This window comes from Staurois parvus, unplaced genomic scaffold (assembly GCF_062004578.1).
Source record: "Staurois parvus isolate SC_StPar_1 unplaced genomic scaffold, SC_StPar_1.0 ptg000382l, whole genome shotgun sequence".
NCBI classification, from domain to species: domain Eukaryota; kingdom Metazoa; phylum Chordata; class Amphibia; order Anura; family Ranidae; genus Staurois; species Staurois parvus.
The window spans coordinates 370,720-1,294,399 of NW_028318178.1; the positions used below are offsets into that span (position 1 = coordinate 370,720).

Consider the following 923,680-nt stretch of genomic DNA (forward strand, 5'->3'; position numbering starts at 1 on the left):
AAGGGGACTGAATACAAATGCACGGTACACTTTTCAGATATTTTCAAGGCACTGTAACTATTCTGAAGCTCCGGTCTGGTCCCAAATTGAGCAGTCAGCGGTGGCTTCAGTGAGTAGAAGAGGCAGCCAACAACTGAAGCCCCATAGTAAGTTTATGGGTGACTTCACTTCCCAGGCATTTCCCAGCCGTTGTCAGTTTTCTCTTGCATACAACAGTCGACGGAGAGGGTACTGGTGCGGCTTCAGAATAGGTAAGTATAGCGATCTTTTCTTTACAGGGCTAGATAGATTAGGCTTAGAATGGGAGTGGGAGTAGGTTTAGAGTTAGTTAGGTTTTGCCTTTACTTCCACAGTAAGGTCCTCCATGTGTTTTCCCCTCTGTTATTGTTATCTTTACATATATGAAGACTGTATACATAGGATTACTGATAGACAACTTCAGCATACAGTCTGACAGATAGGACTATATGCATAAGAAATGAACTTTACATTCAAAAACATATATGACATTGGTTATATGATGTATCCTACAAAATGTAAGTAGCTATGGAAAACTCATTTCTAAACATGATTTTAATTGCTTGTTCTAAGAATGTGAAAACACCAGTTTAGGGATTATGTGCACAGCTCTCTAAGTAATGTATCTTTGTTTTTAAATGAAGTTCCGTAACATATTACATGCATTGATGAGTAGGTATCTCATGGCTTCGGTAAAACTAGTAAGACTAAAACTAGTAAGGCTGTCAACAGTGCAGAGCAGACTGGAAATTTCAGTAATACCTTCATAGTAAAAGTAAAAGGTGAACATTTTGTATGAACAAAGTGCAGCAGCAAAGTGGTCAGTCAGGAAACCCTTCATAGTCTCAACAATAAGTTCTTACAATATGTCCAGGAAACCAAACTACAGAAGATTCCTTTGCCCAGTTGAAGGCACCAAGGAGTCTATGAAGTCACATAAAAACATTGCCAGCACTTACGCTGCTGATATGCGTTTGTCTGGCCTGTCCAATGCTGCCGTTAGGAAACTTAGAGAAGTTTTCTTTCTTGCAGAGAAGGTTTTTAGAAATAATCTTACGAAAGGTGTAACGAAAGTCTCTTATTTTGTAAGCATATATGATGGGGTTGACCACAGAGTTGGCATGAGACAAGATGATGGCTACGTACATGACCCATCCTGGCTTTCTCTTGTGGAACTCAGGGTCAAAGAGGGTGATGCAGTTCAAGATGTGAATGGGCAACCAGCAAAATGCAAAGAGACCCACAATGATGGCCAATGACTTGGCCGCATTCACCTCCTTCTGAAGAGTGGTCCTTGAGTTGTCAGCACCGATACATTTCAGTTCAATTTGTCTCAGCTGTTTTCGGGCCACCATGAAAATCTTGATGTATATTCCCAGCATGATTAACAATGGAAGTAAAACACACCCAAAAAAATTGAAGTATACCATGTAAGTCATTGTAACCACTTTTTCAAACAAACAAGAAATCGTTCTGTTGCGGCTAGATATAGTTTCATTTGAACCACAGTCTCCTTCCATGCAGTTCCAGCCCATCAGGGGGGTTAAGCCAATGCCAAAGGATAGAATCCAGAAGACAGCAATAATGGTTCTTGCTCTTTTTCCAGTGACCAGACTCTTGTACCTGTAAGGGAAAAAAGTTGTTTATGTTAAAAAAGTAAAATGTCTCAAAGTAAAGAAGTCATTTTCATCAAACACCTTCTACTGAGCTGTGTGTCAACCAGTGAAGCCTTCTTAGAACTGAATGTATCTACATCTGTTATTCTATCACAAATCCCCAAAATAAAGGAGTAGACTGAGGAAAGAGCAAAGCAAATCAGTCCTTTATATGCCCCTTGGTCAATGGTACATCCAGAATACAGCCCAATATGATATAACTATATAATATCCCATTATCCCAGGATGAGAAGAAAACTTATTTTTGGTATTTGTAATTAAATGACATTAGTAGGCATTTTGTAACATTTTGTTCCAAGAAACCTTTGTTGTGCATCACAATAGTTAACCTAAAGATAGATCTGTCTGGTTTTAAATAGGGATAGATTTGAGGTTACATGTCTATACATTGTACTGTATATTTTTGTAAATACATTTTGCATGGCAAACCCTCTCATGCTGTTATCTGTATGGCAAAGCTGCAGTTGGCTTATTGAAATAGTAGTGCTGACACTAGGAAACACAGCAGCAATTTTTTTTTTGCAGTCTCAATACAAGATGTTTACATTGACCTTGAGTGTTAGGCTACGTTCACACTAGTGTTGTGTGCAGGCGGCAGAGAGGCGTTTGGGAAGCGTTTTTACCGCTTCCCAAACGCCTCTGCCAATTCTGCACATTACAGCACATGGTGCTGTTCTAACAGCAGCGTTTGCGTCGCGTCACGGGAAAACGGACGCCTCTGGTCAAGTCACGAGGCTTTGAAGCCTCCTATTCTCGTCTATGGTGCCGCTCAGCAAACGCCCGGCCAGCATTTGCGGTGTGGTTGCGACGCGGTTTGCGGGGCGTTTGCAGAGCGGTAACACCACTCAAACTGCATTATAGGCGTTTGTGGGGCATTATTAATGCTCGGAAAACGCCTAGCAACTTCCGCTAAACCGCGCATGCGGCGTTTGCCGAGCGTTAAAAAATGCTCCGCAAACGCCGGACCAACGCTTGCCAAACGCTATAGGGGCGTTTGGCAAGCGTTGGTAAAACAGCCAAGTGTGAACGAGCCCTTAAGCAGGGTATATGTGCAGTTTTTTTTTGGTTTTTTTTGTACAACCAGCGTATTTAACAAAAAACCTTCACAGATCCCCCCTCTCCCCATCAGAACAGAACAATTTCACTGCAATGGGTGTACCTTTACCCCCTCCCTCCTAGATTGTAAGCTCGTAAGAGTAGGGCCCTCTTACCCCTCGTACGTTGTTTGTTGTTGTTGTACTGTGCCATGTATTGTCCCCCCTATTGTACAGCGCTGAGCAAACCCTTTGGCGCTATATAAACTCGTAGTAATAATAATAATAATAATAATTGAATGCTGGTTTTCCAGTAGGACCTTTTGACAACAGCCAGCCTAATGACCAGCTTCTATTAAACACACGGGTTACATATGTATTGAAATTCGACCAGTTCCTGCTGAATTTCGATGCATGTATACCCAGCTTAAAGTGATACTAAAGTCTTGTTTTTTTAATTAAAAAAAAAAACAAACTGCCCCGCTGTCTATGTTGCACGCCTCTTCCGACGTCCCCCTCTGGGTCCTGTTGGAACTACCTAATTGTGCCCCTATCGCACTGTCGACGCTTCTATGGCTTCCCCCTGCCCTGCGCCCTGTGGCACTGAGTCCGATGTTACTTCATGGCCTACAAGTTTGGGACTCGGTACGTTATTCTGGTGGTCTGATGTCACCTTTTCTGCCTTTGCTACCTATTATTAACAACCCTCTTTTCCCGCCGGGTTTGGATCACCCAGGGGCGTTTTCTTGGTGGGTGACTAATGGTTTTTCGCAGGTGCGACACTTTTTGATTTTTCGGTCCTTTCCCACCTGGGACTCTCTTCGGGAATCCCGGAATATCCCCCCAGCGGAATTTTTTCGATATCTTCAATTGCGACACTGGCTGCTCTCGCTGCGGGGTACTTCTGCGTTCCCGTACCAGAAATCTGCCTTTGAACAGCTTTGCCAACAGCGTCCGGGCGCTCCGGGCCTTATATCCCTTCTTTATGCAGCTCTGAACAGACGCTCATCGCATACTTCTCTTTCATATGTTGTTCAGTGGGAGCGCGACCTGGGAGTGGCTGTGGATCCGGAGGACTGGAATAAGGCCTGGTCACTCATAGCTAAATGCTCATTTAATACGACCACACTGGAGGCAGCCTATAAGGTTTTGTTTCGTTGGTACTGGGTTCCAGCTCGGTTGGCCCGGGCTAACACTGCCTGTAGTGATCGATGTTTTCGGGGTTGTGGTCATCGTGGTGATGTATTGCATATCTGGTGGTCATGCCCGAGACTGTTTCGTTTTTGGTCTCGTGTATTTGGCCTCCTTTTCACTTTGTTCCATCTCTCCATACGCCGGGATGTTCGGTATGCTTTGCTTCATTGCCCCATACCGGGCCTCTTGGCTCACCAGCAGAAGTTGGCTTCCTATCTGTTTTTATCCGCCACTAGAACAATTGCTCAGGCCTGGAGGAGTCCGTTTGTCCCTCTTCAGGGGGTGCGGGATCGTATGACCACTATGATGCTCAACGAACAGATGTCGAGTATCCGCAATGACTCCCAACGTAAATTTTTGAAAATATGGGAGCCGTGGTTGCAATATGCCCTTCCCTCACTCTCCCCAGCTAGTCTGGGGATGTAATGGCGTTCGGTATTGGCGCTCTTGAATCCCTGCTCTTTGCCCCCCCCCCCTTTTTTTTTTTTTTTTTTTTTTTTTTTTTTCTTTCTTTTCCTTTTTCTCTCTCTGTCTGTTTTTGGTGTGACTAGGACAGCTGCATTTAGTTGTTATAATCAGTTACATTAATGTTTTGTAACTTATGTGCCTTTGATAGCCCCTGCGTGGGCGTACCTTTTGCCCTGTTGGCATTAGAGCATTGTTTTTCCCCTTTTTTTTTATTTGGCATTTTGTTTATCTGTGCAATTGATAGCCCCTGCGTGGGCGTGTTTTACTGCCTCTGTTTATACTGTTTAAAAAATTTAATAAAAACCATTGAAATAGAAAAAAAAAAAAAAAAAAAAAAAAAAAAAAAACAAACATGTCATACTTACCTGCTCTGTGCAGTGGTTTTACAGACAGCAGCCTAGCTCCTGGCCCCTCCCTCCTGTCAGGTGCTCCCACAGCAAGCAGCTTGCTACAGGTGCCCGAGCAGGTGTCCCAAGCCACAGCTGTCCATTCAAACACAGATATGCCCCTTGCTCTCCTGATTGGCTCATTGGCAGTAACTAACAGCAGCAGGAGCCAATGGCTCCCGCAGTTGCCTCAGCCAACCAGGAGTTAAAGCCCCTGGAGCAGTTCTCGTACACACTGCTGGATTGGGATGGTGCTCAGGTAAGTGTCTGGGGGGCTGCTACACACAGAAGGTTTTTTACCTTCATGCATAGAATGAACTTCTGGCCCCTCCCTCCTGCCAAGTGCCCCCAGAGCAAGGAACCACTGCTTTGCATGTCCATTCATACATGTAGCCGGGGCTCGGCCCCGCCTCCTCTCCCTCCTCATTAGCTTAGACAATCACAGCCAGTGAGCCAATGAGAAGGGAGAGGAGGCGGGGCCGAGCCCCGGCTACATGTATGAATGGACATGCAAAGCAGTGGTTCCTTGCTCTGGGGGCACTTGGCAGGAGGGAGGGGCCTGAAGTACTGGCACCAGACTGGAGAATAAGAGGATCAGGACTGCTCTGTGCAAAACCACTGCACAGAGCAGGTAAGAATGAAGTGGTTGTTATTTTTTAAATTGTTTTTCATATCACTTTAGTGTGTATTTCCACTGTGAACTAGCAGTGCACGCCTGTGCACACTTTCAGTTCAATGTCCAGGCTGTCAGCTGCAGGTCTTAGGCCAGCAATCTGCAATGTTCCTGATCATGTGATCAAACAGCAGCAAATCACAGTTATCAAATGTGGGCTGGAGGTTTGCTTACAAATGTCTCCAGCCTACAAATGGCGCTGTTCCTCTCTTTCTCTCTGTGCACAAAGAGATACAATGTTAGAAATCATAAGCAGCTAATCGATTAAAACAGAGTATCAAGTAAAGCCTTATATTTCCTTAAAAAATAAAAACATTTTTAGGTAGGAAAATGAGTCATTGTCTAGTTTACTGATGCACACTAAAGCTGCTTATCTTGATCTATGCATCAAGGCTTTAATAACCTCTGGTCCTCAAGGGGCTAATATTCAGATTTACATTATATATGCAATAGAAAATTAGCATTCCATTTCGTTCATAGCCACGTCCTCGTAACCAGGACAACACGGTTTTGTATACTGTGTGCAGAGCACCCACTGAATTGCCATTTGCTGTGATTGCCTTGCTGCTCTTCCCTGCGCTTTTTTTTACAGTAATGGGAACTCAAGTGATTAAAGCAGGTAGACCCTCCACATAGTTCTTAGGAAGAAGGAAATTATTAGAAAGGTCTTTTTTTTTTTTTTTATAAAACATAAAAATCTATTAAAATAATATATCTGACATTGACAGGACCGTTGTCTTCTCAACTAAACTGGCAGAATAAAATGCACAGAGGTTGATTGGTTGATTTGCCAAACCTGGAGAGTGCAAAATGTGGTGCAGCTGTGTATGGTAGCACATTGGAAGCTCATTGATTTCTATGCAGATTTTGCACTCTCCAGTTTTAAATGAACCCCATAATGTTCACATTTGCCTGGTGTGTGCATTTTACACACAGACTAAGGCTGGCCATACATTATACAATTATCTGCAGATTTTTGGTTTAGATTTACCAAAAACCATATAATAGGAGGACAAACCTAAACAACACTTTGTTGTATCCAATTAGGCAGGCCCTTACACTACATAGTTGAAGGTAAATCTAAAGGAAATTGGGCAGAAAATCTGCAGATAATTGTATATTGTATGGCCAGCCTTACTTTTGAAAAGTTCCCATCAGTGTAAAGTCTATGTTAACTGCAGCTGCGTCACACTTTTTACTTGTCGATATGCAGCCAAGGTATGGATTGGCAATAGCTGACATATAACATGTCTGGGTTTTTACAATCTCATCTGGGCTGTGATAAGTAACAGTCATATTTTAACAAACTGACAGCTTTCACAATGCATTATCAGCCTGGTTACCTCGGTCCAGAAGTGAGGACAGATATCAAAGTACTGTAAGTATTAGTGTGGATCATCAAAAAAAAAAAAAACCTCTAGCAGAAAATAGAAGGATTGAGGAGACACTGTGAAAAATTATTTTGTCAGTATTTTATTATTAGCCAGTTATTTTCTTGAGTGATTAACATTCAAATGCGTCATGTAAGCTGTTTTCCTTTTGTTCTCTTGTCAGCAAATCAGGTAAAAGATTTATAGAGCATGTGATCATTATAAAGGACATTAATCAGGTGACATTTTTGTAATACCACTCAATAATTACTCATTCAAACTGAAGACTGCTCTCAATAATGGTCAATTAATGCAATGATTTCTTCTTGGAGAGATGCTTTGGCGACTTTTGCTACTTTAGCCTTTGACCGCAAACCATCATCGTTTTGAACAGGTAAATTAACATGCACACTTGGATTGTCTGAATGAGAATATTGATGCTAATGGCTATGGAAAGAGGTGACAAGACATACTCAATGTCAGCCTGGTCTCAGGTTCAATATTAACAATTGCCAAAATAATCCAACCCAAAATGTTCCAAAAAACACCAAAAGAGCAGTCTTGCAATCTATGTTGCAGCATTAAAGATATCTGCCCTTATTATGCTACTTAGGGGAGAATACGAACAATATTTTAGCTACCGTATTTTCCGGCGTATAAGACGACTGGGCGTATAAGACGACCCCCCTACTTTTCCTGTTTAAAATGTAGTGTTTGGGCTATACTCACCGTTTAAGACTACCCCTCTTCCAGTGCACACCAGTGGGAAGAATCGTGCCCCATCATTAGTATCAGTGGCAGGAATAGTGTCCCATCATTGGTGTCAGTGGGAGGAATAGCACCCCATCATTGGTGTCAGTGGGAGGAATAGTGCCCCATCATTGGTGTCAGTGGAAGGAATAGTGTCCCATCATTGTTATCAGTGGGAGGAATAGTGTCCCATCATTGGTATCAGTGGGAGGAATAGTGTCCCATCATTGGTGTCAGTGGGAGGAATAGTGCCCGATCATTGGTGTCAGTGGGAGGAATAGTGCCCGATCATTGGTATCAGTGGCAGGAATAGTGCCCCATCATTAGTATCATTGGGGGGAATAGCACCCCATCATTGGTGTCAGTGGAATAGTGCCCCATCTTTGGTGTCAGTGGAATAGTGCCCCATCTTTGGTGTCAGTGGGAGGAATAGTATCCCATCATTGGTGTCAGTGGGGGGGGGAGGAATAGTGCCCCATCGTTGGTGTCAGTGGGGGGGGAGGAATAGTATCCCATCATTGGTGTCAGTGGGGGGTGGAATAGTACCCCATCATTGGTGTCAGTGGGGGGGGGGGAGGAATAGTGCCCCATCGTTGGTGTCAGTGGGGGGGAGGAAAAGTGCCCCATTGTTGGTGTCAGTGGGAGGAATAATGCCCCATCATTGGTATCAGTGACACCAACTATGGGGCACTATTCCTCCCACTGACACTTGCTGACCCTGTTCCAGTATGGTACTGCTGCAGCCAGCATATGTGGTTGCAGCAGCACCTAAGCACGGCACACTCCACTCGATTTTTGCGGGGCCGCTCAGCTCCGCCTCCTCGCCGGTGATTGGCCGCCTGTGTGCCTTTCCTGAGCTACAGTTCTGGCGGCCAATCACCGGAGAGGAGGCGGAGCCGAGCGGCCGCGCGAACATCCAGTGGACGAACCGAAGGAAGGAGCAGCCGCGCTTCCTGGAGCGGATCGTCGTGGGACCGGAGCCAGGTAAGAGACAGCAGCCCCTGCCCACCCCTGTACTTAGTTTCCCTTCTGTTGCCGCCGCCGCCCCCCTAAAAAGTGTCAGCATGCCGTTACCGGCGTATAAGACGACCCCCGACTTTTGAGAAGATTTTCAAGGGGTAAAAAGTCGTCTTATACGCCGGAAAATACGGTAATAGTATCACTGCCAAGAGCACAAGTACATGATAGACAAACTTTACAGTGCAATTGAACTTAGCTAATTAAATTTTAGGTGCTTTACAGCAAAAGATGTATAATGATGAGTGGTTGAACCCAATGACCTACTCTTCTTTCTTGATGGCTAACCATCAGACATTAGACCCCATTCAATAGATATAATTATTGTTAATTTGCCTCCAGCTTCCTCACGTAACCACATTGTATCATTATGCTTTTTGACCAAGACAATTTCATATTGTGTCAGCCATGGTCACTACAGTACAAACAAATGGCAACCACCCCAATATGTAACTGGCCTATGCAGCAATGAGCACATGGAAGGGCGATGTATGTCAAAAAACAGCAAAGAAAAATTCCCAGCTCACTTAGCAGCCTGCTTCAACAAACCAAATTACCCTGTCTAAACGTTAAAACAAGGGGTTTCATATGCACACATTTGCAAATATATGCGTAAGCTGCAGAGGCCACTTCATGGCACTCCAGTATATCTGCAGTCCTAACTCTATAAATTTTGAGGGCCTCCAATGTTGGAGCACATATATAAAAATAGACAGGTTAAGGGCAGGTATGCCTGGAGGGATCCAATCCCACCTCAAAGGTATAAGAACAACCAACTATAGCACAATGGCAGCGAAGGTATGCAGTGTATCTCCTCACCACACTCGTGAAAAATGTTGTTCCTTGATATCTCTTATATGTAAACTGATGAAAAACAATAAATGAAGAATGCATAAAAAACAAAAGGTGTGTTACAACCTGAGTAGGAAAACCTGTTCCCTGACAGAATACTGTAGAAAAGCACTTTTGCATTCTGTGGTCTCTCTACAAAGGTCCAACACATCCATACTGAGTCAGACCTACAGCTTGCCAATCTGCAGTGATTGTGAGCACAGAAGGCAAGGATCCTTTATTGCATGCTGGTGGGGTTTTATTGCTTGGGATGTGGCTGCTTTCCAAAGAAAATGTACTATAAAACATGGCACACCAATCTTTTGATGCACCCTAAATGTGTTTAGCTGGTTTTAACTTAGAGTTTGGCCTTTAAATATTAAAATAAGATGAAAAATGGACCTAGCACAGAAAAGACAAATCTTTGCAGTTTATAGTCCAGCAGCTTAAATATACCTCAGGATCAGTGGTCTGGAAGGAAAGGTTATAGAGGAAAGGATAAATTCAGGCAAATGAACAGAGACACAGATAGAAATCAATATTAGATCACTTTGTAGGTAGAGTTGATTTCCCTTTGTGAAACATATTGATTTTTTTTCAACCTCAATAGCATGCAGCGATCTATTCGTTCATACATATAGAAGTTCTTTAGCCTCCCACTGTGAATAATCTCATTTCTCATGGGTCACAATCTATGGCATAAACAACTGTCAAGTGACTTCCCCAGATGATTCTCCTTCACACAGCAGAATCAATAATCAAATGCAGCAACAACACATTTAGGCACGTATTTCCGTGTATATTACATATATATATATATATATATTAATTATACACAGTATATACAACACAACACAATTGTGAGTGTGTGTAAAGGGGGGTACACGCAGCTTGATTACTATCATAGATTGTTCCTTCCACTTCCCACTCTCAGTATCCATTGGTTATTCTCATCAGTACAATTAAAGGATCTTTTCTAGCGCTATTTAATAAAGTATAAACAAGTAAGAGAGTGCACCGTTCCCAGTGCAATTAAACCCCTTTATTAGGACCATTAAAAAAATACATATGCCACAGATGCGCCACGGCCTTTTGAGCCAGAAGTGCGGCCCCCCCTCCTTTCTCCTCAGCCTTCTGGTACACTTCAGAGGTCCCGGAAGACTGCGGGACCATTCACGAAGTGCAGCACGCTTTGCGCATGCTCAGTAGGAGACCGGCAGTAAAGCTGCAAGGCTTCACTTCTGGTTTCCCTTATTGAAGATGCCGGCACCTACACCTGAAGTCAATTGAAGAATCAGTTCGGGTGCGGACAACGCTGGACCCCTGGACAGGTAAGTGTCCGTATATTAAAGGTCAGCAGCTACAGTATTTGTAGCTGTTGACTTTTAATTTCTTGGGCGGAGCCTGGAGCTCCGCTTTAATTACATAACATTTGCAGACTCTGAAACACTATCTGCATCCTCAGAAGTAACTAAAATTATATGGTACAGCCTGGGTCAGGTTTAAGAGGGGGTTAATTGTAGAGGGTACTTTCCCTTCAGGCCGATTGATTGACCAGCTGATCAAAGAGGCTGGTAGATGTGAGTTTTGCTTTCTGCAGTGAGGAGACCTGGAAGTCTCCATAGCTTGATTTTGACCTGCTGAGTGAGCCTACCTCATACATGGACTTTAAAACACTCTGTTGTGCTGTGGCTGGAATGCTGAATGTTATTCATACAAGACTGTGTTACACTGATGGGAAGATTTACTTGTCTTGCTTGAGCTGAATCTGAAGATAAAGCTTGTCTCTTTTCTGTTTGCTGATGAATAAAGCGGAGTTTAAGTTTACTGAGCTGTCTGCCAAGGGTCTGTTTACCCCTCTCATCCTGACAATGCACACTTGTTATTGCAGTAAAGCTCAGCTCCACACCGCCCATAGCTTCCTGACTTTGCTATGCAGAGTCACTATTTGTAGTGGTGCACCAAAATTAAAATTCTGGTGCCGAAAACGAAAATTCAAAATACACTTGGAAAAAAATCAAAATACACAGTTTTTAAACATGAAAATATATTTTTTTTGGAAAAAAATACACTTTGATTAAAAAAAAAAAACAAAAAGAAAAAAAACAATATGTACCACAATTTTTTTGTAAAATATGAAAGCGGATGTTACGGCGAGTAAATAGATACCCAACATGTCATGCTTTAAAATTGCGCATGCTTGTGGAATGGTGTGAATCTGCGGTACTTCAAAATCTCCATGGGTGATACTTTAAAAATTTCTACAGGTTAGCAGTGTAAAGTTACAGAGGAGGTCTAGTGCGAGAATTATTGCTCTTGCTCTGATGTTTGTGGCGATATAACGCGATATCTCGTGTTTTTAACACCGTTTACATATGTGGGCATGGCCTACGTATGCGTTCACCACTACATGCGAGCACAGGGGGACGGGGGCACTTTAAACTTTTTTTTTTTGTACTGACCCTTTAAAACATTTTTTAATCACCTTTATTATTATCATGCATGCATGCATGCCTTGTGATAGAAATAATTAGTGACAGGTCCTCTTCATGGAGAGATGTGGAGTCAATAAGACCCCACATCTCTCCTCTGCAATGTAAAGCATCAGATCAAAAGAAAGCATTGATCCAGTGCTTTAAAAAAAAAATGGCTGGAACGGGAAGTGACCTTGCTCTGGTCCTCCAAGGGCATAGAAATGAGTGGCAGCCATCTTTCCTTCATTCATCTCTATGCCCAGCGCCAGGATCGATGGTTTCTCAGGTAAAGCTGAGAACTACAGAGCAGTGGCTGGCAGCAGGTGGCTGGCGGCAGGGCGGTATTTTTTTGGCACCTGTATCGCTGTTTTTTTTTCATTTTGGCCAATGGCCAAAAGGGGTGTTTGGCGGTCGAAACGTTTCGGCCACCAAAATTTCAGTGTATCCCTAATTATTTGCATAAAAATAGGCTTGCCTACAGCATGACAGTGCCCCAGCCTGCTAATAGGTAGTTCAGGATTTCAGATATTGCACAGAGGGGTAAATATGGAGGACATAACAGATCTCCATTATTTGTAAGTGAATCCGCTGCAGGCTGGGTGCAGCATATGTACAGCCACAGGTTTCTGCTGATAACATGCCGACAGCTACCTGCTACTGCTATTCATTTTTTATGTAGCCTTTTTGTAAGGTTGCTTTCAAAGCAGCTGATGGAGAAAGTGTTTGTCTTTGTATAATGAAGAAAACATTTCTTAATAATGACCTTATAAGTGGTTCTGTATGATAACGTAACATACCTGCCAGAATATACTCATATGAGCCTATGTGTCACTGTCCTCTGTAGAGTGTTCTAATCCAGTTCAGTGTTAATGCCTCAACCCTGTACACTGACAATGATAGAAGGGGTCAGTCAGTTTTTACAAATGATAAATTATATAAGTGGAGCCTGCGCAGTGCTCTATAGCATAATGTGAAAATGCTAGCACTACCACAAATGGGTATCAAACAAATGTGTGAAAACAAACATATCCAAAGAACAGAGGTATACCGCTCAGGCAAACAATCCAGATCAATCCACGACAGGTGCAGGCTTTGGCTAGCCACCACACACGATGCAATAGGAAGAAGGGTCAGCTGCACACCGGAGGATAGATGAATATAGTGTGTATTTATTGATCCATAGGACACACAAAACACCAGGACATGAATACAGGACCTGTTAACGCGTTTCACATGATCGCATGCTCAATGATAAGCAAAGTTTATGATTAAGCGCGAGATCGTGTGAAACGCGTTAACAGGTCCTGTATTCATGTCCTGGTGTTTTGTGTGTTTTATGGATCAATAAATACAAACTATATTCATCAATCCTCCGGTGTGCAGCTGACCCTTCTTCCTATTGAAAACAAACATAAATATAAATAAATGCTGCACTGCCACTAGTGAGTGAATGTGCCACACTATATTCGGGATAGTGGGCCACAATTGAACGTGTACCTCTATAGCATATAAACCTAAAAAGGTGCCCCTCCTCCCCAGGGTCTTATTACATTCTTATATTAGGGAAAATTCAATATTCTTATACCCTGCGTGCTTAGTGCTAAATAAGTGAAAATATTGTGCAGATGGTGTGCCAATCATGGACATCAATTTTCCCAGCGTAACTCAATTACAATGAGAACATCAAACATAAATATATATAAACACAGTGCACTTGTATGTGGATATTAAAGTCCCAATCCACCACTACAGCATTCAAATATTTTAAGTCCCAATGTGAAACACTTTCCCATCCACATCCAATGTGAAGCTAGGTGATGCGGTGATCAATCTTCTTATCTGCAAATATCTTTGTGTTAAATGCTCCACTGAGTGCTCCCCCTCCAGAGCCCCACTCACCACAAGGTGTTGACCACCTGCATAGGTAGGTCAAACTGCACGTTTGGTGCTTCAGCACACTCCTGCAGTGATTGGCTTAATCTTAATGCCTCTATCCGCTGGTTCTGGACTCCATATGTGAAAAAAACTCCAGACCATCCACAGTATTCCTCCACCACCATAAAAGACATCAAAGGAAAGCCTCCATAGCGTAATACTGTTTTTATTAAATATCCTAGGACACTGCAATCCTCTGTAATCCCTCTCAAGAGACAAAAGTGGCGCTATCAAGCCCCAGCCTATGCGTTTCGTCACATGGCATCATCAGGAGCGTAGCTTACATCCCTAATTAAGGATGTAAACAAACCCTGGGGAGGAGGGGCACCTTTTTAGGTTTATATGCTATAGCGGTGCACGTACATTTATGGACCACTATCACGAACATAGTGTGGCACATTCACTCACTAGTGGCAGCACAGCATTTATTTATATTTATGTAGAGAAGAGAGACAGCAGCGCCACTCTAAGTGTAGATGGTTAAAATCAGGCAGATTTAATGGTAAAATTGCACTCACATAGATAGGTAACAGCTGGGCATGCCAAGTTATGGAGGTCCAGTGGGAGCATCAGGTCCTTTGGCCACGCTCTGGGTGCATTCCCACTGCTCCGGTGGTGTCCAGGGCTCGGGGAGTAGCAGAGGGGCGCAGGAAGGCTCGCAGGGATGATGTCACCGTATGGACCGGGTTTCCAAGGTGGCGCACGTTCAGAGCATGCTCACTCCTTCATCAGGCCTACAAATACACCAGAGAGCGGCCAAAGGATCTGATGCTCCCACTGGATCTCCATCACTTGACATGCCTAGCTGTTGCCTAGCTGTTACCTATCGATGTGACTGCAATTTTACCATTACATCTGCCTGATTTTAACCATCTGCACTTAGAGTGGCACTGCTGTCTCTCTTCTCTACCTGCATTAGGAGTATCTACAAGCTCTTACAGCCGGATGCCTCCTCGGACAAGTCCATACTACTACAAGCCCCCCACTGCAGATGGACTTGGACACCACCTCCACATGGACCTTCTACTAAGCCCCACTGCTGATGGTCCATCCCCAAACGTACACAGGTTAGATGAGTCTTCGCGTTCCCTCCCACCACTCACCTCTTTATATATATTTATGTTCATATGATAAATTCGCCATGCGTTCAACAGCTGAGCCAGCAAGAAGAGGGTCTGCAACAGCAAACTGCTATTTCCATATTTACACATCAGACATTAGCTCGAATCCAGATAGCTTTCCCTCCTATATAATGACTGTTATCTTTAGAACAGGGATTCCTGGGTGCTCCCCTCTCTACCCACAACCCAGGAACACAATTAGGATAACAGGTTTTAACCCAAACCAAACATGTAGCGTGCTCCTATGACTGTTCTACGGACATTAGCTTGTCAGCTCCATGGAAACCAGTGGAGGGTTTGGTGTACTCAGTAAACACTGCCTATTATGTTGGCTTTACATACAGCATATGATTATATAGCTCTTTCCACAGCCTCACGCTCTGATGCCGACAACATACTTGCTCATTTTGTCGCCGGTTTTTCAGCATTTCATTAGTGCTCCCCCACAGTTCTGCTGAGCTACCAGGCGAGGAGATGCTGCCCTGACAAAGGCCTATAAACTCCACACATTTTACAGTGCTTGATGATTTGCCCGGCCTTGTCACACTTTCCTCCATACTAAGAAGTAACATTGGCCCGGCACTCTCACATGCTCTTCCATACCCACGGGTATTTTCTTCGCTCCTGGTGGTTGAACAGTGGGAGATCGAAGGCAAGGCAAGTATGTTTTCTTAGGAAGGAACTAGATCAAATCTGTTGCTTTTCCTTACATCAGCAAAACACGCATTTTCTTTAACCCCTTCCTGCCCAGTGTCATTAGTATAGTGTCAGTGCTTTTTATTAGCACTGATCACTGTATTAGTGTCACTGGGATGTCAGTGGCAGTTAGTTCCCACCCAGTGCCAAAATGCCCACCGCAGTCCCGCTTTAAGTCGCTGATCTCTGCCATTACTAGTATAAAAAAAATTAAGAATTCCAGTATATATACCGCCATTTCTAGACGCTATAACTTTCACGTAGACCAATCAATTTACATGTATTGGGATTTTTTGTTAACAAAGACATGCAGCAGAATACATTTTGGCTTAAATTTATGAAGAAATTAGATTTTTTACATGTTTTTACTGGATGTTTTATAGCAAAAAGTCAAAAATACAGTTTTTTTGTTTTCAAAGTTGTCGGCCTTTTTTTGTTTATAGCACAACAAATGAAAACCTCAGAGGTGATCAAACACCCCCAAAAGAAAGCTCTATTTGTGGGAAAAAGAAGGACATCAATTTCATTTATGTACATCATTGCACGACCACACAATTGTCAGTTAAAATAATGCAGCTCCACATAGCAAAAAATGGCCTGGTCAGGAAGAGGGGTAAGTCCTCTGGAGGGCAAGTGGTTAAAATCTTCAATAAAGTTTCCAAAGTGTGCTGAAAGTTTGTAAATGCTTGCTCATTATTCTTCTAGAAACTGAAGCCAATGTGCACAAGGCACTAGATTTAAAAAAAAAAACATTCAAGTGAAATTCCATCCAGAACAAAGTTTTGAATAGAGTAGAGAAGGGTTAGAACTTCTTCCAGGCTCTGCCATTCTTCTGCTCCTGTCCTGCTGAAACCCATAATATTCATATACATCAAGGACGTTTTTTTCTGTTGTCTGCAGCCTTGGGTACTATATCCATGATGGGTCCTGACCAACTCTATGGACTATTACCTAACGTTTGTGCTAGTTAAATGATTTAATACCTTTTGACAAGCAGAAAAAGACAGATCCCTAAACATCCCATATCTATGCCACCCTAAATTCCAGCTGCCTAGGCACTGCTATAAAAATAAAACATATAAAAGGAGAAGAATTGGGGTGAGTGACAACATGCAAACCTAAAATCTGCAAGACCTGGCATCCTTTTTCTTTAACCACTTGTGGACTGCTTGCCTGCAATGTACTCCAGAGGGCTGGCCTCCTCCAGATACAGAGCACGTGCTCCCCCGCCATGTTTGTCAACAGGTCCCAGCCAATAATCCATGGCCATCCCCTGCTGATCGGCTGTGTCCAATCACAGCCCAGAGCCCTGTGTTCACAATTAATACAGGGCTCTGTATAGAGGGAACAATCCCTCTGTTTCTTCTCCCTGAAAAGCAGGGAGGAGAAACAGAGATTTTTAGTAGAAAGCAGCACACATTACACAAATTAACACTTGTTAGGCACACACTTAACCCCCTGATCACCCAAGATGTTAACCCCTTCCCAACAAGTGTCATTCGTACAGTGACAGTGTATAGTATTATCACTGATCACTGTATTAGTGTCACTGGAGATGTCAGTGGCAGTTAGTGTCAGATTGCTTTCCGCACTATCATAGGCTCACTATAAGTCGCTGATCACTGCCCTTAATAGTATAAAAAAAAAATTAAAAAATTCTAGTATATATACCATATTTTGTGAATGCTATATCTTTCACACAAACCAATCAATAAACACAATATACACTGGGATATAATAGATATTGCCTTCATGCAGATTCCTTTGCATGTGATGTACTACATCATCCCTGCTTTGCTTTGTGTAAAGGACCTTTCAGGTGGCCAGCAACCCATAAATTATATGTTAGTATTGGACTCAAGTTGCACCACGAACAGTCTCGCCAGCTATTTGAGACTTTCTTTTTAGATAGCTAGACTGTTGTGATGTGCATAAATGCTATTGCTTAAGGAAAGCCAGCACGCTACAAACCGCTGTCTGGTCCAGTGGCCTGAATAGCCCCATTTAATCAGCAGGATCATTTCTGGCATATAGGACAACTAATCATTCTGTAGGCACCTGCTGCCTGACACCATGGAACACTGTCTCTATTATAGAAGTCAGCCAGGGGAGGGATTAACTGGCATTACCATGACATCTGCTGGATCCAGGAGCTTCTATTTCTATACATTCTAATATACTCCCGCTAGAACAAATCTTTAAAACAGAGAGATGTCCCCCCCTTGGTTGTGTTTATGCTTCTGGCTGCAAATTGCCAAGAATGCAAAGGAGATCCCTATCCAAAGAATGGGCTTACTATGAGATTGATCTGGAATTGAGAGGTTTACTGTAAATTATCACACGCAGCTGACACAGGATAACCGTAACAAGTTTTACGGGAATTTTTATGGGTTTTACAGGCAATGTTTATTAATGTTAGAAAATATGACTTTCCTGAAAGTGTAGCAAATACTAGCAAGAAGTGTCTTGGAAACGTGTTTGGAGCCTGGGAGTGTAAAGATGGACATAGTTAGTGGTGCACCAAAAATTCAGGATGCACGTGGCCGAAAACCGAAACTGAAATGGACAGTTTTTTTTTAAATTTGTTATATATAATTGTATTATATGTGATTTTTTAATTAATATCATGAATTTAAATGAATTTGAATTTTAAAAATACAATCCAGTAATGTAAAATAACTTTTATTGAACACGTAAAGTAACACATAAAAATTGGAAAGGAAAGAAAATAAAATGAAATATATAAACATAAATAGAGGCGTCGTTGCATTGAAGTCAATTGGGTTTTTTTTGCATTGAAATTAATAGGGACGTTTTTACATTGAAGTCAATGGGATGCAATTTTGCATTTAAGTCAGTGAGACGTGATTTTGCAGTGAAGTCCATGGGACGCAATTATGCGTTGAAGTCAATAGGGGGCGTTTTTGCACTGAAGTCAATTATCGTTATCGGCACCTTTTTTTTTCTATTGGCAAAATGCTGACAACCCTATTTTTGGGCAATAATTTTCGGCAGCCAATATATTAGTGCATCACTAGTTGCAGTACAAAAGTATCAAATAGGGAAAACCACTCCAGACCGGATGTGATTCCCTACTTAGATTTCACTGGTATTCAGAAATCTAACAGGAGTGTCGAAGGGTTGCTAGTTAGTCTTCCCAATGTATTAATTTTTTTTTATTTACATTCATTTTTATAGTGCTTTTTAAATACATTATTTTATATTATCACCTGCTGAGGTTTTTGGTTCCTTTTGTATTGCTATAATACAGAGTGGCAAAACTGCGCTAAGCAAACAGGCTTTTTGGAGCTCACAGGTTCACTTGATAAAGGTGGTCAATGCATGCCTCACCAAGAAGTTCCAGTGCTGGAAAACATTAATTTGAGTGTGTATAGAAAACCCTCAGCGCTATGGACCTCCTAAAAAACGTGTGTGGCTAGCATATAATGTGTTCCCACATGTACAACATAAATAAACAAATAGAAAAATGTAGTGCAACAATATATATACAAAATATAGTGCTAAACAATAAATAAGTGCAAAAACAAACGACTCTGCTTGTGAAAATCAATGTGTGCTAAACCAGACGTCTAATCAACACATACATATAGGACTTCATAAACTGCACATAACCAGTGCTCTACATGAATTGTGCACACAAATAACGAATAACTGTCCTTACTAGTGAACTGTCTCTTTAAATCTTGAATATCAGCACATGGACTTGTACGGTATATATCCCATAAATCGTGATCCACATACACCAACTATAAGTGTCATTAGAATATAGTCTCAAAAATTGGTGAACCGTTCCTTTAAATCCGCTGTACTTCGAATAGACAAGTGTACCACACTACTGTATACACGTGTACCGTGCTCCTGTGTCACCCCTTAGTGTTCATCCACTTCCAACACTCAATTGCGGTCACCTCCAGGTTTGACCCGTAATGACAGGTCAAACTACGCTTTCCCCTTTAACCCGGGAGGGTATACTGGTACATAGATCTTCACCACCGTTAGCCAGCACTTTTAAACATCTCCAGATCGTTATCGCGTGTGTTCGTTCAACAAAGTGCTGACAGATGATGTACGGCTTTCTTCTGTTATCCCACAAAGTCAGGGGTCATGCAGCCTCATAGGACAGTCAGAGGAGAATGAAAACTCCTTCTACAGGCTTTAACCAGCTCTCAGCTGGATATAGACAGAAGTCACAAGACTGCTCTATACTGCTGATGAGAAAAGGGATTTGGTAGTTTATATTTACTAAAATAATTGCATTTCCAAGTTCTGTGTACTGTGGAAGACTGGGTATAGTGAATGCAGGGTTATGGGTTTAGTAACAATTTAATATATGCTATCACCGAATTCAGTACTCATGTAGAGTAAGCAGGAAGGATGCACCACACACAAGAGAAACAGCCTGAGTGTATTGAAGAATCAAAACAAAACGACTTATTTCAGGTCATGCCTCCAACGCGTTTCGCCCCACCCACAGGACTTAGTCATGGATTCATTTCAGTACATGCCTTTTTTTTTTTGCTCCACAATTACATATGACCAAGCTGCCCATCAGCACATCTGGTCAAGCGCAGGGGATTTTCTGCTCATGCAAGAAAGGGAAGGTTTCAGCCTCCCCTGGTAGCAGTCATTGTGCATGCGTTGGAAACACTGCACATGTGCAGATGGCTGGGGAAACTGAGGCTCTCGCTGGACCCAAGCCCTGATGCACATCTGCACAAGAGAAGCAGGCAGGGGGAAAGTCTCACCTAGACGAGAAACACAGAAGCTTTGCAGCACAAATATAGTACTCAATAAAGTTAAAATAAATACTGTCCATTTGTAAGAGAGAAAGAGGGGAGAAGGTAGTGCAGCAGAACATGACATTCAGGGTGAAGGTCTGCTTTAACTCAAAGTCCCTTCTATTGCTTTTAGCCTTCTCCAAATTTCCAAATTGCTTTTTGTATCTGCTGTGATCCAACTTCCTGTTAAAGGGTGGCTACACTCATTCTCCATGGTCCCACTCTAGAGCCATCCTCTCTTGCTTGCTCCTGAGATGGACTATGAGTTGTGTAGTATGCAGATGACCATAACGTGCACCGCTCATTCCATCAAACGGAAGTCAGAAGGGAAGAAGAGAAGTTCAGGAGCTCACAAAAGACATTAAAAGGAGGCAGAAAAACCACAATGAATTCATGAAAAATAAACTGCAAAGTCATTAAGTAGTGGATGTGTATAGATTATTTTTGGAGAATAAGTATATTATTTTGTGTCACTTTAAGCCATAATAACATAATATAAATGAAATACGACCATTCTAAGCACCCCTGACAGTAATTGACCCAAACCCTTGTCACTGTTACATTTGCTGGACAGCTAAGGTCTTTATGTAAATTTGGAGGAAATTATACTTAAAGGCACTTGAAATTAAAAGTACAGACGTCATGAAGATCTGGCCTAGATTTGTGCCATAATACTTGAACTTTGAAATAAAAACATCAACAAGCGTCCACCACTTCTCCCTCTTCAGAAGTACTCACATACTCGGCACATAGCTGTTACATTTCTGCTCTGGAAAGAGTCATTTAGAATATTGCTAGAGTTGCATTCCAGGTAATAGTTTAGGAACTTCTGGTTAACTATTAGTTCCATTATTATTTAAAACATATAGAATGACTTCTATGACCTACAAAAAGGAGGTTTTGGAAACATTACTTATTTCTGTTTTACTCTGAATTCTCAGAGACTGGAGTAACTTTGTAACAAGTTATTGACTCAGGACGACTATGACTCTTGACGTGTAAATCAAAAAGTGCAGCGCTAATCAATAAAAATCAGACAATAAATAAACTGAATAAAAAAACTGACAGTCAACATAATTGTGTTAAAAATGTCCAGAAATTGTGTGAATAGTGCATCCAAAAAGATCCAAAAGAAGAAAAAAGAGTGCCCACAAATCCAGTATCATTGAAGGAAATAGGAGAATGCCTCAGGGGTCCGGCAGTAGAAGAAATAAAAGGTGGATGCTTACTAGAATAATTTTGCTTTCAAATAAATAAAAAAGACAGTAGTACCTTGGGGGTTAACCCCAAACTGATCCTTAGTAGGTAATGGAACTTCACCCTGGACTCCACTCCAACTCCACTCTCCCATCCGTGAGCATATCAAATATAAGAACTCACAGTGCAGTATATTCTCATATAAAATGTATTAAAACAATAGTAATACACTCACATTAGGTTCAAAGAAATCAGGCATCGAGTTTCCAAAGCTGCAGCAGACATGTAACCGGCAATGTGTATGTCCTGATTGGCAATTGCTAAGCATGGTGTCAATGACAATGGCTCTTGGACAACATTTCTTAGTTAAAGCAGTACTAAACCCAAAAGCAAACAATTATAATGCAGCTAACCAATTCTTACATGTGATGGCTGCATTTCTTTTCTTTTTTGCTTTCCTTTCTTTCCGCCTGTTTATCCAGCCAATAAGAAAAGAACGGCAAAAGTGGGCACAAACCTTTGGGACCACTTTTGTGGGATTGCGGCCGCCCCCAGCCCCTCCCCTCTCAAATCGGCTTGTTTGTAGTGGTAAATGGTGGGTTTGTCATGTGTGAGGAAATTTGGTGTTGGCCCCTTTAAATTTTGCTAAGCAGAATGCCTGGGATCCAATCGGGAGTCCCAGAAGTTTCCAGAGCATTGGCTGACAGGATATAAGGGGCACCTGGATCGTTTGGATCAGTGGCCAGCCTGCAAGCAGAAGAGCTCCCCCCTCCCCTTTTTTTTTTGTCGCGCGCACTTTGAGTGGTGTTGTCACCCTGGAGTCAGGGGGGACGTTTTCAGAAGTGCAGATGTTTCATGTGATGGCTCGAGTTCCAATAACTGAGCCAGCCAGAAGAAGGTGTTTTATTATATATTACATGTTTGAATTTCATCAATGGTTATTGTAGTTTTGTACATGGTTTATTTTGTGTAATACCAATAAAGTGCCGCGGGTCCCTTCTTCCTCAGATCTTTAGGTTGGTGCACTTTGTTTTTTGTTCTCTACTACAGTCTATATCGAGCTTCCCCAGCTTTGTGTTAGAGCTGCATAACCTTTGATCAGTGTTGGATGAACATTTATCATTTTATTTGATTGGCTTTCTTCTGATCGGAGTCCCTGAGTGCAGGAGGTGGTGGATGTGTGTCGACATACCATTTAACATTGGCAGGGGTGCTTACAATGATCAACTTGTATTTATTTATGTGAAACCTTTATCCCAAAAGGAGAAAACTGCTGTAACTGCTTATAAAGTGTGAGTTGAAGTGTGGCGTCAATGTATTAGTGTATTTAAATCTGCTAGTATCTAACACTCCCCTTCCCCCAGATTGACAATGCTGCTGTCCAAAGGTGTCTCTGGCCAGATCACCAGGTGAAAACAGAGGAAAAAAAGACAAAAAGAACTGAATCAGAGTAGAGTCTTCCCACCCCTCCCATCTCTCTATTCCCCCTTTGATTTCAATGCCAACCCAATTCCCTATCTCCTTCTTTTTTTTGCCCTTTTTGTCCTCCTTTCTTTTTTGACCCTCTTGTAGGACAGCCAGGTAGTGGGTACAACAACACCCGTCAGTTGTGGTACTTTGAAATGATCCGGGTTGTTATTCTTGCTTTTTACTATTGGGCCAGTAAATGTTGCCCTGAAGTCTATTACTTCTCTGTAAAATGTCTGGTCTGACATTATTATTGTATTGTAACAATGTAAATGTATGTCAGGCGTGTTGTTGGCACCTGTCTTGTAATTGCACAATGTACTAGATAAAAAACTTAAAAAAAAACTAACTGAATCAAGAAGAGTTATGTTCTGTAAAGGGTTCTGATAGTTGATAGTGAGGACTGCAATAACACAAGTTTTAGGTTTATTTAATACAGGTATATTTATAGTGCCTGCAATTTATACAACGCTTTACATATTGTACATTCACACCAGTCCCTGCCCTCAAGAAGTTTACAATCCAAAAATATATATACACATACTACGGACAATGTAAGCCAGAACCAGCATGTCTTTGGAGTGTGGGAGGAAACCGGAGTACCTTGGGGAAATCTAAAGGCAGGGAGAACATGCAAAATGAAATGGTAAAAGATTGCAATAGCCCACAAGAAAAATAAAAGACAAGTGCCTGTACCTACATCCAAAAGAAAACACTGTGCAGACTGCCTGGTCTACCCAAGACTGGTACAACATTTACAAGCGTTTTGCCCTTTAGCTTTGTTTTTAATGAATGGAGATGGAGGTAACCTGAGTATAGAAGTATACTTATATGTTTATCAGATGAGTAAGAGTATGTATATCAGAGGACTATTACTGAGGTCAAGGGGCTGACAGGCAGGAAGGCCAGAGGGAGCAGATCACTTTAGAAATCCAAGTGTTGCCTGTTCACATCAGACCTGCATATGGTGCGATCTAATGTAAAGTCTTAGTTTACACTTGCGATTAGGGAGGCGGTAAATATAGGTGGCTGAGTCCCTTTCTACAGTCCCACTTTAAGCTCCTTCTTTACTTTGGAGAGTCATTGGGAGATATTAAACTCCCATGCATGACAAGTGATGCAAATTCTGATTGGCCTGGCCTTATCCTGACAGGTCTATGCCCTGCCCCCCCTGGAAAATCAAGGGTAAGGACACCTTCGGTGCACTAAAGGTGAAGCTATATATAGACAAGTTCTGTCAAAGGGATATGTTGGAAATGTTTCCATTTTTAGTGGCTGCAGCCAATCAGCTGCAGCCACTAATCAGTGTATTCTGACAGTGGTTGGTGCAGATGTTGGAATATAACAGCCCAGCAGTGAGGATTCCTCCATCCACCTCATTTGTGTAGCTAGGGGAATTTTCTCCAGTGGGTTGAAGGAAAAATACTAACATGTATGGTCAGCTTTACTGTCAATTCCTGTTTGGTAAAATGTTGTCGACAAGACAAGAGGAAAGTGTAAATCTCTCAAATAGTGCCCTAAATAGCAGTAAAAAGTCAACAGGGATTCTAATCCACCCCCTGTCTATACAAAACTAAGGCTCCACTTACACTTGCGTCCTTTGTAGCTTAAAGCCTATGGTTTTCAGTTGTGCCTGTCCACACCTGAATGTAGTGCTGCTCGAAGCTCATATCTAGAAAAGGTAGATGGGTTTCTTTTGCGCTACAAGCTTTTTGGCTTATCAATAATTAATAGAGTTTAATGGAGGTGGAAGAAAAATGAGCAAACATGCCTGAAAAACACACATATTTTGTGTGTTTTCCATTGGTTAAAAATAAACACCCAAGCCTCAGGTGCCTGTAAAACGCAAAAAAACGCCTGTATAAACACTCAAAACACACCACACCAAAGACCCAAGATGCTCACCTCAAATATTAATGTTGCCCAAAAAGGGTACTCTGGTTTCCTCCCACACTTAAAAGACATGCTGGTAGGTTAATTGGTCTTCTGTCTAAACTGGCCTTAGTATGTGTATGTATGAATGTGGGATAAAGACTTTAGACTGTAAGCTCCTTGAGATCAGGGAGTGATGTGAATGCACAATAAACAACATATATGTAAAGCATTTCATAAATTGTCAGAGCCTCATAAGTACCTGTAATAAATAAAAAGAAAAAAAAACCAAAACACCTCAACATACACTTTTAACTGCCAGGATGGTGACCATGTATTGTGTGTTTGGTTTACATTTCAGGGGTGCTTGGTGGTGTAATCAGTTCCCGTAAAATAAACACATTCTTGTATTTATCTTTAAAAATTCAGGAAGAAATTGAACCTTTTTCTCTTTATAACTGTTCAACTCAGCACCCTTTTCAGTGGGCACCCATTTGGCTTCTGAGCGTGAATTCTAGGAGCCAGTTCCATCACATCTTGTGTGAACTTACTAATATGATTGGGCTTCTCAAATGTAATTGCTTCTGCAGGAAGCCAAATGTAATGATCAAAGCTCATTTACAACAGGTTTGTTCTAATCCAGAAGGGGTTTTAATAAGACAAGGGTAATGATTTATCAAACAGAGTGAAGTGCAAATCCAAGGCAATATCAAGGGGATAAAAATCTATAGCTAATAAATCAAAGTAAAGAAAATCCAATCTCTTATTTGCAGCATTTGTTGTGTATTGTATGTCATTATCTGAGTGAAACATGGCTCTTATCTGTCCTCTTTCACCTCTGCTGTCACTAATGGTTATATCAGTTCCCTTTAGGTAGCACCAAAACAATAGTTTTTTTGTTCATTAAGACTACTTTGGTCAAGACAAAGGTGCCAAGGAAGCCTACATAGCACTGCGATGTGATGTACATACAGTAAATGTCCATACAGAATTAGATTTCAGCGGTTGTGCAGGTCAGAGTACTGTGCTAATTAGGCCTACCATTGTTAGCATAGAAAAGAACAGGGCACCTAGGATAGAAGAAAGAAGGGACTAAAGCGGGGCTCAGGTGGATCGAAATTGGTCCGCTTTTATTTTTATTTATTTATTACAGGTATTTATATAGAGACAACAATTTACACAGCTCTTTACTAGTACGGTCACACCCATCCCTGCCCTCAAGGAGCTCACAATCTAAGGTTCTTAACTTACATTCATACATACACATACTAGGGCCAAATTAGACAAGAGCCAATTAACCTACCAGCATGTCTTTGGTGCATGGGAAGTGCGGCCAATTCAGCAGAGACTGGCCAAATTTCAATCCATCTATGGCTGTTCCCACTTGAAAGAATGCAATCTAACAATAGATATCTGTTTAACGGGACTGTTGAAAAACGTTTGTCAATAGACAATAGGCTGCAGCTGCTGATCACTGTATTCTGAAAGTGGGGATGGTCCATTATCAAAAAATTCACTAATTTTAGAGGGCACCTATGTCCAGCCTAAATTGGCTAAACATTAGGAAAAGTTTGTTCCAAAATTTTCTACAGATGTTCAAAGGAAAGAATATTTATGAATGTTCATCTGATTTTCCAGCCATTAGTGGGGTAATTTGTTTTCAACTGCAAATTGAAAGGAGCAAAATGGAAAAATTTTTCTCAAACAAATTTCTACCAGTGTATGTGGTTCTTCTTTGGCAAAGTCAATTTGTTGCAAAACTGAATCTTAAAACCCAAGCAAATGTTTTGAAGTACGTTTAAACAACAACCATCTCGCTGCTGAATGTACTAAAACGTTCCATACAAATATTCATACAAGTATCCGTTCAAAAATGTACTACTGTATGGCCACTCTAACAATGTGACCTGTATAGCTCCTCGTTTCTAGGGCATTATTCCCATATGCTTGTACATAATGCTAAGCTGATGTTCTTCTTTCTTGTGGGAAGAAAACAAGAGGGTTTGTACTGGACCCACAGAACAGGGGTCTACAAGCTTTCAGTTTACTGAACTTCAAACTTTAGGGGGACCGGACTGTGGCCATTGGGAGTAGCAAATATCCTGCCATTGGTAGGAGAAAACAATGCCATAGGCTTGGTGGTCATTGGGAGTAAAAGAAATGACATTGGTATCAGTGGGAGGAATAGTACCCCATCATTGGTGTCAGTGGGAGAAACTGTGCCCTATAATTGGTGTCACTGGGAGAATTAGTTTCCCATCTCTGGTGTCAGTGGAAAGAATAGTGTCCCATCATTGGTGTCAGTGGAAGGAATAATGCCCCAAGGGCCAGATAAAGGCAAGCAAAAGGCCACATCCGCCCTTTGGATGCAGTTTGCACACCTCTGCCACAGAACATGGAGGGAAAAGGAACCCATCTGTCTCCCGAAACAGTTACATTCAAAGCATGCTGTAAGTGGTACTTGTTACTTGTGGGCTCAACCAGACAGTCAGGCTATCAAATGGCTGGTGTCATAACTGATTACATGTTCAGCACCATGGTAACTGCAGATCAAACAAAGGCTAAAATGGCAGCTTCCTTGGCTGTAAAGAAGACGAGGGTTTAGTGCTCCTTGACTTTTAGAGCCTTGTCCTCAGGATTCTACTCTGGGATCACAAGGCGGCAATATGCACCCTGTTACCTTTCCAAGTAGAAGCAATGTATGAACTTTAGCTTTAATAGGGTGACCCTTGTGTGACTGGGCACAAATGTGCTGATAATTTCTAACAGAAGTGTGAGGAACAACCTCACTCATGTCAAATCTCATGTCAAAGGTAGGTTTCACTTGCAGTTATAGGCTAAGACTTTAGGAAGTGTTACCATCATTTTGGTACCAAGCAACCAAAACCAAACAATGGTTAAGTGCTCTTTGCTTTGTACAAACTTTTATTCTGAAGTTTTTGGTGACCTAATCAATACGTAATTTTTGCCTTTTATCCAACCAGTCCAGTAATAGCTCTTACTCTTGTATTCTTAGTAGGTGACATATCAATGTCCCAGGTTTGTACATATTTTCTCCATGACGCAAGTGAACAGTGGAAAATGTTAGTTTCCTAATCACAGACCATTGTTCACATGCAAAAAACTCTCAGTACGATTACACTATATGCATGGACTATGTTGCAATTATGTGAAGTATGCCGCTAACATGTGCCTGCTGTATCTTTCCTAAACCCTTCTCTCCCTAGCTAGGAAAAAAATGTTTTTATGTTTGTTTGAGTCTCTGGGGCTTGTACAAGTATCTAGATTGCTTTAGCTGTTAACTCTATTGTTGAAATGTGGATAAAGGACCCATTCACACAATTGGGTTGTGATAACTATTGGGATTGGCACCCAACGTACTTTCAATACACGTGAAATGCAGTACACCACAGCTGGGCTTTTAGCCCTGGAGGTAATGTAATAAACAAAGGAGTGAGATAAAGGGAGAGAGAGATAGAAAGATTAGGAGAAGGAGAGAGAAAGAGAAAGGTAGAGAGAGAGAGAGGAAGGGATATACAGGTATATATATAGAGAGAGGGAAAAGGAGACAGCTCAATCACGGCCAACCGCATTGGTGTAACAAGTCCCCTGTTGAGTCAAAAAGTCACAGCTCTCCTATCAGTAGAAAACATGCATTTTGCTAACTCAGTAGGTACGTACTGGACCTCTGCAGGGAGACCACTGCTTCCACACAGAGGGAAAGGCACTCACTATGCAGCTGCTGGCAGACTTTTCTACCCAGGCTTTAGCACAGGAAATGACAGCATCTGGTGAGACATATAGCAGTCACATTGCTGAAAGGTGGAGATGAGTATTTTCGGGAGTTTAGATTTTAACCACTAGCCTACAGGGCACTTATACCCCCTTCCTGCCAAGGCCAATTTCCAGCTTTCAGCGCTGTTGCACTTTGAATGACAATTGCGCGGTCATGCAACACTGTACCCATATGAAATTTTTATCATTTTTTTGTGACAGATAGAGCTTTATTTTGGTGGTATTTAATCACCTCTGGGTTTTTATTTTTTCTTAAACAAACCAAAAACCACTGAAAATTTTGAAAAAAAACAAAACGTTTTTTCTTAGTTTTTGTTATAAAATTTTGTAAATAAGTGATTTTTCTCCTTCACTGATGTGCACTAATGAGGCTGCAGTGATGAGCACTGATAGGCTGCACTGATGGACACTGATAGGTGGCACTGATGAGAGGCACTGGTAGGTGGCACTGATGGGCATTGACAGGCATCACTGATGGGCACTGAAAGGCAGCACTCATATATGGCACTGATAGGTGGCACTGATAGGCGGCACTCACTGGCACTGATAGGTGGCACTGACTGGCACTGTTAGGTGGCACTGATAGGCAGCACTGATGGGCACTGATAGGTGGCACTGATGCACACTGCTAGGCGGCACTGACTGGCACTGATAGGTGGCACTGACTGGCACTGATTGGCAGCACTGATAGGTGGCACTGACTGGCATTGATGGGTGACACTGAAAGGCAACTCAGATGGGCACTGATATGTGGCATTGGTGTGGCACTGAAATGTGGCACTGATGGGCACTGGCAGGTGGCATGGATGAGCACTGAGAGCTAGCACTGATGGACACTGACAGCTGGCGCTGCTGGGGCTACACAGATCATCAGGGCACACTGATCATCAGTGCCCTGATGATCAGTGTACATGTCCCCTCCGAGGAATGCCGATTACCGGCTCTCCTCTCCTCACAAGCTGTCAACGTGACAGCTCGTGGGGAGAGAAATGCCTGTTTACATGTGATCAGCTGTGATTGAACACAGCTGATCACATGACTGAGCCGACATCTTCGGCTCTTTCCGTGGATCGGTGATCCGCTATGTCCGAGGGACACAGCACACCGCCGATCGCCGCGCTGCGCTCTCCAGGAGCCACGCATGCGTGGTTAGAATGGGAGGACGTCATATGACGTCCTCCCACAACAAGAGAACCAACTTGCGTCCCTCATATTACTATATGGTGGGCGGGAGGTGGTTAAAGGGTAGGTTCACCTTTTGACAAAAAATTTTTTTTTTTTGCTGCAGGAGCCTGGGAACCATTGCACCAGTGATCAGCAGACCGTTGGTGCCATGCAGGTCTCCTGCAGACCTGTCAGTATATCAACTTGCCCGTACGGAATGTACAGGTATACAGATATAATGACATGAAGAATCAATAAAATACCACGGCTAGAACTCTGTGAATGAAGTGACAGCTTGTACACGGAACTTCTCCCCATACTTCTGTCAGAGGGAGGGTGGGAATCAGGCAGCAGCTGCAGCATTGGGAACATGTTACATGTTCCACCCTAAAAACAGGCAGAACATGTAACATGTTCCCAAAGGTGAATTTATCCTTTAAGCGCCAACTTTATATGCGGTATCATTTTGGCAACCAGTCAGAATTCTTGTACTGGTCTTTATTCTAATTATTTTCTTCTCCTAAGAATCAGCACTTGAAGCCAAAGTTTGGGTATGGCAATTTTTACATACATAGGTCCAGCTGCCCTGTGGAAGTTTGAAATCACTGTAGTGGACATCCCTACTCCAGGGATGTCCACTTGCTTCTCAGTTCTGCCCTGCTGCATTGCAAATATAGGAGGTTGCCCACTCAGCACGAGCACCATTTATTGTACACTTTGCAAAGCTGTCTCTGACTGAACGAGGCGGAGATTGCAACATCACTCCTGCAATTCTCCACCTCAACCAACCAGAGATGGCTTTGAATTCTTTGAGACACTGCAAAGTGTTCAGTAAGTGGTTCCAGAGCTGAGTAGGTGACCACCTGGGTTCATCAGGCAGCATGGAGCCTAGAAGCTAGAGGTGATCATAGTAGTAGAGGTGCGTTCTACAAGTGATTTTCATCTTCCATGGGGATCCCACAAGTATAGCAGATCCATACTAAGGATGTGCAAATCCTATTGCCTGACACCCAGGACCATCGGCCAGGTGGGTTTTTTACATTAAGCCCTGCTGTGAGCTATCCCCCGGGTCACTTTCAGAAACAGCGGGAGAAGTCACTCCCCTCTCTCGACACTCACCAGTGTTTCTCGGGCTTACCATTTTCACTGGCGAGCCCGAGAAATGATCCGGAGGTCTGCACGGCTGGTCATAGAAGTGAGGAGAGACCAGATCGTCTCTCCTCACCTCTATTATCTAGGAGGCAAGGAGCGGTGTCATGATGTCACTTCCAGTTTAGGGCAGATGTCATTTTTTTTTTGGTTTGTGGAAAGCAGCAGATCAATGTATTTTTTTTTTTTGATCGGATGCTTTCAAGGGTAGAGGAGAAATCTGGGGTTTTATAGACCCCAGATGTCTCCATAAACAGGACCTGTCATGCTTTATTGTTCTCACAAGGGATGTTTATATTTCTTGTGATAGTAATAAAAGTAATAGAAAAAAAATTGAAGGGACAGTGTAAGAATATAAAAAAAAAAAATCATTTTTTTTTAACGCACCCTATCCCCCTGTGCTTGCACACAGAGGCAAACACATATGTAGGTCGCGAATGCATATGTAGATGGTGTTCATACCACACATGAGGTGTCACCGAAATGTTATAGCATGAGCAATATTTCTAGCACTAGACTTCCTTTGTAACTGGTAACCTGTAAAAATGTTTAAAGTGTTGCCTTTGGGGATTTTTAAGTATCGTAGTTTGTCTCCATTCCACGAGTGCGCTCAATTTTAAAGCATGAGATGTTAGGTATCTATTTACTCAGCGTAACATCATATTTTATACTTTACAAAAAAATGGGTTATATATTGTGTTTTTTTGCATTAAAATGAATTAAAGTGTATTTAAAAAAAATTGCATTTCAAAAACCGCTGCGCAAATACCATGTGACATAAAAAAATTGCAACGACTGCCATTTTATTCTCTAGGATCTCAAATAAATATAATGTTTGGGGGTTCTAAATAATTTTCTATCAAAAAATACACCAGAGCTTGATTTGGCTGCTCAGCATGCGCTTGTACTGAGCACCAGTGCTTCCGTGTGTGAGTGTAACCTGATGAAATAAAGTTGTTTTTTTTTTCATTGGGGCCGGCACGTCTTACACACATTCAGCGGATGTGCTTCTGCTGAGCGTTAGGTGAGCCCAACATTCCCCCTTCCTGACCAGTACCCAATCGGTGCTCATTACACTGCAAGGTCTGTCCCTTCCCTGCTAGTCCCTGGGTGCCGTGCTGGAGACAGGCAGGGAGGGGAGGAGGAGATAAACAGTGCAATGGTAAAAACATTAAAAGTTTAAGTTGCCACAAAGCCCCTTTTGTTTTTAAAACCCCCAGACATTCCTCCAAGCACCTCTGTCTAATAAAAACATCTTCACCTTATTTAAAGTGTTACTAAACTCAGGACCCTGCATTCACTATATCTGGTCTCCCACAGTACACAGAACATGGAAGTGCAATTATTTTAGTAATATAAACTGCTAAATACATTTTCTCATCAGCAGTTAGAGCAGTCTTGTGACTTCTATCAGTGTTCAGCAGAGCACTGGTTAAAGGAGTTTTCTTTCTGCTCTAGGAGGATGCAGAACCCCTGGCCCCTGTCTGGACAGTGCTGATTGGCCATGTACTGATCACATGCACCCTTCCAAGAAAAAAAAACAACCTCTTTAGCAATACACACTAAACTGAGCATGTGCACAGTGACCCCACATGATATGTCTTATCAGGAGATAAGAGGGGGACACTGGAAGAAGGGGAGGATCAGAGAAGACAGGATCAAACAGGATTTTTAAACAATGCAGAGGATTAACCCCTTAGGTTCCACAGTGAGTATAACAAGCAAGCTTTGCTGCATATACAGACTGATTTTACTGTTGTGGGTTTAGTAACACTTTAACCTGTCAGGGATCTCGAGTTTCTCCGCGGCGCATGGGTCTGCGCATGTGCGGAATTCCGATGCGGACAAGCGTGTGGGCGCTAGGACATAGGCGGCCGCGCATGCGCACTCGCGTACACAGACGCACGCCTGGCACCAATGACAGCGCAGGGCGCACTATTTAAACCGGCTCTGGCAATGCTCAAATTGCCGTATGGTCTTGTTCCCTGCTTATCCTGTTCCTGTGAGTGTATCTTGTTGTTGCCGAACCCAGCCTGATCCTGATTTCTGCTGACCGTCTCCTGCCCTGACCCCTGGCTCGTTTTGACCATTCTTCTGCCTGTTCCTGATTGTCTGACCTCCTGCTGCTGAACCTGGCCTGTGACCCGACTATCCTCTGCCTGATGCTCTGTTCCGCTCTGCCTCCACTGTTACCGACCCGGCCTGCCTGACTCCGCTACTGCTTCATGGTGTGTTCCGTCCATCCATCCTGCACGGATCCATCCATTACTGCCGAGGTCTGCTCTGCCTCTTCACATCAGGCTCTTATCCAGCTACGTGCCTCTACTACTGCTGGGTGTACCCAGGGGTCGCGACCTGGTCTAAGCCTGCTCCAAGTCCATCCCCACCATCAGGGGCTCTGGTGAACAAGCAGACTGGGGCTTAGACTCTGTGCCTTGGGGAATCCCGGTCTGTGGATCCATAGAGCTACCGTCAGTAGGTACCTGACATAACCCCTTACCGCTGGCGCCTCCCGGCCCTTTAAGTGTTTCAGATGCCGGGAGGCGGGGCGGGTGGGGCATGGTTTAGGGATCATGTGACCGACGTGACGCGTCGTCCCGGCAGTCACATGATCGGGAAAGGTCCCAATCGAAAGAGTGGACCGGGACCTTTTCGTGAGTACCGCACATGTGTGCTGGGAGCGCACAGGGCGCGCGCTCTCAGCACATGTTTTTTCTTACATGAACGCAAATGTGCGGCCGCTCGGCGTCTAGGCCCAGGCGTGGGAGGCCGCACATATGTGTGCCGCCGGCGTAAAGGGGTTAAATATGGTTTTGGTTAAATTTTTTTTTTTTTTTTAGTAGACTGTCACGAGCGACAAGTAGATTGGGATCCCAATTTAGTCCCTTCGACAAGCTCCACTGCATACTTATGTTGGTTCAAGTTGGACCAATATAACTATTTAACAATATCCACACCTAAACTTTAGCTTTAGGAATTAGGCCTCATTCAAACCATACGTGAAAAACTGATGGACAGATTTCACTTGCAGAGACATCAGTTTTTATGTACACATTGCAGACTCCTGTGCAGGAAAAAAATCTGCATGTGATACTAGTGTTGTGGTGTGAACAGGGCACAGAGAGAACAATTGATTTTGATGTGCTCTTACAGAACGCACTCAGAAAAACTGACCTCTCTGCACCATGGTGTGAATGAGCCCTTAGAGAGACACTGTCAATTTGCTCATACAAAGCACAGCACCCCCCTCTTCCACCCCCAATGCCCACCTTGCCTTTGCTCCTTTGTATTGGCAAGGTGACAGTGTCTCTTTTAAAGTCTTTACTAAATAAAGCTGAAACATTACAGAGCACGTTTCCAGTGTACCCATTACAATATACAATGAAGCAAACTTGTCCATCTTGTTCATGTCACACCAAGTCAAATAGAAACTCTGCAGGTTCACTAATGATTAACAGTTCAATAGTTTGGACGGAGTATTTGAAGCACTCAGCAGCCTCCCTCAAGGTCCTCCTGGTGTAAATGAAAAGTCTATTTCACAAGGAATGTCTCATGCTTTTAATAGTGCTCCAGTTGCAGTGTATAAGTGGTAACTCATCCCTTGGCCCTCCCCATATATTTACACAAACCGCTCAAGGTTAAACATTACTTGGTGTCTGCAAATGCACAGCTAAATACGTTATCCCAATTATCATCTATTTATTCCTTCTCAATTCAGAATCACCAGCCCTTGACTCAGGCTGCCCATAGACGTGTCAAAAACAGAACATTTTTTCGATTGAAAAATGAAAATGGCGCACATGATTGTGCCATCATTTGTTTAGTTTTTATTTTTTAAATCCAGCATGTTGGATCAGGCACTTTTGATTGTGGCACGAAAATTGCGCATCGCAGCTGGCACATTAACCCCTTGACGCAGATGTAATACAAATATGCGGCCTCACAGAACTGGCCTTTTTTCCTTGGGGCAACATACTTGCATACCTGCATGGCGCGCTCCCAGCACAAAGACCGCGGTGTCACTGAGAGCACTGGGTCCCGTTCTAACGATCAGGATCTGGGACTCCCGATTCCGGGTCACATGATTGCTGTGATAGCCTCTTATTGGCTATCACAGTGATCAGTCACTGTACAGCCCGCCCCCCTCATTTTTTTCTCTCTCTTTGAATGGAGGAGAGAGATACATTGTATCTCTCTAACTCCTGGCATAGAGGGGGGAAAAAAAGATAAATAAATAAATACTAAGAAATAAAATAAAAATAAAGAAAAAATACCTAGATCAAGGTTTATCTAGTTCAGTGCCAGGGTGAGTGTTTGGGGCAAGGTCAAAGGTCAGGGTCAAAGGTCAGGATTAAAAAAAAATTGGTATCCGTGTCAGTTAGTGTCAATGTCAGTGTGTTTTAGGTAAAAAAAGACAAAAACAAAAATGTGCACTATTGTTTCTGGGCTGTACCACGGGTACAAACAACAAATAACATACACATATATAGTATCGCTACAATCGTCAAGAGCTGGAGAATTTTTTTTTGGTTGTTCTTTGGTGATAGGTTATGGTAGTAACAAGAAACACACAGCTAAAAAAAAAATTATTTTTTTTTATTATTTTGGGCCAGTTTTCCTTTGATAATAAAAAAAATCAGGAGATATCCATTACAATTTACCACCAAATGAAAGCCCAATTTGTCCTAAAAACCCAAGGTATAATCCACCTGGATGTACAAAGTAGTTGTGATGATATGTACGGTTTTACTAACACATGGCAAAGTTTCAAAATTGTGCTTAGGCATTTAGATTTGTTTTACCCTTAGGCATGAAGGGGTTAATGATGCAATAAACAAACAATCTGACAATCGTCAAAAATTTTGGTTTTCAACTCATTTATGGCTTGCTTTATTCTGTTCTTTAAAAAGTGGTTTTTTTTTTAATTGTAAAAAATGAAAGTTACACCCAAGCACATACCACATCCAAACATAAAAGCACATGCTGGGGCGCCTACGCATGAAACCGTCAATTGTGATACACATGTCACATATCACCGAGCACGCAGAATGAGAGCAATAATTCTAGCACCAGACCTCCTCCATAACACTAAACTGATGGCCTATAAGGGCCTTTAAAAGTGTCAACCCATAGAAAATATAGGGTATTGAAGTTCATCGCCATTTCACGAGCGCGCACATATTTAAGGTTTGACAAGTTGTATATCTATTTACTCGATGCAACCTCATCTTTTATATTTTACAAAAAAATAGGATAATTTATCGCTTTTTTGTTCCCTAAAATTAACTTACTTTTTTACAAAACAAAAATTCTGCGGTAAAATCATGCAACATAAAAAATTGGAACTACCACTATTTTATTCTCTATGGTCTCTGCTTTCAGAAAATATATAATGTTTGGAGGTTTTGTGTAATCTTCAGGCCTAAAATGATTTTTTAAACTTGTGCAAAATACGCACAAACGGCTCTGGCAGTGAAAGGGATAAAGGATAAGCCCTGACCCACCCTTTCCTGAGGAGCAGCCAATCGGTGCTCATTACACTGCAAGGTCTCTCTCCTCACTGCTGGTCCCCAGTTGCGTTGCTGGAGACAGGCTGGGGGGAGATATACAGTGCAATGCTAAAAATAATACATGTTTAAGTCGCCATAAAGCCCCTTTTGTTTTTAAAAGCCCCGACATTCCTAATATCACCTCCGATTTAAATACGGTTCTGGTTACATTTTTTTTTTATCTGGACAAGTAGATTGGGGCACCGATTTAGTCCTTGGACAAGTAGTTTTTTAAAACATTTCCACACCCCTGAGAGGTTTCTAAACAAAGGGCCAGTTTAGTGTCCTTAAGACTTTGAGGGGCCAGTGAAAGTAGAAAATGCCCTGGCTTCAATGGCAGCAAACAATGGCCCATTGTTGGCATTAATGGGAGAAGGAATAATGCCCCATCCTTGGTGTCAATGGGAAGAATAGTACCCTGCCATTGGTGTCATTGGCAGGAATAATGTCCCATTGTTTGGGTCTTTGGTAGGAATAGTGTCCCATTGTTTGGGTCTTTAGTAGGAATAGTGTCCCATTGTTTGGGTCTTTGGTAGGAATAGTGCCTTAATGTTGGTATCAGTGACAGGGATTATGCTCTGTTGTTGATGTCAGTGGTAGGAATAGTGCCCAAAGAGCTGGATAGAAGCAAGCAAAGGGCCACATCCGGCCCCTGGACCGCAGTTTGGAGACCACTGCTATACTGTATGTTTACACAATGTAACAACTGCCTCCCTTTACTATTATTTTATATAGTGTTGGGAACTGAGCATCTCACAAAATTTGTTGTTACTGGAGAATGGAGTATATACAAGGGCCCGACCCAAACAGATTTCATTTGCAATTCTAATACAAATTATACAGTACAATCCCAAATCCCAAAATGTTGGGACGCTGTGAAAAGTATACATAAAAACAGAACGTACATTTCAGATATTATTCACAACAGAAACTAGAAAACATATCAAATCCTTAAACACAGAAAATGTACCATTTTAAGAAAAAAAAAAGGTAATTTTGAAATTGATGGCAACAAAAAAGTTGGGACGGGGCAACAAAAATGGCAAAGTAAGTGCTACTAACAAAGAAGAGCTGGAGGAATTTGGTTAATTGACAACAGGTCAGTAACATGACAAGGTATAAAACGAACATCTTATAGAGTCATAGGGGATGATTTACTAAAAAAAAAAAAAAAAAAAAAAAAAGAAGTGCAAAAATCTGGTGCAACTCTGCATAGTAACCAATCAGCTTCCATGTTTTATGGTCAAAGCTTTTTTGAACAAGCTGAAGTTAGAAGTTGACTGACTCCCATGCACAGTTGCAATAGATTTTGCACTCTTCAGTTTTAGTAAATCAACCTCATAGTGTCTCAAAAGTAAACATGGGCAGAGGTTCACCAATCTGTGAAAAGCTGTGTCTAAGGCCCCATGTACACGGGACACTTCTGAACGATGGAAACTGACTGCTGGAAAACGTAGGTTAAAAAATGTCTGTTTAGCCGCGTTTGCATACCGCGTTTATGCGCGTTTGCATTTAGAAGCGTTTTTTAAAGATAAGCACAGCAGGACCTCCCAAATGCCCAGAATGCACTGAAAAGTGGTAAATTATTAACTATTTCAGACTGTTTCAGAGAAATACAGAGAGTAGAAGCAGAGACAGCAGTAATTGTTGACATTAGCTTAGGTCTGCTTTGCTCATTAACATTTCTTTTGTTTCCAAGGGTGGGAAAGGTGTCTGGTGGAGTGAGTCATTAAGGTCACCTGGCAGGGGGTCATCATGAGGAATTTGCGGTGTGAATGGTCATTAACATATCTTTTGTTTCCAAGGGTGGGAGAGGTCTGAGGTGTGAATTGGTCATTATCATGTGTGACAAGCTTGGTAGGAACATCCTGTGTTCAGTGTTCTGTCTATTTGAGGACCTTGAAAACACTTTGCATGTGTTTTTCATGATGAAGAAAGGCTCTGGACAGCATTGGGAACTGGAAGAGTTAAAAAAAATGTTCAAACGCAAACGCTTATAAATGCGATTTGCCGCGTTTACAAGCGGTTTGCGTTTGAAACGCTGATAAAATTGACTGCTGAATGCAAGTTTTCTGCGATCAAAAAAACAACTGTAAACTCAAATGCCTGTAAACAACTGTAAACAAAGATGTGTACATGGACACATAGTAAAACATTAGGGTGTGTTCAGGGGCTGCTGAAAAAAAACGCTGAACAGCTCCTAAACGTGAGTTTATCAGCTGCAGTGTACATGAGCCCTAAAAATTGTTGAACAATTACAGAATAATGTTCATCAATGTAAAATTGCAAAGACTTTAAATATATCCTCGTGTACAGTAGATATCATCAAAAGATTCCTAGAATCTGGAAAAATCTCTGTGTGCAGGGGACAAGGCCAAAAGGCAATACTGGATGCCCGTGATCTTCGGGACCTAAGACAGCACTGCACTAAAAACAGGCATGATTCTGTGATGGACATCACTGCATGAGCTCAGGAATAAAATACAGAATAAACTCCCACGCTACCTTAATGTGATAATAAACAATAATGTATGGAGCTGCTGCTAGCATCAAAAATTGTGTTCCCACAACAAAAACATAAATAAAAATGAATAAACTCAATGCTGCGCTGCTAATGTAAAATATACATACCAAATCATCAATAAATTAAATATACAAATAGCATGCATGAATCACGACAATATAATGTCCATAAAGACAAGTCCATGTGAAATATGAAAACAACGGTGAATAGCTTTACATCAACTTTCTTCACAACTTCATATGATTCCTCACGTGCTCATATAACCAACACCATCTCTTGAAGCGCTGCAAAGCATGCAGGTTGTGCCACCTTAGTGCTCACAGAACTGTCACCTTAAGGCAACTGAAATGCACTTTATGATAATAAATAGAGGTTCCTCCACTCTCCTGGTCATCCACCGTTTAGAACTATTGGGTGCCCTCTTTCCATTCCCTTAATCACCAAACCAGAGAAAAAATAATGGTCCCTTTAAGGGTAGCTTGGGGTTAACAACTCCTACACTTATGCAGAGGAAACTCCGATAGTGCAGCATGTTCTATAAAGTAGATTTTATTAAAAGTAATGTATATGTAAATAAGAAAAAAAAACGCCATTGAAAATCATTTGGAGTCACCATATACAGACTGCATTTCCGCATACGTCACTTCTTGTTCACATCTGCCTATGGCCACGCCCTACGTCACACCCACGTGAACACAGTTTGCTGTGCCATCTACAAATGCAAGCTAAAGCTTTTATCATGCATAGGAGAAGCCATATCTGAACATGATCCAGGAATGCCGCCATCTTCTCTGGGCCAAAGCTCATTTAAAATGGTCTGTTGCAAAGTGGAAAACTATTCTCTAGTCAGATGAATTGAAATTTGGTATTCTTTTTGGCAATCGTGCTGTCCACATCATCCAGACTAAAGAGGAAATGGAACTTCTCACTTAATATCAGCGCTCCGTTCAAAAACCCGCATCTCTGATAGTATGGGGGTGTATTAGTGGGTATGGAATGGGCAGCTTGCACATCTGGAAAGGCACCATTAATGTGAAATGTAGAAAAAAAAAGACGTCATATTTTTCAGATTGCATTGCACGGGAGAGCAGAAATAGGAACAGGCATTATTTTTATTATGGGGAAGTTATACATATGCGTTTCAGCACATCACAAAACTTGTTACAACACAACAGTGTAAATGGGTCCTAAATGGACCAAGAGCCATACCTTTTTTCACTTTTGGATAGAGTGGGAAAAGGTTAGAACCTTCATGAGGTTTCAAATGCTGAGTGATTTACTTTTCCAGTACTTACAGTAAGTGCCAGGAGTAGCCTTGGTCCTTACGTATAGCAATAAAATCATGAAAGAGGTTCTAATTATTCTTCTATTAAAAAAGTATTGTATTCCTTTATGTTTTTGGCTGGATAATATTTATCAATCGGGGCACAGACAGTGCTAGAAACTTGAGTTCCTATCCCTTCCCACACAGTTCAAAATAGCATTTAACTGGAAATCCACTTTGAGGTTTGATAATTTGCCAGCTTATTTGAAATGTAAGCATTTTTTACATTTTGAATAGAGTAAACCTCATTTCTGTTAGAGAGATTTACTCTCTTTACTTGTCATGGTAACTGCCAAAATGTTGAGTTGTCAGCAGAACAGAAATAGAGAGAAAATCTTCTGATGAGGATAACTGTCTAAGATAAGATTTCCCTTACTTTGGAGTGATCTCTGATTACTTCCTGTTGAGCGGGAAGAGAAGGGAAATCTCCCCAATGGGTCACTTGGTGGCAGAAGATGACCTTTTATCATTCCACACTCTATAAAAAAAGGTAGAGGAATTGGGGGGTTTACTTTCTAAAACAGTGTGTCTTAACATTTTTTCAGTCAAGGCATCCTTTAAAAATTCTGCACAACCTGAAGGCATCCCATTCTAAAATGTAAAAAACTATTCTACACACATCCAGTACACCCAACGTTAGAGGTGATTTATTCTTCCAAAGCAAATACATTTTTGCACACTGGTACTGACTAGTATTCCAGTGTGTTTCTCTCAGTTTCTCTCCCTCACCCAGCTAATGTGACCCTTGTGTTGATGAAGTGGGGCAGGAGAGGGGTAAACAAGGATGATATGCATGCACCCGACATCCTCCTTATCAACTGATGATGTCACTGGTTAGGAAGCTAGCAGCTAGAAGGTCATAAAAGTGCACAATGAAAACCCGTGGCTTTGTGTACTAAAAGGTAGGATTGATCCACCTGCTGAGTTGTATATAATTTTGGGGAATTTTGCCAAGGCACCCCTGAAGAACCCTGAAGGCACCCCTGAAGAACCCTGAAGGCACCCCTTTTTTCAACCAGGGTGCCTGAGCACCCTGGTTGAAAAAAGCTACTTTAAGGTTCCCTATACTGTGTGGGAATATGAATGTAAATAGTTTTGTGTGGTATAAAAGGTATCTGATGTGAAGAAAAAAAAATCTGTGTGAGAAGCCTCAAAATGGAAGCGGCTATCCACAGCAGTCACAGAACTCGCATTAAAGGTAATTTTTTCATAAACATTTCCACTTAAACTAATATACTTGGATATTTGTAAACCACAGGCATCATATTCAGCTTGGAAAAATCATTATTTCATCATGGGTTTATCTTCATTCTAAAACTTCTAGGGATATTTTTCTTCAGACTTTCATAAATTAGCACTAGTCTCCCAGAAGACATACTACACTCCAAAACATTATCTTTGTATGCAGAAAGCAGATGGTTTGATTTAGAATACATGTTTATATTTCAATTTTCGAGATCTGGGTCATTGCATTGTGACAGCTCATAAGAATTTTCCATTTGTATACATAGGCATTAAATGGAAACAAATAAAAGCATGTATAGGAAATGGTCACGATCACATAAATCCACGATCTGACCTTGGAATAAACTGTATTTTAATAGATTAGGTCGCGGTTTCTCAGCTAGGGTTCCATGGAATCCTTGGGTTCCTCCAGTGGTTGCTAGGGGTTCCTTGAGCAGTGAGAAACTTCTACCTCTCAGATATGTTCCCACTAAAACACATTGATCTTTTTAGCTATATGTAAGGGGGTGATTCTTCCCAGTGACTATAATTGTAAGCGGTATTCTTCCCACTGACTGTCATACTAATGTATCATGAGTTGTAGATATAGTCATTTTAAGTAGATGTTTCCTCAGATCATAAAGGCATTTCAAGGGCTTCTCTGTGTTGAAAAGGAAGAGAAAGGCAAGATTAGGCCATGAACATTCAAACTCATAATTGCTCAGGATGCAAATATACAGTATACCAACACCCCATGGCAGCTTTATTCCAACTCTGTATGCAATACAATTAATTGTGATCCAGACTATTTTCAGTGTCTTTGGGTAGTTACAAAACCATCTTTTTTCTGATGCATTGTCTATGGGTGTGGTTTCAGTAAGGCTGATGTCATCAAACACACAGCACTACTTTTACTATACAAGTGTTGCATGTTGCCACACAAGTGAGCTATATCAGCTCCACCCTGAAATAAATAGGAAATACTCCACCCCCCTCAACCTGATCTTAAGGGAAAAGTGTTGAAGAGGATCCCTAATTCTAATCCATTCCAACTCAGCACTGGGAGCAGTTGGGAGCCATTAGATTGCCCATTAGAAAACCAACTTTTACCTGGTTTGGGTTTTCAGGTGTCTCCTTCCACTTCCATGGTTCCATTGGAGATACCTTTGCATGCTCCCCTTCCCATGGCCCTACGTGCACCTCCTTGGTTTTCTGTCTGTATCCATAGGGTGTATCCCCACTCCTCTACTCCTTCCTGCCCCAAGTGAGTGATCAAAAGCATAGTTCAAGCCTGTGCTGTCCCTAGCACAGGTTTGCTGTGATGTAACCAGGGAAAGCTGCCCTATCTGGAGGTTAGAGGAAGTGGTGCTTCGGGACCTGGAGCTGATGGCAGTGAAAAACCAAAAGTGTAAGTATATGTTCACCTAGAGGGATAACATTTACAGAGGATGAGTGTACAGGCACCCTAGGATATATTAGGGTAGAAAGTGGAGCCTTTAGTACTACGTTAAGTTTATTATGCATGCAGAAATTGCATCCCAACAAAAAATATTAAATTATTATCGGTGCTATTATCTGAGAACTTGGTTCTGCCCAACCAGAGTCGCCTCTCTGCCAGTGATAAAGCTATTTAAATATAGCAGCTCAAAAATACCTACATGTATAGGTAGTGTGTTTTTGTATCATAAAATAAAATCCTCTTAAAGAAAGTAAACTTTCTTTAAAAAAAAAAAAGGACTCCGGGTGGTTTAACCTCCCTGGCAATCTAATTATGTCAATATTTTTGAATGTCATAGCGGTACATTGCTTTGCATGGAAATTTGTTGTGTTATATTGTAGGCCTGTAATTCTTAGGAATAACTCACTTAAATCTGTCCAAACAAGAGTCTAGTAAACATCCCGGGTATGATAAAGTTTGAAACACGAAATCAAATTTTTATAAATAATTATTAAAAATAATAATATAATATTAATATTCAATAATGTAATCAAAACAAAAACCCTGAAATTTGAAATAGAGCACCAAGTTTGCACATCACTGAGCTCAGTCGCAGAGTCGTCACTGTCGTCACTTTCAGTGTCTGATGATGAAATGTCCCCACGAATCATTATCGCTCAATTCTGCAAGTGATTCTAATTCACTATCGCTGTTTTCTACCTGGTCTAAAACCGCTTTTGACCTAAAGGGACGCTTTTTGGATGCCATGAACGTTCTCAAGTTTCCAGGCAGAAAGAAAGGTAACAGTGCAGGTATGGCACAGGACAAAGCACTACAGACAAAACTTAAGTGAAATGGTTTGATGCAGTAATGTAATCCTAACAGATTACAATGTATTGTGTGTATGCCATGTTTTTAGTTTTTTTAATCTCCCGCCGGTTCCGCCCCCCCGCATCACGGCGCTCACAGGGAAGGAAACCCGGAAGACAGATGCCGGCATCGGCTGGAGGACATCGGGGGATCGCAGGACAAGGTAAGTTACACTACAGAGTAATCCCGAGTGTGGCTTGGGGTTACCACATTTGGTACTGAAAAGTAACCCCCAAGCCACACTCGGGATTATCGCTAGGAAGGTTAAGCCCTAATGTGCTAGTATGCATGGTATACTAGCACATTTTGGCATACTTACCTTAAAACAAAGCCCTCCAGCAGCGCTGTGTCACCGCTGACAGGGCTTCCATCTTCACCCCGTCTCCCAAGCGTGGGAGTCATGACCACAGCGGAGAGCTCTGAAGGAACATCATGAGTATGTCATCCCTTCAGAGTACATCCATCGGTGATATCACTGGCTGCATCCTGTGTGAATATCTCCTAAATATCGTAAGTTTAGAAGATATTCACTGTACCTATAGGTAAGTGTTATTATAGACTTACCCGTAGGTACACATTCAATAGCGGAGTTTACTATCACTTTAACAGAAACATATCATATTAGATTACTTCTCTGATATCAGCATCTGTGAAGCCTCCATTTTTCAGAATCTGTTAATTAGGATTCAGCACAGGAATAACTGGAAGTTAATGTGATAACCCAGAACCGTTCCAATTGGTTGTTGATGAGAAACCCATTCCACCGCTCTTAGACATTTTAAAGTTCCTGCGATAACCATAAAGGGTATCTGTAAATGTGAACAGTATTACAAGTGGTCTACCTGGTGAAAGGAATCTACAGAACTGGTAAAATGGTTGTTGACATTTCATGTTTAGCAATCAGATCCAAAATATTGCCACCTTAAATGTACAGAAGTACTTCTGAGGCCCATTTGATTGTGTATCGCTTAGGGTCCATGCACACTAGGCAGCATAAAAAATGCTCATTGTGGCTTGTATTGCAGAAGAGTGTAGAGCATTTATGGGCATTTGCTTTTAAAAACATTTTTTTTCCAAAACATTCCCCTCTGCTAATTTTTCACAATAATCAAAGTACAATCTGTAGTAAATGCAAGTAGACTACTCAGTATATTCCATAATACAAGTCCTTACTGGCTTCATGTTAAAAAACACAATGTGTACACAGCTAACATATTTCAGCCACAATGGCCGTCCTCATAGCAAGACTTGTATTATGGAGTATACCCATTAGCAGGATTGCATTTACTACTGACTGAATATACCTGGGACAAAACATCCCAACCATAAGCATCGGTCTTCAGCAACAGATTTTAAAAGAACAATTAAACACATTTGTTTAACCGTGGTTTGATTAGGGGTGATACCTCTAGTGCTAACGAATTAATAACACTCCACCCCCACATACAATTTAAGATTTAAAAAAAAGCAGTTGAGCTTGGGTATAACTGACTACATAATCAACGTACACTTCAAAACACCGAATGCTACTAAATGCTGCATTTCTGAGCGTTCAGGAGTTTTTGAAGCTCAAAAACAATCATGATGTCCGCCGCTCCGGAAAAAAAAGAAAAGGCTCCGCTACCAACGCTGGCCTCCGACCATCTGCTCAACAGTTGGTTTGACAGTTCTTAAATATGTAATGGGCGGGGCCATCACATATGTGACCCCGCCCCCCACACGTGACATCAGTGACCAGCATGCCCCGCCCTTACATATTTAAGAACTGTCAAACCAGCTTCTGAGCAGAGGGTCGGGGGCCAGCGTTGGTAGCGGAGCCTTTTTTTTTTTTCCGGAGCGGCGGGCATCGTGATTGATGTTGGATCTAATTCGGGGGACATTCTTTTATTTTCCTTCTTTTAATAAACGACTTATCAAAGAATGTCTGTCTTTTTTCACACTACAGCTTTTTTTTTGTGAATGGGTAGCGGTATCATGTACCCCATACTCATTCATGTGGGGGGGCGGGATCTAGGGGCCCCCTTGCTAAATTCCAATAAGTCCCCCGCCCGTAGACCCCAACAACCACAGCCTAGGGTTGTGGGGAAGAGGCCCTTGTCCCCATCAACATGGGGACAAGGTCCTTTGGGGGGGGGGAGCTTCCAAAGCACCCCCCCATGTTGGAGGCATGGCCTAGTATGGTTCAGGAGGGGAGGGGGGGGCTCCTTTTCTGACCTGCCGGTCTGCATGCTTGGATAAGGGTCTGGTATGGGTTTTGGGGGGAACCCCACGCCATTTTTTTTTTTAAATCTTGGCATGGGGTTTCCCCTCAAAATCCATACCAGACCCAAAGGGTTTCATATGCATGGGAGGGGGGACCCCACGTCGTTTTTTAATTATTTTTTAATTGCCGACAATTCTTTCTTTTACATTCAGCTGTCAGTGGGAATCCCGCTGACAGCTGAAACATTAATACATGCGTGTCACTACTAAAATACCGCATGACTTGATAAAATAACTCATGCGGTATTTTAGTAGCCTTTTTTAGTGAATGTACTATTTTTCAGTGCATTCTGGGCATTTGGAAGGTCTCCTGAGGTTATCTTTTAAAACGCTTCTAAACGCAAACGTGCATAAACGCGGCAAACCACGGTATGCAAACACGGCTAAACTGACGCTTTTTAACCTACATTTTTCCAGCAGTCAGTTTCCATCGTTCAGAAGAGTTTTCCAAATGCCCCGTGTACATGAACCCTAATTGGCCTCTCTTTGGTTTTGCAAGTTTCCCCTTCAGGATTTCACCAGCTATTCAGCAGCTTTCTTGGATGCTGAGAAATCTTTTTTGTTTTAGCTCAATAGACCAGGACAAATTACTCTAAATATTCACGGAACATACAGAGATTTTCTCCTACCACAACAACAGGATTGTTCTTCAAGGGCATAAAGTGCAATGGATGAAAAGCAGAGCATGCACAGACTAGCTCTGTTCTGTGTCTGGTGCTCCTCTAAAGGACCATAATGCCGAGTCAGTCTAGACAAAGCAGGTGAAAACGTGATCCTCCCATACTGTTGAACAGTTACCAGAAACCACAAATGTTTAATCCTGGAAGAAATATGACAGAATAGTTTTGTTCCACAGAACATTCACCGCCTCATGAAGTGCTCCGCTGTGTAGATGTAATAATGTAAACCACATGTCCAGAGTTGACATTTCCTGACGTTTATATAGGGCTGCATAGTGAGAAGTATAGAAGGAGCTGTGGCAGTCATAATCATGTCTATTGCCACCCTGAAGCTAAGTATGAATCTCGCTCATGCTGTGTCTTGGAGGACTGACATAACATGGTGCTACCTACTACTATGTACTGGAGAATCAGCACAGGAAAGCAGAAACATTCTCATTGTAAAAAAAGACAAATATAACCATCTGTGGTAATGAAGGATGGGATTTTCTTGCTGGGGTTGGGGTGGCACTTTAAAGTGTTACTAAACCCACAACAGTAAAATCAGTCTGTATATGCAGTAAAGCATGCGTGTTATACCTAAGGGGTTAATCCTCTGCATTGTGTAAAAAGGCTGTTTGGTCCTTTCTTCTCTGCCCCTCCTTTTGTTCAAATGTCCAGGCTGATAAGACAGACTGAACCCGTAGCCCTTCTTGGCATGCTCAGTTTGGTGTGTATTGCTAGAGGTCTTTTTTTTCTTGGGAGAGTGCATGTGATCAGCGCAGGGCCAATCAGCACTGTCCAGACAGAGGTTAGAGGTTTTGCATCCTCCTAGAGCAGAAAAACCTTCCTCCTACAAGCTTTAACCAGTGCTCAGCTAAAGTCACAAGACTGCTGTAACTGCTGATAAGAAAAGGTATTTAACAGTTTATATTTACTAAAATAATTGCATTTCCATGTTGTGTGTACTGGGGGAGACCAGATATAGTGAATGCAGGGTCCTGGGTTTAGTAACACCTTAATGGTTGCCCCTGCCTGCACTTCTAATTATAACTGACAAAAGGGAACTCCTGCGAGTCTACATTTAGCATTCATGCTGATCTAGTGGGCACAAGAGAATCATATCATTTTCCTGCTATGGACCCCCTTTTACTCATCTATCATGCCCCTTATTGTTATTTAAAAATTAAGGACTGTGCTCACGTGTTCAAAATACAATTCTACCCATTTAAAGTGGTTGTAGACCCTTACATATACCCAGTGAAGTGACTGGTCTCAGGTGATACACAGAGATGAAACAAATCCCCCTACATAAGTTGTACCTCTCTATTTGCAGTCTTCTATTCTATACAGCCATTCAAAGTGCTGAATTTTAAAGTTTGTGTGAGAGTTCAGAGAAAAGGGGGCAGGGAGCTAAAGTTACAATCTCAAAGCTCAGTGGGAAGAGTTCTGAGAGCTGATTGGAGGAAAGAGACACATCTCCTCCATAGATCACAGGAACAGAGCTGAGGCTGTCAATCTGCTGGAGGCCCCTCCTCTGTCACCATTTTTCTCTTGGTGTCAGAAAAACATGTTAAAAGTGATTCATACTGATAACAGAGGAAGGAGGCAGCAGACAGAAATGACACTTAGTGCTCCTAATTGAGACAAGTGCAGACTGTAGAGGGATATGCTTTGTTCATATTTCATGTCTGAGGTTTACAACCACATTAAATATTCATCAGTCTCCAAACAAAAAGCAGAGGACTGCAGATCCATAGTTGTAGATAGTCTAATAATATCTCTCAACACAACCATTTTGCAAGTTCCAATTTACAGTTCTCCTGTTAACAGCACACGTTGAAAGGAGTGGACACAAGGAAAATAAAAGACAAGGTAACCACAAACTGGCTTCATCTTTACATGCTGCTCTAAAAGCCCATGAGAGTCTTATAATAAACCACCTTGGCCATACTGCACTATCCAACCAACCAGTGCTTCGTTAACTAGTGGTGCACCGAAATGAAAATACTGGTGCCGAAACCAAACATTTAGGATGCACTTGACTGAAAACCAAAACAGATTTTTACTTTTTTTTTTTAAATGTAATTAATATGGCTGGCATTTTACATTAAAGTCACTAGGGGGAGTTTTGCATTAAAGTTAATGGGACGTAGCTTTGCATTGAAGTTAATGGAACACAATTTTGTGTTGAAGTTTATGGGATGCGATTTTGCACTGAAGTCACAAGGTGGCGTTTTTGCATTGAAGTCTATGGGATGCAATTTTGTATTGAAGTCACTAGGGGGTGTTTTTGTATTGAAGTCTATGGGACGTGATTTTGCACTGAGGTCTATGGGACACGATTTTGATTTGAAGTCACTAGGGGGTGCATTGAAGTCTATGGAATGTGATTTTGCATTTAAGTCTATGGAACGCGATTTTGCATTGAAGTCATTAGGGGGCATCTTTGTATTGAAATCTTTGGGCCGCAACTTTGCATTAAAGTCTTTGGGACATGACTTTGCATTAAAGTCTATAGGACGCAGCTTTGCATTAAAGTCTATGGGATGTGACTTTCCATTAAAGTCTATAAGACACGACTCTGCATTAAAGTCTATGGGACACGACCTTGCATTAAAGTCTATGGGACGAGACTTTGCATTAAAGTCTATGGAATGCGACTTTGCTTTAAAGTCTATGGGACATGACTTTTCATTAAAGTCACTAGGGGTGTTTTTGCATTTAAGCCCATTATCAATACCTTTTTTTTTTTCTGGCAAAACACCAATAACCATATTTTTGGATGCTAATTTTTGGCAGCCAATATACAGTGGGGAAAATTATTATTTGATCCCCTGCAGATTTTGTAAGTTTGCCCACTTACAAAGAAATGAAGGGTCTATAATGTTTATCATAGGTGTATTTTAAATGATAGAGACAGAATATCAACCAAAAATCCAGAAAAAACAACACAAAATTTAGGAAGGTGCTCCTAATGACAACTTGGTATATGTATAAACGACACCTGTCTACAGAATCTCTTTCTTCAATTCAAACCTCACCATCATGGGTAAATGACCAAAAAGCTGTCAAAAGACATCAGGGACGAGCTTGCAGACCTACACAAGGCTGGAATGGGCTACAAGACAATCAGCAAGAAGCTTGGTGAGAAGGAGACATCTGTTGGACTGATTGGTCGCAAATGGAAGAAATACAAAATAACCATCAAACGCCGTCGATCTGGAGCTCCATGTAAGATTTTGTCTCCTAGTGTAAGGATGATCATGAAAAAAGTGAGGAGTCAGCCCAGAACTACACGGGAGAAGTTTGTGAATGATCTCAAGGCAGATGGGACCACAGTCACCAAACAAACCATTAATAACACAATATGCTGTCATGGTTGAAATCCTGCAACGTCCGCAAGGTTCCCCTTCTCAAGTAGGCACATGTACAGGCCCAGCTGAAGTTTGCCATTGAACAACTAAATGGTTCAGAGAAAGATTGGGAGAAAGTGCTGTGGTCAGATGAGACCAAAATTGAGCTCTTTGGCATTAAGTTGGTTCGCTGTGTTTGGAGAAAAATGCGGACTATGACCCTAAAAACACCATTCCTATGGTCAAGCACGGAGGTGGAAACATTATGCTTTGGGGCTGTTTCTCTGCTAAAGGTGGAGGCTGTCTTTACCAAATTCAGGGGCCAAAGGATGGGGCCATGTATTGTAAAATTTTAGATGAGAACCTTTTTCCCTCAGCCGGAACACTAAAGATGGGTCATGGATAGGTCTTCCAGCATGACAATGACCCAAAATATACCACCAAGGCAACAAAGGAGTGGCTCAAGAAGAAGCACATTAAGGTCATGGAGTGGCCTAGCCAATCTCCAGACCTTAATCCTATAGAAAATTTATGGAGGGAGCTTAAACTTCGAGTTGCCAAGCAACAGCCAAGAAACCTTAAGGATTTAAGGAAGATCTGTAAAGAAGAGTGGACCAAAATCCCTCCTGAGATGTGCAAACCTGGTAACCAACTACAAGAAACATCTTATCTCTGTGCTTGCCAACCAGGGTTTCTCCACCAAGTACAAAGTCATGTTTTGCTTGGGGATCAAATACTTATTTTACTCACTGAACTGCAACTAAATTTCTAACATTTGTATTGTGTTTTTTTTCTGGATTTTTGGTTGATATTCTGTCTCTATCATTTGAAATACACCTAAGATAAAAATTATAGACTCTTCATTTCTTTGTAAGTGGGCAAACTAACAAAATCTTCAGAGGATCAAATAATTATTCTCCCCACTGTATCGGTGCATCCCTACTAACTGCAAGACAGCCTGGGATAAATTAATTACATGCACTGGGGTTGATTTACTAAACTGGAGAGTGCAAAATCTGTTGGAGGTGTGCACGGTAGCCAATCAGCTTTTAACTTCAGCTTGTTCAATTAAGCTTTGACAAAAAATACTGGAAGCTGATTGGTTTCTGTGCAGAGCAGTGCCAGATTTTGCACTCTACAGTTTTAGTAAATCAACCCCACTGTCTACAGGAAATGGAACCATTGGAAGAGTGTAATCAGATAAGGGTGGAGTACAATGGAAACAGCAGTAGTAGAGTCAGCACAAACATGGCAACAACAAAATGTCCTAACTGATCCAAATTCAGTAGTTTAAAACAAGATTGGTTACTTTGCATTAGAGTGCTTCCTTGCACATAGGTGGCATAAGTCGTAAGTTCTGGGCTGGTGACAAGAGGTGTTTATATGGAGATGCACAGTGAGGCATGAACGTAGGGACTGAGCTACATCACCAAACACATGTGCTTAATGAGCCAGTAAATGATGACCAGCCATTATGAATAAACATACAGGAGACCTGACCTTATAAGCAGTGTTGTATTACTGGGGATTTCTCTCCACTGTCATATTCCTCCATATCATTAGTCTGGGTTTAGCATTCTATGTTAGTATTTTAGTTTTTCACAGCACAAACATATAGAAAACAAAAGATTGTGACAGAATTATTTACAGTAGTATTGAGTAACAGTCATTATATCAGCCGGAATACAACTATTGACTGTGCAACACATTAACTACAGATCAACATGTTCATTCATCTTTTAAACATTTGCTCTTTACCATTGAAGAGAACTGATCATCTGTAAAAAAAAACAGAACATCTATATTATAATTTACTGACATAGTGAAGATAAGAGCTCATATTTATCTTAATGCAGCATGAAAAATCAAGCAGTTTTCCAGGATCTTGTGAGTACTGGGCTGTTCAACTCAATACACTCCCTATTCCTGCTGTGTCAAGCACTGTGCTCCAAGGAGGATTTTCAAGTAAAAGGCCAACACTCCGGTAAAGATCCTTAAATATTAAGTTAGTTGTCAAAAACAGCTAAAATCCATCCTGACAAGAGGCTCTAATGTGTTTTGGCTGTTAAGTCTATAATCAAAGTCGGTCTTTTACTATGAAGATTGTGCTTGTGATGGTTTGCAGGAGTTGAAGCCATGCATCAGTATCCTGACTTACTAAAACTGGATATGGCGGTTGAATGCTGTTTTTATGCCTCTGTGTATAAAGTCTGAAAGCAACATATATGGAGGACCAATGCTGCTAGATGTGGACATCAAATTACATCCAATCCAAAGTGCGGCAAGTTTGTTTATGGAGGACAAGGTACATAGGGAAGCATTCCTCCCCATAACCAGAAGGAAATACCTCGCTGAAACTTATGGTGCCTACAGACAACAGATGATAGCGGGACATGCATGTACAACCTAGACACTGAATGATCTTACATACAAAAGATCTTTCTGGGAACAGGTTTTTTTTTTATCAGGTGACCATGGTTGGTTTATGGAGGAGGAAGAGGAAATCACCTGGGTTCCAGTTTATTTCAGGAGAAAACAATAACAATTAGCTGGGAAAATCCTTCCTGGCCATGTCCCGGAGGGTGGGTATGGAACAACAGAACAGAAAAACAACAGAAAACTTGAACCTAATCCTTCCAGAACTCTTGGGTAAGTATTCTCGTCTGTCAACCTACTTGATATAGAGTGCCTCAAGTGTGGCCCCTGAATGAAGGGAATAATATTTAGGGGTCTATTTATCAATTATCATAGATTCACACAACTTTCACCCAATTTTTGACATTCATCTTAGGGTTAAATTGATGACTCTTGGGTGCAAACCTTGATAAACAGACCTCTTAATGTATGTTATACCAAAGAAAACTGCTAGAGACTTTTGTAGGGCAGAAGCTGGAGGCATACTACATGAGATGGACAGAAACAAAGGGCACGCTACAGGTGATAGCTAAAAGCAGGGGGCATGCAACAACAGTTAATCAGAAACCAATGGCATGTTACAGGAGATGGTCAGAAACCAAGGGAACGCTACACAGAATGGACGGAAACAGAGGGCAAGCTACAGGAGATGATCGAAATTCAAGGGCATACTCCAGCAGGTGGTCAAAGACTGCGGATATGATACAGAAGTGGCTGGAGACAGAGAACATGGTGGAACTGTCATAGACTAGGGACATGTTGCATATGAGACTGCTAGTGATAATCATTACAGTAGCTTTTCAAATTACTGCATGCATGTCTGATAGTACAGTGTATGGCCAGTTTTAGCACAGAAACCTGGAATCTTCCCTGCTAAGCACTCCTGAAAAATGCTAGTTGTTAAACTAATCCAGTGGCCTTAGTACGTTCTGTGGCACTGCCTTGAAACAACAATGCATATCAGGCATTCTGACTTAATTTTGGCTGTTTATTCAACCTGCGAGTTTGGGCTGTGACTATTCTACAGTACTGCACAGAAGCTAGAAACAGACAGGCAATTTGCATTTTCAGAAGAATGTCAGCAATTGCAGATTCCATATTTCTCTTAATATAGGTTCCGTTTAAAAAGCTCTGGACTCTTCTATGCTCCTCCTTTCTATACCCCCACTATAGCCCCATATATTGATATGAATATGACGCTTCTCATAGACTAAAGAGACCATTTCTGTCCTACCCCCATCCCCTAATATATGATTTATACGCTTCTTTAGAACAGCTTATTTATTAAAACTAGCCCAACTTAGATAACCCTTTAAAACAAAGAATGACTTTATACAAAATCTATTAAGAAAAGACACTTGCTCATGCACAGTATATTTTTTGACATACTCTTAACCACTTCAAGTCCAGACACTTTTACCCCCTTCCAGTCCAGACCAATTTTCAGCTTTCAGTGCTATCACACTGAATGACAATTGCGCGGTCATGCAAGACTGTACCCATATGAATTTTTTAGCATTTTTGGAGACAGATAATGCTTTATTTTGGTGGTATTTATTCACCAATTGGATTTTTTTTGTTTGCTATATAAATGAAAATGTTCAAAAATTTTGAAAAAAAGTGTTTTTCTTATAAAAGTTTGCAAATAAATAATATTTCACCATAAATCATGGCCAAAATATATTCAGTTATCTTTTTAGTAAAAAAAAATAACCCAAATTAGTTTATAACCAAAAATTATAATTTTTAAAACATTTTTTTTACATTCTTATTTTATTTTTTATTATGATTTATGTTTTTTTTTCCTACATACTGTCACCCTAGCAGTACAGTGTCACCATGGTGACACTGTACTACTTGAGGGGGGTGATGAAGATTTTTTTTTTTTTTACACTGATTGCTTTTACACCCATAAAGGCTGTAAAAGCAATCATTTCTCTTTCTCTTACAGCCATTGAGAAATACTGTGAGAGCTGTGATTGGTCACAGCTTGTCACATGGTACAAGGTTGTTGTGAATAGCCTTGTACCATGTGACCTCTGTGATCATTCACAGATTTCACACGTAGTAAGCAATGATGTCAGACAAGCCATCTTGCATACTACTCTTCATGTGATCACTGATTGGCTATTTTATATACAGCGGCTGGATGGGAGGTGGTTAAATGTCCTTAAAAAACTCAATAAATAAAAAATAGCTTAATTCCAATTCATTACGAATACACTGTTTTATCTGCAATGGTATAATGGTCAAATAATCTGAAGGTGTCCCAGTAAAGAATCCTTATTCAATAATATGTCAAGACTTATCTATAAACTGCACGTTAATGCACCATCCACATAACCAGAACACTAAAGACGGTTGGAAGATCTGAAAACAGCTACACTGATGGTATGTTACAGGTATGTATGGCAGACTGACTACATTATTTTACCAAATGAAAGTACAACATGAATGTTTTAGGTACAATTTCACCAAAAACTGGAATTTTATCTTTTGGTCAACACTAGCGGGCTGACTCACACAGCATATTTGTTTCGTTTGGGAATATCAGTATCTACTACTCCCTAAAGCAGTTCATGACTTTACTCCTCCTTCCCAATAGGAAGACCAATAGATTAAGAGTCCAATAATTACGTTTTTTTTTCTTACAATGGTGAATTTCTGCAGGAGTGTGATCATTTGGCTTTGCTCTCGATGTTATGGACATTTGGTACTCATGGCCAGTTTTGGCCATCAAACATAAGGAATAGTGTAGGGCAGCTCCATCTGTATAACTTTTCCATTCAGGTCATAGCAAACACCTCCTATAGTTCAGACAGACATTGTTCTCTCCACAATACAGCAATCAGACTGATGATGATGATGATGATAGTGACATTAATGTTTTCATGACAAAAGTAATGGAAACTAAACATATCAAATGTGTTCTTAGTAAAAACTCCCTCTAGTCCTTAAGATACAGTATTATGAGTCAGAGCTGTTGGATCCCTGACTGCTCATTATACCTGTGCTACTCTCATCAGTGCTACAGAAATTGATTAGCCATCTTGCAAATATCCCTAGAGGCTAATCATAATGGGGAATGGAGGATTTGAATTGGCAAGGCTCTGCAGTCTTTTGTTGCTGCTATTAAGTGAAATATTAAAGCAGCCCTCTACTTTTCCAGTGTTTATTTCTGAATGTGAACTATTGGGCTTATAGATATCTCACCAGTGCATAGTCAGTGAAGAAAGAAGAGAGAAAGAAGTTGAAGTTGGACAGCCAGTCACAGTTTGCACAATAAGGACATCTCGGCCCTTCCTACAACAGTCATGTGGCCCTGATCTCTGCATATGATAGCAGCCAAGATGAGTGGTTAGTGATGGAGACAAGGGTTTAAAGTGAATGTAAACCCTAACAGTGAACTTCTCTTTTTTTGCTCTCCCTTGGTTTGTAAAATAGAAGTGTTTTGTCATATCTGTTCAATAAATTAAAAAAAAATGCATCTTGATCTTGCCAGGAATCTAGTGCATTCGTGCGCCCCTTGTAGTCTGCAGTGTTATCAAGCCTACAATCGTCAATTCAGTACACCTCCACCATGCGGCTGATTTACTAAAACTGGAGAGTGCAAAATTTGGAGCAGCTCTGCAAAAAGAACAATTAGATCCAGGTTTTACTGTCAATGTTTACTTGAACAAGCTGAAATTAGAAGCTGATTGGCTACCATGCACAGCCGCATTTGGTACTCATCAGTTTTAGTACATCAACCCCTATATGTTTTGTAGATGAGGAGATAAGGAAGTGTCCTGTCACCCCAGTGTAGAGAAAAACTTTAACAAATGACTTTTTACTAAAAGTCAAAATTTGCGTATCAGTAACAGTTGCATTTCATTGACAAGGGCTACACGGACTCTTGGCACTTAGGTCAACTATACATTTGGCTAGGGGAGATGTCAGGAATTCACAGACATAGCTATTATTACCTAATCCTTCTAAAATCAGCTGGACTAGTCAATGACCATCGTGTGCCTCTGAGTGCCTTTAAAGTAAACAGGAACCCCTGGAGGAAATATATAAGTGACTTACATTATTATGTAATGGTATATAATGTTCTTTTTAAGACAGGTTATGTTAAAGTCATCTACAAAGAAGGTGCGGCCATGGTGTTTGTGTAGAGAAGCTGCTTCCTTGTGACTGTCCACAGATCAGGTATGTAGACTTGGCACATTCTGTGCTATCTGGCTCTTGTCTTAAGTACACAGTAAATGTAATCAGCTCTGAACCTCCTTAGGGAAGTTTACACAGAGGATTAGGTGGCATATAACACCACCGGGTGCTAAAAGTGTAATTCAATATCTTGAGCAATATAAACATAATTCTTCTTTAATTGTTCCTATTTATATGTGATGAATAGAAAATCCCTCTCTTCTCTATCACTGATTGCTCTCTCGTATTTGATGGGTTCATGTTTTTGATTAAAGCCATTGACCAATGTCAATGATTTAGAAATATTGAAGCCAGAGGGTAAGCATGACAGCCAGCCAGTTGATATCTTCAGAAGGTGGTTGACAATGACCGAGTACATATTTCCTTTAAGACAAATTCCAATCGGACCTGGACATTTTGTTATCATTCAGGGGACATTGCCTGCTTCTTGACTGGCTTTATGCAGCTGACTTAATAATTCTGATTCCAGCCATGCGGAAATCAGTAGACTTTCCACATTTACCACACTGTAATGCTTCCTTAGAAGCACATGAAATTCACATGATTTTTCATATTGCCTGGAGTTGTTCTTTAACTTCTCCTACATGTTTTAAAGGTTTGTGATCAAAAAAAGCCCACCTATGTCCTTACTTTTTGTTTTGCTGGAGTAAGGCATGCTTCATTGTATACCTAAGTATCAGTTAAAAAATGCACTGCCCAGGGCCCAAACTCGCCAACTGACAAAATACTTCTTGGTCAATATATTGTATCTGGATACTTTCCTAAAGCCGTCCATAGACAGTTCAAATCTCGGCTGGTTCAGGGCAGGATGAATATACCCAATCGATCAACTTGGGTACAACCAGCCTGTCGGAGTTTACATACGATCATTGCTAGCATCTATTGTAGCCACTAGCAGTAATCACTATATTCTCCGGGCGGGAACGGCTCCCCGAGCCGAGAGAACATAATAGCTCCATGGGAGGGATTCCCCCATCAACACTGACTGTGTTGATGGGAATAGAATGATTATCTTTTCTGCAACCTGTGATTACAGGAAAGAAAATCACCCCCTCTATGGCCCCCCCTCTATGGCCAGCTTAAGTAGCAAATATCTCATCTGTTTAAGATATACATATACGAATATTTAGCTGCAAATATAATATGGTGTTAAATCTCATAACAGATAACTCTTACAAAATGTTTCCTTGAAAAGGCTTCTTATTACCAGCTCCAAACACATTCCCAGAGTACACATTCATTCTGGAATCCCTTGTGGTTATATAGGATTGCTACACAATAATCAAATGCAGACAAGTAAAATATGTCTAATTTCTTCATGGGAGGGAAAAGTAGTGCCTGTTTTGCAGGAAATCACAAGCTTTAGCTTAACATCTAATATCATCTATAGTAAAAAGATCACCTATATTAACCTATATAAGTCACCTATATTAACAGGACAGCAATCCGGACAAAATATTCTTCTATCTGACACTAATACTGAGTCCTCTACTTAGTTTGCAGTAGCTGATTCTTATAGGGCAGTTAGAGGCCAGAGCCCCTAGACAAAGGTTAAATGGAGACAGGACTAAAGTATATTTGCAGCTTCTAAAGGCAACATTTCTTATACTTACCTGCTCTTCTGGGGTCCCCTGCTTTCTCTGTATGCTCCTCTTCTTCTGTGTCTGCCCCCATAGCAAACTGCTTGCTATGAGGGCAGATGTGGGGGCTTGATCCTGAGCCAGACTGTGTGCATCCCTAGATACACACAGCGTGACTACCTCCTCACAGCATTTGATTGACAGTAAAGGAAGCCAATGACTGCCACTGCTGTATCAGACCCTGTGAGTAGAGGGAGACTGGGAAGAAAAGATGCTGCTGTGTACAGCACTGGATCGATTGAGCACTTGGTTAAGTATTTATTGAGGTGGGGGAGCACAGCAAGTTGTAAAATATTTATTTTGGCTTAATGCAGGGAATGCATTAAGGTAAAAAACGTTTTAGCTTAAGAAACACTTTAAAGTAAAAAGCAGTCACACAATTTCACAGTAACCATGAGAAAAAACATTAATAATTTAGTTTATTCAGCATGAAATGGAGCTTACTGTAGTTATGTAGCACGAGGCTGTATATTCTGCAATATTTACATTTTTGGTAAACTCATTAAATGAATCTAAGCTCTGCAAGCTGAGATCACATGCACTGCATTGATGCATTCACACAATTTCACAGTAACCATGAGAAGAACATGAAATAAAAGAATTTGAGTCATTCTCCAGCTATGGGTGATTAACATATTAACCTAAAATCGGTTCTGATATCGCTGTTTTACTAACCTGACAGCTTATTATTGTAAAAAGGAAACCTTCATTTGGTCTGGAAATATTATATATTCTAACTACCAGCAAGAATGAGTCGGATTCCTTACATTTAAAGAGCACCTGTCATTTTAGATCCATCACAGCAGCGTCTGTTAGCGGGCATCCACCCACCTGCTGCCACCACTTCCCTCACTTTGTTGTGTCACTGTCACATCACTAGCCGTCCCATTAAAGTGAATGGGACTATCGGTGAGTCAACAGTGAGTCAGAGGAGGGGCAGCTGCGGGACAGAGATGACAGCTGCTCTTTAAAAATTATGATTTAAATTGAGCCTTTTCACTAGTGATTTAAATCATGATTTAAATTGTGATTTAACTCAACTTGATTGAAATCAAATCCTGCCTGTTGTCAAGTACATAATGGTATTATCAAATGCTCTGATAACAATTTTTCTGAATTTCCGTATGAACGCTCAAACCAGATTCTACTGGTGTATGGCCAGCTTTAGGCCTATTACTAATTTTCACTTGTCTTATTTTATTCTCTTGAGAGCTATCTAACCAGGTTGACATACCAATCCAATGTTATCACTACCTAAAAATGTGCTGAGAGAATAGCTCTGGTACTTTCCCAGCTGCCTGAAGGATACAGTTGCAAGAAAAAGTATGTGAACCCCTTGGGATTACGTGTAGTTTTGCATGAATTGGGCATAAAATGTGCTTTGAACGTTATCTAAGTCACAACAATAGAAGAACACAGTCTGCTGAACATAATACTACACAAACATTAGATGTTGCCATGGTTTAATTGCACATAACATGTAAACATTTACAGTGCAGAGAGGAAAAAGTATGTGAACCTTTGGACTTAATAACTGGTTGACACTCCTTTGGCAGCAATAACCTCAACCAAACGTTTCCTGTAGTTGCAGATCAGACCTGCACAACGATCTGGAGTAATTTTGGACCACTCCTCTTCACAAAACTGTTTCAGTGTAGCAATATTCTTGGGATGTCTTGTGTGAATTGCTCTCTTAAGGTCATGCCACAGCATTTCAATCGGGTTGAGGTCAGGACTCTGACTGGGCCACTCCAGAAGGCGTATTCTGTGCTGTTGCAGCCATTGTTTTGTTGAATTACTTGTATGCTTTGGGTCATTATCCTGTTGCATCACCCATCCTCTGCGGTGCTTCAGTTGGCGGACAGATGGTCGTACGTTTTCCTGCAAAATGTCTTGATAAACTCTGGAATTCATTTTCCCATCAATGACAACAAACCGTCCAGGCCCTGAGGCAGCAAAGCAGCCCCAAACCATGATGCTCCCTCTGCCATGTTTTACAGTGGGGATGAGGTTTTGATGTTGGTGTGCTGTGCCTTTGTTTCTCCACACATAGTGTTGTGTGTTCTTCCCAAACAACTCAATCTTGGTTTCATCTGTCCACAGTATATTTTGCCAGTAGTGCTGTGGAACATCCAGGTGCTCTTTTGCAAACTTCAAACGTGCTGCAATATTCTTTTTGGACAGCAATGGCTTCCTCCGGGGTGTCCTCCCATGTACTCCATTCTTGTTTAATGTTTTCCTTATTGTAGATGTGTCAACAAAAATGTTAGCATGTGCCAGATATTTCTGTAGGTCTTTAGCTGACACTCTGGGATTCTTCTTTACCTGATGCAGCATTCTGCGCTGTGCTCTTGCAGTCATTTTTACAGGACGACCACGCCTAGGGAGAGTAGCAACAGTACTAAACTTTCTCCATTTGTAGACAGTCTGTCTTACCGTGGACACATGAACATCAAGGCTTTTGGAGATACTTTTGTAACCCTTTCCAGCTTCATGCAAGTCAACAATTCTTGATCGTAGGTCTTCTGAGAGCGCTTTTCTGCGAGGCATGGTTCACATCAGACAGTGCTTCTTGAAACCAGTAAACCCAAAACAGGTGTGTGTTTTTTAAGGGCAGGACAGCTGTCAGCAACACATCCAATATCATCACACTGATTGGAGTCAAGGTTGGCTCACTCCTGGCTCCAATTAGCTCTGGGAGAAGTCATTAAACTAGGGCCTCACATACTTTTTCCTCCCTGCACTGTGAATGTTTACATGTTATGTGCAATTAAACCATGGCAACATCTAATGTTTGTGTAGTATTATGTTCAGCAGACTGTGTTCTTCTATTGTTGTGACTTAGATGCCGTTCAGAGCACATTTTATGCCCAGTTCATGCAAAACTCCTTGTAAACCCAAGGGGTTCACATACTTTTTCTTGCAACTGTAGATGTTATTCAGGCTTTCATCAGTGCCAATGCTTTATCATGTCACTGTCATGTCACATCACATCAAGGCTGTGACCACTGAAATCCCCTTTCATAAAAGACTGTATGAAGGATCAACAATACCCTGTAGGGGATTTCCTTCCATCTCTTAGATTTACTTCTATTATTTTCTTCTATCTTATGACCTTTGAGGGTTGAGATGAACTTACAGAGATTTGGGTGTCCACCTTGCTAAAAATTCCAGGAACTCACATATTAAAATAGGGGGTTCTTAAACTTTTTATGATTAGAGACCCCCTAATGGATTTCCCAATATGTCCCCATATCCCCATACCCACTTCTTCAGACTTTCAAAACCATTATCACCATCACAAGTGCCAAAAAACTGTTACTAAACCCAGGACCCTGCATTTACTATATCTAGTCTCCCACAGTACACAGAACATGGAAATTCAATTATTTCCATTATTTCAGTAAATATAAACTGCTAAAAACCTTTTCTCATCAGCAATTAGAGCAGCCTTGTGACTTCTATCAGTGTCCAGCAGAGCAATGGTAAAGCTTGTAGGAGGAGTTTTAATTCTCCCCTGATTATCCTATGAGGCTTCAGGACCCCTGACCCTCTGTCTGGACAGCGCTGATTGGCCCTGTGCTGATCACATGCACTATCCCAAGAAAAAAAAAATCCAGCTATACACACCAAACTGAGCATGTGCAGCTTGCTCCCAAGGCTCTGTTCTATCAGCAATGTATAGGGGACAGTAGAAAAAGGGGAGGATCAGACAAGGCAGGGCCAAACATCCTTTTTACACAATGCAGAGGAATAACCCCTTAGATTCCACAGTGAGTATATCAAGCATGCTTTACTGCATACACAGACTGATTTTACTGTTGTGAGTTTAGTAACACTTTAAGTACCAGTATGACTTCAAAAGATGGCAATAGCTTAGTTGTATTTTACACATAATTAGCTAAGAACAGAACACCTGGAGGAAAATCACATTTATTTATATAAAAAACAGTGAATTAACCTCATTAAGTTGATTTCCTCACTTTGATTTTAGGTCCAATAATGTAGAGCATCCTGTTTCAATTTCTTTCATTATTCAGTAAGCAATTCCACCATCACTTGGTACCCAAACCCCCCAGATAAGAATCTCTAAAATAGATAATTGCCAACCTTGGAATTCTGTGTGCATGCCCTTCAAAACATACTGGATGTGCGATCTGCTGCAGGTGTATTCCTAATGACACCCCAAATGCAGATTACAAATGCAATTAATTTGCCTGCACTGGAATGCATGGTACTACAGTACCATGCGATCCGAATGCAGTGCACTTTAAAGTAGTACATGCACTACTTTCGGTGCAATCCAGTGCTTATTCAGCATATTCATATTCCAGTTTGATTCAGAAGTGATCTGAACCTAAGGCTCCATGTCCACTGGGCATTTCAATAACGCTATAAACGAAGAGTCCAATGCTATATATCATATGATGACTCGATTAGCCCAGTGTGAAATCTGATCCGGTATCCAGGTCAAAAAGTATGGAAAGATTGCCCACTCACCGGAAGCACAATCTTTATGCGCATATAGAGATATTAAGTGGTCAGAGGTCCCGTGCAGGTACTGCCTGGTACTAAGATGATCCTTGGGAGGTCCCTCTGTTTGGTAGTGGGTATGCCGGTCTGGTCTATGACTCACTTCTTAGGCCTGGACAGGTCACCTGGAATCCTGGGCTGGGGTGTGAAAGCTCAGTACAGAGCAATAAAAATATGGATGCTCATAGTGTAGTATTCAAAAGATTTATTGAGCATAAAAATATGAAATGAAGATGGTGTACATACAGAGGTAAAAAAACACACAGGGTGACTGTGAGTAGCAGTGCAGCATAAAGCTGCTGAATACACTGACCAGTATATTAAAAATGGTGGCCGCCAGACCTCCTGATCCAGCGGCGTGACGTCAAGGCGCCTTGGATTCCAGCCCAGGATTCCAGGTAACCTGTCCAGGCCTAAGAAGTGAGTCATAGACCAGACCGGCATACCCACTACCAAACAGAGGGACCTCCTGAGGATCATCCTAATACCAGGCAGTACCTGCACGGGACCTCCGGCCACTTGATATCTCTATATGCACATAAAGATTGCGCTTCCGGTGAGTGGGCAATCTTTCCATACTTTTTCACCTGGATACCGGATCAGATTTCACAATGGGCTAATCGAGTCATCATATGATATATAGCATTGGACTCTTCGTTTATACCCTTACAGAAGTGTTTATATAGGATTTTTATACTACATATTTGTTCCTTATTGGATATCTCTCATTTTAGCACTGCACTTTATTTACATTTGCTTGTCATAGAAAGGTTTTTTGGTTCCTTTTGGTGCATATAGTTGCTTCCATGTGCGCTCGTTAGGTCTCACATATATAATTTTAATAACGCTGGTAACGTTACTGTATAAAGTCATGTTAAAAACTTGAGTTTTTCAGCATTTTTTTAGTGTTAGAGTGTTTTTACAGCTAAAAAAACTCCTCTAGAAACTCACTAGTCCTGTTTTTTTTCCAGCCAAAAAAACGTCCCCGCCAAAAAACGTTGATTACAGTCTGTGTGTACATGGACACATAGGATAACATGCTGGGGAGTTTACTGGCTGTAGAAAAAAACATCAAAAGCCAAAAACAGCCACTGTAAAATCGTCCACTGTGCATGAGGACTAATGCAGTCAATCCCAAGGTTTCAATAAGTGTTGAGAGAAAACATACTGAACAACCGGTAGCATGTTCATAGAAAATAACAGTTTTATTAGCACCATCACCAATCATACTCCCAAGTTATGTTAACTTACTGTTTCTTTTTAATTAATTGTTGGCTGCAGAAATACATAAACTGAAAGTTAGTAATTCCAGCAGGAACGGCAGGGTTCATCTCTGTATCAAACTGTACTGTGTGTATGGCTAGATGGGCACATGACTTCATAGGCTTCAAATCCTACATCGTGCCCGATGTTTAACTGCACTTATTTCCTATCTAAACCTTAAAAAAATAAAAAGTAGGCGCATGCAAGGCAATTATCATTTTAGATATTTAATGCTGAATTGTGTCAGTGTTAGTGTCATCCCTGATCAACCAATTAGCTTTCAGTTTGAATCCCGACCACAGCAGTACCTGCATGGAGTTTGTAGGTTCTGGCTGTATCTGTGTGGGTTTCCTAAGGGTACTCCGGTTTCCTCCCACACTCCCAAGACATGTCGGTAGGTTAATTGGCTCCTGTCTAAATTGCCCCTAGTATGTGTATGTATGAATGTGAGTTAGGGACCTTAAGTTGTACGCTCCTTGAGGGCAGAGACTGATGTGAATATATATGTAAAGCACTTCATACATTGTCAGTGTTATATACAGTTAATACCTGTAATAAATGAATGTGAAGGAAAAGCTGATTGGCTGCATAGGGTAGCAGAGAAAGCTCTATCATACATGAAGCTGTGCTGGAGCATTCCATGACACGTAAGTGCTTCTTGTTGCACAGTGAATCACATTCTTATTTTCCACCAACACAAAAAGATAATGAAAGCAAGGATCTGATAGATTAGCCTTTCTCTTTTCAAAATGGAGGAGCCCTCCAAATAACTTTCAGATCTTAGAAAACCCCTGTTGATTACAGCACTTCTGCTAATGATACATTAACATGAACATTAAGTTGAGAAAATTAAAGCAGATCTATAGGCAAAATGGTTTTTTTGTTAAGTTTGGATAGCGTAAGGAAGGGTTATAACCCGTCAGATATTTTTCGCCATCTGTGTCCCATTGGGGAGATTTCCCTATGCTTCCTTTCCCATAGCCAAAACAGGAAGTGAGAGGAAATATTTGCAAATTAAGGGAATCCCTAAAGAACCCGCAGGTCACCAAAACTAGTGTCCTCATTGTAATATTTCCCCTATATTTTTCTGGGGACAACCCAAAAAAATTGGATTTTATTTTACTTTCACTTTTAATGATATTGAGAGACAGTACAAACAGAGAGAGCAAATTTCCTTAACAGGGGCATAGAGACCAATAAAAACTGACGAGCATTCCAATCCCTTTCCACTCTATCCAAAACTAAAAAAGAAAAAGTTTTGCTTTCAGTTATACTTTATAAAATAAGTTATGTGGCATGTGTATTGGGCAACTAGGGCTGCTTTATACAACTACATTATTTTCAGTAATTATGATGAAATAAAAAAAATTACAGCCAGAAAAGAAGGGAAGGCAGAGAAATTTGTAGTGTTCCCTCACACAATGGTCAGTGGGAAAAGGGCCCACTTACACTAGTAATCAGTGGTAAAGGGCCCCATTACACTGGTGGTGAGTGGAAAGAATGCTCCTTACATTGGTGGCCAGTGGGGAGAATGCTCCTTACATTGGTGGCCACTGGGAAGAATGTGCTTTACGTTGATGCCCAGTAGGTAGAATGCTCCTTACATTGGTGGCCAGTGGGAAGAATGTTCCTTGCAGTGGTGGTCGATGGGAAGAATGCTCCCTGGATGCTAGGGAGGAAACTGTTGTTGCCCCCCTCCGTGTCTTTTCCGTCTGTTGTGTCAGATTCTGTTCCCCCTAGTAATGTCATCCCTGAGTTTGTCCTTCCTGTTCCTAATCCTACTGTACATAGATCCTCCAGACTAGCAGAAGCTGCTGGGAGGGGCGGTCTAGTGGATCTTCCCTCTCGGCCTACTCCACCTCTGGTACCTGTCAAACGTGGTCAGGAGAGTGTAGGGGTGCTGGAGGGGGGTGAAGCCGATGGGGCTGAGGGAGGGGAGTCCATGACCCCCCTGTCTCACCTCCTGCTGAAGGGGATTCAGCTGGTGAGGGATGGGAGAAGGTTAAGGGGAAGAAAAAGAAGAAGAGGATGAGAAGAGCTGTCCTTTTTTCTTCAGAATCAGACCCAGGAAGGGTCCCTCTTGGCAACATCTATTCAGTTTTGTTAGGTGATGAGATGGAGTCTAATTTATCAATTTCTTTATCATCCATGGATGAGGGGGAGTCGCATACTCTGAAGAGAGCTGTTTTGGGTGATGAGAGTGTGGTAGAGGTTAAGAAACGACTACCCCAGTCATCCTGATAGCAGTTCTCGCTCCATTAAAGGTGGCGACCATTAATGTCGCCAGCATTAAATCTGCAAGAGCTCGTGCTATGGCCTCATTTTTGCTCAGTGAGTTTGATGCTGAGATTTTATTTTTACAAGAGACCTGGCTCAATACATTGGCCGATGTCTATCTAGCAAAAAGGAAGTAAAGATGTGGTCCGGCCAGTGGGAAGAATGTTCATTGCATTGGTGGCCAGTGGGAAGAATGTTCCTTACATTGTTGGCCAGTGGGAAGAATGCTCCTGGCATTGTTGGCCAGTGGGAAGAATGTTCCTTACATTGGTGATCAGTGGGAAGAATGCTCCTTGGATTTGTGGCCAGTGGGGAGAATGCTCCTGTTGGTGTTCACTGGAAAGAATTCCCCCATACAGATTACTAAAGAGATAACTGGTATCAGTGGTATATCTGAGAGGTAGAAATTAATCATTGTTCAAGGAACCCCCAAGCAACCTCTGGTGCAACCCTGACTGAGAAAAACTGTGATACAGTGTCATTTCAAAACATTTGAGGAATAAAAGTAATGTAGCCAGGAATTTTATTTATTAGACTGGTATACCGCAACAAAATTCTTCCCATCTGTGTGTGCAGGTGAGACAGGAGATAAAAATGATCTGAAGCTAATCATAACAACAGGATGCCAACTGCAGGACAGGATATTTGAGTCCGGCCAACTCCTGTGTATCTCTGATTAGGAAAATTTGAGAAACAAGAATTTGGGCCAAGATGTAACTAATCCCTTTAGCTAAGCATAGGGTAACTACACAAGATCATTCCCAATATTTTAAAATAGTTTACAAGCAACCCTGAGTCTGTATATTTTAAGTTTTATGGGCTTCCTACTACCTTAGAACATCATTGAACACTATTATTCACAACTTAAAACACTTGGGATAAATTTTAATTTAAATCCCTTTTGCATTTAACATATTGGATGTTTCAAAATATAAAGTTAAAAGACCTGAAGTACACTTATAGAAAAGAAAACCATCCTAAAGGACAGGAAAGTGGCTAAGTGGTTAGCACTTCTGCCAACTAGGGTTGTCGGTTTGAATGCCAAACCCAGAACTATTTGCTTGGAAGTTGCATGTTCTCCATGATACAAGCACAGGGAATAACCATATGTAATTGGATATTTTCACCTAATGTGTAATTATCAAATTCAAATTTGCTTCTTTAAAATGATGGATGGCGCACCCCCACCTGCAACTTTGTTATTAGGCCACTGTTCATGCTAATAACCAATAGCTAGCCACAGGGGTGCAGACCAGCCATTAGCTTCAGGAACTAAAGTTTTGAGCATTCCTGTTTTACATGGCTATGGCTGGTTTACATTGTTCTTTTTATGGTGCAGACCCTGGAAATCAGGGATAGTTTGTAACAATGTACCAGGTGATTATTAAATATTCAAGAATAACAAATTACATTACCATGAGAATGTCCCTTCTCTACTATTATTTTATTTTTTTACCTTTTCTGGTTATTGTAAATAATTGGCAATAAAAGTCTTTATAAATTGGTTAAGCCTATGAAGAAGTTGATTTCTCTGGGTTCCTTTCCTACTTTTGTTTCTCTTCTTTTTTTTACTTTTCTGGTTAGTATAAATTGTTTCCAACAAAAGTCTTTATACATTGGTTATGTCTATTAGGAAGTGGATTTCTCTGGGTTCCTTCCCTATTGCTGTTTCTCTTCTTTTTTACTTTTTTGCTTTGTGTAAATTATTGGCAGTAAAAAGTCTTTATGAATTGGTTATGTCTATTAAGAAGTGGATTTCTCCAGGATGTTTTCACATTAGTGGAATATCACAAAGACAAATAGACAGGTTGCCGAGAGCAGCTTTATAAATGGACAAAACTGCCAGAAACAATGAGCTGAAACATTAGTTTCGATTTTTGTAATTGGCCTCCAGTGGTTCATAGAAAGGCCTCCTTCTTCAAGTTGATCTACTAGCCTGAACTCATCTAACATCCACCTATCAGACATCTATGTAAGAGGGGAAGCCCCAGGTCCACACCAAGCTCAGTGTCCCTCTGTGCTGCTGGAGGCCTCTGTCATTTTGCTCTCATAGCTTAAGAGTTAATTCAAAGAAAAAAGTTTATTGAAAAGCCAAAAATAACAACCAACAAACTCAAGTTTCATGCACGCTTACACATTTATTTTTGAAGCCCGATCACCCATGTCAGCTTGCTGTAATTGCAGAAAACATAAGTAAAAATAGAGTTTACTAAAGGCATGCCATACAGTCATTTATTTAAGTGTTATTATATCTTAAGCTGTAGAATTGTAGCGTCACAGCATACTTGTGGCTGTTTTCTATCCAGTTGTTTAATTATAACAGTACACAGAACACTGATTCCACCAGTGATAATCAAAAGAATTAAAGTCTGTTGATATATAAATATACATGGAAATTATTTTTAGAGCTAAAATTTAAAAGGCATCATTTTATTTATTATTTTCTGTTGAAAGGCTGACCTACATGTGTTTATGAGATCTTTCCAGGAGCAAAGAACGCTCCTAATGCATACACCCTAGTCTTCTAAGATGGGAATATAGGTTACGTAGTTAGTCTGGCTGAAAAAAGACAAAAGTCCATCCAGTTCAACCATTAAAAAAAAAAAAAAAAAGTTATAATCCTATACCCACCGTTGATCCAGAGGAAGGCAAAAAACCCAGCAAAGCATGATCCAATTTGCTCCTGCAGGGAAAAAAATTCCTTCCTGATCCTCCGAGAGGCAATCGGATATTTCCTGGATCAACTTTACCTATAAATGTTAGTATCCAGTTATATTCTGTGTATCTAAGAATCCAGGACTTTTTAAAGCAATTAAAGGACGTACTATTTCCATACCCCACTTACATGGACTATGATCAATTGTTTTTACCAGTATCATTTCCATAGTATTACTGTTTAATAATAACCAATGTATCAGTTGAAAGGGTACAATATAAATAGCTCTGGATATAAAATGCATATATTTATATACATTGCTACACCACAATTTGAAGAGGAATGAGGGACAGAGGGATTGTGTTTCTAAAGCTGCCTATACACTGTCAGATCACTCTAACTGTAAGAATGGCTTGGTTCCCCCCATCCACAATAATTAGCATGGATGGACAAATCTCTCCAGCCGGCCACTCTATTCTGACAGCCAGCCCCTGTGGCTGTCAGAATATCCAAACAGTGGCTGCATTTGACTGGAAGCAGTCACTGTTTGGCCATCATGTTTCCAGCCAGCTCCTTTGATTTTCAGAAAGGATGACAGGTAGGAGGTTGCTAACAAGGCTACCCATGGCTCAAGTCCTGTCTCATTCACCAGGAAGCAGCCAAAGCCTGCTCCATGTATGGTCAGATGAAGAACCTTGTTTGAACATGTTTAAAGGATATGATCACCTCTTTTAATATGTTACACCCATATTCAGGGTGTTACAAATTCACCGGCCCCTGCCCTCCTTGAGTCCCAGTTTTGACAGCTAGATGGGATCTTCTTCCCCCACGTTCAGAAACTAAAAAAAACACGTCCATGTGGGGCTCTGCCCCCCCAACTTGTCAATCATTCACAGTGTTTTGTTGATGGAAAAATGACAAGTCCCGACAGCCTTTGCAGCTTTCAGCTTGTAGCTCTCAATGAACTATCAGAACACTGTTGATCGCCCTAGGTAGTTTATTGAGCTTCTTGCAGAGTATAACTGCCTGCCCATGTTGGAAGTACGGGCAGACAGATATACAATCAGTTTGCAGAACCATGGCATTACACCTATGATCTGCTGACCATGGGTACAATGCAGGTCCCTAACAAAAAAATAATAATAAATGCACATTTTTTTTACCTGCGTTTATTTTTTTTTGGTAAAATTAACTTCTCTTTTAATTCCCAGCATTCACCACATATTCCTGCCGCACTGGAATAAGGATGTGAATAGCAATAGAATGCTTTGTGACTGCAGGGAAGTCCACGCGGGAAGCCAACATTTCTGCAAGTGCTGATCTCCTGCTTGAAAATCAGCAGAAGGAACCAGTGAGAACTGCAGGGAAAGTCACTACTATCTCCTGTAAAGCTGTAGAAGTCACAGCAGGAATCAGTAAGCACATATGGGATACCAAGGAGATTGACACTTCTGGAAGTGTCAGTTTCCCTACACACTTCACATGAAGATTTGCAAGGAACGGAGTGGCATTCCACAGTGCAGGCAGCAGATAAGGTGAGTATGTCTTCTTATTTTACAGGTAAGACTTGCCTGTTGTAACTTTTCTATAGTAACAGGGTCACTTGAAAGCTACATTCACATGGCCGTAACATAGCTGTAAAACTTTTACGGATCTTTAGGCAAGGAACAAATGTTTTTTTGTGAGTGTGTTTTTTTAAAGTGTAAAAATTGTTCTGTTCTTTTTTCAGTGGTGCACATGTACATGCATGCCACAGAAGCAGATTTTCGGATTCTGTGTTAAGGATCTGAATGCAGTGCATGTATACCTGTGTGAATGTCTCCATTGAAAACAATGTATCTGCGTTCAGACCCATAAAGAAAAAATGCTTGTAAAAGTGTTTTACTTCTGTGTGAATGAGGCCTAATGATACCTATTCATATGGATGTATTTAGACATAATTGTGCCCTAGATACAGTGGAATGGTGACACTTTCATACAAGTCCCTATCCTTTGTGTCATGTAACTATTCTGGTATAAATAATGCTAGAATGTGCTCATACAGTTAATAATTGAGGCCGAATAATGGTAGAATGCGCTCATAGACCAAACATTTGAGACAGAGACTTTTAGCAGAAAGGCTAAATGTGCAAATTATTAACAATGTTGTTTTGTCTGCTTTGGGTGAACATTTTTTGAAAAAGAAATTGCATTTGAAGCCAATAGACCAAATTAGGGGGCCACTCGGTTTACTTAGGGAAAAGAAAGGTTCATGTTATGGTTTGTTGCATCACAAAAGGCAGCGCTGGTGAGCTGAACTTTTGACACAGATGTGAAATAATTCAACTTTTTACAATGTATACCTGTTGTAATAAAATGTACACTAGCCAGCCACTTTATGAGGTAAACCGTGCTAGTACCAGGTTGGACCCCATTTTGCCTTCAGAACTGCCTTAGATCTTTATGGCATAGATTCAACAAGGTGTTGGAAACATTCTGGGCCATATTGATATGAGTTACTGTTGCCTTTCTATCATCTTGAACCAATCTGCCCATTCTCCTCTGACCTCTGACATCAACAAGGCATTTTCATCCACACAACAGCCGCTCACTGGATATTTTCTCTTTTTCAGACCATTCTCTGTAAACCCCCACAAAATCCCAGTAGATCAGCAGTTTTTTAAATACTCACCAGCCCATCTGGCACCAACAACCATACCATGTTCAAAGTCACTTAAATCCCCTTTCTACACCATTCTGATACTCGGTTTGAAATTCAGCAAGTCATCTTCACCATGTCTAGATGCCTAAATGCTGCTATGGCTGATTAGCAATCTGTATTACCAAGCAAATGAACAGGTGTATCTAATACGTGACTGGTGAGTGTATTATTATACTGCAGGCAAACTAAGGCTGGCCATACATTATACAATTATCTGCAGATTTTCTGCCCAATTTCCTTTAGATTTACCTTCAACTATGTAGTGCAAGGGCCTGCCTAATTGGATACAACTGAAAGTGTTGTTTAGGTTTGTCCTCCTATTATATGGTTTTTGGTAAATCTAAACCAAAAATCTGCAGATAATTGTATAATGTATGGCCAGCCTAAGAGATATGATGGGCCCTAATTGATACAGCCAATTTGAGGATCATTCCTTTTATTCATATTAGTGATTGTAAACCCTCACCTTGTAAAACAACCCAATCAGATTAACCACTTTTGTGCCAACCTACAGCAGAAATACTGCTACAGGTTGCCAAAATCACGTATATATACGTGATTTGGCAGTTCCAGGTAGGGGACTCGTGCTGTGTGCATGCCCTTCCAGCACCACCATTTGAGGCCTCGGCTGTCAATCACCAGGTCCCCGCCAGTGATTCCCCGTCGGCACCTGGTGATCTCCGAGTATTACCGATGGGGGAGAGATCTGTATGTAAAAAATACAGATCTCTCCCCTCTCAGCTCCTGCACACTGCTTTGTATGGCTCTGCATAGCAGAGCCATACAAAGCAGTGTGCATACAGCGCAAAGCACACACAGCCCACATAGTAAAACAGCACACAGTTAATCCTTTGATCTCCCCACATGTTAACCCCTTGCTGCCCAGTGCCATCAGTACAGTGTCAGGGCTTTTTATTAGCACTGACCACTGTATTGGTGTCACTGGGGATGTCAGTGACACCAAGTCAGTTTCCCCCCAAGGGTCAGAATACCTGCCGCTGTCCTGCTATAAGTCGCTGATTGCTGCCATTACTAGTAAAAAAAAATTATTTTTAAATTCCAGTATATATACCGCAATTTGTAAATGCTACAACTTTAATGTAAACCAATTAATTTACACGTATTGGGATTTTTTTCAGCAAAGACATGTCGCAGAATACATTTTTTTTACTGGACATGTTTAGTAGCAAAAAGTCAAACATAGTTTTTTATCAAAATTGTTGGGTCTTTTTTTTTTCCTTAAAGCGCAAAAAATAAAAAATGCACAGGCAATCAAATACCACCAAAAGAAAAGTTATATTTGTGGGGAAAAAAGGACGTAAATTTCATTTGGGTGCAGCGTTGCATGACTGTGCAATTGTCAGTTAAAATCACGCAGCTCCGTACCACTAAAAATACCCTGGTCAGGAAGGGGGGTAAATCCTCTGGAGGGTAAGTGGTTAACATAGAAATGAAAGGCCAAACATTTGTGTATGAATATAAAAATCATTATAAAATCTTTGTTCCCCTTTTTTATAAACAGCAGCACACTAATCTTTCCAGTCAAAGTTTGTGCGGGGGGGGGGGGGATGGTGTCGGGACAAGTCTCTTCATTGAAGGAGAGCAGGCTAAGTTCCCAGCACAGCTATAAAACTGACCACACTGTGTTTTATTTTGCTTAGTGTGATTAGTTTTTTTTAAAGGAAAGAGGGACTGGCAGGAACACCAGGGATTTCACACAAAGGAAGCAATACAAAGAGAACAGGATACTTTTCCATACAAGTACATGGTACAGCATACACATATCAGGAATATAAAATGTTCGGTTTACATACAGTGGTGTATTTAGGTTTTTGTTAACAAAAAGCACTAATGAGAACTTGTGAGTTAGTCACAGAGATATTCAAGTACGTTCATCCATTCAGTAAAACAGATTGATAATAACTATGTCAAAATTTTAACCAATAAAAATACTTAACAAAAAATGAGAGTTGTTTGAAAAATAAAGTCAATTCATAAACTGCGCTGATTGTTTCCTAAGTTCCTGGCACTTTCTAAAACATTTCTCCCCACCCTCTTGGGCTGCCCAAACGTATCTTTACTCGTGTCAGTACAGAGCAGCAAGGTGGCAATTTCTGACCGTGTGCTGCGGGCTCTTTAAAACGTGTAAATTAAAGTAGACAGGTCACCAGTACATATGAGCTCTCACACCCACACTAGTGGGAGGATTAGCACAGCATGCATTAACATGACCAGTTCCTTGCAAAAGCCATAGCTTGTCTGATTGCAAGCAGCATGTGGTAATCAGACTGTTTTCCAAGAGGAAGTACCCTATACATAATGCATAGAAAACATTCAATACAACTTGAATCAAATGAAGTGCGGTCCAGTGTTAGCTCTGGAATAGACCCATTTAGTGCTATTTGCCAAAACAGCAAAAGCAACAGAAAGTAAATTACACCCTCCAATATGACCCTTCTGTAAGGTTCAAAATACTACACTTATAGAAGGGGTTAGAGCAGGGGTGTCAAACTGATGGCCCTCCAGCTGTTGTGAAACTACAAGTCCCATCATGCCCTTGCCATTGGGAGTCATGCTTGTAACTGTCAATCTTGCAATGCCTCATGGGACTTGCAGTTTGGCAACAGCTGGAGGGGCGCCAGTTTGACATCCGTGGGTTAGACAATAAAATGGAAACACTACATGATTTGGGGTATGAAAGTGACGACAGGTTTCGCATTGAAAGAGGAAGTGATGTAACAAGCTTTTGCTTCCGCTGTGTGATGAGACACCTAGCTAACAGGTGGGAAGCCTCACTTTCGTCATTCACTGCACGCGCTGCTAGTAATGTCATGTCAGAGCTTACTGTGCTTCAAAGAGGGAAAATTGTTGGTGCTGCTTAGTTGAGGCATCTGTGAATGAAGTTGCCAATTTATTTGCCGCATTGCAAGGTCCAGTATCAAAGGTTATGATGGCAGATACAGTTTCTGGGAAAACATTGTCTGATAAGCATAAGCGCGGTCTACATGGTCAACTGATTGAAAAAGATGAAAACAACTGCTGCAAACGTGACTGCTGAGCTCAATCTCAGTTCCATGATTTTGGCACACAATGTTTAACTACATACACGCCACCAGAAATATGTTCCTAATTACATATAGTTACATAGTTAGACTGGCTGAAAAAAGATAAAAGTCCATCCAGTTCAACCATTAAAAAAAAAAAAGTTATACTCCTACACCAGTTGATCCAGAGGAAGGCAAAAAAAAAACAGCCAAGCATGATCCAATTTGCTCCTGCAGGGAAAAAATTCCTTCCTGATCCCCCGAGAGGTTATCGGATATTCCCTGAATCAACTTTACCTATACATAGTAACCAGTTATATTCTGTGTATCTAAGAAAGAATCCAGGCCTTTTTTATATCAATCCACTAAGCTGGCCAGAACCAACTCTTGAGAAAGTCTATTCCACATTTTTACAGCTCTTACTGTGAAGAAACCTTTCCAGGTTTGAAGATTAAATTTATTTTCCTCCAGACGTAAAGAGTGCCCCCTTGTCCTCTGTGATGAACTCAGGGTGAATAGCTCTACACCGAGTTCACTATATGAACCACTGATGTATTTATACATGTTGATCATATCCCCCCAAATTCCTTATTGAATTTCCTCTTTTGTGTTCAATGAGACTTGTTCACATCAAGATGATTTATGGCCTGCTCACACCAGAACGAAGCCTCGTTTTGTGCACGTTTCCTGTACTGCGTTCAAATTGCATTGGGTGTGCGATCTACTGCGCGTGTCAATACATTCCACCTCAAACGCAGATCGCAAGTACAGTGTGATCACCTGCACTGGATCACATGGTACCACAATATCATGCAATCTGATTGCAGTGCTTTTTAAAAGTAGTACATGCACTTCTTTTGATGCGTTCAAGTGCAATTTCATCTCGCACATGATTTGACGGAGCATGTTCCTGTGTTATTTTGGTGTGAATTGGCACTTTTTGCAGTGCGTTGGAAAAAATTGCGCTGCTTTTTGGATGTGTTGACCTGCATTTTCTATTTAACTGAAGTGAAATTCTTTACGTTACACTCCTCAACGCATGAAAACCTAACACAGTAACACAATGCACACTAACCCCTTCATGCCTAAGGGTAAAACAAATCTTAAAGCCTAAGTAAAATTTGACAACGTTGACATGTGTTAGTAAAACCGTACATATCATCACAACTACTTTGTACATCCAGGGACTTATACCGCGTTTTTTTCAGGGCAAATTGGACTTTCATTTGGTGGTAAATGGTAATGGATATCTCCTGATTTTTGTTATATTATCAAAGGAAAACTGGCCCAAAATAGTAAAAAAAAAATGTTTTCAAATTTAGCTGTGTGTTTCTTGTTACTAGCATAACCTACCACCAAAGAACAACCCAAAATACATTTTCCAGCTCCTGACGATTGCAGCGATACCATATATGTGTGTGTTATTTGTTGTTGTACAGCCCAGAAACAATAATGCACATTTTGTTTTCTTTTTTTACCTAAAACACACTGACACTAACTGACACTGATACTAATTTAAAAAAAAAATAAAAATAAAAAATCCTGACCTTGACCCAAACACTAACCCTGGCACTGAACTAGATCAAATCTTGATCTAGGTCTTTTTATTTTATTTTTTAATATTTATCCTTTTTGCATTTGTTATTTTTTGAAGGGCCATTATTTATTTTATTTATTTATTACAGGTACTTATATAGCGCTGTCAGTTTGAACAGCACTTTACATAAATATTATACATTCATCAGTCCCTAACCCTCAAGGAGCTTACAATCTAAGGTCCCTAACACATTCATACATACATATACTAGGGCCAATTTATATATAAATGAAAAGTACCTGCCTGGAGTTTGCATATTCTCCCTATTTCCAATCCATACATTAAAAAAATAAAGAGTAGATTTTTAGATATTTAATGCTGAATTGTGTCAGTGTTAGTGTCATCCCTGATTAACCAATTAGCTTTCAGTTTGAATCCCGACCACAGCAGTAACTGCGTGGAGTTTGTGCGTTCTCCCTGCACTTGCATAGGTTTTCTGCGGGTACTCCAGTTTCCTCCCACACTCCAAAGAAATGCTGATAGGTTAACTGGATTTTGTCTAAATTGGCCCTAGTATGTGTATGTATGAATGTGAGATAGGGACCTTAGATTGTAAGGGACTGATGTAAATGTATATGTAAAGTGCTGCATAAATTCATGGCGCTATATAAGTACCTGTAACAAACAATAAATAAATACAAATAGTGGTGTAATAATGCACTTTAACTAGTCATTTTCTATGTACCAATTCTTCATAGTCTGCATAGCTAGGGAATGTGATAAGGATTCTTTTTGCTGATGTGTCTCAGTTGGAGAGATTTTTGTTCTGGACACATTATTAGCATTGGGATAGGAAATGAGAGAAAGGCTTCAACAAACTGCAATAAACACATCACAGAGCCCATCCCTGCTCTATTCAGACCTGCAACAAAAGTTTATGGTGGAGTTACACTTTAAGTACACTTAGCTATTGAGAATAAACTCTGGGGCATGTACAAAGCCAGCAATGATTAATATCCCACTGCTGTCCAAATGAGTGTTTAATATGCAAGCAATTAATGGCCCATCTCATGTTGCTGGACTTGTAGTATTGATCAGTCTGAACTCTGTATGCTGTTCCACTACACACTGTGGTTATAAAATAGATGCAAAGAATGACTCAGAATGCTGTCCAAAGACAGGGTGTCTGCTAGCCTGCTTAACAAACGAGTTACAGTATTAATAACTGCTTGAACACTGGATAATGAGGAGTTAACCTCTGCATGGCTACTGTAGGCTGGAAGTAGGATAGTAGGTGCCAGATAGATAGAAGCAGTCCCTACACAGATGGACAGGGGACCTTCATTCAAAATCTTTACATGTGTTCCCCGTTGTTACATGTACCACACAGCCAGTACTTGCCAGATATTCCTGCAGCTCCTTTCATGTTGCTGTAGGCCTCTTGGCAGCCTCCCAGACCAGTTTTCTTCTTATCTTTTCATCGATTTTGGAGGGATGTCCAGTTCTTGGTAATGTCACTGTTGCACCATATTTTCTCCACTTGATAATGGCCGTCTTCACTGTGTTCCATGGTATATCTCATGCCTTGGAAAATTCTTTTGTACCCTTCTCCTGACTGATACCTTTGAACAATGAGATCCCTCTGATGTTTTGGAAACTCTCTGCGGACCATGGCTTTTGCTGTAGGATGCGACTAAAAAAATGTCAGGAAAGACCTACTAGAACAGCTGAACTTTATTTGGGGTTAATCAGAGGTACTTTAAATGGTGGCAGGTGTGTACTGACTCCTATTTATCATGATTTTTAATGTGATTGTTTAATTCTGAACACAGCTAAATCCTCAGTTATAAGAGGGTGTGCACACTTATGCAACCACATTATTTTAGTTTTTTATGTTTACTTCTCCTCTCTAAAAGATTTCAGTTTGTTTTTCAATTGAGTTGTACAGTTTATAGGTAACATTAAAGGTGTAAAAAGTTCTAAAATGATTTATCTTTCTCATTTTTTTACATCGCAGAAACCTGACATTTTAACAGGGGTGTGTAGACTCTTTATATCCACGGTAAGTCCTATGCCTTATTCTAAAAGCATTAAAAAAGCCTCCAGGTGCAACCTTTAACACTAGGTCATACTATCCATCAATAATGGGTGATAATTGTACTCACCCTTCACATGGGTTACTATAGGAAAAAAAGTTTGAATACCCTTGGAGAATTGTATACAGTATGTACCATTTTTAAAGAAAACACGAGAGAGCAGCCAAAACACATTCTATTTATTTCTTATGGGATTCACATTCAATTGCAGGTCATAACAGATGGCACAATCAAAAAACAAAACATGGCAACAAGTAAACAAATTAAATAACCCCTGTTCAAAGCCTGCATACCTTTAGTTCTCAGTACAGTGCATTGCTCCCTTTAGCATCAATGACAGTATACAGTATTTTCTGATTGTTGTGTATGAGGCCCCAAATTCTTGCAGGTGGTATATCTGGTCATTGGTCTTGGCAAAATGCCTTCAGGTCAACTTGCATGAACAGCACATTTGAGATCTCCCCCGGGTAGATCAATGATATTAAAGTCAGGAGACTGTGATATCCACTTCAGAATCTTCACCTTTTTCTACTGTAACCATTGGAGGGTCATTGTGGCCTTGTGCTTAGGGTCAGTGTCGTGCTGGAAAGTCCAAGAACGTCCCATGAGCTCACATTCTTTCGTGGAGAAGAATGCAAATTGTCTGCAAGTATTTTCTGATAACATGCTGTACTTATCTTGCCATCCATTTTCACAAGATTCCCCATGCCTTTAGGCTCGCTTCACACCTAAGCTGTTTGTTTTTTGTTGGTTTTGCAGTGCTTTTCGCAGTTCGTTTTGCATTTTTGATGCCTTTTTATTGCGTTTTGTTCAGCCCTTTTTTTTCAAAGTGGAATTGTTTTTTTTACTGGGCAGAATAAAAATGCAAAGCGCAAACCACAGCAAAAACGCACTACCATGCATTTCAGCAGATTCTCCATTGAACTCTATTGTAGCAAATATGCTGCTTTTTGCTTTTAAAAAAGTCCCTGACCCTTTCCAAAAATGCAGCAGCTCAAAAAAGCATAGATGTGAACATGTTTCATAGGAAACCATGTTAAAATGCACTAAAAGACGCATTGGTGTGAACGGAGCAAGTATTTTGACAGCTCTTTTTTGTTCCCCATGGCTCAGTATCTAGCCTGCTCAGTGCATCCACATGAGAGCTAACAAACTCATTGACTATTTATACACAAACACTAATTACAATTTAAAAAGCCACAGATGTGGAAAGTTTCCTTTAATTGTCATTTTATCCCCTGTGTGTTATTTTGTGTGTCTGTCTCAAGGCCAAACATTTCAGGATGTGTAAACTTTTGATCAAGGCCATTTGGGTGATTTTGTTACCATGATGATTTAAAAAGGATCCAACTTTGTGATAAAAAATGGCTTCATATTATCATGATTTTTGCCAGCGTATGTACATTTTTGAGCACAACTGTAAATAAATCTCAATATAGCGCTGCACCTATTATACATATAATAATTATGTAAGCACTGCTCTCTGCATTGAGGACAGCCTGAAAAAGAGAATTTGACAACAACCAGGACAGGGGCTTTTGGAGGGGACTAGGGGTTAGCCTTCAACCCACTGATTATGGCCCATGGAGAGAGCAAATTATTCTCTAATGATGGACAACAACATGAGGAACGCTGAGAGCGAGGCTTAGATTAATTCTCTGCATACAGACAATAAATCTTCACTTTTGGAGTGGATGGAAAGATGTAATAATAATCTTGTGTAGGTTACCAGTCAGAGGAAATATGGTGGCCTTCACGCGGACTGGGTTGGTGAAACTCCTCTATTTGGGACATACCGTATTTTTCGCTCCATAAGACGCACCTAGGTTTTAGAGGAGAAAAACAAGAAAAAAAAATTCTGAACCAATGGACTGCAGACATAGTACAGGAAGTGACCAGACACTGCGGACACAGTACAGGAGATGACCAGAGACTGTGGACACAGTACAGGAGATGACCAGAGACTACGGACATAGTACATGAGATGACCAGAGACTGCGGACACAGTACAGGAGATGACCAGAGACTGCAGACAGTACAGGAGATGACCAGAGACTGCAGACAGTACAGGAGATGACCAGAGACTGCAGACAGTACAGGAGATGACCAGAGACTGCGGACATAGTACAGGAGATGACCAGAGACTGCAGACAGTACAGGAGATGACCAGAGACTGCATACAGTATAGGAGATGACCAGAGACTGTGGACACAGTACAGGAGATGACCAGAGACTGCAGACAGTACAGATGACCAGAGACTGCAGATAGTAAAGATGACCAGAGACTGCAGACAGTACAGGAGATGACCAGAGACTGCAGACAGTACAGGAGATGACCAGAGACTGCAGACAGTACAGGGCATGACCAGACACTGTGGACGTTTAGGGAGGGAGGGGGAGCGGGTACCTGAATTTGACAGGTACCTGCTCCCACTTCCGCGGAGTTCTCCTTCCTATACTGTGGGCACCCGACTTCGACAGTCGGGTGCCCACTGCACAATGCGCGAGAAGCGCTGCGCTTTGTGAATGGTCCAGCGTCTTTTGGGACCTGTCATATGTCCCAGAAGACACCGGACCATTCACAAAGCGCAGCACTTCTCGCGCATGCGTAGTAGGCACCGGGCTGTCACAGATGCCGGGGCGGGAAGAAGCCGGCATGGGAAGACTACAGCGCTGGACCAAGGAACAGGTGAGTTCCTGCTGCAGAGAACAGCTGAGCGGCCGGCCCGGTATTCTGACATGGTGGCGGCGGAAATACCGGACTGGCCGCTTTATATTTGCTCCATAAAACGCACTGACATTTTCCCCCCTTTTTTGGGGGGAAAAAAGTGCGTCTTATGGAGCGAAAAATACGGTAAATATTTATCAACAATCTCCCTTAAGAAATCTAAGAAGATAAATTAATTTCACTGTTCAGACTGTTGGAATATTGTATGAGTTTTGTCTTTTGATGGACAGATTATACAAGTGAAAATAAACACCTGATAGACAGCATGGGTAATTAGCTTACTGTTAATTAGATCACTGCTAGCTGTTGGCTGTACTGTTTACCTTTTGCATTGTTTAGGATGATGTGATCAAGCTCTTACCTAATCAGTGTGGAATGTTTATTCCGATGTGTATTATTTGTGGGGACTGCCCCTATTTCTGGATTATACAAAAACCTGTTTTCTGTTCAATAAAGAGTTCCTGTTTGGCATCTAAGCTAGTCTTGTCTAGTCTTGGGTGCAATACCCGGCTATAATACCTTGGTCTAGTGTCCCAGTGGCGAGAAAGCGGTTCTGTGACGGAAGGCACAAGCTGGGTGCCAGGCGTTCCATCACATTTGGTAGCAAGCAGAGGGATGCTTCTTGCAGTCTGGGACATCTATACCACCACTGGGATCTGAGGCCTGGTTATCAGAAGAGGAGACACCAGCCGCCATGGAAGAGGAATTCATAAGGAGGGTGCAAGAGATGCAAGTGCCGCACAGAGGACCACTGCCAGTGCAGGTCCTGCTAGGATGGTATGACTCTGTCCACCGGCAGCTCTGGAAGGAAGCACTAATCCGAGAGCAGTGCTGCCAAGAAAAAAGTCTCCTCATCATGCAGGAAAGGTACTGGTTTCAGTACGAAGTGTGGGTACTGTTACTGGGGGAACAACCACACAAGGAGTGGACAGCTAAGTTAAGCAGGCTGGTCCGGGCAGAGATGTGGCTGGAGGAGAGCTACTGAGTCCTCCACTGGCATGTAGCCCAAGCGTGCCCTTGGACAGCAGACGACAGCCTGACGGAAGCCTTTGGCTATGAAGGCTTGGGGCTGTTGTACTGGAGGCTGTCAAAGGACCCTGACTCTGGGAGTGATCTGGAATGGCATTTGGAGGAAATTATGGACTACAGAGTCCAGATGCTGAACATCTTGGAAGTGCGCTGGGCACAGGAATTGAAGCTGGAACAAGCATATAAAAGACTGTACGACAAAGCTCAACAGTATGCCCTAGCCCTCATGGATGTTACGAATTATGAGTTACCCACTGAAGTGCTGGCACTGGGCCCAAGTGCTGCCAGCCCGTGCCCTGGATTTTCAGCAATCCCAAAGATTGAGGATTTAATAGATTTTTCAGGTGAAGAGGAACGACCCAGTGAGCCACCAGCAGAAGAGCTGGCATCGAGGTAGTGCATACCTGATCTTTGCCTACAACAATTGATGGCCCTGGAGGATTTGTGCGAGGCCACCAAATTTTCAGTTTGTTTCCCAGTGAAAGAGCTGGCATCAGGGCAGAGCACTGCTGGCCTCTGTCCAGCACCAACAGCACTTCTGGAGCTCCAGGAAGCCTTCTCCATAGCAGCAGGCCAATACAGTGAATCTCCTAACCCCAGCTGAAGCACTAGCAGCGGGGCAGAGTACCGCCTGTCTCTGCCCATATACAGTCCCAGCAGAAGCGCTGTCCAAGACCTCTGCCCCATACTCACAGTAGTTCCAGAGCTCAAGGAAGAGGAGGTGGTCATCCTCTCTCCCCAGTGGCAGTTCCACAGTCCGGGAAAGGAGGTAGTCGTCCTCCCTCTCCAGTGGCAGATCCACAGTGCAGGAGAGGAAGTGGTCGTCCTCCCTCCCCAGAGGCAGTTCAGGGACTCTGAAGTGAAGGAAGTCGAATTCACTCCACATTGGGAGTCCAGGAGATGGAGCAGCCGGCTCATCTCCCCAGCAGCAGTTCCACAGTCAGGGACAGGAGGTGGTGGAGGTTGTCGTCCTCTCTCCCAAACAGTCAGCCAGAGTGGAGGAAACTGTTTCCCTCCCCTGCAAGGATCCTTCACCAGGGAGACAGTACCAGAGAAATGGAGCAGCCAGATGAGGGTACCGGAGATGGAGCAACTGACTCCCTAGTTCCACAGTCCAGGAGAGAAGGTGGTCTTTCTCCCTCCCAGTCAGCCAGAGCGGAGGATGTGGGGTCCCCAGCTGAAGCGCTGGCAGCAGGGCAGATTGCCACTGGCCTCTGTCCAACACCTCATGTGTCTTCACAGCTCCAGGAAGTTGAGGCAGTTGGCCTCTCTCCCCAGCATCAGACCAAGCCCCGGAACGGTAAAGACCTCCCAGCTGAAGGGCTGGCAACAGTTCAGAGCACCAATGGCCTCTGTCCAGCACCTCATGTGTCTTCACAGCTCCAGGGAGTTGGGGCAGTCATCCTCTCTCCCCAGCAGCCACCCGAACCCCGGAATGGCAAAGACCTCCCAGCTGAAGTGTTGGCAGCTGGACAGAGGGTTCACGACCTTTGCTCCTCGCCTACCAAAGACAAATTTTCCCTGCGGCCAAGAATGGGGATTCTGTGCACTGACTATGTGGGTTCTCTCTGCCCAACTAATGCATGTCCAGACCAGGTGGAGGTCTGGGACCTGGCTAGTCGACTTTTGAGTGGGGAGAAAGATGTAATAATTATCTTGTACAGGTTACCGGTCAGAGGAAATATGGTGGCCCTCATGCGGACTGGGTTGGCAAAGCTCTTCTATTTGGGACAGAAATATTTATCAACACTCTCCCTCAAGAAATCTAAGAAGATAAATGAATACCACTGTTCAGACTGTTGGAATATTGTATGAGTTTTGTCTTATGATGGACAGATTATACAAGTGAAAACAAACACCTGATAGACAGCATGGGTAATGGACTTTGTGTATTCAGGGGTTCTGTCTTCGGTGTGCTCCCTGATTAATCAAAGCATTTCCTGGGTGCTTGGCTGCTAATTAGCTTAATGTTAACTAGATCACTGCTAGCTGTTGGCTGTACTGTTTACCTTTTGTATTGTTTAGGATGATGTGATCAAGCTCTTACCTAATCAGTGTGGAATATTTATTCCAATGTGTAATATTTGTGGGGACTGCCCCTATTTCTGGATTGTATAAAAACCTGTGTTTTCTGTTCAATAAAGAGCTCCAGTTTGGCATCTAAGCTAGTCTCATCTAGTCTTGGGTGCAATGCCCGGCTATAATACCTTGGATCTGTGTCCCAGTGGTGAGAAAGCTGGTCTCTGACGGAATCACCCAATCTGAGTGACAGGCGTTTTGTCACAGAGATGAAGAGGAAGAAGACCAGCATCAGATGAGCAGCCATAGGACTTCGGAATAGGTAAGTATAAATAAAATAGTACTCTTGATTGGACAACTGGGGGGGGGGGAGCCTTCAAAGGGTGACTGTGCAATATCAAACATTTAGTTTCAAACTCTTAGGAACTACAAGAACCAATGAAGATTTAAACCAGATTTATTCATTGACATGTATCTAAGAGGCATTTTCAAGTGGAACTAAAGTCCTAATTTAGGTCAGCTTTAATCAAACAAAGAGGCATTTGGAAGAAAGGTAGATGTGTGGTCTCAAACTGCAAAAACATGCGTATCAATTGTAAAAAAAGTTCCTGCTGTGCTTTTCTGCCTGAAGCCGGCATATTACACCATGTGACTTGCAGCAGCTCAGCATTTGTCTTCATTCACTTTGATGTCAGCACCCAACATCTCAAGGTCACATGACCTGGAAACAACAGACAGCAAGACGCGCTTTTTACAGCTGTTCAGGCTAGTGTAGACCGGCTTGTAAGATCAATTAAGGTCAGTTTAAAGCGGAACTTATAATTAATTAATTAAATAAATAAAAGATTCAAAATATGCAAACAGATGCATGTTATTGCATAAGAGACATATTGGGGTTGCTTTACTAAAGGCAAAAAATTGTGCAATTTGCATGTGCATTTGCTCCAGAGCTTAGTAAATAATGGGACACGCCGCTGAATTCCATCATCCAATCATGTGCAAGCAAAAATGCTGTTTTTTTTTCTTGCATGTGATTGGGTGTTCTTTGCAAAGTGAAGCGTTACCTCATTACAAGCTCTTGAGCATCTGCCCTTGCAGAGTGCACAGTCTATATGCCTTTATTAAATCAGCTCCAAAATGTCTTATCTGCAATAGAGGATTCCTACCTGTCTGATCACAATATTGTTTATAATGTACACTGCGGTGTGTATGCATCTGTCAGGATGTATATGTGTGGATGTTGTGTCATGCAGGCACGGTCAATCAATATGGCTAAAGATCTTGAACCCAGAAATAGACCAGGTGAAGATGTCAGCGCCAGCAAAGGAGCATTGCATTGTTGGAGGGGAAGATGAGACTGCTTTAAGATCCCTTTGTGCTTTGCCCTCATTCCTCCTTCCTTGGGTGGCGATAAAAACTTGTGGATTAGCCATGTTTTCATCACTGCCCTACTTCTCCCCCTTAAGCTGCAGAGGCAGAGCATGGAGGTGTAAAAATGCCATGACCAAGATGCTTTGCATCACAGTACACATCAAAAATGGTTCCCCCTTTGCATTCCACTATCACTGAATACAACCTGTTCAACCGAATGGGGCCAAGGGGGCAACATAATGCCTCCTTACCGCCTGTCAGATGCTCTCTGAATGGTGGGCCATCACAGATCATTTCTCATGTGAATGATCCTATAAGTTAGTGTAAATGTATAACAAAGGTATGGAAAACACAAACACTTAGAAAACGCAATGCAAATGGATCAAATACAAATACCATACCTAAGGCAGGTTTCTGTAGAGTTTCCGTCTGTCCAGCCTCCCTAATGACTGGCTGTGTCACTAGAATTTAGGTCTACCATTAGAGAAGTTGTTTTCTCATTTGCGCTGTCACTAAAGTGTAAATGACAAATTTGGGAATGGTTGGTTAATTAGTTAACTCAAAATTAAAACCTTACATACCAACCATGTGGTGTGCTATCCCTTTAAATCTCTCAATACAAAAAAATAAACCCTAAGTGATTAAATATGTCTATTAATAAAAACTAAAAAAAAGTCTATAATAGTGTGTATAGTCCATTAACACAAATTCAGTGCTGTGCAAACAAAAAATGTGCTGTCTCTCCTTTGGGTGGTAAAACTTGCTCACCTTGTGATTAGACCTACAAATGAATATACCGTAGGTCAAGTGCACTGTGTTAATCAGTGGTATTGTCTCAAACCAACTCTTCCATCCGGACTCTCCTTGATGGCTCCAAATGCGCTCAAACAAAAAACATATATTTCATAGTGCAACACTGTACGACTACTATGATGTGAATAAACTCAATAAGTGCACTCACATAAAAGTGTAGTCAAACATGTGCTCATTCAACCAAAATATCCTCTCTTATGGGTGGTGGAGATTCTCAAACAACACGTCCAAAGCATGCTCAATACCCAATCTCCACTAGATGCAATGTATGCTCACCTTCTCATTAGACCCATATAATCATAGGTCACAATTGCTTGCCATTCATCCCACTCGGTATATTAGCTTCCACCTCTTTGCAGCTACTTCACTCCTCCTGTCCCTATAAGCAACCAGTATCTTGCTATATTCACCCAGATGAGTATAGGCTCCCAGAGCTCACAGGAGCTCATATGCAGCCGGATGAATGGTCTCATGGTCTTCTCTTTCAACCTCACTCACACCTGTATGTGCCTCTCCAGTTAAACCCTGTCATCTCTGTGACGCATTGCTTCAAAGAAAAAGCTAGTGTTGTAGCTCTGCTTCAAGTTTTAAAATGTAAAAGAATAGGCAACTCATATTATTCAGCATGTCACATAGCAATGTTTCCCCATAGGACTTTTCACTAAACCTGAGCGTGAGAAGGCAACCAGGCATGTGAATGACCAAAAGCTGACCACCCAACCTGCCTATGGACTGTACAAATTCTTAGCAAATCTAAAATATCTGCATGTTTGACCCTTGAGATGAATCTCCAGGTCATACAGAAGACAAAGGAATGGGTCTCATATCAGGTGCAAGATTTGCTCCAGGCAATAACCAAAAAATGGCAAACGCTCACTGGACAGAAACTTGATTCAATTAGTGTTAAGGAACATTTCTTGGCTTCCAGCAATGACGTCTTGTTTTTCCATAGAGGTGTTAAACTGAAAAATCTCCTCTTAAATACTTCAAAAGATATACGGCAGCCTACAATTCTGTAATAATGGTCACCACTATACCTGCTATTCCTGCATCCATTGGTCTTTTAACATTCCTCCAGTGTAGATCCTCTTCAGTGCGTGGGAGTAGTGGTCTGACCCTAATGCCTAGTACACACGATGAGAAAATCGGATGAAGAATACCACTTTTGGAGCGATTGTCCGCTAATCTGATAGTACAACGGTTCATGTGAAATTATCTGAAGGGATAAGCATGAAACTTTTTCTCGTGCGATAATCGTTTGAACAATTTTTGTTTAATCAGTACATTATTCATCCATAAAAAATCAAGTGACCAAGACCACACACGCTCATAAACGAAAGAATACATAACAATATAATACAATACATAACATCACTTCTGAAGCTGTATTCTGTCGTACGAGAATTTTTTAGTAATCTCATTTTCGCTATAAGACTAGCATGCAAAAAAAAACCCCAAAAAAGGACAAGCATTTGTCTGATATTTGCATTGTGTGTGCGAGGCTTAAAACTAATATTGTGTTGTTTGATAGACCAGGATAGTCCTAGTCTCTCCCACACACAAAAATTAGCATCAATGTTTGTAATGTGAACATGTAATAGAAGTTATGGAGCAAATTAATAGCTATACTGGAGTTCAGCTTTAACGTCCTCATTGATTAATGCATCCTGGCAAGACAAAAGCTGGAGACTTTACTGAAAGTCAGCAACTAGTCGAGTGGTAGAATTAAACTGTAAATGACATGTACCAAGAGATATCATCAAGAGAAAACTAGGACAAACGATGTGGCTCACAGTCATAACTTATAACAGTGTTATGGCCTTCCTGAGGAAGCCTAGACTGGGCACAGACAGACATACAGGGGTAGATTTACTAAAACTGGTTCACTCAAAATCTGGTGCAGCTATGCATGGTAGCCAATCAGCTTCTAACTTCAGCTTGTTCAATTAAGTTTTGGCAATAAAACCTGGAAGCTGATTGGTTTCTATGCAGAGCTGCACCATAGATTTTGCACTCTCCAGTTTTAGTAAATAATCCCCACAGTGTATCCCACGAAGAAGGATTGGTGGAAAGACATCTGTCTGTTCTATTATTACTCCTTCCAGTAACAGAGCCCTCTGAGATACTCCCTAGTGCTGACAGTGGTGCATGTACCCTAATCCTTCATGCTTCCCGTAGAAGAATGAGGAAAGGGGAACCAACTGCTGGGAGGTGTTCCAAAAAGTTGCAAAGTCTTCCTCTGTAATAATGAACCACATCTAACTTTCTGAGCTGCTTGTTATCACTATTAGAGGCAGCACTAATGCCAGCCATAGGTGGTCTGCCCCAGCCTGCCACTATACTGCCCCAGCCTGCCACTATACTGCCCCAGCCTGCCACTGTACTATGCCAGCGTGCCACTATACTGCCCCAGCCTGCCACTTTACTATGCCAGTGTGCCACTATACTGCCCCAGCCTGCCACTATACTGACCCAGCCTGCCACTGTACTGACCCAGCCTGCCACTGTACTGACCCAGCCTGCCACTGTACTGACCCAGTCTGCCACTGTACTGACCCAGCCTGCCACTATACTGCCCCAGCCTGCCACTATACTATGCCAGCATGCCACTATACTGCCCCAACCTGCCACTGTACTATGCCAGCGTGCCACTATACTGCCCCAACCTGCCACTGTACTATGCCAGCATGCCACTATACTGCCCCAACCTGCCACTGTACTATGCCAGCATGCCACTATACTGCCCCAATCTGCCACTGTACTGACCCAGCCTGCCAATATACTGCCCCAGCCTGCCACTGTACTGCCCCAGCCTGCCACTGTACTGCCCCAGCCTGCCACTGCTCTGCCCCATCCTGCCACTGTACTGCCCCAATCTGCCACTGCACTGCCCCAGCCTGCCACTGCACTGCCCCAGCCTGCCACTGTACTGCTACCAGCCTGCAACTACACTACCCCGGCCTGACACTATACTGCCCCAGCCTGCCACTGTATTGCCTAAGCCTGCCACTATACTGCCCCAGCTTGCCACTATACTCCCCTAACCTTCCACTATACTGCCCTAGCCTGCCACTATACTTCTCTGACCTGCCACTATACTGCCCTGGCCTGCTACTATACTGCCCTAACCTGCCACTATACTGCCATTAACTGCCCTAGCCTGCCACTATACTGCCCTAACATGCCACTATACTGCCTTAACCTGCCACTATACTGTCCTAACCTGCCACTATACTGCCTTGGCCTGCCATTATACTGCCCTAATCTGCCATTATACTGTCTTAACCTGCCACTATACTGCCGTTAAACTGCCCTAGCCTGCCACTATACTGCCCTAACCTTCCACTATACTGTCCTAACCTGCCACTATAATGCTCTAGCCTGTAACTATATTGCCCTAACCTGCCACTATACTGCCCTAGCCTGTAACTATATTGCCCTAACCTGCCACTATACTGCCCTAGCCTGTAACTATATTGCCCTAACCTGCTGCTATACTGCCTTAGCTTGCCACTATACTATCCTGGCCTGCCACTATACTGCCCTAGCCTGTAACTATACTGCCCTAACCTGCCTCTATACTGACCTAGCTTGCCACTATACTTCTCTAATCTGCCACTATACTTCCCCAGCCTGCCACTACACTGCTCTAACCTGCCACTTTACTGCCACTATACTGCCCTAGCCTGCCACTATACTGCCTTAGCCTGCCTTTATACTGCACCAATCTGCCACTTTGCTGCCATTATACTGCTCTAGCCTGCCACTATACTGCCATGTTACTGCTCTAGCCTGCCACTATGCTGAACTAGCATAACCACATCTCTCTTATACTGTATATCTGCGATTAAAGTATGGCATTAGATTAATGATATGCTGCTTTCACAACCATCCCTGTTTTAAATAAATGCCTCATCCCTAATCCCTAATTTAAGTACATTCTTCATCTACAGTGGCTTTCTGGGTGCATACCAAAAAAAGGTGACCCTGGAAACGTTTTTAAAATGTTGGTAACTATGCTGAACTCCTTCTTCTATTTCTGCACTGCACACAGCCTGAGAAAAGGCGGCAGAGCTCCTGCTCCCCACACAGCACATAGCTGAGATCAGATTCCCTTACACACAACCACAATCTGCACAGTGTGTAGCTGGCTGCTATGCTGCATTTCTGACCAGTGAAATTCCATGGTCAGAATGGTAGCGCAGCTGCAGAAACCAGCTACAGGCTGTGCAGATCAAGGTTGTGTGTAAGGGAATCCAATCTCGGCTGTGTGTAATATGTGGCGAGGACAAGCTTTTCTGCCTGTGCCCTGCCTGTGTGCAGTGCAGGGATGAGAGAAGGAGTTCTGCCTAACCTCTGCTGAGTTCTCCCCACAGTGACCCGTCCTCTTCCCTGTCAGTAGTGACCCCTGACCTCTGCCCTTTGTATGGCCAGCAGTGACCTCTGTCTTCCTTCCTGCTGACCCTTGTTCTTTGCCCTGTGGACTCCTGTACACTGCTCTACAAGTTAATGGCCTCTGTTCCCTGCCCTACAAAGTGATGACCCTAGCCTCTGTCCTGGTGACCCCCTGTACACTGCTGCTGACCTTCCATCCTATACCCCCCTTACAATTTTTACTGCACCCCCACATTGGACAGGCTAGATCAGGCCCTATTCTCCACTCTCTTTAGGATTCAGTTGCTCTCAAGGTTAGTGTGACATGGCATGTAGAGCATCACTTGGGGCTGAGAAAATTATGCTGAACTTGTGGTCAATAAAATTACAGCCCATGTTAACCTCTTGCCAACCACATAATGCATATATGCGGTGGCAGGAAAAGGTGGTTTTAATGGTCAGACACCGCACATATACATCCACAGGGGCCTGAGGTTTTAAGTTGTGATTGTGCCCACTGTGCACTCCCAGCACACTGGCCAAGCCTTCGACAATAACTCTCATTCACGGCTTCTGATCAGGATCAATGGAACGGGCTACTGATCATGTGACCGATGTAAGAACCAATCACAGCAGTTGCTTGACAAAGAAAGGGTTAAAGTAACTTGTTATCAGAGAAACATTGAGGCTGCCATTGTTGAAGTCACCTTCTAAAAATGCAGATTGCCTGGATGTTGTGCTGGTCCTCTGGCTTCGATAATTTGTATATTGAATAAATAATTAGATAAGGGGCACTGTCGTTCTCTGATATTCCTTATCTGCTTATTTGTTCCAGGTTAGTCAAAGCCCTAAAGCCAGACGGTCAGGATGCCAGCCAGTCAACCAGCAGAAGTAAGCTTTGGCATCTTCTGTATTTCTCTCATGACAGGTTCACTTTATGGTGACTCCAGTTTGTCTAGACAATCACTGTTTATAGCTCTGACTGATCTGACCCATTCCAGAATAATCAGACAATCTGCATTTTGGCATTATGGGATTTTTACAGCCATGCAATAACAAAGCACATAAACTGTGCAGTTACTATGCCACATACACTGCAAATATATTGTTTTACATTTGTGGCTGGCTTTTATCGTTTCTGCCTGACACTGGATGGCCCATCATCTGATAAGGAGGCTGTAATGCTATTACTTGTCATATAATTACACATAAGACAAAAAAATGTGTTTTTAAGTGACTGCTGGTGCTTCACCTAACTGGACGTTACATCAGAGTAATAGGATTTTAAAAGACAAGAGGGATTCAATTGTAAAGGACAAAAGGCTACAAGTAGTCATGGTGACCTACTGATGCTGTATGTGACATGCAAAACATACGTGATCACTGCATACCCAGATTGGTGTCAGGTTCTACCCCACATCTGTGTCTCATGTCATATGAGCATCTTATGGAGCTGTATTTATTTTTTTGATCTTAATCATATATATGAAAATGAGAATCTGAACAATGAAAATACAAATGTATTCAACAGAGCAATAGGAATCCTATCTGGTTTTGGTTTACTGGGGTCAGCTCACTTAAAGTGATTGTAAACCTTAGATATGAAATATGAACAAAGCATATCCCTGTATAGTGTGCACTTGTTTCAATTAAGAGCACAAAGTGTTATTTCTGTCTGCTGCCTTGTTCCTCCGCTATCAGCATGAATCACTTCTGACAAGTTTCCCTGACACCAAGAGTAAAATGGTGACAGGGGAGGAAGCTCAAGCAGATTTACAGCCTCAGCTCTGTTCCTGTGAGCTGTGTGGAGGGGGCTCTGCAGTGTGTAATTTCAGCTCTCCATCCCCCATTTTCTGAACTCTCAGGCAAACTTTATAAATTCAGCACTTTAAACAGGTGTAGAAAAGAGAAGACTGCAGATAAGCAGGTACAACCTATGTGAGAGGATTTGTTTAATCTCTGCATAACACCTGAGACCTACCTGTCACTTTACTGGGTATATGTAAAGGTTCACAACCACTTTAAATCCAATGAAAGGAAAAATTCTCCCTTGCTTAGGGGTTGCTCACCCCCCCCCCCCTCAACTGCAAGTGTTAAATGCTTGTTTAGGTTTAGGGGACCACAAAAAGCAACAGTCATAGGTCCTTTAATGCCATTAAGACCAATGCAGAGCTCATAGCCCTGCACTGGATGTGAAAATGCTGAGGAACAGTTCACTTGCCGGAGCACATATAAGTAGAAGAGAGAGATGGCTGCAGAGAGAGCACAGAACTGGGTAAGTAAACCTACTTTTATGGGCCATCTTGACCCAAATGAGCATATAGCACTTGAAGGGCAGCCCCCCTGCAAGGAAAGACTGTTACTTTCCCAAGAATGAGCTGTAAGAAACTCCTCCTGATTGGCTGATGTGTATTACTTCACCCTGTGACATGTTGCACAAGGCACATAATTTTCTGCTCTTGTGAGGGGGACCTGGCTACCAGCCCTGCTCAGTGCACACTCAGGGACAGTTTACACTAGATGCAGTCCAGTGCGGTTTTTTTCTGCATCAAAAATGCATGCACAGTGTTTTCCATGTATTCCAATGGCCTTGTTAACACTATTGCAGTCAGTTTCCAGTGTGCACAGAACCATACTGGAACATAGCAAACCGGAACTGCGTGTGGTGTGAACTGTAAGCAAAAACGTATCCCGAATGCATCCAGAGTGCATTTTTGTAATGTGAACTGGCCCTCAATCTCGATCGGTTGATATGCTTTTTATTTAATGTCATTTGTGCATGACTGTATCTAAAATGTATATAGAAGAGTTTTTATGGACACTTCAACAAACTAATAATAAATACTGTAGACCTATCATTAAAATTAGGGTTGCACCAATACCAATTTTTGATAGGCGAGTACGAGTATCGATACTTTCAGTTAAGTACTCGCTGATACTGAGTACCAATATTTTGTGGTGTGATTTGTGTCAATACAAAATGTATAGAAGCAAATTGCAATGCAAAGAATAGCATGTGATTTGAACAAGAATGCGATTCCTGTCCAAATCGCATACGGTTTTCCCACTGGTCCTGTGTGAACCTAGGCTTGTCATAGCCCGAATTCACAAAGGAGAAATGCTTGAAGCCTCCCTGCACCGATCCCATACAGAGCGGAGAGTGGGAGAAAAGGGCATGTTGGGGTGTATACCTTGGTGTCAGCCATTGGAGAATGGAGGCAGATGCTCCAGATTCTCAGCTGTAGGACATGAGAGAAAGCCGCGGAAATGCTCCAAATTCTCAGCTGTAGGAGAGGATAGAAAGCCGCAGATTTGAAATCCCCGCAGATTTCTCTCCTCTCCTCGCAGGGAAGACAGTATAGGCTAAATAACTTTTGATTGGTCAGCACCCTCACGGTGACCAATCAGAAGCCGTGTAGCCTGTACTGTCATCCCTGCAAGGAGAGGCGAGAAAGAGATTTCAAATCCATGGCTTTCTCTCCTCTCCTACAGCTGAGAATTCAGAATATCTGCCTCCATCCTCCGCCTGATAGCTGACATCAGTATATACATCCCCACACATCCTTCTCTCCCATTCTCCGCTCACTCGCTCAGCATGGGATTGGTGCAGGGAGGTTTCCCACACCTCTCCTGTGTGAACTCAGGCTATGACATCCTGGAGCAGTGGGGAAACTGTATGCGATTGGACAGGAATAGCCTTCCTGTTTAAATCACATGGCATTCTTTGTGGTGAAATTTGCTTCCATACATTTTGTATTGACGCAAATTGCACTACAAAGTATCAGTCTGGGCATCGGGAGCATTTTCACGAACATGAGTACTTGTGAAAATACTCTGTATTGGCACCAATACCGGTATTGGTGCATCCCTGAAAACATTTGCATTTCACATGCATCATTATAGGACATGTCAACCTAGTCAAATCACATTATTATATGATCAAGAAAACATAGATTTTTTTGTGTGAATAGAAAAGCACTGTTCCTGAGCAGTCTATCCTAAAGCCGGCCATACACAGAACATGAGTTCCTGATGAGCTGGCCAAAATTTGGTCAGCGGGTGACCTCCCAGACAACACCCCTCGACTGAAAAATCAAAGGTAGAAAACTGTCAGGCACACAGTTCCTGCATCCATTCAGATGAAGGCAAAGTTCAGGTATTTGACAAAATATAAAACTCGCTAGGAGATTCATCCATCCGCGCTGTGTAATGTGGATGGAGGAATCTGTTGGATTTTCTTTTAAATGTATATGTATGGTCAGGTCACAATCACATGTCCACCAAGAACACTATGGTTGTCAAACATCGTTAAAGTGATATTAAACCTAGATTCACACTACAGCGGTGCGGTAAATCCCATGTGATTCCCACAGGAACCGCATTCCTGTACAAATCACATGTGATTTGTGTGTGGTGCGATTGAAGCCATACATTTTGTATTGCTCCATTCGCACGGCACCCGCACCAAAAACATGCAGGACCCTTTTTTGGTCCGCAATAGAATCGGATTGTATGGGTATTCACACCTATGCAATCCGATTCTGCACATAGCACCACGTTTTGCGGAACGATGTCAGGGTGTTGTTAACTTAACATACACACCCGCGTCGGTTCGTATGAACGGGGTGCGATTGTGATGCAGTGAAGAATTTGCACTGAAACCGCGGCGAATGCCGCACCGCATCACTGTGAACCAGGGCTAAAGGCTCATTGTTTTTTTTTTTAAATAACATACATGTCAAATTTGCCTGCTCCGTGTAATAGTTTTGCACACAGTCACCCCGATCCTCCTCTTCTTGGGTCTCCTATTGGCACTCCCCCCTGCTGAGTGTCCCCAGAGCAAGATGCTTGCTCTGGGGGCACTCGTTTGTGCTCACTCCGGAGCTGCCTCTGTGTGTCTAGAAGCCCACCGCTGCCTCCTCATTGGGTGTGATTGACAGCTGCAGGAGCCAATGGCTCCTGTGGTTGTGTCTAAGCCAATGAGGAGGGAGAAACGTGGGAGAGCCAATGCTCTTGTGGCCGGACCTGCACACTGAAGGTTTTTTACCTTCATGCACAGAATATATGAAGGTGAAAAACCTTCAGCCTTTACAACTACTGCAGACAGTCTATTGTTTTCTCGTGTGGAAGACTTGCATAGAGGTTAGAAAATCAGAAAAGCTAATTATAGCAAGTTTACATATATGTATCTAAAATTACAAGCTATAAAACAACTTTAAAAAGACTTTAGGACACACTGATGATCGTCTTCACTTCACATAAAAGACTGCAGTTCTTCTTTTAATAGTCATAAGCAGTATGACAAAACACGACAAGAATGTTTCTACGAGGTTGCTAGGAATCTTATGTAAGGCAATAAGACAGCAGAGACACAACGCCAACAGGTATGACAAGTTACTCTTATGTTTCCCGTCTGGAGAGTCTGGATCTTGGGTGGCTGCCCATAACTTGAGAAAGGCATACTTCATGTCCAAACATTACTGGTGCTGGACCATTTAATTAACAGTTTGTCACAGTTTGCCCAGACAGTGTATACTCAATAGTAAAGGCATTGCTAAAAACAATTCTCAAATTACACCATTTAGTAGGACCCCCTTGTTCAGTCACCAGCTGTAATACATGATCATTAAGCTGAATGCATCATTGTAAGTGAAAGTTCTCACTTACTGTATCAACGTCATGGTATTCATCTAGCATAGCGGTCTCCAAACTGCGGCTTGTGGGCCGAATGCGGTCCTTTGCTTACCTTTATCTGGCCCTTGGAGCACTATTCCTTCCACTGACACCAACAAAGGGGCATGATTCCTCCCACTGACACCAATGATGGGACACTATTCCTCCCACTGACACCAGCAATGGGGCATAATTCCTCCCACTGACATCAAAGATGGGATACTATTCCTCCCACTGACAGCAATGATGGAATACTATTCCTCCCACTGACACCAGCAATGGAGAATAATTCCTCCCACTGACATCAAGGATGGGATTCTATTCCTCCCACTGACACCCATGATGGGACACTATTCCTCCCACTAACACCAGAATGGGGCATAATTCCTCCCACTGACACCAATGATGGGATACTATTCCTCCCCCTGACACCAATGATGGAACACTATTCCTTTGACTGACACCAACAATGGGGCATGATTCCTTCCACTGACATCAATGATGGGACACTATTCCTCCCACTGACACCAGCAATGGGGCATAATTCCTCCCACTGACATCAAGGACGAGATTCTATTCCTCCCACTGACACCGATGGTGGGACACTATTCATCCCACTGACACCAGCAATGGGACATAATTATTCCCACTGACACCAATGATGGGATACTATTCCTCCCCCTGACACCAATGATGGAACACTATTCCTTTCACTGACGCCAACAATGAGGCATGATTCCTCCCACTTACACCATTGATGGGACACTATTCCTCCCCCTGACAACAGCAAAGGGGCATAATTCTTCTCACTGACATCAAAGATGGGATACTATTCCTCCCACGGACAGCAACGATAGGACACTATTCCTCCCACTGACCCCAGCAATGGGGCATAATTCCTCCCACTGACATCAAGGATGGGATTCTATTCCTCCCACTGACACCAATGGTGGGACACTATTCTTCCCACTGACACCACCAATGGGGCATAATTCCTCCTACTGACACCACCAATGGGGCATAATTCCTCCTACTGACACCACCAATGGGGCATAATTCCTCCCACTAACACCAATGATGGGACACTATTCCTCCCACTGACAGCAGCTATGGGGCACTATTTCTCCCACAGATATAAACATTAGGCACTGTTTCTTCCACTAATAACAATGATGGTGCACTATTCTCCTACTAGCTACAGGCACTATATATCTTTTTAACTGGTGCTGGGGCACTTTCTAGTTCCAGTAGCCACTCCAGTCCCCCTAAAGTCTGAAGGAAAGTAAACCAGGACAGTAAACCTTTGTTTAGAAAGTTTGAAGATCCCTGATCTAGTAGTAGTTGTTAGTAGTAGTAGTAGTAGTAGTAGTAGTAGTAGTAATTCAAATGGACTTGTTCTGTAATGTTGAAGAAGTTTCGTACCTACCAATCCACTTCTTCAGTTCTTAGAGTATCAGGAAGATACCCCAGTTGAGGTATCTTCTTGACATTCTAGGAACAAAGAAATGATTATGATGTCTTCAACATTACAGAAGAAGTCCTGTTGAATGTGATTAACTACTACTAGAAGTAAATCCATCAATAAAACAGAACTTCACCCAAAAGGGGAGGTCCTGCTGTTTCTCGTTCCCCTCCCCCTCCTCTGACATATTTGGCACCTGATTTTTTTGGGGGTGGAACGGGTACCTGGTTTTGACAGGTACTCGCTCCCATTTCTTCTTGGATCGCCTAAGCAATCTGAGTGGAAGTTCTCGTCCCCCTCCCTGCCCGCAGTCCTCTGGGACACGTCACAGGTCCCAGAAGACTGCAGGACCGTTCACAAGGCTCAGTGTGGCTCACTGTGCCGCACCGCAAGCATTCACAACCAGCTGCCCACAGTTAAGATGCTGGCGCAGGGGTCCGGTGAAGAAACCCAGGTCAGGATACAGCTGGATCCTAGGACAGGAGAGTGACTGTTTATTAAAAGTCAGCAGCTAGTTTTTGTAGCTGCTGACTTTTAATATTTACAAATGTTTAAATGCTGAACAAAACAATTCACGACTCAAGAGCCCGCAGAGTTATGCATACATGGTTCGAATTCCGAACAATTTTTTGTCCAAAAGTCGAAAACGTTGTTAGCTCAGTAATCCGATGGTGCCATCAATGATTTCAGCCAACCAAGTCACAAAGTTCACCACATATAACAGGCGAAACTTCTGTTCCTTCCAGGTCATGGCTCATGCGAATATTCTTTTTGGAAAAATGATCATACGATTTGACCATTATTGAGTTGAAAATCTGAATTTTCCAACATGCCCGATCACCGAAAAGGGGAGGAACCACGAAAATTGGCCGGTGCCACTGACCCACTAACAGAGCGAAAATGGGCCGATTATTCTTAGGTCCGATTTTTAGACAAACAATTGGTCGAATTTCAACCCATGTATGGCCTGCCTTAGGCCTCATTCACACGGGCGTATCAGCGCATACCCCACGCATACCCCACGCGAGGGCCATGTTTAATCACAACAATATACAGAATGAACATATAAAGATAATAAAACTATTTATTTGATTTCATTAATTATTTTAAAAACTTCCTTAGAAATAATGCAAAAAAAAACGTGTCCGCTGACTTTACATATATTATTGATAACCACCTGATGAAGAAACTTTCTAGAGAAACAATGTAACGTTACTGTATTGCAGAATTCCTTGTACATAATTGTCACAATACAGATAAACAGTTTATATTGTACAAGTGCTTGCGTGTGAGCTTTAATACTCTTCTTCCTTTATTTTGGTAAACAGATTTACATGCAAAATGACACATGAAGGGGAGATTTTTGTGCCCATTAAACCATATAAAAAGTAAAGGGTAAATACAAAAAAAAAATTTATATAAACATTTTATATAGATATAAAAAAATAGTTTTTAACGTTTTTTTAATTTCAGTTCTCCTTGGGTTTTGGGGATATTATTAAAATAAGCCCTCATTAACATCCCTAGCTGCTTTTATTCTGCTGTTATTCCATCTCAAAGATTCCGGTAAAGACTCTAGAATTAGTTTCAGTTGGTTTCTAATGCTGGCCATACATGGTTAGAAAATCGTTCGAAAAAGCGTTTGATATGCTCAATTGTATGACTTTTGAAAGTTTAGTGGGTTAATTTCAACTATCGAAATGCAAGGTTTTATGGCAAAAAACAAACTGTCATTTTCGGATTTTTTGAGCCAAAACAATCAATTTTATAAACATTATTACGGGAATCTATCGAAAACAGTTTGAAAAAATCAACAGCGTACGCATGTGTTAAAATGTAACCTGGAAGAGCAAGCAATGAAAAGAAAGATCGTTCTTTTAAATACAGTTGGCAAGTGGGAGTGTTCAAAAAGGTAAAAAAATCTTTACATCTTTTCCACAGATCGATAGAAAATGCACCATTTATGTTGTTATTATGTCGACAATTGTATTTTGATACAATGATGGCGTTATTCACAGATATTTATAAATCCAAACATTTTCTAACCATTTATCTCCAGCATAACAGTTTAGAGACACTTGCTGTGTTTACATTAGAGGGCTGGCAGACAGCCAAGATTCTGTTCCCTTAGAAAAACACCCTGCTTGTGTTGTGAACTTTAAAAATGAATTTCTTCTCAAAGCTTATAGATACTGAGATAAGTAAAGGCTTGTTAAAGGGTTCAATACTGTGTGTGGCTATTGTTGTTGCCCCTCTACAAAGCTATCTGTGGTGGATTGCTTTTCAGAGGGCCTTTGACAAGCGACAAGCCAATAACTTGCCTTCTCACCACCTACTTAACCCATTAAAATGCTGACCCGCTGCACCACAACTGTATGCATTGCACATGGTTGCAGGGCGGTTGTGGTATGGTGGCTCCACTTTCTTGAATGGTTAATGCATGGTGGCAGTACTGTCAACCTAAAAGTTCAGGGATGTTTAATTCCTATCCCCCAACGCCCAGGACATGCAGTTCCAGGCGCCGGGCACGAAGTTTTATTCTACATTTAGCCCTGCTGCGGGCTACTCTGGCACTGGCAGAAGCTGAAGACAGAGAAGCCTGTCTGATAGTCCCGCAGCACAAACCCCTCAGTGCTCTGCACATGACAGCAGAGGAGAGGGCGAGGGAGTGGTGTTTCCTTCAGTGCCGTTGCCGTTCTGAGTGAGTACACTGTACAAGGACTCCTAGCTCCTATGAAACATCCCTTAATGTATCGTGTTCCAGCCTGTCCTCACCCCGCACTCTACTGCAGCTAATAATCTTCTGCAATGAAAAGCCAGAACTGGGAGTTTTGCTCCTCTTTCCACAAGAAGTGCATACATACTTTCCTGACTTCTTCCTATTGGCTGTCAGTCCCGGTGTACCGTATAATAATGACTCTCCTGGAAAATAATTCCCCAGTCATTATTATATATTATAATAACTCTCCAGTCATTTTTATATATGTAATAATAACTCTCTCTATGTAATAATAACTCCCAAACAGAAAAAGGCATGTTATCTAAAATACATAAAATTTTTGAATTGTTTATTATGAAACAAATGAGACTAATAATGTTTTTTTAAAGTTTTTACATTGTAGATTTTTATTAAAGTAAACAAAAATTACACGTAGAATTGAGAAATATCAACATACATGTAATGTAATTTGGCGCTTTAAAGAATTAATTCTTCAAATAATTAATTGATAACTTTCAATAATTAAAACCTGTTAACACTCTTATGTATATAGTAACAGATAAGGCATATCAATTTAAGCTCTTTCTTTCAACTTTTATGTCATTTAGTTTCTTCAAAACTAGGGGAGTTATTATTACATAGAGAGAGTTATTATTACATATATAAAAATGACTGGGGAGTTATTATTTCATATATAAAAATGACTGGGGAGTTATTATTATTTGGGAGTTAATATAATATACTACTCCGGGACACTGAGCCACCTCCAGTCCATGCAGCTACTGCTCAGAGCTCTGCTCCTCTGCTGTTCCAGAAATGGGTGTGCTACTGTACCCCACCTGTAATGGACATCTCCCTCCATTAATCCCCAATGTCCCCCTCTCCCCCCCCCCCCATTTATCCCAAATGTCCCCCTTTCCTCCACTTTTCCCCAATGTTCCTCCTGTCCCTCCACTAATCCCCAGTGTTTACCCTCTTCTCCCACTTATCGCAAATGTTCTCCCTCTGCACCTCACTTATCCCCAATATCCCCCCTCCTCTCCCACTTACCCCCAATGTCCCCCTCCTCTCCCACTTATCCCCAATGTCCCCCCTCTCCCCACCACTTATCCCCAATGCGCCCCTACTCCCCTCAGTTATCCCAAATGTCCCCTACTCCCTCCCTTATCTCCAATTTTCTTTCCCCCCCACTAAACCCCATTCCCACCCCCCACTTACCCCAGTGTCTCCCCTCTTCTACCACTTATTCCAATTGTCCCCCTCTTTCCCAAATGTCCCCCTCTTCTCCCACTTCTCCCCGATGTTCCTCCTCTCCCCCCTAATCCGCAATGTTCCCCCTCTACCCCACATTAGATATTACCACATTGTCCCCTCCCCCCATTTAGCACCAATGCCTCAAACTTGGCACCAAAGGTCATCCCCTATCACCTCTTAGCCCCCTCTCCCCGCTTAACATTGCACTCCTACTGTAAATTGTAGCTGCTCTTCTGCAGCAGCCCCTCTCTCTGATACTCTGTAGGTGGTGGGAAAGAGGACTTGGGGGTGGGAGGAGGGCTCTGTACTATAAGGGGGGGTTGTAAACTGGCCTGTGAGATATACAATCCTGAGCCCTGCACTCTGTACACAACTCACTCATGAACTCTACACATAGTGCATGCGTGAACTCTGCACTCTGTATGCAGCGCTCTCCTGAACCTTGCACTCTGTATGCAGTTCTCTCCTGAACCCTGCACTCTGTACACAGTGCTCCCCTGAACCCTGCACTCTGTATGCAGTGCTCCCCTGAACCCTGCACTCTGTACGCAGTGCTCCCCTGAACCCTGCACTCTGTACGCAGTGCTCTCCTGAACCCTGCACTCTGTACGCAGCGCTCTCCTGAACTCTTCACTCTGTACACAGTGCTCTCCTCAACTCTTCACTCTGTATGCAGTGCACTCCTGAACTCTGTACACAGTGCACTCCTGAACCCTGCACTCTGTACGCAGCGCTCTCCTGAACCATGCACTCTGTACGCAGTGCTCCCCTGAACCCTGCACTCTGTACGCAGTGCTCCCCTGAACCCTGCACTCTGTACGCAGTGCTCCCCTGAACCCTGCACTCTGTACGCAGTGCTCTCCTGAACCCTGCACTCTGTACGCAGTGCTCTCCTGAACCCTGCACTCTGTACGCAGCGCTCTCCTGAACTCTTCACTCTGTACGCAGTTCTCTCCTCAACTCTTCACTCTGTATGCAGTGCACTCCTGAACCCTGTACACAGTGCACTCCTGAACCCTGCACTCTGTACGCAGTGCTCTCAAGAACTCTGCACTCTGTACACAGCGCTCTCCTGAACCCTGCACTCTATACGCAGCGTTCTCCTGAACCCTGCACTCTATACGCAGCGTTCTGAACCCTGCACTCTGTACGCAGAGCTCTCCTGAACTCTTCACTCTGTATGCAGTGCACTCCTGAACCCTGCACTCTGTACGCAGTGTTCTCCTGAACCTTGCACTCTGTACGCAGCGCTCTCCTGAACTCTTCACTCTGTACGCAGTGCACTCCTGAACCCTGTACACAGTGCACTCCTGAACCCTGCACTCTTTATGCAGTGCTCTCATGAACCCTGCACTCTGTAAGCAGTGCTCTCCTGAGCCCTGCACTCCGTACGCAGCGATCTCCTGAACCCTGCACTCTGTACGTAGTGCACTCCTGAACCCTGCACTCTGTACGCAGCACTCTCCTGAACTCTGCACTCTGTACGCAGCACTCTCCTGAACCCTGCACTCTGTACGCAGCGCTCTCCTGAACCCTTCACTCTGTACGCAGTGCACTCCTGAACCCTGTACACAGTGCACTCCTGAACCCTGCACTCTGTACGCAGTGCTCTCATGAACCCTGCACTCTGTAAGCAGAGCTCTCCTGACCCCTGCACTCTGTACGCAGCACTCTCCTGAACCCTGCACTCTGTATGCAGCACTCTCCTGAACCCTGCACTCTGTATGCAGCGATCTCCTGAACCCTGCACTCTGTATGCAGTGCTCTCCTGAACCCTGCAATCTGTATGCAGCGCTCTCCTGAACTCTTCACTCTGTACGCAGTGCACTCCTGAACTCTGCCCTGTGCAGTATGCACTACTGGTATTTAACAATTCTCCATTAGGACCCTCCCAATGTTAGGCAGCGGTGCAGTGAGGGCGTGGTTGAGTTCCTGCACCTATTCTCTGAGGAAAAAAAAGCCCTAGCGAGCTGTCCCATCCCACGTGACACCTGATCAACCAGCCAGATCAGATCCAGAACCAATCTGTCCACCTCTGATATAGAAAAAAAGGAAGCAATGAGCATACATCACCACCAGTTTCCCCGGCCCCATTTTTATAAAAAGGAAAGCATTTTATTACCCAATTTTGGTGTGATCAAATGCTTTTAAGGGCAGAGGAGGGATCCATAAGGAGTACCTGTTACTGCCTACTGCTGTCGCAAGGGATGTTTAAAAAAATATATAATGTTTGGGGATTCTAGGAAATGTTCTGAAAAAACTAAAAAGCATTAAAAGTTTGACACCATAAAGCCCGTTTTCATTTTTAAAAGCCCCAGACATTCCTAAAAGCTCCTCTGCCTAATAAGAAACATCAACCCTTCATATTTTCCATTCTGGGTAAAAAAAAAATATATTTTTTTTATCAGGACAAGTATTGTCATGAGGGACAAGTAGATTGGGACCACAGTTTAGTCCCTTGGACAAGTAGTTTTTTTTTTTTAATTTCCACAGCCCTGTAAAAGCCACTGAATTTTTGCCATGGCCACAAAGCAAAGCATGTATACAGCCCGCACTTCTGTGTTTAGATCGGTGGGGGATTATGGCTCAACCTCCTTCTTTTACGCCCCCCTAGACACCTATGTGAACAAACCCTTAAACTGCTTTTACTGCTTGTTCAGAATATATAAATACTTTAATGCGCATGAACTGAGCACAGGTTCACTTTAACACATAGTAATTTGTTGCACTTTGAGTTTTAGAGCACCTTACCTAAAGTTTGTAATTAACTTTCTGCTATTTTCCTAATTCATTTGTAGATTTATTGACACTGTTCTATTTACTAGGCAAGAAAGAGGGGCATTTGATGAGGAAAGGGGTCATTTGGGAGCAAAGAATTATAAATGCTTATGTCCTGGTGACTTGTGTAAACAAAGGATGGATTCTGGCAACACATTATAAACACATTATAATCACATCCAATATACTGACAGTCAAGGCATTTTTAAAACGGACAATATGCAGGCAGACTTTTAGTTAGTATGATGACACAACCATAAACTGACAGCTCTCAAAACATTTGCAAGGTAATATCCATGACTGCTAGCTCTAAGTTAGAACAATGATCTATTTTTCTGAATAGATTATACACTACTCAGAAAAATTAAAGGAACACTTTTTAACCACTTGCCATCCTGCGGATTTACCCCCCTTAATGACCAGGCATTTTTTGCTATTTGGCGCTGCACTATTTCAGCTGGAAATTGCGCGGTCATGCAACCCAAATTAAATTTATGTCCTTTTTTTCACACAAATAGAGCTTTCTTTCGGCGGTATTTGATCACCTCTGCGCTTTTTGTTTTTTGCGCTATAAACAAAAAAAGACGAAAATTTTTGAAAAACAAAAACAATATTTTTTGCGTTTGGCTATAAAAAATATATAGTAAACTCAAAGTTAGTCATACATTTAGGCCAAAATGTATTCTGCTACATGTCTTTGGTAACAAATCCCAATAAGTGTATATTGATTGCTTTGTGTACAAGTTATAGAGTCTACAAACTATGCTATATATACCGCAATTTACGCCATTTTTTGCTAACTGACAATTGCGTAGTCATGCAATGCTGTACATAAATGAAATGTATGTCCTTCTTTTCACACAAATAGAGCTTTCTTTCGGTGGTATTTGATCACCTGTGCGCTTTTTATTTTTTGATTTTGCGAACACTGCGGTTTTGTTTGCAATGTATCAAGTGACAGTGACCTACTGACACTGCACTTGCTGGGGGAGAAAGGGGGGGGGGGTAAGCGTAGGGGATAAACACAGGTGCTGGCAGGTGCCGGGGCTGATCCCGCTAACGCTGTGTTTTTGGGAACGCTATACTAATGTGAACGCTGGTATAGTGCTGATCTGATCAAAGATATTGATCCCTTCAGACACTATACTATCAATGGAGCTTTTTGGGTATGTGAGCATGTTCCTGGCAATCAAGGGGTAAATGTGATTACTGGTGTACTAATGGGCAATCTGAGGCTATCTGGGGGGGCGCTAACTGATGCTAGTGCTATCTGAAGTCTCCAGCAACACTAATACAGTGATCAGCAAAAAAATCTGTTCAGTGTACTAATGACACTGGTAAAAGGGCAGTGAAAGGTTCAACGGGGGGGGGGCGATCAAGGGGTTAAATGTGTCCTAGAGTGTTCTAACTGTAATTGTGTAGTGCTTTTACTAACAGCTTATGTCGATTCTTCTCTCTCTGGGACGGAATGTGCCCAGATAGCGAAAATGTCATCACTTCCTGTCCTGTGTAACTGTCAACACAGGACAGGATAGGACAGGGATTGATCATCCGACTTGGGCCGGGCATCACTGACCTAAATCAGATGATTGATCCCCCTGGGATCAAATCGGGGCACCTGCGGGTCAGCCCGCAAAAACTCTGAGAGCGCGAAACACGTATATATACATGATTTTGCGCACGGGGCCACCCTACAGCAGTAAATGTACTGTGGGTGGTCCTTAAGCGGTTAATCAGAGTATAGTATCAAGTCAATTAAACTCCTGGGATATTGATCTGGTCAGTTAAGTAGCAGAGGGGGTTGTTAATCAGTTTCAGCTGCTTTGATTTTAATGAAATTAACAACAGGTGCACTAGATGGGGAACAATGAGATGACCCCCAAAACAGGAATACTTTTACAAGTGCAGGACACTGACATTTTTTCCCTATTCACTTTTTCTGATTGTTTTTCACTAGTTTTGCATTTGGCTAGGGTCAGTGTCACTACTGGTAGCATGAGGCGATACTTGGACCCTACAGAGGTTGCACAGGCAGTCCAACTCCTCCAGGATGGCACATCAATACGTGCCATTGCCAGAAGGTTTGCTGTGTCTCCAAACACAGTCTCAAGAGCATGGAGGAGATTCCAGGAGACAGGCAGTTACTCTAGGAGAGCTGGACAGGGCTGTAGAAGGTCCTTAACCCCCCAGTAGGACTGGTATCTGCTCCTTTGTGCAAGGAGGAACAGGATGAGCACTGCGAGAGCCCTACAAAATGACCTCCAGCAGGCTAATGGTGTGAATGTCTCTGACCAAACAATCAGAAACAGACTTCATGAGGGTGGCCTGAGGGCCTGACATCCTCTAATGGGCCCTATGCTCACTCCCTGGCACCATATAGCTCGATTGGCATTTACCATTGAACAGCAGAATTGGTGGGTACGCTACTGGTAAACGCCACAAGGTAAAAGCCAACACTTTTCAGGGTTCATAACTTCTTCAGAGTTAGAAGCAATAAGAGAAGACATTGGACAATGAATGTAAACAGCTGTAGAATTGGGTGCCAGTCTGCCAGCCAGGTGCCCGTATCATTCTAATTAGACACGTGCGCACAAGACATTTTTGTTTTGTTTTGGATGCATTCTTTCATTGAAGAATTTCGTTTCCTCATATTCGTTATGTTGAACAGATTCGTTTTAGGGATTTGTTTTGTATCTTCGGCATTGATTTTGTATATTCCGTAGTCCGGGAGGATTAAACAAATTGAGCAGTTTTTCCGGAAGATTGCTATATATTCAATATATTATCAAATCGGACAAATTCGAATCAGACAGATTTGAAATGTTCGGACACTAGTTCAACCCACTAAGAGGAATGGCATGAGCTGATTGTACAATACCAACTGGCGTCATGTGCATCAGAATTACAAATAAAACTAAATTCAGATCCATTTGTTATTCAAATCGGATTTATCTAAACAAATCTAAAAACTGAAATCATTTCCTCATGGTCCAGAACTACTATCACATCACGTACTCCTATATTGTAAACTCCAAGGAGCAGGGCCCTCCTTTCCCTCTTGTATTGAACTGTATTGTTGCTGTATTGTCTCCCATTATATTTTAAAGCGCTGAGCAAACTGTTGGCGCTGTATAAATCCTGTATAATAATAATAATAATATTCGTTACTTTAGTTATAACTTTTTTTTGGATTCATTGCCTTTATTTACTATGTCCATTTGGAGATTCGTATACATTTGAATCTCCGAAAATGAAATTTTCATGTGAAAGACGAATCAAAATGAAATATGAATGTCTAATTCTAATCTGTGGCTGCCCTGGGGACCCATAGTGATACCTGTATGTTACAGACTTGCCTCTTGAAACTGGTGAACACACCTGATTATATTTAACTTGGGATCCAGCCTTCTACCAACATTCCTTCTAGGTCTTCTCCATAGGCTCATGGTCAACTGCTTCTCTCTCTACTATTGCATTATTATTCATTAAAGGTTATGTGTACTTTACTTCAACCAAGCCATGTGTCTTCTCTTATATATCTCTTTTTGCTCTTCCTCACCCCATTGGTGAGGTCTAATCTGTGTTCTCCTCCACCTGTGGATGGGTTATTATATGTCTTCCATTCTGCTTCTTAGACTAGAACACTTCCCTTGTTTTTCTATACTACCATAGATATCATTTCAATCATACAGCAACACAATGTATGCATTGTCAGCCAATATATAAAGGAACAAATTGATAACAATAAGCCTTAAGAAATGAAAACACACAGTATTTACATATGACAAAACTTCTACACAACGATTACAGAGGGGACGAGCCAGTATATGCTCCATTTTGGCTTTGTCTCTAGGAGTATACAATACAATTTTCATAACTGGATTGTAATACAGGGGAGATTTTAGAATGATTTACTGTTTCTGCCGTGACAGCATGTGATCACACTGTGGTGACAGCAGATACCAGAAGAAAACGACTGCTATATTTATAGAGACTGAAACGGAAAATGAAAGACTTGCTTGTGGTGAATGAAAACACAGATATAACATTTAGGGCTCATGTATGCGGGGCATTTGGAAAACTCTTCTGAACGATGGAAACTGACTGCTGGAAAAAGTAGGTTAAAAAACGTCAGTTTAGACGCATTTGCATACCGTGTTTATGCACATTTGTGTTTAGAAGCGTTTTTAAAAGATAACCTCAGGAGACCCTCCCAAATGTCCAGAATGCACTGAAATATAGTAAATATAGTAAATAATTAAATATTTCAAACATTTTGAGAGATATCTAGAGAGCAGAAGCAGAGAGAGCAGTATGTGTTGAGATTACCTATATTTTCTGGTTGTATTTACTATGGATCCATCATGATCATAATGCAGCGCGTTTCCTTCACATGAAACCTGGAACTGACTGTGCTGGTGTACTAGGCCCATTAAAAAACATGGAAAACACTTTGCATGCCTTTATGATGATGAAAAAAGGCTCTGGACAACATCTGGATATGGAACAGTTACAAAACGCTTCTAAACACAAACGCTTATAAACGCGGTTAACCGCGTTTACAAGCATTTGAAACACCAGTAAAATCTACTCCTGAACGCAAGTTTGGTGCGTTCAAAAGAACAACTGTAAACTCAACTGCCTGTAAAGGACATAGTGTACATGGACACATAGGAAAACATTAGGGAGAGTTCAGGGGCTGCTGAAAAAAACGCTGAACAGCTCCTGAATGTGAGTTTAGCAGCTGCAATGTAAATGAGCCCTTAGAAATAAGATATGAAAGATAAGAGTCAAAGCAGAATTTCACTCTTTTAATCAACATTAACTATTTTTAATCCTTACGAAACTAGTATTAGTAAATAGACAGGAAGATATATCATATATACTTGTTTGAAAGTTGTTGTTTTTTTTTGTTTTCAGTTGTTTCCTGGTTTCTGGTCGAGGCCAAAATGATGTCATACATCCCTGGAGTCTTCATGGGCATTTTTCTCATCTGGAGGAGGGGCTTTACAGTAGTAGCAAAGTCCTGAATCCTAAAAACCACTGACAGGCAGAGATTTTATAGCAGAAGAGACCATAGAGGTCTCTTCTGTCCAGGGGCGGACTGACCATTTGGAAACTCGGGCACTGCCCAAGGGCCCGGGGTCAGTAGAGGGTTCCATGAGATGCCGCTGGTACCTTTTTCATAGGCTTTTTTGAGTTTGGGCAAGGACACAGGGGCCCCATGATCCCCTATTGCCTGGGGGCCCAATGAGTTGTCAGTCCGCCCCTGCTTCTGTCATAAATGTCCCCCCTGCCTGTCAGCGGGAAATGTGATCTGAGCCGCACATGCGCATCTCAGAACACATTCACAACCCGATCCCTGTGCCATGGCGATGTGACTCCAGTACGTATACGCAGAAGTGATGTCACCTCAGCCCAGCCATTCAAGTGGCTGAAGATAGGAAACCCAGAAAGAGGACCGGGAGAAGATGTAAGCTCTGGGGACCTGGGAGAGCTCCGTTTGTAGGTACATATGTCATAATGTACTAGCATGCAGTGCATACTAATACATTATGACCTAAACCTGCATGGTGGGCACATTTTAAAAAATAATTAGCAAGACTTTACTACCACTTTAAAGAGAGAAAATGTTTTTCTCTCACGCAGTGGGGCTGTGCCCGCACTGCATGGGTTAACAGCTCATTTTTGTCTAGGGGATTTCAGAACAGAGATGTGCTTACCTAATACGCCGATCTGCCAAGCACAAGACCCGTCTCCACCACTCTTGCCCCTCTGCATGCTAACGGACTTGTGACTGGACTATTCTTGACATCATCACACCCATAGACCGGCTCTGGACGTGAGGACGGCAGGAACAGTCCACCGCATGACGAGGGGGAGCACGGTTTTTCAGAGCTTTAAAGGATTGGGTAAGTATAGCCTTTCGGTATGCCCCTATACAAAATGAGCAGTTTGCTCATGCAGTGCAGGCACAGCCCCACTGCATGGGAGAAAAAACATTTTCTTGGCGTTATGCTTTAAAGGCAGATGGATTCCAGGAAGTAAATCTGCCATTACTGAAGATGGCCTTGGCCCTAGAAATGCTAGTAGGCTGTTTTTCAAAGTGATTTCTCAAGAAAATAAAGCATGGACACACGGGTGGGTGGATGGATGGATTGGCGAGTTTGTTTTGAATAGTAAAGCTGAACTTGATGGCGTTTTCAGTTTGTGGTGCTCATTTAAGTTCTGTATTAAAGTTCAAGTGAAATCTTACACCCGTTTTTATAATACTATACTGCTGATTTTCACTTAAAAAAGCCTTAAAGCACAAATATACTCACCTTGGATCCAGCGATAAGGCATCCAGGAGTTCCCTGCCCGGCTGCTGACATCCACGGGTGGCCTGGCTTCCAGGTCTTAATCGCTGTCTTCTTTCATTGGCCAGGCGGGATGACATCATCCTGCATCCTGCGCATGCACGGGAGTTCGGTCTGATTTGGCATTGTCAGATTTGTATAGTGAGCTGCCCCTGCAGACAGGTTATACATACAGATTCACTCTGCAAATGGACACGGACAAACAGACAGCTATTTCTTCAGAAGAACAAAACGGAATCTGTAATAAAGTTTGTTGAAATCCTAGCAATGTACATACAGTAGATCACCCAAAGGGGATTATTTTTTTCTGAAGAAAAAAAAAGTGGAGTTACTCTTTAATCATTTTTTTTTTTTTTAATGCACAGTGCAAGTGAAAAATCATTTAGCTGTTGGGTGCGTGCCCTCAGCTTCACAGGATCGAGAAATCTGGCCTATTCAAAACCCATGCATGTGCAGTACAATCTCTACCCCTCTGTTGCACTAGCAGCTGAGCACAGGCTGAGCGCACCTACCAAGTAGTTTCTCACAAAAGGCTTGGGAGAGGTCTTGTGTGGTATAAAGATATGATATTGAAAAGAAGCTTTTTTTCACACCCTCAGCAATGTTTTATAATGTACTGGGACCCTTAAATACATGGACAAGTTTATTACAAAAGTGAACTAACCCTCTAACTGTTTTGCATTCACATAGATTCCTATAGGAAGGGAAGCAAATCTGAAATGATCAAAAGCCTGTCTACACAGTGCCCTGTTACCCCTAATAACCAATCAGCCATTGTTTAGCAAAGCAGAACAATCAATACCAATATATTATTGGCTATATAAACTTGCTGCCTAGCTGTACCCATTATATATCCTCACAAAAAGAAGCGTAAGTAAAAGGCACAGGATTATATATCAATATTGTACCGCGCTCCAATGTATACAACTATGAGTGCTATAATAAATTATAAATGGCTTAAGTGTATCACCAATAATTCAATAATATTCTAAATCCATAATACTTAAATCCATAATTGATATAAATATATAAATAAATTAAAAAAGAATAAATATTTTTAAATAAGTGCAAAAACCTAATAAAAAGTGAAAATATGAAATATGAAAAATAAAATTAAATGAAATGGAAAAAATGAGAAAAAATGAGAAAAAAATTTTTTTAGAATGGGAATGACAGTTCAGTTCATACGAATTGAGATGGTGTTGTGGTTCAATCTAATCTGCGTGGTAGGTCAATGTTCGTGGCATAAACCTCTCTCTCCTTCCTCCTCTCCTTTCTCCTCAATACAGCCTTCTCAATAAGGACTTTCTCCTCTAGCTGCTTGACTTAATCCATGCCTCTTAGCAAATACTTTGGAGTGTCTACTTTCCAAAAAGGTGTAATTTGGAGGGGTTGCTTTTACTATATCTTCAAATTGGCCACGAGGAGACAAGCGGTTTGATAGGTCACTCTCCTTGGCTTTCTTCAGAGCTTGTGCATCTCAATGTGCTGGCATCCATCAAGAAGATGGATGCCAGCACATTGAGATGCACAAGCTCTGAAGAAAGCCAAGGAGAGTGACCTATCAAACCGCTTGTCTCCTCGTGGCCAATTTGAAGATATAGTAAAAGCAACCCCTCCAAATTACACCTTTTTGGAAAGTAGACACTCCAAAGTATTTGCTAAGAGGCATGGATTAAGTCAAGCAGCTAGAGGAGAAAGTCCTTATTGAGAAGGCTGTATTGAGGAGAAAGGAGAGGAGGAAGGAGAGAGAGGTTTATGCCACGAACATTGACCTACCACGCAGATTAGATTGAACCACAACACCATCTCAATTCGTATGAACTGAACTGTCATTCCCATTCTAAAAAATTTTTTTTCTCATTTTTTCTCATTTTTTCCATTTCATTTAATTTTATTTTTCATATTTCATATTTTCACTTTTTATTAGGTTTTTGCACTTATTTAAAAATATTAATTTATTCTTTTTTAATTTATTTATATATTTATATCAATTATGGATTTAAGTATTATGGATTTAGAATATTATTGAATTATTGGTGATACACTTAAGCCATTTATAATTTATTATAGCACTCATAGTTGTATACATTGGAGCGCGGTACAATATTGATATATAAAGCTAACATCCACACACCTGGAGAGGGTGTAATAAGTACCTGGCGATCTAATATTTAGTTAAGCACGTAATTAATTAATTAGTAGTTCACTTATTCATTATTTTTACACACGGAATCAATTGCTTTAAAAGTAAGAAAACTTCTAGTGGCTCACAAGTATTCAATCAATTTGTAAAAGGCACAGGATGTAACATCACATACAGCACATCTGCAACAAAGCTTTACCAAATAAATACGAAGGAAAGTGGTAGGGTCCTATTGGGCATCCTGCTGTCCAAGGCTCTACTGGTTACCTTTGAAGATCCATTCCTTGTTGCATGTGATCATTTTAGTAAAAAATAGTACTAGAATGATCTATTGGAGTCTGCTTTGTATGCAGAACTAGATTTCAAGCCTACAGATAACCACACAAGAGTAATGAAACATAGTTCTAGTTCTATTCTTCCTGAACTATATAGAGCCCTGTAACTCCTCTCACAATCCCTTCCACCCTTTTCCTCTTACTCTTGCTAATGCTGCCCATACGCAGCTCATTTGGACTGAAATGTGAACTGTGAGTAGCCCCTGTCGGCCCCACCCAACTCAACAAACTTCAATCTGAAAATTAAGGAGGTGGGTGGAAAATTCTCAGCCAAACTGTGACTGCAACCAATCAGATGCAGTCATAGTTCCGGTATTTTGACAGTCGCGGGAGCAGTGGCTGTCAGAATATAATAGGCAGAAGGGGAGATTCCTTAATTTAAACTGGATAACATAGATGGGGGTATCTTTTGGTGTTCTTAAAGGAGAAGTACAGCCAAAGCTCTTTTGGCTGTACTTCTATTGTGGATCACAGGAGTGCAGTTCGTTCTGCACTCCTGTGACTCGTTCTCAGTCAACAGTGTCACCCAGCTGGTCCAGGCTGGGGAAGAATCCCGACTTCAAAGTCAGGATCCACCCCAGAGTCTGGAGCAGCACCTGGCTCAGTCTCTAAGTAAGCTGCTGAAAGCCTGAGCCAGCCGCTCCCTCCCCCTCCACAGCCCAGCGCTCCAGTGATCGTAGTGGGGGGACAGAGCAGAGAGTGGTGACTGACGGTCACCGCTCTCTGCTCAGAGCGGCTGTGTGAACTCAGTGATTAGCGATCATGGGATTGATGAATTACAGCTGGGGGGGGACAGATGTAGCATCAGACTGGCTACATCCACCTAGGTATGTATAATTGGGGAAAAAAAATAAGTCCACGCTTCTCTTTTAATGTGTATGGCTGGCCTAATTTTAATTAAAGAATCCAGGGATTGCAAGAAATGGGAAACAAATAAGGAAAATGCTATGTGTTATGAAAAGAGTGAAAAAATAAGGAAATAAATATAATGCTGAGATTTGGAGCTGACCCCCTTTCTCTTTGATCCCTAGGCACTGAATCAAGAGTGCTATATATAAAAAAAGCCAGAATGAATTCTGTATTACAGTGTAACATTCAAGTAGACACTACTAAAGGGGAAAAAGCCTCTTTATATATATTTTTTCTTGCAGACGAGTTAGAATTGATGACCTTTGTTATCTCTGCTTACAGACAATCATGCTATTATATCTAATTATTGAACAACTGCACGTCTAAGCACTCTTTTTTTTTTTTAAATAGATTCCTTGTCCTTGTCACTAAAACACTCAAAGCTAACCTTTTAAGTGTAGTCTAGGCATTGCCAAGCGTTAATGGGTACTAGAGACTTAAGAGAGAGAAATAATTAAAACTCCCTGAAAATCCGAACCTGCCTTGTGCCATTTCATGGTTTTCATTTACTTTACCTTTTTTTATACAATATTTTTTTTTGGAATACAAAATTTCACAGCTGTCACTGTAGGGAAGGTGAGGGCAAATCTTCCAATGGGATCACCTATTCTTGTGATAACTGTATGAGAAAAGATTTCCTTTATAGAACTTGTGCACACCAGTTCACACAGTAAAATGCATATGCGCTGGTGTATGTCACGTAGAGCTGGTGTGATTTTCTTTGTTACTTTATTACCTTTTTTAAAAAAACTTTATTGAAGTATTACAAAATAAAACTTTGTTCACCCTTATGCACCCCAGAATGATTTTTACACAGCATCCACCAACACACATGTATGGTGTGAACAGGACACATAGAAAACAACCATGCATTGAGCCTATGTTGATCAATGCAAATCAATGCAAGTCAGCTGACATAGTGTGAATGAGCCCTCAAAGACTTGATCAGCAACATTTCCCTGTTAACGCTTCCTACAGAGCCATAATGAAGTAGTCATCCCCTTGCAGATGGGTTCCCTAGCTTTCTCTATTTGCCATATATAAGGAGCTAGCCTGTGATTCAGTTGGCCAGCAATAACTAAAAGCTGAATTGTCTACTTTGGGTAGAACTGTTCATTAATAAATGTATTGATTCATTTTGCATCTTTTCACAAATACTTGATTGAATTTTTACATTTTACATTGAAATCCTATTTTTACTATTTTATAAATGCCTTCTACAAGAAATATTCACCCAGATTATAAGCCTCAGCACAGATCAGCTTAAATACACACCCTTGTCAACACATGTGTACGCAGAGATGAACAAACAAGCAAGCATGATTTTGTCAGAAAGAGAAAGCCAATATTTCTCATCCCCATTGACAGTGTGAGCTTGCCAAATCATACCCTATGCATTAGACTCAAATTGTGCACGAACTGGCGTCCCTCCATTCATAGCAATGTACTTAAGCCATAAAGTTAGATTTTCCATCCCATAAAGTTTCTATTGTTCTTTTCACCACTACACAAAATAAATACTCTGTGTTGCAAACTGATGCGGAAATGTTTACGGGAAACAGCCTGAACACAGATGAAAACTATTAGTCCATGTACTGCTCTTATTGCTTAAAATCCCTGAAAGAGAAGCAATCTCTGGAGAGGTACCAGAGGAAGAGATCAGATAACAGGCAGCAACAATAGGACCTACAGCATGGGATGGACTTGTTGGGTAAACAAAGCAAAAACAATAAAGACATATTAGCTGGCCAATACTAAAAATTGAACCATGTTTAATAAGCTGAAAATATTACATGGTTAAAGAGATTGCCAGAGATAATATTGACATGTCAGATGTCACACGTAACTTTTACATTGATCATCTGAACTGCATTGTCTTGAAAAACGGCCATTGGTCCAGATTATATAATAAGAAGAAAGCCTCTTGGACTTGTGCATAAAGTATAATAAGATAAAACAAATGAAACAATGTCTCTACTTATAAAACAAGCTCTCTACTAGAAGGTCTTGGAGGATTGTTTGGTATCCGACAATGACATAGTCTGGGACTATGCACATATAACAAGATCTACCATACTAGAAGATCTTGAAGGATTGTTTGGTAACACATGATGATATGGCCTGGGATTGTGTGCATCTACAAGACACAGTGTTTGGTCCACCACATACCACCAGATAACACAATGTCTGAGCAGGTCTCTACTAGAAAATCTTGGATTGTTTGGTAAAAGATGATGACATAGTCTGGGACTATGTACATATAATAAGATACAAGTGACATGGCGTTTGTGCAGGTCCACCATACTACAATATCTTGCAGAATTGTTTGGTAACAGTTGATGACTTGGCCTGGGACTATGTTCATGTTATAAGATGTTACAAAATATATGCAATGCAGTATTTGAGTAGGTCCACCATACAGAAGATATTGAAGGACGGTTTGGTATTAAATGATCCCCATCTTGTCTGGGTTCCTTCAAGAGTCAGTTCAACCAGAACTCATTGTTTAGTGTTTAGTGGGTGCTAAAAGATTTAAATCTCCTGAGAGTTTCTAATATGTTCTGGGAAATTTGTTGGTGAGATTTCCATGCTTGTATTTTAGGTTGGAACACTTCCACAGCCATTACAAGAGGTTGTCTCTCAGTACAGAAATTTCAACTCATTTTATATTACGGGGGAATGCCCAAGGTGCGTGTGAAAGAAGTATGGTAGGAGAGCTCACCCACCTGAGAGATATGAGAGGCCAGGAGGTGACTCGTTCTACCAGGCTTAAACTATAAACGAAATATTACTTTTGGGTGGACTGCCCCTTCAGCATTGCTTTAATGCATTTATATCTCTACATGATGATTAAAGTGTACTTTGAAGCTTACTGTGCATCATTAGTGTAGATGTTTGTACTTCAAGCATTGCCATTAATTATCTGATTTACACAGGAAAATCATTCCTGAAGGTTCTAGTGCAGCATTGTAAAATAAATGGCACTGGGATTAGTGCACTATACGGTAATGTTTGCACTGCCAGCATTAATGTGCTAAGCTGATGACCCTTTATCACCACACAATTTCCTATTCTGTGTATGATAAATCCTCACATTGGATATTACCACATTCCAGCTGTATATGGCATCCATACAAGGCACAGCGAACATATGCAGAAATTGTTTATGTCTACGTGTGTTTGCTCACGCCTCTGTTTTTCTGTGCTGGCTCTGTATCACTTCCATTGTTGAAGTGTTTGCTGATAGTGATGACAATATGGTCACCACATAGGATACCATGGAACAGATATTTAGGGTTGAAGGACATGACTGGTTGGGAAAGCAGATGGAATTGGGTGCCTGTCTGATGCCGCAGTGTAGGGGACAGCAACATAATGGAACCCAAAGCCCAATCCTGTTCGGATTCAGTCTTTTGCTAATTTTACTGGAGCTGTTGTGAAACTACAAGTTCAAGGATGGTGTATGACATGCTGCAGGTTGGAAAAGACTATTAACATAGAGAGTAGCAAAATAAATGAAATCTCTAAGATTTGTCCAGCAGAAGTTCACTAAGTCCCTGACAGATGTTGCCTCATTTTAGGATGACCTTAGACAATATATAAAGGTTTAGTGTCTGACTGGACTCTTGGGCTGGCCATACACTATACAATTTTCTGTCCAATTTCTGCCCAATTTCCTTTAGATTTACCTTCAACTATGTAGTACAAGAGCCTGCCTAATTGGATACAATTGAAAGTGTTGTTAGGTTTGACCTCCTATTATATGGTTTTTGGTAAATCTAAAACAAAAATCTCAAGAAAATTGTATAATGTATGGCCAGCCTTAGCAGCACAATCATATTTAGCCATACAGGTGTGTGGTCACAGTTGTACAATCCAGTTCTCTGACACCACCAGACTTTGAGACTGCAGGTCAAAATGAAACTCTCTGGATAAGCACATACATGCGGCAATGCACTTATCATTTTGACCAGATTGTGCCGGAACAATATGGAAAGCTGGGGAAGCCAATGTAAACCAAATATTAGGTCTAACAGGACTTTTATCTGCAGATGAACAGCGCATGTATAATCACCTTTATGCTGACCATTTGCAAGTTATTCCAACAAGTTCCATTTGCAAAAAAGTTTGAAAACACCAAGGCACCCTACTGCTAACAGTTTCTATCAAGACCATACCAGCCTTCCTTTCTTTCTTAACCTTTTTACCTCAGAGGAACCCTTAAATTATTTTTCAAACCTAAGGGAACCCCTACTAAAAAAACACCTACAACTAACAACACATTAGTGTTATCAGCAATTATAGAACATTTTCAATAAAAAGGAGTAAAAAATTTGGCGAACCTAGAGAACTTCATATCCAGGGCAACCAATGCCAAACTGTTTTCGGTATTAGTCCTGAAATTAAATAAATAATAACAGAAAAAGCAGTGAAAACTGTGGCGTGCACAAACTTTTGTGCTTAGTATAGAAATGACCCCTTTAGGCTTGGTTCATATACATACGGTGTGATATATTGCATGTGATTCGCACAGGAACTGAACCACATTCCCGTGCAAATCACATGCGATTCGTGTGTGGTGCAATTAGTGCCATACATTTTGTATGGCTCAAATCGCACCGCACCTGCACCAAAAGGTGCAGGACCCTTTTTTGGGTCCGCACTAGAATCGGATCGCATGGGTACTCGATTCTACACATTGCACTGCGTTTTGCAGACCGATTTCGGGGTGTTGTTAACTTAACATACACACCCGCAGTGGTCTGCATGAACGGGGTGCGATTCTAATACGGTACGATTCTGATGTGGTGCGAGTTCTGCACCGCATCAATGCGAACCCAGCCTCAAAATGGTTGCCAGCGGAAAACTGACCCCTTGTATTGGTGGTCAGCATAAGTAAGAAACCAATTTGCTACTGATCACTATCCAAATTACTCCAAGCAACCTCAGGAGGAACCCTAGGGGTCTATATAACCCTGACTGGGTTATATCGATTGGTATATTTTGTTGGTTGCCTGCATCCACTGGGGCAGCACAGTGGCTTAGAGGTTAGTACACCTGCCTTGAAGAATCCCAATCAGTACACTATCTTCATGGAGCTCTTGTATGGGTTTCCTCCCGTACTCCAAAGACATACTGGCAAGTTAATTAACTCCTCTCCAAATTGCTCTATGTATGTGAGATAGGGATCTTTGCTGCCAATGACATTTAAAGCACTATCCAAATTTTTGGTGCTATATATGCTACACTATGTGGCACAAATGGGGGGGGGGGGGGGTGCCAGGTCACTCTATACTCAATTCTATGTTGAGTTGGAAATGCCCTTCTTCAGTAGATGACCTGTGCTTTACACAAATGGATGCTACATCACCCTGTACCTAATTCTACAGTGAGTTGGAAATGCCCTTCTTCAACAGGTGACATGTTTCCCTACACACAAGTTTGCCTAGTCACTCTATACTCTATACCCAATTCTACACTGAGCTGGAAAAGCCCTTCTTCAGTAAATAATATAGACTATACACAGAGGAATGCCAGGTCACCCTATACCCAATTCTACGTTGAGTAGGAAATGCCCTTCTTCGGTAGATGACACGGACCTTACACAGAGGGATGCCAGGTCACCCTGTACCCAAATCTATGTTGAGTTGGAAATACCTTTCTTCAACAGGTAACATGGACCTTATACAGATGGATGACAGGTCACCCTATACCCTATTCTACATTGAGTTGGAGTTGCCCTTCTTCAGTAGATGACATGGACCTCACACACAGGGATGCCAGGTCACCCTGTACCCAATTTTACGTTGAGCTGGAAATGCCCTTCTTCAGTAAGTAAAAATAGAAAAGAAGCGAGCGCCAAAAACAACTAGCAGCTGATACACCAAGGCAACCATCAAATACCTCGTAAGATACAAAACAACATGGGGGTGCAGCATTAAATCAATCTTATTAAAAGATACAGAACATATAATGGCTAAACATAAACAAAGTGCCCATATAAAGTGACAAATATGCGTAGAGTATACAAAAAAGTGCCCTGCATGCATATTCTACGCATATTTGTCACTTTATATGGGCACTTTGTTTACGTTTAGCCATTATATGTTCTGTATCTTTTAATTAGATTTATTTAGCGCTGCACCCCCATGTTGTTTTGTTCCTTCTTCAGTAAGTAACATCGACCTTACACGTAGGAATGCGAGAACACCCTATATTCAATTCTACGTTCAGTTGGAGTTGCCCTTCTTCAGTAAGTGACATGGACCTTACACAGAGGGATGCCAGGTCACCCTGTACCCAATTCTATGTTGAGCTGGAAATGTCTTTCTTCAACAGGTAACATGGACCTTATACAGATGGATGCCTGGTCACCCTATACCCTATTCTACATTGAGTTGGAATTGCCGTTCTTCAGTAGGTGACATGGACCTCACACACAGGGATGCCAGGTCACCCTGTACCCAATTTTACGTTGAGTTGGAAATGCCCTTCTTCAGTAGGTGACATGGACCTTACACATAGGAATGCCAGAACACCCTATATTCAATTCTATGTTGAGTTGGAGTTGCCCTTCTTCAGTAAGTGATATGGACCTTACACAGAGGGATGCCAGGTCACCCTATCCCCAGTCCTACGTTGAGTCGGAGATGTCCTTCTTCAGTAGGTGACATGGACCTTACACAGAGGGAGTCCAAGTCACCCTATACCCAATTCTACATTGAGTTGGAGATGTCCTTCTTCAGTAGATCACATTGGACCTTTAGCTAGAGATAATGAAGAACGCAGTAGCTACCCCATCAGAGCCCCTCCACAATTCACCTACCTGAGAGGAATCTTGATGGCCAGGTACCTGTCTATAGCCACAGCCAACAGGCTGAAGATGGAACTTTGGGTCAGCACCAGCACAAAGCAGGCCAAGAACAGGCAGCTGTGGAAATCAGTCTCGAAGCCGATGCTGATGGTGATGGCGAATGGAATGGCGAGCAGTCCCACCGCTATATCAGCCACGGCCAATGAGACCAGGAAATAGTTGGTGGCATTTTTCAGAGTGCTGTTGATGGCCACAGCCCAGCAGACCAGGACATTCCCCACAATGGACAGGACTGCGATGATCACCTCCAGAGCAATGTAAGGGGCACTTATTGTCATTTCCACTACTGGTGTAGAAGATCACATCAGGAGACAGTTCGAGGCATGTGTGGGTGGGAGGCAGGGACGATGGATCCCCTTCTAGGAGGACTCAGCAATCAATGAGCCGATCAGAGCCCAGCAGCAGGAATGGCCCTTTATGTAGAAGGAGTCCGGCTGTCACAGTCCCCGCAGGAATGCTCCCATCATATGCTGCCAGTCACAGGGGACCCTCCAGGCTCGGGACTGTTAGCACCATGACACCTCTTCTTCACATGTCTCCAGAGCCCCCGATCACATCCCAGCAGGAGGGCACTCTGACCCCGGGCAGGTCAGCCACCTGTGCCACCTACTACAAGAGGACATCACCCAGATCACGGGGGAGGCGACCCAACATCCGGGGACCCGCATCTGGACTCACGGCCAGCCAATGCAGCGTCCTGAAGAGCTCCGTGTGGACCCGGCTGAGCGCCCTCCGCACATGGGACACTTATACACTATACTGCCGACTTTTAGGAAACGCGTCAGTGGATGCTCGCTGATGCTGCCGCCCCGCCCCTCTCTGCTATATGCTGCTCCTATAGGTCACCGCAGCCCTTACAGCTCCACAGGACACGCCCCCACCTCCCACGGACACCCCAATTACACCTTATTGTAGGGAGAGCGGAGAGCGGTCACATAGAGATCTCACCGATCAGAGGTGCGAGACTCATCGCTGACCGACTGCCTGTGTGATCCCTGGAATTCTTCTGACAGCGAGCTGTGTGCCTTCATACGTTACTGTATACATCATGGAAACACATTGCTCCATTGTATGCTTCTACTTCTAGGGAGCACAGTATACATAGTAATAGAAACGGGGAAGACCTACAACCTGCCACTAAAGTTCATAGGATAGTAAATGACGATGATGACCAGTATGATTAATAGCAGACATTTGTGCGTCTCTACATTGACATATACCTTACAACCTATCACCTCTCATCCTGAGAGGAGGCATGTCATCATCATCACAATCATTTATTAATAGTATTACTAATCATCACTATCATCATCAGCATGCCAATTATGTTTATTGATATCAACATCATCAATCAAAAAAAATATTATTATTATTATGAATAACATGTATAAGTCTCCACAATTGACATATTACCCAACAACCTAACTATTGTTAATATATAGGCATATAAAATATATTCACCATTATCATCATCACAATCATTTATTATTATTACTTATAATCATCATCATCAGCATGTTAATTATGCTTAATAATATCAACATAATCATTATTATACAGTTATTATTATTATTATTATTATTATTATTATTATTATTATTATGAATAACATGTATAAGTCTCCACAACTGACATATACCCAACAACCTACCTATTGTTAATATATAGGCATATAAAATATATTCACCATTATCATCATCACAATCATTTATTATTGTTATTATTATTACTTATAGTCATCATCATCATGTTAATTATGCTTAATAATATCAACATAATCATTATTATAAAGTTATTATTATTATTTTTTTGTTGATATTTTTTGTTATTATAAATAAAAATAATAAAAATGTATAATTCTCTATAACTGACATATACCCAACAACCTACCAATAATCAGCTCACCCTGAGAGGAGGCATATCATCATCAAAATATGTTATTACTGATAATAATAATTACCATTCTATTAATTGTTATTATTATCCTCATCATTATTATAAAATAATTAATAGCATTATTAAATTATTGTTATTATTAATAATAGCATAAGTTTATCATTATTATTATTTTCTGTGGCAGTCTTTCCCCTTGGCAAATACCACCACAGAGTGTGCTGGCTAAATAACTCTTACAAGGTGGATACTTATTGAGATTTAAGTGTGGCTACATACAGTATCAAGAATCCCTTTGGTTTATAAACAGCTCAAATACAACTGTGTACAGGGGCGGACTGACCATTTGGAAACTCTGGCACTGCCCGAGGACCCGGGGTCAGTAGGGGGCCCCATGAGATGCCCCTGGTACCTTTTTCATAGGCTTTTTTGAGTTTGGGCCAGGACACAGGGGCCCCATGAGTTGTCAGTCCGCCCCTGATTGTGTATACTGTACAACTGTGTGTATATAGTGTGTATATATATATATATATATATATATATATATATTTGGGGTTTTTTTTTATCAAGTGCATGAGTTAACATCTCAAGGCAGAAGTATCCCTTTAACCCCCACCACCACCTCCCATACACCACCTTCCAGAAATATCCTAAGGGGTACAGGGGACACTTTTGAGAAGCTTGTCTCCATGGGGAATAAGGAATAATAGACCATTTTAACCCTTTGGATGTTTAGAAATTAATATAAACTCATACAGTATCTATACCCACAACACTGATGTTTGTATGGATCTGGAGAACAACAGGCTGTTGGTGTAACATTTCCAGCTTGAGTAAAATAAATGCTGCCTACTACTAAAATAATAAATATTTGCAGTTAGAAGACCGTTCATCAGGGAGAGATCTGAACGTGTATGGCTAGTTGTTGCCACTTCCCATGCAGCACTGGTACACCTATGCCTTCTTGGAGGTCATTGCTTATCCACAGACCTAATTATTGTCTGCTGAACCTTTTAAATTATCAACAAGAATCTACCGCTATCTCAAATATGTATATACACCTTTAAGGGTAAATTAAATAAAAAGCTGACATACTTTCCCAGCATGACAGGTGGGATAAGCACAGGTTTACTTGGTTAACCCACATACTTTGGTGATTAATGTAAACTCATGCAAATCTATTTTTCTGGATTTGAAAAGATTAGAACCACTGTTAGGTTTTCATGGCTGTATGCTCTGTAGATTTCACTAACATGACAGTTTATGACAATGCAGAAATACATTTTAATTTTAATAATGAACTTCAGGCAGATTTAAGGAATGTCATTTAATCTGTTTTACAGTCATTTTAACAAAATTAAATATATATATTATATTAGAATAAGTACCATTTTATATCAAATTCCTGTAACCCCCTGCAGTGCTCACAGTGTGATAAAGAGGATCTGCAATATAAGCCTGTGAGCGCGTCTTCGCTTCACACTTTGCAGTCTAACCCTGTAAAAATGCTCATAGGTGTGGAGTAGAGATCAGTAGATGTGCCTGGGTTCAGTTACGTCAGTGGGGGGCAACCTTGAAAATCAGCTGTGGACATTTTCAAGGGTAATAGTAGGAGATGGTAAAACAAAGGGCGCAGGGAGCTGGGTGCTGTTATGGGAGACATGCACCAATGCAATTTCTTTTCTAAATGCCATTCAGCAGGGAGAGGGTCCCCCATTTAATGTGACTTTAAGGGTGCCATGGAAAAACATCCTTCAATTACATACTTGGGAGATGCCCTTAAAGTGTTACTAAACCCACAACAGTAAAATCAGTCTGTATATGCAGTAAAGCATGCTTGTTATACTCACTGTGCAACCTAAGGGGTTAATCCTCTGCATTGTGTAAAAAGGCTGTTTTCTCTGCCCCTCCTCTTGTTCCAATGTCCACCTGATAAGACAGACTGAACCCGTAGTCACATGCACATGCTCAGTTTGGTGTGTATTGCTATTTTTTTTTTTTCTTGGGAGAGTACATGTGATCAGCACAGGGCCAATCAGCACTGTCCAGACAGAGGGTCAGGGGTTTTGCATCCTCCTAGAGCAGAAAGAAAACTCTTCATACAAGCTTTAACCAGTGCTCTGCTGGACACTGACAGAAGTCACAAGACTGCTCTAACTGCTGATGAGAAAAGGTATTTAGCAATTTATATTTACTAAAATATTTGCATTTCCATGTTGTGTGTACTGTGGGAGACCAGATATAGTGAATGCAGGGTCCTGGGTTTAGTAACACTTTAAGCTGTATGTGATGTTACGGAACAGTAAGACTCTCATAGGCAGCATCAGCAACACCAGTCTGATATCCTATTTGTATTTTGCATATATAATAGTTTATTTTTTTCACTTTTGTAGTACAATCCAAATCTGATTCATTACAACCTGAAAAGGTCTTGATCAGTTATGACTTCATTCAGTGGTATTATTCAGTGGTAATAGGCCTTCTTCACATATTCTGGGAATGCCCAATCCTCAAACCAGTTTTGAACAAAATAATTTAAATTATATTCAAGCCTATAGATGTTGACTTATACAGCAACCTGGCAATTCTCCTCCTCCATCTGACTACCAAAAAAAAAAAAAATAGATACAAACATTCCTTACTCATCCCTTTGATCAACGCAGCCAGGACTTGCAACCACCTGCAATGGAAATTGTCCAGTCCTTTCTCCAAAGCAATGTGGATATCATAAATTCAAGAAATCAAAATGGTTGAAGACCTCACCACTGCCCTAAACCATCAAGGGGATCAGTTCCATTTCACCTGGTTCTAATGGGGAGCACAAGTCTAAGTGGTTAGCACTTCTAGCTGGTAGCACTAGGGTCTTCAGTTTGAATCCCAACTACAGCACTAACTGCATGGAGCTTGCATGTTCTCCCTGTGCTTGTGTGAGTTTCCTTCAGATATTCTGGTTTCTTCCCACACTCCAAAGACATGCTGATAGGTTAATTGGCTCCTGTCTAAATTGGACCTAGTATGTGTATGTATGAATGTGAGTTAGGAACCTTAGATTGTAAGCTTCTTGAGAGTAGGGTTTGATGTGAATGTATAATATATAAAGCACTATGTAAAGTGATGGCGCTATATAAATACCTGAAATAAATATGCTAACTTCTCCAAATTTCACTAAGCCCCCTCTGTCAACAAAGACTCCTTCACACGGGCACTGAGACCTGTACAGCGTGAATAAAGCATTTGGTTATACAGCTGAAGCTGCCTGTAGGCAGCCTATGGAAGTGAATGCAGAGCTGCAGATCTGTGGACACTGTACAGGGGTGGTTGCGCAGCCACAAACGTACACTGTGTATAGTGAGAACCATCCCTCCCTTCTCCCTTTTTCAATTGCCACACATAAAGTATAGTGTCTGAATAATATGTAAGCAGCTTGATTATGCCACAGTGTAGGAGGGAGAGACAAGGCAGTTTTTATCATAGACATTAGCTACACTTATAGTGCAGTGGCTGGGGAGTATGTAAGCAGCTTGATTAGCTGCAATTTAAGAGAGAGAGAAAGAGAGAGGAAGTTTTTAACATATAATAAAAAATTAGAGTGCATCATTCCAGAAGCAATAACCAAAATTATTGTAAATTTGCTGGTGATAATGCAAGCAGCTTGAATGGGCCACAGTGTAAGAGGGAGAAGTGAAGAAGGTTATTATCATGATATCAAAATTAGATGTATTATTTCAGGGACAATAGCGAGAAATTTTGTACAGTCACTGCACAATATGGAAGCAGCTTGATTAGGCCACAATGTAAGAGGGAAAGATGAGACAGCTTTTATCATGAAATAAAAATTAGAATGCATTATTTTAGAAACATTAACCACAAATATTGTACATTCACTGGAAAGTATGTAAGTAGCTTGCTTAGGCTACAATGAAAAAGAGAGCGGTGAGGCAGTTTTATTATGCAATAAAAACTTGCATTAATTATTTCATACCCACAAATACTGTACATTTGCTGGAGAATATGGATTTATGATACAGTAAACATTGCAAATTTTGCAGCTGTGGCCCAGCTGCAGAAATGTTATGTTTGGCACCTTTAGAGTGCCAGAGCATTGGAAAAGGCCACGAAAGGTGGCAGGCAAGCAGAGGTTGCAGGAGCTGGTAATGGTGGCAGTCCAGGAGAGGTAGCTGGAGCTGGTAACTCTAGCAGTAGCAGGCCAGAAAAATCTGCAGGAGCAGGTAAAAGAGACAAGCCAGGAGAGGCTGCAGGAGCTGGTAGTTGTGGCAGGCCAGCATTTGTAGCAGGAGCATAAAGAAGTAGTGGCATAATGATGAAAAGTGTAATTTTTTTAGGACAGATTAAAATGTAAGAGTTCAGGTGGAATTGTCTATCTCTATCAAGAAACTGCACTGTAGGCTTTTTTAGACAGCACTTTGGCATCAGGGCAATCCAGAAGCTGCAGCACATACTGTACAAACTTCGGCAAGTTGTTCAGCCTGGACACCCAATAATCCATGGGGTCCTCACACTGGAGAATGCCCATATCAGTCCTGGAATTCAAGTATTGTGCAATCACGTTTTTGGTGCTGCCTATGACTGCTGTGGTTGACAATTAAACAACATTAAAATGTTTCATTGATCTGTGGATATGAGGAACATTGGACATGGGGGGGATCCTGCCACTACGTGGAAATTCAACCAAGTGTTTTCTCCACAGCATCTTTTCAGTGGTACGCATTTTGCTTTCTTTGGAATGGTATTATAAGGTCTCCCATTTTCACCTTGTATCAAGGATCCAGTAGGGTGGCCATTTAGTCCCTCTCCTTCATGGTCTTACTCCTGTGGTCTTTGCACAGGCATTTCATCATGAGTGAGTCCATTTGCCACAAATTGTCTGCAGCACTGGACCATGACACCCTCAGTGTAGCTAATGTTCATAGGGATTTCAGCCCACCCACATACAACTTTGAGGGTTTTGTAGGAGTGAAATATCCTGCTGCTCTCTTCCTGCCACAGCCTCCCAGCCCTTTATCTGGATCTAAATGAAGGCAGGCATTCCGCTCATGTGACCGCTGTGGTTGGCGGTATGCAAGTATGCATTAGGAACTTTCTGTTACAGGTTAGTTGCTATGCAGGCAGTGCATAGGGTGCGCAGCACGCTCTCACCAAAGTAACTTGTTTACAAATAGATGTGTAGAGCTACCCTCTTAAGGGCTGCTGTGTTTCTGGATCCCTCTTAAGCCTCTCACAGCCAGGCAACACGCATTTTCCACACTTGCATCCATAGTCAGTGAACAGTACATGAGCTTGGTTTTTGTTATTATATAAGGGGAAATAACTTGGATGGGGTAATAGGGATTATGGGATGCCCAACTTGACTGAATTAATGCACATGGACAACTTCTTTCCTATCTACAGAAAAATATCCTGGACTGTTCTTCTTCTTGAATGCAGTCAGTCTTTACGGATCAGTAGAAAAAGTCCTTTATGGAATAGGGACTCTCAGCCCCTCTGAAAGTTAGCACAGATTGTTGCAAACCACAATCAGAAATATCTCCTCTTCTCTGAAGAACAACTCCCAGCTTCACAACCTGCAGACACTACAAGCCCTTCCGGGTGCTCTGAAGATCTAACAGGACAAGGATAAAGGATTACGCACAGCGCTGTCCTATGTAAGCTTGCTACACGAATCAGTCTTTCCCCTTGTAAATCCCTGGGTATGCTAATGTACTCACTCTGTCCTCCTTACTCCCACTGCTCCCAAGCAATGATCCTGTTCATACTGTGATGCTGAATGAATCTTCCTGATCCAGCCCTAGCCCAGCCTGGAAGCCCATCCCACCCTAAACCTAAGAGGACCTCTCTCCCAGGCCATTGAGAGCCTCCTCAGCATTCCATCTTCCTCCTGACTCCTCCATTAGCAACGCTCTCTCATATTTATGGTTTAGCCTTACCACACTACCAGGGCCTCCAATCCTGGGATTGGCCAGACTTCCATAAACAATCAGATTTAGGTCTCCACCCCTCCTGCCCACTGGCTTCTGAAAGCTCCTATGGTCCTCCATAACCAGGTGGAGGCGATAGAGTCCCAACCTGTTGAGTCACCCAGCCTGACCTGCAGTATCCTAATATAATTACAGACTCACACAATTACCACTAGTCATACCATAATAAATTTACCTAACAATAGTAGCACACTAGAGTGTGTGCTACAGATGCACACATGCGGCCACTTGGCGTTAAATCCCACCCACCGAGAGGCCATATATATACGGCACATCGGCATACGGCACATTGGCGGGAAGAGGTTAATTTCTGTGTATCCCCCTCCTGCAACAAGTTATTGATGGTGGGTTGAAATAGTTCAACCAACACCTTCATGCCAGGGCTTATCTAACTTTAAGCAGGCCATAGATGGGTCGAAAATTGGCCGAAAATTCATCCGAAAGAATAATCAGCCGATTTTCGGATCGTTAGTGGGTGAATTGGTTGGCCGTTTTTCATGATTTTGACACTTTTTTTCAATCTGTCATGTTGGAAAAAAAACGGCTGATTTTGTCCATCAGCCGATTTTCACTGCAATGATGGGCAAATCGGCCGACCTTTTTACCGATCAAAAAAATGCGCATGAGCCGTGACCTGCAAGAAAATAAGAAAAAGAAGATGAAGAACATCTATATCTATTTGTATCCATTTCGGATACAGATGTTTCTATTCGTATACAAATAGATACAATGTTGCAACCGCTATACTTTTCCCTGCAGAGAGCTCCGCTATTATATTTTACATTTAAAAGTATAGCAAAGTTGCAACATTGTATCTATTTGTATCCGAATAGAAACATCTGTATCTGAAATGGATACAAATCGATACAATGTTGCAACTTTGCTATACTTTTAAATGTAAAATATAATAGCGGAGCTCTCTGTAGGGACACCGCTATTATATTTGCCGGCCGTAGACGAGACGAAAATCAGCCGTTTTCTTTTAACAATGGTGGTAACGTCAGCTGACCGAACGACCGATTTTTCGTTTTTTTTTTTTTAAAAAAACGTCCGTTTTTCTCCCCGTCTATGGCCTGCCTTCTTATAGGAGGAAAAGGGATGTGGTACTTTCAGTGCAATTAAGAATGTGGTGATTAGATGAACAAAACTATACTACACATGTATGTGATGTGCTGCAAACAAAGTACAGCATGGCCTGTGACAGTCACACATTTACGCTGCTTACTGGAACTGAAACCAGAAAAATGGTCAAAGCAAATTTTTATGAAAATAAAATATACCTCCCGCCAAAAAATAAAGCCTAAAACACTAAACCCAACTACAAAACCAAATACAGCAAGGACACATTTTGTATATAATGTCATCAGTGTGTATGGCAGAAAGGGCAATACAAGTGTGCATTCCAAGGTGTCATATCATGCAAAATCATGTACAGTATACATGTCTCATCAATTCAGCAGTTTCAAGGTTATTGACCTTGTTAGCTTTTTCTTTTATATAGCAGGGGAAGGAAAAGGAAGTAAATGAAGGCTGAGAAAGAAAGAAAAGAGAGGAGTGTGGGGAGAGTGAAAGACAGGGAAGGAGTTAAAGAGAGGAAGGGAAAAGAAAGGAGAAATACTATGCACCCATGGCCGCCATTGCTCCTGTCCTTTGTAAATCTGAAGGACAAAGGAAGGAACTGGAAGCTGCAACACTGATGATCCCCAAAAAGATTGGGTTTAGCCACTGGCAAGGATGGATCTTTATTTCTAGGAGAAGGTATATTATATCCTATAGAAGCATTTGTTCCTAAATGTATTCCCCTGGTGCCTAAGAGAGGCCATCAAATCTTTGATATTTAAGATGTAATTTAATTTGGAAAACTTAATTTGGGAGTATCCTGCTTCCAAAGGATGGGGTGCAAGTGTTAGCATCATTAGGTGGATTTGTCTTTTTTTAAAACCAAGCAAAAAAGTAAAAAATTAAATAGATACAAACGGGATAAAAATCAAAAGAAAATACACAAAAGAAAAGAAAAGCGGGGGACACTCCCATAACGATAGTCATAAAAAGGACTGTTGGATCTATGTACTGTCAACACAAGGGAGTACACCAATATGTAGCCCACCATACTGAAATTCACAGTAGCATTACCCAATACAGCACTGTGTAAAGCACTGTATGGAGAACTGTACAGCACAATTATCTCCACCAGCAAGTACTGTACTGTCAGCGCTCTCTATCTACTTCAACACACATGGACTAAAGGCTATTGGAACCCTACCTTTTATAGTGAGGGGCTGGCACATAAAAAAGCTTGATTGCCCCTAAAAGCCATCTGACCACAGTTCAATGGTCTGGAAGTGCATTATTTATGTTATAGTAGCCAATGGCTTCATTAGTTTTCCTGTACTGCAAATGGGCTGGGTAAGCCATGAGTGCTCATTCCCACCTGAACGCAGTGCAGGAAACCATGTTCAAAATGCACTGCAGTTGCAGGTGTCAATGTTAAGTTAATGAAACTCCAAATGCAGGTGGCAAACACAGTGCATTTGCCTGTGCCGGATCACATGGCACAGAGCTATCATTCGATCTGATTGCAGTGCATTTTTTAAATTAGTGTATGCACTGCTTCTGGTGCAGTCCAGTGCGATTCAGCCCATTCAAAATTAATGGGCTTCAATTGCACGGCATTGCATGTGAATTGCAAAGAAACACATAGCTCATTCCTTGGCGATTTCTGGTGTGAACCAGCCCTGAAACAATGTTTGACCCAAACCCGAGCTGATCCCTAGTGGGAAGAGTACAGGGATGACATCATAGTGTACTGCAACTTGTTCCTTGTCCTGTTGCGCCTTCTAGTGCAGTTAGTTTTTTTTGTTTTATAGTTAGAGGCTTGCTAGAAGCCTGGATGTGAGTAAGCCTGGGTGTGAGTCAACAAGGTTACTTCAGATTAGGGCTGGAGAGCTCTACAGGTCAGTCCCCTGGTACCTCACCCTGCTCTAGAAACTTGCATACGTTTCTAGAACCCAGTGGGCGGAGGTGAGTAGCGGCTGATCTGCATATTTATAGAAGTCTGACCAATCCCAGGCAGTGTGGGAGGTTAGCCCTTAAATATATAACATCCTGGCCAGCAGGAGAATCAGGTGGCGGATGGAGTGAGGAAGTACTGTTGGTGTGGAGCCTGAGAGGGGTCACCAGAGGAGGGGTCTACCTACAGGCTGGGAGCTGAAAAGAAGAACCTCCACTGCTCTATGGTCTACAGGACAGGACAGCCTGTCAGCAGGGGAAGAAGCCAGCCCAGCACAAGGCCTGAAAGCAGCTTCATCTTTTAAAGCTACAGGAACAAGACAGTGTGAGTACACCCCCTGGGTCTAAAGAGGAGAGGCCAGTCAGGTGCCATAACTAACTAGGTCTCCCCAGGGACAGCATTCTTGTCTGTCTCAGAATCCCTTGCCCTCAGATACTCTTAATGACAGCCAGGTGGATGAGGAGATTTTCATCTGGGGTCTGAAGAAGGTTCATATAAGATGACTTAGCGCTCCTAGTAAGGACTGTATGCTGATCCGATAAGAGACAAAAGCCACTCCAGAGGGAGTAGAAAGTCCAGGATTTAAATTTTCTGCTTTTTGTACATAGGAAGCTTGTCCTCCAAGTTGTTTCAGTTCCATTGGACATCCCATATACCCCTGGACCCCATCCAAGTTGTTTAACCTCTAATAAAAGAATAAAACCAAGCTCATGGACTGTTTACTGACTTTGGATGCAAGAGTGGAAAATGTGTGTTGCCTGGCTGTGCAGGAAAAAAGGGAAACCCAAAACCAGCGGCTCTCATGTGCAATAACTGTATTGCTTAAACATAAACCCCAAGCAAATAGTCAAATGTATAGATAAAATACAGATATGTGAGCTGTCTTATCTGCCAAAAGATTTGTATTTCTGTCTATCCAGTCCACAGATTTATACAGCCTTGCCACACAGCCTGCTTACTCACCTTTTCTTTGCATTTGAATACAGAAAACCTGACTGGCTCTGAGTCTGCCCCCTCCTTTTTAGGTATAGTTTACTAGCTGTAGTGAAATACCATTAATTATTTTATAAAGAAGACATAACTGCATTCACTGGTGTTTTTTAATATCTGCCCAGAGTTCATTTTCAGTGGCGGTGTAGCCTGTAGTGGAGGTTCAGTACCTAGCTGTTCTGTCCAGTTGGAGTGCCTGGATCTCAGTACAGAACAAATATGTTTACCTATATGTATGTTTTCTGTGTATTTAGCTTTTTCCTTACTGCAGAATTACATTTACAATGCTGTTGCCAAGAAGTCAGTGATGGGAAATCATTAATTTTTAAACCTTTGACACTTTTGTATTGAACAACCAATCAGCTGCTGGGACATTGTATCTTGACAGCAGGACTCTCAGCTGTCAGAATACATAATTACCAAATGTTTTCCAGCCTCTCTGTCTCTGTTCCACAGAAGTTGATCTAATGAATGACTTCTGTCATACAAAGATGGCCACTCATGGATCGGAATTTGGCCTGTACTTGCTGAACTGACTGAATTTGGATCTGTCTATGGGCAACTTAAAGGTTTTTTACCTTCATGCATAAACCTTCTGTGTGCAGCAGCCCTCCCTAATTCTTACCTGAGCCCCCTCTTGATCCAGCGATGTCCACGAGAGCCTTGGCTCTCCTGAGGCTCTCCCTCCTGATTATCTGAACTAAACTGGTTGTAAAGGCTCAATTTTTTTATTTTAATGCATTTTATACATGAAGTTAAAAACCTTCTGTGTGCAGCAGCCCCCCTAATAATTATCTAAGCCTCATCTTGATGCAGCAATGTGCATGAGAGCCTCAGCTCTCCCAGGTCTCTCTCTCCTTATTGACTGAGACAGCAGTGGTAAGCATTGGCTCCCGCTGCTGTCAATCACAGTTAGTGAGCCAATGAGCACAGGGAGGGGGTGGGACCTAATGGCCATGAATGCACACGCAGAGCCATGGCTCAGGAGCGCGCCTGCTTGGCTGCCCCCAGAGCAAGCAAAAACTCAACAGGAGGGAGGGGCCAGGTGACCCGAGAAGAGTAGGATCGGGGCTGTTTTGTGCAAAACCACTACACAGAGCAGGTAAAATGACATGTTTGTTATTTAAAACAAAAAAGTAAGACTTTATTATCACTTTAAGGCTGGCCTTACCCCTGCAGAATTCCCTATGAACATTCAAGTATAAAAATCAATTGTCCGAACATTCGATGGTGCCTTCATGGACTGATTTCAAATGACTCTTTGATTATCATGTGAATGTCTTCATTTTAATCGTCTGGAAGTGAATTTAATGATTGGAAATGCATATATTTCTATTAGATTCAACAAAAATTTTCCATCCTTTTCCTTCAATTTTTTAACTAGGTCTTATTGAAACTGATTGTGAACTCACCCCCTTTAAACCTTAAGAGATATTAAAGGCTTTTTAAAAAAATAACAAACATGACATATTTACCTGCTCTGCAATGGATTTGTACAGAGCAGTCTCAATCCTCCTCTTCTCGGGTCCCCTGTAACAGCTCCAGGCCCCTCCCTCCTGCCTTGTGCCCCCATAGCAAACAGTTGCTATGGGGGCACCCGAGCAGGCTCGCTCCTGATCCGCTGATCTGTGTTTCCTTTCACACACGTAGGGTGACTAGGCCCCACCCCCACCCTTTCTTCATTGGCTCACTGGCTGTGATTGACAGTAGCGGGAGCCAATGACTACGACTGCTGTCTCAGTCAATGAGGAGGGTGAGACCCGGGAGAGCCGAGGTTCATGTGCACATCGCTGCATCAGGATGGGGCTTAGTTAATTTTGCCGCAATTTTACCCACAATTATATTTGTGATTGTGCAACGATTTTACCCGAGATTTTTGCTGCAATTTTTCTATGATTTTACCACGTTTAAGGTGCGTTTTTCATAGGTCATGTGACTCAAAAAATGCATTTCAGGCCTAGGTCACATCAATGCAGTTTGCGTTTTGTCTGTTTTGCAGTGCATTTTGCATTTTTACATGCTGAAAATGGATAGATGCGATTTTTAACACCGCAAGGGAAGCGCAGCGGACCAGTGTGAAGACATCCATTGAATTTAAAGGGATGCCTTCTTCTTGACATTTTTTTTAGTGCAAAAGCGCTTAAAAAATTGCTGAGTGTGAAAGCAGCCTATTGGCCAAAAAGGTGCTGAAAATACATTCATATTCATTTAAATTCATGATATTCATTAAAGTTGAATATGAAGCAATTATATATTAAAAAAATATCGGTTTCAGTTTTCAGCCAAATGCATCCTGAATTTTTGGTTTTGGTTCCAGTCCAGAATTTTAATTTCGGTGCACCACTAAACTTTTTGTAACCAAGTTACACAGGTGTAAAGCCAGCTTTATTCCATATGTCTGCATCCAGGGTGTATTGTGTATTACATAATAATGTGCTGGCTCAGAGAAAATATGTTACACTGTATAATTAATGAACTGCTACGTGACCAAATGTTCCTGTGACAGATTTCCTTTTTTTTAAGGCTACTTTCACACTGATCCACCACAAAAACGCATATGCATTTTTGCTGTGTTTTGATCGTACTTTTGCCATGCTTTCTGAGCCTTTTTAAAGGACACATGATTTAAAAACTGCACCAAAAATGCTTCTCAGAAGCGTTTTTGAGGCGTTTTTTAGGTGCTTTTCAGGTGTTTTCTATTGATTTCAATGGGTAGAGGCTTTTTTGGGTGCATTATTTTAACTGAAAAAACATGCTCCAAAGATGCTGCAAGCAGGAGTTTTTACACCACAACAGAAGTGCAACACCCCAATGTAAAAACATACATAGACATACATAGACAAACATAGGGAAGCATTTTTCTTGAGCTTTCCAGGTGCTTTTTTTAATTAAAAAATGCTTCTAAAACTCCTCAGTGTGAAAGTAGTCACACTGATCCGCTGCAAAAACACAGCAAAAATGCATGGACATTTTTACTGCGCTTTTGCCATGCTTTCTGAGTGTTTTTGAAAGGACAAGTGACTTAAAAACTGCACCAAAAACACTTCCCAGAGGCATTTTTTAGGCACTTTGCAGGTGTTTTTCAGGTGTTTTCCATTGATTTCAATGGCGAGAGGTGTTTTTGGGACATTTCTTTTTTAACTGAACAAACATACTCCAAAGATGCTGCAAGTAGGAGTTTTGACACTGCAATGGAAGCGTAATGCCCAAGTGTGAAAACATACATCCAGTGGATATAAAAAGTCTACACACCCCTGTTACAATGTCAGGTTTCTGTGATGTAAAAAAGGAGACAAAGATAAATCGTTTCAGAACTTTTTCCATCTTTAATGTAACCTATAAACTGTACAACTCAGTCAAACAACAAACTAAAATCCATTAGGTGGAGGGAAGTAAAAATAAAAAGTTAAACTAATATGGTTGCATAAGTGTGCACACCCTTAAACTAATACTTTGTTGAAGCACTGTTGCTCCATATTTTCTCAACTTGATAATGACTGTCTTCACTGGTTTCCATGGTATATCTAATGCCCTGGAAATTCTTTTGTACCCTTCTCCTGATACCTTATAACAATGAAATCCCTCTGATGCTTTGGAAGCTCTCATGGCTTTTGCTGTAGGATGAGACTAAGAAAATGCGGACCATGGCTTTTGCTGTAGGATGCGACTAAGAAAATGTCAGGAAAGACCTACCAGAACAGCTGAACTCTATTTGGAGTTAATCAGAGGCAGTTTTAATGATAGCAGGTGTGTACTGACTCCTATTTAACATGATTTTGAATGTGATTGCTTAATTCTGAACACAACTCCATCCCCAGTTATAAGAGGGTGTGCACACATATGCAACCACATTATATTAGTTTTTATGTTTACTTCCCCCCTAAAAGATTTTAGGGTTTTTTTCAATTGAGTTGTACAGTTTATAGGTCACATTAAGGCTACGTTCACACTAGCGTTGTGTGCAGGCGGCAGAGAGGCATTTGGGAAGCGTTTTTACCGCTTACCAAATGCCTCAGACAATTCTGCACATTGCAGCACATGGTGCTGTTCTAACGGGAGCGTTAGCGTCGCGTTGCGGCAAAACGGACGCCTCTGGTCGAGTCAGGAGGCGTTGAAGCCTCCTATTCTAGTCTATGGTGCCGCTCCGCAAACGCCCGGCCGGTGTTTGCAGTGCAGTTGCGACGCAGTTGCGGGGTGTTTGCGGAGCGGTAACAGCATTTAAACTTCATTATAGGCGTTTGTGTGGCTTTTTTAATGCTCGGCAAACGCCTAGCAACCGCCGCTAAACCGCGCATGTGGCGTTTGCCGAGCGGTTTTAACGCTCGGCAAACGCCGGGCCAACGCTTGCCAAACGCTATAGGGGCGTTTGGCAAGCGTTGGTAAAACAGTCAAGTGTGAATGAGCCCTAAAGGTGGAAAAAGTTCTGAAATAATGTATCTTTTATTTTTATCATTTTTTTACACCACAGAAACCTGACGTTTTAACAGGGGTGTGTAGACTTTTTATGTCCACTGTAGACCAGGGCTTAACAAATTAGGTTTGAATTTTGGAGCCAGCTAAAAAAGTTAGCAGACAGTTTTTTGAAAGAGCAAATGAAAAGAAAAGAAAGAAAGACACCAGGACTCAGCTTCACTGGTTCGGGGATTTGAAATCTCTGCAGCTTTCTCTCCTCTACTGCCAGCACTTACAGGACAGGCTAGACAGATTCGGATTGGTCAGCGCTGTCCACGTGATGACCAATTAGAATGCCTCTTGTCTGTACACTGAGAGGTACAGATAGGAGATTAAGCCGCAGAGATTTCAAATCCCTGGATCAGTAAAGCGGTGTCCCGCTGCCCGATGGTTGACAAAAGCCCAGGCATCAGGGCACAACACTTCACACATGGCACCGGCCAGAGAGAGAGGGCGGGGCCAGAACACAGCACACAGAGCCGGCCAGGGATTAGATGGAGGGAGCAGGAGTCTGCACCTGCTGCCCTGTGTTATCCCTGAGCTATGATCGGCTGCAGAGGGAGAACAGCTAAGAGATTAAGCCACGGGGATTTCCTTGACAGAGGCGTCCCAGTGCCTGCAGACGGTTGACAAAACCCCAGGCACCAGGACGCAATTTTTAGTCGCCATGGCAACCTGGCGCCTGGGATTTGTCAATCCCTGACATAGACATACTTAGAAAAGCATATTTCTTGAGCTTTTCAGGTGCTTTTTTTTTTACACAAAAACGCTTCAAAAACAGTGTGAAAGTAGTCTATTGCCAAAAAAGTGCTGAAAATAAATTCATATTTATTTAAATTCATGATATTAATGAAAAAGTTGATTATAATGCAATTATATATATTAAAAATACCGGTTTCAGTTTTCGGCCAAATGCATCCTACATTTTGGTTTCGGTTTCAGTCCAGCGTTTTAATGTCGGTGCGCCACTAAACTTTTTTTTAACCAAGTTGTACAGGTGTAAGGCCAGCTTTATCCCATATGTCTGCATCCAGGGTGTATTGTGTATTACATAACAATGTGCTGGCTCAGAGAAAATATGTTACACTGTATAATTAATGAACTGCTACGTGACCAAATGTTCCTGTGACAGATTTCCTTTTTTTTGAATCAACAACAATGTCAATAACAGGAGAAGAGATTCCCAGCAAAATGCACAATGCAAATACTGGAAAATAATACCAGATCCACATACAGAGAGAAAATCCAAGGACTGGCCTGTGTCAGACAGGAGAGGCAGCTGCCTGAGGCAGTAAGGTTTACGAAATGTTTATGCGAGAGATCCTTGTATCTCGGTGCATATGCCTAGTCATGTTAGGAATTGCTTATATAATCACTGAGGTCAAAAGTGTCAGCTGTCCTATCCAATTATAAAAACATATGGGTGATTGTCGGGTCATATGCTTTACATCAGTCCTGAGTACAGCTGGCCATACACATTAAGGCTAGGTTCACATCTCCGCGTTCCTGCGGGCCGCGTTTTGCGTGGGCATGAGAGCCCATTCATTTGAATGGACTCACGTGCCCTGGGACACACAGGAAAGAAGTCCCTGCACTTCTTCGGAAAACACAGCTCGCACGGGAACCTCGGTTCCCAGTACTGTTGCGATTTCCAGTGCTGGCGGCGTGCCATTAGAATTAACCACTTCCCATCTGGCCCATGTATATAAACAGCTGGATGGGAACAGTGCAGGGGCGGGTTGCCGTTCATAAATGACGCCGGCCATTTTAGCCTGTGCACGCTCCCTGGGAGCGCGTAGCACCGTGAACCAGTGCCTGCTGTGTCTGGAGGACACAGCAGAACACCAATCACTGTACAGGACCTCTGTGTGAGGTCCCGATCATGTGATCACTGATTGGCCAATCAGTGATCACATGAACAGTACTAAGCAAGATGTCACTTCCTGACATCATTGCTTACTACTATGAAATCTGTGAATGATCACAGAGGGCACATGGTACAAGGCTATTCACAACAAACTTGTACCATGTGACAAGCTGTGACCAATCACAGCTCCCACAGTATTTCTCAATGCCAGAGAGAAAGAGAAAATATTGCTTTTACAGCCTTTATGGGTGTAAAAGCAATCAGTGTAAAAAAAAAAAAAAATCTTCATCACTATGGTGACACTGTACTGCTAGGGTGACAGTATGTTTAAAAAACAAAAAAAAAACATAAATAATAATATAAAAAAATAAAATAAAAATTGAAAAATGTTTTTTAAAAATTATAATTTTTGGTTATAAACTCCTCCTAGATCCCTCCTAGATTGTAAGCTCAAAAGAGCAGGACCCTTGATCCCCTCGTGTTCTGTTTTGTTACTGTATTGTCTCATGTTCTGTCCCCCACTATAATGTACAGCGCTGAGCAAACCTTTTAGCGCTGTATAAATACTGTATAATAATAATAATAATAACCTAATTTGAGTTATTTTTTTACTAAAAAGATAGCTGAATACATTTTTGGCCAAGATTTATGAAGAAAGATTATTTATTTGCAAAATTTTTATAAGAAAAACACTTTTTTTCAAAATGTTTGGACTTTTTATTTATATAGCAAAAAAAAAAAAAATCCCAGCAGGGAATAAATAACACCAAATCAAAGTTTTATCTGTCTCAAAAAAATGCTAAACAATTCATATGGGTACAGTGTTGCATGACCGTGCAAATATCATTCAAAGTGTGACAGCGCTGAAAGCTGAAAATTGGCCTGGACAGGAAGGGGGTAAAAGTGTCCGGACTGGAAGTGGTTAATGGCACCAGCCTGTGGGTCCGCATTCCTCTGTGAGGGTGGTGCCGCTGAACAAATGTTTGTGTGGATCTGCAGCTGCACCACCCGCACAGATGTGAACCGGGGGTAAGATCTCTCTTGTTCAGTTCTGCTATTCTCCTTAAGTCCTCATGCACACTGGACATTTTTACAGCGGCTGTTTTTGGCTTTTGCCATTTTTTTTCTACATCCAGTAAACTCCCCAACGTGTTATCCTATGTGTTCATACACACATAGACTGTAATCAACGTTTTTTGGCAGGGGCATTTTTTTGTCTGGAAAAACCCCCCCAGAACTAGTGGGTTTCTAGAGGAGCTTTTTAGCTGTAAAAACACTCCAACGCGGTAAAAGGTGGCAAAACGCGGTAAAACTCGGACAACCAGTGTTTTTGGAGGTTTTTTTGAGCAAATGCTGAAAAACGCTAAACGCTAATGCCAAAACCCTAAAAAACACTGAAAAACTCACATTTTTAATATGACTTTACACAACTAACTCTACAAGCGTTATTAAAATGCCCAGTGTGCATGGAGCCTAACAGTGTGGATGGACAAACCTGCAGTGCCGACTATTGTATTCTCACAGTTGGCACCCATTTGGGGCGCCAACAGGGCCATCCATGGAGCTAACGTCATAGTGTATATCGCCAGCTTAGCAGTGTCCAGTCAACAAACTTCTATTTTTGGTGACAGTTATTTTTTTCTTAAAATTTACAGTAATTTTCTTCCCCCACATTGGCATATTTTCACACACAAAGTTAACATACAAAATTGTATTTTTTATATCTGTATGCCAGACATTACAATCATCACTATTGTTGAATGACAGCTGTCAGTTGCAGTTAAAAAATAAGTTCACCTTTTGAAAAAAAATAATAATACTGATATACACATTTTTTTGCAGGTAATAAAATGAAATGTATTTTTTAAGGAGCCTGCAGAGTATTTCACCTGCAATCTGCAGATCCCAGGTGCAATGTCAGGCTCCTTCAGACTCAAAGGATAGCTGTCTGCCTGTACCTCCTGTATGGACAGGCAGTTACTTGAGAGCAGGAAGAGAAATGAACTAGGAGAGCGCTCACCAGCACCCTCGCTGTTCATTGACAACTACAAGCCGTCAGCAGCAATGACTGACAGTATTTGTAGTCTATTCATTCACAGGAAACCATGGAATGGCACAGCTGTGTAGGTGGAGCCTCGCATGGGCACGCTGTTGTGTCAGTGGGTGTAGGGAGAAGATCCCTCGCCCGATGTCACAGGGAGGGAGGACTGGGGAAAGAGTGAGTGCATGCTGAACATGTTACGGGTATGGGTAAATACAGGTGTAACATTTAACTGCTTCCCCACCATCCTATAGCAGAAATACTGCTACAGGGCAGCACAGATGCTCAAAATCACCTATATATACTTGATTTCGAATTTCCGGGTAGGGTTCGTGCGCCCTACCTGCGCCGCCATTCACGGCCACAGCTGTCAATCACCAGCACCCGGTGATTACCGATGATCTCCGACAGGGAGGAGGACTGTTTTGTTTACTAACAGTTCTCCTCCCTGTCAGCTTGGGCACACTGCTTTGGATGGCTGTGCACAGCAAAGCCATCCAAACCAGTGTGCTTATAGTGAAGCACACTGACATGGCCTCCTATGTAAAACACTCCCAGCACACAGTTAACCCTTTGATTGCCCCTCATGTTAGCCCCTTCCTGCCCAGTGCCATTAGTACAGTGTCAGTGCTTTTTTTTAGTATTGATCACTGTACTGATGTCACTGGGGATGTCAGTGACACCAAGTCAGTTCCCCGCAGTGTCAGAATGTCCGCCGCAGTCCCACAGGATCATCAGCATGCAACCGATACAGGGTGACACCAGACCCGCTCCAAGAAAAGGTAAGTTGTAAAGCAAGCCGACGATCCCCGCAGGATGGATCTGAGATCGTCGGCTTGCTTTACAACTTACCTTTTTGTGGGGCGGGTCCAGTGTCACCCCGTGTGGTCGGTGTCACCTGGTGAGGACCGCACCCCCCGCACCTGCCTCGGGACGCCACTGTATGGAATGCCCGAGGAACTGTAGCACTTGAGGACAGCTTCTTAGCAAAAATTAACAAAAATGAGGATCAGAATCAGCAACAGTCTTTAGCAAGAAGCACTTGCCCTTTGGTGTACCTACTCAGACCCCAGATGAAACTCTCCTCATCCACCTGGCTGTCCTGAGGGTATCCCTGGGCAAGGGATTCAAAGAGCTACCATGAAATAGTCCCAGATGAGAACTAGTTGGGTATTGCATCTGACTGCCCTCTCTTTTCTGTGTCCCAGGGGGTGTAGAAGTACTCACGCTGTTCTTTTCCTGTAGCTTATTGGGTTGTGGCTGCTTTCAGGCCTTACTCTGGACTGGCTCCTTCCCTGATGACTGTCGTCCCTAGAAGACTGTGGTACAGTGGGGATCCTTTTGTCTGCTCCAGCCTGTAGGTAGGGCCCCCTTTTTGGTGCCCCTTCCCAGGCTCCACACTTCAGCAGCTTCCTTCAGTCCATCTTATACTCAACTGCAACAACAACTCCTCTGCTATTCAGGCTGTCTCACATATAAGGTCTTTCTCAGTCACAATGCCAGGCCTTCTGCCTGGGGATTGGCTGGGTTCCCATAAACAAGCTATTCCAGGCCTCCTCCCCTCCAACTCTATTCCAGAACCTTCCAGCTGTTTCTAGAAGGGAGGGAGGGCTCCAGAAGCCCTCACCTGTAGAACCTCTCAACCGGTCCTAAAGTAACCTCACTACCTCACTCCCATGCTGACTCATCCCAGGCTTCTAACAAGTCTCTGACTAACCACAAAAATCCTATCTACCTAGAGGGCGTTACAAATATATCACCAGAAACTTTTTTATACATTAGCATATGCTGATCAAATTATTCTTGTGTTACTTGTACAAGAAATGGAGGGTAGGTGGTTGTAACTGGGAAAGAAGGCACAGACACAAAACCATTTTAGATGTGTAAATAATTGGCTGTATAAGCATTTTTGGCTGAATTGAAAAAAACTTTGGGAGCCCTGCCTTGGGTACCAGAGGGTCTTGTCCTGTCATTGTCCAGTTATTGATTATAGAACAAGCATGTAAAATGGAATTGCCATACCAATAATTATTCTAAAGGCATTGTACACTTTAAAATGTTTTAATTGTTTTAACTAGGTATTACTGTAGTTACAGTACAGTATATTCCCTGTGTCATATGTTTATCTTACCTTGTAATAATGGGCTCACGTGTTCTGACTGCAGTTTTCAGTGTCATGGCTAATCAATTCCCCTATGTCCATGTGTTCATTCACCTAGCTTGTCCCTATTTATTAAAGGGATAGGCAACTTCTTGTTTTGGATCACTCAGTGTCCAATGCATGACTCACCATTTCCTCTGTGTTCATTCATAAATATCAAGGTACAAATGATATAAAATCATCTCTGTTACTTAAAATGAAAGTATAAGTTCACCTTCAATAACATGTACCATATTACTGATGCAGCAGCCCCAGCACCTCTGTGATTCCCCTGTTGTGACAGCAGGCCAAAGATCTTCACCTGCTGTCACAATTTTTAAAAAAACTTGGCTATGTGGGGCTCCGCCCACCTGGCCACCTCATTCCTTCACAGAATTCTGTGAATGGGAGAACTACATCTACAATCAGCCATAGTGGGTTACAGCTTGTATTTCTCAATGAACTACCAAGGTACTGATGAGTGCTCTAGATAGTTCATTCTTTCTGTCATTCAGTAACTAACTGCCTGTATTTGGTATGTGCAGACAGGTACACTGATAGTCTGCAGGAGCCCTGCTTTGCACTCGTGATCTGCTAATTAATGACTCCTAATAAAAAAATAATAAATGCACATGTTCTTACCTGCAAAAAGATGTGCATTTATTATTTTTTTTTAAAAAAAAGGTGAACTTATCCTTTAAATATAAAGCTGCTGCACTTATTATAACAACTGTAGCTCTACACACATATCTATATATTTATCTCTGTTATTTGTTCTGCCTGTTTGTGTCTGTATCAAATCTAATGACTGTGTAGCTCTCACCTGTAAAAGACTGAGGCCGAGAGACCTAGGGATTGTGGAATATGTAGTATCTTCACAGGAAGTGTTGTTTGTTTGGGCCATGCTGGTTGTAGGGTGCATACCCAGTAAAATCAATGCCATTTGCTGGCCAGTGATGCCACCACCAGCCTTCTGCCATGGGCCAGGTGTTACCTTGATGGTGAGCAGGCTCGGACTGGCCATAAGAAACACTGGGCACATGCCCGGTGGGCCCTAGCTGTCAGGCTACATGTCCCAACAAGCAGGGCTCCATTGGCACTGCAGAGTGTGGGGTACATGGGAGACAGACAGTGCTATGCAAGGAGCGGGTGGGGCTGAGAGCTCTACTGACGTTCTGACCCCACCCCATACCATGCATCCTGTATACTCAGGACTTGGGAAGCCGCGGGGTAGGAGCTGAGAGCAGAGTGGCAGCCAGCAGCACCGAGAGCCCATGGATGTTGAGCCTAGCTGACCAGGACCAGGTAGGTACTTCTCTCTATATAGACTGACTGTCTATGGCTGTTCCTAAACTCTATCAGCAGCCAGGGTTACCAGTGACAGGTGGCGAGGGTTAAAGGGAGTTATGGGGAATGCACGCACTGTCAGTCTCATCTCTGGGTCTCCACCAGGCATAGAGAATGGCCAGAGGGGTCCTGGTGATTGGGGGGAGGGGCTGAGGCGAGGTTATTGGAATTGGAAGAAGGCTTTGGGTGGTATCTCTATGGAGAGCAGAGTGACAGTTTGGGGTGGAGTTATGAAGAGTAGAGGGAGCTTTTTGGGAGGGGGCTATGGAGAGCTGAGTGGCATTTGAGGGTGGGGCTATGGAGAGGGGCTTTGTGAACAGGGCCATTGAGAGTATAGAAGGGCGTTGTGGGCAGGGCTATAAACAATATGGGGTTGTGGATGGGGTTATGAAAATACAGGGGGTGATGGGCAGGACTATGGAGAGCTGGTTGGAGTTATAGAGCTAGGTGATGGGTGAGCGGCAATAATTTGCAGTAACCTAATGATGTGCAGTAACCTTTATCAACCAGTCAGTGAGCAGTAATGATGTGTAGTAACCTCTAGCAACCAATTTGCAAGCAGAAATTATATGCTGTAACCTCTAGCAACTAATCAATGAGCAATCTTCTCAGCCCAAAGTTATATTATTAACCCCTTCATGCCTAATGCACGCCATACATGGGTCAAAAACCGGCTTTCTTCTTTTTCTTCTTTTTCCTCTTCTTGCAGGTCACGGCTCATGCGCAGATTTTTTATCGGTAAAACGATCGGCCAATTTGCCCATCATTGCTGGGAAAATCGGCCGATCAGCAAAATCAGCCAATTTTTTTCCAGCTCTTGACGATCGCAGCGATACCATACAGTATATGTGTATGTTATTTGTTGTTTGTACCCACACTACAGCCCAGAAACAATAGTGAGCATTTTGTTTGTTTTTTTTTTTACCTAAAACACACTGACACTGATACCAATTTAAAAAAAAAAAAATACTGACCTTTGACCCTGACCTTGGCCCAGACACTAACCCTGGCGCTAAACTAGATCAAACCTTGATCTAGGTATTTTTTCTTAGTTTTTTCTTTTATTTTTTAATATTTATTTATTTATTCTTTTTTTTAACAGTTTTTTTTTCTTCCTCTACACAAGGAGAGAGAGATACAGTGTCCCGTTAGAATGGGACCTGGGGCTCTCACGTAAAAAAGCCCAAGTTCTGTGAGGCCGCATATTTGTGTTATGTTGGCGTGCAGGGGTTAAAGTGCACAGTAAACCGGTACTTGTCATTATTTGTAATTTGGTTAATAAAAACAAATAGGCAGACCCATCTAGAATACCTGGGCCTTTTTTTTTGTCCCGGTCCAGGCCTGATGGTGATGGGCTGGTTAAGATCGCGTGGAGAGTATAAAAGGGATGGGGGTGGACCTCAGGGGTCATCTTCTCCCTGAGATGCACAGAACAGATAGTCCTTATAATCTCATTAAAGGCGTTCAGGTAACTATGGAGGCACCTAAATGATTTTATACTATCCACCTACTGTATATACAATAGGCAATAATATATAACTCTCCACTATGCTCTGGATCCATCAATAATACTCCTCTGTGAAATACATGTGGTGTGTGCCTCTGCTTCTGCTCTTGGGATGGACCCAATTACATGTGAAACCAACATGCGAATCTATGTTTCTTAGTGGAAACTATATATTGTATTTTCTATTGTTATAGTACTTACCTCTATTGTCAGTGCACTCCTGAAGAAGCGGAATCATTTTACGAGAAACACGTCAAGTGGAAGCTGCATACAGCTTAAAAAGATGTTATACTGTATATCCATTTAGCAGATTAAGACAACTAGACTGTATACTGTATACAGGTGTTATACATGTTTTAACAATGATGTACTAATGTTGTTTTTATGCAAAACTACGTTAATTAAAAAAATTACTTTTTTTTAAATATTTGAGTTTAACGGGTGTCTTAAAAGTCCTCATTAGTTCTTTCTTTACACTGATGAGCCATAACTTTATGACCAACCACCTAATATTGAGTAGGTCCTCCTTTTGCCTCGAACTCAGCCTTGACTTGTTGAGGCATGGACGCCTTTAGACCTCTGAAGGTATGCTGTGGTATCTGGCCTTAGGTTTTGTAAGTAGCAGATCCTTTAAGTCCTGTAAGTTGCAAGATGGGGCCTTCATGGATCAGACTTGTTTTTCCAGCACATAAATGCTCGATTGGATTGAAATTGGAACACTTTAAACTCCTTGTTGTGTTCCTCAAACCATTTTTGAACCATTTGTGCAGTGTGGCAAGGTGCATTATCCTTCAACTGCCATTAGGGAACACTGCTTCCATGAAGGGGTGTACTTGGTCAGCAACAACGTTTAGGTAGGTAGTACCTGTCTAGTAACATCTACATGAATGACAGGACCTAAGCATTGGCCAAAGCATCACATTGCCTGTGCTGGCTTACCTTCTTCCCATACTGTATGCTGGTGTCATCTCTTCCCCAGGTAAGCAGCGCACATGCATCAGACCAGACCACCTTCTTCCATTGCTCCATGATCCAGTTCTGATGCTCATGTGCCCATTGTAGGTGCTTTTGGATGGGGACACGGGTCAGCATGGGCACTCTGACCAGTCTGCGCCTACACATATCCATACACAACTAAATGCAATGCCCATTTTTTCTGCTTTCAACACATCAACCTCAGGGACAACATGTTTATTTTCTGCCTAATATATCCCTCTGACTTTCAGATGCCATTGTAACGAGATAATCAATGTTATTCACTTAACCTGTCAGTGATCATAAAGTTATGGCTGATCAATGTACCTGTGCAGGGGCGGACTGACAACTCATGGGGCCCCCGGGCAATAGGGGATCATGGGGCCCCTGTGTCCTTGCCCAAACTCAAAAAAGCCTATGAAAAAGGTACCAGGGGCATCTCATGGGGCCCCCCACTGACCCCGGGCCCCATGAGATGCCCCTGGTACCTTTTTCATAGGCTTTTTTGAGTTTGGGCAAGGACACAGGGGCCCCATGATCCCCTATTGCCTGGGGGCCCCTGCCCGAGTTTCCAAATGGTCAGTCCGCCCCTGTACCTGTGTATACTTTATTATCGCGATTTGGTACCTTTCTTTGGAGCCAGAAGACTTAAGCCATGTACAGTAACTCAAGATAAGTATTCAACTGAAATACACTGAGAGGAATTTATAAAAACAGGAGCAGAGGTGCATGGCAACCAATCAGTTCCTATCTTCAGTTTATTCAGGTAAGATCTGAAAATGAAACATAGAAACAGATTGATTGCCATGCACAGATACTCTAGAATCTAGGGCTTAAAATTTTAAAGTCTAGACCTACTAGCCAGGCACAAACCTTACTCTCCACCAGTTGCCCCACCCAACCTTGCCCAGGTCCACCTCCAACCCCACCCCTGTCCTGTCCCCCAACCCAACCCCGCCCCCAGCCCTGCCCCAACCACACCCCTTAAAGCTTATGAAATTACATTTTTTTTTAGAATAAAGAGCCCAAAATATAAAAAACTGCAATTATAACATAGCTTTATTATGTCAATTTAAACATAACAGCAATAGCTTAATAGGAATAGGGTGCAATAAAAATATCAAGTTTTACACCTTTAAACCTGTAGTGAACATTTTGCATTTTTCATTGATGATGATTTAATGATTACACAGAGAGAGCCGCATTCTCCTAAACTACAGAGCACAGAGCCCACTGATTACACAGGGAGAGCCACATCCTCCTGATGTACAGGATATATCAGCACTGCAACACACGTGATTGGCTTCTTGTGCTGCTTCTCCCTCTCCTAGTCTGGACTCTGCTGTACAGGGGCTGATACCAGGTTAAATATAGGTACATACTGTGCTTGCATGTAAAAAGAAAAATACATTGAATGATGAATTAATCAATACAGAGCTGCATTAATATGTATTTGTTTTTACCTTTCTAATTCAGCTTTTATTCATTTACTGAATGCCCCTTTGAACGGAATGACTCTAATTTGCTTCTTTTTTTTTTTTCAAGAGACATTTGTATCTTTTATATAAGATTAATATTACTATTGCCCCTGTTAATCTCCTGTTCTCATAATGGATCATTATTTGTCTTCTCTCAGCAGATGAGAGCGGACCTCTCCTGCATCTGTCCCCTCAGCGGCGCTGCCAGTGTAATGGCGGTGCCGAAGAAAAAGCCGGAAGTTGGAAACCGGGACTCGGCTTTACAATGAGGCTTGGAGGTGGAGCCACTCCATCTGTGCGCGCTACACAAGGATTTCCCCTTGCATTAGGTGAGCAGGCAAGCGGCTTTTTCAAGCCCTGCTCTAGATTCTGTCTGATTCAGTTTTTGTTTTGTTTTTTTCCTTCACTGTATTTTCCCACTTATGCAGTACAGACTTGCCATGCTGACCCTTCCTTTTTCAGTTTGAATGATGAAATGCAGGGAATTAGAGGAGGCTACTGTACTTACAGATTGAGGTGTTATTTAAAAACACTTTAAATAACTGTATTGCTTATATAGGTGGTTTAACTGGATACTGGCCAGAAGGAGGGCAATGGATCCCCTTCCGGCAGATCAGATTGGAGGTAGGTGGGTGTAAATGGACACATGTCCGTTTAAATCTGCTGCTCCATAGAAGAGAATGGCGGGTCCAATCAAGTCCACATGAAAAAAGTACTGGTGGACCCCATGAGACCACTCGTGTGAAAGGGGCCTAAATCTCAAAATATTCAACTAACAGGTCTAGCCCAAGTTCCAGGCCATTGTGATCAGGAAAAGCTTTGACACATCTTGGTAGTTTCGAAGTTTGTCCATTCATTTGCACCCTCAAAGATTCCAATTGGTTTATCACTATGATGGGATGCCTTTTGGCCAATGGAAATATGCTTCTCTTCTTATTTTCTTCAGTTTTCCGTCTTCGTTATTTTTTTTTAATCTAATGCTTTTCTAATATATTTCTTATACTATCAAATAAGATCCTACTTTCCTTCCATGTTGACTAATCTATGCAATATCAAAAGTGTATTTCCTGTGTTTACATCTCTAAGGCTGGCCATACATTATTAATCATTTTTTGCTGTGGGTTAAACCAGTTGTGTGGATGGGGGAATCACTCCCCTGAGCTATTGTATTCTGCCGCCAGGAAGCCTTCTCCCACGGCAGAATATAGTGATCAGTATTGCCGGCTAAAACTGGAGGCCCTAATTGCTCAGGAAAAACCTGACAGTCACATTGTACACAAGTCAATCGATAGATCAACCTGTGTACAACCAGCTAGCCCATACATGGATCAAAATTTAACCGATCCCTGCTGAACTGGCTGAATTTTGATCCATGTATGGCCAGTTTAACACACCACAGCACAGTAAAACTTTGCATCCTCAGCTTCTCTTTTTAGTGTGTAGCCAGGTGCCTCCGACTATAGTCCCTGCTCACCCCTCCCCCACACTGACAGTGTTGGAGTGGCTCTGTCCCTGAGAACTAGGAGGTGTGGGTATGTGCTCGCTCTGTTTCCCCCTTGCTCCTGCTCCTGCCTCCATTCTAGCGGTTTTTGCTCTGTCTAGGTGGCTACAAGAGGAATATGCAGCAACAACTTTGCAGACTGGCACAGGTCATTTGTGGAGGAATAACTGCACAGGGTTGGCTACAGAAACTGCAGATCCAAATGGACTCTGGGAACAGAGGAGGGGTTAGAATGAATTGTCATCAAACTGCCTGGGACAGATTGGGGCCTTTGGCACCAGGGGGGCTTGGAAAAATGAACCACTGTCCATATGCCCACCCAACTACTGGAAGCCTGGCCAGAGGAGACCTGATCTTATGACTGGGAGTGAAGAAACCTGTTGTAGCATAGCATCGGCTGCACCAAAAGCACCTGCCCAGTTGTCACTGAAAGGCTGGAGCATTCATCTACCACCTGCTCCCTCCATTGTTCATCCCAGGCTTCAGGGAGAGACTGCTGGGACTCCTTTCGCTGTGGATGCCTGCAGCTGTACCCTGGGAATTGGTGAGAGGGCCGTCCACCCAGGCCTGACATTGCTAACTGAGACTGATCTACTGAGAGCAGGACACCAAGTGCACCCAGTTCACACTGCTTCTATATTAGCCTTACACAGCACCTCTATCACACATTTACTGCCCCCCTACCAACTCTATACCACCGCTATACTGAACTGTTACTACAACTGACCCACCTCTGCATGATACATGTTCCAGATCTATTCTGCATCTGTGGCAAGGACTATACCACTCCTATAGTATACGTTAACTGCATGCAGGTTCATCAGGACTGTCCTTAAGTGCACCTATGCTTTTCAAAGGGCTCCAACAATAGCCAGAAGAAAAAACATTTGAAGGACTGCCCCATCACATAACCTGCCCACAAATCCGCTCCATCTTCCTATACCCATTCTTGTCATCTCAAATACTGACAGTGCTTACCAGACGGTTCTAGGCTTAGCATAGCCACCGTTAGTGCACTCATAGCTCCAGTGGTTTGCAGTTCAAGTCTCATTACTGCTCAGTGCTGCACTTTAGGTGGTGTTGTTACTGTTTACGCTGATCTGAACAGCAAATGTCATTCTATGCCTTGTCCTAATTATTAATCATCCATATACTAAACTGTACTATTACCATTGCTATTCATTTTTCTTTGTTTGTCTCGTTATAAACTTTTTTGGATGACAATACAAATTTGCTTTTAATAACTGATTTTGTGTCTCTTTCTGTGAAACTGCTTTATTGCTGGGCACTTAGACTTACTGTCAGTGCTTTCTTGTGATATTGTGTGTAGTGCAATCAACCTGGTGTGTCAGAGAAGTTGAGGTCTTTGAGAAGCTCGGGGCCAAGAACAGAGAGGACCCATCTTAAGCAGCAGTTCCTTCACGGATAGTGCTACTAATGTGCTTCATTTTTAAGGATGAGCTATAAATGATGCAGTCAGTGTTCGGTATAGGATCTATCTATCTATCTATCTATCTATCTATCTATCTATCTATCTATCTATCTATTTATCTATCTACAATATCTGTCTGTCTGTCTGTCTATCTATCTATCTGCCTGTAGAAATGCTTCAAGTTACAAGATCTTGCTTTGCTTTTCCTTTGAACACACCTGCATGCCAATTACAAGCCATGATAGCCCGCTCTCCATAAACTATAAATGACAAAGGATATTTAATTTAAGATGTAACCCCACATATCTGCCTCTCTAAATAAAAGCTTAAATGATATTCTGTCACCTGGTAATAGCAGAGAATGTGATGTCTAAAGCACACAGGTCTGCATGAATGGCAGGTTGACAACTACTCTTTTTGATTGGAATTATGCCTTCCATACTTCCAGGCTCCCCTGTGGCCTCCTGATGTGCAATAGTATACATTACTATGACATCCCAGTGTTCTGTGGTGAAATAAAATGTGTAGGCAGGGTAATAGATTGTAAGCTCTAACAAGCAGGGCCTTCTGTTTCCTCTTGTACCAAATTGTATTTTAACTGTAATGTCTACCTTCATTTTGTAAAGCGCTGCGCAAACTGTTTGTACTATATAAATCCTGTATAATAATAATAATAATAATAATATAATAATAATAAACATTCTGCTTTGGGGGTGTTTTTCTGCTAAGGGGATGCACCGCATCAAACAGACGATAGATGGGGCAATGTACCATCAAATCTTGGGTGAGAACCTTCTTCCGTAAGCCAGGGCATTGAAAATGGGTTGTGGATGGGTGTTCCAGCATGACAATGAACCAAAACACATGGCCAATGCAACAAAGGAGTGGCTCAAGAACAAGCACATTAAGGTCCTGGATTGAAAATCTGCAGAGGGAGCTGAAAGTTTGAGTTGCCAAACGTCAGCCACCAAACCTTAAAGACTTGGAGAGGATTTGCCAAGAGGAGTGGGCCAAAATCCCTCCTGAGATGTGTGCAAACCTGGTGGACAACTACAGGAAACATCTGACCTCTGTGATTGCCAACAAGGGATTTGCCACCAAGTACTAAGTCATGTTTTGTGAAGGTGATCAAATACTTATTTCCCTCATGAACATGCAAATCAGTGCATCATTTGGTAGACATGCATTTCTTTAGAATTTTTTGTTGCTATTCTGTCTCTGTGTTACAATACACCTACCATTCAATTTTTAGACTGATCATTTCTTTGTGAGTGGGCAAACATTCAAAATCAGCAGGGGATCAAATACTTATTTCCTTCACTGTAAATCATTTTGCTTAGTGAACCATACCTGACTTGCTTAAATGATACTTAGGCAAGGAAAAAATCTCTGCATCCTAGTCTGCACTATCTTTTAGTAAGCATGCTAATTAATTCTTGCAGTATGGGGTAGAATGGAGTCTGGACGGTGAAGTGCTGCAGTTTCCAAACATTTTACTTTAGGAAACCCAAATGGTCATTCCTTATGGTTTTTATAAAGGAACTCTATTATAATAATTTTAGAAATTTTCCAAGATTACACTGTATGAACAATATAGATCAAAAACATATAAACAAAATTTATTTTGACACTGTTCGGTATTGGATTGATGTAGAAGTGCAAAATCAAACCATCTGTTGCACAATGGGACAGCTGCTGTTGGACATTTAAGAACAGCTGTGGACATTTACCGTAAAGAAATGGGCTTCAGCTTCAAAACTGCTCACTAAAACCTCTATTATTAATCTCAAATGCTTGCATATACTTAACATTGTAGCAGCTAATCAATGACATCCTAATTTTAGCATACATAAAAGACTCCTTTGTGGTTCTCCGCCAAAGTACCCTGGATTGCCATGCATCACAGGTCAGTGGTCACATAATTCTATCTCCTAATAGTACCAAAACGATATATATAGTATAGTATACAGTATATTTTTACATTTTGTTTTTCTTACTGATCAATCTGAGATGGAGTGTAATTTTGGTAAAATGTAAGTATTTAAGGTAAGCTCTTATCTACAGTACTGGGACCCTGTGCTTAATTCTAACCAGGGGCAATAAAGCTTGTATGTATACCTGCCTGCCCTTATTTCCTTCCATATAACAAGAATTCCTGGAATTGGTAAAGACTGATGCAGACAAATATTGCAAAAGTGTCTTGCATGCATTCTTAAAGTGATGCAGTATGAACCAATTTCATGAGCCTTTCTAGAATTGGGACTTAAATTTGGGGCATGCTGTGCAATTTTTAGAACGCACAGACCACTTTTGCAAAATCTGTCTCTGTACATCAAAAGAACATTGATCTTCATTATCTTCACTTTTGTAGGATATGAGCTGTCGGTATTTTCTTTTGAATATGGTTCAGGTGTTGCATCACAATGTAGAAGTGCAAATCAGAACTACCTGAATTTGGCTCATGAGTGGGTGACAGAACCACAACTGTTGCAGTTGTTTTTTTAAATTTGGAGCAACAAATTAACAAGAGCAAGTAATGCTAGAAAAATGGTGCAGCAGCTTGATTGAATTACCCCAAGTGTGTGCAGACACTATTGTTCTTTTATGGCAGTAACTGATCTTTAAGAATTTTGGTGTTGAACTCTACCACTTCATTACTAGCCTGTAATAGCCCATTATTACAGATTTTTTTAGTCATGTGATTGTTTGACTAACAATTACTGTGCCATGCAACACTTCAACACTGTGCCCAAACTAACACATTTTTTAAACAGAGCTTTCTTTTGGTGGTATCTAATAATTTTTTACTATTAAAAAAGACCATAAATTCTGAAAAAAAAATTGTGTTTCCCTTACTTTCTATTATAAAAATATCCAGGGCAGTATGAAAATTCCCAAAGGACCCATTTTTGAAAGCAGACACCACAAGGTGATCTCCATTTTTGATACACAATATTTTGAAAATGAAGAAACATGCCAAGGGAGTTAAAACATGGAGCTTGGCAATGCTACGCTAAATGTTAAGGTACATCAGGGAACAAGTGGTGAAGTGGTTAACATACAAGTCACATATGGTGGGGTGTATGGAGATGATGGGGTAAAAACAATCGCCAAAAAAATCACAACCCCTCACCAAGAATCTTCTGCTTGTGATCTGGAACTAATGAATGAATGATTCATTATTTAATTAGTTCCTCTTTCTTCTGTTGTAAAAGGAAAGGGTGGGATCTCCAATGTAAACAGTACGCTGTTTACATTTGTGATTGCGGTGATTGGTCATCACAGCAATCACATGGTACAGGGCTGATCAGATTGGCTCTGTATACTGTCTCTCTGAACTGAGCCATCCAATGACAGCTTGATTCAAAGCCATTAAAGGGCACATCTAAGGGTTATTTCTGAAGTACTGTTTATGAACAGCACTGCAGAAATAAAAATTCATCACTTCACCATTCAAAATCATAGGGTAGTTCAAGTGGTGAAAGGACTGTGGAATTTATCAGTGCTATATGAAAGATCAAGATAAAAGATAAAAACTAATATTTCAGTTTTTTGGCAGATTCTAGAAAAATAAACCAAGTGACCATTTTTCATATATCTCTTGAGGATTCTGCTGGTGAGATCTCTGTGCTTGAGTTCCTGTTTTTGCTGTGACTATTATAAGGGGCTCCCATTCACCCCGCTTTTATTTATTTTATATTATTGAAAATGCAACAGGAAAATATGTAATACATAAAAAAAACCCTCAGGAAAACAATAACAAATTAGAACAGGAAGATCTTTCTTTTGGGGTATTCAAGACTTTTAAAAAAGAAAGGGCTGACTCTGCCCACCAAGCTCCATCTAAAATTTAAATATATTCCCTTTGGGTGGAACAAACGTTCAATTGTAAGTCCATCCTGTAGATTTTTGTTTATTGTTTTATTTCTAAACACTATTATAAATGTAGCCAGGTGTCGGCTATATCATTATGCCTTTCAGGGACGTTTTCAGGCCTTGATTAATCCTTTTCCGCCTAGTGCCCAGTACTTGGACTGCTACATCACGCCATGTTAGCAGAGTAGATCCAGTTCTGACAGCAGAGGATTTGGACCTGTAGTTCTATAGCCAGTACATCCTGTATGTCTGAGTGCTGATTGAACTACAACTACCAGAAAACTGTAGAATCAGAAGGTTGCTGGGAGAGCAGCTTATTCTACAGCAAGGGACTGGCTCACTCTCTTGAATGGGATTCAGAGCTGAGGAAAGGGGGACTGCTGTTCTCCTCCAGGCAGATTGTTGGCTTACTGCTGCAGGACTCTGCACATCAGTTCAGCACAACGGTGACAGTGGTGCCTGCAGGGGTACTGCTACATAAATGAAAGCTGTTTCTGGCAAGTAACTGTTATTGAAGATGCTTTATTTAAGGCTTAAAAACATGTAAAAGAAATGTATTAGAAATACACACATTTCCATAGATGACCTTTCTGAAAATGCTATTTGTCTGACTGTCATGCCAGTTCTCTAACAATTCTACTTTCTTGTAACAAGCTGGAGGTTCTGACTTCACTGGCTGCAAATTTGATGAGGGTGAGAAAGCACTGAAGCCAGAGGATTAGCATTACAGTCGAGGCAATTGGCACTTCCATTACAGTCAGGGCAACTAACACCAGGGCAACTAACACAAGGGCAGCTTGTGTGTTTTTTTCCCATCCCAAATCACTTGTGGTTTTGTAATTTTTTTCTTCAATTTAGAAAATTGTATGTCTGCAAAAAATAGCACAGGAATAGCTGGCACATTCAGCAAATACAAAGCAACAACTTTTCAGTTAAAGCAGGATGGAGGGTGGGGGGTTACCAAGAAATAAATTATTAAATCCACTGGTATGCAGACCAGTAGCAGAACTGCCAGGGTTGCAAAGGTCGCACAGCCCTGGAGTTCCATCACTGTAAAAACCGAACACTTTTCTCCTGTCTGTATGTCCATGACAGGAGAATAGTGCCACAGCTGTGCTGTAGTGTAGGCTCTGAACTGCCCGACTGCTACTACTGCAGCAGGTGTCGAGTCTGGTGGCAGTGTGTGGAAGCCCTGATTCCCAGAGACCTAAATGAAGGAGGACGTGGTGTCCAGTCCCATGCATGGGCTGATGTTTAGAGTGTACTCTGGACTCCTTCTCTCCCTCCTCTCTGCACTTTACTGCAAAGACAGAGAGCACCTGCTGCAGGAGGTGACGCTAACAAGGAGCCACAGTAATTCACAGGTAGAGGTACCACAGGAACATATAGGTGGACCAGGTGAAGGTCAGGGCTGTGGTAGGGAATGGGCGAGCAGGACAGGAATAAACTAACACTAACACTGGCATGACGGGAACACGCTGGTCTGCACGGCAGGGATCAATAGCAGCCATCACTCCTCAGGGCTCTTTGCAGGGGGCACTCTGGAGATACTATTATATTACCTCTAGAATGCCCCCTTTATATCCTGCAGAGTGTCCCCTTAGTACCTTCAGAGTGCCTCCAGCATGCCCCTTTACATCTCCCTCAACAGTGTCCCCTTAGTACCTCCAGAGTGCTCCCTTAGTGTCTCCAAAGTGCCTTGTTACATTCACCAGAATGCCCACTACATCCTACCCTAGAGTGCCCCCTTAGTACCTCCAAAGTGTCTCCTTAGTACTTCTAAAGTGCCCCTTTACATCCTCCAGGGTGCCCCCTTAGTACAGTAGTAATAAGAGCACATTCCGGAGGTACTAAGGGGGTACTCTGAAGGAGGATGTAAGGGGGCACTCTGGAAATACTAAGGGGGCACTCTGGCAATGGATGTAAGGGGTATTCTGAGTTAAGGTTGTAAGGGAACATTCCTGGTCTATGTAAGGGGGCACTCTGAAGTATCTAAGGGGGCACTCTGGAGGTACTAAATTATTTCAGCCAGAGTGCCCCCTTTCCACCTCCAAGTGCCTACTAAGTACTACTAAGTAGGATACTGGAGGACCTAAGGGGCACTCTGGAGGATGTAAGGGGGTACTCTGGAATATGTAAGAGGGCACTCTGGAGGCACTGATGTAAGGGTGCACTCTGCAGACATTGATGTAGGGGGGCACTCTGGGGGAACTTATGTTGGAGTGCAGTAAAAATGTTCTCAGTCAGTATGCTTTTTCAAGTCATTTGGACTTGGCAACACATCATGGGAGCAAAGGGCCCTGGGATCAGCGGGAAGGGCCCCAGCTCAGACAGGGGGGTCAATGGGCCCTTTTTTGCACCGGGGCCCTGAAGGTTCTAGTTATGCCTCTGGTCCATACAAAAATTTTTGCATTCCTAGTGTTTTAAAAGAAAATAGATAAAAAGACTGGTTAGGGTAAGCAGAGTTTCTGTGACACGAACTCTATTTAGACCATTTATACTACCAGTAAAGGGTAGATTAAAAGTGCTTTGTATTGCACCTATACTGTGTTTTTTTAGACTGTAATCTGTCCATTTATCATCTAATAGACTTTGTAAAGGGAGAACATTTAAATAAGGTTTGTCACTAAATGTTAAAGATAAAATGTATCTAATTTTCAGAAAAATAAAGAGGCATCTTTTATGTGACTGATTAGATTGGATCCTAGCTCTGTAATTTTTGCCATTTGTTTTACATGATGTGTTTAATTACGCTTCGAAAATCTGCTCCTGACAGCTAAGAAAAATGGCACTGAGTGCCAAACTGCTTTTGTTGTAACAAGTGGACTAGCCCTGAATGATGAGGCTTTCCTAGAAGAAAAGATTTAACACACCTTAGATATTTTCCTGTCCCCAGTATTATTTATGAAGCAAATGCAGCTGAAATGTTGGTACGCTGATAATATATGGGCAAGATGTAATCATGAAAGCAGCTAGTTTATAATTGATGCAGCCATATAAATGGATCCACAAGCCAGTGACTTATCACAATTACCCGGTTTGTTGTAATGACAGCTAGATTCTCACATGTGGAAATGGTTTTGTATCCAGGAGTTGGCTACATAACTAATTATTGCTTATTAGCCAAAGCACTGCTAACATCACAAGCAACCAAGCAACTAATCCAAAGTTTTAGAATACAGCTTACCGTTGAGTTGAGTAGGGCACTAAAATGCTCTTAATATATGTTGAGATTTGATCCCAGAGGGGCAGACCTTCAGGCTATAGACACACCAATAATGAATAACATGACTAAGCACTTTGGGCCTGACATAGTATTCTTGTAATTATAGCTCAATATAGCACACTTATTCATGCAAAAGCTATTAGAAGTTGCTAAGCTGTCCAATCCAGTGTAGATCATATGCTGTTACAGGCTTAACACAACTGTTAGATGGCCAAATATTACCTCATCTGGACATGGCATTGGAGCTTTTAATAAGATTTTACATGACACTGCCTTTCACCAGGTACAGTTGGGCTGTTTGTTGGGACTGCACATGGTCCACACCATGGTCCACACCAGACACTGCATTGCACATCAGGGCCATTACCAACCAGTTTGGTAGCAGAGTAATTCATTTCGAACTGGTTCCATCTAACAGTTGTGTTTGCACTGGAACAATTTACTTGGTTTCCTTCTGTGGCACTACCCCTTAGGAGTTGCTAGAGATTTGGTTCCCCCTTTAGTCCTGCACAGCCAGGCAACACACATTTCCTTTCAGACTGGCACTCTAGAGACAGTAAACAGTCCTTGAACTTGTTTTTTTTTACATTTTATTAGAGGATGATAACTTGGATGGGGATGAGGGATATATGGGATGCCCAAGGGAACTGCAACTGAGGCCAACTTCCTGGAACTATATACAAGTCTTTAATCAGCAAGAGCTCTTCAGACTCTCCTGGTGTACCACCCGGTGTACTACCCCAGACCCCAGATAATCCTCCTCTATCCAGCTGTCTGAAGGAATCCCTGAGCAAGTGGATCCAGTGGTTTCCACTTTAAGATGAACAGTAAGGAACTGATCAGGTTCTCCACCAAAGTTCTCTTTTCCCCTTTAATTGGCCCAGGGGGTGTAGGATAACTCACTCTGTCATTTTCCTATGAGCTGGTGGATTGGCAGCTTCTTTCAGGCCTTCCACTGAGCTAGCTCCTTCTCTGCTGCACAGGTTGTCCTTGCTCTGTGAGCCAATGAGGTTTGAGCTTTCCTCCTTTCCAGCACCACTGTCTGGAGGTAGGCCGCTTCCCAACTGGGCCCCCTCCCAGGCTCCTGAACCTCAGCCTTCTCACTCCATCTTCCACCCGAACTCTCCTACTACTAAGCTGGCTCTAACACATTTAAGGGCTGCCCTGGCAACATGCAAAATATCCTGCTTGGGGATTGGCCAGGGTCCCTTACGTGTCCCTGCCAACCCCTCCTCTCCCCTGCCACTGCTTCTAGAATTTTCTTCAAGATAATAGAGTGGGGGTAGGTATCAGAGAACTGACCTGCAGAGCCTCCCAGTCTTGACCTAAAATAACCCTTCAAACAAGAGCTAGCTCCCCCTAGCTACCTATGAGGGTGCTAATCTTCCCTCCAGTCGCCTTTGGATTTTACTCTAGCAGCAACTCCTCATAGAGGGACGCTTTCTCATTATATAAAAACTTTCCTTGAAGAATTTTTTAATTATATATGGTTTACAGAATTATACATGGTTTATGGTTTGATATGGTTTTTGGCCCAAGTTTGCTATCTTAGTCTTGGCGGCATCACCATTTCATTTTATTCTTTGCACTAGTTAGCCATCTACCTTTTTTGGTCAAATATTTAAAAACTGCACTCCCCAAAATATCAAATATACTTTTATCCTTACTATGTAAGTACAAAGGTCACTATACATATTACATATATTGACTTTGTAGGCACCCATGGAAAAGCAAACTGCCTAAAATTAACATTTTTTTTTCAATAAACAATCATAAAAATTTATAAAAAAACAAACAATACTTTTCGAATAGATAATGGAAGAAGGAACCCTACTGTATAATATACAAGGTCAGTCCTTATGATGATTAACAAAGATGATAACCAGCGGAGCAGTTCCACTGTCCTATTTTTTTGGGTTGTACTCTCTACATGTTTCAAAGTTTCCTGCTTCCTCAGGAGAATGTGAAGGTCATGAGCAAATTTTATCTAGATATAAACATGGGAAATTGTGTGATTTGATATCTATTAAACTCTAAATGAATACTTAATAAAAACAGTCTCAAACACAGGAATGTGTCAGATGTGAAACAGTTCCTGGGCAAGCATGGAGGCATACAAAAGGGGAGGGGGAACATCAATGTATCAAAAAAGAAAAAAGATGCATAACACCATATGTCAAAAAAGGAAACTGCTTGCACCGCCCCACAAGATGTATATATAAACTTTGTGAATCCTAATGCTGGTACAACTTACTTGGGGGATATATACAAAATATTACAGATGTATAGTTGAATATTGTGACTTATACATAGGCACTGATTAGAGTAGATGACAAAAATGAAGAAGATGGCATACATATGGGATTGGTGTAAGACAGGTTGAACAGCAAATACACATGCGTAACCCATACATGGCAGTGACCTAGTAAGCAGAAAGTAAGACTCAAGGTAACTATAGAGAGCCAACCCACTGTTAAATACATAAATTGCATATATCAGTAGTGTACATATACTATGTATATGGTTTACCTACACCTTGGCTCAGACATATGGAGTTTTTATGATGATACTAATCTCTATGTTCAATACTACCACCAGTAAGTATGACACTATAAAAAAGAAGAAAGACTACTTATATGATATACAAGGGCTCAACGAGGGATATTTACTATCCATGTTAAGTACAGGACCAATAATGGGGATCCCAGAAAAGACTTAGGAAGTAATAAAAATGCACCCATTGTAACCAGCTACATAGTGACATAGATCAGGTTTCAAAAGTGTGGAACCATGGCGACAAGTGGTTTCCATATCTCCTAGTCTCCAGAAGCCTCATGTTCGGATGTGGGAGACATCCCATGGGGAATGGGGATTCGTTAAGTTCTACCAATAGAAAAAACAAAGAAATAAATACATTGAATACTGAATATATAGTACTCTATACCTACAGTTGATTTAGAGAAAGGCTAAAAAATGTTAAAGGAGAAGTATAGCCAAAGCTATTTTGGCTGTACTTCTATGGATTGCAGGAGTGAAGTTCGTTTTTCACTCCTGTGACCCATTTTCCGCTGGCAGCTATTCACTTTAAATAGTTTATTTGGGCCAAGCTGCCTTTGCTAACAGATGCGTCCACTGTCAGCACTGTATATAGTGTATGTAGCATCAGCTATATACAGTATGCATTGTCTCGACAGCATCTCAGAAGACTTTCCATCTCTTACTGTGACAAAATAGTGCCAGGCTTAGGTGTCAGGCTTACTGCTGCTCAGCCATTCACAGGAAGTCTTGGATGTTATCAATGAATACAAGGTTTCCTCTAATTGGCTGAAGTGGAGATTGTGACTTCACCTGCCCACCTCTTCACCTCAGCCAATCAGAAAAAACCTGGTAACCATTGATAAAAATGCAAGGCTTCCTGTGACTGGCTGAAAAAATACTCAGCCCATCTTTATTTTGTTTCAGTAGTAGATGGGAAGTCTTCATATTGCTTCCGAAACACAGCACTGCAAACTGTATGTAGCTGAGGCTACATACACTATATACAGCGCTCACAGCAGCATCAATTAGTAAGGGAAACAGGTCAATTAGGCCAGCTAGGACTGAATAAACTATTTAAACTAAAAGTAAACCTGGAGTTTTGCTTTAAAGAGGATCTTCACCCTCCCCCCACAATAATTTTTTGTTAAATGAACAGTTATTCAATGCTTGGTTGCCCTCAATTCAGATTTTTACTCACCCAGTGGATCCAGCATTGTCCTGCTGCGATCTGCTTCTCCGCTGCCACTACTCAGGTCTCACACCGCCATCTTCTTCCCTGACATCAAGAGGGGGCGGTCTCTTCTGGTTTTAGCCCAACTCCTCTCTTTCTTCCCTGTGCATATCCCAGGAGGAGCCAGGAGCGCAGCATGCCACTCTCGCATATACTCACTTGCCACTTTATTAGGTACATGTGTTCAATTGCTTGGTAACACAAATTGCTAATCAGCCAATCACATGGCAGCAAATCAATGCATTTAGGCATCTAGAAGTGGTGAAGAGGAATTGCTGAAGTTCAAACCAAGCATCAGAATGGGGAAGAAAGGGGATTTAAGTGACTTTGAATGTGGCATGGCTGTTGGTGCCAGACGGGCTGGTTTGAGTATTTAAAAAACTGCTGATCTACTGGGATTTTCATGCACAACCATCTCTAGGGTTTACAGAGAATGGTCCAAAAAAGAGAAAATATCCAGTGAGTGGCAGTTGTGTGGACGAAAATGCCTTGTTGATTTCAGAGAAGAATGGGCAGACTGGTTTGAGATTATAGAAAGACAACAGTAACAAATGAGGTTTAATGTTGATAAATGTAAGGTTATGCACTTGGGGGCTAAGAATATGCATGCATCATACATACTAGGGGGGTACAACTGGGGGAATCAACAGCAGAGAAGGATTTGGGAGTTCTGGTAGATCACAAGCTTAATAATGGCATACAATGCCAAACTGCGGTTATCATATTACCCCTGTACAAATCATTAGTGTCATTCTTAGTAAATGAATAAACCCCCACGTATGGTATATGTAGTATCATGCAAGGATCCAGAACTGGATTTTCTGCTACCCAGTGACTGAACATGGATAACAGTATTATTTCCACATTAATGGCTGAAGACACATCAAGTTTTGAAGGAGTAATTTTCAAAGTATATATCATGTACTAAAGGTATTACAGCTGACCACAACGCCTCTACAGATCATGCATTGCAGTGGTATTCAATGGTTTTTTTTAAAAATATATTTGCTCCTATTCTTTCATTGGTATAGTTTTCTTGTCTGTGTTATTGGATGTCCATAGACTAACAGCACTATACTTGTGATTTACAGGGCAAGGTCACTGGTACTTAATTCATTCTACATATGAAGAGTTTAGCCTGCTGCTTGTTGTTTGACAGGATTTTTACAACCTTTATCTAACCTCACTTGCTGATAAGTCAGTTTGTTACTGTAGATAAGTACTGTACTGTAGATTAGCTGAAGCTTTACTCCCTCTGTGTGAGTGTAGTACCCCCCCCCCCCTCGCTTTTGCTGTATCTTATCTGTAGCCTTTTTTTTTTTTCATCCCTTCTAACATTCTGCTTAAACTTTGTGATTTGTATTAGTACTGCTTAGACCTTGAAGAAGGGGACATACCCCGAAAGCTTGTCCTCAAAATTGTATATTAGTGCAAATAAAAAAAGTATCACGGACAGTACTCAATTGTTTCTGTTACTGTAGATAAATATTCCTGTCTTCAGTGGCTTTCTTTGTTCTATGCTTGCTGGAAAAATTACAGTGTGATGACAATACAGTAATGGATCAGTAAATGTCACATTTCATAGGAAGAGGTAATGATAGCAATATCACATAGGAAGTTCAAATAGATTATATATCAATCATGTTCCAAAATCAACTACATTGTAGCTGTTCAAATGTATTCTATTTTTTATTTCTATCCTTTGGTTTATCCTTTAGGCATCAGAATCCAAGGTCTTCTCCCCCACATGCTTCCTCTAACTATGATAGTTATAAGTAGCTGTCTGATGAATTTAGGTTACCAAACACAAGCCCAACTTTGGGAAATGTTTAAATTATGCCTTGCAGTAGAGCTGACATTGCACTGCAACGGTTATCCTTCTGTCTGAGGGAGAGGAGAAGCACTTTTGCTTACCTGATCCTCAGCTCCCCCATGCTCTGGCAATGGACCATTTCTAGGTGTTATTGTGTACAATGAAGGACCCTGCTTTGGCCTTGATGACTTCAAGAAGAAGCATTAAAGGAGGTTGGTCGCACTTCAACAATGTTGCAGATGAAACAAGTAATGACTAAGCACGTTTGTGTGAAACGCGTTTACTGTTCTCTGTCCATCGTGGGAGCTCTGATGTTTGTATTGTACTTGTTTTAAAAATCCAACAAATATTGTTTTATCTGCAACATTGTTGAAGTGTGGCAAAACTACTTTTATGCTTCTTCAAGTGTCACAATCACAGATTGAGCCAGCACCAGTCAATTTGTGGAGGGGCTGTGTGATCATGCACTCGCCTAAAGTGGTCTACCTTCCTTGATGACTTCAGGACCTTAGATGGCTGGAGCATGGAGGAGAAGATGTTGCCATGACCTGTTTAACAGCAGAGGATCAGGTAAGTAAATCTTCTTTATTGTCTCCCCGAATACCTAAAGGAGCAATTAGTCTTTGCCATGCAAGGGCAGCCCCACTGCAAGGGAAATTTTCAGTTTCCAAAAGATGTGCTTTAGGCAGATCAGAACTTTATGTAAATCTTCATACCCATGTATGGGCCACCTTACCTTTTTTGTTTTATTCAGGAAGATGTTTTTTGAAAAAAAAAAAGATCACTTGAACATAAACATTGAAGGACAAGCGTAAATTAGGAAAATGACATCATTCCCAGATACACATCGCTCAAGACATAACTGCATACACCATTATGTACGATATATGGTATACATGAGATAGAAATGAAAGTCAGTATAACCAAAGCAATCATACAAGTCAAAATAAACCATGCAAGTACACCAGATATATCAAAAGTACAGAAGAGTACAGAATAACAAGATTCTGTCCAGAACTAGGTCAAGCAGTGAGAGACCTGGTACTGGCAGCCAGTTCCCCCATACCTTGTAGAACTTCCCTCGGCTTCCTTTGTGTTGGAATATTATATGTTCCAGGCAAAGGGTATTTCCCATATGATTGACCCACTCCTTGTGTGTCTGTACCTGCTCCCCCTGCCAATACTGTAGGGTGAGTCTCCTGGCTTGAAACAAGGCTCTACTAACCGCTGCCTTAGTGAAATCAGACAAATCACAGTTATCCAGAATATTCAAGATGAAGCATCTGGGATCCAACGGAATAGTGGATTGAAAGACCATATTGATAGTGGACATAACCTGTTCAATACCTGTGCAATTTTGGGCATCAGCACAATAGGTGTATAAGATCCCCCTGATTCCTGCTGCACCTTTTCCTTACCTTTAAAGCCATCATTAAAAGGTGTTATCCATAGATTTTAGCTCCAGTGTCTCTTTTGGACTTGTTCTTTAGAAATTAAAATCCTGAAAACTTTGTTGCAACAAAAGCTATGCAAAGCACAATAGATACCCCATGTCACACTTTCATTAAAACTCCAAACAGTAAGAGGAATATTTCTGTTTCAGTATAGTGGGCACTGGGAGAATGCATAAAAATAATTATTTTCTGCCCCTGGGCCAACTGTGCCTCCATAACTGCTGTTGGTTTTCACCAGTGCAGTTTAAGAAAACCATGGCTTCTATGGAGTAAAGTTTGTAGAGCAACAAGTAAACATAAACCAACAGGTTATGTACTGTAGGGCCTTCATAAAACACGTCTCCCTTTAGTTACAAGTTAGATATTTATGTTTCATTTTGAAACGCTGGTGAAATCTTGCATGTAATTCTTGGCCAAACTCTATGTCGAGATATGCTGGATAAACAAGATGAACAAGAAAATGGTGTCAGAAGATCCAATCTTTTTTTTTTATTTCTCTGTGGTGTACTGATTATGTAGAAGAATGTATTTAGTGTATACTTTAAGCAGATCTTCAAGCAAGCCATGTTTTCTGTACTGTGTAGCCTGAAGCAGGGTTTCATACCCTGCTGAGTTTTACAAGCTATTCTTGACCCCTTCAGGGTGTTGAACTATAAAACAACTGATTTAATTAAAAAGCAGGGTATAGTTTTACAAGTTGCCTTTGTAATTTATAAATGAAACCACTTGACAATTTTACCTGCACTAGAACACTTTGCAGTCCGGCACCAATCAGAGTATATTCACACTAGGGGGTTGAAAATGCACATGGGTTTTGTTGTGCAAACTAATGTATGTTTTCAATGCTTGGTGGTAAAATTCAACACAACACAGTTTGCGTTTTTATACACATTTTACGTGCAGTTTCCTCCCTGCAGAAATGTGAAACCATGGGCAGTTGTAGCAGCATTTGGGATCAGACCAAGTAAAGAAGCAGGCAGAAAGTGATAAAGACTGATTTGAAATGTGGCCTTACAGAGTCTTATCTCAGATTAAAAATATGGTAAAATCGTGGAAAGTACAGACCCAACTGGTTGGCAAGGGTATCTACATAAATCACATAATGTGCATAGATGTGCTAGATAGCACCAAAATTAGTTGATCCATACATTGATCATCTTTTGGCTATGGTTACTAGAAAACAATTAGCTAGGTTGATTACCAATTGGGATTATAGGAAGACATGCTGCCATATTTATACAGTGTACATTCCTATAAAATGGAGTTGCTTTGGATACAAATCTTGCCATAGGCTATAAAAAATTGCATATCTCCCTCTTCATAAACTAAAGATTAATGCTCTTTGTTTGCTATGTTTGTGATGGAGTGGTAATAGGTGAGTACTTTCCATTGGCCACCATTAGGCATGCCAAACTCCCAAAACTTTTTTTACTGACAAAATATTGAAAATTTGCTGACAGTTTTTTTTTCACTGAAAAATAGAAATATTAACAATATCCATAACAAGTAATTTTCCTGACTTTACAATCAAAAAATAAAAAAAAATGTGACAAAATGTGAGAATGACTAGGATAATGAAAGACCTGGGTCACCCTGGGATAAAGCAGAAAAACAAGTTCTGCCGCATATTATGTTTCAGTGAACAGTGGGCATGGCCAGATTTCGCCTAACAGTGGAAGTGGCTTTAAAGGGGATGGTTAATGGAATCTGTGCCTAGTCACTGTATACACTGCACACATGTGCAAAAGTCTTTATACCCACAGAATACTCCTATTTACTGTACCACAAGTGACAGTCTCACAGACACACATAAACCTTGGGACAAAGGATCATTAACAAAAAATTTTCCATTACATATGCTTTTCTGCACACAAAGAGATATCAGTTTGACTAACTGAGCTTACCTTCAAGAAGAACTTTATTAAAACCAGCGACTGTTGAGAAAGTGAACACTTTGTTCATGGCTATATGATAGACAACGTAATGTATGCAGTGCAGGGATCAGGAGTAAATAACAAAACAACCTCAGAGTCCCCCTTTACATCAGAGTCATCCCTTACATCATAGTCCCTTCTTGCTAGGTGGTCCCAACATTCACCATTGATAACAATGGCTGGTGATGGCAGGTGGAACTGAAACCTGGACTGGAGACTACAGGGGGGAGCCAGATGGGGTATTTTCACATACTTTTGTGAATAAAAAAAACTACACTTATAAATATGGACAGTTGGCAACCCTGCAAAATTTGATTGTATCGTGGCAATTCCTAAGAAAAGGTAGGATTTGAATATTTTCTCAGGGCAGCATGGGATAAGTGTCTCACCTTGCCTCATGGTCCTTTATACAGTACGTCTTCTACTGCTGTGTATACTAACCCATCAGCATAGGGCATTACATTGTTTATCACTCTGTCTACAATGTCATGAATGTCCAGGTTGTCTTTTTAGGGGTAATGCTAAGTGGCACGAGTTTGGGCAGCTTTTTAGTGCAAAATCAGGTGGAACAGGGAAGAGGAACAGTCCTGTGCTATAATGTCCGATTAAGTAGAAAACATATATTTGCTTTAAGGAGTAATCTCGCAAGCTTCAGACCCTGTTTTCAGTCTAGACTGGGCCTAAGAAATAAAATGCTCAACAATGTCACAAGGATCAGCGGAAAGCTAACACAGGAACATTATGCCTGTACTGTGGTACTGTTGGTACTTTAGGTACATTTTTGGCCAGCACAGGCCCATGTTAACCTCTTGCCCGCCAACCTATAGCAGAAATACTGCTACAGGGTGGCATGGCTGTGCCAAATCACATGTATATATACGTGATTTTGCATTTCCCTAGATCAGTGGTCAGCAAGCCGTGGCTCGCGAGCCACATGCGTCTCTTTACACGCTTTAATGCGGCTCTTGTGTGCCGGGCGCCCACTCCCCTCCCTCCTCTCGGGCGGCAGGGACTCTGCAGCGTGATCCAAAAAAAAAACAGCCAGGGCAGCGCGCTCAAATGCAATGATTGGCCAGTCTTGCTGCCACTCACATCGTGATAGCCAGTGATTGGTTGTCAGGATGTGTGTAGGCGGGGCAGCGTGACGAACATGAGAGGAGCTAGGCTCCTCTCACAGTCCGCCCTGAAGACCGGAACGGCGCAGGAACATGGCGAGAGGAACGCGCGGAGCAAAGGTAAGTGAATTGACACGGGGGGACTTGGCTTACTACTTGCTACTTACTTACTACTACTATATGAGGGATGAATTTATATGGGGGATGAATTAATATGGGGGATGAATTACTATAGGGGGATGAATTACTATAGGGGGGATGAATTACTATAGGGGGGATGAATTACTATGGGGGATGAATTACTATATGGGGGATGAATTACTATAGGGGGGATGAATTACTATGGGGGATGAATTACTATATGGGGGATGAATTACTATGGGGGATGAATTACTATATGGGGGATGAATTACTATGGGGGATGAATTACTATATGGGGGATGAGTTACTATGGGGGATGAATTACTATGGGGGATGAATTACTATATGGGGGATGAATTACTATGGGGGATGAATTACTATATGGGGGATGAATTACTATGGGGGATGAATTACTATGGGGGATGAATTACTATATGGGGGATTAATTACTATATGGGGCATTAATTACTATATGGGGGATGAATTACTATATGGGGGATGAATTACTATGGGGGATGAATTACTATAAAAACTTATTGAAACTAAAAACAGTGTACCATCCTATGTATTTTCAGTTTTAAAAATGTGGCTCTCAAAATAAATTTCAATCGTGGTTTTGGCGAGATTTGGCTCAGTTGAAAAAAAAGGTTGCCCACCACTGCCCTAGATTGTAAGCTGAAAGAGCAGGGCCCTCAATCCCCTCATGTTTTACATTGTATTGGTATTGTTCTGTCACATGTTCTGTCCCCCTTTGTAATGTACAGCGCTGAGCGAACTATCGGCACTTTATAAATACTGTATAATAATAATAATAATTTCCCGGTTGGGGGCCTCCATTGGTGGCTTCAGCTGTCGATCACCGGGTCCCTGCCGGTGATTTCCCGCAGGCACCCGGCGATCGCCAATTATCACTGACGGGGGAGAGGTTTGTATGTAAACAATACAGTTCTCTCCCCTGTCATCTCCAGCACGCTGCTTTGAATTGCTCTGCATAGCAGAGCAATACAAAGCAGCGTGCTTACACTGTAAAACACACACAGCACACATTTAACCCTTTGATCACTCCAGATGTTAACCCCCTCCTGCCCAGTGTCATTAGAACAGTGTCAGAACTTTTTTATTAGCACTGATCACTGTATTAGTGTCACTAGGGATGTCAGTGACAGTTAGTCAGTTCCCCTCCAGTGTCAGAATGCCCGCCGCATTCCTGCAGTTCCGCTGTAAGTCACTGATCGCCGCCATTACTAGTATAAAATATGCTATAACATTCACATAAACCAATTAATTTACACGTATTGGGATTATTTTTTAGCAAAGACATGTAGCAGAATACATTTTGCCCTAAATTTCTGCCGAAATTGTATTTTTTAATTTTTTACTGGACATGTTTAATAGCAAAAAGTCAAAAATATTATTTTTTCCTCAAAATTGTCGGTTTTTATTGTTATAGTACAAAAAATAAAAACCGCAGAGGCAATCAAATTCCACCAAAAGAAAGCTCTATATGTGGGAAAAAAGACCATAAATGTAATTTGGGTGCAGCGTTGCATTACCGTGCAATTGTCAGTTAAAGTAACGCAGCTCCATATCGCAACAAATGGCCTGGTCAGGAAGGGGAGTAAATCCTCTGGAGGGCAAGTGGTTAAAACAGTTGGCTAAAAATATTTATTTCCAAAAGCCAATAAGCTTGCCTGGCATATATCTATGCCTCACTATTTCATATTCCACAGTGGCACATTCTACACATTCTATATCTATCATATATGTAAATATGACCAATTAAAAGCATTGAAGTTGTATTCAAGTTGTATTCAAGCAAGAAAGTGTTAGAAATAACATTTAAATAGCAGCAGAGGAAAGGCGTAATGGGAGATGTTGGAGCAGCGAGCATCATTTAACGCAATTTAATTCACTTGAATGGTTTCCTGTAGAGACGGCCAAAATGTAGAGGTGCTTATAATTAGCAGAGGCTGCTGCCTAATAGATTAACTCCTAATAGAATGTGCATATCCGGATTCTCAACAATTCTAGGCTTGTGCACTGAGGATAGTATTTTCCTGCTACTGGAGTTACACAACGCCTGCCATTCAGGTTCCATATCTCCAGATATCATCTTCATTGACAACAAATAATGCCAAAAATGTAATCCCAGATAATAACTACTGATGACTATTAACATTTTTCAAATGAATGAAAAAACCCCTGCGCTTAGATGACCCTAATAATAAAAAGCTGCTAGCACCTACTAAGTACCAGTGTAACATAAACCAAAAAACTATAAAATTGGTGCAGCGCTACTAATAAAATACATACGGAGCAAATAAACCAACATAAGTGAATGAACCCCCTTTAGTGACATCATGAATCAATCACTGGTGTCAAAATGCAATAGACACGCACTTAACAAGTGACTACGGGGTGATAAAAAGTCCAATATGAGCACACAGGTGAGGAACTCTTCACACGTGGATGTGTCATACGTGCCACAGGAATCCCAAAACAATCTGAGTGCCCCCTCACCTCCTTGAAATGACCTCAAGGGCCAACCAGCTTTCCAAAGATAGTCAGGCAATCTCCTGTTGATCCCTTCAGTATGACCGGAATGATGGTAACTTTAACCAGACCTCTTCCACCGCTCTACCGACACCACTATCTTCCACTCAGAGACATAACCAAACAGGCTCCATAGTGCAATATATCCAATTTATTTAAATAAAAACATAAATACCCACTTACATGTAGGCAAACGATCATGCACAGTAATCGGCAGTCCTCCTGACATGCGGCTTCATGGAGTCCCAATATGGCGCGGACGCCGGAAGTGACGTCACCGCGTCCCGGAATAAACAATGAACGTACCAACGCGTTACGTCACGAATATCACATGACTTCATCAGGGTGAACGCCCATAGTCCCACACACCGCTTATATTGGCTGCCTTGGTGTCAATTAGCTTAAGAGACAACCCCCGGCGGCCATATTCTTGAAGTCTCGTCCCATGCAAACACTCCCATTCAGTTACACTGGGACTGATCGCAACCATTAATGTATATTATAGGAAGACAAATATCGGTGGTTATATTAACAATTAAAACCCACCCAACATCCCCAACCCCTAAATGGAATAAATCGGGGCATAATAGACCAGTAAATATATGATTAAAATAAATTAAAATATGTGTAAATTGGAATAGATTAAAAATACATATATCCATATATACATAAAATATATAAAATATATATATAAAATATATGTATACACCTGTATTTCAACTCCATGTAAACACTCCATGTCTTGAGTATACATTCAAAAACCCACCAAAAATACATATATCGTAATAGCCAGATAGATCAAAATACAATTAAATTTAAAAACAAAATGTTAAAACCTTTTCAAAAATCACTTATAAAACAATTCAGGTCGAATTCAATATTCAGACCTTTGGGAGCTTGGGTATGCATTGTGTATATCCACCGCGACTCGGCCTTACTAAGAGACCGCACCTTGTGACTCCCCCTCCAATGGCTCTTATATTTTTCAATGCCCCAAAAAATTAAAGACGAGGGGTCTTTATTGTGACACAAAGAGAAATGCTTTGAAACGCTGTGTTTTGGATAACCCTTTTTTATATTCTGAATATGCTCTCCAATTCTCTTCCACATGGGTCTTTTAGTTCTGCCTATGTATTGCAACCCACACTGGCATTGCAACCCATAAACCACCCCTTCTGTCCTACATGTTATAAAGTCACGAATTTCATATCTTGTACCATCCACCTTGGACTCAAAAAATTTCCTTTTTTTTTTGTTTTGCCCTTTTGTTTCCTTACACGCACGACATGATCTACAGGGAAAAAACCCATTTTGGTCCAAAAAGGTGACCCGTTTATCTTTAATTGGGGGATCTACAACGTTTTTTTACTAACCTAGTCCTTAAGGTCGGTGCCTTTCTATAAATAAAACGCGGTTTCTCAAAAATTATATTACTCAAACTAGGGTCTACCCTTAGGATAGGCCAATGTTTTCTAAAAATCTTTTCGATCATTTTATAATGTGTATTAAAATCCATAATAATTGGGACCTGATCCACACTGTCCCTACTATTGGCCATCTCAGTTTTCTTCCCCTTGTCTTTTAATAACATTTCTCTCTCCATATTTTCAACTACATTCATTTTATTAATAATATGCTCTCTTGTATAACCTTTTGAGATAAATCTTTCTCCTATCATCCCCACTTGTTCCTTATAGTCCTCTATTTTGGTGCAATTTCTCCTGAGCCGAATAAACTGGCCCTTCGGAATATTAAATAGCCAGGAAGGGTAATGACAGCTGTCACTTGGAATGTATCCATTCCTATCTACATTTTTGAAAAAAGTTTTAGTGACCACAGCACCTTGTTGTATCCCTATATTCAGATCTAAAAAATTTATATTGGAGTTACTATATTCCCATGTCAACTTGATGTTTTTATCGTTATTATTAAGTTTATTGCAAAAGGCCAGTAGGGAATTGACATCCCCCTTCCATATTATAAACACGTCATCAATATACCGTTTAAATACCAGGAGTTCTTTAGGGGTTTGTTGGTAAATGACCTCTTCCTCCCAGAGGGCCATGAACAAATTGGCCACACTGGGGGCAAACCTCGCTCCTATAGCAACCCCTTTTACCTGTTTATAAAACTTATGTTCGTACCAAAAATAATTGTGCGATAGGCAGAAATCTAAACATTCTATCAAAAATTTCCTTTGCTTCCACTTAATGTCACTAAATTCTCGTAGGGCCCATTCTACTGACTTGATAGCTTCTTCATGCCCAATAATCGTGTACAAAGAAGCAACATCCGCACTCGCAAGATATATATCATCATGATCTTTAACTTTAATTTCATGGAGGACCTGAATAAGGTGCTTTGTGTCTCGTAAATACGACCTTGATTTTTTTACAAGGGGTTGGAGAAAGATATCAATGTACTGGCCCAACCTGGCCAAAATTGATTGAATCCCATTCACAATTGGTCTCCCCGGCGGACAGACCGGATCCTTGTGCAATTTCGGAATGGTATAAATTATCGGAATCCTACATGATTCGGGGATCAAAAACTTGGACTCCTTTTTGTCAAGTATTTTTTTATCGGTCCCTTTCTTAATCAATTTCCCCAGCTCTTTCTTATAAATCAAAGTAGGATCTTTAGAAAGCACTTGGTACGTGGTGGAATCTTTAAGCTGCCCTTCTAGCTCTGTACGATAATACTCCTTAGTCATCACCACTATACCTCCCCCCTTATCCGCCGGTCTAATAACTAAATTATCCCTTTTGGAGAGACTTTTAATTCCTATATTAATACCCATGTCATACCCAACTTTGGGGATGGTTAATTGTTCTAGATCAGAAACGACCATTTTCTTAAAAGTTTCTATCTGGCTATTATTGGAAACTTGTGGGTTAAACAACGATTTGTTTTTTAAGTTGGAATGGGCAAACCCGTCATTCGGTTTCACAACACTTGATTGGGTCTTTGGTAGGCCCAAAAAATACTTTTTGATGTTCAACCTCCTAATAAATTTCTGAATGTCTACATATACATCAAATTTTGTTACTGGTTTTGAAGGGGCATATTTGAGACCCTTATCTAGGACCTGTAATTCCTCTTTAGTAAGAGGTACCCCACTCAAATTGAAAACCCCCTCTCCTAATTTTCTCTTTTCCTTTTGCTTCTTCCTCCCGGCTCTACAACCTCTCCTCTTGGGGGGCTCCTCCTTCTTTCCATTTCTAAACTCCTCTCCCTCCACCTTCTCTCTAAAAAATCTTGCTCAGAGTACCCGTAATTCAATGGTTCATATTTATTATATACCGGTATGGGACTCCTTCCTCTGTTAGGCGGGTAAGGGTTCCCTCTTTCCTGATAATACTCCCTAGGTGTTCTGTTCCCTTGTGTCCTATAGTCATCCCTATAGGGGAATTCTGGTCTATTATAATAGTCTTCCCTAGGATAATAATTGGGTCCGTTCCTTTGGTATTGATTAGGCCTATACGGGTAGGGTTTCCATCCCTTCCCTTTACCACCTCCCTTAGATTTCTTTTGGGGTGGTCCTCTGTTTGGTGGTCTCCACCCATTGTTTGGTGTGGGATGTCTAGGTGTATAGTTATTAAAATTCCTATTCATACCCTCATAATTTAACGTAGACTTTTTCGGTGTCTCCATTTTTACTTTAACAGGGGTGGTATTAACCGATGCATTCTCAATGTCATTAACCGAAGATTGCCATTTAAACACTTGATCCTTTTTAAAATCATGATAATCACGCTGGTATTTCTTGCCTTTTCTATATTTTATTTCTTGATACAACTTCTCAAGATCTTTATTTAGCCTTTTTGTAAGTTCTGCCATTTCAGACGAATCTTTAAATGGCTCAATAGCATCTTTTATTTCTTTAATTTGTGATTCCAGATTCCTCATTTTCTTTTGTTTTCTTTTTAATAGGAATTGTACCAACTCCAACCCTTTCATATGGAAAAATTCAAACCATTCACTGACAGAATCCTCATCTACAAGACCATCTGTGATGGGTATATCCCATCTAAGTCTCCTCGGGATTAATTTTTCTTTTAAATACCTTTCATAAGTGACCATATCCCACCATATAGCCACTTTCTTTTCCATGAGATGGCCCAATTTCCTATAATGGGAATCTAGATCACTATTTTTTCCAGTAGCCGTATGTTTGAAAATATCCTCCAAATCTACGGATCTATTTTCAATAAATTGGAAAACATCCATCTTAGCTGCTGGGGAATACCAGGTACCAACTGTATGTATAAAAAATGAATGAAAAAACCCCTGCGCTTAGATGACCCTAATAATAAAAAGCTGCTAGCACCTACTAAGTACCAGTGTAACATAAACCAAAAAACTATAAAACTATAAAATTGGTGCAGCGCTACTAATAAAATACATACGGAGCAAATAAACCAACATAAGTGAATGAACCCCCTTTAGTGACAGCATGAATCAATCACTGGTGTCAAAATGCAATAGACACGCACTTAACAAGTGACTACGGGGTGATAAAAAGTCCAATATGAGCACACAGGTGAGGAACTCTTCACACGTGGATGTGTCATACGTGCCACAGGAATCCCAAAACAATCTGAGTGCCCCCTCACCTCCTTGAAATGACCTCAAGGGCCAACCAGCTTTCCAAAGATAGTCAGGCAATCTCCTGTTGATCCCTTCAGTATGACCGGGATGATGGTAACTTTAACCAGACCTCTTCCACCGCTCTACCGACACCACTATCTTCCACTCAGAGACATAACCAAACAGGCTCCATAGTGCAATATATCCAATTTATTTAAATAAAAACATAAATACCCACTTACATGTAGGCAAACGATCATGCACAGTAATCGGCAGTCCTCCTGACATGCGGCTTCATGGAGTCCCAATATGGCGCGGACGCCGGAAGTGACGTCACCGCGTCCCGGAATAAACAATGAACGTACCAACGCGTTACGTCACGAATATCACGTGACTTCATCAGGGTGAACGCCCATAGTCCCACACACCGCTTATATTGGCTGCCTTGGTGTCAATTAGCTTAAGAGACAACCCCCGGCGGCCATATTCTTGAAGTCTCGTCCCATGCAAACACTCCCATTCAGTTACACTGGGACTGATCGCAACCATTAATGTATATTATAGGAAGACAAATATCGGTGGTTATATTAACAATTAAAACCCACCCAACATCCCCAACCCCTAAATGGAATAAATCGGGGCATAATAGACCAGTAAATATATGATTAAAATAAATTAAAATATGTGTAAATTGGAATAGATTAAAAATACATATATCCATATATACATAAAATATATAAAATATATATATAAAATATATGTATACACCTGTATTTCAACTCCATGTAAACACTCCATGTCTTGAGTATACATTCAAAAACCCACCAAAAATACATATATCGTAATAGCCAGATAGATCAAAATACAATTAAATTTAAAAACAAAATGTTAAAACCTTTTCAAAAATCACTTATAAAACAATTCAGGTCGAATTCAATATTCAGACCTTTGGGAGCTTGGGTATGCATTGTGTATATCCACCGCGACTCGGCCTTACTAAGAGACCGCACCTTGTGACTCCCCCTCCAATGGCTCTTATATTTTTCAATGCCCCAAAAAATTAAAGACGAGGGGTCTTTATTGTGACACAAAGAGAAATGCTTTGAAACGCTGTGTTTTGGATAACCCTTTTTTATATTCTGAATATGCTCTCCAATTCTCTTCCACATGGGTCTTTTAGTTCTGCCTATGTATTGCAACCCACACTGGCATTGCAACCCATAAACCACCCCTTCTGTCCTACATGTTATAAAGTCACGAATTTCATATCTTGTACCATCCACCTTGGACTCAAAAAATTCCCTTTTTTTGTTTTGCCCTTTTGTTTCCTTACACGCACGACATGATCTACAGGGAAAAAACCCATTTTGGTCCAAAAAGGTGACCCGTTTATCTTTAATTGGGGGATCTACAACGTTTTTTACTAACCTAGTCCTTAAGGTCGGTGCCTTTCTATAAATAAAACGCGGTTTCTCAAAAATTATATTACTCAAACTAGGGTCTACCCTTAGGATAGGCCAATGTTTTCTAAAAATCTTTTCGATCATTTTATAATGTGTATTAAAATCCATAATAATTGGGACCTGATCCACACTGTCCCTACTATTGGCCATCTCAGTTTACGATTATTACACGATTATTGGGCATGAAGAAGCTATCAAGTCAGTAGAATGGGCCCTACGAGAATTTAGTGACATTAAGTGGAAGCAAAGGAAATTTTTGATAGAATGTTTAGATTTCTGCCTATCGCACAATTATTTTTGGTACGAACATAAGTTTTATAAACAGGTAAAAGGGGTTGCTATGGGAGCGAGGTTTGCCCCCAGTGTGGCCAATTTGTTCATGGCCCTCTGGGAGGAAGAGGTCATTTACCAACAAACCCCTAAAGAGCTCCTGGTATTTAAACGGTATATTGATGACGTGTTTATAATATGGAAGGGGGATGTCAATTCCCTACTGGCCTTTTGCAATAAACTTAATAATAACGATAAAAACATCAAGTTGACATGGGAATATAGTAACTCCAATATAAATTTTTTAGATCTGAATATAGGGATACAACAAGGTGCTGTGGTCACTAAAACTTTTTTCAAAAATGTAGATAGGAATGGATACATTCCAAGTGACAGCTGTCATTACCCTTCCTGGCTATTTAATATTCCGAAGGGCCAGTTTATTCGGCTCAGGAGAAATTGCACCAAAATAGAGGACTATAAGGAACAAGTGGGGATGATAGGAGAAAGATTTATCTCAAAAGGTTATACAAGAGAGCATATTATTAATAAAATGAATGTAGTTGAAAATATGGAGAGAGAAATGTTATTAAAAGACAAGGGGAAGAAAACTGAGATGGCCAATAGTAGGGACAGTGTGGATCAGGTCCCAATTATTATGGATTTTAATGCACATTATAAAATGATCGAAAAGATTTTTAGAAAACATTGGCCTATCCTAAGGGTAGACCCTAGTTTGAGTAATATAATTTTTGAGAAACCGCGTTTTATTTATAGAAAGGCACCGACCTTAAGGACTAGGTTAGTAAAAAACGTTGTAGATCCCCCAATTAAAGATAAACGGGTCACCTTTTTGGACCAAAATGGGTTTTTTCCCTGTAGATCATGTCGTGCGTGTAAGGAAACAAAAGGGCAAAACAAAAAAAGGGAATTTTTTGAGTCCAAGGTGGATGGTACAAGATATGAAATTCGTGACTTTATAACATGTAGGACAGAAGGGGTGGTTTATGGGTTGCAATGCCAGAGTGGGTTGCAATACATAGGCAGAACTAAAAGACCCATGTGGAAGAGAATTGGAGAGCATATTCAGAATATAAAAAAGGGTTATCCAAAACACAGCGTTTCAAAGCATTTCTCTTTGTGTCACAATAAAGACCCCTCGTCTTTAATTTTTTGGGGCATTGAAAAATATAAGAGCCATTGGAGGGGGAGTCACAAGGTGCGGTCTCTTAGTAAGGCCGAGTCGCGGTGGATATACACAATGCATACCCAAGCTCCCAAAGGTCTGAATATTGAATTCGACCTGAATTGTTTTATAAGTGATTTTTGAAAAGGTTTTAACATTTTGTTTTTAAATTTAATTGTATTTTGATCTATCTGGCTATTACGATATATGTATTTTTGGTGGGTTTTTGAATGTATACTCAAGACATGGAGTGTTTACATGGAGTTGAAATACAGGTGTATACATATATTTTATATATATATTTTATATATTTTATGTATATATGGATATATGTATTTTTAATCTATTCCAATTTACACATATTTTAATTTATTTTAATCATATATTTACTGGTCTATTATGCCCCGATTTATTCCATTTAGGGGTTGGGGATGTTGGGTGGGTTTTAATTGTTAATATAACCACCGATATTTGTCTTCCTATAATATACATTAATGGTTGCGATCAGTCCCAGTGTAACTGAATGGGAGTGTTTGCATGGGACGAGACTTCAAGAATATGGCCGCCGGGGGTTGTCTCTTAAGCTAATTGACACCAAGGCAGCCAATATAAGCGGTGTGTGGGACTATGGGCGTTCACCCTGATGAAGTCACGTGATATTCGTGACGTAACGCGTTGGTACGTTCATTGTTTATTCCGGGACGCGGTGACGTCACTTCCGGCGTCCGCGCCATATTGGGACTCCATGAAGCCGCATGTCAGGAGGACTGCCGATTACTGTGCATGATCGTTTGCCTACATGTAAGTGGGTATTTATGTTTTTATTTAAATAAATTGGATATATTGCACTATGGAGCCTGTTTGGTTATGTCTCTGAGTGGAAGATAGTGGTGTCGGTAGAGCGGTGGAAGAGGTCTGGTTAAAGTTACCATCATTCCGGTCATACTGAAGGGATCAACAGGAGATTGCCTGACTATCTTTGGAAAGCTGGTTGGCCCTTGAGGTCATTTCAAGGAGGTGAGGGGGCACTCAGATTGTTTTGGGATTCCTGTGGCACGTATGACACATCCACGTGTGAAGAGTTCCTCACCTGTGTGCTCATATTGGACTTTTTATCACCCCGTAGTCACTTGTTAAGTGCGTGTCTATTGCATTTTGACACCAGTGATTGATTCATGCTGTCACTAAAGGGGGTTCATTCACTTATGTTGGTTTATTTGCTCCGTATGTATTTTATTAGTAGCGCTGCACCAATTTTATAGTTTTTTGGTTTATTAACATTTTTCACTGTGCTTAAAGCTGATAGATATAAAGGCGCACATTTATACAGTTCTATGCTAATCAATTTGTCATTTAAGGTACTGTGTTTTTTTTCTAAATCCAAGCAGTGTTAGTCCCTGCCTATTGTAGCCTACTGTACAGTTTGTACAGCAGAGCTCAAGGAGGAGGGAGAAGCAGCATAGGGGGCAAATCAGATGGGCTGCAGTGCAAGGAACGTGCTGATAGGAGGATAGAGCAAAGTGACACAGAGATAAGCTCATCAGTGTGCCCCTTTTTCTTACACTGTCCAATTGCAGGGTGGAGGTAAGGAGGAGACCTGCAGATAACAATAAAACTGCAGGAAAAATCAGGTCACCTACCCTTCTAGAAAGGGCTGGCCTGTGGGGCAGAGCTGTTAAAATATAAATCCTTCAGCAGATAAAACATATGTGTATTTTATCTATGTATTTAGCAGTTTGAAATTCAACTTTAAAGCATAAGTGCAGTCAAAATAGAAAACAGAAAAATCAACACAAGGGATAAAACATAGTCAGTAGGATATGTTCTGGAGCGGTGGAGGTTAATGGAAATAAGAGGCTTTCACAGGCTGTCATCACTAGAGCATGACTATGCCAACCCTTTCTGTTCAGCTGTTCCATTCATAGAAGCTGAACCACAGCTTCTATGAATAAAATGTAATGTATGAATGGAGGAGGCAGAGCTATCAATCAGCCTCCCTATCCTTCATTCATAGATCCTCTTTTATTCAGAGAAGTTAAAGTATTGCTTCTATGTATGGAGTAGTTGGGCAGAAAGGACAGGCATAGTCATACCCTCTTAATTTTTTGTAATAATATTATACAGGATTTATATAGCACCAACAGTTTACTCAGCACTTTAAAACTTAAGGGCAGACAGTAACATTACAATACAATTTAATACAGTAGGAACGGAGGGCCCTGCTCATTAGAGTTTACAATCTAAGAGGGAGGGTCAAGGTAATAATTGTGGAGGATGAGCTGATGGGGAAAGTGAAAGTACAGCTTTTTGTTGGCGGCAGGGTAGGCATCTCTGAAGAGAAAGGTTTCAGGGAGATAGTTGGACAGATTTAGGTAGGGAGTTCCAGAGGATGGGAGAGGCTCGGGAGAAGTCCTGGAGGTGAGCATGGGAGAAAGTGACAAGGGAGCTAGATAGCAGGTGGTCTTGGGAGGAATGAAGAGAACAATTAGGTAGGTATTTTAAGACTAGGTTAGTGATGTAGCTGGGGACAGCATTGTGGATGGTTTTGTAAGTTGTTGTTAGTATTTTGAATTTAATTCGTTGGGTGACTGGCAGACAATGGAGGGACTGACAGGGAGGGGTAGCAGAAATTGAAAGGTTGGTAAGGAGTCTGCAGCAGCTTTCATGATGGACTAAAGAGGGGATAGCCTATGTAAAAGTAAGCTAATGAGGAGAAAGTTGCAGTAGTCAAGGCAGGAGATGACCAGGGAGTGTACTAGGAGCTTGGTGGTGTCATTGGTTTGGAAGGGGCGTATTCTAGAGATATTGTGGGGTTGAGGCAGCAGGCTTTGAGCAATGATTGGATGTGGGGCCAAAAGGATAGTTCAGAGTCCAAGATTACCTTGGCATGCAGGGATGGATTGATAGTTGAGCTGTTGAGCTTAGCAGAAAGTCAGGGGAAGAGGAATGTGGGGGATGAAATATAACGAGCTCCGTTTTCAGTAGATTGAGTTTGAGGAAGTGGTGTGACATCCAGTCTGATATGTCCATTAGTAAATTAGTGATGCGTGAGGAGACTGATGGAGTGAGCTGAGGCGTAAAGACATGGATTTGGGAATCGAAAGCGTAAAAATGGTATTAGAAGGCATGGGAGTCAATTAATGTGTCCTGGGAGGAGGTGTACATTGAGAATAGGGGAGATCCAAGAACAGAAACTTGGTGGACCCCGACAAAGAAAGGAAGAGGAGAAGGGGAGGTAGAATTGTAAGTGACACTGAAGGTGCGGTGTGATAGGTAGGATGAGAACCAGCGAAGAGTACAGTCACAGAGACCAAAGGAGTGGAGTTTTTTGAGGAGGTGGGAGTGGTCCACCGTGTCAAAGGCAGCAGAGAGGTCCATAGTAGACAGAATACTGTCTCTTAGTTTTAGCTGTTAGCTGTTAGTAGATGGTTTGTGATTTTTAAGGAGAGCCGTTTTTGTGAAGTTTTGAGGGTGAAATTCAGGCTGAAGGGGGTTAAGAAGGTTGTTCTCAGTAAGATGGTCACTCATTCAGTTGTAGACTAGATGTTCAAGGAGTTTGGAGGAAAAGGGGGCAAAAGGGGCAAAGGGGAGATGGGGCGTAGGTTGTTAAGATTGCTGTGGTCCAAGGAGGGCTTTTAAGTATTGGGCTGACTAATGCATGTTTTAGAGAGTTGGGGAAGATGCTAGAAGAGAGGAGAGATTGAAGATGTGAGTTATAGAGTGTAGGATAGAGCCAGAGGGTGACCATAGCATTTGCAAGGGAACAGGGTCTAGGGGACAGGTGGTTTCATAAAATGTATTTTACAAATTGTTTCAATCTTATTTTTGAAGTGATTAGTGATATCCTGGGCAGTGAATGAGTTAGGGTGTGGGTGGAGGCAATGAAGGACGAAGTAGAGAGTTGAAGGTAGTGGGGATTGGATGAGACGTTATTAATGAAAGAGATAAAATAGGTCTGCTTGGCAGTGAGGAGGCAAGAATTGTATTTTTGGGGGGCAGATTTATAGTGTTTGAGGTCTTTCTGAGACTTAGTCTTATGCCACAAGCGTTTAAGAGCCCGGCTAGGTTTTTGATACTTCTGGTGTTATTTGTTTGCCAAGGTTGTAGGGGTCTAGGCCTGATTCTGTGTGTAGTGAAGGGGGCGAGCTTGTCTAGGGAGGATGACAGTGAACTTTTGTAAACAGAAGTGGCTAGATTGGGGAAGGACAGGGTTGAGATTTTGTCATAGAGGTGGTCGGTAGCAGAGTAGAGAAGAGAAGGGTTGAGGTGACAAAGGTTTCTAGGTTAAGGGTGTTGCCGTCAGAGTGAGTAGAAGCATTGCTTCAGTTCAAAAGAGGAGGTTAGACTGAGAAGTTTAGAAGTAGCAGGAGTGTTAGTATTAACATGGATGTTGAAGTCACCGAGAATGATTGTGGCAATTTCTGAAGAGAGAAAGCAGGGTAGCCAGGCAGAGATGCCATCAAGGAAGGTTTTTACCTGTCCAGGGGGCCGGTGAATCACAGAAATTCTTAGAGAAACGGGAGAACATGATGAATACAATGTACCCAAAAAAGGAGAGAGTTAGAGAGGGTAGTGGGTGAAGTACCTAAAAGATGCTGTGTGGGGCCTGTAACAGTCCCCCTGAAGATTATGGCAGCTGGAGTAAGTGCATTGACGGAGGAAAATTTCTACTAACAGAAGATTCATAAGTACAAGGGACATATCCTACTGACTGTAAGTTGTGTCCCTTGTGCTGATTTAGCTGTTTTTTATTTTGGTTGCACTTTAGACATTAAAGTAAACCTGTCACAAAGTTGATTGATTCACAAGTAAAAGTTACCCTCAGTAAAAACGACATGTCAAAATGTAGATCCCTATGCACCAAGAATACAGCCAATCTGTTCCTGTAATAGCATATATTTTATTAATTACAAAACACTATTGAAGCATAGCAAGGAAAAAGGCAATTTTCTGATCCCTCTCCCTTCACCACAAAAACCACCTCGCCTATAACCTTAACTGGTGTTACAACTGAACCCCGGTTTCCATGATTTTAATATCTTTCAACGTGTTACTACCTCTGCAGTGTAGCCTTAAAATCAATTTATTGATACATTTAATACAATAAAAAAGAAGGAAGATCAAATATGTAAAAATATGGTTCACGTAAAAAAAAAAAAAAAAACGTAAAATAGATACTGTCAGGAGAGCTATGACACCATCAGACAATGGAGCTTACCCAGGGTGAATTCCTGCAACACAGAAGCAGCATAGGAATTTTTATTTTGGGAGTATATCTTGTGCAGGGGTATGGGCAGACATTGTCATTTATGGTCTAAGTGACCATGTATTTTCATGGTAAACGCTGCAATAATAACTCACTGAATGAATACTAATACTATACAACATAGTTTCCCTTTAACGCATTTAGCAAATCCCTGGCAGATGTTGGAATATAATCTGGCCATCGATATTGAAGAGGGACTTGTTTTTCTAGTGAAAAACAAGGATGTCATTATTGCTTTCCAGTTTCCACTACACCAGTTTTATGAGCGTAAAATAATAAAACTTACAAGCAAAATATCATCATGACTTTTACGACCACTTGAAAGTCAATTACAGGCCTGCGGTTACAAAAGGCAAGTAGGTTTGTATTGAAGGATAAGCCATGCTTTAACAAAAGCCAACCTGTGGTCCACGGCTTGAAAGTGTTTTCACACAAGAATACAGCCATAACCACACCAGAGAAATGCCTGATAAACACAGCTCTAATGTAATGGAGATGACAGACAAGTCAATAAACGTTGGATAAGTAACTCAATGTGCCCATATCTACAGAAAGGCGAGGAACTGGTGTCCCTTGGGGCATTTTATCTTCTCAAAATTTCTACTGTAAATTCCTCAGAGAATGTAGTTTACTAAAAGCTTCTTCCCACTGGAACAATTTCAAAGCTTCTCCTCCTTTCACTCAGTTTTGTACTTTTTTTTTATGGTCTTTATTTTCTATTGCAATACTTCATTCCTTTATAACTCACATGAACGAATATATACAGGTATGTACTGTATAGGTTGCTTGATCAACACCTGTGTAGGCAGGTGCAATCTATTTTCCCCACTGCAGGTGGCTCTCAACTGCAGCGGCATTATTGATGTAGAGTAAGTCAAAAGGAGTCTAGTTCCTTTAAGGTTTCCTGGGTCACAGGGGACAGCTATCCAACTGGATGTTGGGCCCTATGTGACTTTGGAGGCCATCTTTGGTAAGGCAGAGTTTACTTAAGAACCTGGGAAAGGTTCCAGAGGGGTAAGGAAAGTGCAGGGGGACACACGATCCTAGCTGGAAGCCTCCCCACTTGGGTATGGACCAGCCAGGTCACATTCTGGTCCTTGAGACAGACACTGTCAGCATACCTGAGACTTTCTGCTATTGGTACATCACTGTTCATCCTGTGAGTGTTCCCGGTTGGTTTGCTTCCTGATTTGTTGTTTATTGCTGAACTTAAATTGTAATTAATTCCTGTTACTCTGCACCTGGTCTCTGAGTGTTTTCTGCCTCCACACCACGCTGCACCTATCCACACCTACCCTCTTCTTGCAAATAAAATATCCCACCCCTGAGTAAGTAACAGCTCATTTTCCATGAACAGGTGATTGACAGGTAACAGGTAAGTAATTCTAGTAAATTAAGATAAAAGCTAATGAAGCATCCACCATGGCAGAGCAAGGCTTCACACAAACAGCCTTTAAAGTAGAACAACATCCAGAATTAGAATGCTACATTAACACAGCAGTTTTCGTTTTTCCAAGTCCACCCTGTAACATAATTTATTATTTATTGAGCTAACTCATAATCTGTGCGGTTAATTTTCCACCTCCTGTGACAGAGTGGACAGAGCAGTCTTAGATGGACATGTACTATAGTTTTAAATGGACTTTGGGTAAGTAACTAGGGATGAGTTAAAGTACCTGGGTCCAGTTCAAGATGGGCTCAGCAAACATTACTAAATTTCCTAACCATATTGAAGAGAATAGGAAACTTTCAAAAGTCCAGTTTGGTGGGGAACAGTGATTTCAATAATGCTTTAAGTGAAACATTAAAAAATGCAAAATTCCTTTAAATAACTTTCTTGGAGGATACCCTGAACCTGCCTTTGAAGTGGCATGTCTGTGTGGTGTGTACAACTTACTAAAGCAAGATGATACAGGAGATGTTGTAAATATATATATATTTGTTATTTTGCCCAGAAACACACTTTAATTGTTGGGTGTTTTTTTTTTGCGATGGGAAGGATGTCTGAAAGCCCTTTAGCTCAGTGGTGCTGTAATATAGCTTTGAGGTTACTGCCTAAAGCCATTCTATCGTGGGTCTGTTATGTAATGCAATCAAATGTGCATATCACTCTGGTCCTTGCGCTACTTATTGAATAAGCCTGTATGTCTTTTATTTGACAAGTACAATCTTCTTTCAGGCCGCATTATTGCTAACGGGCCTTGCTGTCCTTTCCCAGCATCCAGTGTCAAATTAGGTCTATCAGGAAAAAGAAGAAGTGACAGGCAGATTAAAGAAAGGACACATGAATCTAGATAACTAGGGGACAATAGCAACATAGTTAAAGCTGTACATAATTTATTATATCATGCATTTTCTTAATTAATACTCAGTGTCATTTTCCACCGCCATCAATTCTAATTTATTGTAGCCTGAATATTACAAAGACGGAAACAATGCCTACGAGCATGCACAAAATGTTCTTTCATTGAGGAAATCTAAACTCCTGTCTTCATACAGAGCATTTTGTCACTTTGATTGCTTATTATCTTTGTGTTTTCCTTGTATTCACTTCTCCAATGTCTTTCACAGGGAAATCTGCTACCTGGACATTGTTTACAATAGCAAAGTGTTTGTGCAATTCTTCCACAGTTAATTACCAAAACTCAACTGACATTGCAGAGTGGCGATCCAAAATTCATTGTCCTGATCAATTCATGTCCAACTGGCAGATGTTTTTGCCAAAGGTCTGTTTTTCTGTTTCATGTCAAAGAAAACCTAATATATGTGGAATATGAAGGCTGCCGTTGATAACCTCTTAAAAATTTAAATTTACTAGCTATGTTTGCCATTATTGATTTCCAAGTTCCAAACCTGGAACAAGCACGCAGCAAGTGAAGTCAAAGTAAAGTCAGAATTTCCACGCTGCATACTTAAAGTGGTTCTAAAGGCAGAAGTTTTTTTACCTTAGTACATTCTATGCATTAAGGTAAAAAAACCTTCTAGCTGCAGCTCCCCCCTCAGCCCCCTCTTATACTTACCTAAGCCCCTTCTCGCTCCAGCAATTTGGTTTTATCTTTTACATCTAAATTTAATGCAAAACTCTAACACTCTGAAATCTATTCCTAGGGATGATTCTTGAATTTTTAGATAAAATCTAGGAGGGGTTAGGCTAGCTGTTTATATGAGAAAGCATCCATAAGATCCCCGATGGCCTATCTACTAAAAAGATCCCTGAGAAAATTGCAGCACCAAATTGATCCTCCTCTTCTTGGGTCCCCCTTATGAGCTCCTGGCCCCCCCCCCTTCCCGTATTGAGTGCTCCCATAGCAAGCAGCTTATGGAGGCTTGATCCTGTGTGGTTTACCCCATGTTCTCTCCTCACTGGCTGTGGTTGATACCAGCAGGAGCCAATGGCTTCTGCTGCTACCTTCTTGTCCAGTGAGGAGAGAGAGAGCTGGGAGAGCCACTGCTTGCGGGCACAACGCTGTATCGAGATCAGATTCAGTAAAGTATGGGGGTGGCTGCACACAGAAGGTTTTTTACTTTAATGCATAGAATGTAAAAAAAAACCCTGCCTTTAGAACCACTTAATTTTGATGGAATAACCTAATATTCTTACGTGAGTTAAGGAAGAATATATAAGCTCTGGAAAGGCAGACTGGGTCTCCAGTGTACAGTTGTGTTAAAAATAATAGCAGTCAGACATCACTAACCTGATCAATCACTGTTTTTGGTAGAAATGATATTTCTACATGGCAAATAATTTACTAGCAGGTGTAGTAGAGTAATAGAAATCCAACAGACCCAACAGTCATGACATGCATGCTGCTGATTCTGTGTAATTGAATCACTAATTGAAAGGGACATGTTCAAAATAATAGCAGTGTGGAGTTCTATTAGTGAGGTCATTCATTATTTGAAAAACAGGTGGCAATTATTGCCCTTATTTAAGGAAGGAAGGCAGCAAATGTTGTACATGCTGGTTACAGTGCATTTCTCTCTGAAATTCTGAGGAAAATGGGTCGTTCCAGACATAGTTTGGAAGAACAGCGTACCTTGATTAAAAAGTTGATTGGAGAGGGGAAAACATATAAAGAAGTGCAGAAAATGATAGGCTGCTCAGCTAAAAAGATTGCAAATGCTTTAAAATGGCAACCAAAACCTGAAAGATGGAAGAAAGCGAAAAACTACCATTGGAATGGATAGAAGAATAGCCAAAATGGCAAGGACTCAGCCAACAATCAGCTCCAGGAAGATCAAAGAAGGTCTAAAGTTACCTGTGAGTACTGTTACAATTAGAAGACGCCTATGTGAAGCCAAGCTATCTGCAAGAAGCCCCCGCAAAGTCCCACTGTTGAAAAAAAGACATGTGCTGAAGAGGTTACAATTTGCCAAAGAGCACACTGACTGGCCTAAAGAGAAATGGCGCAACATTTTGTGGACTGATGAAAGTAAGATTGTTTTTTTTGGGTCTAGTGGCCGGAGACAGTTTGCCAGATGACCCCCAAACACTGAATTCAAGCCACAGTACACTGTGAAGACAGTGAAGCATGGTTGCGCAAGCATCATGATATGGGGATGTTTCTCATATACGGTGTTGGGCCTATTTATCGCATACCAGGGATCATGCATCAGTTTGAATACATCAGAATACTTGAAGAGGTCATGCTGCCTTATGCTGAAGAGGAAATGCCCTTGAAATGGGTGTTCCAACAAGACAACGACCCCAAACACACCAGTAAATGTGCAACATCTTGGTTCCAGACCAACAAGATTGACGTTATGAAGTGGCCAGCCCAATCCCCGGATCTTAATCCAATAGAAAACTTGTGGGGTGATATAAAAAATGCAGTTTCTGAGGCAAAACCAAGAAATAGAGAAGAACTGTGGAATGTAGTCCAATCATCCTGGGCTGGAATACCTGTTCACAGGAGCCAGAAGTTGGTTGACTCCATGCAACACAGATGTACAGCAGTTCTCAGAAACAGTGCTTATACAACTAAATATTCATTAAGTGATTCAAAGGAAAGCAAAATCTTCAAACATTTTTCAGTTTATATAGTGAATGTTTGAGTTTGTAAAGAAGAATACAAACACTGCTATTTTTTGAACAGTCTAATATTCACTTTTCTTCAATTTTTTTAGAGGAACAACACAAATTTGATATATTTTTCTTCGTTTTGATTTGGAATAGAATATGTAGTGTTCCCAATGCATTTGTGTGTATGGAAATAAAAGCTATTAGAAGGATTTTGAGCTTTATTCACTTTTTTCAACACACTGCTATTATTTTGAACACAACTGTACATACCCAAGATAAAGGTTTGACTTTGACTAGACAGTACCAGTTAAACAAGTACTGAGACTTCCTAATAGACACAGCTGCTCTCACTATTATTTTTCTTCTTGAATATCTATCAGCCATCACTCCCCACCTGTCAGGTTTCATTATTTCAGTACTGTCTCTTTTTCTCTTCAGCGTCTGCTTAAGCTACTAGTTACAGGCAGCTGAAAGGTGTAGAGAGGAGAAAAATAGAGAGTTTCCTTTCCCTCAAATTTCTTTGAAAATTAGGAGGATTTTGCTAATTTTTTCCAATTTGGCAAAACGCTTTGGAATCAACGAGGAAGGCCAAATTAAGGTGGGTTTTAAAGAATGCAATGGACTAAGTTAAATGAACTGAATTAACCTAAATACACTTTCCAAACAAAAAAATGACATCCTCCAAATAAAGAAGAGTAGAACGTTTTTAAAGCAAATTTCACTTAAGCAGATTAATGAGCATAATTTAGACTTTTCACTGTTTTAAAAAAAAAATTGTAATTTTGTGGTAATACCAATATTGCATAAATTACATCTCCTAGGTGTTGATCCCTTGCTAGTTGGAATAGCTTCGTTTCCCTCACTAGTGATTGCAGGTTCTGCTGGATTTTAAGTGGTAAGGTAATGATTTCCATTAGACAAAGTGGCAGATGCACCTCAGTGATTTTGTCACTGATGAGGTGTTAGCAGCAGAATTCCCAGTGTAACATACTGTAGGTGTAAGAGGGTCAATGGAGAAGTGCTTGTGGCCTGTACGAAAGATTGACATAGCAACTGACATGATCCCAAGTTCTTTACAGACTTGTAATATTTATTATGTCAATACAGCATGGAGGAGCATTACTGAACAGAAGGTACATGGACATAACACCCACACAGTGATAATGATTTGGTTTGTTGTGTAGTTTAGATGAACGTGCACTGCATTAAGGAAACCTATTCAAAATTAAAGTGCTGCCAACACATTTCAATGGATCCATTAACAGACACAGTCCTTTTTCATCGTTGAATTCTCCTTAATCTTTTCCCTTAACCATATAGTAATCTTATATAATTTCTAATTGTTATTCTGTATTGTTGTAACATAGACATTGTAATACTGTAAAGGAGAATCCTGTAATCTTTCCTTTATTAGAAAATTTCAATAAACCTATGGAAAAGAAACCAAAATAAGAAAGTGAAAGGAACTAGGTGATTTCATCAACAGATTCAGTGAAACATATAAGACACAAGTGGGTGAGTTTACCCCATGAACGGCTCTGTTCACACCTATACACGTATGATGGTAAGTTCCCATTTTTGCATGTTGTGTTTAGGGCAGCCCATTAATTTCAATGAGCTGTCCTAGGTTCATAAATTGCACAAAAAAGTGTAAGCGCGTATTTTTTTTTTTAAATTCCATCACATCAAATTGCATAGTACTTGGCTACCATAAGTTTTGATGCTTGAATTTGTACGTATGTTTTGGGGTGCCAGTAAAAATTCATTTTGCCATTCCAGGCCTGCAAATAGAATGCACAGTTTATGCGCATTGATGGAACACACAATTTTGCTTGCGTTTCTGCAATGCAAAAATGTGAAGCTAGCCTTAACTGAAATGACCCTTGCCGTGCAAATAATACATTATCTTTTACTTTTAGAATCCTACTAAACTGGGAAAAAATGTGAAAGCAAACTACCCAGTCTGTATCTAACTTGACATCAGAACAGCCATCTACATGTCCCTGAATAATAGAAGGGAAGAGGATGTTCTGATAGACCATTTTTCTAGGACAACTTGTCAGCCAACATGCAGTCACTATTTTGATGTTTTCAGCATCTTTGCAATTATCATTATTCTTTCATGAGATCTACAGGTTCCACCACAAGCTACAAAAGCTGTGCAAATAGCCCTGCATTTAGCAGAATTGCTGATCTTATTCTGCTCTGTCATCAAGCTGAAGTGTGCTGTTTAACTGACCATAAATATACAAATATTGCTAGGAATGTAACAGACCTGAGCACCAACAGCAATGTTTGAATGGAGCATGCTGTGACCAAGTAATCCAAGTGTTAGTGAACCATTCAATCATGCATTGAGTAAATATAAACTCACTATGAGTGCTGATTTTAAAGGATTGTTGTCATTTTAAAATGCTTTTAGTCTTCTCTTTAAATCTACAAAAAAAGTTCTCGTTTTAAATTTCTTATATTTGTAGTTTTGGGTAGATGTTTGTGGTGAGTCATCCGTTGGCTTCTTGTTTACAAATGATTTTATTTTTCAAGAAATAGACTGTAAAGTAGCATTACAGCTTCAAACAGTATATAAAACAGAAACAAGGCACAACTGAAATGTGCATGTCAGAAAGTACAATCATGTAAGGTAAAGAGAAAGAGAAGAGAGAAAGAGAATAAAGAACTTAAGTACATGAGCAATATAAATAGAAAGGTATACAGAATTATTCAGCTACTGACAGAGTAACTCTTTTTTTTTCTTCAATATTTCTCCTTTTACTCCCAACACCTCTACCCTCTAACAAAACCTCCCTTTCCCTCCCTCACGAACCCCACCTCCCCCCCTTCCCTCCACCGTGCGTTTCTCCACATCCCCCACACAAAAAACAAGAAGGATATTCCTATTTATAAAAATCACCACTTCATCATTTCACCTTCAATCTAAACTCTTCCCATTTTTTCCATTTTGCGTAATATGCCCCCAATCTATCTCCCTGCATGTGGAAGAGTTTCTCCATCCTACCAATCTGGTCCACTCTATCTATCCAATCTTCTTCCTTTGGAACCTCTACTTTATGCCAAAACTTGGGTATCAAACCCTTTGTTGCATTTAAGTAGTACCATACACCTGTTTCTTTATATTTCTTTACTGATAGTTCTGTACTATGAAGAAGGCAAATTCCAGGGTCCAGTCTAACGTCTATTCCGTAATCATCTTAATTTGATGTACAGTTTTCTTCCAGAATACTTGTATTTTTGGACACTCCCACCATATGTGATACATCGTGCCTATCTTTCCACACTGAGAGAGTAACTCAATCAATCCAAACACGGGTGTTTCTTAATCATGTAGCAAATGCCTATGAGTTTTCCAAATTTCCTATTTTCTATCAAATAAGTGCATCTTGTCCAGTAAAGTGTAATGAATTCTCTCCATGACCATCACAGCATCAATCCTATGCAGAACAGAAGCCAATGGTACTGTGAGGGACTTCCAGTGTAGGGCAACAGCCCATAGGGTGGATATACAAATGGTGTGGATTAGCCTCATAACCTCAGTCTGAACTCCCGAGATATGGGCTCCCAGTAGGCAGGACTGCACAGTCAGATGCACCGGAACACCCGCCAATGCAGAAACCACCTCCGAGATCCTATGCCACACCAAGGAGAGGCCCGGACAGGTCCAAAATGTATGTACCAGAGTACCTGCAAGGCCGCAGCCATGAAAACATAGGTTAGATGTGTTCGGATACAAGACATGTAGTCTGGATGGGGTATAATACCATCTGGTTAATACTTTGAGGGCTGTCTCACGGACTGAAAGGGATCTGGAGCTCTTACATATGTTATCCACCATGGAATCCCAATCCTCATCCGAAAAGGTGATACCAATGTCAGTGTCCCATTTTTGTCTGTAAAGAGGGGGTGTGGGAGAAGAACTAGCCAAGAGTTGACGATACACATCTGAAATGAGACCCTTGCCCCTAGGAGAGTCACGGCTAATACATTCAAAAAACGAAATCAGAGATGAAGGTATGAGACCAAAATGTGAACTAAAAAAATGTCTGATCTGTCGATAATGATGATATTCACGAAGTGGGATATCAAAGTGTGTGCGTAACATCTCAAAGGTGATATAAGATCCTTCTCTTTGAAAATCAGATAACCTAATGAAGGATCTGTCATACCACCAACGAAACGCCTGTGGAGATGAAAAAGCCGCAATAAAATCCGGGTCACCAAAAAATGCTGTACCTGGAGAGACAGAGGAGACCAGATGTAATCTAAGTTTATACCGAGACCAAAGCATCAATGAATGGGCCACAATGGAGTTATGGGTCCATAATGAACAGGGGGGGATTTTGGACCACAAAATGCCTGGTAAATAGAACGGACGTACAGACTGAGATTCAAATCTGATCCATGGGATCTGGGAATTAATGGTCGCCAATTGTGATAATTGTGCGAAACGAGCCGACAGGTAGTAAAGCCAGAAATTGGGGAGACCGAGACTTCCCACCTGTTGCGACCGGTATAGGACCGATGAAGTAAAATGAGGACGTTTATTACGCCAAATAAAATTGTTAATCAGCCGTTGAAAGTGATCTAGGAAATCCGTTGGCTTCTTTATATTCCTTTGGAAATTCCAGATGTCACTGTCGGAATTTTTGAAAGTACCACCTTCCTTGAACATGGAGAGTTAAGTTGGTCATACTAGATTTTTAATTTCAGCCTGAAAAATATAAACAGATTCCTCCACCCAAACAACAAGATGGATGCAGAAATCTCCCCAGCTGATCATAGTATTTGGAATACACTAATCAGTGGTTTCAACTGATTGGCTGTAGACACTGATTGATAAAAAAATTGCCAACATATTTCTTCAACAGAATTTGAAGTGGGGAAGCCCAAACACTGAATGAAATTTGACCGAGCTCTGCTGGACCAGCCAAAGTTGGATCAGCTCAGAGATCCAGAGATATCAATCCAAGCAGAAGATTAGCAAGCTGCGCATAGAACCACAAGAAAAAAAATTAGATATATTTTGTTTGTAAGTCTCTTGTCCCCATTCTGCATTCATCGGGAGCCGCTCAGGGATCAGATCTGTGGGAGCCACTGGCAGACAAGCTTTAATTTGTAGAAGCTGGACTTCTGTGTTTACAAGTGATAGTGATGAGCAGGAAGCAGAGGACCTGATCCAGAGGTTGTGAAACTGAATTCCACCAAGTTCCAGCTGAACAAAAGCCCTGCTTCTTGCAAATGTTGGAGTACTCATCATTCCCCGGATCTCAGGGTAATGATGTCACATCCTGCAGAATAGAACTTGTGGAAAGGTAAGCATAGTATGTTTGTTGCAGCATTTTAATGGTGCAGTAAGGATGAGGGATCACTAAAAAAAGCAAACTTTGCATGGAGTGCCAGGTCCACTTAAAATATTAATGCCATTATTTATTAATATGTGAGTATACCCTATGAATAATTGATTTACACATAGTGATTTTTTTCAGTCCCATTAAATCATATCATGTCAGGATTTTTCTAATGAACTTTATTTAAACTTCCCTAGTTATGAATATATTCTAAATATGTTGAACATGTAGGGAAGAAAAGTCGTTAATATACTTATCCTACCCCTAGCTGCTACACAGCAGAGCCATGCTCTACACAGGGCAAGAGCATCTTCTCCTGAGATTAGGGATGCTTTGCGTTTCCAGGATCATCATGACGTAATGCTCGCCTAGACACCACTGGCAGAAACTGGAAGTAGATTTTTTTTTTCCCCTTGTGACAATTTCATATGGAGGTGAGAATCCTGATAAAATTTTTTTTGCTTAGTGCAAGATCCACTTTAAGAATTGTATCATATAACTGCCCCTATTTCTTATGTTCAGGGACATAAGATAGCACTATATTTGTTTGTTTGATTCAAAATAGGAGATTTATATGTGTTATAAATGTATTTTTTCAGTGTAGTAGACTATGCATCATTCTAGCTCCATGGCCATAGGTGTGGCTGCACCCCATTCTTGAATGCATAGCTTATTAAGTTTAATTATATTATGCTATTAACATTCTGTACACCTGGCAATTGCAGTCGTAATTTCGAAAGGGTTATAATTACAGAGCCAATTCTCAGACCTTCAGGGTCATTGTGACCACCACACCTGATATATGTTGCCTGTAGCTGCAGATCTGTCTCATCTTTTGGTTTCATGGAGACTTCTGAGATATACAGTTGCAAGAAAAAGTATGTGAACCCCTTGGGATTACGTGGAGTTTTGCATGAATTGGGCATAAAATGTGCTCTGAACGTCATCTAAGTCACAACAATAGAAGAACACAGTCTGCTGAACATAATACTACACAAACATTAGATGTTGCCATGGTTTAATTGTACATAACATGTAAACATTCACAGTGCAGGGAGGAAAAAGTATGTGAGGCCCTAGCTTAATGACTTCTCCCAGAGCTAATTGGAGCCAGGAATGAGCCAACCTTGACTCCAATCAGTGTGATGATATTGGATGTGTTGCTGACAGCTGTCCTGCCCTTAAAAAACACACACCTGTTTTGGGTTTACTGGTTTCAAGAAGCACTGTCTGATGTGAACCATGCCTCGCAGAAAAGAGCTCTCAGAAGACCTACGATCAAGAATTGTTGACTTACATGAAGCTGGAAAGGGTTACAAAAGTATCTCCAAAAGCCTTGATGTTCATGTGTCCACGGTAAGACAGACTGTCTCCAAATGGAGAAAGTTTAGCACTGTTGCTACTCTCCCTAGGCGTGGTCGTCCTGTAAAAATGACAGCAAGAGCACAGCGCAGAATGCTGCATGAGGTAAAGAAGAATCCCAGAGTGTCAGCTAAAGACCTACAGAAATCTCTGGCACATGCTAACATTTTTGTTGACACATCTACAATAAGGAAAACATTCAACAAGAATGGAGTACATGGGAGGACACTACGAAGGAAGCCATTGCTGTCCAAAAAGAATATTGCAGCACGTTTGAAGTTTCCAAAAGAGCACCTGGATGTTCCACAGCACTACTGGCAAAATATACTGTGGACAGATGAAACCAAGATTGAGTTGTTTGGGAAGAACACACAACACTATGTGTGGAGAAAAAAAGGCACAGCACACCAACATCAAAACCTCATCCCCACTGTAAAACATGCCGGAGGGAGCATCATGGTTTGGGGCTGCTTTGCTGCCTCAGGGCCTCGACGGATTGTTGTCATTGATGGGAAAATGAATTCCAGAGTTTATCAAGACATTTTGCAGGAAAACGTATGACCATCTGTCCGCCAACTGAAGCTCCGCAGAGGATGGGTGATGCAACAGGACAATGACCCAAAGCATACAAGTAATTCAACAAAACAATGGCTGCAACAGCACAGAATACGCCTTCTGGAGTGGCCCAGTCAGAGTCCTGAGCTCAACCCGATTGAAATGCTGTGGCATGACCTTAAGAGAGCGATTCACACCGGACATCCCAAGAATATTGCTACACTGAAACAGTTTTGTGAAGAGGAGTGGTCCAAAATGACTCCAGATTGTTGTGCAGGTCTGATCTGCAACTACAGGAAACGTTTGGTTGAGGTTATTGCTGCCAAAGGAGGGTCAACCAGTTATTAAGTCCAAAGGTTCACATACTTTTTCCTCCCTGCACTGTGAATGTTTACATGTTATGTGCAATTAAACCATGGCAACATCTAATGTTTGTGTAGTATTATGTTCAGCAGACTGTGTTCTTCTATTGTTGTGACTTAGATGACGTTCAGAGCACATTTTATGCCCAATTCATGCAAAACTCCACGTAATCCCAAGGGGTTCACATACTTTTTCTTGCAACTGTAACTGTATTCATGGGAGTGTTATTTGAGGGATTTCTGCATTACTTTCACCACGCCCACCAATCACATGCCTAATACATCAAAGGGTCCCTGTTGTCCCTTTGTTAGTGATAAATAGTGATCTGCAAAATATGCAACTCTCTAGTGCAAAATGAAAGCGTATCTAAACTCAGATACAACAATGGTATATATTGCAGCTTTTTCAAGCTTTGTTCCTTTACTTGGAAATCCAGAAAATGACAAACGTCCTGTCCCAGGGTGACTACAGGTATTACACTGTATATATGGAGCCATACTTGTAGCCTTAGGATCCTTTCATACAGATGGTTTGACCACACTGCAACTGCAGTGCTGTGCACCCTCAGGTTAGCTATGCTTTCTCATTGACTTCTATTATGTCCTGTGCTTCTGTTGCTGCTTTGGAAAGAGTATCAAAACTCCTCCATGCAGAGCGTTTGATGCACTTTCTGAGAGCGCACCAAAACTGCAGGACATAATAGAAGTCAATGAGAAAGCACAGCTAATCCGCACCAAACCCTCGGGTACACTGCACTGCAACCATGCTGCAGTCAAGCTGCACTGCATCAGTGTGAAATGGGTCTAAAGCTGATCATAGATGGTTCGAATCTCACCCGGTTCAGCAGGGACCGGCCAAGATTCGAACCATGTATGGGCAGCCTGAATGTAACCAATTATATAAAAGTTTTATAGGTTAGTGTGTGTGGATAAAGCTTGGCTCAGTCCCAATTTACTTTGTATGTAAGAAAAGAAGTGCCCAGGGGACTTTGATGAGGCTTAGCAGGTTAACATGTTACATTTTATTCAAAGAAAAAACACATATAAAATCATTGAAAACTGACATATACTGTAGATCATGATCAACAGAACAATACATCTAAAATACAAGTTCAAATCGTAGGGCATTGGAATATGATCACCATGTTGCCATTAGTCAAGATCTTGCAAATTTCTCGATGTGTTTCATGAAACAATGTTCACTTCTTTTGGCAACATAAGTGGTCATAGGTGCAGTGACTATGGAGAGACCAGGTCATTAGTAAAAAAAAAAAAAAGGGTTGATCTTTTTGTGTAATTCTATAGACACTGCACCCTTGACCACTTATGTCTCATGAAGAAGTGAATGCGTTAGAAGATCTTGACTAAAGGCAATGTGGTGAAAATATTCCAATGCCTTACTGTTTGAACTTGTATTTTACATTTTATGTATTTTTTTATGTATTTGATGTATCTGTTGCTCATTTATAATTCTGTTTTTAATGATTTAATGTGTTTTTTCTTTGAATAAAATGTAAGCATTTTTAACCTGCTAAGCATTACTCATTAAAGTCTCCTGGGCACTGCTTTTCTTACTGAATGTACCCAAGTTGATCGATTAATCAACTCGGGTACAACCAGCCTATCAAATTTTACATGCGATTATTGCTAGTGGCTACTGTGTTCTCCCGGCGGGAACAGCTCCCCTATTTGTTCTGGAAAAGCAGAAAAGTCGAGCAGTTGCTCTGTTTTCTATTTGTTACAGTATGAACCAATAAAATTCTATAACATTTCTGAAAAAATATGCTTTGTAACTTTCTTTTGTCTTGCTTTGTCTAGTTTTGCATACTGTTTTGTTATTTTGTGTCTCTTATTTATTAGAAGTATTTATATAGCACCAACAATTTAGCACTTTACATATACAATACTGTACATTCACATTAGTGCCCAAGGAGCTTACAGTCTATTGTCTCACATGCATACATACACATTCTAGTGGTGTATTTCATTGAGCACACATGAGTACCTCCATAGTAAGCAGCTTATTATAGGGGTTCTTTGAGGGGAGGAGGAGCCGAGAACATGCATACATACACATTTGGATTTATTTAGACAGAAGGTTGGATTTAGACAAAGCCAATTAACCTACCAGCAGGCCTTTGTAGTGTGAGAAGAAAGTGGAGGAAACCCATGTAAGCACAGGAAGAACATGCAAACTCCATACAGGTAGTGTAGTGGTTGGGGTTCAAACTGATGATGATTGTGCTGAAAGACAGAAGTGCTGACCACTCTACAATATTTTAGAAAAAAAGTTACATTAAAGGTTCATTTTTTTTCTTAAAATAACAAACATGTTATACTTACTTGCTCTGTGCAATGATTTTTGCACAAAGCAGCCCCGATCCTCCTCTTCTGTGGACCCTCGCCAGCACTGTAGGCTCCACCGCCCCCGAGTCCCTATTTGATCTGGGGGCACCCATGAACACTCGCTCCTGAGCCCTGCTCTGTGTGTTCATAAGACACAGAGTGTGTCTCAGTCCAGTCCCGTTCCTTGTCACTGGCTCTGATTGACTTTATCTGAGCCAATGAAGAGCGAGGGAGCTGAGAGAGCCTCGGCTCTTGTGCACATCGCCAGATCAAAATTGTGTTCAGGTATTTAGGGGAGCTTCTGGGAAGCTGCATGCAGAAGGTTTTTTGCCTTACTGTATAAATTGCAGTAAGGTAAATAACCTTCTGCCTTTACAACTTCTTTAATAATACTGTAGTTAAGAAAAATAGAAGTGAGTGGAAGACATTAGCCATACTGTCACAAAGATAAAAATTAATAAAACTTTTTGAAAGTTCTCCACGTTTTACCACCTACCAACAAATCTTTTTTTTGTCCAGAATTGTACCAGTGTGATATTTTATTATTAATGAAAAAAAATATTTTATTATTAAAGAAAACAAATATGTTTTGGGTGGAAAAGTATGAGGTTGAGGTACAAGGGATTGAATTAAAAATATCTCTCATTACCTGAAGGATTGAAGCATGAACACTTACATTTGCTAAGAATGTATTCCTTTAGGGCAGTGTTCCTATAGGGGGGTGGTAGTTCAGGTGGTACTAATCCTCACTTTAGGTGGGACTCTGCAGGGGGCAGGCTGACTTCTGAAAGAATACACTTTTCTACCAGCTCTCCATACCCAGAAGAATGGTTAATCAGCTTGTAAATGTTCTTGGAGAAGAGAAAGGGGTTGATTTATTAAAGGCAAATAGGCTGTTCACTTTGCAAAGGTTCTCGCCCCAGAGCTTAGTGAATGTGAAGAAGTTTCACTTTGCTAAGATTACGCAATCATGTGCAAGGAAAATAAAACAGTATTTTTGCACAATTATTGAATGATGGAAGCCAGCAGAGCTTCACCTCATTCGCTATGCTCTGGTGAAATTTCTTTGCAAAAGGCAACTTCCCTTTACAACCATGGAGGAATGTTCCAAGCTCCATCCCAGCTTTATTCATCTTTTTTCCAGCTTTCTGCTGGAGAAAAAAGTGCTAAAACTGTTTAATTTTCCACAGATAATTACTTAGCAGCACCAGACATTAAAGTGCTTGTAAAGGGTGAAGGTTTTTTACCTTCATGCTTTCTAGGCATGAAGGTAAAAAATCTTCAGTGTGCAGCATCCCCCTGTAGCCCTCCTAATACTTACCTGAGCCTGATCGCGATCCAGCGCTGTGCACGAGAGCAGCTACGTTCCTGGGTCTCTCAGTGTCTCACACACAGTAGCTGTTGTCAAACACAGCCAGTAAGGAGAAAGCAGGGGGTGCGTCTGAGCCCTGTTCTCGGTGTCTTATGGACACACAGAGCAGAACTTGGGAGAGAGCATGTATAAGTGCCCCCAGAGGGCACTCAGCAGGAGGGAGGGGCCACTAGCATGGAGAAGAGAAGAAAATCATTGCACAAAGCAGGTAAGCATAACGTGTTGGTTGTTTTTTTTTAAATTTTACTTTGAACCACTTCAGCTCTGGAAGATTTTACCTACTTCATGACCAGGCCATTTTGTTGCTATTCGGCACTGCGTTACTTTAACTGGCAATTGTACAGTCATACAAAGCTGTATATAAATAAAATTTTTATACATACATACATTTTTATAAATAATATTTTTACACAAACAGATATTTCTTTTGGTGGTATTTTATCACCACTGGGGTTTTTATTTTTGAAATGAAAAAACTTACAAATTTTGAAAAAAAATAATTTCTATTTTCTTTCATAAAACATATCCAATAAAAAAAATTTAAAAAATCTAATTTTTTCATAAATTTAGGCCAAAATCCCAATCAGTGTATATGTTTTATTCTGTAGGAAAGTTATAGCATCCACAAACTATGATATACAGTTGCAATAAAAAGTATGTGAACCCCTTGGGATTACGTGGAGTTTTGCATGAATTGGGCATAAAATGTGCTCTGAACGTCATCTAAGTCACAACAATAGAAGAACACAGTCTGCTGAACATAATACTACACAAACATTAGATGTTGCCATGGTTTAATTGCACATAACATGTAAACATTCACAGTGCAGGGAGGAAAAAGTATGTGAGGCCCTAGCTTAATGACTTCTCCCAGAGCTAATTGGAGCCAGGAGTGAGCCAACCTTGACTCCAATCATTGTGATGATATTGGATGTGTTGCTGACAGCTGTCCTGCCCTTAAAAAACACACACCTGTTTTGGGTTTACTGGTTTCAAGAAGCACTGTCTGATGTGAACCATGCCTCGCAGAAAAGAGCTCTCAGAAGACCTACGATCAAGAATTGAGACTTGCATGAAGCTGGAAAGGGTTACAAAAGTATCTCCAAAAGCCTTGATGTGCATGTGTCCACGGTAAGACAGACTGTCTACAAATGGAGAAAGTTTAGCACTGTTGATACTCTCCCTAGGCGTGGTCGTCCTGTAAAAATGACTGCAAGAGCACAGCGCAGAATGCTGCATGAGGTAAAGAAGAATCCCAGAGTGTCAGCTAAAGACCTACAGAAATCTCTGGCACATGCTAACATTTTTGTTGACACATCTACAATAAGGAAAACATTAAACAAGAATGGAGTACATGGGAGGACACCACGGAGAAAGCCATTGCTGTCCAAAAGGAATATTGCAGCACGTTTGAAGTTTGCAAAAGAGCACCTGGATGTTCCACAGCACTACTGGCAAAATATACTGTGGACAGATGAAACCAAGATTGAGTTGTTTGGGAAGAACACACAACACTATGTGTGGAGAAAAAAAGGCACAGCACACCAACATCAAAACCTCATCCCCACTGTAAAACATGGTGGAGGGAGCATCATGGTTTGGGGCTGCTTTGCTGCCTCAGGGCCTGGACGGATTGTTGTCATTGATGGGAAAATGAATTTCAGAGTTTATCAAGACATTTTGCAGGAAAACGTACGACCATCTGTCCGCCAACTGAAGCTCCGCAGAGGATGGGTGATGCAACAGGACAATGACCCAAAGCATACAAGTAATTCAACAAAACAATGGCTACAACAGCACAGAATACGCCTTCTGGAGTGGCCCAGTCAGAGTCCTGACCTCAACCCGATTGAAATGCTGTGGCATGACCTTAAGAGAGCGATTCACACCAGACATCCCAAGAATATTGCTACACTGAAACAGTTTTGTGAAGAGGAGTGGTCCAAAATTACTCCAGATCGTTGTGCAGGTCTGATCTGCAACTACAGAAAACGTTTGGTTGAGGTTATTGCTGCCAAAGGAGGGTCAACCAGTTATTAAGTCCAAAGGTTCACATACTTTTCCTCCCTGCGCTGTGAATTTTTACATGCTATGTGCAATTAAACCATGGCAACATCTAATGTTTGTGTAGTATTATGTTCAGCAGACTGTGTTCTTCTATTGTTGTGACTTAGATGACATTCAGAGCACATTTTATGCCCAATTCATGCAAAACTCCATGTAATCCCAAGGGGTTCACATACTTTTTCTTGCAACTGTATACAGTATATCTATTTGAAAATTGATCAATTCTGATATACGGACAGCTAATGTCATTTCTTGAGGCCCTTAAAATGTTAGGACAGTACAAATACCTCCAAATTACCCCGTTTTGGAAAGAAGACAGTGATGTATTTATTAAGAGGCATGGCAAGTTTTTTGAAGTTGTAATTTTTTGCCACAATTTTTTGGAAAATAAGAAATGAAATAAAATTATTTTTTCCCACATTTTTTTTACATACTGTCACCTACTCAGTACAGCGTCATGGTATCACTGGTGTGGCAGTGATCAGGGACACTGACTGGTGACAGCATGTTAAAAATAAATAAATAAATAATTTTGTATTCAATATTTTAACCCCCTGGCGGTATTCCCGAGTGTAGCTCAGGGTAAAGTTTCAGTACCAAAAGTGGTAACCCCGAGCTACACTCAGGATTACCCTGCAGCGTTGCTCTGGGATCCCTGTTTCACTTACCTTGTCCTGCGCTCCCGCAATGTCCCCCCTGCAGCATCCCCGGCCATGTCCTCTGGCCGATGTCGGCATCCGTCTTCTGGGTTCCGTTCCCTGCGAGCGTCGGGACGTATGGGACCTACGGGGGATGGAACCGGCAGGACATTACAAAATGTAAAAATGTGACATTCACTCAATACACTAAAATCTGATAGTATTATATTACTGTATCAAACCATCTCACATACATTTTGTCCCGAGTGCTTTGTCCTGTGCCCTGCCTGCATTTTTATCGTTCCTTCTGCCTGGAAACTGCGAAACGTCCATGGCGTCCAAAAAGCGTCCCTTTAGGTCAAAAGCGGTTTTAGACCAGCTAGAATACAGCGATAGTAATTCAGAACCACTTGCAGAATTGAGTGATAATGATTTGTGAGGAAATTCGTTATCAGACACTGAAAACGATTTTGCGACTGAACTCAGTGATGTGCGAACTTGCCGCTCTATTTCAAATTTCAGTGTTTTTGGTTTGATTACATTATTGAATTAAATGTATTATTATTATGTTATTATTTTTTATGATTATTTATTATATTATAATTTATGATTTTATGTTTCAAATTATATCATACCCGGGATGTTTACTAGACTCTCTTGTTCTGACAGATTTCAGTGAGTTATTCCTAAGAATTACAGGCCTACAATAAAAAACAACATATTTCCATGCAAAAAAATTTACTGCTTTAAGCACAGAAATACTGACATAATCAGACCGCTAGGAAGGTTAAATATATTTAAATTTTTTTTAATACTTACCGTAGTAACATACATACCATAGTAACATCTGGGGGGGGGGGGTGATCAGGGTTTTTTTTTTATTTACACTTTGATTGCTGGTACAATGAAGGCTATCGCAGTAGCAAAGCTTGAAACCATCACGAATGGGTTAAGTTCATGACAGCTCAGAATACAAGAACCAATCACATGGCACAAGGTGCTGTGATTGGCCCAGTTACCATGGGATAGCTGTGGGCTGATCATAGCTCACTAGTACCAGAAGAAAAACTGTTATAAATTAAATTAATTTATTACAGCTTTGTTGACATTGTGATCATGTGATCGCATAGCGATCACATGCGCCCTGGGTCCCGAGTACCGGGATTCGCATCCCACTGTGTCCAGTGGACACAGTGCCATGCCTCTTAGTGTCAGTACAAGCAAAATGATGTCTGGGTACATCACCTTACCTGTACATGCCACCCGCATGTTAATTTAAGAAAAAAAATGTTAATCTTACCTGCAATGGTAATGCAAATGGCAATTACAATTGCACAGAGCAGCCCTGAACCTCCTCTTCTGGGGTCCCCCACTGGTGTTCTCAGCTCCTCCTCCATTCAAAGTGCTCCCATAGTAAGCTGCTTACTATGGGGGTACTTGTGTGAGCTCAATCCGGAGCTGGGCTGTGTGTGTCTATTGACACAGAAAGTGTGGCTCAGCTCTGCCCACCACTCCCTCTTCACAGGATTTGACTGGTAGCAGCAGGAGCCAATGGCTCCCACTGCTCTCGCTGACTCCTGTGAGGAGAGAGAGAGTAGCACTGGATCGAGTTTGAGCTCAGGTAAGTATTTATGGGGGCTTTGGGGGGAGCTGATCATAGAAGATTTTTTTACCTTAACCACGATCTGTGTATTTCATCAAATAACTTCATCAGTTGGAGAATGATTGAAGTGAACTTCAGAAAACATGCAGTACTGTGGATAATTTACCTGGTTAAAGATGGTGGAGCATTTCCAAAGAAATTCTTTGTTGGTGAATTAAACAATTTCACAGAAAGTCTGTGGACCATTCAGGGGAATTCATAAAGTGTGTCCACTCTTTAGAAATCGGATGCGCCTCTACACGATAAATGTCTGTGCTGGCGACAGATTCATGTACCTGTTATAGACTAGTACATGAATCTTGGGCATGCATTGAGTGTGGAGGTGCACTGAGACTGGAGCATCTATATGGACACTCCATACTCAGTGCAACTGTGGTTCCTCCCCGCTGCTGCAGCTGTCAGACAGCTGCATTTGCAGGAGGGAGTTTTGTACCTGGGGGAGGAGCCTGATGGGGATTCATAGACACTAGTTCCTCATTAGGTCCGCTCCCCTTGTGAGTGACAGAAAGCAGTGGGCATATCGCTAGCCAATAAACAGCCTGCTATTGGCTTTAGAATCCGCTGACTGTCTGCTATCAATTACAAGGTGAGAGCAGACCTGATGGGGAACTAGCATCTCAGTTTCCCCATCAGGCTCCACCCACTGCAGCATCACTGGTTGCTAGGAAGCTGTCAGCTGTGAAGCCAATAACAACCAGCGACAGGGAGAAAGTAGCAGCAGCAAATATGCCTCTCTATTATTATTATACAGGATTTATATAGCGCCAACAGTTTGCGCAGCGCTTTACAATATAATGGAGACAGTACAATTACAATACTTTCAGTACAGAAGGAAGAGGAGGGCCCTGCTCGTGGAGCTTACAATCTACTACACTGTAAACAGGGACAGGAATTCTGCTGTCTCTGTACGCCAAGTTAGAGTTGGTCTTAATTACCTCCAGTTTTGTTATCTATGAAGGTAGTCATTTTTTAAATTTGGTGAATTAATAGTGCCATTTTGTAAAACGACCTGAATCTGCCGTACATGTCTATAAAGTTACCGAAACGGGCAGGAACAATTTTTGAATCTGGCACTATTTTTAGGAGGCATAGCACCAGAAGACAGTTGGTATCGCTTTACTGAATCCACCAAATTGTACTTCTTATATGCAGCACATATATGAGCTTTAGCACTGGTTGGGTAACTGGATATAACGCAGTATATTTATTTAATCACAGCTGCTTTTCACGTTAAATGGGTTTATAAAAATTGTTGGTTTGTTTGATAGAGTCTTTGTAGGGGTATATTATCTGAAAATTTCAACATTGTTTGAGCAGGCCTTGGGAAGTTTTGCTTCACTTTTAACAGACTTTCTTCAGTTACACTAAAATAACATTCAAAGCCTTCAGTCCAACTGAAGTACTCAAGGTGGCCATTTCTTCAGCCTACTTCTTACCATGCAAAACAAAAATACAAAAAATGGCCACTTCCCAGTCTATAACTGGCTTTTACAGCAAGGACAAATGAACAGGCGATGCATGTCAAAAGGAAAAAAGAGAGAAAAGAAAGTTCCTGGTCAACTTGCCAGCCAACTTGCCAACAACTGAATTAACCTGTCTAACAGTATGCGTTAAAAACGGGTTTAGTTAGCACACATTTGCAAATACATATGTAAGCCACAGAGCCATGTCACGGCACCCCGATATTCTGTGGTCCTAACTCTACAAATTTTGAGAGCCCCTATAGTAGAGGCACATGTATTTAATTGATAGATCAAGGGCAGGTGGATCTGAGGGAGCCCACCCCTCTTAAAGGCACAGGAGCACACTGGACACACAGCATGTAGCACAATAGCAGCCAGGGTGTCCTAGTGCACCCACTTCCTACAATTCAACAGTACAAAAAATGGCCACAGCCCCAGTCTATAACTGGCTTTTACAGCAAGGACAAATGAACAGGCGACGCATGTCAAAAGAAAAAAGAGAGAAAAGAAAGTTCCTTGTCATCTTGCCAACAACCGAATTAACCTGTCTAACGGTATGCGTTAAAAACAGGGGTTTAGTTAGCACACATTTGCAAATACATACATAAGCCACAGAGCCACGTCAATGCACCCCAATATTCTGTGGTCCTAACTCTACAAATTTAGTATTTGCAAATGTGTGCTAACTAAACCCCTGTTTTTAACGCATACTATTAGACAGGTTAATTTGGTTATTGGCAAGTTGGCTGGCAAGTTGACCAGGAACTTTCTTTTCTATCTTTTTTCTTTTGACATCCTTCTTACCCTGCACCTGCTTCATTGGCTAAATACAAAAAAAGTAGTAGTACTGCTAGTATAAGATCCACTTTAAAATCAGTTTAAAAATAAGAACATATTTTTATTGAAAATACATATAAAGCCAAAATCTTTTTCTTTCTTAATTTGGAGAGATTGGGGCTTTGTTCTTCACAGCAGTCCAAGCCACTACTTGAGAGATTCACCTCTCTGCAGCAAGTGTCAATGCCCGCCTACACCCGAATGTTGTACCTTTCTAAAAGGGCAAAGCTCCATCCCTTTAGAAGCTGCAGATTGAAAAGGAAAGGTCATTTCTGATAAGAATATTGCATGTAAAGCTCTTGTATATGCTAGATTACTTTTATTTGCTATATTTTTGTGGAGTTATCCTTTGAACAAATTCATAGATAACCATTCAATGAACATTGTGTTATTCCATGCTGTATTTGAAGCTCATTTATTTTCTGTACAATGACCTTTACTCTTGCTATTTAGTGTTTTATCAATATGTTAGTAGCATATTCTTAACAGGTGAGGATATTCCCAGGGTGTGTGTGATAATCCAAATATATCTGTACATATTTTGATTGGAATAATATTATAAAGGGACGGGCAAAATGGAGCAGGCCAGAGGAGGCAGTCAGACTTCATCGATTACTTGCATTACCACAGTAAAGTGAAATCGTTCTTTCACCATGGGGTACTGCACTTTTTACGTCACCTTACCTTAGCCGGTATATCTAGTTCTACTTTAGATTAGATTGTATGGGAACACATTTTTTTCCACACTAGTTCTGTCTTGTTTCCTTCTTTCTTTTTCCCAGACTGATTGATGATATGTTACTGGAATTGCAAATCACCTCTGTAATGATTAATCATTGGTTTAGTGGAATTAGCAAGGAAAAGATTCCATAGCTTTGCAAAGATATTGCATTTCCTGTCTACTGAACAGGGTTATTGTATTTTACAGGGCCATTGCTTTTTTAATTTAACTTAGTATGCAAGTACAGAATATTCCACAATGACCTGGCTGATAGTCCCAGTCTGACTTTTCATTCACAGATCACACAGGATCATGGACTTACTGAGGCACATTGTATAATAATCACGATACAGTATACTAAAGGGACATTTATAGGATATAATAACTCAAGAGACGAAATGTAATACATTTCATCCTAGCAGTCCTCAGATGTGGTGGCTGCATTAGTTTTCATTTTTAAGGCTAAGAACATTTTCGGCAAGTAAACAAAATGCCTTCAAAATAGTGAAGCGCTGATGTTAATAAAGGACATGCATAACACAACACTATTCAGTGATAGATAGGAACATATTGAAACAATATATCAGAGAGGGGAAATGACATATATTGTGCAAGTGCTCATAAGAGAGTTCATGCTGTGTGAAAGCCCATACTAAATCAATTCCAAATACAGTGGTCACTACATAACACACAGCAAACCACGTGGGGTGATCACAGTGCCATATGGTGTGTGGATCAATCCATAAATGGACAAATTGGCTCCTCACCTCCTTATTTAGACCCCATGGGGCCAAAATACTGTGTGGGTAACCCCCGTATATTCCAGATGACTCTCCTCGGGATAAGAACACTTAGGAATCCGACCTCAACACTTCTGAACCTTCTCCAGACTCAAGGATTTTGGGACAAGGGTGACCGTGGCAGGATATTAGTAAAAACAAAAACATACCATAGTGTAAACCTGCCTTTATTAATACAAAATAGCAAAGCCAATAGCCCACTCACATTTATAAAACATATAAAAACGCCTTTTCCCATATCATGGGTATACTCATGGTTAGATGCTGATCAGCAGCTCCACTAGCTCCACGATAGCTCCAAAATGGCGTCCACGCCGGAAACGACGTCACTGCGTCCTGGAAGTGCTGTCAGTGCGTGCCGACGCGTTGTGTCCACGTGACTTCTTCAGGGTGACCCTGTCAGCTCCTACACACTGCTTTGCATGGCTCTGCATAGCAGAGCCATATAAAGCAGTGTGCTTACAGTGGAAAACACGCAGCATACTGTGAAACAGCACACAGTTAACCCTTTGATCGCTCCACGTGTTAACCCCTTCTTACCCAGTGCCTTTAGTACAGTGTACCAAGTCAGTTCCCCCCAGTGTCTCCGAATGTCTGCCTCAGTCCGGCTATAAGTCGCTGACCACCATCATTACTAGTAAAAAAATTTTTTTTAAAAGTTCCAGTATATATACCGCCATTTGTAAATGCTATAACTTTCACGTAAACCAATTAATTTACATGTATTGGGATGTTTTTTTTGAGCAAAGACGTGTAGCAGAATAAATTTTCGCCTAAATTTATGACGAAATTTGATTTTTAAAATTTATATATTGGATATGTTTAATAGTAAAAAGTAAAAAATATTGTTTTTTCCTCAAAATTTTCGGTCTTTTCTTGTTTATGGCACAAAAAATAAAAAACGCACAGGCGATCTTATACAACCAAAGGAAAGCTCTATTTGTGGGAAAAAAGGACGTACATTTCATTTAGGTGCAGCATTGCATGACCACGCAATTGTCAGTTAAATAACTCAGTGCTGTATCACAAAAAATGGCCTGGTCAGGAAGGGGGGTAAATCCTCTGGAGGGCAAGTGGTACTTGCCTACTGGGCACTTATACCCCCTTCCTGCCCAGGCCAATTTTCAGCTTTCAGTGCTGTCACTCTTTGAATGGTTGCGTGGTCATGCAACATTGTACCCATATGAAATTTGTATCATTTTTTTCACACAAATAGAGCTTTCTTTTAGTGGTATTTAAGCACTGCTGGGTGTTTTATTTTTTGCACTATAAACAAAAAAAGAGCAAAAAATTAAAAAAAAAAAGTTTCTCTTTGTTTCTATTATAAAATTTTGCAAACAGGTAATTTTTCTCTCTCCCTGATGTGCATTGATGAGGCTGCACTGATAGGCAGCACTGATGGGCACTGATGAGGTGGCATGGATAGGTAGCACTGATGGGCACTGATAGGTTGAACTGATGAGGCGGCACTGCTGGGCATTGATGAGGAGGCAGTGATGATGCTGCACTGATATGCACCAATGATGGTCACTGATAGGCGGCACTGATAGGCAGCACTGACGGCACTGACTGACAGCACTGACTGATGGCACTGACTGACAGCGCTGACTGATGGCATTGACTGGCAGCACTGATGGGTGGCACTGCTGGGCAGCACTGATGGGTGGCACTGGTTTTTCCTCTCATTTTGGCTCAGAGGAGGTGTCATTAAAGTGCACACGTTGCTGGATGATCGTCAGCCCCGTTTCTCAGTATTTCTGTGTTGCTTACTTTTGGACTGTGTTGCTTACTTTCCCATTACTGACTTGGCTTGCCCCTGGACCTGACCCTGGCTTGGTTTATGGACTTTGCATACTGCCTGCTCCCTGTGTATGACCTCGACTAGTTCTTGACCACGCTTCAAGCTAAACAAGCTTTGACAAGCTAAAACAGTTGACATCACACTCTAGGACAGTGTTTCTCAAACTTTTTTCAGTCAAAACACCCTTTGAAATTCTTGACAGTCCCGTGGCACCCTTTAAAATTATGGACAGTCTTGAGGCATCCCATTCTAAAATGTGAAAAACAATTCTAATAGTTTTATATAACACAGCAACATCAACACATGTAGAACACCCAACATTAGAGGTGATTTATTCTTCTAAAGCAAATACACTTTTGCACACTGGTACTATGTAGTATTCCAATGTTTCTCTTCTCCCTCAGTTTTTCTCCATCAGTTTTTCTCCATCACTGAGCTAATGTGACCCCAGCAGTGATGGAGAGGGGCAGGGGAGGGGCAAACTAAGATACTGTGCAGGCAATCAGGACATGTCAGGACACCGGCGCTTAGAAGGTTGTATAGGTGCACAATGAAAACCTGTGGCTTTGTGTCACTAAAATGCAGGCTTGTTTTACCCGCTGGCTTGTATACAAGTTTTGGGAAATTTTTAGACAGTTTGCCAAGGCACCCCTGAAGAAACCTCAAGGCACCCTGGTAGAGAAAGACTGCTCTAGGATGTGATGAGTCCCATATCAGTCAGTACCAGACCTTCACAGATATCTCTTGCCAACCTCAGAGGAAATACTGATTGGTTATGTTAGATTGTGTAACCAAAATGGCACTATGGATGTCTCTTTTTTTCCCCTTCTCCTTCCTCTTTAGCCATGAAAAAATAACAAGTGTTCATGTTTACAGAAAGACCATCAAGAATTCCTTAGGTAGCACCAATCACCCTCAGATGCCTGTCTCCATCTTCATAGGAACCTCCGACTAAAACCTTTTTCACATTTGAAGAGAATAGGGAAGACTAGAACCCCCATCAGATCTTTTTATCTATCCATGTGATCATCAGGACAGAAGGGTGATGGAGTGGAAAATCTTGATGGGGACGGAGCCATAAAAATCTGAAAAATGTTATAACACTTCCCTCTTTATCCAAAAAAATAAGAATTTTGGCTGGAGTTCCATTTGAGGCAATCACTAATAAGTGTTATAAGGGGAAAACAAACCTATACTTTTATATAATGAATATTATCCAAAAAATGTTCCCACAATTTTTATATTTATTTACCTAGGATCAGATAGTCACATTCAACTAGACTTGTTCTGAGCATACACCAGCATTCATGGACAGGTGGGTAACTCAGTTCCCTTAATGTCCATCTCCAGGCAACAGAACCAGAATATCCTGTGACCACTGATCTAGGTGAGTCAAAAGGCATTTAGGCAGTTTTGTTTTTATTTTTTTATGAGAGTGATTAGTTAGAAGGGTGGGAAGATTGCGAGAACCATCGAGAGTAGCTTTATTCTAATCACCATGGAACTATTGACAACAAATGACAATTGCCATCTTTCCACCAGGCTGTGACAACAAGCATACTTTTGGCATTTCACAAAACAGCGTATTACAAAAAGTACCCAAGTACACAAATTCAAACTGCTTTTAAAAATTGAAATAAAAACAATTTTTTCTTCAATACATTTGCATATAAATGCCCCAATACCATGCCAAAGCACCTCTGTATAGTGTGGTCCACAACTCCAGTCTAAGATGTAACAATTTATGGCATCTCAATGATTGGACTATGTAGGGTCGTAAATATTTTTTTTCCTGAAAAATCAGTTACAAGTTAAGCCATCTAGAAAGAATACTGTTATGGAAGGAACTCAAGTACAAAAGAACAAGCTCAAGACCAAAAATATATGATACATGATAGTCACATAGCAAGGCTTGCCACTATTTCAGTCTCTTCTTGAGCAGTTAGCATAGAAGTCCATGAGCCAGTAAGCATAGCTGACCTTTTAGGACGAAAGGGCCAAAAGGAGCTAGTTCGTGCAAAGAGCTACCAGGATCTTCCACACCTCCATAGGTGGCAAAGGTACATGATTTTTGAGGGCAGAAGGTTCATGTGAAACTATCCTGATGAAAAAAAAATTAATTAAAATGTGTACTAAACTGCTTATTAACCACATAGCTTACGGCTGTAAAATCATTAGCTTGGGAATGGAAATATAAGGTCAATGGAAATGGGGTTGATTCTTATTTATCCTAGTTTTTATCTTAAACAAAAACATGTGTTGCAGACCAGTAACAATTTGTTATCAAAGCAATGGTTGAGATGAAAACTGCTATTAATCTACATATGACCGCTTGTCCAGGCCCCTCTGCAGTCAGGAGACTACAATTCAATTTGTCATCTCCTCTAAAGAGTTATTGGTGCAAAGAAAACACAAACATAAACCTTCAGAACAAAATGAAGACAGCTCTTCTTGTTCATCTATTTGTTTGCATTACATGTTATCCCTGCTAAATGTATAATTGTTTGGACAGTCCCTCTCATCTCATCATTTTTTTCTGCTAGTTTCCACTGGTCTGAGAGTTCCTCTATGGTCCCTTTCACACAAATGATCTGATCAGGTCTGCCTGTCAGTTTTTCAGGCGTATCTAATTGGATGGTCCATGTATCCCTATGGACCGACTGGAGTAAACAGACTTGTATCTGATTACATCCGCCTACCTCCAATCTGGTTCACTAAAAAAAGGGAAGGGGATCCATCCCCCTCCATCTAGGCGGATCAGATTGGAGCACAGTCAGGTGTAAATGGACCATTTTCACCCGGCCACCCATAGAGTAGAGTGGGCTATAAAGTATTTGGTGGTCGGCCTGCTAATACTGAGAACCTCCTATAAATTCTAAATTTGGAGGGGTTCATCCTTGCGATGAAAGTGTAACTAAAGCCAAACTTCTTTTTTTAGTTTTAGATAGAGTGAAGATGGATTAGAACACCCTCATGTCACCTGGTTCTGGTGACATGAGGGGCTCCAAAGGTATTTGCAGAGATTCTTTTCACTTCCTGTTTTGGCTATGGGACAGGAAGTGAAGGTAAAACTCTCCAATGGGACTCAAAAAACTGACAGGGGATATAACCCTCCCATACCAAAATGAAAAAATAAGTTTTGCCTATAATTTTACTTGTGTGGTGCTACCCTTGCAGGGGCCATTTGATAATGGTTGTCCTCAGTGGTTGCCCTGACCTTGCAATCCTCACAACACCTCTGACACTCTGGGTCCAGACATATTTCAACAGTATAGAATCAAAATGCAAGAGACAATTATTTAATAACACCTCTCTATTAGACTATTCAAAAGAGCAGGCTACAGGAATAATAGGTTTAGGATATACAACCCCAGTTAACGTATAAAAGCAGAACACTGGTAAAATAGGAAAAATTAATTAGCAACATTTAACAGGTTATACAGTCATGAGTAGAGATGAGCGAAGTATTCAAAAATTCGATTCGACTGATTCGGCGAATTCGTGGACAATATTCGATTCGAGTCGAATATATTCGCTGTGAATTTAACTTAAAAAAGGGTGTTTCTAGGCTTCAGAGAGACTTAATATTAGTGCAGAACACTGTACCTTTAATTTAAATGCCCTTGGAGTCTGCTGGGGAAGAGAAATAATACTGTCAGTCAGTATGACATGCAGATGAGTGCCGTCGATCTTAGAATCACCGCACACTTCACTCATTTGGCCAGTCACAGGGCCAAAACCAGTGTTTGGAGCCACAGTGTGGCGGTGGAGGCAGCAGCAATGTGAGGCCATACAGCAACCTATGACAAAATGGAAACCAGCAGGAGTGTGAGGAGACCTCAAAGTGGCACATGGCAGAGTGGGAGCAATGGGAGGCGGTACAGGGACCCATGTCACACTGTGGACCCAGCAGCAGCGTGACGAGGCGGTACGGGGGCCCATGGTAGATTTGGGGCCTGGCAGCACCTATGGGAGGCCTGTAATCTGCCAGCAACCTATGACAAAATGGACACCAGCAGGAGTGTGAGGAGACCTGAAAGTGGCACATGGCAGAGTGGGAGCAATGGGAGGCGGTACAGGGACCCATGTCACACTGTGGACCCAGCAGCAGCGTGACCAGGCGGTACGGGGGCCCATGGCAGATTACAGGCCTGGCAGCAGCAATGGGAGGCCCGTAATCTGCCAGCACCCTATGACAAAAAATGGAACACACCAGCAGTGTGTGAGGAGACCTGAAAGTGGCACATGGCAGAGTGTGGCGATGGAGACAGCAGCAATGGGAGGCCGTACAGGGACCCATGAGAGACTCTGGACCTGGCAGCAGCATGAGGAGGCGGTATAGGGGCCCATGGCAGATTAGGGGCCTGGCAGCAGCTATGGGAGGCCCGTAATATGCCAGCACCCTATGTCAAAAAATTGAACACACCAGCAGTGTGAGGAGACCTGAAAGTGGCACATGGCATGAGAGACTGTGGACCTGGCAGCAGCATGAGGAGGCGGTATAAGGGCCCATGGCAGATTAGGGGCCTGGCAGCAGCTATGGGAGGCCCGTAATCTGCCAGCACCCTATGTCAAAAAATTCAACACACCAGCAGTGTGTGAGGAGACCTGAAAGTGGCACATGGCAGAGTGTGGCGATGGAGACAGCAGCAATGGGAGGCCGTACAGGGACCCATGACAGACTCTGGACTTGGCAGCAGCATGAGGAGGCGGTATAGGGGCCCATGGCAGATTAGGGGCCTGGCAGCAGCTATGGGAGGCCCGTAATCTGCCAGCACCCTATGTCAAAAAATTCAACACACCAGCAGTGTGTGAGGAGACCTGAAAGTGGCACATGGCAGAGTGTGGCGATGGAGACAGCAGCAATGGGAGGCCGTACAGGGACCCATGACAGACTCTGGACTTGGCAGCAGCATGAGGAGGCGGTATATAGGGGCCCATGGCAGATTAGGGGCCTGGCAGCAGCTATGGGAGGCCCGTAATCTGCCAGCACCCTATGTCAAAAAATTTAACACACCAGCAGTGTGAGGAGACCTGAAAGTGGCACATGGCATGAGAGACTGTGGACCTGGCAGCAGCATGAGGAGGCGGTATAGGGGCCCATGGCAGATTAGGGGCCTGGCAGCAGCTATGGGAGGCCCGTAATCTGCCAGCACCCTATGTCAAAAAATTCAAACACACCAGCAGTGTGTGAGGAGACCTGAAAGTGGCACATGGCAGAGTGTGGCGATGGAGACAGCAGCAATGGGAGGCCGTACAGGGACCCATGATAGACTCTGGACCTGGAAGCAGCATGAGGATGCGGTACAGGGGCCCATGGCAGATTAAGGCCTGGCAGCAGCAATGGGATGCCCGTAATCTGCCAGCACCCTATGACAAAATGGAACCCTGGGCTGGGGCAGGCAGAACCGCCGTATCTTTATCACGGTTTTCCCAGGCCACCGAATGGCGACGCTGCATATGCTGACGCAACGCTGTAGTCCCAACATGAGCCCCCTGGCCACGCTTGACTTTCTGGCCACATAGTCGACATACGGCTACGTTTACTTCCTCGGGCGGCTTGACGAAAAATTGCCACACCGCCGAGTAGGAAACTTTGCCCCCGCTACTCCTCACTGGCTGACTGCTACTTCCTCCGTGCACACCGGCACCACTACTGGCCGTGGTGGTAGGCTGCAGTGGAGCTGGTGCTCTACTCCGTGGCCGTTTGCCTCCACTGACACTGCTGCGACCCTGATGCCTCCTGGCAGCAGCAACGGGAGGCCGTACAGGGACCCATGACACACTCTGGACCTGGCAGCAGCATGAAGAGGCGGTACAGGGGCCCATGGCAGATTACGGGCCTGGCAGCAGCAATGGGAGGCCCGTAATCTGCCAGCACCCTATGACAAAAAATGGAACACACCAGCAGTGTGAGGAGACCTGAAAGTGGCACATAGCAGAGTGTGGCGATGGAGACAGCAGCAATGGGAGGCCGTACAGGGACCCATGACAGACTCTGGACTTGGCAGCAGCATGAGGAGGCGGTATATAGGGGCCCATGGCAGATTAGGGGCCTGGCAGCAGCTAAGGGAGGCCCGTAATCTGCCAGCACCCTATGTCAAAAAATTGAACACATCAGCAGTGTGAGGAGACCTGAAAGTGGCACATGGCATGAGAGACTGTGGAACTGGCAGCAGCATGAGGAGGCGGTATAGGGGCCCATGGCAGATTAGGGGCCTGGCAGCAGCTATGGGAGGCCCGTAATCTGCCAGCACCCTATGTCAAAAAATTCAACACACCAGCAGTGTGAGGAGACCTGAAAGTGGCACATGGCAGAGTGTGGCGATGGAGACAGCAGCAATGGGAGGCCGTACAGGGACCCATGAGAGACTCTGGACCTGGCAGCAGCATGAGGAGGCGGTATATAGGGGCCCATGGCAGATTAGGGGCCTGGCAGCAGCTATGGGAGGCCCGTAATCTGCCAGCACCCTATGTCAAAAAATTGAACACAACAGCAGTGTGTGAGGAGACCTGCAAGTGGCACATGGCAGAGTGTGGCGATGGAGACAGCAGCAATGGGAGGCCGTACAGGGACCCATGAGAGACTCTGGACCTGGCAGCAGCATGAGGAGGCGGTATATAGGGGCCCATGGCAGATTAGGGGCCTGGCAGCAGCTATGGGAGGCCCGTAATCTGCCAGCACCCTATGTCAAAAAATTGAACACAACAGCAGTGTGTGAGGAGACCTGAAAGTGGCACATGGCAGAGTGTGGCGATGGAGACAGCAGCAATGGGAGGCCGTACAGGGACCCATGACAGACTCTGGACTTGGCAGCAGCATGAGGAGGCGGTATATAGGGGCCCATGGCAGATTAGGGGCCTGGCAGCAGCTATGGGAGGCCCGTAATCTGCCAGCACCCTATGTCAAAAAAGTGAACACAACAGCAGTGTGTGAGGAGACCTGAAAGTGGCACATGGCAGAGTGTGGCGATGGAGACAGCAGCAATGGGAGGCCGTACAGGGACCCATGACAGACTCTGGACTTGGCAGCAGCATGAGGAGGCGGTATATAGGGGCCCATGGCAGATTAGGGGCCTGGCAGCAGCTATGGGAGGCACGTAATCTGCCAGCACCCTATGTCAAAAAAGTGAACACAACAGCAGTGTGTGAGGAGACCTGAAAGTGGCACATGGCAGAGTGTGGCGATGGAGACAGCAGCAATGGGAGGCCGTACAGGGACCCATGACAGACTCTGGACTTGGCAGCAGCATGAGGAGGCGGTATATAGGGGCCCATGGCAGATTAGGGGCCTGGCAGCAGCTATGGGAGGCCCGTAATCTGCCAGCACCCTATGTCAAAAAATTGAACACACCAGCAGTGTGAGGAGACCTGAAAGTGGCACATGGCATGAGAGACTGTGGAACTGGCAGCAGCATGAGGAGGCGGTATAGGGGCCCATGGCAGATTAGGGGCCTGGCAGCAGCTATGGGAGGCCCGTAATCTGCCAGCACCCTATGTCAAAAAATTCAACACACCAGCAGTGTGAGGAGACCTGAAAGTGGCACATGGCAGAGTGTGGCGATGGAGACAGCAGCAATGGGAGGCCGTACAGGGACCCATGAGAGACTCTGGACCTGGCAGCAGCATGAGGAGGCGGTATATAGGGGCCCATGGCAGATTAGGGGCCTGGCAGCAGCTATGGGAGGCCCGTAATCTGCCAGCACCCTATGTCAAAAAATTGAACACAACAGCAGTGTGTGAGAAGACCTGAAAGTGGCACATGGCAGAGTGTGGCGATGGAGACAGCAGCAATGGGAGGCCGTACAGGGACCCATGAGAGACTCTGGACCTGGCAGCAGCATGAGGAGGCGGTATATAGGGGCCCATGGCAGATTAGGGGCCTGGCAGCAGCTATGGGAGGCCCGTAATCTGCCAGCACCCTATGTCAAAAAAGTGAACACAACAGCAGTGTGTGAGGAGACCTGAAAGTGGCACATGGCAGAGTGTGGCGATGGAGACAGCAGCAATGGGAGGCCGTACAGGGACCCATGACAGACTCTGGACTTGGCAGCAGCATGAGGAGGCGGTATATAGGGGCCCATGGCAGATTAGGGGCCTGGCAGCAGCTATGGGAGGCCCGTAATCTACCAGCACCCTATGTCAAAAAAGTGAACACAACAGCAGTGTGTGAGGAGACCTGAAAGTGGCACATGGCAGAGTGTGGCGATGGAGACAGCAGCAATGGGAGGCCGTACAGGGACCCATGACAGACTCTGGACTTGGCAGCAGCATGAGGAGGCAGTATATAGGGGCCCATGGCACATTAGGGGCCTGGCAGCAGCTATGGGAGGCCCGTAATCTGCCAGCACCCTATGTCAAAAAATTGAACACACCAGCAGTGTGAGGAGACCTGAAAGTGGCACATGGCTTGAGAGACTGTGGACCTGGCAGCAGCATGAGGAGGCGGTATAGGGGCCCATGGCAGATTAGGGGCCTGGCAGCAGCTATGGGAGGCCCGTAATCTGCCAGCACCCTATGTCAAAAAATTCAAACACACCAGCAGTGTGTGAGGAGACCTGAAAGTGGCACATGGCAGAGTGTGGCGATGGAGACAGCAGCAATGGGAGGCCGTACAGGGACCCATGACAGACTCTGGACCTGGCAGCAGCATGAGGAGGCGGTACAGGGGCCCATGGCAGATTAAGGCCTGGCAGCAGCAATGGGATGCCCGTAATCTGCCAGCACCCTATGACAAAATGGAACCCTGGGCTGGGGCAGGCAGAACCGCCGTATCTTTATCACGGTTTTCCCAGGCCACCGAATGGCGACACTGCATATGCTGACGTAACGCTGTAGTCCCAACATGGGCCCCCTGGCCACGCTTGACTTTCTGGCCACATAGTCGACATACGGCTACGTTTACTTCCTCGGGCGGCTTGACGAAAAATTGCCACACCGCCGAGTAGGAAACTTTGCCCCCGCTACTCCTCACTGGCTGACTGCTACTTCCTCCGTGCACACCGGCACCACTACTGGCCGTGGTGGTAGGCTGCAGTGGAGCTGGTGCTCTACTCCGTGGCCGTTTGCCTCCACTGACACTGCTGCGACCCTGATGCCTCCTGGCAGCAGCAATGGGAGGCCGTACAGGGACCCATGACACACTCTGGACCTGGCAGCAGCATGAAGAGGCGGTACAGGGGCCCATGGCAGATTACGGGCCTGGCAGCAGCAATGGGAGGCCCGTAATCTGCCAGCACCCTATGACAAAAAATGGAACACACCAGCAGTGTGAGGAGACCTGAAAGTGGCACATAGCAGAGTGTGGCGATGGAGACAGCAGCAATGGGAGGCCGTACAGGGACCCATGACAGACTCTGGACTTGGCAGCAGCATGAGGAGGCGGTATATAGGAGCCCATGGCAGATTAGGGGCCTGGCAGCAGCTATGGGAGGCCCGTAATCTGCCAGCACCCTATGTCAAAAAATTCAACACACCAGCAGTGTGAGGAGACCTGAAAGTGGCACATGGCATGAGAGACTGTGGACCTGGCAGCAGCATGAGGAGGCGGTATAGGGGCCCATGGCAGATTAGGGGCCTGGCAGCAGCTATGGGAGGCCCGTAATCTGCCAGCACCCTATGTCAAAAAATTCAACACACCAGCAGTGTGAGGAGACCTGAAAGTGGCACATGGCAGAGTGTGGCGATGGAGACAGCAGCAATGGGAGGCCGTACAGGGACCCATGAGAGACTCTGGACCTGGCAGCAGCATGAGGAGGCGGTATATAGGGGCCCATGGCAGATTAGGGGCCTGGCAGCAGCTATGGGAGGCCCGTAATCTGCCAGCACCCTATGTCAAAAAATTGAACACAACAGCAGTGTGTGAGGAGACCTGAAAGTGGCACATGGCAGAGTGTGGCGATGGAGACAGCAGCAATGGGAGGCCGTACAGGGACCCATGACAGACTCTGGACTTGGCAGCAGCATGAGGAGGCGGTATATAGGGGCCCATGGCAGATTAGGGGCCTGGCAGCAGCTATGGGAGGCCCGTAATCTGCCAGCACCCTATGTCAAAAAAGTGAACACAACAGCAGTGTGTGAGGAGACCTGAAAGTGGCACATGGCAGAGTGTGGCGATGGAGACAGCAGCAATGGGAGGCCGTACAGGGACCCATGACAGACTCTGGACTTGGCAGCAGCATGAGGAGGTGGTATATAGGGGCCCATGGCAGATTAGGGGCCTGGCAGCAGCTATGGGAGGCCCGTAATCTGCCAGCACCCTATGTCAAAAAATTCAACACACCAGCAGTGTGAGGAGACCTGAAAGTGGCACATGGCATGAGACACTGTGGACCTGGCAGCAGCGTGAGGAGGCGGTACAGGGGCCCATGGCAGATTAGGGGCCTGGCAGCAGCTATGGGAGGCCCGTAATCTGCCAGCACCCTATGTCAAAAAATTCAACACACCAGCAGTGTGAGGAGACCTGAAAGTGGCACATGGCAGAGTGTGGCGATGGAGACAGCAGCAATGGGAGGCCGTACAGGGACCCATGAGAGACTCTGGACCTGGCAGCAGCATGAGGAGGCGGTATATAGGGGCCCATGGCAGATTAGGGGCCTGGCAGCAGCTATGGGAGGCCCGTAATCTGCCAGCACCCTATGTCAAAAAAGTGAACACAACAGCAGTGTGTGAGGAGACCTGAAAGTGGCACATGGCAGAGTGTGGCGATGGAGACAGCAGCAATGGGAGGCCGTACAGGGACCCATGACAGACTCTGGACTTGGCAGCAGCATGAGGAGGCGGTATATAGGAGCCCATGGCAGATTAGGGGCCTGGCAGCAGCTATGGGAGGCCCGTAATCTGCCAGCACCCTATGTCAAAAAATTCAACACACCAGCAGTGTGAGGAGACCTGAAAGTGGCACATGGCATGAGAGACTGTGGACCTGGCAGCAGCATGAGGAGGCGGTATAGGGGCCCATGGCAGATTAGGGGCCTGGCAGCAGCTATGGGAGGCCCGTAATCTGCCAGCACCCTATGTCAAAAAATTCAACACACCAGCAGTGTGAGGAGACCTGAAAGTGGCACATGGCAGAGTGTGGCGATGGAGACAGCAGCAATGGGAGGCCGTACAGGGACCCATGAGAGACTCTGGACCTGGCAGCAGCATGAGGAGGCGGTATATAGGGGCCCATGGCAGATTAGGGGCCTGGCAGCAGCTATGGGAGGCCCGTAATCTGCCAGCACCCTATGTCAAAAAATTGAACACAACAGCAGTGTGTGAGGAGACCTGAAAGTGGCACATGGCAGAGTGTGGCGATGGAGACAGCAGCAATGGGAGGCCGTACAGGGACCCATGACAGACTCTGGACTTGGCAGCAGCATGAGGAGGCGGTATATAGGGGCCCATGGCAGATTAGGGGCCTGGCAGCAGCTATGGGAGGCCCGTAATCTGCCAGCACCCTATGTCAAAAAAGTGAACACAACAGCAGTGTGTGAGGAGACCTGAAAGTGGCACATGGCAGAGTGTGGCGATGGAGACAGCAGCAATGGGAGGCCGTACAGGGACCCATGACAGACTCTGGACTTGGCAGCAGCATGAGGAGGTGGTATATAGGGGCCCATGGCAGATTAGGGGCCTGGCAGCAGCTATGGGAGGCCCGTAATCTGCCAGCACCCTATGTCAAAAAATTCAACACACCAGCAGTGTGAGGAGACCTGAAAGTGGCACATGGCATGAGACACTGTGGACCTGGCAGCAGCGTGAGGAGGCGGTACAGGGGCCCATGGCAGATTAGGGGCCTGGCAGCAGCTATGGGAGGCCCGTAATCTGCCAGCACCCTATGTCAAAAAATTCAACACACCAGCAGTGTGAGGAGACCTGAAAGTGGCACATGGCAGAGTGTGGCGATGGAGACAGCAGCAATGGGAGGCCGTACAGGGACCCATGAGAGACTCTGGACCTGGCAGCAGCATGAGGAGGCGGTATATAGGGGCCCATGGCAGATTAGGGGCCTGGCAGCAGCTATGGGAGGCCCGTAATCTGCCAGCACCCTATGTCAAAAAAGTGAACACAACAGCAGTGTGTGAGGAGACCTGAAAGTGGCACATGGCAGAGTGTGGCGATGGAGACAGCAGCAATGGGAGGCCGTACAGGGACCCATGACAGACTCTGGACTTGGCAGCAGCATGAGGAGGTGGTATATAGGGGCCCATGGCAGATTAGGGGCCTGGCAGCAGCTATGGGAGGCCCGTAATCTGCCAGCACCCTATGTCAAAAAATTCAACACACCAGCAGTGTGAGGAGACCTGAAAGTGGCACATGGCATGAGACACTGTGGACCTGGCAGCAGCGTGAGGAGGCGGTACAGGGGCCCATGGCAGATTAGGGGCCTGGCAGCAGCTATGGGAGGCCCGTAATCTGCCAGCACCCTATGTCAAAAAATTCAACACACCAGCAGTGTGAGGAGACCTGAAAGTGGCACATGGCAGAGTGTGGCGATGGAGACAGCAGCAATGGGAGGCCGTACAGGGACCCATGAGAGACTCTGGACCTGGCAGCAGCATGAGGAGGCGGTATATAGGGGCCCATGGCAGATTAGGGGCCTGGCAGCAGCTATGGGAGGCCCGTAATCTGCCAGCACCCTATGTCAAAAAATTGAACACAACAGCAGTGTGTGAGGAGACCTGCAAGTGGCACATGGCAGAGTGTGGCGATGGAGACAGCAGCAATGGGAGGCCGTACAGGGACCCATGAGAGACTCTGGACCTGGCAGCAGCATGAGGAGGCGGTATATAGGGGCCCATGGCAGATTAGGGGCCTGGCAGCAGCTATGGGAGGCCCGTAATCTGCCAGCACCCTATGTCAAAAAATTCAACACACCAGCAGTGTGAGGAGACCTGAAAGTGGCACATGTTTGGGGCATGATTCATGGCGGATTTAGTCAGTTGTGTCAGGAACTGGTGGTTTGAAATCCAGACTAATCCACGCCTGATTCATTTTCACAAACGTGAGTCTCTCCACACTTTGGGTGGACAGTCGTGTCCTCCGCGGAGTTACAATACCTCCTGCCGCACTAAACACGCGCTCCGATGCCACGCTACTGGCCGGGCATGACAGCCTTTCAAGGGCAAATTCAGCTAGTTGGGGCCAAAGGTCAAGTTTCGTTGCCCAGTAGTCAAGGGGATTGTCTACCTCGGTTGGCAGGGTGCTGTCCAAGTAGGCCCAAGCCTGTTGTTTGAGCTCCTGTTCCAGGTCCACCTGATGCTGCTGCTGCGGCTGGTTAGTAGTTTCCTCACTGCGCTGGTGAAGAAAGCTACTCATCATCGACTGCAGACTGAGGCAGCCGCTGCTGGTGGAGCTGCCACTGCTCCTACCACCCCACCCCTCCCCTGCTGCCATGGCAGCGGAACGCGAGTGCACAGGGCCCACAGTGTCTGAGGATGGACGTTGGCGCACAAAGGCAGAGACCAACTGACTACATAGGTGGTTTTTATAGTACCTTATTTTTGCCTCCCTCTCAGCAGGTGTGAAAAAGGCCACCATTTTTGAACGGTAGCGAGGGTCCAACAAGGTGGACAGCCAAAAGTCATCCCTCTGTCTGATGGTTATTATTCGACTGTCGCTATGCAAGCAACCGAGCATGCTATGGGCCATTTGTGCCAAGGAATGCGAGGGACTCCCTGCCTCCATCTCCACAGCATACTGCCACGGTGCGTCTGGGTCCTCTGTCTCCTCCTCCTCTACCAGATGCTCCTGCTCCTCCACTCCTGTCCGCTGAGTGGAAAAACCACCCATTTCACTCAATAATTCCTGAGCACAAATGTCCTCCTCTACCTCCTCCTCTTCTTCCTGTCCTGTCCTGTGGCGTTGAGATCTGTGCGCCACGTCTACCGCACCCTGACCAGCCATTGTTAACAGCATTTGTTCCAGGACGTGCAACAGAGGAATGACGTCGTTCATCCCATAGTCCTGCAGACTCACGAATAGCGTGGCCTGTGGCGTTGAGATCTGTGCGCCACGTCTACCGCACCCTGACCAGCCATTGTTAACAGCATTTGTTCCAGGACGTGCAACAGAGGAATGACGTCGTTCATCCCATAGTCCTGCCGACTCACGAATAGCGTGGCCTCCTCAAAGGGCCTGAGCAAGCGGCAGGTGTCACGCATGAGCTGCCAATGGCTGACATCGAAGTTACACAGGGGAGTACCTTTATCCGCTTGTAACATCAGGAAATCGGTGATGGCCTTTCGCTGTTCGTAAAGGCGGTCTAACATGTGTAGGGTTGAATTCCACCTTGTTGCAACGTCGCAGATCAGGCGATGCTGTGGAATTCCGTTCTGCCGCTGCAGCTCAAGGAGGGTGTGCTTTGCGGTGTAGGAATGGCTGAAATGCATGCAAAGTTTACGTGACATTTTAAGGATGTCTTGCAGTGGGATGGTGGATTTTAGGAACCGCTTGACAACCAGATTGAACACGTGAGCCATGCATGGCGCATGGCACAACCTTCCTTGACACAGAGCAGACACCATGTTCTTTTCGTTGTCGGTCAACATGGTTCCGATTTTCAGTTTGCGCGGAGACAGCCATCTGTCGATTTCTCTGTTCATTACACTGAGAAGTTCCTCCCCTGTGTGACTACGTTCGCCAAGGCATACCAGGTGCAGAACAGAGTGACACCGTTGCGCCCTGCACATGTAATATGCCGGTCGGGTAATGGGACTTGGCACGGGGGTGGCGGCTGAGGACACGGCGGAAGAAGAGGTGGTAGAGGCGGACATCTTTTGTGGACCAAGGACGTGCAAACATGGAGGCAAAAGCGGCGTGACCTGTCCAAGTTGCTGGTGCGGCTGTGACGGCACCACGTTCACCCAGTGGGCCGTAAATGACATGTACTGTCCCTGACCGTAGTTACAGCTCCACACGTCGGCGCTGCCGTGCACTTTGGCAGAGACCGACATGCTCAAAGACTGACCCACCATGTCTTCTACATGTGAATGCAGGGCTGGCACTGCCTTTTTGGCGAAGAAACGACGGCTTGGCACTCTCCACCGCGGCGCGGCACAAGCCATCATTTCTCGGAAAGGTGCTGAGTCCACCACTTGGAAAGGGAGGGACTGCAGCACCAGCAACTTGGACAGGAGGACGTTCAGCTTTTGCACCGTCGGGTGCGTGCTCGCAAACTGTTGTCTCTTGGAAACGGATTCCAAGAAAGACTGCTGACGGAATCCGTGAAGAGGAGTAGCAGGAGAAGGAGCATCTGAACGAGCGGAAGATGCCAACGAGCGACAACTCCCCTCAGCAGAGGTGTTGGAGCCTTGACTGGCTGATGGAGGGCGATTGACGTCGGGTGACGGAGCAAGTAACGGAGCGGGTGATGGAGCGGGGGCTGGGGCGGGCAGAACCGCCGTATCTTTATCACGGTTTTCCCAGGCCACCAAATGGCGACGCTGCATATGCTGCCGCAACGCTGTAGTCCCAACATGGGCCCCCTGGCCACACTTGACTTTCTGGCCACATAGTCGACATACGGCTACGTTTACTTCCTCGGGCGGCTTGACGAAAAATTGCCACACCGCCGAGTAGGAAACTTTGCCCCCGATACTCCTCACTGGCTGACTGCTGCTTCCTCCGTGCACACCAGCACCACTACTGGCCGTGGTGGTAGGCTGCAGTGGAGCTGGTGCTCTACTCCATGGCTGTTTGGCTCCACTGACACTGCTGCGACCCTGCTGCCTCCTGGGCAACCCACCGACTGTTTCGCTCGCTGCCAAGCTGCCACCCTCTTCTCCTGATGATGCGGAAGAAATTGCCTGATGACGACGAGGCTGCCAAGTGCGATCAACCTCCTCATCATCAAGTAGGGTCTCCGCCTCACTACTAGCCCCCTCGGCTGCGTCTGGGTCAGGAGACAGACCTGTCTCTAGACCGGCTACCGAGCCACTCTCCTCGCCAGTACTTCTTCGCCTGGCTGCTGAAAAGGCGGATGTCTCCCCCCGTTCCTGACCGCCCTCTGTTAGCTCTTCCTCACTGTACAGTGGGGCTGAGCCCACAGCATGCGATACTTCGCTTGGTGAGGGAACACCAAAGGACAGGGGCAGGTAGAGGACACGTGATTTCAGTGGGCTTGGTCCCGAGCCATGCCAACTAACGGTTGTGTCTGACGTACCCACCGACCGTTGGCTGTAGGTGTCAGAGGTGACCTGGGAAGAGGAAGACGACCGAGCCAACCAATCGATGACGGCAGGGTTGTCGGTGGAGACACGACCGCTGGATGACACCGGGAGCACTGGCCTCTGGCTGCGAATAGTGCTGCCTCGACCCCTTCCTCTGCTGCCACGTCTGCTCGCTCCTAAAACATTGCCTCCTCTGCCACTCCTCTGCATGTTGTCTGACATACTCTTTAATTCAAAGATTCTGTGTCCCTGAGTAACAATTCTGTGTCCCTGAGTAACAATTCTGTGTCTGTCCCTGAGTAACAATTCTGTGGCCCTAAGTAACGGTTCTGTGGCCCTCAGTAACAATTCTGTGTCCCTGAGTAACGTTTCTGGGGCCCTAAGTAACGGTTCTGTGGCCCTCAGTAACAATTCTGTGGCCCTGAGTAACAATTCTGTGTCTGTCCCTGAGTAACAATTCTGTGGCCCTAAGTAACGGTTCTGTGGCCCTCAGTAACAATTCTGTGTCCCTGAGTAACGTTTCTGTGGCCCTAAGTAACAATTCTGTGGCCCTCAGTAACAATTCTGTGTCTGTCCCCGAGTAACAATTCTGTGGCCCTAAGTAACGGTTCTGTGGCCCTCAGTAACAATTCTGTGTCCCTGAGTAACGTTTCTGTGGCCCTAAGTAACAATTCTGTGGCCCTGAGTAACAATTCTGTGTCTGTCCCTGAGTAACAATTCTGTGGCCCTAAGTAACGGTTCTGTGGCCCTCAGTAACAATTCTGTGTCCCTCAGTAACAATTCTGTGGCCCTAAGTAACGGTTCTGTGGCCCTCAGTAACAATTCTGTGTCCCTCAGTAACAATTCTGTGGCCCTAAGTAACGGTTCTGTGGCCCTCAGTAACAATTCTGTGTCCCTGAGTAACAATTCTGTGTCTGTCCCTGAGTAACAATTCTGTGGCCCTAAGTAACGGTTCTGTGGCCCTCAGTAACAATTCTGTGTCCCTCAGTAACAATTCTGTGTCTGTCCCTGAGTAACAATTCTGTGGCCCTAAGTAACGGTTCTGTGGCCCTCAGTAACAATTCTGTGGCCCTAAGTAACAGTTCTGTGGCCCTCAGTAACAATTCTGTGTCCCTGAGTAACAATTCTGTGTCTGTCCCTGAGTAACAATTCTGTGGCCCTAAGTAACGGTTCTGTGGCCCTCAGTAACAATTCTGTGTCCCTCAGTAACAATTCTGTGGCCCTAAGTAACGGTTCTGTGGCCCTCAGTAACAATTCTGTGTCCCTCAGTAACAATTCTGTGTCTGTCCCTGAGTAACAATTCTGTGGCCCTAAGTAACGGTTCTGTGGCCCTCAGTAACAATTCTGTGTCCCTGAGTAACGTTTCTGTGGCCCTAAGTAACAATTCTGTGGCCCTCAGTAACAATTCTGTGTCTGTCCCCGAGTAACAATTCTGTGGCCCTAAGTAACGGTTCTGTGGCCCTCAGTAATGTTTCTGTGGCCCTAAGTAACAATTCTGTGGCCCTCAGTAACAATTCTGTGGCCCTCAGTAACAATTCTGTGTCTGTCCCTGAGTAACAATTCTGTGGCCCTAAGTAACGGTTCTGTGGCCCTCAGTAACAATTCTGTGTCCCTGAGTAACGTTTCTGTGGCCCTAAGTAACAATTCTGTGTCCCTGAGTAACAATTCTGTGTCCCTCAGTAACAATTCTGTGGCCCTATGTAATGGTTCTGTGGCCCTCAGTAACAATTCTGTGTCCCTCAGTAACAATTCTGTGGCCCTAAGTAACGGTTCTGTGGCCCTCAGTAACAATTCTGTGTCCCTGAGTAACAATTCTGTGGCCCTAAGTAACGGTTCTGTGGCCTTCAGTAACAATTCTGTGTCCCTCAGTAACAATTCTGTGTCTGTCCCTGAGTAACAATTCTGTGGCCCTAAGTAACGGTTCTGTGGCCCTCAGTAACAATTCTGTGTCCCTGAGTAATGTTTCTGTGGCCATAAGTAACAATTCTGTGGCCCTCAGTAACAATTCTGTGTCTGTCCCCGAGTAACAATTCTGTGGCCCTAAGTAACGGTTCTGTGGCCCTAAGTAACAATTCTGTGTCCCTGAGTAATGTTTCTGTGGCCCTAAGTAACAATTCTGTGTCTGTCCCTGAGTAACAATTCTGTGGCCCTAAGTAACGTTTCTGTGGCCCTCAGTAACAATTCTGTGTCCCTGAGTAACGTTTCTGTGGCCCTAAGTAACAATTCTGTGTCCCTCAGTAACAATTCTGTGTCTGTCCCTGAGTAACAATTCTGTGGCCCTAAGTAACGGTTCTGTGGCCCTCAGTAACAATTCTGTGTCCCTCAGTAACAATTCTGTGGCCCTAAGTAACGGTTCTGTGGCCCTCAGTAACAATTCTGTGTCCCTGAGTAACAATTCTGTGTCCCTAAGTAACAGTTCTGTGGCCCTCAGTAACAATTCTGTGTCCCTCAGTAACAATTCTGTGTCTGTCCCTGAGTAACAATTCTGTGGCCCTAACTAACGTTTCTGTGGCCCTAAGTAACAGTTCTGTGGCCCTCAGTAACAATTCTGTGTCCCTGAGTAACGTTTCTGTGGCCCTAAGTAACAATTCTGTGGCCCTCAGTAACAATTCTGTGTCTGTCCCTGAGTAACAATTCTGTGGCCCTAACTAACGTTTCTGTGGCCCTAAGTAACGGTTCTGTGGCCCTCAGTAACAATTCTGTGGCCCTGAGTAACGTTTCTGTGGCCCTAAGTAACAATTCTGTGGCCCTCAGTAACAATTCTGTCTGTCCCTGAGTAACAATTCTGTGGCCCTAACTAACGTTTCTGTGGCCCTAAGTAACAGTTCTGTGGCCCTCAGTAACAATTCTGTGTCCCTGAGTAACGTTTCTGTGGCCCTAAGTAACAATTCTGTGGCCCTCAGTAACAATTCTGTGTCTGTCCCTGAGTAACAATTCTGTGGCCCTAAGTAACGGTTCTGTGGACCTCAGTAACAATTCTGTGTCCCTGAGTAACAATTCTGTGTCTGTCCCTGAGTAACAATTCTGTGGCCCTAAGTAACGGTTCTGTGGCCCTCAGTAACAATTCTGTGTCCCTGAGTAACAATTCTGTGGCCCTAAGTAACGGTTCTGTGGCCCTCAGTAACAATTCTGTGTCCTTGAGTAACAATTCTGTGTCTGTCCCTGAGTAACAATTTTGTGGCCCTAAGTAACAGTTCTGTGACCCTCAGTAACAATTCTGTGTCCCTCAGTAACAATTCTGTGTCCCTCAGTAACAATTCTGTGTCTGTCCCTGAGTAACAATTCTGTGGCCCTAACTAACGTTTCTGTGGCCCTAAGTAACAGTTCTGTGGCCCTCAGTAACAATTCTGTGTCCCTGAGTAACAATTCTGTGTCTGTCCCTGAGTAACAATTCTGTGGCCCTAAGTAACGGTTCTGTGGCCCTCAGTAACAATTCTGTGTCCCTGAGTAACAATTCTGTGGCCCTAAGTAACGGTTCTGTGGCCCTCAGTAACAATTCTGTGTCCCTGAGTAACAATTCTGTGTCCCTGAGTAACAATTCTGTGTCTGTCCCTGAGTAACAATTCTGTGTCCCTAAGTAACAGTTCTGTGGCCCTCAGTAACAATTCTGTGTCTGTCCCTGAGTAACAATTCTGTGGCCCTAACTAACGTTTCTGTGGCCCTAAGTAACAGTTCTGTGGCCCTCAGTAACAATTCTGTGTCCCTGAGTAACGTTTCTGTGGCCCTAAGTAACAATTCTGTGGCCCTCAGTAACAATTCTGTGTCTGTCCCTGAGTAACAATTCTGTGGCCCTAACTAACGTTTCTGTGGCCCTAAGTAACAATTCTGTGGCCCTCAGTAACAATTCTGTCTGTCCCTGAGTAACAATTCTGTGGCCCTAACTAGCGTTTCTGTGGCCCTAAGTAACGATTCTGTGGCCCTCACTAACAATTCTGTGGCCCTGAGTAACGTTTCTGTGGCCCTAAGTAACAATTCTGTGGCCCTCAGTAACAATTCTGTGTCTGTCCCTGAGTAACAATTCTGTGGCCCTAACGTTTCTGTGGCCCTAAGTAACAGTTCTGTGGCCCTCAGTAACAATTCTGTGGCCCTAAGTAACAATTCTGTGGCCCTAAGTAACAATTCTGTGGCCCTAAGTAACAATTCTGTGGCCCTCAGTAACAATTCTGTCTGTCCCTGAGTAACAATTCTGTGGCCCTAACTAGCGTTTCTGTGGCCCTAAGTAACGATTCTGTGGCCCTCACTAACAATTCTGTGTCCCTGAGTAATGTTTCTCTGTCCCTAAGTAACGTTTCTCTGTCCCTAAGTAACGTTTCTCTGTCCCTAAGTAACGTTTCTCTGTCCCCAAGTAACGTTTCTGTGGCCCTAACTCTGTCCCTAATACAGAGCGGTCTGCCTCTCTTGAATGACTGGAGGCAAATGAAGAATTCTAAAATGTCCGCCATTTATAGCTCGACCATTACACAGTGCTGGCTGGCTGGCTGCTGATTGGCTAATGCGATCACATGTCATTAAGGAATGCATTATGGGTCAGCGCGCCTTGTCTGCGCCTTCCTAGACATCCCCGCTCCGTCGCCGCACATGTCCGCCGCCATTTTAGGAAAAATTTCGATTCGCGCGTCCGAAGTAGGCTATTTTTCGGATTCGGCGCGAATCGAAAATTTTCCAATATTCGAAACGAATTCCACTTCGCCTACTTCGATTCGCTCATCTCTAGTCATGAGCAGTAAGCTTCAACTATTTAATTAAATGACCAGCAGCAATAGGGGGAAGAAATGGCTTGTTGACTTATCAGCTCCCTCCGTGCCACCGGTGCAGCAACCAGGCATGCAGAGAATTATGTAAATGTATACTCTGGCACAAATAGATATAAGTACTCTAAGTTGAATAACAATGGCCTTAGAAGAGAACAGATCCCTTTAACTAGAGATTGCAACTTGAGTCCTGCAATGTTTAAAGTTCCTGATATGGTGGTATCCGCTGTCTTCTGCTAGCAGTGGTAGGGCCCATAAACATTAGTGAATACTGGTAATTCGATTAAATTAAACAGATATGCCGTCACAGCAAAGGTCTCCTGGTAACTGAGGTGTAAATGTGTCTGCATGCAGTGTCTCTGCAGTGATGACAGAAAGTGGTTGGGAATCTGCTCAGTCACCAATCCATTGAACACCATGGCCACCTAGGAACAGGAGTTCTTGCCCAGGCTCTTGACTGTTTTCAGGGATGTACGGAGTTACCACCTGATGGCCTGTCAACACGGCGAGCAGAGATGCCTGTGTGAAGACCAGACAGTGAAAGTCCCAAAGCAGAGAAGCTGATGTGATTCCGGTGTGTGGCACTCCACGTCAATGCTGTGCTGAACTAATGTGCAGAGTCCTGCAGCAGTAGGCCAACAATCTTTCTCTGGAGGAGAACTGCAGTCCCCCCAGTGTTCAGCTCTGAATCCCGCCCCAAGAGAGAGAGAGTCAGTCCCTTGCTGTAGAATATATCTGCTCTCCCAGCATCCTTCTTGTTCACCAGCTTTCTGGTAGTTGGATTTCAATCAGCACTCAGAAATACAGTATGTATTGGCTATAGAACTACAAGTCCCAAGATCTTCTGCTTTCAGAAGAACTGGATCCACTCTGCTAACAGGAAGTGGTGTAGCAGTCCCAGTACTGGGCACTAGGGGGAGAAGGAGTAATCAGTCTCACCTGTAAATGTCCCTGAAAAGCATAATGATATAGCCGGCACCTTGCTACATCTGAATGCATTTGCTTTTATTTTTGCACAAATATATTGCTTCATGCATATGCTTTTTATGCGCATATCTAATTTAATACACAATGTATAGTACATATTTATAAATAAACTGTTAGTTGGAGATCAAATTTAATTTGTTAGTCAAGTCCATCTAACCCTGCTAGTACATCTAACACTACCCTCCTACCCTCTCCCCAAACGGACAATGCTGCTGTCCAAAGGTGTCTATATTGCTCCTCCATCCAAAGTGGAGACACCCTAAGACAGGAAATGTGTTACTTATTGGACCACCAGGTTAAAATAAAGAAAATCGCCCCCCCCCCCAAAAAAAATAAAAAATAAAACAAATGCAGCCACCATATTTAAGGATTGGTAAGCTGCAATATATCAAAGGATAAGCTCATCTTTTTGAGCAGAATTTCACTTTTCATAATAAATAGAAGCTTTTTCCAATGCCATTTCTGGCCCAGCCATCTTTATGTGCTTTTTTCTCATTTACCTCATCCACAGAAGGTTTAATTTTTTTTGTCAGTTTATTTGAATGTTTAAACAGATTTTCTGGTTGCATCATTTCCTAGATGATATCTCAGCATTCACTTCCTGTAGGCCTTCTCCCAGAAGCCTTCACTTTCTTGTTGTCTCACAGAAGAGGGTGTAATAGGGTGTGTTCACCAATCTGAACCACACATTCCTCATTACAATACTACCTTCCTCCTATTAGCTATGTACTACAAGGGCCTGTCTGATTTGATACCAATTGAATAGATTGTTACGGTGTGTCCTCCTATTCCATAGTTCTGGTAAATCTAAGGGAAATTGTACAGAGAATGTACAATCAGATTGCATAGTGTATGGCCTTCTTTATACAAGTACATAAGAGGTAGTGAATGGAGACACTGACAGTTGCCAGGCCCCATTCACATCTCCACATAGTGAATACTCACATTCCCGTATGTGTTTGTTTTGGGTGTTTTGGAGCTTTTTCATTTATCATGCATAGGGCAGCCCATTCACTTGAATGGGTTGCCATCAGGGGTGGACTGACCATTTGGAAACTCGGACACTGCCCAAGCGCCCGGGGTCAGTAGGGGGCCCCATGAGATGCCCCTGGTACCTTTTTCATAGGCTTTTTTGAGTTTGGGCAAGGACACAGGGACCCCATGATCCCCAATTGCCCAGGGGCCCCATGAGTTGTCAGTCCGCCCCTGGTTGCCATACATGCAACAATCGCCCCAGAAAAGCTCCAGAACTATTTTTGGAGCGGAGCATGGTGCGTTACTGCAGTGTTTGGTGTGTTTGCCACACTTGGGATGCCTTTAACATGTAATGACAACACTAACATGATGCATATTTGAAGCACGTTTCTAAAACGCATGGAAAAGCGCATATTTTCTGTGCTATTTGCCATGCGTTTGGAAACACACAGATGTGAATGGGGCCTCATTGTTCTTGTGTAAACGCACCAAGAGTAGAGGGAGCACGTTTTTTGGCTCATTTTTCCAGTGACACACATAAAGCAGCTTGTTGATTTTAATGGGCTGCACTACATGTAGCAAAGTAGCTCATGGGACATTTTGGCATGGTGCGTGTTGCACGTTTTTTACTGCGTGTTTTGCTGCATTTGTCACTCATTTTTTTCATGTGGCAAAATGTGTGCTTGCTTCTTTGTTTGGTGTGCCATTAACAATTTATGACACAGAAAGCGCAACTAGGTACTTTTAGGTGTATAAATGTGGCCATACACTATACAATCTGATTGTACAATCTCCTTTAGATTTACCAAAACTATATAATAGGACACATCACCTATCCAATCACTCTATATCCAATCAAGCAGGTCCATGCACTACAACAGGAGTGTCCCATGGGCTGCATGTGGCCCCAGGGAGTCTGGAATGCAGAATGAAGTCTGAGCCCATCTGCAGAGACGCTGGGGTAGGCAGGTAAATGTGTGTGGGGAGAGATGCCAGGAATGCTGTGAAGAAATAGTTGATAGGTGAAGAGTATGGGTTTAATGAGGTCAGTTCAGGATGTGGGTGTGCTAATGAGATCAGCTAGTAATCAGTTTCCAGGTCTTACTGGCTTCTCTGTCCTCAATCTACATTCCAGGAAGTGAAAACGCTTTCTAAGAAATTTACCAAATCCTAAGGTAAGGCTTTGCTCTCCAATTCAAAGAGAGCTTGTATATTTTTGTAGCTGAGGTACATTAATGGTATTTTGGTGCATAGTGGAGCTAAATTTCAGGGAAAAAAAGGTGAACTCTGCCTAAATATTTGATTTTGGGTTTATTACTGTGGATGCTTCAAGCAGCAGATTCTTCTTCTGCCGCAGCACTTTCCTATGGAGGCCTTCTCTGGACCCACTCACCCAGACCCAGTGGTCGGAAAGGAGGTGGGGTTGGTTTGCTTCTATCCCCACTGAGCACTTTTCAAGTCCTCCCTAACCCTCCCTCTCTATGCTTCTCTTCTATCGAGACTCACTGCATTCGGCTATTTTCTCCCATTTCTCTGAGGATTGCAGTGATCTATCGGCCTCCTGGACCGGTGTCCCGCTTTCTTGATGATTTCTCTACCCTACTTTCTCTCCTCTGAACTGCCCACTATGATTCTTGGAGATTTTAACATCCCCATTAATGTCAACAACCCGGCTACATCCCAACTCTTCAACTTAACCCCTTTGCGCCGGCCGCACACAAATGTGCGGCCTCCCGGCGTCTGGGCCTAGACGCCGAGCGGCCGCACATTTGCGTCCATGTAACTAAATACATATGTGCTGAGAGCGCGCGCCCTGCGCACTCCCAGCACACATGTGTGGTACTCACGGAAAGGTCCCGGTCCGCTCTTTCGAACGGGACCTTTCCCGATCATGTGACCGCCATGACGCGTCATCACGGCGGTCACATGATTCCTAAGCCACGCCCCATCCGCCCCGCCTCCCGGCGTCTGAATCTCTTAAAGGGCCGGGAGGTATCGGCGGGAAGGGGTTAACCTCATCTTTTGCATTAGCACAATGGACACAGTCCTCCACTCACTCTGATGGGAATACATTAGACCTTGTTTTCAACCATCTTTGCACTCCCTACAACCTCACAAACACCTCATATCTTCTCTCTCTGATCACAATCTCATCACCTTCACAGTGTCCTCATCTTCAAACACTTATCCCTCCAAGCAGCAAACAATTACCTGCAGAAACCTTCACAACTTGAACCCTGCTCCTTTCTACTCTGCAACTGACCAACTCGATGACAGAATCTCTCCCATGTCCTGCCCTCACCTGGCCACTGCTGTCTACAACAGTTCGCTTTCATCCACACTAGACTCACTTGCTACTCTAACAACACGAAGCATCAGGCCCCGACCATTACAACCTTAGCAGACTGACGACACCAGAAATCTTAAACGACAACGATTGTGGCATAAAATCAAATCTCACCAAGCATTCACCCTATATAATTCTGCTTTCTTAACATACAATTCCTCCCTCCATGCTGCCAAACAAGCCTACTTTGTCACTCTAATCAATAGCTTATCATCCAGTCCTCGTCGTCTCTTCTCTACTTTTAACTCTCTACTTTCTCCACCTTCACCTCCACCCAGCACCTCACTCACTGCTCACGAGATTGCAAATCATTTCAAAAGCAAGATTGATGCAATTCATAGGGGCATCGCCACTGCACAGACATCCACCCCACTTAGCATACCTTATACTAAACCTCCCTCAACACTTTCCTCTTTTGACCTTGCTACTCCTGAAGAGGTCACTAAGGTTTTCTCAGAAGCCTGTCTCACTACTTGTCCCCTGGATCCTGTCCCCTCACAACTACTATGGTCACCCTCTTCTTCCGTCCTATGCTCCCTCACTCACATCTTCAATCTCCCCCTCTCTAACGGTGCTTTCCCCTCCACTCTAAAGCATGCACACATCACTCCCATACTTAAAAAACCCTCCCTGGACCCCACCAACCTGAACAACCTAAGACCCATCTCCCTGCTCCCGTTTACCTCTGAACTCCTAGAACGCTTAGTCTACAATCGCCTGAGCTCCTACCTCACTGACAACAACCTTCTTGACCCTTTACAGTCTGGCTTTCGCTCACTACACTGCACTGAAACTGCCCTATTAAAACTCACTAATGATCTAATAACTGCTAAAACCAATGGCCACTACTCCGTACTCTTACTACTCGACCTCTCTGTGGCTTTTGATACGGTTGACCATCCCCTCCTCCTCAAAAAACTCCACTTTCTTGGCCTCCAAGACTCTGCTCTCCTGGTTCTCATCCTACCTATCGCAGCGCTCCTTCAGCGTTACTTTTAACTCTGGCTCCTCCTCTTCACTCCCTCTTTCTGTAGGGGTCCCTCAAGGTTCCGTCCTTGGGCCCCTACTCTTCTCCATCTACACCTCCTCCCTTGGTCACTTGATAAACTCCCATGGCTTTAAGTACCATCTCTATGCTGATGACACACAAATCTATCTTTCTACCCCTCACCTCACCCCTTCAGTCTCCTCTCGCATTACTAACCTACTAAGTGACATATCGGCATGGATGTCACTCCACTTCCTCAAACTCAATCTTTCCAAAACTGAACTCTTAGTATTCCCTCCAGCCCGTGCCCCCTCCCCTGACTTCTCCATCAAGATCAATAACACAGTCATCAGTCCCTCCCCTCATGCCAGGGTGCTAGGTGTAACCCTAGACTCGCATCTGTCCTTTCAGCCCCAAATCCAATCGCTGACCAAATCTTGTAGAGTTCACCTCCGCAACATCTCCAAGATACGACCGTTCTTAACCTCGGAAACCACTAAGCAACTCCCTTGTTATATCTCGCCTTGACTATTGTAACTCCCTCCTCATTGGCCTACTTCATCGCAGGCTATCCCCTCTTCAGTCTATCATGAATGCTGCTGCCAGACTCATCCACCTTACTAACCATTCTGTATCAGCCACCCCTCTCTGCCAATCCCTCCACTGGCTTCCCGTTGCCCAACGGATAAAATTCAAAACATTAACAATAACATATAAAGTCATTTATAACTCTGCCCCATATTACATCAGCAATCTTGTCTCCAAATATCACCCAAACCATACTCTCCGCTCCTCACAAGATCTCCTGCTCTCTAGCTCCCTTGTCCCCTCCTCCCATACTCATATCCAGGACTTCTCCAGAGCTTCCCCCATCCTCTGGAACTCTCTACCCCAATTTATCAGACTATCGCCTACTCTGCTCACTTTTAGGCGATCTCTGAAAACCTATCTCTTCAGGGAAGCCTATCCTGCCCTCAGCTAATAATGGAATCTTCCTACCAGTCCATCCCCCATAGTTACTACCTCTTGTACCACTAACCCTTCCCTCCTAGATTGTAAGCTCCAAGGAGCAGGGCCCTTCTTTCCCTCTTGTATTGAACTGTATTGTTGTTGTATTGTCTCCCTTTATATTGTAAATCGCTGAGCAAACTGTTGGCGCTATATAAATCCTGTATAATAATAATAATAATAATAATGCTAATATTTATTTTAAAAAAAGTATGGCCTCAGGAATTTGATTTTAAGTAAATCCTACTTTACACAGGTGCACAGAGTGGAGAGTGGGAGGCAGGACAGTAATGGATGAAGAATAGGGGGCACAGCCACACTGGATGGAGGGTGGGAGCAGGAGAATGACAGCAGCGGAGGCTGCGGGAAAGAACTGTCTCCTGAAGAAACACGAATTGACAGTGATACAGATAATTGATGTGAATAAGAAGGCTATGTATAACCTGACCAAAGAGTACCTTATACCCCTATGCCATATTGGTACTTACAGTAAAGCATTGTAAAAGCTGATCATGTGGATAATCATTTACTGGGAACCAGTGGAGAGACACTAGTAGAGGGAGGAACACTTCCACCTAGCAGCACTAGGCTCCTTGGTTCAAATCTCACCCACATGCTAATAGGTTAATTGGCTCTATGTCTATGTAAGAATGGGAGTTAGGGACCTTAGATTGTAAGCTCCTTGAGGGCAGGGACTGATTTTACAATATACTGTATATATATGTAAAGCACTGCATAAACTGATGGCACTATATACTGTACCTGTAATAAATAAATAACGTGAGTAGCCAATATGACGAAGTTGTCTCCTCTTAAGGTTCATTGAGACCCCAGTCTAGTCAAGTTACGTGAGAAGAAGGTAGGTGTCCTTCTTGACTTGACTTTTGTTGGTGGCGAATCCAGCATGGTCTATTATTGTCAATATCTGGAAAACAATCTTGAGAAATGATGTGCAGAAACTGATGAAAAAAGTAAAGGATGAAGAAAGATATAAACAGTAGTTTAAAAAGACAATTGTTTATGATTTAGCAAACTAAATGTTATTCAGTTAGGGTTTACATCTGATGTAAGTAGAAAAACATAAAGCATTTCTGATGACATAAAATGCATTCTTGTACAGAGAGAACCGTTTGTATCTTTATCAAGAAGCCTATTTCGGTATTTTCAGCAAATTATAGTCATTTCCATGCTTTTATGGGGTAAGATTGTTTCCAGTTATTGCTTTTCAAGAAAGTTTTTGCCAGTCATTTAATTAGTGGAGATTGAAGTGCTTCTGTTAAGAGCTTAATGGCTAGTTCTGAGAAACATAGGGATGCAGGCGAATGACTAAAGACTGGAATGTTAAGAAGAGCCTCCGTTTTACAATGGTACGATTTTACTGGAATCCATGCACTTGACATACTAAACGCAGAAGCCTAAATGAAAATAAATTAGCAAGACATTACAGATTCTGTGCAGGAATGAACCAGGCTTTGCTGGTTGAAAGGATGGAAGAAGGGCTGGTGATATTATCTCAGTTTTAGAGCTAAGAGCCCTGATGGGGTTTCAGTCATGCTTTTCGGTAAATATATCTTTGGTGACTAAGGGAGGAAATATGAAACAACGCAAAGAATTTTGATCAAATAAAGATTTCAATTTGGTGCCCCAGAGGCCACTCTGTTAAAATTAAAATGGATTCAGGCACAGTTAGTTGGCAGTGAAATTACTTACTGCTTAACCTCCCTGGCGGTATTCCTGAGTGTAGCTCGGGGTAAAATTTCAGTACCAAAAGAGGTATCCCTGAGCTACACTCGGGCTTACCATGCAGCGTTGCTCAGGGATTCCCTGCAGCGCTTACCTTGTCCTTTGCTCCCGCGATGTCCCCCCTGCAGCATCCCCGGCCATCTCCTCCGGCTTCCATGTTCCGGTCCCTGTGATGTCGGGACGTATGGGCGCCGGAACCGGCGGCAAATTTGCAAGTTTTAAAAAATGTCATTTTTTTTTTAAAACGATTATTACATAGCAAAACATTGCTATTTCACATACATTTTGTCCCTACTGCTTTGTCCTGTGCCCTGCCTGCATTTTGACTGTTCTTTCTGCCTGGAAACTGGGAAAAGTCCATGGCGTCCAAAAAGCGTCCCTTTAGGTCAGAATCGGTTTTAGACCAGCTAGAGAACAGCGATAGTAAATCAGAACCAGAATTGAGTGATAACGATTTGTGGGGAAATTCATCATCAGACACTGAAAACGATTTTGCGACTTTGCTCAGTGATGTGCGAACTTGGTGCTATATTTCAAATTTCAGTGTTTTTGGTTTAATTATATTATTGAATTACATTTATTATTATTTACTATTATTTTTTATGATTATTTATTAAATTATAATTTATGATTTTGTGTTTCAAGTTTTATCCTACCCGGGATGTTTACTAGACTCTTGTTCGGACAGATTTCAGTGAGTTATTCCTAAAAATGACAGGCCTACAATAAAAAAAACTACATATTTCCATGCAAAATAATGGTACCGCTTTCCGCACCAAAAATCTGAATTAATCATACCGCCAGGGAGGTTAAAGGGTTAGTTTACTTCACTAAAAAAACTATGCAAGTGGCACCTGTAGATGCAATCAAACGGTGCAGCTCTGATTAAAGTTGACTAATACTCTTACTATAGGTATAAGCCATCTACGTACTTCTGAAATCTTGGTTGAAAAACTCCCAGAAATGGGATCATCCTTTCCTGCCTTGTTACTAGGATGTTATTAAGACACCCCCAGCTGTTACTGTTCATACCCTATCATCACAGGAGCAACCCCTACACATGTGTGGTCCACTATCCCCTCCATCGTAGCATTGTTAAGCTCAGAGCTCTGCGCTGCTGCAATGGAGGAGATAGTGGACCACACAGTTGTAAGCCGTGTACCGGGGTGGGCTCCCCAGGATACAGTGAAGTCACGAACAAGGAAAGCAACCCCAACACCAGCTTTTGCCACAACAGAATTTTACTTAGATGTGGCAAATAAACACAACCACAAATGCTGGAAACATACAATAAATTTACATACACCCAGCCCAAAGGCTGAGACCCTTGTGCTGCACAGAACGGCACCTTTGGATGGATGAAGGTAGAAAGTGAAGTAGTTTACCTACTGGCGGGCACAACTAAGCTGCCACACCTTACCTGTTATTACCCTAAAAGAGCAGGAATCAGTGTATGGGTGTATGGTATGGGCTAGCCTGCGGTGCAGCACAACAGCTTACAATCTTACACAAATCTACAGTATTCCCCCTCCCATAACTGGTCCTGTAGCACATGCCTGAGTATTCCTTCTGAGCAAAACGCCAGTCTGGCTTGAGTTTGTAGGATTTTATCAGCTCTCCAATGTGAAATGTCACTTTAAGTTGTGGAGTCCTTCCAATAATCAGTAACAACACTTGTGGCCTGACACAAACAGAGACCCTAACTAACTAACTATAGGCCTGGACTCAGTCTCAAGACGCCAACACTGAAATGAAGTGCATGCACGATCTTACCGACCTGGGTCTGCTTTGCATCCGCTGGTGACTGAACAGAACAAATGTCTCTCCAACAAGCGTACGGTCTTGCCGTATATGTTGCTTAGTTCCTCTGCTCTCATCAGCCTTCCTGGCAGCAATCTCATCAGCATTCCTGGCAGCAATCTCATCAGCATTCCTGGCAGCAATCTCATCAGCTTCCTGGTAACAATCTCATCAGCATTCCTGGCAGCAATCTCTGGTTACTGAGGGACGCTTTCACACCTGGATGTCATCAGATTCTCAGCTCACATGGCCTCTTATTCACCATGCTCCAAAACATGGCTTCTCTCTCTCCTTCCTGTTCTCTCCAACTCTGTGTGCAAAACCCCACCTCTTCATGAATATACAAATATCTATGCAGTCTGAAGTTGTGTTAGAAAAACAGTGACATCTTGTGGCTAAACCGCAGAATGTCAGTCAAAACATTAATTTACTCCACAAAAACAGTGTTCAAACAATGAGAGCTGTTTCCCCATCTCATACATGTGCAGGGGTTTAGGAGCTTGTTCCTGTGACAGGGAAGAGGGATCACATGCAAAAGAGTTTTAATAGGCTTGGAGTGTCTTAGCATTGCCCTAGCAATAAGGCAGGCTGGGATGTGCCATCTCTGGGAGTTTTTTGGCCATGCTTCAGGAGATACGTAAAAGCTAAATTAAAAAAATGTTTTGTATTCAAATGAATGCTTCATTGCTAGGCATTGTTGTGCCTTACTCCCTGTACCTGCTATGCATACCTTGAGGTAGTACGATGCACAACAGGTGCACAAGGTAATACTTTGTCTGTTCACACATGGCATTTGCCCATTGGTGGGTTCTCATGTTTGCTTTACAATTATGCCATTACAACAAACCCTTCAAAGGATCGGTATTCCCAGAGAAAGTAGAAGAGTCACTTGTGGATGACTACTGTAGCCAGCTATTGCCTGTTGAAGTATAGGACATCTTTTTATATTTTTAGTGCTCTCCAGTTTCTCAGCCACAAAAAAGGTCTTTATGATGTCAACTATTCCCTTGGATGGTTTGTGTTCATTACAGAATATTTTTGCAATTCTGTTACAGATTCCTACCTTTTGTTGCACTTCTGAGCAAAACATTTTCATCATGTCCTGCTCCCTTGCAAAGCAAGGTTTGGTTCATTAACCACCTGGTGATCTTGGGGTTGTGGTTGGAAGCTGTATCAGCCTTCATCTAGTAGTAGTTAACCCTTTAGAGTTTGTTACCTAGGATGTTATTTTCTACTGCATTGAATTTTTTTTTTTTTTTAGCTGCTTTGTAAAAGCTTAAGGCAAAACCATGAGAAAGGCTAAGAGCAGTCTCAGAGGTTTCCCGAGCAAAACAGCCCTCTTCAGGCTCTTCAAAAAAGAAGATGTGGATGACTATGTCTGTATTAAACATGCTTTGTCCAAGCAACCAGAGATGAGGGTGATGACTCCTAACAGGGTGTCACATTCAGGACCGGTGCTACTGCTAGGCAAACTAGGCAGCCACCTAGGGTGCACAGCCACGGTCTGTGCCACATTCCTCTCCTGTCACCTCCTCATCCTGGGTGGATGTCACCTCTAGAGCCACCATCCCTCCCTCACACACCCCGGTACACCTGCACACAGCAGAAGTGAGTTGAGATCCCTGCAGCTGAGAAGGTCTTTCACTGGATGATGGTGATTACCATTCGCTGCAGCTGAAGTCAGCCCAAAGTCCAATCACCGCCTGTCATCGCCCGACAGCATGGAGCCCAGGGTGGAGGTGTCATATGGCCGGTATGCAGGAGTGTACCAAAGGAGGAATGGGAATGTCCACTACGGAGGACCGAGCAGGGGCTGCAAGCCAAGATGGGTGAGCTCAGTCGCGAGGTTGAGAGGCAGCTGGAGGCCATGCTGCGCCTGGTGGGGACGCTCTTCCAGTCCATCACTGACCTGCAGTATGAGACCTGGAGGCTATGGGATCAGGTGGACAAACTCAGCTGCCAGGTGGAACCATGGAAGTACTGAGCCAGGCAACAGGACTGAGCAGGGACAAACAGACCAGGTGCTCCAGCCATGAACTGCTCATTATGTTTGGCAAGGCAGCTCAGGTCAGTTCAATCACGGGGCAATACACATCACAGGGGGGTATAGTTTATACAGGGCAGTGTGTGCAGGAAGTAGGGCAGTATGTGCAGAAAGGGGGCAGTGTATGCAGGAAGGGCGGGTGTAGGGTTAAAGATGGACAGTGTGCACAGGAAAGGGGGTGTAGGATTAAAACGTACAGTGCATGCAGGAAGTAGGGCAGTGTGTGTAGGAACGTGGTGTAGGGTTAAAGGGCACAGTGTGTGCAGGAAGGGGGTGTAGGGTTAAAGGGCACAGTGTGTGCAGGAAGGGGGTGTAGGGTTAAAGGGCACAGTGTGTGCAGGAAGGGGGTGTAGGGTTAAATGGCACAGTGTGTGCAGGAAAGGGAGCAGTGTGTGCAGGAAAGGGAGCAGTGTGTGCAGGAAGGGGGTGTAGGGTTAAAGGACACAGTGTGTGCAAGAAGGGCGCAGTGTGTGCAGGAAGGGGGGTGTAGGGTTAAAGGGTGCAGTGTGTGCAGGAAGAGGGGTGTGGGGTTAAAGGGCACAGTGTGTGCAGGAAGAGGGGTATAGGGTTAAAGGACACAGTGTGTGCAAGAAGGGTGCAGTGTGTGCAGGAAGGGGGTGTAAGGTTAAAGGGCACAGTGTGTGCAGGAAAGGGAGGAGTCGGTGTATGCTGGAAGGGGGTGTAGGGTTAAAGGGCACAGTGTGTGCAGGAAAGGGAGGAGTCGGTGTATGCTGGAAGGGGGTGTAGGGTTAAAGGGCACAGTGTGTGCAGGAAAGGGAGCAGTCGGTGTATGCTGGAAGGGGGTGTAGGGTTAAAGGGCACAGTGTGTGCAGGAAGGGGAGCAGTGTGTGCAGGAAGGGGGGGGGGTGTAGAGTTAAAGGGCACAGTGTGTGCAGGAAGGGGGGTGTAGCATTAAAGGGCACAGTGTGTGCAGGAAGGGGGGTGTAGCATTAAAGGGGGCAGTGTGTGCAGGAAGGGGGTGTAGCATTAAAAACAGGGGCAGTGTTTGCAGAGGGAATAGGGGGTAGTGCATGCAGGAAGGAGGGCAGTGTATACAGGAAGAGGGGTGTAGGGTTAAAGGGAGGCCAGTGTGTACAGTTTTTTTTGGGGGGGTGCGAGTAGCTGGTCTTGCCTAGGGTGCAAAATAGTCTAGCACCAGCTCTGGTCACATTCATTTGACAAGTGGTCAATAAAGCAAAGGAGTGTTTCGACTCACCCTATGAAGGGGTTATATGTTCTGGCAGCAAGCAGTCTTATAGACTTCCCAGGTAAAATAGCCTCTTCAGACTCTCCAAAGGGGATGATATGGATGAACGTGACAAGGGGCGGACTGACAACTCATGGGACCCCCAGGCAATAGGGGATCATGGGCCCCTGTGTCCTTGCCCAAACTCAAAAAAGCCTATGAAAAAGGTACCAGGGGCATCTCATGGGGCCCCCTACTGACCCCGGGCAGTGCCCAAGTTTCCAAATGGTCAGTCCGCCCCTGAACGTGACTGTATTAATCTTGCTTAGTTCAAGCAACCAGGGATAGAGATGATGACACCTAACAGATTGTTACATTCAATAAACACATTGTAAATACACTCTTAAAGAAGTGGTTTCAACTCAACCTCGGAAAGGGTTATCTGCTCTGATAATGAGAAGCCACCTAGCCCTCCCAGGTGAAACAGCCCTCTTCAAAGTTCCCAAAGAGGATAATGCGGAAGGACATGACTGCAACAATACTGCTTTGTTCAAGGAACCAAGGATAAAGATTATGACACCTAACAGGTTGTCACATGAGGCTAATACACTCTAAAGGAGTATTTCCACTAACCTTTTCAAAGGGTTATCTATTATCTCAAGAAGAAGTCTCCTAGCCTTCCAGGCAAACAATCCTCTTCAGACTCTTCCAAAAAGAAGTTACAGATGAGCATGACTGTATGAGCCCTGCTGATTCAAGCAGCCAGGGATAAAGATGTGGACACCTAACAGGTTGTCACATTCATTGAACATATGATCAATATATTCTAAAGGAGTAGCTTTCACTCACCCTGTTAAGGGGTCATATATTCTGACAATGAGCAGTCTAAAAACCTTCTCAGGCCAGTCAACCCTTGTCAGATTCTTCGAAGGAAGATGTGAATGAACATGGCAGTATGATTCCTGCTTTGTTCAAGCATACAGTGATTAAGATGATGGCGACCAAGTTGTCACAATTAATTGAGCATGTTTTCAAGACAATCTACAAGATTTGTTGAATTTAAAGTCTGCAAGGGCCATCTATTCTGGCAATGCCCAGTCTTCCTTTCAGGGCCGTTAAAACTTGTCTCACAAACTTCTCGAGCCAATCAATCCTTTTCAGTCTCTTTTGAACAAGAAGATGAGGACAACCTTTGTCCAGCCTTTTGAACCCCCCTTTGTTAAAAAATTTTTTAAATGCCTTTAAAATAGAAGCAAAGTTGTGGATGTATTACAAGTGCCTCCAGAGGACAGCTTGATAATTCCCTTATAATAACTGAATCAAGTGCTCGTTCTACAAGATTGGAGCATGTTTTCACAGCAGGATGTCAAAATTATGCCCTTTTGAACAGGAAGGTTCCAGGGATTGGAATAACCTCTTTTGTTGGTGTGTCCCTTATAGGATTGGCCAGATACATGACCTTACATTAGAAGATGCTGTGGCCTTCAAGGACATACTCAATCACAGCATTGTTCTTGTTTTTAGAAGGTGAAGCCTATATTTATAGTGGCCAGTTTGGCTGCCTGCCTCAAGATGAAAATCTGTTGAGTTAAAGGAGACTGAGGGTCTAGAGTCAGTTTCTATGCTCACTCCAGAGAAGTTAGGTTCTGCATTTCTGGCTGGGAGTCCAGGATAAACTGATAAGCCAGCACATAATCCAAGAGGTCATCCATCCATGTCCAGATGCTTTCTGGTATTGTTTGAATTGTGCCACCCATACATGTCTTGATGGGCACTTGGTGGGTCCTCTTTGGACATAGGTACAACTTTGGTAATGGACACGTGGTCCATCAAGGCAATCATTTCAGGCCATATTTGGGAGATCTTTCATCCTTCACATCTCAGATTGGGCCACAGAAATTGCCTCACTTCAGCAGTTCAGGTAGGCTCAGTTTAACTCCCTCCCCCTTTCAAGTCAGATTTCTGGACCAGAGGCGGTGAAAGGGCCTAGGTCAGAAGATATGGATTACACCCTATATGACAGTGAGCCTAAACTTGTGGTTGGAAAAGCAGAATATTCTGCAATATCCCTTCTGATGACCTAGTGGCTGGGGAGTCCTATTTCAGGAGCAATGGGCTCAGGACCAAGGGCCCTTTTCAAGGGTCCAAGATGGTGTTCAACATCCTGGCATTGAGAGCAGCATTTCAAGCTCTCCTAGCCTTCAGTCTTCTCATCCGGGTTGGACCTATCCTTGTGAAGTTAGATAGCACAACTGTGACCTACATCCGGAAACAAGGTCGCACTCAGTCTCTCCCTCCTGAAGGAGGTTTCTCTGATTCTAGAGTCGGCTCAAGTCAATCTTCTGCAGATATTTGTGGCCTATGTGCCTAGTCGGCAAAATCTTCAGGCGAACTATTTGTCCAGAACAATCCTGGATGACAATGAATGGTCCGGACTGCAAGTCTTTCAAGATCTAACGGAGCTTGGTAATTTCTTCCAGAGGTAGACCTGTTCACATCCCCAGTTAACACCAAGTTGACAAAGTTCTATTCCAGGGTCCAGCATCCACAGGCAATCAGAGTGGAGGTGCTGATTGCAGAGTAGATCTGTGGATCTCCAAGATAGCGTATGCCTTTTTGATGCTCTCTGATTTTCAGCTTATTGCTGGGGCTGTGGATGGAAAAAGTGACAGTTCTGGCGGCAATCCCAGATTGGCCAAAGGGACCTTGGTATCCTCTGTTCCGTCTAACGAGTGTCAAGGATCCACTCCCTCTGCTGTTAAGGTCAAATCTTCAATGTCCCATTTCAGGCTCAAGATGATGGCTTGGGTCTTGAGAGGCAGAGTCTAATAGATATTAAGTGCTCTGTAAAGGTTGGGAATACTCTTATGAAAGCAAGCAAGGAAGGGCAGCACTAACAGTTCCTATATTGGAATATGGCATACATTCACAGGAGTGCTGATGGCCTGTCACATTCTGAAGTTTCTGCAGACAGGGCTTGATTTAGGTCTATGCGTAAGTATGCTGTAGGCCCACATTTCAGCTATTTCTGCCTTCAATGCTTAATTATACTGTTCTTCAAGCTGCAATTTGGTTGAAACATCCCTATGGGATTGTTCTTCCCGAAGTAAGATTTCCCAAGATCTCTTTTGGTGTTGGAGTTTTTTGCATCAGATGCCTTCAATCTAAGTATCCCCCTGTGGTACTTCTTGCTGAAAACTACTTTCCTGGTGGCAGTTACATCAACCAGAAGGGTGTCGGTATTAGCAGCCTTTGGTGTTTAAAGAACCTTTTCTCACATTTGTCCTGGACAGAGTGGTACTCATGCCGATGGTAGAGATTGTGCCTAAGTGGAGAGTCCATATCCCACAGGAGGTAGTCCTTCCTATGTCCCTCTTGGGGAGTACCAAAGTAATTAGCCCATCAGATGTTGGCCAAGCTTTAGAATGTTACATCAAGGCGGCATCTGGCATCAGGAAGTCGGAGCACCTGTTTGTCATTCCAGTTGGAGTGTGTAATGATTTCACAGCTTCCAACAAAATTATTGCTTCTTGGTCGGTGAAGCTCATCTCCTTGACCCAAAAGTTGAAAGGGTTGGGTGTGCCAGGGGGATCACAGCACTCTCCACTAGAAGGGTCTTAACCTTGTGAGAGGCAGCAGGTCGAGTGTTCCCAGAGACAATCTGCAAGGCAGCTACGTGGCCATCAATATATACATTCATGGCTCAATACTATATAGAAGCAGCCTTAATGACAGTTGAGTTTGGCAAAGGCATCTTGGCTTCTGGGGTGAGTCAGCCTAGGAGTGAGGCAGTGAGGTTACTTCAGGTCAGGCTAGGAGACTTTACAGGTCAGGGCTTCTGAAGCTCTCCCACCCTTCTAGAAAGCTTGAGGGAACCTGGCCAATCCCCAGGCAGGAGGCCTGGCATGGTGGCTAGGACAGCCCTTAAATGTGGGAGAGCCTGAGCAGCAGGGTAGTTAGAGTCAAGTGGAAGATGGAGCAAAGGAAGGTGCTGGTGTGTGTATCCTGGGAGGGGGCCCCAGCACAGGGGGGCACCTACCTACAGGCTAAAGCTGGACAGAAGGATCTCCACTTCCCTACAGTCTACTAGGAAAGACAGCCTGTCATCAGGAAAGGAGTCAGCCCATCGTAATTCCTGAAAGCAGCTGCAACCCATTAGGCTACAGGAAAAGGACAGTGTGAGTATTTCTACACCCCCTGAACCAAAGAAGGGAGAGGGCGGCCAGGTGAAATACCCAACTCTCACTGGGACTACTGCACTGTAGATCTTGGAAATCCTTGCTCAGAGACACGCTCAAAACGACCGAGTGGATAAGGAGAGTTTCAGCTGGGGGTCTGAGGAACTTCACCAAAGGGGATTTCGTGCTCCTTACTAACATTGTCTCTGATTTTTGTCCATTTTTGCTGAGTTCTCTTCTAAAGTTGTACAGTTCCTTAGTCATCCTATATACCCCTATACCCCATCCAAGTTGTTAACCCCTAATAAAAACAACAAAAGCAAACTCAAGGCCTATTTTACTGACTTCAGATGAGAGTGCTGGAAAATGTGTGTTGCCTGATTGTGCAGAGCTTATGAGGGACCCAAAAACTCGAGAGGCTACCACTACGACAGCATAAATCCCACCCAGTTTGGTAGGACTAGTTACAGAACACCAAGGGTTGCAGGTGGGCTCAAATTTATGATTTTGGTCCTGGAAGCATGGTGGTGGTGGTGGTGGTGGTGGTGGTGGGGTGCTCATACCATAGTGTTTTCTGTTCTTTGGAGGTGTAGTTCAAAAACTATTGCTGTGTTCCTGGGTAATGACTTAGCAGCTCCGTAGCTAACCTGGCCATCTAGGCCACTAGCAATGATACACTGTGATAGAATAACAGGAGAAAGAAAGAGGAGGCTGCAGAAAGCACTGCAATCCATAAAATGGAATGACTTACAAGGCCAGCAAACAGTCTCTGATCTGAAGCAGATTGGATTGCATAAAGCCTGTTCATTCTGCACTTGGCTCTTTTGGAGATGAGTTCAACATAATGAAACATATTGCAGTGTGGAAAAGAAAGTAATAAAATGATTTTCTATTTCAACCAGAAAACTGTTTTTACACTCATGTGGCTCCATTCACTAAAGCTAAAACACCAGGAAAGGCATACCTATTTTTAAAACAGGTGACAGTTATCTTCTTGTGTTAAACTTTGTGAATTTAGCCTATTGTCTGAGAAAATTCTAAATTAAATATGTGCATTTAGTCGTTTGCAATTGTTACAAACACAACACATAACAAATTTGTAACACAATCATTCTAAACTTTGTACAGCACTTACTTATGTAGCGCCCCTCTGGATAGCCAGGGAGAGCTAGTTACATTTTTCAGCTAGAAAGGCTGAGTAGCAGCCTGGGCATGGGACAGTGGTCCTCCTTCAGGTGAACCTCCTTCAGGTGGGTGACTGACTGCTGAGCTGACTGAGTAATCCTGCACCCCCTGGGCCAGATAAGGGGAGAGGGCATTCTGGTGGGAAATCTGACTAGCTCTACACCCGGGACTGTTCCATTTAAAGTGGCAGCTTTGGATCCCCTTGCCCACGGATTCCGCCAGACAGCTGGGTAAAGAAGAGGATTTATCTAGGGTGGTAACTCAGGAGAGCCTAGAACTTGTTCATAGTTGGCAGGAAATTGTCCTCGGTTTGCTGTTACTTGGGCGTCCCATACATCCTTTACCCCATCCAAGTTCAATACCCCTAATAAAACTTAAAGAAACCAAGCTCAATGACTGTTTACTGTCTCTAGGATGGAAGTCTGTGAAAAATGTGTGTTGCATGGCTGTGCAGGACTATACACGGACCCAAAACTTCAGCAACTCCTAAGGGGGTAGTGCTACATGTGGGGGCTCGTAATTCTCTGATCCGCTATGATAGCCTGCATGGCTGTTGCCCCCAGCTAAGGAAAGTGTTTGCTACAGTGAAAGTGTCACAGAGTCTGGCAGGAAAAGCAAGGTGGGCTGTACTGCTGGAATAGTGACTGTTCCTGTGATTTAAAGTGCTCTCACGAATGTTGCCTGTGGCAATTATGCCGGGTTCATCCGTCTACAAATCTCCCTATGCTGCTCTACAGGTGGCTCCTAAAAGAGACTATGTTAGCTGTGTACCTGCTCATGACAGAGGAAAGATTAGAGGAACTGAATTTATTCTCTTGAGAAGAGGAGATTAAGGGGGGATATGATCAACATGTATAAATACATCAGTGGTTCATATAGTGAACTCTGTGTAGAGCTATTCACCTTGAGGTCATCATAGAGGACAAGGGGGCACTCTTTACGTCTGGAGGAAAAGAGATGTAGTCTCCAAACACAGAAAGGTTTCTTCACAGTAGGAGCTGTGAAAATGTTGACTAGACTCCCTCAAGAGTTGGTTCTGGCCAGTTCAGTGGATTGCTTTAAAAAAAGCTTGGATTCTTTCTTGGATACACAGAATATAACTGGTTTCTATTTATAGGTAAAGTTGATCCAGGGAATATCCAATTGCCTCTCGGGGGATCAGGAAGGATTTTTTTTTCCTTGCAGGAGCAAATTGGATCGTGCTTTGCTGGGGTTTTTTTTACCTTTCTCTGGATAAACTGTGGGTGTAGGATTATAACTTTTTTTTTCTTTTTTTATGGTTGAACTGGATGGACTTTTGTCTTTTTTTCAGCCAGACTAACTATATAACTATGTAAAATGTTTGTTCTTGCTTGCTGTTGTCCAGAGCAACCAGAGCGACTCATCAGTGTGTGAAAGTCTTTTTGCAGCTCTACAGGTGGCTCCCATAAAAGACTCTGTTCACCATGTGCCTGCTTGCTACAGTAAAGTTTATGTTGCTACTACTACTGTACTCACCATTGCCCATAGCAACCACAGAGAGCTACAGCACCCCAGTGGATTACAAATGCCCTGTTGCCCACTGGCGATTAAGCCCTGTACTCTTTTGCTATGACTCAAGCGTGCGGAAGTCAGTGTTTGCCACGTGTCCATGCTTGTTGTTGTTCGGAGCAACTGGAACAGCCTGTCACCCAGTGGATTACAAATGCCCAGCTGCCCTACAGTGGTTGGACTTAGTGACTCTGTTTTCTCAACAGTGTCTAACAGTTGCTACCATTTCTACAAACACCTAGTCATCCAACATTGGCTGGACCCAAGTGTTCTGTCCTTGCCAGCGAACTGCATTTGTGTTTTTCTGCCCGGATTCAGCGCTTCAAAAGCCTGCAAACCAGTCAGCACCTTCCCGCTTAGTGAAGCAGGAGTTAACACCATCGCGGGAAAGTTTCTGCAAGGCAGTGTTGCTGGCACCAAAGTGCCCAAAGAAGAGGCGTGGCCATGCCTTCAAGACTGCCCAGTACACCCAGCATGCTGTGAGAGAGCGTGAGAGGAGAAAGATGGAGGCTGCACTACAGGTGTACCCATGAGTCTCTTGGAGGGAGATTACCCTAGTAGACACCGGGGTTCGCCAGGAGCATAGTGGAGGCTTTGCTCTAGGACTAGTGTGCAGAAGGCTAACCACCTTGAACAGTGCTTGGTTCAAATGTGGGCAATGTGGAGTGCCATTAACTAAGCTGATGCCCAGCGAACTGGAGCCTCGCATACACATGGTGGACTTTCACTCAGGACTTTGTATGGAAAAGCCAGAGAGATGGAAATCCATAAAATACCTGGAGTTGGAGGTACAGAGCAGGGTGGAGTCCCAGGACTATGAATCCCTTGCACCGCCAGAAGAACTGTGGAGCACAGAATGGCATGCTGTTACCTGCTCTTCACCCATAGATGCTGCTGATGAGCCAGTGCCCACAAGGGCTGCCAAGCAGGAGACAGCAAAAGTTCCTCACACTCTGACCTGACCAATCCGCTTGGAAGGAGCCAGTCTGGGTGCACAACCAATCCATAGGTGAGCCAGCAGTAAGTATCAGTGGTGGGGAGGTGGATTGGGAGTCACCCAGGCTACTAGCCAAGTTTGGGCTCCTAGAGGTGGAAGAGCAGGAAGAGTGGTTCTCAGATGATGCTGAGGAAGAATGGGACTGGGGGGACACTACAGAGAACATTGATTTGCTAACAGAGCCATCAGGAAGCTCTTGCACCCCAGATTCTGCTGGACCTCCTCACAGGACAGAGTGTCCATATGCCACCCCAGGTCCAATCTACATTTGCTGCACCTTGGTCTAGGACCTGGACCAGGAACTCTGAGTTTAAAAAGCTGATTCGCCAGGCTCTTGTGTGTACCCAGGACTGAAGGACAAAGATAGGCTCTCCCCAGGTTCTCCAGCTTCCAAAGGGAGGTTCAAAAACGGGTGTCCCTGGAGTGGGGATGGGACTACCCCTATGTCCCTCAGAACATCATGGACACTATTGATAGTTCCAGGCAGCAATGGGAGGATGACCTTGTCTGGAATTATCTCCATGTCCCCAAGCCATTAAAGGGGGGCTTTACCTAACAAAGGCCTGGAATATGTTCCTGGATATCAAGCAGGAATGGATCAGGGGCCAGAGTATTTATAAGGATTGGGTGGTAGTTGTAAAAGCGGGATGGCCAATGTCCAGTTACTCTATAACTACCTAGAGAACTGATGGCTCCACCGTCAAACTGGCCAGCCCACACCAATACTGCTGACTGGTTGCCGCAGGATCTCAACCGAGCAGGCCTTGCGAACTAAGCTGGACCCTTGTTTTGCACTTTTCCCAGTGTGCTGATTTGAAGGGGGAAGCTGGGATGCATCCTAGCACTACTACCCTTGGGAGGGGCACCTCCCCCTAATTTTGTTCTCAAGGAACATTTAAAAAAAAAAAGAAAAATAAATGACACTGCTGAAGTACCTTAACATGCTAAACAGTAGTCAGTGTTAGGACTGTATGTTTTTCTTTGTTGCTGTTTTTTTCTTTCTGTTTGCAGGTACCCCAGACGGCTGTCTACCCTGCTCTTATTTCAGTCATGAAAGGTTTCCCTTCCGGGGGAGGCACTCCATGCATATTGTATACATTTGTACATATGTTGTGCATTTCTACTCTTTGTCTGCTGTTAGCTATAGACAGCTAAAGTCAGGATGTAGATGTGTTTCTGTAAATATGAATATTATTTATATATTTTTTTACAAATATTTATTTATAAATATTTCATCCCCTTCCACGTTTGTTCCCGTGCACACTCCCCTTTTTCAGTATGGGATGCCCTGTCCCTGGGCTCAGTAACAATTTTGTTCTGTCCCCTGGCCAGTGAGATCATGGCTGTTTTCTAGTGGGGGGTGAATATAGCACCCCTCTAAATAGCCAGAGTGAGCTAGTTACATTTTTACAGATAGAAAGGCTGAGTAGCAGCCTCGGCATGATATAGTAGGTCAGTGGGTGAGGGATCTGCAGGTCAGTTCCTTGATATTCCTCCCTGCTCTAGAAACTTGGAGAAGATACTAGAAGCAGTGGGCAGAGGTGAGGAGGGGCTGATCTGCATACTTAAGGGATCCTGACCAATCCCCAGGCAGGAGGCTTGGCATCAGGAGGCTTGGGGTCAGGACAGCCCATAAGTATGACTGAGCCTGCTCAGCAGCCAGAGAGTTCGGGTGGAAGATGTGAGGAAGGCTGAGATGCAGGAGCCTGAGAGTGGGCCCAGTGGGAAAGGGCCTACCTACAGGCTGGACCTGGCAAGGAGAATCACTCAGCCTACTCAGTCCCTAGAGGGAGGAACACCTGTGAAGCCAGGGAAAGAGCCAGCCCAGCAGAAGGCCTGAAGGTAGCCCCCAACCCAACCAGCTCACAGGCAAGGACTGAGTGAGTAATCCTGCACCCCCTGGGCCAGACAAGGGGAGAGGGATGACTAGCTCTATGCCCAGGACTGTTCCATTTAAAGTGGCAGCTTTGGATCCCCTTGTCCAGGAATTCCTCCAGACAGCTGGGTAAAGAAGAGGATTTATCTGGCATCTGGGGTGGTACACCAGGAGAGGTTGGAGAGCTCTCCTAGAAGAGAATAATTTATCTTGGACTTGTACATAGTTGCCAAGAAGTTGTCCTCAGTTTGCTGTTCCTTGGGTATCCCACACACCCCTTACCCCATTCGAGTTCAATACCATAATAAAACCTAAAGAAACCAAGCTCAAGGACTGTGTACTGTCTGCAGAATTCAAGTCTGTGAAAAATTTGAGTTGCCTGGCTGTGCAAGACTATAGGAGGACCCAAAACTTCAGCAACTCCTAAGGGGGGTAGTGCTACACTTACATTGTATAGGTTCCATGTCAATATTAGCTTAGATATTTTTCCTATTAAAAACAGCAGACTCAGAGGATATGTTATTTCTTTGTGTTCTGTATTCAGCAGTTAAGATTCCCTCTGTTGATATCAGCACCTGAGTGTAGAAAACCATTTGGACCACACTGTAAATGATCAATACCTAATCTGAAAAGTGTCTCCTCTGGTTTCATTAGGTGTGTAATAGGCATGAGACTTTATAATGTACATTGTAACCTCTGAATACACTGCTATACACATTTACATAATCCTAGCACACTTTTCCATTAAAAAAACAGTGACATTTGGTTCACATATTGTATATTGCAATACCTTTTCAAGCTGTCCAACTATGTAAAGTAATCCCTCTCCAGCCATTCCTTACTCCACTCTGTGCACTTAACTCGGGCACAGTTAGAGAAGAGCTTCAGACTACAGTACTGTACAAGGATTTTTACCTTAAAATGGTAATAAACCGCAAAAAATACAAAAAATTGGGCCCCTGCAGGATAATGTCCTAATGTGCTAGTATGAATCACATACTACTATAATTATGACAATCTTATCTTAAAATGAAGCCCACCAGCAGCACACTGTCACTGCTGACAGGGCTTCCATCTTTATCCAGTCTTCCTTCTGGTTTTGTGGGCTCCAGCCATTTGAATGGCTAAGCTGTGATGATTACACTCCTGCGCATGCAGCACAACTCTCTAAATGGACGGTATGCACCAGTGAGGTCACCGACTGCTACTAAAATAAATATCAGTTAAATGGTGCACATTTAGGAGATATTCACTATACCTATAGGTAAGCCTTATTATAGGCTTACCCAGGGGCGGACTGACCATTTGGGAACTCGGGCACTGCTCGAGGGCCCGGGGTCAGTAGGGGGCTCCATGAGATGCCCCTGGTACCTTTCATAGGCTTTTTTGGGTGTGGTTTGAGTGTGGGTGAGGACACAGGGGCCCCATGATCCCCTATTGCCCGGGGGCCCCATGAGTTGTCAGTCGCCCCTGGGCTTACCTGTAGGTATAAATATAAAATCTGACTTTACTACCATTTTAATACATTCTATGCATTAAGGTAAAAAACTTGCTACATGAAGCTCACCGAGCCCCTCCTTATACTGTACTTACCTGAGCCCAAACTCGATCCAGTGATGTGCGTAAGAGTAGCAGCTCTCTCGGTTCTCTCCCTTCTCATTAGACAGAGAGCTATCACAGCAAGTGAGGAGAGAGCTGGGGTAGGGTTGAATTGCGCACTGTGTGTGTCAATGGACACACAGAGCCAGTTCAGGAGTGAGCATGCATGAGTGCCCCCATAGCAAGCAGTTGCACTCAGCACGGGGAGGACCCAGAGCTCTGGTGGAGGACCCCAGAAGAGGAGGATTGGGGCTACCCTGTGCAAAACCATTGCATAGAGCAGGTTAGTATAAGATGTTATTATTTTTTTAAAAAGTACATTTAGAATCACTTTAAAATGTTACTAAACCAAGGACCCTGCATTCACAATATCTGTTTCTCCATAGTATAATTAATTTTGCATTTATTGCAATTATTTTAGTAAATATAAACTGTTAAATACTTTTTCTCATCAGCAGTGCGACTTCTATCACTGTCCAGCTGAGCACTGGTTAAAGCTTGTAGGAGGAGTTTTCATTCTCCTCTGACTATCCTATGAGGCTGCATAACCCCTGGCCCTCTATCTGGACAATGCTGATTGTCCCTGTGCTGATCATATGCACCCACCTCACCCCTCCCCCCCAAAAAAAACAACAACTCTTAAGCAATACACACCAAACTGAGCATGTGCAGATGGACTCCTAGGTCTCTGTACTATCAGCAGATGGATTGGGGACTGTGGAAGAAGGGGAGGATTTGTGAAGACAGGAACTGCCTTTTCACACAATATGGAAGATTACCCCTGTAGGTTCCACAGTGAGTATAATATGCTTTACTGCATATACAGACTGATTTTACTGTTGTGGGTTTAATAACACTTTAACAATATATAAATAAATGTTAAGGTGATATTTTGCACAGTACAGTAGGGACTGGCCTGAGAAGGATCAGTTTGATACAGTTGGCCTGCTTGAACATGTTTTGTAATATATGTGAACGAAAATCTCTTTTTTATGCAAACGTTCTCTAGAAATATGTAGGGATGTATAGCAATGTGCACAGTGTAGCTTTTATTTTCTCACACAGGTAAATACTGTAAGTACACGCTTCTTGAAGGTTAAAATTATTGTCTTCCAAGCTAGTATTCCTAAGGCCTCATTCACATGGGCACCGAGACCGTAGACCATGACTGGGCTGTGTGTTGATGTAGCTTGAGCTATCAGGTGCTGTATGTGGCTTGAGCAGCCAGGTACTGCAGGTAGGCAGCCCATTCACGTCTATGGGGATGCAGCAGCTGCACAGACACAGCCTCTTATCCCAATCTGAAAGGTGTGCCGGTGCGGGTGAGCACCCTTGAATACAGACTGGCTGCCTTTGGGGCCGCTAACCCAGACGCCTGTCAACATATGGATCATTCATGGACTACAGACTTCAGCATCTCTAAGCTAAAATCCAAGCAGATATTAGTGATAAAATCCATCTCTGTATTAATTAAAATATCATTAAATGCATTTTGTTAACTACAAACAGTGTAATTCCAGCCAGTTCAGCCAGTCAATTGTGTTGCAGTGCAAGGTGCTGATAGGAGGAGATAGCAGGGTGGCAGAGAGATGATCTCATCAGTCTGCTGTTTCTCCTCAGGCTGGGAGTGGGAAGGAGACCTGTATGTGAAGGTGAAACTGCAGCTTAGAAATTTCAGGTTCTCTGCTTTGCCAGACATGTCCATGTGGTATGGCAGAGTTATGTACATCTCAGAACTAGATGGACAAAAATGCAAATCCTTTGGATGGTAAAACACCTTCCATGCATGTAGTGTACAAGCATATTAAGCAGTTTGTCTGGAGTTCAGGAGTAAGGTGACTCTGTGACAAAAATGTAATTGTCCAAATAGCTGTCCCTGAAAAAGAAGATAGCAAATATTTATTTTTTTCCTCCTGCTTCCACTGCCAAGTGTTCCTCTGATTCACATAGGTCTTGTGTGCATTGGTGAAATCTCATAAAGAGCCGCAGGATTGTGTGATGTAGACAGTTCAGGAGCACTCTGCAAGTTCTCTTGCATGTGCACACACAACACATGCTCTATGCTAAAGAGACCAATGGCCACCTGTGTATGAATAGACACACTGCAGGGTGTTTACCAGGTTCTATAGGCATGAAAAAGACTCGCAACATGTCTGCACATGCACCTTATCACATTAAAGATGGTGGCACTTGAAAAGAGTGGCAAAGGGGGTACTCATGGTTCAAGCAAGACAACTTTGGACTACAGCCTTTCTTAACCAAGGTCACATTAAAGATGGTGGCACTGGAGAAGAGTGGCAAAGGGGGTACTCATGGTTCAAGCAAGACAACTCTGGACTACAGCCTCTCTTAACCAAGGTCACATTAAAGATGGTAGTACTGGAGAAGAGTGGCAAAGGGGGTACTTATGGTTCAAGCAAGACAACTCTGGACTACAGACTTTCTTAACCAAGGTTCAGTGGAGCCCTAAGGTTCCTCCAGAGGCTGCTAGGGGTTCCTTGATCAATGAGGTATTTCTGCTTCTCAGTACGTAACCACTGAAACCAATGATCTTTTGAGGTATCAGCAAGGAAAAATTCTTCCAAATGACCACCAATATAAATAGCATTCTTCCCAGTGACCATCACATTTATGTGAGCTGTAGACATAGTCAGAGGCAGGAGTTCCTTTAGATCAGAAAGTTATTTCAGGGGTTCCTCTATGTTAAGAAGGTTTATAAAGCTTGATCTAGTAAATATGCTTTATTCATTTGAGACAGAAATAAGTTTTCTTTGACGTGATAGGCAGGGGTATGTTCCTCTATAAGTTAATTGCATCATTTTAAGAGAAGGTATACTAAGGAAATATGAGGCCTGCCATTACTAGTCCCTCCTTCTGAAACTACTAGGTCCTTAGATGAGAAGCTCATAGGAAGTCTTAAAGTGGTTGTAAACCTACAATGTGAAATATGAACAAAGCATATCCCTTTATAGTGTGTATTTGTCTCAATCCAGAGCACTGTTGCTGCCTCAATTCAGAACAGTGTCTGCTGCCTCATTCCTCTGCCACAAGCATGAGTCACTTCTCATGAGTGTTTCTGACACCAAGAGGAAAAAAAAGGTGACAGGGGAGGGCACAGTTTGTGATTGACAGCCTCAGCTCTGTTCCCGTATACTGCGTGAAGGGGTGTGTGTCCCATTCCTCCAATCAGCTCTCAGAGGTCCCCTCACTGATATAACATCAGCTCTCCACCCCCTGCCTTTCAGGGCTGAAAGATATTTTGTAAACTTTGCACTATGAATGGATGTAGGGAAAGACAGCTATAGATAAACAGGTACATCATATGTAGGAGGATTTTTTTTTAATCTCTGTGTATCCTTTGAGGCCAGTCACTTCACTGGGTATATGTAAGGGTTTACAACCACTATAAGTATTTACCAGATCACTCTTCATAAGCCATGTGCAGATCAAGAGTCTAAACTTCACTATGACCTTGCTTACTACATGTTTTTGTGGATCAGCAATTTAAACAATTGAAAGCACACACAGACAGGAAACTGTATTAGAAGGAAGTCAGCAAAAGCAGCCTCCATAATTTATCCTAGTTTAGGTTTCCATTAGGGCTTGTTAACACCAGGTAAAAAGCATACATTACCCTAATGCACTGTAGCACATATTTTGAAAAGCACCCTAGCGCATGTCCACAGTGCACCAAAACTGTGGTAATGAGCCTACATTTGGGGAGACCCATCTCTCAATACCATTTTGAACAAATCTAAATAAGACAAGGCATCATTGTACAATGACCTTGCATTGTAGTTCTATTTTAATGTATCCAACTCTAGTATTTATTTTCAAAAGGGAAATCTTTTCACTGGTATTAGTCAAACATGGTGAAGATTGTTCATCCCCGGTGGTATGTAAAGCAGCCAGAGCAACGCAGTGTATGGAAAGACAGGTGAACCATGAAGACATTTGCATGCACTTAAGAACATGAAAAATGAAAATCACTTTCAGGTAGACCCAGCAATAAATTGCTTTTAAAAGCACCAAATCTATAAATACATCTTGTTTTTTTCCTTTTACAAAACATTTTTATATACTCATTAATAATCGTTTGCTCCTGTATGTAGATCCCAGTTACTGTGAATAGCTGAAGATGACTCACCCAAGCTCTGGGCCCTGTTTAAATTGGGGTATTTGATAGGTAGAGGTTTATATGTACATCACCATTATTATGGTCATAGCTTGAGTTGCTTCCTGTCGACGTGACCTCATACAGACGTCAGCTTTATTTTTAACAGTGCTTGAGTACACCATTAGCCTCATCTCACGTCAGTGACATCACCTGTTTTGATGCTTAGGTGCTGTTTGCCAATGGCTACCAGCTCAGACAAGCTACACACAACCGTAATTGATTCACAGTTGCTCAACAGCAATGATTACAAAACACGCAATGTGCTCAGCTTTCCTAGACAGAAAAGAACAGAAGAAATGGATTATGTACAATCCTAGGTCACTGTAAATAGATTCTAACACCATACAAGGTCGTGTATATAAATATATATATATTATGACAGTATGAACGGCAAAGTGATGGATGGACGATATGTGTCACCTCGCATGAGGTCATACTGTGAGGTGTAAGGTGGAGTCCACTCGGGGCCACAATGGAAGAGGTGGTTCCGGACCAGAGTTTGGGCTCCACTAATGACCACCAACAGGTGATACAAAAAGGGCAGGGCTGGAGCAAGGAGTTGCTCGTGGCCTGGGACACAGAGAGCTATTCTGAGAGAGCTGTGTGTGTACTATACCTACAAGAAAAGGTTTGCGTTTGTTTTGTTTTTGGGTGACAGGGAGAAGCCCTTCACCTCTGAGAGAGGAAAGTTTCATGTTTAGTTAGTGCCTGGATGGCAAGGCTTTATTTTACTGTTTTGTTTGTTTTGACATTTTTGCAAACCTGTAAATAAAGCTGACAACCAGTCAGATTTTAAGAAAGCCTGCTGTGCGGTCTACCTTTTTCCCAGGGAAGGTGATCCCCCACCTGAGCTAACCCCACATATGGTGGAGGATGTGGGCAACTTCCTGAGCAAGTGGGAAGATGGAGGATGTGATAAGAGCCTTGCTTCAGGCCACTGCAACCCAGCAGGAAACCAATCGCCAGTTCGCAGAGGCCAATGCAGCACAACAGGAGGCGAATCGCCAGTTTGCAGAGGCTCAACGAACACAACAGGAGGCCCAACAAGCACAACAGGAAGTGAATTGCCGGTTGTCGGAAGCCCAACAAGCAGACCGAGAACTCCTTAAGGAGATGGCCCAACACCTATTGGAATTAAGGAAGGAGTCCGCAGATCCGCTGCCAGTGGAACAGAAAATGGCACGGGCCAGCCATTTTTTGCAAAAGTTGACACCTGCGGATGATGTGGAGGCCTATCTCACAACTTTTGAAAGGGTTGCTGTTCGGGAAGGATGGCAAAAAGTGCAATGGGCAGGACTGCTTGCACCATTTCTGACGGGTGAATCCCAAAAAGCCTATTATGACCTGGAACCAGGGGATGCCCAGGACTAGGAGAAACTGAAGGCTGAGGTCCTTGCACACCTGGGCGTCACCATTGCAGTCCGGGCTCAGCGGGTGCATCAGTGGCATTACAGGGCTGACAAACCACCCAGATCCCAGATGTTTGATTTGATACATCTCACCAAGAAGTGGCTCCAGCCAGAGGTATTGTCAGACCCTCAGATTGTGGAGCGTGTGGTCATGGACCAATATTTACATGCGCTCCCTGCCACTTTGAGGAAGTGGGTTGGCCATGGAGACCCTAAATCTGCAAATGAGCTGGTGGACCTGGTGGAGAGATATGCAGCCGCTGAGGACTTTTTGCACTCACCTGGGCTGTACCCCAATGTCACTAGGGGTGGAAAACTATCCGGAGGATCCGGTAAGACTGTTCCATGGGCCAAAGGCTCAGGGAAAAATGATAAGACTATTGTGTCAGTTAATGAGACTGTAGGCTCAGGACCTAGAGACTGGCCAAATAGGTCAGGAAGGTCCCCAAAGCCGTTTAGAGGTCTAAGTACTGAACATATAATATGTTATCGTTGTCATGCGTTAGGTCATATTGCTGCAAACTGTCCTTTAAATGATGAACCTATGCAATGTGAAAATGCTTATTTAGGAAAACGCATGTCTCTTTTTGCACAGGTGGTATGTACTGCAGCATGTCAGAAACGCATGGAAAAGCAAATGTGTGTGATTGCAATTGATGAAAAGCCAGTAACTGCTCTGCTAGACTCGGGGAGTGTTGTGACCTTAGTTAAAAGTGATTTGGTAAATTCTGCAAGGTTACACCCTAGCACGATTGGAGTTATTTGTATTCATGGTGATACACGTAATTACCAGACTGCTATGGTGGAGATTGATACTCCCTGGGGCCCTGTGACACATTCAGTAGGAGTGGTGCCCTCCCTGCTTCATGAAGCCATATTGGGGAGAGATTTTCCCCATTTCTGGAAGTTATGGGATAAGGAGGGGAGTCAGGAGGACCGAGCTCCCCCTGCTGGGGAAACACTGAAAACTCCTGAACTCACTCCTGACCCCTTTGACGGCAAGGTGGAAGAGGAAACTGTTGGTGTGTCCAAGGAAGGTGTAGACCTTTTTCCTTTTTCTGTAATGACTGGGGAGCAGGAGGAATTGGATCCAACCCCAGACATTGAGGATATAGAACAAGAGATGATCGCTGGCTCTAGTGAGAGTGGACAGAATGTGGTGCCTGACCTAGAGGTCAGAAAAGAGGATTTTTGTACGGAACAACTGAAAGATTCCACACTTAATAGAGGCCGTGAAAACATTAAAATGATTGATGGGGAACCAGTTGAAAATGATGTAGCGGTGTCTCTTCCCTACATGGCTCTTAACAATAACTTGCTGTATCAAGTGGTAAAGCAAGGGGAGGAGGTGGTAGAACAGTTAGTGGTCCCCAAACCCTTTCGCCGGATGGTACTAGATTTAGCCCATGGGCATATAATGGGTGGACACCTGGGTGTAGAGAAAACAAAGGAGAGAATAACCCAGAGATTCTTTTGGCCAGGCTTACATGGAGACGTCAAAGCGCATTGTGAGTCATGCCCAGAATGTCAATATTCTGCGCCCTCACCCCATTTTCGTAGTCCGCTAGTACCTCTACCCATAATTGAAGTACCGTTTGAAAGAGTGGGCATGGACCTAGTGGGTCCAGTAGTAAAGTCTGCCTGGGGCCATCAGCACATACTGGTGATACTTGACTATGCCACCCGGTATCCTGAAGCCATCCCCTTGCATAATACCTCAGCTAAAAATATCGCCAAAGAGCTTGTCCGGGTGTTTAGTCGTGTCGGTATTCCAAAGGAGGTCTTAACGGATCAGGGCACGCCATTTATGTCTAGAGTTATGAAAGAGTTATGCAAACTGTTCAAAATCTCCCATCTCCGTACCTCGGTCTACCACCCCCAAACTGATGGGCTTGTGGAAAGGTTTAACAAGACCCTTAAGAATATGTTAAAAAAGGTGGTGGACAAAGATGGGAGAAATTGGGATTTTTTGCTACCATATCTCATGTTTGCTATACGCGAAGTACCTCAGGCATCTACAGGATATTCACCTTTTGAATTACTGTATGGTAGACATCCCAGGGGATTGCTAGATGTTGCAAAAGAAACCTGGGAGACAGAGTCCACGCCCTATAGAAGTGTCATCGAGCATATCTCACAGATGCAGGATAGAATCGCAGCTGTCATGCCACTTGTTCGGGAACACATGGAGCAAGCCCAGGAGGTCCAGAGAAGGGTTTATAACCGGGGTGCCAGGATCCGTACCTTCAACCCTGGGGATAGAGTGCTGGTGCTAGTCCCCACCGTGGAAAGTAAATTCCTCGCAAAGTGGCAAGGTCCCTTTGAAATTAGGGAGAAAGTGGGGGAAGTAAATTATAAAGTTTACCAGTCAGGGAAACGAAAACCCAAACAAATCTATCATGTTAATCTCTTAAAACCTTGGAAAGACAGCGAAAGTTTGTTGGCAGTGCCAAGCCCCCAAAAGGACGTGGTTCCTGTGGTCCCTCAGGTACCTATAACGGAAACCTTGTCAGTAGCCCAACAAAATGATGTTAAGGAGTTTGTGAGGAAAAATGGAGATTTCTTCTCTCACCTACCTGGACTGACGACGGTCATACAGCATGACATAGTTACCCAGCCCGGGGTCCGCGTAAATGTCAAGCCCTATAGAATACCCGAGGCCAGGCGGGAAGTGGTGGCAAAGGAAATAAAGGACATGTTAGAGTTGGGAGTGATTGAGGAATCTCACAGTGAGTGGTTGAGTCCCATAGTGTTGGTCCCAAAACCAGATGGAACAATTCGTTTCTGTAATGATTTCAGGAAACTGAACAGTGTGTCTAAGTTTGACGCGTACCCGATGCCTCGGGTGGATGAGCTCATTGACAGGTTGGGAACGACTCAGTACATAACCACCTTAGATCTGACCAAAGGCTATTGGCAGATTCCTTTAACGGAAGCTGCAAAAGAAAAGACGGCATTCTCCACCCCCGAGGGTTCCTTTCAGTATAAGCGGATGCCGTTTGGTTTGCATGGGGCTCCTGCATCATTCCAAAGGATGATGGACAAGATGTTGAGACCACATCGCCAATATGCAGCTGCCTATTTGGACGATGTCGTCATCCACAGTCCAGACTGGGAATCTCATTTGTCCCGCTTGCAAGCGGTCATAGATTCGCTGCGTTAAGCAGGTCTTACCGCCAACCGCAGAAAGTGTGCCATAGGCTTAGAGGAGGCCAAATATCTTGGCTACATCATTGGTCGAGGTCTCATTAGGCCTCAGATCGATAAAATTGAGGCAATTCAAAAGTGGCCCCAACCTGTAAATAAAAAGCAAGTCCGGGCATTTCTTGGAATCACGGGATACTATAGGCGGTTTATCCCCAATTTTGCCACCATTGCAGCCCCACTGACAGATCTGACAAAAGGTAGGGGGTCGGTCATGATTAAGTGGAATCCTGAGGCGGAGACCGCATTTCAAAGGCTGAAACAAGCTCTCTGTGCTCAACCTGTGCTTGTGACTCCAGATTTCACAACAGAGTTTGTGGTACAGACTGATGCCTCTGACGTGGGACTAGGTGCGGTACTGTCCCAAATCAGAGATGGGGAGGAGCACCCTGTGGTCTTCCTAAGTAGAAAGCTCAACAAACATGAGAGAAACTATGCCATTGTGAGAAGGAATGTTTGGCCATCAAATGGGCCTTGGAGGCCCTGAAATATTACCTGTTAGGAAGACCGTTCAAGTTGGTTACTGATCATGCCCCCCTCAAATGGATGTGTGATAATAAGGAGAAAAACAGTCGAGTGACAAGGTGGTTTCTCGCGCTACAAGTGTTCAAATTCACAGTGGAACACAGAGCGGGGAAACTGCAAAGTAATGTAGATGCCCTTTCCTGGGTCCATTGCCTGGTGGGGACAGTTGCTCAGCCGCAGGGGCTTGAGCAGAGGGGGAGGATATGTGACAGTATGAACGGCAAAGTGATGGATGGACGATATGTGTCACCTCGCATGAGGTCATACTGTGAGGTGTAAGGTGGAGTCCACTCCGGGTTTTCAGGGCCACAATGGCAGAGGTGGTTCCGGACCAGAGTTTGGGCTCCACTAATGACCACCAACAGGTGATACAAAAAGGGCAGGGCTGGAGCAAGGAGTTGCTCGTGGCCTGGGACACAGAGAGCTATTCTGAGAGAGCTGTGTGTGTATTATACCTACAAGAAAAGGTTTGCGTTTGTTTTGTTTTTGGGTGACAGGGAGAAGCCCTTCACCTCTGAGAGAGGAAAGTTTCATGTTTAGTTAGTGCCTGGATAGCAAGGGTTTATTTTACTGTTTTGTTTGTTTTGACATTTTTGCAAACCTGTAAATAAAGCTGACAACCAGTCAGATTTTAAGAAAGCCTGCTGTGTGGTCTACCTTTTTCCCAGGGAAGGTGATCCTCCACCTGAGCTAACCCCACAATATATATACATACACACAAAATGTTCAAAATAATAGCAGTGTGCTGAAAAAGTGAATAAAGCTCAAAATCCTTCTAATAGCTTTTATTTCCATACACATAAATGCATTGGGAACACTACACATTCTATTCCAAATCAAAACATGAAGAAAAATATATCAAATTTGTGTTGTTCCTCTAAACAAATTGAAGAAAAGTGAATATTAGACTGTTCAAAAAAATAGCAGTGTTTGTATTCTTCTTTACAAACTCAAACATTCACTATATAAACTGAAAAATGTTTGAAGATTTTGCTTTCCTTTGAATCAGTTAATATTTCGTTGTATAAGCACTGTTTCTGAGAACTGCTGTACATCTGTGTTGCATGGAGTCAACCAACTTCTGGCACCTGTGAACAGGTATTCCAGCCCAGGATGATTGGACTACATTTCACAGTTCTTCTTGATTTCTTGGTTTTGCCTCAGAAACTTCATTTTTGATGTCACTCCACATGTTTTCTATTGGATTAAGATCCGGGGATTGGGCTGGCCACTCCATAATGTCAATCTTGTTGGTCTGGAACCAAGATGTTGCACGTTTACTGGTGTGTTTGGGGTCGTTGTCTTGTTGGAACACCCATTTTAAAGGGCATTTCCTCTTCAGCATAAGGCAGCATGACCTCTTCAAGTATTCTGATGTATTCAAACTGATCCATGGTATGCGATAAATAGACCCAATACTGTAGTATGAGAAACATCCCCATTTCATGATGCTTGCGCAACCATGCTTCACTGTCTTCACAGTGTACTGTGGCTTGAATTCAGTGTTTGGGGTCGTCTGACAAACTCTCCGGCCACTAGACCCAAAAAGAACAATCTTACTTTCATCAGTCCACAAAATGTTGCGCCATTTCTCTTTAGGCCAGTCAATGTGCTCTTTGGCAAATTGTAACCTCTTCAGCACGTCTTTTTTTCAACAGTGGGACTTTGAGGGGCTTCTTGCAGATAGCTTGGCTTCACATAGGCGTCTTCTAATTGTAACAGTACTTACAGGTAACTTTAGACCTTCTTTGATCTTCCTGGATTTGATTGTTGGCTGAGTCCTTGCCATTTTGGCTATTCTTCTATCCATTCGAATGGTAGTTTTTCGCTTTCTTCCACGTCTTTCAGGTTTTGGTTGCCATTTTAAAGCATTTGCGATCATTTTAGCTGAGCAGCCTATCATTTTCTGCACTTCTTTATATGTTTTCCCTTCTCCAATCAACTTTTTAATCAAGGTACGCTGTTCTTCTGAACAATGTCTGGAACGACCCATTTTCCTCAGAGAGAAATGCACTGTAACCAGCATGTACAACATTTGCTCCCTTCCTTCCTTAAATAAGGGCAATAATTGCCACCTGTTTTTCAAAGAATGAATGACCTCACTAATAGAACACCACACTGCTATTATTTTGAACATGCCCCATTCAATTACACAGAATCAGCAGCATGCATATCATGACTGATGGGTCTGTTGAATTTCTATTACTCTACTACACCTGCTAGTAAATTATTTGCCATGTAGAAATATCATTTCTACCAAAAACAGTGATTGATCAGGTTAGTGATGTCTGACTGCTATTATTTTGAACACAACTGTATGTATATGTATATATATATATATTGTGACAGTAGGCAGGTGAAATCACCTGGTTGCGTCCTGGATGGACGATATATTTGTCCGAGATTCAGGGTTTATGGGGATTTGTACCACTAGAGGGAAGTGCTGAGTCCTTCAGCACTGAGATAATGAGCCCAGCTGAAGGTAGTGGGCTCATTAACACTTGTATAAAGCTTCCCAGAGTGCTTAGGGAGTTGCTCCACCCTGGAACCAGATCTGTGCCTGAACTGTCTGGGGAGCTGACCTGTTATCTGTGTGCAGAGAGACCAAAGCCTGTGTGGCTAACCTCCCAGTACTAGCAACTAGGTATAGCAGCAGGCTGTACCTAGTGGGTAGCTAGGGAAAAGCTGTTGTTGCAGTAAGTAGCCAAGTTGGCCAGGATTTATTTTGATGTCTCTTTTTGTTTATCATTTTTTCTGTAAATATTGTAAATAAATTGCACCTGTTTGTTTTCACCTCCACTATTGTTGTGCTGTGCCTATCTTTTTGTGTTGTGCACCCATCCAGGGGGTCACACACACCCGCTGCTGAGCTAACCTTGTTACATATGGTGGAGGACGGCGGGCAGTTGTGGTAATTAAAGGCCAGCATGGAGGAGATAATCAGACAGTTGGCTCTGGCAAATGCCAATCAACAACAGGCAAATGCCAATCAACAGCAGGCAAATGCAAGTTTCCAGCAGAGCATTGCAGCCCAGCAGAAGGCCTTGGAACAAGCAGAGGTCCGCCATAGGGATTTGCTGGTGCAACAGGACCAGAAACACCAGAAACAAATTGAGGCTGTTTTGAAGCAGCTCCAGCAGAGGCAGCAGACTGAGGCTGGTGATGATTCTGGTAAAACACCATCATTTTCTGTGGGCCGTTTATTGCCAAAAATGACTGGAGAGGATGATCCGGAGGTGTTTCTAACCACCTTTGAAAGGACTGCTGAAAGGGAAAAGTGGCCTAAAGAACAGTGGGCTGGATTGATGGCCCCATTATTAACTGGAGAATTGCAAAAAGCTTACTATGACCTGGAGCCGGACCAAGCCAAAAACTATGATGTGCTAAAAGTGGAAATTTTGGCCCAGTTGGGTGTTACCCTCGCTGTCCGTGCTCAGTGGGTACATAATTGGACTTTTCGGCTTGGGAAACCTCCCAGGTCACAGATGTATGATCTCATTCACCTGAGCAGGAAGTGGCTGCAGCCAGAGACTTTGACCGCCCCAAAAATTGTGGAACGTGTCGTCATGGATCGGTTCCTAAGGTCTCTGCCTAATACCATTCAAAAGTGGGTCAGCCATGGAGACCCAGAAACTGCAGACAAGCTGGTGGATCTAGTGGAGAGATACTTGGCTACTGAGAACCTGACCTCCTCTTCCAGAGACTCACGGACTTTCCACCCTAAGACCAGACCATCCCCAGCGGCGGGTAAGATGACTACAAGGGGTGAGGGTGGAGAGAGTGAGAGGGTGGGAGTATTACCCAATGTCTGGCAAGAGCGGCCAGGAAGGCCAAGGCCGCAAGAAGCGGTGAAAAAAATTATTTGTTACCGCTGCCGGCAAGAGGGACATATTGCAGCTAATTGCCCAGTGGTGGATGAGCCTATGCAGTGTGACTTTCTGAGCAATAGACGTCAGTCGCTGTTTGCGACAGTGGTATGCACGGCCAGCCCGGGCACTGAGAAACATTTGTGCAAAATGACTGTTAATGGAAATAATATTGTGGGGTTGCTGGATTCAGGTAGCTTGGTAACCTTGATAAGAGAGGAGATGGTCACTACAAAGGTCTCTGGGCATAAAAAGGTGGCAGTGATTTGTGTGCATGGGGACACTAGGGAGTATCCCGTGGCTACTGTGTTTTTTGAGACCCCCAAAGGTAACCTGTCTCATCAGGTAGGATTGGTACCTCATTTACCACATGATGCCATTGTGGGGAGGGATTTTCCAAAATTCTGGGAACTCTGGGATTGTTCTGACCCCCCCACTGTCTCCCCTGCAGACCAGGAAGGTGAATCCCAGAAAGCGTCTGAGTGTGGTGAGGTCTCTCCCAAGTTCCCCTTGTCGGTACTAGCTGGGGAGACCCAAGGGACTGGGGAGGAGCCCACCTCCTCAGATGAAAATCTGCCGGTTTTGGATTTCTCGGACTTAGAGGTGCATAGGGAAAATTTTGCCACCGAACAGCTGAAAGACCCCACGCTGATAAAAGCCCGGGAAAATGTAGTAAAAGTAGATGGCCAACTAGTGAGTCCTGAGAAAACTGCTGCTTATCCATACTTCCTTGTGGAAAGGGACCTACTCTATCGAGTTGCTCAGGGGGCAGAAGAAACCATTGAGCAACTGGTGGTGCCCAGACCTTACAGGAAGTTGGTGTTGGAGTTGGCCCATGGACACATCCTTGGGGGTCATTTGGGGGCGGAGAAAACACGGGAAAGAGTACTGCAGCGGTTCTATTGGCCTGGGGTCATTAAGGAGGTGGAAAATTACTGTTCCTCTTGCCCTGTGTGTCAGAATTTCCGTAGTCCACTGGTACCTCTTCCCATCATTGAGGTCCCCTTTGAAAGGATTGCCATGGATTTGGTAGGTCCGCTGGTGAAATCCGCTAGGGGGCATCAGTACCTGTTGGTCATACTCGACTATGCCACCCGCTATCCAGAAGCAATTCCACTCCGAAATACCTCTGCCAAGACAATAGCTAAGGAGCTATTCCTCGTTTTCAGCCGAGTGGGTATTTCAAAGGAACTGCTGACGGACCAGGGAACCCCCTTTATGTCCCGGGTGATGAAAGAGCTCTGCAAACTGTTCAAGGTAAAACAGTTGCGCACCTCTGTGTATCATCCCCAAACTGACGGGTTGGTGGAAAGGTTCAACAAAACCCTGAAACAAATGCTAAGGAAGGTGGTAGATAAGGATGGAAAGGGTTGGGATTATTTAGTACCCTATTTGATGTTTGCCATCCGGGAGGTACCCCAGTCCTCCACAGGGTTTTCACCATTTGAGTTGCTCTATGGGAGACACCCAAGGGGGCTGTTAGATATCGCCAAGGAAACTTGGGAAAGTGAGAGTTCTCCCCACCGGAGTGTGATTGAGCACGTCGCCCAAATGCAAGATAGAATTGCCCAGGTCATGCCTATCGTAAAGGAACATTTGTCCCAAGCACAGTTAGCGCAGCAGAGGGTGTACAATCGGGGGGCCCGGACCAGGTCGTTTGCTGAAGGAGATAGAGTGCTAGTGCTAATCCCTACGGTTGAAAGCAAATTCCTGGCCAAATGGCATGGCCCATACGAGGTGATTGAGAAAGTGAGTGAGGTGAATTACAGGGTCAGACAACCAGGAAGGCGGAAACCGGAGCAGATCTACCACATCAATCTGCTAAACCCCTGACACCCAAAAAGTTTGGTCCCGCTTAATTTTTTGCAGTGTGTCACAATGCCTCAATGTTGGTGTCAGTGGACACAATTTAAACCCCAATCTCCCCCTGCATTGAAGGTCACAGACTGTGAAATGTACCCCCCCCACCACCACCCCCCTGCATCGGTGGTCAATGGCTGAGAAAGTTAAGCCCCCACCTTCATTGCTGGTTGAGGCTATGAAAGTTGGGCATCCTCTCCAATAGGTGATCACTAATCCATCACGTGCTTCTGTGCCACTCTCTCTTGCTTCTATTCTACATCTCATCTACCACTTCTACCCTACATCTCAAATGATATTCTCATCATGAGTGGAGTCATTTAGAATTAAAACTGCTTAGCAAGAATGCTATCAAGATAAAGTGATGGCTGCAATAAAAATGGCTGAGTAATGGCTCTCAGCACTTTACTTTGTAAATAAGTATTAACTTTGTATTAGTTTAAATAAGGAAATATGTAACATTCTGAATTCTTTCTTCATTAAACAGACCGTACATGGTGCTTCTGACACAGCATCCAACAAACAATCCCAAGACAACCAGTTCTGAAGGTTTCCAGGCTTTGCCATTGTTTAAATACAGCTTGTCTAAACTAATGTGTTTTCTAAACTGATGTGTTGGAGAAAACATAATAAAATACTAAAATACTGTAATAGATAAACCCATCTGATTGTAGTTTGAAATCATACCATTAAATATGTTATTCTTTGTAGGTTGATGTGGGTCACTTTATACGGTTCTTATTTACATAGCATTATTGGACAGACCCTATCACCAGATTCACATTCATTTTCTCAATTTAACAGCATATATGTTCTGTTGCAGATATATGTGTATAATGTATACAAGTTAGATACTGTAAATAAGATCACAGACAAGGCTTTGGTACAAATCTCTGAAATAGTTTCTACTTAAAGAGCATTACTCCCACCAAACCTGAACAGACCCAAACTGTGGTTTAAAATAAAGCCCCTAAAACCAAGGAAAACTTACCACAATCATATGATTCTTAGCAGCACCTCTTCTGGCAGTGACAACCCTTGATCAGAAGTGTGTCCCTGTACTTTCTACTGCTCAGCTGACCAGTCCCATCTCAGGAAGTTGGGAGGTATGCAGTCCTGTGTCTGCTCCCATTCAGGATGTCAATCAAGAAGGCTTCAGGAGAAGCCTGTGATAGACACTTATGGCAGCCAATTAGCAATTACACGATATGATAACTAAGGACAATGACCTCCAGAAAAAATTGTTCCTTCCCCCAGAAGGCAAGAATTGGTCTTATTGTAGCAAACACTAGCAGGGTCCCTCCCAACACCTCAGGCCCATATTCCCATGCGGTAGTGTCTGCCAGGACCAGGAGGAACAACCTATTGCTGTTAAGAAACAAGAGGTGTTTGTTCTTTATAGAGAAAGTATGGAGTCCAGATTTTCTAATATTTCTCTTCCTGTTGTTTTAGTTTCATTGTTAGATTCTCCATTAGCTGGATCTCTGAAATTCGGGTGAGCCACCACACTGTAGCAGGTGGGTTAGGGCTCTTCCACAGCGCAGGAATGCAAGCCTTCACTGCATTGAGGAGATGCTTAAGTAGTGAATTTTTGTATTGCTTATTGGAAAGTGGTGTGTCATGAAGCAGAATAGCCACTGGATTACCTCCAAGAGACACCCCCATGAGCTTCTTGATTGCCTGCTCCACCATATTCCAGAAGTCTTTCAATTTAGGACACACACAGAAGATATGAAGCAGGGTTTCCTCAGTTTCCAGACAACTCCAGCAGGAACTTGAAACCTGGGGAACATACAGTGTAGCACCACTGGCAGCCATGTGCGAGAGAGGTCTTGTAGGCAAAGCGTAAGATTCTTTCTGTTTAGAGAAAAAGTTGTGTTCATTTCCCATTGTTGTAGGAAAGGGAGCTCTTGTGGGCACTAATGGCAATAAAGATAGCATATAAACATGAGAGAGTGTCAGATAGGTTTGCGAGTTAAGCAAGTCTGATTGAAAAGGAGGGTTCATGTACTGAGCGGAACTCAAAAGGTAGAAAGCTCAAGTAAGCACTTAACTGAACTCGAAGGAAAAAGTCCAGGTCTTGCAAGAATGTAAGGTCCATTTCTTGAGTCATCATGGAGCGTCAATTGGTGGAAAAGTGAAGGATGCATGAAGACCCCTATTGCCCGGGGGCCCCATGAGTTGTCAGTCCATCCCTGGTTGTGAGATTTAAAAAATATCAGTCAAGCCAGTATATCTATATTTTTTTTAATTTCAGGTGCTTATATAGCGCCGTCAATTTACGCAGCGATTTACATATATAAATATTGTACATTCACATCAGTCCCTAACCCTCAAGGGGCATACAATCTAAGATATAGGCTCCAGTCTGACTACTAGCAGGCTACATGTTGGTTCTATGTGGGCTCCTGGCAGGGTTCAAGCCAGGCTTCTAGTGAGTTCCTGGCAGGGTTCAGGATGAGCTGCTAGCAGGTTTCTGGTGGGCTCTTAGCCGACTCTGGATGGCGTTCCTGGAAGGTTGCTAGTGGATTCTAGGTGAGGCTCCTTGTGGGGCTCCAGGCTTGCCATGAATCTGCATGGAAATGGCACAGTCCAAAGGGCAGCCGCACATTTATAAGTTTGTTCTGACAGCATGCTTGTGTATTTCAAAGTTTCCCAGTTTTTCACTGTGACTGACTCAGGAAGGTAATAAGCACTTAAACAGTAAAAGAGTTGCAAATTGTGATTAATTTGTGCACTGCAACCAATTAATGAATGCAACCAGATTCACAAATACCAGCCATAGTTTTTTAGAAGGTGCTATAATAGAGCATCTAGCATCTAAGGGGCCATGTATCCATGAACTTCACATCTTGTACAGGGTTCTGGGACACAGGGCCTTATGATGCTCTCTCTCTCCCTTTCCATGACAAAATTGTGGCGCAAGCAGCAAGCCAGCACCACTTTCATGGAGTTATCCATGTCCAGTTGAAGGTGCACAGCTCAAATGCACACTCCCCCACCCAAAAGACACAACTTAGATAGTAGTTGCACACCCTTTGTTTTTTGTTAAGTCCATGCCCACTGTAGGGGTGCATAAGTGTTGTATTTTTAGACACATATAATACTTCTTCTAGTGTCTGGAGGCGATTATGAATGAAAGAGCCATTGAAATAAAAAATGAAGTGTGATTTTATTCTATCACACAATGGTATAAAATAACAAATGTAAAGCGTATTATGAACAGTTCCATGTAGATAAAATTACTGTAGAAATAACGAGCAAATGTGTAAAGATAAAGTCATCATTATTAGGTATTGAAGTACAGCCATGTGCGGTTATCCATGTCCTTGTCCGTCTCAATGACTTTGTGAAGAAGAAACCGGACGTGACGATATCGTAGCCGGAAGTGATCTTGTAACAGTATGCACCTATTGCAGCTTCTCAGACGTGTGTATGCAAGAGTCATGTAGCGTGTAAGTGTGTGTGAGAGAGAGTTCCCCTAGTCCGTTGTCTCATGGTCTTATATGAGGCAAATTTACGTCATAGTTAGTGATCTTAATACCTTCTATGGAAATTATTACTGCTTAGCAAAGCCATTTCATATAAGGAAAGGATGCTATACATATGATGTTTGATGGACAGGAACATATGTATGCTGATGAACCCTCAGCTATATATTTAAAGAATAGTATAGCTTAAGAACATATCAATGTATAATCACTAAACTATATATGTATCAATGTTAGAGATGTATACTAAATACACACAGATACTATTAAAATACATAATGTAATAGTAAGTCACTTCTAATAACCTTGACATAACTACCAGATACTTTATGCCTAAATATAGTATACTCAACCTTCAACTGATTTAGCTAGTTCAGCTTAACTTATTCATATCTTTTTCAGTCTCAGTTTAACTTATTCATATCTTTTTCAGTCTCAGTTTAATTGAAGAATACTAATACTACCATTTGTCAAAAGACCATTTACACATATTAATATTAATTATGACTAATCATAAAAACCAAATATTTTGCAAGCTTGCCATCAATATAAGTGCCGAATCATAATTTAGATTTATTACAATAAGGTTCTCTGTCAGTCCAAAAACCTCATCTGCCACAGTCATAAATGGCATTACTGACCGCATCATACAAGGCACAGACTTTCTTGTTGGTATCCGTAAATGTCCCTCATGGAGCCTAAATCCTAATGAGGACTCCCTGGATAGGCAGAAGTCTACAGAACTTTTGTAGGCCCCAAAATCGAAGGTGACAAAACAAAGATGGGCATCCACTATACCCAGGAGAATAATTGGAATCATTCTTGTAGCTGAAATAATTTGTGTTTGTGGCATCCTCACCCTAACATACATGAAGTCCAGGACTCCAGTGCATTTGGAAACTACATATTTTAACAGAATTCTTTGGCCAACAATTCCCACAGCTTCTGGGTAGGCTCTAGCATCACCACTTGATGTAGCTCCTCCCAAATTACTGACCATTTTATAAAATATAACAAATGAGCTGATTAGTTGCTACTGGGCAATTGTAATAGTTTTGTTATAAATACTCTTAGTTAATGCATCCCTCCATCTCTGTACTATATAGAAACAGTTCAGTACACTATACTGTACACACTAGGTACTATACTGTATAATATATTGCACTATACACTATGAACACATAATGCAAGCATACATATAAGCAACATTTTCATTTACATTATGATTTGAACTTACCTGAATCTGAACAACAGTCACTCCTCAGCAGACACACTCTACCACAGGTTTATTATTTATTTCAGGTACTTATATAGTGCTTTCAACTTACACAATGCTTTACATATATATTGTATATTCACATCAGTCCCTGCCCTCAAGGAGCTTACAATCCAAGGTCCATAGCTCACATTCATACACCTACCAGCATGTCTTTGGAGTGTGGGAGAACACCAGAGTAGCCAGAGGAAACCCACGCAATCACAAGGAGAACATACAAAATCCAGGCAGGTAGTGCTGTGGTTGGGATTCAACCCGACGACCCTAGTTTTGCTAGGACGAAGTATTTGTTGGTATCCAAATTGGTGATTTGTGACTGCAGAATCTCTAGCAGTGAGTCAAAAGTGAAGATAAACATCCTGGGAAGTTAAATAATTCTCATGATATCTATGAAGGTCTCAGTACCAGGGATGTAACTAGAGTCCGTAACCCAGGCATCTCCTGCTGGGTGCCCTGAGTCTGCGACAGACCACATTTTTATAGTGAGAGGGCTGGATTATCCAAAATCCCTTCATTGACCGTCTAAGCCTGACGGCCATAATTCAAAGGCCCGGCAGAGCATTATGATTTAAAAAACATTCTCCCAAGCAAATATGCACATTAATGCAGCAAATTCTGAACACACAGCATTCACCATAGCAGTGAACCCAAACCTTATCCTGGCCTTTATATGGAAAACACATTTGGTTGCAGTATACGAGGTGATATCAAAAAGTTTCTGGGCTAGTTTTGTAACACGTCAACAGATGTCAGCACAAGGCTGCACGCACAGTCACAGGGAGCACCCACCTCCATAAGTCAGTGTGCCAAAAGACATCGTGCTTTGTACTTCAGGAGCTGTGTAACTGGTGCTATTCTGACTGCATGCCTTACTACATCTGCAGTGTCATCAGTTTGATACCACCTCATATCCTTCAGATAATAACAGCAATCAGCTGGCAACATCCACACCAGATTGTTTTCCCTAGGCATCCTACCACCAACATTTCTATTAAAATATCAAATTGTATGTACAGCCAAAACTTTCTTTTTGGATAAAGTAAGAAAGAGTTTTTTTGCTTTTGCACCGCCTGTGTCCCGCCAGGGATATTCTCCCTTTTCTTCCTGTCTTAGAGACGCAACAGGAAATGAAATGAAATCTCAAAAGTAATGGAAGGCAAGAGCTGTCATGGGAACACGTTTCCCCTATTTGGGAATTTTCCATCTTCCCTAAAATTTTAGATTTCCATTCCAGTGGCTGTAGAATCGCTATGTGTAAGGGCAGCACCAAAACAGCAAAGAAAGTTTGTGTGTAGGATATTAAATCTTATCTCCTCTTAGGTTTATATGTCTGCTGACAGAACAGAGTAATTGCTCCTTTGAAGCAAATAATGTGTGTTCAGTTATCTCTGTGTAAACAAACATGGAAAATACTTGAGGCAATGTAGATACAGAAGGAAAAGGTTGTGTGCTTTCGATTTCTGTATAATTAATTGCAAAGCTTGTGGCACTAAAAGTACAAATATTTGTTATACTGGTTTTGTGTAGCCTGAAATATTTAGTTATTGTTTATGAAAAATGATTTGGGCCTAAATTTTCAGAATCCATATTTGCCAGGTCTGGAAACAGTATCAGGATAAAGCAATATTTACAAATTATTTTTTTAATGTATACTACATAAAGTTTATTCCTTATTAATTAATATTTAATACCTACCCAGGTACATAGGCATATATATATATATATATATATATATATATATAATTAATAAGGTTGTAAGATGACAAAAAATAAAATTACTAAAGCTCCACCTTGCTCTAAATTTACAAAAAAAAATGCTCTAACTGAACTGAAATGGTGAGCGCCACTACGGCGACCTGCACTCACAGTGTAATGATGAGAGTGGTTATGTCAGCGCCATATTTTGCATCACTGAAAACAGCCCAGTAACAGATGAGAAGCAAAGATAAAGAGGATCCTTCACGTCATGCGACCAATTTAAAGCCATCTGCAAAAGGTAAATATAAAAAGGCATAACACACATGGGTGTCTCTATGGTGTTGTGTATTAGTTACATTCTGTGCAGGAGCGGACTGACCATTCAAGCACTCGGGCACTGCCCGAGGGCCCGGGGTCAGTAGGGGGCCCCATGAGATGCCCCTGGTACCTTTCATTGGTTTTTTCATAGGCTTTTTTGGGTGTGGGTGAGGACACCAGGGCCCCATGATCCCCTATTGCCCGAGGGCCCCATGAGTTGTCAGTCCGCCCCTGATTCTGTGTATTGTTGTTTTAACCACTTGCCCCCAGAGGATTTTCCCCCCTTCTTGACCAGGCCATTTTTTGTGACACAGTGCTGCATTACTTTAACTGACAATTGCACGGTCATGCAACCTTGCACTCAAATTAAATTTATGTCCTTTTTCTCCCACAAATGGAGTTTTCTTTCGATCATATTTGATCACCTGTGCGTTTTTTATTTTTTGCACTATAACAAAAAAAGATTGACAATTTTGAGAAAAAAAAAATATTTTTGACTTTTTGCTATTAAACATGTCCAGTAAAAAAATTTAAAAAATAAAATTTCATCATAAATTTAGACCAAACTGTATTCTGCTACATGTGTTTGCTAAAACAAAATCCCAATACATGTATATTAATTGGTTTACATGAAAGTTATAGTGTTTACAAATGGTGGTGTATATACTGGAATTTAAAAAAAAAATTTTTATACTAGTAATGGCAGCGATCAGCGACTTATAGTGGGACTGCAGGACTGCGGCGGGCATTCTGACACTGGGGGGAACTGACTAACTGCCAATGACATCCCCAGTGACACTAATACAGTGATCAATGCTAGTAAAAAGCACTGACACTGTTCTAATGGCACTGGGCAAGAAGGGGTTAACATCTGGGGCGATCAAAGGGTTAACTGTGTGCTGTGTGTGTTTTACTATGTGCTGTGTGTGTTTTACATTGTAAGCATGCTGCATTTTATGGCTCTGCAGAGCCATACAAAGCAGTGTGCAGGAGCTGACAGGGGAGAGAACTGTATTGTTTACATACAGACCTCTTCTCCATCAATGATACTCGGTGATCGCCGGGTGCTGGTGGGGAATCACCGGCTGGGACTTGGTGAGCAACAGCTGAAACCGGTGAAAGCTGAAGCCACCAATTTTGATTGAAAAGATACTTTTATTACAGAAGCATCAAAAACAACATGATACGTGTAATCGGGGTACATCTCACCCTGTACTGCGACGCAGCGCACCACATAGCAATACAGTTCAAGCATACAATAAATACATTCAGAAATAAATACATTCGCTCAGCGGTATGATGCCTGACGTGATGTGCAGAGGATGAATCCCCAGACCGCCACGTCATGCATGACGCCGCTTACCCCAAAAACCATAGCATCCTGATACACAGTACTAAGTCATGCAATAAACGAAAGCGAAAAAACCGAAAAACCGAAAATCACAGTTTACAATAGGCATCGGGTGTGTGGGGGGGGGGGGAAGGAGGGGGAAACACAGGCCCGAAGCTTTATTGAAAGACAAAGACACGCAAGGGGGAGTAGGGGGAAGGGGGAAATCTTCAGACGTCCTCTTCCTCCTTAAAGTCCATCAAGGAATAGTCTCTGAGCAGACTGAGGATCAGTCTGCGGCAGTCCTCAATGGACATCCTCTCCCGCTGGTGGATGAGGCGCTTTCTGGCGCACCATAAAGCGTCCTTAAAACAACACAGCACCCGCCAGGCGCCGTCAATGTCCTCCAGAGAAAAGGTTCCACAGAACAGTCCATTCAACACCCCAAAGTGAGTGATGGCTGTCTGTGGTACAAAGTCCTTGAGTTCAGGTTCCAGGGCCCCCAACAGGGCCTGAGCAAATGAGCACTCCCAGAAAACGTGGTAAGACGTTTCCTCTTGGATGATGCAGAAGGGGCAGTGTCTGTATCTGCTCAGGTTCCTGGCATGCATAAATGTCCTGAGAGGCAACCCCCCTTGGATTGCCATCCATGCCAGGTCTTTGTGCCTGTTGGTAAGAATGTTGGAAGAAACATTCCTCCAGACCACCTTGCAGGTGTCTGAAGGCAGGCCTGGAACCGACTCCAAAATGTCGCTGGCTCGGATGAGCTTGTAGATAGTCTTTGGCTTCCACAAGTCAGGCTTGACTCCCTGCAGCCCTTGCTCCCTGATGAACTTTAAGGTATCCAAGTAGTACCAAGGAGTGTCCCAGTTGTAGGGGATGGAACTATCCCAAGTGTCCCACCCCAGGGACCTCCAGAGAGGCAACAGGAAGAAGCGAGACATTGCGTTCCCGCCAGAGTCCATAATCCGTCTGGGCAAAGTTCTGCGGACGCAGTTGCAAGCAAAGAACACCCTCAGCTGGGTGGCGATGTCGGGCACGCCCTTACCGCCCTTGAGGGGTTCCTTGAACATGACTGCCCGCTTCACTCTGTCTATCTTGGAGCCCCAGATGAAGTGAAACACCGCCCTGGTGATGGTCTTGCAGGTGTTGACCCGAGGGGGCCAGGCCTGGGCGAGGTACTGCAACACAGGAAGAATCTCGCTGCGGAGTACCAGTGTCTTCCCTTCGATGGTGAGGTCTCTGAGGCTCCAGAGTCTAAACTTTTGGCGCATCTTGGCCAGTCTCTCCTCCCAAGACTTCAGGGCTGCGCCCTCGGCACCAAACCAAACTCCCAAAATCTTCATGAAGTCTGTCTTGATGCCAAAGGGCATGGATGCAGAAGAAGGCAGGAACCACTTTCCGAAGAGCATGACTTCCGACTTCCCGCAGTTGACCTTTGCCCCCGAAGCTTGGCCGAAGTCCTCGCAGGTCTGGACGAGCAGGTCGATGGAGCGCTGGTTGGCACAGAACACCGTCACGTCGTCCATGTAGAGCGAGCACTTCACTTCCCGTCTGTCTGGTCCCGGTGCGGTGATTCCCCCGATCTCTGGATTCCGTCTGATGCATTCGGCGAAGAGCTCTATACAGCAAACAAAAAGCAGAGGTGAGAGAGGGCAGCCTTGTCTGACCCCGGAGAGGACCGGGAAGGGGTCAGTCTTCCAGCCGTTCACCTGCACGGAACTACAACCACGGAACTGTCATTATACATGATGTCAACATATGAACAAAACATTTCCCCGAGACCAAACCTGCGCAGGGCTCTGCACATAAACCCATGGGAGACACGGTCAAAGGCCTTTTCCTGATCAAGACTGACCAGGGCCGCGTGCACACGGCGGTCCTTGATGTATTGGACCGTGTCCCGGACAAGCGCTAGGCTGTCCGCAATCCTGCGGCCAGGAATGCCACAAGTCTGATCCGGGTTGATGATCTGTCCGATGACAGCCTTCAGCCTGTTCGCCATGACTTTGGCGAGGATCTTGTAGTCCACGTTCAGGAGAGAGATGGGACGCCAATTTTTCAAATCACATCTCTCCCCCTTACGCTTGTACAGGATCGTGATCATCTCCTCCCTCAACGAAGGAGGCATCTTGCCCTCCACCACCATCTCCTCGTACAGCTCGAGCAGGTCCGGGCCCACGAGATCCCACAGCGCTACATATAGCTCCGCTGGGAAACCGTCGCAGCCCGGGGTCCTGCTTTGCCTAAAGGATTTAGCGGCAGAGTGCAGTTCCTCCAACGTCAAGGGGGCGTTGGTGGCCGACAAACCTGCAGGATCAATAGCGTTAGAGATACCTGACAAGAACCTGTCGGCCGCTTCCGAGTTTGTTTCTTTGGGGGAGTAGAGGTCGGAGTAGTAGTCGCTGACCACTTCCATCACGGCCTCCTTCCCCTTCTGGAGTGTTCCAGTCTTGTCGCGCAGCTCTGACAGGGGTGTGTGTCCTGAGTGGAGTTTCCTGAAAAAGAAAGAGTTACACTTCTCACCTTTCTCGAGATGCTCCACCTTGGCACGGAAGACAATGTGCCTGGATTCTTCCTCAAAGTGCTTTTTCAAGCACTTCTTGGTGTCCTCCAGGTCTTGCCTCACGTCCCAGCCACAGTGATGAAGGTCCTGCAGGGACTGCAGCTGACGCTGCAGCCTCCTGAGTTCCTTCCTCCTGGCACACACTTGCTGGCGTCCCCTGGCCTGAAAGAAGCTGCGCAGCTTGACTTTCACGAACTCCCACCAGTCGCTTACCTTAGGAAAGAAAGACTTCTCCTCTCCCCAGGCACCGTAGGTTTCCCTGAGCTCCTCTAGCAGTTCCTCATCGTCCAGCAGGGTGCAATTCAGCTTCCAGGAGCCTGGGCCCGGGGCAAAGCCCTCTCCCAGATCACCTTGAAAGTGAATGGCCCTGTGGTCAGAGAAAAAGCAGGGAACCATGGAGAACCCGCGGTGCCTGACTGCCCTGGAGGTGAGCACAAAGTCAATCCTGGAGCGCACAGATCCATCGGGGCGGCTCCATGAGTAGTTCACGGAACCGCGCCCCACGGATCCCACTGCGTCTCGCAGGGAAGCCTCCGCAATCATCTCCCGGAGCAGCTTCGAGGTGGCGTCGAGTTTTGCGTACATGCTGGAGCTGCGCCCATCCTCCTCTATCGGACAGTTAAAATCACCGCCGATTACTACTGTTCTCGTTGTGGCGAGTTGCGTCCGCAGGGTTTGGAAAAGTTCCAGCCGCGCATTCTTCTCCGGGGGGGGCGTACACGTTGATGAGCCTAACGGGCTCCCCCGCCCATGAACCGTCTATGACCAGAAGGCGGCCACAGACGAGCTCATGGACGGAGTCAACAGTGAAACGTCCTCCCCTGATAAGAACCGCAACCCCTGCGGACTTGCAATCGCCACCCCCAGACCAGTAGGAGGGACCGTGGGTCCACTGGGAGGACAAATGAGTGTACCTCCTCAGAGGGGGAAGTGCGCACTCCTGAAGCATGTACACATCACTCTGCCGTGTGGAAAGAAAGGTCAGCACAGTCTGCCTCCTAGACACATCCTTGATGCTCCTCACATTAATGGAAAAGATAGATATCTCAGCCATCATGGGAAAGAGATGAAGGGGTTAGTCGGCAGGGGCTGTGCTTACCTCCCCTGGAGAGGGGGGGCGACCTCTGTGACCTCTGCAGCCTGACAAGTGTCCTGGCCCAGACCAATCTGATTGAGGACCTCGTTGAGGACCTCATCGAAGTCGGTGGAGAGATCTAGTTCCGACTGGGTCAGAGCCATCTCTTCTTCCACCTCTTCTTCCTCCAGCGTGTCGAGGTCCTCCCCCACGGGGTCGGGACCTGCGGCATTCTGGAGGACGGCAGGCCGCTTGGTGGCAGAGGAGGTGTCCTCCGCCGCCGGGCTGGCCTGCTCCTTCTTCCGCTTCCTGTACCCCGCCGCAGAGTTGCTGACAGGGGTGACAGGGGGAAGGGGCGGGAAGTCCTCCTGTGAGGACAGGTCAGGGGGGGTGGAACCGGGCCCGGGGCAGGGGGACCAGGGGCAGGGGGCCCAGGGGGACCAGGGGCAGGGGGACCAGGGGTAGGCAGACCAGGGGGACCAGGGGCAGGGGGACCAGGGGCAGGGGGGCCGGGGTACCAGGGGCTGGGGGGCCAGGGGGACCAGGGGCAGGGGGGCCAGGGGGACCAGGGGCAGGGGGGCCAGGGGCAGGGGGGCCAGGGGCCTGGGGGGGTTCCTCTTACCCGGGTCCTTTGGAGGTTTCTGTGGCGCTGGTTTGGTGGCAGGGCCCTTGCTCAGGGCCCCAGCGTACGTCCTGCTTCTTTCTGGGCAGTCTCTGTAGACGTGCTCTGACCGTCCACAGAGGTTGCAGGTTCTGGACCTCGGGCAATCCTTGGTCTCGTGACCTGCAGACCTACAGAACCTACAAGAAAGCACATTGCATTCCTTACCCTCGTGCCCCGGCTGGCCGCACCTGCGGCATGACTGGGGTTGGTCCGGGTAGTGTAGGAGTCCTGTTGACGATCCCAGGGAGAAGCACTGTTGCAGGTGTTGGAGATCTCCAGCGGGGCGATCTCTTAGTAGCCTGCAAAACACAGCCCACTTACCTGTCCAGAAGCCGTTGGTGTCTAGTATCCGGACTGGGTCCTTCAACACGACACAAAACCTTTGGAGGTAGGTGGCGATGTCTCTACCAGGGACGTGAGGGTTCCTCATGGACACCGTGATCCGCCTTTCGTCCCTTTGAATGGGAGAGTTCGCAGTGAACTTTCGGAAGAGGGAGTCGGGTCCAGAGGTCTTCACTGCCTCCCAGTACCTTCTGCATACCTGTAGGGAGACAAAAGTGACAAGGAACATACCTCTCACGAAGGACTGCACCGACAGGGTCTCTGCCTTGCTGAATCCTTGTTCAAGGATCATTTTCTTCCCAAAGACTTCCGGGGTCATGTCCGGGATTCTGCCTTCCACTTCTTTCAGCCGCAGCACGACTGTCTGCTTCATCCAGGGCTCCAGGGGAGGGAGACCGTCTGCAGGGCCGGAGCGATCTGAGGTGGAGGTGGAGGCGGAGGGGGCTTCTCCCGGGGTCTTGGCGGGGGCGGCGGTGGCGGCGTTCTGTGGCTTCTTGGTGGTCTGTCTCTTCCCCATCTTGTCGCAGAGGAGTTCTCAGGAGGGCTTCCCAGAGATCTTGATCGGATTCCTTCTCCTTCTTCTTCCTCGGCGGCTTCACTCTTGCTTAGCCTTTGAAAAGGCTATTGAGCGTCTACTGCCCGGAGGTAGTAACGCAGAGTGAACAAGGGGGGGGAAGATCACAAACTCGTTCTGTGTGGGGGCTGAAGCCACCAATTTCCCTACCCGGATTATATGTGATTTTGCACAGCCCTGCCACCCTGTACTTCTGCTATAGGGAAGTGTAGAAGCGGTTAAGATAATGTTATGGCGTTTCTGCTTTAATATCATTAAGAGAAAGCTGGAGCAGTTAGAGCAGGAACGTATGTCTAATCATAGTGTAACTACTTTTGTTGAGAAAAACAAACATTCTCCTCTGGGTTATCTATGTACATTGCAAGGATTTGAACAAACTTTGTTGCAGATTCCTACTTTTTGTTAGGGCCCTTTCACACGGACAAACTGATCGGGTCCACCTTTTATGTTTTTCAGGCAAACCCGATTGAACCACTTATCGTCCTCTATGGGGAGGAGGATGTAAATGGACCTGTGTCTGTTTACACCCGCCTGCATCCGACCAGCGAAAAACATATGGATGGGTCTAGAGGGTCAGATAGGATGACAGTTGGATGTAAACAGACAGGCAATCCATTTACATACAACGGCACTATAGAGAACAGAGGGCCGTGTCCGTGTCCACTCTGCACAAGTGGAGCAGACACAGACCTGTCATCCACCTGCTCAGCTCAATTTTTCTGAGTATCACATTCTGTTCATAATGTAGCCGCTTTCTTTGTGAATTTCTTTTCACAACCTCTCTTTTTTTGTATGCCTTTTTTGGCTACTGAATGGAGACCATTTACTGGGTGATACGGGAATTTATTGTACGACCTCTTAATAACTATCTTTAACAGAAGCGGACAGGTCCCCCGCTGAAGCAGGTGGATCCTCTTGGCAGAGTGCGCCCATGTGAAAGGGCCCTTAATCTGGGGTAATAGCTGTTTGTTTGTGTCCATTTTCAGAGTGAATCTGTATGGGAGGGGTTTTATAATTATAAATCACCTGCTGTACCTGCAGGGCTCTGAGGAAACTGGCAAGGTCTGCATCCCTTTATACATGATTTCCCTTTGGGAGTATCTCACCAAAAGCAACATTTTTGTTGCAGGGGATGTCAAAAATAGGTCTTGTATCTTTGTGCAGACTTCTGGGGAAATCAGTGAGCCAAACACACAAACAGGAAATGACATTTTACAGAACACCTCCAGATAGGCATATTGCATTTTACAGAAAATTACAGTGCTGCAGATTGAAAAGGAAAGGTACCATATTTTTTGCTCCATAAGATGCACTTTTTTCCCCCCAAAAAATGGGGGGAAATGTCTATGCATCTTATGTAGCAAATATGAAGCGTTCCTCAGTCCAGCGGTGTCCTGCTTCCAATGGCCGTCTTCTCTCTCTGGTGCTGGCATCTTCAGTGTGGATACCCGGCTATGACAGCTTGCGGCTTCAGAGCAGGGTGCCCACTGCGCTGCACTTTGTGAATGGCTCTGTAATCTTGTGGGACCTGTCACGTGTCCCACAAGACTATGGGGAGGAAGGGGGAGGGCAAATCTGCGGAGGTGGGAGCCTGTCATATTCAGGTACCCGCCCTCCTTCCCCAAAGGTCTGCAGTCTCTGGTCATCTCCTGTAGTATGTCCACAGTCTCTGGTCATTATCTCCTGTACTATGTCCGCAGTCTCTGGTCATCTCCTGTAGTATGTCTGCAGTCTCGGGTCATCTTCTGTAGTACGTCCGCTGTCTCTGGTCATCTCCTGTACCGTGTCTGCAGTCTCTGGTCATCTCCTGTACCGTGTCTGCAGTCTCTGGTCATCTCCTGTACCGTGTCTGTAGTCTCTGGTCATCTCCTGTACCGTGTCTGCAGTCTCTGGTCATCTCCTGTACCGTGTTTGCTGTCTGTGGTCATCTCCAGTACCGTGTCCGCAGTCTCTGGTCATCTCCTGTACCGTGTCTGCAGTCTCTGGTCATCTCCTGTACCGTGTCTGCAGTCTCTGGTCATCTCCTGTACCGTGTCCGCAGTCTCTGGTCATCTCCTGTACCGTGTCCGCAGTCTCTGGTCATCTCCTGTACCATGTCCGCAGTCTCTGGTCATCTCCAGTACCGTGTCCGCAGTCTCTGGTCATCTCCTGTACCGTGTCCGCAGTCTCTGGTCATCTCCTGTACTGTGTCCGCAGTCTCTGGCCATCTCCTGTACTGTGTCCACAGTCTCTGGTCATCTCCTGTAGTATGTCCGCAGTCTCTGGTCATCTCCTGTACTGTGTCTGCAGTCTCTGGTCATCTCCTGTAGTATGTATGCAGTCTCTGGTCATCTCCTGTACTATATCTGCAGTCTCTGGTGATCTCCAGTAACTATGTCTGTAGTCTCTGGTCATTTCCTGTACTATGTCTGCAGTCTCTGGTCATCCCCTGTACTATGTCTGCAGTCTCTGGTCATCCCCTGTACTATGTCTGCAGTCTCTGGTCATTTCCTGTACTATGTCCGCAGTCTCTGGTCATCTCCTGTACTATGTCTGCAGTCTCTGGTCATCTCCAGTACTATGTCTGCAGTCTCTGGTCATTTCCTGTACTATGTCTGCAGTCCATTGGTTCAGAATTATTTTTTCTTGTTTTCCTCCTCTAAAATCTTGGTGCGTCTTATGGTCAGGTGCATCTTATGGAGCAAAAAATACAGTAATTTTTAATAACATTCAATCACAATATGACTTGGGTTGCAATTGTATACACCAGCCCTCAAAATTTACACTCACCTTCTTGTATTAGGCGAGTGGAAATAAGCTGAGGTCAAGTGTGGAGCTGTATCGTGGCGGTGGGGTGGGCATAGACAGCAGGCGGGGTTGAACGAGAGCCAATTCCCCTCCCAGACATTCTCTTAGCAGGGCCTGGCAAACAGCGGGAGTCGGCGATGAACTAAATGAGGCGGGGGCAGGGAGGGGGGTTGGGCAGGAGTTGCCAAAGTTTACTTTTCCAATTAACTAGCTGGTGATTTGTTGCTCGTACTGCCTAGCAACCAATCATCAGCTTGTTAATAGGAAAAGTTAACTTTGGCAGCTTCCGCTCCCCTGTCCAGTGCTGTGCTTATCCTAAATAAGTGAGTCTTTAATTGGTTTTAATTTTTATAATGCTGTATTTAATATAGCATTAAAATATTTCTTTAACAAGGCAGTAATGATTTGTACAGTGCCTATAGTAGCCAATCATATTTTATCCTTATTTTATTTATCACAGTCAGATCAATGAAATATGATTTCCGGTATAGGTTATTTTTATTTTTCCTTATTCAGTGTAATTATTACACTGAATAAGGAAAAAAATAAAAATAACCTATACCAGCAATCGGCTGTGATAAATACAATAAGGATAAAATATGATTATCTACTATAGGCACTGTACAAATCAGCCCCCTCTCGATCCAGCTATGTGCACTGGAGTCTCGGCTATCCCGGGACTCCCTCTCCTCATTGGCTGAGACAGAAGTGGGAGTCATTGGCTCCCACTGCTGTCAATCACAGCCAGTGAGCCAATGATAAGAAAGAGGGGGCAAGCTGCTTGTTGCGGGGGCACCCATCAGGAGGGAGGGGCCAGGAGCGCAGGCGAGGCAGGCTGCCCTTTGCAAAACCACTGCACGTAGCAGGTAAGTATAGACGTGTTTGTTATTTTTAAAAAAAAGCCTTTAGAATCACTTGAAGGCCTGGCTATATTATTTTTTTTTTTATTCGCTAATTTTTGTTCCCATGAAAGTGTAGTTACCCTCTAATAAAGATGGCTATCTGTTAATAGTCTGTTTGCACTGCTGAGACACAACAATGGCAACGAGGACTCTCGAACCCTGTGTGCAGCCTCCAGAGAAATTTCTGAAGCATCCGGGAGAGCTGGCAATATCCTGGTATCTCTGGTATGAACAATAGTCAATCCACTTACTAACATCTGGCCTAGATGAGGCCTCACCTGAGAGGCAGAGGGCCTTGCTGCTTAACTCTGAAGACTAGAGGATTTTCTCAACTTTGGGAGTAGATTCTTCATTCACACCTACAGTATACGTCCTGGAACAGTATTTTAAATCAGCCACAAATGCTTTAGTGGCCAGAGTTTGTTTCCGCAGGCACTGTCAGGGTGGGAGAAATCTATTTGCCACTATGTTGCTAAGCTGGGACAGTTGGCAGCATCCAGATTTGGTCCCTTGAAATGACATTATTACAGACCACATACCCACCCCCCCTACTTAATCTTTATTTTTTTATATTCTCTCACTGTTTTAACTTACTCTTCTCTTTTCTTTACAGTTTAAACATTGCCACCTCATCGGCACTAATACTACCAAAATGGCACCAGGTGCCTTAAGAGCAGTAATACCATATATTTGCACCCCCTTGTCACTCCTTACCTTTGAAATTTGCCATTTTTCACCTGTACATGATAAAACGAGTAGACTGTTGTAAAATTGGAGCATCTGACACTTTTTTGTACTTTATCATGTCAGAATGTAGGGAAAATCCTTGTTACTGCCATTGATCTTTATATTGAAAAATGTCAATAAAAAGAATTGAACAATTGATTATAGTCCAGCTTATTGAAAAGACTACAAACTCAAAGTGTAGGGAAAGGCTACTTATGAAACCAAATACATTTACTTTGTTGAGAGAGATGGATTTGATGGAAATTACTGTGCAGGGAGCTAGAAGTATCATCCTCCCAACTTTAGAACTTGAGAATGAGGGACACATCAGGGAGGCAGCAAAAAGTATGTGTGGATTTGATTGCTGTGCCACAAGCAAGAGTCTCACACAGACACATGTAAACCCCAGCACAATCATTAAAAAACCCCCATCTATTACATATGGTTATGTATAAAGCACTACCCCTGAAGGAGCAGCTGATAGATTTGGGTCCTCCGCTCTGTACCTGGCCCTAGACAGAGCCTCACTCTTGTTGACAAAACCAAAATACCTTTTTTTTGGCCCCCCAGCAGTCACACAAGAAGAGTACACACCAGCTGTGATAAAATGAACAGATTGTATTGACAGAATTAGAAAGATCAGGCAATGCAGCAGTTTAGAGAATAAAAGTTGCACGCAATGAAACAACACATTGGCAATACAGTGCAGTTAGCGCAGGTACCCTTTTAAACAATGCTTATTATGTCCAGCAGGGCCGAGAGCATAAACGATAGCTGTCTGACTGGGAGATCATACCCTAAGTGAATTTAAAAGGTTAACAAAAGAACAATAGACTAGCTCACTTGAGGTCTCTCAGTCGGAACAGTTTAGGTTTAGACCAGAAAGTTTGTTAAATCTCCTGTACACCAGTGTTTCTATCAGACAAACCCTTACTGGTTTATTTATTAAAGCTGGAGAGTGCAAAATAAGGCTCACTCCTACATAGAAACCAATCAACTTCCAGGTTTTATTGCCAAAGCTTATATGAACAAGCTGAAGTTAGAATCTGATTGGTTTCTTTGCACAAGTGATCCTGAATTTGCACTCTCCACCTTTAGAAAATAAACTCCTAATTTCTAAATAACCCTATGATATAGACTTCTGCTGGCTTAGTTGGAGCACCTTTCCTTGACGTGCAAAAGAGGGTAAGGTTACTTCACTTATGTGGTGAAGTCAATGGAGACAGTTCACTTCAAACGATGAAGTTATTGGGACAGTTCAATTTAAGAGGCAAAGTTTCCAAAAGGAGAAGTTGGATTCAGTTAGCAGGAGTGCCCCTTAAAGTTGCATAGGCCAAAGTAAATGCAGTTGAAGAGAGGGATCTGCTAAGCAGGGAGCAAAATAGTGATACATTTCAGCAATCTGGGGCAGTAGCCACAGAAGTGAAGAAGGCGGCAACTTGTAGAAGAAGATAGCAGTAGAATGTTTGTCTCTGATAAGGGGTAATATTAAGAGGTGTTCATAGCCTAACTGTAACTTGAGGTGTGGGTCAGCGACTCTCCTACCCAGTTCCTCTGCAGTGATCCGGATAATTATAAGTTGTTTTACTATGGGGGCCCCCATGTAAAGAAAGTTGCAGCTGTGGTGGTTGGGCACATGCACTCCAGCAGCTGAAGGGTCTTCTTAGAAAGGTCTTCTCGCTTAATGTTCTACAAAACATTCTCTTCCATGGTTCCCCAGCAATCCTGTACATCTCAGCTTGACGTGGTCTGGTCCGGAACAGCATGGCTCGGCACAGTCACTCTCCAACTTCCCAGGCTATTTCTTTTATAATTGTGTAAATTCAAAACCAAGTTAACCCCAAATGTTATTTCAACCATAAACTCAATGAGCATGCACTATAAATACGTTTACAAAGTGTCCAACTCCTGGTCGCCAAGTTATCTCTTCCTCCCCAGGAAGTCCGAAATGTCATCAAAATGTCATCTCTTCCTCAGCGTCCAATCAATAAAAGTCCTCAATTGACAACCATAAGTGATCTTTCATTTCATCCCGGTTGACCAGGTGCTCAATTTTCAAATCTTCTAAGTAATATCATCCTCTTCCTCTTTTAATCCTCAAAAAAAATTATATAAACCACACATAATGCATTACCTTTATCATATAAAATAAACTATAATAAATTACACTCACAAAAAGTGCTCAAAACCGTGCCAAAAAACTCCACCTAGTGTCAGCATATAATATCTGTAATTCCTACCCTTACCCTCTGGTGTATGCCTCGCTTGCTTTATATATAAATTTCCAATGCATGGACTCTTCCTCTAATAATCCTCCTTGTGGATAATCACACCCTCTGAGAGATTTAAGAAATATAGTGTAATACTGTTAAATAGATTTCATATCGTGCCACTCTGTATACCCTTTGTTCCCAACAAGTGACCACCAGTATGAATAAACCAATAAAGTGATCCACCACCTCACAGTCCATGCACCTTACCAGACTGTATTGAAAAAAAGCCTTGAACAGATGAACTCCTCCCAGACCAACATCGCTCTTGTCACTCCCACCACAATGCCGGTATGTAAATCAAAACAGAATGGGCAAACATCGCATAGCAAATCACAACCATCAAATTTATTAAATGTAAAAGCGCTTACAAGCATGGGAGGATGTACATCAGCGTTTGGTATACAGTTTATATGGAATGGACCTCATCCAAAATGACCGCCGCACAACTTCCAGTTAGCGTCTAATATCACTTTTCGTGTTTAGTCATTACGACTTTGTCAAAGGATATTTCTTTTATAGTGTCCTGAGGCTCCACCCCTTGGCTGTTGCTTATGGTCTTTGTAGTTTGACTTCAGCTTTACTCTATGGAAAGTCCTGCTTCCAGCCTACAACTCCCTCTCTCTCTACAACTTGAGATGCTCTGAATCTTTATATTAGGGTTAGAGAGCTAACACTTTGTCTAAGCCTAGTGTAAAGAAGAATTTTATTAAAATATCCAGGGACTGCTGAAGCCTGGCAGTATGGGAGCAGAGTCTGGTATCCAATTGTCTGGAAGGGCTCGGGGCTCTGCCCCTGGGGCAGAGAGGAGAAGGAGAGAAAGAGAGAAGAGGAACAGGAGAGCTCCAGGAGTTTGCCCAGCTTAGGTCTCAGCTAAGCCTAACTGCAGACCCACAGCCAAGCCAGAAGCAGCCTGTCCAGAAGAGGCCAAGACAGAAGCTATTCTGGATCCTGGGAGTTTCCTAAGGAACTTAATGAGTAACACGCCAGCCATCACCCCTAATGGAGAGAAAGGACAGTGGAGTGCAATACCTCACATGTCTGAGATGGAGTGTAACTCAAGTGCAGTGCAAGACAGCCAGAAGAGTACTAATTCTCCAACCTTGGGACTAGGGCAGCAAGGTGTCATGCAATACGGCCAGGTGCTGTGCATTTAATACAACTTTTTGGAACTGTTATTCCTTTTTATTCTGCATTACTAGTCCCATAGCTGTGCAATACAGCTTCCATCCTGAATTAGAGCAGCCAAAGAATTAGCAGGTCCTCAACTATTTGTACATAGTTCTACAGTATTTCTTCAGCTTAGGGTATCCCATGCACCTCTATTCCCCATCCAAGTTCATCGTTCCTAAAATAAACATCAAAACCCTTAGACTGTTTACTGGGCCATTGGAAAGCATGTGAAATTACCCTTTTGCCTGGCAGCGGCTCCCTTTTGCCAAAATCCAGCAGCTCTTTCGGGGGTAGCACCACACAAATTCCCATTAAATGACTAACAGACTTCAGATCAGCGTGGACACTGCAGACTGATGTCCCTCCTCCCTGGCTCCTCCTCCTGATCTGTGTCTATAATAACATCAGAGCCATGAAGGAGGCAGCTTCAGTCAACTCTTCAGTGAATGCAGCTGGTGAGAAGAGAAGCTGGCTACCAAAGAGAGATGTGATCACAATGTGTGGGACCTACTCCTAATTGGCTTACTTGGGTTGATGTGTCTAACCCTACCACACAGCCACAAACATCTGGAAGCCTGGACAACAACTCACACTCTCATGAACTGGAGAGTGGAACTCGGCGGAGTTCAAAACACACATTAACTTTAGCTAGGCATCTGACTCATTTTTTTAAAATCAGATTTATTAATGTACAAACAAGATGTACAAAAGACGCCATGCAGGGTGGAAAAAAAAAGAACACAGGAGTAAAACCAAGAAGCATACATACTTAAAAATAGGCACATATAAAAATACAGTAGCAGTATACTGACACCCAAAAGACAATTCTCATTCAAAGCCATCAATTAGGAAAAAAGAAAACAAGGCATATGAGTAAGCAAACAAGGAAAAGACTTATAATCTTGTACAGTAATACATTACAGGGCAGGGAACCTACCTCAGTGTAGGGCACATATACTCAAGCCAGTGTGACCAAATTGCATCAAACTTTCTCAGTGAATTTCTAAGGAAGTCGGTGTGTTTTTCATAGGAGATACACTTATTAAGGTCAGATAGGGTTGGAGGATGCTGAGAGGTCCACTTAAGGGCAATTTGTCTACGGGCCTCAAAGACAGCATATGCCACAGTGGTCAGCAGAGTCTGTTCTAAAGAGGGGGAGCCAATGTAGCCCAACAGACATGTGAGTGGATTGATGGATAGGTTCACCTCTAAAAGCCCATTAAGTGAACTCACTACCTCCTCCCAATACTGCTGGATTTTGGGGCACTGCCATAAAAGATGGATGAAAGATCCAGGGTTGCCACACCTAGCATAGGCTGGGTCAGGTCTTAAGCCTATAGCACATGGGAACTCAGGGATTCTATAAATCCTATGAAGGATAAAAATCTGGGTTAACCTGTGTGACAGAGAGAGGGAGACCAGAGGGAGAGACTCCCAGACATCATCAGGAATAGGGCCAATATCTTGCTCCCATTTACCCTGGAAAGCATAGGGAACTTCTGGAAGAATTTATCTAAAAGAGTTGAATATGTATCCAAAATTAGACCCTTAGTAGAGGTTGCTTGTACCATTCTGTCCAAGATAGGCACGGGGGAGATCAAAACTGGAGTAAAGAGAAATTGAGCCCACAGGGCACAATGCAGCTGTAAGAATTGATAGGATACATGGAGAATTCCATCATCAACTGTTCATAAGATTTTATAGTACCATTATCATACAACTGAGCAAGAGTATGAACATTTCCCATCTCTAAAAGCTTTCGAGAGTGGGGAGATAAGGGAGCTGGTCGTTGCCCCATATGGAGGGTATATTTGGTAGGGGAAGAAATCCCAAGTAGCTTCTTGGCAGCATCCCATACACTATACATTAACACAAGCGTAGACATATTGATGAGATAAGTGCACCCCAGAAACCCCTACAAGGCATGCAGAGGTGGTCATCCCTGGAACACATAGGAGGTTTAGGCAGTGCTAAGCGGCACCTTGCACCTGATTACTTACTTTATAATTTTACTAATTTTAACTGGTTTGCAAGTGTAACAAAGGAAGTGTGTGTGTAAGATAATATTATGGCATTGTTGCTTTAAGAGCATTAGGAAATAGTTGGAGGAGTTTCAGCAGGAAGTTTGTGTGATTATTTATCAGTCTGTCTGAGCATGGCGTGGAGTGAATAGGTACTATATATCAGGGCTCTCCAAACCTTTCAAGCAAAGGCCCAGTTTACTGTCCTTCAGACTTTAGTGGGGGCTGGATTGTGTCCAGTGGGGGTATGAAATGTCCTGGGCCCAGCATCGGTGAGAATAAACATGGCCCCAGGGTTGTTGGTCATTAAGATGAGGAGTAGTGCCCCATCATTGGTGTCAGTGGGAGGAATAGTGCCCTATTATAGGTGTCAGTGGGAGGAATATTGCCCCATTATTGGTATCAGTGGGAGGAATAGTGCCCCATTATGGGTATCAGTGGGAGGAATAGTGCCTCATATCATTGGGGGGAAAAGTACCCCAAGGGCCGTATAATGGCCAACAAAGGGCCACATACGGCCCTCAGGCCACAGTTTGGAGACCACTGCTGTATATCATTAATATATTGCTTACCTGCAGCAAGAAAAGTCAGGTCACCAACCTGTTTCTGTTGTCTGGCAGGGTTGTGCAAATCTCAGGACTGAATAGACAGAAATACAATTTTTTTTACAACTTCCAAGTATGTATTTCAGCTGTGTATTTAGCTGGTTTCCTGGAGTTCAACCAGCAGCTTTTTATGCCACTGAGGAACTCCAGTTCCTGCATATGCCCATCAGCTTAGTCTGCTTTCACACAGATTTCTTTTGCTTTGTCGTTAAAAAAGCAGAAGAAAAACATGTGACCATGTAATCCTATGGAACTCTTCACACTGATTCATTATGGGTCCACTGTGTTCTTTAAAATCCTGCTTGCTGCATTTTTGGTGCAGGTTTGGTGTGGAGAAAAAGCACCTCCCATTGAAATGAATAGAAAACGACACAAAAATGCATTACAAATGCATAAAAAACGCACTCGCATTGCATTTTTGGTTTGATTTTTGAGTCGCATATCCTGTAAAAAACGTACCACAAATGCAGTAATATGCATTTTTGCTACAAACAGGTGTGAAAGTAGCATTAAAGCTGAAATCCATGATAAGTAAATATTGTCTAATTACAGAAGGCATGTCTATTCTTACTTGAATCGTGGTGTCATGTGTGTTCCTTCCAGATCTGTGTAGTAATCCAGTGTGAAAATTTCCCTCTGTGCAGAAGCTTCCTGTTATAGAAATTGGTCATTGCTGTTGTCTTCTCTGCCCCCATAATAGGGAGCCTGTAGTGGGCCTGATGTCACATATACAAGGTAATATCTCTGTTTGCAAAGTTATTTTGTGCACACAAAGTGCATTTGTATCATCCAAGGCTGAATATATTTCAATTAAATATTTTTGCTTGGAGTTCAGCTTTATTCTCAGAAAGTACTATTTTACTCAAAGAGTAGTTGATGCTTGGAATAAACTTCCAGCGGAGGTAGTGAGTCAGTCAACAGTAAATAGTTTCAAACATGCTTGGGACAAGTATAGATCTATACTCAAACAAAAAAGTTAACAACAGAAAAAAACAAAAACAAACAAAACCCCCCCCCCCTCAAAAAAAACCCCCAAAAAATCAGGCAGACTCGATGGACCGCCATCACTTTTCTATTTTTCTATGTTTAGGGATCCTTCATTTATGGTATAATTTGGATTGTAAAGACACCATTCAACAACTCTTTTGGGTGAATGTAAAATTACAGCTGAAGTGAAATAGTTAATGTGGGACATGCTCCCCAGTTACAGTTTGTCCGTTTGTGGTCTTTACCATTTTTGTGCTCCATAGTGTCCAAACACAGTTCTTTTAACATGTGTCTGCTTTCTGTGAGCAGGCTGACTAGTCACCTTCTTATCCTTAGTAGTTCCTTACAGTAGTGTCAATGTCTACGTGTCAGCGCTGCATGTAGAAGTAGAGGATGGCAAGCCCAACATCACTCACATTTGTTGCCCACATCATGGCCCATTCAGATGCATGCAAATCTCATGACCCCTACCCAACATGCTTGCATCTTGGGAGCCCTGTGATGATATCATGGAAGCAGTTTAGTGAGAAAATATATTGTCATTTTTCTAAGGGATAAAATAGGGAAGGATGTGAGAAAGTAGAATTTTCAGCTACACAAACATGTGATGAAGAAACAGGATTTATAACAAATGTGTTCATCAAATACAAGCATGTGAAGCATGTCTACCACTTGTCCCTTGAAATGGGAAAGCAGCTAATATGCAGACCGGGAACTCACACTTTCAAATCTTTGTGTCTCTGTCTACCCCCTTTATTGTCTAATGCTCACTGTACAAATAACTTCTATCGGTTCACAAAAAATGGTAATTTTCTTGGTTTTTAACTGCTTAGTTGTGGCATGCTGAGAAATGGCCACTCACAGAGTCAAGAGCTACAATCTCTATATTTATGGACATCATATGGTAAAACAAATTGAGTTTCTTTGCGGATAAACAATAATGATGTTCTGTACATCGCGTCATTGTGTTGAGTAGGGAGCCATCTTTTGGGTGCTCACTGCAATTGCTCCCTTATCAATATAGAGCAGGACGTGTTTCATGTTTATTTAAATTAAAGATTTCCCATCCACCACTGCAGTTCCATTTCAGCTTCTAGAAGAACACACCAGTGAAGGCCTTCTTCTCCATTGATACACATTTGCCTGTGAGTTCATCCATTGTGTTTGTTAAAGTCACATACATAGCTAGATTGCATTTTAATATATTTAATGTGATTTGTAGGTAGCTGTTTGTAAGAAATGTGTTCATTGGTAAAGAGACATGTGCAAGCATATTGTAATTTCAGTTTATGTGACTATTGCAGTTTTACAGAATTAATCCCAGAACTAAATTCATTTTTGGAACTAAACAAAATGCTGCATCTGTTTTGTTAGCTAGCTGTCGACTAACTGTCAGTAGGACATCATAAATGGCTTTCTTTGTAATGGGCCATTTTAGATTAATATAGTGCTTACCAAGTCCTAATTAGATGACTTTTTCATATATACAGTGGGGCAAAAAAGTATTTAGTCAGCCACCAATTGTGCAAGTTCTTCCACTTAAAAAGATGAGAGAGGCCTGTAATTGGCATCATAGGTAGACCTCAACTATGAGACACAAAATGAGAAAAATAATCCAGACAATCACATTGGCTGATTTGGAAAGAATTTATTTGCAAATTATGGTGGAAAATAAGTATTTGTTCACCTACAAACAAGCAAGATTTCTGGCTCTCACAGACCTGTACCTTCTTCTTTGAGAGGCTCCTCTGTCCTGCACTCATTACCTGTATCAATGGCACCTGTTTGAACTTGTTATCAGTATAAAAAGACACCTGTCCACAATCTCAAACAGTCACACTTCAAACTCCACTATGGTGAAGACCAAAGAGCTGTCGAAGGACGCCAGAAACAAAATTGTAGACCTGCACCAGGCTGGGAAGACTGAATCTGCAATAGGCAAACAGCTTGGTGTGAACAAATCAACTGTGAAAGCAATAATTAGAAAATGGAAGACATACAAGACCACTGATAATCTCCCTCGATCTGGGGCTCCATGCAAGATCTCACCCCGTGGGGTCAAAATGATCACAAGAACGGTGAGCAAAAATCCCAGGACCACACGGGGGGACCAAGTGAATGACCTGCAGAGAGCTGGGACCAACGTAACAAAGGCTACCATCAGTAACACACTATGCCGCCAGGGACTCAAATCCTGCAGTGCCAGACGTGTGCCCCTTCTTAAGCCAGTACATGTCTGGGCCCGTCTGAAGTTTGCTAGAGAGCATTTTGATGATCCAAAAGAGGATTGGGAGAATGTCATATGGTCAGATGAAACCAAAATAGAACTGTTTGGTAGAAACACAACTCGTCGTGTTTGGAGGAGAGAGAATTATGAGTTGCATCCAAAGAACACCATACCTACTGTGAAGCATGGGGGTGGCAACATCATGCTTTGGGGCTGTTTCTCCGCAAAGGGACCAGGACTACTGATCCATGTACAGGACAGAATGAATGGGGCCATGTATCGTGAGATTTTGAGTGCAAACCTCCTTCCATCAGCAAGGGCATTGAAGATGAAACGTGGCTGGGTCTTCCAACATGACAATGATCCCAAATATACCGCCCGGGCAACGAAGGAGTGGCTTCATAAGAAGCATTTCAAGGTCCTGGAGTGGCCTAGCCAGTCTCCAGATCTCAACCCCATAGAAAACCTTTGGAGGGAGTTGAAAGTCCATGTTGCTCAGCGACAGCCCCAAAACATCACTGCTCTAGAGGAGATCTGCATGGAGGAATGGGCCAACATACCAGCAACCATGTGTGCCAACCTTGTGAAGACTTACAGGAAACGTTTGACCTCTGTCATTGCCAACAAAGGATATATAACAAAGTATTGAGATGAACTTTTGATATTGACCAAATACTTATTTTCCACCATAATTTGCAAATAAATTATTTCCAAATAAGCCAATGTGATTGTCTGGATTTTTTTTTCTCATTTTGTCTCTCATAGTTGAGGTCTACCTATAATGCCAATTACAGGCCTCTCTCATCTTTTTAAGTGGGAGAACTTGCACAATTGGTGGCTGACTAAATACTTTTTTGCCCCACTGTATAAAATTCTACTGCTATACATCTTAATTTCAGGATAATTGAATTAGGTCAATTGATGCATTCTTCATAAACAAATTCTGTATACAAGAAGGATTATATGAACTATTCCCAAGGCAATGGAAAAAAAACCTTCATCTTGTCTTTTAATTTTCACAGACAAGATATTTTTGGAAATGAATACCACTTTATTTCTAAGAAAAAACCCACATCCTTAATATGATTCCATGAGCACATGCCAAACCCACCAGATATCAGACAGACATGCCTTCTCTTCTTTATAGATTAGATGATCTTTCCAAAATTTGCTCTAGATCATAAACATATAACAGGGTTGGTAATCGGCCGAATGATCAGACAAAGAGTAACTAGAACTTGAAGTTTACTAATAAGATAAAGTCAATCAAAAATTCAAAACAGGTAGTAACCACCCCTAGCAAATGGAGGTAGATGTGACAGTAATGCCCAAGTCATGCTGAAAAGCAGATTTTCAGCTCTATACTTCAATGCATTTCAGGAGGAAAAGTGCAAACCATACGCCCTCCTACCAGCTCCTCAACTCACATACAAAGTCCATAATATACTTTGCTGTCAGGCAACGCCATGTTCCCCCAATCCAATCTCCATTTTTTACTATAGGCCATGCTCATCTCTATTACTCTGCAAGACAAAGAATAAAGTAAAAGGGTGCATATAATAACTTTACTCAACTTCCAACTCATGCCAAGAGCAATTCCAAGATATGGCAATAATACAGTGCAACTGTGTATAGAAAATTCCCAGACTACAGTAGCCTGAAATGTGACATTTTGTGGTATATTTTATTTTGCAATGACAATAAAGCCCTTCTATTCTTTTCTAGCCTACTTTGCATGTGAACAAGAGGCAGGTTGCTGTAGTGCACTAATGTTCTCTTTTCTCAAGAGGGAGAAACTCACACAAATATTAATCACAGTTGCAGATCAAGTTCATATAATGAAATATGCACCCTCATGAGGAAGGTTGAGAAACATATACATGTCCACACTTACATATCTGTAGCACTACCTCCTGATAAATTTGGGTCCCTCTATAGTCCTGCACAGCCAGTCAGTTAGCATTTTTCACAAAGCTTTCATCCTCAAACAGAAATCAGGCCTTGAGTGTTGGTTTTATTGTTTTATTGAGGGGATTAAATATGGATAGGGTAAAGGGGTGTACAGGATGCCCAAATGAAGTCTGCACTGAAGTCTGAGGACAACTTCCTGACCTATTCAAAGCTTCCTCTCTCTGACACACAGTTAGAGTGCTAGCCCGCAGTTCAGTTTTACTACCTCAGACCCTAGATGACCTCCTCTTCACCCAGCAATCTGGAGACTTCCTTCCTCAACAGGGAATCTGGCTCCTGCTCCTTTAAGTGGCTAACAGTCACTAGTAGAGGGCTAATCTGGTTTCTCACCAGATTGCTTCCTCCCCTATCTGCCCAGGGGATGCAGGTGTACTTACTCAGATCCTCTCCTGTACTGTTGCAGAATGGCTGCTGCTACCAGGCCTATCAGCTGGGCTGCTCCTTTCCTGTCATTCAGGTGGTCCTCTCTCAGGGGGCCAGTGAGCCCTGAATTGTCCTCTTTTCCAGCTCCAGGCTTGCAGGCAGGCCCCATCCCACTAGGCCACCTGGCAGCCTACATCCTCCAGCCTCACATCTTCCTGCTTCTCACTCCTCTCCCACCAACACACTCCAACTCCCCCTACGTATTAGATTCTAACACCTCTTAAAGGAGTCCAGCCCCTCGACAAGCCTCCTGTTGGGGATTGGTTGAGGTAACTCAAAGGTGCAGCCAACCACTCCTCAGATCCACTCACTGCCTCCAAGGCCCACCACCGAAAGCCTCAGAGCAGGGGGAAGTTCCAGAGGGTTGACCTGCAGAGTCTCTCAGCCCTAACCCGAATTTGACCCCTCTGGCTATTGCACCTGAACTGTTATTCAGTTCCTGTCTAACCATTAGGGATCTAGCTCCACCTAGTGTAACTAGAAGGCTGCTATATGTTGTTTCCAGAAGACAGACTTCCCATAGCTCTCACTCTCTTTGCCTGTTAAAACAGCCTCAGCATAAGTCCACATCAAGATATGAAAAACTGCTTTATTGACCCTTCCTACAAGGTCCAGGATGGCAAAGACATGCATACACTACAGAGTAATACATAAGAGATTATGAAAGCCACACAGATATCGACTCTGCACAGCAATGTCTATTTGACTCAACTTTGGTACCATTTTTATTTAGAGCATAGTCTCTACATGACTCTGTAGCAACAGAGAGCCTAACAATCACTACTTTCTTAAAACCTGTTTGGGCCAACTTTTGCTTGTTCAGAGATTCAGCAAATAGTGGTATTTGGCCAAGTTGAACCTCCATCAGCAGCGGTAAGTGACACATTTAGAAGCAGTATTATCACTGCTACTAAATGTGACGGCTTCCCCTCTGGATGGTTGTTAGGAAGCCAGCAGCTGCTAGCATCCTAACAACCATGAAATTTGTATTTTTAGTGTGCCCCCCACCAAACTGAATGTTCTAAACATTCCTTTTTCTGTTTACGTTCATGATCCTCAGGGCAGTTCTTTTTTCTGTTTACGTTCATGTTCCTCAGGGCAGTTCACCCCATTACCCCCCCCCCTCTCCATTTCCTTTGTTTGACTATGCTGTGTGTATTAGCCTAAAAATGGCCATTGCTGTTTTTTTTAAAGCACTTCTATTGACTTCATTTGGGCTCAGATTCAGCACCTGACCTTCAGTAATGTTCACTGAACCCATTGCAAACTGAGCGCAGGTACATTTGACACAAATCCCTACTTATAAACAGTATCCTTTTTATTGAAGTCTAGGGTAGCTCTGGCAACACAGGTGAACAGTTTGGGGAATCCAAGGCCCATGAACAAGAGGTCACCCCGCTGAAAATTAGTACTTTGAGAGCAAATGCGCAGAGACTACCCAGAGTACCTGGGTCTCCTGGAATGGTTGAGTGCTGCTTGGCTCTTGCCCAGTTGCCTGCTTGTGGTTCTTAAAGTAGAGGCCTGCTCACCAGGCTACAGATTACTTGTCCAACTACCTCTGCCTCATCAGCTGTGGCCTCTCTGAGCTGCTGAGAGAGGGGAGGTGAAAGATTGACCTTCCCTGGCTGTGTCCATGAACCCAGGGAATAGTGGGAAAAGGAGTTAAGGAGCCTGTTTTTGCATCTGAGCATGGTCAGTAAATGGGCACTCTGATACAAATATACATGTATGCATAAAAAAACAAAACAAATGCATCTCCCTGATCCTTCAGTACTGAGTTTGTTTCATGCCTTTTTTAAACAGTAGCACTGGTAAGGAAACTTTAAGTAATTTTCCTCTTCACTTCAGACTGCTGCAAAGCACTTGACCACTGTTTAGGAGTGTGTAGGCAGGTGCCTTCTTTTAAGGTGCACACTACATCTTGTTATTGTATTGCATTGTGTATGTATTAGTGAGTTTTGTGTAACAGGCTGCCCAGGGGGCTACTTAAGGGTTAATACTGCTAACTTCCAGGGGTGGGCTATAAATACAAGGGGTACAGCTGTGGTTGGTGTTTAGAGCCTTCCCCAAGGAAACAGCAAGATGTAACTCTGACAGGAACATGTGATCTCCCTTTTGGGGTACTCAGAGTGCTGGAACCAGAATATGGGCATTACATAGAGGGAACTCTACTTTGCTAGAGGTATGATATTGGTAACCTAAGTTAAAGTGAACTGGAACAGTGAGAGACTGTGTTCTATTCACTCTGTACATGCAAGAGGCTTCAGTAGAGGTTCTTAAAATTACTAAGTGCCTAGTCTGAAGTTCCTACATAGGGGTGCATGTAAGGCGTATCAAAAGAACAAGTGGATAATAATGCAAGAGAAAGATCTGATTGCCATTGCCATGAGTAACCAGTGAAGTGTTGAATGATAAAGCTAGCAGCTGGCAAGCATACAGGTGACTAGGCAAGGATGACAGAGTGCTTTGGTGGTAAGGTGGCTTCTGAGTGCATCTCCCTCCCTAGAGGCCTGTGCTTTCTATCCAGGACAGGAATTACAGAATGGAGGCCCTATGTATCTAGCTGTATATTACGGGGAAAAATATGTGAGAGGATCCTCAAGAGTACAGAACCTCAGCATGCTTTTGCTTAACTCTAGTAGCATGTCACTGGGAGCTAGGTGACTTCTTTGGTTGAAGAGCGGGATACAGGCTCCACCGTATCACTTCAAAGTGCTGCACCATGGAAGGTAGTGAAGTGTAACGTTGCTGTAAAGTGAATGAGACCAGAAGAATGTTTTGTGTCACTAAGTGTGCTTGTTTCTAAGTTGATGTGCCACCTTAGTGCAGATTCCTCATGACCACAGCCTCTGCCTGCATTGTTGGGCATTAGCAAGCAAAGAATCTAGAGTCCCTCTTTAAGGTCCATTAAGTCCCACCCGCAAGTGTTTTCATTCCCCCAAGCCTCTGGGTGACTTTTTAACATATAGTAGATCCAAACAAAGGCTGGTGGTGCCCGTTTTTGCGTGTGCTGTACTGTGTGAGAGAGGTAAACACGGGCAGTTAGATGGTACTATTAGCTGCAGAGGTGTCCAGGTTCGCAAAAACAAAACATTGGTATGATTGTAGTGTCCATTGGCAGATGCTCCATGTGTAATACAATAATGGAAGTATGGTAAAACTACAGAAGAGTCAGCCAGGAATAAAGTAACTTTTTACAGGCTCTATACAAGGCATTGTTTAAATATTGACTAGATTGTTTTTCAGGTGTTGCCTTCCCACCCTTGTGCCTCAGCTTTGAGAATATAATGTCATTTCTCTAACCTTTTTGTTTGCTATTTTGATAGAACTCACTCATTTATTATCTGATGACCTATTATTTATAAACCTACCCATGTAGTATTAATTAATTCATACAACACCAAGGAAGGAAATCACAGTCATTTTTTACTATGTTGACACTAATTTGATGGGACCAAATTTGGCTATTTTTAATTAAGTTGCTAAGTACTGTTTATATAATTGATTGCATATTTCTGTTTTGTAAATACTGAATAAGAACAGCTTTATAGGGAGAGTATTTATTACCTGCTAATTAGTTTCCGTCTATTTCATGAAAAAATGATGACATTTGGGCTAAAGTTGATTCACGAGTATTTCCAAATAAATTGGAATTCCCCTGTTGGATAGGGTCCTGCTATTTGGTAAGGATTCCCATAGTTCTTTAGAAATACAAGTTTGGTGACTAATCTATTCTTGCTTATTTTATTTTGCTGACGAGATTCAGACCAATGAAACACAGTGCTTTTAGGAAATGTAGCACAGAAATAGACCTACCAAATATGGTTCAAAAGAAATCAGAAATATTACAAAATAGCTGGTACAGTGAACTTATTTGATTTGTAGTTGCAAGAATCTGTGTCCAAGTAGAGCTAATAAGCCTTGATGTTTCAATTCCTATTGTAAATTGGCACTCTTAATTTTGGGATTGATGTGATAAAAGGATGGAACTTGGGTATGTCAATGGGGGGGTCATCAGGTGGGAACCCTTCTTTAACCACTTGCCCTCCAGAGGATTTACCCCCCCCCCCCTTCCTGACCAGGCCATATTTTGTGATACGGCGCTACGTTACTTTAACTGACAATTGTGCGGTCATGCAACATTGCACTCAAATGAAATTTACATCTTTTTTCCCACAAATAGAGCTTTCTTTCGGTGGTATTTGATCACCTCTGCATTTTTTGTGCTATAAACAAAAAGACCGCAAATTGTGAAAATTTTTTTTATATTTTTAACTTTTTGCTATAAAACATATCCAGTAAAAAAAATTTAAAAATCAGATTTCGTCATAAATTTAGGCCAAAATGTATTATGTGACATGTCTTTGTAAAAAAAAATTCCCAATAGATGTAATTTAATTGGTTTATGTGAAAGTTATAGCGTTTACAAATGGCAGTATATATTTTTTCATTTTTTTTTTATACTAGTAATGGCGGCAATCAGCGACTTATAGCAGGACTGCGGAACAGCGGCGGGCATTCTGACACTGGGGGGGAGCTGACTAACTGCCACTGACATCCCCAGTGACATTAATAGTGATCAGTGCTAATAAAAGCACTGACACTGTACTAATGACTCTGGGCAGGAAGGCGTTAACATCTGGGGTGATCAAAGGGTTAACTGTGTGCTGTGTTGGGTTTTACATTATGTGCTGTATGTGTTTTACCAGGGAGACAGGCTGTTTTGTATTGCTCTGCTGTGCAGAGCAATACAAAGCAGCCTGTTTGTGCTAACAGGGTAGAGATCTGTTTTGTTTACGCACAGACCTCTCTCCTTTCAATGTTCCTCAGCGATCGCCAGGTGCCGGAGGGGAATCTCCAGCCGGGACCCGGTGATCGACAGCTGTAGCTGCCAATGGTAGCACGTGTAGAGCGGTGTGCCCCCTACCCGGAAATACAAAATCATATATATATATATATATATTTATGTGATTTTGCTCAGCCCTGCTGCCCTGTAGCAATAGTTCTGCTATAGGGCGGTCGGAAAGCGGTTAATATTTCACTAATGGGCCCAATACATGGGAGGGTTCCAGTGTTCCTATAGGGGGCTGTTGTCCATGGGAGATATCCGGAGAGACAAAAGACTTCAGTCTGGGCGTCAGCAGATGCTGGGTCAAGCACCTGGAGAAGATTGCCAGAGGATTACATTTACTGGAGGTCAGTGCACTGAAGTCCTGAGTCTGGAGAAGGTGCTTGTTATCTCCCTCACTAAGGACTTACCTGTGGATTCTGGATGGTAGACAGCTCCTGGGACACTGTGAGCAAAGACCTTGCTGGGGACTATTAGTTGTGCAAGTGCCAGAGGCTGGTATATGGACTTCTGTTGTAGGGTCCTGGTATACTGACCATTCCCTGCTACCCCCAGAAAGCTGCTTTTGGAAGATTATAAAGAGGTTTGTCCTTCTATTGTTTTTGCTTCTCATTTGAAGTATCCTGTCACCCTAAACACCTCTACTGTAAAAGTTCTTCTACAATAAATACTAAAAAGACATCTCCTAGGCTGAACCTGAATTGTTGGTATGCATGGGCCTGTGTGACTGGCAGGCTCTGTACTACTGTGGGAGAACTTGTCTAATCTCAGTGGCCTCTTTGGGGATGAGTGCTACATATCTATAAATGAGTCTGTCCATGTAAGATACCGTATGCTGCTATACCGTGTCACAAATCACGAAGTGTGGCTGTAAAGGGAAGGTCATAGCAACAGACCTTAAGCAGACAATAACACTGATTTATCTCTATACAGTAATCCATATTAAAGTAAAAAATCACGAAAGCCAATACTGAAAAAGTCTCGAAATGCAACCATTTTCGCTGTTCCACATCAGATGCCTCAGGAGGGTGCTTACTTCTAAATACAGAATTGCTTTAAATATACACATATAACTACTGCTGCTGAAAAGCATGTTTTTCAAAATATATAATTTCAAATGTGCATGGTTTAGTTAAATTAATTGGTTTTTAAAAATAAAAAAAATGTATGTTGTACATAAAAAGAATTTGTTTTATTCTGGTTGGCTTTCATAAAAATAAAATTCCATATTTAAGCAAAGTAAAGTCTGCCACCCCCGCAGTGCTGCTAAATAAGCACAGAGATAAAGCTTACAATAGGTCAGACTTAACCTATCTGTGGGTACTGGTTCTCATCTATGTCAGCTTAAGCAAGACACCCTTGCTAATGATCTTGTGCAGATTACTGATAAAGAGTGAAATGACCTATTATTAGTGTCTGCTTCCCATGACTAATGCAATGTTCAGCACAATATATGTCTATTAGGAGTTGGTGATAACTTGTTCTTGTATGCTAATGTATCAATGGAAACAAAACTCCAGAAATAACTTTGCTTAGCAAAATCCCCCTTCTTTCCAGTAGAATACATGAGACATTTCTTTCATTTTTAAATTCCGCAGTGTTGGGTGTAACTAATCTTTACTTGTACCCTAACTGAAAGCACTGGCAAGAGACACGGTGGCTTGTGTTAAGTGCATTCTGACAAAATCAGATTAATGGGATGCTCATTTCTGTGGTAGAAGTGAAAATGACCTTACTGATAAAGAGGATGACATTGTCTCAGTGCAGTGATTTCCAGCTGTAGTAGGTGTCCTGCATCCTCTCAGTAGGTAAGTAGTACACTGCATTGTCACCTTGTGCCTCTGCCTGAGTTCTCCTCTGCCAAACTCCACCTATCCACCAACCCCCACTCTCCTTCTCCATGTGTATACATTGATTTCTTTCTCTGCTGGCTTCCTGGACTCCCAGGGGCCTGCCCAGACACTGGGTGTAGACTAAGGGCGCTTGGCAGATGTAGTTCTGGGGAAGGGAAGGTCATGCCTACATCAGTAGTAAATTAACTTGCAGAGATGCCTCTGCTAGAATTTTTCAAGCCCAATGATGATATTAAAGGGAGTATTACTTGCTATTTTTCACCACAGGAACGTGCTAAAAGAAAAAAATAGAAGCTGGGATATGCTCTAAAGGGGAAGAAGGTTTGGAGGTAACAATCAGACTAAAAAGGGGGGGGGGGGCTTTCTAAAACTGGAGCATGCAAAATATGGTTCAGCTCTGCATAGAAACCAATCACCTTCAGGTTTTATTGTCAAAGCTTAACTGAACAAATTGGAGCTGAAGCCGATTGGCTACAACACACAGCTGCACCACATTTTGAGTGCTTCAGTTTATGTAAATCGCTCTCAAAATGCTTCTTCCATGTGGTTGAGTGGGTGCTTTGACTTTCTTGATGCTAGAGTTGGAATAATAGCGAAGGAGATACTACTAAAGAATAGGCTGGAAGCTGAGGGACAAATTTAGGTTTGCAGCCAAGTTCCTCCATAGACATCCAGTACAGATAAAGCAGTGTTTTATAAGGAACTACATGATTCAGTGGTGGTGCAAAACTGATCGGAGTTTGGAAAAGAATACTCTTATGGAATCCCACTGGTTGACCTTTCTCCTGGGCCTGCTTCTACCCTAATATGGTGGCTGAGTGGTAAATAAATAAACAAACAAGAAATTAAACAAATAGCCATGAAAATGTAGCATTTAAACAAATACAGGTGTAGCCAGCAGCATTGTTTTCCATCCAGGTCTTGCTTACATACATAATGCAGGGGTGTAGATAAAGAGGGGGGTCCAACCCCTCAGAGAGTCCAACGCATCAGACAGATTTCACATTTGCCAGACTGGCCTGGTTAAAGCCTTAGTGGGTGAAGGACTATCAGGGTTATCAAGGAGCTTTTGTTCACCACTGACTGCTCCTCACCACGTGGGCAAAAAATAATCCTGTTAGCCACTATTAATATTATTATACAGTATTTATAAAGCGCCAATAGTTCACTCAGCGCTGTACATTACAAAGGGGGACAGAACATGTAACAGAACAATACCAATACAATGCAAAACATGAGGGGATCGAGGGCCCTGCTCTTTCGAGCTTACAATCTAGAAGGGACGGCATAGTGGTACAGGAGGAGATAGCTGTGGGGGATGGAGTGGTAGGAAGAGTGGAGGAGGTCGGTCAAGTTAGCAGGGGGTAGGCTTCCCTGAAGAGATGGGTTTTCAGGGTGCGCCTAATGGAGAGGAGAGTAGGTGATAATCTGATGGGTTGGGGCAGGGAGTTCCAGAGGATGGGTGACACCCTGGAGAAGTCCTGGAGGCGGGCATGGGAGGAGACCAGGGAACTAGAGAGAATGAGGTCTTGTGAGGAGCGGAGTGTGCGTGCTGGGTGGTACTTGGATATTAGGTCGGTGATGTAGTTCGGGGCAGTATGGTGGACAGCTTTGTAGCCACTATGGCTTTATCCAGATCTAACTGTGTACAAACGGCTTAACTCAGACTCCAAGGCACATAGAAAATATATGGTTGTAATCCACAATACAGCAAGGTGTTCTGTGTGTTGATCGATCTACTGTAACCTTATTTATGTGTGGACTTTCATGAACATGCTGACTTTCATTTGGCTTTGTTTGTATTTTAATATATTTTTTTATAACATACTAGTTTGCTGTTAGTAGGGAACTGCCTACAGCCCCACTTTGGCTACGCCGAGAGAAGTAGTATTAAGTTAAGTGCTACATTTAAGTCTCAAAGGCAGCCTATCTACCTAGATTGATGAAGGGGAGGTGCTTGAAACATGTCCTGATGTTTATTGGAGGGGTGAAGGTCACAGGTGTTCCAGAATTCCATCCTGTTCTTTACAGCAGACCAATGGTTTGGATATTTTGAGTGCAGCTGTGTACAGAATGACTCCCCCAAGTGGAGCTTGATATTTATTGAGAGAAGACATTTCTTGTGTTGTACTAATGCTGTTTCTGACCCCATACATTTTTGACTGCAATGATTTTAGCCTTTTCTTAATATGCCATTGGTGTCATTAAATGTTAGACTATACTGGATCTTTTTTGGCTTGTTCTTTTTATTTTCTGTACTCCCTCTATTTTTGACTATGTTCTCTTACAAACCTGCAGCATCACAGTGCTTCTGTCACGTACCTGACCAGAGGCTGCAATAGAGAGAGGGCTCCCCTTATGGCTAAGTGCAGCGCGACCCTGGAGGTGGAAACAGGAGGTGCAGTGCCCAAAGAAGCACGGGTTGCCAGTGGTGTTGCTGCTTGGAAATGCCTGATAAGATGGAATCCGTGGGTTCTCCAGTTGCAGGATGCCTTTCTCCAGAGAACACGTGGATCCTGGAGGATGGGTAAAGCAGTCAGTAGCCAAAGCCAGGATCAATATGGAAAAGCAGACAAGAGAAATGTTGGGATCAAGCCGGGGTCATACGCAGAGTAGCAGCAGGCTGGAGCAAGGTCAGGATCAAGCCAGGGTCATACACAGAGCAGCAGACAGGAACAAGGTCATGATCAAGCCAGGGTCATACACAGAGCAGCAGACAGGAGCAAGGTCAGGATCAAGCCAGGGTCATACACAGAGCAGCAGACAGGAATAAGGTCAGGATCAAGCTGGGGTCATACACAGAGCAGCAGACAGGAACAAGGTAAGAATCAAGCCAGGGTCATACACAGAGCAGCAGACAGGAACAAGGTCAGGATCAAGCCAGGGTCATACACAGAGCAGCAGACAGGAGCAAGGTCAGGATCAAGCCAGGGTCATACACAGAGCAGCAGACAGGAACAAGGTCAGGATCAAGCCAGGGTCATACACAGAGCAGCAGACAGGAACAAGGTCAGGATCAAGCCGGGTCGGTAATGGGTAATCAGCAGTAAACTCAAGCACACAGGAACAGGAGGGGCTGACAATAATCCAGCAATCACTGAGCAGAGCTGCAGTCCTTATAAAGGCCACTGAGTGTCAGCAATTAGTGCACCCTGCATGTGCTGGTGTGTTTTCGTACACAGGAATGCTTTATTACGTGTCGCCTGCCTATGCACATGCGCACTTCTTTGCGCATTGGCGCATTTGCCCGGGCTTCCTCGTCTTTTCCTCTGACAGCTTCAAAGACTCTTTCCTGAACATCTGCTTTTAGCCCTCAGTTGATGCCTACTCAAGGGAAACAGGACTGGAACCTATGCGTCACCTACAGCAAAACCCATCTCCACCTTCAGGAGCTCTGGGGAAATAAAGTAGATTCTTAGATTCTGTCTCTTAGATTCTCTCACAATCCCTATACAGGCGGACATGGTGGGCTTGCCCTCTGCTGTCAATGGGTATCCTGCTTTTACTAAGACTTCTTACAGTTTTTTGTGCCTCCTCTGTGGCCAACACCACTGCCTAGCTCCAGTTGCTATTAGTCCTGGTTGCCAGTCTGTCTTCTAGTTGGAACGGACACTAGCTCATGACAGTTACCATGTGCACAATAAGTAGGATCACATTTTAAACCTCTCCTACTATTACCGCAATTGTGTCACACCCACTATTTGCCATTGCACATCCTGTCTAATTTTTTTTTCTTCAGCACCCCCATGGCTGAGCCCTCTTTTCCCCCTGGAAAAAAATATCTACAGCCCTGACACCAGACGATTTCATTTTTAAAGGTCCTATAAGAATAATAGTTTTTCTGATACTTTCTTGTCCCATGCCCACTATTAGATTGGTCAAGGAGTATGAAAAACACCCTTCCCATTGATATTATAAATATATTTGCAGACATATATCTTAATTTTAAGCACATTTTGTTATGCACATTACTGCACCATTCTAAATATGCACATCCTTGGTCAAAAATCTTTTTTTGCCATATACTATGCCATTCCACTCATCAGTAGTGGTGAAAATAATACAAACAACACTAAATGCCAGGGAAGCCTCACAATGTGATTTGGGAATGATAAATGATGTTTTCAGTGCACTAGGATATTAGCAATCAGGTGCGCAGATAATTATTCATCCAAACGATGGGTTAAATCGCAGCAGCTTTCACAGTACCGGATCCGTACTAATGACACAGCCAAATGGAAGCAGGCGCACAGTAAAAATCAGCCAACATATGTTTTCTGGAAATATTAAATGTCTATGTACAATTTAATGTTATTAGACCTTAGAGCAGCATTTATACTCCTTTACATGATTACGATGGCCATGGCCAATACTATCCTCATGCTATTTTGCAGTAACCACACACTTAGATTCTCACATCACACAATAGTTTGTTGTTTTCCTTAGGGGCCTAGAGCTACCAATGATTCTAAAGATTATCAGGGGAATTCAATAATGACACATTAATTGGCAGTTGTGTCTTTTAGAGCTAACTGTGCCTAATGGTAACATTACCAACAAGTGTGCAAATTCAGGTAGTTCTAACTGCTGCCACTTTAAGGACCTTAAAAAGTTGGCATTTAGAGGTAAGCCAGGGGCATGAGTGGGGCATGGCTGGGCTGAGAACCTGTCATGAATGTGACAGCTTACCACACAGGGTTATATCCCTGAACCCATTCAGTTGTCATCTGAGAGATTCTCCAAAGAAAACTAACAGTAAACAAAGGGGCCAGGGATAGCCGTGATATCATTACCAAAATATTGGTAGGTGGAGCCTGATGGGAAAGTTTTGCCTATATATACAATTAAAGTTTCCAAGAACCCTAGTTCTTGAAATCAAAAGTTTAGGGGTGTTTCAAAAAGTTAACTGAATCTTCAAAAAATTTAGGTGGGGTTTGGATAGGCGTGGGTGGATATGGGATGGCCTTTACCTTGTTCTGGCCTTGGCCCTGCACTACTTATAGTCTCATTTTTTTCGGAAGCTCACTTCCTCTAAAATCTATTGCACATATACAGTACAACCTTTACCTATTTGCCTGCAATAAATGTCCTCCAGATCCTTCACTGGTTCTCTGAATAGCAGCCACAATAACAATTGTACACAAGCTAGTGTTATGTTGTCCCTGATCTATTTTCACTGGTATTTTATATAATCTACAGAGAGTCTCCCTAAGACACACATTTTGATGGTGGTGGTTGCTCTTCCATATTTTAACAGTTTTGTTAAATATAGAGATTAGTAGAATAGCCACGAGAAGGAGCAGACACTCAATTTGGAATCCCCCTGCTTCTCTATTTAACAACTTGAGAGATAAGATATCAGCCATGTATGGAATTCATAGTTTTCAAAGAGTTATCGGACTTGAAGACCTGCATTGTGAAGAGGAGAAGCAAAACAAAACTATTGTGTAGCACCACAAATCAGTAAGTAATGAAGAAAATTGGCATTAAAGTGTTATTAAACCCACAACAGTAAAATCAGTCTGTATATGCAGTAAAGCATGTTTATTATACTCATTGTGAAACCTAAGGGGTTAATCCTCTGCATTGTGTAAAAAGGCTGTTTGATTTCTACTGTCCCCAAGCCATCTGCTGATAGAGCAGAGCCTTGGGGGCAAGCTGCACATGCTCAGTTTGGTGTATATTGCTAGAGAGTTTTTTTTTCTCTTGAGAGACTGCATGCGATCAGCACAGGGCCAATCAGCACTTACCAGACAGAGGGTCAGGGGTTATGGAGCTTCATAGGACAATCGGAGAGAATGAAAACTCCTACAAGCTTTAACCAGTGCTCTGCTGGACACTGAAAGAAGTCAAAAGACTTCTCTAACTGCTGATGAGAAAATAAATTTAGCAGTTTATATTTACTAAAATATTTGCATTTCCATGTTGTGTGTACTGTGAGAGACCAGATATAGTAAATACAGGGTCCTGGGTTTAGTAAGAAACACTGAAACATTACTTACATCAAGCTGGCATCTGTTATGTACATATAGTATCTTAAAAAACATGTAAAGGGTCATATATTCCTGTTAATAGTAGAAGGAAAAATGACTATGTGCCAATCAGGAATATGCATGTTTTTTAACCCCTTTGTGCCTAAGGGTAAAACAAATCTTTATGACTAAGCACAATTTTGCAACTTTGACATGTGTTAGCAACTACTTTGCGCATCCAGGTGGATTATACCTTGTTTTTTCCAGGACAAATCAGTCTTTCATTTTGGTGGTAAATGGTAATGGATATCTCCTGATTTTTTTATTACCAAAGGAAAACTGGCCCAAAATAGTAAAACATAAAACATTTTTTTTAAAATTTAGCTGTATATTTCTTGCCACTATCATAATTTACCACCAAAGAACAACCCAAAATAATTTCTCTTGCTCCTGAGGATCGCAGCGATACCACATGTGTGTATATGTGTATGTTAAATCGAAAAAATAAAGGCGCAGCGCTTGTAAAATCAATAATATATATCATGCGGTAAAAAAGCATATAACTTAGTATATGGTGCACAATCAAATGTCCATGTAATGGTCAAGATATGAAATATGGTATTAAGGATTTCTTCCCAACCATTTCTGGTGTTTTCACCAGAAGTGGTTGGGAAGAAATCCTTAATACCATTGATGATTTGATTTTACAAGCGCTGCACCTTTATTTTTTCAATTTGCTTTGGGAAGGTTGTATTGGTACCTTTTTGGTGTCCCAGCTGCTTTGACATATAGCGCTCACTGTCTTCTTTCCATATATGTGTATGTTAGCTTGTACCCGTAGTACAGCCCAGAAACAATAGTGTGCAATTTGCTTCTTTTTTTTTTATCCCGCCACTAACTGACACTGATACTAATTAAAAAAAACAAAAACGACCAAGGAAAAAACTGACCCTGACCTAAACACTAACCCTGGCACAAACCTAGATCAAAACCTTGATCCTCTGTGAGGCAGTCTCCGAGCAGAAAGACAGGTACGCAAATTAGCGGCCCCGCAGAAAAAATCCCTGTTCTATGAGGCCACTAGTTTGCGTGCGGTAGGCTTCAAGGGGTTAAGGTTTCGCTTTTTAGGGGGATTTTCAGAAGACTCGTTTCTGTGTTTAGCTTCCAATTCCTGGATTTGAATCATTATTCCCATGGTGTTAGCCACAGTGTAACTTCCTAAAACCTTTTCATCTTACAAATATTATTATGACAAATTCCTGTAACAGCATACTAAAAAATCTGTAATACATGAAACATGCAAGACACTTAATTTAAGAAAGAGTTATAGAAAAGATTCCCAATAGGGATGCACCAATACCGATAGTTGTACTCGTGAAAATGCTCCCGATACACAAAACCAATACTTTGCAATGCAATTTGTGTCTATACATAATGAAAGGGCGCAAAGAATAGCATGAAATTTGAACAGGAATGCGCTGCGATTCCTGTCCAAATCGTGTGCGGTTTCCCCAACACTTCTGTGTGAACCCAGGCTTGGGTTCACACAGGAGCGGTGTGCGAAACCTCCCCCCATTAATCTCATGCTGTCACAGAACAAAAAGCCACTTCACGGGTCTGGGGATTTGAAACCCACATGGATTTCTCACTTCTCCTTGCAATGGGTAGACTGCTTCTAATTGGTCAGCACTGTGACCTGTGAAGCAGCTTTTAGTTGTTTGACAGCATGGGATTGGTGCAGGGAGTGTGAACTCAAACTATGACAACCCCATTCAATTTGTATGGACGCAAATTGCACCACAAAGTATCATACTTGGTATCGGCAAGTACTTGACCGAAAGAATCGGTACTTGTATTTGCAGATAAAAAAGGGTATTGGTACATCCCTAGTTCCCAAGTATCCTATGAAAATTGATTTTAATGAGCAGAGAGGTCAGGATTTCTATGACTGCTGAGGAAGAGGTTAGTTTTGGTCTAACCACTTTATTGGCCACAATGGTCCTTGATAGCTTAGGATTTAGCATAGATGTTCTGCCCACTAAACTCCATCCCCCAAGGATAGTGTAACCTGCATCACCAGAGGATAGAGGTCCTGGCTCTTTTACCAACCACTCTGGTGCTCTGTGTGCTTCTGCCAACCATTATAATGTATAAAGTAAATTTAGAAACTTAACAGGGAAAGCAAGATTATCTCATGTAGAAAGACGTGTAGGAAACTATTTAGGTGGTTTGGTTTTCCATTATCATGCCAGTTATATGAAATGGGTAGCGCAGTGGCTAAATGGTTAGCACTTCTGCCTGGCAGTACTTGGGTTGTTGGTTCGAATCCCAACCACGACACCACCTGCCTGGAGCTTGCATGGGTACCCCTCTGGGTACTTGTGGGTTTCCTCCGGGTACTCCAGTTTTCTCCCACACTCCAAAGACACGCTGGTAGGTTAATTGGTTCCTGTCTAAATTGGCCCTAGTATGTGTATGTATGAATGTGAGTTAGGGACCTTATATTGTACACTCATTGAGGGTTAGGAACTGATGTGAATGTACAATATACATGTAAAGTGCTGCAAAAATTTACAGCACTATGTAAGTACATGTAATAAATAAAAATATGGGGATAGATATTATATGCAGCACATAAACACCTTTCATTCATGTCCCTAACTTTTCATGCCCTTCATAAACTGATCAGAAATATAATTGGTACTTTTACGAAAGCCAGCCATCCTTCAGTATTACAAACCAGCTGCTTAGTCCCCAGCCAACTTGTGGTGCACTGTTAATGATATCTGAAATTAATTGACTTATATAATAGTATTAACTTTAAGACCTGGGTGAAGCAAGGACAGTCATGCGGGTTTCTGCAGGTTGCTTTCATATGCATGGCTGAGACTGACATTCTATAATAGTTGGTGGAAAATATGGAAAAATATGTGTTTGATAGATGCTCGTGTTGTACACAGAGATAGATTGGAAGCTTTCGTTCTTATCAAACACTGCCATATACTTCAGGTGACCCATACGCCATTTAGCTTCTATTTCTGTTAAGGCAGCCTGTGGTATTTGTTTATTTAAATACCTATGTATTAATTCTATAAATTCTAAGTCAAAGCCTTGCATGATAATGTCCTAGAGACATTGCCGTAGATATATAGTTTATATTCATGGGGGAGGGGGGTTCACGCCTGGTCACTAAGAGAAAAACAATAAGGCAGAGTGCCATAGTGTATTGTTGGTGTGGCAAAATTGCACTAACGTTGGAAGGGGCTTAATGGAGAAGTGGGGTTCACAAAAAACAAACATCTATACTCACCTCTATCCTGCAACATAAGCGTGGTGCTGCAATAGCTAAAGTCCTCCGTACTTGGTGTGGCCTTCAGATTAGCACAACAACAGAGCTTCATGGATATACATGGCTGAGCAGCTGCATCCAAGACTTACATCACCAAGTGCAATGCAAAGCACATGATGCAGTGTTGTAAGGCACGCCGTCACTCTATAGCAGTGGAGACGAATAATGCTTCTCTGTTTGGCAATCCGATGGACGTGTCTGGGTTTGGCAGTTGCCAGGAGAACGATACTTGCCTGACTGGTTTGTGCCAACTGTAAAGTTTGGTGGAGGGGGGATTATGGTGTGGGGTTGTTTTTCAGGGGTTGGGCTTGGCCCCTTAGTCCCAGTGAAGAGAACTCTTAAGGCGTCAGCATACCAAGACATTTTGGACAATTTCATGCTCCCAACTTTGTGGGAACAGTTTAGGGATGATCCCTTCCAGTTCCAACATGACTGCACCAGTGCACAAAGCAAGCTCCTGACCTCAACCCAATAGAACACCTTTGGGATGAATTAGAGTGGAGACTGCAAGCCAGGCCTTCTCATCTGACATCAGTGCCTGACCTCACAAATGCGCTACTGGAAGAATGGTCAAACCTTCCCATAGACACACTCCTAAACCTTGTGGACAGCATTCCCAGAAGAATTGAAGCTGTTATAGCTGCAAAGGGTGGGACAACTCAATACTGAACCCTACGGACTAAGACTGGGATGCCATTAAAGTGTTACTAAACCCAGGACCCTGCATTTACTATATCTGGTCTCCCACAGGACACACAACATGGAAATCCAATTATTTTAGTAAACATAAACTGCTAAATACCTTTTCTCATCAGCTGTTAGAGCAGACTTGTGTCTTCTATCAGTGTCCAGCAGAGCACTGGTTAACGTTCATAGGAGGAGTTTTCTTTCTGCTCTAAGAGGATGCAAAACCCCTGACCTTTGTCAGGACAGTGCTGATTGGCCCTGTGCTGATCACATGCACTCTCCCAAGAAAAAAAAACTTTTCTAGCAATACACACTAAACTGAGCTTGTGCATGTGGCTACGGGTTCAGTATGTCTTATTGAGAGATGAGGCGTGGACATCTGAACAAGAGGAGGGGCAGAGAAAACAGGATCTAATGGCCTTTTTACACAATGCAGAGGATTAACCCCTTAGGTTCCACAGTGAGTTTGACAAGCATGCTTTACTGTATATAGAGACTGATTTTACTGTTGTGGGTTTAGTAACACTTTAAACTTCATGTGCGTGTAACGGCAGGCATCCCAGTACTTTTGGCATTATTGTGTGTGTGTGTATATATATATATATAATTCTTTGCATTCCCTATTGTGATGATGGTGGCCCAGAGGCAGCTGATAAGTCAACAAGCCTTTTCTTCCCTTTCCTGCTGCTGAAATTACATAGTTACAAGGAACCTTATGTGACTGTATAACCTGTTACCCATTGTTTTTTGGTTATTTCCATTTCATCAGTGTTTTGCTCTTATGCTTTAACTGGGGATATACCTCCTAAATCTTTATTCTGTGGTCTACTCTTTTGAACAAGCCTCATATAGAGGTGTTACTAAGGAATTGTGTCTCTTGAATTACTATTTCATACTGTTAAAATATGTCTGAACCCAGAGTGTCAGAGGTGTCGGGAAACTTGCAAAGTCAGGGCTACCACTAGGGACAAGCATTACCAAGAGGCCCCTGTGGGGGTAGCGCTGCATGTAAAAGAAGGTTGTGTCACACAGCCATATGTGTCCAATAATAATAAATTAAAAATACCACGGTTTAATCCATTCAGCATCATTTCCTTGAGAATTGTCCCAAGACCTCATTCATGGCACACATCATCCTGCTATCTTATCTTGAAAGGAACAGCAAGCTTAAAACACATCTCCATGTCCCAGAATTTGCTGTATACTTGTGTGTCATGGACATAATGGAACAGAAATTAAAAATGAGTTTCCCCAGTTTACGACAAAGGGATTGAATTTCTCATTCAGTGACCTTACATTTCCCATTTACTTGACATCATTGACTGAACTCATTGTTGCACAACATTTTCCTGTCTTCCTCTATTAAAAATGTTTTTTATTAAAGTCTGCTAATGACAGACTGCTAACAGCTGTACACAGCATAGTGACTAGACTTGTAAGCTGTGGATGATATGCAAATGAAAGGGTCAGTCTGCACAAAAGCAATTATTCCATTTTGTATCATTATACTAGACCAGTGTTTCTCAACCTTTTTTCGGTCAAGGCACCCTTTAAAATTATGGACAGTCCCGAGGCACCCTTCAAAACTATGGACAGTCTTCAGGCATCCCATTCTAAAATAGGGTGCCTGAAGACTGTCCACAATTTTAAAAGGGCACCCCATTCTAAAATGTGCCCTATTCTAACATTGGAGGTGATTTATTCTTCCAAAGCAAATACACTTTTGCACACTGGTACTGAGTAGTATTCCAGTGTTTCTCTTCTCCCTCAGTTTTTCTCCATCACTGAGCTAAATGTGACCCCAGCACTGATGGAGAGGGGCAGGGGATGGGCAAACTAAGATGTTGTTCACACAGCTGACATCCTCTGTTAGGGATCCGGGTATGACCAGAAATGTGTGGACTGACACAGGGAAACGCAGGCTTCAGATATAGTGTGAATAAGACAATTTATTAAGACTAAACAAAACAGACGCAGTGCAAGACTAAATAACAACACAGTGCAAACAAACCAACCCAAACCTCCAACAGATAACAACAGAAACAATACTAAGCGTAGTCGGGCAGGCCGGGTCGGTAGCAAACGGGCAGGCAGGGCACAAGGAGCAGGCGGAAGAGTAGTCAGGAATAGCCGAGGTCAGGACAGGCGGAGTTCATGCAGAGTCAGGGATCGAAGCAGAATCTGGATCAGGCAGAAAGCAGACAGGCTGCAGGTACAGGGGCCCATGGGAAACATACACCAAGGCCCTGATCACAGGCCTGGCCATTCCTTAAATACACCTGTTGTAATCAGCTTCAGGTGATGGCTCATTGCAGGAGTGAGCCTCTGGTTGCTGAGAGCACCCGCTGGCCAGCCCTGGTACTGCAGCCCACAAGGCAGGTGAGTCCCACCACCACTGGCAAGTCCATTCCTGACATCCTCCTTATCAACTGATGATGTAATTGATTGTCAGGATGCTGGCGGCTAGAAGGTCGTAATGAAAACCTGTGGCTTTGTGTAACTAAAAGGTAGGCTTGTTCCACCATCTGGCTTGTATAAAGGTTTTGGTACATTTTTAGAAATTTTGCCAAGGTACCCCTGAAGAAACCTCAAGGCACCCTGGTTGAGAAAGGCTGTACTAGACTGAGATTCCACTGAAGGTCACATTTTAGCTGTAAAATAATAGAAACATATAAGAGTGGCAGGGAGCCACCCTTTTGCTGCTGGAGACTATTTTGTGTTTAAAAACATGTTTCAAAAAATCATATCAGGCCTGAAGATTAGATAAAACTCCCCAAACACTATACTGTATATTTTCTGAAACCAGAAACCCTGGAGAAAGAAAAATCGGTAGTTCCAAATTTCTGTTACACAATATTAACACAATGGTTTACCAAGGGAAAATTGTCAGTAAAAAATAAATTTAAGTGAATTTCCAGGCAAACAAACACATTGCCAGGGGCGGACTGACCATTCAGAAACTTGGGCACTGCCCGAGGGCCTGGGGTCAGTAACGGGCCCCATGACATTCCCCTGGTACCTTTCATAGGCTTTTTGGGGTGTGGTTTGAGTGTGGGTGAGGACACAGGGGCCCCATGATCCCCTATTGCCTGGGGGCCCATGAGTTGTCAGTCTGCCCCTGCACATTGCATTACCCAATTTTGGTGAAATAGAAAAGATGAGATTGTGCTGAGTAAGTAGATGCCAAACACATCAAGCCTAGTCCTCAAGCACGCTGGACATTTTCACAGCTGCTATGTTTAGCTTTTGGCATTTTTTCTACAGCCAGTAAACTCCCCAGCATGTTATCCTATGTGTTCATGCACACATAGGCTTTAATCAACATTTTTTGGCAGAAGCATTTTTTGGCCGGAAAAAACCCTAAAAACGAGTGGGTTTCTATAGAGTTAGTTTTTATAGTTTTTTAGCTGCAAACACGCTCTAATGCTGGAAAACGTGGAAAAACAAGGCAAACTGGTGTTTGTTTTTGGGGTGTTTTTTTAGTAACAATTTTATTTTTTTGTGAAAAAAAAACACTAAATGACTGTTAAAAACCGCAAATGCAGAAAACATCGCTAAGCGCTAATGCAAAACACTAAAAAATGCGGAAAAACTCATTTTTAACTTGACTTTATACAGCTGACGCTACCAGCGTTTTTAAAACGCCCCGTGTGCATGAGGGCTTAAAATTGTGCACACTTGTGAAACATCAACAAACTTTTGGAACCCAACATTTTCCATAGATAACACTTTAAAAGTCCCTACAAGTCATCTGTTTACCACTAACTTGAATAATAGACCTAAAATGATTGCTCTTGCTCTGGTGTTTGCAGCAATATGTAAACTGTGTATCGCAATCAGTGTTTTCATAGATAAGTGCCCCCAAAGTGTGTGATTATGTTTGTATATTCATGTACATATGGGCAGGACAACTTTTTTACACTTTTTTCACTTAACTTTATTTATCAGATTGTGGACCGAAAGTCTCTGTAATGGGATATCTGGGGTCCGTTTGACTCCGGATGTCTCATATGCCTTCTACTGAAGCTAAGGGACAGATTGGTTTAACCTCCCTGGCGGTATTCCCGAGTGTAGCTCGGGGTAAAGTTTCAGTACCACAAGCGGTAACCCCGAGCTACACTCGGGAATACCATGCGGCGCTGCTCCGGGATCCCTCGATCACTTACCTTGTCCTGCGCTCCCGCGATGTCCCTCCTGCAGTGTCCCCGGCAATGTCCTCCGGTGGATGCCGGCATCTGTCATCTGGGTTCCGTCCCCTGCGAGCGTCGGGACGTATGGGGATGGAACTGGTGGGAAATTTGAAAATGACAAAAGTGACATTCACTAAATTCACTAAAATCGCATAGTAAAACATTACGGTATCAAAGCATTTCACATACATTTTGTCCCGAGTACTTTGTCCTGTGCCCTGCCTGCATTTTTACTGTTCCTTCTGCCTGGAAACTGAGAAACGGCGTCCAAAAAGCGTCCCTTTAGGTCAAAAGCGGTTTTAGAGCAGCTAGAGAACAGTGATAGTAAATTAGAACTACTTGCAGAATTGAGTGATGATTCGTGAGGAAATTCGTCATCAGACACTGAGAACGATTTTGCGACTTTGCTCAGTGATGTGCGAACGTGGCGCTCTATTTCAAATTTCAGTGTTTTTGGTTTGATTATATTATTGAATTAAATTATTATTATATTATTATTTTTTATGATTATTTATTAAGTTATAATTTATGATTTCGTGTTTCAAATTGTAACATACTGGGGATGCTTACTAGACTCTTGTTCGGACAGATTTCAGTGAGTTATTCCTAAAAATGACAGGCCTACAATAAAAAAAAATACATATTTCCATGCAAAAAAATGTACCGCTTTGAGCACAGAAATATGGACATAATCACTAGGGAGGTTAAAAGTGCAGTAACATGCAATATACCAACCAAGCCTTGAGAGCTTTACCCTCTGTTAGGACTGGCAGTGTTTCCTACCTTAATAACAACTTATAATGAAGATCTGCCAGCACAGTACAGACAGGGTTAATTATGGTAAACATTACTCTCCAGACCCCTCTTTAACTGCTTGTCTACTGGACACTTATACCCCCTTCCTGCCCAGGCCAATTTACACCTTTCAGCGCTGTCGCACTTTGAATGGCAATTGCGCGGTCATGCAACACTGTACCCATATGAAATTTTATCATTGTTTTTCACACAAATAGAGCTTTCTTTTGGTGGTATGTACTCGCCACTGCGTGTTTTATTCTTTGCGCTATAAACAAAAAAATTGCAAAAATTTTGAAAAAAAAAGTTTTTCTTTGTTTCTATTCTAAAATTTTGAAAACAGGTAATTTTTCTCCTTCACTGACGTGCATTGATGAGGTTGCACTGATAGGCAGCACTGATGGGCACTGATGAGGTGGCACAGATAGGCAGCACTGATGGGCACTGATAGGAGGCACTGATGAGCAGCACTGCTGGACGGCACTGCTGGGCACAGGTGGGTGGCACTGCTAGGCACTGCTGGGCACAGGTGGGTGGCACTGCAGAGCACAGGTGCATGGCACTGATGGGTACAGGTGGGCAGCACTGATGGGTACAGGTGGGCACCACTGCTGGGCACTGATCATCAGTGCCCTGATGATCAGTGCTGATCACTTCTCTGACAATTGCCAGTTATCGGTAGTACTTAAAGTGCAGCCGATAACCAGCAACTGTATTTACTCTGTGATCTGCTGTGTCCAACAAAGGTTTTTATTGCAAAAATAACAGATCACAAAAAGTGCAATGTTTCAGGGCCGCGCAGGACCCCTTCGTCAGGCATGTGATGTGGTGGCTGACGTCACATGCCTGACGAAGGGTTACTGTGCGGCTCTTTTGTGATGTGATCTTTTTACAATGGACCATATTGGAGATCCATGGCGTACTGGCGAATATGTAAATTTGTTTATTTTGCGCTGAACACTAGAGGAGGAGAAAGGGAAGCTCAGTCTGGGCAGCAGATGTCCCTGAATTACAGAATTACCTGGCTACACATAGAAGGTGATAAATTCACTGGCACCTGATGTACACTGTGGCTGTTGCTTTTCCTTCCTTTGTCCATAGTATAGATTCACTTTAAGGTAAATATTACAAAAATGTGCCCATGGAATAGCCTATATGCATGACATTATCTGGGCCATACATATCCTCACCGTGTAATTTATCTTAGTATCTAATACAACAGAGAGCTACTAATTCATTTCTGGCCATGGCCATCTAGAGTAAGAGCAGATGATTCTGGTAGCATTTACTTCCTGGAATCCATCTATCCTTAGCTTAGGTATGCAGGCAGGAGGGTGTGCTTAGCTGAGAAAGCACCTCTTCCCCTCTTCCAGGTGAAAAAATAAAAAGTGCCCATGAAGACTCCAGGGATGTATGACATCATTTTAGCCTAGGCCACAAACCAGGAAGCAAATGCACAAAAAAATAAGGTTCAAACAAGTAAATAAAATATACTGTACCTTCCTATCTATTTACTAATGCTAGAAGCATAAAGATTAAAAATAGTTCCTGTTGATTGAGATAGTGAAGTTCCACTTTAATGATTAGAAAATGTGGGGAAATTAATGAAACTCTTAGATAGTAAATGTAGCATATAACTTTCATCTGCTTCCTTTTTGTGGTCAGAATTCTGAAGTAATTTATTAGTGGCTAAGTCATATGTCTGCATACTATATATCTGACTTTGCAATCTGCCATAAAAATGCTTTCGCTGGAAACATTTAAACCTGGTTTGTTTATTAGGATGATGTTTTCAATAGTGATGAAACACTACCAGCTTAAAGCGGTAATAAACACAAAAACAAAAATGTAATATATTGCACCTTAAAAAATTCTAAGCTGTGGTGGCTGCATTCATTTTCTTTTTTTTTTTTTGCTCACTGGTTGATCCTTCCAGGAAGTCTGTTATTTTTCAACATCCTTTAGCAGATCAAGCTGTCCAGAAAAAGTAGCAGTTAGAAGATTGGGACAAACCAATTACCAATGACAGGGGTGCTTAGAATGACCAGCTTTTATTTATTTAAGTAAAGCCTTTATTCTGAAAACAGGAAAAAATTGCTGTAACTGCTTGAAATGTGTTCTCTGGAGTTTGGTTTTCATTTGTGAGTTAAATCCATCTGAATTTACTAGTACATCTAACACTACCCTCCTCTAGACTAACAGTGCTGTGTCCAATGGTGTCTCCTATTGCTCCTCCATAGAGTGGAGACACCCTAAAACAGGAAGTGTGTTGCTGGCCAGATCCCCTAGTGAAAATAAAGGAAAACAAAGCCTATAAAAAGAAAACTAATTCAGTTACCACATTTGAGGATTGGTAAGTGGCAATCTATTACATTTTTGTTTTTTGGGTGTAATAGCACTTTAATTCTGACTTTATTATTTCATCTTTAAAATCTAATAACTGATTGGTTGCTAGGAGTTAAAATACATTTTGCCATGCTCTTATATATTCATCTTACACTTGTAGCGTGCTCTAGGTAGATAGCATTTTTTGGTTAGTCAGAAGCTTGCTAAAGCCTGGGATGAATCAGACTGGGAGTGAGGCAGTGAGGTTACCTCAGGGCAGGCTAGGAGGCTGTACAAGTCAGGGCTTCTGAAGCCCTCCCACCCTTCTAGAAACTACAGGAATTTTCTAGAAGAGGAGCGCATGCCTGGATTTGCATGTTTAGGGGAACCTAAGCAATCCTCAGAGAGGAGGCCTGGCATGGTGACTAGGACAGTTCTTACATGTGAGAGAGTGTGCACCGCAGGCAGTTGTTGTGGAGTCAGGTAAAAGATGGACTGAAGGAAGGTGCTGAAGCATGGAGCCTGGGAGGGAGGACTACCTACAGGCTGGAGCAGACAGAAGGATCTCCACTGCCCTACAGTCTCTTAACGAAGACAGCCTGTCAGCAGGGAAGGAGCCAACCCAGTGTAAGGCCTGAAAGCAGCATCAACGCACTGCAAGAAAGGACCATGGGAGTACTTCTACACCCCCTGGCCCACTGAAGGGAGAGGGTGGTCAGGTGCAATACCCAACCAGTTCTCATCTGGGACTGCTTCACAGTAGATTCTGGAGTCCTTTGCCCAGGGATACCCCCATGACAGCCGGATGGATAAGAAGAGTTTCATCTGAGGTTACACCGAAGGGGACACAGTGTTCCTTGCTAAAGACTGTTGCTGATTTTGGGTCCACATTTTGTAAAGTTTGCGAAGAAGTTGTCCTCAAGTTTTACAGTTGCTCAGACATTCCATATACCCCTAGACCCCATCTAAGTTGATAACCCCTAAGAAAAACAACAAAAAACAGCCTCAAGGACTGTTTTATTGGCTCTGAGAGAAACTGTGGAAAATGCACGTTTCCTGACTGTGCAGAGTTTAAGAAGACCCAGCAAAAATCCAGCGGTCCTAATGTTTTTTTACTGTAGTAAGCCTTGAAACAAACAGAAACATCTGCAATACAACAATGGTTTCTATTGCTCTTTTTACCCCTGTTGGGGGGATTCACCCTACCGTCTATTGTCCTGATGACCATTGTTACCAGGGCAGAAAGGGTGAAAGGAAATCTTCCAATAGGCACAGCTGTCCTGTGTAAGAGGAGATTTCTCCTCACTTTAGGAAAAGTTCTTCTCACTTATTGCATATCCAGGCAAGAAGTAAGGGAAATCTCACTAGTAGGACACAAACAGAAAAAAATAACCTGATAGGGGCTTTCACCCTTCCTTTATTCCAAGCAATCTAAAAATGTTTTCTTTTCTGTTTCAATATTTTTATTAGGAAAGTTTTGTTTTTAAGAATATAACAAGCTCAAAATACGCCCTCGCAGGGGCAGAGCAGAACAAGAACATATAAACAGAGACATCCTGCTGACTTGTATTAGTCAAATAATGAAATGTCCAATGACATCAAGAAGGGACAGCAAAAAGCCGAGTCAAATAGCAGCAGTAATCCAACATAATATCGGAAAAAAAGAGAAAACAAAAAATGTTAGAAGAAAAGAAAAAGAAAAGAAAACAAAAGGGAATCAGAAAGAAAACACGAAAGAAGGGAAACTAGAGGGATCACGGATCCGGGGCTATCACAGGCAGCGACTATAGGAGGCCATAACTAGTAGGAGGCAGGGATGGTAAGGAATAACGTATCCAAGGTTCCCAAACCTTAAGGAATCTTGGATGAGAATCGTGAAGAATGCTAGACATCTGTTCGTTGAACAACATAGCATTCATCCGAGTCTTCACCCCCTGGAAGACTACCGAAGGGGTTCTCCAAGCTATAGCACGTTTGGCCATAATGAATAGGTAGGATGCCAATTTCTGTTGAGACCTAGACAGACCCAAAATTGGGCAATGCAGGAGGGCCACCTTTGCATCCCTACGGACCGTAATATGAAATAGCGTTTGTAGCAAACCAAAAACCCTAGACCAGAAGCCTATTAATCGCGGGCACGACCAGCAAATGTGCAAGACGTCCCCGTGTAGACCACAGTTCCAGAAACACCTATCTCTGCCAGTCGAATTAAAGTGAGCAGTCTGAGCCGGGACCCAGTACCACCGCAGTAGAACTTTGTAGGCTGCCTCAAGAGTGAATGTATTGAATGAACATTTTGCCACCATTCCCCAGGCCCTACGGCAATCCTCCGCCGCAATCGAAACACCCAGATCTCGCTCCCATTGAGAGACATAAGACAGGGGTGATGAAGAAGACCTACTGTTAAGGGAGGCATAAATTACAGAAATTAGACCAGAGGACCCTGGGGAATGCTGAGAAGCATGTTCAAAGGGCATTTTGCGGTAAGGATATGTAGAGGTACGACGGAGGGATAGGACACAGTGGCGCAATTGCAAATACTGATAATATTCCCGTGGCGGGACCCCCCTTGATTCTCGAAGAGACTCCCAAGATGGAAGCGTACGAGCGCTCAGAAAATCATGTACAATTACAAAGCCATGGGAGGTCCACCAAGAGAAAGAAGGGGGATGTTCTAGACCTGGCGGAAATAAAGGATTATGCGTGATCGGCAAAAGAGGCAGGAATGACGGAATCAAATTACCCGAATATTTTACAGAATCCCAGGTTCTTAAACTGTGACGCATGATAGGGCTCAAATCCGGAGGGCGCAACTTAGGCGGGAGCCAAAGCAATGTAGTTAAGGAAAGCGGAGCACAGTTGGGTAATTCCAAGAGTACCCAAAAATGTTTTCTTTTAAACTCTGACAATCCTAACAGCGTAGTTTTGACCTCAGATAGACCTTCTCAGCTTCATAAATAGCTAATAAAATAGTGGTTGAAACAATTATAGCTGGGATTTTGGGCTATCTCAGCCTTTTTTACAAAGATCCATTCTGTTCTAGAAAACACACTTCAATTATTTCAACCAAGCTGAAAAGAGAACATTAAACGTATACTCAATCAGGTAAGTATTGCGCTAGATAGTTTAAATTTATAGAAGGTGTTTAATTGTGGCCTAACGGATTTATGAAACCTGTTGATGTTTCACACTGGTGGGACCTTGATCTCTTCTCACCATCCCAGGGTTCCCACCTACCCCTACCTCATGTTCCTGCTTCCCTAGCACCGCTCTTGTTAATCCTGCTTTCCTTCTAACATCAGAAAACAAAGTTTTACAATTCTGTCATTAGTTGGTATAGATGTACAAGGAATGTATGGTAACCTATGCACAGCAGAAATGTTTTTGTCTTTCCACTGCCGACTGTAAACTCTGGAACTTTTTGTTAAAAAATTGTACACAGATGGTTATGACTGTGGCCAGTGTTCCTTTATAAAATAGACAAATAGGAGTGGGGAAAACATTCTAAAAATGTATTCGCTAGAATTTGTCTTAAAAGAAATGTGCCATATTAACTAGAGTTTTAAGTGGGACTGTTTTGTTGGTAATATGTATGCCAGTGGTAATTCAGTTTTAGTTTTTCAAAATTACACATTCATTAGGTGTATCCAGATCAATAAATCCTTAGATGCTGTTCTAAAAAGTAAATGTTGATCCAGCTGGTTATCATGTAAGCATCTCACAGTTATGTTAACCACATGTTTTATAGTGTAATACAACTCTGTGTAATACAGTGTGTATCAAGTGTAGTCAGCCCATTGCTTCAACATGTCTCCCCTTTGATCCTATCCATTCATCTCATCACATAAGGTACATGCAAAGCTGTTACTCAGTAAAATTACTTTTAACCTGGCCACAGCAGGTTCCCCCTAACTCTGCCCCATTCAGACTGCATGTTTAAAAAAAATATATCCTGATGCAAGGTCTTTTTCAGTAATAAAAAAAAAGATAATCATTGTAAAGTTAGAAAACTAGAATTCTTACATCTGGAGCTTCCCTGGCACTGAATACATTTAGTAAGTCAGTGCCAGTTTATTGCCTTTCAGTGCCTCATCATTGGTGTCAGAGGCCTGAACAGTACCCCACCAGTGTCAGAGGGAGGAATAGTGCCTTATCCATAGTATCAGGGGAGGGAAATTGTGTAAATTAGGTACATTTAGTTTTTGGCCTCCCTGTAATCAGGGAGAGCAGTAATTATTTCTGTCTGTTGTAGGTTCTGCTGGTGTGCAAGCTTAGCTACTTTCTCCTACATCCCACTGAACTTTGGGATATAGTGGGTGGGAAAGCTTTGACATTGGCCTTCATATTTATGTCTCTTCAGCCAATCCTTGGTTGAAAGAGTGAGAAACCAGCAGGAGGCTGAGAGGGTAATAAATAGGCTGGGCCTAGAACAGAGGTCTATTGTTCCTGGGGGAGTAAGACCCAGCCTGAAGGCTGAGGCACCCCTGGGTAGCCAGCTACCACATTGAAGACATCATTTTGGGGTCTCAGCTCCAGTTAGAGCTCAAGGGACCTCTGTCCAGATCATCCTGAAGCAATGCAGAAAGCTCCACAGGGCATCCAGGCCGCAGGCACCAAGTACAGAGAGTGGATGGTACTACAGGAGGCAAAACAGGGCACAGTGAGTACTAGCCTATAGGATCCTAGAGACTTTCCCTGCCACCTTTGGGAGATCATTACAGCTTATTCAGGACTATGCTCCTGTTCCATTAACCCTTCATGTCCAAGAGGGTGTTTACACCCCCGAAGGAGCAGATCAGTTTTAGTGTTCTTTGTTACATCCTTGCTAGCTATTTTTGGTGTATCCCAAGGCTCACCCTCACCCCTTATACTCCTGGCCAATAAAAATAAGGTATTTTCTATGCTTCTGAGTAAATTCCAGTCAATAAGCTTCATGTCATCAACATGTTTACTCCAATGCACAATTTATCAATGCTGTAAACAGGGAAATTTTAGATACAGCTAAACCAGTTTGCTATTAGTTTTATATACTATTGTTCCAATTACTGTTGTGTCATGCTGAGACATTCCATGTTGTTAAGCAGCGGTCTCTAAACCAGGACCTGATGTGGTCCTATGCTTGCTTTATCTGGCCCTTTAGCACTATTCCCCCCACTGACACCAACAATGGGGCACTATTTCTACAACTGACACAAAGGATGGGACCTTTTTCCTTCCACTGACACCAACAATGGGGCACTATTCCCCCCAGTGACACCAAAGAATGGACATTGATGCCAGAACATTTTCTGCTCCCACTAACCACAATCTGCCCCCCAAACTCTGAAGAACAGTAAACTTGTCCCTATGTTTGGAAAAATTGGAGACCCCTGTTGTAAATCTTACAAATCCTTTGTTCAATAGATATCACTTCACTTCTGCTATTAGACAGTTGTCATCGAAACAAATGTCCCCACCGGAAGACTTCTCCTCTAATCCAGTCCCGGATGCAACTCAAGAATTTGGATCTTCCTTCACTTTCAGTTTCGGTGAGAAGGGCATTAGGACAAACAGTGAGGGATCATTTCTTCATTGGGGACCCAGACAGCAATAATAATCTGACAGGGGTTCCAACCCTTTCCCAGTCTATCCAAAACCTAAAAATAAAAAGTTTTCCTTTATATATACTTAAACTTTTGAGCAGGAGGGTTGCACAATGATAAGCATCAATGCCTTGCATTCAGAGGTCGCTGGCAATGCTATGAGTCCTATTCCTTTCTCCAAACTGATAGCTAGACAGCTCACAAAATGACACCCTTTCTTCCAAATTATCTTTTAATATCAACTCTATGTTCAATAAAATATAAAGTGTAGAGTCCTAGGGGGGGAAACAAACCCAATCACTGAAATAGTCTTCATGCCGCCCCCCCTGAACTTCATTAGGCAGGTGTACACACATACTGTATATATAAGATGAGTTTTGTGGGCCCTCAGGAATTTTCTGCATTTCTGCATGAATGGCTCCTAAAATGTCATTTGCTTTTTTGTCTTTATAATAAAGTCTTACTGAATAAACATGCATAACATTTTCAATTGTTATATCTTTATTGAGCATATGGCTTAAACGTCCTCACATTCTACTGTAGTATTTCTTGATATAACTTGAAATTAATTGGTCCCTCAGTGACTGCCAGATGTCCACATCCAGAGATAGCTAAACCGCTCCACACCATCGTACTCCAACTTCTGTGCTTCATAGCTCGACTACGCTTTTGGTGTAAGCTGCAAGTTTTTTTTCTGCAGACATAACAATAGTCACAATTTAAGAAATGATAAACTTTTCTCCTCTATCCATAGAACTTTGAAGAGTACTGCGGAATACCCAGGTGATGTTTATAGGAGAGGAGATGCAATTTTTTGTGAGGGGAAACTCGCAATTGTGATGTACTCCCGTTGACCCTAATGGGCATGTTTTCTGCATATCAAATTCTGCAATTCAAGTTAAAATTGCGATGCTTTGCATGTGTACAGTCCTGTCCATCGGCAGTGGTAGATCTTATTGTACTAGCAACAGGAATGCCACACACCAAGAGGAAAAATATTATTCTTCCCTTATTAAAGGATAAGTTCACCTTTTGGGAACATGTTACATGTTCCACCCATAGTTAGGGTGGTACATGTAACATGTTCCCGATACTGCAGCTTCTACCCAATCCCTCCCTCCCTGTGACAGCAGAACAGGGAGAAGTTCCCTGTACTAGCCGTCACTTTTTAAAAATAGTGCGGCTATGCGGGCTCCACCCACACGGTTGCATCATTCATTCAAAGTGTTCTGTGAATAAACGGACTACAAGTCCTGATAGTCTTAGCAGCTGTCGGCTTGTAGTTCTCAATGAACTATGGTGGCGCTGTGAGCCGGGATGTACGAGCAAGTATATACAGTATACTGATAGTCTGCAGGAGACCTGCATGGCATCAGTGATTTGCTGTGATTTGCTGATCGCTGGTGCAATGCTTTTCAGGCTCCTAGTACCTGCAAAAAAATGTGCAATTATTTTTTGTAGAAAGATGAATATATCCTTTAAAATAGCCAGCAGAAACAGGTTCTGTGCTGACATGTTCTGATCTAGGCACAACGCTTTCACATAGAAAAGCAAGAAAGCATTGTGCCTAGTGCAAAATATGTCAAAATAGAGCTTGTTCCTGCTGGCTCTTTACCCCCGGTTCACATATATGCAGCTATGCGGGCTGCGTTTTGAACGAGCCCATTAATTTGAATGGATTCCTGTACCCGTGACACGCAGGGAAGAAGTCCCTGCATTTCTTTGGAAAACGCAGCCCGTACAGGAACCTTGGTTCTCAGTACGGTTGCGTTTTCCAGTGCGGGCGGCGTGCCATTAGAACTAATGGCACCCGCCCGCGGGTCCGCGTTTCTCTGTGCGCGTGGTGCTTGGATTTTCATGCAGATCCGCAGCAGCACCACCCGCACAGATGTGAACCTAGGGTTAAGGAAGAATATTGCTTTGCATTCCAGTGTGTGGCATTCCTGTTGCTGGAACAGTTGATTGCTTTGGTGGAGATGAACCTGGGATGTGGTTGTGGAATGTGGAGCCTGATCTTGCCTGGAGTCACACATGTGGCTCAACCATCTGTGTTTTTACTGCCATCTGGCTGCCTGTGTAAAAGAGCCCTAACATTCACTTTACTGGGTGAATAGCCTATACTCCTTTAGTACATCAACCCCTGAATGTATCCCTGTATGTACTGTATGTATGTGTGTAAAAATCTCATCTCAGATTAATGACAGTATCATTTAATACACTTTCATTATGTCAATTGTGCTTGAAAGTACATTAAAGCAGTATTAAACCAAAAAGAAAATATTTATTATATTGCATCTTTCTAATTCTTAGATGTGATGTCTGCATTAGTTTTCTTTTTTTAGGTTATCTTTCTTTTAGTCTGTTGTTTTTCAACAAAACAAGCTCTCCTGCAAACATATCAGTTACATTGTTGATACAAACCATTTACCACTGACAGGGGTACATACAATGATCAGCTTTTATTTATATAAAACCTTTATCCCAAAAGGAAAAAAAGTTATTGCTGTAACTGCTTGTGGAACTGCAGTGTAAGCTGGAGCTAGTACATCTAACACTCCCCTCCCGCCAGACTTACAATGCTGCTGTCCAAAGGTGCCCCTGTGCTCCTTCATTCAGAGTGCAGGCACTCTACTACAGGAGGTGTGTTAGGCTGCTTTCACACTGATCCATTTTTCTTCCCCTTTTGCGTTAAAAAAGCGGAAGAAAAACGTGTGACCACATAATCCTATGGATCTCTTCACACTGATCCATTGCATTTTTTAAAATCCTGCTTGCTGCATTTCTGGTGCAGGTTTGGTGCAGTAAAACAAATGCACCAAAAACACACCTCCCCATTGAAATGAATGGAAAACGCATAAAAAAAACTCACCCGCATTGTTTTTTTTTTTTGCAGTTTTTGAGTCATATGTCCTGTAAAAAGCGCACCGCAGACGTGGTGAAAACACAGCAAAGACGTGTATACGATTTTTGCCAGGTTTTTGCTATGGATCAGTGTGAAAGTAGCCTTACTGGCCAGATCCTCAGGTGAAGAGTGAAAATACCCTAGGAAATGAAAACTAATGCAGCCAGCACATCTAATGTTTGGTAAGCTGCAATATATTACATTTTTGGTTTTGGATTTAATACCGCTTTAACAGAAATATCACCTATATATGCTTTAGGGCTGATTTACTAAAGAAGTTGAGTACCTTCATTTACAAAACAAATGTGCAAATATCCACTTCAGTTATCCAATCAAACTGCTCATTGGCTCACCCTCTGATGATGTGCGTGGCACGTAATGCGTAAGGAGGAGCCTACTCACGCCGGTGACCATTTCCCTTCAGGGACAAGAGGGAGCCTCCTGTCATCTGTGAGCAGCACCCATCCATCCCTAAAGGGGACCTCTGGAGCATCAATATCTTAATCCCTGGACCCCAACCAGAGGGGTCTTTTCATCCGCTGACCCAGATGACTACCTGATGACACCAGGATATTATATATACTGCACATTAATAGAGCACGTCCGGTGAGTGCGCATTTCTCCTATTCATATAAGGCACAAGCATCGGTCTGAAGCTGTGGGGACTTTTTCTCATTACCCAACCATCCCTACGGATTTTTTGTACATCTACATATATATTTATCCTCTTATATTTGCTACATATGATTATTTGTCACCTTTCATATGAATTTGGCATACTAATTTTTATTTATCTATTTTATTACTTGTTGTGTATTCAGAATATCTCACTTAACTTCCTATTAATATCAGCGCTGCACTATTTATTGTTAAACTCCTGATGACTTTGAAAAGCATCAGGTACAGATGCTTTTCACATGATTGGATAAAAACTCCTCAACTCATTTAGTAAATCAACCTCATAGACACAGATGTTATCAATTGCAAGAGATGTCTTGTCACCTCTATGATTAGTGTATACCAGTGTTTCTCAATTCCAGTCCTCATGGACCCCCAACAGGTCATGTTTTCAGGATTTCCATTATTTTGCACAGGTGATTTGATCAGTTTCACTGCCTTAGTAATTACCACAGCTGTTTCATCTGAGGGAAATCCTGAAAACATGACCTGTTGGGGGTCCATGAGGACTGGAGTTGAGAAACACTGGTGTATACCAAGTCCTAGATGAATTAGCAGCAGTGCTGAATTTCTTCAATTTCAGAAATCATTTGTGACTGTGCCATGATGGAAGCCCAAATCTTTAGAAATCATTTGTGAGCCTTCAGTGTTATCAGTTTTAACAACTGCTCTACTCTTTGACCAGGCTATAATACACCTACACACAACTGCAGAGCAAACAATCAAAAGTATATCTTTTTTTTACATTTTTCTATTCCTATCAATGTCTTATATTTTCATTTCTATCAAACTATCTTTGAACAAAAATTATAGAATTTTCACATATATGTTCACCAAGGGATTGAAAGGCTTGGTAGTGCCCTTCTAGATAGCCAGGGGGAGCTAGTTACATTTTTTTTTAGATAGAAAAGCTGAGTAGCAGCCTGGACATGAGTCAGCAGGGTCACATTTAGGTCACAGCTGAGGGCTCTGCAGATCCGTTTCCTGATACATCCCCCTGATCTACAGACTTGGAGGAGTCTCTAGAACGCTAGTGGGTGGGGGTGGGGAGGGACTGATCTGCATACTTAAGGGATCCTGACCAATCCCCAGGAAGAAGTCTTGGCATGAGGTCAGGACAGCCCTTAAGTATGAATGAGCATGCTCAGCAGCAGGAGAGTTTGGATGGAAGATGAAGTGAGAGGCTGGGATGCAGGAGCCTGGGAGGGAGCCCTGTGGGAAGGGGGGATACCTCCAGGCAGAGTTGCTGGAAAGAAAGATCGCTCAACCTCAGAAGTCCCCTGAGAGAGGACCACCTATGCAGTAGGGAGGGAGCCAGCCCAACAGAAGGCCTGAAGGCAGCCACCAACCCAACAAGCTCACAGGAGAGGATGAGTGAGTACATTTATACCCCCTTGGCCAGATAAGGGGAAAGGACATTTGGGTGGGAAACCTGACTAGCCCCCTATCTGGGATAGTGCATTTAAAGAGACAGATTCTGGCACCCCTTGCCCAGGGATTCACCCAGTACAGCTGGAGGAGGAGAGGATTCATCTCTCCAGCTCTGTATAGAGACTTGTACATAGTTGCTAAGGAGTTGTCCTCAGTTGCAGCACCCTTGGAGCCCATCCACGTTTAATATTCCTAATAAAACTTAAAAACTAAGGACTGTTTGCTGTTTCCAGAATGCAAGTCTGCGAAAAATGCATGTTGCCTGGCTGTGCAGGACTCTAGGGGGACCCAAATTTTCAGTGAGTCCTAAAGGGGTAGTGCTACAGCTATAAAATGCGTATTTTTCCCTAAAAAATATGTGTTAGTCCAAGATTTTGTTTAACTAGGCAAGATCGATTGGAGATTAAGTACCTGGTTTTATTTCAACGATTTGTAAATATATTTTCATTTAAAGCTTAACTTCAGGCAAGCATATAAATGCACATATGAAGTCTCTATCCAAACAGTTTGGGGGCTTAGCCTTACTGGATTTGCAACGATACCACCAGGCCTGACATCTAGGACTCCTCAGACTGATGCTGCCATTTTTACCTGAAGCTCTGGCTACAGATAAAGCAATTCCAGAACCTGATACCACTTACCAGGGCACCTTGGTACTATAGAGATTTACCCACCTTGTTTAAAATTCAACCAACTTTGGTTACCACGCTGAAGATCTGTACCCGGACATGTACCACTGTCCTCCAGCCACTCTCTTCCCTTTAATAGGACACCTCCATTTTCTTCCGGACTTCAGGAGGGACCCCTTTGTACATTGCGGACATCCAATATCTTTCAAGTATCGCACTTTTTGCAGTCTACCATTAGGCCCTCAATTGCTTAATTTACGTTGCAAATGGGCCATTTTGGCCTGGATTTTTCAAGAGCCTTGTGACTTAAATATTTATTTATTTACTTCAGGTACTTATATAGCACTGTCAATTTATGCAGCGCTTTACATATATATATATATATATATATATATATATATTTTATATTCACATCAGTCCCTAACCCTCAAGGGGTATAAAATATAAGGTCCCTAACTCACATTCCTACATATCCATACTACGGCCAATTTAGAGAGGATCCAATTAACCTACCAGCATGTCTTTGGAGTGTGGGAGGAAACCAGAGGAAGCCGGAGTACCCAGAAGTAACCCACGCAGGCACAGAGAGAACATGCAAACTCCAGGCAGGTGGTGCAGTGGTTGGAATCCGAACCAATTACCCTAGTACTGCCAGGTGGAAGTGCTAACCATTTAGCCACTTTGCTCTCTGGAGTCCCTCCTTTTGCTGTGCAGATTTCTGTACAACCTGACCACCTTGAAAAACTCTATTTAGACTCCAGCCCTCTGCAGCTTTCTCTCTCTCAGATATACAGTATGTCCTTCTTTTCGATCCAACACCACCAACACCACAGGATGTTAAACCCACGCATCTGCGGAAATGGGAGAGGGAGTTAAGTAGAGAATTCTCAGCAGACCAACAGTGATATATCATGCCCTGAAATTCTCCATTTGCACGAGGATACATGAAAACAATTTTAAAATCCTCACCAGGTGCTACCATGCAGTCGTGGTGCTTCATACTTCCCGACTGTTACAGATCACTTTTGGCAGTGCCAGGAGGAGTGGGGGACTATACTACTTAAGTTCTGGTCTTGTCCGAAATTAGCAAGTTCCTGGTTGGAAGTTTGCAGGATCTCTGAGAAGTTCCCTGATTATATGCTCCCAAATGACCCGGCCTTCTTTCTCCATGTCTTAGATATGCCAGAAATCCATTCTTAATGCCACCAAATCTTAATATCTTATATCTCCTCAAGGTGGAGAGACCCAGCAACTTCCTTATGTCACCATGTGGTTGATGAAGGTAGAGGAACTAAATCAGATGGCAGACCTGGTCCTCCTTGCCTGTGACCAGCATGAGCTTTATTCCAACATTTGGATTCATTGGAATATGTTCCTCTGTTCTGATGAGGGCACAGCTCTCCTGGAACATGGTGCTTCATACACTCCACTGAATCATCCCGTCCTGCCAGCAAACCCCCTTTTTTTTTCTCTTCTCTCCCTCATCAAGTTTCACCTGGTTGCTTATCTACAATCCCCCTTTACTTCCTAATCTCCACCATTCCTCTATTATTCCATATAGAACTAGGAGGTTTAACCCCCATATGTACTGATGTGAGAGGAGACTGCTGGATCAGTAGATGTGCTGCTGTTAAGGGGACTTGTACATTTATTTGGATTCATTTGATCATTTATTTTTATACTGAGTTCCGGTGAGTACTGGAGTTCCAGGGAGAGGTCACACGGTGTTATGTGATCATGGATGATACTGACACTTTCACGTGTTGGATTTTCTGTTGCAAAGCTGCACAATTTTGGATTCTATATCACTACACAGTAGTGAACTTCGCATTGATTATTAGAGAATTTATTGGGTAAACTGTGGACACTTTACTATTTATTTGGACGCACCCCAATAAAGTTTAATTAATTTTAGAATTGATTATTGTTTTTGCATTTTATTCTATATTTTTTAGTCTTGCACTATATTGATGCACATTATATATTATTATGTAATAAACAGGAGTTATTTATTGCACACTTACCATTGTTTATTGTTTTTGCACTCATCAGCACAGTTCATACTTTTTCGGTAGCAACTTGTTCGTTATAATGTCCCTCTTCCTGGGCTGGACTGGCATGATTAGCATGAAAAAGTGAAGTCCTGCCTTAAAACCTAACTCCAGCTTTCTGTCACTTTAAAATAGTTTGTTTGGGCCAAGCTGGTCCAAATGAATTGTTACCTCAACTAGCAGATGTGCCTACTGGGAGCAGAGTTTCTCAACCAGGGTTCCATGGAACCATAAGGTTCCTCCGTTGGTTGCTAGAGGTTCCTTGAGCAAGTTTCAGCTTCTTAGATAAGTAACTTTTGACACCAGTAATCTTTTTAGTTATCTGTAAGGAAGGCATGCTTCCCAATGACTACAAGTGAAAGGAGCATTGTTCCCAGTGACCATCATGATAACTTTCCATGAGCTGTAGATATAGTAAATATTAGCAAGGGTTCCCTGATACCAGAACTTATTTCAAGGGTTCCTCCACAGTTAAAAGGTTGAGAAAGGATGGTATAAACAGTATGTAGCATGAGCTACATAAAGTATACAGCGCTGTGTTCTGCCAGTAAGATGAAGACTTCCCATCCTGCTCCTGGAACAAAATCGAGTTGGGTGAGCACTGCTCTGCCATTCATGGGAAGCATTGTACCCATTCAGGAAATAGAAAGTTTAGTTCTTGGATCAAAATGGAAATTCCCCAACCCTCTGCCGAAACACATAACTGTATACTGAACGTAGCTGATGCTACACAGTTTATACAGTGCTCACAGCAGAGGCATCTGTTACCGAAGGTAGCCAAATTGGTCCAACCAAACTATTTTAAAGAGACAGAAATCTGGAGTTAGGCTTTAATGAACACAGTGCTGCATTGGCTTGTGTTTGATTTTTATTTCTGTCAGGAGTTCAACAGTGTAAAGTTAATAAAGAATATCCATGAATACAACTGGCCACTTACATTGGTGTACATAAACGTACAGCAATGTAGTAAAAACAAAAAGTGCATTCAGGCTGGTCAATTTTTTAGAAAATATAATATAATACAATACAGGGTATTTTAAGCTCAGCAATACCAGATACATTCTGGGTCGCTGACTATAGCACATTTTATACTTGCATTAGTTAGCTGTGCAAAGTTACTTTAATAATGGGAAATGCCCTTGGAATTCTTATAGGAGCAATTATCAAATATATACAAAGAGATTTCTGATCAAACTTGCCAGCTCCACTAATTATTTGTTCCCGAAATCCTGGAGAAATATGAGAGTACCATCGCATGGACAGCAGTCTTTTCACGTTTCTCTTCTGTTGGTGGTCTGATGTATCCAACAAAAAAAAAACAACAGGATCTCGGAGAAGTGGAACAGAGTTCTGGGCACTCTTTCAACTGTTTGTTTTACTTTAGACTTAAAGTATGAAAAGCTGAAAATACTAAAGACACTGAAAATAAACCTGGTGAACAACAAACAATATGGGGGCGATCAGATTCCAACAACAAAGGCAAGCACTGGGATTAATGTCATTCATTTTCTAACCCTGACAATCCACAGCTGAATACTCAAGAACACCAAAAGCAAAGCAATTTGTTTGTTAGTAATATTTAAAACATGGATACGACCCTTAGCCTCTAGAAGAGTGAATGCTACTGTTTTACTGAAACACTATATTACTTGCACGTCAACTCAACAAGCAAAGCTTAGCTTAGTGCTGTTAGATGTTCACCTATCAAACTTGCATCAAATATTTCCCACTGATTTCTCAAAGTCAGCTTTTGAATATGGTTTTATGGTAAATGTAGATCAAATACAGTATGTTACATCACTAATTTATGGCTTTTCTTCCTTTAGTTGTGAAAGTTTCTGCTCATAAAACTTCTCAAAAAAACTCTTACCATTAGGCTTCGCAGTTCTCAAGGCTCTGGGTGCATTCCAACAGAAGGCTGGGCACAGCAGTCCCCCTTTTGGTGCTCCACAGCAATCATGGCATCTTCCTGAGCTAGCTGACGCTCGAACCCAGCCTCCCCCCTTATTTATATCACAGGGTGGACAGGCTGGGTCCAAAAAACCCCGGGAACAGAAGATCAGAACATTAAAGTAACTGTCAGGAATGGCATACCAGCAGACAAGATGGCTCATCTGGATGGCATTCTGCACATAGGTGCAGGCTAATTCATGTTTCTTTACATGCATGTAGGAAATGTGCGCATGCTCATGCTTGCACATCTGTTGCTCACATTGGCACCAAGCTGGCTATTCTAACTGAGCCTGTGCTATGTTTCAGTGCTGTCTTGCCTAGAGTGCATCCCTGCAACCTGTTACTCTGCATTTGGCTACTGTTACCAACCCGGCTTGTCTTGATTACTCCTGAACTCCACCTGCACTTACCCCGGCCTGCTACTGACCTCACTTCTGCCTGTGCCCCTTGCTGCTGCTCCACTGATCTGTTACTGACTCAGCCTGTATCCTGACTTCACTTCTGCCTATGCATCTGCACCTAATGCGTTTGTCTGTCAATGACTCGCCTGACTCTGCCTCTGTTCCCTTTGCTGCTGGGCCGTCTGCTGTAAGCCTCTGTTTATATTCTTCTGGTGCCTGTTCACTACCTATCTGCTGCCAGCCTGTGCCAGTATACTATCTCCACAGTGCCATCCTGCTCCTGTCTGCTGCTCACCGGTGCCCATCTGGCACTCCTGTGCTGTGGTCTTCTGATGGTCTTCCCCTGCTATATCCAGAGAGCCCGTCCAGCCCTGCTGCTAGCAAGACCAATAGGCAGTCGTGCCATTCTGTATACATGTGCCACCTATCTGCTCTATCAGTCAGAGGTGTAAGCTAGGCCTTCCTCATCATGTCAGGCTCTTCTACCAGGTATGTGACAGTAACATTAAAGTGATTCTAAAGGCTTATTTTTTTTAAGAAAAAATAACAAACATGTCTATACTTACCTGCTGTGTGCAGTGGTTTTGCACAGAGCAGCCCAGATATTTCTCTTCTTGGTTACCCCGCTGGCACTCCTGGCCTCTTCTTCCTATCGAGTGCCCCCACAGGAAGCAGCTTGCTATGAGGGCACCCACTGCTCCATGTGTCCATTCACCCCCCTTCTCATTGGCTCACTGGCTAGGACAGACAGCAGTGGGAGCAAATGGCTCCTGGTTCTGTCTCAGCCAATGAGGAGAGGGAGTACCAGGATAGCCGAGACTCCAGTGCACATCGTTGGATCAAGAGGGGGCTTAGGTAAGTATTAAGGGGGGCTGGGAGGGGGATGCTGTACAGGGAAGGTTATTACCTTCATGCATAGAATGCATGGAGGTTAAAAAAAACCTTGAGCCTGTAGGACTACTTTAAAGATTCAAGTTTTTATTAACCACTTGCCATCGACCTTATAGCAGAAGTACTGCTACAGGGTGGCACGGCTGCACAAAATCACGTATATATATATATATATATATATATATATATATATATACATACACATATATATACAGGATTTGCATTAATGGGTACTGTGCGCACGCCTGCCTTCCGGCACCTCTATTGGCGGGTCCCGAACGGCCATTCCTGGTTGGCAGTAAGTGATCATCGGCAAAGCTGACAGGGTACAGACCTGTATGTAAACAGCATAGGTCTCTCTCCTGTCAGCACAGCAGAGAGATACAAAGCAGCATGTCTCCCAAGCAAAATAGCACACAGCACACAATGTTAAACACACACAGCACACAGTTAACCCTTTGCTCGCCCCAGAAATTAATCCCTTCCTGCCCAGTGTCATTAGTACAGTGTCAATGCTTTTTATAAGCACTGATCACTGTATTAGTGTCATTGGGATGTCTCTCAGTGGCAGTTAGTCAGTTCCCACCTAGTGTCAGAATGCCCGCCGCAATCCCGCTATAAGTCGCTGATTGCCGCCATTACTAGTATAAAAAAAAAATTCCAGTATATATACCGCCATTTGTAAATGCTATAACTTTCATGTAAACCAATTAATATACAATTATTGGTATTTTTTAGCAAAGACATAGCAGAATGCATTTTGGCAGAAATTTGCTTTTTAAAATTTTTGTATTGGATATGTTTTATAGCAAAAAGTAAAAAATATTGTTTTTTTTTCAAAGTTGTCAGTCTTTTTTTTGTTTATAGCACAAAACATAAAAACCGCAGAGGTGATGAAATACCACTGAAAGAAAGCTCTGTTTGTGGGAAAAAAAGACCAATTTTATTTATATACAGCTTTGCATGGCCGTGCAATTGTCAGTTAAATTAATGCAGCGCCATATTACAAAAAATGACCTGGTCAGGAAGGGGGATACATTTTCTGGAGTGCAAGTGGTTAAAATATTAAACATGTTATACTTACCTGCTCTGTGCAATACTTTTGCAGAGTGATGAAACGGACTTAATCTTTTCAGGTTCAATGTACCCATAGACATGGTTGGAGGCTATTTCCCACCCAAGATCTCGCTGGGCCTCTGAATTCTGGGACCCATACTGCACTCAGCAATCCAGGGAAGACGGTGAATTTGTTACCCTTCTTTTGAATGAAACACCCTGGATTCCCTAACTCTGCATGGGTGAGACTGCCTGAATACTCCAAACTGCTTCTTCTTTTCCACCTTAAAGAAACATATTTTATATATATATATATATATATATATATATATATATATACACATGCACACAAGGTGTGGCAATTTCATTCACGTGGCACAGCTCTATGGTGGAGAGTCATACAGTCATTCACACTCAAGCATGTTCTGACTTGCACTCACCTGGGTCGCAGACCAGATGACTCGCCATGTATTGGCGACTTAAGGAGGGATGGGAAGATGTCCATGTTGACGCAAGAAATGGGCACCCAAAAATGCAAAGGACAGAGTGCGCTCAGATTAAATACCAAGCGTTTGAATGATGGCAGAAGAATTGAACATGAACAGGGAAACAGTGAGGCAGATTCTAAAGAAGAATTTGAGAAGGAGAAAGAAAAAGGTGCCTCAAATCTTGACATAAAATCAGAACAATAAATGAAAAATATTTTGCTCCAGATCATCTTTTGATAGCACATATTTTAATAGTAAATACATATCGCTGAGAGTTTTTAGTTTAGCTTTAGTTTGAATAATGCATGCTAACACAAGCTAATATTACTTTGGCTAGTGCAGAAATTAGATAGTCCTGGTAAAATGACAAGGTGCACCACCAATAACAGTTAATAGACAGAGGCCAGGATGGCGAGGTAACACCATCATTGTGTATATATAGGAATCTGAGAAGAAAAGCTGCTTGTGCCAGAGAAGCCAGCGAACAGAGGGCACAAGTAATTTGAACAGCTACTGCACCATGAACATTTTTTCATGCTTTGATCACTCATTTCATTTGTACTTTTGCAAGTTAGGCTTACTTGCTAACTGAAACTTGTTCTGCTATGTTATTTTAAAATTGGTGTTCACAATGCAGTAACTGGAACAATATCACAAGCCACATGCTGATAGGTTCCAACTGAGAACCTGGAGGCGATCTATTCTGGGAGGTCTTGGCAAATTAGTGCCAGTTCGAATGTTGACAAATGTTGGGAAGTTCAATTTTACAGATTTACACATTGGCAGAAATTTGGCACAAGAGCATTAGTTTTAAGAGATCAGCACCATTGTCTAAGCACTCCCTGAAATGAATTGGCTGCCTGTTGCAGTCTTGTGGAATGCATTACCGCAGACTTTGGACTCTTAAGACAGTGTTTTGGCGATCTTTTTGATTTTACTATCCATGGATTTTCAGTTGGGAGTTTGTCTTCATTTTATTTACTAGGAATGCAATGAGGTTTTACACTATTGGTTTTTAACCATCATCCGTAAATTGTGTGACAATCTCCTTCCCCTCCACGTTCACTATGGATAGATATAAGCAGACAACTAAGTGGACTGCAACGTTGAAAACCTTTATTGGCTACACAATTACATCCAACAAAAAAATGCAGTTGCATTAAGTAGGACCACAGTGGCTAAAACATGTTAGCATGTTTTACTGGATGTACTTCTGAGCCAATAAAGTTTTTTTTAACATTTAAGTCCACTAAGTTGCCGGATTATATCTATCAGTGTTAAAAGTATCGAGGACCTGCACATCCCAGCCACGAGCACTGGTTTTCAGCCTTGGGTATTGTATTCATTCCTTCCCCTCCACTCCCTTTTTCTATTGTCTAAATACTTGTATCTGTCAATAATCAAGCACAAAACTGGCAGTTGCTAAAGCTGACCCCATGTCAGTGTCTGTAAAACACTAGGCTTAGTAAGACAGGTCAGCTGGCATTGACCTCCACTATTCTCACACCAAACAATCAATGTCTAATCTATTCATGAACTTAGCTAAAAAAAAGTCTACACCACGTTACTCTGGTTTGCTGCACTTGGCATATGCTCAGTCTTAGCCCTTTCAAGGCATAAGTCATCATGTGAGAAAAGTGTAGGAAAATCTTTTTATTTGACTAGGATATTATAATGAAGTGATTTTGTAGTACAGAAGGGAGGTGGAGTTTTCTACCAATGTGAATAAGTCATTAACAAAGATGGAAAAGGAATCAGTCTCAACCTGTGCAGTGCAAAAGATAAATACCAAGCAAAGCAGAGCAAAAGGGATGATAGTGTAATATGTTGAATAAAACATAATAATAAAATAAACAAAACACACTCACAAAGATAAGATCACAGATGGCATGACAGTCAAAGGTCAGGGTTTCATTAAAGGCACTCTTGCTCTGGCCAGGGGTTGAGTCCACAACTGTTGAGCAGCCTCAGGTAGAGGAGCAAAAGAAGGAAAAAAATGTGATGCGATAAACAGTCTGGAAAAGTCAAACATAATAGACGTAACCATATGTTACCAACAAACAATATCCCATGCTCTTGCCACTAAATGTCAGCAGAGTTGATTGTTGAGTAAAAAATTAAAAGTCCCAAAATGACAGTGCATGCAGTTTTGTGAAGACCTGAATAGCAACACAGCATGGTTTTTGAGCCAGCGTACCAGCTCAATTTTTCCTGGCATCCTGAATCCTCAACCAGTTCCTGCTGTTACTGCATACTTCCCCCTACTGGATTGACCACTCTTAAGTACAAGCCACAGTGGCTCAACTTAGCACCATGGGGCCACCAGTACAGCACATAAGATTACCCATCTATGGATATTGATTATTGTTCAGTGAGGTTTATTTCCACAATTGGATTTTTTCTTTTGTGGACTCAGGGGTCTGGTTGGTATATGCTGCTTGTTCCTTTCCTAATTTAGAGGAGCTTTATCATCACAAGTACAATTTAGGTTTGGTAGCACTGAAACATATTTCCATGGCTACACCTGGTCAGATACACCTTTGGTTTGATGTTTATATTATGCATTTTCCCTAGACTCCATGGGCTGTCATTTTGGGACTTTTTCAGGTATAGAGAAGCAGTGCCAACAATTAAAAGAAATCACCATATGGAATTCAGTCCAGAGCCTGTGCCTTGGTGTACACCCTTGGAAGTGATGTCAGAAGAACCAAGAACACATTTTAGGGAGAACCTCACCTTCATCAGCCTGCCTGATGGGCTATATCCAAGGCTTAAATGTTGATGTACTACACACACTAATTATCTGCTATCCATAACAGAATCATAGGGCCAGTGCAAAAGTCCCATGGCCTGTGTATTAACAATACTACAAATATGCACTATATGGTATGCCCTTAACTTGGGCAAGAAATGGTATGCATAACTGTTCTACATTACTCTACTCAACTTAAAGCAGATCTTTTAATCGTCAGATTTACCCTAAGGTGAAAAAAGATTAATGCAACTTACTATTCTTAACAAATAATCAATAAATCATTAAATGTATTTTTATTTCCAATCAGGGTAAGTACCTGAATTTAGTATCAGTTTCTTGCATTCCTATGTGCAGCTGATCGAACGAAAAAGGACTAATCTATGGGCTGCTTAAGGGCTCGTTCACACTGCTCTGCAAACGCCGCATGCGCGGTTTAGCGCTGGTTGCTAGGCGTTTGCCGAGCGTTAAAAACGCTCGGCAAACGCCTATAATAAAGTTTAAATGGTGTTACCGCTCCACAAATGCCCCGCAACCGCGCCGCAAACGCCGGCCGCGCGTTTGCGGAGCGGTACCATAGCCTAGAATAGGAGGCTTCAACGCCTCCTGACTCGACCAGAGGCGTCCGTTTTGCCGTGACGCTAATGCTCCCGTTAGAACAGCACCATGTGCTGCAATGTGCAGAATTGTCAGAGGCATTTGGGAAGCGGTAAAAACGCTTCCCAAACGCCTTTCTGCCGCCTGCACACAACGCTAGTGTGAATGTAGCCTTAGAGTACTCATATTGAGCAGTTGTCCCTTGAAGATGGGTATTTAATTTACTAAAGCACTGGGGTTTATTTACTAAAACTGTTGAGTGCAAAATCTGGTGCAACTCTGCTTAGAATCCAATCAGTTTCCAGGATGTATTGTTAATGCTTGATTGAACAAGCTGAAATTAGAAGCTGATTGGCTACCATGCACAGCTGCACCATTGTACCATAGACATTTACCGTTCTCTTTTTAGTTTTTTTCATTTACATAATTAAAAAATAAATACATTTTCAACAAGAATCTACATAACCATTGTGCAATGAATAATAAAAGTCTCTCCTGCACAAGTCTAGAAGTAGAGATAACGGTTTGTAAGGTATATATTTGAAAGTGATTGAATAGAAGTCAAACAGTATGTCACTTTGAAAAGTTACTTTTAAATTTTGATCAGTTTAACCCCTGCAGCCTTTGTGTTATGTTGGGCCTTCAGGTCTGTGTACATTCAGAATCTTGTGCATGGGAGTGAATGCAGCGTAGTGAGTATTGTGTAAAGTAAAGATGAGCTGTGTGTGTGTGTGTGTGTAAAAAAAGTGTAGTGAGAAAGGGGGAAAAAAGTGATAGCGGAATAGAGGAGAAGAAGGGGGGGTATAGGGATAACTGAGAAGAATTTCTATCCCTAGATTGGGAGCTTCAACGATGGCAATTAGATAAGCAAAAGTGGTTCATTAAGCTTAGTCTAATATACTCAGAGGAACCAGATGTTCAGAATATTTTTTGTGTGTGTCTCCTGTGCAATTGAATTTAAAGTCATTGTAAATTCTGTTTTTGTTTTACACCCTGTTCCAAATTATTATGCAAATGATATTTTTCTCATTTACCTAAATAATTGATGTAAATAACAGTCAGCATAATTCTCATGTTGTCAACTATTAAGAGTACAATTCAAATTTTATTGAACAAACCTCCTAATGATAACAGTATTTTTGTTAAACATAAAAAACTTCCAATGTACTGTTCCAAATTATTACGCACAGAAAGTTTCAAAAGACTTTATAGGTTGTAAAGAACTGAAAATTGTCATTTGTTGTGTTTGCAGCATATTTACTGAAATCAAAAGCTATTTCAATCAAACTTTTAACAACATTTTACCTTTTTAAACATTTTAACAGGTCACGATACATTGTAACATAGGACCCCTTATTTGCTAGCAGCTTCACAAGTCTTGCATCCATTGAACTTGTGAGTTTTTGGACAGTTTCTGCTTGAATTTGTTTGCAAGATGTCAGAATAGCCTCCCAGAGCTGCTGTTTGGGTGTAAACTGCCTCCCACCCTCATAGATCGATCTTTTGCTTGAGGATGCTCCAAAGGTTCTCAATAGGATTGAGGTCAGGGGAGGATGGAGGCCACACCATGACTTTCTCCCCTTTTATCCCCATAGCAGCCATTGATGCAGAGGTATTCTTTGCAGCATGAGATGGTGCATTGTCCTGCATGAAGATGATTTTATTACGGAAAGCACAGTTCTTACTTCTGTACCAGGGAAGAAAGTGGTCAGTCATAAACTCCACATACTTTGCAGAGGTCATTTTTACACCTTCGGGGACCCTAAAGGGGCCGAGCAGCTCTGTTCCCATGATTCCGGCCCAAAACATGACTCTACCACCGCCTTGCTGACGTCGCAGCCTTGTTGGAACAGGATGGCCGTCCACCAACCATCCACTACTCCATCCATCTGGACCATCCAGGGTTGCACGGCACTCATCAGTGAACAGGACTGTTTGAAAATTACTCTTTATGTATTTTCCTGCCCAATGCAGCCGTTTCTGCTTGTGAGCATTGGTTAGTGGTGGCCGAATAGAAGGCTTATGCACAGTTGCAAGACTCTGGAGAACTCTACACCTTGATGTCAGTGGGACTCCAGAGGCACCAGCAGCTTCAAATATCTGTTTGCTGCTATGTAATGGTATTTTAGCAGCTTCTCTCTTGATCCGATGCATGGATCTGGCAGAAATCTTCCTCAATGTGCCTTTATCTGCAGAAACCCGTCTGTGCTCTGAATCAGCCACAAATCTCTTAATAGTGCGATGATCACGCTTACGTTTTCGTGAAATATCTAATGTTTTCATACCTCGTCCAAGGCATTGAACTATTTCACTCTTTTAAGCAGCAGAGAGATCCTTTTTCTTCCAGATATTGCTTGAAAATGGTGCTCTGCTTAATAATGTGGAACACCCTCATTTAGTAGTTTTTCTTTAAATTGGGCTCACCGGCCAACCTAATTATCACAGGTGTCCGCGATTGTTTTCAGTGATCAAAAGAGCCCTGACACACAATGCCATCCATGAGTTACACTGAAAAACAATATATTTAATCTTTGTGACACTTAAATAAAATTTGCATACTAATTTGGAACAGGGTGTAAATAACAATCAGGTTTATATTTACTCTGCTCTGTGCAATGGAACCTACTTTTCTCAGATCTCCCACCAGTGCTCCTGGCTCCTCCTCTTCTATGTGTACCTCCACAGGAAGCTGCTTCCTATTAAGGCTCCATCCAGAGCCGTGCTGCCTGTGTCCATAGACACTGACAACGTGGCTCAGCCCTGCCCCCTGCTTCCTCATCACAGGCATTGATTGACAGCCTGTGAGAGTGTGGAGAGCCCCATACAGATGGGCACAGCTCTGGATTGAGTGAGGACTCTGGTAAATAAAAGGAAGGGTGGATGTTATTCCAAACCTCACTGAGGTAACTTAGAGCTGCATATTTAAAATTAATTCTGTCTATTTGCAAGCCTAATAGGCAAGAATGTATCAAACAAATGGTATGGGGATCTGGGCACATGCACCAATACAAAAAAAAATAAAAAAAAATACATTCAGTAATTTTCTTTAAATAACATGCTTGAGGGATGCCCTAAGGCCTGTTAGGTGGTGCACCTGTAGGATGTACTACAGCAAATATGACATTTGCAAAAAATAAAAATACTATTTGTCGCTAAATGACATTTCCTTATTGGATTGGATTTTGTATTGAGAACGCAGCATGGGGACCACCCCAAATCAAACAAAAGGCAGGGAGATCTGGGCACTGCCCTGGGGGACATGTACCAATGAAATAAAAATGATTTAAAAAAAAATTAAGTTCAGCAGGGACAAACAAAAAAAACAGGAAAACAAGGGATTTCTTTAAGTTCCATATCATACCTTTCGGTTTTGGTATGGATTGTAAGAGGGAACCCCATGCAAAACAAAGAAACATGAAAATATTAGTATGGGTTCCTCCCATAATCCATATTAGGCCCTTATCTGAGCATGCAATCTGCCCCCCCCCCCATCTCTCACAAAGTACCTTGTCCCATATGGTGATAAGGACAAGGGCCTAATCTCCACAGCCCTTGCCTGGTGGTTTTGGGGAACTTGAGGGGTCTTATCTAAAAGTCCCCTTTAAATTAAAGAGGTCCCATAGCCCCACCCCAACTCCATGAACGAGTAAGGAGAACATAGTACTTTTGGTGACTCATTCACAAAAAAAAAAGAAACACATATATTTGACATATGTAATATATGCTAATTAATCAATCACATCCTCCAGTGTTGTAGATCACCTGTGAGCCTACTGACCAAATATGGTCAGACCCCCACAGCACGTTTCGTGTGTTGGGGGTGGAAGCTGGAACTGTGGAGGTAGTTGCATCTGTCAGTGGGTATTCCAATAATCAAACACACACGTCAACTTCCTAGACACCACAGTATACATCAGGGATGATACGCTTCACACCTCAATATACAGGAAACCGACTGACAGATGCAACTACCTCCACAGTTCCAGCTTCCACCCCCAACACACGAAACGTGCCATCATACACAGTCAGGCCATTAGATACCACCGAATATGTTCTGACCCAAGAGACAGAGATAAACATCTTGGGACACTAGCAGACGCCTTCCATAAGAAAGGTTACAAGGACAAAACTATCAACAACAGCATAAACACAGCCTTGAGAACTCGAAGGGAAAACCTACTTCAGTACAAAGAGAAAAAAAACAAACAACCGTGTACCTCTAGTAACCACATACAACCCAGCACTAGAAGGGATAAGAAAAATAATCAACGATTTACAACCCATCATAACAGAGGATGGAACTCTGAAAGAAATATTCCAGCAACCCCCAATACTGGCCTTCAGACAACCCCCCAACCTCAGAAATAAACTAATCAGTAGGAAACTTCCTTCTGATCAAGATGTCACAAATAATGGAAGCACACCCTGCAATAAGAAACACTGCAAACTGTGCAACCAAATCAATCCGTTAAAAAGTGTCAGACACTCAAAAGGGATCTTCAATATTTCCGGATCATACAGCTGCACCTCCAGTAATGTTGTGTACCTTTCCAGTGCAGAAAATGCAGCAAAGGATCTTATGTTGGCGAAACAGGACAGAAGTTGCAAACAAGGATGAATTTGCACAGACATACCATCAAGGAACATAAAAAAGATGACCTCTGCACACCTGTAGGACACCATTTCGCACAACCAGGCCACACAATGGGAGACCTCAATATTTTAGTTCTTAAAGGAAAGTTTAAATCCATTCAGGAAAGAAAAACTTTTGAACTAAGATGATAATTCTATTTGACACAAGAGATAACGGCCATAATTTGGACATTGGATTCCTCACTCATTATCCAACAGTTTTATGACTATTAGCTAGCTTGACTCAGTCTGTGTGAGTGTAGTATTCCCCCCCTCCCCTCCTCGCTTTTGCTGTATCTTATCTCTAGCCTCTTTTTTTTTTCTATCCCTTCTAACATTCTGCTGAAACTTTGTGATTTGTATAGTACTGCTTGGACTTTGAAGAAGGGGACATACCCAGAAAGCTTGTCCTCAAAATTGTTTGTTAGTGCAAATAAAAAAAGTATCATGGACAGTACTCAATTGTTTCTATTGGAGAGGGACAACATATAAAGAAGTGCAGAAAATGATAGGCTGCTCAGCTAAAATGATCGCAAATGCTTTAAAATGGTAACCAAAACCTGAAAGACGTGGAAGAAAGCGAAAAACTACCATTTGAATGGATAGAAGAATAGCCAAATTGGCAAGGACTCAGCCAACAATCAGCTCCAGGAAGATCAAAGAAGGTCTAAAGTTACCTGTGAGTACTGCTACAATTAGAAGACACCTATGTGAAGCCAAGCTATCTACAAGAAGCCCCCGCAAAGTCCCACTGTTGAAAAAAAGACGTGCTGGAGAGGTTACAATTTGCCAAACAGCACATTGACTGGCCTAAAGAGAAATGGCGCAACATTTTGTGGACTCATGAAAGTAAGATTGTTCTTTTTGGGCCTAGTGGCCGGAGACAGTTTGTCAGACGACCCCAAACACTGAATTCAAGCCACAGTACACTGTGAAGACAGTGAAGCATGGTTGCGCAGGCATCATGATATGGGGATGTTTCTCATACTACCGTGTTGGGCCTATTTATCGCATACCAGGGATCATGGATCAGTTTGAATACATCAGAATACTTGAAGAGGTCATGCTGCCTTATGCTGAAGAGGAAATGCCCTTGAAATGGGTGTTCCAACAAGACAACGACCCCAAACACACCAGTAAACGTGCAACATCTTGGTTCCAGACCAACAAGATTGACGTTATGGAGTGGCCAGCCCAATCCCCGGATCTTAATCCAATAGAAAACTTGTGGGGTGACATCAAAAATGCAGTTTCTGAGGCAAAACCAAGAAATAGAGAAGAACTGTGGATGCAGTCCAATCATCCTGGGCTGGAATACCTGTTCACAGTTGCCAGAAGTTGGTTGACTGCATGCAACATAGATGTACAGCAGTTCTCAGAAACAGTGCTTATACAACTAAATATTAATTAAGTGATTCAAAGGAAAGCAAAATCTTCAAACATTTTTCAGTTTATATAGTGAATGTTTGAGTTTGTAAAGAAGAATACAAACACTGCTATTTTTTTGAACAGTCTAATATTCACTTTTCTTCAATTTGTTTAGAGGAACGACACAAATTTGATATATTTTTCTTCATGTTTTGATTTGGAATAGAATGTGTAATGTTCCCAATGCATTTGTGTGTATGGAAATAAAAGCTATTAGAAGGATTTTGAGTTTTATTCACTTTTTTCAACACACTGCTATTATCTTGAACACAACTGTACTTTAATATATGTTTTCAATAAACTTTATCTGTACCAAAAATTGACTTCTAACTTAACTGCTTTTAATCATTTCTTTGAAAGTTCCCCATGACCATAACATAGGAAATATGTAGAAGTTTGGATTTTTGCTCTGCTAGACGCTCATTTCTTCACAGTATGTCACCAGTTAGTAGATGTCAACCTGACGTGTTTGATGGTATTTCTGTGTTACATGTGAATTATTATAACCTAAAAAATCTCCAAAGCCTCAATCATAATTAGCAAGCCCTCCTGATGACGTTAAGCCAAACACGTACACCAGACAATCAACCAAGGTAGAAAGGTCAAACTGTCCATCAAGAATGGCTTTAACATGAACAGTGAGCCAGAGGTAACAAGTTAAGACACCTGAGGAAAATAAGATTTCAATGAGAGATTATCTCAGTTAGTCACGATATACTTACAAAAGCTCACAATGTTTTCTTCTTCCTTGTTACCTTGTTGGTAGGATCTCCATAATTGCTCTCAGTAATCACCAAGCATTGTTTGAATGGGCATAGAAAAGGATTAGTTTCCTGGCTTCCTAATACTTTTTAGACATAGTATAATGCGCTTTGTGTGAATACTATAGAAAACACTGTATGTAAGGTAGTCATAATTCATTTATTATTCTAGAAAAGTCAGAATGTAGGAAGATTTTCCCTTTTCTTATACATCCAGTGATGAGTGATAATAGTCGGTAACAGATATTCAGAAATTATAGAAATAGAAAGAGATACCCTAGCAACCGCATACCTCGCCTGGCCGGAGTAGTTAGCAGGTAAAAGCAGCCTCAGCTTGATTCATCCATGCCATGGCTGGTTTGGATGAATTGAGATGAGGTTGCTTTTACCTGCTAACCACTCAGGCTGGGCAAGGTGTGCAGCGTCCGGGCTATCTCTTTCTATTTCTACAGCATGATTTGGGTCTGTACGAACCTTTCCCCAACCTGCACCCTCACTATTCAGCAACATCCAATTCAACGGACCTTGTTAGCCTGAGTGGGGGCCACTAACCATTTATCATGAGTCACAGAAATTCACAGATTATCATACATTCTCCGTCACTGTGATTAAGAAGCAAATAATAAATTATTATGGTATGTCATTGAAGCAATGTCTTTTATCAAACTACCAGCTATATACATGGCTGCTTTGTTGTGAAACAGTATTATTCTCTAATTTCTAATTAGTAATTTTGATTTTATGTCATAAATGAGATTTTACACAAACTGCATTGGTGGGAAGTTATGCTACCTGTACACATGAACTGATTGTTGGCCCTTATGGGTTAGATTAGAAACCAACTCCATAGCTATTGGTCCTCAGTCTGAGTCTGATCAAAGAGGAAGAATGGGTCAGTGAGGAGTGATTGGCCAACTGCTTAAGATATAGGCTACATATAACCTATTCACTGCACAACTGTGTCAAATAAAAATATATGATTGAATGAGATTTTACTGTTTTTTAATGAGTTTTTTTTTATACATAAAACTGGTCAAGAATCAGATTTTATTTTCTGGGCAATATGAAAAACTTAGAATATGAAACAATCCATTACAAAGGTTTCCCAGTAAAAAAAATTCTGCATCATTAAAAAAAATGCAATTGTATAATAATTGTATAATACAGTTAAACAATAATTCAAGTTGCAGGATCTTTACAGTATGTGCCTTTATGGTTTCCTGTGGTTTTCCTCCAAAAACAGCAATAAGCAGATTATTATACAGTATATAAACCTTTTAGCGCTATATAAATACTGTATAATAATAAGCAGATCTTTTATACCATACACAAAAATTTCAATCTAGAACTAGATTAGAAAAAAAATTTGGAGAGACCTTTGAGATAGTAAAGCTAAATGTTGCAAAGCCTCGCTTGTTCCTACAAAGTACTTTTTTTGTAATTCTTTTGTAGACAATGTGCATTTACAAAAGAAGTACCATCACTCCACTATACAATAAATGTGAGCAAGAGCTCCACAAGGTATCACCACGAGTATGTAAGAGCACAATCTGTCAAATCTCCAGCATCCTATAACACTAGACTAGGTATGCTTTGTCTACATCAGAGACTGGTTAAATGCGAAGTATACTGGAACTGAGGGGTAATGATCCTATAATACACAATGTCTGAGTCAAAATATTTTACTCTAGACAACCTCACTCCCATAAACCCTGGGAACGGAATGACACTCAGGGAGAGAAAGAAAAGAAAAGAAAAAAAAAAAAGGGGGGGGGGCTGAACAGTTCTCAGATAAGGACTTAAAAAAAAAAAAAAAAAACAATTGGGGTATAGAGAGGGAAGTGAAGGGGGGGGGGGGTATGGAACGGAGTGAGAATGTGAACACAGGGTTGGAACCGAATTCAGGGAGTGGGGGATGGGGAGGAAAGCCCAACACTCCCCTGCTCCATCTACTCACCCCCCCCCCGCAAAGAACCATCCAGCACAAAGGGCCAGGAGTAGGCGGTAACACCAATCGACAAAAGGGTTCAAACGGGCCCAAGGGTAGCAGGCATTAAGTCCAGGTATTGCGCCAAGCATGTATACACCATCCAAGGTCATCACGTCTCCCAAAATGCGTCTTCTTTATAGTTAAGGGAGGCAGTTAGACTTTCCATAGATCTGATTTCATTCAGCCTCACGAACCAATGACTCAGGTTGTTTTGATAACGCTGGTAACGTTAGCTATGTAAAGTCACATTAAAAACATGAGTTTTTCAGCTTTTTTTTAGAGTTTTTGCATTAGCATTTAGCGGTGTTTTGCCATGTTTAGCAGCATTTCCCACATTTTTCTGCATTTGCATTTCTTTTTACCAACAAAAAAAGTCCAAAAACGCTGGTTGGCTGCGTTTTCCAGCCAAAAAACGTTGATTACAGTTTATGTGTGGCACAGTGGCTTAGTGGTTAGCACTTCTGCCTGGCAGTACTAGGGGCATTGGTTCGAATCCCAACCACGGCACCACCTGCCTGGAGTTTGCATGTTCTCCCTGTGCCTGCGTGGGTTTCCTCTTTGTACTCCGGTTAGCACTTCTGCCTGGCAGTACTAGGGTCGTTGGTTCGAATCCCAACCACAGCACCACCTGCCTGGAGTTTGCATGTTCTCCCTGTGCCTGCGTGGGTTTCCTCTGGGTACTCTGGTTTCCTCCCACACACCAAAGACATGCAGGTAGGTTAATTGGATCCTGTCTAAATTGTCCATAGTATGTGTATGTATGAATGTGAGTTAGGGACCTTAGATTGTACACCCCTTGAGGGTTAGGGACTGATGTGAATGTACAATATATATATGTAAAGTGCTGCGTAAATTGACGGCACTATATAAGTACCTGAAATAAATAATAATGTGTGCATGGATAACATGCTGGGGGGTTTTATAGCTGTAGAAAAAAAATGTCAAAAGCCAAAAATAGCAGTTGTAAAAACATCCAGTGTGCATGAGGACTCATATTTGGAGGGGAGGTTTGCTTCCATAAGTCAGAATTGCATGCACGTGCCGCATTCAATAGATGAATTGTCAAGGAACGTTTATAGCAACATAAGCCAACAAAGTTCTTTGACCATCTGATCTTGTATGGAGGAGAGTGTTCTGGATATTGATTAGTTGGGTTGAAATCTATGGGTGCTCTCTTCCATTAAGCAGCAATGTATATCCAATGGCAGGGGTTCTCAATGTTTCATGATTATTAAACCACTTTAAACAGAGTCATAGATGCAATGGGTCGCCTCTATCTCCTAGATTGTAAGCTCCAAGGAGCAGGGCCCTCCTGTATTGAACTGTATTGTCTCCCATTATATTGTAAAGTGCTGAGCAAACTGTTGGCGCTATATAAATCCTGTATAATAATAATAATCTACTGTGACGGGAGTGACTTTTGGGGGTGGGGGGACCTCTGTATCATCTCCCCAAATCATTATGTTTAACCCACCCTGTGCCTGTTTAAGGGGTACAGGGTGTGTATGTGAATGTCTGAGTCTTGTGTATAGTGTGTGTTCCTTTGTCTAGGCCACATGGCTGTCCATTGTCTGTTTGCCATGTGCTACCCCCCATTGTGCTGTGTCTTCCTGTCCAGCCAACTATTATGGGATGTACTGTTTGTGTATTGGTGTGGGGGTTGGTCAATGTCCTTTACCATGTGTTTTCATCCCATTGTTCTGTGTCTGGGTGGGATGGGGCGGGCTGATGATGTATTTCCTGTTCCTGGTTGTGTTTCCCCGCCCTCTGTACAAAACATGTTGTTTGTGTAAAATAAAGAGTTGTTGGCTTCCTGTATTATGAAGAGCTGGGTATTGTCTGTTTCCTGAGGGATTTCAAGGGTGTGGTCCGTGGATGGTGTTCGGACAGGGGAAGTTGTGCTATAACGGAAAAACTCAGTGCGGTCTGGGTTCCGGTTCCGTTACATTGGTGGCAAGCAGTGGGATTGTGCTTCCAACCTGTAAACACATCCAAACCATCACCGGGATCCAAGAGCAGGAGAGGAGAGACAGATACCACTCGCAGCTATGGAAACTGAGGTCTTATGGCGGATGCAGCAAGTGCTGGCTTATTTAGATGATCCGGTTTCTACATGGGAAGAGCGTGGATGGAGAAATACGTCTGTCCAACAGCTGGATGAGGGTGTGGAAGATGGAGCAGTCGGCGCATCCCTCCAATTACAGATCCCAGGATGCATGTATCTAATGGATTTTTCGCTGGAGGATGTTATGGGTGATGAATCACCTGCAGTCTGGGACATCCAAACCACCACCAGGATCCAAGGTTCAGATAGCAGGAGAGGAGAGATACCACCTGCAGCTATGGAAACAGAGGTCTTATGGCAGATGCAGCAAGTGCTGGCGTATTTAGACGATCCTGTTTCTACATGGGATGAGCTTGGATGGAGGGACGCGTCTGTCCAACAACTGGATGAGGGTATGGAAGATGGAGAAGTTGGCTCATCCCTCCAAGTACAGATCCCAGAATGCATGGATCTAATTGATTTTTCAATGGAGGACGTTGTGGGTGATGAGTCACCTGCCAAAGTGCTGGCACTGGACTCAAGGGCCACCAGCCCGTGCCCTGGACATTTAGCCATTCCAGAGACTGGGGATTTTACTGATTTTTTTTCTGAGGAGGAACCAGCCGGGGAGCTGTCAGCTGAAGCGCTGACAACCGGACAGAGGGTCCAGGACCTCTGCCCCACACCTGTGGTAGTTTCAGAGGCCCAGGGTGAGAAGGGAGAGGAGGTTGTTGTCCTCCCTCCCCCACAGTCAGTTAAAGTGGAGGAAACTCTTTTCCCTCCCAAGCTAGGATCTGTGCACCAGGGGGACAGTGACAGAGGAATGTCATCCCAGCAGCAGATCCACAGTCTGGGAGTGGAGGAAGGTAGCCTCCCTCCCCCACGGTTAGCCGGAGTAGATGTGGGGTCCCCAGCAGAAGAGCTGGCAACAGGACAGAGCGCCGCTGGCCTCAGCCTAGCAACTACAGTCACCACTTGGATACCCCAGGGATGCTGGGTAGTCGGCCCAGATCCCCTACAGAAGGATGGAGTCGGCCCAGCCACCCTGTCTTCTCTCCAGCGGCTGAGGATTTCCGGGAGAAGGACCAGTCCGTACTTCTCCCCAGCGGCGGGTATGTTCTATGGGAGAGGCAGAGGTTGGCTGGGTGAGTAACGCTTGGTGTGGGACAATTTGCATGGGGTACTGTGTGGGTGTTGGCATTGAGGGACTGGAGGTACCGACTAACTTCAGAGTACATCCATCTGGGATATACTCCTGTGTTAGTCTCCTGCCGAAAGGGGAGATATGTGACGGGAGTGACTTTTGGGGGTGGGGGGACCTCTGTATCATCTCCCCAAATCATTATGTTTAACCCACCCTGTGCCTGTTTAAGGGGTACAGGGTGTGTATGTGAATGTCTGAGTCTTGAGTATAGTGTGTGTTCCTTTGTCTAGGCCACATGGCTGTCTATTGTCTGTTTGCCATGTGCTATCCCCCATTGTGCTGTGTCTTCCTGTCCAGCCAACTATTATGGGATGTACTGTTTGTGTATTGGTGTGGGGGTTGGTCAATGTCCTTTACCATGTGTTTTCATCCCATTGTTCTGTGTCTGGGTGGGATGGGGCGGGCTGATGATGTATTTCCTGTTCCTGGTTGTGTTTCCCCGCCCTCTGTACAAAACATGTTGTTTGTGTAAAATAAAGAGTTGTTGGCTTCCTGTATTATGAAGAGCTGGGTATTGTCTGTTTCCTGAGGGATTTCAAGGGTGTGGTCCGTGGATGGTGTTCGGACAGGGGAAAAACTCAGTGCGGTCTGGGTTCCGGTTCCGTTACATCTACCTCCAATTTTAGTAATGCTAGATATGCCGATTGGTGCCCTTGCCTTCTTTGTGATACCACAAGCCTCACTGTGTGTCACAATTGACAGATATTATACAACAGCACTGACTGCTTTTTGAAGGGTCCACAAGAAAAGACTGTAGAAGTTGTAGAGTATTGCAGTCTCATGAGGCTTTTTTGTGAGTAGCTTAAATAAACATCTTCTGCAGAAAATTATTTTACCAGGCTGGGAGCTATAGTGTCTTCAGATGGCTAAACATTACTAATACTTATTACAGGGTGCTTGGAAAAGGAAATACCGAGGGTTCTGACCTTCAGTTGACATCTAAGGTTGTCAATTATCCATCAAAGTAAATTATTAGGTCCCTGTCCCAATAATCGTATGTACCCCACTGTTTGCCTTCCCTGAATACCTGCAAGTTGTATCTAAAAGCAACTACAGTTATGTGGACAAACAATCCTCTTGTCAGGGCTCCCGAGTATGACCAGAGGTGTGTGACTGACGCAGGGAAACGCAGACTTCAGATATGTTATAAACAATGTAATTTATTAACACTAACCATACAAACTCAAACGCAGTGCAATACTAAAACATAACACAGTGCAAACAAACCAACCAACCACCCACAGATAACAGTACATACAATGCAAGCGTCGTCAGGCAGGCCGGGTCAATATCAGTCGGACAGGTAGGTACAGGGGGAGCAAACGGAGAATGGTCGGGGTCACAGGCCAGGTTCAGCAGGTAGCGGGCAGCGTGGTACAGAGGGTCAGGCAGAGGAGAATGGTCAGACAAGCCAGGGATCAGAGCAGGGTCAGCAGAGAATCAGACAGGAACAGAGAGCAGGAACAGGATACAGGGCCCAAGAGAAACACAACACCAAGGCAGAGTCTGCAGGTCTGAATGTCCCTTAAATACACCAGTATAATTCGTTCCAGGTGTTTGACTGGCTGCAAGGTTGAGTCTCTGATTGCTGGGAGCACCCGCTGGCCAGCCCTGGTACTGCAGCTCATAAGGCAGCTGAGTCCCACTATTGCTGGCCAGTCCATTCCTAACAGTACCCCCCCCCCTCAAGGAGCAGCCTCAGGACGCTCCAAACAGTCCTAGCTGGGCAAAATGTTCCACCGCCCGGGTCTGGTAACTGGCGGGATATCAAAGACTGGCACACCGGGCAGGACTCCGGGCAGAGGCACATCGGGCTGGACTCCGGGCAGAGGCACATCGGGCTGGACTCCGGGCAGAGGCACATCGGGTTGGACTCCGGGCAGAGGCACATCGGGCTGGACTCCGGGCAGAGGCACATCGGGCTGGACTCCGGGCAGAGGCACATCGGGCTGGACTCCGGGCAGAGGCACATCGGGCTGGACTCCGGGCAGAGGCACATCGGGCTGGACTCCGGGCAGAGGCACATCGGGCAGAGGCACACCGGGCAGAGGCACACCGGGCAGAGGCACATCGGGCTGGACTCCGGGCAGAGGCACATCGGGCTGGACTCCGGGCAGAGGCACATCGGGCTGGACTCCGGGCAGAGGCACATCGGGCTGGACTCCGGGCAGAGGCACATCGGGCTGGACTCCGGGCAGAGGCACATCGGGCTGGACTCCGGGCAGAGGCACATCGGGCTGGACTCCGGGCAGAGGCACATCGGGCTGGACTCCGGGCAGAGGCACATCGGGCTGGACTCCGGGCAGAGGCACATCGGGCTGGACTCCGGGCAGAGGCACATCGGGCTGGACTCCAGGCAGAGGCACATCGGGCTGGACTCCGGGCAGAGGCACATCGGGCTGGACTCCGGGCAGAGGCACATCGGGCTGGACTCCGGGCAGAGGCACATCGGGCTGGACTCCGGGCAGAGGCACATCGGGCTGGACTCCGGGCAGAGGCACATCGGGCTGGACTCCGGGCAGAGGCACATCGGGCTGGACTCCGGGCAGAGGCACATCGGGCTGGACTCCGGGCAGAGGCACATCGGGCAGGACTCCGGGCAGAGGCACATCGGGCAGGACTCCGGGCAGAGGCACATCGGGCAGAGGCACATCGGGCAGAGGCACACCGGGCAGAGGCACACCGGGCAGAGGCACACCGGGCTGGACTCCGGGCAGAGGCACATCGGGCTGGACTCCGGGCAGAGGCACATCGGGCTGGACTCCGGGCAGAGGCACATCGGGCTGGACTCCGGGCAGAGGCACATCGGGCTGGACTCCGGGCAGAGGCAGATCGGGCTGGACTCCGGGCAGAGGCACATCGGGCTGGACTCCGGGCAGAGGCACATCGGGCTGGAATCCGGGCAGAGGCACATCGGGCTGGACTCCGGGCAGAGGCACATCGGGCCGGACTCTGGGCAGAGGCCCATCGGATTACCAGGCGAAGCAGCAGGCACCGGGCCCCCAGGCGGAGCAGCAGGCACCGGGCCCCCGGGCGGAGCAGCAGGCACCGGGCCCCCGGGCGGAGCAGCAGGCAGCAGGCCACCGGGCGGGGCAACAGGCACCGGGCCCCCGGGCGGGGCAACAGGCACCGGGCCCCCGGGCGGGGCAACAGGCACCGGGCCCCCGGGCGGGGCAACAGGCACCGGGCCCCCGGGCGGGGCAACAGGCACCGGGCCTCCGGGCGGGGCGACCGGCATCGGGCCCCCAGGCGGAGCGGCGGGCGCCAAGCCCCCAGGAGGGGCGACAGGCGTCGGGCCCCCAGGCGGGGCGACAGGCGTCGGGCCCCCAGGCGGGGCGACAGGCGTCGGGCCCCCAGGCGGGGCGACAGGCGTCGGGCCCCCAGGCGGGGCGACAGGCAGCGGGCCCCCAGGCGGGGCGGCAGGCAGCGGGCCCCCGGGCGGAGCAGCAGGCACCGGGCCCCCGGGCGGAGCAGCAGGCACCGGGCCTCCGGGCGGGGCGACTGGCATCGGGTCCCCAGGCGGGGCGACCGGCATCGGGCCCCCAGGCGGAGCGGCGGGCGCCAAGCCCCCAGGAGGGGCGACAGGCGTCGGGCCCCCAGGCGGGGCGACAGGCGTCGGGCCCCCAGACGGGGCGACAGGCAGCGGGCCACCGGGCGGGGCGGCAGGCACCGGGCCACCGGGCGGAGCAGCAGGCACCGGGCCCCCGGGCGGAGCAGCAGGCACCGGACCCCCGGGCGGGGCAACAGGCACCGGGCCCCCGGGCGGGGCAACAGGCACCGGGCCCCCGAGCGGGGCAACAGGCACCGGGCCCCCGGGCGGTAAAACAGGCACCGGGCCCCCGGGCGGTAAAACAGGCACCGGGCCCCCGGGCGGTAAAACAGGCACCGGGCCCCCGGGCGGTAAAACAGGCACCGGGCCCCCGGGCGGGGCGACCGGCATCAGGTCCCCAGGCGGGGCGACCGGCATCAGGTCCCCAGGCGGGGCGACCGGCATCAGGTCCCCAGGCGGGGCGACCGGCATCAGGTCCCCAGGCGGGGCGACCGGCATCAGGTCCCCAGGCGGGGCGACCGGCATCAGGTCCCCAGGCGGGGCGACCGGCATCAGGTCCCCAGGCGGGGCGACCGGCATCAGGTCCCCAGGCGGGGCGACCGGCATCAGGTCCCCAGGCGGGGCGACCGGCATCAGGTCCCCAGGCGGGGCGACCGGCATCAGGTCCCCAGGCGGGGCGACCGGCATCAGGTCTCCAGGCGGGGCGACCGGCATCAGGTCTCCAGGCGGGGCGACCGGCATCAGGTCTCCAGGCGGGGCGACCGGCATCGGGCCCCCAGGCGGAGCGGCGGGCGCCGGGCCCCCAGGAGGGGCGACAGGCATCGGGCCCCCAGGCGGAGCGGTGGGCGCCGGACCCCCAGATGGAGTGACGGGTCTCGGGCCCTCAGGCGGAGCGGCGGGCGCCGGACCCCCAGGTGGAGCGACGGGTCTCGGGCCCTCAGGCGGAGCGGCGGGCGCCGGACCCCCAGGTGGAGCGACGGGTCTCGGGCCCTCAGGCGGAGCGGCGGGCGCCGGACCCCCAGGCGGAGCGACAGGTCTCGGGTTCTCAGGTGGAGCGGCGGGCGCCGGACCCCCAGGCGGAGCGACAGGTCTCGGGCCCTCAGGCGGAGCGACAGGTCTCAGGCCCCCAGGCGGGGCGGCGGGCGCCGGACCCCCAGGCGGAGCGGTGGGCGCCGGACCCCCAGGCGGAGCGACAGGTCTCGGGCCCCCAGGCGAAGCGGCGGGCACCGAGTCACCAGGCACGACAGTGGGCTCCGAGTCAACTGGCATGACCACTGGCACTGGGTCAGACATTGGATCGTCGGGCTGGACAGCGGGCATCGGGTCACCAGGCATCAGGTCATTTGGCTCGACAGCGGGCACCGCGTCATCTGGCAAGGCAGTGGGCTCCGAGTCAACTGGTATGACCGCGGGCACTGGGTCAGACATTGGATCGTCTGACTGGACAGCGGGCATCGGGTCACCAGGCATCAAGTCATTTGGCTCGACAGCGAGCACCGCGTCATCTGGCAAGGCAGTGGGCTCTGAGTCAACTGGCATGACCGCGGGCACTGGGGCAGACATTGAATCGTCTGGCTGGACAGCGGGCATCGGGTCACCAGGCATCAGGTCATTTGGCTCAACAGCGGGCACCGCCTCATCTGGCAAGGCAGTGGGCTCCGAGTCAACAGGCACGACAGTGGGCACCGGGTCATCAGGAACCGGATTGTCTGGCTCGACAGCGGGCATCGGGTCACCAGGTATGACAGCGGGCACTGGGTCAACAGGCATCAGGTCATTTGGCTCGACAGCGGGCACCGCGTCATCTGGCAAGGCAGTGGGCTCCGAGTCAACTGGTATGACCGCGGGCACTGGGTCAGACATTGGATCGTCTGACTGGACAGCGGGCATCGGGTCACCAGGCATCAGGTCATTTGGCTCGACAGCGGGCACCGCGTCATCTGGCAAGGCAGTGGGCTCCGAGTCAACAGGCACGACAGTGGGCACCGGGTCATCAGGTACCGGATTGTCTGGCTCGACAGCGGGCATCGGGTCACCAGGTATGACAGCGGGCACTGGGTCACCAGGCATCAGGTCATTTGGCTTGCCAGCGGGCACCGCGTCATCTGGCAAGGCAGTGGGCACCGAGTCACCAGGTAAGACAGCGGGCTCTGAGTCAATTGGCACGACAGCGGGCACCGGATCAGGTACCGGATCATCTGGATCAACAGCGGGCATCGAGTCAACTGGCCTAATAGGATCGTCAGGCTGGATCAGTTCATCATGCTGGGTAGAGGCATCAGGCTGAATGCCGGCGTCCGGCTGAGTAGAGGCTTCAGGCCGAGTAGAGGCTTCAGGCCGAGTAGAGGCATCAGGCCGAGTAGAGGCATCAGGCCGAGTAGAGGCATCAGGCCGAGTAGAGGCTTCAGGCCGAGTAGAGGCTTCAGGCCGAGTAGAGGCATCAGGCCGAGTAGAGGCTTCAGGCCGAGTAGAGGCTTCAGGCCGAGTAGAGGCTTCAGGCCGAGTAGAGGCATCAGGCCGAGTAGAGGCATCAGGCCGAGTAGAGGCATCAGGCCGAGTAGAGGCTTCAGGCCGAGTAGAGGCTTCAGGCTGAAGAGAGGCATCAGGCTGCGTACAGGCATCAGGCCGAGTAGAGGCATCAGGCTGCGTACAGGCATCAGGCTGAGTACAGGCATCAGGCTGAGTACAGGCATCAGGCTGAGTACAGGCATCAGGCTGAGTACAGGCATCAGGCTGAACCACGGAAGGCAGGTTCACCGGTTTGGATACTGGCAGGATGGTATTGGTTGGAAAGAATTTTCGCTTTTTTCTGGTTTTAACTACTGGAGCACTGCAAGTAAACGCAGGTCTGCAAACGAATGGAGCAGCTGGAGACAGAGAAGAACTGGAGGATGGAACAGGAGGGGGAACAGTTGCTACAGAGGGCTTTTTTACAGGGTTAAAGGCAGAATAGGTGCAGCGAGTGGGAACAGGGTACTGACATGCGGTAGATAGCAGGGCAGGAGGACTGGGTTTTTGTAAGCTGACTGAGGCTGGGTGCAACAAATCTGTCCATGTCTGCAGTATGGGTTGAACAAAGCTGAGCTTACACAAAGCCTGTCTGGTCAATGACTGCACTGCGTTTATACAATCTCTTAGTGTCTGTGGTGAACATGTGGAATAACGCTCCAGAAAGTAACCCACATCATCCTCTAATAACCATACCAGGGACTCTACCTGGTCTGCACTAAATGGTGGCAAAAATTCATCCCTGCATTCGGGGGTACCAGATGAAACCAACTCAGCACAAACCTCAATCAAAGGCTGCACCTCAGAGAACTCTGTGCCCTGATCTACTAGAACATGAGCGAGCCGTATACATTCTAGCAGTTCATCCCGGGGATACTCCTTCAGAGTTTGATAAGCATACTCTCTGTCATCAAACACTAGCAGATATAAATACGCAACCTCATCAAGATCCATCCTTCCCATCAACAAGCCAAGATGGCTTCCCTGTGCAGCCACTTCTGATCAGGATTGGCCTTGGTGTAATGTCAGGGCTCCCGGGTATGACCAGAGGTGTGTGACTGACGCAGGGAAACACAGACTTCAGATATGTTATAAACAATGTAATTTATTAACACTAACCATACAAACATAAACGCAGTGCAATACTAAAACATAACACAGTGCAAACAAACCAACCAACCACCCACAGATAACAGTACATACAATGCAAGCGTCGTCAGGCAGGCCGGGTCAATATCAGTCGGACAGGTAGGTACAGGGGGAGCAAGCGGAGAATGGTCGGGGTCACAGGCCAGGTTCAGCAGGTAGCGGGCAGCGTGGTACAGAGGGTCAGGCAGAGGAGAATGGTCAGACAAGCCAGGGATCAGAGCAGGGTCAGCAGAGAATCAGGCAGGAACAGAGAGCAGGAACAGGATACAGAGCCCAAGAGAAACACAACACCAAGGCAGAGTCTGCAGGTCTGAATGTCCCTTAAATACACCAGTATAATTAGTTCCAGGTGTTTGACTGGCTGCAAATTTGAGTCTCTGATTGCTGGGAGCACCCGCTGGCCAGCCCTGGTACTGCAGCTCATAAGGAAGCTGAGTCCCACTATTGCTGGCCAGTCCATTCCTGACACCTCTTCTACAGTAATGGTGATTAGGAATTGTAAATCCACATCGGTTTTCAGATTGGTCTTTACCCACAGTCAGAAGTCATGGACATGCACACAGAGTATATCCCAGCATAAGAGGGATAGTCTATATCTGAAAAAGGCAATTGCATTAGGTAAACAGACTCTCCTATTTCACTTTTTTCTCTGTAAAAATGTATTCAATTTCAGTTATAGAAATGACAACCCTGGATTATTCTTGATAGTTGTATTTATTTCACTACTGACAGGTCCACTCTGCAGGGATTACTCTGTGTAGGTTTGAAAATGATAATGCTTTTACTTAACCTCAATAAAGTTTAGTGGACATCAAAGCTCTTTCAGCAAGTCTATATTCACAACCACTAACCGCATGAGAAATACCAAATACAGTAGTTCAATATTGTGACAATAATTCCACTTGTGTATGTGTGTGTATATAACTGGTGATTGAGGAAGTCTGTGCGGAAGACAGAGAGACCACATGAGAATTACAATGACCCACTGGATCAAAGCTTGCCTGGTGGGGTTGAGTAATGTGTCTGTCTTCTCTACAGGGTCCCTAAGGCAGAGCCTTCCTGGCCTTGCAGCACCTCATGATATTGTTCCCATAAGGCTACATTCACATGGGTGGCCAAGGAGGAATAGTTTGCTGCGTTCAGAGGTGATTGAGGAAGTCTGTGTTGAATACAGGGAGACCAGATGAGATTTACAATGACCCATTGGATCAAAGCTTGCCTGGTGGGGTTGAGCAAGATGCCTGTCTTCTCTACAGGGTCCCCAAGGCAGAGCCTTCCAGTCCTTGCAGCACCTCATGATATTGTTCCTATAAGGCTACATTCACATGGGTGGCCATGGAGAAATAGTTTTGTCAGGGATCGTGGCTACGAATGGCTCCACGCATGCGAAGAGCGCCGATCCATTCTAGCCGGCGGACACCAGGACCTGGACAGTAGCGGCCGCGCATGCACACTCGCAATCGCGGCCGCTCACCTGGCACCAATGGCAGGGCACGGAGCACTATTTAAACCTGCCCTGCACCTGCATACATTGCCGTATGGTCTTATTCCTGTGTTCCTGTATTCTGTTGTTGAAGATTCGTTGCTGACCTGCCTGGACCTGACCTCTGCTGACTTCTCCTGCTCTGACCCCTGGCTAAGTTTTGACCTCTCTTTTGGATATCCCTACCTGATCTGAACTACTGGTACCAACCCCGGCGAGTGACCTGACTATTCTTCTGCCTGCTGCCTTGTACTACGCTGACCTCTCTGTTACCGACCTGGCCCGTCTGACCACGCTCATCCATCCATCCATCCATCCGGTATGGATCCAGCCATCCCTGCTTCCACCTTCTGCCTCTTCACGCCAGGCTCTCTACCTGCACAGACCCCCAGCGGATTCCTCTACCGCAGACGGGTGTACTCAGGGGCCGCGACCTGGTTCCAGTCTGCTCCAAGTCCATCCCCACCATCAGGGGCCCTGGTGAACAAGCAGGCTGGGGCTTAGACTCTGTGCTCTGGGGAATCCTGTCCTGTGGGCTGCCAGAGGTACCGCCGGGCGGTTGCTAACAAGTTTGCTGCGTTCGGAGGTGATTGAAGAAGCCTGTGTTGAATACAGAGAGACCAGATGAGAATTACAATGACCCACTGGGGTGTATTTACTAAATCTGGAGAGTCCAAAATCAGACTCCCTTCTGCATAGAAACCAATCAGCTTCTAACCTCAGCTTGTTCAATGAAGCTTTGGCAAAGAAACCTGGAAGCTGATTGGTTTCTATGCAGAAAGGAGTCTGATTTTGGACTCTCCAGCTTTAGTAAATAAACCCCACTGGGTCAAAGCTTGCCTGATGGGGTTGAGTAAGGTATCTGTCTTCTCAACAGGATCCCCAAGGCAGAGCCTTCCTGGCCTTGCAGCAGCTCATGATATTGTGCCCATAAGGCTACATTCACATGGGTGACCAAGGAGGAATAGTTTGCTGCGTTCAGAGACAACTAAAACACCAGCTCTGAATGCAGCAACACTGTGAACTATGGTCACGTATAAACTGTCCAATTAGCTGTGGCCAGTTTTTGTGTAGCTGAAACTGCAGAAACACCGACCCTGGACACGCACTGGCTCTGTCCAGGGTCAGTCCAAGGATCCATTTGCATAATACCCCTCAGATTAATAGTGACGTGAACCACGGTGGAACTAGCTATTTTTTTGTCTATACCAGCAACAGCTCTATAGAACAAATCTGACAGCTGGTGCTGGTCGGACAGCGTTTAGTACTACTAGAAACACTAAAACTTCAGCAGAACTGCAAATCACTACCTGACATTCCACTTTTATCATCATTATAAAAGTACATGCCTAAATTAAATGCCTAAATCACTAGCAGCTGCATTAACTAGTGCCCGTCGACCTGGCGCATATATGCGGCTTCTCAGCAGGTGGCCTTTAACACTGAGCGGCTGCAGATTTACATTTATTGGTATACTCCTTACTGTTCTGAGAACGCTCTCCTTGCACGCTCCCGGCACAGTAACAAATGGTTACCAGAAAACTCATGCCAATCACAGCAGTCACATGATTGGAATGCCTGCCTCCTCCTCCCGGCATTTTAGATCCATTAACATCAAAAAGGTAATGGATAGACAGTTAATATCACAAAGTGGTACAGAAAATACATACTTCATACAAAACAGCACAGAATTAAAATAAATAAATAAATCAGTCCAGAACAAAACCCTTAAACCATTTCCATGTGTGAAAATGTTATACAGGCCTGTGAAAAAAAAAAATGCTAAATTCAGTGCAATGCAATTTTCAGTCTTTTTCCTTCCAGCATGAAAATCAACAAGTGTCCAAAATAAGATGTTTTGTGATTTTTAAAACCACATTTTTTTTCTCCTTTAAGCAGACCATACATGGGTCGAATTCTGAATGATTTTTCGATCGAAAATCGAAAACATTGTTCGTTCTGTAATCCGATGGTGCCACCAATGATTTAGAAAATCGGTCGTTATTCACAAATTTTCCAGCATGCCCGATAAATGAAATGGGGAGGAACCACGAAAATCAGCTGGTGCCATTGCCCCACTAACAAAGCAAAAATTGGCCGATTATTCTTAGGTCTGATTTTCAAACGAAAAATCATTCAAAAAAAGAACCATGTATGGCCGTCCTTAAATGATGTAAAACATTCCATTACCACCAAGTGCAACCCCAATAGGATAAATCTCACCAGTTAAATCAATGAGATGGCTTAAAAATATTTTGTAAATATATGTATATCTCCAGTCCAATGTTCTTCCACTCTGGAATTCGTACACACAAACCCCCAGAGAACATATGAGACAAAGAAAGGGAAAATTAAGGTGCAGCATCCTTTATTAGAAAGACAATAAACAGTATATTTATTCTCCAAAAATAATCCATCCATATCCACTGCTTAACCATCTGACCTTGATTTTTTGCGATACAGTACTGCGTTACTTTGACAATTGCAACTCTGTACGTAAATGAAATTTTATGTAATTTTTCCCCCCAGCAAATAGAGCTTTTTTTTGTTGGTATTTGATCACTGCATTTTTTAATTTTTGCGCTATAAACTAAAAAAGACTGAACATTTTGAAAAAAAAATATATATTTTTTGCTTTCTGCTATAAAACATATTCAATAAAAAATGTTTAAAAAATCAAATGTCTTCATAAATTTGGCCAATTTGTTATCGGTTACATATTTTGGTAATAAAAATCCCAATAAGCGTATATTGATTGGTTTGCGCAAAAGTTATAGAGTCTACAAAGTATGGGATATATACGGGAATTTTTTTTTTAATACTAATAATAATCAGCGACTTCTAGCAGGACTGCAATATTGTGGCGGACATTTTTACACTAACTGAAACCAATACAGTGATCAGTGCTAAAAATATGCACTGACACTATGCTAATGACACTGGCTGGGAAGGGGATAAACATCTAGGGCAATCAAAGGGTTAACTGTGGGCCTATCTATATGTTTTGTGTACTGTGTTAGGTGCTTTTACTAAGGGAAGTGATGGATCCTATTCCCTGGAAAATATATGCAAAATATTTAATAGTCTCAATATTTTTGTAAACTTATATTGGTGCGAAAAGTCCAAAATAGAAAGTCCTTCCAGCTCTTATGTAAAAACTCAAAATGGATTTAATAATAAAATTGCGTAAAATTACAAGCAAAATAATACAATACAAAAAGTAGATCATTGGTGCTATGCAAGGCTCGCTCTTGCAGACCTGTCAGTGTATCTGTATGCCCGTACCTCGTATGAGCAGTCAGTTACACTCTGACAGGAAGCCTCAATGAACTACCACAGTGCTCAACAGCACCATGGTAGCTCATTGAGAACTAGAAACTGACAGCTGCAAAGGCTGTCGGTAGTTAGTTATAGTTTCCCATTCACAGAATACTGTGAATGAATGATGCAGAGCCCCACACAACTGCATCTTTTTTTAATTGTGACAACACACATGGGGAGAAGATCCCTGGTCTGCTGTCACAACAGGGTTACGGGGGCAGCTGCAGCAGTAACATGTTCTATCACGAATACGGGTGTAACATAGTTATATAGTCTGGCTGAAAAAAAGACAAAAGTCCATTCAGTTCAACCATTAACAAAAAAAAAAAAAGTTATAATCCTATGCCTTCAGTTGATCCAGAGGAAGGCAAAAATGCCAGCAAAGCATGATCCAATTTGCTCCTGCTGGGAAAAAAATTCCTCCCTGATCCCCCAAAAGACAATCAGATATTCCCTGGATCAACTTTACCTATAAATGTTAGTATCCAATTATATTCTGTGTATCCAAGAAAGAATCCAGGACTTTTTTTAAAGCAATCCACTGAGCTGGCCAGAACCAACTCCTGAGGGAGTCCATTCCACATTTTCACAACTCTTACTGTGAAGAAACCTTTCCGTGTTTGGAGATTAAATTTCTTGTCCTCCAGACGTAAAGAGTGCCCCCTTGTCCTCTGTGATGACCTCAGGGTGAATAGCTCTACACCATATGAACCACTGATGTATTTATACATGTTAATCATATCCCCCCTTAATCTCCTCTTCTCAAGAGAGAATAAATTCAGTTCCTCTAATCTTTCCTCATAGCTTAGCTCCTCCATGCCTCTTATCAGTTCGGTTGTCCTTCTCTGTTCTTTCTCCAGCTCCCCAATATTCTTTTTGTGAATTGTTGCCCAAAACTGAACTGTATATTCCAGATGAGGTCCTACTAATGATTTGTACAGGGGTAATATGTAACACGTTAGAAAGGTGAACTTATCCTTTAAAGCGTTACTAAACCAGGACCATGCAATTACTAGGCCTAGTTGCTGTCCTCACTTCCTGTCCCTTCTCACGTAATTTCTTGTGGGTTGGATTTCATCTGTGGGACGCACACCAGCTCATATAAAGTGAGTGGCAGTGTGCAGTGTTTATCGTCTATCCCATGCTGTTGTTATCATGTGAGTGCACTTTTAAATATTTTTCCCGATTTTTAATAACCGTATTACACTATGGGAGATTTAATTTCTTTGATTGAGTATATCTATGGTGGCATCCCATGCATTAATAGAGAGTCACATTAAAGAGGCTGCATTGACATATGATCATTTTCCTATTGTGATGATATCACCTTTAGGATTATACATTATAATCACAATGGTAGGCATCTGGTAAGTTGCCTACTTTACTGCACATGGTGGATGAATATTGGATTGTCTACCTTCACTGGTTTTGGGCACACGGCAGAGGAGAGTTTTTGTTCACTAGATCACCGTATGGACTACTTATTTTGAATGGGCACTTCACTTATATTTGCATGATTATGCTATGATATTTGACTTCTATCCGTGTTCAGCAGAGCACTAGTTAAAGTTTGTAGGAGGAGTTTTCTTTCTGCTCTAGGAGGATGCAGAACCCCTTACCTCTGCCGATTGGCCCTGTGCTGATCACATGCACTCTCCCAAGAAAAGAAAAAAAAACCCACCTATCTAGCAATACACACCAAACTGAGCATGTGCAGAGTGTCTCCACATGTTATGTCTTATCAAGAGATAAGAGTCTATAATGCAGAGGATTAACCCCTTGGGTTCCACAGTGAGTATAACAAGCATGCTTTACTGCTTATAGAGACTGATTTTACTGTTGTGGGTTTAGTAACACATGCAAGGACTAAATCGCTGCAACTATAGGTGGAGCACATCAACTTCTCCAGAGCTTCTTCTTGTCACGTACCTCCACTACCACTGCATGTTATGATGTCACTATATGCAGAATGTGTTTGGTCATCATGGAAATAGCTATTAGTAAGTGCATTGACTTTTTACATACAAAGTAAATTTAACATCTTTCTTTTTATTCCGACTCTCTTGTGTGCTTCTCACTTTACTCACTCTCCAGGAGAGGAGCAGCAAGCAGGAAACAGAAGACACAAAGGGGTTTATTTACTAAAGCTGGAGAGTCCAAAATCAGACTCCCTTCTGCATAGAAACCAATCAGCTTCCAGGTTTCATTGCCAAAGCTTCATTGAACAAGCTGAGGTTAGAAGCTGATTGGTTTCTATGCAGAAGGGAGTCTGATTTTGGACTCTCCATTTTAGTAAATAAAACCCAAATGGTCAACACACACCAGGGAATGTCTACCCCCGACATTATGCCTGGTTGTGCCACAGATGGGGGGTTAAGGTAGGTCAAAGGGGTGGGCTAAGGTGGATTGAAGCACCCATAAGATTCTCTTCATGTTATTTTTATTTATTGCAGGTACTTCTATAGCACCATCAATTTATGCAGTGCTTTACATACATATTGTACATTCACATCAGTCCCTAACCCTCAAGAGGCGTACAATCTAAGGTTCCTATTTCACATTCATACATATACAGTTGTGTTCAAAATAATAGCAGTGTGTTGAAAAAAGCGAGTAAAGCTCAAAATCCCTCTAATAGCTTTTATTTCCATACACACAAATGCTTTGGGAACACTACACATTCTATTCCAAATCAAAACATGAAGAAAAATATATCAAATTTGTGTTGTTCCTCTAAAACAATTGAAGAAAAGTGATTAGACTGTTCAAAAAAATAGCAGTGTTTGTATTCTTCTTTACAAACTCAAACATTCACTATATAAACTGAAAAATGTTTGAAGATTTTGCTTTCCTTTGAATCACTTAATGAATATTTAGTTGTATAAGCACTGTTTCTGAGAACTGCTGTACATCTGTGTTGCATGGAGTCAACCAACTTCTGGCACCTGTGAACAGGTATTCCAGTCCAGGATGATTGGACTACATTCCACAGTTCTTCTCTATTTCTTGGTTTTGCCTCAGAAACTGCATTTTTGATGTCACCCCACAAGTTTTCTATTGGATTAAGATCCGGGGATTGGGCTGGCCACTCCATAACGTCAATCTTGTTGGTCTGGAACCAAGATGTTCCACGTTTACTGGTGTGTTTGGGGTCGTTGTCTTGTTGGAACACCCATTTCAAGGGCATTTTCTCTTCAGCATAAGGCAGCATGACCTCTTCAAGTATTCTGATGTATTCAAACTGATCCATGATCCCTGGTATGCGATAAATAGGTCCAACACCGTAGTATGAGAAACATCCCCATATCATGATGCTTGCGCAACCATGCTTCACTGTCTTCACAGTGTACTGTGGCCTGAATTCAGTGTTTGGGGGTCGTCTGACAAACTGTCCCCGGCCACTAGATCCAAAAAGAACAATCTTACTTTCATCAGTCCACAAAATGTTGCGTCATTTCTCTTTAGGCCAGTCAATGTGCTCTTTGGCAAATTGTAACCTCTTCAGCACGTCTTTTTTTTAACAGTGGGACTTTGCGGGGGCTTCTTGCAGATAGCTTGGCTTCACATAGGCGTCTTCTAATTGTAACAGTACTCGCAGGTAACTTTAGACCTTCTTTGATCTTCCTGGAGCTGATTGTTGGCTGAGTCCTTGCCATTTTGGCTATTCTATCCATTTGAATTGTAGTTTTTCGCTTTCGTCCACGTCTTTCAGGTTTTGGTTGCCATTTTAAAGCATTTGCGATCATTTTAGCTGAGCAGCCTATCATTCTCTGCACTTCTTTATATGTTTTCCCCTCTCCAATCAACTTTTTAATCAAGGTACGCTGTTCTTCTGAACAATGTCTGGAACGACCCATTTTCCTCAGAATTTCAGAGAGAAATGCACTGTAACCAGCATGTACAACATTTGCTGCCTTCCTTCCTTAAATAAGGGCAATAACTGCCACCTGTTTTTCAAAGAATGAATGACCTCACTAATAGAACTCCACACTGCTATTATTTTGAACATGCCCCTTTCAATTAGTGATTCAATTACACAGAATCAGCAGCATACATGTCATGACTGTTGGGTCTGTTGGATTTCTATTACTCTACTACACCTGCTAGTAAATTATTTGCCATGTAGAAATATAATTTCTACCAAAAACAGTGATTGATCAGGTTAGTGATGTCTGACTGCTATTATTTTGAACACAACTTTACATACAAGGGCAAATTTAGACAGAATCCAGTTAACCTACCAGCATGTCTTTGGAGTGTGGGAGGAAACCAGAGTACCTGGAGGAAACCCATGCAGGTACAGGGAGAACATGCAAACTCCAGGCAGGGGGTGCCATGGTTGGGATTCAAACCAATGCCCCTAGTACTGCCAGGCGGAAATGCTAACCATTTAGCCACTGTGCTGCCCATACATCCTCCAGTAGAACATCTTCCCACGGAAGTGTCAAATCTACCCACCCAGACATGGAGTCTAGCGTCCACCCTCCTGCTTAATGAAAAGTCCATTGGTTGGAGCAAGTTGCAGTAGTAATGGCCATGGCAGGTAAATAGAGCTGTGAATTCAGATGACCTCACCCAGAGCTACAAGGAGATAAATACAAATCTACTAGGCGATTCAACACTCTGGCATCTATGCAGAACTGAAATATCTGCTTGTTTTTGGATCTTTTAAGTCATTCAAAATATATGAATTAATTCCGATTTAGCAAACTGTTTGTATGTGGCTATGGAAGCATTTACAGATACAAATTATTAAGCTGTCACCCGTGTTTCTGCATGTCCTTTTCATTTCACTTCTGATTGATTTACTCAGTGGCAAATGCTGAAAACATAAACCATACGTCATGTCAGATCATAAATGTGCCCTATGCATTAAGAGCACAGAAAGGAAGGTTTAATGAAAGCAGTGTTTAGAAAAAGATACAATGAACAAAATACTCAATAAAGAAAAGAAAATATTTGCGGCACAAGCTGAAAAAATATTTACTTAATAAGCGGTACAAAGCAGGCCTTTGATATCAACTGGTAAATATTTTTCCAGCTTTTATTTATCTGGGAAACCTTTATAATTCTTACTGGTCTTCACAATGGGCTCTGCCCTTCAGGCACTCATTTTGAAACACTGCGACAATTTCAATATTTAAAATATTTAATACAAAATTTGCCAGTTGTTTACCTTACAGGAAACTCAAAGTTTACAAGCTGACTTATGAAAAAAGGGTTTTAATAACATATAGAAAAATGCTAAAGTATTTGTAATTACCGTGCTTTTATTTTGCGTATTATGGCTAGCCTCAGAAATCTACTTACCTGTGCTTAACACCCTCCCTCCGGTCACATCAAGCCCAACTTTGAAATTGTGCGACTTACAGTGAAGTCGCATGATTTCAAAGTTGGGTGAGATGCCGATTTCAGGTGCGATTTGGAAGACATCTGACACAGATGTCCATGCAAATCACACCAAAAGTAGTACATTGTCAGGACCGGAGCTGTGGAATGGACAGGCAGGCCTAATGGCAGGGTCACGCACCGACTGACGACAACCACCACCCACAGACCGGAGTCCCTCAGGGCGCGGAGTCTAAGTCCCAGGCTGCCCTTCACCAGGGCCCCTGATGGTGGGGATGGACTTGACGCAGCCAGGGACCAGATCGCGGCCCCCGAGACACCCCAGCTGCGGTAATGGCCGCCGCCAATGGCGTATAGCTCATAGGAACCAGAAGACAATAGCGTAGTCGGGCAGGCCGGGTCGATAACGGGACAGACAGTACAGAACGGTAGACAAGAATAACAGGTCACAAGCCGGGTTCAGCAATGGGAGGTCAGATAAAGGGATAACGCAGAGAATGGTCTAGTCAAAACCTGAGTCAGTTTCCAGGAGAGCCACGAGAGTATAAACAGAGCTTGTTGCAACACGAACATACAAGACACGAATGCAAAGAGCACGTGCGCACAACAGGCTTATATGTGATCAACCACACCCCTCTGGGGGATGGACCACAGAGGCCTGAAGGCATAAAAGACTCCCACCATGCTCTGCAGAAATCCAAGATGGATGCCAGCACATGAAGCAGCATAACCTCTGGGAAAAGGTAGGACCTTGACATACATGTACTACTTTACAAATCGGCAAAGCTCCGACCAAGTCGGAACCGCACCGATTTGACCACTGTATGTGCGGACAATAGAGTGTGACTTGGCATCTGATTTGCAAATCGCATGCCAAGTCGCACCCGATGTGACCGGGGTGTAAATTTGAACTAAAAACAAACACTGCCCGCCCAGCCCTGAGATTTACACAGCACAGCCAGTCTGGTGACCATACTTTTCTCTGCTGCAATTAATCAACACAGCTGGGTCACCTCACTGTCTTTGGATATTGCAGGAGTAGTGGCAGACTGAAACGGTAATTTCTTCACTCTCTCCTCTTCCTCATCCTGTTCTTTGTCTGCAGATGTGTACGCAGGATACCTGATTGGCTCAGAGTGTTCCCCCTTTTCCTCAGTCTAAGTGCTAGTCTACAGGGAATTACAACAGGCTGAAATAAAGTGTATATAAACCCTTAATCTATTTTTTAGTATATTTGACATTCTGCCTCGCTGTTTTCGGTTCCTTTTTTTGTGAATATGTTGCAAAGTTTTCTTCTTGGCCTCCTTCCAGTAACAGCAATGCAGTATATTTCAGGCTGATAATGTCAAGTTTCTGCGTTGCAATTAGTAACAGCGTTGTCAGTCTGCCATGCAAACTCCTTCACCTGGCTGTCGAGCTGTCTGTCTTGACAGCCCAACTGGAAATTTTGGGTTTGCCTACACTTTAACCAAAATTCAGAAATTTGCACACTATGGAATTAAAATACATTGAAGAATTTTTCAACCAACAGATATTTAATTGTACCAGGAGTTACACCTTGAAGAAAACCTATCATGAAAGAAACATGTAGAATACCTTTACTGACCTCCTTCTGAATATGCTAGTTGCCTGGCTGTCTAGGTCACTGGGCCCCAGTGCAATCTTGTGTCAAGTCAGTGATTGAGAAAGTACTGAAGCCTCTGGGTTATCATGTCAGCCACAGAAATAGCATTTTAAGGAGAGGTCAGAAATGAGAGCCTGAAAATTATCCATACAGGTGTATTTAAAGCAGAAGTAAAGCCCACTTTTTAACTTGTGTCTACAGGTAAACCTATAATAAACTGGACACAGCTGGTGACACATCACACCGTAGCATGGCCCCATGGATGCGCGAGGTGTGATCAAGGAGGATGTCATGTGACATCTTCCCGGATCGACAAAAGTCCCGCCTGGCTGTCATTTTGCTACAGGCTGGGCGGGAATTGATTAAATGGCTCTGGTGGTCAAGAACAGCATTACAGTTCATTAGGGCATGCTGCAGGAGACAGACGTTATCTTCAGTATAAGTCACTTGTGCCCAACCTGCAGCCCAAGGGCCACAGACAGCCCTTTGGTATATAGTATGTGGCCCTCAGGCATCAGGAGGCTGTAGTGGGAATATTGATTAGGGTAATAGCACTGATCTCTACCTAGCCTCATGTAACATGTTCCCAGGTTTATATTGTCTTCTGTAGCATATCCCCAGCCACAAATGTGGCATATACACACTCTCTGACCCTCATTTCCTCTATTAGATCTGCAGTTTCTGACAGTCTTCTCAAGCATTACGTATATTGAACATGATGTACGTCCTCTTGGTGATGCCAGGAGCCTCCTTTGGCTCATAGATTGAAAAACCAATGGTATAGGTAACACATCATATTAATATTTATTTTTGTATATCTTAAATATATATTAAAGATATACAAATCTATATTCAGTATTTAATATATATATTTAATAGGTGCAAAGGTGTATAATGTATGGTGAAGAAGCAGTTGGAAAGGGTTTCATCATTTTAGTGTATTACCAGAAGTATTAAAATACCATTTGTTGATAGCGCATGGGTGAATACAAACCATATCCTGCTCTTGGTTTACTATACACTCTAGGTGTTAAATATAAGCGGTTAGTGGAACCTGCATATAAGTTGAAATTAAAATCTCACTATTGAAAATACAAACGTGTTAAACCATCAATTTGTCTTTTACTTTCATTATACATATGTTGGAGCATACATGAAATATCAAGTTGACAAGAAGCTGTTCAAGTTCCAGTAACTGTACAAATGTAGATATTTTGCACTGTATTATACAAAGCCTGTCTGAATGGTATTACCCAACACATTTGCAGCACTAGAAGCTTCCCATTGCCTAACTCCCAGAAGTTCCAGTTCCAGAACAGCAACATCACTTAGCATGCTCCTGCACAAGTCTGCTCTACATCAGAAGTTTTATGGGATTTTTACAATGGCAGCCTCAAAAACAGGTATTTTCAGCTGTAATGTACACTAATACAGTTTACCTTTAAACTTTTGATGTTTTCCTACAATTTTGCCATTTTAGGCCTGAGAAGATGTACCTTTGGCTGTTGCAGCGATGCTGTCCAGCTCTCAAACACAACTTAAAGAATATGTAAACCCAACATTTGATATTCCTGATATGTGCCTGCTGTACCATGCACTTGTATGAAAAGTTATTTTGTATTGCTTCCTTTGTGTGAAATCTCTGGTGTTCCAGCCAGTCCAAAAAAACAAGAAACAGAGGGCGCATCAACCTAGCGCATTACCATTGCAATAGCTTTATGGTGTTAAAAAAATCAGATGTGTACTAACAAACCACATGAGGAATAAGGCACATCAACATCCAGTGTACATGTAACAGCCTGGTCATCCAGACAAGACTGCAGCACATGACTATTTTCCAAAATGGACGTGTTTTGAGTGGAGATCCCTCTTCCTCAGAGCCAATCTTTGGATATTGCATAACTGGTCTTTATATAATGACTACATGAGGTCACATGATGTTCTAACCAAGCTCCTCCCATCCATGGGTGAGTATAAAACAATCCATGGATGTGACTTCAGATTTATATGTCAAATAAAACTCTTGTCACATCTCCCATATCATTCAACCAAAAACACAAAGCCAAGGAAACTCTCAATTGGTTTCAAAGAAAGAAAATAAAGCTACTAGAACAGCCCAGCCAATCACCTGACTTGAAGACTGTGTGGAAGAATGGTCAAAAATTGCACCTGAACAATGCATGCGATTAGTTTCTCCATACAGGAGGCGTTTGAAGCTGTCATTACCAACAAAGGATTTTGTACAAAGTATTACCGTATTTTTCGCCGTATAAGACGCACCTGCCCATAAGACGCACCTAGGTTTTAGAGGCAGAAAACAGGAAAAAAAAATTCTGAACTATTGGACTGCAGACACAGTACAGGAGATGACCAGAGACTGCGGACAGCACAGGGATGACCAGAGACTGCGGACAGCACAGGGATGACCAGAGACTGCGGACAGCACAGGGATGACCAGAGACTGCGGACAGCACAGGGATGACCAGAGACTGCGGACAGCACAGGGATGACCAGAGACTGCGGACAGCACAGGGATGACCAGAGACTGCGGACAGCACAGGGATGACCAGAGACTGCGGACAGTACAGATGACTGCTGACCTTTGGGGAGGTGGGGAGCGGGTACCTGAATTTGACAGGTACCCGATCTTACCTGTTCCTCGATCCATCCGCGCGCTGTCTTCCCGGCTTCTGTAATGGCGCTCGGCATGACAGCCGGGTGCCCAGTGCGCATGAGCGAGAAGCACTTGCGCTTTGTGATTGGTCTGGCGGCTTCTGGGATCTGTCATGTGTCCCAGGTACCGCCTTACCATTCACAAAGCGCACCGCTTCTCGTGCATGCACACTGGGCACCCGGCTGTCATGCCCAGTGCACACACTACAGAAGCCGGGAAGACAGCACGCAGCTGGATAGAGGAACAGGTAAGGTCCCGCTGCAGAGCTGAGCGGCCGGCCCGGTATTCTGACACGGCCGCGGTGGAAATACCGGACCGGCCGCTCCATATTCGCCTTATAAGACGCACTGACACTTCCCCCCCAGTTTTGGGGAAGAAAAAGTGCGTCTTATACGGCGAAAAATACGGTACATAAAGTTCTGTTAGTGTGTTCAGTACTTTTTCCCTGTATCACTCCTATATATATATATATATACACACACACACACACACACACACACACATACATTAGTGTATCCGATAAGCAATACTCCATTTACTTGATGATACAATGCAATAGTCTGATAATAAATGCATAAATATCTGCATAAAATACAAAATGGATAAACAAGTAAAAGTGAAAAAAAGAGAGACCGATTTAGGTTTTAAAAATTATTAGATGTGTAACAAGTAGTGTAAGAAATGTAGTATACAAAATTGCATGCCTGAATGTAAATTAAATACATGTGAAAGTGTGCACACATACGAGGACACTCCTATGGACATGCACAAATGCCTGCACACATCTACATGCATAGTAAAAAGATGGGGGGAAACCTTCCCATACATAATTAAATGACAACATGATCCAAAGGTTATAGAATACCTTTCATTTGATGATGGATTAACCTGTATACATTATATATGTATATACAGGATATTTTAATATTTATAAATACTAAAAAATATATTAATACATATTAAAAAGGACATTCCCAATCTATAAGTCCAAAGTGAATAGGAGCAAATACTAGACCACATTTAAACATTCACTTGAATTGGCTTATGAGATTCACAATCCTATTGGTGGAATATATACCCAATAGTCCCTCAACATCTTAACCAAGAGCTCGGGGCTAAAAGTAATAATGATAATAGTTATTGCAGCCATAAACCCTGTACTAAGGCAAAGAATCACTGGCTGTACAAAAGATGGCTACTGTACAAGTTATGCAATATCCAAAGATTGGCTCTGGCATCCTTATTGAAAAATCTTCTTGTGTTAGAGTCTTGTCTAGGTGACCAGGCTGTTTCTTGTACACTGTGTACTTTGATGTGCTTTATTGCTCATATGGTTTGTTAGTACATATCTGATTTTTTTAACACAATAAAGCTAAAGCAATGGTAATGCACAAGGTTGGGGTGCCCTCTGTTTCCTGTTTTTTCAGTATTCCTTCTGGGTTTCCCTGGCATATAGTGGGGGGCAGCAAAGCCAGAGGCAGTATTGGACTAGCTGAAGGTTATGGGTTGACTGTGCTCTGCAGTGCATTGCTCTTGAGTGTTTTATTCTGTTCCTGCCAGTCCCCCTGCTATCATATTAAAAACGGCCATTCACTGGGAAGACCAATGTACTTCTGTTACTTCTCCCCTAGCTCTTATACAGCTGAGAACAGAGGGTATGTGATCACATATAAAAAAAAAGGAAAAATAAGCTATTTATATAGAATTTTTTTATAGCTATACACAAATGTTTTGCTTTTCATTTCTGTGTTAAAATGAATGGGTTATTTTACACGGTGATGTTTTACATATATTTGAATGTCCCAAAAATTATGCTTTTCTCTCACAAGTGATCACGGTGTCTGAATGAAATCAAAGTAACTTACATTCAACAAGGTCATTAATTTGATGGCCTGCAGAGATAAGAGTTGTTGGGGGGGAAAAGCAGAGGTGAGGGATGAGAAGGTACAGAGGCGAGAGCTGTAGATAAAAGGGGGTGGGGTGTGTAGGCCAGAACGGTGGATGGGGCAATGCAGAGGAGAGAGCTGTATAGTTCTGTATTTACCATTTCACATATCTAAATGTTCAGGGATTTCTGATATAATCTATCTTTAATACTTTACTTAGATATTTACAAAAAAGCAAATAAAATACAATAGACCCAAAACCATTATAGATTCTCTTTAAAAACAGCAATAAAATTTCTGCAATGTCGTATCACAGCTGTGTCAATAACTGGTCAAGAAAAAAAGAATAGATGAGAAGTACGTAGCACTGCTACCTGAATCCTGGGCTAAATTTGCTACCTGGACCCATTCTGTTATTATTATTATTATTATTATACAGGACTTATATAGTGCCAGCAGTCTGCTCAGCGCTTTACATTATAGAGGGAGACAGTACAGTAACAATACAGTTCAATGCAAGAGGGATTAGAGGGCCCGGCTCCTTCTAGAGCTTACAATCTAGGAGGGAGGAGATAGTGGTACAAGAGGTAATTAGCTGTGGGGGATGGAGTGGTAGGAGGAGTAGTGGATTCCAGTATTAGCTGGGGTCGGGGTAGGCTTCCCTAAAGAGATGGGTTTTCAGAGTGCGCCTAAAGGTGAGCAGAGTAGACGATAGCCTGATAGCTTGGGGTAGGGAGTTCCAGAGGATGGGTGAAGCCCTTGAGAAAGCCTGGAGAAGAAGAGCATGGGAGGAGGAGACAAGGGAGCTATAGAGTAGGAGGTCTTGTGAGGAGCAGAGAGTACGGTTTGGGTGGTATTTAGAGACAAGGTCGGTGATGTAATTAGGGGCAGTGTTATAAACGGCTTTATACGTTAGTGTTAGTGTTTTCAATTTTATCCGTTGGGCAATTGGAAGCCAGTGGAGGGATTGGCAGAGAAGGGTGGCAGATATAGAGCGGTTAGTAAGGTGAATGAGATACTGGTTTCACTGAGTGTGGGTTTACTCCACACATTCCATAAACTTACCAGGAGGTTCATTGGTTCTGACTAACTTAAAGAAACCAGAGTTGACATGCATACTTGTTCAAAGAAGTAGCTTGACAAACTGAAATGAAGTATTCCAACACTTAATAATAGTTATATTTTATTTCAAAAGTCTAACCACTCATTTTTGTTACAACACACCCAATCTGGAACAATGTGAGATGCTACAATGCAGAGAACATACAGGTGCTATTGGCTGGCAAGTCCCATTGTATGCGATCACAGTCCCCTGGCTATACAAAGTGACTTTCTTGGCTTTATGGTCATTGCATAAATTATTAACAACAACAAGCTCCATTCCAAACGCTTGGTTGTTCCTGTTGCCACGTGCTGCTGGCAGTGAAGAGGTTAATGTGTGAGTAAACTGTTGATTGGGTGAGTTTTCCGTACAGCCTGGAGAGGTTTGCATGTCTCATGCAGGATACATCTGATGTCCAGAAAATTAAGCTTTCAAAACTTCCAAAAGCCTATGGTCAGCATTCTGAAATCAGGCACCTCCTAAAGTCCACAACCATTGTACATGTTTAGCAAAATGAATAGAACAGTTAAAATGGCAGAACTTACACTTTGTAGAAAGGTGATAAAAACGTTTCTGTGACCAGCAGAAAAAGATTTTTTTTTTCATGGCTTTGTTTGGAAAAAGCTGTGTGCATCAAGGAGATGAAGAATATATATTAAAATAACTTTGCTGACTCCAAGGTCAGTTGCTGCACTTTCTTGGACTTTATGCGGCAGTACTGGATTATATATGGCACATTCTAATATGGGGGGTGTGTGTCAGGGGGTGGGGGTATACACAGTAGCATTACAAAATCCAAGCCATTGGCATGGAGACTGGGACTCTGCTAGACTTATGGAGGCAAATGCCACCAACAGTAAAAACAGTGCACAGAAAAGTTCCATTAGAGGGCCAGGTCTTGTAATAGGAAGATTTGTGTATACTGGCTATGACCTGGTCGATAAAGTGAATATGTGCTTCCTTTGTAGTGATCACTCTTTCACAATCTTTCCTTTAAGTCTCAAAGTATTTGTAGATCTGAGACACATAGTGCATCACACTCTGCCAATCTGGACGGTCAGTGAACATCAACTCATTCAGGTCCTGTAAATATGCAAAAAAAAAAGAGCAGGTTGAAGATTCAAGATAGAAAGAATAAGTAACTAACTCATCCAGTATGTACAGACCTATTTATTTATACATGTCACAGTAATATACATTGAAGTGTAGCTAGTCTATTGAGTTTAACCAATTGATAAGAATAAAAAGCTGCATCCATAGAACCCTAAACATGGCGGATCATTTCTGTGGATCGCTGTGGGTTTAGGGTTTGGTAGGTTCAGACTTAGAAGTTACTTAATGTTGTCTACTGGTTGAAGTCAATAAGGTGTCAATTTTCAATCTGATTACCTATGCAACTAAATCTAAAACTTTTTCTGGTGAGGGATAAGCCTCTCTGGCAGTTTTTTTTTCCTAGGAAGACTCACGATTTCCTCTTTGATCACTGTCACTGGGAATGAAAATGAGGGAAGACCAACATTTTTAGTTGTTACCAAAACAGGAATAAGGGGGAATTTTCCACTGGAATTTTCCAACTATTGGCGACTACTGAGGCGATCTCGCTCACTTTGAAAAGTTTTTGGAAACTTTCTGTTGGATCTACCTGCCAGGAAGTGAAAAGAAATGTCAATGGGAGACAGATGGCAAAAAAATAATCCTGAGAAGGGTTTCATAATTCCCTACTTACAACTGGCTCGAGATATACTTTAAAAAAGAACTGCTATAAAAGACCATGCATTCTGGTATGCTTATATAGAAAGATCCTGCTGATTTTTTGGAAACTATATGAATTGTAGAGTCATAATATAAACAGAATTTTGCCAATCAGCTGATTGGCTGTGTCCTGGTAGTCGCTTGCTGATTTGACTTATTGTTAAAAGTAAACATGTAGTGAGTTACAGATCACATTCCCAGAAAGGGTCAGAGTTGAGCTTTAAAGGAAACTTGTACTGTGGGAAATATGAAGACTACCCTTTCTCTAAGCACATGGGGATTTTAGGTACAATGGCAGAACGAGTTCTAAATTCAGAAATCAATTTCACAAGTTACAAAGCATGGCTTACTTTTCTTATAAGACAGAGCACAAAAATGACAATATGCAAAGTTTTGAAGTCAAAAGAACAAGTCACATTCCATCCTTCTGTACTCATTGATGAAACATACATTTGTGGCTTAGAGTCACATGGCTTTGTTTTATGAACTATTCTATAAACCCCAAAATATGTAATTTGTGTATAAGTAAAAAAAACTGCAATACCCACCAGACTGGCCTTTATTCCTATACTTTCAGCAGCTTGAAATGCCAATTTTAGATTCCTCTTCTGCAAGACAAAGAATAAAATATTGAAGAAAAATAAATGAAATCTCTATTTTTTTTTCATTAAAGAATATAATTGAATATGCTAGAGCAGGGTTTCTCAAATAGGGTTCCGTGGAACCCTAGGATTCCTCCAGAGGTTGCTAGGGGTTCCTTGAGCAATGAACAATTTCTGCCTCTCAGATAAGTTCCCACTGACACCATTGATCTTTTCAGCAATCTATAAAGAGGTAATTCTTCCCAGCAACCATAAGTATAAGAAGAATTCTTCCCACTGATAATCACCTTGATGTATCATGATTTGTAGATATAGTAATTTTAGCAGGGGTTCCCCGAGACTTAAAAGTTATCTTAGGGGTTCATCTGTCTTGAACGGGTTGAGAAAGACTGTTCTAGAGAGTGAGTTTAAAAACACAAATATAAAATGATGGTATATACAAATAATGTAGTACTTTATTTCAGAAGGCATAGTCACCATTTATAAAGTAAAGCGTCAAGAAAAAAAGCCAAAAAAAGGTAACTAATACAGCACACAAAAGAGTATTAAGCTACAAATTTTTAGTTTCTGTGTTTAGATATTCTTCAGGGAATGGAAAAATTATGGAAATCTGTCAATCTGCTAAAAAAAGTGAATGACCATGAAAGAAGAAGTGACAAACCCATGACAAAGAGACCTATGACAACTCTGAAAGCCTTGGTGGATAGGACTGTAGAAACTATGCAAAAACACTACTGTCCAGGAGCTTCACTACTTAAAGGGAGAGTGGCAAAGGAAAGCCACTATTAACTCAAACTGATATGGCACCTATAGTTTACCGGGAGGCACTTGTGAAACTCTGGTCAGCTGGAAAAAAAGGTTCTTTGATCCGATGGGATTAAAACTGAGGTATTAGGTCATTGGTCTGAATTAATGTTTGGTGTAAGCCACATCATCATGTGCGCCATCCCCCACTGTGAAGCATGATGGTGTTTCTCCACAACAGACTCTGGGAGAGTAGAATAAATACAGAAAATATAGGGAAATATTGGAGAAAGTGTGATTTAGTCTGCAAGAAACATAAACCTTTAGAGAAAATTTGTCTCCAGCAAGAAAATAGCCACAAGCACAAAGCCAAAACTCTACATGAATTTATTGAAAACAATAATTCTAATGTTTTGGAATGGACAAGTCAGAGTCCAGATCTTAAGGTATAACTGAAGGAAAAACCCTTTTTTTTAGTTTTGGACAAAGTGGAGGTGGATTAGAACATCTATCAGTTTTATTTATTGCTGTCTGTGCCCTGTTAGGTTGATTCACCCTCTCTATTTGTCTTGTTTACCATTATCATTGAAAGTAAAAGTAAAATAAATTTTACTTTTTGGCTTGTCCCCAGAAAAGTAATAGAGAGGAGATCAACATCGTATCACAGCTGTGTCAATAACTGGTCAAGAAAAAAAAGAATAGATGAGAAGTACGTAGCACTGCTACCTGAATCCTGGGCTAAATTTGCCACCTGGACCAATTCTGTGGGATACTGGTTTCACTGTGTGAGTGTGGGTTTACACCACACATTCCATAAACTTACCAGGAGGTTCATTGGTTCTGACTAACTTAAAGAAACCAGAGTTGACAAGCATACTTGTTCAAAGAAGTAGCTTGACAAATTGAAATTAAGTATTCCAACACTGTATTGGTGTCACTGGGGATGTCAGTGACACCAAGTCAGTTCCCCCCCAGTGTCAGAATGCCCGCCGCAGGCCCGCAGTCCTGCTATAAGTTGCTGATTGCCGCCATTACTAGTAAAAAATAAAAACAGAAAAAAAATTACAGTACATACAGTATATATATGTATATATGTATATATATATATATATATATACACACATACACACACATACATATATATGCATACCGCCATTCGTAAACACTATAACTTTCACATAAACCAATGAATTTACACGTATTGGCATTTTTTTTAGCAAACACATGTAGCAGAATACATTTTGCCTTAAATTTATGACGAAATTTGATTTTTTAAATTTTTTTTTTTTTACTGGACATGTTTAATAGCAAAAAGTTAAAAATATTGTTTTTTTTCCTCAAAGGGGCAGAGCCAATCAAATACAACTGAAAGAAAGCTCTATTTGTGGGACTAAAAGGACGTAAATTTAATTTGGGTGCAACGTTTCATACCCGTGCAATTGTCAGTTAAAGTAACGCAGTGCCGTAACGCAAAAAATGGCCCCGTCAGGAAGGGGGGGGGGGTAAATCCTCTTGAGGGTGATTAATTTTTAATAAATGTGACTGGACTTGAAAAAATGCCATTGACTCATGACCCCCATGTTACTTGGTAGAATTGTTGTGCAAAGAGGTATGAGGAAAATTGTCCAGACGTTCAAACATGATCAAGACCTACAATTGCTACCGAAGGTGCCTCTATTAAATACTGACCTAAAGGGGTGTATACTAATGCAATCAGTTATTTTGTGCATTTTCATAGTAATATAATATATTTGTAGTATATAACAAATTTAAATCTTTTTACAGAGATCTGTTTTACGTTGACGAAATAAAAATTCACTTTGATTCGATGTTCTATAACAATAAAATTTGAAACAAATTTTCAATTTCTTGAATAAAAAGAATACTATATTTTATCATATGCCACCATTATACGATAATAGAAGAGGCAAGTCACTGACTGGTACCTCAAACTTTGCTGTTCTAGGCCAGAGACTATATAGACTTTTGTGGGCTTGCATACGCCTTATGACACTATACTGCATCCCTATATTTTATTATTCACAAAAGGGCTCTGCTCTTGTTATAGTGCTGGTTATGGTCAGCGTGATGGATGAACACAATTATAGGAACATAGAAGACTAGACTAACTGCAGAAACAGACCAATAGCTCTGTCGAGTCCGCCCCCTTCTTTTATATATTCCCATTTAGTCTGTCAAATATACAATTGAAAATGCCTTCGTATATCTGTTTGATAAGTGAAAAAATACCTGTCAATTCTGCCAGAATCTTGGAAGCTGATAACTTCCAGTTACAAGAAAGTGTTACGCCAGCCATACATGACTCAAATTTCCAACTGGCCCCATCAGCATCACTTAGCTAGGCATCTTTTGATGTAAAAATCCAAGGAGCTGTGTGGAAAATTGACGATTGAACCATGTCTACATCCTATCAGATGCAGTCACTGTTTGGGTATTCAGGCAATCATGGATGCCTGAATACTGCAACCAGCAATGATCATTCCTCCATCCACATTGTTTAGTGTAAAAGAGAAATCTGTAGTAGCTGTGCATAGCAACCAATCAGCTTCTACTCTCGGCTTGTTCAGCAGAACTTTGAAAATAAAAACTCGAATTTGACTGGTTGCCATGCACGGCTACTCCAGTTGTAGTAAATTATGCCCATCGTGTTCAGACAGGAAGTTGGGGCACACTATTTCTGGCACCTCAAAAAATATGTAAACCTTCACCTTGTAAATCAATCCATTCAGTTTAAAATAGAAATGAAAGGCAAAACATTTGTGCATACATCTAAAAAAAAACATGAAAATGCCTTTTCTTCCCCTTTTTATAGGCGATCACATACCCTCTGTTCTCAGCTACTTAATGGGCTCAAGGAGGAGAAACAGAAGCACACGAGTCTTCCCAGTGAATGGCTCTGTGGGGTGGTAGGCCAACTCTGATCATTGGAGGAGAGCAGGCTGAGTTCCAGCACAGAGAACTGACCGCGCTGTGATCTGGCGCTTAGTGTTGTCAGTTTTTAACAGGAAAGCAGAGGGACTGGCAGGAACACCAGGGATTTCTCACAAAGGAAGAAATATACAGAGAACAGGATACTTTTTCATACAAGTACATGGTGCAGCAGGCATATGAGATGTTGAGTTTAGATATTCTTTTTTCTGCACTTGCAGTGTTTCAAGGCATAAAACATTGGAAATTGTGCAAGTATTGCAGACATATACAATTTTTTTTTAACTCAACATACTTTCCATTAAATTACTTGCCTTAGTTAGCATGTCTTAGTTTCTGAAAATGGAAAAAATGCCTTATGTAAAAGATTTGTATTACTTTTATGCCTATTTCTGAAATATTTCCATATAAAGACTTCTCTGTGTTTGTTATTATTAAAAGGACAATATCAAGGAGCAGCCTTTCATTTTAGCAGATCCAGAGACGCATCTTATTCCAGTTCACAGGTACATTCAGTACATCTAATGGTGCAATGTGAGCGCAGTGAGATGAGTCACTAGAAAAGGAAATAAAAAATGATGGTGTTGCCTCAGATTATTTTTCTGTTTCTAATGTTACTTTCTTTGACAGTCCAGAGACAACACTTTCACAGCTCTGAAATGTGGGAATCGGTCAATCTGTGAAAAGGAGAATAATTCTTTCCAGGAAACAATCATTATTTGAACGGGAGATTGGTCTCCCCATCATACTGCACTGCATTTATTGAGGGTTGAAGTCATGTTCAAAAAAAGACCTGCTGTAATTGCAGAGAAGGGTCCAAGCCATTCTGACCCCAAGTTCAGATGCGTATTACTGGCTGCCATATTTTTTGTCTTCAGCTTATTAAGTGACATAATGTTTACAAAGCATCCTGGCGCCTGTGTGCTTCGAGGTTAGACATGCAAGACTGTGATATTAATCACTAGCAATAATTTGTGTAACATTGCAGTGTTGGTGTTAGATCGATTATTATATGCTTTATAAGTATAACATTGCTGCCCAGTTTCACTAACTAGAAATCCCAGCTCTGGCGTATATCTTATACACTACTCAAAAAAAATTAAAGGAACAGTTTTTAATCAGAGTATAGCATCAAGTCAATTAAACTCCTGGGATATTGATCTGGTCAGTTAAGTAGCAGAGGGGGTTGTTAATCAGTTTCAGCTGCTTTGGTGGTAAAGAAATTAACAACAGATGCATTAGATGGGCAACAATGAGATGACCCAGGAAACAAACAAAACAGGAATGGTTTTACAGGCGGAGGCCACTGGCGGTTTCCCCTACTCATCTTTTCTGGCTGTTTTTCACTAGTTTTTCATTTGGCTAGGGTCAGTGTCACTACTGGTAGCATGAGGTGATACCTGGACCCTACAGAGGTTGCACAGGAAGTCCAACTCCTCCAGGATGGCACATCAATACGTGCCATTGCCAGAAGGTTTGCTGTGTCTCCCAGCACAGTCTGAAGAGAATGGAGGAGATTCCAAGAGACAGGCAGTTACTCTAGGAAAGCTGGATAGTGCCATTGAAGGTCCTTAACCCATCAGCAGGACTGGTATCTGCTCCTTTGTGCAAGCAGGCACAGAATGAGAACTGCCAGAGCCCAACAAAATGACCTCCAGCAGGCCACTGGTGTGATTATCCCTGACCAAACAATCAGAAACAAACTTCACGAGGGTGGTCTGATGGCATGATGTCCCCTAGTGAGCCCTGTTCTCACTGCCCGGCACCAGAGCACTCGATTGGCATTTGCCATTGAACAAAAGAATTGGCAGGCCTGCCACTGGCACCCTGTGCTTTTCACAGATGAGAGCAGGTTCACCCTGAGCACATGTGACAGACGTGAAAGGGTCTGGAGAAGCCGTGGAAAACATTATGCTGCCTGTAACATCGTTCAGCATGATCGTTTTGGTGGTGGGTCAGTGATGGTCTGGGGAGACATATCCATGGAGGGATGCACAGGCTAGACAATGGCACCCTGACTGCCATTATGTATCGGGATGAAATCCTTGGACCCATTGTCAGACCCTACGCTGGTGGTGCAGTGGGTCCTGGGTTCCTCCTGGTGCAAGACAATGCCCAGCCTCATGTGGCGAGAGTATGCTGGCAGTTCCTGGAGGATGAAGGAATTGATACCATTGAATGCCCCCCCCCCCCCAAGTTGGCCTGCTCTAAATTCAATAGAACACCTCTGAGATATCATGTTTTGGTCCATATGATGCCACCAGGTTGCACTTCAGACTGTCCAGGAGCTCAGTGATGCCCTGGTCCAGATCTGGGAGGATATACCCAAGGATACCATCTTTCATCACATTAGGAGCATGCCCAGATGTTGTCAGGCATGTATACAAGCACGTGTGGGCCACACAAACTACTGAGTACCATTTAGAGTTGCTGCAATGAAATTTCAGCAAAATGGACTAGCCTGCTGCATAATTTTTTCACTTTGATTTTTGGGCTATCTTTGAATGCAGTCCTCTGTAGGTTGATCATTTTCATCAAATGATGGGGCATCTTTACGTTCCTAACACACTACTGAGTCCATATCAGTATAGATATCAAACATGATATTTTACCCCATTGTGATCTGATGTGTTCTCAATGTGTCGCTTTCATTTCTTTGAGCAGTGTATATATATATATATATATATATATATGTGGCAATGGGTAGATGGTAGCTGCGTGTAGGCAGGGCCTACAATGTTGTACTGAGAACGACGGTGTGTCAGCCTGAAGTTGGGTCACTTCCCATTGCAGGTATATGAAGGGAAGATGTTCCCCAGGACTCTTTCCATGGGAGGTAGGAGAAAGGACATGTGATGATGTAGTCACCATTAAACAAAATATAATACCTGAACTTATGGGACCCTAGCATGGGAAATGGAGAGGCTAATAGACACTCCTAAGGAAAGTGTCAAAGCTACAGGTGTACGCACCACTGCCACAGCCGAAGCCATAGCTCATGATCTGTTAAAGTGTGTTTAACCATTACTAAGAAAGAGACGATACTAACAGTTGTTGAATATGTTTCAAATGCTGCATTATTGAACTGTATGGAACCTGTCACCTTTGTGTCAAGAACTAACTTCAGTAAACAAGTTTCATTATTCAACAAAGTCTGGTTTGGTCACTACATGAAGGAAACAAGTGTGCTGTTTTATGGTGTATGCTAATGAGTAGTGAAGTGTAAAACCATGGTGACAATAAGGAAGCAATAGAATGGAACCTCTGCATAAAGAAAGAGGAGCAGCAAGTTCAGGAGAGGGAGCAGTGGTGGCCGGGGAGGGAGGTTCCGTCGAAGGGGTGGATTTTTTCCTGGTTAATATTCCCTTCTCAGAGGTTGGGACCCTATCTTATGGCATGCTGAGAAACAGAGCTACCCAGGTATTGGGTCTGGACCATGTATGTGTGAGGCTTCACAAAGTGTTCGGTGGCTTACCTCCCATGCCTATGGGATAAAACTAGTGCAGTGTACTGTATGTGTATGAACTGGTGGAGAATAATTACTGTTCTACACTGTCAATTTTGAAATGTCTCTGGGGTCAATGTCGGGATAAATGTCCCTGGCATGAAGACCATGTTTCCTCTGGTGTGAGGCTTAGTGCAGTGGTCTGATATGTGGCACGGGGTGGGCCACTAAATAAGCAAGCATAAAACTTTGTTGGTTAGTATGCAATTACCCCGTGCTGCATCCAGCAGACCAAATAGTAAGCACACCACAGGACTTGAAATACTGGCACCCCTGCATTTCTGTCAGATAATGCACCACTTCACCCAGAAAATTGTTTCAATTACAAATGTTTCGGTGTTCTCACGTTTATTTATTTTGTTTGTATTGGTATGACACAAAAAAATGGAGAAACAAAAAGTCATATCTGACATGTTCCACGCAAAACCTCAAAAATGGATTGTAAAAATTATTGGCACCTTCTCAAAACTGTAAGAAATAATTGCATTTCAAGTTTGTGATGCTCATGTAGTGTGTAATCAAACTCAATTTTCTTGTGTCCACTGTACGCAACATTGTCAAGAAGTTTGCAGCACATGGCACTGTAGCTACTCTCCCTGGACGTGGACGAAAGAGAAAAACTTGATCAAAGATTGCAACGAAGGATTGTTCAATTTGTGGATAAAGAACCTCGATCAACTTTCAGACAAATTCAATCTGTCCTTCAGGCGCAGGGTACAACAGTGTCAGCTCGCACTATAAGTCACCATCTGAATGAAAAGGAACGTTTGGTAGGAGACCCAGGAGGACCCCACTGCTGACAGAGTAACATAAAAAAGCCAGCTTGGAGTTTGCCAAAACTTCGCCGGGGAAGCCAAAATTCTTTTGGAAAAATGTGCTGTGGACAGACTAAACAAAATTACAGCTTTTTCATAAAGCCCATCATACTACTGTTTTCAGAAAAAGAAAACAAAAGAATACAGTCAAACAAAGTGGAGGTTCACTGATGTTTTGGGGTTGCTTTGCTGCTTCAGATACTGGATGTCTTGACCATGTACTTTATGAAATCTGAAGACTACCAAAGAATTCTGGGGTGCAATGTAAAGCCCAGTGTCAGAAAGCTGGGTCTCCATTAGAGGTCATGGGTCTTAAAGCAGGACAATGACCCAAAGCAAACGTTAGAAAGCACCCAGAAATGGTTTAAGACAAAGCGCTGGAGAGTACTGAACTGGCCAGCAATGAGTCTAAATCTCAATCCCATACAGCACCTGTGAAGAGATCTCAAAACGGCAGTTGGGAAAAAAAGATTCCTTCCAATCCAAGCGACCTGGAGCAGTTGGTGAAAGAAAAAGTGGTGCAAAATTCCAGTAGAGAGGTGTAAAACATATTGATGGTTACGGGAAGCGATTGATTTCAGTTAATTTTTCCAAGGGGTGTGCTACCAAATATTAAATTGAGGGTGCCAATCATTTTTTCCAGTCCATTTTTGGAGTTGTGTGTGGAATGTGTCAGATTTGGCTTTTTGTTTCTGTTTCTCCACTTTTTCGTGTCATACCAATACAAACAAAAGAAATAAACATGAGAATGCCTAAACATTTGTAAGTCCAACAATTTTATGGGCAAAGTGGTGCATTATCTGACAGAAATGCAGGGGTGCTAATTTCGGTATTTATGCAGCAATTATTCAAATGCAACTTTTTTGAAAAAATACACTTTAATGCAAACAAAAAAAATCCCAAAAAATTATAATTCTTTTTTTTTTAAATATAGAAGATGATGTTATTCAGAGTAAATAGGTACCTAACATTTCATGCTTTAAAATTGTGAACACTCATTTAAAAGGTGTAAAACCACAGTACTTAAAAATATCAACAGGCAATGCTTTAAAATTTTTTACAGGTTACCTGTTTGGAGTTACAGAGAAGGTCTAGCACTAGAATTATTGCTCATTATAACCTTTGTGGCGATACCTCACACGTGTGGTGCAAACACTGTTTACATATGCGAGTGTGACCTACGTATGCATTGACCACTGTACGCAAGCACGAGGCGATAAAGGCACTTTAACATTTTTATTTTTTTTTACCCTTTCCCTTTAATTTTTTTTATCACTTTTATTCCTATCACAAGAAATGTAAACATCCCTATTAATAGAAATAAGGCATGACAGGTCAACTATATGGAGACATCTGGGGTCTATCTTTTATATTTTACAAAAGAAATGGGTAATAAATTGATTTATTTGCCCAAAAATAAACTTCTGTGTATTTCTTTCTGAAATTTTGCATTTCAGAAACCGTTGTGACAATAATGTAACATAAAAAATTTGAACTACCAAAATTTTAACATCTAGGATGTCTGCTTTCAGGAAAATATATGTTTTGAGGGTTTTAAGTAATCTTCAGGTCTAAAATGATAAAAATATCTGTCTCCTGAACCCTAACACTGTGCTCTCTCTCCTACGTGGACGCTTTAGTTTGCCTCAATTGCCAGCTGCCTGTAGACAGTGAGGGGAAGCGGGAAATGCATAATTCCATGCTCATTACACACTGCCATTGTTGAGGGCAGGGGAGTGGCAGGAGGATGGTGTGTGGGGCAAAATGCACCATGTAAGTAGAAAAAATCCTTGCACCTGAGTGATATATATATTGTACGCAACAAGAAGGGAAGTATGTTTGCTGAGCTCTAAGCATTGCATTGATTCCATGTTAAGATCTACAGTATGTGGTTAAAACATAGGGCTGGGCACACAAGGTCATATGGATGAACAGGAATGTCTTATTATGAGACATCTGTCTGTTCTCTAACTTGGCCAATGGATAAATGTGGCACTTTGTGCTGACCGTTCCTTTCCCCATTCTCCATAGCAAAGAGGACAATTGAAACCTAGTTTTGCTCAGAATTTTCAAGTCTTAGAAATTAGAAAATTTGTCTGTGTGCAATCATATGGAACTTTCTTTATATTCCACTAGGAGACCCCTATAATGCCTGATCTCCACCTAGTAGACCCAAGATATGGGAGCATTGCTTGTAATGAACTCAGTATGCACTAATGGGGAAGTACCTATAGTGTACTGGATAAATGGAAACTTGTTTCTTATTTGGATAGAATTGTTTGTTTAAATAAATGAAATTAAGTGTTACAGGACAGAGCAGGGATCTTAAATTTTTTTTGTGTGACTGACTTTCACGTGATGATGACAAATATTTGCACACAATATGTGCTTATGAGAATTGGCACATTCCCTTGCCAGTTAAATCCACACCATGGTAAAGCATGCAATGATGAAAGGAAGCCCAGGGGGTCTGTGACATGCTGCTACTTGTACAAGGTGGACACCCACTTGCTGGTGTGCAGGGTGTGTCTAATCCCCTGCAGTGCTGGTGTGACCTGCCTAGGGTATGTTAACTACTACACTTAAACTGGTTGTTGGATTTTAATGACTTCATTAACACATATAAGGGCTTTTTAACAATAGAGAGCTGATGATTCCATGGATAATATACTATATTTATAAAGCGTGCAATATGCAAAGGGATTTAGGAAGGTGCAAAACTAGATAACATGAAACTCTGAATCCTCTTAATGGAGTAACATTCCATTTGTTTTCAACTTACCCACCTTGTCATCCAGATTAAACGTTATAATCACAGAGACAAGATCATCTGAACATTAATATTAGTGATGCCTGCTAGAATGATTGCAGTTCATTGAGGCAAAATTGATCCACTTATTGCTGTAAACTCTCCCAGGACTGTCGGTAGGAGAAACTTTTGGTACAAGTGACTAGCTTGGGTATTGTGTATTAAAGATTGAACTCTACCCAAAACTGACACAAATGTTGTTTCGTTTAAGTCAATTCCTGTGGAACTGGTCACATTTTGCGCTGTGGGTGGCCCTGTGGGCACCACCCAGCTTGACAAACTTTGATTGGAAAAATCAAAGGAGAAGGGATAGAAAACTGTTAGATAAACAGTAAATGCATCAAATTAAATGAAATCACTATTTGGGTATTCAGATACCCATGAGTGCTGTGATTATCTGAATAAAACAGGCGGAAGGGGATTCCTCCATCTATGCTGTTTAGTGTGGATAAAGAAATCTATGTGTGTATGGCTAGCATTACACCCCATATTATTGTCTTGTTATAAAAAGAAAAGGGATCCCTGTGACATTCATCAGTACTGAATCGGTGCGTGTCTGCTGGCTACTTTTTCGACAGCAGGAACTCATCAAGCAAAACCCCACTGACTTCACCCTTCAGTTAGCCTTAGATAGGCTTTTTTTTTTTTTTTTGAAGCAGCTAGCGGGCTGATAAAGAAAAAAAAAGCAAGGTGGATGGAGGAATCCCCCAAGCTGTGATATTGTATGCTGACAGGGGAACTATGCCGCTGTCAGAATATAGTGATCAGCATTGCAGCTTATTAGGTGTATGCGCTCACCAAATTTACATTTTCCAACACTTAAACGGATCATGAGATAAATTTCCCTTGAGCAGGAAGACCATAAATGGATCAAAAATCAGCTGGTCCTTTTCAATGTTTGATCCAACTATGGCCAGTATCACTGACATCACTTTGCACTATTGCTGTTCCTTCAGTTGACATTACCAATATTTGCAGACCCATGCCTCTGACATTAGAAGGTAAGGATTCCTTACTGAGGTCTGGCACAAACGTCTGCTAATCAGTAAAATCATTGTGCTACTGACTGATTTAGTGTTATTGCTTCCTAACTCATCCACGTATTGTACAGAAATTCACTGTCTCAGGCATGAATTGCTGTGATTCTGCCTGCAATCTCAAAATGCACTGCAATAGTGGTAAATTGCACCACACGTGTTCAGGTGCCATTCATTTTCAATGACACCTAAATGTGGTGCAGTCCTGCCACAATTGTCTTGCGATAAATCATGCTGCAATCCCGGCAAAGCACATGTGAAGATTGTCACCCAGTGAAAGCTCATGTTCCTTTCTGGGCAACAAGCTTTGTGCGATGTGGTTTGCCGCAAATGCAGCACAATTTACTGTGCAATAATTGCGGCAGAACCGCACCGCACTTAGGTGCCATTGAATCTGAATGGCACCTGAAAACGTGTAGTGTATTTTGAGATCGCAATCACAATCGCAGCGATTCTGCCTGAGATCCCAAAACACCATATGTGAACGGGGCCTAAAAGTAAGACGTATTGGTTATTTACGAACTTTGTGGGTTCCCTGTCTGATACTGCAGTGTAGAGAATTTGAATGTAAAAATCAAACGATTGGCTGTACAGATTTACAAATCAGTTGGTGGGTAAAACAGTAAACATACTGTATGTATTTAGTGGTTTGTCTGGAGCTTAATGTTAATATAAAATAGAACCAGTAAAAACATAATATGATTTATTATATCAGTCTACTACCAAAAACATTTTTCTAGCTATTGTAACGCTATTTCTTCAAGGAAGATTTAAAAAAAAAAATCCATACACATCCACTATACATAGATTTGAAGATCTGGATATAGCCGCTAGCAATAATAGGTAATTTTTGAGCTGTGAATACAAACTTTACTTTTGAAAGAAAAATTATTAGAGTCCGTTTAATGACTGAGACTGGACATGGGATAATATACCTCCTGTACACACACAAATATGATATCTACTTGATGGTGTAATAGGATTAGTATATAAAAAGCTTATAAAGACAGACAAATGCTCCATGAAAACATATATAGAGAGAGATTTACTAAAACTGGAGTATGCACTATCTGGTTCAGCTCAGCATAGAAACCAATCAGCTTCCAAGTTTTATTGTCAAATCTTAAATAAACAAGCTGAAGTTAGAAGCGGATTGGCTACCATGCACTGATTTACCAGATTCAGTGTGCTCCAATTTTAGTAAGTCCCCCCATGGTGTAATAAATATGAAAATCCCATAAAATGGAATATGGGTACAAGTATCAGATATTCTTTTTGTTTCTTTTTTTCTGAGCTGTAGTCAGTCTATAAACGTACAGAGGGGCAGACACACTCTAACCACCACTCAGTCAAAGATTGCAGTGTGGACATTCTTTCTATTCTGTGAGAAAGCTCTGCTCCTAGCACAAAACATGTCAAAATAGAACCTGTCCCTGCTGGCCATTTTAATAACGGAAGAATACTGTTTTGCATCTGTGTGTGTGACATTTCTGTTGCTGGTACAGTTGATTGCTTTGGTAAAAAAAAAAAAAGCCAAGCCATTTGTTTCTATGAACTGTCTGGTTTTGTAATGTATGTTATTCTTGGGGGGAAAAAAAAAACGTAATAAACAGAATTTATTAAAACATAAAAGCCAGTGCCCGAGATACGATTGTGGAGCTCTGAGTCTGGTGTTGTTGGATATACTGTGTAGTTATTGTAGGACAGGTTGACTGTCAAAGAAAGCTCTCTTTGTGTCGGTAACAAAGCTGTGCTATTCTTGGGTTGGATTGAAAACCTAGTGATGATACTTAATTGATGTTTTGGCCGTTGTTCTTAAATCTGTTACTATAACTTTGAAACCAAAAAATATGACTGAACCAAGAAATGTGGGGGTGAAAGTTCAACTGGTCCAAAGGGGGCATGACCAAAAAAGTTTAAGAACCACTGGATTAAGGAAAACGCAGTGAGCTTTTTTTTAGCACAGTTACTGTGTTTGCGGGATAGCATTTGCAGCAATATGATTTGCAAAATGGTTTCGCTGAAATGTAAGGAAAAGGGGGGAATTTCCAGGCACCCCTTTTCCTCTTGGGATGGCGGCAGATATGTTTCTAACCCCCCATTGATTAAGCTCAATGGGGATTACGTGATTAGTCAGGAGAGATCAGCTGTTTGGGAAGTTTCTGGAAATTCTGGGGGGGCTCAATCAGGATTGGTCATTTATGGTCCCCTGACCCCTCAGAATCCCAAAAATCCCTATTTAAAGAAGAGACGTTGAAGGCTCCATGCCAGTCACCAGAGGAGTCTGGAGCGCCCCACCCTCCCTCCCTTGTCGCGGCCTGTTTATGTGGTGGGTCTCTTTCAAAAAGTTGAAAGGGGATTGGTAAAAGATTAGTTATAAAACCATTAAAAAGAAATTACAGCTTGAGCCTTAATGAGTGGGCTGATGTGGTTCTGCATTTTAAAATATTTATGTTTTTTTAAATAAAAGTTATATTTATGATTTGTAAAAACTGTGAACACCAAAAAGAAAAAAAGGCCACGGCCATTATCAATCCAATCTGGTGTACATTGGGTATGTGTCTGGAGGTTAATTCCGTCTGCCGTCCCATTGTTCTTTAAAACAGTGTATAGTACATATGATAAAAACTGTCTAAATATGCAAACACCTGCAACTAGAAGACTTGTGGGTTCACATGTGGAAGGGCTGCTGTTTTATTAAAACACAGCTTAGCAGCATGACACCCAACAAATACCCTCAAACATACTAGTCTGATAATTTTAGAACTATCAGACAGGACTAATTAAAGAACATTCTGTCCTCATAAAACATATTAGCGCAGGGCCAATGCTCATCGCCAACGTGATTTAATTGGATAAATTCTACAATAGATGTTCATAATTTTATCATGAATGCACTTTCCGACCTGTTTTGCATTTACAATTAAATATTAAACCTGAAATCACTTGTGCAGCATTCAGTGGCAGGTTAACCAAGAAATTTCAATGTCATCCTAGTCAGCACAATGGAGATGTGATGTCTAATGATGAAATGTGTATCTGTTGTTGCTCAGCATTGTTTATATTCGGGAGGCAAGGAGACATTCTTTCACACACTTTTTGTAAAAAATCTAAAGAAGAATGCAGTGTCGTGCAAATCATTTTGACACATCTAACATTCTAAATAATGTCCACATGTGATGCTGAGCTTCCTTGAATAAAAGACATGACATCTAATGAATGAAAGGAAAAGGTCAGGGACAGTAAAGCTGAGAAGTAAAAGGCTGGATGTTTCTAATCTTCTTCCAGTCAGGAAATAGGGTGGGCTCCATTTGACTTTTTGCAGCTGCTAATGCCGAGTGTGACAGTGTCCAGTGAAATCAGAGTAAGTCATTTCAGTACAAGAAAGACTAAAGCAGTACATAGATTATGATTTCCTTTCCTTCCACCCAAGTTTGATTCTCTCATCAACACAGTCATAACTGTTGATGGTAGACTCCCCCCCCCCCCCCCAAAGAGCTATTGTGTTCTGCCAGTGGGGAGACTTCCCTGCCAGCAGAACACAATGATCATTGCTGATGGCTATAGCCGTCAGCATTAATTGCATAAATCCAAAAGGTTGGTTGTATACTAGTCGATTGATGGATCAACTTTAGTACAACTAAGCTGCCCATAGATGGGTTGAATCTTGGCCGATTTCAGCAGGGATTTGATTCATCTATGGATGGTTTTACTGAAAAGCATGTACTGGTCAAGATACACTGACCAGTATTCATCAAGCTACACTAACAAAGGAACACATCATACTGACATACAGAGCTACAGACTAGGAATTAGTATGATTGCTCCAGAAGCTGATAAAAGCAGCCCATTCATTTTTTATTTTCATTCAACCAATGGGCTGAACTAAAAATAAAGATCCAATTCCCCCATCCACACACTCGGTGTAGATGGAAGAATCCTCCCCACTGTGCGAATGTGTTCTGACTGAGGGGAGATGTCAATAAATTCAGGACACAATGATCAGTGCTGCCAGCTATAGTAATAGCGATCGGGAAAAACCAGACAGGCTAGTTGCACAGAAGCCGCTAGGTAGATCAATTTCTGGACAACTAGGGTGCCCATACATCACAGGTGTCAAACTGGAGGCCCCCCAGCTGTAGCCAAACTACAAGTCCCGCGAGGCATTGCAAGATTGAAGTTACAAAACTCCCAAAGGTAGAGGCATGATGTGAGTTGTAGTTTCGCAACAACTGTAGGTCCGCCAGTTTGACACCCCTGCCATACATGGATCGAAATTCGTCTGAACCCTGCTTAACCGACCAAATTTCAATCCATGTATGGCCGGCTTAAGTCTTGCTGTTTAATGTGGTTAATCAGCATCTAGGGAGATTATAATAATTACCCCTTATAATCTCTCAAATTTTAACACTCCAATAGAGACTTTGTCCATCAGTACCAAGCCCTGATAAAGGGGGGAATTGGTATTGGATTTTTATGATATAAGAGTCTGAATAAATTTAAATTTGGACTTTATAAGTTCTACTTTTGGTACTTTCCTCCTTGTACACCCAGTCCTTAATTAAGCACAGAGCCAAAATTCAGCCAGCACTTCTGGGAAAACTGCCTTAGGATAATCATTCCGTCTGCATTGCTTAAGACCTGAATGAGGACACCAACTGCTTTAAGAGATCTAGTTCATCCTTAAACCTTTTTGTTTACTTTGCAAACGAATGTAAGGACGTGTTTCAGCACTGACCACCAATGTAAGGACACCTTTCTCCACTGACGACCAAATGAAAGATTCCCATTCTACACTTTCTAACAATGTACAGACACCCCTTCTCCACTTAACACCAGGGTGAGGGAGACCATTACACTTGCCATCTATAAAAAAAGAGTCCATCCTCATACTACCACTGTAAATGTAACAAAGAAATAATGTACTTTGAATCACTGTAAATGGGGAATGTCAAATTACTTTTAAAAAAAGATTTTGACAGAAGGGAGTTTCCTATGATCCTCAATGGAAAAATATGTTTAGGTCTTTGCACAGTTATAAAAAAAAAAAAAAAAGTCTTTTCACATGCCTTTTGTGGCATTCTGGCAAGCATCAGTGCATTTCAGCATGAATATTCCTGTTTTTCAAAGCACAATCTTATCAATGCATTCAAATACACAAAAACTCACTAAAATGCAGTTTCTAAAACACTTAAGTACAAATGGAAGTTTTTGTAGAGCGTTGGGGTGTCATTTCTAGCTGAGATGAAAACTGCAAGATTTCTCCTAACTTCCTGTTGAAATTACTAGTGCCAACTGACAGAGATCACAGTATTTTTCTTTTTGAGATGAGACCATGGTGCCATACTTGCAAATCTATCACTGGTGACACCTTTTATTTTCTCGAATGGAAGTCGCTCCCTCAATGACCAAAACGTTACCGAATCATGATTGTCGATGAGGGAGCAGTGGCTGAGTGACACCTCGGTGTCAGCAACATTATAGAAAAAGGGGACTTGATATTTAGCAAGCTGTCACCAGTAACAGAATTGCTACTGTGACATAGGCTTAGGGGCCAGAACCTCTGTCAGCTTTTATGAAGAAATTAAAACCTAGCTATGAACTCAAATGCCAATTTTTCCTATTTCCAGGGACACTCACTCTTGTTTTACTGAAAGTTTATTCTTCTTTTAGAAGTAACCAGCTGTACATTATAATGCAATGTTCAATAATGCGCTACAATTTTATACACGTGTGTGTATATATATTATATATATATTACTTGAACTTCAAGTGCTGCATATGTTATTAGTTATATATATATATATATATATATATATATATATATACACACACACACACACACACACATACATATATATATATATATATATATATATATATATATATATATACATAAATATACATACACACGAATTTGCTAAAGTGTATTTTGTTTCTAATATAGAACTAATAACAAATGCAGCACTTCAAGTTCATGTACTATGTAAAAGAAAATACAAAGCTGTAATGAAATGCTTTCATCTGCTTTTCAGCTGATATTCTATTTTCTCTTGTTAAAGGTAGCACAAACACACAGGCTTTTAAGGTTATGTATACTGTAGATGGACAAATACACAAGCATCTACTTACATTCCTCCAGTTAACTAAACCACCTGTATGTTTTATTTATCTGCTCAAAGGAGTACTATAAATAATTTTAAATCTGACTCTACAACGCGCAGTGTACGCATCCAGAAAATGGAAAATATTGCCTCTAAAGCACACATCCTTGAGGGCAAATATTGTGTTTCATTTCCATTAAGCATTTAATCACCCTGGTACCAGCCGAAGGGCAGAATTTTATTAAAAAATAAAAAGGTGTCTCGACGTTTGGTCAGGGATGGTATAAAAAGCCCTCCTCAATTTAATCTTAAACAGCTGCTTTGTTTCGTTACATTTTAATCAGATCTCTTTTCTATTTTTTGGTTTTCCTTTTGTTCTGTCTGTGCGAGAAGATAGGTACAGTATTACATGAACAAATTTTGCTGTAAATTATAAGAATACACTAGTGGCAACCTAAGGTCATTAACCAATAAAGTTATAAAATAAAGATTTTTTTTTTTAAATAACCATATTTAACTTGTGTGTATCAATATCAGTACTTTAGATATTCATTCATAACCAAAATGTTTAATTCAGTCACTGCAATTATACATAAACTCAATATTCTTTTACTCAATGATCTCAATATGGCCTCTACAAATAACCTCTTTATTTGAGCAAAAAGCAATGGAGTGGGAGCTAAGGACTATGCATTATGAGGGCACCTATACGCTAATGTTAATATAAAGCGAATATTGACACTTTTTCTGGTATGGATAAACAAGGGGTAATACAAGGGCTGAAAAAGTACTCTTGATTGAGAAAATACTGGTCCAGATTTCCTCCAGTGCGGCTTACGTGATCAAAAGGCAGAGGCAAACCTGTTGAAGGTAAGATCAGGCTGGTGGAGCCTGGTGAAATATTATCTCCCATAAATGTAAAGATTTTAGCAACTAATTTGTTAAATGCTGCAAAGCCATGAAGTATGAGGTTTCTGCTATTAAATCTAGGAGGAGTGTCACGCAGGCAGTTCCATCAAATATTAGCTCGATTTAAACAGTGACCAGCCTATTTGGCAGGGGCTACATGACCCATGCCTCAGTACTGGCCAATGATGGACTGCCCAGAAGGTGCCAGAGGCAAACAATTCTTCAGTAAAATAATTTCACAATGTCAACTAGTATTTATCATTATATCACAGCAGGAGTACACTGGATTAGCAAAGGTTCTTTATTGGACCCGGTTACATTTCAAACTGAGTGTATAATGGTTTTTAGTCATTTTAATTTATTTTGAATGTTTAAAAGTTTATCTGCTTATCTCTTATTGTTTTTTTTCTCATTACATGTATACAATCTGTATTTCATAAACTAATATTTAATATGGGGCGCTTCCCTCAATTTATACCTAGCAAGGGATGTGAGCTGTATCTCGTTAACATTAGCGGGTTACTTCCAATTCCTGTGCTATATTTAAATAAGAAGCACTGAGTACGGAGTATAAGAACCGCTTTTTAAAAGGCATTTTATTTATACTTTTTGGGGGTTTTTTTAATTACAAAACACGTTATTGCTACAGTAAAGTCAAACTTTGAAGCAACCAGCTTCAGTTTGGAAATATTAATTACATGCACTCTCACTCATATCCTCCCAAAATCTGCATACATTAAAAAGATTAAAAAATAAATCATAAAAACTTACTACAAGACATTCCACAAAGTAAACCAGGACTTATACCAAGTTTGGAACTGATGTTAATCCTGGCCTATAATATTTTCAAATGTACTTGAACACACCATACTAATGTAAAGTTGTTTGTACTTAGAGTGTGATTGACAAAATGAAAGAGTAATTGATTTTTAGTTAAATGTCCTGATTTTATATGTATTGATTCTCTGATGTGTGTACATGTTTTTTCACTTAAGTCTTGGTTCACACTACTGCAACCTGAAAGTCACGCGACTTTGCCAGGCGACTTGAGAGAAAAACTCTGAAGCAACTTTCAGGAAATGCTTGGGTAATCTTCCTGTAACGTCAGATCCAAATCACATCAATATAGATGAGGATCCGACTTGGAGGCGACTTCCATTAAAGTCTATGGGCACAAGTTGGATAGAAGTCACCTTGAAGTAGTACAGGAACCTTTTGTAAAGACGGAGCGACTTCAGTAGTGCTAATTAAGACAGCTCTCATTGACTAACATGAGATTTCACATGTCGTGCAACTTGGGGTCTCGTCGGATCCCAAGTTGCGTCAGTGTGAATCGAGCCTAAGGCGATGTTTTTTCCAAGGTTTTTTTGTTTTGAGTAGGTGGTACAGAAAAAGAGCAAGTTTTATTAGTATTATATGGATAAATATTCATATACCGTAAATATCCATTGGAGGAGCCGAAGTCTGTGACATCATCAAGCTTTTCATTAACAGGAAGCGGCCCATCTAACTTCCAGGATCAGCCCATTCTGATAAACTTTTGTCTTTTAATATTGTAAGTGGGTAGTGCATTTTAATACATTTTGTATTATGGATTTACATTATGTGGCTTTCTAGGCTCTCTTCCTGTCTTATGGTCAAGTATTTCCTGCTGGCCGAGGAGGTATATGGGAGGAAGTAGGAGAACCTGAAGGTGGCACATTACCCCAAGTGTGAACCAAGCGCATTTGACTTTTTTGATATAAAGAGTCCACTTGCTCCGGTAAGCTTTTTATTGAGCACAAGGAGGTAGATCACATAAGTTGTCGTGGTGTATGAAGAGTCATCCGACTGTGTGGATCAAGATTCCATTTATCAACTGGGACTGCTACGGTCACTTTTTCATGTTAGGACTATTATTATTATGTTATTTGTGCACTTTGTGAGTGCAACTATTTTTTTGGATTCACGTATATTATGAATTGCATTATTTGCTGATCATTATGTGGATTAGCATGGCACTTTTGAGTTATATTCGTTACACAATTTGTATCAATTGGTGTGCCAGCTGCTTTAAAGGCTCTTTGAGTGTAATTTCTTTATTACTTAAAAACAATCTTACTTAAAACCAATTTTATATTTAACACAAAAGGGTGAGTGAAGCAACTGAACCGTGTATTAAAGCTTGTTAAATACTTGCAATGCTGTAACTAATCAGGAAAGACTTGTCTCTTTTCTCAGCAATAGTGGTGTTATACTGTACACTGACTGCAGATCTGCTTCAGAAGCTTTTGATATAGACGGCCATTCTTTGATGGGTCATACACCTAATCTGAGACAGGCTGCTTTCATCAAAGGTATCTGAAACAGGTGTTTTGCTTTGTCAGATGCCCTTTAAGCAAAGCCAAACATGATGGACAAGTCTTTTGAGCCTATGCAACTATAATAATGTAATAAAACTCTCTGACTGTGTGAATAAGTTCATGGTTTATATTTTCATAACTTAAATCAAGGAATGCGCTAAAACCACAAACTATTCCTAATTTAGTGTAGAAACATTAGTGCAAAAGATATATATATCTATTATCAATTAATATCAAAAAATATCAAAATTATGTGCAAAACATAAGTAATTTAAATAATTAAGTTTGTGAATATAAAAAAAACAAAAATGTCCAATTCTGAATTTCTTCAAATGTCCAAATAAATCCTTTCCAAATTCAGGTGCTCTCAAAGAAATTGTGCCAAAATCCACCACCAAAAGTAAAGTTGGGTAACTCACCAGAGCTCCATGCTGATCAATCTCTAGATCAGCAAAAAACGCTTTTTGCTCTGGGAGCAGATGCAATGAATCAACTTCTCAGGTGTGATGATCAATAGCTACACATTCATCCATAAGGTAGGTATCCACCACTCAATATAATGGTTCCAGGAGCATTATATCACTCTCTCTTTTTATATCTCTCCACCGAGGTCATGTTTGGGAATGAAAGAGAAAAATCATGGTGCAGCCAGTTTTTTTATAAAAAGTATCCAACAATTTAATAAAGATTTACACTCACAAAAAGGGTGTCTTCACCGACACCAGTATAACAGCATAAAACAGCAAATGGTATAACAGTCTCCTGTTCCCCGTACACTCACTACAGCGCTCGTGACTTAATTTTCTCCACAAACGTCAGCATCCAGTAAGCCCTACTAGTTTCGTCATGAATGACGTCTTCAAGGGGCGGACCGCCCCTTGAAGACGTCATTCATGAGACCGCCCCTTGAAGACGTCATTCATGACGAAACTAGTAGGGCTTACTGGATGCTGACGTTTGTGGAGAAAATTAAGTCACGAGCGCTGTAGTGAGTGTACGGGGAACAGGAGACTGTTATACCATTTGCTGTTTTATGCTGTTATACTGGTGTCGGTGAAGACACCCTTTTTGTGAGTGTAAATCTTTATTAAATTGTTGGATACTTTTTATAAAAAAACTGGCTGCACCATGATTTTTCTCTTTCATTCCCAAACATGACCTCGGTGGAGAGATATAAAAAGAGAGAGTGATATAATGCTCCTGGAACCATTATATTGAGTGGTGGATACCTACCTTATGGATGAATGTGTAGCTATTGATCATCACACCTGAGAAGTTGATTCATTGCATCTGCTCCCAGAGCAAAAAGCGTTTTTTGCTGATCTAGAGATTGATCAGCATGGAGCTCTGGTGAGTTACCCAACTTTACTTTTGGTGGTGGATTTTGGCACAATTTCTTTGAGAGCACCTGAATTTGGAAAGGATTTATTTGGACATTTGAAGAAATTCAGAATTGGACATTTTTGTTTTTTTTATATTCACAAACTTAATTATTTAAATTACTTATGTTTTGCACATAATTTTGATATTTTTTGATATTAATTGATAATAGATATATATATCTTTTGCACTAATGTTTCTACACTAAATTAGGAATAGTTTGTGGTTTTAGCGCATTCCTTGATTTAAGTTATAGCACTAAGAAATTTATTTGGTTTCTTTGAGGTGGAATTGCTGCTTTAAAGTATTAAGGGTGTGGCGCTTTTATTACACTTGTGATATTTATATTTTCATAGCATGATAAATGACAATGGCTGAATTGTTCTCATGGAAGAGTAAGTACCTTGTCTTGGCTGTTGAGCTCATGGTATGGTATATGAGCTGGCAGATATGTGTGGAGAAGGGCACAGAAGGCCAGGCCATCGCTCCAACTGCTGCTGAAGTTTGTTATATCGATATTCTGTGAAAACACAAAAGCCTGGTAATTAACACCATGTCCACAAAACACAGGAGGCCAAAGAAGCATTTTTTTCTGGGCAGCTTTAATAACTGTTTTGTTGCAATGTCAAAGCTTAAAGTCTAATGAACAATTAATTACTGAAGTTGGCTAGGCCAAGTCGTTCACAGCTTCCTGTATTTGCAGTTATTGGAATAAAGCCGTGTTTTCTTTTTAAACATTATGAGCTTCTGCCAACATACAATTCAACCGAACTGATGACACAACCTCAGTGCAGAATAAATTCAGAAATAAATTAACAGGCCAACTGGAAAACATTTGTGTAAATATCTCACAGGTTAGTGGTTTGGGTTTTATTTATTTGATTTGTCAAAACTAAAAAAAAAAAGTGAAAGAAACATAAGTATAGCAGCTAGATTAGCCACCAATTGCTGTGTTTTTATAACCTGGACCATAAAAATTACAGCTGCAACCTAACTGGTTTCTGCATTCAGTACCTGCAATTTATTTCAGTTTCCTAAATGTGCCTGTTGGGGTTGAGTTCTCTATTAGATGAGTTACAAGGGGTTCTTCCACACAACATATTCCCTCCATCCCAAATTAGGATGTCAGAAGCTATTCTAACTCATCATTTGGTTGAAAATATCATCTACCTCTCCACTTTCTTCATCAGTGAGAAGCTTACTGGTATCCTTCTTGATACACATAAAAAAATCCTAAAAATATGGACCCTGTGAATACAGCAGGCCCATCCCTTCATGTGTAAAGCAAGATATGCTCTGCTGTTGGTCTTGCAACCCTGGGGCTCTAGCTAATCACCCCCTGTCCTTTCTCTAATCTTTCACTCTTCTACTTCCTCAGGCTGTCTTGCTGATGAGGGCTCTGCTACTATACCTATTGGCTTTTCCCCCAGTACAGCGGACCCAACTACTGCCTTATTATTATTATTATACAGGATTTATATAGCTCCAACAGTTTGCTCAGCACTTTACAACGGGAGACAATACAGCAACAATACAGTTCAATACAAGAGGGATAGGAGGGCCCTGCTCCTTGGAGCTTACAATCTAGGAGGGAGGGGCTAGTGGTACAAAAGGTAGTAACTGTGGGGAATGGACTGGTTGGAAGAGTAGAAGATTCCATTATTAGCTGAGGGCAGGATAGGCTTCCCTGAAGAGAGAGGTTTTCAGAGATCGCCTAAAAGTGAGCAGAGTAGGCGATAGTCTGATAAATTGGGGTAGAGAGTTCCAGAGGATGGGGGAGGCTCTGGAGAAGTCCTGGAGATGATCATGGGAGGAGGAGACAAGGGAGCTAGAGAGTAGGAGGCCTTGCGAGAAGCAGAGAGTACGGTTTGGGTGGTATTTGGAGACAAGATCGATGATGTAATTTGGGGCAGAGTTATTAATGGCTATATATGTTATTGTTAATGTTTTGAATTTTATATATCTATGAGTGCCTGTTAGCTTTTTGCTGTTGTCCAGTTCACATTTCCTTGTGCACAACTGACCTTTACTGTTTGTTTGTATGCAAATTGGAATACTTATTTTTCTCAAATGTCTCTCCTCACCTTGACATTTGCTGGATATTATCCTGGAACTTTCTGATAAAATGGTCGTATTTATATACCTGTATTGGCTATGCTTGTATTTTGAAAAACCTAAATAAAAACCTAGAGAAAATATCATCCACCTCTCCATTCAGTATACATCCAGCTGTCAGTCATAAGAAGTAGGAATACAACATACATTGGTTGAGTCAAACCAATCTGATCAATAAAGCAATAAAATATTACCATATCTACCGCCTAGAAAGCATTAAATTAAAATTGGCTAAAAATTATTTTATAAAATCCATGAGTGATGAATTAACTGCTGATATTTTTGTTCAACTTAATCTAAAATGTGATGCTTCTCTGAGTTTTGTTTTTAGATGTACTTTTTGGAAGAAAATCTATTAATTGAAGTCAGATGTGGCCTACACTAACTGGAAAAGTCTGCTTGAAGGTATTCAATAATGACAGTCACCAAATACCAATACAGAAAAATAAGGTTACTGTAATATACCCTTATGGAAAATGCATAATTATAAAATTGTAATTTTTAGATACAGGAAAATTCTCCCTTCATTGAGATATGATTGTTGCAAAAATAAGCAAGCGCCCGCATATACTGTATATAACTAATATCAGCAGACTATGTATCTTTATATTTACATTCAATTGTAAAATAACTATGAATTGATTTAAGTACTCACAGTACAGTGCATTGTGTTATCTCTCAGAAAATTTACAAATTAAGAGTTGATAAAAAGGAAAAAAACAGCCTATGGATATAGTAAATTAAAATCCTTGACTGGTTAATTCAAACCAATCATATGGGCCAAAATACAAAAACAGAGTCTTGGTGAATAACTACATGTCAAGCAGCCAGTAGATCCAGATTGACTATATAGCAGTTCACCTTATATGCAAATCTCACCTTTTATGTAGAAGTTAATCTGGACCCCATCCTCTGCTCCATCTTGAGCATCACTGCAAGTCAATCTAATCACCTACTTAACATTTACAAAAAATGGTTCAGCTCTCTAGATTTCTGGACTTACTACTTGTTTTGATATATGACTTCTACCAAAGGTAATCTGGTGCAACATGTAACATGTTCCCAAAGGTAATCTTATACTTTAACATTGTGTATACATTTTGTAATCAAACCTTCAGTTCGAATTGTCAAAATGTGCATAACATTAGGCAGCTGAAGTCCTCTCATTAGTATGCAAAATTAATTATGTTTCCATAATTTCCCTTTTATATAACAAACCTTGTACTTGATTTTTCATTCTTTAGAATGAACACAGAGAGCAAATATAAATTTAGCAAATTATTGCTAACTGAAAAATGTGTTCTACATCTATGCTCTACAAGTGTCTATAGAGTACAATACATAGTATGCATCTTCTATATAAGAGTCTTATTACTTATAAAGGTAAGTCAAGAACTATGAAGAACTTTAGCAAACAAGAATGACCAGATACCCATAATGATTAGCTTTTGTCAATGTATTCCTAGCATTGGATTTTATCTCATCATTTTCAACTGATCCAGTCTAAATGAAATGAATTCCCAGGATGCCTGTGTCGATGCCAGAGTGATTACTGAAATAGCCCAGGTTCAGAGCAATGCACTCAGCTGCACATTTCTGTCTGAATCTTTTTGCCATCAGTTCAGGACCTGGTTTCAGTTTAGTCGGCAAACAACATACAGCAATATATTAAATGCTCCAATAAGTGACAATGCCGATAGGTGCAAACGAAGCAGGCAGAAACACATAGCCCTGTTTTAGATCTATTGTAACTTTTAAGGGACAATTTAGAGCAATAAGAAATATCTGAGCTTATCAGGAAAATATACATTTTTAATACATTTAGTGCACACAAACTACAACAGTTTTAATAGAGAACAAGAACCATTCATATCAATAACTGCATGCAAAGAAGCATAGAATCAAATGTCTTTCCAGTGACACCAATTTGTGGAGTCAATTCTGAGTACCCAAAAACTCAAAAGAAATCTCTTTGAAGTTCTGGCCTTAATAACTAAGCGCCAAGTGCACAGTGCACTTGTACTTTCACATTTCCTACACCTGTAATCTCCTCAGTGATCTTCTGAAAATGAAAACACAAAAATGAACTAGTGCTACCAAGTCAAAACCACCTTAATGCAGTAAGAACCACTTATTTTGATTGTAATCAGAAAAGAGCAAACAAAAAACTTTGCTAAACAAGCTAACACTTGTTGAATTATTCATCAATACAGCCAACGAATTCTAGTCATAGGGTAAGTGTTAAGTGAGCACTGGCAATGCACCCTTAAATGTCCAATATATAGGGTCATTCCCAATGCAGACAAAAAGCAGATATTAGACATTTTTTTTTTTTTTGCAACAAAGCAACGTTGCAAAAAAAAAAAAAAAAAAAAAAAAAAAAAAAAAAGAAAAATCTTCCACACTGCATTCTGAGTGCATTAAAAATCCATATAGTGCTCAACACAATTTCAAAAGTATGTTTCTTTTTTTTAAATGTACAACTTTAATTAAAATAATATCAGTGATCCTGCCATGTATTGTTCAAGCACTTCCTCTTGTAGGCTGATAACATTCTGTCTCTTTCTCTCAATTGTTTTCCAGCATTGTCACCCTGTCACATAAACCCCTAGTGGAGACTATGTACGAATACTGGAGAGTATTATTTATGGTGCTTTAGCTAACTAAATGACACCCAGTGAGAGTTAAACAAGCAGATTGTGAATTCATGGTTTAAGCAAGGTCATAGTGCTAACTATAATGTCTAAAACCTTTAAAGGAAAAAAGGCTTCATTTTAAGTAGCCCAAAAATGAATCACTTTAATTCTGGTACAGGGTAAAGCCTTTAGACTTAGCTGGAAATGATATTAATCATATTTGAAAGTAGGTTTCTCCAACAACAATACAGGCAGAAAATGTGGTAGAGGAGATTGTGGATGACATCATGGCACATAATCTACACAGCCAAACCGCACCAAGAGCCATTTATAATTCTTAGCCTAGTACCATATCTCTTTACCAAAATAGAAACTAATACTTTGTGTGAAAAGCTTTCTTTTTAATTTCCAAACATTGGTCAATAGACTGAAGTAGTACTTGACACTTCCTGTAAGGTCACATGAAACATTATAGAATCAAAAGAACAGCCTCCAGGTCATGCATGGTCAGGCTGGATTTTCCAGTATAAACTAACTGAAAGTGAGAACTATGGCTAAGAATGTCTGCCAAGAACACTTACAATTGCTTAATTACAATTACGAAAGGAAGAACACTTAGTGAACTATAAATAACACATACTTTGTTAAACCTGGTGGGTGGAGCAATGTTTAAATTTGTGTTTGTGAAGGTTAAATAAAGCCATGGTGTCAACTGTCTTGCCTCATAGTAGGAAATGTATGTATGATGAAGGAAAAACAACCGATAACCCAATTATATTCCACCATGGTGATTAAACCCTTCTAAACTATAAGCTTGTATGGGTAGGGCTCTCTCCTAGGGTTTCTTGCTATGGCTACGGTTGGATAAACAGTCGTATGTACTTGTCATTGGAACATTTTAAGTATAGTATTACTCTTCAGTTTAGCTATTTCTTTTACTACTTTTGAAGGTATTGAATGCTTAAAGCCTAACTCTGGGCACAACAAAAAAAGAACCCTCATTCTAGAGATCTGTATCATAATAGTCTGTATTACTTGTCTGGCTCCCTGCTCCAGCAGGTCACAGGGCTTCTCTCCTCTTCCTGAAGCTCCAGTCTTTGGGCAGAGTCTGTAAGTCATCTCATACAATGTATTGTCTATGGTGGGGGTGAGCATGCAACCATGGTTGAGAGCAGCTTATAGAGGATGCTACAGTGGACCAGCTGCATTACTCTGGAAAGCCTGCTAGATTGGGGTGTCTGGTACCGTACGTAGTACAGCTTCTTCTGCAATCACCTAGATTTTGTAAGCATTTATCCCTTGCACTGTAAGGGATTGGGGGCTACTTTTTGTTGTGTAAGGCAACTTTTTGTTGGGCTTTAACACCTGCTCATTCACTGACCAGACAAAACATGTGCATGTTCAGTGACCGACCTGGAACTAGAGCTGTATGCTTGTTCAAGATCTGTAACTCGCAAGCAAGGATGAAGACAACAATGGCAGCACCCACACATCTATCTTGACAAACTGGCCAAAATTCCAAGAGAAAGATGATTAAATTTAAAAAAAAAAAACACTGTTATAACAAATTGCACAATCAAATTGACATTAAAGACAATAAAAATAAAAGAGGTTATACATACCTGCTCTGTCCAATGATAATGCATAAAAAGGTGGTTTCCCTCCTCTTCTCACAGTCCCTGTTGGCTCTGTAGGTTCCTCCATTCTTTGGGTGCCTCCTGTAGCAAGCCCAGGGCTCTAAGGGGCACCCATGCATGTGCATTCCAATTGAGTCTTGTGCAGGACTGTGTGCATCCACAGATATACACAGAGCTGGTAAGCCAACCCCCCTTTCCCTCCTCAGTTTGACTAACAGAGGCTGGAGCCTATGGTTTTTCTGCCCTCAGTTTCTCTTGTGAAACCAGGAAGTGACACTGGAGCCAAAGACACCCCAGAACAGGTGACATGGAGCCAGGCATGTGTTCAGGAACAGGGGAAGGTAGGACAGGTAGTGGGGCGTTTTTACATTAATGCAGAGAATGCACTAGGGTAAAAATGTTTAGACTTCAGTACTACTTTAATTTGGCTTGTAAATGTAAAACAAATTACATTTCACAATTTCCAATAGTAAGGAGTACTCGGCAAATGTGCACAGTTTGTGATAAATCAAGTATAGACTAATACTAAAATCCTTATTAAGTGACATAAAATCGGCAAATTGGTTAGACGGATATTTGTACTAACAGTCCTAATATTCATAGTCCTACCTCCGCTTTCCCATTAAAGCTTTCCGCTGTTTGTCAAAAGATGACAGTTCAATAGCACCAGAACTCCATTGTTATCTGTAATCTAAAGCCCCTTTCACACGAGGCGGACTCTGATTTACTCAGTAGGGGATCTGTCCACAGGTCCGTGTTCACTTAGAGTGGACACGCACAGAGTCTGCTTTCCTCCATGTGCAGTTGGATGTAAACTGACTCCACTGTCCATTTACACCTTCCGATCTGATCCACCTGGAGGGAGGAGAACATATCATCTTCTGTTTGTTTTTAGCAGACCAAATTAAATCAGAGGTAGGTAGGTGTAAGTCCATTTACACCCACTTGGCCATAGAGATGAATGCATTGTCCAATCAGGACAGGTGGACCTTATCAGAACAGTTGTGTGAAAGGGACCTAACAGAGGCAGACACTTCCCCCTAAACCTCCTCCACAATAGAAGTCTGACTGAAAAGGTTTGTGATGCCTACCTACCTAGAGCACTTGAGTAGACGTACAGGAAATTTTTTACTATCACATGAGAAAATGTATTTTTAGGCATATGATGGTACAGAATTATAAGAAGTGAAACTTCAATTGGTCTTAAAGTACTTCTTCAAGCTTCCTGAACAAATATGTTTTGTTTTATAATGCAAATGAGCAAAGTGCAGTTAAATTGAGAATTTAAATCATAAAAGCAGAACTAAAGTTAAAGTAGAAAAAAATGTTAGCAGGCAAAACTGTATGACAGAAGAGACTTACTCTGTCTGCCTCTACAGCTCTTCTGCCATAAAACTTTTTCCCCTTTCTGCTAACAAATGTTTTTGTAATGGACACGAAATGCTGCACACGTGCAGTGCAGATGCCAATGCCGATAAAAATTCCATAGGCATGTAGACGACTTACACTATCAGTGGCCAACCAATGGCTAAAGACAGAAGACTCTGGACCTAGATGGAGACCAGGAGAAGATTGCAACAATGGAGCAACAAGGAGGCGCAGGGACCTTGCATCTTTGGAAGAGGGCACACTGTACATCTGACAAAATGTGTAAAAATAAGTACACATTATGGAATGAGCTCCAAGGGGAACCAAGCAGATACATTTCATGACTCCAGCTGATTGGTTGCTATGGTTTACACCTCTGACTTTTTAGAAAAGCCCTGCATAAAAATTTAGTGCACTGTTTCAGAAGGCAAAAATCCAGCCTTATTGACTAGAAAAAAAACAGAGTTACTTTACAAGCTTTTTTATCTAATGTTTTAGTAGATAAATTACTATAACTAATCATATTTCTTATTTCTGTGAACTGTTTTTATTTATACCCCTCAAAACAGCTGGCAGTTTCAATCATTGTCAGTTTTTTTCACAGCATATTACCCTCTAGATAAAACTGTACCTAACTCAATAAACACAGCAGAGCAGGACCATGAAGGTACCACCTGATGTCATAAGAACATCAATGAAAAGAATGGGCAGATGAAAACATTTGTAGTTGGCTATGTACCAATCAGTCCAGTCAATTGAGGTTGAAAAATCACTTAACATGATCAAGCATGGAAACAGTATGCTGCTTGCAGCAAAATAAATCTTTTTTCCAGTTTAGACCAGCGCACAAGGGGATTCATAAACAAAAACACTAAACAATTAATCACACACATTTCACTTGCACCATACCAGACAATGTTGGCTTGAATTTATTCGAAACCAAAGATGACTTTTTTATTGCTCCTAAGCCAGAAGTTTGTATCAACATTATTTACTCACAATGTGACATTCTGTGCAAAGCCATTGTGAAGAATGAGAACATTCAATATTCCTTGTAACAGTAAAGGCTGAGAAATGATTCAGTCCAAATGTGTACTGTTTATAGGATACATTCACGTTTCTCAGTATGTTACACCCATATTTAGATTGTAACATGTTGAGCATCCACCACCCCACCACCCGATCCCCTCCTTGTGACAGCAAGCAGGGGATCTTCTCTGTGCACCCGCTCTAACAATTTGAAAACAGTGTGCTCATGCAGGGCTTTGCACACACAGCCATGTTGTTCTGTCAATGAATGCCTACAAGTGCCATCATCCATTGCGGCTTCTGCGCTATACTCCTCAATGAGCTGTGAGGGCACTAGTGAGCCCTTTCATAGTTCATTTATCTTCCTGGACTTCAGTTATCATCTGCCCATATCAGAGGTTTGGGCAGATACTGTACTGACAGTCTGCAAGAGCCTGACATAACACCCGTGTGCTGATGATCGCAGGTGCAACGCTTTACAGGCTCCCAAGAAAAAAATAATAAAAGGCACATTTTTTTACCTGCAAAAAAACTGCATTTATCATTTTTTTTTAAGGCAAACTTACCCTCTAAATAAAGCTCAAGTAATGTCATCCTGTTTTTATTATATCAGCCATTGAACACTGTTTGCATGCAGTTGTATGGTAAACCTGATTATTCCAAGATTAGCGAATGATCTTGCAGTAATTTGCTCTAGATACAAAAGGTATCCATACAGGTCAGTGATTAAGATATTAAAGAGCAATTCCAGTCAAATCAAATAAGTTAGCCTTTTCTGTCAAGAAATCTTTGCTGAAGACAATATTCTTGAATATTTTATAACCAGCCATCAGATCACCAATTATCAGGGGCAGCTCTGGCGTTAAAGTAGAACTAAAGTCTTAACTTATAAAACTGCAAGCAGGCAGGCTGTTTATAGCATGCAATGTCTCTTCTACAATAAAATAAACCTACCTGCCTGCTTGCAGTCGTCTTTAGAATATACACTGAACTACACATGTACAGCTCAGTTTACTTTTCAGCACAGTGCATGTGCACCAGAAGGAATGGACTTCTGTGCATGCACAGGAGTGATGTCATCCCACACTGGCCAAAGAAGATGGCCACATCTGGAAGACGTTGAGTAGAAGATGCTGGCACAGGAGACAATCCTCGAACTGTTGCAGGCAAAGACAATTTTGCGGACTTGATTCCACTTTAAGAAGCAAAGCCCTGTTCCTCTACCAAGAAGGCCACGTCTACACAAAGAAACGGTGCAGAACAAGGCATGGTAAGTCTGTAATGGGAAAAAAGATCAGCTGAAGGAGTCTACAGGCAATACTGGTGACTAGTCTTTTGTCCTCTGCTTGCCTTTTTGGGATACAGCTTCCACAGTTCAGGTCCTCTTTAAAGCCAAACTACAGTCCTTTTTTTTCTTACAGAGTAGGTAAGAGTCAGAACTTCCATCCGATTTTTCTTGTTGCCCTTGGTTTTATTGGGGTATTTTTCCTCATTTCTGTATTGATGTCAAACAGCACAGGAAGATACAGAGCAATAAATACCTTACCTACATTCTAACACTAACCCACTATAACAAATAAATGTGCTTTGTTGTAGTCACTGTCCCCATCTGAGAATTATCCCATTCCAACCTGTTGTTTTGAGACCTTGTCACCTTACAGGGTGTGCTCATAAATCTCCTCTCAGAGACGTTCTCACCTGTCCTAAGTTGTCTGGAGTTCACCTCCGATTTACCTAAAGCAGATCTCCAGTTCTAAAAACATTGTTAGAAGTTCTCACCCCTTACCAGGGGCGGACTGACCATTTGGAAACTCGGGCACTGCCCGAGGGCCCGGGGTCAGTAGGGGGCCCCATGAGATGCCCCTGGTACCTTTTTCATAGGCTTTTTTGAGTTTGGGCAAGGACACATTATTGCCAGGGAGCCCCATGAGTTGTCAGTCCGTCCCTGCCCATCACCTAAAAATTGTTTTTATTTTTCTGTGTTCTCAGTTGTGTGGTTTCCCATTACTTCCTGACCTGACAGGAAATGAAATGAAGGGAAACCTTCCAAATAGGAAAACTGGCAACAAAAATGAAATAAGTATTGGAGTTGTCTTTAAAAGTGCAACTTCACAGTTAAGTTGTCCACCAGTATTTCCCCCACCTTCTGATTTGCAGCCAGCTAGTAAAATTCTTACCTTAATTCTTACCCTAATCCTGATATTTGTAAAATACAAGTAGTAAAATACATACCTTCATCCTTGATCCTGAGATTTTTACTAAGTAGCCCTGCCCAATGCCACATGGCCTTCTGGCCATGTTTAGCTCTTACTGGGCATGCAAGCAGCTGGGCCCATTCTTTCTTATGGCTGGTACATACTCATGACAGCCACCAGCATTGAAAGGCAAACAGCCCCAACCATAGGAAAGAATAGAAGTGGCACACATCCGGAACAGTTTTTACTGCAAAGGTTGTGTGGTTTTGAGCACGGTCATACAGTAGATATCCCAAGAGGGGAATTAACAGCAAGTACTTGACTAGGTGACCACTACTTAGTGGATGAGGAAAAATGTCCTTTAAATAGATTAAAGAATATGGATTTGCAGTTAAGCATTACCCTAATATGTACATTGTGATATGCCTGATATGTCCATGACATCATCATAAAATATCAGCTGTGTAATAACTGGATTACACAGAAAGCAGGGGTTATGAAATGGCCACAGCAGCAATGGGCTTGTTTTGTGCTTCCACGTGATGACTTGATAAAAAGGCACGTTTGCACTTACTGCTCGGAGCCAGCTATCAAGAATAGTTTCTTTCTTCCTGAACAAGCCTCTGATTAATGTTGCAACATAGACCCGTGTGTGCTGCAAAGGTCTGATACCTCCCTGGACTCGTAACAGAGACACATGCTGCAATTTATTTATTTAATTGCAAAACCTGTTTTACCAAAAAGGATGGATTAATGGTGACAAACACAATGCATACACTTACAAGAAGTCACACAATTAGAGCACTAAGTAGCAACACCAAACAAACAGTATCATACAACAGAAAAAAAATTTGGAAAAGTAAGAAGAAAATCCTCTAGACAGTTGTCACTGAAACAAGTGTTCCTATTGAAAGATTTCCCCTCTCTCACGATCCTGATGGCAACCCTAAATTTTAGATTTTGCATCACTTTCAATCCATGTGACCCTAAAGTTTAGATTTTGCATCACTTTCAATCCCTGTGACCCTAAAGTTTAGATTTTAAATCACTTTCAATCCCTGTGACCCTAAATTTTAGATTTTACATCACTTTCAATCCCTGTGACAGTAGTCACCAGGAAAAATAGAAAGGATAAATCATCTCAGTGGGGCATAGCAAAAAAAAACAAAACTAGTACAGGTCCTAACCCTTCCCTTCTGTATCCAAAACTAATTAAAAAGTGTTTGGCTTTGGACAGATGCCTGGGTAATACAATATGTATAATTTAAAAGCTTATGATGAAAAATGGATAAGTAAGATTACACTAATGTTTCAAAATCAGTAGTTCCAAACACAGGCAGCTAAAATTTTATGCAAATCTCAACTACCCCTGTAACAGTAAAGCTCATCTATGCCATTTACTATATCCCAAGTCTCTATTTTGGTTCTCATTCACCAAAAGGGGGGTTCAGAAGGTGGAGTGGTCAAAGCCTACGTTTCTAGAAAAACTTGAGATTTGCACAAAACTCCATCTGGTTAGGTCTCTAGATCTAGTTCTACTTTGGCTAAAGGCACCCTTTGCATATTGTATCATAGGCTCAATTTGAATGCGTGTTACATGCAGAGCTCTGCAACGCACTGAAAAATATTGTGCATACACCATATTTTGGATACGGGGCAACACACATCCATCGAAAGGTGTGTTGGGGAGCCATTCAGAATGATTAGTTCTGCATCACACCAACACTCTTAAAGCGGCACTACACTGCCATATCAATTATCTTCCTATCTTCTGCGCAGTCAACTTTAGAAAGTGCTGCCTTGTTGCACAAGAGGTACTGAAATAATTGTGAAATGGTTTCTCTTATTTGTAAAAGGGAGGGGGGAGGAACAAAAAGAATAAAGGTTGCTGTAATTGGTTAAGTTCTGCTTTAACATTCCCTACCACCAGTGGTGTATTTAGGCTTTGTGCTGCCCTAGGCAACACAAAAATCGGCGCCACCCAGCAAAGAGAGTCTGACATTGACCAACAACACCCCTGACTCCCCCCCGAGAAAGCTTTCCACTACCACTGCTCCCCATACACCAGCCACCATCCCCCATGGCGAGAGAGAGAGAAAGACACTCACCTTCACATCTCCGGACATCCCTGGGAACAAGAATCGGGCTGTGCATGCACCGTCATGAAACCCACAACCTCTCTTGGAACCCACCAGGTCCCCATGCGACATGTGTCCCTTCTTCCGTCCCTTCTTCTAAAGGGAAGTGCTGCCTCCCCCCTGAAAAATGCCGCCCTAGGCAAATGCCTTGTTTGCCTTGTGGTAAATACACCCCTGCCTACCACAACACATAATGTGAATGTAAGGTTGGTTTCAGTCAGTTTCTTACAGCTTAGAACACCTAATGGTTTGCATTAAGGGTTGGCAGGCTGCTAACATTCTACTCTTCATAAAAAAGCAAAGGATTTATTCACATCTAATTTGTTGATCTGTGTTGAACAGTGCTGGCTCAACACAAGGGCACAACAAAAGTTGTTCCTGTCTGCCCTGGTAAAAAAAATGGAGGCATGGTGCATTTTTTTTGTGGCGCGCAAAAATGAGTTACAACGCCTTTGGATATGATGTAAGAGGAAATAGTGTAAAGATCTACAAAAATGCACTGGTAACATCTGAACAAAACAGTTTAACACACAGTAAAATACAGCACAGTAAAAAAAAAAAAAAACACAATGCATATGTTTTCTATGTGTTCATTAGACCTGCTGTGGTGGGAACAAGTCCCGAGATTTCAATAACTGTGTTGTGAACTTTGGAAACTACATTTCTCCACAATGCCTATAGATACAGAGATGAATGAGGGCTTGTTTTACAGTGCTTTTACTGCGTGTTCTGAACAAATAAATACATTTGTATGTATGATCTGGGTATACGTTTATGCTACTGTTGAAAAAGAAAAGCTCAGTCTCTACACCGCCTTTTTCCTGAAGCTATTCTGAAATGCACTGTGTGTCACAGTCAGTAAAATAAGCATGTACATATAATAAAGTAACCAGTGTTATGTACTGTGTATATTATGTTATTTTCAGAATTTGGATAATTTCACTTAAATAAAAAGCACTATTGTTTCAAAATTATTGTGCATTTCTCTATGGCTCTGCAATAAAAATTAAGACAGCCTTAAAGACTTACAGACAGCAGAATGCGTCCCTTGGGCTGATGCCTCTCCTGTTAGGTGAAATCCTCCTCCATCCATAAACCCCATTTGGGGGATAATAGAACTCCGGGAGGCACAGAGTGCACAACTATGCCTGCCCTTCATCTATCTATAAGATCTATGAATAGATCGTGTTTCATTCACAGAATCTGTAGTACAGCTCCTGTTAATGGCGGAGCTTGGCAAAAATGGTGGGCATAGTTTGGCACTCTTAATGAAAGACTGTGACAGCCTTTTAAGTTCTATTATCCCCCGCCGAACTGAAAGATTATGGTGGAAAAGATGGGAGGTGTGGATGGAAGAGGATTTGATCAGTAGAGGCAGTGGCACAAGGGACACCTCATACTAACTGAAAGTTATGTCCCTTGTGCTGATTTTATAGTTTTTTGTTTGCTGCACTAGACCTTAAAAGCAATCCAGCCCACTTTTGTGTAGTACAACTGCCGAAGCTGCCTAAGGCAGGAGCAGTGGCTGCTATTTCAGAGCTTTATAGCTCTCAAGAGAGAATGGCTCTATTTAGTTCAAAACGGTGTAGATGAGGTCTGTGATCAACTGTCTTCTAGAGAACAAAAGCCCGTCTTATAGGCCCCCACCTCCTCCCTCTACAGCGTAGAAGATTATAAAAACTGCCATGACAATAGAAAAGCCAATAAATTGCATTGTAGCTTTCTACTACACAGGTTGTATTTCAATGTTTGCGGCAATACTCATCAGAATTACAATTGGCGTTTAAATGTTGAATTTTCTATTAACTATATTTTAGAAGAATAGGAAACTAAAGAACACATGGCAAATAGGCTATAGGCATACATGTGAAAGGTGCATAGGGCTGTGGACTAATATGTATAGTGATACAGCTAGGTTCTTTTCCCATTTGTGGCCCATGACCTGATCCATTAAAGAAAATTATTTAAAAGCTTCTTGATTTGGATGTGGACTCACAGGTACCTTTAAAATATCTGCAGGTTTCTGTACTTTGTAGTTACCCAAGAGGATGTAAGTCTCTACCATGCCATAGGTGTCATAGCCTTAGGCCCATTAACCTTGTTAGTCTGTGAAGTGCTCTATCATCTCCATTTATACCATCTCAACTTACCTCCTCAGCAATAGCCTATATAATTTACACAATGCAGGAGTAAAATTACTGGGTACAAAGACCTTGCTAACCTGTATCCACGCAGAAGGCTGGAAAATCACATTAGTTATCTTTCTATCTCTCCATGTGGTTTTATGTACAAGTAGGAGATCATCTCCTGTACAGATGTACTATCAGGCAGGAAGGGTGGCCCAAGTACAGTTTCTGCTGGTTTCAAAGACATCCCACAGGTTTATGTAAATACTTGTGTAGAGCACAGAATTCCTATACAGGTGACAAACAATATGTTACTATTCTGTATCCGTCCCAAGTGAAATCCCACTGGGTAGCTTTAGTTTTGAGGGAAGGAAGTGGATTATATTTGGGATAATGCAAGTCTTACTTTAAATTGCATGATCCATTGTGACCTTGATAAAAAGTACATGGCACAAAGTAATCTGAGGTCAACGTGGATGTAAACTAACAAAATGACAGAAAACAAATTCCATGGTTTTCTTACAAAATACAGTTTTGTTTTTTTAATCTATTTCATCATTTGTTACATCTCAGTGTTGCAGGTCTCCTGCAGGATTTCACTATAATAGATTGCATTTCTGCAGTTGTCACTGTAGCAGGACACCCCAATTATATCATGGAAAGCCATTAGGAGAGAAAGTTACAGCATCATTTGAATTCAAGTTGGCAGTGACAGTTTGATGGAACTGAGAATACTGGCACAGATGTCGTGCCACTGAACTTATGAGCTATATATGAACCCACTGCGGGAGATTAACCACTTGCCATCCTGAGGATTTACCCCCTTAATGACCAGGCCTCTTTTTGCTATTCAGCGCTGCTCTATTTCAACTGATAATTGCGCGGTCATGCAATGCTGTACCCAAACAAAATTTACGTCCTTTTTTTCACACAAATAGAGCTTTCTTTTGGTGGTATTTGATTACCTGTGCGCTTTTTCATTTTCGCACTATAAACAAAAAAAATACAGAAAATTTTGAAGAAAAACTATATTTTTTACTTTCGGCTATAAAAAATATATAGTAAACTCAAAGTTAGTCATAAATGTAAGCCAAAATATATTCTGCTACATGTTTTTGGTAACGAACAATCCTACTAAGTGTATATTGATTGCTTTGTGTGAAAGTTATAGCGTCTACAAGCTATGGTATAGATGCTGCAAATTTTTTGCTATACAGCGCTGCACTAGTTTAACTGAGAATTACGCGGTCATGCAATACGGTGCATAAATTAAATTTACGTCCTTTTTTTCACACAAATAGAGCTTTCTTTCGGTGGTATTTCATCAGCTGTGTGCTTTTTATTTTTGGCGCTATAAACAAAAAAATGTTTTGAAAAAAAATTGTCGGGGAAAATAAACAATACTTAAATTTCGTCATACATTTAGGCCAAAATTTTTTTCTGCTACATGTTTTGGTTAAAAAAAATCCCAATAAGAGTATATTGATTGCTTTGTGTAAAAGTTATAGCGTCTACAAACTATGGTATAGATACTGGAATTTACACAATTTTTACTTTCTGACTGCTCATCACATTTCTTGAGGTGCTAAAATACCAGGACAGTACAAACACCCCCAAATGACCTCTTTTCGGAAAGTAGACACCCTAAGCTATCTGCTGAGAGGCATATTGAGCCCATGGAAGATTTACATTTTTGGAAAATGACAAACACATTTTTTTTTTTTTTTACACACACAAAAGTTGTCATTTAAATTATATATTTCTCACACAAGCCATGGGTATATGTGGAATTACACCCCAAAATACATTCTGCTACTTCTACCGAGGATGGGGATACCACATGTGAGACTTTTTGGGAGCCTGTTTACATACCGGCACAGGGACAATGCGTGCGTGGGGGGGGGGGGGGGGACGGTCCCTTTCATGTTTACACGGGCCCTTTCATGTTTTTTTTATCAATTTTAATGATATCACCGGGAATGCAAATAACCCCTATAACTTCAATGGGCATTGTCATATACAGTCATGGCCGAAATTGTTGGCACCCTTGATATTTTTCCTGAAAATCAAGTATTTCACACAAAAAAGGTATTGCATTAACACATGTTTTGCTATACACATGTTTATTCCCTTTGTATGTATTGGAACAAATATAAAACAGAGGCAGAAAAGCAAATATGACATAATGTCACACAAAACCCCAAAAATGGGCTGGACAAAAGTATTGGCACCCTTAACTTAATATTTGGTTGCACACCCTTTGGAAAACATAACTGAAATCAGTCGCTTCCTATAACCATCAATAAGCTTCTGACACCTCTCACCCGGAATTTTGGACCACTCTTCCTTTGCAAACAGCTCCAGGTCTCTCTTATTGGAAGGACACCTTTTCCCAACAGCAATTTTAAGATCTCTCCACAGGTGTTCAATGGGATTTAGATCTGGGCTCATTGCTGGCCACTTCAGAACTCTCCAGCGCTTCTTTGCCATCCATTTCTGAGTGCTTTTTGACGTATGTTTGGGGTCATTGTCCTGCTGGAAGACCCAGGATCTTGGACGCAAACCCAGCTTTCTGACACTGGGCCCTACAGTGCGACCCAAAATCCTTTGGTAATCCTCAGATTTCATGATGCCTTGCACACAGTCAAGGCACCCAGTGCCAGAGGCAGCAAAACAACCCCAAAACATCATTGAACCTCCACCATATTTTACCGTAGGTACTGTGTTTTGTTCTTTGTAGGCCTCATTCCGTTTTCGGTAAACAGTAGAATGATGTGCTTTACCGAAAAGCTCTATCTTGGTCTCATCTGTCCACAAGACGTTTTCCCAGAAGGCTTTTGGCTTACTCAAGTACATTTTGGCAAACTGTAGTCTTGCTTTTTTATGTCTCTGTGTCAGCAGTGGGGTCCTCCTGGGTCTCCTGCCATAGCGTTTCATTTCATTTAAATGTCGACGGATAGTTCGCGCTGACACTGATGCTCCCTGAGCCTGCAGGACAGCTTGAATGTCTTTGGAACATGTTTGGGGCTGCTTATCCACCATCCGGACTATTCTGCGTTGCAATCTTTCATCAATTTTCCTCATCCGTCCACGACCAGGGAGATTAGCTACAGTGCCATGGGTTGCAAACTTCTTGATAATGTTGCGCACTGTGGACAAAGGCAAATCTAGTTCTCTGGAGATGGACTTGTAACCTTGAGATTGTTGATATTTTGCCACAATTTTGGTTCTCAGGTCCTCAGACAGTTCTCGTCTCCTCTTTCTGTTGTCCATGCTTAGTGTGGCACAGACAGACACACAATGCAAAGGTTAAGTGAACGTCTCTCCTTTTTATCTGCTTTCAGGTGTGATTTCTATATTGCCCACACCTGTTACTTGCCCCAGGTGAGTTTACAGGAGCATCACATGCTTGTAACATTCTTATTTATCCGCAGTTGTGAAAGGGTGCCAATACTTTTGTCCAGCCCATTTTTGGAGGTTTGTGTGACATTATGTCGAATTTGCTTTCTTTCCTCCCTTTTTTTGTTTTGTCCCAATACACACAAAGGGAATAAACATGTGTATAGCAAAACATGTGTTAATGCAATACGTTTCGTGAGAAATACATGATTTCCTGGAGAAATATCAAGGGTGCCAACAATTTCGGCCATGACTGTATTCTTTTCTGAGAAATCTGGGGTCTATCAGACTCTAGATATCTCCTCTGCCCTTACATTATCTAATCTCACCAAGATCGGTGTGACCAGATGAATACTTTCCCAATTTGCAAATGGCGCCGTTTATAGCCTGTGAAACTGAAGTGATGAAATGCTCATAGCTTCCGATTTTTTAGACTATAGAGATGATTAGCACCATTCCGGTCTCCAATCAGTTCTATGGCCATCTGGTCATCTGGCATCATCCTGGCATAATCATTAAAAAACCAGTGATGTACCAGTACATCGCTGGTCCTTGTTGGGTATATATGCTGTTTTTTTTTTTGTATGCAGCCTGTGATCTGAATGAAAAAAAGAGAATAAATCTCTGCCAGAAAAAGTGTGTGGTATGCTCACCATTAGAATATACCACCCTGCATCCACCCACTTCTAATGGTGGGCACACATTAGGTCACACGGTGCCACATGCGCCATTTCCAAGATTGTACAAATGTCTAAATAGTGGCACACTTGAATAAAAAGTGTCTACGTATAAGTGGTACCCCATATGCAAAAAGGTTGACACCAAGTCCCACACTATCTTGCCACTGCTCCCCATGTAGTCTGGGCATCCGGGGGCGCTCCACCTGACTCTTTTCTCTAGTAAATGTGAAACTTATATGTATAGGCTGTTTTTGTTAAAGAGACTTACGAGTGGCCAAATTTTGTGGAGCCGGTCAAATTCAGGGTCACCCAGAGGACAACAGAGTGTATTGTCGTTGAAATGCATAAAACACAATATACTCTCATATCTATGCCTGGCCATGGCAGCAGAGAACACGGCATATGATGAATCGGGTCTGTGGACCAATACAACTGCAATTTTCTTTTAGTAATGCCCATGTTGAGGGTTAGGCCCAAAAAAAAATTTAATTTGGAAACCATAATGGGATTCCATGCAAATGGTTTGGCAAGGTTTGAATTTGGGTTGGCGGCAGTAAATTGTTGTGCATATAAATTGCTTTGATCCATAATCAATGCATACAGATCTTCTGTGAAAAACAGCTCCAAAAAATCAAGGGGAGTAGTTAAATTTGCTGTTTTCACCTGAATTCCAGGTTGGGCAGTAAATGGGGGGGAAGTACAGGTGCTGATTCTGTAAACACTGCGGGTTTATGTGCAATGTATCAAGTGACAGTGATCTACTGACACTGTACTTGCTGGGGTAAAAGGGGGGGGGGGTAAGTGTAGGGGTTAAATATAGTTGTTAGCAGGTGCCGGGGCTGATCCCGCTAACTTTGTGTTTTTGGGGACACTATACTAATGTGAACGCTGGTATAGTGCTGGTCTGATTAAAGATATTGATCTGTTCAGACACTATACTAGTAATGGACGTTTGTTGTGTATGAGCGTGTTCCTGGAAATCAAGCGGTTAAATGTGATTACTGGTGTACTGATCGGCAATCTGACGCTATCTGGGAGCGGCGTGAAAACCAAGGGAGTGCGAATCACGTATATATACATGTGATTTTGCGCACCCATGCCGCCCTGTAGCAGTATTTCTGGAAGCAGTTACAGAACCAGTTTGTGTTACGTTGCTGCATTACTTTAACTAACAATTGCGCAGTAATGCAACACTGCACCCAAATTAAATTTACATCCTTTTCTCCCCACAAATTGAGCTTTCTTTTGGTGGTATTTGATTGCCTATGCGTTTTTATTTTTTGTGCTATAAAAAAAAAAAAAGACTGACAATTTTGAGAAAAAACACAATATTTTGGACTTTTTGCTATAAAGCATGTCCAGTAAAAAAAAAATGTAAAAATCAAATTTACTCTTAAATTTAGGCCAAAATGTATTCTGTAATGTCTTTGCTAAAGAAAATCCCAATATGTGTAAATTAATTGGTTTATATGAAAGTTATAGCGTCTACAAATGGCGGTATAGACACTGGAATTTTTTTTTATACTAATAATGGCGGCGATCAGCAACTTATGGTGGGACTGCAGCGGACATTCTGACACTGGGGGGGAACTGACTTGGGGTCACTGACATCTCCAGTGACTCCAATACAGTGATCAGCGCAAAAAAAAAAAAAAAAACCACTGACACTGTACTAATGGCACTGGGGAGGAAGAGGTTAACATTTGGAGGCAATCAAAGGGTTAACTGTATGAGGAGAGTGTTTTACTAGGGGGCAGGGGTGTGTGCACTTCACTGTAAGCACACTGATCAGGGTGGCTGTGCTCAGTGTGCCTAAACAATGCAGCCCTCTTCCCTGTCTGTATTTGCCGACAATCACCGGGCTCTGGCGGGTAATCCCCTACCCGTAAAAGCAAACTCATGTATATATACGTGATTTTGCGGAGCGGTGCCGCCCTGCCACGGTAAAAGTACTGTGGCTGGTCGGCAACCGGTTAAAGGATAACTTCACCTTTTGCACAAAAATAATAAATGCACATTTTTTGCAGGTAAAAAAATGTGTATTTACTATTTTCGGCTACAGGAGTCTGTAAAGCATTGCACCAGCAATCAGCAGATGGCTGGTGCCATGCAGGTCTCCTGCAGTCCTGTCAGTAGATCTGCTTGCCCATATGGGATGTACAGGCAAGCAGATATACTGACAGGAAGAATCAAACTATCACAGCGCTCCACAGTGCCGTGGTAGTTCATTGAGAAGTACAAGCCGACAGCTGCTAAAATTGTCGGGACTTGTAGTTCATTCATTCACAGAACACTCTGTGAATGAATGACACAGCCATGTGGGCAGAGCCCTGCACTGCTGCCCTGTTGTAAATACAGCAAGTATGGGGAACTTCTCCCCATATTTCAGTCACAGGGAGGGGGGAGCGACTGAAACATGTTACGTGTTCCATCATAAAAACGAGTGGAACATGTAACATGTTCCAAAAGTTGAACTTATCCTTTAAAGAGCAACTAAACCCACAGATTTAAAGATGAATTTCAGGTATGGATATTTTACACATAGTTACATTAGATCAGATTGGATCAATGTATTTATGAATATACCATACCTAGCCGATGCTCCTGGAAGCTGGAAATCACTGAAGTAGATACTGCTTCTCAAGTGATCTCCACTTGCTTTTGGAGGAGGATAGTGGAGGTGATGATGTCACTTTCTCCACCTCATCCAATCAAAGAATGCTTGCCACCTGTCAGAGAAAGCAAAGCATTCTTTGAATGGTGCCTGTGCTGAGCAGTCAATCTTCTGTGTTCCGAATGCAGCAAGGCAGTTGCTTGGCACGGGAACCCAGAAGCAAGTGGAGATCACTGGAGTAGCAGTGTCTACTTCAGTAATTTCCAGCCTTCAGGACTATCAGCCAGGTATAGTGTATGCATAGTTATAGTGTCTCAATCTGGACCAATATATAAATTGTATAAAATATCCCTATCTAGTATTCTTCTTTACTGGTTTCCCAAAACAGGTACATTCATGGCATGTCAGGAGTGAGAACAGTCATAGTTGTTTGCACCCTCAACCGAACTGTTAGGGCTCGTTCACACTTGACCGTTTGGCAAGTGTTGGTCCGGCGTTTGCGGAGCGTTTTTTAACGCTCGGCAAGTGCTCCGCAAACGCCGCATGCGCGGGTTAGCGGCGGTTGCTAAGCGTTTGTCAAGCGTTAAAAACGCCCCACAAACGCCCATAATGAAGTTTGAATGGTGTTACCGCTCCGCAAATGCTCCGCAACCACACAGCAAACGCCGGCTGGGCGTTTGCGCAGCAGCACCATAGACTAGAATAGGCTTCAACACCACCTGACTCGACCAGAGGCATCCGTTTTGCCACACCGCGACGCCAACGCTCCCGTTAGAACAGCACCATGTGCTGCAATGTACAGAATTGTCAGAGGCGTTTGGGAAGTGGTAAAAACGCTTCCCAAACGCCTCTCTGCCGCCTGCACACAAAGCTAGTGTGAACGTAGCCTTAAGCCATCAAATGGCTGGTGTCGTAACTGACCATGTGTGTGGCACCATGGGAACAGCAGATCAAACAGAAATTAAGATTGCAAATCATTTTGGTTGTAAAGGATAGGGGACTTAGTTCTGCGTTAATAAAAAGTGGTCGAGACAAATTCTCAACTATGTCACTGACCATAGCAACCAATCCGCTTCTGTGTTTCATTTTGTACACACATTTTACAGAATGAAATTTTAAAAGATAATTGGCTTTGCTTCAGTTGGCACAAAGTTTGGAAAATATAATGAAAAGGAGCAAAAACCTTTAGCGTAAACATATCACGAACAAGGCCGCCACTGATGACCATTTCTTCTGAAAATGCTAGTTACCTGGATCTCATGCTGATGCACTGGCTGCAATGCTTCTTCGGTCACTGACCTATGACAAGCAGAGAGCTTTGGGATCCTGAATCTCATTTATAGGACACATGTTGCAAATGACTTAACAAAAACTACTGATAACAGCATTTTTAGAACGTGGCCAGCAATGGCCGTCCCCATATTTCTCTTACAATACAACTTTAACCAAAAATTATGGAACACTGGTGCTTATACTAGATCAACCTAAATATAGAATTGTTTCTGCTTGTCAATAATGTTGTCACATTTTCCCCATAGCTGTGAATCTGGGGAAACGTTTGTCTTCGTAATTCCGTTGTATTCAACTCTTCCTTCCCATATCCTGCTTTCCAGGCACACAAGGCTTCCTTTTGTCAGTTTGCAGCTAAACAAATGTGTAAAGCTGATTGCAATAACAGATCACGGTTAAAAGGGCAGAGTATTAATATGCTGCAGTTCAGGTGAGCATATGGGAAGACCTGGAAAAAAGCACCAAACACCAAGAACCTTACTTAAAGCAGTGCTTGTCAACATAAAAGATAAGGGGCCTCAAAATGTGGCCCATGACATTAATAAAGGGCTTCATATAATGTTTAGTGTATGTAATGGTACAGAAAACGGACACTGCAGTGGGAGATAGTCAGAGACTAAAAGAAATGGTCAGAAACTATGGACATGTTAAAATAGATGATCAGAAAACTGCACCCATGCTAGATAAGATGATCAGACACTGTAGACATGCTGCAGGAAAAGGTAAGAGACTGCAGACATGCTACAAGAGATGGTTAGAGACCTCATACATGCTTCAAGAGATGGTTAGAGACCTCATACATGGTTCAAGAAATGGTTAGAGACCTCATACATGCTTCAAGAGATGGTCAGAGGTCCCAGACATGTAACAGGAGATTTTCAGACTTCAGACAGGCTATAAAAAGATGGCCAGAGACTGCAGACATGCTGCAAAAGATGGTCACAGACTGAAGGCATGCTACAAGAGACAGTCAGACTCTGCAGGTATCCAACAGAAAATGGTAAGACTGCAGACATACTGCAACAGATGGTCAGAGACTCCAGACATGCTACAAGAGACAGTCAGAGACTGCAGGTATGGAACAAGAAATGGTCAGAGACTGCAGGCATGGAACAAAGAAATGGTCAGAGACTGCAGGCATGGAACAAAGAAATGGTCAGAGACTGCAGGCATGGAACAAAGAAATGGTCAGAGACTGCAGGCATGAAACAAGAAATGGTCAGAGACTGCAGGCATGGAACAAGAAATGGTCAGAGACTGCAGGCATGGAACAAGAAATGGTCAGAGACTGCAGGCATGGAACAAAGAAATGGTCAGAGACTGCAGGTATGGAACAAAGAAATGGTCAGAGACTGCAGGCATGGAACAAGAAATGGTCAGAGACTGCAGGCATGGAACAAAGAAATGGTCAGAGACTTCAGGCATGGGACAAGAAATGGTCAGAGACTGCAGGCATGGGACAAGAAATGGTCAGAGACTGCAGGCATGGGACAAGAAATGGTCAGAGACTGCAGGCATGGAACAAGAGATAGTCAGAGACCTCAGACATGATGCAAAAGATACTAAGGAACTGAAGATACACTACAAAGAAGGCCAGGAACTGCAGATATGCTAAGAGGCTGAGATGTACAGCACAGGTTGAAGACAGGAAACATGCTTTAGAGACCACTAAACATCACTGCTAATAAAGTTCCTTTACAGAGCAATCCCTCTACATTTGTGCTGCCTACAACTCAATCTCCATTAAAACATCTTGTCCCATAATTTATATTTCTCTTAGCAAGATTGATTATTGAAGATAAGAGGGGAAAAAACAAACCGGGATGGACAGCACTGAAAAGAGTGTGAAGTAAATACTCAAAACTATTTACTTATTAGAAGCCAGTCTAAAAATATTTTCTTCTTTGGTTTAAACAAGCACCATGTTAAGGAAAACAGACTACTGTCTGCAGAGGCCCCGAAGGACAAAGGGACTTAAAGGGTAGCAAGCACTAGCATATTAGAAGAAGCCACCCTTTGGACTGCACCAACACTCATCAGAAAATACAGTAGGACCCCAGACTTGTACCTCCATTCAGGATTTTCCATCAATGTGTTTAGTCTTTTTTTTTGGGCCTATTTTCTAAAAAAAAAAATTTTTTTCTCACAATTCTGAGCTCTGTATCCTTGGCTGTATGCGTCCCTCTTCTTATCTTCTACTGGTTCGTCTTTCAGTGTTATTAAGGGTACTAACTGTAGTATATAATGTTCACGATAGCAGAGATAGAGCAAGATAGAATTTCTCACTGGGGCTGTGAAATTATTTTTTTAATGTGTTCCAATGTTTGCATAATGTTTAATTTCAGAAAAATGGAGCATATAAATTTTGAATGAAAGTGGAGCTATTGCCAACTGCAAGACAACACTGGTTGGTTAGTTGCTAGGCATTGTAATATTTTATTTAATCCAGACCCTACTCTAATGGAAATGCTGCAATGTAAGAAATTCAATTGTTCGCTTCAAAAGTCGCTGGCCTTAAATCTACTGTGCATGCGTGACCTGGTACTTTCAGCAGTCTTACAGCAAATATCCCCGTAGATCATGGGCAAGCAGCAGACTTCAGGTGGTTGCTGCTGGGAAGGTGGGGGTTAATAATAATAAAGGATAACTGTATTAAAATCATCAGATATCTAATTTCTAGAAGACAATATAAGCTAAGTTTTGCATTTATTTTGCAAATAATCAAAATGCTAAAATCAGAAAAACAAAATTGAAATTTTATATGACTTTATCACAACAATGAAATGGAAAAGGAAGCAAATTTCATCGCAGGATGTTGTGACTAGCAAGCATCGGATAACACGTGTATAATTTCCGTTCTGGATTTTAAAAGTTTAATTTACATTCCTTTTTCCTTTCTGATATTAAAGAGTGGGAAAGTCATCCTCTGCTGGGCTATTTATCTGAGAGAGGACAGGCGCAGTCCGTACATTCCTTGGCTGCTCACCTCCGCCAATATTAGCTTCCCCACAATCTCTTACAAGAATTCAGCATGTACTCCGGGGCAATTTTTCAATGAAATATCAGGACTGCACAGTTTGCTGCTCAAGGCTGCCGCAGAGACAGAGCTCTTTGTTGAAAAAAGGAACAATGCTTGGCTTTTAAACACCTACCGTGCTGAACTGTACTTATTAATTAGGCGTTGTCATACTACGCACAGCATTTTTATAGTGCCTATAAATAAAAATTCACCCCTTGGAAATGTTCAAGTTTTATTTCATAAAACATTAAATCACAGTAGATTATTTTTTTGTTTTACACTGATCAACCAAAATATACCCTTTAACATCAAAATGAAAACAGTCCTCTGCAAAGGGATTTACATTAATTAAAATGTAAAGAGACAGAATATCTGAATGTATAAGTAATTGCCCCATCATTATGACATATTTACAGTATATCCTCACTGATGCAGTCAATTTGTTTCAGTCAGATTAGTTAAAGCAGTATTAAACCCAAAAGCAAACATTTATTATTGCAGCTTACCAGTTTTTAGACAGGATGGCTGTAAAGTTTCCTTTTTAGGCTTTCTTTCTTCTATTTTCATCTGATCCAGCCAGCAAGTTTGCTGTGTTTCAGAAGCTCCAGCAGAATGTATCAGTTTACATAAATGAGACCATCCATTTACCACTGGTAGGGGTGATTAAAATGAGCAGCTTTTATTTATTCATGTAAAACCTTTATCCAAAAAAGGAAAAAAACTACTGGAACTAAATATAAAGTGTGAGCTGGAGCTTGGTTTAATCTGATATTATATTCAGATCTGCTAATACATTTGACACCCCCCTCCTCCAGACTGACAATGCTGCTGTCTCCTGGGCTCATTCCTCCTCAGTGGTGTCTCACTAATACTGGAGGTGTGTTACTGGCCAGATCAGCAGGTGAAAACAGAGGGAAAACCTGATGCATCCACCACATGTAACGATTAAATTTTTGGTTTTGGGTTGAATACCACTTTAAATAAAGATCTTCTGAAATTTGTGACACTTGTTCATATTGTTGCTATAAATACAGAATTAAAAAAAATAAAGATCATCTAGGTATAGTCAAGAGATTTCATATGACTGTAGTATAAATATACAGTTGTGTTCAAAATAATAGCAGTCAGACATCACTAACCTGATCACTGTTTTTGGTAGAAATGATATTTCTACATGGCAAATAATTTACTAGCAGGTGTAGTAGAGTAATAGAAATCCAATAGACCCAACAGTCATGACATGCATGCTGCTGATTCTGTGTAATTGAATCACTAATTGAAAGGGGCATGTTCAAAATAATAGTGTGGAGTTCTATTAGTGAGGTCATTCATTCTTTGAAAAACAGGTGGCAATTATTGCCCTTATTTAAGGAAGGAAGGCAGCAAATGTCGTACATGCTGGTTACAGTGCATTTCTCTCTGAAATTCTGAGGAAAATGGGTCGTTCCAGACATTGTTCAGAAGAACAGCGTACCTTGATTAAAAAGTTGATTGGAGAGGGGAAAACATATAAAGAAGTGCAGAAAATGATAGGCTGCTCAGCTAAAATGATCGCAAATGCTTTAAAATGGCAACCAAAACCTGAAAGACGTGGAAGAAAGCGAAAAACTACCATTCGAATGGATAGAAGAATAGCCAAAATGGCAAGGACTCAGCCAACAATCAGCTCCAGGAAGATCAAAGAAGGTCTAAAGTTACCTGTGAGTACTGTTACAATTAGAAGACGCCTATGTGAAGCCAAGCTATCTGCAAGAAGCCCCCGCAAAGTCCCACTGTTAAAAAAAAGACATGTGCTGAAGAGGTTACAATTTGCCAAAGAGCACATTGACTGGCCTAAAGAGAAATGGCACAACATTTTGTGGACTGATGAAAGTAAGATTGTTCTTTTTGGGTCTAGTGGCTGGAGACAGTTTGTCAGACGACCCCCAAACACTGAATTCAAGCCACAGTACACTGTGAAGACAGTGAAGCATAGTTGCGCAAGCATCATGATATGGGGATGTTTCTCATACTACGGTGCTGAGCCTATTTATCGCATACCAGGGATCATGGATCAGTTTGAATACATCAGAATACTTGAAGAGGTCATGCTGCCTTATGCTGAAGAGGAAATTCCCTTGAAATGGGTGTTCCAACAAGACAATGACCCCAAACACACCAGTAAACGTGCAACATCTTGGTTCCAGACCAACAAGATGGACGTTATGGAGTGGCCAGCCCAATCCCCGGATCTTAATCCAATAGAGAACTTGTGGGGTGACATAAAAAATGCAGTTTCTGAGGCAAAACCAAGAAACAGAGAAGAACTGTGGAATGTAGTCCAATCATCCTGGACTGGAATACCTGTTCACAGGTGCCAGAAGTTGGTTGACTCCGTGCAACACAGATGTACAGCAGTTCTCAGAAACAGTGCTTATACAACTAAATATTAATTAAGTGATTCAAAGGAAAGAAAAATCTTCAAACATTTTTCAGTTTATATAGTGAATGTTTGAGTTTGTAAAGAAGAATACAAACACTGCTATTTTTTTGAACAGTCTAATATTCACTTTTCTTCAATTTTTTTTTTAGCGGAACAACACAAATTTGATATATTTTTCTTCATGTTTTGATTTGGAATAGAATGTGTAGTGTTCCCAATGCATTTGTGTGTATGGAAATAAAAGCTATTAGACGGATTTTGAGCTTTATTCACTTTTTTCAACACACTGCTATTATTTTGAACACAACTGTATGTGTATCTAGAAGTTCTATCTTCTGGTCAGTCAGTGGTATGGTATGACCTACACCAGGAGTCTACAAACTTTTCAAACAAAGGGCCAGTTTACTGTTCTTCAGACTTTAGGGGGTCAGATTGTGGCTAGTGGGGGTAGCATCAGTGAAAATAAACATTGCTTCAGGGTTGGTAGTCAGTTACATAGTACATGTAGTCAGTAGGAGGAGGAATAGTGGCCCATCATTGGTATTACTAGGAGCAACACTATCCTATCATTGGTACCAGTGGAAGAAATAGTGCCCCATCATTATTGTCAATGAGGGCATAGTGCCCCATCATTGATATTTATGGGAGACATGGTGCCCCATCATTTGTGTCTGTGGCAGGAATTATGCCCCACTCTTGGGTGTTAATCGAAGGAATAGTGCCTCATATCAGTGGGAAAATTTGTGCCCCAAGAGCCAGAAAAAGGCTAGCAAAAGGGCCACATGCAGCCCGTGGGCCACAGTTTGCAGACCTACTGTTCTACACCATGAAGAGAAAGTTCAAGGAAAGTCATGAAAAGAACATGGCTGACAAAGGACTCAAGAAAATTTTTAAGTAACTGAATATTTCTTGGAGTAAACATAGATGCATTTTTGAGAAATAGAAAGCATATGGTACAGCTGTAAAAGAACAGGCCATCTACCATGAGTGAGTGATCGTGCAAGGAAGAACCTCCTCAAGGAGTTTGCAAAAAAAACTAAACTCTTTAGGAAAGAAAAAGGTTGTTATTTTAGGTTATTGTACTAGCACAGTGTTCTATAATGGAATGAACCAGATCATGTTTACCTTATTTATTAGTGCATATCCTACACCCAGGGCTTTTTTTCTCAGAGAATAGGTGCAGGAATTGCCCCCTTCTGAATACCCCCCATGTCTTCACCTCATACTCATCTCTGAGCACTGTTCCTTGGTTCCACCCACTACCCACCTCCCAGTACTGTCTCTTTTAGAGTATACAGAACCATGTATCATTTTGTAGTACTAAGTAAATTGTATAGAACTTTTAATGATAATAAGGCAGTAAAATAGATCCCCTGTAGCTAGCAACAATTAACCCTCCCCAGCAACAATGGACCCCCAAGCAAAAATTGATCCATCCCAGCAGCAATAGATTCCCAAAAGCCAGCATCATTAGACCCTAGAGAAGTCAGTAATAATAGACCCCTCTCTCAACAGTAAATCCCTCCCAGCAAGAATTGACCCACCAGAAACATAAGACCCATCCCAAGCAACAATAGATCCCCTCCAACAACAAAAAATCCCCCAGCAGCCAGTATCAATAGACCCTCCAGCACCCCTTGCTAATGTATACATTCAATGCTAGAGGTGCTGGAACTGCATTCCCCTGCGTTCCCCCTGAAAAAAAGCCCTGCCTACACCTTGATTCATAGCTCGACTGATATAAACATTTCAGAAAGGTACACTATAATCCAGAAAAAAAGATACTTCCCCCAGGGCTGGCATATTGAGGCACAATTTTAAAGAAAACAATAGAACAGGCATCACTAAATGACAGACCAAATGACAATCCTATACAGAGTACGGCTCCGACACTTAGCAGCCTGGATGTCCTCTGCAGCTGATATCCTTCTAAACTCCCCGCACCGCTCAGCTGCCGTTGCCGCCACAGCATTCATCTATATAGAAGGCAGAAGGCATGGCATGTCCCGCTAATGGGCCAGAGCTATCCAACTTTTCAAGTTAACAAGCCGGTGATTGGTTGCTAGGCGTTCCTACCAAGCAATCACCTGCCTGTTAACATGAAAAGCATGTCCCACCCTCTGTCCGTGCCTTCTGCCTTCTACCTGCTGTGTAATGTAGGAACAAAAAAGAAGTTTGTGAATGGCAGGGGGGAAATATAAGGGAGGGGACATTCATATAAAGGGGACTGGGCTGCAAGGAAGGAAGTGGGGGGCTGTGAAAGCGAACAGTATAAAAAAATGGGGGGTTGTAAAAGGGACTGGGGTGCAAGAGGGGACTGAGATGCAAGTGAGAGGGGTCTGTAAAGGGTACTGGGATGCAAGAAAGGGGGACTGTGAAGTGGACTGGAGTACAAGAAAGGGGGGTTGTAAAGGGGACTGGAGTGCAAGGAAGGGAGGCTGTGAAGTGGACTGGAGTACAAAAAAGGGGGGTTGTAAAGGGGACTGGAGTGCAAGGAAGGGAGGAGCTGTGAAGGAGACTGAGATTTAAGGAGGGGCTGTAAAGGGGACTGGGGGTGCAAAAAGGGGGCTGTGAAGAGGACTTCAGTGCAAGGAAGGGGGGCTGTGAAGGGGCCTGGAGTGCAAGGAAGTGGGACTGTGAAGGGGACTGGGGAGCAAGGAAGGGGGGTCGTGAGGACTGGGTTGCAAGGAAGGGGGAGTTGTGAAGGGGGCTGAGATGCAAGGGGGGGCTGTAAAGGGGATGGGAGTGCAAGGAAGTGGGGCTGTGAAGTGGGCTGGGGAGCAAGGAAGGGGGGTTGTGAGGACTGGGGTGCAAAAAGGGGGCTGTGAACAGGACTTCGGTGCAAGGAAGGGGGGCTGTGAAGGGGACTGGGGTGCAAGGAAGGGGGGCTGTGACATGGACTGGGGAGCAAGGAAGGGGGGTCATGAGGACTGGGGTGCAAGGAAGGGGGGGCTGTGAAGTGGGCTGAGATGTAAGGGGGAGCTGTAAAGGGACTAAGGTGCAAGAAAGGAGGGCTGTGAAAGGGACTAGGAGGCAAATAAGGGGGCCTGTGAAGGGGACTGAGGTGCAAGTAAGGCTGTAAAGGGGACTGGGGTGCAAGGAATTGGGTCTGTGACAGGGACTGGGTTTTAGGTAAGGGGGCTGTGATGTAAAGGGGTGATAGAGAACACTGATGTGAAGGGGAGTGGGACTGTGATGTGAGGTGGGGGCTGAGGGCACTGATTTAAAGTTGGGGGGGGGTTGTGAAGTGAAGGTGAGACAAAGGACAATTAATTACGGGGGCACTGTGATATAATATGAGGGGGATTTAAATGCAAAGGGGGGCTGTGATGTAAAGCAGGCGCTGTAATGTAAAGAAGGGGCTGTATTGTAAAGAGGTGGGTTCAGCAGTTTTAAAGGTAGTACTGTGGTATAAAGGGGGGGGGGGCGCTGTGATGTAAAGGGGAAACTAATGTAAGGGGGTGGGGCTGTGATATGAAGAACCCAAGTCATAGCACAAACATGAAACTCGGACCTCTGCTGGATGAAAGTTTTCATGACTGGACCTCCATGAATTTGAATTCAATATCCCTGCTATAGAGGCTCTTTGTCTGTTTTTCATGAGCAGGTACAATTTCAGGCTGCTGCAGCCATTTTGGGGAATTCTGAGTCTCAATGATACAGTGATTCCACAGGACAGAGCAATACGTTATGGACCTGGAACACTACCTACTGTACATGTACCTATTGTGAAATGTATCTCTGCCCGTGCCTATATAGCCACATCAAAGATATAATTGGTTCAGACAGATGCCAACTGCCCATATTATGCAGGGGACAGTAGAAACAGTTACTCAAGATCCTTCATGACTGCATCTTCCATACATCTGAATAACTTCTTAACAGATCATTAGTAGGTTGGAAAGTCTGCAATAGCCCACACAAACCCATTCCCAGCAGAGAAAGTCTAAAACAAGCCTTCTATGCAGACAATTTGCACTTGAGCAGGGGTCACATTTCCCTCTTAAATAACTGGATCTTATGGTTGAGCCCTGTTCATTTTTTCTTCCACGCATACCCAGCATTTTTCTATGAAGCCCTGACATTCTTTCTTTAGGAGAGGATATTCTCTTACATAACTGGAGAAAAGCTGGGAAGTCAGTGCAGCTTTAGATGAGGCAGCCCGCAATACTGCAATTAATGTGCCCAATCAGAACAAAACCTGTCTTCCTTTAATACAGACAACTTTAAAGCAGGATGCCATGAAAAATAGAAGACGCCTAATTATTATACTCATTGCTTTGATACATGACTTATCTGAATTATATGTTTCCACGCCTCCTTTCCCACATTCATCCAGACACCGAGTGACATCACAGAAACGTGATGATTTCAGTGTCAACTACCCATCACTGTATATTTCTTGTAGTGCGCCCTTTAATCTACACCAATCAGCCATAACATTATGACCACCCACCATAAACCATTGAGTTGTGGACTCCATTAGACCTCTGAAAGGTATGCTGTGGTATCTGGCATCATGGTCTCAGTAGCAGATCCTTTAGGTCCTGCAAGTTGCAAGGTGGAGCCTCCATGGATCAGACTTGTTTTAAAGCACATCCCACAAATGCTCGATTGGACTGAGGTCTGGAGAATTTGAAGGCCAAGTAAACCTCTCATACTCATTGTTGTGTTCCTCAAACCACTCTTAAATTCAACAGAGAAGGCCACCTTATTCCAATGCTCTGTTGTCAAGTTCTGATGCTCAGGTGCACATTGTAGGTGCTTTTGGCTGTGGACATAGGTCAGTATGGGCACCCTGACCAGTCTGAGGCTGCGCATCCCCATATGCGACAAACTTCAATGCTCTGTGTGTTATGACACCTTTCTATCAGAACCAGAAAAAAACTTTTTTCAGCAATTTGAGCTACATTATCTTTTCTATTGGACTGGACTATATGGGCCAGTCTTTATTCCCCATGTGTATCTATGAGCCTTGGCAGTCCATGGTCCTGTTTTTCTGCCTTGGATCACTTTTGGTAGGTCAAGACCACTGCAGACTATGAGCTGCAGTTTTGGAGTTGCTCTGGCCCAGTCATCTATCCATTACAATATGACCCTTGGAAAAAATCACTCAAATCCTTATGCTACCTCTGGAAAAAGCTACAGAAGGCATCAGTTGAAATGTCCCCTAAATATTTTCCAAAAATTAGGCTTTCACACTGATCTGCCGCAAAAACACATAAGCATTTTTACCATGCTTTTGCCGCGCATTTTTTAAAAGAAACGAGTTCAAAACTGAACCAAAAACGCTTATCTTTTTAGGCGTTTTTCGGGTGGTTTCCATTGATTTCAATGGGAAAAGGCATTTTTTTTTTTTTTTAACTCCCCAAACATGCCCCAAAGATGCTGCAAGCAGGAGTTTTTTTACACTGCACTGCAACGCTTCAGTGTGAAAACATACATAGATATACATTCACATATACAGGGAAGCAGTTTTGAGTTTTTTGGGTGTTTTTTTTTTTTTCTTTTTTAAAGCAAAAACGCTTTAAAAACTCCTCAGTGTGAAAGCAGCCTTACAGCTAGAATGCCAAAGGTCTGCAAAGCTGTAATTACAGTAAATGAATTATTGAATAAATGTAAAGTTTGATGAATAAAATATTATATGCAATAAAATAATATCACAACCTTGTCATTGTTATTAGAAACACAAAGATTTGTGGGTGATTCCAAATTTTCCAATGTTATATATACGCACAGTAAATGATTTTATTAATCATTATGTTATGTACTTTTGCTGGGAAAGATAGATAAATCTCTTGACATGACCTCCATATAAGCACTGCTGAAATGATTCAGATGACACATGAGAGATGCGAGTCTTCTCATCTAGAAATGTCTGTTTAATTGGCTCTTGCTGGGCTCTTCACTGGAAACTAATTTCCCTTTTTTTCCTGGAAGCTGTTATTGAGGACTGCACGAGGATCAGAGGCACTGCAGTCACGTCCCAGGCTATTCAACACATTGTGTTTCCAAGTCTTTGTGCATGGGCTCAGGTGTGCAATGAACATGCTGTAATCATTGCTTATTTGGTTAGATAACTAAATCCTCTTAATTGTACAAAACTAATTATTCCATATGTTTCTGACAATAATCATTCTTAACGCCTTTTCACTGCAACCACCACTCAAAATTGTCTCCTCTGGCACCTCACAAGTATCTCTCCCTGCACAAAAAATTCACATGGGAATATTAAGTATGGAAAAGTGAAGTAATGCATAGCAACCAACCAGAATCCACCTTACACTGATCTGACTGCGATACATGTACAGTGAGGAACAGAAGTATTTGAACACCCTGCGATTTTGCAAGTTCTCCCACTTAGAAATCATGGAGAGGTCTGAAATTCACATTGTAGGTGCATTCCCACTCTGAGAGACAGAATGTTTTTTAAAATTCAGGAAATCACATTGTATGATTTTTAAAGAATTTATTTGTCTTGCACTGCTGAACATAAGTATTTGAACACCTGAGAAACAGCAAGAATTCTGGCTCTCAAAGACCTGTTACTGTGCCTTTAAAAGTCCACCTCTACTCCACTCATTAATCTAACTTAGTAGCACCTGTCTGAGCTCTTTAAAGAGACCTGTCCACCCCACAGTCAGTCAGACGCCAACTACTGCCAAGCAGCATGGTAAAAATAGATCAACCGTTGGAGCAATTGTTAGAAAATGGTAGAGGCTAAAGACGACTGTCAGTCTCCCTCGGACTGGGGCTCCATGCAAGATCTCACCTTGTGGGGTATCACTGATAAGAAAGGTGAGGAATCAGCCCAGAACTACAAGGGAGGAGCTGGTCAATGACATGAAGAGAGCTGGGACCACAGTTTCAAAGGTCATTGTCGGTCGAACACTACGCCGTCATGGTTTCAAATCATGCATTGCATGGAAGGTTCCCCTGCTCAAGTTATCACATGTCCAGGCCCATCTGAAGTTTGCCAATGACCATCTGGATGATCCAGAGGAGGCATGGGAGAAAGTCATGTGGTCAGATGAGACCAAAGTAGAACTTTTTGGTCTAAACTTCACTCGTCGTGTTTAGAGGAAAAAGAAGGATGAGTTGCATCCCAAGAACACCATCCTACTGTGAAGCATGGGGGTGGTAACATCATGCTTTGGGGGTGCTTTTCTGCGAAGGAGACAGGACGACTGCACTGTATTAAGAAGAGGATGAATGGGGCCATTTATTGTGAGATTTTGAGCAATAACCTCCTTCCCTCAGTCAGAGCATTGAAGATGGGTCGTGCCTGGGTCTTCCAACATGACAACGACCCGAAGCACACAGCCAGGATAACCAAGGAGTGGCTCCGTAAGAGGCATATCAAGGTTCTGGAGTGGCCTAGCCAGTCTCCAGACCTAAATCCAATAGAACATCTTTGGAGGGAGCTGAAACTCCGTGTTGCTCAGCGACAGCCCCGAAACCTGACCGATCTAGAGGAGATCTGTGTGGAGGAGTGGGACAAAATCCCTGTTGCAGTGTGTGCAAACCTGGTCAAGAACTACAGGAAACGTTTGACCTCTGTAATTGCAAACAAAGGCTTCTGTACCAAATATTAACACTGATTTTCTCAGGTGTTCAAATACTTATGTTCAGCAGTGCAAGACAAATTCTTTAAAAATCATACAATGTGATTTCCTGAATTTTTTAAAAACTTCTGTCTCTCAGAGTGGGAATGCACCTACAATGTGAATTTCAGACCCCTCCATGATTTCTAAGTGGGAGAACTTGCAAAATCACAGGGTGTTCAAATGCTTCTGTTCCTCACTGTAAATCTGATTGATGCTGCTTGCACTACAAAGCCTTACAGCTCCCAGCACTATATTTGTGTCTTAAAGCAGCACAAAACCCCCCTTAAATTATAGGCAGATGTTCACCAAAGACCAGGAACACCTGCCTTGCAAAACGGACTAATGATCAGACGTCCACAGAGGCCGGTCTCTTGACTAAATGGCTATCACTGGCCATGTGATCTCACAAGAAGGGTTTGAGGGTATTGACATTCAAGCAGATCCAACCAATCAGTGATCATGGCTGAAGATTAATCACGCCATGTCCATTGAGCTGCGTTTTCCTGCACACCACTGGACAGGTATGGTATTAACGGGGCAAAGAGAAAACAACTGCTTCTATGTGTCCTGTTCACACCATATGTACTGTGGTATGCAGAAAAACGCAGTGCAATGGACATGGTGTAGACCAGCCCTAAAAATGAACAGTGACCAAGAATTTAGTCACCTGATTAAATGCAATGGAAGTGTTTAAATTTTTATTCAACACACTCGAATTGAAGAGAGCATAATAGATGGGGGGCTGCTTTATATGGCTGAATATCACAACCCAGTTATGTTAAGAAAACATTTTGCAAAAGCCAGCCTGACAAAGCCCCCCCCCCCCCCAAGAAAATATAAAATTATATTTTTGCTACAAATGCACTAAAATCATAATTTTTAGCAGGTCACAAACACAACATTTCTGTTAAATCTAAAAAATAAAACTATAATATTTAGTTAATATATAAAGCTCTATTTGTGAAGTCTTAGGGCTCATTCACATGGGTGCTGTGGCCTGTACAATGTAAATTAGAAGTATGCCAGTAAACATGACATTTACCAGCTCCCCCCCTCCCCTTGCTCTGCATCCTGAAACAATTCCCTTGTGCCCTTCCCGCATGTGCAGGAGTGAAGGGGAAGCCTGCAGTGCTGTGGGGGTGTGGGAGCACACAGGGGGGCAGGATAGCAGGGGTGGGGTAAACAGAGTGGCAGGGGATCAGGAGGGGGGGGGGCAGTGCAGACACTGCAGCTGATCCTCTTGTGGCTCCCCTTGTAGTGCAGTCAATGGGAGGAAGAGGAGGAGAGGCCTGCTGTGCTGCAGGGGGGAACGGTTCGTTTCGACAGCACAGCCATCCTACTGGGGGTTGATTTACTAAAATGGGAGAGTACAAAATCTGGTGCAGCTGTGCATGGTAGCTTCGAACTTCAGCTTGTTCAATTAAGCTTTGACAGAAAAAAAAAAACTGGAAGCGGATTGCTTTCTATGCAGAGCTGCACCAGATTTTGAACTCTCCAGTTTTAGTAAATCTAGCAGGCCTAGAGTAGGTCTAGTAGGCCACTCCTCTTCCACATGCCATACATGAGATAAGGTTGAATGATGTAAGCTTCCAAAGCTCTGTTAGTTGTGATGTTGATCAGTATAATATAATGGAAGAGGTACACACAGATGCATCATTTTCAAGGATGTCAGGCAGATAGCTGAAAACTAGTTGCTCGCCATTACAAAAAAAATAAAAGTATTTTTCGTCTAAAATAAAAAAGGGTATCTACCGGTGATACTCCACAAAAAAGAATGCCTTTAATTACCTGTCCCATGGCCCATTCCCTGAATCTTCACTCCAAGGAAAGCCTGAAAAAAAGTCCATATGTGTTGGATGCCTTAGCCCCTGCTGTATGCTGTGGCTCCATTTTCTGGCCCCCTACATTACTGTGGGACTATGTAGTGACATAGGGCCTGACGGATGGAACCCTAGCACACAGTGGGAAACCAGGCATTCCACACACTCAACACTGTGTCGGATCCTGAAGCTATAAGAAATAGATGGTGGTGATAGGCAAGTTAAAACAGCCTTCTTTTGCCAGGAATGTTATTTTATTATTTAAATCAGTGATAGAGCTGCTTTAATGGAAAAGCTGCACTGACAGAATATGAGGATGTTACTCCTCTCATTCCTCCCTGATCTGCAAATAAGGCCGGGGGGGGGGGGTAGGGTAGGGTGGATGGGTAGTCGGTCATGTCCTCTGTGTTTCCCAATGAACTCGTTGGGCACCAAATCTTGGTCACATAGGAGGCCTGCCCTGGGGTGGGTTCTTTTACATAGTTACATACAGTAGTTAGTTTGGCTGAAAAAAAAAAAACAAAAGTACATCCAGTTCAACCATAAAAAAAAAAAAAAGTTATAATCCAACATCCACAATTGATCAAGAGGAAGGCAAAAAAAACAGCAAAGCATCATCCAATTTGCTCCTGCAGGGGACAAAATTCCTTCCTGATCCCCCGAGAGGCAATTGGATATTCCCTGGATAAACTTTACCTATAAATGTTAGTATCCAATTATATTCTGTATATCTAAGAAAGAATCCAGGCCTTTTTTTTTAAAGCAATCCAGAATAACTGGCCAGAATCAACCCTTGAGGGAGTCTATTCCACATTTTCACAGCTCTTACCGTGCAGAAACCTTCAAATATTTGGAAATTAAATTTCTTTTCCTCCAGACGTAAAGAGTGCCCCCTTGTCCTCTGTGATGACGTCAGGGTGAATAACTCTACACCGAGTTCACTATATGAACCACTGATGTATTTATACATGTTGATCATAACCCCCCTTAATCTCCTCTGCTCAAGAGAGAATAAATTCAGTTCCTCTAATCTTTCCTCATAGCTGAGCCCCTCCATTCCTCTTATCAGTTTGGTTGCCATTCTCTGTATGCTCTCCAGTTCCCCAATGTTTGAGCTACGTTTGGCACCTGAGACAAGGTTACTCTCCTACACATGGGGTACCTTTACTTTAGTGCCGTTTCATCAATGCCCTGGGACAAGGCTGGGGCTGCTGTGAGGAAATACTCGACCTTAAGGCAGGCCTTCCCTCTTTGAAATGTACGCACACCATGTACACTTGCACAACTGTCCTCCAGTTACTCTCTGGTCCCCATGTAAATGTACCCCTTTTCCACTGTGGCTTGCAATTAGGCCGGCCATGCCGAAGACTGGCCACAGCCACCTGTCTAGCTTTTCCCACTACTGGTCTCAGCAGCAGCATAGAATCATGCCGAGTACAAAGCGTGGGCTCCAATATGCAGTAGACTTTAACTCTTGGAATTACATACCTATGTACAAGATGGGGACCTCTGCAAAGTTCCGCTCTGGTTGCTATGGGAGATGGAATGTGGCGTAGGGAGTGTTGACAACATTTCCTTCACAGCTAGAGGCTGACCCACCTATAACAGGTACACATTTACAGCAGGCTGTTTGCAGACTATACCTTCATTGCTTGTGGCAACCACAGGTGACTCTTAACATGCTGACTCTTCATACCCCATGTGCTAGTGACCCAAGCTGTAGACAGTGTGCAATAGTGCCGGTTACATGCAGTGCACCTCTTTGAAAAGGACTTCAGACCAAGCAGAGGGCAAAGTTTAACACTTTACTGAATTAAAGTGCAACAGTACAAAGTCCCAAAACAGACTGAACAGTTCAACAAGAACTTCGATGAAGCAGCTATTGTCCCTAAGCCCCTAGTCCCTACTCTTAACCAGGCTATGTGCTGCCCCAGTGTACCGGCACAAGTAGAATCCATGTGCAGAAAGGTCCATTAGTGGCATTCCCCAGTAGCTGGTATCTTCGAGGCGAACCCCATGTTGGATTACTCACACATCTTTCAGGCTTCTAAGTGGCTGTACTTCTCACAGAACACGGCTGATGAACCAGCAGCAAGTTTCTCGGACTTAAGAGGGGGGGGGACTGGGAGAAAAGGCCCTTGGACTCGGCCCCCTGTCCCCTTTTATATTCACAGGTCAGACCCACAGATCCTGCCAAAAATGAAAGAACCGGGAAAGTCATTAACCCTTACCCTCCTGTCTGGGGCAGCACCTAACTAGCTAATTCTAACCTAAGAATATAAGAAGTGCGGCGCTAATAAATATGTGTCTCAAATGAACTAAAACACAAATATAATAAGCAAAAATAAATATATCAGATGAATATATCAAATAAATAATAATGTCCAAATAAAACGCAGGATCTTGCATGAAGTGAAAAGAACCAGGATCCAACAGTAAAATTGCGCACTCACCGGACGCGCTATATAAAAGCGCATGTGTAGTATGACCACTGGAAATCCATCATACGGGGACAATAGATAGCCATCCAGGAACAGATGATCTCAGTGTAATGGACAACTTCCAGATCCAGAAATCCCCTTAAGACTGGGTGAATGATAAGTAAGGGACTCCCTCCGGTGGTGAAGATGAGAAATGGAATTACCTGAAATATGTTAGCTCCAGATAGGAGCCAAAAAACACCTCATAGTGTAGTATGTAAAAAGCAAAAACGTTTATTCCAAAAATTTTTTTGAACTTAAAAAACAGGGCAGAAACACTGTGACAGTGAACAATGAATGGGAGTGTAACTGACCCAAAAGTAAGATGGCCGCCGGGCCTCCTCGTGGCTCCAGGCGGCTGAATGTCACGCTCTGCTGGCTCCTCCTAAGGCCTTTCGTGCTCCTGCACATCATCAGAGGGGAGGCCAACCCTAGAGGGGATTCTAACCTGATTACATGTAATTACTGATGTAAGAGACAGCCATGCAACTGGCATTTGTAGGAGATCGGCGATGCAAGCATGAACATTTGTCTCAAATAAGGTTTAAATGGCATGATTTCAACACTTCCTCATTTTAAAACAGCATATTACTTCTCTGTAAGCAGATTTCTCCAGAAAAAAAATGATTTACAATAAAAGCAGAACTACATCACTATAGTGCAGTTTTGTAATTCCACATATTAAAAGGCCACGGTGTACTGGTAAGTGGGGGATTGAGAAGAGGCAATACTTGATGTGTGACACGTCTAACTGTGTTGCCCTTCCCCTGGGACGGCTTGTCAGGAAAGCCAGGCTTCTATTTTCCACTCTGCACACGCAGCCTGTGATGTCATAGCTCTAATGCACAACATCCCAAGCGTCCTGTTTGTTTTCTAGAAGCTACAAGATGTGAACTGTTTCCATATATCAAGCTCAATATGTCCAGCTCTGCTTCCTGTATCTAAAGGATGTATGGGCCAAGCGTGTGAGAATTCACGCAGCCATTGTGTTACAATTGCAACACAAGTGTCGCTGCATCTTTTATTTTTCATAAAATATGTGTCAAAACTTAAATGGAAAAAGAGAAAATACAATGCGAACACACAAACTGCCTGCCTTGTTACAGGCTTATTTAAAGGAACTCTCATGAGGGGCTGCTGATGATGATGATGATCTCTCCTCTTGACAATGCTAATTCCCTGGCTGTCAATTGGAAGGTTTGGCTTCAATGTTGTTTGAGTGTTTGGCTCAGAAAGTACAGACATAAGAAAATCTGACACCTATGACACTCACTTGCAGCATGCTTGTTCTGGGCAGTGACACAGACAACTAGCATTTTATTCGGAGGGCCAGAAATGGCAGCCCCCTGTACCTCTCTCGTGACAATGTCACTTTAACTGCTTTTCTACCACAGAACGTTTATAAAGAGAGGATTGGTGGACTGTTTGTTTATAAACACAGCTGTAGAAACAGCTGTGCCCATCAATGGCTCTGAACTGGGCTGTCATAGACAAAGTGTGCTGAGCCAATCTAAGCATCTCTGTAGCAAATGATCACTGAGTTAAACACGTGTTCACTGTGATAACCACAATTATTATTTGGAATTTAGAATTTTGTAATGCAGTGTGCAGAGCCAGATAGGGAACTGAGAGACTAGGCCCACTGCAATGCACTGTAAACAACAACAAAAAAAGGTGGCCCCGATGGGAAACTAGTCTCTTACATATCAGGATCCACCTACTCAGTGACTCAAGTCATTTGACAAATTTGGGTATTGCCATATTTGAATAATTTCATATCCTGTATCGCTGACCCCTGTGTTTACATTTAGCCAGGGAATTGGCTGACAATTGAATGGGACCGGGGATAGAGTACCATGCAGGAAGCAGTCACATTCATGACAGCTTTCCATCACAGATATGCCCCACTCCGAGCCCATGCTCAAAACTAGTCTTAATCACTGCCTGGTCCTTAATACGTGTTTGCATGTTCTCCCTGTGACTGCGTGGGTTTCCTCCAGATACTCCGGTTTCCTCCCACTCTCCAAAGACATGCTGGTAGGTTAATTGGATCCTGTCTAAATTGGCTCTAATATGTGTATGTATGAATGTGAGTTAGGGACTTTAGATTGTACGCCCCTTGAGGGTTAGGGACTAATATGAATGTACAATATGTGTATGTAAAGTGCTGTGTAAATTGACGGCGCTATAGAAGTACCTGAAATAAATAATCTACAAACTGGCAGCAATTCTGTAAGAATCTGTAGCCACCCTTGCAACAGGTTCTTAAAGAGGCAGAGGTTAGAACTACCTGATGTTACAGAAAAGTGTTGTTAATGTTTTATTGAATTTCTCAGTATGTTTTCACATAAACGGCTTATTGAATACTTAATGCAGTAGGCAGGGAACGTAGTACAAAGTGCAATAATACACATCAATCAGTTTGATTTATTTTACTAAAGTCTGAGTACCAGAAGGATTCCGATTGACTATTGTAAGCACTGTACATTGTACTTAATGTGTTATCCTATTCTGTTAAATTAGCAGGATATAAATATTCTCTATAAAGCAGAACTCTAAGCAGAATTTTATTGCAGGTCTATTTTGATGCTTCCTTACCTTTAACATGTATGTTCTAACTATCATAGTGGCATAGTGAAAGTGAGAAACCTTTTTTTCTTTCTTTTTAAATTTCAGGCCTTAGTCCCCTTAACATCTGCTTTATGGCTGCTATGCCCTCTCTCCCCCCAGCCAACAGTCTTGTCACTTCTATACGGTAATCCAATTTTCGTGGAACGGTGACGTAATTATGTAGTAGGTGGGCCCAGGAGTCTCAAAGATCCTGTCTGAACTGCCCTTTACAACAATATTTTTTTGATTGACAGGCCAGAAGATTCCTGGTCTGTCCCACCTCCATTAACCTTGGACTATTACTGGCAGGCCCGGAGTCTGTCTGTCATGGTCCTCCATGCCATCTATTGGCAAGCTATGCAAATTAAAGCCCATTTGCTACAATTCCCATGACGTCATCTGAGCTGTAGCTTCTCATAGTGGTGTGGGGAGAGGAGTGGATGTGATGTATCCACCTCTCTTATACATCCTCCAGGTTCCTGCCTAAAGCTGTTTTTTGTGAATTGACAATTTTTTTATGGGAGCTAAATGGTGAGGTTGTTTAGTAATGGATTCACGGCTTTTATATTTACATAGCCAATACCACGGATAGATGATTTTTGCTTGAGTTGTTACCTGGAGTTCAGATTTATTCACAAGAGATTCTACCTGAATTGAAATAAAAAACTATTTTCACAAAACCTGAATCATCAGAGAAAAATTGTCTACTCTCTGAGCACCCCAGCCAAAAAAAAAATGCTCATAAAGTCTATCTCCCTTTGAAGATTCAAGTAAACAGTCCAAGGCTGACCCAATTTCCCTGCATCCCTCAAATATGAGACCTGTTCAACATTTCTTCTGAAGGCATTTCCCCTTTAATAACACTGTTCAACAAATTTTTATTTTTTGCCAGTTTTGGAAACAAAAGGATCCATTTCTTAATGAATTTCACATTCTGAGTTCAAATATAACAATGAAATTTGTCAATTGGCTCTAGTTTTTCTGTAAACTGAAAGTTTTCTACTATAGGCGTAATGACTACATAATGCACAATAATTATATAGATAGATGTCTTTCCACAAATATAAAGCAAGTGATATTGACTACATAACAAAGCCTAAATGGCATAATATATTGCATAGGATTACCAAGAAAAATTATAGCCATAAGCTAAGTTGAATCATTTTAATACTTCGGATTCTCACTAGTTTTGTCTTCAGTTTGTGTCGGTTTTGCTTCTCTTGGCTTTTCTCTTGTATTCGAGGAAAGGGCTATCTCTTACAACTGCACGTGACTACACGCTTCAGGTTCTTCCTCACTTGACTCAACCACGAAGGATTCTGGTGCTTTAGGAATTGGTAGCCCCTCTCCATGAGGAACTGGACGTATTGCCGATGGAATATTTGGATAGTGCACAGATAACTTTTTCTTCTTATTTAGCCCTTTTACAATTGGAGGCACCATACAAAAGTAACAATTACTAACATGATCTGTTGGCTCTCTCCAAATCAATGGCACAGCGAAAGGCATAGATGCCTTTTTTCCATTCAACCATTGCTCCAGTGCCGTCCCACAAGAATTGCAGCATATATGTGGTGCCCAGCTCTTGTCCTGGTCTCCTATCTTGCAGCCAAAATACAAGTTGTAGGCTTTCTTAATCATTCCTGTTATCCTCCTTTTTTGTGAGATAAAAGTTATTTCACCGCAAATATAGCAGAAATTATCTGCTTTATTCACACAAGTTCGAGGCATTACTGAGTAGCCTATATAAGCATAAAACGAAATGTAAAGATGCTGTCGAACTACAATCAGCTACAGATACTGCAGCTTTTATGCAGTGAAGTGATGCAATTAAAGGCTAATATTGCATCATCTCAGTATACATGCAATTTTCTATTGGTCACCAGTATCAATTGCGCAATATGCAGCTGAAGTTGCATCATAATTTTGAATGGCTTACGTCATTAGATGGGTGAATATATCATGGAAACTAGAGCCAATCAACATTTTTTAGGGTCATTTTCGTTTTCTGCACCCCAAAATTATGTAAGATTAGCTAATTTTATGACCAAAACTTTTTACCTGTTGAACAGTGTAACCCAAACCTGGCGCTGACATTCCAATAAGAATATATATTTCTCAAAGACAAAGCACACCAAATAAAAAACCCAGAAAAGTAATCTACCTCCACCCTTGAAGGTTAAAGATAATATAAAAAAAAACTTTTCTAAAATAAAAGTCCAAAATCTCAAAACACACCCCACTTTTATAAACAAATGTTCAATAAGCCAATGTTCAATAAAGTCTCTTTTTTTCTTCTTTTCCACGAAAAAATCCTTTTTCTCAACACCCGTACATTCTGATGCCCATATACCTCAAAAAGAAAAAACTTTACATAGTGTCATACCTTTTTAGAAATCAAAACACACGTGCTCTTAACAGTGCACCATGCACTACTTGTGAAAACACTCAAGCAGAAAAAAATAAATAAATAAATAAATATTTTTTTTTTAACTCTCTATGTGAATATCAGCATATATTATTAATATAGGTATCCGTGTCACCAAATCTATGACCAGTGAGACAAATACAAATCACATCCACTATGTGAATCTGTGACACTTATGACACTACAACTTAGTGACACCGCACTTGCAATAAGTGATCAAACACACATCCCCAACCAAAACCGTGATCTCCAACTCCTTGTGTAAGATGGATAATTACCCTCTATAACCACAAACAGGGCTAGATATAGATCTCCTTGGCTGTAGAAATCCATCCAATATTAGGTCCAATAAAGTAATATATCTTCCATTCTCCTCATAAGAAAATCCAAGTTACATATGGTAGATTCAAATAAATGACAGACTTTATTCAACAACTTACATTGCAGTAAGAGTAAAACAGCTTCTCCTCATCAAGGTGTACAAGCAGACAAGCTAGGGAACACTGGCCACATGTTCCCACTTCCAAGATGGCCACGATCGCACTTCCTGTCAATGTTAATGCGTCTGACGTCACGTGTTCCTGATGCATTTCGTCACTTCCGGTGACTTTTTTAAAGGTTGTTTGAAAAAAATCACCGGAAGTGACGAAACGCGTCAGGAACACGTGACGTCAGACGCATTAACATTGACAGGAAGTGCGATCGCGGCCATCTTGGAAGTGGGAACATGTGGCCAGTGTTCCCTAGCTTGTCTGCTTGTACACCTTGATGAGGAGAAGCTGTTTTACTCTTACTGCAATGTAAGTTGTTGAATAAAGTCTGTCATTTATTTGAATCTACCATATGTAACTTGGATTTTCTTATGAGGAGAATGGAAGATATATTACTTTATTGGACCTAATATTGGATGGATTTCTACAGCCAAGGAGATCTATATCTAGCCCTGTTTGTGGTTATAGAGGGTAATTATCCATCTTACACAAGGAGTTGGAGATCACGGTTTTGGTTGGGGATGTGTGTTTGATCACTTATTGCAAGTGCGGTGTCACTAAGTTGTAGTGTCATAAGTGTCACAGATTCACATAGTGGATGTGATTTGTATTTGTCTCACTGGTCATAGATTTGGTGACACGGATACCTATATTAATAATATATGCTGATATTCACATAGAGAGTTAAAAAAAAAATATTTATTTATTTATTTATTTTTTTCTGCTTGAGTGTTTTCACAAGTAGTGCATGGTGCACTGTTAAGAGCACGTGTGTTTTGATTTCTAAAAAGGTATGACACTATGTAAAGTTTTTTCTTTTTGAGGTATATGGGCATCAGAATGTACGGGTGTTGAGAAAAAGGATTTTTTCGTGGAAAAGAAGAAAAAAAGAGACTTTATTGAACATTGGCTTATTGAACATTTGTTTATAAAAGTGGGGTGTGTTTTGAGATTTTGGACTTTTATTTTAGAAAAGTTTTTTTTGATATTATTCCAATAAGAATGTTAATCAAACAGCAGTAATCAACTTTCCTCATACAGTATACAACATTATGAAGCTGCTAGAGAAGTGTGCTTTATATTTGTATACCACAGAGAACAGAGGCTTGGCTACGTGACAGATGTCTTCTCCCACGAGTGAACAAAGATTTTTAAGCCCAGCACCTCACCAGCCCTGATAATGACATCATTACATAGTATGATAACAGGAGAAAGCATAAAGGATTTTCTATTGTACAAGCAAATGCGAATGAAAGCCACACTACATATTACATGGGTCTATTTTTAAATCTTGGCTGGCCATAACCTGAGAACTTTCAACCTGCATCAGATTTCACTGACACGAATTTAGCATTTTGAGGAACAAGAAGGGAGTTTTAAAAGACTAAACACGGATCTACAACATTACAATGCCAGAAGTGAATACATTAAAGTGGTTGTAAACCCTTACATATACCCAGTGAAGTTACTGGCTTCAGGTGATACACAGAGAGTGGTGATAAACAAATCCTCCTACATATGTTGTACCTGTTTATCTACAACAGTCTGTCCCCCACATCCATTCAAAGTGCAGAATTTACACAGGATCTCTCAGCTCTCAAAAGCAGGGGATGGAAAGCTGAAGTTACATCAGTGGGGAGAGCTATTAGAGCTGATTGGAGGGAAGAAAGACACCCCTCTACACAGCACACAGGAAATAACGAGTCTGCCAATCACTGGCTGTGCCTTCCCCTGTCACCATTTTTCTCTTGGTGTCAGGAAAACTCATCAGAAGTGACTCATGCTTATAGCAGAGGAACGAGGCAGTGGACAGCAATGACACTCTCTGGATTGAAACAACCACACACTATAGAGGATGTGCTTTTTTCATATTTCATGTCTGAGGTTTACAACCACTTTAAGTGTATATAGAACATAAAGAACAGATTATACAGAAGCCCTGAGGAAAACTATTTAAAATTTTTGAACTGGATTTTCTACAAAATATACACTGTTTTTACTTAAAGTAAATGGAGGCTACATTTGTTAGAGGTTTTGTGTATTCTGACTTTGAGCACTTGGGAAATACTGTTTTGGGGGAGTATACGAAGGTCAAAAGGTACTGAGCTACCGGCAGCTACACTTCCATGAATTTTACAGGTCTGGTAATGATGCCACAGAGGGTAATGAAAGCAGATTCTCACTACTAGGGATAAGATCATTCGGTCCAAACCTAGGTTCTGGCTGAACTTTGTCATATATATAGCAGTGTTATTTCTAAGCCTTCTATATGTGACAGCTTCATGCTGTCACTGCTTCTTATGGAAACGTGCACCAATTGGAACCAGTGACGTCTCTGGGAATGCCCGACAAAAAGTGGAAATTAGCTGTATCTGAACGCCACAAACTGCAAACTCTACTCAGTTCATTTTTAACATTCAAAGCAAACTCACCCACCCATCCATGTTCTCCATGCTTTATTTTGTTGAGAAATCACTTTGAAAAACACCCTCGTAGAAATTCTAGCCACAGCCTTTTTGAATACAAGCAGATGATGCATCTAGTATTTGCTTTTGCTGTATTCTGCTTAGCTGAAAAAGCCCCTCCTTCAGATGAAGGAAAAAAAAATGCCCATGAAAGCTCAAGGGATTTATGACATAATTTTGGCCCAGGCCAGAAACCAGGAAGCAACTGAATATATAAAAAAAAAAAAGTTTAAAACAAGTGATTATAATACACCTACCTATCTATTTATTAAGACTAGCAGCATAAGGATATAAATAGTTAATGTTTGAGAGAGTTTAGTTCCACTTTAAGCAAAGGAGCGGGGATAGTAGTGACGTCACTAAACAAATATGGCTCATCCTTAGCACTACAGGAACAGGAAGGTAAAGGAAAGACCGATACATGCTGCGACATGCTCTAAAAGGGAAGAGGGAGGATTGGTGGTAAATTTGGGTGATGTTTGGACATACACTTCATCATTAACCAGTGTAGCTATGGTATAGAAATGGCCTATAAAAGGAAAATTTATAAATAAGTATAGGAATTAATAATCAAAATATGGAATGTAAAAGCAAGTAAAAATGAGAAAGTCTTGGCAAAAACTAATTTCAAGTGACTGTTATAAGAATCTAAAAGGTGTACTTCCAGAATATGTTTCTGTTTTCTTTTAAAAGCAACACAGCATACAAAAACACTAGCTTTTATTATTATTATTATACAGGATTTATATAGCGCCAACAGTTTGCTCAACTAATACTGATACTCAGAGGAACAATAGTTTTTGGCTGGAAAAATCCAACCTGGATGATGGACTCCAGAGATTAATCAGCTAGGGACTGTTTATAGATATCTGCACAGATTCCCCCCCAGACTTATGAATGGTTAGATAACTGGTTAGATATCGAACCAGTTACTGACAGTAACTGGTTAGATAAAGGTGGCCATAGATGGATCAAAATTCAGCTGGTTCAGCCAAACTTGGATCCATCAGAAGTCGATTTACTGATCAACTTCTTTTCATCAGCCCTGTCGGCTAAAAGCTGCTTGATCAGTGGCTGCAACCAATGGCTGCAGTGCTGACTGGTGTATTCTAACAGCGGAGGAGTCTCCCCGATGCTTGAATACAATAGTACAGCATGGAGGATACCCCTATCCACCTCGAATATGGATGGGGGAATAGGTTCTGTTTCTTTGTTCAGCCCGCTGGCTGAATTAAAAAAAATGATCCATTTATGGCCAAATTAAGGTACAATTGTTTACATTTTAAGCTGGATAAGCTAATTGTTCCCACCTCAATTAAGCCATTAGAAGTGGTCTGATGAGCTCATCACTCCCCATTTCTGCTGAATCATTCGAAGTTTGAGCTGTGTCTACAGCATGGATATGAGAATCGGATGATTTTCTCTTGTTCAGCACAGAGGTTAAATGAGAGAAAACCTAACCATGTACAGCTGGCTTTAAGCTGGCCATACACTGATCAAAATATGGCTGGTCCAGAAGGGAGAAGACACATTTCGGTAAGTGTGTGGACTCACCAGCCCAACAGAAGTTGACTGTTGTAACTGACTTCTGTCAAAGGGATAGGTTGAAAAATAATCCAAGGACCAGCTAAATTTCAATCAGTGTATGGGCTCCCCAGCTCGACAGAAGGCGATTGTGTAATCGACTTCTTTCAAAGGAACATGTTGAAAAATGTTCCATCAATTAGCAGCTACAGTGGCTATCAGTGTATTCTGACAGATTCCTCCACCTACCTTGATTTGTTTGGATGGAGGAAGCTCATTCCAGCTGAGCGAAAAAAATAAAAAAAAACTAACAGTTTATGGCCAGCTTTAGTCAGAGCAATGGGTACCCTGACCCCATACCCCTTTCTTCTATATAGCTTTATTCAAGGTTTCAGAGACAGTGTCCATAAGAAGACAACTTCTTCCGCTTTAAAAAAACGCTTTGGTGTTGTAGGTATCCTATGTCGTGTGGATATCCTGTCTTGAGAGTTTAAAAAAGTTACTATAAATATTACATTTAGCTCTCACATTTTGCGAATACCGCTCTGCATTTTTCAATTTGGCTGTGTTTAGGGATGTTATAAATAACTGTTCTCTTTTTTTTTTTTTTTTTTACCAGTTATAGAACACAATACTCTTTTAGCCATGATCATAGAACACATTTGCCCTTTAGAAACTGATTCAACAGTTAAATATTCTGCACTTGAAAACGTGACACTTTCACTCTGGAAAAGTAGTTTAATATAGACAATTGTATTGACTTTGTGAGTATAAACATAGTTTTATTAGTCATCCTCCCCATGTTGTACATCCAATACACTCGCCTACTTATACTATCTCAGAACAAAAACAGAACATTTCCAAAAGTGGAAATAATTAGCAGGAAAATTCAGACAATATATGAAAGAACAATTGTCTTAAAACCATCTATACATTCTTGAAGATCAGCAAGGACAAAATTTAGAAGTATAAACAAGCACTTTGTAAAGTCAAAACAATAATGGGTCGTACCATATAAGTGACATTCATACAGTGTATACATTTTCTCTGTAAAAACAAGGAAACCCTGAAAAATAAATGTGGTATTATAACAAAGCATGGTATGGAAAATATACAGAAGACTGGGTGTTTTCTTTGCACTTTTAGTTAATCATCTACTTTCATTTAATTTTAAATGTTCAGTTAAGAGTTCTTAAAACTTATTTGCACTTTTGCAGCAAAACTGAGATAACGCCTACTTTATATGTTACATGTTCTCATTCTCATAGCACAATTTAAAAATATGAAACCTGCTTACAATTTGCTTGTTCTTTTTTGAAAACTCCAAAAGGTGAAGTTTTTCTCTGCTAAAGGGCTGAGGAGTGGATTACATCCAGTGGCATCCATACAGGGGTACTGAAGATGGATTATTTGCTTTATAAAGTTTATTGTGTTACTAGGACATGCGCTTCCCTGGTCTGTTTTTTGTTTAGATTGTCTACAGTCCTTGTTTCGGCAATTCAAGTGATGGCTGCAAAAACCCTGATATAGTGAAGGCTGCAATACTGGTTCGGAGCTTTTTTGGCTGGTCACACCTGAGCGCGAGAGTGGGACTAATGGTGATCTGGTTAATACAAAATGTGATTATTGTGATCGTGATTAAACAGTGGGTAATCATCCAAGGGGGATTGGTCCCACTGAAAATTATACCGATTGTTTAAAATCTTCTTTATGCTATTCAAAATAGAAATCAACATTTTGAAACACTTCATTTCATTGAGGCCTGCAACTGGTTACCAAACTACTTCAAAATGCTGAGTACCTCTAGTATAAGACACAGACATACACAAACTACTATTGCCAAGATTCACATTCTTGAAGTGCAGCATATTTTTTTTTTCAGTCATTAAAAAAAACTCTGCTGAGCCCTATCTGCATGGCTAGAGTTCTTAAAGTCATGTTAACCGCTTACCGACCGCCCTATAGCAGAACTACTGCTACAGGCTAGCAGGGCCGCGCACAATCACACACATGTATATATACATACATACAGTGGGGATCGAAAGTTTGGGCACCCCAGCTAAAAAATTGTATTAATGTGCATAAAGAAGCCAAGGAAAGATGGAAAAATCTCCAAAAGGCATCAAATTACAGATTAGACATTCTTATAATATGTCAACAAAAGTTAGATTTTATTTCCATCATTTACACTTTCAACATAACAGAAAACAAAAAAATGGCGTCTGCAAAAGTTTGGGCACCCTGCAGAGTTAATATCTTGTACTGCCGCCTTTGACAAGTATCACATCTTGTAAACACTTTTTGTAGCCAGCCAAGAGTCTTTCAATTCTTGTTTGAGGTATCTTTGCCCATTCTTCCTTACAAAAGTCTTCCAGTTCTTTGAGATTTCTGGGCTGTCTGTCACGCACTGCCCTTTTAAGGTCTATCCATAGATTTTCAATTATGTTGAGGTAAGGAGATTGTGAAGGCCATGGCAAAACCTTCAGTTTACGCCTCTTGATGTAATCCCCCGTGGATTTCAAGGTGTGTTTAGGATCATTATCCATTTGTAGAAGCCATCCTCTCTTTAACTTCAGCTTTTTCACAGATGGCATCAAGTTACCATCCAAAATTTGCTGAAATTTTATTGAATCCATTTTTCCTTCTACTCGTGAGATGTTCCCTGTGCCACTGGCTGCAACACAACCCCAAAGCATGATTGATCCAACCCCATGCCTAACAGTTGGACGGAGGTTCTTTTCATTAAATTCTGTGCCCCTTCTTCTCCAAACGTACCTTTGCTCATTCCGGCCAAAAAGTTCAATTTTAACCTCATCGGTCCACAGAACTTGTTTCCAAAATGCATCAGGCTTGTCTATATGTTCATTTGCAAAGTTCAAACGATGATTTTTGTGGTGAGGACGTAGAAGAGGTTTTCTTCTGATGACTCTTCCATGAAGACCATATTTGTACAAGTATCTCTTTATAGTGGAATAGTGTACCACAACTCCAGTGTCTGCCAGATCTTTCTGGAGGGATCGTGCAGTCAAACGTGGGTTTTGAATTGTATTTCTCACAATCCTGCAAGCTGTTCTGTCTGATATTTTTCTTGGTCTTCCAGATGTTGCTTTAACTTCCACTGTTCCTGATGACTGCCATTTCTTAATTACATTCCGAACAGAGGATATTGACATCTGAATACGCTTTGCTATCTTCTTATAGCCTTCTCCAGCTTTGTGAGCGTCAACTATTTTCAGTTTCAGTTTTCTAGACAACTGCTTAGAAGAACCCATGGTGCTGATTGTTGGGGCAAGGTCAGATGAGTCTGGGCATTTAAAACCTTTGAGATTGACATCACCTGGTCTTCCCAGACGATGATTGAGAACAATCCATGACACTGGCAGGTCTCAGCTTGGCAAAGGGGGCAGTGCATGCTATAAATTCTGCAGGGTGCCCAAACTTTTGCAGACGCCATTTTTTTGTTTTCTGTTATTTTGAAAGTGTAAATGATGGAAATAAAATTTAACTTTTGTTGACATATTATAAGAATGTCTAATCTGTAATTTGATGCCTTTTGGAGATTTTTCCATCTTTCCTTGGCTTCTTTATGCACATTAATACAAATTTTAAGCCGGGGTGCCCAAACTTTCGATCCCCACTGTATATATATACAAATATATATATATATATATATATATATATATATATATATATATATATATATATACATACATACATATACACACATAGTATATACACACACACACACAAACATGATTTTGCATTTCCAGGTAGGGGGCGCACATGCATGCTGCCCTACCCGCGCCACCATTTGCAGCCACAGCTGTCGATCACCGGGTCCCGGTCGGAGATTACCCAGAGCAATACAAAGCAGCATGCTTACACAGTAAAACACACACAGCACCGGGAGTAAAACAGCACACAGTTTACCCTTTGATCACCCTAGGTGTTAACCCCTTCCTGCCCAGTGTCAGTGCTTTTTATTAGCACTGATCACTGTATTAGTGTCACTGGGGATGTCAGTGGCAGTTGGTTTCCTCCCAGTGTCAGAATGCCAACCGCTATCCTGCTATAAGTTGCTGATCGCCGCCATTACTAGTATTAAAAAAAACAAAAAAAAACAGTATATATACCGCCATTTGTAGACGTAACTTTCACGTAAACCAAATAATTTACATGTATTTGTCTTTTTTGTTAGCAAAGACATGTAGCAGAATACATTTTGGCCTAAATTTATGATGAAATTTGATTGCTTCAATTTTTTTACTGGATGTGTTTTATAGCAAAAAGTAAAAAAAAAAGTTTTTTTTTCACAATTGTCAGTATTTTTTTTGTTTATAGCACAAAAAAAAAATGCAGGGGCAATCAAATACCACATAAATTTGACATAAACTGCATTTGAGTGCAGCGTTGCATAACTGCGCAATTGTCAGTTAAAGTAACAAAGCGCTGTATCACGAAAAATAGCCTGATCAGGAAGGGGGATCAATCCACTGGAGGGCAAGTGGTTAATATCCTCCTAACTTTCCATATAGCATCCAATCCTAGTTGTTACCAAAGTAAAACAAGTGTCGCAAATATCTCTTTGTGGATCCCTTATCCTGTGGTCACAGGACTTTCTGTGCTTGCTCCCAGCCACACTGAAAGACTTGGAGGGGGAGCAAGCAAGACTCGGATGACACATCTAGTACAAATCATCTGAGGAAGTCTGCAAAGTTTTCCTGTGCCCAAACAGTGCTGGTTGGCTCTGTTGTGGTCACCTGTATTTGTTTTTTTATCATCAATTCATCACAAGTTTTGTCCCAATGATTCAAAGTTTTCAAAAGTAGCACTGTCTGTAGTGTCAACAGCAAACTTATCACCACCAATGGCTGTAATATATACAGTTGTGCTCAAAAGCTTGTATACCCTGGCAGAAAACATGACATTTTGGCATTGACAATATGTCTGATCAAGCCAAAAAGTCTTTTATGTAAGGATAGTAATCATATGAAGCCATTATCACATAGTTGTTTGGCTCCTTTTTTTAAATCATAATGAGAACAGAAATCACCTTAATGGCCCACATCAAAAGTGTACATACCCTGGAATGTGTGGCCTTGGTACAGATGCACAAGGCGACACACACACAGGTTAAAATGGCAATTAAAAAGTTAATCTCCCACATCTGTGGCTTCTTAAATTGCAATGAGTGTGTGTACAAATAGTTAATGAGTTTGTTAGCTTTCATGTGGATGCACTGAGCAGGCTAGATACTGAGCCAAGGGGAGCAGAAAAGAACTGTCAAAAGACTTGCGTGACAAAGTAATGGAATTTTATAAAGATAGAAAAGGGTATAAAAAGATATTCAAAGCCTCAAATATGCCAGTCAGTACAGTTCAATCACTTATTAAGAAGTGGAAAATTCAGGGATCTCTTGATACCAAGCCAAAGGTCAGGTAGACCAAGAAAGATTGCAGCCACAACTGCAAGAAGAATTTTTTTGGGATACAAATTAAACCTCAGGGGAAATACAGGCTGCTCTGGAAAACAACGGTGTGGTTGTTTCAAGGAGCACAATCCGACGATACTTGAACAAAAATGAGCTGCATGGTCAAGTTGCCAGAAAGAAGCCTTTACTGCACCAATGCCACAAAAAAGCCTGGTTACAATATGCCCAACAACACCTTGACACACCTCACAGCTTCTGGCACACTGGAGTGACAAGACCAAAATATAGCTTTATGGTCACAACCATAAGTGCTGTATTGGAGAGGGGTCAACAATGACAAGAATATCATCACCACTGTAAAGCATGGTGGCGGCTCATTGTTGTTTTGGGGGGGTGAGCTCTAAAGGCATGGGGATCTTATGAAAATTGATAGCAAGATGAATGCAGCATGATATTAGAAAATACTGGCAGACAATTTGCATTTTTTTGCATGAAAGCTGCGCATGGGATGCTATTGGGCTTTCCAGCACAAAAATGACCTTAAGAACAAGGCTAAATTGACCCTCCAGTGGTTACAGCAGAAAAAGGTGAACTTTCTGGAGTGGTCATCACAGTCCCATGAGCTTAATATCAACAAGCCAAGACAACCAAAGACTTTGCTTGACTTGGAAGCATGTTGCCAAGATGAATAGGTAGCTATGCCACCTGCAAGAATTCAAAACCTCAGACAACTAATACAAAATACAGCACATTGTCATTGAAACTAAAGGGGGCAATACACAATATTAAGAACGAATGCTACGCAGACTTCTGAACAGGGGTAATTTTATTTGTTCACTTGTTTCCAAGTTTTGTTTTATGATTGTGCCATTCTGTTGTGACCTACAGCTAAATATGAATCCCATAAGAAATAAAAGTAATGTGTTTTGCCTGCTCACTCCTGTTTTCTTTAAAAATGGTACATACTATTACTAATTCTCCAAGGGTATGCAAACGTTGGAGCACAACTGTAAATTATATTGATGGCCTTGGTTACTGTTATATTATATTGTTATATTAGCCAATAAAGATTCCAGCTTTCAGTAAATTAGCCCAACTTTTTTTGTATGTTTTAAAACCCTGTCTAATGTAAGTGATTTTATTGGCCACTAATGGACTTGGACAGGAATGGGTTGGAATGAAAGCGCCACAAACCATAAATTACAGGCTGATTTATGAAAAAGAGACATTCATAATATTAATCAGTGCATATTTACATTTTTCAGAAAATCATGAGGACGGTGATTTTCTGAAAAGAGAGATAAGTGACGTTTTCAAACACAGCTAAACATGTCTAGGAATCCTATAAAAATGTTACTTTTCATGTTTACTTGACATGCGCCTTTAAATTTATGAAGCTCTTTACTGCTTTGCACTTACCCAGTCCTGAACTGTAAGATGAAAGTACATGTTACTGCTGGGTGGTCCAAGGTACAAAACATACAATAAAACACAAAATATGCAGAACCTAACTAAGCGATGTGTGTATAAAGCCTGTCTGGTGTCAAAGCAGTGGGTGTTCTGCTCAATCAGACATAAGTTTTGTGTAAAATTTCCTCAGTTGAATATCACACAATGATATTTAAGCACGCAGCAAGACGCAAATGAACAGGGAAAAAAAATCAAATTCATAAGTAAACCTGTCACCAACACAGACTGAGCATATGGTAAGAACTGCATAAGCAGGGGTTAATTTCTGTGAAACCATGTGTTAGAACTGTAGAAACAAAAGAATACACAACTGATGTTATGTTTCAATTAGAACCAAGGGCAAAACTTTTTTTTTACTTTGGATAGAGCAATGGAGGGTTATGATACTTGTGTTGATTTTTTTGCCATATGTGTTCCATTGAGATTTTTCTTCACATCCTGTTTCATAGCCAAGAAGAAATCCATCCAACATGAAGCTATCCCCCCTGGTTGGATCACCAGAACTAGACCCCATTCTCCCACTGTTACTGTTCTAGGAACAACACAAATTCTGGGATTTTCTTTCACTTTTAAACAATTAGAGAAGATGAATCTCCCCAATGGGGGCACAGGAAGAAATAAAAATATGACAGATGTTCTAATCCCTCTCCACTTTATATGAAACAAAAAAGTTTTGCCTTTACTTATACTTTAGATTTCATTTTTTTTTCTATAAATGCTGACCACGACCCCCCCCCCCCCAGCCTTTTTATTGGCTAACAAGGCAACTCATCACATTTAAAGTCCATTAAGGATGAGGCTCATAAGTCAGGATGAAAGAGTCAAGTTTGACTTCACCTATTGAATAAGAGCACTTACTGACACTCAAGCATATTCTTCAATGATTCTTTATAAAAAAAATATATATATAATTTCTCTAACGCGTTTCTGCCTACATAGCCGTCTTCATAGCTCACTTCACTTATTATTTTAACGTGCAATTTTCAAATAATGTAACCCATGCTTTTCAATTTTGTTGTGTCATATGCAGTCTAAAATGTACAAATTTGTGAAGGCTATACTGGAAATGGTCGCCATCATATTGCTTTGCAGCAATGGGTCATGGGTGTAAATCCACCAGGGATACGTTTGGCATGAAGTTTGTATGTTGTCTCTGTGTTGAAGGCAAACCAGGTTTTCTTTCCCTATTCCAAGCATCATATAAATTCCTATCCTTTGCTGTCCTGCAACTCCATCTAGCTGCTGGAATTGAGTAAAAAAAAAAATCCCTGCATATGTTCAGAGGGCCCTCTCTCTGCCCTCAAGAGATAGTGTTGGTCCCATTACCATGTACCAATGCTGTCACATGACAGAAAGGGAAGTGAACCACAAGATCCTCCTCAATACTTGGAAGTACTGGGTATTCTCATCATTCCTGGCATCTGAATGGATAAAGCTCAGGACTGCTTTAAAGCGGTTCTCCAGCCTCCTAAAGTCAGCAGTTACAAAAACTGTAGCTGCTGACTATTAAAAAAAAACAGTCGTTCACCTGTTCCATGATCCAGCGATGCACTCTCCACAGCCATTCTTTCCAGCGGAGTACTGTCCCAGGCTCTGGCATCATAACTGTGGGCAACCAGTTGTGACAGCTTGTGGCTTCACAGCTGGGTGCCCACTGCACATGCATGAGTAGTGTCGCACATTGTGACAGGTCCCAGAAGACTGCCGGGAGGGAGAGGAGAACTTCAGCTTCTGATTGACTAGGCCAAGAGTCTCCAAACTATGGCCCTCCAGCTGTTGAAGTACTACAAGTTTCATCATGCCTCTGCCTTTGGGAGTCTTGCCTGTGGCTGTCAGAGTCTTGCAAAGCCTCATGAGACTTGCAGTTCCTCAACACCTGAATGGCCATAGTTAGAAGACTCCTGGACTAGGCGGTCAGAGCAGAAGTGGGAGCGGGTACATGTCAAAATCGGGTACCCGCTCCCCCCTTCTCCCCAAAAGCTCCCATTTCTTTACAAGATGTGGGGGAGCAGACCTTAAAGCGGAACTTCCCCTTTTGGATGGAGCTCCGCTTTAATGCGTTCTATTTTGTTTCTACACTCCAGTCTGGCAGCTTTCATTGTTAACTTTCCTGACTCAATAGGATGGCAAGAAGAACCTGTCTGTTGTGTTGTAACAAGAAAATGTGTATGTAGAAGGAAAATAATCTGATTCTTGGAAACTCACCGAATAGCCCTCAGTTTTTTTCTGACACCACTTGAGCAACGCATTTCTCTTGGAGCCTCCATATTCTCTGGCTAAGGCAGCTAAGGGATCTTTCCTTTCCACACTGTGAAAACAGGTAAGGAAACATATTTTGTTTAGCTATCAATGCAATCATTACAAATCTCCACCTATCTTTATATAAAATCTCTCAAACTTGCATTACATGCAGTTAATGATATAGAACATCAAGCACACACTACAGTATGAGCCCAATGGTTCCCATTTCAAAAAACTTTGACACAACACCAATGGAATCATTACCATCACATAATGTTCTGTTTATTAAAAGAAAATTGTTAGAATGTGTCAGCATTCACACAGCCTTTACGAATAATTCCCTATAGTTTGTCTAAAATGTTTATTTCCCCTGATCATCAGCTCCATCTAGTGAACATAATACATAAATATAGAACTAGGGCCACTAGATGGAGCTAACAGCCATAGGAAATAAACATTAGGGGAGAAATGATGGGAAATATTCATGACTGCTGTGTGAAAACATCAACAAATTTATTTCTATATAAATAGACCCCATTGTGATCAGTACTAAAAAAGATTATTGGACTACAATTTTACATAAGGCATTTTTGTGCATTACAGGTGTTTTGACTAAAGTTTAACATGCACCAAATTTAAAATTAAAATTATCCAGGGTCAGAGTGAGAGAATTTGATGAATAATATCTGTATTTTGTATACTTTTTATTTTTTCCTGAAAACTCCTGTCCCAGTGAAACCTGTTCTCCCAATTTCTTGTCCTGTATTACAGGAGGAAAATGAGAGCTAATCTCCCCAGTGATCACAACCCGTCCTCCTCTATTGGAACCAAAAAATATCTGAATGAAGCTGATATTTAAGACAAGAAATAAAGATATATTATTATTATACAGGATTTATATAGCACCAACAGTTTGCTCAGCGCTTTACAATAAACCGAGAGACAATACAGCAACAATACAGTTCAATACAAGAGGGTTAGGAGCTTACAATCTAAGAATTAGAATAGTAAAATCAATAATTACATCCCATATAGTTATTCTGCTAGTTTGAGTTCTGTTGTGCATGGCATTACAAATGGCTGATATAAAGATGCATTCAGGCACATCCAATAGCTGCATTTAATACATTTAATTATTAAAGATAATAAAAACTGAGCTTCAAAATGAGCTAAAAATAGAATATTTAAAGCAGTTATTTATTCATGAAGGAAGCAGCGTGTAAAACAATGTTAGTTTGCAGTGGAGAAAAATGAACACAAAGTTATTGTTACCTTCACAGCTTGCGATATGTGTGAAGATATCCCACTGACTTCTTCCTCTCTCTGCTGTTGTGACCCCCTCCAAAGTGAAAGCAGCAGAATGTAGAGGAGATTGCCTGGATAGTTAGATCTTTGTAGACTCTCACCCCCCAAAAAAAACTTTTGAGTAAAGTTCTTCTATAAACTGTCCCTTAAAATGTTACTAAACCCACAACAGTACACTCAGTCTGTACATGAAGTAAAGCATGCTTGTTATACGCACTGTGGAACCTAAGGTGTTAATCTTCTGCATTGTGTAAAAAGGCCATTTGATCCTGTTTTCTCCGACCCCTCTACTTGTTCAAATATCCACCTGATAGGACAACTGAACCAGTAGCCACATGTACATGCTCAATTTGCTGTGTATTGCTAGAGGTTTTTTTTCTTGGGGGAGTGCATGTGATCAGCACAGAGCCAATCAGCACTGTTCAGATAGAGGGTCAGGGGTTTGCATCCTTCTAGAGCAAAAAGAAAACTCCTCCTACAAGCTTTAACCAGTGCTCAGCTGAAGTCACAAGACTGCTGTAACTGCTGATGAGAAAAGGTATTTAGCAGTTTAGATTTACTAAAATAATTGCATTTCCATGTTCTGTGTACTGTGGGAGACCAAATATAGTGAATTCAGGGTCCAGGGTTTAGGAACACTTGAAATTGATATTTTACATTAAAGCGTCATGCACACTCAGCACTAAAAACGGTGCTTTTAGTGGCATCTGGCATTTTCTTCTATCTCTAAAAGCCCCTCCATGTTGACCTATGGGTCCATGCACATTTAGAGGCTGAAAAAAATCCCACTGCCAGCACATCCAGGAGCAGCAGCATTTTGGCAGAAAAAAATGCTTGAAGCGTGTACACACGTCTAAATGTACATTAACATTAGGCACGTCAAGCACTTGAGCGTTAATTCATTTCAATGGCCAGAATAAATTATTATTCTGACCAATTAAATAAATGAACGCTCAAGGGCTTAACGCACTTGAACGTGTTTAGATGTGTGTCAAGCGTTTTTTGCTGCAGCAAAAATTTAAGGCATTTAGGATTGCTGGGCAAAGGCCCTATGTGCATGAGCCCTAAAGATTGTTTATCATTATGAGAATAGTCTGAACCAAATAGGAATTCAAACGGACGTTCTGGAAAGTGCTAAAATTACATCTATGGATTGACAGTTGTCTCTGAACCCATAACTGCCTGAGGTGTTCATAATATATTGCAAAGTCATCTAACATCCTAATACATATTAATTTTCTCAGCAGGCATAAAAACTAGCATTTTCCTTGGGCAGGCATTAATAAAGATTCGATTAGATATTAGCCTGAATGAGGCACTGACTGATCTAATTATAAGGAGACATAGATAAAATGATCTTTTCAGGAAGCATTATCTTGTCTTCTGCAGATGTTGAAAAAGGGAGTGGAAAAATAAGAGAGATATAGGCAGGAAAATAAAAAAGCAGCCAGAGTTTAAATGGAAGCCACAATCAGGAAAATGTATTTTCTCGAAAATGATATTCCAGCTTAAGGGTACATATTTGAGGGCAGAGTCTCCAACTGGATGGCTATATCCTAAGAAGGTAGTTGTACAGGCAGGATAGTGATAGTGGGAACAGTAGTGTGGCAGGCACAGAGGTGAGAGTGGAGGGGGAAGAATGAGGATTAGGTGTGGTGATAGCAGGGGGTTGGTGTGCAGGGACAGTGGTCAGAGCAGAGGGTGATGGTGATAGCAGGGGTGGGGGGGTTGCTGCCTGTATGCATGATAGTGAGAGTGAGGCTGAGGTGGAGGATGGGGGTTTGGCACAATTGTGATAGTTGAGGCAAGGGTGCAGGCAGGTATGCTGGTGAATTGGGAATTATGGGAGTGGGTGCCTGCAGGTTCCACAGTGAGAGGAGGGGTAGGATGGGGTTCTGATGTGGTGGAAGGGGCCTGAAATTGCAGGGATGAGAGCAGTGTGGGAAGATGAGGATCAAGCATGGTTGTAAGCAAGGATGCAAGGTCATAGGTCATGCAGGTGAGGTGGTGATGCTGGGAGGTAGCCCTCAGGTGTGGTGGTAAAATTTGAGGCTGGGGCATAAGCAGAGGCTGAAGTGCTGAGCGGGTGAGCAATTGATGTCAGCAGTGGATGAGGTGTCTGGGCAGGAATGGAATTTCAGAAGCGGGTAAGACAACTGGGGAGGAATGAATATTTGTGGTGGGTGAGATGAATAGGTGGGATGGATTTCAATGGTGGATAAGATGGCCATGTAGGAATAGATGTCAGCAGTGGATGAGTTTTTCAGGCAGGGATTGAGGTTTGTAGCAGGTGAGGCATCGGGCCATAGAGGGATAGATGGGTAATGGTGTGTAATGTACAGTGCTAAGAGTAGGGGAGGGTGTAGATTGGGCATGGTGGTGATGGGGGATGGCGGTCAGCCACAATGATATCTGGTGGGAAAGGGGTCCAGTATGGTTAGAAGTGCAGTCAGGGAAGATGGGGGTCAGGAGATATAGTAAGAGGGGTAGGAGTGATGTGCAGAGTTGACTCATGTGGATACACAGATGTGGTGGTGAGAGCATGGAGGGTGGAAGGATGTTAAGATGCAGTGGCAGGAAAGGGTAGTTGTGTGTAGATGTGATGGTGAGAGCAGGGGTGTAAGATAAGGTTTGTAAGGCAGCCATAGATGACTGGGGTAGAATGGATGTCAGTGGTGGGTGAAGCTTCCAGCCAAGGAAGAATCCATAGATTTGTAGGAGATATGGCACGAAGATTGATTGTCTGGTACGATGGCAAGAGTGGGATGTGACATGCAGGTGTAGTGGTGAAAGCATGAAAGCATGAAGGCGGTATGTAGAGTATGAAGATGGAGATGATGTGTACTGGAAAAAGTGAGGTGAGGGATGGGAGGGGTCATGCAGGTGCGGTGGTGAGGAATGGGGTTAGTCGTTAGGCATGATGGTGATGATGGGAGAGGGCATGGGGGTGCTTTGCCCTCCAAGTGTGGTGGTGATTGTGGGGGCATGGTCTACAGTCAGTGTGGTGATAGCATGGGGTTGGCTGGGAGGTCAGGAACGGTGTTCAGGCGCAGAGTGGAGGAATATATGCAGGTGTGGTATTACAAGCAAGGGAGATGTGAAATGTGGTGAGGATAAGGAGAGCTTGTGAAAATGCCTCTCTGTTCTCTGCCCAGTCTGCCATGAAGGTATGTGACCAGGGCGGTTGAGTAAAGTGTGGGGACAGGGAAAGGAGTGAAGGCAGTGCTGAAAGGAAAGGGGGGCATGTGTGGGCTGGTATTTGGTGTGTGGAGGTGGCCAAAAGTAGAGGGATTTGTGAAAGCATCTGAGGGTCTCACACAGAGGAAGAAATCCCTACTGGAAGCAATATCTTTCAGTGGCAAAACAGAAGTAGGATTTATTAAGGATGGAAATAGCCACCAGCAAAAGGTACTTTATGTCCACTAAAAATGGACCTATAGTGTAAATGTAGCACACATTAAATTTGCATAATATGATAAAATTATAATGTAAGATCAAATGCCTAATCTTTTCCTTTGATCGGTATAATCTGTATCTTGGTGGTTGGATGAAGCATGAATAAAATGTAACACTGTGCATTGTTACTGTAACACACATCCAAGACTATATATATATATCTATATCTATCTCTATATATCTATCTATCTATCTATCTATCTATCTATATATATATATATATATATATATATATATATATATATATATCTCAGTGTTTTAGTCATTAACACAACACAAAGATGGTACAGGCAGCTAGTTGTGAACAGAGCATTTACTAACCTGTAACCACATCCTGGCACAGTGCAGACAGCAGGTATACAGGGAGATCTATGGCCAGGTTAGCCCAAGATTTAAATGATGCCCTATTGTGTGAATGTCAAAGTGACAAATGTCTAAATTGTTTTAAACACTGAGCACACCAGGGGAGAGAGCTGAACAAATATTGGATAGAACACATTTTATGTCAAACTAAAGTTCCTAAACCTTTTCGCATTATGTTAACATGATTGACTGTAAAGTTGGATATGCCCTAAATACAGTAGAGGAGAAGAAAGTGACAGAACGTAGGCTATTGAGTGGAGTTTCCTTTGCGTCACAAGCCTTGGGAAGCAAGCTCTTATTGGGAAGGAATTAAGTTCAAGTACAATGTGTTAAGTTAAAGGTGCTTCAAGTCCATATATCCCTGGGGAGGAAATCTCTGCTTGACACAAAACAAATTACATTATTTATTTGGCAAGGTCAGAAGTTTGAGCAGAAATAAAAATGAGTCTTCACTTCCATCGTGTACCAACAAACCCCAAGACACAGGCAGAATTGAAGGAAATATATCCCGGCTTTCTGAGATTCCACTGAACCTCTGGTGTACCATCAAATGTTGTCCAGCTGGACAAAGTGATCATATTTCCCTGTGGGCAGGATATAGCTCCATGGAAGATGAACAGCTCTGTCATGTATACAGTTAACTGCCTTTTGGCTCTCCATCGAACAAACTTTAAACTCAAAAACCTACACATCATTCTTTAGGCTTAAATAATTGTGTCACAAGAGGACGATGTTTGACAAAAAAAATAACCAAACTAGTTTAACCACTTCAATACTGGTTACTTTCACCTCCTTCTTGCCCAGGTCAATCTTCAGATTTCAGCACTGTCACATTTTGAATGACAATTACTAATCATGCAACACTGTACCCAAATTAAATTTTTATCTTTTTTTGTTTGCCACATAGAGCTTTCTTTTGGTGGTATTTAATCAACTCTTTTTTTTTTTCTATATAAATGAAAGATGACCAAACATTTAAAAAAGAAAAATAAACACATTTTTCTTAGTTCCCGTTATAAAATTTTGTAGTTTTTCTTTAGGCCAAAATGTATTCTGCTACATTTCTTTGGTAAAATATATATCCCAGACCAGTGTTTATTATTTAGTCTGCCTGAAAGTTATAGTCTATAAGCTATGGTATACAGTTGTGTTCAAAATAATAGCAGTGCGTTGAAAAAAGTGAATAAAGCTCAAAATCCTTCTAATAGCTTTTATTTCCATACACACAAATGCATTGGGAACACTACACATTCTATTCCAAATCAAAAGAAAAATATATCAAATTTGTGTTGTTCCTCTAAAACAATTGAAGAAAAGTGAATATTAGACTGTTTAAAAAAAATAGCAGTGTTTGTATTCTTCTTTACAAACTCAAACAATCACTATATAAACTGAAAAATGTTTGAAGATTTTGCTTTCCTTTGAATCACTTAATGAATATTTAGTTGTATAAGCACTGTTTCTGAGAACTGCTGTACATCTGTGTTGCATGGAGTCAACCAACTTCTGGCATCTGTGAACAGGTATTCCAGCCCAGGATGATTGGACTACATTCCACAGTTCTTCTCTATTTCTTGGTTTTGCCTCAGAAACTGCATTTTTGATGTCACCCCACAAGTTTTCTATTGGATTAAGATCTGGGGATTGGGCTGGCCACTCCATAACATCAATCTTGTTGGTCTGGAACCAAGATGTTGCACGTTTACTGGTGTGTTTGGGGTCATTGTCTTGTTGGAACACCCATTTCAAGGGCATTTCCTCTTCAGCATAAGGCAGCATGACCTCTTCAAGTATTCTGATGTATTCAAACTGATCCATGATCCCTGGTATGCGATAAATAGGCCCAACACCGTAGTATGAGAAACATCCCCATATCATGATGCTTGCGCAACCATGCTTCACTGTCTTCACAGTGTACTGTGGCTTGAATTCAGTGTTTGGGGTCGTCTGACAAACTGTCTCCGGCCACTAGACCCAAAAAGAACAATCTTACTTTCATCAGTGCACAAAATGTTGCGCCATTTCTCTTTAGGCCAGTCAATGTGCTCTTTGGCAAATTGTAACCTCTTCAGCACATCTTTTTTTCAACAGTGGGACTTTGCGGGGGCTTCTTGCAGATAGCTTGGCTTCACATAGGCGTCTTCTAATTGTAACAGTACTCACAGGTAACTTTAGACCTTCTTTGATCTTCCTGGAGCTGATTGTTGGCTGAGTCCTTGCCATTTTGGCTATTCTTCTATCCATTCGGATGGTAGTTTTTCGCTTTCTTCCACGTCTTTCAGGTTTTGGTTGCCATTTTAAAGCATTTGCGATCATTTTAGCTGAGCAGCCTATCATTTTCTGCACTTCTTTATATGTTTTCCCCTCTCCAATCAACTTTTTAATCAAGGTACGCTGTTCTTCTGAACAATGTCTGGAACGACCCATTTGTCTCAGAATTTCAGAGAGAAATGCACTGTAACCAGCATGTACATTTGCTGCCTTCCTTCCTTAAATAAGGGCAATAATTGCCACCTGTTTTTCAAAGAATGAATGACCTCACTAATAGAACTCCACACTGCTATTATTTTGAACATGCCCCTTTCAATTAGTGATTCAATTACACAGAATCAGCAGTATGCATGTCATGACTGTTGGGTCTGTTGGATTTCTATTACTCTACTACACCTGCTAGTAAATTATTTGCCATGTAGAAATATCATTTCTATCAAAAACAGTGATTGATCAGGTTAGTGATGTCTGACTGCTATTATTTTGAACACAACTGTATATATTTGGAAATTGATAATTCATGTACCAACGGCCTCTCTCAATTCTTGAGGCCATAAAATGCCAGGATAGTACATATACCCCCAAAATGACCCCTTTTTGCAAAGTAGAGAGTTCAAGGTATTTAGTAAGAGGCTTGAGGAGTTTTTCGAAGTTGTACTTTTTTGAGTAAAATATATGTTTTCTTTTTTTTTTTTACACTGCACTGCTCTGTGGAGGTGATCAGTATTTTTTCTGTTTTACATTATGATTGTTTAGAACAGTAATAATCACTGTTATAAGCAATAATTTTAATTTTTTAATACAAATAGTGATAGCTGTGATTGGCCGCAGCTATAACATGTTACATATGCACTGCACCTTGTGATCACTGACCAATCACAGACATCACAATAGTACACAATGAATGGCTATGAATTGTGTACATTTATAAAAGTGAAGACTTGTGAACTGCTATACGAGTAATAATATGTCCAAAATGCTAATTGTGAATTGCCTGCACCTAACACATACTCATACTAATGTGTCAAATCATTCCCCCTGATGAAGCCACGTGACCGGTGGCGTAACACGTAGGGGAGGGGCTTTGACGTCATGACGCTCGGTGGTTCCATACTAACACCAGTTGGTAATTTTGGGATTTTCACCTCTGCCAGAACTCAGGAGGATACATTTTTTTGCACAAAGCAGTTTGTATTCAGTTATCATGTGAGTTCATTACCTTTATTAATAAAATGTTTTTAAAGGATAAAACAATATGATTTGATTATTCCTTTATATAAACCACCGTGGAAGGAGAGCCTATCGATCAAGTGAAGGGGGATCCCATTCAGCAGGATACTATTCCATCCACATTTTGGTCCAATTAAAAGGGACACAAGCGTTATATGACCTCGCTTAACGGTTTGGTCATATTTTTGAGGTGAGAGCACGACCGGTGGGGGAACACACAATTTTGAGTTATTTCACACAGGAGATGAATTAAGAAGCACTGGATATTTATTTCATTTAACGTGAACACGTATTTCTGAAGAAGTATATATGGACTTTTTTTGCCATGTATATGGACATTGCTTTTGACTATGGTTATTGATATTGGTTTATATATTTTTATGGCACTTATTAATAGAAGAACATGGATATAGTCATCATTTGATATTAGCACTATTGAGTGAAGTGCAGCACATTTTTGTAATTTACCATTGTGTACATTTGACGTGTGATAGCTGGGATTGGTCACAGCGATCACAGGGTACCGGGGCAAGCCCGGTACAATGATCTGGCATCGCTAAATTATTACACTGTGAATGAGCTACTGCTGGTAGATTTGTTCAATCAGAAGTAGGGATACACATAAATACACATAACTTATGTGTTTTGGTGCTGTATCCCAAAAAAAACTAACTATACTTCAGCTTCAGTGTTTGTACTGTAAACCCTAACAATGAACTTTTATTTATTTGCTCCTTTTGAGCTATTAAACATACCACTGTTAAATATACCATTAAATGCGTTTTAAAAAATGTGTTTGATAAATACAAAAAATGCCTGGTGACCCTGTCAGAAATTCAGAGCTTTCCTGTTCATTTTTATTTTGTTAACTGAAGGAGTCTAATCAGTCTCCCTAGTTTTTATCTTGCACCATAAAACAATTCATCCCTATGCTGCGGCAATGGCGAAAGGGGTAGGGATTCTGTAATTTCAAAAAAGACAACTGAGCAGGGGATTTGTTGCAATTTCAATCCCAAACGAGCACTGGGGGTAATGTATTAAAGCATTTGCAACACTTTTCTGACAACATTAGTCCATTAAAGTCTTACATTTAATTTGCATTTCAACACTTTTGTTAACAGTTCCGGCAGTATGACAGATTCAGATTTAGCTTTCGATTTGCATCACTTTCACATTGGGGGAAATGTATTAAAACTGGTGCACACGGAATCTGGTGCAGCTGTGCATAGTAACCAATCAGCTTCTAACTTCAGCTTGTTCAATTGATCTTTGACAATAAAACCTGGATGCTGATTGCTTGCTATGCACAGCTGCACAGATGCTGTGCACCAGTTTTAGTAAATCTCCCCCTTTGTCTTGCTATGGCTGTGACAAAAAAAAAAAAAAAAGAAAGAGTGTATGTCGCAGTTTATGGACTCCAGGAGCTCTGTTGTCAGCCCACACAAGGAAATTAGGAACTAAAGTCAACCATAGAGGAGTAGAAAACCAAACGCTCTGTCGATCGAAAAACGAAAATAGCTTATGTGATCATTAGTTTCTTTTTTTTTTTTTTTTTAGAAAACCATGAGTATGTTGGGCACACTAAAGATTTGAAATGCAAACAATTCGACAACAGACATGAATTTTCATTCAGTTTTTGACTCATCTATGGCCAGCTTGAGTTCAATTCTGGCAAATCAACAAGTTGGTCTTTTCTTTGTGTTTAAAGAGTCTTTAAAGGAACAGAACTCAATGAAAAATGTGACTGTACTGCATGAGTATGTTGGGCACACTAAAGATTTGAAAAGCGAACAATTCGACAACTGACATGAATTCTCGTTCAGTTTTTGACTCATCTATGGCCAGCTTGAGTTAAATTCTGGCAAATCAACAAGTTGTTTCCTTTTTGTATTTAAAGAGTCTTTAAAGGAACAGAACTTGTTGAAAAATGTAACTGTACTGTATGTATATAAATATATATATACACACACATACACATATACAGTATGCTTTTGCCTACACACACACACACGTACATATATACTTTTGGCCTGACATACACTAACAAAAACATTCAAGAAACCACCCAACATTCTATTAAACTCTAAAAAGGCATTTCTCTTCTCCCCCCCCCCCGAGGAGGAGGTGAGCAGAGGAGGTGAGCAGCTTTTGAGAGGCACTGGGCAAGCGCCAAGTGACCTATGAGAAATCTCTTTCAGACTCCCTTAGTGTACTGCACATCCATCAAATCCAGAAAAGATCTGGGTTCTAACTCTTTGGGAAATACACAGCATCTTTGGGAACCATGGAGATTTGGTTGAGTTTCCAGGAGAATACCCTGAATATCGAATGACTCTGATGTTTCCAGGTGATTTGATATCTCTGTCAATTTTCTTTTGGCTGTAAAATAAATCAAGTTTTTAATGTCCAACAGTTTTTGTTCGGTTATCCAGGCTAGCCTTTTTCCTAGGGGTGCCTTCAGGGTTGCCTTGGCAAAATGTCTAAAAATTTCCCAAAAATTGTATAAAAGCCAACGGGTGGATCAAGCCTGCTTTTGAGTTACACAAAGCCAAAAGGTTTAAAGGTTTTCAATGTGCACCACAACAACCTTCTAACTGCCGGCATCGTAACAACCAAAGACATCATTGGCTGATAAGGAGGATGTTGGGCACCTGGACAACATCTTTGTTTGCCTCTCCCCTACCCCTCTCCAGCACTGGAGTCACATTAGCTGAGTGAAAGAGAGAAACATTGGAATAAAAGTCATTACCAGAATTCAATGGTGTATTTGCTTTGGAAGAATACATCTCTAACGTTGGGTATCTTACGCGTGTGGATGTTGCTGCATTATGTAAGACTGTTGGTTTAGTTTTAAAAATTTTAGAATGGGGTGCCTCGATTTTAGAATGGGGTGCAGAATTTTAAAGGGTGCCTTTGTGCAGAATTTAAAAGGGTTCCTTGACTGAAAAAAGTTTGAGAAACACTGATCCAGGCGACCACCTCCTCATTTTCCTTCTCTAGTATAACATGACTTGTTACCATTCCACACCATTCTTCCTGCTACCTCATATAAAGCTGACCAAACACTGGTATATTCACTGAAGAATCTCATCAGTACATTCAATAATGCCATCAGAGACTTGCCGAATTGCATTAATAAATGCTTCAAATTTTTGTCCGCTTATAACATTCGATTTTGGAATGAATAGAATTTCCTGAACAAAAACTACCATCACAGCTTCATTTTTTCAAGACACTTTTTTCATCCAGCTCCTTTGATTTTTCGTGTCACTATAACTGAAATCAATCAATTTGACCCCAATAACGATTAGAAAATTAAACAAATGTTCTTAAATTTTCAAACAAAATTCTACTGGAGTACAGGATCTGTGCCTTAGAACTGTTTAATGATTGCTATTGCTCCCTCCCTTTGTTATAGTATTCTAGCAGTCCCTAAAAAGAAGTTGTGAAAACGGTGTACATTCAACTTTAATTCCAGCCAATAAAAAAAGGTATGTTATTGTATTCAGGCAGACAACCTGTAAATAATTTTGAAGGTAAAGTGGATGTTTACAAGCTTCATGAGAATGTAGGATGCTCATTGCATACTACTATTATTCAAATATATTAAATGGAACCAGCAAAAAGTGGCAATAAACATTGTGGTACAAAAAAGAAATTACTTCTAACAAGCAGGCGATTATGAAGACATAGGGTTAATTGCCTGTCCTGTCTTTCTCATTTATTCTACCTCTGAAAATGGAAGGCTATGTAAAACATGAAAAGGTAACAAACAAATGGATGAGCGGCAAGCCATTTTAGTGCAATTTAGAAGATATAGTTTAGATTCCCATAAGCCTCTGGTATTATATTAGTGTTATCCCTTGTAATAATTGCTGTACATTTTACCAATCACAGCAAATGAATGTAGCTCTCCAGATTCCTTACTTCTACTTGAAAGGTAAAGAAATTACCAGAGTGAAATCATTGGATTTAGCTGGTATGGCAAAGAGGAAAGTGAAATTTTATTAGACCATATATTAAAATGAATAATAATCATTTACTGTTATGACTGCCCTGAACGTTGGTTGCTGTGGGTACTGCTGGTCACTATTGGTCTTAGCATTACTTTGTTAAAAAGGAATTCTTCTATAATGGAATAAAAAAAAAAATTATAGTTGCAATGAGGTTGATTTACTAAATTTCACTATTTCAAAGCCCCGTGTCCGCGTGACTTGGCTGACATCTGTGCGACTTCATGCACAGATGTCTATGCAAGTCACACCTGAAATTGCAAAAAAATAGTGCAGGAACCTTTTTTTCAAATTGGTGTGGCACTGCAAAGTCGGAGCCACACCGATTTGAATGGTTCCATTGCCGACAATAGGGTGCGACCAGGGGCGGACTGACCATTTGGAAACTCGGGCACTGCCCGAGGGCCTGGGGTCAGTAGGGGGCCCCATGAGATGCCCCTGGTACCTTTTTCATAGGCTTTTTTGAGTTTGGGCAAGGACACAGGGGCCCCATGATCCCCTATTGCCCAGGGGCCCCATGAGTTGTCAGTCCGCCCCTGGGTGTTACTTGTAATGTAATTTGAAACTGTCACGCCGGTATGAACCAGGGCTTATTGTCAACGCTGAAAAAGCTGAAGTCAGAAGCTGATTGGCTGCCATGCACAGCTGCACCAGATTTTGCACTCCCCAGTTTTGGTAAATAAACCCCTATGGTCCACAGCAGTTGTCTATGCTGCCAAGGTTATCAGCCCACTATCATGCAGAAGAAAATGGCTCAGTAATGCAGGCCATAGATGGGACGTTTATCGGCCGAATTGTCGGCTGAACGAAAAATCGATCGATATTCACACAGTTAGTGGGGCCGATTTTCGCAGTTCTTCTCGTTTCTTTTTATCGGTCATGCTGGAAAATCTACGAAAAACTGCTGTTTTTCGTAAGCATTGGTGGCAGCAACGACCGATTTTTTGTTTATCAGCCGACAATTCGACCGATAAATGTTCCGTCTATGGCCAGCATTAGGATTAAATCATTAAAAAGGGTCTGTAGGAATTGTGTCTTGTTACTATGAAAATATTTAAGAAAGGATTAGATAAACTTGTAAATAAAGCAGGTAATCCCTTCATACACTCCTACAAGAGAAGAGTGCTGCTGAACCAGTCTTAGATTACTTAAGTGTGAACCCCACCTTATTTCTCAAAGCATATGCCAGAACACATCAGAAAGATGTGCTATTTACTCTGAATTGGATGGATTATATCTAAGCATCAGCCACACTGCTTTCCCAAATACAGCAGCTATAGAGGTCTGGGGTTAATAAAAAAAAAAAAAAAAAAAAAAAGAAGGATTTCTACTGTGCTCCAATCCTCACAAAATAAGTATATAGTTTGCACTAAAAGAAAAAAAAGAAAACTGTACAATTCAAGATATAAGGAATCAACAACTGGAATATTGTGTTATACACAAAAAAATCCTGTAAATGAGTGATCGTTGTTACAACAATATGCACATAGAAGTATTAAAAAGGAGCCGTGGTGAAAAACAGAAATCTGCTACTTGTATAAATGGTGTTATATTGATCTGCAGAGTACAACTACAGAACTCAGAACAACTGAACACATGCCTGCTGGTGCTAAGGTTTGTAGTGTTCTTCATCACAATAATGAGTGGATAGTACCTGCAAGTGCAACTGTTAAGCTACACACTAAAAATGCCCATAGACGGATTGAAATTCGGCCGATTCCTGGTAAATCAGCCGAATTTTGATCCATCTCTGGGAAGCTTGCTGTTGTTTTTTTTCTACAATTACTGCCACTGGCTATAGCGGGCAGCAGTAATCGTATTCTGACAGCAAGGAAACCTCCCGCTGTCAGAATACAATAGTCAGTGTTGATAGGGGAATCAAGCAATTTTCTTTCCTTTCCCACGTGGTTGAAAAGAAAATTGCCAAATCTATGGACACCCTTACTTCCTGCCCCCCTGCTTCTAATATTTGATTTATTGACAAAATAACAATAACAGCAGAGGTAACAAAAGTCCAGGAAAAAGCAGGGTAACTAAATTAAACTAAATAACATTACTAAGAATAACAAAACCTTGAATAGCAATATTAACACCATAATACATAAACAGGGCAGAGACAAGTATTGTGAGCACAAGCATCTTTCCATGTATCAAACGTGACTAGGGCCCACAAATCAGTAGTATTAAGGCAGGCCATTATATATATAATATATATATACACATATACATACACACACACACACACACACACACACACACACACACACACATATATATACACACACACATACATATATAAACACACACACTATATTTCCAAAAGTATTGGGACATCCCTCTAAATCATTGGATCAAGTTATTCCACTCGCCTCCAAGGCCCCAGGTGTATAAAATCAAGTGCTTAGGCATGCAGACTACTTCTACAAACATTTGTGAAAGCGCGTTACTGTGATAGGTTGCCACCTGTGCAATTAGTTCGTTTGTGAAATTTCCTTGCTACTAAATATTCCACGGTCAACTATTAGTGGTATTATATCAAAGTGGAAGCAACTGGGAACAACAGCAACACAGCCATGAAGTGGTAGGCCATGTTAAATGACAGAAAGGGGTCAGCACATGCTGAAGCACTCAGTATACAGAAGTCGCCAACTGTCTTCATTAGCTAAAGACCTCCAAACTTTGTGTGGCCTTCAGATTAGCACAACAGTGTGCAGATAGCTTCATGGAATGAGTTTGCATGGTTGAGCAGCTGCATCCAAGCCTTACATCACCACGTGCAAAGCATCGGATGGAGTGGTGTAAAACACGCCGCCACTGGACTGTAGAGCATTGGAGACGTGTTCTCTGGAGTGACAAATCACACTTCTCTGTCTGGCAATCCGATGGATGTGTCTGGGTTTGGCGGTTGCCAGAACGGTACTTGACTGAATGCATTGTGTCAAGTGTAAAAATTGGTAGAGGGGGGATTATAGTGTGGGGTTGTTTTTCAGGGGTTGGGCTTGGCCCCTTAGTTCCAGTGAAGGGAATTCTTAAGGTGTCAGCATACCAAGACATTTTGGACAATTTCATGTTCCCAACTTTGTAGAAACAGTTTGGGGATGGCCCCTTCCTGTTCCAACATGACTGCGCACCAGTGCACAAAGCAAAGTCCATAAAGACATGGATGAGCAAGTTTGGGGTGGAGGAACTGGACTGGCCTGCACAGAGTCCTGACCTCAACCCTAAAGAACACCTTTGGGATGAATTAGAGTGGAGACTGGGAGCCAGGCCGACTCGTCCAACATCATCGCCTGACCTCACAAATGCGCTTCTGGAAGAATGGTCAAACATTCCCATAGACACTCCTAAACCTTGTGGACGGCCTTCCTAGAAGAGTTGAAGTTGCTATAGCTGCAAAGGGTGGGCCAACTCCATATCAAACCCTATGGACTAAGACTGCGGTGCCATTAAAGTTCATGGGTGTGTATGTGTATATATATATACATATATAGTCAAAGCAGAAATGAACTCTGTGCTCCAGTGCCTCATAGCCATAATAGTGGGGATCATTTGACCTGCAATGAAGCGTGAGTGTGCATGCTGGGTACAGATATGACCCAATCATTGAGATTCCCCTTCAAGTGGTCAACTTTAGAAGCTACTCCTTGCCCCGTGATATCTTACATTATCTTCACTTACAGATTTAACAGTTGAACCAGCTACTACAATTTTAAAGTCATTGTGCACAGATTCATACCTGAGTTTGCTCTGAGGTGACACGGGTTCCAGTGCAAAGGGTGAAGACGTTCTTGACCCAAAGCCCAGTGCAGTGTGAGTATTGAGAGATTCCAGGGAGGGGCTCTTGCGGGGAAATCGGTCTGGAGTGAGCTCATCTCTCTGTCCCTTCAGTTTATCTGTAGGTAGAAACATTATCTTCAGTATAGAAATATAGCAGTTTATAGAAGAAAAGAAACAAATTAGACGAGATATTGCCAGAATAAGTAACGTGTACACACAACATGATATTGCTTTTAACTGTAAATGTAAAGTTAATTTTTCTGGAAATTAAAATAAGAACTAGCACTGAGGTGCTTAACTTGTAACAGAAGAGAGCAAATTGATTAACTGAATAATTGGGTTACCTAGGCAAATCTGTTTTAACTTTCAGGCTTCATTCATACTTGGCATTTCTGGAACACACAACAAAGTGCACAGAAAATGGGCTGTAAGCTCTTGTGGTGCCATTAATTGTTAATGGCACCCCAAGTGTTGGTAGCATGCGTGAAACAAATGCGCCAAAATGTGCGGTGAAAAACCATGCCACACTACACTCCAAAAAGGTTTTGGAGATTCTTGGGAATGGGCTGCCCTCTGAGCGACAAGTGGAAACACTTCAAAACACACAAAAAACCATGAGCAGGAACTCAAGTTCCCACTCAGGTGTGAAGCCAGGCTGTGATAAATGGCAATGTAACAATTCTCAGACATATGCTTGAGACACATAGGGGATATTTACTAAACCTGGAGCACTCAGAACCTGGTGCAGCTGTGTATGGTAGCCAATCAGCTTCTAACTTCATCTTGTTCAATTAAGATTTGACAATAAAACCTGGAAGCTGATTAGTTTTCATGCAGAGCTGCACCATATTTTGCATGCTCTGCATACAGTACCTGATAGTGTGTCAGTTTGGTTGTAGGCAAGCTTCTAATTTTTATGTCTTTTCAATGCACATTTTAATTGTGCATTTTTTCAACATATGTGCTCAGGATCCGGGGAGGCTGCAGTTTTCCAAGTGTAGCTAGGCTGAGAGCACAAGGCCTGTTACCGGGGCTGAATCTCAGCAACTAAGCATTTGCAGCATATACAAATGTATGTATGTATCTTGCATTTGCATGCCCTTTCATTGACTTCTATGGGCCTCTCATCACACATCAATAGATGAAAAAACTGTTTTCCATGCAACACATATATGTGAACCAGACTTTTTGAAAACAATGACTGAAAAAATGAAAAAATGATTACATCATTGAAATCTGTTCCTGGCAACAAATGATACTCTATTGTTAGAAAGATCAAGAAAGAAGCCACTTGGTAACCATAACAATTGTCTGCTTTTAATACTCACCTCAAAATGATTGTAAAGGCTCCAGGTTTTTTACTTTCATGCATTCTCACACTAACATGTCATACTAACCTGCTCTGTGCAATGGTTTTGCACAGAGCAACCCCAATCCTCCTCTTCTAGGATCCCCCACCAGACCTCCTGGCTTCTCCCCCTTTTCTGGGGGCCCCCATAACAAGCCATTTACTATGGGGGTACTTGTGCAGGCCCCACCCCTACCTTCATCCTCATAGGTTGTGAGTGACAGCAGCAGGAGCCAATGGCTCCTGCTGCTGCCTCTGAGCCAGTGAGGAGAGAGAAAGAAAGAGCAGCAATTCTGCTTTCTGGCACAAAGCTGGATCAACATCGGCTTGTGTAAGTTAAAGGGGAGAGTTAGGGGGTATGCATTAAAGTGACATCAAAGATTCTTTTTATAAAAAAAAAAAAAAAACATTTCTATACTTGCTTTATGCAGTGGTTTTGCACAGAGCAGCCCCAAATCCTCTTTTTTCTGGGTCGGACTGACAACTCATGGGGCCCCCAGGCAATAGGAGATCATGGGGCCCCTATGTCCTAGCCCACACTCAAACCACACCCAAAAAAGCCTATGAAAGGTACCAGTGGCATCTCATGGGGCCCCCTACTGACCCCGGCAGTGCCCGAGTTCCCAAATGGTCAGTCCGCCCCTGGTCCCCGCCTATATTCCAGGCTCCTCCCCCTCTAGCAGTGCCCGCAGGGAAAGCCACTGGCCCTATCCAATGGGCTCCTACTGCTGTTTCAGCCAATGAGGAGGAAGAGTCCCCAGACAACAAAGGCTGTCGAGAACATCGCTGGATCGGAGGGGGCTCAGGTAAGAATGGGGGGGGGGGGGGAGGCTGAGGGGGCTGCTGCACAAAGAAGGTTTTTTTACCTTCATGCATAGAATACATAAAGGTAAAAAAAAGCTTGAGCTTTTAGAACCACTTTAAAGTAAAAAACCTACCTTCACAACCACTGTAACGGACTATATTCTTGCACAGTAGCAAGTCTGGTTTCCTCTAGATTAATAAAAAGGATTGACATCTTAGATCTATGTACCAGTGTCCTAACTAAAAATTGGATTTAATGATCCTCAACACAGTGGAGAGCATAGGTATCAAAGGGCCTTGTATCGTATGTACTCTCCAGCGCCTCAGGATATGCACAGTCAAAGGGCCTTGTACAAGAAGATATTTTTGGATCCCAATCAACTACTGCCCATGTATAAGCACTTATTCATTCTGCACAGATAGAAGCATAAAGGCAAATATTATCCTTTTTGATACTCTGAACTTTTTATTGTCTAATGCCTCATGCAGGGCATTTTTGCAGTCACTTTTAGGAGAGTCAGGTGTTTTTTTGTTTTTTTTTACTGATTCCAAACAGCCCTCCGTGTTATTCTATGTAGACTTTTAAAAGCTTTTAGTAGCAGTAGCGTTTACCAGCAGGGAAAAAAAACAAAAAAAAACAGGGTCGCTTTACCAAACAGCAGCAGCGTTTGGCAGAAAAAAAACACTTCACTCTTCTAGACACTCCTAAATGCACCTAAATGCGTGTTAATGCTAGGCGCGTTGAGGATTTGAGTGTTATTTCATTTCTACGGCCAGAATAAATTATTATTCTTGCCAATGAAATTAACACCCAAGCACTTGACGCCTGTAAATGCACCTAAACGCTTGTAAAAGCAAACACTTTGACAAGCGTCAGGCTTTTTTTCTGCCAAAACGCTGCTGCCAAGAGGAGGAATGTTTTTAAAACGTCCTGTGTGCTTGAGGCCTAATATGCAACTGGAGTCAGATAGTGAACACCACTCAGATCCCTGCACCTACCTTGCCTAATAATGGTATAATGGACCCTTAACTATCAAGGACCTTTGTGTATCTGCACAGTCTGCAACATTAACATGTCCAAGACTGCTTCAACAGCCTGTCAGAATTATTTGTAGATGTTTTGTAAAAAGATGGTTATACAAAAGACCATTTGAATATTGGGAATATACTGGTTTATGGGCTGCTATAATTTTTAGGTTACCATTGTTGTCTTCTTGTTCTAGTTGCCTAGCTAATCCAAAAGCCTTAAAAAAATAAATTACATAATTGAAAGCTGACTACAAATACAGTATTACCATAGAACTGGACAGATCCAAAAACCAGACAGTGGATACTCAAAATGACTATTATCTGCTTTTATTATTTATATTAATTGACCACATGCACAGTAGCAGATGTGGTCTCCTCAGGACTGTGTTGAAATATACACTTGTAACGGCTTTAATTACCTAGTCTGTATTAAAGCGTACCTGTACTCAGATCAAAGGATTGAAACTAGCCATATATAAAGAGATCCCTAAAAGCATATTCCTTTTCTCCATATATTTGTGAGCTTATAAAACACCTGGAAATTCAATATAACTTTTGATTTTGAGTAAAGATAAAGTCAAAATTTTTCTTATCTCCCCTCTAACTGCACCTGATCCCCTGATGATGTTGCAGACATCAAGATTCTTCCTGTCCGCTGCCAAGATTCCACTGGGCCTCAGCTACATTTATGTACAGGTGTGTGATAGCGCTGGACTGACAGCAGTAAAAATTGGTTCTGATGGGTCTACCATAACATAATTCCTCTATAAAACAAGCAAATCTGTGATTGATGCCGGACACCTAAAAGGTCAACATCTTTTGATCAGTGTCCACCCTGAACAGGGGCACTTGGAATAGCACAAGAGGTTGCTGGATTACAGATGATGAAGTTTTATTAGCTCAGTTCATATTTGGAGTAGAGTTGTATTTCAAAGATTGCGCAGGTTCTTCTGATCTATAATTACTAATCACTGTGCTAGAGTTCTTTATAGACCTTTAAACAAGTTGTGTTATTTATACACAATAAAGACTAATGTTCTTTCCAGAAATCAAACTATGACGCTTATCCTATTCCTATCTGCAAAGTAGACGTTACATTACAGATCACAAATAATGGATGTCCATGTACATATCTAAGCGGTTAGCTCCAGGATATCCTTTAGGCTTGTCAGGCACCTATCCCTCCCTAATAAACAATTACACATTCATAAAATATAGAAAAGACAGGAAAAGAACAGTTACTGAAATCAGTTTTGAAGATCGCAATATTAAAATTTCATTTATTTCTTGATAAAAACACACCCAAGGACAAGAGTCGCACAATGACGGTGGTGACAAGATCAATTATATCAGGAGGAAATTACATTCTCATCTCCAGAAAATATGATCATGGTACAGTACAAGGAATATGACTGCATGGCTGCAATCAGTGCAGATATATTTTCCACTAGAACAAGCAAATATCATATTTCCAATAAAATGTGAATGCCCAGTCTGATTTTTTCAGTGTAAAGACCCTATAAACCCCTTCAATTTATTTCTTTTATGCAGATTAGGAATTTGTGGCTGCATATGTTTTTAAAGGTCCTTAAAGAGGCCAGGCCCCAGGACAAACTTAGCTCAGAATTCCAAGCTTTTGTTTTTCCCTAACAACTATATGCACACCTAGCGACTAAGGAGATCTAAAACTCTGGGCCATAGGAGTTTCCTACAGCATGCGGTCTCCTGCTTTGTGTCCAGGATAGGGAGATGACAAAGTTCTTCACCACATCAGTAGACGAGGCATCATGGTTGTAAACTGCTCAAGGCCACTGATACAGCTTTCATCAGATTCTTGCTTCTCCCACTTTATCCTTCAAAATGACTAGATACAGTTGTGTTCAAAATAATAGCAGTCAGACATCACTAACCTGATCAATCACTGTTTTTGGTAGAAATATTTCTACATGGCATATAATTTACTAGCAGGTGTAGTAGAGTAATAGAAATCCCACAGACCCAACAGAAATGACATGCATGCTGCTGATTCTGTGTAATTGAATCACTAATTGAAAGGGGCATGTTCAAAATAATAGCAGTGTGGAGTTCTATTAGTGAGGTCATTCATTCTTTGAAAAACAGGTGGCAATTATTGCCCTTTTTAAGGAAGGAAGGCAGCAAATGTTGTACATGCTGGTTACAGTGCATTTCTCTCTGAAATTCTGAGGAAAATGGGTCGTTCCAGACATTGTTCAGAAGAACAGCATACCTTTATTAAAAAGTTGATTGGAGAGGGGAAAACATATAAAGAAGTGCAGAAAATGATAGGCTCCTCAGCTAAAATGATCGCAAATGCTTTAAAATGGCAACCAAAACCTGAAAGACGTGGAAGAAAGTGAAAAACTACCATTCAAATGGATAGAATAGCCAAAATGGTAAGGACTCAGCCAACAATCAGCTCCAGGAAGATCAAAGAAGGTCTAAAGTTACCTGTGAGTACTGTTACAATTAGAAGACGCCTATGTGAAGCCAAGCTATCTGCAAAAAGCCCCCGCAAAGTTCCACTGTTGAAAAAAAGACATGTGCTGAAGAGGTTACAATTTGCCAAAGAGCACATTGACTGGCCTAAAGAGAAATGGCGCAACATTTTGTGGACTGATGAAAGTAAGATTGTTCTTTTTGGGTCTAGTGGCCGGAGAGAGTTTGTCAGATGACCCCCAAATACTGAATTCAAGCCACAGTACACTGTAAAGACAGTGAAGCATGGTTGCGCAAGCATCATGATATGGGGATGTTTCTCATACTACGGTGTTGGGCCTATTAATCGCATACCAGGGATCATGGATCAGTTTGAATACATCAGAATACTTGAAGAGGTCATGCTGCCTTATGCTGAAGAGGAAATGCCCTTGAAATGGGTGTTCCAACAAGACAACGACCCCAAACACAGCAGTAAACGTGCAACATCTTGGTTTCAGACCAACAAGATTGACGTTATGGAGTGGCCAGCCCAATCCCCAGATCTTAATCCAATAGAAAACTTGTGGGGTGACATCAAAAATGCAGTTTCTGAGGCAAAACCAAGAAATAGAGAAGAACTGTGGAATGTAGTCCAATCATCCTGGGCTGGAATACCTGTTCACAGGTGCCAGAAGTTGGTTGACTCCATGCATCACAGATGTACAGCAGTTCTCAGAAACAGTGCTTATACAACTAAATATTAAGTGATTCAAAGGAAAGCAAAATCTTCAAACATTTTTCAGTTTATATAGAGAATGTTTGAGTTTGTAAAGAATAAAAACACTGCTATTTTTTTGAACAGTCTAGTATTCACTTTTTTTCAATTTTTTTTTAGAGGAACAACACAAATTTGATATATTTTTCTTCATGTTTTGATTTGGAATAGAATGTGTAGTGTTCCCAATGCATGTGTGTGTATGGAAATAAAAGCTATTAGAAGGATTTTGAGCTTTATTTACTTTTTGCAACACACTGCTATTATTTTGAACACAACTGTATGTGTCTCCTCTGGTCCGAGTGACATTCCTTGTGCTATGTCTAAAACCCCTAGTAGTGCCTTCTTTATTCACCTATATGGAGCTCTGCCACCTTTCAGTTACAGCACCCGTCCGAATTCTACTGTTACCACTCGGCCCCGGCTTCCAGAATGCTAACAGTCCTGGTTATGCTGTGTGGGGGTACATTTGGTGGTGCTAGTGCCTCTGTCTTCATTGGCACCTTCTCTACTGGGAAGCAACATTTTTCACTGTGAACTTTCCTGGCGGTTAGATGTTATGTGAGCATGTCTACTTCATCTTAGCTTGTATTCCTGCACTAGGTTGTTTCAAAGACTTGAGCCCTCAGTTTTGAGAGACATATGCCATTGAATTATTGAAGTAGCATCTTTTCAGTTGTTTTGCTTCAAATAACCTGATCCTGTTTGCCTTGTATACCAACTCTCAGGGCTTGTTGCCATTTCATTTTGGGACTCAAATTCACCCCATTTGAATTGAGAATGTCTACCATTGTTTATCATGGAACATCAGGGGCCTCAAAGCCAAACACCTGCACATTCGCATTGATGGCTGTATCTCACTTGAGGAAATGCAGGTAGCCATGGCTTCTCTTCAGTCTGGGAAAACATCAGGTCCTGATAGAATACCGGTAGACTTTTAGAAAACCTATGCAGAGGAACTAGTGCCCCACTTGCATAAAATGTAAAACTGCACTTCAGGAAGGTAGTTTACCCAATTCCATTATTAAGGCCGTTATTATAGATATTCCCAAATGTGGAAAAGGGTGCACTCTCTGTACCTTGTATTGTCCTCAGGGATGTGCAAATCTTATTGTCAGAGACATGTAGTTCTGGGCACCAGGCAGGTTGTTTCTCCTCACCAGGCAGGGTTTGCTTAAGGCGGCGATCGGTAAACACAGTGGCAGAAGGGGATGTGTGAGTGGGAAATTTAAAAATCCATCTGGCTGTATGATTGCAGATGTCTGAGCATGCAGAGATCAGCCTGGGGATGAGCATGCAGAGAGCAGCCTGGGAATAAGTGATCTCTGCTCCACCAAGGAGCTTTCCCCACCTCCTTCCCTTCTCTTGTTATCTACCTCCCCCTCCCTGTTCTTCCAGGAGATTCACACTTAACCATTTCATGTCCAGTTAGCAACTTAACTCTGACAAAAGGGGGCACTCTGCTGACAAAAGACACTCCACTGAGCTCTGACGTAAGGGGGCACTCCGCCAGGGTCTGACGTAAGGGGGGACTTTGCTGGACACTGATGTAAGGGGGGACTTCGCTGGACACTGATGTAAGGGGGGACTTCGCTGGACACTGATGTAAGGGGGGACTTCGCTGGACACTGATGTAAGGGGGGACTCTGATGTATAGGAATAAAGCTGGAGATTTTTTGATGCAAGGGGGGACTCTGATGTGAACATGGTGCTCATTCTGACTGCTGCACTCTATATGTCTTGATTTTTACTTACTCCTGACCCCTGAATTCTATACATTATGCTGTATGTAGACCTGACTAAGATGTTCATTGTTCCAACAGTTGCTGGTTTTAATTACATTCTTCTTTAAGGTAGACTCATTAAGACAGTCCATACATTAGTCATATTTTTCATTCAACCAGTGGGCCCAAGCCTGGCAGACACTGGAGCTTGATTTGGCTGCTCAGCATGTGCTTGTACTGAGCACCCAAGTGCTTCCATGTGTGAGGGTAACCTGAAGGAATAATGTTTTTTTTTTGTTTTTATCATTGGGTTCGGTGCCTCATTTACTCGCTGAGCGTTAAGAGAAACTGATACTCCCCTTTCCTGACGAGCACCCAACTGGTGCTCATTACACTGCAAGGTCTTTCCTCTACCTGCTAGTCCCCAGGTGCATTGCTGGAGACAGGCAGGAAGGTGAGAAGGAGATACACAGCCCAATGTTAAAAATATTGAGTTTAGGTCGCCATAAAACCCTTTTGTTTTTAAAAGCCCCAGACATTCCTAATATCACCTCCCATATCACTGCCTAATAAAAACATCAACCCTTTATATTTTCCATCCTGGCAAAGTCATTTCATGGTTTAAAGGGAGATACATCCATTGAAAATCCATAGTGATAAAACTGTCTCATTCAATAATAGTATAATAATAAAGGCCTTATTTAAATACAGTTTTGATTAAAACTTTTTTTTTCTATCAGGACAAGTAGATTGTCATGAGGGGCAAGTAGATTGTGACCCTGATTTGGTCCCTTGTCCCCGTCCAGAGATAATGCAGCAGTCACCTAATCCAGCTATTACTAATCCTATGAAAACCACCCTACTAATATGGCGATAGGCTACTGCTCATTATAAGTCTGCCACATCCTTCTCTCCATATGCTCCCTTGTTGGGTAACCTTAACTTACCCCATATTTCCACAGTACCTGATTCTCAGCTGTGTGCTAGGGCTGGAATTAAAACACTACAGCACATTATGCTACTGGAATCAATGTTGACCTTTTCTTAAATCTGCCTACAGGTTACCTAATTTCATGTTTTTTAGATTACCACAATTGAGATATGCTGTGGGCATGCAGTTTGCATCCAAGATAGCATTGATCTCTAACCCATTGGAACCCATTTAGCTGCACATAGTGTACATAGTTTTTATTCAGTAAAGTCTATTCATTTCAAAATCTGATGTTAAAAGCAAACTAAATCTTTTGTATGACAAATGAATGTTATGAATTTTTGTATGGTTTCCCTAATACTTTTCCTATGAATTTTAATTTGAGACTCTATCCTTCTCTGGCCAGCATTAGATGTACTATGGGATGTGTATTATGCATAGAGCAGTGTACATGGCCGCAACTAATGTGCTTGTTCCAAACAAATGGAATTGAGCTGGAAAAGTAGAGGGGGCTCGCAGAGGATCTTACAACGAAATATGGGAAGTGATTTAATAAAAAATAAATTACAAGGTCAATAAGTAGTAGATGTGCATGGAGTAAATTTGGAGAACAAAGATATTGTTTACCGTCGCTTTTATTCAATTATAAAGAGTTTTGCAATCCTATGCATGCCTATGGGAATGCAAAACCCACTTGAAGAATTTTTAACACAGTTAAGAAGAATGTCAACTACAGATCAAATGCATATGTCAAATTCTGAATGATCTCAGAAGCTTCTTCAACTGATGCCATATATATGCCAAAAGCCAGTCAAGATAATAGTAATAATAGTAATAAGACTAAAATTACAAAATGGCTAGTTTACCAATTATAGATAAATAAATAGTTTTAATGAATTTAAAGATTTTCATTAAAAATTCCTGAAACTTGATGGTGGGGACCTGAGCTCTTCCAATTGCTGAAGTGAGCTTCATCTTCCACCAGGCTCCTAAAGCAGATGTAATGACAGCAAATCAAACAAAAATTAAGAAGAAAAATAATTGTTTTTCACTGTCTCTGTGCAGAAACTGTCGGTGTCACAGGAATGCTCCATGACGGGATTACAGCAGAGTGGACTTGGTTTGTGTTCCTTACAAGCTGTCGAGACAGCTCGGATTGTACAGCTGTGACCAGGGCCACTTTGAACTAGATTCAGGGTGACTTCCCCTAAGCTCCACAGCAGTTTTCCCATCCCATGGTCCTGTGTGAACACAGCAGCCTCTGTTCGGTGTATTACATCATTGTTGTTTTAAATAGCCAGTATACAAAGCAGTCTTTGTATTCTGAACCAAACATTATTGGGTCTCCAGTGGTTTCCATTATTATATCTTCAACTTGGCAGAAATTGCTGGACACACATTATCAATGACATTTATGAAGAAAATTTACTTCCCAGCAGGTCCTTAAAAGTAACTGAATATACTATGTAATCCTACTCATGTATGAACACAGAAAGATTGAAAGATCATGCTGGTAAGGATACATACCACGCTATATCACTATATATATATAGAATATATAAAACATATATACGAGGTCTGTCTGGAAAGTATCCAGACATGCAATATAAAAAATAAAGACATGCACTAAAGAAGATACAAGAAACTTTGTACATACAGTAGGGCAATGACACTTCATTGGCCTTTAAAGTAGGCACCTTGGGATCTTACAAACTTCTCCCAGCATCTCTTACACTGATTAAAACACTGCAAAATCCTTTGTTGGAATTGCCATCAGCTGCCTCGTATTTTCCTGAAAGTCGTCGATCTGAAAGCTGCAGAGAGCCAAATCTGGGCTGTAGGGGAGTCACGTGGGTGATTTGACGTTTCCGCCAAAAACTCTGCACAAGAAGTGATGCATTTGCGCCACACTTGTATTTACGCTGCACTCATTACATTGTCACCGAAAGCCTTCTGAATCAAATAGTTCCCGCTGAGGAATATTCAAACTTAACACAAAATTACTTGCTCAATCATTTTGAATGCTACGGCCACATAGTGCACATGCTCACTCAGAGATGTCTAGCTCCCCCACTGACTAGTACAGTGAAGTTGTCACTGTACACACTTGCACATTTCAGTACCACTTTCTTTGGCTGTTAAGTTCCACCGAAGTTGCGCAAGCCACTCTCGTTCTTGAGCAATGGCTGGACTTTTTCTGGATAGACCTCAATTTATACATATATATACACATACACACACACACACACACTATATTGCCAAAAGTATTATTACACCCCTTCAAATAATTGGATTCAGGTATTCCATTCACCTCGATGGCCACCGGTGTATAAAAATCAAGCACCTAGGCATGCAGACTGCTTCTACAAAACATTTGTGAAACAATAGGTCGCTCGCAGGAGCTCAGTGAATTCAAGCGTGGTACTGTGATAGGTTGCCACCTGTGCAATAACTCCATCGGTGAAGTCTCATTGCTACTAAATATTCCATGGTCAACGGTTAGTGGTATTTTAACAAAATGGAAGCAACTGCAAACAACAGCAACTCAGCTAAGAAGTGGTAGGCCATGTAAAATGACAGAGCGGGGTCAGCTCATGCTGAAGCACACAGTGTGCAGAAGTTGCCAACTGTGCAGAGTCACTAGCGAAAAGACCTCCAAACTTCATGTGGCCTTCAGATTAGTACAACAGTGCGTAGAGAACTTCATTGAATGGGTTTCCATGGCCGAGCAGCTGCATCCAAGCCTTACATCACCAAGTTCGATGCAAATCGTCGGATGCAGTGGTGTAAAGCACACCGCCACTGGACTCTAGAGCAGTGGAGACTTGTTCTCTGGAGTGACGAATCCTGCTTCTCTGTCTGGCAATCCGATGGACGTGTCTGGGTTTGGCGATTGCCAGGAGAACGGTACTTGCCTAACTGCATTGTGCCAAGTGTAAAGTTTGGTGGAGCGGGGATTATGGTATCGGGTTGCTTTTCAGGGGTTAGGTTTGGCCTCTTAGTTCCAGTGAAGGGAACACTTAAGGCATCAGCAAACCAAGACATTTTGGACAATTTCATGCTCCCAACTTTGTGGGAACAGTTTGGGGATGGCCCCTTTCTGTTCCAACATGACTGGACTCCAGTACATAAAGCAAGGTCCATAAAAACATGGATGAGCAAGTTTGGGATGGAGGAACTTGACTGGCCTGCAGAAAGCCCTGACTCCAACCTGATAGAACACCTTTGGAATGAATTAGAGTGGAGACTGCAAGCCAGGCCTTCTTGACCGACATTAGTGCCTGACCTTACAAATGTGCTTCTGGATGAATGGTCAAACATTCCCATAGACACACTCCTAAACCTTGTGGGCAGCCTTCCCTGAAGAGTGAAAGCTGTTATAGCTGCAAAGGGTGGGCCAACTCAATATTGAACCCTACAGACTAAGACTGGGATGCTATTAAAGTTCATGTGCGTGTAAAGGCAGGCGTCCCAATACTTTTGTCCATATAGTGTAGCACGACCCCCTTAGGAGTCTAAGTTTTTGGGTCCCCCTAAAGTTCTGACCTAAAAAAAAAAACAAACTAAATAGCTCCCCCTAGCTAAACTTGAAGGGTGCTACTTTCACTCCCTGCTAAAAAACAGCCATGTCTTCATTGGCTGGGGAATAAAAGAAAAACAAAAAGGGTTCCCATACAGAAAAATGGAGGGGAAAAGGGAGCAAACTATGAGTGGGATATGTGAAAATAAGTAGAAAAAAATATAATATGCCCATTTTACATATTTACATTTGGCATCATAAATATATGTACAATCTGACTATAGCTAACAGCAGGCAAGGAAACCAGAAACACATTCAATAAATATGAAGCACCTCCCCTCAAGGAAAATCCTTAATAAAAACAGCAGATCTTCTTGTCCTTGAGCAGGAGAAGACAGCCGTCCCTGGAGACCTGCAGAACAGTAAGAAGAAACAAACAAAGAACAACATAGCCCTGACTGGCTAATTAACTACACATTTGCAATACTGCAAGGCACTTCAGCAAAATTAAGAAAAAAATTTTTTTTTTCCCCAGAGTCCTTATTAAGAACTTAAGGAGGAACTTCTAATAAGATGATAAGCCCAGGTGGTCATCTTACAATGTTTCCGCAGCAAGCACACCTGGGAAAAACAAAAAAGGTTGGAGTCAGGCCTAGTCCTCAAAGGTAAGTGAGCATCAGAAGCCTGCTGGGCTGGAATCCTGCGCCAGCCATTCTCAGCAGTATTTCCAGGGGCTAGGCAGTCTTACCATGGTGCCATCAGGCTTCTGGCAGCCACAGAGTAACTGCGGTTAGGCTGGCCAGCCTTGATGACCACTACCAGGTCCTTGTAAATGGCCAGGCCCCTGCTCCACTCCTGTCTGATGTCTTGGAAGCGAGCCCAAGCCTCTTCGACATGAGGCTCTCTCAAAGGCGTGGGGTATGCATGTAGTCCCAGACCAGGTTACCCTCCCACTGGGATATGGAATCCTTGATGTCCACGTTGTCCTGTGGGACATAGGGATAGTGCAGACCCCACCCAAGAGTCACTCTCTTCTGCACCTCCCTCTGAAACTAGGAGAATTGGGGAAGCAACTCCTTATCCCCAAATCCCGACTGTACGCACGAGTGAGGCCCTTCTTGACCCTGGTTCTAGGCCAATGTTAGGAGTCACTAAATTTTTGGGTCCCCCTACAGCTGTGACTTTAAAAAGAAAAAAACAACTAAATAGCTCCCCCTAGCTAAACCTGAGGGTTGCTACATGCTCATTGTAGGTGTTTTTGGCTGTAGACACAGATCAGCATGGGCACCCTGATCAGTCTGAGGCTACACAGCCACCTATACAACAAACTGTGCTGCCCATATTTTTCTGTTTTTAACACATCAACTTCAGGAACAATATGTTTACTTGCTGCCTAATAAATCCCACCAGCTTTCAGATGCCATTGTATTGAGGTAATCAATGTTTCTCACTAAACCTGTCAATGGTCATAAAGTTATGAGTGAGATATATATATATATATATATATATATATATATATATATATATTTATACACACACACACACACACACACACACACACACACACACACATATACACACACCTTTTTTTTTTTCTTTCATCCTATTCAGGGAACATAAAAAGGAAGATCTGATCACATACAAGGATCAGAATAACTGCAGAAAAGATTGACAGAAAAAGGTTAATGAGCTGTATTTCACCCAACCGAATTGTGTTGGGAATATCTGAGCTGAAAAAGAAAGCTCGAATCACTGAGTGTAGAAATTAGTGATTTTGACTGATAAGATTGAAATATGTATTGAGCATTTATTGGAAAAATGTGTATATAGTAATAACAGTGTGTGTGCGCACACACACAATATACCCATAAATCACCTCCTTATTTGCTTATTCTTTTGGACTTCAAATTTACCTTACTGCTGTAAAACAATAAGATGACCAACTGACTCTTTATTGGATTAGATGTCACTGAACAAAAAAACAAAAAAAAAACAAAGAACAACAAATATGTTCCGCATGCTCCTAATGGCCAAGAATTTAAAACTTAGATTTTTACAAATATTAAACATCCTTCAAATATTAAAAGTACACATTGACCCTATAATGGATACATATCATAGTTGATTGAATTTCATGAAAAGTATATCCCACATTTCCTGTTTCTCATACACCTAAAATCACATGTACAGACTTATGTTAGGACTTTTCTCCAGTATAGTCATCCTGAGTTTAGAGGAGGTGCAGAGACCCGGAAAAGATTCTAGAGAAAGTAACACACAGGAGAGGAAGCCTGGTAAAGATATATAGCTGTGGAATTCTCATACAAGACACGTCAGCCTATAGACAATTTCTATTGAGAAGTATGAATACTCTCCTAAAATAGCCACATCCGGACTTAACAAAACCTTTTGCATTCAGTTTTGCTCTTATTGAGCCAGCTTTAAAAATAGATGCTGGACAGTGTCCCAGGCACGCATGGGCTTAACAGCTACAGAAAGGATCAGTTATTCCAACAGCCATTTGGACAGCATTTAACTTAGCGTAAGATGTAGAGTGCTCCCTGCTCTGATTACTAATCACTCTTATTTACTGGTGAAGCATTACCTGTAAAATCTAATTGCTTCTCCGAATCTTTACTTGAGAGCTTCAAAGGGCTGGAAGCAGAGAGTCGCTGTGAGAAAAGAAGAGTTGTATTAGTTAACTGTATTCAATAAAAGTAGTGTGCTGTAGTGGAAAAGTGGAAATGTTGGCAATTGCAACTAAGTAGATTTCATAGTCAAACTAGCTCAAGCAAAATTAACAATTTAAAAGTGGAACTTTAGTCAGAAATTTAATTCCTGCTAGATCGCATCAGGCTGGCCCCTTTTGCAGGTATAGCTATGTACAACATTAAAAATAAGCACCTACCTATACAGTTTAACATTCTGTAATACACTGTCTCACCCTGCTCTGCACATGCTCAGTTGCTCTCTATTTTTTAGCACTGTGCTGAAAATGTAGAGGCCGATCGGCTGACAGCCTAAAGACTTACTGCTGTTCAGGTGCTCTGGGCTTTATCAAAATGGCAGCCTCCTGCAAGAGGAAAGATTAGCAATGCTGGAGGCAATTTACAACCCATATCCATGTGGAATGTATGTTCCTTTATAAAGAACACTATTTTTTATCAAGTTATTATGGATAAAGTTCTGCTTTAAAGTGCACTAAACTCACATACATTTTTAAATTTTAAATATTTTTATAAAATAAATGTAACATGTCTAAATATAACTAGAATGTACCTTCTATTTCCCTCTTTCTTCATTTCATCTCTCAGATGCAAGCTTTTTTCTATTATTCTCAAACCTGTTCAAAAGGGACTAAACATGTGCTTTATGACCCCACGTGTATGTGAATGTATCCACACCTTCCCACTCCCTACATATTTATAAGCAGACTCAGCCCTATGGGAATTGTAGTATGCATAGAGAAGAGCATGTAACCAGAAATAACAGCATTGTAAAAAAACAACAAAACCTCAGCGCTCAGGACTTCCTATTTACCATACAAATCCCCGTGAGATGCTGCTGTGCACAGGTACAAAAGACCAAAAACTTTTAACAATGAAAACCAGCGCAAACCCACATGATCAATTACATTACTCAGTTAAAAAAACATTAATGTGCTAATAAAGATATATATAATAAATTATATATAAAATATATTGATATAAAAACATATATAAAAATTTAAAATTATAAGTCCAGTGACAAAAAAGCAAAGTGACAAAAAATCAAAAAAACCCCCAGAAAATATATATATATATATAAATATAATTACAGTCCCGTGACAAAATTAAATCAAATTAAATTGTAATATATTTTCCATTTGATTCTTCCGTGTTACTGATCCCTTCACCATCCACCAGTGCAGAAATCAACATTAACCGCACTCACCAGATAATGGTGAGTCACACGCCTTTCAGGATTGTTAAGGGCTCCTGGACCCCCTTTACTTTGTCTGGGACCTCCAAGTGCTCTTTCCTCTTATGTCTAGGTACCTCTTCTGCTTACTCCTCTCACCGAATCCCCCAAAGGAAAATCAGGAAGAAGAAAAGACCATAGCGTGATACCGCAGTAACTTCTCCTCAAATTAATCTCTCCAGACCACTCACATACTTTTGCGGGATATAGCCCACTTTTTATTCAAAACAACAGCGATTCTCTTCAGAAATAGTCCACTTTTCATGTACACCGATTATACAAGGACCTCACAGTTTAGTGTGCAGCAGGATGGCAGACCTCAGCTACAGACTCTTCTACTTAGGCTAAGATGGCCCCTTGGAACGCACCGCTCGGCGTGCGCTCCACTCACCGGAAATGACGTCAGACGACGGACCAGGCAACCGGAAGTGCGTCAACGCGTTTCGCCCCACCCACAGGGCGTTATCAAGACGTCTTGATAACGCCCTGTGGGTGGGGCGAAACGCGTTGACGCACTTCCGGTTGCCTGGTCCGTCGTCTGACGTCATTTCCGGTGAGTGGAGCGCACGCCGAGCGGTGCGTTCCAAGGGGCCATCTTAGCCTAAGTAGAAGAGTCTGTAGCTGAGGTCTGCCATCCTGCTGCACACTAAACTGTGAGGTCCTTGTATAATCGGTGTACATGAAAAGTGGACTATTTCTGAAGAGAATCGCTGTTGTTTTGAATAAAAAGTGGGCTATATCCCGCAAAAGTATGTGAGTGGTCTGGAGAGATTAATTTGAGGAGAAGTTACTGCGGTATCACGCTATGGTCTTTTCTTCTTCCTGATTTTCCTTTGGGGGATTCGGTGAGAGGAGTAAGCAGAAGAGGTACCTAGACATAAGAGGAAAGAGCACTTGGAGGTCCCAGACAAAGTAAAGGGGGTCCAGGAGCCCTTAAAAATCCTGAAAGGCGTGTGACTCACCATTATCTGGTGAGTGCGGTTAATGTTGATTTCTGCACTGGTGGATGGTGAAGGGATCAGTAACACGGAAGAATCAAATGGAAAATATATTACAATTTAATTTGATTTAATTTTGTCACGGGACTGTAATTATATTTATATATATATATTTTCTGGGGGTTTTTTTGATTTTTTGTCACTTTGCTTTTTTGTCACTGGACTTATAATTTTAAATTTTTATATATGTTTTTATATCAATATATTTTATATATAATTTAAGAAATAACAGCATTGCTCGCTCTACACTAATAGTGACCAGGTGCATCAGTGGAGCATGCACACAGGACAAAAAAAAAAAAAAAAAAAGAAGCCTGAAAATACTAGTAAGCAACTTAAAAAAAAAAGAAAAAAAAGAGACATGGTTTGCTTGATATTTTAGCAGGATTGATTTAAAAAAAAAAAAAAAAAAAAAAAAAAAAAAGAATAGCTTAGTATCATTTTAATCTTGATGGTGACAATTAAACTGGTAAGAATCAAGTAAAGTTGAATCTGCTTTACTCAGGTTGGCCTTAACAAAAATGTCACTTTAAGTTACCCAAATTAGTTTATAACCAAAAATTATAATTTTTCAACAATTATTTTTTACATTTTTATTTTTTTTTATATTTGTTTTTTTTTTTTAACATACTGTCACCCTAGCAGTACAGTGTTTTTACACTGATTGCTTTTACACCCATAAAGGCAGTAAAAGCAATAATTTCTTCTTCTCTCTGGCTGCATTCTTGCAGCCATTGAGAAATACTGTGTGGGCTGTGATTGGTCACAGCTTGTGACATGGTACAAGGCTGTTGTGAATAGCCTTGTACCATGTGACCTCTGTGATCATTCACAGATTTCACTAGTAGTAAGCAGTGTTAGAAGTCTTGCTTACTACTATTCATGTGATCAATGACAATCAGTGATCATTGACAATCAGTGATCACATGATCGGGACCTCACACAAAAGGTCCCGTACAGCAAAAGATCACAGCGGGCACCAGATCGCGGTGCCGCGCGCTCCCAGGGAGTGCGCATAGTCCAAGATGGCGGGTTCCGTTTATGAACGGCAACTCGCCCCTGCACTGCCCATGTCCGGCCATTTATATACATGGGCCGGACAGGAAGTGGTTAAGTAGGGAGGTTGCTTGTTTTCTTTTAGCTAAACGCAGAAAGATGATGGAATATTGTTGATACAGCATTTTTTTTTACAGTGTGATGCGTCATTACAACACACAGTACAGCTCCTTCACAGCGCACCCCAACAGCCATGCTGTAATGTATGCTGCTGGTGTGAATGGGCCCTGAGTCTTTGCTAACATGCTAACATGCTGCTAATAAGTATTTTTATCTACCACTGTGTATTTCATTGAGTACCTGCCAAAAGTTCCAACGGTCCTCTAAAAAATTAGATACCTTTTAAATATTTAGGCCACCTATCTACAATACAAATGAAGGTTAACATTTAGGCTGGTAAGCAATTTCACACAGCTTTTGGCAATACTTCAAATCACATCCTCTGAGAAGTTCAGAAAACATTTGGTAAAACATTCAATAAAATCCTCAACACTATATTTCTATCACCTGATATCTTTTTTGTATATTTCTTTATACATTGTATGTGTTGCTAGACTTTGACACTAAGAACATGCGCTCTAGGTCTCCTTCCAAGTGCCACAGGTAATGCGAGACCTAACAATGTAGGGCAATCTGATTGAGTGGCTCTTTGTTGCATGCACACAGAGCCAACTGGAGGGATATCCAGCCTAACACTGCCTGCATAGTTCGAACACTACACTGCTCAGTAGACCCGGCATTCGGAACAAAAGTGGACGCCATCTTTTGTAGCATAAATTTACCTCCCACAGGTCAACAATGAAAGAGGAAGATGTTCCATGAACACTAATGTTGTGAGAGGCGCACTGACCAGTAATGTTATAAGAGGGTACATTGAGCACCAAGGATATAAAGGGCTCACTGACCACCAATATCGTAACTTATATAATCCTGACCACTGCACTCTATTTGTTACAAAGTCCTGACTGCTGTACTTTTACATAGCCATGACTACTGCAGTCTATAGGCTACACAGTTCTGACTGCTTTACTCGATATGTTATATTGTATGTTACATAGTCCTGACTGCTGTACTCTATGTTCTACATAAATCTGACTGCTGCAGTCTATATGCCATGTTGTACATTACATACACCTGAACCTTGCAATTTGACTGCTGTGCTGTAGATGCCATATTGTACACCATTTTTTTTTTATAATCCTTTGACCGTTTTTTTAATAATAGCCATCATGCCCTGCTAGCAGTTTGTAGGGCCTCCCGTAGAAGCACACTGTGCCTCACTACACTGAATGAGACTACGCACCTTTTGGCCTTTGATTACACAGATTGGTCAACCCAGCGAATTTGTATGCCCAGCACACATGAAGTTTTCTATTGTTGGGAGAACAGGTGGGTGATGTGAAGTTTTTGGCAATGTTGTAATTCTTATACAAGGAAGTTATAAATATGCTTTTCCCTGACGAAGCCACGTTTGGTGGCGTAACGCGTGGTCTAGTGACGTCATTACCGGCACACTCGTGGACCAGAATTTTCTATGTAAAACCGGTCTGTTTTATTTACCAATATGTGAGTGTTGCTCTGGAACATATTTTATTTTAAAATTAAATGGTATTATGCTATGGGAGTTGTCCCTTTCTTCCTGCATGTGGTGCTTAAGGCTGAGAAGATTTCGGTATAGAGTTGTTATCTGAGGTGGTGCCTGTTATCAGTTCTTTGCTGCCATCTGGAGCCTCTTTGATGGAACTACTATGCTTGATTGACCTATATTCATTTATAGGTCCATTGTGTGAGGTGAGCGGCCATCCTTACCGATAGGTGGAGGTGCACGAAGTCATGGTGGAGCACTGTCGTTTTAAAGTTTTCGTTTTTTGGAGCACATTGCATATAACAAGCACTTTTTCAAGCACTCTTGTTTGATTGCATTGTCACATTAATAAGGACTTTTTATAATAAGGAGTTTTTGATTATCAATTTCATATGTTAGTGTATTTATGAGTTAGTGCAACACTGTTATTTATTTTTATGGTTTGAGTGTGGGATCACTTGAAGTGTTATTGCAGCAGCTCTAATAGTAGGTTTTCACCATTTTTGACAGCGCACATTGTTTTTCCTTTTTAAGTTATAAATATGGTTTATGACTTGTGCTCCTTTTCAAGGTGAATTTGTTGAATTGCACTTTTGATTGTAAAACTGAATAAATATAAATTACAATATAAATTTAAAAACACATTCTCTGCCCTGACATTTATATAAGATTGTCATTTGTGGTACCATAATAGGATGATTTTGTAGGACAATAGGATATACATTTGTGCTCAAACGTTTGCACACCCTAGAAGAAATCATTCAATTTTGATGTTGATATTGAAAATATGATGGATTATGCCAAAAAAACTGTCTTTTATTTAAGGATGATGATCATATGAAGCCAATTATTACCACATAGTTGTTTGGCTCCTTTTTAAATCATTATAACAGAAATCACCCAAATGGCCCTGATCAAAAGTTTACATACCCTGGAATGTTTAAGCAAAGTGACACACACAGGTTAAAATGGCAATTAACCACCTCCCGTCCGGCCGTTGTATATAAAACGGCCGGACGGTGGCACTGCAGGGTCGGGTGGCTGTCTATAAACGGCCTCCCCGCTCCCTGCTTGTGCGCGCTCCCTGGGAGCGCGCAGCACCGCGATCCGGTGCGGCTGTGTCCTCCGGACACAGTGAAACACCGATCGTCGGACGGACCTCTGTACACGGTCCCGATCATGTGATCACTGATTGGCCAATCAGTGATCACATGCATAGTAAGCAAGATGTCACTTCTGACCTCATTGCTTACTATGTGTGAAATCTGTGAATGATTACAGAGGTCACATGGTACAAGGCTATTCACAAAAGCCTTGTACCATGTGACAAGCTGTGACCAATCACAGCTCACTCAGTACTCCTCAATGAGTGCAAGAATGCACACAGAGAGAAAGAGAAATGATTGCTTTTACATCCTATATGGGTGTAAAAGCAATCAGTGTAAAAAAAAAAAAAAAAATCTTCATCACCCCCCACAAGTAGTACAGTGTCACCATGGTGACACTGTACTGCTAGGGTGACAGTATGAAAAAAAAAATAAAAAATAATAATATAAAAAAATAAAATAAAAATGTAAAAAAAAATGTTTAAAAATTATAATTTTTGCTTATAAACTAATTTGGATTTTTTTTTTTTTACTAAAAAGATAACGGAATAAATTTTGGCTAAGATTTATGATGAAATATTATTTATTTGCAAACTTTTATAAAAAAAAACACTTTTTTTCAAAATTTTTGGACATTTCATTTACATAGCAAAAAAAAATACAAATCCCAGTGGTGAATAAATACCACCAAAATAAAGCTTTATCTGTCTCAAAAAAATGGTAAAAAATTCATTTGGGTACAGTGTTGCATGACCGTGCAATTGTCATTCAAAGTGTGATAGCGCTAAAAGCTGAAAATTGCCCTGGTCAGGAAGGGGGTAAAAGTGTGCGGACTGGAAGTGGTTAAAAGGTTAATTTCTCACATCTGACTTTTTAAATTGCAATTAGTGTCTGTGTATAAATAGTTAATGAGCTTGTTAGCTCCCATATGGATGTACTGAGCAGGCTAGATACTGAGTCACGGGGAGAAGAAAAGAACTTTCAAAAGACCTGCGTAACAAGGTAATGGTACTTTATAAAGATGGAAAAGAATACAAAAAGATATACAAAGCCTTGAATATGCCAGCCAGTACTGTCCAATCACTTATTATATAGTATTCATGGATCTCTTGATACCAAGCCAAGGTCAGGTAGACCAAGATTGCAGCATCAACTGCCAAAATAATTGATTGGGATACAAAGAAAAACCCACAGGTAACCTCACGAGAAATACAGGCTGCTCTGGAAAAAACAGTGTGGTTGTTTAAAGGACACAATATGAAGATATTTGAACAAAAATGAGATGCATGGTCAAGCTGCCAAAAAGAAACCTTTACAGCTCCAATGCCACAAAAAAGTCAGGTTACAATATACCTTGACATGCCTCAACAGGCTTTTTTGTGGCATTAGCATAGTAAAGGCTTCTTTCTGGCAACTCTATTATGCAGCTCATTTTTGTTTAAGTATAGTTGTACTGTGCTCCTTGAAACAACTACACTTTTGACAGTTCCTTTCTGCTCCCTATGGCTCAGTATCTAGCCTGCTCAGTGCATCCACGTGGGAGCTAACAAAATTATTGACTATTTATACAAATTGCAATTTAAAAAGCCACAGATGTGGGAAATGAACCTTTAATTGTCATTTTAACCTGTGTTTGTCACCTTGTGTGTGTCTGTACCAAGGCCAAATATTCCAGAGCATGTAAACTTTTTATCATGGCCATTTGAAATATTTTTATTATTATGATTTAAAAAGGAGCAGATCAACTATGTGATAATAAATGGCTTCCTATGATCACTATCCTTTAATAAAAGACCATTTTTTGGCATGATCAGTCATATTTTCAATATCAACACCAAAATGTCATGATTTCTGCCAGGGTATGCAAACTTTTGAGCACAACGGTATGTTAAGTGTATGCAGAAATGTAGGCTTTGGTTCTATGTAACAATTCTACTTTAAGCCACTCCCTCTGTTAGGAATGATTTTGCCATGTTCACCAGTTGTCTTGGCATGCTACATGAGATGCAGAATTCCTTCCATCATAATGCCCCAGGTCTTTCCCAATACTAGTAATGCCCATGAACACGCATATTCTACAACCAAACTTTTGACTATATTTCAAAATGTATTTATACACCCTTTAACTTTCCCCATAGATATGAAAATGATAGGGCATATCAACTGTTTTAAATGCTGTTCATCTCACCTGCATGTGTGTAATGTCCATGAAAACACTGTTGCCAAACACGTGATTTATTTTTCCGAAAACACAGTTCCTCAAGCTGTTATTGTGAAGGAGGAACTAAGCTATCAATCAGCACATGCAATACTAACACCTCCCTCCTCATGGCAAAGTTCCAGCTGTGTAAAGGTGGTAGGACCACAAAAGTGACTTCAGTGGGTGGCAGGAGCAAACTGGAAAGCAGGAGAAGTATCACTATAGACTTACATAGAAAAAGCCAAAGTTGCAGGGATTTTGGGAGTAGAGATTGCAAAGTATCTTGTCATAAAAGTGTGAGCTCCAGGTATATCAGCACATTACATGCAGACATCTCTACGCATTAATCATTTTTGGGAATGTAAAAAAAGGTTATAATAAATGAAGCTAACCAACAAAATCAGTTCTCTGTTTAGTTTGCATTGCCTTTAAATCTGTCTCCGCAAGGCAGGAATTTGTCAGATAGGCATCCAAAACATGACATCACCACTCATAATTCCCAACAGAAGGCTCACTCAATGGCTGGATTTCATCCATAGAGTCTCGCTTTATTATGCCTTTGCTACATAATTAGATCACGAGATTCATTATCTTATAGCTGAATGATTGCCAGCTCAGTTGCTTTTTATATCTAGTGCTGGGGAATCTCCAGAACAGACAACCCTAGCTGCTTCTTGTCCTTGACCTTTTTTGCTGCGGTTTTGAACTGTCAGGGTCTTATAGAAAGGAGTTTTATCATTTACGTGAATGTTTATCCAAAACCAGTGTGAGCTTTGGGAATTAAAAGATTAAAGCTTTGAGTGATACGGAGCACAGCTTCTCTTACTAACATTTCTGTACCTGACCCTCCTGTATACATTACATCTGTCCTGCATATTGCAGTGTAAGTTAAAGAATATGTAAACCAAGTATTTCATATTCCTGATATGTGCCTGCTGTACCATGAACTTATATGAAAAAGTATCCCGTTGTCTCTGTATTGCTTCCTTTGTGTGGAGTCCCTTGTGTTTCTGTCAGTCCTAATGCTTTCCTATTAAAATGAACCACACTAAGCAGGAGGCCACAGTGTGGTCAGTTCTCTAGCTATGTTGGAAATCCCCCACCCCCCATCCTGCACAGCCTTTCACTGGGAAGATCAGTTTACTGCTGTTTCACCTCCCACCAGCTCTTATGCAGCTGAGCACAGAAGATATGTGATCATTTTATAGAAAAGGTGAAAATGTATTTATAACGTTTTTTCTGTCTGATAACTCATTGTCGAGATTTTCCTTTATTTCCTGGCCTTCTAACACCAATCTGAGGAGTGGTTGTCACCATAACAGGAAGGCACAGACAGCAAAATGAAAAACATTGCAGGAGGTTTTATCACCTCCTCTACCAAAAATGGGTCTCTATTGGAGAGATTTCCCCTCACTTTATATACTGACCAGAAGTTAAAGGAAATCTCCCCAAAAGAGGAAGTTAGAGGATATCTCTATCCAAAACAAATAAAACATTTTGTCTGCATTCAATATTTGTTTCCCAGACATGCATGTTGTTATTCCTGTATTGTAGCAGTTTAACAAAAGTGCTTCTCTTATTTTTGTATGTTGACCAAATCAATTTTTTATGCATAATTGTCCAACTCCCAGCTGTATAAACCTGAATGCTTATTGGATTTAAGCATATCAGGTGATGTGTATTTGTGTAATGGGAGGGTGTGGCCTAAGGAGATCATTACCCTATATCAAGGTGTGCATAATTATTAGGCAGCTTCTTTTCCTCAGGCAAAATGGGCCAAAAAAAAAAAGTTATCGGATTCCAAAAAGTCAAAAATTGTAAAAAGGTCTTTCAGAGGGATGCAGTTCTCTTGAAATTGCTACAATATTGGGTTGAGATCACAGAACCATCAAACGTTTTGTTGCAAATAGTCAACAGGGTTGCAAGTAACGTGTTAAGAAAAAAAAGATGTAAATCAACTGCCCAAGATTTTAGAAGAATCAAACATGAAGCTACCATGAACCCATTATCCTCCAGTGCTGTCATATTCCAGAACTGCAACCTACCTGGAGTGCCCATAAGTACAAGGTGTTCAGTGCTCAGAGGCATGGCCAAGGTAAGGAAGGCTGAAACCCGACCACCACTGAACAAGACACAAGTTGAAATGTCAAGACTGAGCCAAGAAATATTTTTCAAAGGTTTTTCAAAGGTTTTCTGGACTGATGAGATGAGAGTGACTCCTGATGGACCAGATGGATGGGCCCACGGCTGGATCAGTAATGGGCACACAGCTCCACTTCAACTCAGACGCCAGCAAGGTGGAGGTGGGATACTGGTATAGGCTGGTATTATTAATTAAAGATGAGCTAGTTGGACCTTTTCAGGTTGAAGATGTACTCAAAATCAACTTCCAATCTACTGTCAGTTTATAGAAGACCCTTTCTTCAAGCAGTGGTACATGAAAAAGTCTGCATTTTTCAAGAAGACCATGATATTTATGCACGACAATGCTCCATTGCATGAATGGAAGTACTCCGCTGCATAGCTAGCCAGTAAATGCCTTAAAAGATGAAAGAATAAGGACATGGCCCACTTCCTCACCTGACCTAAAACCTAATGAGAACTTGTGGGCCTTTCTTATATGGGAGTTTTTACGGTGAAGGGAACCAGTACACTTCTCTGAACGGTGTCTGAGAGGCTGTGGTTGCTGCTGCAGAAAAAGTTGATCGTCAGCAGATCAAGAAATTGACAGACTCAATGAATGGAAGGCTTATGATTATTATTGAAAAGAAGGGTGGCTATATTGGTCACTGATTGTTTGTTTTTTTAAATGTCAGAAATGTTTATTTGTAAATTTTGAGTTGTTTGCTTATTCTCACTTTAACAGATGAAAATAAACAAGTGAGATGAGAAAGTTTTTGTTTTTTATTTAGTTGCATAATAATTCTGCACACTAATAGTTGCCCAATAATTGTGCACACATAGATATTCTCATAAGAAAGCCAAAACCTCACTTTTACTTTCTTAATTATTCAGGTTTGAGGTTTATTAACATTTTGGATTGACCAAGAGCAATGTAGTTGTTCAACAATGAAATAATCCTCAAAAAACACCTTGACTAATAATTGTGCACACAGTGTATTCTCTAGGTAACTTATCCTGTACTTTATTTTACCACAACAGTCACTCCCCAAGGATGTTAATTGTAAACACATAGACAGCCACTAGAAGATCTACAAAAAAAAAAAAAAAAAACTGTACCTAAAACCTGACCAACATATGGCACAGCAAGCAAAATAAATGTGAAATTACATAAAACCCTGCAGTTAAGTACAGTCTATGGTAGTAGCCGATGGTCTTTGTAGGCAACTACAGTGATCAGGGGTGGTCTATGAAAGCATTTGATTTCACAAACTAGTCACCGGGGTATACAATCAAGTAGTCCATGAAGGGACATGTGGTTTTGTGCAAATTATGAAAGGTGTGTTTACCATTTAGCATATAGTTGCATAAACACTTTAAACAACTTTTAAACCATTTGGAAAATTGTTCCAGAGTAGGAAAAAACATGCAGGAACCCACTGGATACAAAAAATAGAGGTTGGTACAAAGAGCTGCAGAATTAATTAGTGATGAATGAATACTTCGGCTTGTACTGTCATGAATACCTGCATTGGCAATACAGCTAGAGCCGGAGTTGTCCTCACTGGTATCCCACTCAGAGGACTGCGAGGGGTGGACTGAGAAGGGACATTAGGACCCCCACCACCTGGAACCTCACCACCTGGAAAGAGAATTCAAATTATGTTTTTTTTTTTCAAAATCTGATTTCCAAAAATGCATCAAACCAGTTCTGTCCATTTACCTCTCATCAGTAATGCATTTCAGTGTGATACATGAAAAACAAAGATTTCGATGCATATGATAGTCTAATAACATTTTTGTGTAACTGCTAATTTTTTCTGAAATGTAAAAAACAGTTTCTTGCATTAGAAGAGAGGAATCATTGGACACCATATGTTCCTCATACATATGGCATAGTAATTCTTGAGGGGGAATTTACTAAGACTGGAGCAGACAGAATCTGGAGCAGTTGTACATGGCAACCAATCAGCTTCTAATTTCAGCTTGTTCATTTAAGCTTTGAAAATGAAAGGCAGAAGCTGGCTGTTTGCTATGCACAGCTGCTCCAGATTCTGATTGCTCCAGTCTTAGTAAATTCCCCTCTTAGAGAAGTTTTAAGTGGAAGTAAAGTCCATTTTAGATCTTAGACCAGCAGGTAAGCCTATGATAAGGCTTACCTGTAGGTACAGTGAACATCTCTTAAACTTGCACTTTTTAGGAGATATACAAATAACATGCAGCCGCTGACATGTGCTCTGAAGGGATGGCATATTGTGCTGGACCTTCAGAGCTCCATGCTGTAAACGAGGGCTCCTGCACGCATGCGTGGGAGTGACATCATCACGGTCCTGGCCTTTCTTACAGCCGGAGCCATGAACCTGGAAGGAAGACCAGGTAAAGATGGCAGCGCTGGGCAGCCGTGACAGCACTGCGCTGGATGGCTCCATGTACAGGTAAGTGTCATAATGTACTATTATGCGGTACATACTAGTACATTATAACCTAAACCTGCTGGGGCCCATTGTTTTTTTTGTCTTGTGGTCTACAACCACTTTACCATGTTTTCAAGGATTTTATGAGTACAGGTCACACAATAGACTTTTAAGTTATGCATTAATCTGCCTTGCCTGATGCTATGTGAACTGTCTTTTGAAACTTAAAAGTGGCAACTGCCAGCTTCAGGAGCAGTACTCCTTGACGAGGTCTGGAGGTCACATCTGTACCTCTTTAAGTGGGTTCATGGGGTTTCATAGAGCATGGAATCAATTTTAGGATCAGTTCGAAAGTGCATCTCTAAACAAAACCTTTTAACTTTGGATTAGGGAAGGGTTAGGCCTTCTGTCCAATTTTTATTGCTTCACCACTCTATTTGTAGTGGTGACCATTGTCACTGAGAAATAAAATGAGGGGAAATCAAAAATTTTGGAGCGCTTTCCAGAACAAGAATTGAGGGGAAACCTCCACTGGGGATGTCTGTTCCAGGGCAAACTGTCTAAGGGGGTACACTTAAACTCACTTTGGGAGATTTCCACTAACTTGTGTCTCTGGAAAGGGAAGATACAGGAAATTTCCCCAATGGTACACAGACAAAAAAAAAAAAAAAAAACAACCTTTTAACCTCTGTTACTCTATCCAAAACAAAAACTTTGGGCTATACATACACTTAACAATTTTTCTTGTATATGCTAAATCATAACCCCTTGGAATTACATTTTTTCTGCAGTAATTTATCATAAAATTTGATCTGACCTTCATCTAAAACCAGCCATTGATGGAGCTTTTTTTTCCCCTGCAACCACGGGTGTTGACGTGGAAATCCCTCATGTGGAGTCATTGTGTTCTCCCAGCAGAGAGGGGGGGGACAGGGAGAGCCATCCCTGCTGGGAGAACACAGTGATTACTGCTAATAGTGGCTAGCAATAATTGCATGTAAGATCTGAAAGCTGGTAGCACTCAAGTTGATCGATTGATGGTTCGAATCTCAGCTGGTCCCTGCTGAACCGGCTGAGATTTGAACAGTCTATGGCTGGCTTAAGTCACAACAATAGACAAACACAATGTGCTTAAGCTGATAACACACAAATAATTCTCATTTCTTGTGTCTTTACTGACAAAGGGTTCACATTTTTTCTTGCCACTGTAAATAGAGTTAGGTCTGTAAAAGAACCAATAATGACAACATACAGTGACTGTGCATCTACCATCCTACTCTATGTAGCAGTATCACATCTAAGCATAGGATAGAAAAAAATCTGTCACTTTAACATCTGTGCAAATCTGCCACAGCTACCTAAACTCAAACAGGAGGAAAGACTCAGACGTTTCTTTCCAAGGCAATTGTTCGCATTGTTTTCTTCTGTGTGCAAATACTGAAACACTTTCTGAGAGAAATTAAGTGATTCATGCATTAGACATCTCTTACCTTGCGGGGCTGTGTCAAATGACTTGATTAAGGATTTCACTGTAGCTGGAAGTTCACTAGAAGAGTTGGATATTTGGTTGCCCCCAAGACCCTGCCATCGGATAGAATTATCCCCATCTACAGGACCATCTTCACGCAATACCTTCCTGTGAAATGACAGACTTGGTCAAAAACAAAATTTTTAAGTCTAACTAAAGGCTATAGTAGTTCTTTTTTGATTTAGATAGAGTGGTAAAGGGAAAGAACCACTCTCAGAATTTGAATTGTTTTTCCCTCCTTTGGGAGATTTACGCCCTCTAATTATCCTGACCGAGACTGTTTCTGGGAATGGAAATGAGTCTAAATCCAAAATTTTGAGTTGCTGCTAGAACAGTAATAGAAGGGAACCTTCCAATAGGGACACTTGTTCCTGTGACAATGGTCTCCATTAACCACTTCCTGGAGCTGCCTCCCAACCCTTTAATTGGATCTAAATGCTAGGAGGCAGAATCAGGCATTTCGATCACATGACAGCTGTGATTAACTTTTCATTGGATGTTAGATGCTGTGCTGGGAATGTGCTCTCAGCACAGTAACCTATTTACAAATAGAAGCATATATGCAGCTGCTCAGCGTTGAAGCCCACCCACTGAAAGGCATCAGCGGGAAATCTCTCTTTTTGTTAGTAAATATACTGATATGTAAGGAATTCATGCAATCAACTGCATTCCTTTGAACAAACGTTCAGACCCACAAAGTGACACAAGTGGAACACGTACATGGTAGATAAACTGATAGACCCTCTTGCTACCCATGGTTTTCTATAAAAAATTAGCAAATTATATCAAACTGAAAGCAAGGCAAAACATTTAGAAAAGGGTCTCTATTGCTATTCCACATATGACTTCTGAAACATACTATATGTTGATACTCCATGAGAGGTTGAGAAACTAATGATGCATAGTAAAAAGCACCCACATGCATACAAATATAGATTAGATTGGGGAAGATCAAACAGAACAGAATATAAACATAAGTATGTATGTATTCTACACGTGAGATGTTCCCTGTGCCACTGGCTGCAACACAACCCCAAAGCATGATTTGATCCAACCCCATGCTTAACAGTTGGACAGAGGTTCTTTTCATTAAATTCTGTGCCCCTTCTTCTCCAAACGTACCTTTGCTCATTCCGGCCAAAAAGTTCAATTTTAACCTCATCGGTCCACAGAACTTGTTTCCAAAATGCATCAGGCTTGTCTATATGTTCATTTGCAAAGTTCAAACGATGATTTTTGTGGTGAAGACATAGAAGAGGTTTTCTTCTGATGACTCTTCCATGAAGACCATATTTGTACAAGTATCTCTTTATAGTGGAATAGTGTACCACAACTCCAGTGTCTGCAAGATCTTTCTGGAGGGATCGTGCAGTCAAATGTGGGTTTTGAATTGTTTTTCTCACAATCCTGCGAGCTGTTCTGTCTGATATTTTTCTTGGTCTTCCAGATCTTGCTTTAACTTCCACTGTTCCTGATGACTGCCATTTCTTAATTACATTCCGAACAGAGGATACTGACATCTGAAAACACTTTGCTATCTTCTTATAGCCTTCTCCAGCTTTGTGAGCGTCAACTATTTTCAGTATTAGTTTTCTAGACAACTGCTTAGAAGAACCCATGGTGCTGATTGTTGGGGCAAGGTCAGATGAGTCTGGGCATTTAAAACCTTTGAGATTGACATAACCTGGTCTTCCCAGACGATGATTGAGAACAATCCATGACACTGGCAGGTCTCAGCTTTGCAAAGGGGGCAGTGCATGCTATAAATTCTGCAGGGTGCCCAAACTTTTGCAGACGCCATTTTTTGTTTTCTATTATTTTGAAAGTGTAAATGATGGAAATAAAATCTAACTTTTGTTGACATATTATAAGAATGTCTAATCTGTAATTTTATGCCTTTTTGGAGATTTTTCCATCTTTCCTTGGCTTCTTTATGCACATTAATACACATTTTTTTCTGGGGTGCCCAAACTTTCGATCCCCACTGTATACACATACACACAGAGTGGGGTTTATTTACTAAAGCCGGTTCACTCTGGTGTACCTGTGCATGGTAGCCAATCAGCTTCTAATTTTACCTTGTTGAATTAAGCTTTAGCAATAAAACCTGTAAGCTGACTGGTATCTGTGCAGAAGTGCACGAGATTCTGCGTGAACCAGCTTTAGTAAATTTGTGTGTGTGTAATTTTTTTTTCTTTTTGTTGCTTTTATGAAGTGGGAGTTCTCTTGTCCCCAAAATGCATTGGATATTTTTATGAGCTCAAATTAAGAACAATTAAAAGGTATTTTGGACTCTTATGTTTTGGTTTGGTGCCTGTTTGTTCTTTAAGCTACATCTGGATACCAAATGAGGGAGGCCTGTATGTTTGAGAGCTGTCTTACCAGAGCCAGTGAGTTTATTTGAAAACTTTTGAACAAGCATTGATATCCCAGCGGATCTTAAATGCTTTTCTAGATAGTAACTTATCAATCTGTTTACATGCATTTATGTTAGCTTACATACACTATATGGCAAAAATGTGAATGCCTGACCATCAAACGTATATAAGCTTGTAGGACTTCCCATTTGAAAACCATTGGCATTAATTTAAGGCTGGTCCTTTTTGTAGCTATAATAGTCTCCCAGGTTTTGGAGTGTATATGTGGTATTTTGTGTGTCTGATCAGCCAGAAGAATATTTGTGAAGTCGGGTACTCATGTTGGACATGGCCTGTCTCACAGTCAGTTTTCATCTTAAAAGGTACTCAGTAGGGTTGGGGACAGAATTCTGTGCAGGCCGCTGGAATTCTCCACATCAAACTCATCAAATACAATCTTTATAAACCGTGCTGTATGCACTGGGGTACAGTTATGTTGGAACACAAAAGGGCCACAAAGTTGGGCACACACAATTGTCTAAAATGTATGCCGTAGCATTAACAGCATTCTTCACTGAAAACACCTAAACCATTGGTGTCCCCATACTGTTGGTCTTTTAGTTGTACAATATTGGTATTATACTTTTATGGCTTCTCCTACCACAACAATAAAAGATGCCAGCTGCCTCATTGCCATAGGTTTTATGTCCCAATTACATAACCTTTGCATCTTACACTTTAGGTTTTACTAAATCTATACCATCTATACATCAGCAGAGAACAAAAATTTGTTCATGTCCAAAGTACTTTGAACTACTAACTAGTAATTTAAACTATTAACTAGTAGTTTTTTTTAGCAGTGTGGGCAGCATAGGTCAGGGAGAGTCACCAACAAAGTAACCAATGGCTAATAGGCAAATATGACTTGATATTTTCTGTAGCTTTCCATTAGTTGGTTTAACCATCATAAAGCAATTGAGTAAGACAGCTATAAAAGGCCTCATAAAATGGAAATGGAAAACAAGACATTTTCTTGTGAAGTTTGATATTTCCGTATACATCCATTTGCAAGCATCTTCCATGAGACGGAAGCATAGTAAATTAGAATCAGAGGAGAAAGTCTTTGGAGAATTAAGCCTATTTCCTGTCCCTCATTTGTCTGCATGGAAAATGATAAGGCGGACTATATGGAGCTTTTAATGACTAATTGGAGCAAAGTGTTACTGAAATACTCCACTACAATAATCAAAACATTTCCACTAGTAAAAGCTGAAAAAAAAACTTGTGTCAATATTACTGTACAGAGCATGACAGATCCAAATCTGATAAAAACAATCCAATGGAAATATGCAGTAATATATATATATATATATATATATATATATATATATATATATAGTGATTATTAAAAGACACTAAAAACATTGTCATACTATGGTGTAACATGCTCCTATACACTGACCTCCCACCACAAGTGCTCCATGCTCTGTGACAACAGACTCGGGATCTTCAACATAATAGCATGGATTTCAAGAAAATTATTGTTTTTATTTTAAACTAAAATTAACTGTGTACGTGCTGCCTAGTCAAAGTGGATAATAATAGCATTAAATATAAACAAATGCAGTGCATGCGTGCAATATTTAATTTTATTATCCACTTTGACTAGGCAGCACTTATACAGTTAATGTTAGTGTTTGAGGATTTAAAACCTTAAAAGAGCAGGAGTCCGTCATATTCAGTATTGCACATTCACAATAGTATTACACTATAATTATTATATTTTGTTTTTGACACCACATTAGGTTCTAGCGCGAGTAAAAAAAATATATATATTTTTTTTTAAATGAATATTAAATTTATTAGATTGTTAAGAAAATCTTTATACACAGTTGCAGGGTACCATTAAGAAAGGTGCACATGTCAATATTTGTGATAATTTAACATAGTGGGGTTACTTGGAAAAATAAAGCGTATACCTATAATAGGCTGAGCAACAATATGTGATTGTGTTTGTTGTACGATTGTGAAAATGGGAATCACTTCTATACTCACGGGGAATACTGAAGACTGGTATAAATTTGATCAACCTGGATGAAAATATTTATTTAAGACTTTTGTGTGCAAAGGTCACCAGATATGATTGTTAATATGTTATACACTAAATTGTCGAACAAAACAGCACAATCACCCGGAACAGATAAACATAAAACCACCTGGCCTATTATAACCACCAGGGCTCACTTTTATTACACAAGGTATGGTTGCCAGGTATGGTAGCGGATATTCCTGATGCAAAACTCATACCACCCATTTTTCCTATTATTCTGTGTACATGGCATCAAGCCTTCAGAAAATATGCAAGAGGTTTACAATGATTTTCGTTTCTTCCACAAACAAAAATATGTTTAGAACAAACATTGTTCAGTTTGGGGGTTTTCTATTTATCCTTAATATGAATGTCACATTCTTCTACCATTACAAGAGCCACTAATGGACACCAGAGATGTGTGGGGATGTGTTTGGTATTTTTATTACTGTTGGAAGGCAACCAGAAGTCATTATCATGGTTATAATTAGAGAGAAACTTACAGGAATAATGGAAGAATGTTGACTGGAAGCGGAAATTGATGGATATGAAGTCGTATGACACAATATACTTTTGTCTCAATAGAATAAGCAGAGAATACTATAATGGTACCCTACAGTGTGCTGGAGCCCCCAGTTCCTTCCAACAGTGAAAAGGAGTCCACATGTACACCTCATCCAATGTCAAATTGCAGAATGTGTTCCCTTATCTCCCCCAAGGGGATTGTGTGCATCCAAAATGTATGTTACATAGTATCAAAACAATTTAAATTGGTTATAAAGACAAATCATTTTTACCTTAATGCATTCCCTGCATTAATGTAAAAAATGTCCCACTACCTGTTCTTTATACACTTACTCGAGTCCTCTCTATCCAGTGCTGTGCCTGTCGGCAGCAGCGCTGGTCTCTCCCCCTGGTTTCCCAGGCCAGATTAAAGTGTTCCTAAACCCAGGACCCTGCATTCACTATATCTGGTCTCCCCCAGTACACACAACATGGAAATGCAATTATTTTAGTAAATATAAACTGCTAAATACCTTCTCTCATCAGCAGTTAGAGCAGTCTTGTGACATCTCTCAATGTCCAGCTGAGCACTGGTTAAAGTTTGTAGGAGTAGTTTTCTCTAGGAGGATGCAAAACCCCTGGCCTTTGCGGCGGTGCTGATTGGCCCTCTGCTGATCTCATACACTCTCCCAAGAAAAAAAAACCTCTCCAGCAATACACACTAAACTGAGCATGTGCAGTGTCTCCACATGATATATCTGATCAGTAGAAGAGGGGAACACTGGAAGAAGGGGAGGATCAGAGAAGACAGAATGAAACATTTTTACAAAATGCAGAGGATTAACCCCTTAGGTTCCACAGTGAGTATAACAAGCATGCTTTACTACATATATAGACTGATTTTACTGTTGTGGGTTTAGCAACACTTTAAAAGCAGCAGGAGCCATTAGCAATCAAATTCTGTGAAGAGGAAGCAGGGGGCGGAGCCAAGCCTCACTGTGTGGCTATGGATGCACACAGCCCGGCTCAGGAGCATGCCAGCATGTGTGCCCCCCTGAGGTAATTGTTAGGGGGGCACACACACAAGAGGAGGAGCACACAGCATCGGTGTGGAACCCCAGAAGAGGAGGTAAGAGGCTGCTCTGTGCAACACCAATTCGCAAAGCAGGTAAGCATAAACCACTTTTTTATTTTAGGAAAAAAAAGCCTTCACAACCATTTTTAGAATACTTGCATTAAAGAAGCCATACATTTTTAATGTTTTAATGCACTGTTTAAAATTAAATAGTTGCAGGGCTGTGGAAGACACGCCAACGTATAAAGTTATAATGTGGTTAAACACTTTATGGCAAGATGCCCTGCACTGATCCATATAAATTGTTGTTTGATAACATTCAGTTAATTACAACTACTGAACCATAGAAAGTTTTTCTTTTAGCCTCTTGATGTCTACGTAATGCACATGTACGCAGCAAAGAGGGTGGATTTTTAATATCCACACATTGCACATATGCATCCATGGGTGGCCCAGGTTGCATGACCGAGCTGTCACGGTCCCTAAAAAAGATCAGGAGTTCACAGAACCGACTCCCAATCATGTGACTACTGTAACCGTCAATCACAATGGTCACGTAATTGCCCAGTCTTTTTTGCTGCTACAAAAAGACCCTGTTAAAAGGGACACTGAAGCTGAGCAAAATGTAATATATTTCAGATCACCAGCACTTAGATGCATGGGCTGCAATAGTTGTCTTTTTTCAGGCTTTTTACCCTTCATTTTCACCTTGTGCTCCTGCCAGTAACACACCTCCTGTCTTAGACTGACAACTCTCACTCATTCTAATGTATCTGTGGCAGAGCAGTGTTGTCACGCTAGGACAGGACTACAGAACACATCTCCACAACATAGGGGTAGGTGTCTTGTAGTCCACAGAGGTAGCTGGGAACAATAACTTATAAGCGTTCCATTTCCATATAAAACAAAAGGGAAGAATGGTGTTAAAGTGATTGTAAAGCAGCTCAAATCATCTTCTCAGGTTCCCAGCTCTCCTAGCTCCTCCCTCCTTCTGAGTGCCCCCATAGCATGCAGCTTGTGCAGGCTCACACCTGAGCTGCGCTCTATGTCTCCAATGATACACACAGAACGGCTCGGCCCCGTGCACCATCCTCTCCTCACAGGTTGTGATTGATAGCAGCAGGAGTCAATGACTCCCGCTGCTGCCTCTCTGCCCATTGAGGAGACAGAGAATGGAGAGAGCTGATGCACTCAGGCACAGATCTCGATCGAGACCAGTCTCAGGTATTATGATTGGGGGGGGTGTCAGAAGGCTTTTTACCACAATGAAAAGGATGCATTAAGGTAAAAAACCTTCTACCTGTTCAACCACTTTAATTGTGCACAAGCCACAACACAAATCTGGCTATGGCAAAGTAGGTCATAACATATCCGGGCAGGTTCAAGAACCGGGAAAAAAAAAAACTGCATTATTCTCAGTTATATAACTGCCTTCTGATGGGTTTTTAAATCAGCAGCCAGATAATTCAGATAGACTCAATTTACAACAAACAGATAAACTTTTTTTTAGCCTAAATCAAGTCCTTTATTGTACACATTTCACATTTTTTCAGCTACTAATATTTATGCGAATTAGCTAGATGTTCAGACCCCTCCTTCAATCCAAATGCTCAATGGAAAATGCTTTCAGAAGTTAAACCTGGTCATTTTCTTCCTACCCATACTGCACTGCCACCAGCTTCCATCAACTCATCTACCTGTCCATGTCTCACCCTACCTATGGCTCAGTTCACACTGCTGCGACTTGGGATCAGATTTGTGAAGCCCCAAGTCGCATCACATGTTAGATCCCATGTTAGTCAATGAGAGCGGTCTCAATTAGCACTACGGAAGTTGCTCCAACTTTAGAAAAGGTTCCTGTACTACTTCAAGGCAACCTCTACTATATCTGACTTGTACCCATACACTTTAATGAAAGTCACCTCCAAGCTGGATGCTCATCTATATTGACATGATTTGGATCCAACTTACAGAAAGATAACCCAGGTAAAGTCATATGACATGAAGGTCGTGCATCAAGTCATATTATAGTCATACTCAAGTCACCAGCAAATCACCTGGCCAGGTTGCAGTAGTGTAAACCAAGCCTAAAAATTACGACATATGCATACCTCCCACCTGCCCATCATTAGGTGGGACTATCCTTTTGGAAACAAATCCCTCTGTCCCTCTTTGCACCTCTGTTCTTTGTTAAACCTCTATTAAAATGAACTATTTACCTACCAAAAGTGTTATATTACACTAAACATTTTATCTATCACATGCAAAACGCAATCTGCTGCAGGAAAAAAAGTCCCTGAACCTTTCAAAAATCCACATCGGCTCAAAACACACAGATGTGAACTAGAGCCATAGGAAATAATGTTAAATGAACTGTACTGCATTTTTGGAATCTGGAAAGTGTGAACCTAAGGTAAATGTGGATGAGCAGAGTGAGTGAAAACTAAAGGTGTGGGAGCTGCATGAACGGAGGCTAAAAGGTGGGAGACCTGTGTGAATGGAGGTTATAGGTGGGAGAACTGAATGAGTGGATGCTAACACTGCACAGACACCCTGCTTTTCGGGTGAGGCCCAAAGCTCTGATATGAAAATCTGAAAATATTTCAGACTTAGAACATGTAAAAAGTACACTTAAAGTGGTTGTAAACCCTTACATATACCAAGTGAAGTGACTGGGCTATGAAAGAGATAAAACAAATCCTCCTACATAAGTTGCACCTGTTCATCTACTGTCATCTTTCCCCTATAGCCTCTTCTTTTTATAAAATAATTTTTGTTGAATTTTATGTATGCATACAACACATACAAAAAAAGTAAAACAGAAAACAACTTCAAAAGAAGTCAGCGGCCTCGCAGGGCCAATTAAGATGGAAACCTATACCTATATATACTCCCCCTCAAACCAGGCTCCCCCAACCAGCCACGCAATAGCTATATTGGATACCGGAACCTTCATGAGCCACAAGTAGAAGAGATGTCAACAATAATGTCCATATACAGTAAGGATATTACAAGAAAAAAATATATACCTCAAGAGGTTAGATACCCAAATATAGTGTTGTCCTTGAAATTAGGGGAAGTATAATGTACCATAGATCATGACCAGTCAAAAGAAAAAAAAACTATTTCCATAGGGGGCCTCCAAATACTTGCCAAATAACAGACTAAAGCATAGGAAGTCGAAGATGGACCCAATTTCAGCAGAGGCTGAAGGGCTATCTAACCAGACTTGCCACACCTTATCTCCTCTACTCTTTTAAAGTGCAGAATTTACACAGGATCTTTAAGCTCTGAAAAACAGGGGATGGGAAGTTAATGTTACATCAGTGAGGAAAGCTCTGAAAGCTGATTGGAGGGAAGGGTCCTCTTGGTGTCAGAAAAACTAGTCAGAAGTGATTCATGCTCGTAGAACAAGGCAGTGGACAGAAATGACACTTAATATCCCCATATGTGTCCTTGTCTCAGTCCAGAGTACTGTACTATTTCACGTCTGAGGTTTACAACTATTTTAAAATTATGAGGAAACACATCCAATTTCGTTCCAATCAGTTATTTTTAGAGAAACCTCTGAACGTGAGTTAAATTTCCCATTTTCACCAGCAATGGATGATGGAATTCTGTAATGGTCACTGGTTTTGTGAATCAATAGTTCTTTAGCCTCGGATACATGTTTTGACTGTCTGTTTTAGGGCTGATGTACATGGCAATTGTTTTCCTGTATTTGAAATGCACATAAAACACGTCATCAAATTTCTGTTAACTTGAATACAGCACAGCGGTCTATGACAGTCCATAGGATGCACTGGACCTGCTGTGTGTTTTGCTGTGTTTCTTTAAACACAGCATGGCCTATGGAGTTGCATTTGAACTGCAGGGAAGGCAGGTCAAACCCATCCTTTTCTTTTCAAATGCTGAACTTCTTTTCCAACACATACCAGGCCATAGAAGTTTTTACAAACTTCACAATTCATTCATTCCATTTAGAAAAATTTAAGAGTTGAGCATAAAATTTTCATTCATTAGTTATTCACGATTCGGCTGGTTTTTAACTTTTTTCACGCGTTTTGAAATTTACCATATTTACAATGTGGAGAAGTCGGAACACTACAAAACAATTCACAGGGCTGGTCCTGCTATAGAACACTGGCATATACAGTACATTTACCTGGACGTCCCTTTCCCTTCCTCTACAAGAGTTTGATGCCCCTTGTTTCTGTTTTTCCCCAAAAAAACTGTAGCAGTTTTCTCAACATTTAAAACTCGCTTCTCCCATTTTCTTGTTTGCTGGCCTGATGTTTGCTGATAAATACAAGTGAAATGGTCTGACTTTTCTTCTGCGAATCAGCAAAGTGAGTTCCAAACCTGATTCAGGTCGCAGCTTTTTCAAAAATACGTTTTTATAGGTTTTTCCAGTTAAGCATTTATTTCCACGTAACCCCTATAAAATTAAACTTCCATCAGCATCATTCATGCAACAGAAATGGCACTAGAACAAACCAGCCACAAAGGAAATGGTATACATCATCATTTTTATTCTGTGTAGGAAAATATTTCATTTAAGAAAATTCAGCTGACATTACCACTAATTCCTTCCACAGGAGAACAGAGAAAATGGCAGCTTATAGTATATTAATTCACATTTGCAAACAGTTCATAAAAATATACGAGCTTCTTAATATACTGCTACAGCCCAGTCCCAGACAATGGCTCCATAAATTTTACATCACAATTATTCACAGTGTGCCAGAAGCCAGTCATATATTCAGCTATATTCAAGAACCTAGGAGCATTCACTCAGCTGTAGAAGCAACCTATTACAATAGAAATATTAGAGCGAATACTGTTGACTCGTTTTCCAAGCTGCAGACTGTGGGACTGACAACCTTACCCCCTCCTATAAAATTTGTTGAGACACTGATCCTCAAGAAGTTTGTCAAGGAGTCCTGAAACTTCACTGGTTACATCCTGGTCCTGGGTCAGTGACTCACGAAGTAGTAAAGCAAGGATCAGGAACATGCTATTTACTTTCAAAAACAAGTCAGCAAAGTTATCTTCCTTATTTCAATTTAGATCAATTCCCTTCTAATGGAGTCTGTTGTCTTAATAAAACTCAGTTCAGTGCCTCGGTTCCCTCTGTCCCACACCATGCACATTTGGGTGCCATAGGTCTACAGTTTTTTACACATCCGAATGATGGCCACCAATGTGATCTTTCGGTAATCTGGTGGTCTGGGCATTTAAAATATATACGTTAAAATTAAACCGTGGTTAGACATGCTTTCAATCACTTACAATTTTTAGATGGAAACAAGAGTGATTGGATAGGCTGGAAAATCTGCAGTCTTTTTGCAATTGGCAAAAGGATGTGCTTACCCTAAGTGGGCCTTCATCCCTTCCACAGCAGTTTTGTAGGAGCATGTACTTAGCGGTCTATGTTTCAATTGGACAGTGCTGTGCAGACTTTCACATTGCAATGAATGGAATTGGTGGTCATACGAGTGGGAGGTATAGGGCCCGAGTGGATTTTGAAAACAAGCTGGGAAATACGAATTGGGCTACACAGCTCAGCAGGGACAGGTAAATCTGTTCTCCAACAGAACTGCTGAGGAAAAGAATGGGCCTGCTAAGGATAAGTGAACTTAAAGCAGTAATACAACCAAAAACAAAAATGTAATATATTGCAGCTTACCAATCCATAACTGCATTCATTTTCTTTTTAAGCCTGGTTTCCTTCATGTCACCTGGTGATTCTGCCATAAGGTGTCTCCACTCCACTGAAGAAGCAACAGAGCCACCCCTGGACAGCAGCATTGTCAGTCTGGGAAGGGGTCTCCAAACTTTCTAAACAAAGGGCCAGTTTACTGTCCTTCAGACTTTAGGGGGGCTGGACTGTGGCCATTGGGAGTAGAAAAGGTCCTGATGTCAGTGGGAATAATACATGCCCCAACCTTGGTATCATTGGGAGGAATTATGCCCCATCATTGGTGTCATTAGGCCCCATTGTTGGTGTCATTGTGAGGAACTGTGCCCCATTGTTGGCATCATTAGGAGGACTTGACCCCCATAATGTGTCATTGAGAAGAATCGTGCCCCTTCATTGGTCTCAGTGGAGGAAATGATGCACCATTGTTGTATCAGTGGATGAAATAGTGCCCCAAGGGTGGGATAAATAAGACAAGTTCCGCATCCAGCCCCCGGGCCACAGTTTGGAGACCACTGGAATAGAAGGTTTAGATGGACTTTACACGCAAAGCCAAACTCCAGCTTACACTTTTTTAACAGTTACAGCAACAGTTTTTTTCTTTTGAGATAAAAGGCTTTACCTAAAGGAATAAAACTGACCATTGTAAGTACCACTGGCAGTGTTAAACAGTTTGTCTCAACACTGTCATTTTTGCTGTTAAAGGAAGTAGAAACATAACTGACTTGCTGGCAGGATTACCAGGCAAAAAGAAAGGGGATACATAAAAAAGGAATCTAAAGCAGCCTCCACATCTAAGCATAGGTAAATTGCAAGATATTATGTTTTTGTTTCTCAATTTAATATCACTTTAATGTATAATAAGATGTCTACCTTAACAAAGACACAGAAGTGAGATATAGTGACACAACAGAATCGGACTTCACCACTGAGATTAGCAGACATCTCCATTCCTGCTCTGTGATCCACCCAGGACAAAGCATTTATGGAGACAAGTGTATAGTGAATCTGGTACTAGACACCTTCTTCTGATTCAGAAATGAGGAAAGAACCAACTCCACTATAACTTTAAGGAACACTGGCAAAAGGACAACACTTTTTGTAAGTGAATTAAAAAAATACTTCAATGATTTTTAATGAAGAAAAAAAATGGTTAATTAGGACAACTTAAATGGAATTCAATGGAAAAGAAAAGCTGTTGAAATCACTCAATATGAAGAGTTAATGATTCTTTCTCTACAGTGGGAGAACAGCTAAAATAAAAGATATGACATTCTAACTGCATTCCTGTGTCTGTCCTTGTATTTGAAAGCATAGAGAAGAAAATGAGAAATGCCTATTGTACTATAGGAGCTGAAGTTTTGTTTTTTTTTTAAGATCGGTCCAACTATAACATGCTAAAGGATGGAGGAACGGCAACACACACGTCCTGTTAGAGGTATGGGCACCCCATATACAGTTTTTTTTTTTACCCTTTAATGAAATGCGATTAGAGCTTAAAGCATATCTAAACCCTGTAAGAAAAAAAAAAATATGGCAGCTCACCAGTCCTTTGATATGGCTGAATTCATTTTCTTTTTCCGTTTTTTTTTCCCCTTTATTTTAAACTGGTGATCCTGCGAGTAACACACTTCCTACCCTAGAGTGACAACACTTAATCGCATTGCCGTCTCCATAATGAAGCAGCGTTGTCACCCTAGGATAGAATTACAGAAAACACCTGTTCTCACTATTAACCATTCACTGCCCAGCAGCTGCTCATAGATGTGCCCTGTGCACATCAATAAAATAAAAAATAATAACTAAAAAGGTGTGGCGCTCACCTTATTTATTATTTTTGACTAGGGCAGGAAGGGTTTTAGAAACTTGATTCATCTTTCTTGCTCCATTAACATAGGGGAGGTGTTCTGTAATTCATAGTAAAATATGGGAACAATCCTAACTGATAACTGTGCAGCACAGGCAAAGAGACATGAGCTTACTGGATTTCTGGCAGGTGCAACAAAATTCATTTTTCTAAACTCACAGAACAAATACAAAGAAAACAGTTTCAGTGGAATATTTAACAAGCTTAAAGGGCAGATAAAGGAGGCCCATTGTTAATTTTTACATAAATGTTGGACACTGATTCTGCAAATGTCAGCCTTCACCCTGCTCAAACGTAAGTACTCTGATATCAACCAACATCCCACTATCCAACGAAGCACCCATGTATTGACTGCTTTTCCTCTGGAAAGTGGGTGATGGGGGGCTTGCTCTAAAGTTAAAGCTAGGTTCAGTGAATTTGAAGATACACATAAGAAGATTCTGGACATAAAATTAAAGTGATATTAAAGTTTCTTTTTTACATAACAAACATGTTATACTTACCAGCCCCAATCGTCCTCTTCTGCGGTCCCCTGCTGGCGCTCCTGGTGCCACTTCTTGGTATGCCACCATAGGAAGTGGCTTCCTATTGTGGCACACCTGCAGGCTTGATCCTGAGCCACGCTTTGAGTCCATAGACAAAGACAGCACAGCTTGGCCCCACCCCAGCCACTACGTCACAAGATTTGACTGACAGCAGTGGGAGCCAATGGAAAGCATGTGAGAGTGGGGAGAACAGCTACAGAAGGGCACAGGGCTGGATCGAGTGAGGGGGTTTGGAGGCAATATTACTATTTAACCATTTTTTACCTTAAAATGTTACTAAACCCAGGACCCTGCACTCATATCTATTCTCCCACAGTACACAGAACATGGAAATGCAATTATTTTAGTAAATATAAACTGATAAATACTTTTTCTCATCAGCAGTTAGAGCAGTCATGTGACTTCTACCTAGTGTTCAGCAGAGCACTGGTTAAAGCTTGTAGGAAGAGTTTTCATTCTCTCCTGATTTTCCTATGAGGCTGCAGGCCCCTGACCCTCTGTCTGGATTGGCTCTGTGATGCTCACATGCACCCTTCCAAGAAAAAACCTTTTTTAGTAATACACACCAAACTGAACACGTTCAGCTTGCCCCCAAGGCCCTGTTCTATCGGGAGTTGAATTGAGGACAGTAGAAGAGGGGGAGGATCAGAGAAGACAGGATCAAACATCCTTTTTACATAATGCAGAGGATTACCCCTTAGGTTCCACAGTGAGTATATCAAGCATGCTTTACTGCATGTACAGACTGATTTTACTGTAGTGGGTTTAGTAACACTTTAAAGCAGGGAATGCATTAAGGTAGAAAAATGTTTCGCTTTTACAACCACTTTAAAAATACATCACAAAGGTGTCCTGACAAAACTTCAGAAAATGTGGGGCATGTAGCAGGCAGAATCTTCGACCTGCTGTTCATTAGATGACACTCCTACTCGATTTTGAACAGTGTGTCATATGGTCTAATGCAGGCCTTGAAATTTCCACTCGCCAGCTCGCACTGGTGAGTGACTATGAGGAAGACTATGAGGTTTATTTCCAAAAAAACTGCAGAGTGAAAAATCTGGTGCGGCTCTGCATAGAAACCAATCAGCTTCTGCTTTTTTGTCAAAGATTAATTGAACAAGCTGATGTTAGAAGCTGGCTACCATGCACAGCTGCACCAGATTTTGCACTCTTCACTTTAGTAAATCACACCCTGTGTGTTCTTTTACCTAATGCATTCCCTACATTAAAGATAAAAAAAAAAAAACTACCCCCGCCCCCCCCCCCCCCCCCCCATCCCTAAACACTTCCCTGAATCTTCACAGGATCGCTCTTCCTGGTCTCATGGGAAACTCTGACAGCAGCAGGGCCAGGCCCCTCTTTTTCCCCTCTGTTTTCTCCTCATGATCTGGCCAGTAACACACCTTCTGTATTAGAGTGCCAACAATCTGGATGAAGGAGAACATGCGGCACCTTGGGACAGCAGCTGGGGAGTGTTACTGTAATTACACAAGTAATTACAGCAACAGTTTGTTCTCATGGGATAAAGGATTTACATGAATAAATAAAAGCTGATCATTGTAAACACCCCTGTCCGTGGTAAATATTTTGTCTCAACCCACTAAACTGCTACATTTGCAGAATAACTTGTTCTTTTGAAAAACAACAGACTAACTGGCTGAATCACCAGATGAAATTAAAATAAGCTGAATCGCTTACCCGCTGCAGTATAGCAGATATACTGCTACACGGCGGCACGAGTGCGCAAAATCAAGTATATATACATGATTTTGCATTTCCAGGTAGGGGGCGTACGCGAGCCCTACCCGTGCTGCTGTGGATGTCAATCACCAGGTCCTGGCCGGTGATTACCAACAATCACAGACAAGGAGGAAGATTGCTTTGTTTACAAACAGTCTTCCTTCCTGTCAGCTCGGCCACACTGCTCAAGCTGGCTGTGCTCAGCACAGCCATCCTGATCAGTGTGTTTTCAGTGAAGCACACACCCCCGCCCCCTAGTAAAACACTCCCTACACACAGTGAACCCTTTGATTGCCCCTCACATTAAGCCCTTCCTGTCCAGTGTCATTAGTACAGTGTCAGTGCTGTTTTTTAGCACTGATCACTGTATTGGTGTCATTGGGGATGTCAGTGACACCAAGTTAGTTCACCCCAGTGTCAGAATGCCCGCCGCAGTCCCGCTAAAAGTTGCTAATTGCCGCCATTACTAGTGGAAGAAAAAAAAATCTCAGTATCTATACCGCCATTTGTAAACGCTATATCATTCACGTAAATCAATTAATTTACACGTATTGGGATTTTTTTTTGCAAAGACATGTCACAGAAAACATTTTGGCCGAAATTACGAAATTTGATTTTTAAAATTTTTTTTACTGGACATATTTAATAGCAAAAAGTCCAAAATATTGTTTTTTTTCTCAAAATGGTCTTTTTTTTTTGCTTATAACACAAAAAATAAAAAACACACAGGTAATCAAATACCACTGAAAGACAGATCAATTAATGGGAAAAAAGGATGTAAATTTCATCTGGGTGTGGCGTTGCATGACCACACAACTGTCAGTTAAAGTAATGCAGCACCTCAACGCAAAAAATGGCCTGGTCAGGAAGGGGGTATATCCTCTGGAGAGCAAGTGGTTAAAAAAGAAAAACAATACAGCCATCACATCTAAGAAATGGTAAGCTACAATATTTTAAATGTTTACTTTTGCATTCAATACCCCTTTAAGGTAAAAAAAAAAAAAAAATGTTGCATTTAGAACCACTTTAAGTCAGATTTTATTCCCACCTAATATATGACTGATATGGAGGGCTTATACTATATATTGATCTGAATTATTATATCTGCCTAACTTACTCCGGCTCCTCCAAGATTTTGGCCGCGTCTCTGGCCTTCAGGTCAATCCGCAAAAGTCGACAGTATTAAACATTTCCCTACTCCTCACGAGTTGGCTCATCTGCAACACGTTCTACCATCTCCTGGTCCCCCTGTTCTATTTCCTATTTGGGCATTAAATAAAGGTCTTATTTAGGCGCTCTATGCGCTTCTTTTATCCCCGAGACCTCCTCTAACCCTACCTATGTCACTAAGTGGGATGAAGACCTTGGACACCAGCTGAGCCCTGCCGAATGGGACCAAATTTGGTTAGCAACCAAATCCTCTTCGCAGAACATAGTAGCTGTTGAGACTAATTATAAAGTCCTGACCCGCTGGTACTTGGTCCTGGCACGGATTGCTAAATATACTCCCAGCTATTCTCCCAATTGTTTTTGGGGCTGTGCGATGGTGGGAACTCACTTCCATATTTGGTGGTCGTGTCCGGTCGCCAAAGCTTTTTGGACTGAAATCTTCAACCTTATATCTTCTCTTTTCGCGATGCCCCTTTCCCCATACCCGGCCATTGCTCTACTCAATCTTAAGCCTCGTTCCTTATCTAAACCACAATTCAAACTCCTTTTACAAGTCACCACAGCGGCCAAACCTATTTTAGTGAAATCTTGGAAGTCTCCGTCCCTTTGTGTTCTAGTGGTTAGAAATAAGATGACACAAGCTATGATTCATGCGAAAGTGGAAGCGACCATCACAGACTCTGTCTCTAAGTTCACATCTATCTGGGCTCTCTGGGGGGAACGATACCTCCCCCCAAACTTCGACAATTTATTGCTCCTCCCTACCCAGGAGGACCTCCTACCCAGTTCCCTGGACGTTCTATATGCCAACCCTTAGCCTGGTTTGCTCTCGGGATCCTCTTCCTCCTTTTTGGTAGTCACACACCCCTCCCTCTTCTTTCTTCTGGGTCGTCTACCCTACCACGTCCTCTCCATACCCTGCTCTCTTTTGGACTTTAATCCCTTTTCTTTCCTCTAATCTACTCCTATTCTCTCTCTCTTTCATCCACTGCCGTTTCCTATCATGGAACCCCATATTGCTCTCGGGAGCTACACTCTCGCGTCTGGTCATTACTATGTTTAGCCTCTTTTTGTAATTTTGTAATGCAATATTTCTCTTTGTTTGGATGTGGTTCCTTGTTGCTTAAATTTGTACGATACCTTCACCATAACTTCTGTTCTGCTGGTTCTCCCTTTCTTGTACGCATTTCGTATGCTCTATATTTGTTATTGACTTGAAAAAATAATACAATGTTTGAACAAGAATGATTATATCTGCCAAAATATTTGTAATTTCAGCCACAGGGTGACATGACAACTCATTATTGATGCTTGCTGTGTCCCCTTATTCCGACTTTTGAAAGCGTATTACCATACTGAAGCCTTTCCTTGGCTCTTTATCTCGGTTTCGTTACCTAAACACTTCACTTGCCTGTTAGAAGAGAAGCATAGTGCATTTCATTTCAGCATGCATTATTTCCAGTTTTCTGCTGATTTCTACCCTTCAGGGGATTGTGGGAAGATAATATAAGAAACATTTCAGGCCATAATAGCACCATTTTAAAATATATTTAATGATTTTAAACGAGTACATTAGTGGACTAAATTATTTTTATATTAGCCTGAGGTTTCAATTTAACCTGAGACATAACAGTGAATAGATATGCAACACTAACAGCTATGGGAGCTGAGAATAAACAGCCATTTGTTCAATGCAACATTGTCCAAATATAAAAAATAACTTAGACCAGCACAGGCTTGGTGAAAGGGTTGCAAAAGACACTGAAAAGCATGCACTGCCATCTAGTGGTTGAATAATAAAGTTCAACATTCGGAAGAAGACCACTACAGTTAACATTTGAACTGTGAACTACCAATACATATATTTATTTATTTCAGGTACTTATAAAGCGCCATCAATTTACGCAGTGCTTTACATATATATTGTACATTCACATCAGTCCCTAACCCTCAAGGGGCGTACAATATAAGATGCCTAACTCACATTTATACATACACATCCTAGGGCCAATTTAGACAGGATCCAATTAACCTACCAGCATGTCTTTGGAGTGTGGGAGGAAACCGGAGTACCCGGAGTAAACCCACGTAGGCACAGGGAGAACATGCAAACTCCAGGCAGGAGGTGCCGTGGCTGGGATTCGAACCAACGACCCTAGTACTGCCAGGTGTGCCCCATATATGATATATGAGCAGATTGATAAAATAATGCCCATATGTGAAGGACTACATACATCTTTATTTGTGCTTGTGGTCAAAATTAAGAATGCAGATGACCAACAGAATGTAGTAACATTGGTAAAGAACTAAAATATTTTCTTGCATGCCCAGCTGTCAATATGTACATCTTAAAATTAATACTTGACAATACTGCTAACCAAGATTTTAAGGAGATGCAACAAACATTTAAAATATAATACAGATGCATTATCTGGAACCACTGGGACCTTGCATTTTACTGTATATACACAGTCCTTTCTGTACACTGGACCAGTATATATATTTCTCTTGCTTGTAGTTAAGATTTTTTTTTAAAAAGAGATACCAAAGAACTTTGCTGGAAAACAGTCTGCAGATGGCTGGGACAGATTACCAGATATAAATTAGACTAGACTCTCAGGTACTTCTTACTGCTTTTGGTATAATTATCTTTATTATAGATATTATCATAAACCCTTCCTAATGCCCAAATTATTCCAAATCCAGTGTTTTAACTGCTTCCCCCTAAATTATTAGAGAAAACCCTATCTTGCCTACATTTAGCATCTACCTAAAGTCCATTCAAACAATGGATGTGGCGCTCTTGGAATGTGGTTATAATTGAATAGCTAAGCCACGGTCTCTGATTCACATCCAGGTGGTGCTGTAGGTCAGATCTGTGAATGCAGCTCCTAGTTCTGTGAAAACCAGCCTTGAGGGGTGCAGTTCTTCCTAAGCAACCTGATCCTGTTGGAAATTCCCTTTCAATTATCTTGCAATATATACATATATATTCTCCATGGATGACAGTAAAAACGAAAGGAGAAAAATAGCTGAAATGTGGCTCTAAAAGAAAAAAGTCCACTTTTGCATTGTCAGATTCTGGATCCAGTTATTCAGCTTCATCCCACTGCTAGCTGGCACAGGCAGCATAACTGAAAAAAACAGGGTAGAAATTATAGCAAACTGTGCGGAGAAAAGTCAATAAATACATGTGACAAACTTATATATATATATATATATATATATATATATATATATGTGTGTGTGTGTGTGTGAACTTAATATCTTGGGTGGTTGAGAGGTAATCTTTCTGTTGACGCTTCCTTATGTGAGAATGCATATACAGTTGCAACATTAAGCACACATATAGCTGGAAAGGTACATAAAAACATAAAAATTAACACTGGACAGAAAAGATAAATGCACACACAAACAAGAAACAATTAAAGTGGGAAAACTTTACTGCCGCTGTTAAAGTCTATATAACATGTCAGTGTAACATTTTATGTGTTTATACTGTATGTAATCGACGATAACCTTTTTGGATACAAGCAAACTGAAGAGGGAAAAATTATAATTCACAGACCATTCCAAACCCAGCAGACCTCTATAGGACCCACTATGATTAGCAAAGGAATGAGAAAAGCAAAATTCAATTATGTGTAATTGCCTTTCTGTAGTTTAATGAATCTGTAGTACAACCCCAATTCCAAAAAGGTTGGGACACTGTGTGGAATTCTACATAAAAACAGAATGCAATGATTTGTAAATCTCAGAAACCCATATTTCATTCACAGTAGAAAACAGAAAATATATCTAATGTTTAAGCAAGAAAATATACCAATTTCATAAAAAATGTTGAAATTGATTGCAGCATCATGTGTCCAAAAAGATGGGACAGGGCAACAAAAAGCTAGTAAAGTAAGTGGTACTAACAAAGAAGAGATGGAAGAACATTTTGCAACTAATTAGGTTAATTGGCAACAGTAAAAGCCAAAGTGCAGAGCCTAAAAGTAAATATCTCAAAAGTGGTACTACATCACATAAATATCAACATGTGACAGCATAAACGGTGAAGAAATTAAGTGAGCAGCAAATGCAAAAAAAAAATAAATGAGAAAAGTTCATTAAGAGTCCAGTGATCCAATCCATGACTTCCACCATCTGAAATATCCACCATCGCTTGGGAATTAAAACAATACCACACTCACTAGATTCCCAGCTGCTGACAAAGCCAACAGCACATTTGTATCAAACAATCTTGACCCATTCTGTATGGTCCTCCAGCTCCATCCACACTCATGGGATCTCCTGGTGGTAGCAACACACACCACTAAAGGATGCTGGACCATCTGCACCACTAGTGTATAGGCAAAAAGCACTCACGGCAGGGAGCCAGACACTAAATTGCTTAAAAATCACTTAAAGTACAATGAAGATGAATCCACATGCCAAAATGGTAAAAACAAATCACTGCACTTACAAAGAGGGCCGCCAGTTCCGAGATCAAAAATGGTGGTGTGATGTTAGCAGATCTTCAGGGGATACATTGACATTGATCACAAGCCTCTATAACTAGCTTGGTTAACTAGTGTATATTTACTAGAGAGCCAATCTCAATAACTGGGTGCCATTTTGTTGGAGTCCGTGGGCACGGCCATATTCCTAGAGATAGCCACAATACATAGTATAGATGAAGTGTTTAGAAGCCATAGAGGGCCAGTGTAGTGGCAAGTCAATAAGCATCAATTAGTGTAGTACTGTCCTACACATTCCAAAAGGTGGCTTATATCAATCTCCGCTAAATAATCAGCTTAAACACAAATGACAAAAAGTGCTGCTACGTAGCACTACGAGTAGACGATGTACAGCCACTACAGAGCAGTGGAAAATAGCAGGCGCCTTTACGTACATTGGCACGGCCAGGTTCCCAGGGCTAGCCACAATATGTGGCATGTATGTATATATATTTATTTTTTTTTATTTTTTTATTACACCACATACCACAGAGGGCCGATAGTAAGGCAAAAATGAGCGCCATATTGCTGAAGCACTCTGCCGAAGTCATATACCCAGAGATATAAATATCCACAGATATAAATATATAATTAAATATAAATATCTGCTCAACATACAGCAACTGTATACACACAGATAGTGACTGTCAGGTCACTAACATGATTGAGTACAAAAGAGCATTTTGGAGAGTCAGTGTCTCAAACGTAAACCTGGGCAGAGATTCACCAATCTGTGAAAAGCTGTGTCTACAAACTGTTAAATTTCAAAATAATGTTCCTCAAATTAAAATTGAAAAGACTTTAAATATATCATCATCTACAGTACATAATTTCAAATGATTCTGAGAATCTGGAGAAATCTCAGTGCTCAAGGGACAAGGTGAAACAATATTGAATGCCTGTGATTCTCAGGCCCCTGGCCATATTTGATCATGATCCAGCAATGCTACCAATTTCCCTGGACCAATGCTCATTTAAAATGGTCTGTTGCAAAGTGGAAAAAAATCTAAATTTTACACCCTTTTTGGCAACCATGGGCACTGTGTCCTTCAGACGAAACAGGAGCTTTCAGCTTATCAGCACTCAGTTCAAAAGTCTGCATCTTTGATGGTATGGGGCTGCATTAGTGTGCGTGGAATGGCACCTTGCCCATCTGGAAAGATACCATCAATCCTGAGCTATATTCAGGTTTTAAAGCAGCATATGCTCCAGTTCCAATTATGTCTCTCAGGGAAGGCCTTGCGTATTTCAGCAGGACAATGCTAAACTGCATACTGCATCTATGAGAACAGCATGGCTTTATAGTAGAAGAGTCTGGGTGCTTCATCAATTGAAAATATTTGATCATCTTGAATTGAAACATACGAACCAGGACTGTTGAGCAGTTATAATCCTACTGAATATCAGGCAAGAATGGGACAACATTCCTCTCCCAAATTTCAGCAATGGGTCTCCTCAATTCCTAGACATTTACAGAGTGTTGTTAAAAGAAAAGAGGATGCTACACCATGGTAAACATGGCCCTGCCCCTTTTTTAAGACACGTTGCTGTCATCAATTTCAAAATTACCTTATTTTTTTCTTAAAATGGTACATTTTCTCAGTTTAAAGATTTGATATGTTTTCTATTGTGAATAAAATATGAGTTCTTGAGATTTGCAAATCATTGCATTCTGTTTTTATGCAGATTTTACATAATGTCCCAAAATTTGGAAAATTACACTTCCTTTTGCTAAGAATATGTGGCTTGAATTTCTGTAGATTTCTGCCAAATACGCTGATGTTCGAGCCTTGGGTCTCTGTTTGCACTACCCGGCTCAAAAACCTTTTTACTGTAAAAATCGAAGGAGCCAGTTGGAGAATTGTCAGCTGAATAGTGACTGCATCCTATAAGATACAGTTACTGTTTGGGTATTCAGACAGCTACGATTGTCAGCAGTTGCCTAAATACAATAACTGTTTAGAGTGGATGTGGAAATCTTTTAGATGAATGAGAGAAATCTATGTGTGTATGGCTAACCTTATTGATAATCACACAGTACCTGCAGCAGTTTAGTTGAACGAAGAACTTAGTCAACTTTCCTCTTAAAGTATATTTCCAAATATGTTATAAGCAACAATACACACATCTAAATTTCAGCTATTTAGAGAGATTAATGGTTTATCAATGAAAATAAGTAACACTCGAAAAACTGCTGGAATGATAAAATCTTCATCTTAAGGAGGTACTGTTGAGTTATTTATAAAAATACTGATGTGTAAGTGATGATTGGACGCTATGTCCCTACCAATCAGACTGCAGTCATTTTTTTTTCTTGTACAGGTAAAGGCTAACTGCTAATTAGTTGCTAAGGAAGATACTTCCATTTTTCACTTCCACATTATGTATAGCATAAATCCTCAAACACATTTGTTTTATGATCATTAGCTGCTGTGCACTCTAGAAGGTATCTTACCTCTTATCTTTGTTGCTTGCATCAGAATTTATTCTGCCAGTTCTTAGAAGATCTTGAGCGGTGAGCATCTTTTTCCCCCTTAACAGCAGAAGGAGCACATCAGACTCATGGCCAGCCAGAGATGTATGTCCTATACAGGAAGGCTATGTGCCGATAGAGGAATTCAGTATTGGGCTCTGATCCACTGGTCCTTTATAAAGTTCTCAAAAACAGGGTGGTGCAGCTAGTGGCTAACAGACTGCATATGTCAGCTTCCAAAATGGATCTTCTTCCATGTCTTATTGGGAAACCCACCCAAACTCTCTGATACACAGATCTCCACTGTGATCACTGAAATTCTCGACTGAAAGCTGGCTGCAGACACTGATCAAGAAACAATTTTCCAACCACAAGCCTGTTCGACAGAATCAACTTCTGTTAAGCGAAAATGGCCAGACATGGATCAATATTTGGTCAGCCCTGCTGAACCAACCTAAATTTTGATCCTTTTATGGCCAGCTTTAAAAGTACCAATCCAGCACACACACACATTAAACATAACTACTTTGAGCAGATAGTGAATTTGGTCGCTCAAGCAAAAAAAAAAAATCTACTAGCAAGGTGCCAGTGACATTTCAAAAGCCAATAGGTAGTTGAACCTTGCTGGAAATTACACAAGACTAACCTATTTTTTAATCAAAATTCCTATTATCTTATGTATATTTTCATTTGCTCTAAAGAAGCTATCATGTAGGCAAGTTCCATCAACCTGATATACATTATGAAGGTATTACACTACTAAAAGCAACCTACGGTATATAAATCTGATGCTGCTTGTTTATTAGCTATATTGTAGAACTCAAAAAAGAAAAAGAAAAATCAGCTTGCCAGGCTAGGTTTACACCTATACATCTTTTTTATGCATATCTTTCCCATACTTATTACTGAAATGCAGTTAGGATGTATATAAAGTATTTAGTTTGTTTGGTTTGTTTAAAAAAAAAAAGTTTTGGAAGCACACTAGAGTGAGACTGCTGCTCAACATTGAGTGCAGCAGCCTGGGTCTCTAGTGGTTTGATGTGCCCCCTTCTCAATGTTCCAATCAACAGAGCTGCTCAGAGAGCATGAGTGCTGGTGATTGGAGCTCTGAGAGGGTGGGCATGTCAGACCAATGGAGACCTGGGCTGCTGAGTTCTGCATTGAGCAGCAGTCCGACTCCAGCATGCTGTAGAAGGTATTATAACATTTATTACCCTATACTCAGCCTGTCTGCAATACAATCATAAATACACTGCTCAAAAAAATTAAAAGAACACTTTTTAATCAGAGTATACCTCAAGTCAGTTAAATGCCTGGAATATTGATCTGGTCAGTTAAGTAGCATGAGGGTTGTTAATCAGTTTTAGCTGCTTTGATGTGAACGAAATTAACAACAGGTGCACTAGATGGGTAACAATGAGACCAACCCCAAAATAGAAATAGTTTTACAGGTGGAGGCCAATTACATTTTTTCCCTCCTCATCTTTTCTGTGTGTTTTTCAATAGTTTTTCATTTAGCTAGGGTCAGTGTCACTACTGGTAGCATGAGGCGATACCTGGACCCTACAGAGGTTGCACAGGCAGTCCAACTCCTCCAGGATGGCACATCAATATGTGCCATTGCCATAAGGTTTTCTGTGTCTCCAAGCACAGTCTCAAGAGCATGGAGGAGTTTCCAGGAGACAGGAATTAACTCTAGGAGAGCGGGACAGGGCTGTAGAAGGTATTTAATCCATCAGCAGGACAGGTATCTGCTCCTTTGTGCAAGGAGGAACAGGATGAGCACTGCCAGAGCCCTACAAAAACGGCCTCCAGCAGGCCACTGATGTGAATGTCTCTGACCAATCAAAAACAAAACTTCATGAGGGTGGCCTGAGGGCCTGACATCCTCTACTGGGCCCTGTGCTCACTGCCTGGCACCATAGAGCTCAATTGGCATTTGCCATTGAACACCAGAATTGGCAGATCCACCACTGATGCCCTGTGCTTTTCACAGATGAGAGCAGGTTCACCCTGACACATGTGACAAACGCGAAAGGGTCTGGTAACATCGTTCAGCATGACCGTTTTGGTGGTGGGTCAGTGGAAGCATATCCATGCAGGGACACACAGAATTCTACAGGCTAGATAATGGCACCCTGACTACCATTAGGTATCGGGATGAAATCCTTGGACCCATTGTCAGACCCTAAGCTGGTGCAGTGGGTCCTGGGTTCCTCTTGGTGCACAACAATGCCTGGCCTCATGTGGCGAGAGTATGCAGGCAGGTTCTGGAGGATGAAGGTGATACCACTGAATGGTCCCCACGCTCACCTGACCTAAATCCAATAGAACACCTCTGGGATATCATGTTTTGGTCCATCCGACTCCACCATGTTGCACCTCAGACTGTCCAGGAGCTCAAAAATGCCCTGGTCCAGATCTGGGAGGAAATATTACAGGACACCATCCATCATCTCATTAGGAGCATGCCCCGACATTGTCAGGCGTGCATACAAGCACATGGGGGCCATACAAACTACTGAGTATCATTATGAGTTGCTGCAATGAAATTTCAGCAAAATGGACTAGCCTGCTGCATCATTTTTACACTTTGATTTTCGGTGTGTCTTTGAATTCAGTCCTCTGTAGGTTGATAATTTTCATTTCCATCAAACAATGGGGCATCCTTATGTTTCTAACACACTACTCAGTCCAGATCAGTATAGATATCCAGCATGATATTTTTCCCCATTGAGAACTGATGTGTTTTCAAAGTGTTCCTTTAATTGTTTTGACCAGTGTACATAGGCGTCACTAGGGCTTTAAGGCATTCTTTCAAGATAATGAATATGCTGAATAGCATCTTTTCCTGCTCAACAACTAAACTGCTGAATATTCTAACTAAAAAAAGTTGTTTGTTTTTTTATAACAAGACACTAGTATAATTTGCGGTTTTATAGCTATTTGCACAACAGATGAAATTGTATTTACACTTAAGACTACGTTTATTTCAATGCTTTCTCTTGCCATTACAGGATTAGAAATGTGCTCTCTTAAATGCTGAAACAATAATAAAAACAAAGTGGAACATTTTAACGATATTTCTGGCTTAGACTCCATGTTATTAATACGGATGAGGAGACAGGGATAAAAGTGCGTATATATAAAGAGAGACATACAGTGTGTAACCCAGACATATCGCCACTCACATATGGCAGAAGCCCCAGTGCCTGCTGAGAGGATTGCACAGTGCCATGTTTATGTATATACAACTTCAATTACAGTACTTAGGACACTTCCCTTGAATCCAATCCCTGGGAAGTCTGCCTGTCTGTCTCCTAGCACTGATGTCTCATTGTGAACGAGGGCAGACCAATGCCCTTGGCATAAAGACTTAACTTGTTGGCTGCCCAGTTTTATAAAGCCGTGTACAAACGCTACAGAATAAAAAATGGAAAGAGTAAAAACGCACCTCCATGTGATCCATTAGCACTGATAACAGATAAGATAGGTAATCAGAGATATCTTTAAAGGATATATAACCCAATGTCTAAAATCACATATTAGATTTAACATTTTAAGGTCATTTTTAATATTTTGAAATCTGCAGCTTTCATTAAGATAATGATCCGGAAGTGAAGGTCCTTGTTAAGACACTTCCTATTTTTGGGTGACAACCCTCTGTCTGTCTCTCCCAAATGTCTTTTTACGCTGTAGTCTTGTGATAGGGTGACATGCAAGTATACCTTACACAGACATATTTCACTGTTGTCACCATCAGTAACTATGCACTGAGAAATTATATGCAGCAGTTGCTGGAGTGTATGCAATTAAAAAGAAGTGTCTGAAGAGACTGCATGGCATCTGCAGTGCTGATACACAACAAAAGACTAGAAACCCCAGTTCACACTGGTGTGGCTTTGAAATCATGCTACTTTCAAAGCATGATTTCAAAGACGCATATCAGTGTGCTTTGCACTGCCAATTTCATTGGGGCTTGCAATTACAGTAGTGCAGAAACCTTTTCCATAATCACTGCGACATGAGACATTGGAGCTGCCAAATCACGACAAGTCGCACCAGTGTGAACCTGGGCTAAAGGTGAAAACAATATGTTATTTAAAAAAAAAACAAAAAAAAACACATGGTGATTGTTTATGACATGCAACCCTTGAGTAAACCAAATGCCATGCATTTTAAAACAAATCTAAAATAGATCCAATTAAGACTAGGCTTATTTACCAATTGAATTATTTAGTTCCAAATCAGTTAAATAAAAAGGCAAATATAAATTTTTCAGATTTATCATACACAAGTGCACAACTGTTATGTTTCCTGCCAAAATACAATCCTCCCATTACCTACATTGCAAGGATATTAGCATACTTCATTGCAGAGCCCAGCACTGAAACTCATCCATTAATTCTGCACACATTCTAATTCCTTCATGTCATTAGACCTCAAACGCTTAGATTATTGTTTAGAGCGCATATCCTGCTCTGCCGTCCTCCTATCTAAATCTAATGGACTTTGTTACTTACCCAGTCCACAGTCACATGACGTTCCAGTCCCCAGTTTTCTCTCCTAGTCTGTAAGCATGAGGTGGGGTCCTTCTCCAAGTGGTCACTCTTTTTCTGAATTCTGAGAGAACCGCACCACTGGACAGCCAATAGGAAGTGTCCATGGCATCCAGGCAGTGAAATGGACCCATCCTATTGGCTTTCCAGGGGTGGGCTCATCTCAGAATTCAGAGCAGACATGATGTCAGCATGAGGGGATTGATGGGGACAGGCTGGCACAGGCAGATCAGAGGAAACATAGCAGGGGAGGGATTGGTTAGGTGATTATATCTTGCTTTACAAAATAAATAGAAACAAAAAAAAAACATGCAGGATGGGATAGCGGGGGTTCATGCTTTGCCTAAAGATGGGGGTTAATCTATGGAACTGGACACTTGGCCAGCTGTATTGCATTAGTTCCTCTACTGAGTATCTTGGGCACATAACAGAGTTTGCAATTAAAGAAAATAGTCAGGTCTTCCAGGTTTCCATTTTTGTTTAGTTTTAGCATGGAGGGTAAATTTTGATGCGTGTATTTTTTTCCCCCATTCAGCCTTCGCTCTAGTGAACCTGTCACTATAAAACCTTTAAAACCAAGGCATACCAGTAAAAATGAACAGGATGTGCTCACATTTCCTGTTGCCCCCACCACCAAATGCTGCTCCAATGCTAAACAATCTTCGGGTCCAAAGAAAAACCAAAACATTAGGAGCATTGATCTTCTGGGCCCCCACAGCTCTCATTGTTTTCTACCAAACTCTGCCCATAACAAAAAACCATAGTGATGAGGAGGTGAGAAGGAAAATACCAGTGAGAGCTGTGGGAGGCCCAGGAGATTGACACTCCTGGAAGTGTTTCTCTTCTGACCTCAGCAGAAGATTCCTCAGTAGTGGAGCAGTGCACATTCATGTAGGCAGAAAAGATCAATGCTTACAGTCTTTTTACAGTGCATCTGAAGGAAGACCTCCACAAATGTTGTGGAAACAAGATAGGGCACAATGGGACAGAGGTTTGCCTCATGGACCTATTTTTGGCATGCATATGAAATGTCAACTGACATTCCAGTCGGGGCAAGTAGGGTAACTACACATTTAACTAAAAACATTTTCTGTACTAATGAATCATTTCAAAGTCAGTTTAGCACCTTAAGGCTAATGTTTGTATAAAGATCAAGCCTTTAAGAGTCAATGTGAGATCTTACATATTGCCAACGTTATAGAAAGGATAAACAAAATGATTCATAAATGTGAAGGGTAGAGCTACAAATGAGCAATTGATTAATCTTGTTAACAGTTAAAGGCTACCTTAGCTAATTCCTTCTATATCAACTGATCTTCTGTCTGTGATTGCCAGTTATAGGCACCCTCTGTAATTTATGCGAAGAGCAATATGTAATAGCAGTGACCCAACTATAGGGCACATATAATTGGTAGCTGACCCTGGAGTCGCACAACTCAAGTACAACTACTACCCATCCTTTCACATCAATGTTGTATTCATAACATAGCCTATACAGGACAAAATAGCCTCTCTCTCTACATTATCCAAAAAAAACATACCTCTACTGAGCAGGAGCTTAAAGCATTTTTGTATGAGATAATAGAGGACCCCTTTAGATAAGTTTACATTTTAAATTTGCCAAAAATCATATCAACTGAGAAATGTTATTTTACCAATCTTAAGCCTGCTTTCTACTTCTGCTTTCATAGATGTATTGATCTTGACCAGTTCAGCATGGACCAGCCCAGATTCAATCCATCTATGGGCAAGCTGGTTTTACTGAAGTCAATCCATCGAAGGAAGGCTCCCCGCTGGCAGAACACAACAGCTCTGCAGGAGGGATTCTGACTGAGTTGATGGGGGAATCGAGTGTTTTTCTTACCTGAAGCCCGCAGTTGCCGGAGAGAAAAATTGCAGCATCTATGGCTTACCTAACTGTTATAACTAAAATCTTACTGTTATTTTCTAAAGCCTTTTGCACATAGTTGCCCCTTTCACTGCCCTAATAAATAGGCTGCAGATATAATCATATCTGCATTCCAGAACAAAGCTACATTGTAGACAGACAATGGTTAATCTAAATGATGCATTAGCCACTTTCAGAGCTGTGTACAAATCCATCAGGGTTGATTTTTATACTTTTTTCAGCTTAAAAGCTTAACTCCAGGCACAAATACTTTTATTTAAGTACTGTATATTACACAATAGCCACACATGATATAATTATATACTGGATTCATAAAATGGCTTTACAAACCCACCATTCAATAGTAGCAGTGATGTTATCACTGTGCTGTATGTAACCTCTGGAGCAGAGCTGTAGGTAGGACCTAGCAGTCCCACCTGCTACAGGCTGCCTGTGGAAAACTACAGGAGGGGCGGAGATAAGACCAGTTACCCAGCACAAGAAGACAGAGCAGCAGTGACTGGTCTTTATTAGAGGAAAAACTGTACAGAGGCAAAGTTTCAATCTGAGTTACTGCACAGATATGGAAAATACACACAAAGCACACCAAGATTCAAGAATATACTTGCCTCTAGTATTTAAACTGTATTTATGTAATTTACAAAGTAATTATCCTGGAGTTCAGCTTTATTTTCATATTTAGGAAAATTGTATTAACGGCTTCTACAAAGTTTTTTTTTTAGGTTTAGCCAGAATTTTCTTACGAATTAATATTAGCCCAGGGCACTGTGGTGGACAATAGACATTTGACAATCACAGTATTTAATTGAAGCAACACAAACTACCCAAAACAAAACAAAGTTATGATACAGAAATTATACTTGGGAAAGAGTTAAAGTTACACTTTGCCAGTAAAGCACAAAAGCACAAACAAAACACATATGGTGAAGCAGAAGCATGTACACAGACCAGATATGCTGTAATTATTTGCAGTTACTGTTATTTGTACGTATGCATAACTTCAGCCAGGAACTGTGCATGTTCTATACAGAAATCAGTGCCTATTTCTACTGATCACAATCAGCCTCACTTTAAAATACTGTGCATTGCTTCTCCTATCAGTACAAACTAACATGCGATATAGATCGTGTGAATATCTCCAAGAGCTCAGATAATTATCTTAAAATTTTGTCAACATTAAATGATTACCACACTTACATCTCATAGGTTGTATTCCCCTCAGTCAAATTAGCAAATAGAATAACTGATTTCATGGGAGGAAACTAAAAGGTTTATGGTCAACTTAGTATTAACATTTTTTGAACACATGAAACATTTGTTTTGTAAATGTTCTTGTTTTACAAGTTTTTTTTACAAAACACTTACATAAGTCCTACTTTTTTTGCTTAGCATAGTAGGCTCTCTTATGAGAAAGCCCTGCACTTGCTACTCAATCACTGTGTCTATCTAAATAAAAATCCATACAGGCCTGCTATGAGGTAGTTGTTCTCCTACTCCGACTCATTCTGTATAGTTTAGTTTCACTTTCATTCTGTGCCGTCTGTGTAATCTGATGTCCTGCTATTAATGTCTAATAACAATATAGCCTATTCAGACTCTTCAAATCATAGCTTGCTAGAAAGCAGCCTCAAGAGCACCGTCTGCCTGCTGCTAATGGCAAATATATAATATTCATGTAATATTTTAGATTCACTTGGCTACAACACAAAGAAAATCTATATTTTTCTTTAAACACAATAAATGCACATTTTTTGCAGGTCAAAAAAATGTGCATTTATTTATTTATTTTTTTAAACAGGCGCCTGCAAAGTATTGCACTCACAATCAGCGGATGGTGGGTACAATTTCAGGCTTTTGTACACGCTCTCTCCAGCTTTCAGCCTGTACCTCCGTGTGGGCTGTCAACTTGTAAGCTGGAGGGAATGTGAATGGACTACAAGCATACTGATCAGCATGCTCATGGCCCATTTAAACTACAAATCTATCTGCCGTGGCGTCAGAAGGAACTTGTAGTTTATTCATTCACGCGGCTGTGCGGGTGGATCAGTTTTCAAAATATGACACTGGCTGTCAGTAAGAAGGGGAGATTGGGGGTGCGGGGGAAGGTTGCTGAACATGTTACACCCCAAATCCAGGTGTAACATGAAGACATGGTGCACTTATCCTTTACAGAACCACAACCAGCAATATAACACTACGTGTTTCTATCATGGTAAGTTTCCTTTGGGACTATACCCCTGTCAGTTTGGGAGGGCATTCTTAGTATTTATAATGTGAACATTTTTACATTCTCTTGTGATAAATGGAGCAGCTGATCTAATGCCTCTTCTGCTTTTCATAGTTGCTCAAATGCCTCTCCTCTGCCATCTCAGAGCTGATCTAATGCCCCCTACCTCCCTTCATCTCAGAGCTGCTCCAATGCCTCTCCTTGCCATCTTAGAGCTGATCTAATGTCCCAACCTGCTCTTCATCTTAGAGTTGATCTAATGCCTCTCTTCCCCACTCAGAGCTGATCTAATGCCTCTCCTCCCCATCTCAGAGCTGATCTAATGCCTCTCCTCCCCATCTCAGAGCTGATCTAATGCCTCTCCTCCCCATCTCAGAGCTGATCTAATGCCTCTCCTCCCCATCTCAGAGCTGATCTAATGCCTCTCCTCCCCATCTCAGAGCTGATCTAATGCCCCTCCTCCCCATCTCAGAGCTGATCTAATGCCCCTCCTCCCCATCTCAGAGCTGATCTAATGCCTCTCCTCCCCATCTCAGAGCTGATCTAATGCCCCCACCCTGCTCTTCATCTCAGAGCTGATCTAATGCCCCCACCCTGCTCTTCATCTCAGAGCTAATCTAATGCCTCTCCTCCCCATTTCAGAGTTACTCTAATGCTTCTCCTCCCCATCTCAGAGTTGCACTAATGCCTCTCCTCACCATCTCAAAGCTGATCTATAGCCTCTCCTCCCCCATCTCAGAACTAATCTAATGCCTCTCCTCTCCATATCAGAGTTCCTCTAATGCATCTCCTCCCCATCTCAGAACTAATCTAATCCCTTTCCTCCCCATCTCAGAGCTGATCTAATGCCTCTCCTCCCCATATCAGAGTTCCTCTAATGCCTCTCCTCCCCATATCAGAGTTCCTCTAATGCCTCTCCTCCCCATATCAGAGTTCCTCTAATGCCTCTCCTCCCCATATCAGAGTTCCTCTAATGCCTCTCCTCTGCATATCAGAGTTGATCTAATGCCTCTCCTCCCCATATCAGAGTTCCTCTAATGCCTCTCCTTCCTATATCAGAGTTGATATAATGCCTCTCCTCCCCATATCAGAGTTCCTCTAATGCCTCTCCTCCCCATATCAAAGTTGATCTAATGCCTCTCCTACCCATCTCAAAGCTGCTTTTTAAAGCCCCTAGTGAGTTTGCCGCTTGTAACTTTGGTTTTTACTCCATTGATGTTTAGCGGAGATTATTATCTTGCTTGATTTAACAATGACTAAGCAACATATTGGATCATTTACTGTAGCCTGTATAGTAATTGCTGTTCTAGTGACACAAATATCAGAACACAGAAAGACCAGAGTAAACATGCCAGTCTGACCTGCTGCCCTTTATGTCTTCTAGTTCTCGATGAAGCCGGGCATTCCGCTCTTCCTCCTCTTGCAGCCTCCTTTTTACAGCACGCAGTTCCTGCTGAGCTTCACATTTAATGTCATTGGCAACCACCACTGCGGTCTGTAAATCTGCTTGAAATCGCTTCCATTCTTCAGCATCCTCCTGTGTGAGCAAAGAGTTAGAGGTGGCCCATATATCACCTAAACATTCGCATCTTAAAAAGCAATTGCCTCACTTTATCATTTGTATGGCCCTTTCCTCATGTACCTGCAGCAGCAAACCCTGCTCCCCAGATCATCCCAAGTTGCAGCAGAACTGTTCTCTTATAATATTGCAACAGATGTTTGAGTTTTGTATACAATCTTTTTTAATTCTTCTCATCAATTTTGCTATGATGGCACCCAGATACTAGAATTGTCATGACCATAGCACTTGAAGTGATAGAACTACAGGGATAGACTCCAAAGAAATGCAAGAACTATCAGTCTAAGGTCTGGGCATTGGGTATATTTATTTATGTATTTCAGGTACTTGTATAGCTCCATCAATTTTACGCAGCGCACACACACACACATATTATATATATACATTTACATAAGTCCCTAACCATCAAGGGGCATACAATCTAAGGTCCCCAATTCACATACTAGGGCCAATTTAGACAGGAGCCAATTCACCTACCAGCATGTCTTTGGAGTGTGGGAGGAAACCCACACAGGCACATAGAACATGCAAACTCCAGGCAGGTGGTGCCGTGGTTTGGATTCGAACCAATGACCCTAGTACTGCCAGGCAGAAGTGCTAACCATTTAGCCACTGTACTGCCAGGGTATACCACTATATGGTTTGCCAACATGCACACGTAAGAGTCACCAAAACAGAATAACTACCTTTCCAATAAACTATTAATGGTGCACAGAAAACTGATTGATGGAATCTGCAAAATGTTCAAGAAAGATTTGAAAAATATGAAGCGACTTCCGCACCAAATATTAAAAACTACCAAAGTGCAACATGTCACATAAAAGTCGCACAATCTACACCAAATAAATAATGGCTCAGAAAAGGAGTTTGTCAATATTTAGCATATTAGAGGTATGCGGTAGTGGGCCAAAGGATGCAGTGTAATGTATTTTGAGTAAAAGCCCAATTCCAGAAAAAGCAAAAACACTCCCTTGCATTGTAAGTATCTAGGTGGCTAGGAAGAGTACTTTTACTTACCCGATCCTCTGCTCCTCAGCAGATAAAACTCCCCCATGCTCCAGCAGGGAACTGTACCTCCGCATCCTCACTTCCACTGCAGGGATAAAGGCCCTGCATTAGTATTGATGATGTCAGAGAATATCTGACCATCAAAGTGCAGAGGAGAGGAGACTGTGGGGACCGGTCTAGCAGCATGGAGGAGTCTGCAGAAGCAAAGGATCAGGTAAGTAAAACTGCTCCTCCATGCCTCGTAGACATAAACGAGCATTTAACCCTTATAGTGCACAGTGCAGCCCCACTGTAAGGAAGGGTATTTACTTTCCCAAGAGCTCAGCTTTAGCTTAGTGATTTTTTTTCATGGATAAAAATGTAAGATGCATAGCATTAGTTTAAAGGACAAGTAGCATTAAAAAGAAAATAGCATATTCATAGAATGTTAGTAAGAATTATTTTTACAGTTTAGACATACTACAATATTGCAACTCTTGCATATCAAATAATCATAATTATCTTTGCTTCAAAACAACGGCATTTTTAAACCTTCTATGTGCGCAATTAGCTATATGAGCTGCAACAGAATAGTTTATTTGAAATCTGTATATCTCCACAGCCGTTGATTATAGTTTCTAGAGCCCAGTATATACACACACACACACTATAGGGCTGAATTAAGTTACTCTTGTATACCCCACCCTTTCAGAGATTAATCTCCGAGATTATGTCCAGCAGTAAAAATTATTATATAGTACAAGGTATTTATTAAAAAGGTGGTGCTCTACAAAGCATTCAGACAACTTACATATCCTCCTCTCCAGGTGCCTACGCTGCACCCTTAGCTCTGTATCCTACTCTGTAAGACAAGCGCTCCTAGAAAGATTGGTTGCTTTACATAGCCATGTTGTCCTATCATGTATGATTTTGCCAAGGAGCTGCACAGCCCTCACTTTTTTAAGAAGGATACAGAGTCAAGGCTACAACAATAATGCAGCCCTGAATACTACATAAAGATTACAGTATCCTACTAAACAATTCCATATTGATTGTTTAAACCTATTTATGACACATACATAAAAATTGCAGTTCTGACTAAAGAAATAATGCAGCTCCATGTGTTTAACACTTTGGTTCATGTAATAATAAAAAAACAACAAATATTTATTAAAACTTACCTTCATCTGCTTGTTAAGGCCCTTTAGCTGTCTCTCAATATCTTGTTTTTGTTCTTCCAGTTTGTCAACTTTGTCTAAACGATAAAAACAATTTTCGATTTGTATGTGCTAGTTACATTGGCCACTGCTAAGTGCAGTTTTAAGCTTTGGCCAGTGGGGGGAGGTATTCCCAAGTTAATTGTTTGCAACACTGGGCAAGAGCATTCACAGGGCAAGGCTTCAGAGCCATCACACAAAGCTTTCTTAATTATTGTATAACGAGAACATGAACATTTAATGCGTATCCATAACACAATGCATCAAAGTCATATCACTATATAGCAATTATTTACTGATCTACATCTATATTGATCAGCACCTCCATGCCAATGCATGGCCATTATTAGGAGTAAAAAACTTCTGTTTTACTTTTTATTAAGGAGCAGGGGGAACAGTGAAGATACCCAGAACGCCATCTTTAACTGAAACATTACTTTTAGGTGTACTGATTGTCAGCAGCAGCTGGTATACAACATCAGCCTACAAAAAGAGTGTGTGTGACAGTGTCAGTATAAGGCTCCATGCACACTAGCGTATTTTTTTAAGCTAAAAAAATGCTGGCAAAAAAAAACACTTGATAAAAAACACTGGCAATAGCGTTTAGTAGCATTTTAGTAGCGTTCAGGAGTGTTTGCATTTTATTAGCATTTTTACAGTACATGTTGAGGAAAATTTAAAAAGCTAGAAAAAAGCTGGAGCGTTTTTGTAGCGTTTAGGAGCGTTCAGCATTTTTTTCTGTTGGAAAAACGCTCCAAAAAACTCTACAAAAACTATTTTTTTTCTGCTCCTAGACGCTGAAGCTCAGAAAGTGCGAATAGTCTAAAAGAGTGCGCATGGACACATAGGATAACACTATTTAGCTTCTAGGAGCAGAAAAAAAATGCTAATAACAGCTTCTAGGAGCTTAAAAGAATGGTAGAGTGCATGGAGCCTTAGAGTACATGTCTGGATAAATATGGCTACAATACAGACTACACAAATATGACTAAGTAGTCCATTCTCACCTCTGTTATCACCAAAAACCTACCTAAGAAAATGCATGCACTGATTAGCATTTGCAATCATTTGTCTGTGCTAAGGCATTATAAAATGATTGTCATCAAAATGCAATACTCTTTATGATGTTGTGAGGCATGCAGTAGTCCGTAGTCCATAAGAGAGCAGATCTGCTGCTCTGTCAAATCAGAAAGGACTGGTCTAGGCATCTCCTATGGGGGTGTCTCATAAGGGTACAATTAGTAGCCTTATAGCCATGTCCAAACAAAAAGAGGCATTGGAGAATGACTAGAAGACAACAGATGGATTACATCTCCTAGATCAGTGGTCTCCAAACTGTGGCCCATAGGCCGTATGTGGTCCTTTGCTGGCTTCTTTTCAGCCGTTGGGGCACTATTTCATCCACTGAAACCAATGAAGGGGCATAATTCCCCCCCACTGACACCAATGAAGGGGCACAATTCCTTCCAACAACACCAATGATGGGGCATGGTTTATTCCAGCTGACGTGAGAACCTTTTCTACTTCCAATGTCCACGGTCTGGTCCCCAGAAAGTATGAAGGACAGTAAACTGGCCTTTTGCTTAAAAAGTTTGGAGACCCCTGTCCTAGATGATATAAAACACCATGGAATATACCTGGAAAAGCTGTTAGCTGTTGATTGACAAAGAAAAGTCTAGACTTGGCCAAGCCTTAGTCCATAGCTTTCCATGGACCACAACTGTGTCAGGCAAATACTATTTAGTTTGTCACTGACTATATTAGGTAGAATGTTATATTTACAATTTATTACTAAGGAAAAGAATTACCACACCATGTCTTGGTAAGGACGAATCAATAGAAAAATAAATAGAATGAATTTTCAATGTGGTTTCAGCTTTGGCTTCTTGGCAAGTGAGGGAGCTGAGGTGGAGTATCCTCAGGTTTTCTCCAGTGAGAATAGGGTCTTATGGTGACACAGGATATAGATACATAAAAGGGACCTTTGTAGTGAGGGAGGGGAGTCATCCGTCCAGTTTTACTGCCTGACTGCCCTGACTACTCCATATGAGGTCTGGGGATCAGAGTGATCATAGCCATGAGGGAACTGAAGCCATTTTAAAACAGCAAGAGCACCCACGAGTGTGCATGGAGAACGTTTAGGCTTTGTACACATAGCATACCTACTTATAGATGGATGTGTGCTCTTCCAATGCTTTATTTGATTTTTTAGGAGTGTTTTTTCTTACTAAACACATGATGACATATATATTTTATGTTAAAGAATGTGGGATAATCAGGTTTCTGTGACTTTACAGACTTTCCAACAATGTGACCAAAAAACAAGCATGACAAAACAAATTGTTTACTGTGTCCTTAGGTAAAAACCGCTCATTGGTTCCCATGACTAGACAAGCCTTTTCCGTTATAGAAGGAAATATACCAGTAATTATTTCTCTACTTTGAAGATCAAAAACATGCTATTGCTAACTACTTCCTGCCTGAAAGCACATCAGTGGAAGGTTTTGGCTGGTAATTGAACTTTTAAGGGATAATTTTGTTTCAGCTATACAGCCTACTAAATTTGCACCGTTCTGGGTAATAATCTAAAATGATTTAAAGTGTTCCTGCTGTCCCGATAAATGTTCCAAACGGGTTATGTTTTGCACAATAGAACAGTTTTGGAGGTCCTGGGGGGCTCTAAAATAAAGCTGAACTGATCTTCATTTACTTAGGAAGGTGGGCAGGACTATGTGGCTTCTCAAAAGTGCATGTGCAGTATCAAATGAAGATACAAACTGAAAATTAGGCCTCATATGATGCCAGAAAATACTTTTGCTGTCAGTATAAACTTTGTAACAGCGCTATCAGAATTTTTCCAGGTTTTGAAAATACTGAATATTTATGTGACACTTTAAATTTGTTGTAATAGCAATTACCAGGAAGACCTGTCATTGAGAACAGCAGGCAGTATCTGCCCATCAACACAATCTTTTTCCTTAAAGTGGTTGTAAACCTCAGACATGAAATATGAACAAAGAATATCCTTCTATAGTGTGTTCTTGTCTCAACCCAGATCACAATGTCATTTCTGCCTGCTGCCTGGTTCCTTTTCTATCTGCATGTGTCACTTCTGAAATGTTTTCCTGACACCGAGAGAAAAAAAAAAAAGGTGACTGGGGAGGGACCTCCAGCAGATTGACAGCCTCAGCTCTGTTCCTGTGTGATGTGTGAAGGGGAGGTGTGTCCCTTCCTTCCAATCGCTACTCAGCTATCCTCACTGAGCTCTGCAGAGTGTATTTCAGGTCTCCGCCCTCTGCTTTCTGGAAGATCAGATAAGCTGTATAAATTATGTATTTTGAACAGCTGTAGAGAAAAGAGAGCTTCAGATAAACAGGTTTAACTTATGTAGGAGGATTTATTTAATCTCTGTGTATACCCTGAGACCAGTCACTTCACTGGGTATAAGTGAGGGTTTACAACCACTTCAACTTCACCACTGAATATATTAGACGAACATGTGCACAATAGTTTGATTCTTTTATCAATGTAGACATCAACTAATCTCTGCATATGCTAAATTGCTAATTTCCATACTGTAATGAACACCACCATGGCCCATTCAACATTAAGTGGTGTTCAAACCTTTTGTATTGCTTGAATTCCTGAAGTGATGTATTTTTACCTTTAATTTGCCCTAACCTCATTACTGTATGAAGCATATCATTAATTTAATACTCTCCAACACTGGTGGAACTTCCAAATACAAACATGCATTTAAAACAAGGCCTGGTAAATTAGATTAGGCTTAGTGGATTTTACATATTTTGAAGCTGCAACCAGTCAAACCACAGGGTTTACCTTTGGCCTAGAGCAGTTGTTCTACCACCTGCAGAAACTTCTGAAAATCCTCACTGTGATCATCACACCATGCTTGAGATGTGAGACACTATGCTGTACTTAATTCTGATAAAGCCGAGGTGCTGACTATCATTTAGATCAAGCCCAAAAATTTTCCTCTCTGAACTGATCAGTAGAAGCAGCCTGACTAAAGACTATTTGCAACTATCATTTGGATGTGTAGTCTAAAGCTTACCCCATGAACATCTATTTCGACAGCAGCTGCTTAAGCTTGTACTTACTTTCCAGATCATTGATGAGCTGGTTGTTATGAAGTTTGACAGCACGATGCTGCTCCACTTGATCCTCCAGCTCAAAAATGGTGTCCTTCATGTCCTTGATTTCTGTCTCTCTCTCAGAACTCTTCTCCTGGAGCTTCAGGTTTGTACATTTCAGTTTTTCTTCTCTCTGGTCTCCCAGCTGCTTCAAGTCATGGCACTCCGTTTCCACCTGTGGAAACAATTTATATGCAATCACTCATACAGCTCCACAAGTGAACAGATATCCTATCACTGGCTGTCATAAATTATTCCAGAGCCCCCATATATTTGCTTCTATAGAAATTTAAATCTCAGGTCATGTCAGAGCCAAAATAACTCTGTCTGGAACTCTGGGTCTGCCTCCTGGAACATGTGACAGGAATTTCCCAGGATGCTTCTGTTAGGCCCCGGTTATTCCCCAGTGACTCACACAACCAGAAAATGGAAAAACAATAATTGTTTCTAAGGTAACATCATGAAGCATGGTGGAATCCTCTGAGAGTGCTATGGAGTAGTGAGGAAGAGTGGAGCAGCTCTTCAGCTCCAGAAAAATTTACCCCCTTCATGACCAGGGCAATTTTGCCATTTGGCACTGTGCTACTTTAACCACTTGAGCTCCTGAGGATTTACCCCCCTTAATGACCAGGCCTTTTTTTGCTGTTTGGCGCTGCACTAATTCAAATGATAATTGCGCGGTCATGCAATGCTGTACCCAAATGGAATTTACGTCCTTTTTTCACACAAATAGAGCTTTCTTTTGATGGTTTTTTTATCATCTGTGCGCTTTTTATTTTTTGCGCTATAAACAAAAAAAAAAAAAAAAAAACACAAAAATGTTGAAAAAAACACCAATATTTTCTACTTTCAGCTATAAAGAATATATCGTAAACTCAAAGTTAGTCATAAATTTAAGCCAAAATGTATTCTGCTACATGTTTTTGGTAAAAAAAAATCCCGTGCATTAGCGGGCAAACTGGTGCTATATGGGAGAGGCGGTAACACTATCGGAAGTCACCAGTGACACTAATACAGTGATCAGTAAAAATCTGTTCACTATAATCAATGACACTGGTGACAGGGCAGTGAAGGGGTTAACTGGGGGGGGGGGTGAGGGGCGATCAAGGGATTAAATGGGATTACTGGTGGGCAAACTGGCGCTATCTTGGAGGGGCGCTAACACTATTGGAAGTCGCCAGCGACACTGATACAGTGATCAGTAAAAATCTGTTCACTGATCAATGACACTGGTGACAGGGCAGTGAAGGGGTTAACTCGGGGGGGGGGGGCGATCAAGGGGTTAGACGGGATTACTGGTGTATTAGCGGGAAATCTGGCGCTATCTGGGAGGGGCGCTAACACTATCGGAAGTCGCCAGCGGCACTGATACAGTGATCAGTAAAAATCTGTTCACTGATCAATGACACTGGTGACAGGGCAGTGAAGGGGTTAACGGGATTACTGGTGTATTAGCGGGAAATCTGGCACTATCTGGGAGGGGCGCTAACACTATCGCAAGTCGCCAGCGACACGGATACAGTGATCAGTAAAAATCGATTCACTGATCAGTGACACTGGTGACAGGGCAGTGAAGGGGTTAACTGGGGGAGGAGTGTTCTAACTGTTAGTGTAGTGCTTTGTACTCACTTTTTGGATGTCTTCTTCTCTGTCTGGAACGGAATGTGTCCAGGCAGAGAAGAATGACATCATATCCTGTCCTGTGTAAATATCAACACAGGACAGGATAGGACAGGGACCGATCATCTGATTTCAGCTAGACATCACTGGCTGAAATCTAATGATTGATCCCTCCGGGATCGAATGGTGTCACCTGCAGGTTGGCGGGAGCGCGCGCCCCCTGCCGGCAAAAACGACGGGAGCGCGGAACCAGTTTTAAAACGTGGTTTTGAGCCCCAGTGCCGCCCTGCACACGTATATATACAGTGGCAGGGCAGCAAGCGGTTAACTGGCAATTGTGTAGTCATGTAACACTGTACAAACAAATTTATATATTTTTTTCACACAAATAGAGCTTTCTTTTGTTGGTATTTGATCACCACAGTGTTTCTTATTTTTTTAATTACTAAACGAATAAAGACTGAAAATTTTTAAAATAAAACAATATTTTTACTTTCTGCTAAAAAATATATCCAATAGAAAAAAATTAAAAATCTAAATTCTTCACAAATTAAAGCAAAACGTATTCTGCTACAAGTTTTTGATAAAAAAAGAAGCCCGATATGTGTATATTGATGCGTTTGTGTGAAACTTATATTGTCTACAAACAATGGTATATATACTGGAATTTTTATACTAGTAATGGGGGTGATCAGAGACTTCTAGTTGAACTGTGATAGTGCGGTGGGCAATCTGACACTAACTGATGTTGGGTAGGAACTAAGTGACACTGACGTCCCCAGTGACACTACTACAGTGATCAGTGCTAATACTGTACACTGTCACTGTACTACTGACACTGGCTGGGAAGAGGTTAACATCTAGGGGCAATCAAAGGGTTAACTGTGTGCCCAACATGTATGGTCTATAATATGTGCTGCTTTTACTAAACAATGTGTTTGTTTTTTCTCCCTGTTAGTAAACACAGGGCTCGTAACTTATTCGCTAAGCCGATCAGCAGGTCCCGCCAATAAATAATTGGCCAGGACCTGCTGATCAGCTTGTACTGCAGCAAATGACAGCACAGGTCAGGCGAAGGGGGGTGCGCATGTTCCCCCCTACCCAGAAATTTCCATGTTCTGTGTACTGTGGGAGACCAGATATAGTGGATGCAGGGTCCTGGGTTTAGTAACACTTTAAATCCCCTTTCTTCCCCATTCTGATGCTCAGTTTGAACTTCAGCAAGTTGTCTTCACCTCATCTAGTTGCCTAAATGCATCGAGTTGCTGCCATGTGATTGGCTGATTAGCAATTTGTGTTACCAAGCAATCGAACAGGTGTACCTAATAAAATGGCTGGTTAATGTAGATTGTACATTCACATCAGTCCCTACCCACATGGAACTTACAATCTAAGGTCCCTAGCTCACATTCATACACATACTAGGGCAAATTTAGACAGGAGACAATTAACCTACCAGCATGTCTTTGGAGTGTGGGAGGAAACCTGAGTACCCAGAGGAAACCCACGCAGGCAGAGGGAGAACATGCTGACTCCAGGCAAGTAGTGCCGTTGGTTGGGATTCAAACCAATGACCCTAGTACTGCCAGGAGGAAGTGCTAGCCACTTAGCCACTATGCTGCCCATATTTGATACAAGTGGTGGAATCAGTGGAATTCAAAACATCTTTTTGGACACAATTATTTATATATTTATAAATTTGGTTTTGGCACTGGACTATAATTGTTTAACAAAATAAATTTTTAATTTTTATAGAATACATTTGGGGTAGCACTAGATATGTATATAAATGGTTAGACAAAACAAATGGAAACTACATGATTTGCAGGTGTGAAAGTGACGACATGCTTCGCGTTAAAAGTGGAAGTGATGCAACATTCTTTTGCTTATGCTGTGTGATGAGACACCTAGCTAACAGGACGGAAGCCTCACTTTTATCATTCACTGCATGTGAATTTGCAAATTTGCTGTGTCATGAGGTACAGTATCAAAGGTTATGACGGCATTTACAGTTTCCAGGAAATGTTGCCTGATGAGCATTAGCACATTCAACGCGGTAAACTGACGAAAGACACAAAAGGACATCGTGCAGCATTGTGACTTGAAATAAGAAAACAACTGCTGCAAACGTGACTGCAGAGCTCAGTCTCAGTCTTCACAGGACTGAGATGCTGCAAACGTGACTGCAGAGCTCAATCTCAGTCTTCATGGGATTGAGCTCTGCAGTCACTTTTACAGCAGTTGTTTTCTTATTATGGGTCACAATTGACTGTAACTGCTTTTGCAGCTCTGCAGTGAGACAGCACATAGCAGAGAAGTTAGACAAGTAAAAGACAACCTAAATGGAGATGCCCAATTATAATCTACAAAGAATTTAGAATAGTATCCTAGAGAGCAGATAGTGGCATTTGTATACTTAAATAGGCTAGAAGTGGACCTTTTACTTGCACTGCAGAAAGTAAATTAAAGAAAAAACTCTGGGATGGAGCTTGACTATATTGTATTTCTATGGACTGAGGCAGAGGAGGGGGCTTTCAATCATTCCACAGATACCTAATTGAATCTGTGGAGGAGCCTCTACTGTAAGCAACCAAAAACGCTGCCAGCTGTCATAGACATCAGTATCATATCACTAGAAGAGGGAGCAACTACAGCTGCCAGAGATAAATTTTTTACTTTTGACTTTATGAAAATTTAAACTGGACTGTGGGCTTGTTTATGAAATGTACTGAGCACAGGTAATCAAACAGCATAAATGCATTATACATTATTCCCCCCCTCCCCCCCTAAATTCTTGAAATGTTTAGGTCCAGTACAGGCATCCATTAAAGCCCAATCATTGTGACTTGCTGCAAAACATAATAAATCAATGTATGGTGCATAAAACATTTAAGTATTAAGTCTTACTTTTTTTCCTATAATTGCATCCCAGCACTCATGTCACGCTCCCTGCAGATTAGAGAACAGTAGTTGGACCTGTTGAGAGAGTGTGTCGGACTGCTGGAGATGTACTATATTGCCAAAAATATTAGAATGCCTGTCTTTACACGCAGATGAACTTCAATGGCATCCCAGTCTTAATCAGTAGGGTTCAATATTGATTTGGCCCACCCTTTGCAGTTATAACAGCTTCAGTTCTTCTGGGAAGGCCGTCCACAAGGTTTAGGAGTGTGTCTATGGGAATGTTTGACCATTCCTCCAGAAGAGCATTTGTGAGGTCAGGCACTGATATCGGCCGAGAAGGACTGGCTCACAGTCTCCGCTCTAATTCATCCCAAAGGTGTTCTATCAGGTTGAGGTCAGGACTCTGTGCAGGCCAGTAAAAGTTCCTCCACTGCAAACTCACTCATCCATGTCTTTATGGACCTTGCTTTGTGCACTGGTGCGCAGTCATAGTGGAACAGGAAGGGACCATCCCCAAACTGTTTCCACAAAGTTGGGAACATGAAATTGTCCAAAACGTCTTGGTATGCCGTCACCTTAAGGAGTTCCCTTCACTGAACTAAGGGGCCAAGCTCAACTCCTGAAAAACAACCCCAAACCATAATCCCCGCTCCACAAAACTTTACACTTGGCATAATGCAGTCAGGCAACTACTGTTCTCCTGGCAACTGCCTAACCCAGACACGTCCATCAGATGACAGAGGAGCCAGACAGAGAAGCGTGATTCATCACTCCAGAGTACATGTCTCCATTGCTCTAGAGTCTAGTGCAGTGGTTCTTAACCTGGGTTCGATCGAACCCCAGGGGTTAGGGGAGTCAGTCTCGCGGGTTCGGCGGAGGTGAAGACCCACACCCGACTCATATGATTCGTGCAGTAAATATTCATTATTATGTTTTTGTTTTTGTGTGAAAATCATGTTTTGTTCTTTGTTCTTAACGGTTTTGTTCATTTTTTGCACCTATGTATAAATATATACCTAAATATATACCTACGTTTTGAATTTTAAAAATCATATTTTATTTTTCCAATTAAGAAGGGTTCGGTGAATGCGCATATGAAACTGGTGGGGTTCAGTACCTCCAACAAGGTTAAGAACCACTGGTCTAGTGGCAGCGTGCTTTACACCACTGCATACGACACTTTGCATTGCACTTGGTGATGTAAGGCTTGAATGCAGCTGTTCGGCCATGGAAACCCATTCCATGAAGCTCTATGCACTGTTGTGTTAATCTGAACCCCACACGAAGTTTGGAGGTATTTAGCCATCCACTCTGCAGAGAGTTGGTGACTTCTGCGACTATGCACGTCAGCATGCACTGACCCCGCTCTGTCATTTTACGTGGCCTACCACTTCTGAGTTGCTGTTCTCAGTTGCTTTCCACTTTTTATAGTACCACTAACAGTTGACCGTGAAATATGTAGTAGCAAGGAAATTTCACAGATGGACTTATTGCACAGGAGGCAACCTATTACGGTACCACGTTTGAATTCACTGAGCTCCTGAGAGTGACCCATTCTTTCACAAATGTTTGTACAAACAGTCTGTATGCCTAGGTACTTGATACACCTTGATACACCTGTGGCCATGGGAAGTGATTGGACCACCTGAATCCAATGATTTGGAGGGGTGTCCCAATACTTTTGCAGACCCCACTCGCACAGTCAGCAGTAGACCATATATTCAACCCTCTGTGAAGATTCTGAGTGGACAAGGAATTAAAAGACACAAAAAGCAAGACATTTAAATAGTAAATGTTTTTATGCATCATCTAATGGTTTATTATGTTTTGCAGAAAGCTTCAATAAACCATTAGGCCCTGTGACTATCAGGCTGGATATGCAGTCCTGGCAGAACCAATTATTGAATCATTTCTACATTCATAGGCAGAAAAGAATGTACCAGTACAGAACAGGATGAGGACTAATTCTGAGAACATTAACAATACCACAGGCTTTGCAGATTCTGCACATTAACATTAAGGTGTGTCCGTCAGGACATGTGGAACTGGCTCAAATATGTAGAGCCCAGGGGTTAGAGCATTACATCATGTATCAGTATATGTTCATCACAATGTGCTCATCAGGATGTAACCAGTGCCAGACATAATCTGCATGTCACATGAAGGAAACATTTAATACTTATGATAAGATAAGCAGCTGCTTTACACTCACCTAATCATAATGATTAACAGTACTGTATATAAATATCTGTCTTAATAAAATGCAGGCAACGACTCCATCCAAAAACTTATTTTAGATTTAAATGGAGCAAGAAAGTAAACCTGTACTTTACCCAAATAGGGTAAAGGCACAGCAGCAAAGCAAAGAAGTCTTGTGTAAGTTCCAACTTACACTTAGTGGGCTTTGATACCCTCGCTCGACACCCCTAAACAAGCAACACTTGCCTTTTCCTGCTCTACTAAGATCTATGCTGTGAAGCCTGATGGGGTGCTGCAAAGACCGGTCCAAGAAGATCTTTACTGCTTGGTCCCACTCCTCATGCCACCTCCATCCATTCCAATGGACATTTGTACTTTGGAGTATGATTTCCATTGGACTCTGGAGAAATACAGATTGTCGTGGATGTGAGGACCTCACAGTGAAGATCTCCAAAGAAAAAGCACTAATCCAACAGCTGAGAGTCGAAGTATATTTATTCTATCATAAAAGATTGCATACGTTAAAATAAATATGTACTTATGTGCTCAACTACTGGTTTAGTGCTTTTCTCCTCTAGCTCATGATTTCTCCCAAAGCACTCCTAAAGACTTCATGTTCGAGATCTTCCCCTGCACTCTATACGTTACTGCACTGTGCAACCCAACAGATTTTAGATTTAGTGCTTCAAACCTACACCTCCCATGTGATCTACAAGAGGCTGTGCAATGCCAAGCAGATAGTGTGAAGATCCCAGTGGAGCATGGCCAGGCAAGCGTGCCACTTGTCAAGGGTGGTGATAGAGGTCATCACAACCCACTAAAATTGGACTTGCACTTCAAGTGTCCTAATGGAAAAACAACAGTCACTTAAGTTTACAGATTGGCTGGTTGTCCAAGTATACCAGAAATATGCACAGTCTACAGCAAGAGGGTAAGAAAACATCTGCTTTAATAGAACACACAAACATTTCTGAAATTCTGCGGGAAAAAGAAAACTATTCTCAGACAGTAGGGAAAATCTGCTGAAAGCACTAATTTCCTGGCTGTCAAGCTGATCAGGTGTCCTTATTAGAGCCACAAATCCACAAGTATTCAGATGAGAAGTTATTACTTTGGTTGTTGTGGCAGCCTCCCCAATATTTCTCTCAGTGCAGGTTTTCTTCCAAAGTTTTCAGTAAATATTAATATTCCAGGATGAGCAGTAACATACATAAGCCACAAATGAGCTTATTCCTTTAACCAGAGTGCAAAAACAACATAAAATCAATCAAAAAGTACATTTACCACATTTCAGTATAATAAAGGTCGCCAGGAATACTGTTCTGACTGGCTGTGATGGGTTACTTTAGCAATGTTTAGAATCATGAAAAAGAAGTACAAAAACTGCAACGTTAGAAAAATGCTGTAAATCAATAGAGACCATTGGACCAGCTGGTGCTCCGTCCCACAATAGACTAAGTGCAAATTGAAAACATCTTGGTTCTCCAAATCTTTCCAGGCAATACAAACAAGGTTGCAAATATCACTTTTCCCCCCTTTTCTATTTCTCCTGTATTCACAGGAAGCTCCATGAGTAGGACTTCACTGGCAAAATTAGTAGATATCTCTGAGACTTTGCAGAGGGACTAAGGGAAAACTGTAAGTGCAGATACAACTAAGTGCTAGAACGTTTTTTTTTTAAATAATAGGACATAGCTTACCGTATAGTTTTATGGAGCAGCTGACTTTGCTGTGTCTGCAATAAATTAATGGTTTTTGTGGTAATTTGTATGGAAAAATCAGTTCCCAAATGATATCACACAGGTTTTTGCTCCCTAAAATATTGCCAAGTGTTTAATGTATATGAGGTCTAGGTGTGGTCTAAGACTGCAACACTTTGGAGTCATGTAGCGCCCTTAAAGAGGTAAAATGCAAACATTTATCATTTTGCAGCTTTTCAATTTTTAGATGTGGTGACTGCATTAGTTTTCTTTTTGTATTAGGCTTATTTTCTTTTGTTTTTATCTGGTGGTCCTACCAGTTAAATCTGTTGTTTTTCAACAGAACAAACTGACCTGCAGATGCAGCAGTTAGAGAATTGAGACAAACCATTTAACACGGAAAGGGATGCTAACAATGGTCAGCTGTTATTTATGTAAAACCTTTATCCCAAAAGGAAAAAACGGATTGCTGTAACTGCTTATAAAGTATTAGCTGGAGTTTGGCTTCAATTTGTTAGTAATAAACTGATGGCAATTTGCACTCTCCCTCTGGGATGCAGCCAGCAAAATGCAGTATCCCAAGTGTTAAAATAAATAAATAGACAGCGCTTCCCAAACTGCGTAGTAACAAATGGAGTAGTAACAATTTAATAAACCTCTTCACAATCCAATCTAGCCTCTGTTGTGTCTTTAATTGTTCATTAAACAGGTGTCCAGCAGACAGTTGATTATAAAAGGGTGTTACTTAAAGAAAACCCCTTCCCATTTCATGCTGTTAGCAATAGCACCACATGTAAGAGAAATGTCACAAGGCCTGAGAAAGAAAATAATTTATACAAGAAAGTTGAAGGCTACAAGATCAGCAAAACTTTACTTATCAGTAAGAATACTGTAATAAAAGTGATTCAAACATTTAATAAAGATGGAACTGCAACCATCTCACAGAGATGTCCAGGCCATCCACGGAAGTAAACACCTCAAGAGGAGCATTCTTTGAGGAGAAGGGTTGAAGAAAATCGCCATGGAAGTTCACTGCAGTTAGCTAAAGAAGTAGAAAGCCAAACTGGGGTGATTGTTTCCCATGACACAATATGGTGTACACTGCAGAGGAAAGGCATGCATGGGTGTCGCCCATGAAGGAAGCCTCTCCTAAAGCACATGCACAAAAAAGCCCTCCTAGAATTTGCAAGGGCCCATGCTGAAAAAGAAGATGATTACTGGTACTCTGTATTCTGGAGTGATGAGACCAACATAAATGTCTCTGGAACTGATGGTTTCAAAAGTGTATGGCGTTGCAAAGATGAGGAGTACAAAAAAAAATACATGGTGCCTACAGTGAAACATGGTGGTGGCAATGTCCTTCTGTAGGGCTGCATGAGTGTTGCTGGTGTCGGGGAGCTGCATTTCATTGATGGTATCATGAATTCACAGATGTACTGCTCTATACTGAAAGAGAAGATGCTACTATCACCCCGTGCCCTTGGTTGTCGTTTACCTTTTCAACATGAAAATGATCCAATACACACATCTAAGGCCACTGTTGCATTTCTGAAGAAGAACAGGATGAAAGTGATTCAGTGGCCAAGTATGTCTCCTGATCTGAACCCGATCGAACACCTATGGGGAATTCTGAAGAGACAAGTTGAACATCACTCTCCATCCAGCATCCAGGCTCTAAAAGAGGTAATACTTGCAGAATGGAAAAAGATAGTTGTTGCAATATGTTTCCAACTTTTTCATTACATGCCTAGAAGACGTTTGCATCAACTAATTTGAGTAAAACTGAAGATATTGTAATTAAGCTATATTATTAACCTTACTTTCATGTAATGAGCTAAACAAATGTTCTATAAAACTCAGTTTTGTCAAAGTTTTGGAAATTGTTCTTGTGTTCATTGAGATATTGATTAAAATCCTACTTTTCAAAAGGGGTGTACTCATTTATGCTGAGCACTGTAGAGCTGATACCCTTGCAGCAGATAACGTTCTGTTCTTCATAGTTGTATACAAGTGTTTGTAGACTTTTTACAGGTCTGGTAACACTTCAACTTTTCATTAATCAATACTATTTTTTATATTATGTGTTATATTGGCTCAGTAGAACAGTTGACTCAAGGTCTGTGTGTAGTCTTCAACAGGGAGAGGAAACTTGGACTGAGGCATAAAAAAGAAAAATTAGAAATTGTACAGCAGGTTCCCATTAAATCTCAAAATTAAATAATTCTACCAATTCCCTCAAGGCTTCAGTACATCAGGCAAACCATTCTACTGTATTCGCCTCACCTCATAAACTTCCACACACATCTGGAGCTCAGTGACCCTGTAACATCAGGGGGTGCCGTGTTTGGCACTGATGTTCTAGTCAACCAAAGCCAGCTGCCCACCACTTCCTGTTTTTTTCCCCTTGCTGACCCACATCACTCACTGACCGGCCCCCGCCACTGGGATCACAACAGACATGGCCCACACATTGATTTCTTGTCTGGTACAAGCAGAGCTGGCTCAGAATGAACACCTGGGTTACAAGATGAAGTAAACCTTAGCCAAACTGAGCATTCAGCATTATTGTGGTTTAAACTCCCCATGTTACATTTTATGACTTCCTTTCACTCTATACTTGAAGTTACATGAATGTGGAGTGAGAACGGACACGTGACCTCAAAAATGATTGGACATATGGCTCTGTTTACTGCTGCAATCCACAACAGCAACATGCCGAAAGTTCTTCTCTTTTTACTTACATGACCTTCATAAAATGAGGCAAAAATCAATGCGGTACAAGAAGTTCCCCTATACATGAATTACTAATAGCAAGCGTTACAACCAAGCTAAAGGAGTGCTTCCCCCCAATTCCCAGGGTTAGTTTTGCATATAAACCCAATCCTCTTACCCAGGGCTTTTTTGTTCTCCTAGAAGAATAGGAGCAGAACGCTCACCTTCTGAGTCACTTCTGGTCTCCGCCCTCCCCTTCCACTTCCAAGCACTGTCCTTTGGTTACACTTTCTATCCATCCCCCAGTTCTGCTCCTTATAGAGAATACAGAGCTAAGTATAAAATTGGTGGTGCTTAATAAATTGTTTGGACGTTGTTAATCTATTTTACTGTTTTTCTTGTTATCTGCAGCTAGCAGCAACAGACCCCCCCCCCCCATCAACAGAGGACCCCTGAAACAAAACAAAAACACCCCAGCTGCAACAACAGATCTCCCAGAAACCAGCATCAATAGACTTTCAAGCAACAATAGACTCATCAAAAGATCCCTTCAAGCAACTGACCCCCCCTCCAGCAACAATAGATCCCACCAGCAGCAATAGACTGCCATGCAAAAATATATCCCCTCCAGTGACAATCGATCCCACAGCAGCCAGCACCCAATAGACCCTCCAGCACCCCTTGCCATTAGATACATCCAGTTCCCCACGTTCAGCTGACACACTCCCTATGAATATGTGCACATGGCACGAAACGCGTCAGGGTAAGAGCAGCATACCCCAGACATTACGCCACCGCATGTAGCGGCGGCCATCTTTGTACACCTTTATGGTCAGTTCTGTTTATGCAGTCCTTATCTTTCTTTTGGATCAATAAATTTTTATTTTAAACGGTATCACACCATCCTGGCTTTTTTTCTTGGGACCCTGCTGAGTCCATTACTTGCAGAGTCTCCTAGGGGACAGCTGAGGGGTGTTTTAGTGTGGCAACACACGATCCATAAGAAGAAGATCTGGACAGACTGCTGCACTCAGATGATGACCTTATCCGTTTATGAGACAACTTCGCTTGGATATCGGGATATCATCTATATGCATATTTGAATTATGCATCTGGTGAGTGCATGATTCAATTATTCTGATCCCCGGAAGACGCACGTTTTTCAGTCACCGTTTACTACTTAAGGACTTTTATTGCCTTTATGCACAGTTTTTGGCACTTTATTGTCACTTTATATATGTATGTTCAATTACTATACTGTATTTTAGCGCTGCGCCCTCTTTTTGCATGTCTTTTATAGAGTCTTTTGGTACCTATTGGCGCATAGCAGCTCTTTTATCTAGCGCTCACTTTCATATTTATCTTTTGACTTTGGTGTATGCACAGTGCAGTGCACAGTTCCAGCCTATTCCTGGCATTTGTAAGATGCCGAGAATGGAGCCAGGACTCAGGGGCGGACTGACCATTTGGAAACTGGGGCACTGCCCGAGGGCCCGGGGTCAGTAGGGGGCCCCATGAGATGCCTCTGGTACCTTTTTCACAGGCTTTTTTGAGTTTGGGCAAGGACATTGCGAATTAAAGAGTAACTACACTTTTGTTAAGAAAAAAAAAAAAACAAACAAAACACCAACATTCCCCTCTGGGTGATCTATGTACATTGCAGATTCCTACCTTTTGTGTTATTCTGGAGAAATAGCCCTTTGTTTGTCTGTGCCCATGTGCAGAGTAATCTGCATGGGAGGGACATTATAATTATCAACCAGCTGCTACACCTGCAAGGATCTAATGAGAAAAGTAGCACAGCCTGCATCACATTGGATGTGATTTCCCTTTGGGAGTATCTCACCAAAAATGACATTTTTGTTGCAGGGGATGCCCAAAATCTGACATGTCTTAGTGCAGAAGGAAAATCAGTAAGGCAATCACACAAGCAGGTAATTACACTTATGGGGGGCATACTGTACACCATAAGTGTATAGAATGTCTCTAGGTAGCCATATTGCATTTTACAGAAAATTACAACAGCTGCAGATTGGAAAGGTAATATAATAACATTCAGTTACAATATGATCTGTGTAGCAGTTGTATACGTATATATATATATATATATATATATATATATATATATATATATATATATATATATATAGTTTTTTTGCCATTTTCTTCCCCGCAAAAGTGGTGTTAGCCTTTGAGTCTTTTCTACAAAAACTTTACTTGCTGGCAAATTTGTTTCTAGCAAGTTTAATCCCACTTTTAGTTAAGCAAGCAGCCCCCGGACAAGAAGTAGTGGAATACTTCCTTTTCCAGCAGGAAGTATATGAAATCTTCACTCACTTCACACTCCTATAAGATCCTTTACAAGGGGCTGCTGTTTTAACTATTTTCCACCTAGCAAAACGCTCCATTAAAAGCATAATAGAAAGAGACACAATATAGTTCAGAATTTTTGGCTTAGATCACTTAAATAATATGTAAGCCCAGCATTTCATATTCCTGACATGTGCCTACTGTACCATGTACTTGTATGAAAAAGTATCCTGTTTTCTTTGTATTGCTTCCTTTGTGTATAATCTCTGGTCTTCCAGCCAGTCCCTCTACGTTCCTATTTAAAACTGACCACACTAGGCATGGAAGTACAGCATGGTCAGTTTTCTATCTGTGCCAAGAACTCAGCCTGTTCTCCAATGATTAGACTTCTGCTCACATGCCCCCACCACACATCCATCCACTGGGAAGATCAGTTTAATGCTGTTTCTCCTCCCCTAGCGCTCTAGGTTCCTTATACAGCTCAGATCAGAGGGTATGTGATCACTTATAAAAAAATGAAAAAAAAAAAGGGGGGACATGTATTGATGTTTTTGTTTTATGTATACACAGATGTTTTGCCTTTAAATTTCTAATGTAGCCACCCTAGTGGTCTGATTATGTCAGTAATTCTGTGCTCAAAGCGGTACATTTTTTTACATGGAAAGATGTAGTTTTTTTATTGTAGGCCTGTAATTTTTAGGAATAACTCACTGAAATCTGTCCGAACAAGAGTCTAGTAAACATCCCAGATATGTTAAAGTTTGAAACACGAAATCATAAATTATAATTTAATAAAAAAATATAAAAAATAATAATATAATAATAAATTTAATTCAATAATATAACCAAACCAAAAACACTGAAATTTGAAATATAGCACCAAGTTCGCACATCACTGAGCAAAGTCGCAAAATCGTTTTCAGGGTTTGATGACAAATTTCCCCACGAATCATTATCACTCATCTCTGTAAGTGGTTCTAATTTACTAGCACTGTTCTCTAGCTGGTCTAAAACCGCTTTTGACCTAAAGGGACGCTTTTTGGACGCCATGGACGTTTCTCAGTTTCTAGGCAGAAAGAACAGTAAAAATGCAGGCAGGGCACAGGACAAAGCACTCGGGACAAAATGTATGTGAAATGGTTTGATACAGTAATGTTTTACTATGTGATTTTAGTGTATTTAGCGAATGTCACTTTTTAACATTTTTGAATTTCCCGCCAGTTCCATCCCCGTATGTCCTGACGTCGCAGGGAACGGAACACGGAAGATCGGAGGACATTGCCGGGGACGCTGCAGGGGGGACATTGCGGGAGCGCAGGACAAGGTAAGTGCAGAAGGGATCCCGTAGCAACGCTGCAAGGTATTCCCAAGTGTAGCTCGGGGTTACCGCTTGTGGTGCTGAAACTTTACCCCGAGCTACGCTCAGGAATACCTCCAGGGAGGTTAAACTAGTCAGGGATGAGAGGCTCTGCAGGTCAGTTTGCTGATACCTCCTCCTGCTCTAGAATCTTGGAGAAAGATTCTAGAAGCAGTGGGCGGGGGTGAGGAGGGGCTGCCCTGCACACTTAGCCTATCCCCAAGCAGGAGGCTTGGTATGGGGCCAGGACAGCCCTTAAATGTGCTAGAGCCTGCTCAGAAGCAGGAGAGTTAGGGTGGAAGATGGAGTGAGAAGACTGAGGAGCAGGAGCATGGAAGTGGGCCCAGTTTGGTAGGGGCCTACCTCTAGATAGTGGTGCTGGAGAGGAGGAAAGCTCAAACCTCATCAGCCCCCACAGCGAGGACCTGTGCAGCAGGGAAGGAGCTGGCCAGCGGAAGGCCTGAATGCAGCTACCAACCCACCAAGAATAGGACTGAGTGAGTAATCCTACACCCCCTGGACAGTTTAAGGGGAAAACACTCTGGTGGAGAACCTCATTAGCTCCTTACCCAAGACTGTTTATCTTAAAGAGGAAGGCACTGGATCCTCTTGCCCAGGGATTCCTTCAGACAGCTGGATAGAGGAGGATTATCTGGGGTGTGGGGTGGCAGACCAGAAGAGGCTGGAGAGCTCTCCAAGAAGAGATTTTGCAGTATCAAGACTTGTACATATTTCCAGGAAGTTGTCCTCAGTTGCAGTTCCCTTGGGCATCCCACACATCCCTCATCCCCATCAAAGTTATCATCCCCTAATAAAATCCAAACAAAAACAAGATCAAAAACGGTTTACTGTCTCCTGAACGCAAGTCTGTGAGGAATGCGTGTTGCCTGGCTGTGCAGCACTATAGGGGGACCCGAATCTCTAGCGACTCCTAAGGGGGTAGGGTTACAGTTACAATGGTCCAGCTTGGACCCAAATAAGAATGCATATGCAATGCCTGTGGGATCACTGTGGAAGCAGAGAATTGCTATAGTAGTCACTGCTACTACAATGGTCACTGCTGTCTTAGGGGTCCAGCGCTAAACAGCTGACATTTTGCACAGTGAACCTAGGTGGTCACTTGCTCGGCGCTAGCACCACTATTAGAACGACTTGGATTTTTCTCAATGAATGCAAAGCATTCTCCGCCTAGACAAGCTAGATTGTGACATCACCTCACCAACTTGTCCAATCAGGGAATTCCTTGTATTTACTGAGAAAAATGCAAGATGCTCTGCGAATGGCCCCCATGCTAAGCAAGCGAGTGTTCATTATACAGAATGGCATCTGATTGAGACAGGACCTGGAAGACAGTGGTGAATTCTACAGTGATTGTCAGTTTCCACAGCTGTCCCACAGGTATAAAATAAGCATACTTAGTCGGAGGTCGACCTAGATAACTATGCAATAAAATCCATACTTGGAAGTCAGCTTTAACAACTCTGTCATTTAAAACTACAGAAACAATTTCATTTAGAGATTATTTTTCATCATTCGGACAATTTAATTAAAAAGTGTAAGATTTTTTGTTTGTGCATTTTTAAATGAGTGTCGAAGGTTTACACCCTTAGACAGATTTTTTTTTTCTATCAGGCTCTCTGCTGACCAAGACTGAGGGAAAATATTTTTGGCGTCACAGGAAGGGAGGGGAAATCTCCAAGTGGGGACAGCTTAGGAAGGATTTTTCTTTTACCATCAGTTTCTGCAGAACAGGAGGTGAGAGGAAATCTCCCTGAGGTTACTCAGACCGCCAGCAAACATAAGAGTTGTCTTAACCATTCCTAAATGCTGTTAAAAACTAAAAAAAAATAATGGTACTCTTAACATAGAATACAACATTAATTAGGCAGAAGTCTTTCCTTCCTCTGCTAAAGTAACTAATCAAAAACAAACATTGGACCATTTGATGTTAGAAAATCTGAGCCCATATATGTAGTGCAAGCAAATTATATTTTAGTACATTTTTTAGACCAAAAAAATATTTAAGACAAATACATAAAAAGATGTCAAACCTTTGCCAGAAGACACTGTAACTGCTTAACTTCACTGTTGGCTCTTAAGAGCTCTTGGCGAAGTTCAGAACATGTCAGCTCTAGATGTTCTTTCTCCTTGTGAGAAGAATTTAGCATTTCTTGAACCTCACAGTTCTCAGGGGTGTTTCCCATGGCTGTCATTTCAGCCGCTTTCTGGCGTTCACCATCCAGCTGAGCCTTCAGACAGCTGCCTTCAATTTTAAGACCTTCGATGGTGACTTTTAGGTCTTCCACTGTCTTGGCGATACCACTTTTCTCTTTCCTCTCAGTTTCCAGGAGACTTTGTAATTTTCCAGTTTCTTCCCGTAGTCTCTTTATCATCACCTGAGCCTCCTGGTGTTCTTTTTCGAGGCTTCTCAAGCTACTTGTTAGTTGTTGCTGAATGTTGAGCAATTTTTCCCTTTCAAACTGAGACTTTTCAACAAGCTCCGAGTATTTCTTTTCTACCTCTGTAAGTTTGCTTTGAACCTGTGTTTGCTCTGTCTTTGCCCTGTCTTGGAGAAGGGCCATCAACTTCTCATTTTCCTGACTCAGCTGATCTGCCTTTTGTCTTTGCTGCTGTAGGGAGGTTTCCAGAAAAGCCTTTTCTTCCCCAAGCTTTTCACTTTCTAATGTTAGCTCCTGTACCATTAGATTTTGATCGGAGAGTTCTTGTAGTGTTGCTTGAAGTTCCTCTGCAGTACTATGCTGATTTTCTTCCATCTTATGTATTTTTTCCGTCAACGAGGCTACAGAGAGTTCACTAATGTTATTTGGGGAGCTACCACTAGTTGAACATTTTGAGCCTTGGCATGGAATACTTCCAGATGACCCAGGTCTGGAAGGCACATCAGCTAAGTGCTCAAAATCAGAATCAGGAGACAGGGAGGCTTTAGTAACATCACTGCTTGATGAACCAGATATAGGAAGGCCATGTCCTCTAGCAAGCAATTGGCTGTTCTCAGGCTCTTCTGTTAAAGGGCTCTTTACCTTGCTCCCAGTGCTTGTTGCTTGGGTTGAAGGTGATATGATACTGCTATCAGTTCCATTGCTGCTTATAGTATCTGAAAAAGGTGACTGCTCTAAGCTGTGCAGTTTCTGCTTTAGGTCTTCATTTTCCTTCCGCAAAAGAGCAAGCTCTTTCTGTAAAAAGAAGTTCTTTTCCTGAAGGATCTTTAACAAAATTTCAGGGTCTGTACCTTCTGTCAACTGAACCTCAGTGGAGGCCTCCAGAAAGAGTAGGACGTCATGGCTTGGACATTCCTTGTCTTTGCACTTCTGCAGTTCACTTCGAAGTTTGCTAATTTCGAAATCTTTTGTTTTTGCTTCAGCCAGAAGCTCCTTAACCTGTGATTCCAACACAGAAGGGTTGTTAGATTCATTGTCATGTTTAGGTTTAGGGGAAGAACGGATAATCTTTGCAGGTGTAGAAGAAATAGGAGATGTAGGACTTGGTAGTGTTTTTTTAGATGAAGTAGTGGTTGGAGGCCGTAGAGTTGTCCTATCTCTTGTTATTGGTGTTGGCAGATCTCGGGGAGTTGGTATACCAGTCCTCCTTGTAGCTGAGGCCCCGCCTGCAGTGAAACAAGATAACAGGTTAAGCAATTATATACACAAATATTACATTTAAAATAAAATTCCAAATTACTACCTATTGTGTTTCTACTTCGACATCAGTACATTATAAATTCTACAACATTAGACTGACCTCTAATGTTGAACTCCATATGAAAAAACAGATATTTTCATGTTTACCAACAGTGAGGGCTGGTCCACACCTGATTCGCACAGAAGAAGAGCAGTCCTGGTCTACGGAACCCGCGTTCCTTTGCAGCTCAGCGAGGTGCCATTTTCAGCCCATCCATTTGAATAGGCTGTAAATCGCACCAAATGTAGTGTATGCACTACTTTTCAAAAATGCACTGCACTGGATCTCATGGTACTGCGGTACCATACAATCTGGTGCAGGCAAAAGCACTACTTTTACAGTCTGCATTTTGTGCGTTATTAGGATTATAGGGACACCCACAGCAGATCTCACACTCGGTTTGAACACAGTGCGGGGAACACACACTAAACGTGGGTTTCCCACGCGGTTTTTCAGTTTAAGCATAGGTTCCCATTAGTGCGGGCTGCAGAAAAAATGCAATGCAGTTTAAGAGATGCAGGGGGTACCACTAATCCTAATGGAGCCCCCATTCACTGGAAAGCGCATCGCAGTTCAAATGAATGAGCTGCTGTGCACAGCAAAACGCAGCGACAGGGAAATTTTGTTGAAGTGAACGAGGACTAAACGCGGATGCAGAAGAGCCCCTCACACTAGATGCAGTGGGATTCTCTTTTGACTGCATGGACAGTTCAAAATCTAGGTTAGACTACAGGCATAATTCACACTATTGCAGTGAAAAAAAAAAAAGTATAGCAGGCTGCAATTTTCTGCAGTGCAAATGCACAGAATGCACAAAAATGCACTGCAATGCAGTACACATAAAAGCACAAAAAAAGAAGATGGAGGTGGCCTCAAAGGTATTGCAAGTGTAGGAAAAAAGCATTGCAAATGCATGCAAATGTAAAAAAAAGAATGTAAAATGCACATCACTGCGCTGGCACAGTAAACATGCAGTTGCTGGTGTGAATGAAACCTTACACTAGCAGTGATTATATCTGTATTGAGCACATCTCCTCTGCTTTTGCTCTTTCTGTCCCCCTCTCAAAAAACACAGCACAAAAGTCATCAAGGGTGTCATTCATAAACACAGTTGCAGCAAGGGGCTGAAAGTATTGCTCCCCGCTGTATACACTGTATATACTAGCATACAACAGAGTTTAGAGTGCTCCTAAAAGTGATAAAATATGAGAGTAAAAAAAAAAATAAATCAATAAACTAAGCTGTGACCGGAGTACATCTTTAAAATGAGATTGAATCAAAATGAAACTTATTACAAAAAAGCTGAGGAAGGAGGGTTTTATGAACATTTGGCCACCATACAAACACACGACAATATCAAAACCTCTCACAGCATTCTTCTTTGTGATGATCAAGAATAAATACTTTTATTATGCTTACTGAAAATTACCTATATTTTCAAAAAAGGCAAAAGAACCAGAACCATATTCTATGCTCTACATAACAAACTTCATATTTAAATTAGGGTGTCAAAAAGACAATGATAAGGGTTCAATAAACGTTTCTATTTTAGTAATCAGACTTGGGTCCAAGAACCTTACACAGTGAGTACTCTGTGCTGGTGTAGAACCCGCTAGGATGTAAAACAAAGAAAGTAGTGTTTTTAGAAAGGAAAGATAGCAAAGGACATTCTGACTAGAGAGCCAACAACCCACTCATGCAGGTCAAAGAGTTAGACGTCCACAGCTGGAGAATTCCAGGAGTAAGGAATACAACAGAGCAGCAATTAAACCATTATAAATCGGCGAATGGAAACTTCCTCACGTCAGACAGAGAAAGGAAAAAGGCAACCTGTAAAGTGCAGCCTTCCATAATGATCAGAAAACTTACCGATTTTTTCATTAATAGTAAAACTGAATCTGATTGGTTGTTATGGGGAACTACACAATTGTTTTTTTGCACTGAGAATTTAGAAACCGCAATAATCCCTGCCATTTGTTGAAGCAAAGTAAGCACCAGACTACTGCATACATGAACCCGAGGTATGATCTTCATTGCATATGTATAGTGCAGGCATGTCCAAAGTCCGGCCCGTGGGCCATTTACGGCCCGAGGGTCGGTTTAATACGGCCCTCCATGTCAGTGTGTCTTATGGAGCGAATATGGAGCGGCCGGTCCGGTATTTCCACCGCGGCCATGTCAGAATACCGGGCCGGCCGCTCAGCTCTGCAGCGGGACCTTACCTGTTCCTCTATCCAGCGGCGCGCTGTCTTCCCGGCTTCTGTAGTGTGGGCGCTGGGCATGACAGCCGGGTGCCAAGTGCGCATGCGCAAAAAGCGGTGCTTTTTGTGAATGGTAAGGCGGTACCTGGGACACGACAGATCCCAGAAGCCGCCGGACCAATCACAAAGCGCAAGTACTTCTCGCTCATGCGCACTGGGCACCCGGCTGTCATGCCGAGCGCCATTACAGAAGCCGGGAAGACAGCGCGCGGCTGGATCGAGGAACAGGTAAGATCAAAGAACAACTGCGGAAGTAAGAGCGGGTACCTGTCAAATTCAGGTACCCGCTCCCCACCTCCCCAAAGGTCAGCAGTCATCTGTGCTGTCCGCAGTCTCTGGTCATCCCTGTGCTGTCCGCAGTCTCTGGTCACCCCTGTGCTGTCCGCAGTCTCTGGTCACCCCTGTGCTGTCCGCAGTCTCTGGTCACCCCTGTGCTGTCCGCAGTCTCTGGTCACCCCTGTGCTGTCCGCAGTCTCTGGTCACCCCTGTGCTGTCCGCAGTCTCTGGTCACCCCTGTGCTGTCCGCAGTCTCTGGTCACCCCTGTGCTGTCCGCAGTCTCTGGTCACCCCTGTGCTGTCCGCAGTCTCTGGTCACCCCTGTGCTGTCCGCAGTCTCTGGTCACCCCTGTGCTGTCCGCAGTCTCTGGTCACCCCTGTGCTGTCCGCAGTCTCTGGTCACCCCTGTGCTGTCCGCAGTCTCTGGTCATCTCCTGTACTGTGTCTGAAGTCCATTAGTTCAGAATTTTTTTCTTTCCTGTTTTCTGCCTCTAAAACTTAGGTGCGTCTTATGGTCAGGTGCGTCTTATACGGCGAAAAATACGGTAACTTGGCATAAAATAATTTATTTGCATTTAATTGTAATGGTTCAAAGAATGTTTGGAAAAATGTTCGGCCCTCCACCATGTTCACTTCATCCAATCTGGCCCTCTTTGAAAAAAGTTTGGACACCCCTGGTATAGTGTATTGGCTCAGCTTGGACCAATGTAAGAAAGCATCTTGCACCTGATAGACTGCTATGAAATCTGACAATCACTGCAGTAGTCAGTGCTACTACAGAGATGGCCACAATCTTCCAGCTTTGTGCTGAGCGGCTTCCCCTCTGTACAGAGGGTCACTAACTTGACACGGCCAACATCCACAGATCCCCTTGTGTTTTTATTAAATGATGCAAGGTGTTCTCAAATTGGGAGAGGTGGAAAGGAGGGCTGGTGACATCACAATCTCCACCTAATCAAATCAGGGAATGCTGAATGAGCGACCCCCTATGGTAAGTATGCAGCGGGGCAGCTACTTTGTACAGGACTCAGGAGAGCGTGGCGATCACTGTTGTAGCACAGACTACTACAATGATTGGAAAAAAGCAAAGACCCTAACAGTGGAAAAACTAATGGAACTTTTCAAGGCACCATACCATATGAAAGTATAGAAATGCACAACATAGAAACACTAGATAAATGGAACATATTTTATTATATTATTATTAAAAAAACACATAAGTGGTTAGAAAGACAACAGTCAAAATAGGCACATAATGAATCAACAAACACAAAATATATATCTATAAATGGCAACAGTGGGGAAAGGCTGTTGGAGGAGGGGTGTAGTTAGTTTTCAGAGAAGAGACCTATATAAATTTTTGTTTTTCTTTTATTTTGAAACTTTTTTTAGTTTTTAATCATTAATTATCTTATGGACCCTTAGAACATTGGTTTGGCTTTCTGCTATATATCTGACCAGAGGTACTCCTGGATTGATGGCTCCTTAATAGGACCAGAGGTACTCTTGGACTAGTGGTTTGCGCCCCGGTGTCCGCTGAATAAAGCTTTCCCCTTATATTTTCTACCATTATTGATCTTCATCTACATCAGGTGTTACTATTGAACAGAGCACCATCATCGGTTGGTAATTTCTGCCTTTACTGTATTTATCTATTCTTGCTTTACATTTTCATTGAGTTTATTATGTTTCATCTGTATTTTCATTGTTAATTGGTTTTGTACTTTGATTCCATTGTAGGCACGGTTTTGTTTTTCCTAAATTCCCTGAAGAAGTGGGTCATATCCCACGAAATGAGTCAGATTTCTTTAATGATTATCCAGTTTTCTAATTCAAGCCAATGAAAAATATTTTATTTCACCTGCTGTTTAATGATGATCTATTTCTCTAGCATTAATCGGTGAGGCTTCTGGACTCTTGCCCGTGATGCTTTTTCATCCTGGGCCATAGCCTTTCCCCACTGTTGCCATTTATAGATATATATTTTGTGTTTGTTGATTCATTATGTGCCTATTTTGACTGTTGTCTTTCTTACCACTTATGTGGTTTTTTTATAATAATATAATAAAATATGTTCCATTAATCTAGTTTTTCTATGTTGTGCATTTCTATACTTTCATAAGGTATGGTGCCTTGAAAAGCTCCATTCATTTTTCCACTGTTAGGGTCTTTGCTTTTTTCTGATAAAATAGGGGTGTAGCACCTATAAAACCACTACACAAGGACAGGTGAAATTGAATGTCTCTCCAGCTCCCATCCAATTTTCCTACTACAATGATTGTCAGCTTCCCTAGTGGCCCCTCAGGTATGACATGTATGCATGGCCCAAGTTGGAGCAATCTATGTATGCAATTAGGATCATAACTGGAGTTCGGCTTTAGGTATACTTTACTTCCCTCTAGATGTGTATGATCTCCTGCATGGATTAAAGAAGAGCAAGCCCATGTAAAGGGATGCCTGCCTCCTCCCACACGAACAGTGCAGTGTTTTTGTAGGACACATCTGGACCTATTTCTGTATAGTTGGCTCATATGGTTGCATTGCTTGTAATAAGTTTGACAAAAGTTTAGTGGTGAATAAAACAGAATGCTGGAAGCCAGATGGAATCCTCTGAGCACATTTACAAGTGTCCTAAAAATGCAAAAGTGGAACTTAATGTTTTTACTGCAGACTGTGTCCCCAGGGAAGTCCACCCTCACTCCCTGCCCCAAAAGCTTGACAGTGGGGAAGAATATGAGGATAATTAAAATATCTGACAGCTGTCATTGGAACAGGAATACAGGGAACTCTTCCGGTAGAAACAGCTGTTTCTGTGTTTACTATCATATATGGGATTTCCCCTCACTTTAAGGAGATGTCCCGACTTCCCGTTAGCTCTCCAAAACAAGACAATGTCGCCTCAATATGGGGAACATGTTCTAACCCTTTCCTACTCTATGGGAGTTCCACGTTCAAATGACAAAACTTATTGGGGGGCAAGATCTTTGATAACACGTTTCTGCAATTCCAGGGTCTGGTAGAGTGCACCTCCAGAACATACATGTGGATATTGCCCATAGTAGAATTCTGGATGCCATACAACCAACTTGGGCTAAAAAAGGAACACAAAGCATTTTCCTGTAGGTGGAGGAATATTAGGTGGAATGAACTCTACAGAACTGAGGTTTGCTGGTGTTGAATCGGCAACATGATCAGAGATTCTCAGCAGTAAGTCCTCATGCACACTAGACGTTTTTACAGCGGCTGTTTTTGGCTTTTGATTTTTTTTTTCTAGAGCCAGTAAACTCCCCAGCATGTTATCCTATGTGTCCATGTACACAGACTCTAATCAACAGTTTTTGGCATGGACGTTTTTTGGCTGAAAAACCCCCCCAGGACTAGTGGGTTTCTAGGAGGAGTTTTTTTTAGCTGTAAAAACTCTCTAATGCTGAAAGAAGCAGCAAACCACAGAAAATTGGCGGTTTTGGAAGGTTTTTTTTTTTACCAAAAAAAAAATTGGGGGAAAAAAAAAAAAAGAGAGCAAAAAACACAAATGTGGAAAAACTCCGCTAAACGCTAAAGCAAAAACACAAAAAAAAAGCTGAAAAACTCATTTTTAAAGTGGCTACACAGCTAACGTTACCAGCGTTATCAAAACACCCCACGTGCATGGAGCCTTACCAACTGCTGTTCTTCATCATGTATGTTGGCTGAGGATCATCACTACAATCACCTCTAGCTTATCAGCAATAGGCAGATGCTCTCCATAGGAAGGACACATATGTACGCAGCTGGACTAAGTCTATTATCTGTGTAATAGCTAGACTCTGTGCAGCATCTCACATGAGATCTATGGACAGCAATCCAGTGCTGGCTTAAATCTGCTACATCACCAGCAAAACCAGCAACAGTTTTGTTCATTCTGTAAATGCATTAAAATACTACTACTGCTTCGATTTATAATAAAGATTTAGGTCGCTTTCATACTGATCCATTTTTCATCCACCTTTGTGTAAAAAGAAAAGCAGAAGAAAAGCATGATTAGTTGTGGGTCCAGAGCATTTTTCAAAGTCTTGCTTGCTGCGTTTTTGGTGCAGGTTTGGTGCGGTAAAGAAAAAAAACACCAAAAAACGCACCTCCCCAAATAAATGGAAAGCGTGGCAAAAACACTCTCGCTTTTCATTGTACGGCTTTCGCTACAGAGAGTTATGCAGTACCCTAAAGCTGGCCTACAGACTGAATAAGAGAATAGCAATGATTTTGCCCATCCACACTGACCGCATGAGTAACATACGAGTAACATACGCTGCCAGCTTCCAAAATATAATGGTGCAACCAAACAGTGACTGCATCTGATTGGATGCTGTCACTGTTGGCCGATAACTGCTTGCAGGGCCACCCACAGCTTGAATTTCAAGCCATCTATGGGGATCCTAAGCTTTCCAATGGTGGTCTTAAAGTGTATTTCAACTTTTGCAGTCAAATCCGACAAAACCCTACTATATGTTTGTTATGTGTTCCCATTTATACAGCATGCCGATTGGTTTTTTTAAATTTTATACCTTTTAGATGTTTCTCAAGGGGTGGTGTCATGGCTGACTGCAAGGTTTTTTTGAACAAAGTTAGTCTGTCCTCATTAACATACAATGCAAGAAGCTCAGCCTTAACACCTTTAACCCTTTATTCACTGTAACTAGAGTGAAACGCTGCCTGCCCTAACAAGGTCTACCTGCACAGTACAGACAGGGTTAAAGTGGTTCTAAAGGCCCAAGGTTTTGTTATCTTCATGGATTCTATGCATGAAGGTAAAAATAAAAAAAAAAAAAAAAAAAAAAAAAAAAGACACCCCCACGATGCCTCTGCTGTCTGGGGGCTCTTCCTCCTCACTGGCTGAGACAGCAGGGGGGAGCCCATCGGCTCCCCCTGCTGTCAATCACAGCCAGAGAGCCAATGATGACAGAGCAGGAGGCAATGCTGATCGCAGCTCTGTGTGTCTTACACAGTGGTGCCCCCAGGGCGAGCAGCTATCCCTGATGGAACTGCTCAAGGGGGAGGAGTCTAGAACGCCGGCGGGGACCCGAAATGGAGGTTCAGGGCTGCTCTGTGCAAAACCACACAGAGCAAGTAAGTATAGACATTTTTTTTATTTTAGAAAAAAAAGCTTTAGTGTCACTTTGCTTAAGAGGAGCTGGGCAGCGGCGTTTCCCATAATTAATTAATTAATTAATTAAATAATTAATTAATTAATTAATTAATTAATTAATTAATTAATTAAAAAAAACATCCAAGGACTTTCTTTACTGGATGGTTCAGAACAAAGCATGTTAAAAAAGGTGAGCTGTAAATTTTTACTTTTTTTTTTTTAAGTTATGCTATATGCGGAAGATTTTAAACCCTTCATGATCAGGGCATTTATGACTATTCGGCACTGTGGTACTTTTTCTGTCAATTGCTCAGTCATACAATGCTGTACCCAAATGAAATATATTTTTTTCCACACAAATAGGGCTTTCTTTTGCTGGTACTTAATCGTCACTGGGTTTTTTTGGGGGTTTTTTGCTATATAAATGAAAAAATACTGAACATTTTGAAAAAAACCCACACTGTACTTCCATGGGGGAGTGGTCAAGGATTTTTTTTTACACTGGTATTGCTTATAACAATGATGATCACTGTTATAAGCAACAGTTTTAAGGGTGATGAATGGCTTTCAGTCATGACAGCTTGCTTACTTATGTGATGCTGTGATTGGCTACAGCTAATCACATGATACAGGGTACCATGTGATAGCTGTGGGCCAATCACAGCATCACAATAGTAAGCAAGTGGTCATGAACAGAAGCCATTCATGACAGTTTTATTTACATGTAACCAAAGAAAGCAATCACATGATACCCCTTGCCGCTCACAGCTGCTGGGTACTAAGCATTATGATCTGCTGTGTCCACCGGACACAACGGTCATGGGATCGTACACTGCACATCCCCGGTGGGCACGCCAGTGCACATGTGCTGAGCGATATACCAGTATGTTGCTTGGCCTGGAGTGGTCGTCTGTCCACAGTAAATATATTCAGAAAAAAATCTCCCCCTTTTTTCTGCAGGGCTTCTTGGGACAGATCAGAGCAGTACTCTGTGCCAGCACTGACTAATCAGAATTGTTCTCATCTATCCCAGAAGTCTTACAGATAGAATAGTGGGGATTACAATTCCCAGAACTGCTGCACCTGCGCATGGTCAATGACTGATCATCCCTTATACAGCATGACCCTGGGGGGGAGATGATGTAGGGGATTATTTCACCATTTCATTTCTTCTAGAAAAGTGAACTTCCACTTTAAGCACTTTATGTAACCCTAACAAATAACTCTTCCCGTAACCCCAAAATTAATCTTCCCTGTGTTCCTCATGCTTATCCCCCCAAACATCACTGTAACCTTCACATTAACTCTTCCTAACCCCCCCCCCCCATTCTGATAATCAATGTAAATTTCATACAAGCCCTCAAAAATTTAACCACTAAAGGTAAAACCCTTTTGCTGCACACAAACCTCTATTATACTGGAATCCTCTGTTGGAGATTGACCTTCTTGTGCCAAAAAATGCCAGCACATCTATGGTTTTCTGAATGCAATGCATTTGAAGAGGTGTTGATGCCAGAAAAGTAGGATTTTTCTACTCTAATAAGACATCTTTACAACTCACAATGCCAACTCCATTTTTATCATTTTGAAAGTTCACTCAGGAATGTAAACGGCAAGCTATAAAAATGAAAGCCAATTACTACAGCAGAGTCACGGGCAGCATTTCTAATGTAATACACTTTTATAGGCAGTAACTCTGACATTAAATTCTTTAGGATAAAGAAAATCATGGCACTCCAGGAATTGGTGTGTGAGATGAATGCCAATGAGGAGCACAAGAGAACTGCACAGAGCTTCTGTTCTCTAAACTCCTTATGGTTTCCCACCACTGAGCGCATATTCATTGTGCTGGTGTCCAGTCTGTGAAAGGCTTAAAGCAGAACTCTATTGGAAAATAGCCTACTAAAAGATAAAATAAGACCAGGTTTTGCTGAAATATTTACTTTCAATCCAGGAGATTCCAACGCAGTACTTCTTTTGCTGCTAGGATGTACTCTGTTGGATTGCATCATAAAAAAAAAACACACATCCTTTGAGTCCATTCATCCTGGATCTGCCTCACATTATGACTGGACAGTGAAAGGAGAAGCAGAACAGAGATGCGCTCATCTCTTCTGCTCTCTCCTATCAGCATGCTTCTTGTCAGCATATTGGCTCCTTGTGTTGTTTAATCTCACATTCTGAAACCCACTGTACAGGGACTGTAAAAGGCTGATACAGCTCATATTTGGATAATTACCCTGCAGACATTTAGTGATCTATTAATGACTACAGAGTTGGATTATTTCATGCTTTTTTTTTTATCAACCTAGAGCTCAACTTTAAAGCAGAACTAAAGCACAGTGGGTGAAAGTGGACTCAACAGTGACAGTGCTGACAGATCCAAGCTTGTAGTTGTCACAACGTAGCTCCATTTCCACCCTCACCCCTGAGGCCATCTTTCTCCACTACATCTTCCGGGCTCACATCTTTTTTGACACTGGGTGGCCACTTGTGATGTAACTCCTGTGAATGCGCAACTAAAGATGTTTTTTTTTTTTTTCATACAAATTTTCTGCCAAAAACCTCTACTACCTACCAATCTTTTTCATTTTAGGTTAGTTACATTCTGCTTTAAATAAATCTAAACCCAAGACCAATGTATATTATATTGTATTTTACCAGTGTGGCTGCATTAGCTTTTAAAAGGACAGTTTTAGGAGTAGTTAGGGTTATCCCAGAATTTTACTTTAAGGCAACCCTTAACGAAAAAAACTGACCGAAAAAACTGAACCAATTCCCCCATTCATACATTTGAAGTGGATGGTGGAATTACTCCCACTGAGTCATTGTACTCTAAGAGGAGGGAGACTTCCCCAACATGAGTATGCACTGGTCAGTGCTGCTGGCTATAGCTGGTGAAAAACCTGACAGGATGGTTGTACAGAAGTCAAATCAGTAGATCACCTTATATTATTGGAAATTGGCCAGTTCCAGCTGAACTGATTGAATTTTGATCCATGATTGGTAAATATTAGAGAAAGAAGACTTGTAAAACATCAATAACCACTGACACCATTTGGTCTGTAATTAGATGCAGTCATATCTTCTCATTACATATTCAGACTTGAAGTAGTGTAGTGATGTGATGTACAAGAGAAGCATGGGTTAAAAAAAAAAAAAAAACCTTCTACTCGCCTATGTAGATGCAGCATCTAAAGCAATGCTTCATCTGTCCCCCCATGGCTCTACACTGGGAACTGAGTGTTCAATGACCACTGATCGCTTTCTTCTTGGTCTTCAGTGAGCAGAGAGTTGGTGACCATCAGTCACTGGTTCTCTGCTCTGCCCCTCCAGCGCTCACTGGAGTGCCAGACTGCGGAGGGGGCAGGATTGGCTGGTTCAGGGTCTCAGCGATGTTCTGAGGGGCTGAGCCAGCTGTTGGTCAGGAATCTGGGTGGTTCCTGACATTGTCGGGATCCCTGCAGAGCTTGGTCTGGCTCGGTGTCATAAGCCGAGAGTGGGCTTTAGAATGCTGGTGGCTAAATCTGTGTCACAGGAATGCAAAACTAAGTGCACTCCTGGGACACACAGGAGAAGTATGGCCAAAAGGGCCTTGACTATACTTTTCCTTTAAAGTGTTACTAAACCCAGGACCCTTCATTCACTCTTTCTGGTCTCCCTCAGTACACGGAAATGCAATTATTTTAGTAAATATAAACTTCTAAATACTTTTTCTCATCAGCAGTTACAGCAGTCTTGTGACTTCTAGCAGTGTTCAACAGAGCATTGGTAAAGCTTTTAGGAGTTTTCTTTCTGCTCTAGGAGGATGCAAAACCCCTGACCTCTGTCTGGACAGTGCTGATTAGCCCTGTGTTGATCACATGCATTCTCCCTAGAAATAAAATACCTAATCATACACACTTAACAGAGTGTCTCCACATGATGTGTCTTATCAGGAGATAAGAGGGGGACACTGGAAGAAGGGGAGGATCAGAGAAGCAAGGATCAAACAGCGTTTTTACACAATGCAGAGGATTAACCCCTTAGGTTCCACAGTGAGTAAAACAAGCATGCTTTACTGCATACACAGACTGATTTTACTGTTGTGGGTTTAGTAACACTTTAATGCTCTGATACAGCTGTATGTAAACAGGACAGGGTCTGTTACTAAAAGAAACTGATGACATTAAACACCTATAATGGCCTTGATTTCCAGATACAAAGTGACGTATATTAGAGGTATGTCCATAGGGTGGTACTATGGATCGAAACTCATACATTGTGCCACATCCTGAAAAGACTATCAAAAATATATTTAGCGCTGAATGGACTTTATAGACACTTAAACACCATTTTTATATACATTTCCATACTCTTTATTGACAAATCAGGTAGTTACAACAATTAATGATTTTGAAAAATATGATACCAATTAAGTACCACAGTTTAACAACAAATAATTGCACCTCAGTGTTGAGATCCTACCGCTCCTAAATGACCATATAACCTTAATGGTACCAAATGTAAATCACCGATGAAGATAATGATCTTATAATGGATAGAACACAAGTGTGTTATAGTACGGACCTAGTACAACCTCAGCTGGATATTGGCTCTACATGTTTCACGACTCTAAGTCGCTTCCTCAGGACCTATGAAAGGGTGCATCTATAATAAAACAGAATTTGATTGTTCCCCTGTATATAATAATACATGTAATCCAACACAACAAAATAATTTTTCCACATATAATAAAAAAACAACTGACCAAGTTGGACTACATTATTGATGACGAAATATTTAGAGTGTCCACACAAAGTGGGGTCCGCGCTGTTGATAACCAGAATTATATCTTTTCTCAAGGTATTTGCATTTATTTAATTTAACTATTTGAATAGCCACTTCCATGAAGGACATGGTCTTTATAGGAGTATAGATTGAAGGTCAATTGATATATATAATTTTTTTTAACTATATGACCTAGTAAATACACATACATCTTCAGTTCCTTTTCCATTTTTTCAGGATGTTTTGATTCAGGTCCCACTTGTTTAAAAATACTGGGAATGCATAGTAAACCAAGACCAAAAGATTATTAGCATAATAGATATTTAGCCAAATGATATTGTATTGGCCTATACCAGTGGTGGGCAACCTTTTTTTTCAACTGAGCCAAATCTCGCCAAAACCACGATTGAAATTTATTTTGAGAGCCACATTTTTAAAACTGAAAATACATCTCCCATATAGTAATTCATCCCCCATAGAGTAATTCATCCCCCATAGAGTAATTCATCCCCCATATAGCAATTCATCCCCCATATAGCAATTCATCCCCCATATAGTAATTCATCCCCCATATAGTAATTCATCCCCCATATAGTAATTCATCCCCCCATAGTAATTCATCCCCCATATAGTAATTCATCCCCCATAGTAATTCATCCCCCATATAGTAATTCATCCCCCCATAGTAATTCATCCCCCATATAGTAATTCATCCCCCATAGTAATTCATCCCCCATATAGTAATTCATCCCCCATATAGTAATTCATCCCCCATATAGTAATTCATCCCCCCATAGTAATTCATCCCCCCATAGTAATTCATCCCCCATATAGTAATTCATCCCCCATAGTAATTCATCCCCCATATAGTAATTCATCCCCCATATAGTAATTCATCCCCCATATAGTAATTCATCCCCCATATAGTAATTCATCCCCCATAGTAATTCATCCCCCATAGTAATTCATCCCCCATATAGTAATTCATCCCCCATATAGTAATTCATCCCCCATATAGTAATTCATCCCCCATATAGTAATTCATCCCCCATATAGTAATTCATCTCCCATATAGTAATTCATCTCCCATATAGTAATTCATCTCCCATATAGTAAGTCCCCCCCCATATAGTAAGTCCCCCATATAGTAAGTCCCCCCCATATAGTAATTCATCCCCCATATAGTAAGTCCCCCCCATATAGTAAGTCCCCCCCATATAGTAAGTCCCCCCCCATATAGTAAGTCCCCCCCCATATAGTAAGTCCCCCATATAGAAATTCATCCCCCATATAGTAAGTCCCCCCTGTGTCAATTCACTTACCTTTGCTCCGCGCGTTCCTCTCGTCGTGCTTCCCGCGCCGTTCTGGTCTTCAGGGCGGACTGTGAGAGGAGAGGAGTTAGTCACGCTGCCCCGCCTACATCCTGGCTGCCCCGCCTACATCCTGACAGCTGCAGAGTCCTGACTTTTGGGGCGGCCGCCCGAGAGGAGGGAGGGGAGCGGGCGGCCGTCCGAGAGGAGGGAGGGGAGGGGAGGGGAGGGGAGGTGAGGGGGCGGCCGCCCGGCACACGCCCGTCCGAGAGGAGGGAGAGGAGGGAGGGGAGCGGGCGCCCGGCACACAGAAGAGCCGCATTTAAGCTTGTAAAGAGCCGCATGTGGCTCGCGAGCCACGGCTTGCCGACCACTGGCCTATACCATTAGTCTATAAACCTGTCCTGTTTCCAACAGACGGTCATGTTTTTTACATAATGTCTTCCCTGTTTCCGTAATGTGCTTCCATGCCTGGGCACCCACCTTGACGCCATCTGTTTCTCTGATAACTAATTACCAAACATATATGGTTTCATGGCAATAATTGTCAGTGAATATTTGTCCAATCTATGTTTTATTATATGTGGAAAAATTATTTTGTTGTGTTGGATTACATGTATTATTATATACAGGCGAACAATCAAATTTTGTTTTATTTTTGATGCACCCTTTCATAGCTTCTGAGTAAGCGACTGAGTGTCACGAAATATCTAGAGTCAATATCCAGCTGAGGTTGTACTAGCTCCGTACTATGACAACACACTTGTGTTCTATCCATTATAAGATCATCATCATCTTCATCGTTGATTTACATTTAGTACCAATAAGGTGATATGGTCATTTAGGAGCAGTAGGCTCTCAACTTTGAGGTGCAATTTGTTGTTCAACTGTTGTACTTAATTGGTATCATACGTGATTTGTCAATAAAGAGTAAGGAAATTTTATACCAAAATGGTAAGTGCCTATAAAGTCCGTTCAGCTCTAAATATATTTTTTACAAAGTGATGTAGGCTGCCTAGGCTTTAGGTCACATGAGACTAGAAATTTTTTTTTTTTTTTTTTTACAAAAAATGGACAGGTCATTTGGTGATGCCAGTGCATGCCTTACAGATTCATGCAATGTTTGAATCTTATTGATAAGTCCACTTTAAGGGGTCTATCAATATAATAACATTTCCTGCAGACACACGCTCTCTTCATATAGCATTTATATCAGAGTAGCTCTAAGATCTCAAAGTGTTAGTACTCCCGTAGGTTAGCTCATAAATGTCTGGCAGGGATTGGCCAGCAAAGTTACATATCAAAAGAGAGGCTAGGGAAGTTAGCTTTTGTAAAGTATTGGTCTCTTTCCCTCCAACCCAGAATATTTCCTTTTTATTCAGTTTTGGATACTAAACTGCAGACACATTATACATGTAAATAAAAATGTAAAAGGTCTTGGCATGGAATAAGCCAACATGCCAACAGAAATAACATTTGATTTTAATCACAAACGGTTATTGCATTTAATTTCATAAGTTATTCTTTAATTACAACACAGTCGTTATTTTTTTAAATGTTAATACAACTGGTTAGTAATGGCACATGGCTGTTTATTTCTGTCAGTGTTCCGATAACCCAGCAGTCCAGTGATTTCCCAAAAGAGTTAAATCTCTGAGGAGTTTGGTTGTATTTACTCTGAATAAATAAAAGTATGCTGAGTCATGACTTTATGTTTGATTGCTGTCTGCCGCAAGATGGTGCAGTGATTAGGCCTGGCCTCCACAATACTACCATCTCTATAGCTACATTCTTGATTGAACAAGAATAACTGCTGACTAGGGAGAAAACCCGGCCTTCCATTCAGTCCCTTGTAGGATCAGGCCAGGCATAAGTCACTGTCAAGTGACCACAACAAAAAGTCTGGGTGGCCCGGGGAGCAGGGTGCTGCAAATAAACGGAGTTTATATTCCAAAGTAGAAAAAGAGCACCCTGTGGAATTCCTCCTGTTACGTGTTCCCGTACACAGAAAGTAAAGACAGCAATTTTATGAGGCTGACCAATGGAAGACACTGTCACCTGCAAGAAGCAAAAGCACAGAAAAAAAAAAGAACTATTTTCCATTACCTTCAACTTGCCTTTAAACATGTTAAAAAATTGAAACTGAATTCCAGGAACAAAAATACTAACATTTTAGCCGCAAAAGATGTAGGCACCAAAAGTCTTTGCAAACACAGATATCACTTTGTAAAAGTAGCTCTGACATTATCACTGTGCTGTACATAGCCTGTGCAGTCGGAGGGCCCAGCAGGTCACACCTACTACAGGCGGTCTGTGGTAAATTACAGGAGGGTGCACAGAGAAGACCAGTCACCCTGCACAAGAAGAGAGAATAACAGTGACTGGTCTGTATTACAGGAAGCTCCTGCACAGAGGTTAAATGTCACACTGGATTACTGCACAGATCTATAAAAAAAATACACAAAGCACACACAAAATGAAAAGTACGACTATACAGGCCTCGATTCCCAAGTTAAGCGCTCTTCCTCACCATAGGCTTTTTCTCTACTTGGAGTGTAATTACTTTCGGTGCTGGCCCAGTTCCTCCATCCCTCCTGTTATTTCCCTACATAACCTTTTTGTGAATAGCAGGGGCGAAGCAAGAGGACGTACCATAGGGTGCTACTTGAGTGAGTCTGCTGGAGCTGCTGATATCATATCCATAATGGTGGTGCCCAGCAGCAGTCTCAGACTTCTTGGATGTCTACAGGAGGTAGTGTTAACTTCCGTGGATGGCCTGGACATTTCTGTGAGATGGTTGCAGTTCCATCTTTGTTAAACTTTTGTATCGCTTTTGCTACAGTATTCTGACTGATAAGCAAATCTTTGCTGATCTTCTTGTAGCCTTCACCTTTCTTATGTAAAGAAATTATTTTCCTTCTCAGACCTTGTGGCATTTCTCTTCCATGTGGTGCCTGTTCTGACAGCATGAAATGGAAAGGAGTTTTCTTTAAGTAAAGGACTTTTATAATCAACTGTCTGCTGGACACCTGTTTAATGAATAATTAGACTCACCTGTAGTAGAATTCTTGTTATATTAGGATTTTGTTGTCTAAAATTTAGCTTTGCTTCTAAAACTTTCATTGGGGTGTATTCATTTTTGCAACATGGTCTTGAATGAATTTGTTAGGAAAACTACTTTATGTGTGCAAATCTGGTTTGCAATCAATGGCCCGCATTTGTGGGAGTATTTTGTAGTACAGTGCAGTGTTTGTAGTATAGTGTCCCACAGAAAATGTTGATTCGGAAAGGAAAATAAAGGTTTTCTAACTAATCTGTTGGGGTGTACTCATTTATGCTGAGCACTATAAATATAATATATATATATATACACACACAGTATCTCATAGAAGTGAGTACACCCCTCACATTTTTGTACATATTTTATTTATCTTTTCATGTGACAACACTGAAGAAATTACACTTTACTACAATGTAAAGTAGTGAGTGTACAGCTTGTATAACTGTGTAAATTTGCTGTCCCCTCAAAATAACTCAACACAGCCATTAATGTCTAAACCGCTGGCACCAAAATTGAGTACACCTCTAAGTGAAAATGTCTAAATTGGGCCCAATTAAGCATTTTCTATCCCCAGTGTCACGTGACTAGTTAGTGTTACAAGGTCTCAGGTGTGTTATATTTGGTGTTATCGCTCTCACACTCTCATACTGGTCACTGGAAGTTCAACATGGCACCTCATGGCAAAGAACTCTCTAAAGATCTGAAAAAAAGAATTGTTGCTCCACATAAAGATGACCTAGGCCAGTGATGGCGAACCCGTGGCACGCGTGCCACAGCCGGCACGCCGAGCCTTATCTGTGGGCACGCCAGGAGAATCCAGCGGCGCGCTGTCTTCCCGGCTGTAGTGTGCGTGACAGCCGGGTCCCAAGTGCGCATGCACAAGAAGCAGTGCTCTTTGTGAATGGTAAGGCGGTACCTGGGACACATGACAGATCCCAGAAGCCGCCGGACCAATCACAAAGCGCAGCGCTTCTCGCGCATGCGCACTGGGCATCCGGCTGTCCGACGAGCGCCCACACTACAGAAGCCGGGAAGACAGCGCGCGGCTGGATAAAGGAACAGGTAAGATAAAAAAAAAAACTCTGCGGAAGTAAGAGCGGGTACCTGTCAAATTCAGGTACCCGCTCCCCCTCCCTCCCCAAAGGTCAGCAGTCATCCCTGTGCTGTCCGCAGTCTCTGGTCATCCCCTGTACTGTCCGCAGTCTCTGGTCATCCCCTGTACTGTCCGCAGTCTCTGGTCATCCCCTGTACTGTCCGCAGTCTCTGGTCATCCCCTGTACTGTCCGCAGTCTCTGGTCATCCCCTGTACTGTCCGCAGTCTCTGGTCATCCCCTGTACTGTCCGCAGTCTCTGGTCATCCCCTGTACTGTCCGCAGTCTCTGGTCATCCCCTGTACTGTGTCCGCAGTCTCTGGTCATCCCCTGTACTGTGTCCGCAGTCTCTGGTCATCCCCTGTACTGTGTCCGCAGTCTCTGGTCATCCCCTGTACTGTGTCCGCAGTCTCTGGTCATCCCCTGTACTGTGTCCGCAGTCTCTGGTCATCTCCTGTACTGTGTCCGCAGTCTCTGGTCATCCCTGTACTGTGTCCGCAGTCTCTGGTCATCCCTGTACTGTGTCCGCAGTCTCTGGTCATCCCTGTACTGTGTCCGCAGTCTCTGGTCATCCCTGTACTGTGTCCGCAGTCTCTGGTCATCCCTGTAATGTGTCCGCAGTCTCTGGTCATCCCTGTAATGTGTCCGCAGTCTCTGGTCATCCCTGTAATGTGTCCGCAGTCTCTGGTCATCTCCTGTACTGTGTCCGCAGTCTCTGGTCATCTCCTGTACTGTGTCCGCAGTCTCTGGTCATCTCCTGTACTGTGTCCGCAGTCTCTGGTCATCTCCTGTACTGTGTCCGCAGTCTCTGGTCATCTCCTGTACTGTGTCCGCAGTCTCTGGTCATCTCCTGTACTGTGTCCGCAGTCTCTGGTCATCTCCTGTACTGTGTCCGCAGTCTCTGGTCATCTCCTGTACTGTGTCCGCAGTCTCTGGTCATCCCTGTACTGTGTCCGCAGTCTCTGGTCATCCCTGTACTGTGTCCGCAGTCTCTGGTCATCCCTGTACTGTGTCCGCAGTCTCTGGTCATCCCTGTACTGTGTCCGCAGTCTCTGGTCATCCCTGTACTGTGTCCGCAGTCTCTGGTCATCCCTGTACTGTGTCCGCAGTCTCTGGTCATCCCTGTACTGTGTCCGCAGTCTCTGGTCATCCCTGTACTGTGTCCGCAGTCTCTGGTCATCCCTGTACTGTGTCCGCAGTCTCTGGTCATCCCTGTACTGTGTCCGCAGTCTCTGGTCATCCCTGTACTGTGTCCGCAGTCTCTGGTCATCCCTGTACTGTGTCCGCAGTCTCTGGTCATCCCTGTACTGTGTCCGCAGTCTCTGGTCATCCCTGTACTGTGTCCGCAGTCTCTGGTCATCCCTGTACTGTGTCCGCAGTCTCTGGTCATCCCTGTACTGTGTCCGCAGTCTCTGGTCATCCCTGTACTGTGTCCGCAGTCTCTGGTCATCCCTGTACTGTGTCCGCAGTCTCTGGTCATCCCTGTACTGTGTCCGCAGTCTCTGGTCATCCCTGTACTGTGTCCGCAGTCTCTGGTCATCCCTGTACTGTGTCCGCAGTCTCTGGTCATCCCTGTACTGTGTCCGCAGTCTCTGGTCATCCCTGTACTGTGTCCGCAGTCTCTGGTCATCCCTGTACTGTGTCCGCAGTCTCTGGTCATCCCTGTACTGTGTCCGCAGTCTCTGGTCATCCCTGTACTGTGTCCGCAGTCTCTGGTCATCCCTGTACTGTGTCCGCAGTCTCTGGTCATCCCTGTACTGTGTCCGCAGTCTCTGGTCATCCCTGTACTGTGTCCGCAGTCTCTGGTCATCCCTGTACTGTGTCCGCAGTCTCTGGTCATCCCTGTACTGTGTCCGCAGTCTCTGGTCATCCCTGTACTGTGTCCGCAGTCTCTGGTCATCCCTGTACTGTGTCCGCAGTCTCTGGTCATCCCTGTACTGTTAATTAGTTTGCACTACTGTACGAGTTGTTTTTTCTAAACCAAAAGCTCGATATTCAGGTTTCATTGCAGTGTTGGCACTTTGAAAGAAATAAGTTAGTTTTGGGTTGCAGTTTGGGCACTCGGGCTCAAAAAGGTTCGCCATCACTGACCTAGGCTATAAGACGACTGCTAAGACCCTAAAACTGAGCTGCAGCATGGTGGCCAAGACCATACAGTGGTTTAACAGGACAGGTTCCACTCAGAACAGGCCTCGCCATGGTCGACCAAAGAAGTTGAGTACATGTGCTCAGCATCATATCCAGAGGTTTTCTTTGGGAAATAGATGTATGAGTGCTGCCAGCATTGCTGAAGAGGTTGAAGGGGTGGGGGGTCAACCTGTCAGTGCTCAGACCAAAAGCCGCACACTGCATCAAATTGGTCTGCATGGCTGTTGTCCCAGAAGGAAGCCTCTTCTAAAGATGATGCACAAGAAAGACCGCAAACAGTTTGCTGAAGGACAAGCAGACTAAGTGAATTACTGGAACCATGTCCTGTGGTTGGATGAGACCAAGATAAACGTATTTGGTTCAGATGGTGTCAAGCGTGTGTGGCGGCAACAAGGCGAGGAGTAGAAAGTTAATTGTGTCTTGCTTGCATTCAAGCATGGTGGTGGGAGTGTCATGGTCTGGGGCTGCATGAGTGCTGTCGGCACTGGGGAGCTACAGTTCATTGAGGGAACCATGAATGCCAACATGTACTGTGACATACTGAAGCAAAGGATGATCCCCTCCCTTTGGAGAATAGGCCGCAGATCAGTATTCCAACAGGATAACAACCCCAAACACACCTCCAAGACAACCACTGCCTTGCTAGAGAAGCTGAGGGTAAAGGTGATGGACTGCCCAAGCATGTCTCCAGACCTAAACCCTATTGAGCATCTGTGGGGCATTCTCAAAACAGAAAGTGGAGGAGCGCAAGGTCACTAACATCCACCAGCTCCGTGATGTTGTCATGGAGGAGTGGAAGAGGACTCCAGTGGCAACCTGTGAAGCTCTGGTGAACTCCATGTCCAAGAGGGTTAAGGCAGTGCTGGAAAATAATGGTGGCTACACAAAATATTGACACTTTGGGCCCAATTTGTACATTTTCAATTAGGGGTGTACTCACACTTGTTGCCAGTGGTTTAGACCAGGGCTTAAAATTTCAAGTCCTGAGCTACTAGCCAGGCCTTACAGTTACTCGCCACCAACACACACACCTGTACACACACGCACAGAGACACATGTACACACACACACACACAGACACATGTACACACACAGGCACGTACAGACACGCATACACACAGATACATGTACATACACAGAAATACACAGGCACAGACACATGTATATACATACACAGACATGTACACACAGGCACATGTATATACATACACAGACACATGTACATCCATACACATGTACATCCATACACACAAACACACACGTACATGCACACAGACACATGTACAGATACACACATGTATATACAGTACACACACAGGCACATGTACAATTGTGCATGCATACGCAGACACACACAAAACACACATGTACACACACACCCCCCATATAAAGTTGCAGTACTTCGTTGTTCACTCACAGATCTGAGTACTGCACTCTAGGCGGAGGCAGAGTACAGCACACACTCCTTGCTTTGCTTTCACTGCGCTCAGCTATTAGGCAGTCTGATGGCTCCCAGTGCCAATGACAGACCTGGCCTGAGCTCCGAGCCTGCTCAGCAAGACGGCCCTGGAGGACACACTCGCCCCCACCATAATTTCCACTCGCCATTGGCGAGCAGGCGACTGGAAATTTCAAGCCCTGGTTTACATATTAACGGCTGTGTTGAGTTATTTTGAGGGGATATCAAGTTTACACTGTTATACAAGCTGTACACTCACTACTTTACATTGTAGCAAAGTGTCATTTCTTCAGTGTTGTCACATGAAAAGATATATATATATATATATATATATATATATATATATATATATATTATATATATATATCTGGCGTCTAATGATGCCACTGTGCCTCCTCGCTACCTCCTGGGAGAACTGGGTACTTGAATTCCAATGTGAATTCCCTCCTGCACTGTGTTGCTTAGAGTTACTATATAACACAGCTTAATTGAAGCTGATAAAAAAATTTTTTTTACATTGTAATAAACTACAGTAGTAACTATTTAAAGTCTCTTTTAATGCTCCTCGCATGGGATTTGTGGTTAGCATATAACTTAATAAAATTAGCTTACAGTATGTAGGTTAACAAAATAAATTCATCCATACACATCAGTAAAAGAAAAAAAAAAAAAAAACACAACATGCCATGGAGTATTTTCACAAGAACAATCTAGCTAAAAGGAAATACCAATATTTCAACACAATCAAGCAGAGACCACAGCCACTACTGTGCAGGGATGTGGTCAGTTAATGGAAATAATAAAAGCTAACCGTCTACCTTCTAGATTTGTGCAATATGATGGCAACAGTTGTAGTACAGGCCAAATTTCAATGATATAGCAGTATTTGGGGGTCTAACACCTTGGAATACATTGATAAAAAAAATCTGCATAGATATTTGCCCAGTGAAAGTGCATGTACATTTGTTCTGTGCAAATGTGGCAAAAACAAATATTAGGCTATTTCCTATGCTGATTGAATGTTTTTCAATAATTTAAACAAAAAAATACAGCATTTGGTCACTAGATGGTGCTAAGTATCATAGAAAACTCCTACTATACGTCATGCCATCTAGTGGTCAAATGCAATATTTTCTGTTTTAAATCAATAGAAAACATTTAACCAGCACAGGAAATAGGCTAGTAACATTCGATTATTGGTTAGATGTTAGTGGGATTATGTAATGTCACACTTTGTTTGGTATCATCACCTGTAAGAAAATGCAGAGAAGTTTTGCTTTGAAATTTTGTTATATGGTTGTACAGCGCCTACCAATTCAAGTTTGTTTATAGATCAAAATTTGGTCGGTTCAGCAGGGACCACTTGAATTTTGATCCATGTATGGACAGGCAGGGTGGTTGTACAGAACAGGATTTCCCAATCAATTTCTGTACAACAGCCCTGTCTGATTTTTGCCACTCGATCAACGCTGCCGGCTATAGCAGTGTACTCTGATGGTGGGGAAGTCTTCCCACTGTCAGAATACAATAGTTCAGTGGGATGACTCCCCCATCCACCTTGAAACTTGCTGGTTGAATGGAAAAAAAAAATGATTCATGTATGGGCAACTTTACTGTAAGAAGGTCATTCGATTTGACCCCACTAATTGGAAAATTGATCAAATGTTCTTAAAATGAAAAATTCAAACAGAATTCTTCTAGTGTATGGCCGGTGTTAAAGCCACAGTTTGAATTTTCAGTGTGCTGCTGACATAAGGCAGCTTGATATAGCTAAAAGCATAAACATAAAAAAGATGTTTATTGAGATTGATTATTTGGAAGGGTTTGTTCACACCAGCCTGCATGCTAAAATGTGTGTGCGCTGATATACGTCGTTTAGGGACAGTGTGATGTGTTGTCACTATGCAAGGCAACGTTTACCACTTTTGATTTTTATTTTTAACTTTATTGAAGTGTCACATAAGTACAGATCTGTGGATAACAACTACTCATTTTATATGATATACAGTACATAAAACCATTTTCTTGTATAGCATTATTCAGGCAGTGTTACTTCGGTATAACATTCCTAATGGCCTCTGCCTGATGGGCAATTTCAGTCCAGCCCTGATGATTCACATGTGTGTGTCACATTAAAGGAGTGGTTCAATGTGCAATGACCTAACAGCAATGCACTAGAGAATTCAATAAACATCATAGCACAAGCTGAATCTCTAATTCAACACAGAAAATGCTGCTGGTGCAAAAATAGTTATGGATTTTGGTGTGAAGAAAATATTAAAGTGACACTATCATCAAATATTATCTTTTATAGATAATCATATGCTTTCTGCTACTTTTCTCTCTAGAAAAACAGCACCATCTTTGTTCAGGCATCACAGAGGGTCAGCATCTACTTCCTAGGCTGAGATGTCTGCTCAGAGAATACACAATTATGTAAGTCTTGTTGGATGTGCAGTTCTTGGCTGTATTTACAAAATGTCTGAGGTTCACAGATCAGACTCTGATCACTGGGAAAAAATGCTTCCCCCTGCCTACCAGAAGAATGGTGACATCACAGCCTAGGCGTTATCACTGGACTAAAGCTTAAAGTATATGTACACTTTTTTTTTTTTTTAATGGCAAACATGTTAAACTTGCCTGCTCTGTGCAATGGTTTTGCACAGAGCAACCCAGATCCACCTTTTCTGGGGTCCCCTGCTGAGTGGCCCCATAGCAAGCCACACCATGGCACAGTCCTGACCCCCCCCCCCCCCTCCCCTCCTCACTGGCTTGGACTGATAACAGCAGGAGCAAATGGTTCCACAACTGCTCCATGTCCAGTGATGGGCACAGTGCTGGATCGAGATTGGGCACAGTGCTGGATCGAGATTGGGCTCAGGTTATTATACAATGCATTAAGGTAAAAGACCTTCTGACTTTACAACCACTTTAAAGTGATATTAAAGGCCATTTTTTCTTAAAGTAAAAAATATTTAATACTTACCTGCCCTGTGCAATGATACATTGTTCACATCGACCATTTTTCAGGTTTTGTAGGTCAAACCTTGATGTAAGCTGCCTAAACGTTGAATTTTCTAGCGCAAACTTTCATTGCTCCATTTGGTGATTAGTGATTTTTAACAGGCTGCCGGCTGAGGCTAGATGGAACCCAAACACCTACTCCTCCCATCCTAGCGCACGTACAGGGCCCTTCTGTGTCAGTGTGAACAAACCCTAATATTCCAGACTTCACTCTGGATTTCAGAGGTGCTGCTTTCAAAACATGGGCAACAGAGGATGGATTAGGTCTACCACACATCCTAAACATGAATGATCACTTTCTATTCTGCTGGGATGGCATCTTGGTATTACTGTGAAACTGCTGGGCATCTATGTGGCATTTTCTCTTCTATTCTAAAAAATTAAAAGTCCTTTTTTGGGGTTACTTAAGAAAATCCTCTATAGTGTCCTGCAGTGGCAAATTTGAGGTTTGTCCACAATTTTAGACCATCTCACCTAAAGTACAGATGATTAGATACTATTAGAATACCCTATTTATCTATTTAAAAGGGTAGCTAAACATTAATTTCAAATGTGAAAGTGCTCTAACAATCAGTCATTTATTTATATGCATGGCATACTTTACAGTACTTTCTGAAATATATTGAACTAATCAACAGTATCTGTTTCTGAAGAATCTTTTTCCTCAATTTCCCGACCACACCCATACTGCTAATTGCTGTTCTCAAGCCTCTATTTGCTAAAATGACAGCTAATATAAAACGATAAGCTTCACAGGAAAGTTACAAATAAATGCAAAAGGTTATATTTTCTATACAGGTTTGGATTCATTTCCTTGCATATTTGTTAAGCTTTATAGTAGCCCTTTTAGATAAAGTAACTTATTTCCACTGGTCCTTTAACCAATTAAAATTTGTAATCCATTTGGGAATCCATAGGATAGAGCTTTCTTGGAGTTCATGTTAAAAGAAGTGGAAATCCCTGGGAAACCACCATGATCTGAAATTCAAGTGTTCGGCCAATTAAACACACCTTAATTTCACAGTAAAAATTCAGGGTGGTCCACCATGACTTGGAAATAATTTGCAACACATTTTTTCTCAAAGCATCTGTAAATAAATCTTTTTGTTTAACTGCTTTCCCACTGCCCTATAGCAGAAACACTGCTACAGGGCGGCAGACGTGCACAAAATCACACTATTATATATATATATATATATATATATATATATATATATATATATATATATACACACACATACATACACACACACATATATATATATATATATATATATATATATATATACATACACACATATATATACATACACACATATATATACATACACACACACGTGATGTTGCATTTCCAGGTAGGGGGGAGCGCGCACTGCCCACGTCGCCTTTCGTGGCCTCGGCTGTCAATCTTTAAGTCCCTGACGGTGATTACTCGCTGACACCCGGTGATCACTGAATATTGCCAAAGGGGGAGAGAACTGTATGCATAGCAGAGCCATACAAAGCAGTGTGCTTACAGTGGAAAGCACACACACAGCCTCATAGTAAAACACATACAGCACACAGTTAACCCTTTGATCCCCCCAGATGTTAACCTCTTCCTGCCCAGTGCCAGTGCTTTTTACTGTATACGGTCACTGTATTGGTGTCACTGGGGATGTCCGTGACACCAAGTCAGTTCCCCCCTAGTGTCCGAATGCCCGCCTCAGTGCCGCAGCCCAGCTATAAATCGCTGATAGCCACCATTACTAGTATAAAAAAAAAAAAAATTCCAGTATCTATACCGCCATTTGTAAATGCTATAACGTTCACATAAACTAATTAAATTTACATGTATTGGGATTTTTTTTTTTTTTTTTAGCAAAGACATGGAGCAGAATACATTTTGCTCTTAATTTATGACTAAATTTTATTTTTTCATTTTTTTTATTGGACATGTTTAATAGCAAAAAGTAAAAAAAAAGAGTTTTTTTTCTCAAAATTGTTGGTATTTTTTTGTTTATAGCGCAAAAAATAAAAAAAACACAGAGACAATCAAATACCACCGAAAGAAAGCTCTATTTGTGGGAAAAAAGATGTAAATTTAATTTGTGTGCAGCGTTGCATGAATGCACAATTGTCAAATTAAAGTAACGCAGCGCTGTAATGCAAAAAAATGGCCTGGTCAGGAAGGGGGGTTAATCCTCTGGAGGGCAAGTGGTTGAACAATCATCATCTTCTCTGCGAGCTCCTGTTCTGGTACAGCAATCAGACATTTTTTGTGCCTCTTCTTTTAAAAGAAAAGCTGTAGCAGCATATTAAAGTCAAACTCCAGCGAACACAAGTTTTTACTAATGTTCCCATTGGGTATATCTCCTGCCACTTCTTGTCCCTGAGATGTTACAAGTAAGGGTGTCCATAATAGAAGATTTCCACACATTTTCTAGTAAAAACCATAACATTTTGGATCTCCCCTCATTTTCTCTCTTGGTGACAATGGTCACTATGAAAACCATAAGGGAGGATCTCGCTGTAGAGGATCCAAACAGGAATAATTACTCACCACAGGTACTGTTACATCTTCTACCTAAAACTAGAATTCAAGGTCTCTACTTAAAATCAGAACACAAGTTTTAACTATTGTTCTGCTTGAACGTGTAAATTTTGCAACACATCCATGCAAGAGTTTAATCTCCTTTCTCTAGTAATAAAGTTTTTTGTGTCAGTGTACAAGCCCATTAGGTTGAACAAAAAAAAAAACTGAGTGTGTACCAAACTTTACAAGATTGGACATGTGAACACATTCAGATCTTTGAAAGTTCACAAGTTGTACTTTGCATGTAGGGCATCTACTGTACACTCATCAGCACAGCAGGTGGCATTGATAGAGTGAACATTTTCTAACAGACTGGTTGTACAGAAGTTGATTGATCAAGAGATTGACTTCTGTACAACCAGCCTACCCAAAGATGGATCAAATTTGGTTGTTCCCTGCTAAACTGGTCAAATTTTGACCCATTTATGTCTGGCTTTAACATACAAGATGTTCACAAATTTGGACCATAGCTAGTGCCACAATCCATGTTTGTGCCACAAATGAAGACCGTATTATGGCTGCCTTGGATTGTATAAAATCAAGACACAAGCCCAAGGACTGTCCATCCTTATCTTGCCTTTGCTCCAAAAGAATTCACTAATATTGCACAAATATGCAGTTACTGAATTTTGAAAAGTCTGTTTGATCAAGAGATTGACTTCTGTACAACCAGCCTACCCAAAGATGGATCAAATTTGGTTGTTCCCTGCTAAGCTGGTCAAATTTTGACCCATTTATGTCTGGCTTTAACATACAAGATGTTCACAAATTTGGACCATAGCTAGTGCCACAATCCATGTTTGTGCCAGAAATGAAGACCATATTATGGCTGCCTTGGATTGTATAAAATCAAGACACAAGCCCAAGGACTGTCCATCCTTATCTTGCCTTTGCTACCAAAAGAATTCACTAATGTTGCACAAATATGCAGTTACTGAATTTTGAAAAGTCTGTTTTCCCATCTTGCATACCTGTTCTATATTAGTGGTTCATATAGCAGTAAAATCAGTATCAGAATGACAGCCTGCACCTTAGAAAATAAAGCTAGCAGTGATAGGTCCCACATTTTGACCCTCAAGGGTACCCTTTAATTGCCAGAAGCAGCGCTAAAAGCTCTATTCTGACATCACTTTGAGCTAAATATTTTTAATGAATAATAAATGTCACTCTTCAGCTTCATTTATATATCTTTTACTCCAGAGGAATACAAAATTGAAAAAACCTACTACTGAATAGTTAACATTAAAATCATGTAAGACAGTGAACTTTGATTCAATTGATTCAAAACTGATGGGAAATTTTGTACTGTAAAAGGAACTCCATCCACAACTTTTCTTTTTAGATAGTCTAAGAATTAGTTGGAACCTCTGTTAGGATTTTTTTTCTGTCTGTGTCTCCAGTGGGAAGATTCCACCTTCACTTTCAGCCCAGGTTACCATGCTATTGGGTTAGACCCACTAATTGGTTATAGTGTTGACTGTGTCCCTGTTAAGGAAAAACTAGGAAATTTACATGCATCAAGTGTCAAACTATGACGGAACCTATTGACTTGACTATGTCTAAATAAATAAATTCTCAGGGTCATTTGCATCTCTGTATCTAACTGACCTACTTCAAATCAAGAAGGAAATGTTATCCCCCTAGTGGGGAAGGTTTACAATCAGTCACAAACGAGATTTTGTTTTGCTGTCTTCATAACCATCTCTGCTACAATGGTTAAACCTGATGGACCTTTGTATGTTTTCCAGCCTTGCTGGTGTATTTATGTGACTATACAAATTGGTAATGAGTTCTAGGCAACGCCTTTTCCAAAAGTTGAGCTATAATATATCATGCGCTATATGACCAAAGCTATATAAACTTGTTGGACATCACATTCCACTTTGTGGATGTAACAACCTACTTTCTTCTGTGATGATTTGACACAAGATTTTGGATTGTGTTTGTGTAAATTTATACCAATTCAGCCAAAAAGAACATTTGTAAGATCATGTACTGATATTGGAAGAGAAGACCTGGCTCATAATTGGCATTCTAGATCATCCCAAATTTGTTCAGTAGGGTTGAGGCCAGGATTCTATGCATGCCACTTGAGTTCCTCCAAATCAGATTCTTCAATCCATGTCTTTACGGTTCTGGCTGTGTACCCAAAATGGTTGTCCCCAGGTTCAAAGCACACACTTGTCTAAAATTGCTTTGTACGCTGTAAAAATAACTGTGTCCTTCACTGGAAACACTCAAGCTAAATAAAAGGTCCAATTTGTGCAAATGTGCAATTTGTTTCATTTTAATTAGTTTTTCGAACAAAATTTTCAGAGATTCGGATCTATTTGAATCTGAATATACACAGAAATGAATAACAGCAAATCTGAAAAACAGTTATAACAAAATTAAAAAATGTATCTGTTACATTAAGATGACTTCACATGATGCCATAGTAGTTCGAGCCCATGGGGAAATGAATTCAGTTTTCAATTTCATTTGATAATTTGGATAACAAATGGATCCAAATTTTTTTCCATTTGATAATTCAGATACACGACACCAACCAATACTGTCTGATCAGCTCATGCCATTTCTCTTGGTGGGCTGGACTAGCGTCTGAAAATACTGAATCTGTCATTTCGTATATTTGTTGGTCTGGGTGGTCTTGAAAAATTTGAAATCCATCCATCAATAATATGGAATATATAGCAATCTTCTGGAAAAACAGCTAAATTTTTGGAGACCATATGGACCAACAAACATACGAAACGAGTACCGAAGATATGAAACGGTTCAACATAACGAAAATAACTAAACAAAATTCTTCAATTACAGATGCATTCAAAACAAAATTTAAATTTCCAGCCTGTATATTTCTACTCCAAATACTTTTACCCAAAGAACATTTCAATTTGTCGTTATCTGGAAAATTCTTTGGAGTTCAAAATCATAATTTTGGACCCCAGTCAGTGCTATGCTGTTCTCTGTATCTAATGATAAAAGAATTTATCAGGTAGAAAGATGTCAAAGCAACCAAGTGAGACAGACATCATGAGCTCTAAGAAATGATGTACAGAACCTTATGCAGGCCATAGACGAGGAGAAAACCAGCCGTTTTTTTTTTTTTTAAAAAAAATCGGTCAATCAGCCGACATTACCACTATTGGAAAAAAAAAAGGTTGGCTGATTTTCGTCCCGTCTACGGCCGGCAATTATATAGAATATATGCAGAAGAAGAAGAAGAAATAGAATATGAAGAAGAAATAGAATATGAAGAAAAAAGTAGAAATAGAATATGAAGAAAGAAGAAATAGAATACAAATAAAAAGAAGAAATAGAATATGCAGAAGAGGAAAAAGTTGCAACATTGTATCTATTTGTATCCATTTCTGATACAGATGTTTCTATTCGGATACCAATAGATACAATGTTGCTATACTTCTAAATGTCAACTATAATATCGGATCTTTTTTTCTTCTTCTTCATATTCTATTTCTTCTTTTTCTTCTTATTCTTCATATTCTATTTCTTCTTTTCATTCATATTCTATTTTTTTCCTTTTCTTCTTTTCCTTCTTCTTTCATGTCACAGGCGTATTTTTAAATATCGGAAAAAGATCAGCAAATTTGTCCATCATTGCCGTGAAAATCAGCAGAATGACATATTTGGCTGATTATTTTCCAGCAGGACCGATAATTAAAAATCACGAAAAACGGCCGACCGATTACCGCACTAACAATCCGAAAATCGGCCGGTTTTTTTTTCGGCCGATTTTCGGTCGTTTTTCATCTCATCTCATCTATGGCCCGCATAAATCTTGTATAAGTTTCTGAATATCTGCTCTGTAGCTCACTGTGTTATTGCAGGACTGATCTATAGAAGTGTCACTGCAGAGCACAAAGTTCAGGACAGTGAAAGCTTCAGTCAAGTGCTAGCCTGTAGAAAGTTCTCCTGTGACACTTCCACAAACCTGTCACAGAATAAAAGAACTGTCTATAGACCTTGGCCAAAGATTTATTCAGTTCCTCATCACAGAACTGAGATTCCCAGTGGAAGATATATATTGTGTCTGCTGACTATTAGTCATTCCACCAACACCCTTTGTAAGAAGTGGACTCTGAGCACAGAACACGGAGACATCTGATTAATGGCCTCACTTAAACTTTATGACACCAGGACACGTTTACTACTCAGTGTAACTATCTTCTGACAGGAATCATCAGTAAATACATATCTCGCTATGGATGCAATTTGTTTACCAAGTGAAAGAGCAGGAAAACAAGCAATCACATTTTTTTAATCAGCCAGTCACATAAAAATCTAATTTCAATATACTAATTTTTTACTTTTGGAAGCTTTTATGGAGGACTTGTAAAAGATATTCTGATGGTGGTCATATGCATCAGTTTGTATCAAATCGGCCCTTCTGACAATATTTTTACTGCTGTCTGTGCCTTCCTGTCCCAGTAATATCTACACCCCCTCATTTCATATATGGGTGTCACAGAGACAGGAAATAAGAGAAAAGCATCCAGATGGGGTCACAGGACAGGAAGAAAAAAAAAAAAAGAATTTTAAACTTTTCCCTGTTCTCTCTGTTCAACACAAGGCAGAAGTCTACACCCAATCATGCATGCACAACTCAACTACCAAAGAGCTTTGTACAAACATACAGGTTTGCATTGGGTAAACGTGTTTGTTTGTACCTATAAAGGAAGTGGAAAAAAGAACGGCTGGCACCGACCTGTCTTTACAGAAATAATAGTAATCAGTGGGGAGAAACCATCCTTGACAATTAATGTTCCCCTAAACTGGCTTGCTTCTTGTCCTAGTATGTAAGAAGCTCATATCTGAGATGATCCTATTTCTATTGTACATAGGAAAAATGTATGGCAGACATCTACACAGGAATGATTAGTCTGCTTACTACAGGAACGAAGGATGCCGCTGGAGTTCAGGCAGCATCACAGGGTATTTTTCTTTACTTGCAGCATTTTAAATAGACCCTGTTACCAGTCCATTCAACAAAAACCTTCCGATATGGTTATTATGTGCATTTAATGTATTTTATGCATTGTTTTATCTCTTAAAGCCATCATTATGAAGACATCCAAAAGCCCCAAAACCGATGTCAGTTTACATCCCCTTACATCAGAGTCTATGTCTGCAAAAAAATGGTTTGCACCCTTTTCAGTTTTTGTAGAGAAACAGAAGTCGTCATCTACCTACGTTTTTTGTCAAGATGCATATTTTTTGGGTATACTTTTGTTTACCTATGACTCTTTTCTTCAACAACAAAAATAAAAACAGATATACAAAAAGGATGTATATTGATGTGAACTGAGCTAAACTGAAAAGGGACACAAACTGGCGTTTCACACTGGACAGAATCCAATTGCTCAGTAGGGGATCTGTCCTCTGATCCTCTGGTGAGCAGAGCAGGTGAACAGGTTCATGTCCGCTCTGCTTATGCAGCCATCCATAACGGCCATCCTCCCTCATTCCTCCCACCACTTCATCCCCCTCAGCCACTTCCTACTGTACCTTTACCCCCTCCCTCCTAGATTGTAAGCTCGTAAGAGTAGGGCCCTCTTACCCCTCGTACGTTGTTTGTTGTTGTTGTACTGTGCCATGTATTGTCCCCCCTATTGTACAGCGCTGAGCAAACCCTTTGGCGCTAAATAAACTCGTAGTAATAATAATAATAATAATAATAATAATAATATGTGGCTTTTTTTCCAACCAACCAGTAGGCTGAACAACAAAAAAAAAAAAAAAAAAAACAGATTTCCCCCAACAATACAAATGAGGATGCAGGAATCCTCCCTGCTGTGTCATTGTATTCTGACAGTAGGACTCCGTCACCATAAGAATACACTGATCAGCACTGCAGCTGATTGGCTGCATGCACTGATTGAGTGAAAATTTACCAAGTCAGTTTATGAGAAGTCTTTTGATAGATCAACTTCTCATGAACAGAAAACATGGATCAAAATTCGTCCAGTTCCTGCTGAACTGGCCAAATTTCAATTAATGGATGACCAGCTTAAGGCCTCATTCACACGGGCACTAAGGTCCATACAGTTTGAATCAGCTGCTAGTTAGTGTGTCTGGAGCTAAAAATAAAAAAAATAACAAAATAACAAATAATAAATTAACATGATTTTGCATGTAAAAATGTGGATTTATTTTTTTTTACCATGAAGCCTGCAAATTAATGTATGCATGATCAGTAGATCACAGGTACAAAGTCAGGCTCCTGCAGACACTCCAGACAGCGGTCTGCCCGTACCTCCAGTGTGTACTCACCTGCAGGAAGTGTCCGTAAGCTATGAAGGTGCTGATGTCTGCCCTAGTAGTTCATTAAGAACTACAAGGCTTCTGCTGCAGTGGCAGGCGGGACTTGTAGTTCGTTCATTCATTCACAGATTTCTGTGAACAAATGATGTGGCTGTGCTGCACTGATTTTAAAATGATAGTGGGTGTGGGTAGAAGATCCCCCACGCACTGTTACATTAGCGATATGTTACATGGTATACCCTGAATATTGGTGTTTGTAATGTGTTACTAAAGGTGAACTTATCCTTTAAAACTGCGTTTGACTGCATCTGGTCTCCTAAAGGACCAAAAACATACAGTATATTGCAGAAATGTACTGCATGTTTTTTTTTCCCAGGCAAACGCTAACAGTAAATACGGCTCTGCTTCTCTGTCTGTATAGATAGATAATTATTAGATCAGTGATAAGTATCAAATCTTCACACACATTCAGAAAGCAAACTTCTAATTTATTTACCTTCTTGTAAAGCCGGATTAGCATGTATTTGTCCCACAGATAATGTCCATTCACTTTAAAGTAGGAGAGTCACCTTGTACAGCTGCCAAGAAACAAGTTATTCCAAAATCCCCTCCTAATAACTTCATCACGAAAAAGGAATTTCAAGGCCTGAGGCCCAAGTGACTGTTTTTAATTAATCATGTCAATAATCACACTTCATTTACATACTACGCATTATCCCATTGTGGATTTCATCTGCATACAAATGTGAGAGAGCAATGACTGACAAGTCCTCTGAGGGCAGGCTGGCGGAGAAGGACGCCTTTGTCCACAGAAGAACAATTTGCCTGGTTTTGTTTGAATATAAAAAGTACAGATTTCCATATAAATGGGCTTAATGTACAACAATACTAAAATTACCAGCATTTTTTATCATAGTGGTGGGTTTTTAATCCAATCATCAATAAACCATAAAAGCAGAGCTTTTCTATTCTGTTCTATTCTTTCTACCCTAACAGACCATCCATTGTCAGTACGGAGAACTTGGTAGTGATATCTCGGTGCAGGGATTGTTATTTTTCAAGTCAATAATGAAGTTGTGTGTAAATTTTAGTCCTTTCAGCCAGCTTCACACCCTTGCATTGCAATAAACCTGCATTTTGGTGTGCTGCATTGCCAAAAATGGATACGTTTCCGTTGCACTGGGGTGCACCGATAGCCTATTCATTTTGCTCCATATTGAGTAGAGGTCTGGCTCTTCAGCATGCTGCTAGGAGAGGGTGTTTTTGCCCTTTGGTACAGTAAATAAAAAGTTTTTTTTTTTTTTTTTTTTTTAAAAAGACACCCATAATTTTTTCTATATCAAATCAGAAGGATTAATTGGCTTCAATGGAAGAGTGAGGATTGTAAGTTTCACAGTCAGGTTAAGCATTGATGCATACCACCATAAGCCTACACAGCATACCTCCCCTCTATTTCTGTGATAGGAGAGGACGACACATTTTATTGCCAAAACTCTAAGGAAAAACTCTTTATATCTCAACAAAATATGCAGATGTTCAGATCCTCTTCTAGGGCACAAAGTCTTATGGGGCACCATACTTTGTCTCATGGAAATACCCACTTTCACTAAGATTGTATATGCATAGGAGTTCTGGGAGGTCCTGGTGGGAAGAAGCACACAATATATGATTTATGCACCGTAGTTTGCTGGGTCTGCCCTCAAAATAAAGTTTACAGGTCTATATGGCTCTCACTCCTTCACTGAATCCACACTACTTTCAGATCTGGAGCTCACCAGAGCACCTGCGCCACTACCTGCAAACCTTGGGAGGTATCTCCTGCTTATATGGAACATGTGGATGGAAGGTATATATTGCTTCATGGAGGCAAGAATTGAAACATATAGACAATGTGATTTGGGTGCTTGTCAAACTTGAAATTTTAACTGCAGGCTCACTTTAATAGCCTCCTATGGAAAGCAGTAGCTTTTAGGACTAAGTTGATTATCAGCCTGTAAGTAATGAATTAATGCATGTATCACGGATTGTGGTGAAAGCACTCTGGGAGACCTCTGCAGGGGATATGGTCTGACAGTAGTAATTTAAAATGCACACGCTTGGCACATGTATAGTCATCTCTCATGGGCGAACATTCTAATGATCAGTGGTTTTTGGCATAAAGACCCTAAATCACTGACACGAATAGCTAGCCCAACAGATGGGTAAACCTGGTAATATTTTTTTATCTGTAATTTTCCCATCTTCATCAGCTGAAACTATTTCCAACAAATACTCTAAACTTTTACAGTACAGACATTGAGGAATAAGATTTTGGTCATATGACCTGGTAATCTATGGCACATGCAGTGATTGACCAGCAAGATGGTATAAAGCGCTTTCCTCTTTAAATAACATGATGTGATTCACACAGGCTACATTTTATAGCAGAGGAGAGCACTTTGCCTGGAATATGGTTCCAGCTCAGCGAGCATCAGCTAAATTAAATATGAGGAAATAAGGGCACGCATGGCCGCACACTGCCGCTCCTAGCCCTATAATCCTGCGAACAAGAACAGGAGCATACGTTATACTTTCTCTACATATGGCTACCATCCTCTCTGAAAAAGAAAAAATGACAATGCTCTGCAATATTAAGGTTGCTTGCCTTTATGATATTGATTACATGCTAGCTTCACAATGGTTACACAGACTTGATTTACACAATCTATACTAGAGTTGATGTAACAAGGGGAGATTTATGTATCCTATTGCAAAGCAAGGCAGTGCACATCAGAGACAATTACCGATTTATTAGAAGGCTTTAGCTTGACTCATAAATACCTCTCTGCTTCCCGAAGTAGCACTGTGACAAAATAACATATGGCCCTTACCACTTATTAAAGAGGAACTGAACTCTGGAGGATGTGCCTAAAATAGCAGAAAGAGGGCACAGGTCTAGTTACCAGTGCTTCCGTGATTTCTCTGCAGCTGACCTTTCCCCCATTACTGACCTACCAAGCCTTGTTCTGTACGGTGTCTCTGTGTGGAGGCTGCCATCTTGCTAAAGGTAGGACTTTGCTTCCTCATGTCTCCAGCAAGACCTGTGACCAACACTGTAGTGACATCACAAAATCTTGCTCCAAATCTCATTTTCTCTTAACACCTTGCAAAAGAGGGAATCTACTAACCTTTTGGTTGGCCAGTTTGTTAAAATTCAGCTGCTTTGCATCTCCCACAACCACAGCAGGTATCCACCCAGTCGAATGAATCAAATGCTGGTTCTCCCACCTCATGCTATGGTTTCACCTGTTGGCTTGTATCCCCTATAGTAACATATGAGTTATCAGTAGGAACCACAGTGTGTGGCAGAGGAGCAGGTATTCTATATACCCAAAAATTAGGAATATCTACTACAGCTAAAGGATAAGCAAATGGTCCACCAGAAAGGTAAGTATATACTAAACTTTCCATCAAATGTTTACATTATTGCATTAGTGATTACTAAAAGCCAATCAATTGGTTAAACCAATCATTTTGATGTATAAACTCTTCTTGGCCCACATAGCTGAAGATATGGCAGAGGTGTGTCCCTCTAATTGAACTCGAAAGTTGGGAAGCATGCATCTCTTAGGTTCCATATTTGTAGCCCAAGGTCAAATGTTGGCCATGTAGACCTGGATACATAAAATGTTGTTTAAGCATCTCCATAACTACAGCTACCCCTGGATATATATGAAGCCACACCTCCCAACCTTTCAAATGTAAAATTAAAATAAAGAACATAGTACACCTGCCAGTCCAGATGGTCCAGGCAGACGTGTGACCACAGTGGCTCCATGCACACAAGCAAAGTCCTGCATATTATGATGACCAAAGACTGCAGCCTCACAATTGTAAATTGATAACCTGTAGGAGCACATGCCAGAACTACAGGTACCGGATGCATTTTTGCAGCCACTTTCCAAAAGCCACAATTTTATGGCTCTGGCACATACGTAAATTTCACTACAATCTCACTAGAGATAACATAGGCCAAAAATGACTGAAAGGCCATAAATATCTTAGTTTCCTGCCAAAACAGCATTCATGTGACCTACATCTGAACTCAAATGATATTGTATAAGTCCTGGATTTACAGAAACAGAAATATTTCAGTATACCACAGATGCTAAACTGGGAGTACATTGGGTTTCTAAATAGACATTTATGTCCATCTAGCACAGCAGTCTGCAGAAATTTCCTGGATTCAGGATCCTAAAATCCAACTCACATGCCGGAGGCTTAATCCTGACTATTCAGGAACAGGGTGTCATTGAGTAATGCTCCATTAGAACTGAAAAACAGTCATCAGTTTTTTATTTTGGTATTCACTACTTTCACAACTCATTTCTGCCCTGCATTTGTTTATTTCTTTCACTAAATAATCAAGACATGAAAACGAGGAGCAAAATTTTGAGACGGAAGTAAGTAATGGGAGTATATTTCCAGACCAGTTTTAGTGCATAGGTTGATTTCCACTGGGAACTTTGCTTAAAGGCCCATTCACACCACTCATGTCCACTGTGACACGTTAATATTTATACGAATACGTTGCCTAAAGCACCAAAACAGACCAAATATCGAGTATAGTATTTTCGGCAGTACAGCACACCGCAAAACATGGTACTACATTACTGTGTGCTGCAACGCAGGTGTGCTGGGGAGGTGCAATGGGGTGGCATTCCAAATTAATAGCACTGCATCACACCAACAGGTTTAACAAGTGATACCGTGGGAGCAAAAGGCACTTATTGCGGATGTCAGTTCTGTTTTAAAGCAATTCTAAAAGGGCAGAAGGTTTTATTTTTTACCTTCAAGTGTTTTTAAAGGCTCCCCCCTCAGCCCTTCCCAATACGTACCTGAGCCTGATCGCAATCCAGAGCTGTGCATGAGACAAGCGGCTCTCCTGTGTCTCTCCTTACTCATTGGCTGGGACACAGAAGCGGCAGCAATTTGCTCTCACTGCTGTCAATCACAGCCACTGAGGAGAGAGCAGGGGTAGGGCCAAGCTATGCTCTGTGCAAAATCATTGCACAGAGCAGGTAAGTATACCATGTTTGTTATTTATTTTTTCAAAGTGAACCTTTAGTATCACTGTAATGAATTCTCTGCATTAAGGTAAAAAACTTGTGGATGCAGCTCGCCCACCCCAGCCCCACTACTTATCCAAGCCTGATCTCAATCCAATGATGTTCAATAGAGCAGCTCTCTTCCTACTGTTTGGCACAGAGACAGCAGCGGAAGCTATTGGCTCCTGCTGCTGTCAATTACAGGCAGTCAGGAGGAATGTAGGGGGGGGCGGGTCTGAGCCATGGGAGCGAGCTCGCAAGAGCAATCAACTTCCTATGGGGGTGCTCGATGAGGAGGAGAAGTCAGGAGTCCCGTTGGAGGACCCGAGAATAGAAGGATCGGGGCTACTCTGTGAAAAACCATTTCACAGACAAGTATAACATGTTTAATTTAAAAAAATGTCAGAATTTACAATCACTTTAATTTCTTGGCTACCAGGGCAATTTTTTTGCTAGAAAATCACTTCGAACGCCCAAACATTGTATATCTGAAAGCTGAGGAGTTAGAGAATAGAATGGTGGCTACTGCAATTTATTGTGTCACACAATGTTTGCGCAGCCATTTACTAAATGCAAATTTTCAGCAAAAAATTCACACAAATCACTTTTAGTGCACACAAACACAATATAACACCCATTTTTTTTGTAAAATATAAAATATGATGCTGCATTGAGTAAACAGATACCAAACACGTCAAGATTTAAAATTGTGCACATCTGTGAAATAGCGACAAACTAAAGTACCCTAAGTTGTCCAAAAGGTGACGCTAAAAGCCTTTACAGATTATCAGTTTAGAGTTATATGTGAGTTATTGGGGCTAGAATTATCGCTTTCATTCTGACATTCTTGGCGATACCTCACATGTGGAGCAGTTGCCATTTACATAAGCATGTCTGATCTACATGTAAGTTTGATTTGCACTATTTTTTTTTTTTTTTTTTTTTTAAACACATTTTTTATCCATATAAACTTTATTGCCATCACAAAGGGTAAACAACCCCCTTGTGATAGCTTTGGGCAGTGACAGGTACTCTTATTAAGACATCAGGGGTCTATTAGACCCCTAATATGTCCCTTGCATACATATCATTGTTGATCAGAAGCTTCCCTGGATGTACTGGCCAGGGAATGACGGCACTGAAACCAGAAGTGAAGAAATCTTCGTTGTTTCTGACTTTTTTTAGTCATTGGGGAGATCAGGAAATGGATGTTCCTCCATCTAGTCTGTGAGCAACCAAACTGACTGCTCACAGTGGTCGTGGACTCCCCGGTGGAATGGGAAAGCCCAGAAACAGGAAGCGGGAGGACTGGGGCCCTTCCGAATGCTGTAAAAGTGATTGGGTGGCTGTAAAGCTACTTAGATCCCTTTTACTAGAAAGCCAATCGCTAGCTCTAACAAAAAAAATGGTACCATCAGCTGCAGCCATGATACTGGTAAAGGGGGAAGTAGCTTCTCCTATGTGAGACAGTTGCTGAATTCTGTGACAAATTTCACTGAATCTCTACTTATGTAAGAAAACAAATTACACATTTTAAAGTATTTGAAGGAATAAGCTGGAATAATTTAGCCAGGAGTATTGTTCTGCATGTGGAATCAGTTGTTTCTCTGCAGAGGTCTGACAACACCCTTTGAGTCAGACTAAAGCTGGCAATAGATATATCAACTCTCGGCCAGTTCAGCAGGGACCGGCCAAGATTTGAACCATGTATAGGCAAGGCTGAATTGTACCCAAGTCAATCAATCAACTTGGGTACAACTAGCCCAGGGGCGGACTGACCATTTGGAAACTCGGGAACTGCCTGAGGGCCCGGGGTCAGTAGGGGGCCCCGTGAGATGCCCCTGGTACCTTTTTCATAGGCTTTTTTGAGTTTGGGCAAGGACACAGGGGCCCCATGATCCCCTATTGCCCAGGGGTCCCATGAGTTGTCAGTCCGCCCCTGAACTAGCCTGTCACATTTTACATATAAAAATGTATTGCTAGAGGCTATTATGGCCACTAGCAGTAATCACTGTGTTCTCCTGACAGGGAAGGCCTCTCCCCGCTGGGAGAACACAATGGCTCCATGGGAGGGATTCCCCCTGATTGTAACGATAGGTATAACTAGCTATTTTTTTCCTGCAACCTGTAGTTGTTTGAAAGAAAAATCGCTTCAACTATAGCTGGCTTTACAGTTCTCCAATCAGCAGAGACTGAGAATTTGCTGATAGCAAAGCTAAAGGCCTAATGAATATTAAATAATATTGGTGTAGTGCTAAAATAAGGTGAATAATATATAAAGTATATTAAATAAATATCATTTATCAAAACATATAATGCATAAATATGTGATGGATCCTTCAGGGATCTGAAAATGTGAAAAACAAGTGGTAAAGTGCATAAAAATCTGGTCTCATAGGGAACCTACAATAAAGTGCCTAAAAAATCCTCAATCACAGCTAGGGATAAATGCATAAAGTGACACAGTGAGTCCCAACAGATGGGATACCTATAAACAATAGTGACTGGAGCTAAAACGCCCAATAAATGACAAATACATAAACACGGTGCTAAAAAACATCATAAATAAAAAAAATAATTAATAAAGTCCACTAAGTGCAAAAAACACACACAAATGAAGGTGCTTAAATCTTCATCAATCAGGTGCTTGTACCACACTCAGGTGGATAAATATCCTTAGATGGCTGCAATGCCTCCTCACCTCCTTCCTGCGACCCCAAAGGGCCACTATGCCTTATGGATCCCCTGGATCCTTACCAACAGATGACTCCGCACCTTATAGCATCACATAAAGCAGGCTGCAGTGGCTCCACATAACCTCAAGGTAGCTTCCTTATAATATTGGCTCTCCCTCCAACAGCAGACCACCGCAGTACAGCTCATAAGGTTCATATATAGCTCATAATAAGGCCATGAAAAAGCAAGCTAGAGAGACTTCCATAGTGTAACTCTGTTTAATCATAACTTAAAAGGAAAAAACGCCAAGTAAACACTCACAATAAAGCTGATAGATTCAGGCAGTTCTCACCACATGTTATGGGTGTGCTGTAGAACACAGGGTGTAGCAAGATGGTGTCTACCTGAAGTACGTCACCGCACTCTATGCTTTACGTCACGATCGTCACGTGACTTCCTCAGGAGTAGAGTTTACAGGCGTTTAAAACATCAAATGCTCGTAACCGCGTGTAAACGCTTGTGAGCGTGTTTATGCGTTTAGACACGTTTTTTGGGCTGGTCCATATCCAGATGTCGTCCAGTGCCTTTTTCTTCATCAAAAATACATGCACAGCGTTTTCCATATATTCAAAAGGACCTAGTACACCAGTGTAGTCAGTTCCAGGTTTCGAGTGCAGGAAAAAAAATGGTAGAATGTGCTGCATTATTTCTGCACAGAACTGTACTGGAACACATCAAAACACAGCAAAAAGTGTTGTGTGCACTCCAGAATGCATCCGGAGGCATTACAGGCATTACCGCACTAGTAGCTCCTCCCACAGTGCCAAGCATGTTTCACAAGCCACTTTTGCTACAGTTGCAACACCCATCAGAAAGTAGTGCGCTCTCTGCTTCTGCTCTATTTCTCACAAAATGTCTGAAATAATTATTTACTATTTTTAAGTGCATTCCAAGCATTTGGGAGGGTCTCCTGAGGTTATCTTTTAAAAACGCTTCAGAACGCAAACGCGCATAAACGCAGTAGGTAAATGCGGCTAAGCTGACGTTTTTAACCCACGTTTTCTAGCAGTCAGTTTCCAGCATTCAGAAAAGTTTTTCAAACGCCCCGTGTACACGAGCCCTTTTTTAGACTTGATGTCATGTTTCTGAAGAGCCTGTTCAAATATACCTCAGAAAAAGAACAAATTAAACAACAAATACAGTTTTGTCTCTTGGCATTGGCCAAGGGGTTGTTAGCCTTGCAGGGACACGCACATCTATTATATGACATGCAGAGTCTTCCTGAAGGAGGCCAAAGTTTACTACGCCTGCCCTATAACAGAAAACAGATTCTACACACCACGCGGGTTTCCACTAGGGAGGAAATGATGATAAGCTGAACTGGGGGTCTTTGAATGTAATTAAAACTTAAAACGCGGATGTTTTACAACACATTGTCAAAGCTGGCAGCTTTCATTACAATTGCTATGTTCCTGAAAGGTGGTTATTTGTTTTGTGTTGGAAACAAGATCCTGACACTTCTGAACAGCCCAAGAAAGAATTTCCCCTGTCTGGCCATGAAGGAAAAATGTGCTGAATAAAGACGGGAAAAGGATAACCCTTATCACCAAACATGAAAGAAAAGTCAACTTTTACTTATCCAAGGCCTGGCATGGAAAGTTGTTTTTTTTTTTGGTTTTTTTTTAAATGATGGCAGATTTCATAGTCCTTCCAGTTGGGATTCAAATTGATGTGGAATGTAGGTGCCTGTTCATCCAGTATTAGAGTCAATAAAATCTTTTAAGGTGCTTGTGGTTTTTATTTTTATGGAAATCGCTAAACAAAACGTTAGGTGCTGGCGGTAATATTTTAGGTGGAATCCTGCCTTTCAGAAAACATTTAGAAGCCTACATGCAGAATATGGCTCATACGTAAGGATGCTTGGAGGAAACTTGTTTTCATAGACAGTGGTAAATGCTTGTGGGCTTTGTGACCTTTTTTCTTTGGACATGGCAATTATTGTTGCAATAGCAGAAGCCTTAGAAAAAGGGATGAATATTTTGCAGGGGAGAAGGGGGTTGAGAGTTCAGGGGGCTTCTGAGGAGCATGGTCTCAAGATTCAGAACGCATGTGCAGGCAATTGACATGCCTGCTTTCCATCTCTGCACTTTGTGTCCTTTGTTGATTGTAATGACAGGTTTGCTTTAAATCCTCCTTCCATCTGGTGAACATCATACCAATATTGCCCATTTTAGGCCTTTGAAACCATAAACCAGAAGAGTTGGAAGGTTTCAAGCAACCAGAGGCAAAGCAGTCAATTATACAGCTAATGCTAATTGTCTGGGATCACTTCTTAAATTAGAACTATAGGCAAAACTCTTTTTTTTCCCCATTTTGAATAGAGCAATGAAGGGTTATAACCCGTCAGATATTTTTTTTTTTTTTGCAGTCTCTGTCCCATTGCAGAGATTTCCCTTCACTTGCTGTCCCATAGCCAAACAAAGTGAAAGGAAATCCCTGCAAATTAAGGGGATTTCTTGGGGACCCCCAGGCCACCAGAACTAGTTTCCTCATTGCGAGATTGCCCCTGTATTACTTTTTCAGGGACAACCCAGAATTTGGGATTTTCTTTTACTTTCACATTCAATGATAATGGTAAACAGGACAAATAGGGAGGGTGAATCTCATTAACAGGGGCACAAACTGCAATACAAAATTACAAACATTCTAACCCCTCTCCACTCTATCCAAAACTAAACAAAAAAAACAAAACAAAAAAAAAAAAAGTTTTGCCTTTAACCCCAACTACTTGTAAAACTATATCCCTCCCCCTCCTAACGCCTATGCTTACTAACCTGTATGAGAAATATGCATGTAAATACCTATTTTCAGGTCAACCAGCACAGCTACAGGGGAGAGGAGGGAACGCTGACAATAGAGGGGCCACTGAAACATATATATATAATCTATATCCTTCTTAACTGGAGTACAAGGAACGATTGTTCGCTTTTCGTATAATGTGTACACAACTTTTAACACCCGATTAGGACCTTCCAAACGAAAACATCAAAATGGGACAAACTTCAAAATTATTAATGTATTTTTTATCTTGAGCCTGGGTTCACATACATGCAGTGCGGTATATCGCATGTGATTCGCACAGGAACTGCACCGCATTCCTGTTCAAATCACATGCAATTTGTGTGGGGTGCGATTGGAGCCATACATTTTGTATGTCTCTAATTACACCACACCAAAAACGTGCATGACCTTTTTTTTGGTCCGCACTAGAATTGGATCGCAAGGGTATTCACACCTATGCGATCCGATTCTGCACATCGCACCACGTTTTGAGGACCGCTTTCGGGGTGTTGTTAACTTAACATACACACCCGCAGCGGTTCAAATGAACAGGGTGCGATTCGGATGCGGTGCGGAATTCGCACAGAAAACGCTGCGAATTCCGTACTGCATCAGTGTGAGCCAGGGCTGAATGTTTACATAACCATTGTTTTGTTTTTTTAATATTTTCTGAGAACCTTCTGACATGTCCACACATCCAGCTTCCCACTGCATTGGAACAGGGCCAGTGAACTACCGATTCCAGTTTTGTGGCTCTTCCCTCTCATTCTGCTGTGCCACTCACAAAGAGCAGCACAAATGTTATCACTGTACTGTTCCTTGTGAATGGCGCAGCAGAGTAAGACATTTTGTATATAAATTGGTAATGGCGACATTACTTTAACCACTTAAGGACCTGTACGTCGCTGGCCTCTTCCAGGTACAGGGAACAACCCCCACCCGTTCCCACTGTGATTAGACACAACGTGATTTTGTCAGCAGGTCCCAGCCAATGATTCATGGCTGCAACCTGTTCATTGGCTGTGTCCAATCGCAGCCCAGAGCTCTGTGTTGACAAACAACACAGGGTTCTGTACAGAGGAAATTATCTCTGTTTCTTCTCCCTACAAAGCAGGGATAAGGAACAGTGAGATTTTTTTGTAAAAAGTAGCACATAAAATACACACATCAACATTTGTTGGGCACACACTTAACCCTTTGATTACCCAAAGATGTTAACCCCTTCCCAGCCAATGTCATTAGTACAGTGACAGTGTATAGTATTATCAATGATCACTGTTTTAGTGTCACTGGTAATGTCAGTGTCAGTTCTCATCCATTGTCAGCTAGTGTCAGATTGCCCACCATACTATCACAGTCCCTGATCACAGGCAATCGTAGTAAAGAAAAAATAAGATGCTATAACGTACATGCACACCAATCAATATACACTTACTGGGATTTGTTTTACCAAAGACATGTAGAAGAATATATTTTGGCCTAAATTTATGAAGAAATTAGATTTTTTTTTTAATTGGATATGGTTTATAGCAGAAAGTTAAAAAAAAGTTGTTTTTTTAATGTATTTCTTAGTTTATATAATAAAAAAATAAACAAAACCCAGTGGTGATCAAATACCACCAAAAGAAAGCTCTATTTGTGTGAAAAAATATCAAAATTTCATTTGGGTACAGAGCATGACCACGCAATTACCAGTTAAAGTAGCACAGTGCTAAATAGCAAAAAAATGGCCTGGTCACGAAGAGGGCAAAACCTTCCTGAGCTCAAGTTGTTATGGGCTTGTTCACACCAGCTTGCAAGCTGAGACGTATGCACACTGGTGTATCTTGCATAGGGGCAGTGCGATATGTTGTTACAAGGCATTGCACGGTTTACTTTTTTCTTTTTAACTTTATTGAAGTGTTGCAAAATAACATATTATTCAAATCTATACATGCTGTGCATTGCATAAAAATGTAGCAGGACAAGCAGCCCTAAAAAGTAAACCAATTTTTAGAACGTTTCAGTATTCTATGTAATGCGGATTTTCCTTCACATGTGCTCTTGGTTTATTAGAAAAAAATCTGTATTGCATGTCTGTAATGACACAACACAGGAGAACCCATATCAGAAAATGAACATAAATTAACAATGATTGATAGGTCACAAATCTGTAAAGATAGTGTGAATTTATGATGAAAGATGTGTCCAAAGAAATGACAGTGCAAGGTAGTTTCTATCTCAGTGATGTCTCTGCCTGCTACATGTTCATGAATATTGCATCTACTTAATGAAGTCACTGTCTTCATTGTGGATAGGAAGCGGACAGACCTCAGAGCCGGAAATGTTATCCTGGAAATAGAAAGATCTGTTCTGCTGTACAGTGGCAGAGCTATTCAAATCTGCACACTGAATGCTGCTCACCAGAGCCAAAGAAGCTGCAAGGACAAATCTGGACATGCTGACACTTGTAGTTAGTATGGGTTGCTGCATAGCTCTTAACTGTCCCTGATTTCGAGGGATTGTCCCTCATTTGGAACAAAGTCCTTCTGTCCCTCCTCATTTGTCCTTTATTTTGGTCTTACCTATATAGCTGTATATAAAATGCACTATTTATCTATCAAAAAGTGTTTTAAAGTGCTAAATCTTTCCTTCAAATTTCGAATTGCTGCATTTGTAAATTTCAAAAGCCAATATATAAAGGATTAGTAGTGGTAAAAAAAAAAAAAAAAAAAGCACTTTTGGGTTTAACCAATAATTTTCAGTATATGTCTCCTTTGGGGGGGGGGGGGGGGCAGAGGGTGTGTTCTATCAGCATACTTGTCTCTCATTCCCATTGCAGAAAGTTGGGAGGTATTTGTTGATGGCATGTGGCTCCCCTGCCCCCCCCCCTTCTGTCCTATCTGCCATCCAGAAAACTCACATGACTACTCCCACAATGCAATGGGTTCTGCAACTGAGCAGCCGAAGATCTTGCCATACAACTGCACCTCCTTCTCCATACACCGAATACTTTGTTGATCATAGGAGAATAGCAATACAAGTTTTGTGAATGGCAGAAGTGATCAGGTGAGCGGTGCAACTTCCCGCACTTCTCCTTTAAAGTGGTAGTAAAGTTAATGAAGAAAAAAAAAAAAAAAAAAAAGGGGTCCCCCCCCTATAGGTTTAATAACTGTAAGACTTCCCTTTAGAATGGGTCCTTCCAGCGGTGCCCTGTCACCACTGATAGGGATTCCATCTTCACCTGGTGGTCTTTAGGGTTCGCAGGCTCCACACGTTTAATTGGACAAGCCATGCATAGGGATCCCTGGGCACAGCATAGAGCTCTGAAAGAACAGCACAAGTATGCCGGTGACATCACCAGTTGCTGCTAGCTGGACTATCTCCTACATGGCTCTTTCACATTGGTGCTTCGTATGCCCATTTTTCATCTGTCCGTTTTAAAGATAAAAAAAACGGACACCCATGTATTTCTATGAACTAGCGGAAGTATTATTATTATATAGGATTTATATAGCACCAACAGTTTGAGCAGCACTTTACAAAATGAAGGTAGACATTACAGTTATAATACAATTTGGTAAACAGAGGGCCCTGCTCATTAGAGCTTACAATCCAGGATGATCATCTGTTAACATCTTTTTTTTTTTTTTTTTTAAACAGAAGAAAACCCTATTTTTCTTCCGTTAAAAAAAACAAAAACGGAACGGATGAAAACAGATGTAGAACTGATGTAAACTAATGAAAAAAACGGATGGAAAAAAAAACGATGAAAGCAGATGAAAAAAAACTATGAAAGCAGATGAAAACAGATGAAAAAAACGGATGTAAACTGATGAAAAAATTATGAAAACAGATGAAAAAAAAAAAAAACACTGATGAAAACTGATCAGTTTTTTCTTTAAAAAAAATGTGACTGAACTGATGAAAAAAAAACAGAACGCCCGTGTGAATGGACCCAAACGGTCAACATTTAGGAGGCCTTAATTTTACCTACAGGTAAGCATTACTATAAGCTTACCTGAAAGTAAAAGTTCCAAAGGGGACTTTACTAGCGCTTTAAAGCTGAATTCCCGCTAACACCTCTTAAGCAGTTATAACAACTGTTTTTTCCCCCTTTTGGGATAAAGGTTTTACATAAATGTATAAAAAGGTGTTAAGGGGCATTTTATGGTACTGAACAAATGAACACCAGGCTCCGTTCCTGTAAAGGATAGGGGTAACTGTACTGCTCTTTGGAGATCTGGCATTTTATTTAATCAGCTATTTAAGGAGGAACATGTGGTCACCCTTTAACTGCATTCTCTAATGCAGCAAAAATACATAGCTTTCAACAGGATCTGATCACACCAGTGAAGAGCATTGCGGTGCTTCGGAGAAAACAAGCACCACATGTTGAATGTTTGCTGTACTCGTCTGCATTTTGTCATTCAAGGCAATGTAAATGGAGTGTTAAAGATCCAGTGCAGTGCATCAATGTGTGTGAACATATGTACTGATGTGATTATAGACTAAAGAAGAGGCTTATCAGTGGCAGCTAGAACACTGACTGGAAAAGGATTACTCTCATATTCATACCTTTTCCTCAAAGAACCTCAGTTCAGTTAAACTAATACTGTATTACATATTGTCCATAAAATATGGAATGAAAACTTGAATCTATATTTGCTGGCCTTTTCGCTGCATAGCCATATCTTACATTGCTGTCTAATTGTCACCAATGGTGTGTCACAGCTGGCTAGCCAGAACTTTAAATGTCAGAGCAGTTTCTTGGCTCGAATGGTTGCTAAGAAGGACACAATGATTTCTAGAAAGTCTCTTCTAGTCCTGCATAAATCTCCCAGCGGACATCAGATTCTGCCTTCAAAAACCTAAATCGTGTCACAAAGGAACCCACTACAATCCTTCCAATGTCAAGGATGATAACCATCAAAGGAGTAAACTCTCCAACATGTGTTTGGGGTTAAACAGTAGTTTGTGACTCCATGGACTGATCTTGTGGACAGAGCAGGCCTGTAGATATTAAAGTAACCAGAGCAAAGTTTATACTCTTCCATATGTGTACTTAGCCTTCCCCCAGGGAATTCTACAAAAAAAAAAAAGGTTTGAAATAATTGAACATGTTAAAAGTGCTAATTCTAGGCATGAAATGCATCAAATGACAGAATGTTTTGAAGATCTGTCACCAGGATATTTTTCACCCGTTAACCACTTGCCATCCTGAGGATTTACACCCCTTAATGACCAGGCCTCTGTTTGCTATTCGACGCTGCACTATTTCAACTAGTAATTGCACGGCCATGCAATGCTGTACCCAAACAAAATGTATGTCCTTTTTTTTACCCACACAAATAGAGCTTTCTTTGGTGGTATTTGATCACCTGTGCGCGTTTTATTTTTCGCACTTTAAATAAAAAAAAGACAGAAAATTACACAAAAAAATAAATAAAAAGATATTTTTTACTTTCCGCTATAAAAAAAAATATATATATATACATACAGTAAACTCAAAGTTAGTCATACATTTAGGACAAAATGTATTCTGCTACATGTTTTTGGTAAAAAAAAAAATCCCAATAAGTGTATATTGATTGCTTTCTGTGAAAGTTATAGCATCTACAAACTATATGCTGTACATAAATTAAATTTATGTCCTTTTTTTCACACAAAAAGCTTTCTTTTGGTGGTATTTGATCACCTGTGTGCTTTATTTTTCGAGCTATAAACAAAAAAAGACAACATTTTGAAAGAAAAAAAAAAAAAAAAAAATCAACATCTTCTCATATATGCATTAAAAAAATGTCAAATTTAGGCCAAAAATGTATTTGGCTACATGTTTTTGGTAGAAAAAAAACCCCAATAAGTGTATATTGATTACTTTGTGTGAAGGTTAAAGCATCTACAAACTATGGTATAGATAATGGAGTTTACACAGCTTTTTACTTTCTGACTGCTCATCACATTTCTTTAGGTGCTAAAATACCAGGACACTACAAACGCCCTCAAATGACCCTTTTTCAGAAAGTAGACATCCTAAGCTATCTGCTGAGAGGCATACCGAGTCATTTTCCAAAAACTTGTGGTAAAAAAATTAAATTCTTGCCTCTCAGCAAATAGTTTGGGGTGTCTACTTTCCAAAAAGGGGTCATTTTGGGGAATGGGGGCATTTTATGCCCAGCATTAGAAGTTTATGCCACACATCACTCACTCTTCTAACCACCTGAAGTCCAAGCCTTTTCTGACACTTTGGGGTTTATTTACTAAAGCTGGAGAGTCCAAAATCAGACTCCCTTCTGCATAGAAACCAATCAGCTTCTAACCTCAGCTTGTTCAATGAAGCTTTGGCAATGAAACCTGGAAGCTGATTGGTTTCTATGCAGAAGGGAGTCTGATTTTGGACTCTCCAGCTTTAGTAAATAAACCCCTTTTTGTTCACAAGAACAAAAAAAAAAAAAAAAAATTCAGTATTTTGTGCTAGGAAATTATATATTTTTTTTTAAAGCAGACAACCTAGTGTAACCTATGTCACATAGCACTCGCACAGCGATTTTTCAAATGCATTGCCGGCTGAAAAAAACTATACCAGGATGATGCCTGCAGCTGCAGGCATCATCCTGGTATAACCGCTCACAGTCCAGTGATGTATCAGTACATCGTTGGTCCTTGTTGGGTGTATGTGTTATCTTTTTTTCATTCAGCCCTCAAAAAAAAAAAAAAAAACATAAGTAATCTCTGCCAGAAAAAGTATGTGGTATGTGCACAGTTACAATATACCTCCCTGCATCCACCCACTTCTAATGTGCAAAACAATATTATAAAATATATATGTCAAAGCATAGGGGCCATCCACCCACTGGCCACTCCAGGCCCTGATGCTTCGGCATATATGCTCTTTTTTTAACTGCAGATGAAAAATCTCATCCAACAGCACTGCATACGCTGAATTATGTATATTCTGAGAGCAAGACCCTGTTGCAGTTAGAATAAACAAGTCGGTGCTCCAGCTGAATAACATCCTCATTTCTCAAGCAGGCTTTTTCCCCCCTAAGTTGGGTATTTACAAGGCATTGAGGGAAGCCCCGACGATTACGTCCCAAGGTGCCACAATCGCCAATTCCAAGATTGTACAAATGTCTAAATAGTGGCACGCTTGAATAAAAAATTATCCACATATAAGTGGTACCCCATATGGAAAAAGGATGACACCAAGTCCCAAACTATCTTGCCACTGCTCTCCATGTAGTCTGGGCTACTGTGACTATCTTTTCCCTCGTAAATCCAAAACTTATAAGTATAGCCCTCTCATAGGCCTTATACATCTTGACCCCACATCTGGCACGCTTGCTGGGGAGAAACTGTTTGAATGCAAGGCGGCCAGAAAAATTAATGAGGGACTTATCAACGCAGATGTTTTGCTGGGGATTATAGACATCTGCAAATTTTTGGTTAAGGGGTTTTACAAAGGGCCAAATTTTGTGGACCTGGTCAAATTCAAGGTCACCCTGAGGACGACAGAGTGTGTTGTCATTAAAATGCATAAAACACATACTCTATATTATATCTATGCCTGGCCATGGCAGGAGAGAACACAGGTATATGATGAATTGGGTCTGTGGACCAATACAACCGCAATTAATTTTTTTTAGTAATGCCCATGTTGAGGATTAGGTCCAAAAAAACCCTTTAAATTCGGAAACTGTAATGGGCTTCCATGCGAATGGTCTGGGAAGGTTTTAATTTGGGTTGGCGGCGATAAACTCTTGTGCATATAAATTGCTTTGATCCACAATTCATGCATACAGATCTTCCATGAAAAACAGCTCCAAAAAAAATCAAGGGGAGTATTTAAATTTGCGGTTTCCACCTGAATTCCAGGTTGGGCAGTGAATGGGGGAAGTACAGGTGCAGCAGCAATTGGTGGGCTACTAATCATGATTGGCAAGCACTTCCGGAAGGATAATAGGGGCTCTACAGGCCTGTGTGCAAATTCTTGGTGGCTGTGGGATACTATTTGTGCTCACCACCGCACCAGCTTGTACTGTGCTTATGGGACTCGAAAACCGCAGGAGTGCAAATCACGTATATATATATATATATATATATATATATATATATATATATATATATATATATATATACACACACACATGATTTTGCGCACCCACCCGTGCTGCCCTGTAGTAGTATGTCTAATGAAAAAAAAGTTTAAAAATCAAAAATTTCGTCATAAATTTAGACCAAAATGTATTCTGCGCCATGTCTTTGCTAAAAAAAAAAAAAAAAATCCCAATACGTGTAAATTTGTTTACGTGAAAGTTATAGCGTTTATGAATGGCGGTAAAGATACTGGAATCTTTTTTTTTTTTTTTTTTACTAATAATGTTGGCAATCAGCAACTTATAGCGGGACTGCGGTGGACATTCTGACACGGGGGGGAACTGACAGTGTCACTGACATCCCCAGTGACACCAATATAGTGATCAGTGCTAAAAAATAAAATAAATAAAGCACTAACACTGCACTAATGGCACTGGGAAGGAAGGGGTTAACAATGAGGGGGTGATCAAAGGGTTAACTGTGTGCTGGGAGTGTTTTACTTGGGGGGAGGGGGGTGTGTGCTTCATGTGCTTCACTGTAAAGCACACTGCTCTGGATCTCTCTGCTCAGCCATCCAGAGCAGTGTGTCCAAGCTGACAGGGAGGAGGACTGCTGGTAAACAAAGTAGCCCTCCTCCCCATCGGTGATCCTCAGCATTCACCGGGCGCCGGCGGGTAATCACCGGCCGGGACCCGGTGATTGACACCCAGGGCCGCGATCGGCTGCACAAGTAGAGTGCGCGCGCCCCCTACCCGAAGATGCAAAATCACGTGTACACACACGATTTTGTATACCCGTACCGCCCTGTAGCAGTATTTCTGCTATAGGACAAATGGTAAGTGGTTAAAGGCAGGCCACATTGTTTACAATATTCTTTTGGACATACTGTACATGCAAGGCAAAGCAATTGGTACATCTAATAGCAACCACACCAGCAGCAGATACACACCTACAGTTGTGCTCAAAATTTGCATTTGAGGTGCTTTGAGGAAGGTTTTGGCTGAAACTTGTATGGATCATATAGCTTTTATGGATCATATTATGTCTGTGATGTACTAATAAAGACTGTTTATGGAGAAGTGATCATGTTGCCGGCTATGTCTTTATATATTCAAAAGTTTGCATACCCTGGCAGAAATCATGACATTTTTGCATTGATATTGAAAATATGACTGATCATGCCATATGTCTTTTATTTAAGGATAGTGATCATATAAAGCCATTTATTATCACATGGTTGTTTGGCTCTTTTTAAAATCACGATAACAGAAATCACCCAAGTAGCCCTGATCAAAAGTTGACATACCCTGGAATGTTTGGCCTTGGTACGGACACACAAGGTGACACACACAGGTTAAAATGGCAATTAAAGGTTAATTTCCCACATCTGTGACTTTTTAAACTGCAATCAGTGTGTCTGTATAAATAGTCAATGAGTTGGTTAGCTCTCAAGTGGATGCAATGAGTAGGGTATTTACTGAGCCATGGGAGCAGAAATAACTGTCAAAAGGCCAGTGTAGCAAGGTAATAAAGCTTTATAAAAATGGAAAAGGATATAAAAAGATGTCCAAAGCCTTGAATAAGCCAGTCAGTACAGTTCAATCACTTATTAGGAAGTGGAAAGTTTGGGGATCTCTTGATACCAAGCCAAGGTCAGGTAAACCAAGAAAGATTGCAGCCACAACTGCCAGGTAACCTCAGGAGAAATACAGGCTGCTCTAGAAAAAGATGGTGTTTTTTTTTTTTTTTTTTTTTTTTAAGGATCACAATATGACAATACTTGAACAAAAATGAGCTGCATGGTTGAAGTACCAGAAATATGTCTTCACTGTGTCAATGCCACAAAAAAGCAGGAATCATACTCTGCTCCACACATGTGAAAGGCTCTAAAGTGTATAACAGGGAGAATTAAAAAAAAGTAAATCTCTGCAATACATGTACATTTTCCCATGTTGTACTCCTTTGCTTTGGGTGTGAACAACTTTTGCTAGAAGGCCAGGTGGTGGTCAGATATGTGCTGGGGGGCTGTGGGAGGGGAGAGGACATGTTCTATAAGGTGGAGTGGAGGGGAGTCAGATATAAACTAGGGGGGCTTTGGGAGGGGATAGGATGTGAGCTAGAAGGTGGGGCAGATGAGGGGATCGGATAAGTGGTGGGGAGGGGGGCTTTGGAAGGGAAGTGGACTTGTGCTGGGAGGGTGGGGGGAGTCAGACACCTATGGGGGGTGCTTTGGAAGGGAAGAGAACTTGTGTGCTAGAAGGGGGGGTGGATATGTGCTTGGGAAGGGAACTTTGGACGGGAAGTAGATTTGTGCTGGGCGGTCAGATAACTACTGGAGATATGTTTTGGGAGAGGACTGGACTTGTGATGGTAGTGGGAGGGGGATCAGATACAAACTGGGGAGGGGAGAAGATTTGTGCTAAAGGTGGGGTGGAGGGGTGCCAATATGTGCGGGGAGTCAGATACGTGTTGGGGGAGCCCTTTGTGAGGGTGTCTAGAAGGTGGAGTGGGGGGGGGGGGATTCAAATCCAATCCCCCCTCCAGCACAAGTTCTCTCCCCTCCCAGAGTGCCCCTCTAGAACATATCCTCTTACACTCTTGTTGCCTGCCCCCTTCCATTCCCCTTCCCAGTTACCATTTCTCCTCAGCCCCCCCCATGAAAGTAATCTACTGCAGACTGATCAAAGCGGCACAAGTAGAATGTTGTTCCTCCAGTGCGATCATATGCGGTGGGTTTCATGGGCAATGGTGGTCTCTGTCCTGCTGCGATACCACACACACCACAATGCAGTCTGTATTGCAGCCATCACCCCACCAGCTGCTTGTCACAGTAACTTAGTGCGACAGGCAGTTGGCTGCAATACAGAGACTGGATCGCAGTGTGTGGTATCACATACACCCCACACAAGCTACGGGGCAGAGACAACCACTACCCATGCTAGCACACCCCTGCCAGACAAGTCACTCCACTCCAGAACTCTCCACTCCAGGACAGTTGGGAGCTGACCAAAGCCCAGGCGCCAGGATGCAATTTCTAGTCGCCATAGTGACCTAGTTCCTGGCATTTGTGGAGCCCTGATTTTATATACATTTTATCTTTGGCCCAATTTATTGTCCATGATATTAATTAAAAAGTGAAATATAATATACTGTCCATTTGGTTTCCATTTTCGGCCAAGGTTTTGCTTCAGAATTTTTATTTCAGTGCACCAAGCTGTTGTGCAAAATATCTTAGCATTAACCCTTTATTAAAAATCCAATTCCAGGCAGAAATGTCAAAGCACTTTTGTAAACAAGATATCCTACCTTGCAAATCAGTCCTTTTTAAATGTTTTCAGTACCCATAGAATAATTAACCCTCATTCTCAATTCAGTTCTCACTCATCTGGATTCCCTCCCCTTAGTAATTCTCTTTTATGAATGGAAGGCCTCTATGTTTTCGTTAACTCTCCTAGAAGCCTCCTCCTGGCAGCAACGTTTTGGCCAAAAAAAAAAAAAAAAAAAAAAAAAAAAAAAACACGCACCAAGGGTTAATTAATTTCATTGGCCAGAATAAATAATTTTTTCGGGCCATTGAAATAAATTAACGCTGAAACGCTAAATGCACCTAGCGTTGTGTGCGTTTACATACATCATGCGGTTTTTTTCCAGCCAAAACTGCTGCTCCTGGACACACAGGCAGTGATTTTTTTTTCCTGTCTCTAAAAGTTTGTGTGCATGGACATACAGGCTAACATGCAGGGGAGTTTAGGCAGGGAAAAAAAATGCCAGAAGCCCCTAAGAGCAGCTGTAATGTAACGATGCCACCCCTTCCTGCAATGTGAAGACCTAGGCTGGTCTGTTCCACCAAGCTATGACTGTGGGGCTGATTGACAAGCTAGAGGCTCCCAGTCTGCCCCACAAGTCCAGACAACTGGCAGGTTATCCAAATACTAATGATATGGTACCGGCACCTGTCTCATCCCTCCAGCCAGCCATTAGGCATCTATGTATTCACACTAGCACTAATGACATCACAGACTTTTAGATATATGCAAGTAATTGAAAGAAAAAAACAAAAAAACTTGTCATTAAGGAAAGGAGCTCTTGGGGGAAATGTAATAGTATCCCAGAGTTCAGATTTTTAAAACAATTAGGCTTTCCGTGTGTGCAAGGTGGCAAGGAGGATGTTCCAGCATCACACAAAAGGTGTGTTCCAGGATCATGGGATTTCCAACAGAAGGACGTAGCAGGTCTGGTGTTATACAGCAATGTCTGGATTAAAAAAAAAAAAGCTAAAGTACTTAGTAGGCAAGCCGTTACCTGTAAGCTTAAAGAGAAGCTTCAGTCTCTCTCTCAAACACTGTAGCTGCTGACTTTTACTAGAAGGATACTTACCTGTCCAGGGATCCAGGGCTGTCCTCACCTGAGCCAGTTCATCAGTGGGCTTCGGGTCCATGTTGCCGACATCTTAACGAAGGGAAACCATCTGTGAAGCCTTGGGACTTTACAGCTGGCTTCCCACTGCGCATGCACAAGTCGCACTGCGCACCTGTGACGTGTCTCAGAAGGCTGTGGGTGAAGGGGGGGGTGAAGGCTATCTAAAATTGTCCACCCAAAAAAAAAAAAAAACACACAAAGTGCCAAATGTAAAGGAGCAGGGAAGGAGGCAGGCAAGCAGAACTCCCCCTTTTGGGTGAAATTTTATTATTTATTTCAGGTACTTATATAGCACCATCAATTTTATGCAGCGCTTTACATGTATATTGTATAATCACATCAGTCCCTACCTCTCAAGGGGTGTACAATCTAAGGTCTCTAACTCACATTCATACATACACATACTAGGGCCAATTTAGACAGGAACCAATTCACCTATCAACATGCCTTTGGAGTGTGGAAGGAAACCGGAGTACCAGGAGGAAACCCATGCAGGCACAGGGAGAACATGCAAACTCCAGGCAGGAGGTGCAGTGGTTGGGATTCGAACCAACAACCCTAGTACTGCCAGGTGGAAGTGCTAACCATTTAGCCACTGTGCTGCCCAAGTTTTGATTTAATTTGCTCTTTTGACTGGAGTATTACCTTAGTGTTCTTGTTTGCAACAGTTCCTCATTATAAAACAAAACTTTAATTTTTAAAATTATATTATCTTTTTTTTCCCTTAAACATACATTTTTTTTGTTGGCATAACACAAAAGCAGCACAGCTTTCCCTGAAGATCATTATGGCATTTGGACTATTCAAAAACAAGAACAACTCCAAAAACCTGTTTCTGGAATCTGGTGACATGGAAATGATCAGGAAAAAAGAAAAAAAAAAAAACATATTTTCCAAAATGCTAACAAAACGGGTCGATGCACTAGACACCCTGCTGTCTTCGCCAAGCCAGGATCTAAGCAAGTAAATAAACTGCATCATGTGTAAATGGAAAGGTACAGGAGACAATAAACAATACCTCCGAGAACTGTACTGCTCTTTAAAGAATAATGTCAGCAAGAGTAATTGTTCCTGAGCCAGTCCGTCCTACAAAGTAAACTGTTTACATAATACAACACCATGGAATATCATCCAATAAAACCAAACAGTCCAACCTGTTACTTAAATATTAATAAACAGCTTAAACTGATCGCTCTGGGCACACATCCACAAAGTATGTGGTGAAAGGGGTAAAGACATTGAAACCGAAATACAGACAACTGAGCTAAAAGCTGCTAATCCACAGTGACCACTTCATTAAAAAAAAAATACAATGAATGTATGTTTAGGGTGTATCTAAGGCTAAATCTTTTTTTCTAGTTTTGGGTGAACGTCTGCCTTTGATCAAGAAATTCACTTTGTTTTTCCTGGTGACTACTTTGACCACAATTGAAAGTGAGAGGAAATTCAAAATTGTATGTTGTCACCAAAGGAACAAAAAGGGAGTTTCCTTATCTAGAGATTTCCTCGTACTCCCCCAATGTGTTTAAGACAGGAAGTGAAGGTAATGGTTGCTAATGGAACACAAATGAAAAATGTGTACAAGAGTTTTAAGTAGAACAAAAAGGCAAATTTTTTTTCCCCCCATTTTGGAGAAATAAAAAAGGGACCTCTGTCAGTGTCTTGCCATCTGTATCCCACTGAGGAAATTTCCCTTCAATTCCTGTCCCATAGCAAAATCAGGAAATGAGAGAAAATCTTTCCAAAGTGAAGGATTCCTGGGGTGTTACCAGAACTAGTGTCCCACTGGAAAATTTCCCTTCTCTTACTAATGACGCTTGATATACACCATAAGACTAACCTATCCCTTTAATGCAGGTCCCAAAAAACAAACCAGGAATAAAAAAGCAAAATAAATCTGCTTAACAATGCTGTAAATGAGAAAATATGCATAAAAGAAAAAAAATATAAAAATTGTACCAGCGATTGCTACCAAACCATGAATACACAAGTTCACAGGTAAACCCAACAAAAAAAAACAGTTAAGCTGGCCATAGACATATAGGGGTTGATTTACTAAAACTGGAGAGCGCAAAACCTAGTGCAGCTGTACATAGAAACCAATCAGCTTCCATTTTTTTGTCAAAGCTTAACAGAACAACACGAAGTTTGAGGCTGATTGGCTACCATGCATGGCTGCACCAGATTTTGCACACTACAGTTTTAGAAAAAAATCAATGGGGTTGATTTACTAACACAAACCAGATTCCTCCACTTACTCTTCACATGGTCTTCCTGTGGTCACCACTACTTTCTGATCTCTGTCTACACTTTGGCAAGCTTTTCAGTGCCTAGATACATAGAGAGAATACTGCACTCCACCTGTAACTGAATATTCCATTATGATCCTGCCACCCTTCTTGCACAATTTTCGGATTGGAGTTCTACACGGAGCCAAGCTTGTCATTTCAACATTCATCAAAAATCACAATATGTGGGCTGTGTAGATCAGGTTTATTCTATTGAAATCACATAAAAGGTATGTTCCAATTCCTAAAACCTCTACAGTGTATAAGATATACTTTTGTACAGGCAAGGCTGGATACACCATGGACCACAGACACCAAAGGGTGGTCAATAATACCACCAGCTCTATATACTGTAAGAGTGGACCAATAGTTGCAATGAAGAGGAGAGATGGTGGAGCCGGGAGCAGGAGTTGGTACCACACTATCAGGGTCTTTAACTTGACTGGTCAACTATTCCCTTTTGTACCATCAGACTATTGTGTTGAGTAAGGAGCCATCTATTAGGTGTTCACTGTAATTGCAGCCTATTTATTTCAATCCTTTCAAACAAGAACAGGAAGTGCCTTGTATTTTGTTAATAAAGGTTACTACAAATCACCGCAGTGCCATTTCAACTTCCAGAAGAACACACCAGTGAAGCTCTCCTCTTTTTCCCTTTGATACACATATGCTTGTAAATCTATGCATTGTTTGTTAGAGTTATGATAAATCTAGATTGCACGGTTATAGATTTGATGTGGATTTGAAGGTGTGCTGTCTCTAAAGAAATGTGTTCAGTGTATGTGTTTGAAAAGACGTGTAAAAGCATATTGTAACCTCGGTTTATGTGATTGTATTGCAGTTTTACACAATTATTCACAGAAATAAATTCAATTTTGGAATGAAACACGACGCTGCTTCTGTCAGTTTTGTTAACTAGCTGTCAACTAACCGTTTGTCGGACAGCATACCCTTCATCCATGTGTGGACCGACTTCCTGCTTTCAATCATTGTCAAGTGCTGGTGACTGTGAACTTAAGGCCAAGAAAATGTAGTGGTGTCAGTAGTTAATATCATACAGGTGATCCTGCCTAGGCCGATGGGGCAAGTATGCCCATTCTACCAGTCAGAGCCTGATTTGATCTGATGGATGAAAACGGTTCATGGAAATAGCATAGTATTATTGACTAAAGAATTCAGATACAATACAAACTGGCCAATCTTTGGTTACATATTACCAGTGCCTCAGGCAGAAGGGATTTGTTGTATTCAATAGGGTCTAGTAGGGAAAAAGTGTACCAGGTGATAAAAATTCAAATTCATGTCACCAGAGGTGACCTAAAGGAGGGCAGCTTCCCCGGGGTATAATAATAGACACCCTGGTTATAATATCAGGCTGGAAAGCATAATGGAAAATGCCTGGGAGATCTAATTGGCTGATAACTGAATCAGACTATTATATATTTCATCCTACCTACCACTGTTGTCAATTTCTGAACCAGAGAGAAAAAAATCCCTGGTTACACCTCTGTCGTTTAGATACTGAGAACTATTTACTAAAGCTTCACACCACTTGCATTACGTTTAGTGAGAGTTAATGTGCGATTTTTTAACAATTGCATTGCTATTTTTCTTTTTATCACAGCGGAGCCAAAAGTACTTAATTTGTATTTGCATTGCAACATGTTGTGAGAATTGAAATGCAGCATATTCTACGTATTATAGAGCACAGAAATAAGGCAGCACATTGGGATAAACTGGGCACATGGAACACAATGTATTTTAATTATTGTTTTTGTGTTTGGTCAATATTAGGCATTGGCCTGGTATTAGCCTCATGCACTCCCCGTACAGTACAGTTTAGAGTGGGAGAGGAAGAAGCGGCACAAAAAGCATGCGGATGGCTGGGGGTGGGTCAATGACGGCCTAGGCACAGAGGAAGTAAATGATTCTGGCTGTTATTCAACCCAGAAGACACCTTTAAGCCTGGGTTCACAAATATGCAGTGTATTGCATGTGATTCGCACATGAACCGCATTCCTGTGTAAATCACATGTGATTTGTGTGCGGTGTGATTGCACCACACCCAAAATGGGCAGTACCCTTTTTTGGGTCCACACTAGAATCAGATTGCATAGGTATTCTCACTTATGCGATCCGATTCTGCACATCGCACCGCGTTTTGCGGACCGCTCTTGGGGTGTTATTAACTTAATATATGCAGCAGTTCGCATAAAACGGGGAAATGCGATTCTGAATTCGCACTGAAAACGCTGTGAATTCCACACCGCATCAGTGTGAACCAAGGATAACAGAAAAAAAAAAAAGACTGCAGGGGACAAGGGTGAAGGTGCGTATGAGTATTGGAGAAAATAAACTTTTTAAACTTTATCTTTTAAGGCCTCATGCACACTTGAGCTCAAAAACGCTGCTCTTACAGGGGTTTGAGCTTTTTTTTCCCTGCCTCTAAAACGCATGTTAACCTATGTGTCCATGCACACACAGGAGTTTAGAGGCAGAAAAAAAAAAAAACATCACTTGTGTGTTCAAGAGGAGCTTTTGAGCATAAAAAAAAAAAAAAAAAGAACTTAAAAGCACCTAAACACACATTAATGCTAGGCACATGATAATGATTTCTAATGATTAGAATTCTAGCCAATAGAATATATTAATGCTCAATGCGGGAACGTGCATGCAAAAAACAAGGTTTTTACCTCGCCTTTGCTGCTGTTAAACTCCTGTAGGAGAAAAAAAACACCAAAAGAATACAACATGCACGAAGCCTAGAAATTAATTATTTGGCTGAGGTGCTCCTTTAAAAAAGTAAAAACGTCAGTTTTCATGTAACCTCTTAAGCCGGCCATAGATGGCTCGATTTACTTTTCTGCAACCACGAGTTGCAGGAAAGAAAATTGCTTGATTTCCCCCATCAACATAGTCAGTGTTGATGGGGGAGTTGATCTCATGGAGCTATTGTGTTCTCCCAGCAGGGCAAGCGGAGAGGGAGCCATCCCTGTTGGGAGAAGACAATAAACGCATGAAAAATCTGACATGCTGGTTGTACCCAAGTTGCTCATTCAATCAACTTGGGTACAGCCTGCCCATACATGGTTTGAATCCCAGCCAGTCTCTGCTGAACCGTCCAAGATTCAAAGCATCTATGGACGGCTTTATCCTAAGTAAGCCTTCCCCAACCTCACAATGCACTTATATTGGTGGTGAACATGTAGTGTGAACTCAGTATATCATGCATTTTAGTTTAAACTTAAAACATATACCTAAAACCAAAACTTTTTAGTTTGGGATAAAGTAGGTAATGGTTAAATCTATTTTTTGTAAGTCCCATTGATGAGATCTGCCTTCACTTCTTGTATTAGGCTCCATGTACACGTGAAGTTTGGAAAACACTTCTGAACGATGGAAACTGACGGCTGGAAAACGTAGGTTAAGAAATGTCTGTTTAGCCTCCTTTGCATACCACGTTTACGTTTAGAAGTGTTTTTTAAAGATAACCTCAGGAGACCTTCCAAAATGCCCAGAATGCACTGAAAAACAGTAAAAAATTAACTATTTCAGACATTTTGAGAGAAATGGAGAGAGCAGTATCTGTTGAGATTAGCTGTCTTTTTTTTTGTGGTGTTTGGATGTGTTCCAGCTCATTTCTGTTCAGATATTATTGCAGCAGTGTCTACCATATTTTCTTTCATGCGAAACCTCCAAGTATGGTTTACCAGGTCCATTTGAGTATCGGGAAAATGCTTTGCATGCATTTTTCATGATGAAAAAAAGGTTCTGGACAGCATCTGGAAATGGAAGAGTTAAAAAAATATTCAAATGCAAACGCTTATAAATGTGATTAGCTGCGTTTACAAGCGCTTGAAACGCTGAGAAAATCTACTCCTGAACGCATGTTTAGTGCGTTCAAAAAAATAACTGTAAACTCAACTGCCTGTAAACGACATAGTGTACATGGACACATAGGAAAACAGGGAGAGTTCAGGGGCTGCTGAAAAAAAAAAAAAAAAAAACTCAGAAAAGCTCCTAAAACGTGAGTTTATCAGCTGTAGTGTAATGGAGCCTTAGAGACACAACAGGAAATCCCAAGTCAGGGGAAATCCCTGTCATTTAGATAAGAGTTCTCACTGGAAGAGTTCCTGCACCTTCTTTTCTAGTGACAACAGTAAAATGTTGGACTTTCCATCACTTTCTGTCTCTAGGATAATGGTCACCATGACAAAGACAGGGTGGCTATCCCCTGTGGACACAAAAACTCTTACAAACACAACTGGGGTTGTAACACTTCTAAAAACTAGAAAGAAAAAAAAAAAAAAAAAAGTTTGGACTTTTCATAAGACACTGGAAGACTTTCATGCCCCATTCACATTATTGCAATGCGCCTGCTCTACGTTTGCACCATTCATTGGGAATGGCACTCCAACGTACTGCACAATAGACAGCAACATACCAGAATATACATGGATCTTTTGTTCCATTGTAGTGAGCTGGTAGCCCAATTATAATTATTAGGCTGCCGTAACGCAAATTGGGATAATGCATTGCTACAGAATTCTAAAGTGTGAATCCTGCCCCAATCACCTTCGCAAATGTGGCTGTTTGCGATTATCCGCTGCAGACTCAACTGGGATGCATGTAAATAGGACTGGGCGAGAAGCTCCACTGAAAGCAATAGGAGCCGGATAGTGCCTACATCTATTTGGGGCCATTCCCATGTATTTGCTCATGAAGCAATTGGTGATGATCAGCCCTAGATGCAGACTGGAATCATCCGCAGGTAATCACTGTATGAGCGATTACATGCAAACAGCCACAGACAGCTGCTATTGATTTAAATGGTGCTTCCCTCCTGCACCTATTGGCATGGATTTCCATTGAGTCTCTTGTGGGAAATCGCAAACATCCCCATTTGCAAGTGTGAATGGGGCCATAGAACATCTGAAAGTGCCAGCTGGAGGAAGTCACAAAGCAGTAGCTGCAAAACTAGTTCAGCTATCAAGGCATCAGATAACAGTAACATATCCTGTTGTAAAGAGAGGAACATGGAGCCTGTCACTGTTGACCATCAATAAGTCTAAACCAGCAATGGGCAAACTACGGCCCGCATACGGCCCGGCGGACCTTTTAATCCGGCCCGCGGAGCTAGGCTCCCGCTAGACTCCTCTCACAGTCCGCCCTGAAGACCGGTGTAGCATGAAAATCTGTCTCCTATGAGGATCTGTCCCCCTCGACGTATCTGCGCATGTGCCGGAGATCGCCGATCGGCTGCTAATGCCTGAAACTGGCACATGCGCAGATACGTCGAGGGGGACAGATCCTCATAGGAGACAGATTTTCATGCTACACCGGAACAGCGCGGGAACACGGCGAGAGGAGAGCAAAGGTAAGTGAATTGACACAGGGGGGACTTGGGGACTTAATATGGGGGATGAATTAATTACTATATGGGGAATGAATTACTATATGGGGATGAATTACTATGGGGGATGAATTACTATATGGGGGATGAATTACTATATGGGGGATGAATTACTATATGGGGGATGAATTACTATGCTTACTATGGGGGAATATTACTATACTTACTATGGATGACACATACACATCATTCATCTACTCTTGGTCCGGCCCCGGGTCCAATATACGAACCCATTGCGGCCCTCAAGTCAAAAATTTTGCCCACCCCTGGTCTAAACCAAAACTTTTTTCCTTTTTGCTTTACATTGCGTAGGGAAGGATTATTATCACTGCCAGGTTTTCACTGTTTCAATATATCCTGATCACCATTAGCCCAAGTACAGAAAGTGACAAAAAAGTAAAAAAAACAAAAAGAAAAAAACTGTGACCAGAACAGCAAAAATCTTCCAATGGGGATATTTGCACCATCGATAAGATGGGGATTTCCATTATTTTTAAAAGATTTCTATGGGACAGGAAATAAATATAACTCTTTCCAATAGGAAACAGATGGTAAACTATTTCCTAATCTATCCTCAAAATGTTTTGCCTATAGTCTTTTGTAAAGCAGAGTAATTCCACTTTTGTTGAGAAAAAATAACAGTCCCCTCTCGGTGATCAACGTATATTGCAAAGATTTTAACAAATTTTATTAGTCCCACCTGTTTCAGCTCTGACGAAAAAGCTGATTGTTGTCTGCATCTGAACGGGAGAGACTTTTTCATTAGTAATCAGCTGATGCACTTGCAGTGTTCTAATGAAAAAAGTTGCAAGGTCTGCATCCCTTTGGAAGCGATTTCCCCTTTGGGAGTATCTCACCAAAAATAACATTCTTGTTGCAGAGGATGCCTAAAATCTGATTTGTATCTTTGTGCAGACTTCTGGGAGAGTGAGTGAGCCAATCACACAAGCAGTAAATGACATATCATACCAACAGGGTACTGAAAGCTGCCATATTTACAGAAAATGACAGGAGCTGCAGATTTGAAAAGGAAAGGTGATTTTTTTTTTAAAGTGGTAGTTTTTTATAAACTGGTAGCTTTATTATAAGCTCACCTGTAGGTAAATGTATATCTCCTAAACATGCACTGTGTAGGAGATATTTGCTCTTTTTGAGAGCCGGCGCATGCGCTCTGAAGGAATGGCATACCCCCCTGCCGTTCTTTCAGAGCACTGTGCCGCGGCCCAGGATGGCATTATGACTCAGCCAGTCAGATAGCCAGAACTCACAAACCTGGAAGGAAGACCTGGTGAGGATGGAAGCATGGTCAATGGTGACAGTATGCCACTGGAGGGCTTTATTAAAAGGTAATCTTTCATAGTGTGCTAGTATGTGACGTACATTGCAATGTACACTGATCACCAAGAAGGGATTGGTTTTTTTTTTCTCAAAAAAAAAAAAATCTCTCCTGCAAGGTAACATCATAATGTGCTAGTATGCATTGCAAATACTAGCACATTATGACATTACCTTGCAAGAGATTTTTTTTTTTCTATGCAGATGCAGTTTACTACCGCTTAAATAACTTTCAATTACAATATGGCTTGTATAACAATTTTACAGGTTTTTTTTTAATATATATTTTTTTGTTATTTGCTATATATTTTAAGATATCCTTTAAATCTATTACAATGCAGTAGTTCTGGCACTACAGTATTGTTTTATGAGCTGAATGCCAAGTAATGTCATAAATATGGCAGGTTCAGCATGCTCCCAGAAATCACAAAACTTTACAACTCAGCAGAACATTTCAGAGACCGATAACAAGACAAGCAGGGACTGTATGTAGATCTGCAGGGTGTTTGATTTTGGTGCATAGGACTGCAGGGTTCTGCACAATAAGGCAGATCTTGTCTTGTGAAACATTTCTGCAGTGCCTGGCACTTTAGCTGGGTAACCTATTGTAGGATGGACAATCTTATTCAATAAACAAGGGATCAATAGCTGGCATCTGTTACATGTCAGGGATTCACATGTTCATTTACATTGCAACAGACACTTGCTGTCAACTCATCCTAAAACAGACAAGACTACTGTACATCATCACATCAATACCACTTGACTCTCACAAACAGACATAAGCAGTATAAAAGGTCTCGCTGATAACAAAAAACAATTAAAAAATAAAATAAAAAGGGGGCGGGGCAAAAAGAAAAATACAATGTTGTTGGCTAGGGCCACCAATTAGAAATCGTAGGGCCCCATAGAATCTGTACTCTACCCAAACCCCTGTGCCCCCTCCACTGCTTCTACCTGTACAACAGCAACTCGGGATATACAGTCAGGTCCAGAAATATTGGGACATCGACACAATTCTAACATTTTTGGCTCTATACACCACCACAATGGATTTGAAATGAAACAAACACGGTGTGCTTTAACTGCAGACGGTCAGCTTTAATTTGAGGGTATTTACATCCAAATCAGGAGAACGGTGTAGGAATTACAACAGTTTGCATATGTGCCTCCCACTTGTTAATGGACCAAAAGTAATGGGACAGAATAAGAATCATAAAACAAACTCACTTTTTAATACTTGGTTGCAAATCCTTTGCAGTCAATTACAGCCTGAAGTCTGGAACGCATAGACATCACCAGGCGCTGGGTTTCATCCCTGGTGATGCTCTGCCAGGCCTTTACTGCAACTGTCTTCAGTTCCTGCTTGTTCTTGGGGCATTTTCCCTTCAGTTTTGTCTTCAGCAAGTGAAATGCATGCTCAATCGGATTCAGGTCAGGTGATTGACTTGGCCATTGCATAACATTCCACTTCTTTCCCTTAAAAAACTCTTTGGTTGCTTTTGCAGTATGCTTTGGGTCATTGTCCATCTGCACTGTGAAGTGGCGTCCAATGAGTTCTGAAGCATTTGGCTGAATATGAGCAGATAATATTGCCCGAAACACTTCAGAATTCATCCTGCTGCTTTTGTCAGCAGTCACATCATCAATAAATACAAGAGAACCAGTTCCATTGGCAGCCATACATGCCCACGCCATGACACTACCACCACCATGCTTCACTGATGAGGTGGTATGCTTAGGATCATGAGCAGTTCCTTTCCTTCTCCATACTCTTCTCTTCCCATCACTCTGGTACAAGTTGATCTCGGTCTCATCTGTCCATAGGATGTTGTGCCAGAACTGTGAAGCCTTTTTTAGATGTCGTTTGGCAAACTCTAATCTGGCCTTCCTGTTGTTGAGGCTCACCAATGGTTTACATCTTGTGGTGAACCCTCTGTATTCACTCTGGTGAAGTCTTCTCTTGATTGGTGACTTTGACACACATACACCTACCTCCTGGAGAGTGTTCTTGATCTGGCCAACTGTTGTGAAGGGTGTTTTCTTCACCAGGGAAAGAATTCTTCGGTCATCCACCACAGTTGTTTTCCGTGGTCTTCCAGGTCTTTTGGTGTTGCTGAGCTCACCGGTGTGTTCCTTCTTTTTAAGAATGTTCCAAACAGTTGTTTTGGCCACGCCTAATGTTTTTGCTATCTCTCTGATGGGTTTGTTTTGTTTTTTCAGCCTAATGATGACTTGCTTCACTGATAGTGACAGCTCTTTGGATCTCATCTTGAGAGTTGACAGCAACAGATTCCAAATGCAAATAGCACACTTGAAATGAACTCTGGACCTTCTATCTGCTCATTGTAATTGGGATAATGAGGGAATAACACACACCTGGCCATGGAACAGCTGTGAAGCCAATTGTCCCATTACTTTTGGTCCCTTAACAAGTGGGAGGCACATATGCAAACTGGTGTAATTCCTACACCATTCACCTGATTTGGATGTAAATACCCTCAAATTAAAGCTGATAGTCTGTAGTTAAAGCACATGTTGTTTGTTTCATTCCAAATCCATTGTGGTGGTGTATAGAGCCAAAAATGTTAAGTACACAGAACATGGAAGTGCAATTATTTTAGTAAATATAAACTGCTAAATACCCTTTCTCATCAGCAGTTAGAGCAGTCTTGTGACCTCTATCAGTGTCTAGCAGAGCACTGGTTAAAGCTTGTAGTAGTTTTCTTTCTGCTCTAGGTGGATGAAAAACTCCTGACCTCTATCTGGACAGTGCTGATTGGACCTGCACTGACCACATGCACCCTCCCAATAACAAAAACAAAAAAAACAAAAAACACCTCTCTAGCAATACACACCAAACTGAGCATGTATGAATGGCTACGGTTCAGTCTGTCTTATCAAGAGATAAGAAGTGGACATTTGAACAAGAGGTGGAGCAGAGAAGACAGGATCAAACAGCCTTTTTTACACAATGCAGAGAATTAACCCCTTAGATTCCACAGCGAGTAACAAGCATACTTTACTGCATATACTGACTGATTTTATGGTTGTAGGTTTAGTAACACTTTAAAGTGGCTTCAAAGTCTAAAAATAGTGTCCAAAAGACACCCCACTATCCTTCCTTGTCAACCCCCCAGTCAATAAACACTTTCTTGGCTCCAGTCACCACTCCAGCACTGCTCCTCTTACTTTCTGCTTTCACAAGAGACACTGAAGACAGTGGAGCCATTGGCTTCTGCTGCTGTCAGTCAAATCCTGTGAGCAGAGAGCAGTTGGTGCTGCTGAGCCAAGCTGTGTGTGTCTATGGATGCACACAGCCCAACTCAGGAGTGTAAACACACAGGTGCCGCCTTAGCACCCAGCTTGCTAAGGAAGCACCGGAGTGGGGAGAAGGAGACAGCGCAGGGGGCAGAACTTGCAGGAGAGCAGAAGTTGATGCTTTTTGTACAGTATTGTTGCACAGAACAGACAAGTATGAGCTCTTTTTACTTTTTTTTTCTATTATTAAAGAGACTTTAGTATCACTTAAAATCAAAGTTCCAGTCTGCCTCAACAGATTGATATAGAAGAAGAAAACTTTAATTATTGGGAGCTGTGGTAAAGAGGATTACTCTGCCTGCTGCTGAAAATGGGTAAATATTCCTCTCTCTGTACCTGGGCCCTACTGCTGAGCTGATGGGGCCCAGGGAACTTTTATTTCATTGTTGACAGCATTGGAAATAGGACTCATTCACACTTGACTTTATTTCTAACTCTTGCCAAACGCCCCTATAGCGTTTGACAGGCGTTAGGGAAGCGTTTCTAATGCTCCCCAAATGTCTAATGCTCCCCAAATGCCCTATGCATGTTTTTGTGGTGTTTGATAGGCGTTTGCCAAGCGTTAAAACCACACCACAAACGCCTCGCAACCATCTTGCAAACGCCACGCAAACGCCTGCCAGGCATTTGAGGAGAGGTACTATAGACTTGAATGGGAGGCTTCAACTCCTCCTGACTCAACATGAGGCGTCAGTTTTGCTGCGATGCAACGCTAACGCTTCAGTGTGAACAGCACTGTGTGCTGCCATGTGCAGAATTTTCATAGGCCTTTGAGAAGCGTTAAAAATGCCTCCCAAACGCCTGTCTGATGCCTGCTGACAAAGCTAGTGTGAACATAGCCTTACTGTTCATGAGTCCAGGTATTTGAGGAATCCCCTCACCGCCCCCTGGGTCTCCTGTTGAACTGATGGGCCGGCTCTACAGGGACATACAAACCTGAAAATATCTTTGTATTTTAACGGTGTAATTTCAGTAGTGAGTATGAGGAGACCTGTGTTTTTCTGCAGCAGATAAGGCCACCACTAACACACACAGAAAATAAATTGTTTTCTGTGTGCCCCGTCACCCCACAATGCTGCTATATTTGTGGAGAAATGCAGCAGGTCTGCTTTTTCCCGCAGCACACCGCATGTAGTGACATTATATGACACTTCACAAAAAGGTATAAAAATAAAAAAAGTAGCACAATGTGTTGGAACACTCCGCTCCCTGCCGGAGCTCACGCTGGCAGATGCCTGCACAATAAAACACTGTAGTTTACTGTGCGGGCTTCTGGGAACCAGGCCTTAGGCTGGCCATACACAGCAAATTGTGGCTAGTTCCTGATGAATCAAGCCACTAGTGGCCCTGTTGACACGCTGACAACTGAAGGAGCTGGGTAGACAACTGCAGGCTGAACAGTAGCAGCATCCAATCAGGTGAAGTCATTGTTTGGGTATTCAGACAGCCATGGGTACTGGCTCTCAGGATACAACAGTCGGTAGGCTGGGTTCCTTTATCTATGCGGTTTGGAATAAAAGAGGAAAGGAAAAGAAAAATTGATAGATTTTGCAAACTTATCTCAGGGGCTGAAAAAGAGAAATCTTACAGTGTATGGCCAGCTTGAGGCTCTTTTCAGACCGGTGCATTAACACAATGCAAGATAGCCACAACTGAATATGGTGCTACGAATTGTGGTTCAGTTTGCATAGCAGAGCCATACAAAGCAATGGGCTTACACTGTAAAGCACACACACACAGCAAAACCGCACACAGTTAACCCTTTGATTGTCCCAAATGTTAACCCCTTCCTGCCCAGTGCCATTAGTACAGTGCCAGTGCTTTTTATTAGCACTGATCACTGTATTAGTGTCACTATGGATGTCATGACAGTTAGTTCCACCCAGTGTCAGAATGCCTGACACAGTCCCACTATAAGTCGCTGATCCCCGCTATTACGAATATATAAAAAAAAAAAAAATTCTAGTATATATACTGCCATAACTTTCATGTAAACCAATTAATTTACATGTATCAGGATTTTTTAGTAAAGACATGTCGCAGAATACATTTTGGCCTAAATTTATGACGAAATTTGATTTTTTTACTGGACATGTTTAACAGCAAAAAGTCAAAAATAATATTTTTTTTTCAAAATTGTCGGACTTTTTTTGTGCATAGTAGAAAAAATAGAAACGCACAGGCGATCAAATACAACCGAAAGAAAGCTCTACTTGTGGGGAAAAAAAAAAAAAAAGACAAAATGTCATTTGGATGCAGTGCTGCATGACTGCGCAATTGTCAGTTAAAGTAACACAGTACCATATCGCAAAAAATAGCCTGGTGAGGGGGGGATAAATCCTCTGGAGGGCAAGTGGTTAAACATGCGTTGTGGCACATTGGCAGCCTATTTAAAATGAATGGGCTGCGTTTTTGCAAAGCATGTTAACTCACAGGATACTAAACAGCAACATACTTTAACACAGCAGAAATGTCTGAACCAAATGAAAAAGGATTATTGGTGATCCTGCCATGAAGGTCCTTGTTCAGGCACCTTCCTCTTAGTTGACAACCATCTCCCACTTGTGCTCCTGCGTTGTCACCCTGTCATAAACAAACCTGATGGAGGCTAAGTGGCTGTGTCAATAGACATTGCGAAGGTATGGTCCTTCTGTCACCACCAAGAAGTCAGTCCAGAGCACTGATATTTGTTGATGCCATGCTGGAGAAGAACACAAGAAGATGTAGGTAGGAAGTGACTAAAAGAGGCTAGGGGAGATGAGCAGCACCAGGATACAGAAATAACAAATAGTGAAAAGAGTACTATATATATATATATATATATATATATTAAAAAAAAACTATAACACCAATACAGGGCGGTTATTTGAAATAAAAGTCATCCAGTAAAGCTACATTCTCACGAGTGACTAGTCCCACTGCGAATGACAGCGGCAGTTATCTGCTGTTTCTGCCACCTGTGAGCGACTAGTTGTGGCTGCCAAGCCCTGTACACTTAGATGGCAGGTCAGTGGTGGCCGCAGCTATCCATGACTGTCCACACAGCCAGAAAATACCTGCTGTAATCACTCCTGGATGTGCACAAATAGCCTAAGGGCCAGTTCACACTACAGAAATAGTCCAGATGCATTACGGATGCGGTTTTAACACTTGTTTGGTGCGTTCTGGTGCATTTTTGACACGTTTCAGTGTGTTTTTTTATGCATTCCAGTTAATTTTATCCCCTCCTTTTCTTCAATTTAAATAGGGACATGTGCGTTCCAGTGCGTTTTTGGTGCGTTTTACCGCATTCCAGTACAGTTCTGTGGAGACAAAATGCAGCCTATTCTACTTTTTTTTCTGCAACTGGAACTGTAAGCACTGATGTGAACTATGACATTGACAACCATATAACCTACTTTCTGTGCGTTTTGCATGCAGAAAAAAAGAAACTGAAATGCATGTAGTGTGAACTGGCCCTAAGGCTACGTTCACACTAGCCTTGTGTGCAGGCGGCAGAGAGGCGTTTGGGAAGCGTTTTTACCGCTTCCCAAACGCCTCTGCCAACTCTGCATATTACAGCACATGGTGCTGTTCTAACAGGAGCGTTTGCGTCGCGTCGCGTCGCGGCAAAACGGACGCCTCTGGTCGAGTCAGGAGGCTTTGAAGCCTCCTATTCTCGTCTATGGTGCCGCTCCGCAAACGCCCGGCCGGCGTTTGCGGCGCGGTTGCGGGGCGTTTGCGGAGCGGTAACACCACTCAAATGCATTATAGGCGTTTGTGGGGCGTTATTAACGCTCGGCAAACGCCTAGCAACCGCCGCTAAACCGCGCATGCGGCGTTTGCCGAGCGTTAAAAACGCTCCGCAAACACCGGACCAACGCTTGTCAAACGCTATAGGGGCGTTTGGCAAGCGTTGGCAAAACAGACTAGTGTGAACGAGCCCTAAGAGTTTGAATATATATAGTAGTCTGGGCAGCACAGTGGCTAGCCTGGCAGCACTAGTAGTCTGGGCAGCACAGTGGCTAGCCTGGCAGCACAAGGGTCGTTGGTTCAAATCCCAGCCACGGCACTTCCTGCCTGGAGTTTGCATGTTCTCCCTGTGCCTGTGTGGGTTTCCTTGGGGTACTCCGGTTTCCTCCCACAGGCCAAAGACATGCTGGTAGGTTAATTGGCTCCTGTCTAAATTGGCCCTAGTATGTGTATGTATGAATGTAAGTTAGGGACCTTAGATTGTACGCCCCTTGAGGGTTAGGGACTGATGTGAATGTACAATATATATGTAAAGCACTGCGTAAATTGACGGCACTATATAAGTACCTGAAATAAATAATAGTTTAGTCATTAGCACTCCTGCTTTGCAGCGCTGGGGTTCTTGGTTCAAATCCCAACCAGGACACTATCTGCATGGAGTTTGCATGCTCTCCCTGTGCTTGTGCGAGTTTCCTCCAAATTCTAAAGACATGCTGGCTAATTGGCCCTAAAAAGCAGATGCATAGATTTTAAGCTCCTTGAGGACAGGGAATGATGTAAATGTACAATATGTACAGTGCTGTGTAAATGGTTGATGGCATATCAATACCTCTAACAAACATTTGAGAATTAGTGTCATAAATGTATATTTGTATCTTTTTTTATTTGTCCAGCTAATTTATAATAGGAAACATTATGACCCATGGTCTTCTACGTCAGCATAACATGGCTGGCTGGGAAACATTGAAGCGGTAATAAACACAAATCATAATATATTGCAGCTTACCAATCATTAGATGTGGTAGTGCTTTAGTTTTCCTTTTTTACCTGTTTTCACCTGATGATATGGCCAGAAACACACCTCCTGTATTACCCTAAGTTCACGCCTAAGTGTTTTCTGCAGCGTTTTGCAGAAACGCACTAGAGTACATTTAACATGATTTATGTCCTATGGGACACGTTCACATCTCCGCGTTTTCACCCGGTTCATTGTTTGGAAAGGGTCAGGGACTTTTATTTGTTAAAAACGCAAAAAGTTGAGTTTTTGGTTCTATAGACTTCAATGGAGACACTGCAGAAAAGCATACAGTGCGCTTTTGATGCATTTTTAATCGCCTAGCAACAAGAAACAAAAAAAAAATTCAAAACGCATCAAAAATGCGCCAAAAACACAAGTGCTAAAACGCAACACAAAATGCACTGCAGAAACGCATCAAACGCAAACTGCATAGGTGTGAACCTAGCCTTAGAGTGCCTCCACTCTGGATGAATGAGCACTTGTCAGTGCAGCAGCATTGTCAGTCTTGGGGGAGGGGAGTATTAGATATACTAGCAGATTTAAATACACTAACAAACTGAAGCCAAACTCTGGCTAGCACTTTAATGTAGTTACAGCAAGCAGTATTTTTTTCCCTTTTGGGATAAAAGGTTTTACATAAATAAAACTGATCATTGTAAGCATCCCTGTCAGTGTTAATTTTTTTGTCTGATTCCTATAAGTCAGGCTGCATTCGCACTTGAGTGTTTTGTAGCTCAAAAAACCCAAAATTTTCAAACCTAAAAAAATCAATTGTTCTCTATGGCGGCTGTTCAAGTGTGAACAAGCACTATAGTAAACAATTGATGATTTTTTTTTTAAGTTTGAGCTTTTTTTTTTTTTTCGAGCTTCAAGCTACAAAATGCTCAAGTGTGTATGCAGCCAGGGGCGGACTGACAACTCATGGGGCCCCCTGGGCAATAGGGGATCATGGGACCCCTGTGTCCTTGCCAAAACTCAAAAAAAGCCTATGAAAAAAAAAAAAAAAAAAAGGTACCAGGGGCATCTCATGGGGCCCCCCACTGACCCCGGACCCTTGGCAGTGCCTGAGTTTCCAAATGGTCAGTCCGCCCCTGTATGCAGCCTAATACATTTATAGGAGAGCTTGTTCTGTTGAAAAACAACCAACTTACTGGCTGGATCACCAGGTTAAAATGAATTAAAAACGAATGCAGCCATCACATCTAAGAACTGGCAAGCTGTAATATAGCAAATATTAGCTTTGGGTTTAATGCCGCATTACATTATATATAAGTCCAGAAATGAATTTTAAATATCAGCAACTGTACTGGCGAGCAACAATTTCCAGCGCTGTACACCTAAAACCTTCCGAGAATATACCATGACATGGACTGACCTAGGATGGGACTGAATATCCTATAACAGGTGCTGTGTGTGGGGTATCATCTGTCTAATTACTCGGCAGACCCAGGAGGACATTTACCTTTCTATTCATTATACAAATGCCTGTAGATCCTTCATTATCCGACAATAAGAGACGCTCCCAGTCCCCGGCTCAGCAGCCGCACATTGGAAGGGCAGGGTTCAAACTTTCCAGCTGCAGAGGGATCATCAGTGACAGGCACCCAACACACATACCGGCTCCTCGTCAATGGATCCCCTTCATTGTGTGCGCACAAATGCTGCTTTTAGGATGGCGATGAATGGAATGCTCCTTGCATACATTTACGAGAGCTGCACAAAGGATTCACAATGGACACAAGTTGGGATACAATTAGAAATCTCTTGGATTGTAAGCTCCAAGGAGCAGGGCCCTCCTTTCCCTCTTGTATTGAACTGTATTGTCTCCCGATAAGTGCTGAGCAAACTGTTGTCGCTATATAAATCCTGTATAATAATAATAATAATAATAAAATGCATGCACAGTATGGATCCATGTGAAGACACTCACCTTGTTCTGGTTCCTCTGGTCTGGCAGGCTGGTTCCCCATGGTACAGAAGAGCGGTCACACCTATGACATTGCCCTGGGTAAGCAGGCTGTCATCAGACACATATTCCAAGTCACTTGTGCAGCTGTACCTTTGTAATGTCAGTGCTGTGCCACATAGGGAACTGCGTCCTTGTAACTGCTAGCACTGAGAGCTGAGCCTGTGTGCCTGTGTCAGGGCAGTGCTGGCCATCCCTCCTACCTAATTACAATACAGTGCACAGAAAGGCTGGCCTATGCACTTAATTAGCCGGCAGGCTGTAGGAATCAGCAAAGAATAGAGGTGACTCAACATGTGATGGAGGCCACATAGAGGCCAATGAGAGGCACTGCAGGCAGCTGGAGGGAGGGGGGACAGCACTGCATGCCGTACAACTCATGCTGGATGATCAAATCCCTTTACTAAGAACAGTCCGCAGCGCCCGCATGTAACCGACCACACATCTCATCGCTCTTTCCCAACCTTCAGTTTTTAGTCTAATTAAGAAATTGGAATCAGAAAACTAGTTAATACATTTAAAAAACAAATATTCAAACACTAGACCAGCAGCGTGCTCTGAAAACATTGGCGCGCTTTAAGGATCTGTTCGCACTTATGCAGTTTGCTTTTTGTCTGTTTTGCAGTGCTTTTCGCAGTTCGTTTTGCGCTTTTTTTTACACGTTTTTTACTGCATTTTGTTCAACTTTTTTTTTTTAACCCCTTCACGCCGGTGCCTCCGGGTCCTTCAACGGGTTTCTGACGCCAAGGGGGCGGGGTTTAGGGACATGTGACTACCGTGATTGACTGTCACAGCAATCACATGATCAGAAAGAGCGTGACCATCATGATTGGCTGTCACGGCAGTCACATGATCAGAAAGAGCATGACCATCATGATTGGCTGCCACAGCCAGGGGTGGACTGACCATTTGGAAACTCGGGCACTGCCCGAGGGCCCAGGGTCAGTAGGGGGCCTCATGAGATGCCCCTGGTACCTTTTTCATAGGCTTTTTTGAGTTTGGGCAAGGACACAGGGGCCCCATGATCCCCTATTGCCCGGGGGCCCCATGAGTTGTCAGTCCATCCCTGGTCACAGCAGTCACATGATCAGAAAGCTCCTGATCGCAAGGAGAGATTGGGACCTTGGGACACCAACACATGTACTGGGAGCAGGGGCGGACTGAGAACTCATGGGGCCCCCGGGCAATAGGGGATCATGGGTCCCCTGTGTCATCGCCTACACTAAAACCACACACAAAAAAGCCTATGAAAGGTACTAGGGGCATCTCATGGGGCCCCCTACTGACCCTGGGCCCTCGGGCAGTGCTCGAGTGGTCAGTCCGCCCGACTGGGAGCGCGCTCTCTGCACGTTTGTTTACAAATGGTACGCAAATATGCGGCCGCTCGGCATCAAAGCCCAGCCGCGGTATATTTGTGTACCGTCAGTGTGAAGAGGTTAAAATGGAATTTTTTTTTTGCTGCTGAGCAGAATAAAAATGCAAAATGCGGCAAAAACGCACTACCATTCATTTCAGCAGATTCTCCATTGAACTCTATTGTCCCAAAAATGCTGCTTTTTGCTTTAAAAAAAAACAGTCACTGACCCTTTCCAAAAATGTAGCGGCTCAAGAAAGCATAGATGTGAACACGTTCCATAGGAAACCATGTTAAATGGACTGTAGTGCGTTTCTGCAAAAAGGCACTAAGAAACGCATAGGTGTGAACAGATCCTTAAAGCCGTGTATATAAGATCTGCGCTCAGATACAAGTGAAAAAAATAGCAGTTGATGCCAAGAGTAATGATACAAACCCCCAAAAATGCAATAGTAAAAGTGTAGAACTTATAAATAACAAAACATTAAATAGTGCAAAATAAACATAGAATAATGAAATATAGTGCAAAGGAAAATCCACATAAAAAGTCCACCATATGAAGTGCAGTTCCAGTGCTGTTCTCAGGGCCGGTTCACACTATGGAAATGCAGTCCAGATGCGTTCCAGATGCGTATCCGCATGCGCGTTTTTGATGCGTTCCAGTGTGTTTTTTATGCATTCCAGATCATTTTTTACTGATCTCATTTTCTTCAATTTAAATAGGGAACTGCGCGTTCCAGTGCGGTTTTGGTGCGTTCCACTGCACTATGGTGCCTTTTACTGCGTTCCAGTACAGTTCTGTGCAGAAAAAATGCAGCATATTCTACTGTTTTTTTCTAAAACCGGAACGCACTGGAACTGCAAGCACTGATGTGAACTATGACATTGACAACCATATAACCTACTTTCTGTGCATTTTGGATACAGAAAATAAGCAACTAAAACGCATGTAGTGTGAACTGGCCCTCAAATAAATAGGAATGATGTCCCCTCACATCCATGTGAACCAAAAACAGTTTTGCACTATTTCATGTTTTTGTTATTTTTAAGTGCTACACTTTTACTATTGCACTTTTAAATCTGCTTGATGTGAACCCTAACTCAGTGGTTGTCAACTTCATAATTATAGAGGGCTTCAAGTGTGGCCCCGACAGTCCCAGCGGCAGCATGACTTCATGTGTTTAGGTGCATTGCGTCAAGTTGGGCAGTCCATTTTAAAGTCAAAGCACAGAAACCATTGGTCCTGCTGCATTTGTTTGCAATATACTGCTATGTACACTGAAGAGAAAGTGGGAGTAAAATAAGCCTCATCATTGGTGACAGTAAGAGCTCTTTTAGACAGATGGTAATGCTTAACACCTTCTGAAAAGTGATCTGCAGTGGTTTGCTTTTCAGAGTGTGTCATAGCAAAAGCTTTCAGGTGTTCAGAAGGCACTGCTGACACCCTCTGCTGTCTGTTTTTTAATTCTTTTTTTTAATTGCTGAACAGCAATTTTTCATTGTGGGACCATGCCGCAACTACAAGCATTTGGCTCACAGTTGGTTGCAATGACATCTGTCAAACTCTGTAACCCGAGTTAAAATTGCCACGGGAGCACTCAGCCACCTATTTTTACTGCCCCCCCCCCCCCAGCCATCCGTGTAAGAGAGCCCTAATGGTATTTCTTAGTACTGACCACGAAAATAACCCGTTATCAATGTCAGTGGTAGTGATGCAACACTTCTTTTCCCTTGAATTGTTGGTCAGTGGCAGTGGTGTTAACCCCTTCCCCTCTCCCTTTGCATTGCCACTCAGTGGCAGTGATGTTAACCCCTTCCCCTCTCTCCATGCAGTGCTGGTCAATGGCAGTGGTGTTAACCCCTTCCCATCTCCCCTTGCATTGCCGCTCAGTGGTGGCGGTGTTAACCCCTTCCCCTCTCCCCATGCATTGCCAGGCAGGGGTGTTAACCCCTTACCCTCTCCCCTTGCATTGCCACTCAGTGGCAGTGCTATTAACCCCTTCCCCTCTCCCCTTGCATTGCTGCTCAGTGGCAGTGGTGTTAACCCCTTCTCTTCTCCCTTTGCATTGCCACTCAGTGGCAGTGATGTTAACCCCTTTCTCCATGCATTGTCGATCAATGACAGTGGTGTTAACCCCTTTCATTGCTGCTCAGTGGCAGTGGAGTTAACCCCTTCCCATCTCCCCTTGCATTGCCGCTCAGTGGTGGCGGTGTTAACCCCTTCCCCTCTCCCCATGCATTGCCAGGCAGTGGTGTTAACCCCTTACCCTCTCCCCTTGCATTGCCACTCAGTGGCAGTGGTGTTAACCCCTTCCCCTCTCCCCATGCATTACCGCTCAGTGGCAGTGCTATTAACCCCTTCCCCTCTCCCCTTGCATTGCTGCTCAGTGGAAGTGGCGTTAACCCCTTCCCCTTGCATTGCTGCTCAGTGGCAGTGGTGTTAACCCCTTCTCTTCTCCTTTTGCATTGCCACTCAGTGGCAGTGATGTTAACCCCTTTCTCCATGCATTGCCGATCAATGGCAGTGGTGTTAACCCCTTGCATTGCTGCTCAGTGGCAGTGGAGTTAACCCCTTCCCCTCTCCCCTTGCATTGCTGCTCAGTGGCAGTGGTGTTAACCCCTTCCCCTATCCCCATGCATTTCCAGTCAGTGGCAGTGGTGTTAACCCCTTCCATTCTCCCTTTGCACTTCTGCTCAGTGACAGTGATGTTAACCCTTTCCCCACTCCTCTTGCATTGCCACTCAGTGGCAGTGGTGTTAACCCCTTCCCCTCTCCCCTTGCATTGCGCTCAGTGGCAGTGGTGTTAACCCCTTCCCCTTGCATTACTGGTCAGTGGCAGTGCTATTAACCCCTTCTCCTCCCGCCTTGTATTGCTGGTCAGCAGCACTGTGGTTAAGCCTTTCTCCTCCCCCTTATACTGCTGGTCACTGGTTTAGTCAGTCATATTCCGGATATGACATTTTTGTGGACTGTGGAAGGGACGTGTCCTTTTGCATATAGTGCATGCTAAAAAGGTGTTCCTCTTTAGCTGGGCGGTATGGTACCCTCTGGTACTTCCACTCATCCTTAGTGCTGTTGCCTGCCATTCTGGTCTCTGTCGCAATAAAGATCACTGGACAATATTGACCAAACTCAATATGTATAGTACTAGCGCACTTACCTGCTCTTTCTACTCTATCCAACCAGAGCTATACTTGCACTGTCAAGTGGCGATCACCTTGATTGACAATACTACATGTGTTCTTTCAGTACCTTGTGTTCCAGCACCCCACTGCTACAGCACCTAGCCAAGGACAGATGGTCATGTTGGGTATCCAGGGCACTTCCTCACTGAAAGGGATCATTTTTTAGTTGCCCTGAGTTGGACTTTATTGAAAGCTGTAGAATAAAATGTTTTAAAAAATCTAAAGCTAAAATTTATATATTTTAGTGCTTGAGTTTCCATCTATTTTGGGGTCATACAGTATCTCACAGAAGTGACACTTTGCTACAATGTAAAGTAGTGAGTGTACAGCTTGTATAACAGTGTAAATTTGTTGTCCCCTCAAAATAACTCAACACACAGCCATTAATGTCTAAACCACTAGCAACAAAAGTGAGTACACCCCAGGGGCGGACTGACAACTCATGGGGCCCCCGGGCAATAGGGGATCATGGGGCCCCTGTGTCCTTGCCCACACTCAAAAAAGCCTATAAAAAAGGTACCAGGGGCATTTCATGGGGCCCCCTACTGACCCCGGGCCCTCGGGCAGTGCCCGAGTGCTCAAATGGTCAGTCTGCCCCTGGTACACCCCTAAGTGAAAATGTCGAAATTGGGCCCAATTAGCCATTTTCCCTCCCAAGTGTCATGTGACTCTTTAGTGCTACAAGGTCTTAGGTGTGAATGGGGATCAGGTGTGTTAAATTTGGTGTTATCACTCTCACACTGGTCACTGGAAGTTCAACATGGCACCTCATGGCAAAGAACTCTCTGAGGATCTGAAATAAAGAATTGCTGCTCTACATAAAGATGGCCTAGGCTATAAGAAGATTGCCAAGACCCTGAAACTGCAGCATGGTGGCCAAGACCATACAGCGGTTTAACATTACAAGTTCCACTCAGAACAGGCCTTGCCACGGTCGACCAAAGAAAATGAGTGCACTTGCTCAGCATCATATCCAGAGGTTGGCTTTGGTAAACAGATGTATGAGTGCTGCTAGCATTGCTGCAGAGGTTGAAAGGGTGGGGGTCAGCCTATCAGTGCTCAGACCATACGTCGCACACTGCATCAAATTGGTTTGCATGGCTGTCATCCCAGAAGGAAGCCTCTTCTAAAGATGATGCACAAGAAAGCTGCCAGCACTGGAGAGCTACAGTTCTTTGAGGGAACCATGAATGCAACATGTACTTTGACATACTGAAGCAGAGCATGATCCCCTCCCTTTGGAGACTGGGCTGCAGGCCAGTATTCCAACATGATAATGACCCCAAACACACCTCCAAGACGACCACTGCCTTGCTAAAGAAGCTGAGGGTAAAGGTGATAGACTGGCCAAGCATGTCTCCAGACCTAAACCCTATTGAGCATCTGTGGGGCATCCTCGAACAGAAGGTGGAGGAGTGCAAGGGCTCTAACATCCACCAGCTCCGTGATGTCGTCATGGAGGATTGGAAGAGGACTCCAGTGGCAACCTGTGAAGCTCTGGTGAACTCCATGCCCAAGAGGGGTAAGGCAGTGCTGGAAAATAATGGTGGCTACGCCAAATATTTACACTTTGGGCCCAATTTGGACATTTTCACTTAGGGGTGTACTCAGTTTTGTTGCCAGCGGTTTAGACATTAATGGCTGTGTGTTGAGTTATTTTGAGGGGACAGCAAATTCACACTTATACAAGCTGTACACTCACTACTTTACATTGTAGCAAAGTGTCATTCCTTCAGTGTTGTCACATGAAAAGATATAATAAAATATTTACAAAAATGTGAGGGAGTACTCACTTCTGGGAGATACTGTAAGTAACCTCAAACTGGAGTGTGGTGAAGGTTACTTCAGATATAAAAAGTGAGCACAAATATGTACACCCTTCAAACAGCATGTAGCTCATCAAATTTGGTGCAGTTCTAGAGTTGGAGTCTAGTCTATGGAGTAACCACAGGGGGTGCAGAGAACATTAGTGACCATCCCACTCCCCACGCCCCCGGCGGTCCGGAGCTCATGACAGCACTTTCCCCCTATTTTTAAGCCATGAAATCAAATTACATGCTTATCATGAGAATCAATAGAACTGCTTACTGATCCCCTACCTCGATCAAGCAATGCGATGTGCTCTGTGACTATTACCCACAGCTACCGATAAACTGAATGCTTGTAAAAAAATCCTGTAAGCCATCTTGAGAAGGAAGTCCTGTTCTCCTTTATTCTACATTACAGAACTGCATATGACGCATGTTTTTTGTTGTGTCAATGATTTATTTTCAGAGGGCTCTCAACAAAAAGCTCAAGAGAAAGCTCTGAACAGGGCTAAAAAAGTGACCTGCCTTTTTTTTCCTAAAGCCATACACTGCATTTATTTTTGCCATGTATCCACGTTCGGGTACCATTGAAAAAAATGGCAATCCACCACAACATGCCATACAGTAACACATGGTACAATGCACATACAAATGTGTGAAGGGTCCCTGGTTCTCTCCACTTCTGTAACCATAAATGAAATATACAGAACCCATCACTGACCCCAAACAAGCCAACAATTTTATGTCTTCACAATAGCCCTAGAGACTCATGCTCCAAGGCCAATACTGGAGGAAGCTGATTAGCCTTCTAGTATGTTTTCATTTCGATCTGTTTCATCGGTAGAGCCTGAAGGTACACAACTTAGAAGACTGTTATGAAGAAGTGATCGTGTTGCTGCAATGTCTTTATATACAGAACCTAGATGTCCCATTCACACTAGCTCAGTCCTTTGCAGTGAGTTGAACATACAGTTGCAAGAAAAAGTATGTGAACCCCTTGGGATTACTTGGAGTTTTGAATGAATTGGCCATAAAATGTGCTCTGAACGTCATCTAAGTCACAACAATAGAAGAACACAGTCTGCTGAACATAATACTACACAAACATTAGATGTTGCCATGGTTTAATTGCACATAACATGTAAACATTCACAGTGCAGGAGGAAAAAGTATGTGAACCTTTGGACTTAATAACTGGTTGACCCTCCTTTGGCAGCAATAACCTCAACCAAACGTTTCCTGTAGTTGCAGATCAGACCTGCACAACGATCTGGAGTAATTTTGGACCACTCCTCTTCACAAAACTGTTTCAGTGTAGCAATATTCTTGGGATGTCTGGTGTGAATCACTCTCTTAAGGTCATGCCACAGCATTTCAATCGGGTTAAGGTCAGGACTCAGGCGTATTCTGTGCTGTTGCAGCCATTGTTTTGTTGCATTACTTGTATGCTTTGGGTCATTGTCCTGTTGCATCACCCATCCTCTGCGGAGCTTCAGTTGGCGGACAGATGGTCGTACGTTTTCCTGCAAAATGTCTTGATAAACTCTGGAATTCATTTTCCATTAATGACAACAATCCGTCCAGGTCCTGAGGCAGCAAAGCAGCCCCAAACCATGATGCTCTCTCCGCCATGTTTTACAGTGCGAATGAGGTTTTGATGTTATTGTGCTGTGCCTTTTTTTCTCCACACATAGTGTTGTGTGTTCTTCCCAAACAACTCAATCTTGGTTTCATCTGTCCACAGTATATTTTGCCAGTAGTGCTGTGGAACATCCAGGTGCTCTTTTGCAAACTTCAAACGTGCTGCAATATTCTTTCTGGACAGCAATGGCTTCCTCCGTGGTGTCATCCCATGTGCTCCATTCTTGTTTAATGTTTTCCTTATTGTAGATGTGTCAACAAAAATGTTAGCATGTGCCAGAGATTTCTGTAGGTCTTTAGCCGACACTCTGGGATTCTTCTTTACCTCATGCAGCATTCTGCACTGTGCTCTTGCAGTCATTTTTACAGGACGACCACGCCTACGGAGAGTAGCAACAGTGCTAAACTTTCTCCATTTGTAGACAGTCTGTCTTACCGTGGACACATGAACATCAAGGCTTTTGGAGATACTTTTGTAACCCTTTCCAACTTCATGCAAGTCAACAATTCTTGATCGTAGGTCTTCTGAGAGCTCTTTTCTGCGAGGCATGGTTCACATCAGACAGTGCTTCTTAAAACCAGTAAACCCAAAACAGGTGTGTGTTTTTTAAGGGCAGGACAGCTGTCAGCAACACATCCAATATCATCACACTGATTGGAGTCAAGGTTGGCTCACTCCTGGCTCCAGTTAGCTCTGGGAGAAGTCATTAAGCTAGGACCTCACATACTTTTTCCTTCCTGCACTGTGAATGTTTACATGTTATGTGCAATTAAACCATGGCAACATCTAATGTTTGTGTAGTATTATGTTCAGCAGACTGTGTTCTTCTATTGTTGTGACTTAGATGACGTTCAGAGCACATTTTATGCCCAATTCATGCAAAACTCCACGTAATCCCAAGGGGTTCACATACTTTTTCTTGCAACTGTATATGCATTATCACATGGTACAATGCCTTGATGTGTGTTGCTTTAAGGCAGCCTATTCAGTAACTAACCCACCACAATGGACCTAAAAGTATACAAGCAGAATTTTCGACAGTGCTGCCCAACACTTTGCTTTGTGAAGGTGGGTTGGGGTACCATCCAGAGATTATGGCACTGCAGCGCATCCACTGTCATTATCACGGTGCATCTTTTGCATTTATCGCAGTATTATCATAGTGCACTGGTGTGAAGAAGTCCTTAGAGCCCCTGCACATTCCATTGTGTTACCACTACAGTACTTTGCGCCACTTAGTGCCATGCGTTACCTTGGGTTTTGGCCACGCATAAGTATGAAGTATTTGTGCCCAAAATAATACTGATCTGCTTGGATCACCTTGTCTACACATACAAGTGACTGTTATGGCCTACATAGGAAAATATTTGGCCTAATAGTATACAGGGAAACACAACCTCTTTGGTGCTGCAACCTACAGGCATAGGCCTACTGAGCCCAAGAGTCCATTTACATTTGTGAGGTGTGTTATGGCACATGTTAACATGCATTGCTTTAAGGCAGCAAAATATTATACATAAAGTATATAGAAATATTGGGCTGCCAACCCACCAAAACGTTCCAATGGATTTGTAAACAAATTTGTAATACAACTTACTATAGTACATTGTGGTAGGCTGCAACACATGTACGCTGGGGTGCTATTCAAAATGAATGGTACTACAGCCAGCAATGCATGTAAAGTTGCCCCACCGCAAGGATCTAAACGAGCTCTTATGGTAAATATGGCCCTGCCATCAAGTGGTAGCTGAACTCAAGGCCATAGTACTGTAAGGTAACTTTGTTACATAGTTAGTCTGGTTAAAAAAAAAGACACTAGTCCATCCAGTTCAACCCATAGAGAAAAAACAACACACACATACACAAATAGAAAATCTCCATATACACAATCCTATACCCATAGTTGATCCAGAGGAAGGCAGAAAAAACAATAAAACATGATTCAATTTGCTCAAGGGTTGGAAAACAATCCCTTTATGATCCCCCAAGAATCCAGGCCTTTTTTAAAACAATCTACTGACCTGAGCCAGTTCTCTTCACATTTTCCCACCTCTTACTGTGAAAAAGCCTTTCTGTATTTGGAGGTTAAATCTCTCTTCCTCCCAATGTAAAGCATGCCTCCTTGTCCTCTTGTTAAAGGGGTTCTTTACCCTATTTGAAAAAAATTAAAAGTCAGCAGCTATAAATACTGTAGTTGCTGACTTTTAACCACTTGCCTTCCAGAGGATTTACCATCCTTCCTGACCAGGCCATTTTTTACGTTACAGCACTGCGTTACTTTAACTGATAATTGCGCGGTCATGCAACACTGCACCCAAATGAAAATTAAGCCCTTTTTTTCCCACGAATAGAGCTTTCTTTCGGTGGTATTTGATCACCTGTGCGGTTTTGATTTTTTGTGTTATAAAAAAAAAGACCAACAATTTTGAGAAATAAAACTACGGTATATTTTTGACTTTTTGCTATTAAACATGTCCAGTAAAAAAAATTTAAAAATCAAATTTCGCTATAAATTTAGACCAAAATATATTCTGCTACATGTATTTGCTAAAAAATCCCAATACGTGTAAATTAATTGGTTTACATGAAAGTTATACCATGGCGGTATATATACTTGGATTTTTTTTTTCTTCTTTACTAGTAACAGCGGGGGTCAGTGACTTAAAGCAGGACTTCAGTGGGCATTCTGACACTGGGGGGAACTGACTTAGTGTCACTAACATCCCCTAATAAAAAGCACTGATACTGTACTAATGGCACTGGGCAGGAAGGGGTTAACATGGGGGGCGATCAAAAGGTGTGCTGTTTTACAGTGGGCTGTGTTAGTGCTTTTAACTGTAAGCACACTGCTTTGTATGGCTCTGCTATGGAGCTGACAGGGGAGAGAACTGTATTGTTTACATACAGTTCTTTCCCTCTGTCAGTAATGCTCGGCAATCGCCAGGTGCCAGCGAGTAATCACCAGCCAGGACCTGGTGACTGATTGCCGAGGCCCCGAACAGCGGTGCCTGTAGGGCGTGCGCACAGTTCACACGCACCCCCTACCTCTGTATATATATGTGATTTTGAGCACTCCTGCCACCCTGTAGAAGTATATCTGCTATAGGATGGCAGGAAAGCAGTTAATAAAAGGACAGGGGTCCAGTGCTGTCCTCACCCGAATAATTTCTTCATCCATCTTTGGGTCCATGTTGCCGGCATGTTTACTGTAGGCAGCCGGCTGTGATTCCTTGTGGCTTCACAGCTGACTGCACACTGTGCATGCGTGAGCTGTGCTGCACTTTGTGAATCATTCCGCAGCCTTCTGGGACCTAAAGGGGAATTTTGGACATAAAGGGGAATTTTGCCTTTAGGGTGAAGTTCCACTTTAACCGCTAATCTATCAAGCTTCACTGTTACCTAATTACTACATGCAGCAGTCTCTCATAATTGCTGTTCTAAACATCTGTGAGCCCCGGAAAGGATCTTTCCCATTGAAAACCATGCTAGGCTGGTGTCACATTAATCAGGTCAGGGATGTGCGTAGGAAAAGCTTGCTGTGATTTTCAGTTTGAAATCTGCAGAACACCATAACACCCATCTGACATCATCCTCAGGAGGAATCATTAGGACAACCAGTTTTGTTTAGAATTTTTCACTCTGGTTTTGGCTGGTTCAGGCATTATCTGTGAACATATTTCCTTTTTCCACTCTGTCACTGTCCGGTCTATAGATAGAGCATTCAACTGTTTTATCTATGGACAGCGGCTGAAATGTCAGAGGAAGTCCATGTTATATATACATAGTGAGCTGTCCTGTCTTTTCTGATATGAAGTCAGTGTTTGCCAACTACAGAAGGGTCCTTGCACACAGTGCTGATGTACGAACGTCAAATCTTAATGCCAGAAAGTTCCTGTGCAGAAAACACAAGTATGGTCCGTATAGTGCGTGCGTAAAAATTCTTCTGTGATATAATCTACTATAGGGGAGGTGGAATTCTCATTCGTACATGCATTAAATAGTGACCAAGAACACTGGTTTTTGTATTTTTTTTAACTGATTTAAATGTGACATTAGTTTCCTGATATTTATGAGCCTGTGTGTACAGGCCCATTAAAAGCAATGGGCTGCATTCAGATCAGTTTAAAAGAAAAACACATTTGTAATCCCCAAGGAGCAGGGCTCTCCTATCCCTCTTGTATTGAACTGTATTGTTGCTGTATTGTCTCCCGTTATATTGTAAAGCGCTGAGCAAACTATTGGCGCTATATAAATCCTGTATAATAATAATAATTTGTGGCATTGTGGAATGTGTCTGTATGCAGGAACAGGTATTGGCACATAATACACGTACTTACATTTTTGAAACATGTTACATGTTCCACCCAAAACATGCTTCAGCTCCTGCCTCCTCTTCCCACTAATTCCCCCCCATCCCCATGACAGCGGGCAGGGGATCTTTTTCCCCCACCCTCTGCCACAATTTAAAAACAGCGTTCTGTGAATGAATGAACTACCGTGTTTCCCTGAAAAAAAGACACTGTCTTTTTTTTGGCTCAAAAACACACACTAGGTCTTATTTTAAAGGTAGGTCTTATTTTCAGGGTAACGTACAGGTGTGGACAGGAGGTGAGCTTCAGGCAGTTGTGGATGAGGGTTAGGCTGGCCATACACTATACAATTCTCTGCCCAATTTCCTTTAGATTTACCTTCAACTATGTAGTGCAAGAGCCTGCCTAATTGGATACAATTGAAAGTATTGTTAGGTTTGACTTTCTATTATATGGTTTTTGGTAAATCTAAACCAAAAATCTCAAGAAAATTGTATAGTGTATGGCCAGCCTTACTATAGAGAGGGCCGGCTGATGACACTTGTGAGCTGCAGTCAGGAGTTGCAGAGGTGAATTGATAGGTGAGTTTCAGATGGTGCAGAGAGGAGTCTACACGAATGTAAATCACAGTTACCCCCTCAATTCTGGGAGCTAAAAGAAGCATTCTGGAATTTTTATGCACATATACATATGAATAAAAGTTATGCATGTGTACACGCAGGTAATATGTGAACTGTACTCATGTTCTTTACTCAGGAACTTTCTGCCAGCAAGATTTGTCGTATAGAAATCATTACCATGTGCGAGGAACAGGGGCGGACTGACCATTTGGAGGGCCCGGGGTCAGTAGGGGGCCCCATGAGATGCCCCTGGTACCTTTTTCATAGGCTTTTTTGAGTTTGGCCAAGGACACAGGGGCCTCATGATCCCCTATTGCCCGGGGGCCCCATGAGTTGTCAGTCCGCCCCTGGCGAGGAGTCTTATCAGACTATTAACATAGGAGGGATAGAATCATTCTGTTCCAAACTAATTGGTTAACAATCCAAATATTATTTGCAAGGAAATGAAGGAAGGGGCTCATTCTTTCATTGGCTTTTAGTTTTTAATTAGAACAAAGTACCGTAACAAATGTGTGGGATTTTTTTGGTTTTTGATTTTTTTTTTTTAGTGCATGCAAATGCTGAATGAACATTCTAATTAAAAAATTGTAATTCAATATAATTTCTTCAGCATGCAAATGCCATTGTACTAAAAATAAACGTAATTCAGACATAACACCTATCATATCAATTTCAAGTTATCACCTACCCTAAGGGAAGCCCTTAATCCCCTCATGTTTTGCATTGTATTAGTATTGTTCTGTCACATGTTCTGTCCCCCTCTGTAATGTACAGCACTGAGCGAACTATTGGCGCTTTATAAATACTGTATAATAATAATAATAATTATATATATATATATATATATATATATATATATATAATTTTTACATTTTCTTTTAATTGTTACAGCCTCACTGATGGAAAGGGTGACAAAGTTTGAAAGGAACAGTATGTAAACTAGAATTCTCTAGTAAAATAAACTGATGAAAAAAATGAACTAAAAATTGGCTTCTCTTTATTTAAAGGGATCCTTGGCGTTTGTGTGACATCACTTACACATCACAAAGAAACATCAGTATATTTATATATCACTAGTGCTGATGTTTTTCTGCTTTATATTCCCGATTGTTTAAAATAGCAGCAACATTATATACAAAGACGGAACCCTTTCAGAAAAAATGGAAATTTTAAGAACATCAAGGTTTTAAAATAAACATTTTACAACTCATGGAGAACTGAAATGACAGTTCAAACAATACATCACTTTTTTCCTTAAAATCAGAATATCTTATGACAAGCTGCCGTCTGCTCTTTCCTTTGTTTGTTATATAGTTGCCTGATATAAAGGCACGGTGACCTTGACTGCTTGTGGCCTCACCAAGCATAAGAAAACAAATACGGAAAATACCTATGAAAGGAAACTTACAGATTTCATCTGAAAGCAAACCTATACTGTTGAAAGACAAGCTAACGTAACGCTGATACTGTACAGCACGTGTCAAACACAAGGCCTACAGTCCAAAACTGGCCCGCCAGGCTATTTCATTTGGTCCTCGCACCTCTCCTGCAGCACCCTCCTCATCTCTGCCCCACCTTGTCTCAGCATCTGGCAACAGAGAAGAGGACAGAACTTCTCCGCCAGATCTTGCGCTTCTCCCCTCGTCTCCGCCTCCCCTGGTCTCAGCATTCAGCAGACTCTGGCAGCTGATCTCAGCCCTCTTCTGGTCCTCCTCCAGAACCTGCACTTCTTGCTTCCCAGCTTCCCCCAGCTTCTTCCCAGTACAAGGTCGGGGGTTGCAGTGTGATATAAGGGAGGGTGAGGGACTCTTGACTTCTGATGGTGGGGGGCTCTTGACATCTGAAGTAAAGGGGGGGTGCTCTGGGCATCTGCTTAAAATTGCTATGAGAATAATACGTATCTATGCCAGTTGAAAAGGGGGGTTGAACACCACTGATATCATCTGCAAGAAACTTTATTGAAGAGTGATCAAACAGAACACCATGGCAGAACCATATTCTATCTGAGCAGTCACCAATGAAGTTTCTTGTGGATGATCCCAGCAGTGTGCGACCCTCCTTTTCAGGCTTGCATCATCTGCTACAGGACAGTGAGGGGGCCCCATGCCGCTCTGCACCTGCTCTTCACAGGTAAGTCTTAAGTTCTCCTAGATTGTAAGCTCTGATGAGCCGGGCCCTCTGCTTCCTCTTGTACCAAATTGTATTGTAACTGTAATGTCTACCTTCATTTGTAAAGTGCTGCGCAAACTGTTGGCGCTATATAAATCCTGTATAATAATAAGTACTAAAACCATTCATAATTGAATGCAGAGGCAGTTATTTAATACGATATAGAGTAGATACAGTTATATAGTCTAATACAGGCCATAGACGGTTCGTCCGAAAGAATAATCGCGGTTCCTCCTCACTTCTTTTATCGGTCATGCTGTAAAATTTGTGAAATACGGCCAATTTTTGCAATCATTGGTAGCAACAGAACGAACGATGTTTTGTTTTTCGGCCGATAAATGAACCGTCTATGGCCTGCATTACAGGGTAACCACAATGCTGATGAGGACCGCGATGAAATTGAGTTTGACACCCCTGCTATGTAGCATCACCCTAGGGTGCCAGGGTGTCTCTGCTTCCCCAGATTAACACTGCTGTCCCCAAATTCCTAAGCAACATCTTTTAATAAAGGTCACAATGATCTGAGTAAGTGTTGATATCAACCACATCTAATATCGGTATGAATTGATAGCAATGCGTGATGATACCAATGATAAATTATGTGATTGTAAACTAAGCATCCTTTGAGACTCCTGAAGAAGTATTTGCGAAACACGCCATGCCTAACCCAGGAAGAATATCAAAGTATTGAAGGGGTGCATGTACAGTGGTGTATTTAGGTTTTGTGCTGCCCTAGGCAACACAAAAATTGTCTGCCCCCACGGACAGCGGCCACCACCAACCCCCCTTCCGCAGAAAGCGCCTGACATCGACCAACAACACCCCTGCCCCTCACCTGTGAGAGCCTTCCACTACCCCCCCCCTCCCCGGCGATAGAGAGACAGCCATCTTCACAGCTCTGGACATCCCCGGAAATGAGAGTCAGGCTCTAAATACACCATCAAGCAGCCTGCAACCTCTCTTGGAACCCACCTGGTTCCCATGGCACACATGTCCCTTCTTCTATCCCTTCTTCTGAGGGGAGGTGCTGCCCCCCTAAAAAATGCCTCCCTAGGCAAGTGCCTTGTTTGCCTTGTGGCAAATATGCCCCTGTGCATGTAGCAAGTTATTGTTTCAAAATTATGCCAGCCCATGATTTTATTTTATGTAAAAAACTCCTTTTAAGATGTTTCAAATAAAATATTGATCATAACTGTAGCAATACATAACAGAAATACCAGCAAATAGCTTTCTGCTTTGGTGGTGTAATATACAGGTATCCTCTGCAAAATAAAACCTCTGGTGAACGGTAATAGAATCAAATGTGAATATTTACTTTCTGAAAATCGGTATTTGTATAGGCCCCACCACCACCACAAGATGCCCCCTTTTGTGGCCAGATGAGTAAAGCATGGCTCTCTCGCTGGTGAGTGACATTCTGCACTGTTTTGATCACCAAGGGAACAATTATTTATTTATCACAGATATTTATATAGTGCCAACAATTTACACAGTGCTTTACATAATGACCATTCACATTAGTCCCTGCCCTCAAGGAGAGTACACTCTAGGGTCCCTAACTCACATTCATACATACACATAATAGGGCCAATTTAGACAGGAGCCAATTAACCTAGCAGGCTACTTTTGAAGATGCCTCCCTCATCCAGTCAGTGAGAGAGTGACCTGTGGAAATGGGTATTTTGGTTGTATTATTTTATTGATATTCTTGCTGGTGACATGCCAGGATACTGTACGTGACATGTATGCTCTGGGCTGTGTATGATCTCTGATATGTATGCTCTGTGTTGTATAAGTTCTCTGATATGTATGCTCTGTGTTGTATAAGTTCTCTGATGTGTATGCTCTGTGTTGTATAAATTCTCTGATGTGTATGCTCTCTGCTGTCTGCTTTGTGATATGCATGCTCCATGTGATGTGTATGCTGTGTGCTATGTATGCTTTGTGATATGTATGCTCCATGTGATGTGTATGCTGTGTGCTATGTATGCTTTGTGATATGTATGCTCCATGTGATGTGTATGCTCTGTGCTGTGTATGCTTTGTGATATGCATGCTCCATGTGATGCGTATGCTTTGTGCTTTGTATGCTTTGTGATATGCATGTTCCATGCAATGCGTATGCTCCGTGCTATCTGCTTTGTGATATGTATGCTCTATGTGATACGTATGCTCTGTGCTGTGTATGCTTTGTGATATGTATGCTCCATGTGATGCGTATGCTCTGTGCTGTGTATGCTTTGTGATATGCATGCTCCATGTGATGCGTATGCTCTGTGCTGTGTATGCTTTATGATATGCATGCTCCATGTGATGCGTATGCTCTGTGCTGTGTATGCTTTGTGATATGCATGCTCCATGTGATGCGTATGCTCTGTGCTTTGTATGCTTTGTGATATGCATGCTCCATGTGATGCGTATGCTCTGTGCTGTGTATGCTTTGTGATATGCATGCTCCATGTGATGCGTATGCTCTGTGCTGTGTATGCTTTGTGATATGCATGCTCCATGTGATGCGTATGCTCTGTGCTGTGTATGCTTTGTGATATGTATGCACTGTACTATGTATGTTTTGTGTTGCGTATGCTGTATGATATGTTTGCTCTGTGATATGCAAGCTCTGCATGTTCTCTAATGTGTACGATCTGTACTGTATTTGCTCTGTGATATGTATTTTTTATGCTGTGTTTGCTCTGTGATGTGTATCCTCTGTGATATGAATGTACATTGATATGTATGCTGTGTGCTGTAAAAATGCTTTAGCCTAGAAGCCTAACATTTCCTTGCGTTTGTGAAGTAGAGGTTGTAGGAAGACATCACTGGTATGCAATTCCTCTTGACAGGACTTCACCGAGATTGCAGGATGATGGTGAAACGGTGAAATATACAATATATATATAACATATGGGAAAGAAGCTAGAAGAACTCCTCTGAGTAGCAACGGATTGCTATTCAGAACCAGAGGCATTTGATGAGTGGTGAGGAGGTGATATGTCACCTTTTAACTGCCCGTTTTATTTATTTATTTATTTCAGGTACTTATATAGCACCATCAATTTACGCAGCACTTTACATATAATATTGTATATTCACATCAGTCCCTAACCCTCAAGGGGTGTACAATCTAAGGTCCCTAACTTACATTCATACATACACATACTAGGGCCAATTTAGACAGGATCCAATTAACCTACTAGCATGTTTTAGGAGTGTGGGAGGAAACCGGAGTACCCGGAGGAAACCCACACAGGCACAGGGAGAACAGGCAAACTCCAGGCAGGTGATGCCATGGCTGGGACCTCGTAAAGCCGTGGCTGCAAAGTATGGCATTACAACCAAGCCATTTGTACAACCCTGTCCAGCTTCCTTTGCAGCTTAAGCGGGACCTGTTGAGGGTGACAACATGGAACTCATTTGCCTTTTTTACCACCCCTTAAACGCAAGTGTAAACAAGCCCTAAAAAAATACAAGAGTTGTAGTAATAATGACAAACAAAATATTTCATACTATAAATTTCTTTAAACGTGGGTTGTTTTCTTCTTTCTTTAGCAGAGCTACAAACAGCTGTTCGAGATGTGTACAATATGATGAAGACTGTGTTGGGCATACAGGGTTAATTTCAGTGTTGGCCAGGATGACAGAAGATCTGTGGGCAATAAATCTACACTACCAAAGCAGGACATACATTTAGTGAACTTAGGTTGGTCACAGATAAACCAGATGAAATTTGAACCATGGGTGACCCTGCTGGCCCCTACCTTCCAACATCCTTTGACTTGATAATTGAAGGAATCTAGAAGAAATCTGTTGGCCGAACAGCAGCTGCATCTGCTCAGATGGGCTGCTGTGGCTATTGTTACACCATTGTATATACTTTGAGTAAAGGTGAACAATGGTGCATACAGTATACACAACTCCAAAACTTTCCTATAGTCACTCTCACAATTCCTTCAGTAATGGGGGAGATTACCACTTTAAGGATTGAAGTAAATATACTGGAAGACTGCTCTGGATTATCACCAAATACAGAATGCTTCTCCAGTAGTTAAATTACCAGCAGTAGAACATAATCACTGTCAAATGTGACCTCTAACTCTCCCATTTACTATGCCAGTAAGTAAATAAGGAAATCTCTTCACTTTGGCTTCCTGTTCGAGAATTCCTTTGGGGGAGATTTCCAAACTCTTTTGCCGGTTCAATGACTTTCCAGTAACTGGACACACAAAATAATTTTATGTAGCATATAAACCAAACAGACTTTAAAAAAAACCTGTATAAATATTTGGCACACCATGGACCCCCAATTGGTGATAAAATCAGATATGCAATTTTCATGTCCCTTTTTGTTCATACAACCCCCCCCCCCCAAAAAAACCTCAAAACAGCAATGATTCTTGCATTTAAAGTGGGACTCCGGCCAATTTGCTTAAATTTTGGATAGTGTAGGGAACCTCTGTTAGGTTTTTATTGCTGTTTGTATCCCTTTTGGGAAGTTTTTCTCTCATTTTATTTTCCGGCAATAAGAACATGTTTTTAGTTCATATGGTATGAGTTTAGAAAGTAAAATATTTCCTTCTTTCTGACATTAGAAAGGTGGGAGGTATGGTCTCACAGCGGGAGGTCTGCTCTCCAGCAGCCTTTGCAAGAGATCATATCCTGTAATTTGGGTTCTGATCTTAAAGTGGAAGTTCAGTCAAAATCTAACTAAGGCTAAACCTACTCCGACTCCCATTCTAAGACCATTCTATCTAACCCTGTAAAGAAAACATCTGTATACTTACCTCTTCTGAAGCCGTTCTGGTCTGGTCCCATGGTCTCTCCAGCAGTGGCTTGTGTGTAGAGGAGAGATCACCGCCAATGGCTATAAATGCCTGGAAGATGACGTCACCTATAGACTTACTATGGGTCATCCGTTGGAGGTGCCCCTCCTCTACATTGAAGGTGCCAGTGACAGCTGATCCTGGGACTGGAACAGAGCACCCTCAGAATAGGAAAGTATACAGATCTTTTCTTTACAGGGTTAGAGAGAATAGGCCTTGAATGGGGAGGGGGGGGCAGGAGTAAGTTTAGCCTTAGTTAGATTTTGACTGGACTTCCACTTTAAAGCGGAGTTCCATCCAAAAGTGCAAGCTCCACTTTACTGCCTTCTGCCTCCCTCCACTGCCACATTTGGCACCTTTTGGGGGGGAGCAGGTACCTGGTTTTGCTGGCACCCCCCTCAGCCCTCTGGGAAACTTACAAGGTCCCAGAGGACTGCAGCCCATTCACAAATAGCAGCGCGCTTTGCCCATGCGCAGTATAGGAAACCAGGGCTCCACCGCCGGTTTCCTATCAAGATGGCAGAACCAGTACCCAACAGCCGATTGAAGAATCGGCTTGCAGTGAGGACACCGCTTCAAGGCTTCTCTGCTGGTTTCCCATAGTCAAGATGGCGGCCCCAGCACCCGACAGCCGATTGAAGAATCGGCTCGGGGTGAGGACACTGCTGGATGCATGGACAGGTAAGTGCCCAACTATTATAAGTCAGCAGCCACAGTATTTATAGCTGCTGATTTTTAACTTTTTTTTGGGGAGGTGGCAGGGGCCGGAACTCCGCTTAGATTGTCTGCTATTTTAGAACAAAGTAAAGATGAAACATATCCAGGTTAGTGTTAGGGGTTAATGCTACGGATTGATAGTGCTGGAGGTTTATGTTAGAAAAAGTGTTAGACGTTAGAGTTAGTGTTGGGGTTAATTTTAGTGGGTACTGCAATGATTAGTTTTATTGTTGGGGGTAATGTTATGGCTAGTTTTAGTGATGGAGTAAATATTAATGTTATGGCTAGAGTAAAGCTGGCCATAGATGGACCAAAATTTGGCCAGTTCAGCATTATCTGGCCAAGATTCGATCCGTTCATGAGCAAAAAGATGATACCCAAGTTGATCCATTGATCGACACTGACTGTGTTGATGGGGGAATCCAGAGACTTCATTTCCTCCACCAGTGGTAGAAGGAAAGAAAATCGAATCATCTATGGGCTGCCTTAGTGTTGGGGGTTAATTTTAGTGTTAATGTTAGAGGTCAATTTTAGAGTTGGTGTTGGGGATTAATGTTAGACGTTAGGGTTACTGTAAGGGGGTTAACTTTAGGGTTATTTTTGGGGGTTATTAATAAAGTGATGCTAGTAGTTAAAGTTAGTGTTTGGGGTTTAAGTGTTCCAAAATCCTACCTTAATGCATTCTGTGCATCCAAATGAAGTAAAGCTTTGATTTTTTCTTTTTTACTAAAATAATAAACATCTTACATTTACCTGCTCTGATCTTCTTCTTCTGGTGTCCCCCACTGGCATTCCTGGCTCCTTCCACTTCAGCAAATGCTCCCATAGCAAGCTGCTTCCTATGGGGGTACACACGCGAGCGAGCTCCCGAGCCGTCCTGTCTGCATCTATAGACACAGGCAGTGTGGCTCAGCCTCACCCCCTGCTCACTCGTCACACAATTGGATTGACAGCAGTGGGAGCCTATGACTCCCGCTGCTATCAATCTGCCCCGTGAAGAGGGAAAAAGCAGAAAGAGATGCTGCTCTTGTGCACGTCGCTGGATCAAGATCGGACTCAGGTAAGTATAAGGGGGTGAGGGGAGAATTATCTGAAAGAGTTTTTTAGAATGCATTCAGTTTCATAGAATGCATTCAGGTAACAAAAAGAAGCCCTTAAGGCTTTAGAACCACTTTAATGCAAAACACAAAACTTTCTTAGTCCAGGATCCCCCCAAGCCCCACCCTATGCTTACCTGAGCCCAATCTTGATCTGTGCATGAGAGCAGCCCCTGTCTCAGCTCTCTCCCTCCTCACAGGGCAGATTGATAGCAGTGGAAGCCATTGGCTACTGCTGCTGTCATATAAATCCTATGACAAGGAAGTGAGGGACAGGGACAATTCTCTGTGGCTATGCAGCAAGCCCAAATGAGTACCCACTTTAGCAAGTGGTTTGCTATGGGGGCACTCCGAAGGCACAAGGAGCCAGCAATACCAGTGGAGAACCCCAGAAGAGGTGAAGAAGAGGTGGCTCAGGGCTGCTCTGTGCAAAACCATTGCACAGTGCAGATAAGTATAACATGTTTGTTATTTTAAAAAAATAAAGGCTTAGAATCACTTTAATTATGGGGTAGATTTTAGAGTTAGTTTTAGGGATTCATGTCACGGTAAATTTAGTGTTTGTATTGGTTAAGATTAGTGGTTAGACTGAGTGTTGTAGGTTATCATTAGGGTTAATGTTAGCGTTAGTATTTGTGGTTATCATTAGGGTTAATGTTAGAATTCGTGTCAGGGTTAACGTTAGAGTTGGGGGTTAATGTTAGGGGTTACCATATGCAGTATACTATAGGGAAGCAATTACTGCAGTCGCAGGGAATAATGTCAGTAAAACATTTTATAACATTATACAGGCATAAATGATATAAGTACATCAATTTGCCATCCCCAGGTACTGCACTCACCTCCTTTTGGTTCATCGGAATCCACTGTATCTTCACCAGGCTGCTCTGTGCCCTCCATTCATGCACTGTAGCCTTCATCGCACTCTATGGAATTTGACTCTTCCATGAGTGTCAGATTTTTGTGTCCCCTTCCATGCTGTGGTTCCATCCTCCCACCACTATATTACTGCTTAGTCTTGTAGTGATGTAAGGATCAAAGTACAGATCCACAGCGCAAATTGTTGAATACCAAAGCGAGTGTTGGAGGCTGCAGCATTGAAATGGTGGAAAGGTAGGAGGCACGGGTCCCAGAGAGGTGAATATACTACCTATTCAAATTATTTTCATCATCTGAATCACTTTAAGTCCAATATTGCTCTTGTAACATTACTGGAGGTAATATCACAAATGAGCAAAGCTAGCTGTTTACCAGCATGTACCAGGTGGAAAGTCTGACATTTCCTCACATTGAAAACTATCCATGAATTAGGTGTGGACAAGGGAAACATTTACTATCAGACAGGCAAACCTTTTATGTGTTAATGCCTGAAACATTTCCTTTTCTGATGTACCAGTTGCTGTTGTCACACGTTGCACCATGTGCTAATTCTGCTTGATTTAACTATAAGGGCTAGCTCTCCTCCTGCACTCCCGACAGCACCCCCAATGACAGCCCAGTATACCCTGCTAGCTACCACATGTCAGTCCCCTGCTTCCACTCGCTGCACCTATTCTGCCTTTAACCCTGTAAAGAAGTCCTCTGTAGCAACTGCTCCCTCCTTTGTTCCATCCCCCAGCTCTTCTCTGCCTACAGCTGCTCTTACAAACCTGCGCTTACTTACATTGCTCCAGTAACTAAAACCAGGAAAAAGGCGAAAATTCTTTCCAACCAGTACCATCCTGCCAGTATCCAAACCGGTCAGCCTGCTGTCTGAGAACCCGCCTTCCGTGGTTCAGCCTGGTGTCCCGGCGCCCGCAATTCAGCCTGATACCCTGATGCCCAATGACCCAGTGTACGCTACCTGGCCTGATGTTCCTACCCAGCCTGATGTTCCTACCCAGCCTGACGATCTAGTGCCCGCTATCCAGCCTGATGACCCGATCCGGCCTGATGATCCTATCCAGCTTGATGATCTAGTGTACGCTACCCAGCCTGATGACCCGATCCGGCCTGACGACCCGATCCAGCTTGATGATCTGGTATACGCTACCCAACCTGATGACCCGATCCGGCCTGATGATCCTATACGGCCTGATGACCCGATCCAGCCTGATGACCCGATCCAGCCTGATGACCCGATCCAACCTGATGACCCAATCCAGCCTGATGGCCTGATCCAGCCTGATGACCTTGTGTTCGTGATCCAGCCCGATGACCTGATCCAGCCTGATGACCCGGTCCGGCCTGATGACCCGATCCAGCCTGATGACCCGATTCAGCCTGATGACCCGGCCCGATGACCCGATCCGGCCTGATGACCCGATCCAACCTGATGACCCGGCCCGATGACCCGATCTAGCCTGATGACCCGATCCAACCTGATGACCCAATCCAGCCTGATGACCTTGTGTTCGTGATCCAGCCCGATGACCTGATCCAGCCTGATGACCCGGTCCGGCCTGATGACCAGATCCAGCCTGATGACCCGATCCAGCCTGATGACCCGATCCAGCCTGATGACCCGGCCCGATGACCCGATCCAGCCTGATGACCTGATCCAACCTGATGACCCGATCCAGCCTGATGACCCGATCCAGCCTGATGACCCGATCCAGCCTGATGGCCTGATCCAGCCTGATGACCTGGTGTTCGTGATCCAGCCCGATGACCCGATCCAGCCTGACGGCCTGGTACCTCGGTGCCCACTGTCAAGCCTGGTGACTCGGTGCCCGCTGTCGAGCCAGATGACTCGGTGCCCGCTGTCGAGCCAGATGACTCGGTGCCCGCTGTCGAGCTTGGTGACCCTGTGCCCGCTGTCATGCCAGGTGACTCGGAGCCCGCTGTCGAGCTTGGTGACTCGGTGCCCGCTGTCGAGCTTTGTGACTCGGTGCCCACTGTTGTGCCAGATGACTCAGAGCCCGCTGCTGAGCTTGGTGACCAGGTACCCGCTGTCGTGCCAGGTGACTCGGTGCTCGCTGTCATGCCAGTTGACTCAGTGCCCGCTGTCATGCCAGATGACTCGGAGCCCGCTGTCGAGCTTGGTGACTCGGTGCCCGCTGTCGTGCCTGGTGACTCGGTGCCCGCTGCCCAGCCTGACGTGCCTCTGTCCGCTGCCCAGCCTGACGTGCCTCCGTCCGCTGCCCAGCCTGACGTGCCTCCGTCCGCTGCCCAGCCTGACGTGCCTCCGTCCGCTGCCCAGCCTGATGTGCCTCCGTCCGCTGCCCAGCCTGATGTGCCTCCGTCCGCTGCCCAGCCTGACGTGCCTCCGTCCGCTGCCCAGCCTGATGTGCCTCCGTCCGCTGCCCAGCCTGATGTGCCAGCCCCTGATATTCAGCCAGTTACCTGACCCGGGTGGTGGAACATTTTGCCCACTAGGACTGTGGCGGTTGGACTCACCTGCCTTGTGGGCTGCAGTACCAGGGCTGGCCAGCGGGTGCTCTCAGCAACCAGAAGCTCACTCCTGCAATCAGCCATCACCTGAGGCTGATTGCAAGAGGTGTATTTAAGGAATGGCCAGACCTGCAGTCCGGGCCTTGGTGTTTGTTTCCCATGTGCCCTGTTTCCTGTATCCTGTCTCCTGCCTGCTCGACTCTCCTGCTTGACTCTGACTCTGATAGAACTCCGCCTGCACTGACCCCGGCTATTCCTGACCATTCTTCTGCCTGCTCCCGTTGTACCTTTCTGCCTGATTGTTCCTGACCCGGCCTGCCTGACCACTCCACCTCTCCAGCCCTGACTGCACCTGTGCCTATTAGTTTAAGGTTTGTTTTGTTTGGCACTGTGTTTGTTTATTTTGTGCAGCTCATAATAAATATTATTATTATTTAATCATTTCTGAAGCCTGCTGTTTCCCTGTGTCAGTCCACACATCTCTGGTCATACCTGGATCCCTGACAGAGTGGCTGTGATTAGCTACAGGAGCTGGCAGTCTCCCAATACCTTTCAATGGCTCCCGCAGCTCATCACCATGAACCGCTCTAAAATGTAATCAGTGTCGGATGCATTCGGAGGTGTGAATGCACCTAAGGCTGGATTCCAGCCAAATTTTTACATTTTACTTTTAGCTTCGGATAGAGTTGAATGGTTGGAAACACTGTCAGGTTTTAAACGCTAAATCCCTATTTACTTTCAATTCCAGGTTCTGCCTGACTCTCATCCCCAGAATAGGAATTGAGAGGAGTATCTGCAACAGATACCATTCCTGTCTCTTCCAGAAATATTGTATTTAATGCTGTATTCCTATTGCGGAACCTTCCCCCTCGCTTTCTCTTCTGACACCTGTCAAATAGTTTTTTAAGGTGAAATCTCTTAGTGGGGACATGAAAAACCTGACAAAGGGTCCAAGCCCTCCATCACTCTGTCCAAAACAAGGTCTGTTTCTTAAGTGTCTCCCCTTAGTCAGCATACTCACTGAAAAAAAAACCTTGTAAAGAAAAAAAAGCTATTATATTTACCTTTCCTTCAGCTTTTGTGGTGCAGGAGTTGACAACATCCTACTAACGATGAGATCCCAGGAAATGGTGAGCACTCCAAAATCTCATGAGAAGATACAGCAGAACATTGGAGTACCCTACCCAGATCTTGCAGACGGAGGATGACATCACCTCATCTACAGTGGGGATCAAAAGTTTGGGCACCCCAGCTAAAAATGTGTATTAATGTGCATAAAGAAGCCAAGGAAAGATGGAAAAATCTCCAAAAGGCATCAAAATACAGATTAACCGCTTGCCGCCCTGCCACTGTGTATATACATGTGCAGGGCGGCAGTGGAGCGCAAACCACGTTTAAAAACGGGTTCCGCGCTCCCGACACTTTCACCGGCAGGGGGCGCGCGCGCGCGCTCCCGCCGACCCGCGGGTGACACTATTTGATCCAGGAGGGATCAATCATTAGATTTCAGCCAGTGATTTCTGGCTGAAATCACATGATCGGTCCCTGTCCTATCCTGTCCTGTGTTGACATACACAGGGCAGGATATGATGTCATTCTTCTCTGCCTGGACACATTCCGTTCCAGACAGAGAAGAAGACATCCAAAAAGTGAGTACACAAGCACTACACTACAGTTAGAACACTCTAGGACACATTTAACCCCCTGATCGCCCCCCCCCTCCAGTTAACCCTTCACTGCCCTGTCACCAGTGTTACTGATCAGTGAAGCGATTTTTACTGATCAGTGTCGCTGGCGACTTCCGATAGAGTTAGCGCCCCTCCCAGATAGCGCCAGATTGCCCGCCAGTACACCAGTAATCCCGTTTAACCCCTTGATCGCCCCCCCCCCCTCCAGTTAACCCCTTCACTGCCCTGTCACCCAGTGTCACTGATCAGTGAACCAATTTTTACTGATCACTGTATCAGTGTCGCTGGCGACTTCCGATAGAGTTAGCGCCCCTCCCAGATAGCGCCAGTTTGCCCGCCAGTACACCAGTAATCCCGTTTAACCCCTTGATCGCCCCCCCCTCCAGTTAACCCCTTCACTGCCCTGTCACCCAGTGTCACTGATCAGTGAACCAATTTTTACAGATCACTGTATCAGTGTCGCTGGCGACTTCCGATAGAGTTAGCGCCCCTCCCAGATAGCGCCAGATTGCCCGCCAGTACACCAGTAATCCCGTTTAACCCCTTGATCGCCCCCCCCCCTCCAGTTAAACCCTTCACTGCCTGTCACCCAGTGTCACTGATCAGTGAACCAATTTTTACTGATCACTGTATCAGTGTCGCTGGCGACTTCCGATAGAGTTAGCGCCCCTCCCAGATAGCGCCAGTTTGCCCGCCAGTACACCAGTAATCCCGTTTAACCCCTTGATCGCCCCCCCCCCCTCCAGTTAACCCCTTCACTGCCCTGTCACCCAGTGTCACTGATCAGTGAACCAATTTTTACAGATCACTGTATCAGTGTCGCTGGCGACTTCCGATAGAGTTAGCGCCCCTCCCAGATAGCGCCAGATTGCCCGCCAGTACACCAGTAATCCCGTTTAACCCCTTGATCGCCCCCCCCCCCTCCAGTTAAACCCTTCACTGCCTGTCACCCAGTGTCACTGATCAGTGAACCAATTTTTACTGATCACTGTATCAGTGTCGCTGGCGACTTCCGATAGAGTTAGCGCCCCTCCCAGATAGCACCAGTTTGCCCGCCAGTACACCAGTAATCCCGTTTAACCCCTTGATCGCCCCCCCCCAGTTAACCCCTGCACTGCCCTGTCACCAGTGTCACTGATCAGTGAACCAATTTTTACAGATCACTGTATCAGTGTCGCTGGCGACTTCCGATAGAGTTAGCGCCCCTCCCAGATAGCGCCAGATTGCCCGCCAGTACACCAGTAATCCCGTTTAACCCCTTGATCACCCCCCCCTCCAGTTAACCCCTTCACTGCCCTGTCACCAGTGTCACTGATCAGTGAACCAATTTTTACTGATCACTGTATCAGTGTCGCTGGCGACTTCCGATAGAGTTAGCGCCCCTCCCAGATAGCGCCAGTTTGCCCGCCAGTACACCAGTAATCCCGTTTAATCCCTTGATCGCCCCCCCCCCCCAGTTAACCCCTTCACTGCCCTGTCACCAGTGTCACTGATCAGTGAACCAATTTTTACTGATCACTGTATCAGTGTCGCTGGCGACTTCCGATAGTGTTAGTGCCCCTCCCAGATAGGGCCAGTTTGCCCGCCAGTACACCAGTAATCCCGTTTAACCCCTTGATCACCCCCCCCCAGTTAACCCCTTCACTGCCCTGTCACCAGTGTCACTGATCAGTGAACCAATTTTTACTGATCACTGTATCAGTGTCGCTGGCGACTTCCGATAGTGTTAGCGCCCCTCCCAGATAGCGCCAGATTGCCCGCTAGTACACCAGTAATCCCATTTAACCCCTTAATCTCCCCCCCCCCCAGTTAACCCATTCACTGCCCTGTCACCAGTGTCACTGATCAGTGAACCGATTTTTACTGATCACTATATCAGTGTCGCTGGCGACTTCCGATAGAGTTAGCGCCCCTCCCAGATAGCGCCAGATTGCCCGCCAGTACACCAGTAATCCCGTTTAACCCCTTGATCACCCCCCCCAGTTAACCCCTTCACTGCCCTGTCACCAGTGTCATTGATTACAGTGAACAGATTTTTACTGATCACTGTATTAGTGTCACTGGTGACTTCCGATAGTGTTAGCGCCCCTCCTAGATAGCGCCAGTTTGCCCACTAATGCACGGGATTTTTTTTACCAAAAACATGTAGCAGAATACATTTTGGCTTAAATTTATGACTAACTTTGAGTTTACGATATATTTTTTATAGCTGAAAGTAGAAAATATTGTTTTTTTTCAAAATTTTTGTGGTTTTTTTGTTTATAGCGCAAAAAATAAAAAGCGCACAGGTGATCAAATACCACCAAAAGAAAGCTCTATTTGTGTGAAAAAAAGGACGTAATTTTCGTTTGGGTGCAGCATTGCATGACCGCGCAATTATCATTTGAGTTAGTGCAGCGCTGTATAGCAAAAAAAGGCATAAATTACAGTATCTATACCATAGTTTGTAGACGCTATAACTTTCACATAAAGCAATCAATATACACTTATTGGGATTTTTTTTACCAAAAACATGTGGAAGAATACATTTTGGCTTAAATTTATGACTAACTTTGAGTTTACGATATATTTTTTATAGCTGAAAGTAGAAAATATTGGTTTTTTTCAAAATTTTTGTGGTTTTTTTGTTTATAGCGCAAAAAATAAAAAGCACACAGGTGATCAAATACCACCAAAAGAAAGCTCTATTTGTGTGAAAAAAAGGACGTAATTTTCGTTTGGGTGCAGCATTGCATGACCGCGCAATTATCATTTGAGTTAGTGCAGCGCTGTATAGCAAAAAAAGGCATAAATTACAGTATCTATACCATAGTTTGTAGACGCTATAACTTTCACACAAAGCAATCAATATACACTTATTGGGATTTTTTTTACCAAAAACATGTAGCAGAATACATTTTGGCTTAAATTTATGACTAACTTTGAGTTTACGATATATTTTTTATAGCTGAAAGTAGAAAATATTGTTTTTTTTCAAAATTTTTGTGGTTTTTTTGTTTATAGCGCAAAAAATAAAAAGCGCACAGGTGAACAAATACCACCAAAAGAAAGCTCTATTTGTGTGAAAAAAAGGACGTAATTTTCGTTTGGGTGCAGCATTGCATGACCGCGCAATTATCATTTGAGTTAGTGCAGCGCTGTATAGCAAAAAAAGGCATAAATTACAGTATCTATACCATAGTTTGTAGACGCTATAACGTTCACACAAAGCAATCAATATACACTTATTGGGATTTTTTTTACCAAAAACATGTAGCAGAATACATTTTGGCTTAAATTTATGACTAACTTTGAGTTTACGATATATTTTTTATAGCTGAAAGTAGAAAATATTGTTTTTTTTCAAAATTTTTGTGGTTTTTTTGTTTATAGCGCAAAAAATAAAAAGCGCACAGGTGATCAAATACCACCAAAAGAAAGCTCTATTTGTGTGAAAAAAAGGACGTAAATTTTGTTTGGGTACAGCATTGCATGACCGTGCAATTATCATTTGAATTAGTGCAGCGCTGTATAGCAAAAAAAGGCATAAATTACAGCATCTATACGATAGTTTGTAGACGCTATAACTTTCACACAAAGCAATCAATATACACTTATTGGGATTTTTTTTACCAAAAACATGTAGCAGAATACATTTTGGCTTAAATTTATGACTAACTTTGAGTTTACGATATATTTTTTATAGCTGAAAGTAGAAAATATTGTTTTTTTTCAAAATTTTTGTAGTTTTTTTGTTTATAGCGCAAAAAATAAAAAGCGCACAGGTGATCAAATACCACCAAAAGAAAGCTCTATTTGTGTGAAAAAAAGGACGTAAATTTTGTTTGGGTATAGCATTGCATGACCGCGCAATTATCATTTGAATTAGTGCAGCGCCAAACAGCAAAAAAAGGCCTGGTCATTAAGGGGGGTAAATCCTCTGGGGCTCAAGTGGTTAAACATTCTTATAATATGTCAACAAAAGTTAGATTTTATTTCCATCATTTACACTTTCAAAATAACAGAAAACAAAAAAATGGCGTCTGCAAAAGTTTGGGCACCCTGCAGAGTTAATATCTTGTACTGCCCCCTTTGGCAAGTATCACAGCTTGTAAACCCTTTTTGTAGCCAGCCAAGAGTCATTAAATTCTTGTTTGAGGTATCTTTGCCCATTCTTCCTTACAAAAGTCTTCCAGTTCTTTGAGATTTCTGGGCTGTCTGTCACGCACTGCTCTTTTAAGGTCTATCCATAGATTTTCAATTATGTTGAGGTCAGGAGATTGTGAAGGCCATGGCAAAACCTTCAGTTTACGCCTCTTGATGTAATCCCCCGTGGATTTCGAGGTGTGTTTAGGGTCATTATCCATTTGTAGAAGACATCCTCTCTTTAACTTCAGCTTTTTTACAGATGGCATCAAGTTACCATCCAAAATTTGCTGAAATTTTATTGAATCCATTTTTCCTTCTACGCGTGAGATGTTCCCTGTGCCACTGACTGCAACACAACCCCAAAGCATGATTGATCCAACCCCATGCTTAACAGTTGGACAGAGGTTCTTTTCATTAAATTCTGTGCCCCTTCTTCTCCAAACGTACCTTTGCTCATTCCGGCCAAAAAGTTAAATTTTAACCTCATTGGTCCACAGAACTTGTTTCCAAAATGCATCAGGCTTGTCTATATGTTCATTTGCAAAGTTCAAACGATGATTTTTGTGGTGAGGACGTAGAAGAGGTTTTCTTCTGATGACTCTTCCATGAAGACCATATTTGTGCAAGTATCTCTTTATAGTGGAATAGTGTACCACAACTCCAGTGTCTGCCAGATCTCTCTGGAGGGATCGTGCAGTCAAACGTGGGTTTTGAATTGTTTTTCTCACAATCCTGAGAGCTGTTCTGTCTGATATTTTACTTGGTCTTCCAGATCTTGCTTTATCTTCCACTGTTCCTGATGATTGCCACTTCTTAATTACATTCCGAACAGAGGATATTGACATCTGAAAACGCGTTGCTATCTTCTTATAGCCTTCTCCAGCTTTGTGAGCGTCAACTATTTTCAGTTTTCTAGACAACTGCTTAGAAGAACCCATGGTGCTGATTGTTAGGGCAAGGTCAGATGAGTCTGGGCATTTAAAACCTTTGAGATTGACATCACCTGGTCTTCCCAGACGATGATTGAGAACAATCCATGACACTGGCAGGTCTCAGCTTGGCAAAGGGGGCAGTGCATGCTATAAATTCTGCAGGGTGCCCAAACTTTTGCAGACGCCATTTTTTTGTTTTCTGTTATTTTGAAAGTGTAAATGATGGAAATAAAATCTAACTTTTGTTGACATATTATAAGAATGTCTAATCTGTAATTTGATGCCTTTTGGAGATTTTTCCATCTTTCCTTGGCTTCTTTATGCACATTAATACAAATTTTTAGCTGGGGTGCCCAAACTTTCGGTCCCACTGTAGGTGCTATGGGTGGATGTAAATGTAAGTATGACATCTAACTTTTCCCCCTCCAGTTTTTTGTTTATGCATCATTTCAGAAAGTGGCAGGGTTTGTTTTTTTTTTTGGGGGGGGGGGGGGGGGTCAGGTAATTAAAAAGCAGACCCTGCATTTTAGATAGAGGGTCCACATTAAAGGCTTCATGAATGCCTCTTAAATCTTATCAAGTACTTTGTAAATGCTATGTGAAGCTGATGCTAAAAAAGTATAACTAAAAAAAACGAAAAACTTTTTTTAAATTTTTAGATAGACAGATGAATGGATCAGAACACCTGTCAGGTTTTTATTGTTGTCTTGACCTCTCTATTTGTCCTGGTTATTGTTATCAATGAGAATGGAAGTGAGAGAAAATCCCAGATTCTGAGTTGTCACCTGAATAGGACTAGAGTGGAAACTTTCCAATAGGGACACAAGTTCTGGTGACCCTGGTGGCAACCAGGAATTCCCTAATTTTGGAGGGATTTCCTCTCACTTTCTGTTTTGGCTATGGGACAGGAAATGAGGGAAAATCTCCCCAATGGCACAAAAACCCCAAAAACTAACAGGGATTATAACCCTTTCTTTCAAAATTAAAAACGTTTTGCATATAGTTTTAAAAGGTGAACTCCACCTACTGAACCATGCTACACCTGGATTTTGGGTGCAACATGGAGCAAATGGGACACCAACCTACACACCCCACCCCCTTCTTGTGAAAGCGTACAGTCAAAAGGTCCTGTGAATTAATGAACTAGGGCAGATGGATTTGTAGTTCTCAAAGGTATACAAGTGCAGTTCTCACCACACATATAGTCCATTGATAAGTCCTCTAAAGCCTGCCATACATGGATCCAAACTCAGCTGTTTCGGCAGGGACCAGGCAAATTTCAATCCATGTATGGGAACTGCAGTTATACAGAAATCGATCTACTGAACAACTTCTGTACAACCACCCTGTCAGATTTTTACTGCTCGATCGATGCTGCAAACTAAAGCCTGCAAAGCTGATAAGTGTGTTTTCACAATGGCAAAGTCTTTCCACTGTCAGGGTACGATAGCTATAGCTCCACAGGGAGGAATCCATCCAAATCCGAGTGTGGCTGGGGGGAGCAAGTCAGGTTTTTTCATTGAATCTGCCAAACACAAAAAATTATCTATGGGCTATCTTACTCTCTATCTAAAAGTCTGTATCTTGGAATGCACGGAGAGTTGCAGGAAGAGTCTGCAAAAGCCTGGCATTGCACCACTGATTTAAGTTGTAATGCTTTGCAGGCTGATTTGCAATAGAAAATAACAATTCACATTTTGAACTGCAAATATACATGTAGTTACTATTTTTTTGGAAATTATGGACTAAAGCTGGCCATACATTATACAATTTTCTTATTTATTTTCATTTTTGATTTACTCCCAACTATGTAGTGCATGGGCCTTCCTGATTGCATACAAATTAAAAGTGTTTAGGTTTGACTTCGTAATGTATGGTTTTGGCAAATCTAAAAGAAAATTGTATAATGTATGGCCAGCACAGTGGCTAAATGGTTAACACTTCTTCCTGGCAGTAGTAGGGTCATTGGTTCGAATCCCAAACATGGCACCACTGGCCCAGAGTTTGCATGTTCTCCCTGTGCCTGCATGGGTTTCCTCTGGGTACTCTGGTTTCCTCCCACACTCCAAATACATGCTGGTAGGTTAATTGGCTCCTGTCTAAATTGGCTCTAGTATGTATGAGAGTAAGTTAAGGTTAGGGACTAATGTGAATGTACAATAAAAGTGGTGTGCTAGATTGTAAGCTCGAAAGAGCAGGGCCCTCGAACCCCTCGTGTATTGTTTTGTTACTGTATTGTCTCATGTTCTGTCCCCCACTATAATGTACAGCGCTGAGCAAACCTTTTGGCACTATATAAAAACTGTATAATAATATATTAATAATAATTGACAGCGCTATATAAGTACCTATAATGAATGGCCAGCCTTTACCTTTAAAAGAGAAGTCCACCTAGGTGGATGGAGATATCTGGACCGGCTGAATGACATCAACAGACAGTGGACTTTAGGCCACTGTTGACTGAAAACGGGTCACAGCAGTGCAGAATGATCTGTGATCCATAGGAGAAATACAGCCAAAGTAGCTTTGGCTATACCTCTCCTTTAAGTATAGCATTCATAATCAAAAATTAAACAATGCCCCTGTGTTTGGAGCCTTACTAAATGTAGCATGCGCAACTGCCTTTGGTTCTATAGCTACCTAATCTGTCCCGATAGTCAGCTGTGCATGGAAAGCACACAACCAGCACATTCTCTATACATGCAGTATCTTTAAATCTGTGTCTGTGTCTGAATTCACCAATGTCTGAGATTTGATAAGCAGCATGGCTACCCAGCAGCATACATTTAAACCATTCATTAACTCTACGGTGCATTAAGATCAACAGAAATGAGAAGTCAACTCCGGCAGTTTGCTTTAGGAATGAAGACCGTTAAAGCACAGCTGTACAAAGCTTGAACTCCCAGCCTTGATAGGATCAAGATATCAAAGCAATAGGCAGACAGACTCTGCTCATGCAGATGGAATTGGCAGACATAATAGTACAAACAAAACAAAATACACCAAATACACTCTTTGTTCACATTGTTACCTTTTTAGGTAATACAGTGTTCAATCCAACACATTGATGATGATGATATATTTCTCAACATTAGTTAATCTGGGATATTTTTGGCAATTTCATGAACCTCGGGAGGAATGCTCAACTACGTGGGAGCGAGGGGCAGAAATAACAAACACTACAGTGGGAACATTTACTGTACATTGTTCCTCGACAAAAGTCCATTAATTCAAGGACCAAAAACTGTGCTGAATTTAGCAAGTCATGGAAGAGTAAATATTTTATCCTTTCTTGTTAGTGGTAGGGTTTTGATGATTCTTCTAGCTCACATTTTAAGCTTTTCTACTTAAAGGGTCACAAAGCATAACATGCAAATGTCATAGTCTATGGAAACATTGAGTGAATGAATTCTAATTCATTTTGAAGCATAGTTCACATTTTTCAGTTCTTAGGTTTCGCTTTGCAACTCTGCTGGAAATTCGCTAATACTCTGTTATTTGGTCTGAGTACTAAAAGAAGAACCAAAACAGGTATATAAATCACCATTAAAGTTACATAATATTGCACCCTCCCCAACCTCTTATATTACTTGCAGACTCTAAGGATGAGATTTCCCTGTAGTAATCTCATTTGTCTCTGATGAGGCCATAATAAAGGAGCCATTCTCACAATTGGAGCTGTTAATTTTATATTACTAAAGAAAATCCCAAAGCAAAACTTTTTTTCAGTTTTGGATAGAGTGAGGAAGGGATGGTTTTTATTGCTGTCTGTCCTCATTAGGGAGATTCACCCCCCACTTGTACAGTCATCCTTAGAACAAAGGGTAAGGAAAAATCAAGAGGACAGTTGTTCCAGGGACAACTGTTTAAAAGGGGAATTCCCTCATTTTGTGAGCTTTCCTTTAACTTCTTGTTGTGACTCTGGTACAAGAAATGAATGGAAATTTCCCCAATGGTACATGAAAAACAAAAAAATAAACTGGCAGAGTGTTAAACCTTACCTACACTATCCAAAGCCAAAGGTTTGGCTATATACATCCACTTTAATATTCTCTGAAAGAAACATGATACCACCATTGTGGCAGTGGCTACTGCGAATAAGAATTCTGGAGCCATACCTTGAAAAAGGATTCGTAAAGCTAGCCATATGTAGACGGTTTGAATCTTGGCCAGTTCAGCAAGGACCAGCTGAGCTTCGAGCCATGTATGGGCAGGCTGAATGTCTGAATGACCAGGGTCGATTGATCAATCAGCTTGGATACAACCAGCCTGTTGGATTTCACATGTGACTATTGCTGGCGGCTATTATAGTCACTAGCAGTAATCACTGTGTTCCCCACCACGAGAACACAATGGCTCCATGGGAGGGATTCCCCCATCAACATTGACTGTGTTGATGGGGGACTCAAGCAATTTTCTTACCTGCAGGATATATATGGCTCCATATATGGCTGGCTTTAAAACAATATAAAATAGCAACATGTGATTCAGTCTCCCAGTAGGAAAAAAAATATATATGAAATTAATGTACACAGGTAACACATCATGATGAAACATTGAACAGTGTGCCTCAATGTGTGCTCATGTGAGGTAGGTATAATTTGTCCCTTATTCAATGAGTACACTGGGATGGTATAAAGAGGACCCCTCTGATCTATGGTTCATTCACAGTATGTCTTTCTCAAGAGTTTGGCAGCCATTCATAGGGTGAGCACACCGTTCTATGTAAGCCTTGACAGTTCCAGCGCCAAGTCAGTTAAGCACTGTATAGTTTTCCAAGGTTTAGTGCTAATTTAATGTGCTTCTAATCCCAAGAACAAAAAATTAACATATTGCAAATAACAATCCTTAAATGTCATGGCTGCATTTGGTTTCTTTTTTTTAGGCTCTTCCTTTATGTTCACCAGGTGTGTCTACTAATAACACACTTCTTGTAATAGGGTGACCATGCACACCTGTAGCAATTGTCAAAAGGAAGCACACTACCATGCAAGTAAGGTGTCTTACTATGCATTTCGGTAATGCAAAGTGAAAAACAATTTAAAAAATTGAAGCCAACCTAAGGGTTAGGTTGGGGTTATTTTTAACCTCATGAGTTAAGCATTTACGGAGTAGCTAGAGACTTGGGTCCCAATATCCTCCTGCACAGCCAGTCAACACGCATCCTCCCAATAACTTGCATCCAGAAGACAGTAACCAGTCGTTGAGCTTTGTTTTGAAGGGGGATTTGAACTGGGATAGGGTTAGGGGTGTACAGGATGCCCAATGGAACTGTGAAACCAAGGACAACTTCCTGGAACTATATACAAGTTTTTTACAGCAAAATCCTCTTCTTGGAGAGCTAGCCAGCATCTCCGGTTCTACCACCCAGACCCTAGATTCTCCTAATCCACCAATATGGGTGAAACCCTGAGCAGGGGATCCAGTGTCTGCCACTTTAAATTAAAACAGTCAAGGGTAGCCGCTAATCTGATTTCCCACCAGAGTGCTCCTTCCCTTATCTGACCCAGGGGGTGGTTTACTGACTTAGTCCTTCTCCTGTGTTTCTGTTGGGTCGGTGGCTGCTACCAGGCCTTCTAACTGGGCCGGTCATTCCTGGCTGCACAGGTTATCCTCTCTCAGGGGGCCGGTGAAGTCCCAAGCTTTCTTCCTTCCAAGATCCTCTTGTCTGAAGGTGAGCCTCTCTCCATCAGGGCCCCCTCCCAGGCTCCTGCTCTACAGCCTCACTTTCTCAACCTGCACCCGAACTCTCCTCTGAACTCTCCTGCTGCTGAGCAGGATCAGTTACTCTTGAAAGCTGTCCTGAACCCTTGCCAAGCCTCCTGTTGGGAATTGGCCAGGATCTTCCTCTAAAAGTAGAGACCAGCCACTTCTCACCTCCACCCACTGCTTCTAGATCTTTCTCCAAAGTTCCAGAGCAGGGGGAAGTCCCAGAGAGCTGGTCTGCAGAGCCTTTCAGCTCTGACCTAAATTTTACCCACCTGGCTACCACACCCAGGCTGCTACGCAGCCCTCCTCACTACTCACTAACAATTAAAGCTAGAGCTCCCCATAGCTGACTAGGAGGGTGCTACATAAAAACAAAACCAGACTAAAACTATTCCAGTGACATAACAGGAAGTAAAAGTAAAAACTCTCCAAACTGCCTATGCAGATAAGGGATGCCTGTAGATACAAACAAAATGTTCAGCTTTGACTAAAGTTGGATATTGCCCTTGCTATAGATGTTGTTTAGGAGTGTATTAGCAACAAGGCAGGACAGCAACAAGGCATGACAGGATTATGCCATCTATGGGAGTTTTTCAGCCAGGCTTCGGGAAGTATGTAAATGGCCTACACCCATAGTCAGTATAGTATTGTGACTATTTGACTTTGGTTGAAGCTGCAGAGTTTGTTTTTATCTAACTAATCCCTTAAACACTTTAACAGGTGCAAAGGTTTGAACACTAGAAGGGTTAGTTACCAAAACTAGAGCGTGCAAAATCTGGTGCTGCTCTGCATAGAAACCAGTTAGCTTCCAGGTTTTATTGCCAAAGCTTAAATGAACAAGCTGAAGTTAGAAGATGATAGGTGAAGCCACCACTGCCATACAGAGGCAAGTATGCACTTGTGTTGGGGTAGTGTTCTAGGTTAGATTACGGTAGTTTAGGGGGCTCGGAAAGAGGTGCAGAGAATTTTCATAAGAAAAGCGCAGTTGTACATTCATTCTCAATTTCCACTGGAGTGTAAAAAATATTTGTAATGCGATTGCATTTATTTTTCCAAGAATGCATAACAGTAATTGAAACAATATTGTGTAGATTTTAATACAATTTATTAACAAAGAAACACATTAGGGGAGATTTACTAAAGCTGTTACACACAGAATCTGGTTAAGCTGTGTATAGTAACCAATCCGCTTTTAATTTAAGCTTGTTCAATTAAGCTTTGACAATAAAACTTAGAAGCTGATTGGCTATCATGCACAGCTGCATCAGATTCTGTACACACAAGTTTTAGTAAATTTCCCTATATGTTTTAACCAAAAAAATGGAAACAGTGAAAATATGTTTTGCTTCATACCATTTGGGGTTCATAAGAAATATAGTATACTAAAGTTTTATAGAAAAGTCCTCTTAATCATCATCATCGTAAATCAATGTGTAGCAATCCATCACTGTATGTAAAGCACAAGATTCCCTTAAGCTGTCCCAAGTAAGACTTTGCTCTAGAACCTCTGATGTGAAATATGTTTCCAGTCATCATTGTTTAATCATATACCACTTCACAGCCAAGCATTATTCATGTTAACAATTTATAGACTTGTCATTCTACATATGCAGTATCCTCCTCCTAAAAGGAGTCTTGTAAATATTTAGGAAGTACAGGAAGCTTTACATGTTATATAAATATACAGAAAACCACCATTCCTGGTCTTGGGGTCTCAATGAGAAATTTGAGCTGCATAACGTTACCCCTGTAGTGGGACATCAAAGAATATTATACAAATTTAATTGAGTGGTGGACCTAAAGATAAATCATGTTTGATGGTCCAGTAAGAATTATATGCCCAGGTGGATACTTGGTATTCAAAGGAGAACGGAGTTGGGGGACTTCAAACAATGTTCATAGACCTGCTTACTCCCCTTATGTTTGGTATCCACAGGAGACAGGAAAGAATAACTGAAGGCTTAGGCAGTACCCCTCTGAGTGATGCTGGGAGGATCTTTGGGTTAGTCGATGATTGTTTTATATACTGATGTATGATGTGTTAAATACCTATGTGTGATAGTACTCGGGTATATAGAAAACTGCTGTACATCTTTGGAAGATTTTATAACAGGTCCAGTACCATTTCTACCTACAACTACTAAACTTTGCAAGCTTAATGTGTACTGTATCCAAGTCCAAAGAATATCTGAAAAAAGTTTGCATGCAGTATAGGATAGAGTAGAAGGGGATGGGATTATTGCTGTTTGTCTCTGCACTAGGGAGATTCATGCTCTTTATTTGTCCTGGTGACCACTATCCCAGATAGACAAAGTAATGGGCAATGCAAAATTTTATACCTGTCACTGGAATAGGAGGAGAGGTGAAATCTTCCAATGGGGACACCTGTTCTGGTGAAACTGTACAAGTGGTGGTCAACATAATTGACATAGGGCACCTCAAATTCAGCTCCTGAATGTTACCAAAGAGCTGGACATGAATTAAGTGAATGCAGTGCTAACGAAACCTGTCTAACACTGAAGGCATGGAACAGTAGAGGATAAGAAACTGCAAACATGCTATGGAAGTTGTTGGAGAATGGGAATATGCTTCAGCATAGAGTTGTAGATTGGAGGCACCTGAGTGTTTCCTACATGAGAAATTTACAGATCACAGCTAATATAGTCCCTTACAAGTCAACACTTCCACATTTTTGCTCATAATAGCCCCCTTAACATTTAAAACTTCTGATATTTCAGCAAAGATCAATAATTAAAGACCAAAGAAAAAGAAAACTTAAAAAGAGAAAGGGGTTGGACGACACAATATAAAGCATGAGGGGTCTTCAGAATGTTTCTGCACTTATATACATTGTATATCGTACAATAGTGTGAAAGAAATAAACCAAACCATTAACTATTAGAATTACTCTTTCAATGGCTCAAGGAAACAGCAAGAACACCAACACGAGAAGGGAAATCTCCCCAATGAGGCAAAGACAATAAAAGCAGTACTCTGAAAAATGTTTTAGTTTTATATAAACTTTAAAGCAGCCACCTTTCCACCTTGAATGTGGAATGTGAGACACCTCACAGTCATTGGGAAAGTTGCAAGGTGTTCTGTGAGTGGCTACTATGCAGCAGGGAACAGGACCTGGAAGACAGCGGCAGTCATTGTGGTAGCTGCAACTACTGTAGTGATTCTCTTCTTCCACAGCGGTCCCACAAGTATCACATATACTAAGTATATGCATATGCATTGGTCCAAGCTTGATCAAGGTAATGCAATAAAACACAAAGCTGGACTTCAGTTTTACGAAACTGGATTATGTCATCCTACAGGTATGCAACCGAAAAAGTTCTGGTTTGACTTGAAAGCCCCTCATATTATTATTATACAGGTTTATATAGCGCCAACAGTTTGTGCAGCGCTTTACAATATAAGGGAGACAGTACAATGACAATACATTTCAGTACAGAAGGAATAGGAGGACCCTGCTCGTGGAGCTTACAATCTAAAGGAAGGGGGAGATAATACAAAAGGTGATAGCTGCGGGGGATGATCTGGCGGAGGTGATTCAAGTACAGTTCTTAGGTGGAGGTGGGGTAGGCTTCCCTGAATAAGTGAGTTTTCAAAGATCGACCTAAAGGCAGACAGGGTGGGGGCTGACCGGATATGCTGTGGTAGGGAGTTCCAGAGGATGGGAGAGGCTCTGGAGAAGTCCTGGAGGCGAGCGTGGGAGGAGGTGATGAGGGAGCTAGAGAGGAGGATATCATGGGAGGAGCGGAGTGGGCGATTTGGGAGGTATCTGTGGATGAGGTTGGTGATGTAGCTAGGGGCAGTGTTGTGGATGGCTTTGTAAGCTGTGGTTAGTATTTTGAATTTTTTACGTTGGGTTAGTGCAGTGTTTCTCAACTCCAGTCCTCATGGACCCCCAACAGGTCATGTTTTCAGGATTTCCATTATTTTGCACAGGTGATTTGATCAGTTTCACTGCCTTAGTAATTACCACAGCTGTTTCATCTGAGGGAAATCCTGAAAACATGACCTGTTGGGGGTCCATGAGGACTGGAGTTGAGAAACACTGGGTTAGTGGAAGCCAGTGAAGGGATTGGCAGAGAGGGGCAGCAGTCACTGATCGGTTGGTAAGGTGAATGAGTCTAGCAGCAGCATTCATAATAGACTAAAGGGGGGATAGCCTGTGCAATGATAGACCAGTGAGGGGGGAGTTGCAGTAATCGAGGCGGGATATAACCAAGGCGTGGATAAGTTGTTTTGTGGTGTCATTGGTCAGGAAGGGGCTGATTTTGGAAATGTTCCGGAGGTTGAGGCGGCAGGATTTAGCCAGTGAGTGGATGTGGGGCCCAAAGGAGAGGTCAGAGTCTAGGATTACGCCTAACACCTTGGCATGAGGGGAAGGACCATTGGTTGTGCTGTTGATCTTAATGGTAAAGTCGGGAGTGGGGGATCGGGGAGGAGGAAATATTACAAGCTCAGTTTTTGAAAGATTGAGTTTAAGGTATAACCTTACAGCTGCTGCATACCGTCTCCTGAAGACATCAGCATTGCAAAACATACGTTGAGGAGGAGCTACAGGAAGTGATGTTGTTCCGCTGCCACCCAGAATTGTTGAGATACCTAGATGCTGGAGTGGTCCATGTTCGCACTATTTGTAGTGGAGACGGATTGTAACATTATAAAGCTATTGAAACCGGGTGCACGGCAGAATGCACTTTTGATTGTGAGCACATATGCTGTTGGTTTTACTGTTGTTGTTAAATTAGTTATTTTAATATAACATTTTTATGCTATTAGAGCCCTTTTCTCCTTTGAATTTTATGATGTTCCTCGGTTTACTGAGAGGAAGAAGTGGAGTAGCCTTGGAGGTTGATCCCATGGAAGGATAAGGCACAATTTGACCTACTCTTAAACAGGAGGTCATGCCTATTTGGTGTGTTTTCTGGAGTGGTGGTGGCACACATTGGTGGAGCGGAGCACAAAAGATTCATTGTGAATAATATTGCTCAGTTGCATGAGGCAGTTTATATTGAAAAGGACATTTTCTGGAAGATAATATATGCACTTTATTGGACTTTTCTATTAATATATGGTTTATGCAGTACGCACATAAGGCCCCATGTACACCGGACACTTCTTAACGATGGAAACTGACTGCTGGAAAACATAGGTTAAAAAACGTTGTTTAGCCACGTTTGCATAACGCGTTTATGTGCGTTTGTGTTTAGAAGCATTTTTTAAAGATAAGCACAGGAGAACCTCTCAAATGCCCAGAATGCACTGAAAAGTGGTAAATTATTAACTATTTCAGACTGTTTCAGAGAAATACACACAGTAGATGCAGAGAGAGCAGGATGTGTTGAGATAATTAGGTGTGAGTTGCTCATTAACATTTCTTTTGTATCCAAGGGCGGGAAAGGTGCCTGGTGGAGGGAGTCATTAAGGTCACCTGGCAGGGGGTCCCCATAAGGAATTTAAGGTGTGAATGGTCATTAACATATCTTTTGTTTCCAAGGGTGGGAGAGGTCTGAGGTGTGAATTGGTCATTGCAATGTACGACAAGCTTGGTAGGAACATCCTGTGTTCAGTGTTTTGTCCATCTGAGTACCTTGAAATTGTTTTGCATGCATTTTTCATGATGAAAAAGGCTCTGGACAACATTGGGAACTGGAAGAGTTAAAAAAAATTTCAAATGGAAATGCTTATAAACGCATTTAGCCACGTTTACAAGCGTTTTGCGTTTGAAACTGATAAAATCGACTGAACACAAGTTTGGTGCTTTCAAAACAACAACTGTAAACTCAAATGCCTGTAAACAAAGATGTGTACATGGACACATAGGAAAACATTAGGGAGAGTTCAGGGGCTACTGAAAAAAACGCTTAACAGCTCCTAAAAAGAGTTTATCAGCTGCAGTGTACATGAGCCCTACGGCTCCATGCACACTGGGAGTTTTAACCCCCCTGGCGGTATTCCCGAGTGTAGCTCGGGGTAAAGTTTCAGTACCACAAGCGGTAACCCCGAGTTACACTTGGGCTTACCATGCGGCGCTTCTCCGGGATCCCTCGATCACTTAGCTTGTCCTGCTCTCCCGCGATGTTCCTCCTGCAGTGTCTCCTGTAATGTAATCCAGCGGATGCCGGCATCTGTCATCTGGGTTCTGTCCCCTGAGAGCGTCGGGACGTACGGGGTTGGAACGGCGGGAAATTTGAAAATGACATATTGTGACATTCACTCAATACACTAAAATAACATAGTAAAACATTACTGTATCAAACCATTTCACATACATTTTGTCCCGAGTGCTTTGCCCTGTGCCCTGCCTGCATTTTTACTGTTCCTTCTGCCTGGAAACTAAGAAATGTCCATGGTGTCCAAAAAGCGTCCCTTAACAAAATCGGTTTTAGACCAGCTAGAGAACAGCGATAGTAAATTAGAACCACTTGCAGAATTGAGTGATAATGATTTGTGGGGAAATTCATCATCAGACACTGAAAACGTTTTTGCGACTTTGCTCAGTGATGTGAAAACTTGGCGCTATATTTCAAATTTCAGTGTTTTTGGTTTGATTATATTATTGAAATAAATGTATTATTATATTATTATTTTTTATGATTATTTATTAAAATATAATTTATGATTTCGTGTTTCAAATTTTAACATACCCGGGATGTTTACTAGACTCTCTTGTTCAGACAGATTTCAGTGAGTTATTCCTAAAAATTACAGGCCTACAATAAAAAAAATACATATTTCCATGCAAAAAAATATACTGCTTTTAGCACAGAAATTCGGACAGAATCAGACCGCTACGAGGTTAATAACGCTTGTAACGTTAGCTGTGTAAAGTTACGTTAAAAACATGAGTTTTTCAGCGTTTTTGTATTAGCGTTTAGCGGGGTGTTTGCGTTTTTTAGAGGTTTTTTTTAGTAAAAAAAACATCCAAAAACATTGGTTTGCCTCGATTTACCGCGTTTTTCAGCATTAGAATGTTTTTACAGCTAAAAAGCTCCTCTAGAAACCCACTAGTCCTGGGGTTTTGTACCAGCCAAAAAACGTCCCTGCCCAAAAACGTTGATTACAGTATATGTGTGCATGGACACATAGGATAACATACTGGGGGGTTTACTGGCTGTAGAAAAAAAACATCAAAAGCCAAAAACAGCCGCTGTAAAAACGTCCAGTGTGCATGAGGACTAATAGCGTTGCATAATAAGGGACAAATGTATTTATTTCGTGATCTGAATGTACATTTGTGGTGTATGTAGTAGTAATATGTGTAATTAAGAAACACACAGTTTGATTAAGTGGTTTATACCCTTGTATTACTAACACTGTATATATAAAGAGTGCTGACAACAAGGCTTCTTTTATTTGCTTCTCTCTTTGCATCCACAAACATCTGATTTGCACAAACATCTGATTTGCACATAGAGTTTAGTTTATTTTCATGAAAGGCCCATGTCTGAGCTAAGTGTGCCCTTTCACAGTCCAACCGTCACCATCCCCCTCTGAACTTCCAAACCCATTCATTGTGTCCATTGTCCTGCTGAACTTTTTCCTGAAATCATTGTTCCTATCCAACAATTTTAGTTCCTGCCTATAAATGAATTACTGACAGACAATCTATCAACTTGTAGTGTGAGCACAGCAAAAGCTATACAGGTATAAAAATTAGGAGAGAGCGAGAAATAGAAACAAAAGCAGATATGTTGCCCATCATGACATCAGAAATTTTGCTTTATTTTCCAAAATAGTAAAAGAGAAAACCTAAGTGGGTTCCATGCCAAGTTTGGTGCCCCATCAATTCTTGTTCAATGGTCACATGATCTTTACAACAATTTTGTCATATGTGAACAGGAAAGACACTATTATTTTTTTAACTTCAGGGAATTCCAGCAATCAGGTATATTATTTTGTCCTTAAAGTGTTACTAAACCCACAACAGTAAAATCAGTGTGTATATGTAGTAAAGCATGCTTGTTATACTCACTGTGGAACCTAAGGGGTTAATCCTCTGCATTGTGTAAAAAGGCTGTTTGATCCTGTCTTCTCTGCCCCTCTTCTTGTTCAAATGTCCACCTGATAAGACAGACTGAACCCCTAGTCAAATGCACATGCTGTTTGGCGTGTATTGCTAGAGAGTTTCTTTTTTTTTTTGGAAGAGTGCATGTGATCAGCACAGGGCCAATCAGCACTGCCCCGACAGAGTTCAGGGGTTCTGCATCCTCATAGAACAAAAAGAAAACTCCTCCTACAAGCTCTAACCAGTGCTCTGCTGGATACTGAGAGAAGTCACAAGACTACTCTAACTGCTGATGAGAAAAGGTATTTAGCAGTTTATATTTACTAAAATAATTGCATTTCTATGTTCTGTGTACTGTGGGAGACGGGATATAGCGAATGCAGGGTCCTGGGTTTGGTAACACTTTAAAGAATGGCAAACCCTGGAAGGTAGACAGCGGGTTGCTGTATACTTTCTTGTTCAATCTATTTAGTGATTTTTCATAAAAGAGCGTTAAATAAAGCAGTTTTCAGTAGAAAAATTACAGTGAAGATATGGGATAAAAAAGCTTATTGCATATTAACATTGCAGCTATGGTAGATATCATTTCAGTTAGCTGGTATTTAATGACAAGAATGACCAAAGCTCTTTTGTCTATACTTCTTCTACAGGTCACAGGCGTGCACTTTGTTCTACACTCCTGTGACCTGTTTTCAGCCGACAGCGGACTACAGTCCGCTGACATCACTCTTTACAGTCGGGATCCACCCAGATGCTTGGACCGGTAGCTGGCTCAGCCTCTCAGCAAGCTTCTCCAGCTCCCTCCACACTCGGCACTCCACACTGAGTGCTGGAGAGGCAGAGAAGAAAGCTGGAGACTGACAGACAGAGAACTGAGCAATATACGGTGTTTGATCGCTCAGTTCTCGATCTTCGAGTCGGTGGATGACAGATGCAGCATGGATCAACGCTGCATCCACCTAAGTGAGTATGATTGTTTGTTTGTTTTTTTTAAACCCAACTTCTCTTTTAAGATACAGTCATAGTAACATACAGTATAGAGAATAAGTTGAAAACTGTAGTTGTAAAAGAACAGACGTGGAAGGCCTAAGGGGAAGTCAGATGGTATACTTGAAGGTAGATTAATCAAGAAATAAAGGGGTAGTAGAATTGGGGGATAAGAGAGTAAGCAGTAAGCAGGGATAGAGATTGGAACTACAAAAGTTTTTGCCAGTGAGCTTACCCACCTTCCAAAAAGCCAAGAGGTCTTGTCAAATACCTGGGGGAGAAATTTGAAGATCAAGGGATGCTAGATGAATAAGTATGTATCCTTTTATCATTGAGTTTAGCATCAATCTTTTTAATGCAGAAAGACTGGTTGCTCTGTTATGTCATTATAATTGTTATGGCACTGAGAATTGTCTGCAGCACTTTATAGAAAACACTAAACTACTCACATCAGACTCAGCCCCTTTAAGGAACTTACAATCCAATCTCCCTAAAGTCATAAACATGGGCACACACACTTACGGCTGTTTTGGCTAGATACAAGCAGAGGCAGACTGACCATTTGGAAACTAGGGCACTGCCTGAGGGCCCGGGGTCAGTAGGGGGCCCCATGAGATGCCCCTGGTACCTTTTTCATAGGCTTTTTTGAGTTTGGGCAAGAACACAGGGGCCCCATGATCCCCTAGTGCCCAGGGGCCCCATGAGTTGTCAGTCCGCCCCTGGATACAAGTATATCTAATGTGAAAGTGTTTTTTTTTTTGGACAGAACAGAGAATAATTTACTTTTTTGCCATCTGGATCCCATTTGGGAAATTTCACTTCCTTTCCTGTAAATTATAGTGAGGGGAAATCTCTTCAAACTATGAGAAATCCCCTCTTAACCTCTAGAGGGGAGATTTAGCAGTTACTGATGAATACTATGGAGTAGATTTACTTAAACTGGAGAATGCAAAATCTGGTGCAGCTGTGCATAGTAGCCAATCAGCTTGTTCAGTTAAGATTTGACAATACAACCTGGAAGCTGATTGGTTTCTATGCAGAACTGCATCAAATTTTGCACCATGCAGTTTTAGTAAATCAACCCCACAGTGTCCAAATGTGTCTGCTTTACTATAATAAAGGAAAAAAAAGCCTTAAAAAAAGCAATATACTGCATACACACATCTAATAATTGATAAACTGCTATTTAATACATTTTTTGTTTTTGGGTTTAATACTGCTTAAAATGTGATGGCTGCATGAGTTACATTTTTTAGGCTTTTTTACCTTTGGTTTCACCTGGTGATCTGGCCAGTAAAACATTTTCTGTTCTATGGTGGCTCCACTTTGGATGGAAAAGCAATGGAGTCACCCTTGGACAGCAGCATTGTCAGTCTGGGGAGAACAAAACTTAACTAAGAAAAAAGTACAAGCAGGCTGTTCTTTATTGAGGAAGAGATATACTCTTCCGCAATAACAAACATTTACCTGTCTGCTCGAAGTCTTCTACTGAATGCACTCTGAGCTGTGCATGTGCAGGTTAGCGTGCATTCTGGACACACTCTGGCTGGCATGGGTTGACATCTTTTCTGGACTAGTCAGTTAAGAGGCCAAAAACCCAACAGGGGTAACCTGAGAGATAATGGTTGGTGGGGGATTTAACCATTGCATCACTGGAATGATTAGTATTTCTGGGACTTTCCTTTTGGGATAAAGGTTTTACATGAATGAAGCTGTAAGTACCTATCAGTGGTAAATAGTTTGTTTCAAACTTCCAATTGCACCTTTTACTGGACAGCTTGGTCCAATAAATGAGACTTACTGTTCAAATCGCTGGGTGAGAATAAAGAAAACGAATGCAGCCACAACGTCTAAGGATTAGTAAGCTGCAATATATTACATTTTTGCTTCTGGGTTTACATATGTGTTAATTGCCAGCATGCTTTTATTGGAGTACCCAAGTAAAATACATGGGTCATTTTTCTAAAGAGAGTTAGAAACCACACTCCTAGGTAATTGCTCAGGGCTACACCTTTGCAGCATAATAAATACTAAACTCAACCACTGGATAGCAAACACCATAGAAGGGATGCCAAATTGAATAGGTTAGGGAAAAAATGTAATGAGTTTGAAGAGAGAAAAATGCAGGTAGCAAAGCCCAATCACGTGGCCATCTGTCCTGTAACCGGCTTCTTTTCTAATCATGGCGTTCTTCCTACTGCACTGAACAGACAAAACACTTTGGGACACCAAAGACTCCACACAGTCACTTACATTTTTTAAATGTTCCGGAAGATACAAATAAAATAAAATACTGGATGCAGTGTGGACCAACCTTGTGGTATTTAGTGTAGAGTGGATGGCTACATCCACTCTCCTATTGCGTCTCCATCACCCATCTTTAGGCTCGAGTATAGTAATGTTGAATGTGCTGGGTGACAAAATTTATGCAGAAACTTCAATGAGCTTCAGCAAAGTGGACAGGACAGTTATTGGAAGGAGAAAGGTACAATCTTTCTAGGCCTTATGGTGCCTAGTATCTGAACTTGGTACTTATTTCTCACTAAGCAGGTCTACTTTAACACAATGCTAACCATTATATTGCCAAAGGAAAATGTACCCAAACAAAAAAGGATAAACATATGGTATTTGAAAAAGTAGTGTATTTAATGTGTCTTCTTGGTGTAAATCATGTTTTTGACTATGTCAATATAATTTCGCTATCTCTTTACAGAAAACATTTGGTCCCACATGGCATGAAATCTTCATGGAAAGATGCACATCACATTTTCCGTAAGGGGAAAAGCGCAATCTGTGCAGTGTGACTTGTTGTATGGATTCCCTGCATGAGTCCAGCAATGAGTTTTTAATATTTTTCACCTTCCTGAACATCAAGCAAACACTCCCCAGGGGCAGCTTAGGGAAAGAATGTGGTCATTAACAGTGTGGATCATGGGACATAACACATTGTTAGAACAACCTCATAATGTCCTTTTCCTATTGATTTCTTCCTCTCTGTCCCAGTAGCTGGCAAACGTTCTAATGGGTCTACAATGTCCCATTAACTAAGTATACTTTAAATAAAGTCAACCACGCACATTCACATACATATACAGTTCATATACAAATACACATTGAAAACACCCTTTAAAAGCAAAGCACCTGAGTGAGAAACTACCATTATCTGACTCAAGGACACAAACTACTTCCAGTGAAAATTCTACTTTACTGCTCTGGAACTACATGAATAGGAGACACATGAATTTGGGAATGGCTGCTTACATCAGAGCCTTCTCACAAAAAATGTTTTGTTTCATTATAGATTCTCTTTAAAGCCCAGCTCCGGGAAAATGTAAAATGATCCCTTGCAATGGGGCTGCACTTGAACTGCAAGGGTTAATACCTTGTTTTGTTTAGGGGAGAGGAGAAACAATTTACCTTACCTGATTCTCTACCTTCCCGGCAAATGGTGCTCCTCCACATTCCGATGGTGGTCTGTGCCCAGGGGCGGACTGACAACTCATGGGGCCCCCAGGCAATAGGGGATCATGGGGCTCCTGTGTCCTTGCCCAAACTCAAAAAAGCTTATGAAAAAGGTACCAGGGGCATCTCATGGGGCCCCCTACTGACCCTGGGCCCTCGGGCAGTGCCTGAGTTTCTAAATGGTCAGTCCGCCCCTGTCTGTGCCCCAGGGTCATCATGTTCATTGCAGTGCTACAGACCTTGCTTTGGTCTTGATGACCTCAGGACCAGAAACAGTTGGAGCATGGGGGGAAAAGAAGCTGCAGGGTCTGATTTAGTAGCACAAAGAAGCTGAGGAACGGGTCCAAAATGTGCAATTATCCCGTGCAATGTAGGCCCATCCCCACTGCAGAGAATCATCTTGTTTTTGACCAGAATCAAACTTTAAGGAAAATATAAAAAGAAACTTGGTCAACAGATGCCCCCCCCCCAAAAAAAAAAAAATTCTTGCTGCAATACTCAGCTTCCTTCTCCTGCCTATAGCTTATAAACTACATCCTCCAGTGCTGGTCCTCTTCCTGGTTGAATGACACCCAGTGCCATTGAGTTGTAGCAGATGCAGTCCATGCTAAGAAGCTGCAGACACAGCACAAATGCATACAGACCCATTTTTTTCTCCTTATAATTTTAATTAACCATATAGGATGAAAAAGTATTGGTGACATTTGGTGAGCACATTCTGAACTGTGCATGTTCTTAGAAATGATTCACTATCTCTGGTATGTTTATTACACACGGAGGAATTTTTATTGTTCTGCATTTGCTGCCATCAATGGCATCATACTTAAAGTGAAACATAGCTGCTCTAGAAGCCCTTTTAACTTGCCACAAGGAGGACGATGGCAGTGAATCAGTGACACGATTGTGTAGTCAGGCCTTGTGTGAACTGTAGCCCACTGCTGAGCCTGCCTTTTCTGCCTGCCTGCCTTGCCTGAGTGATGTTATTTTAACTCTCTTCAGAACTCAACATGGTGAGCAAAGTATCATGGGGCGTAATACAAGGCTGACTGTTAGCAGGCCATTTATCATAAAAATCAATTGGGGACTTAGCTTTCACAATAAAAGATTGCAAAATAATGCAGATCTTCTAGAAACATTCACTGCATTAACTGTATTTTTCACCAAGTTCTACGAGTATAGCTGAAACCAGAAGATTCTTGGAAAAGAATTCAGAAGCGTTTAACTTAAAACTCTATGCTTCCCATAGGTCAAAGAACAGGTACACTTTACTATAGAAAACAATATGATTACATTTAGGTGCATTGCACTCTACCCACAACCTATATATCCCAATACTATTTAAATGTGATTTTAATAAAACTCATTTGCAAATAATCTTAAAATATATAAATGCACAAATTATTACAAAAGATAATGTTTGAGAGAGGCGTTGATCTACTGAAGTGTCAAAAATTGAATAGTCTTTTGTTAACTAACAATAATCTGTGATCCCCCTTAGCTTAGCAACTTCAAAAACAACAATGTTCTTTAAAACCAACACCTCCACTCATGTGATCAGAGGAACTCGCCACACTGGAGTTATTTATTATTTATTTCAGGTACTTATATAGACTGATTTGACCCCTAGTCAACAGAAGGTCAGTTATGTTTTTATACAGTACAATTTCCACTATCAGATGATCTCCTTTACTCAAACAATGCTCTACATTCCTCAGTTGGCACGTCCTTTCATGTTCCCATGGCCCTTTCATACTCTTTCACAAAAACAAAAACTCCCATGACTATCATAAAAGTGGCACACTTCTTTTTTCAGGAGATCTTGAAAATGTCCAGATTTGGATGAAATGTGTCCAGTGGCCAAATAGGTGAGGTCCTTCCACCAATACAGAGAGTCACGTGATAGTTGTGTGGTGAAGCTTCTTCCAAGTGAAGTCACAATCTATAGAATTGCAAGACTGTCTTGAGCGATTCATCTTGTGCTGGTTATAGGACACATGCTTGTGAGCTTCTCTACTGTGGGTTTACATTTTACAATAACAGACTATGGGAGTTTTTGTTTTATATGGGAATATGAGAGGTCAATGTAAGTCTGCACCTGTCAGTTGAGAAATGTGGAACATTGATTAAAGGAGATCTGATAGTGGAGAGTCAACTGCATATAGTGCTACTTACCTTCTACTGATGAAGGGGTCAATTCCGTGCTCTTATCACATGCGTGAAGGTGCTAGTTTGAAGAACGTTGCTGTTACGTGATGTTGCTAAAGAAGATAGCTAATTTTTAGTGCATAACAAAAGACTATTTATGCAATATGTGTACCCTTAATTAGATTTACCCGATTATTGAACATCATCTTTTGTATTAATATTTGCACTTCTATATTTTAGAATAATTTGCATATGCTGACTTAATTAGAATCAAACTAAAATAATATTGGGCAGCACAGTGGCTAAATGGTTAGCACTTCCGCCTGGCAGTACTAGTGTCGTTGGTTCGAATCCCAGCCACGGCACCTCCTGCCTGGAGTTTGCATGTTCTCCCTGTGCCTGCATGGGTTTCCTCCGGGTACTCCGGTTTTCTGCCACATTCCAAAGACACGCTGGTAGGTTAATTGGATCCTGTCTAAATTGTCCCTTGTATATGAATGTGAGTTAGGGACCTTGAGGGTTAGGGACTGAGGTGAATGTACAATATATATGTGTAAAGCGCTGTGTAAAAATTGAATTGAAGTACCATAAATAAATATTGTACTTTATAGGTGGTGAGTAGAGTACTGCGCATGTTCACCTAATTGTAATCTCATTGTTTACTACAGTAATTTTGATCACCTAATTGTAATTTCCTTTATCTACCTTCTACCCCTGATTCTGTCATAGCCTGGAGAAATCCAAGGTACCGCTAGAAGAAACCACTTGCCGAACCCAAAAACTTCTGAGAATGGGAGTAATGTGCAGTGCCTGTCTAGGCCTGCATTTACACCTGAACAGAGTGTATTCTTTGTGATTTTGAAGCATTATTTTTAGTGTCTTACAATTAGTGGATAGTGTCTTACCGTATACTGTAGGCGTCACGGGTGGCAATGGATACAGCGTCTTACTGTGTGCGTCACGAGTGGCAATGAGTACGGCGTCTTACCATATACTGTATGCGTCACGAGTGGCAACGGATACAACGTCTTACCGTATACTGTATGCGTCACGAGTGGCAACGGATACAGCGTCTTACCGTATACTGTATGGCTCACAAGTGGCAACGGATACAGCGTCTTACCGTATACTGTATGCGTCACGAGTGGCAACGGATACAGCGTCTTACCGTATACTGTATGGGTCACGAGTGGCAACGGATACAACGTCTTACCGTATACTGTATGGGTCACGAGTGGCAACGGATACAGCGTCTTACCGTATACCGTATGGGTCACGAGTGGCAACGGATACAGCGTCTTACCGTATACTGTATGGGTCACGAGTGGAAACGGATACAGCGTCTTACCGTATACTGTATGGGTCACGAGTGGCAACGGATACAGCGTCTTACCGTATACTGTATGCGTCACGAGTGGCAACGAGTACAGCGTCTTGCCGTATACTGTAGGGGTCACGAGTGGCAACGGATACAGCGTCTTACCGTATAATGTATGGGTCACGAGTGGCAACAGATACAGCGTCTTACCGTATACTGTATGCGTCACGAGTGGCAACGGATACAACGTCTTACCGTATACTGTATGGGTCACGAGTGGCAACGGATACAGCGTCTTAACGTATACCGTATGCGTCACGAGTGGCAACGGATACAGCGTCTTACCGTATACCGTATGGGTCACGAGTGGCAACGGATACAGCGTCTTACCGTATAATGTATGGGTCACGAGTGGCAACGGATACAGCGTCTTACCGTATAATGTATGGGTCACGAGTGGCAACGGATACAGCGTCTTACCGTATAATGTATGGGTCACGAGTGGCAACGGATACAGCGTCTTAACGTATACTGTATGGGTCACGAGTGGCAACGGATACAACGTCTTACCGTATACTGTATGTGTCACGAGTGGCAACGGATACAGCGTCTTACCGTATAATGTATGGGTCACGAGTGGCAACAGATACAGCGTCTTACCGTATACTGTATGCGTCACGAGTGGCAACGGATACAACGTCTTACCGTATACCGTATGCGTCACGAGTGGCAACGGATACAGCGTCTTACCGTATAATGTATGGGTCACGAGTGGCAACAGATACAGCGTCTTACCGTATACTGTATGGGTCACGAGTGGCAACGGATACAGCGTCTTAACGTATACCGTATGCGTCACGAGTGGCAACGGATACAGCGTCTTACCGTATACCGTATGGGTCACGAGTGGCAACGGATACAGCGTCTTACCGTATAATGTATGGGTCACGAGTGGCAACAGATACAGCGTCTTACCGTATACTGTATGCGTCACGAGTGGCAACGGATACAACGTCTTACCGTATACTGTATGGGTCACGAGTGGCAACGGATACAGCGTCTTAACGTATACCGTATGCGTCACGAGTGGCAACGGATACAGCGTCCTACCGTATAATGTATGGGTCACGAGTGGCAACAGATACAGCGTCTTACCGTATACTGTATGCGTCACGAGTGGCAACGGATACAACGTCTTACCGTATACAGTATGGGTCACGAGTGGCAACGGATACAGCGTCTTACCGTATACTGTATGCATCACGAGTGGCAACGGATACAGCGTCTTACCGTATACTGTATGGCTCACAAGTGGCAACGGATACAGCGTCTTACCGTATACTGTATGCGTCACGAGTGGCAACGGATACAGCGTCTTACCGTATACTGTATGGGTCACGAGTGGCAACGGATACAACGTCTTACCGTATACTGTATGTGTCACGAGTGGCAACGGATACAGCGTCTTACCGTATACCGTATGGGTCACGAGTGGCAACGGATACAGCGTCTTACCGTATACTGTATGTGTCACGAGTGGCAACGGATACAGCGTCTTACCGTATAATGTATGGGTCACGAGTGGCAACAGATACAGCGTCTTACCGTATACTGTATGCGTCACGAGTGGCAACGGATACAACGTCTTACCCTATACCGTATGCGTCACGAGTGGCAACGGATACAGCGTCTTACCGTATAATGTATGGGTCACGAGTGGCAACAGATACAGCGTCTTACCGTATACTGTATGCGTCACGAGTGGCAACGGATACAACGTCTTACCGTATACTGTATGGGTCACGAGTGGCAACGGATACAGCGTCTTAACGTATACCGTATGCGTCACGAGTGGCAACGGATACAGCGTCTTACCGTATACCGTATGGGTCACGAGTGGCAACGGATACAGCGTCTTACCGTATACTGTATGCGTCACGAGTGGCAACGGATACAACGTCTTACCGTATACTGTATGGGTCACGAGTGGCAACGGATACAGCGTCTTAACGTATACCGTATGCGTCACGAGTGGCAACGGATACAGCGTCCTACCGTATAATGTATGGGTCACGAGTGGCAACGGATACAACGTCTTACCGTATACAGTATGGGTCACGAGTGGCAACGGATACAGCATCTTACCGTATACTGTATGGGTCACGAGTGGCAACGGATACAGCGTCTTACCGTATACTGTATGCGTCACGAGTGGCAACGGGTACAGCGTCTTACCGTATACTGTATGGGTCACGAGTGGCAACGGATACAGCGTCTTACCGTATACCGTAAGCGTCACGAGTGGCAACGGATACAGCGTCTTTCCGTATACCGTATGGGTCACGAGTGGCAACGGATACAGCGTCTTACCGTATAATGTATGGGTCACGAGTGGCAACGGATACAGCGTCTTACCGTATACTGTATGGGTCACGAGTGGCAACGGATACAGCGTCTTACCGTATACTGTATGGGTCACGAGTGGCAACGGATACAGCGTCTGACCGTATACTGTATGCGTCACGAGTGGCAACGGATACAGCGTCTGACCGTATACTGTATGCGTCACGAGTGGCAACGGATACAGCGTCTTACCGTATACCGTATGCGTCACGAGTGGCAACGGATACAGCGTCTTACCGTATACCGTATGGGTCACGAGTGGCAACGGATACAGCGTCTTACCGTATAAATGTATGGGTCACGAGTGGCAACGGATACAGCGTCTTACCGTATACTGTATGTGTCACGAGTGGCAACGGATACAGCGTCTTACCGTATACTGTATGGGTCACGAGTGGCAACGGATACAGCGTCTTACCGTATACTGTATGGGTCACGAGTGGCAACGGATACAGCGTCTTACCGTATACCGTATGCGTCACGAGTGGCAACGGATACAGCGTCTTACCGTATACCGTATGGGTCACGAGTGGCAACGGATACAGCGTCTTACCGTATACTGTATGCGTCACGAGTGGCAACGGGTACAGCGTCTTACCGTATACTGTATGGGTCACAAGTGGCAACGGGTACAGCGTCTTACCGTATACTGTATGGGTCACGAGTGGCAACGGATACAGCGTCTTACCCTATACTGTATGGGTCACGAGTGGCAACGGATACAGCGTCTTACCGTATACTGTATGGGTCACGAGTGGCAACGGATACATCGTCTTACCGTATACTGTATGGGTCACGAGTGGCAACGGATACAGCGTTTTACCGTATACTGTATGGGTCACGAGTGGCAACGGATACAGCGTCTTACCGTATACTGTATGGGTCACGAGTGGCAACGGATACAGCATCTTACCGTATACTGTATGGGTCACGAGTGGCAACGGATACAGCGTCTTACCGTATAATGTATGGGTCACGAGTGGCAACGGATACAGCGTCTTACCGTATACTGTATGGGTCACGAGTGGCAACGGATACAGCGTCTTACCGTATACTGTATGGGTCACGAGTGGCAACGGATACAGCGTCTGACCGTATACTGTATGCGTCACGAGTGGCAACGGATACAGCGTCTGACCGTATACTGTATGCGTCACGAGTGGCAACGGATACAGCGTCTTACCGTATACCGTATGCGTCACGAGTGGCAACGGATACAGCGTCTTACTGTATACCGTATGCGTCACGAGTGGCAACGGATACAGCGTCTTACCGTATACCGTATGGGTCACGAGTGGCAACGGATACAGCGTCTTACCGTATAATGTATGGGTCACGAGTGGCAACGGATACAGCGTCTTACCGTATACTGTATGTGTCACGAGTGGCAACGGGTACAGCGTCTTACCGTATACTGTATGCGTCACGAGTGGCAACGGGTACAGCGTCTTACCGTATACTGTATTGGTCACGAGTGGCAACGGGTACAGCGTCTTACCCTATACTGTATGGGTCACGAGTGGCAACGGATACAGCGTCTTACCGTATACTGTATGGGTCACGAGTGGCAACGGATACAGCGTCTTACCGTATACCGTATGCGTCACGAGTGGCAACGGATACAGCGTCTTACCCTATACTGTATGGGTCACGAGTGGCAACGGATACAGCGTCTTACCGTATACTGTATGGGTCACGAGTGGCAACGGATACAGCGTCTTACCGTATACTGTATGGGTCACGAGTGGCAACGGATACAGCGTCTTACCGTATACCGTATGCGTCACGAGTGGCAACGGATACAGCGTCTTACCGTATACCGTATGGGTCACGAGTGGCAACGGATACAGCGTCTTACCGTATAATGTATGGGTCACGAGTGGCAACGGATACAGCGTCTTACCGTATACTGTATGCGTCACGAGTGGCAACGGGTACAGCGTCTTACCGTATACTGTATGGGTCACGAGTGGCAACGGGTACAGCGTCTTACCGTATACTGTATGGGTCACGAGTGGCAACGGATACAGCGTCTTACCCTATACTGTATGGGTCACGAGTGGCAACGGATACAGCGTCTTACCGTATACTGTATGGGTCACGAGTGGCAACGGATACAGCGTCTTACCGTATACTGTATGGGTCACGAGTGGCAACGGATACAGCGTTTTACCGTATACTGTATGGGTCACGAGTGGCAACGGATACAGCGTCTTACCGTATAATGTATGGGTCACGAGTGGCAACGGATACAGCGTCTTACCCTATACTGTATGGGTCACGAGTGGCAACGGATACAGCGTCTTACCGTATACTGTATGGGTCACGAGTGGCAACGGATACAGCGTCTTACCGTATACTGTATGGGTCACGAGTGGCAACGGATACAGCATCTTACCGTATACTGTATGGGTCACGAGTGGCAACGGATACAGCGTTTTACCGTATACTGTATGGGTCACGAGTGGCAACGGATACAGCGTTTTACCGTATACTGTAGGCGTCACGAGTGGCAATGGATACAGCGTCTTACCATATACCGTATGCGTCACGAGTGGCAATGCTGTGTTGCTCAAAGCATTCAAATAACCTCATAATTAAAACTCCTCTAGATGCTTACACCTGTCCAAAGGCATTTTAAGGGTGAGGTCAAATGTATTGTATTTTTCCTTGCATTATCAGTTACATTTTGCAAAAGACTTTATCAGTACAACACAGTATTAATATCCCTAAATAGGACAGGCACAGATCATGGAAATGAAACTGGAGAAATTAAAAAGCACAACATAAGGAAATGAACTTATGCTAGAGATGAAGTCACTGCTACTACACAGCACAGAGACATGACATCATCAACATATCACCACATAATCCTGATTACATATACATATATATATAGCCTGAAGAAAGGAATGATATAATGTTTTCCTTACATATCAAAAGGTTAGGACTTTCTGTTTTCATTTTTAAACTGTGGGTGTAATGTAATGATGTAATTCTAATTATTATGTCCTTGATATGCCAATGGTAATCATGCTATGGCAGACCTATGACTTCAATCAGCAACAGAGTGTTAGCCAAAGATGGAGCTCTAGAAGACATGTTTGGATGGCTGCCTATGGCATTTATGTTCCCATAGGCACCTAGCTGACCTAACACACATTGCTAATAAGGATTAGCACATGTAAATATCAGTTATGAAAGAAAAATACACACCAATCCCCACTGATGAGAACATCACTGGCAAGTTCTCTGACCAAGGTCTTGGTTTGATCTCACATTGTGGATTCTGCTTGCAGAGGGTGTTGGCAAACAGATTCTTCACCTAAGAACTGTAGTGTTTGGGGGAACCTGGTATTTTAGATGCGCAGGTCTCATTTGTATAATATCTGCTAGATATAGGACAATGGTGGATGGTTCAAGCCACATACTTCTACTTAAAACTAAGATTTGGGAGGGCATGCTCTTAAAATGGAGGCTAAGTAGTTACATAGTGTTATGGTTTATCCAAATTCAGCCCGATCTGACACAAATATTCTTCCAAACTTAATAAGGAAAAAAGAGAAGTATGAGAAGCCTGGTTTGTGCCTTCCATACCAAAACAATTACAGAGAAAGGGCACAGTTTATCAGGGACCTAGCTGAAGGTTGCAAACACTATATCATTATTTTGATCTAATGTAACATATTAAAGTGTATCTAAACCCAAGATTAGAAATAGCATACCGAATATTTCCGTTTACCAGTTATAGGATGTTCTGGATCAATTGTGGGGTTTTTTTTTGTTGTTTTTCTTTTATTTTCACCTGGTCATGCCACTAAAACACTTTCTGTCCTTGGATGACAACATTCACTGCACTGCACTATATTTAAGGAGGAGCAACATTGTCACAATAGCAAATGACTACAGAACACCTCCCTCTACTCCCATCTCCGCAACATAAAGTTGGAGGTGTTCTGTAGTTCTCAGTGGTGAACTAGGCAGGGCTGTTGAGTTGTCAATGCAGCACAGGCAGAGTGCACAACAAGTTAGGCACTCATTGAAATTCTGGCAGCATCAACAGGATCTTTTTTTGCAGTTAACAGACATTAAAAAAAAACACTTTCAATGGTATTTTTAATGCCCATTTCACATGATCTGTCCAATTAGGTCCGCCTGTCCATTTTTTAGGCGGACCCAATTGGACCCACCATTCACTTCTGTGGAGCGGTGGATGTAAATAGTTTATGTCCATTTACACTCGCCTACCTCCAATCTGATCTAATCCACTAAAAAAATGGAAGGGGATCCATTCCCCTCCTGTCTAGCAGATTGGATCGGAGGGCAGTCAGTTGAAAACGTACAGCCAGTCGGTTTATGTCTGCTCTGAATAAGTAGAACAGAAACAGACTCGTCATGTACCCACTCTGCTCTGCTCAGCTGGGCATCAGCAGACATGTCCCCCACTAAGCAAACCAGAGTCAAGTGGAGTGTGCCCCACGTGGAAGGGGCCTAAAAGACCAAAAAGATGAAAATGTAATTGTTACGACCTAATTTTCATTTACAGTTAGATCCATATACTGTATATTTGAACACAGGCACAATTTTAGTTTTTTTCAGGTATTTACCAAGACGTATTCAAGCAATAGTTATATAATGGATATGAGCTGAAAGTGCACAATCTCAGGTTTAATTTGAGGGTATGTACAACCAAATTGGAGGAAGGGTTTAGGAATTACAGCTCTTAAGAGTAGCCATCCCCCCTTTTTCAAGGGACCAAAAGTAATTGGACTATTGAATCAAAAGCTGTTTCATGGCCAGGTGTGGGCTACTCTTTCAATATTTCTTGATTAATTAAGCAGGTAAAAGGTCTGGAGTTGATTCTAAGTGTGGTATTTGCATTTGGAATATATTTCTGTGAACCTGCATCATGTGTTCCAAGCAGCTGTCCGTGCAAGTGAAACAGGCCATTGTAAGGCTTCAAAAACTAAACAAATCCATCAGAGAGATAGCAGCAACATTAGGAGTGGCCAGATCAACATTTTGGCACATTCTGAGGAAAGAAGAACGCACTGGTGAGCTCAGCAATATAAAAAGGCATGGACGCCCATGGAAGAAAACAGTGGTGGATGATCACAGGATCCTCTCTATGGTAAAGAAAAACCCATTCACAACATTAAGACAAGTGAAGGACACTTTCCAGGAGGTGGGTGTATCATTGTCTACAATCAAGAGAAGACTTCATGAGAGCAAATACAGAGGGTTCACCACAAGGAGCAAACCATTCATAAGCCTGAAGAATAGAAAAGCTAGATTAGACTTTGCCAAAAAACATCTAAAAAAGCCAGACCAGTTCTGGAAAAGCATTCTTTGGAGGGATGAAACTAAGATTAATCTGTACAGAATGACGGGAAGAAAAAAGTGTGGAGAAGGCTTGGAACAGCTCATGATCCAAAGCACACAACATCATCTGTAAAACATGGTGGAGGCAGTATGATGGCATGGGCATGCATGGCTTCCAGTGGCACTGGGTCATTGGTGTTTATTGATGATGTGACAGAAGACAGAAGCAGCCGGATGAATTCTGCAGTGTTTAGAGATATACTGTCAGGCCAGATTCAGTCAAATGCAGCAAAGTTGATTGGACGGCGCTTCACAGTACAGATGGACAATGATCCAAAACACACTGCAAAAGCAACCCAGGAGTTTTTGAAGGAAAAGAAGTGGAATATTCTGCAATGGCTGAGTCAATCACCTGATCTCAACCCAACTGAGCATGCATTTCATTTGCTGAAGGCAAAACTAAAGGCAGAAAGACCCACAAACAAAGAACAACTGAAGACAACTGCAGTTAGAGCCTGGCAAAGCATCAGAAAGGAGGAAACCCAGTCTTTGGTAATGTCCATGGGTTCCAGACATCAGGCAGTCATTGCTAGTAAATGATTCTCAACAAAATATTAAAAATGAACATTTTATTTATGATTATATTCAATTATCTAATTACTTCTGGTCCCTTGAAAAAGGGGGGATGGCTATTCTTATGGGCTGTAATTCCTAAACCCTTCCTCCAATTTGGATGTACATACCCTCAAATTAAACCTGAGAGTGTGCACTTTCAGCCTATGTCCATTATATAACTATAGCTTGAATATGTTTTGGTAAATATCTGAAAAAAAACAAAAATTGTGCCTGTGTCCAAATATAAATGGACCTAACTGTAAGCAGTACACTTTTTGTACGTGAAGACAATGCAATACAATACATCACTTCCAAATTTTTATTCTGCTGTACAGGAATTTTGGAAACTTTAGTCACCTCCTTATTTTCAATATGGAGACTAACATGTAAAAAAAAAAAGAACGATCATTCGCCCAATATTCTCATCGTATGTATGGGGATTAAGAAGGATGCACAATGATATCATAGCTTCATCGTATCATTTTAGAGCAATGACTAGATTATTCCAAGTTCAAGCACCAGCAGGACAAAAGTCAAGTCCAAGTAGAATTTACTGAAGCCTTTGCATTTAATAACTGCATTCCACAGGCCTGTCATCTCTTTACTGTTTAATTGGTTTGGCATTAGAAGACCCATAATGGCATCCTTGTGATGTTACAGTTCTGTGAAACATAAAGAACACTGCTTTCTGTGGGGAGACACTTGGAGGAAATTGCCTAGTGGCTTTCTCTGCGTCTCACATAATGAAGTGTCTATACAAAGTTTAGGGTGTATTGTTAAAATGTAATTTAAAAAGTTTCAGACAGATGTGTTTAGAAATCCTACTTGAGTTTGCGAATGTAGTCGTATGTAGATGTTAAATCTGAGAATACGAAGCATAGCTTTTTGGAAATATCCACAGAGAAGAAAGCTATGACAACAGTTCACAATATGGGTGAATGATTACACCATGCATGCGGAGAGGATATCTTCATGTTAGGGCCACAGTGTATCTGAAATAAGTGTTTTCTGTGTTGGTCCATATGAACCAAAATACTGTATGTGCTGGAAATGGTTCCGATTTATTGCCACTGGAGAATTTAATAAACAACGATGAACATCATTGCTAAGCCTCCACCTAAAAGAGCAAAAGTATGAAGGCAATATCACATAGATAGAGAAGGTCCTCCATCCCAAAGCACCAGAAAAGATACCAGCTTTCAGAGTTCTTAAACACGTTTTTACTGGCTGCAGAGTATAACTGTTGGTAGTTTATACAAATGAAGACCTGAAGCTTAAAGAATATGTAAATCCAACCGTTCAAAATATACAGTGGGGATCAAAAGTTTGGGCACCCCAGCTAAAAATTTGTATTAATGTGCATAAAGAAGCCAAGGAAAGATGGAAGAATCTCCAAAAGGCATCAAATTACAGATTAGACATTCTTATAATATGTCAACAAAAGTTAGATTTTATTTCCATCATTTACACTTTCAAAATAACAGAAAACAAAAAAATGGCATATGCAAAAGTTTGGGCACCCTGCAGAGTTAATATCTTGTACTGCCCCCTTTGGCAAGTATCACAGCTTGTAAACGCTTTTTGTAGCCAGCCAAGAGTCTTTCAATTCTTGTTTGAGGTATCTTTGCCCATTCTTCCTTACAAAAGTCTTCCAGTTCTTTGAGATTTCTGGGCTGTCTGTCACGCACTGCTCTTTTAATGTCTATCCATAGATTTTCAATTATGCTGAGGTCAGGAGATTGTGAAGGCCATGGCAAAACCTTCAGTTTACGCCACTAGATGTATTCACCCGTGGATTTCGAGGTGTGTTTAGGATCATTATCCATTTGTAGAAGCCATCCTCTCTTCAACTTCAGCTTTTTCACAGATGGCATCAAGTTACCATCCAAAATTTGCTGAAATTTTATTGAATCCATTTTTCCTTCTACTCGTGAGATGTTCCCTGTGCCACTGGCTGCAACACAACCCCAAAGCATGATTGATCCAACCCCATGCTTAACAGTTGGACAGAGGTTCTTTTCATTAAATTCTGTGCCCCTTCTCCAAACGTACCTTTGCTCATTCCGGCCACAAAGTTCAATTTTAACCTCATTGGTCCACAGAACTTGTTTCCAAAATGCATCAGGCTTGTCTATATGTTCATTTGCAAAGTTCAGACGATGATTTTTGTGGTGAGGACGTAGAAGAGGTTTTCTTCTGATGACTCTTCCATGAAGACCATATTTGTACAAGTATTTCTTTATAGTGGAATAGTGTACCACAACTCCAGTGTCTGCCAGATCTTTCTGGAGGGATCGTGCAGTCAAACGTGGGTTTTGAATTGTTTTTCTCACAATCCTGCGAGCTGTTCTGTCTGATATTTTTCTTGGTCTTCCAGATCTTGCTTTAACTTCCACTGTTCCTGATGACTGCCATTTCTTAATTACATTCCAAACAGAGGATATTGACATCTGAAAACGCTTTGCTATCTTCTTATAGCCTTCTCCAGCTTTGTGAGCATCAACTATTTTCAATTTCAGTTTTCTAGACAACTGCTTAGAAGAACCCATGGTGCTGATTGTTGGGGCAAGGTCAGATGAGTCTGGGCATTTTAAACCTTTGAGATTGACATCACCTGGTCTTCCCAGACGATGATTGAGAACAATCCATGACACTGGCAGGTCTCAGCTTTGCAAAGGGGGCAGTGCATGCTATAAATTCTGCAGGGTGCCCAAACTTTTGCAGACGCCATTTTGTTGTTTTCTGTTATTTTGAAAGTGTAAATGATGGAAATAAAATCTAATTTTTGTTGACATATTATAAGAATGTCTAATCTGTAATTTGATGCCTTTTGGAGATTCTTCCATCTTTCCTTGGCTTCTTTATGCACATTAATACAAATTTTTAGCTGGGGTGCCCAAACTTTTGATCCCCACTGTATATAAGCTTTAAACTGGTAATATATTTTTTAATGTAAGTTTGATTATTCTTAAATCTACATTAACCTCCCTAGCGGTATGATTATGTCAATATTTCTGTGCTCAAAGCCGTACATTTTTTTGCATGGAAATATGTATTTTTTTATTGTAGGCCTGTAATTTTTAGGAATAACTCACTGAAATCTGTCCGAACAAGAGTCTAGTAAACATGATAAAATTTGAAACACAAAATCATAAATTAGAATATAAAAAATAATCATAAAAATAATAATATAATAATAAATTGAATTCAACAATGTAATCAAACCAAAAACACTGACCTTTTAAATATAGCACCAAGTTCGCACATCACTGAGCTTAGTCACAAAATCGTTTTCAGTGTCTGATGACGAATTTCCCCACGAATCATTATCACTCAATTCTGCAAGTGGTTCTGATTTACTATCGCTGTTCTCTAGCTGGTCTAAAACCACTTTTGACCTAATGGGACGCTTTTTGGACGCCATGGACATTTCTCAGTTTCCAGGCAGAAAGAACAGTAAAAATGTAGGCAGGGCACAGGACAAAGCACTCGGGACAAAATGTATGTGAAATGGTTTGATACAGTAATGTTATACTATGTGATTTTAGTGTATTTAGTGAATGTCATTTTTTAACATTTTTGAATTTCCCGCCGGTTCCGTCCCCCGTATGTCCCGATGCTCACAGGGACCGGAACCCGGAAGATGGATGCCGGCATCAGCCGGAAGAGATGGCTAGGGACGCTGCAGGGGGGACTTTGCTGGAGCGCAGGACAAGGTAAGTGAAACAGGGATCCCGGAGAAACGCTGCACGGTAATCCCGAGTGTAACTCGGGTTACCGCTTTTGGTAGTGCAAGTTTACCCCGAGCTACAGTCGGGAATACCGCCAGGGAGGTTAAAGTGAAATTAAAGTAAAAACAGTATTTTATTTTTAAAAAAAGATATTTGTCACCCCAAAATGGTTGTAAACCCAGTGAAGTGACTGGCCTCAGGTGATAAACAGACATAAAACAAATCTTCCTACGTAAGTTGTACCTGTTTATCTATAGCCGTGTTTCCCCAACATCCATTCAAAGTGCAGGGTGTCTCAGCTCTGAAAACCAGGGGTCAGGGAGCTGAATTTACATCAGTGAGGAGAGCTCTGAGAGCTGGTTGTATTGGAGAAGGGGCACTGTTCTGTCCTCCTTATGTGTGAAGGTACATAGCTTGACAGACAGCTAAACCTTTCTCGGCAATGAGTTGACAAAGAAGCAACGTCCAACTTTGTCTTTATTGCAAAGATATAAGAGGTGAAACGACGATGCTATTGTGAGCCTGAATGTGAGGATTGAATCCTACCAGCAGCGTGGTTACCACAGGAATGGAGTCTGTGATGAGGAAATGGCTGCTATGAGCAGGGCTGATGATGTAATCAGAGTTCATAGGCTACAAGCTATGGAAGCTGAAATGGGTCAAACTTCTACTGTGAAAAGATGCAGTGTATACAAACAGCCACTAGATGGAGCAGTTACACAATGAACAGAGAATTACAAACTGATAAGGCATACTAATAATGCCTAATTAACAAAGAACAAATTGCTGAAGGCATGACACTCCCCGTCTGGTATCTAAAGGATACCACATTAAATCACCCCTGGAGAGAGCAACAAAACCAGTTCAGTAACGGGTCTGAGAAAGAGTTTGGGCTCCTGTTGTCTGCAGACCTTGACCTCCACTTTTCTGACTTTCCCATCTTCACTTGGGAACACCTTGGTTATCAGTCCCAAAGGCCAGTCATTTCTTCTTGACTGAGAGTCTTTGACAAGAACAACATTACCAACCTCCATGTTGGGTTTGCTGGTTTGCCATTTATTCCGGACATGTAGAGTAGAGATGTATTGTTTTCTCCATTTATCCCAGAAGGTATCTGCTAGAGTTTGCACTCGTCTCCACTGACACTTGTACAAGTCTTTAGCACTAAATTCGCCAGGAGGAGCCGATGCTGTACCGACTTTTTGGGTGAGAAGAGTGGAAGGGGTGAGCAAGAAGGGATCTTCTGGATCACTGGATATTGAAGTCAAAGGTCTGGCGTTCATGATCGCCACTACTTCGGCCATGAAGGTTGAGAGGGTTTCATGGGTGAGCCTCGAAGTTCCCAGCTGTAGAAAGACAGAATCAAGGATCCGGTGAGCTATGCCAATCATACGCTCCCAAGAGCCTCCCATGTGAGACGCATGTGGGGGGTTGAATGTCCATTTACAGTCTTGGGCGGCAAGATATCTCTCTACATGGTCACTGTCAATGTTTGAGGGGATATGCAGTTCTTTGCAGGCCCCAACGAAGTTGGTACCTCTATCAGAGCGGATTAGTTTAACTGGGCCTCTGATGGAGATGAAACGTCTGAGAGCATTTATAAAGCTGGATGTGTCTAAAGACTCGATAACTTCTATATGCACAGCCCTGATACTCATGCATGTAAATATGACTGCCCAGCGTTTGCTGTTTGCCTGGCCTCCTCTAGTGTGCCGTGTGGTGACAGACCAGGGACCAAACACGTCAAGACCAACATTAGTAAAGGGAGGTTCTATACTGAGTCGGTCCGCAGGGAGGTTAGCCATCTTCTGTGACTGAAACATACCACGTAGTTTTTTGCAAGTGACACATTTGAAAATAAGACAACTCACAAGTCTTTTCGCTCCCACTACCCAAAATCCAGCTGTACGTAAAGCTCCTTCAGTGAACAAACGTCCCTGATGTTTAGTCTTCTCATGGTAGTGTTGCACAAGTAAAGATGCAATGTGATTGCTTGGAAGTATTATGGGATTACATTCTTTACTCTCGAACTTTGCATTTGAAATACGTCCCCCAACTCTCAACAGTCCATTAGCATCTATGAAAGGGTCAAGCCTCTTGAGGGAACTGTCTTTAGGAACACTCTTTTGATTTTGGATGAGTTCAAATTCTTGAGTATAAACCTCTTGTTGGATACAACGGATGATAACGTCTCTGGCCTGTGTGAGCTCATCCACTGTATGGGCCTTGTGACAGTAATGCCAACCTTTGCAGTGATCTGATCCTGTAGGTGTGGCTCTAAAGGATCTGGCTATGTGGATCAAGCCGGCTATAGCTCTGTTCAGTGATTTCCACGTAGAAAACTTGTTGAATTGTTTGGATCCAAGCTCTTTGTGAGAAACTCTTGTGGTGAGTACAGAAATATGAGGACGAATCTCTGCATCAGCATTTGGTTCTAATAGCTGAAATGAGTATTTCTCCAGGGTGTCAAGTACAGGTTTGTGGAGGAATGGTGGCCCTGTGAACCACGTAGTATCTTTAAGGTGAGCTGCTGGAACAGCTCTTGTAGCATGGTCTGCTGGGTTGAGGTCAGTTGGTACATAGCACCACTGGGTAGGCTGTGTTGACCTCCTAATTCTTTGAACTCTGTTATGAACATAGACATAGAATCTCCTAGTCTCATTGTAAATGTAGCCCAATACTACTTTGCTGTCTGTATGAAACATTGTACTGACAAGTTTTATATCTATTTCTGACACAATGAGATCTGCCAGCTCTACTGCCAGAACAGCGGCACAAAGTTCCAGTCTTGGTATGGTAATCTCAGGGCTTGGTGCCAGTTTTGCCTTGCCCATTACAAAGCCAATTTAAAACTTGACCTTTAATGTTTATAGTTTTAAGGTAAGCGACTGCAGCGATTGCTTTTACCGAAGCATCACAAAATATGCACAGCTGCCTAGACTGAACTTCTGCAGGGGAGAAGTGGGCATATGGCCTATAGATATGTAAGTTAGATAATGCCTGTAGAGAGTTTCTCCATGCTATCCATAGTGCTTCTTTCTCTGAGGGAAGTGGCGAATCCCAATCACACGTATCTGTGGTTAACTCTCTGAGCAGAGTCTTACCTTGGATGATCACAGGAGCTACAAATCCAAGTGGATCATATAGACTGTTAATGGTAGATAACACTCCACGTCGTGTGAAAGGCTTTTGCTCTTGGTCGACCTGAAAGGTAAAGGTGTCAGATTTGAGGTCCCAGCTGAGCCCTAGGCTGCGCTGCATGGGTATCGGGTCTGTCGCTAAGTCTAGATCTTTCAAATCACTGGCATGATCTTGAGTAGAGAAGGCTTCCATAACAACTTTGCTGTTTGAAGCTATCTTATGAAGTCTGAGGTTTGAACAGGAAAGCATACTTTGGGTCCTTTTGAGTAGACTGATTGCAGCCTCTGGTGAGGGAAGCGACTTTAAGCCATCATCTACATAGAAGTCTCTTTCAACAAACTTCTTAACGTCTTTCCCATAGTCTTTTTCACCTTCTTGAGCAGAGAGTCCATAAATAGCGACAGCTGGAGATGGGCTGTTGCCAAAAACATGCACCTTCATGCGATATTCTATGATGTCTTGAGTAGGGTCATTGTCCTTGAACCAAAGAAATCTCAAGAAGTTCCTGTGCTCTTCTTTTACTAGGAAACAATAGAACATTTGTTGTATGTCGGCAACTATAGCGATGGGTTCTTTACGGAATCTGATGAGGACACCGAGAAGTGTGTTATTGAGGTCTGGTCCTGTCAAAAGGACATCATTGAGAGAGACTCCCTCATACTGTGAACTGGAGTCAAATACCACTCGGATTCGTCCTGGCTTCTTAGGGTGGTAAACGCCGAAGATTGGTAGATACCAGCATTCTTCTTTTTCTTTTAGGGGTGGAGCTACTTCTGCATGATTGTTCTCAAACATCTTTTTCATGAATAAGAAGAAATGTTCCATCATCTCTGGTCTTTTCTGAAAGTTGCGTCTAAGTGAACAGAAGCGTTTTAAGGCTTGATACCTGTTGTTAGGAAGATGACGTCTCTGTGTTTTGAAAGGTAGTGGTGCAACCCAGGTGTTTGTTTTATCCTTGAAGAATCCTTGTTCCATTATGCCCAAGAAGGCCTCATCTTCAATAGAGGGAGCTATCTTGTGGTCTTCCTTTGTCCTCTGGAACACCGTGCACCCCAAGTGATCTTGGTCTTCACTGCAAGAGTGGTTCTCGGTTTCTGTAAAGTCAGGATATAGCACACTTGCCGGCTTCTCTCTTAGAAGAAATCTGTTAGGACAAGGCTGAAAGAGGGATGGACGTCCATTCTCCAAGGTATTTGTGTAAAGAGAATTCACTGTGGTTGGCTTGTGAACATTTCCTAGGCAAACATCACCTATGATGACCCACCCCAGGTCAAGCTTCTGAGCATATGGAGAACTATGAGGACCATTTATTGGTTTTCTTACCTTGTGGACTCTTATGATATCTCTCCCAAGGAGAAGTACTATTTGGGCCTTTGGGTCGAGTGCAGGTATGAGATGCGCTATGGTCTTTAAATGTTCATGATGTAATGCTGCCTCAGGTGTAGGAATCTCTTCTCTATTGTTTGGGATCTGATTGCATTCAATCAAGGTAGGTAGTTGCAGGGATGCTTCACTATTTATGGATTCGACTTGGAAACCAGTAGCTCTTCTGCCTTTTTCTTCACTCACACCAGCGCAAGTTTTAAGTGAATATGAAGAGCAGTGTCCTTTAATACTGAAGATATCAAAGAAGGCTGAGTTTGCAAGAGATCTATTGCTTTGGTCATCAAGGATGGCATACAACCTTACCGCTTTCTCTTTATGACCGATGGGGTAAACTGTAACAAGACAAATCTTGGAGCAAGATTTGTTACTAAGACCTTCTCCACAGACTTGGGTGCACTGGGGTGTCACTTCAGGAGGTACTGTGTCTCCCTCCTCCCCGCCGTGCTCTACAGCCTGCTCTGGGGGTGTGAGAGTCCATGGGGCTGGCCCAGGGTGTAAAGCTGTATTGTGCGCTTCACTGTTGCATTCCGAGCATTTGATGTTCGCTGTGCAGTCCTTTGCAAGATGAGAGGTTGAGGCACAACACCTGTAGCAAATGTGGTTTTCCTTGAGGAAAGTTCTGCGATCCCTGAGAAGTTTTCCTCTAAATCCTCTGCATTTCAACAATGAGTGTGGTTTCTTATGTAGAGGACATTCTCTGCATGGGTCCTTTGTGGAGATCGTCTCAGACTCTGTAGTACTGTAGGTTTTGTTTGAGGAGTCTTTAAGAGACACACTGGTTTTGTGTACTGCAACCGGTGTACCTTTCATGTTACGAAGTGAGATAGGTTTACCTGATTTGGGGTAAGCGGTGTCAAACATCGAGAAGTTAAAGCTGGGATCATTCCTAGTTTTTGCTTGTTGGTGCACGAAGTCCATAAAGAAAGAGAATGGAGGGAACGAGACATCGTACTGTTGCTTGTACCCGGAGCCTTGAGCAATCAACTTCTCTTGCAGGTTGTACGGTAATTTTTGTACTATGGGGTTTACACCACGTGCAGTATCTAAGAATGCCAGACCTTGTAAGTCTCCTTCAGTTTTGGCAACTTGTAGCTCTGTTAACAGATCACTCAGTTCTCTTAGCTTCTGGGAATCTTTGTTTTGGATCTTAGGGAAATCCTCAATTCTTTTGAAAAGTGCGTTCTCTATCACTTCTGGTGAGCCGTAACACTCCTCAAGTCTCTCCCATATCATGTTTAACCCTCTGATTGGGTAGTTAATATTAATGTCTCTAATCCGCCTTGCATGCTCTGTCGACTCATTTCCTAGCCACTTGACAAGAAGATCTACTTCTTCACATGCAGACAGATCCAGATCTCTGATATTATTCCTGAATGATGATCGCCATGACCTATAGCTTTCAGGTCTGTCATTAAACTTGGAGAGTCCCTTGGTTATTAACTCACGTCGGGCAAAGAATTTTAGAAAATCTGACATACCTGTATCTCTGTTTGACAGATTGTTGCTGTAATAGGCACCATCTACTTGTTCTTCCTTAAAGGGTTTGACCATACTGCGATCATTTGTGGGTTTGAATGCAGGTTGCATTGAGGGTTGATGTCCTATGGAACCGTCGACTTGTTCCATGCAGGGTCTTTGGTTAACTGAGGTTGCTTGTTGTATGACTGGAGTCTGTTGGAGCTCCTTAGCAGGGGTTGATGTCGCTCTTGGACCTGGATTTAGGCCGTCTTCTGACTTAGCATGTTGCAGTACGTAATCTGAAGTGCGTTGCAAGTTATTGTGAAGACTGGGTTCGGGCCTACTCATGTAGCTGAGTCTATCGCTTGTGAAGTTTGCTGCTTCCTCTAAAGCCTCTGCTTCTGCTACAGCAGCTGCAGCTTCTTTTTCCACAGTTAGCTTTTCTAGAGCTGCTTCCGTGCATGCTTTCTCTATTTTTAATTGTCTTTCTTGTTCGGCAAATGTCGCGCGAGTTTTGGCGGCCTCGGCCTTCGCGCGGGCAATGGCGACGGTGGAGCTGCTCAAAGATCTCCCTGAACCTCTGGAGTTAACTGAGATGCGAGACCTTGTCTCGAACTGTCCAGATTCCCTTGCTGACATGATGATGCTGTGAACGGGTTAGCACACTTGCAACCGCTGCGGGTGGCGATGCTGCGTAGTTCCTCCTATCCAGCTTGTAAGAAGCCGTCGTTTCACTGCAGTCAGGACTTCAGGAGTCGCAGTCCTCGTATCCAGCTTGTAAGAAGCCGTCGTTTCACTGCAGTCAGGACTTCAGGAGTCGCAGTCCTCGTATCCAGCTTGTAAGAAGCCGTCGTTTCACTGCAGTCAGGACTTCAGGAGTCGCACTCCTCGTATCCAGCTTGTAAGAAGCCGTCGTTTCACTGTTCTGTCCTCCTTATGTGTGAAGGTACATAGCTTGACAGACAGCTAAACCTTTCTCGGCAATGAGTTGACAAAGAAGCAACGTCCAACTTTGTCTTTATTGCAAAGATATAAGAGGTGAAACGACGATGCTATTGTGAACCTGAATGTGAGGGTTGGATCCTACCAGCAGCGTGGTTACCACAGGAATGGAGTCTGTGATGAGGAAATGGCTGCTATGAGCAGGGCTGATGATGTAATCAGAGTTCATAGGCTACAAGCTATGGAAGCTGAAATGGGTCAAACTTCTACTGTGAAAAGATGCAGTGTATACAAACAGCCACTAGATGGAGCAGTTACACAACGAACAGAGAATTACAAACTGATAAGGCATACTAATAATGCCTAATTAACAAAGAACAAATTGCTGAAGGCATGACAGGCACCCCCCCTTCACACAGGAACAGAGTTGAGGACAGGCTCCCCATCACCACGTTTCTCTTTGTGTCAGGGAAATGCATCAGAAGTGACTCATGCTGATAGCAGAGGAATGAAGGAGCCGACAGAAAGAACACTTAGTGCTTTGGTTTGAGACAAGTACACACTATAGAGGGATATGCTTTGTTCATGTGTGAAGTTTAAAAACACTTTAGAGCAGAAATAAACCCATTGATTTGACTGTTTCCCAACAGAGTTACATTCAAGGCATGTCGTAAATGATAACGGTCACGATTGCTTGTGCTCTCAGTGGAAATGTCAAGCCATCAAATGGCTAGTATCATAACTAATCACATATGTAGAGCCATGGCAATTGCAGTTCAAACATAAGCTTAGATGGCAGCTTCCTTGACTGTTAAGGATAAGGGGGTTTAGTTCAGTTTTAAAGAGGAGCTGTACCCTGGAAGCATGGCAGAGAACAAAGTACTAGTCTCCAATATTTCCTATGGTCTCCATGCAGCTGATCTTTCCCCATCACTACCTTACCATGCCCTTGTTCAGCATTGTGTTAAAGCAACATCCCTGATGACTTCTGATCTGATGACTAGTGGGGTAATATTCAGAGAGCAGATGGAGAGATTCAGAAAGAATGGAGAGGCAGGGAAATCTTTGAACTGCAGGTCCTGAAGTACAGCTTTCTCTTCAGCAAGGAAAACATTGAGCAGCACAGTAGTGACATCACCAAATTTCACTCTCATGAGACTAGCAGTCAAAGGCAGCAGTGTCTTACATGTGACACTGCAGATATACAGTTGTGAAGCTAAAGAACAGGAGTGCCTAGGCACAAGAATTTTCTTCAGAAGTATTTCATGGTAAAAGGTACTGCAGAGGCACAATTTGCCTTTCTTGATGATCCCTGTAACATAGCAAATTTTCTCTATTTTAGTTCAGACCCACCTTAATGCCCCCTTTTAGGATAGAGAGGAAAGGGAAAGAACCTCTGTCAACTTTTTATTGCTAAGTGTCCCCACAAGATTGTTATTACACTTCTTTCTTCCCAGTGAGAGGGTAAGGCGGAGAAGAAGGGATGGGACGTTTGTTCAGCATGAACAGTGACAGAGACAGAAAAACATGTATTTTTGTAGAGTATGGAAGGGTTAGAATGTTTGTCTGGTCCATATTGCTGCATGAGTCTTCCAGTTCCACAAACACCGATTCCACTAATTTCTTGTCCTAGTGTCATATGGATTTATAAATGAGGGAAATCTCTCCAGCGCTAAATACACAGCAAAAGTTCTAACCCTTCCCCAGTCAACCCAAAACATCAAAAATGGGATTTACACACATGCTGTCACTTTGTCCATGGAAAAGGTAACATTTTCCAATTTGTTTTAGCTTCTGTTAGAAATATCTGCCAACTTTGAAAAAAAAAAATATACTGAGGTCCAAAAATCAAAGATGAGTTAAAGTACTTGGAATGAACATGCCATCAGCTGTCATGTGGTTGCATACTACCTTAACCTGATTGGTCAGCAAAAGGAAAAGCTTTCTGAAGCTGAACGGAATACTGCATTTTTGTAACTTGCCGAATTGCATTCCATATTGTGTTAACTAGTAAAACTGCATAGTTGCCATGTTCTTGGAGGAAACACATAAAACTACCAGATATTCTGTATTTTCCAAAACACATGTTTCTTAACATATGAGCCAAAGGTAATTCTGAAGAACCTTTTACCTTTAAACAGCCATTATTGTTTCAGTTCAAAGAAGTATAATTGCTGCAAGGTGGTAACTGTGACCATGACAGTCCAGTAGACTGCATAGAAACCCAGCAGCACGTGAGCTCATTGCTATCTGGCTGCAGAATGATTGATATATACTATATTGCCAAAAGTATTGGGACACCCCTCCAAATCATTGGATTCAGGTGTTCCAATCAACTCCATGGCCACAGGTGTATAAAATCAAGCACCTAGGCATGCAGACTGCTTCTACTAACATTTGTGAAAGAATGGGTCGCTCTCGGGAGCTCAGTGAATTCAAGCGTGGTACCGTGATAGGTTGCCACTTGTGCAATAAGTCCATTCCTGAAATTTCCTTGCTACTAAATATTCCACAGTCAACTATTAGTGGTATTATAACAAAGTGGAAGCAACTGGGAACAGCAGCAACTCAGCCATGAAGTTATAGGCTATGTAAAATGACAGAGCGTGGTCAGCACATGCTGAAGCGCACAGTGCGTAGAAGTCGCCAACTTTCTGCAGAGTCAGTAGCTAAAGACCTCCAAACTTCATGTGGCCTTCAGATTAGCACAACAGTAGTACAAAGAGAATGGGTTTCCATGGCTGAGCAGCTGCATCCAAGCCTTATATCACCAAGTGCAATGCAAAGCTTCGGATGCAGCGGTGTCAAGAAGCCCGCCACTGAACTCTAGAGCAGTGTAGACATGTTCTCTGGAGTGACAAATCATGCTTCTGTGTCTGGCAATCCAAAGGACATGTCTGGGTTTGGCAGTTGCCAGGAGAACGGTACTTGCCTGACTGCGTTGTGCCAAATGTAAAGTTTGGTGGGGGGGGGGGGATTATGGTGTGCGGTTGTTTTTAAGGGGTTGGGCTTGGCCCCTTCCAGTGAACTCTTAAGGCATCAGCATACCAATACATTTTGGACACATTCATGCTCCCAACTTTGTGGGAACAGTTTGGGGTGGTCCTGTTCCAACATGAATACACACCAGTGCACAAAGCAAGGTCCATAAACACATGGATGAGTGAGTTTGGGGTGGAGGAACTTGACTGGCCTGCACAGAGTCCTGACCTCAACCAGACAGAACACCTTAGGGATGAATTAGAGCAGAGACTGCGAGCTAGGCCTTCTTGTCCAATATCAGTGCCTGACCTCACAAGTGCGCTTGTGCATTTTTACTGCGTTTTGCTGCATTTTTACAGCATCTGTGGTGCGTTTTTAGAGGACATGTGACTCGAAAATGCACCCTGGATAAGTTTTTGGTGCATTTTTGATGCTTTTTTGCCATGTTTTCCACTAATTTCAATGGGGAGGTGCGTTTTTGGTGCACCAAACCTACACCAAAAATGCAGCAAGAAGGATTTTAAAAATTGCACCTGATCCGCAATGGATCAGTGTGAAGCATTCCATAGGAATACATGGTCACACATTTTTCTAACATGGCTTTCTTTTTTTAACGCAACAGCAGAATAAAAATTGATCAATGTGAAACCAGCCTTTAGTCTGAATTTAGTCTAAATTTACTGAGCAATGTTGTCCATAAATAGTAAGATTTGGATTTAAAACATGCCGGAATATTTCTAGATGATCATATACCAATACATCCTCCTCTGTGAAAGAAAAGCAACAAAACTTTAGCCTCCATTCACATTTGAGCATTTTATAGCTTGAAGTTCAAAGCTTCAAAATGCTCAACAAGCCAAATCCAATTCCTTTAAATGGTCCCTGTTCACACTGTGCCTGTAGTTCAATGCCTGAAGCTCCAAAAGGCACATGAGCTATATCTGAAGCAGAATGGGACATTTCTCCCCCATTGACTTCAACGGGAGCATGCAAAAAACATACAAAAACACACATAATGCACACTTTCAGGCATTTCCATATTAAAAGTCTAAAGCAGGCCGTACATTATGTAGTTTTCTTTCCTTCAACCATGGGTTGAAGGAAAGAAAATCGATCAATTCTCCCATTAACACAGTCAGAGTTGGTGGGGGAATCCCTCCTGCTGCACTTTTGTATTCGGACAGCGAGAGGTTTCTCTACCATCAGAATACAATGATCACTGAGGATGGCTATAGTTGCCGGCAGTAATCGAATGAAAAAAGCAACAATTTAGTTGTACTGAAGTTAATCGACAGATCAACTTCCTTCAGAACAACCAGCTTGCCCACAGACGGATCAAAATTCAGCCGGTTCCTGCTGAGCCAGCCAAATTTCAATCCACCTATGACTGGCTTAAAGTGTTACTAAACCCAGGACCCTGCATTCACTCTTTCTGTTCTCCCACAGTACACAGAACATGGAAATGCAATTATTTTAATAATTATAAACTGCTAAATATCTTTTCTCATCAGCAGCTATAGCAGTCTTGTGACTTCTATCAGTGTTCAGTCACACACTGGTTAAAGCTTGTAGGAGGAGTTTTCACTCTGTTCTAGGAAGATGCAGAACCCCTGACCTCTGTCATGACAGTGGTGATTGGCATTGTGATCAATGATCACATGCACTCTCCCAAGAAACAAAAACCTCTCTAGCAATACTCACCCAACTCAGCATGTGCAGAGTGAGTCCACACGATATGTCTTATCAGGAGATAAGAAGGGCACACTGAACGAAGGGGAGGATCATAGAAGTCACGATCAAACAGCCTTTTTACACAATGCAGAGGATTAACCCCTTAGGTTCCACAGTGAGTATACCATGCATGCCTTACTGCATATACAGATTGATTTTACTGTTGTGGGTTTAGTAACACTTAAGGGAACCTGCCCCAAATTAGTTCCCGTATAGCACTTCACTCTTAACAGTGTGGGAAAAAAGCTGCAAACTTGCCTCAATACACTATGCTGAAGAGTAAATGTGGGCTTAAAATGTTAGTAAGCCCACAACAGTAAAATCAGTCTGTATATGTATATGCAAGATATGGATCACAGGAGTGCAGTTAGTTCTGTACTCCTGTGACCCATTTTCAGGCAACAGATCCAGTTCTCGGCTGATGTCATAGAGCCAGTACAGGCTTTGAAAAGATCCCAACCATATGGTCAGGATCCACCTAGAAACCTAGACTGGCAGGTGGCTCAGCCTTTCAATGCAGTAAGGAGCCAAGGCCATCAAGAGGTCAAAGGAACGGCCTGCAGAGCTCAGAGACAGAATTATTGCAAGGCACAGATCTGGGGAAGGCTACAGAAAAATCTGCTGCACTGAAGGTTCCCAAGAGCACAGTGGCCTGCATAATTCTCAAATGGAAGAAGTTTGACACAACCAGGACACTTCCAAGAGCTGGCCTTCTGGCCAAATTGAGCAATCAGGGAGAAGGGTCTTAGTAAGTGCGGTGAGCAAGAACCTGATAGTCATTCTGACTGAGTTTCAGAGATCCTGTGTTGAGATGGGACAAGGTTCCAGAAGGACAACCATCACTGCAGACCTCCATTGATCTGAGCTTTTTGTAGAGTGGCTAGATGAAAGCCTCTGCTCAGTTTGAAGTTTGCAAAAAAGCACCTGAAGGACTCTGAGACTGTGAGGAACAAGATTCCCTGGTCTGATGAAACCAAGATTGAACTGTTTGGCCATCTAGCCATAAAGCCCAGAGCGGTGGAGGGCTGCAGTGATGGTTGTCCTTCTGGAACTTCTCCATAACAAGTAGATAGCAGGGAACAATGTTAACTGATAAAAGTTCAAAGAGCTAGAGAGTACAGAAAGTTATGAACTCACAAGATTTGTAATTGGATGAACAACTTTCTTTTTTTTTTGTACTTGGGAGGAAATGTGACATGTGCAGGTGACTAATACCAGTCATATCACTAGTTCTGCAAGAGTGAAGATTTAACTTGCAACCTGCAGTAAAGGTAAGTATTCAGATTCTTCTACTACGGAGGGTAGCTTTAATAAGCACTCTTTTTTTAATAGGTCTATTTGAGCAGGTCAGTCTAGCTTTCTGCAGGGCTCTTACATGAGCTGGTTTAAGTGAATGATTGCTGTATGATAATACTGTAATTAGACAGGTAAGGGAGTGCCTGGTCAGAATACACAGTTATAGGATCAGTAGTAATCATGGAACAATGAATGAAAAGACAAAACAAATATATAATTTCCACAATGACCTTTAAACCAGAAACAGGCGGACTGACCATTTGGAAACTCGGGCACTGCCCTAGGGCCCGGGGTCAGTAGGGGGCCCCATGAGATGCCCCTGGTACCTTTTTCATAGGTTTTTTTGAGTTTGGGCAAGGACACAGGGGCCCCATTATCCCCTATTGCCCAGGGGCCCCATGAGTTGTCAGTCCGCCCCTGACCAGAAAGCACTGTCCAAATGCAAAATCTTTGTATTGTAAATTTTTGGTAGATTAAGGTTTTATTGGGACACTTTCTTTTTGTTTCTCATTTCTTTCATTTCCATTAAGGCGACTGACAGAGTAGAGTCAAATTTAGCACATACTTTGAGCTTTGGTGGTGAGATGCTTTTTTGGCACATTTGTATTGTGGATACATGTTTAATTTTGCACCCTGAGGTAAGCAGGGGAGGGATCTTAGACAAAATTCGAAAAAACAAAAAAAGTTTCTTTCCAGTGATGTTCTCCCACTCCAGAGAAAAGGATACTGTCCCTGTTTTTTGACCAATAAAGGTGATTTATCATAAAAACAAATATGGAAAAGAAATTGGTGAATTGTTGCCAATCCTACCAGGTCATCAGACTGACAGGCGGCGGGCAAATCAATTGATCTGGATGGAGAACACTGTGCAGATGGCAGTAGTAATTTGCAGAATATTTCATAGTTTTGGTCTTAGGCTGTCCAGTGTTTCGATAGGCACATAGCAGATATCATGTAGGAACAGGGTTACACCTTAGCATAAACTATATTGTAACCGCTTAGAGAAGAGGTGAGAGCAGTAAGCTTCCTAGTCGGGGTTGCCAGCAGCACCTAGCAAACATCTCTAGGTGTCTACACATAAGGTCACTGTTCCTATTCGGTAACCCAAGTGCCTGGGATTCAGTGTTCAATGATAAGCAAATAGTCACCCCTCTCTTTACTTGCCACCCATCTACTAAGCCTCACTATTGGCAAATGAAGCTGTCCGTTCTAGTGATGGCCCAATAGGAAATTGCATTCAAATGAGGAAAATTGACTTTTTCCATATTAGAGCACCCCAGGATTCTGGGAACCCACTTTTCACTGAGCACTGATCAGAAAAACAGTCTGATACACAGGTGCCCAGAGGAGCCTGTTACATGCTGCCAATGACCATAAGGAAGACGTTTGATCACTTAAAGTATATGGACATCACCTTGTAAAACAACCGATTCAATTCACACTGGTCTTCCATTAAACAGTTGTGTGTGTGGAGGGGGTAGTAGAGAGATCATTGGATTAGCTCCCATCACAGCAAGTAAACTGATCACGCTGTGCTCTCATGCCTAGTGTGGTCAGGTTTTTTTTTTTAAAAAGGAAAGCAGAGGAACTGACAAGAACACCAATGATTTCACACAATGGCAGCAATAAAAAGGTGCATGATACAGCAGGCACATATCAGAAATATGAAATGTTTGGTTTATATATTCTTTAAATGGTTTTGTAATCCTAAACACAAAAAATGTAATAGATTGCAGCTTACCAGTTCTTGGGCAACAACACTCACTCACTGTACTGAATCTATGGAAGAACAGTGTAATCACCCAAGGACAGAAGTGAGACTAATAGCACGTCTTAAGATAAAACTGCAGGGAAACTTGCATGCATACTAGCAATAGATATTTTTTGCATACCGTATTTTTCGCTCCATAAGACGCACTTTTTTCCCCCAAAAAAAGGGGGGAAAATGTCAGTGCGTCTTATGGAGCGAATTTAAAGCGGCCGGTCCGGTATTTCTGCCGCCACCATGTCAGAATACCAGGCCGGCCGCTCAGCTGTTCTCTCTTGCAGGGCCTTACCTGTTCCTCGCTCCAGCGCTGCACAGTCTTCCCGCGCTGGCTTCTGTGACAGCCAGGTGCCCACTGCGCATGTGCTGCGCTTTGTGAATGATCCGGTGTCTTCTGGGACACATGACAGGTCCCAGAAGGCGCCGGGCCATTCACAAAGCGCAGCGCTTCTCGTGCATGCGCAGTGGGCACCCGGCTGTCACAGAAGCCGGCCCGGGAAGAAGAGCGAAGGACAACTCCGCGGAAGTGGGATCGGGTACCTGTCAAATTCAGGTACCCGCTCCCCCTCCCTCCCCAAAGGTCAGCAGTCTCTGGTCATTCCCTGCACTGTCTGCAGTCTCTGGTCATTCCCTGCACTGTCTGCAGTCTCTGGTCATCCCCTGCACTGTCTACAGTCTCTGGTCATTTCCTGCACTGTCTGCAGTCTCTGGTCATCCCTTGCACTGTCTGCAGTCTCTGGTCATTCCCTGCACTGTCTGCAGTCTCTGGTCATTCCCTGCACTGTCTGCAGTCTCTGGTCATTCCCTGCACTGTGTCCGCAGTCTCTGGTCATCTCCTGCACTGTGTCTGCAGTCTCTGGTCATCTCCTGTACTGTGTCTGCAGTCTCTGGTCATCTCCTGCACTGTGTCCACAGTCTCTGGTCATCTCCTGTACTTTGTCCGCAGTCTCTGGTCATCTCCTGCACTGTGTCCGCAGTCTCTGGTCATCTCCTGTACTGTGTCCGCAGTCTCTGGTCATCTCCTGTATTGTGTCCGCAGTCTCTGGTCATCCCCTGTACTGTGTCCGCAGTCTCTGGTCATCTCCTGTACTGTGTCTGCAGTCCATTGGTTCAGAATATTTTTTGTTCTTGTTTTTCGCCTCAAAAACCTAGGTGCGTCTTATGGTCAGGTGCGTCTTATGGAGCGAAAAATATGGTATATTGAACAGACAAAACACTTTCATTTAAAGTGTATCTATAAAGAAAATGTAGAATTATATAACAATGTCTGCACTGTATTTCAATCATTTCTAGCCTACCCCAATAATCTGAGCAATCCTGAAAGCAAATGTAAGGTTCAAATTTTTTTTTACTAAAATAAATGTTATACTTACCTGCTCTGTGCAAGAGTAATGCACAGCGTGGCCTCGAGCCTCCTCTTCTGGGGTCCCCTGCCAGCACGCTAGGCTCCTCTTCTTCTCTGAAGCTGCTTCCTATGGTGGCACATGTGCTGACTCACTCCTGAACTGGACTGTGTGCATCCTTTGACACATAGCAAAGCACGGCCCTGCTCCCCACTCCCTGCTCACTGGATTTGACTGACCAATGGCTCCCTCCGCTCTCTGCCAAGCCTGTGAGAGAGGGAAGAGGTGAACTGCAGACAAGCACATCGCTGGATCAATACAGGATTTGGGTAAATATTTGGGGGTGCGGGGGAAGCTTCTGAAAGGTAAAAGGTAAAAAAGAAACTGTTTGACTTAAGAACCACTTTGAGCTTGTAAACTTACTTTGTGACAATCTCCACACATTTATTTCCTTCAATTCTGTGACATGCACTCACTATGTCCGGTGAGTAGGCACTGCTGTGTCGCACATTTCACAGAGCCTGCCTTCTACTACAAAGGAGCTGAGAGGAGGAGTTTCAGGAATCACTGCTTGCAGGCAGCAAGGTACCATGGGATATGTAGTCCTTAGAAATGGAAAGTAAACTGTAGAAGAGAAGCTGCAAAGCATGCAGGAAATCCAGGAAATTGGGAAAAAAGATGACCAGAAGACAGGCAGAACTCACAACATGCAAGGAGATCTTTCAAGAGAAGCTTATATTGGATTGTCAAATATAACTATTGTTTGTACTGCTGATGTTATAAAATATAAATGTATGCTGTGACCATAGAGCTCCTTTAACAGGACAAAATTAAGCAAACGAGAAGTTAATTGCTAGTTTTGTTATGAGCTTTATATGAGTTGCTATAGTTAAACACATGCATATAATTATATAGAAAATTGTGGAGCACATTTTATGGCCTCAGTAAAACTGTACAAATTTAATTAAAACATTATACCTTTCTAATAAGTGCTTTGTACTAGGCCGGTTTCACAGTTATTATCTATAATTTCATGTTCCTGCCTATTTTCCCACAAAAACTAAAATCTGCCACTACAGAGACTCCCTTCTCATGTCAATTATAACGAAAGCGCCAGTGCCACATGACCTATATTGCAGGGAACACCAGCTACATACATCCAGTAACAGCAGAGAGAGCAAAGCAACCTTGACATGCCAAGCAGATGTAATAATATACTAATAATGAGACTTTCTAAATACTCTGTGCAATAACCCATAGCAATCAGAGTACATTGTACTAATCTAACTTCAGCAGGCATTTTGCATGGAAAGGTGCATGGTTGGATCTTTGTCAGCTCTTCAATGTTTTTAAGGGCAAAAGGAAAGGAAAGGAAAAGAATGTCTATACCCTAAAACAAACTGTAATAATATTATTATTTCAGGTACTTGTATAGCGCTGTCAATTTACACAGCACTTTACATATATATTGTACATTCACATCAGTACCTAACCCTCAAGGGGCATACAATCTAAGGTCCCTAACCCACATTCATACACATATTATGGTCAATTTACTGTAGACAGGATCTAATTCACCTACCAGCATGTCTTTGGAGTGTGGGAGGAAACCATAGTACCCGGAGGAAACCCATGCAGGCACAGAGAGAACATGCAAACTCCAGGCAGGTGGTGCCATGGCTGAGATTCGAACCAACGACCCTAGTACTGCCAGGCGGAAGTGCAAACCATTTAGCCACTGTGATGCCATGTACTATATTGCAGCTAACCAGGTCCTAAATACAAGAGCTTCATTAGTTTTCTTTGTACAGGTTAAGTAGAAGGGGAGGGGCTTGGTGACATCACGACGCTCGCGGTCAGCCAATACACTGATATGACATAATTGGAACTTTACCAGGTGTTCAATGTTTTTAAGGGCAAAAGGAAAGGAAAAGAATGTTTACACCCTAAAACAAATTGTAATATATTGCAGCTAACAAGGTCCTAAATACGAGGGCTTCATTAGTTTTCTTTGTACCTGTTAAGTACAAGGGGAGGGGCTTGGTGACATCACAACACTCGCGGTCAGCCAATACACTGGTATGACGGATCAGGGAAGTGGAGGCTATCTGTATGTGTATACGATGTGATATTCTGGATTTTACATGCGCATGATATCTGGTGCGATGGAGCATCTATACAATGTGAATGGTCATTTTGAATGTATTTTATTAAATTAGTGTTATAAAAAGATAAAGCACTATTGTGTTTTACTTACTCTTTCCAATATATGTATGCTGAGTGGAGGAGGAGGTATTAAAAAGGTCGTTCATTATTGAAGGAAGATTCTACACACAAAACACATCCGGCATCTTATGTTCACACAAGCGTTTTTTGACCTAACTGGGTGTGAGGTCAAAAGCTCCAGGTGAGGGCACATCTGGTGTTTTTGGTGGTGGATTAATATTAACAAGACACAAAGTAATTGGGGATATGCATTGTTTGGGGCAGAATTAAGAAGAAGCACTAAATTAGGAGACTTACTGCAATATAGAGACTGTTCACAGGTTATTTTGGTATTCACATATGGTATTAGGGAGTTGGATTTAAGGAAAGCGCGGCACTGTATGTTTATTTATTGAAACCATTTTGTTATTATGAAAAAAGAAAAGTTGTGGTGAAATCTGTTTAATCAACAATTTTTTGCATATCAATTGTCATTGTCAATTGTCATTGTCAATTGTCATGGTCTACGTAACTGGGCGCAGGGGTGCAGCCTTTATCTACATGATTTGTGCTACATTGTGTCCTTTCCCATCTCAGAGAGTTGGGAGGCATGTTAAAGGAGAAGTATAACTAAAGCTTTTTGGCTATACTTCTCATATGGATCACAGGAGTGCAGTTAGTTCTGCACTCCTGTGACCCATTTTCAGGCAACAGATCCAGTTGTCGGCTGATGTCATAGAGCCAGTACAGGCTTTGAAAAGATCCCAACCATATGGTCAGGATCCACCTAGAAACCTAGACTGGCAGGTGGCTCAGCCTTTCAATGAGCAGCTGAGAGCCAGAGCCAGCCGCTTCCATCCCCTCACAGCCCAGCGCTCTAGAGAGAGCTGCTGGTGCAGAGCAGAGAACCGGAGACTGACAGCCACCACTCTCTGCTCAGAGCGATCAGCGATGCTTGATGGCTTAGTTCTCAGTGCAGAGCCAGATCGATGCTGCATCCACCTAGGTGAGTACAAATAATTTTTTCTGAATCTCATACTTGTCTTTTAGACTTAAAAAAAAAAAATCTATCTGTGAAATACTAAGTAGGATTTTCCTTTGAATACAGATATTGCAGTTACAAGAATCTTATCTTTATATTTCATTATTATCTTCTTATCGTTACATTTCATTATTATTAGTGCTTGTTTGGTGGGGGTGTGCAGCATACTTTTAGGTTTGGTTTTGAATTTCCATTTTCTTGTATTAAAAGAAAAATGTTCATGCACTTAAAATACACTTCACTTTGAAAGGTGAAATATTGAACTGTAACATACAGATTGTCATTTAAATAATTATTTACAAGTACACGTAAAGCAGAGCTGTTCAAACCCACGACTACTCTATTTGCTTTACCAGATCAGTACATCACAAGGCAAGCTGTGGCAATTCCTGAAAAAGTACTGATCTAGGGCTAACTGCATCAGCTGGTCACAATATTACCCCCAAGGCACTTTGTCATGGCCAAGCAGTCAAGGCCACATGACCAATGCCCAGAATGTCTTACAACTGTCTTTAATTCTTATGTAGACGCACAGACAATGGATGTAAAAAGATGGAAGAAGGGTGGAAGAAGAGTTCAGACTGGATGTTGCACCGTAGAATTGATAAACAGAAGAATATGGGTGGTAGGATGGTATTTGTCGGCTGGATAAAAATTGGAAGCTGGTGGTGACAAGGTAATGAAGGTATATCCAGGTCTTGATACAGATTAGACTTTATTTCAGAATTTTAATAACATTTCTTACTTATTAATACAACTTGTGAACTTCTACCCATAACAGGACTTACAAACATTGTGACAGGGAGTTAATCTGTCTGATTTGGCACATGATATAGTAAAACCACTAATGCAACTTATTTTAAATTTTTCTACCACCACAATGGTTTGTTCTTGTCATTAGAACAGCTGTTGAAGGACAAGTGACAGAGGCGCAAGTCCAGATGTAGACAGCCACGGGTCCCATATTTTATTAAATTAATTCAGACAACCTCTGTGTTAAAAAGTTATTTTTCCTCTAGGTAAGATGGTATTGACTCAATGTAGACATTGCGCTGTGGTTGGAGGGTGAGCTTTTTCGAAATACTTGAACATGCAAACCGAAGATCTTCAATTAAACATTGCCTTATATTATTTTAAATCAGTCACTCCACTGTAAGCAAAATAATCTACATGGGGCTGAGAATTCAAATGACTGCTAACTGGTCCAAGAGCTGACTTTTTGATGAAATATCCAAGTACCCCAAAATTTCATCCTGGAGTTTGCAGGTATGGCTATAAATACAATAGTATAGATTCCTCAATTCCTCTATTCCCTAAATAGCAGGAATGTAGGAATCACCCCTCTACAGGGATTGTTTTCTGATACCAGCTGCTTCAACGACTGTCCCAATGCCTGAATATTTACTACTTCTGATTGGCTGCAATCATTGTTTAGACAAGAATTCTCCACCTGGTAGCAAAAGGAAAAAGGCAGCTTTTCCTAGATTTATAGTTATCCACCCATCACCAGTAGAAGTAGAAATGCAGTCATCACATATAAATGTATACTTAACAATATTCTAAGCCAGGTTAGCACTAGAACAAAATGTTCTGTTGTATAGAGTAGATGCACATAGGGGTGTAGCTTCAATCAAAGGGTTCATGCCTACAGGCTGCAAGGATGCCCTGAGCTAGCCCTGAGCAAAACACATAAAACAAAACATAATTCTCCAAAAATGCCAGCCATCCTCTCGTAAGAAACAAGAAAAGAAAACCCAAATGATGCATAATGGCTTAGTGAGAAGTATACTGGTAGGAGAGCCATATGTAGTTACAGACTACATACTACAAACTGCAATAAAGCACCCTGAATGCTGTTCCTTACTGCCCTCTGCTGACCACTCCCTGCTTGCACTACCTACAAAATGATGTTTCCTTTGAGCCTACAATTACAGACTCAGCTGTTGTACATATCAAAAAGAAACAATATGTGTTAGGAATCTTGTTAAATCTGAACTCTAGGAAAGCAAAAGTCCTCCATTACAGTGGGGCTGTCCTCCCACGGCTATGGGTTAACGCTTGTTTAAGTCTAAGGTGCCAGAGAAACTACTTTTTCTTATGCAACCCTAAAGGCTCCTTCCAGGCTGTAAGACAGGGGCCTGCAACCTCTTTTCCCTTATGCTCCAGGGGTCATATGTCCTCTGACACCATCAAGTACATTGCAGAGCCCACAGCCTGTGCTGGAAGTTTGGACACCAAGGGACAGTCCACAAGATGGAGCATAAGTAAATTTGATTTTTCTCATACCCTAGACATTAGCAGGCATTTAACCCCAGGGAGGAGCCCCACTGCAAGGTAGGTTTTCCCTAGAAATGTCCTGTGGGTGCAAGACTGTTCCAGTGTCCATGTCCTTAATGGAAGCTGCTTCCAATGTCCGGGTCATTAATAGAAGACAATTTCTGTGTCTGTGTCATTAAAAAAAGACTTTTCCAGTATCTATGCCATTCATAAAAGACTGTTCCAGTGTCTGTGTCATTCATAAAAGATCGTTCCAGTGTCTGTGTCACAAATAAAAGACTATTCCAGTGTCCATGTCATTATTGGAAGACTGTTTCAGTGTCCGTGTCATTAATGGAACACTATTCCAGTGTCCATGTCATTACTGGAAGACTGTTCCAGTGTCCATGTCGTTATTGGAAGACTATTCCAGTGCCCGTGTCATTAATTAAAGACTGTTCCAGTGTCCATGTCATTAATGAGAGACTGTTCCAGTGTCGGTGTCATTAATTAAAGACTGTTCCAGTGCCCTTGTCATTAATGGAAGACTGTTCCAGTGCCCTTGTCATTAATGGAAGACTGTTCCAGTGTCTTTGTCATTAACAGAAGACCGTTTCTATGTCTAAGTCATTAATAGAAATCTGTTCCAGTGTTCAAGTCATTAATAGAAGTCTATTCCAGTGCCAAAGTCATTAGTGGAAGACTGTTCCAGTGTCTGTGTCATTCATAGAAGACTGTTTCAGTGTCTTTGTCATTATTAGAAGACTGTTTCCTAGTGCAAGTCATTAATAGAAATCAGTTCCAGGTTCCAAGTCATTAATGGAAGACTTTTCCAGTGCCCTAGTCATTAATGGAAGACAGTTCCAGTGCCCAAGTCATTAATGGAAGACTGTGTTAGTACTGGGTCCATTGCCCTTATCACTGATGGAATGAATATGTAGCATTTTCTAACATACTCGTTCTTCAACTGTTACCCTGCTCTGTCTGGTTCTGCACTGGGGTAATACTAGTTCAACAAGGACAGTAGGCCCATGCTCCCTCCTATTTCTTTACTCAATGTACAGCACAGATTGTAATGCTAAATAAGAGAAGAAGGAGCAAACATGCAGCAACACATAGCAAACACACACTGTACACCACACTGTACACCTTCACCTAGTTGTGTGGTTTGGATTAGGGGTGACTAGATGTATTACTGTTCCACCAGGATGAAAAGGCATTCTGCAACCCTAATATGCTGTCAATACTTAATTTTCCATTTTGACTGAAGTGTATCACAGAAACACACACTCAGCATGCACTTCTAGAAAAAAACCCTCTATCTTAGATATTACAAATGACAAATGTTTGAACCTATAGCGTGAACAAGAGAAGAGACAAGAGCGGGTAGCAGCCTGGTAGCAATATGTAGGATGTAGATCTAGCCCAAACTCACATTTCTCTCAGGATATGCTTTCCACTGGAAGCTTTGCAACCCCAATTAATGGCCCTGTATTCATTCTCAAATTCTTATTCTTATCATTTTAGGACTGAGCAGTTTTTGTTTCTCAGAATGTCATTTAATATAAAGCAGACTCAGGCTGGGGGGTATACTGGGACACAGTGCCACAGCTTTAACTCTGCAGGCCTCCCTTAATCTAATGTAAAGAATAAAGTGGAAACAATGTTACACAGGGTGTAATTGTATAACATGACAAAGCTTTCTGTTGTCCTCCTTATGACAGCACTCCAATTCCACGCTGGTATTTTCTATGAAATAAAGGCAGCTGTGTTTCTTCCAATAGCTGCTTACACAAACACACTTTCCACGGACTCAGTACTCAGCAATGTGATTTGACCATAAGCTCCAGTAACCGGTCAAAAGCCACCAAGGTGGCAGCGCTGATAACTGCTAATCTCAGAAGACTTAAAAAGCTGAACCTTCAATCAGAAGGAATAAATAAGACAAGAGCAGAGACCAATGTGCACAATCTGGCTAAACCCTGAGCAATGATTCAGATTTTGCTTTTCTAATTAATGTAACTATGATATATAATGTCATGATTTACTAAAACTGGTGCACACAGAATCTGGTGTAGCTGTGCATAGTAGCCAGTCAGTTTCCAGGTTTTATTCTCAAAGGTTAATTGAACAAGCTGAAGTTAAAAGCTGATTGATTACTATACACAGATGCACCAGATTCATGAGTGCATGAGTTTTAGTAAGTGCCCCCAATGCAGTGTTACACATTACTGCGCCTCATATGTAACAGTGACCAAAATGTTAAAGTAAGGTTTGGCGCTTCACATACATGCTAAACAAACAATATTGCGACTGTAATATAAACATACAAAAATATAAAGTGGTATAAATCAGCAAGACAGTGTGTTCTGTTGAAAAACAACAAACGTACTGGCCAAATGACCAGATGACAGTACAGGAAAGCTACAGATATAGAAAAGAGAAAGTTGCCATCATATTCAGATATGGTCTAATGACCTTATGCCAACAAACATAATCTATGCAGCTCAAATGAAGACGCCAAACGGTTTTTTAATTTTAACTCTTTGATTTTATCTATGATTGCACTATGTTCACCATGTCCACCTTTTTCATGATCCATGAGATCTAATAAAAACAACATTGCATTCACCATTATAGTGATATATTACTCCGCATAGGATTACAGTAATACCTCGGTTTAAGAACACATCGGTTAAAGTAATTTTCGGTTTACAAATGAAAATCCACTGAAAATAATGCCTCGGTTTACAAATTTTGTATGAATTGTTTTCGCAATACGAAGTGTATATCAATGCTGATTTTTAAATGCAATTGCTGGCTTTATTTTTTTTCTTCACTATAGCTCACAGAATTAGCTGTCACTTTCCCCAAAGTTAACGGAAATGTTGTTTTTTTAAAGAAACTAAAAAGAAACATTGTTTGCCCCCCCCCCTTTCCTGACCTGCCAGGCTGCATGCTCTGAAAAGGGTCTGGTATGGATTTTGGGGAGGACCCCCACGCCATTAAATTTTGGCGTGGGAGTTCCCCTCAAAATCCATACCAGACACGAAGGGCTTGGTATGGATGGGAAGGGGGACCCCACGCAGTTTTTAAATTTTTTTTTTAATTGCCGGCAATTATTTTACATTCAGCTGTCAGTGGGGAACCCCGATGACATCTGAAATATTAACACATGGTTGTCACTACTAAAATGCCGCACGACTTGATAAAATAACTCATGCGGTATTTATTAGTGTTTACTTTTTTCTGATCTCCGGAACAGATTAATTGGTTTTCAATGCATTCCTATGGAAAACAGCTTTTCGGTTTAAGAATTTTTTGCTATAAGAAAATTTCTGCAGAACGAATTAAATTCTTAAACCAAGGTATTACTGTAATTGAAAACCACTTTTTAGGCAGGAACTGCACTAGTCAACTGCCATTTTGTTTTCTTAGACAGTACAGGAAAGAAAGCCTAAAAATTAAAACTGTTGCAGGCACCACATCTAAGTATAAGCTGCAACATAATAAATGTTTGCTTTTGGGTTTACTACTGCTTTAGAAACTGACCAGTCTTTAAACAAGATGATAGTGATCTAATACAACATAACAGTATATTTTGATCCATATGCTATGTTATGAAACAACAAAATCTCTTACTTAAACACTGATATTTCTCTGGAACTCCCTACCCCAATGTGCTATTTCCTATCTTTGTCTGCCTTCAGGCGATTCCTGAAAGCTCATCTATTCAAAGAAATGTATCCCACCTCCTCCCACCTAAGCTGTACTTCTACTTTCCCCATCAGCTTATTCCTCAGTCATACCTTTTGTATCACTTTCCCCTTCCTTTTAGATTGTAAGCTTCCATGAGCAGGGCCCTCCTAACCCTCTTGTATCAAATTGTATTGTAACCGTACTGCCTCCATTTAGTTTGTAAAATGCTGCACAAACTTTTGGCGCGATATAAAACCTGTATGATAATAATCTCTTATTACTAATCTATTTAACTATCTTTTATTATACTCTTGGAAAAAGATGGTACACTACTAGTCCATGACACTCTCTTAACAATACTGTGAATATCATATGCAACCTTTTCTTTATACCACATTGTTTTTATGAATCTAAAAAAATGAATGTATTCCATGTCTTAGCATTATCAGAATTTGAGAAACTCCTATGCTCCCAATCACATTCCCATCTTCTTGGTGAAATATAAAGAATTCTTCTTAATCTTAAGAAAACCTGACTTTTCATACTAAGTAAATGAGAAAAAGATTTAGACTATGCCTGAACAAAATACTCAATCTGTAAGGAATCATCAAAGCTATTATCTAACACACATTCTCATGAATTATTCTATAAAATCATCCTCCGATTGTTGAGATCCCTTGTTTTTCAAACTCCTCATTGTGTTGGAAATGTCAGACAACAATGGGACATCACTTTCACTTATGGTAGCACTGCCCATCAGTATACAGTTTTTGGTGTAAAGTACTTTTTTATATTAAAATTAGTACACAATAAGATGTTAAGCTCACTTCTGAGCATGTGCTGCTGAATCTAGATTCAGATAAAGTCAAAGTATCCAATCCAATACAAACATATAAATTCTTCTTATAGCTGTCACAAAAAAAAATGAATCCCTAATTTATTGAATAGGTATTGAAGGGCATGCAGGTGCAACACGCACAGAAGTGTGCATTGGTACAGTGACAGTTAGTGCAGAGGCAGACGTCAGGGTACTGGGGGATGAGCAGAGTGCACGTCCGTGCGATGGTAGCAAGTGCAGGGTGTGCGTCAGTTCTGTAGTGGTGTGTGCACAGCATGTGTTGGTGCAGTGGCAGCAAGTGCAAGTTAGCAATGGTGACATGGTAGTGACTGCAGATTTCTATTCCAATCAGGGGCGGACTGACCATTGGGAAACTCGGGCACTGCCCGAGGGCCCGGGGTCAGTAGGGGGCCCCATGAGATGTCCCTGGTACCTTTTTCATAGGCTTTTTTGAGTTTGGGCAAGGACACAGGGGCCCCATGATCCCCTATTGCCCGGGGGCCCCAAGAGTTGTCAGTCCGCCCCTGATTCCAATCACACATCTCTGTCCTCTCCCCTACACATCACTAAGGTTGCTGGCATATCACCTCCACCCTCTTCCTTTCCTGGACACCAGTAACCCATGCAGAGGTGAGAAATGAAAATAATTGGTGTTCTGCAGAAGGAATGCCCTCACAGTGCTGACAGTGGCTTACGTATTCATGTAGTATTTGGTATTATCTTAGTATGCAATATTGCACACATTCTGATCACACTAACACATGGAATCAATTAAATATAATAACATGTTTCTTGTGAGCTACTATGGTGTATTATGTGCATGAATAAAATAAATTTCAGTATGTATACCTGAAATCACCACTGTGAATTATGTGCTGAATAAATATACTTATGTATGTGATTTAAATTATTTAAATAAATAAATATGTGAAAATCAAATACGTGGGTCGCCTACACCATACACATACTCATATTTGTGTGTTACTGTAATCAAAAAACAAATAAATGTGCCGTGCTCCACTAGATAAAAATTGTGAAAAACTAAAAAAAAATGTACACATATACAATATATAATTCAAATTAATAATAAAATAATTTAAAATTAATTATAAATTAATTATAAATAACATAGGTGAGTCCACACTTATGGTATGCAATCCTACTATAAATGCGCGCTTATTTCCAAAAACAATCTGTGACTATTTGTGATATCTGCCACTAGTGAAAACTATATAAAAAAATTCCACAAAAAATGTCTTCTCGTGCTCCTTCACCAGTGTGCGCTCACTTGATTTATATCACCAAACCCTTAAGTGAGGTCAAAAACAGCCCGTGTCCCTTTAAATGGACTTAAATATGAATGGATATATATTTTGGGATATAACACATAGATATAATAATTTTGGAGCGCGACATTTTTTACATTTTTGAATGGATATATATATCCATGTCCCCGATGGATGGATAAGTGGAGAATTTCCCTTTTTCCAGCAGGGGGTCTTGCTGTTTCCCAGAGACCTGGTTTCCTGGAGTTGGATGGATGGATGGACTTATCCCAGTCTCCTCTAGGGGGTCTCTTCACTCCTTTTTGATTTATCTCTCCATGTGCATGAATGTCCTAAACAGAAGCCACCAGCACCACCCTTGAGTCTAGGGCTCCTAACAGGTTCCTAGAACGTGTAACCTATCCTTCCAGAAGAAAAAACCCATACTCATGGAATCAATGTAGGTAGTGGACTTTAACTCTCTAATATAATGAAGTCGACTACTTGGTAACATCCATTGCATCAATTCTTTATGGGCTACATGGCAGGATGCAGCAGTACCATGTTAACGTGTTTCGGTAGAAGCCTTACTCACAGTGTGTTTTGAATAAAACTTCGGCCAAAATGCGTTAGAGTGTTACTGCTGCATCCTGCCATGTAGCCAATAAACAATTGATTCAATGGATGTTACCGAGTAGCCAGCTTCATTATATTAGAGGATTATTGCTACATTCCAAAGGCATTTAGCTCAGAGCACCAGTTCCCAGGCTTCCAGGTAATTTTTTAGTAGAGCATGTTTTCGATTCATTGTTGGACAGTGGACTTTAACTTGCTACTACATATGCTCAGATCACTGCCGCCATGTTGCCTTTTTTTTTTTTTTTTTTAAACACGTGTAGAACTGTATTCTTATGACACCAAATATGGTAACAATGACCCATACATGCACAGTATGAGGCTGACAGACATCTCTCTACTGTGTATGCATAGGTCATTGCTGCTATATTGCCAACTGCACATGCAAAGCTGGTAGGGACAACAAAACTGACAGGATTTTCCTGTTGCCACCCATGTCACCATTGTAACAGAACCCCAAGGCATCACTTTGAAATCTAGACAAAAAATAAACTTTTCTTTATTACAATGGCATAATCAGATTTTACATTCAAATGCACATACAATGATTAGCAATCTCCTATTCTATTACTTCTCATACTCTTATAATTTTGATAACACATCTCTACTTTAACCTAAAACCAAGGGGGAAGGGGATTAAATGCCATGTTACTTCCTATATTCCTTTCTCAGTAAGTAAAAGAAGAAGCAACATCACCTCTAGAAAGTCCTTTTAGGTGAAATCGTACCATCACTTACAGACAATGTTTTATTTCAAAGTCCTTTAACAAGCAATATAATCCTTGGAGTACAATGGAACCTGCACTTAGTGGAATTAAACAAAACAGAGCGTTCTGATGGTTTTCTCACTCAACTATCCTTTACAGACAAAGGCAAACCCTACACATTCATTTGTCTAGTGAACATAATACCTACATGTGTCAATAGCTGCTACGGACAACACCTTCACTTTTTCTTTCCTAAATTACAGCATAGAATCCCAATTTAAATTATTAATTTTTAGTGCTGAGATCTCAATGGGAGAGGCTTCATCTCTAAGATAATTTATTTTGCTCATCTCCAGTACAAAGGTCATATTTTCTATTTCCACTAGGTGGCAGTGCTGTAGCTGGGTTTTAAGCTACTTAGAGACCCACTAATAACAGGGTAACATTCTCAATAGTAAAGCTGACCAAGTAATAGATCTTCATATGGATATTTATACAAAAATTCCTTGTACACGTGATGACTTGAGGAATGTCATTCCAAATTACTTCAAAATTAACAAATGATTTCGATATCAATGGATCCTTCTGAACGAAAACCACAATCGTTGTTAGAAATTCATTTCATTCTGCTCCTTCAAACTTTCTCATCACTGCGGTTGAGAAAGAACATTAATTTAAACTGCCATTAAAACTAAAAAATTAAACTACAATTCTAGTGCATGGCCAGCTCTAGGCTTGGTTAAGACCACCTTTGCTGCATTAAGAACACATTAACGCATGCTAAATGCTCTTGAGTTGTTTTTCATGCTCTGTGTTGATGTACGTTTTTTTTAGCACATTGCATCAATGTGTTGTGTAGATCTGAGATCTGTTAATAGCAGGAGTCAAAATACATTATTTTCTTTCCTTCACATGCGTCATAGCGTACTGCGTAGTGTGTTGCACTAAGTATTAATGCAGCATGTTCTATTTTCACCCAGAACACACCAATACGTTTTTTACTACCACTTATCTATGACACTGAGGCATTTTTAGGCTGGTCCCCAGTAGTCTAACGCACAGTGAACTGGCCCTTTGCTTGAGGACCCCTGTCTCCTAATTTTCTTTTACTAGTTATAATCACAGTTGACCCTAAAATGGTTGTAAACCTCAGACATGAAATATGAAAAAAGCATATCCTCTATAGCAGGGGTCCTCAAACTTTTTAAACAGCGGGCCAGTTCACTGTCCCTCAGAACGTTGGAGGGCCGGACTATAGTTTAAAAAAAAAAAACTATGAACAAATGCGGACACAGTACAGGAGATGACCAGAGAGTGCGGACACAGTACAGGAGATGACCAGAGACTGTGGACACAGTACAGGAGATGACCAGAGACTGCAAACATAGTACAGGAGATGACCAGAGACTGCGGACACAGTACAGGAGATGACCAGAGACATAGTACAAGAGATGACCAGAGACTGCGGACATAGTACATGAGATGACCAGAGACTGCGGACACAGTACAGGGAATGACCAGAGACTGCGGACACAGTACAAGAGATGACCAGAGACTGCAGGCATAGTACAAGAGATGACCAGAGACTGCAGACATAGTACAAGAGATGACCAGAGACTGCAGGCATAGTACAAGAGATGACCAGAGACTGCAGACATAGTACAAGAGATGACCAGAGACTGCGGACATAGTACATGAGATGACCAGAGACTGCGGACATAGTACAAGAGATGACCAGAGACTGCAGACACAGTACATGAGATGACCAGAGACTGCGGACATAGTACAGGAGATGACCAGAGACTGCAGACATAGTACATGAGATGGTGCCCCATCATTAGTGTCAGTGTGTGAGGAATAATGCCCCATCATTGGTATCAGTGGGAGGAATCGTGACCCGTCATTGGTGTCAGTGGGAGGAATAGTGCCCCATCATTGGTGTCAGTGGGAGGAATCGTGCCCCATCATTGGTGTCAGTGGGAGGAATCGTGCCCCATCATTGGTGTCAGTGGGAGGAATCGTGCCCCATCATTGGTGTCAATGGGAGGAATAGTGCCCCATCATTGGTGTCAGTGGGAGGAATCATGCCCCATCATTGGTGTCAGGGGGAGGAATAGTGCCCCATCATTGGTGTCAAGGGAAGGAATAGTGCCCCATCATTGGTATCAGTGGGAGGAAGTGCCCCATCATTAGTGTCAGTAGGAGGAATAGTGCCCCATCATTGGTGTCAGTGGGAGGAATAGTGCCCTATCTTTGGTGTCAGTGGGAGGAATAGTGCCCCATCATTGGTGTCAGGGGGAGGAATAGTGCCCCATCATTGGTATCAGTGGGAGGAAGTGCCCCATCATTAGTGTCAGTAGGAGGAATAGTGCCCCATCATTGGTGTCAGTGGGAGGAATAGTGCCCTATCTTTGGTGTCAGTGGGAGGAAGTGGCCCATCATTGGTATCAGTGGGAGGAATAGTGTCCCATCATTGGTGTCAGTGAGAGGCCCGGAGGCATAGTGCCCCATCATTGGTGTCAGTGGAATAGTGCCCCATCATTGGTGTCAGTGGGAGGAAAAGTGCCCCCTCATTGGTGTCAGTGACACCAATGAGGGGCACTATTCCTCCCACACTGACACTAATGATGGGGCACTATTACTCCCACTGACACCAATTATGCTTACATCGCCGTGCCACCCCCCTAAAAAGTGCCACCCTAGGCAAATGCCTTGTTTGACTCGTGGCAAATACGCCCCTGGGACAAGTGAGGGGCAGTGGGACAGGAGGAGCGCAGTGGGACAGGTGAGGGGCAGATGGACAGGAGGAGCACAGAAGGACAGGTGAGGGGCAGATGGACAGGAGGAGCGCAGAGGGACAGGTGAGGGGCAGATGGACAGGAGGAGCACAGTGGGACAGGTGAGGGGCAGATGGACAGGAGGAGCACAGAGGGACAGGTGAGGGGCAGATGGACAGGAGGAGCACAGAGGGACAGGTGGGGGGCAGTGGGGGACAGATGGGTGGTAGTGGGACAATGTGGGGAACAGGAGGGGGAAGAGGAACAGGTGTGGGGCAGGGTGACATGTGGGGGCAGGGGGCAGTGTGATGTATGGGGGGCAATGGGACGGGGGAGGGAAGTAGAACAGGTGGGGGGCAGTGTATTAGGGAACAGTGAGACAGGACCGATGGAGCACCAGTCCTCCAAGCACTTACCTGTCCAGTAGCGGCTCCTCCAGATGGTGTCAGGATCATTCCAGGACGGGTGCCTGTGTCCCTTCTCCCCCTCGATCTCCGGCGGCGGCTGCAAAGGAGTGGGCCGGCTCTGCCCCCCTGACCTCATCCTCTTCTGCTTCCTCCTTCTGACCTTCACCTGGATACCGGCACACTGGCAACGGGCCCCGCACCTCACGCGCTCCGAGCGCACTCCGGGGATCCGCCTACCACTCCGCTCTCCTCTGCAGCCGGTCCCTCAGCCATGGCGGCCCTGCCCCTGTATCTTTCCCTCGGAAGTGTCTCTTCCGTGGGAAAAGGGGGGGGGACAGCAAATACGCCCCGGGTCCCTTGCCTCGCGGCAGATATGCCCCTGCCTGGCAGGCCGGATAAATGTCCTCGGCGGGCTGCATGTGGCCCGCGGGCCGTAGTTTGAGGACCCCTGCTCTATAGTGTGTACTTTTCTCAATTAAAAGCACCAAGTATCATTTATGTCTGCTGCTTGGTTCCTCTGCTATCAGCATGAATCACTTCTGACAAGTTTTTCTGACACCAAGAGAAAATTAGTGGCAGGGGAGGGACCTCCAACACATTGACAGCCTCGGCTCTGTTCCTGTGAGTTGTGTGGAGGGGCTATGTCTCTCCCCTCCAATCAGCTCTCAGAGCTCTCCTCACTGAGCTCTGCAGAGTGTAATTCAACTCCCCGCCCCTTTTTTCTGAACTCTCAGGCAAGCTGTATAAATTATGGACTTTGAATGGATGTGGAGAAGACAGGGCCGCAGATAAACAGGCACAACCTATGTAGGATGAATTGTTTCATCTCTGTGTTTCACCTAAGGTCAGTCACTTTGCTGGGTATATGTAAGAGTTTACAAACTCTTTAAATAATATTCCACCAGGCACAGTTTTTTATTATGCCAACATTTACCAGGACAATGCTCACTTGCACTCCTGTGAGAGAAACAAGTATTATAATTGTAAGGAACCTTTCCCTACCCAACAATCTACAGAACAATCTATGAGCCAATACAAGTTTGTGTCCTCTTTAAACATATCAGAGCTAGTTCTCAAGAATTATAACCAGAAATGTCTCATATACAGTTCCCCAAAGTCTTATGTCAGCAGATGTATTATCACTCATCATTACATCAGCAGATATAGTTTCAAAGAGAGAACAAGTACTGTGATGGTAGAGCCTAGTTGTGTCACCACCAGATTTTTTTGACCTTGAGCAAGAGCCATTGCCCATACATCATTACCTGTTATACGGCAATATAATATGTGATGGGCTGAAAGAAATGTAATTTGTTCACTCGCTGGGACTTAACTGCTGTTCAGGAGTGTGGTGAGGCCATGACATGGCTGTGATGAGGTGGAAACTCCCAACCCCTAATAGATGCTCCACACAAGGGACTCAGCTAAGCGGTCAACCTCTATCCATTTAACAGTTTTCTGTAACAAATCAGACTTAATCACAAAGTCTAGGTTCTCTTTAATAGTCACTAAGTCACTAGGGAGGCAGTATGGGTCCCAAAGTATAAAAGTGTACCTGTCATTTGGAAAACAACTCATCTTGGGGTGCACTGATTCCACATCACAGGTCCTTAAACTGCACTTAGGTGAAGATATCAGCAGAATCTTGGAAGGAATGAAAGTTCTGCTTAGGCTGGTGTCCATAATGCAGCCCCACTGTAGGTTATGTGACCTGGAATATCTGGAACTGAAGCACCAATGGAAATTCTGTTTCCAATACAGACCTCATGCACATTAAGCGTTTACATCTTATGGGTGTTATCCTTGCTGTCCAGCACCATTGCTGGTAGCCTGTAAAACTCAGACTATGAAGTGTGTGTTCCAGACATACCCTCATGGGCGCGTATTACCCTAAACATTAGTACCAACAGTTCCCCATCCAGCCCCGTTCAGCGCAGCAACTTTCAACCTCTCAGAATCTTACGGGCTGCCAGTAGAGAGGCTGGACCTGTTTCTTCTGCCCACACAAAAATGCTGGAATATTATGCATGGGAGGCCTAACAAGTATGTTTTTACTCCTCAAGTCCCAACCCTTCTGCCTCCCTATTAGAACAGAGGACCTTAAAGCTGACAGCTAAATATATTTTGGATACATCAAAACAAAAAGGTGTGCAATGTCTCACAGTTCATTTTCCATAAAAAGCAGCCACAGCCTCAGTAGACGCCTGTCCCCTGGCAGCATATTCCAAAGACTCTTGCTCTCTGTGTGAATGCAGAGGTCTGTCATGCCCCACTGAGTCAGACAGAACTGCAATCAACAAAGCTCATTCTCTCTGCTGGTTGGAAAGCATGGGGGTCTTCTCTGCAGCATGGTGGCAGGGGACAGGCTTTTCTTCTCAGGGTGTGGCTACTTTTGAAAAGATAACAACTCGTGAGTGTTGCAACATATGCAATATATTTGATCTAAGGTCCAATTTAACAAAAATGTCAAGGTTTTCATTTTATAGGGGAGGAGCTTAATATAATTCAGAAAACATTCTGGAAACATTTGAGAACTTTGCTAATCCAGCAATATTTTACCTGTGGTACTCCTGTACTTGCTCTCTGACAGCTCTGAGATGGCACCTGTAGTAATAGTTTTCTTCAACCTCGAGGTGGTTGCAGCTGTACTGCCCCCTGGCTTTGTAAGCATGTCATCACTGCTTGCTCTTTTCAGCTGCAACAGACAAGGCAATGACTTATCATGGGCTATTGACCCTGTAGATTTTTATATATTTCATATATGGCAAATTGCTCAGTGCTCCATAGAAAACAGAAAATAAAACAGCTTCATACTGTTCCTATCACTATCCATACCACATTTATCACATGTGAAAAACGATCACATTGAAGGACAAATGGAACAGGAGTTGAAACTGGCTAAGGCTCCTAGACCTGACAGCTTCACAGCCCTGTATTATAAGAAATTTGCTTCCCTCCTTGTTCCACACTTAGTGACTTATTTTAACACTCTTCAAAATGGTGATCCAATGGATTTAGATTCCAATAGAGATTTTATCAGCCTCATTCCCAAACCTAAAAAACACCTTACTGATGTATCTAATTATAGGCCAATATCTTTGATAAACATGGACTTGAAACTCTTGGAAAAAATGTATGCTACCAGGCTGAATGGCTTTGTCACAAACTATATCCACATGGATCAGGTTGGGTCTGTGCCCGATAGGCAGGCTTTGGATCAAATTAGGAGAGCCTTTGATCTCATCTTTATTTTACAGTCTTCTTGGGATCAAGGCAGTTCACGGAGAGGTATGCTGCTTTCAATGGATATCCGGAAAGCATTTGACACAATATCGTGAGAGTACTTACTTCAGATCCTCTCGAGGTAGAGCTTCAGCCCCAAATTTATGACTTTCCTCCACACACCATACAGTAATCCTTCGGTACAAATATGGCTAAGAGGATACCTCTCCAATCCTATCTCTATAGCGTCCGGCACCCATCAAAGTTGCCCTCTATCTCCTCTCTTATTTATCATCTCCATCGAGACTCTGGCTGTAGCCATCCAGACCCACTCTGACATCTAAGGTGTAAACAGTGGGTACAAACAACATAAATGAGCTCTGTTTGCTGACAATTTACTCATTCTTACCTCACCACACATCTCTCTCCCATCTCTCATTGATCTTTTGACACGATTTCAGAATATTTCTGGTTTGGCCAAGAACTGGGAGAAGTCTGAGGCTCTCAACATCAACTTACATGCGAACACTTTACAGAGTCTGAAATACCAATATAGCTTCATTTGGTATACAAGCTCCTTGCTGTACCTAGGAATCAAGCTGACCTTTTCCATAGCAACACTTTATAAGGCAAATTATGCACACCTTTTTGCACATTTGTTGAGGGACTCTGAGATGTGGTCATCCTCCGCTTCCCTGTCCTGGATGGGTAGGATTACTGCAGTGAAGATGGTATTGCTACCCAAAATCCTCTATTATTTTTGTATCCTGCCCATAGTAGTTCCGGCCACTGACCTTCATAGGTTCCAGAACAAATTACTGCACTTTATTTGGGGCACTAGGAGTCACAGAGTATAGGGCAGGTCAGATAACCCACTTGACCCAAATGTAGTCCACATCCTATCTACCAGAGTGGATAGCCTCGGAGGCACAGGCTTGTGCGCCTGTCCCCATTGTTCTTTTAATGTGGGCCTCTCCCAAGAATCAAAGGGCAATCCTCTACTCTATGCTGTTGCATTCACTGCATTTATGGGGCTATTCCCGCAAACTGGCTGCACTTCACTCCCCCCTTTCCCCTATAGTGCTATTATTTGGCAACCCTGAATTTCCCCCTGGTCTTTGCCCATGGGAATTTCACTGGTGGATAAATAAAGGCCTATATCATGTGGAACACTTTCTGAATCATAGGGGGATACACCCCACTACATATTTTTCACAACAGCTCTGGATTCCCAACACTGAGCTTTATCGCTTGCAGCAAATTCTCCATTTTATCCGCTCCTTACAACGGAACACCATTGACATTACCGTACGAACAGCTTTTGAAAGCAGATGTTTCCGCGGCGGAGTTCAGAAGGGGGGGCATTTCGAGCCTGTATAAATTGGCTCCATGTCAAGTAAACTTCCATATATGCTTGCCTGAGAAAGGGACATGGGCGAGAAGATAGGCTAGGAGGACTGGAGGGACTGGACTCTTAGAATACATAAAGGCAATTTGAATGTTTCCCAGACCGTTTGTCGAGAATGTACCCTGGCTCCTCCTTGCTTTGTTTTCAGGGATGTGGGCAAGTGGGAATGATGTTTCACGTATGGTGGACGTGCCCTAAAGTTAGAAGGTACGGGATACAAGATCATTCCCTGATCTTCACGGTGACCATGACTAATGTCATAAAAAGCAGCAGAACTGCGCTGCTTAATGAACCCATACCTCGAGTCTCCAGATCCACTCAGACCTAATCAATTTTATGTTCCTGGCAGCCAAAATTGCAATTGCAACTGCCTGGAAGAGTTGATGAAATGTAAACTCTCATGGATCATCATCAACGAGAAAATGATCAGCATCTTACATGATACCTCTACCAGATTTGAATGAGTCCGGAGCCCATGGATTAGATACTTACAGACTACATCTTAATAACAAATCCTTTCTCTTTGCTGGGATGGACGGGCCTGTCCCGTGGGTGGATTATATCTCTTTCTTTGCTTTCCTTCTCTTACTTCCTTTTCCTCTCTCCTAATGTTCTTTCCTTAGTTCGCACTTTGATGGATTAATGTCCTAATATGACTTGTAGCACCCTGTTCTTCTTGTGCCTTATACAAAGTGGAGAGGATCTCGGGCTCTGGTCCATTTGAACTGCTCTGGCAGAGACAGCACGTACATCCTTTTACATCTGTTTTTTATTTTCTCTAGTACTTCCCTTTCAAGGGTGGACTGAGATATTTTGGGTTTGCTGTACCTACTTTACATGTTGTTAATGTATACCACTTTTCTTTTTCCCAGTGTCTCCATTTGGCATGGCCATCAAGGACATCTGGCTGTATTGTTAACTATTCACAAGTTAACTTTCAATAAAAACATTGAAACAGAAAGCACTGATGACTTGGAATACACTTTTCATTTTCACATATTAAGTTGTAAGAGTGTTAAAATAAATGTTGGTGCACTGAAGGACTGAAGAGTCCTGTAGCTTCTGTTAAATGTGCACTTATCTTTTAGATCAGGGAAAGGTAGCTCCTTCACAGATTCACCTCATATCCTACAGTGGTTTATGTACGAAAAAATTACCTATGTGAACTCCCAGGTTTTACACGACCCATACAGATCGACTTCTATACTTGATCCATACCCCCTGATATTCTTACCCCAAATTCCCCTATTTGATTAGGCTGGCCATACATCGGTCAACCCACTGGCAGAATAGAAAAAATCTGACCTGATTCCCACATATTCAATGTGGATGTGGGAATCCTTCTTGCTGTGTTATTATATTCTGACAGTGAGGAGACTCCCCCACCATCAGAATACACAGATCAGTGCTGCAGCCTATTTCCTGCGACACTGATCGAGGGAGAATATACCAACAGGGTGGTTGAACAGAAGTTAATCGGTGATCAATTTCTGTTCAATTACAGTGGCCACACATGGATTGAAATGTGGCAGGTCCCTGCTGAACTGGCCGAATTTCAATTCATGTATGGCCAGGTTTACTTTCTTGTATTTCTTCTCTTCCTTCCCTTTCATTTCTCTTTGTGCTTACCTCCTTAAACAACCAGTCTGAATACACTGCCACAACATCTCATCTTAGTTTTTGCCTCATGTATGAACTACTAATGACCTACTGTTGAAGACACAAGAAAAGAAACAAAGAGCTAGGTCTTCCCTAAAAAACTAAGCATATACACAAATGGGAAATTATAATACGGATAGGAGGATCTAGACATCTAAATTTAACAGGCATTGGGTACATCTGCAGTATATCCCTGTGAAATTTTGTTTGTGCATCCTTATTGTGAATCTCACTGGAATTTAATGGTTGATATTTTCTTTCACTGGCGATAAACCTGTTTTATGTATTTTCACAGTTATATGTTTCAGGCTGCTGTAATTTTGTACACATTCAATACAAATTTATTAAAATGAAAACATTCACTGTGAAAATGTGTCAATCATCTGACAAGCGCAACAAATCTTCACTGCAATTTGCTTAATATATACACTGTAAGTTTGTCCCAGGATTGTTCACGCCATCTAGTGACAACACTACTGTAGTTTTCTTGACAAACCTCATTCAGAAAAAATACATAATTATTGCCACTAGATGGCACTGACAATCCCAGGAAATAAGTGTATTAAGCAAATTATGGTGAAGGTTAGTTGTGCCTGTAGGAACGATCGACACATTCGCACAGAAAAGTTTTTATGCATAGACCCCCAAGGGTACACAGGCTTTCCTGTTTCTCTTTTGAATGCAATCACCACATCCTCCTTGAGGGAATTCATTAACTAGAAGATGGTGACAGAGGCCCTCTTGTCAAGTTGATACTTCATAGAAGTATTTAGAGAATACAATTAAAATACGAGAATTAAGACTTCAACTTACAGCAATACTCTGTGTGTCACCGGAACAGGAAGAGAGAGAAAATCTCCCCCAGGAACACAGGAGGCAAAGAAAACCTGACAGAGGATTGAAGCCTTCACATACTACAGTTGTATGGAGTTCCTCTGAATCATATGGCTGGTCATAAATGATTTTCTAGTAGCAGGACTAATCAGCCATGCTGATGCACATTTATTTATACAGTGTATGTGCAGTTTTTGTTGCAGTAAAATGTAATTGCATTAGTTCCTCCTGTAATCTGTTTCATAGTACAGATGGATCACCCTGGTAGCTGTAACAAAGCATAATATACACAATACTTTCCAGATGTTGTGATGGCACCTACATTAAATCCGTAGGCCCCAAAACTACTATGCTATGAATAATATGGAAAAAGAAAAACAGTTTGCATTCATGCCTCGCTCTTACCCTACTCAGCCGAGACTCAAACGCTAGCGAATTGGTTGACCTGGAGGTCTTCATCCCAAAGGCAATTGTTGGAATGGATTTGGCTCGATCTGTCCCATGGCTGCCTGGTCCCTTATTGCTCTGTGAATTCATATTACGAGCAGAACTCTTCATCCCCTAGATGAAACAGAATAGAAATGGAAATCATCCTTAAAGTATAACTAAAGGCAAAATTTACTTTCTTTTAGTTCTGGATAGGGTGGAGAGCGATTAAAACACCTATTAGATTTTTACTGCTGTCTGTTCCCATTTCAGAGATTCGCCCTCTCTATTTGTCCTGTTAACCGTTATCATTGAAAGTGAAAGTAAAAGAAAATTCCACATTTTGGGTTGTCCCCAGAAAAATGAATAGAGAGGAAATCTTCCAAAGGGGACACTAGTTCTGGTGACCTGGGGGTTCCCTAAAGAATTTGCAGAGATTTTCTCACTTCCTGTTTGGCTATGGGACAAGAAATGAAGGTCAATCTCCTCAATGGGACACATGGCAAAAAATAAACCTTGCAAGGGTTATAAACCTCCTTTACTCTATTCAAATAATAAAAAAATTATTAATAAACATATCATATGCTGTTTAAGTTTAATTTGACATGCAGAGACAGCACTTGACTGCAGTAGGGGCTTGTTGCACAACCTCTTCTACTCCTGCTTGGAAACAGTTGCAGTTCAAAAGTAGTGTGCCAGCTAAATATACATTTTAAATACATACTGTATATATAAGCGGTTTAAGCTGCCAAAATATTTGTAATTCTGTTCAGCCAATCTGTCAGTGACTCATACTGTACATGTCTGCCAGACTGTATATAACAGCATTATTCGTATAGTCATTTCAGCATTTTACTGGGTCACCTGCCTGTTCCACCTATAACAGAGCATCATCCCACTTTTGACATCCTCCCGTTGATTTCCTTCTTCTGCAAGGAGCATAAACAACATGCAAACCTCTTGCAGGTAAACACAGTAAAATGCACAAAATGCACAAAAAAAGCACATGTATGTGAAGGTGCCTCTGTAAAGTGTGGTTCTGGGGTAATCTATTGGGAGCACCTAAAACATACTGTATATAAAAATTAATTAAAGCCTATATTTAGGTGACAAATGTTTTTTTTAAAAATCAGCACAATGGACATTACTTACATTTAATTTGGAGTGTCCCATATGGTAATGCTTGCTGTCTTTGTATAAATCCATATTCATCTGCCCCCCTTCCATACCCTGCTGCCATATCTTCCACTACTTTTGGGGTTAACAAAGCAAGGAACCTGTCACAGGGACTCATCAGGAGTTCTGAATAGGCCTGCGCTTTCTGCCTCCTTTTTCTGTTTATAAAAGCTGTATAAAAGCTGTACATACAGTAGCTAAAATGAATGTAAAGCGCTCTATGAATGGAAGAAGTGGACCTTTAATTCATCTGCCTGTCCTCCATTCATAGACTGCTTATTAATCATAGAAGCTATATTATGGCTTCTGTGAATGGAGTAGCGTCGGAAAGGGCAGTTATAGCCGGCACTCTTGATGAGTGCCTGTAAAAAGGTTCAGCTTTGGTATTAACCTCAACAGCAAAGGAAAATTACAGCAGTGGGGTATGGGAAGGGAGGCAGAGGACTTTGAATTTCCATTATGACAGCCATCACAAGAGACACTTCACATTAAAGGCAAGTATTGATCCTTGTGCTGATCTTTTCAAAACATTTTTTACTTCAATTTAGGCTTTAATTAATTTTATATATGTCTGAGGTGCTACTAGTGGATTAGCTCAGGACCACACTTCATAGAGGTGCCTTCGCATACTGTATATGTGCAAATGTATGCAACCAAAACCATTTTTTAACTAAATATTGAAAATAAATTCCCATTAAGTTCACTTTGCAGGACAGAGGTAGTGAGTGCTGAAAATTGTTTGTACTGTTCATTTTAAAGATGAAGATCAATTCTAACAAAGTGTTCTGATGTTTACCTCTAAATGGCCAACCCTCTTCTTTCCACTACCTGCACGTACCCAGAAAACCCCTATACTTCTATGAAAGCTATCTCCCTTTAGAAGTCTATGGGATTCCACTATGGCAGTAGGGAAAAGCAGACAAGCTAGCCAAAGTTAAACATTAAGGTTGGACATGTCTAGACTGGGTACCAGAACTATATAGGTATGCAGATGAGGAAGGGGTGGGGGTTGTTTAGATCATCTCTTTGTGTGTCTATGTGTATGAAGGGGGTATTTAAACTTTAAAAAAATGTTGTTTGTTAAAGTGACCCTGTCTTGTAAGAATTCAAGTACCTGTGCTGCGATTTGCAACCTAGCCCCTCAGAAGGCACCCTGGTTGAAAAAGGCAGGTCTAAAAAGCACAAGAACTTTAAAAACAAGCCCTCATTTGTCTCAGTATCTATAAGGATTGTGAAGAAATTAATTTTCAAATTTAACAACAAGGCAGTGTGCTTTGCTATGAGAACAGACTCTTGACAAAGCCATTTAATGTAAACAACCAGCAAGTGTTTCCAAGCTGTTAAAAAGGACTGAAACCGACTCTAGAATCTTTGGTGTGATCTTTGAGGATCATGAGGTCAGAGGTCAGGGATGGTTTGTTTACGCTCTTTCACAGTTTGTTAAGAATATGCAAATAGTTTATTGTCCATAGTCTTGGCACAAATGCGGTTTTTTTCAATAAAAGGTTTTTCTTCTGGAATATAACAACATACAGAAATGTTAAGGCATACAGAACAAAGACAGGTACATAATCCAGTCTTCTTGATTATTACATGCAACAGCAGCAATATTATACACTAGATAATCGTGCAGATCAATTAAAGTTGCAAACAAGCTCGTATAAACACTAGTACTGAAAAAGCTGGATTTAATAAGAAACATAAACTATATTGTCAAGTCTACCTTGTCGTGGTGGTTGTAGGCTTCATATTTTTTGCCAAATCTAATTTCTTGCTGTTATAATTTGAAAGCACTAATAACTTGGAATACACTCTTCATTTTCACTTATTAAGATGTAAAAGTGTTAAAATAAAAGTTGGTGAACTGAAGGACTCGGTGGGATGGCTAGTAGGCAGATTCAGGTCGAAGGCCAGTGGACAGGCCCTAGAGAATGCTGGTGGTCAGGTCCAGGGGGTGGGGAGGATGGGCAGTCCAAAAGCTGTGCAAGGGGCCACATAAATTCTGATGGCTGCCCTGTACTCAGACATAGTTCGATAATGAAGCCAGTATGCCCACATCTTATGAAAATGATTCTGTCCTGTGAGATCTGAATCAATTCCTTCATGTCCATGATTTTGTTAATGTGCCGAAACCATTCAACTATGGTTGGGGAATAAGTCATGCACCAGAGTACGTGGTTTCATATATGGTGGGAGTGCCCAATGATCCAAAGCTTTTGGGAGACAACGGTCAACTTAATAAAGAAAATCTCAGGGATAAAGATAGGATTAGATCCAGAAGTGTGTTTATTACATAAAACAGAGTTACCAGTGAATAAATACAAAGACTTGGGTATATGGTACTATGTAAATGCAGCAAAGGGTTTGATACCTAAGTTCTGGCATAGCTCAGAGGTGCGAGAAAAGGATTGGGTAGAGAGAGTAAATCAGATTAGTAGGATGGAGAAATTGTACTATATCCAAGAAGACAAGATGGAGATATATAATAGGAGATGGGGGAAATGGGAAGATTTTGTACATCAAATGAATATATGTGAAGCAATGGGAAATGATAAGAGAAGTTTCTTGATTTTATAGGGAAGGATGTAAGAGAGTAATGCAGAGTGGGAGGGGGGAGGGATGTGGTAGGGTGTAGGGGTGGAGGGGTGGAGGGAAGGGATATAAAAAAAGGGGGAAATAGAAGGAGATAGGATTAAGAATTTTATATATTATATGAGATTGTTGAAGAAATATATTGTTATGTTCTACTTTCCTTTTTCCTTTTTTTTATATGTATGTATAAATATGAAAAATTAATAAATATTTGAATTAAAAAAAAAAAGTCATGCACCAGAGGATGGGCACACACAGTCTGGTGGCATTGATCATGTGCATGGTTAAGGATTTAGTAAGTATAGGCTTTTAGAAATTCTGAGTGGTGCAACAAGTACTGCAACAGTCCCTCGATGAACTTCTTTCCAAAACTCCTCTGGGGATTGACATTGTCACCATATGTGGAGCAGTGACCCAGGACCAGATAAGCACCACCAACATTGATCGGTAACTCCCGGGTAAAACTTATGCACCACTTTAGGTACCACCGAGTTTGCAGCTTACTGTATATCCATTTTCCGGAATGTTTACATTCAGGGTTTATAGATGCAATTTAAGCAGCTAGTTAGGTCATTAACCATGTTAGACTGGTTGGGAGTTCTGATTTCACTGGCTTCATGCTGGCACTAATAATGAATCAGTGAGAATCACATTGACTACAATTCTCAGCATTTCCCTTATGACAAGACCCCTCAGGTTTATCTTGTTAGATAAATCTATAGCCAAAGTCCTCTAAGACCAGGGGATCCAAGATTCATTTTTTACAGACTCTAAACTGTCATAGGAAAGACACTTTTCATTTTTCTGTTATCTGCATACATAAATTACTTTTTTTCAATTACTTCTCAGAATCCGCGCTGCTATCAGCAGAGAACAGTTTAAGACAAAATGTCCCTGATGAATAATTCATAACCGTCAGCTGTAAATGTATAATTCTACAACTTGTACAAATGAGATAACTGTATAGTTTCATTTCTCTTCAACTATCAAAAAAAAAAAAAATCATATACTTATATAGTTTTTCTGTACTGAAACTTGATCATCAAACGTGTATAAAACAACAAAAACAAATAAATACATGCAACCTTCTTTCTTATTTTTGCCTCATAAAAGAAGAAAAATCTTGACTTTCGGTTCTGGCACCCAATTTGACCAGGCACAATTCACAAAATCTCCTTCCCATAAACCTACCACCCTCTCTCACATTGCTTTCCAGCTCTCCTTTCTAACCTCCCAAATGCCTCAAAACAGTCACAATCTGCAATGGAGAAATATCTTACGAAAACTCCTCTACCAATGAGCTCACAAACAAAAGGTGGCCAAAAAGGCCACCAGAGACCACATGGCCCTGAGTGCTGACGAGGACTTGGAATTGAAGTCTGCTTGCAGAGAGTTTTCCTGCAACTGCAAACTGGTCTTCTGGCCACTTTTTCAGACACTATTATTCAACAGTTACAGGAGCTCAGAGACAAGATGTGCTGTCATGACTACCATCTAATGCATTTAAACCATAGGGTCAGCGAGCTGCACAATGCCCTGACAACGAAGTGAGCTCAGCTTCAAACCACCTACAAGCAACAATCTGCAATAATTGAAAAAAATAGAGGATTCTGAGAACCACTTATGAAGCAACAACCCAAAGTTCTTTGGCATATCTGAGCCCTCCAAGCCCTGAGACCTGCACAAACTATGGTTCCTACCAGGGGCGGACTGACAACTCATAGGGCCTCCGGGCAATAGGGGATCATGGGGCCCCTGTGTCCTTGCCCACAAAGCACACCCAAAAAAGCCTATAAAAGGTACCAGGGGCATTTCATGGGGCCCCCTACTGACCCCGGGCCCTCGGGCAGTGCCCGAGTGCTCGAATGGTCAGTCCGCCCCTGCTTCCTACAAAATCCTAAGGCCCTGAGCCTTAAAACACTGTTTAGAATGTGGGACTCCCTCCACATCAAGCTTATGAACCCCAACAGACCAACCCCCTGCTTAGTTATCACAAAACATCTGGATTTTACTGGAAAAAACTAATTCTTTGAGCCTTTTGCACAGACAAAAGCCTCATTCTTGGTTGCAAAATCTTGATTTTGAACATAAGGCTTTCAACTAAATTTGCAGAAAATTGGTAGATAAGCATATATAATTCACACTCTTGTATCAGGCGCACTGTTTGTCAGATCCTCTGGCTACTGAAACCTTTCAGAAATGGATTACCCTTGACCTGCTGGCAGTGCGTCCTTAACAAAACAGCACTGCTCCAAACAGACAGAATGTATCAACTTCTTGATCTCCAACCAAATCAAAACTATGACATGTTTGACAATCAAGTTGTGGACTGAAAACTCATATGACCTTTCAGGAATGTATCTCCTGCATCCTTAAGATGCCCCACGCAATAGAGTTCTTTCTGGAAGTGCTGTAACATGTGCACCTTTATCGCAGGAGTTCTACTCCACACCAGTTTGCCCAGACAGGATCATCTTGATCACCTGCTTACCCATTTTCAATGGGACTCTTATCTCACAAGGTCATGAAAAACAGTGGATACTGTGCACAATTGTTTCTCTGTGCAAACAAATGTGTTTTCTGGGGTACATGCCCTCCCCCCAGCTCTACATCTCTTTTACCACCTCCCTGCATCAGGAAAACAGAAGTCAACTACCAGTTAGACCTGTTGTTCTTTCATATATTCTATATCCCAAGAATTAAGTTTTACATGATTGCTCCTATGTCTCATTATAAAAATTATATTCTTTTTCTTTTCTTTTTTACTCCAGAAGCTGATAAACTGGAGCTTTAAGCTGGCCATACATAGATTGAGATTTGGCTGGTTTAGCAGGAACCAAATTAATTTTGATCCATGTATGGCAGTTTCCATTCATGGGAAGTTGATATATCAACTGATTTCTCATGAACTGGCTTGTTAGAAAATATTGCTTCGATCAACGCAGCAGCCAATTGGCTGCAGTGCTGATCAGTGTACTCTGAAGGTGGGTGAGTCCCGCTGTCAGAATACAATGACACAGTAGGGAGGATTCCCACATCCACTTGGAATGTGCGAAAGGGGAAATCATTTCAGCTTTTTCATTCAGGCAGCTGGCTGAACAAAAAAAAACTGAACAATGTTTGGCCAGCTTTGTAGACTATTCCTAATGCTTCCCATATACTACCAATCTGTTAGAATACCATACTGCTAAACCCACTTGATGAAAATCTTACTTTGGAAAGTCAAGGTATTACAGTCTCCTTATAAGCATACCAAAGTTCATTATCATTCCAAAAAACTGAAAGTAGATATGGCACCATTACAAAAGACATACAACACCAGGGAGAAAACCTGGGGTTCTGATTGTAGTCAACAAACATTTGAACTGGCAGGTCCTCTTGTGGCCAGCGATCCTGAGGATGGAAGATGGTCATCAATTACCATACAGCTTCCCTCTATACAGGGCTGTGAAAAAGTGTTTGCCCCCTTCCTGATTTTTTTTTTGTTTGCATATTTGTCAAACTTAAATGATTCAGATCATCAAACAAATTATATTATTACAGAAAGATAACCCGAGTAAATAAAAAAAATGCAGTTTTCAAAATGATTTCATTTATTAAGGGAAAAAACTGTCCAAACCTGCCTAGCCCTATGTGAAAAAGTAACTGACCCCTAAACCTATTAGCTGGTTATGCTACCCTTGGCTACAACAACTGCAATCAAGTGACTGCAATAACTGGCAATGAGTCTTTCATACCGCTGTGGAGAAATTTTGGCTCACTCTTCTCTACAAAATTCTTTTAATTCAACCACATTGGAAGGTTTTCGAGCATGAACAGCCTGTTTAAGGCCATGCCACAGCATCTCAATCTAAGTCTGGACTCTGGACTTTGCCTAGGCCAGTCCAAAACCTTAGATTTTGTTTTTGTTTAGTCATTCAGAGGTGGACTTGCTCAAGTGTTTTGGATCATTGTCCTGCTAGGTATGTTGGTATAATGTTCTTTTTATGAAATGCTTTGTTAGTTTTACACCAGATGTAACGGGACGCACACCTTCCAAAAAGTTCAACGTTTGTCTCGTCAGTCCACAGAATATTTGCCCAAAAGTCTTGGGGGTAATCTAGATGAGTTTTGGCAAACGTGAGAATTTCGCCTTGGAACTCTCTCATGGATGCCATTTTTGCCCAGTCCCTTTGTTATTGTTGAATGATGAACACTGACCTTAACTGAGGTAAGCAAGGCCTGCATTTCTTTAGATATTGCTCTGGGTTCTTTTATGACCTTCCGGATGAGTCGTCATTGTGCTCTTGGTGAAATTTTAGTAGGCCAGCCATACCTGGGAAGGTTCACCACTGTTCCAAGTTTTCTCCATTTGTGGATAATGGCTCTCACTGTGGTTTGCTGGAGTCCCAAAGCCTTAGAAATGGCTTTGTAACCCTTTCTAGACTGATACATGTCAATTACTTTGTTTCTCATTTATTCTTGAATTTCTTTAGATCGTGGCATGATGTTTTGCTTTTTTAGATCTCCACTTTATCAGACAGATTCTATTTCAGTGATTTCTTGATTCAACAGGTCTGCCAGTAATCAGGCCTGGGTGTGGCAAGTTAAATTTAACTAAGCTTTCCAAAAAATGTGGTTAATCACAGTTCATTCATTATTTATCAAGGGGGTAATTACTTTTTCACATAGGGCCAGGCAGGTTTGGATAGTTTTTTTGCCCTTAATAAATGAAATAATAACTTAAAAACTGCATTTTGTATTTACTTGGACTTTCTTTGTTTAATATTAAAATTAGTTTGATGATCTGATTCATTTATGTGTGACAAATATGCAAAAAAATAAAAAAAAACAGGAAAGGGGCAAATACATTTGCACAACACTGTAGCTGTCACCCTCTACACTATTTATGAACCCAATACAAGCAGCCAGCCTTTTTTAACAGAACTTACAAACAGGGTCCTGAGACAAAACAATGATGCAGATATAATGTTTGGGGTGAACTCTGTGCAGTCTAATACCAAATGGAAGAATGACAATCACAGTACTTGCTACCGCATATGCTGACTTGACCTGGGGTTTGTATTGGCTACTAAATTCACTGGCTCATGTTCCCATACTGTGCTCCTGTGATCATCTATCACAAATGACAGATTTTTATATTGAGATTGCCCTCTAATCCTACTAAAGATGAGTTATTCCAGCAACATCCAAAGATCTGATGGGTGGATTATTACAAAACAGACCACAAATCCAATCCAAAATTATTTTCGGAAATGACAAAGGTAGTGCTCATGGGAAAAATTTTGACTTATTGTACTATTCTAAAAAGAAAAGCTTTAAAAGAATATACACAGGCTTGTCAAAGTGCAAAAAATGCTTATAACTTACATAAATCCAACATATCAGACTAGAATACATCTGGATACAAATGAAATGTGTATAATATATTGGTTGATAAATATTACAGATTCATTTGATGCTATAAAGAGGATGAATACTTTAAATTAAACAACAAATCTTGTTTATTACTGTAATATACTGTACATCAGGAGTACTGAATTAAAACTCATGGAGGTCCAACCAGTAAAATTTTCTTCCAACAGAGGTCCAAACCGCATTTTTTTTTCAGCCCTCTCCTACTGTATATCACAATCCCTATACTTCAGTGTCCTCAGTCCCCCACCCACCCTTTCCCGACACACGCACACATGCACACACACACGTCACAGTCCCCTATTTCACATCAGTTTCACCTTCACAGTAGTGTTAACCCTGGCAGCTCCCACACTCTATTCAATGCTGTGCTGTGCTTCCCGCATCCGATCCAGAAATGTTATGACAGCTTGCGCCCCTGCGATCTGTTCAATACTGTGCTGTTATTCCACACTCGCTCCAGAAATGTTTTGTCTCCTGCTGTCCTCTCTGCTGTTATAACAGCGGTGGAGGATGGGGGGAAAGAAGTGGCTCCTAAATGGCGTGATTGGGTCCGGATGAAACAGTGGCTAGGTCCGCATCCGGACCATGGTCCGCCATTTAGTGATGCCTGCTCTACATCATGTCACATTGTCAGGAATGGACTCGCCAATGGTGGTGGGACTCACCTGCCTTGTGGGCTGCAGTACCGGGGCTGGCCAGCGGGTGCTCTCGGCAGCCGGAAGCTCACTCCTGCAATCAAGCCATCACCTGAGGCTGATTGCAGGAGGTGTATTTAAGGAATGGCCAGGCCTGCAGTCAGGGCCTTGGTGTATTGTTCCCATGAGCCCCTGTACCTGCATCCTGTCTGCTTCCTGCCTGATCCTGACTCTGCTTGATCCTGACTCTGCTTGAACTCTGCCTGCACCGACCTTGGCTACTTCTGACCAATCTTCTGCCTACTCCTTGTACCTTGTCTGCTCGTTAGCTACCGACCCGGCCCGCCTGACTACGTTGTTCTCCATATTTATATATATATATCAGTTAAGGTTTGGGTTTGCTGCACCTTGTTGTACGTATTTGTGTTAGTTTTGGGTTTGGTTTGTTGCACTGCGTTTATGTTTGTGTTGCCCTTAATAAATTATATTGTTTTACACGCTATACCTGAAGTCTGTGTTTCCCTGTGTCGGTCCACACACCTCTGGTCATACCCGGACACACATGTCTGGGACTTTTAAACATAATCCAAAAGATGTGGCTGGCATTTGTTCACAATATTATAAAAAATATACACCTTGTGAAATTCTCAAACTCTTTAGACTGCTTCATTTGGATGGAGGATCTTCGGTTCCTGAACTACGATATTACTGTAACGCTATCTTCCCTACTGTATAAAACCACATTTATCAGAGCAAAACTCTGAGATGTAGCCTTGAAGACCTAGAATGAAGGCTTGCAATGAAGGCCCTTTAGCCCGAAGGTGTACTAACCCATTTCTTTAATCAACCAAGATGTAAAATATTTTCCGAAAATCTTGACCAAACCGACTAGCAACTGATCCCCCTAAACTGGTTTGCCCTGTCCAATCAAGCTTCTTACTTTGCAGAGTGACAAATTATTACATCATTACATTTTTGGGGGTTTTTAAAACCACCGGCTTTCGGAGGTCTTCTTTGGGGTGCGAGGTAATGCTTTGCTCATAGAGGAGAAGGCTTCCGATAACGTAGAGTGGCAATGGTTACATCTGGTTCTGAAGCACATGGCCTTTAAAGGATATTTCACTGATCTCTTATATTCAGTGTATTCCTTCCCTATTGCAAGATTATATATTGCAAGAGTATTATTGTGTGCTTCTACTCTACATAGGGGGTCTGCCAAGGTTGCCCCCTTTCCTGTAGGCTTATGGTTCTTTCTTTCTCCTGACCTTTTTAAGGGTTTCCAACTACACCAAACAGAGTTTAAAGGGTAACTCCACTTTCATGGAAAAATATTAAATACAAAAAAAAATAATATAGCATATGCAACTGTACATAAGCTATACAGCAACTGAATGTCATTGAAGATTAATTTTCATTTTCCATTGGCAGCCCTGTCATTTTTCTGTAAAATTCAATGCAAATTGACAAACTGGAGGCTTTCTGTACACAGTTTGTGTACAGAACTTTCCCAGAAATGTAATTTCTTGCTTGTGGGATTGGATTACACAGATTGGATTAGTAAACTACAAGTCAGACTTTAGGCACCCTCTGCAAGAAAAATGTCATTTTTGGTAAGATACTCCCAAAGGGTTAATTACTCCTAAAGAGATGCAGATTTTGCATCTTTCCTTATTAGAACACAACAAATGATACAACTGAGTAATAATCAGAAAGTCACCCCCACTCAGATTAGCTCTACACATTGACATAATCAAACAGCTTTTTCTCCAGAGCAGAAACAGGCAGAAATCTGCAACAAAGTTTGGCAAAATCCTTGCAATGTGCATTGATCACCCAAAGGAAATAGTTTTTTTCTCAACCAAAATGCAGTTATTCTTTAAATCTGCACACTTTACAGATGATATTGTGCTCACAACTCAAAAGAAGACCTTCAAACATTATATCCCATAGCAAGCATTTTTGTACATTTTCAGGTCTTTATATTTATTACTCTAAGGGCTGGTTCACACCATAGAAATGCAGTCCAGATGCGTTCCGGATGAGTTTTTCTATGCACGTTTCTGATGTGTTCTGGTAAATTTTTTACCCTGTCTTTTTCTTCAACTTAAGGGCCAGTTCCCGCCACATGCAGTCCAATACATTTTTTTCTACAGCAAAAACATGATTTCCAATGGCATTGTTCACACCAGTGTGGTCAGTTCCAGTGCATTCCAGTTCCACAAAAAAAAGTAGAATATGCTGCATTTTTTATGCACTGAACTGTACTGGAACACAGTAAAACACAAAAAAAACGCACCGGAATGCACCTAAACACACCAAACCAGAACACGCCTGTTTATTTACAATGAAGAAATAGAGAGGGGAAAAAATTAATCGGAATGCATCAAAAATGCACCAGAACACATCAAAAACATGTCAAAAATGTACATACAGAAACGCTTCCAGAACTAATTCGGACTGTATAGCTATGGTGTGAACCGGTCCTAAATAAGAACATGTGCGTTCCAGTGTGTTTTTGTGCATTTTTGGTGCATTTTTGATGTGCTTTACTGCATTCCAGTACAGTTCACTGCAGAAAAAATGCACCATGTTCTACTTCTTTTTCTGGAACTGGAATGCACTAGAACTGACCACATTGGTGTGAACTATGCCATTGGAAACCATGTAACCTACTATCAATGTGTTTTTGATGCAGAAAAAAACGCACTGGACTGCGTGTGTTGGGAACTGGCCGTTAAGGTAAATTGTTACTCCTCTAAGTCCAAAACCATCATGATGTTTGTTCTTAGGGCAGCATCTTATAACCTTCAAGCCACAAATCACCTTACATACCTGGCAATCCAAATCTCCAGAAATGACTTGCATATCTACAACCTGAACTACTCATCTGCTATGTCCAAAATAACTAGAGAACTTCAACTTTTACACCACAGTCACATCAAGCCCGACTTTGAAATCGTGCGACTTACAGTGAAGTCGCATGTTTTCAAAGTCGGGGGACATGCCGATTTCAGGTGCAATTTGCAAGACATCCGACACAGATGTCTATGCTAATCGCACCAATCGCAGGAGTGCATGTACTCCTTTAGAATAATTTAGAATATGACCGCTGTAATTGCGGACAATAGGGCGTAACTTGGCATGCGATTTTCAAGTTGCATGATGTGAAAATTACATGCCAAGTCGCACCCAGTGCTACTGAGATCTTAAATGGTGCGAAGCTCAAAGTGTACAGTGAAGAGTGTAAGCCAGGAATGTAAAACTGGCGGCTCTCCATCTGTTGCGGAACTCCAAGTCCCATCATGCCTCTGCCTTTGGGAGTCATGCTTGTAACTGTCAGCCTTGCAATGCCTCATGGGACTTGTTGTTTAGCAACAGCTGGAGGGCCACCAGTTTGACACCCCTGGTGTAAGCTATTTCAGTACAGGAGAGGAGTCTGTACAACTGTGCAAGACTGAAGGTATGGCTGGAGTCCAGGTCTAATCAGGGATACACTCATAGCTTGGAGGGAAATTCAAAAACTCTTACAAATCCCAGGGCCAATTTCCCCTTTTCAACCGCTAAGATCCCCATTTATCTTTCCTCAAGACCATGACCTGAAGCCTTATCTCCAGTGGAAGTCTAGAGGCATCACAAACCTTAACAATATTTTAGACCCAGATGAAGCATTTTGCCCTCCTGAGGGTCAAGTATGCTGTCCTAACCCAAATGAAGAATTATATTGCCAATATTTTGGGCTTTATAACACTTCTTCAAATATACCCCAAACTACATATCCTGCTGTATTCACCACAAATGCAATTATCTATCACAGCTACACTCATCTATCAGAACCCGATCATAAACTAAAAATCATAAACATTCTTTTGTAACCTATTGGACATCACTTCTTCAACTGTCTTCTATTGAAATGCTAGATGTTCTGGAACAAGGATAAATGATGGAGAGAACAATTATCATAAGCAGGGTGGATTTGATTTAAATCAAACTGATTTAAATCACGATTTAAATCACGATTTAAATCACTAGTCAGTAAGGCTTGATTTAAATCCTAGTTTTCTACATAAATACTAATTCTTGCTGGTATAACTTTAATATGCAAGTAGATGAAGATTTTTAGAATAACAACTTTTCATATTAGTTTTTTTATCCCCAGTTTAATAGGTTAATCATTCATATTTGGACAACTTTTCTGTTGTACTTAGGAAGGAGAAAATAATCATTACCTTAATAATAACAATTTAAATAGATTTATTCAACTGAAACAATAACATTCCAGCATATGTGATTTGCTTAAACAAACATCCATGTTTGTTCACTAATTTGGCTAAACAAAATATATATATTTTAAGAAACTTAGACTGTCAGCCCCTTCCTCCTCACACTTAGTTTCACTTTCTTCTTGTGCAGATCTATTCCACTCCAAACAATCAGAAAAATATTGTTTCTATTCTATTCACTGAACTTTTTGAAACTTAGCACTGAAGGGGTTGATTCTGTATTCATAGGTTTGTAGAAGTTAGGATTAAGGTCTTTTTCTTAACTCTGTTCATGTTATAACATTTTTGCTGTGAAGAAGAGGCATGTGATCTCCGCTGAGTCAAATTCAGTTTTGAGAACTGCAAAAGTAAACCAAGCATCTGTGATAATATCTTGTAGGCAGAGATACTGCCCAATAATCTTACAAAAACCTCTGGAAGAGCATGACATTGTGAATGGATTAATGGAATTTATTTACCAAAAAAATTAAACATATACAGCCTTATTCTACATAATTAAAAAACTAATATTTATTTCATGATGGGATAACCTTTGGATGGTAATATATTTTCCTCAAAAAGCATTTTATTCAAAAAAATCCGATTTAAATAAAAAAAATCCAATTTAAATAAAAAAAATCCCATTTTTTTGATTTTTTTACAAAATCATTGATTTTTATCCACCCTGATCATAAGTGAGGTGTACTGAGAACTGCAATTTAAAGTAATACATAGAGCATATTATGCTTTCAATATATCCCACAGAAGAACTTCCCTTGATGACTACATTACAAAGTGTTCTAAATCTTAAAGTGGAACTTTAGTCAGAAAATGAAGCCCTGCTAGATCACTTCAGGCTGGCCCCTTTTTGCAGGTATAGGTATGTGTAACACATTGAAAATAAGTGACTATAATCCAGTAGTACACTGCCTCACCCTGCTCTGCACAGGCTCAGTTGCGCTCTACTTTTTAGGCACTGTGCCATAAATGTAGAGGCCGATCTGCTCAAAGATTTAATGCTGCTCAGGGGCTCTGGGCTTCAGCAAAAAAAAAAAACAGGAACAATGCTGGAAGCAATTTACAGCACAAACTCATTTTGGTAGTATATTTATTAATGCTGAATGTATATTCCTTGCAACATTATTTTTTATCAAGTTATTCTGGGTAAAGTGTTGCTTTAATAGGAACCACAACCATCTGCTACGGGCTTGGCCCAAATTTAGCAGGTGACGTTGGACATGTGCAAAATGAAAAAAACTTGTTTTGTTTCATTCCGATTCGATTCCTTATTTGTATGATTTTGTTTTATCCGATTAGTTAAATTCATTTAATTCATTTTCGGAATTCATTTCATTTATTCGAATTCGACTGAATGCTTTACATATGGCCTGGATTGTTTCTTGGATACAAAGAATATAACTGGTTACTATTTATAGGTAATGTTGATCCAGGGAATATCCGATTGTCTCTCAGGGGATCAGGAAGGAATTTTTTCCCCTGCAGGAGCAAATTGGTTCATGCTTTACTGGGTTTTTGCCTTACTCTGGATCAACTGTGGGTGTAGGATTAGAACTTTTTTTTTTTTAATAGTTGAACTGGATGGACTTTTGTCTTTTTCAGCCAGACTAACTGTGAATTTGAAATTTCAACGGATTTGATAATAATTCACAATCCATAATCCACAATCCATATATGTTTTTGATGGTATATAGGCTATATGAAAAGTTGCATGACCATATTGATAATTTCTATTTCAGATATATTTTCACAGTGCCTTTGTTGATCACTACTCACGTCACCGCAGTTCACACTTTTTTGTAAAGTATTTTAGTCTTTTCTAATCTATTCTATTCTTTTCTATTATTTTATATATTATTCTAATGTATTCTGTTCTAATTCAAATTCATTCTATTCAAAATTAGAATTTCGGAAGGCAGTTATATTCTTTCTGTTTTATTCTATTCTATTGTTTTTCTATACTATTCTATTCTTTGATTCTCTATTCTAATCATTTTTATTCTATTCTTTGATTTTCTATTCTATTCTAATGTTTTCTATTCTATTTTGCTGTTTTACTCTATTATTTTTTTTTCTATTCTATTTTGCTATTCTGTTATTTTTACCTCTATTCTTTTCTATTCTATTCTATTATTTTCTATTTCTTTATTTTCTGTTCTGATGTATTCTATTCTTGTTTTCAAATTCAAATTGGTTTTCGAATTTTGAACAGATTTGATAATAAGTCTAACGTTACAATTCATAATCCACAATCCATATATGTTTTTGATGGTATATGGGCTATATGAAAAGTTACGTGACCATATTGATAATTTCTATTTCAGATAAATTTTCACAGTGCCTTTGTTGATCACTACTCAAATCGCCACAGTTCACACTTTTTTGTAAAGTATTTTAGTCTTTTCTAATCTATTCTATTCTTTTATATATTATTTTAATGTATTCTGTTCTAATTCAAATTCATTCTATTCAAAATTTGAATTTCGGAAGGCAGGTATATTCTGTTTCATTCTATTCTATTGTTTTTCTATAGTATTCTATTCTTTGATTCTCTATTCTAATAATTTCTATTCTATTCTTTGATTTTCTATTCTATTCTAATGTTTTCTATTCTATTTTGCTCTGTTTTACTCTATTATTTTCTATTCTATTCTTTGATTTTCTATTCTAATATTTTCTATTCTATTATTTGATTCTCTATTCTAATCTTTTCTATTCTATTCTAATTTATTTTATTTGTTTCTATTCCTTTATTTTCTAATAAATTTTGTTCTGTTTTACTTTATTATTTTCTACTGTATTCTGTTCTATTCTTTTATTTGCTATTCTGTTATTTTTCCTCTATTCTCTTCTATTCTGTTCTATTCCTTTATTTTCTATTCTATTCTATTATTTTCTATTTCTTTATTTTCTGTTCTGTTGTATTCTATTCTTGTTTTCAAATTCAAATTGGTTTTCGATTTTGAGTTTGTTTTCAAATGTGTTTTCGAATTCGAATCGATTCTAAATTCAGCCAAATTTTGTCTCCTTATTTCAGATTCATTTAAATTTGTTACAATTGTAATTCGGAATTCGGATACATTCGAATCTCAGAATAACGGAAAATTTGCCCAAAGATTTTTGATGTCTAGGTGACGTTATAGTTGTTTTTCAGGGACCAACATTCAAGTTTATTTCGTATCTTTTGGGATGCAGAACTTGCAACACTACTGCTTTTGCTTCCACTAAACTTGAATGCTGCAGAAACTACTGCTACAACTCCCTAATCCTCCTACTCTTTGGAATTGAAATTGAGTGTTACATAAACGTATGACACTTGATAAAATTGATACTATTAAACACAAACAATCAAATCCCCAAACATTCTTTGATACCTGGACCCCCTTTCTGAAACAAATTCTTCCCCCAAATCAATAGATGGAAATCATTGATGCATGTTAGAATACACCATTATACCACACATACCAACTACACAGTGCACCGACAATCCACAATTATTAACAAGACTATCACTTTTATAGCTACCTTGCTATAAATGTGTTGAATATTTAACCGAGCCTCTGTAGGTTTTGTTTGTTTTGTTTATCTGTACATCTTCCTACCTGTGATGCGGCATTATATAGTCCCTGGTGTTGTCACACTCATGGAATAGAACAAACCTCAAAATACTCACCTTGATTTCTACAATTTTTTTCCTTCAGCCATTAAACTTTTCATTTATTCTGTTCCTTGTTTCTTTCAATTTCATCATATCCATTCCCCATTCCTCTTTACATTTTCTACTGTTAACTTGTTCATTTGATTTTAATGAAAAAAATATATTCTATATATTGTGAAATAATAATAATGTACCTTTTTGCTTATGACTATAATAACCCTAAAAGATGCCTATGGAGTTATACACTTACACTCCACGCTATGTATTCCAATCCCCACTCACTGTACAATGTGTGCATTGTATTCTGGAATACATATATTGTATTTTCAATAATAAAAAAAATTTGCAAAAAAAAGAAGAAAAGGGAAATCTCAAATTTAAGGGGGAGCTCTGCATATTATTGCACTGGAGGTTGCAAGTAGCAATCCATAGATGAGAAACATAGAAAGGAAAACAATTTACACAATACACCAACTTTTTCCGCCTGTGGCCTACTGCATCAAAACAATCCTTTTCTGGCCATTCCTACTCTATCAGAAAAATATCACATACTTACTATTGTATACTGTATTTAGTCCATATAGTGCCAATGCAGCACCCTCCTAGTTTAGCTAGGGGAGCTAGATCCTAATGGCTAGACAGGAGCTAAGTAGCAGCTCAGATGTAATAGCCAGAGGGGTCAAATTGTGGTCAAGGCTGAGAGACTCTGCAGGCCAGCCCCTCCGGATTCCCCCCCTGCTCTAAGGCTTTTGGAGGAAGGCCTTAGAGGAAGTGGGTGGATCTGAGGAGTTGCTGGCTGCACTCTTGAGGGGTTGTAAGTCAATCCACAAGAAGAGGTTGGCAAGGGGCTGGATACCCTTGAAGAGTGTTGGAGCCTGCTCAGTGGCAGGAGTGTGGAGTTGGGGGGGGGGGGGTAGAAGGTGTGAGGCTGTGAGGAAGGATTCTGCCAGAAGGCCTGGTGAGATGGAGCCTAACTGCGAGCCGGAAGTTAGATGGAAGCAAAGCTCAGAAATCACTGAGGACCACCTGTATGGCAGGGAAGGAGCAGCCCAGCTGATAGCAGCAGCCAACCCACAAGCGGTACAGGAGAGGATCTGAGTGAGTACACCTACACCACCTGCGGGATAAGGGAAGGAGCACACTGGTGGGAAACCAGATTAGCCCCCTGCTAGTGATTGTTCAGCTCTCTAAAGTAACAGGAGTCAGATCCCCTGCTCAGGAAAACCTCCAAATTGCTGGGTTGAGAGGAAAATTTCATCTAGGGTCTGGGGTGGTACATTGTGGAGATGCTGGCTAGCTCTCCAATAGGGACTGTGCTGCAAAAGAGAAGTTTGTAAATAGTTCCAAGGAGTTATCAGTACCCTTGGGCATCCTGTACAGCCCTAGCCTTATTCCAGTCCACATCCCCTCAATAAACAACAAAACAAAAGCTCAAGGACTGATTTCTGACTCAGGATGCAAGCCTGTGTGAAGATGTGTTATGTGTGAGCAGGACTATAGGGAGATCCAAATCCTTAGCAACCCCCAAGGGGGTAGTGTTAAACCAATATGGGGTAGACTAATATGCTTGGGAGGGAGCTACAGAACAGAGAGGTAATGTTATGGCTGTTCAGTGTATGTATTATTGATATCTTTAAAACAGATCTTCACCCTCACTCGGATGTTGCCTTCCTTCCACACCTCCTCACCTCTGCTGTGCAAAATAGGTTCTCTTTTTTTTTAATTTACTTTTTTTTTCTTTTTTAAGAAAACCCTCAGGCCCGCCCCTATGCACATCATTAACCTTGACATCCTAGGATAAGTATTCCACAGATTCCAGGAGACATAGTGCTTCATTGAGAAAGGAAGATCATCATCAGGGAACCGCCAGCTAAACCAGAAAGAGACAGCAGCTTCCCGATGACGTCACTGAAGAAGATGGCAATGTGGGATCAAGCAGGGGGCAGAAGGGAAGAGGATCTCAGCAGGACAACACTGGATCTGCTGGGCAGGAGTGACTTTAAGTGTGCAGGACCAGCAACCAATCATCAGTGTCAGAGGAAGGAATAATTCTCCAAAGAGTGGTTAAAGACAAATCAAAGGGCTGCAGTTTGGGGATCACTGTCCTAAACTAAGTCTCCTTTGGCAATGCCCACCATTTACTGTTTATTATTATACGGAATATACACTCACCAGCCACTTTATTAAACCTTGCTAGTACCGGGTTGGACTCCATTTTGCCTTCAGAAATGCCTTAATTCTTTGTGGCATAGATTCAACAAGGAAGTGTTGGAAACATTCCTTAGAGATTTTGGTCCATAGTGACATGACAGCATCACGCAGTTTACATCCATGATGCAAATCTCCCATTTCACCACATCCCAAAGGTGCTCTATTGGATTGAGATCTGGTGACTGTGGAGGCCATTGGAGTATAATGAACTCATTGTCATGTTCAAGAAACAAGTTTGAGATGATTTGAGCTTTGTGACATGGTGCATTATCCTGCTGGAAGTAGTCTTCAGAAGATGGGGACACTGGCAAACGGTGTGATCTTCTGCTGCTTCAAGGCGCATCTTCTTCAAGGTTTGATATGTTGTGCGTTCAGGGATGGTATTCTACATAACTTGGTTTTAATGAGTGGTTGAGTTACTGTTGCCTTTTTATCATCTTGAACCAGTCTGCCCATTCTCCTCTGAAATCAACAAGGCATTTTCGTCCACACAACTGTCGCTCACTGGATATTTTCTCTTTTTCGGACCATTCTGTGTAAACCCTAGAGATGAATGTGTGTGAAAATCCCAGGAGATCAGCCGTTTTTGAAATACTCAGACCAGCTCATCTGGCACCAACAACCATGCCATGTTTAAAGTCACCAAAATCCCCTTTCTTCCCCATTCTGATCCTCGGTTTGAACTTCAGCGAGTCATCTTCACCATGTCTAGATGCCTAAATGCATTGAGTTGCTGCCATGTGATTGGCTGATTAGCAATATGTATTACCAAGCAATTGAGCAGTATTGCGTGTATATAGTGCCAATAGTTTGTGTAGCTTTTTACAATATAAAGGGAGACAGTATAGTAATACAGAAACATTTAAAGTCTTTCTCTGTTTCGTATGTTGGAATAAGATAATAATGCCCATTGCCACAGATGTACTAACAACTTCACTTTCACATTTGCACAAAAAAATGTTCTTTGCACAAAGAGCTTAGCTGGCAGAACAAAGTTGTGTAATGTGCAGAGTTTATGTGAAGTGGTTATTTAATTATATGGGGAAGTCTGTCACAAACAAACCCGCTATATTTAGATCCACAAAATGCCTTACAGTTTCTTTTTTGATCTCTGGGTCAAAGTGTTTATATTGTCCCCTGATACATCCTACTGATGAAAAGAGTACAGGACTGTGGAGCAGCGAGAGTAATGGATACAAGCCAAAGGCCAAGAATTTCTGAAGGACAAGTATGCTACGTGGTTTTACATCCGTTACTACTGCTGCATCAGGCATATTGGTTTCATACCACTGCCTTTCATATTGTCTCCCTTTATATTGTAAAGCGCTGAGCAAACTGTTGGCGCTATATAAATACTTTATAATAATAATAATAATCATTTTGACAGGGAAGCCCTGGTCTGCTGGAGAATATAGCAAGAAAATAAATCACAATCTCTTTCAGGAATCACAGATAGCTTTTCTAGCTGAGGTTCTGCACTAATTCTGGACACTTGGGATTATGTAAAGAAGCAGCTTATTAACAGTGAGGGCAAAATGTGTTTTCATCTATCTCTAGAAATCCTGAACCCTACTCAGGGTGTCAAATCAAAATGCTGCTGTGCACCCAGTTTTCTTAATAAACCTGGCTATAAGCCTCAGTTGCAATCTGGGTATATCCTAAACATTGTAGAGGCGGCACCGCAATAAAATGGCAACATTTCTGCCTTCTCCCGCACCACCTTGGATCAGAGTGTGTAATGAGAGCAGAAAGCCTCCAGTGACATTGCCTTCTGTTCACAGAGGTTGACTGGTATAGCACCTTCCTATGTAATGCCTATTGTGTGTCTGCAGAGCAAATCTCCTTCCGCTGTCATACGACATTGCATATTACCATATTAAACGTTGCCTAGCATCAGATATTTCATATCATGTTAAATATATTCAGGCTACACGATTTCCTTCTGGAAAGGTCTAGTAAATATGAAGATCCCATACTACAATTCCACTTACCTACCTAGGGGTTGTGTGAAGAAGTTTAATAAAGTCTGGCAAGCGTGGCTTTCCTCTTCTGATACGACGGGGTAGATCACATGGTATATTATATTGAGGTCTCTTACAAATTCCAACATACCAGTTAACCATATAAATATCCCTCGTGCTCTGTCATAGTAATGTCTGTGAGGGTATAGATGTGAGATTTTACCTATCTTTCTCTGGTGTTATTGTTCATTATTGACTGGAGGAGGTTATATTGTTGGAGGGATCTCTCTGAATGATAATCATTGGATTGAAGGTGAGGGGAGGGGAGGGGGTAATGGGGAAGGTGTGGGGAGGTTTAGGTTCTGTTGGTTGGTCTCTGTTATTAGATTCCAATGCAAGTTTATTGCACTATTCTTCTTGTACTTGTTCTTCTTCTACTTGTTCAGGGCCCTGCGAGGCCTGTGTTGTGTTTGGCGCCCTGCGAGGTGCAATGTTAAGTTTTGTATCTGTTTTCATGCAAAACTGAATAAAAAGAGTAAAAAAAAAACATTTATGCTAAATAAAGTGTAAGGGTTCTTAACCTATCCCTGCCGACTGAGGGATAGGGTATATAATACACCTTATAAAACAATAGAAACCTCCTGCACTACTCAAAATTGGACTAATAACAATTATGGAGAGGGGGCTGCTAACACCCAAACATATACCAAATGGATATAATCTATAGTGAATTGGTGCAGCGCTACCCCAATACTACACTACTCCTTCACTGGCTAATTGCAAATACAGATGAAATAAACCAATAAATGACGTACAATAAATATGTAAAATAGAATAGAATGCACATAAAACAGTTTAAATCATCCAAAATGCTCATACAAAACGTATAAGTGACTAATGAATGCCACCAATGCAATTCAGTGATTACAACAAGCCAATCTCTCACATTTCATAAAGTGAGCTGATCTACCATAGTGGAAAAAATTGAATAGCTAATGTGTAGAAAAAGAAATGCCAGTGAAAAGAAAAAGTCCTGATGGGACTTCAATATTTATGAACTATACTAAACATAAAAAGTGAATCCCTGAATGTGGGATCAATAATCACACTAATAGGAATGGTGACCACAAAGGCTGTGACCACCTTATGTCTCCACCTTTAGACCAAACAAGCATTTAACACATGTAGGAGAAGTTTTAATGCTCCTTTCACTGTCCTATGAGACTGCACGATCCCTGACCCTCTGTCTGGACAGTGCTGATTGGCCCTGTGCTGATCACATCTACTCTCCCAAGAAAAAAACAAACTCGCTGGTAATACACACCAAACTGAGCATGTGCAGATTGCCCCCAAGGCTCTGTTCTGTCAGAAGATGGATTGGGGACTTTGGAATAAGGGGAGGATCAGAGGAAACAGGATCTACACAGTGCAGAGAATTAACCCCTTAGGTTCCACAGTGAGTATAACAAGCATGCTTTACTGCATACACAGACTGATTTTACTGTTGTGTGTTTAGTAAAACTTTATACCACATCAGCATTCCCTCCTTTCAGGCTACATATAAAGTGGGACAGCAGGATCATGCGACCTGATTTTATAGGACAATCAATATTAAATTATTACATTCAGAATGTAATTTTATAATTGTAAATACATTTAAATGCATGTAGTGGGAGTTTCTCTACTGAGCTATCTGGTGCGTTGACTTCTGCTATCAAATGTAACAGGTAGTGAAACATGCTTTACAATGTAATATGCTGCCATGTTGTCAGTGAGTGTGCCAGTGGATTACATGCCAAGAACAATGTCACATGAAATGTTATCACAGACCGTCTCCATCTTCTCAGTTCTGAAAAAAATGGTATGTATTTAATTATAAGCACCACGCACACAAGCAGGAAGAGTGGATTCATTCTCTCATAATGGAAAAATGTCACCAGCACACCGAGGGTCACCAATATGGGTCCAAAGGTTTTAATAAACGATCACATAGTTACAACAAGGCAACGTTTCGGAGTCCCACAGGACCCCTTCATCAGGCATGATGAAGGGGTCCTGCGAGACTCCGAAACGTTGCCTTGCTGTAACTATCTGATCGTTCATTAAAACCTTTGGACCCATATTGGTGACCCTCAGTGTGCTGGTGACATTTTCCCTTGCTGATTTTGTTCGGTTCCACCCGACGGTCACTACAGCACCCACTTATACACACAGCCATGTTTAACACATGAAAGTGTCGTTTGGATTGTACACTTGCATTCATTCTCTCATAAGGCGTCATATTAGGACAATGACTATGAAATCATGTCCTTGTCATCTCACATTTTACAGAGCTGTATACACCTGTCAGACATCAGCCAAAAACGTAACCACCTGCCACTCGAGCCAGCATCCTAATTGTGCAGATGGTCATATAATTGTTTGAATGATTAACCATAAATCCAACAGATGTGATCCTAGCAAGACAACTACAGTTTTTTTGCGGAAAAAAAAAAGTGGAAGAAAAACATGTGACCATGTATTCCCATGGAGCTCCTCACACTGATCGGCTGGGGGTCCAGTGTGTTTTTCAAAGTCCTGCTTGCTGCATTTTTGGTGCAGGTTTGGTGTGATAAAAAAAGCAACAAAAATGCACTCGCTTTGTATTTTTGGTGCGGTTTTCGAGTCACATGTACTGTAAAAAAACGCACTGGAAATGCAGTAAAAACACTGCAAAAAAAAAAACAAATACAGCCACCATGTCTAAGCAGGGGTGTATTTAACACAAGGCAAACAAGGCATTTGCCTAGGGCGGCATTTTTCAAGGGGGGCAACACTGCCCCTGGGAAGAAGGGATGGAAGAAAGGAAACACGCAGTATGGGGACCTAGTGGGTTCCAAGAGAGGCTGTGGGTTTCATGACATTGTACGCACTGCCTGACTCTCGTTCCTGGGGATGTCCGGAGCTGTGAAGGTGAGTGTCTTTCTCTCTCTCACCATGGGGGATGGTGGCTGGTGTATGGGGGGGGGGGGGGGCAATGGTAGTTGAAGGCTCTCTTGGGTGGCGGGCAGGGGTGTTCTTGGTCAATGTCAGGCTCTCTTTGCGGGGGAGGGGGCGCCGATTTTTGTGTTGCCTAGGACAGCACGAAATCTAAATACACCACTATGTCTAAGGAAGGATTGGTAAACAGCAAAAGGTCACATTTTGGTTTTTGGTTTTAATACAGCTGTACGCCCCCCTCAATAAGTGTTATTTTCAGCAATAAGAGCCAATGAGAGCTGAAAATAGCAGTCGTATTGGCTGAGGATGAGTAAAAAAAAACCTATACATTAATATTATTAATAGAACTGGGAGAGATTAACACTCAGCTGTGCATGACAGCCAATCAGCTTCTAACTTCAGCTTGTTCACTTAAGCTTTGACAATAGGGGCTCTTTCACACAGGCGTTCTGTATGTCCGTTTTTCATCTGTCCGTTTACGGATGAAGAACAGACACCCATGTATTTCTTTGGACTAGTGGATGTAAACGGATGATCATGTTACATCTCAATGCAATGTGAACATATGCAAATAAATATATGTAAATGATCATAAAAAATATGCATAAAAATATGAGTAATATTGGTATTAAAATACAACCATAAAGTGACAAAGTGCAAATGATGTGCTAATAAATCATTACTGCAATAAAGTGCTAATAAAGTGACAATCATGAGCACATAAATAGTGCTAAAATATCCAAATAAATGACAACTAAATGTCCATAAAGTGCTAATGTGCAGATCCAGCCGAGAATGATCTTAAGGTAAATGCTTCGTACACTATAATGATTATTTGGTGATGTGCCAGGAATGTGTTAAGATTACGCACTCACCAGATGCGTAATATTATTACGCATTTGTAAAATAATGTCAGCCGGAGGTCCCCTTAAGGATGTACACAGCCTGGTCTGGTCAGAGAGATTCCCTTCCCCTGGGTTATCTGCAGCACCTCAGCTGTCCTCTGAAATGGGCTCTGTAGGTTTGTTAGCTCCTTTCCTTTCTGTGTGGCCATGGGTCAGCATCCCAAACTACTTATCCAGAAAGATGTTAAATAAAGCTGAGTCTCATCCTAGCAGATCTCAGCCCATTAGCACTTTATGGACATTTAATTGTCGTTTACTGGATTTTGATATTTAGCACTATTATGTGCTCACAATTATCACTTTATTAGTACTTTATTGCAGTAATGATTTATTAGCACATCATTTGCACTTTGTCACTTTATGGTTGTATTTTAATATCAATATTACTCATATTTTTATGCATTTTTTTATGATCATTTACATCGATTTATTTGCATATGTTCACATTGCATTGAGAAATTCTGGTCTTGAATATCTTAGCGCTGCACCTATATATATCCTATTGTCTTGGAGGTTGTTTTTGGTTACTTTTTTGGTGCTTCAGCTGCTTATGGTTTTAGCGCTCGCTTTTCTGCTTTGATTTTATCCATTACATCTGATAATGTCCACATCCATTAACATCCATTTTTTGTAGAGAAGAAACCCCTATTTTTCTTCCGTAAAAAAAAACGTAACAGACAATAAACGAATGTAAATGGATGTAAATGGACATACGGTCAGTTTTTGCTGGGTAAAGGATATAAAAAAAACAGATGAAAAACAGATCTGAACTGATCTGTTTTTTCTTGGAAAAAACGTGACTAAACTGATGAAAAAAACGGTACGCCTGTGTGAAAGGACCCTAAAACCTGGAAGCTGATTGGTTTCTATGCAGAGCTGCATCAGATTTTGCATGCAGTTTTAGTAAATAACCCCCATGATGTCTATTACTACTGTACAGTGTGTTGGGATGTCATTCACTATGATAGACATCGTACTACGCACAATCACGGTTGGATAGGTGACATGACATGTTTAAGTAACACCTATGACTGAAATGCATAGCTGTTTGAAGGCCCCATAATTACCCTGGCTGGCAATGTGGTCAATGATAACAGAGATTATGCCTGACTTTAGTAGGTCCTGGGATCTTAGAGGTCCTTGTGCACCTACACAGACTGGACAAGTGCTGAATCCACCGTTGGTTTATTTTAAACATGCCCTACAAGAAGACTGGCCTGTGTGTTAGGACTGCCATTGTGAAATGAAGAGTCTAAGCCTCCTACTGGCTAACTAAGGTAAATATGAATGGAACAACCCGATAAGATTGTCCATACACGGTGACAACAAGCAGTGTACAGTAACGCAAAATGATGCATAGTCGTGAATGCACTTCTTGCTGTAGGCTCGTCATCCAATGAAATGAAGGGACAGGGGCACTGTTTGTAGAAAGCAACACGAGTGTGTGTTTTTGGGTGAAAATGCTGCACTTACACAAAATATCACCAAAGCAGTGTTGTCACTCAGGACAGGAAGTTCTGTGCAGGGCTTACACTGGCAGGATCACTAAGCAGAAAAAAGTAAAGGAGGGCTTCAAACAAAAAAAGAATACATTCACAAGAGCTAACCTGGAGTAAGCCTACATATATCTTTTTATAGGTTTAAAGTGTATTTTCCAGTTTTGTAGACAATTTGGAATAAAGCTTACTATATACAGTATATATATATATATATATATATATATATACAGTGAAGGAAATAAGTATTTGATCCCCTGCTGATTTTAAATGTTTGCCCACTCACAAAGAAATGATCGATCTAAAAATCGAATGGTAGGTGTATTGTAACACAGAGAGACAGAATAGCAACAACAAATTCAAAAGAAATGCATGTCTAACAAATTATGCACTGATTTGCATGTTCATGAGGGAAATAAGTATTTGATCCCCTTCACAAAAGATGACTTAGTACTTGGTGGCAAATCCCTTGTTGGCAATCACAGAGGTCAGACGTTTCCTGTAGTTGGCCACCAGGTTTGCAGACATCTCAGGAGGGATTTTGGCCCACTCCTCTTGGCAGATCCTCTCCAAGTCATTAAGGTTTGGTGGCTGACATTTGGCAACTCGAACTTTCAGCTCCCTCCACAGATTTTCAATCGGATTAAGGCCTGGAGACTGGCTAGGCCACTTCAGGACCTTAATGTGCTTCTTCTTGAGCCACTCCTTTGTTGCTTTGATCCTTTGATTTTTAGATTTTTAGACTGATCATTTCTTTGTGAGTGGGCAAACTCCAAATCAGCAGAGGATCAAATACTTATTTCCTTCACTGTGTGTGTGTTTTCTCATCACATAAGCACACCTGTACAACTTGCTTTACAACTTTTTTAGTTGCTTACAATATCCTATCTAGCTTTCCCTTTCTATGTAGGGGGCTGGGGTTTATGTTTACCATAATTAACCCCCTCTGTACTGTGCTGGCAGCTCTCATTTTCAGTTGTAAACTAGATGTCTGTACTAACAATGATTAAAGGTCTGAAGGCTTAGTTGGTGAAGTGTGTTAATGTGCTTTAACAAAAATCTATCCCCCAATTGCACGTTTTTTTTTTTGTTTAGTTTTTTTTTTTATTCTAGCTATGGCTACGGCCAACAAGCCAGGTATTCATCCAAGTACACAACAAAAATAATAAATACAAAAGAGAGGAGAAACATGCCCATGTTGTACAGGAAACATATACATATACATTCAGACACATACTGTATATCCTACAGGTGACAAAGAAATCTCTCCACACCATTTCGAGAGGTAAAGGCATTGTTGTCACACAGTCCAGGAATAGGAATTCACTGGCCAACAAGTCCACTAAGCAGTGTACATGAACAATCCAATATAATTATTATATGAACCAAAATGCAGTACTCCTCAATCTGCCACTGAAAGCAGGGAAGCAACCCAGCCTCCCCAGACTTTATCAAATCCTTGTCCACAGAAACAACTACAAAGATAGCAATTTTTTCTTTTTTTTTATTTTATGTTAGATATGAATGTAATTCATTTTAGGTATGTGTACTTAGATAACAAACATGTAGGAGAGCCGGGGTTGGCAACCCATTGATTGCAATTTACCCACTGAACATGGGCAGGTGACAGGTAGATCAGGACCACATCCCTGCTTTGCTGGCCTGCACTAGGTGTCGCTCCTTCCCACCCAGCCTCCTCTGCCACTCCCATCCTCATGTCAGAGCAGAGAGCGGGAGGTAGAGCAGCTCAGGACAGAGGGCAGGAGCTGCCCAAGTTAACTTTTCAAGGAACACAGGGCAGTCCGAGCAACCAATCACCAGCTTTAGTTAATATGAAAGGTTAACTCCGGCATCTCCCACCCTCCATCCAGAACTATGCTGCCTCTTGCTCTCCGCTGTGCTGCACGCCTGCATAGGTAAAAGCAGAGGAAACTACTGTGGGGGAACAGGACACTGCTTTGGGGGGGCACAGGACACTACTGTGGGGGGCACAGGACACAGCTTTGGGGAATGACACCATTGTGAAGAGTGATTTAAAGGGGGGACAGAGGACACTGCTGTGGGGGGGTGGGTGATGTGAAGGGGGGCAGAGACTACTACTGTGACAAATTGGGGTTTATTTACTAAAGCTGGAGAGTGCAAAATCAGGCTCACTTCTGCATAGAAACCAATCAGCTTCCAGGTTTTATTGCCAACGCTTAATTGAACAAGCTCAGGTTAGAAGCTGATTCGTTTCTATGCAGAAGTGAGCCTGATTTTGCACTCTCCAGCTTTAGTAAAAAAAAAACATTTATGTGTTCTTTATGCCATCATTTTATTGGGGGCTTGATAGTTTTTTCTTTTTTCTTAAAGGGGCACCACACCCCGGTGATCTTTGACCTCTTTGTTGTCTCATATTTGACAACAAAAGTGCAAATACACTTTAAATACACTTTTCTTGTCCTGGTGGCATATAGTAATCCCCCCAATGGAGTCACAGGCCCTAATTAACTGCTTCCCGATCGCCCTATAGCAGAACTACTGCTACAGGGCAGCAGGGCTGTGAAAAATCATGTATATATACGTGATTTTGCATTTCCGGTTAGGGGGCGCATGAGCACTGCCCTACCTGCGCCGCCATTGATCCCAGCCGGAGGCTATCGCCAAGGAACACTGACAGGGGAGAGGTCTGTATGTAAACAATATAGATCTCTCCCTTGTCAGCACCAGCATGGTGGTTTGTATTGCTCTGCATAGCAGAGCACTACAAAGGCAGCATGCTTAAATAGTAAAACACACACAGGCCACATAGTAAAACAGCACACAGCACACAGTTAACCCTTTGATCGCCCCAGACGTTAACCCCTTCCTGCCCAGTGTCATTAGTACAGTGTCAGTGGTTTTTATTAACACTGATCACTGTATTAATGTCACTGAGGATGTCAGTGGCAGTTAGTCAGTTAAACCCCAGTATCAGAATGCCCACTGCAGTCCTGCAGTCTCGCAATAAGTCGCTGATCGCCAACATTACTAGTATACAAAAAAAATTCCAGTGTATATACCACCACTTATAGACGCTATAACTTCCATGTAAACCAATTAATTTACACGTATTGGGATTTTTTTTATAGCAAAGACATTTAGCAGAATAGATTTTGGCCTAAATTTATGAGGAAATTTGATTTTTAAAATTTTTTATTGGATATGTTTTATAGCAAAAAGTAAAAAAATAATGTATTTTTTTTAAATTGTCTTTTTTTTGTTTATAGCACAAAAAAATAAAAAACCGCAGAGACGATCAAATACCACAGAACGAAAACTCCATTTGTGGGGAAAAAGGACATAAATTTCATTTGGGTGCAGCGTTGCATAACCGCGCAATTGTCAATCAAAGTAACGCAGTGCCGTATCGCAAAAAATGGCCTGGTCAGGAAGGGGGGTAAATCCTCTGGGGGGCAAGTGGTTAAAAGCTGACAGAGATTCTAACCATTCCTTACTCCATTCAAAACAAAAACATTTTGGCAACAGCTAGGCTTTAATGTATTATTACATAATGAGACACCGAAGTAGAAAAAAAAAGCATTGTCCTCACCACCAGTCCTTCCCTGCCTATCATCAATGTTTGGTCAGGCTTTTCACTTTCTACTACCAAAGGAGCAAAGACAAATCATTGTGTTGCATTTCCACACAAGTAAACTGAATGGTAAAACACAAAGAAACTGACCTAGAGCAATAATAATTTAAATAATATGCAATTCAATATTAACATAATAATAATATAATACATAATGATACCTTAACTAATACAGCTGCTGTGCCTAGCAACCAATCAAAAATCAACTCTCATTTTTCTAGTATAGGTTAGAAAATCTAAGCTAAACTCTGATTCACTGTATTCTTTTTTTGTTTTGTCTATATCTTTTACACTGTATTTGTGAAAGTATCAAACCATAGAAATACCAAGTGGTGAGACCCTGCATTTCTTTGGGAAACTATGAGAAACGGCTGCAGAAATACACAAAACACAAACTATGAGAAACGGCTGCAGAAATACACAAAACATTTGTAAATGTGTAAAAAAAAAAAAAACCAGAATGCACCCATCATTTTATGACAGTTACGGGAACTGCACCAAATATCCTCTGAATTCATTAGTTCAATACAATTCTTGAACTAGATCCATAAACCAAAACGAAATCTGTCATCTGTCTGAATAGGAAAAAATCTGACACGCCACATGGACTGGTAGATGACTTATTAATTACCATTTAAATATGAGGTTATTTTTAGGCACTCGGGGCATGGAGGTAGAGTCTGTCCTCCGCCACATCTGCAGAATAAAAACCTTTTATCCATCTACTTCCAACGTAGACGTAGATATAGCAATCCCTGGCCAGAGAACAGAGCTATAGGAAGGTTTCAGCACAGGGGAAAAGAGGTTTAAGTACTTACAGATCCGACTTGAGGGATACTCGCTTTTCTCATAATGGAAGCGCTCTTTTCTTTTTGGTGTCAGCATGTGTGTATAGCAGACTGAGTAATTCAGTGTTTTCTGTTCTTCCTTCAGAGGAAAACCACAGTTCACGAAGAAGCAGGCTGCTTGAGCAATGATTCACATACGGAAGCAAGCTGGCTTCTCTAGTTCTGGCACTGAAAGGCGTATACAGGCTATACAGGAAAAAAGATGTATTTTCTCTACTCTGGGTTTACTCAGTCCAAGACCTTGTATGCTGCTTTATTGTATCTGCCTGCCGATGTGATATGATTGTGAAAGCCGACACACGTGGATAAGGCTGTCACGTGATACGAATGTTTTTGATGCAATGGTTGCACAATCTTCCTGTGTATGGGGCACAGAAATGAGCACTCAACAAAGGAACCTCTGCTAGGGACTTTAACCTCCCTGGCGGTATGATTCTTTCCGATTTTTTGTGCTGAAAGCGGTACCATTTTTTTGCATGGAAATATGTCGTTTTTTATTATAGGCTGTAATTTTTAGGAATAACTCACTGAAATCTGTACGAACAAGAGTCTAGTAAACATTCCGGGTATGATAAAATTTGAAACACGAAATCATAAATTATAATTTAATAAATAATCATAAAAAATAATAATATAATAATAATAAATTTAATTCAATAATATAATCAAACCAAAAACACTGTAATTTGAAATACAGAGGCAAATTCGCACATCGCTGAGCAAAGTCACAAAATCGTTTTCAGTGTCTGATGACGAATTTCCCCACGAATCATTATCACTCAATTCTGCAAGTGGTTCTGATTTACTATCGCTGTTCTTTAGCTGGTCTAAAACTGCTTTTGACATAAAGGGACGCTTTTTGGACGCCATGGACTTTTCTAAGTTTCCAGGCAGAAAGAACAGTCAAAATGCAGGCAGGGCACAGGACAAAGCAGTAGGGACAAAATGTATGTGAACTGCATTGAAACAGCAATGTTTTACTATGTAATAATCATTTTAAAAAAAATGACATTTTTAAAAAATTTCAAATTTGCCGCCGGTTCCGGCGCCCGTACGTCCCGACATCACAGGGACCGGGACACAGAAGCCGGATGCCAGCATCAGCCGGAGGAGATGGCCGGGGACGCTGCAGGGGACACATCGTGGGAGCGAAGGACAAGGTAAGTGCTGCAGTGACTCCCTGAGCAACGCCGCATGGTAAGCTTGAGTGTAGCTCGGGGTTACCGCTTTTGGTACTGACATTTTACCCCGAGCTACACTCGGGAATACCGTTAGGGAGGTTAATCAGGTAATTTAAAAAAAGCAGCTCTTTAATTCAAACTATATAATGGAAATGTAATATATGATAGAGAACTGTAAGGGGAAGCACAGTGACTAAATGGTTAGCACTTCTGCCTGGCAGTACTAGGGTTGCTGGTTTGAATCCCAACCATGGCACCACCTGCCTGGAGTTTGCATGTTCTCCCTGTGCCTGTGTGGGTTTCCTCCAGTTTCCTCCCACACTCCAAAGACATGCTGGTAGGTGAATTGGATCCAGTCTAAATTGGCCCTAGTATGTATATATATTAATGTAAGCTGGGGCCCTTAGATTGTATGCCCCTTGAGGGTTAGGGACTGATGTGAATGTACAATTTATATGTAAAGCACTGCATAAAATTGACAGCACTATATAACTATCAGTAACAAATAAATAAGACCTTGCATTTGCTGGTAAGTCGTCAATCTTTTGCATGGGACAATTGATAAGATTGGTATTCACTCACACATGAGTGCGCCAGGGGGCCGGGGGCAGCTCCACACAATAAGAGTTTCAATTCTCTGCTCATTTCTGATATAGCTCAGATCAACCAAGAAAACCCAGCACTGTAAACTTTTCGCTTACAGGCAGTGATGGGGAAATCACTTAAACTGAATATGGATGTGGATAATGTGAGAGGGGTGATATTCCAATGATCAACGCACCATATTACAAGCGCTCACCCCCAGAATCACAGAAGTGAGAGGCTTTCCCTCGTTCAAAATTCATGCATGCGCAGTATGCTGTCCTGCACCCTGTAGCTGCACCACTAAGCTCAACCACTGCAGCTTCAAACGGAGGGACACTGCACATGCACAGGGTGATCTCTCAATGTATGGTGCAGCCATTCTCAAGCAGGGTTCCATGAAACCCTATGATTCCTGCAGAAGGTGTTAGCGGTTCCTTGAGCTTTGGTTGACTGACCTCCATTTCTTTGGTGCTTGCATAGATCCAGGCCCAGCGCCACTTGGCAAAGCCAGATGCATGACTCCAGCAATAATTTTAGCTGTCTGCAAAGGGTGCGTTCTGACCACCACTGTACAGGGGTACAGCGGGGCACTCTTCCCAGTGGCCACGCATGTAAGGGGCATTTTCCCATTGCATTGATTTAGCAAGGGTTACCCAAAACCTGGAAATTATTTCAAGGGTTCTTTTGGGGTAAAAAGTTCAAGGCAAGATGGAGTTGATTGCTTACAATAGGAGTTTTTTGGCAAAGCTTTGGGGGTGCTGCTCATGGCCTTCAGGTATGGCATTTAAACGAAACAAAAAAATTATTTTGTTTTTAATTACCTACTAGGGCTCCTTGATTGCATTCAAATTTTATTCAAAAGGCAATGATCAACGCACCACATTACGAGAGCTAACCACCAGAATCACAGAAGTGAGAGGCTTTCCCTCGTTCAAAATTCATGCATGCGCAGTATGCTGTCCTGCACCCTGTAGCTGCACCACTAAGCTCAACCACTGCAGCTTCAAACGGAGGGACACTGCACATGCACAGGGTGATCGCTCAATGTATGGTGCAGCCATTCTCAAGCAGGGTTCCATGAAACCCTATGATTCCTGCAGAAGGTGTTAGCGGTTCCTTGAGCTTTGGTTGACTGACCTCCATTTCTTTGGTGCTTGCATAGATCCAGGCCCAGCGCCACTTGGCAAAGCCAGATGCATGACTCCAGCAATAATTTTAGCTGTCTGCAAAGGGTGCGTTCTGACCACCACTGTATAGGGGTACAGCGGGGCACTCTTAACAATGGCCACACATGTAAGGGGCATTTTCCCATTGCATTGATTTAGCAAGGGTTACCTAAAACCTGGAAATTATTTCAAGGGTTCTTTTGGGGTAAAAAGTTCCAGGCAAGATGGAGTTGATCGCTTACAATAGGAGTTTTTTTGGCAAGGCTTTGGGGTGCTGCTCATGGCCTTCAGGTATGGCTTTTAAACGAAACAAAAAATTATTTTGTTTTTTTTCCTACTAGGGCTCCTTGATTGCATTCAAATTTTATTCAAAAGGCAATGATCAACGCACCATATTACGAGCGCTCACCACCAGAATCACAGAAGTGAGAGGCTTTCTCTCGTTCAAAATTCATGCATGCATTGTAATTTTATTCAAAAGATAAACTAAGCCTTTAGGACTCTTGCACACGACAAAAATAACTCCAAGTTTGTAGCCATGTAGCATTTTTTATGTATGTAAACACAGGTGCATTGTTATCTTTTGAACAACGCACACAACTGCGTACAAGATCAGTAATGCAGTGATGAGTACACAGCTGTATAATCAAAAATAAGAAAATGTTATGTTGGAGTATAGTAATTTACATGCATTCACGTGTATGTACAAGTATACAAGTACGCATAAATGACAACACTGGCATCTAGAAGAGGATACGCATGGACAGTATACTGTATGCAAAGTCTTTACAGAATCATAACTTGTGTTTATTATTTCTGCCATCCAGCTCCTCCGTATAAACATCATAGAAAGAGGCTTTAAAATGGACCAAGCCTCCTATACTTCTTAACATTAAATTGATTTTAAAGTCATAATTTATTTTTTTTTAAATAACAAACATGTCTATACTTACCAACTGTGTGTAGTAGTTTTGCACAAAGCAGCCTGGATCCTTCTCTTCTTGGGTTTCCGGCTGGCACTCCTGGTTCCTCCCTTCTGTCGGGTGCCCCCAGAGCAAGCAGCTTGCTATGGAGCACCCACTGCTCCGTGTGTCCATTCACACATGGAGCCATGGCTCGGCCCCGCCCTCTTTCTCTTCTCATTGGCTCAGCCAATAAGAAGAGGGAGTCCAGGGATAGCCAAGACTCCAGTGAACATTGCTGGATCAAGAGGGAACTTAGGTATTAGGGGGGGTTGGGGGGGCCACTGCACACGGAAGGTTTTTTGCCTTCATGCATAGAATGCATGAAGATAAAAAACCTTCAGCCTTTAGAACCACCTTAAAGTGGTTCTAGAGGCTGAAGGCTTCTTACCTTCAGGGATTCTATGCACAAAGGTAAAAAAATGTTCAGTGTGCAGCAGCTCCCCCTGCAGCCCCCCCCCCCCATATTTACAAGACCCAATGTTGGTCCAGCAATGTGCATGGGAGCCTTGGCTCTCCCGGGTCTCTCCCTCCCCACTGCCTGAGACACAGGAGCAGGAGCCATTGGAGCCAAGGTTCATTCAATGCTGTCAATCACAGCCAGTGAGAAAGGAGTGGGGGATGGGGCCGAGCCACACTCTCTGTGTCCCATAGACACACAGAGGCGGCTCTGGAGCAGCTCTGCACAAGTGCCCCCAGGACAAGCAGCTTGCTCTGGGGACACTCAGCAAGGGGAAGGGGCCAGAAGTGCCAGCGGGGGACACAAGAAGAAGAGGATCGGGGCTGCGCTGTGCAAAACCATTGCTCAGGGAAGGTAAGTATGATGTGTTTATTATTTTAAATTGTTTTTAAAATTAAGCCTTTAATATCACTGTATATAAAGCCAAAAATTTTTTTTCAGTTTTGGATAGAGGCATGGGGTATAGAATCCCTGGCAAGATTTTTTTCTGTCTTTGTCCCCATTACTGAGAAGGAATTTGCCTCTGTCAGGGAGCATGCTCTTTATATATAATTTTGTACTGTATTTGTGAAGTATTGTTGAAACCATTGCAGTGTTTTGGTGTAGCTTGTTGACAGTTCTGATTGGACACCAGCTCCCACCAAGTTGGCCGGGGACCTCCCACCTTCTTCATGCTAGGCAATAAGGCACACACCGGGTAATGGGGAGAAACTCCGCCATCTAAGTTACTCACATTCTCCTGGTCTGAGGCCTACCTCTGGAAAAAAGGGAATGTCCACACGTTCAGCCTTCTCTTCCGTACTCCTCAATGCAAGTCCCCCATAGTTGGATTCCCCTCCCAAGTATAGGCAGGCCTACCCTGAAGGGTTCTCTTTCTCAAGCTATATTGTTTACCAGAGGTAACCTAGTCCCATTACTCCTGGATATATAGGGAAGAACAACTCCACCCACCAGCTCTACTCAAAGTAAGGACGCCACTTGGTGCCAGTTTAAATTCTGAGGAGGCCCCTAGGCAGTCGAAAACCCTGGAGCCTCCCTTGCAGGTTTCTGAAGGTTTCCTTGTGCGCATGCTCTAATGGGATAACATTGAACTACGTAGTGTGCACAGCTCCTGCTAGACGGAGATGACCATCACTACTGTTCATTACATGTATGTAGATTGCAACAAACGTTTTTACAAACTGCCAGCTGAAAAAAGATGAGCTTTTTATAGACAAACTGTAATGTGAACCTGATGTTTATGGTTTATGTACTTTAAGTTGTTATTGAATTACATTAGTATGGTATTTCCTCTATGGAGTCTTTGTAAAATTTTTGTTTCTTTGAGTTGATAAATGTTTTCTCTCTTTTGTAAACAATTTAAGAAAGCTTCATTGAATTTTCTTTCACGATCAAATCAATATTACTTTGATCCATGGTCGGCCCTTAAACAGTGTGTGGACCATAAGCCAAGGCTGGGGGTTGAGTGTGCGCGGCCTAAACATTTGCAAATATTTACTTGGGGTTAGGGTTGCCACCTCATTCCTTTAAAACCGAACACATATTAATTACACAGTGGCTGATTAAGGTGCTAATTAAACTCACTTAGAGCCTTATCTGCAATAAATTAGCCACAGAACCTGTGTAATTTATATGTGTTCGGTAAAGGGCAGGGGCAGACTAACAACTCATGGGGCCCCCGGGCAATCATGAGGTCCCGGTGTTTTTGCCCAAACTAAAAAAAGCCTATGAAAAAGGTACCAGGGGCATCGCATGGGCCCCCTACTGACCCTGGACCCTTGGGCAGTGCCCGAGTTTCCAAATGGTCAGTCCACCCCTGGTAAAGGGATGAAGTGGCAACTCTGCTTGGGGTCTGTGGATGAATGGGTGTGGGTGAATGACTGGAGTGACTGGAAGGTGAAGCAGAAACAGACCTTTTGATTTAATTCTGGCAACTAATCAGAGGAGAAATTTTTTTTTGTAATCATCAGTATAAATGTTTGTGAATACATACAGGTTTATGGCCTGGAATCTGAATCCTGGTGAGTGATCCTGTAACATCCTCAATTTAGAGAGACATCCTTTCATTCCCTCTTTTGTCTTCAGGACAGGATGTAAAAGGAAATGTCCTCAATGGGACACAAATGTCAAACGAATCTGACAGGTGCTTTGAAAGAGAATTCCAGGTTCACTTTCACTTTAAATAGTTTGTTTGAGCCAAGCTGGACCAGACTAAATATTTCCATTACAAAATAGTCTGGCCACTGGGGCCGCTGTAAAAGATTGTAGTAGCATTACATACAAGATTGTAGTAGCATACTACATACAATAAGCATCATTGTGTTCTGGCAGCAGTCAGCCTAAGTGTATCCCCGCAATTCAGATGAAGCCTTGTATTTTTATCAATGAATACAAGGCTTCCTTTGATTGGCTGAGTTGGAGATTGTGTCATCATCCACCCGCCACTCCACCTCAACCAAGCATAAAAATGCATTTACCGTATGTAGCTAATGCTACTACAATCTATTACAGCAGCTCAGTGGCCAGACTGTTCTGCAATGAAGTGGGATGCATAGGTGTTTCATAAATCTGTGTGCAGGTTCCCACTCATGTCTATTGGGATGCAGCAGCTGCACAGACACAGCCACTAGTCCCAGTCTGACAGCTGTGCAGGTGCATGTCCCATAACACAGAGAGTGTGCTTTAGGACCAGTTCACACTACATGCATTTCAGTTGCTTTTTTTCTGCATCCAAAACACATAGAAAGTAGGTTATATGGTTGTCAATGTTATAGTTCACATCAGTGCTTGCAGTTCCAGTGCGTTCCGGTTGCAGAAAAAAAAGTAGAACTTGCTGCATTTTTCCTGCACTGAACTATACGGGAATGCGGTAAAACATAAAAAATGCACCGGAATGCACCAAAAACGCACTGGAATACACATGTCCCTATTTAAATTGAAGAAAAAGAGAGAAAAAAATGAACTGGAAAGCATAAAAAATGCATCACAAATGCACCGGAACACACCAAAAACACATAAAAGATGTGCATGTGGAAACACACCCAGAAGGTATCTGGACTGCATTTCTATGGTGTGAACCAGCCTGGGCTGGTTCACAACATAGAAACACAGTCTAGATGTGTTTCTGTATGCTAGTTTTTGACATATTCCGGTGCATTTTTGATGCGTTATTTATGCGTTCCAGTGAATTTTTTCCACTATTTTTCTTCAACTTAAATAAAGACGTGCATTCCAGTTTGTTTTTGGTACATTTAGGTGCATTCCGATGCATTTTTGATGCATTTTACTGCATACCAGTACAGTTCAGTGCAGAAAAAATGCCGCATATTCTACTTTTTTTTTCTGGAACAGGGACACACTGGTCTGGTGGAACTGACTGCACTAGTGTAAACTATGCCATTGGAAACCATGTAACCTACTATCAATGCTGATGCAGAAAAAAAACTCACTGGACTGCATGTGGTGTGAACTGGCCCTAGGACATACATCTGTATAGCTGTCAGACTGGGACCAGTGGCTGTGCCTCTGCAGCTGCTGTATCCCAACAGACATGAATGCGACTGCCTGCATGCGGATGCATGGAACACCTGTGCATCTTGTGCAGGCAAAGACAGCCCTTCTCTAGGGTGTACACATAGGTGTGCCTGTGTAAATCAAGCCTTAACTGTCCTCTACTCTACTGGGAGAAAAGGTTTGGATTTAGATATGCTTTAAAATAAGACTAAGGCTAGGTTCACACCTGTGCAGTTTGCCTTTGATCCGTTTCTGCAGTGCTTTTTGCGGTCCGTTTTGTGTTTTTGCACGTGTTTTTGACCCATTTTTGATGCGTTTTGCTGTTTAATTTTTCTTGTCGCTAGGCAGATCAAAATGCAAAACACAGCAAAAATGCACTACATGTTTTTCTGCAACGTTTCAATTGACGTCTATAGAACCAAAAACGTAACTTTTTGCGTTCAAAAAAGTCCCTGACCCTTTCCAAAAAAACGCACCTGGTGAAAACGTGGAGAAGTGAACGTGTCCCATAGGAAATCATGTTAAATGGACTGTAGTGCATTTCTGGAAAACGCAAAATGCTGCAGAAAACACTTAGGTGTGAACCTAGGGTAGGGTCTCCAAAGTTTTTAAACAAAGGGCCAGTTTACTGTCCTTGAGATTTTAGGGGGGCCGGCCTATGACCAGTGGGAGTAGAAATTGGCCTGGCATCTAGTGAGAGTGTACATTGCCCTATCTTTGGGGTCAGTGGGAGGAATAGTGCCCCATCATTGGTATCAATGGAAGGAATAGTGCCCCATTCTTGCTGTCAGGGGGAGGAATAGTGCCCCATCATTGGTATCAGTGGGAGGAATAATGCCCCATCATTGGTATCAATGGAAGGAATAGTGCCCCATTCTTGCTGTCAGGAGGAGGAATAGTGCCCCATCATTGCTGTCAGTCGGAGGAATAGTGCCCCATCCTTGCTGACAGTGGGAGGAATAGTGCCCCATCATTGGGGCCAGTGGAAGGAATAGTGCTTCATCATTGCTATCAGTGGGAGGAATAGTGCCCCATCCTTGGTGTCAGTTGCAGGAATAGTGCCTCATCATTGGTGTCAGTGGAAGGAATAGTGCCCCATCCTTGGTGTCAGTTGGAGGAATAGTGCCTCATCATTGGTGTCAGTGGGAGGAATAGTGCCCCATAATTGGTGTCAGTGGGAGGAATAGTGCCCAATCCTTGGTGTCAGTGGGAGGGTCAGTGGGAGGAATAGTGCCCCATCCTTGGTGTCAGTGGGAGGGAAAGTGCCTCATCATTGGTATCAGTGGGAGGAATAGTGCCCCATCCTTGGTGTCAGTGGGAGGAATAGTGCCTCATCATTGGTGTCAGTGGGAGGAATAGTGCCCCGTCATTGGTGTCAGTGGGAGGAATAGTGCCCAATCCTTGGTGTCAGTGGGAGGAATAGCGCTTCATCATTGCTATCAGTGGGAGGAAAAGTGCCTCATCATTGGTGTCAGTGGGAGGAATAGTGTCCCATCCTTGGTGTCAGTGGGAAGAATAGTGCCTCATCATTGGTGTCAGTGGGAGGAATAGTGTCCCGTCATTGGTGTCAATGGGAGGAATAGTGCCCAATCCTTGGTGTCAGTGGGAGGAATAATGCCCCGTCATTGGTGTGAGTGGGAGGAATAGTGCCCAATCCTTGGTGTCAGTGGGAGGAATAGCGCTTCATCATTGCTATCAGTGGGAGGAAAAGTGCCTCATCATTGGTGTCAGTGGGAGGAATAGTGTCCCATCCTTGGTGTCAGTGGGAGGGAAAGTGCCTCATCATTGGTATCAGTGGGAGGAATAGTGCCCCATCCTTGGTGTCAGTGGGAGGAATAGTGCCTCATCATTGGTGTCAGTGGGAGGAATAGTGCCCCGTCATTGGTGTCAGTGGGAGGAATAGTGCCCAATCCTTGGTGTCAGTGGGAGGAATAGCGCTTCATCATTGCTATCAGTGGGAGGAAAAGTGCCTCATCATTGGTGTCAGTGGGAGGAATAGTGTCCCATCCTTGGTGTCAGTGGGAATAATAGTGCCTCATCATTGGTGTCAGTGGGAGGAATAGTGTCCCGTCATTGGTGTCAATGGGAGGAATAGTGCCCAATCCTTGGTGTCAGTGGGAGGAATAATGCCCAATCCTTGGTGTCAGTGGGAGGAATATTGCCCATTATTGGTATCAGTGGGAGGAATAGTGCCCCATCGTTAGTGTCAGTGGGAGGAATAGTGCCTCATTATTGCTATCGGTGGGAGGAATAGTGCCTCATTCTTGGTGTCAGTGGGAGAAATGTGCGCCATTGTTGGTATTAATGGAAGGAATTATGCCTCATTGTTGGTGTCAGTAGAAGGAATTGTGCCCTTTCATTGGTGTCAATGAGAAGAACATTGCCACATTGCTGGTGTTAGTGAAAGGAACAGTGGCCCATCGTTGGTGTCAATGGAAAGAATTCTGCTCAATTAGTGTTGGCAATTAAAACAATTGTGCCCCATCATTGGTGTCCGTGAGAGGAATTATGCCCTTTCGTAGTTGTCTGTGGGAGGAATAGTGCCCCATTATTGGTGTCAGTGAGAAGAATTATGCCCTTTCGTAGTTGTCTGTGGGAGGAATAGTGCCCCATTACTGGTGTCAGTGACAGGAATTATGCCCTATTGTGGATGGAATAGCGCCCGAGGGCCAGATAAAGGCAAGCAATGGGCTACAGTTTGGAGACCACTGACCTTTGAAAAACAATGCTGGCAGGTAGGCTTGTAAATCAACAGACTCTGTAAATCAACCCCTGTATGATTCTCCTGCAATAAAAGCTTATTTTCTGCCTGGCAGCATTGGGGTAGATTTACAGGCAAATAGATTGTACAATTGCAGTTGCACTCACTGTCCTTAGTAAATGTAAGTGTGGTGAAGTTTCACTTTGTAAAGAATGCCCAATCAGGTGCAAGAAAAATAAAAAAAAAAAAACACCATTTTGCTTGCACATGATTGGATGATGGAAATCAGCAGAGCTTCACCACATTTACTAAGCTTTGGGGAAAATTAGTGCAACTACACTTGCAAAGTGCACAGTCTATTTGCCTTTAGTAAATCCATGGCAAAGTCTTTTAATTGTAGATTGAGCCATGCGTGTGCAGCTCAGTGTATATGCACAGTATGCCTTACATGCTGTCATGAATGAACTCCTGTGCACATGCATGAAAGTTACATCATGCTTGGTTAGCCAATTAAGAATAGTGAAGACACCAAAACTGGCAGAAAACCAAGTAATATCAGCAATGGAGCGGCATGGGGGAACGCAGCCATCTCAGCTCTGGAGGGGTCTCTTTAACAGGTAACTCTGTCATAATGTGCAAACATGCCGGCTAAATCCCACCCTCCACATTGCAGATGTATTTTTGCTTTTAGTGCATGCTAGGTAATGTCTAAGGGTAACTTACAGGTATTAATTACTGTTCACAGATCACAGTTCTCCCCCTGATATTGACTTTATTTGCTTTTCTTTTCAGGAAGATGGTGCCACCTTTGTTCAGGTATCATCCAGGGTCAGAAGCTATGTCCTGGACTGAGGTTCAGGCTCGGAGCAAACATAATTATGTAAAGCTTACTGGCTGTGCAGTTCTGTGTTCACAAATGTGTGACACAGATCAGCCTCCTGTTGCAGTCTGTCACCTTGTGGCTTGCTACACAGTTACATTGTTGCAGTCTAATCACTGGTATAATAGACTAAAGAAATGCTTCCTTCTGCCTGCAGCATACTGATGACATCATCTCAGCCTATGGGCAAAGGCACCTTTTTGGAGCTCATGAACTGGTTTTTAACAATAAAAGGCACCTTTTTTAAACTGATATTTGTGCAGCTATTTCGACATGTTAGGAACTGAATCATGCAAACCTGTAAGGCCAATTTAAAGTGTTACTAAACCCACAACAGTAAAATCAGTCTGTATGTGCAGTAAAGCATGCTTATTATACTCACTGTGGAACCTAAGGGGTTAATCCTCTGCATTATGTAATCTGTCAGGTTGATCCTAACTGCTCTGATCATCCCCTTCTTCCAGTGCCCCCTTTTATCTCCTGATAAGACATATTGTGTAGAGACACTCTGCACATGCTCAATTTGCTGTGTATTGCTAGAGAGGTTTTTTTTTCTTGGAAGAGTTCATGTGATCAGCACAGGGCCAATCAGCACTGTCCAGACAGAGGTCTGCATCCTCCTAGAGCAAAATGCAAACTCCTCCTACAAGCTTTAACATGTGCTCTGCTGAACACTGATAGAAGTCACAAGACTGCTCTAACTGCAAATGAGAAAAGGTATTTAGCAGTTTATATTTACTAAAATTATTGTATTATTATGCAGGATTTATATAGCGCCAACAGTTAGCTCAGCGCTTTAGAAAATAAAGTTTTGTAAAAATAACTGTGTACTGTACTGTGTAGTGTGAGAGACCAGATATAGTGAATGCAGGGTCCCGGGTATAGTAACACTTTAAGGATCCTGAAACACAAGAACACCAATAAAAAAAGAGAAGGTCAGAAGGTATACTAACTTCCGGCATGCCTATTCTACAGCCGATGTAGATCTACCATACTATATTCAGCATCATATTTTACATTTCAGTTTTCCAAGTTATTAATGCCAAGGATAATAAATCATTTTTCATGTATATTTCAAGTGAACAAATGATCCTTTTCTCAAATGTACCATTAAACACATGCCAATTAAATTTGAATATAGGGGATGCTTGGGGTTGGGTCATAGCGATGAGTAGCCATACAGGCAGTGCATGGCTTTGTAAGTGGCGATGATTGCACTGTTGTCATGTACAGTACATTAGACTCATGTCATGTACATAAGTGAAAGCCTATATCAGATGACAATGCTACAGGCTACTATGGGAACACTTTGACACCTGTCATCTTGTCCAGTATTTCCATACAGGCTCCACGCAGTTTTTATCCAAAAAGATGGAAATTACAGCTGTCTTTGGGTTTTTAGCTTGTGATGCAAAGCAGGAAAGCATATGGTTTGCTGTGGAAAGCTGCTGCTGAGTTCCAGCTGCCTGGGAAAGCTGCGACCAGATCACACAGCTGGGAAAATCATCAGTACGGCCCACTGGGGCGATACGGAACAGCCAGTCAGGAACTTAACCCTTTAGCAGCTGGAGCAGATAATATTTACCCACCTGCACTAATATAAGCATAAAACCCATAAATCTACACAGGTGATTCCTTCTCTTTGCTACTTGAAGATTTAAATACTTGATAATAGGTCTTATTATTTATTTATTACAGGTACTTATATAGTGCCAACAATTTATGCAGCGCTTCACATATATATATTGTACATTCACATTAGTCTCTAAGGCCCCATGTACACGGGACGTTTCTGAACGATGGAAACTGATTGCTGAAAAACGTAGGTTAAAAAATGTGTGTTTAGCCACGTTCGCATAACGCGTTTATGCACGTTTGTGTTTAGAAGCGTTTTTTAAAGATAAGCACAGAAGAACCTCCCAAATGCCCCGAATGCACTGAAAAGTGGTAAATTCTTAACTATTTCAGACTGTTTCAGAGAAATACAGAGAGTAGAAGCAGAGACAGCAATATGTGTTGAGATAATTAGGTGTGAGTTGCTCATTAACATTTCTTTTGTATCCAAGGGTGGGAAGGTGTCTGGTGGAGGGAGTCAATAAGGTCACCTGGCAGGGGGTCTTTATGAGGAATTAGAGGTGTGAATGGTCAGTAACATATCTTTTTTTTCCAAGGGCTGGAAAGGTCTGAGGTGTGAATTGGGCATTACGGTGTGTGACAAGCTTGGTAGGAATATCCTGTGGTCAGTATTTTGTCCATCTGAGCATCTTGAAAACTCTTTGCGTGCATTTTTCACGATGAAAAAAGGCTCTGGACAGCATTGGGAACTGGAAGAGTTTTTAAAAAATTTCATACGCAAACACTTATAAACACGATTTGCCGCATTTACAAGCTTTTTAAACGCTGATAAAATTGACGTCTGAACGCAAATTTGTTGCGTTCAAAAAACTACTGTAAACTCAACTACCTGTAAACGACTGTAAACGAAGATGTGTACATGGACACATAGGAAAACATTAGGGAGAGTTCAGGGGCTGCTGAAAAAAATGCTGAACAGCTCCTAAACGTGAGTTTCTCAGCTGCAGTGTACATGAGCCCTAACCCTCAAGGGGCGTACAGTCTAAGTTCCCTAACTCACATGCACACAGATACTAGGGCCAATTTAGGCTTGGTTCACATATGTGCGGGTGGTGCCGCTGTGGATCCGCACAAAAATCCGTGCAGCCGCACCACCCACACAGAAGAATGCGGACCCGTGGGCAGGTGCCATTAATTCTAATGGCACGCTGCCCGCACTGGAAGTCGCAACCGCACTGGGAACCAAGGTTCCCGTGCAGGCTGCGGTTTCCAAAGAAGTGCAGAGACTTCTTCGCTGCGTGTCCCGGGGCACGGGAGTCCATGGGCTCTCGTGCCCACGCAAAACGTAGCCCGCAGGAACGCACATATGTGAACCAGGGCTTAGACAGGAGCCAATTAACCTACCAGCATGTCTGTGGGGTGTGGGAGGAAACCAGAGTACCCGGAGGAAACAGCAAATAACGTGATCTCAAATAAGTGGTTAAAAGAGTTCTATGGTTACAGCACACTCTTTCATTTTATAACATCTACATTGTAATAACAATACAAGCAATAATTATTTCTGACAATCCAATATAGGCTTCCTGGAAAAATCTCCTATCATGTTGGATGTTCTGCCTGTCTGCTGGACTCCAAAACATGCTGGATTCCCTGCATGCTTTGCAGCTTTCCATCAGCCGCTTACTGTCAATTCCTAAGGACTACATATCCCATGGTACTTTGATGCCCGCAAGCAGTGATTCCTGCACTGACTCCGCCTCCTGAAACTCCTCCTCTCAGTACCTCTGTAATTCAGAATGTGCTGTTCCCCTCATATTTGTTATTTAACTGTGCATTGTATCACCAATTCTTATTTCACCATGTTTGTTTCTATGTCTTGATCTGTTGCTGCCATCTGCTGGCCAGAATTTGCATGCTGCATGCCTCTGTTATAGCTAGTAAGTGTTTTCTCTGCTGGGTGTGGTTTTAGGCAAGCCTTGGTTCTGGTCACTTCCTGCAGCCATTTTTATGTGCTTTATAGCTGTGTGACAGGACATTCATTACCTTGGGCTTGTGAAGGCATCAGTTTTTGACCAGCAGTTAGCCTCAGGAAGGATATCACAGGACAGCATCAATACCTCTACTACCTTACAGTATTGTATCACTGTTTGTCGCTGTATTTGGATCAAATAAACCCACGCTGATTTCATTCCCATGTATACGTTTGGATCCGTCTAACCTGAGCATCTGCCGGTCCGGTCTGCTCCACTGCTTGGATACAAAGGTAGGAAGTTACACAGCCATTATCAGTTATACCTTTATTTCGCCTTCATGTGGGGACAGAACAGTCAAAAACTGCCTTAAAGTCCATACCCTCAGAGTCCAGTACCACACTCAGGAATCTCCCTAGCAACAGGCCCACTTGCAGAAAATCTGCCCGGCTACAGTGCATGTTCCACAAGCCTATGCGGAAGCACTGCACATACGCAGTGTCTATACTCTCGCCTGGAAGTCCTCCACAACTTGCCAAGCCACTCTTTACATCCTATATTAACCTTTGCTCGCATAATAGAAGTACTGTTTATGCAAGCTCCTTACATTGTTGTGGCCGCGCCAAAACCCCGCAATTCACTCTAAGCATATTAGAAATTTTATCAAAGTGCCCTATCGGAGCTGTGCTGCGATTTTCAGCGCCCAATTCAAAAGTTCATTTTCTTAAAGAGACAGCGCACCTTAAGTCAAAATGGCCGAAAAGGACTTTGCACAGTTCCCCAGTGATGAAATAAAGCAAATGCAACCTGATACTGATCATTATGAAGGGCAGGGAACAGAATCCACACTTCCAGCAGAACAAGTCGTGTGACCAAGACGCTCTCTCAAACCGACGGTAAAGGTCATCGAAAATTATCACACCACGAAAGATGAGCTATGTGATAACCTGGAGGAACAATGGGAACGAGTTTCCTCCCTCATGTCCGGACTTAAATCCTCCTCAGGTGATGCCACAAGCTTACAAGTTGCCATTGGGCGGCTGGACACAGCTCAAGAAAGAAACAAGAGACTGTCCACAAGGTATATAACCTTTCTAAAAGACTCTAAGATCGATGAAGCCCTATCAGAACTGAGCAAGGCAGAATCAATAGACAGACAAAGAGACGTCATGGTGCTGGATGTTAAAGGTAAAGCGGAACTCCGTATCTCGCATTTGCAAGAAACTAGATCACAGAGATCATATTCATCTAAACATTCCTCTCGGTCATACAGATCATCATGCTCAAGAAGCTCAGCCTTGAGCGACAGATTACTAGAGGCCCGCATAAATGCAGAGCAATCCAAAGCGAGACGCGCCTTCACCAAAAAAGAGGCTCTTGCAAGGGCAGAGGCAGAAGCAGAGGCCAAGAGGGCAGAGGCAGAAGCAGAGGCCAAGAGGGTGGAAGCAGAGGCTCGAATAAAGATTTTCGAATCAGAGATGCAGGAGGAAATTGCGTTAGCTAAAGTAAGACTACTTGAGCAAGCATTGAGCCAAGGTCTTGATCCAGTCTGCTCGCTACCACAGGAGATAGATGATCCAGTTGATCGTACCAGTGACTATGTACTGAATCAGTTATCTGCGCCACCCCCAGTTTGCAGTACCGTCCAAACCGACAACACTGAAACCTCCAAGTCAGCTCTACCTGCGGTACCAGTGCCACCCACAGCACCCGAGCAACCTAATAACCGTTACCCGGATGTGCCCTCTCAAGGACGGTTGTTACAGAAAGATCGCTATCAGGCGTTTTCTGGCCTACCTCCACAGCTCAAGCAGCAGTCATCACAATATACAGAGGCTAAACGAAAGCTTAACCCTGCAGCTACATCATTCTACCCGGAAGCATCTCACCCCTTCACGCCAGACAGCCCATACGCCCCAGGGGCATCACAAGTCGTCATGGCAACAAGCAGTGAGAAATCAGATATGTCTGAGTTTCCAGGTTTATGGTGAGCAGAGAGCTAATCAACACCAGTCTTTCAAAATTTGATGACCGTGCAGAGAGCTACAGAGCTTGGAAGGCAACCTTCAAGGCCGCCATCGCTAACCTCAACCTAACCGCAGAGCAGGAGTTTGACCTCTTGATCAAATGGCTGGGCCCAGGCTCCACAAATCGTGTCAAGAGCCTCAGAACTGTCTACGTGGGACAAGCAGAAGCAGGTCTCGCTGCCGCCTGGCAGAGACTCGAACGTACCTTCGGCAGTGCAGAAGCAATAGAGAAGGCCCTATTCAAGAGACTGCAGAACGTTCAAAGGATCAATCTCAAGGATGTCCAGAAGCTTCAGGATTTAAGTGATCTGCTCATGGAACTGGAGCTTGCCAAGGGTGACCCTCGTCTGTCCGGGCTGTGCTACCTGGATACAGCTCATGGAGTGAACCCAATTGTCGTGAAGCTACCATACAGTCTGCAAGAAAAGTGGGCGGCATCAGTCTCAAGGTACAAAAGAGAGCATGACATCACCTTTCCCCCATTTATTCACTTCTGTAGGTTTATCGATGAAACAGTCCCAGATGAGGAATGACCCCAGCCTCGACTTCCTGGAGTTCAACACTACAGCTTCAGCAACATCATCATCAAGGTATGAAAGCATCACGCATAAACACAGAGACTTCAAGAGCAGCGTGAGTGTTAGAAAGACTAACCTACCATCTCCTGCAGTACCCACGGGTAAACAGTACACTACCTCATCAGGAGATAAGACCTTCAATCGTGAATGTCCCATTCATAAAAAAACACACTTTCTGAACAAATGTAGAGGGTTTAGATCCAAAACCATACAGGAGCGCAAGAAAATCCTCACCGAGCTCGGGGTATGTTTCAGATGCTGCGCTTCATTGGAGCACATGGCTAAGGACTGTAAATCTGTCATCAAGTGTGAGGAGTGTCATAGTGAAAGACATGCCTCAGCTATGCACCCAATCCCACTCTCCAGAGATTCACCCACTGCCGTCACCACCAGTCCTGCTCCAAGTCATGGCGGGGAGCCCCAAAATTACGCTAACGCAGCGACTGCTGTTTCCTGCTCATGCTTGGATGTATGTGGGGAGGGCCAGTGCGAGAAATGTTGTGCCCGAATATGCCTAATCAAGGTCTACCCAGAGGGACTACCAGAAAAGGCAGTAAAAATGTATGCCATCATTGACGACCAAAGCAACCGGTCCCTAGCAGGTCCTAAATTCTTTGAAGCCTTTGGAATAAAGGGACCATCCGAACCCTATACCTTAAACACCTGCTCGGGCCGCATAGAGACTAGCGGCAGAAGGGCACAAGGATTCATCGCTTCTCCTGTCAGTGGGGATACGGAAATACCCTTACCGACGCTGATCGAATGTGATCAAATACCCAACCATAGGGATGAGATTCCTACCCCAGAAGCTGCATTTCACCAACCTCACCTAAGGCACCTAGCCAACGTTATCCCACCTATGGACATCAACGCTGAGATTCTACTCCTGCTCGGCAGAGACAATCTAAGGGTACACAAGGTGCGTCAACAGTGTAATGGTCCTGACTATGCGCCATATGCCCAGAGACTGGACTTGGGATGGGTAATCATAGGAAATGTATGCTTAGATCAACCAGAAATCGACTCCTTCAAAACGTACGTGCGTGCAGATGGACGCACAACTTGCATTAAGCCGTGTCATCATCACTCTGAGGTGAAAGAGAAGTCTCCAGGCCTCGTACAACTACCTGACGTCATTACTCCCCTCTTTGCCGACAACTTGGGGAGATCAGTCTTTCATACAACCAAGGACGACGATAAAGTAGCCTTGTCAGTAGAGGACAGAGAATTTGTCGAGATAATGGACAGTGAGTCCTTTAAAGACGAAACCAATCACTGGGTTTCTCCATTACCCTTCCGAGCTACCAGGGTAAGACTCCCGAACAACCAGGAACAAGCTCTGTCTAGATTTAACTCTCTTCAGCGTACCATGAACAGCAAGCCTGAAATGAGAGAACACATCGTCGCCTTTATGGATAAAATATTCCGTAACAACCATGCAGAACCAGCTCCATCCTTAAGGAAGAACGACGAGTGCTGGTACTTGCCTTCATTCGGAGTATATTATCCACGAAAACCTAATCAAATTAGGGTTGTCTTTGATTCAAGCGCCAAACATCAAGGTGTATCTCTTAACGATATTCTTCTCACAGGTCCTAATCTGACTAATAACCTAGTCGGAGTGCTGATGAGATTCAGGAAAGAGCTTGTCGCCATCACTGCTGACATTGAACATATGTTCCATTGTTTTGTAGTCCGAGAGCACCACCGGAATTTCCTCAGGTTCCTGTGGTACAAGGACAATGACACCAACGCAGAGATGATGGAGTATCGTATGAGGGTACATGTGTTTGGAAACAGCCCTTCACCAGCCGTAGCGACTTACGGGCTTCGGAGAACTGCATTAGAGGGGGAATCTGAGTACGGTACAGATGCCAAAGACTTTGTGGAAAAAGACTTCTACGTGGACGACGGGCTCAAATCGCTACCAACTGAAGAAGCGGCTATCGATCTGCTCAAAAGAACTCAAAGTATGTTGTACCAAGCTAAACTTAGACTACACAAAATTGCTTCAAACAGCCTAACCGTAATGAGAGCCTTCGAGCGAGGTGATCATGCACCTGGATTCAAAGACATTAACCTGGGACTGGATAGTCCACCTGTGCAGAGGAGCTTGGGCCTCAGATGGGATCTCTCGGCTGACTCCTTCGGTTTTCAAATAAGTTGTGCAGACAAGCCATTCACAAAACGTGGTGTCTTATCAGTGGTAAACAGCCTATTTGATCCGCTGGGATTTGTAGCGCCCATCGCCATACAAGGTAAATCCCTACTGAGACAACTTTCTGAAACTATCAAGGATTGGGATACCCCACTTCCCTCTGATAAAGAGCAAAAATGGGAAGCCTGGAAGCAATCTTTGTGTGCTTTGGATGAGATCCACATCCCAAGATGCTATATTAAAACCTCACTTACTTCTAGCATAAAGAAGGAACTCCACGTGTTCTCGGACGCCTCCACAGAGGCCATAGCAGCGGTCGCCTATCTGAAGGTCACAGAACCCAACAAGCAAAATCACGTTGGATTCGTCTTTGGTAAGGCTAAGTTAGCCCCCAAGCCTGATCATACTATTCCCAGACTTGAACTCTGTGGGACTGTGTTAGCAGTGGAGATTGCAGACTTCATACAAGAAGAACTAGGTGTCAACATAGATGAAGTTCAGTATTACACGGACAGTAAGGTCGTTTTAGGTTACATCCACAATCAGACGAGACGATTTTATGTATACGTCAGTAACCGCATAGAGAGAATCAGGAGGTCCTCCAAACCTGAACAATGGTACTATGTACCATCCAAACTTAATCCAGCAGATCATGCCACTAGACCTATGTCTGTAGGTTCCTTTACTAACTCTACTTGGCTTACAGGTCCGGAGTTTCTGCTAAGACAGGCGGACGAATGTGTACAGGAAGTTTTCAGCATCCAGGATCCGGATAATGATCCAGAAATCCGCGCTGAAGTTAGTGTATTGGTCACTGGAACAAAGCAAACCTCCAGCCTCGGTTGCAAGCGCTTTGAACGTTTCTCCAGTTGGATGAGACTCGTCAGGACTATCGCAAGGTTAGTGCACATTGCGAAATGTTATCACAATACTCACAAAGATAAGCATTGTCACGGTTGGCACGTCTGCCATAAACCCTTCTCTGCAGAGAACATCTCTCATAGTGAGTCCCTCATAATACGTCACGTCCAACAAGGGGAATTCAATGTAGAATGGAAGTGCTTGTACAACAAACAGCAGATTCCAATAAAAAGCCCTCTTGCCAACTTAAATCCAGTTATTGACAGTTTTGGCTTGCTCAGAGTTGGTGGTCGTTTGAATCAAGCCCACCTAAGAGTTGCAGAACGAAATCCTCTCATCATTCTCAGCAAACACCATATCACCGTCTTGCTGATCCGACACTACCACAAAAAGACTGAACACCAGGGTAGGCAAATCACTGAGGGCAAGTTACGGTCTGCTGGCCTTTGGATTATAGGTATGAAAAGACGTGTGGCCCAAGTATTGCATGACTGTGTTCACTGTCGCAAAGCTAGAGGAAAACAACTACACCAACAAATGGCTGATTTGCCTGCGGACAGACTATGTACAGAGCCACCTTTCACCTACGTTGGCCTAGATGTCTTCGGGCCATGGATGGTGTCCGCACGCAGGACCCGCGGCGGTCACGCAAACAGTAAGCGTTGGGCTGTACTATTTACTTGCATGAGTGTGCGAGCCGTTCACTTAGAGGTCATAGAATCCATGGACACATCCAGCCTTATTAATGCCTTAAGACGGTTCTTCGCAATCAGAGGACCAGTGAAACAGTTGAGGTCTGACCGTGGAAGCAACTTCATTGGAGCCTGTAGAGAACTGAACATAGACACCAAATCCATTCAAGATCACTTGGCGGAAAAGAGTTGCACCTGGATTTTCAATCCTCCTCATAGTTCCCACATGGGGGGCTCCTGGGAGAGAATGATCGGGATCTCACGCAACATCTTGAATTCTATGTTGATGGATGTAAACTCTTCAAGACTCACACAGGAGACTCTAGTCACTCTTCTCACTGAAGTTTCAGCCATCATCAATTCTAGACCCCTCGTGCCAGTATCTATGGATCCTGAAACACCAGCCGTACTGACTCCAGCTATCCTACTTACACAAAAAACTGAGATTACGCTAATGCCTAGTGGAGAATTTACTCATGCAAATATCTACCAAAAACACTGGAAACGTGTACAATACCTAGCTGATTACTTCTGGAACAGGTGGCGAAAGGAGTATCTCAATATTCTTCAAGGAAGAAGAAAGTGGCAACACCACAAACCAAACCTAAAAGAAGGTGACCTCGTGTTGATGAAGGAGCAACATACCGTACGGATTGACTGGCCTATGGGACTAATTACAAAGGTTCTTCCTAGCAAGGATGGCAAGGTCCGTAAAGTGGAGTTGAAGATCTTCAGAAAGGGTGAGCTTAAAATGTTCGCAAGGCCAATTAACGAACTCATTTTGATACTACCCATCAAGAACATTCCTGCTGGGTGAACTCTCCTGAACTTGAACTTTGTGGTTCTTCTCTATTCCAACTCGGAATCTACTATATTGTTATGTTTATTGCATTCTAACATGTTCTTTGTTACAGGTTGTTTTATATTTTATGGACATTCGTCATAGTGAAATCCCTTATGGAATTTCAGACGGGGAGTGTGCTGTTCCCCTTATATTTGTTATTTAACTGTGCATTGTATCACCAATTCTTATTTCACCATGTTTGTTTCTATGTCTTGATCTGTTGCTGCCATCTGCTGGCCAGAATTTGCATGCTGCATGCCCCTGTTATAGCTAGTAAGTTTTTTTCTCTGCTGGGCGTGGTTTTAGGCAAGCCTTGGTTCTGGTCACTTCCTGCAGCCATTTTTATGTGCTTTATAGCTGTGTGACAGGACATTCATTACCCTGGGCTTGTGAAGGCATCAGTTTTTGACCAGCAGTTAGCCTCAGGAAAGATATCACTGTTCAACAAATTTTTATTTTTTGCCAGTTTTGGAAACAAAAGGATCCATTTCTTAATGAATTTCACATTCTGAGTTCAAATATAACAATGAAATTTGTCAATTGGCTCTAGTTTTTCTGTAAATGGAAAGTTTTCTACTATAGGCGTAATGACTACATAATGCACAATAATTATATAGATGGATGTCTTTCCACAAATATAAAGCAAGTGATATTGACTACATAACAAAGCCTAAATGGCATAATATATTGCATAGGATTACCAAGAAAAATTATAGCCATAAGCTAAGTTGAATCATTTTAATACTTAGGATTCTCACTAGTTTTGTCTTCAGTTTGTGTCGGTTTTGCTTCTCTTGGCTTTTCTCTTGTATTCGAGGAAAGGGCTATCTCTTACAACTGCACGTGACTACACGCTTCAGGTTCTTCCTCACTTGACTCAACCACGAAGGATTCTGGTGCTTTAGGAATTGGTAGCCCCTCTCCATGAGGAACTGGACGTATTGCCGATGGAATATTTGGATAGTGCACAGATAACTTTTTCTTCTTATTTAGCCCTTTTACAATTGGAGGCACCATACAAAAGTAACAATTACTAACATGATCTGTTGGCTCTCTCCAAATCATTGGCACAGCGAAAGGCATAGATGCCTTTTTTCCATTCAACCATTGCTCCAGTGCCGTCCCACAAGAATTGCAGCATATATGTGGTGCCCAGCTCTTGTCCTGGTCTCCTATCTTGCAGCCAAAATACAAGTTGTAGGCTTTCTTAATCATTCCTGTTATCCTCCTTTTTTGTGAGATAAAAGTTATTTCACCGCAGATATAGCAGAAATTATCTGCTTTATTCACACAAGTTCGAGGCATTACTGAGTAGCCTATATAAGCATAAAACGAAATGTAAAGACGCTGTCGAACTACAATCAGCTACAGATACTGCAGCTTTTATGCAGTGAACTGATGCAATTAAAGGCTAATATTGCATCATCTCAGTATACATGCAATTTTCTATTGGTCACCAGTATCAATTGCGCAATATGCAGCTGAAGTTGCATCATAATTTTGAATGGCTTACGTCATTAGATGGGTGAATATATCATGGAAACTAGAGCCAATCAACATTTTTTAGGGTCATTTTCGTTTTCAGCACCCCAAAATTATGTAAGATTAGCTAATTTTATGCCCAAAACTTTTTACCTGTTGAACAGTGTATCACAGGACAGCATCAATACCTCTACTACCTTACAGTATTGTATCACTGTTTGTCGCTGTATTTAGATCAAATAAACCCACGCTGATTTCATTCCCGTGTATACGTTTGGATCCGTCTAACCTGAGCATCTGCCGGTCCGGTCTGCTCCACTGCTTGGATACGAAGGTAGGAAGTTACACAGCCATTATCAGTTATACCTTTATTTCGCCTTCATGTGGGGACAGAACACAGAAGGCAGGCTCTGTGAAATGTGCGACACAGCAGTGCCCTTTCACCTGGCATAGTGAGTAGGTGTCACAGAATTCAAAGAAGTAAATGTGTGGGATCTTCACAAAGTAAGATTACAAAGCTCAGGGTGGTTCAGAATAATAGGCGTGGACTAGAAACAACTGCAATATAATGTGGAAATGAATATATGTTTATCAATTTTGACTGTCGATATGATTTAAATTTCTTAATGCGGATCTAAACTCATCTTGGCTCCAGCAATGCGACATCCTGGAGTCGGCTGACATCCCGTACGAGAAAGCAGAAAAAAATGACAGGTCTGCAGGAGACCTGCATGGCATCAGTGATCTATTGATCGCTGGTGCAATGCTTTCCAGGCCCCTGCAGACAAAAATATTAAATGCACATTTTTATACCTGCAAAAAAAGTGCATTTATTTTTTTTTTCTAAAAGGTGACCTTATCCTTTAAGTGAAATGCACATGAGCAGTAGAAATCGATCGAGGAAAAAAATGATGTTTAATGTTGAAAAATTATGAAGAAAAAAATTTCCGATAGAACGCTTGGGCCATAGAATGTTAGATCAACAGACGATTTCAATTTTTTTTTTAAATTGTATTTGTTTTTCTACTCATTTATGGCTAGCTTTGTTCTGTATTGTGTTCTTGTAAGTCATTTTAGAGGCAGGGCTTTACTTCTTCATATCAGTGCCTTCAGCAAAAATAGCGAGCAGCACAGAAGTGACATCACCAGATCTCACTGCGAAAATCCTGAAACTAGCAGACAAAAGCAACAGTGCCTTAGATCTGACACAGCAGAGGCACTGATTCACAAAGTTAGAAGCAGGGAGATACATGCAATTCCTCTCCAGCAAGCAGCACAGTAAATCCATAACAAAATCCCACTCCAAATCTGGTGAGACTTGCAACCACAGACAGCAGTGCTTCACACAGAGGTGCCTAGGCACACTCACTTACCAGGAAGTGTATTGTTATTTTTAATGAGGGCGTTCAGACAGATTAACACATAAACAATTCTATATATTGCCTATGACACAGAAAATTTAGACTTTTTGAGTTCAGGTCTACTTTACATTAACTAATACAGTAGATAAGCAAATGTGTAATTTTCAAGGATAGATTACAATTACTGGGTCTTGTGATGGCATCCTTCCTGCTAGGCTTGTTCAGATGGGCCTGTGATTTGTAGTTCATGCAGGAAAGACTGGCTCTATTAATCCCTGTGAATGAATGAAGCTGTCATATCCACAGAATAGATAAGCACCCTTCTGGTCACTTGCGTGCACAGGGACACATTCCCGTGCATTTCTGACCTCTGATGTCAGTTGGTCCATTTACTTGCTCTGTGGATGAATGTTAGTTGTGTTCACCCACATTGACAAATACAGCCTGTCACTGCTGTAAGCGTTGGTTGATGAGCTGTGTCTGCAAGTCGTGGCTCATCTCTCTGTGCGAATAAGATACATTTTATGACAAGTTAGATTGTAAGCTCCAAGGAGCAGGGCCCTCCTAACCCTCTTGTACTAAACTGTATTGTTGCTGTATTGTCTCCTGTTATATTGTAAAGCACTGAGCAAACTGTTGGCACTATATAAATCCTGTATAATAATAATAATGTTAGGTCTAAGGGACTATTCTCACTTGTACCCATAATAGCATGCTCTTTTTGTTGTATAGCTGCTGTACGTTCCATCGAGGTTGTCTAATCACTCGTAATGAGCAATCAACCAAAACACGCACTTGCCATAGGGTTCAAGTGTGTTTGCACACTGGGGTCCCATTAAAAAATGTATGTCAACAAACAGTCACCACGTGTTGTTGTTCTGCACGTTAATGAACAGGAAAACATGCCAAGGCATCACTCCTACTGCAGACGTGTGTTTACACGAAACGCGTCTAGGAGGAGCCCTCGCACGCCTTTGACGTCACGCCTCTGGATCAGGAGGTCCGGCGGCCCACACTTGATTTGTACTGGTCAGTGCTTGTTTAGGTGCTTCTTATGATTGCTCACAGCAGTCTCTTGTAACCTCTTTAGTTGGTTATGTACGTCATTGTTCTTATTTGATACAATAAATTTATTATTCATATTACTACACTATGAGCACCTTTATTCCCCATACCTGGCACCAGGATCTTGGCACCAGGCTGTTTCCACCCAGGACCCCAAGATGCATGTGATCTAGATATGCGCAATGATATTGTGCTTCTGGTGAGTAGGCAATCTATTCATACCTCTACAACAGAAGATTGGATCATACTCACAGAGATTGATATTTTATGGTGGACTACATAACTCTTATTAAGATAATATAAGTGGACTTATATCAGTCACATATTCTGTTATGATAAAGGTTTTATATTTGATTTAGTGCTGCACTCCCTGTTTTATGATTTTAGTAGAAAGGCCTTGTGGTTCCTTTTAGTGCATTGGTCGCTTTTTTGAGTGCGCTCACTGACTTACATATATCTATTGTTGGTATACGAAGATGAACTTTTTCAGCCAAAGTACATTAAAGCACAGCTAGAATAGATCTGCCATACAAATCCTAAGTAATGCTAGTTCATTGAACTAACATAAATCACACTGCACTGTACATTTTCAAAATCATAACATTAGGTATAATACAATGTTAAAATGACATATTTTGTTTTAATTTATATTTCCAGCTTACTAAAAAGATGACCTGAAAGGTTACAGTCTAACTAAAGAACATTCTTTGTGGAGAAAACGATGAGCTTTAAGTCCATCTGGCAAACATGTATTTATTGTACTAAGGCTTCTGTCAACTTTAAAGTGGTTGCAAACTTCAGACATGAAATATGAACAAAGCATATCCTTCTATAGCAGAAGTCACTAAATAGTGGACCGCGGACGGCCCCAACAGCACTGCCGCCCAGACCGCTAGCCCGCAATGTCAAATCCGCCGCTGAGCAGGGCAGTTGTCACAGCAACATGACATCACGTGTACGCCCCAACCCTTTGCAGATCACTGTTTCTCCGGCTCCCGCTCCCTACCTGTACACAAGCATCCAGCAAGGATTCCAGCACAGCTCCTGTCTGCCCTCAAGGTAGGGTGTAGTCTTACAGGGCACTCTGATGGGCACATTGAATGTTAGGGGCACAACATAGAATGTGCCCATCAGAGTGCCCCTTAACATAAAATGTGCCCATCAGCATGACCCTTATTTTATGTTAAGGGAAACTCTGATGGGCACATTTACATTAAGGGACACTCTGATGGGCACGTTATCTTAAGGCGCACTCTGATGGGCACATTTTATGTTAAGGTGCACTCTTATGCCCCTTAACATAAAATGTATCCCTCAGAGTGCCCCCTAATATAAATGTGCCCATCAGAGTTCCCTTTAATTTAAATGTGCCCATCAGAGTGCCACTTAATATAAAATATGCCCATCAGCATGCCCCTTATTTTATGTTAAGGGGCACTCTGATGAGCACATTTTATGTTAAGGGGCACTCTGATGAGCACATTTTATGTTAAGGGGCACTCTGATGAGCACATTTTATGTTAAGGGGCACTCTGATGAGCACATTTTATGTTAAGGGGCACTCTGATGAGCACATTTTATGTTAAGGGGCACTCTGATGAGCACATTTTATGTTAAGGGGTACTCTGATGAGCACTTTTTTATGTTAAGGGGTACTCTGATGAGCACATTTTATGTTAAGGGGCACTCTGATAGGCCCATTTTATGTTAAGGGGGCACAAATGGGCAAATACTGTGGAAAGGGGCACTCTGATGGGCACATGTGATGGAAAGGGGCACTCTGATGGGGAATACGACGTAAAGAGGCACTCTGATGGGGAAATATAATAGAAAGGGGTACTTTGAGTGTAAGGGGGCACTCTGATGGGAATACCTGATGTAAGGTGGCAATGTGATAGGGACAACTGATGTAAAGGAGCACTCTGATGCGCACACCTGATGTGATGGGAATACATGATGTAAAGTTGCACTCTGATGGCGACACCTAATGTAAGGGGGCACTCTGATGGGCATACCCTATTTTAGTAACCGGACCTCCTTGAATGTTAATTGAATACCTCTGCTCTATAGTGTGTACTTGTCTTAATTAGGAGCACTAGGTGTCATTTCTGTCTCCTGCCTTGTTCATCTGCTATCTGAGTCACTTCTGACAAGTTTTTTTGACACCAAGAGAAGGGACAGGGAGGGAACTCCAGTTGATTGACAGCCTCAGCTCTGTTCCTTTGAAGGTAGTGTGTCCCTTCCCTCCAATCAGCTCTCAGAACTCCCCTCACTGAGTTCTGCAGAGTGTCATTTCAGCTTTCTGACAGCTGAAGAAAAGCTTTGTAAATTCTAACTTTGAATGGCTGTAGAAACGAAGACTGCAGCTAGACAGGTACAACTTATGTAGAAGGATTTGTTTCATCTCTGTGTATCACCTGAGGCCAGTCACTTAACTGGGTATATATGAAGGTTTACGATCACTTTAAGGGCTCATTTACATGTGGAAAAAAAGATAACTGCTCAACAACTGTCTTAAATTGAACCTTCACCTGAAAATGAATGTTTTCATCCTTCTCACCCTCCCACACCCCCAGCCTGGTTGGAATCACGTTTCTTTTTTGTGGGGAAGCAGGTACATTTTTTAAGGGTGTCCATTCCCATTTCCTTATTCCTCACATGGGTGTGGATGACTTCACCTCAGACAGCCCATGCCAGCCCCTGCCCCCATCCAATAACTCCTGGGATCATGTCACATATCCCAGGAGACTGCAGGACCAGTCTATCAGCCACCATAGGGGAGTCAGCTGTGAGTCATCAGGAAGTCACAGCTAGCTCCCAAATCCAAGATGGAGGTGCTGCTCCAAGAATCAGCTGTGAGGAAGAGAGCAAAGGACTCCATGGGTTGGTAAGGATCTGTTTCTTAAAAGTTAGCAGCTACAGTAATTGTTGTTGCTGATTTTTAATTTTCTGAACCCAAGCTGAAGTTTCTCTTCAAAGATGACCTTATAGGAACTTTACAAGTCTGCATGAATACATTCCTGACATGTCACAATATACAGCAACAGCATAACATTTCATAAACGCTCCACTTTTTCCATAAAAACAGTCCTTGAGAACCCCTTAAGTGATTGTGCCTTTACTGATATGATCAGAAAGACATTAATGAGATGTTATGGAAAGGCGAGGCGGTGACTAACATCATGATCCCCACCTTGTCTAATCAGAGAATGGTTTGCATTCATTGAAAAAATGCAAGTGTTCCCTAAATGGCGCCCATACCAAGTGTGTGAACTCTTGTGTAGGACCTGGCAGCAGGGCAGGTTTTTGGCTCGGGACCCAGAAGCTAGCGAGGATCACCATAGTAGGGGAGACTACTGATTTCAAGTTTCTATAGGGATTGACCAGCTATGGCACATGCGTACCTACATTGGTCCAATGTAACCATGCCAAAATAATATTATCTAAACTTCAGCTTTAAAAAAACAAATAGCTAGGCCCAATTTAATGTATATAATGGAATTCCATTTGCCTAATGAGCATATAGTGGATTGGGCAACAATTATGTATTACAAGAATCGGAGGAAGAGATGTTTGGGAAACATCATAGTCATACATTAGTCTGTTAGAGGAGAATATGGAAAATCTTTTACCTGACGGCCCGTTACTCTATGGAAACATACATCGCTTAACTGCTTCAATATCTCCTACATCCTAGACTTAAATTCTACCACAGCTAATCGCAAAAGTAAATGTACATATTTGTTACAGAACATGCATAGACAATGAGGTCATTTCCATTAATGTGGATGGTATTCCAATGTGCTGAAGAACAGTCAATTTAAGTGTCCAGATAGATTACCCTGAATGGGCCTAGCAAACTGACTCAAGTTTATGGTCATTTCTTTCTGTCAGAAAAGTATATTGATCAATAAACTAATAAGGATGAATGAAAACTAGAGTTGCTTTTTCCATTTTCCAGAAATCAAATTTGGCTCCAGTACGACAAAATAAATTAGAATAATATAGTGTAACACTGAAATGCAGTTATCAAAGAGGACTTATCCCGGGTGAAATTTCTTATTCATCAAGGCGTTTATAAGAAAAATGCATTATTGCCAGTAGTGCTACATTTAACAAAAACAAGTGACCTGTTTCTCAGCTTAGTTAGGCCCATTTTAGAACATTCCTTCTTCATGACACTTCTCTAAACTTCAGCCAGAGCAATCCATGAGTAATGTCAGGCAGGGAGGAGTAGAATCTGATGATGAACAGGAGGAAAGAAAGAGGTTAGCGGGAAGACGGCTTTGGAAAGAATGTCCAAAACGGTCACCATAGGCCTATTTCATATCTAAGGAACCATTCACACTGGTCTGGTCTATTGTGTTACATCACACATAAGTGTGCATTGCACTAGGGTAGCCTATTTGTTAAAATAAGTTGCCTAGCACACTACAATGGGCTAAAATCGTTCCCAGTTATCCAAATAAAACTTGCAGTGCTGCTTTAAGCAGAGACAGAGATCTCACCACCAGTTGCAGTGAAGGGAGCTGGCATCAGTTCATCATTCTGTGATCAAGCCCCGGTGGGCACGGTGAAACATGTCAAGGAGCGGCGCTGGCTGGAGCGGCGCTGGCTGACACCACATTCATCTACATATTAATGCACTGGGTTGGTGAATGGCTCCTTTTCTTCTCTTTGATAATGCTAAAATTGTTCCCGCTGCATATTGACTAGAGCAGCACACCACAACACATGCCAGTGGGCGGTGTACTGCAATGCAGGTAAATAAAAGTCCTTTAGGATGAAGACAGCGCTAACATTTTAACATAAATCTAATATACTGTATATAGCTTGTGAAAAAAGTGCTCGTGGATGAAGCATTATAACATACACTCACTGGCCTCTTTATTAGGTACATCTGTTCAATTGCTTGGTAACACAAATTGCTAATCAGCCAATCACATGGCAACAACTCAATGCATTTAGCCATCTAGACATGGTGAAGACGACTTGCTACAGTTCAAAGTGAACATCAGAATGGGGAAGAAAGGGGATTTATGTGACTTTGAACATGGCATGGTTGTTGGTGCCAGCCGGGCTGGTCTGAGTATTTCTGCTGATCTACTGGGATTTTCCATCTCTAGGCTTTACAGAGAATGGTCCGAAAAAGAGAAAATATAAAGTGAGCAGCAGTTGTGTTGATGAAAATGCCTTGTTGATGTCAGAGGTCAGAGGCGAATGGGCAGACTGGTTTGAGGTGATAGAAAAGCAGCAGTAACTCAAATAACCCCTCATTACAACCAAGGTATGCAGAATACCATTTCTGAATGCACAACACATCAAACCTAGAAGCAGATGGCTACAGCAGCAGAAGGTCACACCAGGTGTGACCTTCTGCTGGAGGCTACAATTCACACAGGCTCATCAAAATTGGACAATAGAAGATTGGAAAAGTATTGCCTGGTCTGAGGAGTCTTGATTTCAGCTGTAATATTCAGATGGTAGGGTCAGAATTTGGCATAAACAACATGAAAGCATGGATCCATCCTGCCTTGTATCAACAGTTCAGGCTGGTGGTGTAATGGTGCGGGGGGTATTTTCTTGGCACACTTTGGGTCCCTTAGTACCAATTGAGCATCAATTAAATGCCACAAGCTACTTGAGTATTGTTGCTGACCATGTCCATCACTTTATCAGCACAGTGTGCCTATCTTCTGATGGCTACTTCCAGCAGGATAATGCATCATGTCACAAAGCTCAAATCATCTCAAACTGGTTTCCTGAACATGACAATGAGTTCACTGTACTCCAATGGCCTCCTTGGGATGTGGTGGAACGGGAGATTTACATCATGGAAATGCAGCTGACAAATCTGCAGCAACTGCGTAATGCTATTATGTCAATATGGACCAATATCTCAGAGGAATGGCTCCAACACCTTGTTGAATCTATGCCACGAAGAATTAAGGCAGTTCTGAAGGCAAAAGAGAGCTCAACCCAGTACTAGCACACCGTACCTAATAAAGTGGCTAGTGAGCGTATAGGGAGTTATTAACTATAACTGGAGAGTAAAAATCTGGTGCAGATCTGCATAGAAACCAATCAGCTTCCAGGTTTTATTGTAAAAGTGTAATTGAACAAGCTTATTGTCTACCATGCACAGCTGCATCAGTTTCTGAGTGCACCAGTTTTAATAAATCTCCCCCATAGTATCAATAATCTATAGAATAATCATGCATTGTGCCCAAATCTATGTGTGTTCTTCTGTGCCTTTAACCGCTTCCCTGCCACCCTATAGCAGATATACAGGGTGGCAGGGGTGCACAAAATCATATATATATACGTAATTTGGCATTTCCAGGTACGGGGCACACGCGAGCCATGTGCGAGTTATACCCAAGCCGCCATTTGCAGCCACGGCTGTCAATCGCTGGGTCCCGCCCAGTGATTGCCCACTGGCACCCGGTGATTACCGAGGATCTCTGACGGGGAGGAAGACTGCTTTGTTCTCTAACAGTCCTTGTCGGCTCGGGCACACTGTGCACAGCACAGCCACCCAGAGCAGTGTGCATACAGTGAAGCACCAACACACCACCCCCCAGTAAAACACTCCTAGCACACAGTTAACCCTTTGATTGCCCCTCATGTTAACCCCTTCCTGCCCAGTGCCATTAGTACAGTGTCAGTGCTTTTTTTAAGCACTGGTCACTGTATTGGTGTCACTGGGGAAGTCAATGACACCAAGTCAGTTCCCCCCAGTGTCAGAATGCCCCCCGCAGTCCCGCTGTAAGTCGCTGATCACCGCCATTATTAGTATTAAAAAAAAAATTGTAGTATTTATACAGCCATTTGTAAACACTATATCTATATCTATATGTATTGGGATTTTTTTTTAGCAAAGACATGTAGCAGAATACATTTTGGCATAAATTTATGACAAAATTGTATTTTTAATTTTTTTCTACTGGACATATTTAATAGCAAACAATAAAAAATATTGTTTTTTCTCAAAATTATTGGTCTTTTTCTTTATAGCGGAAAAAATAAAAAATGCACAGGTGATCAAATACCAACAAAAGAAAGCTCAATTCGTGGAAAAAAAGGCCGTAAATTTCATTTGGGTGCAGCGTTGCATGGCCGCACGATTGTCAGTTAAAGTAATGCAGCGCCGTAACGCAGAAAATGGAATAGTCAGGAAGGGGCAAATCCTCAGGAGGGCAAGTGGTTAAAAAAAACACACACAGCAGTCACCAAATGTTGTTGACTTCTACACCCTGTTCCAAATTATTATGCAAATTCTATTTAAGTGTCACAAAGATGAAATATTTTGTTTTTCAGTTTAACTCATGGATGGCATTGTGTGTCAGGGCTCTTTTGATCACTGAAAACAATCTCGGGCACCTGTGATAATTAGATTGGCAGGTGAGCCCAATTTAAGGAAAAACTACTGAAGGAGGGTGTTCCACATTATTAAGCAGAGCACCATTTTCAAGCAATATAGGGAAGAAAAAGGATCTCTCTGCTGCCGAAAAGAGTGAAATAGTTCAATGCCTTGGACGAGCTATGAAAACATTAGATATTTCACGAAAACTTAAGCGTGATCATCGCACTATTAAGAGATTTGTGGCTGATTCAGAGCACAGACGGGTTGGTGCAGATAAAGGCACATTGAGGAAGATTTCTGCCAGATCCATGCATCGGATCAAGAGAGCAGCTGCTAAAATACCATTACATAGCAGCAAACAGATATCAAGGTGTAGAGTCCTCCAGAGTCTTGCAACTGTGTATAAACCTTCTATTCGGCCACCACTAACCAATGCTCACAAGCAGAAACTGCTGCCTTGGGCAGAAAAATCATGAAGACTAATTTTCAAACAGTCCTGTTCACTGATGAGTGCCGTGCAACGCTGGATGGTCCAGATGGATTGAGTAGTGGATGGTTGGTGGACGGCCACCCTGTTCCAACAAGGCTGCGACGACAGCAAGGCGGTAGTGGAGTCGTGTTTTGGGCCGGAATCATGGGAACAGAGCTCTTTGGCCACTTTAGGGTCCCTGAAGGTGTAAAGATGACCTCTGCAAAGTATGTGGAGTTTATAACTGACCACTTTCTTCCCTAGTAGAGAAGGAAGAACTATGCTTTCCGTAATAAAATCATCTTCATGCAGAACAATGCACCATCTCATGCTGCAAAGAATACCTCTGCATCAATGGCTGCTATGGGGATAAAAGGAGAGAAAGTCATGGTGTGGCCTCCATCCTCCCCGGACCTCAATCCTATTGAAAACCTTTGGAGCATCCTCAAGCAAAAGATCTATGAGGGTGGGAGGCAGTTTACATCCAAACAGCAGCTCTGGGAGGCTATTCTGACATCTTGCAAACAAATTCAAGCAGAAACTGTCCAAAAACTCACAAGTTCAATGGATGCAAGACTTGTGAAGCTGCTATCAAATAAGGGGTCCTATGTTAAAGTGTAACGTGACCTGTTAAAATGTTTAAAAAGTTAAAATGTTGTTAAAAGTTTGATTGAAATAGCTTTTGATTTCAGTAAATATGCTGCAAACACAACAAATGACAATTTTCAGTTCTTTACAACCTATAAAGTGTTTTGAAACTTACTGTGCGTAATAATTTGGAACAGTGCATTGTAAGTTTGTTTATATTTAAAAAAAATATTATCATTAGGAGGTTTGTTCAATAAAACTGTTATTTACATCAATTATTTAGGTAAATGAGAAAAATATAATTTGCATAATAATTTGGAACAGGGTGTAAGTAGAAAGAAGGCACATAGCACATTTCCATCTGCGTATCATGCGTAGAGCAACTGGTGGTCCCTGGTCCCTTTAGGTAATCTCCTTTATTATCTCTGTGCTGTCTCTGTCCCTGTAGGTGTCCTTAGCACAACCTCTTTCTGTAAACTGCTGAAACGTCATTGTGTATCAATGTCATTCAAGAAGGTAGCCAAGATTTTAGCATCTCCTTTACCAGAGTCCAAGACACACAACACTGCTGTCTATGGAAAGAGACTTTAATACATTACAGGCTCCCCACACATGCAGAGCAGAGGGATTTCCTCTCACTTCCTGTTATGGCTATGGGACAGGAAGTGAAAAGAAATCTCCCCAATGGTACACAGATGGCAAAAGAAAAACCCCCAAAAAATCATAGAGGTTATAACTCTCTTTCTAAAATGAAAACGTTTTGCCTTTAGCTATTCTAAACATACACACACAACCACGCACATTTTTATCTTTTTATGTATATGGTCATTGGTATCATTACCTGAGCTTGCCTTATCTTAGCTTCCCATTATAATCCAGCATTCCAGGACTAGAAGAGGGCGAGTCAACACACTGAGTCAATCGGGGTTCTTTTGTTTTGCACATTTCTGTGAACATGCTTACAGGAGTTCTGAACAAAGGCATAACCTGATCAGCGGGCTGCTTCTCCTTCATCCTCCAGTCAGCAGGCAGGGATGGGTGGGCCCTTGTGCATGTTAAAAGGACAATTCTATTTTTTTTATTACAAAGGTGCCTGAACTGCAGAAATTAATAAAACCAGCAAAATAAACATTTGAAATCTGAAACTTTTTATCCAGACCATAGTTTTTGGCATTCAGGGGCTACAGAGACAGCAATGGATTATGCCATCTGGACGTAACAAATCCTCTTTATCTATACATGTACGTAGAGGCACTTTTTTGTGTTTAGGCAGGTGTATTGTCATGCATCAACGCACGTTTCCTTTGTGTGGTGACATGCGTTTTGATCTGCTTTTTTATTTATAAGTTGAAAAGGATAAGGTTAACTGCCACTGACCAGGCCATGTTAATACCTGTCACCAACGCATCAAAATGCATGTTATATGTATTTAAATGCGCTCCATTGACTTCTATGGGCCTTCTAATGAACTAAAACAGAAAAAACAGACATCAGATTTTAAAAACACACTGCACTGCAATGCTGAGATAGGAACAGAAACGTATTATGGTGAACCAAGACATGTGCATTTTAGCACATCAGAACACATGCATTAAAACTCAACAGTGTAAATGGGCCTCCAAGCATCACAGCCAGGCAAATTACATTTTCAGAAGGAGGAAGCAATGTCAGCCCTGCATAGTTCCTTAGGAAGGTTTACTTTTATGAGACCTTTACCTATACCTGTACACCAGTGGTTTCCAAACTGTGGCCCGGGGGCCGGATGTGGCCCTTTGCTTGCCTTTATCTGGCCCTTGGAGCACTATTCCACCAACTGACACCAATGATGGTTCACCATTCTTCAACTGACACCATCAATTGGGCACTATTCATCTCATTGATATTAACAATGAGACACTATTCCTCCCATTAAAACCAGTGATAGGGCTCTAATGCCGGGGCATTTTCTACTCCCACTGGGCACAGTCCGGCCTTCCTAAAGCCTGAAGGTCAGTAAACTGGCCCCTTGCTTGGAAAGTTTGGAGACCCCTGCTGTACACATTGGACATACCAGAAGTACTGAAACGACTTCTAGCATGCATATACCCAACCAGTGTATGTGAATACAACGCGTCTCACATCAACCCTATGGAAATAAAGCTTTCTATGTTTGCTCGCAGTCTAACAGACAGCCTTTTCATAAAGAAGGATTTCACAGAGCGATCTGTGCAGATCTGATGACATACCACTTGACTTTGCATGTGAAATGGCTCTTACAAATGTGCCTATAAGCAAAGACCACCAGACCGCTCAGTTAAGACTGAGCTTCTTCAGAGTTTATTTAGTTCAGATGCCATAATATCCTGGAATGGCTGTGCAGTCAGACGGCGGGACACATCTGTACTTTCATGAAGACAGACTTCTGGGGAAAGAAAAATCTGTGGCCGGATGTGCTCTGCTTCTCATATAATTTCACAGAAATAGCACAAAGTTTGCTTCCAAGGATCCTTGTAGAAGCTGAGATTCCTCTTGTAAGGTTACAAACTTCTGAACAAAGTTTAATTAAAGGCTGAAAATAAAGTGGGCTTGAAGAAAAAGTATAGCTTGCTGCTTGTACAGATGTTTTTTTTTATTTTACAATTTTTTAAACAAATGATTTTAATATCTAAGATTCTGGCACAATAGGAATATACTTTATTTGTTTTATACATTTCATTTTTTTTTCATGTTTTCCCTATCTGCTCACAGGCACTTATATTTGTGGGTTCTGCATCCCATTATGCGTCTCAAAATATCAACCAAACCGCTCTCTTCAATCCTCCCAAGACCTTCTGCTCTCTAGTTCCAGTGTCACCTCCTCCCATCCTCGCCTCCAGGACTTCTGAGCGTCTCCCATCCTATGGAACTCTCTACACCAATCTGTCCAGCTGTCTCCTAATCTATCCACCTTTAGACGATCCCTGAAAACCTTTCTCTTTAAAGAAGTCTATTCTGCTTCTACCTAGTAAACCGCCATTTATTTCCTCCATCAGCTCATCCCCCCCACAGCTATTACCTTTTGTATCACTCAACCCTTCCTCCTAGATTGTAAGCTCTAACGAGCAGGGACCTGTTTCCTCTTGTACCAAATTGTATTGTAACTGTAATGTCTACCTTCATTTTGTAAAGCGCTGAGCAAACTGTTGGCGCTATATAAATCCTGTATAATAATTATGATCCTATAGTCTAATCCCTACGTCATTGCTGTGTCCTGTAGTGGTAAGAGGATGGAACCACAGTGTTGCATTCTTAAAAGAGAAGTATGGTATTTTTTTTTTAAGTCCTCATACACACTGGATGTTTTGATAACACTGGTAACGTTAGCTGTGTATAGAACGTTAAAAACGTGAGTTTTTCCGCTTTGTTTAGCGTTTTTGCATTGGTGTTTTGCCGCGTTTAGCGGTGTTTTCCCGCATTTTTCCGCGTTTGAATTTTTTAGCGTTTTTTTTTTTTAAAAGTTTTCCGGTCAAAAAAAAGTACAAAAATGCTGGTTTGTGGCGTTTTACCGCGTTTTGCAGCATTAGAGCGTTTTTACAGCTAAAAAACTCCTCTAGAAACCCACTAGTCCTGGGGGTTTTTTCCAGCCAAAAAACATCCCAGCAAAAAAACGTCGATCACAGTCTATGTGTGCATGGGCACATAGGATAACATGATAACATGCTGGGCGGTTTACTAGCTGTAGAAAAAAACGTCTAAAAGCTAAAAACAGCCACTGTAAAAACGTCAAGTGTGCATGAGGACTTAATTATACTTACCTAGGTGGATGCAGCATCGCTTGGATGTTGCATCTGTCCCCTGCCGACTCTAAGTGTGAGAACTCAGCGATCACATGACCACTGAGTTCTCACAACCGCTCTGAGCAAAGTGGTGACTGTCAATCACCACTGTCTGCTCTGCCCCGCCCCCGCGCTCACTGGAGTGCTGGCCTTTGGAGGGGAAGGGAGTGACTGGCTCTAGACTTTGGGGTGGATCCTGACTTTGAAGTCGGGATCTTTTCCCAGCATGGACTGGCTGAGCGACGACAGCTGACAGCAGGCTTCAGCCCACTGTCAGCTGAAAACTGGTCACAGGAGTACAGAACTAACTGCATTCCTCTGATCCATAGGAGAAGTACAGCCAAAAGAGCTTTGGCTATACTTCTCTTTTAAGAGTCTAGTAACAGGGGCGTCCCTAGGGTTGGTGTCAACCGGTGCGGTAACACTTGGTGACACCCCCTCCGATGATCCCTGCAGAATGGATCGGATCTGCAGATTGAGCAGAATGGATCGGACTCCGATCCATTATGCTGCCCAATCCGCAGATCCGATCCATCCTGCGGGGATTGTCGGCATGCAACCTATACGGGGTAACACCGGACCCGCTCCACGAAAAGGAAAGTTGTAAAGAAAGCCGAAGATCCCCGCAGGATGGATCCGATCGTCGGCTTGCTTTACAACTTACCTTTTAGTGGAGCAGGTCTGGTGTCACCCCATGTGGTAGGTGTCACCCCATGCGGCGCACACACCCCGCACCCCTGCCTCGGGACACTACTGCCTAGAAGAGCATGCCTTGACAGGCAAAGGTGGAACCAAAAGCTTGCATGATGATCTGCCTAAGCAACCAAGAAATGATGGAGCAAAAAGCTGGCTTCCATTTACGGGGACCATAGGGAAAAAGAGAGGTAATGTTTCTAATGGAATCAGTGGCTGAAAGATAAACTCGTACAGCATGAACTACATCCAGGTAGTGAAATTTCCTTTAGATGCTCTCAGTCGGGAAAGGGAGATATAAGAACGATGTCCCAGTTGAGTGAAAGGCTGAAAGCACCATAGGAAGGGAGGTGTCTGTGGGCCTTAACACCACTTTATCCTTGTGTAAGATCAAAAAGGGTTCTTTACAGCACAAGACTGCCGGCTCGCACACATGCCTTGCAAAGGTGATAGCAACAAGAAAAGCAACCTTGTGAGAGTAGATAAAAAAAAGTCTCTGAAAGGTTCAAAGGGAGGTTTTTGTAAAGCAGTGAGAGCCAGATTCAAGTCCCACAGGGTCACAGGTGATTGTACAGGAGGAGTCACATGAGAGACACCATGTACAACAGTCTTCACGAAAGAACGGGAGGCTAGTCGTCTTTGGAATAAGATCACAAGGCCTGAGATTTGATCCTTCACAGTACCCAAGGCAAAGTGCTGATTCAAAATTGATTTGCAAAAAAATCAGGATCCTTCAGAGTTTTTTTCTGGGTTGAAGGCTTCTTTCCCTGCAGCACGTAAAATATGCTTTGTTGTGCACAATGATATATCGTGTAAGAGGTAGATGTTCTAGCTTTTAGTAGCATGGGAATTGAAGATTCAGAGAGGCCCGTTTCTGCAATGCAATTACAGTTAGTGACCATGAAACAGAATGGTAAAATGGTTCTAGGGATAGTAGATATTATCAACCTGAAAGAGCCCACAAAGCGTCTGTCAGAAGTTTGATCAGGTTGGAGTACAACACTGGCCTGTAGTGCAATATGTTGAGTTATGCAGCCCATTCAAACTTAATGCACCTTATTCATTTTTCGCAATGTATTGCAATGCACACTGAAGGGGAAGTGGAAAAAAAAGACTTATCATTGGTGTCACTGGGAGTAATAGTAACTCCCAGCATTGCTGTCAGTGGCCTTAATAATAGCCCCTAGTATGTGTCAGTGGCAGCAGTAATCACCCCCCAGCATTGGTGTCAACAATAATATATCCTCAACATGAGTATTAGTGAGCACAATATTAACCCCCAGCATTGATGTCAGTGACTGAAATAAAAAACCTCAGCAGTGGTGTCATTGGGTACGTTAGTGACCCCCAGCATTGGTGTCAGTGGGCACAATAAAAAAAAAAACAGCACTGGCGTCACTGGGCACAAGAATAACTCCCAGCATTATTGTCAGTGGCTGCAATAGTATCCCCAAGTACTAGTGTCAGTGGTAGCACTATTAACCCCCCCTCCCTTTACTTTCAGTGGCAGTATTGTTAACTCACCTTTTGTATTGCTAGTTAGGGGCAGTGCTGTTAGGGCCTCCCTTGCATTGCTGATTAGGGGCAGTGCTGTTAACCTGTCCCCCTTTGCATCATTGGTCAGGGACAGTGCTGTTAACTGCCCCCCACTTCCCAACATGTGCATTGCTGGTCAGGGACAGTGCTGTTAACTGCCCCCCACTTCTCAACCTTTGCATTGCTGGTCAGGGACAGTGTGTTAACCACCCCACTTTGCATTGCTGGTCAGGGACAGTGTGTTAACCACCCCTCTTTGCATTGCTGGTTTGGGGCAGTGCTGTTAACCCCCTTCCCCTTTGCATTGCTGGTTTGGGGCAGTGCTGTTAACCCCATTCCCCTTTGCATTGCTGGTTTGGGGCAGTGTTGTTAACCCCGTTCCCCTTTGCATTGCTGGTTTGGGGCAGTGCTGTTAACCCCTTCCCCTTTGCATTGCTGGTTTGGGGCAGTGCTGTTAACCCCCTTCGCCTTTGCATTGCTGGTTTGGGGCAGTGCTGTTAACCCCCTTCGCCTTTGCATTGCTGGTTTGGGGCAGTGCTGTTAACCCCCTTCCCCTTTGCATTGCTGGTTTGGGGCAGTGCTGTTAACCCCCTTCCCCTTTGCATTGCTGGTTTGGGGCAGTGCTGTTAACCCCCTTCCCCTTTGCATTGCTGGTTTGGGGCAGTGCTGTTAACCCCGTTCCCCTTTGCATTGCTGGTTTGGGGCAGTGCTGTTAACCCCCTTCCCCTTTGCATTGCTGGTTTGGGGCAGTGTTGTTAACCCCGTTCCCCTTTGCATTGCTGGTTTGGGGCAGTGCTGTTAACCCCTTCCCCTTTGCATTGCTGGTTTGGGGCAGTGCTGTTAACCCCCTTCGCCTTTGCATTGCTGGTTTGGGGCAGTGCTGTTAACCCCCTTCGCCTTTGCATTGCTGGTTTGGGGCAGTGCTGTTAACCCCCTTCCCCTTTGCATTGCTGGTTTGGGGCAGTGCTGTTAACCCCCTTCCCCTTTGCATTGCTGGTTTGGGGCAGTGCTGTTAACCCCCTTCCCCTTTGCATTGCTGGTTTGGGGCAGTGCTGTTAACCCCCTTCCCCTTTGCATTGCTGGTTTGGGGCAGTGCTGTTAACCCCGTTCCCCTTTGCATTGCTGGTTTGGGGCAGTGCTGTTAACCCCCTTCCCCTTTGCATTGCTGGTTTGGGGCAATGCTGTTAACCCCCCTCCCCTTTGCATTGCTGGTCAGGGCAACACTGTTAATGCCCCTAGCTTTTCTTTGCTGGTCAGAGGCTGTGCTGTTAACTTCCTTTCCATTTGCATTGCTGGTCAGTGATAGTGCTGTTAAATCCACCTGTATTGGTGGTCAGTGTTTACTGATTTACTGATCACATGCTCCTCATTCAGCTGCATCTTTACTCCACCTGACAGTGCTACATGTGTTCATTCACAGATGAACAATATTTGTTCTTTCATTGCTTGTTGTAGGAATGTAAGGAACACCCCGGCTCTAAAGCCCTTTTTACACGAGTGGTGCAATCGGGTCGGCCTGTCCATTTTACAGGCGGACCCGATTGGACCCTCTGTCCTCTCCTCTATGGGCAGCCTCATGTAAATGGACATGTGACGATTACACCTGGCTACCTTCAATCCGATCCAGCAAAAACAAGTGGATGTTTCCCTCCATCTAGCTGGATCAGATGGCAGTCCGATGTAAACAGACAGCCGGTCCGTTTACATCTGACTGCCCATAGAGGACAGCGGGCTGTTTCTGTGTCCGCACTGCATAAGCGTAGCGGACATGGATCTGTCATCTTCACACTCAGCAGGGGATCAGTGGACCCTCTTAGTTATACGTTTTCATTTTCTGTTACTTCTGGACTTATGTTATAAAGCAATGCAAAGACTATGGCTGTTGTGCCAAGTCTAGAAACCCAGAGCAACCATTTAGAAATCATCAAACTATAATCTGGAATCTTTCAACTAGCATCTGATTGATATCTCAATGATAGGCTACTGTAGAATTCACATCATCACTGCTATCTGCGAAGAAGATGGCAGCAGCAGAGAAGAGCATGAAGCTGTCAGCACTGAATGAGAGAAAACTGAAATTGAAGCCTGCCATACTTGAACGTTATAGCAAATAGTTAAAGCAGAAGTTTACTCATAACAACGTGATAAAAAAATAATGTTCTTTAACAAGGAACATACATTGCACATTAATATTATGCTACCAAAATAAGTGTTTGCTGTAAATAGCCTCCAGCATTGTTCCTGATTCTTTTTGCTGGTGGCTGCCATTTTGCTGAAGCCCAGAGTCCCTGAGCAGCAATAAATCTTTAGATTGTCAGCAGATTAGCTTCTACATTTTCAGCAGATTCAAGAAGTAGAGAGCAACTGAGCACATGCAAAGCAGGGTGAGACAGTGGGGCTGATTTACTAAAACTGGAGAGTGAAAAATCTGGTGTAGCTCTGCATAGAAACCAATCAGCTTCCAAGTTTTTTTGGCAAAGTTTAATTGAACAAGCTGAAATTAGAAGCTGATTGGCTATCATGCACATCTGCACCATATTTTGCACTCTCAGTTTTAGTAAATCAACCCCAGTGTATTACTGGCTTTTAAACAGTATAGGCGCTTATTTTTAACATTTTACATAGTTATGCCCAGGGCCAATGCTAGACTATTTTGCGCCCTAAGCAAGACCAGCTACTTGTGCCCCCACCCCCCGGTAAAAAAAAAAACAGTAGAAAATATTAAAACAACAAAACTGCTAAATTTCTTTTGATTTGCAAAAAAAAGTGCCATAAGTTGCCACCAGCACCAATATTAAAGACAAAATCAGTGTCAAAGACGGACTGTATCTGTGGCTGTCAGTGGCAGGGTGACAGTTGCAGTGAGTGGAGGATGATGGATCCACACTCTGACAGATCCCAGGCTGGAATTCACCAGGCAATGGAGGGAAGCCCAGCCCACACACACAACGCCTTAACAGAGCAATCCTACGCAGTGACAGATCCAACACAACACACCACCACCTATACTGACACAGATCAGAAGACTAGAAGAGCAGGCTGTGGGGTCGTGATGATGTCAATGGATGTCCGGCCGGCCAGATCACACTCACACAGACATGACACATCAGAGTCAGACATTACCTTTTTCCGCAGGCACAGCTCCATCTCTGCTGATAAATGGGAAGAGAAGGGCTGGAACTCCACAATGATCAGCAGCTGCCAGCCGGCTTGCAGTAAGGGACTGAGTCTGGGAGGAACACTGGAAGGAGCAGCAGCTCAGCTGCTACACTGGCCCCAGAAACCTGGCATTATTATTATTATTCAGGATTTATATAGCGCCAACAGTTTGCTCAGCGCTTTACAATATAATGGGAGACAATACAGCAACAATACAGTTCAATACAAGAGGGATAGGAGGGCCCTGCTCCTTGGAGCTTACAATCTAGGAATCTTCCTCTGTCCTTTCTTCCTCCCCTCTGCCACCCCTCTTCTCAGCTGAAGGATGATTCACGATGTGGCGGTGTCCCACACAGAGAGAGTGACAGCCTGTGATGCTCCCAGGTGCCCCTAGGCAGCCTCCTAGTTTGCCTAGTGGAAGCTCCGACTCTGGTTATGCCTGCAAAAGTGGCTAGACTGCATTGATCTAGCAGGACTTAACTTGATCTAGCAGTAATTAAAGTTTCACTTTAATGAAAATTCTACATTGTCTAGCTTCTGGAGGGAGTACTTACTATGCTACTCTATGAAATCCAAGTATCAAAATGACCCTTTGCTGATACTCCTAGATACAGAACCCCTAAATACTTTCTGAACTTGGAGTGGACAAAAATAATTAGAATTTTAAGTTTATGACTTGTAATTCATCATTCACCAATACTATTAGAGTACACTAAATTCAGCTTGTGAAAACGTTATTTTTAAGAGTAAAAGATCCAGACAACAGAATTCCAAAGCACATTAACACATCTATAGCATTAATGAGCATTGTGGATGCATTTCAATAGTGTTCAGTTGCATCAGCCAGCACTTCCTATACGCCCTGTGAGATGTTTGTTCTTATTTTTTAACAAGGCTAAAAAGGGAAATGATCAATTTGCAATACTCTTTTTATGCCATAGGTAAGTTTACAGTTCATTTATGTAAAAGGACATTTCAATAGAAGGAAATGGAAGTGGCTGCAAAGCGTCAATACCTTCTGAACTCGAAGCAACAGTAGCGCTGCAGTGTGCACACTTCCATCCGCTCCCTGTTGTAACCATTTTGAGAGGTGATTATAGGCAGGGTGCTAAATACCTCGACCAAACCGCCTATTTTCAATGCCTGTGTGAAAAAGCCTTTAGCATTGCTTGTTGCAATCAACAAAAGTTTTATATGTTTTCAATGCAGGTATGGGAGAACTGCCTGCTGTGGGTAGCAGACAGTTCTTCTTTCAGACACTTTCAATGAGTGCAGAAAGCTTTTTTGCACTAGTTAATTGTGTTTGCCTGCTGATCATGGTCTAGTTAGGCATTTTATGAATCTTGCTACTCCCCTTATCCAAACATATAATGACAGCAACCGTGTAACCACATCCTTAGACCTCTGTGTGTGCCGTGTGCTATGTCAGGATTATACTACTCTATACAGCACACAACATAAAAATACTCCGAGGAAGTGACATCGTTACATGGCCACATTCGATAAGCCTAGGCCTGAGCTTGCACAGTTTCTTTATTTGTTTGTTTTACTATTCTGTCTCAAAAATAACTTCTGTTTTGAATGCTGTCTGTGTGTGCTTTATCTACACTCCTGTGACCCGTATTCGGGCTAAAGTCCACCGTCGGCTGATGTCACTGAGCCAGTTCAGGCTTTGGAGAGATCCCGACTTTAAAGTGGAGATTCACCCAGATTCCTGACTGCCAGCTGGTCCAGCCTCTCAGCGATCCGCTGACAGCATGATCCAGCCGTTCCCGCCCGCTACACAGCCAAGTGCTCCAGTGAGCACTGGAGGGATAGAACACTCAGCCGGAGACTGACAGTCCCTGGCTCTCTGCTCACTAAAGCCCAGGAATCAAGCGATCAGTGGTGTTTGATCGCACAGTTCTCAGTCTTAGAGGCAGCGGGGGACAGATGCAGCATCGGACTGATGCTACAACCACCTAGGTGAGTGTGTACATTTTTTTTTTAAATAATTCCCATACTTCTCTTTTACTGCATTCACTGCATTAGGTAAAAAAATAACTTTCATGATCAGCTCCACCCAGCCCCCCTAAATACTTACCTCAGTCCTATCTCGATCCAGCACTATGTGTATCGCTGTTCTCTCTCTCTCTGCTCACAGGCACAGAGGCAGCAGTGGAAGCCATTGGCTTCTGCTGCTGTCAATCAAATACTATAAGCAGACAGCAGAGGGTGGGGGCAAGCTGCACTGTGTGTGTCTATAGAGGCACACAGCCCAGCTCGGGATCGAGGCCCCACATCTGCCCATTTAACATGTGGCTTGCTATGGGGGGAAGACAAGAAGAGGAGGAGGGGACAGCACTGGCAGGAGACCTCAGAAGAGGATGTTCAGGGTTGCTCTGTGCAATACCATTGAAGAGAGCAGGTATGTATAACATGTTAATGTTTTAAGAAAAAAAAATACCTTTACAACTGCTTTAATATTGGTAATTGAGTTGAGTTGTTTTTTGTTTTTTATAAGTTATCCTATAATTCACCTCCCCTTCATATTATCCCCCAAAGTTCTAATATTGCTTTGTCCAAACTCTCCCAGATCCACACTGCAACTGAGTCACCACTGCAGACTGGTTGGATAGGGTGAATTTAAAAAATAGGTTATTGAAAAGCAGTTTTTCTTTAACTTGTCTGAGTTTCAATGCAAAATGTAGGCAATAGTTCCCCTTACATCTAATTTCTGCCAAAACATACACTAGCCATACGCAGTTAGAACTTTGAAAATGGTTATTATTGTAAAAGCTTTCATTCTATTTTTAAATTTTTTTGGGGCGATACAATGTAGTGTCAAGAAAAATTGAAGGCAAGAATGAAAAATGTTTGTTGTTTGTTATCTGAACACAATTCTAACTGTGAATGTTATGAAAGTTTGCACTTATTCTAATGCACATACTGTATGGTAGATCAGGAAGCAGAACTTGTCTGCATGGTCACAGGCATAAACATTACATTGCTTCCATAAAAACTGCAATTGAACATAAATAAACAAGTATGACCAAAGCTTTTATGGCCATACTTCTCTTGTGGGTCACAAGAGTGCACTTAGTTTTGCTCTCCTGTGACCCAGAGTCAGCTTATAGTGGGCCATTGCCTGATGTTGGCTGTCACAGAGCCACTTCAGGCTCTGGAAAGATCTGGATCATATTGTTGGGATCCACCCAGCTGCCTGATGAACAACTAGCTCCGGTTCTCATCAGCCTGATGCTCCATTTACCCTGGAGGAGCAGAGTGGAGAGCAGTGACTGACAGTCAACTGCTCTCTACTCTAAGCAGACCGAGAACAGAGCGATCAGTGGTCATGTGATTGCTCAGTCCCCAGTCTTGGAGCTGACATGGGACCGCTGCTACCGGTACATCGCACCAATGTTTTTTGAGGATTTTTTTTACATCCTAAACTTCTTTAACCACATCGTGCTGGAGCCTCCGGGCCCTTTAAGAGTTTCAGAAGTCAGGAGGCGGGCAGGGTTTTAGGGTCATGTGACCATCGTGATTCGCCGTCACATCGGTCACATGATCGAAAAGGGTCCTGATTGAAAGGGGAGGTCGGAACCTTTCCATGAGTCACGGACATATGTCCTGGGAGCTCGTAGGGCTCACGCTCTTAGCACATATGTATTTTCTATTTGCACGCAAATATGCGGCTGCTCGGCGTCAAGGCCCAGATGCCGAGAGGCTGCATATGTGCGTGAGCTCGGCGTCAAGGGGTTAAACAACTGGAATGGCAATTGAACATAATTTTCCAGGGCTTTCTAATGAAATTTGTCAAATCACTGATAGCATTATCGCATGCTCTGAAAAATGATTTGCAATCATTCAAACAAAATTCTACTCATGCATGACTAGCCTTATTACAGCACAAATACAAACAATATAGTTAAAGTGATACTAAACCCAGGACCCTGCATTCACTATACCTGGTCTCCCACAGTACACAAAACATGGAAATGCAATTATTTTAGTAAATATAAACTGCTAAATACCTTTTCTCATCAGCAGTTAGAGCAGTTTTGTGACTTCAGCAGAGCACTGGTTAAAGCTTGTAGGAGGAGTTTTCTTTCTGTTCTAGGAGGAATATTTTTACTGCAAAACTGGCAATAGTTGACAAGGAACACGTGGCTTACACATGTTTTAGCTGGATGCATTTGTTTTTAATTCAAAATCTTTAAATTTTTTTTAAACATTCTTTTACTTTTCATTTCACATTGTTACATTTAATTTGTCTGTTTGCTCTTGGATGAGGTCAATGATGCCAGCATCAAGGTTTTGTGGAAAATATGCGACTAGCAAACACTTGGAACAGCGTACATGTTTTTCACAAACATTGAGAGACACTCTCATAAAAAGGTATATTTAAAATACTCTAAAAAAATGAATAGTAGCCAAAAGTCTGATTATGACAACCAGACAATTGCCATTTTCAAGTACAAGTCAGTAGTGGAAGCCTATATATTTCTTCTGTGATAGGTATACTTTAAAAAGGACCTGAACCCTGAAAGCTGTGCCCAAAAAAGAAAGTAGTGTGAAAAGGGCTAGTCACCAAATATTTTATGATTTATCCCTGCAGCTGATTTTTCCTCATTATTGACTTACCATGCCTTTACTGCCCCCCATAACTGCTGAACTAATAACCGGCGGGTAGGTGAACCCAGCAGGAAGTCCGCAAACCTCTAACTTACAGTGAACCCTACTGAAGTCATAAAGGGTCCATGCACAATGGGCCTAAAAAATACCAGTTCCCTTGGCAGAAAAAATTCTCATATAGAGCGGTTTTTTACACAAGCTTAGGAGTGTTTAGGAGCTTTTAGGAGCGTTTTGGAGCATTCAGTGTTTTTTTCTCCCAGAAAACTGCTCTCAAAAAGACAAACCAGAAGGGTTTTTCTGCCTCATGACTAAAGAAAAAAAGGACATTGCCACAGTGAACATGTACCAATGCAAAAAAACACAACTTTTAATGTGAGGAAGGTCTTTTCATGAGGCTTAAAGGGCAACATTGAACATACACAAATCCTTTAAATAAAATGCCTGAGGGTTGCCTTAAAACTACATGTGATTACTAAAGTGACATTAAAGAACATGGAAAAGAATGCATACATCCTGGGTGGCAAGCAAGGGAGGGCAGCCATCTTACATCCCACATCCTGTACCATACCAGGCAACATGCCTGCCAAAATTGAGTACTTTGCAAGAAGAGATCGTCAACCTTCCCCCTTGCAAGGCACCTTTCACCTTGAAAGACATGCATTCCCCCCCATCCCTCAAAAAGAATGTGGTGGTTTGTGGCGGATGTGGAAATAATAGGAATCTGGAATCCCCCATTTATAAAAAGGGGGTCCTCAGTTATCAAGTTCCTCTCAGAGGAACGGGTACAGGAATTTATTAGTTCCTCCCATTACTCACCCCAAAGAATTAAACTGTAAATAAACCATGGACAGGTCCTTTAACCACCACCAAAATGTAAACAATGTCCTTCGATGTAAATTAATCAACCGTCACTTTGGCTACCGATTTACATCTATTATCATTCATGATGATCCCCTGTGCAACAAAGCTTCCTCAGCCACCATAATGATCCACCACTGGATGATGAATTCCTGTTGCTAAATGTCAGGCTCCCCGGCCTTGCCGTAATGTAAACACAGCACAGGGGAAACTGTGTGACATCATTAATCATAAACAGGTGAAACTCGAAAAATTAGAATATCGTGCAAAAGTTCATTTTTTTGTGCAGAAAACCATCCTTGACAACCTCCATAAGGAGGGAAAGCCTCAAAAGGTAACTGCAAAAGAAGTTGGATGTTCCCAAAGTGCTGTATCAAAGCACATTAATAGAAAGTTATGTGGAAGGGAAAAGTGTGGAAGAAAAAGGTGCACAAGCAGCAGGGGTGACCGCAGCCTGGAGAGGATTGTCGGGAAAAGGCCATTCAAAAGTGTTGGGGACTTTCACTAGGACTGGACTGAGGCTGGAGTCAGTGCATCAAGATCCACCACACACAGACGGATCTTGGACATGGGCTTCAAATGTCGTATTCCTCTTGTCAAGCCGCTCCTGAACAACAAACAACGTCAGAAGCATCTTACCTGGACTAAAGAAAAACAGACCTGGTCTGCTGATCAGTGGTCCAAAGTCCTCTTTTCTGATAAGAGCAACTTTTGCATCTCATTTGGAAACCAAGGACCCAGAGTATGGAGGAAGAATGGAGAGGCACACACTACAAGATGCTTGAAGTCCAGTGTGAAGTTTCCACAGTCTGTATTGATTTGGAGCCATGTCATCTGCTGGTGTTGATCCACTGTGCTTCATTAAGTCCAGGGTAAACGCAGCCGTCTACCAGGAGATTTTGGAGCACTTCATGCTTCCTTCCGCAGACGAGCTTTATGGGGATGCTGACTTCATTTTCCAGCAGGACTTGGCACCTGCCCACACTGCCAAAAGCACCAAAACCTGGTTCAATGACCGTGGGATTACTGTGCTTGATTGGCCAGCAAACTTGCCTGACCTGAACCCCATAGAGAATCTATGGGGCATTGCCAAGAGAAAGATGAGAGACATGAGACCGAACAATGCAGAAGAGCTGAAGGCCGCTATTGAAGCATCCTGGTCTTCCATAACACCTCAGCAGTGCCACAGGCTGATAGCTTCCATGCCACGCAGCATTGAGGCAGTAATTGCTGCAAAAGGGGCCCAAACCAAGTACTGAGTACATATGCATGCTTACACTTTTCAGAGGTCCGATATTGTTCTATGTACAATCCTTGTTTTATTGATTGCATGTAATATTCTAATTTTCTGAGATTGTGGATTTGGGGTTTTCATGAGCTGTAAGCCATAATCATCACAATTATGACAAATCACAGCTTGAACTATCTTGCTTTGCATGTAATGAGTCTATCTCATATATTAGTTTCACCTTTTAAGTTGCATTACTGAAATAAATGAATTTTCGCACGATATTCTAATTTTTCGAGTTTCACCTGTATGGTCATGACATTGCCTGGGATCCCTGGCAGTTTGTTTGCATTGTAGCAGCCAAGAATAAAGGAAGACTGAATAAATACTGTATTTTCAGTATGTTCAGTGAACCCAAATGTTGTCCTTACTAAAGGGGATTATTCCAGAAGCAACAAGAAAGCACAATTATACAGAATGAATGAAGAAGAAGCAGGGAGATGCATGCAGTACAGATTTCACTCCAACAAGCAGCACAGTAATGACATTAGGAAATCTCATCCCAAATATGGTAAGACTAACAACAGGCAGCAATGCCTTTTACACTGCAGATGTACAGCTAGGAATCTGTAAGGCACCTTCATACACCAGAAATTGTACTGTTGTTTTCAGGATGATTTCAGTAAAAGGTACATTTTTAGGATACTGCTTAGAGACATATATCATTTCTAGATGTTCCCCATAACATAGGGAATTTTTACACTATGAGTTCAGGTGCACTTTAAGGAAAAGCAGCAAAGTATCAAATATTTTGTATGTATACCATCCAAGACATGCATTTTTTTTTTTTACATTTTGGGTGGGTTAGACTTTATCATTTAATATTATACCTTGCAGAAAGTGGCTGATTCCAGACATTAACTTCTGAGAGAACAGGAAATTGTTTTCAGATGTGGCCTTTTCAGGAATGCTTTCTATATTTGGCTCTGCTCACAGCAATATTGCAAGGACACAGTGACAATGGCACCTCCAACAGCCAATTAGATAACGTCAGGACAGAAAACCATCTATCATTCAATGAATAAAGCGTATAACTACTGTGTCACACAAGGAGAAGACAGCGCCTCCAACCTTCCCTACAGATGTCTTGTTCTTTATAGTACCCGGCAGCATTAAATGTTCCATTCACAACACAGCGATTGAATTATTGTAATATAATATAGTATAAAAGAGAAAAGGACATTAAACAAAATTTACAATAGCAAGCAGTCAAAACGTAATAATCGGTGTACATATCATAGACAAACTACAGTCAGGCAGAAAAATCACAAGCCTATACTAAGCTGCTGTTCAGGCCACTCAGGTTATATAGTCAAAAACATGGTCTATAAATGTTGTACTTGTATTGCTGCTGGGGCCGGGTAGAATTATTTTTCTCATTCTATTGCATACAGTTTAATCTCTTTGGAACTCTTCAGCAAAGGAAATCTGATTCCAAAGTTCTGGTGTCTCCATTTTTCCTGATTCTAAACCCAATCAGAATCCACATACTCCTGATTTACCAACAAGCCAGAGTTGCAACAACAATATTAAGAGGAAGAATATAAAAATATGCCCAATTGACAATTCACACTTTATTACAAGTATTATATACACTCACCTGCCACTTTATTAGGTACACCTGTTCAATAGTTTGGTAACACAAATTGCTAGTCAGCCAATCACATGGCAGCAACTCAATGCATTTAGGCATCTAGACATGGTGAAGACAACTTCCTGAAGTTTAAACTGAGCATCAAAATGGGGAAGAAAGGGGTTTTAAGTGACTTTGAACGTGGTATGGTTGTTGGTGCTGGACGGGCTGATCTGAGTATTTCAAAAATTGCTGATCTACTGGGATTTATACGCACAACCATCTCTAGCATTTACAGAGAATGGTCCGAAAAAAAGAAAATATTCAGTGAGCGGTAGTTGTGTGGACGAAAATGCTTTGTTGATGTCAGAGGTCAGAGGAGAATGGGCATTCGATATCTGCTTCAAAGATAGGGTCAGAATTTGGTGTAAACAACATGAAAGCATGGATCCATCCTGGCTTGTATCAACGGTTCAGGCTGGTGGTGTAATGGTGTAGGGGATATTTTCTTGTCACTGGCAAGGTGTACCTAATAAACTGGCCGGTGAGTGTATATTTTTGGGGTTTAAGGTAGTAATATGTTTAGAAGAACTACAGGTTACTTTTCTGGTTCGTGTGTTAGACTTGTGCTGAAAATAAAGAAAATGAGACGTCGGCAGCACCTTGTCCTTCATCTTTCTTACCAGCATTAGCCACCCTGCCTCTACTAGGACTCTAGTGTTCCCACTGGAGGGTAGCCTTGTCTGTTGTGTGCAGCCTAACCTGAGCCAATGGGCTCCTCAAATGTTTTTACCCTCTCACTACCTTGTTTAAATTCATATCAAAGTCCCAGTGCCTCTTGAATGCCCTTTCTTTTCACTGGAGTCTAGTAGGAATGTTGGCAGTTAATTTACCTAAGCTTGCTGGACACATATTGCTCTGTTAGTAGACGGAGTGCATCAGTGGCTGCATTCAGTTCCTTAAGGTCTCCTGGGAGCTACAGTCTAAACCAACTTTATGTAAGATATAGAGACAGGCCTGAGCAGACCCCACGTAATACCCAAGAATCCTCTTTCCAGACTGTGGAGGAGCTGAAATTTATTTACAGAGACACCGCTGCTGTCCATGTGAGGCAGCCCCTACTTTGCTGAAGCTGAGAAGGATCACAAGGCCCTAAGAAGGTAGATAGCTCAGGTCCAGTAGATTTAAAGTTATCCCAAATCTGCTAATGAACTAAAATGTGCTAGCCGTGTGGAAAATGAAGTTAGGAAAACTGTGAGAGAAATATCAGAGACTGTCCCTGGGTTGAGCTCCTCCACATACAAAATATGGCCATTACCATGAATCAGCAAGAGGAGTCGAGGTAGGACTCATGCAACTTGACTTTAGACATGCTAAGAATGTAGGCCCATTAGCCATCTACACAAGAGTTACAGAATTGTTTTTAGTTATAGTTGATGTTGCTGTAAGTATTAGTAGAAAAAACCTTACTTTCAAATAAAGTGGTTCAGTTTGGTGAAGGCACATTCCTACTATCCCAGCCTATGTGTAAATCTTGTGTTTGTCATGTTACAAGCTCACTTGGGTCATTTTGGCTGCATCTGTCAAAGTATCAATATACTTTGAATAGTAAATCCACTCCCTCCTCCTTCTCCTGCACTAATGTAAGTGGCACCCACACAGCACTTCTATTCCCAAGAAAAGTTATCATTTCCTGTCTGGCCTGCCCATAGCCAATGCAGTTCTTATTAGCTTAGGCACTTTGCATCCCTATTCAAATCCTGGAAATGTTGAATACGGGTCTGGCCGCAGAAGATCTTATTTATCATTTAAAATGTGTACACAGAGCACCAAACTGACTTTAACTGCTGGTAAACACTTGTAAAGTGAAAAACTATCAACTGACTTGCATTAGCTTATTATTATTATACAGTATTTATAAAGCGCCAATAGTTCGCTCAGCGCTGTACATTACAAAGGGGGACAGAACATGTGACAGAACAATACCAATACAATGCAAAACATGAGGGGATCAAGGGCTTATGTTTTTTATCCTTTGAATTTAGTGTGGAAGATCAAAATAATAGTAATAATAATAATCAAAAGCTATCGTCTGAAAATAGGGTTATCGGCATTTTGCCGAAAGAAAAAAAAGGTGCCAATAATGTCATTGACTTCAATGCAAAATCACGTTCTATTGACTCCAATGCAAAATCGCCCCTACTGACTTCAATTCAAAATTGCATCCCATTGACTTCAATGTAAAAACACCCCGTTGACTTCAATGCAAAATCACTTATTGACTCCAATGCAAAATTGCATCCCATTGACGCCAATGTCAAATCATGTCCTGATGACTCCAATGTGAAAACACCCCCTATTGACTTCAATGCAAAATCTTGTTCTATTGACTCCAATGCAAAATCGCTACCTATTGACTCCAATGCAAAATCGCGTCCTATTGACTCCAATGGAAAAAGGTCCCTATTTGCTTCTATGCAAAATAGCGTTCCATTGACTCCAATGAAAAAATCCCCCCTATTGATTTCAATGCAAAAACGCCTCTATTTAAGTTTTTTAATTTTATATATATATATATATATATATATATATTTATTTATTTTCTGTCCACTTTTTGTGTGTTACTTTCAATAAAAGACATTTTGCCTTACTGGATTGTATTTTTTAAATTCACATTCATTTAAGTTCATGATATTAATCAAAAAGTTGAATATAATAGAAATACATATATATATATATATATATATATATATATATATATATATATAAAATTTAAATTGTCCATTTTGGTTTTGTTTTTTGGCCAAGTGCATCCTGAATTTTCGGTTTCAGTCCAGAATTTTCATTTCAGTGCACCACTATAAAATAATGACAAAAAAGATATGAGCCTGTACCAGCCAATGAATCTGTATCATCACGTACAAGAGTAGCCATAATATTCAAGTGACACGACAGCGAATCACTCCCCCATGTTCCAAACAACACTGCTGTAAGTAGGAACAAGAACTTAGCTGCAGCTCAAAAAATAGAATGCATAACATGATATTAATTTGATTCATAATTGCTATCTTGACTTTAATTTTTTTTCATTAACAAAAAAATTTAAAAATCCCTAGCCACTCATGTGCTGAAGAGAACTCCCAGAGTCCTTCCTGGCTCCTTCAACTGTCCCTAAATTTATAATACCCTTCATTATAGGCAATACCATATTGTAATTCATAATCATCCACAACCCTTTCTAATTCATAGATGGCATAATAAACTCTGGTTTGGAGGCTCCAAGTCATCAAGCTTGCGTGCTCTTTGAATGTGCAAAGACTGGAGGTAATGTTAAATTACCATACAATATGGTGGTGCCTAGAATCAATGGCATTCATATGCAAAATCTATTTTTCATTAATAACTCCATAATTGGGAGTATGTTTTCAAATGGCATAGCTCCCAAGAGTTCCTCTTTTATATAGTAGTCTTTTCTTAGCAGTTAGCCTTTTTTTAAGTCCTATGTGTGAGCAACTGTGATCAAATGTTAAAATGTACTATTTAATTACCATATTGATTATTTTATAGACATATTTTGCTTATTTGCTAGCATTAATATAAATGAAAACTAGTGATATGGTAAGGGGTTGTCTTTTACCTAAGAATGCTAAAATCATACTTGACAACATGTTCATTCAAGTCCCTGAGAAACTGTCACTCCTGCCCATGGCCCACCTTCTGGGTGGTCTCACCCAGATCACGTCCATTTTGCGAGTGGTGCTGCCCACTGCCCCGCTACCATCCATTTTCCAGGCTTTCCCGCCACTATATATGCTGAAACCACCCACTTTTGGCCTCGATACAATCAGTTCCCTTTTTCGAGCTTCTGTGCATGCTTAAAATCTCATATAAGGGGGAATCTGTGATCTCAGGACACAGCATCATCGGGACAGAGATGCAAGACTGCTCCAGCAAATCCAGGAAAGTAGTTATCTATGTAAATCAGGGCCAGGTTTATACTTTTTGCCCTTGTAGGCTAGATCAGACATCGTTGTCACAAAACACGGAGCCTGGAGGTAGTGGGGCTGAAGGAGATAGTTGGTTCACTTTGCTTCAATACAAATAGAATTGATAACAGAAAGAGCAAGACAACTTATCATTGCACTTTGCTCAAACTACACAGGGACAGCAGCACTGAGAACGTATCTGGATGGTGTGGGTAGTGCCGAGACAAGGTCATCCAGCGCCCAGGGCAAAGATGCCAAACTGCCCCCACCCTGACTCATGATGTGCAAGCTTAGGCGATCCTACGGCCACTTGTCAAAATCACTGTCACTAATTCTGTCCCTTGTAACAGAAGGAAGGCATTCCCATCCCTACAGAAAACCATTGCGCCCAGGGCAGCCGCCCCTTCCACCCACCCCTTGTCCTGGCCCTGAGTGCGGGTAGGAAAAATGGCCATCTGAAACCTTTTAGTTTATGGGAATGTCATATAGACAATTAGCAACATGCCTAGATAGCTATGTGCTGCCCCTAGCAATGCTACCACCCTAGGCCATGGTCTATGTTGTCTATGCAGAAATCCAGGCTTGGCTAAAATGTGTTTTTCTTTTCTGTTTCAGAAAGCTGAGAGCTATCAAATTAAACAGACAACTATTCTGTAAAATCACAGCCAGCAGCCAGCCACACTGACATTTGCTATCTGACCACAAGAGTACCAGTGTTATCGCTGCTATTCAGAACCTGCACCACTTGTTATTTGATCACAAAAACCACGGCAGAGTGCCAGCTGCAGACCATGGACCTACATTGCATCAAAACAACAACGTTTTAAAATTAGAAAATGACGATTCGGCAAAATAAATAAATGTCCTATGACATGCAGAGCTCCTAAAATCCTATGAGCATAGAAGCTTTAAAACTGGGAGGCAAGATGGCAAAACTTCGCATTACACACAGCAGGAGCCGGCAACTTCCTGAAACTGTGATCTTATAAGCTGTCAATTGGAGGTCCTCTAAGGCCAAGTCACCAGAAAAATCTGGATCAGATTGTGAAAATAAGCTTCCTGAAGGTTACAACCTAGATTTTGTATATAAGCCACAGTGAAAATCTCATCCAATTCACCGAAATTTCAAGGTTGATGAGAACCAAGCTGAGTTATGACATGATCATTGCAAAACATTTTTGAAACAAATACTACTAATGCACATCTTTAAAGGGGTCATCTAACTTACATTCTTCCTGCATGTTGGTAGGCTGGCAGGTCAACAAGGACTACCTACATTTGTTTTCCTACATGTTTTATTTCATAAAGCTGCCTATGTATATACACAATAGGGGCTTCACCCAATAAATATTTCTGAGTTGAACTCTATGATCATGATGCAATAATACAGTGGATATAAAAATTCTACACACCCGTTAAAATGTCAGGTTTCTGTGATGTAAAAAAAGTAGACAAAGATGAATCATTCTAGAACTTTTTCCACCTTTAATGTGATCTATAAACTGTACAACTCAATTGAAAAACAAACTGAAATATTTTTTTTGGGGGGGGGGAGGTAAACATAAAAAACTAAAATAATGTGGTTGCAAAAGTGTGCACACCCTCTTATAACTGGGGATGTAGCTGTTTAACCTCTTTAAGCAATCACATTCAAAAATTATGTTAAATATGAGACAGTACACACCTACCATAATTTAAAGTGCCTCTGATTAACCCCAAATAAAGTTCAGCTGTTCTAGTAGGTATTTCCTGACATTTTCTTAGTCGCATCCTACAGCAAAAGCCATGGTCCACAGAGGGTTTCCAAAGCAACAGAGGGATCTCATTGTTAAAAGGTATCAGTCAGGAGAAGGGTACAAAAGAATTTCCAAGGCATTAGATATACCATGGAACACAGTGAAGACAGTCACCATCAAGTGGAGAAAATATGGAGCAACAATGACATTACCAAGAACTGGACGCCCCTCCAAAATTGATGAAAAGGTGAGAAAACTGGTCTGGGAGGCTGCCAAGAGGCACTACAGCAACATTAAAGGAGCTGCAGGAATATCTGGCAAGTACTGGCTGTGTGGTACATGTGACAACAATCTGCTGTATTCTTCATATGTCTGGGCTATGGGGTAGAGTGGCAAGATGGAAGCCTTTTCTTATAAGGAAAAACATCCAAGCCTGGATAAATTTTGCAAAAACACATCTGAAGTCTCCCAAACGCATGTGGTAAAATGTGTTATGGTTTGATAAGACTAGGGGTGGTCCCCTGAGAATCCTCCCCAAGCATGATCTGTAATGGAGAAACCACGCTCCTCATCAGAGAGCTGCTCATTTTCAGCACCCCAGTACTGGCCGCTTTCTAATTTTGAGCTTCATCATACTCTATATCACATAAGTCATCATTTATCATATCTATAACAACATCCTCTAAACATCAGATGTCTGCTCTACGCACCTAGGGCTTGCTCAATGACCACAGTGCATTCAAGGGTCCACCACCTAAATTGGGGTGTGCAGTACAGGTTTCCTGGGCAAAGAAAGAAAACCTGTGAAGAACACCTTGAACAAATTGAAAGAGCTTCAAGGGCTGGGACAGTGATAATAATGGGGGATTTTAACTACCCGGAAATTGACTGGAGTAATGGTACTGCAGGAACAGTTAAAGGGCAAAAATATAAGCCTACTACAGGACAATTTTATAGTTCATAGAGGCCCCAACTAGGAATGATGCTCTGCTGGACCTGGTAATCTCAATCCATGCAGAGCTTATTACGAATGTCCACATAAAAGAACATCTGGGTAGCAGTGACCATAACATGATTTAATGTATTGTCAGCGGTAAACATAAAGCACATACGGGAAAAATAAAAATGCTCAACTTTAAGAGAGATAATTTTCCAAGGCTGAGAGCTGCTCTCCAAGACTTAGACTGGGAGGGATTATTAGCATTAATGAACACGACACAGAAATGGGAGTTCTTCAAAAAGACTGTATGTGAACACACTGCAAAATATATTCCCATGGGCAACAAGTTTAAAAGGCTAAAAATCAAACCTATGTGGCTTATGGCCAAAGTTAAAAAATATATAAATAATAAGAAAAAAGCTTTTATGAAATATAAAAATGTAGGAACGCTATCATCTTTAAACATTACAAAGAATATAACAGAATATGCAAAAAGGAAATAAAGGCCGAAAAAATGAAAACGAACGACAGATTGCAAAAGAGAACAGGACAAACCCTTAAAAATTCTTCAAATATATTAATAGTAAAAAGGTCCAGTCCAAGCATGTAGGCCCTTTACAAAATAATCTAGAGTGGGTGACTGGGGACAAAGAGAAGGCAAATTTATTTAACACATTCTTCAGCATTGTGTATACAAAGGAGCATGAGGGAGCTCTTGTCCATAATGGGAATGGTATTGACACAGCTCCAGATGATCCACACTGGCTCACAATTGATATGATCCAGAAATATTTAGACAGTATAAAGGTGAATAAAGCACCTGGACTGGATGGCATACACCCAATGGTCCTTGAAGAATTGAGCTCTTTCATTTCAAAGCCATTGTTTCTAATTTTTAGGAACTCATTAATGACTGGCATAGTACCACTGGATTGGCATAAGGCCAATGTGGTGCCTATATTTAAAAAAGGATCAAAATCTTTACCAAGTAATTATAGACCTGTTAGTTTAACTTCTATAGTGGGGAAGATACTGGAGAGTTTAATAAAAGACCACATAGATGAGTTCTTGCTGGAAAAAAATATTTTAAGCAACGGACAGCTTGGATTTATGAAAGACAGAAGTTGTCAAACAAATCTGATTTCTTTATGAGGAGGTGAGCAAAACCTTGGACATAGTGGACGTGGTATATTTGGATTTTGCAAAAGCGTTTGACACAGTTCCCGACACACAGCTAATGTGTAAGGTAAAGTCTACGGGCTTGGAAAAATCAGCATGTAAATGGATAGAAAACTGGCTAAAAGATCGTATTCAGAGAGTAGTGATTAATGATTCATACTCTGAATGGTCTAGGGTTGTCAGTGGTGTACCCCAGGGTTCAGTGTTGGGACCCTTACTTTTTAATATATTTATAAACGATATGGGGTCTGGGGTTAAAAATATATTTCAGTCTTTGCAGATGACACCAAGCAGTAGAATAACGTCCTTACAGGATGTCTCTAACTTACAAGCTGACCTCAATGCACTGTTTAATTGGGCAACTATGTGGCAAATGAGGTTTAATGTTGATAAATGTAACGTTATGCACTTAGGGGCTAAGAATATGCATGCATCATACATACTAAGGGGGGGTACAACTGGGGGAATCAATGGTGGAGAAGGATCTGGGGCTTCTGGTAGATCACAAGCTTAATAATGGCATGCAATGCCAAGCTGCGATTTCTAAAGTGAGCAAAATCCTCTCTTGTATTAAAGAGGTATAGATTCCAGAGAGAGAGAGATATTACCCCTGTACAAATCATTAGTAAGACCTCATCTGGAATATGCAGTTCAATTTTGGGCACCAATTCACAAAAAGAACATTGGGGAACTGGAGAAAGTAGAGAGAAGGGCAACCAAACTGATAAAAGTCATGGAGGAGATCAGCTCTGAGGAAAGATTAGAGGAACTGAATTTATTCTCTCTTGAGAAGAGGAGATTAAGGGGGGGTATGATCAACATGTATAAATACATCAGTGGTTCATATAGCCAACACATCACAGAGGACAAGGTGGCACTTTTTACGTCTGGAGGAAAAGAAATTTAATCTCCAAATACGGTAAGGTTTCTTCACAGTAAGAGCTGTGAAAATGTGGACTAAACTCCCTCAAGAGTTGGTTCTGGCCAGCTCAGTGGATTACTTTAAAAAAGGCATGGATTCTTTCTTGGATACACAAAATATAACTGGTTACTAACATTTATAGGTAAAGTTGATCCAGGGAATATGCAATTGCCTCTTGGGGGATCAGGAAGGAATTTTTTCCCCTGCAGGAGCAAATTGGATCATGCTTTGCTGAGCTTTTTCCCTTCCTCTGAATCAACTGTGGGTATAGAATTATAACTTATATTTTATTTTTTTGGGTTAAACTGGATGGACTTTTGTCTTTTTTAAGCCAGACAAACTATGTAACTATGTAACACTTGATTGCATTGCGCCTCTTGCCACAGGCATTATACCATAATATGCACTCAGATTATGACACCTCCAACATTGAAAGGTGCCCCCCTTCTTGGGCACAGAGGATTTAGACTTCTTCCATCTCCTCAAAGGCTGACTCTTTTCAAGATTCCTTTCGGGTGACCCCTGAATTCAGTTACATGTTTTTCTGAAAAGAAAACCTTTATATCTGCATGTAGAGGCAAGCTCTTTTCATCTAGTGGGAGCATGTACACCCATCGTTGTAGGTCATTCAGCAGAAACTAAAGATACTGATCCATCATGACCTGCCTCACCATATGAGGTCTTGTCAAGGTCTCGGAATGCAGCCATTTTGTGGCCAACTGGATCACATTATACATTTGCAACTGTGGAAGCCAATCTGATCAGAAACATCATCAGTGCACCTGCTTGCTCTGACAGCTGTTGTCACCCCTAGACAGGTTAGAATCTCAGGTTTCAGTTATTCATAGACCCTAGTGTCCCTAAGAGTAAGATTATAATATGCTTTTTGTGGGTATTCTGAAAAAAGGAGCAATTAGGCCAGCCCATTTGTCTTGGGGCCACTCTTTCTAGTCTGCTGTGCTCTCAAACATTATCAGAAATGCCTCCATGTCACCTCTAGGTGTCAACTTGAAATAAATAACTTTCTCTGGTGGTTTCCTGGCTGTTAGAGATAACAACTGTTGGCTTCCAACTTTGAAAGTTAATGTACTGTATGTTTATTTGTGCCACTGTGTTTTCGCTCATAGTGGCTATTGGGACATCTGTGTTTCTTTGCTGAGCCCTAAAATGTTTCTGGAGTGAAATATTGGCCAGGCATTGCTCCAAATTAGACTGCTGTTCTGCAGAATTAGACATTAGGAACATTAGCCACTAGCCATTTCAATATTTCCTCCACTTCAAAGTCAAACTGAGGAAATTGCCCCTTTAAATGTCAGTTTTTTCAAAGTCTGCCCACATCATTCACCAATTGTGATGTTTGGCAAAACACGGGCTCTAAAAAAATGTATTTTATAGAATGCAAAAAGCTTGTCAAAACAAAAGTCTGTTAAAGAAAAATCAAATGCTCCTCATCAGGTCAACCTAGACTCAACAACATAAAAGAACATGTTTACTTCAACCAAGAAGTGAGTCCATACAAAGAAGTACCACAGCGCCAAGCCATCAACAAAGTTTTCTGACCTGTGTGAGTCCATCCATCATTTTTTTTCTCTCTCTTTCTACCTACTACTTAATTATCAGCTCTCTCCTTCATTAACTCCTGCTGTGTATCTTAACGAGCCTATTACCTGCTGCACAAGGAAAGGAAATCCATATCTGCTATCTTGGACACATCCCATTTTTGTCCCACTTTGGGAAAGGCTAGTTGCCTGGCTGTGTCTGGCTTCAGTACTGCTGAGTCACAAACACAAAACACGCATGCACACACAAAAGTCAGAATTTCTTATCCCTATTTGTGTTCCAGGTCAGTGACTCAGAAAGAATTGAATTATTTATCCTTCTCAGCAATGGTAGCCTTCATACATCTCTCAAGACAGTTTTCCGTTAATGCCTTGCAGTCTAATGCAACTGAAAAGTCTGATTTCATCACCACGATAGCAATCAATAAGTCCTACAATAAATCAAACTTTCACAGGGCAAACCAAACATGAAATCTGCCTACCGCAGGGAACACTTCTGGTTTACTTTGTTCCATCTTTCAGAAATCAGCCACATAACTTATCTTCGAACGCCATAATTCAACATTAACTGTAGTTATTAAAATGGAACCAGGAGCAAAATCAAAAATAACATATGTGATGCAGTCTGTCACTTGCATTCTAACTACACTATTTTTGTTTTGTAGACTGCTGCCTGTAAAGAAGTTTTAATACCTGTTGTTCCTGCCAATAGATTCATTCATTTTCCACTTCCTTTATCAGATGATACTTCTATTGATTCTGCAGCAATAACATCTGTTTGTTCATACTTTCACTGCTCCTGGGTTTCTGGTCTATTCATTTCTATAGAAAGTTTGGTGCCCTTTGCCCCATGTTTCCTGAGCTCACCTGTGTCCTCTGAAAATGTGGGCATCCAAAAACTTCATCAGGATGTAAGAGGTGGGAGACACAGATCTCCGTTGTGATGTATAAACTTGGAAGTGCTCTGAGCAAATGCACACAGAAGAGGCACACTTACATGTGAACTGCACACTGGAGTGAGGGGCATAACTCTAGGGCCATCATTTACAAGAAGATTTTTTGACTGTCGGGTGAGGTCACAGAGCTGGTCCAAACTCTGAAAAGATCCTGATCATATGCCTGGGATCAGCCCAGAAGCCTGGACCAGCAACATGGCTCAGCCTCTCAGCCCCTCCCAGTCTCCCTCCCGGAAGGTCTCCCAGTAAATGCCAAAGGGCTGCATGCTGCCCCTGGGTTGCAGGTTGGGGACCAGAGATTTCAGATACAGTAGTATGCAGCACTGTGCAGGGGCAAAGCATTTATATACAGTTGTGACCAAAATTATTCAACCCCCACTGAAATTGAGTGTTTTGGCCAGTTTGACATTGCTTTTGATCATTCAGTCATCTTGCTTACATTTACATTAAAGAGGCACTTGTAGGTCAGACAAATATAACATAACAGTTATAATGAAATAACCACAAATGTCTTTTCTGTGCTCACAGCATTATCAGTTTTATTCAACCCCCAAGTGACATTCAATCTTAGTACTTAGTACAGCATCCTTTTACAGTTATAACAGCTTTTAAACGTGAAGCATAGCTTGACACAAGTGTCTTGCAGCGATCTACGGGTATCTTCGCCCATTCTTCATGGGCAAAGGCCTCCAGTTCAGTCACATTCTTAGGCTTGCGCACTGCAACTGCTTTCTTTAAGTCCCACCAGAGGTTCTCAATCGGATTTAAGTCTGGTGACTGCGATGGCCACTCCAAAATGTTCCAGCCTTTCCTCTGCAACCATGCTCTAGTGGACTTGGAGGTATGCTTGGGATCATTGTCCTGTTGAAAGGTCCAACGTCTCCCAAGCCTCAGGTGTGTGACGGACTGCATCACATTTCCATCCAATATCTCCTGGTACTGAAGAGAATTCATGGTACCTTGCACACGCTGAAGCTTCCCTGTACCTGCAGAAGCAAAACAGCCCCAAAGCATGATTGACCCTCCACCATGCTTCACAGTAGGCAAGGTGTTCTTTTCATCATAGGCCTTGTTCTTCCTCCTCCAAACATAGCGTTGATCCATGGGCCCAAACAGTTCTAATTTTGTTTCATCAGTCCACAGAACACTATCCCACAACTTTTGTGGTTTGTCCACATGGCTTTTGGCATACTGCAGTCGACTCTTCTTATTCTTTGGAGACAGCAAGGGGGTACGCCTGGGAGTTCTGGCACGGAGGCCTTCATTACGCAGTGTGCGTCTTATTGTCTGGGCTGAAACTTCTGTACCCACATCTGACAAATCTTTTCTCAGTTCCTCAGCAGTCACACGGGGACTTCTCTCCACTCTACGCTTCAGGTAGCGCACAGCAGTCGAAGTCAGCATCTTCTTTCTGCCACGACCAGGTAGCGTTTCAACAGTGCCCTTTGCCTTGAATTTGCGAATGATGCTTCCTAAGGTGTCTCTTGGTATGTTTAACATCTTTGCAATCTTCTTATAGCCATTGCCCTTCCTGTGAAGAGAAATCACCTCTTCTCTTGTCTTCCTGGACCATTCTCTTGCCTTCACCATGTTTGTAACCACACCAGTAAATGTCTAGAAGGAGCTGAGTATCACAGTCATTTTAAAGCTGCCTAATTGGTGCTTATTATGCTTGATTGCTGCTCGGTGACATCCACAGGTGTTTTCAATACCTGATGGAAAGCACCTGTATGAACCTCTGTTCTTCAGAGTGGTAGTCTTTAAGGGGTTGAATAATTGTGGCAATGAAGAAACCACATAAGAACCATTTACTACTGTATTACATAAACAATTGATGTCATTTTAGTTGCATTTGGGTAGTTACAACGTCCTTGTAGGATTTGATTCTGAATACAATTCCAAATGTACACTATAGTCCCTAAACCCCTTTACAGCATTGGGGGTTGAATAATTTTGGTCACAACTGTAGCTTGACTTTGTTGGTATCCTTTTCATCAACACAGTGTCATTTTATGTATTTAAGGCTCCATGCAAACTAGCGTTTTTTTAAGCTCAATAAACGCTGGATAAAAAATGCTGATAAAAGTGTTTTATAGTAGCATTTTAGAAGCTTTCAGAAGCATTTAGGAGCATTAACGTTTTGTTAGCGTTTTTACAGTACATGTAGAAGAAAAAAAAAACTAGTAAAAAGTTATTAGCGTTTTAGTAGAGTTTTAGGAGAGTCTAGCTTTCTTTTCTTCTGGAAAACTGCTCCAAAAACTCTACAAAAATAATTTTTTTCTGCTCCTAGATACTGAAGCTCAAAAAATGCTAATAGCTTAAAGTCATGTGTATGGACACATAGGATAACATTATTTAGCTTATAGGAGGAGAAAAAATACTAATAACAGCTTCAAGGAGCTTTAAAAAAACACTAGTGTGCATGGAGCCTAACACAGCATTTATAGATTACAGGTGATGCAACTTAAAAGGTGAAACTAATATATGAGATAGACTCATTACATGTGAAGCAAGATAGTTCAAGCCGTGATTTGTCATAATTGTGATGATTATGGCTTACAGCTCATGAAAACCCCAAATCCACAATCTCAGAAAATTAGAATATTGTGAAAAGGTGCAATATTCTCCGCTCAAAGTGTCCCATTCTAATCAGCTAATTGAGCCATAACACCTGCAAAGGGTTCCTGAGCCTTTAAATGGTCTCTCAGTCTGGTTCAGTAGGAATCACAATCATGTGAAAGACTGCTGACCTGAGAGTTGTGCAGAAAACCATCATTGACACCCTCCATAAGGAGGGAAAGCCTCAAAAGGTAATTGCAAAAAAAGTTGGATGTTCCCAAAGTGCTGTATCAAAGCACATTAATAGAAAGTTATGTGGAAGGGAAAAGTGTCGAAGAAAAAGGTGCACAAGCAGCAGGGATGACTGCAACCTGGAGAGGGTTGTTAGGAAAAGGCCATTAAAAAGTGTTGGGGACTTTCACAAGGAGTGGAATGAGGCTGGAGTCAGTGCATCAAGAGCAACCACACACAGACGAATCCTGGACATGGGCTTCAAATGTCGTATTTCTCTTGTCAAGCCGCTCCTGAACAACAAACAACGTCAGAAGCATCTTACCTGGGCTAAAGAAAAACAGACCTGGTCTGTTGCTCAGTGGTCCAAAGTCCTCTTTTCTGATGAGAGCAACTTTTGCATCTCATTTGGAAACCAAGGACCCAGAGTATGGAGGAAGAATGGAGAGGCACACACTGCAAGATGCTTGAAGTCCAGTGTGAAGTTTCCACAGTCTTTGTTGATTTGGGGAGCCATGTCATCTGCTGGTGTTGGTCCACTGTACTTCATTAAGTCCAGGGTCAACGCAGCCATCTACCAGGAGATTTTGGAGCACTCATGCTTCCTTCCGCAGACGAGCTTTATGGGGATGCTGACTTCATTTTCCAGCAGGACTTGGCACCTGCGCACACTGCCAAAAGCACCAAAACCTGGTTCAATGACCGTGGGATTACTGTGCTTGATTGGCCAGCAAACTCGCCTGACCTGAACCCCATAGAGAATCTATGGGGCATTGCCAAGAGAAAGATGAGAGACATGAGACCGAACAATGCAGAAGAGCTAAAGGCCGCTATTGAAGCATCCTGGTTTTCCATAACACCTCAGCAGTGCCACAGGCTGATAGCTTCCATGCCGCACAGCATTGAGGCAGTAATTGCTGCAAAAGGGGCCCAAACCAAGTACTGAGTACATATGCATGCTTATACTTTTCAGAGGTCTGATATTGTTCTATGTACAATCCTTGTTTTATTGATTGCATGTAATATTCTAATTTTCTGAGATTGTGGATTTGGGGTTTTCATGAGCTGTAAGCCATAATCATCACAATTATGACAAATCACGGCTTGAACTATCTTGCTTTGCATGTAATGAGTCTATCTCATATATTAGTTTCACCTTTTAAGTTGCATTACTGAAATAAATGAACTTTTGCACGATATTCAAATTTTTCGAGTTTCACCTGTATATTGTAGAAGTGTGTACTAAATGTAACTTTAATTTATTTTTTACTGAAAATATAGATTTAATAAACCATAGTGATAAATTGATCACTAAAGATTCAGAAACTGACACTTCCAGGCGTGTCAGATTTGTGACCCTGTATCACTAGGGTTTCCTTTTTTGAGATTTTACAACTTGTGGATTCTACTTTGAGCATTCAGTTGTAAAGATGGTGCTATACTGTATATAAATACACTTCACAATTGCTACAATTTAAAATTATAAAGGCCCAATGTTGATAAAGGTTATGTGAATTTATAATAAAATACACATCTTGAACCAAATGACTCTGTTTAGCTTGAAAGGAAACCTGATTATGGAAAAGGAGTGGGAGGACTAAATTGCTCCCTTTGCAGCTCTGTTCAGGATCATGCAGTTAAAATTCCTCCATCACAATTTCACAGCTAGCAAGAATATTCTCAGGTAAACCTGTTACTGCAACATGTCATTGTCACGGCATGTAGGGGTTTAACTGCCGATTGTTGTACACCTGCAGCCCAACACTTAATGCGCAACTCTTAAAGGGGATTTCTAGGTACCTGTTACCTGTACCCACTGTTCTCTTTAAACTTTGGATGAAAAAAGGGTAAATATATCACACCAAGCAGGTGCTTATTTAGGATATGTTCCTATTGAGATGCTTGGCAAATCAGTAATGGTTCTTGTAAGGTTTGAGGAATCCTAACAGCTGCAGGTAGTAGAGTCCTCCAGCCCTATTCAGGCTGTACTAAGTAAAGTCAAGGTCTGCTAATGACTTGACCCTACTACAGGCCCTTGCACACCTAAGACTCAATTCACCATGATAAGTGCTACTTTAAATTAGCCACCCTTCCTTCATTCCTAAGACTAAATCAAACAATAATCCCTCACCAGTGATAAATGAGTAATGTATTAGTGATGCTTTTGAAAACCTAATACTTAGAGGCAGGCCTTTTTTTCAGAGAATAGGTGCAGTGTTCCAGAGTGCTATATGAATAGAGTGCAAGGCTCAGGAGTGCATATTTAAGGCCAGTTTACAACCAAAAATGACCTCCCCCTTTCAAGTACAGAGCTCCCCCGCTCCTCCAAATTTCCCCACTACAAAATCCTAACTGCTGCATTGCATACTCTTGACCACTAAACTCTATATGCTGTACTGTCTCTGCCTACTAAGTAAATCTTACCCAATGACAATTGTATCCTCCTAAAAAAGCAACACCCATCATTAACCTCTTTGCTCCCTCTCCACAGCTCACTTCTGCAACCCTTGTCCGCAACTCACCTTTGCACCTCCCACCTACAACTCACCTCTGCACCCTTGTCCAAAGCTCACTTCTGAATTCTTGTCCAACGACCCTACAATCCACAACTTAACCCTGCACTCCATCAACATCTCACCTCAGCACCTCCCTCTGCAGTTCACCCCTTCACCCCTAACCACAGCTAACTTCTAGCTAATCCCTGTCCACAGCGCATTGGAGAAATGTAGGTCAGATGCGACCCATTGCTTGTCTTAATACTGCCCTTGGAGCACTATTCCTCTCACTGATTCAAAGCACTGTCACCAACAATGAGAAAATATTCCCTTCGTTGACACCAACAGTGGAACATTATTCCTCTCATTGACACCGACGATGGGGCATTATTCCTCCCACTGATACCAACAAAGGGGCACTCTTCCTGCCATTAATAGCAATGATGGGCCACTTTTCCTCCCACTAACACCAATGATTGTGCACTCTCCTTCCCACGAATACCAATGAAGGGGGATTCTTCCTCCCACCAATACCAATGATGGGGGATTCTTCCTCCCACCAATACCAATGATGGGGCACTATTCCTCCCATTAATACCAACAAAAAGGCACTCTTCCTCCCACTGATACCAATGAGGGGCACTATTCCTGATACTAATACCAATGAGGGGCACTATTCCTGATACTAATACCAATGAGGGGCACTATTCCTGATACTAATACCAATGAGGGGCACTATTCCTGATACTAATACCAATGAGGGGCACTATTCCTGATACTAATACCAATGATGGGGCACTCTTCCTCGCACTAATACCAACAAAAAGGCACTCTTCCTCCCACTGATACCAATGAGGGGCGCTATTCCGGGTACTAATACCAATGAGGGGCACTATTCCTGATACTAATACCAATGAGGGGCACTATTCCTGGTACTAATACCAATGATGGGGCACTCTTCCTCCCACTAATACCAATGATGAGGCTTTCTTCCTTCCAATAATACCATTGATGGGGCATTTTTCCTTCCACAGATACCAACAAAGGGGCACTCATCTTCCCACTAATACCAATGAGGGGCACTATTCCTGCCATTAATACCAATGATGGGGCACTCTTCCTCCCAATAACACCAATGATGAGGCACTCTTTCTTCCATTAATACCAATGATAGGGCACTATTCCTCCCACAGATACAAAGAAAGGGGTACTCTTCCACCCACTAATACCAATGATGGGGCACTAGTCCTCATCCTGCTGACCTCAGGAGTTATTTTACTCCCCCTGATGGAAGTCAAACTGGCTTGTTGGATGGGGTCTGCTGGCTTATGTATGTGGTTGCAGGCAGCCTAGCCTCCATGAACATATTTGAAAGCAAAACTCCAGGCAACAAGTTAACCCAATGAGTAAACTTGGGTATACACTAGTAGATGTTCAAGCGAAAATGTGTACAAAAATTTGTTTGAAGATACCTAAGAATCTTCGTACATCTTCATACTAGATTGTAAGCTCGTAAGAGTAGGGCCCTCTTACCCCTCGTACGCTGTCTGTCTTTGTTGTACTGTGCCATGTATTGTCCCCCCCTATTGTACAGCGCTGAGCAAACCCTTTGGCGCTATATAAACTCGTAGTAATAATAATAATAATAATAATACTTTGTACATTCAACACCTTGACAAATATTGTTTGAAATTTTGTTGCTTTTAACATTCAGTTTTGAAATGAATGTAATTTCCTGAATGAAAACCACATACACTGTTAGAAAAATGTTCAAAGAAAAATGAATGGTGTGTCTTTTCATACTGAATATTCCCTTTCTCATTATTATGGGTTTACAGTATATGAGAATAAATTAAATTCAGGATGCTGTGTTGGATGCAGGATATTGTTTGCTTTCTACTACTGTATTCCTGCACATGAGAACTAACGAATGGTTGGGAGGGAAAGCCTGATCATGACCGAGTGGTTAACAGATGATAGAGGTCCAGTTAACAATTGGCTGTGGTGTCAAATATGGCAGCTGTGACAGAACGCCTGTCACCCCGATTAGATGATTCCATTAGAGAACTGCTTCCTCGCCGCTAAAACACAGGACCAAGGTAATATAGCCAGGCATCGCACCCAAGACTAGTGAACACTAGCTTAGATGCCAAACTGCAACTACTTTATTGAACAGAAATACGGATTTTTTTTCACACTTCAGGAATAGGGGCAGCCCCCACATGTACAATAAAACAAATATGATACATTAGGATAAACATACCACAATGGTTTGATAACAAGGTAAAGTGGACATAATACTAATCACATCTCCAGGAGGACTAGCAGACAGAAACAATATGTGACTCAGTTAACTCAATTAACAATGGGAATGCACACCTAGGAGGCAAACAATGGTAGAAAGACAGTAAACACATAACATCTTGATAAACAGATTGGAGCAAGAGTCCTCAGCATCAGGTTGTTTTGGGCTAATTATATCAACATCGTCTTAGAGTCTCTGAATCTAATAATGGGGACTTCAAGCAGTCAATGCTGGTTTGGGCACAGAGACCCAAAATTGGTATTCTGGTCCTCCAGTTCTCAGGGCCTGTGTGTTTTCGGGAGACATGGACTTGAATCAGAAGTAAACTACTCCAAATTTCCCCCCAGCCACACACCTCTCAAAGAATAGAGCCTCTTCATATTCCAGGGCCATGGCCAGTGGGCAAGAGGCTAGCCTGCAGTCCCCTCCAAAAGCCCCTGTCCCAGTTGGGTCTGTCACAGCAGCATCCTAAAGCAGAGCTAAGGGTCAAAACATGTTTTAATTTTTGGATAGAGTAAGGAGGAGGAGGGAGTATAGCCCCTGTCAGCTGTTTTCATTTTTCTTTGCTACCTATGTCCTATTGTGGAGATTTGCCTTCAATTCCTACCCAATAGCCAAACAGGAAGTGAGAGGAAATCCCTCCAAAGTGAGGGAATCTTTGGTTGTCACCAGGATCACCAGAACTAGTGTCCCCATTGCATGATTTCCTCTCTATTACTGTTCTGGGGACAACCCAAAATATGGGATCTTCTTTTACTTTCACACTCAGTGACAATGGTAAAAAAGACAAATAGAGAGGGTAAAGGCCAGTTCACACCATAGAAACACAGTCTGGATGCATTTCTGCAAGCACTTTTTTTTACGAATTTTGATGTGTTTTTGACGCATTCCTGTGCATTTTTGATGCATTGTCGCATTTTTCCTTCTTTTTTGGGTAATTGGGGTCCAGTGCGTTTTTGATGCATTCCAGTGTGTTCCAGTGCGATTTTGATGCATTTTACCGTGTTTCAGTGCAGTTCTGTGCAGGAAAAATGCAGCATGTTCTAGAATGGGAACACACTGGAACTACAAGCACTGGTGCGAACCATGCCATTGACAACAATGCAAACTACTTTCTGTTCATTTTGCATGCAGAAAAAAAGGCATTGGAGTGCATGCAGTGTGAACCAGCCCTTATGATCCTTTCACAAAGGCGGTCTATTTTTTTCATCAGTTTTTACATTAGTCTTTCATCAGTGTTTATATAAATTTTTACACCAGTTTTTTACATCCACTACCAATGCAAAAATGGACTGTTTGTCCGTTTACATCTGTTTTACGTCCGTTCCTGTTTTTTTTTAACAAAACAAAAATGGGGCTTTGGTCCGTTACAAAAAATGGATGTTGATGGATGTGGATGTAAAGGGATGTAAACAGATGATCATCTGTTTACATCCATTTTTCCATAGAGATGCATTGATGTCCATTTTTCATCCATCAACGGATGGATGTAAAACGGACAAATGGAACACCAGTGTGAAAGGAACCTTAAAAAGACAGCAATTAAATACCTGTCAGGTATTCTAAAACCTCTCCAGTCTGTTCAAAACTGAAAAGAGTTTTATCTTTAGTTACACTATACTAACAAAGGCAACATTACATCTCTAACAACACAGAATCTGTAAAAAAAAAGAAAAAAAAAGGCGCCCGCAAGTAGTTTGGTACAGTTGGGAAAAGTCACAAAGCACCACCCTAAAAAAAAGGATAACTTTCCATATATCTGGTCTGACTGCCCAACTATGATGCTCCCCTACAGCCACGGACAGGCTGCTGCAGTTGAACAAAGTTGTAAATGACATGTCAAGCACTACTTCTTCTGAGTACCTGAACTGACCTAAGGTATTAAAATTTAATAAATGAACGTTTTCAAGATGCAATTATAAAACCAGGGAAAGCTGTACACCAGACTATTTCTATTGTTAATAATTTACATTACAAAATAGCAAAGTTTTGCCCTTTAAAAAAAAACACACTTTTTGGAAATATACACACACCAAAAAAGTATACATAGCACAGAACAAGCTGTCTTTATGAACCTAAATCAGCATAGCTCCAAATGTTTTAGCTGGCAAATATATATATACATCTATGCGCGTTGCGGTTGATGCATTTTTTGTGCATTTTTAATTCATTTTGTATGACTTTACCTGGTTGTCAAGAAGCTGGTGGCCACCGATGCCCTTAACAACCAGCTTAAAGTCACATTAAACCCAACACGTAAAATGCGAAAAAAAGCATAAACCTCAATACTTGCATTTTTGGCATGGTTCCGGTGAAGTCTATTACACGCAAAACACGATCTCCTGCAGGAAAAAAAAGTCCCTGACCCTTTCAAAAATCTGCACCGGCTCAAAATGCACTGATGTGCACTAGATACATAGGAAATCAAGTTAAATGAACTATAGTGCATTTCTGCAAACTGGAAAATGCACTGAAATCCACATACTGTAAGTGTGAACCTAGGGTAAGAGTGTGGTAGGTTCTCTGTACACCTCGGTCTCTCAATAGTGTGACAAATGGTGGAGTGTGTGAGAGATTCATTTACGTATTGGAATAATGTATTTGAATTTGGTTAAATGTTCACAAGTGGTGTGAATATATGAAAAATCTTGAAGGGTGTATATTAATTTATATATATATTCTGATATAAATATACATATCTGTATTATTATATTATAACTATAGTATATTATTATTATACTTTTATGATATATTTTATTTCAGTTCTAAGGTCATTTCCAAGAAAAGTGGAGAATTGTAGGACCACTTCCATGTTGGTGCTATGTGTGTGGTTCTTCCAAGGTTGTACAGTAAGGAATTAGGCCTTATTCACATAGGTATACTAATATGTACACCTGTGTGATGGGCCATTTTCACTCATGTGGAATCTGTACGAATCTCCAAGCACATACCCGATTCCATGGATCAGAACATGGTCTATACAGCCACCAGTTTCATTGATTTGAACAGGCTGTCTGTACATGGCTGCATAGAACACCTGAGTATCCCATGCGGGTGAAAACACTCCTTCACACAGGTGTATGGTTCAGTACGCCCATTTCCCTAGTCCTTACTATACAACCTTGGAATAACATGTCTACGTACATAACACCAGTATGGAAAAGGTCCCACTATACGCTTTCAATAGACCCATTATGGTGGTATATCTTCTTTATCACAACAATACTGACAGACAGTAAGGCTAGGTTCACATCTGTATGGGTGGTTCCCGCTGTGAGTCCATACCTGTTCCTGCAGACATAACCACCCACACAGAAAAAGGGACTGGATGCATGAAGGTGCCATTAATCCTAATGGAACACCGCACGCTTTGGAAATCGCTCCCACACTGGAAACTGCACTGCACTTTCTGTTCCTGTTTCTAAAATGCTGCAGAGAGCTTTTCCCTGCATTTCAGGAGGCACAGCAACCCTTCAAATGAATAGGCTGCCGTCTCCACGTAAAATGCAGCTCACAGTCTCCACTCTAATTCATCCCAAAGGTGTTCTAACGGGTTGATGTCAGGACTCTGTGCAGGCCAGCCAAGTTCCTCCACCCCAAACTCGCTCATCCATGTCTTTATGGACCTTACTTTGTGCAACAGTGCACAGTTATTTTGGAACAGGAAGGGGCCATCCCCAAAATGTTCCCACAAAGTTGGGAGAATGAAATTGTCCAAAAATGTCTTGGTATGTTGACACTTTAAGAGTTCCCTTCACGTACTGTTCTCCTGATAACTGCCAAACCCAGACATGTCTATTGGATTGCCAGAAAGAGAAGTGTGATTTGTCACTCCAGAGAACACGTCTCCACTGCTCTAGAGTCCAGTGGCGGCGTGCTTTACACCACTGAATCTGCCGCTTTGCATTGCACTTGGTGATGTAAGGCATGGATGCAGCTGCTCAACCATGGACACCCAATCCATGAAGCTCTCTATGCACTGTTGTTGTGCTAATCTGAAGGCCACATGAAGGGTTGGAGTTCTCTAGCTATTGACTCTGCAGACAGTTGCGCTGACCCCGCTCTATCATTTTACGTGGCCTACCACTTCGTGGCTGAGTTGCTGTTGTTCCCACTTGCTTCCACTTTGTTATAATACCACTAACAGTTGACCGTGAAATATTTAGTAGCAAGGAAATGTAATGGACTAATGTAATGCACAGGTGGCAACCTATCACGGTACCGAAGCTTGAATTCACTGAGCTCCTGAGAGTGACCCATTCTTTCACAAATGTTTGTAGAAGCAGTCTGCTTGATTTTATACACCTGTGGCCATGGAGGTGATTGGAACACCTGAATCCAATGATTTGGAGGGGTGTCCCAATACATTTGGCAATATAGTGTATCTTGTATCAAGGTGTAGTGCTAGCTGCTACATTTTTTTTTTCTAAGTCCAGAATTCTTTCACTGCTACTAATGCATTGGAAATGACTTATTGTTATTATTATTATTATTATTATACAGGATTTCTATAGCGCCAACAGTTTGCTCAGCGCTTTACAATATAAAGGGAGACAATACAGCAACAATACAGTTCAATACAAGAGGGATAGGAGGGCCCTGCTCCTTGGAGCTTACAATGTCTTATTGAATCATCCTGAATATGTGTTCCTAACCCAGGACTGTGCTGCCACAAAGATATCTAATCAAATAGTCACCTTATACGTTTTTATTATGACATCATGTTATACTTTGTGCTTTAATTTTACCATGACCAGCTTAGTACTGGCGGATCACGATTCAGGGCTCAGTGATTTATCAATTACATAAACAATTTCCTCGTTCTTTCCTGACGACCCTGTCTGGGCAATCTGTGTCACGATGCTGCCTGCTGGTTGTAATAGTATAACAGCTTGCTGTATTGTCATTATATCCGCCATATGCAGCTGGATGGTAAAATGTCACAGGACCTCTCCGATTTACTGCAAACTTCACTCAACTTCACAAATAAATAGTAATAATTCTTTTTATTTCTTCCCTTAGCATAATGTTGTACATACACGGAGATTCTGTATGTTCTGGTAACCGAAATATAAGTGAAAGTATGTAAAGCATTTTAATCCCATCTACAAAACTGTGAAAGGTCTAGGCTTTATAGCTGGGTATCATTCCACTAGGAAGATGTCCCTTCACTTATTGTTCCCGTGACACCATGACAAGAAATGCGAACGGGGTCACTGGATATGAAGATACAGACAAACACAGCAATAAAAGCATCACAGAAATTCAAACCTTTCCCCATTTACTAAAAAAGAAGTATTTTTGTTCTCGTCTTATTTCTCACCTGAAAAATTGCTATTCCTCTGGCCTTGTGTCACCTTTTTCTCTTACCTTGTGTCACCTATTCCTCTAACCATGTGTCACCTATTCCTCTGACCTTGTGCCACCTATTCCTCTAACCTTGTGTCACCTATTCCTCTGACCTTTTGCCACCTATTCCTCTAACCTTGTGTCACATATTCCTCTGACCTTGTGCCACCTATTCCTCTAACCTTGTGTCACATATTCCTCTGACCTTGTGCCACCTATTCCTCTAACCTTGTGTCACCTATTCCTCTGACCTTGTGTCACGTATTCCTCTGACCTTGTGCCACCTATTCCTCTGACCTTGTGCCACCTATTCCTCTAACTTTGTGTCACGTATTCCTCTGACCTTGTGCCACCTATTCCTCTGAGCTTGTGCCACCTATTCCCCTGATCTTGTGTCACCTATTCCTCTGATCTTATGCCAGCTATTCCTCTGACCTTGTGCCACCTATTCCTCTAACCTTGTGTCACGTATTCCTCTGACCTTGTGCCACCTACTCCTCTGACCTTGTGCCACCTATTCCTCTAACCTTGTGTCACCTATTCCTCTGACCTTGTGCCACCTATTCCTCTGACCTTGTGTCACCTATTCCTCTGACCTTGTGCCACCTATTCCTCTGACCTTGTGTTACCTATTCCTCTAACCTTGTGTCACGTATTCCTCTGACCTTGTGCCACCTATTCCTCTGACCTTGTGTCTCTTATTCCCCTGATCTTGTGTCACCTATTCCTCTGATCTTATGCCAGCAATTCCTCTGACCTTCTGCCACCTATTCCTCTAACCTTGTGCCACCTATTCCTCTAACCTTGTGCCACCTATTCCTCTAACCTTGTGTCACCTATTCCTCTAACCGTGTGTCACGTATTCCTCTGACCTTGTGCCACCTATTCCTCTAACCTTGTGTCACCTATTCCTCTGACCTTGTGTCACCTATTTCTCTGACCTTGTGCCACCTATTCCTCTGATCTTGTGTCTCTTATTCCCCTGATCTTGTGTCACCTATTCCTCTGATCTTATGCCAGCTATTCCTCTGACCTTGTGCCACCTATTCCTCTAACCTTGTGTCACGTATTCCTCTGACCTTGTGCCACCTATTCCTCTGACCTTGTGTCACCTATTCCTCTGACCTTGTGCCACCTATTCCTCTAACCATGTGTCACCTATTCCTCTGACCTTGTGCCACCTATTCCTCTAACCTTGTGTCACCTATTCCTCTGACCTTTTGCCACCTATTCCTCTAACCTTGTGTCACGTATTCCTCTGACCTTGTGCCACCTATTCCTCTAACCTTGTGTCACGTATTCCTCTAACCTTGTGCCACCTATTCCTCTGACCTTGTGCCACCTATTCCTCTGACCTTGTGCCACCTATTCCTCTGACCTTGTGTCACGTATTCCTCTGACCTTGTGTCACCTATTCCTCTGACCTTGTGCCACCTATTCCTCTAACCTTGTGTCACCTATTCCTCTAACCTTGTGTCACCTATTCCTCTGACCTTGTGCCACCTATTCCTCTGACCTTGTGTCACCTATTCCTCTGACCTTGTGCCACCTATTCCTCTGACCTTGTGTCACTTATTCCTCTGACCTTGTGTCACGTATTCCTCTGACCTTGTGTCACCTATTCCTCTGACCTTGTGCCACCTATTCCTCTAACCTTGTGTCACCTATTCCTCTGACCTTGTGCCACCTATTCCTCTGAGCTTGTGCCACCTATTCCCCTGATCTTGTGTCACCTATTCCTCTGATCTTATGCCAGCTATTCCTCTGACCTTGTGCCACCTATTCCTCTAACCTTGTGTCACGTATTCCTCTGACCTTGTGCCACCTACTCCTCTGACCTTGTGCCACCTATTCCTCTGACCTTGTGCCACCTATTCCTCCGACCTTGTGTCACCTATTCCTCTGACCTTGTGCCACCTATTCCTCTGACCTTGTGTTACCTATTCCTCTAACCTTGTGTCACGTATTCCTCTGACCTTGTGCCACCTATTCCTCTGACCTTGTGTCTCTTATTCCCCTGATCTTGTGTCACCTATTCCTCTGATCTTATGCCAGCTATTCCTCTGACCTTCTGCCACCTATTCCTCTAACCTTGTGCCACCTATTCCTCTAACCTTGTGTCACCTATTCCTCTAACCGTGTGTCACGTATTCCTCTGACCTTGTGCCACCTATTCCTCTAACCTTGTGTCACCTATTCCTCTGACCTTGTGTCACCTATTTCTCTGACCTTGTGCCACCTATTCCCCTGATCTTGTGTCTCTTATTCCCCTGATCTTGTGTCACCTATTCCTCTGATCTTATGCCAGCTATTCCTCTGACCTTGTGCCACCTATTCCTCTAACCTTGTGTCACGTATTCCTCTGACCTTGTGCCACCTATTCCTCTGACCTTGTGCCACCTATTCCTCTAACCTTGTGTCACCTAGTCCTCTGACCTTGTGCCACCTATTCCTCTAACCGTGTGTCACCTATTTCTCTGACCTTGTGCCACCTATTCCTCTGACCTTGTGTCTCTTATTCCCCTGATCTTGTGCCAGCTATTCCTCTGACCTTGAGTCACCTATTCCTCTGACCTTGTGTCACCTATTCCTCTGACCTTGTGCCACCTATTCCTCTAACCGTGTGTCACGTATTCCTCTGACCTTGTGCCACCTATTCCTCTAACCGTGTGTCACCTATTTCTCTGACCTTGTGCCACCTATTCCTCTGACCTTGTGTCTCTTATTCCCCTGATCTTGTGCCAGCTATTCCTCTGACCTTGAGTCACCTATTCCTCTGACCTTGTGTCACATATTCCTCTGACCTTGTGCCACCTTTTCCTCTGACCTTATGTCACCTATTCCTCTGACCTTGTGCCACCTATTCCTCTGACCTTGTGCCACCTATTCCTCTGACCTTGTGTCACCTATTCCTCTGACCTTGTGCCACCTATTCCTCTAACCTTGTGTCACCTATTCCTATGACCTTGTGTCACCTATTCCTCTAACCTTGTGCCACCTATTCCTCTAACCTTGTGCCACCTATTCCTCTAACCTTGTGTCACCTATTCCTCTAACCGTGTGTCACGTATTACTCTGACCTTGTGCCACCTATTCCTCTAACCTTGTGTCACCTATTCCTCTGACCTTGTGTCACCTATTTCTCTGACCTTGTGCCACCTATTCCCCTGATCTTGTGTCTCTTATTCCCCTGATCTTGTGTCACCTATTCCTCTGACCTTGTGCCACCTACTCCTCTGACCTTGTGCCACCTATTCCTCTAACCTTGTGTCACCTATTCCTCTGACCTTGTGTCACCTATTCCTCTGACCTTGTGCCACCTATTCCTCTGACCTTGTGTTACCTATTCCTCTAACCTTGTGTCACGTATTCCTCTGACCTTGTGCCACCTATTCCTCTGACCTTGTGTCTCTTATTCCCCTGATCTTGTGTCACCTATTCCTCTGATCTTATGCCAGCTATTCCTCTGACCTTCTGCCACCTATTCCTCTAACCTTGTGCCACCTATTCCTCTAACCTTGTGCCACCTATTCCTCTAACCTTGTGTCACCTATTCCTCTAACCGTGTGTCACGTATTCCTCTGACCTTGTGCCACCTATTCCTCTAACCTTGTGTCACCTATTCCTCTGACCTTGTGTCACCTATTTCTCTGACCTTGTGCCATCTATTCCCCTGATCTTGTGTCTCTTATTCCCCTGATCTTGTGTCACCTATTCCTCTGATCTTATGCCAGCTATTCCTCTGACCTTGTGCCACCTATTCCTCTAACCTTGTGTCACGTATTCCTCTGACCTTGTGCCACCTATTCCTCTGACCTTGTGCCACCTATTCCTCTAACCTTGTGTCACCTAGTCCTCTGACCTTGTGCCACCTATTCCTCTGACCTTGTGTCACCTATTCCTCTGACCTTGTGCCACCTATTCCTCTAACTGTGTGTCACGTATTCCTCTGACCTTGTGCCACCTATTCCTCTAACCGTGTGTCACCTATTTCTCTGACCTTGTGCCACCTATTCCTCTGACCTTGTGTCTCTTATTCCCCTGATCTTGTGCCAGCTATTCCTCTGACCTTGAGTCACCTATTCCTCTGACCTTGTGTCACATATTCCTCTGACCTTGTGCCACCTTTTCCTCTGACCTTATGTCACCTATTCCTCTGACCTTGTGCCACCTATTCCTCTGACCTTGTGCCACCTATTCCTCTGACCTTGTGTCACATATTCCTCTGACCTTGTGCCACCTATTCCTCTAACCTTGTGTCACCTATTCCTATGACCTTGTGTCACCTATTCCTCTGACCTTGTGCCACCTATTCCTCTGACCTTGTGCCACCTTTTCCTCTGACCTTGAGTCACCTATTCCTCTGACCTTGTGCCACCTTTTCCTCTGACCTTGTGTCACCTATTCCTCTGACCTTGAGTCACCTATTCCTCTGACCTTGTGCCACCTTTTCCTCTGACCTTGTGTCACCTATTCCTCTGACCTTGTGCCACCTTTTCCTCTGACCTTGAGTCACCTATTCCTCTAACCTTGTGCCACCTATTCCTCTGACCTTGTGTCACCTATTCCTCTGCCCTTGTGTCTCCTATTCCTCTGAGCTTGTGTCACCTATTCCTCTGACCTTGTGTCACCTATTCCTCTGACCTTTTGCCACCTATGTCTCTGACCTTGTGTCACCTATTCCTCTGACCTTGTGTCACCTATTCCTCTGCCCTTGTGTCTCCTATTCCTCTGCCCTTGTGTCACCTATTCCTCTGTCCTTGTGTCACCTATTCCTCTGACCTTTTGCCACCTATTCCTCTGACCTTGTGTCACCTATTCCTCTGACCTTGAGTCACCTATGCCTCTGACCTTGTGCCACCTTTTCCTCGGACCTTGAGTCACCTATTCCTCTGACCTTGTGCCACCTATTCCTCTGACCTTGTGTCACCTATTCCTCTGACCTTGTGTCAGCTATTATTATTATTACTACGAGTTTATATAGCGCCAAAGGGTTTGCTCAGCGCTGTACAATAGGGGGGACAATACATGGCACAGTACAACAACAACAAACAATGTACGAGGGGTAAGAGGGCCCTACTCTTACGAGCTTACAATCTAGGAGGGAGGGGGTAAAAGGTACAGTAGGAAGTGGCTGAGGGGGATGAAGTGGTGGGAGGAATGAGGGAGGATGGCCGTTAGGTGAGGGTGGGGTAGGCTTCCCTGAAGAGATGGGTTTTGAGGGAGCGCCTGAATGTGAATAGGGAAGGCGACAGTCTGATGGATTGGGGCAGTGAGTTCCAGAGGATGGGGGAGGACCTGGAGAAGTCCTGCAGTCGTGCATGGGAGGAGGAGACCAGGGAGCAGAATAGAAGGAGGTCCTGTGAGGAGCGAAGGGTACGGGTAGGGTGGTACTTGGTGATAAGGTTGGTGAGGTAGTCAGGGGCAGTGTTGTGAACAGCTTTGTAGGTCAGGGTTAGAAGTTTAAATTTGATGCGTTGGGCAATCGGGAGCCAGTGGAGGGAGAGGCAGAGGGGGGTGGCAGAGGTGGAGCGGGTGGTGAGGTGGATGAGTCTGGCAGCTGAGTTCAGGATGGTCTGGAGCGGGGAGAGCCTGCACTTGGGTAGGCCAGTGAGGAGGGAGTTGCAGTAGTCAAGGCGTGAGATGATGAGGGAGTGTACTAGAAGTTTGGTGGTGTCTGGGGTGAGGAAGGAGCGTATCTTGGCAATGTTGCGAAGATGGAGCCTGCATGTGTTTGTGAGTGATTTGACATGCGGTTGGAGGGAGAGGTTCGCGTCAAGAATGACGCCAAGGACTTTGGCTTGTGGGGCGGAAGTGATAGTGGAGTTGTTGGTGATGATGGATAGGATGGGGGGGGGTGTTGGCAGGGGGAAAGACGAGAAGCTCGGTTTTGGAGAGGTTGAGCTTGAGGAAGTGTAGCGACATCCAGTCTGAGATGTCATTTAGGAGGTGAGTGATGCGGGCGGAGATAGTGGGGGTGAGGTGAGGGGTGGAGAGGTAGATTTGGGTGTCGTCAGCATAGAGGTGATAGTTGAAGCCGTGAGATTGTATGAGTTTGCCCAGGGAGGAGGTGTAGATGGAGAAGAGAAGGGGTCCAAGGACAGAGCCTTGGGGGACCCCAACAGAGAGGGGGAGGGAGGGGGAGGTGGCACCATTGTAGGTGACACTGAAGGAGCGTCGGGATAGGTAGGATGAGAACCAAGAGAGAGCAGTATCTCCGATGCCAAGGGAGAGTAGTTTATTAAGGAGGAGGGGGTGGTCAACTGTGTCGAAGGCCGCAGAGAGGTCCAGGAGAAGGAGGACAGAGTAGTCGCCCTTGGCTTTGGCGTTGAGTAGGTCGTTAGTGATTTTGAGGAGGGCAGTTTCAGTGGAGTGTAGGGGACGGAAGCCGGACTGTAGAGGGTCAAGGAGGTTATTGTCTGTAAGGTGGGAGCTTAGGCGATCGTAGACTAAGCGTTCAAGGAGCTTGGAGGTGAGTGGTAGCAGGGAGATGGGTCTGAGGTTATTGGGGTCCGCGGGATCCAGGGAGGGCTTTTTGAGGATGGGGGTGATATGCGCGTGCTTTAGGGGGGAGGGGAATACGCCAGTAGAGAGGGAGAGATTGAAGATGTGGGTGAGGGAGCGGATGAGGGAAGAGGGGGGTGACCGGAGGAGTTGAGAGGGGATAGGGTCCAGGGGGCAGGTAGTGAGGCGGGCTTTTGAGAGGACTTTGGCGACTTCCTCAGTAGTGACAGGGCTGAGGGAGTGCAGTGCGAGGGGGGTTATGGTGGGCGGGGCATTGGGAGAGGAGGGGGGCAGTGCGGTTGTGAGGGCAGAGGAGGGGGGAGATGAAGGGGTGACGGGGGCGAGGAGGCTAGGTGGGGAGGTAGATTGCAAGTTGACGATGTCCTTACGGATAGCGTCAATCTTGTTGTGGAAATGGGTGGCAATCTCGTGGGCGGTGAGAGAGGTACTGAGTGGAGGAGGGGGGGGGGGAGAGCAGGGAGTTGAAGGTGGAGAAGAGTCGGTGGGGGCAGGAGGAGAGGGTGTTTATTAGGTTAACAAAGTAGGCCTGCTTGGCGGCGTGGAGGGAGGAGGTGTAGATAAGAAATGCAGATTTGTAGAGGGAGAAAGTATGAGGGGACCTGGTTTTGCGCCACAGTCTCTCCAGTGCGCGACTGCGACGTTTGAGGCGTTTAGTGCTGTCGGTCTGCCACGGTTGAAGCGGTCTGGGTTTGATGATGCGTGTGGTTAGGGGTGCCAGAGAGTCTAGGGCAGCTGACAGTGAGTCATTGTACAAGGTGGTGGCTATGTCAGGACATGACAGTGGGAGGATGCTGTCGTGTAGGCGGTCGGCGGCAGAGTGGAGGGGGGCCGGGCTATTCCAGAGCTATTCCTCTGACCTTGTGTCACCTATTCCTCTGACCTTGTGCCACCTATTCCTCTGACCTTGTGTCACCTATTCCTCTGACCTTGTGCCACCTATTCCTCTGACCTTGTGTCACCTATTCCTCTGACCTTGTGTCAGCTATTCCTCTGACCTTGTGTCTCCTATTCCTCTGACCTTGTGCCACCTATGCCTCTGACCTTGTGTCACCTATTCCTCTGACCTTGTGCCACCTATTCCTCTGACCTTGTGTCACCTATTCCTCTGACCTTGTGTCAGCTATTCCTCTGACCTTGTGTCACCTATTCCTCTGACCTTGTGTCACCTATTCCTCTCACCTTGTGTCTCCTATTCCTCTGACCTTGTGCCACCTATGCCTCTGACCTTGTGTCACCTATTCCTCTGACCTTGTGTCACCTATTCCTCTGACCTTGTGTCACTTAAACAAGACATGTGCACACCAGAAAAATCCATTTTGTTTTGGATGCATTCGTTATTGAAGAATTTTGTTTCTTCATATTCCTTCCTTGTTTTGTATATTCATTGGTTTGGGATTCGAATAGAAAGGATTCAATATTTTCATATGCTAGTCCAACTCACCAAGAGAAACAGCATGAACTGACTGGACAAAATCCACTGACGTCATGTGCATCTGAATTTTTGAATGGACCGCAATTCAGATCCATTCCCTATCCAAATCTGAATTATCGATCAAATTTGAAAATTGAATTAAGTTCCCCATGGGCATTATGTGATGTAATCCGAATGAAACAAATGTCATAACTTTTTTCTTATTTGTTGCCATTCGTTTATGTGTCCATTTGGAGATTCTAATACATATGACTTTCCAAAAATGAAATTTTCGTCCGAAAAATGATTCGAAATTAACTGAATTACACATGTCTACAAAAGCAAAACCAGCTTTTGCTGCAATCCAGAGATTTCACCCTACACTTTTTTCTGTTGCTAAATGTCTTCAGTCTGATAGCCAGCATCATTCATCTCACTTCCTCTGAGCTCAGGTTCTCCCGGACCCAACCTAACCTGAAGGCTCTGAGGAAGGGCAAGTCCCTCAAAACGTGTTGGCCTGCTGAACTTTTATTGTCCCTTTTTGTGATGTGATATACCAAGGATCTGAAGCTGGATTTACTCTGACAAGCTTTGATATACATGTTGGTTTGCGAATATATATTTTTTATCATTATAATTTATTAATAAAATATATTTTAGGGTTATACACTAGGCTGGTGCGCCCTCTGTTTGTTTTATGGTTACAGTGTGTCCAGACTACCCCAGTCTTGAGAGTACAGCAAACTGCGGCAAGTCCGTGAAAGCCAGGAGGTTATTGGTTTAGTATCAATCTACTTTGTGACTGGACAGTGAAAGGAGAAGCAGCACAGTGATGTGCTCATCTCTGTCACTCTTTCTCCTTCTATCAGCATAATTCTGGTCAGCACAAGAACTGATTGACCCTTGGACTGCTTCTTCATTCTGAGCTCAGCTGTACAGGGACTTCAAGAGGCTTATGCCATGTTAAATTCAGGCACAAAAAGTACTGCAGGGGAAATCTCTGGATTGAAAGTGAATATTGCAGCAAACCTGCTTTTGTTATTTTAACTTTTACAAAAAAGTTGGATTAAAGAATATTGGTTGTGAAGGGAATCAGTTGTTCAAAGCTGAAATCACCATCTGTCCAATCACAACAGGACGCTTATTGCCGAGCCTAGATCACTAGTACTGCTTGATGTGGAGCTGAGACTCCCATTTTCTAGAACTGAAATAAAGCATACAAAACTGCTTTTCTCCCATCTGTTCATTACTCAGCAAAGGCAGAAAAAAATGTAAAGCGCTAAAGTGGTAATAAACCCAAAACCAAAATGTTATATTGCAGCTTACCAATTTTTCAATATGGTGGCTGCATTAGTTTCCTTTTTTCTTCTTTTAAAGGTTTTATTTTCTCCTTTATTTTCACCTGTTGATCCTGCCAGTAAGTTTGTTCTTTTTCAACTTCCTATAACAGAGTGAGCTGTCCAGCTGGAGGGATGAAACAAACCAAAGCTCCATTGCAAAAAACACGGCAAAAACATATATGCGTTTTTGCCACGTTTCTACTGCGCTTTTGCAGGCATTTTCTATTTATTTCAATGGGAACAGCTGTTTTTTGGGTGTTTTTTTTAACTGAACAGACATGCTCCAAAGATGCTGTGAGCAGGAGTTTTTACACCGCAACAGAAGCGCAACGCCCCAGTGTGAAAACATACATAGACATACATAGAGATACATAGGGAAGCATTTTTCTTGAACTTTTCAGGCGCTTTTTTTAACGCAAAAGCCCTTCAAAAACTCCTTAGTGTGAAAGTAGCCTAACACTGACAGGGGTGCTTCCAATGGTCAGATTTTATTCATTTAGATAAAACCTGGATGCCAAAAAGACAAACAACTTTTCTTGTAACTGCTTAAAGCTGAACTCTGGGATAGCAAAAGAGTCATTTGTATTCTTACTTGAACCTTGGTGTGATTTTTGTTTCTCTTCCAGATCTTGCAGTATTCTGATGTGAACCTTTTCCTCTGTGTAGGAGCTTTCTGCAATATAGACCGCTCACTGCTGAATCTTTCCTTGTGCAGGCTAACTGGTCTTGTGTCCGCCCCCTTCCTCTAGTTTTCTGTAGGCAGCCTGTAAAGGGTGGAGCCTACTACGTCCCTCCCACAACTCTGCTCTCTGCATCGGCTATGTACAGCACAATTATGATGTCCCTGCAACTTTTGCAATGTAATATCTGGGTTTGAAAAGGAATTTAGTTTGCAAAAAGTGGATTTCTATATTTAGTGGAATATTAAGGAATATTTTGAAATGTAAAATTTTTGTGTCCAAAGTTCAGCTTTAAAAAATGTTATTAGGGTTCAGTTTTAATTCGTTAGTCAAGTCCATCTTAATTTGTGAGTGGCTCTAACACTACCTTCTCCACAGATTGACAATGCTGCTGTGCAAAGGTGTTTCCATTGCTCCTCCATCCACAGTGAAGACACCCTAGCACAGGAACTGTGTTACTGGCTGGGTCACCAGCAAAAATAATGGGAAAAAGAAAAAAGAAAACAAATGCAATTACCACATTTAAGGCTTCATGTACACTAACTACTAGAAACTGATATTAGCATTTTTTCTGTTCCTAGAAGCTAAATAGTGTTATCCTATGTGTCCATACACACTACTTTAGGCTATTAGCGTTTTTTAAACTTCAGCGTCTGGGAGCAGAAAAATAATTGTTTTTGTAGAGTTTTTTTAAGAGTTTTTCCAGCAGAAAAAAATGCTAAACGCTCCTAAAATGCTCCTAACAGCTTTTTCTGCTATTAAAGAAGAACTTTAGTTGAAGATTGGCAGACAGGCAGGATTTTAATTTAGTAGAGACATGTCTCTTCTGCATTAAAGCTTCGTATTTTTGTCCCCCTCCCTGTACAGTAAGCACACAAATTCATCGAATGCTGAATCTGATGGAACTCCTGCACTTGTGTGGGAATTATGTCATTCGGCCAATGACAGCAGCCGACGATCAAGACACGGACGCCACCCGCTCTAAGATGTTAACCAGCGGCGGGAAGTTCCAGGAATGGCGCATCGCTTGATTCATGGTGAGTATAGTTCCACTTTAAGCTGAATTCATTTCCCCTTTCCCAACTTACTTTGTTTGTTGGGCCTTGCAGAGGCGTCCCTAAGGTTGGTGTCACCCGGTGCGGTAACACTTGGTAACACCCCCTCCGACGATCCCCGCAGAAAGGATCGGATCTGTGGATTGAGCATAATGGATCGGACTCCAATCCATTATGCTCAATCTGCAGATCTGATCCATCCTGTGGGGATCGTCGGCTTGCTTTACAACTTACCTTTTTGTGGAGCGGTTCCGGTGTCACCCCGTGCGGTCGGTGTCACCTGGTGCGGACCGCACCCCCTACAGCTGCCTTCGGACACCACTGGCCTTGCACATACAAATTAAATGAATGGCTTCTTAACTTCAACCCCAAAACAAAAAGAAAAGCTACGCTCACTGGAATAAAAACGAATGGATCCGAATTTGGATCTTTCGTTATATTATTTTGTATGATTCAAATGCTAACGAAAGGCCCAAACTATTAAATCAGGTCATCCGAATGGAAAAAATTAATTAACGTTATCATTTATTTCAGATTAGTTGAAATTTGTTACTATTGTGATTCGTATACATCCTAATCCCCAAATTTCTTCCGAATTTTGATCTGTAATGAAACAAACCACACATGTCTAATGCAAAGCATTCTCTGAATGACGCCCGTGTAGAGTGACCAACCTCCTGTGTTCAGAAAGTAGCAGGGCAGTTGCTCGGCACAGGACTCAGAGGCAAGTGGATAATGTGTGTTTTTGGTGCCTTTTGGAGAAAAATGCAGCATGCTGTACTTTTTTTTAAAACGCCTATGAAAAGCGCTGCAATGGCTCATTGGAATACATTCAATTTTCTTACATATCTGTTTGTACTGCCTTTACGCTGTTTAAAAATGCACCAGACTGCATGTGGTGTAAAGGAGCCCTAGAGGTGATTTGTGCATCGTCCCAGTCTGCTCCATGGGACAGGTTCTCTTTAATCATCCAGATCACACACAATCATCCGGCTTGGACTGACTGGGGACTGCAGGATGCTGGAAATAAGGACTGCATGTGTGTCGGGTCCATGCGGTGTCCTTCATCCCACAGTGTACCTCCTGTGCACAATACTAGGACCATCATTCATGATTACATCTCCTCCTATAGAAGAGCCAGGCTAACAGTTGTCAGTAGACTGCAGAGTCTCCCTAGCAGCAGCAGAGGAGAGCAAGAACAAGTGTAGCTGATACTGGTACTGATCCAACCCAACATCAGCATCCCTGTCCAGGGCCATGGCAGAACATACATTGCCCCATACATGATCCCATCTATCTGGCTATCCCATACATGTGCAGTGCACATTTCTTAAATATTATGCAATAAAATCTGAACAGGGGATTCCAGCTGCAGCCATAAGAACATCATAGACAGCTTTTCTGCCACTTGCACCAGCAATCCCACATTAATCAGCCCCACCGCAGTCTCTGCCCACCAGCTACCCACTAATTGCCTTACCTCGGTCTACCAGAGCCACGATCTCTGCTGCAGCTGACAGGTACCAAGTGTCATACTCACACACAGGCACTAGAGGGCAGCAGGCGCACACAGCAACACTCCTCCCTCAAACCGCCTCCGCAAAGTCGCCGCATTGCATGATGGTTCGTGTAGTTCTACTGTGCTGTACTGCGGGGGCACACAAGGGCTTGGAAAACTACAATTCCCGACAGCCCTACCGGCCAGAAGCGCGTAAGCTACTATTGGGGGCTGTAGTCTTTGCCATGGTAACGACCTGCGCCCCCTCATGTCCTTGCAGATATACAATGCAGTTTTTCTTCTGTTTAACTCGTTCACGGAGCCCCCCTCCCCACTTTGTGATCCCAGCAGGATTAATGCTGAGCTATGCTGTCCCTGAGCTGATGAATATGTATGACAGACTATTGCCAGTGATTACAAGACGGAGGACTGACGATGGGATGATGTGCAGTCACTGAATGAAATACAATCACAGATTTCAGGACAGTTTCCTGAAACTTCATTTATGAAAAGTGTAGGGATCTGCTGCCCCCTACTGTCTGTGACTGTAAGTGGCTGTGCGTCTTACTATGGCCATCATGTCCTGTCCTGCTATCTGGGTCAAAAACCCCAGATTGGAGGACTTTGACATCTTTATTAAGTTGAGTTTCCAGGCACGTATTCCTCTAAACTAAAAGTATAAAGTAGACCTATAGGCAAAACCTTTTTTTTTATACATTTTAGAGTAATGGAGGGTTATAACTTGACAGCAGTACTGGGACAGGTTCATCCAGTGCCCAGGGCAAGGATGCGGAACTGCACCCATCCTCCTCTGTTAATGTAGAATGAGTTCACTGCCCTCTTTCCATTATCTGCCTCCTTGCTCTGCTGTGCTCAGGACAGCTGCCCTTCCTGTCCACTCCTTGTCCCAGCCCTGCCTGACAGGTTTTTTGTTTTTTTTTCTGCACCTGTGTCCCATTGGAGAAATTTACCTTTGCTTCCTGTCCCATAACCAAAACAGGAAGTGAGAGGAAATCCCTTGGGACAGCCCTCCTCCCCCCTTCAGGTCACCAGAAGTAGTGACCCCATTGGTATACTTCCCCTCTATTACTTTATAGGGACAATTCCAAATTTGGGATTTGGTTTTACTTTCACTTTCAATGATAACAAAAGTAATCAGGACAAATAAGAGAGATTGAATTTCCCTAATACGTACATAGACAGCCATATAAACTGGGAGCAGAGTAGATAGGCTGACTCTGAGTTACAGTATCGCACCACAGTTCCACAGTAAGAAGCTCTGTTCCAGACTGGTTGGACAACAGTTGGAGGATACCTCCTGTGACCACTGATCTTGTCTTCAGGTCTCCAACACAAAGATGGACGTCGCATCATCCTCAGGGACCCCTGCAACTAGACTTTACTGCAAAATTCATCTGGAGATACAGTGCTATGAAAAATTATTTGCCCCCTTCCTGATTTTTTTTGTATATTTGTCACACTTAAATGATTCAGATCATCAAACAAATTTTAATATTACACAAAGATAACCCAAGTACATACAAAATGCAGTTTTTAAATGATGATTTCATTTATTAAGGGAAAAAGCTGTCCAAACCTGCCTGACCCTGTGAAAAAGTAATTGCCTCTCTTGCTAAATCATGAATGAACTGTGATTAACCAGGTATTGGAAAGCTAAGTTAAATTTCACTTGCCACACCCAGGCCTGATTACTGCCAGACCTGTTGAATCAATAAATCACTTAAATATAATCTGACAAAGTGAAGCAAGCTAAAAGATCTAAAAAAGCAACACATTGTGCCACAATGTAATGAAATTGAGGAACAGATTTTAGCTTCTGCTAAAAAAGTATATAATGTTTGGGAGTTATCAGTAATTTTCTAGCAAAAAAAATATCATTTTTACATGTAGGAGAGAAATGTCAGAAATGGCCAAGTAGGGAAGTAGTTAATAACTATATACTGTATATAAATAGATTCACCATCCTAAATCTAAGTCTCACAACAAAGACTGAAAAGCATATAAGATGGGCTAGATACCGCTACTATACTATGGGAGACAAAACAAATACACTATTAGCAAGAAGATTACCTTCTTTTAGTTAATTTCGTTTAGTTAACCCTTCAATGCAGCTCTTCCAAAATTGCATCTACATACTGGTCAGCCCACTCAAAACCCTCAGATTACCCTGTGGGAATTCTTTAACTTTTATACTAAAGAGGGAACACACAGATTTATTAGATGACGAATTCACTGAGGACAAGATTAAGTTGGCCATCAAAAGCCTGATTCCATCGAAAGCGCTGGGTCCCAGTTGCTTTTCTGGCCATTACTACAAGAAATATTCTGAGGTCTTGATTCCACATCTGTGTGCCTTCTTTAATGATCTGTGAAAAGGATCCTGCTTACCCCCTCATGAAAAGAACATATTTATACATGTTATACCCAAACTGGGTAAAGACCACGGGGATTGCACCAATTATTGTTTACTCATAAATGTAGATCTTAAACTCATGATGAAAGTTTTGGCCACCAGAATAAAATCTTTCTTGGCCCAAATATATCCAGCTCAATCAAAAGGGGTTTGTTCCCAACAGACAGGCCCCAGACCAAACCAGACAGTCGATATTATCTCAGCGATACATTCTGAATTGGATATTTGAGGTGTTAGGAGAATCATGCTATTATCACTTGATTTACAACAGGCCTTTGACTCCTTGTCATTGGACTATCTGTTTTATAAGCTTGAAAAATAAGGGTTTGATCCTAAATTCCTGACCATATGGAGAATGCTATATAGAGAACCCACGGCTGGACTATTGGTGAAGGGATATAACTCCCAATGTATCAATATACACAGAGGCACCCGCCAAAGCTGCACCCTATCTTCAATCTTGTTTATTCTGGCCTTGGAACCCATAACTATAAAACTCAGAACTAATGTTGACATACAAAGTATCAACTGTGGAGATCGCAAACACAAATGCACCCTGTTTGCGGTCGACATATTGATGTTACTCTTTTCCCAGCTCATCTCTATCCCTAATTTATATTCCAAGGATTTTAATAATTGGATGAAGAATCCCCCTTCATGGTTCGGCTGATTGTACACAATTAAAATTAACATTTTACTCAGGATATTATATTTGTTTAGAACATTTCTGGTGGGAATCAATATGCCTGCTCTTAAAAAGTTTCAACAGAAATTGCTAATTTTATAAGGGGAGATGATACCTTTCGGTGAAGAGGCGCGCATTCTATACTCCTAAATCGAGAGGAGGCCTGGGAGTTCCTGACCAAGCTAAATAATTTTACTGTGCGCAACTGGCAGGTAAAGATAGACCTGCAACTTTATGCCAAATTCTATCTTTTGCGTAAATTTATGGAACAGACTGGCTATGGGAGAGAGAGAGAGAGAGAGAGAGAGAGAGAGAGAGAGTGTGTGTGTGTGTGTGTGTGTTTTTGTGTGTTTTTGTCAAGGCAATTCTTGCATGAACATTTTTTTTATTATGTCAGGTACTTATATAGCGCCGTCAATTTACGCAGCGCTTTACATATATATTGTACATTCACATCAGTCCCTAACTCTCAAGGGGCGTACAATCTAAAGTCCCTAACTTACATTCATACATACACATACTAGGGCCAATTTAGACAGGAGCCAATTAACCTACCAGCATGTCTTTGGAGTGTGGGAGGAAACCGGAGTAGCCGGAGGAAACCCACGCAGGCACAGGAAGAACATGCAAACTCCAGGCAGGTGGTGGGGATTTGAACCAGCGACCTTAGTACTGCCAGGCGGAAATGCTAACCATTTAGCCACTGTGCTGCCCATATAAAATGCTAATTGCCTCATACAGAACACCCAAATAACCCATTTCCTGGCTTCTCTGGAATGCAAGTCTTATACAGTGCATTCACAAAGCATTCAGACCGCCTTTACTTTTTTCAATTTTTTTTTATATGTTGCAGCTTGCTAATACAGTTGTTTAAATTCATTTTTTTCTCATTATTCTACACTTAGTACTCCATAATGAGTAAAAAGTGAAACAGAATTTTAGAAATGTCTGTGAATTTATTAAAAATAAAAAACTGAAATATCACATTGGCATAAGTATTAAGACCCTTTGCAACAACAAGTTAGTTCAGGTGCCTCCCATTTCTCTTGATCATTTCTGAGATGTTTCTACACCTTACTTGGAATGCATCTGTGGTAAATTAAATTGACTGGACATGATCTGTAAATAAATGACCTCACAGCTGACAATGCATACTATATCATAAATTCAACTGCACTTAAGGTTCACAAGAGCACAGTGGCTTCCAAAATTTTCAAATGGAAGAAGTTTGGCACAACCAGGACTTTTCCAAGAGCTGGTCACCCGGCCAAACTGATCAATTGGGGGAGAAGGGCCTTAGTAGGAGAGGTGACCAAGTACCCGATGATCACTAACTGAGCTCCAGAGATCCTATGTGGAGATGGGACAAAATTCAAAAAGGACAACAATCATTGCAACCCTCCACCAATCTGGGCTTTATGGCAGAGTGGCTTGACGGAAGCCTCTCCTCGGTGCAAAACACATGAAAGCCTGCTTGGAGTTTGCGAAAAAGCACCTGAAGGGCTCTTAGACTGTGAGAAAAAAAGATTGTCTAGTCTGATGAAACTAAGATTGAACTGTTTGGCCTCAATTCTAAACGATCTGTACGGAGGAAACCAAGCACCACTCATCACCTGCCCAATACCATCCCAACAGTAAAGCATGGTGGTGGCAGCAGAGACTTGGAGACTGGTAAGGGTTGAGGGAAAGCTGAATGGATCATTTTCAATGAAAACATGTTTCACAGTGCTCAGGACCTCAGACTGGGCCGAAGGGTACCCTTCCAATATGGCAACTATCCTGAGCACACAGGCAAGACAACACAGGAGTGGCTTAGGGACAGCTCTGTGAATGTCCTGGAGTGGCTCAGTCAGAGCCCTGACTTAAGCCCTAATGAACATCTCTGGAGAGACCTGAAAATGGCTGTCCACCAAAAGTCCCCATCCAACCTGAGTAACCTTGAGAAGATTTTCAAAAAGAATGGTAGAAAATTCCCCAATCGACGTGTGCAAAGCTTGTTACCCAAAAAGATTTGAGGCTGTAATTGCTGCTAAATATGCTTTAAAAAGTACTGAGTAAAGGGTCTGAATACTTAAAAAAGAGGTGTGGGATTGCTTTTTTCCACAATTATACTTACCTAGGTGGATGTTGCACCTGTCCCCCTCTGGGTCTAAGTGTGAGAACTCAGTGATCACATGACCGTTCTCGCAGCCGCTCTCAGTCTCCGCTGTCTGCCCTGCCCTCCCCTCCGGGCTCACTGAAGCGCTGGACTGTGAATGGAGAGGGAGCCTCTGGGGTGGTTCCCGACTTTAAAGTTGGAATCTTTCCCCAGCCTGAACCGGCTGAGTGATGTCAGCTGACAGCCCACTGTCAGCTGCAAATGGGCCACAGGAGTGCAGAACGGACTGCACTCCTGTGATCCACAGGAGAAGTACAACCAAAGGAGCTTTAGTTGTACTTCTCCAATTAAATAAATGTGATATTTTGTTTCTTTTTAATAAATTCACAGACGTTTCTACAATTCTGTTTTTACTTTGAGTGTAATGAGTGTAGATTATTGAGGAAAAGAATTAATTTAAACAACTGTAGTATCAGAATTGAAAAAAGTGAAGATGGTCTGAATACTTTATAAATGCACTGTACATACTAAGTAATGTGTAATTGTAACACTTAACATTTAGTGCCTTTTCAGCACAGAAAGAAATAGGTCTGCCCCTGCTTCCTGGACTGCTAGATCTTGGTCCAGAGATGCCAGTTCTGCAAATCCCCAGGCTTTGCATTAGTATGTCTCTATCAAGCTGTAACATGTCATTATGGGGTACAGAGTGTAGACTAATGAGACAAAAATGAACTTAAAGCAGAGCTCCACCCACAAGGCGAAGTTCCAGTTTAAGCCTTTGTCCCCGCTCCCCATTAAGGATTGGCACCGAGGCGATCGGAAGCAGAAGTTGTCCTCCCCCCCTCTCTCCCTGTAGTCTTCTGGGACATGTGACAGGTCCCAGAAGACTATGGGACCATTCACAAAGCGCAGTGCTTCTTGCACATGTGCAGTGGGCACCCAGCTGTGAAGCCGCAAGCTGTTACAGCCAGGTGCCCACATTGAAGATGGCCAGTGAAACCAGTCGTGGTGAGGACACCGCTGGACCGAGGGACAGCTGTCTGTATTTTAAAAGTCAGCAGCTTTTGGTGATCTGCGTTTTCCCATTGGGTTTGCATCTCCACAGGCTTTTTGCTGGTGGTATGGCTGCGCTCTTATTAGGCTTTCAGATTTTCAGAGGCTTTTATATCCTATGATATGCTACATACGATATTTGACATCCCGCTTAGTGAACATTTTCACTATCGACAAATTTGACACTTTTTCGGTTCCCACTTTGGCTTGACGCCCTCACCCCCGATTACTTATTTTGAACGTATCAGTCATGACTCACCCAGGGGTAGGGGTCTTATCTCAGATTTATATCGCTCTTTATTACAGATCATTTTTCCCTTGCCCCCTTTGTATAGACAGAAATGGGAGAGTGAGTGTGGGGTTATGTTCTCCAATGAGGACTGTGTGGAGAATAGGAGAATATACGGTGGATATATACAGTTGTGTTCAAAACAGTAGCAGTCAGACATCACTTACCTGATCAATCACTGTTTTTGGTAGAAATGATATTTCTACATGGTAAATAATTTACTAGCAGGTGTAGTAGAGTAATAGAAATCCAACAGACCCAACAGTCATGACATGCATGCTGCTGATTCTGTGTAATTGAATCACTCATTGAAAGGGGCATGTTCAAAATAATAGGGATCAGGGTAGTGGTCCATCCCCTTCGGGGGAAGGACAAAGCCCTAAGTGCACTTTTTTTGTGGTGTTTTGCACTTGCACTTTTTTTGTGAACACTTACGGGTTTTTCGTACATTTGCGGACTTAAAAAAAAAAAAAAAAAAAGGTAGTGAATGAGAAAAGTGCAGCCAGGCAATCAGCATTTTCAGAAGGAGGCAGTGTACTCCCTCATGCCAGGGGATGCCAGTCTGGGCTGGTTTATCATGTTGTCCTGCGCCCTCCGCCTGTACACGGAGCCATTCCTCTACAACTCAGGGAGAGCTCCCTCCATAGAGGAGACCATGGGGGCTGATCACGTGACTCCCGCCGGCCTGTCACACATCGGGACGAATCTGTCGCTCCTAATGAGAAGTCTCTTGTGGTTTGTGGTCGGTCTACGGCCAGGCCTGGGGAAAAAATATCCGCGGACCGCACAGACCGGAGAACACAGTGTGACACGTCGTGGGCTCTGTCAGCTGGCTCTGGACTTTTCCTGACCGGCTTTCTGTGTGGAAAGTGCGGGCCGGAATCAGTCACGTGTCAGTGTCATGGCGGCGCCCAGTGGAAGCTTCACGATGACCCCCGGTGCCCAGTCCACCCCTGTCCCTCCCGAGGATGGCACCCTGCAGTACAGTATGATATTGGAGCACCTGGTGGGGGAGAAGAGGAGACCGAGGGAGGTGATCCCGGGGGGCCTCGGAGGGGTCCCCACCCCCATCAAATCCGATGAGCAGAAGATGATGGAGCGAGTGATGGAGAGCTGTGCCTTCAAAGCGGCCCTGGCCTGTGTGGGAGGTGAGTGTGAGGGGCCACGGGCCCAGGAGTGGTCCTAGGGTCTGGAATCATTCCTCCCATCATTGACATGGATCATCTGCTCCTCAGGATGGATAGTCAGGAGACACCCAGCCATGAGACATCTGTCCATACTACGTCCCACCAGGAGACACGTCTCTGTCCTCGGTCCCACCAGGAGACATCTTTCCATACATGGTCCTCAGTCCCTCCAGGAAACATGTCTCCGATCCTGGGCCCACCAGGGAGACACCCAGCCAGGAGACATCTGTCCATACTACGTCCCACCAGGAGACATGTCTCCGTCCTTGGTCCCACCAGGAGACATCTTTACATGGTCCTCAGTCCCACCAGGAAACATGTCTCCGAACCTGGGCCCACCAGGGAGACACCCAGCCAGGAGACATCTCTCCATCCCCAGTCCCACCAATGGACACGTCCCCAGTCCCACCAATGGACACGTACCCATCCTCAGTCCCGCCAGCAGACACACCCACGTCCTCAGTCCCACTGGGAGTCGGGCCCCCACCCTCAGTCCCACTGAGAGACATTTTTCCATTTATGGTCCTCAGTCCCACCGGGAAACACGTTTCCGAACCTGGGCCCACCAGGGAGACACCCAGCCAGGAGACCTCTCTCTCTGTCCCCGGTCCCACCAGGGGACGCGTCCCGATCCCACCAGGGGACGCGTCCCCGATCCCACCAGGGGACGCGTCCCCGATCCCACCAGTGGACGCGTCTCCGATCCCACCAGTGGACGCGTCCACCTCCTCAGTCCCACCAGTGGTCACGTCCGCCTCCTCGGTCCCACCAGTGGTCACGTCCGCCTCCTCGGTCCCACCAGTGGTCACGTCCGCCTCCTCGGTCCCACCAGTGGTCACGTCCGCCTCCTCGGTCCCACCAGTAGACGCGCCCCCGTCCTCGGTCCCACCAGTAGACGCGCCCCCGTCCTCGGTCCCACCAGTAGACGCGCCCCCGTCCTCGGTCCCACCAGTAGACGCGCCCCCGTCCTCGGTCCCACCAGTAGACGCGCCCCCGTCCTCGGTCCCACCAGTAGACGCGCCCCCGTCCTCGGTCCCACCAGTAGACGCGCCCCCGTCCTCGGTCCCACCAGTAGACGCGCCCCCGTCCTCGGTCCCACCAGTAGACGCGCCCCCGTCCTCGGTCCCCTCAGGAGACGCGCCCCCGTCCTCGGTCCCCTCAGGAGACGCGCCCCCGTCCTCGGTCCCCTCAGGAGACGCGCCCCCGTCCTCGGTCCCCTCAGGAGACGCGCCCCCGTCCTCGGTCCCCTCAGGAGACGCGCCCCCGTCCTCGGTCCCACCAGTAGACGCGCCCCCGTCCTCGGTCCCACCAGTAGACGCGCCCCCGTCCTCGGTCCCACCAGTAGACGCGCCCCCGTCCTCGGTCCCACCAGTAGACGCGCGCCCGTCCGTCCTCGGTCCCACCAGTAGACGCGCCCCCGTCCTCGGTCCCCTCAGGAGACGCGCCCCCGTCCTCGGTCCCACCAGTAGACGCGCCCCCGTCCTCGGTCCCACCAGTAGACGCTCCCCCGTCCTCGGTCCCCTCAGGAGACGCGCCCCCGTCCTCGGTCCCCTCAGGAGACGCGCCCCCGTCCTCGGTCCCCTCAGGAGACGCGCCCCCGTCCTCGGTCCCCTCAGGAGACGCGCCCCCGTCCTCGGTCCCCTCAGGAGACGCCCCCCCTGTTCTCGGTCCCCTCAGGAAATGCGCCCTCGTCTTTGGTCCCACCATGATTTATTAGATGTCTTGGTTGACAAATGGAATTGGTGCAGTTCCCTACCTCCTGCTTTCCTCATTCAGAGGTTTTCTAACATTTTGGGACAAAAAAATAACCTGTGGGAAGAAGTTAAGTACATATATTACCTCTGACTTCCACTTGAGGCCCCTAGATGGCAGTGACATAAGAATCCTGAGAATGACAAGTACCCTGAATCTCATAAGAGGACACTGCTGGTCTGTGATTGGAGCATCCATATTCCAGATTTGGGTTCCCCTTCATATCCAATCTCACTGGAAGGATTGCAATGTCATTTCTGCTTTGCAAAAGATGGGTAAAGCTGAGTATTAGTGGTGCACCGAAAGGAAAATTCTGGTGCCGAAATCAAAAATTCAGGATGCACTTGGCCAAAAACCGAAACTGAAATGAACAGTTTTTAAATATGAATATATATTTTTTGGAAAAAAATACACTTAATAAAATAAAATAAAACCACAATATATACCCCAATTTTTTTGTAAAAAATAAAAGATGATGTTACGGCGAGTAAATAGATACCCAACATGTCATTCTTTAAAACTGCACACACTTGTGGAATGGCGTCAAACTACAGTACTTAAAAATTTCCATAAGTGACTCTTTAAAAATCTCTATAGGTTAGCAGTGTAATGTTACAGAGGAGGTCTAGTGCTACAATTATTGCTCTTGCTCTGATGTTTGTGGTGATACCTCACGTGTGTGGTTTGAACACCGTTTACTTATGTGGGCGTGGCCTATATATATTCACCACTACGTGCAAGTACAGGGAGACGGGGACACTAATTTTTTTTAAATCTATTTAATTTTTTTTTTCCTTTTACACTGTCTCTTTAAAAAAAATTTGTAATCACTTTTATTCCTATCACAAGGAATGCATGCATTCCCTGCGATAGAAATAAGCAGTGACAGGTCCTCTTTATGGAGAGACATGGGGTCAATAAGACCCCACATCTCTCCTCTACAATGTAAAGCATTAGATCAGAAAAAGCATTGATATAGTGCTTTTAAAGAAAAAAATATGGCCTTGTTTACAAGGCGCTGGAACCGGAAGTGACATGGCTCTGGTCCTCCAAGGGCATAAAGATGGGTGGAGGCCATCTTTCCTTCACTAATCTCTATGCCCAGCATCGGGATTGTTCTGTGGTTTCTCAGGTAAGGCTAAGAAATACTGAGCGGTGGCAAGGGGTGCAAGCAGTGAAGGGGTGGGGTTATTTTCAGCATCTGTATCCGTGCTTATTTTCCTATCGGCCAGCGGCTGATAGCGGTGTTTTCTGTCGAAACATTTCAGCCACCAAAATTTCGGTGCATCCCTACTCAGTGTATGTGCTAAGTTATTGTCCTATGTTTTTTTTCCGTTACACCTAATACAGGGAATGCAGGTTTTGGAAAGGGGGGGAGGGATTGTTTTAGTGCACGGTCTGCTTTTATTAATGAGGAGGCATGCATTGGGGATATGCACTGTGGGTACCAAATTAGAAGTCTTTGCTTTCGCTGACATCAGCATCCAGTGTGGGATCAGAGCACAGGCTCAGAACCCACTGGGTACATCTCTGAGCGAAGTTATTCCACAAGTCACTGCTAATACAATGCCTCCCTAAAGTCTGCCTCACATAATAATCCCCAAACCTGGGAAAAACCTTTTTTTTTATTTATTTATTACTGATGAAGAGAGTGAGGACAGTTCAGAACCCCAGTCAAGGTTTTATTGCTGTCTGTGTCTCCATTGGGGTGATCCCCTCACATCACATAGAAAGTGAAGGAAACCTCTTCAACTGGAACACCAAAAGAAAACTATTTTATCTAGTAGAGTGGAGAAGGCAAGCGCATCCATCAGGTTTCTTTGCCGGTTTGTCCCCATTGGGATGATTTCACTTCCAGATGACAAGTTTCAGAACAGGAAATGAGGAAAAACCTTCCTAAAAGAGACAAATACAGCAGTTAAAGTGGTTGTAAAGGGTGAATATTTTTTTTTACCACCCTCAGTGTGCATCTTCCCCCTCAGCCAACCCCCCCAATAGTTATCTGAGCCCAATCCGATCAAGCGATGTGAAAAAAAGCAGAAAGAGGTTCTCCCAGGCCTCTGCCTCCTTATTGGCTGAGACACAGCCATTGTGGGGGTGGGGGCAGGCTGCGCTCTGTATGTCTCGCAAGCTGCTTGCTCTGGGACAGTCAGCAGGGGCAAGGGGCCTGGAGTGCCAATGGGGGACCCAAAAACAAGGGGGGTCAGGGCAGGTAAAGCCATTTTTGTTATTAACCACTTGCCCTCCATAGGATTTACCCACCCTTCCTGACCAGGCCATTTTTTGCGATACGGTGCTGCATTACTTACAATTGTGTGGTCATGCAACACTGCACCCAATTAAAATGTATTTTTTTTTTCCCACTGTGCCGGAGGGTAAGCGGGACAGAACACACAAGGCAGATTGCAAACACTTAAAGCTTTATTGAAACAGACAACAGTCACTCAGTGGGGAGTAGTGCAGAGAGAGAGCCCAAAGTACTTTGTAATTCAGCCCCGGTGGGCAAAGTTAAAGTCTCTACAGCAGTTTGTAATCCAACAAGGAGGTAAGAGGCAGTTCATAAACAGGTCAGATAACACAGGAGAATTTTGTAGTCCTGCCCCGGTGGGCAAAGTTAAAGTGTCTACAGCACTTTGTAATCCAACAGGGAGGTAAGAGGCAGTTCATAAACAGGTCAGATAACACAGGAGAAGCATACACTCACGCAGAGCTGATGTGATAGTCCCAGATAGAGCTGGCAGCGTCTCAGGCAGAGCTGGTGTGTTAAGCTCAGGCAGAGCTGATGTGGCTTCTGGGGTCCCCCTTCCTCCAGTGGGGCTCAGGCAGAGTCTGGGCCACTAGAGTCCAGCCGCAGCTGGATCCCTCAGTGGCTGCACAGCAGAATGGCTGATAAGGAGAGACCAGCACTGACCTCTTAACCCCCCCCCCCCGGAGCAGGACAAGAGGTGGAGGGGGGTCATTAGCAGGGTGACAAGGGGGGAAAGGCCTTAATTGAGTTTGTGGACATTTGGACGACAATGGAGAGGATGGACCGGAAAGGAATTACAGTAATTGAATTTGCAGCTGTAAACAGGAGGACAGTGGGGAGGATATTCTATTTGGGCAAAACTGGTTGGACAGGATGGACAAGGAAACAGTAATTAGATTTGCAGCTGTAAATGGATAACAGTGGGGAAGAATATACATTTGGACACAAACCAAGATGGACAGGGAAGGAAACACAATAATTGAATATGTAGCTGTAAACGGGATAACAATGGGGAGAATACACTAATTGTCAGGAATGGACTTGCCAATAGTGGTGGGACTCACCTGCCTTGTGGGCTGCAGTACCAGGGCTGGCCAGCGGGTGCTCTCAACAACCAGAGGTTCACTTCTGCAATTAGCCATTACCTGGGGCTGATTGCAGGTGTATTTAAGGGATGGCCAGACCTGCAATCTGTGCCTTGGTGTGTGTTTTTCCATGGGCCCCTGTACCTTGTAACCTGCATTCCTGTTCCTGTTTCTGCCTGACTTGTTGCCGACCCTGCCTGATCCTGACCTCTGCTGACTTCTCCTGTTTGATCCCTGGCTTGTGACCCTGACCATTCTCTCCGCCTGCTCCTCCTGTACCTACCTGCCCGATAGTTATTGACCCGGCCTGCCTGACTACGTTGTGCTCTATATGTGTATGTACCTGTGTATCTATATCAGTTTAGGTTTGGGTTTGTTTCACCTTGTATGTATTTGTGTTAGCTTGGGGTTTGGTGCACTGCGTTTATATTTGTATTGTTAGTCTTAATAAATTGTCTTCTTTATACCATATCTGAAGCCTGCGTTTCCCTGTGTCAGTACACACATCTCTGGTCATACCCGCATCTCTGACACTAATTGAATCTGGGACCTTTTGTGGAGGGCTCGCGTTAATTACAACTAGGGGCCTTTAGCACACAGGAGTAGAATACTAATTGGAGGATGCTCTTCCTATGGCCAGGAGGGATTAATGAGGGAATTACCACTTCCCGACCAGCCGTTGCATATAAATGGCCGGACGGTGGCAGTGCAGGGTCGGGTGGCCGTTTATAAACGCCCTCCCCGCACCCTGCTTGTGTGCGCTCCCTGGGAGCGCGCAGCACCGCGATCCGGTGCCCGCTGTGTCCTCCGGACACAGTGAAACACCGATCGTCGAACGGGACCTCTGTACGAGGTCCCGATCATGTGATCACTGATTGGCCAATCAGTGATCACATGCAAAGTAGTAAGCAGGATGTCACTTGTGACATCATTGCTTACTACGTGTGAAATCTGTGAATGATCACAGAGGTCACATGGTACAAGCCTATTCACAACAGCCTTGTACCATGTGACAAGCTGTGACCAATCACAGCTCACTCAGTACTTCTCAATGAGTGCAAGAATGCACACAGAGAGAAAGAGAAATGATTGCTTTTACATCCTATATGGGTGTAAAAGCAATGTGTAAAAAAAAAAAAAAATCTTCATCACCCCCCACAAGTAGTACAGTGTCACCATGGTAACACTGTACTGCTAGGGTGACAGTATGTAAAAAAAAATAATAATATAAAACAATAACATAAAAATGTTTAAAAATTATAATTTTTGGTTATAAACTAATTTGGATTTTTTTTTTTTTACTAAAAAGATAACGGAATAATTTTTGGCAAAGATTTATGATGAAATATTATTTATTTGCAAAATTTTATTAAAAAAAACACTTTTTTTCAAAATTTTTGGACTTTTTCATTTACATAGAAAAAAAATAAAAATCCCAGCGGTGAATAAATACCACCAAAATAAAGCTTTATCTGTCTCGAAAAAATGGTAAAAAATTAATTTGGGTACAGTGTTGCATGACTGCGCAATTGTCATTCAAAGTGTGATAGCGCTGAAAGCTGAAAATTGCCCTGGTCAGGAAGGGGGTAAAAGTGTCCGGTCTGGAAGTGGTTAATAATTGGGGACATTAAGCAGGAATTAATAATTGGCCGGGCCCCTATACCGTGACACCCACAAATAGAGCTTTCTTTCTAACTGAACAAAAATGCAGCAAGCAGGACTTTAAAAAACACAACTGAAGCGTAAAAGACCAGTGTGAAGAACTTCATAGAATTTAAAGGGATGTGTTTTTTTTTCTGCTTTTCTTCCTCTTTTTTTTTAACTGAACAAAAACAGATTAGTGTGAAAGTAGCCTTAGACATAAAGATTGAGGCTTGGCCCCTCGCCCCGCTCCCGCCTTACTGGCTGTGAACTTCTAAGCTAGGGGTCTCCAAACTTTCAAAGTAAAGGGTCAGTTTACTGCCATTAAAACTTTAGGGGGGGGGGAGGCAGACTGTGACCAGTGGGACTAGAAAATGTCCTGACATCGTTGGGAATAAACAATGCCATAGGCTTGGTGGTCAATGGGATTAAAAAAATGACATCATTGGTGTCAATGGGAGGAATGGTGCCCCATCATTAGTGTCAAAAGTGCCCCAAGAGCTGGATAAAGGCAAGCAAGGGGCCAACTCTGGAGACCCCTGCTCCTAAGCCACTGAGGAGGGAGAGAGCCACTGCTCTCGTGCACATCACTGGATCAAGATCAGGCTCAGGTAAGTATTATGGGGGCTGCACTCGGAAGGTTTTTTTTTTTACCTTCATATATAGAATGCACGAAGGTAAAAAACCTTCTGCCTTTACAACCACTTTAAAGCATACCCTTAGTAGAGATTCAAAACTAACAGCAGAAATGAAGGCGCTGATTGAATTTGCTCAATCCTATATAAAGTGTTCCTCATTTAGTCCCAGTAGTGAATCTGTTCTTTATCATGTGTTCTCCCTTTTAATTAATTGTTATTTATTTCTTTTTTTAAAGGTTTTGTCCTGGGTGGGGCCTTTGGCGTGTTCACTGCCGGCATCGACACCAACGTAGGTTTTGATCCTAAGGATCCTTATCGCACACCTACTGCTAAAGAGGTGTTGAAAGACATGGGACAGAGGGGAATGTCCTACGCCAAAAACTTTGCAATAGTGGGTGCTATGTTCTCCTGCACAGAGTGTCTAGTAGAATCGGTATGTATAGTTCTCTTAGTTGTTGTTTGAGTTGCAATTCCAGTTATTAAATCGTGTTCAGATATATAATCAGAATTTCCTTTTCACGTGATGGAATAATTGTAGCGAATCTTCACCACGTAATTTATTGTTTGAACATAGAGTACTCCACTGCTTTTGTAAATCTGCCTCAATGTGTATTTACTTCACAAAAAGGACAATATTAATATGTTTATTTTTGGTTTGAATGCAGAAGAGTACTTTTTATTTAAAGTGATTGTATAGGTAACAAAAGAAAACAAACAAACATGGTATACTTACCTGCTCTGTGCAATGTTTATGCACAGAGCAGTTCCAATCCTCTTCTTTTTGGGTCCCCTCACTGGCTGTCCTTGCTCCTCCTCCCTGCTGAGTGCCCCCATTAGCAAGCCTCTTGCTCTGGGGGCACTTGAGCAGGCTCATTTCAAAGCCATTCTATGAATAGACATTGTCTATTCACACACAGAGCATGGCTCAGCCCCACCCCCTGCTCTCACTGCTTTGTGAGCCAATGAGGAGAGAGAGACCTGAGAGAGCTGCTGCTCTCATAGATATCGCTGGATCAAGATGGGGCTCAGGTAAGTATTAGGAGGGCTGAGGGGGGAACTGCGTCCAGAAGGTTTTTTACCTTAATGCATAGAATGCATTAAAGTGAAAATTCTTCTGCCCTTAGAACCATTTTAATCTTATCGTAGGCCTAGCCAGGATTTTATACAGAGACAGGTGATGCTGATCAGCCCAGTAAGAATGTTTTCTTTGTGTTGTTCCGTGTAGCAGTGTGGAAAAACTTTGAGGACTATAGTAGTTTTTGGGAGAAAACACTATTGGGTTCCCAGCACCAGTGGAAAAGTCCAATACATTGTCATTTGTGTGTGGACACTGCTTCTGCTTCTATTGTTGCTGAGCATGTCTGAACCCAGAAACATGCTTTTCTTTCTTGTTCAGTGAGGAACACAGTCTGAGGGCCAGTTCACACGTGGAATTGCCCAGGAACCGTGCAAGTCACATGCAGCTCTGTGCAGTGCAATTTCAGCCCATTCATGGTACTTCTGTACCATGCAATTTGGGGCTCACAAACTCACTGCATTTGGGGGTGTCAGTAATCTAATACTGACACCAACTGAACATTGCACCTGCAGTGCGTTTTGCACACGGTGTGGGAAATGGAACATAAACATAAACTTTCCGCACAGCGTTCTGGTGTGAACCGGCCCTTAAACTTTCATGTTAAACTGCTGCCTGCAGGAGGATTAGGCAGTGGCAAACAAACAACTGTAACCCCTACCCACTTCCAGCATGTCTCATTTTTTTTCTAGTGTCCTAGGAGGATGAACATCTTTTCTACAGTTTTGCTATGCTTAGACTACATTTTTGCTAGTACCATTTTTTTTCAGGCAAGATTTTCTGTATTTCTGCTGAGCTTCAACTCTTCCAGTGTTCCGGCAGTCTTCCTCAGCCAGGATTTGAAGTACCTTTTATAATATTTGTTTTTTTGTGTCCATTTGTCTACCTAAAATAGGATATCTGTGCGGGGTTTTTAATAAAACAATGTACCAAGTAAGAGTGTTTTACTGTACATCCTTAGGTAGGCAAATTCACATTGCGTTTGGCAAGAAAAAGTCATCTGGGAAGTCATCTGTGAAGTGTAAACGACTTTTATGCTTTCCTTGTGACCTTTTCCTGTTTTTAGATGTTCCTACTTTAAAGCAGGTTTAGTTCTGGTTATGTGTGTACATGCACATACATGTGTTTACAATGTGTTAGAATGATGGAATCCTGGACACAAAGATTTCTACTTTTTCTAAACACATTTAAACTAAGCACACCTAAACGTTGTGAGTGAATGACACTATTGAAACATTATTTCGTGCATTTATATGTGATAAGAAATCTCCTCTACACACATATAAAGGCAGGTTTGACCGGGCCAGTGTGAATTCTTAGTTTAAGGTAACCAACACATACTGACGTTGCTAAATTTGGGTCTGGGCGTCCATGACCTGTGGTCATGAAAGGGTTCACACTATTAATCTCTTGGAGGCTGCTGATTTCTCCCCTCCAATTATTGCCCTATTTGTTGTATAACAGGGAATCCTGAACTCACATCCCACCACTGCTGCTAACACATATGGATGCACACAATGAGTTGAATAGAAGTCATAAAGCAATGTGGGGGCTGAGTTTGTGTTGCTGATATTTTTAGCAGTTTCCAAACTGAGCAGAACACTGTGAACCCAAGCATCATTCATCTGTAGAAATAATGTCATTCTGTATTCATTCTACGTCTTGACACAAAGCTCTGCTCTGCCCACACACTGGGGACAATTACACATCCCAGTGTCACAGCATTAGGTTATGCTGATTGGGTTTGGATCATATGATTTGACAATGGATTAAGTAATGCATACACAACTTGCTTACGTAGGCTGCAGGTATTGGTGGGGAAGTAACTGGACATTGCCAGTCTTTTCAATAATGTATATAAAGACATGATGCTTCATCCATGCTGGATATCTCCAGCCTATTTTCACATTTTGGCAGCCTGGATATTTCAGTGCTTAGTTTACACTTAGTGCAGTTTATAGTGTGTCTTAGATGTCTATATTGAAGCTCTCCCTTAGAGATTGAATGTCTTTGGCTAAATTTACACTTTTGGTTGGGTGGGGGCAGTAAAAACAGGCAGTCACACCATGTTTTTACCACTTCCAACCAGATGTGGATATACACATGCAGCGCATCACAGCACAGCAAAAATGATCCCCCGGTTGTGTTCGCAAACTGCCACCCATTCAAGTAAATAAGGGCTGTGGTGTGGATTGTTAGAGGTTAAAATAGGCAGTGACTAAGCCACCTAACACCTCCTCACTGCCTTGTGCCCTCTGAAGAAAAATATCCACTGCGGATCACTCTTTAGAGGTTTACTGCTAGTGTAAATGAGCCCATTCTGTGCAGCGGGAAACCTGTAATAATACCTTTCCTGGCTGTCAGGTCAATGCAGTGTTTTCAGTACTTTCTGTGTCATTGAACTGGAAAAAATATTTGCAGATAAGGAGTTCTAACTTCATTCTGGCTTTCCCAGTCTACATGCTTGTTTGGGTTATTGCCTCAAAAAGTAGTAAACAGCCATGCAGTGTAGCAGAAGGAGGTCAGCAATCACAGGCTTCATATTTCTCTCAGTGAAGGGATAGAGCTGGCAGACTGCTAAATACACAGCTGAACTACGTACAGTATATATGTATGTGTGTTTTGCTCAGCCAGTCTTGTGATTCACGCAGTGAGTGAGGCTGTGTCTTAGAAACCTAGTAGAAGTAATTAGATGGCTTTCTCTTGCAGCTGTGCACTTATTTTAACACTTTGATTCCAATGACATAAGATATGTCTTCGGCAGTGAGAGTTACCCTGCAGATTAATGCCACTGGGATTAAAAAGTCCACAAATATGAAGGATTTTGAGAGTCTTGACTGAATGCTGTGTTTGGGAACCTAACCGTCTCATATTTAACTTTCTCTACCTGTTTGTTTTGTGTCACTGTACAATGTAGCCAAGTCTTAGCGTAGATATCCTGTTTACAAGTTGTGTTTTTTCATTTTAGTATCGAGGGAAATCTGACTGGAAGAACAGTGTGATCAGTGGCTGTATAACAGGGGGTGCAATTGGCTTCAGAGGTGAGTGATGATGGTTTATGGGGCGTGTGAACTTTAACTGATCATGCCTTAAAGTGACACCAAACTTATCCTTATTTTCATCTCTATGGTCTAAGCCAGGGGTCTGCAACCTTTAAGACATAAAGAGCCACTTGGACCCGTTTCCGAGAGGGAAAAAAAAGACTGGGAGTCGCAAAACCATTGCAACATTTAAAACAAATCCGACACTGCATATATTGCAAAAAGCGCTCTGGTCATGAAGGGGGTTTAAGGGCCCAGTAAGCAAAGGGTTAATCAGGGCCACAGTGTATCGTCATAATCACAACCATAGCCTTAGGTCAGTGGTGGGCAACTTTTTTTTTTCAACTGAGCCAAATCTCGCCAAAACCACGATTGAAATTTATTTTGAGAGCCACATTTTTAAAACTGAAAATACATCCCCCATATAGTAATTCATCCCCCATATAGTAATTCATCCCCCATATAGTAATTCATCCATCATATAGTAATTCATCCCCCATAGTAATTCATCCCCCATATAGTAATTCATCCCCCACATAGTAATTCATCCCCCACATAGTAATTCATCCCCCACATAGTAATTCATCCCCCATATAGTAAAATACATCCCCCATATAGTAAAATACATCCCCCACATAGTAATTCATCCCCCACATAGTAATTCATCCCCCATATAGTAATTCATCCCCCCTATAGTAATTCATTCCCCATATTGTGTCAATTCACTTACCTTTGCTCCGCGCGTTCCTCTCACCGTGTTCCCGCGCCGTTCCGGTCTTCAGGGCGAACTGTGAGAGGAGAGGAGTTCGTCACGCTGCCCCGCCTACATCCTGACAGCCAATGTTTGCCACGCTCCGCGGGCCGGATTAAAAGGTCCGCCGGGCCGTAGTTTGCCCATTGCTGGGCCAGCTGCAGAGTCCTGACTTTTGGGGCGGCCGCCCGAGAGGAGGGAGGGGAGCGGGCGCCCGGCACACAGAAGACCCTATTGCAGGGGTGGGCAAACTTTTTGACTTGAGGGCCGCAATGGGTTCATTTATTGGACCCGAGGGCCGGACCAAGAGTAGATGAATGATGTGTATGTGTCATCCATAGTAAGTATAGTAATATTCCCCCATAGTAAGCATAGTAATTCATCCCCCATATAGTAATTCATCCCCCATATAGTAATTCATCCCCCATATAGTAATTCATCCCCCATATAGTAATTCATCCCCCATAGTAATTCATCCCCCATATAGTAATTCATCCCCCATATAGTAATTCATCCCCCATATAGTAATTCGTCCCCTATAGTAATTCGTCCCCCATAGTAATTCGTCCCCCATATAGTAATTCATCCTCCATAGTAATTCATCCCCCATATAGTAATTCATCCCCCCTATAGTAATTCATCCCCCCTATAGTAATTCATCCCCCCTATAGTAATTCATCCCCCCTATTAAGTCCCCAAGTCCCCCCTGTGTCAATTCACTTACCTTTGCTCCGCGCGTTCCTCTCGCCGTGTTCCCGCGCCGTTCCGGTGTAGCATGAAAATCTGTCTCCTATGAGGATCTGTCTCCCTCGACGTATCTGCGCATGTGCCAGTTTCAGGCATTAGCAGCCGATCGGCGATCTCCGGCACATGCGCAGATACGTCGAGGGGGACAGAACCTCATAGGAGACAGATTTTCATGCTACACCGGTCTTCAGGGCGGACTGTGAGAGGAGCCTAGCGGGAGCCTAGCTCCGCGGGCCGGATTAAAAGGTCCGCCGGGCCGTAGTTTGCCCATTGCTGCACTATTGCCTGTCACCTGGTGGGCAGTGTGCTCCGGAGCCGCAGCCAAGGTGAAAAAGAGCCGCATGCGGCTCTGGAGCTGCGGGTTGCCGACACCCGGTCTAAGAAATCAGAAGCGATGAGTTACTTCTGGTTTCGGTCTAATGTAAACAAGCCGTTATGGGCCTGTGAAAGCATTTGATCAAACTGATCCTGATTTGATCCGATGCTTTTAAGGACAGAGAAGAGATCTGAGGTCTAATAGACCCCAGATGTCTCAGTAAGAGAACCTGTCATGGCCCATGCTATCACAAGAGATGTTGTTCATCCTTCGTGATAGCAATAAAAGTGATAAAAAAAATTAGAGACAGTGTAAACAAAAACAAATTAAGAACACCAGACCTCCTGTGTAACTCTTAACTGGTAACCTGTAAAGGCTTTTAAAGCGCCGCCTATGGAGAATTTTAAGCACTGTAGTTATTGCCATTCCACGTGCATACACAATTTGAAAGTGCAACATGTTGGGTATCTATTTGCTTGGTGTAACATCATCTTTTATATTATCCCAGACAGTTGGGAATATATAATGTGTTTTTCTGCATGAAAATGTATTAAAGTGTATTTTTTTTTTATTGCATTTGAAAAACCACTGCACAAATACCATTGACATAAATTAAAAGTTGCAACACCCATCATTTTATTCTCTAGGGCCTCTGCTTAAAAATTGATATATAATAATTGGGGGTTCGAAGTAATTTTCTAGCAAACACGGTTTATATAACCAGGTACGAACCTATATACAGTGAAGAAAATAAGTATTTGATCCCCTGCTGATTTTGAATGTTTACCTGCTCACAAAGAAATGGTCAGTCTAAAAATCAAATGGTAGGTGTATTGTAACACTGAGAGACAGAATGGCAACAAAAAAATTCAAAAGAAATGCAAGTCTAACAAATTATGCACTGATTTGCATGTTCAAGCTGAGATTAGAAGCAGTTTCTTAAAGGGAGTGCTGCTAATTTTATTTTGTTACCTGTATAAAAGACACCTGTCCACAGGAGCAATCAAACAATCAGATTCCAAACTCTCCACCATGGCAAAGACCAAAGAGCTGTCCAAGGATGTCAAGGACAAGATTGTAGACCTACACAAGGCTGGACTGGGCTACAAAACTATCACCAAGCAGCTTGGTGAGAAGGTGACAACAGTTGGTGCAATCATTCACAAATGGAAGAAACACAAAACAACTGTCAGTCTCCCTAGGTCTGGTGCACCATGCAAGATCTCACCTCGTGGAGTGTCAATGATCATGAGAACAGTAAGAAATCATATGTGAAGGAAACAGTAACAGCAAGGAGCTTGCATTCAATATATATTTCTTGAAAATACTGCGCTATGGGCTTCCTTCTTTTTGACTCCTTGTGAGCGGATACCTGTACAGAGCCCATTCCGGAGTGAGGCCTTAGGTGCTGCAAACTGCCCAGGGTAAGGGGATCCTTAACAGTTTGTGACCAGACCAGGCTGATCCGGTTCTGAAGAAGATCTTCAGTAGACATCTTTGAGATTTACATATGCTTATATGCGCATAAAGGTTGCCCATCTGGTGAGTGCGTATTACTAACAATTTCACGGCACGTCACCAGGATGTTATAAGGAGCACTTATCTGAGATCCCCTCAGATGGATCATCACTTCTAAGCACGTTATATGAACTGTTTTCAGAACTGTGTATAGTTATGAACACTCAGCACATTGGTAGTGCTCACTAATATCACCTTTAGTTTTGCATTTTGCTCTTTTGTCACTTTATATCCACATTTGGGTTTAGTGAAATTTATGTGTTTGCATACATTTGAATTTTGTTTTCAGGGATTCCAGCACCGCACCCCTTTTGTTTTTCTTGCTTAAACATTCAAAATCAGCAGGGGATCAAATACTTATTTCCTTCACTGTACTAGCCTACAATATATAATAGTATATGTGCAAAGAAAAATAGATCAGTAAATATACAAAAGCAAAAACATTCATATATCATAACAATCAATATTAGATTGTGCAAATACCTAAAAGGTGCTAGTGCATATATGGACTATGAATAGGCAAAAGTGCAAGTGTATGTATAGGCCATAAATTAATCAATAGATAAATACATAAATGTGTAAATAGATGTCAATGTGGCTACATCAAAGTAACCAATAAATATCAGAATAGTGCAAATTAAAGTGCAAAGTCCATGTGGATTCCATCCCAACATGTGCCAAGGACAAACAGCAGGTGTTACTCCATGGGACTCCTCCACCATGAATCACAAAAGTTGTTGATCTCCAGAATAACAAAGATCAATATGCGCTCAATGCGTGTATTGCTTTAAGAGCCATCTATTAGGACCACTGCAGTCATCCAGAACTTCAGCTAGCTGAACAAAAGGGTTGCGGCATGTTTATCCTCCAAGAAGAAAAAAAAGGAGCCAGCATAGTGTTACATAATCAATTTATATATACTTATAATGCCGCGCTCCTACTATAAGTACTTAATCACATATTATGTGTCACTCATCTGAATAAATATATAAATAAACTGAATAATGATAATTAATAGTATGTGATAAATGTGACATATAGATCCATATGTTAAAAATTAAACCAATAAAGTGCTTGATTATACCATTTGTGCTTAATCAATAATATCAATACAATAGATTGTGCAAATATAATACATATAGTGCATGAATAAATTAAAAAGTCTTTTTTTATAAATTAGTGCAATGTGCAGGTGAACTCCTTAATCCCTCTTTCCAGGTGCCGTGTGGTCTCAATATGCGCTCACCTTGATATTTGCCCAAATAAATTTAGGCAAATAAACTTTTTGTCCTTCCAGGACTGGTGGGATGATGCTCCTATATATGGTATTCCAAATGGAAGTGAAGGTCTGCTCAGATCCTCTTTTTATCTCCTCTCACTCCATACACATAGCCACTCATGGATGGACCTTTGGAACATATGTGAAAATCTCCTATTTCCCCTTTTTTTTCACGACGCATCGTTGCATCGGAGAAGCTCGGCGATTCCAGCAGAGGCAGACAGAGAGGCAGAGAGCATTACCAGCTTTTGCATTTCTGTACCAGATAAGTGCCATATACTGCTATATCACCGCTTCTGGCAACAATAAGCTACTCTCATATAAAAGGATAAGGCACCATGGTTTTTCTTTTCTCCACTTGATTTATATATCCAACACTGAGGAAAGGTGGATAAGAGGAGGAGGTGTCCCGAGGAGGGGAAATAGGAGATTTTCACATATGTTCCAAAGGTCCATCCATGAGTGGCTATGTGTATGGAGTGAGAGGAGATAAAAAGAGGATCTGAGCAGACCTTCACTTCCATTTGGAATACCATATATAGGAGCATCATCCCACCAGTCCTGGAAGGACAAAAAGTTTATTTGCCTAAATTTATTTGGGCAAATATCAAGGTGAGCGCATATTGAGACCACACGGCACCTGGAAGGAGGGATTAAGGAGTTCACCTGCACATTGCACATTGCACTAATTTATAAAAAAGACTTTTTAATTTATTCATGCACTATATGTATTATATTTGCACAATCTATTGTATTGATATTATTGATTAAGCACAAATGGTATAATCAAGCACTTTATTGGTTTAATTTTTAACATATGGATCTATATGTCACATTTATCACATACTATTAATTATCATTATTCAGTTTATTTATATATTTATTCAGATGAGTGACACATAATATGTGATTAAGTACTTATAGTAGGAGCGCGGCATTATAAGTATATATAAATTGATTATTAGACACACAACCAAGTGAGTTTGTGAAAGTGTCAGCGCACCCAGTATAAAATCTAGGTTGTTTATAATTACGAATAATACACTGAACACCTCAGTCATAGTAGCTCACAAGTATTCACTTTTATTTTTAGCATAGTGTTACACCACCACACAGGTTCTTTTATTTGTACTCGATACCAGTGCCCTAGATATATATAAATAAAGAACCAGCGCCACGGAAATTATATAACACAGTAAGCTGCAAAACCTAGCCTATAAAATTATAGGATATACAAAACTTCAATAAAATAGGTTGCGCTAAAATACATGCAAAAATATAACAAGAAAATAAATAACAAAACAATAAAAAACAATATTATAAATCAAAATAAAATCCAGCAAAAACAAAAAAGTCCAAAAGTTCAAATAATCAATAATGTCCAAAATAATTCATCACCAAGTAAATCCACCACCAAAAATGGTTAAATACAACTCACCAGAGTAATATGCTGATTGTTGAAAAACCAGCATATAGTACTTGTTATTCTGGGAGAAATGAATAATATGGTGACAACAACACTGAAGAAATGAGGGATGAACTCCAACAGATGATGTGCTGCAAAGTAGAAAATCCACTCCAAAGGTGTTTTAGTATCCAAACTGAGAGATGATCAGACCGTCACTCAAAAGAAAAAAGTGAACAATCATGGTGCAGTATGTTTTAAAAAGCATCAAACTTTAATGAAGAAATGCACTTACAAGCAAGGTGTCCAGACTGACGCCAGTATAGACAGCATGTGTAATGAATATAGGCGACTCAGACCCAGCCAAACATGAACATGCTACGTGCAGACAAACCAGGAGTATTCTGAACCTCACATCCAAAGGCACTGCCCTAAGCTTTTCGTCATCGACGTCCTCACGGAGCGGATCCACTCCGCGAGGACGTCGATGACGAAAAGCTTAGGGCCAACAATGAAAAGCTGGGTCAACAATGGATTCAAACCAGAAATTATGGAAAATTATTAATCACACTACCATCAATGGAGTGCCTCCCAATACATCCCCCAGTGTCTTTAGTGTCCAATAAAGTGCATATATCTGAACCCCAAATGTCTCTGGTTTTCTTATTTCTTTTTCACAAGATAGAATTCCAATTCTCAAGAATTACATAAATCTACAATGTACAGGCACTTACACAGTCAGGGAGACAGAGTACACAAGTAGAGAACACCACAGCTTCCAGACATGGCAGGTGTGATGACATCACTGACTAAGTCATGTCCACATATATGCACTAGCACCTTTTAGGTATTTGCGCAGTCTAATCTTGATTTGTTATGATATGTGAATTTTTTGCTTTTGTATATTTATTGATCTATTTACTTTTTTTTGCACAGATATTACTATATTGGCTAGTATATAGGATGTGCAACTGTTCATACAAACAGTTTTTTTGGTATTCAAACATTCAGCGTGCTGCACACTAAGCGCACAAATAGTTTCTTCATATGTAGGAATTTTCTAGCACCAAACTGCAGATTTTTACATGTAAACAAAAATAGGCCTGATCTTCAGTTGGTTAAAGTATATGTAAATTCAACAACAAACAACAAACATGTAATATATTGCAAGTTGTCATGTCAAGAACCCCCTGCCTCTTTTACATTAGATTGGACCACCTGCAGCCACTCTACACCCTGGTCAGTAGTCCAGCAGTCACACTCCAGCCTCTTCTCTCCTTGGCCTTCAGGAAATGAGGTTGGGTTGCTTCTGCATTGTTAGAGGGTATCACCTAGAGCAGGGTTTCTCAACCAGGGTTCCTCCAGAGGTTGCTAGGGGCTCTTGAGCAATCAACAATTTCTGCCCCTCAGATGATTCCCACTGACACCATTGCTCTTTTTAGCTAGGGGGTAATTCTTCCCATTGACCATCACACTAATATATCTTGAGTTGTAGATATCGTAACATTAAGCAAGGGGTTTCCCAAGACTGAAATTTATTTCAAGGATTCCTCTGTGTCGAGAGAGGCTGACTTAGAGTAACGACCCCACACGTAGTGCTGAGAGGCTCATTTCATAGTCTAAGAAGCCCATGGAATTTAAATCTACGAGCAGCATTATATCACAATATGGATGGACATTAGATGGTTTATTCCTGGCCATGCCTGGAATTATAGCTCTTATGATTCCCCTGTATGTTGTGTTGCACATATTTTCTTCCTTTTATATGCTATGATCAGAACTAAAGTAAATATTTTCTGTTATGAAATATTGGATGTGAACGTTATGTTTATTTTTTACCCAGTGAGCAGGTGGAGCTTTAGGGCCCTTTCATTGCAAGTTATTTATAAAGATCAATAGGCTTAGAGGCAAGAAAACACTGAACTTGATGAGACAGAGGAATGATCCATCATTTTTTCACAGGGCAATGCAAAGGCAACTGTGAAGCTACTTCTGCTGTGCTGTTTCTTTAGCTAACCTGTAGTGCTTTGGGAATCCTTTGTCATGTATTACTTGCTATCTGTAAAACAAAGATTGTATGAATAAAGTAAAATAAGTAAATTAAACAAGTTTAAAAACTAATTTAAATGCAATTACAGTTGTACCAAAGCATTATAGTTTGCTTTTAAATGAAAATGTAATTACCAGTTCTAGATATCCTTTGTTCAACATACCCAGAACACAATTTCTTCATCCACTAGTAGTTCTGCTTCTCTCTCTAGGGCTCATGCACACTGGACGCTTTGCCGACTCTCTTTTCTTCCTGGCTGCAGCGTTTTGGCAGAAAAAACACCTTATGCTTGTAAAAGTGTGTAACGTGTTTCGACTCGTCAAGCGCTTGGACGTCAATTCATTTCATTGGCCAGAAAACTAATTGCCCTTGAAATTAATCACGCTCAAGCACTAAAAGTGCCCATCGTTGACGTGTTTAGACACGTTGACAGGTGTTGAGTGTTTTTTCTGCCAAAATACTGCTGCTCCTGGGTGCACTGGCACTGGGTTTTTTCCTGCCTTTAAACTCCCCTAAAATCTTCTGTGTGCACTGATACATAGGCTAACATGCAGTGGCGTTTAGAGGCAGAAATAGAAAGAAAAGGCACACACCCCTAGGAGCAGCTGAAAAAACATCCTGCATTCATGAGGCCTAAGTCCTAAATACAATAAGTAGGCCTGATGCCTAATTCTTTATATAATAATATTGGCATTGTGCTCTCTTACAGCTGGACTGAAAGCTGGCGCTATTGGATGTGGAGGATTTGCTGCTTTTTCTGCCGTCATAGACTACTATCTGCGATAGCGGATTTCTGCCATCAGATGGTGCTGCTGCATCATGGACACTTTATAGAAACACTGCTGACCAATGAGCATACCTGCAACAGGGACTCTTCCAAGAAAAGACTTTTATCAGTTGGTTTGTCAGGAGATGATTCCTTATGATGAGTGGAGACATCCCCTATGAAGAGTGTTTGAGTATTATATGATGATAAATGTACAGAAATATGTTATTACATGTCTTACATAACACTAGATTTTCCAGTGTGTTTTTTAATACGATCTCTGTATTTACATTGGTTGCTTCACGTTTCCTATAATCATTAATAGTTGTGATTTATATCTCCCAAGAATTTTTGGGTATTTGCCTCATCAGTAATATATTGTTCTATTGTGTCAGCATAGCTGCTAGATGTGGATGTTGCTGCATTCCCACCATAGAATACTGGTGTATGGCTTAAGGCACATGTGTCAAGCACAAGGCCTGCGGGCTGAATCTGGCCCACCAGGCCATTTCATGTGGCCCTTGCACCTTTCCTGCAGCATCCCCCTGGTCTCCACCCCCACTTTGTCTTTGCAATCAGCAGCAGAGAGAAGGACAGAACTTTCCCTGGTCTCAGCATTCAGCAGACTTCGGCAGCTGACTCCAGTCCTCCTCTGGTCCTACTCCAGACCCTGCACTTTCTGCTTCCTTGCTCTGTTCCCAGCTTATGCTTGGCAGCAGCACAAGGTCGGGGGTTGCACTGTAATGTAAGGGAGGGTGGGGGGCTCTTGACTTCTGATGGTGGGGGGACTCCTGACATCTGATGTAAGGAGGGGTGGGGGTGCTGTGAACATCCTGCTTATAAATAATATGAGAAAAATACAATTCTATGCCCGTTGAAAAGGAGTGTCGCACATCGGTATCATCCACTAGAAACTTTTTTGGAGACTGCTCAGACAGCACACCATGGCAGGACCATGCTCCGTCTGAGCAGTCTCCAATAAAGTTTCCGGTGGATGATACCAGCGGTCCGCAACTCTCCTCTTCAGACTTGCATCATACGCTGCAGGAATGTGAGTGGGTTCCATGCCAGTCTGCCCTTCACAGTCTTAAGTCTTAAAGAAGAACTCCGGGGTAATATAAAAATGGCAGAATAGTCTTGTGTAAGTAGATAAGCAACCATGATATTGTGATTTTGAAAAAAAATGCACACTGTACATAAAACTCACTGTTTTAAAAAGCTGTGACGTCATCTCTTTGAAGAAACTCTTCCTCCATCCCCGGGCTCTTCTAGGAGGGATATTTGAAGTAGCAACATCACTTTCTGTTGGTGCTTGTTATGGTTTAAGACTACAAATCCCATCATGCCCTGGGATATGGAGTCTGAATGGGTGGAACTGTGGGCATGTTTGGAATGGATAAGACTTCTGGCCTGTCAATCTGTGCTGCACAGTGAGCGGATCAGACTGAGAGTCTGAGACTCCTGGGATCCCCCCACTGCAGCTCAAATGTGCTGGGCGAGGAGCCTGCCTTGGGGACATCTGCAGGAGCTGTAGCTGCTATGAGAGGAGGAGATCTGCCACCCTTTCCCTGCTCTCTGGGGCCACGGGGCCACTGTCACCTTCCCTGATCTCTTAGCAGACATGATTGCTGCCCGGGTCACTTCTCTTCATGGTCCCCAGCACCACAGACCCACTGGTACTCAAGATCAGTGGGATAAAGTGCTATGAAGACAATATGACAGTGACAGAGGAGCTCCTTCTCCGAGAGTCTGCTTCGGCTTATATTCCAGCCATGCTCATGGCTTGCCTGGGCTCTCCCATCCCACCAGGAGACCCAGGCAGCCAGCCAACGCTTCCGCCAGCTGTTTGGAAAACTGTACAAAGCCGGGATTGGCTCTCCCTTATGGTAACCCTGAAGCAGTGACCTGACATAACTTCTGGTTTATCCTGATGTCAACGGTGCCATTTTTAAAAATCAAAAGCATTTGTAAACACTGATCTTGGTGTTTAGAATGCTTTTAAGAGTGGAGTAGGGATTTGGGGTCTTATAGACCCCAGATCCCTCCATAAAGAGTACCTGTCACATACCTATTGCTGTCACAAGGATGTTTTACATTCCTTTTGACAGCAAGAAGTGATAAAGCAACAGTGTAAATTAAAAAAAATTAATTATTCCCAAAAAAAAATTAAAGTGCCCCTGTCCCCCCGTGTTCGTGTGCAAAGGTGAACGCATGTGTATGTCGCACACAAACAGCAATCGTCCCACACGTGAGATATCACCAAGAACGTCAGATCAAGGGAAGTAATTCTACAGACCTCCTCTAAATCTAAAGGCTTTTAAAGTGTCACATATGGATAGTAAAATTACGCCGTTTGCCATTGTTGAACGGACTTGAGCAATTTAGTGCGCATGTTTGGTATCTATTTACTTGGAGTAACATCATCTTCTATATTTTACAAAAAGAGGGTTATGTATTGTGTTTTTGCAGCTGACCAATCGGATTCCGTCTAGCCCGAACTGTCATCGCTGCAAGTAGAGGAAAGAAAGTGGCGGGGATTTCAAATCCACACCGCTTTCACTCCTGTCCTATCACTGACACTAAGCATGGAATGCCTGAAAGGAGGTTTCTCGCATCGCTCCTGTGTGAACTTAGACTATGACAGGCTTGGGTTCACACAGGAAACTGCATGTGATTTGGACAGGAATCACATGCTATTCTTTGCCGTGCAATTTGCATCCATTAACGCAAATCCCACCGCAAAGTATCGGTACTCGGTATCAACGAGTACTTGACTGAAAGTATCGTTACTCGTACTCGCTGATCAAAAAAACTCGGTATCTATGCATCCCTAGTAATTTTCTAGCAAAAATACTGATTGTTACATGTGAACAAAAAGTGCCAGAAAAGGCTTGGTCTGCAAGTGGATAGGCAGGCTGGTTGTACAGCGGTCAATCTACTGATCGACTTCTGTACAACCAGCTTATTGGTATTTTTCTGATTGATCCAAGCCCACTTTTCTATAGCCAGCAGCACTGATCGGTGTATTCTGATGGCAGGGAAGCCTCTCCACTGTCAGAATACATATGTGTGGATGAGGAAATCAGGTCATGTTTTTGTTTCTCAAAACATCTTCTAGCACAGCCCCTAAGACGTAGAGCTCCTCCCTCTGGGACAGAAACACGTAATCCCAGAACCTTAAACGATGGACCTCCAGGCCTCCCTCTTCAGTTTTTTAGTGTTTCCTATGGAAGGACAGATACATGTTCAAAAGAACCTGTATGGGAGCCCTAGGCTTAAGGATGGTACTGGTGGCTCCTGTTTGGTACAGTACCTCCTCTTTGCTCGGTGCGATCCCTCCATGTCTGCAGAGGAGTGGGGCTGTGCTCCTGGTGACCTTCCAGTCCTCAAAGGAGGACCGCCTACAATTATCCAGTGATGCTGACCCAGCCCGCCCCTCGCCTCCCTGGCATGGGCAGCACCCCCCAGCAACCCCCCAAGAGGTTTGGACCATGTGCTTCCCCCTCCTTTGGCGGCGGCCTGCTCTGGAGACTGGGAACCGAGTCAGCTTCCTTGACCGCCGATGAGCAGCCGCGACTTCCAGGAGCTGCGCTCCAAGCTGGTCAACCGAAAGTTTCAGTCGTGGTTATGTCATTGGCGGGCGCCGGGAGACTCCTGGTTCCGGTCTCCATCGCGACGCAGGCAACAGGCTCGGGCGGCCGGTGCGGTGAGAGGGACTCAGCAGAGGCTGTGGCTACCACACCACAAGGGACGTGATGGAAGGAGTTGGGCCCCCCCCCATCAGCTGGACCCTGGTTTCTCAGGCACCGGCTCCTCTCAGTTAGGCTTGGGGACTTGTGGTTCCATCTTGCTGATTCCTGGGGGTGGTCTTTTCTCCCAGTCTCTGAGTCTCAGGTGACGGTGGGGCACACTTCCGTTTGGGATTCCACCTCTATTAGCTTTAAGCCAGCTTTATCGGCCACCTGACAGATTGGAGTTCGACTCCAGTCCCCCCGCCAGGTATCTGGTAACCAATCTTTCCAAGGATCGGGAGAAGGCACAGGCTCTGTGTGGCCTAATTGGAGACCTGGTAGATCAACGGGTCCTTACTCGAGTTCCCCGGAACGAGCAGGGGAAGGGATGTTATTCCCATGTTTTTGAAGTGAAAAAGCCCTCAGGCAAGTTTTGCCTTATCTTAAACCTGCACCCTGTCAATCAGTCTCTAAGATGCAATCACGATGGAATCGATCATCTCTTTAAAGAACATCTTTTACCAAGATTGTTTCATGGCTACGCTGGATCTGAGGGATGCATATCTTCACATCCCCATTCAACATACATGTCAGAAATACTTAAGATTAGCGGTGTAATGATGGGTGCAGAGATCCACCACTGGCAGTGTCGGGCTCTACCTTTTTGGTCTGGCCTCAGCACCGAGAATTTTTACGAAAGTGTTTGTGGGGGCCTTGGCTCCTCTAAGAATTAGGTCTATTACGATTGTTCCCTATCTGGACAATCTCCTCTTCATGAGTTCAATCTCTGTTATGCGTTTCCTCCAGTGAGACTGATCCCAGCAGTCCTGCAGAAATTTCTGTTGGAAAGAACAAACCTCATTCTGGTGGCCCTGTTTTGTAAAAAGAGACCATGGTTTTCTCTGCTGCGGAGCTTGGCCTCGGTTCCCCTGCTCCCTATTCCAGAAAGGGAAGATCTGGTCTCTCAGAGTCTGGTGCTGCACCCTCAGGTGAGAACCTTGAGGTTGGCAACGTGGCTACTGAAGAACAACTCCTGAAAGCTCGGGTTTTCTGACAGAGTAGTAAGGACTTTGGTGAACTGCCGCAAACCAGTTACCAGAGCTATTTATACTAAGGTCTGGAGAAGATTCAACTCCTGGTTGTTAGGTAAGGGTCAGAGCCCTCTGGATATCCCAGCGGTGTTAGATTTCTTCCAGAATGGGGCAGATCAGGGCCTTTCAGTTAACACTTTAAAGGTGCAGGCCTCGGCCCTTACTGTTTTCCTACAGGTTCCCCTCCAGCAAGATCCCTTTGTAGCAGATTTTTTCAGGGCTCTTTCCAAGTCCAGGCTGGCGGCGGTCAGGTCCTGTCCAGTTTGGGATCTGTCTTTGGTCCTTTGAACCTCTGGAGAAATCATCAATAAAGTTTTTAACTCTAAAAACTATTTTTGGTAGCAATCACATTGGCCCGTAGGGTGAGTGAATTGCAGGCTGTTTCCATTAGGGAGCCCTTTTTTGTCAGTTTTCGAGGATAGAATTGTGCTCAAAACAGAACCTGGGTTTCTTCCCAAAGTTTCCCCTGCCTTTCATAGGTCTCAAGATATAATCTTGCCGACCTTCTGTTCTGCTCCTGCAAGCAAGGAGAAGGAAAGATTGTTTATTAGATGTTAGAAGGAGCCTTTTGGCCAATCTTAGTAGATCCATATTCTCTTTTTGTTCTTTTTGCTGTAGCACGGAAGGGTTCCAAGGCTGCCAAGTACACCATAGCTAGATGGATTAGAATGGCTATCGTGGAATCGTATAATTTATTAGAAATTCCACCCTTGTTTGTTAATGCACACTCAACCAGATCCTTGTCAGCATCCTGGGCAGAGAGAGCCGGTGCCTCGCCAGAACAAATCTGTCAGGTGGCCCCCTTGTCCAGTTTTTCTACTTTTGTGAGGTATTATCGCCTGGATTCTAGTGAAAATCAGGCATTTGGGCGCAATGTCCTCCAGGCAGTAGCCCTGCCCTAGTGGGTAAGTTCTTGATTATCGTCTCAAGGGGCTGTCCTGGTAGACGTTTTGAGAAAACCAGAGTTAGACTTACCAGTAACTCCTTTTCTATAAGTCTTCCAGGACAGCCGGGATTTCCCACCCTAAGTATTGTATGGTGATGTATGTTAATGCATAAATGGTTGTCTTTTAGTGCATTCCTGTAGTTCTTGAGTAAATCTGAAGAGGGATGCCTGGAGGTCCGCCTTTTAAGGTTGTGGGCTTAAGTCCTGGAAGACTTGTAGAAGAGCAGTTACTGGTAAGTCTAACTCAGGTTTTCATTCAACCCATTGGTTGAATAAAAAAAACAAAAACAAAAAACACTAATCTGTGGGTTGCTTTACAATGGTTGCATTTCCCTTCTGCTATAAGCTCACAGTCATTTCCATGACCATGAACGTATAGCAGAACTGTCCCCCAGACTCTGCTATTGAGAAAAAAAAAACAAAACAGCTGTGATCAGCAGCTGACAAGCCACTCTTCACTGCTATTCATAAAAATTTGACACCCACACTATGCCACTTTCCCTGTTCTCCTGTCTGCCCTTTCTGCTTTGCTTTGCCTTGATCCTCCCCCATCCCCATTCCACCTACATCCCCCATAGTGCTCCCAGCTTCTATTCCTCTCACTTGGGGGATCAGATTTCAGGATGGAAAGTGGAGGGGTTGGTAAGAAAATGTCATGTTTACAAACTTCTTCCTTTCCTGATTGAACTCAGGTGAGGGGCCGGTACTAATCACTCCTGTGTTCATTCATAACTGAAGGTAAACTGTGTTTACTATGTTTTCAGTTTGTGAATGAACAGGAAGATTCTGCACATGGTCTCTGATACAACTGTTGTCTGGGTGCTTTAACATTTATAGTGTCATTGGGAAATGTAAAAAAAAAGCTACCATAAACTAAAACGCACATTGGATCTCACAGTTTGCTAGGAGGTATGGGGGGTACTGATGTCAGCTGGAAGATGTTTCTGGTGACAGATGAGACAAAACATTTCTCCGGATGGGCAAAATATACTGAAATTGAGCTTTGGCGTAAACAAAAATGTGTTTACATTTTCCATTGACATACATGTCTCTAAGTACAACCTCTTATAATTGTGTGTTCTGATGGTGAGAGTGCTTCTTATTTTGCAACTTTAGTAAACCACATACATGGAATAATCTATTGTCCAGCTACTCTCCTTTATTATTGTTGGAAGATACGCTGGGTTTTGCTCGACCCTCTGTTAGTCACACACAGCTCTTTTCTTTTTTTCTTGTTTTTCATTCTTGACATACACACCTTATAAACTGTATGTTTATCATAGAAAGTATTTTCCTGTTATTACATGGAGGAAATTGTTACCAAGTTAGCTGACATAGTCCTTAAAGCAGAACTTCATTCTCTCAATCAACAGTGGCTATTTTTAATCCCTGTGATATACTTTCCTATCCCTTTATTAATGTTAGCAGTATTTTGGCAGTTTTTGGCCTAGGCAAATGTCATACATCCCAGTCTTTAGGAGGGGATTTCTCAGCTAGGCACATCCTAATGCCTGCATGCATGAATCAAGGGTAGTTGGATTCTAGGAAGTAAATTCTATATGAATCATCTACCTTACTCAAGATGACCACAGCCAGAAATGTTAGGGGGTATTTTTCTCAGCAAAAAAAGAGAGGACACATGGATGGGGAGTATGCTTTGAAAATTAAAAATAAATTGTGTTTTTGGTGCTCAGATGCAGTATAACTCTGCTTTAAGGTCCCTTCACACGGCCTAATTAGTTCCGCCAGTCAGTTTTTCAGGCAGTCCTGATTGGAAGCACCATCCAAGTCTATGGGCAGGCAGTTGTGAAAGGACATGTCTGTTTACATCTGCCTAAATCCAAGTAAGTCCACATCATGAAGAATAATGGAAAAGGACTGCTTTCTTCTCCATTTTTCCAAGAATGAAATGCTATGGATTGGAGGAAGCCTGATGTAAAGAACACAAGTCTGTTTAAATCCAGCTGCCCATAGATCCAACACAGGTCTGCAAATGACAGCTGTCAAAATGTGAACTAAAACCTACATGGGCATAGATGTCACATCTGTTTAGTTTTGCTCCAAGAGGATTTTAATCTGAGTTCCTCTTTAAAAATCAGATGAAGCAAGTGAGTTCATTGTGACGATGACATGACCCCTTTATACACCATAAAGGTGATTTATTCTAATTGCCTGAAGACAATCAGGAGACGACAAGGAGAATGAATTGCTGTGCAGTAAGGTCAGTGGTGGATGGGTATGACGCACATTGTCAAATTTTTAAAAGAAAATCTGTAAAATTCTTGTACAAAACCTGGACTAAAACCAGTTAGAGCAGAATGGACATCACGGGTAATAACATTCCAGGGCTGGAGGACGCAGGAAAGATTCCTGTTTGGATTAAAGATACACTTTGAAATATTCTGTCTATTTTATGCTTTCTAACCTCAAAGTAAATTGTGTTGCTTCTAAAAGGCTTGTGCTTACATTGGCCGCTAACCAGCCACCTCTTCAATGTATTAGAGTGAACACCTGCAGATGGACACAGTGCCGTTATTGTCCTAATACGTTTCTGTTACAGCTCTGACCCGCTCAATACTAAGCATAGCTGTGTTTTATTATATGTTGCCTGCCACACAAGTGCTTGCAGCTGTATTCCAGCCAGCTCATCAGTGTAACAATCCTCTACAAACAATTTATGTCAAAGTAATTCCCGGTCAGTCCTGAATTGATGTGAAAGTTACAGCATCAAGAACTCCTAGCTAGTATAATCTTTAGAGCAATAGAGACATACTGAGAAAGATAAGTGCTGGGTTTTTTCCTCCAGGGGCAGATTATCAGGTAAGATTTACCCCTAGACATGACGGGAGTTCCATATCTGATGGCACTGTTTCTGTACTGCATCCTAAGGCCTCTTTCACAAGGGTGTCAATAGATTGTATGCAGCCCGGCAGGTCAGGAAAGGAAGGGGGAGCGAGTGCCCCTCCCCCTGAACCATACCAGGCCACATGCCCTCAACATGGGGGGATGAGTTTTTAGTCAGCTGTCAGTGGGGTTCCCCATTGACAGCTGAATGTGAAAAAAAATTATAAATTGCCAGCAATAAAAAAAATGGTGTGGGGTCCCCCCCTCCATTCATACAAAGCCCTTCGGATCTGGTTTGGATTTTTAGGGGAATTCCCACGCCAAAATTAAAAAAAAAAAAAAAAATGGTGTGGGCCCCCCCCAGATCCATGTCAGACCCTTATCTGAGCATGCAGCCTGGAAGGTCAGGAAAGGGGGGGGCTCCCCCCAAAGCACCTTGTCCCCATGTTGATGGGGACAAGGGCCTCTTCCCCACAACCCTGGGTTGCGGTTGTGGGGGTCTGCGGGCAGGGGGCTTATCACAATCTGGAAGCCCCCTTTAGCAGACCCCCCACAACCGCAGCCCAGGGTTGTGGGGAAGAGGCCCTTGTCCCCATCAACATGGGGACAAGGTGCTTTGGGAGGGTGAGCCCCACAGCACCGCCCATGTTGAGGGCATGTGGCCTGGTATGGTTCAGGAGGGGGGGGCGCTTGCTCGCCCCTCCCTTTCCTGACCTGCCGGGCTGCACGCTCGGATAAGGGTCTGGTATGGATCTTGGGGGGGGGACCCCATGCCATTGTTTTTTAAATTTTGGTGTGGAAATTCCTTTCAAAATCCAAACCAGATCCAAAGGGCTTGAAATGGATGGAGGGGGGGACCCCGCAGCATTTTTTTTAATTGCCGGCAATCTTTATTTTTTTTTTACATTCAGCTGTCAGTGAGGAACCCCGCTGACAGCTGATGACTAAAAATGGATGAAAACGGATGTAAACTCATCCGTTTTTTCTTTGAAAAAACATGACTGAACGAAAGAAAAAAAACGGAACTCCCTTGTGAAAGGACCCCAACTGGTTTTTCTGCTGCCATCTTCACCAAGTCATCCAAACCACAAAATGGTACATTCGTTTATTCAGATCTGTTATTACCTACTCTATTCTAATGTGGATAAAGATGGTGGTCAGTTTCTCCTTATTAGTCATACCCTGGCAGAGCCACAGGGGACTCAGGGTGACTCAGCGCTCACTTCACCCACCTGTTACCCATTTCCAACAAAAGCAACACTACCTCCACTAGAGTGGGGTAGATGACTAGCTGTAAATCATTGGTATAGGCAACAGTAGACACTCCCATCTGATTGTTCCCAGCAGAAAAAATGATTGGGTGAGATGAAAATCTAAAGTGCCTGTACATATGAAAAGATATAATATTGAAAAAAGGACAGCAAAACATCCACCCATTCGTGCTACCAGGACCTGCCCCACAGTCAGCATTGCCTAATTGGTCCATGTGTTACATGCAGGGCCCGACATATTTTTTTTTTTCTGGGGGGGGTTCAGCTTTCTCATATCCTAAGGTTACACTTGAGTTGGGAGGGGCTGGCTAAAAACGTGCTGCAGCAAAGTGGCGCCATTAAGCTTTGCACTGCAGCTTGGCAAAAATTGCCCCCCTGTAGAGTTCAGTGGGCAGTGCCACCTGCTGAACACAATCCATTCAACTGAATAGGGGCACCCTACAAGAATACAATGCAAGTGATTGTGGCACGCTAGTTCAGGGTTTAAAGTGGTTTAAACTGGTGGTGAAGAAGCAACACCAGTTGCTTAAATATACACCAGCTTTCTTTAACACTGTAAGCACATAAAGTGTTTTCAAAACAAGTTATAATTGGTGCCTACGGCATCATTTCACTGTGTATCCACTTGTATCTGCATCCATTGGTTACCTGCTGTTAGGGACAAATGTTCGACCCTGGATGCAGAGAGATTTGTCCAAGGGTATCCCTACCTGCAGGTAACCACTGGATGTACAGGTACATGTGGATACGTGTTTACAACAACAGACAGACTTGGTTGTTTTCAGCTTGTCCCCTAGGTGTACAGGCTGAGCAGCTGCCGATGACTGGCACACCTGGGAACCCACATGGAGGTATTTGTAATATACTTGCCTCACCATGGTCATTTAGAATGTATGAATGAAACCCAAGACTGGATTTTAGCTAACCTTACTGTGCATTACTGTGTGTTGTTTGCACCTGATCAGCAAGGTTGGCTCATATTCAGTCTAAATGTGCAAACTGAGCAGGTGCAAATGGCACCATATTATGGCAGGCAGTGCACTCGCTGATTTTCTTTTACTTTTAAAAAATTGTGTATCATAAGGAATTTTATGAAGTGAATTGCTTACCACACTATGGTGCCCTTTGCACCTGATAGGACTGCCACCTCATCCCTTTAAACCCAAACACTTATTAATTACAAAGGTTCTGTGGCTGATTAAGGTGGTAATTAAACTCACTAAGGCTAGGTTCACATCTGTGCGGGTGGTGCCGCTGCAGATCCGCACGAAAATCCATGCAGCCGCACCACCCGCACAGAGAAATGCGGACCCGCGGGCGGGTGCCATTAGTTCTAATGGTACGCAGCCTGCACTGGAAAACGCAACCATACTGGGATCCAAGGTTCCCGTGCGGGCTGTATTTTTGGAAGTAGTGCAGGGACATCCCTGCGTGTCCCGGGGCACGGGAGTCTATTCAAATGAATGGGCTCTCGTGCCCGTGCAAATTGCGGCCTGTACGGCTGCATATATGTGAACCAGGGCTTAGTAACTTATCTGCATTAAATTAGCTGCAAAACTTGTGTAAATTATATGTGTTCGGTTTTGGGATGAGGTGGTAACCATAGCATCTGCTTAGGTGGCGTATTAGGACAAGATAATAGCCAACCTTACTGTGCAACCGAGCATTGCAGAGGGCATTTCATTTTTTATTACAGTGAGTGTATTTATTACATGTTTGCTAAAGGTGGAATTTGCCTTTCAAGTGCAGCCCAGTATACATGGTCCAGTGATCAGGAGTATGCTATGTACAGTCAACCATAAAGAATACAGAGGTCAAGCTTACCTAACCACTTGCCCTTCAGAAGATATACCCTCTTCATGACCAGGCCATTTTTTGCTATTCCGCACTGCGTTACTTTAATTGACAATTGCGTGGTCATGCAAAGCTGTACCCAAACAAAATTTATAACCTTTTTTTCACACAAATAGAGCTTTCTTTTGGAGTTTTTTGATCACCACTGGGTTTCTTATTTTTTGATATTAATGAAAAATATTTTGGAAAAAAAACAACAGTATTTATTACCTTCTGCTATAAAACATATCCAATAGAAAACAAATAATTACATTTCCTCATAAATGTTTTGCCAAAATATGTTCTACTACATGTTTTTGATTAAAAACAAATCCCAATAAGGTGTGTACTGATTGGTTTGCGTGAATGTTATAGCGTCTACAAATTGTGGTATATACACTATATACCCTGTTCCAAATTATTATGCAAATTCTATTTAAGTGTCACAAAGATTAAATATTTTGTTTTTCAGTTTAACTCATGGATGGCATTGTGTGTCAGGGCTCTTTTGATCACTGAAAACAATCTCTGACACCTGTGATAATTAGATTGGCCGGTGAGCCTAATTTAAGGAAAGACTACTAAAGAAGGGTGTTCCACATTATTAAGCAGAGCACCATTTTCAAGCAATATGGGGAAGAAAAAGGAACTCTCTGCTGCCGAAAAGAGTGAAATAGTTCAATGCCTTGGCCAGGGTAACACAACATTTGATATTTCACGGAAACGTAAGCGTGATCATCGCACTATTAAGAGATTTGTGGCTGATTCAGAGCACAGACGGGTTGGTGCAGATAAAGGCACATTGAGGAAGATTTCTGCCAGATCCATGCATCGGATCAAGAGAGCAGCTGCTAAAATACCATTACATAGCAGCAAACAGATATTTGAAGCTGCTGGTGCCTCTGGAGTCCCACAGACATCAAGGTGTAGAGTCCTCCAGAGTCTTGCAACTGTGCATAAACCTTCTATTCGGCCACCACTAACCAATGCTCACAAGCAGAAACGTCTGCATTGGGCAGAAAAATACAAGAAGACTAATTTTCAAACAGTCCTGTTCACTGATGAGTGCCGTGCAACCCTGGATGGTCCAGATGGATGGAGTAGTGGTTAGTTGGTGGACAGCCACCCTGTTCCAACAGGGCTGCGAGATCAGGAAGGTGGTAGTGGAGTCATGTTTTGGGCCAGAATCATGGGAACAGAGCTGGTCGGCCCCTTTAGGGTCCCTGAAGGTGTAAAGATGACCTCTGCAAAGTACCACTTTCTTCCCTGGTACAGAAGGAAGAACTATGCTTTCCGTAATAAAATCATCTTCATGCATGACAATGCACCATCTCATGCTGCAAAGAATACCTCTGCATCAATGGCTGCTATGGGGATAAAAGGAGAGAAAGTCATGGTGTGGCCTCCATCCTCCCCTGACCTCAATCCTATTGAGAACCTTTGTAGCATCCTCAAGCAAAATCTCTATGAGGGTGGGAGGCAGATCTGGGAGGCTATTCCTACATCTTGCAAACAAATTCAAGCAGAAACTGTCCAAAAACTCACAAGTTCAATGGATGCAAGACTTGTGAAGCTGCTATCAACTAAGGGGTCCTATGTTAAATGTAACATGACCTGTTAAAATGTTTAAAAAGTTAAAATGTTGTTAAAAGTTTGATTGAAATAGCTTTTGATTTCAGTAAATATGCTGCAAACACAACAAATGACAATTTTCAGTTCTTTACAACCTATAAAGTGTTTTGAAACTTACTGTGCGGAATAATTTGGAACAGTGCATTGGAAGTTGTTTATGTTTAAAAAAAAATCCTGTTATCATTAGGAGGTTTGTTCAATAAAATTTGAATTGTTCTCTTAATAGTTGATAACATGAGAATTATGCTGACTGTTATTTACATCAATTATTTAGGTAAATGAGAAAAATATAATTTGCATAATAATTTGGAACAGGGTGTATTGCCAAAAGTATTGGGATTCCTGCCTTTACATGCACATGAACTTTAATGGCATCCCAGTCTTAGTCCGTCAGGTTCAATATTGAGTTGGCTTAACCTTTGCAGCTATAACAGCTTCAATTCTTCTTGGAAGGCTGTGCACAAGATTTAGGAGGGTGTCTATGGGAATGTTTGACCATTCTTCCAGAAGCACATTTGTGAGGTCAGGCACTGATGTTCGGTGAGAAGGCCTGGCTCGTAGTCTTTACTCTAATTCATCCCAAAGGTGTTCTATGGGGTTGAGGTCAGGACTCTGTGCAGGCCAGTCAAGTTCCTCCACCCCAAACTCACTCATCCATGTCTTTATGGACCTTGCTTTGTGCACTGGTGGGCAGTCATGTTGGAACAGGAAGGGGCCATCCCCAAACTGGGCAGCACAGTGGCTAAATGGTTAGCACTTCCGCCTGGCAGTACTAGGGTCGTTGGGTCGAATCCCAGCCACGGCACCACCTGCCTGGAGTTTGCATGAGTTTCCTCGAGGTACTCTGGTTTCCTCCCACACTCCAAAGACACGCTGGTAGGTTAATTGGATCCTGTCTAAATTGGCCCTAATATGTGTACGTATGAATGTGCGTTAGGGACCTTAGATTGTTTACCCCTTGAGGGTTAGGGACTGATGTGAATATACAATATGTATGTATGTATGTAAAAGCGCTGCGTAAATTGACGGCGCTATATAAGTACCTGAAATAAATAAAGTTGGGAGCATGACATTGTCCAAAAAGTCTTTGTATGCTGATGCCTTAAGAGTTCCTTTCACTGAAACTAAGGGGCCAAGCCTAACCCCTAAACCTAGACACATCCATCGGATTGCTGATGTAAGGCTTGGATGCATGTGCTCTGCTATGGAAACCCATTCCATGAAGCGCTCTATGCACAGTTGTGATTATCTGAAGGCCAAACAAAGTTTGGAGGTCTTTAGCTATTGACTCTGTAGACAGTTGGTGACTTCTACGCACTTTGTGCTTCAGCATGCGCTGACCCCGCTCTGTCATTTTACATGGCCTACCACTTGATGGCTGAGTTGTTGTTGTTCCCAGTTGCCTCCACTTTGTTATAACACCACTAACAGTTGAGCGTGGAATATTTAGTAAATTTAAGAAATTTCAAGGATGGACTTATTGCACTGGTGGCAACTTATCACGGTACCACTCTTGAATTCACTGAGCTCCTGCCCCATTCTTTCACAAATGTTTGTAGAAGCAGTCTGCATGCCTAGGTGCTTGATTTATACACCTGTGGCCATGGAGGTGATTGGAATACCTGAATCCAATGATTTGGAGGGCGGGCCCAATACTTTTGGCAGTATAGTGTATACTGGAATTTGTATTTTTATACTACTAATGGCGGCAATCAGCTATTTATAATAAGACTGTGATACTGCAGCGGGCAATCTTACACTAACTGATGCTGGGAGAGAACTGACCAACTGCCACTGGCATCTCCAGTGACGTTAATACAGTGACAATACTATACACGGTCACTGTAATAATGACACTGGTTGGGAAGGGGTTAACAAAGGGAGAGCAAGGGGTTAAATGTGTGCTTAACTATGTGTAATATATGCAAAGTGTGCTGCTTTTTACTAATGATCTCTTAGTTTCTCATCCCAGAGAGATTGTTCCCTCTATATAGAGCTCTGTGTTGATTGTCAACCTGTGCTGCTCTGGGCTGTGACTGAACACAGCCAACCAGCAGGTCCTGGCCATGAATCATTGGCTTGCTAACAGACTTCCGCTATGTGCAGTCACAGTGGGTGCCGGGTGGGGGGGCACACATATGCATGCCCTAAACCTGGAAGTAGGCGGCGACGTACCAGTACATCATTATGCCTACAGCCGCCAGCAATCAGCAAGTGGCTACATAGCAGCAAATACATTATCTCCCCCCAATCAAAAATATCTGCCATTAAGAATGCATAGGTGTGAACCAGGCCTAATGATGAATATTGCTTACTTTTTTCACCCTTGTTTTCAGGAGGATAAAACATTGGGATATCTAACTTGTGCTCCACCATAACATTACCATCCACATGTAGGCTTTGAAAGCTGGCAATTGCTCAATTATTGAATAATCACAAATGAATGGTTGCCCACCATTTGGGATTTGGACTAAGCTTAGAGCAGAACTCCAGGTAAACATCTACATTTCAAATTTATATATATAAACTCTTCTCCCTGCTACGTTTTGTAGTTCTGTTCTTCTTGTGTTCATTTACACAGCTCTGCCACAATGACCAGTGGGCAGATCACCCTTGTTTGCTGGGCTACATCTCCAGGTAATAATGCAGCTTTACAGTCCAGTAGGCAGGCCAGCTCTGGCCAGGGTGACACTTGTGGGAATTGATTTACTAAAACTGGAGAGTGCAAAATCTGGTGCAGCTCTGCATAGAAACCAATCAGCTTTCAGGATTTTTTCTTTTTAATGAAAGTATAATTGAACAAGTTGAAGTTAGAAGCTGATTGGTTACCATGCACAGCTGCACCATTTTGCAGGCCCCAGTATGACCCTAGGTTCACACCTAAGCATTTTCCAGTTTTTTTGCACAAACGCACAACAGTTCATTTAACATGATTTCCTATGGGACACGTTCACATCTCCACGTTGTCACCCGGTGCATTTTTTGGAAAGAGTCAGGGACTTTTTTGAAAGCAAAAAGTTGCATTTTAGTTCTATAGACTTCAATGGGAATGCTGCAGAAAATCATGTAGTGCATTTTTGCTGTGTTTTAAATCTGCGTAGTAACAAGAAAAAAAAACGCATCTAAAACGTGTCAGAAAACGCAATGCAAAACACACTGCAGAAATGGATCAAACGCAAACTGCATAGGTGTGAACCTAGCCTTAGTAAATAGAGTCCTTGGAGTTGTAAAGTTGAAACAGCATTGTAACCTGCATGGCTGGGCAATTGGGTTGCATCACAGGACTGACTGAACAGAGTAATATATGTAGACGGTCTTTCCTGCCAAACATTTGTATCTCTCCCATATAACAATGGTTTGCTGGAGTTCCGCTGTAATCTGTAATACTGAGAATGTCAGTGCAGCTGCTTGACTTTATGTTAAAAGGTCATTCTAAGATAAATGATGTGTCCAAATCAAACTCAGGCTTTTTTTAAAATGTTTTATTAACTAACATTATCCTTGCTATTTTCGTTTCCGCTCTAACTTCATAATAATATGCATACATTGCAACAGTACAGACACAAAATAAAAATATACATAACATCTTTTCTTCTTAAATCCCTTGAGAAATCTCACTTTTATTCCGGCTTTATAAATATAATATCAGTGGAAAGAAAATAAAACATCAATTAGATCCTTAAATAAATCTGGTGCTTCAGGGCTTGGGTGATCCCAGTATTGGAAAGTTTTGGGTTCTGGTATAAAATGTTATTAAAAGTATTACATGTTTATAAACAAGTACAACAGACCATTGTGAAGACAATGGGACATAAAACGAACCAACTCTTGTATTTTGAAAAACTGAAAACAAATGTTTGGATGCTGTGGGTTACATCGTTTCCTTTTTGTTTCTTAACACTAAATTGTAAACTATAAGTAAATGTTTGTGTGCTACAAAGAACCGGGTTGTAAAGCCGGTGGGTCCAATAGGCTGCAGTGCTAATTGTAGCTGATAACCTGTTTGTAATTACAGAATAGCCTCTGCAGCACAAGAAGCAACATGTACCAGTTGTAATCTGATAGTAATTGCCAGCATGGATGTTAGCCCTTCTATTCATGTACATGGGTGTTGAATATGTCTTCTTAACACTAATGTTCCTTGAAAGACCAGTTTAGAAATGTCAGGTATTGTCTTGGCACTCATTTGGGCTTGTTCTTATAACATTGCAGTGTACATTCACAGGCATTGAACCATGCTCCATTCAGTTTGGCTACAATGGGACAACCCTGGGCATTGTTCCAAAAATACACTTCTAACACCCCTCTCCTTAGTGGGTACAACTTCCGTAGAAAGCAATGACATTTTTTTTTTTTTTTTTGGATTGTCATGTTTAAGAACATTGGTGTGAACAAGACCTAGGAGATTTCTTAATCGCTATATATCCATTGGAAATGTGTCTAAGATGTGACCAGTAGTACCCTGCTTATCAGAGTCACATTTATTGGGATAGAACATAGAAATCATTTGTTGTGTTGAAAAACATGGGATTGAACATTCCTTCCAGATATTAACTTAAAGGAAAACTGCTGTGAAAGGAAGATGGGAGCTCCCATTGCTGACTCCTTGTACTAGTGGCCTGAGTGTCATGGCTGATCTGATAGCTACAGTAGCCACTGACATCAGAAGTTCTGACTGTACCTGAATCATTGACCTGGAGCAGGATTGTAGGAAAAGCTCAACGTCAGAGACAGCCAGGCAACTAGTATTTTAAAAGAAGCCCATCAATTGCAGCCTGAATATGGGTATTCTGTAATAGCTAATAGGGATCATGGCAGAGCATTCATCTTTAGTACTTGAGTGCTGCGCAAAGGCCAGAATTATAGGGCAAGCAGAGAAGGCTTGGATAGTGAAGGAACCCGATCTGAACTCATTTATGTCCCTTGGGGTCAGGGCACAACAGTACAACTTCCACTGCTCTATGAGGAGCTGGAGCATGATTATTTTGTAACTCTTTAAAATAATTACCATCACTACTTTCAAGTGGCTGTAAATGTGAAATGTGCATTCTCTGCATTAAGGTTAAAAAAAAAAAAAAAAAATCTCAATCCCAACTTCGATCCAGTGCTGTGCATGACTGCAGCAGTTCCTCTCCCCACTCTCACAGGCTTGGCTGAGAGCAGAGGGAGGCATTGGCTCCTGCTGCTGTCAGTCAAAACCTGTGACGGGTGGTGGGAGGGTGATGCAAAGTCAGACCATGTCTGAATAGATTCAAACAGCCTGGCTTGGGATCAAGCATGCAGGAGTGCCCCCAATCCGAAGCTGCTTCCTATGGGGGCACTCAGTGGGGGGAGGAACCAGGAACACTGGTGGGGGACCCGAAAAGAGGAAGATTGGGGCTGCTCTGTGCAAAACTTAAGCTTACAATCACTTTAAACTCTTAAAATGATAAAACACTTTAAATGTCGATCTAAACTCTTTGACTTTAATATCAAGCTACTAGGACTTCCCAAAGATTTGCAAATATTTGGATGGGCTACATTACTGTTTGTGTCAATGAAGAGAGCAGGGGATGGGTGGCAGACCCTGCTTATCTCCCGGAAGACCAATAGTGAGCTGGACAGGTTTCCACCCTGCTTGATGGACTCCCACAGACATAAGATCATCGCCTGATTCTGCCACTGCAATTCATCTCCTGTCTATAGGAATGTTAGGGGAAATAACCACTGGTTAGTAATCACCTTGTTGGAGGACCATTGGAATTAATTTGCTAAAATGAGTAACTTCCCAACAAATAGCTTAATCACCCTCAGTAGAGTCAATGTAGTTCGGTAGACGGGTACCTGTTTGATAGATAGCAGCTCCTACTTCCGGTTGGATTATGGTGGTGATTCCAGTGAGGGTTTTCCTGCCACCCTCCCTGACATATCACAGGTCACAGAAGGCTGCTGGACCATTCACAAAGTGCAGTGGGAAGGCGGCTGTAAAGCAGCATGGAATCACAGCCGCCTTTCCACACAGTATACATGCTGGCGGACCCAAAGACCGGTGAAGAATAGGCCTGGGTAAAGACAGCGCTGGATCCCTGGACAGGTGAGTGTCTATTTATTAAATGTCAGCAGCTAAGTTTTTGTAGCTATTGACTTTTAATGTCAGTGTTCTTATAGGTGTTTAATCCTGAACATCTGCTGTCTGCCCCCCTGATGTATGAGCATCTCATCTACAATTGGTGTTAATAGTTTCAGCTGATAGGGTGCTGAGACAAAATGCTGAACCACAATCCTTTTACACTTTATATCTCATCAGGTCACAATTTAATCCTCACAAATGCAAAAATGTAGATTTAGGATAAGTAAACACATCTGTTACATTGCCGGACAATTACAACCTTTTGCCGTATACGGCAATAACAATAATTTAGGAGGCCCTGTCAGGCGGTGGGTAGTTCAGAGTCAGCCTGGCAGGTATACAGAGAACTGGAGAGGGGGAAGGACGGCTTCCTCCCATTTCAGACAATATGAGTTATGCCTAAATCTCCTATTTCACTAAAGCTGAATGATTATACAGACTGTGCCACCTCCACAATGTAGTAAATTTGCTACTGAACAGCAGTGGCTTCAGATTACTATAACCGGAAACTGCTGATGAATTTACCAGCATCCATATCCCCCGTAACAGAACATTGTGTTGTTTCCAGTAAAATATTAACTCTTCTGAATGGCTTATCTGGAAACATTCAACTCGCTGCCAAATAATCAAAGTTGATTTAAGTAGATATAAAAGATCACCATTTAATACAATGAGCTGTTCTTCCAATACAACTAGTATAAGTACCTGAACCTGTCTGTATTCACCCGCACTGAAGAAAACTGAGCTGCGAGCCCAGGGCAGGCACTAATGCAGTCAGTCTACACTGGGAGCTTGCTGAAAGGAGAGTGATGACCTCATCAATGTGCCGATGCTCCTTCACTGCACAATCGGCAGACTGTGCCCAGGTTGGTGACCAAACTGTATTACCAAAAAAGCAGTCACTGACCTGTTTATGTTGTCTGCTAGGGATATCTGGATTACAAGACTGGCTGAACAGCATTACAAATATTTGTGCATGTAAAACAGTTCACATGTATGCTGTTCCAATGAATGTATATGGGTCTATTCCTGGAGTGTAGCTGTGGGGAAAACCTTTGCTAAGCCAGCCTTGAATAATATTACATTTTTCAGAAATTCTATATCTTGCATAGAATCATCAAATGAGTGACAGGAACAAAGGTGTATCTTCTGTTCAGATGGTTACTGAATAAAGATGAACCCTGAAATATGAAAGGAACTGTAGAGTGTTGTGCCTTTCTACCATATATTTAAGTCAGACTGTATAAAGGTGGATCCTGGCACAGTGCACTATCAACAGATTAGTCAAGGCTTAGAGATAGTGTCTATCAACAATTGTAAAGATGGACGGAATCCTGTGTACATATCGAATGAGTTCAGCTCTGTACTGCGATATGTGATTACATGTACGATTAGATAGTTTATATGTTTCAGTCTGTAATGCCGACATGTTCAAACATTTAAATGGATGTTGGAGAAAAATATTGGATTGCGACTGGGACATTTTCTTGCTTGACATATTGATATCAAACTGTTCAGGAGCCATGTACCTTTCCACTACTTAGTAAGAAAAGTGTGGAAATAATGTGGAAGGCTGTGAAATCATAATATCAATGTAAAGTAAAGCTGTGATTAGGAAGTCCTGTATAAACTATGAAACTGAAACTATCATGAAGTGGCAGTGTATGCCCTATGCTTGCCAAGCTTCAACCCCATCATGCCCTGGGAGCTCCCGAACTCGGGTTTTGAAGAGTATGCAAATACTGACTGCTGAAAATCAGTGGTCAGTCAGCCCATAATACAATGTGTCTCAGCAGAATGGTCCAACAAGCCTTGTGGAATATGGGCTGAATTGCTGTATCCATTCTGAGTACCCCACAAATGTTGTAGATTCCAGGGAGCGCTGGAGCTGAAATTTACAAGCAGAGGTTAAGTATTGCCATCTTATGGTGTCAGCTATGGCATATCTATGCAGATTTACACAGGATTTCTCAGTGACCAGTTCTCTTTACACTGTTCTGCAAGGCAACTTGCAAAACACGCATATATATATATATATTTCATTTAAATTCCAACCATTCGGAAATGCAGAAGAGAATAGCTAACAAAGGAGCTTTGTGGAGAGATCAAGCACAGCCTTTGTCTGGATAACCAATTCAGTGGAGAGTTTACAGTCAGTGGATCCGGTCCAGTGTAATCAAACACATGAGAGAATGGAAAGATTGATACCTGGTTCTACTTTTTCCACTAGAAGGCTCAGCAGGACCTTATATGAGGCACATGTCAAGCTGAACCTACGAGAGCCGTTAGGGATGGATTTACTTAACCTGGACCCTATGAACATGGCAAGCAGATTTTTCCTGTTTATTCCTAGATGAGGACACAATGTGCTGGCACGACCAAAGGAATAATACACCTAGATAATCTGGCCTCAGCACCTTCAGCTCTGGACAGTTTCACTCTAACTTCATTTACTCACATTTTTAATGGGACAGAAATCAATGAATATAACAGATCTGGCGCCTAATAAAAGGCATCGACAGGACCAGGGGCGGACTGACAACTCATGGGGCCCCTGGGGAATAGGGGATCATGGGGCCCCTGTGTCCTTGCCCAAACTCAAAAAAGCCTATGAAAAAGGTACCAGGTGCATCTCATGGGGCCCCCTACTGACCCCGGGCCCTTGGGCAGTGCCCGAGTTTCCAAATGGTCAGTCCGCCCCTGGCCAGGACCCTTCACTGGAAACAG

At 42.2% G+C, this 923,680-nt stretch overlaps 3 protein-coding genes across 5 annotated transcripts; 1 reads left to right on the forward strand and 2 right to left on the reverse strand.

The window, feature by feature from the left end:
- Nucleotides 1-555: 555 nt before the first annotated feature.
- On the reverse strand, nucleotides 556-122,248 carry ADORA2B (adenosine A2b receptor). Its single transcript, XM_089685733.1, has 2 exons — nucleotides 121,459-122,248; nucleotides 556-1,641 (listed from the first exon to the last, which is right to left on the reverse strand). Exons 1-2 carry the CDS (start codon nucleotides 121,782-121,784, stop codon nucleotides 951-953), a joined length of 1,017 nt encoding a protein of 338 aa, XP_089541859.1. The 5' UTR covers nucleotides 121,785-122,248; the 3' UTR covers nucleotides 556-950.
- Nucleotides 122,249-383,179: 260,931 nt separating this feature from the next.
- Nucleotides 383,180-873,473, reverse strand: SPECC1 (sperm antigen with calponin homology and coiled-coil domains 1). Of its 3 annotated transcripts, none has more exons than XM_089685735.1 (15): nucleotides 873,421-873,473; nucleotides 752,921-753,076; nucleotides 747,952-748,087; nucleotides 570,757-572,330; nucleotides 553,871-554,078; nucleotides 549,714-549,787; nucleotides 547,328-547,503; nucleotides 513,214-513,359; nucleotides 510,836-510,951; nucleotides 498,889-498,955; nucleotides 483,673-483,829; nucleotides 467,263-467,365; nucleotides 408,467-408,583; nucleotides 385,416-385,475; nucleotides 383,180-384,198 (listed from the first exon to the last, which is right to left on the reverse strand). In XM_089685735.1, the coding sequence occupies exons 2-15, from the start codon at nucleotides 753,071-753,073 to the stop codon at nucleotides 384,109-384,111; spliced, it is 3,177 nt and encodes a 1,058-aa protein (XP_089541861.1). In that variant the 5' UTR covers nucleotides 753,074-753,076; nucleotides 873,421-873,473; the 3' UTR covers nucleotides 383,180-384,108. The 3 variants fall into 3 exon arrangements, with proteins under 3 accessions (XP_089541861.1, XP_089541860.1, XP_089541863.1); XM_089685734.1 differs by lacking the exon at nucleotides 873,421-873,473 and adding an exon at nucleotides 784,681-784,823; XM_089685737.1 differs by lacking the exons at nucleotides 747,952-748,087; nucleotides 752,921-753,076; nucleotides 873,421-873,473 and adding an exon at nucleotides 647,923-648,175.
- Nucleotides 873,474-880,770: 7,297 nt separating this feature from the next.
- Nucleotides 880,771-901,743, forward strand: TIMM22 (translocase of inner mitochondrial membrane 22). The gene is made up of 4 exons (XM_089685738.1): nucleotides 880,771-881,145; nucleotides 888,785-888,981; nucleotides 892,592-892,664; nucleotides 901,440-901,743. Exons 1-4 carry the CDS (start codon nucleotides 880,899-880,901, stop codon nucleotides 901,514-901,516), a joined length of 594 nt encoding a protein of 197 aa, XP_089541864.1. The 5' UTR covers nucleotides 880,771-880,898; the 3' UTR covers nucleotides 901,517-901,743.
- Nucleotides 901,744-923,680: the final 21,937 nt, after the last annotated feature.

Bases quoted from the DNA above. Each gene is read 5' to 3' on its own strand.
- SPECC1 (XM_089685734.1), bottom strand. From the start codon at position 784,713: ATGAGAAAAGCGAGTATCCCTCAAGTCGGATCT. The intron at 572,331-747,951 runs GTAAAATATTGC...GTTTCACTGCAG, and splicing joins CAAGTACAGGAGTACCACAG to GCGGGGCCTCAGCTACAAGG. The intron at 498,956-510,835 runs GTATTCATGACA...CTTTTCTCACAG, and splicing joins TAGCTGTATTGCCAATGCAG to CGACTCTCTGCTTCCAGCCC.
- TIMM22 (XM_089685738.1), top strand. From the start codon at position 880,899: ATGGCGGCGCCCAGTGGAAGCTTCACGATGACCCCCGGTGCCCAGTCC. The intron at 888,982-892,591 runs GTATGTATAGTT...TTTTCATTTTAG, and splicing joins CAGAGTGTCTAGTAGAATCG to TATCGAGGGAAATCTGACTG. The intron at 892,665-901,439 runs GTGAGTGATGAT...GCTCTCTTACAG, and splicing joins GGGTGCAATTGGCTTCAGAG to CTGGACTGAAAGCTGGCGCT.
- ADORA2B (XM_089685733.1), bottom strand. From the start codon at position 121,784: ATGACAATAAGTGCCCCTTACATTGCTCTGGAGGTGATCATCGCAGTC. The intron at 1,642-121,458 runs GTAGGTGAATTG...TTTCCCTTACAG, and splicing joins GCCATCAAGATTCCTCTCAG to GTACAAGAGTCTGGTCACTG.